Below are 1096689 nucleotides of genomic sequence, written 5' to 3' on the forward strand. Positions count from 1 at the left end.
ACCAAGAGGTGCTGCCTAATGATCTGAGGTTTGCTGTAGACAAGAGGAGTGATAAAATATTTTTTCTCCAATTTGTCCAAAATAGTCCTATCCTGGAAGTATGGGACCAGAATGTGCTATGGCAACAGCTGTAAGATGAAGGCCATGGGAGTTCCTTTGATTGTCTGTCATAAGGATTTTCTTTCCAAAGATCTTTTATCTGTTACTGACTCTCAAGTTATCTAGGCAGTGGCCAGCTTTTTAAATCGTTGTTTCACCATGTTATTTTCAGAGTTTGTTTGTCTGCTGGTTAACTGTAAAAAATTTTATGCTTCTTAATATCCTGAAAATAACAATTGAGTTTGGTCACTACCAGGCAAGTCATATCTGCTGGTAAGGAGCTGTGGTTTCTCAGCAGCTCTTTTTTATCAAGCCATTTGTCAAGAAACCCAGCACTGTGACCCTGGAGAAACCTAAATATTTAACACACGCCAATTAACAGATGTCATCTTTCCAGATACAAAGGTACACTGGTGACAGGAAGAGACTTTAGAGAAGAGGGCAGCTAAGATGTACACCACGCTGCAAAAAAAATCAGATGGAATGTTAAACTTGAAACATAACAAAAATGATTTTGTTTCAGTGGACTCCAACCTGCGTGCACGGTGTGCTGAACCAATCCAACCAACCCCCAGCCCCTCTTTTTCTCAGGGGACAATGAACAACCAACTCGTACCGTCTACTTCACACTTAGCAAGGAGGTTGTAGCACGTAAGCTACAATGATGGCATAAAGTCTGTTTCCCTTTTAGGTCATGCAAATATCTCAGCACCGAAGTAGAGTAACAGTATGACAAAATTAATTACAATGAACAGCTACAGAAGCGCCAGCCTTCAACTCCTAATGCAGAAAGCTGTTCTGGTTATATGGATGTGTGTATATATACCTACATATATAAACATACGTGTATCAACAATATGCACACTGCAGTTCACAGCAGAAAATGCAACCTACAACAGATGATTTCTGAGTTTCCTTCTGTTTAGTAAAATATTTATTCAAATAAGTAGTAAGGGCTTTTTTTTTTCGTGATTTATTCAAATTAAAAGCAAGTTACAGACAGGATAATCTCAATTAATAGAAATATTCATAAAATAATGCAGCAACTTAATAACCTGGAAAAGAATTGTGACTAATAATTAATTGTCTTTAAGTGGCAGACTACATTAGGAGATTTTGCATTGGACTTTTACAAAGAAAACAAGAAGAATAAGCAAAGAAATTACAGGAAAGGTAAATGGAATACAGCTCACAAATCAAGAATATTTTCTGCAGTAATCAGTGATAAATGTTTCTTCAGAAATATCTGTCTCTGAAGGATGGAAAAACATCTAATGAAATATATGCTGCTGTGCTAGTGAAAATTAACCAGTGAAATAATTCATCCAGAAGAGAATATGCTGTATACAAAGACAAATCAGCATACAGATACATCAACACTACAATACTGGAATTAATATGAATATACAAGGAAAGAAAGAGAAATTCTCAGTGACATCCAAGCTGAAAAAAAAGTGTCAGGAATATCAGGAATTTCTAGAGAGTCCTGCTTGTCATCTTTTTGTCTCAATTTGCCCTGATTTTGACTGTTTGGTTTTTTTGTTTTGTTTTGTTTTGTTTTGTTTTGTTTTGGAAAGATCATAGAATCCTGGCATCATGGAAGAGAGCCCCAGCCAGCTGTAAGAAACCTCAAGAAGTCAACTGACGTAAAACATTCATTCTCAAATATCAGCTAAATCAACCATTACTTCAGCACTTCTGTGACATGAAGACTGAAGGACATCTGATAAATCTTGCTAAAACACTGTTTTAAGCATATCACCTCATCTGTACTAAAGATTTTCCATTAACAGAGGCTCACAAAGTAATTTGACAACATGTTTAGCAGCTAGAAACTTTTTATTTGCAAGCGGTCAGGAACTTTCAGGCTACTAGTCTCCTGATTAACTATTTTCTGCTGTAATGGAAGTAGAAGTTTACACTCAAAAATGACTGTTTACCATTAAATTACATGTAGGGACTCCACTTTACAGATCATTTATTCTACGTTCTGAGTTTTTATAGAAATACCATGTGGCAAATGCAGTTGAGGAGATGAAAAACTCTTGTTAAATCATGCTATATTTCTATCCCATAATATTTCCTAGGACATAGTTATACTTACTTTTTAACGTCTTATGAGGAGAGGGGAAAAAAAGAGAACAAGTGATATATTCTTACACGTCTCTCCACTTAATTACTTTCACTGACATTTACATGGCAACACTTTTCACATATTTCAATTTCCTAAATAGAGGACCGTTTGATAAAATTGCTTAAATAATCATTAGATCATTATTACCATTCAAAGAAAAAGCAGTTAAAATGTCACTGCACTGCATCTCCCATAAATAAAGCACTCAGAAATGGAGAACAGTTTTATGAGGGCCAGGCGGCATTTTGCGTTAGTCTGCTTTTCTTACAAAGACGTAGAAAAGGTCTGCAGCCCTGATGCAGCCCGAGAGCCTCATCTTTTATAGCAATATGTTCTGTTTCACTGCCATAGCTTGACTACTCCCTAACCTAAACTAAACTAGTGTCAGTGCCTTTTAATGACTCTTCTCTATTTGATATACTTTATGGTTTGCTCTTGGAGGTAGCAAACATAGCATATATCTCCCAGAGCAGTTGAAGTAATGCAACACTTCCCAGACTGCCTTCCAGAGCACGTGATGAAGAGAATACAGCTCTGTAGCCATAATCTAGGAAATGCTTTGTCTTTTTCTTGCTTTTCTGAGTTTTGAGGATTTCCATTCAGAGTCAGAGCTCACCAACTCACCCAGCATGATCTTCTCTTCACCAAAAATGCTCCATGTGTTTGCTCTCTGTCTTTATGTAAAAGTTACATTTACATCTCACGTCGATTACCAAGTTAGTAGATTGAAAAGTTACACCTCTAGCTAACATCTACCATCATTTCAAGTAATGTCAAACTCTAATTTCTGTATTGTGCTCTTTGTCTATTTGTCTGCCATGTACTTATTTACAAAGATGGTACAGGAAATAATACTCATTTGAGGAGAAGATTGCTTCCAATATTCTGCATGGTTGGTGGTAGAAAGCAAAGGGAAAATCATGTTTTTGCATTTTGCACATCAGAGAGCACAAAGACACTTGTACATTACCAATGAGGGCAGAGGGAATTTCCATGCTCTTGTCTGCAGTCACTCCAGCCATGTTGCCAGCTGCTCCTTGACACAAGGTCTGTGCTGGGGTTACTTTTCTTCTGGGTCAAATTTGCTCTCAGTAGCTGTGTCAAATTCAGCTGTGAGCTTTTCCTTGCACCCCTCAGTGCAAAAGCCCCAGCCCAGTCTGATAGGCAGCCCACTCAAAAGCGTCCTTCAGAGTGCCCTAAGTCTCAGGGCATTGGGTCTGAGCCTGAATGCATTTTTGCATGGTATTAGTGAGAATCATACATGAAGCTGGAATTTAAACGAGCTTTTAAACCTTACTTAGAATCAATGGTGTAAATATACAGGAGGAAGAGAAGCACAGAGTGAGTAAATCTGAACACAATGTCAAAAAGATTCATTCTGTTTGGAACGAAACAGCGGTAAAGAAATCTTTTCCAGAGGTGGACTTATCTTCATTTCCCTGAAAATACTTGCTTTTTTCTTTTTGCCCTTCATCTACTGGGGTGATAATTACTTGGGATGGGCTTTCAGTAATTGAGAACTGTTTTTTTTTGGATAGTGCTCCCTCCCCTTGAATGTCACCACATCGATCCTAACAGCACACTCCGATGTCACTCAGGACAACTGGCTCAGTGAGAGATGGCGGTTCTGCTTAGCAGCAAATCTTCCATTTCCTTTGTTATCCAGACAGTTTCTTTCCACTGTGGCCAAGGACTGTGTGTTCAGTCATGAACACACAGTGCAGGCCTGCAGGAAGGGGAAGATGCATAATTTATGCTGCAGGCCAGCACAGTGTCTCACACACTTTAAAACAAGCACTTCCTATTTCATAACTGCAGCCAATTCTACAGCTGGAGAATTCTTCTGTCCCACTGCACATAAACCTCCTTTGCATATTTCAAAGTCTCAGTTTTACAACAGAATCTCTTTACATGAAGGGAAATGAAAATTTCCTTCTTGCTATCAATAACCTCAAGCTAAATGTCCTTCTTGGCAGGCAGAATAAGTGTTAGCCTAGAAAAGGAAGGACGTATCTCTTGCTCCAGATACATATTCTAATAATCAGAGAGAATCTGCCCTCATCTTGAACAGCAATTATTGTTTGGGAGGACACTGTTTAATTTTCCTTGCTGCTTTGCTCTACCAGTGCCATGTCAGCCCCAGCTGCCCAGAGATGTGAACCTGATCCCCCAGCAGACTATTGGAAAACAGTCAGATATTAAATGGAGAGATGTTGCATTTCTGTCTGTCTTTGCAAAACTGCAGTACCTGAAAGATACTTAGGGCAGAAAATAAATCAGGATTAAAGAGTCGCCAATGAGGCTGGTCCTTTTTCCTCAGCAGGAGCCAAATAACAGTGCTGATCCAAACTGATGCCATGGAAGGTTCATCCAGACTGGAACAGTAAGAAGACAAAGAAAAAACAGGATAACTATTTTATTAATCATTTCTGATAGAAATATATTAAGCAGTACTGGCAGTGGATCCATTTGTGAAAGATTTCCCTTCTCCTTGTGAGAATTGTGATAGCAATAAATAACGGCATTTTGAAATAATTTCATTTTCAATGCAAGTCATTCTGCTTTTCATTCCCTGTATACACTTTAATTTATGTAATGGATTTGTTGCTGTAGCACGGATATTTTGTTTTGGGCATTTCACTTAATGCTCTAAACAAATGAGAAACAGTTTAGAGGAGAAAAATAAAATAACAATATTCTTAAAATTCCTCAAAGCCTTAGAAAGAATTGGAAAAATTATCTCTACGTATAGATATACGTATAAATACGTACATACGTATATATACGTATAAATTATCTATACGTATATGTGGAACAGAGCAGTGTCACAGAAACGTGATGATAGTCTTCATATATAAGCAAGGATTGTTGCAGAGCAAAATAATTCACGGTTTTCTATTTCCACCAGTGTAAAACCAGATGGAATCAACTTCATCTGTAGGCAGAGGAGATTGGGTTAGGAAGGCATATGTGCTGTAGGAACTGTTAAATCCTGGAATAGATCACCAAGGGAGATGAAAGAATTCCCAACAAGTGTACATACATTCAGATACATGCTTTGGATTATGCATTACGTGTGCATGTTTTGGATACACATCTGCTAAAGATATGCTGATCTCAGAGAAGCAGAATGGGGTAATGGAATATCTCGCCATTCCCGTTGCTTCTTTCCATGATTTATTTGAATTTGTAGCAGGGAATCTCAGAACAGTATCCTCAGCATGAAACATCCTACACAAATCATAAGAAAACCTCCAGGGAAGATCACTGATTTTCACACTCTACCAGTATCAATATCTAAATAGATGTTGAAAAATCAGCTTGCTGTTCTTTCAAGTAAGTTTACATAAAGGCATGATAAGTTTGCCTATTCTGCACCTCCCTGTAAAAAATATTTAACATTAATATTTAATAATATTTAACCAAAACTCATCCGCTGGGCTCCTGTGAATTTAGTGCCAATGGAAGAATTGAGAAGGACAGCTTGCTTTTCCTAAGCTGATGAAACTCACTTGACTCACCTCTTGGTTTCCCAGCTGAAGATGACAGTTTGGACAGCAGGAGTAGAAATGCACACTCTGGGTGATGCTTTCCCTCTAAATTTTCCAAAGTCATCTCAGAATGTTCAAATTCATCAAAATGTATGCAAATTTTTCCACTGGTTTCAGCAGAACCATGGTTTCCCTCACCTGTTGTGTTGGTTCCCTTTCAGAACGGAGGAGGTTTAGCTATGAACTGTCTTTTCCTGCAATTTCAGCTGTGGAACACAACCTTGCTTTAAACTAATCAGGTCACCTGAAACTCCAGAGTCTGCAAAGTCTTATCTGACCAGACATGGCAGTTGATAAATACTTTCATTGCTTCAGAAAAAGAATACTGGGCTTTTATGCCATACCATCACACTGTTCTGAACATAGACAAGCTGCCAAGGCAGTGGCAGTACTTGAGAAGATTAACCCTTTTTCTGAGACTCCCTATGATGCCATGAGGTGCTAAGAAGGCAGATTTACACTTCCAGAATTCTCAGGAGTGTTTTACCAACTCATTTTCACGTTTCAGTTTTCCACGATCTGTACCCGTCCTAGCCATAACTTCTTCTACACTGTTTGAGCTCTTGACTTCTGCCTTAACAGGCATGCCTACATACAGTGATAAAAAGCTTAATCACTCTAACTTTCCTTTCCCGTTACTTACCATCATGTGTTAAGATCTTCACCGCAGTTAGGCCATAAAGAGACATGTTCAAGAGTCTGGCATGGGGTGAATCTCAGCTTCAGTTGCTACAGACAATTTAACAAGAGTTATATAGATGGTTCTCCATGTGCTATTTGTGAATTACTGTTTTAACAATCAGAGGTACGGACATTGTTTATGAGGTGTGAGGTGCTATTTTTACAATACAATAAATCTTAAAAGGTCAGCTTGGTAAAAGGGTGCCTGGATGATGGAAATCATAAAAACTAATATATGAAATGAAGTAGAGCAAATCTAGGTGAAAGTGTAAACAGCACTTTGACAGATCAAAACAACTATCTAGGACTGTAGCAGATATTCCAATGGTAGAACAAAGCAGCAGGAACAGAGCCAAGTTGATGGGAATACATTGCTGCTGCTGCTGGTTAGAGCAACAAATTTAAGAAACGGTAACGAAAGTGTTGAAAATAGCCATATTTTGAAAAGAGCCAGATACAGTGGAATACTCCAGAAACTATTTTTAATTTAAAAAAACGATTCCTGCACTTTTGAATTGTAATTAACAACAACAACAACAAAAATTCTAAACAATTATCTTAGTATCCTACAGGACATATTTGAAGCATGAGGTCACCTGGTTCTTAATCAAAAGCTGAGATGACCTGAAAAAATACAAACCCACACAACAAAGTGTAAGCTGGCTTTTCCATCCCTTGGCTGTAACAAGAAAAAAATATAATCAGAAAGAGCAAAAAATACTGAAATTGAATACCTCAGGGTTTCACATATCTCTACTTGACCTTGCTGCATTTTCCTCCGGGATGTCCTGTCACCAGAAACTGGGCTTGGTGCTGCTCCATCTCTAAGGAGCTGCTGAGCAGGCACTTGCTGTTTGCTTACCTTACTGCAGAATGAAGCTAGTTTGCTTCAGCTACCTGACTTGTCTCAGCACATTTGGGACAGTCCACAAGTATGTGAACAATCACTTAAAGAAGCTGGAACTTTACTGCTTGCAGCTGAGGATGTAATTTGAACAGTTTCTCTGATGCAAGGAGGCCTACAGGCTCAGTATTTGTGACTACTCACGCTTGTTTAAAAAGGCAAATGCTTTGCTTATTTTCATCTGTGAGCTGCTTTGTTTTCCAATGGTATTTCTATTCCATGAGTACTGCCCATACCCCCCCATATTCAGGCACAGAATGAAGCACAGGCCAGGCTGCTGTGGGAACACAGCTTGGGACTGGAGGTACTTGGGAATGGAGGTTTCAGCAATGCCTCCTCAGCATGCTGGATGGATACAACCAGTGACCAACGTACAAAAGCTTCACAAAAGTGGAGAGAAGGACTAAGGTCACTTGGAGAGCAGTTCTGGAACAGTGGAGAAAAAGCAATGATTCAGCCATGCCTTCCAGCACAAACTTGTTTTCAACACTAAGCTCACATCCACCCTCATCCCACAAGGTTTAATAGACGACTGTGGAACCTTAACATGGATTAATGCCAAAGAGAGACAGCTTGTCTCTGAGGGCTCAGGAGGAGTTGGAAAAAATTGTGTTCTGCCTTCTTTCTACCTAATCTGACTTCTGTGCAGTTTGGTGATGCACTGTACTCCTCTGAAGTGATTGATGTACTGCACAGTGCAATCCTAGCCTGGTGCTAATTGTGACAGCTTAGTACTAATGTGCAGACGCTCAGGTAACGATGATCAAACACACGCACACAAAAACAAAACAAAAGAACACTGAAATTGTATTTATGTGAAATGGCATTTATTTCCAAGTTGGCATTTTCAGAGTAGACATCTTTTTGTATATATATGTGTGTGTTCATGTATGCATGTATCGTGTGCAAACCATGCACAGAACTGATAGCCAAAACAAATGGGGTTTAATTTTATTCTCTTGACTGTGCAGTGATTTCATCCTCAACAGCCTGTGTTGAGCCCATGCAGGCTTTTTCTCTTCTAATACCAGCAGTCTACAAATGCAGCTGACAGGACGATGAGCTTTTCTTGTGTATTGTAGTTAGTTCTGTCGTACTACAGGAGGAACTAGCATCCTGTGCCTTTTATCTGGTCCCTAAAAGTCTGAAGGCTGGAGGAAGAAAATGGGCAGATAGCCATGAGAAGCAGGAGCACCAAACTGTTCTTGTAATAATAAGTGTTGAAAGACATTTAAAAGATGCTTCATTCTGGGTTGTACTGCATGGTGGTGAGGATTGAGCTGAAAAGGTGTAGGCAGGTCTGTGCTTTATTTTGTGCAGAGGGCAGAATTTCAGCTCTCAGCAGTGCATCATGCATCAGCTCAGTGAGATAAGTAGGTGCAGCACAGCTGTGGCTGGGAGGGATGGTGATGACATGAGCAAAATAATTTCATTTACGATTTCAGGTTGTCAGGAAGCACTGTCCCAAGAGAGATGAGCAAATGGCACTTTCGCTGGCAGTGAATCATAAACATGCCAGCAGAAGTTACAAAGCACTCTCTCCATTTAACCCCACTTTCCAAAAGGTAAAAAGCATTTCTGAGTTTTAATGGATCTGAATTCAGAGCCACACTCAAGTACTCCAAATAACTGGGACTTAGATGTGAGAAGTGAGGCAGCTGAGGTTAGCAACCACTCTCTAAAAGTGGCTTCATTTCCCTCGCTCGGCTTCAGAAACGTTCCCCCATCAGCAGCCCTGGGCGCAGGCCCTGCTGTGGGACACCATCCTCTGTCCCTCAGGCAGAAGTTTTAGAGAAATAAATCACAATCTCGTTGATGCTGATGGAGATCTTTGGGATTGACATCATGTTTTGCCTTTGGCTTTCAGAAGCTTTACCAGGATAACTTATGCCATCGCCCTGTTTGTTGTATTTGCAGTAAAGCAGAAAAGTACCTCCCTTTCCTCCATGTCTCAGAAATCCTGTGCACAAACTGGTCTGAATTTGGGGTTACACATATTAGCTAGGAGATTTGTGGAATAGAGTATACATTAGTCTCTGTGCAGCAACTATACATTAGTCACAACCTTTGGTTTCTCTTCATGTTGAAGCTCACTAAGGTAATTATTTTCTTCATTTAGCAATCTGCCCATGTCTGTTAAGCAGCATTGTGGCGATTTAAGGCCACATCTTGAATATTCTTTGTGTTATCTTGTCCTTTGATTTCCTGAAGACACTGAAAAATGTGATAATTGTAATTTGCTATTCAAGTATTTATACTTATTAGAGTTTCATTTTCATAGTGAATAGAGCTTCACAAATGCAACCTGGCCTCTGTACTGAGGACTCCGACTTTACCCAGCTGAAGGTGTGTGAGCTTTCCATAGTCGGCAGGGAGGGATGAGGGAAGAGTTCATCCTGTCTTAGAAGAGGCACTAAAGATTTCTCCTCACTTATTCACTCCATTTAGTAGGGTTTGTCTGCTCTAAGATCGTTTTTGCAGTGTTTTGTTCCACCTGGGAGAGCAGCTGCTCCAAGTGGCGTGGTTCCACCCATTAGTGAGAGAGACAAAGGAAATTGTGATATGTGACTCTAATATTACAGAAAAAATAGGCTGCTTGCTGACAAATGAAGTTAGAAGCCAGCTGTCCAGTCCTGTGTGTCTTTCCTATAGCTGTGTTTTTAAAAAGGAGAGATTTATAGAACTGATAAGCAAGGCTTTAAAGCAAGGCTTTAAATTTTATTGTGTTGTTATGAATTTACTTCAATCTTCTGCAAAAAAAAAAAAAAGAAAAAGAAAAAAAAGAAAAAAGAAAAAAGAAAAGAAAAAGCTGTGAGCTGATTTTAGCTTTGCTGAAAAAGAGAGAAAGAATCTTTTTCCTGTGTGCACAGAGATGGGCTGCAGCCTCAGCACACTGCTAACCCTCAGGGCTAGGGGCCTTGGACTGCTGTCCCCAAATGAGCCCCTTTCTGCCAAATCCAACAGCCATCAAGCACTTTGAGAGGATCATAAGCTAAGAAGGGCTATTTCAGTCAATGCAAGTGTAACTGCTACTGCTTTTCCCCCTCCAGACCCATCTGGAAATCTGCACGTAGCTGTAAATAATGTCATTGTTGCTGGAAAGAGCCAGTGCTGGAGGCAGCCACCAGCACTCAGTTTGCAGTAGCCTGGCAGCAGCCCAGCAGCCTCAGCTGGGACTCACACCTCGCACGGACTGGGAGCCAGGCAGCCTTCCAGCTCGCACCCTGTTTGCCTGAACACATTTATTTTTAGAAAGAAAAAAAGCCATAAAGAAGCTGGCTCATTATTTAAAGATTAGGATAAAAATAAAAAATAGAATAGCTGGAGCATTTCAACCATTTTCCAAACAGCTAAAATTCTCCTCTCAAGTCCTGACCCTTTCCTATCCTATCCTGGATGGCAGGCAAATGTTAGTTCTATTTAGTTTGCTAGAGGAGCAGTGCATTATAAAGTGAGTTTGAGTGGGGGCCCAAGGTCAGGTCCTGTGACACCCCAGGCAAAGCAGACATGTCCTGAGGCCTAAGAGGTCAGCAGAGATGACGTGATATCATACCTGAGATGGGAGGCAGGTGAGACTCAGACCCCAAATCTTTTGTCTCTTGGTATTTAATAGGACTGGCTCTGCCTCTGGATCCTAATTTGTGGTTGAGTTTATCACAATTACAGCTAAAACACAGGGGCATGAAACAGCTCATGCTCTAGACAGCGAGAAAGCTCTCAATTTCCATCCCAGCCTGCTTGCCTTCTCCACCAGTTCATTACATGAGAGTTGTGCCCCGTCTCTGGCCCTTTTCTTGTCACCACTTATTCCTTGCAAACGTCACTTTGATGAACAGCACAATTCTTACTGTCGTTACTTTTCTAACTGCTGCCAACAATCTACTGAATGCAGCAGTCAGGCTGTTACAGCACTCTCATTCATGGTACTGTTGCCCTTCTCTGTAGATTGTTGCAGCACCCTCAGCATAAATCTCTATAGTGAACACTTTTGGACTGAGTGCTAATAATAAAATGCTGGATACCTCAAGCTTTTGCAAACGCTGTCTTTGCCAGGGACTTTTTTTATTGGTTTATTTTGAAATGGCTCTCTTTAGAAAACAACTGTGTTTTACAGCCTAATTTCCGGCAGATGTGACAATCTACACCCCTCTCCTTCCTAGAATAAAGCTGTGGTAGTATGCTGTGTCTTGCTGCAATGCTAACGTCTCCACGGCTGACACGTACTACATGTTAGCAGTGCAAAGAAGACTGCGTGGGACTGTGTTTGGGGATGGGAAAGTGGCAGAAAACTGCAGATGTAAAAAAATGTATGTATTTTGCATCAGCACTCTAATATTTAGAACATTCTGGATATGCCAGTGATTCATGGTGAGACATGCATCTGGTATCTGTGCCACTGTGTATTGAAAAATACTGATTGCTCTGTGAATTTGGCAGCAAGATAAAAAAACGAGGTTTTGATCTTGGTGCAAAAATAACAAAGCTGTACACGTGTCTCTGGCATGTCAGAAAACAGCTCAGAGTGGGATTGCTCTCCTTACCCCCTTCTATTTTCATGAAGGTGAATAGCCAGCCAGCCAGCCTGCCTGCCTGCCTGCCTGCCTGCAGAGAGGGCAGACGAGGTTGGTGTGATGGGGTAAAGGAGCTGTTAAATGCCCACAACATGTTGCTGATTCCCTCAAGCCCTGCACGCTGCCTATTGAGCTGAATCCTGCCCAGAGCTCAGCCCCTTTCTGAGCTCCTGTCTTTACCCAATCTGTCAGTGCCTCACTGCTTTGTCTCTTCTTGAGCATTCATGAAGAACTACAAGAGGCGAGACTGGTAGAATTTGATATTTGATTTCCACTTATTTGTGAGCATTTCGTATTTGTTTTCCACAGGTGTGCCAGTAATTACACCACTGGTGTACATCACTGCAGCAGCATAGCAGTGTTGCTCTGACACCTGCAGTTCATTATTTTCACAGGCTCACAACTGGGTGGTCATCATGGAAAATTGGATTCCATCAGCAGGGATGGCTGTACTGTTCCTTATGAAGTGTTTCTAAGGCAGCTGTTTCTGTGCTATTTGAGCATTAAATACAGTATGTGAGATTCCAGTAGCTCCTTGCAGGGCTGCTGGGCAGTCACCAGAGTTAAGGGTTGTAAACACGTAAGGTCTTTAATTCAAATGATGCTGAAAAGCTTATAATGCAAATGGAAAACAAATGCTAGTAAATCCATGATGGTTTTTTTTTCACGATTCCACTCTGCAGCCTGTTCAGTCTCCCTGCTTTTGATCCATAAGTCAAAACATATTTCAGTACATTCCGAAATTCTGTGTGAGCAGCTCCCTGCATTTGGATATATCTGCCTATTCTTTATGCAACCAGTATAAAATGGATCCCCTTTCTTGCCTTCTCTCTTTTCTGTTGATGATTTTATTCTACATTAGAAACATTATTTTAAACAGTATGTTATGTGTTGTTATTGCTACTATTGCAAGTATGTGCTATAGTGAAAATAGCCTGAGTGACAATCACAGCAAGTTAAAATGTATTATAAAGGCATTAAAGTGGTTGTTAACTGAGCCACTATGAATGTTTGAGTTTTAAGAATTTATTGATTTAAATTATGTATGTTAATGTACCCATCAAACTTAGAAATGTGGATTGTAGCAAACTACTCATAATATATGAATGATAAGCATAAATAATAACTATGTCTGTAAATTACATTACTTAATTATGCTGCAAAGATGCACTTTAATTTGGAAAATTACTTGAAATTGATTTCAGCAGTTAATAATTATTTTAGGATAGCAGAGCTTTATGAGCCATAGTCTCAAGTCAAGCATCAAACTTTCTGACAGGTTTTTCCCACTAACCTGGTTCACTGGGTATTGCTGTGACCTGAATACAGTGGATGTGACAGACAAAATAATGAGTGGAAATATTTGTAAACCAAAATACAGAAGTGCTTTAAATCAAAGACGTGACTGTTTTGATGGTGGAAACAACCGTGAGTATGGGTGAGAGCTGAGTTAACGAAGGGGCCCTTCTTGGTCCCAAGGACTCCTGAACGCTTGCTGTGGTTTGTAGATCCTTTGGGGATTGTGGTTTTGCTCCAGCTTACCTGTCTGGTGCAGTGATGTTCACTGCATTTGTGAGCTTCTCCTTCAGAAGGAGTAAAGCATCAGTGGCTCATAGAAGGAGCTTCTCCTTCACTGTGAACACATGCTAAGAAAAGGCAAAACATTGCAATGATTCAGTTCAGCTGGGTGAGTATATAGAAAGGTGTTATATAGGTAGAGTGTGGGTATAGGGATTTTAGATCTCTAAATCACCTAAATTAAGATATCAGATATCTAAGTTGTGAATATGGGAAAGTATGTGTGTGTGTGTACAGAAAATATATATGATTTGATTCCATTTATATTTAAAACTTCCACTGGTTCGTATTTTCCATATTCCCTTCTCACTTCAAATTTTCAGCAGTATATTGCAAAGTGAGTCTTGGAAACAAGAAAACTACATCTTGCCTTTGGTTCTTAGGAACTTGATGATGTCACTGTTCTGCGTGACCTTCAACTTCGAAGATCAATGACAATCACTACAATAAATTCTGTGTTATCCCAAAATTTCTTACAAACTTGTAACTGTCAGTTTAATCCAATAGATGTTAATGTGTTACCTTGACTCATTCTGATTTTCTAGTTTCCATCTGAAAAGTTTCACAAGTAATAATATTTTGGAACAAGTAAATATAATTTAAAAATCTTTATAAAAAGATGCTTACTGACTGAGCCAGGATTAAGAAAAACTGTATTGCTGTCTTCTGTAAACTCGAGGATAATATGTTCTCTTCCAAAGAATCACAGCTTTTCCACTGCATTCTGCAGAGGATTCATTCCCATCACGTACTCTACCACATCTCTTGTAACTCAGGCTTGGATAGCCATTTGTTTGGGGTTTTTTTCACTCTGAAATGGAACATCTCTCCAGAGACATTCACAAGCGAAACATTAAAAAGCCATACACTTATTGTTGTCGAAATGACAAATCTGTATATTGGTCAGCTGAGCAGCCAGCAGCAAGGACAGAGGCAGTCCATCCTCTGGTAGATGAGGCTTGCTGGGTACAGCTGTGCCAAAGGAGTGGTGGAAGTCACAGGAACCTGGAGTTTGTTTCTGCCTGGGGTTTGTGGAGATTTGTGTCCTGTAACTTTGAGTTGACAAGCCCAAAGATTCCACTGGATTGCAGGGCGTTTGTTCTTTTCCAGATTCTCCGTGTACGGATGGTAACATCTTCACTTTCCCCAGTGATGCTCAGCCCAGCTGTAGTGCTCCCTTATTTCTGCTCTGCTTTGGAAATCTTCGTCTCTAAATGAAGGCCAGCTTGCTCATTTATCTGGGAAAATTAAACATAGATTTCTACTGTCACATCAGCTGGACTTAGTTGACCTTCTACATCACTGATCTTATGCTATGCCAAAATAGGTATTCTGTATTTAAAAAATTGACACATTCCATTGGTAACCTCTGCTGGAGTCAAATAGACTACAACACTGTGCCAGTGCCTGAGCTCCCAGGCTCTGTGTGAGTCTAATTTCAACACATATCTACCTTTCTTATCTAAAGCAAGTGTCCTTGAAGCAGGGGCTGATGCAATTTATTGGTATTCCCAGGTGTAACTATAACAGAAAAGCTCATTGTACTGCTGTGCAAGTTGAAAGTGAGTTAACATTTGAGCCTAAATCCTTCTCTAAATACAACTCACCTCAAAGGGGAGATGGATGACGAGGATTTGGAAGAATTTCTTTATGAAGAGTCATTAATATACAGGGACAGCATGGGAAAAAATCATTTCCCTATTTATCTGTTAGCTAAACTCTCCCATTTCAAATCACACGTGATCTAGGAAACAGTGAATGAAATGAATAGCCAGTAGACTTAAAACAGTGGTATTCATTTATACAATATTTATACAAATATAGTTGGTGGAATATACTGCCACAAAACTTTTGGAGGCCAAAATAAAAATAGATTTTAAAAAGCTGTGGGATGAATTAATGGAAAAAAGTGTCTTCCTTTCTCTTAAACTGTGTGATCTGTTACCATCAATGAGTCAGAAAATTCCTATGCCACAGATTGCTAGAAGCTTGGAAGACATGCCATACTTGGAAGAAAAGTATCATAACATGCTTCCTGTGTTATTCCCTATTTCTTCAACATTTGCAGTTGGCCAGTGTAGATGGGATGAAGCTGACCTGTGTCTGAATACGACTGTTTTCATGTAAACAGATTTCCAAAAAGACCAATGGAGACATATAACAGCTGGAGGGCTTTTTTTTTTTTAAGTCAGGATGTGGTACATTGTGCATTCCTTATCTTTTAAAATACAAAAAGAATACAAATTAGAGCTCAAGCAAGCATAAATGTCTGGCCTCTTAAGTCTTTGAAATCGTGGCTAGGTAGTTTTCAGTGGTGTTGTACAGCATGCATTCCTCATGTAGGTAACAATGTATTTGCTTAGTGAAGTTTCCTTGCTGAACAGCTGGAAATATTGAGCCGGTAAACTGAATGCCTAAGGAAACTCAAAATACACATCAATGTGGAGTCTTTCTGTAATGCAGATTCCAAACTCAAACCCCAGCAACTTTAGTGAGAGAATTTCATTATACTTGGTGCAAATGTTATTACATAGGATGAATTTATCTTTAAATGAAGCCCTTTAACACTGCCCTCTAATGTGAAAAATAGTTGGATGTCTAAGGCAACCTTAGTAATCTTTAATTTTCTGTAACTGAAGTTACAATGGTGGTTTCACAGTCATTTTTTTGCCTGTATTCTGCTTCTCTGGAATTAATCAGTCTGCCCTTTGGCTCAACTGTGTGAGTATCATGTTACCATTACAAATAAATGCAGCAATCAACAAAAATCTTTTCCACCCAAATCATGTAAGCTCTGTGGGACAAAGAGTGTTTTCTTGGCCACTTCTTTTGTCAGTACAACAGAAATTGACTCCTGACTCCTTGTCGAATATGATTTTAATTGAGGAAAGTTCATTGATTTTTTCTCTTAAGTCTTAAGGAACAGCATAAAAATTTTGCTCTACTGAGTGTAATCATTATAATTTCAGTCTATATGTAGCTCAGTGCAAGGGTTCATTATTTGAGTCTGCTCTTAAAGGTGATACAAATACCTGATTATGGACTGTGCTTTCTGCATGATTCTTGAAGAACATCCCTGTGTCTGTAGACAGCACACATTCTTCTGTCTCCAAGAAGACCCACATGGATTAAAATGTGTCCTGTGAAGTCAAACCAGCTGCTGTCTTATTTCTTTTTTTCTCTAACAGAAAAAACACTGCAGTTTTGAGTTGGAGGCAGGTTATGAAACCCCCAGTGTGCAACAGCAGCTGTGGCTTAGGGTAGTTGAATGCTTTTGCCTGGTCACACGACGGGCACCATAAAAAAGAAATAGCAGTGAAACTATCAGCTGGTGGAGCAGAACTGCTGGCTAGGAGAAAAGGCCTCTTAAAAAAACCCTGTGGCTATCTTCTGTTAGAAAGCCAATAATGTATCCAAACTGCTCTTTATTTGTTGTATTAAACTTATTCAGCAGCAGCAGGTTTTCTGACCAGTGTAAGGGACTAATTTCCAAGGAGGCTGTTATATTTCAAAATCCAAGAGCAAAAACTATTTGACGTCTAGGGGAAAAGGCAACAAATATATTACAAAATGTAATGAATCCAATAGAAGTAAGGGTTCAACTAAAGGTGAAAAATAATCAAAATAATCATGCTATAAATATCAATGGGTACTATGGGCTATTACAAGATTATTTCTGCTTTTACTAGGATAGTAGTGCCGTTTTCGATTGGGTTGCACCAGCATAAATTGAAAGCAGAGCACTTAGGCCTCTTTAGCTTATAATAGGTCATAAATTATTTGGAGCTGAAATTCAGTTTAAAGGTACAGTGTTAAAAAGTTTAAAGTATATCTGTGCAAAAAAATGCAGATTTTTCTGTGTACAAGTATCTGTAATTTACTGGTCTGTGTGTAACACTGTCAGTAACCTGTATGAAGACAAAAATCCAGATTTCTTCACAATCAGAATGAAGCCCACCAATATCACTAAAGAATCACCCCAGAATACCTCTCTACGGCTGGTGTGGTGCCCTCATGTCTGCCTACAGCCAGTTTAACTCAGGACCCATTACACTCAGCTGCTGAGATTGGTAAACTGCATTTTGAGAAGAAAATGTTTCTATTACAACTGGAAAATGTGTATACAACACAACTCCTGGAGCGCCTGAATTAGCACCACCACAGAGGACAAGACACTATTAAATCTGCATTCTGCATGTTCCCTTGTCATCCCAAAGTGGATCTGATGGAAAGCAGGATGCTCCAAGCTGTCCTTATCTTGCTGTGAGTGCTCAGGCGTGCCAAGGTCCTGCTGAAGGGCAGCCAGGCGGGAGCAGCTGTGGGTAACATCCTCCTCCCTGTGCTCCCAGTGCTCCTTGTAACATGGAAAATGCTTGGAGGATGGGAATTCAGATGGTTTAGAGCAGCAGGCCTCCTGGTGCTTCCTCAGTAACATGGGTATGTGATTGTTGGCAGTGTTTGGCATAACCCATCCTTGCAGACAGAGCAAAGAAGGGGCATATTAGTAATTTATTGATCTGTATGTGGCACTGTCAATAACCCATTGAAGACAAAATCCAGCTTCCCTGCACTCAAATTGAAGGCCATCACTGTTGCTGAAGAACCATACCCCACGATTCCTGCAGGGTACAGAAGTGGCACCTCAGGAGTGAGGCAGGGTGCCCAGGTCTGGACACTGTGAGCAGGTAGAGACAGACCACACACAGTAATTTTCAATTTGTGCAGCTCGATTCACCCAGAGCATTTCACTGGATTTACAAACTATTTTCTTCAACACTTGTTCAGAGAAACTTTTCTGCCTTAAACTACTGAACAGAGATTGAACGCTTTGACCTCTCCCATTAGCTGTGTTCCATTAGCTGATATCAAACTGTAGTAATGTTGACTATACAGGAGAAAACAATATAGATTCTGAAAGCAAACAGAGAGAAGAGTGTGTGTCTGGAGGCAAGGGGTGATCAATGCCTATAAACACAAGTATATGAAAACAGGAAAAAATAAAGACCTGCTGGGAGAAATTTACTTTCCAAACCTTCTCACAGTTTTTAGAGGACAAAACAAATTTTGCACAGAAACATTTCCATTGGCTTTAATTCAGTCTATGGAGTATATAAAAGTTTTTCAATGTGGACTGCTTCATTACTGGACATAGTCAGACACAGATACTGCTTTACTACTGCCAATGCAGTGTCTGCTGTAGTAAAACCCCCAGCTCCCACTGCCACTGATAGATTAAAACACTTGAAACAGCCCAAACTGATCCCATTAGTCAATATAATTGCATCACCTGTATAGTGAGATTGTTACCAGTGGCTGCAGAACACAAAAAGGAAAACCTTGGTAAATCACAGCATTTGTAGGGAAAAGGCTGTGGAAAGCATGCAAGGAAGGAGTCAGCATTTGCTGGTCATGGCTGATCTAAAGAAGTAAAAAAGAAAAAAAGAGGGTTTTTAAAAAATATATGTAATCATTTGCCACTTCGTGGTAAGCTTTTGCAAACTGCAAATGAGGGTGTGATTTCTGTGTTTGATATCATTGCCTTTGTCATGCTTTGGCGTGTTGATGCCTGATTTCCACCTGTGAAATCCCCTGGGATGTAACCATTGTTTTAAGTGAGCTTTGCTTCAATTTTAACATTGGAGGCACAGCAAATGCTGCAAAGCACACTGCAATTTATGAAGCTCAGACAGTGACAGACTCAGACAGTGACAACATACTTTAATTTCCCTTTGTAAAGAGGACTTTCCCCAGATAGCTGACCAACAAGGAGCTCCTATCTGTGTTACACCTGGAATCAGCTCAAACACTTGCATGATAAGACCATCACCTTAACAAACAACTGACCTGACTGCAGGACAGCCTTGCTCAGGCCCAGACTCCCAAACTCCCCTTTTCCAGGAGGACAAATTGACCAATGGATAATGCAGGTGTGTCTGTCCAGCAGGGGAAAAAAGCCTGTTCACAAGGTCATTTATGACTTAGCACAGACCATCCAAGTAAAGTGCCTCTCCTGCATATTTAGGATAAAGAAATATTGTGGCACTCCTGGCAGATGAATTATATCAGTCCATTTAAACCATCGGGTGGGAAATTACAACTTCACTCCCACCACAACATGTATCTGGTCTCACCGTGGCCACTGACTTTACAGCAGCCACTGGGGAAAACACAGTAAGAGGTCTCAAGATGGTTCCGCACACTTTGCCTTCGAGAAGAAATTTAAAGCATCAGTGGCTGACAGCTTACAGCTACAAGGGGCTTCCTCTTGAGCCAAGGAGGAAGGGATTCAGTGGGTATTCCACACTCTGCATTATCCTCAAGCTAACAGCATCACTGAATGCACTGATGGATCAGTTAAGCGTTCTGCAAAAAACTCATGACTCTGGGTTATTTACAGTTGTATAGCAACATCTGGGGTTTTTGTTTCTAATGGCAAGCCTTGCAATCATTAAATTTATGATGTCTTGTGTCCTCTCTTCCTTTTCTCCCAGTAGTCACAATATGCAAATCATCCTTACTGAAGACCTCAGAGTGTTTGAGTCACAGGGTGTAAGGGATGACCCCCAGGTGACTGTGAGCCCAGACAACACCCGAGGGACAATTAAGCACTGCGCTTGATTTAAGTGATGTCTCGGCCACTCCTGGAAGAGTCCAGAACAACGCATAATCAAGTCATGCAGAGGGACTTGGTGCCAAGGTGGATGGGGCTGTGAGCAAGCTGACCTAGTGGGAGGTGTCCCTGCATATAACAGGGGGTTGAACTGGATGATCTTAAAGGCCCCTTCCAATCCAAACCATCTAACCAAACCCACCATTGTAACATCAAGAAGTAAGCCCTGCTCAACTGGTTTCAATAAGGCACAGAGAGGCCTTCCTCAGGAATTAAAGATTTTATATCAATATGGTTTCTAAAAAGTTTAGGAATCGCTAAAGAGAAGTTAGCTGACTTTTATTTTCATGACTTTTCATGGGCAGCTGTAAATGGAAATACTTTCTTCCTCACAATGACCTCACAGGCTCAGAAATGCATGGACAAGCACTTGTGTATCAATAGAGTCCTGATAAACCTGATAGGAAATTAAGCCAGCAATGAAAATAAGCTCATTAGCTGTCTTCCTGTTCCAGCATCTTCATAACTCTTCCTGGTTTGTGTGCCAGTGATGGCCAAGTTCTGCTCACTTGCTGACCACGTGAATTCTACAGATAGGCCGATTCTAACAGTAATTCAATGAAACCTTAGTATTTGCCTGCTTTATTCCAGCAAATTTCAACATGTAGAATAAATGTAGATATACTTTCCAGCTCCTTCAGGAAAAAAAAACCAAAAACTCATCTGCCCATAAAAAGAATAATTTTATGATTTAGCTATGTTCTGCTATACATACTCTAGCTGTTTCAGCATCCCCCCTTTGCTGTGGAAGCTATGGTGCTCCTGTGCCTTTCACATCCTAGCTAAATGACAGCTATGATTAATTAAAGCAAAATTGTATTTGGTAGGATGGTCACATTCAGTGCAATTAGAAATAAATATTCTGGTACAAAAGCAGAGTCATGCTATTCCTGTTCTCCCAATCTTGACAGCAAATATAGGCTGACAGATTAATAATAGCATTTTAAAACAGTTGTAAGAAATGAGCCATCTGATTCAAGAATTCTGTTCCTGTTAACTTATTTAGCTACTGAAAATTTAATTTTCCCATCTGTGAGATGACAAAATCCAATAAAAACACTATTAATATTTATGTTCTAAATAGAAAAAGCTTTCAAAGCATGTTCATAAAGTGGAAAATAAAAGCAGAACTTTGTCCAAAACTTTCTGGCATTTTGCATATTTAAAATATTTCAGCTTTGCTGTCAGGACTGCTGGCTTATGATCTAGAGGTGATACTTTATAATAGTTACTAATATGAGCGGATAGTGATTTGGCTTTTATGGCACTTGAGCGTTAAGTTTCGATTATATGAGTCAGTGCATTTTAACCACAGTTGATTCTGTGAAAAATATGTATTCCAAAATTGCCCAAAGGTGAAACACACATATTTATTATTGAGAGCATTTTAAATGTTTCACAACAGCAGTATTTACCTCCTAAATAAAAATTGTTCAGTAGAATGTGTTTGCATATGTACATACACCAAAACTGCCAAGAAAAATGCTATGGATATGAACACACTTAGGAATTAACAGTGGGCTTCTTTCAGCTAAGCTTTTCATTTCTAATCACTTGCAATTTTGCTTGCTTCTGAGACTTAAGAAAAATCCAATAAGTTATGGTAGCAGTATTAACTTCACAATCATTAGAAGCGGTGGATGGAAAATTAAGTACTGTTTTGCTTGAAACAATTTTACAAGCCCTTATGCATAGAATACTTTTCTTGCATTGCAGCATACCAATACTTGCTACTTTTCTGATTCATGGTCAAAAATGCTTACATGAAAGTACATTTGAAAGGAAGAAAAGCAAAGCAACTACTGCTGAGATGCTCCTGCATGACAAATGGGTTACTGTAGAAACCCCACAATGAAGATGAGAAGTCGCTCTTTTTCGTGCCCGTTAGAAAATCTATGGCTGACCACAGATCTCTGAACTATATTATACTTCACACCTGTAGTTCACCAGGCTCTGCCCTGCAGCTCTTCCCTGAGTGGTCAGGCACCGGAATGGGCTGCACAGGGAGGTGGTGGGGTCACCAACCCTGGAGGTGACCCAGAAACATTTAGATGTTGTAGTGAGGAGCACAGTTTAGTGGGAAATACTGGTGATAGGTGAACAGTTGGACTGGATGATCTCAAAGGTCTTCTCCAACCTTGGTGATCATATGATTCCATCTTGTTTTTGAGGAGAAGGGAATGTGTAAAAGAATAGAAGTTCAGTCTTAGAGTGGTATATTGTTGATTATCTAAGGCACTCACCTCTTACTGCAGTGGCTTGGCACCACCATGTGGCCACTGTGAGTTTGCTCAATTTAAGGAACAATTTATACAGAAAAAAAAAAGTTTGAAATGAATTAACTAGAATTTACAAATTATTTCAGACTATTTTAGAAGACAAAGTACATTGCAGAAATGTACATCCACTAAGTTCAGAAAACATTATCTTTCAATTGTCATTTTCTTCCCCAAATCTCTGGGGATTTAAAACTTTTTTAAAAATTTAAAAATTTTTTAAAATAAAACCACATTTTATTTTATAATCTTTAAATGACAAGTTGAAAAGGTTACAAAAATTAAGGACATTTGCCTGTGGGTGATTTTGTTCCAAACTTTACCAACAGTATATAAGAAGTAGAATGTTACAGAAAAGTCTTCTCTTTCTAAGAGCCTTCAAAATGATTTACAGATTAAACAGGTTAGTTTACATTAGAAATCCCAAAAGGATTTAGAATTTAGAAGTGTCCCAAGCACATCACCTCCAGTGTCTGATTCAGTGTATCTATCAGGACAACTTGAGCTTCCAGGCATTCATTCTGCAAAGGTTGTGTGATGAAATCAGCAGTAATGCATTGTGGAGTGTGAATTTGTTTGCACAGTGGTTTCAGGCAGACAAAAAAAGCTTTACCAAGCATTAGTGTGTAAAAGACCAGAGATAAAGCTGCAACGTATTCAGGTTGCTCACACAGAGGCAAAATTTTATGTTTGCTAGACAAAGGATTGCAATCATTTCCTTCTGAATGGAATAATGAAAAACAGTAGTGGAATAGGAATAGGAATATATTTGAAGAATTTTTGGAAAATATACAAATCTAAAATTCTTTCAACACAAAAATACAGATCATCTTTTTTTAGTACAATAAGCAAAATTTGATTCTGTCACTTTTAGGATAAAATACATATTTTCAACTGAAGTAATACACAGATTTTATTTAAAATATATGCAAGTAATATACAAAATTATGCTACAAATCTTTTAAATCAAAAATGAGAAATATTTTGCACCAAACTGTGTTCTGCTTCTAACAAGAGCGCAACAGAATCAAATTGAGTTTTTCAGATTCCTCTGGCTGAGGTAATGCCCACTTCTTCTTTATATAGTGAATGTCTATCTCTCCAGAGTTGTTGGCCAGCACAATTCCTAACAATCCATTTGTTTTTTCTGGTTCTCCAAGTAGAGCCATAGTTATAACACTGAAATCAAAAGGAGGAAGAAGAGGGTGCTGTGATTAATCGAGACAAAGTGTTTTCGCAAGTTACTTATCTTTAAATGATTCCTGGTATATTCTCATTATCATGATATGATAAAATTAATGATACTATACTATGATAATATTAATATTACTTACAGAGTAGAACTAGTTAAAAAAAAATACATTTACTTCCCAAATTAGCAGCACTTTGCTATCTATAGCTGGAAAACCAATAAGGAATACTTTTAGTTAGAAAGATATTCACCAAAATAACTTAAGTCTAAGGAAGAGAGATTCTCCCAGGAGTGTTCCCAGCAGGGAAGAAAGAGAATCCTCAAGACTGTAATTCAGGAAGGCTAAATTGAACTGATTATGGATCAATCTATAGAATACCTACGTATGCTGTGAGTGTAACTCACTACAGGAACAGCACTGTGAGACTGCCCTGGTTTTAGTCTTGGTGAATGTACGCTAGCCAAAAATAATATTGTTTGTGTCAATGAGCTCAATATCTATCTTTATGTTGAATAACTTTATGTATACAGGAATCTAAAATATCCTCCAATAAATCTAGTGCATTTTTGGGGCTGATCCTGATTCAGAAAGTTATCTTTGTTACCTCCACTGAAATCAGTGGACTGCTTGAGGACACTTTCCTCCACATGTAAACAGCAACTTTTCCACATACAGAAAAACATCTGTGCCAGTGATAACATTATTTCTGATTTTGATTTATACTAACACTACTTCTTTGTCAGACTGTATAAAATAATATGTACATAAGTACAGACTAAAATTACACTAGATGCAGTTTCTCTTTCTAAATTTCACAAGTTTAAAAATACAATTAGAAAAGCACAGTGTAATGAATATTTAATGTTAAGAAATCTCCACCCAAACTCTAAACAAAATGTAGATCATAAGAATATGAGTATTTTGATAAAAGTATAGTACTGTAACGTACTTACTTCTCTGATGGAATAGTTTGCTTTGCCACAGGAAACAAATCATTTTCCAGAAGATCCCAGATGTAAATATTAGACGATGCATCGAGGACAAAAAACACAGCAGGTCTTGTTAAAGCCCACTGCAGGGCAATAACTGGCTGCCCATTTGTGCTGTCATTCCACTGCATGAGGGGATACTCTGATGTCATTTGGTGTAATCTAATGCTTCCATCTGAACAGCCAACCTATACCATTGTCAAAAAGAAGGAAACAAGCAGGTTAAAAATCACTTCAATTCCAGGCATATAAATAAAATTAGCTATCTGAATTGGGTGGCACACACCTATTCATATTTCACTGTATAGACTATCCAGATTTTAACTTTTAATGCGACCTTGAGTTCAAAAGCAGCAAGTCTGCACTGAGTATACTAGAGTAATCAAATCCACTGATCTTGGGATGAAGCTCCAATTTCCCATTTAAAAGTTCTCAAACTATCAATTTCACTGCTATGATCACAACGTGACAGCAGTCTGACCCAGGTTGAGGCCTGAGCCTTGAGATCAATTCAGAAGGCTACTTAGTGACACAGGTAAACTGTAAAACCAGGAACAGTTTTCAGGAAAACAGACTGTTTCTCACTGGTTCCAGACATTTTGTTATCCTGTGGCCTTCATCTTCACTTTAGGAAGACTTAGGATTTTCAAATGACAATTACTTTTAAAGATGACTCCACAAATTGTACTCGCAGTCATAAGGATTCTTCAAATACAAACTCTAGATCAGTATCACTTCAAATACATACACTTGTGAAAAAGGAAAAAACTTCCACACAGGTACACAAAAGCTCTGAGAACTGCACACAGTGACACAAGATACACTGGTACACTGTGGCCAAATACATTTTATACCTCAAGCAATCCCAAGGAAGTCATGTAAATCATAGCATATTTAGCAATATGCATTATTTAAGAGAGGATCAAGTACAAGTATATGCAGGGATGAGTAGATAGAAAGTAGATATGGAACTAGAGTCAATTTACACTGAATAAACTATCACAAGGGAGATGAGTAAAATACTGTGTGTCAATAGGAACTGCAGAGCCAGGTTTGAAGACACCTGATTACATGCAGGATGCTACTGCTGCCAGGCATACCCCAAGAGAAAGGGGTTGTCAGCAGGCCAGCTGCAAGACCATGAAGTGGAAAATATGGCAAGGAATGCCCACAGACATTTCTTTCACAGGTATCTTATTTCCAAAATGATTACCTTACTGAAATACACACAAATAAGAGTGAAAAACAGCTTAAGCACCATCACTGCAAAAGTCCTGCTTAGTAACGCTGAATTTCAGTAACATCAGAACAAGGTACAAAGCCAAAGGTATCCATGAGATTGACACTTGTTTTTGTGAGCCTCACATCCTCCACCCTATACATGAGCAAAGTTAGGACATCAGGACAATATTTGTTTGCCACCCTTCTTTGCAGCTGGAATTAGCTAAATAAATCAATTAACACATCTAGATTTGTCACACTGGAAGATTTCCCTTGATATGTAATTAAAAATAAACTTGCATTAAGTAAAAATGTTTTCATACCAAGAAGAATGACTTTCCAAAAGGGAAGAAATCAATTGAATTGATGCTTATTGATCTTATCCCACTCTCCTGAGGTCTGAATAGCTTTGGAAGAACTTTTACATCATGTCTTGTACCACGGCCTACCAGGCCCTACAGAAACAAAACAAAGCAAAAATTATTTGCATTATCAGTATTACAAGATAATGTTAGTAATTCAAAAGTTGACATTTATGTATTCACTTCACAAAACAGCTACCTTTAAAGGTTATTAATAGTTGGCAAAAGTAACCATATTTTGATAGTATTCTCAAATTACAAATTTTATCCACAGTCTCGTGATAAAAATCCAATTAAATGGGTTCACACCCAAAACCAAAAATGACAGCGAAGTGAATGTCAGCATTATTACTCACAATGTTTGTTCCAACAATGAAATGATTTGGATCAGATGGCAGAAATTTAACTGTCAGTGTTTGAGGCATTCTCAGGCACACATCCTTTGGGAAAAGACTAGGAAAAACAGACAAGGAAAAGATGAGAAGAATACAGTAAAAGTTCTCCCCTAAAGCTATGCGTGTGTACTACAGAAACTCTTAATCCAAACGTGCATGGATAGCTCTAGGAAATCTAGGCATCAAAAAAAAAACGTAAAAAATAATGTAAATATGGTGAAATACCCCTTATGTAACAGTAAATCAATGAAGTGTAGGGAAAATTAGCTTTATGAGATGCATATGTAAAATCCAAATGCCCCCATTTTCTTACCTCTTATTCAATTCCATGGCAGAGCTATGTACTAACTTCACTTTCCCTCCAGGAATTAAGCCTAAAATTATAGAAATGAATTATTCAAACCGATTCACGAACTCAAAGTAAAACCAAAGCTATCAAATAAATGCTTTCATAATAAAACTGTTTATTGTAGATGTAGTTTCTAATATGTTAATATGCAAGAACTTTACGTCACTTACAACAATTTGTTTCCGAATTAAAATCTAAAGAGTTCTAACCTTTGCCTTGATCCCTCACAACTAATTACAGTAATGAGACAGTAAGAATGGTTACAAGAAGTTATCCTATGTTACTTGTTACTGCTGACCAAAATTCTTGAAACTCCCAAGTTCTTGCAAATGAAAAGAAAATGAATGGCAGCAGAATTAAAGTTGTGTTCAGCCCACCACCATAGCTTTAAAATGCACTCTTCTTCAGACAGAAATACCCAGCGTTACCAGTTAACACAGCCAGGTAAGGCACAGGAAATTATAAAACACAACTGATCAACAATTCTAGTTAGCAATGCTTACCTGCTTACGTGTGCTCAAAACCAGACCAGAATTTTAATCACAGCCATTTTCAGACAGGTAAATATGCAAGTCCACATTTTTTCCAAGAACAAAATATTTTTCTTTGTTTGGTAACTCAGTGAGGACTTTCCCTTTTCCTTTCACAGAATCTCCTTTCTCACACTGAATCAAATACCTCACCGAGAACTTTCACCATCATTTTTGAAATGGAGATACAGGTAACAACAATAGCAATATACAAATTGGGTTGACACTGAAGACAGATGAAGAATAGCAAAAATCTCATATTTCTTCAAGACAAGTTGATGAAGACACACAAATACTCTGTCGTTACAAGAAATGTGCTTGTCTGTGGTGGTGATCAGCAGCACAGAATTAGCAGAAGAGATTCAGACAGTAGTGAAGCTGAAGCTCCTGATGCCTACCATTCATCCCAAAATAGCAAAGGTATGCCCTATTCAGAATCCATCTTTTTGTCAACAACGTTGCTTTCTCCTACATTATTTGCTGTCACCACAGACCACTCTTCCTCCTCAGTAACTTCACATTCTCAAAAGCTTTATATAGTACTTACCTAAGTCAGTTTGTGAACCAGCTAAATCCACTTTCTGTAATTCTACAACTACCTGTAAAGTCAATATTCAGCATTAAAAAATAAATACTTAACAGACCTTAAAGTTCTTTAATGATTGTAATAATGTATGACATACCTATCTAAACATTCCTTTGAAGTCTAACCTTACAATGACTACAGGTAGACTCTCTACTCCCTGTCAATGTTTGCAATGCTTAAAATAGTTTCACATGCCCACCAGGAACTCCCTAGAGGAAGGCAGAAAATGGGAAATCTTTTCCTATACTTACCTAGGATGGTAGCTGGCACCACGGTGGTTTAACGGGAAATAAAAAAAAAACAGCAGGATAATCTTATCCAGAGATTTCTACATTTTGCCTCTTCAACATTTATTTCATATAAATTACAAACATGACTTCTCCCATACATTCAGCACACTCCCTAAACCACTGTGATTCAAACAAAATAAAGTGCACGAATAACAGCCAAGGTCCATTGTTCAGCTGTTAGAAATAACTGAACGTGCTCCAATGAAGCAGAACTACTGACTGCATGTTTAGTGATGTTCCTGTTAATAGCTTTGCCGAGCATTAGGGAGTCAGGTCAAACATTTTGAGGAGAACTCCAACAGAAAGGCCAGCAATGCTGTATTTTGCAGAGATGAAATTCTCATCAGAAATACAAAATTTGCATTGCTTTTTTTTATTATTATTCTGATGCTATATTCTACCTTTTCAATATACATATTACTCACCCACGTGTTAAGGATTCCATTTTCATCCATTGAAGCTATCTGAAACGGAGGGCCTGACATTTCTACGGAAGAACAATAACAATTCATACCCATACAATCACCTTCATCCTAAATGACATCAAAGGATTTTAAACATTTCCTGGATTAATGCATTCTCTGAAACTTTTGTATTCTTGCAATGGAATTAACAATGTCTCCTTTATCACACTGCCTTAGAATTTGGGAACATAAGGATAAAAGCCCCTTTATGAAGGCTGGTCCTTTAGGCAAAAGGTGCAGGAAGAAGCACCCATTAGTGTCACACATTTTAAGAGCTGTCAGATAAGAAAATGTTGCTTTAATGATACGGACTGGAATTTCTGGACATTACAGAAGGATTAAAACTTCCATAAGGCAGTTTTTGAGTGATAACATTTGTTGTGGAAGAACAAGATATTGTCTTGAAAATGGACATTATTACAAGCAAGCACTCTCATCTGATGTGAAACTGCGCTGAATGAACACAAGTCAGAACAGAAAATAAATGAGAATGTTTTATGTAACTGATACTAAAAAGAACTTAGAAGGCAGAAGGCAATTTAAAAAACCCTAGAATGTGGCTAGGACATATTTATTTTACTAGACACCTAAAGACTCAGAAATACTGATTCTTTGCAGAGTACTTTACCTACCCTCCTGATGAAAGAAGCTTGTGAGACCATAATTCTGTTCAGCATACAGAGTTGAGACAGGTTCCACTGCTAGTATAGGAGAGGTGTGGTTGACTGAATTTAGAATACCATCTGTAAATAAGAATAATTCAAAGTAAACATTACACTACTTTCAACAAAAACAACAAAACTAACCACTTTTTAGCTTATAGTAGAAAATGATGACAAAGATATGCCCAAATAATGAACTCTGTACAGAGTTGCTTTTAAAAAGTCTTTACAAGTTACTTTTAGAAAGTAAAAATACAATACTGCAAACGGATTTCTAAATTAGCAAAACACTGTTAGATAAACCAGTGTTTCATCATTAGTTTTCACTGCTAATTTTCCAAATTACTGTTGCAGCATTTATGTTGCTTTATCACATATTTAATTAAAATCTTCCATTTCAGAGCCACCACAAAGAGAACTATATTCATTTCAATCTTTATAAGCAACAGAGGAAAACATAAATCACTGCTTACAGAATAGGAAAGACAAAATTGAAAGTTGAAAGAAAATGACTTTTCCAAAGTATTATTTAATTGACAGTAGCTATCCCTACATAAACAGTTCACCATGTGTTTGACTACCAGCCCACTGTGCAACACAAGTCCAAATGTCTTCATTCTACTAAGAGAAATCAAAAGTCTATCAACAACCAATTCACGTGTACTTCAACACGGTGCTGCAATTTGATATGCTTGTGAACAAATTAGGTTTGGTCATTTGCAGTATTTATTTGTAGTGGAATTGTTTCACTGTCCACAAAATGACTAATGAGAGTACATTTATACCAACCAGTGGAGAATGTTGGAACCCTAAACGTCCAATCAGTTTCACTGAATGTGATGTGAGGATGCATTCTTGTGTCTTCTCGAAGATCCCACACCAACAATGAACCATCCACTGTTCCAGCAAAAACTAACGTTGTTTTACTGGGACTAAAGCAGCAACATAAGACCTGTTAAGTAGGAAAAATATACATCATTGATACAACGGAAAAGATCAGTGATTTGTAAGTCTGAAATACGTTCCTCTAGGGCATCCAGAAAAGACAGATTACAGGTGTGTGCTGCAGGAGGACAATTTAGTTAAAAGTAGGACACAAAACTTCTAGTAGGCCTTCACTTGTCAAGACAGTTGTGTAATCTGCAGGCCCTGCCACAAAGCCAAAGGAAGTAATTCAACTGTATCATAGAGAGGAGTAACAAGATGTCCTGACAACATCTGATCCCCCTGTTTTACTTCTGTTCACATTTAAACCATTAAATGCAGCCAACATTACAAAAGCAACAGCAAAACAAAGATCACCACTAAATTCTAGTATTAAGTAGAATACTGTTTGCTCACTAGGCTCAAAAGTGTTGTTTTTTTTGTTGTTGTTTTTTTTTTTTTAAGACGCTGCTGTACCTTGCAGCCAGACAAAAAACGCCCAAAAACCAACAACACAGAATATATATAATGGTGTTATCTATTCAACTATAAAACATTATTAAAACATACCTCAGAGTCACATATTAAAACTTTCTGAGGACTGGAGGGCTGCCAAATGTTCCAAACACATATGATGCTCTTTCTGTTCAGTAAAGCAACACCTGCTTTTTCAGGTAATCCGTGAACAGAAAGCAGTGCCTGCCTCTGAAATTGAGAGACATACAGGCAGGATATCTTCCGGTCTAAAACATTGGGGGGAAAAAAAAAAAAAAAAAAAAAAAAAAAAACCAAGAAAGAAAAGAAAGAAAAAAAAAAAAAAATCACTGGAGATGCAAAATCATACTTAGCTGCCATAACAGCAGCTAAATAAGCTAACACAATTATGAAGAATATTAAGAGTGGATTGCTTTTAACGCTATTCAAGAATAAAGGAGGGGTCAGAGAAGGAATCCAAGAAAAAGGAATAGAAAACAAAAAAGGAATAGATTTAGGAAATTAATAGTATGATTATTCTGGGTGTAAGTAAGCAAGTGAAAGAGTCTGATCTGATGTCAGTATGTACACTGAAAATTAAGCTGAGTCTCAAATAGGAAACAGCACAGAATTCTTGTTCATCTCACATGCTCATATTAGGATACCTACATTTTGGGGTTATAATAGGTCTTCTTCACAATTCTGGATTTTTATTTTTCTTTTCTCTTTTCATTTGAACTTTTACAGTTCATGTGAGGAAGACACAGCGCACTTCAAATATATCAGGCTATATTTTTCCCCGTTCAGTGACTTTGCTTTATTACTTTGACCCTACTTTCAGTCTAAAGAGCCTACATGAAATGACACCCTGTGAGATGGCCTTTCACCAACAGTGCAGGAAGATGCAACAGGACATCATGCTGATCAGTGGCTGTACTTCTGGTTCGGCAGCAGCTAGGATGTAACCTGTGTGAAACCACTCTGTACCGAGTTACAGCAAGATTAGAACAATTAAAGTTAGCATTACATCATCTATATCCTGATATGTGCTGTTTGTACCTCAGTTATGATAAAAAGCATGATATTTTGCAAAAAGAAGAGTTCAAACTGTATACTAAGAAGTGTAGAATAAAGTTCCCTTACCATGGAGGAATGGTTGGTTAGTATTTAACTGGAAACAGCTATCACTAATAGACAGACTGGTTTGTTGAGATCTTTGTTTCCATCTGGGTTGTGCTGCAGCTTGATCTTCCTCTAGCAAAACAGCAATCACCTTCCAAACATAATTACATTTATAGAAGTAAAAGGGTCATCTTTCAGTTTTCCTACTGTAGCTTCAAAAAGCAGATTAATTTAATAAATCTTTACCAACTCTCATGTTTACTTTATACTTTTGCAAATACATCTTAGCACAGATCTGGTTCCATGCCTTTACAGAGAGATTAGCCTCACTGATAGGAAGTACTATTTAGGTAAATTATTTAGATTAGACAGAAGAAGTACTGTGAGTGACCTGCCACACTGTATCTTTGTGCACACGACTCATAACGGATATTAAGTATGTAAGTATACCTGGCCTGCTGATCGAAGGAAATTTGCTAATCTTAGTGAATCAATTTTGGGCGATTGAGCTCCATTTGCTGACATCTCCTGGCCATTTATGGGACCTAGGAAAATAAAAACAACCCAACAGAAAGAAACGTGAAGCTTGACTTAAAAGGAAATCAATTAAAACAATAACAACAGTGTTTTAAACACAAGGAGAAAGGCAGGAATCTACTTCTTTTCAGAAGCAACTATAGTACTGAACAACATGCTCTACTGGGGAGTCATACCCACTACGAACAATCCAGGAGGAAGAAACTATTTCTGCCACATATTCTCCACTCTCTCCGTCAAGGAACTCAGTGCCTACAGCAGGTTTCTGTCAGCGCATTACAAGTTCTGACATTAGGAAGATTCAGTACAGTAAGATTACGTGCAGATACCTATAATTGACTAACATTAAACATTATTCACCTCCAGATACAAGGGCACTTTCTCCTGGATGCTGTGTCCATTTCTCCAATGTCTCAACCTCCTCAGTCTGAATGTCTCTGTCAAGATTGTCCTCGTTACACTGAACATAGGCCTAAAGTATAAAGACAAAGTGAGATGAGTAACACAGCTAAGAAGGACAACACAGTACATAGAAATATTCATGTTTAAGTTGAAGTGCTCTCTCTTCAGTTCCTGAATTCAGATCTAAGCACATCAACACCAACAGTACAGCCATACACATTTAAACACATTTTGCCCAAGACCATTTGACCTACTGAAAAAATACAAAACGCTTCATATTATGCGTATAGACTAAAGCCAGAACACATGGGACAGGGAGCCAAAAACATACAGAAAGTCCTTTATAAAACAGGGAAGGAAGATCCCTTCTAGCACAGAAAGGAAATGGCCTATTTGGCCCAAAAGCTTTAATATTATTGCTTTATGCTAATAAAAGACTAGACATGAAAAGTAACAATTTATTAATGACCTATCTCATTAGCTTTAATATCTTCATTTTGCAAGGGGAACTACCCTCCAAAACAAGAAAAGACATTCTCAGGATGGAAATATTACATTTGTTACTTACCTGCTTAGTGTTCATTTTACCATAGTTCCTGATATACATGTCATACTCATTTACAGGAGGCAAATCCAATAAAGAAAAACTAACTGAGAAGTCCAGATCAATTAGTGGGAGAAGCTCTGCACTCCGTTTTCTGTAGAATACATTTCAAAAGAGAAACACAAAATTAGCTAAGACCAAGTACACTGCATTCCACAAGAAAAGTAACTTGATTTACTGTGTTAGCGCTATTTAAAAATCCATTTCTCTGTCTGAAACCCTACGGCTTCACTCGTGTGGCTACGTGGATCTATCCATTCTGATGTCATAAAATTATTAAGACATTTACATTCCAAAAGTTTACTGCTTTAAGTACACATTCATGCTACAGTACAGGTTGCTTGGTAATAGGAACATTTTTGTTGTCTTTTCCCTTTTCCGCAATCAGATTTCTTTAATTTACTTAGTATAAATTCAACTCATGCTGTTATGGGCCAATTCCACACTTCAGCAGTGTTCCAGATATATATTTTAGTTGTTATTTCTTCTCAGTAAGATAGTCTTTAAAAAAGAAAAAGACTAGAGTAACATAAGATGGAATTGCTCTTCCAGTGTTTTCTGTTGGATTTTTTTTTTTATGTATATGGGGAATTTCCACATTTCCCTTTTGCTGCTAAATTATATTTATTGCATTTTCTTATCCACATTATTTTTAATTCTGCTTCCTAAAACATCACCTCTTCAGAACCACTGCAGGAACAGATTGCTGAGATATAATTCAAGCTCATGCAAATAGCTTCCTCATTAGAAATCTTAAATGCCACATTCAGAACATTCTTACATTAAATGAACTAGCCTCACTGTTACATACACAAGTCCAAAGCTCTGCAGCTTGTATATGGGATGCTGTCAGTCTACTTATTGGTAGTAACTTATTATCACAGTATTAAAATTTAGAAACCTTTTCTGCTTCCAAGAAAATGCTAGTTATCTTCAGAGGCTATATACACGTTAAGCATGTAAAGAAAGTTACAGGCATAGCTATTCATGTAGGTTCTACAAAGCGGTGCTCCATACACTCACATGAAAGGCATGTGAATCAGACAATGATGGGCGGATTCACTTCACTGGACTTCAGCTGTCTGAAGTTATTTATCTGAACTGCTTGCTCACATTCCCGCCATAGCCAGGAGAGAGTGACAAATAATTCAGGCGATTCCTCAGACAGAGCCTACCTGAATTTCCTAATCTCTCTCCACTGTACATTGAGAATGCCGAGCCAATGAACTCACATGAAATTTGGACATATAAATTTAAGCAGCTTGAGTTAGCCTAGACAATTACATTTTTCTTCTGTGAACACTAGCCACTGATGAGCAGCTACAAAGCAACAGAATCCAGTACTAACAATAAAACTGATTCTTAGATTTATGTACTACTATTGCAGTTTATTTAATAGCAAATAAGAGACATACACAGTGCTTCAGGTAAATCTGGAACTACTGGCAAGTTCCACAAGATATAACCATTGCTATGGTTTCTTTAGCATAGAGTAGTCCAGAAGTCTCAGATCTAGACCATTTTAAAATCAGTAATAACATGTTTTTACACCAATTTGTGTTATTCTGAAAATGGAATATACTGTATTGGAAACAGTATGTACCTTACAGCACCTTGAACACGGCAAGAATTACAGTCCAGCAGAGCCCCGAGGCTTGCTCTTTTGCACTGTAAGTCAGTATCTAATTAAGTGACTGAAGAATTACACAGAGAAATGACAACGCTGGCAACTCATCACATAATAAAATGACACAAACTGATACAAAGGTAAACTTCCACTGTCAAATGACATATAACAAAGCCTGCTTAAGAACTAATTACTTTTAGGTTACAAAACAGTATTTGACTCTAAACCTCACAGGCTTCTAAACTTCAGATATTTCAAATATAATGAAAAAAAGACACCTTGCATGTTGACAGCTGACGTGGATTCTTTAAAACACACTTACTTCTGCTTACTAGCCATACTCTGGCTACTTTGTCTTTGATGTGCTGTTTCAAAATCCACGAATATTCCACGAAAAGAGTTTCTGGCAGGAGGGTATTGTGTTTCTGTAATATTAAAAAACGCTGTAAGTCTTATAATTCACAATTCATACAGCACTAAAACATAAAGAAAAAAGTTGTATAATCAATAAATATAAAGATGTTACAATTATGAAATAAACAAAAGAGTTTGGCTAAGCAGGTTATAATGACAAAAAGAGAACAGATAGAAAGCTAACCAGCATCCTGGTCTCGCTGCAAAACTCCAGAGGAGGGATCTCCAGAAGGGATCCTTTCCCACTGGCAGTCAGCCCTTAAATGGCCCTAGGAGAGGTGCAGCCAGGCTCCAGCCCTTCCTGCAGCACAGCTGAATTGCCCTCACCTGTGCTCCCATGGCTGACTCAGTGCTCACCTCAGGTGATCAATCAGAGGTTCAGGCTGTGACTCAGCAGTTCCCATACAAAAGTATAAAAAATGACAGATTTATTACCACAAAGCTACTAAAAAGTTACTAGATGGCATATTACATAACCTCTAGCACGCTGTTGGTATAATAAGCCTTTTAACTTCGGTAATTGGCCAGCCTTTTCCCCTTATTATGGCCCATTACCACTCAATCAATACAAGTGAACACTGTTATTTTCACTTTAGAAGACTGATGCAGAAAGTGCCTCTTCCTTTCTTCTCTCATTAGCTGGTTCACTTTTACTCTGTATACACCTAAAACAACCTACAACCAATTTTAAGTAATACACCATTTATTTTAATAAATGCACCAGGTGCATGGTACATCTCTGAAGAAGAATTCACCTCTACAGCTACCAGAAGACTCATTAACAGAAGCATAATTGATACCATTGAATGAATAATGTAAACACTGAATACTGTTTCGTTTTGTTTTTTTTTTTAAGCAACAATTAAATTCTGTATTAAGTTCAGTATTTGATATCATCTCAACTTTTACTTTCTTCCCTGGTTAGGTGAAAGCCAGATGAGCTTAATATTTAAGTTCCAGACAGGACTCACAATGCTTCACTTCCTCAGAGGAAGAGTGCACTTACTACGAGGCAGTGTGAAAGGGGTTTGAAACTTCTAAATTTTTTACTAGAATGATTAATAACATTTTAACCAAAACAAAACTTTGGAACTTTATAATAAAAAAAAAAAAGTGTAATTTACAAGGATGCAGTAAGTACTGTGATTCAGAATTTGTAATCTCTCTATAAACATTACATATAAGAATTCCATACCCTTCATTAGATCTGGAGCTTCAATAGATTTCTGTTATCAGCTCCATATTAATAGTAAAATAATAAGAATTGTGTTAATCTACTACAAGAAGAAATCCATCCTGCAAGGCAGTGTTTCTGATTTGTGACGAAAACCTGACTGAGAATCCATCGGTACCCTAAAGGCTCAAAGAAACACACTGCTCTTCTTCTTTGACCATCTTAGTTTTGCCATACTCTGTAATAACTACAGTAAAAACTTGTCCAAGATTCTTTTTCACAATGCTATTCTGCCTTTCACAGAAGTCGAGAGTGTAAAGGGGAAGCACAGGTGTAGCTTGCTAAATAACAAGATCTGGGACTCAGAGATATCAGATCAACTAAATGTAAGACTGCACCTTAAAAGTGATACAAAACTACACATGTAAGCAGTAAATGCTTTTTTCACTCCTTCCCTATCAGAGCAGTGACTGCAATCTTGATAAAAGAAGGCCAATGAATGTCACCTGAAGACTCAAACTGTTCTAACACATTTCAAAATCCAGACCTCCTCATCCTTCCCTTTCCCAAAATAAGACATATTAAATGTTAATCTGTACATTTTTATACTTCACATTTTCAATGATTAGTAATGCCTCAGAATCATTCTTTAGCAATATGAGAAGTTTCAGCACTTACCACAAGTGACTCATCTAAAAGACCAGATTTCTGCCTCTTGGCAGACTTCAGGAAGAAATGGCCTGTTTACTCAGAAGCTGCATGGGTTACTCACGCACTTAATATAAAAAGACTGGTCCCTACTCACATACCCATGACTGGTTCCTGTTTTTCATTTCTGATTTTCAGTGGCAGTGAAGTACAGATTCTATCATTTTCTGCATTAATTGCTCTTTGAATTTCTTCAATTTCTGATGGCTTGGAAAAATGAATCTCTCTTAGTTTGTCTTCTGTATCTCCTTCTTCGCTTTTGTCTTCATCATAATCATCAAAATCATCTTCATAATCCTTTAGAAGTAACAGTGCTTTCAATAGCTAATAAGCATGGATTACAGATGTATTCTTCAAGATCATCTTAACAAATTAGGAAATGCATTTCTAATAAAAACAAAATTCTCATCCATATGGCTACAAATCCTCTGACTGAATGGAACTTAAACATAGCTACTACTTCATATAAAAACTACCTCATATAAAAATGCTGATATTGTTGGTATTTCAACCAAGGGAAGAAAGTTCCCTAGTGTCATTCTTCAGTGCCTCACATAAGATTCTTTTTCCTTTCATTTTTTTTTAATATCCTAAAGTAGGGGCTATTTGTTTAGGCAAATTATGTATTCCTTAAAGAACATGGTGGTGTTCAGTACTGTAAATGCTTCATACCCATACAAAGTTGTTTATTTGCTAGTTAGATTCACTGCCTTCAATGGCACCCTCAAATTTTCCTAAGGTCCATATAATCTGTTTTCAAGTCCACCCTTAAGCACATAATAACAATTCTTTTAAACACAGCTAAGATAATTCATCTCATGCTCACAAAATCACTTAACAAAAGATAGGAAGAAGCTTGAGAAGTGCTTGCTTATCTCCACTGAATGCAAAGGGCTACTACAGTGGATACCTCAATGAGCATCAGACCTAGCCTCAGTGGAGATGAATTCTACTTTAGCTGAACAAAGATGACAATGCTGTTGGTTCAGCTAGCAACAAAAGCTCATTTAGTATAGTATTTTATCTTTAAACTAAATAAAGGGAACTAAAAATAAGAGAGTCCAGTCAAACAAATAAGTGAAAGGACTGCTATATGTCAATACTTTTTCCAATGTATTTTTGCATTAAAAAATAATGAGGGTGTTTTTTCCTCATTAAATTGGTAATATGCTGCCATTATTTAAGAAGTACAGCATTCTTCACAGAATCCTATTTAAATAATTGAAAGCCACCCAGACAGAACAGGCATCTTATGAAGACTTCAGCAAAAGAGAAAGCTGGTTCCCAATCACCAACGGCATCTAAGTAAATACAAAGTAGAGAGTTTCAACATAACATTCTAGTTCCATATTTAGATAGCCATGTTAAGGTCACCAAAATATAAAAGTAAAGCTCATTTCTGTAAATAAAGTTAACCAATATTTTGACACTTCAGAATTATTTCAAAATAAGGGACAATTTTATGTTTTTACTTACTTCAAAATCATCTTCATAATCTGCTGAAAAGTTACCCAGCTCTGGGTCTGAATTACAGACGTGTGTACCTTTGACTTCCTAAACAAAAGCAGTAATTGATACTGTTACACAGAATCACCAAAATCATATTTTGTAACAACAAAATAAAACTGTTCTATTTTTAGGGGATTACATAAAGGTATCTCTATACCTAAATCATACTGCAGGACTCTATTTGTTGATGAAATAAAGCAGATGTTGGAACCAGAAGAGATACATGCATGCAATGAGAAAATAAGTCGTACATACACAAAACCTTGTTAACATTCAATTCTCTACTATACTTACACACAGTAAGATTTATGGTATCCCTGAAAAAACTTCAGAGAAGCTGCCTTTAATTTACTGAACTTGTTTAAAATAACTGACATGATAATAACCCCAGCGTAATAAAAAAACAAACCAAAAGCTTAACCAACACACATCAATCCATTCAATCTTCACTCAGTCACACACTCGATCCTTTCAGGACTGTTCAAGAGCTTCCTGACTGCAATAGGACCAAGGATTGCAAACTCACCAAATTCAGGTCAGCAGTTTGTCTAACTCAATGCTACAATCCCATTTCTATCAGCTGCAACTACAGCATGGATTGGTAACTACCTGTTTTTCAAAGAGGTATCTCCAAAGTATTACAGCTCATATGGACACCTTGTTTTTCAGTCATCAAACTGGCAGAACTAGAACTTAAGCACTTGTATTTCTGGCTGCCACTTTCAGTCATTTCCCAGGCCAATCTTGGGATCAATAATAGATTATATTAGTTAGGCTGTCCATTTGGAACAACTTGGACAAAACTGGGCAAAATTTCCCTGTGGAATTTGGCTTGACTGCCTCCTCCTAGTTTGCCTTCTATTGCCAATGAAGACAGAGAAATTAATGCAGAAGACCAAACCTAGAATAATTAAACTACTTATTTTTCCCCACAAATTACAGAGGTAATTCAGGGAATTTTATATCCTCACCACGAACAACTCATATCTAAAGGTGAGCTAAATCCGGGCCTTAATGATCAGTGCAATGCCAGCTACAACCTGCAACCTCAGCTGTTGGAAACAATGGAGGAAAAGAATAGTTTGAATGAATCAGTTGATCCAGCATGACACTCCACCACAGTGAAAAGAACTGTGCATATTAAAAAAATGTTGGAAAGCTTCTTTCAGGAACACCTCAGTATTTATGTCCCAGACAGTACTACGCTGGGCGCTGAGGACAATTTGCATTCTGTACTGAGTTCAGCTCTGGCCACCCATATTCAAGACAAATGAATGCAAACTGAAACAGAGAGACAGATGCTCAGATGATGGGAGGAATAAGAGTTTGCATTGTAAGGATCATCAAAGGAAGGTCAGAGAACGAAGAGAGATGCCTCCTATAAACTCATTAGGAGAAGAAAACCTAAAAAAGTATTTAAGCTAAACTTTAGTCCTAAAGCAAGAATAACAGGAATGTATAGGAAACTAGAACACAAGAATAACAGGTAACATAGGTCTTAGAACTGTCTTGAAACAGATGTATTCACAGCATGAAAACAGATTGTAATCGAAGTTAAAACATCTGAGTTTGTATGAAAGATAAATGGCTGCCCACAACACGAGAACACAAAAAAGCATGTCTTCAATCAGTGCTACCACATTTTCTCTCATCAGCACTCTAACCATAAAAAAAACCCAAACCAAAAACGAACACCAAATAAGAATGTGGGCTTTGGAGGATGGTTACAAACAGTTCAAAAGATCATAAAATATTTTAAAGCTTTTTATGATAAAATTATGCTGTATCTGCACAGATGGTTCCAAATAAACCCAAGATTATGGAGCCTGCATACTACAGGTGCACCTGTCCATTACAAAACAAATAAATGAATGAATGAACACCCTGCCTGTTTATAAAAATACTTCTTTCTTGTGGCAACTGTTATAAGTAACGTTACACTGCTGGCTGCATTTTGTTTGGCTTACACTACTTTCTATTCGCCCGTGTCAGCTGTTTAGAGAAACTATAGGTAACTGTAGTTTACCTTACATATGCCTGAAGTCCTCCCACCTACTGAGATTTACTTCTTCATGTGTAGTAGATACTGATAAAAGATTAATATATGGCTACCTTTAATGCTTGGCAAATTTATACAGCATAAATCCACTTTCTAATACTACATCCGAAAAGAGAGTTTAATAGGTATCTGAAGATAAATGAATATACATAAATATTACCTCAGAATGGTAAAATGGCACTGTATTGAAAAACATACTGTAATTGTTATGAATCCAAAGAAAAACACAACATTTTAAGATCTAAAATCAAGTATTTTTACCTCTTGACTTGCGTCTCTTTTCTCTTTTTCACTGATTTTTCCTTTATCTTTTCCAGTCCCACTGAAAAACAAAATGTCAGTTTTAACAGTTAACTCAGAAGAAAGCACGGTTGGTTTTTCTTGGTTGTAAGAAAAAATTCAGTTTTTTCCTGCAAATGAAAAAAATCCCTGAAACTTTCCAATACAAACAGGAATATTTCTATAAACAGTTTTATAGATCTCTTTTTGATCAAAAAGTAAGAATGAAACCATGAAGAGATCAGACAGCCAAGAACTGCAAAATAAACTCATCCACATGTAATGTCAGTAATTCCAACAATGCAAAAGAATAATTGAAGAGAAAAAATTTGAAGCCCATACATATTCATTTTATTAACACCTGCAGACAACTGGACATCAAGACAGTACTGGTGTAACATGTGCTAATCTATGTAAATCATGGTCTGATATTCAAAGCTGGTGTTTCATTCTGAGGGTTTCTTTATGAGGACAATAAAATATAAAATCAGGGAGAAAATGGAGAACCACATCTGCTCCTTAACAATTTCTTTGATTATTTCAGAAACTGAGTATCAGACTTCGAGATTGTTCTGAGTTCTTCTTAATATGGAAGAAAGTGCTCATATATACTGGCGGCCGGACTAACAAAGATGAAAAAGCAACAATAAAAACAGGGTTTGTCATAAGCCTTACCTTTGTCCACACGAGTACATAGTGAATTTAAGGTGGTAAAACAACAGCATTTTTGTCTGCTGAGCTAAGTGCCTAGATTAATATATCTGTAGTCTGCAAGGACAGCAAAATTCCTCCCACTACCGTGGTGCAGAAAAAAGAACAAACAGAATATAAATATGCACATTTTTAAATAAATCATACTGGAGACAAAACACTTGATACTATGAGATCAAGATTTCATGCTTAATGTTTTAGTGGTGACTGCATCTGAGTAGATGCCATATAGTACACATTCATTTTAAATCTCTGAATTTACCTTACATGCTCATGGCTCATTTCTTCTCCTTGATTCTCCTCCTCTGTTTTGTGTTCACTCTTCTGTAAAAGACATCACAATATTCAAGTGTCAGAAATGCTAGAAGGAAATATGTGTATATGCCTATTTTAGTAGTAGTAGTGATATTTAACAGTAAAACAGGTTTATAATAAATTAATTGCAACAACACATTGGACATTGGTCACTGCTTGTAAGAAGTTCCGTGTATTAACTATTTTCAGAATACTCTCCTCTTTACAGCTATGTTAAAGGAAGAAACCAAAATATATTTTATGCACATGACATGAGTTTCTCCTGAACATATTAAATACTTGGGAGAGTAAAGGAAAAGGGACCTTGAGCCTTCTCCTTTATTTAGCACAACCTCTAAGTATTAACTTATTTAAAGAATACTTTAAAGTTACTGCACTAGTTACCAATGGTTTCCCAGTATTTGACTTGACTCTTCTAGTCTATATTATGAAGGTATGCCAAAGTCTGGAAATGTACTCAATAGGTCATTCAAGACAAATTTCCTTTTTATCCACAAACATCAGAAAAAAGAATGTGACTCTGAAACAGAATCATCAGCATAGCTGAGCATATTCAGCAACAGCTATTTGAATAAGTCCCTACATCTTAATGCATCTCCAGCCTGCTCTTGACTTTTGAATGTCACAGTAATCAAGAATTTTATTTTAAAAAAATAATCTGACATATACATAAGTTCCCTGCTTGAATTTCATGGGTAGAATCAGCTCTGGGTTCAAACACTTCAATGCAGATGCAGTATTTTAATCTACCATCTTAGCCTCAAATTTCACAAAATGCTGACATACAATCCTGCTATTTTGATTGTTCACCTTATCAGTAATTATACATGAACAACAAGAGCAAGTGATAAGGTAATGCTTTTAAGTGTAAAAACAAAAACACTAACCCTAAGATCAAGCTTCTTTCTTTCATTTTCCCCACTTTTTACTCTCTTCCTATCTTCTGCTGGTCGTCCTCTGTGTCCATGGGGATATTCCTCCACAGATCTCTTTGACTTATGTCGTTCTTCCTCTTCTTTTTTGTAAGATTTATGACTTCTCTCTTTTGAAAGTCTGTCTTTTCCTGGCCTGATGGAATGTTCTATTTTTTCCCTGTATCTCCTCTTTTCTTCTTTATTCAATTCTTCACCTTTCTGTAACTTGTGTCCATGTTCACCTCCTCCAAATCTGTCTGCTAAAAATGCGTCAATGCTGGTTTTCATATTATTATCCTGCAAAATAAGAAAAAGAACACTGAAGAGCTAGAAAGCTCTACAAGATTGTTTTATCTTACAAATACATTGTTTAAATGGATAAAAACAGACAGATTTGCCAATTACCTATCTCCATACTGCCATTATGGATCTCCTGGCCAATTTTTTTCAAAAGCAATGATGTAGAAGCAAGTTTTGAATGATCACAACACTGCAGATTGCTGTATTTCTTCAGGGGCACCGCATAGTTTACGCTATAGTCTCTTCTGATTACACATTCACATACAAATTTAATTATTTAATTACTAGGTTATCTATCATAAAATAAGGTGTATACCTACCAATATCCTTGCAACAAAGCATAAATAGCAGATGAGAAAATCTAACGAAGCTGTACAAAAATAATGCTATACTTACAACCCCAAAATTCCTTTTTTTAAAGGAATGAAGTATCTCCTTAAAATAGAATGGCTCAGTCATGTTTCTTTGTATATTTTGTACACTTGTGAGAACCTTGCTTTGCATGCAGCTCTTGAATTTCTTGGGGAGCGTGGTCTGGTCCAGTTTCTTTCTTATTTTACAATCTTATCTCACTCCATCACAAAACACTGCATTCCTTTCCCTTACCTTCTTCCCTGTATGTCTCCTTTCTCGCTCTTCACCTCTTGTTTTTTCCTCTTCTAAAAAATATGTAAAAAAAAAAAATGCACATTTTATACTCACACTTTGTACATAATTAACTGTAGAAAACTGCATGGAGAAAACACGATTTCACTGACAGTGACTTTCTAAAACACACTAACTTTCTCAAATAAAACTCAGTTGAAATTCTCTGTACAAAGCTTTCTACTTTCCTGATGAACCCTTCTGTTTTTTTCATAATGGTAAGAGTAACTACACATGCTACTAATTACTATTTGGGATTTAAATGCATCAAGCAGCAGAGAATGTATGGGCAGGAAGGTGCTTACCATTCTAGTCCACTAACTAACAAAAACAGTGAAATTAATTATCTTTTCAAAGAAAGGGAAAACAGCATCAAAATTAAAAAATAAAAATAAAATATATGCCACAGGATTCTTCAAAGATACGTATCTCATAAGGTACTCAAATCTGCTTGTCTTCATGCTCTCTACCTAGAAAACAAATATTTCAAAGTAAAAGAGCAACACAAAGCAACTCACCCAAACGATGCCTGCTTTTTTCTCTTCTTCTGTGATGTCCTTTATCTCTTCCTTCAAATGATTTCAGATCATTATGCATATCTGGTTGCTTTATCTCATGTCTTTTATGCATTTTATCACGTTCTCTATTGCTCTCCCTGTCTTTATCTTTCAGTACACTGTATCTTTCCTTCTCTAAACTTGACTCTTTAAGCTTATCTTGATGTCTCTCTCTGTCTTGATCTCTGCGGTGTTCTTTTCCCCTTTCTCTCATTTTATCCCTGTCTCTTTCAACAGATCTCAGTCTCTCTCTTGTTCTTTCCTTGCTCTTCCCTCTGTCTTTGCGTTCATCTTTATGAGTGCCTACATCATGACCAACCTTCTCTTTCTGCAGTTTCTTTTCTCTGTGCTTTTTGTCTTCATTTTGACTCTCTAACTGTGATGCCTGATGTACCGAAAAAAAAGACAAAAAAAAAGTCTGTTAGAAAGAACATGTGAGATTTATAAGATGCACTTCCAACGTATGGGAAAATATTTTGGTAAAAAAAAATACAGTAGAACCGTGCATTATTCTGTTTACAGTCAGACAAAAAAATTATCCGAGTGTCTTACATCGTTTTGCTCATGTAGAGAAACTGTGGCACCTTGTAAAATATATAACAGAAACAAAGAGCAACGATGGATGACTTGACATCCTGCAACTGCCATTAGAACAGAAGACTAGGTTTTATTTGAACAGAAAGCAGAACACAACATAAAAAGTTGTAAAAGAGAATTTTTGGCATAGATTCTATGAGGATGCTACTATCCCTGTATCTTTTCAACGTCATAAGAGGTTATATTTGAACATTTCTGAAGCATGTTCCAAAACTCCCACTGGTTTAGCTACATCCAAGATTTTGGCTATTTATCTAATGCAAAAGAAATAGAACTTTATTTGATTACAGTCAGTGAGAAAAGTGAATTGAACTTTATCCATCTGTTTCACAGTAATGAGAGCCCAATCACTCTATTTCTGGTGGGACCAAAACATTTCAAGCCAAATTTGTTAGCTTTACCTTACGTGGAAGTAGAGGAAATATTACCGAGTATCTAGAAAGCACAAAGTACTTACTGCAGCACTGGCACTGAACTAATGGGAAGCTTTGAAATGCAATTGGCAGAAATTTAGGTAACAACAAGTAGAGTATCTACTGATTATCAATGAAGTAATGAGTATCTGCACAAGACAGAAAGAAAGAGGAGCACTGGAAAACAGCTTTTAACAAAATAGTGATGAAAGTGAATAGTGTTACTGATCACAGCATGAATGTGTACTTGGCCAATGGATAAAGTAATTAACCAGCTTAAAAACACATGACTAATGTAACAGATAACAGCAGCAACTACAATACAAAATGTAGATGTAGGAAACTGAGTATGTATGTATTAAGCAGAGCTGTAGCTTGGATTTGGGTGGTTCGCAAATCAGACCCCATTGTATAATGTGATTCCCATACCAGTGGTATCATTTCCATTTACTTAATTATGAAATCTGAGCAGTAATATTATATGACTTGCATAGGTAGAAATGGTTGAATGTGCCAGACACTGGACATAGCTGGACTAGACAGGTTCCAGAATAGCCCATTGTGGAAAGAAAGATAATAGCTATGCATTAACAATCTGTACAGTTCGTATTCACCAGTGCAGTTTTAAAGCACAGCAGAAAAACCTTGTGAAGGTAAAGATCCCAGAACAGAGTTCCAAGTAGAACAAGCAGTCATACCTCTCTGTTTAGACTGTCAGTAGATGCCACCTCTACAAGGTAAGCTAATAAAAAACTAATAGAAATGAAATTACCCAAAGATGTTTCCTAAGTTCTTCTGATTTCCAAGTATCTTCTTTGGTTCTTCTCTAGAACAGAAAAGATAGCAAGACAGTAATCAATTTCAGTGAGAAGTAAATCACTTAAAAATAAATAGCTTTTCAAAAGATACTTTCAAAAAGTAATGCCAAATTTTGTTACATAAACATTAATTTGATTTAGACAATGTATATGTGTTAAGGTACTTTCTTATCAGGTTCTTGCAATGTATCTGATTTGACTAGACTTGGAAGTGGCTTGAAGCTCGGACTTCTACTGGATTAACCAGCTGTTTCCATAAAACCTCATGGCCAATGCCTATGATGACAGACAGAACCCTTTCAGGAAGCTCAAAATTCTTTGTTTTTTCAATGACGGCCATTCAATAGTATTACAGACCAAGTGGGTAAACACAGCTGGGCCACATGCCTTTGGGAAGTAATCAGTGTGTCAATGTTATTGGGTTCAACCCCCAGCTTCTACCTTCAAAGTCCGGGTCAGAGAGGTTGGAGAAAGTATGGGGAACCAAGTTCCAGGGTTTGAGCATGAAAAATGTGAAAATGTTTGCCTTATCCCATGTCATAATTTCCCCCACTGGTATTTAGGGCTGTTGTGTTCTCTCACTGATCATTTCAGTAAAGACTTTGGCTCCATCCTTTTCCACATAACCTCTTTAGATACTGGAGGGCAGATCTCTTTTTTCCCTCTGGCTCCAGTGGCTCCCCAGCTGCTTTCCCACTCACATGACGTGCTCCAGACCGCAGCCACCTCACTGCCATCCTCTCATTTCCAACACGATTTGCCCACTTGAGAGCTCTCGAAGAGCTAAAGAACGAGGGCCATTCCTCCAGCGGATAACACGGAATGAGGTTTATTCCATTACAAGAATAAGGGCTTTCTCATACCACCATTTGACTGACATCGCTGCGCCAACAGAACCGGGAGCCGAAGGAGCGGCGCACGGAGCCCCAGGGCGAGCAGATACAAGGAACGCGGCCGGCAGCAGCGAGACCCGGCCGGGCGAGGGGACCTCGGCGAGCGGCGCGGCGCGGCGCGGCACCTCCGGCACGCGGAGCTGGGGCGGCCGGGGCAGAACCGGGCGGAGGAACCGCGCCGCGATCCCGCGGGGCCCTGATGAGGGCTCTCCCAACTCCCGCAGCTCGATCCCTCACCTTATCGCCCTCCATGGCGGGGCGGCACGTCCCACCCTACGCCACCGGCCGCCTCCGGGAGAGCACGAAGGCGCGGTGACCGCGTCCGGGCCTGCTTAGCAACGAGTAGCGGGCGAGGGCCCGGCCGGGCAGCGCCGCGCGGGGTTGTGGGAACGGGGATGGCGGTGCTCGGAGGGGCGGGAGCGCCGTGTGGGCGCCAGAGCTGCGGCGGCGGGCGGTGTTCGTCCCCGCGCTGGGTTTCCTCGGGTCCGGGGGAGGCTCGGCCCTGAGCTGCTCCGCGTTGTTGTGCCCTCCGTTGGCCTTCTATAGGCTGAGAACCGTGAGACCGTTCCTAAGCACAGATAATTCTATTTCAGTGAAATTACTGTACGAAGAAAAGCGCTGAGGGCGGTACGCTGCGTCACGCATAAGATATACGTATAAAAGAGCTGCTAACGTTCCCCAAGCAGCACGGCAGCTCTGCACCGCGCGGCCGGTGGCTGGCTGCCCGGCACACGTGAGGCGAGGCAGGCGCTGGTGGCCCGAGGGCAGGGAGCGGGCTGTTCTCACAGCGCATGTTATAACGTAGAAACGTGCTCTGGTGGAAGCTCCTGCGGCTGCTTGCGGGGTACTTTTTCTTTCTAGCAATTAAAAAACAGCAACAGCAATGAAAAATCCCCACGGTCCTGTTTTAGTTGTAGAGGAATTGCTGCGCTGACTCCAGTGATGAAATGCAACCCTTGGCCTTAAATAGTCTCTTGACAAGCGTGTACACATCATTGATGCAGGTTTCTCCTTTTTTCCTTTGCACGTTTCCTTGTGTTGCAATGTAAATTAATAATATAAAGTTTGCCTTGCTGTCTGGAATATGAAGTCTTTCATCATGTAGCAGAAAAGCAAATCAAGGAAGCAATTCAGAGAAGAAAATCTTGATATTTTATTTTTAAAAAATTAAGTATGACATAGGATCATAGAAAGGCTTGGGCTAGAAGGGACCGCAAAGATCATCCTGCTCCAACCCCTGCCGTGGGCAGGGTTGCCATCCACTACATCAGGCACCAGCTCAGGCTGCACAGGGCCCCGTCCAGCCTGGCCTCGAACACCTCCAGCGATGGGGCATCCACAGCTCCTCTGGGCAGCTGTGCCAGCGTCTCACCGCCCTCACAGTGAACAAATTCCCTCACATCTTATCTACATCTCCCCTCTTAAAACTTAAGACCTACATTACATCCACTAAATATGAGTATCTATGGATACTAAACTATTTATAAATATCCATGTGAATAATTTAGCAGTCTTTGGCCAAGCAATGATGATCCATAAACATTTTGTTATCTTCCTTCCTGAACAAATAGAGATGTACTTGCAAGCCAACTTGAATTAACTCAAAAAGCTTTTTTAGCCAAGGTGGTGATGGTGTTATAAATGCACGGAAATAGGCATTTGCTTAGTAAAGGATACTCTACAGAGGTGACGTCTTCCATACAGAGCCTCAAGGACAAAAACTACCTTCGTGTAGTCAATTTGAACTTCTATTTTTAATAACAATATAGCAATTACATATAACTAAAACCATCAAACATGACAGCAATAATACCAAACATTAGACAGAACAAAGTATCTTTTATTTCAACTTTTGGATGTACCATCTATTTCTTTGGAATGCACATATGTATTGGTTACTAAAATAAAATCCAGCAGTTTTGGCTACTAATAGCTTTTTATTCTCCCTAGCAAAGTATACCAGTCATGCAGCTTTATGACAGGAGAAAAATCACAGATGTGGGAAGGCACCACTAGAGGGTCTGCAGACCTTTTCAAAACTCAAAGCCAGTGGTCAAACTGAATCTTAACTGCTGCACAAGAGCACAGATTGGAGTAACAGCTGCAGAATAACAGAACTAAAATTTGTGCATGTTTTTGTGTTTCTGTTCTTTATCAAAATAAACTGCAGTTTCTTATTAATCTAGTGGGAAAAATGTTAGTAGTTCTGTTTTTATAAAGACAGATGTTGGTCATGTGAATAAAGGCAAAAAAATTTACATGTCTGTTGTATTACTAGATAGCATATAAAGATGTCCAAGCTTCTTCTGGAAAGAAAAATGTGCTGTAAACAAGGCTTTTGGTAACCCTGGGTATTTTAATAAGTCTTTAGCTTCTACATGTTCCTCTAATCCTATGAGGTAGTATTGCTTCTGATGTGTTCGGGATGACATACTACAGAATTACATCAAAAGAATTACTGGAAATATGTACCCTCATAGGGACAACATGGCACCCTTACACCATGATTTAAAATATTATAAAAGCAAAAAAACCAAAATCATAGGTTTTGTATTAAGGAAGAGCCTTCTAGAATCCAGGACATAGCTGGATTTGTTTCGTTTTTTTTAAACCAATCTCTGCTGAAGATGAGAAGAAAACTCAAATGCTAATAATAGCAACATAGGTGCATAAGTGACATCTTACAAAGTGTTCGACATTCTTATGGTAGTCACACCTCCAGGGTTTTGAACAGAAAGAGAAAAAATGTGGACCTCTGAAGTGACCTGCATCTTTAGTTTTGAACTATAACTTGTAAGAGTCCTGATGGGGGAGATAAGGTAGTGATCAAGGTAAAAGCTTAAGAATTACATTATAGTAGAAAGTACATATAAATATCATGCAATAGTATCAGCAACAATAAATAATAATTTATACTAGATGATCTGAAGCAGCTTGAGATAGCTGAACAAAATTGAAAACAGAAGCACACATCAGTAAAAATGTATTTTCTGTACTAACTCCAAATCTAACTCCTATCTGAGTAAACGTTCTCAGATTTCCATTCAGTATACATAAACTAAATTTTACCATTTTTTTCACCCTCAAAAAAAAATTGAGATTTATAATTATGATCAGTTACACTGAAGAACAGCATTGCTACTTACTGGGAGAAAAAAGCATCATGGCTAACTACTGTTATCCCACATTTGACTCTGAGGAAAGCTGTTTTGAGAAACAAAAAAAAGGAATCATATGAAAAGAGAGAACATAGACAAATGACTAAGAATGTGTATAAAGAAATACTGCAATCAAAAGGCATTCATTAAAATTCCAAGGAAGCAACAGGCCTACAAAGGTGGTGGTGAGAAGAAAAAAATACTATCTGAGATAAATATAATCAGTTCTCTAGCTGATATAATTCACCATAGGATACTTAAGGCAAAGTCAGAGTGGTCTCTGTGCTGTGTCTATCTTCAGGAGTTCTTGATGCATTCAAGAAGACTGCTATTATAAGTATTAAAAATAAGATCAGGAAGCAGATGAGTTAGCTTAACAAAACAAGATGCTGGAGCAAATCATTAAATAATTTGAAGCACCAAAAAGATAAGAGCAAACAAACAACTTGTGTTTGTCAGGAACATTGTATCAAATGCCCTAATAAAATAAGTGACTTGAACTTAGCCTCCAGCAGCAGAGTTTGTATCTTAATAAGATTCTATTGTTCCTATTATAATAATAGCATACTAATTTCATACCACCCATTTTCTTCATCCAAATGCTGTGTGGAGCCAGATCAGTTATCTACAGAAGCTTTAAGAAGTCAGTAGTAACCTCTTTATCATCAGAACTTTCTGTTGATGCTACAGATAAATGTAGCATCAACTACAGCTACAGCTACAGATAAATGTAGCATCAACAGAATCAAATTAAATTTAGAAGATCCTGCTTTCATTTGCCTACTTGATTGGCACCGTACCACCTTTACTTCTGAATAACCAGAGTTCTGTACTGACTAATTCATTAGTCTGCCCAAGATCAATGCTCAGCTGTCATGCCTACAATTGTATTTGTCATACCAAATGCTACTACAGGATTCAGATTTTTCTTGTGTATTGCTGAGTGCACAGGGTGCTCCTCGGTGAGCTCTCTATCCAGCTCATTCGCAAAATTCGCACTGAGACATAAAGGATAGGAGAACAAGATGCAGCATATGGTAAAGTGTTAGTTGGCAAAATGTCATTCTAATTCAATCACTTTTTTTTTAATGTTTTGAAATTTCATTTTGGTTTATGGAACAGGTATATTCTGTTTCCTGTGAAACTAGATAGAGAAGTCAAATGGAGCACTTAAGTCCAAGATGTATAACCAAGGGCTTGAAAAAAAGGAGAAAATAATGACCGTATTTGCAGTAATTGAAGGAGCCAAAGAACGTGTGTCTTTGGACTAAACCTCAGCACTGGAGAATTCACAAGAAAGCCTATATATAAACAAAACGATACTTAGGAATATAGTAAATGGGGGAAAAAAGGCCAAAACAAACAAACAAACCCAACCCACACTTATTAGTTAGATGTGATTGGTGTCCAAATGGGTCACAGCCATATTCAGTACACCCAGCTTAAGGTAACAAGCTTTCATAGGGTATTAGGCTGTCCTTCTGTCTCCCAAGTGTTGCAGCAGCAAAGTTTTTTATTCTCTGAGAATAAGAAAACTCTCATTTTCCAAGTTCATTGTAAATGTTAATTTTGTTCCTTTTTGTGGCATTTGGTCTTTCTGAATCGTTATCCTGACCGTAACTTAATTATACAAGTGAAGAACATGTACCATCGATGGAAAAGAATAAGTTAAGAAAGAGCGGTGTGAGCTTATGGCTTGAAGGAGTTTTTCTTCATGTCATCCATTGAGCCCAAGTGTAGGCATGGAGGGAGTTTGAGAAGATGATACAAGAATACAACATATTCAATCATAGAGATCTGGATTCTTTGCAATTCTGTGCAGCACCGGTTAAACACCTTTTACTTTTGTGCCATTTCCTTTCTGACTCTCTATTTCCCTGGATAACTGACATGAAGTTGTCTTCATCTCTTAAGGAAATGAAGCCAATAATAAAGCTTCCCTATTTGTCCATTTGTGTTGTGTTTTCATAACTTTTCAGCCTATTGGTCTGATTTGCTCTCCCCTCTACTAACCTGTGAATGTTGGTCTTAAAACCTACAGCTTCCATGAATATTATTAGCTAAAGAGCAGAAAACAACCCCTGATTTGGTGCTGCTGCTGAGGCAGAGGTTGGCTATTTGTAGCCAAAAGGGAAAAAAAAAACAAGTGAGGTTAATCAGCAGCTGCACAGCAGGAACCTGATAAGCAACACTGGTGAGTATATTGAAATTATTGAAGAGATAAAGAAATGGGAGGAGGAGGATGAGAGAAGTGAATGTTACTGTCACAAAGAGATATGAGATGCAAACCTGTAGCAAATCAGGATTTCTTAGTTCCACAGATCAGGGTTTGTGTAATCCCCTGGAAATGCTGTACCTTAACGAGATGACAGAGGAGCCAGCTCTGTGTGGGGATGTGAGCAGGGCTCCAGGAAACACCTCCTGCACCTCGGGTGGGGAGTGACCAGCCTTTGGTTCCTCGTTTATTACTCCGTCTCTTAATAACCTCCCCAACGAAGTAAACCAAGAAGCTCTCTACAGAACGCTATGACTGATGGAACCTTCCCAAACCGTGTGCGTGACTGCACGCGCTATCACCGAGGCGAGCCCTCGAGCAGGAGCTCCGTCACACAGACCCGGCCGGGCACCGAACCAGGCGGCGGGGAGGGGACGGCCGCGTCGCTCCGGGCGCCAATGGCGGCGGCTGAGGGCGAGGCTCCCTCTGGCGGCGGCGCAGCCCGCGGCGGCGGTCGGCGTCTGGGGCCGGGCCGCCCCGAACCCGGAAGCGGGCGGCGGTTGGTGTCGGTGCGCGGCGAGCGGGGCCGGGCGCAGGATGCGAGGCGCCGCCGCCGCCCTGCCCCCTGCTCGCTCGCAGCCAGCGCCCGAGGAGGAGGAGCGGCAGCGGGAGGAGCGGCCGCATTCGTAGGAGCCGCCGCCGCGGTAGAGCATGAGCGGGGCCGCGGAGAAGCAGTGCTCCGGTGCGGGGACTCCCGCCGCGGCGGAGAAAGCGGCGGCCGGGGGGGACGCGGGGCCGGAGCCGCCGCCGCCGCCTTCGATGCTGAGCGTGGACGTGACCGGCTTGGTGTCGCAGTTCGCCAGGAGCTTCGTGCTGATCTTCCCCGTGTACGTGCTGGGCTACCTGGGGCTGAGCTTCAGCTGGGTGCTCATCGCCCTGTGTGGGCTCTTCTGGATCCGGCGGCACCGCGGCGGCAAGACCTCCCGCCTGGGCCGGGCGCTCGCCTTCCTGGAGGACGAGGAGGAGGCGGTGCGGCTCAGCGTCTCCTCCGCCGATCTGCCTGCGTGGGTGAGTGAGCGAGGGAGGGAGCGCGCGGCCGACACCCTTCGGCTCTTCCGAGGCGGCTCCGAGCCCGGCGGGCATCGCGGCTGCGGGGCGGCCCGGGGCCTCGGCCCCTTCTGCGGGCAGCGGCTGGCTGCGGGGATGCCGTACCCGGGGGGCACGTCCTGCGCTGTGCGATGTTGGGCGAGCCCGGGAGCGTCCCTCCGCCCGGCGTCCCGGCCCCGCCGCCGTCAGCCCGAGCCCCTGGCGCTGCCCCCCGGCCCGATAGCAGGCAGGGCTTCCCCCGCCCAGTGAACTTCACCGCGGGGATCCGCGTTACCCCGCAGATGTTGTGAGCTCCCCGTGATGCGCACTGGGGAAGGAGTGTTTTCTGAGAAAGTTGAGATCGGAGGTGACAAAATCAGTGTCCGAGCTGTTCCGCATCTTTAAATGACGCGTCCCTTAACGGTAACGGAAAGACGAGGTGGTGGTTCGAGTGGTTTCAGGGCTTTGCTGTGAGGGGCGCGGTGGCCTCGTTTGTGCTGCGCTGTGGTTGGTTGTGAAGGGCTTCCTTGGAAAGTGAAACCCTCCTTTGAGGTTTGGAGCTTTCTAATAAGTCTTTGGAGCTCCCATTTTTTTTAAATTTAGTTTTTAGCTGAAACGGCTCCAAAGCTGAGTACCCCTTCTTTGTAATTTTTACTTTGGTGCGTTAACGCTTCTTTAGACACAGCATACGGCCAGCTACCTGGCAGCGTTCATCCCGGCCTGTTCTGCCATAGTAACCTGCTGTGCAGGGCTTGCAGCTCTCGCCAGCAGCAGCCTCGAGGGTTCCTGCTAACTCTTCCCATGCGGTGTTGCTGCTGGCTGCTCCCTGTTCCTCTCTGGCGGCCGTCTCTGCTGGGTGCAGTGACCCCGCACGAGGCAGGGCTGCAGTAACTGTCCCAGCTGCTGTTTTCACATGGTCACACTTACACCTGATGTGGCCCATCCCAGGTCCAGTAAGGAAGTTATGCAAGTTTGGGGCATCCAGAGCAAATACAGCATATAGGTGTGAAATGGGAGGCTTTTTGCTTCTGTTTTCTTGTGTCTTTTACCTGAGTTCTGGGGAGATATTGTTGTAAAGTGGGGGGCTGTCTTTAAAAGAAATGAGGTGGGTTTACTGCCTGGAGCTAAAATGCAAGTCTTAAATTAGAAATCATAGAGCTAATGTAAGAGCTGTTGGCTTTTTTTTTTTTTTTCCTTTTCATAATTTGTTACTTTTGATAAAACTGCAATTAATTCTTCTGTGGAGTTGTCTGCATAACTGAATTTAGAAAGGGGCTTCTTGACTTTGGATTTCTGCCCACAGCATATTTTAGAGAGAAGGGTGAGTGCTGGCTGCAAACAGCTGTGTATCATCATATAGTGAGAGAGCAGCTGATTGATAGGCAGGGCTTCCCCTGAGTGTGGCTTTCTGATATGTCAGTTGGCAGATGTAAATCACCTTTTCTTTTTTCACTTCTTTAATCTTATTCTCAGATTTTAAAGACCTCGTTTGTGGGGTGTTTGTGTGTGTTTTTTTTTTTTTTTTTTTTTTTTTTTTTTTTTTTTTTTTTGGTTATGCTAACTCTGTGCTGTATTCTAGAAGTATCTTGCATCCAAATAAATGTAGGTTCCAGATTATATACAGTCTGGAAGACAGAGCAGTTTTGAGGACTGAGGGATGACCCAAATCAAAAGTGACCCTTGATGTCTGCTGTCATAGTCACTAAGCTCTGTGTGAGTCTTTTTGCTGTCTGTGTGATCTGTCTTGGACAACGTTTGTTCTTTTTCCTTTTATTTTAAAGTTATCCTGGAGACTCATTAATTTCAGTCGTATTTCGAGGAAGAGATGCTAGGTATATATAAAGTCTGACATCTCTTTACTGTTGATAGGTTGCTGTTATCCAGTTTATCTGTCTATTTCAATGCAAGCTCCAAATTGAAGTATGCTCTCTTGCTTTCTAATCATGGAAATAAGCATATGATTCTGTGGCTTCCACCAGGACCACAAGAGTGAGCAGGAGCTCCAGCTACCTTGTCAATAATACGGTGATTTTCTCTAGTAGGCATACTGAGAGGAAGATGTGTACCTTCCATCCTACCTGAGCCATGGTGTGCCTGCACTTGGTCAAGCCTGTGTATGCACAGGAAGCATGTGATGGTGCTCTGTCCTGCTAGAACTTCCCATCATTTGTTATGGAGACCATTTCCAGCTCCTGCAGCCACTGGAACAGGGGTTTGAGGTCACCTGGGTGCTCCCAGAAAAGTGCTGCCAAGACCTCAGGTGGGAAGCTCAGCTGAGCACTTTCTCTGCAGCCCCTTTCTCATCCTGCAGGCTGTCATCTGAGTGTTATGCAGGCTCTAGGACAAAGCATTCCAAGTAATTGTTGTCTGATCTCACCAAATACCCGATGGTCTTTATCTAATCCTTGCATAGGGAACCACTCGGTTTGTTCTACACCCACCATGCCACATAGTAATAGTAAAGCTGGTGGAGATAAGGATCAGGTAGTTGACATCATCCTGACTGTGCCCGCAGCCTGGTAGATCCAGCGTGATGCCACCTCCATCACCCTGGGCTAGGGAAGTGCAAGCAGTGCTGCAGAGATGGACACTGGAAACTGATGCCAGCAGCCCCACACCATTCAAGCAAGATGAGGTGATCTAGGTCTTGAGCTAGCAGCTGGCTGTGGCAGAGGAGTTGGAACTTGATGATCCCTGAGCTCCCTTCCAACCCAAGCCATTCAGTGATTCGAAGCCTGGCTCAACATTCCGGATCATTCCAGACACGCTCAGCTGGAGTCCAGGCACGAGACCAGGCTGACTAGACCGATGACGTGTCTAGTCATCTCACTGATGTCACAGCCCCTTGGTCGGGGACCTCACGGTCAGTCACTGCTCCTGTCGCCTTCCATCACTTGGTCATTTTCCTTTGAAATGGTGATAGATTTGGGAAAATAAAAATTTACCTTTCCACAATAATCCTGGGGACTATTTACACTTCCTGAAAGTCACAGTGACATTTTTTTGCACGTTCTGATTTGGACGCAGTATGAATTGGTGGCAATCAATATGTCAGGGTTGCTTTTTCTACCAAGTGCTGATATCACAGCGGTTGTTTGCTCCTTTTTTGGGGAAGAAAGAAAATAATAGCTCAAAGTTTAGTTACTTCTGTATGTGCATGTGCCAGGTATGCTAGGAACATGCCCAGAAAACTATGAAGTTATTTATAATTAGTCTCGTGTTAGAATAATATATATGTATATACTTTTTTCCTAAAACCCTTCCATGAACTTGTCAAATACTCCAGTAATGTGGTCAGAGCAATGAAGATTTCAGTAATAACTGCTTTATACTGATAACTCAGTATGTTTGTGAAAGAAGAAACATTAGAGCTGTAACTGCAGAGTCATATCCTGTACTGAGTTGCATCTGCAGAGTACAGAGGGTAGAGGTGGTGATGCTCTTACATGTGTTTGGCATAAAGAGTTCTGAATGTTGTAGAATCGAATTTGTGAACTGGATCTTAGGTTGATAGTTTGGGACAGGAATCTCCACAAAGACTCCCTGCTGATGTAAGTATGTACTCAGTACGCCTGGTAAATAAATGGATTTCTGCAATGCCATGTTGTTTATTAATTCCCATTGAACAAAAAGATCTTTCTCTCAACTTCTAATTATACTGTCAGTTAATGCTGTTATTGCTGTAGCTGCAGGAATTATAAGTGAGCTTTTATGAGACATCCCAAAATAGAGAGGCTGTGAGACATTGCTATACATCCTTCTCATCCTCTCTCCAAATGTTAGTTTGGTATGTTAGATTGCATTTCCTGAGCAGTGCTTTGTAAGAAAAATTACTTCCATGTATGGCTACTTAATGCTAAGCTGGATCTCATCAGTTTAGTTGGTGAGTACCACAGATGGCCATATACTCTAGGCTGCCAGCCTGCATCTGGAAAGTATGGAAGGGTGTGAGTAAGAATTGAATAATAGCTGGAGAGCACTTAACAAATGAAGTTCACGTCCTTCTGCCTGATGCTTTATTTTTCTTCAAAACTGCTTTCTGTTCTAAGTGCCTTGTAGTGTACACATCACATAATCACATCATCACATGTGATTTGTGTGTTTCTGTGTTTGTTTGTTTTTGGAAGAAGTTTTAATTTGGTTCAGTATTGCTTCTTGTACTTCAGAAGGTAACCTGGGTGACTTTCTGGGAGTACCGGCTGGTTAAGAGATGTGAATGATGATATTAGGAATGGAGACCATTCCTCTTTCTCAAATAACACAGTACATTTGAAAACTTTAAAATAATGTACTGAGCTGATTTCTGTCACGTGCTTCAATCTCTCGTGCAGTAATGTGGTGATAAGCACCACTGTGTGATTCATACAGAAAGATCCTTTTCTGGAGTACTTACGATAGAAAACCATGTGATGAACTGATGTTAATCAATATGATGTCAAATACTGTAGAAAAATATTAACCTGAAAGTAATAGTTTGATTTTCTGAACTGTTTTTAGGTACATCAGGCCTTCTAAATGTGTGTTTATATTGTTGGTTTTTTTCACTATAGCAAGTTGATATTATCTGAGTTACTAGCGACTTTTGGAACTACTTCAAATGTATTCTTCAAATGTGCTGTTTGTCTGAATAACTGAGGAAGGTGTATCTTTATTTTATCTTCATTCAAGTCTGCCAGTGCTGTTTTTGTGCCTGAATAGTTTTTGAATATAGGGGTGGGGCTGACTTTAGCTGTATTTGAGTAGGCAGAAGTCTTAAAGATCTTGGCAGTGAAGACTGAAGTTTTACAGAAGGGAGCAGAGGAACCAAGAGCATCCGTCAACATTTCTGCCTCTTCTGCAAGTTTCCTCTGGCTTTAGGTTACTGCTGTTTGAGATTGTTGACACATCACAGAATGTAGTTGGATAGGCATTCCATTCTTTTACTTTGCATGAGGGCCTGTTGGTAAATAGAAAGGCTATTATACAAATGTTTACATATGAGCTTATAATAATGAAAGCCTGCCATAGAAATTTTGAGTATTCAAAGCAATTCTTTAGTGTCCTGTTCCTGTATTTTAAAATGAAAGAACAGGTAGTGTTTTGTTTCTAGTAAAATAAACATCTTTGAATTAAGCTGCAATATAAATCAAATTAATTTTCTCCCATTTTCCCAGCCATTGCTAATAATTGCACAGAAGTTTTCTAATTGCTCAAATGACCTTTGGCAAAACTTGTTTTGAACTTTGCAGCAATTTCTTGCTGATTGTATGTCTGTGCTGAGATGTGGGTTTCTGGAAGCTGCTTTTGAAACCTATTTTGAAATGAAGTTTTAAAAGAATGCAGTTGTTAAATATCCTCTGTATTATCTGAAAGCTTTATATTGTATGTCGGGTTCCGAAAGCAGCAGTAAATGATTATAAACTAACATAGATCATTAGATTGGTGAGGTTCAACATATAGATACATAAATCACTGTTGCTGTTCCAGAATTGCCTTTTATAGATTCCGTTGTATTTGATGCTGGTAATATGGATAGTTGTTCTGAACATTTTTAGCCTGCTACTGCTCTTTCCTAAGGAAGGTGGGAATGAAAACCCCACCAGGAGCTCAGGAGCTAGCAGGGGACAGCTTATGAGTTTGATGTAAGCTTGGCAAGCAGAACTTGAAATATAAGTAGAGCTGCATTTCCGTGTTCAGGGAGAATACTGCACTTCTTTAAAGAAAAATTAAATCCTTATCTTTGTATGGTGTTTGTGAACTCTTAATGAAAATAAAGGATATAGAGAGGCGGATTATTGAACTGTTAGCAGTGGTTGATTCTTTCCCCATTTGGACTGGAATGAGTCCAAATTCAGCTTTGTTATGTTCCATTACAGAGGTGAATTTCAATGATCAGGATTGTATGATCATAACATACTTTGGGTGGAAAGGGACCTTAAAATCACCTAGTTCCAACCCCCCACCACAAACAGGACTCTCTGCAACAGATCAGCTTGCCCTAAAGCCTTCACTGACTTTGGATGTGTTCAGTAAGTCCCTGGTCTGGCTATATCCATCCCATTTGCTTCAGCTTCTTAAGGTATTTTCTCCTGATCTGTCTCTCCTTAGCATATTCAGTGCAGGTGAGCTGTGTCCAATCTGCTCTTGAATTTCATTGATAAGGTGTTTCAGGGGTGAAGGAAAGGTGCTCTTCGGCCTCTTTGCAGAGTTACTTCATCCTCATCCTCAATTCTAATTGTTATTCCTATGTAGTTCCTGCCAACCTTCATGTACCAGTCTTTGTTGGACTTGTGAAGTCTTATTTTCTTTGCAGCTTAGATGCTGCAGCCTTTTTTCAGTTTTTTGCTCTGTTCCATCTATGCACTTCCTGTGATACTGTTAAAAGAAGAGCAGTGGGAGTTCTCAAGCTTCTTCCCATTAACAATTCCTTATTCATGAGAATGTATATAAACAGCATCCCTAGGTTTTATATGTAAGCCAAGTCCTGCTTTTCTCTGTGCTCAAATAAGCTTATTCCAGAGAGAGTCAGGGAGTCCAGCAGTTAAATCAAAGCAAATGATTCTGCAGTTTCAAAATGAAGTAAAAGTGCACTCCTGACAAAAAGCATGTCCTGCACACAGTTGCATTTTCCCACTGCTTTCTTGTGCCAGCATTAGAATTTACTTGGCCAACTAAGCACAGCTTTTTGCCAGGTTGAGCATTCAGCTGGATTGTTTCCTGGAGTTAGCTTACTGTGCTGCCACATGAGTGCTGCTGCCTACAAAAAGGAGGATGTGGAAGTCTACGGTCAGGTTGGAAGTGAAATGGAGCAATAGCATGCATGAAGGCGATTTTCAGAAACAAGTGGCAAATTACACTGCTGAGATGTTTTTGTGGGAAGGCAAAATATGCACTTGGAAAATTCATAATGTCAAGTTGCACGTCCAGGTTCTTTGATAACACTTAAACATACTTAATTATCAAATATACTAACTATGGATACTTCGAGCCAACTTCAGAGTCAGCCCTGTTTTTAGTGGGTGGTTGGATCAGATGAGCTCCAGAGGTTCCTTCCAGCATAAATTATTCTATGGTTGGTTTTGTTTTAAGTTACCATTTAATTAGCTTTAGTCTGCAACTGCAGCTTGCAAATGATAAGAAACCTTTTCTGCATAAAATAACAGCATTTGTATTGTGGTTTAACCCAGCAGGTAGCTCACCATCACAGTCATTTATTTGCTCACTTCCCAGTGGGATGGAAGGGAGAACTGATAAGAAACACCAAAGAACTCTTGGGTCGAGATAAAACTATTACTAAGAGAAAAGAAAAAGAATAATAGTCATGATTTTTTTTTTATATATATATATATATATATATATATATATATATATATATATATATATATATATATAAATATATACATATGTAGATGAATGCATATCACAAGCGATGCACAGGCAATTGCTCGCCACCTACTGACTGATGTCCAGTGAGTGAAAGAGAGTGGGATGAACTCCCATCCCCCTTCAAAACTCTTATAGTATGGAATGTCCCTTTCACCAGTTAAAGTCAGCTCTCCCAGTTCTCCTTCCTCCCAGCTCCTTCTCTGAGAAACTGGAATGTACAGCCCTGCTTAGCAGCAGCTATAAGCATCAATATTAGTTTTCACCTGGAACCAAAGCATACCACAAACTGAAGAAAACAATCCATCCCAGCTGAAACTAAGGCAGTTTGGCTATGTGTTAAGTGTACTATCAGAAAGGAGTAGATGGAGGCTATCTTTAAAGAAGTGTTTTGTTTGGGAGGTAGTACAACAGTAGAATGTTGAGATGGCTGTCAGCTAAATAGCTAGTATTAAAATTCTGTGCAGCAAATTGCTAAAACACACAATTTTCAACAGTACTCCAGTTATATAAATAACCTTCCAAAGCAGAGCGTTGTTGGATAATGAGTCATTGCACTGAGTTTTGTCTGCTACACCCTGATGTGACTGCAGAACTCTCAGTAGCAGTTGAACACTGGAGATGGGGCTAACAGTGTTCAGCTGGAGCAGTCTGGAATGATGCCTCAGGAAGTCATTACTGGAAATATGGAGCTGGTTTTGCTTGGCTGAAAATAACTGTCATGTGACAAACAAGCATTACATTGTCATTTCGCTGTCCTTATCGTATAGCAGCAGGGTCAGATTTACATTGCAGTTCAAAAGCAAGCACTTTCACTGAAGAGATTTGTACTTAGTGTAGATGGAATAAAGGTGTGCAATTTGTTTGCTTGAATTGAGTTTTGTTTTTTGTTTTTTTTTTTTTGCATTTCTCTGGGTAGATACTGGCTCATGTGATTTACCCAAACTGAAATAGTTTCTTTGGGGAAAGTTTGGAAGATGAACACCAAGTAAGAAATTAAATGTATTTGCAATCCGTTGTCTATTGTATTCCCTCACTTTCTGCCTTAATGGGAAGGTGGGAAGGAAACAGGTACACTGGTATAAAATAAATTAAAAATAATTTTTAAAAAGTAGTGTTTCCCTATTTAATTTTTAAAAGAACCCGTAAGGCATGCTGAAGGTAAGTCCCCAGGTTTTGATTTGAATTAGTCCTGCAGTCCTGCAGTATTGCAGTCCACACCTCTGAAGCTGAAAAGAAAACAGTGTGGGAAGGATAAAACCTCAAGTAGAATTTGTCAGCTGAGGCAGCTCTTAGTTTGCTTCGTATTTAAGCACTGTTGTTGCTTCTTTGTAATGCGTGGTCTGAAAAGAGCTTTCTATGCTGTCTCAGATGCCCTTCCTCACAGGTACATTCTGCAGGCGCTAACTTGGTTAGCTTCAAAATACAGCAGTGGATCTGCTTGTAATTCTGTATGCAAAATCTTGACGAGAACCCTTGTGGCATTCTGCTGCTGGGAAGAGAATTACGAGCTGTGCCCTGAGCTGCTTTCTGCAGCCTCATAGAACAAACTCTCCAGATTTGTTGGTAGTGAGCAAGTTTGATCTGTCTGCATGTTTCCAAGCAGGCTGTCGTTACTGCAGTGAATGTGTGACACTTCAAATGAAGAAATGTCTGTTCTTATTTTGTTTCCTTTCCTTTCCCTCCTCCTCCAGTCTGTTGATTCATCTTGTTAATTAGAATGCTGAATTATCTTGGATATGTGCTAGGAAGTTGTCTCAGTCTAGTAGTGAGTTTTATGATGCTGACTAAATACATATTTTAAACCACCTTGTTCCTCAACCGATTACTGCTCCTAAAATACTTGAAGCAGAAAGGAAACACCTTTCCCCCTGCCTGCTCTCTGCCAGTTACATGTCAAGAAGCAGCCAGGAAGTGGTAAGGTGGGGAAAGGGGAAATCGGCATTTTTGTCATTTGAATTGTATGTAGTCCAAGAAGATTTAGTAGTGATTAATTAGATGATTAATACAGCGATTGCCAGGTTAAACTGTAGTCTCATGATCGCTTGTCTTTTAAGGAAGGTATTTGGACTTCAGAATGCTTTTTTTCTCTCTTCAGGGTGTGGTAGGCGTGAGCTCTGTGTTGATGTGAATGTGCTCCAGTTATCCATCTTTTTTCAGTAACCTCAATTGTCTCATTCCTGTTTTGTTCACATAAGTCTTTTATTGTGGCAATCGGTTATTTACCAGATTTGCCTACATATAAAACTTTTGTAAAAGTTGCACATACTAACATCTTGTGTCTTACCTGTGTAACATAAATCTTTTGCCAGCAGTTGTTTCTTCAGTTCCTTTGTGTTTTCATAGTGTTGCAGTTGTAGTCTGTGAAGTTTCTGTCCCGTGTGTTCTGTCTGAGCACTCTAGAGTATGGTTGTGAATGACAAGAACGTTACCAATCTGTTCATTCTGGTACTCTGATGTGCTAAAAAGCTCCCCAGTAATTTTTTTTTTTCCTTTCTAGTTCATTAGACCCACTCAGAATCACAGACTTGATTTGGTTCTCATATAAGAATAAAAACCTTAATTTTACTGTAGGAGAGATGAGGAACTACAAAAAGGTTATTTTAAAACAGTAGACTGGGACTCGTGTGTTGTTTTCCAGAACTCACAGGTGGTTTTTAGTGTACCTGCTTCCTGTATCCTGAATGTTGTGTTTTTCTGGCACTGCTGGGAGGGACGTCTGTGATACTGGTACACTGTAACAGCCCTGCTGGCAGAGCTGTCACTGGAAATACAAGTTTATACAGCTGAAATTGGGTGTTCTGGTGTTTGTCTTCACCTTCTTCCTAGGTCGTAAGCCTCTCTATGTTAAGTCTGCAGAGAGAATCTGCACAGTGTTGCTCTGGATGTTTGAGCGGAACTGGGAAGGAATTGTGGGCAATTCTTTTGGAGCTGGTGGACGTGGGACCTGTTGGGCAATTTTTAAAGATGTTCAAACATTAACTCAGGAGATGGGTGATAAGAAGCCAGAGGACAGTGTTTGTTAGTGCTGGTGGAGGCATCCAGTCTTTCATCTTCACATTTAAGTGAATCTGGTATTTGACATGAATATTGACATGACGTGAATTGAATATTTAGCAGGTATTTTCTTCAGGTGAAGAAGAAGTGGAGATGTTCCTGCTTTACATGAAACTCTTGAAGGAATGGAAGTGATCACAGCTTTTTCTTACAGTTGCTTTAAAGCATTTATCCTAGACTGTAATGACATCAATTCACTTGTGTGTTCTCACAGTGCCAGCTGAAAAACTGCTGGATATTTTCACTTCAACTTTTGACAAGATAATAGAAACAGTTCCACTTGTCAGAGCAAAGTTTTTAATTATTCCTAAAAGTAATGGATTTAAGCTCTGACAGGTCACTTTGGAATTTCCTCCACTGTAAAGGTCTGATTTGTGCTTCCCATGTAACACAGGAGCCTCAAGATTAGATGTAACCTGTGAGAGATGCTAAGGTCATTTGTTTTCTTGCCTTAGGCTTGCAGTGCTTAGGGAAATGGCTTTTCTTTTTGTCAGTCATCTTGTGGGTTTTGCATGTTCTTGTTTCTTCTTCCAGCAGTCAAAGCGATGAAATCCAGCTCTGCTTGTTATCGCTGTGATTGATTGCATTGCATAGCACATGGAAATAACATTCCTAGCTGTGGTAGTGTGGTGCATGCAGTGTATAAGTAAAGCTGTTACGCCGTGATCTCCCACTGAGTAAGAGAAATGGAAAAAAATAAAACCAAACAGATTTGGGACGGCTCAGATTAGTCAATGACAAAGGATTTGAGATGTCACTGTTTAAACAGAAAGTAACTCTATTGAGCCCCCAGGGACAGAAGTGGACATGGATAATGAAACACTGCAATACCTATCTCAAAGGCGGTGTCAATTTTTTCCAGTATCGCTTACAAGTCACTTGATGGAAGACTTCTCCATAAGCAAACTGACTGTGTTGTGAAGACAGAAAATTCTAAACGTAGTTGAAACAAAAATCATTTGCAGATAAATGTGAAGTTTATTGACTATTTGATGTCCTGAGTATTTTTCAGATGCGTTGACCAGAATTGTACTGGGCAATTAGAATGATGCATTTTGATTTGTGTTACTGTATGCCTTTTATAATGGAAATAAATGTATTTATTTTTTTTTTTTTTGCCAGAGGCTGATTGTGTTTGGAAAAGCCTTCCATTTAATTCCTTGGAGTACTTTTTTCAGCTGGAAGGATACAACTACAAATTAATTACTATTTATGCAGATCTCTGAAAAGAACTGTGGCATTTTACTCAGGAGATCTGATTCCACTTGAACTGTCGTCACTGCATTCTTCTAAATTCAAGTAATGTTTTGCAAGAAAGCTATTACATGTGATTAAGATCTGCATGCAGACCAAAGTTAGAAAGTATCTATTAATCATAATAGGCTGGGATTCAGGTCTAAACCAACACAATCAACAGTAAAAGCTGTTGCCAATTAGCACAAATAATGACATTTGCTATAGCAAACGGAAATATGAATTCATGCTGCTGAGCTTGGGCACCTCATTCTAGGGATATAAGCCTCTCTGCCATCTGTCTTTTAGTCAGTGTGAAGGAGTGAGGTGCATTTTTTGCAGGAGGTCCCTTTTCCTCTTTGCAATAAGAACCTGCAGTAATGAGGTCACAGCTTCACTGCTACTTTTATACGCTTAAATTAGCAATCTGGGCACAGCTGTTGGATTTTAATTAATTAATGTAGTAAATATTCTCTTGTAGAACTCATTAAAGAAAAAAAAAAAAAGAGCACTGTAGCACTGTCACAGTACCTGTTGTAAAATCTGTTGAGAGTTGAGGGGGTAACAGTGACTTTGAATGCATATAGAAGTTTCCTTATGCACAGATGTATCCCCTGTCAAGAAAACTACAGATAAAGGATGATTCTGCTTTGGAGCAGTTCAAGTAAGTGCCGTAGTTATTCTGTTGTTGGCATGTGCAGGATTTCCTGATGGTAGATTCTAGGGAATGAGGGGTTGATTTCTGGCAGTTCAGGCTGTTGTCTTCAGTTGGTAGAAATTTCTAGCACTGGTACTTAGATTGTTTTAAGGCATAAGATATTTGGTTTCTGTTTGAAACTACAGTTTACTGTACTTAACCTAAGTTTGGACACAAGTCTGCATTCGTTTGAGACTTCTTTGTGATTAGTAAAAGTGTCTTCAGAGAGTTCTTCGTAGAGTTTTATCTATGTTTCAAGATGTGTATCTCCTCTGAGGTCCTTTTTTCTCTCTATTAGTGACAAAGCAGGTGCAGGTTGCCTTGGTTATTGTTGAATGTGTAAAAAATACAAATTTAATATTAGAGCAGAGTAATCCAGCTTATGATCACGAATATTTGAATCTTTAAACTGGAAATCTTTGCAACTGCTGTGAAGCTGTATAAAGGACAAATGAATTTAGACTGTAGTGATAGACAGGGGTAAAGAATATTCAAGAGGTTCGTGAATGTTTGGGTCTTCAGCAGTGACTTCAGTGCAGGTGATAACCAGTAATATGAGGTCACAGCTCTGTGCTGCGTTACGTAAGGACAAATGTGTCCAACTTCTTTTTTCCCTCCATCCTTTCCATTGCTGCCTCTCCCTCCTGTCTACCAGGTGCACAGCTATTCCAACTGATGTTGGAACACTCCCCCTCTGCGTTCAAGAAGCACACACAGTTTGTCACCTCCTTGTGTCCTAACCATCATGTGTTTGAAGGGCTGTGGCTGCCTTTATATGAGGGCTAGTTTTGGTTCTGGGCAAAGATGTTCATGTAAGCACCAGCTGGGCAGAAGCGGTGGCTGTGTATACAGGGATGTCTTGGTGGTTCATGTTTCCAGGTGGTTTATGCTTGCTACCTAAAAGTAATTCATTGTTGCTCTTGATAATCCTTGCAACATACTCAAGATGTTTCTGTAACTTGGGATCCCACTGAAGGACTGGTTTTCTAACTGCTTATGTAAGAAGTCCAGGATATTCTCACAAAAATGTTGGTCTTCCTCTCTAAGTATCTGCAAATAAAATAAGCGAAGTGAGCTTATATTAAAGCTAGAGGAATTAAAATGAAGCATCCTTCAAGAAATATATTGCTCATGTTAAACAACCCAAACAATAGCTGGAGGCTATGTTTCCACGATTGTTTTAAAAATAGCTGAGCTTAGAAAGAATAGTTGTATCTGTAGTGTTTTGTGATCAGTTTCTTTCATGGTTCTTTTTATGATGTAAGAACTCATAACGGACACTGAAGAACGTTTTGATGCAGACTGAAATGATACAGCTGTAGTTAGATGTTGATTTCTGAACTCCAAATTTACTACTCATAGCAGTATTTTTTTTCCACCTTGGTTTTGTTGGTTTACAAAGACTTGAAAGGAGAGTCAAGTGACCGAAGTGTGCTGTTGCTGTGTGCACAAGTCAAAGGGTCAACAGAGCAGTAAGTATCTAGGAATGTTTCAACTGTACTATTGCAACATGTGGTAATGCCTTGGAGAAAAAGTTCACTTGTCTTCTTCAGTCCTGCGTGGGGAGCCCTGTCTTTGTTTTTGCTGAGTGTGGAGTAAATGATATTGCAGACTCAGGAGCGCCTGCCCAGCACTGTTCATCTGGTTTTGGAGGATCGTAGACCCTGTAGTGCTTTGGAGGGTGTTTTGCTGTTCGATTCATTTTGTGAATAAAATTATTGAAGATTTCAAGAAGCGTTACTCACAGTTTCTCACATAAAACTTTTTTGTCCTACTTACTCATTATGCAGTGTATAACTGCAGTTCTTGTAAGTATTAAATTCTGTTCATTTCAGATTTTATCTCATGAATATCAGTGTCAAAGCTAAGTGTTGGTGCAGGGCTGTCAGGCTGTTTTAGTTGTATACGTACAAGTGCTATACTGCACTCTGTGGCCACTTTGCCCATGCTGAAGGGTTTTTCCTAACATAGTTTTTGTGGTATTTTCATGTTATTATCAGTGTAGCATTATAAGTGTGCTGGAATATAAAGTTGCCACAAGTCCTGAGCCTGTTGAATTCATAGTTCAGCAGCTACTTTACTGGAACCAGGATTTTACCTGTTTTTCTAATGCCAGAGTAATGAAATGCTGCATTTACATGTGAAAACCCTACTGCTTCCGAACTTTGTACAGTGTTTTTCTGATGGTATCTGAGGCTGACAGAAAGCATGGATCTTGTGGCAGATCTGCAGCTTGCTGGATGTTACTGTGCAGTTCAGTGGCTTAAGCATGCGTGTTTTCAGCAGTGGATGTTGGTTTGTTTTTTTTTTTAAGTGGTTTCCCTTCAGGTCTAATTTAAGCACACTTGCTGTACTTATTATAAAATGGGTAAGAGGTGTTAAGCTCAGTCACGGGGCAGTTATTCGAGTTGAAAGGTAGGCTATTGAAACAGATCTGCAATTTGGATGAATAGAGGAATGACGAGCTGTAGGCAGGACTGGAAACATACTTTTAAGATCTCCTCAATATATAACGAAAACACTTTTTTATTTCAAAGCCAATGGATATGCCTGCAGTAAATAAAGATACATAAGAATGAAGCTAACAGTTAATTAAGTTGGGTGGCAGGGTGAGTATTGGTTCCACTTTGTAGTTCAAACACATGATGTAGCATACCTAAGTATAGAAACTTGGTCTAGCAGAGTGCTTCAGTCTTTCCTTAGCAACCCACGCTACCAAAAACACACCAGAGCTGTCCTTCCTGCTCTGTTTTGAGTAATGGCAGCAAACTCCATGGTTTAAAGGTGGAGTTTATAAACAGAAATAGCATAATGATGCCTGCAGCGGGTTAGAATTCAATGGTCAGTGTCTCCCAGTTCTGCATTTCTTTGGTTTCCTGTTCTCAGCATGATCCTGCTTGAGGGTTACAGTCAGTTTTTGGAGAAACTGCAAGTTTGTTCAGGGAAGGATAACTTCATGGTACTGCTTGCTTTCTTTCCTTAAGCCTCAGATGTAGTTGCAGATGTTGATTTCTGAACTCCAAAGGCAGGGCCTTTGATCTCACCTAGTGCAAGACTTGGTAAGTGGTGCCAAAGAAGTGTGTTTTGTATTCTGAGTATCTTTGGTAAACAACTAACAGCAAGTATTTAGTGTACAATGCTGAGATGTGGACCCTTCGTGGGGGGACAGGGCAGGCAAAATCCTTTCAGAGGAAGCAAATGTTAGAAATCTTGCTGCAGACCTGATCATTAAAAACACTGAGCTTTATGTAAGAACCAGCCCAGAAATGTACGAGTGGCACTTGGTTTGTGTGTGTCTGTGTTTTTTCATAAACAGGTCTGCTTGGACTTCCCAGTACTCAGTATCTGTTCAGGCAAGCTTCTTGTACTTCTGGATGAAGTGCTGGTGTTGCGGGTGAACATGTTGTAACTGATCTGTAGATGGGTGGTGTCCTTACGAAGACAAGAAACAAACATGGACAGTTTCAGAGAACTCTTGTGCATGTCGAATGAAGTGCTTGAATGGGAAAACAAGAAAGAGATGCTTTGTGCCACACAGTATTTTATGCTGTTGGTTAACCAGAGCTTTTCTCCTCACCATTTGTCATCACAGTTTGAACTGAGACCCAAATAAAACATTGTGGTTGTGGGGTGTTGGTTTTTTGTTTTTGTTTTTCATTTATTTTCTTGTTAGTCTGTTTTGCCTTCTGTCAGTCTTTCAGTATGGTTTTAGAGTTTATCACTGAATATTTACAGGTTCAACAAAACTGCCACGCATTGCATGTGTCCTGTATATTTCCGGGATTTTACATAGTAAGCTGCTGGTTTTTCAGCTAGAAATAACGCAGGCAGATTTTAAGATGTCAAACCTTCTAAGATTTTTGATTGTTTTAAAAAAATCATTTAATATGAAGAATAAAATCTGGTAGCTAGTACTGTGTGCAATACAGTATGTACAGATTTTGCTGCACTTAGAAGTTAATCAGGCGAAAGAGTGTAAGAACTATATAATGACTGTGTTCTGTATTCATGTCTGGCTTCTAAGGATGCTGTTCACCCAGCTTGAATTTGCACGTAATGTTACTGGTTTTGGGGTGAGCAAACTGCAGACTTGTGTTTGAGAACATGAAAACAGCAACAGGGAGAACTTCTATTTTTATGACAAAATCTTTAACTTTTTAGTACGGATAGAAGCAGTATGAATTGTGGGCAATTTGACACAAAAGCCAGCACTTGTTTTCATAGCTGCAGACAACTCATGGAATCAGAATGGTTTGGGTTGTAGGTGATATTGAAGAGCATAGAGTCACAGAACATCCTGAGTTGGAAGAGACCCACTAAGTTAATAGAGTCATAGAATGGCTTGAGTTGGAAGGGAGCTTTACAGATCATCCAGTTTCAACCCCCCACCATGGTCATGATTGCCACCGACCAGATCAGGCTACCCAAGCCCCATCCAGCCTTGCATTCAGCAACTCTAGGAGTGGGTCATCAGGCCATGAAAAAGTCAATTTCCATCTTGTTTATAAGCTCCTTTTAAATATTGAAGGGCCTCAATGGGGCGTCTCTGGAGCCTTCTGTTCTCTCTGGGCTGACCAAGCCCAGCTTCTTCAACCTTTCTTCATGGGAAGGGTGTTCCAGCCCTGGATACGGTTGGCCTTCTGGGCTGCATGGGCACACATCTGGCTCATGTTCTCATCAACCAGTACTCTCAAGTCTTTCTCCTCTGAGCTTATCTCAATCCATTCTCTGTCCAGATGATGTTTGTGTTTAGGATTGCTCCAGACAAAGTGCAGAACCTTGGCCTTGCTGCTCATGGCCCCATCTCTCAAACCTGTCCAGGTCCCTTGGGATGTCATCCCTTCCTTCCCCTGTGTCGACTGTCACAAACAGCTTTGTGTCTTCAGCAGGCTTTCTGAGAGTGCTGTCAATCCTGATGTCCTTGTCACCAGCAAAGATACTGAACAATACTGGTCCAGTACAGACCCCTGAGGAACAGCACTTGTCAGCAGTCACTACCTGAACATTGCTGTGGATCACAACACTTAGAGTGTGGCCATCTGGGCCGTTCCTTATCCACTGAGCGCTACATCTGTCACGTCCATATCTCTCAGGTTTAGGGACAAGGATGTGGTGTAGGACAGTGAGAGATGCTTTGCACAAGTCTGTTCAAAGGATAGTAAGTTGTGCTGCCTCACTGGTTGTATAAGCTAGTTTGAAAGTTTGTATTTAGCAATCCAGAGAGGAAATTTTTCTTCTGTTGATCATGAAGACAGCAAAACACTCTGGCATGCAGTACGATCCTTGGGAACATGCCTGGATTCTCAAGAGAATTGGAAAGGAATTTGTCATCTATGCTTAAAAATACAAATATAAAATATGGTATCTTTTAAAATGTGACATTTAAAAATAAGGTGTCAATGCCCTATAAAACTTAGATAACCCGAAAGCTAAAATTTCAAGGTAATTAAGACTGCTAGGGTAAAGAGGAAAATGACTGAAATGACTTTTGAGAATAACAAGAGATTAAGTGAGCAGCATGTCAAAAAGTAGCATTTTTCAAGTAGCAAAATTCAATGAGAGTCCTGATAAGTTTGGTTCATGCTGTACCTTTCAGCAGTCCGACCATTTAAAATCTGAGTCTGCTTTCAGTGGCAATTGTGGGAACCTGGAGACATGGTAGCATGGGCTATGACGAGATGTCTGACTTCGTGAATTCTGGTTAAGTTAGATGTCTGGCACCTGCTGTGACAACAAGTCTTTGAGCGTAAATCCACTTCTTGATCGTTTTCAGATGTCATGTTGATCAGTCCTTCATTTATCTATTGTCTTAACTCTACTTGTCCTGCCTTTCCTTGGACATGGCGATTAAATACAATTGCTGTTGCTGTGAGCGCTCACTGAAGGTGAGACAGAGGGCACTGTGCTGTCTTAACAGTTAGCAGGTAGCAAGTTCACAGCTATTTTGGGTAATAAGTGGTAAACCTGAAACTAATCACCTCTCTTTAAGAAGCGCTCAACTTCACTTCTGTTCCAACTGGCAATTTAGAAGAAAGGTAAATCTTTTGTTTCAGTTGAAGAAGGCCTTGAAATGTTTTTGTTGGGAATCTTTCACTTCACATGAACTTGGGGGTTGCTTTCAGTGAGTCCTTATCCTTGGTGATTTCTGAATAAAGGATATGAAATCAACCAGTATAATCAAAGGGCTGCCAGCCGGATGCCTTGTTAGATCTGTGAACATTGGGGTTGTTTTCATCCGTGCATTTCTACTTTATCTAGTGATTTCATTAGTCCTTTTAAATTTAAACCCTCCTATATGAAGTGTGAAAGAATTTTTATTCTCGAAGAGATATTTACAATACAAAATCTGGCCATCAAGCTGGGAAGCGTAACTTAATTTCCTCAGTCTGTTTCTGTTGTGATAATTTTTTTTTTCTTTTAGGGAAAGACAAAAGCAAAATAAATCTTTTTACTTGGTGAAGTTAGTTTCTAATTTTGTATTTCCTGTTCTTGGTAACTTATTTTGAGATCAGAAACCTGCATTAAACTCTGGGAAAAAAACAGAGGAGCAAAAAATGTTATGGCAAGGGGTATATATTTGTGTTGTTCTTCATGGGGTTAAGGTCCGATGTTTCTGGAAGCGAGTGGTGCTCAGTGAACTTCTGGTCTGACCAGCATTCCTCGAGATGGGATTGCAAAGGCTGAGTGTCAGGCTAGAAGAAGGGTTTCCCTGCTCCACTGCTTGCAGACTACTGTTCTGTCCTTCTTCCAGAGCAGCTGCTTATAATGCTTATCCCAGAGGATTTTATGGCAAGCTGCTGCTAAAATAGGTTTCTGGATAACTTCATTCTGCAGTGTACTTGCACTGTCTCTCTTTGCACTCACATGCAAAAATAGCAGCACTTAAGCAAATTTTATGTAGGTTTTGTACTGATGAGTCAAATTGCTGAAAAGTACTGCAGTTCTCAACAAGCCTCACTGCCTGTGTGAGTGAAGCATATTTAGTAGGTACTGAAGTGAAAGGCATGCATGGAGAAAACTGAACTTGTGCTTTGCTGCCTCAGCATCCTTCAGCTGAGTGGTCCTGGGTTGCTCTGTCAGTCACATCAGAGCAGTATTTCAGGGAGGATTTTCCTTTGCAAATACGCTGTCGTTTTGTGTTGCCAAAGGCAGTGTTTCCTGTAGCAGCCAGGTGGAATGTCCAAATGAGAGCACACTGGTGGTGCTGCAGTGTTGCAGTGGGGATGGAGTGAGTGAGCGATCCACAGCTGCCACGACTTGAAGGCCCTTCTGGGTTACTTTCCCAATTACAGTCTGATATGCAGTCTGATATGCAGTCTGATATGGCCTCTTCTCCCAGGCAACAAAAAGAAACCTGAGGAAGTGGCCGTAAGTTGTACCAGAGGAGGTTTAGATTGGACATAAGGAAGAACTATTTCTCTCAGAGTGGTCAGACACTGGAATGGCTGCCCAGGGAGGTGGTGGAGTCGCCGTCCCTGGCAGTGTTCAAGAGGCGTCTGGATGAGGAGCTACGAGGTCTGGCTTAGTGGCTTGTGGTAGCAGTGGTGATGGGAGGACGGTTGGACTAGATGATCTTGCAGGTTGTTTCCAACCTTGTGATTCTGTGCACATTTTGTGTAACTTCTTAAAAAAAAAACTGATTAAAATGGCATTCTTATATTACTTAAAAGAGAAATGTAGATGCTTCTATGATCATTGGTAAGAGATGCTTGCAGCATTTAGAAAAGCATTAAATATTTTCAACTCAATTTCATGTTTTAATGCTAGCATGGCAGAAAGTTTGAGTGCGTGATCTGCCTCTGTACTTTGGCTTAGATTAAATTCAGCAGTGTGTGTAGGTGGGTTGACTGTCACAACAGTGCTGCAACCGTTTGCAGCATTTTGTGAAGACCTGCACTGTGCTACCTTTGCCTGGTTTTACGGAAGAATACCCTGTGCACTGCTGCTATTATTTTCCTTGTCTTCCAGGTATAATGCTATAATGTGTTAGGAAGTTCCCATTATGAAATACCAGGATATTTATCTCACGTGTAAGCTGTTTTGAACTGCTTGGTATGGCATGAGGAAGAAGAGAATAACAGAAGTAACAGAGGGCTACAACAAAATACAACTTTCTCAACTATTCAGAGTATCTACTTTTCAATACTTGAGGTATATTCCTTTTGTATAGAAGCTTTCATGTGTTAGTATTTAGACATGGATGTGCTGAAAAGCTGCTTGTTTCAGTCTTCCTACAAGCGCAAATCTGCTCTGTGTTTAGTTGTAGTGTTGCTGACGGAATTCCTTCTTTCACCTCAATTCCTGCCCTGGCTCTGAGCTTGTGGGACAGTGAGGAATACGGCAGACATCCCTCTGGGAAACGTGTGCTGAGCAGACGTCTGCTGTGCCTCGTGGCAGCTTGTGGGGCTGATAGCGGAGCTCACGTGGGGCAGCCTGTGCTGTGCTGCAGGAACATTTGGTGTGACACCAACTATGTGTGTCTAATGCTGCTCTGTCTCATAGGTGCAGATCTGACTCAAAGGGCATGGAATTCTTTTTTTTTTAAATGGTTTATTTTGTTTTCCGATGTGTTTTCCAAGCATTCAAATGCTTCACATTCCAGTTTATAAATAAATGCAGTCCTTAACCTTGCATGCCATTACAACTGCTTCTTCCATTAAGATAGGTTTCCATTTTTTCTGCTACTTCTACTTTAGTTTTTACAGTGATCAGAGAGCCATAGCAGTTGCTTCGAAGGCACTTCCCCACCTGTATCTCTCTGATTTATATTGGGGTGGTTTCTTCTCCCTTTGATTTTAGATGTTTGACTTTATTTATTTATTTATTTATTTACTTATTAATCTACTTTTGTTTACAGCCAATTACCGTCAAACCCTGTGCTGCTTATCCTATGTAGCTTTTAGTTTCAGGACATGGTTAGTCTCACTGATTTACATAGGTCTTTCCAGTTGCAGTTCTGTGGAGTACCCTGTGGGCTGTAATAGTATGTATGACAAAGCTGATTTTCCATACTTGGCCTCTTTCTGGATCTCACAGATGTTTTTGGATTTGAAGACATTCCCTGTGCAATGCATGCACAGTGATGCTCAGTAGAATTGTGTCAGGGTCCTTGTCTAGTTCTCATACTCACAGCAAACTGTATTTATAACACTGAATACGGATTTTGCTTTGCACAGGCTAATGATTTTACTATGTTTAAGACTGCAAGCATAGAATCCGTGCCAAAATATGCTGAATGGAAGCAAATCAGATTGCTGGAAAATAATGGAAACAGCAGTTGTTTGTTAATTTAGGCAACAAATGGCTGAAGTTAATTGCAGTGTTTTTGAGGAACCCTAATTATTAACTGTTTCAGCTTCTGTTTCAGGAATACTGAATCCCACAGTTCTGCTACAGTAGTTGCAGTTGTTTCTATGTTGTGATTCAGAAGATACAGGAGCTAGGATATTTCTGTCATTGACAGAGTTAAGAAATTGCCAGAATAGCACCAGAGCTGAATTATTGGAAGGGAAGGTGGAGACAGGCAGTGGAAGGGGGGGGGAAGCAGTGCCTGCTTCCAGCTCACTCTTGTTTTCATTTAGTATAAATTTACTTACAATTACTTTTCATTAGAAAAGAGTGGCTTGTGTTTGAGCAGCAGCCTTTTCACATTGGGTGGAGCAGAAGAAAACTGGGGCTGACTCCTCTGTGTGAATGAGGGAGTCATCCACCTGCTTCTGGAGAGAGAAGGAAATTGCTGCCTGAAATACACAGCATCAAACCATCAGCCATCTTCAGCTCTCTCACCGAAAATGCCTGCCTTGCTGACTGGACACACAAAAGTGTCCTGCTAGACAGAGCTTCAATCCTACCGTATTAACTCTTAATACTGGGATTCCTTTTCTTCATTTTTTTAATGATTTTTTTTCTAGTCATTTTGACTTAAAATGGCAACAAATTTAAGCAAATTAATCTGACAGTTATAATTCAAGGGATCACTTAATTTTAGTGTTTCATTTTTCCCCCCACCATCTAAGGTTTCAGGCTAAGTTTAAATCGTTTTTTATGCTGTACTTCTGGTTGTGCTTCTGCTCATCCCTACTCAGGATGCTCTCCTTCCACTGGTCATGCATGGAGAGGTTGTAGACTGATTGCAGTACCCTTTCAGGTTTTGATGTTAGCTGGACACACGTGCTTTTATTAATACACAGGGATTTTTGTTTGTAGTTTTAACTTTCCAAACCAAGCAGAAGGGATGGGTGTCTAATCAGGGAGACCTTTGGGGAATAACTGGAAAGCAATTCAGTTATAGTTATTTATATTGAAATTATATTGAGAATGTGGGTTATATTGTGACTGTATAGCAAAGTTTGCAGGGACTAGTCAAGTTTCTTGAAGATTTTCATCTGGAGCAACAAATAATTAAGCAGTCAGTAGAGATGGAAGGAACCAGCCGTACATTAAATAATATGGCCTCAGGCAGGTGTCTTTTAAACATATGACAAATTATTTTTACTGTAGTCTAAAATGGAATTCTTACCTGTAATCCTTAAGGGAAAATAGAAGGGAGAAAAAAGAACAGCATGGTGGGTTATTTTGGTTAATTTCATCTATGTATTTATTTAGAAAAACAGTTCTGTTAGTAAAAAAAATGCTTTTCTTACAGTCAGAAGCAGATGCTCCTGATCATCCTGATCAACCATTTGTAGTGGTTTTGCTGGATCTGTGAGACAGTTGTAAAAAATTGTATGGAAAAATAACTGACTACATTGATTGCACTTCAGGGATCAACCCTGAGAAATTTAGTGCTGCTCAGGAGATAACTTGAGTATACTTGAGAATATGGTTATGCTGATTGTTAGTGCAAAAATATAATAACAATTAAACTTAAAAAGGGCCAATAAGGGGCTTTGAAATTCAAATTGTTGAAAATGCAGTTTAAAAAGTGTGCCTCTCACTGTTTATGTATATAATGGGTTATTAGAGAAAATAACTAGTCACATTGCTGTGTAAAGCCTGTTACACTATGTGACAGTCTGTTCTGCTCTGAGGAGATTAAGACTTTGCAATTCATTTGAGACATTGCTTTACAAAAGCCAGCAGATGCAGGTCACGGATTTTTAGTGTGTTCAGAGGCTCTTTGTGTTTCAGTGGTGTGACCTGCATCCTGTCATTGAAGTTGGTCACAACATTAGAAAAACAAACTTTGTTTCTGCTGAACTGCACTTTTTTACCTGTCTTGTTTGTGTGGAAGAGACAAGGTTACTAACCAGGCTTTACTTCTGGAAAGCTGCTTCAATTTGTTGTTTTCCTGTTGTGATGAGCACTTTCCATCCAGCTATATACCATCACTCCTTTGTCTCTCACCAAATTCTGCAGCTGCCTAAGAATGGGAATTATTAAAAATAGCTTCTGAAGAGCTGTTGGGAGAACTGAAATCCATGTATTTGAGATTCAGCTGAACGCAGTAGATATTTCTAATCGTAATTTATTGATATTGCAAAAGACCTGGCACGAATGAAAGGAACAGTTGGAGTCGGAATTCTGGCAGTCGTGTTAAAAGCCTTTGAAACATGAGAGGCAAAGTTAGCTGACATCTTGCACTAGCTGTCAGCTATGCTTATTATTTCTTTTTAGCTTGTTTGTGGTTTTAAAGCAACAGTAAATTCCAGATGTCACTATAAGGTATATGCCTGGGCTTGTATTTGTGTAGTTTGGAAATGAGTTCATATTTATTTCCTTGAATTCTGATAATCTTATCAAGAACACCAGGTATTTAATGTGTTGTTCACTTGTATATAGTGTTTGTATGGAGACCACTAAGTTTCCTGTTTTATTAATAACTGGATATAATCAATTAATACATATTTTATATTTTTTATTTGTTTTTCTTTTTAGGTCCATTTTCCAGATACAGAAAGAGCAGAATGGCTCAACAAGGTGAGGGCAGCAATTAGCACTGCTTCCCAAAAAATCCAAGGAGGAAGGGAATTCAAGATCTAAAAGACAGCAGGGAAGAATCTGGGAATAGGATGGTTTTGGCTTTCTGTGCTCTTTTTACAAGTTCCAGTTGCTGAACCAGTCAGAGCTGTGATAGATGACATCTGTTTTCACAAGGTTGAGATTGTGTGTGATTTTTGGAGAGTGACTTTAGGTGGCATTAGAATAATGACAGCTATAATTGTGTGGAAGTCATCACAGCTGTAAACACAGTTTTTTATGTTCTACTTTTCTGGGATGCTTTCCAGTTGCTGTAAGTTCCTGACCTACAATCTAAAAATAAATCAATTTTGCAGTTTTGATTTGTGTTTGTAATAATAATGTGCGATACTGATCTGTGTAGCTTGGATTTATTTAAGTGTGTTTCATTCAAAGATCAAAGAAGAACGTGAGTTCATTAGAAAATAGTAAATAAAGTGCATGTGCTTAACATTGAGCATGTGCAGGCTGCGTGTGAGTACGTGTGATAAAAGAAGAAATTGCTTAATATCATTTTTTTTCCTTCTTATGTCTGTAATGAACTGTCTACAAAATGGACATGTTCAAAACATTGTACAGTATTTCTTAATATCTGCCTTCAAAAATACTTTTAGTTACTTCTGAAGCTGTTTCATAAGTAAGTTTCTTTTTATTTTTCTCTTAGACTGTAAAACAAATGTGGCCTTTTATTTGCCAATTTATTGAGAAACTCTTTCGGGAGACCATAGAACCAGCAGTAAGAGGAGCAAACAACCACCTCAGTACCTTCAGTTTCACGAAGATCGATATTGGTCATCAGGTCAGTTTCTGGTCAAATCTTTTTAAGAGGCTCTGCCTTAAGTACTGTTTTCATGTATCCTGTTTAAATCTGAATAGTTTTTGGTGCTTGATGAGCCTGATTCTGATTTCTGGTGTAACGTTAAAATAAAAATGTAGCTTTTTTTAATCAGAGTTCAGATTTCATGGTGTTTTTTTTTTTTGTTTAATTATTATTTTCCTGCTATCTCTACTGCAGAAGTCTGACTGAGAGCAGGGTGAAGTCTCAAAGTATAGCAGCATCTAGTTATGTGAAGAGCACATAGCAACATGATCTTAATACTGTTCATGTAATGCTTTAGATTAAATGAGCAGGGAACATTATCCTTTTCTTATCAGATGTTCCAAGTGCAATTATCTTGTTTTGTAACAGATGTACTTGACAGTATGTAATGTATGGAGTCCAGTGACAAGGCTTCTGGCTCAGCTTTTCACACTACTGTGTGTTACAGTTTCAGGGAACAGATAGACGTTCACCTGCTGTTCAATCCCATGAAGAAGGGATCATAGTATATAACTCATGTGCCTGCAGGAGAGCCTGTTTGACCAGTCCAAGCTAAGAATAAGTTAGCACTAATTGCAATAAGTTGGGCACTACTTATTCTTACCTGCTTCAACCAATATTTTTATTTTTTGAGAAGATGAAAAGCACGCAAAGGGCTGTACCTGTTGTGTTCTCTGTGTGTGTGTGTGTAGGGAGTTAGTGAATTATTGTTTTTTCTGACTAAATTATTCTAAGGAAAAGTAATTTTAATTGTAGTTCTGCCTGGACAAGAAAGTGGCACAATACTGTGACAGCGTAAGATGTGTCTAGTACAAAGAAATCAGATGTTTACTAGAGAAGTTGAGGTAGAGGTTTGGTATAAAGCCTCTAGTAAACATTGAACTAGTAAACATTGAAATCTAGTGGTCTAAAGCAAGAGTAATTGCCTGAAGGGTTGTGATTGAGTGGATCCTTCTGATTGTCTTCAGCTAAACTGATAGAATTACTTCACACCTTTGATAGTGCTTATAGTAAATGTCTAACTTGGTATCTTCACACATAATTAGGTGTATATGCACCTTTATTTCTAACTTCAGAGTTTAATATTGCATATATCAGTAAGAAGATTCAGCTTCAGTTTTCTTCTTTTTTTCAGCCTCTGAGGATAAATGGTGTAAAAGTGTACACTGAAAATGTGGACAAAAGGCAGATCATTTTGGATCTTCAGATCAGGTGATCTTTATTCTCATATTGCGACAGTGCCTATGCTTTAGAATATGTCTTGTTTATTTAAGTGGGCAGTTATGTTGGGGTGGAATGAGAAGAATTGCTTTGGTACACAAATGTTGTTACTTGTGATTGCAAGTGAACGGAGGAAGGAACTGCATGCTGTAAATGGCATTTAATTGAGGCAAATAGTATATCAACTATCTGTATGACTGCATCATTAAATTAACATTGGTTAACTAAAAAAAAAAATTTCCAAATCTAAAGCGTGATCTGTGAGTTACTGCCTTTTTTTCTAATTCATTACAACTTTGCCAAAGGATTTGGTCTGTATGACTTGTCTTTTCTCAATTTCTTAGATTCTTTATAAACACAATATTAGATAATAATTGCTGCTTTAGTACCTTGTGGTCATGCCTCCAACTGTAGTAAATCTATGTATTATATAATGGCAATTGCTTCAGGTTTCTTTGCCCTTTCATATAGTTTATAAATAGACCTACCCTGTGCTTGCCAAAGACTTTCCTCAACAGTGTCTGCAGTTACAGGGTTTTTTGAAAGCATGCTCAGTGAACAAAGCAACGTTTCTGTAGTTAACAGTCATAGATAAGTATTACGGTGACTGTTTTGCCTGTTTGTACCTTGTGGAAAGGCTGATTTGTCAGTCTGTTGTAATCCTGCAGAAAGCAGCCCTCTGCATTTCTTGCTGCTTCCTCAGTAGTAACTGAAAAGATAATTAGGCATCTCAGCCTCTGTTTTTCAAAGTCAGCTCCAAACATTAAACTTGATTATTTTTAATTTTGAAATATTTTCTAAATTTCAGCTGTGTTTAAGGCTACAGGCTCCTTTGTCTAAGGTGGGCTCCAGAGGGTTAAGATCTAAATCGGTTACTGCATCCTGAGCTTCAGTTCTGGGAGGTTGATTACCTCTGTGAGCAAGGGCCAAAAAAATTCCAGGAATGTCTTATTTCCTAGACTTCAGTGAAATCTCCAGCCATATGTTACATGGCATGACGTTGGAACCTAGTTAGAAAAGTGATAACAGCTGGAGAAGAATTCAGTCTAACAGGCTGAAATAAATTCCTTGGAGTTGTTTAAATAACAAGCCTAACAGCCTGACATTGCTACCAACAGCACTGTCTTTCAGGCAGAAAACAGAAATTGAACTATGGGGTAACTATCATAGCTTCTAGCAATTGAGGCTAGAATGGAGAATTTTGCTACTGCTACTGGCAGTAGACAAAAATAAAAATTGGTTTAGTAGACCTTTTAAAATAATGAGAGTAGTTCAGAATACAGAATTACAGATCACTGTAATCTGGGAAATGTGTTTATGCTATTCTTAAGGCTTTTTCCTCTGGCTATTTCCTACTGGCTACAGTGATCACATAAAGTGTACTGGGCTTCTGATCTGATTCCGTACAGCTATTCTTGTATTCACACAAGTCTGTCCTCATTAAACTGTAATCTATCCCTGTGGTCTGTACATTATGGGAGCCATAATCTTACTGGGGTACTATGATCTGAATGTGTAGAACTTGCTGAGTAAATGAGTCTTCAAGTTGTATGTTAATGTTGCTGTGGAGTTCTATGCTGCTTTGACTGTTGACAGACCCAGATAAATATCTTAATGGATACAGCCGTGTTTAACTTTATTGTAAGGTTGAAAGTTTTTGACATTGCATCCTTAAAGGCAGTTCATTTCTTACTCCGATTACTAATCATTTTATTGTGGACTGTCAAATGAATATATTGTTTCCCAGTCATCATTACACAAATAACTCTGTTACACAGTGCCAAGACTGAAGTTTCAATTGCAGGTTTGAGTTGGCCTTTCTGTAATACTGTTACATGAATTTATAACATATACTTATAGAGTTGGCTGTGTGTGTGTGTGTGTGTATATAAATAGCTGGCTAGTTAGATACAGATATAAAAAGAAATTACATCGTTTAAAATTGTGTATTAAAAATTATATACCTATTTTTAAACTGCATTCTTTCCAGACAAAGCAATGGTCATCTTCCTAAACCCATTGTGTTGTTTTCTTCCAGTACCCCAAACTTGTCATTTTGAGTAGTCTGAAATAAATTCCAACGTTGGGCATTACAAGAATGTTTTGCTGCTCTTGTGCTTTTCTTTTTTACTGTATTTGTTTGAAATCAGATAGCATCATCACACACACAGCACAGTAAACTGCAGGTGATCTGAATAACAGATACGAATGCAGACACTCTCACCTTCATTCTCTTGATTCTGCCTTGTGAGTGGTTCCATTTTCTTCATAATTTCCCAGAAATAATTTCTCTGTAATAAGATCAAACTTTTAAAAATGGCTGAACAGTTTTTCGCTATACAGCTTAGGTCTCTTGGAAGTTAATACAGTTCTGCACCTAGAATACCTTAAGTGACAATCTTGTATTGGTAGCTCCATCTTACTGCCATTAATGTTTGCCAGAAAGGAAATGATTTCAAACTTGGAGCTTTATTTCAGCAAAGCTATTTGACATATGAAGAGCCACCAACATCCAAGCCAGTTTATAACCTCTGCTTACATTATCTAAAAAGACCCCAGATGTTTCTGCTGTTAGGTTATAAGATGAAAGTATCTGTTAACCAATTCACATTTCAGGATTGAAGTGCATCAGTTCTAGGATTTCTCGAACAAGTGATATTGACTTTGTTTTTAGTATTACGAAACTGTTCGGGCTCCTAAGGATAAGCTTGGAAGAACAGAAAATACCTTTCTATTTTATCAACAGATATCTGATGTAAAAATAAAAATTCATCTGTCCTTACTGCTTGAATGACTTGAGGAACTAATGGTAGTGCCAGATCATCGTTCTGTGTTTGAATTGAAACTCAAAGGGAACAGAAAGTCTTGCAGTAACTCCAAAAGCAGCAGGAAGAAATTAAACATGCAGAAGCTTTGGTTTTACTGGCCAGCACATGCAAAATTTTAAGCATTTGGGGTGCTCCCAAAATGAGGTTCAAGAACTCCTCAGGGAAAAACTTAAATTGTTTTTAATGTTATTTTCTAATTTGCTTCTATCCTTCCTTCCCCATCAGCAAAGTCTTGTCTCTTTTGGCTTAAGCCTTGCTCAGTGGATCATCCTACTAAGCATGCTCAGTTTATTGAATTTCTAAATATTGTCTGTTTTCACAAGTCTCTGGATAACTCAAAACAGCTTCCATTTGTAGCAAAATAACAACCTCAGCATAGTGCTGCTTTTATTACATTAGATAAAAGTGCACCTAGCTCCACATAATGTCATTGAGACTTGTATAACAGCTTTTGTAGAATTCCCAAAATTAATCATGTGTGTTTTCTCTTACGTATGTTTCTGGGGATGATGGCATACATCTTTGTATTAATTTCTCGGTGTTTTGATAATAGTGTTGATGTTATGAGGTGGATAGAATGGCTTGGGCTGCAAGGGACCCCAGGGATCATATAGTTTTGTTGGGTTGTGCAGGACAGAACTAACTCTACTGCAGTTCAATTTACAAAAGTGAAATGTATTCCTTTATTGTTTTTCTTTCTTAGTTTTGTTGGAAATTGTGAAATTGATTTGGAAATCAAGAGATACTTCTGTAGAGCTGGTGTAAAAAGTATACAGGTGAAGTACAATTCTTCTTTATTTTGATATCCAGTTGTCACTGCACTGCAGTTTGTGGATGAAATAGTTTACAAGTTGCCAGAGAGAGACATTAATTTTGTGATTTTGTTACTTACCTTTTTTTGTTTGTTTTTTTTTCAGAATTGAGTAATATTGATATTATGTAAAACTTCAGTACCATGACTGAGCTGAAAAGGGTACTTTGAGATACAGAATTGTTTTAAATCAGTACCATATTCTACGGGAAAAGAGAGAATGAAGCTAGTTCAAATGTACATTTGGTGTGTGGGTTCATAAGAGGAATCATTTATCTTAGCTTTAGGTATTACCTAATAATGTAGATCACAGAATAACTAAATTGCAAGGGCTGAAAGGGATCTCAAGCTCGTTGAGTCCAACTCCCCTGCTAAAGCAGGTTCCCTACAGTAGGTTGCACAGGTGGGCATCCAGATGGGTCTTGAGTATCTCCATAGAAGGAGACTCCACAGCCTCTCTGGACAGCCTGTACCTCTGCTCCATCATCTTTGTTGTAAAGAAGTTCTTTCACATGTTTGTATGGAACTTCCTGCGTTCAAGCTTTTGGCCATTGCTCCTTATCCTGGCCTCATCTATCTGCCTCCCATCTCCTTTTAGATTGATGAAGTGAATTTGTAAGTCCAAGCATTTAATGTGTATGTACAACTTTATGGATTTGGATGAAGTTTTATACGTAAATATAAATATATATATATAAAAGATGTAATTCTTCCAAAATTGCGAACTTTATGAATTAGAACTGTGAGCATTGCCAGTGAATAGATTATATTTAAACTTAAGCTGAATTCAATTCCGTTGTCTTTTTCTGTTTCTCTCTCCCAGATCCATGGTACTATGAGGGTTATCCTGGAACCACTAATTGGAGACATGCCCCTAATTGGAGCACTATCACTTTTTTTCCTTAGGAAACCTGTAAGTAGTATCTTCATTTCTAGTCTCTTCAGGTGATAAACAACTTTAGTCAGTAGATAATGGAACAAGAAATAAGCAGCAAAAGGAACAGATTTGGGAAATCACTTGGGAAATCACTTTAATTGAAATTAGTTTCCCGTGGAAATGGTGGAACAAATTTTACTATTAGTAGAAGAAAACAAGATGAATAATAATTACCTTGGAATTATGAAATGTATATGTCAAAGCTGTCCACTTTCCTTACAAGCTTATAGTTAAAAGAAGAGCAATAGGTACCTTCTAGATGGTTTGTAAGAAAACATTGCTGCTGTTTCTCATGACAGTCTGCTAGGGAGTATGGTCTGTGTTAAAATTCCACTGCATATGTGCAGAATTGTAAAAACTATGAGGATGCTATTAACCACAGGTTAAAGTCAGAGTATGGAGATGATCTACTCTGATGATTGAAGTTTTTAACTTCGATTGTAGGTAGGCAATTTTCATTACATTTACCAGTGACCCAAGTGTGAGAACAGGTATAGTACAGATTGAGATGGAATTGGCATTTAAATTGGTCGTGACAGTAGCAGAGTGGGAGAAGATGTCACGTAATTCAGTTGGAAGAAGTGCTGAGCTGAAGTTCCTGTCTGGGCAGGAAGAATAGCCAGAGCCTGAGCTGCCAGTGTCTTGCTGGTATGAAAATTGCATAGAAAGACTGGAATGTATAAACAAGAGGAGAGCTTGCAAGAAACTTTCAGTTTCAGGGATAGAACTTCAGCAGAGATACTGACCAGTTGGAGGGTACCCAAAGTAGGGAGAAGAGAGTTCGCTATAAAGGACAGGCCAAAAGAATAGGAATTGTTTAGTTTAGAGAAAATCAAGAACGTTCTTGAAAAATGTCAAGAGCTGTTAAAGAAAGCATGTATGTAATGTGTTCTAGTTATATAGGGTAGACAGGATAACAAATTTCAGCAAGGAAGATTCAGGCTGAATAAGGAGAATGAAGGAAAGCATGATTGGTAGCGCTTGGGAGTGACTTCAATAGGCTGCTTAAAAATAATCTGAATTTCTGATGTCTTTTAAGAACATATTGGACATACATCCATTAGGACTGACATAGGTATAGCTCTTCTAATTGAAACAGTTCTGACCTCCCTCAGCCTTCTGGCAGTGCTTTGCCCAGCACAGCCCAGGATGCCATTGTGACAGGGGCACATTGCTGGTTCATGTTCAACTTTGTGTCTGGGCAGCACAGGTCCTTTTCTGCCAGGCTGCTTTCTACCTGAGTGATCCCCAGTGGTGAGCACGGTGCTGTTCCTCCCCAGGCTCAGGATTTTGTACTGCTACTACCGTGTTGAACTTCATGAGATTCCTGTTAGTTTATTTCTCCAGCCTTTTGAGGTCCCTCTGGGAAGCAGCAAAACCGTCTGGTGTGTCAGCCACTCTCAGTTTTTTGTCATCAGCAAACTTGATGAGGGTATGCTCTGCCCTATCATCCAGATGTTAATGAAGATGTTACACAGGCTTGGACACAGTATTGATATCTCAGGTACACTACTAGCTAATTACCAGCTTCTAAATAGACTGTGTCACTGATCACCACCCTCCGGGCTGTCTGTTCAGCCAGTTTTTATCCTCCCACACTGTCTGCCCTTATGTCAACAGCTTGAGTGTGAGGATCTTATGGAAGACAGTGTCAAAGGCCCTGCTGAACTCCAGGAGGACAACGTTCAATGCTTTCCCCTCATCCATCAGGCTGCTCAGTTTGTTGTAGCTTGTCACGTTGGTCAAGCATAACTTTTCCCTGGTGAATCCGTGCTGATTTCTCATGGTCATTTTTTTCTTCAAGTGCTTGGAAATGGATTCCAGGACTAACTGCTCCATCCGTACGACAATCTTGTTTTAGAAAAATAGAAAGGAGTATGTAATACATGTTATATGCTTGCTGGCTCAAAGTTCCTTTGATGTTTTGTGTGTGAGGCAGTTTCAGTAATTTGAGCTTCAATATTGTTTTTAATAAGCATAGTAAGAGAGCAAGTGGGGGGCATCATGGAAATTCTTATAACATACAGGCTTTTTTAAAGAAATTAGTTGTTCCTATTTGTTACTCAGAAGTATATTTTGCATTGGAACGTTTTATGTCTTGGATATTTTCTAATTACAATATAAAAAGAGTGATGTCAACTCGAGCAGATTCAGATTATGCCTGAATTTATATTACAGATATATGGGTTTAGGAACTTTGAAACAGTCTCAAATAGATTATCCTAGTTTCCTCATCACCATGACTCTGAAAAGTTGATCTTATTTTCATGGTGTGGAGGCATGGAAACATACTTGAATGAAGTCAGAAGATAGGCAGTTATATTCTTTAGTGACATCCCATTATTTTAATAGTTATTTTGCTCTGTCTTATGATATTGGTTTTATTGACTTGGTGAAAAGGTAGGTTTGTGTGAGTGTTTATATATGGCGTAATAAAAAAAATCTAGTGTTGGTTGCTTCTTTCTTGTGGCTCATGTCATTATTCTAGCCCTTTGGTAAAAGGGAGGCACTTCATGCAGCACCGTTAAAAACATCGTTTCTCTTATTTGGAAAGGATCGGAGGAATAAGTTGAGATGAACCAAATTTGGATATCTGCACATTTCTATGAGTCTAAACATTAGAGAGATGTCTGCTTAGTTTTATCTCCTTTTTATCCTCTGGCACAAGAAGTAAGGGTTTAGGGCATCCGTTAACGTTCATGTTTAGACTAGCAAATTAAACAGGGCCATGAGAAGGATTGAATGTGAGAGCAGTCTGCACCGTGTCGCCGTTAGCGTACTCACTGTTTTTATTTCTGGTTAGTGCTCTCCCAGTCCATTTCCTGACTCAGTACTGAATGCTTAACTCGTACTACACCTAAGCTAGTAAACTGAAAATTTATCAAATGAAACAATAACATTTCTTATCAGGACCTCATGAGTCCCAGCTTGGGAAAGAGTTCCAGAGAGCTTCCGTCTTTAGTCCTAACCCTCCGCCAACTGATTAAGGCTCTGGTTCAGTTAGTATGAGGAGAAAGGATGGGGAGTAGACTAAACTAGGCAAATCCAAGAAGTCAATGCTCACACCCTAAACTGTTAATAAAATTATTTTTCACCCTGTTTTCATTTAATTTTCATTTAGTGGTCAAGGTCCCAGCAAACTAAAGTGTGGATTGTCCCGTTCCCCTCCCCCCCCCCCCCCCCCCAAAAAAAAAAATCTGTGAATCAAGTTATTCTGTAGTTTTATGTTATACACAGATCTCGAGGTTTTTTCCAAGCAGACTTATAGCAGTAAGCAAATTCTGTCACCCTACTAGAAAGCAAGAAAGCTGCAGCCAATAAAGGCTTGACTTGACTTTTAGTTTTTTGTTAGGAGAGAAGAGGAATTAGTTGGCAATAGCAGTAGATTTTGTTCTCATATTTTCCAGTCTAAAGTAACGGGCAACAATTCCACTTGCTCTGTATCGTCTGCTTGCTGGCCTTAATGACTATATAAGGCAGTGCTGCCCAAATTAATAGTTCTGAACATAGTTGTTTAATGAGTTTGCCAGTCTCATATTTCTGAGTAATGCATGGAGTATAAAATGCTCCACGAGTTGCTACTTTGCACAGAGTATTCAAAATACTGCATTTTCCTAGTGCGAAGAAGTAGAAGTTTCAACAGCTTATAAAGTATGTCAGAATTTTAAGAAATCTCAAGAGAGAGAAATGCATGCATTCTAATGTTTTGAAGTTGTCTTTTAAGTCAGAGCTTCAGTGCTGGATGGGTCAGCACTGCACAGGAAATGGCCAAGAGTTTAAGGTCTTTTACACAGCTTTTCATTATGTTAACACAGCATACACTGACCATTCATTCTGCTTCTCAAATGTAGTTATCTTCCAGTTTCATAACAAAATATATCACATAGTTAATGATTTTGGTTTTTGGCTCATTTGCAGAAATGGCTTACAGTGTTTTACTGTGATTGGTAATATTCAAAAGCTTATTTAGTGGCATGTTTATTATTGAAAACCTGTTCTAAGCCAGCCTCCTTCACTTAAAAAAAGGTAAACCAAAACCTGCCCACCTTCAAAAAGCAAAACTGACAACATTATTGTTCTGAATAAACAAGGGCTGGAATGTAGAATGGAATTCCTCTATAGCTCTTACTTCTGTATTCTCTCTGTGCTTGCCACTTGCTGTCTTAGGCTCTGCTCACTGAGTCGGTGTGTCAGGACTAGTGTGAGAGCATGAAACAGAGAGCTGATAGAAGGATGGAAAAAAATAGAAATCAGGGGGAATTGGCTTGAATTTTAACTTTGAGTAGTTGACTCTGAGAAGATTTTTACAGGATCAGTCATGAAACTTCTTTTGGTCACTTTCACTCAAATTTGCCTGCTCTCCTCCCTGCTGAACTACACCTCTTATTCGTGTAATTATTGTCTTGCTTTAATCTTTAGACAGATAAAACTGAAAAACCTACTACTGACAAACAGATCCTGTGCAAAGAAACCCTTCTGTTTCCTGTAACAATGATGAAAAATGACATTATTTCCACTTTCTATGACACTGTATGGTCTAGCCTTGCTCGAGATTTATTATGCCTAAGTAAGTTTGCTGCGGAAACGCTCTGGAGAATGTTATTTATGAAATTATTAAAACAAACTTATTCCTGGACGACCATTCATAAATAACAGAAGAGGGCACATTAGTCCCCATCTCATAGTAGATTTCTTAGAAGCAGCACAGCTTACCACTGGAGTTGCAGTCTTAGGCTCAACAGTGGAGCTCAAATTTGTCCTGCGGAAATCTTACACTTCTTAACTTGATTAGCAGGAAGTTGTTCATCAGCATTTGGAAACTTACTTTGTGGTTTTTCTTCCGAGCTTACTTACAGCCAAATAAAGCCCCAGCATTGGCAATGTTTAGAGGTTGCCTTTTGTGCAGCTATGGACTTCTGTAATGGCACTGTATATTCTGCAATACCAGTACATTTGTTTCACTTTATAAAGCATCTACAGTTTTGAAAACACTGAATACACATAAGTACACTCAGCAGTTTTTGGCCTGTATTTTCTTATGGGCTGCAGGTGTGTGTATTGATTCTTTTAACTCTTCAACTGTAACACAAAGGAAATGAAGGAATGGATTAAGAATATCACAAAGGAAATGGATTTTGGAGCAGAATTCAAAGCAACAGTCAGTCTCTCTTGCATGTCATGCAGTCGCTATAAGTCCATGGTTGAACCAAACAGAAAAAATAAACTAAGCTGTGCTTATCTGTGTACAGAAGAAAAAAGCTAAGTTAAAATTAAAAAGTTAACTTGTTAAAATGTTTTATATTTCTGTTTTTTCAGTGGTGTGTTCTAAAGGATCTCTACTTTACAGATGTAGGGTTTTTTTCCTATTGCACATAATAATTCGAAGTATAAGTCACATATTTACAACACTGTTTCTTGCATTTTAACAAAAGCTGCATAAATCAGTCATGTCATATCTGCCTGGTTCACACGTATGCCTCAATTTTTTATCTTTGTTAAAATCTAATCTTACCAGACTATTGATCTTCACTTGATTTTAGGGAGTGTTCTATTATGGTTTTAAAAACCTATGAACCTCAGAACTGTTCTTCTGTACTATTTAACCATCCTGGGATTTGTCCTGTGTTGCATGTAACTAATATAGGGATTTATGGAACTTGTTAGTGCAGTTGCAGGTTGATGTCGAGCTTTATGTGATTGCTGTAACATCTGCATGGCTATTTTTGTGCCTGTGAGTTTCAATAATACCTGTTTATTTATTTGCATTGTTTTGCTTTGTCAGCACTAAGAATTGCACCTTGCACATCAGGCACTCTTGAACTCCTTCACTGTCCATTGAAATAGGAAAGGTAGCTTTTTTTTTCCCCCCGGTTCCTTTTACTGTTGCTTTTCCAGATGATCAATAAGCATTACATGTAACCACTCCTTCTCTTAAATGTAGAAAATATCTGAAAGCTCTTCATTTTTGTTCTGAAAGCTTGCTGAAATGGGTTTTGGAAGCTTTCCACTTCTCACGGTGCTTCTGCTACTGTGCTAGTAGATGAATTCCAAAGCTTGTGGTTCTGAGGAGTTCCCTGCCTTGCCTCAAGTCTCAAATACTGTAAATAGAGGATGTAGGGAAGGAGAATAAAGGAAATTACAATTGATATTTGGAAGTTGGAGCTTACGATAGGGTTTCTCCCGGATAACATGATTATTTGTGATGTCTAATCTCGGTTGAATGTTTGATTAATAAATTCCAAAATTATATGATCCTTTGAAGTCAGCCAGGGTTAACCCAAAAACACTTCTGATCACTGGGGCTTCTTAAAACACAAAATATGCAGGGTACTTTTAAAACAGCTCCCAGCTCTGAAGCAGAGTTGATTGAGTAGTGAAGTGTTTGGGGTCCATGCTCCCTTGCAGGTAGGGAGAGGAGAAGCTGTGAGATCACTGCCCTGGCTGTGCAGCTGCTGGCTCTTTCCCTCTTGGTGCTGCCCCAATGAGCAGATTCAGCTGCCCCTGGGAGAGGTAGCTTTGGAGTGGATGGTGCCCTGGGGCCCAGCATGGAGAACCTGGCTGCCTTCGTTTCCTTCATTTTCCCTGCCTGCTGTGGGCAGCTGCACTGCGAGCTCATCGCATAAGAAGTCCTTGGTGTGTGTTAGTAGTTGCAAGCTTTTAACTGCAAGTTCAACCTCCTATATGTGCCTCCTTGGAGCACATCTCCCTGTCTGCTGTTACTGCTGGCTCAGGGTGTGACCCAGTAGGCCTGGAAAAGCAGCCCACTAGCACAAGCCTTGAGCCAAGTCAGTATTTAAATGTAGACATGTTCTGTTATTGGAATACGAGTTGCAATAACAGAGTCATTGAACACTGTGAGCACATGTACACCAAATCAATTGGACAGATTTTGGACAGTCACTGGTTCTCACATAAAGATTTTATATTCCTTTACCTTTCCTTTAATTAGTATAATAAAACATGTACAGGAATAAGGATTTGTGTGTGGGTATGAGCGCCTTTCAGTACAGAGTGTAGATAAGACAAATTTCTTTGCTCTTCAGGAAGAAACAAATTTTTTTCCCACTGCTGTCAGCTGAGAAGGAATTGAAAGAACTTTGAGTATATGGCACTTTCTCATTAACTGGAAACTATAAATGAGTGTGTGAAGTCCTGCCCTGGGGCGGTTTGCTGGCTGCTAACAGCCTCTGTTCGCAAGGCATCTCACCTGGAGGCTACCATGAGCTATGGAAGGACTGCGCTGTTTCTGGCCACAGGCAGAGTTTCACTGGATGACAAACTGAACACAGCCTTCACAGTGCTGCTGCCTTCATGGTTCTGCTGCAAGGAACCAGCTGGCACTCCTTGAAGTTAGCTAAACCAAGATAATTATGCATTGCTTGAGGTGGTGGCAGAGAAGGCAATGGTATTGCTCAGCTATTTTGGACACTCAACAGGCTGAAAGTTTTTTTGTTCAGTATTCTGTTTTTGTTTTAGCGTGGTGTTTTCTGTATTCAGAATTTCAAAAAGTGATTTGTTAAGTGGCAGTCATTTTCTTGCTCCCTTTTCTCCATAGGGTATTTTAGGCTGGTGACGATGCTTTAGGTTACTATCAGAGCCATAAGTTTTAAGAATTATTTTTCTTCCCCTGCAAGTTATGGTATTCAAATGCAGTTGCAGTGCATTTTACTGCAGTAAGCTTGATGGCTTTCTTCTCTCTCTGATGAATGTTTTTGTTGTCAGTGCTGATTTCTGTAGTACTGCAGATATTGCCTGAATTTGGTGTTACCTTTTGGAAAACTCATCTTTTCCTACATGAGTGAATTTGTGTATTATGTTGGAGTGTGATTTTGTATGGAAGCCAGAAGTTCAACTTAAAACAACCATTTTGAGAGGAAATAATATGAAGGGGAAAAAAAACCCAAAAAAGCATCTGTACCTAATAGCTGCAGATTACGATCAGAAAGTTTTTCTTTCTATAGTGATGTTAGGTATGTTTCCAATTAGTGCTGGTCTCTTCAGGTAGAATTGGAAGGAAGGCACAGCATTGGGCAAATTTAGCAAGCCTTGTCCACAAAGGCCATTTATCTTCAAAGCTCAAACAGTTGAAGCTTGATTTCTGCCAGGAGTTTGAAAGCTTATATCCCTTCCAAAACATTTCATGGCTTAAGATTTATTTGCAAAGCTCTTCTAGTAATCCTGTAAAGTGCTTAACCTCAGTAATGTTTTTGACTTTCTTAGTTCCAACTTTGAATGGAAAAGGATTTATCTTTAACATTTTGAAAGTTAACCTTTTTCATACTTATTCCTGTACAGTAAGAGGATGAATAGGTATTTCTTATTGACACTAACTGCATTTCTTCTCTGAATGACCACCATTATTAGCAATATATTTGTTAAGTTTCTTTCCATGCTTAGTTTTTACATGCTTTATGGTTTGATGGGGTTTTCAGACTAATGACAATTAATTGGTAGCATTGTTTTTGAGAACTGTGTAAAAATCAACATATTGATAGTGAGATTGTTCCACAGGACAATATGTGTTTCGTATATTGCATTTAGTTATATTAAATGAAGGTCATTCCACTCTCAGTCTCTCTCCTGAATACACAGAGATGCAGGAGTGTAGTAAGTGTAAAAGGAAGCAAGGAAGCTAAGATGATCTTGCAGCAGTTTTCTAAAGGGCTACCAATAGGCAGGTACTAAACATTAAGCATCTGTTGAAGTCTGTTTATTGATCCTGCTCATTAACATTGCCTGGACGCTAATATTATTGCCTGCATGGTACCCAGTTTATTTTCTCTCATAGTAGGTTTACAGAATAGTTGCAGCTGGCAGGCACATTTTCTTCCTAATTATCGGTTGCAGATAGTGGTTCATAGCTAAGTGGTTTGTAGGTAACATTGTTGACATAGTTGGCCACCATTAAAAAACTACATTAAGTAACTACTTAAGTATTGCTACTTATGTATGTAAATTTATTATATGTTATCTTTAGTCTAAGTATTCACAAAGGAAATTACTAATTAAACTATAAACAGACCCTTTATAGAGAACAGTATGTACTAGTTCTTGAATAGAAAATAAGTGTAGGTGATTCTTTTTGTTGGTTTGTGGAAAGATGCAGCACAGTTCTTGAAGAAGTTCTGTCTTCTTCCACACTCACCGTTATTAGTTTCTTAACTGAGGAATCTCTGAATCCTTCTAACATTTTTTCATGCAATCACAGAACAATTTGGGTTGGAAGGGACATCTCCCACTAGATCCAACTGTCTAGGGCCTCATCCAGTCTGATCACGAACACCTCCAGGGATGGGGCATCCACAGTTTCTCTGGGCAGCCTGTTCCAGTGCCTCACCACCGTCATAGCAAATAATTTTTTCTTTATATCTAATCTAAATCTACAGTTTTTTAGTTTAAAACCATTGCCCCCTGTCCAGTCATGATACTCCCTGGTGAAGAGTCCTTCCCCATTGTTTGTGGAGGCCTTGTTTTGGTACTGGAGGGCCACTATAATTTGGTCTCTCTGGAGCCTTCTCTTCTCCAGGCAGTATTGAGCTTATGTGGCAAATAAGCTTTTTTGGTAGTTTTGGTAATTTTTGGTAGCAGGAGGCCTATGTGAGCAGAGCCCAGCACAGCTCCATGTCATATCAGAGCCAGCTCCAGCTCCCTTAAAGGGACCCACTGCTGGCAGAGCTGAGCCATGAGCAACGTGTGCATTGTGTATTTGTGCGTGGGGAAGGATGGATTATAGGATGATGCGTTGTTTTGCTCATACTGTTTTAAAAGCCATCGCTAAAATTATTTTGAATGGAATAGATTTTGGTTTTGTGTTTAAAAAAAAGCACCTCCTGGAATGTTATGATTAATACTAAACTTCTCAGAAGTTGTTACCATCACATTAATTTCCTCAGTACTATTAATTCTAAGTTGCTTTTCTTGTTTCTCTTTTTTTGTTTGTTTTCTCTTTCTCTGTAATTCACAGCTTTTAGAAATAAACTGGACTGGACTGACCAATCTTCTCGATGTTCCAGGGCTGAAGTGAGTATATGTAAAGCAGTATTTGATAGTCAATCTCTTCCCCAACAACAGCCCCCATAAAACCCAGAATAAGACCCACCTAATCACTTGAGGTTAAATGACTCTGAGCATTTGTCTCTTTATTTTGAATTAAGTGAAATTGCTCAACATGGAGAAGGTAGTGATTATATGTGTACATCAAAAGTGTAACTAATTACATCTTGCTAAAATAATATTTAGAAAATACAATTTGTAATCTACTTTTTTTTGGTGTTCTCAGCCTTTCCAGATTTTCAAAATCTCTTGAATTTCCTATCTGCCATCTCCTATGACAGCAAAAAGAGCCTTATTTTATTTTTCAGGCCAGAGTGTTCACAGCATCTTAGCTTTTGGCTATGTATGCTGATAAACCTGTAGTAGCTTGTGTAAAGATATTAAGAAACACCTTTAAGACTGTAATCAAGTTAAATAAACTTTCTAATCTTTTTGAGTGCTTCCTTTTAGAGCTTTCAGTTTATAATGTGAAGATTGGATGGAGTAGCAAAAACATTAACCATGTGTTGGAGAAAACACGTGGCTTATTTAGAGCTCTTAGGAATAGTAAATGATAAAAACACAAAGGAAAAAGCAGAAGTATGGAAGGAAAATAAATTGTTTTGTATCACTGCTGTTCTGAAAAGATTAAATCCATGAAGACATTAGTACTTATCAAAATTATAATAGTTACCCAGGGGCTTTTTAGTATTGAGACAGTGGCTAAGAGGATAATAAGTGGATCTGATACACAGGTTTTGTGACTAGCTCTTTTATTTGAACCCCCACACTCAAGGCTGAGCTGATTCCAGATTTATTTTTCTTATCTAAAACCAAGAGTTTAAATTTAGATATTAAATTAATCCCTCAGTGCTCAGTTGCACGCCTGAAACGATTTCTGCTTTGCTTAGACATGAAGCCATTGCATGGAATCCCAGTTAAACATCTTGAAATTAGAAGTTGCATTAATTAGGCTAATGGTTGTAGGAATTGCTCATGTTTTAAGCCTGTTTAAGACAGCCTCCAAGGAAAAAGGTTCTCTTGATGAGTGAGAAAATATCTTCCAAAATACAGGTCCTGAGTAATGATTTGCTCTTCTGAGATAAGACTAATCTACATTTAGTACTTCAACTTATGAGTCTCCTGAGGTACATATCATGCTACTTATTTGCCTGACAGGAAATGTGAAAACCTGAAATGTAAATGAAGTCTCATTAACTATCTCAAGTTTATGGTCTCCAGAGCAACGAGGCTTGGTGTATAATGGTGCTGGCTAGATGTGGTATGGTTTCTATAGTAACTGTATCTGAGATGACTCATGCTCTGCCTCTCCTGTAGATTTCTTCAGTGCTGTATTTGCTTTTCTTATCTGTATAGATGGATTGTATATTTTGGTTTGACAGCCTGGCATATTGCTATTGTTACAAACAGCAATGAACAAGAGATTGCTGCTGCCACAGGTACATTTTTCATCCCATGGCTGTTGGGTGCACGTTACTTATTTGTATTCTGCAGATGTCTTAGTACTACTGAGTGAATTTCTGCATTTGCTACTGGAAGTTGGTGTCAGCTGTTAACAACTTCCATTATTCTTTCTATGTGACTCCACAAGGGAAAGGACACACAAGTAATTCATATTCTATCATTTAATATTGCTCACAGAAGAGTGGAATTAAAATCTCAGTATGAGGGAGGTAGCGTGACTGCTCAAGTGCTGTCAGAAGGGGATGTGGGTCACAGGAAAATGAAGTCTGTTGTGGTTGGTTGAGATGCAGTAAAAATACTTAGTGCAATCAGAGAGGTGTTATATCTACAGTATGATAGAAGATGATTGAGGAAAAAAATTCACAGCTGCTTGTTAATAAAAATTAGGGAAAGCTAAATAGAGTGCAGTTATGTTTTGTTAACTGCTAGTTATTTTTCTGCAATGAAACTGAGCTTTTGAAGACATTTTTTGTAATAAACTGTGCAAAGCACTTCCCATTTCTCTCATTTTCATGAGCTAAAAAAATAATTGTACCAAGGGTCAGTGACCAAAACACTTTAAGACTGCATTATCAACAGTTTTCTCATTGCTGTAAGGATTTAAATGTGTACTATTGTGGCTATAGCTTGATCAATGATTTGCCTCTGTTCTCCATAGGTTAAACTTTCAAGTAATGAAATTTTTTAAATAAGAAAAAAGAAGTTATATTTACTTTGTATTCATATCGAATAGTTTTCATCTGGGAGCATCCATGCTGGAAGGTGCCACATTGTTTAAGCTTACGGGATCTCCATGCTTTTAAAGACTGAGTATCTACTACCTGATATGAATCCAGTTTCTCTTTCTAAAATTCAATGAAATTCCATGAATGCCAGTTCATTTTTCACGTTCATTTCTGTGATATTTTAGCAAAATGCAAGTGGTGGCATTCGTAAGTTGAAAACTTGATATTTAGCAAAACAGAGCTGAGAAAGTTTGAAAAGCACCCATGTGTTACTGTGATAACTGAAGAGAGCTACCTAATTGAAAAATGTGATTATCTTGTGGTAGTGGTTATTTTAAGAATTACTGAAACTATAAATATGTATGGTTTAACATTCCTGTAGATGGAAGATCTTCATAAATGTGACTGTTTTCCCTCATTAAAAGGTTAGCCAAACGAGATAATACCTCTTCCAAAAGACCTTGGTACTGGCAGTTGTATCAGTAGCATAGGTTTGCTGTATTTTTTTTTTGTCCAAAGTCAGCAGTAATATCACATTTAGAGGGCAGTAGCATGCTTTCTTCCAGACTGGAAGTAATAAACATAGCAAATGTACTACAGTTTAGCACATAGAGCTCAGCTGGTAAGTATTTGAGGTTAACTGGTAATACTCCACCCATTACAGTTCAGTTTGTAATCACAGGTTCCTCTTGTTGTCTCACCATTTTACATTTATTTTATTGGAACCTAGGAACCTCTCCTTACTGGTTAAAATTAGGATGTTGGGGGAAGTGCTTTACAGAGAGTGGTGAGGTGCTGGCACAGCTGCCCAGAGAGGTTGTGGATGCTCCATCCCTGGAATGAGCAAGACCAGGTTGGATGGGGCCCTGGGCAGCCTGGTCTAGTGCCAGGTCTGGAGGTTGGTGGCCCTGCCTGTGGCAGAGGATTGGGACTTGATCATCCTTGGGGTCCCTTCCATGCAGCTCCATGATTCCATGAAAATTGCTCCAAATGTACATTTCATCTTTACATAGAAATTTCACCTAGCACATCTCAACTCCTTTTTTTAGCTGGCAGCCGATCACTGGCTGAGATAAATTCTCACTTAGGAGTTTGAAGAGTTGCATTCATATCTAAGTCTCTGTAAAGTATTTCAGTGAAAGAGATTCATGCAGGTGGGTCCTTTGCTTGTTCACCCTTCTGAACTAGAGACCAGGTTGCTGTGTACAAGTGCAACTTGGCAGGTTTATAATCCTTACTTGTCCCAACACCTCCTAGTGGGTGCATTTGTGGTGAAAGAGGGCAGCCAAAGGATGCAAGCTGTTCAGGTTGTTAATCTCTATCATGGAAGATCACTATGGATTTGAAATGGGCAGACTGTATTTAATGTGTTAATTCTGTTACATATCTCTACCATAATATGTTTATTGCTCATGAGTAAATTTTCTTCCCAAATGGAAAATGTAATATATATTACATTTATAACATTAATTTATAATACATGTTGTATAAATATGCTAGCTGCTGAGTCAGCACCACTCCCAACTGCAGATTCAGCATTAGAAAAAAAAGATTACATGTAAGTATTTAATGTGAAGAATGCATGTGATAATCAAACACATTAACTGCATCATAATTTCATTAAGATTGTAAAAGGAGAATCTTACAGATTAAGTGTGTGTAGCTGCAGAAATCATTCGTCCCCAGATCAGCTCTCCCAGCTTCAGTGTGTCTGCAGATCACAATACCTCCTCAATACCTTTTTTTATTGTTTTGTCTGGGCATCCCTCTAAAGCTGCTGGCCCTCCCCAAGTTCCTGGTATGCAGTGCCGATCCCATTCTGCCTCCTGCAGTTTTGGCAGTACAGTGAGCCACTGGTGTTTGCTGTGTAGTTCAGTTTGTGTAGTTCAGACCCAAACTGGGTGAACTCTTAGCTTAGGAAGCCTTTTCTAACTGGGGATCTGAGTTTTTAAATGATTCATTACCGCTGTGTTTGTGCTGCCACTCCCTTTTTTACCAGCACAAAACCTGTTCTGCCTCCCTAGGCTATGTTTTATTTGTCCACAAAGCATGCTTTCTTTGTGTTGCTGTTCAAATGACAGCCCTAGCTCCAGAGGACAACTTGTTTTGTAACAATACAACAGCGGGTAGCCAAACTTTCAGGAACAGTTATTACCAAAATGTGAAAGTAGATTAACAGTTAACATCTGCTTGGTTCTGTGCAACCCTGACAAGAAGACTTATGCAATAGCCTCATTCACTCTGGGTTCTTTGGAAGGTCTGGGTTCTTTGGAATTCACTCTGGGTGCTTTGGAAGGGGGATGGGAACTTCGGAGAACTGTATGTTCGTGTCTTCGGTTTCTGCTATTCCGTATCGGCTGCCTCCACCTGGTGGCTGTTTTGGGAGGAATCCTTCAGTTAAAAAAATAAAAATGTTTAAAGGTCAGATTTGACTTCTACCCCCCAAAAGGACAAATATTTGTCCATGTAGGTAATTGCTAATCAGCAAAAGAGATAAAAGGTAGCTGATAAAAGTTGCTGTACTATGAGGACATAGGAATTTGTTTTCTATTCTGCCCTGATTTCCTTCAAGTGCTGGTTATCTGTTCTAAAAGTGACAAAACCCACTCTTAGCTTCTAGATGTGACTGAAAAAAAATACATTAGTACTTAGGCTTTTTTCAGTATGTTTTTGAAGTTTATAAAAAAAGAAAAGGGTTTTGGATGTTGATGTGATTGTCTGCTAAGTTTCATGCTTGAGCTGCATTAGTGTGACATGTTTAATTCTCATGAAGTAACTGAGGATTATTTTCTCTAACAGTGGCTTATCAGACACGATAATATTGGATATAATATCCAACTACCTGGTCCTTCCAAACAGAATTACAGTCCCCCTTGTCAGCGAAGTGCAGATTGCTCAGCTGCGGTTTCCTATACCAAAGGTAAACATGTTTCTGTTAGTAGTAATAATTAAGCATTTATTTTCTTCTGCAGTAGTAATTGCTGAGCTATTTGCATCTGTAGGAATTTCAAAATATAGCTATTGTGATTATACAAGTTACCTCAACTCTCATTATTTAAATGACACCATTTATGAACTTTTTAGGGAGTTTGATAATAAAAACCAGAAAGGATTTTTTTGTTTTGCTCTATCTTTTACATATTACCTGCAAAGCATAGTTCTAGTTCAACTGTATAGACTAAAAATGAAGTAGTGTATGTTTTTTATTATCACTGCATAGCGAAGTGCTTTTAACTTGGAAGCTTTTCCTACTTATTGCACTGCTACCCAATGGCAGTTTTTGATACAGCAGACACATTTCTGATTGATAATGACAGTTTTTCTTTTCAGGAATTTGCATCCTAGGTCTGCTGTGGTATTTCCCTGTCCACAAAATGTCTGAACTATGTTTTATTTTAAGGAAACTGCTATGGAAATTATAAAAATTTACACTGCTTAAATTGTAATCGTACAGAGTTTCTGATTATCATGTAAACTGAGCTTTTCGTTTTTTCAGGGTGTTGTAAGGATACATTTTATTGAAGCTCAGGACTTGGAGGGTAAAGATACCTACCTAAAAGGGATTGTCAAAGGCAAGTCAGATCCTTATGGAATAATTCGTGTGGGCAACCAGATTTTCCAAAGCAAGGTCATCAAAGAAAATCTCAATCCAAAATGGAATGAAGTTTATGAGGTATAACAATAAAAATGTCTTGTTGTGCATTCTGTAAAGTTGTCTTCTGTAATTTCTAAAGAAAATACTTTGTATATTTCCTTGAGGAACTTCTAAAAGCCCATTTTACAACAAAACAGAAATTCTCAACTGTTATATATACTTTTTATCCAGACTTAACATCCGTAACTTTGAAAAAGCATTTTGTCTTTTAATGCCATCATTAACAGATTACTTCTGAAAAGCCCTTATGCTTGCTCACCTCATAGAATTGTGTTTTAAAGCATACTACATCAGAGGTTTTATTGTTGATGTGCTATTTGAAAAAAACAGTCAGTTTTGCCATTAACAGTGCTGTCTTAATGTACTTCCAGGCCTTAGTATATGAACATCCAGGACAGGAGCTAGAGATTGAGCTCTTTGATGAAGATCCAGACAAAGATGACTTCCTTGGAAGGTAAATGCTGTGGAGAATACGTATGTAGGTGTTGGAGAAAAATTAAATGTTTTGATGTAACTTTAGTTTTCCTCTTTTTGTGTTTTATTGCACTTGAATTTCTGTTACATTATTGCATTTATAAATTACTTACCTTTTTCAAATTTTGGTATTAAGTAGTTTGCTAATTATTTGGACTCTCCGTATATATTAAAACCGGAATATTTTGAGACATGCATATTAAAATACTGTGCTTGTGTGTACAGATACACAGATGTGTGTTTATATATTTATTGAAAAAAAAAATAAGGTAAGTTTATCAATACTAAAAAAAAAAAAAGTGTGTTTTTTTTTTTTTTTTTTTTTTTTTGAGGAGTTGTACCCTACCTGTTTTAATGTTCTTAAGCTAGCATTAAGTACTAATTATTTCTTCAGGAAAAGTTAGAGTATCTTTATGCATCTTTCTCATCTGCATGGTTTTTAAATGGCTAGCTCAGAGTTTATTTTCCCTCTAAGAACTGATTTTAGCAGGTTGGATAAAGAAAAAATATTGCTCTGGTGCTTTTGCAAACATTACGCACTCTTAGATTCCATAGGCGTACCTTTAGTGTTTACCCATAAACATTTCAGGGTTTTAGTCTGCTTCTTTCTCCAGTAATTTGTCACCTTTATTTCTTACAGAGTTTTGGAGCTTCCAATTGTTGCTTTCCATACAGAGTAGAACTCCCTTATCTTTCCAGCTCCTTCTCTCTTAACAGGAGCAACAGTACCTACTTCTCTTCTCATTTAAATAAAGAAGTAGGTAGTACAAAGGCTTCTTTTCTTTGCACTTCCCTAATCTTACACTGAAGTGGTGGGGGGTTGAAAGTGGCAACTCGGTCATGATGTCTGTATCGGTATGAGTAAAATAAATGGCAGATTCCCTGGTACACTCTCAGCTTGTGCAAACTAGTATTCTTCCAAACAGTACTAAAGCATGAATTTGGTCATGTGTCCAGGGGGTATTTCCAGTTGGTAGGTTGGTTGTGGTCACTGTTTGGAGAGTTTTGTCATATGTATGTGAGCCATACTTTGCTAGTTTCTCCCTTAGCTACAGAATGGGCTCTAGTATAGACATATTTTCTATCATTCTGCATTCCTTCTGGCTCAGCCATTTTATTCCCTACTTCTTTTTCTTTCTTTCTTTCTTAGGGGCTAAAAGAATAATATTGTTCTGCTCTCTTGCTCTCTCTGGAAGCCTGGATTTCCAACAAGAACAGGGTGGGGTTTGAGCTCTGTATTTTCTTGGTGCTTGTCTAATACACCATATTTGTGTTTTTTTTTTTTTCCTAGTTTGATGATAGATTTAATTGAGGTTGAAAAGGAGCGACTTTTAGATGAGGTAAGTGTTGGTTAAGTTCTTTTTTTTTTAAACAATAGAAAAAAAGGAAAAACAAAAAACCAAAGCCAAAACAGAACATATGTTGTATATTTAGTTCTTGTATTTTTTTTTTTCTGTAGTTGTGTGCTTGAATAACCTTAATGCTAGAGAAATGGATTCCATGACAAGCAGTGCAGTAGTTTAAAGATAGCTGATAGCTGAGAATGATGGCATTCTTCTTACTATTCTTCTGTCTTTGGAGTTTAAGATTACCAATATATGAATGCAGGAAACAGTGACGTAAGTGTTTAGTGAGGACACTTTCTTGGAATAACCACTGGATTAACTACTTTTAGACTTAAACTAATTAAACTAATTTAGAAGAAGATGGAATTTTTATCCTACATGCAAGAGCAGTTTTACAGTAATGTTACTCAGGGTTTGTGTTTGCAGACCAGATTTAAGGAAGAATTCTTTTGATATTTTAATAAATGGTTTAACAAATTAGGTCTTTTGAGGTATTTTTGGGTTTTGCAGATTTCAGCTCTAGTGATTTTTCCAGTGTGCCTTAGCATTTCCTAAATTTCCTGCAGAGCCAGCTACAGTTATGTATTTGTTTGTCTGGTTATTTCATGTTACTTTGCTTAACTTTTAGTGGTTTACTTTGGATGAGGTGTCCAAAGGAAAACTGCATTTAAAACTGGAATGGCTCACATTGATGCCAACAGCAGAAAACCTAGACAAGGTATTTAAGGAACACATTACTTTTCTTCTAGATTTTTTTCCTTTTCTTTTTTTTTTTTGGTTTGTGTTTGTTTTAAATATGTAAGTAATTTATTCTCTAGTTGTAGTAAATGTGGATAAATCTCTAACTTTATTTCAAGCTGTCTTTCTTTAGAAATCTCAAATGAGTCCTACCTGTCTGTACTTTTGTGGCATGGGATTTTAAAATGCATTTTCACTTTTTTTTCTTTTTTCTTAATCTTATGATTTCAAAAAACCATCAGCTAACATTTCATTGAGATAACATTTCATTGGAGATAAAGCTGACAATGACATATAATTTTTCCAATGTGAAAAAAGATACTTAAGAAGTGAGGTGGAGTTGATGGAAATACCTGTATCTGTATGAAGTCTTAAAAAGGTGTTGTGTATTTTATAGAGTGCATTTGTGAATGTTTGGGTTTGGGGAGTTGTTTTTTGGGGAGTTGGACAGAAATAATATTGTTATTATTTGATTTACAGGAAAGCTCACAGTATGTTTTTGATTTAGGTCTTAACAAGCATTAGAGCTGATAAAGACCAAGCCAATGATGGGCTGTCTTCTGCATTGCTTATTCTCTACCTGGACTCAGCAAGAAACCTGCCCGTAAGTTCTGTTCTTGTGGATACCTTCCATCATAGGTATCTCTTGCTTATTTTCCAGCATGTCTTGCTTGGTAGTATGGCACACTGCTTCACTAACACACATTAAGCCATGTGTTCTACACTTCCTCTCTTCTCAAAACGTGTAATGTAAGGTCCATATTTCTAGTCGTATGGTCATGTATACGTGTATTTAAAAGACATGACTCTTCAATAGGCGTGATTTTTTCTTTTAAGAATGCTCCTTTCCTGGACTTGAAAGGCTGCATGTTTTTATTATGCAGTGTTGTCCATAAATAGTATGGGATCAGCATGGGGAATTTTAAGAACTAACTGGGAAAAGGCCTACTCCCTTGAATTCAGGTAAACTTGCTTCCTTTGGTTTAGGCAATTTGTGGTAGATTTGAAGGAAATAAAGTCCTTCAGCATAAAATATCAGCTGTGTTGTTGATATTGCAGTGGCAGGATGTTTGTATGAGATGTCTGTCAGGTTGCCATTTGAAATGATGTCTGTTTGCTTCTGTTAATAGCTTTTCCAGCAAATACTTACAAGTTTTGTCATAAATTTTAGGTTTTTTTCCTTCTTATTTTAAATATTCTGCAACATTGTCTCCCTTCATCAGAATGGTTTGATTGCAAGCCTTAAGTTAGCCTACTGTGTGAGACAGTATTTTCATGTCAGTGTCTTAATCAGTACTTTTGATTAGTAGATCTCTGAGCTGTAGAGCACAGAAAGAGGAAGTTCCTCACACACAGCTGACTAGTGAGGTAATTTGGGAACACGATCTCAAATTTCTTACTGCTGTCTGATGTTCTGCTTATAGTATAGGACTGCCTGGGTGGGGCTGGGAACAAGGATGGTCATAATGTGAGGCCTTTTTATCCCTTTCATTTTCTTGCTCTGCCAGGCCATAGAAGTAGTTGTTATGGAAAACTCAGTATTTAATTGCAAGTTATTCTCTGTCCAGTTATGTGTTATGAAGAATACAAAGGAAAGTAGCAACAAAAGTTAAAAATTACATTTACAGCAGTAATAAATACAACATTGTGTTAAATTCACATTGTACAAGAAACAGATACAAAGGCTTTTTGATTAAGGAGTTGGGGATAAAAATACCATGGGATGACTTCATCATGTGACAGAACTGGAATGTTTTCCATAGATTCTTTAACAGCAATAATACTGCCAGAGAGTTCCATAATAAAATGCAGCAAATAGTAGTGAAGACAGCCTTCTAATGTCCATTAGTTTGTGATATGGAGCAACAGTTATGAGACTAAACATGGAAGTCTGCTAGTTTCTCATGTTGTATTTGTTGATTGAGTTAATGTAGTAAATTTTTAATATATACTTTTATATATTTATGTACTATTATATAATATATATACTATATAATAGTAAAACTAATTGCTCGTCAGTATTGCGTATATTTATGAGGAACAAAAGTTAAAAGACAGTGAGTTCTCGCTTAAAATTATGCTCTTTATTAATAGCTTTGAGGACTTTTGTCCATGAGTTCTTTGCTAAAATTGAAATATTTTTTGAATGAATAAGAACTTTTTATTATCTTCAATATTGTTAAGTTATTGCTGATCACAGGTACATTTTAGATTTGGCATTGGCCTTATTTTCTTTGACTTACAGTGGATCATTATTGTAAGTTTCTCTTTTGCATCTTCATTTTCATCATCACAAGTTGTGAACTTGTGAGCTCTAGGATGATTTATCAGAAATATGTTTTATGTGAAAGAGAAATGCCTTAGAAGTGTGGTTTCTAAATTGTCTTAGTTGGGTCTGCCACGTAAATCTGAGCTACCAAGAGTAAATCAATAAAGTGCTATTAAGTAATAAAAACTTTTCACCTTAGTGTGCTTCAGAAAGTTGTTTAACAGATGAGACTATTTGTAATGACAAATATTTTTGTATCTGCTGTTTTCTCTGGAATCCTTTGACTGTTTTCTTTAACTTTCTTGTGTAGTAAAGCTGCTTAAGCATTCATTCTGCCACAATCCCATCACTCTGCTTTCTCCTTCCATTTCCATCTTCCTAAGAGTATCTACGAGGGAAACTTTGGGTGTGGATACTTAAAAGAGAGGAGAGCATCGGGACTAGTCTTTTGTGAAAACACTACCTCACTCTATAGAGCACTATTTGTGAGTTCTCTGGTATTATTTGTATTGTACCTTTTATCTGCCAGAGTGTGGATTAGTGCTACTAAAGCCACTCACTCTAGTGGAATGAGAGCATGCAATTTGTTTTGCTGCATGGTTTCAACAAGTGTGCATTGTTTTTTGTGCTATTTTTCTTGCATTTTAAAGGCTATTTAAATTTCATTGGTCAGCATACCATTGGGTAAGTAACTAACTTTTTTTCTGATAAAAACCCAATATAAGTTTTGCTACAAAAGCTCTTCCATTTAACTGAAATCTGTGATTCAATTTGAGAAATAAAATGCATACTATCCTAGCACACTGGGTGCTGGTCACATGTTGGTTTTTACTGCAGAAAAACAAAACAGTACTAAATACTACAACCAACATCCCTACCATTTTTTTAAATTGTGATGCACTCAATGTTTGCAAGAACTTGTAACCTCTCCACACAGGTTCGACTGTTCCTTAAAAACTTTAAAATGGCTGTGACTCTTTGTGCATCACCAGACTCTGAAATTCCCTTGTAAATTCTGTTTCACTCCATATTGCTCCTTGTTTTGCAAATTCCCAAGCTCCTTTTTATTTCATTTTTTTCCCCCCCAAGTTAGTCTGTAGTTGGTTAAATCCAAGCTAAGGAGAACAAGTTAGTATTTTTTCCTTGAATTCAGCATTAAAAGATGATTGCAAATCAATGAGCCTGTGAACGCTTAGATCTGTAAACACAACCATTGCGTCCCCTGGAGGAATGAGTGTTTGTTGAGAATAAGAACTCTTTTGCCAGAAAGTTGTAGGTAGTGCAGATTTACTTTGTAGCCTGCTACTTTTGTTTCATATCAGTGATTTAAATGCACTCTTCTTTCTTCAAAAAAACCAACAAAACAAAATCCTTTTTTCGGTCCTTTCAATTAGTTTCTTTATAGAAGTCCATCTGAAAGTATCAAAACCTTTGCATCCATTACCAAAGTGTGTTAAAATTTAACATATAAGATTTATTTATTACCAATTTATTACCATATATGTTTATATTTGTGGGGAAATACACATCGCATATAGGTGTTGTAAGGCTTCAAACAATGTACTGCATGCTTCAGTTGACAGCCGATAAGTGGTTGCTGCTGTAATTATAGAAAGTACAGATAGATCATAAGAAAATAATGATCAAAATTTCTGATAAAAGCGAAGTCCTGGTGTTTGTGTCAATCCGAGGGTCACTGTATTACAGCCTGTCAGGTGGACAGAATGGCACCTGTTCACATGCAAGACAAAGCTTTCCAAATCCCCGAAGCTCTCTTGGAGTCAGCATAGAAGTGTTTTAAGATAGCCAGGTCTGTTTCCCCCAGCAGCGCTGTTACGGTGCTTCTTCTGCAGTGCATGGCTGCCAGATTGGCAGCAAGCAGGGGACTGGATTATTGACTGCAGGGCAGGAGGGAGGAGAGGACAGTCTAGGCTGGAGATAACAGCTTCAGCACAGTCTTAGAACCACACCTTGTTTTCAAGGGCTTCTTCAAGTGTGAGGTCTTACACAAACATTCGCACCTCTAAGTCCAGGTATAAAATTGACATGTCTGAGTTATTTTTTGTGGGTGTGTATGTTCTTAGTGGCCACTAAAAAGGTTTGCTTTATATGGAGGAGAGGAAAATCCAAAGTCCTGAGTGCTCTAATTCTTTCTAGATGCTTTTATTGATTGCTGGGAGCCTAGATTGAAAACTCCTAATTCAGATATTTACACATCTAAACCTGAGTTATCTGAAGATAAGGAATTTGAGTAATGTTCTTACTATAATTTCTGAAAATGCATAATGCTATTGTTATGATATCATTAGTTCATGATTACATTTGTTGTATGTGTAACATAAATTATCCATATTTTAAATCAGCTCTTACAGATCAGTGATTGTCTTCTGGTCATCAGCTGAGATTTAGAAACTTCTAAAACACCATTTGAACCCCAGGCGAGAATTAGTGAGTTAACAGAAGTAAGAAGTTGTACTCCAAAGCATATCAAATTAGCATCTGGCTTAGTAATAAAACAGCTTGTTAGTTGCCGCGTAGTGTGTGGGTTTGTTAGGATCTACTGCAAATGTCATTGGCCATTACAGAATGCCAGCCTAATGATTTATTCCATCGTTGCAGTTATTGGTGTAGTTTTTGGATTACCATCCCCTTTCCATGTAATTGTAGAGACAGAACCACAGCAAAACAATTTTGTCACCCAAGACAAGTCCTTTATTGGCTTTCTTTACTGAATGCTCCCATTTCTTCTCATAGTCTCCTCCCTCCAAGCCTTTCAGCCCTCTTCCTCGTGGACCTGTAGCTTGTTCCCTTTTCAGCTGAAGTCTGGCTTAAACATATTTGCCCCAGCTAATATCCCTCTTGGCCTGTCCTTGCTGTGATTCCAGAGGAACTGAGACATGCTCAACAGCCACAAATCATTGGCTGCCTACCTTTATAATTGTTCGGGGCTTTTAAACTCCTTTGAAACAATAATATAATATATACTAAAAAAAAAAAAAAAAAAAAAAAAAACCACCAAACCACTATTTCATGAACTTTCTTTATTATTTTTAGAAGACTTGGTAAGGGAAATAGAAGTGGAAAGTGTCTATCTTAGTTTTAAAGCACAGTGCAAACATCCAGAGAGGACAGAAAGCAAAAGTTTTGCCAGATTTTATTTATTTATTTACTTGGGTGATTCCTTCAGTGTTTTATTAGAAATATTGTTGTGGTCTTTTTTTGGAGTTTTTTTTCTTTTCTTTTCTTTTCTTTTTTTTTAATTTTTTTTTTTTTTTTTTTGCTTTGTCCTGTGTTGTCATGTAATAATTAACCTAATGAAATTGCTTCTTTGCATGACTTTATTAACCCTTCCTGTGTTCATTCTCTCTTGACTTAAAAGCATAATCCATTAGAATTTAATCCTGATGGCTTGAAGAAGTCTGCTGTTCAGAAAGCCCTAAAGGTAAAATTAACATAGTTGTCCATTTAAGGTCGCAGTAGTAATTGGAAATGCACAAACACTGCAACGTTTCTCTTCCAAGGGTGGATGGAATTTCTTTAGAACAATTCAGTTTTATTTTCAGTTTCAAGAAGTGGCTAAGAGTCTGGTGAAGTGGTCTGGGGGAATTTGAATTTTGCATCAGTGAGTATAGGCTGCTTTTGGAGATCGATATAAAGTATTCCTGAGAACTGGTATGAATTAATATTTAAAGATCCAAGCTGACATGAAAGCTAAGACATCTTTTATATACTGAACAGTGCTTCACTGATCAATTTTGAGTGACTAACCAGTATCTTAATGTGGTTTTGAAATTCTTCTGTTAGATGTTTTCAGAAGGTTTTACATCATTTATATGAATGCTGAATATATTCAACCCAGCCATGTGATATGGAAGACATGGTGTTGAGAAGCAGAGTTGGAAGGCGTAAGCCAAGTTCTTAGCTGAAGAACTTGGACAATAGGCAAGCTCAGATAGTCTGAATACCCTGTCAACAGCAAATCTGTCAGTGGCAGATGTTAGTGGTACATCGTGTGTGTGTGTATGTATATATTACTACCTATTTAGCATGAATTTAAAATGTTGCTTATTCTGATGCATAAATAGAAATGGTCTTTTTGCAAACTTGGGTAGTTTCTTGATTTTATGAAGAAAGGAAACTTTAGGCACCTTTTTATGGAACAAATTTCGCTTACTATTTTTAACAGCACCAGTGAGAGTGTAATCCAGCTTTCTCTGTATTCTATAAACCTTTGTGTTCCATTGCCTCTGCTTAGAGCCACACTGTTTTGATTAGAAATCACAAAAAGAGATGCAGCATTCATCCAAGAAAGGAGTAATTTCCTACCAGCTTTTTTTTCTAAAGGGAAGTATTGTTATAACCAGTGTGTAACGTTAAAATCAAGTAGTACTAGTGAAAGTATGATGATGTCAAAGATGTAAATTCAGATCCAAAAATATCTCAAATACTCTCATTCTTAAATTTTAAATTATTTGAATTGGTTGTGACCTTACATGCATTAAGCAGATCTTAACTAACTTGCTGTTTACAGTGCCTATGAACAATTTCCTACAGAGTAGAGCTCAAAGTATATCATTAACCATGCATACTATATTTTCTAGGCTTTTAAAACTTCATTAACACCTATTTGAGATGGTTAACTTTCATGTCTAACTTTCTTTGTCATGTAAATTGTTGTTTTTTTTTTTAATAAATATGTAGTTCAGAATGTATCTTTGTGTATATGATCTGATTCTAAACCCGTGTTTATTTTCACAGTTTGATGTAATGCTATACAGCTGGTGAGCAAGGCTCAGATATGGCAGATGATTGATTCTCTGATAAAGAGAATTGGGTAAACTGTAGAAATATACATTAGGTACATTATAGTGCATCTTCTTTCCCCCCAAACTGAAAAGGGGAGAAAATCAATGTTCTGATATTACATCCATTTTAATTATTCTACTGCAGTATAACATAAAGTGATTTCCCAAGTTTATGTTTTCTCCATATCTCCCATCTGCATGAAATTCTCATTTTGCAATGTTAACTATGCTCCATGGATTCTGGGAGTTGTTTTAATGCTCATTAAAAGATAGCAGTTTGCATTTTATCAGTTTCATCCAAAGAAAACAGAAAGGAGTTTAAAACTCCTGTTTAATTCTAGTGGTATATTTTAGCTTACTTGGAATAGTTTGACACCTTTGTGTTAATGTGTTTTCAACTTACTAACAAGACTGCTATTCCAGCCTGTTGAATAAAATTGTGCAATGTTGAGAATAGTAGATACACATACAATAGAATGCAAATGATTTGTACTTCTGAGATGAAAACATGTAAGTTTCAGAGGAGGCAATTAGGAGGGGAGTTCATTCTGAGGACAAAGTTTTTGCTTTTTCTTTACCAGTCAGGAAAGAAACTAAACAGCAATCCCAACCCGCTTGTTTTGCTGTCAGTTGGACATAAGGCACAGGAAAGTAAGGTAAGTTGTTGCTCTCAATGTCTGGTTCTGTCTGTAGGCATTTGGTGGCTGTGTTCACTTGGTGTTGGCTGTGAAGTGGATGAGTGCATTCACTGCATTAAAATGTGTCATCAGAACTGAAACTGCCACCAGGAAGCCAAGAATTGGATAGGTACTTAATTCAAGCTGTCCTTGAGGAGAGACCAGATTTGTAACTATTTTAGTAGTATTAATTACTGTTTAGTAGTAGTAACTACTGTCCATTTGCAGTAGGTTGTGATCTGCAACTGGGATTTCTACCATAGTGGTTGTGTAAGTAACACTGTACACAAAGAGCAGGCTTCAAAAACACTGATCAAGATAAAATGTGTAGAATCACAGTTACAGAAATATCCAGTTTGGAAGGAATTTCTGAAGATCATCTGGTTCAATTTTATGAAATCGGTGGTTCTGTGTGGATGAGAAGCCAGCAATGAGCACTTACAGCCTGGAAGGCCAACTGTATCTGGGGCTGCATCAAAAGAGGGGTGGCCAGCAGGGAAATGGAGGGAATTGTTCCTCTTTGCTGTGCCCTCATGAAGCCCCATCAGGAGTACTGTGTCTACTGTGTCCAGCCTGGGGACCCCAGCACACAAAAGATGTTGGAGCAGGTCCAGAGGAGGGCCACAAAGATGATCAGAGGGCTGGAGCACCTCTCCTAGGAGGAAAGATTGAGGGAGTTGCACTTGTTCTGTTTGGCGAAGACAATGGAGGCCTCATTGCAGCTTTCCAGTACTGGAGGGAAGCTTATAATCAGGAGGAAGACTGACTTTTTACACAGTCTTGACAATGATAAGACAAGGGGAATGGCTTTAAAGGAGGGGAGATTAAGATAAGATATTAGGAGGAAAAATTTGTACTCAGATCCAGTGGTAAGGCACTGGAACAGACATCCAAGAAATGCTGTGGTTGCCCAGTCGCTGGAGTTGGACCAGGTTGGATGGGGCCCTGGACAGCCTGGTCTGGTGGCTGGCAACTCTGTGCAAGAGAGTTGAAATTGAACTGGCTTTAAGGTACTTTCCAACACAAGGCATTCTGTGATACAACTTAAGAAGGACCTTAGATGAGCCTAAGTATTATGTAGCTGTCTTGAATATTTCCAGAAAATGACGTTCCACTTCTATGAGCAGCCTATTCCAGTGTTTAGTTGTTCTCATGGTAAATAATTTTTTAATATATGTAGACAAAAATTCACCTTAAGAACTTGGTGGTTGTTGTCTCCTCTGCTGTCACTTTGTACCCTTGTGAAAGAGTATCCCCAACTGGTCAATAGCTGTCTTTCACATAATGGAATATTGCGATCCCATCGCCCTTGCACATCTTTGTCTCTAAAAGAAACCCAATTCCTTCAAACCTCTTTCATGTTTCAAGCTCTCCAACTCACTGATCATCTTCATGGTCTTCCAGTAGACCCTCAACAGCTGCTTTAATGGCTCTTAAATGGAGAATGGGACCAAAACTGGTCACAGATTTAGACTGGATATAAGAAAAAAGTTATTCACAATAAGGGTGGTGAAGCACTGGTACAGATTGCCCAGAGGGGTGGTGGATGACCCATCCCTGGAGACACTCAAGGTCAGGCTGGGCAGGACTCCTGATGGAGCTGTAGGTGTCCCTGTTCCTTGGAGGGAAGTTGGACAGGATGACCTTTGAAGGTCCCTTTGTGTATTTTGCAAAGATAAATTAAAAAAAAAGGTACTCTTGACACTAGCTTAATTAGACTTTTTTTTTAATAATTTGTCTGCTTCCTATTATTTTTTTCTCTAATTTTAGATTCGATACAAGACCAATGAACCAGTATGGGAGGAAAACTTCACTTTCTTTGTACACAATCCCAAAAGACAGGATCTTGAAGTTGAGGTACGCTTTAGATATCTTTCTTTTCTAAGGCATTTCAGTAGCAATATTCAGGTGTTACAACTGTTATGACATGAATGTCATATTGTGAACACCATTAATTTTATACTTGAAGAATAGGCAATGAAACGTTTCTTTGCATTTACTGCTAAAAGTAAAAAAGATTTTAACCAGTTTCTCAGAAGAACATAACAGTTGATAGTTGTCATATTTTGAAAGTACAAACAGAAGTAAGTTTTGCTGTCTGTTTTGAATCTTAACAGTCTTCTCAATTACAAGCACAAATGCTGTTACGTATGGTTGATTTATTTCTTTTCTTATACTGAGGAAGTCTTCGCTTTATCCAAATGTCCCTTTTGCTGTCAACGTGCCATTTGCATCCTTCCTCTAACAATTCTGGGAATTCATTTTGCACAGATCATTTGGAAACCACAGATCAGGGATCAATTAGATGTAGATCTGATGGTTAATCTTCTGTCTTGCTTTTGCTGTGGAAGATGGAAGTGTAATAGGTGTGGAGCATATTTGCTATTGTCTTCTTCAGTGTAAATTTATGATCAGGAAAACTTGGCTGAAGAACTGTGTTCTGCATGCATTACTGCTTTTGTTTTTAAATAAAACTATTGTTTCCTTTCTCTGAATATTTCCAATTACATGGTGCCATGGTACTGAGCTTCTGTATTCCTTCAGGTGAGGGATGAACAGCACCAGTGTTCTCTAGGGAACTTCAAACTGCCTCTAAGCCAGTTGCTGGAGAGTGAAGATTTGACGATGCATCAGCGGTTCCAGTTGAGCAACTCCGGTCCAAACAGCACTATAAACATGAAGATTGCACTCAGGGTACTCTTAAATTTTTTCAAACGTGTTTGAAAGCGTGTTTAAGCGTGTTTACAACTAATATGACTTCTGGTATTTTAGCCTTATGAGGTAGATAGTAGATAGATTGTGTCACAGTGTCTATTGTAGAGTTAGTGGTAGCATTTTTTGTCCTGGTTTACTATCTTAAGTGAACACCTTGTCAGTAGTACTCTTGAAGAAACAAACATGTTCCTCTTTTTTGTAGTATTTTAACATTGTACATCTTTTTACTCTATCTAGGTCCTTTCTCTTGAAAAGCAAGCAAGATCTCCAGATCATCAACACTCAGCACAAGTAAAAAGGCCGTCTGTTTCCAAAGATGCAAGAAAATCATCTTTTAAGCCTCAGGTTCCTGTCTCACCACCGCTCGACTCAAGCAAACATGCTCCAGCTTCCCCAGCGACAGACGGTGATAAAAAGGCTGATGTGGCTGAAAAGAGCCATCCTCCTAATGCGAGCCCACAATGGCCAACAGATCTCAGCCGCAGTTCTTCCAGTCTGCATGCCTCTAACTTCAATTATTCTCCCAGCCATCTCTCAGTCAAAGAACCAACTCCTAGCATAGCCTCAGACATATCTCTGCCCATTGCCACACAGGAGCTCCGGCAAAGACTACGGCAACTTGAGAAGTATGATATTAATTAGTTGTTTTTGCATCTAAGTTGCTTTTTCTCTTTTCCTGTAGTTAACAGGAATTCAAGCTCGTTCTTTTGATGAATGGAGCTGTTGGACAAAGACCTAAACTACAAGCATAATGATACACTCACATGCTAACTTTTGTGCGCTCTCTTCTTTCACATTGATAAAGCAGAAATTGAAATGGATAAATATTCCTCATTATGTACTTCAGTTGGATCTTACTGTAAGCGTGCTTTTTCAGAACTGAGCTTTTGTTCTGCTTTTTCCCCCACAGTGGAACAACTCTGGGGCAGTCTCCGTTAGGACAGGTACAGCTAACAATTCGTCATAGTTCACAAAGAAACAAATTGATCGTGGTGGTGCATTCCTGCAGGTGAGCATCAGAGACCAAACTTCATTTCTGTGCATGTTTCTTTGTAAACATTAGCACAGCTTGACTAACTCTCTGAAGTTGATTGTGTGGACTGTCTTTGTTGCTTTCAAAATTACATGCTGGCTGTAATTGTGAATATACTAAGTCATACAGAGAGCAGTAAGAACTTTGTTGAAGACTTTACTGTGATTTTTTTATTTGCCTGCATCTGATTGTAGTTTCAGATGGTGTGTAAATTTCTATTGGTAGTATCTAGAAGCTGTATGAAGAGCCTCGAGTTTTTCATAGAATAACAAAAATGACGTGACTTTTGGAAAGCCATCCCTACACACTGAATTGTAATTTAAGAAACACTGTATTCTCAGCTCTGCTCTCTGCCTGCAGTTTTTCTGATTTTGTACAAGTTACTGCTTGGTATTTTTCAGGTGTTTTTTTTTTTCACTGTTCTACATATCAGGTTGTAACCATCCTGCCCATACTACGTGCAGGATGTTCCACAACTGATTTTTGTGCTTATTTCTAGAGATTTTTTTTTTCAGCAAATTTGGACTTGATGTATGAGAAACACCAAAAATATGTATGTGGTGATGAAAAGAAGGTTAAGTAAAAAGTGCCAAATGAAGAGACAGTGATGTAGATATATTTACCGGTGTTTTCCGCTTTATTTTCTAAAGCATTTTTCCTTGTTTTTCACTTGTCACAGAAATCTAATTGCATTTTCAGAAGAAGGATCTGATCCATATGTTCGAATGTATTTACTGCCTGATAAGAGAAGATCGGGAAGAAGAAAAACACATGTATCAAAGAAGACATTAAACCCAGTGTTTGATCAAATGTATGTTCTAAACTGTGTGTGGTAGTTTCAGATCATCTAATCATAAAGCTCACAAACCAAGACTTCTCTACTTACCTAAATGTGTGCTGTTGGAACTCCCAGTTGTCACCAGCAGATTTGGTCATACCTCGTTCTTCAGTTGTAACAGCTCTTCCCATCCTCCCATTCCCTGTTCTGCCTGTAGCCCTGCTCACTCTGTTACCAGCCCTTTCTCTCTTCTGCCTTATCCCATGTCTGTTACACGCTGTTTGTGCTGGTAGCTAAGAAGCAGTGTGCTCTAGTTGGGCAGGTGGTCAGCTGGAGGCTCTGGCAGGTGTAGCTGGTAGTGCAATTCACTCCTATTTATTCCAGGTTGCTTTTACTGTGCCCTTTGAGGTAAAGGATATTGGAAAACCATAAAGCTGTTTAAGAGCTGTAGTGACAAACAGATGTTGATTGTGGTACAGTCAAGTACTAATTCTTCAAAAGTTTCATTGTCTCTTAAAAGTTAGTAGGTTTCTTTAGTGTGAAAACAAGCTCTAGAGGAATGAGAATCAAGACCAATTAGTTTTTGTTCTCTTTTCCGGTGCTGAGCTGTCAAGATATCACGATGCCTTTGCTTTCTTTACTTGATTTTACTGCTGGACAGAAGTCTCCAACATCTGATGTTGATGCTGAGTATTGATAATGATCATAGTATAGAGGAAAGTATTTTGGCAGAACTTTGGGATTTTTAAAATCTTGTTTATCTCCAAGCTTTTTTCCTTTTTCTGTAGTTTGCCAAAGGAGATGATTTGATTTTCATCTGAATTGTTGTTTAGCTTTAGGATCTGAATTCGCACTTAAGCTATGAAATTCTCTCTAAAACATCACTTGCCTGTCAGATTTGATTTCAGTGTCTCCCTGCCTGAAGTACAGAGAAGAACACTAGATGTAGCAGTGAAGAACAGCGGTGGTTTCTTGTCCAAAGACAAAGGGCTTCTTGGCAAAGTAAGTTAAAAATAAATTCCTTTCATACAGTATGTTGTTATATAGAGACTAAAATCCTCTTGTGATATGAGTTTGTTAGTGTTGACTGACTGACTCGATTCAGGTAGTAAGCTTTTAAAAATGGCTTAGATGTCAGACTTCAAGAAGGGAAGGAATAAATTGCAGAGGATGAGAGGACAGGTATCAGACAGTGGGGTGGTCATCTTTTAAAGAATGGTGAGTTTTGAGGCTGGCAGTAACAAAAAAAAAACCCTGCATGTCTGATGTAGTAATTACAGAACCAGAGAAAGGAAATAACCAGTAGAAAACTAGGGATATCTCAGAAAATGGTCTGACAAAATTGGTAGTCTTGAATAGGTGGCTCTGACATGTTATTTGCAGTAGCAGTGAGAGGATAGCTTTTGCTTTATATCAAACAAGAAAGACAAGCAAGATTACATGTTGTCTAGAAGCACACAACACATTTAGCTTTAGTAATTAATACTCTAGATTGTGAAATCCATGAAAAAGAACTGCTACTGGAGACTTTCCCAATACCAAAACCAGCTGTTGTGTTTTTGCCTTGCATTCTGTAGGCTCTCATTAAATCACTCTCTTTCCTACACATTTGATTTGGGCATCCAAAAAGAAATAGGAAGTTCTTACAGCCATGCAGATTGCTGTAATCAAGTTTTGTGAAGAGGATAAGATAGATCAGAATTGTGGTCAGTTTGTGGTGAGTGGTATCCTTAAATTTTTCATTGTACAAGGAAGACTGTTGGCATAAATACATCATCTGATTGCTGTATGCCTGGTTCAGAAGTTTTTACTTAAGGGTGCAGATTTTTAGGTCAAAGCCAGCAATTTCAGACCTCGCTACAAGGCTACACAGAATCACAGAATCACAGAACTGTAGGGGTTGGAAGGGACCTCCTGAGATCATCGAGTCCAACCCCCCTGCCAAAGCAGGTTCCCTACACCAGGTCGCACAGGTAGGCATCCAGGCAGGTCTTGAACATCTCCAGAGAAGGAGACTCCACCACCTCCCTGGGCAGCCTGTTCCAGTGCTCCGTCACCTCACTGTAAAGAAGTTCTTGCGCGTGTTTGTGCGGAACTTCCTATGCTCCAGTTTCTGTCCATTTCCCCTTGTCCTGTCTCCACTCACCACTGAAAAGAGTCCGGCCTCGCCATTCTGCCCCCCACACCTTAGATATTTATAGACCTGGATCAGGTCCCCTCTCAGTCTCCTTTTCTCAAGGCTGAACAGACCTAGTTCACTCAGCCTTTCCTCATAGGGGAGATGCTCCAGGCCCTTCACCATCTTCGTGGCCCTCCGCTGGACTCTTTCCAAGAGATCCTTGTCTTTTTTGTACTGGGGAGCCCAGAACTGGACGCAGTACTCCAGATGAGGCCTCACCAGGGCAGAGTAGAGGGGGAGGATCACCTCCCTCGACCTGCTGGCCACGCTCTTTTTAATGCACCCCAGTAAGCCATTGGCCTTTTTGGCCACAAGGGCACACTGCTGGCTCATGGCCAACCTGTCGTCCACCAGGACACCCAGGTCCCTTCCCGCAGAGCTCCCCTCCAGCAGCTCATCCCCCAACCTGTACTGGTGCATGGAATTATTCCTCCCCAGATGCAAGACTCTACACTTGCTTTTGTTAAACCTCATCCGGTTTTTTTCTGCCCAGCTCTCCAGCCTATCCAGGTCTTGCTGAATGGCAACACAGCCTTCAGGCGTGTCAGCCAATCCTCCCAACTTCGTATCATCGGCAAACTTGCTGAGGGTGGCCATTATCCCCTCATCAAGGTCATTGATGAAGATGTTGAACAAGACCGGACACAGCACAGACCCCTGAGGAACACCGCTAGTTACAGGCCTCCAACCGGACTCTGCACCACCAACAACGACCCTCTGTGCTCTGCCAGTCAGCCAGTTCTCAACCCACCTCACTGTCCACTCATCTATCCCACACTTCCTCAGCTTTGTTATAAGGACGTCATGTGGGACAGTATCAAATGCCTTGCTGAAATCAAGGTAGACTACATCCACTGCTCTCCCCCCATCCACCCAGCCAGAGACAACATCATAGAAGGCTACCAGGTTGGTCAAGCACGACCTCCCCCTTGTGAACCCGTGCTGACTACTCCTGATAACCTCCTCTTCTTCCAGTTGTCTGGAGATGACATCCAGTACAAGCTGTTCCATCACCTTTCCAGGGACAGAGGTGAGGCTGACTGGCCTATAATTGCCTGGGTCTTCCTTCTTGCCTTTTTTGAAGACTGGGGTGACGTTGGCTATCTTCCAGTCTTCAGGCACCTCCCCCGTCCTCCAAGACTTCTCAAAGATGACCGAAAGCGGTTCAGCAATCACCTCTGCCAGCTCCTTCAGCACCCGTGGATGAATCCCATCGGGTCCCATGGATTTCTGAACATTGATGTTGCCTAGGCGCTCCCGGACCACCTCTTCCCTGACAGAAGGGGGGTCTTCCATTCCCCAGATCCTCTCACTAATCTCCAGGGTCTCAGATTCCCGAGGGGGAGCTTTTTCACTGAAGACAGAAGCAAAGAAGGCATTCAGTATCTCCGCCTTCTCAGCATCCCCCGTTACCAGAACACCCCTGTCACTTAGCAGGGGAGCCACATTCTCCCTAGTCTTCCTTTTACTGTTAATGTACTTGAAAAAACTTTTTTTATTATCCTTTATCCCCTTTGCCAGATTTAATTCCAGGCGGGCTTTAGCCTTCCTTGTCGCATCCCTGCAGACCCTGACAACATTCCTGTATTCTTCCCAAGTAGTCAGACCCTTTTTCCACATTTCATGGGCCTTCTTCTTTCCTTTGAGTTTGTGCACGAGCTCCTTGCTCATCCACACAGGTCTCCTGCCACCCTTTCCCGATTTCTTCCTCACAGGGACGCACTGATCCTGAGCTTGGAAGAAGAGCTGCTTAAATGCTGACCAGCTCTCACAGGCCCCCTTGCCTTCCAACACCCTAGCCCATGAGACAGCTCCAAGTAGGCCCCGAAAGAGATCGAAGTTGGCTCTCCTAAAGTCCAGGATAGCAATCCTACTTTTTGCTTTACTTCTTCCACTCAGGATCTTGAACTCCACCATCTCGTGGTCACTACAACCCAAGCTGCCCCTGACCTTTACTTCCCTGACAAGCCCTTCTCTATTAGTGAGAATAAGGTCCAGCAGTACCCCTCTCCTCGTCGATTCCTCAACCACCTGCATCAGAAAGTTGTCTTCAACACATTGCAGGAACCGTCTGGACCGCGCATGCCTGGCCACATTGCTTTTCCAGCAAATATCTGGATGATTGAAGTCCCCCATAAGCACCAGCGCCTGGGATCGTGACGCTGCTTCCAACTGTTTGTGGAAGGCCTCATCAACCTCCTCCTCCTGATCAGGGGGCCTGTAGCACACACCCACAACGGTGTCAGCCATACCAGCCCGCCCCTTGATTCTTACCCACAAGCTCTCCGCTGCTACACCACTCTCCCCCAGGTGGAGTTCAATACATTCAAGCTGCTCTCTTACATAAAGAGCAACTCCACCACCCCGCCTTGCTGGCCGGTCTTTCCTAAAAAGCACATAGCCCTCCATGACAACATTCCAGTCATGCGAGCTGTCCCACCACGTCTCCGTGATCGCAATGAGATCATAGCCATGTGACCGCACGCAGATCTCTAACTCTTCCTGTTTATTTCCCATACTGCGCGCATTAGTGTATAGACACTTCAGGGAGGCAGCATTCCCCTGCCACACTCCATCCCTTCGAACTCCACCCTCATCACCCATCAAATTAACTTTTGAGCCTTGTACTACCTGAACCTCAGCAGTGCTCATTTTGTCTCCTTCCCCCTTCTTACCTAGTTTAAAGATCTTTCAATGAGGCCTGCCAGCTCCTGGGCTAGGATCCTTTTACCCCTTGTAGACAGTTGAGCTCCATCTGCAGCCGTCATGCCAGGAGCCGAGTAAATTGCCCCATGATCAAAAAAACCAAAGTTCTTCTGCCTGCACCATCCTCTAAGCCAAATAATCTTTATTGATGAGGAGGGCCTTTTTGATCCTCTCAGAATCCTTCCCCGCCACTGAAGGGATAGAAGAGAAGATCACTTGCATTCCCGCACCATCCAGTACCCTCCCCAGACCCTTGAAGTCATTTTTGATTGCCCTTAGGCTTCTCTTGGCAGTATCATCACTGCCAACCTGAACTACCAATAAGGGGTAGTAGTCAGACGGGCGAATAAGCCCAGGCAGCTTTCTAGAGATGTCCCTGACCCGTGCCCCAGGAAGGCAGCACACTTCCCTCCGGGTGGGCTCAGGACGACAAAGCTACAGTTGATAGGTAGATCTATGATGGAAGGTATGTAAGTAGTAAAATATGTTGTTTGTTAATGGCATTACTTGTACTGCAGTATTGAGGATTTTCAAATTTAGTCTTTAAAAAACTAAACAGAATGAAAGACAGAATGATTAAGCATGAATTTAACTTTCCATAGGTACTGATACCTCTGGCATCTGAAGAACTTGCTAAAGGCTGGACCCAGTGGTAAGTGTAGCATTTCCTTTATTAATAATATTACCTACCAATAACTGGTGTGTTAACAATAGTGTTAATAACATACTTTTTTTTTTAAAGTTTGCCTTTTTTTTAATTTAAGGTATGATTTAACGGAAGATGGTACAAGACCACATGGCGCGAGCTAGGCCCATGGATGCTGGCAATTCCCCACACCTCCTTTTGCCAACCTTTATATATTTTTAAAGCATTGTTCTCACAGATGTACCAATATTATTTTTATAGCTTTACCAATTTAGTTGTTAGACACATCCCCAGTAATTTTATAACGCTCGGCCATTTTATGTAGACATATCCTTTCTCACTGTTAAACTTTGTATTTTAATTTGCTCCACAATTTTACGTGTTACTGTCATGTGCAATAATACAGTAATGTAACCTTTTGTGTTTAAATTGGTCTTTATAGCAGTTATACCAATTAGAAAGTGAAAAGATGTTCTGCTGTTTTCCTGCCTTGTTTTATATCTCACCAAGATATACTGTACTATGTAAATATATACTATTTTTTTATAATTCTTTCATGCTGGTTTGAATTGAGAAGAAAATCGGATAAAGGATATAGATATTTTCTTGTAAATGCATGTTAATTTCTTCAAATGAATCTCTTTTGTCTTTGCAGCACAATGGTCTTAATGTTTATCATTTTGTGATAGTCTTCAAAAACAAAGTGCAGAAAAATGTTTTTACTTTATCATGCTTCTGGCCCGGAGTGGCAAACTTAAAATGTACAAAACATTAACATTTTAATATTTATATATAAATGTATTATTCAAAAATCATGCTATAGAATATTATAAACAAAAAGGAAAATTCTATAAATATTGTATAAAAAGAGGTCCATGAATCAGTTTATAAATTTGAGCTTTCATGTAATGCAGTAAACATTACAAACTGTGGAGTTTTATTATACAGGTTCATTGGGTTTTGTTATTTATTCCTGCACTCTACAGTACTAGACACTCTGCAGACATGAGAACAGGGCTTTGTCTGTATTTCAAACAGAATCTCTAGCTGTTCAGAACTGTCCTTGCTGCCTTGTTTCTCTGATAAGGTATACAAATCAGCTTGCATTGTAAGTTCATATAGTGGGCATATGTACAAAACATGTTATTTTTATTATACAGTGCTGTGCTAAATAGTTATTATGCTGTACCTTCTCTAATACTACAGTGGAACACCAGTATGTAAGGAAGTGTGAAACTGAATTGAAACTGTCTTTACAGTTGCCTCACTGCTACTTACTGTGCTTGGTGCATGGAGTGGTCCACACAGCTTTCTTGAGAAATCATGGCATGGTGCTGAAGCATTGCCACAGTCTGTGCAAGAGCAGCAGTGACACGGTTAGCACAACCTGATGAAAGTAGACACTGGGAGTTGAAGGAAGAGCATCAGCCTCAAGAGCTGAGCTCACTGCTCTAGTTTTATGAATTAAGGGGAACTTTTTTGTAACCAGAACTAGTTTTCTTGACTGTTATATTAAAAAAAATAAGTGCATTATGAATCCAAGAGAACAGTTTGGCTCTTTCAGAGCCAGCAGCCTCCTTCTTGGATGAGTATGCAAGTAGACAGACAAAGTATGTTGTTTAGTTTAAGATTCTAGAATGATCTCTCAGCCAAGAAAGAATTTTAAAGCAGAATAATAAACTCCTGAAATTAGCTTTATTGTAAAAGTACTGACAGAACCTTAATTCTAGACGTAGAATATGCCTACATGACTAGATGTACCAAAGTGCCTACCATAGATGTAGCTTTGTGTCATTTTCCAGTTTAAGAATTTGACTCATTTCAGTTTGTCTGAATTTGGTTTGGTAGAACATTTGTCAGATGACATACATACATCTCTATACAGTGATGGCCTTTGTATTGTCACAGTTCGAATAAGACAATTTTAGTAAATAAGCCTGATTGTAAGAAAACATTTCTTTTTGAAGGCTTCACTCTATATCACAATGTATGAGTGTCTCTATATGTGTATACACTCATCTGTTCAATTAGATTCTCTTTGCTAGTTCTCCATTAAAATGTTGGGAATGGAAAGACAGAGAATGATTGTTAATGCAGTTGAAATGCAGAGAAGTGAAAGCTGCTGTAAATAAGAGATGCACGTGCAGTCTTTCAGCACAGCTGTCTTTGCCTTGGTTCAGCCAGAGGTGGACGGACTTTGGTTCTGCATCTTGGCCAACGACTCACCAGTTTCATCCCTAGCCTACAAATAAGTCATTAGACTGATTTGGTGTTTCAAGGTATAAGTGAGCTGTGAGGACAGATGTTAGATGTTTCTGCACTTAAACAAAAAAGAGTGTGTATTTTGTCTTCTGAAGTCTCCAGAGGAAAAGATGCAGTGTTTGGGTAAATGCAAGGTGATATCACAGAGTGAAGACGTGGATAAATTATGTAGAATAGGTTTTCAAAATAGCTCGGGACCCCACGTTAGGAATAGGATCTCAAGAGAAGTGCAGTTCCTAATTAAGAATCTTAAATGGATAGATTTTATTTTTTTTTTTGTAATTCAACAACAGTCTTTTCAGTTGACAGTAATCATGTGTGGATGATCTTTATTTAGAAGAGTTCTCCCCTGTGAATTTGGATCAGAACATAACTGGCTGTTCTAGATAATGGAATCAAACCTCTGTATCATAGTTACAAAGTTCTAAGTGTTCTGTCTGTGTGGAAGAAGAAAGGACAAGCACTTTTCCTCTGGACGGATATTGCACCTCATTATCAAGTTGATGTGTTTAGTATCAACTGATCTCTGTTCACGTAGTTCTTGTTTATTCTGTGCCTTAAAATATGAACGTATGAAGAAGTTTAAGAAGTGGCTAAAACTGAGCTTTGTTACCTGTATGTACCAACATGTTCTCTACTGCTGAAACTGTTTTTAGAATAACTGCTTCACTGATGAGAAAACCAGCTCTCTTTTACCATGGTGGCATAACCCAAACTCAAATCAGCATGCATATCACATGAGTTTGGAATAAAAGAATTTTAATTTTGTCTTGAATCCTTTATCAGAGCTGCAGCTAATCGTGAGAGTTGAATGAGAACAAAGGGTAATCGATTTTGTACGGATTGCCTTTTTTGCTCATGTAATTCTACATTATGATGCATGTATTTATTCAATAAATGGTTCATATGGAAGTCAGTGTGTTGCTTCCCTCTACACACATGCGCACTCATTTATTTTCATATTCCTGTCCTATTTGCAATATTACAAGAGCTTCTTATGCTCTTAAATATAGTTATATATACCAACCACTCTAATCTAGGTAGCCTTGCTATGGGGGCAGATTGTTGAATTCTACATTAGAGAAAATGAACTGAGAAGTGCAGAATCATAGAACCATAAAATGGTTTGGGTTGGAATGGACCAGCCCAGTGCGGTGGACAGGGTTGCTGCTCCCCCAGTCTGCCTGCCCAGAGCCTTGAACATGGCCAGGGATGGGGCATCCACAGCTTGTCTGGGCAGTCTGTTCCAGTGCCTCACAGCACGCTGAGGAAAGAATTTTAACTGGTAACACCTATGCTAAATCTCCACTCTTTTAGCTTAAAGCTAGCACCCGCCTCCATCCTACCACTGTCGAATGTGTAAAAAGCCTTTCTTCCTCCTTTTCTTAAGCTCCCCTCAAGTACTGGAAGGTCTCCCCGGAGCCTTCTCCAAGTTAAACAAGCCCGGCTCCCTCAATCTCTCCTCGTATGAGAGGGGTTCCAGCCCTCTTACGTCTTTGTAGCCCTATCCAACAGCTACACATTTTTCTTGTGCTGGAGACCCCAGGCCTGGAAACAGTACTGGGACCTCATAAGGGCAGAGCAGAGGGGAACAGTCCCCTTCCTCTCCCTGCTGCCACCCCTCTGGTAATGCAGCCCAGGATACTGTTCGTCTTCAGGGCTGCAAGCACACACTGCTGACTCACATCCAGCCTTTCATCCATCAGGACCTCGCAGTTCCTTCTCAGAGCCACTCTCAATGAGTTCTCCCATTCTGTACACATATCTGGGATTGCTCTGGTCCAAGAGCAGCAGTTCACACATAAGAATTAGGCTCAGTTTAAGTGCTGCTTTTTTTTTCCTCATAAAATGATCAATTAATCAAATTCTCAGAATTTTACTACTTCCTAATGAATGTCATGAAATATGCTTTCAAAAGGACCTGGAATTGCATGTAATTGCCTTGGATTTGGAACCATCAAATTTCTACACGGCATTCTTTCATTCCACCTGCTTGGAAATGCACATATTAGAAGAAAATACAGCTGTGTACTTGATAAAGTAGAGAAGTGCCATCGGCTCATCTATCTGTTGCAGAAAAATGTTTGTATTAAGTAGTTGTAATAAAAGCCTTTTTCCTTAAACAGCTGAAAAGTGTCTGAATTCTTAGTATTAAGTTGTCATCATCTGTAGAGAAAAGCTGCAGAAGTTCATTACCTGGTTGGTGTTGTATTTTGAAAGGACACCTCATTGATACTAACTATAAAATTACAGGATCTTGTTTTGTTTGGTTTTCTTTTACAGAAGATATCTTCCTTTTTAGCAGAATAAATGGCTTCTGCTTATTACTGGAAAGACAGCAAATGCTGAGTAAAACCATGCTCATGTTCATAACTCCATAACAGGAAGGTGTGCCTGGCTGGCAAACCTCCAGTCAGTCCCAGTGCTGTTCAGGTATCTCCATGTTCCAGATTGGGATCCAAAACAAACCTTCCCTTCAGGTGGCCAGTGGGTCTGCACTTGGAGAGAATGCATTCACAAGATTTATCAGAGAGCAGAAATGATTACATATGACATTCCAGATGGATTTAGTTGTTAATTTGACAGGCACAGCCAAGACTAGACTTCTGAGAATTTCCTGCTGTGTTTACTCTGCTTTGGACCATACCAGTTTGTATCTTAGAGCAGTTTTGCCTATATGGTTACCAATAGAGTTGTTTGAGGTGTTTTCACAGCTAAGAGCTGAATCCAAAATTAGTTTCCTGTGCTTTAATTATTTTAGTTACCTATATTCTGCTCTAGACAAACTCTGATCGTGATTTCGATATTTGGTAGAAAGAACCAAAACTTAAGGTGGTTCCCGGATCCATTTGTGGCTGTAGCTGACCTCTGAAAGATTTGAGTTAATAACATGCTTTTTTAATGCTTTTATACAGGTTAATGAAGTGTCTAATCATTGTATGCTCTTCTGCTAATTTCTAAGGGTTACAGTTGGGCTGTCACTATTCTCTGCCAACTTCTGAAATACATTATTTGAAAACTGCAAAGCAACTACAGTAAGAAATTCACTTTTATTTCTTTCAGTGTTAGGCAGTGAGTTTAGCTGCCAGATTAGACAGCAGCTCTGGGAGTAAAGTTCTCTAATCTGTATTCATGTGATAGAGGCGATGCTCTCTGTTCTCACCATCTGCAGGGAAAACTGCTTGCCAGTCACCTACGGTGGATCCAATTTGAGCAGAACGCTGCAGATCTGTTTCTTCAGTTGCAACTGAAGTGAAGCCAGCATGTCTTTCCCCGTGTTCCTCTGTGTCCTCACTAGCCATAAACTTCACTGTGAGGCCTACCTGCCACCCTTTTAATTCCATATGGAAGTAGACACAAGGACACACAACACTAGTTGAAATCTTTTCACAATGGGGCTGCATGTGCCCACGTCCAGGGGTGGCTCCTGCCTGGGGACAATGGGATGCACTCCTGATCATCCAACAGCCCCCAGAGATGGTATGCAAGCAGTGACCATCAGAAGAAAGCTGTGACATCCCGGTAACCTGACTGTCCCAATTTCATTCATCAGGTATGTGCTGAGAATCTGCTGAGTAACTGGGACAACTTGTGTTGTTGTGTTGTGTTTAAGCAGACGTCACAGCTAGATAACCTGCAGAGGTCCCTTCCAACCTGAATTATTCTGTGACTCTTCAATACACTTTTAATGTAAAGATCAGTAAATGCATTCCTGGGCCTCTGCAGCAGGTCTTCATGGGTATTTTGCTGCCTGCCCCCAGGTTTTTGCAGCTGAGCATGTAGCAACTCTGAGTACAAAAAAAAAAAAAAAAAAAGAAGAAGAAAAAAAAAAAGGGAAAGGTTGCAAGCTTTGATAAGTGAGTGTCAAAAAAATCAGTAATTACAAATATTATGCACAGAATTTCAGCTGTAACACAGATAATGCTGGCAAAGCAACAGCTTTGCCACCGGTACTGAATGAAGGTCATTAATCCCACTGGATGGCTGAGGCAGGATCCCTAGAACAAAAACAGGTGCTCAGATTTAATAGTCGTCATTTTCAGCACTGAATTTCAAATGAGAATTTTTTATTCTTCAAGTGGATTTGCAAACTAATGTGTTATTCTATCGATCCTCACAAATTGACAAAGGAAGCTAACCAAGCACTTCACACAGTTTAATAATTAAATACTCTTCAAGACAGTTCTTTGCATCCCTCAACATAGGAGAAATACTTCTGCCAATATTCAAAGTATTTTGCATGATCCCCATTTGTTCTTCGGAAGTTTAGTTCATGTCAGCACCTCGCTGTGTTTTCGAACTGGAACTGCTGAGGCGCTTGCTGAATTTTGTGCAACTTTGTTCTGGGTCATAGCTTTCACTGTATTTAACATGCTTTCTAGTGTGTGTTTTTTATTGGAAATACAAGAAATGCTTATTTTTTTAACATGCAATTTTCTTACAAAGGATTTTAGCTTTGCTTTTTTGATCTTTCACAACAAGACTAAAGTTTTGGATTTATGGACATGGTGCATGTTTTTTTTCTCCTGAAAACACTGTTATATTCCTCTAGATGGCATTGCAGACCCTATTTTGAAAAGTCTTTGCTGCCTGTTCATTTCTTGCACAGTAGTCAAGGGGCCTGGATCCTGGGCATCCTTGGGAGTGGAGCCTGAAGTCATCGTAGTTTAAAAGCAGTAAACAAAGGGCATATTTGCCATGTGCTCTGCTCTCCCTCTTAGCTCTGGATCACAGATGATACTTAAAGAATTGAATTCCATCATGGGATTTGAGTGCAAAAACTTGAAACCAGTCAGAGGAGACAGAAGTCAAATTACAGTTTAAAACATGGGAAAAGTCCCTGACCATCACAATTGAAACATTATCAAGCTTTAGCCATTTCTTTCTAATGGTTGAAGAATGAGGCTAGAAACTCCATCATGCAGCAGTACAATAAACATGGGAAAAGTTGGCAAAGACAAAATTCTAATAGAAAAATGTATCTTACAAAACAACTTCTGTTTAAGGACACGATCATAAAATACGCCCAATGACATTGGCAGGAGGTCTTGTGATACTAAATCTGTTTGATGCACAGAACAGGAATAACAGACAGGTGCGTCCAAACAAGTGACCTCGTGAGCACTTCTGAGTGCTCCAGCCATATCCCCACGGACTGGGAGAGCCCTGAGCAAGCAGTACAGACCCCTCCATCTCCTACTTGTTTCCCTGTGAAGGAAACTGGACAGACAGCCTGTAAGAACAGTGCAATGGGCTTTGGTTAGGCTCCTGATCCAGATCAGGAACACGGGGAACACTCTTGTCACAGCCTTAACAAAGCCAACAGTGATGTGAGAGGCAAATAAACGCTGCTATGTTCTGCAACCAATTAGTATGCTGTGTAGATAGATAAATAGATATCCATACACATATAAAAACAAATATGAACAAGTAAATCATGCTTGGCCCAATATTTACACAATGTATTCAAGTTTTCTAGTGGACAGATGTTCCACCTGATAATCTCACATCAAATTAATCGCATATCTTGATGATGCCTCTCTGTCACACTGAAACCTAAAAAAACTTTAACAAAATCAACAATAACAGTATTGTTGTACGACAGAAACAGTTATCCATATCTTTATCCATATAGACTAAAGCATCTGAAGGGAGAGGAGCGATACCAGAGCTGCTGGTCTCTAACAACTCAGGATGTTCCATTTAGGAGGGTGAAAGTAATCTAGGCAACGGCAGATGGAAATGGAATGTTTTACATCTGAAATAAATGACAGATAAATGTAAATGTACTCATCGATATATAATAATCTGAAAGATGTTTGTGAATTTGTGCCATAAAATGGTGTAGTTACCATGAAACGTAATACTTCTTACATTTACAGTGGAATGAATTTAGCCATGCAAATATTGTCAAAAATAGTTTCTTTTTGAGGACATTCTATAGCATTTCAGAAACTGCAGCTCTCTCCCGTGCTGTTCTGATTATTCATCAAAGTATGGACGACAAAAAGATAAGGGCAACGAAGGCACGTAAATGATTAACAGCGCACCTCATGGATGAGCAGATTCACAGATTCTGTATTATCTGTATTGTATTACATGTTCAATGAAAAATAGTAACAATTCTAATAGGTGAGCAGATAATTTGTACAATAATATCATCGGAAGTTATTATCTAGAAAATAACACTGTAAATTAAAAAAAGAATAATCTGAATGTCAAGAAAGCATCTGACACTCAGGGAATTACTCGCTTGCTTCTTCACAAGCATTTATAATGTTGTCACATACAGGTTAAAACAGAATATTTGTGAAGTCCAAACGGTGATATTCTCCTGAGAGGCATCTGTAATTGAGATCTCTTACACAGGTTACCAACAAGAATAAAGACCAGTTTATGAAGCGATAGCACAAAAGCAAATCTTTATTTGCTGTTGCTCAGCAACCATGTGTGGAAGGCCTATTTTTCATTTTTGCCTTAACTTGACTTGACAGGAAAATGATAATAAATATAAGATTATTATCAAAGGGTATAGATTATTTTGAGCAGATGAACAGACATGTCAAAAAAAGGCATGTAATTTGGTACTCATGAAAGGGAGAACATTAGAGAAACTGAAAATGGGGCTGTAGCTTCATTACCAGCTCACAGCTCGAGCACAATCCTTGAAAAATCCAACACAACCCTATTCTGCATCTGTGCTTTTAGATGTGGCTCTTTAAAATGAATCATTGTTACCCAGCCTGTTGTTACCTGTATCAACTTTTAGTTTCAAGACCAAGAAAAAATCATTCTGTGGTTGCTATGCAACACAAATTGTTTGCTAGAATATGTTGTCATTCATATGCTAAATGGATAGGTGCCCGACTAAATAAACTGTAACCAGGTGACTAATGCAGCACCTAATTAAAGCCTAATCAAGGTATTAATGAAATATTCAGTCCACACAAGAGATGTGATAAACAAATCCATCAGTTTGTATCTAAAATGTCAAAGATTCTTAATATATGCAAAAAATTCGACATTAGCACAATGCGTAAATGTCAGTTTTCATACTTTTTAATTTACTTTTGCTCCTCAACAAGTATGATAATTGCTCATACAACTTACTTCAAGCAAATTGCTTCACAGGCCTGTTACACTTAGCTGAATAAGTGCAAGAAGAACCTTAAAAAACAGTCAGGACCATAGGACCTGCAGCAAGCCTAATGCCTGATCCTTTTCTGCAGAGCAGGAAAATTTCCCTTCTTCTGCTATTTTTACTCTGGAAGCCAACAGCTGCTGTCCCCTGCTGCTGGGGATTAGGCCTGGTCAGAGATCTGCCTCTCCTGGGACCCTTCCTCTGGATGCAGGGTGGTTGATGTTGGCATTTGCTGGGTGGACTTTTACACACTTCAAAGATGAGGAGACTTTGCCTTCGTGCAAAATGCTTTGAGGAGGTATGTGCTTCTTTGGGTTCAGGCAGAGCTGAAGAGTGGCACTGAACAGTCTGTGCGCGGATAACTCATTATTTTTGTTGGTCAAGAAGATGAATTTTTTGGCTGCTAACACCTTGTGGCATACTGTCCCTTCCTAGGGTAAATCTGATTCCATGATCATATCCATACTGTAATTAATGTCACCTATTCCCCAAAGGGTGTTTAATCTCCATCTGGCAAATACTTGTTTTAAATCCAAGTTACTCCAAAAGTTGTACATGCACTTGGCTGTTGATTCAGGAAATAAAACCATATTTTATCTTTGCTTTCAGTAATGTTAGTCATCTGTTACATCTTAAACCTATACGAAATAGCATTAATTATATGGGACAAGCATATAATAAACTACTACTTTATTTTTTAGTCTTAAAACTATATAAAGACACATAGTTTGCTCAAAAGCTTAAAGATGTAATAGGATAAGTCAGTAAATTGACTGTATGACATGAAATGTTACAGCCTGTAAGCATGAACAAAAGCTGTGTGAGGCAGGGATGTTTGCAAATGTAAATACAACTTTTTAAAAGTGATTTTTTGCACATAACATTGAATGGAATCTGGATCAGATCACGTTTTTAAAAAATCACAATCCAGAAAAGTCCTGCCAGATGTCAGCATTTACGTGGAAACTGTCCGTTTTTTGCTTATTTGCACACTGAAACAGTGTCTTCTCTCGGCTTAACAGTGACAGGGTGAGAGGTAACGGCCTTCAGTTGTGCAACGAGAAGCTCAGGCTGGATGTTCGGCAAAACTTCTCTACAAGAGCAGTCGGGCAGCCGCGCGGGCTGCAAGGAGGCGGTGCGTTCACCAGCCCTGCAGCTGTTCCACAACGGCGGAGATGTGACACTGAGAGACGTGGTCAGTGGCCTCGTGGCCACAGCTCCATGTAGACACACGCAAAAAGGTGAAAACGCCTTTTATTTACCTATCTAACTTTTTAGTACTTATCTACGGCACCTACGCTGCGTGGCAGCGCGCTCCCGCCCGCACGGCCCCCTCAACCCACAGCTCCGTTAGCCGCAGCGCGCCAGCGCCCTCCGCCCGCCCCGCGACGGGGTAGGCTCTAAGATCTCGCGAGACGAGAGCTCGGCGCCGCTCGCGCCCAACGGCCGCCGCGGGACGATTCGAACTCGGTGGCGGAGCGCACGGCGCGGGGCTCAGCGAGAGGGAGGGAGGGCTCTTGTGCGGGTAGGCGGGCGTGTTTGGGAACGCGACCCCTGGGTCTATGAAGATTTCTTCCTGTGGAAGCGTTAGGTAAGTGGCCTGTTGCCTCCCCGCGTCGGGCACGGCCAGGAGCTGCGGCTCCTGTGGAGCGGAGGCTGAGGGACGCGGAGTCCCGCCCAGAGGAACTGGGAATGGCAGATGGGTGACGTGCAGTGATGAAGCACTTAGCGCCAAAAAGTGGCTTGATTGCCCCTCGTCCTCGCTTGACAGGAGGAAAAGGGACCAGTGTTTTGTTTTTTGTGGGAGGAAATGCTTCTGTCTGGAATGGTGGCTGGATCAATAGGGTGCTTGTGCTGGTAATGCTATCCTTGTTTAAGGTGAAATTGTCAGCTGCAATGCTCTTCTAAGCTTTCAGGCCTTGTTTAATTAAAAAAAAAAAAAAAAAAAAAAAAAAAAGCACATTTGAGCAGTGTGGCCCAGTGCAGCTGTGAGTCTGTATGTTGAGTTGGGTAACTAATGCACTGGGGAGGGCATCTTTTATATGGAGGAGGCTGAGGGGAACCTTATCGCCCTCAGCAACTGCCTGAAAGGAGGTTGTGCTGAGCTGGAGACAGCATCTGCTCCCAGGTAACAGTAATAGGTCAACAGGTAATGGCCATAAGTTGTGCCAGAAGTGGGTCAGGTTGGGTGTTTGGAAAAAACTTCTCTAAAAGAGCACTTGGGCAGTGGCACAGGCTGCCCAGGTGCAATCACCATGCCTGCAGGTTTTTACAGAACCGTGGAGATGTGGCATTGAGGGATGTGGTCAGTGATATGGTGGGGGTGGATTGATGGTTGGACTGGATGATCTTAGTGGTATTTCCAACCTTAATGATTTTGTGATTCCATATAACTGTGTGCATAAAGAATGTATCACTGCAAGCATGAAATGGTAATGCTTTGAGATATGGTGCTTTTCTCTAACATTCCAATCTCTAGCATGCTCCATCCCTCGCGGTGTTCAACACCAGGTTGGATGGGGCCCTGGGCAGCCTGGTCTAGTATTAGATATGAAGGTTGGTGGCCCTGCCTGCATCAGGGGTTTGGAGCTTGATGATCCTTGGGGTCCTTTCCAACCCAAGCCATTCTATAATTTATATGCATGTAAAATATACTTTTATTGTTTATTTTTTGTTTATGTAGCAAGGAGAAACAAGACCACAATGAAACGTGAAGCATTTTTACAAGCTGTGTCTAAAAAGTCAATTGAGGACTTCTTGCGTTTTACTCAAATTTCTGTAAGTAAGCCATGATACGTGTGTGTATGAATAATAAAGTCTAAAGCCCATTGGTACATGGGATACATGGCATAGAAGTTGCTTCTCTGGCACCTGCAAGTGAATCGTAGCTGATAAAGGTGAGAGATCTGAAATGACTCGATGCTGTGGACAGGCTGATTTTCTAACATTTGGTTGTTGCATACACGTTTTTCCTTTTTAAAATAATGATCAAATACTGTAGTATTGCTACAAAGAAAAGACTCATTTGGTGCTAATGTTGATTATTTTATTTTATTTTTAAACTGTGTTAGCACATTGCTGGGTGGTGAACATGAGCAGAAGTACACTTCAGCAGCATTTGTTCATTTGATAGATTTGGTTGCCCACTTCTTCTTTTGTCCTTGAGTAATTGTACTTGGTAATTCTGTCACTGAGTGTTATGGAGATGTGATAGAGTGCAGTCTGTACATACAGTGTGGTAAAGAGCAGGAGGAAAAAAAGATCCAGTGAAATCTCACTCTTATATATGATACTGCATAATTATTTACAATGTGGTCTTTGCCACTAAACTTCAATCACAATGTACTGTTCCTCCTATCCTTCTCCTTCTCCTGCTTTAATTTTCTTTTTCCATTCTCTCCTTGCTTTGTTTCATTCAGTTCTAAAACTCTGGGGTTTTGCTGCTGTCTCTGTGATTTGCCTTGGGCTTTTCACTTTTCTTTGTTTTCAAAAGATTACATTTCTATATTATTGTGTTATTTATCATTGTCTTTATCAGGCACTGTTAAATTTTTCCACTAAATCCTGTTCTAATTCAAGAAAACACTTCTTAGAGAGGAGAATATGAATTACAGATACGACTATCATTCAGTGGCATCCTTCTCCTCATAGGTTTTGGAATAATTCTATCATATCATCCCAGAGAAAGATCAGAAAGCTCTAGTCTTATTACGAGCTCATTCTTTTGTTCAAAACACTACAATCTTAATATCCTGTCTTCTGGGTTTGTTTGAAGTAGAGAGCTGCAGAACTCCCTGTGCAGCCTTTGCTTTATTGTATTTGTTTCCAGCTGTAGAATAGAATAGAAATACTGCCATAAATATGTAACAGGATCTTTCTTCTCCTAGCCTTAGGGAACCTCCTAATCCTTACTGCATCTTCTTTCAGTATTTTACCCTTCAACTTTTTTTTCCCAAGTCTTTTTTAACGCATTCTCAAACTAAAAATATTTTTATTTCAAGATCGTGGAAATTTTCCCTTTTCCTACCTGAGGTAATTCTTCTGATCAAATGGTTCAGATCAGTCTCCTAGTACAATGGATACTCCTTATTAATCAAAGCAGATTCTTTAAGCATTTAAATGATTCAACTATCACAACACCAGTAGATTGCACCACCTTTCCTCTCAGAACTGTAGTTTCAGTTATACGTGACAACTTAGGAATGATTCTTTATACACAAGATTACAACTGAAAATGCATTTGAAGATGTTGCTAGAAGTTATAGGTATGATAGAGGAGGCTCTGTCTGAAGAGTCCAGTAGCTCAGCAGAAATGCCTCCTCTTCCCAGACTGGGTACATAAGGCTAAAGAAGAGTGATGAGGTGACCAATGCCATCATCTGCCATCATCAGTTTGTGTTTAACACAGTAAAGCTACGATCAGGGAATTTAATTCCATGCTTCTTAGATGAGGATGTGGAATTGTTTCCATTAGGAAAGTAGCATCCGGAACACAAGAAAAAATTTGATGTTGTAGGGACATCACTAGCAATGTTGTCACTGAGGTCTAAAGTCTTTTAAAAACCACCCTTGTTTAACAATAAAAGGTGTCAGGAATTTCTCATGCTATATTTAAAGAAATAAAACTTGTCGAAGGTGTTTTATCTATGCCTGTAAAGGCATGGAAAGTAATCCTTTATGTCAAGAAAAGTGTTAGTTTTGGGGGGGAAAAAAAAAAAAGAAAAACACGTCTTAACTCTGATGTGGAGTGGTGTGTTATCTTCTGACTGCAGAAAGATACATTTGATCCTTTCAATCTGAATGAATTACTTCAAGAATTGTCAAGAAAACAAAAAGAAGTACTATGGGAGAGACTGAGACACCTGTTGAAAGAGACCTTGATGGAGAAGCCTGTAGAAACGTGGCAAAGGGTAGAAGATGCTGAAAGTAATGATGGCATGGAAGTCGACAGTGCTCCAGAAATGGTAAAAAATCATGTAAAATAAATAATAGTTAATATTCACCTGGAAATAAAATGGAGTATTTTCATGGCAACTCTAAGCATGCAAGGCTTATCAAACAAGGTCAGGTCCAAACATCTCCTTACCATAATTATAACTGACCTCTTAACTATTATACTTAGGTTAAACAGGAGTTATGATTTCAGTATAGTATAACAGATTACTACAAAAGATTAGATCCACTGATAACTTAATTCTGAAAGATGGGACAGTTTAAAACTGTTCCCCCTTGTCCATCACTATTTGCCCATGTAAAAAGTCAGTCTCCTCAATATAAGCTTGCTTAAAGTACTGGAAGGGTGCAATGAAGTGTTCTTGGAGCCTTCTCCCTGGGCTAAATAACCTTGGCATGACTGTCTTCTGAGAATAAAATAAATTGCAGAATTATTTCCTTAACATCGCTCTCTTTCAGAAACAAACTGTAGCTGTGATCCATGGAGTGACAGCTGTAGTTATCGCTTCCATACCCGTAGTGGATGAAACTGTGAACTACAAAGCTCTTCTAGAATGTGCCTTTATATTAAATGGTGCGTACTTGTCTGTTTTAACTTACATCACAGAATGGCCAGGGTTGCAAGGGACCTCGAGGATCATGAATCTCCAACCCCCTGCCACATGCAGGGCCACCAACCTCCACATTTAATACTAGACCGGACTGCCCAGGGCCCCATCCAACTTGGCCTTGAACACCTCCAAGGACGGGGCATCCACAACCTCTCTGGGCAGCTGTTCCAGCACCTCACCACTCTCTTGGTAAAGAATTTCCCCCTGACATCCAACCTAAATCTTCCCTCCTTCAACTTCAAACCATTTCCCCTTGTGCTGCTGTTATCAACCCTTTCAAAGAGTTGAAACACATTCCACTGGTTTTTAGCAGATAGCAGTACTAAGTTTAATGTTTGACCTGAGAGATCTATGGAGAAAAAAAGACCACAGGGACAAAAGTTGGTACTGATGCAAGTTCTTTTAGAGAGAGAGTTGAGGGAGTACTCACTTGGACATGAGTTACACAGTCTGAAGTATGGAACTTCAAAAATTTTCGTTCCCCACACATGTTCATCCAAGGAGAGATGACTTGCCATAAAAAATACTATTAGTCACAGAAGAATAAAAACTGGAGATTCCATTGCTACTGATAGAAAAACTTGGCCAAAACAGTAGAATTAGCAAAGCTGCCTAAACATCCACAGTGAAAGTAAGTTTTTAAGACATATAAATATGGCAAGAGCTGACAGATATTGTGAGATACCTTTAGTGTAGTAACTGAGCGGTGTTTTACGTGAATAAAAACGTTGCAATACATACTTACTTTATTCCTGTTGTAGGTATTGTTCCTGCATTACCTGAATCTGAAAATGTCCTACAGAGTGCCATCCAGCGTGTGTGTGAAATGTGGTGGGAGAAAGGACTGGAAGGAAAGGAGCAGCTAGGGAAAACAGTATTTATTTTACTGTTAAGAAAAAGTCTGAGTAAAGCTGCAACGGTATGCTGAAGCTATATTGAGTTTTAAATTATTAGTGAATACTGCAAGAAGGAAACTCTCTCCCAAGTATACTTTCTTGTGTTAATTTTTTTCCTCTGTCCTAATGCTTCTCCATTAATGAACCCTGCTATATATGTTGGTTACAAATTGTGTTTTTGGTGTTGCTGCTATAAGGAGTGTATCAAAATGCTGCCTTCTCTGGAATTAACTTTAAAGACTTTTGGCAGTAGTTTCAGCAGAGAACAGTTTGCTTTACATACTTTGTTTTCTCCTCTGCTCGTTTGTAAAGCCCAGTGGCAAAGGTTTAAGTTGCTGTTAGCTCTATTAGTTAATTCAGGCTTTAAGGGCTACTCTCAGCAACTCATAGAGGATTCTTAAGTGGGAAATTTCATTTTCTGTTACTCTGTATCTAGAAATAATTTATTTTGCTTAATTATCTATTGTGAACTGAATGTTTTTTTTGTTTTCCAATGAAAGCTACTTAGAGCAGTGTGACAATCCTTTCATTAGCCCTATAAGTATTTCCCTCGTGTTCTATCCTTCTATTTTTCCCTGTTAACTGCTTTCATTGTTCAAATTCTGAGAAGTGGAGAAGTGGAATTATGCCATTTTAGTGTGTCTTGTGTAAAATGCAAACTTTCTGTACAGAAAGCATTTCTTCAGTTGTTGGAAGTCTGTATTTCCACTGTTAAAAATATTTTTGTAGTCTTTTCCCAATGAGAGGAGTGAAAATTGATTAATGTTCACAATTTTGCAATCTGGAAACCTTCCAATTGTAACAAAGTGCTTCAGTTTCATTGTCTACAATCCATTAAATGATTCTTCACATTAAAAGTATGCCTAGATCAATGTAATGTGGGCTTTTTTTCTGTCAGGGTGTAGACATCGTTAGTCTGTGGAAACTACATCAGACCTTACTTTGTTTTGATTATGATTCAGAGGACAGTAATGAAATCAAAGACCTGTTACTTCAGTGTTTCATGAGTGTAAAGCACATCAAAAAAGAAGAGGTAAGCGAGCTTTTGTCCTGCCCTGCTTTTCTGTGAGTGAGCTATGGTTATTTTTAATGGTGACGCATTAAACCTTTTGACTGATAGGTTCTAACAGATTGTCAGGGATGCTGGAGCTGTTCACAGGCTTTCCTTTCATTTTTTTCCTCTCCTCAGCATGAGTGCTCATACAGCAGTGCTGTGGGTTCATTCTAGGAGGTAGCTGATCTGTTTCCTAGTAAGATCGTGAGGCTGCTTTGAGTGGTTCATCGTATACAAGGATGAAGAGAATGGAAGGGTCAGAAACTGTGTTAACTTGATTTTAGATCAAACTAGACTGATACAGAATTGCACATTTATGCTGCAATACAAGATCCCTGTGGTTCAGTTTTTCTGCTTTCCCAGATTGTGCTATTCAACACAGCAATATTTCGCACAGGTTTATTTTAAGATTGTTACTGGAGTGTTCCTCTGAATTTATCTCTGTGTGATTTATGAAAATGTTCCAGTGGGGTTTCCAGTCACCTGGAGAGCCCTTAGAAGGTCTACTTGCTCATCTTTCCTTACTAACTCTATGTGTGTATATACATCTGGCAAATCACAATGTATTCATTATGTCTGCACCAATATGGTGGAGAGCAAGTTCACTTGTTACCAGGTTGCTGAGGATATTGACAGTGAGAATTGTTTTAGTGAGATTCATTGGCAGGAGATTAAATTCAAGGGATTTGCTATGTTCTCGTGATCAAGGTCGAGCAATTGAAACTGAAGGAAAAAGGAATTGTTGAACCAAACTGAATACAGATTTCTGTTGGGTGCCTTCCTCACTTCACAGGATAGAAAGCCACATTGTGCCTTCATCTGTCTTTTCTGCTAAGTGCAGTCTCACCTTTGCCTTGTTGAGGTAGGAGCTGTAGGTTGTGATTCCCTTGACCTTTAAGTTTTCAAGGATCTTGATGGGTGAGTGCATTGCTGGTATCAGACTACCAAAGGTGAAGATAAGTTACTCTTTTTACAATTTGATTTTATTATCCAGTGTTTTTCTTTTTTGGTAGTAGCATCTGTCATTGACAACTGGGTCTTTACTTATTTACTGCATCTCCTTATGAGTTTTTCTAATTTGTTATTGCTAGAAAAGTACAAAGGAACTTTGCAACAGGCTGTCTCACCACTATGCATCATCAGACTCTTCAGAGTCTCAAGAAGCTGGATACAGTCACTGTATGATGACACAGACCTAGGCTACTTGTGCAGTTACTGTACGAGATTCTAATTCCAAGGGCAGATCTTTTCAGTCCAAAAGAGTTTATTTTCTCTCTCCATAGCCTTTCAGTCTTTTCTCTTGCAAAAGTTTGGTTGCTCATTAGACTTTCCATCACCACTTCTAACTTGCTAAAGGAAAAAAAGTTTTCTTCTGCTTTCATGAATTAAAATAGCTCCAGGGTTCTTGCACTATTACCTACCATGAGACAGTATGAAGGGAATTGTCTGTGCTAATCAGATCATTTATCTTCCTCAGCATCCCAGCTGTTTTCTGTGGCTTTGTTCAAAAACGTAACTAAAGCTGGAGAACTGTCGTGCCATTTTATCTGCACCTTCACCATCTTCACAGCATCATTCCAGAATGAAAGTACCTTAGGCAGAACTCTGATAACCCTTGGTGTGAAAGCCTGGATTTGTACAGTCCCATATCTTTATAGAGTATTACCTAAAGTCATTTTAGAACAGATTGGACATTGGAAAAATAGGCAAATATGTAAATCACATGGCATTTGTTTCATGTTTTCTCTTTGATGTAGCAACTGTAACGCTTGAATTATGTTTAAAAATTAGGAATCTGTATTTACTGTTGAAGTAGCTCTTAAGCTGGGTGTTCTTCTGGGTTCTGTCTTCCCTTTTGTATTGTTTTGTTTACTTTTTTGTCTTTCCTCCTGTGGAGCAATGGAAGGCGATAACAGTGTCTCCTAGTAGGATAGGAGCGTGCTTATAAAGGTATTTGTTAATATTTAGTTTAGAAAGCAATACATAAGAAGATGGCTTGCCCTTTCCAAAGTCTGGTGACATCTTGAGCAGAGCACCATCTCTGAATAGCACTGCTGCTCCTTGGCTGCTTTAACAGAGGGTGAGGAAGGGTGGATCTAGGGTCACTCAGATGCATTGCTTGTGCCTCGGCTCTCTGCCTTAGCTGCCCCTTCTTACCTGGTGCTCAGTCACTGGTTCAGGCCATGACCTTGCAGTTTCCATACACCTCCCTTTTTCTTCTGCCAACAGGGAAGGAGGATTTTGAGCTTTTTCTTCAGCTGGAATGTCAACTTCATTAAAATGATACACGGAACTGTTAAGAACCAATTACAGTTTTTTCCAAGGTAAGCATAACAGTTACACTTCTTACTGATCATTTGAGGCCTGACTAAGGCTTTGTTTGTCTCAAGCTTAAATATCTATTATGTTGATAAAATATCTCAGCATCCAGAGAACATCAAATCTGTTGAGTCTAAGTACAATATTGTTTCAACAACTTTATTTAATTGTATAGATAGTTATGTATAAAGCATCAATTAGAGAAGTGCTTTTTTAGATCTATGTAAGGCAAATGATTTTCACTTAAACCATGGTGTGTTACTTGCGGTGTTCGTGTTGGAGAATTGCAAGTCTTTTTCTGCTTCTGTGAAGTATTATTTTTCTTGTGGACAACCTCTGATTTAATGTGGTAAGATTCTGCATAGACATTTTAATAACAAATAACTTGTTATTTATAAATACAAGTAACTTGTAGGGTCATAGCTTGAGAGCTTGATTGATGGATGAAGAATGTAGATTTATGTTTTTCCTTTGACTATTCAGGGAAGTGTTATATAGATTATTCTTCATATTAAAATCAGAGGCTTTCCAGTGCTTCCAGTTACAAGAGTATATGTATTTGTAAACTATTTAAGGCATTTGTTAGAGAGAAATTATAAAATAACTGTTATTCTTTTGAATTTCCAACTGGCAAGAGAGATTTTCTGTGTTAAGGTATTTGCTTCCTCTAAAAACAGCAGTGGTACACAGAATTATGACTAATCACTGTACTTAACAAAACTTTCATGTGATTATTCTTATGAGTTGTCATAGGATGCTTGATTGATAGTGTTTCCCGTGTGTTAATCCAGATCCTTGATGGAATACATTTCAGAAATTTACTTCAGAGCATGGAAGAAGGTGTCAGGAGAAGCTTTAGAGGTATTACTATGCTTGAAATTTTATTTGGATAGCTCTGAATCTTAAGATGGGGGGAGATTATATGAATATCCATCCTAGGAAGGATTCCTAAGCAATCCTTAAGGAATCCTTTCCCTAAGGAAAGGGCCTCTCCAACAGTGCCAAGGAGCAATTGCAAGCTAAGCTACTAACGTTTAGCTACTTTGATCAGCATGGTTGCTATTAAGCACTTTCAATTCTGCTGCTGAAATGTTTCTTTCCACAACTATATACGTACACGATGTTTTTTGTAAATACAGTAATTCCCTAAATTACTGAAGCATTTACTCAGTATTTGCAGGTCTGTATATTTGATAGCTTATTTATCAAGGTTTTGTGGATTTCTATGGAGGATGGTCAGAAGCATAATTACAGCATCACAGCAAAGTCCCCGCCAAATTTCAGATGCAGGCTCAGAATATTATAGTGAATAGGGTTCCCCAGTTCTCTGTGTTTTCATTTTAGAGCCTGAAACAGCCTCCCCAGGGCACTGGTCCAAGGTGCTGAAGAAGTGCTTGGACAACACTTAGATGTGGTTTAATTTGTAGGTAATCCTGTGTGTATTTAGGAGTTGAACTTGAGAGCTTTCTCTAAGCTATGTAACTCTAGCTCCTTCAGCCTGTCTTCGTAGCAGAGGTGCTCCAGCCCTCCTCTAGACCAGCTAAGCTCCACATCTTTCTTACACTCGTAGCCCCACAGCTGAACACAGTGCTGTATGTGGAGTCTTGCAAGGGCTGAGCAGAGTGAGGAATTGCCTCCCTCAGCCTGCTGGCCACGCTTCTTTTCGTGCAGCCCAGGATATGATTTGTTTTCTGAGCTGCAAGCTTGTGCTGCTGACTGATGCTTGATTTTTCATCAGTCGACACCCCCAAGTCCATCTCTGCTCTGCAGCTCTCACTCCACTCATCCCCTCAGCCTGTACTGTCATTTAGGATTGCCCCAACCCGGTTGCATAGCCTTGCACTTTGCCTTCTTGAACTTCATGAGATTTGCGTGGCACACCTCTGAAGCTCTGAGTTCCTCTGGATGCCATCTGTTCCTTTTATTGTATCATCTGCACCACACACCTTGGTGTCATCTGCAAGCTTGCTGAGGGTGGAGTCAGTTCCACCACCTGTAGATTCATGTGGAGATACTTTGGAATTCAAAACTTGACTCTCAGAAGTCAAGTTCTCATATCAATATGCTGATATCTTGAAAATCAGTTTATGCTGATAGAAGCATAGCATGGAAAACATTTAGCTAAGCAGAAGCTGAGTAATAAATAATATTTATTATTTCAGTTTTTGTTTTAGATAAAAATATTGCTGGATGGCCGTCTGTACTTATTTTTTTCTTGTGTGTTAACAGTAGCATGAATGTGTGCTTTTACTGTAGATACTTGAACACAATTGTATTCAGGATTTCATGCACCATGGAATTCATCTTCCCAGAAGTTCTTCTGTTTATTCTAAAGTTAGAGAGGTAAGTTTGTGTCATGACGTGAACCGGTGATATCAAACTGAACTGGTTTAGTATAAAGGGGGAATTTTCATTTCCTGCCAAAATACTGTGCTGAGTCTGGCTGGGATAGAACTAGTTTTGTTCATAGCAGCCCATATTGTGTTGGGTTTTGGTTTTGTAAACTAAAAAGTAAATGCAGACCCGTGTTTTAGATTTTGCTGAGCAGTACTTGCACGATGTTAAGGCTATCTTTGCCCCTACTCTGCCTTAATAGCAAGTAGGATGGGATGAGCAACAACTTGGGAATGGACACAGCTGACCCAAATTGATCAGAGGGATACTGCTTCCACTATAATGCCACCCTCAGTAATAAAAACTGTGGGAAGTGGGGTTTTGAGGAGGCTGGCTGAGCATTGGTCTGCTTGTGGAAAGTAGTGGGTGATTGCCTCTGAATAATTGCTTTTTTTATTCCTCTTTTCTTCAGTTATAAAACTGTTCTTATCTAGACCCACAAGTTTTCTTGCTTTTGCTCTCCCAGATTTTTCTGTCGTTCTACCAAAGAGGAGTGGGTGAGCAGCTGTGTGGTGCTTTGCTTGTGACTGAGTTCACTTTGTTATACATTTACTTTATATATTATTATTTATTATACCTATACATATTTATTATACATATAGATATATTTATTATACATATACTTTATATACATTTAAAAAATAAAATACACTCTGATATTCTGAAAGGCAAATTATTAGAATGAATGTTATAAGGAATTTTCATATAGTTTGGCATCACATTTCTCTTGTCTGTAAAAATCCCCTTATTTTCCTGCTCTTGAAAAGAGTGCCAGAAATAGCCTTTGCTGTCTGTTATCTATTCTTTTCTTTACTTAGGAATTTGACCTTTTCATAGTTGATCACAGTAAAAAAAGTCATAAGCTCCTTAAAGCAAATTTATGGTGGGTCTGAAATGAGGTTTGTCTGTCTTTGCTGTATATAAAACTTACATTGATATATATCTTTTTTTATACAGAGAGATGCTGTGTGTTGATTTTGTGTATGTATGTAGGGACAGTCCTTGATTTGGGTACAGATTCTAGTGGCCTATCTATGGCTTTTATTCCTGAGCAGAACATTCGAAGTTGAACAAGAAGCTTTTTAAGAGAAGACACTCATATCTGATGTAGCCTTTTTACTTCTTGTGCTTTCTCTCAAATTATGTAGAAGCCAGAGGGTATCCAGTGTACAATACACAGCTCAATGTACCAGTATGTTGTTCCCATCCATCAGATTTGGTTATCTCCTGGATCCACATATTTCAGCTAAATGGTCATTTTAAGGCAGAATCGCTTGTCTGAACATTCATGTACTGAAAATAGTTTTTCATTTTTTAACATACTTTTCATATTTTTCCATGAACATAAGTACAAATTTATACCAAAGCCTGTTTTAAGAATCTATGCTATCAGATACAAAGGTTTTACAAGGTTCAAGCTTAGAATTTTGATGGAGTAGGGTTTTGACAGATCTTCATGCATTTCATTTCATTAAGAAACAGAGAAGCTTATGATCTCAAAGAGGACCGTAATGTAAATAAATCCCTTTTGAATTGAGAAGGTGTGGAAGGATCTTAGAAGAAATTTGCTAACGATGGCTGGTTCTTCTTCAATATACAAGAATTTAACTAAAAATGATATGGATTGCAGGAGTTCCTGTGTCAAATAGAAGAGTAACTAAACAACAGTTACTCAGTTGAGCAGTGTTCGGGCTACTTTACTGAAAGAACAGTAGAGTTAAAAACAAAAAAAAACAACCAAAAAACAACAAGTACAACCTGCCTTATGAATGCTTCTGACATCCCCAACACCCCATCTTTCTTGAACGTGCACAGATGTGTACAAAACATGTTTTTTGTTGTTTGATTTGCCAGATGCTGAGTTATTTTCATAAACAAAGTAAAGTTCGTCAAGGAGTTGAAGAAATGCTCTGTCGGTTGTATAAACCCATCCTTTGGAGAGCACTAAAGGTAATTTTCCTTTTCAGAATGTAGCACTGTTTTTTTCCAGCTGATGAGTTTTGGGTCCCTCCCACATATTCCATTTATAATCATATACTTATAAGCATGAAATTTTATTTAACTATATTCATAATTTTCACATCACTTATGGTTCCATCACTAGAACAATGCTTTTTTTGTTGCTTCTGTTTATTTGGTTTAATTCTTGTTCTTTTTTTTTTTTTTTTTTTTTTTTTTTTTTTTTTTTTTACTTTTATAACTTCACCATGTGGAGTTAAACACTTTGAGCTGAGAAATGAGCACATGAGCACATATATCAAGTAGGTCATGGAGAACTTGCTTTAATTCAGCAACATAATCCAACTGTTGTGAACATATACTTTAGAAAAGTACAGGATTGTAAAAAGCTGAATGCAGCAATTATATGAATCATGTAATGATTCAATACAAGGAAAGGTAAAGGTACTCCATTCCAGATGATTCAGTAGCATATTTGTGATAGGTGAAAGGAAATATCTGACTGAAAATCAAAATTGGGCAGTTTATTTTTGGTTAGGCTGCTATCTTAATTTCATTAGTTCATTTTTCTTTTTTATATGGTACTGCTGAAGTATTTGCCATTTTTGAGAGGACTATTGCTGTGACTTGGGATCATCAATACTTTAAGATACAGAACATAAAAGGGAAGCTTACCATCACTTCTACTGATTTGGATTCCTCTCCCAAGCTTGAAATCTCAGTTTCATTTTAGATAACCAGTTTGCTATTTCAACCACTGTATGAAAGCCTAATTTAATATAGTGAGGAACAAATCTTGTTCTTGTTTGTATAAAAGAAGGGCAACCCATAAAAAGGCCCTTTTATCCCTCCTCCATGCAAAAAGGAAAACTACTTCAGCTGTAAGAATACAAGGTATTCTAGAACTGGTCATGTTGAAACTACTTGATTTTCTCTCTAAAATGGTTGTTTAGAATACATGGCTCTTTTGCTCTTTTTCTTCTTAAATTGATACTTGTGCAGATGTTAGATAGCACAAGTTCCTTTGTGGCTTTTACTTACATGTGTTTTATAAACCTTTGTGCTACATTTAGTTTTTATAATGTTATGCAATTTCATATCTTTATTATGAAAAAGTGTTGTGTGCAAGTGAGCAGAACAGTTGTGCCGTGATTGTATAACCAAAAAGTGGATCTATATATCTCAAGGTCTATCAGTCTGTCTTAGAACAGTTTTAACAGTTCCTCAAATTATTACAGGCATGAAGGTAAAGAAACATGAACTTCTTTTTTTGAATCAAATAACTGAAGGCTCCTCTTGGTGCCTGTGGGGTAAAATAAGGTAGTCCTAAGCTCTAAAGAATGTGTAGATGGGCTTTACTTACTCTCATGGTATCAAAAGGTAGAATTTTTCTTAATTTTGCTGGCTTGAAGAACGTGGTGGTGGTGGTGTTTTGTTTTTTTCTACCTGGAGATGAAATGCCCGTCCCTCGTCTCCCATGAGGATCAAGTCAGAAGGGAAATACAAAATAAATTACACATTAAGTAATTGTAGTTCATTTGTTTTGTGATTTTCTATTTTTATTTACCCTTAGTTTCTTTCATTCTAAATGTTACATGATTATACAGTTTCTTTTCCCTGCCTTTGATCTGAGCATCTCATGGCAAAAGAAGAAAATTGCATGAATGTAGTCAGAAGGTCCCCTGCACTGTCTCTTAATCTTGCTCTTAACTAAGCCTACATTGTTTGTTTCACATTAGACTCTTTATATATGTTTTTTATACATTTTCTTAATTGGAACCAAAATCTGAACAAAATTATCCTTCTCCCTCAAAGAGAAGTGAGCACAAATATCAAGGACTGATATCTTTAACAAATAAAATATTTCCAGCTGGTTGTATTTCAGGTTATTTCAGGTTTCTTCTGACGAACCTTGAATCTCATCTTTTCTTCATTTCATTGACTGCTCTGTATTTTCTATCCTTTATGAGCCTACAGGGGCCAATCATTTCTCATTGATTGCCTAAATATATACTTTATTCATTTTTCCTTACGTTTAGAGCTCTACAGCCAGCAAAATATATTGAGTAGCACCTGAAAATGGTTACAAATGATAAAATGTCAGAGTTAGAAGGTTTATCTTAGGCTTCTGATTAGCTGGTAGAAGCTCAGAACATGATCCTATTACATGCATAGATGTAGAATTGAATATGTTCACGTTGGATGTTATGCTCTAGGCTTGATGGTACTTAGTTTCTAAAAACTGTTTTCTTGAGGAAATAAGCTTCAGCTTTTCCATTGAATTGCCTGTCTGTATAAACTTAACGATAAAAGCTTTGCTTGAGTTCGAGGTTCTTGTATTCTGTAGAGGAGATTTAAGGATTCATGCCCAAGTTTACGTGTCAGGTGGCCAAGAGAAATCCCAACTGTTTTTAACTTATTTAGCATTGCAGAAAGAATGGCTCAGACTATGACTCTTTAGGATCATTAATATTTTGAGAGCTTATTGTTCTGATAGCTCAGGTGTTACAGAGGGGCAGAAATGTAAGGTGAAAAAAATCACGTTACTATAACTTCTTCCATATATTTAAGAACTTCTCTCCCATTTACCTAATTACAAATAACAGAAGTCTTTGGAGACTTTTTGTTTTGTTTTGTAGGATATGCCTTTAAGTCTATACTTACTGAAATAACAATTTTTCCTTCGTTGTAACAGGCAAGAAACTCAGAAGTTCGATCGAATGCAGCATTTTTGTTTATTGATGCTTTTCCTATTCGTGATCCTAGTTTTAACACAGAAGAAATGGATGCTGAAATTCAGAAACAGTTTGAAGAACTTTTTGTAAGTTTTGATGTAATTAGTATGTTGAATGCTAACTAAAAATAAGCTGTTGGTATAGTTAAAGTGAATGGAATTTCAGGATAGTATGTATGACTGAGATGCAGAAAATGCAAAAATAGACTAATATTTTAATTTTCTGTGCCACATTGGCAACAGACAATGCTACATCGTTTGTTTTTTTAATCTGAAAAGGAAAAAATTGGTTATCTATTTTACTGAGCTGTGAGTGAAAGATGCTTTTGAAAGCTCTATCGGGTGTTTCCAGCACATGGGCTGCATGTGGCCCAGCACAGCTCACAGTGCAGCCTGCTTCCTGGCTGCAGTCCTTCCCCACTAAGTGGCCAGGTGTGCACTCACCACTCACAACAACCGCACATCGTGTGTGACCGGAACTGTCTGGCTGAATGCAGGGTATGGGGAGGGCACAGTGCTTATCAATTTATGGCAAGTAATTGTATGCTTTTTGAGCTGCTGATTGAACAGAGTCCTGTGAACAGCAAAAAAAATGCAGCTGTGTCTTCTGTTTTGATACAGGAATTTGAGAACAGTTTCAAGATTGCCAAAAAAGAAAAAAATCAATTTATGTTTGCTAATCCATCTGCAGTTGACATATGTTATCTGCAGATTTTCAAATGGAACAAATAGTGTTGCAATCAGATATTCAACTCAAATGTTTGATCATGTCCTTTTGCTAGACTTCTGTAAGACCTCTCTTAACAGAGAAACATATCCCTCGTTTCACAGTCACTCCTTATTAATGTCATTGCTTTTGGCAGTGGTTTGTGAGCAGCTTTGGACAAAGAAGAGGTACAGGAAGGGCAACAATTCGTAAAAGAGCTCTGAGCACCTTGAAAGCTTACTAAGAATCGCAACCTCTGCTGTTGATCCAGACTGATGCATTAGTTTCACAAAAACAATGTCACATGTCCCACTTGTTCTGTATTGTTGTTGCTCAATAGTATATATTTTACAAGGACAGCTCTGAAAGTAATGCCTCTTACTTTTTTATGCTGGCCCACGACATCAGAGGTAGATGTTGGTGGTATGGCAGTATAAGTAGAAACTTCTCATCAATATTACATTACATTTTGTTGCTGTGTGACAGATGGGCAATCTGACAAAATGGTGTCTGACATGGAAGTGTGTATGAAACAAAGAGGTGGAACTGAATTCCTGCATGCAAAAGAAAAAAAAATTGTGCCCATCGACATTCATTGATGTTTCCTGAACATTTATGGAGCCAAACAGTAGATGTGAGCACAGTGGTGTATTTCAGCAGTGGTGACAGCACCAGTGGGTCTCTCTTCTACTGGTGTGGGTATTGACAAAACATGGCATGCAGCCTCCTGTTCATCACTGGCAAAAATGCACAGCTAATGGTGGCTGCTATACTAAAAGTATTGTTTTGTTGCTGAGAATTAGCTCTATCAAGCAGAGTTACTGTGTTCATTGTATCTGTTGTAGTTTCCGTGGAAATAAATAAGAGGCATTACTTTTGGAGAGCCCTATGTATCTGCAGCCCAAATCAATATCCTGTTCACTCAGTGCAGCCCAGCCCAGGCAAGCCAGAAGGTTGGACGCCCATGGGCTGCATGGATGGGTAATGATCTTATCACAGAATCACAGAATGGCCAGGGTTGGAAGGGACCTCAAGGATCATGCATCTCCAATCCCCTGCCACATGCAGGGCCACCAACTTCCACATTTAATACTAGACCAGGCCGCCCAGGGCCCCATCCAACCTGGCCTTGAACACCTCCAGGGACGGGGCATCCACAGCTCTCTGGGCAGCTGTTCCAGCACCTCACCACTCTCTCTGTAAAGAGTTTACCCCTGACATTCAACCTAAATCTCCCCTCCCTCAACTTCAAACCATTTCCCCTTGTCCTGCAGTTATCAACCCTTTCAAAGAGTTGATTCCCCTCCTCTTTGTAAGCTCCCTTTAGGTACTGAAAGGCTGCAATGAGGTCACCCTGCAGCCTTCTTTTCTCCAGGCTGAACAAGCCCAGCTCCCTCAGCCTGTCTTCGTAGGGGAGCTGCTCCAGCCCCCTGATCATCTTTGTGGCCCTCTTCTGGACCCTCTCCAACAGCTCCCTGTCTTTTTTTGTACTGCGGGCTCCACACTTGGATACAGTACTCCAGATGGGGCCTCACAAGAGCAGAGTAGAGGGGGACAATCACCTCCCTGTCCCTGCTGGCCACCCCTCTTATCTTATCCTTATTTGGGACTGGTGAAGAGAGCTTTACATTTAATTAGTAAGCATTCGCCTCAAGCTTAGTACTGTATTCCTAAATAGTTCTAAAGTGAAGTACAATTGTAAGAATCTGGAAAAAAAATTTAATTAGTCTAGATAGATGAGATTGGATGTATATTCTTTACTAAAATTTTTTTTTTTTTGGATATCATCAGTGTCGTCTTTATGAACATAAACATCAGGTAACTGAATGTCAAGTTTTTATATTAACATATATGAGCAGTATCCAATGCTAACTCATGTACATAGAAGTCTGAATATTAATTGAGTCACAGGTGCAAAACTTAATGTAAGTTATCTTAAAAACAATTCAAAACTATTTCAAAGGTCATATTAAAAAAAGTAATCGGACAATATTGTCTTAACTTTGTTCCTGATTTAAATTTTCTTGTTTACTTCATAATAAAATGCCTTGAGAGAACATCAGTACTGTTGTTCTCTCATAGCATAACAATTTGCATTATGATTATGGAATTCTATTTGTGGACTGCAAGTTATTGTCAAACAGCAGTGGATCAGCAATAATGCTTCTGTTCACATTGTTCTTCTGTTCTAGAGCCTCTTGGAAGATCCTCATCCAGTTGTCCGCTCTACAGGGATACTTGGAGTTAGTCAGATAACATCCAAATACTGGGAGATGATTCCTCCAACAGTTATTACTGACCTTTTAAAAAAGCTGATTGAAGAGCTGGCGTGTGATGTAACATCTGCTGACGTTCGATGCTCGGTTTTTAAAGTAAGTCTTTCCTCTGAATGTAAAATTGTGATTGTCATTTCTACATTTTTACACGAAGCTTTGGTTTCCAGGCCACTTAAAGTCAAGGACAGTAATTGTTCTGCAGAATGACTTACTCAGTGAGTTCCTGGTACATGCAAATTCTGCACACCTTTTAGAAAATTCATACAGCTGGAAAGAAAAAACGTCTTCCAAAGTAGTGACTGTTTGGCTTTGTTGAATCTCATTCACTTTGCATTTCTAGTCTGATAGACTTTCTGCATTGTTTGGACCTGATAATTCAGCAATTTTAGCTAATAGAAGTTATGCTCAGTATGCAGGCGAGTTCTGGTATATTTCCATATCACTGGTTTTAATCCATCCCTAGAGAATCTCCTTATGCTGTGTTTCCACTTAAAATGTATTGATTCACTTTTAATTTGAAGTTATCTTTATGTTAATTCTCCCTTGCTCCACTATAGCAGTATGGAAATCTATACTGAATAAGCAGGAAGAGCTGAGTTAAATGTATCTTGGCAAAAAAAAAAAGGAGACTAGTTTTTAATCCAAAATTAGTAGAGTTTGGGGAGCTGGTATCGCTACCACAAAAGGTACTTTATACTGTGCCCTCAGATAGAAGGCAGAACTGTGACCTCAGCATATATCTGAATCTTATTCATCTGAAATGAGTCTGCTGAATGCAGGGCACTAGAAATTTGAAGCAACTTTTAGTAAAGAATGTTAAAGGAAAAGCATGCAGACTTAGTGTCAGCCCCTACTGAAGTTCACCTTAGAAGTGTCATAGTCCAGTTCAACAGTTTTTAGCTACGTCTTTTTTGCAAATCACCTCTAAATATTTTTAATTACTCTACTTGTTTTTTTCTCGCAGTGTCTACCGATAACTTTGGACAACAAATTAAGTCATCCATTGCTGGAGCAGCTCCTGCCAACAGTTAAACACAGCCTTCATGACAATTCAGAGAAAGTGCGAGTGGCTTTTGTAGATATGCTGCTGAAAATAAAGGCTACGAAGGCAGCAAAGGTAGGTTAAGTGGCGCTTAGAGTAGATAGATAGCAGGCAGGAGATAAAAATTAAGGCATTGTTTTCAAAAACAAATGTACCTTTGAGACTACTGCAGTCAGACTTAAAGGAAAAAAAACAACACATGTTTAATGTTTTACTTGTGACTGGTTTTGAACCTGTGGTCTTTCCATAGCTGTTCAGCACAGCTGAGGTAACCGTAGGGAATAATACTTTGTATGGAAGTTGCTGTGGCAGAGATTTTATAGGCATGGTGGATACGATGGAAAGCTTGTTTTTAATTAAGCCAACTACACTCTTGTTCTGCTCTAGCTCACTTTTTTTTTTTTAATTTTCAACTGCTTTGGGATTATTACTGCATGCAGGAGGTCCAGCAGTTTCTCTGTACATACTGCTTTGGGGTATTTTTGCTCACTGGTTGTTGGGATCACCAAGTACTCAACACATCTTTTTCTCAGCATGTTTCTGTCTTCCTTGCCCTCTGGTGGCCATGCCAGTGCAGAACTGTCAGACAAACAGCTCCTCAGGACTGTCACCTTCAGAAAAGCTTAACATCTTTATTGAACTGCTTTTTTACTCTTGTTTACCTATTTTTATAATTTTTTACTTGCTTTCTGTGGGCACGTGCTTCAGCATTTTATTTCTTTTCATAGTGATTTTAAACAAACTTTATTTTCTGCTGTGGATTCTTACTTAGAGTGATACTGGCCAGCCTTAGGCGTTATGACTCCTTTAACTTCTTTCTCCACTCTCTGCTCTTAACGGTTTACTAATTTAAATTTTATATTTTATTTCAATGATGGTTTTGTCTTTTGCTGAGCCTACTTACCATGACATGCTTATCTTGTGACTTTGCATAGTGAATTTGCATAGAACATGCACAGTTCTCTGTTGTTTATGAGAGAATTAAACTTGGAATAAATAATTTGTTGGTCAGATTTTAAGGCTTCAGTGCTGAAGGATCTCATCCATCCCTAATGAGAGAATTAGCTACTTGCCAAATGCCTTCCACCTTTGATCACAGCAACTCAAGGATGTTATATTGAGACATGATTAGCCCTAGCACTTTCCAACTTCATATACACTCAGAATGCAAGATAAATAGGAAGCCACTTCAGAATTGAGGGCTTCCAACTGTTTGTATACAATTTCAGGTTTAGGATAAGAATTTTAATTGTCATAGAATCACAGAATCATAGAATGGCCATAATGATCATCTAGTTACATTTAGCACTGCAGATATGTTGAGCTGGAGTTCTCCTAACCAGAATGTTAGTGGTCTCTCATAGATACCAGGTGAGTTAGAAGCACATCAGGACAGTAAAGTAGCATTGTGACAGGAATATGGGACTTCAAGTGCACGCTGGTATTTCTGGAAAATGTAAAACGCACCTGCTTTTCTGTAAATGCTCTTGGTATTTATTGAGGCTTGATGTGTGGAGAACTGCAAACGTGCTCCATTTATTTATTTTAATTCCATTGATATCTTTACTCACTTTTTCAAGTTCTGGAAGATCTGTCCCATGGAGCACCTCCTGGCTCGCCTCGAGGTTGATTCGCGGCCCGTGTCGCGGCGCATTGTCAATCTCTTATTCAACTCCTTCCTGCCTGTGAACCAGCCTGAGGATGTGTGGTGTGAGCGCTGTGTTACTTTGATCCAGATGAATTCAGCAGCAGCTAGAAAGTTCTATCAATATGCTTATGAGTATACTGCTCCCACCAATATAGGTAAAGCACAAAACATTTTGAGTCTTCTATAGAAAATGGAACTAAGCAAGATGAGCTCCGCATTAGGGAACGCAACGGTTAGATTGCTGCCTGTTACAAATAGTTGGAATGCACATTAGAGGAGATGTGTTACTGGGTATAGTTCATGAAAGTAATAGCTATGCCAGACAGATGTAGGAACTGTAGAAGCTTCCTCTGATTCTGCTTTGATTTTTTTTTTCTTTGAATAGACGTTTTTAACAATGAAGTTACAGAATCTGATGATAATGTTGGCTGTTTCTTCTTCATTTTTGAGTATATAAAACATTTGTCCATTTTTCCACTTTTGTTTACCAGGAAATTTGGTATGTTTTTTTCTAGCTATTTCTGCTTCTGTTGCCTGCTCTTCAGAATGGCTATCTAACATTATACTAAGAAGCATTTACTAATGACGTTCTTAAGAAATAGTACACGTCTGATTTATTCTTATCATATTTAAATGTAGCTAAATTGATGCTAACTATTCGACGCTGCTTGAATGCCTGCATCCAGAAAGCAGTGAAAGAGAGTTTTGATGATGATGATGGTGAAGATGAAGGTGAAAAGGAGAACCTAAGTGTAAGATATACCATTTTATGATAAGTTCTGGTAATGTTTGTCTGTGGTGCTGGATTTCAGATATAGGCAGTTAATGGTGTGAGAGAAATCTGAAGGAAGGCGTTCAGACATCTGTGGAGTTGGAAGGCGAAAACCACTACTGTGGTATTTTCATGGCCTGAAATACTAGAAATTTTATGCAGTACACAGAATAAGCTAGAAGGCATGTGGAGCATACTTAGAATGAATATTTCTCTCATTTCACTCTTTATTACGTTTGTTTGATTTTGTTTGAAATGTTTAAAAAACGTAATGTAGCGGGATGACTCAAGTTATGTGTAGCTTCATGTGAATGAATCGTGGAGCTGATGCTTTACAATAAGCACAACACCTCTGAGACACGAATGTAAGAATTTTCAGTGTTTTGAAACTTTATTTGAACGTAAATTCGTTTATTAGAACATAGCAGGTAATATCATCTGTGTTTGTATTTCAGGTGTTGAATGATGTGCTGTCAATAAACGACATGGCCAGCATGGCGAGTTTATTGGAGATTACAGTGATTCTCTGGAGAAGTATTCACAAAGCGTTGGATCACAATGAAGATGCCAAAGATTACACCATCAGAAAATTTGCTTCTGTACTTCCTGAGTATTTAAAAGTATTTAAGGTAAATAAAGCCTGGATTTAAACTTAGATTTTCCTGTCACTGCTCTAGTGTTTCCCTCTGATGTTGTTGTCTGTTGTGTGTCATCTATTTTCATGGTATTAAGTATGTTTTGTTGCTGTAAACAATAGCAAGTTCCTAGAAATTGCATCAGTGAGAAAAGCCATCCTCTAGTTCCAGATCTGATGAATTAATTGTTAACACAGATACTTATGCACTAAGTTGTTCTGCTTGTACTGCTTTTTGTAGGACTATTCTGTTCTTGAAGTTTTTTAATCTTCTGGAAATCAATCACTGCAAAATACTCTTTTTGTAGATGAGAGTCCACATGTTTTTGTACTTCCTTCCTCCAGACCCTTTCACCACCATCACTTATTATTATGATCCAGTTTCTCTTCAGCTGCTGGAACAGCTGAAACAGCTGAGGCTCATTTGTTGCTTTCTTGTGATTGTCTTCTGATAATTGGATTCTACTCTCTAACAGTCTTTTGATTCTGGCTATTTAACAACATTCAAACCAGCTTAGATAATCAGAGAGTGAAAAACTGTTCATTTCTACATAATATTCTGCAGTACGGATCTACCAAATATTCTTTCTACCCTGAAAACATTTGGATTTGTCAACGACGTTCCAAACCTTTTTTTTGGTAGAGGGTGTAATGTCCCTCCTCTGAAGTTCTGGTCACCAGGCAAGACATCCAGCCTTAGCTAGCCTAGCTCTTGAGTGATATTCTTACAGTGAGTGAGCAGCTTGCATCTAAAACAATCTGTCATCAGGAGCTAATTTTCTAGGAGACTACAGGTTAAGGCAAGGTATCTCTTTCCTGAAAATCAGCATGCTTTTTTTTTTGTAAATGTTATTTTAAAAATCATCTTTAAAAGATTTCAGCTCTTCAGATGTCTAAATGAATAATCATTTTGTTTGATAGTACTCACAAAGCAGGGACAACAGATACATTATTTCTAAGCAGTTTGTCACACGGGTCAGTTTCTGTGCCTCATATTTTGATGTTGTAACAACTTCTGGTGCATTTCTGTTACATTTCTTAGTTGCGGATTGTAAGCCATGTGATTTTTTTCTACTTCCATTTCTAGTGAAAAGAAAGAAATGCTTAAATTGCTATAATTTAATCATACTTTAAGTTATCTCTTAAATTTTGCATGGTGTCTGTATGTGTACATCATTGCAGTGTACTTTTTTTTTATAGGATGACCGTTGCACAACTCCATTGGTTATTCTGGCATCCTTTATGCCCCCTGCTGCTATTCCTACTTTCAGGTACTATTTTTAGATCCAAAAATGTGAGTGACACTCATTGGCTGTTAATTTTTTCCCAAGCTGACATTTTAAGTGCCCATTTTGATAAATTGGATAATTTGGGTAAACTTGGATAAAATAATCTGCTAAATAAATGTACTGAGTTAATAGAATCTGTGTGGTGTAAACATATCTTTGAGCCACCTGTGTGTCTCTCTTGGTTGATTTTCTTTGAGTAATTTCTACAGTAATGAATGTGAAGTTAACACATCTTTTTCCTTCATTTTTTTCTTTTTAATCTAAGCTGTGGTGTGATCTCCAAACTCAGAAACATTGACAGTGGAGCTGACCAAAGCAAATACTCTACCCTGATAGACTGTATGTGTCGCTGGGGTCAAGTGGGTCATGTGTTGGAACTGGCCTGTGACTGGCTGTCAGACATGCTAACCCCAAGAAAGGTATGCAGACGTCAAGGAATTTATGCACTGTTCCTTTGTTGTTGGTTGGTTTGTTTGTTTTTTCTTTAATGAGCAGCTTCTTTCATGCTGTATTTTCCTTCTTTGGAACTAATTGTAAAAATGGTAAAATACTACCTGTACCTTTCTAATGTTGTGCTTCTTTCTCCTTTAGAATGTTAAAACATCGGAACGGCGCGTACGTATCCATGTGACACATGAATCGAAGCCAGAATTAGCACTTGATTACATTGAATATTTATTGACTCATCCTGTCAATCGTGGTTGCCTGCTCTCTGTTCCTAAAAAGAAACTGAACCATCTTCTGAAAGTTCTCAGCACTGCTAAGGTAGTGTTGTCCTTACCACAAGCCATGCTTATAAAAGAGTGCATCATGTGACAGATCGCCTTACATTAAACTCTGCGAATACATAAGTAGATTTTGTTACAGCTTTTTCCCCTTCTACTTTAGACAAATATTGTAAACTAGAAGTACATTAGTTCAGAATTGTTTATTGGTAGAAAATTTTAATTGCTTTTTCACTTGTAGGTGCCTCTAATTTGTGTGATCCAGTGTTGAGCATTTTTAAGGAACCTGACTTTCAGAATGTACGTGTAAGGAATAGTTTGAAAATGGGTTCCAGCATTCCAAAATGAAAATACTGGAAATGATGCTCCTTGGTTTTGTCTTTTTTTTTTTTTTTTTTTTTCCTCCTTATTTTAAAATCTTCTGTTTAAAAGTGTTGAGGAAAAGACTACACAACTTTTTTTGAAAGGTTTTTCTGGCAAATATAAATGTCAGCTTTGGTATTTCAGGAGATTCTTGGCTCAGTTCTGAAAACAGCTGATACAAATCGTGGTAGCTGCAATCAAAGAACTGGCTTAAGAGCCTTCAGCCTATGTTGCAGGTTGAGTATTCATCTTCAAAACAAGGTACGTTTATACTTTTTTAGTATAAGCAGGACTTCAAGCTGACAGTATAAGGAAATTCCAGAAGAATTAGAAAACGTTTATAAACTTCTGTTTCTGTTTTCCAGTTTTCTGAAGAAGGAAAAGATTATCTGTCACATCTGCAGGAGACAGGGGCTTGGATAGAAAGTCACGTTTTACCTTTTATACTAGCAACTGAACAAGAGGATGGAATTGCAAAACAGAGTAATGTTCCTGAATTAATTATCCAGGTTAGAGCTCTCTTCTCACATAAATCAAACTGCTTGCAGCCAAATAAGTGGTATATGTAAATTTCAGGTTTACAAACATTGTTATCCAAAATGCCCAGTGCACTATGCAGGATGATTTGGAAGCCAAGGAAGGTCATGTTACTGTGAAAGAGAGGATTTAAATCTAATCATATTGGCTTGCTTTGTTTCCCTCTTTCCTTCCCGCTTTCCCAAAAGAAAAGGTAGAATTATACCCTGAGGAATTCAGCATACTTCATTCTGGTGCTGAGTACCAGAAAACATCTGTGAAAGTCAGCAGAGTGAGAAGTGGGAGTTGCCTGGGAATTTAATAGTAAGGAAGTGAGTCTTTTACTGACTTGGAGTCGCACTGCTGCAGCCAAATGACTTTTTGAAGGCTGTAAAGAGGCGTTAAGTAAGTGCTGTAGTCGTTCTTGGGACAGGTTAATTGTGTGTTTAATAAGCTATTGCCCCTTTTCAAAATGAAATAATTGGCATGCATACTGCTACTCTGGCTATTTGTCAGAAGTTGGCAGTCATAGGATTCAGTCTGATGAAAAGACAAGACACAAAGTAAAGAATATGTACCAGCAGTTCTAGAGTGTGTTTGATCAATTTCCCAGGTCTGAATGGAAATTGAAAATGAAAGTATTGATAAATAATAAAATAGGAAGTTATCAACTACAGAACTATCTGACATGCTGCTTGGTGAGTCTGTAATAATGCTCCTTGTTAGTAGATGCGTAGAAAGCATGTGATTAGGTAATGTTTAAGCAATTTTTTACTTGTCTGCTGTTGTATTTCCCTTGTGTGTCGCTTAACCAAGTGTAATTTTACCACTGAGCTGTGGGTCTTTTCAAATTGTAGTCAAGGGAGATAATATTGGGACAAACTTCAATCACAATCTGTGTCTCTGAATGGCCCAGCTCATGTAAATGCAGGCTGGTTAAAAAAAAGATAATTAAATGGTTCCTTTGATTTCATATTTTTATTACTTCTCGCTACTACTGAACTGTTGCTTTATGTAATAATGTTTTTGTTTTTTTTTTTAATTTATTTTTGTATCTCTTTTCTAGGCCTATCTGTCAGTCTGCAAAGATGTCATAATGGTTGGTCTCGGAAACGTCAAGTTTCAACTGTACTTTTTAGATGTGGCACTTTCAGTTATACAAACAGGTACAAAGTGTAGAGCTAACATCAACACCCCCATACACAATTAGGTGGCATGTTTTTATATTAACAGAGCTGTTATTCTTTTGCATTGTGGAATCTCTTTCTCAAAAAAACTGTTTTTAGTTGATGCAAATGTCATTAATACAGTGAGAAGTAACAACAGCTTTTCAGCAAATTGAAAACAAGCAGAGAAGCTGTCCAGCATCTTACCATTGTTGGTAACTAATTCTTTTTCCTTGCTGTTAAATTCCTGTTATATAATCGGGATATCACACAGTAGTATATGTACATAAATATTTGTGCACACTGATTTCATGTGTACATATATATATATCTCCCTATCTTAACAGACAAAATTGTAGTGCAGTTTAAATTTGGCTGACATTTGGAAAGTTAAGTTGACAGCAGAGACAGAATTAAAGCTCAGTTCTCACAAAATATACAATTTTATTCCATATACTTCAAGAATTTTTTGAAGGAACACTGGATTTATACTCAACTAAATACTAATTGAAATACATGAAAAATTCAGCTGAAGGTGCTCAGAAACTAAATGCATCATCTAGGAAACTATAGCTGTTTGTGGTATGTGAGTTATTTTTAAATTTGTATCTAAAGAATATCTCATTTCAGTGTTTATATTGTGGTATTTATCTCTTTAGCCAGGGGTGGCTTTTGTGCACCAGTGCTGCTGTGTGCACTAAAAGAAATTACTGAAGCTTCTGTGACTCAGAGCACTGAGGTGGATGAAGTAGCCCAGGTCCTCCATGCTGTACAGAGCATCTTCCAGAAGGTTTTAGAATGTGTTGCAAGCAGAGTCAAGGAACAGAATGGAGAAGGGATTCAGGTATTACTCTTAACATCACTACCTGTGTGCAAATGAATCCATACTTTTACTCAAATGCAACGTGATGTTACATTTTGAAGTTGTTACTCCATTCAACATCTGATTTATATTTTTCAGTAAGTTTTTCTAATATTGTTTCCCCATCTCCATTAGTTTGGTTTTTTTTTTTTTTAACCACTCTTGGTCTTGTGACAGAATTGCTAGTAATCCAGAGAAAAATGTGTTATGTTGCCTATGATCTACACTACAAATGATCTACCATACCAGTGACCTACCCTGTGACACTGTTAGGTCATAGGTTAGATACACTATTAACCTTGTCAGTGAAAATGGACTCAATCCTGAGCAAAGGTTTTGGTCATATATATTCTGATCTTGGGAGAGATGAGAAATTATGGCTATTTTATGATTGTTTCAGCTTGAACTACAAAAGCTTCGGGAAAATGTCCCGAAGTTCTTCAGACCATCCTATCTTCACAGAAAATTCAGCTTCTTGAGTTTTATAGCAGAGAAGATAATAGTAAGATAGACAGATCACAGTGGAAAATATGATCTGCTTATTAGAGCTTTTGAAGTGTGGGTGGTTTTTGTTGTTGTTGTTCAATCATTGTTTTGTTTGCTTTTTTTCTGAAACCTGTGAGTAGACTTCTGATCTTTGTTACTGCTTTCCCTCCTGATCCCAAGTGAGCAGAATACCACAGTGACTTTCAGGGTATCACCTGCACTTCTCTGCAGACAGCAGTTTGCTGAAATATTTTAATCATTTTCATGCAATCTCAAGCAGCTGATCTGTTTGTCTTTGCTTTCAGTTGATTCAGTCTGTTCAAACACCTCTTGGAGATTTCTTACACGCAGTCCAATGCTGGCATTCACTTTGCCCGGCAGTTCACCAGAGTGTGTTCTCCACTCTCCTAGCTGCAATACTGGCAGAGATAAAGTATGCGCTACAGGAGGTAAAGTTAATGCTGATTGCTTTTTAAAGGTTATACTGGAAGTAGAAAGCTGCATTCAGAAAATGTGTTTTTCCTACTGCAGATGAAGATTTTGTGTGTTATGGCATGGAACAAATAGGATGTTTTATTTGCCATAATTTGATCTTAAAATGCATCTCTCGGGTTTACAAACACACGTATGATGCCTGTCCTGAAACTTGGTTCAGTATCTGATTCTTGCAGAAAATTTTAGAAGTCAGACAGTGTTGTGGGTAAACAACAAGGTCTATTTTGAGAAGTTCTTTGTCTGTGTATTTGTACTGAGTCTGGCTCTGGAGGAGTTAACTTCGTTCATAGCAGCCTGTACGCTGCTGTGGTTTGCACTTGAGTTTAAAACAGTATTGGTGGTACACCAGCAAGTTTTGGCTGTTGGTAAGCAGTGTTTGCACAGTGTCAGGACTCCCTCAGCCAAGATACTGACACTGACTGACTACAGGCAGGCACGCTTCAGACCGATTATGTGCTCAGCAAAGTTCATGGGAAGCAGGAAGAAGAAGGGTCATTTGTGGTTATGGCACTTGTCTTTCTAAGCAACCATTATGGTCTCTGTCAGAAAAAGCCTCTTTTCAGCCTTGCTTTCCAGGAGGTGGCTTGATGTGTGCCTTCCAATTGAAAAAAGGGAACGAATTCTGTATTTTGCTGTACAGATATGTGCAGCTTTTGTTCCAGTAAATCAGAACTTGTGTTCTAACTAAATACTTGCCATACTATTCAGAACTTGATTCAAAAAGACTCGGCCTAAGGAATCACTGGCATCTAAGTTTAAGAAATTGTGGCATATACTTAAACATGAAGACACAAAGGATATTTATTTCTGTTCAGTATGCTGTGTTTATAGTGACCAGTCATAAGCTTGTATTCAGGCAAACTGTGGAGACTGTTTCCCACAATGCTGTTTACGTCGTTCAGTTTTAGCCTTTCAAATTTCATTTTTTGTTATTTAGGGCACTGCACAATTGATTTAAGGTGTTCAAACAATGCATGGGAATGTTGTCTTTAGTTATTTAAGAATAAATTGCTTAATGTAATTACTGCAGTATAGGTTTGCCTGGATGTTTTCTGCATGTGTGTGAAGTTATTGACTGTTTCTTCTCTAGGCTTCCGGTGAAAAAGCTTTCACGATACCAAGGACAGTTTCAGACCTTCCACCTCTTTCAAGCAGCTTAATGGCAATAATTATGAAGTCTGTTAATGTGGTCAGGTAAACGTTTCTTCATTAAGTTGTCCAAGGTTGTTAATAACATAGAACAGCTTATGCATATTCAATAATATTTTAATTTCTGAATTCAAATACATTATGAGAAACTGAAATTCCTTATTAAATTCACCTGCATGATTGTAATCTGAGAGATGCTAACTGGTGGGTTTTTTCTTTCTTTTTTTTTTTTTCAAATGTCCAACAGTGCTTGTTTACAAGGCTGTTCATCTAACTGAGGTCTTTGACCAGACTTCTTTCCTCTTTTCATTCATAAGAAAGAACGGCTATATAAAATTCAAAACCTTTTTCAAGTCCTATATTTTGAGAGAAGAGTTCTTCACTCTTCTCTCTTTTTTTTTTTTAATTTTTTTTTAATTGGAAACACTTCCAATTTAATTTTTATGACATACACATTTTAGAATAAAATGTTAATTAAACTCTAGGTTCTAATTGAGCTACAAGCAGTGTTAGATTTAAGGACCTGAGTTGTTACTGGCAATCCACTGGAGTCATATAATGTATTTTAAACTTCACTATAAATTGATTTTAGAAAGTTCACCATAAATCGTACTAATTACATTCCACTGGTTACAGTATTTTTTTCAGACTGTTCTTCCCAAAATACTCCACAAGCTCTAATTTCTCAGAAAAGCTACTTATTCTATGGGAAAACCTTTTACTTTCTTCCCCAGCAATATATGAACTCAAACACGCTCACAGTCCCATAAGAAGCCTGCTGTTCTCCATCACCCCATAAGCACACCTTTGCCCTACATGGTATCTTCTAAGCTGTGTTGGCAACATAGTATAATCACAAGCTTGTTCTGTTCTATTTTGAAATAAACATGATTTAGAAAGTATATCTATGTTATTTTTTCCTTAGGTCATTTTTAAATGAATTACTGGAATGCATTCTATCTGAAGAAATTGAAGGGATTTTTAGTCTTACATCTGTGGTCTGCACTGTGATTGTAATTAAAGGTCAGTCAAACCAATTTGGTACTACATATGTGTGTGTGTGTGTGTATTAAAAAAATATAGTACTATATACTTTTTAATTTATTTATTGTTTGTATAATTTAATAAGCCAATTCAGCAGGTACGAAGGCATATCACTTGTACATGATGGTGTTAAGCTTTGGACTTAACAAGTTCTATAGTGAGTCAGAAAATATGACTGCTAACTCATGGGGTCCATCTCTATATTTGCTTGGCTGAAACACACAGTCATTAATCTAGGGCAGTGAAAATCTAGTCATATCTAATCTTTTTAAGTAGTCTTGTGGAGTGTTTTTTGTCTTTTTAAAAGACACTCTGAAAATGTGCGAAAGGTTTTTGGGTTTGCTTTCTTTTATTTTGGTTAAGCAGTATTTTAGTCCAACATTTTAACATAATCCTATTTCAAATAGGTAAGCACAAAACATCACTTCTAAAAGATGTTGCACCTGTCATTCAGAGAAAGCTTATGACCTACAAGGAAGCTGCCACAGAAGAATTTAGCAGTACTGAAAGGTAAATTTGCTAAGGGGGGAATGACACTAACCTCTCCTATACCCTTTCTGTTGTGCTCTGTAATACAGCTGAAGTATTCTGAATGATCACACGTTTTAAAATAGGGGGTAAAAACCTTGTGAGACACTGACTTCAGCACAGTATCAAATTTCCTATCCATGCATTTTGCTGTGATTGCAATCTTCATATATTTTAGTTTTAGTTTGGTTTTTTTTTGGTGGGGGGGAGCATTTAATTTAAATGTGTTATGACTTAATCCCATATATTGCAGTATTCACAAGACTTCACAGTAGTGACTGCTGCTTGGGATCTTGTTTTAGCTAGTTGTTGAAATGAGAACAAAGTTCTTTTGGTATCTTACAAACCTTACAAACAAAATCAAGCAAAACTTAACAATTGTTTTTCTGTTAAGTTATATAATGCTGGGTTACCAAGTGTTACACCAAAATGTTTTTTAAAATGATGATTATATACTGGAAAGGAAAGGCTAGAAGCAAAGTATTGTGATTCACTTTGCAATTCTTTTAATCAAGAAAAGGGTGAGAATTTAAAGCATATCTTACCATGATTAAATAAATAGGCACATGAGAATGAATAATTGCTGCCACTTGAGTGCACTACCGACTATAAATTTCAGTAAGAACAGATAATTGCTTTATGAATGTATGTGAACCTCTCTGCCCCAGCCTGGAAGTTGGGGCAGGCAGAGAGCATAAGATACTACACAGTGCTTAGTTTTGTGATGTATGAATGGCTGCCTTACCATAAAAAGCCAGTTGCAGATAAAATCGTGAGCTTATGAATACAAACATGATGATGGTAAGGGTTCATAACAAGAATGTGAATTACACTATGATATCAAAAAATTGTGCAAAGCTCTGATCCAGCTTTTGAATTTGAGATAATTAGAACTGTACAGTAAGAACACCCACAAATACGTTGGGTTGGTGGTTCTTTCTTTTTTTTTTTTTTTACCCCTATCTGCAGAAAGTAAACAAATTCATGTTGGTAAAAGGTCAGGAGAAAGTTCTTCAATGATAAGGTTTTCTAGGATTAATTTATAGTGTTTGTGCTTTCTTAGATAGGCTTTATAGCTGAACAGGCTGGGCCTGTAGTGTTGCCTACATGCCATTTTTAGTGCTCTATCACACTGTGCTCATGTATAATTACAGTGGGGTTATGCAGTCTGAAACGTGCACTGTTCTTTGTAAACTTGTTAGGATTGTGTTTTCCCACTTTGCTTACCAAACCCAAAAATATGAATTATGGAATGCTGCAAATTAGATGTTTGATGGTTACTTTGTGCCCGATGCTACAAACACATGGTGTTGCACTGATGCTAAAACTTGTTGCTGTGTTTTAACTAACAGTTCATATTATTCATAATATTACCACTTTCTTTGTCGTAGTAACTTTGGTGGATTGCTTTATTTAATGCCCAGGTATAGTAGGAAATGGTGAGATGCTTTAATTTCCCAAGAGACCTGACATTCTCCACCAACATCTTAAACTTAGAAGCAATCTATTACATATTAATGAAAAAAGAAATAGGTGAAAACCTGTCTGGTGGAGTACTTAAAGTGCTGTCGTTAAGCAAGGAATTGTTACACTAATTTAGAAGCAAAACTTTTCATTATAAATTAGTCTTCCCTCCTCAGCTGAGCTAGCAGTTTAAGAAGGCCCTGTGGGTCCAAAATTGCTGTTCAGTGCACTTTAAAATTCTGGACAGCATATTGTATATTGAGAGAATTTCCTCAAGAGTAATAGCACACACATTAATTTAGTTTATAAAATGCACGTATTTATTTCAAGCAAAAAAAAAAAAAGCTAATAAAGCTGCCAATGCAGTGATTTGGAGACTAGAGAAAAGTGTTCCATGCTCTTTGAAACAAATGTACTTTGAAATAATACCTTTTTTCTTCGTATTCTGTAATTACTTTAATTAGCATCTCAGTATCTGGGTGCTAGGATTTAAACTGAGCAAACGAAGAATGAAATTTTTCTTCAGTATAATCACTTAGCTAACTTCCCAGTCTCCTTTTTGCGCTCTCACTGCACCTATGAATAATGATTCTTGCATTGTTTTGTAATATAAATTTTTTGTAAGAGTTGTCTGCTACGTATCAGAAAAGCAGCATTTCCTAACATCAAAGGCTATTAGCATTTTAAAGGAGAAATATGTGACACCACCAGGGCCGGAGGAATTTGGGATGATCTGACAAGCAATATGCTGCTTTGTCTGTGGTATGTCTGGTCTTGGTGTTGCTTAATGAGTGCCCTCCTAAATATCTGACTAAATCTTGCTTCTCGAGTGTAAGTCTGTAACAACAATAATAATAAAGTAGCGTGAAGGATAAAGTTTATAGTGGTTAACACTGAGACCATGAAATAATGTTTTGGTAGAAGAGCAAAGTCCTTCTGTCTTTGTAGGGTATCGTGAAGCATTACTAGCAGTTATGTCAGAATGCAGCTACAAAGGCACCCCTGTGAGTGACAACTTCAGGGAATGTAAGAAAATAAAGAGGGCCTTCCAAATGGAAGTTCCATAGCTGACTTTTGAGGCTGTTTAGGAGTAATGTGAAACAAGAGAATGAAAGTGACTAACATGGGTGCATATAAGGAAAAGACAGACTGCTCAGGCTGGAGGAAAAAAATGAGGAGAAAAATTACAAAGAGAGAAGAATGAGGGAGAACAGAAAAATGAAAAGTGGTTTTAGAGTGAAGTAGCAGTTGAGTTGAAATTTGACTATTTCTGTTTAAAAAAGAGTAAAAATGCTGTGAGAGTTGATGCTTCTCAATCTGTATAAATATTGAGATAATTGAAATGCTTGAATTGGCTTTGTAAATTAAACCAATTAGTTGTAAATTATAGCTAGAGATGGTCAGCAGGAAAATGGACGAGTTGAAGAAAAGCAGCTGTTTCAAAAGTGATTTTGTAAAGGGATATTTAATTTTTTTAATGGAGTAAGTTGTCAAAGAAATAGGGTAAAAAGATCTAGCTGTACTCTTGCAATCAAGTAACTGAGGACTGATTTCAGCTGTCTAACTGTGTTATACTTTGTTTTATGCTGTTTCAGAATAATGTATGAATCATCTCAGAAAATTTTGGATGAACTCCTGAATCCTTGACCATGTGGAAGCTTTTGTCATAAAATCTGAAAGGAGATATATTGTTTAAAGGAAAATATCATATTGTAAATTTATTAATAGCTAAGATTTATTTTCTGCTATTCTGTACAGTTAAAGCAGGCAAAAAGTATTTAAGTGTATATAGAAAACATGTAGTATTAAAGATTGCCAAAGACCTTTAAGAAGGTGGTTTTGTATAAAATTATGGGGAGGGGGAGGGTAAAAATCACAATTATCATTTGTCTGATAAAAACAAGATAGTATCTCATACTTTGGGACGGAGACAGCACGCAACCTCAGACCCTGGGAAATTCTCAGAGAATATTCATGTCACAGCACATGAAGTACAACAAGGTGTTTGGATATTGCCAGCATGAATGCACAAAAAGCAAATTCTTCTTGGCCAATCACGTTTCCTTCCTTTTTGTGGATGAAATAAGAGCAGAAGATGTCAACTTTCCTGTCCTTAGAAAGATTGTTAACAGAGACTTACAGTATATATTTGTGGCCAAGTTGGAGAGAGATGGACTGTGCTGGATGAGCTACATGTAGAGTGGAGGACTGTCTGGCCACTCAGGGTTTAACAACAATGGTGCTGTGAAGTCCTACTGATGGCATTCCTCAAGGCACACGCCGTTGTTCCCAATGCTGTTCAATGTTTTCATTAAAAGTCTTTAGCAGGGAATAAATGCAAATTGCCAGGTGCCAGCACCTTGGGAGCAGTGGTTGAAACAGTTGAGGGGTAATGTTGTCCAGCTCAGTAGCGGCCTGACCTAATCTAATGGATCTGATCTAATCTGATCTAATGGACATAGAAAACAGCAAATCTTGTAGAGTTCAGCCCTGGCACACGCGAAGACCTCTACCTGCAATGGACAAATCCCATACCACAGCAGAAGAGCAATTTCATTGCTGTCTTCACTTACGTGATGAGGATTATGAAAAGACTTTTCTCAAAAGTACAAATCAAGAAGACACAAGGCAGCGGACAGAAGCTGCAGCAAGAGAAACTGGACACATGAAAGTATTTTCCTGATCAAAGTGAAACAAAATGGAACAGGGGCACCAGAAAGACAGTGCAAGATCCGTCCTTAGAGATGACAAGAACTCGATTGGCCAATGTGATGTAATTTTGAAGTTACTCCTGCCTGAGCTGGGGATTGGACTGAATTATCTCATGAGCTTCCTCTCAAGTTAAATAAGCTTAATTGCTTTGTATTTGGCTCTTTTTACAAATTAATGCCACAGGCGATGCAGACATGTAAGCCACTTGCTTAGCTTTTCAATGTGAACAGATGCTCTCTCGAAACTAGTAATACAGTGTTGATTGCAGAATGTTATTTTGCCTTAACTGAGGCATATATAAATCAGATGTCTAAGTTCACAATGCAATGTTTTTGCCTGTTTTAGAAGTAAGTAAGAGTACAGAAGTAAGCCTACTAGGCAGCCCTGGAAACTGATTCAAGCAGGGACTGAAAAGATGGCAGTGACTGTCTTAGACTTGGATATCTAATCGTTGTCTACAAAGGGGGACAGGATGCTTCCCATTTAGTGCCTGTACAAATGGCTCATTGACATCCCTGGTGCTACTGAGTGGCACTGACACTGAAATTAGCAAATTTATCTAAATGCAGTCAGACTTAATTCTTTATTAGGACCTGAGCACAGTGCTCTTCCCCCATCTCTCTAACCAGACATCTTTGTAGCGCATCAATCTTCTGTGTAGAAGCTGATTTAACTGGAATGTTGATACTTAAAAATAATCACATCCTTAATAAACTGTCAGACTTTGCAATAGGAAAGTCAGCTTATGGAGAGGTGAATTCCAGATTTACTTTCTCCACAACAGTAGCCTGAGCCAGAAAGACATGCTGCCACAGCAGGTAGCTGTAGGTCTGCCAAGTGTTTATCTATCAACATCTTTATAAAAACTGGGTGTCCTTTGGCCTTCGTTCTTCTACATCTGCTAACATGCAGGTGTTCCTGTAATGACCTTTTAAATCTTCTCAGTATACAAATTAGTTAATGAATATGTAAATCACCATGGATTTTTCTTTTGCTTTTCAGTCTTTCACTATTTACTCATATTAGAAGAGTTACTGCCTTTTTATTCTCCTCAGTCTGTAACGCTGCTTTTTGAGTTGTATCTTTTTCTTCTTGATGGACTACCTGTTACAGACTCAGTAATAGATCCTGAAACACAGATAACTGCCAACAGCAGAAATTATTCTAAAGAACTTGGAGATGATATTGCCAGGAAGGGTAAGAAAGCTTAAAGATAAACCTTTGTCTTCTTGGTGGCTGATGCTCCAAGGGGATGAAATAGTTCTGTGGTAGCAGTGCTGCTGGTCTATAGATCTCGGGATCCAATCCAGCTCTGTTATAGCTCCTCTCGTAGGTGAAAAACCATTGGCTTTCTGCAACACAAGCACTGATCTCTGAATTCCTTGTGACAAAATCTGTCATGTGCTTTCTCCTTGAGTCTTCATAAATATTCCAACAGTTTAGTCAGATTTAATTTGCAATGAGAGCACTGAATAAAGTTTTGTCAAGTTGTTACATCCTTACACTTTTCTTGTTTTCAAGATATAAATAAAGTGTATATTTCATAAGCTTCATTAATTTTTTGAAACCTGTAAATCAGATGTTTTACCTTACTGATTGAAAGTGCCTTTGCAGTACTGCTGGGGCAGAGGGACTGATCTTTGCTTATTGCTGTGGGGTGACTGATATTGAGAAGAGTTTATTTGGCTGTCTATACTATCAAAACTGGATGTCATAAAACTTCCCATAGTTCTCAGACCCACTGAGATTGGTTCAGTTTTCCAAGAGGATGACTTTAATTAGTAAAATTGTTTGAAATACAACCAAGATAGCACCATTCTAAGATATTCTTCAAGCAATTTGCCTTGGAAGTCACTGTTAATGTACAACTACCTGAAAAATAAGTTTTCTAGTCAAAAGTTGTACCTGTAAATAGCATGCTTATAACTCTCTCCTTCATACGTATATACCAGTTTAAATATTTAGTGAAGAAGTGCTCCTTTAGATGATTTCATTAATCTTAACTATATTAGTCTGCTGTATTTGTTAGGGGTTTGGTCTCATTTTTGACAACAAAGTTTGTTTGCTCTGTTTTCTGGCTGGGAAACAAGGCCCAGCAGTCTTCCTGCTATCACAGCTTCAAATTATGAGCTGAAGAAAACACAGGAGCAGATCTCAAGCTTACTCCTTAGCAAAATTTAAAAAAAAAAAAAAAAAAATGTCTTCAAGTATGGATCCAACTGCACAACCTTTGAAGCTTGCCAAGGAAAAGGAAAATAAATCTGTTTTGCACCTGATGTTTAATCTAATGATAGCTACAATTCACTTTGCATTCATATCTGTATGTGCTGCTATTAAGTGCTTTGAGGTCTTCTGGCTTAGAAAAGAAAACCGGAGACTAATTTTGAAGATATTTTGAATAAGCACTTAGCAAAAAAACATCATAAGGACTGTGATGCAAAATGACAAGCTGCATGAGTTAACTTCTATTATTCCCTGATTTGCTTCTATTGTGAACAGAGACCACTTACAGTTTCCTACCATGGCTGTACTGAGAGCAGCAATAGCTACAGCTGACCATTCCAGCTAGAACAGCATGTCTTGGTACTTTTATCTCAACAATTAGCTGCCCAAGGACAGCTGTCAGGAGTAGCCTTTCCTTTTTCCCCAGCAGTTCCCTTAAGCCACAGTAACTAGATGTGTTTTTCCTAATCTACTTCCAATAACAAGAGCTCTTAGTCCTGGGCTCTGTGCAGCCACCTGGCTGAGCATAACCTTGCTCACAGCCCTAGGCTTCAAGCAGCTATGTAATTGTAGCTTTAATTTAGCCAGCAATCATTGGAATTTTCTTCACAAGGTTACATTGTTCAGCATAGACATGTCCTTACATCTTCCAACCATGGGTCAATACATCATAGTCCTAGGGAAGCTGCAGAAATTGCGTGCATTAGTACTGATAAAACTTCAACAGTGTAATTTCCAATTTAACCTTGTGCTCTGTTAGTCAGCAGTTTTTCAAGGCAGTACCAGTGGCAGTTCTATTGATGTTGCTTTATTACTCACAACTGGGAAGTAGAAGCTGTTACCAGCTTTTATCTTGTTTGATTTGGCAGAGGACCACATTGCTTTCTTGAAAGTAAGACTTCTCCAAGGTATGACTTCACACTTCTTTTCATTTCCGTTATTCCAGATTTAATGTTACTAAATTCTTCCTATGTAGCATTCTAGTCCTATTTTTCATACTGCTGCAAACTTTGTACCAGTTACAAATACTTTTAGTGTGTGTGTGGTACATTAATGACAATATTAAATAAGGTGTCTTTCCAAAACATCATTAGTGATTCTTTTTCAACCAAATCTATTTCTCTTTTCCGTTCAATTAGTTCCTCACCCTCCTGTAATGATTCCTGTAATAATCCTTGTTCTGGTTTTAATATTGTTTTAATATTGTTTTTACATGCTACAGTAAGAGCTGCTTTGCTGTAAAGCCTTCCATTTAAGTCTTTACATTTTAGTCCTTGCTGGACAGACACAGTAATCCTGTGGAGCCATGTGCCTACCTCAAGGAACAGGTAGGACAGAGCCAGCCCAGCCTCCTTCTGGGTTCTTCACCTGTGTGACACCACATGCTTTTCTGCCTTGTGGGGGCAATTATTAACTGTACTGGTCATATGAATGAATATTGATTTGGCTTTTTTTTTGTTCTTTATATAACAATTCCTACTTATTAATTGCCTAAAAATGGCACCTGAATGCCAGCTTAATATCAAGAAATGTCAGTTTCATATACTGACCTTTCTGAAATCTTGCCATGCTTATTAAAAGAGGCGTGCATTAGCAACTTCATTTTCTTAAAATAGCATCTAAAGGAAAAATGCAGCATCTGTAAGAGGTTACAAACCCAATTACACCAATAGGATACTTAAAAAAGTGATTCTAGTTACGGCTCAAAGCTATTTAAGGGCAGCATGACCTGAGTTATCCCACTGCTCCGATGAGGGAAAAGATTCTTTGGATGAGTGTGCCCTTTTTTAGTCATCATAATGACAAAAGCAGTGTCCTTTATTTCTGAATGACCATCCTTAGTGACAAAATGAAGAGTTCCTCTCAGCTTCTGTCCCCACATTTCCTTTGATGGACCACTGCTCTTGACCAGCAGGATGGCTATTCCCATGTGGCCATTTGTCAATTACACGTGAAATTTCTCCACAGCTCAAGCTGTTTCTATCAAAGGCCTTTGGCCCACCACCAGGAAAAGCAGATTTGCCCACATACAGGAGCTGCTGGGGGAACACCCAGTGTGCAGACTGCAACAGCCTACCTTCAGACATTTCAGTTCACACTAGATCTTTGCAATAACATTTAAACTTAAGAACAGTAGCAAGAGGCTTAAACTGCATGGCCTAATATAAGTGCATTACCCAAGAATCTGATTTTTAAGTGAAAAGAGGTGAAGTTGCACTGACTTTCTTTAATGGGTTATTTTTTTAAATTATTTTTTCATGCCTGCTCTTGTTAGAATTTTAGGTTATAGAAATACTGGAAAAGAAGAAAAATAAGACCAGTCAATCTGGTTCAATCAAAGTTCATTGGAAAGGCTCATTCATCTAAGAGGAAGATTCTCTTAAGAAGTCAAATAACTGTTTTTGTTTGGTCTTTGGTGCTCCATCAGAACGCTCTGAACTATAAAAGAGAGTGAAGGGGAGGCTTTTCAAAGTAGTGATTCAGAACAGGAAAAAGCATCCTTTTTCTTCTACATTTCAACTTCAAGTAGTCGGTCCACAACCTGTGAATATTCTTACCATAGTCGTGTACTTCCAAAGATACATCATGTAATTTCATTGCAGTCAAAACAATGTTCCTTTACCCAGCTGCCATTACCATGAACTTTCTCTACTTTTTTTTTTTCCCTGGTCACAGCACATCATTAATAATCTTTCTTTACAAGAAACACATCACAGGAGTAGTGCTGTGCTCTGTACCACAATCCCCTCACCAAGATTTTCTAAGTTTTTAAACTAGAAACTACACACTTAAACTTTTTTTTCTATTAAAAATAAGAATAACCCTGCCAATAGGCATTAAACTATAAAACTGAAGCTAGCTCACTTCTTGCTCAGTTCTGAACTGCTCTCAAACATATTGTTCTACTATAGATTCTTTCCCAGACTTTTTCTCAATGATACTCCAAGTTTATAGCCATACAACAATACAGCAAATTGTCTCTAGGTCACCACCAGGCTTTCCTTTGTGTCTATTACAATAAGCAGAGGAACAATCATTTCCAGGTAGAACACACAGAAGATGGGCTTAGTCCAAAAACGTACATCTTCAGTAATAAGCAGCCAAAGAAAGAGCTGAAACAAAAATTAGAGAGGAGGACACTTACAGGCATTCTTTGTCATCCTCTCATCATCAAACAATAGGCTGGAAAATACAAGCATCCACACTGTGTGCCTTGTGAAACCAGAGCCTCCCTCATGCGTAACATGAAAGCACAGTGTAGAAACCTACTAGAATGGAAAGGTCAGGCACTCAAAAGTCAGGAAATGCCACAGTGAAGATGTCCACAGCTTTAGGCTCACCTTTGAGTATACATGGAACACCACAGTATTTTTACTTTCAGACAAGCTTCTTATTCCACACAAACTGCTCTATCTGCTCTGTTTTGATTCAAAACCTTCGCTGTTGAAAGTGCAGCAAGCACACAGTGCTTCTTCTCCCATCACTGTTCAACACATAGCTCTGTTCCCTTCACATGCTGCATGTTGTTCATACCCAGCTCTGAGAACAAAACTGTTAACTCCCACAATGACGTGACACCAGTACTTTCTACTGCAGTCACAGTTTCACAATGACTCACACACCTTTCCAACTCCCTGTAGCTTTCCTTACTGCCATTTTACAAATATACAGTGAGCCTAAGTTAAATGTTTTCTTTGAAATTTGGAAACTCTGAGATGTCACATTGTATAGCACTGGTTACCTTGAAGTACAGCTTTTACTTGTCTTCAGAAGTAGTTACGAATGCTTAGCACTATCCAACTCACACCCCAAGTTTCTACAAAGTGAGGTATGTGCAACTCGAGTTTCCCAGCAGGAGCACAGCAAAAGCAGATGACTCTTTGGGGTATCAGATCCCATGATAATGGTTCAGCTGTGTGTTTCTCCACATGCACTTGTCCCCAGTTTTATGCCTGAATTTTAACTAATGCTGCAAAGACAAGCTATCTTGTTTAGGGAAACACCCAAATTCACCAAAATAGGTTTGTCTTCTCTCTGCAACGAGACTAAGCTCTACAGAGAAGATGGATAATCACCTTTTGTGGACAACACAAGATGAAGAAAGGGAAGAAAAGCCACACTGCCAATGGACTTTGTAACAGCAAAGAACAGTGACATTCAGGCACCTGGGGCTCTGCTCCACTTGTCAAACTCCGTATCTGAAATCTGCCTTCTTATCACCTCCTCCTAGGAGTTCAGGGTCTCCTTTTCTATCTGTGAATCCTTCACTCAGAGCTCAGGCTCCAGACAAGACTGTGACTCCAAGGGGAGGGAACGTCCTGGTTAAAGAGATGCCAACTGCTACTCCAAGTGGAAGCTGGAGGATTACCATGATGGAAAAATATAAGTAAATAGCAAAGAACTTCTTAGTACTGTGGTTCTCCAAGAAGTACTGTTCTGTACACCACCAGCCTTCCTCCTGCTAAAGACCCTGTACTGCTCATTAATTGAGAGAGGGAGGCACTCAAAGGGGCACAGATACAGATGCTAGAGGGGTCATTGGGTGACCCATTGCTGTAGGCTTCTTTCAACCAAGTGAGATGCTTGTCTAAACAGGGCAGTAACCAAAGGCCAAGCAACTTTCATCTTGAAATGATCTGACGTTTCATTAGATTTCACCACTTAAAACTAGTTACTGAGTAGGACAGGTTCAAACTATGTAATCCAAAATAGTCTCCAAATTTAAGAGAACTGCCCTTCATTTTCAAGTAGCATCAAGATTTTGCTAAGGATTTTTTATGTTATGAATGAATATGCATGCATGTGTAATGCTGATAGCAATAGGCAGCATTAATTCAAAAATATGCGAGTTTTCCTGAGACACATTCTATTTCTAAAGGCAAAAACAAGTTTTTAGTTGCTGAAAAGTCAGTTGAGTAGCAAAAATTGGTATTTTAGCTGAGGGAAAATAGCAACCTATTGTAAGATGTCAAAATCTGCAAGAAAAATAAAAATCACTTGGAAATTAACCAGAGGGTTCTGACAGCTGGAGACGGAAAAATTGTTTAATGTTGTTTTGTTCAGTATCCGTGCTGTAATATATTGAACAGTATTTTTGTTTTCAGGGCTATTAATTCCTGTGTTGGAAGACAAGGTGATTTAATCAACTACATATCTTTTTTTTTTTTTTCCCAGAATGACAAAGTTCATTAATCTCATTCATCCTTTAACTTAGCACAGGAGGAATGGATTTTCTCAGGGGATTAGGTATGAACCGTAATAACTATTCACTGAGTGTCAGATCTCACAGATCGCAGAGAAGATGGGTAAAGCCAGATTTTTTTTTTTTCCAAACTATTTCTCACCTCCCTCCCATCAAGAATCTCAAAGCTCTAATTAATTTAAGCATGTGGTTCCCTACTGATATTTGAAATCAGTTTGAAACAGTAGCAATCAAATCTAACTACTGATCACACACTTATTGGTTTCAAGTTTTCAGTCCAAAAAGAAAGAATCCATTCACAATAACAACAAAAAGCCAACAACATTTACTAAGGTCTAATTTAATCTGGATATAACAACTTGAGTTTGGATTCCTTAGCCTCCCACCTTGAGACACCAGAGGGCTGCTCTTCATGCATTCTGAATACCCACACACTGCTACTTGCAGGTTGCTTCATTCCACCTTTTCCACCAGACTTACACCAAACACAGCTCAGCACCCCATTTAATGTAGGTACCACCACAAGTAATATTTAAAAACTCAGCTAGAATTTCAAACAAACTTGAACAAAATAAAATACATTTGGGTTCACTCCCAACTTACATTTACAAAAACTTCTGTAATTCCTAGCCAAAGCAGCAGAAAAAGCAATGGCTTCCCTCCCCCCCCCCCCCCCCCCCCCAAGTACCACACATACTGCAGTGGCTGATCTCATACCAAAAGTTCCTACAGCTTTAGCAATCAGCTCAAAACACACTGATCACACTCATAAACACAGATGCTTAGGTCATCAAGTTAATGTAAGTCACATTTACAATTGTCAGTTAATGTAAGTCACATCTCCTGCCATTCTCACAGGTAATTTTCTCTGACTGCATTCCCTCTCTTGGGTCCTGAACACTCCATTTTAGGCTCTTTTCTGGCTGCTCTTTCCAGCAGCATGTAGAAAAAATTATCACTCTGTTACAGCACAGGGAATAAAAGACCAGCTCAGAGCCTAGCAGCCACAACTAAAAGTCAACCATTTTTTTTCTTTTCCTTTAAAACACTGTCAGTCACACAGTTGTTGATCACTTTTTTTCCCCCCCTTCTGGCTTTGTATTGAACTCCTGTTTCTCACTGATGCTGAAAGGTCTTCAGAAAAACTTTTACTATTCTCCAAAGACACTTTCAAGTACTGTTTTAGAAACAAGGAGAGCTTTAAAACAGTTGAAATCAGCAGTACGTTAAAACATCATTCCTAAATAAACTGAATTGCTATGATGTTCACAAAACAAATCCTACTCTTCTGTCAAACAGCTGTCACTTTATCTAACTACAAAACACTGAAAGAACATTGATTTACTTTTTATCATTGGGGGATACTAAACAATTTTTCATTACTCTCTGGAAAAGTTAAGATGCCCTTAAGTCACAAAAAAGACTCAGGAGGGCTACTGTGGCCCAGCCAGCAATCTGTGCCATCAAAACATCAGAATCACAAAATCATAAGTCTTTGAGAAGTCCACTAAGTCATCTACTCCACCCATCAGCCCACTCCCGCCATGCCCACACCCCTAGGATCAGTGACTCCACACCCCAGGGCAGCCTGTTCCAATACCTCACCACTCTTTCAGAAAATAAATGTTTCCTAATATCCAACCTGAACCTCCCCTGGTGCTACTTGAGACCATTACCTCCTATCTTTTGTGGCAGAGAACACCAGTGCAGTGCCAAGCCTCCAATGACTCCATTTATGTCCATCTACAAATCTGTAAGGAATAAAATCCGTACACAGATGATGGGAAGACAGTTGGATGACAAAGGGTAAAACATCTATCTGTTGTATAATCAGCAAGTATACAGATGTGTAATTGACAGATACAGAGAGAAGTGAGGCTGGTCTTTAGAGAACGCATAACTAGAAAGATTATCACATTAGAAAAGGATAACCAGAAATGAATAGAAAAGCTTACCTGTATCTCAGGCTCACAAGGAAAAACTCCAAGGGGAACAATCTCTAGAGACAGATCCTTCCTCAGTGGCAGTCAGCCCTTAAATGGGATCTAGGAGAGGTGCAGCCAGGCTCCACCCCTGCTGGTCACACAGCTGAATTGCCTTCACCTGTGCTTCCACAGCTGACTCAGTGCTTGCTTCAGGTGATCAATCAGAGGTTCAGGCCCTGATTCAATAGTTCCCATACATCTATCATTATTTAAAATGCTATTCAATTAAATAATCTTACTGCTCTTACTTTTGATATTAATATCAATTAACATTTTTTCACATAAAGTTTGTGAATAATGGTTCTGTGTCAAGGTGGAGGCTGGTTACAAGTGTTCCTCAGGAGCTGGTCTTGGGACCAGAGCTCTTCAACATCTTCATCAGTGACAGAGATGATGGCATCGAGTGCATCCTCAGCAAGTCTGCAGATGACACCAAGCTGAGCGGTGCAGTCAATACATTGGAAGGAAGGAAAGCCACCCAGAGGGATCTGGATGGATGCCCCATCCCTAGAGAGCTTCAAGGCCAGGCTGGATGTGGCTCTAGGCAGCCTGGTCTGGTGCTTGGTGACCCTGCACAGAGCAGGGGAGTTGAAACTAGGTGATCACTGTGGTCCTTTTCAACCCAGGCCATTCCATGATTCTATGATTCTTTGATTCTATGATTTACTTACGTCCTCAAGAGGCAGAAAATAAATAATAAAATAATCTAAATTCCATCTTGTCTGGGCAGGGATATAGCACAAACCTCTCCACCTCTTTCCTTCCTCATTCTCCCCCAGCCCCATCAATACATCTTAGCATTGTGTCAAGACATCCAGGTTACTGAATCTTAAATAAACTGCCTGACAGATATTGTTCCCAGTGGATTTGGGGCCCATTAATAGGACAAATGATCTGCAATTGACCTGCTCAAAAGTCTTGATTGGAGATGGTGAAGGGGCAGTGAGGGGAAGAAAGAAAATATTTAAGGTAATTCTGAAGTGGTTTTTTTTTTTTTTTTTTTTTTTTTTGTAAAAAGGGTATATTTTTCTATGCAGGTAGAATGTCTTTAGCATAGCTGGTACTGACCTTTTGTCCATGCTCTGAACTCTTGGATAAAGTGACAAATAGTTTCGTGAGCCTGAAATGAAACAGGTCTACCATGCACAAATGCACATACACAACTTCTGTGATCCTGCAGGTGTACCTATGCTTATGTGCACATCATTGACGTTTCTAAACAAAAGAAACCAAACCTGTGTGATGCCAGTACCTGAATACATTGTGAAACTCAGATGTTACCTCTGTGTTTTATCTTCTCTATAGTTAATCTTTTACTCTCATGCATTATTTTAATCCTGTTACAACTTTTTACTCACATCACTTAATTGCTCATAAGCATGTAACTATTATGAGTATTTTCTCTTTGTGTGTTTTTTTTTTTTTTTTTAAATGCCTCAATTATTCTCTGGCAATGTTCTACTTTAATGGATTAATGTATTTACCTACCATTTTATCACTACCCTCTTTTTCAGTTCATGTAATTTGGCAACTTTTCTCCTCACATCTGTAAAAATTCTATCATTAAGTCATTTTTCAGCTTTTTAATTTGTTCCTGCTACTATTTCATTCTAAACAGTATTAAATTAACAAAATAAATCCTATACTCATCCTCTTGTCTCTTCCATGCCAAAATGTTCCTGCTTACCAGTGTCTTTTGTAGCAGAGCTGTTTGCTTTCAACTAAAATATTGAATGGCCCAGTGAAAGAGAGGCAGAGCAAGAGAGAGAATGACCTTATTGTCCAGTGGTTGGATCATGTCTTTGAATCAACCAGAGCAAAATGGGAGCCTTTAAAATCTCCTGCCAGGCAGGTGTCCTGGCTACCAGGCAGTCAGCCATACTGGGATCATCCTCAGAAAAAGGCACTTCTCAGTGGAAGTTGGGTTTAAGGCACATATGTTTCTCATGAAAAGCCTTAGTCAGACAGCACAGCAAAAGTGTTTCCTTGAAAACCTCCTGTTCAGCTGCGGTTACCATGGATAAGGAAGTAAATCTTTCATATGTATAAAATCATACAGATTGTCCAGCTCTCCTTTCACTTTGCATAGCACATTTTTAACACCTGTGCTGCTATCATAAAGACTCAGCTCCAGCTATTAAAGACATGCTAAACTTTAATGTTATTCACTATGCTGAAATTTTCTGATCTCTAATTGCTAATGTCATTCTTCCACAGTCTCACATTCACCTCCAGACACATCAGCAAGGGATAGCTGATTCTCTAACCCCTCAGCAACCATTCAGTACCTTTACTAGTTTAGAATTCCTTACCAAAAAGATTTGGAAATGTCCTTACAAAAATAGCTTACTGGTGCCTTCTTCTACGTCGGGTCCTGAAGTTTTTTTAGAGCTCCACAATATCCCTTGCTTCAAGAATGGAGCTGCATTTTTTCCAGCCTTTCTAGCAATTTTCTCAAGTGAAGCACACCCTTCAGGATTTCTTTTTCCACAGTTCAGAAAGCATGAAAACAGCAGAATAAAACCCACTTCATATGGCTGCCAGACCAAAGCATGGATGCTTATTTTATGACACAGACTGTTAAAAACTTTGGCACTAAGAAATGTCTTGAGAAAAAGATTGTGAACCAGCAAGTAACCTGCATGTGTCATAACACGTTACTTCCACTGTAGTTCTGTTATTCATCTGACTTACATGCAGACTCAAGTCTTACCGTTTTTACTCATGTCAGTTACTAAACTCATTCTGCCTAATCCTGCTGACTTCAATCTCTGCTCCTGAAACCTTAAGGAAGGTCTGTATAATCAGCAAGTATACAGATGTGTAATTGACAGATACAGAGAGAAGTGAGGCTGGTCTTTAGAGAACGTATAACTAGAAAGATAGAAAGGGTATTTGCATCCTGCCCCATAAAGCCATAAAACACAACCAGGCTGGGAGCTCTTCAGGCTCGTTGCTCCTGAGAACTGCTACCTGAGTTATTTCCAAATGCCCCATTCACCCACCAATTGACTGTTCACTCTTTCCTTGAAGCATTACTCTTCTCTTTTCCAACCTTGTTTACTCAAGGATTTCTTTCTGGCTTTGATGAGTGTCCTTTCTCTCTTGATTCTTCACACTGTTTCACATGGATTTGAACAAATGTTATCTTTTTGCTAATCCCCTGCTCAAAGCGATGATGAGAATTTTGATTTCCTTTTAAAATCCTCAAAGTATCTGATCATAAATTTACAGGAGCTATGCAAATCGCTTGTTGCAGAGCTGCAGCGTCTTCCAATAACACCACTGCTGTTTTGTGTTTTGAGGAACAACTTGTTCTCTCAGCGTGTCTGCCATTTGCTCCTTTCTTACCTTCAGTTGTTTTGCAGTTCTCTGCTAATTCAGATGACCTTTCTCCTTGTTTCTACTACTAGCTTTTAAAGCCAGATGGTTTGCAAGACCCATGAGAATATACTAATTTATGTTTCTGCATTTCCATGTCTCATCTTGCTCCCCACCTCCACTCCTCCCCTTTTCCTTTTTTTTTCCCCTCTTTCTATACTTTCAGTGCTCAGATTTCTTTCAGAATTGTTGGAATTGATTTTCTGAGTTAATGAACACTTGGCTGAAAAGGACCTGCTGTGTTCAAGAAACCACTCCTCTCCAAGATGAAAGCAACCATCTAAAAGACCTCCATCACAGAAATGCTTTGAAATCCTTTTGCAAATCTTGTGCCAGCAAACAGCAACCAGTGACCATATATTTCTTTGACATTTTTGTTTCTGAATCAAATGTTGTTTACATACATGTAAACTGCCGTTTACAGCCGGTTTGCCAGCCTTAACCACCCAGGAAGAGAGGCAACTTTGCACTAGGCTTAGAAACCAGGACTCTTCTCCATCTCATGCTCATGAGTGAGTTTTTCCCAGGGCAAAACTGAGAATTACAGAAGTCTGCAACTGTCCATCAGAGCACCAGGGGACATAAGCATCCTGTACGGCCCCCGCAGACCTCCCCACAGCCCCCTGCCTGAAGCCAAGGGCAAAGCTCCCACTTGGCCACCAGACCTGGCCTGACCACCTCACAGCATGTCCCAGAGGTCCCAGTGCAGTGATTGGATGCCTGAGCCAAGCCCAGAAGCCACTTTCGTTGCTTTTGTGGCTGCAGGAAGCCCTCCAGCCATCCTGTAGTGTTTCAGGGTTACTTTGTTTTGTGGGGTTTCATTATTTAATTTTCTGACCTATGGCAAAGTCACTTCATGTATTACAAATTTAACTCTTCAAATATTTTGAATGTGAGTCTGCCATGACTATGACTGAAGTCAAGGAGGAGGAAGTTTTTCAGGGAGTATAATTAGAGCCACTTACCTCAAAGATGAACATCAGGAGAATCTGAATTCCAGCTGCAATAGAAGAATTTGAATCGGAGTTATGCAGCCTGGAGAAGAGAAGGCTCTGGAGAGACCTGAAAGCAGCCTTCCAGTATCTAAAGAAGGGCTATTAGAAATAAGGGGACAGACTTTTTAACAGTCTGTTGTGATAGGACAAGGAGAAATGTTTTCAAACTAAAAGAGGGGAGATTCAGTTTGGATATAAGGAAGAAGTTATTTACTAATAAGGGCAGTGAAACACTGGCACAGGTTGCCAAGAGAGATGGTGGATGCTCCATCCCTGGAGACCTTCAAGGTCAGGGTGGACAGGGCTCTGAGCACCTGATGGAACTGTAGATGTCCCTAAGACAGGGAAATTGGCTAGCTGACCTGTAAGGGTCCCTTCTAACTCAAACAATTCTATGACTCTATGAATTAAGTATATAGAGAGGGTGACTGAAAGGCCTGGGACCTTGCCATCATTCACAGCATCATGAAGATGGTTGTCCTGGTCAGACATACAGCTTCTCCTCCCAGATGGCACAACCCCTGTGCTATTTCAGCTTGGTGACTGCAACTGCTACATTAAAGCCTTGATATATGAGAATCCACAAGAGAAGAGGCAGCCAGTGGGTTTGTGTTGAGCCTTATTTACCAGGTGTATAATCAAGATGTTATAATCACAATATAATTGTATAATCAATAGATATCAAGATGTTATAATCACAATACAATCAAGAGAATTAGGCAAAGTAAACAACGATCACAAAAGAGAATAAGTGGAAGAGCTTACCCTTCGGCTGAGCTCACCAGAAGACACCAAGAGAGGTGATCTCCAGAAGAGATCCTTCCCCTCTGGTAGCCAGCTCTTAAATAGGTCCAAGAACCAGGCTCCACCCCTTCCGGCAGCACAGGTGAATTGCCTTCACCTGTGCTCCTCTGGCTGACTCATGGCTCGCCTCAGGTGATCAATCAGAGGTTCAGTGACTCAGCAGTTCCCATACACCTGGCCTTCAGGCTGCTGGGTCCCGCTCCTGCAGAGTGAGGTGGGAACAGGAGGTAGAGGATGCGCAGGTCTCTCAGGTGGCCATGGGTGTGACCAGCTGAAGGTTAATAAAATGCTTCATCACAATGATTATTTTTCCATGGAAAAAAATGAAGCTAAATAAATGACTACCTGAAGGAACGGTATGGAGCTGTCAGGGGAGGGGTAGCTGGGGGTGAGGGAAAGGCTGTGCCCCAGAGCAGTGGGCATGGAATGGGCTGCCCAAGGCAGCGGGCACAGCCCCAAAGCTGGAGCTCACAGAGCATTGGGGCACCGCTCTGACACAGGGACACAGGACTGGGTTTGGGTGCTGCTGTGTGGAGCCGGGGTTGGACTTGATGATCCCTGTGGGTCCCTTCCGATTCGGGCTATTCCCTGATTCAGTTTCACTACAGAGGAGGCCGCAGGGAGAATCCACCCCTCCAACGCATTTATAAGGACAAAACTTTGACACGGGCTACACTGTCTTCCCTGAAGGTGTTTGAAGCAAACGCATTTAATAACTCCCTCCCCGTTCTCAGCCATCTTAAGAGGCTCCGAGCGGGCAAAACCTCCCGCCGCCCCGTTCCCCTTCAGGACAGCCCCCGAGCCCGGCCCGCACCGCGGCGCCCCCGGGTGGGGAGCGCAGAGGCGGGAGTCGAGCGGGAAGCGCTGCCTCCGCCGGGCGGAGCGGGTCGGGCCGGGGCGGGGCCGGCTCGGGGGCGGGCGGGCGGCGCCGGTCGCTGTCCTGGGTGTTGAATCCTCTGCGGCTGCCGCTCACCGGAGCCGGGGAGGCAAAGGGAGAGCGGGAGGCATGGAGTGAGGGCCGGCGGCGGCGGGCGGGGAGCGGAACGTCCGCCTGCGATGGGCCAGGCATGATGGGGGCGCTCAGCTCCGTCCTCGCGCTGCTGCTGCTGCCGCCGCTGCTGCAGGTCCTCGCCGCCGCCCCGCGCGGACAGCCGCTCTCGTCCGACGGAGCCGCCTCCGAGGCGCGGATCGGTGAGTGGGGCGTGGGGCGGGCGGGGAGCGGGGCCGCGCCGTCCCCTGGTTTCCCGCGCCGCTGCCCGGCGGTATCATCCCGCCCTGGAGGCGGCCCGGCAGGCCCCCGGCGGCCGCGCCCGCACGGTGCTCCGCCGCTCGCTGGGGTGCCGCGTCCTGCCTGCCGCCCCTCCCGCCCGGCCCCGGCCCCGGCCCTCGCGCCGCTCCCGCCAGAGCCGCCCCGCAGCCGGCCCCGAGCCGCAACGCGGTGGGAGCTGCACCGAGGCGCTGCGAGGAGCCGGGCTGACCGAGGTATCTCGCCCCGACAACTCGCCCTGAGGCTTCTGAAGTCGAGGAGCCGCAGTGGGCGCAGGGTCACCGCGAAACGCTTCCACTCTCGTCCCAGATTAGTGGTTTCAGCCCTCGTATTTGGAAACCACAGGAGATTCCCTAGGCCACAGCCCACAGGTGCAGCCCAGCACCTGCAGCTCGTTCCCCGGAGATGGGGACCACCTGGCTGAGGCTGGGGGAGGTGCCCGAAAATCCCCATCAGCAGCTTTCTCTTGTGGAGACCATCACAGTTTGAGCCCTTCCTCTTTTAGAGGATACCTTCTGGGATAAACACCCCGTGAGAACCTCCCCACGGACGCACGGGGGCCCTAAAACAAGCTCAGTGCCATTAGGGTCAGCGTTGTTCTCCTGTGCAGCCCTCTCAGTGCACAGAGCTACCCCAGCTGCACTCCAGAGCTGTCTCCAATGGCACGCAGGCAGCTCTCACTTCACTTTGCAGTATCTTTCAGAAACTCACCTTACACCAAGAAGGTTGTAACTTGTTTTTGTCCCAGTTAAACAGCTACCTAGAGCCGTTGTGAAGATCATAGAGTGAAAGCTATGCTGTCTCTAAGAAATCCTTTTTTTTTTTTTTTCTTTAAGACAAAAAATAAAATGACTTTCAGTAACAATGGAAGCCACTTAAAAAGTGTCCTTGCATATGCTCTGCTTATTAGGGAGAAATTAAAATCGGTTGACCTTTTTTATTTTAATGAGTCTTTGGTCAAGTGGCAGTGATAATGTGCAGTTGCTGGATCTCATGAGGTAGTGATGCAAGATTTAGAGGAGACACATTTTGGGACGGATCTATCCCTCCCTTCTCTCTCCTGGTTGCTATAGATATAGACTATTTCTCCCAATCTTCCAGGGTAAAAGCTTGCATAGATACTGAAAGTAAAAGCTGCAATTTGTGTGTTTGCTAAGAATGCCATGGGTTATGCACTATGCTTTCAGACAAGCTAGAGTTTGATTCTCTCTCCTTAAACATAAACTGCAAATCGATCTGGGTCATGAAATATTTTTCAATGTGTTGTAGCTACAAAACAATGTTTGTGTGTTTGTCACTTCCCTGAGCTTCTGCCTCAGGGCTGTCCTTATGTGGCAGGGAATGGGGCAGAGCAGGCTTCATGTGTATGGGGAGCTGGTGGTCCAGGAGGTTCTGAGACACTGCAGTAACACTGAAACAAATGGAATCATTCTGCTTCTGCTGTCAGAGAAATAACTGACACCCCAGAGATCTGTTTTGAAAGAAGGAGAGGGGTTTATTGTGCTTGACAAGATGCAGAAGAACATCTGTGTTGTTGAAACTGAAACTGGTTTAGCTGCTCCTTCTTTCGTAATTCCTTGATTTTTTAAATATTTTTTTTTACTGACAAGTATGACAAACCTTGAGATCGAAATATCTATTACAATAGATTTCATGCAGTTTTAGACTACGATTTGTTAGGCAGAAATAGAAGATGGAAATGCAAAACTACAAGGTGTCTGAGTCTGAGGATTATTTGTGCTTATAGGTGGAAGATACCCATTTGGCTTCTTCTTGTGCACAGCCCCATTTTCTTTAACTGAAGATTAAACACAGATGCATTATACTGCCTCTATAATACGTGCTGGGAAATGCCTTAAAAGCCATGCAATTATATAAATGGTTTTTTATTAATTTGTTTCTATTAAGTGTTTCAGAAGGTTATTCTAAAAGCTGTTTCAGAGGTAGAACATTATGATGTTTTTAGGATGTTTTCATCCAATTTCATTCTTTTTGCCTTTTTTCTCCTCAACTTTTGTCTCTGCTTCCCATGCCATTAGGCATCCTGAAATGGTGACCTGTTTTGTCATATACTTAACAAACTTCTTTAAGAAATTGGAAATTTTAAAGTTACAGTTCAATAAAATAATGGATCTTTGGATTTGTTCTTCTGTCTGTGTAGTTTATGGGGCTTTGTAGGATATTTCTGTGGGAAGGTGTTTTTATAAGATGGCATTATCAATGAGCACATACTGTCTTCTGCTTCTAAGAAAAAAGCAGTCTGAGTACATTAGTGTTCATAGAATCACCAAGGTTGGAAAAGACCTCCAAGATCATCCAATTCATTGATCTTTGATGAAATAGTGGGGCTGGGCATTTAATGTTGTCAATCAATCTTGATTTATTTATAGGACACAGTCTACTTGAGAATATGGAATTTTTAAAAGTGTTTTACAAAGTAATCACCAGTAAACAATACATCCTGATATACAGGATAGAGGAGTTGGACTCAATGATCCTTGTGGGTCCTTTCCAGCTCAGGGTATCCTGTGATTCTGTGTTTGCTGAATTCAACAAATTTTGGTTATTCTGCTCTTGTAATGGTGGTGGTTCAGATTTTTTTTCCAATAAGTAATTTTCTTATTAGCAAACAATCATGCCGAGGAAGCAGTTAAACTTGAAATGTCTTCCGAAAGACATTAAGCACTTACTTCAGTAAAAATCCTGTCTCCACCAATTAAAAAATTTCCTGCAGATGTTCAGCCTTCTAAATAGATGCTTCCATTTTATTTCAGTATTTGGTTTTCTTATTAGATATGTTGTGTGAGATAGAGAACAAAATTGAGCATTGCTTATCACGTTATTTTATTAGTCCTAAAATAACAATATTTTAGAGCAGAAGTTGTTCTGATATGGCATTGGTGAAGAGAATCAGAGTGAGCATGCTGCACTGCCTTCACATTGACCTCTAATGTGTAAAACGATGCTTATCACCTTCAGTGTCTACAGTAGAACTTGGCAGTTTAAATTGATGCTTTGTGCTGCTCATAATCTTGTGGGTTTTTTTTTCCTTTTAGTCTGCATTTTCTTCTTATAACATGCAGTGGAAATTTCTGGAAGCAGTTCCATGCGCTAAGAAGTTCCTTCAGAGTTGTACTATAATCATCAAATGCAAAATTTCTGCAAGTTGAAATTTTATAATAACCCACAACCTGCTTGTGGGTTTAATTTTTAATTGACTAAAAGTTGGCCAAATATCAGCTTATAAACATGCGAATTCTTCTGAACACATAGCTGTGTGTGTTTTACATTTCATTGGTGTTTAAATGGGACTGACTGCACTCGAGGACTTTTAAGTAGCATTGCATGTACACTGCAGGACTTTCACAAAGTATAGTGCATGTGTTTGACAGCTGAAAAAAACTAATTTTGGCATGGGTTAAGGATTTCATGGGATTAAAGCGGAACAGAAGCGCGAGATTAGAGGAGCACGGATTTCATTTACCGTAGGAGGAAACAATTTCTTCAGTGTGAATTCTTAAATTAGAAGAGAATGAAATGAGTAGCAGGGCAGATGAAAAGAATACAAAACCTTTGGCTTTTCAGCCAGTGCTTCAAATACAATGCAAAGGATGTTATGAAAGAGACCTTTAGGAACAGCACAAAAGTGCATTTCAGTTTTGTTCCTGTAGGGTGGATGTTACCATAACAAAATTTATGTGGCTACTGCTCTCAGCCATTGCTATCAGCTGCCTTGGAGAGCCATGACTGAGCCTGGGCTGAAATGCTGCTTCCTGCAGTAACTCTGAGCTGAGCTGAAGCTCGCTGAAGTCAATGTCAACCTTCCCATTGACTTCAGCAGCATTCAGATCAGAATTCTGGTTGATGCTTGCAGCAGACTGGCTGAGAAAGCAGAGGAATTGCAGTGTTGCCATCTGTTCAGTAGATAACAGTTGTCTGACTTTCCAGTTACGTTCATTTGGAACTCCTCTTAGGCACTGAGATATTTTGATATCACATTGATTTAATATAATTATTAGAGATTCTCTGTGATTTATGATATAATGGTAGCAAACTCATCAACACAATCATGCAAATAAGACAGTGCTGTGTACTCGTAATGGGAAGAATGCAATGTAGGAAGACATATGCTTCCTTTTGTCAAAGGTATTAGCTTGTTTTCTAGAACATCATTCTTGAAATGTTTCTAAGTAAGCAGTTATGTCAGAAAGCAATAATTATGTATCACTTGATATCAAGGCATGTGTGTCTGTTAGTTCCATGGAAGTAAATGTCACAACATGCACTCATGGTTTTGGCATCCTGTCATGGCTGTTCTACACAATCCTCCTCAATTTGAAATAGATTATCTATATCTTCTTTTATTATCTCCTAACTTGGCTTTGTTGACAGATTCAAATGCACGAGAAGTGAATTATTTTTTTGTTGGTACGAGGAAATCGTTGTGGGGTATTCTGAAGATTGTTCATAGAGTGGGATTCTCAGGGAGAACCTTTATTAAGTTAACTGACTGAGAGAAAACCAAAATCAAAAAACCTTTGGACAAGGGTTTTTGTTTTACACCTGAGCATACCCCAACATTTTCTGTATTGTATGGTGAAATAAAAGAGAATATTTCTGTTTATTTATTTTTGTATGAAGAAATTGAGGCTAGTCCCAAAGACTTCATCATATTCCACCAACATCATCATGTCATCAGCCAGATGGAAGGGAAGCAGAGGTCCCGTCACTGGTCAGAATTACATTGGCTAGAAAGAGAGCTTAGGAATAGAAGATCACATTTAGGTGATTACCATTGGATGTATATATCCACATCCATATGAATTCCTTCCTGTAGAAGCCCAGAAGCAGGAAATATTCCAGCTTTCTCAAAGCAATAGGTATTTTGGGCTCATTCCACTTATAGTATAGCCTAAAATTTAGATAAATCTCTGAAGTTATTCTTACAAGATCAGTATATATATAAGTAATGTAAAATGATTGCAAGAGGAGGTCATGAGTGGATGTTAGTCTGTTGTGTATAATCTATAAATATCTGATGATTGGGTGAGGTTACTCATTCTCGTAGAAGACAGTCAAATGCAGCAGCAAAACAGAGTTGCTCAATGGACATGATGGGGGCGTGAGAAAATGAGGCAAGGTGACAGGAAGAAAAAAGTAGAAATATCAATTCATTCATTTAGTTCAATGAATAGCCACAGAGCAGTCAGGGAATGTGTGCAGACTATGAGAAAGTGATTTGGGGATAGAACAAAAGGACATATGTCTCCAAATTTGAAGGCTGGGATTCATCTAAGTAAGTGTAATTATTTGAGCTAATCACTCTGGGCACCTTTTAACCTAGTTTTAAATTTCAATTCGTCCTACCCGAATGTACAGACCTATCATAGATTGGGTAAAGATCTCCCAGAATGCAGCTATTTCCTGCCACGTAGTATTCTGCTGTGTAAATTTGCCAGGCTAGGGTGACCACCTGGCTGTAAACATCTGTATGGTCACCATTGTGTCGTAGCAATTCAAATATCAGATGCTCAGGTTAAACCTGAGGAAACGTAAGTGCATTTGGAGGATGATTTACCTGTTTGTCTTGCTACATGAAGGAGAAATAATGAAGTAGGTTGAGCTAAAGGTGGTCTGGTGTTCACCTACTATCTTACTTCAGAATCACAGGCATGGCTTTGAAACATCTTCCCAGCCTGCTGCTTAGGAAGGTCCTGTGATAGGCAGGCAGGTTAGGGGCTGAAACAATTGACGTAGCTGAAGGATATCAATAGTCCTAGAAAATAAATTTACTCGAAGCAGTCACCTTTGGTAACTGCAGAAAGACAGGGGCAGACTGGGGTGAGCAAGTGAAGGGAAAAAAAGCAGGTAAATAAGCAGGTAAGGTGCTGGATAAATGGTAGGGGGAGTCTGGTGTTGGGATTGCTGAAGGAAGGGACCCTGAGAGAGTTCCTTGCTTTGGACAGCCAGGAGAAAGTATGCAGGGCATGGAGGTTAATGTGTCTGTGGGATTAGTGTTTTCTTGTGCGAGTTTCAGGGGTTTTACTTTGAGGGAGGTGAGATGGCTCTATTTTTATCTCAATTTCATGGTGTCAATACACCACAGCCTCCCCAGTGACCCATTCAGAACAGCTGTGCTCATCAAAAACTTTGGGAACTTTTCTCTAAAAAGATTAGTGAGGCTTAGCGTTACAGAGTATTTCTTTTGACAAGGAATTTTTAAGTAAAGTAGCTTAGGAAAGAACTACATCCTCGTGTTTATTCTGTAGTTTCTTTCAGTGAAACATACTTGACAAATGCTACACAGCTTGCTGATGTACAGTCTCTCTTATTGCATGCGTATTATACTTCAAACTAATAGCTTGATAAGAAAAGCTATCTTAATGTGTAAAAATCAGTAACTAGAAGTTATATGGAAATATATATGGAAGTACAGCTGGTTGTAGTGGGTGTAAGGTCTTTTCTTTCAAACCTGTCTTAACAGCATGCAATGATGGTTACATAAGCTTGAAATCATAGCCAACGAGCACAAGGTAAAACAAAAAGATGTAAGGCCTCCTAAAATGTGATGTACTTCTAGATGCCCTCATAGAAAACAGTGCAAGTGAGGCTGAAAACACATTACATAATGAACATGCAAACTTCAACAAAATGCAGAAACATTCAGATTCATGCAAAAAAGCATTTTAACCCTCCTCCCCATTCATCTTTGATCTCTCATGCTTTAACCCCAATAAAATCTAAAAATTAACTTCCAAAAATCAATCTTGGATGCTGAAAAACTGATAGATGCTTTGGATTTTTGGCACACAAAAGTATTCGGCTCTCACTATTCTGTAGCAGATAATTATCTGTCTGTCTCTTGCTGTCCTACAAGGACTAAAGTTGTTCCTCCTTATTAATATTCTGCTCTGCAGCAGAAGGGCTATATTTTCCATAAAACTTTCTTAGCTGCTTAATGCAATTCAGTTAAACTCCGTGCAGTTGGTTCTGCCAATTTGTTACTTTACTTGGAAGGTAAAGGTCTCATCCTTAGGGCCAGTGAAGAATTCTGTTTTAAGAAGCCGTGTTTTTTCAGCTATTTTTCATCTATTTTCCAGCTGCAGCTTTGCAGAACAGAATATTTGGCAGTAAATCAGTTTATGGTATTCCTGTCAGGAATTGCTTGATCTTGCTTTTGTACAGGGCTTTGCTTCTGCTGGAACAGAAAAGGATACAGATCCCAGTCTTGCTCACAAGTGGTATCAGTGCTGATACTAGAACTGGTATCCCTGAAACAACCACAGGGAGTTGGCCTGGAGGTTGAATCACTTTATGCTGATACTGCCACTGACTTCTCCACAGCATGACATTTGGACTTGTATCCTCACAAAAGACAGTCTCTTATTAACCTCTGACAGCAAGTATTTCTAAGTTAGACTTAAGGTTCTATTTACTCTACAGATCTGAATTAAAGATGTGGCATCAAATATTATAAACATTAATCAAAGGAGATAAAACAGAGATAAAACACCATCAAAGAATGTGGATGTTAATTCTATTTTTAAAGAATATATGCCTTATGGTGTATTTCTCTTCCAGAATGATTTGTTATAATTTTAATTTAGATTTTGGAATATTTTATATACTTCCAGCTTTATTTGATATCTGGTATGAGAGATGTTAGGCTACCAAACTTCAAATATCTATTACTCCTTTTCTAGATTTTAGCACAGCTCCCAATCTGGAGTTATGTGATACCTTCCTTACACTGGGAAATTATCATACCCGGCTTTGTTACTTGTCCTCATGTCCTCTTAGCTAAGGAATGTTTCTTATTTCTGTGATATCTCTGTATGGAATGCAGCATCTCCTTCTCCATCTTGTTGGAGAAGACTGCAGTCACCAGTGAGTATCCTGCTTCTTACTGTGTCCTGAAAAAGGACATAAAGGAGGAAAGAGGGGAAGATGGGAATTATGGATCTCACACATTTATGGAAATAGCCAAATATTAATAACGACAAGATACCAAAGCAAACATCAAGCATTTATGTATTTGAACACATCTTGGAATTAGTGACACAGCTGACAGAGATAAATCCCCAAAATTCTTTAGTACAAAACTGTCCTTTTAGGTTTTTGATTTGGTGTGATGTATTTAAAGGAAATGCCTGGTTTGATTTCTTTTTTTTACCATGAATATGTTGGGTCAGATTCTGAAATTTTGTCTTTCTGTATCGACTGAAATTGCAAAGATTTTAACATTCTCTTGCTAGCACTACCTATCTGGAGGTTTATTTTGGTTAACTAGGTCAGCCCATAGTTACCATTTACCAACATGCTTATATGCAGGGAACGATTTCCAAGGAAAAATTACAGCAGTGAAGGTTGTTTCTTCAAAATAAATGCAACAATAATAAGAACAAGTTTTGAAGAGAAAACAGAGATAAGTGATCTGTGCTACCTGCTATTTTCCATCTTCAGAGCGATGGAAAAATAAACAAAAAAGGTCTTCTTAGGAAGCACTCACACTCATAGGCAGGATAAAATGTTTAATGCTGTAATCATTTCAAAAGCAGAATTGGAAGGCTGTTTTAGTACTGAGCATGTTTGGTTTTATGCTACCCAGCAAGACAAAGATCGGCACTCGAGGACTTTTTTTTTTTTCCCTGTCCATTTGCTTTTGTTTCTCTGAGTAACACCTGCTTTAAAGGGTTGATAATCTGAAAGTAAATAACTGAGAAGGGAGGAGGAAATGGGCACAGCACACGGGCTTGAGAATAAACAGCTGTTGAATGGCTGACATTTTAGAAAGCAAAGCGCACAGCTTTAACAAAGGATATGATCCCGCTTGAATGAAAGATCTGATCACACTTGGTTGTTAATTTTTCCTAATTAAATAATTACTTAAGACAAATTTAGAACAGCGTTATCTTCTGGTTGTGGGACTACTTTTGTAGTGCAGCAGAGATGGAGAAGCCCTGAAATGGCTGGCTGTCCAGAGGCAGGCTGGCTGTGCAGGTTGTTTCAGGAGCACAGTTGTGCTGCCTTCTCTGAACTTGCAGTTTAGGGAAGTTTATGTCGCGCAGTCCTAGTTGTAAATACAGGCAGAGAAACTAAATTACTGTTAATGTAATCATACGTGTAAACAGGGAGTAGACCTCACCTAAGCCTCTTAGGTGTGGAGCTGCCAGAATCTGAATCTGGTGTATGTATGTTTGGCTACCTGATACTCCTTTAACAGGGTGGCCTTCTTTTCATTATCTTTCTTTTTAGCTATCCTATATTAGAGCCATACCAGCTTGCCTTCAGATGAAAGTTCATCACTACACAAGAGGATTCTGCTTCCAACAGAGTATAACCTTCACCCCTCCACAAAGAGCTTCACCTGCTCCTCTGAAGCTGTTTTGTGTCTGGTATAAAAGAGGACAGAGGTCAGTTTTAGCTTCAGTGCCTTCTGATCTTGCTGGTTTTAGTCCAGAGTTCCTGGATTTAAGGTCATTTAATGTATAGGATGTTTGAATAGAGCTTGCCTACAGCTGATCTTATAGAACATGATTAGCTGTATTTAAGACAGAAGATTAGCAAACACATTTTTGAACTTTTTCTTTCTGATCAATTTTCCATTGTCTCTTTAACAGTTTGGATTTACTTAGGAGCTCCCATGTTTTCTTGTGACTTGACAAAGATACTCCACTTAACTCTGATCAATTGAGAGATTTCTTCTTGCCAAAGGATGGGGTGTTGGTGGTGTGTTGGTGGTGTATCATCTGGCCTCTCTGAGCCTGCAGAATGGGGATTGTGGGTTATTTTATTAAGGATTGTCACCCTCTGGAAAACACAAAGTCTGTAGTTTGCCAGTCACGCCTAAGTCACTCCTTAACATTAAACAGTGTTTGTGTGTAAATTGATACAAAGCACGTTCTGCCTGATGCAGAGCTTGGGAAAAGAACTATTACAGAAAGAGGTGCAGAAAAATGCCATGTAACATTTCTATACCTGTAATTCTACTTTAACTTCAGTCAGATCAACATAATTATCAAATGCTTCATGCAGTCTTTTTTTTTTTTTTCGGTCACCTTCCATCCTGCAAAACCAGCCCTGACTTGAGGTGAAGAATCTCCCTATTGTGGTTTTTGTGGAGTGAAGGCTCATTCAAAACTGGGATTTTTCCACCTTCCAGTCCCTCCAGCTCCTAGCAGCTGTGCTAACAGAGCTCTGTTTGACCAGCTTCACCATTGCCACATAACCTTTGGAAAGTCCTTCCTAGTTTGTAAAAATAAACCATGTACATATTTAGCAAATAGGAATCTTCCTGAGTACACATTAAATACGTAACTTTCTTTTAATATTCAGAAATTAATTATGCAAATGTGTATCAGTGAAAACAATGAACATTCACAGGGACCAGTAATAAAGAGCAAGAGAGTGTTAGGAATGAACAGCCTTTAAATGTGGCAAGCTATAAGTTAGCATAGAGTAATAATCTCTGTCCTGCTGGAGTCTGCACACATCTTTTTCCCACTCCTCAAAAATAAACAATCACTAAACTGGCAGCTGTATTGCAAAGAGGTTAATTTCATTATGTACTTTCCAACACTTGTTCATTCCACCATATTTTACGTGATATTTATTCATAACCTATTTTTAGTCCCATTTCATTTGTGAATAATGCATCAGGTGTTATGATGATAGTTTTTTTTTCACATCATAAGTCACTAGAGAACTCTTTCTGAAATAGTTTGTTACCTAAAAACTGTGATTAAGTCTCTCTGATTGCCTGTGCAAATTCCTAAGCATATGCTTAACTATAGGTAAGTGCTGCTGTCACTTAGGAAATGGGACTGCTCACCCCTCTTGCTTTCACCATAGATCAGAGCAGTTTCCACTGTACCTTGAATTATTACAGAATTATGTCTTTTTTTCCTTTGGTAATTGAGAACTTTAATAACATCAACGTTTAACACACTAGTAGAATTTGCCATAAAAAACTTCATAATTCTGCCACCTGTGTACCTTTTTTTAGGGTTACTTAAAGAATTGGTGGTATTTTCAAATGAGGTAATTAGAGCAGGGTTTTAAAACTGAAGATAAGAATTCTTCAGATTACTTTGAATCTGCTATTTGGAATGCCTTCCACAGTAACAATACTTCTTAAATTGACATAGCACACCACTTCACCATGAGTTAGAAGCTTTGATTTTCATTCTCCTCTGATGAGTAGGTACCTGGTGACATCTGGGGAGGGCTGTAAAAACCTTCATTTGAGAAGATGCAAATGAACTGAGCATTTCTCTGAAAGAGGATTGCTGCCAAAAGCTTACTGACTGATGCTTTACCACTGCATGAAAAATGGAATGGGTCGTTTCTCCTTTTCCAAAGGTGATCCCCAGAATGCACACTGCCAGCTCTGCTTCCAAATAATGACTTTGACTGTGGACCTTAAAGATTAGTGAGAGGACACCAGGTGTCATGTAGTTACAGAGCAAATAAATATAAAATCCTATGATAATCTCCAGATGAATGAATTTTGTATTCGCTCTGCAGTTTCTCAGTTCATATATTATCTATGTGTAGTTATTCTCCATATGCGAGAAGTTGGAAATAGCTTTTTGTTCTGCACCTCTTCTCAGGAGGTGCAAAGTTAAATCTGCAAGTATATCTTTGCAAATGTAAGCATTTTTTTATGAAGATGATGTGCTGCTATACAATTAAAAATTATTAGGAGTTTTACTTTTGAGGCAGTTGACAATTCTATCCACTGAAGAGAGATCACTTTGTGGATATGGGGAAGAAAAGTAGGACAGACCACAGCAAGTGAGAATTCATTATGGAAATAGCTAAAAACTTCAGTCACCTTTTCCACTGCATTCTTACCTGTGCTGAATATAAACTTGATTGAGGAGTTTCCCTGTGCTTATTAGCTGGCGATTGGATGTAAAGTGTTTGTTAGGAGGATGATCCTCTAACAACAGCAAAGTGATACTGTTTAGATCGGATAAAAAGCGCCAGTGTCCTTATCGACTGAATCTTTTCCAGATTTCACAGTAAGAATTTTGTCAATGTTGAATATGGTATTTGTGGAATGAATTATCAAAAAATAGTGAAGTGGTGCAAAGAGTATAAGGACCATTTCAGATAACTCGTTTTTAAAAATCACATCTACAATAAAATTTCAACATTCAATTATCTGAGGCTTCAGGATGCTCTTAGAGTAAACGTTTCTGTGCCTGCACTGAAGGACACATCTCTGTTGGTGGATCAGCTCTGCAGGCTGGATGAGGCCTGGTGGCTCTGAGACTGTCGGACAGTGGTGGCTGCAGGGGGGCATACTGGTGTAAGCATCAGGGTGTATTGCCCCATTCTTACCTCTCTCCTTTTGTGATCTCCTAATGATCATTATCAGAGACCAGTCTGGCTTTCATCTGACATGCACTTTGTACAATTTGCTCCTGAGAAACTTCAGACTGCACTGAACTCAGTAAGCATGAGTATCGCCCTGCATCATGCCTGTGTTCCCATATGGACCGATGGGCTTGAGGGACTCAGTCCTGGGGATATTTTAACTTGGGTCATAACAGTCCTGAAGCAGACAAACATTCTAGATGCAGGTATACACAGACTCTTGTCAAAGCAAAAGCATTTGGTCACGGAAACTACGAATCAAAAATGATGTTGATATTTGCTCATTTGATCTTGAAACTCTGATGATGTTTTATAAGAAATAGAAGCAAATTGATTTTTTATTAGGAACTTTTAATACAGTGCTAAGTATTTCTTGTCAGTGTGGGCAGAAAATGCACTGCATTAAAGTGTTCCTGCTGCTTTCCCACAGCTGTGGAAAGTATATTCATTGGCAGGGGAAAAATCCCACAGCCTTGTATTATGCTTTGGATTCCAGTACATGTGAGGAAGAGTGAATGGAAAGGTACAGCATTAAGACAGAAGACACATCTCACATATTGAGCTGGAGCTTCTTACTCACCTGAGCAATGCCACCACTCCAGCTTCTTAAGTGATGCTGAAGGCAGAAGTTTAAGACTTGCAGTTCTGTATGTTGACGTGTAAAAGCATTGAAATGACTTTATGGAGGCTTTTGAATGTAAGTAGATGTAAGTAGAATTTGTGTACACACTTCAGCTGGTTTATTTGCTCTTAGCATTAGAAAGGAATAGGACAAGGATTGGTGTTATTTCTTCTTTTAAAGACTGTTTTTTTTCAATATTCAGTTACCCTTCTGTCTCATTTTGGAGCAATATTCCACTTCTTTTCTATAAAAATGTCTGCGATTGGTAGAATTGTGGTTTCTGCTTCCTGCAGAGAGGTTTTTTAAAAACTTTCAATTAGCTTAGCTTTTTTCTTAAATGAGGGTGAAAAATGAACCGTAGTGCATGTCATCTGCGTATGAGGAAAGAGGAAATCAAGGTGCATTTAAAAAGCAAACAGCACTACAGCGCCCTCAGGAAATAGGTTATTGAATAAAGTGGAACCAGAGCGCAGCACGTGTTTGTTTTACTGATTTGTCACGGTCTTCCACTAGATGGGTGGATGAAGCATCCTTGACCAAACCCATCTTTTCATTACTTTGGATTATCTTCACAAATGAATAAAGTCTAAAAAAAAAAAAAAGGAAGGTAGCAAACAAAAGATGATAATGTTAACAAGAAAGGCAACGCAGCTTCTGGATGAGCCATTAGTGCTTAGTAACCTGAAAAGCACTCAGTAGGTGTAACTTCTGAAGTCTTCTTTAAAGGATGAAAGTGGGAGATTTTTGACTAAAATACAGCATCTTGGTTCTTTGCTTTTAGAGCAAAGAGCATACAATTTAAAACTGAATGGTTCCTTGAATTTTCTAGCTGCCAGAACCAGATTGTTTTGCTAAAAATACCCTTCTAAATATATATATTTATTGCTTTCTTTGAAATGAAGATAACACAAGGGAATAGATGCATTTAACTCTTCTCCAGAAATTACGACAGTGACAGAAAGTGGCTGTTTTTCTCATTGTTGGCTGTTGTATATGGATTATTTGAGCAATGACTCTGAGATTTTTCATGAAGAGCAAGAGATTTCCAATTGCCCCAGCAGCATAGCTGTTACATAATGTACAGCTGCTATTTTTGAGCCTTTAGATGTGTGATCATTGGATTACAACTCTAAGTGCAGTGCAGATACTGAAGCTATGTTTCATAGGAACCAGCAGAATGAGGGCAAGATGCTGGCACAGCTGCCCAGAGAGGTTGTGGGTGTTCCATCCCTGGAGGTGTTCAAGGCCAGGTTGGATGGGGCTCAGGGCAGGCTGGTTTAATGCCAGATCTGGAGGTTGGTGGCCCTGCCTGTGGCAAGGGGGTTGGAACTTGGTGATCCTTGGGGTCCCTTCCAACTCAGGCAGTTCTTTGATTCTGTGAAGGGAGTAAATGATGTTTTGGGATGGTTTTGCCTCTCTCTTTTTGCTTTCATTCCTTAATTGCAAATGGGAGTGTTGCTTGGAGAGCTTTATATTTTATCTGTTCAACATTTGCAGTTTTTTTTTTCTTATGGGAGTTTCTGCTATGTCAACACATGAGTTTGCTTGATATCAGGACAAAAATGTAAAACAAAGATATTTTAATAGAATAAGGCATTAAAATATTTCTCTTGGAGAAGGCAAGGTTTCATTTTAAAAGTACATTTTAAAAGTACATTTTCTAGGGTACCACGGAACCCTGAGTCAGATTGAACTGCCAAGTTTGTCAGCCTGAGGGCAGAGAGAGAAAGTTTTGCTGCTCCTGATGCTAGAAGCTGTATCTTCAAATCCTTGTGTGGCTGTGATGGGCAGGATGGCAATGTCAGAGCTCATGCTGTGTGTCTGCGTGACCCAGGCTTGTCATAGGGCTGGGCATCCATCCTCAGCTCATCCATGCTGCTCTGTCACATCTTGGGAGGAGATGTGAAATACTTGGAATGCAAGTCTCATCACTCATATTTGCCTGTATATAAGTGTGTAGATATCTGTCTTCTAAGGGGAATCTCAGCAAAAAGGGGCTCTGCTCTCCTTTTTTAATTTCTTTACTGGACTGGAAATCACACTTACTGGCAAACACAGAGAAATAACAACATATAACAAGATGTTTTTCAGCTTTTTAGTGCTGTCTCAGACGTTAGATTATATTAGATTAAATATTTAAGCTTTTGCATATTCGTTGTAGGCATCCTTTTGGAAAGAAATATTCCAGTCTCGTTTTATGCAGAAAACTCCTGCAGGGTAGTTAGTTATGGGATGTGGAATTCATCTTACCTATCTTCAGATGTCTGCAATTCAGGCAGTCACTCTGTGGCCCATTTTAATGATTGAAGAGAATGAGGCACGTAAAGGACATAATTGATCTGACTTATTTTACGTGTCTGTTTGGGGACGAGGTGAATGGCACTCCAGGAACGTTTGGATAAAACCTCACTAGCATTCCATCAACTGCAAAAGAGGCATGGTGTAGCAGAGGCTGTGTTAAAGGTGAAGAATTATAAATGCCCATCCAAACTTTCTCATATATCTCCATGATGCTTTTTAACTTTTTTTTTTTTTTTTTTTTTTTTTTTTTTTTACCTTTTTAAACATTTTATCTTCCAAAATGATATGGTTTGCATATCCCCTCTATGAGTATTTTCAAATGCTGAAATCTATCACTCTTAGCAGTTGCACCTAAAAGCCATGCCATGTGCCTTGGGAGGATCTTTTTACACGGGCACGTAGCGACAGGATGAGGGGAAATGGGTTTAAACTGGAAGAGGGAAGATTTAAGAGTAGATGTTAGGAAGAAATTCTTTCCTGTGAGGCTGGTGAGACACTGGAACAGGTTGCCCAGAGAGGTTGTGGATGTCCCTTCCCTGGAAGCATTCAAAACCAGGCTGGATGGGGCTGTGAGCAGCCTGGTTTAGAGGGAGCGTTGCTGCCTACAGCAGGGGGTCGGAACTAGATGATCTTAAAGGTACATTCCAATCCAAACCATTGTGTGATTCTATGATAATAAGAGGTGAATATATTCTCTTGCACACTTCTAACAATGTACAGAACCACGGTAACAGGAACTCTGTAGATTGTGGCATGCTCTTCCCTCTCGTGAAGTACGATCTGGCTTTACAGTAGTGGAGTTCATTTTAGTCTGGGGTTTAATGATATTTTTGAAAAATCAATTCTGTGAGGGGTCTGTTTGTTTTGTTTATATAGATATTTTTTGAAATAAGCAATTAAGATATTGGAGCTTCCAAGGTAAATCTTAAGTATTTATTATTTCTAAATTGAAAAAAATGCCACTAAATTCCAGTTTGTTTCCAATCAAAAAAAAAATGTGTTGGCTGTGAAAAATAGTCGTGAAAATATGTGAGCACAGACACGCTTCACTGGAAACACATTCCTTCCTTGTTCTACTTTGCAACATACTTCATGATTTTGATTGTGTTTGCTTTATAATGCTTTGCTCGCATTCAGTATATTCTTGTTTTTTTCAGGCTTTTAACTTGTCTTGGTGCTCTGAAATTTGCAAAGAAACATGTAAGGGATTTTTCTTTTAATGATATTCATTAGGAAACAAACCTCGTCTTTCCTTCTGATGTGGACTTTATGTAGGGAAATACTGCTTTTTTTTCCCCCGAAGATTTCTATAATGAACGACATAGTGTTTATTTATGTAATGTTGCCATTGATTGTGTTGGGAATTTTAAAGGCCTTTGAAAAGATGCACTTCCAGCCTGAAGGGGTTGAGAAATTATGTAGAAAATGTAATAAATGCAGAGATTTAGAGTTTTCGTAAATGAATAGTAATATAAAGATGGTTAACAATATGCTGCTTACATTGATTCATTTTAAAGTCACGACAGTGAGTGCTCTTCTGTAGTAAGAGAAGATGTTTTTAGCTTATTGTGAGGAGGATGACATGTTAATAAATTGTGTGCTGTTAACCCAACTGATGGGCTGAATAACTCCTGCGGATTGTCGGTTATACCTGGACATCTCCTACAGTGGTCCGTGACGATCACGAAGGAGCGAATTTTAACTTGAGCATTAAAAAATGAAGAAGAAGCTGTGTCTTGGCTGAAAGAAGGAGCTCCAGACATATCAGCTGCATGAAGTCAGAGTAATAAGAGCGAGAATACAAGAAGTTGGAGGACTCAAGTTGTTTGGGTGTTGAAATAGAAGAGGGTGAAAGGACAAGAGAGGAATATTAGGAAGCAGATAATGAAGAGGTTTGAATGTCAAGTAGTCATAGAACAGGATTTGATTTCTGCCTCCTGCTATGTGACATTAGGCAAATCATGACATTGCTCTGTTGTGGGTTTTTTTATGAGCAGAAAATGTGGATGATGCTTGCATACTGAGCAGAGGAGCTGTGATGCCAGCTCTGGTCATGGTGCAATGTAAAGGAAATAGACTTATTTTAAAATTCTTGAATGATATAAATGCATTAGATTTAGAATTTCCTTGACTTCACACTGTATTTTAAGTAGCACCCTCTTAGCATATTTTACTGCAGTCAGGATTTCTGGAGGGCTTGATTTCTGTGTGGAAAGCTTTTTGTTTATGGCAAGCAAGTTTCTGCAAGATGGGTCTCTGTAATCTGTAGCCACATTGAATAGTTCATGAGGGAGATGGCTTCTTTTTGGGCTTCATGATATTAAGCTTTTTCTCGAGTTACATTATGCTGTGTTATGCACTGTTAAATTCTATGTTCCTATTCATTACATAAGAGAAACATGCAAAACAGCATTGTTGGCTGATAGGAACAATCCTTACATCAACTGATGCACTAATGTTTTTTTCCAAATAAAATCCAAACCTCAGTATCTTGCCAGTAATGTGTGCTTGTGGTGATACATTTTGTAAAAGCAGAATACAGAATGGCAGAAACTGTCACCCTGTTGAAAATAGCTGGATTTTCACAGATGGATTTACACTGACATTGTTTTTTATGACAAATGAGGAAGTTGTAATTATTCATTTGCCAAAGGCAAAAAGGACCCCAGAACACTGCTTTAAAAATAGAAAATTTTCAATCAGTTCAACGGATTCTACCAATCTTAGTATCTGTATCCCATGTGCCATTTTGCAGTGCTATTTGGTACCCTTTCTCAATTTATATGGAAGAGATTCTTGAACAGTTGCATGAAATTCCAATTTTCACCATAGGCAGAGGCCATAAATTGAAGGTGCATGGGGAGCTTCAGCAAGAGGCTGCTGTTCTTTTTGTTGAAGGTGGAAAATAGCAAAGAATTATATCTGGTTGTGAGGTCCCTGACGTTTTCATGCAGCAGTATTTTCAAGCATTGCTGTTTACCATTTCCAGCTAGCAAAAGTACAGTGTCTTGTGTTGGTAGGTTATGATCAGACCTGGATTTTATGCACTGTTGTTGCCTCTCATCTGTACTACTGCGCAGTAATACTCTTTGGCTTAAAGTTATTGTTTCCTACACAGAGCAGTAACACAGAACATGGCACTGTGTGTATTCAGCAACACAGTCAGAGGGATGTACGTGCAGGTTGTTTCTGCTCTGAACACATCTACAGATCAAGCTGAAAGCCTGTACCCTTGTTTACCAGCCATTCAAGCAGACAGGTTCCTGATCCTCTAATAACCCAAGATGTGTTCCACCACAGACGTGGGATGAGCACAGCTGATAAAAACTCTGCATCTCCTAGACAAGTCTGGTCTGTACAACTGAATGTATGTATAGTTTGAGACTTAGGTAAGAAACGTGAAGGAAGCCTGACAACCATCTGGGATCTGGACAAATATACTGATGTAGGATGAGCTCTTTATATTCTATCAGTTAACAGAGATACACAGCACAGTGTGCTTGTCATTTGTAAAAGACAAATAAGCAAAAGTTTACCAAAACAAATACTGCAGGGAATGAATGAGCAAGAGTGAGAGACAGGCAGTTGGACATGACAGCAATCCAGAAACAGATAATGAAATAGAGTTTTTCATAAATCATAGAATCATGGAATCAAGGTGGAAGAACGTTTAAAGGCCCAGCTCCACTGCAGTGAACAGGGACACCTTCAGCTGCATCAGGTCAGAGCCCCATCCAGCCTGACCTTGGGTGTCTCCAGGGATGGGCCACCCACCACAGCTCTGGGCAGTCTGTGCCAATGCCACTTATTGTAAAAAGCTTTTTCCTTATATCCAGTCTGAATCTCCCCTCTTTTAGTTTGAATAAAGGACGTTTCCCCTTGTCCTATCACGATAGACCCTCCTATCTGTCGCCTTCTTTCTTACAGCCCTCACTTTGGTGCTGAAAGATCACTTTCTGGTCTCCCTGGAGCCTCCCTTCTCCCACCTGAACAGCCCCAGCTCTCAGCCTGTCCTCGTAGGGGAGGTGTTCCATCCCTTGGATCATTTCCGTGGCCCTAGAGATTTAGGGAAAACCTGATATTTTTAAGAGGCAGTGCAATACAAATCCTCTCTATCCTTGTGCAAAAAGACGATTTTGAAACCTAGAGGTTTCAACTCAGTTGAAATGAATTTGGAAAGTTCCCTTGACAGCAATTATGGAGACCTGGTAAAAGGAGGAAGTTTTTTAATTTGTCAGAAACAAAATTTGTAAAGATTTGTGGAAACTGCAATCTGAAGCTAGATAGATTAATGCTAAAAGATGAGTATTTTTTCTCACTGGGATGATAAACCATTGAACTGGTGTGAACAGGGACATATGATGCAATAGTTCTACGGGAACAGAAATTGTGGGCTGACTGCAGAGCCCACTTGATGAAACTTGATGACATTCTCCGGTGTTGTTAATGTAGAATGTGCTCACCATGAAATGTGCTGACCTTCAAATCTGTAAATCACGCTTCTGTTTATCTCATGCATTAGAGAGCATTACATGCCACGTATCCCTGTGAAATGCATTCTGTATAGATTTTCCCCTCATCACCGTTTCTGCAGTTTTCATTCAATGTGAACGGTGACAAATAATATTTTTTCCACATCAAAGGGATTTTATGGTGGTTTTATGATTAAAATAAAGCAATTTTTACTTGTTCTAAACAGCAGGTTCCAAAAAACTTTGGCCAGTCTTACCAACAGTACAAGGACAAAATGGCTGATCAGATTAAGTCAAACTGTTACTTGATTATGAAGTGTTGTGATGTATTTTTAGTGGGAAGACCCGTAGGAAATTGAACTATTTTGTGTTCATAAATTTTGCATTGTCTGCTTGCAGTCTTTTGCTTAAATGTTACTTTCTTTTAAATTGATGTTTGAGGACTTGATCCTAAAACACTCAAATCAGCAGGAATAAGATAAATTCTGAAGTAGTAGAACAGCAAAATATTTCCTTAAGTGAACATTCATCAGACTTCATCCTAGTTCTTGTTTTTCATCTGCACAAGTCTTGGAGAAGAGTGGATTCTTCTAAGTACAGCTCTTGTCCTGAGGACAGCAAGTTTCATCTCTGTGAGAACTAAATGCACTTTACTACAATCTTTCTTTGGTGTTCTATCTCATGTAACATGGAACAGCAGCACAGTGCGTTGGAATTTCAAGTAAGCAGTATGTCATACCAACTCAAACTGGGTTGGGTTTTGTGTTGTCAAGATGGGAGCATTGGTTGTTTCACATCAAAAAGCTTAGAATCAGAGAATTATTTGAGTTGGAAAGGACCTTTAAAGACCATCTGGTCTCCCTGCAGTGAACAGGGGCACCTACAGCTCCATCAGGTGCTCAGAGCCCCATGCAGCCTGACCTCGAGTGTCTGTAGGAATGGGGCATCCACCACCTCTCTGGGCAACCTGTGCCAGAGCTTCCCTTATAGTTTTCTGCCTAGGTTGCTGCATTTTGGGATAAACAGTGAAATCCTCAGTGTGTAACAGTGTTCCGTGTGTATATGTGCATGTTACTTGTACTGAAATGCACTGCAGCGATCTGCTGTGTTGAGGCACTTAGCAGCACTCATGGCTGCTTGCTGTTCTTTCAAGCACTTGCTGTGCCATGCACTTGGACACGCTTTGGTCTTGTTCAGAATTTCCTATGGATGTTTACAGCCACTGTCAGAAAGCATCAGAGCCACCACTGGGTTCTGCTTGTTGAGTTCCATCTGCAGAGCTTGTGGGCATGTAATCCAAACAGGGCTGGCTTATGGTAACTGGGACCAAATTTACACAGAACAAAATCTGACTTAGCTGAACTGAAATCATAGCAATAACGTCTTTTGACCCCAAAGAATTGAATAGATTTCTTAAATTTTTGATGAAAGTTGGATCATTATTCTCTCTGACCTGCTATTGTGCTTCAGTGCAGCGTTCTCTGATGCATTGCTCACTGTGGAAATGGACTATGTCCTGTGTCACCAGATCAGTAGTGGTTCAGGCCCCTCATCTTTCTTATTTTTAGAAATGTCTCTGATGCCTCAACTTGCTGTTGTCTTTAAAACTTACAAGTGAAAAGGAAAATAACTGGTAGACAATGCAGTTGTAATTACAAATATAGCCCTGACCATGGAGACATGACGGGATATCCCCCACTATTAGCCTTTTTACATTAGAATGTTACAAAACTATATATATATATATACACAAAAGTATACATACACATATATTTAGTATTCCTTTTAAGACATCTTCCTTGAAAATATCTGTGCTAACGAGACTAATGGGATACAAATCGTGCTTGTTGACAGCAAGAGCAATTGTGATTTGTATAATAAAACTGCTGATATAAAATAATTCAACTGTATTTTCCTTCTGTTTTGTATCATGAGAATTTGTAAGACTGAAAATGCCAATAAGGAGATAAACTAGTGGCTTTTACAGTGAAAAAAAAAAACAACATAGAAAACATAGTATAATTCTTTCACAACAAAAGATGGAACAACTATCTGAAAAAGTGAGATGAGAACAGCGATTTTTGAAGGAGTAGTTTCTTTTATTCTGTATTCTTTCATTTCCCCCAAGCATTGTATCTTACTTTATTTTTTTGTAGCTATTGAAATAATGAATCTCCTGATGTATTTTTATCTTTTCAAACTTATTAAAAGATGTTTGTGATAGTGAGGAGGAGCTTGAATGAGGTGTGCTATTCTTGCACTTCATCCTTAAGAAAAGAATCATCGGTTTTTATAGACAGCCTTCATCTGGTCATCTTCAGCTTCTTTGAGATAATGGTGCAGAGTGGCACAGCTGTTTTGCTAAATGACAAGAAATCCTGAGAGCGAGGTGATAGAAAATGTTGAGGCAGTGGAAACAGCAAAGAAAGAAGGCTGCTAGCTGCTATCTAGAAGCCATGGAGAATTCAAACACACGGGGAAGTTTTGATGGAGAGAAGGCTTTTGTTTTTTATGTCTTCAGTCTGTAGGTACTGGGGACATCTGGGGTAAGAAGTGCCCCAAATAGTAGTGAAAGTTTTGGAATAGTAAAATACTTTATATGAAGATGTTTTAACAAAAATTTAAGATACGGTTTCTAAAATGCTTTGATTGAACCATAATAATTCATTTCATTTTCAAAGATGCCTTTTTAGGTTCAGTTTTAAGGGAAAATACAAACGTTTTGTAAGTAAAAATAGAGAAGGATGGAAATGAAGAGTTGGTGGTTTGGGTTGTTTGGGGAGGCTGGATTACAGGTCTTTTCAAGGACTTTTAAGGGCATTTTTTCCACAAATGGCTCACATTGTCTTAGATAGACCTAATTGCTAAGAGGAGTGTTGCAGAAAGCACCAACCACACTGTGCTTTCTCCATCAGGACTTCTATCAAAATTTGGGTTTGTTAAATTGAGATTGCCTTGCAGTTATACCTTGGTGAATTAATGCTTCAGTGAAATAATTCACAAGATTTAGTGATCTAGTGAGAACAAGCTTGTTTTGTTTTGTTGTCTTTTGTTTTTAATTTAAATTGTGTAAGAAATCCATGTTTGCTATGTAGACAACATTTGTGCCAAGCAGCACTAGAATGAGATTGCAGGAGTACTGCCTGGGAGTTCTATCCAGATAGGAGAACAACAGTTCATTTTGTCCAGAGGAAGAATTACAAGCAGATGCCATTTCTGGAGGAAGATATTTCCATTTGCTATAGCTATATAACTGTTTTTAATTGCTGACAGGTAGCAATTCCCTGGAAAGTTAAACACGTATAGCCAGTAATTGCAGCCTCTTCTCACCCTTCAGCCCTGAAGGATTGAGGCTTCTGCCAACAATTACGAAATTGGAAGCTGGACCATGCTGCACATTAGGTTAAATCTAAGTAGCTGTCAGGAAGGGAAGAGACTGTGCCCAAGACAGACAACCAAAGTAGGGTTACTTTTCCAAAATGTTTGAGAATTGCTGCCTTATGGAATCCTGGAGGCATAGATTGGAGTAGGCTGTCAAATGTAATTTTTCACAGACTATTGTTGAGCTTATAATAATGAGGTGAACTTACCTGCAAAATGGGATGAGGAAGAGATTAAAAGAGGCATTGAGCTCCATGGACTGAACTCAAGGGCAGCGAGAGAAAAGGTGGATGAGGATTTTTATACACTTAGCTAAAAACTCTGCCTGGCTCTTACATAGGATCTGATAGCAAGTGTTTGAGGTTCTTTTTTTTTTCTCTTTTCCCCCAAAGTCTTATTTAATAAAGGCAGAAACCCAATAATGGATTATTTGAGATGGCCCTTACAGAAGAAATTTCATCTTCCGTAGGTACACATAGTTCATTGATGAGCGTGTAGTATGGACACATCAAATTAAGTTTAATGTCCAAGCTTGATATTAAAGCGGGCTTGCTTCATAGTAAAGAGCAGGAAATTAATTGCACAAAAGTAGCATCTGCATTTTTCTTCCAGTAAGCGTGGCTGTTTCAGCTTGAGAGCAAATTATGTTGCCGCTGTCACAGATCTACACTCATGCTCAGTTGCAATGCAAATAGTAGTTTATCATGCCTGGAAAACAGATGTCAGTTTTCCAAGTGTAAACTATGCAGAAAGAGATACAAATGAAGGAAGCAAATGGAAGCACAGTGGCTGGCTGGAGGAGTTATATCAGGTTGGCTGGTTCGCAAACACATACTGTAAGAATTTAATATGTGGCAGTCTGAATCAGTGATTTGGAAGAGAGGGCAGATGTAGCCAGAGACACCTTGGTAGCTGAAGGACTGAATGTGATGTTTCTGAGCATCTGAAAGTGTGATTAGGAATGTTAACTACAGGCTTTTTTTCCCCCCCTTCTGCTGCAGACAGTGTGCACTTGCCTGTTGTTCCGATTTGGATGAAATTGCAAGTATCTTTCTGCATTAGTTTCCTCCGCTTTCTCTTCCTACAGAACACATACTCTTCACTCAGATATTTTTCTGCTTGCAGTAAGGGACCATGATGAGGCAGAAATGCCAATTTGTACTATCAGCTCTCTTTGTTTTGCTCAAGAAAGAAATTTGTCAGATGGCTTTTGATACAGATTTAGGTGGTTTCTCTAATTTAATGAAATAATTTATTAATTTTGAAAGAAAAAAAATGCAAAATACAGTCTGTTGAGGTGTGAGACCTAATACAAAAGCAAAGTGAGACAGACGGTTTTGCACAGATTTTAGATTTTTACTTGACTGGCAAAAATCCCCTGAAAGTCTCCTGTGGTTTAGTTCTAACTCGTTGACAGATGCTGAATGATCTCAGCAAGTGTCTTTGTTGCTGCTCCATAGAAAATATGTAGCAGACTGACTGTTTATAATCTCCATAATAAGGGATTTGTCAGTCTTTCTTTATTACCTCTAAAATGGATTAGGAGAATGGTTACGATTGCACTGGTTCCTTTGGAAACCTAAAAGAGTAAGATACCCATCCTTATGGGGGATTTGATGATTATGTTGAAAATATGAAGACTGCTGGCTTGCCTTCAGCCTGCTCTCTTTCTCCTCACTCACCCATTTAGCACTCTCTGTTTCTGCTTTCCAGCATTACTAGGAAATTACATTCATCCTTGGACAGAAAGTGCCAAGCATCTTGCTAGAGCCAGTGTATGATTTGAAGTCTGTTCTCAGTGATGCAGTAGTAATGAACACACAGATCTAGCTGGGCAGATAGAAGAGATCTGTTTTTCTCCAGATGTGTGTTTTCTTTTTATCTTTTTTCTTTCTCCTTCCCCCCCCCCGTGCTTTATTAAAGATGTGTTGAAAAGATCAACATTGACACATAATGCAATAAGTACGTGATTCCAAACTGGAAACCATTTCTAGATTTGTTGCTGTATAAACACTGGATTGTTCAGTTGAAAAACCTTCCCGTAAGTCCAGCCAAATATAAAGCAGTTGCATGAGCAAAATGTACATTTTAATGAATTAATTTTAAAACATTACATAGGAAGTGGGGAAAAAAATGCCCCAGAAACTAAACCACAAAGAGCCATTAGGCATATCTGATCTGTTAGTGCATGCGTGCTGTGTCTGACCTAAATTATTATACGAATATAGTGAAAAACAACCAACCTGATAGCCCAGAAAAATCACAGTGAACTGTACAACAGCACTTAAGATTCAGGTGTTCATTTCAATGTGATTTAATCAGCACATGGTTCTCATATGGAATCCAAACCAGTTGCCCTTCTTAACACTGCTACTCTACTAATGGGGAAGAGTTGTGTGAGTTTGTTTTTTGGGGTAGTAAGAGAACAGAATGCAGTCCAGGTGATTTATTAAACTGAGAATAATTTTGCTCAGGAGACAAATACAGGAGTGAAAACAGTGCTAAGACCATCACAGGAGTCAGGAGCCCTGATGAACTGTTTGTCTGAACAGATATTCAGTTTCAGCTCTTCCAAAGTGACAGCTAAAATTATTGCTGATACGTTGGTTCAGTGTTGTTTGGGAACATAGAAGATGGCTGACAGCCAATATGGTGCAGAAAGAAAAAACGTTTTGTTTACTGAGGTATTATGCGAACTTCAGCAACTGTTGTTAAACGTTTGGATGATATCCAAGGCAGAAGACAGCAGTGCTGTTGGCTCAGGAGTTTAAGGAAGCTTACTGGAAAATAGGAAGGTTAATGAAAAGACTAGTTATCTTACAGAACAGAGCTTGAGCAGGAGACTAGAGAATCAGATAGAAGTGCAACAGTTTTATTGTTGTTGTTGTTTGTTTTTCTGAGAAGTTCATTTACTGACTTTGTTTGGAACAAGACAGCATGAGATCAGGCCTGCAGCCACTTTCATGCAAGTAAATTGTACTTATGTTAGTATTTGTACTTGCACATTTAAATATTTAAATACAAAGGTGAGAACCTTTCAGTTTGCTTTCATAGCTGTGTGAAAAAAAAACAATTTGAATGACAACTAAAAGACAAATATATTCCGGACACGTATCCAGCTTGGTCAATACCTTTCTTCTAGCTCAATTAAATAGGAGCAGAGGTGGGCTGAGGTTCTGTTTCTAAGTAAATCCCAATGGCCGGATGGTTGTCTCAGTATATTTTCATTTAAAGAATTCCAACTACAAAAATAGTGAAGTTAGGGACCAAAACTCTTGTGAAAATCTTGGGAATCTCTGATCTTCTCCAGCAGGATGGAATGCTGAGAGACTTTGGGGTGGGTGAGAAGCAGCTCATGAATACAGTTTTGTTGCTAGGTTTAAATGCATCTCTGGTTGCCTCTGAAGTGCTTCTGTACCATGGGTAGATCATATAACACTAATGTAACTTACAGATGGTTCGAGGTGTGTGAGATGAACCCCACCCCTCCAGTTAAAACTGGATTAGTTTAAAGTTTCATTTGGTTTCACCAGCTGCTACAGAAAAACCTGAAACACATTCTAAATTCTGTTTAAATTAGTTGTCATCCACAACTTTATTTAGTAAATAGACCTCTATTAAATTCCCTATGTAACAGAGAAACAAAACCAGCAAATGCTACATGCTGAATTCAAAGATTGTAACCAAGTAGATGACAGGGAGGATTGTGCTGTTAAGGACACTATAATGCCTAGATTACAAATTCCCAGTGTCACTTTCATAATACTCCTTTATTGTTTTTTAGAATATTTTTGCTTTTGTTTTTGGATGTCGTCAATATTACACTTGTTTTTCAGTTCTGGATTTCCATAGAGTGATAGAATCATAGAATGGCATGGGTTGGAAGGGACCTTGAAGCCTGTCGAGTTCTAAATCTCCTGCTATGAGCAAGGTTACCACTCACCAGCTCAGGCTGCCCAGGGCCCCATCCAACCTGGCCTTGAGCACCTCCAGGGATGGGGCATCTTCCATAGCTTCTCTGGGCAGCTGTGCCAGGGCCTCACCACTCTCTGAGTAAAGAATTTCCTCTGAACATCTGGCCTGAATCTCCACTCTTCGATAGTTATATACTAGTATCAACAGTTGAATTACTATTTCCAGATTGCTCTAATCAACTTTAAGCAATGCAACTTTTTGGAAGGATTGTTCAGAAAATAAGAGAGAGGGCAAGCTCAGAACAGCAAGAGTACAGTGAGTATCGTAAGGGTAGAGCTGCAAGTCTGAAAATAATGCAGCAAAAGAAACCAACCCAACAAAAAAGTGCTACACTACTGGAAAAGAAACAGAAAAATCTATGAGCATTTAAGAAGTTAAGAGAAATGTTGATGTATACTACCACACCAAATGAAAATTGATACAGAATATTTTGCCTATGTGTTACTTTCTGGAAAATTTTTCTTTTTTAACTGCAATAGTATTACTAGCATGTTTCCTCCAGCTGCATGGCATACCATTTATTCTTAGCTGGAGGGCATAGTCATTTACTTTTCATTGATTATACTGCTCCATACGCAAAGTATCTCCTGAGCAAAATGGAAAATTGCCTATCCACTTAAAATTAGCACAGTATTTAATATTGAAATAATTGTGGAAGTGAAGTATGTGTCAAAAGAAATGTGATTTTTTTTTTTGTTTAATATTTATAACTGCAATAAGATCAGCGGAGCAATGTGGCAGAAAGGAAGGGTTAGCAGTAATTATCTGCTAACGATGAAATCTGTGCAAGACCTGCACCTGAATGGAGTCACAGAATCATCAATATAGATGAAAGGTCTTCTGTAGCTCATTAGATAAAAAATAAAAATGAAATGAGAAACTGGTTCTCAAATATGCAGCAGAACAGTGGTTACAATCTACACTAATAAACCCAAGTGTCAGACCCAGTATCTGACCCACAGTGACAGACTACAGACAATTAAACCAGAGATTGTTAATATCTGTAATTGACACAGACTGCCATTCTCATTTTTGAAAGTAGTACATATTGATCTCTGTGTTTTGGAAAAAATCCAATATTGGATCAAACTCTGAATGACTTATGACAGTGCTTGTAAGTCTATATTAAAAAAACTCAAGTATTTGAGTCCTCTAAGTGCCAGAGAAAAACAATGAATTTATATTTGTCTTTTTCCTGCAGCTTAGTTGAGGTCTTCAGTGTATTCAGTGTATCACAACCAGCACATTCAGTTTATCACCTTCAAAATTTTGCAGTTGCTAACATGTTGTAGTCCATCAAAATTTCTTCCAGTTCCTTTTCTGCATATTGCATTGGGGCAAAATAATATTACTTCTCTTTGGAGATGATGAAAAGGGAGAAACCATTTGGGTGAGGATGTTAACACATCCCTATTTAATATGTAGAACCTGGTAGAATACTGAAATATTAGGGGAAGAAGGAGGAAGAAGGGTAGAAGATGGAGATACTGTATTCTCTGTTACTTTTCAAGAAAACCTCTCATTTGTCACTAGGCTTATTCATTACTTTGAAAAATAGATGAAGGCTTTCAGATGGCATCCTTGAAGAATGTAATGATAATTCTGGTGTTAAAGATTAGATGTCTGTTATATTAAGTTTTTCTAAACTGTATCTCAACTTATTTTAGAAAACTCAAGAAAACCTTAAATTTTTTGTGTCCTGTGTCACCCTGTTGTTGAGTTCTGGAATTCTGCTGTACTGCACGCATATATTAAATAACTATTTTATGGTAGTACTTTTTATGAGCACAAAAGTAATATATTCTTCTTAAAACCATTATTCAAAACTTACAATTTTGTTACTGCAGTAGGTTTGTGATGAGTAATTCCAACATTCTGGAAAGTAGCCATCAGCCAGATGACTCACAGCAAAGTATTTTACACAGATGTAGATCATAACAGCATAAATTCTTTCATAGAGAGGTTGAATCATTGACAGTAAATGTTCTCAATAAAGACATACTCCAAGGGCACAATTAACAAAGCTTTTTTTTTTTTTTTTTTTACTTTTTCCTTTCTTTCACAGCACAGGAGCTGCAAGAAACTTACATATACTTTCTAGTTTCATCTCAGTCTCGCATAAGTATTCTGCTTTCTCCATATTGGGCTTAGATGTGAAGAGTTACTTAGTGTTACTACATGAAAGGATAGGATGTGTTTTTGAGAATCCGTGGAGTTTCAGATGAAAAAAACAATTAGATACTTGGCTAATACTGCTTGGAATTCCATTTTATTTGTAGTGTCTTTAATGAAGAGAAGGATAAGAAGAACAGAAGGGCATGGCAGTGAAATAGCTTTTGAAACAAAACAAACAGGTGACTGTTCAGTCATTTGAAGGGGTGTTCAAAGGGAATAGGAGATGTTGAACTAAACTTGAAACTGTGAAAACATGAAAAAAAATATAGAAAGAAAGAGTCAAAACAATATATCTAGAAGTATTTAAAGACAAACAGTAGGTAAAAAGTTCATGCAGTCTAGACCTCATTGCACAACTTCATGTTTGAACTACAAGGGGAGTGCAGGTGGGTAGAAAGTGGCTTGTAAGAAGTAGAAAAGAAAGGCGACAACTGGGAAGTCCAGGATTTTCCAAGTTTATTTTTATGTTCTATTATTTGTCTCTGTGGAGTCAATAGAACAAAACTGAAAGAAGTAGTGAAGATAATGGAGATAAACTGGATAAGCATGTCTTCAATTTAAGATTAGAGACTGCAGTGTTGAATAAGAAAGCCTTTTAAGAAAAGGAATGTGAAAGAAAGCAAACACTAGAAAGAGGTAAGAAGGAAATTGGTAGACTTTTGGGAGATGTATATTAACAAAGGGAAAAAATTGTAATGCCCCAGTTTCCCAAGAGGTTTCTAAGATAGAAAAGAGAAAAAAAAATGTTTGCATGACTGCAAAACTGAGCACAGTGACATGGCTGGTGGAAGCAGCAGCCTCACCACAATGGCCTGCTCCCATTGCACTTGGATGAGGCAGGTCTGGTGACCTTGACCAGGCATGGCTAAGAGACCAGGTCCCTGAGCATGGCCTGAGGTTACACTGGGACATGAAGGCTGAAGATCTGTGTAAGGGTCTGGATCAATAGAGTGCCTGTCTAGATGCTGATACTGTGTCAAGGCCTTGGGATTCAAGTCTCAGCTGAATAGAAAGATACGTGATGTTTAAGGAACAGTTGATGTTTCCAAAACAAGAGAACCAGTACTAGAGAAATACAAACTCTTAGAGAATGAGAATAGCACAGGAGACGTGGAAATGTCTGAATTAGTCAAGGAAAAATTAGCAAAAAGCATTGAAGACCAGTACCAGAGAGGTACGTGGTTGCAAACTGTTCCAGCAATGTATATAAATTAAGTATCTGGCTAAGCAATTTTCATTTTGGTAATGGATGTTCTCAACAAGGAAGAGGAGGAATGCAGAACCTGACAGAAATGGGATTCTAAAGAATATGTAAATCACCAAGACTAAATGTGTGGCACCAACTGCCACAGTAACAGTCTGAACTTCACTCTTATCTTGACTAGGGCAGGTGTCTCAAAGGGATTTTGTTAGGGTTATCTTCTGAAATGTACACCACCTGTCCTCTGCAGAGAGCTCACCATATTGAAGAGAAAAATAGGTGATTTTGGGGTGATTTCTCCATTTTCAGAGAATGTCAGTATGTCTCAGGTTAAGAAAGAATAGAGAAAGCTACGTCTCAGAAAAAAAAAAAAAAATCTATAGAATTGCTTTGTGAAAAGAAATCTTCAGTGAAATGTATTCATCAACAGGTCTACCTCTGCTTATAGTCCAGACCAAAAAAATCCAGCAGTCACACAACTGCACCATACTCTGGAAGCATGATGTCCTTATTAATGAACTACACATGGACACATTTTTTGCCTGTGCACAGAAAGATGATCGTCTCTACTGTTGGATTACTCACATGGTGCATGATGGAATTTGGAGTTCCAAATAAGTGCTTTTCCTGTCTGTACCAGTGCAAAGATTTGGACCAGAAACCCCTCTACAGAGGCAGGTAGGATGCAGATGGTCTGTTTTGGAGGGCAAGGAGATAGGAGTACAGTGAGAGAAGTCAGCCAAATGGATGTGAGCCATGCTGTGCTCATCGTTATCAGGGTCAGAGAGCTGTTGCTGGTCCATTTCATTTATTTTTAGAAGCAGCCTGGAAGAACAAGTACCAACATCCCAAAGTTAGGGGACTTTTGAAGTGCTGTGTTGAGAAATCATAAGACTGGCTGGCTAACTTGTAATATACAGGTATAAGCTTTGGTTGTGGTCAGGTAAGCAGTTCTCAATTTAAAGAGTCCTTCAGGCCATGCATTGTTTCAGTGATCTCACTGTCTGTAATGAGTCAGAGATATAGAATGTGAAGCTTATAGGAGTAAGATAAGGAGTCTCAAAAGAGTTAAAAACCCACTTTCCAGTGACTGCTAATGAGAGCTGAGAAGTCTAATCCATTAGGTCTCTGAAAATCCTATTAAAAAAATTGGGTAAAGTGTGCAACTTACTGGTTCTGCCTTAAAAAAAAAAGAAAAAAGAATAGTAGCAGCAAGTTTTCAGAGAAGCTGAAAACTGGAAGAAAAGTGATACGAATTTTATAACAAGACTTGTCAGTTTTCCTGTCCTTATTAAAGAGAACAGAACATCTGCAAATTGGGCAGACATGATCTTGAAAATAAGTCCTGAATCAATCATGTCAGCAAAGAACAACCTGTACGCGTGATGTTGGTTTTGGCAAATCATCAAACAGCTATTAACTGGAATGCTAAATGGGGTCAGCAACCAAAGCCTGACTGGAAGATAATAAAATCATAAAAGTATTATAATATTCATTACTTAAATATGAATATCAAGCCATATTTGAATTATGCGTGGCAGGATTCAACTCCAGATTAAGACACGTTTAGATGTCTGCATGTAGGTGTCTGTACGTGAATTAGTTATCTAAGCTCCTGCTATAATCAATGTAATCTCCATGAGCATGGAGAGCTTTTCAGTCATTCAGATGTGGGTAATTATGTTAAAGGGAGCTGAATAGTTGTGGGCTAGTTGCCTACTACAGATACTTCATTCTTTAGAAATAATGTGCCTTTAGTCATATTCATCACAAACTTCTGCAATGTTTGCATTTTAAATGAAGAATTTCCTGTTATTTCCAAAATGCCTTTGTCACCCTGTTAAATTACATGTCCCTTCCCTGCAATATCTGTATCTAACTGAACCCCCATAAGCAGATGTTACAGAGAAATAATACTTGCAATTGAGAATCACCTGTGACTTATGCATCCTTAGTCTATTTTCGGCTTCTGTTTACTTCTGTGTAACCTTGGTCCTATTTTTAACTGTGGAACATTGCTGCCTGCCATTGAACGTGATAAGAGCTCTTGGTCACACACGGGACCCATACAGCCGTCACCCCTCTATTTGTGTGTTCTCAGTAGTGTTTACCTAAAAGAGTACAAAAGAAGAGGGCAAGCATGTAGTCACATTTTTCTGATGAAAACCTTCAGAAGTTGTGAGCACGGGGACACCTACATCAAAGGTTCCGTCAGCACATCTAGTTGCTTTGGACTTCTGTTTCATGAGTTCCTCTCAGTGGTTTTTGGTCTCTCCTAAACCTGTGTCTGTCATAACACCCTTGAGAACTAAAGTCTTGAGATTTAAAAGAAAATTACTTTTGAAAATTGGGCTGTTACTTTATTTGATGTCCTGTAATTATTGTGTTAGAAGGGGCCATGAAATTAATACTTGCTATTCACGTTTTCCATTCTGCTTATGAATTTTGAAGCCTTCTTTCATTCCCTGTCTCTCAGTTGGGAATTAGTAGAGCTCTTTTAATGATTTTTCTGAATTTATTTATTCAACACAATTGAGGACTGAGGTGATGTTCTCATGGAACCCTGTAATGTAAGTCTAAGATCTTGTTCCTCAGTCATAATTGAAGGAGAAATGAGTTCCTGATCATTTAACCTCTGTGTTAGCAGGCACTGTTTACATTGTAAATGTTGTTAGTGTAGTTTTAGTTTGCACTAATGTAAAATACACTTCACAGGGAGCAGGCAAATAAATAAAAGCAGGCATTCACTGTATCTGCATTTTCATCTTCTGGGGTTTTCACTAAAATTGAGAAATATTTTATAATCATACTCTTTCAAGGGGAAGAAAATGAAGGTTAGTCAAAGATTTCTCAATCTGTAAGAAACTGATTGGTGCCCTAGAAAACTATTGCATTCAAGATATTTACTTTTGCATTCATAAAGGAAATCAGGTCCAAAATAAATAGTAGTGTGGCAAAGGATATTGATGAACTTGAATTTGGAAAGGTTGGTTGGAGGATAAAAAATTGAAATCATATAGTTTGGGTAATCTTTGTGTCTTCACTACTTGAGAAATTCCCCTTTCTAACTAACTCCAGTTTTGTAGATATCAAGAGGAATAGAAAATCAATTAAAGGAAGCTAATTTAGAATTTACTAAAACATACTTTCTAAGTGTAAAAGATCTGGTATTTCCCACACAGGCTGAAATCTAAATTTCAACTTGTTTTGACAGCAGCAAGAAACTTGCAGCCTATTTGTCCATAGCACTATATATTACAATATGCATTTCCCTTTTTAAGATAATTTGTAGAAATTGAGAATATTTTTGCTTATTTTCTATCTTAGAGCTCAACAAGAGAGCATTTTTTCATGACATTACATATAGATATGTATTCTAGCTAGAAAGCCATAAATTACAGAATCACCAAAGGTTGGAGAAGACCTCCAAGATCATCCAGTCCAACTCTTCACCTACCACCAGTATTTCCCACTAAACCTCGTCCCTCAGTACAACATCTAAACATCTAGATCTATAAATTGGATGTACTTTGAGAAATTAAATCAGTAATTAATAAATTGCAAAGATGCTCCTGCCTGAACTGTTTAATTCTTGGTTCTAATTCTCCAATTCCAATTACGAAACAGTAGGAGTGCTCTATTTGAGTAGAATTATATTAGATGTAATAGCTTAGAAACATCTAACACAAAACGATTGAGATACAAAGGATCCTGTAATTTTCAGGTGGAAATGACTGGCGATAAATGCTTTATTTTGCTCCAAAGATAGGAATTCTTATTATGCTTGTGATTAAAATTATTAGCAATAATATCTGGCTAATAATAGTTAAAATTATATTGCTTTCTTTTTTCTTCTCTGGTAAAATTTAGAACAATCTAGAAAAAGTTTCCTGTTTTGATGGAGTTGTCAGAGTTTGCACCATCTCGTTGAACTGTATGTTACACTTAATTCCTCTTTTTTCTTTTTGTCTGAGTCACTAATTTTGCTCATAGCCAGAGGCAGAGCTGGCAGCTTTGAAAATGGAGGTTTCCCTGTGATGATGTACTAGTTGTTTTTGAAGTGAGGTCGTCTGGGATTTTCTGCCTCTCATTTTGAGCCCTGGAATGAAGTTGGATGGCTCCAGAGGGCATTGCTGGGGAAGGATGCCTGCTGCTCTCTGTCCTCCCTACCTGTCCTGTCCTTAAAACTTCAGCTTGCTGCCACTGCACCATTCATCATTATAGGAACTGAGCGACTGCTTTGGTCATCGCTCTGCATAAAGAATATTGTGATCAAATTTGGTCAACAGTATTTTTTTCCACTGAGCCACAGTGAATTGATTGAACACTATTCAACACAATTGAACACTAATTCTGCATGATAGCTTAAGGAAAAAAATGCATTAAATATAAAGTAGCGTGAATGTTATATTTAGAGACTTGTTTTCAAAGCAGAGATACATTGCAGTGACAAGTAGGACCAGCTAAGATGTAGTAGTGTGGAATAATGGGTTATTTATTGGCAGGCAGAGCAGTGATTTACTTGAGAGAAAAATTCTCCTCTGTTTCTCTGACTATCACCAATAAAATACCGCATCTGTCCCCTAACTTTAAATATTTACAGACTACCCAGGATTAAAATCTACATTCCCTGCACATATTTTCTGTATCTTGTATTATCACTCACTAAAGGTACAACAGCATGGTGTTATTTACATCTCTTGGAATCCACAGCTTCAAGACCTCCCTGTCTTCTGTTTAGATACGTAATAAATAAGGTGCCATGTTTCTGTCTCCTTTTAAATATGTCCTGTGGACGTGTTAAATTTAGTTGTTGAATTTAATGGAGACCCTGAGATGAGTTAAAGCACAAGCAGTTATCATTCATCTGCAGGTTTGTGAATGTCGCATTCACTTACTGAACTCCTTATCAAGCAAACTTGTAACTGCTCCAGACTCTGCATAGATAGATGTAATCAGAGTGGATGAAAGATTCTTATTTTCATCTAGCCCCTGGATTTGTGGAGATTCTTAGATATGCTAATAGTACTACTCTAACTTGATTATTCAGGTTTCGAGATTCGGAATAATGTTTAGTTTTGCAAAAATTATGTACATTTTAAAATTTACTTTTTAAATCAAATTTTAGATCTTGACTATAATTCATGCCATCAATCCTTTTCACACAATGCTTGTTCCTCTAATGTTGAGTTCTTTTTATGTTGCTGTAAATTTTCCACATCCAGTTGCTTGTGTTGTTGTTAATACATCTTGTAGCATTTTTATTTAAAAATTCCATTCAAATACGTTTTTTCAGGTATTGCATACTTTTCTGTGAAATCATTTGGATGCTCCATCCTTGGAGGCATTCAAGGCCAGGCTGGATGTGGCTCTGGGCAGCCTGGTCTGGTGGTTGGGGACCCTGCACGTAGCAGGGGGTTGAAACTAGATGATCATTGTGGTCCTTTGCAACCCAGGCCATTCCATGATTCTGTGGTTTCAGTAATATTTTTCCAAATAACAATTAGGTTATAATAGGAATTCGGAAGTTTCATTTGAAATACAGAAGTAGCAATGAAGTAACACATTACAAGATTGGAAAAACAACGCAGTATTGCAGAAATTGGAAAAGTTATGAGATGCTTCCTGAAATTGAGATCTAGATTTTATGTGTCCTATATGATTTTTCTCCCATAATCCTGAGGGTTGGAAGTTTAATTTCAAAACTAAAAAAATCCCAAAACTTTTACATTTCATTGCTGGCAAGAGAATCTGACAGGCTAGCTGCACAACTAATCGTTTGTCCCAGTTAGGGTAACTACCTCTTCACTTTTGGGCCTTTTGATACAACAAAGACACTGAGGCTCTGGAGTTGTCAAAAGAAGGGCAGTGAAGCTGTGAAGGGTCTGGAGAACGAGTCCTATGGGGAGCAGCTGAGGGAACTGGGAGAGATCAATCTGGAGGAACCTCAGGGGAGACCTGATCACTCTCTGCAACTCCCTGAAAGGATGTCCTCGCAAAGGAGAGCTCAGCCTCTTCTCCTGTGTAACAGTGATACAGTAAGAGGTAAAGGCTTTAAGTTGAGCCAGGGGAGGTTCGATTTGGATGTGAGAAGTTTCTTTTTTCTCAGGGGGAGTGGTGATGCAGTGGCACAGGCTGCCCAGGGAGGTGGTGCAGTCACTGTCCCTGGAGGTGTTCCAGAACTGTGGAGATGAGGCACTGAGGTCTGTGGGTGTGTGGGGGGTGGGCTGCGGTTGGACTGGATGATCTTAGTGGTCTTTTCCAGTCTTAATGATTGTGCGTCCCAGTGAGAAGCAGGAATCGATAATCAGGGCTGTGATCCTGCCGCCTTACACACGTATCAAGTGCCTGTGGAATTTTTATTTTCCAGATTTTCTTTCCCTCCATCTCTCTCGGCAGATAATTACTGTCCTCTCCTGTCTGGGACAGAGCCAGAGTAAACTCCTTCCTCATCATCAGCCAGCCGCTATATTTTAGTGTCATGCAAAGATGTGCTTCGGGACAGCGCATCTTTTTTCTTAGCAAATGAAAGTAGCTGGAGCTGGCAATGGGTTGTGAATGACTCAATTACCTTGTCAAGTGTCTGCAGCAGTTTGAGATTGTTGTCAGGTAAAATTTCTACCAGCTCCAAGGATTTTCTGCCAAGTGTTTTAAAATTCCTTAATGACAACTCCTGATTGTCCAAACCTATAAGAATTATTTTAATTTCGCCCTCTGTTTTTTTAATCTCTTTTTACTGCTTTATCCCAGTCAGGTTGCTGCAGTCAACTCACATCAGCAGGGCTGTTTTCAGGTACTTGCCAGGTCAATAAATTGTCAGAATTTGTTAAAATTAAATCGTAAAATTCATAACACTAATTCATATACTCTTTTTGTGTATAGAAAGGCAAAATGAAGGGAATGACCTGGCAAGCAGTGCTAGTATTTTAGCAGAGGTTTATTTTACTTTAGCCTGGTGTCTGCACCTGAGGGACCTTAGCAATATACTTGACTTCAGAGGCAGGATGCAGGATCAGCAGCACTGATCTGGCATGAGAAAACTAAGAAAACCAATGTTAAAACAGTCTCCTGATGAGAAACAGGGACTCAATGAACTTGGATACCTTCTAAAAGCATTTTTGTGTTGAAAGGGGGGCCATATACTCCTGATGAATCATGCTGCATCTGTACTATATCCACGTCCCAGTGTGTCACATCAATAAGGAATTCAAAGAGAATGACAAGTAAAAGCAAGGAGTAACAGTGTGATGGAATGTAAGTAACATTAGAGCATCTATTTTTTTTTTTTCAACATGCTATTTAGGAGATCTGTGCTTTGATGTATAATACAAAAGGGCACTGGTGGAGTGAAATGTGAAAGATGGGTAGGCGTTGGTGATGTGCAAAATAGCAAGCTTGCTTTTAAATGATTTGGCGGAGGCCTAGCTGTGAAAAATAAGGCATTGTTGACAATGTGGAATCTCCCTAAGTGTGATGTCCCTTCTTAAGTGATCTTAAAGTTAAAATACTAATATGCTCTTATGTAAGATAATTTTTATTAACTTGTTTAAGGAAAAGCTTGAAGGAATGCTTTCGACGTGAAAATTATGTTTCCGTTCTTAAATAATGAAGGTATTTTATGAACTCTACTCACTCTAAATAAAAGAGGATAGCAAGCATGGAGTATTTTCTGCTGTTTGCCAGGATTTTTTTATTCTTACTGCAACATTTTGTGACATACCAGGTTAATATCTTTGCAGATGATCTTCACTTCCCATTATGTGCCTTTCATGCTGCTTTGGCTTAAATTCTCACATTAACTTTGTGTAGAAAATATTTTAAAGAAATAAGTAGAATTATATTCTATATTTTAAAAATGAAAATACTGCATAAATTACATGAATACTTTTATGTAGTTGAAAATATGATTACAATTCTGAAACTAGTTATTTTAACTCTTTGATTTGAAAGTTTTCTTTGCACTTCTGTCTCTAGAAGAGGATAAACAATGAACCGCCCTAGTGTATCAGCACACCACATTTGCAGAAATAAGAGTCCTTGCAAAAGGAAAGCCTGAAGTCTGCTAAAGAAATATGAGAGGAAAGAGTGGACTTCTGGAAATTAATTCCCAGCTCGAAGTTGGTTTGATGCAGTGCCAGTCTCTCAATCTTCTGCTTTTAGCAAAAGGTGCAGACCTATAGGTTGAAATCAGAGCTGCTGATACAGAGTTTTCTAAAGCAGCATGTAATTAGAATATATCTTTTTTTTCCCCATTAAAACAAAAAAGGAAGGAAAGCATATCCCCAAAATATGAAAAATTGCTAGCGTTCTGCATGTACACATATAAACAAGATAACTTGAAGCTATTAAAAGTGTGAATTGCAAGGGGGTTTGTTGTATACCTCATTTATCATACACTCACTGTTTGTGGGCACTCAGAAGTAAAGTGCTTTTATTTGAATTCAGCTGAACTGGTGTGAAAACTCTTTCCACAGTATCACAAAGTGACTGAGATAGGAAGGGAGCTCTGGGACCATTTGGCCCAACCTCTGCCTGAGCAGGGGCACCCAGAGCAGGATGCCCAGCACCACGTCCAGGTGCCTTTTGGAGATCTCCAAGGAGACCCCACAGCCTGTGTACAGTTTGTGCCCATTGCCTCGTGTCCTGGCGCTGGCTGCCAACAAGAAGAACCTGGATCCATTTTATTTGTACTCTCTTCAGGTATTTCTGGATATTGATAAGATGTCCCTGTTCCTCCCCCAGGCTAAGCAGTCCCAGCTCTTTCATCCTCTCCTTGTAGCAGAGATGAACATTTTTGTGACCCTTCTTTGGACTCTCTCCACTATGTGCAGGTCTCTCATAGTGCAAGCCCAGAGCTGGACTCATTGTTCCAGGTGGAGCTCCAACACTGCAGAGCAGAAGAGTGGGATCACCTCATTTGACTGCTGGCATTGCTCCTCACTCAGCTCAGGATACCATCAGCCTTCTTTTTACCATTTCTGTTTTTGATATGTGGCTGACCCCGGCTGCAGCATTTGGCACTTTAAGCTGGAAAACACTTGTTTTAAGTTGCTTCCTTTGCACAAATACACTGTGGGAATTTTTTTATGATGGACTCAGCAGCCATTTACCCACAGATCTCTCTCTCAACCTCTTTTCAGCGAATAAATTTTGGTTTAAGTTTACATGGCCCCATCCACCGCTCCTTAGCTTTCAGAAGTCTGATCTAATTAATTCATAGAGTTTAAGTGGACAGAAATGCAAACATATAATTAAAGTATTTATTCTCTGAGGCATACCTGGAAGGGGTTCACTGTTATTGGGAGTTCCTAAATGTTGTTTTAGTGGATATAATACTACATTCTTTAAAAGGCATTCTTTGCTCAAGTTCCACACTTCGTTCTGTTCTGGCTTTGGGATTAGCCATCTGGTGTTCAGGCAAGTGCTGACTTCAGCCAGACTGTCAGAACAGTAGGAGAATATGCCATTCATGTCTGCATTGAGACAATGGCAGTAATAGGCATTGCTGATAATTCAGTGCAGTTTACCCTGCTGGCACCTGGACTGGTGTTCAGTAATATAACGCAGAGGGCTGAGACTTGTGGGCTCTGTAGGGCCTATCACGATCCTTTAGGTTCATTCTGAGAGGAAGCCCTGTTTCTGGTAGTTCTGTTTATTCCTGTAACCACCAGCATCTGAGGACTCTGCGCTTTCCTGTAGTGCAGAGCAGCCCGTGAGATGTGCTGGGAAGGAGCTTATTTGGCAGAGCAGCAGGCACTGTCTCAAAACTATGCTGGCCTAGAGCCTGGTGATTACAGGATTGCAGTAGCTGACTAACAAAAAAGCTACCTTCTAGTCTCTTAATTACCCTTCTCTTGCAAAAGAGATTTTGTTCATGAGTATTATAATCAGAAAATTGCACTTACTGCTGTCTGACCTGCATTTGTTCAATGAAATGCTGAGGTTTTCTCTCCTAAATGAGGGAGTGGATAGTGCTTGTGTGCAGAAGACCTTGGTATTATTCTGCTGCCTTGTCTATTTTCCATGACATAAAGTGTAGGTGTTGCAGGTGATGACGCCTGTAATTTTGAATGATACCTTGAAAAATTTGCGGCTTGGTGGTTGACCAAATTTCCTGCCTAATCTAAACAGGCTGTCTATAATGAATTTGGTTCATACCTACTCAATTTCCTCTTTGCTCCATCTTTTGGGAGTTAGCCTTCTCTGGTAATTTAAATTGAATATTTTTCTGTCTGAGTGAAGTAGGAACAGACAGTTCTGTTAAGGGTCTCAGAAGGCCTCTCAAATTCTCAGAAGGCCAACTGGCTCTTTAAGTTCACATCTTAACTCTTGTTGCTTATGGATAAATGCTGCTACACTCAAAGGGAACTCTTAAGGACCTCCTAGGTTTTCTGAGCAGTATACCTGCATGCCAGCACGGCGCTCTGGCTGGGGTAATTTATCAGGGTTTTCATACACAGTCTGGCACCAAAGAAACATTAAAATAATTCCAAGAAACATTAAAATAATAGCCAAGTAAGATGCTGTTTTAAATGACATATGGCAAACATGCTCTTTTCATCCTTCTTCCTAGTAGAAAGGATATATAAAGCCAGATATGCTGTCCCCTATCACAGACAGTCTCTTACACACTAGAAAACTATATAGATCAATTAAACCAGGATGAACTTTAAGCATTTTATTTATAAATAAGTCAACAGTAGGAACTTTTTTCTTTCAAAATGGTTTCATTTCATGCTAAAATTACTGGAAAATGTGCAGTGCAAATTCAGTTTAAACATAGAAACAGTTTAAACATGCATTTTGGCTAGATATTTTTAAAGAAAAGAACTATTAGAAATATGAGTTTGGGTAAAATGTTCCATTTTTCTATTGTTTATGTACCTCATTTTGTGCTAATGTTTTGTGGCCATGAAATGCAACCACTGAGCCATAGAGTCTGAAGTCAGTGTATCTGTAGGGTGGAGATTAGAACTTTGCTGTAGGCTTTTAACTGATAATAAGTTGAATTTTTGTAAAAGCACATCCATTTTGTAAGCATTTCTTAAAATTCATGTAATAAACTGCTGTAGCATTTAGGCTTCTTGAACAATGACAGTTTGATTCTTGAGTTCCAATTTCTAAGGGCTCACATTTTCTTCCAAAGCAGTGAATAATATGCTTGCTTTAATTTAGCACTCCATTTTTTTAGGCTCCATTTTTTTTATTCACTAATTCTGACTTTGGTACAATCTTTTCTACTTTGGCTTCTGGACACCTGGACACGACTATTACAGAGACGTTCAACATCAAAAAGTTTGTGTTCTGCTCTACTTGCAAAACCAGGTTCTCTCCCTACTTTGTTTCCTGCACTGCAGCAGCCACCTCTGCTTTGCTCACAGGGTTCCTTCTATTCCATTTCTTGTTTGTCAGATGTCAGGAACTTGCTCTTGCTATTGTAGTGCAGATCTCTGCTGCCAATTAAAAGCACGAGGGGCTAAAAACAGTTGTAATAGATCACATTTGCTTGTAGCAAAGTGTTCTGCCTTTTATCCAGTGTACTCAAACATGAGTCAGGTGACAAAATGACCACTAATAATCACACGATGAATGATCCTTTATATCTTTTTCTTAGAGTCATCCTCTGCACCATGGGTATTTCTTATATATGTAATGGGGTCATATTAAACAGCTTAAATATTTCCCACTGTTTCTTTTCTGCTGTTGGTGAGAGGCTTCTGCAAAGGAGACTGTTGTGAATGTTGACAGGAGCTCCAGTTGCAAACATTTTCAGTTCTTTTTGAAAGTAGGAGGAGACTTGTTTTTTTTTTTTGCCTGATAAAATATAATGATTTTCTGTTTCCTTTGCTATCCTGATTTCTTTTGAGCAAATGTACATGTAGGGCAGACACCAGCAATTTTGTTACCCAGCTGGAGGTATACATTCTGATAATGATGTTTTTCTCTAAATCTGTATGTGAAGTACAGTTATTCTTGTGATTCACTGTTACAGTTATCAGTCAGTGTCACGTGGAAAGCTGAATACAAGCAACTGCAGGAAATGATCATACCCTGTGGCGTTCTTTTTAGTACTACTACACAGTTAGGTGCACTGTGCTCTTTTGTAGAACAGATTGCCTTTCCAAAAAGTGACATACCTGTACTGCACAATTATAGGAGTTACGTGTTATGCTTTAGACCTAGACTTATGTTATCAGTTAATACTCAGATATAATGAAAAAGTTCTACTCACAGAAAGCTTGAAGAGCAATTCAGAACACTTTTATAGGAGAGCAGGTGGCACAGGTTGCACAGAGTATATAAACTTTCTGTTCCTGCCCCTTTTTTATCACATGGAAATATGTTTCCAAAAGTTTAATCTCTAGATCTTAAACTTTCCAAGTTTTGTTCTTCCCAAGAGATTTATGTGCTTGTGAAAACAGTAGCAACTCTCAAATATCTTAATTAGATGCATTTGCCCAGTGGAAAGAAAAAGTCAGGCATTTTACAGTTGCTCAAAGAACAGTAAAACTTGAATATGTGAATGTTAGCATTTGTGTTTTCCTTTGGATACACACTACTGCTTACATAAATGAAATAAAATTCTTTTCTTAAAATACTCAAGTTGATAATATTGCTTGGTGTGTAAAGGAAGTAATTTCATTAGCATGAAAAGCTCTGCTAGTTATATACAATCTATGCATGTTTGCAGAATTCTCCTTAGATAAACACAAAATACTCCACCATACCTAAATCTCCTTGGCTTTCAGATCCCAGCAGTCTATGCCTGACTTTATGTAAAGCATAAATTGCTGCTTAAAGGCAGAGTAATGAAATATATTAAAACTGGTTTCAAGTCTAGCCTGAATTCTAGTATTTGAGTCTTTTACATCTTACAACTTATTTTAAGACCGAAGAACAGAAAAATACTATAAACTTCACTTTGGTGATGGTCCAGTTGGACTGTAATGAACATGGTGACACTTTCTGCTCTGTAAAGTAATTTGTCTTCCACTGATGGCTTAAAAAGTGTTTAAATTTGTTATGTAGGAAAGTGAGGTACTGAGAAGGCAAGAGAAAATCAGGGAAGCTTTTTGGTCTAACAATGTTGTGTCAGATATGAGGAACCAGAAGACCTAATGCACTAATACAGAAGAATGCACTGGTATAGAAGAGGAAAAAAACAGTCATTCCCTCCTATATTTAAAATAATAATAACTTTACAAGGAATCAGGCTAGAAACTTGATTATCTTTCCACTGGGCTATTTTATGCCATCTGTCAAGGTGTAAGATCTTTAAGGCAAAAAGAAATGCACAAGTGGCACATAGACCACTGCTAGGACTGTTAATTGCTTACTTTTCAGAACTTGTTTTTCACAACATCTGGCACACATGATGTAGCACATTTTTTTTCACAAGCTAAAAGTAGATAATATTTGTTTACCTGTCACGAGGGCTTTGAAGAAACCCAAAGAATAAATGAGATGTGAGGTAGAATTGGTGCTTCTCAAGCTGCATGGTCCAGGCATCGCTGCTAACTCTCTCTACGTTTTTAAACTGAATAGTATTTTTGAAGCACTCTTTCTGAACATCTGCCACTTCCCATTTTCAGAGCCAGAGTCCAGGTCTGGACACAGCTCCCCTGATGCAAATCTTAAAATTTGCACTCTGCTGTGGGAAGCATTAAGTTGCACACTGGTGATTTTATTGGGCTATCAGTGCCACCTCAATCCACTGAACGGCTGCTGTTGTAAAAGGGGAGGAAAACATTGCTTCTTCTGTCACGTGGGTTTCCTTCTGCTGAACTAAGGAGATATAAAAGAGCCCTAGGAGTACACAAAATGATTGGCAGTGCTACCTTACACCAGGAACAGAAACAAAACACGAGCAGAAAGTTCACAGTGAAGAAATACATACATTAGATAAGCTCAAACTGGGTCTCATAGCAGGAATTTATTTTTTTCCTTTCTCATTATTTCTCCTGACTTAGAATCATTTCCATTAAAAATGAAACTTCTCCAGTCAGTCACCATAAATTAGTCGTAAGCAGTGTTAGAGGTATTGCCCCAAGTGAGCCAGCCCACTGCAGTGATAATACAACTAAGATCCTGTGCAACCTTTCTTTGTGAACTGGGCAAATGAGCTTGGATGCTTTTGCTGTGACCCTGTGCTTAGATTCTAGCTGCCGTGGCTGGTTATGGAGAGCTCATTCACTGCTGTTCTCCATTAAGACTGATGCCTTCCTGCAGAAAGTAACCTGTCAGTACTGTTCCTTTCATCTTTTTCACTGCATGAGACATCCAGATCCTTTCTAGCCTTTTTTGTCTGCATGAAGCTGTACAATCCATAAAGTTATCTTGCTGTATTTTCTCACATGTTGAAAAATGCACTGCTCTCAAACTCCTACAGTACTTGAAATAGACTTGAGATGGCCTTACATTTTTTGCTCCCTCACACTTGTTCTGTAGGAATCATTCAAGGATTCAGATGCAGTGGCATTCTGAAATAGAGAATGAACCTCTCACTTGTCAGCTAAAAATTAACCTCTGAACTAAGACAGTTTTGGATAAGTAGAATCTCTATTCATGCCTACTTCCAGTGTTTCACAGTATTAGAGCTTCTTGTTCTGAGCTGAATGTATAATGCAGTGATAACTAAATTTGTGTGAATGAAATGTAGCTTGATTTCTACCAACATAGATGATTGTTTAAAAATATGCTCTATGTTATTATATCATATCTATTCACTATGTCCAGAGACAAAATTTTAGGCTTCCATCAGTAATATAAATCTGGAGAGTTTGTCCTTAATTTTAAGGTGAAAGATGTCACTGTCTATGTACCATTTTAGCAAGTTTAGAAATGTAGAGAAATACTGAATATCAGTGCCTTATCATAAATATCTATGAAGGCTTGAAGAAGGTTGGTGCTGACCTGCTTATTTTATCTTTTTTTTTTTCTGTACACATATTTATGTATATATATGCCTGCATGATGGCAGACTTCCCTGCAGACTAATTTATAACCCCACAGTTTTGCACTGATTAGGTGGTGATGCAAGGAAGATCGAAGTGTTCATTTCCTTTACACTACTGTTCTTTAAATAAGCAGCCACCATAAGGTAGGAAGGACCCCCTTAATCAGTTTCAGCTTCAATACTAATTGCAGAAGCGTGGGATGGGTTTCTATCTTCCCATATAGTTGAAAGGAGAAAAAGCTAAGCTTTTAAGTCGTTGTCTTACATCCATGGTCAAACATTTTTAAGTTCCCAGATGAACACTTCTAGAATGAAAAATGTTTGTGCTTACAGAGGCACTGCTTTGTTAGCTTTCTGAGCCTTCTAAGTGGTGTTTAGGTATACAGAACATGTACACAGACCGAATAAATTAAAAAAATCCCCAGTGCGTGGGCTGGAGACAGACCTGTGAGGAATATTCTGGATTTTTACATTTATTCAAAGATTATTTGTGAAAACATTCCAGGCTTATGTTCAGTGGATGATTTTGGGCTGCAGCTGTCTTGCTGAATATTCATTATGAAATGCCTGTATTTAAAAATAAACCCATTAGGTTCGTTTGAGTCACACAAACTTGTCTTTCAGTTTGTGCCAGTGACCTGGCATGGGGACTGCAGCTCCTTATGTCTCCAAGGAAAATCTTCATGTTTTAGTCTTTCTGTTCTAAGACTGTTCAACAGTTTCAGGTATTTTAGGGGCTGGATATATATACCGAAAATACAATAACACAAAATTATTTAGCTACTTCCTACCTTCTGCTTTAAAAGCCAAAGTAGGCCTATTTTCTCTTGTGTTAGTCCTTAGCTCTACATCTTAACCATAATAGCAACAGGCAAAAGTGTTCTTTTCAATTCACAGATTTACTTATAAACAGCAGAAGGCCTTCTGTGGGACTGAAGCAAAATGTAGGAAATTTTTCTGTTCTGTTTTTTGGTTGAAGATTCTCCTGTGTAATGCAGAAAGAGCACTTCTCTGGAAGCCTCATGAATAAGGGAAATACATTGAGCAGTGCCTCCTTTAAGGAATTTCTACATATAATATATATATATATATAGGTTAATATAATATGCATGTTTGTATATCTGTAGTACAGATGCATTCTGGTAGTCTTCAAAGACAGTCATTAACTTTGTTTTGTCAAACTGGATGGAACTAGCTGAAAATGGGAAACTAACACTAGCAATTATGGAGATTAGCAGTCATCTTTGATACGTAATTGCAACTATGTGGTTAGTGCTTTTTATCTGCCTGCCTCCTGCTGATACAGGTGGCACTCAGTCAGGAGCTTCTCAAGAGAAGCATAATGTACATGATTATTCTTACAAAAAGGAAGGTAGAAATGAGGCAGAAAATAACAAGAAACACAAGCAGAGTAGTCTTAGTCTCCCTTCATCATAAAAGAAAAAACACACAGGCTGAAAATAACTTCCATATTTTTAGACATTTGTGAGTCACCTTAAATCTCCAATGGTATTTTAGTAAAAATTACATAAAAATGTTTTATGAAGTAATGAATTAGTAAGTTGTTCTTTCTTGTATATTTCACTTTTTTTGTTTTAACGTCTTCAGTGTATAGAGTCAGTTTGTCACCTGGGAGTGTGAATGTTGTGAAGTAAGCTATTTGGAAGGGAAGAAGCCTGGGTAATGCTTCCTGTGAGCTTTCTGCAGGTTCCTACATCTGGATAGAAAAGTAGCTGAAGGGCTAATCTGTGGCCTAAATGTACTGCCCTGTCCATGTTGGTGAACTCTTTTGGCAGTCATGTTGGGCTGCCTTTGGAGGAGAGAAGGTAAAGATTGATTAGAAAGCAGTAACAAAGGAATTATGCCCCTAGAAAGGTTGCATCCACAGTGCAAAAAACCTTGAGAGCTCTGCAGTGACAAAAGGATCCAGGACCCTGTAGTTACCTTTTTTAATTTCCCCTCAAACTCATGATGTGCAAACACTTTCATCTCTCTTTGTAAACAGAAGACTGCAACTGAAAGCAAGGGTAAATGTGTAGTGATTATATGTGTGCTCTACCTTTAACCCAGAAATATGGATAGTGCATGTCATTAAATCATCATCTGTCAATGAACAGAGCTGTGAGAATGTAAAGATTTTTTGGGAGTGAGGAAGGATGTGGGTCTGTTCACAAACACCAGGAGCTGCCCTCCTCCATCCTCATGCTGTGTTAACCTGTGGCAAAGAAGAGCTGGGTTACCCTGATGGAAGATCCCAGCGGATTTGGCCATATTTTGCCACTTTTTAGAGACGTAGTTTAGTGGTATGTTGGTGGTGGGTTGATGACTGGACTAGGTGATCTTGGTGGTCTTTCCCAACCTTATTAATTCTATGATTTTATGGTTCTCTGAGGAATGCTTTCTCCTTTATCCTGTGCTCCCAAATTTCACATTTTTAGCTGTGTAAAGTTGTTAAAAATGTTTGTGGTGATAACAAAAAAAGTGATGCAAAATATGTTTTAGATGCTTTGATATTTAATTAATAGCTAAAGGGATGTTGAATTAATAGACAAAACCTTTCAGTTGTAAAAATCCTGATGTTATCCTGAACCAAACTTTTAAGCCTGCCAGGGCATGTTTTTCCACAGCAGAATAACAACACAGCTCATATTCCGTGAAATCTTTTTTTTTCTTTTTTTCCGGTGTACTCCTCAGTGAAACCATTCCAGGAAATTGCAAGAGGAGTGTAGCTACACTGCCTGTTGTTCTGGTCCTTGACCGGATACTCGGCTGCTATGCGAAGGAAAGTGAAGGCAGCTCCTTGAAAATGCAAGAGCTTGATGTGAATTTGATAGTTAAGTACTGTTCTCAGCAAAGCTAAATGAAGAGAAGCAGCAGTGTATTTTGTCCTTGTACATACACGTGTATGATAACAGACTGCTCTGCTATGTTTTGGCATAACTTCTGTGAAGCAGCCTCAGAGCTGGCAGCGTTCAGACATTCTCATTGCAATCTCATGTTTGTTGAAAGAACACCCCAAATGAAGTGGCACTAAAATCTATTATTTATACATTTGGGATATTATTTTTTTTTTTAAACATTGTGCCTGTACTTCTGCTGCACGATTTATGCTTTGCAGAGCAGGGATAAAGTCACAGATTTCCTTCTTCCTTTCTCTTTTTTCCCCCTTCTCTCTCTTTCTTTCTTTTTCCCTTTCATTTCCTCTTCCTTTCCTCTTCTAATTAGGATTTTTTGTCACCATTACATTGATGCGCAGAACACTGTACACACTGATATTTGCTGTCTGCAAAGTATTAAATTCAGAAACATCACAAGACCATATTTTTAAGGTATTCATCAAATAAAGGTCTCCAAGCATACACTTAGAGACTGTGGCTTAGTGTTTTGGCTAAAGTTCAAATCCTGAAAGAAAAAAAAATGTTTTGAATAATACTGCTTCATTAAAATAATTTAAGAATTCTTAAGAAGGCTCACATATGAGGTGCCAGACTGATTCTAAACCTCACTGAATAACATGTCTCACAAAATTATGCAAATGCCAGTCAACTTACATTCAGTTATAGACTGAAGACTCATGACTAGAACTTTGTGAAGTATTATCACAATATATAAAGAAATATGTATTTTTAAAAGTCCAATCTTGAATATATGAATCTTTGGAATGGGCTTGTGAACTATCAGTGGAATTACTGGAAAACAATTTCTGCTGTCAGAATGTCTGCAAGAAATGAGTTCCCTTCCACCACACTGAAATCTGAAGGCGGCACTACTACAGACTCAGTGCAACATGCTGGCAGGAAAGCTCAGGGCTGTTCTTATCTCTACTGCTGGCTAATCTCTGGACTTTGACTTTTTATTGTTTTTGACTCATTATGCTTTATACACATATATGTGAAGGCCGTGTTCCTTCACTTTCTCAGGCCCTTTTCTCCTGGTTCTTCTTTTCCTCTACATTCCTCCTATGGCGTAGTGAAATGCGTGTCATCCCCACTGTTAAAACATGGTCTCTCTCCAGTGTTTCCTCCGTGAAGTTAATCTGCCACACTGGCTTCTATTGTGCAGAATTTGGGCTGTCATTACTAGTGAGAGCAAGCAAGCAGAGACAGCTCTTCAAGGTTGGTGGAGCAGCAGAGGAAGCTTTTCATTGGTAAATGCCCTATCTTTTTCACTATTTGCTTCTGCCTCCTAACTCCCAAAAGTAAAAGGAATATCCATGATGGCATGGGGAATAGTCATGGAGGAAGCTGTAACGATTTCAAGCTGTTACACTGAGATGTATAGAAATTCAATGAAGTAAGAATTCTAGTGGGATGTACTTCTTCCTATATGGAATCTGTCTTTGGCACATTTGCTTTGGAGACTTTGAGAGATGCTAATGTACTCAGCTTCAGTCTTCAGCTTAAGTCTAGATGGGAAAATGAAAACCCTGTGAGACTGACAGTAACCTGTTCTCCAAAGTGAATTTTGATCTGTTGGACCACGGCACCAGAACTTCAGTGTGCTGTACATAGCATGCACTGTACAGGCCTGTAAATAGCAAATGCATGTAATCATGCTGACTGCCGATCATTCAGAAGGAACATGATGGTGGATGGATACAGAATGCAAATCTATTTTATTTCTTTCTGTATCTATTTATTTGTCTTATTTTCCCTTCCATTAAAATCAGACTTTTTCATAACTCAAAATTAAAGTAGAAAGAATCAACACAAGCTGAGACTCGAGGAATAATCTATTCCTTTCTAAGTAGTGTGTATATATCAAGCCAAGACAGAATGACAGCTAATTCTCCCAAAGCCGTATGGAGATATGTACAGCTTGCACCTGGAATTTGGAGGTCTGCTTGGCTGTCTGCTGCCCTGCCCCTTCAGGGTAAGAATGAGAATTCTTGTCCTAGAGATACTTTTCCTCCTACCTTCAATGCTCCTCATGGAGAAAGAATCAAAAGCTTGTGTACTACTGAGTTCAGTGGCTGTCAAGGATATATTTTGCAATTTCTGTGGAAATCCCTGCATTTTTGAGAAGAGGAAGGCATTGGCTTTTCTTAAATTACTGCTAAAAATATACTCTTCAGCAATGGTTGTTTACAAATACTTCCTGGAAACTTTATGCAGCTGCTTTCTTTCTAAAGTTTAAAACAATTTTGCAGTGTGTAGATAAATAAAGTTATAAAAAGTTTAATATTTGTATTAAGATGATCAATAGCATCCCAACCTTCAGCAGGTCTCCATTCTACAAACCACTTGCAACCATATGATAAATTTAACAAGATCAGAATGGATAAACTACAGGAGGAAAGTTGTGGTAAAATGATTTGTTCAGACTAGCAGCAAAAATTAAGACCAAGACTTGGATTCCAGTCTGCTGGATCCTAGCTTTCCAGTACTGCTAGTTGCCCTGGCTTAAAAGTTCATGTTAAGGTACGTGCAACATCAACTGTTTGTTAACATCCTTTCCTCATTTGTTATATAAAAACTCTGTGTTTCACACAGACACTTCAGAGATTACTATTTGCAGAGGGAAAAATAACAAAATAAATATATGAAAGAAAATTTTAAAAGTAGGCATTTGCTCCCTGATTATCAAACCTGCTCTGACACATCAGTTCTATCAGAATCAATAGGCATTAGATGTTAAGTCAATAAGAGTTGGGAACTTTATGGTTATGATGAAGTAATGACCTTTGGCTACTCTTGAAGTTTAAGACACCTACAGAAACTCCTGGATACAAACTTCAGAGTTTTTCTTCCTGGGGTTTTTCAATGAGTTTTCTCGTTGTTAAAAGGAGTTCAGTAGCTAGACAAACTTGAAAAATTTGGAAGGTTTAGTCTTCTAATTTTTTTTCTTTTTTCTGAAGAGAGAAAAACTGTCTTCTGTGTACTTTTTAGGAAGGAATCAGAATTATGAATTCTCGTGCTGCTCAACATGCATCAGATTATTTGTTTTTCAGAATTGTCTCTAATTTTTTTGGCTTCCTCTCCAAATTGCTTCATTCTAATTGCTATAAGTCTTTTTCTTTACTAGCTCTCTGACATATGTTATTAAAATGCCTGCCTCTCAGTAGTTATCCTGGGGAAATAAACATCTTCCTGGTATCTCAGGGTGGGCAGAGCTACTTCACAGAGACAAGAGCAGAATGTATTCTGGGACAGCTGGCACTAATGTCAGCCACAGATACATCAGGGTGATTCAGAAGTAATTAGAGCACAATCACCAGTCAAAATCAGGACCATTCACTCTCGGCCAGAATTTTTTTGAAGTCAGTGCAATTTCACAAAAATAAGTCGAAATGATCAATTTTACCATGTAATGAATTTCAACTACTGCCTGGAATGAGTTTTGAGTCAATATGGGATAGATTTTATTCTTTGTCAGCATAATAAAAGACTGTTTCTTAATGTCAATCTCTGACAAGAATGCAGTGATGCCCAGATGTGCAGTTCCACTTAAGTCCAACATGATGCTGCACATTGATTGTGTGTCAAAAGACAATTTGTATTGATAGGAACATCAGAGTTCTTGGAAAAGTTACACACATTCCAGTACAGAAATATTTATGAGATTCTTGCATTTTTCTGTGGAAAGGGAAAAGTTTTAGGCTTCTTTACTAAGTACTTTCAAATTTGGTGTGCTACCAGTATCCTTGTGACTTATTTCTTATAACTGTCCATTAATACAGAATGCTTCAGCTTCATTTGCAATTCTGAGTCCCAGGATAAACTATATAGATAAATCTCGGTGCCGCAGTCCATTGAATTTTACCTAATATCATTCTTTTTTCCTTTGAGAGCTTTAAGAGACTATGAGTTTCTTCATTGACTTTCATTATTCTTCTCCAACACATGAATATTTAATGGAGATTACTCAGGGCTGTTTAAACTCTTTATTAAAGAAATTACTAAACATATACAGTGGTGTCTCTTTCGTGAGATGAACATAGGTGTTTTCATCACTCCAGATAAACAGTACATAATGACTCAAAAAATGCATGATAAAGTTATGAAGCTGTTTTTCCAAACAGTTGAAAATGTTTTCAGTATCTACCAGTCTTCAATATGGATATGCAGAAATAAACAGATTTAGAGTACTGTCATTCCTGTGTCCCTGTTTGAAGGCTCATCTGTAAAGTGTAGCTCCCAAACCCACGCATGCTGTTTTGTCTATGAGAATTACTTTCCAATAACAAATGACTGTGGACTGTCCCCTTGCTGGTCAGGCTCTGCTGATTTATGACATTCATTTTTCATTCTTCTCAAGCTGTTTTTACCACATCCACGCGATAATTTACCCTGGTATTTAATTAGCTGTGCAATAGAGATGGAACAGAAAGAAGAGTGACTTTGTAAGTAAGAAGGGATAGGAGAATGAAAAAATTGTATGCAATAGGTATTGATCACATCATCAATTAAAAGATGCTGTACTATTTGCTAAGTAGAACAAAATGTTAAAGGTGATAATTCCAGGAGACCTCTGGAACCGTCCTTAAATAGCAGCCTCGAGAACTGTGAATTCTGCTTATCTTTTTTTCAAATGCCAAGCATTAAGATGTTCTGACACATAATGAAAACAAAAATTTGGTGCCTATTAGAGGAAAATGATAAACATACCTCTTTTCCCTCATTGGTTTTGTGAATATTGAAAGATTTCTCAAAACATGAGGAAGAACTGTGAAGAACTATTTTTAAGAAACCTGTCACAGACCACGAAGACTAATTAACTATGGATGATAGAACATGAAGCTCTTCCCCATGTAACTATAATGGAAAATGTTATAAAAAGAACTATCTTCCATAGCATATAACCTACAGATTATTCAGTTTCCTCTACCTAATGGTTCACTTCTTCTTTGACCCAGCTTGTCTTAACCAAAGAGTGGAAGAAGGCTCGAACTGAATTATAATTAGGACTTAGAATTCACTCTGTTCTGCAGTTTTATAAAACAAGTATGCAGGATAAGGTTGACAGTTATTGATGTGTAAAACTGGATAAACAGATGTAATGATGGCAATAGCTCTTCCATAGAATAAATATGGCAGAGGCCACTGAACTGCCGTATTTGCTGGTCTACATGCAGTCATAGTGAGAAAGGCTTTGCTGGAACCATCATACTCTGCTTTACCTAAGCCTCAGTTTTAACTTTTTGGTAACCTGTGGTTATGATAAATCCCGGAAGACCTTGCTTCCTATAGATTTTGGAGGAAAGGGTATCGTGCAGACAATAGCAGCAAAAGATTTCGGACTGCTTATTGATGCATTTAAACACTGATGCAGAAATTGTTTAGGTTCAATGAGTGTTCAGCCCTGAAATTCTTTGCTAAGTACAAAAAGGTTTGGCTTTAGGTTGGAGCTGTGATTTCAGTGTGTGTTGGATGATGGTTGTTCAGTGCTCAGTGAGGAAATTCCTTTCAGCAACTGGTAACAAACAGGAGGAACTGAATCACAGTTATTAAAGGACTGGTCTTGATTTTTTTATGAAATTTTACAGCTTGTGAGCACTTCAATTAACATTTTCTAATTTTGAAAGAACATTTTGTAGACTTTATATTGTAGAGCTGTTTATTTCTTTCCAATATGGACTACCAGCATGGCAAATATATTTTGTTTGAGGCCAATCTACTGAAAAAATCACAAAATCACATCTAATCCCCCTTGTCACAGTTAATGGATATGAATGAAAGTTTTTGGTCTTGATCAAAGACCAAGTCATCATTTTAATCTTAGTTTTTAAGTGATCTATTTTTCCTCCAAGAATGGATGTATCTGCTTTTTTAAAACTGTCATTTAAATGGAGAACATTCGATATAACTAAGTATCATGTTTGTCTGGAGTGTTATATCTTTGCTTCCTACTTGCCAAATTATCTGCAGAACCAGAGGTGGGACATGTAGCACCGAGGAATTGATTTTTCATGAGGGAGACAGAGTTCTTTTAATATTTACTGTGCAAAAAAAAAGACAAAAAAAAGCATAGCAAAACATTCATTTCTTGTATCAGCCCATGACACGCTGTGTTCTTTTGAGCCCTGGGCAAAAATGCGAATGCTGTTCTGGAGCTTGTCTGATATGGACTTTCTCTGTCTCATAATTATTATTATTATTGTTGTTATTAATATTATTGCTGATTACATCTTCAGTTATTCTTATTAGTGACCTTTCCTCAGTGCTTTCCAACAGAAAAGCCCTACATCATTGCAATCACGGCGTTAGTAATCAGATAAGTTAACAGAATTTTCACAGCAAAGCAATTCCTTTCTTTAGTAGTGGACATGCAGAAGTAAAGATCATAGAATCATAGAATCACAAGGTTGGAAAGGACCTACAAGATCATCTAGTCCAACCATCCTCCCATTACCATTGCTAGCACAAGCTACTAAACCAGATCTCGTAGCTTCTCATCCAGATGCATATACTGTTTTTTCCCCCACCTAAATGCAGAAAGAACATGGCAGCCCCATTGCACTCACCTGCTTACATAGTGTGTCAGTCCATGCATCTTGAAGAACAAGTGATAGAAAGGGGGTAATTGAAGCACTAATATGAACTGTGATTGAGGCTTTAGGAGCAAGTCTTGGCTGTGAGCTTAGTACTGACATTTTCCTGTTTTGAATGAGAACTCCTTATTCCACAGAGAATTATTCTGGCTAGGATCATATTTTAATATACAGTGTGTATAATGAATGATTGAAAGAAGCAGTAATTCAGAGTTAGGGAAGTGTTGACACCATATGCTAACACTTACGGGAAATCTGTCTGTACTTTGGAAACTTTTTGAATAAAAGACTCTCTTCCACTTAACCACTGCTGGGATTTCTTGTGTCATCTTTCTGATTGTTAGTTTTGATTACAGTAAGGCCTGGATTCTTTGCCACAGATCAGTGCTTTGTTGCGCTAAGCTTGGTGCACATGCACTCAATTAAAAGAAAACCATAAGAACCTCTGCTCTAGAGAGTTACTGTGTTACAAAAAATATTGGGCACCTGTTACTTTCAAAAACATATGAGATGGAATAAACGCAGAAGGTCAAAACTCAGTACTTGTTATGAGAAAAATTCATTTAGTATTTTATGCTCTTTAAATTTTGGAGCAAATTTGCTTTAATCCGTAATTAAACTACTGTTTAAAGCAGTTGTTGATAAAGAGTCAGAGGTTCCAATGTCTTTGTGAAGTTGATTTTCACATACAATTGACAGGCTTTGGGTAACGAACACTACTTTACACCTGTAGCACTTACGTAACCTCAGAGTAGGAAGAACAAGAGGATCCCTCCATAAGCTAAAAGTATATTTTCCCCAGCTTTGTTTGTAGTTTTGTGTAATCCTAGACTTGTTAGACATACACGTAGAGCAGACAGATGAGGATGTGTTGGATGGGTTACAGCTTCAGCAGACTGACATTTTCTCTCGCATACGCCAGCAAGAAGAGCATTTCACTTTCACTTTTCTGTATGAAAATCATGCTTCTTTCTTCCCATCAGTTTATATCATCATCATTGTTATACACTATCTGAATTTCTCCAGTTCAAAATATCCATGCTATGTGATTTCAGGATTTTAAAAAACATAACTCTTAAAAAACATTTCTTAAAACAACTATGTGGGGAAGAAAAAAAAACAACAAAGAAAACCCTACACACAACCAAGAGCCACCATAAACCATCTATTTAAAATGTACACAGGTGGCTTTAAGGACTCAGGGAGGCCCATCAGGCATGCCCAGTGTTGGTACAGCCAGGTGTTTCATTTTTTTTTAATTGGAAGGTTTTAGCAGAATTTACTCTTCAAGGTCTCCTTACCAGGGAGCAAAAAACATCTGAAAGAAGGAAGTGGATGTGGAATAAACTTTGATTCTGGTTTACTGAATGTGCTAACGACTATTAGCATATTTTTATTAAAGGAGTCTACATTGTGTAATATTTTACACAGTGGGAAGGTAACTGTGCAGTGCAACAAAGAGCTGTTGGATGGTTATGTGGCTGTTGAGTGAAGACTGTAAAAGAGTGAAAAGTCCTAACGGCAGTAAGGATTTACAAGGTTTGTGTTTTCCTAGTTCTTAATTGATTAGTATGGGAGAAGTTTAGCTGTTATTGTTACTTGTTTGTTTTCTTATTTTGATGTCCTAAGACCATTTTTGATATCAGAAGCCTAAGGAATATGTTTATGTATATATATTGCAGCTTGTAAAGCTGCTTAGACTATTCAAGTTCTATTGATGAGACACGTGTGTAGTATAATTGTAAAGGCTGGTAAAGTGGGAGAAACACAATGAAATGAGAGAGTAGTCTTGTATCTTATGAGAAGAGTATTTTGATAAAGGGAGAGTTAGACTTCTAGGTCATATACTATAAGGTGTTGCTCTTGCAGCAACGTTTTTTTTACAATTATGTTGTGCTGGTCATCTGAAAGTAGCACTGGGGGTGTTAAGGCAGAGGGAGAAAAAAAGGAGATAGATCTTGGGAAGCCCTATGAAATCAACTTTCCTACCTAATCAACAAAAGGTATTCCATGTAAGTGTACTGTAATATGTAGTTCAGCTGCCTACCCTGATTTTAGGCAGTCATGAAGCTTTAAAAAATATAACTTTTAACAAAGGTGTATGTGTGAGTAGGTTCAACACAAATGCTCTTGTTACATAAAATCATCTAGAATCGCAGACTACTGGGTTATATCACTAGGAATTAAACCTTTATGCATAATAACGTGGAAAGCATGTATTTATCTTTATAAATAAGATAATCCTTACTGTCAAGCTGCCTGGAATTTAAACAGCTAATTTCTTATGTGTCAGGGAGAGCTCTCCCTTTGTTACAAGACATACAGTATAGACCTGTGAGCCTTGGTTATGTGAGAAGTTGATGATGAAGCTTACAGTTCCACTTGTTCTTGTGGGTGCTAGTGCACCCTGATGACTATGTTATTGTTCCAGACTTTTGTGTTACACTGAGACTTAGGTTTTGTAAATAGGGCCATATAACTGCTAGTGGAAAGGCCAATTTTTAATGCAGGGTAAGTTTATTAGGTGGTGAAGTCTTGACTGTTCCTAGGTTTTGATGTTGGTTAATTCTAGAACTGCTTTTTTGAGAAGGCATATAGGGCTAGCTGAATGTAGTTTTGATACTGCAACGCAAGTGCTTTTATTTCCATTTTATTGCATAAATGAGGCGTTTGAACTGAGTCAGTCTAGAGTAGAAGAACTTGGATAACTTAATTTGGCATATTTACAGGCCAAATCAAAGAAGTGAATTTGGGTACCTGTGCAGTCTAGTTGTCTTCAGCTGGTTGAAGTTATATGAAGAATTTATTTTAGGGGAGCTGCAATTTGGATCCCATAAGGCATGAACTGAATTAAATGCCTGCTGGAGACAATGCCTCTTCACTCTTCAGCAGTGACTTATTGCTGTCATTACTATTAGTTGGTAAATGATATTTAAAAAGAAATATGATGTGTTTTAATGTCTCAGCAGTTACAAAAGATAAATTAGCAGTTAAACTAGTACATTGACTGGTTGGGTGAATTATACATAACAATCAACATTAGCAATAACTTGAGATGTTGGTGTTTTTCAAGGAGCTTTCAAGGTCATTTTAGCTATTTTGGGGATATTCATCAGTTGGTGTAGTTTTCCATACATTAATTTGAATAATTTGCTCTCCAAGGCTAATGACGTCAACTAGAAACAGTCAGCATCTAATAATCAGCTACTATTAAAGGAAAAATTCAAATGTGATGAAATTGCTTTTCTGTTTTCTTTTCATGGAAAGCATATTAGGGGTAGCAGAAAGCGTATCAAGCAAATCAGAGTGAATTTGAATTTAACTTCTGTACTGATGTGGTCTGGCTTATTATTTCTTTGTATCTGAATAAACACATCTAGTTCATTTTAAATCTGAGGTTTTCTCCTTCTGAGGTGAGGTATATTATGGGATGGCTGATGTCTAACAGGTGACTTTGGGAACTGTTAACAAAGGCTTACAGCCACCTGTCTTTCCAGGTGTTTCAATAGCAGAAGAGTCTGCATGAACTTTCACCTGGTGACTCGTCTGGAAACATACCTGGTTGAAACTTCAACGTTTGTAGGGTCTACAGCATGGCCACCACAGAGTGTGAAAGGAGGGTCGGACCTTGATGACCTTGAAGGCCCCTTCCACCCTAAGCTTTAATTCTGTAATTAAGTCAGCTGCATGGCTTATTTTCTCCCCGGACATGTGACAACTCCCTGCAAGGAAATGTCCATCCATCTCAGGCTTCTAGTTCAACCCCTTCTGTCAGAAAAACAAGGCAGACAAATTTTACCAGGGATTTATTCCTAACCATAAAGACTTCTTATAGAAGAAATAGCCATTTCAAATCTCTGGAAACAGGAATAGTGAAGCACACCTGTCATTTGTCTAGTCTGCATTAGTACTTGAAGTCTTCTGCTTTATTCCCCCTCCAGGCTTTCAAATTTTAAGTGGCCATTTCTAGAGTTTTAATTAGAGCTCCAACTGTGCTGTGTCGCCTGTGCTGATGTGTTTTGGCTGTTGCATGTCATCGTTCTCCGCTTAGGTTCTTTATGAGTCAATACATAGTTAAGGCATCCTTCTGCTTTGCTGGGTTGGCACTGAAGCTGCAATCAGCTTTCTTCAGGCAGTTTTCAGACACTAATTCAGGTCAAACAGCTGCTACAGTAGACTTGTCTGGAACAAAATTACAGATGTCTCAAAAATGTCACAAACTGGAGTTTGTTGGCTGTTCAGACACGAGTTGTCCTGCATGCTCTGTAGAATCTTTCTGAGTGTGAAACTTTCTCTACCTTTCGAAAGCTACCAAAGGTGTACCCACAGTTTATTGGTGCATAGGTAAAAGGATGAAAGAACACTTCTATCAGCATGTGTGTTGTAGACTGTTCCCTTCATAAGGTTGTTTCTGTGGTCTTTGTAGGCAGGAGTGGAGATGAACATAAGGGGTTGTGCAAGTGTACCGGTGCCACTTGACATCATGTAGTAGATGTGCTTGCTTAGCTCAAACCTGGCACTGTGCTAATAAATCCTGCTGAGAGATGTAGTGTATTAGTTCGGGCTTAATGATGTGCTGATACAGATACCTGCTGAAAGGCTATGTGATGAGCATGCGTAAGTCATTCTCTCCCCCCTGAAATTTTCTTTTAGCAGAGTTAGGATGTGATTAATAGGAAAACTCTTGAGCCTTTTATTTTCTTTTTGGTCAGACCGTCCTGCTTAATACATTTATGCTTCTGGAAAAAGAGGATGTATCCTGGTGTTAGATATGGTGAAATTCTTGGCTGGTTTCTGACGTGTAGTGGGAATCTAGTCAAGACCACTTGATATCTGTAATTCTGTGTTCACTTATAAAGTTAAGGTATTTCCTGGAGTCGTTTAAAGGCTTAACTGTAGGAATACTTTCTCTTGGGTAGCTTCTGTGTCCAAAATACAGCCTCGTTCTTCGTAGTTCAGAGAATCATAAAATCACTTGAGTTGGAAGGGACCTGTAAATGTTGTCTAGTCCAACTCATCTGCAGTGAGCAGGGACACCTACAACTAGATCAAGATGATCAGAGCCCCATTCACTCTGACCTTGAATGCCTCTCCAAGGATGAGACATCCACCACAGTTTTATCAGATCCTAGTTGTTTGTGAGAACACAAAATAACCTGGTTGGATTAACGGAGCACATAGTCCTGACAGTAGATGATACTTCCAATTGCTCCAGTGCTTGATTTGTGTCCCTGTCTCCCAGTGTGGAGTGACCAAAGCAGGGAGCATCATGCCCGTTTCTCTTCTGCTCTCAGGAATATGAGCTAATTTTGCCCGGAGACAGGAGGTAATAATGAGTGTCTCATACCTGATTTGGTGGTATCAGCAATGGGTTGATTGCCATGGTAAAGATGCATCCAAGTAGATAAGCTGAGCTTGCTAAGCTGGATGCAGTTTCTAGGGCAAGGTGCAGGCAGACATAGCAGGGAGCTGCAAAGGAACCAGTTCTGGTACACATTTCCTGCTTCGCATGGGAGGGAAAGCCAACCCTAGAAGCTCTGCTGGTTTTTCAGCTGAGGGTATTGTAGTGTTGGTGTAGATGGCTTCGTTTTTAAGCTATTCTGCAGACTAAGTGCTCCTGAGGACCTAAGCTCAGTCTAGGGTTGTAGTTACTAAATCGAAGCCTGGAGGTTTTTTACCTGTTTCAAGCAATTTATACCTATCTCATAGATTTGTCTCACTGCAGTGTAAGTTGCTTGAGGAAACTCCTGATTTCTGGTAGTATGTTACAACATTACTATGCTGTCAAATAATACTGTGTTCAAAATTAGAGAGTGTAAGGTTTCTTGAATTATTAAATGAGAAAACCACTGAGAAAACTGAACCCTCAGCAAAGGAATAAGGAGAAGAGAACCATCAAAGGTTATTCTGACTGTAACTAATTAGAAATAGGTGCTGTCTAACCAGTTTGTTTTCCCCTTCTTACCTTTCTGTACTTCCTAATTTAGACTCTTAAAGGCAACCAAATGTCTGACTCCTGCTGAGAATTTAATAACCTAAGGGGACTTCAGTCTGTGCTAATTATCCACAGTTTGAAGCCTGCATTAATTTTTACCTCTCTATTATGTTTTTAGGCTGCCTGGTTGAAGACGATCTTTGCAAATCTTTTGAAATCTGTGTAAATGGTAAGTCTGGAATGTTTTGTTTGCTGACTACTCTGTCCTCTGCTGTGTAACTTATATGTGGCTGATGTAATAAGCTGAATCTATGTATGAATAAGGGTAGGGGGAGGGGAAACTCCACCAAGTAGCTATGACTATTCTGGTCAACGGTAAACGGTAATTTAATAGACTTTCTTTAAAGAAAATTATCTCTCAACCTTGAGCAAGATCCACTTCTTTAGTGGGAATTGGTTTGTAATCAAATTAAACACACTGAAATATGCTAGAATATAATTTGTTTTAGTACAGAATAAAAATAACTTCAGGTTGTTCATCTTCTTAGAGGATGATGTTGAGTAATTATCAGTCTCCTTTTGTTACAAAGTTATCTTATTATAAGAAGGAAGGTCTCAGTGAAAGACTACCATTGTTCTTATTTATACTGCTTCCTTTTTCTGTGATGTCACTTGAGCTAACTGCAGAAGCAGCTTACTGCTCCTTTTTTCAGTTTTCTTCATTAAATTTTAGTTTTTTTTTTTAAAGAAAAAAGCTAACGCACTTGTATGAATCAGTGTAATGGAACAATAGGAATGGCTCTTTTGACAATATAAGATTATTTCACTGTACTACATGAAATGATTTACATCTTGATGAATGAACTGTGTTTAGAAGAGATGTTCTGAAGCAATTTCTATCATTAAGTATGTAGATCTGTAACTGATTTTCTTCTGAGGTATTATACTATTAATAATAGTAGTATAATAATATTATACTATTAAATTTCTCTTGATGAATGCCTGACAAAGCAGAGGTCAGGTCAAACACAGGAGCCAGTAATATTTACTTGTAAATGGACTTTGTTAAAATCCTAATGGAATGAACATCTAAGGTGAATTTGTTTTCTGATGTTTTTTACCATCAGTCAGATATACACAGGGGAGAGAATGACAGAGAGAAATATGGCTGAGGAGTCTGGAGGAGTTGAAGTCTGTATTAAGTCAGAAACAAAGTTGATATTTCCAACAATGGTGTAAAATCATAACTTGAGTTGTTTCTATAATATGCTGAAATTCTGTGTGGAGGTTTTGTGCTTGACACAAAATGGGAAGTAGCAATTTTCTGCAGTGGTGCATTCTGCTGGTCACAGTCATCTCGAGTTCCTAGCTGTGGTCTTCCCAATGTAAGTATGATTAATAGATTTTTTTATGGTTGGCCATGGCTATATGTGCCTAACTGAATGTAATGAAGGAATTATGCAGCACATGACTGAAAAAAGTATTTAAAAGGTGTTGCTCTAAAGGTTACTTGATAGCTTCTTTCTCAAAACCTGTTTTCTTAATTAAAAATATGGCTGCTTAAAAGTTGAATTTCATGGAGTGCAAAATTAAAATGGATACTGCATCGTTGAGTTCTGAATGGACGTCTGTTATCGACTTCTTTTATTTTGCTGCAGCTGTAACTTTTAGAATGGTCTGGTTTGGAAGGGACCTGTAAGATCATTCCTCCTACAGGCAGGGACACCTCCCTCCAGACCAGGTTGCAAAAAGCCCCACCCAGTCTGGCCTTCAATGTTTCCAGGGAGGGGGCATCCACAACATAATGGTCAGGAATGAATAAGCCAGTTTACCTGTGATACTTTGTAATAGCTGGCCTTCTTTAGAAAAGAAATATACATATATGTGCAGACATTCTGTCAATGTATGTAATATTACTGTGAAGTGTTGGATGTCTTTCCCTTCACCCACCCAAATGAGTGAATGTTGTCTGCAGTAAAACATATACTGTTATTGAGATAATTAACAGGATATTTGGAAAAACATAGTTTGAAGTATCCAAATACTTTCAGAACCTAATTTTTAGAAGGAAGAGAATCGAGGAGAGCTGTTTGCTTCTGCGCGTACCTTCTTGCTTTTCTCATCCAAATTCCCTTGGTACATCCTTGTAGTTCTGCAGAAATCCTGATGTGTTGAAATGTGAGTCCTTTTCTGTCTTGAAATCTCAGGAGCCAGTCTGTGGGGGCCTCTATGCTCAGGAGCAGAGCTTACTTGACGTACTGCAAGTATACTGAAAGGTTCATCTCCTTTGTGATTTTACAAGTGCATTTTTCTGAAGTATGGTATAAAAGTGGCAAGAAACAGCAGCCAGTTTTATGCAGCGTGTGTAAAGGCTCCGAGACCTGCAGGTGCGTCTGACTCCTGGAGGAAGAATGGAAGTGCTCATCTTCCTCTTGGCCTCAAGCAAAGGTAGCTGAACTAACCCTGCTTTCAGAAATGAAGCTGGGCTTCTTAGTGAAAGCATCAGTCATGATCTCTGATGTCGTCTTACATAACGTCATCAGCTGGAGATGTCATGTGTCAGGCCTGTAAAAGGATAGCCGTGATGTCAGTAATTGAGATGTTTGTTATGCAATTTCTGAAGAAATGTGAAGGAAAATACTCTTCTTAGTCATATCAATGACCACTTTATTTTAAGTTCTGAAAGCTTCTAAATATCTTTAATTTAAAAAATTAAAGGGATTTATTTATTGCTACAAGCAATGATTCCAATTGTAAGATTTGTTATAAACAACAAAACCTTATCACTTGGATCATTTACATCTGTTTAGGTCATGTGCCATTTTGTAGGGCAAAGAATTTGCAGTAATAACAATCACTGACTTTTCTGCAATTTTCCCTTATCATATATAGGTCTCTTGGCTTCAGTGATGGGTTCTCACTTGTTTAATACCTGCAGCAACATTCATGCAATATTAATTTATTTCCATAAACCTTTTATCAGTTTCCTGAGCTGCACTGACTCACCAAGTGGTTTAAAAAGGAACGTAGTGTTTCATGTTTATTTTAATGGCATGAGGATAAGCCAAGCAGAAAGACTGAGTTTTTTCATAGTTTTTTTTTTTTCCTTTGCAAATATAAAACTTCTGCGGATAACATGGCTTAGGTGTCATCTATTTCACTTCTAGTAAATTGTTACTTCTAATTGGCAGTTGGAGAAACTGATATTTTCAGCTGTCCAAAATGCTTCAAAATTGAGAAGTTGCAGCTAAAAAACTTCATGTGAAAGGTGGATATGCTTATGAGCTGCAGACGTGAAAAGACACTAAACTGTAACCTTGGAAATGCTTTATCCTCGGTATGTGCTTATAAGCTGCAAATGCCAGAGATGGCAAATAACAAGATGTCTTAACTAAGCAAGATACATAGCTGGATAAAAAAAATAAGCTGAAGAGATGAAGTGAGGGCAGGTGTGTTACAGCACTCATGCATCCACATACATCTCAACATACAGAGGCAGATCTTGGTGCAATGGCAGTAGAAGTTGAACCTTCCCACCAATATTCCATTACACTTCGTTGTGGTGTAACAGATGGCAGCTGAGGGGCAGACTGATAGAATGGCATCTGAGGTGGAAGTACATATGAAGCAAAGGTGTGGAACTGAACTCCTCCATGTGAGGAGAAAAATAGCACCCATTAACGTTCATTGATGCTTGCCAAATGTTTATGATGACCAAAGAGTGGGTTTGAGCACCACAGTGGGTGGTGCATTTCAGCAGTGGTGACGGAGGGTCACTTCTACTGGTGCAGATTTTTACAAGCACAGTATTTGTTCATTGCTGGTGAATGTGCTCTGCTCATGGTGGCATCTGCGATGAAAACTAATGTTCAGTAGGTGAGAATTTTCTCTCTCAAATAGCATTATTGTGTTCTTTGTATCTGCTGTAGTTCCTGTGTAAAGAAATAGAAAACGTGACTTTAGGAGCAACCTGTGTATGCACTAAACCTAGTGCAGTTGTATAAGTGGGAATATGTCATGTTATGTTTTGCATTTCAAGTGATAAGCAAAGCAGTTCATGCAAAGTGTCAACTCATGTATCTTCCTAGTTGGAAGCTTTAAGCTGCTGGAAGCAGCTCAGTACAGATGCATGCTTATCCTTTCTTGTGAAAGCACACTATTGAGTTCTGGTAGTGCTGCTGGGAGAGGTGCCAAGTGGTGTAGATAAAGGCATCCTTTTCAAAACAACCAATACTTATTGTCTTGGTTTCTCCCTTTACTTAACTGCTCGAACCCCTCATTTAGAGGGGTGGAATTCTATCCTTCAGCTTCAATCTCTAGATATTTGTCCCAGAAGAAAGCTTTGTACTGTTTTATCTGTGCATAGATACCATGATATCTTTACTCCTTATCAGCATAACCTTTGTAAATCTGAACAACTTCATTCATGGCAGATGAATGTCATGGCAGCATGCAGCCATAACAGGGCTCATACTGATGAGATCAGATTGCAGAAAACAGTTCTGTGAAGCCAACCAAATAAGTTAGTTAAATATAGTGCTTGATGCAGTGTGCATCAAGAAGGCAAACCTCACTGACAGCTGCTAAACCTCTGCTGGTAAAACATGCTCTAATGTCTGCAGCAGTGTTTGAAGCTGCTGTGCATCTGAAAGGCTTTGTAACCAGTTATGCACAGCTGAGTCAGTGTTGCTTGATGTATGCAAGTTGCAGTTGTTAGGAGGGACTTAGGTTAGTGCAGTGTGTCAAAGGCTTCTGAGCATGCAGTACAAAGCTGTGAGCCTTTCCAAGTCTGGATGTCTCCAAACAACTCAGAATACTAATGCCCTTTTTTTCCCTAAGCTACAGAGCTTCTTAAAGACTTTTCATATGAGTGATTGCATGTGCTGGTGATGAGCCATTAATGGTAAATGTGTGCTACAGATGATAAGGGAGACGAATCAGGATACCTGAAATAGTTTCTTGAACTTAATGTGATATGCTTTGATGCTTTCCAGATCATAGCCTATTGGGAAGGAATTATAGAAGATGTAACTCAGTGTTGTTTAGCTAACAGATGTCTCCAGCTACACCTATGTTTGCAAGGCTCTGCTCTTACAAAAGCTGTTGGAATTTTGTCAAACGACTCTCAGATCTGTGCCTAAGCTTTCCAAAGTTCTTTAGTAAGCGTCAATACTTGTTATAACCAAGTGTAGACTTCTGAGGAGTGACGCCAAGTGTTAGCTCTGTGTACTGCTTTATGATGCACAGTCTGTGAGCTTTCCAAGGATATGGGAGTCTTTCACAAATAACTGAAGTCATAAAATGAGTTTTACCACAGAAGGTGGTGTTACCATGTTGAGCTTGAATTCTGAGATAAATAGAAATGTGGATGCTTGGAGCAAAAAATTGACCAATAATTTAAATGTGAGGATTTGCTTTCAATGACTCTTGGGTTCTTCCACACCATTTAAAGGACAAAATAGGATTGGTTTTTGTCAATTGAAAAATAAATAAATAAATAAAGTACTTTGAATAAGTATATCAGAAGAATGCCACAATCTGGTACGGTACTCAAGGATAGAACTTAAAAATCTACTATTGTAGAGTGGCTTCTAAAACCTGAAAAATCTTGATGCATTTACAAAATTTATTTAAGTGTGAGTTCACACCTCTGAATCAACTGATTCCAGAGAGTGAGTGGTAGTGGGGATGATGAGAATTTGCTTAATCAAATACTGTTGTGCTCATTGTATCTGTTGTAGTCTCCAGAGAAATAAAAAGGAGCCATTACTTTTCATGGCAATAGGTGCGACCTACGTGTATGTGCTCTGCATCATTAATATATATTTATACACACACACACATATATAATGAAGTAAATTCAGGGACACCTCTATTAATGATGGTGTCAGAGCTTCTCTGTGTTAATGAGCAGAAGTTTACAATGCCTAATGAGGAGTATGAGGGGTGATTGCTAACTGCAGTTTAGGCTGGAGGAGCTCAATGCTCTCTCAGCTCTGCACCATGCTAAGGTGCTGATTTGCAAATAAATGATTATCCCGCTTCCTGGGTCTGGAATACGTGTGGGCTAGTTTTTACAAACAGCTACATTTTTAACTTTGCTGAATGTTTCTGAACTATTTGAGTGAGAGCACTGGAGAGTGAGCGGCCAAAATAAAGTTTCAGTTTCACTGTGAGGTTAGAAACACCACCTCGGTGATGACTTCTGCTTTACCTTGTAATAGAACGCCTTTTTTCTTTTCTTTGAAGAAAACACTGCACAAAAGGCACGTTTATCTTCTAATGAACCTGTTTGTCTCAGTGTGATGCTGAAACGGCTACCTTTGAGCTAGTGGAGTAGGAGTATCTAGCACAACAGAGTTAGTAGTGTTTGAAGGGGAAGTCATGACCTTTTCTTTAGGAGAAGGTGCTTAGCATGATAATACAGCCATGGCAGTCCACCATCCCAGCTGTCGCTCTGTGGGTTTTTGAAGAACCTCCAGTTGTAGCTCTTCCGGGCATAAACCCATTGCTCCAACTTGCCTGATGGATGGCCAGCTGTCTGGCAGCTAGCACAAGATAAGCATATGCACCCTAAATCTGCCTCCAGCCTTCGGAAGTCCTTTATATTTATATGTCCTGTGTTAGTAATTAAGGCTGGGTGTTGCTCAATGTTATTTCAAGAGACTGATGAGTTTTTTTTCTTTCAGCTCAGGTAAGAACATTAGTGTGTTGTCATATGGAAACTTGTGTTTCTTTCTCAGCATTGTGACTTGTGGTAGTGTATTTTCTCTTTAAAAGCATTAGCACTGGGCTTCACAGGATGAGAGCAAGCAGTGAAATTAAAATTGCCGAATTGATTAATGTGACTTTGGGGATGTGGGGTGGAGTCCAGTGTTTGATTCAAAGTGTTTTGGTGAAAGACTCCACCTCCACACATAGGATTTTTTTTTTTTTTGAAAGGGTGAGGGACAGATCAATGGATTAACCTCATACATTTCTCTTTTATCTGAACATGTATTTGGTGTGATAATGCGTGTGCGTGCATAAACTTCTGTAATTTTTGGGTTTGCTATTCTTTAAAAATACTTAATACCAACTTGATTATTCTATTAATAAATACTAAGTCTTTGCTCTTACAAAATCTTTGTCACCAGAAAGCAATAGTGTTTATTTGCTGCTTTTTGCAACTTGTACCAAGATGCATATTATCTAGAGTAACTTAATGTATATTCCACTAGCATATTATGTTTTTAAATTAGAACGTGTTTGACATGCTGTTTGCTGTGTGCCTTCAATTAGTATGTAGTGGATCCTTTTCGATAAGCTGCATTGCAGCTGGTGGCCCATTTTCTGGAGACATTCTCTATTTCATTACTTTTTTGTATAATCAAATAATTGTAAATTGACATCTAGGAGACCATAGAAAAATACAGTCAGCTTTATAAAGGCATTAGGGAGTCTCAATAAAATTTGTGCCTGATGAATCATGAAACATGAGAGCCTCAAAAGGACAGTGTGATCTGCAGGTAAGAAGAGAACACCAGGGGATAATGCGCTTGCAGTGAGGTGGAAAGAAAATGAATTCTGCCTTGGAGTGATGCTGCAGCAGTGTGGCTCTGCTGAAAATCCATCATGCTTTCTCTCGTCTTGTGTGAGGGAACATCTGGAAGTTTACTTCTTGATGAAATTGTTCGAATTATGGATCTTAGACAAAATAGAACAAAAGGCGGGCTTTGACATGAACTATTCACCCTTCATTAGAAACAAAAGATAACCCGTCCCCTGCATGAATATATTTATGAACAAAGAGTGGTACTAAAGATCTTCAAAGCTAAGTAGAGGTGGATTTGGTGAGTTGGCAGTAATAGCTATACTACAGTTATTAGGCAACCTCACATTTGAATGAGATGGATTTTTTTTTTTCTGTGAAATTAGCATGTTGACTACATAGAAATGTTTAATTTCCAAAATGAAGTACCTAAATCCAAATCTCTTCCTTATTTTGGATTTATCTGCTTACTCTGTTAGATGTGGAACTACAGTTTTTGACTTTGTCCCTCTGAATCTCGATAAGTGAATGCTGTCTCAGCGCGGCAGTGGTTGACTGGATGAGTCAGATTAATTGTCACTGATCTTGAAGGTACTTGGGTAATTAACAGTGCCATTGACAAGTGTCAAATAGGATAGACTAGAAAACTTTGAACAAATTTCCTTCTTGATAAAATTGTTTTTAATCATCACGCTGCTTATATATTGTTTGAAATCTTCAGTAATCTTGTCTAATAGTACATATGTTTAAAACACGGGGTAGTGAATCAGACTACTTTCAAAATGTACAATCTTTACAAGGCCCTTAATGATTGTTGACGGTTCTCTCACTGCATTTCATTGGATGTGTGGGAGGCAAAGCTGTAGACTACTTAAATGTCTCTAAAATGTGATTCTTTGGGATGTCTTTAACAGTTAAAACTTTGTCCTACTGAAGATGGCTTTTCCTTCTCTTTTCTTTTTTCTTAGAAGAATAAATGTTTTCTTCAAAAGTTCTGTCAATCTTCCCAGCTCCCTTGCCAAGCTGCAACCATAGGCAAACAATGCATATTGATAATAGTTCTTGTTTGTAGGCTTCATGGCATTTGAAAACCGCTAATGGATTTTTGACTTCCAACCTCCCCTTAGTCATTAAATATGATACAACAAATATTATTTATAGTTTGTGGAGGGATGGGAGGGATACTGTGGTCCCGACCAAGTAACCTCAAAGAAAATCAGAGAAATGAGTAACCAAACTTTATGACTTGAATCCCCTGAAAACACTTTTGCCTCTGTAGAATGGATGACTATAGCTTCTGTAAGGCACATGGACTCTTTGTTCTGAAGACAGAAATATGGGGAAATACTTCTGGTAAGTAAAACCTATGACATGTTGCTTAACAAGATAAGAAGCAGGGTATTAGCTGTAGTCTGCAGTTGTCTGTGTATAAGGTGCAAGTTGCTACGAATACGAAAACATAAATATTTAATACATATAAAAATAACTTCCATAAATGTGCTTGATCTCAGCAGATCAGCTAAACAGATGCAAGATTAATCTATATTCTTTATTTAAAAGATTTAGAAGGCTTGATACGTGGACCTATCACTGGAAGTCCCTATTTTGAGTACAAAGTAGATTATTCTTCCAAAAAGAGCTAAAAAAATAAATACCTGTTCTTTGTTCTAATGCTTAAAACTCTATAATAAAGTGACAAGCTTTTTTTTTTTTTTTTTTTTTTTTTTTTTTTTTTGTTATATGTCCTTGTTTAATTATTAGGAACATTCTGAAAGTGAACTAATCAGAGTGCTGCTGATTAACAGGTAAAGACCTGGTAATGAAAAGTCGTTTCCCAATGTAAGCCTTTCAAAGCCTTCAATTTAAACAGATTTTTTCTTTCATGCCCTACAGACTCCATGGCAACAGGGAGAGAAGTTGCTCTAGAGGTACAAAGAACAATAAGTATATTTTATGGTCTAAAAATATTTGTTATATTTTAGTCCTTCACTTACATAGCTTTGGCTGATACTGTGCACATGTTGAGAAATACTTGGTTCCTTTAGCTGCTGTGTCAGCATTCTTACATTGGCCCTCAGGTGGGATCAGCATGACTTAAGGCTGGTAACAGCAGTGGGTGTTAAGGGAGAGTTACTGGTGAATACAACACTTAGCTCCAAAGAATTGCAGGTCACTACTTATGTTTTGGATTGCAAGCATGGCACAAGAGAAGGTCATTCTTAAAAGGGTTTTTTAGTATGTAATTATCATAGAATCATTCTTCATACATCTGTTTAAATACTGAACTTGAAATATTTTTGTGGTGAAATTGAAATGCTGTACCAAATTATTCTCTGTAAGTGTAGCAATTTGAACACTTCCATTTAGTCTTCAAATACAGTATTTGGTTGTTCAGCAATCAGACTGCACCACCAGAGTTGTTTTCTAGAAGCAGGCTAAGTTTGCTCATGAGCAATTGCACACACACAGCTGCTTCAATGGTAGTTTTTTTTTTTTCTGCTAGTGTTCTCTGTCTCTTACCTAGTTGTAATAAACTATAGAGTAGATAAGAAAGAGGTGGTCTATTATCCAAACAGAAGCTTCATTTTCTGATGTAGAAGGGGGGCCATGGAAATACAGGGGCGGAGTTGAAAACTCAGGACTAACTTCATTCAGATTTTCTTTCTTCTGTAGTCCTCTTTGTGGACTGTCATGATGCTGTCTGTATTCCTGGAAAATATGGATAACAAAGATATTGGGAGTGGGGTAGAGGGATTGGACATTTGGTCGGCCTGATTGCCAACAGTTCCACATATCATTTCTAAGCATATGATGATAAACTGCAATACAGAATCACAGTGGAAGTAGTTAAAATGGCTTGTGGATTTGCAAAGTTAACTTTTTTTGGAGGTACTTTTACTATTTTTATGAATTTACTTTCCTTTTAATAGAATATTGCTGAAGGCTCATAGGTATTTTTAGCAAACTAGCCTTTCATTGACATTAGCTGTTAAGAATAGTTCCTCTCGATTTCTGGCTGTTTAAATGTGTTTGAAGGGTTGTGTTCTTCACTGTTCTAAATGGTTGAATCTTAAATGAAGTAATTTTTTTTTTAAGCCCTCGTAATTGTTATTTTTCAACATTTTCTTTGATTTATTTTTGGGGAGATAGAACTGGGCCAGTATGTTCAGTTAATCTAACTTTTGCTCCTTTGTAGCATTCGATGTTGGCTAGCCAGCAATTGCGATGTTTTACCTGTTACTATGTTGAAGACAAGATCTTAGGTCCTCCTGGACTCCCACTGCTCAGGGGAGATGGGGATTTGTTTATTTAAGATAAGTTAATCAATACTGAGACAAGATTTTTACTTATTACAGTATTTTATTGCAGACAAAATGACAGCTCAGATTTTGAGGGCAATGCGTTTTTCATCATACGCTTCATCTGCGTGCAACAGTATATGAGTAAATATTTCCCTTTTTTCATTTGAAAGTCTCTACATGAGAAATAAATGGGGAAATGGGCATTTGTTAATTAAGCTTCAGTAAGTGCAAATTTCAGTGCAATAACAAGCTGCTGTTTTAGAAACCATGACAATGACATTAGGCATTTGCTAAACAAAATCTGCTCCTGTATGTCATGCAGCTTACATCCTATTTACTATTAAGAAATAGCTGGCACAGGCAAAAGACATTGTGTTAAAAACAGAATAAATAAACAGTTTTCTTGGTCTGAAATCAGCTGCTTTCAGTGTAGATTTAGATGAGAAATGGAGTTATAAATTCTTTTCATGCCCATCTTTAGCAGACTGGAGCTTGTACATCAGGTGTTGCAGTTTTATGGAGCGGCAGTTCTTATGTCAACCTGCATCTTCAAGTAGTGAATCGTTTCCTAACCTTGTGAAAATAGATCTGTTCAGCAAGAAACTCTTACAAGGATCCATCTATAAAAGGTCTCCTGTAAGAAATGGAGGATCTTAGTTTCAGGTCTCTTGCTGCCCTGTAGAAATGGCAGTTTTAGTTCTTGCTCCCCAGAGGGGTGTCCTAGAGTAATCTCTGCCCTTGCTGTAGCATCTGGTCATCATGCAGTAGCATGGTGAGAAAGCATGCTGCCAGAAGAGCAGGCGGTGTTTTGATCCCATTGCGTGGAGTTTGGAACACTCACTTGGATGTCAGTATGTACCCTACAGAAAAGCTGTTTGGATTTAAAATAAATTAATTAAAATGCAGAGACAATAACAAATCCCCTGAGGCTGAAAATTGTACGTTAGTAATCAGCTATGAACTGCTGCATTTTGTTTTCAAGGCGATGCAGAACTTCCCATACTTAGTCCATATCCCCTAGGCTGTTTTATGTTGTTTCTGCTTTGCTTTAGTTTCATACTGGGTATTGCTCTGCAGTCTGTCAACTCTGAGATAACTCTCTTTGCTGGAAAAATGCACATTACAGCTATCTCATCAATGACATCATCTAAAACCACTCCATTAAGGGAAGAAAAATGCAAACAACTTGAGAACATTAATCTATCTCTTGTATAAAAAAGATGATTACGATGATCCATGAGGTTTTCTTGGTGGAAAATAGAAATTAATACAGGTCATTGAATTTTAAAAAGCATTATCCTCTGCTAGACAAGGAGATTTTTGTAGGCAGCCTAACATACTTGTGGAAGAGCAGAGCAATATGTCATTGCAGCAGGGTTGTCCTTTGGCTTGAGTAAAATGATAACATGAAAGATTTTATTGCTGGTCATAATCAAGATGAAACCAAATCATCCACAATATCAGTGAGGGAGGTGCTGCAGATCAAGTGGCAATGGTTTTTATGGAGAAAGAGATTGATTTCTGCTTGTTTACCAGCTGTGCCCCTGCTTGGTGGAGCTGTCAGTTGTTGGGCAGTGAGAGGCTGATTAAACTGTGTCTCAGAAAAGTCTTGCACGATTGAAGAAGTGGTGAATATTAGCAATTAATGCCTGGGAAGTGGAAGAGAACCTGCGTGGGGCTTTAACAATGCACCATTTCATGTTTTGCTGTTAATATCTGCACCAACTTGAGAAATGGTCAAAGAATGCAACTGATTCTAAAAACAAACAAACAAAAAACAAAAACAAAACTAATAAGATGGTGATGGGATATTCTGTCCTGAAGTGCTCCTTGCAGCAGTAAGGGGATAGGCTCACTAAAAGCAGCAGCATGCCCTTCTTCAGCTGGGCCAGGGGAAGCTGTTCTCCAGGTCTCTCTGGCTCTGTGTTCCTCCATGCCTTGCCCCGTTGTCCTTGTGGTATCAGAGCAACCTGTCTGTGACATGACACCTTTTTTCCTTGCTGTGACCTGAGATACTCTGGAACGTAAAAGGGAATACAGCTCTTCTTATTTTCTTCAAATTGAGGGTGGAAATACTGAAAGGATACTGCATGGAGGGGGTTACCTTGGAACTGAAGATGGGAGGGAGCCGAAATTAGTGTAAGATAAAGTGGAAGAAGTGGGGGAATCCTGAAAATGATAGCAGGCTTGGGAAGGTGGATGTTCACCTGATGAGAGTAAAGAAGCCATTTTGGTTGGCGAGGCTCTTGGATTGGGTTGTACATCATCTCTTGCAGTAAGCAGTTGTTTCAGAAGTACAGGAATAGATGTGCCTGCCAGGTACCTGCAGAGAAACATAGTACGTTGCTTCTGTTGACAACTCCCCTTAAGCAAGGTCTGCTCCATAAGTAATGCCTCTTTTATTGTATTGATCCACAACATTGGAGGCAAATGTTGATTGTATGGCAATAGAGCTAGAGCTTTCTTGCCAATATTCTGTTACATGTTGTTGCTATGTGACTGATGGTGGCAGGGGGGCAGTCTGACACAGTGATGTCTGACATGGAAGTGTGCATGAAACAAAGGTAGGGAACCAAATTCCTCTATGCAGGAACAAATAGCACCCAGTGACATTCATCAATGCTTACCAAACATTTATGGAAACCAAAGAGTGGATGTGAGCACAGTGAGGAGGTGGGTTGTGCGCTTCTCTAGTGGTGACAGTACATGACCTTGAATGGCATGGATTTTTAAAACACTGCATGCAGTCTCCTGTTGATTGTTGTGAAAATGCACAGCTAACGATGGTGACTATGTTGAAAACAAGCGTTCTGCAGATGAGAATTTTCTCTCCCAAATAATGTTATTATGCTCTATCTGTCGTAATTTCCATGGAAATACATAAAAGGCATTACTTTTGGTGCAACCTATATACCTCAACTTCCATCCTCAAAGCTCTAGCTAACATTAACATTCAAATCAAATAATTGCTTTTTAGATTCATGGGAACTTTCCACACATCCTATTGTGCTAGGACTTCTGGCTGTGAAAGCTATACTTGCTATAGGCATGATTTGACTTCTATGTTATTTTATGTTTAAGTCAAATTTAGTACAGTTTAACAGATACAAAATGACTATTTTTAACTTTGTAAGATAATACATGTTCTTAAATTGGGAAATTTGCATTATTTAATGGGAGGGAAAGTGCAGTGCCATTGGGGAGGAATAAAATCAGGGACCCTTCCTGTAATTTATTCCATGAGTCACTGCCTGCCTTTTTGCATTAAGAATGCTTTTGTAAGGAAGAGGCTAGAAGTCCGATTAATGTGAGAGAGTGCTGAACTGTGGAACATATCTGGGAAGGAGACACAAGAGGAAGAAATGGGAAAAATAGTAAACCAAATTTTTTTTGCCTAAAGTGAGTTCAGAACATTCCAAAGTGGGCCATGAAAGACAACCTTTAATGACATCCTCAGATGTCCTGTGAAGGGCTGAACTGCTTGGTTGTTTTTAATATCCTGATGTTTCTGAGCATTGTGGGCTTGTCACCAGTGTTCGAATAAAGCTGGTGAGTTGGCATCATGGGTTAAAAAGTCTATCTCTAATCACGATGTGACTAAACAGGTTTAGTCTGCTACCACCTTGCCCTAACCAGCAGTGGTTCAGCAGTAACTGGATGAATTAGCTAATCTCTAAATCCTATTACTGCTTGTTTTGTTGGATGCTGTTGCTAGGATGCTAAGGTGGGATAAAAAGCATTAGTGCCATGGAGCTGTTAGCTGGACAGGTTCACTTCCAGCCTTATGATGTCAGGGCTGTGACTAAAGCCACTGCAGAGAGATGCAATGTAATGGGGATGATACTGCAGAAAATGTCATTACTTAAGTAGCAGCCTGATCTGCTGGGTTTTGATGCCAATATAGTGTGGGAAGTTGTGGATGGGTGCCACAGTGGCAGCTCCATCAATATTATGGGGAATTCTAAATGAATAGATAAAGCCAGATACTAAGTTCTACTCCCAAATTACCTTAATAGCCTTTCTAGTATTTCCATCATGACTTGGGTGGCAGACAATATGAAGTTGGTAAGCAGGAACATTGAAGAGGTGAATTCACTGCTCTAAGTTTTAGTCTCTTGAGGGCAGGAAGTAGCTTTAAGTAGTGGATTACGAATACTTGATTTATATTCTTTTTTTTTTCTTTTTTTTTTCATTCCAATAAAGTAATTGAATTAGCAGATGTAGCGGCATTATATATGACACAAAGGAAATCCAAGCAAATTGTCTTGCCTGAGATCAGCCTGAGGGAGCTAGAAATATTAGTTAATTTGTGTTATGTTCATCCGTGTACCTTTTCATTGTAAAATTAGTTGCCAGGAAATGAAAGAATCACTGAAATAGATGTGCAGTAAAGGTGTGTGGTAATCTGAGGGGTTTGGGCTGCTTTTGGACATGGACAATAGAGGTGGCAAAAAAACAACTTGTAGCTGAAGAGAACTAGGGAAATTTGATAGAGCTGGCAGATACCAAAAAGAAGGAACAGGCATATTAGTTTTCATAGAAGTAATTCAGATACTGTTTTGTGGTACTTACGGGAGCACGCGTAACTTTGCCAATCTTTGTTTAGAATGATTCATTATCAGCTGCAAGTGGCAGCGGTGACTGATTTAAAGAAATTATTGTTTATAACATCTGTGTTCTCTTAGGAAGACCACTGTTCTGTCAGGAAAATACCTATTCATTTTCTCATGTCTTAGCAATGCAGCGTGCTTTTCTTACTTGGTGACATGTCTCTAGTCTTGCAGAAGAGCTCACACGTACCTGTAAGCAACACAGACGTGGTCAAATGTAATTAGTAGAGTCTTAAAGAAAATTGCTGTATATTTCTCTTGCTATATGAAAGCAATGTTAAAACTGTTTGTTTTTCATACCTCTGATATAATTTCTGTGGGTTTTGAAAACCCATGTGTTGTTACCTGAATAATAATAAGGTACTGTGGTCTAGGGCATGATCTCATCAGATGCAGCTCTTGCAAGTCAGCCTTGTTTGTGCTGGTGTGGCCCGTATGTCCTTCCTCACCCCTAAACCTCATTTAAGAGTCTTGGCCGCTCTCTACAGCCTCCAGACACTCCCTTCTCACTCTCCTTGGTGTTTTCATGAGCAAAAGGAGGCAGCCTAATTGTTTTGATGATTCTCTGCTTTCTCCTTTATTTAGTCACAGATGTTCATCATGTGGAAATAGCGCTAGCTAATTCCTGTTCTCTGAGCAGTGGTTGGATTGTCTGGTCATAGCATGTCAGGGGTTGATGCTGGGAAGGATGACGTAGGTACTCCTTTCTGTCTTTTCCAATGCAGGCTGTGTCCGTAAAGGTTTTCTCTAAGTGGATGGAGAGTACCTCTGCTTTCATGTGAGGAGTAGCCTGGGTCCAGACACAGTAATCTTGGTGGTTCTCCAAGATTACTACAAGGAGACCCGGTAGAGACATCCTAGTACCTAAAGAGGGGCCTAAAGGAAAGCTGGGCAGGAACTCTTTATCAAGGAGTGAAGTGATAAAGCAAGGGGTGATGGCTTTAAACTGTCAGAGGGTAGATTTAACTCAGACATTAGGAGGAAATTTTTCCCAGTGAGAGTGGTGAGACACTGGAACAGACTGACCAGAGATGCTACTGATGCCCCATGTTCTAGATGTTCAAGGCCAAGCTGGATGAGGCTTTGAGCAGCCTGATCTAGTACAGTAGATGTCCCTGCCCATGGCAGGAGGTTGGAACTTGGTTTAGTGGGACTCAGTTTCCCTTCCAACCCAAAATGAAGCAATGTCCATAGTGTGAAGCTGATGTAGCCATATGGGTATTTCCCCAGATCCTTTCAATTAAGAAAGGTGCAGAAGTGGCATTTCTCACACACCTCAAAGCTAAAATCCCTGTCAACTTCTGCTGAATGTGATTTGGATTTGAATCACTAAGAATATCAATCTCTGTGTCCCTTTGGCCACTTCTGGTTGCTCTTTCCTTCTCCGATTCATACGCAGTTTATTTTGCTGTAATAATCACAGATGCAGAAATGAAGAAGATTCCACTTTTAGACAGCCCAGGGGTGTGCAGTATTCACATTTGACAGTATAGCTTTAACAAATAGATTTACTGTTAAAGGAAAAACTGCAGCAGTACTCAATATCTGGAAAATTCACAATTAAAAGGACTTATGCTATGTGTGTTTATTATAGAATAACAGTTATCTTGCATGTGATGAGAGTATTGTCTGGGGAGTACTTGTAGCAGTGGAGCTACCCTGCTTGCTTTGCAGTTCTTTGCTAACCTATCTATTAGACGATGTTCTTCTTAAACAAGATGAATTTATATGCAATGTGTTCAGGGGAAATATTGTTGCTGAGAGTTTGTCATCACTTTTGTTTTGAATGTTTTATGAATGTACGCAAACTGTATTTTTGCAAGCTGTTCATCCTTTGACAGTAATAGGCAGAATACAGCTTTGTGCAATCAAAATGATGTTTTATTTGAATTTCAACATGAGAAATAGTTAATACAAGCAGGAAATATCCTGAAAGTGCTAGAATACATTAATTTTATCTATAATTAAAATATTTAACTTTTTAATTATGCATTACTTCCGTTTATAATTTTCAATGTAGTAATAGAGAGAAAATTAAATGCTTCAGCACAATGCCATGTTTTGCATTATAATATAATGACTTAATGTGTTTTAATTTCTATTTTTATAAGGCTGTTTCTGTTGAAAGGGAATCATCTCAGCAGTACTGTTGTATTGGAAAAAATGTGGAGAGGAAATTCTTATCTTACATGAAATTTAAAACAGCTAATGATCCGTTCTCCCTAAGAATGAATTGCTCTCTCTTCCTGTTATCTCTTTTTGTTCCTCCTTGAGCTCTTACCTTTTATTTTCCTATGTGAATGCAGCTCCGTCTCTTGACTCCTCATCAGCCTCCTTCTCTTGTACCCTGCTGAGGCAGGCAACCTTCAGAATAAATGCAAGAGTAGATCATGTAGTCTGGGTTATTCTGGTAAACCTTGCAATTTCACAAAGAAAGGGGTATTTAAAACTTAAGTTTCGTTAAACCAACCAACCCCCTTTCGACTCAGTCGTTTGAGAGAAGACTGAGAAGCTTCTCCATTTTCTTTTTTTAATAGAATACCAACCTGTTAGAAGGCTGTGCAACTAAGATCTTTTAACTAAGATTGCTGTAGAATAACTATATTGCAGCTAGCTTTGTGTCATTCTGTGGTGGTTGGAGCAATGGTAAACTCATGTATTATACAGTGTTGCTGGCAAGTATGCATATGGTATGACTAGGGAGGGCTGTCAGTAATGCTTACACAACTTAGGAAGTCTGTAGGTCTTCGTAGTAGTAAGTCAGCATGAAAAGGTGCAAATTACTTTGATGTAACGTTGTGCTGACCCTGCTTATATCATAGATGAGCAGATGGCATGGAAAACATTCTGTACATATGCCAGAGAAGGGCTGTGAGACTGAAAAGTAAAACCTGGGGCTGAAGGTCCTGGGTGTGAAGAGCTCACTGTTCCTATCTTTGGGTGGGCATGCTGGAGAACAGCCTGGTTGTTATGCTGTGCCTTTGCTCAGGCCTGGGGCAGGTGTTGGAAGTCCTGGAGAAGATATAGGCTTACAGTTGGCTTAAATGAGCTTGCCAAAACAGCTGAGCTTCAAAGCTGATTCATAGAATGGTTCAGGTTGGAAGAGACCTTAAAGATCAGAGAGCTTCCATGGGCAGGGACATCTCCCATGAGGCCAGGCTATGTAGGGTACCACCTACCTCAAGTGCTTTCAGGGATCGAGCATCCACAGCTTCTCTGTTTCAACATCTCACCACCCTCATTGGAAAAAATAAAATAAAATAAAATTGAAAAATTATTTCTTATATTCAACTTTACCCTCTTTCAGTTTAAGATGAAAGTGGAGAGCCAATGATGAGCTTTGACTGGTATGTAACAGGGAGAAGAGGGTGTTCATTACCTGTCCATCAATGGGTTGCAGGTGCAACAGGAGGCTGGATTCCAGAGCTTATTTTGGCATTGCTCTCTTTTACTTCTGTTTTCCCTTCTGTCTGCATCCATTTGGATTTGGGTGAGCCAGGGAATGTGTTACTGTTTTGGGAAGGCTTTATCTTGCTGCCCTCATGCAATAATTAGGTTTTCAGATTTTTGGGTGAGGATTCAAGTTGGTCCTTTTTCTTAGCAGTGTGCAGTACAAGAAGTCAAAACGTAGTTCTCTGACAGTCAGTTGCTACCAGAGCGCAAACATAATAGAGAAATAAGTAATTCAATTGTACTTGCATAGTTGTGAAGCAGAACAGGTTTCTGGAGTGTTTCTATATGTTTAACAATAATATATAAATATATAGTTCAGGTGTATGTGAACATGAAGTTATACCAGTTATATGTCATATAGTGTATGTCGTGCTCGTTAGGGGACCAGCTCCATCACGTACAGGAGAGCAGGAGAATATTTACTGTTAATCTGGCATTACAGTTCCCATAGCCTTATACATGGCACCTTGTGGCTGCATCTAACTCTGTATCCTTGCTACTAGAGTGAAAACCTACAAGGAAATAATTTTGTATTTACAGAAGTGTTGAGCAAGAAATTGGTTTGCATTCTCTACAGCCACAGACTACATTGTCTGAAGGGGATGCTTCAACTGCAGTCTGAATGCAAGAGACTTTTATACAGTTAAGGCGCTTTGTGTCGTAATGTAAAGGAACAAAGGACAGGTTTAAGGAGGTAACACTTATAATTTTTATTCTTTTAGCACTTGACCTTGAATGTAAAATTCTTACAGAGTAGTGCTGCATTTCTGATATGCTCTGAAAATGCTCCACTCTCATACGTTCCATCCTATGAAAAGCAATGGCAATCAAATTACTGTCTGTATAGTAAATGCCTTAATTTTCAGTTCTTGCTCTTTTTGCAAACTAACACTTCTGAACTAAATGTAAATGCCCCAAAGGTGGTGTTTCTGTCTTAGTTGCCTAGTTGCTGAATAAATGTCTGTGCCTCTAAGGACTATAGCTCAATTAATCACCTACACATGTGGTTTCTGTTTGCTGGGGAGGGTGAGAAGAGGCATATTAATGTATCAAACTGGGGATGTTCAGTTCTTAAAATGCCTTTGGCTACAGCTAAGAGACCTATTGGAACTGCAGTGCTTTCCATGCCCTGATCCTCACATTGAATGTAGATTTTTAACACTGTACTTTGTGTTTTTCTTTGTTTTCTTGCCTAGTGTGTTAATACATTCATTAAAATAGATATGCTTTAACATGGAATAATGGCTGAGCATGTTTTTCTTTGTGCCACTGAAAAGAGCCTGGCTCTGTTCTTTCTACTCTCTCCTTTCATGTATTTGTGGACATCAGTGAGATTTCCTTGAGCCTCCTCCAAGTCTAACAGTCCCAGCTCTCTTTTCTACTAGCAGAGATGCTCCAGTCCTTCATTTTTGGCCCTTAGTGGGACTCTCTCTGCTGTGACCATGTGTCTCTCTCACTCTGAGGGGCCCAGAACTGGACACAGTACTCTAGCTGTAGCCTCACTAGGAAATCATTAAATTATTTTTCTTACCTTTCTGTTCTTCTCAGTATTCAGCTCATGCTGCATGATTTCCTTTATAAAATTTGAATATCCTTTATGCCTTTATAGTTGTTCTGATTTGGCCCACGTCTGGAAAAAACAAAAACAAACTACAACAACAAAGCCAAAAACCAAACAAATCCTCTTCTGTGTTGGAGAGTGTTAACATTTTTCTTCTCATTTTACTCCTATCATTTAGACCTTACTGACAGGTGCAGTACTAATGACTGTTGAATGCTTCTCCTAATGTTCAGATGCTTGTAGTTTGGAGCAAAACTATCTTCTAAAAGCAGGTGCAGGTTTTTTTTTGTACAGGGTTTAAAAAAAAAAAAAGTAGCTGTGGCATGAGATTATTGTTATGTATGAAGAGAACTACATAGCAGAAACGAGTTGCATTTTCACTGGGTAATAGTTGTATAAAATAAGTCGGGCAAATACCTTAACTGAAAAAAGCGTGTTGTAATAATGGAGTTCCATGTACTTACCTGTCATCTGCATTGTGCTCCTGGTGCTGCCAGGGATAGGTGATTTCTTGAAGTGGTCTGCTTTCTCCATTAAGAAATGAACTGGTGTAAATGAGAAGAGAATAAAAACCAAATTAACTCCATTTTATTCAGAGGGTGTAATTAAGAGAGACTCAAGCAATAAACTCTTTAACCACCTTCTATGAAGTATGTCTGAGTTGGTAATCTGAAGCACAGTTTTTGAAGGGAATGTGTTGAAAAGCCCATTTTTATCTGTGGTAATGACATGTTCTAACTGGACTGCAGAACTTAACCTTGTAATGGTAACTTAAAGGAATAAATAGCTGTACTATTTAAAAAAATGCAGCTATTTCTTATAGCTGAAGATATATTTTTCTAAATGTAAGATCAATTTTATGAACACAACAAGAGAACACATAATAATAGACTCTATTATGCAAAAGCTTTTTCTTGTTTGTTTACAAGTAAGGTATCAGTTTAACATCCCTGTTTTGGGAGCATGTGGTAATTACTAGGAAAAGTTTTATCTAAGATTTGTGGCTACGCACCCAAAAAGGAGGATAAGTGGAATTTGTTGGAATTCTTTACCTCATAAGTCTTCCAGTACTAGAAGACAACTGTGCAACCTCTGCTAGCAGTGTAATGTGGGCTGGACTTGTGGCACTGTTTTGAAGGTTTCATAGGGGCTCCTAGTTTCTAATGGCAAATCCTGTGTTTCTTTTTTTTTTTTTTAAAGGTTTTACACAAAGGTCTATTAAATTACATAACCATTTTGGTGTGGTCGACTCTCAGTCAGGAGTGCTGTGCAGCAGGAGATATGCAGCTACTTATCCAAAAAACTAACAATAAAAAAATCCTATAGAGATATAAAGTGAATGCACATATAAAACAAAAAATTCTTGTAATTTGAGCGCTTATATTTTAATATAATCCTTCTTAATTTCTTGATTTGCCCTGCCTTTTTCATTAGTCTCTCATATTATGGCCTTTTTCTTACAAAACATAAAGCAAGAAGCTCAGGTTCATGCATCAGTCAAGAAGGTAGAAACGATGTTGAGCCAGAGCTTAGTTCTGCTTTACTGGTAATAGAACAGATTTAAGAAGAAATTTACAAAATATAATTGCAGACTGTCTATCTGAGCAGTATGCAGAACATCTGCAATGGACTTGGCACCTAAAGTGAAGCTATAGTTGAAACTCTCAGAGAGCAAATTAGGAAGCTAACTAGTTTGGTAATTTCAAGAGAGATCGTAGTAAGTGGAAGACTAAATGAGAATTTCCTCTTTTTTCTTGTTTTTTATTTTTTTTTCCTCCTTCTTCCTGTTTTAATCAGTAGTAAGCAACTGTAAATATCTTAACGTTCAAGTACCAGTATGTGTTTATGTAAGTGAAGTTTGCACACTTGTGTGTTGATTTCACTGCTCATGCTGTAGCAAGGAGCTTCATTTGTGTAGCAGGGGCAGTACAAGCAGAAGAGCACTGGGCTTTTTTGCTTCCTTCCAGTGCGCATAGAAATCAAAAGGAGAAAGGAGCTGTAGTGATGTGAAAATTATAATTAAAATGAAATAGTAATGACTTGATATCAGAAATACTAAATACATTGATGTGAATATACAGCTATTAAAATCAAAATGTGGTTCTATACAGCTTTGGCTGATTAGTTTAATTTTTCTTTAATATATCTGGATTTGGTGTTAATTAGATTAGCTTAAGTTAAAATACTAATTACATTATTTAAATATATTAATAAAGTTTAAGTATATTTTTCAGCTGTGCAGAATTTAATTATCCTCTCTTACTCTACTCTTCTAAGATCTCCTCTGAAAGGCAAAAAAAAATCCTTAATATTACTTCTGTTATTAAGGGACTAATAATTAATAATTCCTCATGAGATTTAAGGGGATGAGTATACTAAAACTACTGGAAAAAATTCAAGCCATGGTGTAAATGCATTAACAGATGAATATGCATATCTTTGTAACGATATAAATAATGGCGGACACCTATAAGATTTTTGAAGAATTAGCAAAGAAAGCAGGAATGTGACTTGGTTTACTTAGCCTTGATCTCAGTCAAAGTGATTGCAAAGATCAAATAGGACACCATTACAATTTTTTTTAAAGATACTATGCTAAATGCTAATTAATATAGCTATATGTGAAAGCAGTAGCTTTTTGCTGATAAAGTTGCATGTGGGTGGCACTGAGTTTTTCAAATACTTTGAGCTGAAAACTGTATAGCACCTTGATGTAAAAGGAAAAAAAAAAAAGCAGTAAAAGTGGTCATTGCACATTAATGAAATAAAGACTGGTTGGTTGACCCGTGTCAAAATAACCCTCAACTGGGCTTTAAAGTAGGGTTCGGCTCTATTCAGTTTTACAAATGATCAGAAAGAAAATACATAATTGCTTTCCTAAAAGAAAAAAATAATTATGAATCCCACAAGGAGTGAGAGGAAATGGTTTGTCACAGGGACACGGCTGCTTTTGTGCTTCCTATGTCTGAGTGTCTGTGTGGGGGGCAGAATGGCGAGGCCAGACTGTTTTCAGTGGTGAGTGGAGACAGGACAAGGGGAAACGGCTGGAAACTGCAGCATAGGAAGTTCCGCACAAACATGCACAAGAACTTCTTTACAGTGAGGTGAGGAGCACTGGAACAGGCTGCCCAGGGAGGTGGTGGAGTCTCCTTCTCTGGAGATGTTCAAGACCTGCCTGGATGCCGACCTGTGCGACCTGGTGTAGGGAACCTGCTTTGGCAGGGGGGTTGGACTCGATGATCTCTGGAGGTCCCTTCCAACCCCTACAATTCTGTGATTCTGTAAACATACACTTCTAGAATGGAAGAACATAGGGCGTGCAACATGGGGAGCAAGTGTCTCCTGAGCAGTAACTCAGTAATGACTGTGATTGAAAAGCATCTAGACGTGAGTTTTCACCCTGACCTAAGGCCAAAAAAAAAAAAAAAAAAAAAAAAAAAAAAAAAAAAAAAAAAAAAGGAAGTTAGTATAATTCTTGTCCTGAAAACAAAAAGTAGCTAGTAGAGTGGTTTTTCATTTCTTTTTTCTTTGATTTAACTATGATTAAGTCAGCATGAGAACACTACATAAAACTGTCAAGCTTAAGTTAATGTTGCCAAAAATTCAAATAGAGGCTGAAAATCATAGGATCATAGAATGATCTGGGTTGGCTCTTTTCTTAACAGTTAGTTGTACATGTGCTTCATTTCCATTGTAAAACTAATGATTGACTTTTTCATTACATTTAATGGATAAATTGTACTTCTATTTTTCCTGTGAGTACTGTACATAGATTTAAGTCTAAGATTGCAAATTTGCAGTTCTGATGATAAGAATTATGGCAATTTATTATTTAAGTTAGTGAGAGTTGAGGAGAACGTGAGATACAGGAAAAAAGCCCTCGAAGTTGACAAAATTACTTCAGTACTCACTGAGTCTGAAACCTATCCAAAGCACTATGAAAAGTCTCCCTATATCTTTGGGACTGGTTTGAGTTTTCTTTTTGTCCGAAGCAAGATTGTAGTTGATATCTTCATGTCAGCATGTGGGAATTTGAAAGATGAATTTGGAAAAACCTCAGCTTTGGAGAATTGTGAGGAGAAAAACATCAGGCTCAACCACAGATATGTACAATTTTTATGTCAGCGTCTGAGCTGATAGTCCATAGTTCCCCTTTCTCTCTAAAGTAAGAGACGTTTTCAGGTGGCAACTGATTGGAAATGTTTTAGATCCTTTGCTGAAGAAGGTGAATCTCTCACTTGACTACATCTCTACCAAAGGTGAGCACGGGATGACTAGGTCTGCTCTATGAGATCTACTGTTTACCACACCGATTCCATCCATTCTGTCTCAGACAGTAGCCTTTACTGGTACTGGCACTGAAAACAAAAGAACTGCCAGGGTGCAAAGTAAGTAATGCAATCGGCACCACCCAGGGTAACAGTTATTCCCTTCCTTTGTTAGTCTGAAAACAGAACAGGAAACTTATCCCTTATGAAGGAAACTTCCTCTAATTAGGTGGAAGTGAGTACCAGTTGTGATGGGCATACCAACAACAGAAACTGGTGTAGCCTCAGCCAAAGAATTGATTACTCCACCAAACCTGTGTTGATGGACCTTTGTTGCACTGGTGGCTGTTGCTTTGCATCCTTCCCTTCTTCTCAACCTACTCATCCAAAAGTATCCCTTGCTAACTCTCTGGGGCAATTAATAAGCTACAGACTTCAACTGTATGTAGTACAGACTGACACTGTATGAAGACACCTTCACTTTTTCAAAAGATATTTTATAGAAGAGATAAGATTTGAGGAGCTGGAAAATAAGGACACGAAGGAACAGAACTGTACCTAGATAGTAGATAAACTGCATTGAGTCCTGTTCCCAAGATTATGTCCAATTTTCACTGAGCAGCTACTTAATGTACAATGCATTAACTGTCTTGGGAGCAGAAGCTGGAATTGATAATTGTACTCTAACCAGTCGAAGGTCCAATTAGGTTGCAGAGTTGTGCTTTTCCTTTTATTCTCTGTCTGCTTCCGTGGAGCTTTTCTATTCATGGTATGGCTTCAACAAAAAAGAGACTTGTCTCAGTGCCTAATAGGTAGGGTTTCTCCTATGATAGTGAGTGAACCCTTTTCAGACTGAAGAACTTCTCATTTCCCCAGCAGAAATGCTTGTCAGTAGGTTGTACATCTGTGAGCTTATACATATCCACACAAATGTAGTGTATGTACATACACGTGTGTATGTGTCCACATATATGTTGATTTGGAAGTTGGTATGTGTACATAGCTGATTCAGAATCTTCCTCTTACATTTAGTTTAAGAGCAGCGTTTTAAGAAACCTAGAAGCACATTTACTTTGTAAATCACAGGGCTTTGCCATCATTGAACATACTGAGATCAGAATTATGGGTATTGCAGCTACTCCTAAGTGAGTTTATTGCAAAACTGTTGTGCAGATGCTGCATTTTTTTTTTTTTTTTTGAAGTCTATTTAATATTTCCAGTTACTCTAAATCCTTTTGTATTTTAAGTGGCTGGGTTTAACCTTAGGTACTGCTACAGCTTATAACAGCAAGTTCTACAGATGACTCCTTATAGTTAGCTGTTCACCAAATATTCTGTTTGGTTTTGATGCTTTTCTTCCCTCTACTACAACCTCTTGCCTCTTTCAAAGGCTATAACACAGCATTTCTAGTACTGTTGCTGAGGTTTACAAAACTCTACCTTTGCTTTAGCAGCAGTAATTGATAGATTGTCAGATTCAGTGATGTTTTGAGTTTGTTTTCGATGAATAAGGTCTGCTCTGTATTTTTAGGTGTGACTTCAGCTTACTTTTCCGCAACACCTTGTGTATGAGTGGTGTTCTTGATTTGTTGTCCGACAACCCCTTAGAACTGTGTTATGTGAAAGAATCACTGCTGGCCACTCCAGTAGCAGTCCAACAAGCATTCTGGCCTAACTCACAGCGGGAGAAAACTGAGCTCTGCCTCTTGTTGCCTTCTTCCAAGAATCTGCTTCTCTCCTGTACAAATACAAGGATTTTCTTTCCTGTGAAATGGAGAAGAAAAGCAAAAATAATTCACAGTCAGAAGAAAACCAAGCTCTTGTATTAGAATTTTTTTCATTAATCAAAGCTTTGTGAGTGCTGCCCTTGGATCTGTTCAGAAACCTATGCACATTTCTGCTTAAAAATATAAAATATTATCTTTTTTGTTTCCGTTGCATTTCCTGTTTTGTTTACTGCTGATGATTTGGCTTTGGAGCAGCCACATCCTCAGATGGTTTACATGTTAAAGTCTTGAATTTGGATCTTCGACGTAAGGTCAGGTGAGGCCATGAGGGCTGTAATTGCACCAAGCTGAGATGCAAACAGCTCCTGTAACCTGTGGGTTATAGGGGATTATCTCCCACATATGAAAGCGAGGGGGAATATTTGCAGGTTACATTAATCCCTTTGTTGTCTGTTTCTTTTTTCCACCAGCAGTTTGGTGATGGAGAGTGGGAGCTGGTTGTGTCTGGTGAGCCCATGTGTATGGCTGGCTGCAATAGATTTGCATCCAAGATGATTTACACAAGTAATGAAGGATGTCCCTGTTTAATTTACTAGACTGCAAAAAGGTATTGAAGTGCGTGCTCAGTAGCAGGTAATGAGTAGGCTTCTGTTTCTACATACCAGGGGAATGCCTCTCAGATCTAGAGCTATATTACTATAGTAATTCAATTTGCACTCTTTAAATTTTACATGAGCTTAATGTACTTGCAAGTACAAAATCAAATGTATTGCGAAGTTCTTTTAAATGACACTGGAGGTGGTTAAATTACAGGTGGAATTCCTTTTGTAAAAGGTGACTACAATATCTTTTCTGACAAAAAAAAAAAAAAAAAAAAAAAAAAGGGGAAAAAAGTCATTTTCAAGAAAAACATGAAGCTCTCCGAACGAGTCTAGAGGAGGGCCACTTAGGTGATCAGAGGGCTGGAGCCTCTCTCCTATGAAGAAAGGTTGAAAGAACTGGGCTTGTTAAGCTTGGGGAAGAAAAGGCTCCAGGGGGACCTCATTGAAGGCCACAATGAGGTCCTTCCAGTACTTGAATGAGCATATAAACAGGAGGGGGAACGGCTGTTTATGAGGGTGGACAGTGATAGGAAAAGGGGGAATGGTTTTAAATTGAGACAGGGAGGTTTAGGTTAGATATTAGGAGGAAGATTTTAACGCAGAGGGTGGTGAGGCACTGGAACAGGTTGCCCAAGGAGGCTGTGGATGCCCCATCCCTGGAGGCATTCAAGGCCAGGCTGGATGTGGCTCTGGGCAGCCTGGTCTGCTGGTTGGTGACCCTGCACATAGCAGGGGGTTGAAAATGGATGAGCATTATGGTCCTTTTCAATCCAGGCCATTCTGTGATTTACACTGCAAAATGACCATTTTCTACAGAAATGTGTTCCATTTAGAAACAACTGAATTTTTTTTTTTTTTTTTTGAAGCCATGAATGGAATTTCAATATATGATCCTGTTGTTGATTGCTGTGCTTGTGGCTGAAGTATGCACTAAGAGAAAAACAGAGTGGTTCACTATGGCCTGTTCACATGTGTGGGCATTTTCATCTAGCTAGCTGGGAAAATGAAGATCTGGAAGAAAGTTATAAAAACAAACCAGCTTTTACGCCAACTGATAAAATTAGTAAGGGGGCATTTCTAGCAAAATTTTAATTTAGCTTCATTTGAGGTCTTACTTGGCTCAATTGGGTTGTCATCATAATTGTTATGGGCCACTGCAATCTGGAGCTTCTAGCAATGCCAGGAGGAGCTTTTTTCTATTCAGATACTGTCTCGTGCTTTCAAGTAAGGGAGTATTTTTCCTTAGGAATGGGCATAGTGGGTATTATTACCTGCGTACAACCGTATGCATGTCAGATACCTTGAAAATTCTGTTGGCAAAGAGTACATGTATATACTGAAGAACCTAACACATTTTTTATTTCTTAATCAGTGGCTTTGATTATATTTAAGTTATTTTTTGAGGAAAGGGCTGTTTGCACATTTGAGTATGTGAAGTACATTAAACTCAAGTAACTCGTATAAACTCTGTGTGCTTATTTTTGATTAGCTAAATGATGTAATACTAGCCAGCAACTAACTTCTAAATTCAATTGAAAGACATAAACCATAAAACTAAGTTATTTCAGCTACTGAATTTTTACACAAGGATTTTTATTACTGCTGTTCTGTGATAGGTGTTGCTTTGTGTATGTAAACATTTCATTTTATATGCCTTAATGCTTGTTGACTCTTTGATTTTTATTTTTTTCTGCTTTTAAGTTTTATGTATTTATTAATATTACAGCGATGGCAAAAAAGTGATTTATTAATTGGCATTGAACTTAATATCCTGGAAAGCATGCATATATATTTCATGATATTATCAACTTGTCAAATATAGAGACTGCATTATATGATTATTTTTATTAATAAAGATGATTACATGAAATTGCATGGACAAAGAGAATTTTCAAAGGAAAGCCATTTAAATTGACATTCAACAACCAGTATTTCAGTTACATGATGTATTTGCTGATAGCTGATTTTTACATATTGACATACATTTTTATTTCATTTTACCTGGGTACATCAGATGGAGAGAGTTCAGGGAAAACAGAACAGTTTAATTAAAATTGCTTGCGGCAGGATGCAAGCATTGTTTCAGTTTGAAATTAGAGCAGTGTTCATTCAGGCATGTACTGCTAATAAGTTATAATTAAGGACTCACAGAGAAAGGAAAATTTAACGTACAGAATCTTTGATAATCTTTGATAATGATGCTGTACTTCACTTCTGAGTTGCCTTACAGCAAAGGGAATCAATATGGCCTCATGGTTCAGCTGTCATTTCTTTCTTCTAAAGACGTGTTCAGAGAGGTTTATCTTCTGTGGGTTGCTTAAAAGTCAAAGGCCAGAAACTAGAAAAGGTATAAAGATTTACTGTATATTCATGATCATTAAATAATCAAAAGCTGCTTTTGAAACTAAATATATTCTGATATTTTGCAGTATTAAGAAATTTAGAATGTTTGTAAAGCTTTTGTTACCTTGTATTTTCAGGTTTAATGGTAGACTAAGAGATTCACCCACAAAAGCCTTACATAAAGCATCCTTTGCATTAAAATTTTGCTGGTGGATAACAGGAAGGCTCTAATATGAGAAGGTCTAGGTTTATCACTTGTACCTTCTGCTTGGTTTTATCAAACTGTTGCTTCACCGTTGTATAAAGAAAACTGAAGCCATCAGCTAATTTACAAAGTAATAAAAATTCACAGTACAGAGAATAATGCAGGGTACATTTTATGGAAATAATAGCAATGTATTTATAAGCAAGACAATTGAAATATGAGGGGCCCACTTTGACTTTCTCATGGTGATGAAGGTTATTTCTATTTTCAGTCTTATTTCTCTTGTTTATTTTTCTTCAGAATTTTAGATATAGTAGCTAATGAGTTAATACCATTTTTTCTCATCAAGAAAGTTCCCTGCTAGATCTGTGATCCTGTTCTGTTGTTACGGATCTGAGGATGACATTGCTACTATGAAGGTTGGAAACTAAGCTTTATATTTTGTTTGAACTATCAACTGAGTATGTGAAATTACAGCTTCCAGATGGCTAGTGGCTCTTCTTCCATCTACATGTGAAAAGAGATCATCAGAACTCGTCTTGGTGATGATTCATTTCTGACTGATAGTTTTACATAATTTACGTATGATTCTCGACCCAATTTGAAACTTGTATTTTGAGTAGTGGAAGAAATACATATTTCATTAATAATATTTTAATGTGAATGTGCAGTTTAATTTCTATCCAAGGATTTCTAAGCACTTCACAAATTTAATATGTAAGGACTTATAACAATGTCTCTTTTGGGGGAGGGGAGAGGAAGCAGATGTTGGATAAAACATGTAAGGATGGAAATCACGCAGACTGAATTTTGGAAACTTATTGCTTTGTGGTTTGTGCTTGTAGAGAACTTCCCAGAAAGCTTCACTGTTACAAAAATAGCAGAAAACTATGGAGCAAAATAAACTTGTAGTGAAGTGTATGTATAGTACTTCTAGTGATCACATAATGGATATACAACAAGAGGGTTACACTGTTTGTCTGGTGCTAAGAGAAGAAATAGACTTAGGTAAACAGGCAATAAGAAGTAATAGATTCCTTCTTACAGCAATACAAAATCTTAATCCTGAAAGCAGGCCCATCTAAGCACCAACGACTGGACTCAAATAGCGAGTCAGGCCTAAAAAGTGTCATTTATAGCTCTGAAGTAACAAAGACTCGCCAGTTTAAGTGATGCAAAAGCTGAGAGATTCTCACTGTTTTATATAGTAGGGACGTGAAATAAAATGTGACTTTGGGGGAACTTTTCTTTGAGTAGTGAACGTGCAGAAAGCTCTTTCATTGTAAGATACCAAGTTCAAAGTTGGTCTGAAAGATTTGTCGTAACTGAAACAATCACAGCTTATACTAAATATTGTACAAGTCACACGGCTGATGTAGGAACTCAATAGTCTCCTGCACTTTGAGGCTTCACTTTGGCTGTTCAGTCCTTGTAACTGGGACAAATTTTTATCCTCCTAACTCTGACCATCTGACTATTTTTTACCTTATTTGTTTCTTTATTGCTTACATAAATTGCCTACATAAACATGGCGCTAACAGGAGACTTTTCTCAGAGTCTTGAGACAATGTAGTGCACCAGTGTTCTTCCCATTTGCAACATGTTTTTGCACAATCATTTTAAATGACCATTTCTCAGGAAAAGTCAAAGCTGAGCAACTATAGTGTTATGTATATCTTTTTCACTGAAGAAAATCGAGATTTTTTTTTAATGCACAATTTATTAAAATCGCCCAAATCTGGGGACAACTTTGTGTTCCAAAGCCTACTGAATTATTTAAATTCCTTTCAACCTGTCTCTCTATGACACAATGCCAGATGAAGTTTAAGCCTCTGTTTTTTCTTATTTGACCTGTTCCAGTGGTCAGCTGGAACAAGCTGAAAGTAAGCCAGATGAAAAGAGTTCAGTTGTTCCCTCTGCTGGGAGGGATTCCCAGGGAGAACTGATTCTAATCTCAGTCCTACATCATTCCCTGAGAGAGCATGTCTGATGTGCCATAAATCTTCTAATAACATGACTGAGATGCTTCAGGAATTTGATGCTAATATCAATGGAGCAGAAAGTTCAGACAGACTTCTACTCTGTCTGCTGTCTGCTCTTGAACTGGACTGTGAGCTTGTATTTGAACTTAATGGAGCCTTACAATGTATTATTTCACTAAAACTCATGCTGTGTAATGTTATGTCAGTGCTGAATCATGTAGGTAACCCATTATTGTCCCCGAGTTTTTCATCAGGAAGTGTCCTTCAAGCCAACTAGTCTGTAACTTTCACTGTACGGCTGATTATGTCTACCTAGGTGTAGGTGTCGTATCTCACATTTTTCCCTACTGAGTCGTATCTTTTTTTTTTTTTTTTTATGCCACTTTTCCAATTTGTCAAGATCATTTTGATTCCAATCTTGTTCTCTGGGGGCTTCAGAGGAGCTGCAGGCCTTGTGTTGTGTGCAGAAAAATGTCACATTTAATAAGCATTCTCTCTGTTCTGTCATCTGAATGATTAATGAAATTGCTGAATGGTATTAGACTCAGGACAGGCCCTTTGCTGAATCTTTGATGCATCCTTTTCTGACATCGTGTTTTGACAGCTATCCATTGATAGCTCTAAATATGGCTTTAAAAACAGTTTTACCAATTGTAAAGAGGTTTCATCTAGACTTGCTAATGAAAATGCTGTGTAGGAAAGTACCAGAAGCCCTGCTGAGGTTAATATAAGATTTCTACTGATGTTTTTTCCTTTTGTACGAGTGGTTTTTACATCATGGGTAAAATCAGCTTGGTTTGGCAATTCTGTTTAATCCATGTGGATTGGCAAGGCTTGTGTGATCTGCCCTGTCTTCTAGTTGCTTCATATTGGCTTTTCTGGAATTTTAGTTTAAACTGAAGAGCACTCATTTTCCAAAAGTTTATTTTCTCTCAGTATGGAGATAAGTATTTCAGTTTATTTTTTCCAGCCTTCTTGAACCACACGTTTCCCATGAGTCATCTTAACGGTACCAAGTGCTCTACGTCTTCTTTAGTTTGTGTTCTGAGAATGAGTTTCATCAAGCCCATGATTTGAAAATGTAGGATTTGGTTAAATGCTCACTCACCTCATTCCAGCTTTCATCTTCTTTTTTCTAATGTGCAGTTAATTGTCTGAATGCAGTTCTCTTTCCAATGCAAAATGATGCTGAAGTAATTTGAATATTTTCTCCTGGTCACCTATTCTGTTGCATAACATACAGTTGTTATTTTCAGCGTATTTATTTTTGCAGTGAAACAAACCATACAGATCCACGCATTGACTAATGATTTTAAAACAATTTATGTGTTTCTCTTCATGTAGTGAAGCTATGAGGGCTTTTATTCATGAACCATTTGCTGGGTTTTATTGCTTTTTCTTTTCTCCCTATTTTTTTTTTCCCTGCTAAATCCTGCAGAAAATAGTACAAACATATCTACAGTGTATGTACCTTATTTCTCTGCTAATATATGAACCGTTGTGTGATGAATCTCAGATAGCCTATCAATCACAAACAAGAGAAACTGTGAAGTATTTTTTGTATTGAATGTATTGAATGAAGTATTGAACAATCTATTTACTGACTGTTATATATTAACAGTTTCACTATTCATTCTAGAATGCAATCTTTTTACCTTCTTTTATGCTTACTTTGATCTTTCCAACTTTTGTCCCACTCTGCTCCTGGTGTTTTTTCTGTTTTAAGTTTACTGATTTGAATTCCAAAGTTATTTCTTTTGAAGAGTAATTTCTAGAGCTTGCCGTTTATCTGCCCATCAGTTCTCTGTGAGCAATGAATTTGCTCTTTCTAGAATCCAGTTGCCATTTCGTTATTTTTTTTCTTGAGAAGACTTAATGACCTTTGCCATTTCACCATATTGTTGCAAATCAAAATGCACGTGTGGAGATGCGTACCAGTGAATTGTTAAAGGATTTGTACTAATACAGCTGTGGAGGAGAGTAAAATCCTACTTTAGACAATTTCAGAATATCACCAGTATTAGGACTTTCATTATACCCTACTTTACTTTTTTTATTTTAAGACATTTTTTTGTGGAAAAAGTGCACGTCATTTTGCCTTGCTGTGTTTGAGTCTTTCAGTTTGAAAATGTCAGTATGGTTTCTCTACAGCTAATAGAACTATAAACTCATTTTTACAATAAAAACAGATACTTATCCTGAAATGCTACTGAACTTGGGCTTTTTGAAAACATCAAAATATGTTGACACCTAAAGTAAAAGTTGTAGATTGCAAACCATTTTAAAACCAGTAAAATTAGATAACAAATCATGACTGATTTTTCTTAACTAAAAGCAGTAACTTGTCCAGGACATATTAGGCAAACAAACTTTAGTGATCTCATATTGTCTTAAGGCCTGTATTGTAGCAGACTGGGGAGAAGCTCCTTCCAGTATTGAAGACAGCTAATGTGCTAATAAGAGGTTCTGCATGGTATCTGTGGGTTTCTCCAAGGCCTTCTGCAAATGTTGCTGAGGATGCTAAAGCCACTTAGTGTCGATGCATTTCTTGTTTTCCTTCTCTAAGTAAAGGGCCTTAAATATTCCATTTTCTTCTTACTCTTCTAGTGAGATACAAACAAAAAGATGTCAAGGACGGGCTTTATTTAACTTACATTGATACTGCTTAACTTTGTTCATTCTATTTATTTAATAGCTGCATATTAGCGTTTGGATTTATGCATATATCCTCTGCCATCAGCTGCCAGTTGCTCTACTTATATGGCACAAATGTGTTTTTGCTGCAGCAAAGTCTGTTTTCATGGAATCATAGAATTGTTTGAGTTGGAAGGGACCCTTAAAGGTCACATAGTCTAACTCCCTGCAATGAACAGGAACACCTACAGCTCCATCAGGTGCTCAGAGTCCTGTCCAGCCTGACCTTGAGTGTCTCCAAGGATGGGGCATCCACCACCTCTCTGGGCAAACTGTGCCAGTGCCTCACCACCCTTATTGTAAAAATCTTTTCCATTATATCCAATCTATATCTCTCCTCTTTAATTTGAAACCATTTCCCTTTGTCCTATCACAACAGTCCCTGTTAAAGAGTCTGTCTCCTTTCTTGTAGTCCTCTTCAGATATTGAAAGGCTGCTATCAGGTTTCCCCTGGAACTTTTCTAGGCTGATCAGCCCCAGCTCTCTCAGCCCTTCCTTATACAGAACATTTTCCATTTATTTCTATGGCCATGCTCCTTCATTTTATTTTCTCAATGTTTTGAAGTTGAACACGTTTCTGAGGTACCAGATGGCCAGGTATTAAATGCATAAAGTGCATTATTTCCTCTTTCCCTCCCCTGCAGCAGTCTGTTTCTGTTTAACTATGCTAATAGGAGTGGTTGAGATGACCAAAAAAAAAAAGCTGCAGCTGATAGAAACCTCAATAAAATTGAGGGGAATTGAGTATGTATGAAAGGTGACTTTTTTTTTTTTTTTTTAAGCTTTCTTAAACTGCTTTGGATGGTGTTAAATAAACTTACTGAGTGAAGAGACTTCATTCACCTTGTTTCATACTGACTGCAGTGAGGAATTTGAAGGAAGAGCTCTTCCTCAGATATTGGTAACACCTGCTGCAGACTCTGGGGCTCTTCAGTGCTCTGGTGGGTTGACTGCATAGCAGAAATTACTCAGCTGCTAATGAGTTGAGGTAGTTCTTAGCACAAAAATGAAGAAATACGTAGCAAGTTCAAATCGATGTTATTTTGGTCTTGAGATGTAAAGATGCTGTTATTCTCCTACCTTGCTTTTAAAATGTTGTGAAATACAGGTAAAGCCAGTAACTCTTAAGTGCACAACTTGTCTAATATCCAGAATTAAGCCTTGTGAAAGTTGAACTTCTGAATGTGTACATATAGGTAACACAGATTTCTTGTGCTTCGTAACAGTTCTCAGGTAAGTAGCTTTTTTGCAGACACTTTAATAAAGCCTGTTCTAGGAGGCAAAGGAGGATGATATTCCAGCCTTGCCGGTCAGTCCAGTATTCAGACCCATATGCTTCACTGGGTTAAACTTTTAGATTATCTTTCAGATCTTAAGATTTTGCAATTTAGACCATGTTCTAATGGTTTCTAGGGAGAAAAGTTGTAATATTTTTTAAGGTATCTTTTATGAGAAAATATGGTGGTTTTTTTTAGTTTTTGTTTTTTTTTTTTTTAGTGCTTCATAGATTTGCATATAGTTGTATGTCTCAGCTTTATGTATGTTACTACAATTTCTAAAGCATTTTATTTCATCTCATGGAAGTATTGCTGTAAGATCTGGAGTTTTCTTTCTGTGGCTGTAGACACTGCAGTATAGAGGACTACTGAAATTACTGGTGACCTTGCCTGTCGTTCATTACTGAATGCAGCAGCAGCATTAATCAGAACGTACTCATTGGGGAATTTTCATCTATAGCATACTGCTCCCGTAACTCTTCTGTGTTTTTCCTTGTGTCAGCAAGATCTGACATTTTTAGAGCAGATGTGTAATTTCTGCAATGTGTAATTCATTTTACCAGGCATATATATCATATAAGAAATGCTGTGATGCTCAGGCTTTAACAGGTATAACACATTATGGCTTTTGTGGGCTTGACCTCAGTTGCTTTGCATAATTTTCAAATACTAGTGCAGAAGCTTCATATAGTACAAAATATTCACGTTTCCCATACGAAGTTTGGTTGGTTATCTGTCATAATACAGCAAGCAATACATCTGAATCCATGAGAATTGTGAAATGCTGTGGCACAGCACCTTGAATTAAAACAATTCATAAATTCTATTTTTCAGCAAAGTCAAGATTTTGCCTGCTGACTTCTTAGCTTAAAACCCATCATATTTGGCTGTGAGATGTCAAATGTCAGTGTCCTCCTTACTTGTGGCACTGATGATGATGAGACCAAGCTTGTAGGTTAGTGCTTCCCATCCTGTGTGTTTGTTCCAGCACCTTTTCTCTGAAGTAAACTGAAGTATTGGACAGAATTTTGTTTTTCTGACAAAAGTAGGTTAGGGGGATGTAAATTTGCATAGTCAAACGGAGTTCGTACTGGTGGAAGGAGATATGTTAACATCTTACTGTTGTTCTCACTTTTACCTGTTGTATGCCATTTCTCTGACTCTGTTCTTTCCAAAACAACAAAGATTTAGCAGGTATGTTAACGTTCATTTCTTTAGGAATTTATTCAAGAAAATACGTGCATTTATTACTCTACAAGAAATTCTCATGAGAGTAGCAAGGAATGTGACTGGAAGACCATCTGGGCCACGCTGCTGCCCCTGAGGGTGTCTGTGCAGATGGAGCTGACTGCTGTGGAAGCAGTGTATTGATAGCAGTTGTGCTGGGTTTTTCTCCTTGTAATTTACTGATTCCTTGACTGTAAGCCTGGGGCACTTTCATGCCCGTTGTATTTAGCAATGATGCTGCTGTTTCAGTTCCTTTGAAACGTGAACGAACAAAACAAGAATAGTATGAAGCTGAGTTTCCTGTTTTCAGTTGTGTATCTATGTATTGTATATGCCTCAAATCACACTTTCAACATAAGTGTTAGATTCAATTATCTTGCTCACTTCTGTAACCTCGGCCCATTTTCTCCCACAGGGGGAGACATAAAATATTAGATAAGTGAGGAAGGAAAGCATCTGGTATGAGAAGACCCTAATTAGCAAGGAACTTTATCTTTCCAGAGGGAAAGAAACTCGCAGAAAAAATATCAATAATGTGGGAACATTTGGTATGACAGAATGTTTTCTTGTAAAAGAGAGAGAAAGAGACTGTGTACATGTGATTATAGATTTTGAAGGATGGCAAAATGTTTCTCAACTAGACCGTGGCTGTGTTGATGTTAGCACATAATGTGGTGCAATTGAAGTAGACCCACCAAGCAAAACACTTTATTTGCAAACCTGAAATCAAAGCTTGCATGAATTGCAGGCGGTGTTTTCCGTTGGAAGGTCCTGGTACTGGACACACTTATTTCCATCAAAAGGATGAGCATGTGTGCTCTGTTATGGAAACCAGTGTATTTTCAGTGAGGAGGATGCAGAGACTCGCTGTGAAAACATAAGACTGCTATGAAGTGAAATGGTGCTGTGAATAATTCCTCCTCATCCCATTTTTTGTAAGTCTTCATGCCAAAGGTTGCGTTTGACATGTGAAGTTTAGTATGGAAACCTTACCTAAACTCAAGTTTTGTCTGTTGCTTTGGATGCCACAGTAACAAAGTCATCATATTTTTCTAGAGAGAAGAGCAACATAACTGATGTTATATCAACAGTGTGTCTTCCATTACCAAAACGCTTACCAGTCTGTGAAATATAGGGCTTAATATAACACCATTATGTAGGAAAAGAGGGCAGAAAAGATGAGTTCTAGTGTGTGTATATATGTATTTCATAGGGACCAATGCTAATAATCTTGCCTAAAACACTCCATCCATTAATTTGCAGAGGTGCTCTCAAGACCAGGCTCATGGTTTATGTTTTATAGTTGTTGATGTGCTTTTCAGCAGCTGTTGTGCTTCTCAGGAGTATTGACTGGCTCTTGGTATCAAAGCTGCAGCACTTTCTTCAAGGTTCTTCTTCTGTCTCCTATATTTTTACTGGATTTATACATGAACAGCCTCATTTAACAATAGCCCATGTTAACCTTTATTTTCTTCTGTGAATGGTGTGTATGCAGGCACTACTATAAATTCTTATGGATCATCCAGAGCCTTTTTTTTTTGTTGATATTTTCTATTATTTTTAGTATTTCTTGAACTTACAAGCATTCTATCATTAAGAATAAACCCAGAATTATAAAAACAAACAAACAAACCCATACTGCAATAAAATGGTTAAATATATGAGAAGAATGATGAGGATGTTTATTTGCTCTTTATACTCGATCCTTCTTTGCTCTAGGGACTTCATTGCTGTGCTGACAGTCAGTGACAAAGATGTTTCATAATCATTTGGAGGGATAACAACCAAGGATTAGAGGAGAGAGGCGAGTTTTTTGTCCTCCATCCCTCAATGTTAAGCTTGCAGAAAAGGTTAGCTCTGCATACATAAGCAGCATGGTAGTAACATCTCTGCTGGAGCAGAGAGGAAGCACGAGACAGAGACCATTTAAATGAGATAGTTTGAGTTTGCCTCATCTTTTTTCCAAGAGGTTTGCAGTAAAATTTGTTCAGTCCAATCTGACAATAGAACTTCTAGAGCGGTCACAGAGAGGGCCTGGTGTACCAGGAGAAATAAAGTGTAGCAGAGAGCTAACTTGATAAATGGGGATGCAAGATGGGAAAGGTACATTCTCAGCTTAGCTTGAATTTCTGGGAAGATACTTGAGAAACAGACTTGAAATTAATATTGGTCTAGGAGGAAAAAAATAGTGGAGAAATGAGCTGAAATAAATGTAATCATAGAATCACAAGGTTGGAAATGACCTGCAAGATCATCTAAGCCAACTGACCTCCCACTACCACTGCTACCACAAGCCACTAAACCATATCTTGTAGCTCCTCATCCAGATGCCTTTTGAAACACTGCCAGGGACAGCGACTCCGCCACCTCCCTGGGCAGCCATTCCAGTGCCTGACCACTCTCTGAGAGAAAAAGTTCTTCCTTATGTCCAACCTAAACCTCCTCTGGTGCAACTTGTGGCCATTTCGTCAGATCCTGTTTGTGGAGAAGAGGCCAAACCCCTCCTCATCACAACCTCCCTTCAGGAAGTTGTACAGTGCAATGAGGTCTCCCCTGAGCCTCCTCTTCTCCAGACTGAACAATCCCAGCTCCCTCAGCCGCTCCTCGTAAGACTTGTGCTCCAGACCCCTCACCAGTTTTGTTGCCCCTCTCTGGATGTGTTCCAGGCCTCAATGTCTTTTTTTTTTTTTTTTTTTTTTTTTTGGTGAGGGGCCCAAGACTGAACAGAGTACTTGAGGTGACCTAATGCAATCCTGTAAAGCAAGAAGTGCTACTCTTACCATGTGGGATGTGCTACGCAGTAGGAGAGATAATCCTTCCACTCCAGGCTGCTCTAGTGAAGCTTCTACTTGGAGAAAGGATTCTCATGGATACTGGAAGGCATCAGTTTGGTGTAATGTAGGGATGATGTGAAGGAAGAGTGCTGAAGGGACTGGAGTTCTTAGTCTGGAGAGGAAAAAAAAAAAAAAAAAAGCCTGGGAGATGAGAGGAAGAGGTCTCCTTGTACAAAAAATGAAACCTTGCAGCTAAACTATAGAGTGGAATATTGAGAGAAAACACGAGGTAGAGAGTCAAATACCTACAGGGAGTGGGTCTTGAAACATTCCAAACCAGTTGTAGCCTGTAGGAAAGCCTGTGGGATTTTTGCTCCTGCTCGGAGGTGGGTGGTGGGCTGTCTGATCTCTCACGGTTGGAATATGCATTCTGTTTTTCCTGTGATGTTAGCTTGCCTAGGTGGAGACCTCAGAGTTGAGAGCCGGAAGGACTGCGTGGTAGAGACAGAAAGTGGAAGCAAAATATGTTCAGCTTCCCGGGACTTTAATCTTTGAGTAGAGAGACACAGGTGCAACCAAATGATAGGCAGTAACTGCAGTGTGCCAGAATACAAGGGTGTGCTGCGCTCCGCCATCTGTTATATTAGTTACGATTCTCATCGCAGCATCCTTCAGGCCTTGCTCTTGTAAAGGATTTTGCCTGCCTACACACTCGTCTTGCATGCCAGCCTCCAGCTTTAAATTGCCTTTAAACTTTGTGAGACATCAAAGTTTTTTGTCACTTTCGTTTTGTATCTTACAAAGCGTTTGAGGTGTCATATGGCTTGTGGAGAAGTATTTGGGTGGTGCAGAAGCCTTCCAGGTAAAATGGTTAGCACATGACACTGGCTATTGTTGGAAGTGTCTTTGTTGTCCGTTCTGATCCTAAGTCCTTAATAAATACTGTAAATGTAATTTTCTACTCACAGGCATTTTTATTTGCTGTTGCCACAGCAGGTGCTATTCAGCTGGATGCACCAGCTTTGAATATGGGATTTGATGTGCCTAATTTTAGCAACTTAGAGAGTTAGATGTTTAGCCCAAACCGGCCTAGGCTTCCTCTCTTGGCAGTGGATGGCAATAGGGACTTTCTAATGAGAATTTTATTGGTTAATAGAACTTTGCATCTGGAAAGAAAGGGATATAAAAGCTTTAATCACAAAGGGAGCGGAAAGCACGATTCATCTTTGATGTGGAAAGTCTATTTTTTGTTAACTAGCTATTTGCAGTACACAGATTCATTAGCATTAGAATATGTTTAGCTTAAAATGATGAAAAACAACCAAGACATTATTTTTATTTTGAGTTAGTCATACATATAATTTAAAATTGTGACTTAAGACATAACAGGGTCATTGTTACTACTGTGATATGAATGTCAATGGAACAGTGTTAAACAAGTACTTTTTTTTCTTTTGTTGTGGGCTCTCATATGCAACCCATGATAGAGTCATAATAATGCTGAAAAAATATCCTTTCAGTTTCAGTTTTCCCAGAATTTTCTTGCGATATCCATAGCTTATTTTTTTCTCTGCTTTCTGAGAATCAGAAGGAGTTTTTCTGGCTTTTGTAGGTAAAAGTTGCAGAAGGTGAATCCCATCCGGGAATTTACGTTTCTATTTGCATGCAAACCATGTGCATACATTGTTTAAGAAGGAAAGTAAATCATGCTAAATCTCTGCTTAGTACAGTTTCAGGTAACCTGCAATGTCAGGGAAGCTTACTGAGGATTAGTATGGTCTGGTGTTTGTGACTGAAATCTGTCTTTTGGCTGCTCGTCTGTAAATCACGATTCAGTCATGTGCACATTCCGTTATGGGAAGAAGCTTTCACTTCATTTATTTTTGTATAGTAAAGGAAGACTAGTCCTTGGATGACCTTTTGTATTATGTATTATGGAGTTTTGCTTATAAATTCTAGTTGTGGAATAGCAGTCTGCATTTTGTTCTGGAAGCATGGTCTTCTGAGAAGTCATATATAAAAAAATAAATATTTCCCATAACCTACTTTTAATGTGCTTTTTTTTTTTTTTTTCTTAATGAAATAGATCTTATGTTTGTCGATTTTTTTTTTTTTTTTTTTTTTTTTTTTTTTTTTTTTTTTTTGCTTTTATTCATGATTTCAGTGATTAATCCTTGAGAAAAAATATGATCAGGTTTTTTAAACAGTTGCAGTTCAAGACACAGGGTCTTTATTAAAAGTCTGTGGGTACCATTTGAAGGTGTTCCAGGAAGTGATTTGGGACAAAGTCCTATTCCCTTTTGGAGGCTGCCATCTTGTGTTCTGAAGTCAGAATCACTGACCACTGTAATTATTAGAATGGCTTTTACATTGTGAATGTAGTCCAGTATTTACTTGAATGTAGAGACAGATATAGTTCTTCTCTTGTATTCAAATACTACGACACTAATAACCTTTCAAGAATGCTTCCCCTGAAACCCGCTGCTAATCATTGAGAAGCCAATTGTGATGTGAAGTTTTGCAACAGACTGATAGTGCAAGATTATTTTCTTGCAGGTTTCATATGTAACTATTAGCAATATTTTTCTTGTCAAGTTATTTGAAGATAATTTCAGTGTGAGGTATGCAGGATTTGATATGAATGCTTTTATGAGATACCTCTCCCAAACTTTCTCCTGCATTTTATGCCAATTACATCTTTTGCAGCGTGTCCAAAAATGAACAGACAGAGTTTATATCTCATGTTGATGAGTTAATTAAAAACGAATGGTCTTTCAGAGCGATGAGGGTTGGGGGAGACCCATGACAAGCCATGTAGTAGTGGGGGAATGCAGCAGGCCCCTACCTTCTGTCTTGTGGGTGACAACCAATCTTTTCTACTTTATAGCAAGAGGTGAGGTACGTGCAGAACAAATCTAATATGGAGAAAACAATTAGGGGAGTTTTTTGTGTTTCTCACACAGAAAAATGAAAGCTGGAACAGGACTGATGGGCGTTGAGCTGCTTTATCACACTATAAAGCAGTATATTTTCCCCAATCTCATAATGGTGTAGAACTTTACTGACATATTTACTCTTTGTGAAATGAAATGCCCTGATGTTTGGAGATTCACTTCAAAGTGATTGTTTGCTCACCCGTGAAGACAGAAGGACTCTGAATTATTTTTGATTCGCGTATTAGGAAAAAAAGAATGTGTATGTGATAACTCGGAAAAGAGATGCTGCAATTGCTCTTGCTTCATCCATGCTCATGATACAGTTATTTCAATATAGCTGCTCTGGACTGTGATGTACTCTTCTGATGCTTTGCTTATTATGTTAAGCCTTTCATGTTTATTTTTAGCATGAATTTACACCAGACTGAACATGAAAACATATTTAATATTATGATCTGCATTCTCAATCATAAAATAAATTAAACGCTTGAAAGCAATCAATGGCAGGTAACAGAAAAGCAAGGCATTTCAATTGTGCAACCATTAGGAAGCATGTGAGACTGCTCAAATGCAAATGTAAAGTGATCGCTTAATTATGAATAAAACATGACTAAGAAGCAGTTTGAAGAGGTTCTGTTTCTAAAGCTAGTATGTAGGCTCTGACTTGCTTTTAGGGTAATTGTGCAGTTGCTAAGGTTCACGGACTGAAAGAAGGGGAAAAAGTTCACAGTGCCAGTCTGCGTACGTCCATAATCCATTGAAGCAAAACATACATTTCTGAGAAAGCCAAGTAAAATGTGCTATCGTTTATTAACAAAACACTGAACAGTGATGGTGTGTCTCGGATGCATTTGCTTATCTGAAAGCAACAACTTTCAAGCCCAGTTAAGGAAGAAAGCTGGGGCTCACCCTGCTGAAAAATCAATAGGTTCTCAGCGGTGCATTGGGCTGTGCAAAATAAATACGTGGCTGTAGACACAAATGCAGAGCAGGTCAAAATCTGGTACTTCCCTGACGCACTGTCAAATTGTGCTGTATGTGTTAAAGGTGTAAAGATGCTACCATCAAAAGTATCGTCAACAACAGCAAGTCCCCTGGCTCCTGCTGCTACGCTGGCAGTCTTAGCAGATGGAAGAAAATTGCAGCCATGTATCATTCCTAAAGGTGCTGCTAAAGGTGGAGCTGCCATGAGATGTCAGTGGAAGGGATGGATGACACCATAATGAATTTAAGGCTGCTTCAACTCTGTTAAGCTGTGCCTTATTAAAGCAGAGAGCAGCGCGTGGTGTTTTCCAAGATAGAAACGAAAGGAAATGTGTAGTAGTCATGAAAGGTAAAAGCTGCTCCAGAGGCTATTGGCTTCCATTAATTCCAGGTGGATAGACTCAGAAATCAGCAGCTCTGCTAGGAGAAAAGGTTCCTACTACCAGCTGCAAATATCTAGTGAGCCTTGTGAAGGGGCAGGGAAGGTGCTGCATTACAAATACTGAGCAGAAGATAGGACCAGGGGCATGCTTAATGTTTTCCTCCAGTTTAGTAGTAAAGCATTTCTGTCTCTTTGGATTACCTAAAATATACAGTTGTTTTATTTATTTATTTATTTATTTTGCAAGAGGCCAGTGTCAGTTACTTTTTTTGTTTTGTTTTGGCTTTTTTTTTTTCCCAGTAGGAAAGACAGTAATTTTAATTTGGAAAGTCTTCATTTTTTTTATAGGAAGGGAACAAAGAAGAAAGGTAATTATCAAACCCACTATTGTAAGAAAGAGAGGTGCATCTCAATGGTTGTTTCAGAAAACATACTAAAACTACCTGGCTTCATAAAAAGAGGTTTTGTGTTTTCAGTGAGGATCAAAAGCGCTGAGATTAAATCTTGTAATATTCCTGTCCTGGGACTCAAATCTTTAGTAGAATCTGTGTTTAAAACCTACTCTCATCAGCTTGATTGCAACCCACAAATGATATAAATCCAATAGAGTACTCCTTGGTTAAAGAAACAAAGTTATGATTATTTTCTGAGCTTCTACAGTTGAGAAACTTTCCACACGTTCCCCTCCCAAACTTCCTATCATGTTGATCTCACAGGAAAAGAGAGAAATGGAGGCAGTGTCTGCAGTCTTGCAAATCCCATTGCTGAGGGAAAGCACAAATCACTTCTTGTCCAAAAAGCTGAATGAACAAACCCCCAAATTCAGCTGATTCTTTTTTTCTTCTTTCTATTTTTTTTTTTTTCCAGCAAGACATAAACTGTTGTTGCTGTTAGGAAACTGTCACGTGGAAATGAGCACTACAACTACACCCTTTTTTTTTTTTTTTTTTTTTTTTTTTTGCGTTTAAGGCTTTGCACTGCTGTGTTCATTCCTGCATGTCCTCGGCATTCGCTCTGCAAATGCAGCAGAGCAGCAGGAGATGCACCTGGCATTGCCTTTCTGCAGCATCTTGGGAGTTTGCAAAGCCACCGAAATAATCGGGTGTTGTTTCTGCCATCCGGTGGCAGTACGGATGCAGTGCAAGGGGCTGATCGCCTGCAGCGTGGTGCTGGGCTCAGCCTTGTTCTGCCTGCAGCATACCAACTTAGTTCGTTGGTATTTCAGTAGGAGTAATTAATCTTCACTTCTGCTTTAAAAACAGCGTTTTTAATAGGATTTCTGGAGGGAAAATCCCCTGTGTTTTTGTATTTCCAGAGAAGACGGCATTGTCTTTTCTGTTTTCATTCCTTTTCCTCTGAATAGCCAACTTCTGTGTATGGTCTTCCTGACATCTGGATAAAACTTCAATTTTTACTCGTCTAGTGTGTAATGATGCTAAATCTTAAATCAAACCTAAGGACTTAAATTTATTAACATCTCCAAACATATGTAGCATATACATAGCATATGTATTAGCAGAGGGTTGTTAGTTAAGGTAGTATAGTTAGATTGTGGTTGGGCTCGATGATCTTTAAGATCTTTTCCAACCTGAGCAATTCTATGATACATATATCTCCCTATCCCCAAATAATGAGAATGTCAGATGCATATGATTTTATTTCTCAATTACTGCTTTCTTGAACAAATTTCTGTGAGATTGGGGAGCTAAGTACCAAAATAACCTCCACACTTCATAAAAGATTATTTTCATTAAAAAAATTAAGCCTCTGTTTATGGGTAGTAGCGTTCAATTTTGTCTTGTTACATCCTTTGGTGCTCTGCCTACATGTGTTCACCTTTCCAGGCAAGAGGGGAGGCTGTGTGCACTGGATATTAAAATAGATTTGTGATGTAAACTTGGGAGACTGTTCCCTATTTGTTGGTGCAGAGATTCTGAACTCCACTCCAGGAGTTCACATACTACAGATCAATCTGGTTCTACATTGGGTACTTTATTCTGTTGTATTCTACCCAACTGCTGTGGCTTCTTCCAGACCCGGTCTTTTGAATGCATTTGGTTTTCTGAGGCTTCTTATGCAGCTGGGATTACATCATTTGTAGATGCAAAGCTTCAGTTGAAATGCTTCCCCTTGCAGTATGACAAGGGGAAATGGTTTCAAACTAAAAGAAGGAGATTTAGACTAAATATAAGGGAAACGTTTTTTATGATAAGTGTGGTGAGGAACTGGCACAAACTGTATGGAGAAGATGGTGGATGCCCGTCCCAGGAGGCACTCATGGTCAGGCTGAACAGGGCTCTGAGCACCTGATGGAGCTGTACGTGTCCCCTGTTCACTGCAGGGGAGTTGGATGAGGTGACCTTTACAGTTGCTTTCTAACTTGCATGATTCTATGATTTTTTTCTAGCTCATCAGAAATTTTAGTCCTTTTGGCCTTGTTACACATCTTAACTGTTTCCCACATAAGCATGGTGAAGCTATAGAGGCACAGAGCAGTTCAGAGTAAAAGCATATGCTGACTATGTGATGGTACCAGAAAAACACAATCAAAACTATGGCTGAATAGTTTTGTAATTTTGGTTCTGTATTCCTCATATTAAGAATCGTGTCTGAACAAGGAATGTGAACCTTTATTTTCTAATATTTGCTGCAAATTGAACTAAATCATTTTAAAATGTTATAGTCTTCAAGTTCAGGTACCTGCTATATATTTATACTTCCACACTGTCATGCTCTTCATTTGAGTTAACTCACAAATAACTTTATATTTGGTGGATGCAAATGATACTTGATTTTCAGCGAAGCCATTCGGAACAAATCTGGAAGAGAGAATTGCTTGTCTGTTTATATAAAGCTGTCCGTATGTGTGACCTCTTTGTAGCTGAAATATGCATATATGTGCATTGAGCTTTATGTAACGGTGTGCATTGTACAGCAGAGGGAGTATTTTGTCAGGAATCGAGAAGGCTATTTGTCACTGCGTCACCGAGCATTTGGCACATCACCAGCTTTAGTGAGATATACTATATCTTTTTATCAGAAACAATCAGGCACGAGCACATTAAGCAGCATACGAGTGCAGAGGTTGGATGGGATAAGCTTTGAGTTACTAAAACCTTTCATTTTGTCAGCTTGTACAGAATAGATAACGATATTTCTGAAAATGGAGTGGAAAATGGATATGCAAGTTAAAGATGAAATGTTCAGTTGCTATCAGCATTTTTTTCTACAGACTGTTTTTGTGTGTGTGTGTGTGTGTGTGCCCTTTATGATTTATTTAGTTTTGAGCAAGATTCCCTTTCCCCCTCTTCCCTAAATCACTATTTCCTCTTGCCTAAAATTTCACGCTTTTTAAGGCTGTTAGAGCCAAGTAGGTGAATTTTCAGTAGTCCAACACCTGCTGGAATTCATGGCTTTTCCCTCTTGTGTTGGAATTAAAATGTGGTGTGTTGGGTATTGGTATAGGATCTGAACTGTGTGATGAGAAAAGATGTGGGTTATGATATGAATGTTCTTCCATGCTTAGTAATACACATATACATATATACCTGCAATTTCCTGAGAGAATGTGCAGCGGCAAGGAATGGGAGCAAATTAATCCAAATATTCTAGTCACTTGTTTTATTACCATTCTGCTCAGTATGTGAATTTTGGACCAGTAGATGTTGTACGAGGCAGGTGTTAAACAAAACCCCCAAAGAACTCTCCATTCATGTTCTTTCAGAATAGGTGCTCATTTACAGCCTGGTAACCACAAATGTAGATTGACTTTTAAATGAATGATGTCTTTCTGTCTTGTTCCTCTGCTCCCCTCAACAAAATCAATTGTTAATTCTATTGGAATTTTATGGAATAAGCTGTTGTTGCATTTCTCTTTCCTTTTTTTTTTTCTTTTTTTTTTTTTTTTCCATTTTCATTAAGAGCCATTATTTGTGCTTTCTACATCTTTCCATCTTTCTACTAGCATTTGTTTATAGCAGTTAAGGAAAAGTGGTTACGATATACTGATGGCTTAAAATGTTAGCATATATTTCTGTTATTTCACGTTTCCTGTTAGAGTTTGTATTGAAAATAGATTTGGTATTAAATGGCCTTGTAAGATCTGGAAGCAAACATCATTTTTAATGGAAGGCTCTTGGTCATTCAGTCTCGTGGTGGAAGTGTGGCAGCAATGCAAGGCTCACATCCCAGTATGGTTTGTCATACCTTCATTCTTGCAGCTAGGCTGCTTGTTAGAGTGGTGTAAAAACAAAGCCACACTCAGTTCTGCTATAATGCTAAAGACCTCATCACAGGAACTCTGATTTACACTTAAAAGTATTTGAGACCTACTTCACCAACAGAATATGAAACCTTTTGCTTTTGTCTAGCTATAACTCAAAGCTGGTCTTTAAGTAGAAGTCTTGAACCTCCCTGTAGCATTTTCCCACATTTTCTTTCTTTTTTTTCTTTTGGATCTACCAGTCCTCAGCAATTTGTTCCCTTCCTCCCAACTTTTCTATGCAGCACAACTGTTGGGCTAGTGGTGGAATTTCCCATTTAAAGACAATTTCTGTGTATAGAATGTTAATCTTTCATCTTGATGTCCCTGGTAGATATAGTGAGATGGTGCAGTGCATCTTGCTGCTGTCTTCAAATAACGCTTCAATTTTTTAACCATTTGGTTTACAATTTTGAGTACAGTGTTGGGTTGAGTTACTGCTGAATTAACCTGGCTCCGGAACCAGCAGAGCATTATCAGTGTGGTGCTGTACTGGGAATAATTAGCCTTGCTTGAGAGGCAGGTCTAATTAACCCATGCACAATGCTTCTCTAACGAGGTTATATTCTCTTTGAGACCTCAGCTAATATCTCTGCATGGTGCTGTATAAATGCGCTAGTTTGGTTATCTCTGACCTCGTCTTCATTGCATGTGGGTAAATATGCACTCAAAAGTGTGAACAGATATCCAGACAGAACTTCTTGTTTGTTTGTGATTTGCAAGGGTGTGCTGTGTATGTCTGTAGGGTACTGTTTTGTCATCCTTGCTCATTTGGACCATCCTGTCGCAATCAGTGGAGATACTGGTATAAATCAGATCATAAGCTTATAATGCAGTCAGAAAAGAGCTATGTCTTTCAAAAGCTTAGAGTTTTAGTCTTATGAACATGCTATTTCTCATTAAATATTTATAAAAATGACTGGCTTATAATCATGCAAATAACCAGATTCGTATCAACATGCCTCTGTGGCAGCAACAGACCTTACTTTTCATTGTTAATTCTGTCAAAGTGCTGGACAGATGTGGTTTATCCAAATAAGAAATTTCCATTACTTTTTCTTGTGCCAGGTTGAAGAGTGCTGCTCATGACCCAGTCTTGGCGCAGTCTGTCTTTCATCGTTGTTTTCAGTTTTCAGTCCCATGGAATCTCCTCCATAACAGGACTGGCACAGGCTTGTATAAAATTTGACTGCTTACACCTGTTGACTGTGGGATTTAACTATTCCTTTTTGGCATTGTCCAAGTGGATTCAGTTACAGCTTTGGGTTTGTAAATTTTTCCTAATTTTACTAATATATTTGTCCAAAATATTTTAAACTAGTCCATAAACATTTAAATTAAGTGTCCTGAAAGGTGTATCGACCCAAGTAATCCCCAGATAATTACTTTGTGAATGTTTGTCTTCAGTTGGGCAAAATAAGACATTTGATACTAGAATGCTGTTAGATCCTGAGGCTGAAAGTTCCATGCAGCAAACAGCATGGGCATGGCACCAGCTAATGCTGGGCACCTTACACGTGGTGGGTGCTCAGCTCTATACCCAGCAATCTCATGAGTGCCATTCAGATATCTGACTATGAAATGATTTCAGCAATGCTTGTTACTTTCAGCTGGTCTCCTCCTTCTTCCAGTGTGAAACCGCTGTTGCCCAGGGGCTTGGAGAACTAGGCTCTGATTTTAAGGTCATCCAGGAAGAGTTTTTTAAACCGAAGCTTTAGACGAAACAATGGAAACTTGCTGTGGCTGTACATTACATGATTGTGATACAGTGTGATCTCATTGGTGACTTGTGTATATAAAGATTTCAGAGAATCATAGAATGGCTTGGGTAACCTTAAAGGTCATCCACTTCCAACCCCCTGCCATGGGCTGGTTGACACCCACCAGCTCAGGCTGCCCAGAGCCCCATCCAACCTGGCTTTGAGCACCTGGGATGGGGCATCAGCAGCTTCTCTGGGCAGCAGTGCAAGGGTCTCACTGCCCTCTGAATAAAGAACTTCCCTCAAACATCTAGTCTAAATATCCTCTATTTTGTTTACTATTAAGCTACTACTAAATTTTTTTTTTTCATGTTATAATTCTTGCTTTAGCAATGAAGTTTTTGTAAAACACCTATGTAAAATATTAAAATTCCTTGTGTATCGTTGTAATAGAAAAGTATGAAATACATGAGATACATCATCACACAGTGAGTTTGGCTGCAATCTTCAGCTTTCTCCTATCACATTTATTGCATATTTCAGTATTGCTTTTCTAGTACACATTTTTTTAAGTTCTTTCTGGTTTTACTGGGGATCAGAGTAAGGAAAAAGCATGGACTCTTGAGCACGAAAATATTACTCTGCTTCAGTATCTCTCTCTATTCTTATTGAAGTGTATTTCTTTCAGTATCCTAAGTTGTTTTATAGGTCTTTTATCTCAATACTTAAACCCTTCTGAGATTTTCCTTTATTCGTTCCTTGGTCCGTTTGATTATGTTTTATGTCTGTTTTCAAGGATAATTTTCATCTGAAAAAAGCCATGATGTCTTAGTATGAAACATGATTTATTTTACTGTTGATGATATCGCTTGTGATTTCAGTCACATGCAAACTGCACCTTGTCAGAATATTAATTTTCTACAAAAACAAGAGCAAATACTGTCCTGCATTGTGCGTTTTGATGATGAGGTTAAGTGAACTCAGCTTAACACAGAACAGAGTATTGCTCCACAATTGTAATTTTGTTGATTTAGATCTAGGATGCTTTTTACAGGAAAGAAAGCAGGAGTAACCATCAAAGAGAGTTTTCAGGGTTGGGGGAAAGAGGGAAATTGCACAATAATTTTCTTACGTGGGAGCAAAGTATGTTAAATATTTCAATACTGGCTTTTAAAGCAAATTAGATCAAATAAGTCACTGTACTTTTGATCTGTTTCAAAGTTTTCATGCATTTTTTTTGTCATAGTGTTTTGGTTGTTTCTAGAGATGTTGTCTTTTTAAATAGGAAAAAAAAAAAACTTCAAACCCAAACATTTCTATTTCTAAGCAGAATACATAGCTGAAGACCGTAACTAAGGGATGGGGATCCTATGAAACAAATTCACATTCTGAAGAAGAGCACGCTGATGCACAGCATCACTGCAATTTTGCTGTAACGTTAAGGTGTACTCTTACTTGGTGTATGCTCCAATATCTTCACTGTCCACGTTCTCTAAATGGGGTTTGAAGGCTTTCAGAACTCAGTGCTTAGCCTTATTTCCACATGTTAGGTATATGATTTAGGCTACGGTATACAGTGTGTACTGAGTCTGTATATTAATGCATTCTCATTGCCTGAAAAAAAAAACCAAAACATTTAACACATCCTTTTGGCATCCATCTGGGATTTCAGTCTTCTACAGTTACACACTGTCAAGTCACCATAGGATATAGTCTCTCTGTGACCCCTTCACAGAGAGAGCTGTGCTACTGCCTCCTTGTGTCTCAAGCCCTACACCAGCATCCTCTTGAAGGGATAGTTGTGTTAACATCATCTTAGGGAAAATATTGTAACTGTTGTGGCAAGCTAAAATTCAGCCCACGGAAAATATGGTCCACTACGTTTCTAGAGACTATTTTTAGGCCATTTTAAGATGGAAGTTGTTAACTGAATTGGTACAAAACATTTCCGAACGTAGCCTAGAAAATTAAACAAGATTTTTAGCAATACGCAGTGGTTGACAGTTAAGTAGTTGGTACCAGCAGCCTCAGGATAATTCTGGGAAGCCTTTGCACTATTTGATGTGTTTCTGGAGTAGTGTATATGAGATGACTGCAGATGTGCATTGTGGGTGCTTCACCTACAATGCCCTACTTGGAAAATCACCTATGAGTCTAGTAGTTGGAAGAAAAAAGAGACACTAGAATGTGTGTATTGTGGAACTAGAATAGGAAGCAAAATAATCAACTCTGAAACTCAAGTAATTGTTTGATTTCCTGTTGAATTCATGGCAGCAGTGCTGTAGAGCATCTCAACTAGCGGAAGAGAAGCAGTTTCCCAAAACTAAATATTTTAAATGTCTTTTGTCTTGGACACAGTAACAAGAGTTCAGAAAACTGTATAAAACAAATACACCAAAAATGTCTTTTTAGTTTTGCCCTGTGGTTATCTGATGATTTCGCAACTAAGTTAATTTCTCCAATGTATATCATCCTTCTTTTTACACACGAAAGTTTTATAAGTAAGTACTAAGAAGAGTAATCATTTGGAGAATGTCTGTTCTTCATGATGCTGTAAGTTACAATTTCATTTAATGGAAATCCTACTTCAGTCTTTCCGATGTTCAGTGGTTTTGGCATATAGCCTTAAATCTCAGCTAAAGAAATTGAAGAAAATTGACATAGATTCTGTTCATAACACTTCAGTGTTTTATGTTGTTATTTGGAACTACAGGTTTACTTTTAAAAATGATACATGTGCAAAGATATAGAAATAATTTTATGAAGCAGATAGCCTGAAGGGTGGTCTCATAGTGGGATGAGAGAATGTCTCATAATTCAGATCAAATTTGTGATCTGTTGCATTACTTAATACTTTAAAAAATTAAAGAGTTCTATGGTCTGGTGTTCTCAATTTTTCAAACAGAATTAATTGAACTGACAAGGTATGAAGAAAGTACTATAAATCTTTTTTTCTAATGAACCTACATGTCTGAAGCTTAAACCAAAAGCTATAGACAGTTTTTGTACATGTGAGGTTTAACTTCATCTTGACAGTGAAGTCACTAAGCATTCTTCTATTGCTGCTTTTTCAAGTTGGTATATGTTGAAAGTAGTACATTATGTGTGCATAGGCCACTATACAGTGCCAATTGTTGCACTCTGTAGAGGGAATACATATACTTACAAAATGGTAGAATAAATCTTTGGCAGAGTGGTTGGCTAGTGGAGTTCCTACTAGAATGAATTTGCTTTCTTTAGCTAATTGTTTTATGTACGCTTAACACCTGCTATTTTTCTCTCTGAAAATAAGTCTGAGCATTTTTGCTGATAAAGTTTAAACGTCTTGAAATAAAGCATCCTCAGCTGACATGATTAGTGCTTTGTTCTTCTTTTCTGTGAATAGCAGATGTCATAAATTAATGGCTGTACCAGAGTCGGTGATTGTCAGTTTGATTAACAGTATGTAGTTATCTGAAAATGTTTGTGGCTACTGAAGGAAACCAGCTTGTATTTTCATCATATGCATTTTGAGGAAAGTAGAGAAAGATAAGTGTATTGCTAGTGAGCTCTTGGCCTTGTATTGAATTAATAACAGCTTTTAAAATGTAAAATATTGCGCTTTTATGCCAAAGTCTTCATAATGCCAACAGACAAAAATTCCTTTTATAATTGAAGAATTATATTGTTTCACTACTGATGCCTTCAAATCTACTGGAAGCTCCATCTCTACCTGAATCCTAGTACTGAAATGGGAGATTTTTCAAAAAAGACAGTAGATGTATTAAATTGTCCACCTGTGTCCTCAAAGTTTGTTGTTATGTGAAACGAATAAAATTATGCTGCATGTAATATCTTATTTGGGATAGTGGAAAATGAAAGAAAAGTGATGGAAACCTGTTAAAATGTTATGTAGCACTATTTAGTAGTACACTAAATTTTTAGCAAATTCTTTACAGCAGTATTCTGGAGCTTCTAAGCTGTATTTTGTTTCAAACAGTCATTATTTTTCCTTAACGTCATATTAAGTGCATGTAGAGGAATATGCAGTGGTGTTGTGATTTCATCCCAAATTTCAAGAGAGATGCACAGAGTTTAGGGAGCTTATCTTGCTCCGTCCTGCCCGCTGTCCCTCCATCTTCCCTCTGTGGAAATGTTCCTGCAAGTAAAAAAACTGCATAGCTGAGGAAATGCAGATACATTTCCCATATGCTTAGTGAAAACATTAACAGCAAAAATCGTCCAACCTTCATATGCTTTACAAATAGCAATTTGAAGAATAATCAGAGGAGAAAGGAGGATTAATTCAAGTGAGCATTAATAACTGGGTTTGCAGAAAATACAGGCGAGGGAAAAGAAACTTGATAATATCACGCTAGTTTGCTATCAGTACAGAAAAGGCAAAGGCAAGATGTAACTTAATGGGCCGGAGAAGTCAAGGGCAGAAAAGTCAAGGGCAAAATAGAAAACTTATTTTCAGATCTTTTCCAGTTTTCTCTCTTGCTTATCTTATAAGAGTTTTCAGATCATTTAAGATATTTCTTCTATCTTGTTTTATGGTTTCGGAGCTGACTTTTCTCAAAACGTTGGGCAAATCTTGTGAGAGTTGGTGCTTCTACTTGGAGATGCCCTTTGTATTCTGCAGATTAAGCTTGCAGTGTCTGTGATGTTGTTCTGTACTCTGTTATTTCTCATTCCATTTGTCTTCCTTATTCTCACTCTCACTGCTCGCTGGGGGGGGGGAGGAGGGGGGAACACAATAAGAAAACCCTTGAGTGCTTGTTTGTTTTCTAGTTTATGAAATTACTTAATCATTGGAAGTGAACAGTTGCCCAGAATTGCCTATTGGAAAGTGAAGAGATTCGTTCACTGACAATGAATCAAGTGAAGAATATACAGGCAGTAAAGAGTCTTGGGAGCATTTGCTCTCATTTTCATTGGGTTACAATACTGACACTTTTCTCCTAGCTTCTAAGCTGTTCATTAAGAGTGGTTGAAATTTAGGGGAATTGTTTTGATTGTCAGAGAGCTTTTATAATTCATAGAGCTTAATCTGGTAATTAAGGTCAATCTCAGTTAAAAACAACAACTACAACAAGCCACCAGCAATAACAAAAAAAAAACAAACACCCAACAAACTAAAACAGTAACCAAGAAACCCAGCACAACCAAATATACTGCTGCTCAAACTCAGAATTTTGACAGTCTTCAATAGTATTATGTAACTCAGTCATGGTTGTTGGTACATTCACCCTACTAACATAAAATGATCTAAACAGAACAATTTTCTTACCAAACTATCTCAAAAGCCAGTCTCTATCAGAGGAATGTTTGTGTGCTGAGCTACTAGTAATGGCTCAGCATCAAGACCAGAACTTGGAAGCATTTCATTCAATAGTTAGCATTGCTTGGATTTTAACTTGGATTCCTCATTCATGTTGGATGTGAACACCACTCTTCTGAGAATTTGGTTGGAGGTCAGGTTCTGTAACTTCTGGTTGTCAAGGTTTAAAATTCTTAGAAGTAGAAATTGAAATAAACAATGTAAAGTGAAATAGATGCCCTGGGTGATGAGTACAGAGAAGAAACACAGTTAAACAGTTCCCAAATCCACTTTGTTCACTAGTGACGTGCTTTCTTCCTAAGAGATGTTTACTTATTGGGTGTACACCATGGTCTAAATCCACTTGTCTGCCAATGTAAATAAATCTGCAAAGCCCACTTAAATTAAAAAGCTAGCGATAGTGATATTTCTTTGTTTCAAAACCACAGAGAGTATTAGGAATCAATTTCTTATATTCCTGGCTTTCAAGGCAGTTCAGTAGATTTATAATCTTGTACTTTAAAAAACTTTTTCCTTTTTTTTTTTTTTTTTTTTTTTTTTTTGTTTTTTGTTTTTTTCTTTGAGGTATGTTTGTATTTTTGATGAAATCAAGGCATTTGCCCTTTTGAAAGATGATCAGGTATGCAAATGTAGTTACCTAACACAAATGTTAGCAGATGTGTATGTTGATACCAGTTGGGCTTCAAGAAAATATCTTTCAGAGAGACAAGTTTTCTGTAAATATTAGAGTCCTGGTTTTCACATGAAGACATTTAGCATATTCCCATAGGTCATATTTGTCCTCTATGTCTAGTCATATAAATATAAATCGCTTCTTACCCTTTAGGATGATGTCACAAGTGATATTTATTATCTACCATTCAGAAGTTGCTTATTTTGGGCCTTAGTGGGAGCAGGAACTGCCATTTGGTTTCATCACCTGGGAGAGGTTGTGAGTCAGTGGACGAGGTTCCCTAGCATACTGTGACAAGACCTGGACCTAGGCAAGTCCACGTTTAAATAGCTGTTTGAATGTAAGCATCCAAGAGTGTCTCTTTGTGCTCAATGAATAGTACCTGTTGCATATTTATCTTAATTTTCATCAGTGTGTGTGTGTATACTGTGTGCTCTATTCACACTGTATGCTGAACAGGTAATTATTAATTTATTCTTAAGCATTTCAGTGTCAATCACTACTGTAATATATAAATGTTTCAGAAAGACTAATGAGTTTGCTCAATGAGGAAAAGTGATATTTTGCCAATTGGGAAGTGGGAGATTAGGGAGAACAAGGCTGAAACTGCCAACGCTGAGTGTGTACAATTTTTTTTCTCTCCCTGAGGCTTATAGGTACACTGTGTGTGAGTGGATTTACACAGGTACAGATAATGATATCTCTGGGAGTCAAGAATGATCATCTATTATATTCTAATTTCACTATGAAATGTAGATATTTTTTTGGAGAGGTGTGATGGTGTTGAAGGTGCCAAGTTATTTAACTATGAAGATGCTCAGGGAACTGAACTGTTAAATCAGCTGCTTACATGTCAGTCCCCCAGGTAAGGGACTGCCAGTGGACCTAGTAGTATTCTTAAAGATGATACAAGACCACATGGTGCTGATAGTGTTGAGTCCCAGAGCACATTCCCTAAACCAAGCAACCAAATGGAAAATGTGACAATCCAGGTCCCAGGTCATGAGGAGTGCCTGGTGCTGTGCTAGAGCTGAGGGTGATATTGGCCATCCTGGTAGGAGGTGTGCCCTGGTCAGGACACTGAGTCACCACACAAGGGACCCCAAATCCCACATGGCAGGAAGGAGGATTGGCTAGAGGCTGTACCTTAATGATTGGAGGCTGCATACTCTTAAGATGAGAGTGGATGGTAAATTGTGATTTTCAGAACAAGGGAGTTCTGTATCTATTTGCAGTGGTGGTCTTTCCGAATAGATATAGGACAGTAGTAATAGGTGAGGGGGGACCAGGTGTCTCCAGTGAGACATCAGTAGAGCCTGAACCACTTAACAGCGCAGTCAGAAATGAACCCTGTCTTGTAATCTCCAGGATCCTCAAAATTGGTTGGATGCTCAGATTCCCACACAGGTTATGCAGTGCACAGGGAAGGTGGTGTTTCTTCAGTTGGTTTTGAAACCTCATGTTGCTTACTCCTGCCTGCGAAACCTATGGAGGAGTAACACTGCTTTAAGAGCTGTGGCTTCTGAAAGTGGACTTCTACGTTTCTTTCTCATTTGAAACTTTTCATCTTAAACTATGCACACTTAGGACACAAAATACATGAAAATATTTTAAATGCATGTAACTAACCTAATGACTGACCTTTGTAATTATCTTCAGGTCCTTCCTTTGCCCTGTTGATTGTGTTTTGAGCTACCATTTGCACTGAGGTGGTTGGCATCATTGTTCTCATCTTTCTGGTCTTATTACTGATGCTTGTTTGAGGAGTTTTCAGGCAAAATAGCAAATTCAATGCCCTTTATTTTGAAGAATAAGCAATATTTTCTGCAAAGGCTGCAAGTATTCATTGGGGCATGTTAACAGTGCAGGACCAAAGGGCATCCAGTTTGAAAGTCATCTGTGGCAAATGAAAGTTTTCTTTTCATTGCATGGCCACACTGTGTCAATTCTGTGAAGCTCTGATAACTCCCAAATCCAGAAAACATGTTTCTTCTGTATTGTCTTTTATACCTGTGTTTTGACAATTCTTCTGATATGAGTTTTTAAAATAAAATATCCTATGAGTCCGTGTTAATTCATGTTGTGAAATGCCCAACTTTAAAGCTTTATCACTGTGATATTTGTTCTTACTAACTTACTCTTGATACCTAATGGTTATGTTCTTGATTATAACTATTGCTGCAGTGTGGATGAACTCAACCTTTTAACTTCAGTTCATTTATCACATCTCCTGCCCCAGTGTAAATAGATATAGTACATGTAGCTTGTAGGAAGTCAGCATGAGCCCCTCATAGCAACATGGCCTGGGTAGCAGCAGAGAGGAACATGAGACCCACCTCGAGGACTTGTACCTGGTTGTGAGGGCTTGTTTGCTCCTGTAAGTTACTGGAAAGTAGGAGAGGTGGAGCTGGAGGCCCTACATCTGCCAAAGAGGGTGCATGTGCCTGTATGAGAGTTGTGATTGTGAACGCAAGTATGAGCGTGGTCATGAAGATTAGAGATTTTGGAGTTAACAATAAAGGGTGATTAGAAAATTGGTAAGCATTTCCTGTCATTTTGTAAGTGCCTAGTATTGTGGTTTATCTGTTTTGCTGTTGTTGATCCCGAATGTAAAGCTCACTGATTGCCAGTTAATTACATACCATTAATAAATCAATAAACCACTTTAATCCTGATTTCATTGAAATCATGTGACTTGACCTTTTTTCTGTCACAACACTATGTAAAATTGATGTAAAGGAAGATAAAATATCCAGAAAACACATAATGCATGCCTTACTTACTTAGCATCTCAATTTATGTTATGGGCTGCAGGCGTGATGGTTCAGAAGATCCTGTTGTTCTGGTCTGTATAGCTGGCTCTGATAGCTCTTTTATTAAAACCAGTTTGAAACAGCCATATTCTTTATTCTATTGAGTTCTATCTTTAAAGAAAAGCATGATCTTTGGTAGCATCTTAGCACTTGCTGTCTTGTGCTTCAACCAAATTTCCATTAAAATTCCAAGCACCTTTTGAATTGAAACGCACTCTTTGGAACATGCTATTCTGATCCCTCTGCATTGATGCAAACACTTTCTGCAAAATCTCAGCCCAAGCCATAGCTCTTGTCATCACTATGTTTTGTTTGAAAGAGGCTGATTTAAAAAAAAAAAAAAAAAAAAAATCAGATTGGTATTTATAGTACCTGATGCAGACATTGCACTTCAGTTGGGTGAGTTAGAGTGCTCCACAGGCATTGTCTGTCCCTGTGTCTAGTTTGCATATTGTATGTTAATGAGAAGTGTGTTGTCAGTCAAGGTTATATATAAAGGCCAATGAAGTAGGAAGGCATTGAAGATTTATTTATTCTATGAATGTTGCTTTCAAATGGCCAAGGCCTGGAAGTTGAGAATTAATGGCTGCTTTGAACTTTTAGTGCTGTTAATGGCATTGTGTTTGGTGCTTCTGCTATGATACTTTCACTTGTACTGTGAACTCTTCCTCCAGTGCTGTGCAGAGATCTGCTTCGTTAAATTTATCAGTTTGGGCTCAGAATGAGTGCTTAGACATGATTTCTGTTGTAGAAGTAAATGCTTTTAGATGTGTAGCTCGTAAGGGCTTTTTTTGCAGGTGAGCAAAGCAAAAGGCATTGACATGATCTGCTGTTTCTACCTAATGGCTTATAAATGGTGCAAAGAATTTGGAGTTCTACCATTCATTTCTAATGGTGAAGTATGAAGTTATATGAAATTATGCTCATTAAATAATTTCAACTTCTGGTAAAACCTCTCAAAAGAATATCAGCATAAATTTCAGTTGATAAAAGGCTCACGTTACTGGTCTGTGGAGTGTGGCTTCCAACTAAATTAATGAATTAATTAAAGAGACAAGATCTAGAAGGTTAGGCAGGTTCTATACTTGGAAGAAGTATCTATGCAAACCGAAAAATGACCTGCAATCATTGGAATGGTTGCTGACACAATTTTATAGAGCCCAGTGTTTAGAGTTAAAATGTTATTTAGAGGTTAGCTGAATTGTGGCCATATAGGTGCTGTCACTTTGCTTAATGTTTGCATCTTAGCTATCTTCAAAAAAAACCAAAAAAACCAAAAAACCTACCACAAATGAAAAAAAAAAAATAAACAAAAAGAAGCTGGCAGCTTATTTTGAGAACTGAGAACAATGCCTGCAATTGAAATTTATTGTCTGCAGAGTGCTTTTGCTGCTGCAAACCTTCAGTCCTGATTTAATAACCGTCTGCCCAGAAAATCAGCCTCACTGTGGGTGTTGGCATGCACTGAGGAAGATTTTTCCTCGTTTAATTTTTGACCATCAGCAGACTATTGCTTATACATTAAGCTATAATCAGGAGCACTTAGAAGTGCTTTCTATTATTGGGTGTTTAGTGACCGCTGCAGTGACTGCTGCATTCTCACACCCCACATTACAAATTCACCACCTTTTACGCTAATTGGCAGAAAGCTTCAGAGCTTCGCAGGTTATGGAAGCAGAACTGCCCTTCTGTGACACTGGGAATGAATTCCGGCTTGGGGATCGGCTGGCTGGATAGATGTACAAAGAGGGCTTTCTTTGGCTGTGTACAAAGCTGGAAGTCCGTAGGCAGGTCTGCCCTGCGATTTCTGTAACACTTCACAAAGCCATAGCTTGTGTGCACCCTACCATGCAGATGTGGAAGATGGTTCCTGGGGAATGTGTATGGAAGTGTGTGTGTGTTCATAGGTGAGGTATTCATCTTGGCAGGAGCTATTCAAACTCAGCTGTTTGCATAAACAATGGGCTCTTCCTATAAAGCTAATAAGTGGCTCCCATGGCTCCGTATAGATGGCAGCAGCACCTGGTTTTGGACTTATGAAATGCATATATGTATTTCAATAGATAACATTTCTCAGAGTTTAACAAACTATTAGAAAGCACTAGGGAGATTTGTATGCCGCGTACATATTTCTGAGAGTTGAATTTCTGCCCCTGGGGAATTGACACTGCCACAGCTCAAAGGAGAAGCTATCAAGGGAAAAAATATTGAAAATCCAAACATGAGCAAATAAGAGATGTTTTATTTCCTCTTCCCCCTTTTCCATGTGCAAAAGATTGGGAAATAACTGATATTGCAACCGTAGAGGCAGAAGCCACTAAGAAAAAAAAAGGATCTGAGGGAAAGCAAATAATATTAGCGCTTTGCTTTATACTATAACTTCATCATAACCTGCTGGAAGTACAGTTTTATCTTGGATCTGACAATGATAGGGTTTTTTTTTTTTTTTTTTTTTTTTTTTTTTTACTAGATTAATGTTGTTTTTCTTCCAGTTGTTGTTACAACCTAGAAATTGCATATGTTTGTAAGTTTTCTCTAAGATGCTGTCAGAGCAACTGGAAGGAAATCTTTATATTGCATGTAATTGCTGTTATTTTGAATTTTTCAACCTGTAGCCTGAGTACATTCTAGATCCCACATACGAATATTTCTGATACTTAAAGATTCATTCTCACTGTGTCCCAGGTAAGTAGGTGAAGACAATGCAAGGGAAGAGTCATTTACTGCATATCTAATTGGATGAGAATGTAAAATTTTCAGAGAACAGTTCTCCCTGTTTCAGATAATATATCAAAATATCTCAGTCTTGTGTATTTGCTGTTTGGCCAGTACAGATTATTTCCCATTCTGAATCTTTGTGCTGAGAACTCGTATGTTTGCCTCATAAAATCCCCAGGTTTTGGTCATAGTTTACTGGTGGTTTGCAGTATTAGTATGTGGTCAATGTATGTACTTCCCTGTGGTATAGATGTTCCCACAGGAATGTGCAATAAATGGATTTTATGGCATTTCTTGTAGGGAACAATATTCCTTACTGTCTGCCATAGTCACAGTTTGCTGCTTGCCACCGTGGAATTGGTCAGAATCCCATGGAAGCCTTGATTCAGCAATCACCAGTGAGAGTCTGTGTGGTGCTTTGTTGGTTTTAAAGGGCAGACCTTTGCATGGATTCATGGCTACCAGCACAAACTGGTTAGGAGATTTAGGATTTAAGAAGAAAAGTCTGATATAGGAAGAAAATACCCAAGGAAAGAAACTGTGATTGGGGTAATTTTAAGCATGTCTAATTAGTTCTGTTACAGAAAACTCCTTGCTGGGAGCGCTGGCTCTCTTCCTCACCCTGTAGATTAAAACCCAGTGTGAATAAATCTGTGGAAAGTCGAGTGGTATCTGGGTTTAATCCAGGGTGCTAGGAATATAGACATGACTTTTAATGCAGGGGCAGGCACAGCCCCTGACCACGAAGCCTCTATCAACTTCCTTTCTCCCCTCCCTCTTTCCTGTGCCACAATTGCATCCTCCCTTGTGTGACTGGTTCTCTTCTGGCTGATGCTGAATAATGCTGAGATGCAGAAGGAAAGCTCATCCCAAACGGATGCTGCTGCAGTTGCGTATTGTGATATACTCAGAAAATGAGCGTTGCAAAAAGTTACTAGAGAATTATTGTGGACCTTAAAGTTATTGGAAGTCTCTGATACTGGTTTGGTATTTCAAGAGCTGTTATCTTTTCAGTGTTAGATTTGTGTTATGGTAAAGGCACATGGTATTTTTAACTGTGATATGTATATATGCAATGCATAATGTAAGTCTGTATAGGCAATATCATATCTCCTTAATATATATGTATTTCTACTTGAACATTACTGCAGCAGATGGATTGAGAAAGCTAAGCCTGCTTATGAGGCTTACATGTATACATTTTGATTCTGAATATGCACAGGAAGAGCACACAGGTGTGTACAGAGCACGGCAGTGTCCTTGGCAAAGAACAAAACTGATTTCGAGATTTCTGGATCTGAACTGGCCAGCCTATATTTCTATGTGCCATACAACTACACAGGAAATACCCAGACATTAGAAAATCCCTTTTATCTGAGAAAGTAATCTTCACTTCTTGTAAGTCCTGGCTCCAAAATGTTAGTGCGAGCAGAAGTGGAGATGGGGCTGAACCGCTGATGAAAAGCAGATTGAAGGGACTCTAACAGGAAGCAAACAAAACCCTTATCTTCCAGGGGGCTGATGGATTTTTTTTTTCTGCCATTCCTTTCCTTTTTGTTTGTAGATATGGGAGTTATTCAGGAAGAAGTGGTAGCTGAGGCATGTTTATGTACAAGATGCCCTGTCCTTCCCTGTGCTCTGCCTCAGCACTGCTGCTTTCCCAGTCCTTTCAGGTGTCCTTTCTGGGGACAGTGGAGCCTGGAGACTCTGCAGCTCTGCCTGTCAGCTTCCTTGGCAGTGCTGTTCATACAGAATGATAGAATCATTAAGATTGGAAAAGACTGCTAGTTCAACCATCAACCCATCACCACAATGCCCACTAAACCACATCACTCAGTGTGACATCTTCCCTTTCCTCAAAAGCCTCAAGGGACAGTGACTCCACCACTTCCCTGGGAAACATCTTCAGGGTCATCAGGAGTCCTTTTTAAAACCAGACCAAGCTGACTGCATTGCTTTGGCTAGTTAGCTGAAGGAAAAAGTTTCTTTGAGCTTTAATATTTTCATCTCTCTGTATGAGGCCCCAGTCCTCCCTATAACTGTAGCCATGTTTTCAGTCCCAGACTTTTTCCCTCATTTTAGTCCTTAAAGTTGAGGAACACACAGAGAAGCACACCCTGTATATTCACATCTGTGATGAAAATACATTTTTAAGAGAATTAGCAGGTAGCTCTTCAATTCCTCTTGTATACTTGATTTAGCAACTTTGTGTTTGTGTGAGCAATCCCACTGACTGCAGTGAAAGGCTATGTGAAATGCCACAGCTCTTGGCCAGCATCTTGCAGGACTAAGAAGGGTATGTATTTCCTCCAGTCCCTTCTGTGGATGAGAGAATAAAAAGGTGCATGTATCCGAGTGACAAGGCGCTAGAAATCTGTACAGCTTCCTAAGCTTGGTGTCTCTGGCAGCCTATTATCTCCTGTTAAGAATGAGATTGCTGGCATTAGAGAAGGACAGAAAAGCAGCAGAATGCTTGTGGGCTCTACCAGTGGCAGTCTAGTGAATTAGGGCAGGATGTTGACCCTGGTATCTTTTTCCTCTTTACAAGCCTTAGGTCCCTTTTGGGAGTCTATATGCTATTAAACACTAAAAGCGTATGTTAATAGCATCTTACATTTTGAACCTCAGATCGACAAATTCCATCTGGCATCTCTGGAAGTGCTAATAGTGTAGGAGGAAATGGAAGGGCAAGTGAAAAGGAGAAGGGGACGGCTCCTTTGGACTCCTTGCATCTCAATATCTGCTGAAGTGGCCCTCATGTCCTTCATGAGCTCCGGCATCTGCACAAGCTCACAGAATCTCTCCTCGCTTTCAACATCACAGACACAATGCTGCCTGTGTCAGAGCCGCAGGCGAACTGAAATAACTGTAGATACAGAAAGGAACAAAGTGAAGGAGTCTTTTGAAGCCCAGAAACCACTTTGAATAATTTAGGGATCTTCCTTATCATCCTACTGTTTTTGCTGGCAGTTGAGATGTACGGATTCAGTGGCTTAGATTGTAAGAAAAAAAGCAGAGGTTGGGGAATGAAACAGCTCAAGTTGGGTTTTCTCTGGACTTCGCTGTACACAGACTTCTCTCTCTTCCTATTGGAAATAATCAGCTTTCTTTTTCCTAAAGATTTCAAATACTTTTAATTATGAAGAGCACTTGAGAAAAAAGCACTTGCTTTTTCCCCCCGAATGTGTTTATTATTAAAAAAGTACTGAGCCCTCAGCAAGTAATTTTATGACTAGAGATTTGCATTTTGCAATCTCACCTCTTGCAAAAATTCCTCTATTTAAAATTAATAATCTGTCCTTTACCTAACAAAGTGAGAATGATTTGGAAAAATGTATGCAGGTTTGAAATATTCATGGAGGTCTAAAATGGAGTACTGGCTTTTGTTTACTATAGATTGCATTGGCTTTCATGAAAAGGAGAATTGGCTTTTAAAAGAGAAACCCAAATCCCTTCAAATGCTTGGTTTTGGGAAGGAGGGGGAGAACTGATGCAGCTTGATGATTTGTTTTCATGAGATGTCTGCATTAGCTCTCAAATTACAGAGCTGATTCGATGGAAAATTGCAAGAGGCTGCTCATTTGTGACTGACCCTGCCATCTAACAAGAAGATAGACCTTAGGCATAATTGGGTTGATGCTGATTTGATCACACACACACACACACACACACACACACTTAAAATAAGTCTTACATCTGCAGAAGCAAGGCAATGCTTTGTCCTTAAATTGCCTCTTTTGTTGGTTTTCACAAAATGCTGCTACACTGGACAACTGCCTTTTAGAATTCATGTGCCTAGTTCAGTGGATTGGGGATAAAGTTAGTTTTATTGCTGCTTTATGCAAGTACGTTCTGTCTGTGTGTTTGGAGAACAAAGTATTTGCCCAACATCCTACCCCAAGAAAAGCAGTGCACTCAATAGTATATCATTTGAGTGGCCAAAAGAAATCTAGTGAGATTGTACTCCTTAACAACTGGTCATTGGCACATGTTTTAAGTCGGCTAGCATTGAGAATGATTAGAATAGCAGATTTAGCTAGGGAGGGTGACATGAGTCTTGACTAGTTTGTGGAGAATTTTTTTCATCTTCGTAAAAAATAATACAATCATGGATTTGTTTCCATTTTCTCTGGAAATCCAAGAATGCACTGCTGCTTTCACTGAGAGCCTGCACGCCTCTTGGAAGATAGATCTGTATGCTCTATGCCACCACACATGCACGAAGCCAGCCAGCACAACCTCAGACATCTGGGAGATGCAGGGGCAGGGCTGCTTTTGTAGAGCAGGGAATGAACGAGGGCTGGAAATCCGTGAGATGCGTTAATTCGGCACCTCGCCAAGCTGCCCCCGCTGGTATGGCTTGGCAGTTACCCTGCCCTGCTCAGCCACTGTCTCATGCTCGACCGCCTGTGCAGATGCAGAGGACTGCAATTTGCAGCTGCCTGTACAGGTGAAAATTTTATCCAACCACCCTGCTGCTTAAGGACCCCGATTTCGTGCTTCTTAATTGTTTGGGAGGCTCAACACTTGTGCTAATAAAGGGCTTGCTGAAAGACAGTTTGCAGGGAGACTGAGTATTTTGTTCAGAGATCTGATTAGAGATGTATACAAACAAAACATGCCCATAAACATAAACTGGTATTTTCAAGAGCTGTTGTTCTGAGATCTTATACTGCAATGGAAAAAGAGTTTTTAGGCTCATTCTTAAAACATTCACAACAATGCTGAGAAGTTTCAAATATTCTTTAGCGTGCTTGCAGCAAACAGTGCTGTGTTTGTGACAGTCCTCCCTTTGACAAGTAAATCTGTGTGGCTGAGTTCAGCCCTCTGAAAATAAGGGCTTACAATGAATAAAACGCCAATGTACTGTACCCCTTTAATTACCAGAGTTCTAAGATGGCATAGTTATAACATGTAATTAAATTTCATTGTATAAAGGGAACACAGGCTGTGGTAGGCACATCTTTCATCTTTTGATGTATAATGACATTCAAAATATTCTCTAGTACTCAGTTGATAAACAACTTGAAGAGTCAGGGTCTACGGAGTAGCTTGTTTGATTTTAAATTTGTAAGATTGGCACGTGGTCTCTTTTGACGCTGCTGCATTCTGATGTGATCCATTTATCTAATGTCATTAACAGTACATGCTGAATGTACAATTAAGCTTGAAACTGTCAATGTCAGTGGCTGTTAAAAAAGGGGTTGATAAAAATGAGAAGAACCGCTGTTTTGTAATAAGCATCTGTGTTGCTTTTAAGTCAAGAAAAAAAAATCAATGAATTTAAATATATTGCTGTCTTCATTGCCAATGTAATTCAATAAATATGTTAATTCAGTGTTCAGAGCACTGGAGTTGAGAGCTTTTTGTGTCATTTGTTTTTGTCAGTGTTCGTGGTTTTTTGTTTGTTTGTTTGTTTTTAGTTAGACTTCCAGCTTAAGTCCAGTAATAACAATAGTATTAAATTACAGTAGAGAGGAAATATTCTACATCTCAGATTTTTAACAATGATGTTTTTGTCTGTTTTATTTTGTTATCTTTGAAATAGCAAACCAGCAATAATGAACATGAACTTTTATCATTAAAAATTCTCTTGATACAAGAGCAAAAGAACAATTTAATTTTAACAGAAGAAAATCATTTTCAAACCCCATATAAATTTCAGAACAGAAATGTCTTCCAGGCCGGATTGTTTGTCTTTGCTGTGAAGTGTGATAGATAGACTTCATATATTTTAATCCTATTTTGGAATATGCGTGTTCTGTACTTGCATGAATTGCATATGAAACATTTCTTTAAAGTCTCTTTAACATAATACCATTATTCAGTACTAAATTATATAAACTGATAAGAGAAACACCCGTTTCTGTATATTATATTATATTCTGTATATTTCTGTACAAGTGTTCAACTATTTTGCACAACTACAGCTGTTTTCTAAGGAAGGTGTTAAGATATTTCGAAGTGCAGATATACAGGAAAGTCATACTAACAACTGGAATAAGATTTGCTTTTGTGGTTTCCAGAAGAACCAACAGATGTGAGAGTACTAGAAAGGAAATGCTGACCTGGGAGTGTGCGGAACTACAAGCTCCCATGTGCCTTGGTATGGCTTCATGTGCTGTGTGAAAAGAGTGTGAATGTGAAAAGACTAAGTTGTGATTGCGGAGTGAGTAGAAATGAGTGCCTGTGTCAGAAGCACTGAGTGCTCTTAGGGGCATCTACAAAACAGACCTTTCTTTTAGAGTGTGAGATCTGTTGAGAGACACCGCTGTTACTGTGTGAGGCCTCTTCTGATGCTTCTTCCTTAGTGCTCTCCTGGTTGTCTAGCTAAGAACCAAGAAAATTTAATTATCAGAATATGTATTTTTATCTTATTTATTTTTGTCTAATTAATGGCTGGCTGCTTGGATCATATTGCTAAAATATAAGCCTGGATTTAGGAATACAGGATGTGGCCTCGTAAACAGACAGCATATAGAAACAAAGCTCCAGTCCATAAAGTTACTCCTTACCAGTTAATATTCCAGATAATAAAGGAGCAACTTTGAGAGCAACCTATATAATGATATGAGGAATATTAAACTCAAAGGAGCATGCAGTTGTGAAAGTAGAATTTCCTATGTGCAGTAGGATGTGAGAGGCCACGCAGCTGAGGACCAAAATCTGAAAAGTTAGAAAATTCTCATTTGGGAATAGCAGAAGAGAAGAGCCTGAACATATTAATCAACTGCACGGTAAGCACACATCCTTGCTTTGATGTTAACCTGAAAAAAAATGGGTGGCTTTAGTATGCATCTATCTAGGACATGGAGACAGAGATAAACGAGTAGCAGGGTGCAAGCCTCAACAAGTCATCCCATGGGATACTCTCATGGACATTCCCTTTCAGCCAGATTGAAGAAAGTCCATTTGAAATTAGAGTGTGTGCAGAGGAAAGGCTGGAGACAAGATTAGCGAATGAAGCCCCTTCTCAGTGAAGACGCTGGAGGGGCACATTTATTTAGCCTTGCAGATTAAGCCTGAGAGATGAAACCTGATACAAAGATGATAATACAGCTGATATCTCTGTTATTGATTAAATACCAGGGAGAGAAAAATACTATATAAGCTAAAGGCCAGAATTAGCATGAGAACAAATAGGTGCTAATGACTCACGGCTAAATTTAGACTCAGAGGATATTTCCAAGTCTGGTCTCTTGTGTAGCTTTAGGGATAGAAACTTTGTAGGAAAAAGTGAGAAATGTCTTTAAGGTGAAGTGTGAGGCATTTTTATGGGAGCTATTTTGATGTGCAGCGCAGATTAGAGGAATTTTGTTCTCATTGTATAGCTGGCTTTAAACTTATTTCCTATGCTGTCCATTACACAAAATTGTATTTCTGTTGATAGTCTCAGATGCCTGTGAGATGCATGAGTGTTTCACAAGAAACAAACACCTCTAAAGAATCATTGTGCTGTTTATGCTGTGTGCTTAACACTATGTGTATATGTGGGCTACAAACAGAACCAGGGCTCTTTGTCCTTCTGCATCTGAGCAGCCAGGAGTGGGCCACCTCCAGCCATCAGCCCTCCAGCTGTGCACTGCGTTCAGTGCTCCTCGAAAGCTGTAGCTCATGAACCACACAGATGGTTAGAGTAAAAGGGTTGGATAAAACCATGCCAAAGACTGCTCTGACATTTTATCAGTACAGACCGATTTCCTGTGCCCAGGAGCACGCTGTAGCTTGGCTTAATATACCCGTGCATATGCTGTCGTTGTGCTTTCTCTTGGACTTTGGCTTGACGTATATATATGAAATATAACTGCTGTCTCTGATGTAAAGCAATAAATCGCGTATCAATCTGTCTTAGAATGAAACAAGAACAATACATACATTTTAAAGTTTATTAAAGTTCATTTTTGTAAGTTTATTATTTTTTCTCTGCTTCACTAGTTATCTCAATATCTATCTTCTTTGTATTCATTTCCAAATAAGCTCCTTTGCCCTTCTCCCTTATATGCCCCATGTTCCATAAGCACCGTAACCACTTCTGAACCAGCTTAATGCTGTCCTTTGTATTCGTTCTTGAAATTCTCCTCTCAAGAACACAAAATATGTTCAAGGACCTGAACTGTTTTTAGCATCGGTTGTCCTTCTGCCTGATATTGCTAAGCTCTTACCTCTGTATTTCTGTTGTACATTTTGTAGATACATATCTAAACAACAGAAATACTCAGTTATGAATGGGATCTCTTTGGAGAGAGTTGCTGTGTTTGTTTTTCTTCTCATTATTATTTTATTTATGTAGATATATTTACTTAAGTATATATAAATATATATAATTTTTTATGTTGCTGTTGTGGTAAGTATGTGTTTCAATCGCATTCCCTGAACAATTATTGAGGATGCTAGGTACTTTCATGTTACCAATAATTAAAATTCCTGAAAAAAAAAACCAAAAAAAAAAACAACCATGCTGGAAAACTTGTGGACTTTACAGCCCATGTTCTTCTCCTTTGGCTCTCGGTGCCATCTAATATATGCTTGCTACCTTCAAGGACAGTACTGTATGCAAATTTTTTACTTTGCATACAGTGTGATCCATCTGTTCCTTCTGCTTTCTTTTGATTTATTTCAATTCTGACTTTAACCACCAAGTTATGACATTTGCCCATTCGCTGAAATGGAGGCACCAATGGCCATTATTGAATGGGATTCTTAAGTTAAACAAAACTATCAAGCTCATACTTTCAGCTCTTATTTTTTCTTCTGGAAGAGATTATAATTTTTTAGTGTTATTTGAAGGTGATATGATTATTTGAAAGAATATTTTCGTGTTCACGTTCACTGTTAGTTTTGAATGCTCAGATCATTGCATCCTGTTAAATCATGAATAAACACTTGATGGGTAAGTACAGAGCGTCCAACTGATTCAGCTGTAGCAGGTACTTCTCTCTGAAGTGATTTAAAAATTAACTCTTGGAAATTGGCTGTGATAAAAATTGTAGACAACCAGTTCTCTTTCTCCAGGAGTCAAAACAGGACCTGAAAAACGTATTTGAATACACTTAAAAAAACCCCTGTATTTAAGAACATCTAGCTTAATGCTAGGAAATTAACAGTTGTTTTATTCGTTTGGAGTAGAAATGTCTTCAACCTTTTAGGGAAAGCAAGAACAAATTACAGCCAAATTTTCATTTCACAAGTCATCTTCATCCTGGATAAGCCAGGGCCCCAAGGTCAATTCTTCAATTTGGTATCCTATTTCCATAATGTTATTCTGCAGTGTACTTTCATTATTACTGGAGCAGTGCTCGCTTTCCTATTAGTTTTATAAATGGCTATGTTAATGCCTTTTTGCAGACAAAACCACCTTTTGTTAATATCCCAGTGGATTTCTCAAGGATTAAAATATATTTTTAAGCAACCATTGGTCTTATTTATATTTTTTTTTCATTGATGATTAGTCCTTGCCATCTACCCAAGAGTGGCATCATTCAGATGGAGGTCAAAGCAGTTTTTAAGATCTGTAGAGTGATTGGTTTGACTGACAGAAAAGAAGAAATCAGAAGCTGAAAATTTTAAAAATCTTTGTAGAACTGAATAAGATCCAAAACAGTGCAGTACTAGGGGAAAAAAAAAAAAAAAAAAAAGGAAGAAGGTGGGGGAGGGAGGGAAGTAGCTTTTTTTTTTAAAGGCAAATAAAGTTGTTTTCTTTGTCTTTACTGTGTTGGTAATGATGGAAATTCAGCTCAGCTGGGATACAGTTGTTACCTCTAAAATCTTGTCAGTTATGTGCTGGAGAACTAGATATTTACTTCCACAGTTGTAATGTATGGATGCAATAGATAATTACCCAGTACAAAAATGGATGGAAGATGTCTGCAGTGTTCCACAGTGCATATCCTCACTAAGCTGATAAAATTACGTCTTCAGTGATGGCATTATTATGCTGAGTTTGGAAGGGTTATATGCTCTTTAGCAATTCTTTTCCAGGATAAGCTAGAATGTACTGCTTCGTTGTGTTAGGTATGACTCATAGCAAGTAGATGTGCTTCCCTGTACAGAAGAAAGACACAAAAGCTCTTGAATTGCAGAGGGTTCAGATATGAAGAAGATGCTGGGTGGATTTGTGTTTGATTCACAGGCAAGCATTGAGTAAGATCTAAGGCTGTAGAGTTAGTGGGAAATACCGGGTCTGTAAGTCATATTGATTACATTTGTTTTTCTGATTTGTCTTTTGATGGAATGATAAATGATTTATTTACTATATGCTTATATATATGCGTAGGATCTGAACCGGTTCTGTGTACTTATTAAAGTACATGTGAAGAGGCCCTACTTTTTTTTTATTCTGCTTCGAGATGTCTTCTGTGAGCTTAGCTAACTCCAGTGCACCTGCTTTTTTGGCTTTCTGAATGCTCCGTTCCTAATTATGGTACTGGCACAAACATCTGATGTTGGAGATATGCCCTGGGTTCTCCTGACCTGAATTTTGGCACTCTGCCTTGTATAAGTTAAGAATGGATAGTCTCTCCAGAGAGGTGCTTTTGGAGAGTGTAGATCATCCTACCTAAATTTTGGAATATCTTCTAAATGTCCTCCCCTTCTCTCTCAGAGAATCTCTTCTTGGAGACTTTGTACTTTAGTACCTCTAGCAATCTTCATAGGACCTATGACTTCCAGTGTATACATGCTGTCCATTAGTTACGTTACTTTATATTAAAAGCAGTTAAAGAAAGGAAAGCAATTTCATACAGTTCCCAAATTAATGACAGTCTGCTTGCACACTGGTTGCTTTCTGTTGGCATCTGGGTCCTAGTACAAACTGCCATTCTTAATCATATTTTAATTTTCAAATAAATTGCTTTCATTATCCTTTCATTTACAATACCATGTGTGCATTACTGCTCATTAATGTTTGTCATCTACTTTGCTGAGGCTGGATTTTTAAATAGCCGTGGTAGCAATGCAGTAATTAAAGATGATCCATGTTGGTTTTGTAGAAATTATTCTGAAGCCTTCTTACATACACAAAAAAAGGAACCCAAACTTGGAGTGCTGCTGAAATCAATTCCTTAAATGTATGGAAGCAGCTTAGTTTAAGTGCTTTGCCTGTAGGTATAAAGCAAGCATTTGTAATGGTTCAACTAGAATACCTAAGCCTAATGATAGATCTATATTTCTCTAATTACTAACAGGCCAGTTGGTTTTGGATATAAAATCTTATTTCGTACATAAAAGTAAAGTAAGATTTGTTCATATTTCTTCACAAAACTTTTCTTCCAACGTCTGTTCAGTATTGTTGACTGAACTGTGCCTTCTATTTAGTCACTCTCCTCTCTCCTTCCACCAGAAATGTGAAAGAACAGAAGCAACATGACAGAGATTTTAAAATTACAGTTTTGGAACAGTGTTCCCATGGGACAGAAGTCAAAACAGTAACAATAGACTTTGCCCTCACTTTCGCCTAGCAGTCTTTCCCACATTGTACATCATAATATGGAAATTCTTCCCATTGCAGGTAGTATTTGCTCCTCTATGACAGTCTGTATGATAGTTTTATTCCTTTGCTTCTCATGTATACGTGCTCAGCTTAGAAAATCTGGCCCTTAGGGATCCTGATGTGGATGTTCAAAAGTAATGTCACTACTGATATGGCACAGGAGCAAAAGAAGAATTCAGTATCGAAAGAGAAATTTAAATGGATTTTTAAAGATGTGATACTCTTTATGAACTGCCGAAGAATTAGTTGTTTTCTTGAAGTAATATTTCAAGAAGTGATTTCAGGTGATGAACGTATCCTGACATCACAGGGGTTGGCTCCAAAAGCTGGTGCAGTCACACTGCCGAGACTGAAAACTTCAGTTCTACGATTACCTGCGGTGCTTCTGCATCGTGGTATGTGGTCATGGCTGAATAGGCCTCTCATTTATATCAGACTGAATTTGCTTCTGAAATGAAAAGATGAAATACATTTTGCCTCTTTCAGTCTATGCTGTCATTTTCTTTTAATGAACCTTGTCATCTCTCCATGACTAAGATCTTAACGTTCTCTCCCTGGCTCAGAACAAAAACCAAAAGTCTTAAGAACCCAAATTGCTTATGTTCCCAGTTTTTGTCTACGATTTATATGTCTTCATATATAAAAATATATTTGAAAACTTTTTTTGTCTTGTCATGCTCCAGTTAAAATAATTCTCCATATTTTTAAACCATTTTAATAAATTGTTGGTAATTATTTATTATAATATTTGACTTAAAAACTTGACATCCAGATGTGAGAACTTACAATGGACGTGTCCAGTCTCTAAACACTTCAGCATTAATGTTGGTCCTGCTTTTAGTTGTTTTATTTGGATTGTTCTGTTAGATTCAAATTAGTCATAAATTCATAAATTTACGTATTTGAGCAATGTAGAAAACACAACAGCTCTCTTTTGATCTGTCTCTTACTTTAGCTTATTATTGTACTCAAGCTGAAATAGGCAGACTTCCTCTTAGTGTTCACTTGGCAAAAAGCAAAGCTGTCTGAAAAGTGATTAAAAAAAAACTGAAAAACTCAGCTAAAGTTGTACTCACATTTTTTTTAGAGTTTATTCTTTAGTTATGGCTGTTTCTTTTATCTTGGTATGGATAAAGCCTTGTGACCAATGCATATATCTGTTCAATTTAAATATTTTGAGTTAGCTGAACCACCTTCTGCATGTGCTGCTCTCTCATAGGTTCTGGAGAAAGTTTGTAGCCATTACGCTCCTAAATTAACTGACTGTGCAGGATTTGATGTGGTGAATCAAATTTATGAACACTTTTCCCTAAAATTCAGATGATTAAATATGAGAGGAATCATTGCCTTTATTTATTCATTGTTAAAAATGGTATTTTCTCTTATTCAAAATTTCTCAATTCTAATTAACAGTGAAAAATGGAAAGAGATAAGTAGGTGGAGTAAGAGATAAGTAGGTTATCAAGATAACATGTAGCTTATCTAGATAAAACTGCAGGTTTGCTAGTGAGAGCACCGTGAGTCTCCATGGCTGCCATCTCCTCCAGGCCACATCCACTGCTGCACTGTTGGCTTCTCCATGGCTGCACATGGAGATCTGCTCCATGCAGTGCCTATGAGCTGCAGGAGGGCAGCCTGTTCCTCCATGGGCCTCTCCTAAGCTGCAGAACACTGTGGCTGCATTAGAGACAATTGCTTAAGTGGGTAGTCATCTTAGAGCATGGAAATATTCCACTGCATATGCCTAACAGTTGCTGAACGCATTGAAGTTCGTGGGCGGGAGAACTGATAAGGTGACACTGTTTGGAAGTAGTTTCAAACTTATGTGCTTACATTTGCCTGAAACCCAAACCCTAACTCTGTCAATGTAAAATTCATTTTAGGATATTCCTTCCAATTTCTGGGCATATGTTAATATTCCAAAGACAGAACATTGAGAGGTCATAGTAGTCTGCATGTGATGACTTTAGAATTGAAAAATGGTAAACAAATATAGTGTCTGATTTCTAATTTTCATATTTAATTTCTAGTATCATTCAGTTTTCTTATGCAGCAAATGTATCTTTGTATAATCTCTTTGTTGTTTACAGCCATCATTTTGCGAGGCTCCATTATCCAAAGCTAATGTCTTGGATATGTTGATTATACCATGCAAATACAATGACAGTTGTAATTCATGCTGATTCTAGATGGGCCGGATTTAAGTTTGGTAAGCAGATACTAAAAATTGGAATCACTAGAGATGCAGTAAGGTTTTACTACTCTTGTGGCAGTAGGTGAAAAAGATCAATACTGGAGTGGAAAATCAGAACGTGTGAGGAGATGAAGATAGGAAAGAGCAGAAGTAATAATGTTAAAGAAATGTAATGTTGTCAGTTTTGCATAGATTGTCTTACTCTGGTCATCGTTATCATGGTTTGAGGAAGATCCCACCTGCTGTGAGAAGACATCCCTCAACACAGGGAAACCGCTTGCAATAGCTTTAGAATAAACAGTGATCACTTGCTTTTCAGTAATGTAATAGGGATCCGTACAACCCTTGTCTCTCTGTGTAAGAGGTATCAGTAATGTCAGCGAATTGCTGAGGACCTGCCAACAACATTTAAAAAGAAAATCTTGTTTATGTAGTTATATTTTTGGTTTGTTTTGCGAAATTAAAATAAGCAGAGAAGAAAATGATAGATGATTTTTTTTGGAGTAACAGTCACTGTCCAGATAAGGTGAGGGCTAAAAGATTTCTCTTCTTCATACCACATAATATGCCATTTTCATTTTGTGCTGCTCATAACCCTGAGTGTCACAGCTTTCTATTCTAGTCTGAATAGTCAATGAAACATTATGAAGCCGATAAGAAAAGCTGCTCCCCGTTACTTGGCAACGGCTGTTAAGCAGAGCTGAGTGCTGTTGATTGAGGAGATTAGCTGCCAGAGATAAACCTCCTCTTTCTGCTGCCCTGCTGCTTATCTTTCCACCCATAACAAGTTGCACCAAATATGACAGCAGTCAGTGTTGAGGCGGAATATGAACTTTGCAGCAAATGAAGTTTGCACAAAAGACTTAGGGTGCTGCTGTAAAAATGTGGAATTTATTAAAATTTGCAGGCTGTCTGCTGGACTGCCCTTCCTTGACTTTGGGGTGAACGTTTTTATTTGAAAGGGTGATGTCCCAGATGTGACAGAAATGGGATGCTCCGTTCCTACGTTGTTCATTCATAAACACTGAAAATAGGAGCATTTTAAATGCCTTTCTATGGCTCCAGTTCTCAGTGACATTAAGGAAAGAAATTAAACATGCCATAATATTGCTGCAGTTGCTGAATATGCAGAAGTTGGATTAGAGGATTTTGGCTGATGCCTTTGGGAGAAAATGCTATTGTAGATTAAACAAAAATGTCTGGGTCCATTGGAAACAGTTATACCCATGCATGAAATGGAAAACTTTGTTTTTGGTATACCCAAATTGCATTTCATCAGAGAAGCATACTGTTGGCTTTAAAAACAATGCTAAAAAGGTGAGGGATAGAAGCTGGTAGGCTTTTTGTGTTCTCAAGTATCTCATTTTTCCTCTTATATTTTTAAAATGCTGTTTTGTCTCTGTGCTCTCATTACTGAGTGCACACTTGTGTTTACACATTTGTCTGTGGAGAGCTTGCCCAAATCATCACCCTCCGTCCAGCCAACCTTCCTGCTGGCCAGAATGGCAGGCAAGGCTTGGCTGGTGGAAGATTGGGGAATGGCAAAGCGCTGGCAGAAAAGTGAAACTCCGAGGCTGCCTTTGTGCAGAGACCTGGACAAATAGTTACCTATCTAATAGGCATCATAAGTGCAGCAATATTATTGAAACATGTATCACTAGTTTCTAGAATTCAGCAGAAATTTCAGACTAAAAGTTTTTATGCAGAGACATTTTCCTCCATTTATGATTGCAGTCTTTTTGGTTAGCACTGTGTAAGTGGGATGAAAAAAGCGGTACTTTCTGCCTGGAAGAGCATGCAGGTGAAGTATATGATGAGACAACATGCAGATCTACTATATTCTGTGCAGTTTTGTCCAAAGGAGCCATCAGCTACTTTGTAAGCCATACAGGCTGAAGGAGAAATTTAGATGCATGGCATTCATTAGTGAGATCCTGTTTCAGTGGGTTTCTTGCTGATCCTGGCTTCCAAGTTCTTTATTTTGCAACTTTGATGAACTTCTTCCTTTTGTAGCATAAATTCTTTGTTCGAGATTATTCATGTATGTTCTATCTTCTTTTAAGAATTTCTTATGCTAAGTATACAACTTCTATACTCAACCACTGAAATTGTAGGAAAATCTAAAGCTTAAATTGCAGCTTAAATTCTACCCCAAAGCTCCCATTTAATAACGGCTTGTAGTTTTATACAGTATTTTAAAAAGTAGATTACTGTTTATATGTGTGCTCAAATGTTGGGTGCTTCCTGAAAGTTGTGTGTATCCTGTGAATTAAATAGGAAGCTGTTTGGGCTTGCACATTTCACATTGAGAAGCCTTGGAATCCACCGCAGAAGCAAAAAAATCTGACTTTATTTGAATTTATCTGAATTTATTCTTACTGTAATTTCAGACATTGCAAATCTTAAACTATGTTTTGAACAGCAATGAAGCTGAGGAGAATTAAATAGTTCTGCGGCTGTTCCCAGTCCTATTGCACATCTCCATTCTCATATCATTTCATCCGTCTGTAGGCTTACTTATAGAGACAAAAGATCATCCTCTGTGCTGAAGGCAGAATTCTGTTCTGGAAAAGGCTTTTCACCATAAGGCTTTTTCTATCCTGTAGATAATCTCTTTTGTTCCTCAGTGCCCTTTCCAAAAATTATCATTCATTTTAAAACTTGGACACCAGAACACTGTATTCCTGTACTGACCTCATCAGTGGTGCATAGCGAATGACATCACCTCCTTATTCCAACTTATTGCTGTCATGTTCATATATCCACAAACCTTATTAGTGCTCCTGCTACTGTCTCAGACTGAATGCTGAGGTCTGAAGCAAGCAAGGAAGGACTGTAATGTCTCATTCCATCTCTTGCCACTAGCAAAGCTGCAGGTGGTGCTCTGGCTCTGTCATGGGAGGGGGGGCTACTATGTCCAGATCTCTAATTGCGATAGGAATAACTTCTGGATGCAGCTTCCAATAAGTGGTCTTAGTTATATAATATAACATTTGTCTGTTTTAAGTCAGAGTTTGGTTGAAAACTGTCAGATTTTACATTCAGCCCAGCTACGTCAGCAGAAGCAGTTAGCAGCCCCTTATCCACCTTTGAGGTAAGGCTTGTGGTTATCCTGGTGTCTGCACGCTGCCAGAGGCAGCTTGGTGTGTCAGGGCTTCTGTGGGCTGCGTGCTCATCTTTCATACTTCAGCATGTGTAGACATTTCTGAGATAGCTCCAGTCAGTTTTAAGCAGTTCACTGGGTGCACTCTGTGCAGGTACCCTAGTTTGTAAGTGTTTTGCCTACCCTTTGTAAATGTGTGCATTTAGAATTTCTGCTGATGTGTTCTGGTTGGCATAACATAATTTCCCATAATTTTCATAGTACTTTGCAGCTAGGAAACAAGGACATCTTTATTACTATAATTTCATGCATGTCTGAAGTCAGTTTCATTAGGAATAAATACAGTATCTCAGATTATAGAAGTAATCTGCTGTCTCGATAAATGTTGTTTTGCAAAGATCTAGGAAGCATCAAGTTTGGCAGAGGTCAGAGATAAACCAAGTTTGCCCTAACTAGTAGATGTTGCCTGTAGTGAATATGAATGGAATGGTTAGTAATCCTGTTTTCCTGAAAACACCATCTCCCGTGAAGCCATAGAACTAACTCTTCAAATACATCTCTTGGCATTTAGCTTCGGTTAAAACTCGCGCTACTTTGTTTTCAATATCAAATGAAAATTAATGCAGAAATTCATTTTGCTGAACATGTTTCCTTGCGGACTTATTTTAGCCTTGGGAATACAGATGCAAGAGCAGCTCTAGTCTGATCACACAGTGAAGACATTGCCAGCACCAAAGTGGTTCTTGGCACCAACCAAAAATGTAATGGGGATCCTTGAAGTGACTGAAGTACATCTCAGTGATACTTGGAAAATTAGTGCGCATAAATAAGCATTAGTATATTTGCATCTCATTGCTTCCGTAAATAAATTCTTAGTCCCTCCAGTAACCTCTGTTCGTAATTGCATATTCAGGAAAAAAAGATTTGTTCCTGTTTCATCATTCCCTGTTGCTTTGCCTCAGTGGTAAAGGGAGGTGCATTGCTCTTCTAGAGGTTGTTGAACAGCTTCAGAATATTTTGTCCCTGCTTGAAACTTGTTCCGATTCAGAACAATAATGTCATAAATAATTAATCAACCAGGTTGCACAAACTTTTAGTCTTTTCTCAGACAGAACCATAGGTCAGTGTTTAAAAACCTGTATGGGTATCTTTTGTTTCTTTTCATTTCATTGTCCTTTAGCACAGTATTCTGACTGTATGCTCGAAAAGGCTTTTTCTAGGTGGGAGGTGTGGCATGGTACATGCCTGGGATGTCACTAATAAGACACATAACAATAATAAGATGTAATGATAACAAGAAGATGTAATGTAGAAAGTTTCATGTTAATCTTGCATTCCAGTAACTAAATATGCTAAAGGTGCTTTACAATACTAATACTTGAATTTAAAGTACCTTTCCCATTGGAGGAAGAATTATCTGTCTGAATCTTTCCTCCTTTTTAGTACTGTTATTGTTCTGATCATTTTGACTGCAAACTTTTTTTCTTAAAGATAACCAAATACTGAATGTAATTTAACTTAGGAATTCCTCTTAGTGAATTACGGCTAGAGATTTATTTTCTCAAAGGGTGCATCATGTCTGGTCTGGTCTCTGTGACTGAAAGTGAAGGCAAATGAATTCTGTGGTTTACAAGCTACACCACCTGGATGTGGAAGGGCTCTGTCATCCTCCCCTGTCCTATTTGTTGAGAAAAAGCCACAGAATTATTCCACAGTTGCCTAGACTGTGGAAGATTCAAGTTTGGTTCTCTAACAAGTGCTAAGTTATTCAAGTATTATTCCACTGAAATGCTGGATCTAGCAGTAAAAATTTAAGATTTGCTTTCTTTTCGCCTCTTTTTTCCTTTCCTTGTACCCCCTGCTGCCCTTTCCTCCCAAAGAATGGCCATTATTGCTGTGGTTGGGAGGCCAGTGGAGGACCCATTAAGGTGGAGGTTCACTTCTGCACTGTGAATCACAGACAGCAGGCATTGGAACCCGGGCCTTTCCCTCTCTTAGGTGAATAATTTAGGGGCTTTTCAGGAGTAGGCACGTTTTCTTTCATGGTTAGCCTGCTGTCTTGTTGCTTTGTAAAACTATAGGTAGCTTTGTTGCCATTCTTGCCTTCCCTCTTGCTGTATTCCGGTGAGTGAAACATTTTTTTTTTAGTTACTTTCTCTACTATTTACATATTTTTGTTGTATCATAAAACCTCTCAAGGTAAAGTGCGCATTACACCTTGCAGCCATATAGTCCAACACTTAAATAAGCAGATTGGCACAGAATTCCTAGAATGATATCTGCCCTCTCTTGAAGGTTATATCTCTTTTTGATGAAGGAAGAACAGATTCCTCCAGAACTAGCTCTCAGAATTACTTGTCAAAAAAAGGAGACTGCAAACCTCAGAGGAGCTACTGACTTTCAGATGTGCCCCAGGAGTATTTGGAGCATTGCAGATCCCCACCGTATCATAGTGTTTGCACAACAGCTAGCTAATACTGCTGTTAATGGGAAATTTTATCATTTAATCTGAGCACTTTCATAATCACTAGCATGCCATCCAATTGTTTCTATAATCAGAAATATTCTGGGTTCTCAGGTTTGAGATTTCTTGGTTGAAAACTGACCAGGCATGTGATTTTAAACCTTAAATGTCTGTATCCAAAGAGGTGAAGAAAGGCATTAAATCTCGTTAGAGCCCTTTCACGCAACTGTTAAGCTATCCGGCTTTCAGCAGAATTTATGAGTTACCTTTGGCTTTCATGCAGCAGGTTATGAAATTGTTGAGTAGGAATTCACTGGACTAACATACACTGGAAAAAAATTTTCTTAGGTTTAGAACTTCTTATTTTGTTACTTCCTGTTTCATGCAATGTTTCTATTAAATCTAAAACATGGATTTACAAAGATACACTTTTTTAAAATTTTAAAATAAAAGTTGAGGATATGCTTTCATCATATTAATGCCTTACACGCCAGAAAAAGGAGATTACCACCCCATACTCTTTTGAAAAACAATCTGTGTGCATTTAGTTTGTCGTCTTATTAACGTATCAATTCTAGCAACATATATCTTAATCAGAAGTATAAATGTTGGCATTATTCCTTAATTTTAACCGTCTGCCTTAAAAACCTCCACGTGCTCACTGGTCATTAAGATAGGGAAGGCCCAGGGTGGCTGTCACTGTGTATCTGTGTGTTCCTGATGAAGTCAAATGCATCTGAAAGCAATAAATTCAGCAGGTGAATAATGAGTGCTGCAGATCTGATCCCTGAGCACTGAACTGTCCGCTAGATGCCGCTCTTACTGCTCTGAAACAGAAATAATCAAGAAGTACTGAGACTGCGCACAGGTAAGCAAAATAAAATGGTATAAAGGTTTTAAAGATTTGATAGGGGAAGATTGCCTTCTAGAAAAGCAGCATACTCCATGGAGCAGTGCAAGTTTGCAGTGCAGCTCACTGTGCTTGCAGGCAGCAGCTTTGCTGGGTTGCTGCAGTGAGACTTGGAAGCATTTGCTGATGGATAGCATTGAAATAATATTTTCAATACATTGCATGAGAAATGACACAGTTGTTCTGTGTCACCTCTAAATTGTTTGTAAAGAAAATCTAAAAGTAGAGATATAAATTATGAACACATCATTTGGTGATAGGACTCGGGAACAACCTCAAGTTGCACCAGGAGAGGGTTCAGGTTGAACGTTAGGGAAAAAATTCTACTCTGAAAGAGAGGTCAGGCCCTGGAATGGGCTGCCGAGGGAGCTGATGGAGTCACTGTCCCTGGAGGTGTTAAAGAAATGTGTAGATATTGTACTGAGGGGACATGATTTAGTGGGGAAATATTGGTGGCAGATGGATGGTTGGGTTAGACGATCTTGGAGATCTTTTCCAGCTTTGGTGATTCTATGATTGTTTTTAAATAAATGGAATATTAGAAGTATGTTGTTTGCTGAAGAGCTTACTTGTAAATGTTGAGTGTAGATTTGTGGACTATGTCTTCTGAAAAAAGCTTCCTGAAATGTAACAGACTTCTTAGATAAAAACTTCTTGGACAAAGGTCCACTTTATAGTTTTTCAGCAACTGTCGGGTAATTAGGATGAGGTAGCTGAAGCATAGTGGCCTCTAAATGTGAATACTGTTGCTGTCTGGATTGTTCCTTCCTTTCTGGTGACTGGGTGAAGCTTGAACAGCAGTAGCATTGGGTGCTTCAAAGCAGCTGCTTGGAGGCTCGTCTGCAAAGGTCACTTGTCAGCACTATGCGAAAACTTCACTGCATGTACATCTAAATATTTAATTACTGCAGAACACAATCTTTTAATTTCCTTCTATCAAGCTTTCCTCCTCCTGTACACAAACTCCAGTTTCTCTACTAGTCCTTATAGCTCAGCTCAACAGAGAAATACATTCAGCAAGAACTCCATCTTTTCTTCTGGTATCTAAAACTGGGCCAATACTTGTATACATCTTTGGATTCTCAGGTTAGCCATACACTGAGTATAGCTTTAGGATGGGATATGTTTCTCTACCCAAATATAGCTTTTATATGTGTATATATAAGATATATATATTGATTTAAAATTACTTGAATGAATCAGCTACCCAGAATCAGGCTTGCCACTGTGAAGGTGGTCACTCTGGTAGTTTCTAAGGATTTTTTAGTACGTTCTCAGCATATGAAGCTGCCTACTTTTCCAACTCAGCATGTTGACAAAATAACTTTTAAAAACTGTTTCAAACTATAGTTATTTATGGTCTTCTTTTCCATAATTCAGTGCCTCAGTGTTGGTCATGAATACAGTGCAGTGTTTCCTTTCTCAGCAGGTAGCAAATGGCACAAGTATCCAACAATTCATCGCAAAAGAATAATAATGAATGAAGATGGAAGTTTTTCATTTGCTAACAATCTTCCTTCAAAAGTTATCTTTCTAGAACTTGTGTTTTGACTTGTTCACTGTTTATCAGCTGATTTTTTTTTTCTTCTTTTTTTTCTTCAGTAGGACAGTGTACGATGACCTGTGATATTGTCTTTAATAAAAGAGGTTTATCTGCAAGTATTTTAGATCTTATAGGGGTACCTGGCTTGGGTTAAATTTGTGTCTTTCCATTTTAACATCTAATTCTGCAGTATGTCTTTGTCAAAATGCAAGGTTTTAATTAGGAGCTCTTAAATTATGTTTGGATTCTTTCGTAAATAGTAAAAATAGTAGCAAAATAGCTAAATACTTAGGAGGTATCTCACTGTTTCCTTGGGTATCTTATTCCTATGTTTTTATCTCTTTTTTGGAAACAAATGTAGTAGCTGTCTCAAAGACAACATTACCATACTGCCAGCACAGATGTTCCCAGGTCTAAGTATAACTTACACAGCATTACTATGGAAATTTCAGAGACTACTCTTTGCTAATGGTTAGCAAATGATAGCACTTTAATAGCAACCATATGTGTATATTGATTGGTCCTCCCAACCTCTCCTCATTCTGTGCATGTGTAAAGAGCAGATGTCTCGCACGTATTACCTTTTTTCTCAGAGTAGTTTTAATCTAAGCTCATTACAAACACATCCTTTGTGGCTGTAGACCTTCGGTGCTTTTCTTTGGGTAACAGTTATTAAAGCATCACTCGTGCCTTGAACTTCCTCCAGCATATGACAGCTATAAAACCCGGATGCTTTTCCACTTTCCATTTTTGATGGGCTGTTTGCTGCTCTTTGGTCTGGAGGTCAAGATGCATATGAGGAGCACTGAGGTGCTTTGGTTTGTTGGGCACAGAGCAGAGCAGGCTTAGGGGAGGCGTCATGGTGGCTGCAGCTCCTCACAGGTTAGCGAAGGGGCAGCGACAGGGCCTGAGGGAATATCATGGAGTTGGCAGGGGAGGGGCAGTGGGGGGTGAGGGAAAGGCTGTGCCACACAGAGGTGGAATGGGCTGCCCAGGGCAGAGGGCACAGCCCCAAGTGCTGGAGCTCAGGGAGCGTTGGGACATCACTCTCAGACATGGGGTTGGGTTTGGGTGCTGCTGTGTGGAGCGGTGGGTTGGACTCACCGCTCCTTCTCTTTTTTCCCTTGTAAAATACACAACTTCAAGGTTTATTGAAGAAGTAACCTTAAAACTGTGAGCTCAATGTGAAATTAAATATTTTTGTTTCATATCTTGCCATAGAAACCATGCTATCATATACAAAGTCATAGAGAAATGTGTATGTATATTTTTTACTGCACCAAACTATGAAATCCACTGTTTGCACAACTCCAGTCCGACTGTAATCCCCACTGTGTAGATTCTCCTGCTTTAGCAGTGGTATTTGCTACTGCTGTGTGGGGCATTCATCTCCTTCTCAGCTGTCCCAGTGCTGCGTTTTGCAGAGCATAGCACCGTTTGTGACTGCAGCCTCTTTAAACCTTATTGTGTCCATATTTCAGGCACAAAAGCCAAAAGAATTTGCAGTTTCTCCCTAAGCAATCCCAGTGTGTTTGGATAGGCTGACTGAACGCTAATTGAAAATTTTAGGATGCAGATAGTTTTTGTTGTATTCGGAGGCAGTGATCTGAAGGTTTTGCAAAACTGTTTTTAGGAAAAAGAAGGTAGGCCTCTTTTAGAGCTTGTGGATGAATGAGCTCTTATAGCCATTGAGATATCTTTAAACAATACTTTATATGAAAATGTCTAGTTTGTGGTGAAGTATAAATGCTTTCCAGACTGCAAGACAAGTTTTATAATTATGCTTAAGGTATATTATCTTTTAATCATGGAATATTAATTGTTTATTTAAACAGAGATTTTGTCCTAATTTTAGTAGCCAGTCATGGTGGTATTTCAAAACAGAGCTCATTATTTCCAATCGTTCATTTAGAACAGTCCTATTCTTAAACACTGAAATTTCCTCCGTTTCAGAATCAGGACCTTATTTGTTCCCATTACCACCCACTTACAAGGGACTGATATTTAAATACTTCTCATTTCCAACTGCAACAGGTTTTGATGGAGACGTGAATATTCCACCCAGATTAGTTTAATTTGCTGTTATGCTGCTTTATGCCTCTTACAGCAGAAAAACAAACCAGGTCTGTAGATTAAAGTAGGAGTGAAAAGTAAATTTTTAATTTGGATTTTTAGTAGTTGAAAGTTGCAGGAGGATCAGAAAGGCAAAGAAAGCCTAAGTTGGGTATTTCTATTTAACAGTGAAGGCTAAAATGCCTATTTTTTTCTGCATCCTAGATTGGTTTATTTTCTTCTATACCATTATTTGTGTTTAGTGAACAGCTGTGCTGTGCCAGTGGTTTCCATTTGGAGTCTTTTAGCTCTGTGAAGTAGCAGAGAAAGTAATGGACATTTGCAAATTAATACTTACTGTTATTTTCTGCTAATCTGATGTAGCTCTTCTCTTTTAGCATAGATATAATATCAGAGCAAAAGTAATTATGGTGTTAAAACTAGTACTGCTGCAGAATATTTTGCTAATTAAACTTGTTGCATTTAAATTGCTTCTTTTGGATCACTGTATGGAACCAAACTGTTTAGAACAATAAATGAACCCACTTTCTTAGAGGCCTAGGATTGCAGATGGTCAGATTGCATGTGAAGCACCTAGGCTCTGAATTAGTCTTTTGTGTGAAAGAGAGAAAGGTAATTTGAATGTTTGAACTCCCTATTCCTCCCACACATACACAGGAAGCTTGTCTCAAAATGAACAATTCTCTAAATAAAGACTAATAAGAAGCTAAATTAATTAGAAGGTGTGATTTGAAAAGACATTGATGAGAAGAGTCTGTCATTTTAGACAAATGGAATGGAGCTAAATAAATTAGGCCACATTAATATCTCATTGTTCTGTGAGCAGCTTTCTTTTATTGCATTCATTAGAGAGTACTTCTTGAAATGAGCCTTTGCTAGCCATTATGGATTCAGTTCTCATTTACCAATGCCTAACACACAGCTCCTGCATTAAAAATGTTTCAGTAACTCCTCGTAGTTTCTGCAAATTAATATTTATACTTCTGGTTGCTGTGCTTTTCATCTGCAACATAGTAGGCTCTGAACATTATTTTTTTTCCCACTGAACTGGCAGTAAAGAACTTTTACATCAAAAGATTTGGGAGGCAGAAGTCTGAAATAACTTTATAAAATAAACTGCACTCATAACTTATACAGTAGACTCTTCTTCCAAATAATACTCTTTCCAGCAGTTATTTATTTTGATAGAAAATACCCTGCCTCATGACTTCAGTAGTCCTTTGATAACTTTTTAGTGTCTTTTAAAAGGTTCCTTCAGTATATAATTAGGATACATTGGAAATGCGCATCTCATGAAGTATTTCTTACTTTCAGAAAGTGAAATGCATGTTTTTCCTCTTTCTCTCTGCTGCAGACGGAATATTTGGGAGATGTCAGCGAGTGCCAGTGAGAGACATATACAAATATGACATTTCACCTCCTGCTCTTCAGCGCCTGAGGATCATCCTGGAGAAGCTTTCACACAGAGGTATCGTAAAAACCCAGGACTGAGAGTTAGTTGCACTGAGGATTATAATTACTTTGTGCTTCTTCTATCGTGACATCTTCAGAAGCTGTTGAGCACAATATGTTCCAGGCCCAGTGGTGCTGACTTTATAAAAGTAAAAAAGCCTTCTGACTCACTGAATCTGTAATGAACGTTTGATGAAGCCGTTCAGGAGAGGTGCTTCCTCCTTATAGAGTGCGTATTTGTGATTGATGCTATACATAATAAAATCTTGGCATCCGTGAATGCTGGTGTCATATAAATAAATCATCAAGAAAGAAAAATAATCTGCTGTATATGCTTTTGCACCACAGTGTATTTCAAGGTGCACGTGTACAAAACACACAAGATCTAGTTATCTAGAAAGGATTCTTTCCAATGGATTTAGTTAAGTCCATTTTCTCTGATTTCATTATAAGCAGCACCTACTGTGTTCCTTTTAATTTCTGTTCATCCTTCTGAAGCTTATCTCTTTGCTGTTTTCAAAGCTGAAAAAGGATATTCTAACCTCTGAATGACATAACTTGAGCTAATAAATAAAAAACTGGATAAAGTAAGAGATAATGTAATATACCTCTGTTGGAAACAGCTGCAGAACCACGAAATCTTTATAAACCTGTTCCTAAAGGATTCTTAAAATGGTTAATTTTGCACTTGCATCTGCTCTGTGGGTATTTGTTCCTAAGCAGATTCCAGTTCCAAACTGCTTTACAAATGAGTCATGATGTATTAGCATCCTCCAAGTGTGATTATAAGAAAAAAACTGATCTCTTGGAAGTTCATGATCATACTGGGGATTGGATTTCTAGTTTGGAAACCACTGATTTAGGTGATTCAAAGAATGTTCTCTCTAGTAGCCCATGCAAAGGAGGCAAGCTCTGAATTAAACTTAGTAACTCTTGTTAGCTTGACATGTGTAAGTGAGTAGTACTTGAGACATTTCACTTGTCATTGTCTAACAGCTGAATTAAGCAAGCAAGTTTTTGAAAATACTGTTTTGTCAGGGCGATATGATACGAGTGGAAAACCTGTGTGTTTGAATATAGTGAAGAAGGGGGGGCAAATTCATCTCAGATGCATAAATGGTGTTACCACTCTGCCATGGGGTTGTAAGACAAGGCAGAAAATCTGCAAGTAAATCTCACCCTTCTGGAGAGGCATACAGAGAGGCTGATGAACCCCAGGCTATCTCACATAATGTTGAAGTCAATACCTGCCCCCATCAGTCTGTCTGCCATAAGATTTTGGTCGGTGCAACTGATTTGAGGAGGGCCTTCCTACTTTGTGCTTCTCTGATATAAACCACTTGAAGGAAACTTGGGCATTGAAATTTGGACTTGTCTCATGTTTTATTCATAGAAAGAGAGTGACAACGAACACACAGATTGAAACCATGATGAAGAATGAAAGTACTTTCATCTTTCCTCACTCATGACATTTAGAGGTGCATACACAAACGTGTTCATACTTTGAACTGATCTAAAACTTTTGCAGACTATTCTTGTGGCCTGTAGACATCCCAGTGATGAGAATCTTAAATACATCCATAAGAGATAATATAATTCCCTTGTTCAAAGTGATTGATGTAATAAAATCATTTTTTTTTTTTTTTTTTAATTCTCAATATCCTTGGCAAATTCTGAAGCGAGGACAGAAAAACAGAAGGAGTAAAATCAATATAGGCTATCAGATTAATGGGTTGCTCATATCAGATTGCTCAGGGAAGACTGCTGTTTGCTGGTCTTATCAGATGCCAGCCCTTAGGACATATACCCTGACTGCGATGGTCACTCGCACAGTTAATGTTGTTCTCCTGGAAATTATGTGCAAAACATCATGACCATTTCTGCAGTTTAGATAAGCAAGGTATCAAATTCACTCAAATATTTCAGCCAACTTCTCCAGAAAAGGCATGTTATTCAAGTCTCATTTCCTTTATCATTATATTACCAAGTTCTTGTCCTTTCCAAAGGAGTTTTGGCAAGCTCCACATAGTGATGCCCAACTGGCCCAGAAGGGACAGGGAGAGCATCTGTTTTCTCCTTTTTGTAAAGAGCAGGACAAGTTCTTTTTGGAAGGCCATATTCTAGATTCCAAGATAAGTAAAACTTTCAACAATATCTAAATAAAACATTTTCTAATTTTATTAGATGTATATACAGTGAAGTACCAGATACATTAGAGAGAAATTTCTGGTTTATGGAATTTATTTATTTTTAATGTGCCTCATTTTTTCTTTTTTTTTTCTGTCTTGATACCTTCAAGCAACATTACAAATGTCCAAATGTCTTTTTTCTTTCTTTTTTTTTTCAGTAATAGTCTGTTTGCATCTATTCCCATAGAGTTTAAAAAAAAAAAAAAAAAAAAGAAAAAGAAAATCTCATAGAAAATACATCATTTTCTTTTTGCTCATCGTTTCTGAGTGATGCCTATTCTTGAATCATGGTCCAAATTGCAAGATTGTGTGGTCAGGTGCTGTAAAACAAAAGACAACATGATATGAATGATATGAATAGCAAATCTCATTTGTGATTCTGCCATCTCAGAATATTTACTCGATATGGAAGCATGCGACAAGTTTAGGTGACTGACACCTAATCTCTTTAACAAAAGACTTTGACTAAAATTGAATTCAGGTTTCATAATGATATAGTTCTTTGTCTTCTTTACACATTAAGTGTATGTATCTTTACGCTATCTAGTAAATTGATGATAGAATTAAATTACTTGGAATTTTGGATAGTTTCCTAAAGAAATGATCTGCTGGCACTCAAATATCCTTCTTGATGTTTTTACTCCGACTGTCCTTGATTCTGTCAAATCTTTCAAAATACCTTCATGAATAAGATTTTCTGAAGATACCACTTTCATAAATGTGAGATTCTGTGTGGGAAAAGCCCTTCTCACAGTTGCTGAAAAATCACGATGAACTGCCTTGTGCAACTGGTGGTGCTATAGCTGATGATTTATCAGGAGCTAAAACATTTCTCACTGTCTGATAGACAGACCAATCTAAAGAATGCTGTTCGGATAGGACAAAAACACTGGGAAAGGCAATTGAAAGATTACCAGGAGTAAGCACTACCAGAGGAGTGAATGAGTAATGCTAAAGGATCTGGAAATACTTATCCTTATGGGTGTGCAGATCTTTGTCTTCCTTGTCCAGTCCAGGAAGTGATGCTGCTTGGAATATGCCAGAAATGACAAATCAACCATACGCTCCTATATTCCCCTACTTGAGTTTAAATGTGCAATTTTTGTTTTCTTACTGAAATGGATTATAAATTTTTTTTGTGTTCCTTTTGTCCCAGCAATGCTACCATGAAGGCAAAACTTTCACATCACTTGCTAAGATTCTTAGTAAGATTGTGGAAACATTTACGTTCGTACTGATCTCTTAGACTAGAAGCATGGAAAGTGAGATAAGTGGTGCATAATAACTCAAGTGTAGTACATAAATAGCACTTGAAGTCTGAGCAAATGCAATAATAGAAGTAGACATTTGTATTTCTGAACTTGCTTATTCCAAGAGGGGATTGCATACAAAATCCTAGGGGTTAGAAGGAATCTCTGGATGTCATCTAGTTCAATCCCCTGCAAAAGCAGTTCCCTACAGTAGGTTGCACAGGTAGGTGTCCAGGTGGGTTTTGAATATCTCCAGAGGAGAGTCTACAACCTCTCCAGGCAGCCTGTTCTAATGCTCTGTCACTCTCATGTTCATCTGGAACTTCCTGTGTTCCAGTTTGTGCAGTTGCCCATTGTCCTATTGTAGGGCACCAGTGAACAGAGCCTGGCCCCATCCATCTGCTTCCTGCCCTTTAGTTACTGATAAGCTTTGATAAGCTTCTTCTCTCCATATTCTGCAGGCTAAAAAGTCTCAGGTCTCCAAGTCTTTCATGGAATGGTTTCTGTATCACAGAATAGCAGATAATGTGGTGCTATACGTATCTGGTACAACTAACCATGTAAAGTGCAGTGCCATAGCAAATAAGCATTGCTAGAAGAAGGAGTTCAGAGATGGAGCCTGGAGCACTGGAGCACAGGATCATGACATATGTCCATCTTAGGATTCTGCTTCTAGAAGAATCACTTTGCCTGTCTGGGGGATTATGAGGAAAGTTCAAGCAAACAGAAGCGTTTCACATGCTAAATCCTCTCAGTTTTATATGCTTGGCTGGGAATGGTTCCCCTGAGCCTGAAGTCCTGTTTTTGTATTTATATGCCCCATGGAGACAGTTTCTAGCATTGTTCTACAGGAGACTGTCTATTAGAAACAAGGCGTTTTGCACTAAAACTCAGTAGTTCAGTGTTTGTCTTCTGTTTTTAGAACCTCTGATTCTAAATTGCCAAGGAACCATGAAGCACATCTGTTTGAACAAAACAATCACACGCGTATTTCTTATTTTGCTTACCTAAGCTGCAGCCATTTCTAATGCTCTGGACTATGCTTGTTGCTACTTTTTGCTGTAATACCTTGTTCTAAACCTTACTTTCAAGGGAAGCAATTTCTTTTATACTGTTTGGAAACCTGTACTTCTAAAGGTATTTGACTATCAACAGTGTTGTTAGGATAACTAAAAAAAGTGGAATGCACTTTTTAATTCATTCTCAGCAAGATATGGATATCATGGGTTGTGAAGATAGACAGCAGATTCAAAATATATTTGGAAAAAATAGCACTTTTCCCACTTCTTTGTCTTCTTTGTAACCCAGGAAGATCTTGACAGTGAGGAAGAAGTATTTGAACTAAATTCCTTCTTAGCCTGTTAAATGTAAGGTAATTAATATATAACTTTGCTAGAAATAATTTTATACTCCTATAGCAAATTCATTTTAAAAACTAAAATAATATGCAGTCAGTTAACTTGAAAATCAAAATGAATGTGACTTGTCACATTGCTTGTGAATTACAGAACAGTTGCTAAATATTTCAGTTGGGACTATTTTTCAGGGAAAATTAGAAAAAAATATAATTTGTTATTGCAACAGTAACAAATAGATTTGAAAGTGAGCTTTCATAAGTTTAGTTTAGAAGTAAACTTTAAAAGAATTATGTAGATTTTGCACGTTTGTAAGGTGAGCACCACATCATTATGGAGGTATATAGAAAGCTGAACCCAAGTGACGTGGGAGAAGGCGGGTTTTTCTTAAGATATGTATACTGATGTAAAGGAATAAAAACTCTTGTATTGGTTTTTGGGGGAAAGAGTGTTTTACTTGAATAGAGGAGTGCATTTACAATTAATTTCCTGGGCATCAGCTTGCTCCAGACAGGAGTGTATGTGGCAAATTCTTCTATATGGTTGCTGAAGCCAGGAATTGAAGCATAAACTCCATGACATGCTACACTGGAGGAACACTAGTGGGACTGGATGTATTTACCTTCTCCTGGTATCACTGTCACACTGCCTTAATTCTTTGGCTCAATGGGCAATAAAACTGAAAAAGTTGCAAATAATTCCTGTCTTTGTTAAATGCTAGAACACTTCTGATATTTTAGATCTTCACAAACCTTGGTCTTTATGAATAATGTGTTGGCATTACAAAAATTGTTTATATGAGCAAAATAGATCCTATTTATTGTGGGAAAGATTTTGCAAGTACAAAAGAAAACTTGAAATATTTAGTTTTATTTCTGTGTGTGACAGTTGTACAACTTTTTTTTTAAATTTTGCTTCATTTGCATGTTGTTTCAATATATATGTCAACCCTATAGCATTCTATTTCTTTTGTTTAAAATGATGATTGATTGAAGCTTTGACTTGTGTTTTTGATAAAATAACCCATTATCTAATATGTTTGATAGAAAGGAGAAAAGGTCTGCTTGTCTCCTTTGTGTCATGTTTCTGTCAACCAGCAGTGACAATTGCTGACTGGGATCAGAACGTATCCAATATTTTATGGCCTAGATAACTTTATAGCTCTTCTTCTGAAACGAAACAGAAATTAGAGATAATACAATGCAAATATCAAAAGCTGACGATCAATTCCTGTCGTGCCTCCTTTGTTTCAAAGATCTCTTTTTTATTATGCTTGCCGTGTTGCCTCTTCCACAGTTCTCTTTGTGATCTTTGAAATATGGAGTCTGTCTGTGTTTCTTCTTTCCATGGAAGAAACTGAAGTCATCTCTTATTTCTGCCGAACTTAACTGAGCAAGCTCCACAGGCTTCCTTTGGATGGCCTTGTTCTCAGTGTTGGACTAACAGCCCAACAGCAGCAAGTCTTTGTATTTGGGTTATTCATTAACATGCTGTCCTGTTAATGATGTCACATGCAGCTCTGAACTTTATTCTTATTCTCTTAGATCAGTTTTTAAAAAACGTTAATACCTCCCACAAGACCATTGGATTGTGCCCACGTTGGGCTTAAAGTGATATGGGCACACAGTATTCTAAAAACACTCTTTAAAAAAACAGTAATCAAACTGCAGTTCATATCCATTGTTCTCATGCTTGGAATGTCAGAAAATACCAACTGAAGCATGAGATAATTTCTTTAGTTACTCTGTTCTTTAATAATGCAACTTTTGAAAGCTGTCCATAAAAAGCTAGCAGATACAAATTTATTATGCCATTCTGGACTATTAATCCATATTTCTAAATAGCCTATTTACCATTCAACATAAGGCTGGTTTTTATCATTGCACTGATGGTACTTTCTTCTTTACCTTCAATTGTTTAATACTAGGAAGTTTATTTTATTTTTCTCTTATATTTCTAAATTCACTACATTTCTTTTTATCTACAGCTTTTATCTCAATCTACTTGGCTTCATATTCTTTCATGATATCACCTCTTTCCTTCCAACACTTGTACACTGCTCTCTTCTGCAGTCTAACACAGTCTTACAATTGTATGACAGACCTTCCTCCCATTTTGTGTTTTCCATTCCTTTTGCTATTTGTTTTCCAATTAAGCATTGTACAGACCTCCCTTGAATGCTTAATGAAAATGTCTCCAGTCTTTAGGAATTCTATGAGTATTCTTCCTTTGTTGACTTGCCATTTGTCAAACATATAGCTATTACATTTTCACCTTCCCTCTGTTTTATTATTATTATTGAATGTAGTAATTTCCACATTTCTTTAGCATAGTTAGATAATTTCCTTTCCTTATTTTACCTGCAGGCTGCCAACAATGCAGAAATTCTGACTGGAAGAAAATTTGGGGTTGCTGGTTCTGCAATATTTTAAAAACTTACCTTTTTGCTCTTTCTAGTTTTTTTATTTTATTTTATTTTATTTATTTTTATTTTTATTTTATTTTATTACTGCTTGCTTTTGTGAAGAAGCAAAAATTCCTGCCTGAGCAGCCACTAGTTCTTTGATGCATTCTGAGAGAGCCATGTTAAGAGTCTCTAGATACTCCTCCATATTCACTACTCTTATTTTGACAGAGCTGCACTACCAAAGACAGAAGAACTCTGTCCATTTATCACCTTCTCTTCTAGCAGTTTTTGTTCGTTCCCAGTTTCTACACTATTGTACCAATCTTGAAGTTCTTATGTGCAATAAATATCATGAGATGCTCTTCTTGCAAGTTTCTAGCTAAGTGGAGGAGCAAAAAGCATGACTGGGAAGAAGTCTGCTGTTACCCTGTTTGTTTAGAAGCATCTGGCTGTCAAATACAAGTGCTACAGCCAGTACATTTTTTTTTGTACTTTATTTTGGAGTTGATCATACCCAGCCTGTTTTACCTAGCTGACACACCAAAAATGTTATTTGGGACACGTGGAGAGGAACCACAAATAGTGCAGGAAATGCAGGGCGATTATGTGGTCAGGGGACAGCAAGTGAGATGCTGGAATAACATAGAGCTGAGCTGAGAGGATCGAATTAGATGTGTGGCTGGGAGCTCACACACTGACAATGCTCCTCTCCTCCCATCCTCCTCAACCCCCTCCCCCAACACACACTTTGTTTTTTTTTATTAAATGTCAACGGCAATTGACTAAAAAGGCTCCTGGGTTGAGGGAGAGGGGGAGAGGCCAGATGACAAGCAGCAACTGATTTGGAGTGAGTTGGGTTTGGTCCCAGTAAGGGTCACTTACCCTTCTAGGTAGGGTAACACTTCTCGACTTTGCACAACTAAAATGTTAAAAATATAAAAGATCTAACAGTGACAAAGATATGTTAGTCTTTGCCAACAATTCAATTCTCAATCCAATTCAATAATCTTTCAATTCTGCTTAATAACGTTCTTCTGTTATTTTTTTCCCTCAGTGTTGTAAGTGCCTAATCAGTAACCCATTGGAATATCCTTACTGCACTTGAATAAGAAATGACCACAACGTGATAAAAAGTCTGTTGAGGAGTAAATTAATAGGATGAAGGTCACCCACTGTGACAGATGGCACTTGTGCTTGTTACTTTACAAACCCGCTTGTACAACTTGAAACTGATTCCAGTTTGTTATGTCTTGACTAAACAACAGTCTGAGTTTCCAGGTGATTTGCTATTCCTTAGCTGAGACTATTATACATTTTGCAAAAGATTTTTTCCTGTTTTCGAGTAGCTGTTATGTTGCCATTTATTGCTGTATTTGCGAAGTGAGATCTTTTGACAGGGTGTTTTTTGCAAACTTTAAATTCCATGTCCATCTTCACTGAGAGCTGTCAGCTTGTGTCCTTCATGGTAAATGACCAATATGCACTGTTGCTTATCTGTGCATAGTGAAAAAGACTGTGAGAAATTACTAGTGTGGTTACGATATAATTAATTCTTGTGTTGTCCTTATGTGAAATGTTTAACATGTAATTCAAAGAATTAACATTGAATGAAGTGCTGAAAGGCCAGCCTCTGAGATTTTATTTTCTATAAAAGACAGAATTTTAAAGCTTTGGATTTTTTGCCTTCAAAAACAGCACTTAGACTCTTTAAACAAAACTTGATGTTCATCTTTCATTGATTTCTAACCTCACATATTTTTCTTCCTACCAGAAAAAGCTTTACATATACTAACTCAAATGAAGTATAAGTGCGTGCTTGAAATGTTTGCTAGGGTTGATTCTCTGTGATTTGAGCCACTGACTCTCAGGTGGAAAAGAAACAGAAAAAATTCATTAAGTTTAAAATTGTTCACCTAAACACTTCATAAAATACATATGAATAATGAATATGTTTACAGAAGTCAGAAATGAGTTGGAAACCATTTAGAAATAGAAGAAGGTTTAACTGACCACCTAATGAAATCCTAATGACTAAGTCAATCAGCCCTAAATAGGAAGGGAAATGCATTATCTTATGTTTTGAGTTTTATCTCTGTCATTACCCTCAATGTCTATTGGAAAATCTCTGCAAGATTAGGCATTAATATGTGTTTGCATCTATGTGGGAGAACTGGTGATACTGTGTTCTTTCCTTTCCATCCACCAAAATGAACTTTGTACATTGTTTGCAATCTTGATTGGGGTGCAGAGAATACTCATGGAGTATTACAATGATTTCAAATTCAGGGCAGTATTAATCAGAACTGAAAATTACTTAGTACGTTCTTATTGACCCATGAGGTAATTCCACCAGTCAATAAATACAAATGGAGTGTGGCCCTCCGTGTAAGTTGCACAAAATGGGAGAATTTAGACAGAATAACGTTAGAAAGACAGAATACCAAATTCAGTTCCTAAATGAGAAAAGTATGTCTGAACTCATCTTGCTGGATCACAGCTTTTTCTCCCTTGTGGGCACTGCAAAACCTGTCTGCTTTTAAATTTTAATTAAAACTTAGATTAGTTATGATCATCTAATCTTTCCTTTGCACTGCAGTGTCTGATCACTCTGTATAAGTATCCAAAGTTTAATCTGCTTCTGGTCCTCCTAGATTTGACAGTCTAATTAAGTGCTCAACTTTAGCACTTGGTATATAAGAAATCCCACTTCATGTTTTAGTAAGTTTTTAGATAAAATTGGTCACTTACCTATTCTGATGAAATCTTTCAGAATAATTGGATTGTTTTATCTTCACTACTGCATTTGTATGTTTTAGAAACCAGTAGATTTCCTTCCTGTATTATGCCACAAAACTTGAAGGCTTAGCCAAATATTGATAGTGAAGCATTGCATGGTACTGAATAGGTTTAAATATGTACCTTCAGCATATGACTTAACACATAAAATATAGATACAAACATGGATTCTAAAACTAGTATCTTATTGTTTATAAAATCAATTCTTGTTCTCTCTTGGCAGTGGTGACCTAGCAACGTGTGCAAGTCTTTCTCCATTGTTTCTTGCACACGACCTCGCACTTCAGCTTTCTACTGTTTGCCCTTTGCTACATTGCATGTTCTCGTGACTGATTTTTCTCCTTTGAACTTGGGGAAGAAATGGCATTTGTCTCCTTTTGCTGGGCTAGCATCTTAGCATTGCAGAAAGATGCAGCTCAAGTCTGCTGTCTCCTTTTACACAAGTTGATCTTCTTCCTTATGCCAGTTGGCTCAGTGCATACTCAGACAGGTGATCCAAGTTGTGGTAATGCCAGCATATGCTGTATGGATGGAGATGTTCAATCAGTTGCTCTTAGCAGCTCTGTTGATAGCAGGCTTAAGTTTGCTCTATGGAGGGGTCCTTCTTGGCACTAAAATTTTATAAAATTCGCACAGCCATTCATCCTTCCCTCCCTTTCTTTCCTCCTTGCTGCATCCCTTCCCAAGGACAGCCAGTCCCCAGGCAGCACTTTGGGCTCTTTTCCCCCCTGGGATGATTCTGCTGTCGATGCACTGAAGGTGGTTGGCAGGGACAGCGCTCATCACACACAGCCATCATCTGCGGTCTGTATCTGCTGGTGCTCTCTGTAAACAGCAGAAAAGCAGGCACTTTCAGGGTGTGATTCATCTGTGTAATTTTAGACAACTGTAGGATGAAGTGAATCATATCCTAGATTTCACTGACCATATTGTTTAGCTCTCCATTCGCTAGGGAGTCCTCGGCTGATTACCTCTGGTGTTTCATTTAGTCACATGAAATTTTGTTTCTTGTGCCTCGCTGAATGTGTTGAAGTTTAGCCATGTTTTGGGCCCTGCGGAGAAGTGTTTAGAGGAATTAAGTTGTACTTTAAGGATAAGGAGCTTCTGGTACAGCTGTAATAGTCTCACACAGACAGAAGAGAACGTGAGAAACAATTTAAAATTCCCAGTGCTGGGGTCAGTAAAAAAATCAGCTTTGCTGCAGTTTGCCCTGGCCCATGCTCTTGCAATATTTTAATTACCTTACCGAAATCCTCCGGGTGCTCATCAGTTATCTGTGTAGCAGCATAAACTAATCAGTGCTTGAATTCTGACCTTTGTTGAATAGCAGGTGTGCAGGCAGTTTCTAATCCTGCTGTGTTATTTTGGCATCAACTTTTTTTGTGCAACTCATGCTAGAGTAGATCCTGGATTTATCTTGAACTTTAGTTTGACAGGTTGTGCTGCAGGTCTGTTCCTGACAACTATTGGTATGAACTTTTCTTCGCTGGAAGTAGGTTCACTTCTTATCTTTGAGAATATTTCCTTTATACTTCACCAATTTTCTTTAAACTGAGTGCAAGATAAGCCTGCTTACGTGTCTTTTATTTTCCAGCAACTCCCTGTCACACAGTATTATTTTCCTTCATTTTCCTTAAAACAACATTATAAATTATACAGTAGATTGAGCAGATGGGTGGATTGACTTGGATCTTTCAGAACAATCAAGGTTTCTCTTGATAAATAATTAAAAAAAAAAAAAAGCTAGAATAACTTTACAATTTTCTAAAACGCTGTAGTGACATTTGCTGGAAAAATCAAACTGCAATATGTAGGTTTTCCCTCTAACAAATAAAGTAGGTCTAAAACTTCCTTCTTTTATGCTGTTTCCTTAATTTCAAAATACAGCACTGGTGTCTGTTTTTATGTTAGTCACTCTCACTCAGGGCTACGGAAAGCATCAATTCTTATAATGAAACCTCCCATTTTGGAAGCTTTCACTTCCCTGCTGTTTGACTGAGCAAGTTGCCGCTGAGGGTGGGTGATGCTGAGAAGGAAATGGCATTGATTTTAAACATTCTGCAGTACAGGAATATTTCAGGATGCTTCCCTTTATTTATTTATTTTTTTCCAGAAAATGAGAACAAAAGTGCTCAGAAGTACAAGTTGAGGGCTGTGAAATCAAAACATGCCTAAAAACCCCAAATATACTTATTTTCTGGAGGATTTATGCTTTTGCCTTCGAAGGATTTGACAGTTCAAAGCCAAGAGTTAAGACTTTTGGTTTCTAATGCTGATGACTGATGAATTGGCCAACAAACTTTTCCCTTAAAGTGAAACTTCTTGCAGAAATATAACGATGTTCTGGGAAGCAGGGTACTATTAGATCAACATGAATTTTTTTACTGTTACCAATGACTAAGGCAGTACCTTTTCATGATTTATTTGCACTGACATTTATCTATTTCTCCTAATCAAATACCTCTTTTAAGTTTTCCACAAATACTTTCATAAATATGGCTGAATAAATGTTTGGTTATTTGACTGTATGTCCTCTGTTAATGCATTCAGGAGAGTTAGTGAGTTACTTGGAGGAGTAACTCTTCCAAGTAACTCAAGGTATGATGTCAGAAACAAGCTGAAACTTTGTCTGACAGACAGCACATTTATAACCTTCTATAAGAGTTTACAAAACCTGATGTAACTTCAGGATAGAAGTGTAATAAAGAGCAAGCAGCAGGGGGAGGATGCATATTGGTTTAAAAGTCTGTTTCACTGCAGGACGCTGAATTTCAGAAAGCTGGATTTAGACAGAATACCAGAACACTGAAAGTGGTGTCACTGATCCTGAGATAGAAGAAAGTATCCTGAAGAATTCATACGTCTTATAAATGGTAGTGCAGAGTTAGAATTTTGTTTGTAATGATGCTTGCTGTATTGCTCAGTACTCTGTACTGGGAATTTTAAATATTCCATGGGCTCGCTTCAATTTTGGAGGTTCATCAGGTGTCTGTGTATACTTGCAAAAGAAAAATGTTCTATCTGCTGTTTGAATCACAAATACCTGGAAAATAATCAATGATAAGTCTCCTTATCTGCTTTGCTTTGGTGCTTATAAATGGACTTAAGTTATGGGTTTAACTCTCATAATTAAGTGGTATCCATGGTTGCACAAGTGATGCTTACTTTCTTTAGCATTTTTTAAATGCTTACTACAATTCCTATTACTAAGAGATTTAAGGAATTTCAGATGATGTTCAAATGGATCTTTCATCTCCAGGCTAGACAATTCCTCAACTTTCTCTCCCTGAGTTGGTTAGCAATAAAACATGTCAGTTATTGCAGAGTGTATGTCTGTTTATAGGATGTAGCATTAGAAGGAAGCACTTTTATCAACATACTTGTTGTATTGTGACCAAGTGCAGTGAGAGTGAGTTTTACATATTCATTTCATCTGAACTGGTGTTATCCAATATTGGTTAAGGTTACATGGCTTTCTGTGCAAGTAATTATTTTATAACTCATAGTTTTCAAATTGTGAAAATGACATTATCAACCCCAGTAATCATTTTCATTAACCTCTGTATTTATTTGCTTTGTTTACAAGTTAAAGATTAAGAGCCATTGAGACTTGGGCTATTTGCTTCCGCTGTCCATCATTGCATCCAGTGTTGCTAATGCTGAGCACTGTGAACTTGACCTGTAAAGGGACTACTCAAAGAAAGTCTCTGAGCTGCACAAATGACTAATTTCTGTTTTGCCTCCTTATTTAACACAGTAGGGCACAGAACAGAATCCAACACATTTTTGCATTTTGGCAAAACAGAGTGGAAACTTTGTCGTAAGATACCTGGAAGAGAAAAAAGTATTTAACTGCTGGAAAACAGAGTCTGATTAAATAGCTGGCTTTTTTGGTTATAGCCAAGCTTTGTCCAAAATAAACTTTATTGTGGCAGCAAAATACTGTTTTGATTTTTTTCTATTTTCTCGCTATCTTTTAAGTTGTTAAGTCTACTGACAAATTTCTGCAGATTGAAAGAAAAAAAAATCCAGGAGTGATCATTTGTTTTAACCCCTTAGCAAGTCTGGATAGGCATAAAAACCAATTGCTCTGGGCTGGAAAATGATAAAGAAGTGCAGTATTAGTTCACTCCAATGATTCATCCAGCTGAACATCCTCCTGTGTTAGTGATCAGTGCAGATATTTAGGGAAGGGAAGAAAGAGACTATGGAATAAGCTTTTCTCTTGTAAGACTGCTGATAGATAGTGGTTTAGAGACTTGGAAATTCTTGTATATTACTAAGGAAAAACTATTTATGATATATAGACATAGCTACTATTGCTAAAGGAAAGAGTCATGATCTGTGATGAACTAGGGGGAAAAGTAAGCAATAATTGCAGTTAAGAAGCACACAGAGTGCTTGTTTGGAGATCTGTGAGATTCCGTCTCTCTCAAATTCAGTCTGAAACAACTAGGAACATTTTTTTGGAATACTGCATTTTCCCGTATTTTGAGTTCTCTCAAGAACAAGGCAGAGCACTGGGATAGATGCCTTGTTTTTCGTTAAAATAACTCTTCCAATAGTTAATAGTTTCCTCTTTCATCCTTTTCTTTCAGAGCTTTTTGTGAATTATCCCTTGGTCAATCTGATGTATTCTAAAGTAGAGCCACAGTCAGAAAACATTCTGCATTTCCAAGGGCACTTGTGCCAAAGCCCAGGAAGAGCACGCTGCTCCCTGCCTGCTCCACCAGAGGACACTTTCTCCTTCCTTCTAATTACTGCAGTACAGTATAAATGAAGTCTGAATGTGGTATTTTTATCCCAATTCTGTTTAGCCTATTGACTGAAAAGGCTGAGTTTCTTTCTAAAGGAAACTTAAGCCTTATTTGTAAGTGAATTTCTATACTAGTGATGCATTTCATAGGACGTTTGCTTTTGGTTTTCACCGTAACAGGCCCCCTGTCACTTCCTCACTTTACAGTATGTAACGAGACTTCCATGTTATCTTCTGTTTTTTTACTTTGGCTGTCTCACCACTGATTCTCATTATGAATTTTTCATACGTCATATGTTTGTGCTTTTAATGAAAAGGGAAAATATCAGCACCTTCTGGTCTGGGTTGTGAAACAGATGGACAGATTATGCTGAAAATGATGATGTTGCTGAAAAGTACACCAAAGTTTAAATGCAACAAAGAATCTTCCATGAATCTTTTTCAAAACATACTTTGGCTTAACCGTGATCCAGCTCTGGAAAAGGAACCAATTATTTGCCCTGTAGTCTTCTGGAAACTGCGTTTCTGGAAGCTGAATTCCATCTGCCTGAAAATCTGTGTGTTGGCTGGTTTTTTACTAAGGAATGTTACAGCCTCTAAAGATGGACAGCTTTGGGATTCAGAGTGACTGTGCCGTATGATACATCATTTGACTGTCGGACGTACTGTTTCTTTATGGGCCATATACTTAGTAGATAATATAATAGGTTCATTTACACTGTAATTTCTTAATTGCTGCTAATTAATATAAAATTCTGGCCCCGTTGAAACAAACTTTTTTTTTTTTTTTTTTTTTTTTTTTTTTTTTTTTTTTTTTTTGGTCACATCTCCCCTTGCTGACTTTGGGATCAAGATTCATTTTTGAAGTTCTGTAGTGAATTTTTGTTACTTAAAAATAAATAAATAATTTTTATCTAATTTTTCTCTAAAAGAAAGAGCTTTTTATTTTTTTCTTTATGGGATCAATGTCAAGCATGATACTTAGGGAGAAATGTGTTGGAACTTTAATATTAGCAGAAAGGCAATGTTAGGATCCTGCCAGAAAACGTACTAGTGCAATTTAGAAGCTGGATCAGGGCTTGCTGCATCTTTCTTTTATCCTCATGCAGTCGCTGCTATGGTTTGGTATTTGGGACAAGATACGACTGTTGGGTTACCCACTAACTCTGTAGAAAGCTGGTTGCCTGTAGAGGTATGTAAGCATAAATTTTGATGGATGCTCTTTGAGAATTACGTTCATCAGATTTTTGCCCTGTGAGGTTTTGAGGATACTGAGCTCACTGAAGAACAGGACTCACTGATGGCAAAACCGGCCTCAGCAATTCTAGGAGAAAGGTTAAAGGAAGTGACCTTAATTCACTTCGTGCAGAGTATACAAATCTGGATGGAAGATGCCTGGGTATCTCTTTGGGCTCAGGAGGAGTATTGAAACCATTCCCTTGTTGTGATGGGCCTCAGAAAATGTTCCAATACCTCTAAAAACATGATGCCAGCATGCTGGACAAAGAATGGGAAACTAGCTTGATTATTTTGTTTCTGTGCTCTTATTGAAGAAGCATGTCGATCTAAATGAGGCATAAACATGAAACAGTGTAGTTGGCCTTATGTTAAAATTTATGTAAAAATCCTAACTGTCAAAGACTTAAAATGTTCAGCATCTGCTGTATCATATATTGCCTGCCTCTGTGGCAGCATATTCCAGAAAATCCACCAATAAGATGAAGGCAGTACTGAAATTAGAATCTTTCTTGTCTTAGAAGGTTTACACTTCACTCTAATATAACATTGAGTCCGTTTATGATTCCCTAAAGTTTTAAGGCTTTCTTCCATTGATCATAATTTCCCTGTTTGCTGGTTTGTTTTCTATGACAGTGAAATCTGAACACCTTTCAATTTTCAGTATTTTTGATAACACTCTTTCTATGGCTGATTAAGTATGAACATTATCCTCATTTTACAGGTAGGACATGAGAGCACTGAGGAGTCAGGTTCATGGTGATATGTGAATGTTTATATTTCCACTGATTTCAGTGGCAAGTTTCATACCTATATAAGCTGCTTAAAATGGATTTGGACATGGACTGTAATGATTATCTGAGATTTTACAGGGAATCAGTAGTGGCATGTGGCTCTGAATGCTTTAGTGTTGAGTTCACCTTTTTGTTTTATGCTTGCTGAGATTATTTGAATTCTGTGCCTTCCATTTGCACCATGCTAGTTTTAGCATACTGGGACAGAGATGAGGAAAGCTGCCTTCATAGCTATTGGCCTTGAGCATTGTAAAGCAGAAATGACTTTAAAAAGGCATTTAGAAAAGGCCTGGTACTTGCTGGGAGATGGCCAGTGGTTGGATCGGAAGCTAGAGGAGAGACAGGAGTGAAATCTCTTTGTATTGTATTGTTCAAAGAGTCAATATGAAAAGGAAGGGGGAGGTGGGGGGGGGAAGTGTGTTGGAATGGAGGCACCAAGTAGGTAAATGTAATAGCTTCTGAATATTTATAAAGCCTCTTTTGTAATATGACACATTCGAAAACAGGGAAGGTGGAGCCTGTGTTCAGAACTAAACTCCAGTTTTCCATGTCAGAGAGTGAAGTCTTGTTTGCACTGTATGCTTTTCAGGACAATATGTGTGCTTGATACCCGCTCTAAAGAGCAGTGCTCATACAGCAGTACTGATGAGTATGTGAATATGATATCAGTTCTCTAGGGAAAGCTATACATTCCACTCTGGGGGATAAAATGAATGCAGTACCAATAAAAAGATATTGCTGTTATTTTTGCTGACACTCATAGTATTGGCAATAACACGCAGGTCAAAATATCTTCCAAAATGTGATGAAGAACAGTTACTCTGTTCTTCACTTTCACCAGCTGGGAACAGAGGTCTGATTTTAAAATGAATAAATAAGGTCTCTTGCTCTGACTTTGATGTAAGAGCTGTTGATACAGTAGCAAAGGTTACTGGAATTAATTCTGGAGAGGAATGCAAATATCAAAATGTAGGATAACAGGGTAATTATATTGATTGTTATAGTAAGGGTATTTTCTTCCTCTGCCTGAAACAAAGCAGTGTTTTTCAGTGTTACACATAAAAAGAAAGACTTTTTAAAAAGTGTAGAAAAAATGTAGTGGAAAAAATGCATAAAAAGATGCCTTCCATCAAATATATGGTCTCTGAGTTCAAGAAGGTAATACACAATGCAGTCTTAGTGAATTAAACTGAGATTGGGTTGCTCCTAAGAGGAGCAATTTTAGTCCTTTTTGGTCTTGAAGTATAAAACTAAGGATAATTACTTATTCAGCATCAGTATTTTTACAGCAATTCCCTTTCTGTGATAGATGCAGTTGTGAAAAGTGAAGTACTTTTCCTTATTTATTTACAAATTAAGATGATTCTTCCTTATAAAACAAACAAACCCCAAACTTATGAGCCCTAAATTAAATAAATTCTGATATATAGAATTGTGATTATTAATTTGTTCACATGCTACAGGATTATCATAGTGTTTAGAAGCTCTGCTTATGGACTTTATTTTGTTAACACAGTATGGAATCAGTGCAGAGGGCTTCTTGAGAACCTACAAGAGACAACGTGCATCCATGAAGATGACCAGCACAGAATAAAGAAGCTCTGAAATAATATTGGTCTGTACACAGGCAATACAAGTACAAGCCGGCTCAAGTACTGTGTAGTTAAGGAAAGGGTGATATGTCTTTGCACAAACAATTCACTCTATCGAGACAGCTTTAGGAATATTAGATATCTCAAGTGATAGATACAAAGGCATTTTTTTTTTTTCTTCCAATTCAGTTGTTTCCATACCTTCAAAATAATGTGTGAAATGAAATTGGAGGTGATTCCTGTTTTATGGCTGATTTTGTCCTTCCATTTAAAGTCCAGAAGAAAACTGAAAACTTCTGCGGGTATTTTAATAGTGAAAATCTGACTGCAGCCCCATTACCATTCCATTAACAGATTCTGTTCATCCAATATCTTGGTATTAGCATTTACAGCACTAAAATTGTTTCATTTCATTAAGGTATGTGTTTAATAATGTTTAGTTGAAGAAAATCAAAAGTGCATCCTAATATCACTGTATTGACAACCCTTCATCCCTGCAGCTGAACTGCCTGTATTTGTTAGTGTTCACTGGAAGGTTTCCTAAATGTTCGAGGCTGAAGCAGCAGTGAAGACATTTCTGTCAGGTCACTGCTGCTTAATTAGACAGTGTTGCTTTCAACAATTCTACCATATTGAATTTTTAAAATAGCAGGCTTTACCAGTGCCTTGTATATGTGTATATATGACTTAAAGAACGAGGTCTCCAGTCTGAGGATTTCTAAAAGTACATTATGTAGTTACTCCCAACAATCTTGAAAGCACTATAAAGAACAGCTTTAGTTTTCCAAATTTTGTAATGTGCTTGTACATATTTTCTGAAAATGAAACTTGCATGTTGCTAATTGGCTGAGTTTTGACTGACATACCACAATATTTTAACTACAAATCCTGGATCTAATCTGAATTAAATTTCATCTAAAGAAGCTTGTCTGATTAAAGACTTCATTTAGTTGCTGTGCAGTAGATGTGATCCTTGCGCTGCCTTTTTTTATAGCTGGCTTTTCAAGGCCAGAAGTAGAAGCCTGTAGTCAGAAAGGGAGATGTCGTCTTCTGAGGAAAAACCTTCCGTGTCTAACTCACAAATTGCAATGACAATATATGAAGAATAAGACAGCTTAGTGCCTGGTCTCCTTTAAAATATACTTTTAAGCTAACTAAATAAAAGTCATCATCATAAGTGTGTGTCAAGATAACATCTGTCAAAAGAACAAATGTTTGAGAGTGATAAAGATAATAATGCAAGTCTTTCTTCTTTCAACTAACCAGCTGAGCTTTACTGCACTTATTGTCATATGATTTGGGCAAAGTGAAAGAAGTTAAAGTTAAGTTAATATCAGTTTGAGTGATGTATGCTTTGGTGGAAGAGGTAGTATGATTTCTGTAATGGCAGATATACTTGGAAAAAAAAATGTACAAGTTTCTGACATGTCAGCCTTTTTCTGAAGTATAAAGGGCAGGCACTGAGCAGCTGAACTGATGAGCTCCTGGATAGGGGCATGTTGTTAAGGCATTTAAGGAATTATGCTTTGCCATTTCCTATGCACTACTTGTTCTGTAGGTGAGAGAATTTAGCTTCTAATATTGACAGTCTTCTAGAAGTCATTTAAGTCTTTCTGAAGGAGAAAGGAAAACAAAAGCGTACATGGAATAATAATGAAAATTGGAACTGGATCAGAGAAATGTATCGATCCACTTTAGTCTGTGTACTTTGGTTGTCCGGGAAGGGGGGAAAACTCCTATTCATTTAAGTTAGCATCATATCATTTGGACCAGATGATCTCCAGAGGTCCCTTCCAAACCCCTACAATTCTGTGATTCTGTGATACTGCTGGTACTGCCAGAAGAAGATATGTTCTGAGTTCCATAATTTGGACATGTTTACCTCTGCTGTTAACTGCAAGTGGATCTGCACTGCAGGGTATCTCTACTCTAAATTACAAAGGAAATCTGTTTCTCCTGTCTTACAGGAGACCTCACCTATAATGGAGGTCTCTCACAATTACTTGATGTCCTTCTGCTTTTTCAACAAAATTCTAAGGATGGTCACTGTCCACCTACTGCATGAGTTCTGCTCAGTCCTGCAGTTCTGAACTTAGCCCATTTGTAAGAAGGGCAGAGTCTCAAATATGTTCAGTGCATATGAGTTTGGTGGATACTGGTGGCTGGATCAAGGAGAAATTCCTAATTGAATACTACTTACGAGGGAGAGGCTCATAGCATGGGAGCAGACCATGCTTTGGATGGTGTGTATGGTAGATGTTTTGAAATCAGCCACAAGAACCAGAATCCTTGGAAGAGAATAAATGTTTTAAAGCAGTAAGAGAATTAGTTAAAGGTGAAAAAGAGAGATGCTAGGGTGGGAGCTCTGTGATGTAAGGTTGGATGGGGCCCTGGGCAGGCTGGTCTAGTGTTAAATGTGGAGGTTGGTGGCCCTGCATGCAGCAGAGGGTTGGATCTTCATGATCCTTGAGGTCCCTTCCAACCCAAGCCATTCTCAGATTCTCAGAATTGTAAGAAGGCAGCAAAAATACTGAAATATATTGATATTCCTGTGGAGGTTGAGATGTGTATATGAAGGAATAAAAACCTCATTAGCCTTTATTCTTACTTGAATAATAACTTACTAAATATGGTGTCAAATGTATGATCATATTCTTATATTCTGAGACAGTTTGCTTCTCCTTTGTAATTGGTACCCCTTTATATCATTCCCTCTTCCCTCTACCGAACTATGAGCCATTCCAATCTTTTTCCATTAACATGGCTTCTGTTTTTTAAAATTATTCTCACTGTCGAATTTGAACCTCTTCTTTTATTTTAAGATGAGCAGTGCAAAATCATTCAGAGTATTTTAGTGACGACTTGCAGCTATTTTAATGTCTTAGTAATAGTAATAGCCTTCCTGTGCTTCTCAGCATTTTTCACTGTCCATAGTTACACATGGAGAAGCTTTCCATTTATTTTTCTGCCCTTAAAAAAAAAATAAAAAATTAAGTTGCTTCTCAGCAGCATATAAACAAATTATTCTGTCCAAAATACCAAATTTGCATTTTTCTGCAGTTAACTTTGTTTTCTCACATTCCCACACATTGTCAAGAACTTAATTCTTTAGAGTGTTGTCTGATTTTACTTAATCTGGGGGTATTTATTAGGCTGTGAATATGATGGTACCACCTGTCACACCTTGTTAATATACTGCTATTAAATAATCTGAAGATCCCAGGGGACTTTATATGTAAGCAAGAGCACAGAAACACAATTGTCATTTGTATAATTATAATTGCAGAGGGAAAAGAGATTTCTCCTTACTATGTTTTTAAGATAAGTCTCAAGGTTTTGTATAACACAGACATTTATTGGTAGCAATTATAAAATGTATTGATGTAAATGTTTAAGATAAACAGGAGGGAGGAAACACGTGACTGAATGTAATTACATAAGGTTTTGGTTGATTCTCTTTCTAATTTATTCTCTGAAAATCAAAATCATGACTACATGCAAGGAAATGGCTATGTAGTTGGCATGTGGCAGTAACTGAGCACTGTCAAGTGGTGGAGGAGTGTATCCCTCTCCCCAAGCTGCCCAGCAAGCCTTGTAGTGCCTCTGCTATGATTGTATAACTACCAATGCACTTGAACCCTGTTGGAAATGGATATTGGTAGGAGTTTCCCAACCAGTAGAGATCCACTGTGCCAGCAGGAAGGGAGAATTGAACCCCTCTTAATGTAGCTCCTTTCTTACTAAATGAAGATGTGCTTTGGGAAACAGAATACATTTGACACTGTATTTACCTTTCATGTCTACTATGAATGGAATTATTTTATAGACAGACACATTGTTCTCTCCCGTATTAATTTTTTTAAATGCATTTCACTTCTGCTGACAAGTCATTAAAATTCAGCATTTAAATGTCACACTTTGGCATGTAATTTGCTGTCATGAAAACAACTATGGATTTATTTTCTGGTGAGATTCTCGTTAACTATTGAGCAATATGTCAAAACCAGAAAGTGTCATAATTTCTTAAAGAGGGGAAAAGGAGAAATCTCCAAATGGTGTGGAATATTAAAAATTACCTGCACTGATAAGAAGATATTCAACAGCATCGGTTGTATTTTTCACTATGGAAAAGACTATATAACTGTTCTGCTGGATTGGAGTTTTGATATAATTCTGATTAGCAGACCAGTAAAAAATCAGAAACTGATTTAAATCAGTTCTTGAATAGGAAACCATCAGTGCTCAACTGAAGGCACTGTACAAAAAAGTTGTGGTGCTGTTCTTTTGAATCTTCTCTCTTCTTTTTGCATTCTCTTTAAATATTAAGTCAATAATGCAGCACGGTTCTAAAGAGAAGTGTGCTGCTTTAGGCACAGATGCCACTGTGGAGTATAATGCCTTGATCCTCTTTGGATTTTAAAGAAGATAGACACTTTTTACAAGAAGAATATAACTTTCAGTGACTGACTCAAACTTAATTTGGACAATTTTCTTTCCTAAATTAGTCCCACACCCATAAAAAATCCATTATACATATTTAATCATTGTCCTTATCAGCTGTTCAGTTCTGCTTTATGCTATCAGACATTGTATTCCAGCTCACATGGGGCAACATAGTAATAGCAGTTGAAAAAAAAAACAAAAAAAACCAACACTATAATTTTCCAGTGCTTTCATGCCAGAAGTTGTTGGTAACAGTAATATATATATATTTTTTTAATGTTTAATACTTTTTGATCTGGTCATATTTTGAAAGTTTTGTTAGCAGTTTATTTTTCATTCCCACATTATCATATAAAACTTGCTTTTTTTTTCCTTTCACTTTCTTAACACTAAAATATATGTGAAATGAAACCAAGTACCAGATTTTTTTTATTTCAAAATATTTTCACTGCAAACTATTTCCCACTATGTGCAATAACACATTCAATAGCAGAGAATGTGATTAGTTTATTAGATAAATGTTACATTATCTTCTGGACTTCTGTATACTTTTCTCCCTAAACTATTTCTCACTTTTTCTCTTTTTCTGCCTTTTGTTTTTCCTGGAGCTATAACAGTACATGTAGGTTTGGTGTGGCTGCAGATTCTCGCAGGGAAAGTACTATGTAAGATTTTTAGTACCATTTTCTTCCTGTCAGGTACCCTTTCCTTCAAAGAGCCCTTTTAGAAATTCTCTTAAAATGTATTTCTCATGTGAAGAGCATCAGATTCAGGCAGGGATGGGCAAGCGTTCAAAATGACCTGTCATTGTGAGAGCAGAATGGCAAAGAACATTATGCTGCTTTGGAAAAAAAAATACCTATTTTTGCTGAGGACTGAAACAGCTCCTGAAGTGCCTGGATAATATTTGTACTTCCATAAAATTTTTCAGTATGATAATGAACTTTATTTTTGGTACAGAATTATTGTTTAGGATTAGAATACGTACTGTGACAATGGTTGATAGGAAAAATTCCCAACATGGATTTTGCTTTTAAAAGTTCTTCCGCACTCTGTTACAGAAATCAAATATTAAACAGAGAACAAAAACCTTCTTGTGTAAGGAAAGATGCCTGCATTATCCAGGCACGTCAGCTGTCGGTTGAGATGGGGCCCAGGGATTCAGCACCAAGGGCACTAACCTCGTTACTGCAGGCAAAGAGGTAATCACATAGCTGTGCAAAGTAGTTATAATTGCTATAGCAGTTAATGAACTAAGCCTCTTCCCAGGGCCTCCCTGGCATCCTGGATGCTTTTACAACAAAACTGAGTTGCAACTTTAGCAAAGCATATTTCTTCCATAGCCAAGACTAATGCTGGCTTCTTGGAGCCAGAGATGAGCAAAGAGGAGAAAGTGTCATGCTGTGTTTCTAACTAAGGAAGGGAAAGGTGATTAACTGACATGGAGAGACGGGAGGCTCTTGGCCCCTTCTATCGAAGCTCAGTTTGAGGCAGGCTGAGCTGGAGCAGTGACTGGGAAGGGCCTGGAGAGAAGTGGACTCTCACCATGGCAGCAAGGAGCAATTGGGCTGTGAGGTTTACAGGATGAGTTCTGCTGTTACACTTACTCCTGGTTGTCCTGCTTAGAGTAGCTTAGATGCTGGTTTACACTCGGGGGTCTTGATGGAAAACTGTCCTGAAAGATGGTCTCTATCAGAGCTGGTCAGAGATCATACTGCTTTGGCAAGTAGAAACAGGAAAGAAAGAATGTAATACAATAAACAGGAAATAAAGCAGCACAATAAAGTAAATAGCTGTCATTAAGAGTATTCTGATTATTATCTTTACTGCTACTGAAAAAAGACCGAATTCAGATTTTTGCCTGGTTTTGTTCCCTTCTGCTGGTTATCCTGGTTTGGTGAGGGTGTGAGCTCAATGTAGCAAGGAGAAAATCCAGCGCCCTCTGATGATTCTTCCTGTGAACTGCAAGTATTGTGTAAGCATAAACAGTGCTCAGAGCATTCTGTCTGAATCAAGTCTCTTTTCTCCTCCTTCATCTGGTTCCTACTTTTCCTTTTCCATACTGCCAAAGAGATGAATGCATAAAAATTTTTATTTATAGGTCCATAGATTCATCTTTCAGGATGCTGAGACACTTTCAGTGAGAAAATCCATGCAGAATTTGTAATGTTAAAATAATTATTTAAAATTTCAAGATGTTTTTGTCTTTGTTAGAGATATAGTTGATGCTTGTCTGTCTTTGCAACCTGGTTGGCACTGAATGAGATTAAATAAGATTCAATTTAATACTGTCAGCATAGTGGTATTCCTGGAGAATTAGCCCCACTAAGCTTTACAGTACTTTGTTTTGTACACATAGCTTTGTCAGTGCCAGTTTATTATCTCTTCATGTTCGTTCATTTACTGTGTAGATTTACTCTTTATGTCAGCTTTAGAATCTTACTCTTTTGGCATTAAAAATACCTGACCTTTATACTAAGGTAGCATTTAAGATTTTTCAGATGTTAGCTTTGTGCTTATCCTTTTCATTATACTGAAGTATGTTTTCATTGATTCCATGATTGTCATCATGAGTCAGTTGTGTATGAGTGCTTTTGTAGATTTTTAGACAAGTCTTGTTTGGATCAAATTCCTGCATTAAACTAGCATACGAAGTGAAAGACTTACGAAGTTTACCATTTTTCTTCCATTTTCACAGAGGAAAGATTTTGAATGTATAGATAACATAGGAATCTTTACCATTAATGTTAAAATTTAGCCTGCATACATGGAACCCTTACAAGGACAGCACTGTCATATATTCAGTAAAGCATCAGTTGTCTGGTCCTTTGCGCCAGGGACTTGTTCTTTTTGATCTGATAGTGAGCTTACATGTAAGAGCTTTCCCTGCCTTTTATTTGCTACAAGTTTTGTAGGCTTTAAGATCTGTGATCAGATCCTATGTGGGCTATCCAATTTACAAAAAATGTGCCTACCAAAACCTCTGCCTTTCAATCTGGTCTCAGTAGAGAAGCCAGTGCATGGAACAGGCTAAGAGATTAACAGTTGAACTGAATGTTCTACAGATTAATGAATCAGTTCTTTTTTATTTTGATTGAAGTACATAATCCTCCTCTGACATCTCTGGTGAGTAGGTAATTCAGTGGTCCCCTATTTTTCCACCACGTGTATAACTAAATATATTGGTGTACTGGCAGAGTGGGTACTTCCCCATGAACGCCTTTAAGTGGGTATTGGGTGGTAGTATCATGGAATCATTAGGGTTGGAAAAGACACCTAAGATCATCTAGTCCAACCGTCAACGAATTGCCACTTTGCCCACAAAACCATGTCCCTCTGAGCCACATTTTCTTTTTCTTGAACGCCTTCAGAGTCAGTGACTCCCTCACTTCCCTGGACAGCCTATTTCAATGCATTACCACTCTTTATGATTTTTTTTCCTAATATTCAGCCTGGTAAATTAGCTTAAATTAACCTGCACAAGGAGGAATTTTGCCTAGTATATTTGGGAGGAATTAAACTGGGAGAAAACAGAAAGTTTTTCTTTTTTAAAAAGGAGTGATGAAAAAGAAGTTTTGCTACTGCTCTGTTATTCTGCCCAGACCTCCAAGGAGTATAATGTTATTATTAGATAATTGATCTAAGCCTTTGCACTGCCCATAGTGGATCTGAAGTGCTCACCAGGGACAGGATGTGATTAAAGGCATAGCCTTTTTACTTTTCATAGAATATTCTGCATCCCAAAACACAACCTATTTCTTCCCATTTACATGGCATAGACTGATAGTTAGTGCTGTCTAAATGATGCAAATGAGCATCTTGCTACACTAACAGTTTCTAGGAGTCATAGATTATATTCCCAGGCCTAAAGCTGTTTACTACATCCATCATCAATACCATTAAATTGTAGTTCATCTCATCTGCCTTAAGGGAAACAAGTGAATTTTGTCAAGGTATTCTTGGAAAAATGATTATACAATATGCATTATTTCTCCACAGCTATTTATAAATACATTAAAAAAAAAAAGTACTGAGTAGAAAACAGTTTGCTTCACGTGAAATAACAAATGCACACTGTGTTAGAGGCAAAACATTGTGTTCATTCAACAACTATCAGGCAGTGTCAATATTAATGTCAGTATCAAATTTTACTTTTATACCCATGTGCATCTAAATGCATGCATCATAGCAATTCTAACTTCATGAAACGTGGAAAATTTTACTGTTTTGCAGTCTTTATTTAAAAATGGACATGTGTACTTGTCTGTTTCCTCAGCTGAGGTTGTGGCCAATTCAGAATACTGGGAATTGAGTAAGACCCTGGGTAACTCCAGCCAGAACAAAAAGTGCCATTTTCCCTTCAGAAAGCAGCATGTCGTTTTGCAGGAGGGAGCCTCAGTGCCTTGAACTGAATGATAGAAATCTGTGTCAGGAAAAAAAGGCTTTCCCATGGGCATGGCAATAAATTAAGTGTACCTAAACAAGTTGTTTGAGGGATTCTATAGACTTTTATGCAAGATCATACATTGTTAGATGAAAGAACTGCTCAATGCCAGTTTTTTCAAAGATTTGCTAGTAAGATCTAGATCCAAATCCAAATTGCTTTCAGTAGAAGATAATGTGATGGACTATTTTCTAGCTTACTTTCTATTTTCAGGCCTCATTTTTTCAGCGTTAGTACTGTTCCGTAGAGTGAAGCATGCATATAAAAGAAAGGTGGAATTTTGACTTTCACTTGAAACGCCAATTAGGGTGCTGAAATTCTCTCTACAAAAGAAGAAGAAAACAATCTTAGATCTCAAAACCGAGAAAATGTTATTCCAAAAGGAACTGAAATCCTGTGAAATGTGATAGGGGAAAGGCCCAGAATAGAAATTATTGTATAACAGAAATGAGAGTGTGTGCTTCTGTTTCCTGCTCATTTTTTTTTAAAGGCAGACTTTTGAGTGTTAGTCTCATAGGAAAGAAGGGAAGAAAGCCAGAGAAGGGCTGTAAGAGTGATGTAAGCTTCACTTTGGTCTTCTTTTTTATTTTAAATCCTGCGTACACTGAAAGTATTTTCCCTGCAGTGGGTTGTGCCACTGTCACACTGGAGTACTGTGTGCATTTGCATTCACTGGAAAGGCTGTTACAATTCCATTAGTATGTTTAGCTGCTTTCTTATGTTTTGAGTAATGTGACAAAATGCACTAGTTCTTTATTATAACTCAGAATAATTAGTACAGGATTGTTGTAATAGCTGTACTGAGACAGAACAAATTGCAGGACAACAGGCATACAGAAGAAATGAAAAAAGGCACCAGAATTTCTCATCTGTAAGAAATTCTAACTTTTGAGAAACATGTTGTCGGGGGGAAATGGATTGATATAGGGAGGTAAATTATATAATCTCTAAAGAAATTGCATTATAACTCACTGTTTTAGAATGCCCAGAAACTTGAGAAGCACTGTCCTCTCAGAATTTCAACTCCTGTGGATTGAAGATTTGTCTGGATTGCTTGGCTCTCTGCTGATATGAAGGAGCTCCCAGGGCTCTGTGTACAGCTTTTCTTTATAGATTTCTGCAAAATGTTTTCCAGAATATATTCTAAAAAGGGGCAATTTTTTTTTTTCCTGAAAATTTCCAAGATAAGATTCAAGTTTTGCCTCCTTTGGAGTAGTCACTTCTGTCTGTTCAAAGCTAGCACTGTACCAAAAAGCCATGGGCTTTGCTTTGGTAAAGATTTTTTTTCTTTTTCTCAGTACCTGGAATTGTCTCATTAGGCATCTATAAGCCTAATGCTGAAATATCCCCCAGTAGTGCTGAAGAGGTATAACCTCAGGTGTGTTATACCTCCTTGATAGACAATTACTGCTTCAAATGAGATGGAAAGAAGAGATTGTTGATTGTTGGAGTGGAAAAAGAAAGCATTTGTATGAGGGAGCATTGAACTCTAAATTGCATTAATATTGGTTAAACCATTTTGTCTGGAAATTGAGCAAAACCAATAATGTCCTCTATGGCTTCGCGATGCTGTTAGAAAGAATACCGTACTCCAGTATGGCCAGTGATCACCTGGTGATTGTCCTTGTCATTTTCTGGTAGATTTGATGCAGTTCAATTAGATATCCAGTGACCTGAGTGCGGGTCACGTCTCCACCATTATTTGCATAGTGAGTTACTCTTATGTGGTGGTTAAACTAGTACTGTGAACCACTGTGATTGCTCTCTGCCTTTAATGAGCAGGAGGAAAGTCATCTTGTGGCAGTATTCAGTTATCTACTTGAAATTCAGCACCTTACAGTATTTTTCACCGGTAAAAAGATGCCATAATCCCCACTGAAATAATGCTAATTCCGAAGGCTTCCCCTCCACCTCCTTTCCCCCACCCCCCAGAATTTATGACACTTAAAATGAGAAAATGAAAAATCAGCTATCATTTTTCAGTCTGTGAAGTTTTCATGCAGCTATGTTTGTGATTGTGATTGTATTTTTTTGTGAATGATTGTGAATGTTTTTTTTTTTTTTAAGTCAAGTGAACAACAAGACTAAGATAAAAACTGTACATTAATTTAGAATCTTTTTTACCAATCTTGTATTTTTCCCTTTTGACATGCTTAGGATAATGTTTATAACCTTGGAAAGACTAACAGAAGCCCCCAGATGCTGAAAGAATTGGTAACTTCTGTCAGTGGTTTATCTTCTACTGTAAACTATTAATTTTTACATGAAGATAGCTCCTCTACGTCCTGTATTAAGCTTTGTGTGAATACATCTTGAGAGACTGTTTCTCTATCATTAATGGAATCTAAGAAAACAATATATCAAATAATTCCAGAAGCTGTAGTAGTGATGTTCCCAAAGCCTCCACATACACTGAGTGGTGCTCTTAGACACCCTGCCCAGGTCACTAATACCTGCTCAGTGCTCAGCAACATCCCTCCTGTTAATACCTGTCAGAGACCTCAATCACCTGTGCCAGAAAAAAAAAAAAAAAGCACCTAATGACAATCCATACTTTCTGTGAGGAGATGTTGCTAGCAAATAATAGGATGTTCCTTTGATTCCCCGAAGGATAATTGGCATGGAGTTCAAGTTGTCAAAACAAATTATTAGGGTTATTAGAGGAAGAATGTAAAGCTTTGAATAATCATTAGGTGAAGCTGGCAAAGATATCTATGCTGCTTTTGAATTGTTCAGTGGAAGGAATTAGAATTACGAGGGTCTGAATCTCTGTGAGTTTACCAGTTATGTGGCTAAGGTGGATTGCTTTGTGCTGTCAGCATGGAGAGGATGCTGCTAAACCTGAGGCTGGATAGGTAGCTTGCCTTTTTGCAATTACTCTGAAATCAATGGCCTTCTGCAGGTAGCACTACACCTTTCACTCAAACATCAGTAATTATTACAGCTCTTCTGATTATCAGTAGTTTTCTTTTGCTGTTTCCTTTTTGAATGAATTTCTTTGTTGCCATTGTACCAATCAATACTGCAGAGGCTTAAAAAAAAAAAAAAAAGGGAAGAGGAACTGAACATAATGCGAGTAATCAGAAGGGTTGTATACAAAGGGGATGAAAAATAGATCTTACTCCATGATCCACATGATAGAATCCTCCTCTTGTTTTGATCTTAGTTTAAACTGGAGAGCTGCAGGTGAGAAGTTGGTGACAATCATGCTGAGCCACCACACACTGTCCATTACCTTGGTGAAGGAAAACAAAGCCAAAAAGGCCTTGACCTCAGACTGTAAGATACATTTTCAGACCCACTAAGCTTCTCTGATATGTATTGTTGGGATCGTTTCCTACTGAGGCTGATACAGCTGAAGAAAAGAAGTAGTGTTTTCAAATATGTTACATGGACTTTATTACTCCTTCTGTGCTTTGAGGTGACTGGAGGAAATAGTTGAGAAAGTTTTACACATCTCTTGCTGGCATATGTTCAGTTCCCCTGGTCTCTCTGGTTCAAGGCAGTCCAGAAAATAATGCAAAAAATATAGGATTATTCAAAGACACAGAGGGTTGACAACTTCAGAAAAGCAATTGAAGTGAACAAGACTACAGTCAGGATTTCATAGTGATATGTGCCTCTAGTACATAGACTTTAGTACGTGACACTAGACAGTGGCGTAAAGGTCATTAAGATGGACTCTGCAGGACAAGCACTGTTTCATAGGAGAAAGTCTGAGCTGCTAAGCGCAGGAAAGTCATTGACAGTAAGGGAAATGGAGAAACAAAACTGGATCTAAGAATTGTAACACTGCAGGTTGGAGTAGGACGGACTTCTTTGTGCAAAGTGATTCTATGTGTGGACAAGAAAGCAATGTCTGCGGAAAGAACCTGTAGGATGGGCTGAGGAGAAATCGATAACATTTCCTGTGACATGGGAACAATGACAGACATTTTGGGCCTGAGTTGATGGGGAAAGGAGGGAAGGTTATTTCTTATGAAATGCCTATTCAGCTGAAACTTGAGTAAACTGTCAGACTCATGGTCACTCTCAAACCAATTCGTACTGGAGAGGCAGCCTTAGGCAGAGCCGACATTCAGCCAGCCAAATTAAAAGCAATTTGTGCAGTAAAGAAGAATATAAATATGGGGGAGGGAGAGAGAAGATATTTCACTTCAACAATTACCCTGAAAGTAGATTAGAATAGAATCCAAAGAGAGATCTTTTATCCCCTGTGAAATATTATGAGTAATTCTTGTTTTCTTTAGAAGTTATCATTTCTTTAAATGATGTTACATTTGCATTTCTTTCCTCTAAAAGATAAGAGTTGATTAATAGAGCAGTGAGTTGTACTTCTGTCTTACGAAAGTTTGTTTTGGAAGTTTTGAGAAATTGCCTCTTCTGTGACGTTTGACTGGCGCAGTGGCTAGGTTGAACTATAGAGGGAAAGGTAACGCACTGAAGGTAATTTCCTCCCTTATGTTTGTACCAACTGAGGATTTACATATTCCTTTGCCCGTGGTATAGCTTAGAGTAACGGCAGAGCTGCCGCTAATTGTGTTCGGGAGATGACATTTCCAGAACTACCAGGTGTCAGCTGAGCATTGTCAGGGCACTTCCTACACTGGTTTTGCATCTTTTTTCCCTTATCATGTGCTGCCTGGGACCTTTCTGCCAATTGGAAGGAGTCAGAACTCAGAACAGGATTTGTCAGAGAATCATCAGTAGTTTTGCAGCACACTGGACGAACAGTCCGGTCTGTGCTTCCATCATCTTGTAAACACACCACTGATTCACTCCCTAGAATACAAAAGCAGGAAAATAAGAAAGAACCAGGCAGTTTTGATCTCCACCTTGCTTCCTTTCAGCCTTTTTGTCCCAATAGGAGCCATTTGGAGTTGGAGAACAGACTGGACAACCTTGCTTGCAGCATTAGCAAATATATCAGCAAGCTGTTGTGACATTATGTACTTTACTGTCCCTTCAGAAAATAAGTTCAAGTGAAACAAATGTTAGAAAAAGACATATGGCTTATGGGGACAGGTTTACTCTCTAGCGAAAAGTAAAGTTATTAAATGAGCAGTGCCTGCCAATAGCAGAGAAGTTGGCAGGGATGTGTTGGCACACTGTTTTTTAATTTATTATTTACAAGGCCTCATGCAGGACTTCTGAATACTGCCTGGAAAATGGCAGGCAGTGTATGAATATGCAGGGTCAGTGCCTGAATTATGTGCTGTGTTACACAGGAAGAATATGACACTACAAAAAAAGTCAGTAATCATTAGATACAGGAAGGAAGAGATCTCACTGTAAAAGATGAGAAAACTCTTTTTTTAATGATTAAAACTGCGTACAACGGGATAACTAATTGTCAAGCCTATTTTGGAAGTCAAAGCAGACAGCTTTTGTTATTTTTCACTACTGGATTGTTGTGTAAAATTGGCTGATCAGCAGAGAAAAAAACTAGACCAGTTGAGAATTATTATTTTCATATGAACAATTGTCCTAACAATCTTAGAACAGTAAAGAAATGCATTGTATTTTCAAAATTAGGGAAAGGAATCCCAACATCCATGGCTGCAGGTAGTTCAATGAAGAATCCTGGCTTTTTGTTAATAAGAGTGGGATGTATATATTGATCTACAGTGAGCTTCTACTTTCTGAGATCCAGAAGGCATCCAGGCTGATACACCTGAAGTAATACCTAATCTAATCTGAATCTCAGGGTAAACCAGCAAAACAAAACCAAGCGTTCTTTCCAAGAACTAAATGATTCTGTAGAAATATGCTCTCAAATTTATTGATGGTATAGTATATTTAGTTGTCTTTTTTAATCTTAATAGTTCACTGAAGCTACCTGGTCTCCTTGGGAAACAGTTTTCAAGCAGGCAACGGCCACGAGTACAAGCACGTGGAGGCAGCTTTGCATAAGTACAACTGCAGTCAGATTTGGAAACTGCCATGGGTCTGGCTGTGAGGTTGCAGGGCATGTTTGGTGCCACTGAACAAGCAAAAGCCCAGGCTGTGGGGACGGACAGAGCTGCTCTGTGGCATCGGGCCTGTGTGGCTTAGGAGGTGATGACTGTTCTGTGTCAGACCTTCACACTCTTTTTTTTTTTTTTTTTTTTTTTTTTCCCAATCATTTGCAAATACCATCATCTGGAATTTTTTTCTTCGTATACATTTAACTTTATTTTATTATATTTATTTATTTTTATTATATTTATTATATTTACTTTATTTTATTATATTTTATTTATTATTCTGAGGAATGGTTCGCATACTTTTATGTTTCGTGAAATACTTTATTTTTGATGTTTTTATTCTAAAAGTTTTGTTTTTTTTTGTTTTTTTTTGTTTTTTTTTAAGAGTGCTAGTGCTGAGCTGTGTAAAAATAACATGATCATACGGTTTTTAGTTTACTTTAAAAAGACTGCCTTTGTACAAGGGAAGCTTCAGCTCCTTTGCAAAGCCTGAGCCTTCACTTTCAGTGGAACGAAATGTATCAACATTGGAAGAAACCGAGTCCTATTTAAAGCTGAAAGCCTACTAGATGGGACAAAAACCCTGCATTTTTAAGGGGGAAGGAGGGGGGAGAAAGCCATTCATGAGAAGTATAAAATGTAATTTTGTTTTAAAGCTCACTAAAAGCTATATAGGTCATGAAGACAATCAGTCTTTTATTCTTTGAAATAATTCACATTACAGCCCTATGTATTACCACCCTTATCACAGAAAAGCCTTTAGATTTGTGTTGGCAGATAATTACAAATTGATTTCTGGACCCTCATTTTGACAATGGTTTTGAAAACCTTTTCTTTTTTTTCCCCTTTTTAAAAGCCTCTTGTGATTTCTCCTGCATCATACTGAAGGAGTACTGTCATGATGAGCTGGCCAGGTGTACTAAACCATTTATACAGAAGAGCCATAGAGTACAAGACCCAAAATATTCTGGAAGTGAATTGTGAAATGCTGCAGGTAACTGCAGTATACTTAATTTATGTCTATCTTCATCTTTTGTATCATTCAAACTTGAAATAATTTTACAAATTGTTGGTAATTTAACAAATGGGTAGCCTAAAATTTTATAACCTACAGCTTGCTCTTTTCCCTACCACACAAAATCCTGGTTTCCTTTATTTTTTTCATCATTTTTCAGCACTGAAAAATTGAATAACCTGGGTACGTTCAGTCTGGGAAAAAAAGAAGACTAGGAGGGGGGATCTAATTAATGTTTATAAGTACCTAACGGGAGATGGGAGGCAAATGGATGTGGCCAGGCTCTTCTTGATGACATGTAGCAAAAGAACAAGGAGTAATGGCCTAGAACTTGAACAGAGAAAGTTCTGTAATAATGTGCAGAAGAAGTGCTTTACAGTAAGTTTGGTGGAGCACAGGAACCGGCTGCCCATAGGGGCTGTGGAGTCTCCTTCTGTGGAAACATTCAAGATCAGTCTGGATGCCTACCTGTAAGATCTATTGTAGGGAACTTGCTTTGGCAGGAGGGTTGGACTCAATGATCTCTTGAGGTCCCTTCTAACCCCTGCAATTCTGTGATTCTATGATTTAGGACTGTCAAAAAAATCTTCAGGAGTCTGAAGGCTTAATCCATTATTGTTGGTGTTCACCCATATGGGTTCAAGTCTATTTCTGAAGATGCTGCTGACTCATTGTCAAAGACTTGGGCTGAAAATCCTGTTTGCAGTCTGAGACCTTTCCTACAGGTAGTAGCCAAATTTATAGAGATAATTCATGCATTCAGGAGTTTACAGTTTAAAACACAGCATGTTATAGTTGAAAAACACATTTAGGTAAAGTTGATGAGTAGGAAGGGAGAAGATGAGTAACAAAAAATAACTGGATATCTTGGCATAGATTTGCTCTGTGCAAATCAGTCCACAGTTGATTGGTGACAGCAATGAGAGTAATCGCTGCTCACCACCTGCTCAGCCATGCTACTTTTAAAGGATAACTGAATGACAGGTGTAGTGGTTTTCTTTAGTTGTTTATTATTTCAGAGAATTAAGTAACTTTACCTTAGCATTTGGGATACATTTAAAGGATTCTCAACGCTAAGAATATCCTAGACATGAAGGTATGTAGCCTGTACAACATGCAGTGACAGTAACAGAGTAACTGGAGGCTAAATTGAAATTTTTGAGTATTACAGACTTTACTGATTTGTTTTTAGTTGTTTTCCTTTATAACTCAGACTTTATGTGTTATTAAAATGCTTGCAGAACATCAAGTACGATATCATTTTTCTTAGATTTAGGGGAAAAAATAATCTTTTATGAGGGGGTGGTGGCCATTAGCTTTAGCTAGTAATCCATATATATGCCTTTAAAGGACAAGATTTTTTCTACAGCTTCCAGATGTAACTTGTAAACAGTATTAAGAAAAGCATATGAATGCCACTGTATTCAGTAATCTGTAACTCTCATGTGAGGATGCATTTTGATCATGCTTCTTTTTGAACTTGGAGCTGAGTCTGAATGGTACAAAATCACAAAATTTACTTTTCTTTATCTTGTTTTTTTTTTTAAATGTTTGTATGTTTTGTTTTCCTTGTATTTATAAATCATTATTTCCATTAAGTATTTCACCTTCCTTTTAGTTTTCAACATTCTTTTCCTCTAGTCATATTTGGATTAAGATGCTCCATTATAAAACAGAAAAAAAATAAATCTGTGAAATAGCTAACGAATTACATAGAATCATATGAAATAATAACTAAAAGGACTAACTTTTTGTGTAATTAAAATTGTCCTGGAAAATAGGATGTGAACAGGTTGAGACTCTTTTCTCAGGGGCAAATCCTTAGCTGAAATTAATTATTGGAGTTCTAATTATTTCAGTGGACATATAACATTTCTTATATGTTGGAGTCTGCTTCCTCGTTTCTTCCCCCTTTTTTTTTTTTTTTTAAGTGTATCTGTCATTTTTTGTCTGTTCTTCATTCTTTCCTATGCCAAAATGTGTGTGTTTATATGCACGCTAATATATGTATGCATTATAATTGCTACAGGTACTTTGTTTTTTCTCTACGAGGCAGTTGAGGATTCTCCCTGTGAATCCTTCCTTATTTGTCCATAGGAGGGTGTTGTCCTATCGCTGACATGAATTGCTGCTATTGACATGTCTGCATTTAAAGTATTTAGAGTGAGGGGAAGAAGTATGAGTGAAAGATTGAGAATTGGAGAGAAGGCAGGAAGGAATGTGTTCTTCCCCTGAGCTCCAAATTAGATTGGAGAAGAGATGTCACAAGTGACATGGCTTTTTTAATTTAAAGAATATCACCTGAAATGAATAGGATTCCCTTTTTATGAATGCAGTTTTCTACTGTGAAGGCGTATCAGTAGTGGAGCAATTGCATGAACTGCCTAATCCTGCTCAAGTCTCCCTGTCTCAGTCAGAAGGAAGTGAGCAGCATATCTCGACTGTGCACAGCAATATTCTTTTGGACCAGTTTCTACACTCTGGTGATGCAAATGCAAAGATTCATTTCTTCCCTGTAAAGCCAACGCTCAGACAGTATTGCAGAACAAACCTTTCCTTACACAAAGGTTATTTTCTCTCTGGAGCATTCCCTTTTTTACTGAAAGGCATTGTAGACTAGAAATTCTCTGAGAGTTCATGACATCCTGAGAGCCTTCCTTTCAGAGACAAGCTGTATAATAATACTGCAGTGACAGAAAAATCGAGGAGAGGTGGCTTTCTCTGATAGAGAATTTGCCTTTAATTCTACCCTGAAGAGATTGCAATGGAGCACCAACCTTTGTTCTGAATGTAGTGCTTCACTGCTATACCAACCATTTGTTAAATGGGAAGTAATTGGGGTTGAAAAAGAATTGAATGAATAAAGCTTTTGGCAGGGAAGGGGAGGAGGCAAAGTATGGGTTAAAGGTTATTCCTTGCAGAAATTTCATAAAATGAGAGGTAATGCAGCTTTTGAGCTGGAGTTGTTGGTGCTGCTGGAGGGGGCTTGCAGAAAAGAGGGAGGAGGCTGCAGGGGGAGACTGAACCTGCAGAAACGCAATGAGAATAACAAACTAGTATCAAATATTCAGCTTTGTGGCATCTTATTATATTAGAAATTTCACTGAGTTTTGCAGCTTGGGTCATCTAACTCAGAGAGCAGAGTGCAAAGGAGAAGGAAGTGAGGAGTCAGGCAGAAATAACACTGTATGTATATGTATATTCTTATATACATATGCTATGTGTATGGGCAGCTATAGAAGGTTTCCTGTTCGTGAAATATTTTAGCATTACTTCAAACTGCATTTGCTGCTTCCAGAGAAATGGATTTCCCATGCATTTCAGTGCTTTTCTGATTTTTGGGGTTCAGAAAGTTTGAAAAATAATGAAGATTTTTATATTCTATTTTGAACTTGTATCTGCTTTCAGACCCTTCTTTCACACTGCTACATTTTTCCTTCTGCCTCCACACAGTTCCCCCAAAGAAACAAAAAATCTGTCATTAAAGTTCATCTGGTCTTCTTTGGGCCTGGGGACTAGTAAAAAGGTTTTATATACTTGACAAAACCTATGTTGACTAAAATATTACTATTAAGGAAGCATGAATATACTTCCATCTTGTATACTTTTGTACTGCTTTGCAGTTATGTTATTCTTGTCTATGTGGTCCAAATATACATGGAATAGAAATGATTCATCTATGTATATATTGCAGTATTCAGGCAATACTGGAATAGCATCTTCAGTTTTGTATCTGCATTTATTGAAATTGTGCTGGCAAATTGGAGAAGGTATGGGAATGGGCCAGAAAAATAGTTTAGAGAGAACAACTTACATTGAGAAGCTTACAGCTCCATCTGTTCTGCTTTTCTCAAAGAAAGAGAGATGATTTGTTTATAGTGCACAAGTGCCTTTATGTGTCGAAAATATTGGTTACCAAAAACCTCTATAATAGATCAGAGAAAGACAAGAATTGGCTGAAGTAGACTGAAAGCCAAATCCACATGAATTAAAATCGGAAATTAGAAACAAACAAACAACAGCAGAAACACCCTTAATTATGGCATGATACTTTCTGAAAAATGAAAGTCAAGACACTAATTTCTTCCAACTTGAATAAGGCAGCCCTCAGCGCAGTGTCACTGTTGCCAGACTTGTTAAATAAATGGAGAAGAAAATTTCAAAGGATTATTCTTTGTTGATATAAACACTAGGAAAGGGTCTGGATTCAGATATTGAATTTTGCAGTAATCAGTCATGATGCCAGATTAGTGGCCACTGGCACTGGTAAATATGATACCTTATTGTTTTGTGCAAGCAATATTATAGCAGCTGGAGCAAACAGCTTACTCAATACTATGAAAGCTTTGCTGTTGTCTTCAGCAGGAGATGGCCTTTTTATTTAACCATGTGGAACTGCTTAGGGAAATTTACATTGCCTGAGAAACATACTGTCCAGGAATGGTGACTGTGTTCTTGCAACAGGAGTAGTGCTGCAGGTTACATCCAGCACTGTAGTTGAATTGAGGTAACTGGGAAAATAATGGTTACTGTAATATCTGCAACATACTGAGTGAAAAGATAACTTGATTTTTTAACTTGTAAAATTCTATGGTTTTACACCTGAGTCCATGCAATTTGTTATGTGCCTGCTTAAAGGTGTCATAATTGCCTGTAATTGCTTCCTGCTACCTCCAGGAAAGCTGAACTTGGGGGAATTATTCATAAAATTCAATAATCATTTACAGTTGAAACAGCTCTCAACTTTGGTATTATTCAGTGTAAAACATGTTAGTTTTGTAGGTAATGTACTACAATTAGAAATCACCATTAAGTAAACAAATTTCAAGAATGGGGTATTTCCTCTGTGGCACATCTGTGTATTCTCTTTACTTGTACTTTTATTACTTGCAATTGCAATTCATTACTGTCCATAAAAATGGATTGTTTTCAGGTACCTTAAGTTAAACGAATGATTCAATAATTTAAAACTAGTGAGTATTTGTTCTCTTTGAGGGCAGTGAAAATGAATTGCACGCTGTTGAATTTGAAATGCCATTCGTGTGGAGAAATCAGTCCCTGGAGAGCCTGTGAGTGGCACTGACACAGAGGGAATGGGGGGGGTTGCAGGGAGCAGATTTTTACTCATACTTATGGCCTGGTAGGCAGAGAAGCTGAGCTTTTTGAAGATTCAGCTGAAGTGAATTGAGTTGAAGGTATTTCCCCAAAATCAAATCTTCATATATGTTTGCAGTTGACTAGAGGGAAAGAAAAGTCAAAGCAGAGAAATATTGGCAGGGAAGAGACTCAGGCATGAGAGAGATCCGAGTCGTGTGAAGTGAAATGTGAGCTGCTCTTTCATACCTAGAGAGATCAGAGATTCCCTTTTTTACAGAGTAGAAAACTTCATGTTGTTTTGGACTGAAATAATCTGCTCTCCTGATCCACAGAGAGCCAGGACCATTTTACCTGGATGGCTTCTCTCCATGCCTGGATGACTTCTCCTCATGCAGGAGGTCTGGGTGTGTTAGCATCTGTGGGCTGTTTGGTACCGTATAAATGTAGGCTACTGCATTAATGTCTGCTTCAGCTACTGATTGCAAGAATTGCCCTGCCATTCTTGGCCATCTTGTTCGTAATTTCAACAGCTGGGTTAAACCCAGTGCATGGTAGCACATGGGGCAGTTTCACCAAATTCAGTGGAAGCAGAATCACTGCCAGTGTAATTTCTGCAACTTCTTTTTGCTGCTGTTTCGTCTCAAACCCTTGTAATGACCAAAAACAATACAAATTGGATTCTTTATCATTATGTTTCATGTAAAAATCAACATTCATTTATCACGTATTGCAGTTGTGAGGATGTTTTAGCATGATGATATGATGATACCTGAGCTATTAATTTTTGGTGATTTAAACACATGTAGACGCATGTATTCAATTTCTGCCTTGTTTCTCATTTTAGCATCACATACTCAGAGTTTTTACTTTTATCTTTAAGAAAAGTGGACAGCTGAGGCTTTTGGTAAAGGCTGAGGAGGTAGTAAAGCTAATAATTGAATATGGAAACTAGCCTTGTGTCTCCACCTTTGTCTAGAAGAGGAAGTAAGAAGATATTTATCATACATAGATACTGTCATCTGCTTTGTTGAAAAGAGAATAAATATCCTGCCTTAATTCTTTTTTTTTTTTTTAAAGATACCTACCAAGCCCACAAATTACTTCAGCTTTATCTGAAGAATAGACTTTATTCCCTTTTCAAATTAGTCATTTCTTTTATGCATGGCATCTCCTGCCTTTCAGTACCTTAATTGAAACTGTAATAATTGATGCCGCCTTTACATATTTATTTCCTGTAGAAATAGTTTACACTGAATCACAGATTCAGGAGATAAAAATAGCATTCTGCTCATGGGCTTTGCTCCTCGACTGGCTGCAATGATAAAAGCCATTTCCTCTGCAGCAGGCAGCCTGGGACTGCAGCCCATGTGCATGAAGCTGCTGATTTACGGGGGTAGTTAGCACCCTGAACTCCAGTTTAATTCAGTGGGAGCTTTAGCACCAATAAATTGAAGTCAAGTATATGTTTGAATGTATTTTATATACTGTGTAACGGGTTCTGATTACTTTCCTCGTTGGAGGAACTGAAGCCTGTTTTTTTTTTTTCCTCTTAACTAAGTACTTGGTGATGGTTTTTATGCTTATATAAGCTATTAGGAAAAAAAAAGTACCTCAAGTTCTGTTCCCCCGAAGCTCCCACCCTTATTCTAGGCTTTGTTTTACTGCTTCAGCCTTTGTTCTAATGCAAAGAGTAGCACAAGATACAGAAAAATTGTTGAAACTGGTGCAGCAGTGTTTGTGTTTATCAGTGATGCATCAGACTTAGTAAATTGGCTCAGGTTTACTGTACTGTGACCATCCAGGCTCAGAGGTTGCTCAGAGAGCTCTGCCTGTTTCCAGTACCACAGGTCTTCGAGTCATAGAAAATTCTTGAGACATCAATGTTTATGATAATTAGATTTAACAGTGTATGTGAGGCAATCAAGTGGTCATATGCTTGAGTGAACTCATATACGGAAGATATGATATCGTTAACCAGTGAAATCCTCATGTTCAAGTAAAGAAAATACCAGGACAATTAATGAGCAGGAGCAGCACACAAGAGCACTCATTTTAACCCAGTACTCTATCATATTCCATCTGCTGTACAAAATAGTTAAGATTGATTTAAAAAAAAAAAAAAAAAAAAGAAAAATCATCTGAAGTCTGCAAATCAAACATTCAGAAGATGGACAAAGGTAATTCTGGCACTGTTTGATTAAGCATCTTTGTGCTTACAGTGCAGTTACGGTACAGTGTCTGATGATATGTCTGATGACATATTGCATACTATATTTTTCTATATAATCTCTGCATCATTCAGTGCAGGAAGAGAACCTCTTGTTTGGATCACCTGGGATCTGAAATAGCTGTATTTGCAAACTGGTAGTTTAAACTCCTAGCAACCCAGACATACTTACATAACAACTGAGCTTATCCAAGGTCCTCTGTTTCAGGAAGTAAACTAACCCAGTCAATCCCAAAAGCTACCATGGAAAGAAGAGAAATCAAGCCATGCTTGATTTTTATTTAAAATCTTTGCACTTATTTACTGTTTTCTGCTATTTGAAGTCCCGTTAATTTTTTAAATATTTATTAGCAGTGTGGTATGAACATGAGTGAGTAGGATATTATCATAAATGCAATGCTGCTATTTTGTTTCTTCTGAAAACTGTGGTTTTTACTTGTTATTATGAAGAAGAAACAATTTCACATCCAACTTGGATGGATAAATGGAATACAAGAGAATAACTGCCTTGCTGGGAATGTGTTAAATTCAGTGTTTCTGAGTCAAAATTTCTAAGAGAGATTTAAATTGTTTTGAAATCTTAGTTACTGAGGATGCTGGAGGGAAGGAATGTTTTACTGTATCTACTTCTGAGCTGTATTTTGAGAGAGAATCTGTATGAGTCGTCAAAGGTGCCTGTGTGAGATGTGACCTTTTCAGTTCCTATTTATTATGTCTTCCCAAATACACACAGTAGCTGCACGGTGCCTGTCAACATTACATTTAGTGAAACTGGTTCTCTGAAGAGTTCTCTTTCAGTCCTTAAATATTCCCCTTCCAAAGCTGGTTCTGAAAAGGAGAAGAAAAAAAAAAACAAAAACAAAAACGTGAAGAAAATTTTAAGATGGTGAAGAAATATATTTAAACTTTCTTTCCAGGTTTCTTTTCTAAAACTCTATCGTCCCTTGCACCTCCTTGTGATCTATTCTTTGTTACTGCACTTCATTCTGATGGCTTTTGCTATAAATGAATTGTGTGACAATGAATTGTCCCAATTTCAAAATAACACAGTGCACAGTAGAAGCATTGTGCGCTTCTGAGAAGTGACTCAGCATCAGCACCTGATTGTTGCAGCCTGTGGAAGAAGGAATCAAAACACTTTCAGCCTTTCCAGTGCTTTTTCTTCTTCCCTCTGACTTTTAGAAGGGGTTTCTAATAAATCCCCTCAACCTCTTACGGGGACAGGGTGTCTGCATCAGGGTGAACATGGAGGAGAGGGATTGAAGGTGTGAGCTAGAAACAATAAAATGTATGGTGAACCCATTGAAAATGTGGAAAAACTTGTGAAGAATAACCCTGTTACTGGACTCAGGAGGTCCTCTAGCTGCCTGGTCACTACTGCACTGGATTTCACTGTTACCAAAATCCTTGTAGCATACATAAGTTGGGTGAAATCTTGTCTCTAAGCTGAATTCAGTGCTTTTCACCCTTTTAAATTAAGTGAGGCATTTCCGTAAATCTCTATGAGCAATTAAAAGTGTAATCATTAAATGATTATTTGGGATAGGTGTGGTGAGGAGTTAGAAATGGCTTAGTTTGATTCCAGACAGGAACCTGTTGGAAACAAACGCTGATCTGCAGTATGAAAGCTTACTGCACTTACTTGAATGCCTGAAAGAGAGTCCCATTGGGCTAGGTATGAGCTGGGTGATTGAAGCTTCTCAAATCTTTCAGTTACATCAGGCTGTCAAAATCTGTGCAGCTGGTCTTCATAATCGTGTATCCTTCCTAAGTTCCTACTGAAAACACGGTTGTACTCACTTAGGCTGGATTTTGTCTCATCAAGAGCAATCTCATCCATTTTAGTGCTTTGCAATGCTGCAAACGGGGAGCAGCTCTGAACTGGACTGATCAAAGTCTTTGGACAATCCTGTAATATTTCTAATAAATCAAAATAAATTGGCCAGCTGTTACCTGGCCAATTACCCCATTGCCCTGTATGTCTTGTTTGAAATGAGGAAGAGTCTGCTATGCTTTGAGTCTTTTGGTGGGGAGACTAGAATGGGCCAGGCCATCAGGATAGGAAGTCTGGGTGATGGGAAAGCAGCAGGCTGTGGCCTGTGGGAGGCTGGAGTAGCTATGCAAGTGCTGGGGAAAGGAGGGGATTTAGAGAAACAGAAATAATTGATAATCGAATTTGTGATTGGAGAGTGCATCATGTATGGTGTAATGCCAATGGGAGGGCAGACCTTCCTTTTCTTTTAGAGTGATCCTTCCTGCTCTCCATAGACAACATCACAGGAAAATGAGACTAACATACTGGCTGAGACAGAGAACTTTTAATTGATGGTTTTATTTATCAATAAAAGAGTGACGATTGACCATCTGGGACATCCTTAGTAGTCTTCATGAGTATTCTTCACATGGGATGTTGGTGCAGATAAGTAAGCATTGCCATCCGACCACTGAATGTTCTGTGGGCTTCACTGTTCTTCATGTTGCAGAGGCTTCACGACGTTGTGTCTGTATGGGGTGGAAAAATTAGATTTATTTTCTCATTTATGAATCAGCAGATATTCCCACTTTTTCTCTCTTACTGAGCAACTGGAAAAAATAAATAAGGTTGAAAGTAAACATTCCTGAATTTCTCTTTGTGTTCTGACTTTTTGCAGAAATTTCTGCAGGTGTAACAGCTGTATAATGTATAAATCATCATAAACAAGGCTTGAAAGGAACTTCACTGTTTATACTATAGCTTCCCTGCCCTTTAGCAGTGATGAAAACTGAAAATACCAGTGCATCTTGAATTCAAACGAGAAAAAAAAAAAAAGATGAGAGATCATAAAGGGGTAACGTGGTTCAGCTAGACTCAGCGTTTGGAATATTAAGCAGATTTGACCCATGCTGAGCAGAGTCTGAAGAGCAAATTCTTCTCAGCACCATCTCTTATGTCAGGACCCTGATTAACAAAGACATTTAAATAATGTCACTGCACTTCATACAATTTGAGCCTATTTTCTCTATTGTATAGCTTGTGAATGTAATTTTTTTTTTTACTTGCCATATTTGACCTCTGTCTCCTAATAGTGACAGGCAATGATACTTTGAATTATTATGCTGCATATAAATGTAAGCTTCAAAAATAAAGCTTTTGTTCCTTTCCTGATGAAAGCACAATTTTGCAGTTACTTTAAATATTACAGCTCTAAGTCTGCTGTTGTTACTTCTACTATGGATTTCTCAGTGAATTCATTAAAAGTGTCTGTTTTCATAGTGTGGCTTGTTCAAATAAGAAGCAGGGATTTGAAAGTTCAGGGTGTATCTTGCTGTGCTTAAGCTGCAGCAGTGTTACATATGCTGAACCTGTTTTTATGTTATTGGTAGGTAATAATGCAAGCTGAACTCTAAATTCCCTCATTAGATGTTTAAGTCTCTAAGGCTAAAAGGAAGGCTAAGTTTTGATATTTGTTAACAGAATGCTGGGTGAATTAATATTTTCCAGGGGGCACACAGAATTTTGAAAAAAACAATTCTAGAAAGATAAAGGTAAGCAGAAACCACATGTGTTTTCCAGGCATGTGAAAATAATTTCAGGGGTCAGTGATTTTGCAGCTGGAATTAACAACAGGGTAACAGAAAGAGGAAGAAGAGGAGATGCCTTTGCTTCCATTTTCTTGTTTGATGCAGTGAACAATGATGGTGTGAGAATGCCCCTAATGCGGAGGCATTTTTGGAAATGCTGGCTTTTCTCTTCGTCTTGTTTTGATATTTTCTTTTCCTTGATTTTTTTTTTTAAACCATCTTTATTAGATCTGTTTCTAGATGGAAAAGTTGAAGAGGAGAAATGGATGGGCTAAACCCGTCTGGTCATCACTCTAAATCTAGAGATTTAGGGCACAATAACCTTACCATGATTACAATTTCAGCTTTCAAGTGTTTTTTTTCCTTTCTGTTTTTGGAAAAATGGAAATGAATTTACTTCTCATTTGATTGGTATATATGTGAATAGAAGTAATTTTAGTGAGAACCTGCTCTTCCCTTACTGAATTTCTGAGTCAGAGTTCACCAAACCTCTGTGCTACATTTTGAGGTGGCCTGAGCTGTTGTTTGGCTGCCAACAGTCCAGACGGAAAGTATAAATCAGGCAGCAGATGAATGTGATTGCTTCTGAAAAAAAAAAAAACAAAAACATTTTTTCACTTGTTTTGCAGTTTAGTTGCCTGTCATACTTCATCTCCATCATACATTAGTAAACATTTTGTAGGGAGATGCCTTGAGGAGAAAGAAGATAGGAGATGACTAAACATGTTCTCATGGAGAGGAAATTCTCTATTACGTAGATTTCGGTGCAATCTGTACCACAAACAATTTGTGTTTGTTTCCTCAAGACTCTAACCATATTCCTTTATTGCACTTAGAGAACATTAAGAAAGCGCCCAAATTATTCCAAATCATAGCTGTCAGTTACAGCTTTATGGGATCAGAGCCACAAAGACTGAGAATGTGCTTACAGAGAATCATTTGATGCTTCCGACAGTATCTCAGTTCACTGTCACATAGCCAAAAAAGTTGGTAAAAGAGCAGCTCTCCAGCGCCTTGACAGCCATCTTCCAGCAATTTTTAAACAAAAGGGATGGACTTTTTCCTGTTATTAATTGAGATGGATTCAGAGTTAGTGATTGAACTGGAAGACTTTGCATTACCAGTGTGAGAATTTAGTACAGTATATGACGCTGCTATTTAGTGGCTTCGGTGTAATCTGTCTCTTGCAAAGATCCAAAATATTTTGCTACTGTTGCATTAGAGTAACTGTTTAACAAAGCATATGGGAATTAGACAAAAAGTGGAGGTGCATGCATTTTTACAAGCTATATCAATACATGTCGACATCAAACCCAAATCTAAATGATAAGAAAAGTGGATTTTTAATTTCGAATTCAGAAGTGTGGTAATGAGTGATCCAATTTTCTAAATTCTCATGGAGTACAATAAACCTCATCATACCAACTACAACACAGTGTCCCCAGGGATTTTACCAAACAGATTAAAACTGCTGACTTAGGTTATTCAGCTGACCTGTCTGTTTCTCAAATATAAACATAAAGACAGGCAAGGATTAGATGTTTCTTATTATTTTATTTATTGATTTGTTGAGAATGTGCTTTTGGGGAATAGAAAGTAACAAAGCATCACATAATCCTTTTGTCTTCTCTCTTCCTTATTGTGTGCTTGGGAAGTTGTTTTGTGCCCACTGTCACCATCTAGGCAGTGTTTTGTTGTTTGCTTCTTTTAACTATTTCCATTTCAAAGCATGTTTTCTATTCTGGGGCAATTAGTAGCCTGGCAGCTGTCAATAGCCAGAGACTAATTTATTTATTTGTTTTGACTGTGATGACTTTTTCTACCAACAAGCACGTGATCTTAATATGAATCAATGTTTGTTGGTTTGTTTGTTTTGTGTTTCACTTTTGTGTCTTATCAGTGAACATCATCCTAAGATTTAATCTGCCATTAAAGTGTCGTTCCTGTGAAAAACTGCTAAAATTTGTGTTTAACTAACATACTGAGCACTGTTAGTGGGTGAAACAAGTATGGATTTCCCTAGAAAGGGAAGAAATGCTGGTTGTGGTTAGTGCAGGAAATTCATTGAGTATATGCATGGGGCAGTTCAGGAGAACCACTCAGTTTGTGCCCTGAAGAGCAGTAAACTGTAGAAGGACCAAGTGAGGCTGTGGCACCTCCAGTTCTGTGTACTGTGCCGTGGGTATTACAGCTCTGAAGGAGAGAGACTTCTAGAGTTTATCCAATCTCTTGCACTGTGTTGGCAGTGTTTCTGCATTGGGAAATTCCCCACCACCCTGAGAAATGCACCAAGGGAAAGATGATTTCTGTAGTGGCTCTGCTATAGACGCGTCTTTGTGCTAAAATGGTTGATGTGCTACTGAAGAATGCTTGTTGTAAAATTCAGAGGGTGCTGAATAGTCTGCCCTTTTAAACTAAGGCTGTTACAAAATCAGCTGGAAAATGAGGAAGCTGCATTGCCTGCTTTGGAAAAGCATTCCTTTGGATTGCAACAAATCTGGGCTGTGCTGCTAAGAGCAGCTCTGCTCTTTGGGGGTGGGCATCCCACTGACATCAAGCAGACTGTGCCATGGTGTAGAGTTCACTGGTGCCATTCGAGAAGTTGAAGGAGATATAGAATGTGAGTGCTGCTCAGTTTTTGTATGTCATATCTCCTTCAACTTGATGGTAAATGATAATTATCATTCAAAAAAGGTAGAAAAAATAAATATGCAGCACATTGTGTTCCCTAATGGTTCCAAATTGTATTGTTAAATATAATTAAGTATTGTATAGGTATATTTTTAGGTTTTTTTTAATTTTATTTTATATTGATACGTATTTCAAGAGATCCCAGTGTGATTGTGATCACAAAAACATGTCTTGTTTATGGGTAATACGTAGAAGACCACTGCAAAATGTCCCAGTGCAGAAATAGAGTAAACTAATGGTCCTTGTAGGCTATTTGCCACAGATTACAGTGGAAATCAGTTTAGATTTAGCTTTTGCATTTAGAGTAACTTTTCCTTTCTTTTTCAGTATTGTGGTACGTTGCACATGTATTTACTCTGTATGTTACTGAACGAGGTTCTTAGAATTTGGACTCAGATCCAAACATGAATTCTTCAAGGGCAAAAGCAGCATCACTTGTCATTGATTCTGCTGAGCATTTCAGAAGAAGTGACATTTACTAGGGCTTGTTTTGAAGATTTATAAATGCAATATAGATTTGGCAAGAATAGATGCTTCAATAAATGTTGTGCTGTAGCATGTAAGCATGGGCTTTAACACAAGCAGATTCACTAGCAGTTTGTCACCCAAGTAAAAATAAATATTCAATAAACAATTTATTAGGGAGGTGGATTTGCTTCTGCTTGATTCCACTTGGAAGGACTTGACATCTGCTGCCTACATAGTGTTATTAAGGACACAATGAAATGAAGACAAATTAATTGTGGAATTGTCAAAACTATAGCAGGGAAGCTTCTCCTGGCTAACAAAACTAATGCAAAGAATAACAGGAGAAGCGAAAGACCTATGGTGTATGCTTGAAAGGGCTTGGCGTAATAGCTAGGGACAAGTGAATTATAATACTTCAGTAGAAGTTATTCTTCCATGGGTCTAACTTCTGTTTTACCAAAAGCACTTTGCAACACTCCACTGGCATTTGAAGAACTTACACTGGAGGTAAAAATTGTTTACAGCCATTAGGATTCTCATTTGGACGGCCAGATTTGTGTGGCATGACTTTAATGCAAATGATAATGGAATAATAAAAGCATTGAATACGGCTTCCCGTTTCTGTTAGTAACACAAAAGCCAGTTAGCATGGGGAGAGCCAGAAAGGTCAGATTTGCCCCTGTCAGAATGCAATTACACAAGTTGCCCCACTCATCCCCACCCTGCAAAGCCCCATGCCATCAAGGCTGTGCAGTGGTTGGGTGGTGCCCATGGTGGGTCACACTCCCCATGTCCATCCAGAGGTGCTTCAACATGGTGACATCTGCCATGATGACACTGCTGTGGGACTGCAGGAATGTCTGAGACTTTGTCCTGCCAAGACAACCCTACATGGTCTTGTCTGCAAGGCAGAACCACAATAAATACAGAACACCACACATGCAAAATATGTCACCATTGCAGTCAGCATGGCAGGTGTTTTTAAATACAAAATAAGGAAAGAGAGCTTTAATTGTTTTTGACACCATATCAATTTTTCACATTAGTGTCCTTGCTGTAGTTTTTGACCGATTTTAATGGACTTTCAAGAAAATAAGATAATCAAAAATTATCTGTCTGAGAATCCCTGAATACATTTGGATTTCATAAATGTAAAAGATTCAAGGACAGACCCTGATACTGTAGATAGCAAAATGAATCAAACCTGACAAACTGCTAAATATAATGTAATGTGCAAAAGATACGCTGCCAGGACAGAATTATACAGATTTTAGGTTTGAACCTTTGGCATTTAGTTAAAAGTAATTGCAGATGGAATTTTCTTTCATATGTCATATACTGTTAGTAAAGTAAAATCAATGCCTATAAAAACAGTTTACTTTATATACAGACATAGAAATTAATGCTGAGTAGGAATAGCAAACTAACAGCAACTTCAATTTGTGCTGCCCTGTGTTTATATTTCATTGACTGTTGTAAACAGAACAAATCAGTCTTAGGTTATGGTTGACTCTATGCAACAAACAGCCCTAAAGTGTAGGATAAAATGATTATTTCCCTAAAACAAACAAACAAACAAAAAAATGTTTTCTGTTTTCCTGCTATTAGGTATTAGTGTGGTGTGAGGTGGTGTGAATAGGGAACACCAGCTGAAGGCCAGGTTTGTTAGAAGTAAATGGGTCAAGCAGGACATTTTCAGGAGTTTGTTCACTTATTGCTCTTTTCCAAGATTTGTGCCTTTGATAAGGTAGTAAAAGGCATTTCCTAAGCAGATTGCCTTGTTGGGCTTTAAACCTGAGCTGAACCGTAAGCATTTTGGTATGAGAGATGGGCAATTCTCTGTGTTTCTGTTCTTGTACTGGGAACTGCATGGAGCTCTTGGACACCATTTCTCTCGAATATATTTACAGGAATGTTTGTTCAGGATTTCATTATTGTGGAGCAGTGATCTGGTCAATGAAACACAGATCTCACAATGAATAACAGTATGCTTTTAAAAGATACGTGATAGCCTGACTTGTATTTTGCATCTTCTGCTATGAATTAGCTCAAATTGCCATCACAGCAATCAGATTGATTGCTGCTTGTTTCATCTATCATGACTGTTATAAACTGCTGATAAGAAGGCTGCGTTACATTTTTCAGTATTATTTGTATGTGCCTATTAAGAAGTTTATAGACAAAGAGAATAATCAATATTACCTTCTGATTACATATACACCTCGCTTAAAAATAATTAATGTGCAGGGTTTTTTTCCTTAACATATGGGAAAAATGCATGTGACATTTTTAAGCAGGATACCCTGAGGAAGTAGAAAATAAGATACATGAACGTTCCACCATTCAAAAGTATGGCAGTGGGTAGTGCTTGATTATCTAGAAATATATCACTGTTTCTTAATGCTAGCAGCCACTGATCAGAAGACTTATCTTCTGTAACAATACTAAGTGAGAGCAATAAATATGAGCTACACCACCAATGTTTTTGAAATGCTTTAACATTATTGCTGTCTCACTTGGTTGTTTGATCTAAAGGAGATGTGCTGCTCTGTATGCCATTCAGAACTGCTGATGGACACATTTTTGGAGTGAATGGTATTTTTGAAAATGCGTTCACTTTCTTGATATTAGTTGCTAATCCTTAAATAGCAGAAACACACCAAAGACAAGGAAAAAAGTGACTACCTGCTGTTTAGTTAATGACACCTCACTGTCTCTCCTGGTGGACTCCATTTTTTCTCACTGCTTCTTGTTTACGCTGGTGCAGCTCTGTGATACAGGAATGAATCGCAAAACACAACACATCTTTAACCCCTGACACTGTTTTTAAAATATTCATTTTGCAGATAGAGAAAAGAGTCATTGAGTTTGTGTTGTGTCACAAGCTGAGATGAAGGTGGAGGAGGCAGAGGCCATCAGTTCCATGATGTACGTGCAGTTTGTCCCTGTTGCTGGTGTGGTCTCTGTTGCTGCGGTTAGCTCTTGTGTTAGCACTGCGGTTAGCTCAGATCCAGGCTGCATCTCTGATCTTTGCTCAGAGGAAGTTCTCTATTTCTTTTGGAGCACAATGGGTTATTGTACGTCTGTGCTGTCAAGGGAGGACTTTAGTGATGTTAAGGAATTGGAACTATCTCAGGATGTTCAGGTTTAATTGACCTTTTAGACCCTTAAAATGGGATACAATGGCTTCCTGGAAAGCTAGAGTTACCATATTTCCTCTTTGTGTTTTATGTAAGTGTTATTACATCATGGCATGCTTTGAGGCATTTTGTTAATGTAGAGTTCCCAGTAAATGCCGTTTAGATCTTGCAACTCTTGATGGTTATGAGCAACAAATGATGAAACTTTTTGAAGTGATCTATTATGAATGGACATTAGCTAGAACTGTCCTTACCAAGATTGAAATTGTAGGGGCTGTTACTTCATGTCTGATTGTTTTAGCTCTTCCAGTGTAAATATTTCAGTTCGTTGACAAACTTACTCAAAAAACTCCTCAGGTTGAATAAAATTCTTCTTGCTAGTGGCATTGTGATAAAACCAAATAACAGCTCATATGCACAACACTTTTTAAGTATTCAGAGACTAGCATTGAATGGCAGTAAAGGAGCTAGAAAAGCTAGAAAATAGAGCATGCAGAGCTGATAAAGAGTCGGTGCAAATCCATGAATCAGCATTCCATGAGTTGTCCAAAAATTTTATTGTCTCGCCAAGCTAGGAAGTATGAAACAAGGGAGGGAAAGTGTATATCAGGTAGTAAGCCATGTCAGTCAGAACTTCTCTCCCCAAACTTGTTTCTTTGTCCGCTAAAATAAGTTAAATAACCTCATTTTTACCCACAAGCATCAGCTGGATGTGCCTAGAAATACTGCATCTTCATAATTTGTTAATCTTAACTGAGTTATAGGTCAGAGCCCTGAGATGCACAGGTCAAAAATACCTAAATGAAGAAATATTTGATGTGCCATGTAAAGTGTATTGCATCCTCTGCTGCAGTTGTTGGAAGGTCTAAACCCAAAAAGTTTGTGTCTGTAAGAGAATAGGAAGAAGATAATTGAAATATTCCTTGGGTTGAAAGTGCTGTGCTGCTGTTCTGGATTACACAAACCCCCATAGGATGCATTTTTGGTACTTGAAGTGAGTTCAGAATGGAACCTGGGGAGCGTTAATCAGCTGTTTAGGGGAGCAGTGTGCCATACAAGTTGCTCATCTTTGCTTTAGGCAAGCCAGCTTGACTGTCCTGGACAGCACCCAGTTTTTGGCCACCACTGTCTTTGCAAGGTTCCTACAGGAACCCTAACTTCTGCAACTGCTGTGTTTTTATTAAGAAGAATAGCAACAGTAACAATTATTGTTGTTGTTTCTGCTGAGAAAAAGTCCTCCTCGAGGAATTTAGAGTCTGAGAGAAATGACTTAAAAGTGAAAAATGGAAGACAGTTTCACACAAACTATGTAGATATAGTTATGGATGTTTCTGAAATTTAAAGCTATCAAAGATTTAGCGTTTTCTGCTACAATTTGCATTGGCCTTGATATAAGAAGTGAATGGTCAGTAGTAAACTGGAGGTTCTTGCCAGAGAAAATATTTCAAATATGTCACACTTCCCTGTTTCATGCTGTGAATATACTGCAGAAGGCTTTGCTTGGCTCGTGCTGATGTTCCTCCCATAGTGTTGTATGATAGTCTGTACACTGATCATAAAGACATATATTCAGAAGTAAATGCCAAGATGCATTTGCAACGGCAAACATTGCTATACTGCCCAGTATTGCACTCCTGCGTATTGCCTTTGCATCAGCAATTGAAAGCCCTCATCTGACAGCCAAAATTTGATTTTTCACAAACGACAGTGAGAGATCAGCAGTTACAAGAAGTGGTGGTAGGAACCACTGCATGGATCTGAAAGAACAGTTCTGCTCTGAGGCATTTAAAAATACATGAAGAACCGTAGAAGTGAGATGAATTTGCTCGCATATGTATAACCTGCATATCCACATAATTTTCTATGCTAATTTAAGTGCCAGGACATTTCTGACCAATTCTGCCTTGTTACAGGTGATGTTTTAATTCCCAGATTGAAGGCACTTCAAAAGTGCTTTCCAAGGAACAGCATTTTTCAGACAATAAGGCTGTCATCCTACTGTTAGCATGAAATGAAATGGATAAAATAAAATGAGAAGGAAGACCTGCTGATTTTATACGCATTGTTAACTTGTATTTGGACAATATCTCCATTCTTAGCACTGTATAGTCTAGCATTATAACTGAGTTACAATATGAAAAATATCCCTTATTATGAAATGGGTGAATGGAAGTTTAGAATGGTGCAAAACATCATGGAAAAGAATAATAAAAAAGAAAAGGAATGAGAAAGAAATTAAAGAAAAAAAGAATGATATTTTAAGGAAAGATTACCACTGTAGTGTAATAAGAGATCGCAGAGGATGTGGTAATGATGGCTGTTTCACAGTGTAGAATGACAGTCAGGCTTTTTAGGTTAAATCACCTACACTTGGATGTGCTTGTCAGCTAACACAAGTGAATTCACAGCTCTGTGAAACAAGCAAAGCCACTTCTTCTTTTAGTGTTATTTTGGGTGTATGTGAATGTTTCCTTGTGTTCCTGGAAACTCCTTGGACTGACAGCTTTGAGGACGTGTCTGTGCATGGTGCAGGGTCAGGAGGAAATGGAGGAACAGAAGATACACCTTTGCTCACCAAATGTTAGTTTGATTGGTTTTTTGATGAGTATGTCACAGCTAAGATGTTCCAGAGAGCTGTTCAAGTTAAAGATGTAACTGACCGTGAATTAAATTTAGGTTGAACATTCATATAACGCTGTAAACATGAAATAAGCTCCATTTTGCATACCTTACTTCCTAAAATTATTTTCTGTATACAGAACCATCTGCTTTCAAGGTTGAGGGTCATTGGTTTATGAGAAGGTTTTAAGACATAGTGGATAGCATGGGATTTATGTCAAGGATCTGCAGTCTTTTTCATGTCTGTTCTATTCTAATCTATGGAAAATAATGTCTTGTAGCTGGAAGTTACATTATATATTTTACATTATCCCATTATTCTTTTCTTACTATCACCTCTAGTGGCAGAAAAATCTTATATAACACTTAGAAACTTCAGCTTGTACAAACCAATTATTTGTATCTGTCTACATGAACTGAAATAAAGGTAAGGTAACATTGCATACTAGGTCCTGTGAGAGTATTTTATAATCTTCCTGGCAAATGAAACACTCATTTGGCTTTTTCAAATGACAGAAATTCCAAAAAAACAGAAGAGAAAAGCCTTCCCTCTACCTTCTGGGATAGTTACTTAGAGTAAATTAAAATCCAAGCTGTAAAAAGATCATGCTAGTAATTTAATTCTGTGGAGATTATCGCTTTTATGTATAATAAAACAATACATGAAAATTTGAAAGTGTGATCCTTAGGCAGCCCTTTCATCTGTTCTTTCAAGTGCAGAAGCTTTTGCCTTCTGAGTGTGAGTGAATTGCTGCTGAATGCAGAGACTGAACCTCTTGCATATTGCAGAGAAGTTCCTCCTCGAATTTCCAAAAGAGGACAAAAACCTTACCAGTGTAAAACTTGGTACTCAGTACAACTGCCTGGAGATGTTCAGGAGAACCGTGACCACAGAGCAGGAGTGGTGATGGCTGCTTGTAGCTCCAAGTTGTTTCTTCAAATACAGGCTGTGCTGGGGTTTCTTTTGACCCAGAAAACAAAAAATGTTGGACCACAGCAAGAAAAAATAGAACAAGTTCTCATGGAAATGTAACACAAAACTGTGCTGCCAGGTTTTCTTCTGCTTTCACAGAAACCATCTTCAGTCACAATTTTCAGAATAAATAAATATGCCAAATACAGGGGAGTTAGATGCTGTGGCACACCAGTTTATAGTGAAAGCTAACTGTGACACTTACTGTGGAGAGGTGGATTTAACTTCTCCATTATTATTTTTGCCGTTAACCTGCTGTTGTCAGTTGTTCTACAAAATTGCTCTTGGAGGGAAGTTCTAGTTTTCTTTTCTGTAACTGGAAGCATCAAGATTTTATCTTTTGGCTACATTCTTAGGTAGAAAAAATGCCACTTGAGAAAATGGGTTTTGATATACACTCGGCATTAAAACCATAATTTTATCTTAGTATTGAGAAGTGGACATTACTGGGCCTGTTCTTGAGATCTGGAAAGGGAGATGTGGGCTGCAAAGAAGTGCAGCTCTTCTGGAGGATGTGAAAGGGCAACCTGCAGAAAGCCATGTCTATATGTTGAGCTGTCTGTTGTGAAAGTTAGGGAAGAAAGCCAATCATTCCAAGCTCTGCAGGTATTCTGACAGCTCAGGTAGGCTATAATGGTTTGCAACACATGGCATGGGGGATGAAACTCTCTGAGCTCCACAACTGAGAATTTCCTCTCTGAAATGAAGAAGCAGTTTAAGGTAGCTCAGAGAAAAACCTATTTTATTGTAGACTGTACAGGGACAAAATGAATAATAAAACCAAAAAGTGGAAAAAAAATAATGTCACAACTGAAAAATAGTAATACGTTATGGCTTCAAGTGTGAATACTTCTGAGTTTTTTTGGCATTTTTATACGAGGATTTTCCTGACAAAGAAGGATCAGGCTTGAGTATATAGGTTTCTGCCAATATATAATAATCTCCTGTCACTTTGAATGGACTTGATATGTAAAAATCATTTTGTTGCCAAAATATTGATGCAGAACTAATCATTTTGGATTTCAAGTGGCACAAGAGCAGGAAGGGCCCTGCATTAGGCTGTCACACACAGGTCTCAGTGAAAGTGCCCACAGATCCCTGTGAAGCCTGAGCATCCTTCCCAGCCTGCTGGGGAAGGTTTGCACAAATCCTCAGGCACTGAGAACTGTTCGTGTTGCAAAGGACTTAATTTGGGCTCTGCTGATGTACACCACACTGCCTTTGAAAAGTTAAAAGCTGTAGTTTTCCTGCTTGGGCATTCAGATGAATAAAAATTGTTTGTGCCAATGATTCTAAGAGCAAATTAAGAGAGAGAAGTTGCAGAAGATTTCAACAGTTGCTAATTAATTTGCATGCATTATAGATGTGGTCAGACATATCTGCAAAGGCATCAAATTTCTGTAAGATGAAAAACAGAGTCCAAGCCAAAGTAAAGGGTGCCAATACATAGAAACATTGAACAGCCAAGAAAAGAAAATATATATTTGGATGCTGATTACTTTAAAATAATGTGGTGTGGCAAAACCAATGAAGCAAGTTAAAAATGAAATTGTTGTGAAATCATCTTTGATTCCACTTTTGGAGAACCTAATATTTTCTTTGCCAATGTGCATTTGTGAAAGCAGTAGTAGTAGTGGTGGGCAACCCTGTCCATGGCAGGGTGTTGGAATTTGATGCTCTTTAAGGTCTCTTTCAACCCCTGTTCTATGATTCTGTGACTCTTTGATTTTTAATTTAAAACCCAAAGCAATAATTAAAATTTTGACTGTCACTAAGATGAAGCATTACTTCTTGTGGGGAAGGTTTGTATTTCTAGGTTTGTTTTTTTCGTTTTTTTGTTTGTTTGTTTTCCATGAGGACTCACAACCCAGTGCTTTTCAGTGCAATTCTTTTGTCTGTATCACTTTGGGTTTCATCAGCCTCCTTCTGTTTGTGCATTGGCTTTGCTTGTTGGTGGGAACCCAGGGCTGGGAAGTGAAGTGCAAGCTCTGGGCAGGCCTGCAGCAGCACAGGGCTCACGAGGCTGGGTGTCCCTGTGCCACTCCCTGCTACTGACATGGAAGTAATGTGTGTACAAGAGCACCCTGTGATCCTGCTCAGCCAGCGGAGACAAATCGCTGTAATTGGGTGCAGAGTGGGACGCTGGCGCTAGGTGTGACATGGCAGACAAAGGGAACAGGAAATCACCATCCGGCGTCATATGCTCCTTCTCAACTTTAATTCTGCTTGCAGCTGTCAGTGTGGTGTTAGAGTTCTTGAATGTGCTATTCTGTTGAGCTCAGTGTGTGGGAGAGATGCTTTTTTGAAACTGAAACAATGGTGGGAAATGATTGGTGTAAGGTTGGCTTTGAACACATTGCAGTTCTGGAGGCAGTTACATAAGCAATAGCAATGCTAACTAATTGCAGAGGGGAGATTTCCTGGAACTAGATAAAATATGCATTTTCATCCATGCATTCTATCTCTTATCTGAGTTAGAAATGCTGGGAGAATACATCTGAGAAAGCGTATTCCCTTAATTCTAATTTCTTAAGCTGTAATAAATGTTCTGTTTTCTTTCATTTATTGGTACTCCTTTAACATCACAGCTGTGTGTTTTTTTGTCCATATTAAGTACTGCATCTTAAAATTGTGCAGCAGGAGAAAAAAAATTCATCCAGTGAAATAAAATACACATGGCCATAGAGTCCTGGGATCGCAATGATTTGCTTTGCTTTTTTTTCAGAACGATTTTCTGCAGGCATAAAGACATACCTAACTAATGACACCTCTGTCTGCTCCCAAATACATTGCTCGGGACTGAGAGAGATTAATTTCCTGTCTTTATGCAGATGCTGCAGAGATGAGCTCTTTCATGCTTTAATTTGAACAAAACTCTTGAGAGAGATTCTGTGTGTTTTTCTTCAAAGTTTACAGTAATTACTGAATAATTGTTAGCATTTAATAGGGCCAGTGTTGGAGTGGAGTTGGAAAGGGAAATTGCAGTGATTTTGGAAACACGGTTCATAAATTAGAAGTTTGATAGATATGCTAATTATTCATATAAATGTGTATTTCACCCAAACTTCTTTGTTGCACTTCTAAACTTGAATGTTGTCGCAGTTCTTTCTTCCACATGAATTTATAGCACCACTAAAAACGTGTAATGCTAGACAATAGAGATGTAAACTCGAACAAACACACATATATAAACCTCCCTGCAAAAATAATTTCAGTACCACTACACTAAAATAATTGTATGTGCTACATGACCCATTTTTGTGTATTCACATAAAAACTTGTTCTGAGCGGCCTTAGACTGATTTGAGTCCATCTACTTCTATGGCACATCTAAAAAGTGAGATTTGCATTTGAAAAGGATGAATCAGATCTAAAAATATCTCGGAGATTCTTCCTTCTCCCAGTGGTCTAGAATCATCTACTGTACCCATTAACATCTACCGTGATTTCAGGTGAAGTTTTTTCTCAATAAACTTGGGTAACGTTTTTATTTAAGAAGAGGGATCAAAGAGGATTTTTTGTTCGTGGAAGCCCAAGCATATTTACAGGGTTCCACATTGTTTATTATTATTTTCATTAGTGGAAAAAAAAAAAAAAAGAAAAAAGAAAAAAAAGAAGTTAATGCTGCAGTACACCTATATTTTTTCCAAAACTAGGAGTTTTCGCCACTAAAATTTGCCTAAATCCCAGACAGCAGCACAGTCTGAATACTCCTTAGGCCTGTCTTACACCCAGCTTCTTTATCTAGCTCCTACTGAAGCTGAATATTTGATAAATGTTACAGTTATTTATACTTCCGCATGCTCAGAACCATCTGCTTTGGCAGAGTGAATGAACCCCCTATTTAAACTTCTTTGTAAAATCCAGGCCTATGTAAACAGACAATGAACTCAATCTTCATGCCCTGTAAGAATGTAAAGAATTCAACTCTTTTTGAAGAGCTTGCTGGATAAAGCACTCATCCAAGAAGTGAGATGGCCGAGTTCTGGGTTCTGCTGAGGCTGATGGTCCTGAGTGTGCCTATACCAACACATCTGTTGTTGACTGCGAATGGAGCAGAAATTTAGAGTGTATGCCTGAAGTAGAACCGAACCAGAGATGCCTCTTCAGAGGCTGGTTCTAACAGGCAGATGTGTCTCTTCCCATCTGCACCGAGGGCGGATTTTTGCTTAGGTGGTTTCTTTTAGGAACGTATTAGCAAGATCACCATATCTGGAGCTCTGATCGATATTCGTTTGGGGGTTTTGTGGTGGTTTATAGTGGGTGGTGTAAAAGAAATTCACTGCAATTATGCGATTTTAGTTATTAGATAATTGCAGATAATTACACAGGCAAGTTCTGTGAACTAAAGTCCTACTGTAACATCTAAAATCTACAAATTGGATAACAATTATGTTTATAATCATATCATTATTCTAAGTATAATTGCCATGAGATTGGCAGTGCATGTAATTAATGAGTAATTACTGGAATTTGCCTTTGCAGTTCTACTTCCCTCTTGTTGTAAAGTTCTTTGTCACAACATTTAATATAAAGATAAAATAAATTGACCTCCACATGTTTTATGTTAAAACTCAAAACATTTTTTTCCACTGCAGTACGAGCTCTTTAGTAGTCTAAAAGTGTAGTTTAATGGAGAGAGCTGAGAAGGGTCAGTGTGGTGAGAATGGGGGAGAAGTGAACAAATCACCTCTAGGAAACAACTATTTGATGGATACTAGTGTTCAGAATTAAGGTGCTTTGTCTATTAATGGCCAGCTACTAAATATCTCTTTTCAATAGCTATCCCCAAAGAACTCTTTTTTTATATATATAAAAATTGTAAGAAGTTAGAGTTGTGTAAAAATAAAGTCTTTCAAATCTCATTGTGTTGTCTTCTGTCTTTCTGTCATGCTAGGAAAAGCTTGATTAACAAAATTTCTTACAGGAGAAAGGAGTCTCTAGTTTACTCTTGGATTCATGTTCAACAAAGCTGTTGTTTTGTTTTTTTTTCTTATATAGGACATACTCTTGACAAACTTTCAAGTTCCTAAACAGTGACTTCCTTTTTTTTGTTTCTTTGTCTGTGTTTTTTCAGGTTTTACCTGGCAAGATGACTATACGCAGCATGTCATTGGTCAGGAGCTCTCAAACATCCACAAAATCCACAACAGACACCCTGACATCTTTGCATCTGAAGCATCTGATACAGGAAGGTAAGTCTTCTGTGGTATTTTTGCATAGTAGGCTTTGAGGAGTCTTGGCAAATGGTGGGAATTTGAAGCTGAGTTAAATGCATTGCTAAAACTGCTCTGTGTGTGACAAATAGAAAACGACTGTACAACAGCACTTGGAACTGGTAGGAATAGTGAATAGAATGGATTAAAACTCTCAGCCATTTTCTTCTTATTATCATCAGGTTAAGAAAATATTAAGTTGTTAGTTTAGGTGTCCAAAATCCAAAGATCAGGTCTGTTAGACGTTCATGCACTGTCTAGTCTCAGTTCAGCCAGCTGCACTTAAGGCTGGCTTTCAAAAGCAGATTTGTCCAGCAGTTCTTTCACAGGAAGCATTTCAGTTTTGTTTTGTCTCTGTTTGTTTTGATTTAATTCAAATTTGCACATATTCCACTGTATTCAATATAAAAGAAACAGAAACATGTCTTATAATCACAGTATGATACACTTCAGGAGTGCAGTAAGATAGAAGCTTAACTTGTAAAAACAGACAGCAATCTATCATTTGTCGTAAAGCTGATAACTTCACATGGTAGTATCCAAAATCTGTTCTCATTGCTCAGGTGCTCTAAATGCATTTACTGTGTGTGTTACTCTGGGTGCTATCAGAAATGATTTTGAAGATCTTGTAGAGTATTTTTTTAATATATAATCATAGAATCATAGAATCACAAGGTTGGAAACGACCTATAAGATCATCTAGTCCAACCATCTCCTCATCACCATTGCCACCACTAGCACTAAACCATATCATGCAGCATGTCATCCAGACGCCTCTTGAACACTGCCAGGGAATAATGAGTATATCTAGAACTTTTATTCATGCAATTAAGATAAAATAGGCCAGATTTCTGCAAAATCAAAACAGCATTCTGCAGTGTTCCCAATTCATACTTGCACAAAAAATAAATATATAAGAAGATACGTGAGAAACAGTGTAGGTTTAGATTAGGAACAGATGATCACTTTTAGGAGTTCCTGTTGGAATCGGATTAGAGCCATTTTGTATTTTTAACTAGAGATATACACGAAAAAAAAAATTGCGTACTGACATTTTAGGCACTTCAGGTACATCAGACTTTCAAACGTGTTCCACTTAGAGCAGTTCCCGTTGTGGATAGATTTTCTGAAGTTACCAAGCTGTGCCTCTGAGAGCATTATCTTATGTGCCAGCAGTTTAAAACGTTAATTGATTTTTCTGATTGTCCATTTGCAATGTTTTCTGTAGGTCAGAGAACAGTAGGAACTTTTTCCCTGTCTTCTTGTAGTTTCTGATAAAATCTTTTAAGCCCATTGAGCACATATACTTGCTAAAGGATTATCAGATAATAATTAAATAATTTAAAAAGCAACTTAGTGTAGGTATCTGATTATCAAAGAAACATTATGACACGAAGACCTTTTATTAAGAGTAAAGTGTGTAATAAGACAATATGAAGTCATATTAATGAGTCATTAATCCTCACAGTGTTAGTGAGAGCAAGAAGATAGACCCAGACACTTGAAAGGTAAATTGACTTAGGCTAACTTACTGCATATGAAATCTAATAGAAGACATGGATTTCATCTTAAAAAATCCCTGAAATGGGGAGCTTGATTTCAAGATGAAAGTTTGTTCTTTGGTGGCTAACTGGAGTGTACATGGCATTTCCTGGGTCCTTATTAAATTTCAAAAACAAAAAAAAAAAGTTCTTAAAAGAGGATCCAAGATAAAGGGAAAGAAATCCATTCTGCACACTGGGAATAAATGTCAGTTGTGTTCATCGGTGCAATTAGGCAAAACCAGAAACGTTTCCAACAAGCTTCAAAACTATAAAGTGGGGTATAGCATTATTTCTATAATAAAACCATCAAGTCAGTAATAAGATTCTCACAGCATTTTAAAAGGTGAATCTCTTTATTCTAAATTGTGGTATCTATTAATAGCGAACATTCTAGAAAAACTTAATACCAAGGTGCAGAGATTCATATATTTCTATGAATAAGCTCCCAAAGTGCTGTTTCTTGTAGGAATTGTGTAATTATTTCTGTGGATAAATGTATTTAGGTTATTGTCTTTATACATTATGGTTCTTTAAATGCAGTCTTTTTTCAGAACAAGTTAAAACTGCAAATACTCCCAAATCAGTGCACAAGAACTCAACTGGCAGTCATTCCTCTTACTCATTAGGTGCTTTCAGATGTTGCGCTTTCATCCATTTTCCAAAATCATTTTGTTGAATTTAAAGGAAATATTTTAATTCGGTTTCAATAGTAGCTTATTTAATGTGTTTGACTTTCTGTGTTAACAAGATGAACAACAGTGACATACTGCTGAACTACAAAGATTTTAACAAATCTTTCAGATGTACTTGGAGGGTTTTATTAAAGTTGTCTTCAACTGAAATGTAATCCTTTGTTAGCCTTTTATATTTTGTTATTTTTCAGTTTGTAATATAAAATATTACGTCTAATACGGAATTTAAACATAATTTGAGATCAATTACTATCTCCATAAGAAATATTAGGAAAAGTACATCTCAGATTTTGCATTTAGCACTGGTGAGAGCAATTACATAGTGTAAATAATAGTTTGAAAAGCTAACCTAAAAATTGTCTTTTATCTGAGCATTCAGTACCCATTAGCTCTGGTGGAAATCCTCAGGGCAGAATTTGGTCTGGTATTACCATTTTCCCTTCCTTTTCAAAGCTAACGAAGAAAGGAGATGTTGGAATTAAATGATGAATGAAAGATGAGTGCTTTAAACTGGGATACCTTCTCTGATGAGAACCTGTTTGGATTAGTTCATCTCTATTGAAGCAGAAAGCATACTGCCCAACTCTTTCTAAAAGTGTAGAACAGTTTTAGCCTGGCTTAAAGTTTAAAAGTAGTTGGATAATTTTACCTGTTCATCCACCCTCTGCCATACTGCAGAATTTAGAAGTCTGGAATACAAGAAAAATACAAACAGAATGAGCAGAAAGCAAAACTTTCAAGTTCTCTATAATGTTCCAGGCAGCCTACCTTTGTTTTCTTAGCAACGGGGGTAGCTGGTGGAATCGGAGTTGCACAGTCTTGAAGGTACACGAAATGACTTTGGAGGCCCTCAGCATGGGAACACAGGAAGGGAAATACAGGCTGTCTTTTCTTGTAGTGAATTTAGGTATATTCTGGGGAGAGGAGAGGATAGTGACAGTATAATTGAGCATGGGGGTTCACAGGCATTGGGTAAGTCTCAGAGTTGTGTAAATTGTCCTAGGTGTGAGGAGACCTCTAGGCTGAGAAAATAGAAAGATGTAGGAAGGCTTCCACAGCCCTGGTCCCGTTGCTGAGGACTTGCTGTGCAAGTCATACCCGCCAGGGGGCGAGTCAGACCCAGGCCTCCAGCTCCATGATGCAACTCTGAAGCACACAGATTCCTTGTTGAAGCAGAAAAATGAAATTTTCCTCACTTAGGATCTGCCTCTTGGTGGATGGAAGTGGAGGCTTTTTTTCTGCTTCTTCAAAGTGAGCAACCCTGTGAGAACTATTGGTTGCAGTGCTACCGGAGCAAATTAGGTCATTAATTTATTTATCGGTATGAAATTAGTCAAGACATGCGTTAGATACAGCTACGGGCATTGAAGGAAATGTTGCTTCTACTGTGCATAAAGTAATATAATTATACCCAAGATTTGGAAAATGAGATAACGGTAGTCTTTCAAGCTGTGTCCCTAAATATGCCCCGTGACGTGAGCTTACAGTGGCCTGGAAGTGTTGAGAGCGAAATAATGCCTTGTCTTCCTGAGCTGGAAAGCTGCTCCACCTGGAATTGTTCTTCACTGAAGATGTGTGTGAACACATAGGTAGGAAATGCTGACACTTCCCTCAAAACAAACATTGGCACAGGCTGCCCAGAGAGGTGGTGGATGCCCCGTCCCTGGAGACATTCAACATCAGGCTCTACAGGGCTCTGAGCACATGATGGAGCCGTAGATGTCCTGGTTCATCACAGAGGAGTTGGACCAGATAACTTTTGAAGATCCCTTCCAATTCAAAATATTCTGTGAACAGTATGCCACTCACAGGCAAGGAAGCAGGCTGAGAATCCTCCCTCTGCTGTTTTGCACATGGAGGGAAATAGTTGCTGGTGTTGACATTTAAATTATCATAATCATTGATGTGTTGTTGAGATAGATGAGGAGAGGTGGTAATAATTCAGATTCACTGCACACAGCACTCTACACACAGGCCTGCGTAAGAGCTTCTACGCTGCTGTTGTTTAATCACCTTTTTAGCTTTTCTTCACAAACATCAGTGAGTTCTGTCTAAAAGAATCACGAAAAAGCTATTCTGTGATTCCCAAGTGCATGAGAAGATCACGAGAGATGCTATTTTCCATCTCAGTATTTCCTTGTTAAACTTTTTGCTAAAGCTGACTCGCTTAGTCCAGGAGGAGTAGATGTATTCTATAAATTACATGTGGATGAAACTGTGCTGTTTCTTGTTATCATGTAGCAAATTTTTGGAATCTCAGAACCATTCCATGTCTTTTTTGGGATGCATTTTAGTCATGCATAGTTTCCTTTCTTTTTTTTTTTTTTTTTTACAAATTTCTTCTGAATGTGACTGCCTCCATGTCGGCATTTATTTGATTTACTCTTGGATCATTAACTTTGATTCATGCAATAAATTGTTAGTAGTAGTGTCTGTTTTTTGAGCTTTTTTTTTTTTTTTTTAAGCATTGAATTTTCTGTATATTTGTGGTTTAAAGGCACTTTTAAAGTGTCTTTTGTTCTTGTTGTTAAGAACCCCTGAATAGAACTAATTTCAGGGTTTTGTTGTATAAACAGTGACTTTTTTGTCAGGCATGCTGTATGTTATGCAGGCTGATGATATTTTATTTGCTTTTGCTGTGCAGGATTTTGGAACAGAATGAAGATCATGAAAGAAAATCTCATCTGGAAAATGATGTGAATTTGGCTGAGTCTCTTCAGCAATATCTTAAATATCTAGGTCTTCTCTCTCGATCAGCAGCTACAAATTTCTATCCAAGGAAGAGGAACGACAAAGCTTCTGTCAAGGTTGAATTTTAATGTAGTTCCTACATTCTGTGATTTCTTCTCCTGTGGATATTCTTTATTTTTCTGTTTTCTTTTCCTGACACCAAACATTTTTTCTTAGTGTCTCTTCCAATTGATGATCATAACTGCAAGACTTCCTCAGATGAACAGTCAGCTTCGTTATATAAAACATAGAGCTCTTCTAATGTGGAACATTTTAACTTATGTAGTGTCTGACTGAATATTAGAAAGAGAGGAAAATGGGGTGAAGTTTGTAACATCTTCACTGGCTGATCTGAAGCCTTCGTTAAAGCACCTGAAACCTTCCTCTAAAAAGAGCTGGCCAAACTGCCCTGTTAATTCTTTGTGGTTTTTATGGTGCTTAGAGTATAATTAATAACAATAGTTAGTAGGTTTTGACAATAAATCTGATCAGTTGTGCATCAAAAATCCCTACCTCTTATTGATCATAAAGGAAGCCTATCACGATTAATTCAGATGCAGATGTCTGCATAATAAATACAACTAGGAAGAGAAATCACACCTGTTAAATCTTGGGTATCGTCTATGTTAAAAAACCAAAACAGAACAGGAATGCTTATTTGAGAACTGAAACAGTGTTTTTGTTTCCTAGAAAAAAATCTATTGGGTTCTAAGGCTGAGCTTGATAAAATCCTAAAAATAATTGGATGAAGTGGATGCATGTGACAGGCCCTCATAGCCCTTGATGCTTTGCTCAAAAAATGCACATGTACAAACAATGTTGTTTTAAAGAAATAGGCTGCTGTTCTAGGGACCCTTTCAGAAAAAAAAGTTATGGGTTATTTGCATGAATACGGTCTAAATGCAACAGCTTTAGCAAAAAAAATTACCTAGTACATAGAAAAAATCAGATGATGAAAATATGTCTAAGCCAAACTGCTAGTTTTTTCCAAGGATTAACTCAGAAATATAAATCTACTGCAGTGTATCTGCATCAGCAACACTCAACAGCAGTATAAGTCATATCAGCTATTTACTTGTGGGATATCTGAGACCGTAGTCTGTTCAGAAGCTGCAGATTTTCAATTTCACTGCTTGGCATGTACAACCAGGTTACAGTCTGTGGCAGATGCCAGTGGGTGCTCGCATGGAGTAACAGAAACTTGCAGGCAGTGCTAAGGTAGCTTTTGGGGATGGGTGAGTGACCACCTTTGGGATGCTTTGCCCCAGCTTATTACTCGTGAGTGCTGACTGCAGTGAGGATGCCCTGCTTTGAATCACTGGCTTGAGAGTAGAAAAACCTTGTCCAAGAAGTATTTCAGTGGGTCTGGTGCTGTCATGCAAGTTCATAAATAATCCATATGGCTGAGACCTTCTGTGTGGAAGCCTGCTGTGATAACACCACCCACCAACCTTATCAAGTGTTGCCATGGAGATGGGTACTCTGAAGCCTGGGGGAGTGGGACAAAGATGAGAAAATCTGAAAATGAGACATGTATAGAAGGAAACTGTATGCTTTATTTACTAAGAAGAATCTTAAAACGCAGACACAGAGCCAGACACGTTAGCTATAATTTTAAATTAAAAAAAAAAAAAGAGAGAAGAAAAATATCTTAAAAAATAGTAATAAATCATGAATTTTACATTCTCTTGGATAAGCTGCCCTTTGCTCTGCAAATCAGATGTGACTGTTATTCTTTATAAAGAAACAAGAGGGATGCAGTGTTTGTACCTTGATTCATTGGGTCATTATTGGAATAACTTTAAACAAAATAAAAGACACAATGTTTGGTCCTCCATGAAGCAGAAAAAAATGTAAAAATCAATGACTAGAGATGAGTAGGAAGGAAAGTAACTGCAGAAGCTGCATGTCATATGGCCATACCACCTATAGTTGTAAGTAACTACATTAACCACTTCTGTTGCATGTTCAACAAAATGTCGATGCTTTATTTTGTAATTCATATATCAACCTGCGCTATATAATTGTAGCAAGCTCTTATCTTTTTAGCATTCTTGCATTATTTCGATTAAAATTAAGGTTTAATACAGAGGCACTTTATCTTGCTTAGAATTACAGCTTTAGGGCCCTCGCCTTTCTTACAAAGTCATTTTCTTTCAAGTATATATTTATCTCCCTTACTTCATCCTTGCTGTCAGAGAGCAGGAAATGTAATGCCACTCTTGTTGCTTTGATACTCCACCTTCTATGAAGTACAGCTGAATCCTGCAGAAATGCAGTGCTTCTAGGCAGAGTCCCAGAGTGGGTTCTGATTTGTTCCAAAAATGTCATCAGAGAACTCTAACCAAAAATAAAAGAGAGGAAGAAAAAGGGAGATGGTTTAAAATAGTTGTTATAATCAAAAAGTTTTACTTAGTGTCTTAACTTAGATATGTTTAATAAGTCTGCTTTATAAACTTTTGGTCTTTATTTTTTTCTACCATCTTCCATACGTGTGTTGTCAGAATAAAGCTATAGGGCTTTACAATTACCAGTCAGAGAGCATCCATACAGTTATGCACAAAGCTGTAAGATGAGGTACAGTAAAACTTAAAACAAAAGGTGGCTTCATATTTCTCATGTTCAGAATACTTGATATGACAGTGACAGAAATAATATCAAGCTTAAATCATGCAACTTTACCTTTTATAACAAGAGCTTCTCTGAGTGGATTTTGAAGCACGGAGATAATTTTTCTCAGTATTGGGACATTATCTTCTGCAGGCTGTAATCTAGCCAGCTGATAATTACTCTGCATGTGGATAAGTAAACGTAAATGAGAAGGTTTTGTGAGTTTGTTTCCTGAGGATTATGGTTGTAAAGAGGGTTTCTCTTTAGTTCAGCTGGATAGAGTTGTTCAGAAAATGAGCACTTGGTGGCATTTGTTACTTAAGCATTAGCTAGTTGTTGGGGTTTTTTTCTTTTTTCTTTTTTTTTCCCCCACTCAGGGTTAATGGAGATTTTACCATTCACAAAATCTGCATTATCAGTCTCTGTGATTCTTTTCTATTAAACCTGCACTCGGTATGAAAAACAACATACAGCCAAGCACACAAACAGTATGAGAGATCTTGATTTATCTCATCTACTGAAGCAAGAAATGCAATGGCTTCAAATGACGTGAATTCTTCTGTGCATCTCCCCTCTGGTTAATTAAAACAAACCCAGACCTGAAGAAAAACACTTTCTGCTCACAATGAGAAGCATAGTTTTGCCAGGTTATAAGGGACAGCACACAGCTGGCATCACTAAAGCCATCCAGCTGTAGAAGGAGCTCTCACTCGCACTGATGCTGCCGGTAGCCCTGCTGCTGGGCTCTGTGACCACTAAAGCAAAGCAAAAAGAGAGGCAGCAAAATTGATAAGGATGGAAACAAGCACTACTTTTCAGCAGCCAAGGCTGTAGGTTGTGGTTGGTCTTATATGTTTTTAAAAACTTAAATGCATGCAGTTAAGTAATTACATGTGATTTCAATTATACTGCTTTCATCTGACTGAGATTAAGTTTTTAGTCATTGCAGAAAGAGAAAAGATTTGAAATGTGATCCAAGCATACTTAAAAGTCTCAAATCCAGAAAAATAATGAAAATAACTCAGTTGGGTTAGCTTATTTTTTCTTCCAACTACTATTTTAACATATTCTCATGCTTTGTGATAACTTGACTTCTGAATTTTTAAAGCCTCAGGCTGGCAAAAGTGCTCTGCTCTGGTACTGTACGACTGCAGTAGGTTTGTAGATGCAAGACTGTGCACCTTGTTTCTTGCTCTTTTTCCTCTGGGCTCCAGAAAACCTTCTGAACAGCTATAGGACTAAGAAAGTTGTCTGCTGTACTTGTATTAAAGTTGAATTTCTTGTTGTAGGGGTCTCTGTTTTATGGGTTAGTGTTTGAGGGATAGAAGAAGAAATTTATTGCTCTTATTCCTTCATTTTGACTTGACTTTTAAAATCCTTAGAGGTGGGGACTTTGTGCAACTAAGCTCTTCCTTAGGATGCTGTTCTTCTTAGGCCCTAGTACGTCGTGTAGAGAGAAAATTGATTAACTCAGAGTCTTCAGAGAATTTCACTTTGAAAAGAAAAGAAAAAAAATCTTTCTTTACATTAAAGAAGTAACTAATAAAGGTCTCTAAAGAATCACAAAGAGCAAAAGAAATAGAGTGTGGTTAGTGGCAGCAAGCAATGGCTGGTTGTGGACCTGCAGTACAGCAGTGCTGGAAAGAGAAAAGATGCAAATAAATACCCAAGGCAGAGTCAGTTTGCTGCAATTTCAAAGCTTGCAAAGGTTAGGCAGGACATTGGGTAAAGCTTGTATTTCAACCCATGGTACAAGGAGTATTCCACTTTCCCCTTTCAGGGGATTGTTGAGTTGAAAATCAGTTATTTGACACTTTGTAATTGATCTCCTGAAAGAACTAAGATGTGTGATAATTATTAAAGGGATTATTATTTGTTTTAGAAAATCAGATCACACAAATGCTGAAATATATACTCTGAATTTATCTACAAACAGTGATTATGCTGATTAACTAGTAAGAAATTATGCAGTCATTGCTCATTTTAATCTGGAGCTGTAATTCAAAAAGCAAGGCCCTTATTTATCTAACATTGATTAAAATATAGTACTGAGTGAAGACTGTAAAAAATTGATTCGATGGCTAACTGCTGAAAAGCAAAAGGCCTTTCTGCAGTGCATACATTTAAATTCTGCTTGTATAAATGTTAAAGTTAATATTTCCTATATGTGGGATTCTGTACAAGGAAGAAAAATGTAATATACCCTGTGCATAAACAATTCAGTAAAAATATCAGGAATAATTGATAGAGGTGTACCACCCTGAAGCTACAGAATTTCCTGCCTACTGGCATATCTGTGCAACAGCCATTAGAGTTAACATCTGAATGTCACAAAACATTGATGTACTTATTTACTTAATGCACTTAGAAAGTGGGGTAGAACAAATATCCCTATTTCACAGAATGATTAGATGGCTTTTCTAAGGTCATGGAGGAATTTTTTTTGGTAGAATGCAGACTTAAAGTTAAACCTCAAGTGAGTACTTCATCCGTTTGATCATTTTCCCCCTCATGGATCTTTTCAGTTAAATAGAAACATTAAAGTCCTCTTATAACAAAGTAAATCAACAAACAAAAGCTCACAATAATTGAGAAGCCATTTAGCAAAATACCAATGTTTGTGTTAGTTCAAGTCAGCCTAAGCTCCTTTTACAAACAATGGAGAGAAAAGGGAATTTCCAAGTTATATGTAACTTGAAATACATAAATAAATACATAAATATATATACACACATTATGAATGTGTTATGCATAGGCAAATATGTGAATTTACAGCTATCTAAATATATAAAATTAGACACTAAATTCAACGTCTGAGTGTGTCTGGCGTGTATTTCAGATTTTTGTGGGGAAGTTTGGTATCTATGCCTTTGAGGGAATCATGGCTAGAAAGCATAGCAAAATTACACGCATGCTCTTTACACCATAAATACAGACTTCAGAAATGACCTGCAACTTAATCTTTTAGCTTAATAATTTAGCAAGTAAAGATTCTAGTGCTAGTACCATGCTTTTCAAGTCTTAGAGCTAACACCTGGCTATACCTACCGTTTCTGGATTTGCATATAAAGGCATAGCAATTCTATGACTAACATAGAAATCCTAATCCCTTATCACACGTTTGTCTTGTATAGATTAATTGTTTGTACAATAATTGGAAGGTGCAAGAGCTATCGAAATGGTATTAATAAATGATGTGTGTCAGTCTGGGACTTTTTGTAAGGCTGATTCGTTAATTTGTTGTAATTATCTAGAAATTCCTAAAGCATTGGTTGATAGTTTTAAAATCTCAAAAGCTGAATGACTTCCTTCTTTTTCAGATTCACCACCTTTTCAAAATTAATTCTTTATTTTGCTGAATACTGTGTGTTTGAGGCTCTTGTTTCTGTAATTAAGAAAGTAGTGGAGGTCATACAAATTTAAAAGTATCCCATATTTAATCTTAGATCACAGTAATTAAATAAGAAGATAGAGTTCACAAAACTTTAAATCTTGTTTTATTTAACATCTGTGAGTGTGTTTGTATATCAGTACCAGGACAGTGCTTTTTTTTTTTTTTTTTTGTAAATTGGATGATAAATACAGCAGTCATGCAGCAAGTGGTCAGTTGCTTTTGGAAGGATTGTTACAGACATGAATCCTGCAGATCTCTGTTCATTTATATTTCTTTGGATAAAGGTAGTCTCTAGGCTCATATGTTGAAGTTATAAATACGTTGGATTGGTGTTAATGTGCTCAACTTTTGGCAGATGAAGATTTTCATGTTTCTTTGTAAATCATTTTTAGATAATGAGTTAGCTCAATACACCAGCATATGCCTAGAGAAAATGTGTTTAAACATCTTTCACTGAAACCTTAAGTAACAGGCTTATTGACATATGAGCAAACTGTTCTCAGACGAGGGAGGCTGACAAACACAAGTATATCTATCAGCACTCATCACCATTCTGTAAAATTTCTATCATCCACTGGGGGCTGATTGTCACTTCATTGGTTCCTGTTATTAACGTGAGGGAGTAGACTAATCTGATAGCCTGACAGTGGTGAAGCTGCCTCTGCTTTCTGTCCCCACATCAAGTCAGAGGCCGGGGAGAGCATATGCCACATGCATCACAGGACTCATGGTCCAAGTCTGGCTTTTGGCTTTCAGATCACTGTAGGTACACATGGACACACAACAGGCATCTTCTCACCTAGGAGAACAGTTAGAAGTGGAGTTTACTGGGGAGGCAGGACAGACTGCAGTGGAATGGACATATGGAGCATGGTCAAACAAGTGTACTGAACAGCGTGCTTACACACACTCTTTCTACACCAAAGGTTTTGTTTCAGAAATGTTATTCTATCCAGTGGAATCCCAGAATCCTAGAATCATGCAATGTCTTGGGTTGGAAGGACCTTTAAAGATGATCTACTTACCGCTCCCTGCTGTGAGCAAGGTTGCCACCTGTCAGGCTGCCCAGTGCCCCATCCAACCTGGCCTTGAACACCTCCAGGGATGGGGACATCCACAGCTTCTCTGGGAAGCCTGTACCACCAACTTACCACCCTGAGTAAAAAAAAAAAATCCTCCAAAACTCTAACCTGAATCTTCCATGTTTAAAGTTAAAGCCATTCCCTACTGTCCTATCACTATCAGACCATTTGAAATTCAGACCCTCTTCTGCTTATAAGCTTCCCTCAAACACTGAAAGGCTGCAGTGATGTTTCCCAGAGCCTCCTCTTCTCCAGGCTAAACAAGCCCATCTCCCTGAATCTTTCTTCACATGGGAGGTGCTCCAGCTCTGTCATCATCTTTGTGGCCCTCCTCTGAACCTGCTCTGTAAGTTCCATGTCTTTCTTGTGCTGAGAGCTCCAGACCTGGACACAGTACTTCAGGTGGGGCTTCATGATGGCAAAACAGAGGGGAACAGTCACCTACCACCCTTGCCCTGCTAGCTCCTCTCTTTTGATGCTGTCCAGGATGCAGTTGGCCTTTCGGTCTCCAAGAGCATTCTGCTGGCTCATGTCTAGCTTTTCATCCACCAGGACCCCGAAAGTCCTTCTCCATAGGGCTGCTCTGGATGAGTTCTCCCAGTCAGTATGTATATCTGGGATCATCTCTACCCAAGGGCAACACCTTGCACTTGGCCTTGTTGAATCTTATTCAATGGATGGAGATCTGTCAGAAACAGAGAGAACAAACAGCTAGCACGTTCCTCAGCAGAAAAGGGAATGGCTACTAACGATAAGAATTATTTATGCAGGAAAGTCTGTGTAGCTAAGAACATCTCAAAGGAGACCGAGAATGTCTGGGAACATTTGAGACTTAAAAGTGAATTTTTTAAATAGTTACTTATACATGAAAGAAACCAACACAGTTATCCTCTCTTTCTTCTTTATTTTAGAGGTGATTTTGTTTAAAAATGGTAGAATATGCTGCTCACAATCAAATCTCTGCCACCAGAAATTACAGCAATGTAGATTGGTGAATGTTATATAGGCAGACCTCCAGCCAATCCTGTTATGCAGTTCCACAACCAGAATTAGGAAGCAAAGTCATCACTAGTTTTGATCAAAGGAAGCTCTGAGGAGCCCTTTTGCTTGATCAAGCTTTTGACACTGCAAACTACAGGATGTTAATTAACAATCTTTGCCATCTTTACTTCTCTGATGTAGTTCTTAAATGGTTTCAAAGCTGTTGTAATTCTCCAGAAGAAAATATGAGATAGTTACAGAAAATTATTAGTGAAATAATAGGCTTTATGAGATGACTAACCATTTCTGTTGCCTTAGGCCTGTGGATCTGTCAAAAGACCACAGGCCTGCGAGCATCCCATTGCTGCAGAAGCACTGGTTTGGCCTCTTTATTGCTTTCTGGGTTACAAATTAATCTTCCAAGTTGTTGGGGTTTTTTTTTTATGCAGTGGTTTCTTGGATGATATAATATTACTGTCTACTGTAAGTGAAAAGGCTATTATAAGTTGGTGGAAAATACTTTTACTCCACTACTGCTTGGAAGATTGAATTTTTTTTCTTTGGCTTTATTTATTATTGTCAGACAAGCATAAGAATGAATTTATATATGTAACTTCATGTCTACAGCATGCAGAGACTTGTAGAACACAGATATTCCCTTCAGCTAGCTTGAAGCCTGCTAAGATATCCTCCTCACAGTGCAGCTCTATTCAGATACACCGGCTCACAGACTGGAAGAATTAAAGCTTTGCTAGCATAGGAGTGTACAGAACAGTCTGTGAGGACACAGCTGTATTGCTTACACTGCTTACCGAGCTCCAACCCAGGAACTTTTGCGCTGTAATCCACTCCACATGAGTGGTACAGCCCTCAAGTTTCATTGTCAGATGGATTTTTCTCAAGGCAAAGGTAAATGGAGGTGTACAGACCCACAGCCCATGGTGTCCCTGTGCTCTTTGTGAGATGGGTGCTCACATGAATGTGTGCAGTTTCCCAAGTAGCAGGTTGATACAAGGCAAGTGCATGCTAATAGGAAAAGCTAAACTTCTTTCCCTTCACACAGTAAGTTAAAGTATGAAATCATTTTATCTTTGGTAGCCCTAGGACACTGTGGATGAGGGACAGCCTGGCTTGTTGTTTTTGTTTTGTGTTTGTTGTTTTTTTCTTTTTTTTTTTTTAATTTTGGAGAAAGTATTGCCACTATCTCATATAGCCACAGTAAATAATGTAGGTGGAATCATGGTCCACCAAATTTGGGTGGTAGCAAACATGAATTAATACCTGAAAAAAAAATTCAAAAGAAAAAGGCAAAATGAAACTGAGGGAGGAAGATATTTTTTCCTTTTTGTATTCCTAAAGAATTTCTTCCAGCATATTTCCCTTTAAGATTAAGAAAATGTATTCTCAAGAAATGAAGTATTTTGTCATAAATTTAATTCTATTACTTCTGCCCTTTGGCCAGACATTCAAATCAATCTGCCCCTTGGTGGATAAGTTGCACAGTATTTATCTGTGCCTTATGATGTATGTATCTCATCCTGTCCCTTTTTTAAATTACTTTTTTGTTAAACAAAACATATAGTTCATAGACTTAGCATTTGCAGGGTGTCATTTAATGTGCCCTTCTGTGAACTTTCATATAGAAAATGTCAGTTACTTACATTGCTAAACCATACAAGACATCACCCTAACAATTCCATCTTCAGAAAGGTTAGTGTATATAAGGCGGTTGATAATGTGTGAATTATTGAGATAACTTATTTGAAAGGTGGTGAATGGGAGGAAAATCTTGTGAGGCGGAGAAATAAGATCATTTTTAATTGAGAGTTTTTGCAATTCAGAGTATTTTTTAAAAATGTTGTATTACTAACATGAGATTATTGAGTACTATTTTATCTGATGAAAAAATTGTTCATGATAATAAATAAAAGAAGGTAGATTTAGGCTAGATGAAAAGAAAATGTCTTTTACAGTGGAGATGGTGAGGCACTGGCACAGGTTCTCCATAGAGGTGGTGGATGCCCTGTTCCTGGAGATGCTCTAGGTCAGGCTGGAGGGGGCTCTGAGCACCTGACGAAGATGCAGGTGTCCCTGTTCATTGCAGGGGGTTGGAGCAGACAACCTTTAAAAGTCCCTTCCAACTCCAAGGATTCTGTGATTGTGTAATAGGGAAGTGCCTGCTAACAATTACGTATGTACTGCAGTATTATTTCCTAGTTCTGCACATCTTATTTAATGTCTTTTTATTTGCTAAGTTGATTGGTTGTGGGTGTTCTTTTTTTTTTAATTACTGTCAGTTTAATCAATGTAGAAATGAATTTTCTTTTTTACACTTTTCCTGCTCCCCATTTTTCTGTTCTTCATGATGTTAGCAGGGTCTCCGAAGGCACCAACTAGGGAATTGTACATGTTCTTTTCATTGGCCATGGGTTGTCCCATCTAACTTTGAAATAAGTCAGACTAGCAATATCCATGTTCAGAAGGCTAGAATGTAGAAAACCTTCCTTATTAATAATGTAAGATGTAAATTGTCACTGAACCACATGTAACAGATGTTTTCCTCCTGTCTCTTCCTGTAAAAAATAGATATTTTTTCCCCCATGCCACTTAGCAGTCTCAGAGTCTAGCATAATTATCCATTGCTGCATTTTTATTTGTATTTTATCTTGTGTATTTCTGTTTGCAGATACATTTTTGGTGCTGTGTTTTATCTGAGATGGCAAACAGCAAGGAACAGTTGTTTTTTTTTCTTTGTTACCCACGTTGAGGATTGCCATACAGCTGTGAGAGCCCTTTAATTAAGTCAGACTGAGCTACATCAGATGGGCTGGTAACTGAGTGCCCTGTGAAGACAGCTGAGCTGTCGATGCTGAGCTTTAATTAGAACTTTTAATATTTCATCCCTGCTGCCCGAAGTGTGACCTGTCAAGCTGCTGAGCAGCTGCCCCTTCTTGACAGAGGTGCAGCTCTGAGCCCAGGGCCAATTCTCACATATAATGCAATTTGTGTACAATCACTTGGTGTTTCTCTTGCATTTTCTTTCAAGACGATCTTACCTGAAAAAGCATAGGAAATCATAGATTTGTTAACATTAAAGACTATTTGGACTTGTTAAATAGCCCATGAAAAGCCACCCCACATCACCCGACCCTGATCTTTCACAAGTAGTTCGAGAGAGTCTAGCAGCTATGCTTTCCCTAAGATTTGGTTTATTAGTAAATCTTTAGAAGCAAAACAGGCAACTGGATGCAGGAAAAAGATCTCAATTAAAACATAGTTACTTTAGATGAATTTAGCTGATTCCATGTTCTTCACTGTCTGAATGGGGAATTTTCTCCTTTTCCTTTCATGTTTCCCTGCCTTTATCCCCAGACAGTCCTCCGAACATCGAAGAAAGGAGCATGAAGTGGTAGGGAATGGAGATGAGGTGTGTGTGAGTCATCTGCTTTGTGTTATCCTCTTCAGTTCCTTCTGGGCAGTATCATTAGAATTAATTACACAATGCAAAGACCTGTTGGCACTAGGAAGTAAATACATATGACTAGTAGATTTTCACATCCAGACCTTGCCATCAAGTATGTAGATAGTATTCATTAAAAACAGCAATTTTTTTTTCAGGCTAAATTCTACTTGTTGCTCTCCTCTGGTGTGTACAGTTTCTGCATGTCTCTGAATTTATGCTTCAGCTCTGTCTCAGTCCCCAGTTGGTCTACTGTCAATGCAGAGACACCAGGGATCTGTTATGATTCACAGCAGTGAGAGCTGGAATGATGGCTGACCCTTTAACCAAAAATCCACACCAGAGATCCAGGACATATTCTTCAACATGTTGCAGTACATGGTCATGGAATCATCTGTTTGAGATGGAAGGGACTCTTAAAGGTCACCTGGTCCAATCCAAACTTTATTCATATATCCAATCTGAATCTTCCATCTTTTAGTTTGAAACCATTTCCCCTTGTCCTTTCACAACAGACCCTGCTAAGGACTGAAGGAAAAATGAAGAATAGTTGGAATAACTGTGAGCGTATACAAACACCATACATGTATTTGAACATATACAACAGAGAGAATCTCTTTGTTCAAATTGGCATGTGGTAGGGAGTGAAATAACTTAGGATAGTAGAACTGCTTTGTCAAAAAGACAAAATCCTGCCTTCAGGTTGTGATCATAACAAAATGTTTTGTTTAGGATTAGATTACAGTCTATGTAATAGTAAATAATGTTTTTTCTTTTTTTTTTTAAAGTACCAAATAAAGACAGTGCTTAAGGGGCACTTAGAATTTGTCCTCAAAACTAAATTTCTTCATCTACAAAAAATTGGTCAACAAGAACAGCACAGTTCTTGTGATTTTGAATTTCCCTTTGTGACCTTTGAAATTCTGAAACTGAGAACAGAAAACTTTCATGAATGCTCACTCTGACCAGTTTTTTCAGCATTTTTTTCTAATTACAATGTGGCATTACAATAATTGAACCATCTTGTATATTTTTTGTTTAATTTACTGAGTTATTTTATTTAAAAGTAATCAAGAAGTTAAAAGCTTTCACATTTTTTTATATCCTTTATATCTTCTTCATATTCTTTATATCCTTTATAACGGATGCTCTGATTACAAATTTAATTTAGTCAAAAATTCAAAGATTGAATTTTAAACAGAACAAAGTATCTTTTATATACAAAATATTTTTTATATTTTCTCAGTGTTATTTAAGAGATGACATTTCTGTTTTTTGCTTGAAGGTTTGCCTAAGTAACAAAAAATAAGAGTTATTCTCAGAAGTCTATTAAAACACAAAAAGGGAAATTGATTTCACTAATTTTCTTTATCCAACTGAATGCAAACAGTGCATACATCATTAACATCAAGTTTGAATTTTATCACTCTCTCTCTCTAATCTCTTTCTCTTGCTTTAATAATCTAATGAATTGTTTTGCAAAATTTTTGCCTCTTTGAGAAAAACTTAACAATGTGAGATTTGCAACCCCCTACACCTTACAGGTTCTGTTTCTTTCTTGTTTTCGTGATGGTTTATACCTGGGATAACAAAAATTATTACGATGAAATACTGACCCAATCATTTTTTTCTACCTTCTGTTCTCTCTAGAGCTACATCTATAATGATCCCGTAAGGTACTACTTGATGCAAAAACCCAAAGAAAGAGCAACTCCATTGGCCCACACATCAACATCTCATCAACAGTATGCTGAAAATCTCCATGGGATGAACTTCAACCAGCCTCAGCCAGACAAGTTCTCAACGGAGTCAGAAGCAGGGCTTGACCAGAAAGCTCTGATGGCTGCATTGCATACGTACATCACTCAGAACTTGTCAGCACAAAGCAATGATAAAAGCTCTCACAGTAGGACTAAAGGGTCACACGTTTATGCTGATAGATTCTACGCTTCTCAAGTTGGTCCTTTTGATGGAAGTTTTTCCAGAGGAAAAGCAGAAGATTTCAAAATGAATAAACTGTTCCAGCCACAGCCTGCCTCTGAAGTGCTGGGGCCAGCCCCCGAGATGCTGAATCATAAGTCTGCTTCCCAGAATGATCCAAAGGACCTGTTGAGGGTAGTGGATGGTAAAGTTGGTACTTATTTATTTTATCTTTTCTGAAGTTTCCTTCATGATCACTGAGCTTTTTTTTTTCTTCCTTTTTTTTAAAATATAAATAGACATTGACATATATCTCCTACTATTGACATATTTCTATCTTTTTACCATAATACTCAGGGTAATAATGTTCACCATTCTAACGACTCTTTTCCTTCAAACATCTACCCACATTCTTCAGCCCACCTTCCATATGCGTGCAGATATACATGGCACTCAATAAACCATAGCATTTACGTAACTTGTTATATTTTCAAAGCACTTTTCAAACAATAAGTAATTATGTGTGTATCTTTGCTGTTGCAACTGTTTTTATGTGCCACACTATATATAGATACTATAGACATGCCTAGCTTTGTTTAATTTTTATTTACTTATCTAGAAATTCAAGGACAATGGGTAAAATTCAAAGTTAGACCCAGAAATTAACAGTGACATAAATTTTGGCACAGTACATGTGGAGGGGAGAAGTCTCTCAATTATGCAGGCACACAGTAATACAAGAGTTAGACTTGATGATCCATATGGTCCTTTCCAATTCAGAATATCCTATGATTTTATATTCTATAGGATGGAATTAGAGCTCCATTTGGCTAGGCCATTTATTACAACTTGTTTGCTGTACTTTCTTTCTTCTTTTGCTAATGCAACTTATCTGTGACTGGATCCTGATTTCTTTTGTATGTGATAGTTTGACAGATACTTAAAAGAACATTGAGTGCAACATCTCATAGGACACCATGATGCATTTTAAGTGCTGCTTTGTACTGCAAGGCGGATTGTCATCTTGTGGCAGGTAGAGTTTAGAAAATAATTTTCAGTCATTCAGTGTTTCTCCAAGCTAACTAATAATTGGTGTTATTCCAGTGGTTCACAGTGTCTGAAAAATGAAATAATTGATCCTTGACTATTGCCAAGCAGTTACATCTCTTACACTGCATTTACCACTATCCCAATAGATTTTCATTGTATACAAGTAGGTTTCTTTGAATCCCTTTTGTAGTTATTATCATCTATAAAGTTTAATGTTCTTAGATTTCTGATGTTTTTGGTTTTTTTTTTCCCTTTTTCTTATTTTTATTTTTATTTTGTAAAACAAAAACAGAAGCAACAACAACAAAAAAAAGCCAGAACACATGAAAACATCAAAGATGCGGCAGGGAAAGATAATGCTTGCAATCTAAAGGATGCTCAGAAGTGAAAGCATTCTTGGTATGGTGCCCAGAGATAATAGGTTTCAAAGAACGAACTATAATGTAAAATCAAATCCAGGTGGCACTGTAAGTCTCTTGCACAGGTTAGACAATTTTGTTGCTAGACTCAAAACAAACTAGGCACATGCTGGTTTCATTATCCTCCAGCTGTTCCACTTCACCTTTCCTAGTAGGTGCCAAGTGGGAAAAAAATGCTTAACACTTAGAGGGAATAACACGTTTCACAATTCATTGGGTTGTGCTACTCTGACTTCGCATACATAACGTGCCTTGTAGGAGCTTCTCCCATTGCATTAGCTTTTAAATGTTTCTTAGACATAAAATTATGATCATTTGAGTAGGAAGTAATATGTATTCCTTTGTATTTTTGAGCCACTTAACAGTATTATAAGGAAGAGGTGAGGAGAGATACGAGTATATTCATAGCCTAAAGTGCTATCTATTAGAATGATGATGGTTTGGATTCAGATTTGTCCAGATAATATCTTTTTCTGCTTTTAACCTATCTCCAGGCTCTCTGGTGCTTCAGGATTTCTGTATGGAGGTTTCACACTTTCTTGCATTTTCTAAACCATGCAACTGTTCAAAAACTGAGCAGGACAGTTGCATGGGCTCAGTTCAGTGCTGCATCTTGTGCAGAATTAGACACAGCAATCTGTCTGGCAGAACAATCCAGAAGGTACTGAGCAGATTAGCACTGAGAATTGTGGTGAAACAGTGGTAGGTGAATTAGCTAACAAGGCACCCTGAGGGAGAAACAGAAGAGAAGGAAATGTGGAATTATTTTTTATCAGATTTGAAAACAGTTACCTTTAGTAGAAGTATAATGTGTGTGGGTGCTGCTTTTGTAGTCACTGTGCAACCTGGGAATCATTAATCTGCATTCTGCACTGGCACTATTTAGAATTCTTCTGCTTAAAATTATTGGTTCTAGTATACCCATTTTTTTTCTATGTTAAGTATTGCAGAAGGTATCTCTCCACTGCTCTGCTCAAGTCACAAAATTAGTAATACGTATGTTTTTGTTTTTCCAAAAATAGCACATTTCCATATTTATAGAGCACAGCTATTTGTGCATGTTCTCTGTCGTGCAAGGCTGTGGCTGCCAAGCTGGGTGACGCTCAGCTGCTGAGGACAGCTGATGTGTGTTGAACAGGATGGTGGGTTACAAAAGAACAGTCTGCCCTGTCAGACTGCTGATGGCAAGGAGGAAGTGGCGTGCTATGATTTCAACGCAGTTACTGCTCCTGCACCACTTGTTGAGCAAACTGACTGTAGCATTTGCCCCAGTGATGTATGGAGCATGGTTTATGTGGTGTGCAATAAAAGCCATTTTTCCCTTGTTAAGTTGTTATTGTTACTGAGTAAGGAGAGTTCAAACGGTGAAGCTGATATTAAAAATTATATCATCTGTGATATATGTGCTTTTAAGGTCATCACAGTTCTATAGTTAATATGAAAGGCATCTTGCCTTCTTCATTTCAGAAGATGAAGCTGAGGCAGAAGTCTGGTTTGCAGTACAGGCAATCTGAAGCATGGCTGAGCATTGCTGACTTCATTCCAAAAAGGCTGGTGGAAGAATATAAAGGCTGTACAGAGACATGTGCATGCTCAAGCTGGTGCTCCTGAACTGCTGTGCCATTGCAGTAGCCCACTGCTTTTTGATTTTCTACAACAATATTTTCTGATTTTGGAAAATTCATAGTAATTCCTTTCAGTTGTCTGAAGATGCTTTTTAAGTAGATGCATTTATATTTGTGTGTATCAGCCATATCAAATTGCTTGCAAATGATTTACAGAAATGAACCAGTGCCATAATATGAAGTGGACATGGCACTTTAACAACATTTCAGTAAACTGGGAAGACTTTGTGCAGACCTCAGTTTCACCAGGCTGTTATAGACCTTTTGGTGACTCTTCCTCTTGATGTACTGTAAGCACGATACTCCTCACACTTATTACCTTTGTTTGCTGCCTTCTGTCCTCAGCATTTTAATTCACACTTCCTCTTTAAAAGCAGCCTAAGTTTTCACTCACACTAGCACAAGTGTGAGTGTGGTTGACCAGAGTAGGAATAGCACCGACAGAGGAATGGGAGGGTTCTCTGTAACGTTTTTTTAGTGAAACAGGACAGAAGGACTTGCAGTGAGCTCGTTAGTAGTAACTGGAGTACAGCCACTGGCTATTCATCTTTCTTTTTTTTTTTTTTTTTTTTTTTTTTTTTGAGGTTATTGACGATTATCCTTTGGAATTGGACTGCAGAGATAATGCTTGGGTAAAGTAATAAATATGAAGAACAGTAGGATTGGAAAAATGGAATGGAAATGACAAAGCTGTATTGACTACGTGTTGCTGACTAGCTCAGTGTTTGGTTCTAACAGCTGGCTGCAAAAGAACTGAAACAAGTAAACCAAAATTCAGTAGGGCTACATTAACAGAGCTCTTTTAATTATACATTACCTAAAATGTAATTCTGCTTTAAGATTTCTTTTCTGATATTGATGTAATGGCCAGCAACTAGCTCGCATAAACTTAACAGGCAAAAATGCAGAAATAAGTTATTTTTCTGAGGTTTAAAACTTACTTTCATCTTGGAAACCCAGGGTTGCTGATTTTTCAAATTAGAATTCTAGCAACTTTAGACTTGATTCTGCTACTGAATTCCTGTATTTTGAACTAACTTATCTTAAATGAAAGAATATTTTATGCAACTTTTACTCAGTTGTTTTTATCCCTCTTCTATTTGTTAAAATTTATTTGAAGTGTCTCCTCATGTAAAACTTTGTAGCATGTTAAACACTGAACTACTTCAAAAGTCTTATTCCTGTATTTGGAAAATAGATAATTGTTCAGAATTCTAAGCAATATTAGCATTTATTGGGCTTGAAACCCAAAAGAATCTAAATTTTTAAAAAATAGACCTGAGCAGGTAGGCATGTTTTCGAAACTTCTACATAAACCTAATTTCTGGGTAAGATGTTTCCTAGCAGCTTGAAAATCACAGTAGCAGAATAGCATTTTTTTCAGTGTTATGACTAGAATCAGGCATCCTAAGCCTAGGGAAAATAAATGTAGGTTCTGTTCTGAAGATGAAGAAATTGAAAATGCTTCAAAACTATTGATGGGAGGTATGCAAGTGACCCTAAATCACTGAATACTGTTCACTATCACTGAATAGTAAGGAAATTCATCTGGATTGTGGGAAACTCATGTACAGTTCTACAATCTGCTATTCATCTTTTTGCCTAGAAGGGAATGACATTGATCAATGATGTGTTCTTAGAAAAAGTTCTTAGTTTGCTTTTGTTCTTAAAAATGATTTGCTCTTCTCATAGACAATTTCCATGACCATCCCACCTTTACAGAGGGGCTCAGAAATACAGAGGTGGATCCCACATCTGCAGTAAAAATGATTCTAAATATTATTCTAGAGGCATTCAAAAAACTTCAAAATTTCATAGATTATTAACTGCTCTATTTCATGGGTTATTCATACCAATGGAGAAATGGATAAAAGCTCTTGAAAAAAATACTCACTGAAATCATTGTAGTTTTCATTCTGTTGTAGATGCACAGATGTCAGGTAGCCAGTCTGTTCCAAGAATAATTTTTCCTACTGCAGTGTACTTGCAGTGTGTTTTTATGCTATTACTTGAAAAGTTTTAGTTTTGATTTTGAACTGACATATATTCTGTCTCTTCTTGGCTGACTTTATTACTTTTGCTTCAATAATTCAGGTTTTTCTGTCATGTTATGTTATTGGTCGATCGTTCTATAAAACATAAGAACAGAAGTGATACCTAAGCAGCAACAACACTTGTGTAGTAACCTGGCAGCGCTGGTATTTCTTATAGCTTAATTTCCTGCTTTGTGTAACACCCTCTTCTATCGGCTGTCTTCTAAATAGCTGTTGTGATTCCCAGGAAAGTTTCTTGAATTCAATTTGATCATGGACTGGAGAACTTGGCATAGAGTGTGGGATTTTGTTTTCAACTCTCTCACTTAACATTTTTCCTGTTCCTGTTTTAACATTGTGGGATCAAAAAGAAAATGACAGAAATGTCCAATGTCTTGGTCTCTTTTCCCAATGACAAACAATCCTTGGTTCGTGTCCCGCAAAATCACAGGTGTTCTGCCTTTTCCCTAGAGCAGAAAAATATCTTGCTACTACTTCTTACCTAATGCTGTGAGAAACAAAACCTTTTATTTTGACTTTCTTCTTTGAGTGTTTTAATCTTTGTCAGAGTGGGCATTAGGAAAAATATCTTTACTGTGAAGGTGCTCAAAAACTGGTACAGATTTCCTAGGTCTGATGCCCCAGACCCATTAGTGTGGAAGAGACATTTGGATAATACTCTCAGTAACATGCTTTATCTTTTGATTAGCCTTGAGGTGGTAAGGTATTTGGTAATGTTGCTAGAAAATGTTGGATGTTGCCTTTAGACTGCTTATGTAGAAATTTACATATTCAGCAGTCTACAACTTGATGTTCTTACACTAGTGAAAGGTGTCTTGCATACATATATGTGTTAAATTTCTGAAGAACATGACTAAGCAGAACAGAGGCATGATTAGAAATGGTTTTGGGGATGCCAGAGGAAGCCCTTACTTTAGTGTTTCTTTCTCCAATAGAGATTAGGCTGAATTTTGCAGTTATATGGAATGGAACTAAATGATATATGCAATCAGAAACCTTTCCTGAATAGCTGCTACACTACATCTTCCAGTTAATCTCTAATATCCACTGTCCTTGAATCTTCTCATCTTCAAAACCTTTTTCACATTAATGTTGGCTTTGGTCTTGGGTTGTTTTTTTTTGTCCTTGTTGTTGTTAGTTTTCGTTTGTTTGTTTGCTTCCTAATTATATGTTCATTTTATTTTCTTGGTCTGGACTGTCAGCTTAACATTTATTTCCTTAATATGATTTTTAAGACATTTTCCCCGTGCTGTTCATAGCTGACGAACCAAAACAGTGTTTGGTGAAGTTCGTTTTTGTCAAAACATATACCTTCCAAGATAAACTATTATGATTTAGAAGATTTGTTCATTACATATGCATGTATGAAGTATTTCTAGTTGGAGTGGAGCTTTTTGATTGAATGACAAAATATCTGACTGCTGCTTTTCCAAGATTGTATACAGTTGCAGAAACCAAATTGACAAAGAAACGTGACATCTAATAAATACTATTGTATTTGCTGTATTTAGGTACTGCTTTTTGGTGCAGCTTAAAAAAAATTGAGCTGCATTAATACTTCAGTTTTTGAGTACTTTTGGACTAGGAAATGGTGTTGAGTTTGTAAAGAAATGAAAAGTTTATATTCATCTCTGTAGGACAACTTGTTAGGTTGTACTGGCATAGATTCACCTTGTCATAAACTTTAACATCCATTTTTAATACCACATTTTTTCTGAGGGCATCAGCTAACTTCAGTTTATGTATTGGCTTCCTGAATTTGTATACACTTCTGTAAAACAAGACGGTCTTCAAAAAGGATAAGATATCTTTCAGGAAATACTAAAGATATTTCTGATACAAGCACATATACTTACTGAAAACAGCTTATGCTTATGTTGTTTTGTGATCCAGAAACACTTATTAAAGGTGTACTGAAGGACCTAGAGAAACACCAGGTGAATGTGGAGAATCTCAGCTCAACTGAACTGGATGAGATCGCTGATACTATTGCTAATGCAATTCAGACTGCTGGCATTCAGGAAAAAACAGAAAATGGTGCTGGAAAAACTCGAGAAGAAAAAGTGGAAGCAAAAATTAAGAAAGGAGATGCTCAAGGAAAGGCAGAAATTCATACTGGATTAATGGAAAACCATGTTAACATACCAGGTATTGATTGTAAGAATTAAGTACAGTGAAGGACAGCGAGCCTCATTTGCCTTTGTTTTACATTACTGCCAGCCTTTTTTTTTAAATTGGTTTTAAGGAAGACAAAGGGGGAAAGTTTTTGTATTTTTTTCCTCACAGGCTGCAAAGCATTAGCTTTGTTGTTTTCTTTTTGTGATAGATACTTTATTTACCTAAACTACATTTGTTTGTGAACACTTGATCTTCAAGCTTCACAAACAATATAAACCTACACACTTGGTTATATTGAAAAACAAATTGCTTAATGCTGCGTGGTCTAATTTCCCATTCTTTAAGATGAGGTGTTTAAGCAAAAGGATAATGAAACATGATTGTATTCCAAGAACGTGTTTCAAAATATGTGTAGTAAATAATTGAATTTTACAGGTAATCATTCCGTAATGTACCACAATTGCTTGGCAAAAGAAAGTCTTAGGTACATGTAGAAAACAACTTGTACCTTTACATGCTCAAGGAACATAAAGAGTTATTGTGATTATTTGCTTCATTCTGGACATTTATTTCCATGGTGATGCAGATTTAGGAGCTACAGTATATAGCATTAATGAGCTGATATCACAGCAGAACTTAAACTTCCATTTACACATTCTTTACCTTAAGAGTGTTATGACATCTAGTTCATGAAAATAAAAATGACATCAGTGATTTTAAATTATTGTCTTCTTTTCCTCCCCAAAGTACGAAAATGATTACAGTGATGCTATACTGAAAGCCTCACTAGTGAGAGATGTTCTGGTTATTTTAATTGCCACTTCTACAAAAGATGAAAATGAGCAGTTTTGAGGATTTGTGCTGGGAGAAATGAATAAGTCTTAGTTCATAAACCAAACACCCAACATTGATTGAGGTTAATGAAGTGACTGCATATCATCATTGTAGTTAAACTGTAACATGATTTTGGTAGACAATATAAAAAAAAACTTTTTTTCTTTTTTTTTTTTCTTTTCCACTAAAATGTGTGAAGGGCTTCTTTTTTCTTTAATGTAAATGCCCATTCAGCCAGTTAGAATAATTTTTGATTTTTTCTTAGATATCAATAAACTGATATGAAGATCAGACACTTAATTAGCAAAATAACACTATTAGATTGGCTCTTGAAGTACTCTGTCTATTGATCTTGCATTAATTTGCTGTCAAACTGGGGTTAGAATAACAATACTGAATTATACAGTGCTCTTTAGTCTGCCCTTTCAGCTTTGATGTCTTAATGTTTAAATTGCATGAAAAGGCCACCAGTACAAACAAAGAAGCCTTAAAGCAGTGTTTGTTTCATGTGTGATGTTATCCCTTCATAACTGTGTATTTATGCTTTTCACATCCCACAGACAATGGAATGCATGAAGCCAGTGACAGAACTGACCAAGAGGTACAGTACCAGTATTTTAACAAAACATTCCATCCCAGAATATCAGGTTTTTATACAGTGAAGGTCAGAACCACATTTTTGAATCATAAAAATTGTTTTGTGTCTTGTGCAGGTATAGTTCATAATCACAGCATAAGAAATTTTCTGTTGATGCGTTGGAATTTTAAATGGACATTTATCTAAACCTTATCTAAGATGGGTTCCAAAATAGAAGGTCGAGTCCTTTTTTTTTTTGGCCTTTCTTTCAGCTGTAAACAGTCAGAATTCATAACAGATTCCAAAGCCCAGATAAATTCAGGCTCTTTCCCTGGTATGTGAATTTGGAGCACTGAGGTGTTCTACTGAAAATACTTTGCTTTCCTCTGCCTTATGGCTTCTGGTTCTGGGGAAAGTAAGCATCATTGCTGAGATACCTGGTTTTGAGAAGCAGTTGAGTAAAACATGCTCTCTCTGAGGATAATATATGTGGGAGGATTCAGAATTGTTTCTCCTTGCATGGGATCTGCTGTTCCTCAGTTTTTCACTTTACAATTAGCTGTTCCAAATTGTTTAATATCAGAGACGATTCAAAAGTTTTAGGCATTAAAACTCTTCCCAAGGTGGTAACATCAGATTTTGGAGTCTAATCCAAATAACTTTACTAATATTCCTCATGAACTTTGAATCATACCCTGTAGAATTGTCCTATATTCATCCACTTATTAGGACTATTCAACATTCTTTTTATGGGTTTCATAGAGCAAAATGTACTCAAGGAAATATTTTTTGAAAACTGCAGTGAAACTTTTCCTGCTATATGCTCTGTCAAAAAGCTGCAACAGCTGGAGTAAAAAATGAGTAAATCCTTTTCTGTTTGCTGTAAAATCTCTTCAATAGCTGTCTATCTACCAAGCAAGGCAAACACACAGGTACAATTTGTCAGGAGTTCTAACCACCCACATGAAATTCTTCAGGGGGATAAAGCGGTGCATTCATGATTGATTTATAGAAGATCCCATGAATGAATTTATTGGTGACAGTTTGAATAGAGGAGGTGAAAAAAATGTATTTGACACAGAGCACGAAGTGCCCATAAGCCATCATCTCCTTCCAAGTCCTTGGCTGCAATAAATTTGTATATAATGAATCCAACTAATGAGTTATTCCAGGGAATTGTTTTGACGTTTGCTCATTTGCTTTTGTTTCAGTTTATTAGACAGATTTTCTCTGAGTAAAGATACTGTGGTATTTGGATAAGAATATAACTTTAAAATATAAAAATCTTTCACCCATGTTAAATCTATTGAAAGGTGCAGTGGCATAATTTAATGTTCATTTATTATTAATGAATAAATATTTTATTCCTGCATAGTCTTGAAGCATGCAGAAATAAATAAAATGACCGTAGTCTATGAATACTCTAACATATCAATGTAAACTTGAAGGAAAATATCCAGGTTTTTCCATTGTAACACATTTAGTTTTACAAATAATAATATTCTTTTAATACAGGAGAACACTGCAAAATTAATTAACTTCTTGAAAAATAATGCATTACCTGGAAATATGCCTGAAGACCTAATACATGAAGAATCTACTAAGTCAGAAACCAAGAAATCTGAGGACACTGACTCTTCTTCCTCAGAAGAAATAAATGCTGGTGTAGAAAATGTAAAAAGTGAGACTTTCTCCAGGGAGCTGACAGCTGCAAAGAGCACTGAATCTGACTCCAAAGACCCAAGTGAGACCCGCTACTGGATGAAGAATGCTTTAATGAAGGATGGAAACTCCTACGAACAGCCTGAGAAAAATGCAGGACAAGGTATAGAGCTTGAAGTGAAGTCTGCAGAGGAGAAAGAATATGGCTACATTGTGACAGTGAAAGAGTAAGTATAGCAGCCAATTTGAATGACTTTTTAAATGTATAAAAGATGAAGTCATTGCACCTAATGAAATATGAATGCACAAGAGGAAAATGCCACAGGCTTGATTTTTAATACATCTGAAACTGTTTGCTGCTGGTTCAGTACTTTGATGAAAATATAAGAAAACAGTTCCTTTTTTTTTTTTTTTTTTTTTTTTTTTTTACAGTTGCCTTTTTTCCAATGTGGAGATACTTAGTTTTGTAGGTCTTTTGCTTAGACTTTATCTTCTCATGTTCAAGTGACCTTCCAATATGTCAGTAAGTGTGCTTATACTTAGGATGTGCTCTTTAAATATTTGACTTGAAAGTGGCCTAAATATCAGTGCCTGAGTCATTCTTTGAAAAAATGGCACACAATAATAAAGCACAATGTTTTCTCTGTGGTTTCATTTTTGATCGGAGAAAAAAAAAAAAAGGAATCTAAACCTCCCATACGCAGCTGGTTTAGAAAGAAAGACCTAATTATTTCAGGTCATGTCACTAATGAATTTGACATTTCATGCTATATTTTCAAAAGGCAACTTTTTCCACTAGTGATAGACAGTTTAACATAGGAACATTTGGGAGCTTAGAACATTAAGAGTGCTTTTACATCCTTATCCTCCTGTAAGAGCAGTGTTATATTTGATTAGCCATCCTAACTCAATTTGTCTGAAAAGTTAGGAATTTCTAGGATGACCTTAGAATTCTCTGCTTTTTTTTTTTTGAGAAACAGAGACAGAAACTTCTGTAGCACAGGTAGACTCTTTTGTCTTATTATTCGAACTGGAGGCAGCAGGACTGATAAGAGTTCTTGTTTTGACCATACTCTGTTGTTTCTAAACACTTGTGGCTGGGTACCAGAAAGAACAGCTTTCTCCCAGGGGCTGCACTTGAGAAAGATGGGATCACAAAGAAAAGATGATATTTTGGGGGAAGAGATTTTATGCAGCACGTGGAAGGAGCAGGCTGTAGAGAGTGAAAGCTGTGGCTTGGCAGTGTGCAAACATCAAAGAGACAGAGAAAGACAGAGATTTCTCAAAAAGTAGGAAACAAACACCTGCTCTCAGAGATAATGTAAAGAATATATTCATAAGGACTCAGAGGTTACCCTGCAGGAAATAAAAGTTAGTTATCGGAATCAGAAATCCTGAAGGAGGGTGCTCACTCCTTGGGAGTTTTGGAGTATCTGCTTTAAGGAGGGTCCCAAATGATTCTGGCATCCTCTTACACTGTTAACTTGCTTGTGTGTCAGTTGTTCATCACTTAATCATCAAGTGCTTTGGATTTAATTAACCAGATCAAACATTTTGCAACTATGAGTTGTTTTCCTATAACATGTTCAGTCTGGATGACTGGTTACTACTGGAAACTGGAGCCTGGCTAACTATTATAAACAAGCTCTTCTTATAGAAAACTAGTTATTAGCAGATTATTCTTCCCCTCTTTTGTTTAGGTCACACCTTTGTCCTTCAAGTAGTTTGCCAACAGAGCACTCAGGAGACTCCTAAGTTATTGAAACCAGTTTACCAAAAATTGATGGGAGACTATTTTAAGCACACCTCTGTATCCTGCATACGAATGCTATGTGAAACAGTAGAAACTACTTTTTATTACAGCTCAGTGCTATTTCTCATAGCTCCAATCAGTCTGGAAGGCACCTTTATGTCCCATTGCCACTGTCCTGACTTTACTCATGAATTCTATAAAATCTTTTATAACTATGCTCTGAATTCCAGCATGTAGATTGTCCACTCATCTTACCAGGTTTCCTCCTAGTTAGCCCAGCTAATGTCTATTGTTATTCAGTGGAACTTGCTGGAGAGCTTTGTTTGTCTAAATGCTTCTGGAGGATTCCACATACACAAATACAATTTATTGTAGTTTCGTTCAGTCTTCACAAATTTTAATAAAAGAAAGACAAAATGTGTATTTCTTACATATTAGGTTATTGCATTTTTAGTCATTTTCAGGCGAGACGCTTTTAGATAAACATGGGCATGTAGATAAAAATGCCCATATATTTTTTTTAATAAATGAGATTAAACTTGTTCAAGTGTTCCAAATAGACAAGTTTAATTAAAAAAAAAAAAAAAAAAGCGTACATATATATATATATATTTATATGAGTATTTCTAATGGTAACCAGCTTGTTTCACAAAGCATATAGTATCTGCATCCAGTTAAATTAACTGATAACTCCTCACTGCATTCTTAGCACAATAGGAACTACTGGATCTCATTTTTCCAAAGTCACTGTAGAGAAAATGAGAATAATGGTTTTTTTTAGTTCCTAATCTAGAATGAGTTAGTAATAGAATTAACTGATTAGATTGAGCTAAAGTAAAAAACATATATTTTTAACCAGGGTGAAATAGCATTTGAACTACAGCAATATGATTTCATTGCAGTGGCAGATGACTTCTCTCAGAACTTCAACTTCAAAATGCATTCTATTTTGTTTGTTTTGGGGGAGTCATTCATCTTCTTTGTCTTAAATAAGTTTGATTGTAATGCTAAAGTAAAATGGAAACCTTTTGTCTTTTAAAAGCGATTTTTTAATATATTCTGAAATTTTGCAAGAGTAATAAAAGCTAGAAAATTACACGTGCGAAAAAATGAACTTGCACACTCTGCAGGAACAATGAAATATGTTCTATAATGGCTAAGGTATCTATTGCTTACTAATATTTCTCATAAACATTTCTTTAGTTCATAAAGTGGCCTTAGAGAGCAATTGGATTAGTGTAGCTGAGAGTTTTAATAAAGACTTGTTTTCATGAATGTTGCTGTAATTGCAACCTTTCTAGGGAGAGAGAGGATAGAGAAAGAGATAATGTTCGTTAACTATTACTGCACAGAAGGGAAATGTTAATGTTCCCTGCATTGGTTTGTTTTTATACTGCAAATCAGTACAAAATCAGTCACTGTCTGCATTAAATAAATAATGGTAACAAATGGCTTTGCAATAAGTGTATGCTGCACATCTCTGTGCATCTGTGCTTGTACATGATACTCACCAGTGAAAAAAAGGGACTGGAACTATTCCCAGTAAATTGTTTAATCTATGTGAATCTAAAATCACTCCTACTTGAGAGGCAGTTGTAGTCCGGTACTCGGGAAATCAGTTTGACAACTGATCTTACAAGCTTTGTGTTTACATCTTTAAGCTTTTTTAAAGTCCTCTATTTAAAATATGAGGGAGCTAAGTATGTGCTTGAATTATGTTTTTCTAAGCCTGGGTTTTAGGCAAATATGAAGTATGTTTCTAACAGCAATAAGCACAGTCAAGATTATAGAATTACAATTATGTGGGGTTTATCTTTGAAATCCAACCTTAACTTGTGCACACGAAACAAAATGCTGAAATGTGATGTGAGAAGTACTTTTTTATTTTCTGATAATACTGTCTTTGTATGTTTTTCTCTTTTCTCCACAAACCAATATGTCATAGTTCCAACCCATCAATTTTTATAGGCCACGATTTTTGGTGCAGTGAAGCTTTATTTTTAAGGCCGAAACTGTGGTCTTTCGGTAAGAAAGGGAAATAGTCCAGCATATTTGTACACTAGGGATAATAGCTTGAGTTCTTTTCACCTTGTGATCTGAAAATGGAACTGAAAAGATTATACTCAGTGGTATAGTTGACAGATGTCAAAGGTGATCCATTCACTATTAGATTCTCAGGCTTCCATGGCTTTGCAAGCATGACCCAAGGAGATATTACGACTGCTTCAGTGAACTCCTAAGACGCCAGCTTTTAATTGTGCCACAAAGAAAAGATAAACATTTTCATGTAATGCTTAAATAAAAGATTTGCGATAGTTTAAAGATTTGTCAAAATGGCAGTGTGATTGTCAATGGCAAGAACAATAGGTCACTCCTGCTGTGTTTGTCTAGTGACCTTTCAGATGGCTGGAGCAGTGCAATCCATACCAATCCATAATATCCATCAGCACTAAGCTTCAGAATGAATTGACAGCTTCAGTGGAGAAAATTGTCCAGCAAATCCTCCACTGTGCTGCTTCAGCACTTTATTATGCTGAGAAACCAATCAAATTGGGTGATTTACTTTGTTTACTCTTTTCTCCTTCAAAAAATTGATATTCAGCCACTGTAGGATTTGTGTGAGAGAGGTTTGTTTCTTTCTCAGAATTACTGCTATGAACTGTTTCTACTAATCTCTGAAATAATCCTATAAAATGAAATTATCTGAAGGAAGTTATTTTCACTTGCATGCTGCTTCAGCCATAGCTATAAAATACCTCCCTGTTATAGTGGGAATATATCAGTGGGAACTCTCCAATCAGAGAAGTCTCAGACTAAAGAACTCCGCCTCTTTTTTGAACTTCAAGGATGGAAAATTTTTGTTTAACACAAAAAGATGCCAATACTCTCATTTGTCTGGCAGGATGTGCTCTGAGATGTGGACCAAAATCCCACAGTCAAAATATTTAAACACCATTTAGACTTCTGAATCCCCTGTGAGGCAATGCAAAGCCTGACTATCCAGAACATGTAGTTCTTACCATTTAGAACAAAACGAAATGCAAGCTGCTGCTTGCTCAGCAGTATAAACAGTGAAGCTGGTGTGCAGTTTCAAAACTAGTGGCTAGACTTCAACGCACTAAGGGAAGTTCTAGTTACAGAGAGAAAGTTCATTTCTTTTCACTGCTTAATCATAGTATTTTGGTCTTCAAATGCACAGGAACCTGTCTTATTTTGTGATTTATTTGTAATGTGTCTGCTGTAAGGCATGGGTTGAATGGCATCTCCTATGAGAAGAGAATGAGGGCGCTTTCTAGTTTAGAGAAAAGAGGGTTTAGAGATAACCTAGTTGATTTATGCTTTTGCATGAGGAGGGAAAGCAGAGGGCTCTTCTGGTAACCAGTGACAGGACTTGTGGGAACAGCAAAAGCTGCACCAGTAGAGGCTCAGACTGGACATCACAAAAATGTCTTTAATGTGAGGATGATCAAACAATGGAACAAGAAAGGTGGTTGATGCCCCATGCCTGGCAAGTGATCAGGAGGAATTTGTACAATGCCCTTTAAATTTGTTTAGCACTGAGATCATCAGGCAGTTGGACTTGATGATCTTTTTAGGTCATTTTCAAATGAACTACTCTAAATTTTAAGGTTTTTCACATACATTGAAGCTCACAGACTGTTCGTGGAGGTTCTATTTGGCTTGTGAGCCTACTTCTGGCACTGTTACATTAGTCAGTGCCTAGATAGTTTCTGTTTTGTCACATGCTAGCTCAATTCCAGACTGTCTATGTAAAATTAGGTTGTAAATCTGTTCACAACATGTTAACTTAATTGGATCATACAATCAGTCCTGTGCTTTTAATTTGAGATTGTGGATATTCTGCTCAGTTACTTTTGAAAAAGCTGAAAATTTATCTACTGTTCATAGTATAAGACTGCTATGAAAGGTGATTAGTCTGACCCATTTATTATGCTAAGGGTTAGGTTGATTCTAACAGCTTGAAACTATTTCTGTACCTTCATAAAGGTGATAAAGGATATTGCTCTGCATACAATGATTACTTCCTACAGGATGTTGCTCAGGTTAGGACCCTGAAGCTGAGTTGTACAGAATTCTCAATTTATTCTGCAGATTTTTTGTTTTCCTAGGCAAGTTGTTAAAGAATTTCATTTTCGTGATCTTCATCATTTGTTATTTCCACCAGTGATATGCAGGCCATTTTAATTGCTTTGAAAAATGAAATATAAAATAAAAATGAATCACAACGTATACAACAAAACAGGAATAATAGGTTTTATTGTTCCTTGTTGCTGGAAAGTCTTGATGTTTCTTAAAAGCTGAGCTTTTGTATTTCATGAGGCTTTTCAGCTCTCCTTAGAAAATAATAACAGAATGTTCTTGTCCTTTAGTACACACATGTACAAACAGAAACACTGATTTGACCTTCCCTACATATCTCAGTGTCCTCTTTGAAATTGTTATTCTGTATGCAAGTATATCTTATCAAGAGGAAAAAATTGTGCATATTCTTCACTTAACGTCTACAACTAGCTTTAAAAAGTAAAAGAGAAAACAGAAATGCTCTTGGTACAAAAGTTTGTTAAAATCAGTTCCTGACAGCACTGCTCACAGGCCAAAAAATAAGAGGGAAAACTGTAAAGTTCTTATTGCTCAATTTATCACTTTCACTAGAAGACTCTGCCCATGTATAAATAAATGACTGTCCAACATTGAACTTAAAGCCAAAAGTTTTGCTTCTTATAATGTAGCTTGATCTGCTACATAAACAAATGAATTTATTGGTGAGAGACAATTCTGCCATTGTCTGCACCACAACCACTATACAAAAGTACATCTAGAATATTCCTTGGTTAGCTGTTCACATGCAGTTATTCACACTCCCTAGTGTTTTTTAGACACAAAATCATTTTTTCCTCTTTCATCCTTCAATATCATTGTGATTCTCAGCGGCAGAAATCGCATCCTTCGCATCACTGCTTTAGTGCAGTGTTTCACCTTAATTCTGATGTTATACATTCTCACAGGAAAATTATACTTCATGCATCTTTTTAATGCACAAGAAAATAGCAGAAAAACAGTGGTGGTGCATAGCTTTTTCTGTATGAGAATTCAGCTTTGAATATTTTTAATTTCTTCTTTGTTTTATGTGCAGAGATGGTATGACAGCCTGTTCTACTTCCGTTGCCCTTCGCTTTTGTGATCCCAAAATATGTTAAATTATCTTACCCCAGAACCTGCTGATGTAGATAAATTTACAAGAGTCCATCCAAGCTCCCATTTATTCCTCTTTTCACTTCCCCAATGTTTTGCTTTGTTTGCTAGTGGGTCAAGCTTTGTGATTCACCTCTAGAGGAACATCCAAAGCCAGATTTTGCCTTGATTTAACTGGTGACCAACTGATCCACGACACAGAGTAATGACAAATACGTCTGGTCCCTTGAACAGTTGAAATGCACTGCGTAATTTTAGCAGTGCACCTGGAGTCCCAGGAGTGCCACAGTGACTAGCTCAAATTTGTATCTCTCTGCTCAGCTGAACACATAAATATTGCTGGTGTTAAAATGTTCCTAGATCCACCATTTTCTCTTTCTGTATCTTCTCTTCTGCATTATCATCTCTTCTTTGGGTCTCATGGACCTGCAGCCAGTGCAGAGGCACCGCAGCCTCTCTTTGAGTCGGTTCATGCTGCTCTGTTGTCTCCATGCTACAGATCTTTACTCATTGGGTTACATGTCTCTTATCATAGGGACGGGGTGCTAAGCTGTGTTTTGCTTCTGTAACAGTAGTAGACATAAAACACCCGAGATGATGCAGTATCTCACAATTGCATATGGTCACTCCTTCCAGTCCATTACGGTGTTTTTCTGGTAATTGCCATGTAAATCATTTTAAAGGAGTGACAAATATTAACCTTTTGGAATGTGTGAAAAGGAGAAAAACAAAGGTTGGAATTCTGGTGAATTCATCAACATGAATTATAATGCAGTCCATTCTCTACTAGCACTTTTTCATCAGTGTTTTGCTCAGTTCTGGCAGGTTCAGCTATAAACATACAATAATTTGATTTTCATGCCCGATAAATTTTTGAAATTTCTGGACTCAGATAACATGTATACAATGTAAACATCTGACCACTAAAAATTAGAATGAAGTCATTTTTATCTCACTCTAAATTGTTTATATGACATGCAAGAAAATGCTTCACAAGGAGATCAGTGAGGACTAATTCAGAACACTAAGAATAAATCAGAACAGAGAAAATAATTTAATTTTACTATTGAGTAGATATTTCCACTCACTGTTTTAGAAGAAAGGTATACTGCAATCTTCAGATTATGGTGTGTCTGATGGAGAGATAAATTCAGACTTAATTTATTGATAGATTGGAGATTGAGTTTTAGAAAAAGTCAATTTTTAAAATGTTAAACATTTTGGTATCTTACAGAAATGTTTGTGTTTCTTTATTTTCCTTCTTTGAGCACTAGGCTGATGGACATACTTTATCTTTTGTAATTTAAACCATCTGCATTGTAATTTGGTCTGGGCTTTAAGTTACCTTGAAAAAAAAAACATTTTTGGTGATATTAAGGTAGGGAATATACGAAAAGTTAAAGTCCGTTAAAATGTATATCACCAGCTGACCTCGATCTCATTTATTACTTACTCATAAATAATCTGATTTTAAAAAACAATCTTGCTATGTCAGGGCTTTTTTTCTATCAGGGAGTTAGGGTTTATGACAAGTAAACTCCATCACTGCTTCAAACATTCAGCTTAAAAATGCATTAAGGAGTGCTTGGATAGAATCCAGTCTTGGAAAGGAGGATATCATCGTTATGGCACAGATTATTGCCGTTATTTCCATGTTTTTGCCATTAACAACATGTCTGTATGAATTTGTCACTATTAACATAGCTGGAGGTACTGCTTATTTGGGACAATACAAGCACAGGCTGGAACAGGGTCACACTTCAATTATAACTCCAGAGAGGTGATCCTTCTTGACTTCTCAATCACTCTTGTGTTTCCACAATGCCGTTATCACTCTGACCTTCATAGCCTTACCACTGCTATTGATTTTTACCAGGTGTCATCTGTGTTACAAATTGGTCTGGACTTGAATCTGTCCGTATTAAGGGGTTTAAATTCACACTCATTTGTGGTGGAAAAAGATGGAAAAAATATGGAAAGTGGGAATTTGCTGAGCTGTCAAAAAAAAAAAAAAGTAAGTTTAAAAAGGTTTAAAGGCCAATAAAGCCAATGAAAAAAACAGCATATTAAAACAAACTGCATCTAAAGATATAAAATTGCAGTGTCCTTAACATGTTTACAGTTACAGTCTCGTGACATCAGGCTGCTCTCCAACAACCCAGTGAGTAGCTCTGTGCTCTGATGTTACTTGGTTGCTTTCATCAGTCCTGAATAAATGCGAATTATTTACAAAATTCATTACGATATAACTGAATTTGAGGCACAGGATGAGTTCAAACCAGATAAAATATATTTAGTGCTGAAATTCATTTCTTCTCTCAGTATGTACTGGAGATGAGAACTTCAAGATACATGAAGCTACACTGGAACATAGACAAGAGACTCAGACAGACAAGGCAAGTGTTGCAACACCATGGGCTTGATGAAACATCAGTGCCCAGGACTTTCATTATAGCACGTCACGTGGGTTACTCGCAAGGGCACTTCCAGAAAAGAAAAGTAAATACAATTTTGGTGTTTAAAGATCCTTCAGGTTTGGTGGGCTCAGACAGAATATAATGGTAACACTGTGAATTGCTTTGATGTTAAAATGTTCCGCTGTAGTCCTCACTGTACTTCTTCTGCATCCTGAAAAGATGCCCTTTAATGTCTCAGTTTATGGTCTATTGTATGGGAACTTTCTTGTTGTGAGATTCCCTTTGTGTCTAGGAAATGAAAAGTAAGATTTGTAGAAAACAGAATTCAATGGTTTATATTGTTTTTCTCAAACTTAATGAGGATGGGATAGTCCCACTGCCATGCAGCCATGCAGGAGCATTCACTTCTTCCATGGGATATATGTAGCTGACATCATTTATTCCCTCTTTGGCAAATACAGTGACTTTTGTCTAGAATGTAAACCCTCTTGTGAGTAGATCAGCTGGTTTGGTAAGCGACCTCTGGAGTCAGACAGAAGTTGCAGCTTGAGGAAGAGCATCATGAAGCCTGATTCTTGAACACAGGAATGAATGGGAGGATGGAACTTAGATTTTCTTGAGGACCCTTATCAAAGCTATGTTGCTTTTCTGTGATGTAGCTCTTCCATTCTTCCGTTACTATTGAACTTTGCATACAAAGAGAGGCTCATATCCTTTTATTTCATACTTCTGTAACGGAAGTTCCCATTATTTTGCATATTACAATATTTACCAATCTTATGGAAAAAAAAAAAAAAAAAAAAGAGAGATGGAAAAAAAAGCTGTTTCCTTAAAATGAAAGTTTCCTAGTATCATTTTCAGCTTCTCTGTGTTGTGATGTCAGACTCTGAAACCACATCAGTGATAAACCACTTCCATATCTTATGTCTTAGCTATTTCTATCGAAAGACTTCTGTGGTTCCACCTCCAGAGGACCGTGCCAGATTTCTCTCTTCACTTCTGTGACAGCATTTGTCCCAGAGCCCCGAGGGAGCAAATTGCCTTCTGAGGAGATGCATCAGCCTCTCCTGAGAGAAAAGCTGCTGTTGCAGCAAAACCACAAGTTGTACCTGCCCTCCAAATCAACAGGAGATAAATGGGATGCTCTTCATACCGACTTTAAGGAGTGTGACTCACAGAGCAAGGGCCACGGCGTCTCTGTGGATTAAGAACCGGTTATGAGATAGGAGGGAAAGATTCGTCATGAACTGCTGCTTCTCAGCGTGTAGAGGGATTAGTGGTACCCCATGGGCAAATTGTCTCTGTTAGGAAGAACTATGGAGGATTTAGAAAAATTCCAGATGGATTTAAATACATTGAGGGATTAAGGAGCACAATGGTAGATGAAATTCAGCTCGAATAAGTGTGACAGAATAATAGACATTAACAAAAATAGTCCTTCTGGGAGAAAAAAAATAGAAAAAAAAAAAGATATTCTTAAAACTCCTCATACTCTGAGCTCTGAGGCAATGGAAAATTAACAAAAAAAAAATGCTGTTTAGATGCATAGGTCCTGCCATTGGTATGGTGGCCCATGTTTTCAGACATGGAAATTTAAAAGAAGGCACTCAAATCCTGAAGTAGGTTGTCCATTTCTAAAATACAAACCTGTCCAATATATCTTTGAGGTCAACAATTTAGCAGGATGATTTTTTAAAAAGATAGGGATTTTAGTAAGTGATAAGTACATGGATAATCAATTACTGGTAGAAGAAAGCGATAATCCTACTTGTTTATTTTCAGAAGAAATGTTCTTGGTTCAGAAGGGCAAGAAGTGCTGATTCCTAATCTCTCTCTTTGTCCAGGCTGCAATGCCATGAGCATGGAGACAGAGTGCGCAGCTGAGAGTAGCATCCTAATCTTGAAACACATGGTACATGCATTACACAAGGTGCATGTAAGGAAAAAATGTCACCGTTATAGTGCCTCTAGAGTCAGATCAGCGATCAAATAGAATCTGTTTTTTCTTGTGTAATGTTATGATTTATTAGGTCAGGGTCCCTAGCTATTCTAGAGTAGATAGTTTTGCACCTTTTTGAGAGGGCTTTGGGCAGCTGCCAGAACACCAGCAATTTCGTAGCAAGTCTCACACCTCTAACTTTTTCCTCAGAGAATTGAGACCAGTGTTGAAAACTGACACTGGATGATTTCCTTAACATCTTGCTTTCTTTACTTTTAGCTGTGTGAATGAAGCAGTGCTCAAGAGAAAAAAAAAAAAAAAAAACTAAACTAAAGAACAAAAGGTTTCTGTTTATCACAGCATTGTCACTCCCAGGATAGGCTGTTCTGTAGTTAGTCCTTACAGAGCTGAATTTCAAAAATCACATCTCCTACCTTCCTTCATAAGAACTTTTCCAACATTATCTTGGATTTCATTTTCTTTTTTTTTTTTTTTTAGCTTTATTTTCAGACTCTCATGATTTAACAGCTGGCTTGCTAAAATCAGGCAGTAGCATGTACAAGGTTGTGTAACACAGGTTCCTATCTTGTGCTCACATCTGTTGCTGAGAACTGATTAAAAGACTGGAGTTAGCATGGAATCACAGAATCATAGAATGGTTTGGTTTGGAAGGGACCTTTAAGATCATATAGTTCCAACCCCTTGCTATAGGCAGGGTCACCTCCCTCTAAACCAGGTTGCTCACATTCCCTTCCATCCTGTCCTTGCATATTTCCAAGGGCAACCCGTGCCAGTGCCTCATCACCCTCACAGTAATGAGGGGTTTTTTTGATATCTAGTCTAAATCTACCCTCTTCTAGTTTAAAACCATTTCCCCTCCTACTGTTGCTACACGTCTTTATAAAAGCCATGTACTGCTGGAGATCTGCTGCCTGCAGCAATTGCTTATTCTCGATCTCAGTAGCAGAAAGAGGAAATTGTTCTCCCTCTCCTTTTTTCTTGACTACTTATAGTAGGCAGAGCAGTTATAGTTGGTGTGCACAGCTCCTCACAAAAAGGTAGAGCTCAATTCTGGTGTTCTGGCTCCACTACAGTTTGTGCTGGAGCTGGCCAGGTTGCTTTTGCCAGTTGCCCATCAGCAAGATGTTTGCTTGCAGCCTAATCAATGTTCTTGCTGCTGCCTAATAGCTTTACCAGCCTAAGCAATCTAGTCCTCAGCTTCATTCATCCTAAATGTGGCTTCTTGCACATTGGACTCTAAAGCATTCTGTATGGTATTCCAGACCAGTATTTCTGAACTTTGTTTATAGTTGTTGGTATCTTTATTTATTTATTTTGGGGGGGATTTGCCTTTCTATCTGTGGCATTAAGGAAACTGTGCTGCATATTAAGAAATTGATACTGTTAATAGACCATTGCACTGTTAATTAAGGGAAGTCAGTTTGATGTCAATACCCAGACAACACTGAAGATTGGCCAGGTGGAACTTTGTTAAGTAATTATTAAACCAAAGTAATTATTATTAAATTAAAGAATGTATCTATCTTGAAATTCAGTTTTTAGAAAAATAAAAGCCTCATAAATAAAAAAGTATCTAAGATCAGTACTAAAAAGAAGAGCTGCATGAAAGATGCTGCAGTGTTAACAATTTCTTAAAAATCTTAGATGTAAGCGCTCAAATACAAGGGAAGCAAGACCGACAAAATTATGTTTTGCAGCTCAAGTCTCAGTTAACTTCTAGGGAAAAGAGCCAACACATTGCATAGTCTACACTTACCTCTCAATTAAAGTTTATTAAAGTTGATTACTCGAAGTAAATTAATCAACAGATTTGGTCCTTATGACTTGGGCTTTCAAAGAACGTTGTTCTTGTTATCTCTGTGGTTAGTGCTTTTTCCTTTTAAGAAATATTTCTAGGTTTTAAGCTTAAATGGCAGTTATTTAAGTATTTAGGGTGAAGGCCAGACTGTCTTATTTATGCGCTGAACTACATGTCTTCCCCAGGAATGAGGACATTCTACTTTTCCCATGACATCACTGAGTTCCTTGAGGGACAAATGAGTACATATCCACACAAGGAGATTCTGGCACCTCTTCTCCTCTTCTATTTAGAAGGGACTTTGTGAGACTCCAGAAGATAGCCCAGACTTCTAAGTGTCTCCCTGCCTCACGGAAGCATACCAAGCCAGTAGGTTATTCTGAGCTCCACCATATCTAACATGCCTGTACTGAAAAGCACCTTGTGGAGTGTCCCTGCCTGTCTTTCCCTTACTACTGCAGGGCTTAGAAAGTGAAGCAGGAAGTGGAGGAAAGCTTACAGAACTTATTCCAAGCAGTTTTAACTTCTACATTATAGGAGTGTCCTGTGGGTACTAGCCCTAAGGGATAAGTCTGTCTGTCATCCTCTTGATGGCTCAGTGTTTCATCTTCAGGCACATAAATGACGGCGGAAGATGGATGACATGCAAGAGGAAACGTGACCATGAGTCACATCACTCAGCAGAAGGGAATGCTGCTGTCCCAAATAGTTTTCAAGTATGTGCATGTTCTACATAAGTAAACAGACTAAATAAAAAATCTCTCTCCACAAAAGCCTTGGTTGCTATGCTCAGGTACTTCCCACCTTCACTTGAACTGTGGATTCAACTCAAGGTGAGCACAAGTGTAACCAATTTTTGAACCTTCTCGATGAGAAATAGGTGGAGCAAAGATGCCATTGTACTTGAATGTGGACAGCAAAAGAGAGGCTGGTTTTAAGAGTGGCACCTACCACTGCAGAGCATGAGCTTTCTGATGCTGCTGACAGGGCTGTATTTAAGCACTCAGGCAACTTTCTGGCTGTAGATAAATGCCTTGTAATTTTGGCAAAGTGCTCAGCACTCTCAAAAATGGGTGAATTGGACTTCTTTGCCTATGTCCTGATGTAAAAAAAACCAGGTGGATTGAATCCTACCTTTCTTAAGATCTCACTGGGGATTGGACTGACATTTAAGTTTAAGGAGTGCTATTCCCAATGTCAAGCCTATTTCTGTACTGTAGATTATTCGTCATTTTTGCAGAAAATGATTCAATTGAACTAATATGACAAGGCTGACTGGATGTCCGTTATATTGCTGCATTACAATTGCTAAACAGAATATTGGAAGGGCACTAGGTACAGTCTGGTAAAGACAATACATAATTTGAATGATGGCACTGAGGGAGAATTTCAGAGTTCAGTGAAGCCACTTGGCAGTTGGGAGAAGGAAAAGCGAATGAGAGCAACTGCTTGTGAGACTGACATAACCTCAGTGTAACTTTGAGCTACATGTTGCTCTCCTTTCTGGGAGCAGGCTTGGCAAATGTGAGCAGTCAAGCCATCTGTATAACTGGATCAGATTTTTGCGACCTAAATGGATCAATTTATGGGATTGTTTTGACAGGCATGTTGGGAAATACAGAACATATAGTTTTCATCATTGTTTACTGCTGTTCCTTCTCTTGTTCCCTTTGACACTGCCCACTGGCTTTTATTAGAATCTGAGCTCCATTTAACTCAGCATGCAAAGCTGGCCGTGCTGCCAGTGTCCCTCCCTGCAGAACTCCTCCTGTTCCTTCATTTACATGTTTCTTTCTTGTTCTTGAACTAGAAGAGGAAGCTTTGAGACATGAATGAATAAACCATTAGGTCCAGGTCAAAAATATGCCATTCATTATTCAAACTGGTTGTACTCACTTTTCTGACTTATAGGTTATCTTGGCAATTTCTTGGGAATGTGATATCCATCTGCAGCACTGTTTGGATAACTGTGGTGTGTATCAAGTTCAGCATACAATATTCAGCACTACATTTTTGGGGGAGTGGTTTAATTGGCCATGTGTGAGGCATGTCTGGTCCACAAAGTTCTTGACACCTACTCCATTTTCCCACAGCAGGTGTTTTGCAAGGCAGTTCAGCAGTGAGGAACAAGTTATGTTCACCTGGATCCAGGTGCTTTAAACATGATGTGAAATCAGTCAGCTGGGTTCTTCAGACAGCCAGTACCCCATGTTGAAATAATTTAGAACAATATTTTTGATAGGGAAATTTTTCTTGTAACTAAAAACTAATTTTCGTGTTACTTGGTCTTTGCTACCACAATATCTTCTCCATGTTTGATAGGGAGGAGATACGTTTGTCTTTTAGGGACTGCTAATAGCGCTACTCTTTTTATTCTTAGATCCAGAAGGCATGCAAGTGTTTTAAGAAGCAATACTAGTCATCTGGCAAAAAAGCTGGTATCATTCCCTTCGTTTTACAGATGTTGAAATTGAGGAAGGCGTCTTGACCATGGTCACCTGATTAAGGCCTCTTCTTTTCTTCATTCATCTTTTATTTATCAGCAGATATTCTCTTTTATATATAAAACCACTGAAGATAATGAGATAGTTTTACATGTACAAAAATAGGGTAACAAACTATATGAAGCAGTGATTGAGAAGGAAATCATTTAATGTGATTGCTCTAGGTATTGCCAACTTTGTGGAACCGAATTTTTAGAAAAAACTCCTCAACCCAATGTTTTTCTTACAAATTGAGCAAATGAAGAGTGAAATCTTTAATAGACAGTAGCAGAGGAAGATTATAATCCAATGTTCTATTATTTGAATTACCTCTGTAAGTTAAGACTGTTGCTTAAATTATTTCTGTTTTCAACTCCCTCACTAGGATGGATTTAGATATTGGAAGATATGGATTATTATTTTCACCAGGCAATCTAATTTTCCTGTATCCAATGTCCAGTACAATTCTGGAAACGTTTTAGCAATTACATAAAGTTGGTCTCCCAAATCTGCTCTTGAGAATTTAAATGGATTACTTAATTTTCAGAAGTGCTCAGCAGCTCGCATTAAGGTAAAGGGATATTTATTCCTGCACTTTAATTTAAAATCCATCCCTAAATAAAAGAGCTTTATAGCCTGGATCTTCTTTTCTTGTTAGATAAAATTCCGGATGAAATTAAAAAGAGCTGTCTTTATTGTGAATTTTAGTACAGACAAGTAGCTATGTATTGGGCTATTCAGTTTTCTCATAGTTTAAATGGTTTTGTCATGATTTAACATCATGACATCAAAATCTTTCAGTCAGCTGGGGTGTCATTACATCTGAAGGAATGATGTAGTACTACCATACGATATTGTCTGCGGTTAGCAGAGATATAAGCCATATGCTCTAGTAGATATAAGCAGTTCAGTGCAAGTGCTGTTTGCTGCAATATGAGATTAAACAAAAACAGCATTTTTCAGATGATTCTGTGCAAGACTTGAAAATATGTATCTACATAAACCCCAAAGGAAATATTTATATTTTATTCCCCTTTTATTTCTTTATTGTCATTAAAATTTATCAAAAAAAGTATATTCTGCAAATAATATGACATAGCAGTTGGAATCTGGGTAAAACAAACTTTGGCTACTGATTCTGTAGGGTTTGAATTTGTCATTTGAAAATAATATTTAGGCTAGAACTTACGGAAAGAGATGACTAAGGAGGCAAAGCAAGAGAAGAAAGTTATTTATAAATGAATTCTACATGCTTTCTGACCCTCCCTTTGTCTTTCTAGCTGTAGAGAACTGGAGCCGGAAACCTGAAAAAGACCTGCTCTAGGGGGCCCTGCTGGGGCAGGAGTTGGGCCACATGGACCCAGAAGTGTCTTCCAATCTCAGCTGCTCTATGATCTTAACACAGTTAACTTAAAAATGCAAAAGAGAAATCTACTGCAAGTAAAATTATAGAAAAGATAGGAAACATATATAGTATCAGAAATGGTGTTGCCAGCAGAACTAGGGAAGTGACCTTCCCTCTGCATCTCAAGTACTGAGTTCTGTTTTGGGCCTCTCACTACAAGAGAGACACTGAGGTCCTACACTAGAAGATCTTGTCTAAAGTAGGCAACGAAGCTATGAAGCGTCTGGAACACAAGACTTAGAAGGAGTGGCTGCGGGAACTGGGACTGTTCAGTCTGGAGAGGACAAGGCTCAGGGGAGATGTTATTGCTCTCCATAACTACTGCAAAGAAGGTTGTGGTGAGGTGGGGGTAGGCCTCTTTTCCCAGGTAACAGTGATAGGACAAGAGGGAATGGCTCTAAGTTGAGCCAGGAGAGATTCAGGTTGGATAATAGAAAGAATTTCTTCTCTGAAAAAGTGGTAATGCATTGGATCAGACTGCTCAATGAAGTGATGGAGTCGTCGTCCCTGGAGGTGTACAAGAAATGTTTAGATGTGGCACTTAGGGACATGGTTTAGCAGGAATTCTAGTGATGAGTTGATGGTTGGAGTAGATGATCTTAAAGGTCTTTTCCAACATTTGAGATTCTATGATTCTAAGTCTGAAGTAAATTCTATCTCAAGATCTTGGCCATCAGAAGCTATATGATCTTCAAAAAGGTGCTATGCCACACAGAGGCTTTTTGTTCCTAATGCTCAAACCTTTCCTGGAAGTGTTAAGAAACTCTCAAGGCAATTAAAAAAAAAATTAAAAAATCAAGGACTGTTAAGGATATAGCAGAACCCATTAATTTTCTTAAACAAAATGAGGCTTACACATCCTCAAGTGAACTTCCAAGGCATAAAGAGCATCCATGGATAGGTCGTGTTGCTTTTCTTTTTGCCAGTATGTGCTTTTTATCTCTGAGTCCTTTGCAAGTTGTGATTTCTCTTTAAGAGTTTACCATTGCTGGTGTAGTGAAATATATTATCACAGACTCAAAAGAAAACTTACATGGACAGAATCTGTATTGTGCTGTGTCTGGACATGAAGTGGCCATGGCCCAGACCCACTGCACCATACTGCTCTGAGTGAGCAGAGCCAGGCAGGACTGTTAGTAACAACACGGCTCTCTGTCCTCTCCTGCTTTAGGAAACTAAAATCTAAATCTCTTCAAAGCCAGGATGGATGGTGCTGTGAGCAACCTGGTCTAGAGGGAGGTGTCCCTGCTGGTAGCAAGGGAGTTGGAGCTAGGTGATCTATAAGGTCCCTTCGAATTCAAATGATTCTACCATTCTAAAACTTAACAGTTCAACTAAAGTTGTAGGAACCCTGATCCACTCTTATCTTTCCTGCAAGACTTGGGCCTTGTCATCATGATTGCATCCAGAGAAACTTTGTTCTATTAAAATATCTTCTTGTACTGTCTTCTATTTGTTCCTTATCTGAATTGTTGTGTTCTGTTTTTACTTCTTGCTTTATGTAACACTTTTAGTTAATTCTGTTGTAGATGAATCCTCACAGTCAGTAGAGATATCACATTTTTGAACTGTGTTAGCCAGTTCCTTCAGAACCCTGGAATTCATGTTATCTGACCCCATAGACCTGTACGTGTTCCGCATCATGAGGTAGTCTGGACTTGCTCCTCTCTTACACTAGGAGGGATTTTGCTCCCTCCACCTCAGCTTTGAAGTTCAGGGACATGAGAAGTGTGAGAAGCCTGACTGGCCACGAAGATGGAAGCAAAGAATTCATTCACTGCCTCAGCCTTCTCCATATCTGAGGAGGCCAGCTCTTCCTTTTCATTTATCAGAGGTGGGACACTCTCCTTAGGCTTGGGGTAGTTTGCTTAACGCCGTACTGCTGGGAACAGTGTGCTCACTCAGCATAAATAAAGCTAGAGTCAGTCACTATGTAAGCACACACTGTGCAACACTGAGCAAAATGCAGTATGAATTAAAGTAGTAGGGAAATAGAGTGTGGATAATGATTAGACATTTTCAACTCTCCTACCATACAGCTGTTACAGAACTGTAATCAGCAGTACTAGTATGTAGCAACGTTTAGAAACTGTAAAAGTGATACTAGAAGGTACTAGAAATTAATCAGTTCTTAATGTGAGTCCTCAAATGTGAGAATGTGATCAATAATAATACTGATACCAAAGAAGAATTGTAGAATCCTAGAATCATAAAATGCCTTGTATTGGAAGAGACCTGGAAGCCCAACCAGTTCCAACCCCATGCCGTGGGCAGGTTTGCCACCCATTAGATCAGGCAGCCTGGCGCCCCATCCAGCCTGGCCTTGAACACGTCCAGATAGCACCATGCCTTTGAAAAGCACCAGTATACTTTTCAAATGACAATTTCTTAGCCTAACTCCAGATGTGAGCTTGTGAACCTTTGTTCTTTAGTTTGTTATTGGATGAGAGTTAACAAGACTGCTACTAGATTCTCAGACCTGCAGAAGAATGAATTTCTAGCGCCTTTTTCTTTCTCATTTTCTCTCCAGCATTCTTGCTGGACTGTACCATTCAAATGCTCTGATTACATATTACTGTTACTACATTGACTCATAGCAGCATACATCAGTTTGGAGGTTGGGAAATGCTTTTGCAAGGAAGGGGAGGTAAGCAGGAATGGAAGGTTGAGCTTTTAGAAATGTGACTCTTGGTTAAAAAAAAATGACATCAATGTATGCAGTAGACTTTTCCTGCACCTCTGTGTATACTTGCTGTTACAGTGAAAGCCCGCTTGCTGACACCAATCATTTCCATAAAATTTAAGCCAGTGTCTTTGGGAGGAAAGATTTAATTAACACATAAGCCCCTGAGTCACTATGACAATCTGCTTTCATAGTGATGAGAATAATCACATTTCTGCCTACTGTCAGTCCTTGAAATATAGGATTTTTATGAATAATCTATAGTACATTTTTTTCCTTACAGAAACGATCAGATTCTTTTGTTACTTTCAGACCAGAACATTTCTGTCTCATATATCTAGAAAAACTCTAAATTTATCTGGTGCCTTGAGGGGCTTCCTCTGCCTGTGTGACAGGAGGTCTCTTGAGCATTTTGGGTTAGTAGCATGAAGGGAGGCTGAACAATTCCAGCCTAACCAAGATCCATGAGACATCCCATTATTTAAATAGAGGTGCCCTTAGGGCACTGCATGCGGAACCCGGCAGGGTAAATAAATAAATAAATAAGCAGCACTCGTTGCAGCCAATAAATAAATCCATGGCCGTAATTACAGTGCAATAAAATTAGATTCAAAAAACTTTCACTGTGAAGCAAAGATAATAACCTAGGTACAGAGCTGTGAGGGGTGTTTTTTTCCCCTTAGTCCAGTTGAAAAGATCATGTCTAACAGTACGTACTTTTTTGACACCTCCTTCTCTTTACTTGTTATAAACCCTTGAAGGAAAAGATACAGAAGTTTTTTTTTTTTTTTTCCCCCTGGGTTAGTTTCATCAAAGTTGTTTCTGATTTAAAGTGGCATAAGTCAGATAAGTATCAGGCTTGCAAGGTTTAATGCTATGAGTGTTGGGGCTTTGACAGTGTTGAGAATAATTCTATAATCACAATTTAGAGAATGCTGCATTTGTTGTTCTCAGTAGAGCTTGTTATATAATTTTCAAATCTTTTTACTTTCTAAATACATTTTTATTTGGTTTCAGAGCACTGAACAACAGCTAAACAAAGTACAGTCTGTCTATTAGAATGTTCTTAATACACCTTTACAGCTTTAACAACTTTAATACCTAAAAGTTTTTAAAATATATATTTTGCATCTAAATAAATGCTTTTTTTTTTAAATGCTAGCAGTCCTCTTGTGTTATGCTTGATTGCAACCTGTTTTCTAAATTAAAAAATGTAAATGTGGCATCAACAAAGGTGAAAAAGATTTAAAGTGGGCTCTGGCAGCAATGCATACGCTCACCAAACTAAATCCTATGTATCTAATCAGTGTCCTCTGGACTGTGTGCCTTGCTCCATTGTTTACTCTCAGATCCATAATAATTTTGTATCCTTTCACTGGGTGAAGATTCATTTTAAGAACTAATGAATTTAAAAATTTGCTTTTCCCTTGTCCATTTGCTACTGAGCCTGCAATTTGACTTTCATTGTTTGTTTCCCTCCTTGTCTCGTCAATCCTTTTCTCTCTTTCTGTCCTTTTACTTTATTACATTTTTTATTGAGGATCGAGATGAACTGGTTGCTGCATCATGGGCCCATTACACTTCCTAACAATTCCATTTACACCTTATTGTTTGTCTTATTGCTGGAAAATTCAGGTGATTCATCATGCCTGAAGAAGCACCTGATCCCAATTCCCTTGATATCACGATCACTATGTGACAGGAATACAGTTACTGGTGGCTTTCAGACTCTAAGAGGCCAAGGTGATAACTCTTTTGGGACTTTTAGCCTCTCAAGTATTGATGAGTTCCATTTTCGTAACGCTGTGTTTTCTTGCTCCCTTTCAACAGCCCCCTGAGTGTGGAAAAGGGCCTGGAGTTAATAAAGGATGTGGCAGATCTCCTGAAGCTGCAGATGAGTGCCTTCGATGATGTCAAGTACGTATATGGAATTTGCCTCTTTTTATTTTATTGGATTTATTGTTTTTCAGTAGTTCATATTACAGTGGAACGACTTCTCTTTAATGCCAAAATTAATGAGAGTATATGCAGAAACAAAAGAACATTTTGGTGATCTTTATAACATCCCCTACACAAATTTAAGAAGCAATTATTTAATACAAACTATAAAGACTGAAATAACCCCATGCTCCCACAGGGAAAAATCTCTTAAAGTACTGTAAATCTATAACCGTCGTATTTAACAGAGTATGGGTTAAGCAAGTACAGTAAAGAGTCATCATACTCAGCATAGCTGAGGGTGAAACAAAATCACAGCGGGAGAAAAACTTGCTTCCTGGCTTTCAGTATGGCACATGGCACAGGTCATGTTGCTTGGACAGCTACTCATTTAACAAGTCACAGGGAGTTCAGCTGTGTTGAAATGCTGCTTTTCTTATGATTTATGCTGATAAATGTGCTGTATGGTAATCACCTAAGTTAGGAGGTTACGATTTTCCATGTTTGGTTAAAAAAAAATAAATTATGATGGCGATTTTCTGAAACCACTTTGATAGGGACATTTACTTTATAAAACTTTAGTTTTGGTTCCTTAAATAGAATAGTTTAATAGAGAAGTAATGGAAAAAAAGAATGGGCTGTGGTTGGTTTGTTACAGCGTGCTGGAAAGAACTCACATCCCAGTGCACGGAAAATAACTGTTATCTCAGTAGCATCCAGGCTCTGCCTATGTTTCAGTGTTTGGGGCTGCTTATTTTTCCCCGTGAGTACTATTGCTGAAGGGCAGTGCCTTCTCAGCCTTTCTTGTGTTTAGCCTTTGGATCCAGTGAATGCAATTCGTATTTTTTAACTCTGTGTTTTTAGCCTTGGTCTGAAGATGTTGCATTTTTGGTGGAAGTGTTGTATTTTATGAGATATACTGTTAATGAAAACTGAATTTTGTAATGACAAAAAAATGATGTTTATGGCCTTCCTTATAAAAGAATTTTCAACCTTGAATTTGAATACTACCAGATAAATCAAAGCTACGCATTCAAAGGGATAATTCCACAGAACAAGTTCTCTGCTGGAATCAATGGGTTCTACTTCATTAACTTCATTCATTTACATTAAAAGAACACTTTCACCTCCCTCTACCTTTCTAATTGTTAGCATAAAACCTTTTTTTTTTTTTTTTTTTTTTTTAATCATTTGATAAATTGCAACAACATTGCAGTTGTCAAGCTGTAGATTTATTCTTTAATGGAAAACATCCCTCCAGTGAAATAGCAAGCTATGAACAACTTCTTTTCTTTTCCTTAATATGCAACTTTAGGAAAGCTGAATATTTTGCATCCATTAATATGCAGTCATATGACAGTACCAAAAGTACTTGTATGATATGGTCTGTATTTTAAAGGTGCATTATAAATTATGATAATTACAAGCAGGACAGACTATCAGTCTGGACTGTCTATCAGCACATCATAGATCTTTGCCTTTTTAACACACCTGTAAATCTGTAAAAGGTTATCCCAAATCCCAAGTTAGGGAATAATCACAGAATCACAGGGTTGGAAGGGACCTTAAGGATCATGAATCTCCAACCCCCTGCCACAGGCAGGGCCACCAACCTCCACATTTAATACTGGACCAGGCTGCCCAGGTCTATCCATAATAAACCTTTAGTCCAGAAAATGAGCTGGTTAAGCTCAGGTTAAACCCATGAAGTGCTATGGAAATACAAAGATGGTCATCAGACAGCAGAAGTAGAAGCTTTAAAAAAAAGCATTAATGTTTTTTGGATTTGTTCTTTTGTTGTCATTACATAGCCATCATTGGAAAACTGTATGGACGTGAAAGCTCTGTCTGAATGACCGCCTGTAGAAGGGTTTCGAGAAAGATCTAATGATATGGGTGTTCCTAATTCACCATTGACATACTGAAATGTGAGGATGAGACCTCTAAGGAACTATTTTATTTTATTAGTATTTTGGTGGGTTTTTTTCCCCCTCAGGGGATTTAGCTTTTAAAAATATCAGTAATCCTAAGATCAAGAATTTATGAGGGGTTGGAATATGGAAAACTAAATTAGATTGAACTCTGACCTGAATGTGAGCTTGGATTAAAATTCTCAGTTTTCTCTTTCCCTTCCAAGAATTCTGAAAAGGAAAATAGTGTACATCTGAATTTTTTAGACTACTGCACAGATTTCAGATTAAAGTCATTTTAATGAGAGCCACAAATTTCAGAATTCAGACAAGGCCATCGCATTCGAGAGGAATAATACAAAAACTGAGGACAGAGTGTGAATTTTTAACATTCTTTAAATTCTCAGATAAGGTTTTTTGTCCTATTCTATGCAAAAACTGATTTCAAGGGTACTGATTCACAAATATATTACTACATTTAGTTAGTTTTGTTTGCAGATATCCTTCAGTCTTCCATGTATTTTTATTTTTTTCCTCTGCCTTGGTGTTTGGTGAAGTGAACGGTGGCTTTTTTCTATGGGTTCCTACTGATTACCATGTTTGTTCTTGATTTTATTTGATGCATGGTAGTAATCAGCTTATCTTCTCTTTCACAATCCTGCCAACTTTAACCGATGGCCTGCATTTCACAACGTAGCCTCAGGCTTGGCTCCCAGAGCGTTCAGTCCACTTCTACAGTTGGTTTGTTGTCAAGTTTGCATTGACATAAACTTTGCTCACCCTGTGAAGCAGATGATTGGGAATAGATTTGGGGAATACATAATTAGAAATACTTCCGTACTGAAGAAAAGATCCAACATGTTAGCTGTCACTTCTGGATACAGCCTGAATCTTTATGGAAGTAATAGTTATGCTTAATATGTTTTGTTAATGGTTATGTAGCTGTCAAATAAATTCCATTATTTCTTATTACATCATTAGAGACCATTAAAAGGATATTAGCATGCTGATGTAATTATGCAAGCAGACGTAAAATGACTATAGTTATGATTTTATAATCTAATTATGGGTGTCCAATGCCTCTGGTGATTGATTGTTGGACTGGTATCATGGATTGAAGTCAGATGGGTAATAGTGCTTGGAGGGCTTGTATTTATTTTAAAATTAATACTACCTCTGCAATCTGCAATATTGACCCTCTTCTTGTAATTAAAGCTCTTTTTACATTATAGAATAAACTTAGAAGCGCAACAGGTTATCAAGAAACATCCAAATATAATAAAAGCTACTAAAATTTGTTAGCTCGGCTGTGAAAGTAGTGGAAAGAACACTCAAAATGTATAGTAAAAGTGACATGCATGACTTTTTCACATTCTTATAAGAATACAAATTATTTCTGTGCTCTTATTTTCTTATACTTGGGATATTTAGTGAGAACAGTGCTAATGGGAGGTTTTTAGCTCTAAATTTAGCTAAACACCTTTACATGGAAGGAAAACAAATTATTCTGATGTCATAGTATTTCAGACTGCATATCATTTTCAGCCTCCAGTCAAGTGTGATATTTTCTGCTGAATATTACATCCTTTGATGTAAACTGCAGTAACAGTGATTTTTTTTTCTTCTTGTTCTTATTTCTCTCTTTAGCCTTTTATGATTTTCCCTATTGCTGTTGAAGATCGCTTGCTCTATGTATCTTTTTTCCCAATTTTATTCTATCACTTTTGCTTCCTCCTATGCATTTCAATGAGCATCTTTGTCATTTTTGCCTTTTAATATACTTAAGCTTACGTACTCAATGAACTGTCCTTCCAGGACATGTGGTAACTTGAGAAAAAGCATTTCCATAATTTTTCAATGGAAAACCTGTAATAGGGCACCCTGTATTCATCCCATAAAAAACATCAATGTTTATCTGTTATTTTTATTTTGGAGCATAGCAGTTGTTGTCTATATTGGCCTTCAAACTATTTATGTAATGTTTGGGATACACAGGATACTCACTGAAATTCAAGTGCTAATGTGAACAGATTTTCTAAGCTGATTCTGATTATCTAATGTGAATTCCTGGATTGCAAAAGCATAAAATTTAATCTATTCCCTATCAGTACAGTTGGTTGCACATGTATCATACATCCAATGCTAAGATAAAAACCTCTATCAGTGGGCTTTTAGACTCTAACGCTCAAACTAAGAGGTCACAGTTTGACTGTTCAGCTTTCACCTGAATGTTCTCACTTTCCATACTGAGATTAGAGATGAACTCAATATTTTAGTTGAATTGTGTTTTACATGAAAAATGAAAATTCGCATTAAATGAAGCTATGTATGGAAACTATATGGAAGCTTCAGATGGCAAATCCATTTAAAAAATTCTAGCAGTCCCAGCAGTGTTGTCTGACATTTTGAAAATAAAATGCTATAATTTTTCAATTGAAAGAAATGACTCATTTCAAAATTTAATTATGTTTAGCTTGTAAGGCAAATGCTTCAATTTTAGTGATAAAAAATAAACTAACAATTGATTTTGGTGAAAACTAAACTTATTGTTTGGTGGTTGCTTTCTTTCTTTTTTTTTTTTTTTTTTTTTTTAATTTTTTGTTCAGATGACCAAAAATATCAGCCTTTCAATAATGACTAATCATGATACAGTCTTTTATAATATATTTTTATATATTTTTACAGAATTCTGTCTGATTCCATATGCAGGAAATAAAATGCTCAGCTAATGAGCAGCTCTTCAATGTTCCATTTTATCTTCATTGTTCAATGTGTGGCTTCAGGCTTTCTTTATTCCACATTATTCAAATCCTGCTCTGAGGTCAGAAAATCCATTTCTTCTCAGTTTTGCTGTTGTTTTTTTTGTTTTCCTGTGGTGCTCTTGTGCTCCTGTGGGTCTCTCAAAGCATTTGACAAACTTAAATTGATAGTCATTATAAGAACAATACAGTGCTAGAGTTTATTCATGAAAGTATTAATGGCAAAGCATCTACTAATTTGAAATGTCCAGTCTGATATCTAAGAGTATGTCTTAGACTGTTGTCTTCTGTGAAGAACTCCAAGTATTGAGTTCTTGCTGGCTTCAATTATCATTCTGAGTATTCAGCAGTCCCAGAAGTCAGCTGTCAGTTTAAACAGTGCTTCTGTTAAAAAAAAAAATAAAAATAAAAATAAAAAAATAAAAAGCATGGCATGACTTGGCTTCAAATGAACTAAGTCTGAATCTCTGAGGTGGAACTAGATGGTACCAGCAGAATTCAAGGTCATGAAATGTCCTTAAGGTCGTTATAGTTTCATATCAGTTTTTTAAAATACTATCCAAGGTCTGCCAAAAATGAAGTTAAAGATCCTAAAAATAGTTATCTGCTCTGGTATCTGACCACTATTCATTCCTGGACATCAGGGATCCTATTGAATAAATATTTTGAAAAGATGAGGGGCATCTGTCAATAAAAAGTAAGTCAAGACTGATTTTTCCTGTTGTACTTTCCTATTGTCCTATTGTACTGTGTCATGTCCTTAGCATCAACTCTGTTTTTAAGTAATTACATGAAAACAGCAGTAATCTAACAAAAGCCTGAATTTGGAAGGCTAATCACCAGAAATGCTGTGGACACACTCTCACCATACTTTCAATTTCTGTTTTTTTTAGCAGTGAGGGTACTGACACTTTCTGGCTCCTTTTAAAAAAAAAAGTCTCACATGAGCAGTGAGTAGTTATGAGTAGTTATCATTATCCTTGCTCTTAGGAAGGACTGAAACGGTTGGGTTGGAATAATACAATCTGAAAAGCCAGCCAACCATCCCAGTGAAAAGAATGTGGACTGAGGAAGATATTTGAAAATCAAACCAAGTGGTGAAAGTTCAGGAAAGCTTTAAACTTGTTCAAATTAAAAGCGTAGGGCAGGCACATTGACGAGTGGAGCTCTCAGTCTCACCTATTATGGATGTGCATTGGCTGTAGTGTCCTAATCATGCTATATAGGTTTTGTTCATTGTTTGTCATGTTATTTTTCTAACACCTGGAAAACTCAATCAGCCAGTTAATCATATTCAGTCATCCAGAACCTAAACGCTGGAACAGTACTTGGTATTTTCACTTCATCATGCTGATGGATTATGACATTTGGTATATGTACGCTCTAAATGTGAACATCTCAGTAAATTGTCGGTAGCTTGAAAGGCAGGATAGTGTGAGGGAGGCTTATTTAACCCAGTGAACTGTAGTGGGACAGGTAGCACAGTGTCTGGTTAGGTTTTGTACTGGCCAGTAACATGAAACTTGCCACTGCTGTAGAAGCTCTCCATGATTCCTTTCTCCTTGATTCAGTGTGAAGCATCTTTTCTTCATTCTCTGCACCTGTGAGTGAATCTTGTGAAGTTTTTTGTTTCTAGATTGGCAGATTATGCCATCTGTGCCATTTAGAGAGGACTTCTCAAGTACTGTGCTTATAAAAAACCATTCAGTCCATCTTCTTCTCCTTATTGTGCTGTAGTATAAGCTATTAGTAGGTTGAGTTTTTACTTCCACTACATTTATTGTCCAGAAATTAAGCAACATTTTTATTTATAACTGTACTTTTCCTTGGTGTCAATAAAAGCATATACATTTCAAAAAAGTTGAAAAGCATTTGTGATGTATTTTTTTGAATTTAAATAACAAACTAACAGGCTGAGGTTATTTGGCATAATCTTGTTTAAAATGATATAAAAGCATAACTCAGAAATAATGGCACCACTTTTATTCAAACCTGACTTCTACAGATTTAATGAGTCTGGAAAACAAATTGTCTGAAAAATGTACTGCTGTAACTCATTGCATGCAGGCTTTTATAAGAAATTACATTGTGTTTTCTGGTACATATTGTCTTATTTGACAACTAATTTTTAATATAAAGATGCATCAATTTTATAGAAATGAGGATAAGGAAACAAAAATAAGGAGGAAGTTTCAACTATGCATTCCTTTACTTAAAAATGAGAGATTTCTCAGCCTTGGCATTACATTAGTCTTGTGGCTTTTTTCCCCTGAGGTACAATATATTTTGTGTGCTTTTCTTTAATAAATGTGCATATAACCAAGATCATTTTGCCTTCTCCACTGTAACTTTCCTGCTAGAAAAATATAAAAATATATTAAAAATAACAAGAAGGATTTTGGCCTGCAGCATTTTATGAATTGTAGGTGACAAAATAGAGAGACCATAAAAATCTAGGAAGACTCTTATAAATAAAAATGTACTAACTTCAGCTTTCCATTACAACATTTCATCTCATTAAATCAGAGGATTTGCACCTTTGTAATCAAACATAGAATGAAATCCCATGTTACAAACATATATCCATGCACTCAGGAGAAGTTTTTTTATAGACAAGTGAGCTTCTAAAGTTTATCTATTTTAAACTTCATACTTCTTCCTGTACTTTCTATATTACTTTCTCTATATTATATTCATTTTTAATAAAATTAAAGTCCATCATATTATAAGGTGAGAAAATATACTCCTTTGTCTCAAGCAAGGCAGTGAATATGTGCCACTGCATTGAATTTGTATAGCTTTATTAACAGGTAATTATTTCCGTTATACAGATGGGCAGACTAAAACTCAAGATAGCTTTCTTGATTTTTCCCTGAAATGGTCCAGAATTTGATGACAGATAGATATGGGATTAGAAACATAGAAGTAGAACCGTGATTCTCACTCCTGAACTAAAACTTGGTCTACAAATAATACAATTAATATTAGAATTGGAAAATACTATAGTGGAGGGCAACTGGTTAAATAAATTTAGAAGAGAAAATTCTTTTAAAGATTTATTTGAAAGAATAATTATGAGAAATATGCAAAATTAATCTCTTTGTCTTTCTTTATCCTTTGTTCCTTGGCTACCTGATCTCCTTCAAACACACAAACACACTTTTATATATTTCTGTTACCTTATGTATGCATGAAATCAGTATTACAGACTTGCTGGCCAAACAGAACAAGTAAATTATTCTTCTTCACTTTTTTTTAACATCTATCCAGAAAATATTGTACAAATATACAGGTCCACGAGCTTCCTGGGAACAGTTTGTATTCCCAGGGAATGAAATTCAGTGGGAGCAAATGTGACTGAAAGATTGTATAAATTCCCCCTGCAATGCTTCCTCTGCAAAGGAAGTAGGCTGGCACCACGTCTCTCCCTAAGAGCTGCTGGTGTTACGTCCCAGGACTGAGTCTTCCAGTTGGTCTTCTCAGAGCTAAAGGATCTTGAAATGGCAAGCAGTAGGGCTCTGGTTGTAGCCATCTAGCTCAGAGTTTCAAAGCATTTTGAATGGAGGCTGTAGCAGTTTGTTTTCGTTGGTTCTCAGTTGTGCTGTATAATCCACATTAAAAAAAAATGTGTCCTATCTGGATCCTGTCAAATCTATGAGCATGCTGAACCTTTACTTCTGCAGAAGTCCTAGCATGAGTCATGCTCTTCATTAGCTATTAAAAGTCAGTTGTGCAAACTGAGGATAAGGTGGCTATCAGCACAGGAGACAGATTTTACATGCAAGTTCAACAGAACTGTTACTAATACAGGTGTGCCAATGTAGGCCTCATATCAGCAAAATACATTGAATGTTTATTGTCTAAAATCTTAAGGCTTCTGTTTGTGTGCTAGCCAGACTACCAAGAGAAAAAAGAAAAAATATACATAGAATCCTGTTATCTTTTCTTTTTGTTTCATTTTAAAGACATAACTTTGTTATTGTTTAGCTTAATCATTAGAGACTAAAAAAATGCACTGAGTATTTTAAGCAGTATTTTGAGACCATTGTCCCAATCTGAAAGTCTTTTGTTGCAAAAAAAAAATTATAGCACTTGCATGTTTTGTTCTTTAGATGCTGCAATTAAGAACCATATTAGCATAGCAGGCAAAGCTGGCAACTTTCAAGTACTCACCATGGTGAAAATATCAAGTTTTGTGGCTTGTGACAGATTAATAGAAAAATTATTTTAAAACTTCACATTATTCATAGATCTTGAGTAATCATTGGAGGTTGCATTTTGTAAAGAATAAAATAAGAACAAATGAATATGGTATCGATCTCCAAATTGAGCGTTGCCCATTTTTAAAATATTTCAAATTATAAGCTTAGCAAAAAATCTTCACCTAAGATGAATTGAATTGTAACATCTTTAAAGTACTATTTTATCATGTCTTGCTTTGTAAATGAGCATCAGTGTATTTAGAAAAAATGAAAGAAAAAGCTTATATAATAGACAATTAATATGAAAATATGTAAAAGTCAATCATTTTAGTATTTATTGGTATCAGAGACTCTCCAAACGTGGTGTTTTTGGAAAATATCCCTTTATGGATGAATGATATGTTTTCTGTGACTTCATTCTTGAAATTATTCTAATGACAGTAGAATCAGTGAGAAAAGTGCAGCAGAATTACTTCATTGGAGCATATGAAGAAGGACTAGAAAGGACAGTGCAAGGTGTCCAAATAATTATCTGATTTATGATGGCTATATATGTGGATTACAGAGGTAAATTTGAACTGTTACCATCAAATTTGGCCCAAAGCTTTGTTTCCATGTAACTCCATTTGCAGGATTTGGTTGCTCTGAAACTGGCTGTCTAGCTAATCTTTCTAATCTATCTGCTGAATACATCATACCCTGCTGCATGGTGTAAACTGTTCTAATCAAATGTAAATGATAATAGAAAATTCTTCACTAGCTGGTGAGTTTGTAAGCATTGCCATTAGTGTCTTTCCCATGGCAAGGATTTTGGTTTTCCATAGAATTCATGAATGGCTTGGTTTGGAAGGAACCTTAAAGATGATATAGTTCCAGCTCCTTTCTGTATTCACTAGATGTGCCCCTCCAACATGGCCTGGAGCACTTTCAGGGATGTGGCATCCATCACTTCTCTGAACAACCTGTTCCAGCACTTTAAGTAAAAAATTTCCCCAAACAATGAATCTAATTCTCTCCCCCTTGTCCTATCACAGTCCTATCGAAATGTGTAAAAAGTCAGTTCCCTCCTGCTTATAAGCTCCTTTCAAGTACTGGAAGGCCACAGTGAGGTCCCCTGAGCCTTCTCCGCACTAAACAAGCTCAACTCCCTCAATCTTGAAGGAGAGGTGCTCTAGCCTTCTGACAATCTTCATGGCCCTCCTCTGAATCTGCTTCAACATCTTTCTTTTACTGAGGGCCCCAGGCCTGGATACAGTACTACAGATGGAGCCTTGCAAGGCAAAGTAAAAGGGAACAATCCCCTCCCTCTCCCTGCTGGCCACCCATCTGTTGTTTCAGCCCAACATGCTGTTGGCTGCAAGCACACACTGCTGGCTTGTGTGCAGCTTTTCATCCATCAGAAACCCCAAGTCCTTCTTCATGGAGCACCTCTGAGTGAGTGCTTCTCCCAGTCTGTACTCATATCTGGGATTGCTCCAACACAAGTGCAGCTCCTTGCACTTGGCCTTGTTCACATGGGCCCACTTTTCAAGCATGTCCAGGTCCCTCTAGATGGTGTCCTTTCCTTTTGTTGTGTCAGCTGCACCATTCAGCTTGGCATCATCCACAAATTTGCTGAGGATACACTCAATCCCACTGTCTGTGTCACTAGTAAAATGTTAAACAGTGTCAGTTCCAAAACCGGCTTGTGGGACAACCCTTCTCTCTGGCCTCCACCTGGACTGAGAGCCAGTGACCGCAACCATCTGGCTGCAACTGTCTGTTGAATCATCCAGCCTACAAATCCATATCTCTCCATTTTAGAGATAAGGATGCGGTTCAGGATGATGTCAAAGGCATTGCATGTGTCCAGGCAGACAACATCTGTTGCCCTCCCTTTGTTCATCCATGCTGTCACTCGAAGAAGTGCCCCGGATTGGTCAGGCATGATCTGCCCTTCATGAAGCCATGCCGGCTGTCTCACACCACCTCGTCCATCTCATGTGTGCCCTAACATAGCTTCCAAGAGGATCTTTCCATTTTCTTCACAGACACAGAGGTGAGACTCAATGGACTGTAGTTCTCTGGATCTTCCTCTCTTTCTTAAAAAATGGAGTGATGTTTCCTTCTTTCCAATCACCAGGGACTTGGCCTGACAGCCCTGCCTTTTGCAATTTGATGAATACCTTAGCAACCTCATCAGCTAGTTCCTTCAAGACCCTGGGATGCATGTTATCTGCCCCCAGACAGTGTTCATTCTCAGGAGGCAGTCTCAAATCAGATACTCATCTTTAGTATTTTGCCATTGTCACCTATTGATGGTGTTGATGTTTGTACAACGTATCTTCTTTAACTTTCCCTCTGCAATTTAGTTGCAAGTTGAATATAGAAATATGTCTGCAGACCGTGTTGCAAACAAATGCATACAAATTTAGTTTTTGTATAGGATATAAATATTAATGGCTAAGATAATGTATTTTGGGCAGTAATGCAGCTCATTGTGGAACGCCCTTTGTTGTTCTGCAGTTTGAGAAGCATGTTAAGAGTTTCCAGAGAAGGGTTTCAAGAACTGGAAAGATTGAAATAGAAGACTGAAATAGGAAAAAAAAAAAATCAAATTCATCATTGGATGTAAGAAATGGGAGAGTAGATACAGCTGTACATGAAGTTCTGATCACTTCAGATACAAAATTAAGCACTTTTATAAACAATAAGTATATTAAAGGTGGCCATTTTTAGCACTAAGTCTAGGTGATGATCAAAATATTCTACCCGGCAGTTCAGGGAAGTTATTTTGTAGAAGCTGATACCAGAGCACAATAAACTCTTCACAGATTTCCAGAATATTTGAGGTTTAATCAGTACCTGCTTATGTATAGATAATATAAATAGAATTGAAGCAATTATCCACAAAGTAACTTTTGATCAGAGGTTCTGGTCAAAAATATTGGTGAAGCCTGTATCAAGTTATTGGTGGATTTATAGCTAATTTGAATAATAGAAGGAGCCCAAATAGCAACTATATGCTTTTAATCCATCTCTGTAATATATAAGGATGACCAGGTGCATTACTGTGCTTTTGCTATGCTCTGTAAATCATGTTATCCAAACATAATGAATTACAAAAACACCTCTGTGAATCACATGCTTTTTTCAATTCAATTCAATTTGATATAAGTATGTTTATAGCTAATACATATAATATATAACACATTTACACAAGTGTGAGCATTTTACATTTCCAAATTGGAGGGGGTGTAGAGGAGGCTGAAGTGCAATATAAACAATGGACATAAACTTCACATTCCTAAACACAGTAAGCGCAGAAATATGTACACATTGCAAGTCATTAGTTCAAGCCCACCAAACATTTCCTGAAACAATTACCTTCACTGCTATAAAATTCACTTTGCACAATCCTCTGGAGCGTTACTAATTGCTTTTCTTAACCCCCAGAGATTAAAGGATTTTGAAATGAACATATAGACAAGTGGCAACTCTAATTTCAAATTTAAGCTTTATAAAGGCAAACTCTGTTATATGAAACAGTGTAATTAAGAGACTATTTAATGACAGCAATATCCAGTCCTGATCCCCTCATCTTCCTCCTATCTTGAGAAATCACAATCTGCTTTTATTTTTTTAAAGTATGATGCAAGCTCAATTCATTTTCATCTGGCATCAGCTCTGTGTCTCATCTTCAAGAGTGCATATAACCATGTTGGCACATGTTTCTCAAATCCTTTTCCACTAGAGGGTATGATAGACTGTGACTGTATTTCACAGTAAACCTTCTGTATGATATTGTAGTACTAAAGTACACACACATGAGGGAGAAGAACGGGCACACAAAGCTTGGTACCTAATTTATGGAGATTTAAATCCTGTCATTCATAAATATAACTAAAGGCTTGAAAGTGATATGGACTTTGCCATGGTCCAGCTCTGTTTATTCATCCATTAATCATCCATTTGTTGACAGACAAAATAAAAATGTTGTTAATCTGTAAAACTGTTAATGAAAAGAAATACTACTTCAATACTTCAAATACTTCAAGAATATTTATTTGTTTGCGTGTTCTGCGCTCCCCCACCTTCAGATAGGAAATAAAAACCCAAGGGGAGGGGATGTTATTAAATCAGCAATCAACCTTCAAGTCGTTTTGGTATAAACACTGTAATTATTTCATCTCTAGTAAACAGAATATAAGACAACAGCACTTAAGTGTTACTATTTCCAATATTTGAATGTCTGTTAAAAAAAAAACTGATGTGGCTGAAGGCAACATTATTGAAATATATTTTAAAAAGCACTAGTTGTGACAACCAACAGTAATTAGTCAGTAAATTCCTAGTAATAAATTTAGCAGGTCATTGCAGCAGACCTTATGTTTTGCATGGACAGAAGACACCAGAGTTGCTTACCTTTATTCAAAAATACATCGGAATATACTATTCTGAAAAAAAAGAAAAAAATAGTATATGTGATTATGGTATAGTTCAGATACCTTCCAAAACTCACAAGGTGGATTTCAGTTCAGTTATGTTAGAATAGTCAACTGCACATTTACATGGGTATAACCATAGCAGCATAGCATGCACCTTGTTGGGAAAAAACATTATTAAACAAAAATCTTATCTAAAACATTGCTTTCATAGATGAAAGATGCTACCATCTACCACTTCTAATCTCTTGGTTAAGGAAAAAGGAACACTGCGTGTGTGTGTTAGACTTTGTTTATATTTCTGGTGTCTCTTTCTCTGGTATCTTTCTTGTGCATGGCTGGCTGGGCTCTGGCATGACGTTGCCTGCTGCCGAGCAGGGTTGTGTTGGCCTTGATTTGTGGCAGTGTTATGTTTGCAATTCGTCCGGTCGTAAACATTAGTGTGCACTTCAGCAAGCCCTGGTATTTCAATAATTGCCATTAATATTAGGTAGATTGCAGAGGCTTTGACAGCTGCATGAGAAAGCGGCCTTGCTTATCTAAAGAAAAGTTTCTGGCTAGGAAGCACCATGGATGTATTTTATGCATCTTTGTACCCTATCTCAAGATAGTCACCGTCTTGTCAAAAGAGTCTTTTTGAAAATATTTTGCAGTCAAATAATTACTGGCTTTGTTTAAATGGTCTCGTCCAACATATAAATGAACAATGAGGAATTCCCCAAAGGGAATCTATTGTTATTGAAATGTTTATTTATTGAGTGCATTTACCAGAAGCCCCCCCATGAGAAAAATCTCATTTTATGAGCTTCTTGAGCAGTCAGTTCCCAAATATCTAGCAGAAAAGCAATTTTGGCCAAACAATCTCAGGGTCTTTTGTTTGCTTTTAAATAATTGACAGAATATCAATGTGCAAAAAGTTGTGACAGGAGCTGCTTTATTTTCTTTATTTTGCAAATGTTCCTAATGAAATTGGGCTTATGTTGTGCTCGACTATTTCCTTATATTCAATCAGTTGATTATTACAGTGGAGAAAAAATAGTATCCCATCTAACAGTGCAAGAACAGACATTTGAAATGATTCTTAGATTTCTTCTTTCTTGCAGAAAGTATGGGTATTAATATAATCCCTGCCCCATATGGAATTTTTATCCCACCCTATATCTCATCCTATCCTTCCCTCTATTTCTCTACATCCTCTTAGCTATGAAGAGCACATACACTGTGGCACACACACACACACACATACATGTGGCAGCACATACATTGGCACAACTCATTTGCTCTGAGTCCTGAGTACACTGGGCTCATTCAGGTGGGGTCAACTTCTTTGTCTTTGCTGATAAAGCCAAAGTGTATCTACACCATGTTTGAAAGTTGACATGAATTCCATGTTCTTCACAATAATGGAATATGTAGATTTGGGAGAAATACCTGAAGTTCTTTGTTTACATGGTCCTTGGTGTGGGACAGATGTGTACTAGGTTGTTTTTATTTGCTTTTGTTTGAAGCAGACCACTAATTATACTGTGTCTGAGCAGCCAGAGAGGAATCGTCATTTCTCTTAGGTTGGGAATGCAGGAAGAACAGTGCAAGATTGGTTATATTCAGTGCATGATAATATCCAACTTCCAGGTGGCTGTTATGGTTGATTATGTTAGTGACAGAACTGGGGAATGGCCTGAATTTCTGTAACACATTTTATGTATCTTAAGTAATGCAATTGTAGAGTATTATAGCCAAACATACTACTTAAATGATGTTCATAAATGCTTTATAATTGCCTAACATTATTAAAATGCATTTCTTGAACATTAATGACTTGACATCTGGAGTATCCTTTAGCAATAAAATCTGTATTTTAGTTTTCTCCAACACAGAAGAGTATTTAAAGAAAAATGGTTGATTAATGGCAGTTCCTAATAACTACAGAATAAAATACACACAGTGCATGCTTTACGAGTAAAAGATTGAAAGGAGGCTCCTTAATCTTACTCTGATTCCCTTTGTGACCTCAAAACAAAGTCTTAATGTCAACAGTAGTTTACTTCTACTTAAAATGGAAAAAGTTTAAAGGTATTTCTGTCTAGGATACATGTGATGCAATTAAGTGCTCGCACTTCATTAACTGCTCTTCATTGTATGAATGGAAAATACAAATGCGAAGTGTTAGTAAAAGAATAATTTAATACTTCATTTCAAGCCCTGCAGCAAAATTATTTTTCAACTTCTTTTATGTAGCAATTTTTCAGATTTCATTCTCTCATGAGTCATGGCTATATTAGGTCAAAGCACGTTACCTGTATGGTTCTTATCAGTTTACCACAGCTGAAGCAGGTGTTATCCATAATATAATTCTAATGCTTCTCGCTGTTTGTGTGAATAATAAAAAATTAGGCACTCACATAACACATATGTGAGAAAACTGTTATCACTTGCCAGTTTTCATGTTTGTTCAGCCCTTGCACTCTCTGCTCTTATATAAATGTATATTACAGTTACTACTGTAGCTTGCAATCTGAAAAAAATTCCTTAAAAATACTTTTACCATGGTCGGGTGTGTTTTCTTATTTTTTTTGTTTTTGTTTTTGTTTTTTTTTGTATATTTATGCATTTTAGAATAATATTAGAATGGAAATATCTTTATTCCTTCATAAGATGTGCATGTAAGTTGGATATTATTGAGATAAAAGGAGAATGAATGCAGTATTACACCTATAGATTTGTTTTCCTTGAAAAATACAAAATAATTTTTTATTTGAAATCTTGAATACCTTTCTCTTCATTTAGCTAACTAGTACCTTGCTCTGCAAATGCGCAATAGATTCAAAAACCATAAAGATCCATCAGGATACACCCAAAATGGTCACCACAGTTTCATCATTTCATAAGTTATTCAGATAGATGGTAACCTCTGTTGTTAAAAGATAGTAATTAGTGCCATCTTTCTTGTCAAAGTCAGCCACTGGATCAGCTGACTTTGTCCAAAATCTTTTCCCCACGTATGTTCTTACAGAACATGTTTAACGTATGTATTCTGAGTTTTTTTAATCATTCCTCTGATTTAGAGTCATGACAAGAGGGCTAAACTTGTGTTAATTTGGAACTTTATGTAATCTTTTTAGATGCTGAATTCCAGCGGAGTTCTGTGTTGTTTTTGGGTGAATAATAATTTCATTGCCTTCATTTTTCCATTTTTGTAATAAAAATAGTTGTTTACAGGACTATTTGAAGTTTAGTTAATATCTCTGAAATTCTTTCAGACAGACATAAGACCCATGCATAAAAAAAGAAAAACCACAAGAGGTATAAGAATGTATGCAAATGTAGCTAATGAAGCAAAAGGAACAGGGCTAAATGGCGTCTTAATGGTTTCTCCTTAAAAACCTATTTTGAAAAAGAATATTATGCCGTGTATCTTGATTATGAGTCTTACATTTTTTAATAATCTTTTCTAGCATGCTGGGACCAGCTGTGACCTTCAGAGTGCACTCAAACCTCCAAAACATTTCAACTGCGGATGTTGCCAAAGCAGCAGGTAAGAATCCTTACCCTCCATTGCAAAACTGTGGCCTCACAGTTTAGAGGGCTGTAGGCAGAAAGACACATGGAGACTACACTTCTCCCTGGAAGGCTGGCATTAAGAAGGGAAACAATTGAGGGGTGAGGGGCTCCTATGGGAAGTGTAACAACTCTGAATTAATTAAAAATGCCCCAAAACTGAATGTTTATAGGGAAAAGGGATTAAACAGAGACAAATAAGCATGGCTTAGCATGGTGAAAAACTATCAGTGTTGTCTTGATCTCAGAAAAAATGTTGTTGTTTTTTTTTTTTTTGAATGAGAATTTATTACCGTTGTGTTTCTGATACCTTCAGAAGAAGAAAAAAAAGGTATTGTGTCTTAGCCTTAACTGACAGATCAAAAGAAGATATAAATATATATATCTTTGTTGATGCAGTGTTTATGCAATTTTCCTGACCCATTAATCCTGAGAGTAAATACTGAATATCTGGAACTAAACTGCATCTGAATAAATACCACTGTTCTAAGGACTGCTCTTGGCTTCTAATCAACTTGGCTGTCAACTATATTATGGAGGAGTTGTTGACTGAAAGAAATCATTTATGTAAAATAACTCAATTGATAACTGATTTGTTTCCAAATTACCTAATTGATAGCTTTTAAAAATGATAAACAAACAAGTTGCAATATTGCTTACAAATAGAAACAAAAAGAAGTTCATTTAGAAAACCACTGGGAGCCCAAAACTGTCCTTTAACAACCTCTACTTCCCTATGGATGAATTCAGCCAGGACTCTGTAGGATCAAGAATCTATTTTCAAAGTGTCTGTAAGAGAATAACACAAGCATCAGTACAAATTAGGGGATCATCTGCTGGAGAGGAGCTCTGCAGAGAAGGACCTGGGTGTTCTGGTGGACAAGCAGTGTGCTCTTGTGGTCAAGAAAGCCAATGGTATCCTGGGGTGCATTAAAAAGAGCATGGCCAGCTGGTAGAGGAAGGTGATCCACCCTCTATAGTACGCCCTGGTGAGCTCACATTTAGACTACTGTGTCAAGTTCTGGGCTCTCCAGATCAAAAAGGCCAGAGATCTCCTAGAAGCCCACCAAAGGGCAACAAAGATGATAAACGGTCTGGAGGAACTTCCGTATGAGTAACCTGGATCCGTTCAGCCTGGGGAGAAGAAGACTGAAAGGGGATCAGATAAATTTTTATAAACATCTAAAGGGAGATGGGAGGCAAATGGATTAGGCCAGGCTCTTCTTCATGGTGCATAGTAATAGGGAGAAATGGCCTAAAACTTGAACACAGGAGTTTCCATACAAACATGCGGAAGAACTTTTCAGTAAGAATGATGGAGCACTGGAGCAGGTGAACCCAGAGAAGTTGTGGAGTCTCCTTCCTTGGAGATATTCAAGATATATTAGAATACATTAAAATGCAGTTATAAATGTTATAAATAGTTTATTTCAGCAAAACCGAGGAAGTATCAGTTTTTTCTTCCCACTGGGATCAAAGTAATTTTTTTCACTTTCTTTACCTTAAAGATTTCTGACAAGTTAGGGGGTCATGGAGGCAAGAGGCAGTACTACAGACTCACCAGCTCATTGTAATCATTTAAATTGTATTTTACCTACTATAATATTCATATTCCATGCGTTTCCTAACTTCAGTTTGTTTAGTGCATTAAAATTTTCAGGTTTTGATTGCTGCAGAAGAACATTCATAGGAGTCTTACATCAACTCCTGTCAGTATGTCACCAAGTATAACCGTATTTTTTATAACTAAACCCTGTATTTGCCTTTTAGCAAAATAATAATAATAAAAATGATAACAAAAATAAATTATATATATGTCCAGGAGTCAAACATTCTAAATTAAAAAGTATCTCCTCCTTTTCTAACTAATAAATAAAGATGCAGTAGTCTGACAGTGTGCTTGTAAATCAGATCACTTATTTTAAGCAAACTTTTTTTCACTTGCAAATCTTTAAAGCCAAAGTCAAATTTAGTCAAATCAAAGTTAGAGCAGCAGCAGTATATACTTACATAAGATTTTTTTCAGGCTTTGGCTGTAATTAGAAATTTTAGAAGTCGACAATTTAATGAATAAAGTGATTCAAAAATAGAATTTAACAAAGGAAAGTAATGTGGAGTAAATCAGTGAATATTGCCAGGGGAGGCCCAGGTAAATATGTTACTCCATCTTGTTTACAGAAAATGAGTAGACGTAACTGACAGAAGAATTTCACTGTCCATCCTTAGATTGAAACTAAACAAATTTAGAAATTGAGGTACTCAGATGCCACAGTAATTATGGGAATGTAAATTATCCAGTTTTGCAGAAAGGAATCTATTTCTGCAGCTTTTGTAGTAACTTCTTATTTCATTACTATCCATAGCAACATGCTCTGTGCAGCACTTAGCTCTTACTATTTGTGTAGAATATATTTTTGTAATCAAAATGGATAAATTACATCCTTTATTTTCATTGTTTAAACACAGAGAACTATGTTAAAGTTTTCCATTCTCCCCTCTGGAGTTTCACAAATATACAGGTTAGGGAAGGCGTGGGACTCACAGAAACTTTGAAAACAAATGGATGATGTAGAATATCTACTGAAATTCAAAGATAGGAAGTTATAGTGATAAAAGTGGTTTACTGTATTTTCCTGGTCTTTGAGATCCATTCTTCTTCGTATGCAGAAGACCCACACTTAGGAGAGAAAAGCTTTCCAAAGTCCATGTTCTTGCTGGTTAGATATTTTATCTGGAATCTCACAGTCCCTATTCTTTGTAAATGTTTTTACTATTTTGCACTTTTTAGAGCTACACAATTCTATGGGAAATCTAAAAGGAGAATAATTTGAACTTCTGTATATCTTACTCTCGCAGGCTATGCAAAATACAATTAACAATACCTTTGTTTTTTCACTACAGAGCTGAACTGCCAATGTGCTACCAGTTTTGCACAGTTTGATGCTCATAATATAGAACAAATCTTGCATAGTGTAACTGTCCTATGGCCTCTTTCTGGTTAATAAGCCAGACTCAATGGTGCATCGCAACATTTTGATGAAATAAACTTTCTCTAGACATAGAAGACCTGTTCTAGGAGTAATTGCATTTGGCACATGACATCATTTAGACAAATGAGTATGGATTTCATTGCTCTTCAGTTTAAAGGTTAGAAGAAATCTCGTAAAGAATAACTAGCAGGAAGATAATTCTATTTATGTAAAATTGCCATATAGTCACTACAATAATGAGCAGTGAATTCAAATGTGTACAGTTTAATAGGTAACCCGAATAGCAGAGATAAATGCAAAGACGTTTAAAGTAACAGTGATAATTAGAAAAGAGGAAACTTCTGAAGTTTCCAAATACAGAACTTTAGCATAGGATGACTATGAAAAAGTGAAAAAGGGATGGAGGACAGAAAAACCCTGCACACAGTCATTTTCTTATGTGTGACTGTAGCCTTTGTCAAGTAAGAATCATGCTTCTGCTTTGTTTGGTGTTGCATGAAGAGGCAACATCTGAGATGTTAAAAAAATTGTTGAAGAGCAAAGTGATGTATGCATAGCATTGGCGTATTTGGGAGGGGGAACTGTAAGTACAGTGAAAGGCAATGTATAAGCAGATATTGAGGAATTAGCAGGTCTGGTGTACAGATTTTTGGATCTAAGATACTTTGTGATATGCACTGTTAAAACAAGTCACAAATTTTCACTTTTTTATAAAAAAGAGGGATTATGAAAATAGAATATCTAGAATTCATTTATAGGGCTGTTGATTTATGTTTCTTTAGATTGCTGTTGTCTTAAAGGTAAAACCAGGATTTTCAAAAATTGCATGATTTGAGAGCAATCATTAATCTTGACTTAAGGAGTGAGTTGCTGAATGATACAACCTTCTTGTCCAAAAAGTATTTGTCTGCCACCTTTCTAATTCTGCAAAAAATTGGAGCATTAATACCCAGGGATGGTGAGAGCAAAAACACTGTATCATTTTTACTATATAACAAGTCAATTTGAATAAAGATCCTGTCTGCAAAGTATCAGAATGAATAATTGCATGTAGATAGAAGTCCTTAACATTTTAAACGCCTGTAGACGACTGCATTTATAAAAAACTATGGATTTTGAGATTCAGCATCTACAAATTTTGGTCATTGTCCAAACTGTTGAGAAACATCCCTGGCAACAAATATTGTAAAGAATTTTTGATATTGAAGATCATTATTTTTGCTAATATTATCGGCTCTAAACAACCAAAATAGGATCATTAGCTTTTAGCATTAAACAATACTTTTGATATGAAAACAGTATTTCAAAGCTCTTAGAGTTAACTTACCTTGTCTAGTGATTTAAGCTAATGCCGTCTCATTGATTTAGCGTGATCCAAAATGTCATAGTTTTAATCTTAATCAGGATGACTAAATGACCTGTCATGTTAGTGACCCTGGACTCGATTGTTGAAGGTACTTACGCCTCATTCTACTCCAATTTGTATCAATTTGTATAATTTCCTTATAAATTCAGTCATACAAAGATTTATTACAAATATATTTTTAAAGAATTAACTGTGGAAGTACAAATGATTGGTTTGTACCGAAGATGCACTCATTTTTAGCTGTTTGCAGCAGTTGGTAGTTTTAGCCTTTACCGTAATTGAAACATACATTTCAACTTTCTAGCAAATTTGATGTAAGTCTAAAATATTACAAATTATTTTATATTAATATTCTCTTGTTTTCATTCTAGTCATGAAATATAGTTCTCTTTGTATTGGCTGGGGGAAGTGGTATTTTACAGCATAATATAATAAATTTTACAGTCTGAAATTTAGCAAAGTAGAGAAGATAATTTACCTAACATCACAGAATCAATTGATGAGGTTCTGGTATGCTACTTAAATTGATTGTCTTTTAATCCCAGAAATGCTCCTGGGAGTCAGTTTTTTCTCTAGCCAATAAGTACTGACCATACCAGCATTGCTGATAAAAACACGATAGCTTTATATTACTGTGCATCATTAGAAAAAAATGTTTTCTATGAGGCATTCAGAGAGAACTATATTTTCATATAATATAACTTTGTATCTTCACGTAATAAATCTATGTATAAAGACATACATAAAGAATGCATAAATGTAGAGAAAGGAGATAGAAATAGGAACAGCAGGACAATGAGGAGTAAATCTTCAACAATAAGATTCATAATTCAGCTGTAATAAAATGAGTGGAGGAAGATGAAAGCCTGTGGTTGAATTTTTCCCTCTCTCTGGATTTTTGTAGATCATGTAATTAGATATCTTTCTGTCTGAGATGATAAGAGAGAGTGTGTCTATGAATAATTTGAAGTTCATCTTTGAAGTGAACTGACAGTTTCAGTGTCAGAAACTTTGGACTACGTAGCCAGGAGGCTGTGAGGTCCAGCTGATTTCATTTGCTGCTGCCCTGGTTTAAGGTGAATTGCAATTCTTTGGTCTTTAATGCGAAAAGTAAAGTTTTGACAGCTCTTTTTTATTGCTAGCTCTCTTAAGTCTGTTGAATCAAAACCTGATTTCTTCTGCTCAAACCTCCTTAGTTCACATTGTCTTTTTTCACCTCTTAACCTCTCTGTAGTGGCTCAATTCCCGTTTACCTACTGTATCATCAAATCTATCTGAAGTATTTTCCTTAAATTCTTCCAGTGTTGAATATAGAATGTCATTATATTTTTGAAGTATATTCAGAATCTCCTCTGTTATCAAATATCTGATATGGTGATAATTTCCTTGCCACCTTGTTCTTCTAATGAAAAATGTTACAACTATGACAGCCAATATCCTCTTTATCCTGGAATGAGTTTTAGCAGTTTTAACAGGTAGTATGATTTGGTAAATGTGCCTCAGTCCTAAACAAGAGAAAACATCTTCAATTATCACAGAATTGTAAAATCACAGAATCATAAAATGGCTTACATTGGAAGAGACCTTAAAATCATCTAGTTCCAACCCCCAGCCATGGATAGAGTTGCCCAGTGGCTTCCTTCTAACAGTGATGGTCGTTACTGTAATTAGAGTAGGTGGTTTTTTTCTTTTGAAATACCCTTCTCATCTAAGAATAGTTGAGAAGTATCTTAATTCAAAAAGAAATCTTTTTAATTTGAAACTAGATTCTTTAAGTCCACTTTCCGTTATAACAGAGACCTTCATTATGTTCACTGTGCAAAGTGCAATCATTCCAGCATGACACTTCACAAAGCTTCTTAGCTGCTGGGAACTCTAGAGCTAGATAAGTGTCTTACAGACTGGGGAGAAAAAACCAAGAGCCAAGTAGTGTTATGTAGCCTTTGTCCTTCAGTTATAGTAGTGGTAATTCCTCTCATCGTATTCTGTTCCCTCTTACTAAAGACTCTCTCATAAAAGATTATCAAGTTAGTAATGAACGAAGATGAAAACAAGCATGCTGTTGATGTAGTGCATATATTGATACTCAGAATCTGATTGTTGATGCCTGAACTAAACAGGTCTATCAAAGGTACAAAGGTAAGCAGAACTGATGCTTAGAAGAACATGTAGCTGCAAAGACTGATTTACAGCTACTCATGTTTCCACTGGTTGCTTTATCTACAACCTGTAGTCAGGCCTATGAAGGTAGGTAAAAAATTAGTTCTCTGTAGATCTAATTTATATCAGTTTAAAGGTTAATAATGATTGTAAGCTGACTTTTTTAAACAGCCCTCTTTAAATAATGTATAATATAAGTTAATGCATTGTGGAATAGAATTCATCTAGCTCAGTTACAGTTGCATAGAAGGTGGGCATTTACTTAAACCATTTTTATAGGATGTCTCTACGTTTAAGGAAAAAAATGGATTGATGTATAGATGTTGATGATAGTCATATCAGCAGATAATAAAAAAATCCAGGGATATTTCTTGTAGAATTTAGTGCAGGAAACTTTCAGGATCTTCCTGCAGTCCCTTCTTGGTAACATACTCAAAAATATTTTTCTGTTTCTAGATCTCATAATCTTCCAGTGCAAACCATCTTTTCACCAGCCTAACTTTCCTTCATTCTCAGTGTCCAAGGGTAGCCTTCTGAAAGCTCTTTAAGAATTCAAAATTAATTTATTATTAAGCAAATTTACAAAGGTTTTGAGTTTGGTAAATATTGCTTTGTGTAATATTTTTAAATAATCAAATTCCTGCAGTCAGCTTGTAACAGAGGATGAATCAGTCACAATATATTTATTTTCACAGATATTGTAAACAGACATGTAATTTTTAAAAGGACTGTTCTCAGCTGGTATAAATCAAGAAACAAATACTGTGGAGACCCTAGTACTGAGAATGGGTCATTGGAATAATATGGTTGAGTTTTGCCCTTTTATTTTTTTCTGTATAGCAGCAATACTATCGGGTCAAAGTGTGAACATGGTAGCAAAATGTCTTGACCCGAGAACATTTGAGAGTTACATTATGATTCATAGAATAGCAAGCAAAATTCTCCAAGCCCAAACCAACCAGTTTAATGTCATATTTCATCATATTATTTGGCAAAATTGCTGCTATTTTATTTAACACTTCTATGACAAGCTACACACTCCCCAGGAAAATAGAAATATATATGTAGTATAGCATAGTCAATAATAATGCTTGCAATTCCAGACATCTTTTAACATTATAGTACTTCAATAAAGTGTTACATATTCGTGTGCAGTACACTTAAGAAACTATATTTGTTACCAGCAGATCATAAGTATATTTAAAGACATTATTTAGAAATGATACGCTAAGAAGAAATCTGGTAAGGAAAGCTATGTAGCTAGCTAATCTAAAGCTAGCTAGCTTTTATATAAAGAATAGGTAGGCAGATATAATATCTTTTTCATAAATAAGTACCTTTTTAGGTAATTATAAATAGGGGAGTTAAATTCAGGTCAGGTAGTATTTTAGCCTAACCTTAACCTGAAAAAAAAAGAGCAGTCAGAAGATTTTGCAGCCATTAGACAGGTTGATTATAACTTTTCAAAATGCAGAACAAGATAAACTTAATCATTTTAAATTGTACATGCATATAAACAGAGGACAGTCATACCAGATACTTTAGTGGGAAAATTTTCTTTATCTGATGTAACTAAATATCCTATTTTTAGTTGGTGAAATTGGATGATTAGCAATCTTGTGATTGTAAGTGATGGCTTTCCTATCAGCCAAATGTTAAAAAAAAAAAAAAAAAAAAAGGTAGAGCAGTACTACAGGGTTCTTTGAAAAATAACTGTTATTTAAAGCACAAGAAAAGAACACAATACGTGCAGAATCATCTAAAAATCAGGCACTCGTCCCTTTTTGTTGGAGAAAGGTAATAATGTGGAAAAGCACTTCTCCAGAAGCACTGCGCTTTGGTAGCAAAGGGCAGGGTTGGCTGACCCAAAGCTGGTAGCAATATGTTCTCATGGTAGAGCACAATTTATTTTGGGATAACATCTTGGGAAGGAGGCACAAACATGACCTGGGATGAAAGGGCAGGTGCAGGATTTTTGCCTGACTGCTTAGTTTGGAGGCCCAGCAGAGTCTCGCGTTATCTGCCTTGAAAACAGCCCCTTGCATGATCTTCTGCTACTGATAACTTGTATGGGAAGTACCTGAGAGAGGAAATAATGAGCTCTTGACAGTGGGACAAAAATTATTTGAGAGCTTTTGGAGAGTTTGTGAAGAGAAGTTTGCTGCATTTGTACTCACAAGGGCACAGTGATCAGCAGATTTCAGTCCTGTGCTTCAATTCTGCCTTCTTTTGGAGCAGTCTTTCTCCTGTGGATTGAAGTGTACTTCAGCAGCTGCTGCTGCCACCTGATATGCATGGCCCACGGAGTTGTTAGTCAGTACTGTGACTTCAAGGCAGCTGATTGCATGTCCATGAGGTGTGTGTTTTCTGGCATGTAAGATAAGAGAGAATCACATTTATATTTTCAATCTCGTTTTTTATTTGAAGGAAATGTTTTTTTTTGTTTTTTTGTTTTTTTGTTTTTTTCATTTGTTATTTATTATGGTGAAAATTATGTGCAGGGATAATGACCATTTTAATAATTTGAAAATAATTAAATCTTTCTAGTATTGTCCAGTTTTCAGGAAAACTATTTTTCATAAATAAGTACCTTTTTAGGTAATTATAAATAGGGGAGTTAAATTCAGGTCAGGTAGTATTTTAGCCTAACCTTAACCTGAAAAAAAAAGAGCAGTCAGAAGATCAGGAAAACTTATTTATGAAAAATAATTCTCTTTGTTCTTTCAAAAATATATTCTCTAAATTTAAATGTTCCAGATTACGAGAGGTTGTATGGCTTTTTGGTGGCTAAAGTCAAAAGACATGCTAGATTTAATCTAGCTACAATTTCTCATTAAGTGCATGTAAATTCTCTTTGCCTCTGTTTTCTTGTTTATAAGTCTATAATATGGGGAAAAAAAAAAAAAAGCTGTAACATAATGATTTTCTAAAACATAGTTCAGAGGATAAATAGTATGGTCTTCTATTACTGAATAATTTTAATTTATTCCCATGCTGCTGCTTTTCTGCCTTTTTGTTGTTTTTTTTTTTTCCTGGTTGCATCACTCTAACAAAATCGGGGTGACAGCAATCATAAAATCATTTTGGTAGAATGATCTATCGAGTGGCTTATTTAGTTCATTCTCCAGAATGGTGATGGGGTTGGTTGGCCGGAGATCATATAGATGATATTTGATAAGCTATTAAAAATAAGAAAGAAAGGAAGGAATTGAAAAGGAGAGAGAAAAAGGAAAAAGGAAGGAAGATGAGAAACAAATGTGCAAGCCAAAATCCAGAAGATGCTTCTTGGCAAAGTTTTATAGACATCTTAGATCAGTAACAGGAAAAGGTAGGTAGCTACACCCCATTACTCCTTCCTAAACAGCCAGGTAATTACTTTTGGCATTTTGACAAGTGTTTGCTGGAGTGAAGGTCAAAGCTGTCAGCAGAGAAGATCTATGCTAATCTGCTCAGCTGGGGAAGACTCAGGTAGATAATGTTTTGTAATTAGAAGTTGTGGAAACCAGTTTTCACTGTATTTTGGTTCTGAGTAGAAGTGAACTAATAATACAAAGTAATTTCATTTATCATAGTTTACCAAATTGGCTAAAAGTGCACCTAGGCGTAAGCATACCATGTGAAATTGGAGAAAAAGGAAAAAACTGGTATTGTGGTATAAATGTAACATATTTTTATATGCATATATACATATGTCTGGCACTGTATGGATGCATAAGAAGGTGTGTGTACATTATATGTGTGTCTTTGTAATTAGGCATACAAACAGAGATGTATAATGCTAATATTTTTAGTCTGAATTTAAAAAATATTGTTCATGTAAGGAAAATCAAAGAAAACCAAAAGAAAAAATGTGTTTGTTGAACTAGACTGGGCTGTAGAATTTTGCAGTAAATTTCACATGGAAAAATTCAGTGTATGTAAAAAAACCTCCTATTTTTTCTTACCAGATGTATCAATTTCACTTAATTGAGCAATACTTTATGAATGAATTCCCGTATTGTATTTTAAACTAAGAAAGTACTTTGGTGTCTAAACTACACTTAAAGAAAGTGTTCATATTAAAATAATTATGAAAATAATTACTCTCTTTAAAAAGTACGTAGGCTGCTCTGAAAGTAATGCCTCGTATTTATTACCATGGAGACTGCAATGGATACAGAGAGTGCAACAACACTGTTTCATAGAGCAAATTCTCAGCAACAAAAAACTACTTTTCAACACAGTCATCACCTTTAGCTGTCCATTTTCACCAGCGATGAACAAGAGCCTGCATACTGCACCTCTAAAAATCTGCACCATTGGAGTCATCCACTGTTTCACTGTGGTGAACCATGCTGGTGGTGTCAATGCTGGGAAAGGGTTGCCTATACGGTCCGTATTTCATCAGCATGAGCAGATGGAAGTCAAAAGGCATCAGGGCTCTAAGGTGAATTTAGCATTTGACATTATGGGCCAGCAACTCTCATATATTTTTTGTCAAGTGCTGACTACTTTTTCATGTCTTCATGACTCCTATTGTGATCAGGCTAAGGTAATATTGACTCTTCTCTTCTTACTGTGCTATTTGTGCAGCGGTGTCTGTGTATACATGGCAGAAAGAGATAAACAGGGAGCTTTTCATGGAGGTACGAAGTGTTCAACAATCCTCCCAAGCCCCAGCTATGACCCTAAGCCTTCATTGATTATACATATACTTAACTGTTCATCTCCTCTAAGTTTGCTTCTTAATGTGAAGTAGTTTATATATGAGAGCCTTTCATGAAATTTTTGCCAAATGTAAAGCAAAAAAATGCAAAACTTCAAAAAGTAATGACTTTCAGCAGACTAATATGTATCATTGGAATGCAGGCCAGAATTTGATGACTTAATCCTCAGTCTAAACCTAGGAAGATAAAGGCACAGTATTTCAGTGGTTGCAGTTGGAGCTGGGCAGGAACCTCACAGTAGTAGCTGTTAATAGGGGCCATTTTTTTGCTGTTGTTTTCAGCCTTAATCAGCTCTGCCAGACAAACTGTTGAACTGTCAGCAGCAAAGATGAGTCACAGGGGTGCAATGCTGTAATACTTTTTCACTTTATATGCAATTCAGAGCATACAGCTAAACAGCAAAAAAAAAAAAAGTTAAAGATTTAGATCTAGGTCTAAAGAAACAATGGATCCATCTGGAACATAGACATTAACTGAGAAAATAGGGGGTGCTAATTTCTTCTGGATTTTATGGTAAACTTTGTAAAGGAGGCAAATCTTTGCAGGACCTCCCAAAAGTAACCGACTAGAAAGACCAGAAAATGCTCTTTTCTTTCTTTCTTTTTTTTTTTTTTCCCCCCTCTATTCCCTCTATCCTTCATTCTCTGAGCCGATTTTGCGTATTTTATGACTCTTTATGATGTTTCAATCTCTGGCATTTTTCCTCTTCAGGGGAATCATCATGTATTCATTCTGTTCTTTCACTGCCATTTAATAACTTGAGGGTATATTCTCTACCCATGTGCAGCCATATAGTTGTGAAACTCACATTAACATTAATGGGGAATGTGCAGCTAAAATCAGCCACACTGAGTGTAGTTACTACTCTTGGCTGCAAAACAGATTGACATGTTCAAACGAGTTATTTCCACTTAACAACTGAGAATTCAACCAAGTTATAGCATTATTTTCTGTTAAATTAAAAGTATTTTAATATTATTTTTAATGCATTTCAAATTAAGAAATCTTCTTACTGTGAAACCACTTATGTTAGCGCATAATGCTTACAAAGTTAGATGACATTTTAAGCTAGTAAACTTTTATTGTCATCATAGCTCCCAGTACTCTGCTTTTTATACACATTAAGAAAATGCAGTAAGAATTATTATTTGGTTGCAAGTTAATGCCTTGTTAAGGTACCTGGTAAAGGATCAGTTGACCCTCTTGATTTATGTGATTTAAACATGGATGAATTCTAATGATTTAGTGGTATTCTATGTCCCCTGTGATTCTGCTTTTCCTTTTTGGTCCCTTTTCTCATATTCTTTCCGTCATTCATTTTCCCTGGCAACAGAGCTCTCACAGTATAACTAAAAATCTGAAATCAGCAGAGTGGATGAAAAAAGAACTGAAAGCTGAGTGATGTGAGAAGCTTCGAATATCAGAGGTACAGATAACTGTTTCCAGAAGTGACAGTATGGATGAGGAAGCTGATCCTTTTTTCTTTTTATTGAACTAGTGATGAAGCATTTAGCATATTTATATATATATTTTTTAACATACTGCTCTAGTTTCTCTGGTACTATGCCAGAGTGAATAAATGCATCCATCTTTCATGTTATATTGTTTTCTTGGTGCATTGCTTGTAGGTAAAGACTCTCAGAGAACTTAAGAACTCCAATTTTGTCTTTTAGATATGTCACACTTCAAACAATCATATTTATGTGTAGGGACTTATGTATCAAAATGAATTATAAATTACCCTTAAGAGTTTTAAACAAAGTTAGTGGAGTACTGCCATACAGTTAAATAAATCTTTACTTTAGACAGAAGGCAGTAGGAATCTGAGGCTCCTCATACGAAAAGATGCTTAAATCTCGGATTTCTTCATGAAGAAAGAAACGTAAATGAAAGGTATGAAGACAGAATGGTTAGTAACACAGCACACAGCCCATGGCTTGCTTTCACTTTCATTTCCAAATTTTGGTGCTCTTAGGAATAGCTTCTGTTTGGCTCTTAGTGCATACCTGGTAATGGCTATAATTATCATTACCAGTTTTTCACAGAATGTATTGCTATGGTTGCTGAATATCCTGAACCTCCCTAGTTCCTCTTCTGTATAAACGTAAGAAATTCACACATGTTCATCAAATGTTTTTTAGTCATTAGTGTCACAAGATGAAAAATTGAGTTTGTGGTAGATGCTTATGGAGATGTGCAAACTTCTGTTGTTGGCCAAGCCTTACCCATAGGCAGGCAATTATGTGGGAGAGGTTGTCTGTGTTGATACTCAGACATATTAAAATTAGATAATGCAGTCTTTCAACATCTCATTTAAAAGGTAATACTTGTAAAGGAAAATAACAGTGAAACAACTTGGGTCTGAATTTCCCTAGTGTTTTTCTTAATAACACTGCTGGAGATAAAACATGGCTACAGCAACCAGTATAGTAATTGATATAGAAATCAAAGCTAACAAAACATCACTGTCTGCATTTTTAAATGCAGTATGTCCTTTTCTGTATGATTCTCAACTTTTTTTTTATGCCTGAACATCAATGAGAAAACAATACAAGGAATTTTGTGAGATTTCTATTCTCCACTTCTGTAAAAATATTAAATGAAAAAAAAAAAACCCACCAATCCACAACAAAACACGGGTATTGTATCTGGTACAAATGCAAAAAAAGTTTCCTTTAACTCTAGAAGAACATGGAGTTGTTGGAGTGGGTCGAGAAAAGAACTACAAGGATGACCAGAGGGCTCAAACACCTCTGGTATGGGGACAGGCTGAGAGAGATATTCAGCCTGGAGAATCGAAGGCTCTGGTGTTGCCTTACAGTTGCCTTCAAGGACTTGAAGGAGGTCTACAGAAAAGCTGAGGAGTAAATGTGTTAAACACAGAGGTAGAACATGCCTGCTTAAAATACCTGACACTTCATATGAATAAATGTTTAAATTTCCAAGATTCTATATACTTATGGAGCTGACAGTTATCTTTTATTTAGGAAGATTTCTTGGATGATTACATGGATAAAAATTCACATTAGTAATTTAGATTTCTCATAATTTTGAAAGGAGTATTCCAAGATTTAGATATGACATTTATTGTCACTGTTAATTAAATTCCTGTATCAGCATTTTAGTGTATAGGAATGAAACAGTTTCTCTGCAATTGACATGTCATAAACTAATCAAAGTTTTCATAGTTAATCTTTTACTTAATCCTGAAATATTTCTTTTAAAAACATTGCAAGTAAAAACATGACATTCTAATTTCCTTTTTTATTAATGTTATTATTTTAGTTTATGAACATTTTTTCTGATTTCCATTTTTATTTTTTAGGGCATAACTTCCCACATTTTTAATACAAGACATTTCTTTTTATCTGTAATTAAATCCATAACTTGTTATTCTCAGAAGGTTATTATGGATTGTGACTTGACTGTTAAAAAAAACTAATGACTTAAAGAGGCTCCTAATATCAATTTGGTGTGAGGATTTAATTTATTATTCATTAATTTTGTATTCATTGTAATAGCAGTAATCATTATGAACTCATTGGATAGGTATGAAAATGTCATGCACATTATATTTCCATAGGAATTCAGGTTGTTAGTCATCTCCAGGAAAACATAAAATGCCATTCATGCATTAATGCTGTCACTTGTTTCTTTATAATTCCATGCCTGTATTTTACATAAAACTCTTAATATGTATAAGCTGTACTGGAGTTTTGAAATTTCAATATATGTATAAACTCTCTTGTCTTTCCTTAAAATAACGAAAACTGTGTTGTTTAAAATCAAGATACATTGTATGGTGTCATAAGAGGCATGAAGCTAATTTCACATTTTATTTTAAAGAAAAGCTTTCAAATATTGTGGGTTTACAGTGATAAAACGTGTCAGTTTTTGCATTCACACAGTTCTGCTTTGATGGAAGTGTTCAGTTTAGCAATTCTAAATTTATTTCAACACTAATTCATGTCTTCATCAGAAGATAAGTAATTTCCCATTTAAAATGCTTTTTAATGAAACGGTTTTTTGCTTGTCTATAACGATGTTTGCATTTTGTATTTAAAAGTTTCCATTATGGAATTGCAATTGCAATTTTTTTTTTCCCCATAAAACTCAGATTCTCAATTGCCCTATATTTCTGAGACTAACATCTTTTGGCTGGTAAACAATTCGGCTCATGTTAGAAATGAGTTAACTGTATGCTTTAGAAAAACAAGTATTTAGCGCCATGTCAATTAATTACAGTAGCTGCCTTGCAGTTCTGTGTTGAATTGGAGTTGTCCTTCTATGCACAGACCCAATCAGTCATGGTCAGTATTTTGTTAGCTAACTCAATTCTTTGTAATCAAATTTAAGCTTAAGAGTGGATTTCATCTTCTCTAACTCACATGTCTGTGTTTTAGATACTTTCAGTGTAAGCTAGTCAACCTCAGCTCCTTTCACAATCAGTTGAATGTAGTAAGTGCTTCCAGAGGGTAATTCATTTCATCCCATGAGAGCTGTCTGTTTCATCCATATCTTTTATAACTCATGTATCTCACACATGTCTATCACGCTTATGATTGGTGTCTAAGATAGGTCGAGTGTATCATTCCCTCGAGGATCCTGTTATTCCTCACTAACTACAACAGGTGTCTTGCTTAAATTTAAGGCCAAGCAAGATGTCATAGTGAAAGCAAATCCCTTGGATCTTCCTCAACCACCTTTAGAGCGCATTTTGGAATTAATGTGGACTGAGAAAGCTTTTGTCGAGGCATAGACAGCATTTTTTGGAGAAAGACATTTCAGCCTTCTCTTATAAAGAGAAGATGGGATGCAGTTTATTAAAGAGTACAATCTGGTAGCATTTTGGGCACTGAATAAAAATCCCATGTGGATGGCAAATGCTGCTTTAGAAAAATGCTCATTTCTTGTGGCTTTGTCACCTCTGCCAGTTTGATGCTTGATATCTGAGCTTCTTAGTCCATCCCAAAGAGACTGTGCTGCTGCACCTAGTCAACAGAAAAGTGAAGGAGAGGGGGAAAGGCTAACAATTTGTTGATTATGACTTTTTTAAGTTATGCCTCCTTCACTTGTTCTTCTGTCTGATGCATGAGATAAGGCTGAGGATGACTGTGAGGCACTGAAACTGTTCTTGAATGTCTACATAGTCATGCTTGTGATGTCAAATTTCTTAATGTATAAAAGGTCTTGTTCTAAGCCTGCTTGAATCTTAAGACATTTCTAGCCCTTTGCAATTGAGCTTTGACTCTTTCCTTTCAGCTAGGATGTTAGTGAATTGGTAATGAAGTTTATAATTGCAAATTCTCTAGAAGACATTGACCTTCTAAGCCACTTCCACTGGGACATGTTTGGTATTTTATTTATTTATTTATTTATGGCAGTATATACTTTTAATTAAGGAAATGTGGTATTCTTCCAATCTTTTACAAATTAAAGAAAGTAGTCCGAGGGTAGAAATAACTAAAATAAGTATGTAACAGAAGATGAAGGTTGTTAGGTGGGTCATAGTGTTCACATGAATATACCTGCTTTTGTTACATTAGTACAGATTGCTTAGTTAGGATGGCTTTTTAATTCTGAGAATCCTGGATGTTCAAAAGGAGATCATGACAAAAGAGTCATTTTGTAATGGTTTATTCTACTTCAGTGCACATCTAGCTTCTTCTCCATCCACTTAAAAATAATTAAGTAATACACGTTCTTCCTTTCAATTTCTAAGGAAAAACATAAAAACAAAGAAACAAACAAAAACCAAACAAACAACAGAAGTAAAAAGTAAAACATCTTTGCAGAAATGCCTGTTAGAGTTCCAGTGCTTCTGTAGCAGACATTGGCTCTGACCACTCAAAGAGGGCTATTGTTTTTGGCAAGAATTGGTGGTATGTGATGAAAGTTGTCACTGAATTGCACATGAGTGCATAAGAACAACAGACTTTATTGAAATATGTTTTCTGGTAAGTTGCAATTGATATTGAAATTATTCTTTTTTAAGACTAGCTTGTTTCTAATACAAACACTCAGTTCTTTTTACTTTCCCCACACTTATTCATGTCTACAGCGGCATTGTTGTGGCCTGGAGAATGTCTGAGTGTTCTTTCAGAGTCCATTGATTTTATAAAGTCTTATAATATAGATAACTTTGCACATGTATAACTAAATGTCTGTATCACTTGCTGAAAAAAAGAGCAAAACATCCTTATTCCCTTGAAAATAATTAATTAATGTCTTCCTTATGAAGACACCTCCCTAATGGTGTTCACCTGCTAGAGGATTACCAAAATGTTTTACCCTTGCATTGTTTTTTTTGCTGAAACCATTACCTCACTGCAGTTTGAACAAAAAAAATATTGCAGGAGGGATGAAAATGATGTTCTACTTCAGGAAGAATGTTTCAGCATACGGTGATTCTATTAGCCATTAAACTAACACTGTTATTCTTCCCAAGTATGTAGCGTCTTCTCCCTCTTATTTGTGCCACTTTCTAATCAAATAAGCTACTGTGTTGTTAAACAACCTTTTTATTATTCTAAGAGTAATTCCAAGTTTTGTTGGGTTATGAATAAATATGTCAAGAAATTCATTTTGAGCATATTATCTTAGCAGCTTTAAATGTCATTGCTCTTAAAAACTAAGAAAAAAAAAGCCATAGCTCCTAAAACACAGATGTGGTTTTTTTGTCACTTCTACTCACTGTGAGTTTTGATATTTCAGTATTTTCTTATGATTTCTCTTAGCTTTAATCAGGAGAATATTGCATTCACTGTTGGTTGAATTTTGATTGTATTGTTTCTGGAAGTCACCATCTGAAAAATTTATGCATTGTCTGAGAACTTTGTGATACAAATCATGTCTGAGAACTTTGTGATACAAATCATGTCAGTGATTGTTCAGTTAAAAAAATACAGCGTTATTAACACATTGAAGATGTATTTCTCTAATGAGGCTTTTCTTGAGGACTTTCTTTTACTTACATTAAGCTATGTCTTCATTGAAGGTAAAGCAGAAATAATGTATTTTTAAGCCACAAGCTATGTAATTTCACTCTGCTTTGAAGACAAATCCCCTGTAGAAAGTCATACATATATGTGTCTTTTCACGTGGCATACATACATACTGTTTTAGTCAGTATAATAGCAGCTTTTTCTCTTAAAATAAAGAAAATAAAGAAAAATCTCTTTTTATCGTGAAGTAATATATAGATTCATAGAATCCCTAGAGTTGGAAGAGACCGTTAAAGATCTTCTAGTCTGGCTCCCCTGCAATGAACAGGGACATCCACAGCAAGATTAGGCTGCCCAGGGCCTAAGCCACCCTTGCCTTGAAAGTCTTCAGGGATGGGGCATCCATATATGCGATAACTGATGGCACAGTTTAAGGAGAAGATCAAATACCATCTTTCTTTGAAACAACTTGTGTGGGATAAATTATTTTCTTAGTTTTCCATGTGGGTGATTACATTTTCTCTGGTTTATAATGTGTGTGAATGGTCTTTGAAGCACAGTTTGGCTTATCAGTAGATGAAGGAAATGTTTAGGTGTAGCATTTCTTGTTTGCTTGATATAAACTGAAGAACTAGTAGTAATCAAAGTAACTGCCTACTAAAATGGTAATATTTTCCTGTCTTTAAATTTCTCTCCTCTTTCCATGGGTTTGATCCTGAAGTACCATTTGGGAGTAAGGACGGGGAAAGGACTGTTTTGAATAATATTTGGCTTCCACAGATACCCACTTAGATGTGGATATTTATTTATATATAGGTGCCCATAAGTGACCTATATGTGTAAGCGTTCAGGATTGTGATAGTGTGATTCATTTCCAACATGGAAATGTCTATAGCTATCCAGGATACCTTCCTGGTACTTCACTTGTAGGAGATCTACATCTTTCTGGAGGTCAGGTGCATTAACCAACAGCACTTGAAAGGAGACTAGACATTTAAATAACAAAGTTTTACTCCAGTTTTCTCTTCAATTTGCAGTCCGTAAAGCAGAGAGCTATTAAGATGGATGAGAATTTGTGCCTGATTCAGAGGGATCTGAATAGCCCTCCTAACTGTGTTAGCTTTGGTCTTTACGTTAGGAGCTTAGGCAACCAACTGGTATGTAGGCATCGCTATTTTGACACTTAGGTTTAGATGTCTTTAATTTGAGAGCCAAGTTCCATTCATAGCTTCCACTGAATTTAGTGCACTAGAGGTTTTAGTGCTTCTCCGTATTAAGTACCAAAGAATTGGCAGTGTTTTTTAAGTGTTTGGGATTTGCTTAAATTTTCTGCAGAAGCTATGCGAGGCACTCTTCAGATTGAAAGTTAGTCTGAAGCAAAAGTTGGAAAAAAGTAATCTTTTTTTATGAAAATAATAATTTTTCTGATGCTTTCTATGAATAATTATAACATTGGTGGTTGCTTTGTGTTACTAGAGGTAGGTGTTCATGAAGGGATACACAGCCTTTGCAGGATGTAAGAGAGTTAAAAATTTTCGTAAACATGATTCCTTTTCTCTTTTTTCCAATCATAATTCATGGTCCTTTTATCAAGAGAGTTTTACATCAGTATTATAACATCATCATCCCTTTTATTTATAGCAATTAGACGATAAATTTCTGTTTTCATTTACTTTTAGAACATTCACAACTCCTATTTATATAGACTGAAAGCTGTGATTTAGATTTGAAGTTTTTAAAAATATTTTCTTCACATTTGAGAGAAAAGTTAATCTACGTTTAATTCTGCCAATAGTAAATCTGGCAAAGAAACATTTTGCTGATTTTAGATACTGGACACCGCAGGAATCTGTTCTAATTTTTTGATGTATTAAATGAAGTAATGGAACCTGTATAGAGAATTAAAAACAATCACTGATACATATCAATTATTTTAGATGAAATGAAACCATGGCTTTTCATAGTGCCGATAACAAGACATCATTTCATCATCCCGATATTTCTATTATTTCAGTATTTCAATATACTTTGTTTTGTTTTTTTTTTTTAAATGTCCCTCAGTCAAATCTCCTAATTCATTCCTTTCTATGTAGTACATCTTTCTATTCTAGCATTACAGAAAATTGAGGCATCGAAATGATAATAAGGATATAGTATTAGATTTTCTCACCCTTAGGACACAAAACATTGCTTTGCAGAAAATAAGAGGGCTGCTCTTAAACACATGCCTCCTATTTTATTATGGCCCATGACATCAGAGGCAGATGGTGATGCTATGGCTGTAGAATGTTCCCTCCAGTATTCTGCTACATTTTGTTGCCGACATTTTGCTGCAACAGATGGCAGCAGAGGGGCAGTCTGGCAAAATGACATCTGACATGGAAGTGCATGTGAAACAAAGATCTGGAATCAAATTCCAGCATGCAGAAAAAGTTTCACTCAGTAACTTTCATCAATGCTTGCTGAATGATTATTGAAGCCAAGCAGTGAGCGTGAGCACAGTGAGGCTGTGGGCGGTGTGTTTCAGCGGTGGTTACAGCAACATGAAAGACAACTCACATTCTGGAAGGCCATGCACAGCTGTCACACCTCAAAATGAAAAGCATTTCAGTCTGCTCATCCATGCAAATTGGCAGATTATAACAAGGGAACTATGTATAGAACTGAATATTGACTTCAGCGTGTTGGAAATTATGGTAGCCACGTTGGAATATTGTTCAAGGTGGTCCCAAAAATGTTTGCAGAAGAACAGAAGGAACAAGGTATGCAAGTTTATCAGGATTTATTAAACAAATATGAAGCTGAAGGTGACAATTTCTGATGATATCAGGCAACTCAAAATAGTAGTCCATGGATTGGTGACATGTGAATTCCCCATCGAAGAAAAGTTCAAGGAACAGCTCTCAGCAAGTAATGTGTACTGTATTTTGGGACAGGAAAGGGGTAAACCTTCTGCATTTTCTGGAACCTGGTCAAACCTTCAACTCTGACCATTACATTGCGATGCTAAGCTGAAAGCTTAAGCTTTCAGAGTCAGGCCAGAGAAGAAGACAGTGTCTCTTACAACAGGAAAACACCAGGCCCCATTACAAGTTAGGAGACCATGAAGCACACTGCCAATCTTGACTGGACTGTCCTACCATAGCTACTGTATAGTCTGGATTTGGTGACTTCTGACTTCTATCTATTCACGGCTGATGAAAAACTGCTTGTATGGGCAACGTTTTCCTAGCAATGACACCATCACAGCAGCTGTAAAACAGTAGGTTACCTCTGCTGATGCAAATTTTTGTGAGCATGGTATGCAGGCTGTTATTCATCGATACCAAAAACACGTCATTAATGGCGGTGACTGTTGAAAAAGAGTGTTTTGTAGCTGAGGATTTGCTCTATCAAATAGTGTTATTGTGGTGTTGTGCTCTTTGTACTAGTTATAGTTTCCAAATAAATAAGAGGCATTACTTTCAGAGCAACCTCCATATATCCATTCATATAACACATTATCCATCTGTTTTTTTCCTTCCTATTCCTCTTGTGGTTCATGTGATATCAGAAGATGACAGGTCAAATAATTCCATGTTCATTTACAAATGTGATGTTATTAAAGTCAAGGATATGAGGTGATCTTTTGTCTTCCTGATGTGCCCATTGATAGCTCAGCCAGTTTTCAGCTGAAATCATTAAAAAGACTTATTACTTCACATGGAATGGCATGCAGCTCTTGAATGTATCTAGTCATATACAGGGATTTTTGTCTTGTGAGCTACAGTCCCTTGCTGTTTTCCTTATACATACATTCCTTCTTGTCTGTACTAAAAAAAAATAATGTAAATATGTATAATTGGTCTTCCTTCTGTACACGAAAGCTCAGTCTCATCTCAGAAGTACACTTGTTCAGGCTGTAGGTACAGATTCACTGTATTCCTCAACCTCAGAGACTTTGAATCCATATCCTTGATCATTGTGCTAGGATGTATTGGGAGGAGATTCTCAGCTTTTCCTCTCAAAGCTGTCACAACTAGCAGAGAATAATGGAATGTTCACTGGCCTGGGGTACATGAGAGCAAAAAGAAACATTGTACTGTAGCCTAATATGTGACTACTCCCCAGGAGTTTCATTACTTCTTTCCATGTCCTTTCTTCAGTGCATGTTTAGCATAAAGTAGTGAACTATTTATTGCAGAAAGGACTGAAAGTAAGTTCTTCCTTTTGCTGCTTAAGAACTGTAGCTATAACATCCATTTTGTGAATACAGTGGGGTTTTTTTAACTGGCCCAATAGTTTTTTCCAGTTTAGGGAGGATTAGTTTGTTCTGTCTGACAACAGTGTATTTTCTTCTACTGTTCCTTAATGTGTGCTAGCATGACTGTGTATTCAGCAGTTTTGGTGTGAACCACATCATCCATGCTTCATAGGAGGTGCACTTTGCTTGTTTGTTTTTCAGTTGCCAAGAAGGTCAAAAAGTAATGAATAAATGTCAAAAAATATCACTTATGAGAAGTGGATGCTATGCATAATAAACATTAGCACATGTTTAACAAAAAATTTCCTCCAGTAGAAGTCATTCCCATATTAATTTAATCCTGCTGTCTAAGATAATACAATCTCTTTGAAACAGTCTCGAATCTTAGTGCATAGGGACCTTTTCTGGATCAGAGGCCAAATTTCCATTACCTGATGAGCTAATCTGACGTGACAGCCTCATATGCAGATGGGGAATCTCTTGTCAATACTTTTCTTTAGAGACAAAGAGAGACAAATGTCTATATTCATTCTCTCACTTCATGCATGAGTAACATTACCTTTCTGTCTCCCTTTCACTCTATCTTTATTCAGGTAGTCATTGAGAATTTAAATTTAAGCTTTTGTGCTTTTGAGTTAGCTTATGCATGCAAAGCTGTTTACAGAAGGCTGGCATCCTTGTCTGTTTGTTTAAGTACAGTATGTATTTTGACATGTAAATTTACGTGAGGCATATTTAATCAGTCACAATGATATGCTAATTGGATTCCTGTATGAACTGCATAAAAACAGCAGTTGAAAAAAATGCAAAGGGAACTTATTACCAGCTGAGACACTTTCTAATCAGTATTATGCATCATGAAAATGCACAAAGATAAAAGTGATGGATTTTCAAGACTTTTGTAACCAATAAAGAAATAGAAATGGAAGAAAGAAAAACAAGTCTTTCTACAAAGGAAAAGCCTGAAAGTTATAAAACAGCAAATGAAATCCATTGCCAAAAATCTCTGAAATGCTTCTTCAGATCTTGGATGTTGTGCACTGCCATCATTTGTGTTATGATAAGGTTATAGGTTGATTTTGTCTCCAAAAGAGCAATGACATTTAGACTTCAGTCCCTCTGCCCTGGGGATTTTCTTAAGAATTTTAAATATATTTTTTAAAATATATAGATTTTATAGGGGAAGCTCAAACTTACTCAGCAGCAACTGATGCACTCTAAAGTGAAAGCAAACGTGCCAACTGAAGGTCCCTACTGTATACATGTAAATATAAACTTACAACATGCTCCCCTTCCTTTTCTGATAATTTACCACTGATACCTGAATTTCCCTGCTAAAGGTAATTTTGAAGTTGATACATTTTGTCCATTTTTAAAATATACCATGGATTCTGTTGTTTGGTGAGCACTTCTGACTTCTCACTCTAATTTCTGCTCTATGGTTGGCTATACTTAGAATTTTCTAGCATACTGCAATGTGTAAATATTTTTAGCACACTAACACTCCTTGTCAGGTTTACTGCTCATTTCAGGATTCTACTTAAAATAATCTTCCTTTCTAATATTTGGCTTAGATTTCAGCCATGTAAGAAAAAAATTACAAGCGCAGGAAAGACACATGAAATCATTTGAGGTGGAAGAGACCTTTAAAGGTCATCTAGTCCAGCTCCCCTCCTGTGAACAGAGACACCTACAGATCCATCAGGTTCTCATAGCCCTGTCCAGCCTGACTTAGACGGCATATCCACCACCTCTCTGGGCAACCTGTGCCAGTGCTTTACTGCCCTTATTGTAAAAAAAAAATAAATATATTTCTATGCAATCTGAATCTCTCCTCTTTTAGTTTGAAACCATTTCCCCTTGTCCTGTCACCACAGACCCTAAAGAGTCTGTCCCCTTCTTTCTTACAGTCCCTTTAGATACTGAAAGTCTGCTCTCAGGTCTCCCTGGAGCCTTCTCCAGGCTGAACAGCCCCAACTCTCTCAGACAGACAATGGGTTGTCCATGTTATGGGTTTGCCATTGAAGGGAGAGCGGAAACCAGTGAAAACTTGTGCTTATGCAAGAGTAGATATATTCATGTGTATGTTGTAATTGTTCATCGTGAAATTATAGCTTTCCTGTTGTTGTCTGAATACATTCTTTATCCATGAAAAAAAAAAAAAGCTAGATTTGAAATATAAATGGGGAAGAAACCAGTTTAAGTAGTTTAGATGAAATATTTTAAAAGGTGTCTCATTAAGGTGACATGTATTTCTCTGTAAAGGTCATTGTTTCACATACAGTAGCTCAGTTCAGTATTTTGTTTCTGGTGGAGGCCAGGTGATGTGAAGGGACAATAAGTGTGTGATAGTCTCCTCACAATCTTCCACATATTAAACTCAGTCATTTTGAAACACACCTTTAATTTAGCCAGTGTTATTTTTTGACCTTAGTAAAGTTCCTTTGATTATTCTTTAAATGGGAGAGGTAGCAGAAGGCCTAAGGCAAAGTTTTCTGAGCTTTGATAAAATTTACAAAAAGTTGTGTAAGTGTACCATGTGAGATGCTGAAAAACACATCTTTTGTTGCACAGCTTCTGTTTATCCAGCAATAATTGATTTTTATTTCATATTTCTCAATGTCCGTGAACAGCAATAGTAAACAGTTAAATTTCTTTGCTTAAAGTAGGATGTATTCTGTTTCTGTGTGTCAGCCTTCTTAAAAGGCAGGAAATTACAGACTTCTGCATGCCACAGGGTGGGGCAAGACTTATAATTTAATCATAGATGATGAGGATTCTGGATCTTGAATATAGACACATACAAAAATGCGTGTGCAGTTTTTCCCTTAAAAGGAGAGGATGCTTGTAGCAGAAATGCTAAGTCATGGCTTGAACCATGTGAGCTCAAATCACCAGAGATTGAGCACCTAGTGGAAGGGCAGGGCCATCCCAGGGGAGCTCAGGTGCAAACAGCAGTACACCTGAGTGACTGGAAGGAGTAAATCCTGGCTCCACCCCTCCCCAGACCTCATTCAAGGGTTGGCAGTGGAGGCAAAGGTATTTCATTAGGAATCCCTGTATACCTGGGGCTTTCTAAAGGTAAGCAGCATCTTTTCTTTATTGTGGTGTTTATGGCTGTTGTGTTTCAGCAAGTCATTAGTTACTGTAGTTTAGGACCTTGCTGTTCTGCTATCATTGCTGTGCTTTCCATTGCATTACAATGCTTAAGGGATGGAAAACTGCAAGTTGTGTGTGCAGGTATTGAAGTTGTATTTTACACTTTGGATCTTACTGAGGTTTTTACAGAGCAGTAGTAGCAAAATAATTACTCTGGCTGCTGTGAGGGTTACTCTGAAATCTGTGCCTCCTACTTTATTATGTTGGCCCATGATGTCAGAGGTGAATGTTGGTGGTATGGCAGTAGATGTTGAACCTTCCCACCAATATTCCATTGCAATTGTTGTTGTCTGACAGATGATAGTAGAGGGGCAAAATGATATCGCAGAACTATAGCGGCTGGAGGGAACCTCTAGAGATCATTGAATCCAGCACCCTTGCAAAGCAGGCTCCCTGCATCAGGCTGCATAGGTAGGCATCCAGACATGTCTTGAATATCTTCAGAAAAGGAGGCTCCACAACCTCCCTGGGCAGCCTGTTCTGATGCTCCATATCTGACATGAAAGTACGTATGAAGCAAAGATGTGTCATTAAATTCCTCCACATGAAAAAAATTGCACCCATGGGCATTCATCTGCTTGATGAATGCTTATGGAGATCAAACAGTGGATGTGAATACAGTAAGGTGTTAGGTGGTGCATTTTAGCAGAGGCAGCATCAACGATGGATCTCCTCCACTGGTGCAGGTTTCTGTGAGCGTAGCATGCAGGCTCTTGTTCATCTGTGACAGAAACAGAGCTATGACTGTTGAAAAACAGTATTTTACAGCTTAGAATTTGCTCTATCAAATAGTGTTATTGTGCCTTGTTGTAGTTTCCATGGAAATAAATAGGATGCATTACTTCTGGAGTGACCTGCATGTATATTATATTCCACACCAGTACTTCAGCTTCTGCATATTTGTTGCCTACCTGCAGTGTTATTAAGATCTGTGCATGTGCCATATTTTTCTGAACTGTAAATAATATTTCATGGTGATTTTGTGGTGGATTGCATCTAGCTAAGTGGCATTGATATGTAACTTAACCTTTTAATCATATTTTACTGTTCTTGGGTTAATCAGTTATTATTTTACCCATGAATGTTTCTCTGTTTTGTTGTTTTGTTGTTTTTTTTTTTTAATAAGAAAAACAGAAGTTCTGCAGTGCCCTTTCACCAAAGGTAGTGATTCCCAATAGTGACCTTTCTGTGGTAGGGGATAAAGTACACAAGGTACTTTGAATTACAGGATAATCCAAAAGTGCATCTTCAGCTCTGTTTTCTGTGCCAAACTGAGGTCTAGAATTGGCTTGTATTTAGACTCCATTCTCATTTGGGCTATTTGCATGGAGTCTTTGGGTCAACTGGTCTTAGCTCTCTGCAAGGCTAGTTGGGTTAGAAAGAGTCCCAAGACTCAGCCACAGTTTAAGTATAAACCAGAATATCTTACTGTAGACATAAGAAACATATGTCCCGTCCCTGGAAGTGCTCAAGGACAAGTTGGATGTGTTGGAAGTTACTAGGAGATGTGTCAAGAAACCATGATTCAGTTATTTTGTAATGTTTCTATGAAAGAATCTTTCTTTTTGGAGATGATGTCTGAAATTGAATCTATGGAGCAAATTAGTCAAATTAAGAAGGTCAGATAATGCTTGCATGAAAGGATTTGAACAAATCATCAGAAGGAAATAGCTAGTGCACTAGGTGTGATGAGAAAGCCTCATCCTAACAGACAACAGTATGGCAAATATGACGCCAGTTAGTAGAAGAAGATAAAGAGAAATTCACAGGAAGTAAAAATCAGTAAATCCAACATCTGTATTCAGTAAACCTGTGCACAGTATTTCCAAGTACGTGGTCAGCAGAAGCATGCGTGTGTATGGCATACCAGAGGAAGACTCTCCTTTTGAGATGTCATGCTCCCAGCTTTGAGTTGTTGAATTCAATAACGAGGGTGCAGAGCAGAGAGAAACCATTGATGTAGACTTTATGGAATTCCAAAAGGCTTTTGACAGTATCTCTCACCAAAGAAACAAAATTGCTCTGGGATAAGAGAGAGGTCTTCACACTTACGAACAGGAAATGAAAAGAGAGGAAGCAGAGAATAGGAATAAATGCTCCATTTTCACAATACATGGATGTCATCAGCTGAATTCCACAGAGGTTTATGCTCTTCAGAAAACTTGCAAGTGGTCTGTAAAAGGGACAGAGTAACTTTTTGAGGTGGTTGAGATAGTAGAAGTATTCAAAACTGAGTGTGTCATACTGAAGAAGGACGTATCAGTGACTGGGCAATACATTAGCAGATGGAACTAATTTTTACAAATGTTATGTGATGCTTAGGGGTGAAAAAGAGACTCAATCCTGGTGTTCTGTATACAGTGTTGGACACTAAGCTCACTGTAAGTACTCAAGAGTGACGTTTGAAGATACACTATATAGTTCTATGAAAATGCCAGTTCAGTGCTCAATATCAACAGTGAAAGCAAATTAGATGTTAGGAAAATGAAGGGGTGGGAGGGGAGGCGGAAGAGAAAATCATAATGTATTTTTATAATTCTTGTTGTGTTCATGTAACTGTGTGAAGTTCTGCTCCCCTCCTCAGAAAGGTGTATTATTGTCGGTAAAGATATAGAGAGGTGTGACTAGGAAGATCAGAGGTATGGAGCATCTGGTGTACAGGGAAATTGGAGTTTGTTTAAAGTGGCATGACTGATAGAAAGATATGATACAGGCCTGTCAAATTGTAACTGGAGTGGAGAAGTTGCGTAGGATTCACTGTAGTATTGCATTTGGGGCTTTGTGTTTAAAGAATTTTTGCATTTGCAGCTGGGTATCATAATAATGATTTACACTAATTAGAAGTCTTTAAGTGCTCCTAAAAGTATAATGTTATCTAGAATCCTGTTGGCTCAGATTTATTTCCACTTGAATTTATCTGAAATCAATGAAGTAACAATGGCAAAGAAGTCTGCTTTTAGATAACTTCTGTTCCTCCATTCAGAGATCAAGATGTTACGTAAATGTGACTAGCAAAGCTGCATCAAATATAACAGCCTTGTGGCTTCTCCATACTTCCAAATCATCTGACAAGCACATGCAGCAGAAAAAGGATACATGCCAAGAACATATTCAAGAATAAACACCAAGGAAAATAGGGAATGAAATAATTTGGGGTCCTCTTAGTTTGTGCTGACAGACAGGTAGAACATCTGCCTTAGGAGGCAATACGAAAACAGACATTAAAGTTATGCTACTTTTCCTACATGAGACAAATAAATGTATCTATTTTTTCAGCAAGAGTATCGTATATTGAAGATAAGAAAGTAGAAAAAAAGTCAGTATCTGTATATGCTTTCTTAGTTTGTGTTTCTTGAGTGTGGATATGTCATTTGCCTTTCTTTAAAAGGACGATATGGCTTCCTGGGTGTGAAAATTTCATTTGCTCTTCTTTAAAAGGATAGGATTTCCTGAGTGCACTAGCCCACATCTCCTTAAATCTAAACTTTTTTTTTTTTTTTTTCCTCTCCACATGAACAAAGTGCTTGGCTCATCAAATAAGTATCAGTAAAGAAGTGAGATGAGAACTGAAAGCAATTGAGTAATTGGATGCAAATCAGAAGGGGTGATAGAAAGCTGTAGTATGTAGCAATGGCTCTGTGACCACAAAATTGTGAGGAGTAATTGCTACTATTTCCATTTCAAAACAATATTTGTATTTATAAAAGATTTTTTTCTTTTTTCTCTTTCTTTTTTCTTTATAGGTTTGTTAAGGATAACACCACTTGGTCTGGACTGTTGTCTAAGAGTCTAAATTGTTGTTTGGTCCATGTGGCACCCCTAAATGAGATAAAATTAGAGAAAGATCACAATTTTTCACTTTTTAAAAACAAAATATAGAAATCACCCCTGAAATGACCACTGAAAACCCGTTTGTACTGGAAACTAATGGTTTATCCTGAGATCATTGGAGGAGTTGTCACTCCTGGGCTAATCTTCTGCTGCCTCAGCAGTGGACAAAGAGATCACATCTCTCTTTGACACTAAAATTACAGCTAACAAAAAGATTCTCTTTTTTTGACACTGACATGAAGGTGCAGAACATGAGTACCATAGATGGTGAAAAGGTTACCCTTAAGCTGCTGAAAAAATCCATAAGGGGCTTCAAAGTAATGTGAAGTTACATGCTATTTTAACTTATTGAATGAAGGCATACACACACTGAAAATCTTCCATAAAATCAGGAGTGCGAGAGCTCATGTCTTGGGACTTCCTGTAATGAAGACTGACTACCTCTTAGGACTCTAGAGATATGTGGTCTGTGTTTGCATGAATCAGTGTATTACCCATAATTATTAATAACATTTAGTATTCAGGCTTGAAGTAGAATATACATGGATGTGAGAGAGAGTTTAATTAAGTATGATAAATATTAATTTTGGGGAGAGAAGATAACAGTGAGCATTCTTGTGTAGTAAATACTTTAAATTTGAGTTCAGATTCTGTGTTTTTGATGTAGAACATTTCGGTTTTATTAACTCTCAGGTAACTGATTTTATTTTTGCTTATGTCAGATGAATTACAAACAAAATACTAATTTCAGATGCTTGAGGCAGGAGAGACACCAGAAACAAGTCATTGTCCCATCACAGCCACATTGTACAGGCAGCTAACAACTGCAGAGAGCTATGTCCAGGCTCCCTTATTTTGAGAAGGTTCTCCAGGTTTCATTTTGGGACTTAGCATAACCCGAGCTGTCCTGTATAACCTGACCTTTATGTTTAATTGCACTGTTGGTTTGTTCTATGTGTTCCTATCCTGACATGGAGTAGTGAGCTCTTGAAATCCATTCCATGCTTCAGACTTCAAACCGCCTGATTTACATAACTAAGTCTGGAAGCATCCCCAGAGGATAATGTGGAGTGTCTAAGTTGAGCTGTGACACAGCTGCCTTGTGTAGGAGTTTCTTTTCCTTGGCTTATAGAGGTCTTCAGAAAATCAGCCTCTTCATGTAGACACAAGATAGAAGTCTAACATTGTTGAGTTGCCCAGTGATGAAATGCAGGTTACTGAAACATAAGAGAGTAGTTATTTTCTTTTTCTGGATCTACTTTATGCTAGAGGATATTCAAAATAGCTGCTATCTGCTGGCTAATATTATGCAAGAAAATTTGAGGTCTTCTTGTTCTTTCCAAGAGATGTGTCCACATCCATTCAATCATTAATCCAGCGCTGGCACTGCCAGGAAAGCTGGAGCAGTCACCTGGCTGTGCTGCTCTAGCCCATTCCCACTGATTACAGGAAGTTCAAGCCAAGGCAGCACAGGCTTCCATGCTGCTCCTGCTTGCACTTCATTTCTGTAGTATTTTTTTCTTAATTTTATGTGAAAGCAATCAATGAATGGACTTAATGTAAAGCTACTCTGACTGCATTAATGCACTGTTTCCTTGAGTGTTAGAACTGGAAGGCTGAACATTCCCAATAGTATTGTGTTATAGCTGGGAACCTGACATTCCTTCCTTTAATTAAGGTTTAAATTAGAGGCAATGCTAGTATATGTAAAAATGTTTTAATTAACAGAACCCAAATACAGTAAGAGAAGTTCTAGTGGAAGTTAATATAAATATATATATATATATATATATATATATATATATAATTAATATATATAATATATATATATTTATATATATATATATACACACACACACACACACACACACACACACACACACACCTGGGATTTAGGTCTCTACAAAATAGATCTGCCTAAATTCCCCTAGTGTGATGCACGCTAGTTCCCTAGTAGCTTAATTTCTGCATTCTTTTTATTTTTTTTATTTTTTTGAAATAAGTTATTCTGGGCCATTATAGAAGGATGCAAGAGTTTCAATTTGAAACCATGGCAACTGGAAGTGGTGATTTGCATGTTTGCATAACAATGCGATGGCTTTATCTCTGGAGATAATGCACATAGTGGGACTGATCTATGTAAAGCTACAGAGTAGGATGGAGGATGAGAAGGAGAAATTACCTTTCTGCAGGAATCATATGTAAGAAGTGAAGGTTGTTTCTTTTTCCCCCATTGGGTCAGGACAAGAAATATGTGAGTGTATGGGAGTTCACCTTTTGATTCAATATATTCAAATATTAAACTCAACTGCTGCTAAGAATATCATCTAGAAATAAAAATTCTCCTCAAACTTTTTTTTGCAGTTCCCAGTATTTTCTGTTCCTAACATGTGAGGAAGGTATTGCTAGACAATATTGCCTGCTTTTGATATAATTTTCTGATAAACCAAAGAAGAAAAAAATCAAGTAGCTGTATGTGAAGCTGAGATTTTTACTTTCAGTTTTAAGAGCTTGTTTGAAACAAGCCATGTTTGCCTCCTTCGTTTAACTGAAATTGTATTAGGTGTCTAATTTCTGCAAGAATCTGGCATGCATTTGGCACAACTGACTCTGGAGTAACCTTCAGTAGATGAAATAGCCTCCCCGAAAAAGAATCAGAAACTCTCACAGCAGCCGTGAATCTCTCTGCCATGAATTCTAAAGACGAATAGCAAGAGCAGGGTATGATTTTTTTTTTTTTTTTTCTCATTAATGGTGGAACAAACAGAAAAAGGTCCCTTGAAAGTTAAAGCTTAGCTACTGCAGAGTGTCCTCATGTATTATGAGTGAGAAACAAAGGAAACTGAGAAACTTCAAAGCTTCCTGTGGCATTCAGAGCTTTCCATCTTCAAAGCACCTCTCTCTTTTGTAGTTCTGCTCTGGGTTTAATTAATACATTTTAAATATTGTTACTGTAAACAGCGTCATCTTTGTTTTCTACCCCGCTCCTTTTCAGAGTAATTTAAATTATTTTATGAAGCTATCTGTCATCTTTATTTAGTGCCTCTTAACCTCTTTTCTTTTACAAATGAGTAGTCACCTCCAGTTGAGATTAAAACAACACTGGAAAGGGGTGTATGTGCTTGTGAAGCAGTACAGAAAGAAAAATGCTGTGCCTTTTATCTACATTCTCTAAAGTAAAAATAGACATAACCCTCTCAGTTCATGTATTAGCAATATTTTAATATTTTAAGATGGAAAAGAGATTTAGAAATTGTAATGTATCCTATTTCCTTTAGGAAGCTAATTCTAGAAAACTACATGAGAAAAAAACATGGGAATCATACTTGGACTCACTATTTTATTCATGCTGTCATTAAACTTTTTTCATATGTGTTTTGGGGATTTAGGGTGGAGGGAAGAAGAAAAGAGTAGGCTCGAGGAAAACATAGCATTTTGCATCTTATTAAGATGAGCCTTATTAAGACTTGGCATATTATTAAGTGGAGACTTAAGAACTATTACCCAGTGAACTCATATTTTATCTTTTACAAAACGTTTTCAGTTCTCCCCCTAAAATGTTCATTGAGGGAAGGGGAGCTTGCTTTTGAGGGATGTCATTTCAGCAATTAGTCAAAATACTGCCTTATAATCAAATTCTTCAGTTATAAGAGTCCAAAGGTCCTGATCACTTTATAGAAATACTGCAGTACTATATAAGTACTAGAATATATTTTTTTCCTGTGCTATGTTCATTAACAAAAGAAAGGAGTAGGGAAAACAGTGATCTAGCTTGAAAACCACAGTAGGTTGTATGCATACAGCTGTGCTCTCTTAGCTTGGTCTTGGCAGTCTGGCTGGAAACTCCACAGCTGCAACTGGGCTGCCACACTGGAGGTAGAGAAAAGAGTTTTAATGCCCGTGTAGCAAGATTTCAATCTCTCAGCTTCCCAAACCATAATCCTTCCTGACCTCCTGGATGTGAAAGAACTCGAGTCAGAGGTCGCAGTTGCTAAGGAAAGCTTTCTGTCTGACATCCATAGCCCTCAGCTCAGGCTTAATGCGCGCAATGATTGCTGCTACCTTTAAATCCTTTTTAACTCCTCTTTTCAAATCCTGACTCATCTCTTCCCTCTCCTATCTGTATACTCACGGTTGTGGCTGCCTCTTGTCCCAGCACAGGAGATGCCTCAGCGCTCAGAAAGCAGCAGGGTCAAACCTTAACTGCAGCTTCAGTGACAGCAGCAGTCCCCTCGCTGTACGGGCTCACTGTTGTCTTCCCATTCAGTCATTTATATAGTATTAACATTCACAAAGTTATGGCTTGGGCATGATGCAAAGAAAAGCAAGCGCATCTTGGCTTTGCTTTTGTATGTGTCTGTAGACTTTGTGTTTGTACATGTGCATTTGAGCTTTATGTCAGCATCACTACAAAGAATAAAAGAAATACATACTGAAAAAGTGAAATATATCAGTATACAAGAATCAATCGTTGCTTGTCAGGCAAGTTCAACCTTCTCTTACAATATTTTAGGGGAGATATAAGTGGATACTATGAACTCAATGCATGTTTCTATTACTAATGGAAAATAAAATTATACATGTGTTCTTAGCTTTGTGAATGTCATTTATTCTTCACCATTTGATTATTCTGTCTTTCTGGCTAGGTGGCATTTGATTTGTATTCATCTCTTGCATTTTATTGCAAGTTTCACATCGGCCTCACTCAGTCCTTCCATTGTAACTCTTCTTATATTTAAGCCTTTTTAAATTTGAATGAATTCTGCATTATGTCGTCTGTTTTTCTTTTTTCTCATCTAAAAAAAAATCTTTCCTCTAAATTTCTTCACCTCATTTTCTACTTCTGCAACGTATTTTTGCTGATCTTCTCTGATCCCTCCTGTTTTTGTAATCCATTTTTCTTTATCTTTCTTTCTACTTCCCTGTCTTTTTATGTCCCCTATCCCCACACTTTCCTCTCTTTGGATCTTGTTCTTGTTTTTGCTGGCTGACTGTCATTCAGTATACTGCAGTAACATAACAGGAAGATCCCCTGAGACTTCATGAAAAATCCTATGAAAGCAGCTGTTCTTGTGATGTTTTCAGCAGGAAAAGTGCACAGAAAAGACTGGCTGGACCCAGGCCCCTAATAATGATGCTGGGCAACTGTCCGTTCTCATTGTTTCTATAAGGTCTAAGGCTGGGAAGGGATGATCCGCCAGTCCTCACTTGCCTGTCTCCCTAAGTGTTATTTTCAGTGTAAGGTTCATGGCTTTGGCTTGCTATCACAAATATTCTGCCAGTAATTTGGAAAAGATCTGATGTCTATGTGTGCTGTTGGGGGGGAGTGGGATTTAATTATTATTGTTTTAGATAAAATGTGATTTAAATGTGACTTAAATTTTGAGAGAAGCAATATTTTATTATATAAATAGAATTTAAATGTCATTTTGAAGTTTTGCTGGATATTAAGTCATTAATTTAGCTAAGGCCTTCAAGGGATTTCTAAATTAGAAAATGGTTAATAGAAAAGAAGCCAGTAGAGCAATGTTTTTCACATGCAATTCCATGTCAGAATGTATGCTTTCTGTTTATTTGTGCACTTCTGTGTTAGGTTATAAATAACATCCATAATAAAGGCAGAATTCTAATTTAAAAGATAAAGATTTAAATCTGCCCAGAAGAATAACATGCTGATAAGGTATCATCTGTGTTTTAAAATGCAATGGCTGGCATTAATGGCATGTGGAAAATTTGTTTTTTTGAATAAATTATGTTTCTCCTTACGCCATGCAAAATTGGAGGATTGTATCCACTCCTGTTCTTATGATGCTTACGGGTAATTGTCAGTGTAAAAATTGTTTGCCTTTATAATTTGTAGTTTTGAACTTATTCATTTGGGCTTTTTTAATGTTCTACTAAATGTGTTCAGTCTTTACATTATGATATGAATGTATATAATCCAGGTAACGATGATACCTGTGACAGATGTAGTTGGCTTATTGTTCCTTGAAAAGAGAGAACTTATGTGTGAGGTGAACCATAATCTAAATTTTAAAATCTACTGAATACTCTGGTAGAAAGATATAATAGGAAGCATTTCATGTTCTTTAAAGGCTACTCAACGTTATTAGAGATTTTTCAAATCCCATTGGCTAATGTGTAAGAATCATCTGCTTGTGTGTTTTCAGAAGTCAATATTTCTGCACTACTAACCCAAATAAATGTTTCCGTGTGAATACATTTATTTGCCAGCTTGTTATCTGATGCTGTGCAGTGTTTCAGTATGGTCTGCAATTCACAAAACAATTCTTTAGATGTTGTGTTAATTTAGACTATCTCCTACAAATGCCTAGTAGCTGAGATCGCACATGAATAAAAGGATAAGGGCCGCATTCTGAAATTCTAACGTTGGTCAATCATTCCCTCATTGTCTTATGCTACAAGTGTGGTAAGACTTGCAAAATACGGTGCTCTAAATACATACCTTTCTGTGGCCTCTGAAGGTCTCAGCTTTTGCTCCTGTTCATTCCTGCACTTATAAAATAGTGAAAATACTGTGATTGCTTGGGCCAGATCTTGCACCAAAGAATGGAAGAGTTATATGTGTGATTTTTATGGTAGTTTTCTAAGGGAAAAAGGGCTGTACAGAGCAAGTTTGCTCACTTTGACTTTTCAGTTTTGAGCCTAGGATGTACTTTTTATCTATTTCTGTAAAATACATTACATGAAAACTTGGAAATAACAGTTTTAAAAAAAAAAAAAAAAAGGAATGTGGATTAAAGTAACAAAAGCAAATGTTATGATTTCTTGTGACCTTCCAATTCTTCACTTTTCTTGTTGAATACATTTTCCTTGTGTTCTTTTTTTTTCCCTTTGCTTTCAATTTTTGGTGTATCTTAGTAATTTCAATATTCAGAAATTCTCAATTAGTTATTTCAAATCAGTCGTTTGAGGTTTCTTGGTATTAGCATCAATGGAATTTACGTGGTAGAATTCCCCATTGTACATGTTTGCGAACCAAGCAGATAAGACTAATATTCTTTGTGTCTCGCAATATGGTGAAATACTTTCTCCAGGTATATTGTTCGAATAGAAACAAAAATAGATCATCATTAAAAGCCATTTTCTTGAGAGCTGTAAGAGCAAATAAGTTGTATCATCTGTATCTCTTTAGTTCTGAAGTAATTTGATGTACCTGTATTGACTGCAGTGATACCGATTCTATAATTTTATCTAAATAGACACTAACTTCAGATGAAACTATGAAAGCTAAATAATGCATACACATCAAAAAGCACACTGTGCCCTTTCTATCTTCCCCAGCCCTCTGGTTTCTATCTAAATCAATATCTGTGTACTGCTGTGATGGCTCACAGCACGACGTACATTTGGCATACTGAAACTGCTACATGCTTTAAAGCAACACATGATCTTTTGGAAAGGCACTTTTTCTCTCAAAATGCAACTGCCAACGAGCCCCTATATAAATGGTCAATAACGACCAATTGCCTCCATTACCAAAGTCAGTGAAATGGAAAAGTAACCAATACAAGAGAAAATAAACTGAAGGGAAATTTTTGTTCTGGATTCATAGGAGGTTTTCTCATAGAATAAAATATCCTGTGTTGGAAGGGACCCAGAAAGCTTTACTTTGGTCATATATACTTGGAAAAAAATAGTTTATTTACATTTCTCTCTGATCTTTATCTCTTTTATATGATTTTTTCTTACAGCTTACTGCATCTCTTCTAGACATAAATGGATTTGGCCTGCTGAATGATTTTTGTCCTCTGGTTTTCTTTCTTTTGCTGTTATTGTTTTTTTCGGGTGTTTTTTTTTTTTTTGGCTTTTTTTTTTTTTTTTTTTTGGTTGGAGAAATATTTGTAGCTGTAGCAGGAATTTAACTGAGTCTTCATTAAAGCACTATAGGTCCATTCCTTTCTCCATAGCGCTGCTGAAAATGAGTATGTTTGAATTATTGTATTCAGTACTACAAATGAAAACAGTGAAGTGAAATGAATGCTGGTGTGTCTTACAAGATGCCGGATATATCAGTCAGTTCAGTTTCTGAAATTCGGGGATTGACGAGGACTTCTTAACTTATATGTGGTTGTGTTTATTTCAGCCAGGGCAGAAAACATATGGGGGACATATGAGCCTCTGGCAAAATATGATTGTTTTATCATATCACCAGTAGAGGAAAGGTTTATTGGGCAGAAACTTTATAAAAAGTTAAGTAGATTTGTTTGCACCTTAGGTCCTCCTGAGGTGGATTAACATGGGGCTATTAAATCTCACAGTATTTCTCAAATAATGATTCAACAAGTATGGTATCTCATAACTGTTACAAATATATATATATATATATATATATATATATATATATATATATATATATATATATATATTTAAATAACTTCAGGTTACAGGAGCAAGTGCAAATCTTGTGAATCATAACAACTTGTCTTCTGTGATGCTGACTTTGAATAACCTGTCCTTGCTATTCAAAAGTAGGCTGTCCTAATGGTATCTCAAACAGGACAGTTTCATCTTTCAAACATGGCTACAACTGATGTGAAGCCCCAGTGATCTGGGAGCATCACATTTTCTTTTCCTCACGTTACCCCAGGGGATTGGGGCTTTAGAACAGTTCATTTGTAAGGGACCAATGAAGAAGGTCATGCCCCCCACCTCTGCCTGGGCTGAGACACAGGGAAACATGAGGGAAGCATTTATCAGTAAGGGTTTCTTCCCAAGTTTTGGAGATTTCCAAGAAACATAATTTGTGTTTACAGTGGGACGATGGAATGTCATGGTTACTTGTTTCAGAATCTCAGGACCGTTGTTAGAAAATACATTTGCAGCTGTTGAGCAGCCACTCTAGCAGTCATTACTGTGCAGTTATTGGAGAAGACATTTTGAGAAGAATGAGAAAGGTGGAAGAAAATGAAGAAAGAAAATCTGTTGATTTTTCTTTTTAGTTTACACATCTGTTTTCAGTCCGCTATTTAAACATACATTTCCATTCTTTCATTTCAGTGATGTTACTTATCTTTGACTGATAGCTTTGAGGAGAATGGAATAAAAAATATTGTTTGTATAATTAACATTACAGATTTCTAACTATGGTTATTCCAAACATACACCAAAAATTCCCAGTGCTTACATCATGCATCTTCCTCTTCTAAGGCCAGAAGATGTTCAGTGATGTTATACAGAAGATGTGCAAAGTCAGTAGCTACACTTCTCCTTAAGCACTGTATTTTTACTGAGCTTATTATAAATTTGATTAAAATATTTAAAGACACCTTCTAAAAACAGACCAAAGCCTTTCTATAAACTATCAATACTAACAATTGAATACGAACACAGATTATCTGAGGTCCTTTTAGCAAGGTCCAGGTATTTTTTTGCCTTTTATCTTCTGTGATTGTTTCAGACTAGTGAATACATACGATTATAGTGAATCCACACAACCAAATTGCTTGTCACATGTGCTGGCAGAGCCTCTCAGTGAGACTCTAGTTGGACTCGGAGCATCCTTTCCTGCTCAAAGATAGGTCACTGCTAGATCCCAGTGTTCACAGTGGTATCTGAGCTGTCTGCACCTTTTCCCTCAATCATTTCATATCTGCAGGCTAACCCTGCACTTTTCTATACAACTTTAGATGTCTAGGGAAATTAATGTTGCACTCTCCAAAATGTTTATGCCTTTCAGTTTTTTGAAAATTGACACAGTCTTCATGTATCTTGTACATGAGAGTTTACTTTTGACTTGATAACCATACCATTACGGGTAGTGAATGGCATAACAATACTAGAAGTCTAGGAATATAGATTAAAGGATGTTCTTGCATCATCTCTTTTCATTTACTTCCAATCGACAAGTGAAAATGTTCTTTTCATTCTTACTTCTCAGAGAACTGAAGCTTTTCTATTTAATGAGTGAATTTTGCAAGCTCCGCTTGTGAAAGTCTTACAGGAATAAACCAGAACTTTATTTTTTTTTGTAGCACCTCAAATCTGTATAGCAGATTATTTTGAAATCTAATGAACACTTTACTGCTTTGTGTTGTAAATTGTACGCTATTCAGTCTCATCCTGTACTTTGATTGCTCTTCTCTGTGGAGATTTCGATGACCTGTACTGAAGGAACAGTTCCTTTTAAATCTAGGCTTATAGTAACTTTTCACAAATAGCAATAGTACACACATACACACAATAACACAGGTCAGATTAAAAATGCTAATAGTCAGTGGTTCAGAAATTATCTAGTCTTAGGCTTCTTTTCAATTTTATAGCCTAGAGGTTGTTTATTCTTTGGTGTTTGTTTGTTTGTTTTGTGTGTGGGCTTTTGTTTTGTTTTTGCAGGAGCTGTAATGAGTTGCTCTGGTGCATATCAACCATAATATTGTAATTCAGAAAATAAAAATTTAATTCAGTGGGAATGAGAATTTGGGAGAAGCAGAAGTAGCATGGAAATTTTAGACAAGAGAAGAGTGTCTAGGTATTGTAATTACAAGGTTTATCACTGATATAGGAAGGTTAAGAAACTACAACCCCTAGAGACTGGATTGTAGTAAAAGGAGAGTATCTGGACTTTGAGTCAACTATAGAAGTTTATTGAAACTGTGTCAGTTTCTGGAAGGACAGGTATGATATTACTGACTCATGCTGATGTAGCTTAATCTCTGTGGTAGTTGCATTTCAAATGCTTGCTGGACAAATGACAGCGAGTTTTCTTTACATATGATTTCAATCCAAATTTCAGTGATTTTCCTGGCTGTGGCTTGCAGAATGCCACATTCGTATCTTCATTTATCTCTCTGTAGACAGTATTTATTTTTAATGCTGCAGTCACCACAGTGCTGGAATGGAGAAAACATCTTGATATGATAACGACTTGGAGAAGTTCCTTGTTTAACATAGAAGCAATAACTCAATTTCCAGTATACTTAGAATGCATTTCCACTTCTGGTTATGTATAGACCTGCTTTATTATTCTGGGATTTCAAACTCTGAAGCTGGATGGAGAAAATAATGGTAGTATTTCTCGTAATCACTATTATAGTTCCATTTTTCTCAGACTTCTTTAAAAAGATTGGGTACCTCTTCCTGTTGAGTCACTTAAGATGAATTATTTTCTGGTTTTAAATGCTTTCTATGACACCTGTAAGAGTTCAGCTAACTGACATCAAGAACAAGGAGTAGTGTATCCTCAGAAGGCAGAAAAAGCCAAGTGTTTGACCAGATATCATTTTAATGTTTATTATATTCCTTCTTATCCTCTCCTTCTTATCTTTTTAGTACCAGGCAATCTTCTAAGAAGGCATCACTTGTACACCTGTTGACCACAGGTATATTCTGAATACGGTGAAATGTCTATTTCTGCAGTATGATTTTAAATGATTGGATTTGTGTGGTTCTTGGGCAATGTGCAAAACCATGTTTTCATATTTGGAAAAAAAACAAAAACACCACAGAATTGAAAAGCGAATGAATCCATACGAGGGGGGAAAAAAAAAAAAAAAAAAAAGATAATTTTGAAAGATTTAATCTTAATCTTGGTGATCTTCTGGCCTAAATTGCTTCCTTGGCTTTATTACCTGAGCCTATGAATTATTCTTAGATAATCGTTCAAGTATTGGGAAATGTCCTGCATCTTACTTCCTGCAACTGTAAAATGATAATTTGTAATACTTGCTTTATGTTCTAACTTTCCTGGTTGTTTCCTGCTGCCAAGTAGCCTTATTCAAAAGTGTAAGTTTTCTTATACTCTGATACTGGACTGGTGTTCAAGAAATAATTTAAAAGTGAGATTTCCTTCTTAAAAATCAGATGATTTGTTGTTCATCTCTCTACAACTTCAGTGACAAAAGACAGATCAAAATTTTGTCATTCATTGCAAAGTTATCTTTTCCCAATAGCATCCAACAATTTCCAGCAATCTGATAGCTTGTTTGCAGAGATAATCAGTCAGATTTTTCAGTGCTTTATAACCCTCCATAACAATTGTGTTTTGTTATCCATTGATTATTATCTCGATTACTTTAATTTTTCCTCTTTCTTTTTTTGCCCATGATCCAAGGTCTTCAAATTTATGCACTGCAACAATAGAAATCAAAATAATTTCTGGCCACGTTTGAATAGCTGCTAAGTTCTTGAAAAATAAGTTTTACAAATCTGTGCCTTTGAACATTAGGGACAATAGGAGCGAACAGACATGCACTAAATTCCTGATTAGAAGAAAACTCCAAACGGAATTCAAACCTTTAGCTCAGAGTTTTATGTGCCAGTGGTGCTGGATGTTTTTAGTGTCCTGTTAATCAACCCAAGAATATGAAAATCTCAAGTAAATAAGTACACAAGAGAGGCAAGAGAAGTGTGTCATTCAGAAGCAGCTTATTTCTGACATGACCCATCTGTGTCCCGAAGCACACAAAAACTAGTTCTTCCTAATAACCGTTTTATCGGGTCTGACAGTTTCTCTTGCTGTCTTAATGCCGGACCGATCTGAGCTAAGCACACTCTGGGAGCAGTCGCGATTCAAATGTGTATTTTGTCTTTTGCTGGAAAATAGATGATTGATTGCTAGCACAGTTCAAAAACACATGGGCCATTCATTCCTCGCTAGTTTTCTTCATGCACTTTCTACAATTGTCACTGTTTCCCTCAGTTCTTATTATAGAGCAAATCATTCCCTTGCCCCTCATCCTGCTGTGCATTCAAGGTTCCCAGCTGTCCTCATTTTCTCTATTCTTTTAGGAAAATCTCTTCAAGAATCTCCCCTTCAATGCCTTTTCCTAATTTTCTGTGGTTTCAGGATCTCTTGTAGCGCAAACCCACATGGGATATGGTCATTTGCATTATTCAACCCTATTATCTTGTTACTTTAAGCCATGCCACTTTCAATTGAAGTTGTCTAGTGTTTTACTCTAGTTGTGGTTATTCTTTGCAGCATTTACTTTGATCCTCTTCTCTAAATGCACTATTTGAAACCCCTCTCTGCCTGATGCTTTTCTTCTTTTCCAAGTGTCATGTACATGTGCTGGTGACTACAAAATACATTAGTTTAACAAATATTTGTGCTCTCCAAATGTTTGTCTTCACACATTGTTTTCTAGAAGACAGGTGTAGGCACAGGGGCAATTTTATCACTAACTAGTTGATGACGGGAGATTTTTGGTCTGTTTCTAATTCTGTGTGACTGATGTAGTTAGGGAAAGCATGGTATGAAAATCGCCTCCAAAATGGGAAATATCTTTTTTAAAAAATAAAAATAATAATAATAATAATTTAAGCAAAGAAGAACTGATTTAAGTTTCTGAAAGAGCACTTTGGGACTCGAGTCCCAAAATTACTGTGGTCTTTATCAAATCTGAAAACAATTAACCTGACTTATTCAAATGTTCTGAGACTCTGGATTTATTTGTCATCACTGTTTTAACATAATTTGTCACAGAAAACAACAAAAAAGCTGTAATTAATAATAATTTTAATACCTTCCTTTTAACCATAAATTAGTTAAGCATTTGTAGTTTACTGCATACTTGCAAATGGATGAGACATTGGTGGTGTTGGTGGCAATATCTGTGGTTTATTGGTAGAAGAAAGCAGTTCAAGGTGCTTTTTTTCTCTAAATATTCGAGAGATGCAGCATAAGGTATTTTTATCTACTGAATAAATTTCACTACAGGAGAAAAAAAGTGGAAAACTAATCTGCTTGGATGTTTTCCTTACTGAGAAGTTTATGAGGAGAACATAATTCAAACAAAATTTCTATGTGTTTCTGAATAGTGCTACACTGTGAGAAGTTTTATTGAAGGACATAATTTGTGTCTTTTTCTAGATATTTCTCATTGATTGCTTAACTAAGGTGAGTTTTACACTTGGAGATATCAGGTTTAAATTATTTCCCTTTCTCTGCTGTTTCTACACTGATTTATAATGCTAAAAAATAAGTAGTATTACACTCCTTTCAAAAATATCTTCAGGTTAAAGTATGCCCAAATCCTGTGAGCAGCCTGGGGCATTGTATATTGGACTTTCCTGCTGTTTGTAAAGTATCTAGTAAACTTCTCTATACTCTGTCTTATTTCCTTGAGGAATTTTGATCTGAGCAATTTTCCATTCCCCTGTCTTCATTTGTACTTATTCATCAGAGAGACTTCTTACTCATTGAATCTTTACCAGATGCTTTTACTGGGAGTATTTCCATGTATTTTGAACAGATTATAATTTTCTCTGTCGTGTAGAAAAAATGTGTATTTTGTTTAAAAAAAAAAAAAAAAAAAAAAAAAAAAAGTCACAGTTTATTAGTAATAATTTGATTACCTTCCTTTAAACCATATCTAATTTCTATCGTTCTGATGTGCCCCAAAATTCTTAAGGGTGTACTAAAGTCTGCATTCTCTGTTGCTGTAAAGATTTATGGGCTATTTTAATAGAGATTAGTGAAAGTGCAATACCAAAGCACCGTAGGTGGTAAAACCCAGTTATCATTTGTATGATTAGTTTCACCTTGTAGCTGTGTCTCTGAAAAATGCAATTAACAGTTTCATATTCAGCATAGCTGGCTTTTATTCCTGATGCATGGTGTGCAACATTTGCATCATAAAAAAAACCCTAATTGGTAAACACAGCCTTGCCAGATTCTCTGCAATTTACCCAATTCTCGTAACGTTAATTGGCTCAGCTTCAACACACATTGGATGGGTTTTCAAAGGCAGCCGCAGATTAGAGAGCTTGCAAGCACTTGTGTTCCACAGTACTGACTCCAAGGAGACTGAGGGAGGAAAAAAAAATATTTTAAATTAATGCTGAATTCAGGCGAGCTCTCTTGTCCAATGGTTGCCATGGAAACTGTTTTGTCTGCTAATCTGATAGCAGAGTGCATGTTTATTGGTACACATCTCTAATGACCTTCAGAGACTAAACTCAGCTGGAAAGTAGTATTCTACCACTGTGGTCAGAGACAGCAGCTAAGTGATTACATCCTAAACTCTATTATTGTAGCTTACACTGTTGTAGTGGCTTTTTTTTTTTCCTACTTTATTGTTGTTCCCTGCTATGCATTACTCTCAAAATGACAATTTGTGCTGAGATGCATATCTTTGGCAACAGACACAGTGTCACGTACAGTATACAAAGTTCTTGTAGAGTGGTCCTTAAACTACAAATTCTTACATTGTTGAACTCAGGAATGTATCATATTTTGTCTGTAATAGCGGGTTAATTGAGTACAGCTGTGCTTCTAAAAACCATGAAGAAAGAAACTGAATATTATCTATTATCCCTGAGAAACAGGGAGAAAGCTGGTTTTCCTCTTCCTAAACAAGCCTGTTTAGATTCACTGTTTTAAATGTGAATGATGTTGTTTCTGATTCCATTAAAACGATCATTCTCAAAGTCCAGGTGTTATCCTTTTATGTCAGAAACTTTAGGTATATTAGGTATAGATGCTTTGACAATTTTTAATTCTTTAACAATAATAGTACACAAACATTACTTGAACAATTTCTAGAAGCATATAAAACCAAATTGTAGCCTAATTAACCATGCGATCTTACTTTAAACCTGGAGGTGTCAAACTGTTGACTCTGCCTTAATTGCCAGCACTGCATGCATGATGCTATACGATAGCCAATTAATATTAGAACTGTCAGACTCATACAGAGAAGGATTATGGGTTTGTTTTCAAGTCCTGCAGACCAAATGGCACCTCAGCATTCCATGGAGTGCTCGTATTGACTTCTGCAAGGTCTAATTCTAGCCTTTATGAATTAAATGTTAGCTAGGACAAATCCACGGCTTTGCAGCATTGTAAATGGGAAAATGCTGCATAGGCATCACCAAAGGGATGCATTTCCTGCCTGCAGGGTGTGAGGGCTTCGTAGCGTGCAGTGGAAAGGAGAGGGACTGCTTTATACCATTGCCAATTCCTGTGCTTTACTACTTCTGGCCTGCAGAAGTAGGAAGGCTGTCGCCATGCTTCTTGTCTGTACATTATCGTGAAGATAACCAAAAGTGTAAAGACGGAATAAAGAGTTGGAGTGAAGGGGCAGAAGATGAAAACACACGCCAGTGTTCTGGAGAAAAGGGACAAAACCTCTTTCTGTACCAAGATATCAGGTGTTTCCTTAGCCAAGCTGAAGAAAAGTTCACATTACATCTTCGAACTGAGTTAGTGCAGAGAATTTATTTTTAAACCTTTACAGGAATGAGCTTTCAACCTCCCCAGTCATTGCTTTCCAAGCTTCCCTTGCCAAAATTATCATTTGGTATCAAATGATATCAAATCACCTGATATTCAGAATAGATCATTGCTTAGATTGACTCCCCGCGTTCCAAGCTTCATTCTTCAAAATGAAAACTCGAAATAAACTCGAGATAAATGCAAAATCTTTTTTATTTACATTTCTTTTGAAAATACCAATCCCTGCATTTTGTAAATTTGACTTTAATTGCTGCTTGCAGCTTGCTCCAGCCTAGCAGAGTGGTGTGCTAACTTTGCAGTGGATGCAGTGCAAAATTATTGTGGAAAGGCTTTGGGAAGAGACCTTGCTTTGTGTTATTGGGACAAAACAGGCCTTTTCATGTGGGACTTCCATTCTTCTCCCAGTAGGATAAAAATCTAGCCTTTAATTTATGGGTTCTTTTCTATTTTTTGTCCTCTTTAAGTTCTGCTAACCTTCTTTCAAGAACTGACTTATGTTCACAGAGATGAAAATCTCCTTCAAATCTGTCAGGTGCTTCTAATTTACCAATTAAAGTATTTAACTTCATACGTGTTTCAAAAAAGAAAAGACAGTACTTCCTGTTCTTCTGTGTGAAGAGTACCTGAGACTCCATTTTGCTGGAAATGAATTTTCTTTTTTTTTTTTAATAGTAAGAAAGAGAGTTGCAATTTTATTCTTTCCTTGCTGTCATTATTCCTTGAATGCAGTCCTCCTGTCTGATTTTAAAAAGTGCTTGAGAGTCCTGATGTTTCTCCCCTAGATTACCAGTTTATTAATAATCAGTATTGTATCTGGGTAAGGAGTGCAGATAGGGCTGCTTACTCAGTATGAAGTTCAAACCTAATTTCAACAATCTCTTAGCCTCAATGCTAGTAAAGTCAATTGGTCTTCAATGAGGAAGGACAAAGTTCCCAGTTTTGGGTTTCTTTTAGTTATGATATTCTCTGAAAAGACTCAAAAAAAAAAAAAAAAAAAAAAAAAAAAAAAAAAAAATCCATTGGCTGTTATTTTATTTACACCTTAAAAGACTTAAGGGAATAAAAATGCAAAGTTTAACCTTTTCCCCCAAACGAGCAAAGAATTCATGTAAACATGAGTGCTATTTACTGTTTTCTGGTTCTGTCTCAATATATTTACTTCCTATCTCACTCTAAAATGTGTGAATGTGCCATGTGTATACTGCTGTACATACTTAGGCTTACGTTAACCAAACAGAACACAGTTGAATCACTTTCAAATATAAAGATGCTGGCATCGAAATGTATTCAAAACAGATTGAAATGCATAGAATCATAGAATTGCCTGGGTTGAATAAAGCCTCAAAGATCATCTAGTTTCAACCCCTAAATTCCAGACTTAGGTTTTTATAGAAGATAAAGAAATCAGAATTTTGTCTGTTTAAAATATTTTATAAAAATTACTTTTACCAAGTATTTCAACCTTTTTAAGTTTCCAGTCTAATTAGAAAAGAAGTAATGCTATATTTTAAATCTCAGAATTCTTTTTTTTTTCCTTTCTCCTTGTTCATGTTTCATATACACTCATAAAGAAGCATTTCTGTGGAAGAATTTGTTAAATGTATTAGTTATTCTTATACATGTATATGCTGACACAACTAATTTCACTCTTCAAGCAATTCAGTTTTTTTGTTAAAACATATCTTGCTGAAAAACATTTTTCTGGCCTGCTTGAATAACTTGATATTGTCCTAATGATATATAATGAAATTAGTGAAGAAATTGATATATTTTTTGTTAATGCTTATTAGATGGATATCATCATTGAAATCAAGTCATTTCATTTATTATTCACTTTGGTTAGTGATAGTAATTATTTTTAGAAATATAGTTAGTGCAACTTTTCTACACCTAACATTTATCCAGGCCTATTTGCAGAGATAAGCAATGAGTAAAAGGGGATTTACTCATTTTTCTTATATTCTATACTTTTTCCTCTGAAAATATTTTTTTTAATTTGATTTTACCCGTAGGGAGGGAAAAGTCATTGACTGCTTTCTTACAGGAGTACTCAAGTAGTTTTTCATCCCTTGATAACTTGTGGTTGTGAATCTCTGTTGAGTCATTACCATCATCAGTTATAGACTGCTTTACTGGTTTTTGTCCAGCTAACGCGTGGGTTTTCTGGTTCCTGGACCAAATTATTATTATTTTAACTTTCCTTTTACTGCATACTGCTGTACTCGGCACCTGCTCTGTTGCTATATAATAGTTCATGGCAGACTGGATCATATTCTCCATTTTTGCCTTATTCTGTTTTGTAGACAGAGTAGTTAAAGCTCTATCAATGGAGGATATATGTTTCAACATTTAAACAGTATTTTCAGGAATTAAATGAACCACTGTAGAGTTTTGAAAGAAACTAATTTCTAAATCATTCTACCTATGTTTTCTCAGCTTTACAAAAACTCTTAAGATAAAAAGAAAATCCATGCTTTCTTGACCTTTATCTAAACCAAGCAAAGCATTTGACATATATATGGAAATGAAAATGCAGATGAAAGCTGAAATGCATTTCTTCTCACTACACTTCATCTGTATGTTACATCATATGTGGTATCAATATAAATTCTGCTTGAGAAGCAAATTCAGTCTCAGATCTTTGCATATACAGACATACACACAAAAGAGGAAGTTCAACTTAAAATAAAATGATCCTATCATTAAAAAAAATCTGTTTAAATTTCCTTTTCTTAAACATAACATTCTATATAATAGGAAGTGTATAAATTAGTGGTGCTTATTTCCAGTGCAACTTGGGTAGTTACTTTCCTTAATTCTGTAATCTCTATTTTTCAACATCCTATGTAAAAATGATCATATAAATCCAGCAGCATCGGTCTTTACATAAAAATGTTAGAATGCTTTATGAGTTTCAAAATTTTTAAAATAGATTAACCCATCCTCAAACAGTCAGAGGTCTGCTTCTTGAAAAGAACTTGTGTTCACCATCATTCAAAACTTATTCTACCAAATGGCTCATTGAACGATTTCACTCTTTGCACAGTTATCTTCAAAGCTGATTCTCTACTCAAACAAGAGGCCTATTTTGAGTTTGAAGTATAAAGTATTCTCATTAAAATTCATGGAATTTGGCTTATCTGTGTTGTCTGAACTTTTGGCATTTTAAATAATATAGCCACAAAAGACGAGATAAATGAAGAGTAATGCCAAAATGTCAAAATGATGATGCTTCTTCCACTCTGTCATCAACTACACAAATACCATAGACAATTTACTGTGGAGCTAAAGGATAGCATGGTGTGGCAATATCACAGACATATAAATATACACAATAGCTCAGAATCCATGCTGTGCATATTCTGTTGATGTATATATCTGGATGGAAATATCCATTTAGAAGGACAGTTAGTTTCTTACTAATTTCACTGAGGAAAAAAATGTACCGTTTGTTCACAGTATTTCAAATAGCTCCTAAAGTTCATCTCTGTGCATCTCTGGTTCTCTATCCCTGGCTCTGTGATTTGAGTCAGAAGTAAAAGTTTCTCCTAAATTTCTCCTTTGGTTTGTCTGCCCACCCTACATCTCCTAGTTATCACCTGGGACTTCTACTGTTGATCTGACTTATTTGCAGATTTTGATGTGTTCATTTTGAGATGCTGACAGAAGCCAAATAATGGCTTGAAATGAATTCATCATTTGCTTAGGACAAAACTGTATCAGAAAAGAGAGATGTGTTGTTTTTTTTAACGTAGTCTGCATGTAAGTTTTCCCCAAAAACAAGCAGTATATTTGTATGTGCTTCTGTTCTTTTGCCATCTTGCCAATTTGGACTGACATCAATGGGCTTCTATTTATTTCAGAGTTCCTCTAATTCAAAACTGTTGCTCTCCAAGCTTGATAGTGCTGGCAGAATGCAAGATTTCTCAGATGGTAATTTAGTACATTGTGCTAAATGCTAATCTCTTCTTGTTGTATTATCACCTTCCAGTCACTTCTTTCCTGTATAGACTTGGTCTATAAAACTCAAAATACAGTAACGTCTTCCACTGATCTGGACAAGTACTGTTTTCATAAAAATGTTACATCTGGTATTCATTACAGTATTAGATGTCAGTTCCACTGTCACAGATATGTTCCTCAGTGACGTGTTATGGTGCTCCAGGCTCATATTAAAAAGCTTTATTCAGTTTGTAAATATTTGTTTAGTGATCAAAGTCTGAAACTACCTTTTCTTTCTGATTATGGGGTTATTTTTTCTCTGTCTAAAGAAGGTTTCACAGTGAAATGCCACCTCTAATCTGATTTTCTATGTCTACAGTATATTTTATTAACCCTTTTTTATTTTCTTCAGTGATAGATTAGTAAATTCCAAGGTAGCTTAGCAATATTGCTTAGTGACCTTTTTGTTCTTTGCATTTTTTGAGGCGAAATCAACAAAAGACAACAATAGTAACCTTTCCTATTCATTACCATAAGCTGCATTGACCTTAAGAAACAGTCTCATGATTCCACACTTGTAAATCGGGCAGGGCTGCTGTGCTGATTCCATGAACAGTTTTTCTGTTTGTAGAGCTGTGCCATGCAAAGAAATTAGAAGTTATATTATGGTGTCTGCATGTTCACATGGGATGGACTGACAGATAAATCTCTCAAAACTTGCGTTGTAGAAGCAACTTTTTAAAAAATATATGCTCAAAGTAAACTTTGGAGTGATATTAAGTATAAAAGTTTGAAGATGTCTTAGAAATCTGGTAAAAACAGGATCATTTTCATTATTCTTTTGATTTTATTTGAAAATAGGCTTATTTGTAAAGTAATAGAGAATGAGAATGAAAAAATAATTTTAAATAATTGTTTTCAGGAGGTGAGGATAGGCCAGATGAGAAGTTTTAGGGGTTAAAGGGCAATCAAAAACGTGAAAGTGTGGATGAGCTCACACTGATGAATCTGCACTGTTAGACTAAGCTTGGTGTCTGGAACTTCATGACATTTGATCTTGATATCTTACTGTTGCTGTTTAAGTCTACATTATTTTCTGGTGAATTTCCTAGAAGAAAAAAATGCAGAGCTGAAAAAAATGCAGTCAACAACTTGTAGGCTTACCTGGTAAAATTAAAATATTTCCAAATTTGTAAAGAATTAAGGATTGATTAAAAAATATTGCATTTTATATCAAGCAGTCCAATGGCCTTTAGAATATAGTATCTACTCAAATCTAAATACAAACTTTTTAAAAATAGTTAAATCTCTATTACAGCAATACTCTGAACTCACTGTCCTCTGTGTTCTGTATAACTTGAAAATTTACTGTATATGTCTCTTTCCACCTACGCTTCTTAAAAAGTAACCGCAAGCTGCCCTGACATTAACATTTTATCATGATAAAAATGTGCCATTTAATCTCACGCTTTGTTGCTCTTTTTCTCTTCTGGATGTTTTGTTGTTTTTGTTTTTTTTTAACTGTGGCAATGTTTTCTTCTATTATTAATTCTTCACTTCTAAGGGATCTTGATCTGCTTTTTGGCAATCTGAATGAAGTATGTCAGAAGGTTCTTTACTTCATTGACATATTGTGAGGGTTTTAAGTGTGTAGCATTTTCTTCATCACCTAACCAAATTTAAAAAAAAAAAAAATAATAATAATAATAACAAACATCTTTCCCAGTTTCCAGTTATGCCACCATCACTGCCTCCTCTGTAGTGAACACCACAGTTTCTGGAGCAGGGTTATTTATCTAATTTTAAAATATTAATACAGTATAACTTTCAAGACATTTTATTTCTAATCTAAATTACCCACTAATTCTCAAACAATTGTTTTGTTGTGATTGTTGTAAAGGCATACAAAGTATTTGCTAGGAAGTAGAAATCATGGGGGAACAACTAGTGAGGGTGGCTTCCCTGTGAAATAGGACACACAGCTATAGTCCAAGAGGCAAGGCATGGTCTTTCTTTACAGAAACAGTTGTGATTAGCTTAATTATCATCATCTTTCAAGTGTTTTGTTTTTTTTTGTTTGATATGTCCAGTGGTCAGTAATTCCCTGGAGCGATTCTATAGCTCTGGATTAATTTGAAATATTAGCTGTAGTGTGCTATGTGCATCAGAAGCAGCAGAATGTGTATTGTATATATTTCAGGTACCTTGTAGATGAGGTTTGTCAGAAGCTTTGGATGCTTGCTATTTGTTGCAGAATGCCTGGCACCTCTGTTTTGACAATATTTCATCTTCCTTACTGGAAAGGAGCCAAAGGATAGTTTGCCTTAGGTGTAGCTTTCTCTTCCTTGAGCAATTTTTTTTTTATCATTCTGCTCATTCTCATGTTCTACAAATATCATTTATTTGGCTTTCAATGGAAAATCATTTTAGAGTCTCAGATTTCCCTCTTTTAGGAGTTGGCTGTAACCTGTGGCTCCATTGTGGCTCTACCAAACACTTAACTTCCAAATTTTAAATAATGTGCATCTAACTTAACTGGCCTATTGGATTTTGACATTAAGAATTTCTCATCTTCCTGCCTGTCTGCCACAACTACAGAGAGAGTATAAATATTAAACATGTAGATGGCAAATTTGAATGTAATCAGTCCTGCTATTATCAGCATCTGGGAATTCAATAAAAACTGCAGATCTTGGTACCAGCATCAGCCCCTTGAGCAGCTTCTCTCTGTCCCTGGATTCTCTGGCAGAATGGACAAGGGGTACGATTTCCCCCATAGATGTTTTATGCTATGTATCTAAAAAGGTCATGATGTTATATCTGCTTCTTAAATGTTTTTTGCTAGATATCTATAAAGGTCGTGTTTCACCACAGCCTGAGGTGTCTGTCCTAAGCGGGCAACTGTGTTAGCATGTTTCTACTCCCCGTCTGTCATAAATACATGTTAAAGCATGATTTGTGTACTTAGTAATGTAAACGTACAGTCTACCTTCCTGAAACTTAGACATTCATAGTCTGCACTGATCAAGTGCTGCTTGTGGCTTTCACTGTTTAGGTTTCTTCTCTTTCGAAGTCTTGTGATTGAGATGATTTCCTCCTTCCTCCTTCCTCCATCCTCCTTCCTCCTTCCTCTTTTTTCTTTTTAAGGACAAAAGTCTTCATAAACCCAGTGTTTTTCATTTCGTAGATGTTGAGCCATTTGCTATGCCAGTATTTTTTCAAAATTCTGGGTCCAGAAAGGGTTGTGTTTTCTATCTTTTTGTGGAAATAGTTGATGAACCTGAGCTAATTACACTGTTGGAAAGGTGTAAGTGAGGTTCATGCTCTAAATCTTTAGAGGTTGCCCCTTGAGAAATCTACAGGAGTTGTGCGGAAAACACATGCTGTTTTGTTATCATTGACATCGTGGAGGACGTTAGATTTTGGAACTCTGCATTTATGACTTTATTATTTGTTTGGGTTTGCACACATAGTGGGATTGAGGATGGAACTTTAAATTCTCAGTTGTGCAACTGAGAAGTTGTGCAACTAGCTTCAACAGGAGAGGAAAAAAAACATCATAATTATCCCCTCTTGATATTTCTATCATATTTTGTGGCATTGAGAATAAACTTTTAAAACCAGATGAAATCTTATTGCAAACAGCCAGTTCTGTAGTTCACTAGTTGAATTTTATCACATGCAAGGAGGAGCAGCAGCAAGCTCTGAGAAAGTAATTGCAAACAGTAGATCTTTCCCTTGATTTGATAGTATGGATTGGATAATTTTCCAAATCACTAATTCCTCAGTACAGCTACGGCACAGGTGGCTGCTGATAACTCAAGCCTGCAAGTAGTCACAAAGCTGCCTTGTTCACAACACTGCTGCCCCTGCATATGTTGGTATAAAATACACAGTGGTGCTCCTAAGGAGGAAAAAGAATGAGAAATGATAACACTAAATCAATAATTTTGATTTGACTCCTTTTATCTTTGTTCAGCTCAGTAGCGCAAGAAAATGAAAGCAATGGTTTTTGTGAGAAATTTGGATAGCACAGAGCACTCAGCCACCATGAAAGTAATTTCGTATCTGGAGATGAGCTGTGAAAGCAGCTTTTCTGTTTATTTGAAGGATGGAGCAGAGAGGCCCAATGTGACCAGGAACGGCTTGGAAACAGCAGAAGGGAGTAGCTGCACGTTTCTCTCTGACTGTCTTAAATCTCTTTCAGATTAGGAAACTGATCTCATGAGAAGGCATTAAATATGGCACACATCTTCAACCTGCTAAACGGTGGTAGCGCTACCATCATTAGCTATGAGTTTATTTTGGTACCACACAGAGATCAGATTGCATAATTACTGCACTGGCTCTTGCAATATGTTACTGGCTCAAACCTTGGCAGACACTTCGTAACTGAGCAGACTGATGAGGTTTGGCCCCAGATAGTCTGATTTTTTTTCATTTTTTTTTTTAGGATATGCAAGCCGTATGACACATGCACTCAAAAATGTTCTTAAAACTTTTTACAAATGCTGGATACAATATATATATATAAATCTTTTTTTTTTTTTTTTTTTTTACCTCTCCGCCCTGACATAGCTCCCTTCTGTGCATGTTCTGTGCATACTCAAATACCTGAGTATTACTGACCCAGAACAAAACATATTTTAAAACAGAATTTGGGCCTAACAGCCCAGGCACGTTATTAGCATTATCTCCATGGTCATCATTAAATGGATGGCAACAGTTTGTAGGCTGGATAGGGAAATATTTGCATGCAGATAAGGAGTGTCTGTTGTATCTTTTGACTACTACTTAAAATCTTCCCACCACAATATGAAAGGGAAGTGGAAAAGGCCAAAGCAAAAACTCCTACCAGCTGAGATTGCTTAACCTACCATCTGTTTCTGAGCTGCTGATGAGCCTCTGGTTACAGAGAAAACTGCCACCCAGATATCATTCCTGCACAGCATATTTATGGCCTTCAGCTATTGGAGGCAGAATATGAAGAAATGCATAGATTTCAACTTCCATGCTTCTTTTCATTGAGATCTTTTAATCCTGCGTGTCCTTATGAAAGTAAAATCACAGTAGCAGTATTTCTGAGGTTTTCTTCTGGTGCTGTCTTGCAGATTTTCTGAGTATTCAATGAGTTGTATTACTGTGTCAGGCATATATGAAGACTATGCATCCAAAACAGGTTAGTTCTGAGCTAGTAAGATTATTTCTTATAGTATTAGCAAATTTTTCAAACATCTCTTTTGTTTGACTGCTTTTTTTTTTTTTTTTTTTTCTGTTGTTGCTTCACTTTTCAGTTAATTTATTGTTTCTGAAAGCAGTGCATCTTGGATTTAGTCTCACAGATGGTACTAACTAAACATCATTGTAGATGGTCTGCAAATGGAAAGGTGTTGAATGTGTTGAAGTAAGTGTTGCCAGGAATTCTATAGGTGGCACTCTCTGCTCTGCATCAGTCTCCTCTGCATCAGTCTTCAATCGCCCTTTATGCAGTGCTTGTTTTTTGTTCAAGATAGCAGGACCAGCATCTTTGTTTACATCCAATCTCAGTAGGCAGGGTTTATGCAAGTGGTATTCGTAGGGTCAACTATTTGTCCATACTCATATTGCTGTGTTCTCCTAAACTTTTAATGGCTGATGTTTGTGGTACTTATATTCACTGCTGCTTTATTTCTGTTTGATAGGAAGCACATGCACGTGGAAACTGCTGGGTTAATTAACACTGTTGTTATGATTAATAACAGAACTCTGCGAGTTCTGCTATTTTTGCTCCTAGTGAGTTGTATCTGCAGCTGAAATAATCCCATTGATGTCAGTGGGGCAATGCATGAGGCAAGGCTCAGTGTGGTTGGGAGCGAGGCTGACTCTACTTCAGTGTTGGGAGGCTGCCAGCTCTGAGAAGTTAAACCTTGGATGGTTTTCACAAAGTGTAGTGTTTTCCTGGAGTGGACATGGAGTGGGGCATCTTTCCACTCAACTAAGCGCTGCCAGATCATACGTAACCAAATAACATCATGCTTGATGTTTCCAAGAAAGAATAAGCTTTAAAAGAAGTCTCATCCTTTCGTCAACACCTTGCTTAGATTATATGTGTAAGAAGGCTGGAGATGGTATTTGCTTTAAAATAAATGATGAAATAGGTGAGTTAGAAATGAGACAATCTTCCCTACTACTAACAGCTCAGTCCTTCTTGCAACACAAAACTGCCTCGTTTATGAAGTTCCCAGGGAGTGAATTCTGACATTTCAGCCCACTTACTGCATCTGAAATACAAGATCTTAACCATGTAGCCTTAGTTGAAGGGAATGCCTGAAAGGAGAAACCGTGGATGCCTGCCTTCTTGAACTAGTAACAATTTTATCAACTCACTGACATCAAGAGATGTGAGACACTGATGCCACCTCAAAGGGTTCTACCTTGTTAGCCTTTCACACTCCTATTAGGATGTTCCTACTCTGGCTCATTGGGTAAATTCAGTAATTGTCTTTAAGAGATTTCCAGAAATCTAAAATGTGGCTGTCAGCACAGTGTTAGAAGCTGCACATTGGTTAGTGAAAGGAGCAGAGGGAAGCTGAGCCAAGTGAAACCTGCAGGCAGAAGATTTTTAAAAGCACTGCCCTACTTCGGGCAGCATTTATTACAGTGCTTATATTGCACTTATTGTAATAATTATGCATGTATACTAATGTAAAAGAACTATTAGAAAATCTACATTGGCCATAGATGCAAGTAGTTGTTTAGATAAATATACATTGAGTTAGATTATTTGTTCCTAAAGAGAGAGATGGAAAAACATGGTACTCTGGTCTGAACTATAACATCATGGAGTTACATTGTGGTTTCTGTATAGTGGACTGAAATAAATAGCCTGTCGTTCATGAGGAATCAAATTAATAAGAAAGTAGAGAAAAAAATCCTTTTCTTTTTTTCTTTTTATTTTAATTAAGGGTCCAAATGATTACATAAATTCATAGTGGAGATGTAGAGGATACTTGTACTGATCTAATTGGGAAAAATCTGCCTTTTGGAAGATTTTGGAAGGTATAAATTTCCTCTGTCTCAACTGAGTAGTTTTCCTTCTTGTGTTTTCTGCAAAGAGAAAAATTAATGAAGAGTCTTATTTATGTTACATCTTCTAGTCTGCTGGTTTAAAACTCTTCTGTAATTTGTACAGGCTTTTATTATGCAAAAAATAAAAGCAGAAATCTCAGATGAAACTTAAATTTGCTGTTCTTTTTCTTAAATAAAGATATTAACAGTACATAGGAAAGCTGTAAAGTAAGACACCTGCCATTTAGTATTCGGCAATACCAACAATCTGTTGTCCTGATTCAGCTGATTCCTTACACTCTTGTCTATACTGAAAAAGCTTCTACTTCTGGAACTGTTCCTGGAGAGAAGGATTTTGGCCCCCCGTATCAACTTACATCTTCTGATGGCCACAGGCATGAAATATTGGCTGTATAAGATCATTTATTTGACTGTTTATCATGAATCCACCTCTATCAGACAAATTCAGTTTCTTAAATGAGCTTTAATAAGAGCTACAGAACACGGGCTCCTGAATATATTTATATCATTGATTCTCCTCTCAAATATATGTCCACTTCTGCACGGCATGGTCTTGCTTTTAATGTAACAGAAGGGAGCTGATTGTATTCATGGTGCTGAGAAAGTAATAAGCAAGTATAGTGCTCACTGCCCTCATGAACTTTAGAAATTCCTTTTAAGGGCTTAGAATGCCTAGCCTGTCTTCTAATCAAAGGATTAAAGAACAACAAGATTGCGGTTAGACCAAGTAAGAACTAATGCAAAAAGTTTGGCTTGATATTGCTTGGGAATGGGCTCCTGCAGGAAGATTTTTTTGTGTGGAATGTGGGTCAACTTGTTCTCATCCATCCCCAACATCCTCCATTCCAGACTTTGGAGGGAACGTGGTCAGGATGCTTTTCTTCCAAATGATGCCTGCATATAGGCAAGTTATTTTCAGCCTGCATAGCCACATGATCCATGGGCAACTTTTTTTCTAAAGTTTATCGGTTCTTCTCTGCCAACCCACGCAAAGAGGAGTCCAGATGTGTGCCGTCCGAGGGCCCCCAGTGGCATTCTGGCTACTCTGTTTGCATCTGAGCTCAGCTGGTTAAAGGTAAAAATCATGGCAAAACTTCCTGGTCATCTTCATGGCCAGGAAGAAAAACTGTTCCCCTGAGTATGCAAGCAGGTACTGGATGTTACGTCACCGTCAGTATTCCCTCAGTAAATCATGATATAATTACTAGAAATATTTGGAGAAGAGTAGAGGCAGAAGTTTACTGAACTGCTTTAACCTGTCCGAACAAAGAAAGGCTGCAACATATGCAGTTTGTTTTCAGGAGTTTAAGAAGCAGCTTGGAACCAAAAGAAAGATCTATTAAATCTTGGCTGACAATGCTTGTATCTATACTGCATTCCAATCAGTTTGCTCATCTGGAGAAAGACATCTGTTAGTACTTGTGCGCTTGTGACAAACTGAGTCTATCAGACACCAAAAAGAACATACAATTGGAAGGAAAACCAGATATATGAAGTTGATAGGATTTTTTTACCAAAATACCTTGGTATATACATAGATAATTTTTTAACTTGGTTTCGTGTGCTGTGTAATATAACGTGACATTTCTGTATATGACAGCAGAAGGTTCAGCACTCGAACTTCTCACAGCATGACTCAACACCTCCTGACAACTCAGCAAATAACAACAGCAAAAAAAATCTTTAATCAATTCCTCTACCCAGTAATCTCAATTGCAATCATCTAGAATTATCCATTAGTCTCAATTGGTATCAGAACCCATCCAAGTCTTTCATGACTTCATATTCAACTTCTTTCCCTAGAAAAAAAAATAAAAAAAAGTGTGCAGCTAATGAAAAGGTAAACTCCCTGTGTACACATTGACATAAATGTCAAATTTTAATGATTGCCCTCTTTGAACTTTGGACCAGTGGTATATAGTGTGGAATCCTGCATAGGAAACAGTAAATGTCATCAAGATGGTGCATAGGATGTAATATATTATAACAAAAGGCCAAATGACTTGAAAGTCATGTTTTCTTGCATTTTTTATGAAAGAAAAATTGACCTATTTTTGTGAAAGATGTCACTAAGTTGTAGTATAATTTTTGTTGCAAAATAGAAGTCAGTGACTAAGATTTGTGTTCCTAGAGACAGCCAGACACTTTTGGAAATGCTTCTCCTAATTAAAAGGTACTAGCTGATTCAACCAAAAGTGCTTTCATCTTTCATCCTGTAGAAATTGGTACATGGCCATGAAAACTGATTTTTTTTTTTTTTTTTTTTTTTTTTTTTTTTCCCCTTCCTTTTTCTCTCTGAGCTTTTGCAGACTTCCGCTGCAGTATGGAAACAGGCTATTTTTGTCTGAGCAGCGGCCCTTCTGTTGAAAATAGCTTTGATGTCTAGGAAAGGATAGTGGATGTGTCTTTGCATTTGACATATATCTTGAAATTAAATCAAAGAAAATCTTTGTTTTGCTGCCTCCAATTTATTACATATATATGCATATAGATACACACAAACATATGTACATTCAGCAATAAGAAACTAAAAGACAAAGAGATTCCTATGAATTTCAACTTTACCTGTCTATCATCACTGCTCTCTTGCAGAGCATCATGCTGTATAAAAATGCACTGTACTTTGTAGTATAAGGCAACTAGTAAATATAATACGCTGTTTATTTTGCATTGCTAAAAGGAATCACAATTTTAAGGTGGAAATTAAATAAGTGAAAATTTTTCAATCAGTCACCCCTCTGGATGTGACGAAATACATTCATTGGTGTTTCTACTGTAGTAATTGTTTTTTCTTAAAGTCAGCTGATCGCTATATATAAAAATGCTTAAACACCAAGAGTTTGGAATTTGAGGATCCCCCCCTCCTGCCTTTTGTTTCATGTACTGTGAGTACGCAAGCACTGATGGGTACAAGAGAGAAAGGGGGAGGGATCAAATGCCACAGTAATACTTTCTGAATTCATTGTCATGGAATTCTTAGCAGAATACAGCAAATTGGCTATGAACGTTGGAAAACTGTGTGCAGGATGCTCATTTTTGGAGTTTTCCCTTTGTTTTAGATTGTAATATATATGAAATTGCTGTGGAAAGTGAAGAAGAAAGAATCTGACATGGAGCAGCAGGGAGCCTGTTTAAAAGCATGGTTCAGGCCTCCCACGGTGGTAGGGTTTAGTTGTGCAGGGAAAGGAAGCAGTCCAAATGCCTTTCTTCATGAATCCAAGCAACAGAAAGGGCATGACAGAACTGCAGGCTTGATTTCAGTGCCAAGGGCTCGGCAGAAGCAGATCCTTGGCTTGGCACCCATCTCTTTGACAGGAGTAAATCGAGTTATCCTGCCTTCCCCGCAGGGCAGACAAGCTCCAGCACTGCAGAGGCTGGTTTGTGCAGCAGCAGCTGAGCATTCGGAGCAGATCAGGAGGTTGAGGCCCACCAGCAGCATCCCATCATGCCACCAGCCCTCCTGGGGTATGCAGCACCCATAGTCCAGGAGCTGGCGGAGGGAGTGGGAGATGGAGCTGTTGAAGAACAAGTGGGTGTGAAGCCACACAAGCCAAGACCTCCTCAAGGATGTTTGGATATGAGATAGGCTTTTTCAGTCTCTTGCCCTATCCCTTAAGCTTAGTTATTCTTCATCTGCCTCTCTTTGATTGTTATTTGCTGCTATTGGTAGCGTATGGGGAACCAGCAGCGTTTGTGGGAATGGACACACTGACACGCTGGAGATGGCTGTGGATGTGGAGATGGATGTGCAGCCTGTGCAATTCTCGTGGGCATTTACTGATACTCTGTATCATAAGCTCTGCTAATGGGCGAGCCAAACCTCACACTGAACGAGGGTAAGCGATTTTGACAGGAGTGGGAAAACAGATGCTGGTTTCAGAACCAACCTCTATGACTCGTTTCTTTATCATTTTGTTTTGCTGAACACTGCTTTGGACTGAGTTCCTGCAAAAAGGGACGCTTGCAGAAGTAACAGAATTCTTCTCAATTTTTATTCATTGAAGTTTTTGGAAATAATTGCCTGTCCATATAATCTGGAAGTAAATTAGCTACCATCAGGCTTGACAAAGTGCTGTGGATTATCTGTAGGTTCATTCTGTTCATGTTTCTGTTCAGGGTCAGTTCAGTTCAGATGGTCTACACAGATGGTACCATTTACTTTTTTTAAGAAACAACCAACGCAAAAGGAGAATTTTAAATAAATTCCAGAAACAAAAATCCCTGTATGCTAAGACTATTCTGTCCATATTTAGTTTTAGTCTCAAGAGGTTTTTTTTAACCAAAATTAAAAGCTTATATTTGGAATAGCTTTTGTTCATCCCCAAGATATAGGAAATATGCTTAATGAAACATAAATACAGGGAGAAAATGGTGGTGTAACAGATGTTTAGAAAGATACACATAGCACTCCAGGAGTTTGGGAGAGGAATTAGGTGTACAGAACGTGATTAAACCGGACTGGTCCTGCAAAAAAAGCAGGGCCAAAATATCCAGTATTAGCAAAAAATCCCTGGTGTCACTCAACCAGGCAACAGTGAGGAACTCTCATTACCTTGTGTGAAGGGTGGCAGTTCCGTTCATATACTCTTCATTAGTACCTTCCTGTAGCATTTGCATCTGGGACAATTATCTGTTTGCTGTTTTTTTGTTTGTTTGTTTGTTTGGAGGTTCTTATGTTTTTCTTTAGGAAAACTTGAGTTACTCTAAAACTCCATAAATATCTGAAGAAATCTATTTTTGGTCTCTTTGACAGGGGGATTAAAATGTTTACCTTGGTATTGTTTTCATTGTTCTAAAAGTTGTTGCACATTTTGTGTTGTCTGTCACCCATGGGAAGTGGTGGAGTCACTGTCTCTGGAGGTTTTTAAGGAAAAGGAGAACGTAGTACTTAAGGACGTGATATAGTGGCAGGTGGATAATTGGACAAGATGATCTGCGAGATCTCTTCCAACCTTAACGGTTCTATGATTTAAGATAAATAGCAAATTAAATAAGTGCTGATAAAGTGCTGGAGTAGTGATTGCTATTCTTTCTTGATATTTTACCTTTTTATTAGCAGGTAAATGTTTTGGACATGCATCTCAGTAAAGAATAACCCTAGATTTGAATGGTTTGGTTAAATATTAATTATGATAGGTAAACAAAATCTATTACAAAACAGTGAATGAAAAATTCTTCTTTCAACTTTGCTTGGTAAAAACCAGCTTTAAAGCTTTAAAGTGTATTTCAATACATCCTCCATATTAAGAATTGTTGCTTAATGTTCCTGTGTAAACTTCACACAAAAGGGAAATCTTTCATTTTGCATTGAATATCAACTTTAGTATTAAAAGATGTGAAGAGCTGAATTTTCTGATTATCATGCAAGCTTAATTCATGCATGAAATGACTGTGCTTGCTTATATTGTAGGACTGTGTGCACAGTGAGATCAATCCAATGCTGACTCGATTCTTGCCATGACACACAGCCCTGATGTATCATGCCAATGGCCCCTCGGGTCTGCCGCCCTGAAGGAACCGAGTAGTGCTGCCACATGGGATAATGGTGATCCTTCAATTCAAGGGCTTTAATGTCCAACAAGAAAACAGAAACCAGAAGTGGGCAGATGCAAAAAAAACCTACTGTACAGCTGGGAAGCAGAAGTATGTAGAGGCTGTTTCTAGGCTTCAGAGTTGTGCAAGCTGCTTCTCTTGTCCATATTTTTCATATTTGAGTCACTGACTGAATACATGACAGCTCTTCTCTGTGCCAGTTTTGTGGGATTCTTTCCCTTGGAATGAATTGTTTTGGACTGATGAACACCATGGCTCTGATGTTGTAAAATCTCACTGGTGCAGTGTTTTCTCTTCATAGGTGTCTGAAAACTATGTGGCAATTTGTGTTGAGCTTCAGTATTAGCACATCAGGACTTTCTGCATGTCACTCTAGACATCTGTCAGATTGTACCACTATTCTAGGAAGCATCTCTTAAGAAATTGCTATAGCACAAGCAGACATTAATTGCTTTACTGAGATAAGTTGATGATTTGCTATGTCTGTGAGTACCTCTGGCTGATTCCATAAGCCAAGAAGTTGCCTAAAGGAATGCTTTGTAATATATCCTTTTTCAAAGGTGATGTTTACATGCTAGAATTGTATGTGTTTTATATTTGCTCATTGCAAATACTACCTTATTCCTTGCTGACTAGAATGAACATTTCCTATACTCTCTTTGCACTGTTTTTCTGAGACTGAAGTTACAGGTAGATGTGAGGGCTACCTCACTACAGACGAGCCAGCCTCACTTGGAATAGATGAGTGGATGTTGAGATGGATTGAGAACTGGCTAACTGGCATTGCTCAGGCTGTTGTCAATAAGTGCCATTGTCTGGTTGGAAGCCTGTAATTAGTGGTGTTCCTACCACTAGTGCTGGATCCAATCTTGTTCAACATCTTCATCAGCAACCTGGATTAAGGGATGGAGTCCACCCTCAGCAAGTTTGCTGAGGATAAAGCTGGGAGGAGTGGCTGGCACACCAAAGAACTGTGCTACAATTCAACAAGACCTGGACAGACTGGAGAGTTGGGCAGAGAGGAACCTGGTGAGATTTAATGAGAGCAAGTATAGAGTCTTGCACCTGGAGAGGAATAACCACATGCATCAGTGCATATTGGGGGATGATATGCTGGAGAAGAGATCTGTGGAGAAGGAACTGAGTGATTTGGTATACAACCGGTTGGCCATGAGCCATTAGTGTGCCCTTGTGTCCAAGAAAACCAGGCCAGCAGGTCAAGGGGGATGCTCCTCCCTCTCTGCTCTGCCCTGGTGAGGCTACATTTAGTCTACTGTGTCTAGTTCTGGGCTCCCCAGATCAAAAAGGACAGAGATCTCCTAGAAGGAGTCCAGTGGAGGTCTTGGTCCCTAAACCGTTCAGTGGTAGAAGGCTTTTTTTTTTTTCCATGCTATTTTATCCATTATACCCCTGGTCAACCAATACAAAACTAATTAGCTGCATTAAAGCTGTTGTTACTGCACATTTACTCTCACAACTAATTAGACAATTTTCTAAAGTTACCCTTGGATTTCCTCTTTCACATTTTCTTAAAATCTTATGTCATGAGTTTTGTAAGGTATTTGTCTTGCCATCATAATCATAATTCACCTTCTACTCTTGTCAAATACATAAGGAAGTATCGGGACTTTATTGTGCAAATAGATCTTATTTATTTATTTAAATATTCCTACAGCAATTGCAAAAATGTAATCATAAATAGCTTGGGCACTCCAGTCATTAAGATGATACAAAAAGGTAACAGAAAATAACAAAGGAAATGAGTATTTTTTTGTCTCATGGGAGCAGAAGCATAGGTGTTAGAATATTACATGTAAATATAGCTATATATATATATAGTCCATAAGTGTAAAACTGTTTTGTTCTATTACCAGACAGAATTTATTGGATGAAAAAATCAAAGAAAGCTGTTTACCTGGATCTAACTGTCAGCAAAATGAATAGCTAGTTTGAATCCTGGAAAGATCATTCTTTGCTTGCAAGATGATGAGCCAAATACAGCCCATTTACTTCTCATTTCCTGATAATCAAACAGAAAAGAATGAAGAGGCTATGTCTTTTTATAATCAGAATATTATTGAATACATATTTGCTTTTAGTTATTAACCTGTTTTGTTTGATGACGACTGCTTCCAGCTTGCTGGAGCTCTAAGGTAGGAAGAGCTTAGTTGTTTAGTTCCACTGTCATTCTTTCCTGTGGTTAAAATAGTGCATATATGTGCGTATACATGAGAAGGAAGAGAAAGGTCATCTACTTTTAAATCTGATATTGCATTTTCTTCATAATATGAATAAGATGCCATGTGAGATACATTTGTGTTGCAGTATGGTGAGATACATACTTGGTTGAAGGATTTCAATTGAGCGCTACACTATTGACCCTAGTTTAATGTCACAATAGTTTGTTGTATAACTTCAGTATTGAAATGCTCTTTTAACTTAGATATGAACATCAGAGTGCTTCATTGGCTTGAATAATGGTGGCAGAATACAGACCTATTAAAGTGTTTTATTTTCCTAAATATTGAATTGCATTTTATACTCTATGTACTGTATGCTTCTTGTACCATTTTCCTAATAATCTAATTGAACTTGTGCAAAGTGTTTGTCAGTGTTCCTCTGAATTGGAAGCATGGATTTGATGGATTGATCATTCAGTGGATAAGAAATTGACTGAATGGACTCAAAGTGTAGTAGTCAGTGGCTTATTGTCCAACTGGAGACCAGTTAAATGTGGTGTTTCTCAGAAGTTGATATTAGGACCAGCGTTATTTAACATCTTTGTTAGTGACATGGACAGTGGGATTGAGTGCACCTTCAGCAAGTTTGCTGCCAACAAGAAGTTATGTTTTGTTGTTAGATGGAAGGGTTACCATACAGAGGGACCTAGACAAGCTTGAAAGGTGGGCCCATGCAAATATCGTGAAGTTTGACAAGACCAAGTGTAAGGTGCTGCACTTGGATTGGAGAAATCCCAAAAATCAGTATGGATTTGGGAATGAATTGAATAACAGCAGCCAAGAATGACTTGGAAGTGTTTGTTAATGAAAAACTCAGTGTGAGCTGGGACCGTGCACCTGCAGCTCCGAAAATCAATCACATCCTCGGCTGCATAAAAAGATCCATGGTCAGTGGATCCAGGGAAGTGATTCACCCCCTCTACTCCACTTCTGTGGGACATCAGCTGCGTTCAACTTTGAGACCCCCAACGTGAGGGCATGGACCTGTTGCAGCAGGTTCAAACATGGTCATGAGGATGCTCAGAGGGATGGAGCACCTCTCCTATGGAGATAGGCTGAGGATTTTCAGTCTAGAGAAGAGAAGGCTCCAGAAGGCCTTACATTGGTCTTCCACTACCTAAAAGTACCTACAGGAATGATAAGGAGGACTCTGCAGGGAAATTAGGGAATGTTGTGATAGCATAAGTGGTAAGAGCTTTTAACTGAGAGTAGATTTAGATTGAATTAGGAATAAATTTTTCACTTGATGCCAATTGTCCAGAGAAGCTGTGAATGGAAATATTCAAGGTGAGGTTGGATGATGCTTGGGACAACCTGATATGGTAGAAAATGTCCCTTTCCTTGGTAGAGGCATTGGAACTAGAGGATCTTGGTCCCTTACTACCCAAATGATTACGTGATTCTAAGATTCTCAATCTGTGAATATCAAGTAAAATTAACTAATTGGTTATTTAAAATGCAGTCTTCACTTAGGACTTATGTGTGATTATGATCACACATAAAATAACAGAGAGATAGAAGTAATGTGTTTGATTCTCTACATAATGTGAAATATCAAAACTCAAAGAACTTCAGTGAGTCTGTGACAACTTCTACTGGCTGGAGTTCAGAAGCCAAAACTTGCACCAGTTGGTCCAAAGATCGAAGTTACAATTTTTATTTTGCTCTTAGCAGTAAAGCTTAGAAAGAAGATGTGAAAGATTAGGAATGTTTAATTTATTCAGAACATAGATTTAGGGTTGGTAATTTTTATGAACACATTTTTAAATATTTTTTCCTCTTTTCACTAATCTTCTCTAGGCCAAACTTTGGAATTCATCAAGAGAGGATAGTTTAATCTCTTGTTTGCTTTTTCTTTCTTTTCATGCTCTAATTAAAAGTTTCTTTTATTTCCCTTAGTGATTGAAATCATTTTCTTTGCTATTTTAAATTGGTTTTATATTTCATAATTTGCATGCAAATCTAGTAAAATACTTTAAGAAAATATAAAACTCATGAATGAAAGTGCTTGTTGCTTTGGAAATAAGACATACTGTTCTGAAATTTCGAATTACGCATCTGAGTTCTCATAGGCAATGAAATTTAAAACATACCTTAAAGCCAATCTTCTCTCCCAGTACAACACCTGAACTTAATGCTGAAATTAGAAGATCAGTTCATTATAGAAAACTTACCTTTGAACTTAATTCCATTATTTGCTGATATATGATCTTCTGCATGGCCTCTAATATATTGTAGCAAAACAAAAAATCAACAGTAGTTGGTATCATAAAATAAAAGGCTTCAAAGAAAATAAGAAAAGTAGAAACTAGATCAAGATGTTCTGTAGTAATCTTTCTCGCAACTTAGTATGTAGGTTTTATAAGCAAAGTCAACACCCTATCACAATATTCATTTCTTTCATGGCTTTTGTGTAATAGGAAAGTTAGTAGCAAGACAGGATTTCTCTGGATTGTGATTTTCGTATGACAACTCCAAGCTCTAGTGAATTGCCATTAGTTGGATGTGTGCATATCGATATGGAAAAGCAGCTCTCCCTCTGTTTTTTCAGTCTGCACAAGTAAAGGTGGGGTGTCCTCGGTGCAGGTACATTAGTCATACAGAAAACACTGCAGGTTTACCCTGTCCTGGATTTGGCAGACATCATGGTGGAGTTTCCCAGCTTCAGTATGAGATACAAGCCAAGCTCTTTTGTAGACCTCTGCCTGCCTCACCCACCTCTTGTGCTCAGATTTAACATCTGTTCATAAGCTAATGAGTGTATGTTTGCTGATGATCTAGGGTGTTTGGGTGCTCAGACTTGATTTCCTGAGTGTATGAGTGATTGAATGGGGTCCTGTCCTGTTACAAAGTGGATATCTTCTCCCCATAGGAGCATTTAGATTTGTAAGCAAGACAAGGAAGGCTGTTTTTGGCTCTGATCTTGGATGCAGCCTTTTCAGATGGTAGAGCCACATCCATCCAAGAGGGTCTTTGTTCATTCCCATGGTCAAGAGCCTTCATTAGGTTCTGCTTGCACACCTGTCTGAAACTGGTTTAGATTTGAACTGCTGATCCTATTTGGCCCAGGTCAGAAAGTGGAGAGGTGGTGGGTACCTGAATTCTTCTCCACCAAAAACCTACAGTATAAATCTGAGTGCTTCTTAGAAACAGACAACACCACTTCCCATCTCTGTGAATTGAACAAAATCAAGTCCACGCAGAAACCATGTAATGCCAGAACCAAGGTTGCTTCTGCAAAAATTAACTTGGCCCCTTTGAGTGTAGACAGGGTGACAGTCTTTTAAAAATGGATACTGTTTCTTCCACGTGACCCCGCTTTATGGGCAGATTGTGTTTTTTTTCCATCCTCTTCATGTAGTTTGTTGCCCCAGGGCTTTTCTTACCACACTTCATTCAAAACATGTACTGAATACAAAATTATTTGCTGCTTTGTTGTTCTCATAGCTATTGTACCTGAATCCTTCACAGAGTAGTGCTGTTACCTGCTTAACACCCAGGTTATTCATAGTTTTGTTATGCCTATTTTGCAGGTGAAAGACAGAGACATAGAGAGATGAATCACAAAATAGTTGTTACCGCACCAGCTAATTTCTAGATAATATTTTTTTCATATATTCTGGTTTTTTTTAATCAATCTTTATTTGAATATAATTGCTGTTTTAATCTACACTGTTAGGAGCAGTAAGTATTCAATAGCTCAGTTCAACTAGCTAGTAGAGAGGCCAGTCAACGAGGAGCATCAAACTAATGGTCATCTATAAGAAACATGTTGTGATTTGTGCATCGTCACATAGGAACTATGTGGCAGATCTAGAAATGGAATTTAGGCCTTCAACAGCAGCTGCCTTAACCATTAAATCTTATTTTCTTGTTCTGTAGTCCCTTGCTGGTTCATTATATGTCTTCTAGTTCCTAAAACAAATGAGGCAGAGAGAAATGAAAGCCTCATTCACTACATAAACCTGATTAATTCCCAGAATACCATTTCTCAGAATACTGTCCACAGTACACACAAAAAGAGCTGAAGCTATGCCATGGAAAAGTAGTCTGTGATCACATAATTGAAGTTGGTTTCATAGCGAATATGTTCAAGGGGTACAAATTGAGTTGCATAAGTAATTTTAATCTGAAATTTCCTACCTTTTAAATGCTTGAGTTTGAATGGGATCCTTAGTAATTATTTCTGATACTCTGAAAAATAGTAGTAAAACAGAATTTCCATTCTGCTGAACAGTACTTTCCTTGCACTTAGTTGATCAGAACTTATATCTTCATCTTTACAGCAAAGACAACTTGTACCTGAGCTCTTAAAGTAAATGCTATTTGTCGATGGCTACTTAACTTTTATGAGAATCAATCACTAGAGTGAAAGCAAAGCGCACATTTTTTTTTGCAAAATAAAATACAAAATGTCAATTTTGTGCCTTTCCATAGAAATGTAGAGGGAACTTCAGTGTAGGTAGGGAAGACCTATCAACTCCATAGGCTTTCTTCCCTGTGAACTTTTCATCCCTTCGCTCTGTACAAGTTCTAACCCTTCTCCGCTAATTTTTTTGCCGTCACACACTTCAGAACACAGTATTTCTTAGAGGATAGGTGCATTTGCTGATTAGCAGGTTGCAGAAATTGATAAAAGGAAAAAAGTTGAAGGAATGCCTTATCTGAATTCTACAGTGATAATGTTTGGAGAAAAGGAAGAGCACAGAACTGAGCTGAAATGCTTGTATGTTGAGGGTCTTCAAATAGCTGGAATACAGAGTAGAGAGGCTGGAACTGGCTTTCGGGATCAGACATGTTGATAAATTTTTACTTATGGGGCAGAGTACTCTCAGTGGTCAAACCTCTGTAAATTTCATGTTCTTAAGCATCTCCCAGCTGAGTGATGGAGCATAACATTTTAGATACAGATATTTCTACCATTTTCCGCAGTGCTCTATGAATAGTATTAATGCTGCAGTGCAGAGGCTAAAAGTCAATGAGTCAGGCTTGGCCACAGCTACATCTGTTGCTTTCCTAAAGAATTTTGGCTTAGATTTCTTACTTTGCTTGTTAGTACATTTTTTCTGTTTCTGATTTCTTGATCAGGAGCCAAAATTTCCTCTCCTGTTACATGTTGCCTTAGGGAAGGTGTAATCCCTATGACTTTGGCAGATGCCGATAACTTCTGAAGGAAAGTAGCTTTTGCAAAGAAAAATTGTGGCAGGGAATGTGATGCTCTATAATTTATTCCTATTCCATTTTCCTATCATAATTCAGCTGCACAGGATCAGTTCATTCAAAATAGCCTTTCATTTGTTAGCTATTAGTGCTTGTCAGATTGCAAAAGAAGCTATGGCTTTTTTCCATATTGTATATCTTTCCGGATTTCTCAGTTTGCCTGCTGTAGCTCACATGGAAATAGGATTTCCTTTATGTTTTTTGGTAAATCTTAAGAACCTTATTGTTTTTTGTTTGTTTTTTTTTTTTTTTTTTATTCAGAACTTCTCCTGGTTTATGCCCAAGAATTAAGACCATGTTGGTCTTGATTTTTGCTATGGTTTTGGCATCTGTTTTGCTTAAAAACATGAAGTTACTTTCAGCCTTGATTCTAGTCTAATCCAACTTTTAAAAATTTCATTTTAGGATATATATCATAAATTGTTTAGAAATAATGAGGAAAAGAAATAATATGCATAGGAATCAGTTCTGTCCACAGCAAAGAGATAAAACAGATGTGAGAATAGGGCCCTTCCATAGTTCCCAACATTTGTGTCCACTAAAATCCTATCTCAAAGATAGCATGAAAGTAGTAGATGGTCTGGCTGACTGTCTGGGAATAAAATTAATCTTATCTAGCAGTAGAGTTTATCAATCTTAGGTCCACAGATCGGTAGAGATTTACAAATTGCAAAAAGGAAAAGAAAGCATAAGTTTTTTCTCATATACAAGCAAATAGTAAGGATAACTACAGATTCAAAGTGCAGCCTAATTTTTTTTTCTGTATGAAAATGAAAACCATTGTGATGATTCTATATAGAGTGAAACAAGATTTTTTTTCTTTAGAAATTGTTTGAATCATTTCTAAGGATTTTTATTTGCATTTTAATTTCGAAGATTATGAACTATGAGCCCAGATATAGCAGCTGGTCATACTGGTCACACGGGCATGTTATCATCAGATCTGCGTGAGCCCCCGCAGCTGGGAACAGGAGCGGTGCAGTCAGCCTATTCCCTCGAGATCAGAATCTGGCCCCAAAAGGTCAACAGCAGAAATTGCATTTCAGCTCCAAAATAATGAGTCTTCCCATTTTTTATTGTTCTACGTTTGTGTGGTTGGCATCCATGTGAAACCTTTCCTCTTTTACGGTAATGGTCTCTGCATATACTGGTCCAGCCACAGACTGTGCTGGTTTGCCATGCTGTTATTTAGAAAGCCTGCAATCCTTCCTGTTGTATTATTGCAGGTTTTAGTCATTGGTTTTCTGGAGGTTTGATTAGTTTAGTCTGTCAGTGTTCAAAACTGTGGGGAGCTCACTGTCGTGCAGAAGGTATATTGCTCAAGGCCAAATGCAAATGTTCTGGTTTGCATACACTCCCAAAGGTTTTAATTGCTGGAGCAAGGCCTCACATTTAATAAACAAGTATTGGCGAAGCTCGCATCTGGAATAGTTAGTTGTTTTGCTTTATTTTCTGGGGGGAAAAAAGTGCTTTTCATTTTCAAACTGTAGAAGAATTTTTCTGGTTCTTTGGAGCAAGATTTCAGTTTATCTGGTCTCCAAAGAAATAATGACTGCTCTCAGTCATATGCTGCATATCTTAAAGATTTCATCAGATGTTTTATATGCCATTAAAAAAGCGTGGGAAATATTTGTCGTGGACTGCTTTTGAACTAATTCAATATTTATAACGAAGGTGAGAGTAAGAAAAGGTGTTGTGAAAGTAGTAATATGCTGAGCTGCCCAAGGCTCTGTGCAAATCTGGACTTGATGCCACCTCTACTTTTCTTGAGCTTGTGATCTCAAGAAACTAAGGCTGAGAAGGATTATTATTCAGTGTTGCAGGGAGAAAGTGAGCTGTTTGAGCAAGGTCATGTGGCCGAATCAGAGGCAGAGCATGTTATGAGACTCCTGAAACTTCCTGAATCCAGGTCCACATTTTAACCACAACTCCTTAATGTGAAACCTTGATTATCTGATGCATTTTATCTTCCAATCAAAACAAAGGAATAATTAATTCTTTAGAGACCACAACAATGAAACAAATGAAATCAAAGAGGAGACAGATGTAAAAATCCATAATCCAAGTCTTGGATTTGAGGAACTCTTTATTCAAGTCATGATGAGCTATGAAATTAATTGGAAAGCTAATGATAATTATTATTTTTCTTTGACGTGAAAAGCCAGGATTAAATGTATGTTGCTTAGATGTGGTCTTCTGTTTATAGCCCTGGAAATTTCTTACCAATTAAAGACAAGCCCAGAAGTGCACAGGGAAGCAAGACCTTCATTCTCAGTGTTCCATTAGGTTGTTAATTAGCCATAATGTTTATTACTTTCTAAAGCAAGTTGCTGAAACAGGTTTGAGTAACATTCACATTCTTTTGTATTCTAGCGGTGTTTAAATTGGTGCTTACTGTAATGTATGTCATAGTGTAAGACTTCACAGAAAAATGAAATGGATATATTGTTTTGTAAAGGAAAGAAATAAGGTTATAACATATATATTTGTTCTGATAAATATGCATGTGCCAAATGAATTTTTTCTGCTTATGCTTGAGTGGGAAACGACAGATTTCAGGTTAAATCCATGCAGAAACAGCTTCAGCTTATTGCTGGTATTTATGAAATGGCTATATTTTTTGTTTCAGAGATTGAGATACATTTTTTTCATCTCTCTTCTGACCTCTCTCTATTTATTAAATTATTCCTTTTTATACTGAATGAAATGTATGTAGGAGGAGGAGGAGCGTGTGATATTTCTCATGAAGAGCAATGCCATTCTTAGTCCTGATGGGTTATATTTTAAATTTTAGAAAATACATTTATTTTTAAGAAAATTGACATGGAATAGATATTTATCTGCGCAAGATTTTTCACAAGTTCTAACTCTTAAGCACTGTTAAAAATAACCCTTGTAGTTGTTTTTTTCAGTGTAAGACCTGGGAAAATTCTTATCGCACAAGTTTTATTTAATAAATGAAGCAAAATCTCCTAGAACAGCTATGTAGCTATTTTTGGTGATGTTTAGTGAAAATGTGACAGCACTGACCTTTAGAGTGTTTGTCAAGTACGAGCAAAGTACTTGAACCATTCACTCTAGTGATGTAAAACTGTCAAGAATCTAACCTATGAGAGAAGGTGCAAGTGCAGTAATAATTCTTTATATACCTAAGGTTTTGTTCTAGCATTTTTAATATTTGTGTTTTTGTCCTTTCTTTTCCTATCATGTGATAGTAGAGTTCATGTATGAGGAGAATGGTAGTATGCCAAAATAAAAACCAGATTGAATGGCAGCACACTAATCTGCATCATAAAGTTAGGCTCATGTAATTTAAATTATGACCAGAGTTAATAAAAATTCCTATTTCTGTTATAAGAGAACAATATGAACCCTAACAGCTGCAGGACAGTTCACAAGAGACAGTTTTACCCACAGTTTTACTGAGGCTCGTTTGCAATGTATGATAAGCTGTCTCAGAGTGGACTTCTCATTTTTAGATTGCCCTAAATTTTTTGTTAGTAAGTTTAATAGCAGGGCTGCAGCTGATTTCAGATAGGACTAACAAATGTAGGAGGTACCAGTCTAAAAATATACTGATAAAATATACACCTTGAGAAAAAGATAGCCTATCACTATTACAATTTTATATGTATTTTCACATTCTGCAGTACACTTTCCTTTGGAAAGAAAGATTCTAAAATAAAATAAATAAAATAAAAGAAACTTAAGAAAGGTTGTATTTAGATTTCACTGAAAATCAAATAGTGGCTTTCTGAAGGCAGCGATCAAAAATGTTGCCTTAGACTTCAGAGATATGAGGTTAGCCATAAATATGTTTGATTCAAGAAAACATGCAACTAGAACAGATGTCTGAATGCAAAGAGAAGAACTAAAATACCTTTGAGAGATGATGAGGAAGCCAAGTAAAAGTATTTCAAGGCACAGAAAATGAAACTTTTTAGAGGGTCTTTATGTTTGAGTCATTAAGATGAACATTAGTTTTTTGGTTTCTGATTGATATGATTGAATTTAACATTTCAGAAAATTCTTCTAAGTTCCCCTCTACCCTGTACCAAATTGAGGTCAATTTAAAAACTAATTATTTTCTACAACTAACTGCCAATTTCTGTAAAGGAAAAATGAACAATAAATTCCTGCTTTCATGTAGCATCTTTCATTGTGTAGATTCTCCAGATCTTTTCATGGTAATATTTCCATTGACTGATCAGCTCTCAGGAGGAAAAATACAATGTTAAAGTGCACATTAACAATTGTCCGTAAGTCCAAGCCAGAAAGGGAAAACAAATCCCCTTCCTTTTGCTTAGCAGTGAGAATTTGAGTAAGCAGAATGTAATTAGTGAAACTGGAATTTGGCCATAACATTTGGGACGATATCCAATTCTTTTGCTCTTACTCTGGACACTGTTGCAAAAAGCATCTTTTAATCTTTGATAGTGATAAATGATGAGCACCTGGCATTAAGGACTTTTTTGAAGTCAAGGTAAATCAGCTAAGCTTTAGCATCTGGCACTAAACCTAATTCAGATTATTGTGCGTCAGGTAGTCTGCCCCATGTGAGGGACTTTGACTGTGTGGAGATGCAAAGCAGAATAACATCAGGAATGTAAGTGGGGGAAAAGGTCCAGATGCTGTGTTGACCCATTCTTTGGTTATCAAGGTGGGAAAAGCTGGAAAGAGAAACTGACTGCTGGCATCCCAGTTTAATTCTTCATGCTGAGGTCTTTCCCAACCATGTTTTGCTAGCAAGGTACCAGCTTCTGAATGGCTGGTATCATTCCTTGCAGCTTATGGACCTTAACAAAGATCAGGCCAACTTTTGGCCTAATTTAACCATAGCTTACAATTCTGAGGAATGTCTGAAGTGTGGCAGTGACAAGAAACACAACAAAGCAATTGCCTGAGTTGGTCTACTCAGTAACTGCAGTCATTTACACAACACAAAATCTTCACCACCAAAAATTCTGCAGTATTTTATGCAAAGTAGTTGGCCAGCAAACATCTGCCTCTGAAATTCAAGAAAAGATGTTGTCCCTTGTGAAGGAGAATTAACAAGTAGAAAAAGAATAGAGCCATAAAGGTAGCAGTGACAGATCAGGGGGTGACTGGATCTTAAATGCTGTACATATTTCTTCTCCAAGGGATTCTTATGGTGTAACAGTATTTTTCATCTCTAATCACTGGTGCTACGTGTCTGTATCTCTTATTCCTTTCCCGATTTGAATGACACAGCGTGATATGTCTAATGACAACTAGAACAAATTTCAGTAATGAGGTCACCTTGGGCCTATATTACTGTCTGACTGCTGTTTTCCATAGAAATTATTTGTGAAAGCAGACCACATGCTCTGCATAACTTCCACTGCTTTACTGAGAGTGACGAAAGGGAGATATGTTAAAACTTGCAAGGTGCAGATGGTTTGCATTGATCTATTCCTGATTTTGAGCTGTAAATTGATATGTAATGAGAAAACTGCCACTTTGGTCCCCTGAAAAAAGTTTATGGTTTTGGTTGAATTGCTTAACTTTCTTTTATAAATGTAAAATCATGCAGATTTTTACTGACTGTGGGCAAACATATATGCCAGCAAGAAAAATAATAAGTGTTTGAAAGATGAGCCCAAATGAAAATCTGAAGTAAAAAACCTAACTTTGCCTCTAACTTAAGTTGAACTGAGTTTTTGGGGAATAGTATAGGGAAGTAATGATCCTGAGAGACTAGGAAATAATAAGAGTCAAGTTAGACCTTCTGTAATTCTAGTAAAATTCTACTGCTTGCTACAGTACAATATGACGTGTTTATTAAAATATATATGTATGTTTCTACTATGTCATAGAAAAATGATTGATTGGATATTTTGCTCAGTGTTCCCGACAGAAATAGAAGAAAAATCCCCTGAGACTGTGGTGGTCTCTATTCTCTATTGTGCAGAAGGAAATTGGGAACACTTGGGCAAGAATAGTGTCTAATTTAGACTGGATTCATTCGAAAGACCACAAGGGATTTGAATTACAGTGATGTGAGATCAGAATATGTCTGCTGGTTACGCACTAATTTTCACCCTGTAAGCATCAGCTGAGTAACATTGTTCACCTTAAAAACAGGATTTCTATAGGAGTCCTCATGAAGATAATTTTCTGTGCTCAAGGTCAGGCTTTAATTGAGTTTGTAAAGAAGATTCACACAAATTTAGGAAATAGGTAGCGGATAGAGAAACAGATTCAGCATGAAAGATCAATTTCAACTCTACTGTGACTTTAGTAAGGATCTCCTGTTGAAGAAAATATGTAATCATATTTTCTTGTAGAGTTAATGATGAATAATAGTAGGCTCCTGTGCTTTACAATACCACTCTTCTCTCACTTTAACACCATCATTAAATAAGATGGTGTTAAAGCAGCAGACTACGTAATGTTTGTGCAAGAATCCTGACCAGAAGACCAGTAGAAATTTATCCACAAAATTTGCACTGTTGCTCACGAATTGATTGACCATTGGTTTGTTAGTTAATGGGTTTCATTACGTATTTGTGTGCATTTCAAATGCACAGTACACTTACAGAGCTATATAAAGATGATCACCAGGCCAGGAATCAAATTATGACTAAATCAATACATTGATTGGAAGGAACATTTCTAAATAAGCGCAATTAAGATGTTTTGTTGTTTTTTTTTTTTTTTTTCTAGTAAATGGGCTTATGAAAACTCATGCAAAATTAACACTGACTGCTTAATGCCTTCCACACGGAGCTAAAAAATATTCCTGAGATCGAAAGCTTTTTCATGACAGTTCCGTGAGAGTTTAGTTGGCTACTTGCAATGCTCATGCTTATTGTAACTAATTGGTACTGATTCTGTTCACTGACTTATAGTTAGTCAGAAAGTTAAATTAATTGAAATCAATGGAGCTGTACAAGTATGAGATGTGCTGATCTCCTATTTGGTGCTATGAAGGTAAAATCAAGAGCACTTTTTTTCTCATCTGCAATTCCATTAATTCGAAATATCATCATTCTTCAAAATTCATTGCTGTTTTTACTAATAATAAGATATTAAAAGGAAAAACAGTGGAATTTGTTGTAGCTGTTGGGTTTGGTTGTGTGTTTTTCTTTGTTGTTGTTCTGGTTGTGGGTTTCATTCATTATCTGCTTATTATTCTTCTGCTTTAATAGTCAATCTTTGCCTTGGTTTAGAGAGATCTATCACATCTATTAATTCAGTGACTTGCTTTCAGTAAACAGACAGTGCTGCTAACATCTGGTATGGGCTTATACATATTGAACTGTTAAATACATTTTTTTTTTTTCCCAGGGGATATTCCCTTAATATTGGCTGTAATGTATGTGAATGAATTGCAATATTTAGCAATGGTGATCTACATCCCAGAGCTGAGTTAAAACTTTAACAGCTAAACTAAATACACTGAACTTCTTCTCTTCAGTTTTGTCATGTTACTTCTAGAGAGCAGACATGTAGCTAAGGCTTGCTGCTGGTAACGTCTTTCCCCACCACCTTGGCAGTTGTCTTCAGTTATGTGCTGTTTTGTGTTTGTGTGTGTATGTCTTCAGGCTGTGCAAAGCTTTTGTTGACTGTCCAATATTTTTCCTTTGCGTCAGCTCTGAGTCCTGGCCAACTCAAACTTAAATGATACATGCAAAGCATATCTGTTAACTTCATTATTGTAGCTTGTGACTTGATAACTTTAGTCCCCACTTCAAGTATCTTTATAGCCTTCCTTTGTTCCATTGCATATTTGTAGTTTGTGATCATGTCCCTTTTATCTGATTATATTTTTATCTGTTTGTTTCTTTGTTTTTATCTAAGGTAGTTAAGATATATTGTATCCTTACAACCTTCCTTATCTAGTTCTCTCTGAAGAATCATTGGAAGAATCATTATGGTTGGAAAAGTTCACTGAGATCATCTAACTTGAGCACCAACCCATCAATCCACATGCAATGGTTGTTCCTCAGTCATATGGACTTCTTGGTTCTTTAGAGATTTTCCAAGTAAAATTTCTGTTTTTCTTACTGTAAAGCCCACATTAAGGTCCATAACTAAAAAAATTTTTTTTTTTTTCCTCGAGAGCTCTGCGCTCTCAGTACCCAGTGAAATCAAGACTCGATTTCCTGCAATTTCTTGATTGTTAGAATTAAAATATTTTATTTTGGTAAAAATTTATTTTCTGGAGACAGTGTTTTGCAGCATAATGTTAGATTAAGCAGTATTGGCAATATTATTTGAAAATGATTTGACTGCAGTGTTCTCAGAATCCCAAACTTTTATGCTGCATAATCTACATTATGAAAATCAGAGAATCTGAGAATCGTAGAATGGTTTGGTTTGGAAGGGACCTTTAAGATCATCTCATTCTGACCCCCCTGCTATAGGCATGGACACCTCCTACTAGACCAGGTTGCTCACAGCCCTGTCCAACCTGGTCTTTAATGCCTCCAGGAAGGGGGCATCTGCAACTTCTTTGGGCAATGTATAATTGCTCTTTCCAGAGCCTGGTTTCTGTGAGAGATCATTGGTTCCAGTTTCAGATAAAGTTCTGGCACTATCAAAATCATCATCAGAGTATCTCTAACTTCAGGAGCATTAGACTGTCCCTCAGTCTAAGGTTAAGTAAGACCATTTCAGTTCTATAATGATAAATTCAGTTTATCTTCCATCCCTTACAGAAATGTATGTGGAAAGAGGTAACAGAAGCAGTATATGTAAAAGTCCCCATAATAATACAGATAGCTTGCTCTTTCTGTTGGCATTCATGCCGAATTCTTGTCATCTTACTCATGACTATCAAATATTAAACATCTGAATTAAATGCTCAGCATGTTTCCAATACTTCAGAAGGGACTGAATTTCCCTCTGATGGTGTCAGTCTCTCATTGACAAAGTGCATACAGCTCAGAATCACTTCATCTGCTCTCCCATGGGTATCTGATTTGAAATGGAGTTCAGAACATGCAAACAAACTGTCAGATATGACACAGGACATACAGAAGACCTGTGGCTTTCTGCAGAGGCTACCGGAGGCCAGACAAATTATCAACGGGCGTCAAATTTGCTGTAAATCACAACGAGTGAGCAGACAAATTATAGTTTAGACTGGGATAAGGTTTACCCTCCATGTAGTTTCATGTGAGATTTTTACTTGTGTTCCTGCTTCAGTCAAGGGTGCTTATATTAGCAGAGCATAGCATAGGTGTTTATCTTAATGTAAATGGGCTTTCTCTTTAGAGCATGAATCAGTTTAGACACATAGGTCACTGACAGACACTTATTTTCATTATCTGAACCTTACAGCTGACTCCCATTCTGGAAGTCAACTTTCAGATTCCATCTTTGGTATTTAATTACCTGAAGAATGATTTATTTTTTTTTATGACTTAATTTTCCATATAGATTATCTAATTTTTTTTAACTCCCTATGCCAGACAGGAAACAAATATGCTTTTCTGTACTGGGACGCACACATGGTTTTATACTACTAAATTACACATGAATCAAGAGCAGTTTTGATCAGTTGATCACTGTTGAGAGTTCTGCATTGCTTATTTGCTATCGTGATCCAGAGCACAGTTTTAACTCGCCACATGTAGGACTTTTTTCCCCAATTTCTCAAAATGTTTCAAGGAATGGCACACTCCGGGGGCCATTATCTGTAGGTAACAAGAATGCCCTAGATTTTGCTTTCTTTATAGTCTTCCAGCTCTTACCATCAAGGCTTTATGTCATCAAACACCCCATATTCCCTCATAGCAGTTCCAGGGAAATCAGCTTACAGAGTTTTCACTTGATGGAAATATTACACTGGTGAGCTATAACAGCCTTTATTTGGGATGTCTTGAATCCCTCCCTCTAAACATTATTCTTTGACCAAAGGTATAAATAGTAATGTGAGGACCTAGAAGGAGGCTCATGGCCAAGCCTGTGCTAGAGTAGAAGGGGCCTCAAGACCAGAACTCAGTTTTATTTAGCACCAAAGGAATTGCCGTATCTATAAGAATTGAAGGATTAGGATTCTTAAGGTTTGTAATAACTTTATTGTTTGAAAAGAGATTTGATGGACAATAGATGGTAGATAGTAAGTTTAAGTGATGTACAAGTGTTATTCATTACGATGCTGGGTTGGGAGTCAATAAAGCCACAATATGAAAATTGGATGAAAACATATGTTGCAGGACAAAATAAATCAGTCAAGGGAGATTTTGTTGATTTTGGTTAGAAAGCCTTACTTGTGAAGAAAAACTTGGTAAGTTATCAATGGTGGAACAGTGACAAATGCCAACTGTTTTTTACTACTGTAGTGAAAGTGGAATAGCTGGGATTTTTTTAGGTCTGTGTTACTGTTGAATATTCCTGAAAAGAACCAGAAGGTTGCCAAGTCATTTAATCCCTATGGTTGACTTCTGTTAGTAATGTTATAGGCATGAAACTGAAGTACTGAATGATTGTTATATTTTTGCCTGATCAGTGAATACAAAAAGAACACCTCTGGGGCAAATATTAATGATTTTTGTTCTAAGACATAAAAAAGTGATGTTTTTGTCCTGTGTGTTAAGAAAGAGAGCTGATAAGCATAGATGCCTCTATGAAATACAGTTCTTATTTTGAAATAATCAGGAAAATTAAGTATTGTTAGATTGTTTCTAGATTATCAAAGAAAATTATATGACAAATTTGTTGAGAAGTCATGAATGAGTAAAACCAAATCTGAGATAGGAGGAATGAACAAAAAAATTTCACTTTATCCCTCAGTAACAGATCATGTTATGGACAGTTTGAGTGGCCACAGATGTTAGTAATGATATAAATATCAATGGGAATTACAAACACTGACATATAGTACTGCAGCGTATTCAAAATGATCTCGAAACATACTTAGTGCTATCAGGCTCAACAGAAACTGTTCTGCTTTCTGTTGTGTTCACAAGGGCCTATGTTACAGTTAAACGATTCAGTAATCTTTGCTTGAAATATATGGTTGAACATCTTTTTTTCAGTGCTCTTCAAAATATTTCTTGAGTTTCTGACTGTTCCTTCATGCAGGGAATAACTGAGACTGCAATATCTGAACCAGCAGCACCGATGGTGTATTTTGTCGGTTGTTTTACAATTCACTAATCAACAGTGAAAGTCTAAGCTCCTTAGCACGCTGATCAGGAGCAGGGACTGCATGACGTGTCTACATCTCATATCCTTCAAACCTAGAAAGGAATGGTCAGAGAGATCTAATTATGAATGTGTCATTCTGTATTTACTTTAAAAGAAAAGCTCATTGAAGGACTCTTAATGTAGATGACAAGTGAACAAACCGAAATGTACCCCAAGCTGATTGCTACCAGAGAGATTACAGGATTAAAGGAGCTGTGTTGCTTTTTTCATTGTCTCTGAAGAAAAAAAAAAAAAAAATCTTGAAAAAAATCCCCACATAAAGTATTTCTTTAGCCTTTCACATTGTATTTCTAATGATAGAAAGGTATTTAATATTTCAGGCAAGCATTATAGTTCAGGTTAATGAACACAGATAACGCAAATCTTCCTCTTTTCCTTCATTATCTTGCTATTGTGATATTGTTAGCATTATTCATTTTGAGGGAAGCATAACTAGGCCCTAGCTGCAGGATACTTGTTCCATACGTAATGCACCTCTTCTGAACAGTTCAGTCTGATGTGAGGAAGTCATTTTCATACAGTTATTCAGCAATGCAGCTCTCTCTTTATTTTCTTTACAGAGGTCCTGGCTTTTTCCCAGAACTTGTTAGAGTTCTAAAAAATTACTCCTCATTTTTCCCCGTGATTTAACCCTTGCACAAAAATCAGTAAGGCTTAATCAAATACACCATCTTCTTTTTAGCTACAGACACTGGCTTGGATTCTCTGTGGAGCCAGTACCACGCTATTTCTCAACTGCCTGGAAGAATTGCTGCTGAGGGGCATGTGCCACTTGCCCCCTGCTCCAGGGCTTGGCTGCTGTTTCAGCACTGCACCTTTCCCAGAGGCTTAAACACCCTTGAGGGCTGGAGTTCCTCTGCCATGGTCTCCCTCTGTCTCTGTTGCCTATCAGCTGCAAGCCTTCCCTGTGGGAACCCCGTAGCCCTGTTTATTTGCATTTTCATGTCCTTGAATGCTGGTCAGCAATGCTGTGCATCGCTCACTGATTCCAGCTTTCATCTTTTCGAGAGTGGATATTATTTGTTATATTTCAGGTGCCAGCATGAGTGATTGCCATCCACAGACAGATGTGCTTTTGAAGTAGCAGGAAAAAAAAAGATTGACATGACTTTTGACATGATTTTTGTCAAGACTTTAGCATGCCATTTGCTAGAATACCTATTCTAATGAATACCTTTTACTCCTCGGAGATGTGCAATCTAATGTTATGCTATCTTTTCCCCTCTTTGATATCTAAATGTCAATCATCAGTGGGGAAATTATGTTAGTGAATAGGTAGCATGCAATTTATCCCATAGAAATTAAATATCTATCTGGGTTAGAGGAAAGAGTATTTTCCATACCCAAATGTAATTTCTGCATACAATTTTGCACTTGCCAAAATCTAATTTGCACATATGGAACATTGTTTTTATAAGTCATCGTGGAGAGAGTGTTTAATACATGTGATGTTATTTTAAAAATAATTTGGTACATGTACTGCTAACAAAGGGAAATTATCGTAGCAGTAGTATTAAGGCTTGCTTCCCCAGGGATTGCTCTGACCATTGAGTTAAACTAGTAGCATTGAAGCCACAGGCCCGAAAAGCCTTGCTGTTTCACAACAGAGTTCCTTATGGATAAGTAGCAATTTTTTTCCTCAATTCACTTGGATTTGTGTCTTAATGCACATGTGAAATGCATCACCCTTCAGCTGATGGCAAAACTTCTGTGATAGTTTGCATTTACTAAATGCTGAGGTATGGTAGAAATACTGCAGAGGTAGGTACTCAAGCAGTCCTAATTTACCAGGAATGATTTCATCATGACTAATGCTATCATAAGAAATTCCAGAGAAATTATAATGATTTTCATAACTTCAAAGCATGATAACAATTCAAATACATGTATATGTATATCTTTGTGCATGTGCTTAAAAATATCAAGAAACATACTCTATTTTGTCTTTTATGCAGAGGAAATGATGAGACTTTTCAGAATAATTTTGCGCTTGTTTGGATAGCTCTCACGCTGACCAAATTTATTTTCAAAGTGAGAAGATAAAGCTTTTAAATTCATAGCTAGACATATTATGGGGCTCACTGATCCTTGCTTCATCTCTTTTTTTTAGTTATTTTTATTTTAATTCCTAGGGATAAATGATATGATTTTTAGCTGAATAAAAAATGAAAGGAATATTGACCAACTGAAGAAGGAGAGAGTTTGTCTCTATCTATGTGGAGTTTTGTGCTTCAAAGACAAAGAATTGGAGGTGGCAGAGCTGTTTAGGTTGTACAAACTTTGCCAACAGATCCAGTCCCAACATAGTCACTGGCTGTTTTACAACTGTTTACAAGGGTAGATAGAGATAGGAAAAGGGGGAATGGTTTTAAACTAAGACGGGAGATGTTAAGTTAGATATTAGGAGGAAGTTTTTCACACAGAGGTGGTGACACAGGAACAGGTTGCCCAAGGAGGTTGTAGATGCCCCATCCCTGGAGGCATTCAGGGCCAGGCTGGATGTGGCTCTGGGCAGCCTGGTCTGGCAACCCTGCACGTAGCAGCAGGTTGAAACTAGATGATCATTGTGGTTCCTTTCAACCCAGGCCACTCTATGATTTTATGATTTTATCTGCACCTTTGCAAAAGCACACATGAAGTATGTTTCCTCCAAACAGTATCAGTGTTTTCTACCTAAAATAAAACAGTAGTCTGCTGAGAGATTTAGTACATTCAGGCAAATGGTTAGCTTTCATCCATACATCATCTTGTGTGCTTGACAACTTTTCACCTTGTTTGACCAGGAGATCAATCATGTTATAATTGGACTATTTTACACTGCTATTGCAATATAAGCAGTGCCTAAGACTAAAGTTCTATATTAGTTCAAAAATTACAAGGCATGCTACCTTTGAGATTCAGAAAATGCAGCTACTCTGGTTAAAGGTCAGTAATACTAGAAGAAATTTGGCTATAGCTTCTAAAATTTTACTTAAAGAGTCAAAATGGGGAGCTTCCCACAGGGTTTGACCAAAAGAATTTTTGTATTGTCATCATCACAGGTGACAGTGATGGGAGAGAGGGAAAGGTTTGCATAAGGATGTAAATCTGTAGACAAAAACCTTTGTGAACATACTGAACTACCTATTCTAAGAAGGAGACCGAATGAAAAGCACACTATGTATAAAAATATCTACATGTGTTTGCCTACTTACACAATTATTAGAATGTTTACCTACTTAAACAGTTATTAGAATTTCAGGGAAGTGCCAGTGTTTTAACTTCTTTCTACTCTGTGCTGAAACAAGAAGTTGCAACTTAAAAAAGAAATTCCAAAGAGAAATTTTAAAATAGATATCCTTAAATATGAAGGCTACTGTTGCTCAAGATTTCATTTCAGCAATGTCAAAACAGTTCAGCCTGATGCTGTCAGCACATTAGAATGGGATATTGAATTATAGGAAATAGTATTGCATTATTTGGAAATTAAGTTTTATAGCAAGTGCAAATAGAAATGGAACAATATTGTATCGTCATGACAAAATCTGGTAAGATAGCTCAATGTTCCATTTTTATTTGAAGCATTTGAATTTTTCTGTCAAATACTATAAAAATAAACATGTTCACTTAAAGCTTTCAATTACAATGAGCAGCATCTTCTGATGGGGGTGGTTCTTTGGAAAAATGGTACCAGCTCTATCAGATAAATACTTTGAGATAGGCAGTCTTCTCTGAAAAGGACCATTAATTTTGAAGATGACAATTTCTGCAGTAAGGAAATAAGGTTTATAGGCACTGGTGTCACTTCATCAAGAGGAAATCCAGATACCTTTCTCCTTTTAAAAGAGAGAGTGTCTGTTTGCTTCAATATATTAGGTTTTTGGTTTTGTTTTTTTGGTTCAGTTTGGTTTGGTTATTTTTGTTTGGTTTCTCTGCCAGCTGCAGCTTCATCCTGGACTGAGAAGAGAAAATTGTCTTGAGTGAATGCATGGGAGAGATCAAATGTGTGTCTGTGTGTCTCAGTGGCCATGACATTGTTTCTGAGAGACTGTGTGTTTTTCCCCTATCATGCTATTGTGTAAGTATTGTATGAGTGCTGGGGAGAATGCTTTGCATGACCGGTGATCACAGACAGAGCTGCCTGGCAAACCTGAGAAGCTAGTTCCTTTGTCCCTCTGTCGATAAAACTAATCTCTCACATAAAGATATTCTCTTTCATACTGCATTCTGATGATGTAATTTCTGTAACTTTCTATTGTATCTATAAAATGCTCAACATGTTTCTCATTCACCTCAGTTACAATCCTCCTCCCTCCCCAGCTCCTCCATTCATAAAAATATGTACCCTTGTAGATGGACAGATCTTTTCATTCATGCACATGTAGAAGAAGGAAATTATTTTGAAAAAAAGAAGCTAATATGCATAAAAGTGGTCTACAGAGTATATTTTTGAAGAAGTGCTCAAATTCACACACAACTTGGTTAATGGAATTTCTGTACCCATCTCCCCTGGAGGGCTTTCGAAATGTACTCTGTTTGTGAGCAGCTAATTAAATGTGCTTTCTGAAATGCAAGTAATTAGTTGTTTTTAACAATTATTCAGGTGCTGTAAGTAAAAGGTAATGATGAATTTTAATTTTAAATGTTGATCCTTTTCCCACACTGAAATACATATGCTAAAAGGCAGCTGACACCATCTTTCCAATTTGGTAATCAAATAATCCGAAAATGAAAATGAATTTATATCTTTTGGACGTGTCAGCCCTAAGGATCTGTTCCGTAATCCTGTGGATTTTGTACGCCAGAGTTTTTGATCAGAACTTTTACTGGCATTATTGAATACACTCATTAAAAAAACCCCAAACATTTGCATGTAGGCATGTGCGCACACACACACATACCATAAGCTTGAATTTAATCAAGAAAAATGTTTTTTGCTTTATGAGGTTGGATTAGATGTTCATAGTGGTCCCATCTGGCTCTGCAATCCATGAGGTTAATTTATTGATACAACTGAAAAATAACATCTAACTGTGCAAAATTAAATTTGATGTATGAAGACTGATAGCTGCTAAATAGAAAAAGTAAATGAAATTTCATTAATAGTGACAGGAAGTCAGAGTTATTTGTTCTTGTAAATTTTATTTTCCTTATCACTAGAAAAAGTGTATTCACTTGGAGATGCTTCAGTGCTTCAGTTTTTCCCTTATAAAACGTTTTTCCTTATATTTACTTCAGTTTTTTAGCTTTTTCATTTTTTGTTAAAGAAACTCATCTTTTTTTTGTCCTTATAAGGACAACATGTGGCCCAAGGATTGTTAAGAATTTTGACCAAGATAAAATTTATTTTGCCTAGTTTATGTTGTCATCTTTTGTATGTCTAAAAAATGATGAATACCATCTCTGCTGTGTAAATTAACACTTTTGCAAACCAAACATTTGTGTTTCTGTAGGGGTTGCTGCACCATATTATTCTGGTCATGGAAGGCAAAGGTGAACTCAGCTACCTTCTAGCATAAATGGCTTGTTTTGCTTCACCTTCTCAGTGCAAACTGTGTTTTTTGACGATTCCACCCCATTACTCTAATTAGTGCTTTCTGACTCATAACTGCTCTCTATTTAAAATAATGTTATTTATGCTGATAGGTGATTGAATGTCTTTATTTCTGAAAGAGCAGTATAGTGTTTTCGCATTCAGTTTCAGATACAGCATATCAAAGTAGTCTAGTCTGGAGGAGGCGACACAAATTGTTTTTGTATATGGCTAATACCTTCTCTAGCAGGAAGTAGCAGTCCTCATAAGTAGCAGTCCTCATAAATTGCAAATAATTAAAAAATATATGCTTGATGCAATCTAAAATTGCATCTTGGAAAGTGATAACAACCAAAATTTGCACAGCCTTGGGAAATGGAAGGTCTGCCTTCAGTAGAGCAGTCGCCTTACCAGCTCTTCATAGCTGTTCTTCATCCACATTTGCTGACTTTTGATGTTGATTCTTGTTGCCATTCTAGTGTTACGTAGTGGTGAAGGTCAGTGAGGAACAAAATTTGCAGTTCAGTATTATCAGCACCTTCTGCTAGTTCACTGTGTGTCTTTCCAAGTGTAAGAAAGCAGACAAAAGTATGGCCATTTAGAGATGACAATTTTTGGTGAAGTAAGAGCAATCCTGGAGAGCTCTTTCAGCCCTAGTGAAAGGGAACAATTGGAGCCACTGCAGTTTTTGGCCATTAACTGCTATGTAGTGTAGCATTTTGGATCTCAGCTCATCAAAGGATTGTAAGGAGTCCTAGACTCAGACTTGGCTTCTACCTGTCTCTGAGAAATTAAAGATGCGGCTTACCCTTTCGTAACATCAAAGTTCCTGAGCAAAGTGCTCATTCAAGGAAAGATAGAGATAGGATTTTGCTTTTCAGAATGAAATGTAGTTTTCTACAATAACAGCATACTATTGAATTGATATCCAAGTTTTTAATGTTTTCTGATATGAAATAAGGCTTCTTGACGGTGTTTAAATTTGAACTTATGTCTTGACCTATAGTTGAAAGACACTTATTATTTCTAATTGTTTTCTTCTTACTGTTGATAGTGCACTTAAAAGAGGGAAATGGTTTTTTGAGTGCACAAATCCATTTATTTTATCGGAGAAGGCAGTGACGTTGATCAGGCATGTTTTACCTTTAATGAATTCATCCTGACTTTTTTGACTGATTTCTGTTCTAAAAATGTTTTCTAAAAGGGCTGTTAACATTACTGTGTCATACTTGTTAAACTGGGAAACTAATTTCTGTTTAGTTAATAATGATAGTTAATAATAGACATATTTGGAGTATTTATAACTTCAAGAGATAGCATAAACATTTTAATATAGAACTTGCGTGTCAGAAATAATGTCATAAGCTGTACCACATCTCACCGCCACACTACTGAGTCTGTATTTCTCTCCATCTGTACTAATCTCATTGTAATAGATCATTAAGGTATTTTTAATTAATCTGACTGCTTACAATTAGAAAAAAAAGAAACAGCACATCTCCAGCTTTTATTTCCAGATTTGATTTTCTTTTTTCTTCTTTTGCATTGATGGATGACACTATAACATTGGTTACTTCTGTTTCTCTGACATCATTTTCACAGTGTTATTGAGTCCTCCAATGGTCAAGTACTTTATAGAGCCAGTTGCAAACAGGCACAGGCTCCTGTTGATTGTTTGGTTAACTAAAGCCAAGATCTATGATGAAAAAAGCAGCACTGGGAAGGTTTCCTAAGTTGCTGCAGACAAGACATCATGTTTAATCTGTGAGGTCAGCTAAGCCTTGATGCTTCACACATTTTCAAATTGATCCTAAGCACCTGTAAGTAGATCTGTAAACCTATTCCTTTGAAGTATATTGCCATGAGAAAGAGCTATATTACTGTGACTTTGGGAGCGCCTTTCCTCCCACTGCAGTGCAAAGGATATCCACATGAATACTTAAGTGGGAGGTTGAAATTGGAATTGTATGGTTCACAGCATTTCACGTTAGAGGGACTAAAAGTGTCCTTCTCTCTATACAGTTTTTTTAATTTTCTTCTGCTGAGCATCACTTGGCCTTTAGTTAACAGAAAGCTTTTTAGGCTGCTGAAAATAAAATATCAAATTAGGTTCAAATAGCTGCCTTTTTATCCTGGCAGAGGCAGCTGGCTTCCTCTCACCTGGAACCTCTTTTAACTTGACACCAAGGGAAAAAAGCCCTTCCCCCCAAAGCTCATATTATAACTTTTTTCACATCTATCTGCTTTTGTCTTCTGTGAGGGATGTCATCCCTAGGATGTGAGGTTGGAGGTTAAAGTATGAAAATGTACAAAATTTGAGTACAGAAATTGCTGCTCCTCAGCACTCTTGATGCAAGCCACTAAAAAGGGGGTAGATGGCAGCCAGATGTTGGTGATGGGAGCGTTGTTGGTTACCACATACCACCAAGGCAAAGACAGCACTGCTACCTGTGGTCCCGGGGAGCAATGACAGCATGTCTAGGCTGCTGACTTTGTTCCCTGTGCAGGAAATACCAAAGAAGCTTTCTGATGTCCTCTCCATTTTCCACAAACATCTTTGTGTTCTCAAAGTGAATTTAATCTCTCTGTTTCCTCTAAGGGAGCCAAAAAAAGCCTACGACCCAGTATCTTTCATTTAAGGCAACTTCAGAGAATTTGTTCTGAATTTTTCAAACTATTTTTGTTTCAGTGCTCCTGTTTTTGTTACATATTAGATTTCTCACTGAAGTCCCAGATGTTTTCTCTTGTCCTCTCTCTATGGTTTTGCAATAAAGAAGTTGATGATGAAGTACGATCCTATCAGACACGTAGCAATCAGCACACAAGCATGGAAGTGCTGGTTTTCCAGTGTACTTTACTGGCAAAGCCATTTCTTTCTCTTTAATCAGTATTTTTATTGGCTTTTTCTGCACTGAAGCTTATTGGACTCCACAGTTCTAACAAATGCAGGTTGTTACAAGGGCACACAGAAATGCATTGTTTTATGTGTCCCATAGGAAGAGAGACAGAAGGGATTGCTCAGTTGATTGCAGAGATAGGGAAGTGGTGCATGACTATTCAGAGTGGATGTTATGATTTGTCTGGTTAACTCTGATGCTAGCTGAGCCACTAGAGCTGTTCCTGTAATGGACTTACAATATATTTTTGTCTTAAGCTTGGCTCGGTTTGAACTCTGTGCTGATTGAATTACTTGATGAGGACCAGCAAATACAATGATTCCTCTCAGGAATTTGTGGTTGATGGCAGCCCAATCTCTACTGTGTGTGTGTTCTAGAATGCAAATCATTCTCACAGGGTTACATAGTCAGTGTTTCCCCTGACATGTTATTTGAATAAGCACATTATAGAGTCATACAGTCTTTTTAGTTGGAGGGAACCTTTAAAGGTCATCTGGTCCAGCTCCCCTTCCATGAACAGGGACACCTACAGCTCCATCAGGTGCTCAGAGCCCCTTCCATTCTGATCCTAAATGTCTCTAGGGATGGGGCATCCACCACCTCTCTAGGCAACCTATTCAAGTGCCTTATCACCCTTACTGCATAAAACTTCTTCCTTATGTCCAATCTAAATCCAAATCCCCCTTTTAGTTTGAAACCATTTCCCCTTGTCCAATTACAACAGACCCTCCTAAAGAGTCTGTCTGCTCCCTTCACACAGCTCCCATTTATATACTGAAAGGCCACTCTCAGATCTCCCTGGAGACTTCTCCAGGCTGAACAAGCCCCAGTTCTCATAGCCTGTTCTTCTAGGAGAGGTGTTCCATGCCTTGAATAATTTTTGTGACCCTCCTGTAGATATACTTCAACAGGTCCGTGTCTCTCTTGTACTGATGATTTCTGTACTGCAGAAGAAATCAAATGCTAAACCATAGAATCTAGAACAGTTTGGCTTGGAAGGGACCTTTAAGGTCACCTGGTTCCAACCCCGCTGCTATAGGCAGGAACTCCTCCCTCTAGACCAGGTTACTCATAGTCCTGTCCAACCTGGATGTGAATGCCTCCAGGGAGGGGACATCCACAGCCTCTATGGGCATCCTGTTCCAGTGTTTCACCTCCTCTCCACCTGCTGTTCATGCTTCCTTTGACACAGCATAGGAAAGGATACGGTTGGCTTTCTGTGCTACAAGGACACATTGCTGGCTTACGTTCTCATTACCATCCATCAGTACACCCCAAGTCCTGTTGGGCATCCCCCAGTTTGTACAGATAGTGACCCTATCTCGCAAGTGGGGAGGAATAATCTGCCCTCCCTGCTCACCCTGCCTGGATGGACTTCTGCAAATTATGTAATGACTCTGGTTTTCCTTGGCCATCACTCATTTTCTCTATATTATAAATTCTTACAGTTCTGTTCTTTAAAAATGTGAGCGGAGAAAGGACTTCTATCATGAAAATACTTTGGTCCTACTATTATAACAGGAAAAAATCAAGCAAACTGCATAATCTTTTGAATAAAAGATGTAGACTTTTTTTTACAAATCTTGATTCATAGTATGAGTCAACATAAATCACTTAGCAGTGGGCATGTTTGAGACAGATGAAAATGGATGGTGTTTGCAATTCCTCTTTTAAAATAATAAAAAATAGTGATGCGTACATTTGGTTGTACTCTGCACTATCCTTCTACGTCATTTTTTGTTTCACAGTGTGGAGTCTATATGTCTGCTGTAATCTAAACATTGAAAGTTAGACCTGTAAATCTTAGTTAGTGACTTTATATTCTCCTGTAGTTAATACAGAGAGGTAGGTACCTCTACCTTATTTCAAGATACTTATCCAGGACATGACAGAGCTTTTCCTTCTGTTTTTTTAAATGTAGATTATAAAGTGTGCACTTGAACATCTCACCCTTGAACAGTGAGCTATCAGGACTCCGTGATACAGATTTTCTAGTTAAAGATCTTACATTTGTCTTTGTATGACACAGCATGATAGGGAGTTGGATCTGCATACACTGTGTGTAAAGGATGGTGGCAGCAGTATCTTGCCTTTAAGAATGGAAAAGTCAGTAGATAAACTGAAGTTTAAAATGTGAACCAGTTAAGTACTAGTGGGGGCCAGTCTTTAAATGTGGTCTCTTTAGCTTAATGTCTTGCACCTTCACATGACAGTTACATTCTGCACATCAGTGTCCCTAACTTGCTCACTCCAGACTTTCTCCTTCTGTATCTCCACAGTTTGTTCAGTGGTAGCATAGTGCCGACACACTCATAACTCACGCAAAGCCTTGAATCAAAGGTAATCCAGGGAAAGCAGAGACAGAGGCTCTGATGTTTCAGTTTTGTTTGCATTTTGTTTTGAACTTGAAAAGCACAAGATTTTGTTACTAATAAGAGCATATGCATAGAAATATTAAAAAGTAAAAGCATACAACCTTCACTTGAGATGTACAGCTTGATCTTTGGGGCAGCATTGAGAAATACGTAAGATTTATATTATGATGCTAAAATATTCTGTGTAGCAACTAATTAATTCCTACAAGAAGTACATATTAAATACTCTTCCAAGCAGCATTGCAGTTTGAGTTGAAGCAATAGCAGTACAATTACAAAAGCATTCAAGAGGCATTAGATGGCCTGTGTTAAGCAGGTGTCATCCATATAATTGAAAAAAAATTGAAAAATAATTGAAAAAAATAGAGTAAGTAAGCAGACTATGGGGATTTCTAAAATAATGAATGAATACCAAAATAATCAATATGAAATAAGGTCAAATCATGTGATGAGTCACTTCATTCTGACAAAGATCTCAGCAACCATTGTGGCTATGAAAGTAGTTAATGACAATTTAAATCATAGAATCTTACAAACTCTAATTCTCATTAAAGGAGAAAATGTTGATTTTGGGAAATGCAAAAGGAAGCAAAGAATACTGGGGTAGTTAAACATAACATCACGACAGGACAACTTGTCATTCAAGTCCATTTCAAATGGTTGATATTTCTGCCCCAACAGCATTAAACAGGATGCTTATATTTTAGATGGCTGAGGTTATGTCCTAGAAACCCACTTTCAGTGCCTCTTCCACTCTTCTGTCTTTTTAGGCTACATAAAGTAATTGTAATTTAACTATTATTTTATAATTCGTGTTTTTATTTATAATTATACACAACTACTGATATGTCGTCTGTATGCTCCTTACCTCACTGTAACTTCAAAAATATTTACTGCTCGTTCTCCTATAATACAAATAAATCACATTGCTAGAGGATGAACAGACATTATTCTTATTTTTATTCAATTTCTACAATAATTTTCTCCATTTGTTGGACAGTTTTCTTGGTAAATTTGAAAAATGCATTATTGAAAGCCACGAAAAATTGGCAATAGTGCTGAAACCAGAGTCATGTTCTAGAAAATATTTGACCTACGGCTATTTTAAAAACAGCTCTACTGATTTTTCTGGGATAAATAATTTACATGCCCATGAAATTTATTCATAAAGCTTGTTGCACTGCTTTGTCTTCACATAAAACCAAGATTTGAAAACATGTTTTTCTTATCAAGAACTTTGTCCCAGTTATCTACTTCAAAGATCATTGTATTTTGAGGGGACTAAAGAAGATATAATATGGGATTTTGACTTCTTTCTCCAAATTTTGGTTAGCTTCTTTTTGTTCCTGGTCTGTGTGTTGATTTCCTGGGATACATCACGAAGTAATAGCCCACAATTGCAAATCGCTGAACAGATACTTTGCACAGCATTCAGTGAGCCAGCTCATGTACAAAAAGGAGGTCAGTTATGTTACAGTGTTTTGAACTGATTTGTCTTCTCTGCAGGGCTAATTAACCCAGGCAAAGTGTCAGGTTAAATGGTTCTGCTTTCCAGTGTAGCTTGTGAAAAGATAACCTCATATCTCTGCTTGGTGCCAAATTTGCAATGAGAAGTGATCTGGGTACCTGCTACCAGCAAAGTCCTGCTGAGGACTTGCAGCAGCCCAGAGTGTCCAGCTTGCAGAACTGTGCTAAGACACTGGGCTACAGCACAATTACGTCTGACCAAAAGCCTAGCATCTATGTGCTGGATAATGTTACGTATATAGATAGATGCTTTAAAACATCTAATGATTTTCATCCCAGTTTTATATGAAGTATTCTGTGAAGTATTCATATGTGTATACAGATGTTTTTTTGTTCTGTAGAAATTAGGCTTCTGAAGGCATTAGAATGCAATAATGATGAGTCTTCATGTTTCTGTATATGAACGCTTTTGCTGATTAAAAATTGTACAAATGTGACATCCTTGTGGTTAGCAAAGGATATGAAGTGTTTGAAGTACTGATGTAACCAAATGTCTATGTAAGGGCAAGACACAACAGTTTGCTATTGCAGATGTGCAGATTTCTGTTGTTACTGGCAGTTACATGGCCGCCTTAAGAAGGGAATAGTTCTTTGGAAATATATTTCCTGCAATGTAGTATTGCATATTTTGCAACAAATTATACTTCTGCACTTCAGATGTTCTTTCACTCAGGAAAAACAATGACAGCAACAACAACAAACAAACAAACAAAGCATTCAAATTGAAGAAGACAATTTAATTCTGATCCTTACTCTCTGAAAGAAGGAAGAACTCAAACCCTCTATAATATTATATACAGCATTCATTTTCCAGTTCTTCTCTTTGGCATCTCTAGGAAAGAAAGCAATAAAATGGTTCCCAGAGGTAAGCAAAATCATAAGAAACACATAATGGATGATAAAGAGAATATTATCTTTTGTGTCTCTAAACACAGATTGCTTGATATACATGTATAGAAACATCTTTTAAAAAAGAGAATGCTTGCTGTTGATGGCATAAATGTACTTCCATGTGTAACAGCCCCTTTACCTATCCTTCAAAGTTTCAGCCATTTCAATTTTAAATGACCGAAACCATTCTGCTGTCACCACTTCCAGCAGGAGGCTGTTTCACAATTTCATAGCCCTCACCTTTAGAAATTATTTTTTCCTGAACTTATGTCTTATCTGAATTCTACTCCAGCAGTGTGCAGAAATCTCTGTGGTCTTTCTGCGAGAATTCCTCTTCTTAGTTATTCATATCCTTGAAACTAATAGCAAGGATTCTCCTTTCCCAAACCTACTTCGTTACCTTTATTTCCTACTTGAGATAGGGCCTTTTGCTTCATCCCCCTGTGGCTCATTCATTCATGCAGAGATTCAGCAGCAAGGAAGACTATAGGGTAGAGGCAAGGTCTGAAGGGAACGAGTGTTAACTAAGCAAAGAAGACCATCATGGAAAAATTCCCATTTGGTTTACAGGAAGAGCTCCATATAGTTTCCTGTAATTTGCATCCTAGAGCTATAAAGATTTCCCAACTGTTTATTTTATAGAGTTCTTTTTTTTTTTCCTTTGGGAAAAAAATGGTTTTTCTTGTCTCAAGTTTTTTGGCTGTCTTTTGGCTGTGATCAGCTCCTTTTGCATCAGTTCTTGAAGTGCTTAAACCTGACTGCCAATAAAACATACTATGGGATGCACAAGAATATCAGGAGTCGCTTATTAGTAACTTTAATGATGCATTCATTCCTTAGTAATGCTTTAATGACATCTTGGTAAACTTCAATTAAAAAAGACCAAAGGAGTAATAATTTTCCAGTTAGTTGATGTCCTTTGAAGAAGAAGTTGGTAGCTGTAATAAATAAATAAGCAGATAGAAAAAGTTTTTTGAAATGAGAATCAGCCATCTGATACTGACCCTGCATGTGCTAGTAACAAGGTCTGTCTGCAAAAAAAGGAGTTACCAAATCTAAAGCCTTTCAGATTAAGGAAAGACTTAAAGACTTGAGATCAAAAACCCCGAAGCTTTGGTTCCTGAAGGCCTAAAGTTTTTTAGATGTGTTGAATACTTGTTTGAAGACTTTGAAATGCTGTGAGATGAGATAATGTTGTAAGACCACAAAGCTCTGAGGCCTCAGAAGTCGTTGCGTTTGCATTTGGGGGTCACTTGCCTGAATTTAAATTCACTGTATGCTACACTTAAAAATTGGTAAGATCCTCCCAAGAAATATCTTCAAATTTGGACTGATAAAACCTATGATGCCTAAATGCTCTGGGATATAAATTCGTTAAAGCTCTTCAAAAGGGCACATGAGAAACATCCTGTGAAGTTGTGAAGCTTAGGGTGTGATTCTGGGTTCACCCAGCCTCACCAGGACAGTACAGATTTTCCAAAATGTAGACAACATCAGTCATGACAGCTTTGCTTTTCACTGATTTGGTTCTGTCCTGCCTCAAATCTAATTTAGAGCTGTGAGGCTGTTCTGATTTAGAATCAAATACCTTGCAGAAAATATGAATGACAGCACTTGGTGCCAAGGTATGGACTATTGCAATTTATGAGCAAGAACACTGAACTAAAGAAGGATTGCAGTCAGTTTAGAGATACGGTCACAAGAAGGACATTAAGGCACAAGAAGGCTATCTTGGGCCAATAATCTTCTGCAAAGTAGGTGAATTGTACAGCAAACCTGCTGCTACATATGGTTCTTCCTAGGCACAGGATTCATGGAACAAAATACAAACACATTCACCTTGAAAGTAGAAGTCAAAATCCTGATAGAATGAGTTAAATCAGTTTTCAGTCCTTTTATCAAGGTGTATGATTATAATAAATACATGCTAACTATTGACCATGAAATCAGGTCTCCCAGAATTTTGCATGCAGACAGTTTTTAAGTATGAATTTCCACAACAGTAGGATTGACTGAACCAAGGATCTCAAAGGAATTTTAACACAGAAATGTCCCTGGGACAAGATGGGATGCACATGAGAGTGCTGAGAAAGATAGTTGAAGTCACAGAAAGGCCACTCTATCATCTTCAAAAGTAGGGAAGATCAGGAAGCGAGGCTGGAAAAAAGCAAATGTTGCACTCATCTTTAAAAAGGACAAGAATTATTGAGGCAGCAATGGTCTGTTCATCCTCATTTTGACCCAAAGAATATTACCATCTGTGTTCTCTTTGTACATGAAGGACAACATGATTACTCGGACTAGCTAGCATGGATTAATCATGGACTAATCATGGCAGACCAACTCATTGCCTTCTACAATGAAATGACAATCTCTGTGATGTATAACAGTGGTTTTACCTACTTTGACCTAAACAAGGCTTCAAAATGATGATGATTCAAAAATGACCACCACTTAAGGAAATATGTTTCTGAGTCCAGTGTTGCTATCCAAGGAGCCATGGATATAAGTCACATTCTCTGTCCTTATCATGTCTTCCACTAATGTCAAAAAATAAAATACAGTTAAGTTTTGATCGTAGTGAAGTCCACTGCAATATTTCTACTCTACATATTTTTACATCAGAGGGTTCAAGGGATTTAAGCTACCAGGAAGGCTGCGAGCAGTTTTGAGATGACACCTTGGACCAGTGCCTCACCTTGGCATTTGTTCACACTGCTGTGGTGACATGGCAGAGCTGCCAGACCCCCAGGATAAACCTAGCTTGGCTGTGTTTGCATTACACTCCAGTTTTCTCACTGCTTCTGAAAGGAATATAAATATTGAGTATGTAATAGAGCGTTGCTTTAGCAAAAGAATATTAGTAGCCATCTGTAAAGATAAATAGAATTAAGAAAATGGGCATAAAGAAAAGAATGAATAGGAAGCTCTTTCCCTTGCTACAGGAGACTTACTTCTGTCTTGTGCTTAGGCAGGGGAACACATAATTGTGCTTGCTGACAGCCTGTCACAAGAAAAAAAGCATTTGATTGTGATCATCCTTGACAAAGATATAGGGCACAAGTACACATGGATGCCTAATTTATGGATTTTATCTTGTTTTATAAACTGTCTGTTGGGTTAAATTGCTAAATAGGAAATGCAAAGCGAGCAGGAAAGAAGGTATTTGAAAACCAGAACTCAGGGAAGGCTAGTAATGATGATAGACTGGGGAGATCAGAGAGCTGAAAGACTACTTCAGATAAACAAACAAGTAAGCTCCTGACCTCTCTGAAATTCAGTGTGCTGGTTGTCAATCTAAGAAATAATGTTGCTGTATCAGTTCATTTTTAAATGGACCTGAAGTACCAAGTACAACGAATTGTTAGATGTGTTCATAATAAAGAACCTTTCAGTTGATCTATGATTTTATTATTTGCATTGATTGCTGCTTTTTACTTCAAAGGTACCTTCTCCTTTTCCCAGAAGAATTTTATTTACCTTTCATCAGAAAAAATCAGTTAGCTAAGAGTAAATATGAGGTATTTAGTCCAGATGATTTATTTAGCTCTAAAATTTTTCTTTTTCATATATTTCTTTCATATTAAGCCTCCTCCCAACGGTAATATTTAGTTACAAACTGTGTTGAATACGTTAAACAATCAGTATTTAGATATTTTTCTGTGCTGAACCATGGGGTGTAATGTAGTATCACTAAGTCTGGCTTCAGGACAGTGTTGAATTTCCAGTGCTGGTGATAGGCTACTGCATGATTTGGGCAAATCGCTTCTGTCTTCCTTCTTTAACATCCATAGTGTAGAAGCCCACTGTGCCATGTATCTTGTACAGAAGACAAAGACTTTTACGAACATGGGTAATATAAAGGGTATGTGTTTATGTTATGTGATTCGCAAGACAGAAGCAGCTCTGTTTACTTTTATGTCCAACTATAATTGATGCACAGCAGTTAAATTTCAAATGTATGGAACTGAACTCCTATGAAAAAGCGACCCTGTGAAATCGAAAGGGTAAGTTCCTCATTTGACAGTACCCTATGGAGCATGGCAGTGAATTCAGTGGGGAGCAAAACAACCATTATGGTCTCACACGAAGATTTGTTCCTGAATCAAATTCTGAGTTAGGACAAAAAAAAAAAAAAAAAAAAAAAAAAAAGGAAAGAAAGAAAACGTTAGTCCAATTAGATCTAAAAAGGCAAATCTGTTTGGAGAGAATTTACCAACATGTAAAATAATCTGGTGTAATTAAATGGTACTATTATAACCACAAATTATTCAGTTGCCTTTGCTCTCGTCAGGCAGGTATCCAACACTGAGATTAATTGGGTTGTACAGATAGGCACATGGGATGGAGTCAGTTGCAGGACTCAGGTAGATATGCTCAAATAGCTTTAGCTGCAAGACATAACGTGTTGTGTATGGCTGCTACTCATTTATTCTACCAAGAGCTATCATTTCCGTGGAGGATCAACAGGCTGGGACATATGTCCCACTGTTCCCTGTCACTGCCAGGCCCAGGGAGGGCAGAGCATGCCAAGATGTGGAAGTTCACCTTGGCAGCTTGGGCACTAATGCATATTCTTCTCTACAGTAGTAATTTCCATGAAAAGTATACTAGATGCAACTATTGCTAGTAACTCCTTGGGTTTCCCCAGGTATACGCTTCAGACTTCGCCATGGAGCTTACCTATGTATGTATCAGATGCAAATTATATGAACAGTGGCAAGAATTATGTTCATAAGAAAAGGGTATTTTAAAATACGTTTGAAGCAAAGATAGCAACTGAAGCAAAAAATAGTTTTCTACCTGTGTTATTCTCATTTCTCATAAAACCGCTTTCTCTCATTCTCCAAAATACCTGTTGAATGTATGTGCAATGTTCCCTCTTGTACTAATGCATTTTCAGTTGGTGCAAAGAGAATTGTTATTTTGATATCATGGAAAAAGTAATTTGTGGTAAATAAATTATTAATTTGGAAAACTTATTCCAGATCTACTCTGGATTAAGAAGGTTTAGGAATATAACAAACATCAGCTTCTGTCAGCAGATCAGCAGTCCTCATTTAGATCTGTTATGGAGGGTGTTTATGGCTAAAAATGAGGAAGGTGTTCATGGAGGATGTTTTGAAACTGTTGCCAGATGTATCTAACCAGCTTCATTTCCCCAGGCTTCGTGGTTTCTATGTTTTGGGTTTGTTGGCTCTTGGTTTTGTTTTAATGAGATGTAACGTTTGGAGAAAGAAATCCAAATACCACATACCTCATAGAAAATAGAATTGTAGAATCGAAAAGGTTGGAAAAGACCACAAAGGTCATCTAATTCAGCCATCATCCCATCCCCACCATGCCCACTAAGCCATGTCCCTCACTGCCGCATCTACATGGCTTTTGAACTACTCCATGGACTTATTCATGGTTATCGTTTTCACTATCTTATCAAATGCTATTATCTAGCACCTAGATTTAAAATGGGATCAGTATCTTGGATATGACAAGGAAGTCTTGATTTTATTACAAATGAAACAATGAACATGATTCTTTTGAAAGTAAATATTAATTACTAATTAAAATAAATGGAATGAAATGAAAAACTACAAGAAATGTGAAAAAAGACCCAATTAAAGTGAAACTTAAATCCAATAATCAATTTAATTGCTTTGTAGCCTTTCTAATGCTGAAAATGTAGCATGGAATATTACCAGTAGCAAAGAAATAGATTAAATATTCTAATTGTAACGATGCTAAAAAATATCACTAGCCTACTATACAGAAGATGTTTCAAAGTCATTTCTTTCGCATAGTCTATTGAGGATCATAAATGCATGTGACATTTGTATTTTTTTAATGTCCACAGTGCAGAAGCCCACTGTGCCATGTATCTGTCTCTGAATTACTATCTTGTTTGCTGATAACAAGCATAATGATATGTATATCTTGTGTCCCTCTCGGAGATTACATTTTAGTTACAGCAGGATTTAAACTCATACGGGTCAGTTCAAACTTTCATTGAATCTGCTAAATATTCAAGGTAAAGGGTGCTTTCAAAATCTGTAATCAGTACATGCATTTGGTGGCATCAGATGGTTGGTCCTCCTTTGATGCTGCTCTGCTCTTCTATCCCAAGTACTTCATGTTCCACACCAAAGGCAGCACTTCACTTTGAACAGCTGGAGTTCAAACTGTGTATAAAAAACATATTTAGATACTCTGAATGCTTTTCCCTTCAGATGTATCAGGCTGTATAAAAACGCTACTTTCCTTTAACTCTACAGGTGTTGAAATAATAATTTTAAAATGTGATCCAGTCAGTAATAAAATTGCACAGGTGATAATACAGTAGTTTTGAAGAATGATGCAGATGTAGTATTATCATTGATATGATAAAGGAATTTCAATTCCTTCTAATGAATTTTCAACAGTGCTTGCAGTTTGATTTAGAAAAGTTTATGTTATTAAAGTATTATAACTATAACTTACTAATACAATTTCCATGACAGTCCTATATTTAAAGCTTAATTTTCTATTATTATTGTCTAAGTATTAATATCTTAGGATTTAATTTAAAGATTGTAATCGAATGCAAACTTATAATGCACTATTAATGTCCATTATTTAATATTATTTATAATATCAAATGTCTTGTTGATATGTTTAAAAAAGAAAATAGATGGGTTGATCATTATACAGTGTGAAATTAGGAAAATGAGAGATGCATCTTGTTGTTATCTCTGTTTCTGTTCCTTCCTTTGTTGCATTTTGTTTCACAAGATATTGAAGATCTAATGAATATTCAAATATATGCAAATCCCACTCCAGCACCATACATAGTTCACACAGAACACATACACTTTACGTATAATTACGTCCTACATATATCTCCATTTTACAAGAAATCGGTGCTCTTATCCATTATAGATGAGGTCTTGTGGGAACTAACTTCCCAACTTGACCTAAGGAATTGTCCAGATACAAAATTACAGAAGACCAAATTAAGCTGACTATCAAAAACCAGAGATGAAGCAACCTGTTAATTATCTTGCATTCATATTCTTGCCCATGCTAAAAGTGAAAAACAACCTTCCTCTCTCTTTCATAGCTTCATTTGCAAGACAGCAGAAAGTTCAAATTTTCACTCAACCTCTGGTGAAACTAATTGCTCAAAATTGCTTTTTTTTTATATATATGGCACAGTGTTACCTGAAGGATCATCAACTCTTCCTTCTGTGTGACAATATAATACAGAGATCTGTTCTCTTCTCTTGGTGCCTCCATTTGTATAAATTCTCAGAGCACACAAATCCTTGCGGGACAACCCTGTCGGCACTTGTTCCTTCTCGTCATGTGTCAGCTTTGTTTGTTTGGGAAATTTTTTGAGGGGGAGGAAGCTTTTTGTGGGCATTATCAGAAATTAATGAAAATTGATCCCTATGATACACATAATGCTGCTTTTTCCAAATTGAAATATAATAACTGTAGCATTCCATTATTTTGAAAACAGACTGCTGTGTGCTGAATGTAACAATTCATAAAAGTATTTAATGCAACATAATTACAGCACACAAAAAAGGGCAATTTAATGGTTTAGAACAAAAAATAAGATGCTGTAATCTGCTCCTCATAAAAGCTATCCTCAGTGTTTTAAAATTAATGAAATATTTCACAATTATCATTTAACTCTCGTATTTGTTTGCTAGGTTAAGTCAGTCATCGTTGTCTGTCACTTTACTTTGGGAGATCACCTTACTTCTGTGTCTCAAATCATTTCCTCAAATCTTTGGCTGTTACTTTGCTTCTAGCCCTGAGCTTTTGGCAAATCGTGGCTGCATGTGGAATGGTAGTGAAACTTTATCTACTTATGAACATATATCTGAGTGCAGATGAAGTGTGTCTGGAAGTGCCTCTTTCTCTCTACCAGCCATAGAGAAAGTAGACAAGAATTGTTAGCTAAATGCCTAATTTCTAGATATTTAATAGTGCATTAAGAATCCGTCTTTGGAATTCAGAGTGCAAAATATAGCCAAGCCTAATTGAAAGTCCGGGGAAATTTTTCCACAACCTTCAGCTGTCTTTATTTCCATGGGTCTGTCTCTGCTCCCCTTCTACCTTTGTGTCTATCTGCCTTGTGCTTTTGCAACAGTAAAACTTAGTGGTTTCCTTTAATCATATGTCATTTATGCAGTTTCATGAAGAAAATATGCTGTTTCTTCATTCCTGAGCAACACTGTATATTCTTTTTTTTTCCCTCTTTATTCTTTGCTGTTCTTTGCCTGTTTCTAATATTGTTTTTTTCTGAAAAACTTGGCTAGAGACTTTGCTTCCAGTTTTCCATCTTTCACATAATGTTCCATTTTCTTATCTTCCCCATCTCTCTGGTTTTGCTCTGCACTCTGTGAGGACTGTGCAGCTTTGTGTGCCACAAAAACTAAGTGGTAAACTCCAAGCATTAGTTTGAATTTCCTCAAATTTCTGTGTGTTTCTTCTTCACTCCAGTGTTCTTGGGCTGTGATTCATCAGCTGAAAATGTCTGTAGTGCTTTGCTGTGTAAGAACAGACTAAACCAGAAATAAAATTGAGTTGTTGAATCGGGGAGTGAGTGATGATGACACTCTTGAGAATCACAACCTTTCCTCATAAAAACATGCAGAGCCCATTTGCAGTAAGGGTTTATCAGCATTAAGAAAAAACAAAACAAAACAAACAAAAAAGAAAAACAATAGAATTATACATTCTCATGTGAAGAACCACTGCTTTAAAAGATAGCAGGTTTATATTTGTCTTCATTGGCAAATTTAAATTGGAAGGGAGCCTATGGAGACCATTAGCCCAATGTCTGTTGGAAAGCAATACTGAATCTGAGGTCCTTGCTCCACCTGAATTTTGGAAATCTCATAAAATAAAGATTTAACAGTCTCTCAGAACAGCCTGTTCCCATGTTAACCATCTCTGCATCTCTGCTTCAGTGAGTAGTTCCTTCCTTCTGTCCAACTAGAATTTCCTATATCCAACTTGTGATGTGCCCTTTACCTCCTGTTTTCTTGGTATTAATCTCTGCATAAGTCTGGTTCCATCTTTTTTACAGTTGTGCCTGGGTATCAGATGGCAGTAGTTAATTTATCCTCCTCTTCTCCAAACCCAGCAGAATAAACTACAGCTTAAACTCAGCCTCTTCTCTCTCCAATTTCCCGATGCCTTTATTGTACTGAGGGCACAGAACTGGACACAGAGCACCCAAAATTGTTACAGGTTGGTCACAGAGAGAAAAAAAAAAAACACAAAAAAAATGCAGTAGGTGCAAAACAATGCATTTGGCTAAATAAAGGTAGAATGTGGAAAAGTTCTGCAAAGATGAAGAGGAAGAAAGTAGAGCTGCCCTCCATCCCCACAGTGCACAGCAAAGCAACAGAAGGGCATCAGGGAAATTCAAATTATGAAATGTTCTTGATGAAATATTAATAAAACCATACTATGGTCTTAATTGCTATAATTTAACACCCTGTATGGTATAAATATTTTAGAAACATGGTAAAATGGAACATTAAGAAAGGGTCAAGGGATAATAATATACATTCATCTCGAATGGGGGAGATGTATACCTCATACTTAATTTATGTTTATACTGCTGTTCCATATTCATTTTTGAAGAGTAGTAGGTGGAATAAGCTATATGTATATGTCTTATGTTGAGACATGCATGTTAGCTGTATAAGTTTAGATTACTGTAGGACCCTGGTGTATGATATAAATATATATAAAAGGAATTTTAAATTGCTTTCTCAAGAGCATCCTTTCCTTTAGAAATCAGTCACGGATTCGGCAGTCTACAAAAGAGAGGTCAGGAAATATGCAAAGCATTTTCTCACAGAATTATTTCCTGAGGAAGTCATTATCTGCACTGCCCTTGTGATATCTGCTTCTCTTCTCCAGGAGCAAATTCTACTTTCATGGATGGTTTCCAGCAGGGGTGCATTCAGGGGAACTTTTGGGAACCTGGTTGCAATCCCAGATGTGCCAACACCCTATCCTGATGGGAGGAAGTCTGTCTGCCTAAATGGGGCAAGCATCTCACCTAGCTTTCAGCTCTCCTATATGTTTTCACCCCATAAAGAACCTATCATGCTAATTTTCGCAGAAAACAGCTTGCAGAAATTGCTAGAAATTGCTGACACTCTAATAGTGACCTATGCCTGGGTATGCATAAAGCAGATAGGCATTTCATTTACATTTATAGTAAATTGTATCCAGTAATGATTTCTATGCGTTAAATTGCATAATCCATACAAGTCTGACAGTCTCATAAAGGCTGTGGGCCAATGTCCTTGTTTGAATGCATCAGTGCCAATGAAAGTGGTTATCGTACCCTTGACAGAGGTTATCGCTGCTTTGGATCTGGTGTCTGTAAACCACGTCAGTCAGTGTTTGCCAGGGAAGCTCAGGTGGTATGAATGGAAGACTTACTGCCAGTGGTGCACATTTTGCCAAAAGGATGAGGGGTTACACACAGGAGTGTATCGCTGGCATTTTAAGGGCACCAGCAGGGCTAACTCTTGAGAAAGAACCCACAACCTTCCGGTTAATATGCTTCAGTTCCAATATTTCAGCAGTTTCTCAATGATTTATTTTCAGAAAGCAACATGGCAGAAATGCTTTTCTTTCCGAATGTAGGATTCCCCCACAAAGTGAACAGAGCTCAGAAATACAGAACATCTTTTGCCCAGTGAGAGGCCTCCAGTCTGATCTATAACTTCCTAGGATTGAACTGGAACCACAGAGAGCAGGGCAGACCAGGTATTCCTTTTTACACTTTGGAAAGAAGTCTGTAAAAATGTTTTCACAGCATTGTTAAAGGAGAGATGATGCCAGCAGAAACTCATGCAATAAGCACTGGGTTATGCCTACCGCAAAATAGAGACCTCTCCATCACTCTAATTACAGAAAAGAAAAGCTTTGCCTTTGCTTCCAGTAGTTCTGGGAAAGCTGATCAGAATGCCCTTTCCTGTCATTTCTCCTTATTTTAACCCCTGCCAATAAATCTCTTCTGCTCCTCTAAACAGCAAAGCGGGAAAAGTGCTGCAGCTTTTAAAGGATTTATAAGGCTTAGCTAATCACATCATTTCCCATGCCAGAAAATAAGAGGAAAAGCACTGTGTGAATGGATGTTGCTTTGGTGTTCTGCTGTCAGTTGGCTAACATTAATTCTGTGCTATCTTTACTCCTATCTGTAGCTATTCACTGTCACCATTTGTTTGGTAGATATGAGGTCCTTTGCACAGGAACCACCTGCTTGCTCTGTGCTTGCACAGTACCATATACTCAAGGGTGCTGGCAATGAGAAGAATTTGTATATGATAGAAGAATTTGCAATAATAAATACTTTGTGTATGGCTTCAGCAATCCTTTCTGTCTTTCCAGTGGGAGAAATAAAGTATTTAGAAGGACTCGTTCAGGTTTCAGGTGTTGAGTTTGTACTTTAGATAGCTACTGAACAAGTGCCAAAGTCTTCTGAGACTGGCAATAGTAACTGTAACCTTTCCCTTACAGCTGTCCCCACAGACTGCAAGGTAACCATTCTTCATGCATGTAGGTCTTCTCTGTTAAATCCTTTTTCTCATCATTCTCATCAAATATGCACACCTGTCCTCACACATGCGTATGGAAATTCTATAAATGCACTTGGAACTCAGTCATTCCTGTAAAAGAACATCTTTAAAGAACATCTTTAAAAGAACATCCTTATTTTCCATTTCCTCATTCTTGGCAAAACATGATTTTATCATTTTTTAATGATGTGGTCCACGTTGGTACTCTTAAATACACTGAGCTTGTGTTGTGCAGGTTTCACTGAATCTGCTTTATTTTGCTGAATTTTTTTTTCAAATAAATTCTTTTAAGGATACTGAGGTAGCTTTCTAAATTTTCATTGTGAAAAATCATTATGAGAAACAATTGGCAAGTTGACATCATCCCTGTCCACTTCCACCTGAAAGCTTTATAGTAGCTCCTGTTACCAGTGGCTTCCGTGGTAATAAATATTTTCATTTTATTCCGAGGGCATGGCAAATAGATTTTGTTAGTGAATGACCTTGTGCATTAGCTGTGTTATTCATGATTTAGTGAACCAGTCAGTTGAAATATTGCTAATGTTTTCCCAACTCAGTCTTGTTACATTTGTGCCATGAGGATGACATTAAGTGTAGTTGCAGATGAATAACAAATAGCATGGCTTGTAGTTGTGTTTTGGATCATTAAAGAAATGAACCTAAAGGGTACTGTTTTATTAACTGTGGAAGTTGAGGAAATGACTGGAAAAAAAATGACAGTTACTGAATGTGTATTTATTAAAAATAGTGACAGTTAGGCATGCTGTGAATTAGTGGTAATGCCTCTTAAATTTTTCATATACCAGTGCAAACATGCTACAACATCTGTCTAAAAATTTCAACAGATTTTAAGTAAGAGTAAGATAAATCATGCATTTCAGGCTGTTTCCATGAGAAGTCTCTAAGTGATGTAAATAGGAGAAAGCTAAAAAAGTACAACTTAACAATGATGAGACTTAATAGTTAGCAGCCAACCTGCGTAGCTCTAAGTATTACGTGTTGTAATATCAAAAAAGCTCAGTATACTTTCCAGGGGACCCTTCAGACAGAGTGGATCCCTGCTCTAAGGGAGGAATGACTGTTCTCCATTTTCTTTTCCTGAATCCTTTCAGTTGTTTCCTATTGAAGCATAATAGAAATGTTAAAAATGTAGTTGGTCAGCTGCTGGAAGGGCGGTGTAGTCCTTTCCCTCCTCTTAGTAACACATCATCCATTTCAGTGAAAACACACATACATAGAATCAGAACGATAGAATGGCCTGGGTTGAAAAGGATCACAATGCTCATCCATTTTCAACCTCCTGCTACGTGCAGGGTCACCAACCAGCAGACCAGGCTGCCCAGAGCCACATCCAGCCTGGCCTTGAATGCCTCCAGGGATGGGGCATCTACAACCTCCTTGGGCAACCTGTTCCTGTGTCACCATCCTCTGTGTGAAAAACTTCCTCCTAATATCTAACTTAACATCTCCCGTCTTAGTTTAAAACCATTCCCCCTTTTCCTATCTCTATCTACCCTTGTAAACAGTTGTAAAAACAGCCAGTGACTATGTTGGGACTGGATCTGTTGACAAAGTTTGTACAACCTAAACAGCTCTGCCACCTCCAATTCTTTGTCTTTGAAGCACAAAACTCCACATAGATAGAGACAAACTCTCTCCTTCTTCAGTTGGTCAATATTCCTTTCATTTTTTATTCAGCTAAAAATCATATCATTTATCCCTAGGAATTAAAATAAAATAAAAAAAAAAATCCTCCTTGTGCAACCTGTTCCAGTGCGTCACCACCCTCTGTGTGAAAAACTTCCTCCTAATATCTAACCTCAACACTTTCTGTCTTAGTTTAAAACCATTCCCTTTTCCTATCTCTATCCACCCTCGTAAACGGTTGTTTTTCCTCATTTAAAGTCTAGATAACTATTGCCTTATTTTCTGTGAAACTATAAACATCACCTATACCAGCTTCTGAAACACTTCGGTTTTTTCTCCTAACCCCAATTAGTATTTTTAGAAAAGAGAGAACATGAGAGAGAATTATTTTAGATATTACTCTTCCTGGGCTGGAAGTAAGTAAATATATTTGTTTTGATTACATAGAGTTGACCATAGAGGCTCCTAATTTTTTCCACTTCTTCTAAAATGCTAAAAGGACAAGGGACTGATCTTACATAGCTGTTTGTATTTGTAAAGAGGACAGAGAACTCTTATATGAAAACAGTAAAACAGAGAAGGGAGATGCAGTGGATATCCTGAGAGACTAAAATGAGGAATATGGAAAGAGAGAACATACAAACAGAAGAAAAAGCGGATATGGAACTCCAGAATATTTAGCTAACCTTGAAAAGCTGACTGCAATTATCTATTTTCATATTTCAGTAGTATTTTATCAAAAGAAAATGAAACCAATCTGTTAAAATCTTAAGTATAAATAAAATAGAAAAACTGTTCTACAATTCTATTCCATGATCCTGTTTGTTTAAAAGCAAAGAGAAGAAACTGTGGTTTTAAGCTCATGTGAAGCTCCTTCAGTGTTGTGAAGGTGAGGAGGCAAAGCCTTCCCCGCACTGAGAATGGCTGAGAGAAATCCAGATGGTCCTTCTTACCCTCCATCCCATGGGACCACGAATCTTGCCTTCTAATTTGTAAAAATTAAGACTGAACATATGATGGTGAAGTTCAATGTTAAGCTGACTGGGACTGACAAAAAATACAATTAAAAAGTTAGTCTAGACATTAGCAATCAGCCCAGAAAGGAGTTTGCTGAGAGAAATTGTCTGCTCATGCTACAGTTGTCTACTTGAGTGTATTCTACTTGGGCTTCTGCTCAGCTTGCTGCAGGTTGTTCTACCTCAATTACTTTTATGGGGCTGAAATGTGTCAAGGAATTTTTATCTGAAGAAAAGTTGATATGAAGAGTGGAGTAACACTTCTTTTCATCCATTTCTGCTAGCATTGGCTGAATAGGTACATCTTTAGCTATAAATATTAGACAAGTGTTTTAAGTATGCAAGCAAATTGTTACACATACATGTGCCATACAGAGCATAAAGAAATGTGCAGGATTGAATTATTACAATTGCAGTGGTTAGCAGTATTAAAAAGTTAATAAGTCAGTGAGGTATATTCTCAATTGTAAAACATACACAACTAAAGCATGGCTATTTTTCATTATCAGTACTCAGTTCTCTGCAGTTGATGGACATGGACTTCCTTAAATGATTTAGGAAAATAGTTTTGAAAATGGGTTTCTGAAGCTCTGCAAGAAAGTATTAAGAACTAATAAATGGTTTTCATTCCTACAGTTCTAATTTATATAAAGTAGTGTTGTTCATATTTCCAGGATTGAACCATCACATTGACACTGCACATAAAAAATTCCTCTCCGTAACTGTGATGTTGTTTTTAGGAATGTTTTACCGCTGAAGTATTTTGGAGCTTATATATATATTTCTTTGCCTGTGGAAAAATATCTCATATGACCATATATATTCATCGTATGTGTTTATATATGATGAGGAAATGATGCCTATCTCAAGATGGGATAATTCGATCTCTGACAATACGTTTGCTCTTGTCTAACAAGTGAGCCTCAACTGACGTTTTAATTGAGACAAGCAATGTTCATAGGGAGGGATCCTACTATTAACATAAATCCTCCAGAGAAATGCAAAAATGTTATCTAATATATTCCACACTCCTTTGCTACAATTTAAATATCATATTTTAAAATAGCATTGTGCTGATTTTAAAGGACAGTTAGGAGAAAACATACAATTGAGCAGCTATTTATTAAGTCAGTAAAAATAAATCAATACAAGCAGTCAGGCAGAAAGAATATGCTTAAAATATGTGTGTCTAATCTATGCAAACAGAGAGCCGTGAGAGGTCTTGATGTATCAGATGCTTGCAGCCCTATCCTTCAACATTTTCTGACGGTGGGATCTCGGGGGCATGAGAGGTAAATGTTTTAGAGAAGGGAAAGAGATTTCACTTTAGTGAATGAGTTTTTAAAAATATACAACTTTTAGATTCTCTGGTATGGGCCAGTTTTTCTCTTATGCAGTGCTGCTATTTGCCTGACAAATTGCTTATTTCTTGTGCATTTTTAACAGAATTGAAGAGAATCAGAGATGGAAAGTCCTTGATTGTGTACATGTGAATTTGGCTGTCTTGTACCAAAACCTGTGAAAATCCAAAGGGGCACAGGGAGTATGGCCTGAATTTCCATCTGCTAGTCTTATTAGCTAGAGAGGGTTGTAAATGATGTGTGCCCTGAAAATCGCTAGAGATGCAAACGATATTTTAAATTATTCCAGACAGCAAGGTACTGTATCTGAGCAGATTGAAAGCTGAAATGTTGATACCAGAAATTAAATTAACGCACGTGAGATTGAAACAATATCTAATTAAAATCATTTGAAAAATGACTTGAAAATTGAATATGACATAATATTTAGCAAGCTGTCACTAGTACAGATATGTCGCTTTGACTTCTCTGCAACCATTTTCAATCCAGGCTTGGCTGCCAGTTAACTAGAAATTACGCATGAAGCTACAATCTCTCTTCATCACCCACTGCCGAATGGAAGACAAAATGCCTTTCACCCTGCAGTCTGTATACTTTCCCTTCACTAAATTGTAAAATTGAGTGGAGGGAACTTTACTCTCCTTGCACGTGGCTTCTGGAGTTAGTAATTTTTGTTTCAAGCTGGAGCACTTTGGATGCTTGTGTTGTGTTTTGTGACTTATTTACCTGCCGCCCAGTACGACTCCTGCTTGGGGAGAGGAGTTACAGATTCACAGGCTGCATTCCCTGGAAGGAGTGCCGAGAGGAATTCAGAGATGTGTACTGAAGAGAAAGAGGTTTTATCTTGTATTCCAGAAAGTCTGCTCTTCTGAACATGGCTATACTTAAGTATCTAATTCCAAGTTCATTAAAATGTGTTTTGATTATTTCTAGCAAAGCCAAGTGCATAAGGTTGGAAAGCCTCTATTACATATCCACATACTCCAATATTCTGAAAGACCTAGACAGTGCTGAGCTGTCTCTCTGAGATGTTTTTTCTCTGCTCTGTGACTACCTCAGCAGTTTCAGGATGTGCAAGAACAGGTTTACTCTAAAAATTCTGAGCAGAGAGAGGGCCCAAACATTATGGGAATCCATTTTCATTGAATTACAAGAGACAAAGATTTTTGTATGTGCTGTGTATGTATGCCACCCATGTGCAACCATAAAGGCAGTCTTTCTGGTTCATCCTATAAAGAAACTTTCCATACAATCCAAAGCACTTGATAGAAATAAATGCCATGTTTGCTTGTGTTAGATTTGTGAAATCTGTTTAAAAATTAAAAGCATAATAAATACCATTTCTCTGGATCTCCCTTCCTCCGTTTCCCTTTCCTTTCCCCAAAGACGGGAAAATAGATGAAATTCTTCTGAATTTATCTTTGTGAAAGGGGCTTTGCAAGAAACAATTGTGAAGAGAATCATTGGTGTAGAATTCATTGGACGGTAAATCTGAATTAATTGCCTTCCATCGTTTTATTGACTGGAGGTTCAGTCAATATCGTTAGTGAGTCCAGGGCATGAATTGACTCATTCTGAAATGGGCATGTAATAGAGGTCAGGGGAATCATATGGCTGTAAATACTGTTGTCTTCTGTGTTTAATTAGATAAAACACACCCTCAAAGTCAGATACATAGCAGAAAAATAAGATTTCCTTGTGAGTGATACCATCTTCTGACAAATACTTTCCATATTTAGGGTGATTTCTTCCATGGAGGGGGTAAATCCTGCAGCACTTGTACCAGTGTACATGTGCTCCCATGAGTATTTTGGAGGGCATGGTTATGCTTGGCAACCTCCTTTACATCAAACCTTTGTGAACCACTTGTTTCTCAGGGCTTCCTTCTTCAAGACGGTTACAATGAGACTGAAGTTCTACCTGTAACTTGTTTCTCCTAATAACCAGTGAGCTGAGGTCAAACCTGCCGACTACAAAACTAAGCAGTCAAATTCCTGACTATGCCACTGGCAGATAACTTTGCTGAAGGAAATAAATGTTAGCCCTTGGGAAACACGTCAGACTTCCCTCTGGTTGGTGAAGACTAAGAATAGTGACAGTCGCTACCCTGACACACTCAGTAACACCCTCATCGTGCTCCCTAATAGAGCAAAGCCATTAAGTTGTCCCCATTGTAATTTAGATCACAGAAGAGACTTCCACAGATTCTTTCAGGTTAAAATAACTGGTATACAGAGAGAAGGCAAAATTATTCCACTGTAGCTACGTGCTTAATTATATGGGATACTGCATAAATTGTCAAGTGCAAAGAATTATTCTGATAAATTAAAATACTAATTAAATAGGCTATTGCAGAATTTTGAGAACATTATAGGGCTCTGCTTCTCCAGGTAATTTGCATATCCTTCATCTAGTGAATTTAATTTAAAAGCTTCCTTTTTGTGTGTTTGGAGGCTCTTTTTGTTTCAGTGGGAGATTAAAAAATGGGATTTGTACATTGCAAATGGAATTGGTTTTATTTGTTTATTTATTTGAGAGGTTTTGGGTTTTTTTTTTCTTTTTTTTTCTTTTTTTTGAGTAGCTGTTTTTTCTATCATAGAATGGCTTGGATTCAAGGGACCTTAAAGATCATCTACTTCTAATGTCTCTACCATTGGCAGAGTTGCCACCTATTACATGAGGTTGCCCAGACTCCATCCAACCTTGCATTGGGCCCCTCCAGGGATGGGGCATCCACAGCTTCTCTGGGCAAACTATGCCACTGCCTCACTGCCTTGTACTTAAAAACTTTTTCTAACCTAAATCTATGATCTTTAAGTTTAAAAGGTCCTACCACTATCTTCCTGTTTAAATATTCTCTCTCCAGCTTTTCTTTAGGTACTGGAAGGCTACTATAAGGTGTCCCCAAAGCCTTATCTTCTCCAGACCTATGACCATCTTCATGGCCCTCCTCTGGACCCTCTCCAACAGCTCTAGGTCTTTCTTGTGCTGTGGCTTCTGATTAAGATGCAGTATTCCATACGGGGCCTTACAAGGGCAGAGTAGAGGAAAACAATCACCTACTTCACCCTGCTGGCCACCTCTTCTGATGCAGTCCAGGATACAATTGGCCTTCCAGGACACACTGTTGTCCTGCATCAAGCTTTTCATGCACTAGAATTCCTGACTCCTTTTCCTCAGGGCTGCTCTCAGTGAGTTCTCCCAGTCTGTTCCTTATTCACCATACAGTCCATCCTTCAAATCTATACCTCCCCAGTATAGAAATAACAGTATGGTGTGGGACCATGAGCCTTCCAGGACTCCAGGTAGATTATATCTGTTGGCCTTCCCTTTTTGGCTATTGTAATCAATCCATCATAGAAGGACACTAGATTGGATTATGGCTTTTTGCTGATAAGTTTGTGAGTCCTCCATTAGTATTTCAGGACATTAAGCCAAGGCTGAAAACAAATCAACTTTGTGCAACTTACCGCGTTACACAAAATTATTATTTCTAGTCCATAAATTCTGCATCAGAAATATTATCTGCTGAATATTTCTACTGTGGTGAAAACTAGTAGGTAGCACAGTAAAATACCCTTTAAAATGTTGGCCAGTTTTCAAGGAACTGAATTTATTTTCCCACCACTTTTTCCTCATGTAACTATAGCATTTTGACATTCTTAACTACAATTATAGATAGAAAGAGTTAAGAAGTTATATCATGTTCAGTAACTTCAAGCAGTTTCTTGATATGTGGTTGATGCTATAAGCTTGGCACCATTGTTTTTGACTGAATTTTTGACTTTCCTAAACTGTTTGTGGAGTTCAAGAGTAGTTAAAATACGCTCCTGCTACACACTGGGAGTGAAGATGCTGGGGATGTTTGGCTGTGTCTCTCTCTGTGGTCTGACAGTTCCCGAGCTTCAGCCTTTTTAGGTTTTGATTTGATCAGTAACACAGCATGCCTTCATGCCTCTCTATTTTGGCAAGGTTTGGGTTAGAACAGCTGTCAGAGCTGTCCTTTTTCTTTTAGCCAATATCAAGAGGGAAGGGTGTGTTAAATATGCCTTATGTATATATATCTCAAAGCTTCAAAAACTAAAGTTTGCAGGAAGCCTATAAAGAAGAGATTGGTCAAATATGTAGCAGTGAATACAAAATTCAGTTATTCAGCAGACCACATATTTCCTGTTAACTATTCTTGCAATATAAAAGTACGTAGTAGGATTTAGCCTTTTGTTTACTTGTACCTCATTTATTTTACAGCCACTCTGCTGCACAGCTGTATTTGCCCCAAGTTACCAAAGAATCATTTGGTGCAGTTTTTCTGAAGGAGGCCATAGGGTTTCCAGTTCTTTTTAATCTTTTAAATTTTTGCATTTGATAGAAATGTCTTCAATGTATGTGCTGAGCTTGATTCTATCAATGTGCTCGCAGGGCACAATCCAAAAGGGAAAACATCAGTGTGGCAAATTATCTGCCATCCATAAAGCAACACAATCCAGAGTCCATCTCAAGGCTGAAAATCAAGCTTGTTTGCAAAGGTTTACTTTTTGGAAATTCATATTGTACAACTTATATAATGTAGTCTCAAATCATGTGATCCAGCCAAACCATCCTTGTGCAGTTGCAATGACTGAGTGTAATAAAAACATACATTGTTAGTGTGTGAAGCATGGTCTAAGTAGTATGTATGTGAGTATTGTGTGTGTTTTTTTTAGGCTGTGATCCAGCAAACCACATGTTTGTGCTAGGGATTCTGTGTTCTCATCAGCAAAACAGCTGGATCTAAAAGATGGACTGAGCTTTCCTCTCTATTTGCATCATGCACAATATTAATATCTTGCTGGAGGTAGAAAAATTTCTCTGTATCAGATTTGCTTACATTTTTACTTTTTGAGTTTTTGCACATACAAATACTTAGAAAAATAATTCCGCGTTTTGGATATAGAGGTGAAAATGAGCCCTAATGATACAACTCACCTCTGAAATAAACGTGAGTCGTTTATGTTCTACTTTGGACAAACTAAAGAAAGCATCATCTCACAATAATATTGCTCCTAAGAAATGTCTGCTATGATGTGAATTGTTCTGAATGTTTCAAACAGCTGCAATTAAATTGTATTTTTCCAAAAAGTAGGAAAAATATATGAATTCTTTTCAGTATTTTTATGTAAATTTACTGTTTATAATATGTTCTGGCACACTTCTTGTGCTTTCTGGTAGCAATATTTCCTTCAGCTTTCTTAAATTGAGACGCTGAGTCTATCCCAATAGTCCTTGTAATCAGAGGCAAGAGAGAGGTGCCTCCTGATCTGTGTAAGCTGTGTGGGATGACTCAGTGTTAAATGTTCATATCTTCCCATTGACTGCAGAGAGAACCTAGATGACTCACTTGGATTAGATAGTCAAAGACTAGACAACCAAGTGAGAAGAGTTTAATAAGGCTGTAAGGTTTCATTTCTATTAATAAATAAAACAGGATGGGTGTGTTTTTTGGCCATGAATCCAACTGATACTGTATGCATCTGAATGGTTAACACCTTCCTGCCCAAAACAAGGTGACCTTACCCTATACCCTCAGCTCTCATGATCTCATCCTTGATTAGTTTGGGCAATGCTAGTGCTCAAGTCCATGCAAAGGACATTTCTAGGTTATAAGTATAACCTAGTCTCAGTTATTACTACTCATATTTTGTTGGGGTTTTTTTACTGTTTTATTTCTGATTATTTTTGAGTGCTTTTAATGATCCAGAACCTGATAAATAGGAAAAAATCTCAATTTTAGAAAGGAAAATATTGTGCACTGCATCCTGATGTTTTGACATAAACTATTTATCTTCCCTGCTAGGTAAAACTGTAATTTATTCTGAAATATCATACATGGTGACAGTGCTGCCGCAGTGGCAAGATGCCACACTGCTCCTTGCTTCAAGAACGACAGTGGGAAGATTCTACCAAAGAGAACTTCCTAGACACACTGTGGATGTATTAAATGTGTCATGTTCTGTATACATGAGAGCAAGAATTAGTTTGATTTTCTTTTTCACAGAAAAGTGAACAATTAATGGTGCATTTATGCATTCAAAACACTGAACAGCAGAGTGACTGGCAGGGAAAAATATTCCATAGATGGCAAAAGTCATGAATTTATTGATGGAGGATAGGAAGGGAGGCTGGTTACACTACATGTGCTGCAAAATTATGCACATTTCAGCTTTCCCATAACTCTTTCAATCTTGATTTTCCTTATAGCCATGAACAAAGAGAAGCTTGAAAAAACAACTGGGCTGAGAATTCTGCAGACTGGTGTGGGGGAGGTAAGTGGTTTGGAGGCATTTTACACTCTCAAAAACATTTTAATTGTTATTTTTTTGTTAGTTTGTTTTGGGAGGGGAGTTCTTTTGTTGTTGTTGTTGTTCGGTTTTAATGAAATCCTGGAGCTCATGAGCGTTCGTGAGCTACCAGTCTGGTAGTGCTAAGGGCCTTTTTATGATACAGTTACATCTGTCAAAATACAATCTGCTGCACAAATAGCACTGTATCCCACAGAGAAAAAATACCATCCTTACGAATAAAGTGCAGCTGGCTTTAAGAAATGCAGTTTTTTGCTTTGTTGTATCACAGAAAGAAAATCCCCAAAGATGAGTGCAGCAACTGAAGTCATCATGCGCAGCGACTGAAGTCGTTGCATTATTCCCCTTAGTTTTGATGGAGTACTATCTTATCTAGATCAATGAAAGTTTAAATCTGGGGTAAAGAGTCTTTAGATGTTAGAGAGAATCTGTCAGTGAATGGCTTGCATATTTTGGATGTAACTCGAAGTATAAATAAAACATGTGTTTGTTATTATGGTGATATCACTAAGCAAAAGCTCCACTAAGCAGTTCATCATTTATTAATAAAGAGGATGGTATCTGCTAAGGACAGTGTATGAACTACAGTTGATTGCTAATTCTCGTGCTAATTTTGTGTACACAGCTATCTTTTTTTCCCTTTTCATTTAAGCAATTTTGCTAGTGGTGAATACTTGCACAGCTAGACAAATAACTTTTTCTAGTGATTACATTATTCTTAGTATTAAGGACAGTAAATAACTTGTAATACACTGAAGAAATTTTAATTTTTTTTTTTTTTAAATACTGATTTTCGTTTTTATAACATTTCTGGGTTTTATCAGCTCATGCCTAAAAACTTACCTTGCCATGATTTTTGATGTTCTTTGCATAACTTTATTCACATTATTACAAGTCCTGGTCCTGAAGAGGTATCAGCAGTGGTGCTCGGTGAGATTCTCGGGGTCAAAGCTGCAGGAATTTGATATTTGATAAAAACATAGGTAACAACATCAGAAAATGAAAGCCAGCATCTCTCCTTCACTGACTCGGATTTAATTAGTTGAGATTTTCAGGGATGTGTAAACTCAAAAGCTGCGAGGGGTACCCTGCAGGAGGAATGTGCACCTCAGGCTGCGTCCTGACTTCAGGCCAGAGGAAGGCTTGTGTTTGTGCTATCCCCAGGACTTCTTTTCTTGAAAATAACAGGAGAAGCAGGACTGGCATACGCTGTGGCAGCCACATGCAGTACAAGTTTTTACTCAGAATTCAACAGTAATCTGCATGCCGATGGAATATCTCCATGTATTTTACCCAGTTGCAATAAGTGAATGAATTCCAGCTGGCTTCAAGGTCAGCTGGAAAAGCAAAATCACCAGTTTCCATTCAGCCTACTTCTCTTCAAGCGCTTACTGTTAAATAAATTGTTATCTTACATGTGGACAAAGAAAGTACTTCTGGATGTTTGAAATACAAGACATTGTCCCCTGCCAAATACACCCTTGGTCCATGTTGTAATAATAAGGTTGCTGTAACTACAGTAGTCTAAGTATGTAGTGGAGCCATAGCCTCAAGGAGTTCCTATATGTTTTTAAGGCCAGCTAATAGAACTAGGACAAATGGACAAATTCTTCTGCTTGAGATCTCATCTGATTCTTGAGCATGGGTTAATAAAAGTCATCACTCTTGACTGTAGACCTCATCTCTTGTATATTTGGGCTATCATAATGAAAAATGAATGGTGATACTATGTGGCTTAACAAAGACTTTCACAGAAGCTTGTGTTGTACACTCTGCCAAATACGTATTTTGATAGGGCCAAAAAAGTGAAAATGAATTAACCAAAGGGAAGAAGATATTTGAGGCCTAATATATTCCAGGTTACATTTGAGATATGGTGATAAGCAGTGAAAGATCCCAGTGGATTGGAACATTCAGGTGCTGGATGAACATTTATTTAGCTGCTTACTTATTTCTTTTGTTATGAATTCTCCCAGCTCTGTATATTCCTGTTTGTTAGACTTTTCAGCCATGATTGTGTACATAATTAGTACAATTCTGCAGTCTCACCTACATGAAAAATAATGGGATGCAATAACCAAGTTGTTTCCTTGTTGACAGAGTATGAAATTTAGCTTGTTTTCGGTTAAACCTAACTTTGTTAATCTGCTTCTGCTGTTCGTTCTTGATTCACCCTATTATTTAACAGCACCAAAATAACAAAATAATATTTTAACATAATGGAAGAATCTTCTGTTGAGTAAGAAGTTCTTTAGCTTCACACTGTAGGAATTGTTTATATGTAGCATTGTTTATATGCAATGCTAACTGTTAATCAAAATCATGATGCTCAAAAGTACTTAGAATAAACTTTGGTTTCAGAATGAGAAATGGCCTTTTTGTATGCACAGTAGATCAGATTCATGACAAAATTAATGGATATAAAATCTTCACTTGCGGGACTGTAAAATAAAAGGAATTGATTTTGTATAGCGTTTCATATCTGAAGTAACTCAAGAGAAAAATAGTTGTGATCCTGGTGGCAAATGGAACAGCTGTGTAAACAAATGCAGGAACAGTTCTAAAGCTCGGCTAAAGTTCATGTGTTCCTCTGGATTCCTCTAAGTGGAGTCTGTTTTAGGCCTTGGTCTATGATTAACAGGATTTGTGCCACAGTGAGAAATGTGCAGACACTGGGCATTGGGTTTGGTGGAAGGAAACTTCACTTCTGTGCAGAAATGCCTCTCAGAGCTCCTCCATCTCTCCCCCCTCCTCCCCTCTCTTTAAAGAAAAGCGTTTCATAAGCAACAACACTACAGTCACAGTCCCTGGAGGTGTTCAAGAACTGTGCAGATGTGGCACCGAGGGACATGGTTAGTGGGCATGGTGGGGATGGGCTGATGGCTGGACTAGATGATCTTAGTGGTCTTTTCCGGCCTTAAATATTCTGTGATTCTGTGATCGTCATACACAAGATTTACATAGCTTCAGTGAGTCTTTTTAATGCAGCTGAAGTTAGCTGCATCGTGTCAATTTAGAGTAGGTTCTGGCTCTTCTTCAGCAGAATTAAAAATGAATCCCTTATCTGTAGGAAAAGCTGTTCACATGTCAAAATGTTGGCTTAAAAACTCTGTGCATTCTATTATAAGGTTTGAGTGATATATATATTTCTATATATTTCTTCCTCCTTGGAGATCTTCAAAAGCCATCTGGATGTGGTCCTGGGCAACCTGTTCTACATCGCCTTGCTTGAGCAGAGAATAAACCCAGAGGTCCCTTTCAACCTCATCTACTGTGTGATTCTATGATATAGAGCAGAGCATTGGTTGGAAATTAGTGTAGGTAAGCAGAGCTTTTAGGTCATTGTGGAACAACAGACCCTTACTGCTGTTTGTGCAGTAAGTCTGCTTCAGCATCTGACACTGGCTGGTAGAATATTTAGTGTTCTAGGGAACCGAAGAGTTAGACTGAAATTCGATATACTGTGTATCACTCTTAAAGAGCTAATTATTTTGTCACCCAACTCATTTGTATGATGGCTGTTACACCAGAAAATCAGGAATAACTGCTGTAGAGAAAAACAGCCCTGATGAAGAAGTACTGCAGAAGTATGCATGTTAGCTAGTACTAACTCTGACATTGTATTTGCTGAGACATTTATTGTCTATTTGGAGTTTACCAACACCTGTAGCAACTCTGAAACTTCTACATGGTAGCCTTGCAACATTTGAGTCATTGTCATGTGTGATGTCTATGCTTCATGAATTCATTATGAGCTTCTCACGCTTTCCTGCTTATTCAGGTAAGATGAAGCTGATTTTAAAGTATTTTCTTTAGATCTTTCCCACACAGAGTAAATCTCTGCAACCCTAAGTTCACCTTCAGGTGTTCAAGAACCTCCTATAGTTAGTGCATGTAAGACTGTGAATATAAATGTAGAATGCATGTGTATGCAGCACCATAAGAGGCATGGTACTGGTAAAAAGAAATTAACCACAGCACCTGTAACGCCATTCTCCTATCTCCCAAATTAGAATCATTGAATCATAGAATCATTTAAGTTGAAAATGGTTGAAAATACCCACAAGATCTCAGGGAGATCATTCGGTCCTTGGTCACGTGGTTGAAGAACTTCTTTACCAGAGCACAGCTCTGCTCGATTCCTACTGAGCTCAGGATTCATCAAGGTTGGGATTCCCAGTCCTTTGCTGATGTCACTTCAGTGGGTAAGCTGGAATTACTTCTAAATCCTTCAGGAACTTAATTACTTCACTTTCTTTAGGCACTTTAATTATCACAAAAGATAAGTATTTTTCAGTTTGATGCCACTCTGAGTTTGACTGTGACCAAACTTTCTGTTCAAGGCCAGTTCCAGTTCAAGAAAATTTCAAGTAATGGTTCAAGTACATGGGCTAATAACTACTTACGACCTCTTTTGGCTTTTTCAAGACAATTTCAAAATAACAAGTCAGGGTTTCCATGGCTCAAGAAAGTGTAATAATTGAAATCAGTTTACTGGGCTAGGAGTCTGTCATTTGAATAATGAATTATTTGCATTAAGGCCTAAAATAAACTAAGGAGATGGCACTGTCTCTGTCTTGAACCAGTAGAACAGGACCCATGATGTAATGCATTATTTTAAATGAACACAAAATACACTCATCATTGGAAATAAAAATGTCTTTGTAGAATACAAGTCATATTTCTCGTATTATGACTGACGTAGGAATTAGAATATTTTTCTAAACCAAGTGGAAGTAGCCCAAAATATATGTAGAAATGAACACTATCTCTATAGATGTTCTAAAATAGAGATGTTTTGATGTTTCAGGACATTTTCACTTATAGATATTTTGATAGATCTAAAATTACGTTGATCTTACATAAGATTCGTCTTACACTGAATAAAAGCACTCTGCACATGAAAACTTTGCTTTATGGAATGTAACCTTAAGGCTATATAGACAAAAGGAAAAAATTATAATTAAATGAAAAACTGTAAGTCGTACTATCTTAGAAATATTCTTGGTGAATACACAGGAAGAGTTATTTTATTCTTCACCCCTCCCCAATTATAGATTCTCTGTCACCCTTAAAAAGTCATAGATTATGTATTGAATAGAATGTTAATAATATGCAGCTTTTATGGAGTGTTACTGACAGTGAATAATATTACTATTGTAGTTTAGTGAATATACATGTATAGTAAAGTGATACTAATCAGAAGTTCTATATAGTTCTATAAAGCAGCATTTAAAAATAATGCTTCAGGGGCTTTAAGGAATAAAGCTAAACAGAACATTGAATTTCTCCAAAGAGAATGATGGAGATCTATGATTCATTTATATAAGATCTTGTATGTTTTTGCAAAATGCATTTTAACTAATATTTAGAGATAATGTTAATGCTATTTATTAACTATTCATTATGGTACATAGCCCACTAGAGGGCTGCTTTTCAAACAAATTGCATTCAGAGTATTAATAAGCAGCAAAATAAAAACAAAACAAAACAAAAAAAGCATCACATATAAATATGCATCAGATGTATACATATATAGTCATTATTTTGTTATATACCTTCTGTTACTTCATAATGTATGCAGAACACTCACAAACAGTATAAATCATGGCTCTAACTCTCCAAACATTTATCATGTGCTTAGCTTTACGTATATAGTCAGACTTCCCTTCTAATCTACTAGTAAGTTGAAATGCCTGTATGCCACTGAGGCTGTCTGCTGTCATGTATCGCACCGACTCTGGCTGTGGAGGGGCAAAATTCCAATGTTTATCCCTTGTATTTGGTTTGAATATTGCATAGCAAAGGTATTTTGACATGTGAGTGACAGGTCACAGCGTCAGTTTGGAAATCAGGTGTCAGTAGTAATTTCTTTCCTTGTGCTCTGATTGTGACAACGCCCTCCACCTTCTTTGCAAATTTGCAAAGAACACGACAAGAAAATGAGGAGATTATAATGTTAAGAAAAATATAACAAACCCGATTTTCAGAGACAACTCTCAGTGCATATTGATTTATGTTTTCCTCCTGAAGTACTGTAAAAAGCACAAGTATTCAAGTGTCATGTTGGTTCATGAATTCCTTTACAGTAGCACTATGTGATTTAAAGGAGCAGGAGTGCCAAGTGATGTGACAGTTGCTATGGCAACTGCAGCAATTCAGTTTTTATTCAGTATCATGTAAAATGAAACAAGATCCTGTTTGCCTTGTGGCTTCAGGAACTTATGCATCCTACCAATGTCATTTCTTTTTGTTTCTTTTAACAGTTTCCTTTTAAAAATAGGTGTTTGTTTTAAGGGTTTGTCTAGTTTTTAGGCCGTCACACCACTGTTTTTAAAGGAGAGTGTTCCTTAAAAACCATTACAGAAAAGAGATTTAGATGCTAGCACTGAATACATGAGCAAACTGCAGAGTAACTCTGTTTAAAAATCAATGTTAGTATCTAACCTATGATTTGATGTCCTGCATTTGATGATTTGCATTCATAAAGAATAGATGTAAGATCTTTACATAGAAAGCCGTGCTTGTTTGTAGTAGATATCTTACCAATTCATGAAATCCAGCATCCTCCCCCTACCAGCAGCTGGTTCTTTGTGACTCAAAGGGAAAAAAAAAAATCAGTGTTGTGATGGGATGGCTGGCAGAGCTGCACGTGAAGGTGAAATTCTGCTTGGCTGTCTGAGGTTTGGGTGATAGAGCTGATCAGGTATTTTGGGAAGAGAGATTCTGCCACCTCTCGAGCCTGGCGCTAGATCAGGACAGGAACATGTGGACTTTGAGCAATCTCAAACAGAGATTTTGTAATTGGTAAATGGAAGAGGTGGTGGATCCCATTCCCTAACCATCTCTCCAGCAGTTCTAGAGAGTGGGCAGTCCTAGAGGGCAGGCAGTCCTAGAAGGCAGCAAAAGTCCCCCTCCAAGTCCAAAGTCTAAGCAAGCTTCAAGGATTAAATCATGTTTTCATCAGAATTAAAGTTCAAATTGCAGTTATTGGCACAGAGTTTTTTTCTAGACTCTAGAATCACGGTGCCATTTATGGTGTTTTCTCTTAGTATCAGGCTGTAAAACTTAAGAAGCAATATCCTTTCTATGAAGACTGAAGCTCGGTAGCACCTTCCCATTCATTCTTCTCATTCCTCTTTCACCTTGAGTCTGTCACTACGTTTCTGCCCTTAGAGGCAGTGTTGCTGTAGTGTTGCTGTGCACGCATCACTTCAGCATCCTTCAAAATGCAAAGGTTTACGTAATGCACATATGATATAAACTGTAATCAGAATATTTTTTAAGAGGTGTAAGTATGAATGTAAGTATAAGGCATACTATTATATTACTTCTGTAAAAACGAGATTCTGTTTCTGTTTTTCATTGTAATACCAAGGTGTTGTTTGTTTGGTTTTTTTTCAGATAAAATATCTTAAAGATTTAGTTAGGCAGATGTTTGTATTGCTTTGAACAAGCGTAAGTTTTGGCTTTTTTGCATTTTGGCAGATATCATTGGCAGATAGAATTGTTGTGGTTTTTTTTCTTAGTGTTGCAAATTCACTGAATTTGTAACCCAGAGCTTCTGTAGAAACATTAAGCAATGTAATGGCTCATGAGCTGCAGAACATCACAGGTCTTTTCGTTTTCTCTGTGTCACAATCTTTTCTTGGCGTTGCTAGATGTTAGGCACAGGCATTGAGGAGATAACTGACCCTTTATTGCTCTCTACTGCATTTGCAGCAAAATGCCCACATCAGTGAGAAATTGTGTGTGCCTATGTACTGCACACCAAGACCCGGACTGATAGGGTGTGAGCACGGCATTTTGGCATAGAAGAAAACAACTTCTGGGTCAGCATGACTGCTTTTAGCACGATGAATAGATCTGTGATAGAACCATTTTTTCAATGTGAGCTGCAGATATCAAGTGCTTGAGAATCAGAACTTGTGACAAGGAAAAGGGACGTGATTCTGTGCTGTGGAAAAATGACCTGGTCCATTAATGCCTGAGGGTCACTGCGGCTGGCAACAGAGTGAACTTCGCTCAGCAAAAGGATGTCATTCTGTGAACCATTTCTCCCTCCAGCTCTTTACCTTTTTGCAGGTAGAGCAATGGCTTCATTTTACGAACATCAGTGCTGTTTTTATGATCCTAATTTCACTTCATTGTTTATCTGTTAATTTACAGATCTTTACTCAGTGAATGCAAACAAATCCTGGTCCTCAAAGCTCCACTAATGCACAATGTTCAAATTTTAATTTGCAGTCTATTTTAGATTATGGTGATGAAAAACAATATTTAATCCCTTGTTAACACATGAATAAGCGGAAACTGTCATTTCCCACCAAACAATAACGGGATTATCTCAAGAACTGTCAGTTTATGTGAAAACATTATGTTGCCCAAATTTTCATAAAAATTAGCAATGGGTAATATTCAAGATCAGAGCAATGGAAAGAGGGAAATCTGCATTCATGGTAATAAATATTCATATTTGTCTGCTCAGGAGATGAAAATCTAATCAAGGGGCTATTGATGCGCTGGCTTTTTTTTTTCTTTTTTTTTTTTTAAACCAAGATGTTTCATCTAAATTGGGTTTGATATGGAAATTAGTCTCACTCCAAGTCCTCCAGGCCATGAGCATGCTGGGATAATACTGGAGGTGTCCGGCACGTCAGATGTTGCTGCTGGCGTCTGCTTTTACAGACAACAAACACAATAAAATAAAATAAAAAATTGACAACATCTCAAGGGTCAACCTCCCAGCGGCTTAGGGTGTTGGATTGGTTTTTCCCCCTAAAACATTTTAATTTTATCCCAGTTAAATCCCCACTACTGCAGGGTTAAAACTGTGGGCATTTTTTTGCTTTTGTTGACAATTACCATAAATCAGAAGATGCTCTGCATGGAGCTTAATGAAATATGTATGATCTAAAAATGGGAAGAAGATAAGTGTGGTGTGTTGCTGTAGGGTTTTGTGTGCATATCTATGTATCTGTGCGTTCATATGCACCACCTGAAGAGCTCACCCTTCTGTCTATTTTGAGTGTTCTGTGCTGAATGGGAGAGTCCAGCAATTAACAGCTGGAGAACAAAATAGGCTCCTTACAGTAAAAAAGGTTTCACATGAATAAGATGTTTTACAGTTTACCCCAAAAGTCGAAAGACAAAGTCAAGTGCTCTCTATGTCAGCTAATATATTCATTTAAAATACTTGTCGTTAAAATGTTCATTAAAACATATTTCTTGATACTATAGTTTTTGTCTACACTAGTACTAAAACATTCTCCTCCAGCATTGCCTTCAAACAGCAGTGTTTTTCTTGACATACTTCTTTCTGTTTTTACTATTATTCTACAAGTACAGATGGTGTTTTCCAGCGGTCTGAACAAGGAAACTCAGTAGTTGTACATAGTCTGTTGTCCTTCCTTGAATTTTCAGGGATTTTTATGACCTAGCTTTTAAAGGAAATATATCATTAAGGTCCCAATCTTCCAAATAACTACACCTATGTGAGCACATCCTTTAGTAGGAGGGTGTTTTATCTTCTTAGGTCTACTGAGCAGAGTTGTGGGTGCTGCTGGACACTGGCAGTATCTTCTAGCTAATGATCACTCACTGTGTACACACAGGTAAGGGATGACGCTGTCCTTTTAAAACTCCAAATGCTGTCAGTAAGTTTATTTAACTCCTGGAGACTTTGTGCTACATAAGATATGGGGTTTTTTTTAGATTTCGACCTGGACAGCAGTCATATCAATGGCATTCAGTTGTATTGCCTGAAGCAGGAGAAAGCAGAAAGGAAAGATAAGCAGGGACTGCTCTGAAAGAAAGGATATGCTTGCTGACCAGGGAAGGAGAACAGAAAATATAGATATTACCTGTTGGGGATGTTGCATCCTTTTATCTACACCAAATAGAAATAAGAAGATGTACTATTTTGGTATTCCAGTAATTGTGCAATAAATCATTGATAGGTAAGTATAAACAGCCTGTAGAGATTGGTTTGCATGTATTGGCAGACCTGATATCTTTTACTGTACAATCTGTGCTGGCATCTTTGTCCAAGATGTTTTTCAGAGACTTTATCTTCCTACTCAATTCCTTTGCCAAGCTTAAAGAAAAGAAAAAAAAAGAAATACATGTGGCATATATAGCTGATAGTTTTTTGGCAGCAAACAGGTATCTTGCACACAGGAGCTGGATACTATAAGGTAGTTCAGTATTTCATGAGAAATCCTGAAAGAAAGACACCCTGATTATTTCTTGCTACATGCATTAGCAAGACATGGGTTTGAGAGTATTTAAATTCCCTTCTGTAGCCCATTTGACTAGAGTGGTGCTCAAACCAGAGCTATCTTTTCTTCTCTTTGCCTTCTCTTTGCCTTCCCCAAGACATTAAATTGGCTCTGTTAAGCTACTGTTGTCTTCTAGTGCAGACAGTCTGCATTACTATGGGGCAGTACTACTTGATTCAAGTTCTTTATTTGCTTCACTTTCTTACAGGCATTGCTACTAATGTTAATGCAAAAAAATATATGCTTAATTATTGAGAGAACTGGGAATGCTTCATATGCAACAAGTAACTTTGGGTACAATAGATGAATATTCAGGGTAAAAGATCTAATCCATTATAGTGGCTTCTATTGCAGTTTGTCTCCAGTAGAGACGATGATTGTGTTGTATTGGTTAGAAAAATACTAAGCAACAATACATCTCAATGTAGCATCTGGAGAAAAGCAATGCAGTACTACTTGTGAGCAACATATACAGCACTGAGTATCACACCAGTAACCTCTACAACCTGTTGTAGCTACCTAAGGTACTTAGTAGTGAATACAGACCTCCACAATCAAAGGAGAGACATCAGGTGCTCCACAGCCCTCAGCTTGGGATACAGATCCCTTTTCTATGCTGCTTCATACTGACTGTTGAAGTAGCACAGATAGTTTAAAGATGGATGCTCTGATTTTCCCCACAAAAATACCATGCATACAAATTTCATTCTGTACCAAACTGATATTTCTCTGCACAATTCATTTAATTGAAGAAAAAAAAAATCTGAGTTGCTTTGGTTTAGAGGGCCATTATGGTAATGCTTTCTAGGCAGAATTAGGAACATACTGGGTGTGTTCTCACACACAGACTGACAGGAAAGCCCTGCCTTTGAGTGACCACACGTAATCGCTCAAAAAGTCTAGAAAAGAAAGGGAATAAACATTGTCACTTTTCTTGTTTTAGAAATAATTATCTGAGTTATAAAGATATGAAGTGAAAATTGCCCAAACTTAAAAACAAGTCTGTGAGAAATACCAAAGCCCAAACCAGTGCCTGAACCAGACTCTTACCTTCCCTGGCCATTAGTATGCAATTCCAGGAGCATTAGGAAGAAAGCTTATCTTCATACTTGACTTAACAAAATGTTTTAATAATCCTAGCTGTGAAATGCTAGGAGCTGATCTTTGATTTTACAATAAGAGACAAAGTGGCTGCAGTGCAGTATGGTATGTAAATTATATGCAAAGTGTATTGGTATGCAAATTTGAATGCTAAAAGGAAAATCATTCTTCTTTAAACCGGAGGGTTCTTTGACTATGGAAGCCAAAATCTTTGTTAAAAAACAAATTGGCAGGATTTCATTACATTTTTAAACATATTTGTCTCTTATTGCAAAATAATTTCAAATCTTTTCTAAACATTCTCAGTTTCTTTGCTGATATCAAGTGTCCCAGCTTGAGCAGTGCGGTTGGGCCAGATGACCTCCAGAGGTCTCTTCCAACATTAACCATGCTGTTATTCTGTGATTCTGAGAAGAAAACAAAAAATGACAGAAGTCTGTTGGATAACTGGATAACATCTAAAGAGGATACCAAACAACACAAAAAAAAAAAGAAAGAAAGAAAAAAAGAAAAAAAAAGGAAAAAAGAAATGTATTAATGTGTAAAGTTTTGAACTGTTAATGTATGTCTTTAATATATATTGGTATTTCTTTTCAGTAGTCAGGGGATATTCGAGTGTAGTTCATGAACTCATTGGTCAGTAACATCCACATTGATTAATGCCATATTGTACTTGCTGCTTAGAATCCAGTAGACAGCAAAATGTTCATTGGTATATTGCCATAGTGACCTTTGGAAACATCAGTGGGCTGATATAGAATATTTCAGGAACAGGTAATATTCTTAGAGCATGACAAGATACAACTAAATGTTTCTCTGGCTGTCCAATTACAGAATGGGGCTATTAAGCATATTTTGTTAGCTGAGACAAGAGAAAATAGAAGAGTAGTAGCTGTGGCTGCTGTCTTTTCTCTGTGTCTTTGGTTGTTTTTTTCGTTTTGTTTTGATTTTTTTTGTTTTGTTTTTTTTGAGCTTTGTTTTCTGCCAGACCAATAGCCTATGGCAATGGGCTGGGGAAGTGAAACTTTTGCTAAGATTAGGGAATGTGTGGAAAACAATGTGTGAAATTCTGATTTGACAAGGATGAACAGACTGGTGAGGGCATGGAGACATTTTGTGAAGTGAAGCTATTTGTGCCCAGTGTGTCTGGAAAAAACCCTATAACAATGGAAGTGGAAAAAGATCCCAGTCAGGAGACAATACACTGCTGTTCTCGTCAGTGAATGAAGGAGGTGTGGAGTCTATTCTGCCTTTTTCAATTACTGGCAGATTATATTAATTTATGGGAGTGGAGTGGTGTGTGTGTTGTGCTCTGGGGTGATTATCCTTGCGAGACTGTAAGTTCAACAGTTGTCATGCAATTTGGAGCTGCAGACTGGCAATTTTCGTAATTGAATCTCAGGAAATAAACAAAATATGGCAACTTGATACATTTCAAGCAATTAAATTTCTGCTTTATCCTGGGGTCTCCCAGATTTGCTCAGACAAATTTTCTCACTGATTGGTAATGTGAATAACCTCCAGAAAATGGGGGAAGGCAGCCACTTTTATGTATACAGTAGCACAGTGCTGTATTGTATTGGCACCTAGCCTTGAATTAAAATAAAACATAGTCTTAGGAATATGCCATCAGACCACACATCAGGAGAGCAGACTTAGAAAAAAATTGTATCAGCTACGGTTTTCTTGGCTCAGGGGATGTGATACATCAGTCATTTGCAATGTAGTAGTTTTGCTCTCCTGCTCAATTCATTCAGGCTGTAAGGTTTTCTGAGTAAGGTCTCTTCCATGTTGCTTGCCCAATGTCCATATCTTTATTATTAATTACTATTAATTACTACTATGTGTAGCTCCAGGGAACTGCCAAACTGGCTCCCCTCATGCTAAAGACTTGATGGATAAGTAATAAATACATAGAGTTTTGCTGGGTTGTTTTCCTGAGAAGGTGAATGATAAATTCAAGTTATTTCTTCAGTACAATTCTGTTCATTTGCAGAAACTGTTCTCCATATCTGCTTCACAGGGCATTGGAGGACATGCAGTCACAGGTACCCAGTTTCCAGTCTCTCAAGTTCACAAGAATAGCTCTGATTTTTTCCAGAGCATTGAAAACAGCATAAATATGAGCCAAGAGAGGCTCGCAGATTCCAACACTTCCCTTTTCCAGTAAGATGTGAGCCCATTGATTAGAAAAGTCTATTAGTGGCTACCCTTATCTCTCCAGCTTAGTTGTACAGACATTTAACTGAATCATCTATGATTGGAGTGTAGTCAACCTAGCTTTGTAATCAGCAAAGTCCAGCTATGATTGGAATTGCCTTCTGTTTCCCACTACTGATTACAGGAAAAGCCAAAGGCTTGAATTGCATACTTAAGTGGGATTTAGTTTAAAAGCTAAGATTTAGTAGGTTGAATCTCCAGTAGATCTGAGGTGTCAGAATGATTCTGTCATACAAATAACAAGTTGAAGTTGGGATATCAGAATTTGCCTGTGATGTGTAGTGTTGGTTGAAGATTTGAATTGTACAAATCGTGTTCATCTTTCTCCACATTGGTTTGATGAGTCCCGAGTATTTCCAAGTGTGATCATCAGCCATTTGAGGCTATCCTTGACAATGTAAGCATGGACACTGTTTTTGCAATGCAGTATGTGAGCACTCTGAGCTGGAGCAGTCAGATAATCAAAGCCCAGCAGATCTCCTAGTCTTTCTACATTTCTGAAAGGCCATAAGAGGCCATTACTACTCTGTTCCCAAGACTTGGTTGAGGTGATTCCTTCAAATGGTTGAAAGGGCCTCACTGTGGAATGTATTTCCCTGGGAAACAGAGGTAAGACTTTGAATGTGAGGGAAGATGAACACTGACTTAAGGCTGCACCATGTTATTCTGGACCAGGTTGGATCTTGATGCTCCAGGATCCTGTTACCCTTAACCTACCTTGAAGGGCAACCCTGTGAGACTCTCTGGCTCATGTAGTGAATATAGAATCATAGAATTCCATGTGGTGAATATTCATATAATCATAGAATCTTTAGGGTTGGAAAAGACCCTTAAGGACATCTAGTCCAACCGTCCACCTACCACCAACACTGCCCGCTAAACCACATCACTAAGTGCTACATCTACACGTTTCTGAACCTCCAGGGGTGATGACTCAACTACCTCCCTGGGCAGCCTGTTTCAGTGCTCAACCACTCTTTTAGAGAAGTTTTTCCTAACATCCAGCTTGAACCTTCCTGGCACAACTTGATAGTCTACATCAGATTCATAGCTGATTCCACTTCTAGTAACCTGAAGCCCTCTCTTTACAGGCAACAAATTGCCAAATAATAACTTACGAAACACAAAGACAATAAGGATATCTTTCTTTTTTAGCTGGTATTGAAGAATGGCTCGAGGGTAGCCATGCTGTGACAGGGCACTTTGCAAAAAAAGCAGAAGGCGTCTGGCTGTAACTAGAGGATGCTTCCTTCTTTTCTTTTCCTTTTTACTTTTTGTTAAAGATGTATGACATCCCAGTCAGCACAGCTTGCAGTATGCCTTTGTTTTACAAATTGGAAAAACAAAACAAGCTGTTTCTCAATATAGTTGTTGGACAGTTTGTTGCATCAAGCTGAGAGCAATGTATGGCATGGGAAGAGCCCTGGCTGATAGCAGCAAAGGAAATGTGTGACTAGGTTACAAGAAGAGTTGTGTCACTTGTAGTGTATGAGAACAACTATGTTTCTATTCAGGTAGTGTAGAAACCCCTGGTGTGTCCCCTAACCTCAAAGCTAACTCACAAGAAAAATATGATAATGTTGTCATCTCTTGTTTTGTTCTTTCTTTCATACATACAGTCGTCAGTCTGTGTCCGTTGGTAGATACTGCTGTCTCTATATAAACTCGCAGACATAGAGAAGCCCAGGACTGGGTTCTGCTCACACCAAACCCATAACCTCAAACGTTTGAATGGGAAGTTGTAGATCCTGTAGGCTGTCTGGATCGGCCAGAAGAGGGAGACAACTTACACACATTGTAAAAATCATAACTTTAGAGCAGAGAAATAGGTTTGAATATCTCTGAATTCGTTTTAGAGTTTTCTGGAGACAGCCTCATTTTCCAGGGCAAGGAATAACATTAGAATTCATTACAGGAGACCAAGCAAGTCTATTTGGTGAAATAGTTTGTGGAGACACTGGGGTAAAAAAAAAATCAAATATCATTTTCTGTGAGTTGTTTCCATGTAATTCTTCATAATGGAGTCATTTTTTCTTCCCTTTTGTCTTGGTTTGGTTTTCTATTGTTAAATTTATTCATTTATTTTATTTCAGAACAGGTGAGGCTATATTTCCTCAAAAACTGTTAACTGATTTGGCTTTTTATTTCACATTAACCTAGTAAAGCAAAATCAGGGAAAATGTTGCTCAAATAGAATTGAATACGAGTTTTTTTCAAACTCGTAACTGCAGTAGTGTGAAAGAGGGTAAAAAAAAAATATTAAAAATTGTGAAAAAACAATTCTACTCATTTATGCCAGTATATATCTATTCCTTATTAATTTTCAAACTATGTTCCAGTCCTTCCTGATGCTTCACATCTTAGGAAGTATATAAAAATAAATCAGCCAGAGATCTCACGATTCCAGTGTGCAGCATTATGACATATGGAGTAAGTGAATCCATTGAAAAAGCAACAAATGTACTTCAGTGACTGCATTTGTTTGGGTTTTATCAACAAGTGTGTAGATTTTGTCTATCTAAACATAATATAGTCGGCATTTTTCTCCTATAAAATCAAAACGGAGTCAAAACAGAGACTTCTGTGTGATCACTTTGACTGAGGGCTGGTTTTGTGCTGGCAGTGGAAAAGGGAATCACTTCTCTGTTGTAATTTCCAGGCCAGTGCATACATCTTGTTGGAAGTCACCTAGCAACTGTTTGCTGCCATTAGCTGAAGTATAGTGATTAGTTACTAGCCCATGACTTCCCAGGTTACAGTTTGTATAATTATATCCAAGCATCTCCCCGATGAGGACAGGCTGAGAGCTGGGGCTCCTCAGCCTGAAGAAGAGAAGGCTCTGAGGAAACCTTTTAGCAGCTTTCCAGTACCTGAAGGGGTCTTACAGGGAAGCTGGGGAGGGACTTTTCATAAGAGAATGTAGTGACAGGATGAGGGCAAAAGGTTTTCAACTGGAAGAGATTAGATTTAGACTAGATTTTAGGAAGAAATTTTTTTACTGTGAGGGTTGTGAGATACTGAACAGGTTGCCCACAGAGGTTGTGAATGCCCCCTCCCTGGAAGCATTCATGGCCAGGCTGGATGGGGCTGTGAGCAACCTGGGTGACAGGGAGGTGTCCCTGCCTATAGCAGGGGGCTTGGAACTAGATGATCATAAAGATACCTTCCAACCCAAACCATTCTATGATTCTGATATAGCATTTGATTTCTTCTGCAAACCCCTTCTCATGCAGAAGTGAATATCAAGTCAGATCATGACTATTGCTTATCTCTCCAGCAAGCAGGTAGCATTATTTCCTTTCCCCCACTCCCCTTTCCTGTCATATTTTATGTCTTCCAGGTGATTGCTATAAGTTAAATGCATTACCAGGAGAAAATAATGAAGTCTCACAAAGATATCAGTATAATTTTCTGCAGCTTTGTTAATATTTTAAATTTTAACTGGGAATTGCATAAATGACTGTCCATATCTCCCATGTCTTATGAGGTCCAGGTGAGAAGAGAGACCTCTCAGATTTAGCAGTGTCGAGACTCACCATTCTGTTTGCAAAGATCCTTTAGCTCTGACTACAATGTTTTTACCTACAACGTTTTTACCTAATACCTGACAAATACTCTCTCTTCTGCATGAAGGCTTTCTGAAATTTGGAGGAGTTCATTCCCTAGCCTGGCAGGAAAAGCAGACATTTGTACTGCCCGATGAACCAGATATCCATCAGATGTGCAGCACTTGGCACACCTGTGGGCCTCCCATCACTCACCAGAGGGTCCAGAGCATCTCTGGAAGCTCCCAATAAGCTCTGCTTCAGTTTTCCTGCATATCAAAAAAACCATGACTATAATGCCCTTCCTTGGCTGCGTGCAAGGATGTTCCTGAGAAGTATGGTCAAATCTTCTCACAGTGCTGTTGTGTTTCACAGCTTTTTGGCTCTCCAGAAAGAATCTAGAGAATCAACCACAGAATCATGCAAATGTTGGCTGAAGGGAGCTGGAGTCTCATCCCATCTCCTGCTCAAAGAGGGCAGCTGCCAACACCGTGTCAAGCAATTTTATTTTCTGAGTAGGCAACTCGAGGTTCAGTGTTAGGAAAAAAGTACTAATCTCTGAAGGTAGAAGAAATAGAGCGATCTTAACCTGTAAGAAAACATCATCTATCTTCACATGCTCCTAATCCTAACTTACTTGTGCATATTGGCCTTATGCCTTTTCTGAGGACTGATTTTCTATGCTCTTAATTTTTTGCTGACTGCTTCTGATCTTTAAGTGTTCCCAGGACAGCAATCCTGACCTTGGCATTGCTGTCATCTGGCACATGATAAATAATATTGAGTTCTCTTTCCTTTCTTCGCCTGCTCAAAGACTGTACTCAAAGCTATACATCAAAGGCCCTGCAATAAAAATATCTGCCACAGGTGTCTTTGGGGTGATGATCAACAATGATCACATAAAGCATCCTTTCCATCCCTAACTGGCTGAGGTGGTGGTGGTCCTGTATTCACACACAGGTGAGTAATACCCATCATTTTTATGATTCTCCTCCTACTTTGTGGACTGGCTGGTGAAAGACAGCTTTGACAAACAAACTCAAAGCTCCCTTCAGCTATTTTCCCTCTAACAATTGCCAGGGGCTTCAGATGAGTTGCAGTTGTATTTGGCCCCAGTGAAACTTTCAGAATTGACTGGAATCATTCTGGACACTGTTGCTACCAAAGCTCATTCCCCAGTGCCCACCAGCAGCTCTGGAAGAGCACAGCACTGTGTGCCTACAATAGATGTGATTTGAAATACAATTAAATCAGCAGAAGAATTGTTTTGAATTGGGTGCCACACAAATTCAATAGGATTATTAGTATCTGAGATAAAGCACAGATAGTAGGAAGTCTACTATATCTGTCTGTGTCTGTGTACAAGGAAAAGGTGAGGGAAATGAGAAGCTTTCTCTCATCACCTAGTCCCTTGGGTTCACTTTTCTGGCATAACTCCAAGACAAGAATACCGCTGGGCAAGTCTGCCAAAAGAAAAAGCAGTCTTGCTCACCACTATAGCACTCAGCAGAGCTGGCCCCATTGGAAGGCAGCAATGGCATTGAGGATGATGTAAATTGATAAAGTGATAAGTGTACAAAATAATTGTTTTTCCACAGTGAACTTAAAGATATATTAGAAGTTGATACACATTTTATGCTCCTACTGTAATTCGTAGACCATGCCCTACATCTGCCTCAGCATCACATAGGACCTGCTTCTGTTGGCACTTATACATTAGTTAACGAAGAATACATTTTTAGTTTAGTAAAATGTGAAGTTCTTTATGGGTGCCAGGGTTCAATTTTGGTAATTAGAACAGTAATTGTCACTGACTGCTATCTAGTCATTTTAAGATTTGTTCTCATTAGTAGGGTCAAATTTTGTTACTGTTGGGAAGACACTTTAAAAGACAGCTGCTGTGGTTTCTAAATAGAGATCACAGAGGATGGAGTAGATTGTTGTAGTGATTTGTGTGACTTCTGAGATATTTTACCATATAATATTAAATATAAACTGCAGGTACAGAACAGGTGGATATTGCCATGTAATCCATTTATGCTTCATTCTGTAAAATGTGGCTATCAGTGCACAGGTACAGGATGTTTTCTCTCACAGTTTTTCTATCGGATTGCAGCAGAATTTCTTCTGTCATTATTAAACAACCCCAGACCACAAAATGGTGCTACACCATGACAGGGGCTGACTTTGCTGCATGGCAACTCTAAATCATTCATTTCTTTCTTTGTGTTTTGAGGAGGAATGTAGCCAGAAATTGACTTAAGTACTATTTTAGCATGCTTAGGTCTCTTTTAGGAAACAGCCATGTTCATTTGTAAAGGGGTTGATCGGCCCAGTGAAAGGCACTGTTTCTACAGCCCTGCCTCATTAGCTTTCTAACTGACTGTATTGGATGTGAGCTCTGCCTGAAAGTACAGGGAAGTGCTTTGCTTTCTTGTTGGTCTCACCAACAGCAGTTTTCAAGCAGTGTGAATTCATGGGAAGTTATTTGCTAAATTAAGCCTATAAAAATGAGATCAAAATTGGAAAATTGGGACCAAAGACTCCTGTCCCTCATTCCTATGTTCAAATATCATTTTTTATTCCTTCATAATAAATGATTTTCAGATCCTAACAGGCAGATTTGGAGTTACTAATGACATTTTGAATGGAGCTTTCCTGACATTCTCAGGGGAGTGCACACAACCCTGGCTTATACACTGGAGAAGCACTGCCTTGTTATTCCAGTGACAACTTCGTATGTATGGCTCTTTTGGCACTGGTCATATTATTTTTCAAATTGATATGAGCATATTATTGCAATATATATTATACAATGACTTTATTAAGTGTTTTTAGCTCCCAGAACAGTATTTTGCTGCATGTTTGCTTCTTGTTTTATTGCCATATTTCAGAGTCAACAAAAACTTTGAACTGGGAGCCTCCACATCTACTGGCTTTGGGTAACAGTTTTCATTTCATAGACTCATAGAATGGCTTGGGTTGGAAGGGACCTCAAAGATCATCAAGTTCCAACATCTGCTGTGGGCAGTGCTGCTGCCCACCAGCTCAGGCTGCCCAGGGCCCCATCCAGCCTCCAGGGATGGAGCACCAAAGCCCTCTGGGCAGCCTGTGCCAGGGCCTTACTATCCTCTCAGTGAAAAATTTCCCATTATCTAATCTGAATCTCTCCTCTTTTAGTTTAAAACTGTTCTTCTTTGTCCTATTCCCTCTTTCAGTCACCTGTTTTACCAGCCTGAGTGGTTAATTTTGATAGCAGAGCCTTCATATCAGAATTCCTCCAAAAAACAAGCCATCCTAGATAAATTTACAGGTAAATAATGAGTGATTTATCTGAAGTCTGTATTATGAACTCTAACACAGTGCTAGTGTGGCAGGTGTGAACAGCATCTGCCTCCAATGTCTACCTCTCATTCAATGGCAAGCATGTGAAAAAAAAAATCGTGTTCTTTGTGAAAGGATTCATCTCAAGTTGAATTATCTGTGACATCACTAAATCTGTCTCAATCCTAGTGTTAAATTCCTAACAATTTCTGTCAGCATGTTTAATGAAAATCTTACACAAGTGAAGCAGTACAGCCCTGGCATGGGTGACAATGATTCTGAAGACAGCCCTAGAACATGCCATTAACTTACCAAGTGAAAAATTCCTACAGGAGATATCTATTATTGTAGAGCTGTATTTGTTTTGTTTTGTCTTTCCTTATTTCTCTTTAACCCAAAGGAGTAAACTTTGGGCTTGATCTGAAATTATATTCCACTTGACATGAAAATAAGGGATTTTGCATCCAAGTTGGAAGTTCATTTCTCATGGGCTTATGGATCTTATGATAAGGCATTTCATACTAGCCTTAAGTCAATACATAACTATTTTGCACTTCACAGTACATTTTTCATCATGTGGCATTTCTTCTTAATGACAATTTCATTCCTTTGTGTTACTGAATACAGCCTACACATATGTCCAATGTGGAAAAGAGTATGTAAAAATCTATCCATACTTTAACAATGGTTTTATTTCACTAAAGGAAAAGTGAATCAATACCTGAAGTCTTAAAACATACACCAGGAAATCAGAAAACTTCTATCAGTAAATGGTTGTTGTGATAAATTTGCATTCATAATTTATGAAGACATGACAGTGGATCCTATATACCAGCTTTTAGGCATCTGTTTTCATCTTTGCTTTACAGTATGTATTTAAATACTACATTTTCACCATCAAAGTGCAAGAAAACAGTGCAAAACTGACAAACCGCCCAGCCAAAGACAAGATCTCTCTATTCTCAGTTACATGAATTTAACACAGTGTAAGTTATTGGCTTACAACAAAGCTACGCAGTGTAAGCTAAGATTGAATTTTGGTCTACAGAGCAAGCAGGAGACAAACTTCTCATTGCCTCGAAGGTGTGCCAGGCAGCTCCAGGTTGTGCAGAGGAGCTTCAAGACATGGTCTGTGAACAAAGATCAAAATGAAAACTTTAAATGATAATTGAGAAAAAGTGAAATGAAGCTTTCTGCAGTCTCACCAGTGAGACTTCCTGACCACTTAATGATGGGGCACCTCAGTGTACACCGCATCCAGCACAGCTTCTGTTTCCACTCACCCTGCTAATGGGAAGAGCAGGGTTTGATTACTGACTCAGGCAGTGGTATTTGCCCTGCTTCCTGCAGTTAGGTAGATAATGTTTAAAAATACACTATTTCAATAATAGCAAAAATAAATAAATAAATAAATAAATAGATCCACCGAGAATAAACATTATCCCTCAATTTCTAAAAATAATTATAATATGCATCTTAAAATTCATAAGAGTGTGGCTCATGAATAGGAATGTAATTTCATGATTTAAATGCTGATAGTTCAGCTAGAAAGCAACTGAAGTACATTATACACTAACCTAAGATTCTCATACTTTTCTGTAATATCAATTCAGCATTAGCTATGCTAAGCCACTGCTCTTTCCCTAATAAAGCCTAAGTTATTAAGACCAATGTTTTAAATTATGCTCATGCTCTAATAGAAAGGATCTGGTTTCTTAATTTAAAAGGTGATTTTGTTTACCTCCTTTACTTGGCATATTAATTATTAAGGCAGTCTCTGTGTGTCATTTAAGATTAAATCTTACTGAATTGCTTTGAAAAATACAATCAATTGAGAAGGATAGGTCTAAGCAACAACCAACAACAGAAGACATTAGCATATACTAAAGTAGATCATGACTTAGAGGTAGTAAGAGTAGTCTTGGGGCCATGGCTGAACTAGAAGTCTCAAAAATTCCTTTACTCTGCTGAAAACTTTATTTTAATTTTTTATCAAGGCTCTTAAAAATGGATTTTCAAAAATACATTTCAGTTTTGAACCTTTTAGATTTGAGGCTCAGAATTAAGTGTATGCAACTGTGATTTGTTTTTTAAAAACTAATGAGCACTCAAAGTAATTTGTAATCTGTAATTTGAATCAGGTGAGACCTGGAGTGTTCAGTGTTTTTGAAAATGAAGCTTTGTTTTCAGAACTTTACTGGCTCTTATTTTTAGAATTTCCTTATACTGTAAACGTGGTGTTAGAGTAGAAATTTCTCTTGTCTATCCTTCTGTCTCATGCATTACCAAGTCCTAACAATTTGAACATTTATTTCCGTGTTTAGATTTAAGAATGAATTCATTTAAATTAATTTGGATTTTGATTAAAATGTTACATCAAGCTGAAATGGCTACTTTTCAGATTATATGACATAAATTCATATACTTTGAGAACTTTAATTTTTTTCTGAAGAGAAAAATAAACCAATGTAGCTAATTCTGAGTGAACATGCTGCCAACAACTCTGGTGCCTAGGAAAATTAGAAGGGAAATTTCCTGTTGGCTCCAGAAATAGAATTTTCTTGGTGTTGCACGTTTGGCAAGGCAAATTCTTCAAGTGAGGGAGTTATTTTTGTTGTATTTGTGGATAGTCAAAGCAGAGCATAATTGTCAGATTTCTTGGATACCATCGCATCGTACTGCAGGATACGGTTAAGGAAACAACCACAGCACCAGTGTAGAGCTGCTTTGTTGCTTCAGCCTTTTCTCATCTCAAGGAAATGCATAGCTGTTATACTTGGGAATTAAATATTGAATTCAAGCTCCCCTTGATAAAGCATAGCAATCAAATCTGAAGCTATACCTTCATTAAAAAGTTCTCATCTTCCTGGCAAAATAAAGGGCAATGCATTATAACTTCATCTTTAGCTTATAAAAGGTAGATTTTTCTGATGAGGTAAGAAATGCCCAAGCTTCAGTATACAAAGACAGCTTAAATTGAGTGCCTCTACATATGAGATGCAGTAAAACACATCGCTCATCTGCTTAGAGGCATGAATAGATGCAGCACACCATGAGACCCCATCAAGTCATCACTTGATGTCCCCAGAAGAGCTCAAGATCCTTCAGCTTCCAATCTAAATCTCCCAGAATGGAGACTGGGAGAGATCTTCACATGGACACTGTGAGAAAGCGTTGTGACTTGCCTCTCTGGCCGTTCTTAAACTTTTCTCCTGTACCCATTAAGTGCAGGCAGTGTTAAAATATGTACATTTTTGGTCTAACTTAATGTGGTCACTCCTGCAATTTTAAATACTGAGAAATCCATATCTCGAGTTTTATTTAGTAATTAAGAAAATATCAGATTCTGTTATTACTGAGAGATCCGTATAAGTGTAGGAGAGGACAACCCTTTCCCTGTAGAATGAAAAACAGCAGATGAAGAGGGAGAGGTAGAAACTGATGTAGTGGTATCCCCACTATAACAGAACTTCATTGGCAGGGCATCTTTGCATAAATCCCAGTAGTAGGATTCCAGGAGATCTGTCCTTGAACACCAGCTTACACACGATCCTTACCAAGCTGTCTATCATAGCCAGTGACAGGGATAATACAGTAGGAATAACTGTGGTCTTAATAATCCTGATGCATTACCCTATTGGAACAGGCTGCCCAGGGTAGCAGTGGAGTCCTAATCCCTGGAGTATTTGAGACTTATGGACGTGGCACAGAGGGGCACTGTTCGTTGATGGCACTTTTTAGGTCAGTTTGATGCAGTTGATGATCTTAAGGGTCATTTCAAACCTAAGTGATTCTATGATTCTAATCATAAATCTTATTTATGTGACCTAAAACGTGATTGCAAAGGATTGCAAAAGCCCAACACTGTGCATCAAGTAAGATAAGTTTCTTTCAGCAGTGAAGCTTTACTGAAGTCATTACTATGCCAAATCAAAATATTACCCTGTCTAGAGCTCCCAGCAGTCTTGTGCCACTGACTTCAGAGGGATGACAAGGCAGTCACTGTCACACGATGGGTCACAGATGCCCTGACAATGGCAAAATAGAAAAGAAGTAATTTAGAAATATCCAAAAAAGAACAGTCCCATATTCACTGCAAAAAATCACAGTTCTTCTTGGATTCTCACAGAGTCAAATGGACTTTGAGACCTTGACACCTAGAAATTATGGTCTCATTCATTCTGGTTCTGCCCTGCTGAACACGGGAAGCAACGAGGCTGCAGCAGCCAGTGGTTGAATCAAGCTTGATTAAGAGACTCGAGAACCTAAGACTTACCAGATATATATATATGGTTATTTCATATGAAGTAGCTATTGTTATCCAGCCTCGCATCAGCTCTTGGCATACAGATAACTGCAAACACCATTTTCACATGTCGTACTAATTCTGCCTGTCTTATATCCCCCATTACTGCCACGGTGTGAGTGCTCCCAGCCATTAATGAAGGAATGCTGGGAACCCCTCTGAGGCACAGCCAAGTATTATAATCACTCTTGCAGCTGGGAGCTGGAGCGTGGAGATGCACTGTGGAGTGTCTAAGCCCACACAGAACATCAGCACCGGACTTGAGAATTAGTTTCATTTCTTCACAGTCTCATTTCTGTACTTTTCTTTTTCTTTGTTCTTTTTCCATACTGTATGAGAACTAATAGGTCACTGCCTCAGCCAGTGATGGAGCAGCTGGTGAAGGGGCACGGCTGACCCTGGGAGCACAGGTGCGAGCAATTCACCTGTGTGGCCACAAATTATTTAAGGGCTGGCAATGAAAGGGGAGGGATCTCTTCTTGGTGATGCCTCCTTTGGGATTTTTCAGCAAGCCCTGGTCCTTAGAAAGTGGTGAGTGGTTCCTTCTTTATCACTGGACTGTAGCTACTATCTTTCTTGTGTGATCCAAAACTGGCTGAAGGCAACTATGTCTGTGACTGCCTATCCTTACGCATACTGTGCTCTGCCCACTAACAGAGAGCATTACCCAAGGACTGGGGAAGGGGTTGCTGAGAGTGCACCACTCACAAGCAGCTCAACACTGAGAACACCTTGGTTTGCAGGTTTTTTGGGGGAGTCATCTTCTATATAAATTTTTGTGGAAAGGTTTCCCGTTTCTAGCAGTAGCACATCTCACAAAGTCTTATTTTTATTTTCTTTTTAACTCTAAAAATGTCTAATTTCCTAGCAGAGATATTTTACAGGTTCTACTTATTCTTCTCACCTGTCTGTTGCTACTATAGCCTCCAGCTACCTAGCATGCTTGGAGGCATCTGCTTTTCAGACAGTCCATCAAATTAGGGATGTATTGTGTATAGTTGGGCTAGGTGATCTTGGATGTCATTTCCACCCTTAATTATTCTATGATTATAGGATACTTTGGTAACACAGGTCTCCCTGGTCCTGGGGCATCCTCTTTGCCTTTTCTTGAATGCTGTTGAATTACAGGAATCTACTGCCATAGAAGAATTTTTTCATCCACTTGTCCATCAATCATGCATTGCTGTTGCATCTAGTGGCAGATGTACACGTTTGAACCACGTGGGGGGGGGAAAAAAAAAAAAAAAAAAAAAAAAAAAAAAAAAAAAACAGTATTTGCCATAGGATGGTTTTAAGTCTTTGTAGTTGGCAACTAAATCAAAGGGATGCTTATGTTTTGATGTACAGCATTCTTAAGTCATTTGTAATTTTCTATCTCCTTTTATCAACAAATTAACATCTTGATATATAAGATCATCAGCAAATTAGCAATCACCAGAACACACATTCATTTTTAACGTGTGTACAAAACAAAGGACAATTGTTAATTTGTGGTGTAGCACTTTACATTTTATAGGGAAAATAAAAATATTTGTGTATGTTAATATGTTTGCTAACTTATTCCAGCACCTGCAACTGGTGAATTTCTCTGGTCTTTGTGTCTTTTTTGCTGTGTGTGCTGTCCAAACTCTTGACCTTGCGAAGTGTCTTCCATTTTCATGAACAAGAGGGGAAGATGGGGAGCTATATGTAGAAGGAAACACATCTGCATCTCTCTCAACACAAATTTTTAAATATAATACTTTTAAAAAACTAATTTAAAAGATAAATTCTATGTGCATGGTGAGGGCTTTTCCTGTGTACAAAGGAAAGTCATACTTCAGTGTGGATTTAAGGCTAACATAAAAAATTGCAGATCAAATCCTCCTCCCCCAACAACCATTAATTCATTAATCCTTGAAACCATCACTGCATTGTTTTCTGGTAATTATACACACCTCATATGCTGGCTTTTTAAGACATTAATTGCATGATTAGTTTTATGATTTCTTCTGATTACCAATTAAGTTACCTTTTCCTCTCTTTTTTTGTATTTCATACATACCATTAGACTTTATAGTGCTTCTTCTTTAATTTCTCACCTAGCAGGGGTTCTCACACATTCAAAGACTGCATTATCCACTCAATAAACAGAGAGAGAGTTTAATTTTCTGTGTAAAGTATTGGTGTGGACTTGGAAGGATGATGTTTCAGATATTATGCTATCAAGAGTGACATTTAATTTTACAGGGGGGAAAAAAAATCTTGTTTTTCCTTGTCATAACAATGTTCACAGAGCATGATTTCAAAGATGTGCAGAGACCAAATCAAGTGATTCTGTCTGTTGGCTGAACTGAAGTTGTCACATCTTCCTTCTTTGTTGAACGTGCGTTGCCAGCTGCTCTTCAATTCTATTAGTGTAACTTCTTTTATAGAGTTCTCAGGGTCTGTGCATGTATATAAAAGTAGTGTCCCATACATCATACATCTCCTGCACAATACTCGGAAAGACTCAGGGGAAAAAAAAAAAAAGGATCACTGGACTGGGACTACAAGTTTGAATAGAGCTGGGTTCCCCAATACCTGCTTTAACTGTTTCCTAATTATCTTCCAGCCCGAGTCCTTCATAAGTGGAGAAATCCCAACTTTTCTCAAGCTCATCTGACTCCTGGCAAATGAGACCCCTGTTAACCACATTAGGAACATGCTAATGCTTGTAAACGTTAACTGAGCACATAGGTGTGGTTTTAGAAACTTATAGATGAAAATATTGCATAGAACACTGAAATATGAAACTGGATGTGAAAAAATATATTTCCTTCTCTGTACTCAGGCAAAGGCTCTATATCCCAGTATTTCTTTTTGTGATAGAAAACATTTCATATTCCAAATCATCTCTGTATTTTGAAAGCAGTAACATTTAACAACACACAAGATAACTAAATGGAAATTACTTGAAAAAAGCCCTTCTGTAAAGGGAACGTGGAAATAGCTTATAGACCTTCTCTTAGTGACTCATAAAGAATAACACTTTATACAGTATTCTCTGTGTTTGTGTTTTTAAGACAATGTGGAATTGATTTAATTGAGTATAGCCAATGTCACTCCAGTCTTCAAAAAGGGCAAGAAGGAAGACCCGGGTAATTATAGGCCTGTCAGTCTCAGTTTTGTCCCTGGAAAGGTGATGGAACAGCTTGTGCTGGATGCTATCTCCAGACAACTGGGAGAAAAGGAGGTTATCAGGCGTAGTCAGCATCGGTTCACCAAGGGGAGGTCGTGCTTGACCAACCTGGTGGCCTTCTATGATGTTGTCACATGCTGGGTGGATGGGAGGAGAGCGGTAGATGTAGTCTACCTTGATTTTAGAAAGGCATTTGATACTGTCTTCCACGACATCCTTATAACAAAGCTGAGGAAGTGTGGGATAGACGAGTGGACAGTGAGGTGAGTTGAGAACTGGCTGACTGGCAGAGTCAGAACTGGCTGACTGGCAGAGGGTTGTCGTTGGTGGTGCAGAGTCTGGCTGGAGACCTGTAACCAGTGGTGTCCCCCAGGGACAAGTCAAGTTTGCTGATGATACAAAGTTGGGAGGATTGGCTGACACGCCTGAAGGCTGTGCTGCCATTCAGCAAGACCTGGACAGGCTGGAGAGCTGGGCAGAAAAAACCGGATGAGGTTCAACAAAAGCAAGTGTAGAGTCTTACACCTAGAGAGGAATAATTGTGTGTGCCAATAGGAAGTTCCACACAAATGTGCACAAGAACTTCTTTAGGTGAGGGTGATGGAGCACTGGAACAGGCTGCCCAGGGAGGTGGTGGAGTCTCCTTCTCTGGAGATGTTCAAGACCTGCCTGGATGCCTACCTGTGTGACCTGCTGTAGGGAACCTGCTTTGGCAGGGGGGTTGGACTCGATGATCTCTGGAGGTCCCTTCCAACCCCTACAATTCTGTGATTCTGTGAAGAAAAAGAAAAAAAAAATACCAGATTCTCTGATTAACCTTTATTTTTCTGTCACAGTTTTCTTTTTAGGTCTCTTAAGTCTGTTTTATTCGTTGTTCTGCTTTGTATTGAGTAATACATGAGACAGCAGCAAAGTCAGTCCAGAAAATACAAATGGGATGCTGCTAGTTGCTGCTGTCCTGACAAGGTCAGAGACAAATGTGGGGCACCATCACATTTAGTTAAAACTAAGAGTAGCATAAAAATTTAACTGTGGTCAGTATGGAAGTATTTTTTTTATGCACACTCTGCACGTTTGGCAGACATGTATGTGGGCATCTTTGGTTTTATACTGAAAAAGCAGTATGACTTTTTTGAAACATTGGAGCCTTCCAAAAGGTTAGTGCATATTTGTGACACTTCTGTCTGCTGTTTTATGGTATGTGGCAATGAATCCTCTGATCAAAGCAGAAATATTTCCTCTTAATAGCTGCATTTTTTTAAATTTTCTTATGTTTGTAATTGCAGTCGTCTGCTTTCAGCCATTCGTAACAACTTTTACTTACAGGATGTAATGAGGTAAAACCAAAGTTTGTAACTTACTTGAAAAGGAAAGAAGAAGAAAAGAAGTAGCATAGGTTTTCCCATTTTTTTCTCTGTGACAAAAATTACTTGGATGCTGCTTTTGAAGGAAGATTTGTGAAAGATTTGGAGGAAAGACAAGGGAAAAAGCCATAACTATGGCTTGGTTTTGTGTAAGGCATTGTTTGGCAAGAGGACAAGCAGGATTCTCTTGAAGAGAGTGTCAATGTTATTTCCAAAAGGTGGTTTTGGTATAATTTTTTTAAAGTCTATTTCTTCTTTCCAGAAGTGTCCAAACTCTTTGTCTTTCAGAAGGCTGAGGCCATGACGAATGCATGATTCTGCACTTGTCTTTGGGCACTCGGGTTAAAATTTATGCCATAACTTTTAAGATTTGAAACTTAGAGATGTTTAGAACTCAGTCACCTACTCTTATAGCAATTCATGATATTAATCAAATAATACTGTAGGATCAAACTGTGATTCCTCTTCCACCTTCGTAGCATAGTGGGCAAATGTGTTCCTAGGCATCTAAGATCACATCTTAGAATAGAATATATATCTGTAAAGAAATCCATAAAAGTTATAGTCTAGAACAATAGCCAGTTTGGATAATGTAGAAAGAAAGATATAAATCCTTTATTATGACAGTTATTAGCCCAAATGATTTATAAACCAACTGTCTATTTCAGATAGATGTACAAGGAAATGATTCCGCAATCTTCCTGTTGCCAGCTTGACAGGCATCAAGGAGTGCTTGAAAACCTGAAATCTGCAGAGCTTCTCTATGTCCACATTCTTCCTATTCTGATCATGACTGAAACAAAGTTGTCTGCAGCTCGAGTTTGACGTGGAAGTGCTGCACTATGGCAAGGCTGGGATGGGTGTTGATCCGGGGGAGCATGTTGTGTGTATTGATGAGTGCCCTTGGTCAGATTGCATAATGCCTCTTCTTCAGTAAACCAACTGTATATATGGACAGTATAAGCAGGATATAGTTAAAGCAGAAAGAACATCACTGTACTAAGTGTAGTGTTCTAAGATATGAGTTATGCCTCTCAGAAAATGCGAGGGGTTCTTGATGTTTCATGGGTGTGTCAGAGAAGGTGCTTCCAGAGTAATATAACACATCCTAGACCTAGAAACAAACAGCATGGAAATGCTGCCAACACATTTTCTGATACCCTCTGGACTTACTTCAATAGACATATGAGTAAATGAAGCAGCAACTCCAGGCATTTCTTCATCTTCCAGACTGATTTAACTTTTAACAAAAGCTAAGTAATATTCAAACAGTTATTTGAACAGCACATTTTTATTGCACATCCTGTACCAGTGGGTTTAATTTACAATGGATATATGAAATAATGAGTGTCATGAGAGGCTTTTCCAAAGATCTTTTGCAGTTGCGCTTCTGTAAGTCCAGGAGGTTTGCATAATAAATGTTTGGGCCCTTTTCAAACTAAATTGCACCTCAGAATTTCAGTTTGCCCATTACTAACATTCATCCAAGTTCATGTTTGAATTGGGGAAAAAAACTATCTTCACTTTACAGAAATGTAGCCATCTATAGCAACCCAAATGGATTAGAGCTGCTGCATTAGAGAAGTCCGTTAGAGTACTGTAAAGCACTGCTACATTTTGAAAACTACATTTTGCCTCCAATCAACCCCAAAAATCCTCTTATTTCTGAAAACACAACTTAAAAATGCACACCAGCCTGCAGGCCTTTTTTTTTTTTTTTTTTTTAAAAAAAAAAAAGTAGGTTTAAACTGTACATGCTATCATTCCCTATTTATCTTTTGTCATTCTGCTATTCTTGATACCAGCCCAATCTAAATGAGTGCTGATATCCATTATGAACCTCTCATCCACTTCTCTACCTTGAAGCACCATGATACATTTCTTCTGGCCTCGGGTACAACTTGCTGTGCTCCCATCAATGAACTGCTAACATGCAGCAGGCCGTATCTAGGTGACAAATGACAAGGACCAACAACATGAAGATCCTGCATCATAACATTGTGACAATGGGGGATGTCAGAATTAGAATGCCAGCATAAATTTCCTGATTTTTTTTCCAGGTAATTCACTGTGTCCTCCATGACAACTGTGAACCTCAGCAGTACAGTTTCCACCATATAAACTTGAAAACAAAATTGTTGAGTTCTGGAGAATATGGTGGCAACCTTCAAAGTGGCAGGACTGAAATGCTACACTTAACTACTCTAGTTGGGCTTCTCATTTGAGATCCTTTGTCTCCTGCTTCCCTTTTCAGTAATCTTGAAAACTTGTTTCTGAAGACAGTTTCCCTATTTATAAGGAAAGTTGTTGCATTTTTATATTTTGCAGGAGCAGTCTTTCATATCAAAATTTGTTTGATATGGAAATATTGTATTCTTGCCACTTTTAAAACCACCTACATACACACCGAGTTTCTGAATTACCAGAAAAATCTATAGGCTTTTGTGCACAAACAAACCCAGCTTTTTAGTATGCACCTGCTTAAGCAGTTCCTTTGAAAACAGCATCCTTGGATTTTTGTTTCTCCCTATAAATAGCCTTGCTTTGCAGAATGCCATTTATGACAGGCTCTTTTAAATACATCGCTAAGGAAAAATATGTAGTCCTAATTAAAAATGAATTATATACATCAAAATTAAAGTTGTTTGCAATAACACAACATTCTTCTGCATCTTCTGCTAGCATCAGCACAATCAGTGGAAAACATAAAAGGAGGTATCTTCCACGCCTTTGAAAGTACAGTTGTAATGGTGGAGGGTAGGTGGGAGGATATGGATCTTTTTGGATCATCTTTGCAGTAGGTGGCTGCAGGAGGAGGAAGCCCTGCATTACACTCTGGGAGACAGCATGAAGCCGCTTGAAATTACAAGCTATGCTACAGGTTGTTAAATACATATGATCAATATCTCCTTATTACTTTGAGACACAAAATGCCTGTTCCTATCGACATTAGCTTTTGTAAAAGCTTTTGGAAAAAGCTGACTCTTGGAACTATTAAAATGACTTCTTGCGAATATGTTTTGCTGCAGTCAATCAGGAGTGTCCATGCTGTTACGTGGAATTTCTCACAAAATTTATTTTAAGTTATGGATTTGTGCTTGGATAAGATCTGAAAAAGTTAAAAGATTTTCCTAATCTAGTAATTTTTGCATAATGGTACAGAATTTTGGGCTGTCATTCAATTTACATGATATTCATGGTACAAACAGTAGTCAATAGCTGACAGACTACATAGCAACACTTGTGTCTAAGGTTCATTTCTGTATTTGAATGGATGTTGAGGTGTGCATGAGCATCTTAGAAGAAGGCTTTTATGTAATGTACTCTCAGTATTTTTATTCCTTTAATGTTTTTCTCATTTTCAGACCATCATTAAAATATTTCAGCTTCCAAGCAGTACTGGATAAGTAAGCCTATGATCTAGTGGTGATAGACACATCAAAGTTAATCATGGCCTTAATTTAAAAAAGATAACCCAGAAAGCATAACCAATAAATACAAAGGAAGGTTTGCGCTCATTTTGAGTGCATCCATTATGGTGTGTGTGCTATAGACTAAGCTGCTACCAAGGCCCTTCAGGATTCTTGAATGTTCTCTCTTTGTTTTGGGACTGTCAGAAACACAGGCTGATGGTTATTCTAATCTCTCTCTAAACCAGCTGTGTCTGCCAGCTTAAGAAATAATTATGATGAATGCAGTTTCTCAATGAATTCACTTGAATGTGGAAAAAATACAGCACAATAGCTGAACAGTGTAGTTTATGCACTTATATTGAGTATTTGCTCATTTTTGAAGTTGGTTTTGGTATTGTTTTGTGGGATTGTTGTTGTTGTTGTTGCTTTGTTGGTTGTTTGTTTTGTTTTGTTTTATTTTTTTGCTTTTGGTAGCAGTACTGCACTTCTGTATACTGTATTTCTTTTTCTTTGAAAAGTAAAAGGCACTTTTGATAATGGGAGTAGAGACTGTTTTCATTCATGGTAATGTTCATGGTATGGTGAAAAATGGTCCCATCCAGGAAAAAAAAAAAATCCTATGTATTTTGTTTATACCTTCCATGTGTCCAACCTTTTGGTTTTGCTTGGGCTGCACTGAGTGAAGAGGAACTGCCTTGGACTGCATATACGTGATCCAAGACAATAAATAAATATATATGTAAATAAATAAGATATAGTTAATATATATAAGTGAAAAAAAAAAATCCTTTTTATATTTTTTATTAAAATGTTAAAAAAAAAGAATGCAACAAAAACCATAAAACTAGTAGGTTGTATGTGCATGCCTTGTAGCTGTGGGCAGGTTAGTTAGTATTACCAATCATTAAAGTTTCTTGGTGCTTCTGTTAGAAATTTAAGCTGCAAACTTCCATCATTTGGAAATTTGTAGCATCTGCCCCAGTATTTTATTATCTGAATTCACCAGGGAACTTTTCCCCCTAAATAGACAGATGAGAATGGAGAAGAAGCTGGTTGTGAATCATGATGTAGAAAGTTTGTTACAGACCACAGAATCAAGATGAGAAGTGGATGAGGTCTCTTCTAAATAATTTGAGGAAGTGTTTGTATCACAGGTCTGGCTCATATAAGACACCTCTAAGCTCCTTGACATTTGCTGCATCATCAATGTGGTAGTGCATAAGAAGTCAGGAGGATTTGAGGAGGCTGTCAGGGATGCCTTCTTGGTAGAGATGCCAACCAAGAGCGATGAATAGTTGAGTGTGTGGAAATGCTGTGCAGAGGATCTACAATCAAAGCAAAACCAGAAATGGATGTTGGTGGTATGGCAGTAGAGGCTGAATCTTTTCACCAGTATCCCATTACATTTTGTTGGTGTGCAACAGATAGTAGCAGAGGGGCAGCCTGACAAAATGACATGGAAGTGCATAAGAAGCAGAAGTGTGGAGCTGGATTCCTCCATCTGGAAAAAAAAATGGCTCCCATTGACTTTATTGACATTTGCTAAATATTTATGGAGAACAAACAGTAGATGTGCACACAGTGAGGTGTTAGGAGGTGCATTTCAGCAGTTGTGACAGCAACATAAAAGGCGAGCTGTGTTTCAGACAGCCATGCACAGCTGTCACACCATGAAATGAGGAGAGACTGCATGAACCAGTGAATTATGACCACGAAACTATGTGTGGGGCTGTTATCAGCTTCAGTGTGTTGGAAATGATAGTGGCAATGTTAGAATATCGCAGAGTTTGCACCAGATGTTTCCCACAAATGTTCACACAGAAACAGAAAGAACACGGATATGCAGGTTTGTCAGGACCTATTGAACCAATATGAGGTTGACAGTTTCCTGGATTGCATCATTACCAGTAGCAAGATGTGATGTCACCACTGTGAGAAATCCATGAAGTGGTGATATGTGAATTCCCCATCAAAGAAGAAGTTTGAGATGAAGCCTCTAGTGGGTAAAGTGACGTGTGCTGTCATCTGGGATGAGAAAGGAGTGATCCTTATGGATTTCCTGGAACCTGAACAAACCTTCAACTCTGATCACATCAGAACACTGACTAAGCTGAAATCTCAAACTTCCAGAGTCAGGCAGCACTGCCATCACAGCAGCACTGATGGATCACATCTTCTGGTGCAGATTTTTATGAGCACAGCATGCAGGCTCATAAAAATTGCTGGCACAGATGCATAGCTAATAGTAGTGACTATGTTTTAAAGTAGTGTTTTGTAGCTGAGACCTTGCTCTATCAAATAGTGTTTTTGTGCTCTATCTGTTGTAGTTTCCATGAAAATAAATAGGAGGCATTACTTTTAAAGCAACCTATGTATATCCGTAGACTCACAGGATGGCTTGAGTTGGAAGTGACCTTAATGATCATTCAGTTCCTGGTTTCCATCCACCAATTCAGGCTGCCCAGGGCTCCATTTAACCTGGCCTTCAGCATCTCCAGGGATGGGGCACCTACAGTTTCTCTGTGCAGTCTGTTCTACTGCCTCACCACCCTCATAGTGAAGAGTGTCTTCCATATATCTAAACTAAGTCTCCCCTTCTTCAGTTTAAAGCCATTACCCCTATCTGATCACCACACTTCTTGTTGGAGTCCCGCCCCAGCTTTTCTGTGCACCTCCTTTTAAATACTGAAATGTTGCTATAAAGTCTACCTGGAGCCTTCTCTTCACTAGTCTGAACAAACTTAGCTCTCTCAGCCTGTTTTTATACGAGAGTTTTCAGATGTACTTAGGTAATCTTAGTGCAGCTTTGTTCATTGTTTATTTCTCCTATTCTAGATGTAGAGTTCCCTCTGCATAGGGCCTGATCCGTGGGTTTGGTGAGCACTTATGCAAAATATATATGAACTGCATGTGAATGTATGAAGTATTATGGAACACAGAGCGATTTCAAACTGGATACCCAGAACCAATAAGTGCGTTTTGATATAAATATCCCTGTGCCTTAAATCACCTTTTTACAAGAGAGAACAATGTCTACTCGTATCATAGGCAGGATATGAAATTCATTAAAATTTTGGAGTGGTTGTATACTGGAATGATACTGAAGAAGGAAATGAAAATACTGAAAATTATTAGTCTGTCCTCGTGCTGATTTCTGTCACCAGAAAGGCTTTGCGTAATGTGAGGGAAATGAGGCCAATGGCCTCATAGACAGCAAGAGCACTGTGCAGCTCTTCAGGAGTGGTGAACTGCTGAGTACCCTGAGTGGAGTCTCTTAGAAAAATACAAATTCAACATATATGCACAAGACTGAGTTGAATAGTCAACCTTAGCCCTGTCTTTTCCTGCCCATCTTAATGCTCCATTTTCCAACAGCAGTCCAGTAATTACAAGGTTCCTCAAGAACAGTTTGTGCCAGCAAAGAGAAGCAGGTAAGTCCCACAGGATGCTTACAAAACTTCCCTTGGGAAGTACCAGCTGACTTTTCCTTCACCCCAGATGTAGGATGGGAAGTCAAATCCCTCCTACCTGTTGCAGCATTTCACCTATGTGCTTTCTCCTTCTGGGCTTTCTCCTTTTGGGCTGTGCACTGTGAATGCTGTCATGTCTCTATTCCAGTAAATACTTCATAGGAAATAATTCATCATTCAGCATTCATCAGAGCTGAGATAGGAATCCCTCCCTTGGGAAAGCAACAGCTGCTAAGATGCTGTGTGATGCTCAGTCAATGGCCCAATGAATATTTAACTGGGCCATATGAAGAGGAAGAGTTTCATCAGAATGGACTGAGAGGCCTCAGCTCTGGTGGCTTCAGCTACTGGGCAGGAAGGATTATTCTGGTCCCATAGGTGGAGGAGCTCTTTGGTCCCATGCCATGCAGGCAACTGCTCCAAGTACTGAGCTGCTAGATGGAAAGGGGCACAAGCATCTTGTCCTTTGAAAAAAAACAGACTTCCTTTGCTTCCCTAAACAAAAGGTGTAACTATCTCATTTGAGAATAATATTTATCTGTGAACCCTACATGCAAATAAATTCCCCTGTGCTAATGACTCTCTGAATGAGGCAAGCACAAAGCCATACCCATAGCTGACATCTAGTACTCAGTAAGCTGAGCAGATCCAGTGGCATATTAGCTGTGAACCTTTCAGTCTGGCTGTTTTTGTATCCCAAAACGCTTAATCCAAAGTTGGGAAACACCCTCAGCAGCAGGACATCTGAGAAGTAATTTTTGCAGTGACATTGCCTAACTCCCTTCGGTTACTCTAGCCCAAGGATTACAAAAAGTGGATATTTAGGGATAGGCAAGATTTAGTCCACAGGTTATCAGGCAGCATTTGCAGGGATATCTGCATGAAAGTAAGATACTTTCTTAGGTTAATGTAAGATACAAGGTTGCTCATGAGAAACCTTTTCTGAAGTGTATTTAAACGATGCACTTCAAAGCATGCTGGTTCTTCTGAGAGGAAGAGAAAGAGGAGGAGAAAAAGGAGGAGAAAATCTCCAAAGCGATATATGGAAATAAGAGGAAAGGCTCTTTGCTCCTCTTGCATAAATGCACCTGACTGACACAAGAAAGAAACAGCAGACAACAGAAGCAGCTCAGAGCTCTCAGCCGAAGCTTTCTGTGGAAGTAATAACACATTGGGTTTAACCTGAACTCAAATTTTCCTATCAATCCAGTGTTTTTTTCTCATGACCTTTCCAGCTTGTATCATACATATTATACGTATCAGTACTTCAAGATGCTGCAGATATACCCTTCTTAAGATAACTGAGTACTAACAGTAGGTGGGGATACAATGCAGTTATTCTGTAGCATTTGCAAACAATCCGAAGCCAGTCTGACTTGCTATTAATTTTAATTAAGGCTTGCAATGAAAACAAACAGAACAGTGAAAAGCAGGGGCAAAAATGAATGCATAGGTCATGCTTTTAGTTCGCTTTAGGCAGTAATCTGAAAGCTTGTTTTGGCATTGCAGGTGGAACACACAGACCAAAGTTTAATCTCTACTGCTTGTTTTTCTCTGAAAAATTATGTCTTCTGTTTTTCATTAGCCTCAGTGAAAGAAAATTCTAACTGTTTTTGTAACCATTTCAAGCATTAGTCTACAAATCAATTTTAAATATATATCCATTCATTCAAGATTTCTAATTCGTGCATCTTATTTTTAAAGGAAAGGCAATAGTGGATGCTGATATTCCTTTAATTAAACTTTCACCATAGGTGTAAAAGAATGTCTCTGATGTGCTCTTCCTGGAAGCTAAATTGTGACCATCTTTCTCTGTGGAACCAAACTTGAGAGAAAGGATACAAGCAGTTTCTTGCTCTTGCAGCTACACATACTTTGCTCCATAAACAGGAGACAGTGAGTTTCTGTCTGTCCATTGCCCAAGGTTGCAGATTTTAGCATTTTAAAATGTACCAATAGCTTACATCTTTTTCACTCCAGCTGTGTAGAAGGGAACAATAGTTTTCTTCTATAATAAGAATGATATCCTCTTTGTTCCATGGCACTGCCCCTCCTGTACAAAAGCCTCCAGAATACATAAATGCAGGACCAGGAAATGCGACTAGCACTGACTGAGGGACGGTAGAAAGATTCATGTGGATAAAGGTGCAGAGAAGCACTGTGCTAGAAACAGTTCTATTTTCTGAAGGTAGATGCTGTTTTGCTTTGTGCCTTAATGCAGATTGTTGTATGCAGCATTTCTCCTGTCTGCTTATTCATGCTTGTCAGATATCTGATGATAAATACAACGTGGTTTATCCCTAGATCTCCAGCAGTGTTAAACCTCTAACTAGAGGCAAAGCTGCAAGGGGGAGAAAAAAAAAGAAGAGAGGAAGTTACTGGATGCACAGTAGACTCAGTAGCCTCTCCCAGTTCACAATTCTTTATTCCCTTATGTCATATATGTCACAGAAGACTATATTAAATGACAAAAGTGATAATAAATAGAAAGCTATTTCTAAAATACTTTTTCTTTCATATTGTTACTTTGAATACAATTTTCAGAGACCACCAGAAAACCAGAAATTGACGTGAAAACTTAGGGAATATGAACAGTAAGTCACAAGATAATTGCAGCCTCTGGAAAATAGCAGTCTTTCAGTGCTGCATATTGTGTTCTTCTTACCAATAAGAATTTTTTGTTAACAATTGCATTAAAATATCACCCCACTCATGTTCTGAAGCAGCACTCAAGGCTTAGCAATTGCTGAATTTTTAATTACATGATTTTATTATTTCTTCACTATCTTTAATTTTTTTGCTTATGTGTAGGAAAGTAAGAGATAAATATATTAATTGAATGAAAGAGCATTAAATGAATGAAGGAGCAGTTTAAACTTGTTTGCAGGTATTTGCATGTGTCTGTCTTTCATCTAACAAATTGAATACTTCATGAAGAAAGAAAATGTGAAGAGACAGCCACATGTTACTTCCCACAACTGTGCGCTGTATGATTTGGTAGCACATTCTGGCAGTAGAACCCCTCACTTATGCAAACTGCCCCCCACAAAGCTAAAAGGAACCAACTTCTGAATTAAATTGCTCTTTGCTGTCTCTTTTGCAATTTTTCATTTTTCAGCAGTGTTCCTGGTGAGGTATTGGCACAGGCTGACCAGGGAGGTGGAGAAGTCACCATCCTTGGAAGTGTTCAATAAACGTGGAGATGTGACACTGAGGAACTTGGTTAATGGGCATTGTGAGATTGGGTTTATGGTTGGATTTGTTTATCTTAATGGTCTTTTCCAACCTTAATGATTCTATGAATATATATGTATTGCCGTGATACATCAAATAATGATAATTCATAATACTTACATCAATACAAACTCAGCTTACCTTATGCTTTGTCTCCATAGTAAAGTAGTTTTATAATCACATCAATACTTTATTTAAAATAGAATGAACCATTTCAGGATCCTGTAGATCAGTTCTGTAGGGTCTCATGTTTGTTTTAACTTGCATGCAGGCAAATTCAGCTGAATCAAGAAATGTGTAAAACACAGTAAGGGGTCTCAACCCACAGATTTCATTAGCTTAATTTCCTCCACCTAGGCCTGTGCAGTAGGCCACACATACTCAAGTTTGCTTTTCAGACCATGTCTTGTAAGGCAGGGACTGAAACTTCTAAGCACTGGTCCCACAGTCCCCAAAAATCTGGTGCAGAGAGCATTGAGCACCAGACCAGTGTCTCCCACCTTGGTGAGTCATTTCCTTCATTTATGATGGTGATAGTAATCTATAGCTATTTTGGCGTATGCTGTCTGTGTATCTACTTGATGAGGATATGTTTACAAATCACAAGGTTTCTAACATGATACCAAATATTTTAACAGTAATTAGAGCATATGCTGACATCGAATTTTAACTGAAACAACTCTGTTGTAAAGACTTCAGTCTGACAGCAGTGGAAATCTGACATTTATCCAGGCTCTGTGCTGTTTGAAGCTACTGGCCATTAGAGCTGAATGGTCGTGCTGCCTCGCTCAGCCTGTCCACTTCCCAGAGGTGTTTCAAGAGCATGAAGGCATTTCTTTTCCTCTTTTTGTTTGTTTGTTTGTACAGAGCCCAGTAAGCTATATGGCTTTCCTTGGGAAATAAAAAGACTTGCAAGCATAACATTTATTCATCCCTGACATTTCAAATCTATGTGTTGGTGGTTAAACATTTAGTTACATGGCTATTTTTCTAATGAACTGCCTTACTTAAAAATGAACAATAAAATGCCAGCCTGCCTTAACTGCTGTATTATGGTTAAATTCCCAGGTGAAATATGTGTAACTCTTGCTGACTTCAGTTGGAGCAGCGTACATCTGAGGGCAAAATTTGCCTCTTACGGATTGATTGTCAGATGTTTGCTGCTGTGTGCCAGATATTCAAAGGCACTCAGCTCCCAGCTACTCTTGTAATGAAGCCTCTGGCTGAATTTTCACTGTCTTTTTGTGAATCTCTCACACATTGTGTAAATAAAAGTGGGCCTGAGTCCTTATGTTTACTGGGAAGTAATTTATTCTCAGGAGCAGTCCCAATGTGTATCTTGATCCTATTGAGATGATTAAGTACTTATTAACATGAGTAAGAGTTACAGATTAGAGCATTCTGTTGACAGTTTAGAAAATCATAAGTCACAATTTATATTAAAGTCAACGGGAAGAGATAGGAGCAGGAAGCATTCATTAGAGATGCAGACTGTACTGGGGTCACCTGTAGCCTGTGTTGGCCGAAGCCAAGGTGTGATTTTTAAATTGCATCTTTGTTTTTGAGGGTATCGCTTCACACTTGCAATGAATTGTGCCCGCAGTTTTGAACTAACAAGGTATTTCTCTGTCTCTCAGCTTTTTATCATGGGCAGTAAATCTCACTTGCCAAATTAGAAAGCAATTTAAGAATGAATTTAAAAGAGAATATTGGCAGAGTGCTTTATTTTATTGCTAAAATTGAACTTCTCTTCGGGCTACACCACTCTCAGCCAGCTATCTGCATTTTCTTTCCCCATATTTACTGTTGTGGGAGTGATGGTCTTGATGCTCGGCGCTAGTTTCCAGCTGCTTTTTGGTTGCATAGTAGTGGTTTCAAGGAGTGAGAAAGCTTATGGCTGGGAAAGAATAGCATGGCAGCACAGCATAGCATAGCATAACACAGTGTAGCACAGAATAGAGTAGAGTAGAAAAGAATACTTGATCTAGCAGCTGGCAACCCTTCCTGTGTCGGGGGGGTTAGAACTTGATGATCCTTGAGGTCCCTTCCAACCCAAGCCATTCTATGATTTCTATGATAAGTAGAGTAAAATAATTTACCTGGAAGGGATCTACAAAGATCATCAAGTCCAACTGCCCAACTATTTTCGAGCCAACCAAAAGGTAAAACATGTTATTAAGGGCATTATCCAAATGCCTCTTAAACACAGACAGGCATGGGGCATCATCTGTCTCTCTAGGAAGAATGTTTCAGTGTATGACCACCCCCATGGTAAAGAAATTTTTCCTAATAGGAGAATGGGATTGTGATTCCTGCACCAATGCTGGTTATGTTTTTGGAGATCTGGACTCTGAGTGGTCTGCTTCAGATTTAGCCTAACAGCAGTATTCAGGCTCTACGGTTGAGCTGCAGTTTGAAAAAGTTTCCATGTGTATTGCATGAATTTAGCAGTTTTATAAAATAGACTTTTAAAATGGTAGGCATCCATCTGTCAGACTCACCACCCATATTGAGTAGCAAGGTCTTTTTGACATTGTTGCAGTGTAAATTAATTTGTCTGGAAAATTGTTTTAAATTATAAAAAGGGAGATTTAGATTAGAGATTAGGAGTAATTTTTTTAGTCAGAGGCACAGGATCAGTTTACTCACAGAATCTGTGAATACCCCATTCCTGGATGTGTTCAGTGCCAGGTTGGGTGGAGCCCTGGGCAGCCTGATCTGATGAGTGGCAACCTTGCCCACAGCAGGGGGTTGGAACTGGATGATGATTAAGGTTCCTTCCTACCAAAGACATTCTGTGATTCTATGACAAATGTTTATTGTATTTCTTATTGATAGGAAACCAGCAAACATGGAATGTTAATTTCTTTTTGGGTCTAGTCATCATCTACTTATCAAGTGAGGTGCCACTCAAACATCAGTTGATGGAGCCAGGCAGATCTGTGAACCAGACAGACTTATGCTGGATGCACTTACAGAAGAGAAGGTTGTTTCCACACTTAGTCATTCATACATTTTCACGAAAGTCTCCCTGAAAAGCTAAGAAATGCCATATGGTTGCTTATCTTGAACTAGAAATAATGTAATCAAAGCTTGTTGAACATGAGATCTCAGACCTCAAAAGGTTTGAATTTATCCAAAGAATGTGTATGTTTATGCACACATACTTATAAAAGGCTGCATTATATCCCATGACTCAAAGCTGAATACCTTGAATTGAGGGGGTAAATACCTTGAACTGAATATTACATTTGTGTATCTTTTTGTCACGTCATGTATATACATGTTGTAAAGAAATACACAGACATACAAATCCCGTGTCACACAGTCATAGATAGTGTTATATTAGTCCCATGTGAGTGTAGTTCAATTTATACTATACATGAAGGCAAAAATCAAAAGCATATCATGTGATTGTTAGAAGACTTAGATTAGCCCATTCTAGACATATGGTCAGGGAGAAAGATGTACGGATCTGGGCAGCAGCTGAGGATATTATTTCAGAGTTTAAGCGTAACAAAAGAGGCCACAGTGAAACCTTAGAGACCTAACTTCAAAACAAAATTATTAATAGCCAAGAGGGTAAAAGCTTTAGTGAAATTCAGAATCTAGTTCTAAATAGGATCTCCACTTCAAGAATGAATAATAGATGGAGTCCAACTGTTCTGTGGTTGGGACCAAATTAGTGATTCATTGATTGTAATCAAATGCAGCTGCTTGTAATCAAAGCATAGGTTTTGATAGGTCATTATCAAATTATATGCTAATTTTCTGTGTATATAAAGAGCAGAGATGGAGCTTGTCAAAAAAAGTCTTGATGATGCAAAACACAGTTTTGTGAGAAGTTTACCTTTGTACTTCCTTTCTTATCTCTCCTTTTTTTTTTTACCAGTCAGTATTTTCTGGTCCAATAATTAGTCTGAGTTTTGTGGGAGCTAATTGGAAATTTCACCAGCATTTGGGTTTGTGCAGCATGGTACATTAATGCAGTTGAAAGAAGAGGAGATCTTAGCCCTTCTTCTTCCTGTTAGCATTATTAGCTCAGAATGAATGCTGTTATAGTTGAACATAAATTTGTGAGTCTGAATATTGTGGAGTGCTTATGCAAGTTTTTTCAGATTCACCTGTTTGAAGTTTAAATGCTGAAGTGAAATGGCAGTAGTTAGTCTGTAATAGTTGATGAATGAGAACTACAGCTATTCAGAAACTAAAAATGAGATGACTTTCTAAGTGGTTAAATTTACATACACATGTGGCAGTACCTTGTCAGTAGGTCTTGAAATTACCGGAGCCAAAGCTCTATACAAAAATTATTCCTCTGCTGGTATCAAAGATCTCATATATAATCATAGTAACATATTTAAAGTTCAAAACTTTCCTGATACATCTTTTCCTCTGGGAAAAAGAGAGATCATTTTGCCCATTAATTGCTAGGAAGCAATTGTTAGTGTCATCCCTTGATAGGATGTATTTGATTATCTCCTCACTTATTCTGAACCAGCTCTGTGAACCAGAAGGTCACTCTCAAGTTTGAACTTCGGCTGTGCTACTTAAACAGAGATGTTGAAAAAGACAACTGGATGTTTGTGATCTCTTAGTCTGACTTCATGACAGATAAACCAGTTCAGTGGAAATTAGGTTAAGTTCAATGGATTTTAAGGGCATATATCTATCTCTTTTTACCATACTTTTCATTCGGTGTTGATCCTGAGTTTGCAATCTGTAGTTCCTCTTCATTCCCTACTTGCATTTAGGTGATCAAGAGAACTTTTTCCATATCAGTATAGCCAGGAGGCTTACTTTTCCTAGCCTCCAGCCTTGTGTGTTATTTGTAGAAACACTGATGTGTTGACACATTAAGTTGGTCTTCTACTTTTGTGATTTTTTTGTAACTGGTGTAATTCTTACTCTGGGGATGCTCTTGTAGAAGTGTTTCTGATATCAAAGGATGTCTGCAACGTGATGGGCACTGCAGAGAAGAAATCAGAGCACTCTTGCTCTGACATGTAGCTCCAATATGGGCATGTCTGAACTCTGAGAATAAGCTTGCAGAATAAATGATTGAAAGGCTTTAGAGGGAAGTTCTGTTTTTCCACTTGTAGGGTTTTGCATCCAGGCTGTTGAAAGACCTGTTTTGGGTTGGAGATTCATGATCCTTGAGGTCCCTTCCAACCCAAGCCATTCTATGATTTCTATGATAAGTAGAGTAAAATAATTTACCTGGAAGGGATCTACAAAGATCATCAAGTCCAACTGCCCAACTATTTTCGAGCCAACCAAAAGATAAAACACGTTATTAAGGGCATTATCCAAATGCCTCTTAAACACAGACAGGCATGGGGCATCATCTGTCTCTCTAGGAAGAATGTTTCAGTGTATGACCACCCCCATGGTAAAGAAATTTTTCCTAATAGGAGAATGGGATTGTGATTCCTGCACCAATGCTGGTTATGTTTTTGGAGATCTGGACTCTGAGTGGTCTGCTTCAGATTTAGCCTAACAGCAGTCCCTTCCAACCCTTGCCATTCTGTGATTCTGTGATTCTGTCCCAGAGTCCCAAAGGAAATCAGCTGTTCAGGCATTGGTACTGGTATGTGATGTTACAAGCATCCCCCATGACTTAGAATAATCCGTTCCTGCCCCTCCATGGCAGAGTATGATCTGAACTCATATTCAGCATCTTCCTACCACATAAACATTTCTCTATCTCTAGAAATAATCCTAGTACTGTAACACGTATTTCTAGTTCGTCTTTTCCTCTGAAAATGTCCCAGGTCTTGCAACCATTATCACCTATCAGTATTCATCTGTAATGCAAACACATTTCAGATTATGCCATGGTTTCTGAATGGAAAACCAGGAAGAGAAGAGAGGATTCTATTCTCACTAATCATGAATATTGGAATTAGGGTAGAAAATGTAGACAAAAGTACCAAAAGCTGTTGCGCTGGTTTGGTTGTTTTTGCAGTTGTGTGGGGTTTTTTTTCCCTTGTAAGGAATTTAAGATAGTTTTCTTCAATGAGGCAATTTAAGATTACTATCTTACCATATTGAAGATAATTAATATATTATTTCATCAGTTTAATTAAAGTAATCTCCATATGGCTCAGAGTATTTATAAATGTAGACGGACAGACGATAGCAATGCAGAAAAATAAGTGCAATCTCAAAGAGCTAATTGTCTTTGCTGCTTGTAGACCATGCTCATTAGAAATGTGGCATACCCTGTAAGCCTGTTAATTGTTTCCATTGTTTGTTTCTAAAATATTTTTAGCCCAGCTGTTGTGTGACTTTTTGATTTTTGGCCAGTATGACAGGGAACAGTCTTAGATTATATTACAGTATTTTATTTCCAAAGTGAACCAGGAAGTACACTAAACTATTTTTTTTTCATGAAAACTTTCTAAAGTAAAATAAAGTTTAATGTATTTATGCTGTTTTCTTGCTCAGTTCCACACCAAATATTCCTCAGTTTTGGCTATCTTATGGTAAGGAATGCATCTGATCGTCTAGCTCTGTGAAAACTGATGGTCTAGTTACTTCCATCATGTGCATGAAAAGTTAATGTGGAGAAAACAGAACCATAACTCAGTGAAAACTTGAAGTGGTTCAATCAGAACTGAAATTTTGTGATTCCAGTGGACAGGCAAGGCATAGCTGAGGGATGGACAAAGTAGACAAAGAAACCAAAGGACTTTTATTTCCTCTAGCAGTGGCTCCACCTATGTATGAGATAAAGATACGAACTCCAGTAAAGAATAAGAAACACAAACTCAGCTTAACATATTTCTTTACTACAAAGGTTTTCTTTGAGGGGGGGAAAAAAAAAAAAGAGGGAGTGAGAGAGAAAGAGAAATGATACCATCTCTCATCTTTTTCTAGTCTCAGCATTAAGCCATTATAATTGCTTAAGTGAAGGTGAACAGCACACCAGGCCAAGCCATACGTTTTGGCTTCCTGTTCTGCTGACTGATGCGTTGTTATTTGAAGTGCTGCGTACCTCATTATGTGCAGTTAATAAAGTAGCATTGTGGGCAGAGCTGCACTGCCCCCAAATCTGTGGAGCAGGTTAAAAAGTGGACCAGCACTGAAAAGTTGTGAAGCAGAGAAAACAATCTGTAAAAATTGACAGTGAATAACAATGCTAGCCTTGGATGCTCTGTGTTGCCCCATTTTCTGCTCCAAACCACAGCCGAAACAGCCTATTCTTATTTTTTATTTCTTTATATAGTCACGCTGGCATGTTGGCACATTTCTTCACTTATTTGTGAAATCATTCAAATATTCATGCTGGGACTGCAAGAATAAAATGTCATTTTCATTTTCTAGGTGAAAATGTCTTTGTAATAAACAGATAAAGTTGAAATTTATACCTAGCTTCACAGAAGAAGTAAAATATTTCCTATCAGATTGGAGTTTGATAAAACCTTTACAGAAATGCTGTGTTCCAGAAATGCACTAATTGTTGGAGAGGCTGTGGTGGGACACAGAAATAAGGAGAAACTTTAACAATTTTCACACAAAACAAAGAGATTTCACATAATGGCTGTAGCAGAATATTCAGAGCTTTCTACATCTTCACAAAGAAATAACTAAAAAGTAGAAGTTCACAGGACTCATGTCCCCTGCGGCGGCGGCCATGCCAGTCTCAAGATTAGCAGCACATTCTGGTGGGCTGCTGGAAGAGCTTAGTTTTCTTTCCTTGGCCACTTCAGTTGGCTTTCCTATTTGTATGCAATATGCTTTGACTTCTGCATGCACTAAGATGCAGAAGGGCTTGGGGTTGCCCTGCAGCAGATCTCAGAAGTACCCGAGCCCTAATGCTCTCAGCCTCGTGTTGTGACGTCCCCACACACTACATTGGCCCTTGCTGTGGGGTCTGACATCCTCTGCCAGTGGAAAGCAGGATGCTGATGAGTATGGCAGATGAGCTGGAGCTTTGCCTCTGACTCTATGCAGTCCTTTTTCCCTGCTACCCATACTGGCACAGACACTGAGCAGTAAGTTCCAGGTAGTCCAGATGTTTCCTGATTAAAAAACTACCAAAATGTGCCTAGAAACACAGCCATCCTATGAAAAATCCAAGTCTTTGAAACTTCAGTGGGCTTGCAGATCTCATTTTAAGGATCCAGGTTGACAATTTTGAAGACAGCTGGATCCAGAAGTGTGAGCAAAAGGGTTACTGGAAGAAAAGAGGAGCATTTGTGGAAGTACTTATGGTAAAAAGCTCTTGTCCATGATTTTATTTACAGATGAGTCTGATCTGTTGTCTTTACTTCTTATTTGTCCTACAGGCCTCCTTTATACAGCAAAAAATGGTTAAGGCATAAGCAATCAGTTAAACAGAACTAAATTAAAGTTGTTTACAAAAAAAGTCGTAATACGCATTTGATTATTCAGCTTCGGTTGAACAAATATTTAGGGCAGCATTCAAGCTTTCATTGTTTTTATGACCAGTGTGTTTGCTGCCATGAACTCAATCACAGCACAATAGGAGGTGAGACTAAATGTTTTGACACATAACAAGTAATAATGATAAAAGAATTGACACTCTACACAGCGCAGAGGCTGTTACATTTTTAAATGCAAAATTAATTTAAAGATTGATTGAAACTTTCTCCCTTTCTTCTAGTAATGGAATTAGCGTATTATTGTGGACCTTCTGCCTCTGTTTGTCTTGCGTGTGGCATCTGCAGTGAGTTCAGCAGTGCTTAAAAGCACATTTAGATTTGAGCTTCACAATAACCTTTGTGAATACTTTTTTCCCTTGAAACTTCACAATGAATTTGATAGTGGAGATGGAGGAGGAGAGGGAGGAGGGGTTGCATTAGAGCTTCAGAGGATTCTGAAGGGCTCTGTTTATCCAGAGCCCAGGTAAATTGCTAGAGATTTAGCACACAGCTCATGCCATTTGGCTGAACGTGACCTTGAGAGGACACCCAACTCTGGTGTGAGAGGGGTAATTTTGTTTCATGCACTAGTCAATCTTGTGGCTGTTTCTCCAAAAGCAAGCAAATGTGCTGACGGAAATGTGTGACAGTGCTGTGAGACAGCCCACAAAATTGTAAGGGTTGATTATTAATTAAAGCTGTAGTACTACAGTGCAAAATTATTTCTGCTTGTTTTTAGGGGGGCTATGTTTGCTGGGATAGCACAGTTCAGATCTTGCACAAATGGCTATTCACCTGCAGAAGCAATCATCCTTACATGGCAGCTCATGCTTTTTTGCACATCTTCTTACGAGAGGCGCTGATGAAATATCCACGTGCTGGAGGGCTGTTAGAAAAGATCTGTGTTTGACAAGGCGAGTTTTTTAGCTCTTGGGTATTCCTGCAGTTTTAACTAAATCAGACTTGTAGGGCCCTCCTAATTGCTTCGCCAGCTTCAATCCGCAGCCACAAATGGAAGCGCTCTGCTCTAATTCCTACTCTGAATATCAACAAGTTGTGAAAGGTTTGTATGGGAGAAGGCTGGCAGTGTCAGGATTAGGCAGCTCTCAGGAGAGCAGCCTGAGGCTGCGGGTCACAGCTACAAGGGATATTCCCCCATCATCAGTTTTGACGTGTTAATGCTCTTGTTCATTTCTTGCATTGCAATTAAAAATAATAACAAGAGAAAGAACAGCAGTAAATAATGCAGTGCTTAAAGTAATGAAATCAAATGCATCTGAATCTGCTACCCTTGTCAGGGAAAACTCAGATTAGCCAAAATCTGCTAATGTTTACTCATATTAGAGTAATCTCAAAATTTCAGTATTTTTTCTTAACTGAATAAATTTATTTGTACTTCAGTTGGACTATAACAGGTCTACATGGAAAATGAAGATCTTATCGTCTCAATGACTTTTAAATGTCACTTCCAACCTAAATTATCCTATACTTCTATGAATGACACAATGAAGGAGTTCTTAGCATTCTTAGCATCAGATGAAAATAGATCCATTCATTACTATTTTTTCATTTAATTCCATTTGAGTGCCTCTGTGTAAGGCTTGGCGAGTATTACACCATTTTGACTTAATTGTATGAAATAAATTAGAACAAGATTCAATGCATAGGAATGTTTAATGCATAGGAAGAACTAATGGCACCATCTACCACTGTAGATGGTAAAGCTCCCCAGAACTGCATCATCTTTGCATTTTTCTATATATGAAGCAATCTTTAATTTGTCCAATCCAAATTTTTCAATAGAAATTATTTTACAGGCTGGATTTCATCAATAATGGTATCCTGGGCTCCATCCAAAGAGGGTTGGCCAGCAGGGATAGGAAGGTAATTGTCCCTCTCTACTCTTCCCAGGCCTCATCTGGAATACTGTGTCCAGGTCTGGAGCCCCCAGTATAAGAAGGACAGAGAATCACTGTGATTGTAGTTCCCTACGTTACCACAATGGAGCAAACCAGAAGCATGCTCAGCTCTGCTATGGCAGTCGCTCTTGTGAATTCTCTGACTTCACAGACGATGCAAGTTCCCTTCCCACACTTCCTCCCTGAGGATCTGGGCAAAATGTAAATAGTGAAAATACAATGTTCAGTAACTGCTTATCCAGGGAGCACCAGCTGAGGACTTGGTGAAAAAGTGGTTTGTGATCATGTAACTAATGACAGCAAATTTCAAACTGAAAGAGGGGAGATTTTGATTGGGTATAAGGAAAAAGTTTTTTACAATAAAGGGAAGTGAAGCATTGGCACAGGCTGTCCAGAGAGGTTGTGGATGCCCTGTCCCTGGAGACATTCAAGGTCAGACTGAATGGGGCTCTGAGAACCTAATTGGAACTGTATGTGTCCCTGCTCATTGCAGGGGGGTTCGACCAGATGGCCTTTAAGGATCCCTTCAAAATCAAACAATTCCATGATTCTAGGAAAGCAGAGGGAATTGAAAAACAGTAGCATTTCAAAAAAGAACTAGCACTTCAAAAATAAAAGAGGGATGGCTGTTTTAAGTAGCAAACTGTGTGGTTTTAAATAGCCAATAAACCTCTTCTCAGGCAGAACCCCTTTACCCAGGCTTGTGCGTTCTCTCCACAGCGTGTAGCTCAGCTGGGGTAAAGGCAGAGATGAAGTATGAGGAATGGAAAACATGCAAATAAAATTCCTGCATGTCCTTCAGACACTGCCTATGCAGCCTGTAATTTTTAGGGCAAAGGTTTGATTTCTGATACTTCCAGTGAAGTTTGAAACTGAAACAAACCCCGGCTCCTGTGGAGAAGAAAATGTGTCTGAGGAAGTTTATCCTTTTTAATCAATGCACCTAAGAAAAAGTGTTAGATCTAAAATGTATAGGTTTTGTCAGAACAGGCTTCTATAAAAATTCAATCCAGAGAATGCTTCTTTGTCTTTTTAATAAGATTTACTTTGGAAAATAAGTTTTTATAGGACTTTATCTCAGTCCTTGGAAACTAGACAGAACAGAAACGGCACTTGATAACCAAGATTTAGAATTGATTAAGTAGAAAAATATGATAGATTAGCTTTTCAGCTGAAGATAAATGAAATACAGAAGCTTAATATAGACCAGAATAATTATTTAAGAAGTATTATTTTAAAATATTTCATTGTTAAGTAGTTTAATTACATTTTACTTGGGAACAATTTCTACCCTCGTTCCTATGATAGTTTATTAACATATCATAGTGTATAAAAAAGAAAAAACAACCAGTAATTCCAACCAGAGCACCTGCCATCGAGTTATTTTTCTATTATTGATTTGTTTTATTGAAATAAACATCACAAAGGCTTTTTTTTATTTCAGTTGATGACATGTTCTGAAGAAGGGACTATTTCAAGGTAGTCTGCTGTAATATGTACTGGAAGTATTCCAACCAGACACACACACGTTTGTTTGTAAGTGTATGTACACACACATATAAATAGTGTTCTGAGAAGAGAGCATTCATTAATGCTCTGAAACCCAAGAGAGATGAGCATTTCTGTACTACACATTTATCTGTAAGGAAGTGACAATACAGCACCAACCTCTGCAAAGAGCATGATGCAGATCAGTGGCCATGGAAAGAAAGGCAAACTTTTCCATCAGATTCACTACATGTCCACTACGGCTTTCTCTCTCTGGAAAAAGAGTGACATCACAGAGGAACATACAAGATAATCTGGTCTGTGGTTGAATATTTGGTCTCTGAGTTTCCACGGGATCATGGGTGGTAAGATTTGAAATTTTGTCAGTAGTTTCATTGCTTGATGCCTAAAGGTGATTAGAATTTGGATTTGAGTCTCAAATATCCTCTGAAAATCAAGTGACCTGCTAAGTGCTTAGCTGTGAACTAAGCCCAATTTCTGTTACTCATGCTTGATGCCTACTGGCTACCAAACTTTAAAAGATTGTCTCAACATTAATAGACGTATGCAAACACAAATCTTGGTCTGCTGAGATTTTGTGTTCTTTCTCCTTTTAATGGGTGTTCAAACATCACATATAACCTTTTGTCCATCTCTTTCTTCACAGGGCTATATTTATAAATGGTTTCACCTTTAATATGGCCCTGCTTCCCTATTTTAGAGAACAGAAATGACTTATCAGCTTGGTAGCAGATCCTTATTTTTCTGCCTCCCACAATCCATCAGGAGAGGGTTAAGAAAAGGCCCAGTTATCTCATAGCAGTCAAATTCTTTGTACATCGTTGAGTTTTACATTGAACATCTCTGTGTGCTGTCAGCTGCAGAGAAAGAAGATTACACTGTCTGTCTGCTACATGAATGCCCTGTAAATGCTGCTTCAGTGCAAAAAGCCAGATTTCTAATCAGCGATGAAATAAACAGAAACTGCTAGTTATTTTAGCATTTGAATAGTCAAATTTGGTTGCTTTAATGTACAACAGCAATTTACTTAATGTATTAACAGACATCTAATAGGGGCAACAGCCAAAATGATAATATATTACCACCAAATGGTAATACAAACCCCACAGATGAGACAGGTTATGACAGTGTTAGCAAGAGCTGTTCTACGCAGTGGTTGCTCACCAGCATTTGCAGAGCAAACAGCGCCTCCAGAATCTATACTGATTGGGAACAACTCATCCCCTAGTTGGCAAGGAGTAAGGTTAGCAGGAATGGAGATACGCAAAATTCTTTATGGCTTTTAATGTTATTTTTTTCCAAGACAGCTGTAAACACCATCTTTCTGGGCACCACTAAATACAGATAGCAGAAAAGCTTTTGCCTGATTTGATAAAATACAACTGCATAAGGGGAAAAGTGAAGACATAATTTGGATTTGAGCTTTTAATCCATCAAGCTGCATCACAGTAAATGTGCACATGGTGCAGGTCAGCTGTGTATGGAAATGGCAATGCGGGGTGCAATCAGTAACTGGTCTTGAGTGTATCTGGTCTCCTAAACAATATGTATACAGGACAACATAAGGTTCTAATTAATTCTAAAGAAGAAAAGATCTGAATTAGGGCAGTGTCAATTTTGTATAGGAAACCCTTGTATCTTTCAAGAAGTGACAGGGATCTTTATGAAGTGATGCAACACTTTGAAAATCAGAATGAATATGCAGATTGCTTATTCTTCTGCTAGTGGGAATCATGATAGTATAGCCTGCATGGGGCTTTGTTTTCATAGTTGTGTACTGAAACAACCAAACTTCATAATTAGAGTAGAACCCACGGTCCCAGGCTTTTAAGAACCTGTCCTTAACTCTGTTGTTCATCGTATTTCCCCACAGACTCAATACTCACCAGCAACAGAAACTGTAATGCTGGCCATGGGGGCTTTTACAAATAATGGCACTTGTAATGTTCACAGCACAACAGCCTACTGCTAGAGATTTACTGCTGCAGAGATTCCCACCTCTACAAGCCCCTTTCCTATGGCATTTGTAAATATTACTGTTTAAAAATTAGTGTAGATGTTTAATAAAGTGCTACGAAGAGACTGTTTTAAACTTTGCAGAGAAAAATACCAGTTGCTTTGTAAAACATTTTTTACATAGAATACATACATTTTTACCTAACATATGCAGCTGTGACCACAGTTTCATGTCTCAGTTTAATACAAAGAAAATTCTGTGTGTCAGCAGCCATCCTTTGATGCTGTTTTGTTATTCCCACATCTTCCTTCAAAGCTTCCTTTTTCCTTTCAATGTGGGGAGTCTTCAAGCTTTTGGATATCTTGGTTTACTCCATTTCCCATGCAACACTGGAAACATTAAAAGAGGCTTACAAATAGGAGTGCCAAAATGCTTAATGACCAGGCATGTCTTGGCCACGGCCTGCGGGCCGCATGTGGCCCAGCACAGCTCACACTGCGGCCACTCTTTGACCCATGCCATCTTGGCAGAATCGTCTCTGCACAGCATGGCATGCACCCATCGCTCAGCACCAACCCACTGCTGCACTATTAACCTTATCTGGGCTAAACCCAGGCACGGGGAGAGCACAGTGCAGTGCCATCACAAGTCACGGCAAATGAGTTTATGGATTTTGATACACTGGCTAAACACAGTCTTGTGAACATCAAAAAAATATGCAGCTGTGCTTTCTGTTTTCGTAAAGGAGTTTGAGACCAGGATTCAAGGTTGCCAAAAAACCATCCATTTTTTGGTTCATTTGTGACACTGCGTGGTGGTTATGTCCTTGGTACAAGCAATTGTACTGTCTGTTCTCCCAGGTAGCTAGCAATAGGACAGGACATAATGGCTCTCAGTTGTGCCAGAGGAAGTTCAGGTTGGTTATTAGGAAAAATTTCTCCTCAGAAAGTGTGCTGGGGCTTTGGCACAGGCTGTCCAGGGAGGTGGTGGAGTTACTGGAGATGTTAAAGAAATGTGGAGATGTGGTGCTGAGGGATGTGGTTTGTGGGCATGGTGGGATGGGTTGATGGTTGGACTTCATGATCTTATAGGTCTTTTCACTAATGACTCCAAGGTTCTGTGATTGTGTTTTTAGATCAAATGACTGGGAAATGCAACTTAGTTATTGTGGTTTACTCTCTGAATATCCAGTCATAGAGTCGCATAATTGCTAGGAATGCTGAAGAAACTCATATTTTTCTTATGTATCAAATTTCTCCTGTTGTCAATTTTAATTCCACATGTAGTTTAAGAATTGTGCTTCTTCACATCTTGAGCATGGTATTTTTTCCAGACTAGCTTGTAAGGGAAAAATGTGAAGGGCTTTGAACTCTTAACCAGGACATTTTGAGAAAGAAAATAGGAAAAAAAATCTTTCATTCTTGAATTCTGGCATCCTTTTTCTTTCTGAGCTTTGAATTACTGTTTGTTTCCTTTTTTATTTCTTATTTTTCTTTTAATGAAAGTGTTGTGGGGGAAAAAAAAAGAATCCTTTCTTGTATGTGACATAAAAGAAATAATAAGTAAAACTGAAAATAGCTGGAAGAAATAACAACTCTTTTGGTCCTGGCTTTCTCTTGCTTTAGCTTTACAGTAATGTGACTTTCTAGCTGGGCATGGACAATTGCAGTCACATCAATATCAACTTCCCTTAAATGTGTTACAGAAAATACTCACTGCTACAACTAGTATAGAATTAAACTATTCATTTGTTTTTGTCTAGACCTAATTACGAGAGGTTGAGATCAGGCATAGACATACGTTGACTGGATCCAATAATGGTCAGAGTTTTTGTGTGAAAATAATTAATAATTTAGAGTAATTTACAATTACCCTCTATTTTCAGGGTAATAAAAATCATATATTTTAACCAACATGGAAGCTTTGATCATGCATTCAACTTTGCAGTGAATACATGCTGCAGACAGGGAGTCATCTGCAGATCTGGAGCTTAGTTCTCTGTTTACAAAGCAGTAAGCATCCCATCTCCCATGGCAGCAAATAGGAACACTGCTTCCTCTGCTTTGGTGTGTTCAATGACAGATAAGGAAGTCATTCCAATTTTAAACGAATAAAAACTTGAATTGTTGCCAAAAGATCTGTTAAAAGTACAATAGCAAGTCTAAAAATCAAAATACATCATTCATTCCCTCTGGAATGGCTTCAGGATGCTCAAAGGCTTCATTTCAATCCCAAGGTAAATGTGAGCAACTTTGAATAGCTGTGAAGCACCTTTTGAAGTTATTAAAAAAAAAAAAAAAAGTCTCGCTATGCTGTATCCTCAAATCTTATTAATCAATAAAGCCATAAAGTGGCAACTCAGTCATATCCTCCCGCTAGGGTAAATGATGGTTTAGACTCTTTCTAAAAATTGCTTCCTTTTTTCCTCTCTTCTCAATCATAACATTTGTTTTGTTATGGGCTGCAAATGTGCTTTTCTGCCTGCACTTTTTCACCCACAGATTCCACTGCACAGTGGGTGGAGAGCTGGGGATATGTGTTGTGTTTTCATGCAGAGCTGTGCATTAAAACTGTGCTGCTGCTGTTGTACTGTGAGTGGAACATCTTACCAAACCAGATTAGAAAGACAGTCACTAATCTAAATAAAACTAAGTAAAGCAATATGATTACTTTTTATTCAGAAAGGAAGAAGGCAGTGAAAGGAAAAATAATGCTAATTTTTAAATAAGAGCAAAAAGCTAAAATCTATGATGGTCCACATATGTATATTTGGTTGCAGTTCCATTTACAATAACCTGAAGTCCTTTAATGAGGACCTAGTCCTTTAATGAGGAGACAAGAGGCATCAATGGTGCCCCTTGTTATTAGTTCAACTTTTCATTATGAGGAATTCTGACCTGTATAATGAAATCAGATTATGTGTGAAAGATGAAGCAGTGCTATACTGAAATACTATGTGAAGGTCAGCTGTGGATTTTGGAACTGTGGGAGAGAAATAGACAACTCATTTTTTAATAGATCAAGCAAAATCTTCCTCATGCTGAAATGCAATTCAGGAGGAGTATAAAAGGAATAGGGAAAAGAGAGTTGTGTGGCACAAACACCCAAAGAGAGCAAAAGGAACTAGAAAATAATGTACAGCCTCTGACACAGAGCTTAGTTCCAGACACTAAATCTCTTTTTTTGTTGTTTGGGTTTTTTCGCTTACACGTGGAATATTCATTAGGGCCCTGGGTCGTGCTCCCAGTGTTAGAGTTGGAAACATTTCCATTCTGTAGCAGTAGTTCACCTTTTAGTGCTTCCAGCGATTTACACTTATTTATTGGTAGATTGCTCTTCAATTGATTTTTATTACTCAGAGATTAAAAAAAAAATCACGCTGATGCTCAAGGAGTGAAATTATAAAACAATATTGGCTCTGCATTTCAGTGTTTAAATAATGGATGGCGAATGCTTGGTGAAAAGTAGATATTCTGAAAACACGGCATTTAATCAAATGCCATCAGAGTGATTGGTATGGATTTTATACATTTGAAACACAGTTTTTTGTAACTTTCTTCCTGCTTTCTTTTCCAAAATTTAATTTTCACAGAAGGGAAATAAAACATCAGATTTTACTGTTATTGAACGTAGCTGAAATGCTAAAGCTGATAAAGAATGAACATGTGCATTTCTAAATAACTATTTCAGCACAGAAATGGTTCAAATTTAAGCATTATTACTAATTACCTAGCTCTCCGTAGCAAACACTCACCCTCTGTGAAACTGATGTTTCAACTCAACAAAATAACAGTCAGGACCCACTCATAATAAAGACTGCAGGTCTGTTTAAATGTAAAGTACGTCATTTATAAATAATTCCAAAAGAACAGCATAACCAAATCCAGGGTTGAAACACTGAGCCTGGGCACCTGCAGGGTGTGAGGAGCAAGTCCTCAGAACCATACATACATCTGGGTCTTTGGGAAAAATCAATCCTTATTTTGCTCTTTAAGAAGAAAAAAACCAAACCATAATCCTTGTTGCTCCCCAGGCTTGGGAGGGCTTTGCTTCCTCTCACCTTTTGCTCACAGCTGTTCCACTTTGACAAGGCCCATAGGGTCACTACTCTGCTCCCTGGTGCTGCTGCTCACAGGTAAGTGTCAGTGTCTGCAAACTCAGTGGGGACCTCCATGCACTCGCCACAAAACTGGGAAGTTTCTTCTGTTTTCCATGTGATTCTTACAAGGGGCATAAATTCTTTGATATCTGAAGTGATAAAACATTGATGCTTGTTTTTGTTTGGTTGTTTGGTTTGTTTTTTTTTTGCTTGTATTAATGCCTCAATTTATGAGATATTTCTTCAGCAGACTTTCATAAATCCTTGCCTTGTGCTTTAACATACTTATTTTTTTCTATGCATTAATACTTTATTACCTCTTGTAGAACTTGGTAAGACTGAACAAGATGAATTTATATTTGGTGTTGTTAAACAGACGCTGACTTTCTGCGAGGAGCTGGTGTTTTTCTGCCTGATTTGGATGTTAGTTTGTGGAAGTTTGTGAAGGATTTTGAGATCTTTTAGGTGACAGGAAGTATGTGGAAGTAAGTTTTATCATGCGTATGAGCAACATAGATCCTAAAAGTGCTTTCACACAGTCCTACACAGTTTCATGTGTTAATATGAGGAACTTGTAAATTGTCAGCTCTAATTTGCTGAGCTGCCTCTTCAGGAGAGCTAAGTATCACTGAGATGCTTGCTTTAGCTCTATAAATACACGACTGTGTAAAGAAACATGTGTCACTAAATATCACTGCAAAAGCAACATTTCTCTATTGAAATTCACAGTTTAAAAGGTGTTCCAGGTTTTAATCTTAAGATCAAAATAGAGAACTCGATAGAAAAATGACTACTACTGTTGATCGTGTTATGGTACCCAAAATGAATTAAGATGCAGTTTACTATGGAAAGATGAATAGTGTGGATTTGATGATTGGGAGATTTGCCAATTTTTTTAATTAAAGTATGTGAAATCAAAGGTAGGGCTTCTGGAAACAGTGTGAGAAGGTGAACACAGACCAGTCCATTTCAAGAAACTAATGTTCCTCCAAGGGAGGGTGGAATGCTAGTTTCCAGTGTTCATCTTTGCAGAAACTTGCCTTTCCTTGTCAGCTCAGTATGAAATGGAAGACTGTCATAATATCTGATGAGTTGCATGTCATTATTTCTGATTTATAAGCTGACTTTAGCTGTTACTTATGCAAGTTCAACCAAAACTGAACAGCAAATTTTCAGGTAACCAATCTTTTATTATATTAGCTCAAGATGAAATGCTGTGCTAAAGGAAGAATCTGAAATTTGCCTTGTTTTTGTAAAGGTGTAATTAGCAGGTTTGCAGGCTGTACATGCTGTATGCTTTACTAACTCTAAAAGGGGGTAGCTTAATTGCAAGCCAGAGGACTTCCTTTTGGCTCTGATTTCTTCTTCAGAAGACTTCTCTCTCCCTTGGGAAGCATGAGCACATAGAGCTTCAAAACACCTTTAGGGCTGTGGGGTGATGCCTGCAGGGATCAGGGACTGCAAATAGGTACCTACACTGCAAGGTAGAGAAGGAATGCTTGGGAAAAGCAGGAGGCCTGTCTGCCTCAGGGGCATTCAGCATAAAGAGTCTTTCCCGTGAGTCCAGAGGAGTCTGAGGGTTGGTTTGACCCAAAAAGGCAGAGAAGGGTGCAAATTCCAAAATCTAATTTTCTTCATTGCTGTTTTTTTTTACTACATGTTGGGTAGTTACTGCATTCAGGTTTAGTATTTCGTGCCATAGAAATTAGTCTTGAAAGATGAGGACATTTTGATATCTGTTCTCATCTCAGAGAAAAGATGGTCCTTTTCCTCACCACGATCAGCTGCTTGGGGGTACCAATGCTTTCATCTTCAGCGTGAAATTGTAAGCTCCAAACTTAGTTCAGGTGCAAAAGTCTTTCTCAGCAGCAAAAGGGGACAAGATATCTTGGGTACACTCGACATAATGTGCCGTTGTCTTGTAGTTTTAGGCTGCAGTTAGATTGTGTGAGTGGTTACATGGGGAAGGTTCCAAGACTAGAAAGGCATAGGGATTTCTCAGTGCTCAGAAGTCCTGGACTCTTGCTTAGAAACAGCAGACACATCAAGTTAGAAGTTGATGCCTTGCCTTGGAGATCCAGTAGTCCATAGCAGAGCTTACTAGGCTTTCTAAAGCATGATTAAGTGGTTATATACTTACTGCTGCCATTCTTTCACAGTGCCGTGAATGGTCCAGTTTGCCATGGAAGTAGCTCTGACATGTCCATTTTACTAATTCATGCTCAATAATGCAAGGCCCGTATTTATGGAGCCTTGGCAGCTATTAGAAAGGCTGGCCCTTATTTCTGTTTCTATAACATGAGCTATCCTAATCAGCAAGGTTTATATGGAACACCTAATCCTGTGTTTTTGAGATTATTTAACGTCAACACCACTCCATGAAAGCTTCAGAGACTCAAAACTGTTCATCTTTCATGACATGCTAGAATATCATAGTTTTCTGTGAAGTCCTAATCCAGTGATTCTTGGATGGTGGATCATAATTGACCAGCAGTGGAAGGGGAAGAGGGCTCCAGAGTGAAGGCTCTGTTTTACTGAATCAGTCTTTTCTCAGAATTCATCTACTTTCCAAAGCTAGAATTGTGGAAATGTTCTTTGGAGCGTGTTTGGTTTCTTTTTTTATATTAAGTATTAGTTGGTGTTTAAATGATTACAAGCATGTTATGAAAATTGATCTGTGCATGACTTGCTTTATAGTTGGAACTAAATCATTATTGATTCTGTATTTTTGTATTAAATTATATATCATGACTTTAAAGTGCCAAAAGCATGAGCAAAAAGGACCTGGTTCTAAAGCAATTTGTTGCATGTATTTTCCCGGAAGGTGGTATCTGGGGAGCCATGTTATTTACTACATAACTTCATAAAGCCACTTTCTGATTATTTACAGGAAGAATTTATACATTTGCTAGTTACAAAAATAAATAAGCCAATGCCAAAGAGGGTGAAAATAGAATTTCATTTATTTATATATATGGTTTTATCATACCTGTTTGTGTGTTTGCATATATATGTATGTGCATAGGAAAGAAGCAAAAGGTCTCTGCAGAGGAAGAGATGGGAGCCAAGGTAAAACAGTGTGGAGTTGATCCAGATAGCAGAACAAGGAGGATCCAAATATGGCTATTTGGCCTGGGCCAGCAGATTATAGCGTAAGGTCCTAAGATACTGTGTCAGATGCTGGTCATCCACAGTGGTCAGAACAAACAGGGAAACATGGGATGGTAGTAGAGACAAATTCCTGCAACCAAGCGACTAAAGGAATAACAAAATCTTAAAGATTGGAAGAGAGCTTTGGAAATCCTGGAGTCCAGGAAACTGGTTGAAGTGTTGACCTACGTGTGATAACATGGATGGCAGTTGCCAAAATCTGAACAGCCAGAACTTGCACTGGTCAGAAGAATTTTGCAGTGGTTGAGAGTGCAAGCAGTTGGTGATGAAATAACAAGGGCACCCCACCTTGTCCTCCTTGCGTGCATTTTTTGAGTTGGCAGTGAACCAGCTGCAACTTTTGAGGGGTGGATGTGCGAAATGTCCTTTGTCAGAATGGCACCTGATCACATTTTCTTGAGTAAATAAAAAAAAAGCCTTTTGAAAAATATGAAAGTGCAAGCGTAAGGTTGGATATCAGGAAAAACTTTTTACAGAAAGGGCTGTTAAGCCCTGAGAAGTCCAGCAGAATGGTCTTTGCTCTGTATCACAATGAGAAAAATACCTTTCAACAACCATTTCCAAACCCTTAAGCTGCAGGTATGAAACAAAAAGTTTTGACATAAATGCTTAATTAATTAATGTTTTAAGTTAATTAAAAAATTGATGCATTTTTATGGACTGAAAATCCAAAAAATAACCCTGTTTGTGGTGAACAGTTTTGGTCATACTGGAATAGCTGAATGAGTTTTGAGAACAGTTTTCCTATATGAAGTTTTAATAAAAGATCAGTTGCAATAGTTTCAAATTCTGGCTTTGTTTATGGCTCCTCTTTATTAAGAACAATTATAACTAACAGATTCTGCTGGAGACACTCAATTTTAGCTTTAAGCCTTCACAGGAATCTCCAGAAGATCAAAACTGTTTTTTGTTCTGTGAAATTTAATTGGCTTTAACACAGCTCCTGCTAATAACATAGAAAAGTAATAAATCAGTAGGTGTCCTCCCTTGTTGCTTCTCCTGTTACAGTAATCCCACACTGGACTGTGAGCACCATTTGATTCTCAAGTAAATCAGGAATGGTTTCTTAAAGGGCAATTTGTGAGGCACACCGCTGCTGCAGAAAGGAGCTCTGATTAGCGAGCGGTTGACATCTTTTTGTGGAAAACCTTGTGTTACGGGGAGCATTTTGCAGCACTTCAGGTGGAGAAATTAAAAGGCTATTGATCTCTTTTTCATTAGCAATCTTATTGCGCTTTTGCCAGACTGGCTGCCTAGCGCCCTGTCAGAATTTGCTCGTGGCTGCCAGTCATGCATCTGCATGTTTTCCAGCGTTGGATCATATGACACATTTTACTTTCTGCCTCAGACTGCTCTGCAGCCTTGTTCTGTGCTATTTACACTGATCTGGGAGCAGTTGCATATCAGCATTTAGTGGGAGAATCCCCAGGCACACTTGAGTTGTACAAATGTTAAGGCCCCACACTTACAATAAATATTCTAACACTCATACACTATTAATAATACAAATTCATAATATTTAGAATACATCCCAGGAGAGAGAAAGGGAGGTTCACTTGAGTGTATTACACATCATTTTTAAAAGATTTGGAAACAGCTGCTTTCTTTCCTGTCTCGTGGCAGCTGATGGATGCTGCTGCCATTGGAGACAGTGCTGTCTGCTATCTGTGTGTGTGTGTGTATGCTGTCGAGGAGCCAGAGCATCCCTTGGGATACAGAGAGCCTCGTGGTACAAACATTCAGTGTGATCCAGCACAAGTGGAAGTCATTAGTGCTGCAATAATAGCAGTTGTAAGAAAGCCAGTGCACCCATCGCTGAATCTGAGGATAATTTTGCTTCTAAAAGTATGTTGGAGGAAAATGGCTGGCCGCACCTGTTGAAAAATACTGTCATCTTACTTCCCTTGGGAAGATAAATTGGACTTCTATCAGTGACAATTCTGTCACATTTAAGAGCAAAATCTTTGTGGCCAGATGCTGTATTTTTATTTTCAGCTCTTGTAGATAGACCAAAACCTCAGCTGTTCAGCGTTTATGTTTCTAAAATGGTAAAGATAAAGCAATCAGTGAAATATCCCATTGAGCAACTAGGATTAGGGTTTATGGAAAAGGTGCTGAATGGAGTTGGGTGTTCAGTGCTTTGAAAATCATCTACATCCACATAAGGTGTCAACCTCTAAAGGATGAAATGACCATAAACACTCAGTGCATCTGCTCAGTGGTCTGGGTGAGTTCATTGTTCTGTGTAAGCACCAGTACAGAACAACTTCATGTGCTTTACTGGCACTACTACTACTACTACTACTACTGGCATTCTCTAACCCTTGACTGAGGACGCCCAGCAAAAGTAGTTGTAGCTCCTGGGATACCAATGAAATTATAGTGCAGTTAATATATGTTTGCATACACATATTGCAGGTAAAAATTAAAGCAAAGACGGAAAAATACCATACTGAAAAATGTTCCTCACATGAATTGAATCTTAGAGTTGTGATGGAGTAGTCTTTTCTATTAAAATTGTAATGGCATTTTGATAAGGATTTAACAGGTATAAAATATATTTCTGTATACCTTGATTATGTGTAAATATTTATCAGCAACAAGCAGAGGCAACCAACTCTAAAAGGATGTAGATCAGTTCTGCAGAGAGCTGGGTTTCTGTGGGAGCCAAAAAAAATGCATCTTCCCAAAATATCAACAAATTTGCAACCTACTGAGTTGGTTAAACTCAAGCAGAGGGGTTAAGTTGGTTCGAGTGTGTGGCAAAGGTTCTGCCAGGTAATTTGACTCAAAAAGACTTTGGGCAGAGGGAAAGGAAGAGTGACAAGTCTCTTCTGGTACAGAGGAGGGTTCTAGTTTTCTTTTAACTATCTTTACTGATGTGCAGGGTGGGAGATCCTTACTCAACTGGAAAGAACCAAGACAACAAGTTGATATTCCTCCCTATTGGTAGGAATTACCATGTGTGTGTATATACGTGCTACCCACAGTTGCCAAAAAGATGGAACAGTTGAAAAGGGAACGCATGGTACTTGACTTCCATCATAGTTGTGGTTCTGGAAATGCCTTTTTATCTCCTCAGATTTACAGCTGGGGAAAGTCCTCCTGTGCTCATTTTGTGCTAGTCTCAGGGCTCAGGTCTTAATGCTGTCCTATAAAAACACAAACCTGTAATCCATGCCTGATTTCAGCTGTAAAAGTCTTTTGTTCCTGCAGTGGCCTTCCTTTGCTAGAAATCTGCTCTGCATGAGCTTTCTCAGCATGTAATTACTTGAGGATCTATAGGTAAGACTTTCCAGTACTTAAATAACTAGTGTATGAAAACTCTGTGGTGAGGCCTTTCATAAGTCAGAGGAGACTTTGGTGTAATTGATTTGATGGTGCAGTTCACTCTGGGGGCTGTAGCTGGTGGAGTCTAATGAGGAATATTGAAAAGGTTACTTTCTCATGCTGTATGTGCTTTTTGTCTTCAGTGGTATTAAACCCCATGTGTTTTGCTTTTTAAAACACAAGTCTCTTTGTATTCAAAATACAAATCTCTGGATTTCTTGTTTGTTTCAAAACACGTGCTTGTTCACGTTTTGTTGGTTATCTTTTTTTCCTTTTCTAAGTGCAAAAATGATTATTACTTCTTAACCATTACTGGTTTCTATTTCCTAATCTAAATAATGCTTTTTCTCAAGCCCTTCCTGCAAACATACGCAAAAAATGCAATTTAGAAAGGTGTTGCACTAAAGCAAGCATTCTGAATGCATTGCTTGCATTCAGTAAGAAAGCATTCTCCTTAGAAAGACTTTGGCTGCTGTTTCTTATTTCTAATGTCTTCCTTCTATCTCCCTCCCTTGCACAGAGCTATCACAGTGCTGCATTGCGCTGTAAGGGCAATCCACGTCCTGTCAGGGAAGCAGCACAGAACAATGCCAGAAAGCAAACAACAGTTTTCTCTATGGCATTATAGCATAAAATTCGCTGAAGGCAGCTGTTCTCTGTGGAGAGAGCAAATCCAGCATTATTCCATACCAGTTCCCAACAGATGTCAGCGAGGCCTTTTCTGTGGAAGACCATGTAAATTGGCAAGCAAGTATATTAGTCTATTTGGAATTATATATTTGTGACTAAGGCAAATATACAGCAATTAAGTAAAACATGGAGTAACACTATCTTGGATTGCTTAACGTCGTCAAGAAGAGTCGTGTTTCCTCCAGTACCCATCTTCTTCATTTTTTTAATTTTTTTTTTTAATAGCAGAAAAGGTTATTCTGTTTTATCCTGATTTGCTTAAAGAAATCTTTTGATAGCAGTCATAAGCTTATGGCACAAAGGCAAATGCCATTGTGCTCAGACTGCTTTTATATTAGCAATCACTTCGTAGCAGAAATAATAATCTCTTGGTAAGTTAATTTCAAAATGATGATAATGACATTGATCTCCTTTCTGCAGTGCTTTGAGATTTACTGATGAATGGCTCAATGCAAGGAATAGATGTAAATTATCATCAAAAGTATTCACATACAGAAATTCCAAAGAAAATTACCAGAAAATTTAGATCCCAAAGTTTAGTACTGCTATGGAACGTCTCTCTTCTGCCGTTACCAGCAGCAGAGAGCAAAAATAAACATGAAAATGTGCAAGGGCAAAGCAGCCCTGTGTGTGAGCCCCCCCTGCCGCCTGTGACTGCCATCACCAACAACAGCTCAGAGCTGTGCGTGAGGGTCAAGGAGAAGCAAAGAGCTGTGAGTGGTTGCAATGAGGATTAGATTTACCTGAGATGCCAAACTGGAAAGAGATCTTTTTTTTTTTTTTTCCAAAAAAAGATCTAAAATATGATTTTTAAACAACTTAAATATTTGACAAATTTTATTAAAGATAATACTTTTTTTTTTTTTTAGCTTTCCAAATTGTAACTATTATTTTCAAATTTTCAGCACAGGTAAAACATATAACACCCTTTGCATTTATGCAACTTGAACAGAAAAAATAAATTTGTTTCTGTAAAAATATTCTCTTTTCTCCTAGGTTTCCAGTGCTTTGATTCCAACAGCAAAGATTTAGTAATGGAGGTGCAGGTGTAAGGGGCCTTGCAGCTTGTGTGCTCATTTTCACCTGCTCAGTGGGAGAGGAAGGTGGGAGTGAGTGCGACCACAGGAACTGCAGCATGTAATGGCTTTTGTGCAGAAGTGTAGATACGTAGGCAGGGCAGCGAAGGATCAGGTCCCTTGGGAGGTATACAGGAAAGCAGACATACACCAAAAGTGATGTTCCTTCAGTTGAAGTCAATATTGGTGGCAGGAGGCTGGTTGCTCGTGAAAATTATCTTTTAGACTATTATAAAATCTAGCCTCTGTAGCTAGAAATGAGACTTTGACACATTTCACAGTGCTTGGATATGCTTTTCTGTGTCTGATGCCACAGTATGCATGTAAATTCTGTTTTGGTAATTCCTCAGAATTGATGTGCGTTTTTATTACTGCTTTCCTGATTTAATTCCCAGCATATATGGAAAATAATTTCTCATTTTACCAAGATGTGAAGGAAATGGGAAGAAATCCCACATATGAGTACATCTGTTTGTCTGTACATTTGCCCACACATCTAGCATCTCTGATTTGACATGATTGAATTGCTGTAGGGTTGCAAAGGTATAGATGTAGCTCAAAAGGGGGAAAAAAAAAAAGAAAAAAAAAATTATATTTATTTGAGCAATGGAAAATTGGTGGAAGGAGGAAAATGCAGAACTAGGTTGCCCACTGCTGCAAGGAATCAGCTGCAATATTAACAGTGTAGGAATATAGATGGCAAACCAGGATTCATAGAATCATAAAATCTTTTGACTTGGAAGGGACCTTTAAAGTTCAATTCCCTGCAGTGAACAGAGACACCTACAGCTCAATCAGGTTGCTCAGAACCCTGTCCAGCCTGACCTTGAGTGTCTCCAAGGGCAGGGCTTCCACTACCTTGTGGGCAGCTTGTTCCACTATTATTGGGAAAAAGAAAAAAAAAAAAAAAACACCTTCTTCCTTGTGCCTAATCTAAATCTCCCCCCTTTAAATTTGAAACCATTTCTCCTTGTTTATCACAACAGACCTTTCTCAAGAGTCTTCCTTACAGCCCCCCTGGCAGGCTTAGGTACTGTCAGGCTGCTCTCAGGTCTCCCCACTGTCTTCTCTTCTCCAGCTCTCTCAACCCCAGCTCTCTCAGCCTGCCTTCATAGGAGAGATGTTCCATTCCCGGGATCATTTTTGTTGCCCTGCTCTGCATATGCTCCAACAGGTCCATATCTCTCCTCTACTGAGGACTCCACATCTGAGCACAGTACTCCAGATGAGGCCTCAGCAGTGCTGAGCAGAGGGGCAGGATCACCTCCCTCTTCCTGCTGACCATGTTTCTTTTGATGCTGTCCAGGATATGTCTGGCTTTCTGCACTGCAAGGGAACACTGCTTGCTCATCCAGCTTGCCATCCACCAGTAACTTCAGGTTCTTTTCAGCAGGGCTGTGTTCTTTCCTTGCATTGCCCAGCATGTACTGACAGCAGGGTTTGCCACAATCTAGGTGCAAGACCTTTTGTTGAATCTCACGGGGTTCTCCTGGGCTCACTGCTCAAGCCTGCCCAAGTCCCTCTGAATGACATCCTAACCCTCAGGTGTGTCAACTGGACCACACAGCTTGGTGTCATCTGCAGACTTGCTGAGAGTACACTCAATCCCATCATCGATGTCACTGATGAAAATGTTAAGGGTCACTGGTTCCAGTACTGACCTCTAAGGGACACCACTCATCACTGATCTCCATCCAGACATTAAGCCGTTGATCACCACTCTCTGGGTACAATCTTGCAACCAGTTCCTCATCCATTGAACAGCCCACACACCAGATCTGTATCTTGCCAATTTGGAGAAAAGGGTGTTATGAGGAATCATAGAATCATAGAATCATAGAATCATAGAATCACTAAGGTTGGAAAAGACCTAAAAGATCACCCAGTCCAACCGTTCACCTATTCCCAATAGCTCCTACTAAACCATGTCCCTCAACACAACATCCAGTCTTTCCTTGAACACCCCCAGGGTCGGTGATTCCACCACCTCCCTGGGCAGTCCATTCCAGTGCCTGACCACCCTTTCTGAAAAGTAATACTTCCTCATGTCCAGCCTGAATTTCCCCTGGCGTAGCTTGAAACCATTCCCCCTGGTCCTATCACTAATGACACGAGAGAAGAGGCCGACCCCCAGCTCACTACAACCTCCCTTCAGGAAGTTATAGAGAGCAATAAGGTCTCCCCTGAGCCTCCTCTTCTCCAGGCTGAACATTCCCAGCTCCTTCAGCCTCTCCTCATATGGCCTGTGTTCCAGACCCCTCACCAGCTTCGTTGCCCTTCTTTGAACACGTTCCAGGGCCTCAATATCTTTCTTGCAGTGAGGGGCCCAAAACTGGACACAGTACTCGAGGTGCGGCCTGACGAGTGCTGAATATAGGGGAACAATCACCTCTCTGCTCCTGCTTGCAACACTGTTTTTGATGCAAGCCAGGATGCCATTGGCCTTCTTGGCCACCTGGGCACACTGTCGGCTCATGTTCAGCCGAGCATCAATCAATACCCCCAGGTCCATTTCCTCTACGCAGTCCTCCAGCCACACCGCCCCAAGCCTGTAGCGTCGCCTGGGGTTGTTGTGGCCGAAGTGCAGGACCCGGCATTTGGCCTTGTTGAAACTCATCCCATTGGCTCCAGCCCAGCTCTCCAGCCTGTCCAGATCCCTCTGTAGGGCGTCGCTACCCCCAGGCAGATCCACGCTTCCAGCCAATTTGGTGTCATCTGCGAATTTACTGAGGGTGCACTCGATGCCCTCATCGAGGTCATCTATAAAGATATTGAAGAGGACAGGCCCCAGCACCGACCCCTGCGGAACACCACTCACGACCGGTCGCCAGCTGGATTTGACTCCATTCACCACCACTCTCTGCGCCCGGCCCTCCAGCCAGCTCCTTACCCAGCCAAGAGTGTACCCATCCAAGCCTCTGACTGCCAGCTTCTGCAGGAGAATGCTGTGGGAGACAGTGTCAAAGGCTTTGCTGAAGTCTAGGTAGACCACATCAACAGCCTTTCCTTCATCCACCAGATGGGTCACTAGATCATAGAAGGAGATCAGGTTGGTCAAACAGGACCTGCCCTTCATGAACCCATGCTGGCTAGGCCTGATCCCCCGGTCACCCTGCACATGCCGCATGATCTCCCTCAAGACGATCTGCTCCATAACCTTCCCTGGCACCGAGGTCAGGCTGACAGGCCTGTAGTTCCCCGGATCCTCCTTACGACCTTTCTTATAAATGGGAGTCACATTGGCAAGCCTCCAGTCATCTGGGACCTCACCAGTCAACAAGGAGCGCTGACAGATGATGGAAAGCGGCTCGGCTATCACCTCCGCCAGTTCCCTCAGCACTCTTGGGTGGATCTCATCTGGCCCCATCGACTTGTGACAGTCCAGCTGGAGCAGTAGGTCTCTGACTGTTTCTTTCAGAATCGCAGGGGGGTTAGTGTGCTCCCCGGCCGAGATTACCAGGTCAGAGAGAGGGGTATCCTGAGGATAACTGGTCTGACTTTTAAAGACAGACGTAAAGAAGGCATTCAGAACCTCCGCCTTTTCCTTATCCTCAGTGGTCACATTCCCAGCCTCATCCAGCAAAGAGTGGATATTCTCCTTTGTCCTCCTCTTACTGTTAATGTATTTATAAAAGAGTTTCTTATTCCTTTTCACACCAGCAGCTAGGTTAAATTCAAGCTGGGCTTTTGCCTTTCTGATTTCACCTCTACACATCCTAACAACTTCCCTGTATTCATTTTGAGTGGCCTGTCCCTCTTTCCACAGGCGGTAGATTCTCTTTTTCTCCCGGAGCCTCAGGAATAGCTCCCTATTCATCCACGCCGGTCTTCTTCCCCGCCGGCTCATTTTGCAGCTCAGGGGGACTGCCTGCTCCTGCGCCCTTAAGACTTCCTTTTTGAAGAGCAACCAGCTCTCTTGGACCCCTTTGCTTGCTAGGACTGAATGCCAGGGGACTCCCCCTATTAGTCCCCTGAACAATTCAAAGTCCGCCCTCCTGAAGTCCAAGGTAGCAGTATTACTATTCCCCCTCCAGGCTCCACCGTGAATCACGAAGTCTATCATTTCATGATCACTCTGTCCAAGACAGCCTCCAACCTCCACATCTCCCACCAAACCTTCCCTGTTTGTGAACAGCAGGTCTAGTGGGGCAGTTCCTCTCGTGGGCTCTCCGACCAGCTGTATCAGGAAGTTGTCCTCTACGCATTCCAGAAACCTCCTAGACTGCTTCCTCTGTGCTGTGCTGTACTCCCAGCATACGTCAGGGAAGTTAAAGTCCCCCATGAGGACAAGGGCAGGCGACTGTGCAGCTTGTGCCAGCTGCTTATAGAATACCTCGTCTGTTTCTTCATCTTGATTTGGGGGTCTATAACAGACGCCCACCAGGGTGCCTGTCTTGTCAGCCCTTCCTCTGATCTTTACCCATAGGGATTCAACGTTATCGTCCCCAGTCATAATCTCAGTAGCGTAAAAGCATTCCCTAACATAGAGAGCTACACCTCCACCCCGCCTTCCTTGCCTATCTTTCCTGAAGAGTTTATAGCCATCCATTGCAGCACTCCAATCGTGGGAGCAATCCCACCACGTTTCCGTTATGGCTACTAGGTCATAGTTTGCCTGCTGCACAATGGCTTCCAACTCTTCTTGTTTGTTGCCCATGCTGCGTGCATTAGTGTAGACGCACCTCAGCTGAGCCCCTCGCCTCTCACCTAATCCCACTACCACTTCCCCAGGCTGCTCTCTAGCAGGCCTGGCTTTATCCCCCTCCCCCTTCCTATCTAGTTTAAAGCCCTCTCTACAAGTCCCGCCAGCTCCTGGGCAAGTATCCGTCTCCCTTTTGGAGACAAGCAATTCCCATCAGTAGACCTCAGGCCAGATGCCGAGTAGACCACCCCATGATCAAAGAATCCAAAATTTTTACGCTTGCACCAGCCTCTCAGCCATGCATTTATAAGATGGCTTTATCTGGTCATCTCAGCGTTCATCCCTGTCACCAAGGGAATGCTGGCAAACACTGCTTGTATGCCCGCTCCATCAACTAACTTCCCCAGTCTCCTAAAATCATTTTTTATAATCCTCAGGCTTCTAACAGGGATCTCATCACTGCCGGCCTGAACTATCAATAGAGGATAATAATCAGAGGGGCGGATAAGGCTGGGGAGTTTTCTAGAAATATCCCTGACCCGGGCTGCAGGAAGGCAGCACATCTCCCTACGGGTAGGGTCAGGACGACATATTGGACCCTCTGTTCCTCTCAGAAGAGAGTCACCTACAACTACCACTCTCCTTTCTTTCTTGGAGGAGGCAGTCTTTAAACGCGGAGCTGACCGCCTCACCTTAGGCAAGCTTGGCGGCAGTGCTCCCACGTTATCATCAGTCACCTCTCCCTCTGGCTTCAGGGTTTCATACCTATTACAGAGAGGGATCAGGGGAACCGAGGTAGGTCGAGAACTTGGGGGTTGCCTGCGACGCCGGGATGAGACCAGCTGCCATTCCTCATCTTCTCTCAAGCTGTCTCTCCCTGTTTGACTACAATGAGAGAGAGGGTCCATTGTTCTCTCCGTCTGGGTAGTGCAATCTCTGCGCCTTTCTCGCAGAGAGTCACTCCACCAGTCAATCTCTCGCTCGCACTCTCTGATGGTCCGCAGTCTACCTACCTCCTCCCTAAGCTCCACCACCAGGTTGAGCAGCTCATCCAGCTGCTCACACCGCACACAAGTGGCATCCTTCCCATCCTCCCCCGGCAGCAGCAGGCTGAGGCACTCCCGGCAGCCAGAGACCTGAACCGCCACATTATTAAGCAGACCCTCTGTCTGGGTTGCCACAGTCTTCGCATGGGAAGCACGTTTCCTGGTGAGGACCATGACTGAAGGGGGGGTGTCAGTGTAAACAGGAGAGCCAGTCACCTGAGAAAAAGACAAGAGCACCCACCCTTGCTGACACAAGACACAGCCTCTGCTCCTCACTGCTGCCTTAATGAATGGGCAATGAAGTGCTAGTGGCCCTCACACACTGACTACCTCCACCCTAGGTGGCCAGAGCACCTTTCCACACCTTCTGGCTTGTGTTATGTGGGCGGGAACATAACCGGAATCGCATCAAAGGTCATACTAAGTCCAGATAGATGACATGATTCTATGATTCTGTGACATCAGTGGCACAGTGACTACTGATACAGTTGCACCATCATAAAAAGTGACAAGGTTGGTCAAGCAGGACCTGCCTTTGGTGAAGCTGTACTGGTTTTCCCATATCACCTCCTTCTCATCCATGTGGCTTACCATAGATTCCAGGAGAATCTGCTCCGTGATCATCCCCAGCACTGCAATGAAGATGAAAGGCCAGTAGTTCCTGTGGTCATCCTTTCTACCCTTCTGAAAAATGGGTGCTATATTGCTTTTTTTTCCAGTCATCAGAAGCTTCACTTGATCACCACAACTTTTTATATATAAGAGTGGCTTGGCAACTGCATCAGCCAATTCCCTCAGGACTCTGGGATATGTTTCATCAGAAGAACAGATAAAGCTGTGGGGATCAACTTTAAAATATTAACAAAAAATTAGGTCACATGAGGTTATGTTCTCAGAGGAACTATCTAGAAGTTCAAGGCAAGACATACACTGCTATGCTGTGGTAATGGCTATGTTGTACTTCCCTAAGATAACACTGTTTAGATTTCACATGTTATTCCACCTTCTACTTTGCTCTATATTGATACTATCTGTATCAACTTGAAGTCTGCTGAACTTAGGCAGTGAATGAATGTGTAGAATGTGTACATATCCTTCAAGATGGAAAGGACACTGTGGGTTTTATCTGAGAGTCAATGGTAATGTTTGTTAAGAATTCTGTGGGCTTTGGTTTCAACTAAGCTGGTTTTTAGATGTAGACAAAGCAAGGAAATGAGTGCCATTTCTTGGCAAAATTTAGCATTCCTCTTTAGCATTTGGGAACTCCTTCATGGACTAACTAATCTGAGGTTGAGGGACTGTAATCTTCTTCAGATGGATCTGCTGTTAGTTGAAAGCTTTGAAATTTTTATGCCATGAAAGTTATGGCAATAAAGTGTCAAGCTGTCTTACATAAAACTTTCAGCAAATTGTGAATCCATCAAAACTGCTTAAGAAAACTCTTTCAAAGCAACTGTTGACCTTGGATTTAAAACTGTCACGGTTTTGACATTCTCTTTCTTATTTAAGGTGTATATTCACTTTGCACTGTCTTCATCACCAATACAAGCTGAGATTGATGAGACTCATCCTTTAATTCCAGCTTTTTTTCATGACATTTGTCTTACCCATCTCCTGTCCCATCTCCAGCCTGTGCTTTTCATATTGAGTGGTAGGCTGAACTTTTGTAAAAGCAAGAGCAGAGATGCAAGGAGAATTAGGTCTTTCTAGACAATATAGCTTAATTGCTTGATTATTTTTTGTAATTTTTTTTAGTGTGATTCTTTTCAGGAATGCAAAATGATAATGTTTCTAGTTTACTTAGTAAAAGTTATAGGAACTTGTGCTAAATTTAAAGCAGTGCCTAAATCCTTTGAAGATGTGGGCTCGGAGTCTTTGTTGCCTTGCCAAGGTCTCCAGTAATTAGTTCCCTTTGGTTTTGTACCTAGACAAAAGTAGTGAATTCATCACTGCTGTTCTGAATTTGTCTCAAACATCTGTCCTGAAATCTCAGTGATTCAATAAGATCATTGAGCTGAAGCAAGGGTCCCTCTTCTGTTTTATCTCCTGCAGGACACACCATAATATATGCCTATCTGGTTATTCCTGAATCTAGAAACAATATAAAGAAGCAATGCAATACAAAGACCTTAAAACAGTACAACAGTTGAAAAGGCAAGGTATCTTCCTTATTTTAACCAAATCCCAATTCTTTAAAAAATAAAGAAAAAAATGAAAAAGAGAAGGTGTTTACTGACACCCTCATTTTAACCACACTTTAGAATCTGAAGGCCACTTCTGGGATACGTTTAGTGAAGGATTACAGTTACAGTTGCTCTCGGTACACTGAATCTGCCATTTTTACTCTCTGACCTGCCAATAAGTTTTCTTTTGCAAAAGCTGATGGGCAGCAACCACTGAACTGTTATTGAGCCAAATGCACTGATAGTGACGCTGCCTGTTAGAGCGCTGGGCAAACAAAATATTGGAAATATTAGAAATACATCCTTCTCCTTTCTCTTCTGTGAAATAAAAAAAATCCAGAGCACAAAGAAGATGAGTATAGGGAACTTGCTTTTATGTCACCTTGACTGACCTGTTTGTTATTTTTCTGCAAAGAGTTAAATGAGGATTTTAGAGGAGAGAAAGGGGAAACAGAACAAGAAGAATGGAAGGAATGGAGCACAGCCTGGGAAGGGTCAATGGAGACAGCACTGGGGTTGTTATTAATTGGGGAAGCCCTCTAGCCTAGCTCCTGCTAGCCTGGCAAATTGTAATCTTTCCAGGCCAAACAGGTAATCGCATGAAATACTGACCCATGTAATTGTCTGGTAATGGCAGGAGGCTGGGGGCTTATGGAGGTGCAGGCATGGCCAGTCCTTAGTGAAAGGGAGCCTGGGAGTGCATTGCAGCATTGTCTCTTGGATATTAGAAGACTGTTGAGGGGGCTGGGTAATGAGGAAGATGCATATATGCCTTTGTGTTTTTACTTCCTTTACATGCTGTGCACCTTTAGTCACAATGTGGAGATCTGGTGGCAGCTGCTCTAACATCCAGACAAGCCTCTAGCTGATGGCAAATGGGGACAACTAACAGGCTAATGTGGCCTCGCTATGATATTAGGACATTGCAGGGGTCTTTTTCCCCAAGATAGGTTCCTAAGGACACCTGAGGTAAATTTCATTTAGGCAACATGTGGGATTTTTGTATCTTTTTTTTTTTTTTTAGCTCAGTAATGAAATGACCTTCTAGATACAGTCAATTCTATTTCTTAAATTAGATTTTTGGGAGGTTTTTGACATCCTTAGGTATTATAAAAGGAGAGAAAATAGGTGGGTGGCAGCAAAGGGAGAATTAAGAGGAAAGTGTCTATCCATTAAGCACATAATACCATAGCACTAATCCTGCCACTGGATATTTGTGCAGGACTTGGGGGCTGCGGTGGATCAGAACCATAGGATAAGAGTAAAAAAGTGTTGTGTTTGCAGGCTGAACCTGACAGATTATATTTTATTTATTTTCTTCACCCTAATTTGGACTTCTTATCTTGGGGCTGTTGGCTTTGGTGAGGCAGCAAAGAGCTGAATGCTGGGTGTTGCATGTGTGCATAAGCACGCGGCGAAAGCTTAGTTATTGTCTATATTATCTCTGTGCACTGGGCTGTGATTTTTCATTTCATAGCTCTGTCACAAATTGGTGTGCTTGAACCAATGACACAAAGAAAAGGATTTGGACACATATTGGCATGGTTTTCATTAGCCACTGTACTGCCCTGGTCTGAGCTGCTTTTGTAGATAAATCCTGCACACTTACCCCAGAAGTAACCGACAGAATAATTCTTTAGGGGTATAGTTTGTGTAATCTCCATATGGGAACAGACACATCTTATTCTGTTTTACAGCAAGCACTTTGTTGTGCTAAATACTTCCCTTTCCAGGGAGGTGGAAGGGAGAAAGTAGTTTTCTTCTAGTTTTTAACCTCTGCTACGCGTCTATGTCACAAAATAGATTTGCAACCTGTGAGGATTAAATCCTGCTTTGGTTCAGCTGCAGTTTCACTGGCTATCATTTTGATGCCCTTCAGCTTCCATAATTTCAGTGAACCAGAAAGGCTCTTGATGCCCTGCAGGATTTTGGCAGATAGGCCAAGTGTCATGAACGGAGGCTTTCCATAGTGGGACAGGTTTTGGAAGCTGCGCATCCTGATAGAGGAATGTAGAAAGGTGTCATTACATTATTGACATGCCTGCCCAGAATCTGAAGTGCTTTGGATGTCCATCACATTTAATATCTCAGCTATTTTTATCCTCTCTGGTCATCATTACTTTTTTTTATTATTATTATTTGCAGAGAAACCCTATTTGCTGTATTTTCAGAGATATTAATATTAACACCTTGGGAGCAGCCCACCCTGGGAGCTCTGAGGCGGCATTTCTGCTGACACTGCTTGTAGTACCAAAGGCAGTGTGAGCCATTCCTTCTCCTCCCCTTTCCATCCCTATCTCTTTATTCCATTCATCCCCAGCTGTTCCCTCCAGAGGTGGCTCCACTGTTGTGCCACCGCCACTTTCTGCAGGACCACAGCTCAACTGGGTGACCTCAGCTGAATTAAAAACGCACTCAGTCCTTTCTTAATTCTTTAACAGGATTAGCAGTGAGATGAGTTTCTGATCCAGTTCACCATGAGGCCCTGCAGACAAATGGATCAGCGGGGCTGAAGGAGGCAGGTAGGGACCCAGAAAAAGGTCCCTGAGATTGTCACCTGAAAAACAGCCCCAGGTTGGAACCTGAGTGGTCGCTGTGATCCCGGTGTCCCTCTGCTTCCTGTACAGAAGGATGAGTGAGAAACATGGGAATGATCTGTGCTTTCTTACGCATTCATAGTGCACAAGGTGAATGGGAATTTAAGGATGGAGCTTGGCGAATTGTTAGGTTCAGCTTTCAAACTGCCTTCCAACCTTCTGTGCAACATATTCTAATGCCTCTTCAATTCTGTCCAGTACTCTGTGAGGTTGCCTTTATCATCCAATTGTTATCCCTCTCCCAGTCATGCAGGACAAATTTTGTGTCCCTGTGCTGGCTCACCTTTTAACTTCTCTTGTTCCTATGCTGTTTGTCTTTTTCACCCTGAGTGCTGATGAGATGCTGTTGGGTCTATCTTTGGCAGTCATTTTCTGGGTAATTTCTTTAAGCAGCAAACACTAATTCCTCCCACTCTTTAAAGTGCCATATGGGATCAGATTACCAGATTAAACATGAATCCATTTTTGGATGGTATTTCTGTCCCATGCTAATTCTATTAAAATTATTGGCTATCTGGCCAAAAATACTGCCTTCTAAAGACAGACATGTAGCTATTTTCAAGGCAGAACAAGGGCAAAGGGCCATTTTCAAATATTGTTTTTAACATTTATTGCAGAGTTAGCACTTATGTGAACATAATGTCAACTGGATTGAATTTCTTCATGTTAATGGGCACTGAGACAAATGCAAAAATATGCCTTTAGCAGTTATCCTGTAAAGAAGTATTTCTAATCCCAGCTGACACATGCAGTAATTTTGGAAGATCTTGTGGGGGCCTAAGTAAGAAAATATGGCCCTTTATTTTCATTATTTTTATTATTTTCATATTTCGGACAGTAAAGTTGCATATATTTTAGCAACAGATGATAGTTCACAGGCTGATATTCAATAGCCTTAATGGAGCTGGGTGTTTATTTGTTAAGGGAACTGGTATAAGGAATGTGTTTAATGGAGTAATGCTGTTCTGGCTGAGTATTTCTGATTCATTTTTACACAGTGAATGGACAGGGGATGGTGGTCAGAGAAAACCTAGGAGGAGCTGGATGTGTTGTATTATACTCTCTTGCCAGTTTTATCTCTGATTGGTGAGGGGTGAATAATGCATGGCCTCAGTGGTATGGCTCCTGCTCTGGAAAGAAAGAAAAAAGAAAAATGTTGTATTTTCAGTCTATGGCTGAGAAGTGGCTGCATGGTTTCCATACCCAACGTGTTGGCTCCCCTCTCCCCATCCCAGTGGGTGTTATGGTGAAGCATGTGGGAATTCCTTCACACCAGAGTCTTCTGGAGGATGAGAGACCACTCCATCAGCCCAAAGTGGTATAAACAAGATTTAAAATCATTACCATGGTTTCCGCCATTACTTTCTCAGCAGATATTGTAAACTTGCAGGATTTGATTCATCATTTCTATTGGTGCAAAATTAGCCGTGACTGCCAAAAAACAATTGGCTGTTCCTTCACAGCTGTTTTCTAATTACATTAGAATACTGTGGCATCTAATGCAGCCACTCAGCCGTGGTGCAACCCGCCTTCTCCCAGAGGGACTTTCCAGAACAGCAACACTCGCTTTCAGATGAAATCAATAGCAGGGATGGCTTGAGTGCCAGTACCAGTGACTGTTCCATCATGGCCGATTCGTTTCTTTCCCAGAAAGCCATCCCACAGGACAGCTAATTGGAGAGAGGAGAGGGCTTGGAAAAACAACACCGAAAAAATGTTGTCATCTCACATCATGCTGGCACACAGCCCAGAAGTGTGTAAAAACGCAGCTTCATCAAGCAAAAAAGGAATTACCAGGGAAGGAATAGTGCAGGAAAGTAAATTCCTTCATGGCTCTAACATGTGACGTGTGTGTTTTGTTCAGCTCTTATCAGCCTGTCTCCAGTAGGGTGTGATAGAACTGAAAGATGGAAGCCTGAGCAGAGGCATCAAGTTTCTCTATCCGGAAAAGCTGCACAAAATCTTTTCATTCTGGGAAAGAGGTCTACTCATAAAGTGTGTGATACAGCAGACAACAAAGATGTGTAAGTGTGTAAAAGTTGTCAGTGATCCAGAGGATGTGGAAAGATGCTCATCCCTCATCACCAGAGAGCAAGAATTACCAAGCAGCTGAAAAGCACTTTTTCTTCATAATGCAAAATAAATTGAAGATTTCACTACAACAAGATGTTTTGGACACTGCATGTTTAAAGGAGGTTAAGAAATGATAAGGGAAATACAGAAAAATACATCAAAGGTTATTTAATGCAGTGATCTGGATACAATTTTCAGTTCAGGAAGAACTCAGTCTTTGACTGACCAGAGGTAGAAGATTACATTAGGGAAATACCATTTTACAGCTTTCAGCTAAGTGAGGATGCTTTCGTAAGCATGAATTTTCAGCTTTTCTTGGTTCTTCTGTATATATGACACATCTGAGAATGGACCAATGAGACCCAAGCTTGGAAAACTCCAACTGTACACATTTTTAAGTTTTCTGAAGGGAAAAGATTCTCTCCTGGGGAGTCTTCCCTACACTCACACCTGCTCCTGTGTGTGCTGCTGATTAATCTCAGGAAACACAAACTCCACCTCATCCTCCTGGCTTCTCCCTTTGGGTTTTCTTTCTATCATGGTCCCTTTGAGTCTTTCTTTTAGACTTTCTGGAAGACGTCTTGAGGCTGGGGTACATATCTTTATATATCTTTATATAGGAATATCTTTATTCCTAACTAAAGAGGAGTTAAATTGGCTCAAGTAGTGAATAGCAAGGGTGCCAATTCTAAAGCTGATTTTCTTTGAGGGAAGACTTGCTTAATGTGATAACCCAGGTGCCTTTGCCATTGAGAAATGTCCACATGCTGTGGTCTGGCTGACTTGACAGTCAGAGAGGCTTTTTTTTTTTTTTAAAGCAGAGGAAATAATAAACTCATCTTAAACCGCAGAGCTTTGTATCTGCAGGGGGATGTTAGGTTATCTCCTTAGTTTTTATTTAAGTAGAAAAAAAAAAAAATCATCTTTTATGGTTGAAAAGATAATGGGGAAGCAAATTAAGTGTAAACTGACAAGATTGAGTCAGAAGATGGTCTAAAATGAGAGAAGCAGGCTGTTTTCATCACAGTCATGAGTCACTCGTTGTCCAGTTTGGATGATATTATCTCTTTCACTGCTAAGGAGGACCCCAAAGGAGGGAGACATATGTAAAAATGCTATATATTAGCATAACACAATGTTGTTTAGTGCAAATGCTCACTACTATCCAATGTGTTGCCGTTTCAGCACAGCTGGGAAAGAGCAGAGCACAAAGATCCACATTCTCCAAGGCTTTTAAGCATTGAAGTCCCCTTGGGATTATGAGCTGCATATCCCCAAAACAGCTACGTGTATGAATCCCTTTGTGGCTCTGACCAAGAGCTCAGCAGGCTGTCTGAGCTTCTAGTAGGACTAAATGTCGGGATAAATGCTTTTTCTTTCTTTTTTCTCCCTACCCCTTCCCCCAGTCTCTTTGCAGTTCAGGCTTTTAAAATAATGGCTGACTAATATGTTCATTTTGGTTCTTCACAACAATCTTTCTCCAGAATCACTAAAGCTGCTTTAAATGTGTATATCTGTTGCATCTCTGGTTCTTTACTGAATTATGTGAAGTTATCAAATTGGGAGCCTGAAGATTGCTTGTGTCTATTTTTTCTTCCCCTGTCTATAAATAATGTATTGCAGAAAAATCATACGTGTTCTTATTTGAAGAACATGCTTAAGAAGCTTAATAACATTTTATCCAAAAATATTTGACAGAGCATGATTTAAAGAATTGTGGACATGCTTAATGATGTGATGAAAAGAGTAACCTGTGCTACCTTTTCCAATGGCTTTCAATATCCTTTGGGTTATGTTGACAAAGATGATTCAGATGTGCTACTAAAAATAATTTGAAATGGAAGGTGGGTGTTTGTTTTCCTTCCTGTCCTACAGAGATTATTGTAAAGAATGGTGCAGCACCTGTAATACCGGAGAGTTAAATAAATACTAGGTGCAGTTAAAATGGTTTGAAGTGCATTTCTTCCACTGAAGTGATTAGGCCGCGTAGAATTAAGGAAATCTGAATTTTTTCACAACTTTGCTTTGTTTATATCCATATTATATCAATATGTAATACATGTTACAATATATAGAAATGTAATATTTATATAATCCTTTGGGAAGGATTTATTTGTAACTTTTTAGAGCCTTATGTCTAACAGTGCACTGCTTCTGTGCTGTGTGTGTTTCCTTAATGGTTTCGGGACAGACCATTCCTGGTTTTTGTCACTTCTGCAGCTTGCTGCCTACAGTGGCAGTCTGCTGAGCTTGGGGCTGCAGGCTTAAAAGGAGTGGAAATCTCACACCAACCTCAGTTGTGGACTGTGTAGAAGTGGACACCTGCAGCTAGTGACACCCTGAAAGTCTCTCAGTGAGAACACTGAATATTGCTGCAGGGATGGGATGAAGACTGCAGACACCATTTCTCTAGAGCATTGCTACTGTTTGGTACGGAAATGTTTTAAAAGAGAGAAGTGCAATGCAGAATGACCATGAATAACCCAAAACAATTAACGTCTGGGCTTGTCAGTGTTCCATTTTCAACTCTGCAGAGGTTCTGTACAGCCATCTTGAGTTGTTATCACCTTTAATGGTGATGACCCCATTTCTATCCAGCAAAAAAGCCCTTGGACGTTTTAACCTCTCAGTGACAAAAAAAACAGAGTGAAGTTGTGACTCTGGGACTTTACCTGATGAGGTAGAACAGGGTAACAGACATTTAATTTGCACTGTGACAAGGTTCCCATGAGAACATAGGATGCAGTGCAGTATAAATATTGACACTGATAGCTAGACACAGTGACTGTTAGGCATATGAGCTAGTTAGATGAACTGAGCCCTTCGAAGAAATAAAATGATAATTTCTACACACAAGAGAAGGGACAGATCAGCAAGGTCTGCCATATTTCAGTCACTTCTGAATTTTTATTTTCCAAGCCAACGTTTGTTTTTTTTTCCTGCTGTACATTTGAATTACTTTTCCAGCCCAGACATTTTGCTTATTTGAAATTAGACTTGAACCCGACTGGTGAATTCCTACTACAGTTTCAGTTTATTCTTCTGCGTAAGAGAACTGCAAATAGGAATCGGGTTTTCCTACCTTCTGGAGGAATTACTTGGTGAAAACAGCAGGTGTACACCTAACACTTTTCTGAAATTATTTCAACTACCAAACAAGAGAAAAGCATAATTCAGATACATTGTTGTTAAGTTTAGAGATAAATGATAGGTTTGTTCCACTAGGATTTTCATCAGGCTAAGGGAAAAACTGCAAACATTCTTTGTTCTTTAATTATTGTTGTTATGTATTCTCATTTTTAGGGTGCCAGAGAAATAGGTTTCTTATAAGGTAGGAGAAAAGCTTGTCCAGGTTAACTGCATTTAAACAACAGAGAAGGCGGGACTCGCAGGAAGACACTGAGGGGGAGATGCATAAAAAAAAAATCCATACTTCCATGATATTTTAAGCATTTTTTACTTTCTTTTGCCTTTTGCAAATGAGATGACATCTTTTGGATAAAATTGCTGCTAAAGTTCAGGAAATTATCTGAGAGCAGAAGTAGGAGGTTGCACAGATACTATGGAAGGAAACTGAGGAAATGCAGTGAGGACAAAGCGGCTGCTTTCAGCAGGATGGCATTGGTTGCAGGTTAAGACAGGAGCAAACACTGATGAAACTCACTGTTCTGCTGTATCATAATGAGAAGGGAGCTCAAATGGAGCTCCTCCATTCCTTGGGAGGAATGTAGAAATGTTATGTGGGCATGCAGGGATGCCACAAAGAAGACTTGATCTCCAGTGGGCTCTTCCAACCCTTATGATTCGGTGATTTGGAATCATCTTTTCTGGTGGTAAAAATCTGGGAGGTAGGAGTAGGGAGGTGGTTCTCTGAATCTGAGATTATTCACTGAAAATCTCCTGTGTTTTTGAATTCTCCCCATTATCCTGTGCACACATTAAAGTTTTACAGACCAGATAAGCCATAGGAGCAGCATGACCCCTGTAGGGCATACTGAATAGCAAGAAAGAAAAGTTGAGACATTAAATTTCATACAGTGCTGTCAGAGAATCAGAGTAGAAGATTAAAAATTGGTGATTTTTGTGTAGCATTGGTGATACTCTAGAAATGAAAATGCATTACAAAAAATATGAGGATCTTTGTCCTCCCGGTTTCAAAATGCTGATGTTGAATCTGAGAAGCAGTTATTTACAGAATTTGTTCAGTTTTAAAGGAACAGTGTTTTGTCCCAGTACACATTCTTGTGCATTACAATAAGTCTAGAATTCTCACTGGCTCCCGTAACTCCTTTAGAGATACTTTCCAGACCTCTATGTTATGTTCAGCTGGTATTACCCATTATTTTTTAACAGCATTGAACAAGCACATCTTCCAGAGCTATTTCAATAGATATCTTAATTTCTTTCACTACTAGGGATTGTCAAATGTACAAATTAACAGACAGCATAACCTAAAGAGGCCTCTGGTTTTGGGATACGTCTGACTTTCCGTCAAGGGCACTTACTTTTAGAACATACATAGCTCTAATATATGAAAATCTATCCCTTTTATAGCATCTTTTTTTTCTTTTTTCTTCTCTTTTTTTTCTCTGAGCTCACAGGGATAATTATTCTTTAGAATAATTTTGAAGACTATCCTGAAAGACTGTACTTTCAATATTTTACCAATTAATAGCCAGGAATATGCGAGGGTTTGGGGTTTTTTTTTTGTGGGTTTTTTTTTTTTTTTTTTTTGTGCTGTAGCAAGTATTCAACTAACCAGTGAAAGTGTATGAATACTGAGAGCTTCCATTTATGCTCATGACTGCTAAAAGTATATATGGCTCTACAGAACAATGTTTGGTATCAATATTGTATGCCTTTTCACTTTCTGTTAGAGAGAGGATAATTTAGGTCTAACTTGAAAGAGCACTTGGCTCCAATGATTCTAATAATTGAAATGTATGAGAACTCTGTTTAAATACAAATCTAATCAGGATATCGCTGGTTGCCCAAGTGGAATTCAGAGCACTGTAATACTTTGATCTATGAAGGTCTTTTCTAACAGGAAGGAGAATTAGTCTTGGTTGCTAAACAAACCAAGTTTCCTTTTTTTATTATTTTCCTTTGCTTCTGACATTTCTTTCTTTTTGAAGGTCTATTCAATTTTATTCATTTTGTTTTTCTCTCTTTGTATTTGCTTCAAACGCAATCTTTTCTGTTTCTGCCACATGATTCCTCAGATTCCTTCATTCCACAGTGGTGACCTGCCAGTGCTCTCTGCTGCTGTTCTGCAAAAAAACAAAAACAAACAAACAAACAAAATCCCTCAGCAGCGACATTGTTTTAGAGTAATAGGAGGCAATTGCTTTTGTGTAGCTTAAAAATCAGGACAGTTCAAACTATGCAGGAAGCATGTTCTCAATAGCATTGAGTCTAGCCACTTGAAGCTTGAAGATCATCTGAGATTCCTCTTTGAGGGAGAGTAGCAGGATGCCAGATCCACAGCTAGTCAAGAAAGACTTTGCTGGTAGAAAGATCACTCAGAAGGAAATCAGCTCGGTTTTCTTACTATTCTGTTCTTTCTTTGTATTGCTTCTGTGCAGCTACTATGTCCCTGCCCTGTGTTTTAGATGTCTTTGCTCGTTATTGTGTTTCCTTTGTCGTGGAATCCATCACACCACATTTCTCTATAATACCCTACATTTGTTAATGACATCTCTTACTTGATGACTGTAGCACTTGAGTGACAAAAAACCTTTACACTTGTGCTGTCAGTTCCCATTTGCAGGAAGAGAGAGGGATTATGCAATGCCTGTGCTACTTTCCATTATTCAGGAAAACATGAAGTTAGTTCCTTGAGCTACTACAGCTTTTCAGTGTAACTCACTCTCTTTGACACAAATTTATAAGGCCTCAATTTTGCCAAAATCCCTGTGTCTGCTACTTGCTCTTGAATGATAACATCTTATCAACCTGGACCTCCTGATGGATATTTAATAAAAGGGGAAAAACTGTGAGAGTAGATATTTCAATTCGCATACTATAACTGAGAGAGGATATTTCTTTGCCTTCCATGTCGGAATGCCTCTACATGTACAGCCCACTCAAAAAGAGCTAATGCAGCAGCTTAAGTGGGATTCAAGATATTCAGTTCCATTTTATAGTTGCATGTTGTTGTTGTTGTTTTCTTTTTTTTTAATTTTTTTTTTTTACAATTTTAATCCAAATTTTTCCTAATTCTTTTCCTTATTACCATTTATGCCTCTTAGTTATGCCACCTTACTGTCTTACCAGCAGACTTCTTTCTCAAGTTCCTGGCGCTATTGTGGGCAGGGATTTTTTGTGTGTGGTTTATGGCATAGTTCGACTAGCAGCGTTTTAATGTCTTTGTCAACAAGGCCTTAATCACACTGAAATCTCTGAATCTCTTAGATTTACCATGAGTTCTCCAAGGAAATCAGAATTGCAAAGGCTGGGGAAAGCCCCAGAGGCTTTCCAACTTAATTAGGAGTGAACTCCTTCCCTGTAAATGAAGTGGTTCTTTAAAATGACTTAGAGTCTCCATTGGCATCTCCTGACAGTGCTATGATGAAGTACAAAATATTATTAGAAAGATGTTCACCTCTTGTGACACACTCTCATATATCTTATGGAAATATGCCATAAGTACCCATAGCATTGTTTTTCATGTACAGATACTGAGAAAAGAAAACAGGTAAGACAAGTTTGCAAACACTGCAAAATAGCATCATAACTATAGTATTGCATCCTGGTCTTTTCTATTTTTAATACAATATTGTGAATGTAAAAATGATCAATGAAAAAACAGGTCTCAAAGGAATGGATGAGGTGAAATGATTTAGTGATATTGCCTTGCTGTATAGCACATTTAAATGACACTGCTGTAAAAAGCAAATGATACGTTCTAATATTTATTTTTTTATTAAACACCTTTTATCTGCAAAGACGGCAAGTTATTTCCACTCTGGTCAGATATTCCTGGATGTCCACAAAGTTCTTAAGATCTGTTTTTCCTCAGGTTGACTGAACACCCCCAAATGTGGCTTAATGACAGATAAACCTGAGATACGCATCAGACAAGTAGTTCACATTCTTCAGAATTTGCTCAAAAGGCTTTTATTTAAGGCTGATTTCTCTATCATTCTTTCCCTTGTGTCATTTAACAAGCAAAATATTGCCTAACCTCCTATTTATATATCATAAATTACCCATAGTGGCACTAAAGCACAGCTTTTCTGCTTAATTCAAAATGGGCCAGAGTCTGCTTATGGCTCACCAGAGTAAATATGAAACAGCTCTATAAGGGTTGCCCAAAATAGCTAGGATTTACAAGGATTTTGGGGTCTTTGTTTGTAATGTGTGACTTTCTTTTTGTTTAAACAGTAACTGGTAAAAGGTTTTATACATTGATCGAGTCATCGCAGGGAATTTTGGTAAATATTTAAAGCAGACCCTCAGCTTGCTGAAGAAAAAGGCAAATGAAACTTTATCTGAAGGAAGTGGTAGCTGGGGGATGTGTATAGAAATGGACGTGCAGCCTGGATCTTGTCATTTTCCTGTTGAATGATATTTGTGCTGATGCAAATGACAGGAATCGGTCCTAATCATTATTTTTTCAGGCTTTCCTTCATCTATTTCAACAGTGGGAGAAAAGCTCAGGAAAGTGCAGGTCACCACTTCCAGATGATGATGGCTGAGGGCGCTACTTGGGTAGGTTCTTACCCAGTTCTATAACTGGCTCCTTTTGCAGTAAAGCCCCTTCTGGGCCTTTACTCTAGATTCTGTTCAGCATGGCTGTCATATATATGTATTTTCATTTGCTGCATGATTCAGTGATGACCAGCTGCAAAAATCCATCCCAAGGATCCCAATCCATCTGGATACTCTGTGGTCAAGTGGTCAAGATAGTAGTGATCTGCTAATGAGTCCTAGTGATTCTTACAGCTATTGATTCTTTTATTGAATCAAAGCTGCTTAGAAACTAACATTAAACAGGGTTTTAAGTGCAAAATATAAAGGAATCTTACAGTCTCCTTTTGGAATAACACCAAACTGTACATCAGACTTGTCTGTTCTCTCAGTGCAGTTGTGTGGAGAGGGAGAAATTATTTGCTTATTTCAGGGCAGGGGTAGTTTAATAAAAAGAGAAGAATGAAACAGGGTGAGTTTAGCCATTATTGCTTTGATTGCTGCTGGCTCATTAGCATTGGCCACGCTCCTTCAGATTAGCAGTAATTAAACTGTGAAATCAGACCGATTGCCTTAAGCTGAGACACCATACCAGGCTGTCAAGAGAAATCACAGGGGATAAATCAAGGGCCCTGTGCATCTTGGATCACCCTTGGCATGGGTGAGAGTGTGAGAAGCGGAATAATGAGGACATTCAGGTTTTTTGTATCTGGTGGACTCTAGGCAGACAAGCTTTGGAAGCGTTGTCATGACAATGACAACAGCAAGGATAAACTCTTACTCCCACTAGCTGCGGTTAATGAAGATGATAATGAAAAATTATGCCAACATTACTGCGATTTTTTTATTCCGACTGGCACTTGTAACCTTATGCCTAATGACACAACTCAATAGTGACAGTAATTGTGCGTTGATAAATGGGGTAAAGATGCTGAAAAAATGTCTGACTCAGATACACAAGTTTAGTTAGCTGAGTAATTTCTTCCAATAAGCATTTGCTTTGTTCTTTGAACTCTCACTAGGTGGTTTTGGACTGTGCATGCCAAAAAACATCTCTAATCACTTTTCTTTGTTTACTAAAGAATAGGCCCAGCAATTAAAGGAAAGAGCGCCTGTGTTTTACTTCTTCTAAGCAGAACAAACGCAATCAAGATAAATAACAGTAATAAAACAACAATACTTTTTACAAATTCTGAATAGGTTTTACACATTTGGAGTTTGTTTAACTGCTAGTTTCTGAGACATCCAGTTTGTCCTGCTCGAGATGTAAATCTGTGGTGGATTATGTTATGTAATGGCTGTCTCACCTCCCACCCCCACTGCCCCTGCCTAAATGCCAACGTTTATTCCAAGTGCATTAGCACTTACGTAAGTGTCTTTTACAACCACAGCTCCTAAAGCATTGTGTGTGGGGAAGGACCTTTACTCCTATTTATTGATGGATAAACTGAGAGTGTGGTTTAACAATACAGTTAAACAGTTGTCAAAAACTCTTTTTTGTCCTACCCCAGTGGTAGCCATGTGTTAGCACTCTTTTCCTTGCATTAAACCAGTATTCACCCATGGTGGGCCACTTTGGAGCATGAAATGGTGAAAATCAGATCTTTCTTATTTTTATAGCCTTTTACCAGTAATCTGGATGAGGACCAGTGCAAGGGCAAAAGAAGCAGCAAAGGGACATAGGCAGAAGTGGCCATGAAAGCAACCTAACAAAAAACTCAAGCCCCGCGCTGAAACGTGAAGGGCATGTTGACTTTGGGGAGGGGTCCACTCTTGAAGCTCAAACTGCCTTCCAGCTAAGCATTATAGGACCATAATCCCAAAGAGGCTTATGGAAGCAGTTCAAGAAGTACTCACAGCAAGAACAGCACAGCCACCAGTGCTTTTGCAAACACATCCCTTAGTGATTCCTGAGGGGCCACGTGGCATGTCAGGAATCCCTCCTGCTCCCCGGGGCCACCCATTTCCCACTGCTGAAAGATCGGTGTTGTTTAAACAAGCAAACATGATAGGGACAATACAGAATAGCAAACTAATTTATGTAGTGGATTCCAACTCTGCTGAAATCCAGCATCCACGCTTCCACTTTAGAAGCCACAGCACTTGGCTTTAAAGAATGGTCTGATTGAATGTGTGAGTATGCTGCAGCACAATAACCTCCCTGGGATTAGACAACTAAATGCAAATGAATCATTTAATGCAATCAAATCACTTAAAGGAGTAAGTGTTGTTTTATTTACTCCAAAACTAACTAAAAGAATAGCTCTTTTGATAGCCTTGGTAAAGTGTTTGGGTTTTTTTCTATTTAAACTTGTACTGTTGCTTACCAATGGCCTCGTTCCATCAGAGTTTTAGAAGCCTACATTGTTGGATGTGGGATTTTTTGTTCAAGCGCTGTTTGTTGTTTTTTTTTTTTCTTTTTAAGAAGAATTAATCGCAGAGCATTTGGAGGTGTATCAGATATATATGGGTTTCTCCTTGTCTAAATGGTATTTGTCACTTCAGTTGTTGAAAGGCAGTATTAAGACAGCATGGTAGTGTTAGTGATTCATAGTTGCAATTCTCTTTTTATTGCTGAACACCAGCAGTGAATAGGAGCTGCAGAAAGACATATTTCCAATTACTCTTTCTCAGAGTTCTCCATTGCTTCTTAAGAGAGAGTTCTCTATCTCCGCAAGTGAGTGTGATGCAAAAGTTTATTTAAAGTGTATTTTATTATATATATAAGAGAAGTTTTTATATATAGATGCATGGAAGTTATAATTCAGCCAAAGATTTCTTTACTGTTTGGCTCTTTACGTTTGCATCTTAGAACTGGCTCAGTATATCCAAGCTCGTTGTCTCTCTTCTAACTAGATGAAAAAAGACAATTTAACCATTAGAGAAAGGTATTACATGAAATGATGTCCAAATAGTATTGAATGCTGTTTGGAAACAGCTGATATGACTCCTAAATCCTGAATGGTGGTCACTCTGCAGAATGAACATGACAGAAATGCCTTATGACAGCAAGACTGTAATTCCCTTGGCTTGTAACATGAGGTACAGAGGATTTCCAAGTGGGAAATGAAGAGAAAGATCTCTGCTTACAGAAGGGGAACTTGATCCTTATTCCTTAAGTTATTCCTTGACCTTGATGAGTTTGGGTTGTATTTTGTAGTAGGATGGACCACAGCTTGGTACCTGTGTGGATGCAGAGGTTGATAAAACCTAAATGAGGTTTCTGGTCCATCTGCAGTACCACAGTATGTTCAAGTAACAGTGGGCAGTGGGTAAGGCAAACAGAAACCTCAATTACGTTATCCTTGAGCTTCATTAACCTTTATCAGCACCAATATTGAAAGAGATATTTTTAAAGAACACTAAAGGAAAACCATCAAAATATGCCATCTAAATATTAGCACAAGGCACAGCTTCCAAATTGACAGGAAAAAATCAGTGCTGGGAAGAAGTCAGGAATAAAGGATCAAAAGCAGACACGCTCTCTGAAGAAAGGAGGATAACAGTACAGAGCACCATGCACTGAGTGATTTTGATTTAAAGGAAGCCTTTTAAAAGAAAACTCCATTTACTTTGGAGACTGACAAAAGTTTATACATTCATGAATGAGTTCTTTATGTATTTAAGAGGGATGACAACAGACAAAGAGAATATTTGATGAATGTTCAGGCGAGATTCTGAAAGTCAGAGATCATTGAAAGAGGACAGAAGGTTTTGGCTTATTCTTACAAATAGCTGAATCTGTTTGGCACTTGTATTCTATGTGCTGGAATCGTGATAGAACCAGAAAAGATATTTAGGAGCTGGCTGGAGACTTACAAAATATATAAAAGGTTTAGGAAAGTCATGGATACCATACTTTCACAGCTTCCTTTTAATTGTGCTTTGTCATGGAGGACCCTGGCTAAAATTAGCAGACAGCACAGCTGTAAAGAATTGGATTCATTGGGAAAGTGGGAAAGAAAACAGAGATAGTTTTGAGACATTTCTGTTTTACTAGCTTTTGTTCTTAAGACTTTTGCTGAAGATATTTTGTTTAACTCTGCACATTCACAGGGTGAACAAAAAAGACTGGGCATCTTTTTGAGCACCATCTCAGCAGTTTGAAGGCACAGTGCAATACATATTTTAGTTCGTCCTTCTGTCCAGGGACAGTAGCTTTGGCAAAAGTATGGGAAAAACAACAGAGCAGTAACATCTAAAGCACCTTAGCAAAATTTGCTGGAGTTATCTGTTACAGCCCATCTCTTCTGATAAATCATTATACCTTAAGGTTGTGATGGAATTTAGCTTGCAGAAGAATGCAAGATCATGCATTCAAATACCGCAGATAGTTTTTTAATAAGACCAATATTATAAAGTGGTCAGATGCTCTCTTGGTAGCCAAAGTGATTATTTCTCATTTTAAAACTTTCCTTTTGACTTCCATACATAGAAGGCAGAGCTGCTGGTGAATAAATTATGCCACTAATGGAAGCAAGTTACCAGACTTTAGCTGAAGTCATCCAAGGTCTGTACAGGAGCTTGAGAACAGAAGGCTGTAGCTTGAGAGCATGCAAAAGGGCACTTGTTGTTTTCTTGGAGGAAAACAAACAGACAAGCAAAAAACAAAACAAACAAACACAAGTGACACAAGTCAGTAATCGCTCCAAACCAGAGTGCAGTGGTTCAGATTTGCTAATATGGAGACCGTATTACTGGCTGAGCTGATGCCAGCAGACCTTATGCTGAATTAAATGACATTTGCCCACATACGAGTTTTACTGCATCTCCTGCAGTTTCTGTATGGACCTTTTTTTTTTGTCCTGCTTTACACTCTTAAAATCACCCAAGTCCCACAAAGATTTCCTTTACCCTTCTTCAATGAAAGTTCCATGTCTGTCAATCCTAGTAGAGCTGTAGCATCCAGGGAATGCTTTTTCGCTAGTCAAAGTAGGAGTTTTTCTACATAGCCCAGCAAAGTACCTGTCTTCTTTTCACTTTTTCTGTCTTGGGCTGGCAAGAGTAGTTACACATCAGTGCATGGGATACCTCTGAAATAAGAAAGGTGTGATTGTCATGGTCTTCTTGTGCTTCTACTTCCTGTGGGGTGGACTCGCATCTGATAACAGGGTAGACTGTCCTTGCAACCTGTTGTGAGCAGGGACAGTGGAGGGAGATGTCCCAGAGCAGGATTTGCACTGAGGTTGTAAAAGACTCCACGTAAGCTACATGAGGAAGAAGAGCCACATCAATAGCCCAACCGGAAATCTGGAGTACACAGAATTCTGTACCATAGTCCTCAGATATCAGCACTATATAATCCTAAACACTTCAGTGCATGTCCGTGGTATGTCAAGGTGAGAGATGGCAGCAGAGGAGGCTGTGTGTCCTGTGCACACTTGGAAAACCAATCTGAGCTTTATTATCGGCCAGAGCTGGCAGGAGTGAGGAGCCTCCTGCACAGCCACTGTCACCACTCTGGTCACGTAGAGTGATTGCTGCTTTGGCAGATGAAGGCCTGTGCTCCCGCTGTTGCAAATGAGACAGTTCAGGGCTGCCTGCACAGTGCTGAGATGCTGAGATGCTGTTGCCAATGTGGCAGCACCTCATTTCAGACACAGCAGGCAGAAACTGATGGGATCCACTCAACACTGCTTGTGGCTGGCACCTGATAATCCGCAGGGAAGGTGAGCAGGGGCCAAGCTGGCTAAGTGGTCTGAGATGTCAGCACCATGCCCAAGGCTCTGCCACTGCCTGAAGCTCTCACGCAGATCTGCATGTTTGGCATTGCCATTCAGAGAGTGATTGCGTTGCCAGGGCCAAGAGCTGTCTCTGGCCTCATCCTGTATCAGGCTGCTTGCCTGCTCCCAGCATTTTGGATTTAGGAGTCCAAGCAAAACTGTAGCTTTCAATGAGACTTAATCCTTGCTTACGTTTCCAAGTTCTTCATCTTAACTTGATAAGGCAGCTCCTTAGGCTTTGGATACATCTATTTTATTAGAAATTCCTATCTAAATAGGAATTGCTTACTCTTCCTTCATGATTCCATGCTGTTTACCCTTCCTTTCTTTCATTCATACTACTCACTCTGCTCTAAACCTAGAATTTGAGAAATGGTTTTTGAGAATATAACATTTCTTGATTAATCTTATTTTTACTTTTGGGGTGATCTTTCCAGAAGTCATGGTCTTTCCATCATGTGCTTTACATGACCCATATGGACTTTCATATCAAAACTTCTGTATTGGTGGATATGCTCAAACAGACCCGGCATGTTCTTGTCACCACATAGAAACGGGTCAGATGTGTTACACATTTGAAAAATATCCTTAAATACCTGCAAGAAATCAAATTAAAACTATAAGCTATCATTTTTATATTCATTGACGTAAATGATGTCTTGATAAAACTGCTTTCTCTTTTCCTCTTGTCTCAAATCTTGTCTTCATTCTTCTAGCAGAAACAATTGGCTTAGAGCTGATATGACATGCTGTTATTTCATATTCTGGAAACCACCTTAAATTTTTAGTTGTTATGAATGCTGAAGAATTGAAATTGTGAATCAATTTAAGTCAGTGATAGCTTGGCCATTAACATATCCGAATTTTGTCTAGCAATTCCAATTCATTTGGGTGTGGATATTCTGTATTATTTATGCTGTTATATATTTACGAATATTAATTTAAAAAAAAACATAAAGCAAGCAATAGCTGGTCCTTATGTCATCAGAACATATATCACACATTACTTTCAAGTTTGCCTTGAATATCTTAAATCTCAATGGAATAAAGGGGAACCTTTAAAGGTTCCTCTAAAGAGGATACTGATATCAGCAGCTCACCTACTGTAGTGCACTAAAATTATATAGATAGCAGTACAAAATGTATGTGGTGCCTGCTCTATTTTCTTTTCCTCTAGTAAAATTGCCCCTTCCTTCTGGTAAAACTGAGCTGGCTGAGTTCTTCAGCTGCTCAAATCAGTGGAGGGAGCAGGTCTACCGCATTGGGCAGAACTCTACAGAGCACAGAGCTTTGCCCACTGATAGCCAACAACTTGCTTAAAAGGTGTCTAGATCTGCCCTATGGGACAGTTTTATGCTACAATTAAGTGGGAGAATAAATGCACGTAAGCTTATATCCTTTGGGACATTTTTTTTCTCAGTTTTAGCTGTTCTGATTGCTGTAATGCCTTCCAAAAGATGCTGGAGTTTCATTTGGCAAGGATTTCATTGACTTCTAATGTGGGCAGCATCTTGCATACAGGAGTTACTTTCTAGTTCTAATAATAGTTGCCTATCTGGTATTAGTGGGAGAAAAAGAAAAAATAAAACATAGCATTGCTCCGTTGAAACTATTGGCAGAAAAATATTAAAATTACACATTGCACTGTAACTTTCTGCCTCTGAATTAATCACTTCTGACTTCCTTAACAGTCAGCAGGGAGAAATAAGCATTTTTCAGATGTGATTCTTCTGGTCTATTTTAGATATCTAGTTTAAGACAAGATGAACTGCAGCCTAGAAGTGTCTATTTCTCATTGCTGATTACCAAAGGAGTCTATACATCTCCCAGAGAAGTAGGCAGCCAGATTGCAGATGTTTTTATTTGCCATTGTGTATCTTCATGTGGCATGGGTAGCTATAAAGACTTCTGAGCTCTATTTTGTTAGAATTATTCCAGCTCAGTAAATTTAAGCCTCACTACTGAAAATGAGAGATCTTTTTATAGGTTATTATTTTGTAGATAGCAATTAACCACTCAGAAGAGCTGCTAGTTTTGCCACGCACACACTCAGCCACTTCATGCTTTAATGTTAAATTATATTTGACATTTAATTTAAGCTCATATTGCCTTCATTCAAAAATAAACCCTACTGCATTAGTAGTGAGAAGGTGGAGGCATAATTTTTCTCCCCAAATTCACACTCAGTGAAATTTAAACTGATTCTTCATGCTTAGTTTTTCAAGTATATTATGTGCATTCTTCTGAATATAAGTCTATGCAATTACTTCTCAGACACGAGGGGAAAAAAAAATCAATGCATCTATCTTAGTAAGCAATTACAACATAAAAATGTGTTTTTAATAGGTGCTTTGAAGGCTGCACATACTGTGAGGTTTGTTGCCTCCTTGAACCGACTGTAATCAGAAGCGACATACATCATTATTTGCTGGGTGAAACAGCACTGATTTTGCAGTTGCACCGGTGTGTGATGCGATCCCTTTAGCTCTTACAAACTAAGCAGGATGAAGACTTAGCTTATGGACATGTGTTATAGTGAGGTAAAGAAGGAGGTTCTGCCTGGCATTCTGTGCGTGATGCTTATCCTACCTGAGAGGGAACAGAGATCTACCCCACCATGTCCCTGCTGCAAAGCTGGACCTGGAAGGAGGCTGATGGGGAGATTGTTCCTCCTTGGTACAATCCTGAAGTCATAACTTGGTCATGCCACAGGCAGGGCCTCCAACCTCCCCATTTAATACTAGACCAGGTTGCCCAGGCCTCATTCAACCTGCCTTGAACACCTCTAGGGACAGGGCATCCACAACCTCTCTGGGCAGCCTGTTCCAGCACCTTACCAGTCTTATAGTAAAGAACTCAGTCCTTGGGTTTATGCCTCTTGATCTTTAAATGAGCCAGGCCATTCTTTGCATCAACCTTTCTCTTTGTAGCTATGTGCATCCCAAGAAAAATAACTGCATTTCTCTCTCCTCCCTCTGGAGCTCTGTGGTAGAACTGAATGAAGCTTGAAATTGCATGCTGTGAAAGACTGGTTCCAGTGAAAGAACAGGACATCTAAAAGCAGCTTATTCAGACAGATTAGGAGGCTGTCTATGTTCTCTTCATCATCTTAGCCCTTCGGTCCACCTTGGCTGCTTCTGGCTTTCCATGCACGTCATGACCAAAACCTGCTGGGAAACAGAAGGATTTGGCAATAAACAGTTTACAAGATCTGCAGTCATGGGAAGTAGGTGGTGAATTTCTAGAGAGCTTGTCATCCCTAGGTATGGCTTTCTTTTCAATGAGCAAGAGACTCAGGGCCTTCTGGATAAAATGACCACTCCCACCCTCCAGCCTCCCCCAGAAAACCAAATAATAGCCTTCCAATATCAGATAAGCCAGTGGAACTACAGCTTGTCTGTACATTCATCTTTGCTGTTAAATTGAGCGATTTATCCACCTTGCAAGAGACATTAGCATTAAGGGACGTAGTCTTTCTCAGATGTAATTCATTATTAATCTTAATGGGATTATGCTTCAAAGACCACTAAATGCACATCTTCAAAGTACTTAAATTACTACCTATTATTACTTCTGACAATAAAATAAATAAAGCTTAGTTAAATTCTACATGCTAAACCCAAATTAGATGGTTTTTTTTTTTTTCTTTTTCACCATGCCAACTAAACCAAAAGAGACCATTGAAAACAATCATTTTTTATAAATCAAAAACCACCACTCAAACCCTTAAGGTTCCTAATGAATTGTGATTAACAAATAATCGCAAAACCAGCTTGCAGACATTTAAAAATGCATTTTTTTATATTTATTGTAAATATATGCAGTATCAAAAGCAGGACTGCAGTGAGAGAAGAATAAATATTTAACATCAAACAAATTTCTTCATTAATATAATTACATAGTGCAAAAATGCATTTCCCACTATTGCTTAAAAATAAACTTTAAAAATTCATATTGCATAGCTAGCATCATCAACGACAGAAACAGAAAATAGGTAAATAGCTCTTTGGGTGGCATTTGCTTTAAAAACAGCAGCAAAAGCCAACATTTCCATTTGTCTATGATTTCTAATGCAAATTCTTCATAAGCTTTGCACAGAATAAATATGTCCCTGGCTATATGATGTTGTGTGACAGAGAGACATTTGCCATTCTTTGTTCTGACTGCACTGGATCTGGGGTCTTCCTAGCAGTCCACTGGCACAGTCATGAGAAGGGAATGCCATCCTCTTATTTCTGGCTATGAGGTATGGGCCATTTGGAAAGGCACTGCCTTAACTTCGAGATGTTAATGCAGGAATATTGTTGTTCTGGAAGATGTTCATTGGTACCATCAGTCATTTCACTGGCATTCAGGCAATTGCAGGGGTACCTGAAGCAGTGACAGTATTAAGCATATGGTACAGCCCCACATTGAGTTTCCTGGGTTCTGCCTGGTAAATACAGTTGATTATAAAATTGTAAAATTTGGTGATGATTTTCCCCTGGTTACCTGAGAACATAAGAACATGTTGGTCTGTGTAAGTCTGTGTCCAACTGTGGGCAACAGCAGGACGGAGCAGAGTCAGCATGCAGTGAGACATTGCTAGTGTACTGCCCCAGTTTTAGCTGATTTGCAATCAGTAGAATTCCTGAACCAGAGATGGTATCTTTGTGTTTAATGGCCATTGTTACATTTTTTCTTCCTTCAACCTGCCTCTAACTTTCCCCTGAAACTGTGGAGGAGAGCAGATGTGCCATTCTCAAAATTTATTGTGTTATGTTCAATAGAAAAAATTCCACTGAGCAGAGTGTAGAGACTCCCAGCCTCCACAAGCTCTCAAACTTGATAGAAGCAGGTGCAGCAGGTGTGACTTAATTTGTCACAACTGGGATGTAGGTGTTCCTGCCTGTTGTTTAAACTCAGCTGAGTCAGGAGGAAAGCCTGGACAAATTTTGACCAGCAAGACGACGAATTGAAGAGGTTATGAGGGAATCAAAATAAGGGACAAGAACAAGAGCCTTCTGTGAGCTGAGGATTTCAGATACCAGTAAGATATGATGAAGCCTGAAAGCAAATGTAGGGAAGCCAGGAACAAACACGAAGCACAGAAGACAGGATAGGATGTAAAAACCAGGGATGAGTGATCAGGGCTGCCTGCAAGAGGAAATATCAGGGGCTGAATCTAAATATAGATATATGTAGTCCACTGCTATAATGGGGAAGCATGAAGCATCTAATTCAGCAAGGCACTGAACATCATCTTTATTTTCTGACACAGGTCTCATCTAGAGTAAATACTGCTGAGCAAACCGTGCAAAAAATTTTATGTAGCTTAGTTAGGATCATACCACTTTTTGGACTGTGCCATAGATTCGCTAGTATGAGGAACAGGGCAATTAAGATTGCTCACCTAATTGTCTAAAGACTACTTCTCTCCATTGTTAAAGGCAGTGTACTCCAGTTAACTCTGAGGTTTTTCTCCACTGATTCTTTCTACATTAATATTTTCAGTGTGCACTTGAACATTTCTGATGAGACAGTGAACATCTATTTCTTAAGTGCTTCAAGACCTGAGGTTCCAGTATTGCTGTTAGTATTTTAGCACTGCATAGCTTCTTTGATTTGTTCCATTTGTGATCTTCCACTGCATAATGCCAGGAAGTTTTACCTGCTGAAGCTTGCAGCCTTTTCTTAGAAGCATTTTAAGAAGCACAGGCTCTTTCTGTATCATAGTGTTTCCTGCTTTTGGGGTATAGAAGCTGAATACTTCCATTTTAAAAATGCCTTGGCCAACATGAGCAAGCTTTCAAATCAAATCAGTGTGGAAACCTATATGACCAAAAACACAGTTTCCACAGTACATAGTGAGGGGAAGGAAATTCCACAGGTGCATAGAAAGAAAAGGGCTTCCGGTGGGTAATTTCATGAGAGGCTGATGTAGCCTTCATGCTTAGCATTTAATACCAGAGATCATGAATGAAGAAACACTGGGAGAAAAGAATAGAGGATATGACAGGAGGAGAATTCCTCCATTTCTGTTTGTGTTGGTATCTGAATGATATGAATTGAGGTTAGATCTGGCAGACCCAGTTGATGAATGATTGCACCTGAAAGAATTTGAGAAGCAAACCATTTTATTACAGTGAAATACCTTTTCTTTGGATTTAAACTGCACTCAATTCAACTGTCTGCCTTGGGGAAAATTTTCAACTCCTGGTTGAGAGCAACCTAGACTTCTCATTTCTAATTATATATGTTCTGAGTATGCTGTATCTATACAGTTTAAAATTAAGATATATTTTAAATCTAAAAATAAAGATGAGGTTTTGAATGGTCTCAGAAAAGAACAAGTTATTTCCAGGGCTCATTCAACTTTTATGATCACTTCCATGTTATAAATGAAAGTTCTCCTAAAAATACTGATGTACCATTACCTAATTAAACTATTCCATGCAGTACAACCTCAGAAGCCTGGATGCTTCCAGATTCAATCTCTAGCAAGTGTCATTCCTGCAGATAAGGTTCAAAGTTAGAAAACACTTGATTTTAATAAGAACTGCAACAGAAATGATGCTGTTTCTCATACCAAAGCATATCAGTCAGTATGGAGGAAAATAGAAAAAGTCAACCCCCTCCACACCCAAAAAAATGGGAATTCATCATGCCAAAGGCCTTCATTTGCATCCCATTAAAACTATTTTGAAGATTTTGTTGGTGTGATGAACTCTTGTATGGACCTAAGCTGAAGTCTGAATTTCAGAAATGTATCCAGAGGGGTCAGGAGGAGAACTGTGAGACAATGAGAACATCTTTCCTAGAGATAGGATTCAATCACTCCGAAGGACGAGATAGAGGAGACTTGGTGGATAGCTGTGTAACACAAACCCTCATGCTTCATTTGCATTTCTGAGTCATGTTCCTTCAGTGACCCTTTGGGGTGTTTGCAGAAAGGCCAGGAATGGTCAAAATTCTGCCAGGACAGAAAGTGAGCCACACCTTGGTGTAAGGGTTACCTGGCTGGTTTCTCCTAAACTGTACCCTCATAATTGCAATGTGCAAGAATACTACTACATTATTTTTATTTTAATTTATATTGTGTTTAGAAGTTGTCAATGGAAGGCAAGGATTAACGCTCAAAACACCATATGCTGGTTGACTGTAAGGAGTAATAGTATTAAAAAGTGATAGTACTCAAGCTATAAATGGATGCAATTTAATGGATGGCATTAGCAGAGCTGTTCAGTTGAAGCCATGGCTAAAGGGAATTGGGTTTAATAACTTTCTAATTACATCTGTATAAGCTGGGCCACTTAGCAATAAACTGACAGGTTTACATTTCCTTATGTACTAGGTATTGCTCTGTGTATTAGCCCTACTGAAAAATTGTAAATAGAAAACAATTGGGTTCCTTTTTTGTCTCCCAAATGGTTTAAATTAATGGCAGTGCAGATCAACACAATGCCTTCATGTATGTGCTTTTAACCTTCATTGATTTTCTCAGTTCCAGGGCAGCATGACACTGGCTACAAACCCATGCTGATGTGATGGCTATAAGGCCAAGCAGTGAAGAGGTTTACCCAATATTAGATTAGTTCCTGGTATCCAAGAGCACACATTCTAGAAAACTAGAGGCTCCATTCTCCAACTTATAAGTGTTTAGTGTTATTCCTTAGGGTTTATGAAACCTGGCATCGGGTTTGAGCAAAACTTTGTCTTAAGAACGTCCGATGGTCAGTCGAAACGCATCAGGTGAGTTTCCAGGCAGGGAAAGGTGTTAGTATCTGTTGACAAACATATTGTGGGATATTTCTACCTAACCCCTTCCAGATTTCCAAAGATAACTCACATTAGGTTGTATTTATTGAAGCACTGCCTGTTACCATGACACCTCGGTGCTGCAGTTACCTCACACCTCAGGGAATTTTATGCTTAGCGCAGCATTTGAAGTCTCCTTCTTTACATTTTGTTTTTAGTTTGCTACTTTTTGTACTTCAGGGAAGTATTGGGTGAAGCACAGATATGCCATGAATGAGAAGTATCTTTATATTCCTTAAACACCACAAATTGTATTTAACCCTGACCTAAGGAAAAAGTAAAATCTTTTGTACACACAGGGCTGATCAAATATAGGGGCAGTGGGTTTTTTTCCTTCACAACTGTCCAGGATGGCCAGGACACATTGACAAGAGCTCCTAGGTAAGATAAACTTGCTACATTACCAAATGACTGGGATAGCAAGCCTCACTGAGTGAAAGCCATAGCAGCCTCATCCAGAGGGATTGGCCTGAGGTGTCCCTACGAGCTGCTGTGTGATCCAGGCATTCCAACTCTGGGGAAAAGCCACAGCAAGTTCTACATACAGGAAGGATGTCCTTTTCCATTGCAGTGCCTGGTTGCTGTTAGCAGGTGTTCCAGGTTATCAGAGCAGGGCAGGGCCCTGTTTCCAATCCTGAGACAGAGGTGGAAGAGAAGGAAAGAGGCTCACACAATGTGCTTGAGAAAATACATCTGCTAATCCCTTCTTTAGGGTGTTAAGCAGACTCAGCTGTCATGCAAGCCTTTGCTGGTGATCCATTGCAGCATACTTTTTCTAGAAGTAGTGGATTTGAGGCTCACCTAAGGTACAATATTACTTTTGAAGAGTATTGTAAGTAAAGAAGCGTAGGCTAGGCAATCAATATCCATTGGGCAAACTTGAACCCTCTGGACTGAAACTGGATAGTTATTTAGATGTTTACACTCAATCACGAATAGTTCGTGGATCAAGTTTCCCACCTGATGTAGCAGCAGTGCCATTTTCATCAAGTCTGTCAGCATTTTCACATCACAAACCTCAGTGCTGCAGTACTTCCCAGCTGTTTCTAATCCCTGAAAGCTGAGACTTGGCATATAAATTGCTAACCCATGTTTTAATTTGAACAGTAGATAATCAAGCTATGTCTCAGTTATGCAACAAATTATATTGAATTTTATTTCAGCTCCAGATGCACTCTCTGCCAAAGTCCTGTAAAATATGGTTTTCCTACAAGGAATTGCAAGTTCATTATGCTTTACATGAACTTATATCTCTTATATTTTTAAAATGTTTTTTAAATAGCAATCATGCTTACTCCTAATTAACTTTAGTTAACATTCTTGTTTGCACATCATCATTTGCTTGTATTAGAATGACATCTGTGACCCAAGTATAGGTCCTTTGGCTTTGGTCTTGTTCTGAATTTATGTAAAGGTATGATACAACTTTGCTTCTTTTTAAATCATGAAGTAATGTATTACAGTATTTGCTAACAAAAATGCACGTCTCAGTGAGAGGCAGAAAGATCATTATTGTTCAAATGTCACAGCATTCAAATGCCGGATAGATTTCTAACAGTGTTAATAGAAATATGTTTATTTTAATCTTGGGTATTTATAGGAGAATATTGGTTATGTTTTTGACCTTAATCCTGTTGCTGGTACAAACGTGTTTACCTGTGTGCAATCTCTGACAGCCAGAGAATAGCCTCCAGCAAACAGAAATGATGTACCTAGGATATGCAAAACATAAGTGCACTCCATTCTCTGTGTAATACTGCACTCACATGATAGGTTGACAAAATCAAATTTACTTCAGCTGCCTTCTAATGAATTTTGAACGTTCTTAAGAGATAGTGCTATTGTAGCTGAAGTGAATAACGTTTGGCATATTAGTATAAACCAGTCTAGAAGTCAAGGAGTTTTCTCTTGACTAGGGAATTTTTACTGAGGTATTAATTCAAACTTAAAAACTATGAGAGAAAATCAGATTCTCTGCTAATGTAAATCAAGTTGGTGCTTTCTTCATCCCCTTAACCCCTACTGCCCAAACAGGCTATCAGGAAATAGTAATGTTCAGCCAATAAAACACAAGTCAGAGTCTTTGGAGATGAGCTGTTGAGTAATTAGTGATCCTGAGTGATACTGTTACTTAGCAACTTCTGAGAATGGATTAACCTTCTGTGGGCATCCTTTGCACTGCGTATATGAGGCTGTTTCTTATGCTTATTCAAACAGTCAGGTATGTCTCCTACAGATCTATCAGAGATTTCCCAGAAAGAAATATGTGTTGCATTGCATGTGCTGTGAGCTGAGTGCATTTGGGATAAACCAAGCAGCAGTACCAGCACTGCGTGGTCAAGCTGCCCTCGTGCAATAACGCAGAGGGCATCAAGCACCTGTTTCATGGATAAGTCAATTCTACTGTGCATAATCCAGGGCCTCACTATTGTGAAAATAACTCAATGTATTTTAATATATGTGATAACATAGCTGTTACAGCACGAAAAAGAAAATAGCTGGGATACGCACAGTGATGTTTTCTTTGAGATTTCTAGGCAGTGCTTTGGTCAATAATGCAGCTGTTTAGAAGTTGTCAACATTAAGCCAAATTCCCATTTCTTCTCCTGCATGAAAGATAGAGACTTACAAGTCTAAATACTTGGGAAACTGTATTAAAACAGCAGAGTGCAGTGTGGAGGCTGCTTTTGAAATGAGACTCACCTGTAGGTGAGCATTGTCTATTATTTTGTCATCTGTACTTCTGATGTAAATATAAAATCCACATGAATATTAATAATAGATTCCTTTGAATTGTCTGAAGAATAGGCATTATAAAAACCAGTTCATTTGACATGATTGGTAAAAAATCTTGTACCATAGTAAATTGTCAGAACCATTCTTTTTACCTCTGAACTAAATCACTGCTTTCACAATTGCTATATTTTTTATTATTATTTGTGTAAACAGTTGCATTCAACATGTTAACTTTTCTACTTAACATTATATAGAGTCATAGAAATGCTCATTGAATTGGATGTGAGCAGGTCTAGACCAGCTTCCATCTCAAACTGCAGCTATCACCAACATGCTCTTGGGCCAGACATAGTATGGTCCTCCTGAGTCTCAAAAATCACTGTTCTCTCTGGTCTGCCTTCATCTGGTGACCATCTTCATCACCACAACTGGTGAGTGTTGTCTTTGGTATGTCATCCACCACTGCCACGGGGGTTGGCTCCTCCACCTTTGTGACTAACCCTTAGGCAGCAGTAGGCTGCTATAGATTACCCTTTCTATTCCCCTTCTCCACCAACTAAACTAACTTAAGAGTATGTGTATCTATTTCCTATGTTTTTTGTTCATGTGTTATTTCTAGCCTGTCCTGTTGCTATGTATGCTCCACTCAAAATGCCAAGGGCGAATTTTCTTTTAGTGCAACCTGTTTCCACAATATTCCATACTGCAGTTTTTCTAGTTCTTTGGGGGAGGAGAAGTTTAAAAGCATTTTTACTATGAAAAGGTTTCTCCATCTTCTGATGACTGATTTCAGTAGGTGGAGATAAAGATTTCAGTGACAGCAAAGGACAAGACTAGGCCCAAGTTAGGTGTGATCTGCAAGTTAAGAAGATAAACACAGTACTGGTTTGTTCATCTGTGTTGGCACAGAAACAGTAAAGAAAAATGAAGCTCAAAGGCTTTATGTGTGTTTTTTGTGTTTTTTTCCCCCTACTTTCATTAACCTGGAATGGCCAGCAGGTGATAGGAATTTATGCAAATCCTTTTCTCTATAAGACGTTTTACCTTTTGACAATAGGCAACCAAGCAGATGACACAGCTACAGACAAGAGGGTTTTGAAGACCCAATTTAAAATCTGAACTACTGTATTTTTTTCAAAAGCTTTTCTAAGGATACGGTAAGAGTATAATCCCTTAGTTTGTGCAAGTGTTTTAAGACTGTGTTTCTAAAATCCAATTTGAATTAGCCTTGAACTTTAAAGCTGTTTATGTCTACTGAACCAGAAGATACCATGTGAGACATATAACAGAAAGTATTGTACAGGCTCTCTTTTTCTCCTCCCCTCCTGACATTGGTCTATTGTTCTTCCCAAGAAAATCATCCGAAGGCAAAATGTCATAACTTTAGAAAAAGAAAATGCCATTCCCTTTACAGCGAATGACTTGCTAAGCTTCCTTTCCCTTCGACTTCTATAGCCTTATAATTTCTAAGGAACTCTTGCCACCAAATATGCTTAGAATGAACTTGTGCGCGAAATTATTTCCAATAACGTTGTGTAAAAGTTCTTGTCACTCATGAAGTCTCAGATAAGTCTGCTGCATCTTTGTGAATTGCTATTTTGGGAATCTGCATGCTGGTGTAACTTGTGAGCGGAAGGTACATCAGGTGGTGAGATGTTGACTTCTTCTCATTTCTAATCGTTTTTTTTTCTGAAATTAGAGGAAGAGTTTGGTCAAACTGTGATGAATTCATTTGCTTCTGACACCAGCTTGCCTAGGTCTGATCTATGTCATTTTGCCTGAAATAGGCATCTTTATCGGTGTTTGCATTTTTTTTTTTAGAATTTATGAATTCTTTTCAAATGTGAAGCCATCGTACTTTCATCCTTGGAGAAGATCACCTGTTGTGACTTAGATTTCTCCATTAGATTCAACATGCATTTAATGAGACTTATCCTGTCTTAGCCTTACCTCACCAGTGTGGATACAGTAATACAGACATGATTCATAAAGGCTATTTCTGATAATAACCTCCTTCTACTTACTGTTTGTTAAAAACTGTTATACAAAACAATTTATTAAACAAACCTGTAGCTGTTAACAGGGAGTTTCCGAAAGAAATGGAAGAACAGTCGTTCGCTCACAGCAGTAGCACAGTACTCACGTAGCTGATTCGTGGTGTTTCTCTGACACAGAGAAGCCAGTTAAGGCTAATCCTATAGAAAGGCATAAGCCTCCCATCCCAACACTTTCAGCTTCTGGGTTTCCACTGTTTTGGAAGAATTCAGTGTACAACTTACCCATTCAGTGAATAGCAGGGCTTATACGTACAATTCCCCATTAAATTGGCATGATGAGTAGTGAGCTGCTGAAGGGGTACAAAAAACATAAAATCACATGTCTCTCAGAAAATTGGGAATTAAAAACCCAAGCTTTCTTCTACTAGTATTAGTAGAAGACAGTTTTGAAGAAAGAAAACAGCACTTAGAGACGATGATGCCCAGTGTTTTTTCTCCTACAAGTCGCCAACTTTCATTCATTCTTTCTTTCCTTGCTTAGGGAATTATATGACATGCACCATCTCCTGGAGATTTTTTTTTACTTATCAGAGCATTCTCGGGCATATTCTTTCAAGCTGTCCTATTCAGGTTGCATTGCACACGGAGGAATTAAATATTTGTCAGGCTACAAAGGCATCATCATAGTTAGGATTCTGTCCTCAGTGAAGCATGGAGACTTTCTGCCTATGAAACCCCATTTCATTTTAAGTGTTTTTGAGAGCAGGAATCTACAAAACAGGCAGAGGCATTGCTGATTTGTGGATTCCATCATCCGCCTTCCCAGCACTGCTAGGATTGGGCCAAATCCAACAGCAACTCTTTACAAGGCTATGAAAAGAGTGGTTATCTTTTCTGATAACCTGACGGCTTATGGTTTTTTGAGACGTCTAGAGTTAGACAGGAGATGAAAAGAAATTTTTCAAAGCCTTATGTGTATTCTAAATGAGTACAAAATAAGTTATACAGAACTTAGATGTGTAGTGCTTTCCTTCTTCTTTCAACCTCTTCTCAGGTTGAGGGGGGAATCAAACCTGCACGTGTCAATTGCCAGACAAGTATACAAATGAGTAGACCAGTACAAATTAGCAGGCAGTGGTGTCTTTAGCAGCCTCAATACTGGGATTGCCCTGACCATTTAGTCTGTTCCAAAGTCAATTTAATTTATTATATCATTAATAATGGTGAAGGCCCTATCCTAGGCTGCACCAAATCCCTTTCAAAAGGTGTAAAGACTCTCACAGCAGAGTACAAAGAACACACCTGCCATCTGCTTTTTGCATCTGTAGGTGATGCTTATATTCAAGGACTTGTACCTGTTACAGCTATTTTGATTTAAACTGCAGAGATGACCTAAAAATGGTGTTTTAACAAAGGACACTTTTAAAGCAAATGGATAATCGACAAAGCTTTATTTACAGTGTGTCAGGCCATTATATTAATGTTTTAAATATCTGGCTTTTTGTCTCATTCATCTGTGCCTAAGAGGAAGAAAATCCATAACAAGTGTAGCCTCCTAATGAAAGTAATATGAACAAGAAAAATCTCCTTAGCTTTAAAAGTAAATGTCACATTCTATGTAAAAGTTAGTCTTTTGATGCTGTTTGTGAGACCAACATCTTATTGAATTACCTTTGTGCTACTTTTCCACTCTCTAAACCCCACTCTTTAAAGCTTTATGGCTGCACATTGCTATGTGAATAGGCTTATGGATGCTATGAACTCTTAACAAAAAATCCATTATAATGATACTTTGCTGTTTCAGGGATATTCACTGTATAACAATCCTAATGGTTCTGGTGAAGTAATAGGAATGGAAATGCTGGGTAGGAGAGAGCCTCTCCCCACTCGAGTTGCTATATGAAAGGTTCTGGCTCTAGTTATCAATGTCTAACCACCTGCAGCACTTAAACTTGCATTTTATTTTTGTCCCCAGCAGTAGTCCCATTGCATTGAGGGGACTGCGTGCATGATTAATGTGAACAAGGTCTAATTAGCACAAGAAATACAGCCATCAGTGCTGCAGACAGAAGGCTATGCCATGAGTCTCTCTTCCATTCCCATGTTTAACCCCTGTATCGTCAGTCACGCAACCTGCACAAGCAGGAGTTTGCACGCATCTTCACTCAGGATGTTCTGAAATATTTCAATCCAGATGTAAATTAGTTCCATGTTTTGAGTCCTCTGGAGAATCTGCATTTTTATTCTGGACTATTTCAGAGGCACACCAAGAGCACTTGGTGAATACAGAGATCTCTTTTAAGTAGAAAAGTGGCAAGTGAGTATTTAGCTGTCCTGGTTTGGAAACAACAGGAATATCTTCAATTAAGGGCTCGTGATGAAAGTGATGAAAGAACAGAGCTTCTCTGGCCCTGTGTGCAGTCAGTGGAGGAAGAGTAAGGTGCATCTCCACAAAGCATTTCTTCCCGCAGCCAGAACTGCCTTCTAGAGCAGACTCCCTTCATTCTGTAGTGCCAGTAGCCTACAGAAACATGAAGAATAGTGAATCCTCCAAGCACTGTAACTTTTCTTGGGCAAGAAAATTCATACACAGTGAATGTTCATTATTCATTGTTAACGGTGATTTTTTTTTTCCCAAACATCTGAGAAATTTCATTCATTCACAATAAAGGAAATAATACTGTGTTAATTAGATGACAAACTGAATGACATAAATAGTGAATATATAATAATTAAAAGAAGTAGTTCACATAATAGTTCTGATAAAAAAAAATCAGATTCTGAGTATTTGGCAAATATTTATGAATTATAAATGAACAGCTAGAAAATTAATTATTGACTTGTGAATTATTTACTAACCAGAACAGATGTTAAACTTGTGCATAATTTATTATGATGCATTTATTTCAGTGCTGAATATAATCTATGAAGATAATAGTGATATTATAATGGTATTATTTAAACAGGTTGATCAGTTGTAATTATTATCCCTACTTAACAAGGGAGTTAACTTAAAAAACACAGGAAGGGAGATTTTTGAAGGACCCAAGGGGTGGAGTTGCACAAATCTAATGAAAATTAATGAGACTTACATTTATGAATCCCTCTGGTGTTAATGGAAAATCTTCCACAGGGAAGTTAAACTGCATGCCCAGGAGAAGTCAAAAGCTAGAAATAGAGCCTGGGAATTCTGGCTTCCATATAAATTTGCTACTGATTGTACGCAGCATTTCTTCCATTTGGAGGTGCTATTTTTGTGTTGCTAGAATGTCAGAATCCTATTACATACCAAGTCTTCCCAGGCATGACAAGCAGTCCACTCCTCTGGCCAGCCTGTTGTAACAAGTTTATTTTTCAGATATTCACACTTTTTTTTCCCTTATTTTTTCCTCTTTCTCTCCAAGTCTGCATTGAAACAAGAGGCTGTTGGTGTTGTTGAATTAAGCTCTCTCTCTCTTATTGGACACCTCATTAAAGTGCAGACATTTTGTGTCTAATGTTTTATGGGTGGAGCTGAGCTAGGTTGTCTGGCTTCCCTATCCATAGCGTGCTATATCAGGAAGATCATGAAATTGCAGGGTTGCACTACAGTGATATGAGTGAAGTCATTCTGAAGTCAAGTTAGATTTAATTAAAAAAAAAAAAATCCTCTTTGTCCATTATCATTCTGTTCTTGGCACTGGCATTTCTCACAAAGCCACCTTTATTTATTCCTACTTTATGGCACTTGCTATGGGAATCTGTCTGAACATCTGTCTATCAGCTGTAATATTTACATTAACTGCAGTGTGCCTGTTTTCCTAATTTTTAAGCCAAGTAAAAATCCTTGCATGTCTTGTTTAACTTAATTGTGTTTTTCAATACACAGTCCAGTTCTCAACTTCTTGTTAGAGGCATTGTGGCAGAGTCTTGCAGCGAGCTCAGAAAGCTGACCCCACAGACAGTGAGTTCATGGTATTGTTTTTAGACACCAACGCAATCTAGAGGTGCGTCCCTTTGGTGGTCGTAAAGGGGAGTTGCATCTTATTAAGAAACACTTGTGAATATCTCTAATTTTTCAGCTTGGACAATAGAGAAAAAGGTAGAAGATGGTTATGGTAGTACAAGAAAACCTGTATGTACAAGATGTTGTTGTTTTTTTTTAATCCTGGTTTGTATTCAGCTGTGTAGGGAAACAGATGTTACAAGATTTGATGGAGAAGCTTTGCAATTTATACAGCAACTTTTGGCTAAAAACTTCAATGCATCTTATAAATTTTAATGAATTGAATGAACTCAACAACAGCCTTGTGAAGGAAAGAAATTCTGCTCTGTCCATTTTACAAATAAGAGAGTCAGGAGCTGAGAATTGTTATAATTTGCAGAGGATTACACTACATTATCATGGGGAGAAAACCATGAACTCTATGAGCACTTACCACTTTCCCTTCCCAAGATCTAAAAATGTGTGGAAGTAGAGCAAAATGCTTTTCTAGCATCAGTCTGAAGACAGAGACCACCATGTATGCCCCATTTTACACCCTCCCCCCCCCCAAAAAAAATGCTTAAATGCGAACAGGAGAATATTGTTTCCAGAAACTGCATTGTTCAGTTTGGGGATGGGAGCTTTGGCTGATAAGCTGGCACTGGGAATTTGCTGTTAAAACAAATTTCAGTTGTGCTCCTCAACTGGAGTAGGTGCACTGACACCAACCCACACTGAGGATGTATTGGTCCAGCTTGTGAGATGCAGCTTCCAGATCTGTGCAAACCCTCTCAGCTAGCAGCAGTTCTAGCCTACAACTTCCATTAAACACCTACTATACAAAACATGTTTAAAAAAAAAAATCCTCCAGGCTTTAAAATAAAGCTCTCGTGCTGACAATCTTATTGGGCAAATGTAAGGAAATAAATGTAAGAAATTTGCATCTTTTATTTTTCCAGAGGTCTCTGTAATCCTCTTTTACTTCAGCTGTTTAAAGAAACAAACAAACCAAAAAATCCCTATATTTCCCTTAAAATCAAATTGAGTCCTATTCTTATTGAAATGAGATGCATAAATCATTCTGACAGGATACGTTGTTCAGATCTGATCATTACAAAAGTAGCAATAATAATAGTCTGATATATAGAAATTAGCAAGAGCTAATTTTCTACTGCAAAGGGTAAAAACTCCTCTGTAACAAGAAAAATTACTCTACTAGGATTCTTTTTAATAAAGAAAAGCAGCAAGCTGATGGAGAGGTGTTACTTATCACATCTTAGTCATGGAGTTCATAGCTGAATTTCAACAATAGAAATGTTAAGGTATACTTTGGTTCTCCTGTAAGTAACATTTTCAGCACCATGCATACTTTATAACCATTTAGAGTTTTGCTGACAAATAGATTCATATTAATATTTTAAATTAATGTATCAGTAAGAGTGCTTGATTTGCTTCAATGATAAATAATCCAGCAGTTCTGTAAATGACGAATGTGTTCTCCCTGCTCTTGGGAACTTGAGAGCTGATAATCTAAGGAAAGATATGTAATGCCAGCAGCAGCCGCCTCTAGAATTGGGGCTAAATTCAGGATTTAGGAGCCTGAAAAGTGTCTGTAGCCAATTAGCAATCCAGCTACCTCCACACTGCTTTTATAGAATCATAGTATCATTAAGACTAGAAAGACCTCCAAAGTCATGAAGTCCACCTACCACCAGTATTGCCCACTAAACCATGTCTGCATGTTTCTTGACACTTCCCTGAGTGCCATGTCTGCATGTTTCTTGAGCACCTCCAGGGGCAGTGACACACAGCATATGCTCTGAATCCCTGCATTTGTAAGAGAACAGGAACTTTTGTTAACTTGGCTGGCTGAAATGTCTGTGCTGGCTTCTGTTATCCCATAAGGTCGCTCTGTGAGCATGTCCAACTGGCCCACTTGCCCCAGTGCTGTGCAGTGCTCCTGTAGTGATGCGGAGAAGGTTTCTGCTGCTCAGGCATGGCCACTTCTGTGTGTTAGACCTCAGAGATATGCTGAGGTCCATGCTTGCTACCAACATGTCCAAGCTCCCTCACTCCACCCCTACACAGTTTTTCAATGCATAAGCCTTTACATGCAACAAAAAGTCTGTGTCTTTAGTAAGTCTTTAGTGAGAACTACTGGTGATAGGTGGATGGTTGGACTGTGTATGAAATGACCTGGCAGGTCTTTTCTAACCTTGATGCTTCTGTAATTCTGTGATTCTGTGAAGTCAATTCTAGATCTTAGCACAGGTCAAGAGCTTCCTTCAGAGACATAGAGGACAGTGTGGAGCTTCTCTGCTCCAAGTGCCATGGGGTGTGCAGAAACAGAGAGGCAGGCCCTGTGCTGTGGGCCTACTTTTTGACTTGCTGTCTCCTGTGTTCAGTGCCACCTTAAAATCTAATGGGTGAGCTCCTGCAAGTTGGGACTTCAGCCTGATACTGCATGGGAGAGGGGAAAGGAATGGGGCCAACACCACATGGCATTACACCCTTGCAATTAGCAGTGACTGCTGGAGTAGGAGAGCTAGGCTGCTGCTGTGTTGGCGCTGTCATTGAGGGACATGATCACTCATCCTGTTGTCTCCATTGAGGGAGTTCACCCTTGAAAATGATTATTTGTAATTGCTGCCCTATACCATACACTGTAACTGTGAAATGGTGCAGTTATCTGATTTCTTCTGCTCTATAAAAGGACTTTGGGTTTATTTCCTTTCTCAGTGACTTGAAAGCAATTTACAGCATGTTTGTTCTCTAGCTCTTGATTGCAGTGAGGGCCACCTTTCTGGTAGAGGTTGTTTTGTTGGTGGTTCGTTTTTTTTTGTTTTTTTTTTCAGATTTTTTTTTTTTTTAATATGTTAGTGAAATTGCAGTCAGAACTGTACTTTGTTAATACTTACATTCTTCAGAATTCGTCTTCCCCTCCTTATATAACCATCACCAACAGTTACACAACCAGGACGAAAGCCAAACTTTAGGTTCTATTCATGCAGAGTTGTAATGGGGCGTAAAACAATGGAACCTTTAGTTTCAAATCCTTGATCTTACCTTTAAAATCTGTTCTTTGTAGAAACAGGTCAGAATTCAGTGGGAAACCCACAGAAGAAACACAGGTTAAGAGTAAATAATGATCTTCATGGCTTGCTTGTTTGTTTGTTTGTTTTTCTTCTCATTAGCCTTCAGGCAAGTGAATTGCCTTTTAAAATCCAAAGTGGTATGTGGAGATTTTTTCAAAAGTGATATTAATGGTGAGACAGAATGGGCACTGCAAAGGGAAATTAGAAGCTGGTCTGATATTAGTGCAGTGAGGTCTGGCTTGTTCCTAAGCATGTACCCTCTATTACTCCATCAACATAAGAAAACTGGGATGCAGATCTATCGAGGCTACTGGATAACCTGCTGCATTGCAGCCCCACCATGCATTTACTGCAGGCAGCGTAGTGCAACATGGAGCTTTCCTATAAAATAGACCCATTTCAGCCAAGAGTCCATTGACAAAAGTGCCAGCTGCAGTGGATGGGATGAGAAGTAATTTGGGGCCTTATCCCATTGCTCATTTCTATGAAGATGAATGCTTGTCAAGAGCATGCAGGATTCATAGATCATCCAACATGAATAAGACAGAAAGCGAGTTTGGTCCTCTTTCTGAAACACATCCTCTTTCAAGGGACCACTCATCCAGCATCAGCCTAATCACAAGTGAAAAGGGGCTCTTCAAAAAAGAAGCATGGAGTTCTTCATGAGTGTTAATTGTGCCCATGTCGTGCTCCCACCCAGAAGGAGTGGCCTCTGTAGAAAGGCCAGAAGGAATCAATACGCAGCTGCTTTTCTGCTTCCTTCATGCAGGAAGGTGCTCAGCCAGCCCTGAGCCAGCCCTGCAGTTGTTTTAACACTACAGAGTATCACAACATGATTGGGGTGGGCCAAGATCCAGCCATCATCCACATACAAGAAAAGCTGTTGTAGATATATCATTTTTCCTCATCATACATATGATAGTCATGTTTCCAAACCCTGCAATTTCAAAATTGTTTAATTTTCATATAATGTTAATCATAGTTATTACACTAGTCTATGTTATGTCGAGGCAGAAAAATGAGTGAGAAATTTGTTCTGCATGAAAATACCAGATTGAGGTATACAGCAGATACATGAGCTTGTGTCTACAGTGATTTACCCACTGACTGCATCTTGCATTTCGAATCTGTTCTATCATACTCTTAATTAAGCCTTAAATAATTCTAAGCTTTGAGGTGGACTACAGTTTTATTTCTAGCTGTGGTGTATGAAGTGTGATTCATACACATGAATAAAAATAGATGAGGACGGATCTTCCCCAGTGTAAACTGTCAGAGCTCCGATGACTTGTGTTTTAGAGAGAAGACCAGAGAAGTGGCACAGAGATTTTGGTCAGGTTGTGTTACTCCTACGTGACAAAGCAATGGGAAAAGAACTCAAATTTTCAGGGCTGAGCCTTGGGCCTTTGTGTTGGTCTCTATTTACATCTTTTTCTTTTTTTTTTTTTTCCTTTTTTTGCACATTTGACAGCAGAGAGCTGAAGAGGTGAACATGGAGAAATTCTCCCAAAAAAGGAGAGAGTAAATACCTCCTGCTGAAGAAACTAAGTGAGGAGGTGTGCTGAAGAAACAAGCACCTCCCTTTACCAAATCTTGCATTTCACCCTTAATTAACCTGTGCTCATCTATACAGTCAGCAGAGAGCTCGCCATTAGGTGATTTCAGCCTGTTAATCAACTAACCTTGATTTCCAGGCACAAAGTCTTGTTCTCATTGGGACCCCATGTTTTTATGGCACTGAGTCCATAAACCAGTGACTATATTTTGCTGATTCAAAGTTTAACAGTTCTATTTTAAACAAAGTGATCTAATTATATGGGAAAATTCTTGTTTGGCACCAAATATAAACATAAATATCAAGCATTTTAAATTGACTTCCAGTTGAAATCTTGCCATGATATGGCTGTTTCATACCTCCAGCTTTCCTTCCAGGCAGTTCCCTGTAGTCTTTGCTGGGAACTGGACCTTTCTGCCTCTTGCTAGTTGCCTGTTGAGCAAAGCCTACTATTGGTGTGGCTGGGGCACAGTCTGGGCCCAGCATGGGCATGTGACTCTTCACGGAACAAGTCATGTATTGTGCTGGTGAAAAATAATACCTAAATATTTCCAAAATGTGTTCTTTATTTATAGAAATTAAATCAGAAGCACGATAGCAAAGATTCCTTGGTTACAACTATACCATGCACAGCCCTTTTTGGTTTGAGAGGAAAGATGTTACAAATGCTTATACAAATGCTGACAAGAAATATATAAATCTAAAAAAATCTAAAACAGTCTAAAAGGTGTTGCCACTTCTAAAGCATATTTTTCTGTTGGTGTCTTTAGCCCTACGTATGTCTGTCCTGATTCCACATCTCTCCTTATCTTCACTCAATCTCAGTTTCAATCATAGAATCTTACAATGGCTTAGGTTGGAAGGGGTCTTAAAGGTCATCCAGTTCCAACACCCTGCTGTGGGCTGCTTGTCCCCCACCAGGTTTGGCTGCCCAGGGCTCCATCCAACTTGGCCTTGAGCACCTCCAGGGACGAGGCATCCACAGCTTCTCTGGGCAGCAGTGCCAGTGCCTCACCACCCTCTGAATAAAGGGTTTCCTTCTGACTTCTAACCTGAATCTCCCCCTTTTAGTTTAATGCCATTCCCCCTTATCGTATCAGTACTGGAGTCTTGATTTTATTCTTCTTTTTCCGTGTCCTTAAGTTGAAGAAGGAACGAAAAAGACAATTCTGACAACCAAGTACCAAAGGCATATTGTGACTATAAAGGTATGATGATTATATAAGTTAGTAAGTGGCAAAACATTCTAATAGAACATTTTGAGATTTCTCTCCAATATGGGAAAAATTTGCAACACCTTGAGAAATTCAAATGCTATTGGAAAGAGAAAATGTAATTTTTTTTGGCATTTATTAAACTGTGAGGAAAATGAGGGAAGTGGGGAAAAAAAAAGAAAAAAAAAAAGAAAAAAGCAGGAATGGGAAGACAACTGCTGCTAGAAATTCAGAATTGAATTTCAAAGACTCCTTGCAGCAAGAAAGTGAAAGAAATAAAACATTTCTCTAAGACCCCTCAGAACAAAAATTAGTTCAATTTTGTTGTTTTTCCTTACTTTCATGTTTGCTCTACTACAAAGAAAATGGGAAAACTGTCTTTATTATCATTAATCTGGTTCCATTCAGCCATGCTATTTATCTACAGCAGAGCCAGTAATGCAAAGGAAAGGCACAATGCCTTTGTATTATTATCTTCTCTACATATGCAAGAGTTTGTGAATAAACTATCAGCTTTCTTTGTGACCAATTCTGAATTTTCTCCAAATTTGCATTGTTATTGCTTGGAGCACCTTCCACTCTGACTGGCATATTTTCTTCTGCTTCCATATGATCAAATTGTCTTATGCAGATGGACCTTCTACTCCACCAAAATTTGTGAGGTTTTGCCAGTGAAGCAAAGGACAGATGGGGCAGCCAAAGGATGGAGTAGGAAAATACGTGAGATTGATGTTATGCTACAGATTGGCACAAAGAAATGGAAATGAACCGATACAGAAATTGAATTACCATAGCCTCAATCACTTTACATAAGGAAATTTCTCAATTTGAAAATTCCTTATTTTAAGATACAGCATTAAAATCCTCCCTATGTGTGGGTTATGTCTGCAGTGTCTCATTTCAGAAATTCTTCTTTCCATTCATCTTGTCAACTCTGGTGTATATATGTATTCAAAATTATTCGTCCTCTCTGAGCAGCTTTTGCTGGTGCTTCTCGTGTTCTGTGTGTTTTGTCACTCTTGATTTTTGTCCTTCCCTTCCTCAAACAGGTGTTTGAATGAGAGATGACAGCGTTCAGCTTTTCTCTAGGGACGTACAATGGAATGAGATAAAATCAAAAGTTAGGTCATGTTATAATACGTATTTGTTGAGACAAAAAAAACCTTCCATCTATGAAAGAGTGTGTATTTATGTGTTTATTTTTAAAGTAATGACTCACTGCAGTTTTTAATGGTGCGTGAGTAATTCCTGAGAACCCATATTTAAATGTGAGGAAAATCTTGACATTTTTAAAGGGAATTCTCTTGTGTTGTTTCTATGGTAACTTTTCTAAAGAGATTTTATTTGTATCTGTTGTTTTTTAATTGTGATCAACAGTAGAGTAATTACTATATTGAATTTACATGAGAAGAAATTGTATATTTGCTGTGTGCTCTTTTGAACCAGCAGGATGCCAAGAGACTGGTTGCTCCTCACTTCAGCCCTCGAATGGGGATCTAAAGGGCTTTCTGTGTTTCTTGAACTTGATTTGGGTGTTGGGAAGCAAGAAAATTGGGTGGGAGGCACAAGCATACAACAGGGAGCATGGTTAGTGGGGTTACAACAAGGACATGGGCACACAAAGCAGTTCCCAGCAATGCAGGGTCAAGTATTTATAGAACGCAGAATAATCAGTCTCAAGACTTATCTTAGTTAGAGGAAAAAGGTGATTAAACATAGTGAACTAAAGAGATTACCTTAGGAAAATGAAGACTTTAAACAACGCCTTTGAATGTGCCTTTCTCTGCTGCATCTTCTCCATTTACTCAAATGGCTGAACTGCAGAATGTCTCTATTAATTATATTAATCATGTGGTTTTAATAAAAAAAAAAAATTCAACATTTTAAAGACAGTGGAATACTCTAAGATATAATCTCTCTCTTTTTTTTTTCTCTCACTGTGATCACTGAGGTATTTAAGACCAGATTGGATGAGGCCCTGGGCAGTCTGATCTAGTACTTGATCTATCAGTCTGCAAACCTGCCTTTGGCAGGGGAGCTGACCCTTGAGGTCCCTTCCAACCCTAGCTATTCTGTGATCCCATGATATGATTCTAGGATTTAGTGTGCTTTTGTCCCCTAAGCAATGCAAGGTAGTATGAGAAGGTCTGAGCTTCAGCTGGGGCCTGCAACCTGGCTTTGAGATGTTTGACTGAGAGTTATATTTTCATGCATGAAATGACTGATCCAAGCACCAAACTCGCAGCTTTTTCTTAGGTGTGCTTGAAGTCTATCCTGAGACCACCACAGTGCTTTCAGGAGCACAGAGATGGGATCAAGGAGGCTGGAAGGACTGCCAGCGCAAGATTTTCCTTAAGTGCTCTTTCTCATGAATTTCTTTGAATTGATACAGAAATACAACACATAAAAATCAGGAGTTTGAGAATGTGTAATTCATTATGGAAAACTAAATTCCATATGTAGCTTTTGCAAGAACTCTTAAATTTTCCTAAGCTGTGCATTTGAAAGGCTTGTATCATTAGTATTATTGGCAATTGAGAGTTCGATATTGATTCAAGAGGAATCTTTGAGATTTGTTGGAAAGCTTTTTGAACAAAGATACCATGTATAGAATGGGTAGCTAGGAAGAGGCAAGATCTTTTCTTTTCAAAAGCCTGAGAAATCCATCACCCCGTGCATGGAGTTCCCACTGAAGTCAGCTGGAGTTCCATCAACCACCCAGCTACAAGCAGACAGCAAGTGCATAAATGAGAACATTTATTATATTCCTGTCATACAGCCTTCTAGTAGTAAATAGGAGGACTACAGCTGATCCAATTTTTAAATATTAAGCTTAAAAAGTAAGTTCATGTTCAGCCTTTAATTCCCACAATTATTGTTGTATACATATGCCTTATCTATTAGGGCAGATATTGTACAGGAAAGTGATAAACAGAAGATCTTTTTTAGTATCTTTAATGTTCCCACTGCAATTAGCTTTGCATTGTCAGTGTCTGTCTCACCAAGCTCTTACTTTGTTCTTTGCCCTTCTGAAAATTCTGATGAAGTTATGGGAATCCAGTGGTGAGTGTGTGGATATAACCCTCAGTTCTCCTTTTAAAACCAGTGCTTAAGGGTGAAAGCTCCTGTTTGTGTAAATCAGCACTGTTGCTCTTCTTCCATCTGGGTTGGATGGGGCCCTGGGCAGCTGTGATCTAGTGGATGGCAGTGTGGATGGCAGCCCTGTCTACAGCAGGAGGGTTGGAAATGAATGATCTTAACGGTCTCTTCCAACCCAAGCCATTCTTTGGTTGTACAAGTCTTCCATTTAAAACAGTGAGTCTTCAGTGATGATCACTTCAAACACTAAGTGATCAAGTGCAGATGAAAGCCTGGTGAGCACACCTGTGTTTAGGGTGATGGACGCACACCTGTTAGTAAAGCTGCAACTCTGCTCTTTATTACTACTCTTTGTAGAATTTTACATCTGTAGAGCTTTGTTTTGAAATTAATTGAAAAAATCTAATGAATGTCTACGTGCATGCCTCATTACATGCAAAATGCAAACCGTAGGATAAGTACTTTGTTAACCATCTTTATGACTCCCTGCGTAATCTGAAGGCAAACATTTAATGTGCATATTTTAAAAATGATTTTGTGATTTACTTATTTTAGCATGCTGCAACACGTGATTAATAATCTAGGTTTTATAGCTTGTTACATTAACTGATGTAGTCATTTTTCCATTTCTATAGCCAGAAAAGGCAAAAATTTGTCAATGCTCTTCAATGCTTGTATGAGTCAGAGAGGAAAAGGGTTTTTCTGAAAGTTATCCAGGCTTTCTCTTCCTACATGGTTCAGGATCTTTCTCTTTTTGTCAGGTTTTTGAACTTTTAGGAACCTGGTTACGTTAAAAACAGCGTGTAGCACACACCTGTGTATTGTACTGACCAAGGGCCTGCCTACACACCAATTGAAATCAGAAAGCATTTTCTCATTTACTTCACTAAGAGGAGAAAAGAGAAAAAAATACTAGAAAAATTGCCTTCTAAAATATGGAACTGGAGAGAGGGGATCATTGTTAGATGTAGTGAAATTATTAATAGATTTTATCAGGTTTCTGGCAGCTTTGACAAATCACCATTTAAACACAGCTCCAGGACCAGTGTGACTTCCACCATTTCTATCTGTGTCACATCTGAAAGCAGAAGACCCTGATCAGGGACCCCAAAGAAACACCAGCCAGAAATCTTAAATAGAGTGGATACCTAGTGGAGCATTGATTTGGTCTAATGGTACTCTGACAGTTGTTAAAATAACATCCTGTACCAACTAAAAAGCCACCTGAATATGTTTTCTAGGAGGCATTGCTGTGTTTTCCACAAAGACAGCTTTTTTCTGTAGTCAGAATGTCCATGGAAGAAGAAACTCAACAGAAGTGTACGAAGCATGTAAGAATTTTGAAACCCGTCTACTTTAGGACTTCATTTAGAAATTGTAGTTATTTACAATTTATAATTCAAACAGTTTAAAACTAAAATACGTTCTAAAGTCAGGTTCATGTAGGTTGGAGGTGATATACCATCAGTATAATGAACAACAGATTTCTAATGTAATCTGTGCTTGTCCTGAGGCTTAGAAGATAAGATAGAGCAATACTTGTGTCAAATACAGAAAAAAAGCATCTTGATTTCAGATCTCATATGGATTTGCAACACTGGCTACTGTTCCAAAAATTCTTTTTCACATGTAAACAGCACTAGTTTGTTTTCCTCTCAGGAAAGAGGGAATAAATAACCTTTTCACTACAGTATTAAAATAACACTCTAACAAAACTAATCTGCTTATGTTACAGTAGAGAAAACTGATACCTAACAGCTCTCTGAATTCTTGGCGTGCACTGTGCTGATGCGTAAAACAAGTTCAGCTTTGCAGTGACTGCCACATTTGGTTACAACAAGATCCTGGTAGAGAATCCCACATTTCTCATCGTGTTTTACCACTAAACAGGTTTTGAGTTGGCACTTTTATAGGGGCTTCTTAATCAGGCTTTCATAATAACAGCGCTTGATGCTAAAACTTAAATTAATATTTTTATATTCTCTGGATGTAAACCTAATCTCAACTCAATTAAGGTTTCAGTATTGCATGCATTTTTATGAAATATTGATTTATGCAAAGCCTGACCCTGAAAACATTTACTGTTGTGTTCCAGTTGTTATTCCCATTAGTTCTGTTGATTTATAAAGAATTTCTCAGGTTGGGGTTGACAGGATCAGGCCCTGAGTGGCAAAGGGGCTCAGAGTGCTCTGCAACAGATAAGGGACATGTTCCCAAACACCTGCTGCCGCTTCCTGGGTATTCTGAAACTTTTTCTCCAATATTTAATTTTCCTTCAGCTGCCACTCAAGTATTTGAAGGGTAGAATTATTACTGAATCAGGGAGAACGACACTATTTTTTTTACATAGCTCCTAACAAGACTGCCTCCATCTCGTCCTATCATTTATCTCTAGCAAGAGGTTCACCTGCACGTCTAATCCACGCCTGCTGTAATTAGATTGAATACTAAACTCAGCTCATCTACCCATTTGGTGACACTTTGTGCATAGCTAAGCATCTCAGACAAGAGTACGATGGGATCTAATTTATTTGTTTTCATTTATTTGGAAAAGTGTAATAAAAGGAAACCTTAGCTTGTTTACAAATGCCCATATATGTATCCGTTTTTTAAATCCCTGGTCATCCTTACAAATGATGGACCTTTACAAATGCTTTGGACAGATCGCATCAACCTCCTGGAGGGCTGATCTCATCTTCCTGGAGAGCTGTACCTCATTTCACTGCTGGGAACCTCCAAACCTCCTGCATCTCTTTCCCATTTCAAAATAGACAGTCATAGGGACCAATGAGAGCAGAGAAACAATCAATAGGAAAATCTGCATTCAAGTTTGTTTGATTTGATGAAGCATAAAGCTATTTTATTTATTGAAATGGTATTAATGTAATTAAATGGAAAATGCGCTCTTTACTTAATTAATATTTTAAGCTGTCTCTGAAGAATAGTATGCAGCTCAAATTTAGTTGATCGGTTTAAAAATGCAAGGTGTTAATTAGACTCAAATCTTAGCCAGAATGAAATCATTTTCTTAATAAAGTTGAGAGCTCTAGAATTTGCTTGGAAGTGGGAAGTGGCTGGTGATGATCTTCAGAGATGAACACAAAGATATAAGACAGACAATTTAGTGAAGCTCAGAAGTTAACATTCTTCCATGTTCGTGTTCCATGTTCAGAAAGTGAGTATTTGGAAAGGAGTTCTTCTTTTTCAGAGGTCTGAAGGAAATTTAACTCTGATGTTAAGACACACGTGCAGCAAATCTATGGGAAATTCTGTGCAGCATTCTTGGGTTGGTATAATTAGCCAGGCTCCAGAGTAGATTATTTTTTTTGACATTTTAAATTTTTTGACAAGGTGGCAACAAAGCAATAGATGAGATTAAATGGCTTTTATCTTAATTATACACCCTTTAAAAGACTGAAAATCTTACGTTGTGTAGGCATTTGTAGGAGTCACTGAACTTAAAACACTGCAGGCAGATTTCCAGCATGGCACCAGTCAGAAACCAAGGGCAGAAGGTCAGAGCATTTCTTGGTATCTGGGCAAGAAGAGATTTTTAGGGGGAATCCAGGCAAACATGAAGCATTGCTGCCTGTCAGGCTGTGCAAATTGGAATTACGTTCCCGAATCACTTTCATTTCACGTGTAAGATCCACAGTAGGATCTTTCTGCATAGGCGTAGTTCAAACACAGCTCTTTATTTTGAGTGAATGTTCCCATGAACCTTCCAAATCCCAGTATTTTACATGTGCTGAAAATAGAGGAAATGCTTCAAAGTCATTTTTACATACAATTATTTTCCAGGAAAAAGGCACGAAACTTTCTAGAAATCCTCCATTGAAATGCCACTGATTGGTTTTGTGTTGTTTTCTTATTTATGAATGTATTAAATCATATGGGGAAAAAAAAAAGTGTTTAGGTGGCCTAAATGTAAGTTATTCAAGTGAAAATGAGTTTTACCAAGCACTGGTTTGGTGACTCTCAAATGAGGGCTGTGAGCAGCAGTACCATGAGGGCTTCAAAAACGTTCTACAAGTTTTAAACCAGTAAACTATTTAACATCATTTATTTCAGCTGGCAGCACATCTTGCATTTAGTGAACAGAACATTAACTAATCTGTTAAAATAATGCCTCCTCTGCGGTTTGACGCTGAAGTCTTTTCAAGTGTTGTATTTAGCAAGTGTTAACAGTCATGAAAATGATGTAAGAAATGAAAAGTATTTCAAATTTCACTCTAAATTCCTCAAAATGTCACTGTTGTGTAACAAAAAAAAGAAAGTGTATTTGAAGTAGTATGATGCTGTCTCTTGGCCCTTTTGGTCAATGACCCTGCTCCACCAATTTGCCTCCCAGCAGCCCTAGGAAGATGTAACATTTGCCCAGCAAATGATAATTACAATATTTGTAAATGAGAAATATAAACACCAAAGGGAATGGAAGTAGGTATCCGTTTGAGACGCTTCATTGGGAGGATCAATATGCAAACACACGTGTCCTAATGAGATCTCCTGGCGGGTTCATTTATCTTCCAACCTGAGTAATACATGTTAGTGAGCAAACTGTGTGTGCTGCAGGGGTGGGAGGCTGGTGGAAGGAGTGCCAGCAATAGAGCAATCGCTGAGGCCATGCACCAAAAATGGAGCTGGTTGAATATTGGTGGATGCTGAAGGGGTTTCTGTGGGTAGGAGCCGGGGAGGAACGTGAGGAGCACCTGTTCTCCCCCAGAAATGTTATGGTCAGAACTTGTGTTCTGTCAACGTCAGCAACATCCTCCTAAACCTGAGATGGGAATGGCAATTGGGTGGGGGTGTGATGTGACAGCTCTCTTCTTTCTAGAAGTAGTAGAACAACGCTGTTGGCACTTCACTGTAGGCTTCACTGGGGTCATGCTGGGGCAGGAGCAATGCTTTGGGGTCATGGGCTGCCCTGGCCCTTCCTTGGGTCCCTGGGCAGGCCCTGCAGAGGGCAGCTCAGGGATAAGGAGCCTTGTGAAAAATGATTGTTAAAAAAAAAAAAAAAAAAAAAAAAAAAAAAAAAAAAAAAAAAAGAATAAAGAAATAGAAAGGGAAAAAGGAAAACGGGGAATGAAGGAAAGGGAAGAGGAAAGGGAGAGCCGCCCCCAGGGTTGCTGCAGTGTCACGGGGAAAGCTGTGAAGAGCCCAAGCCCTGCCGGGAAGGCACAGCCCGCAGGGGCCACAGCGGGTCGGGCCCCCGACGGCTCCCGGGGCTGCGAGACGGCAGCCTCCTTGAGCCCGGGGATTTGGGGCTCTCCTGACTCAGGCGGGTTTTGCCCCGGGGAGGCGGTCAGGGAAAGGGAAGAGGAGCCCTCCCCAGTCCCTGCCTGCCAACTCCAGCTGTCGTGGCAAGTGGAAACAATGGGGAAGCGGGAGGGGGGCTTCGTGGGACCTGTCACCTGCAGGGGCCGCTTCGTTCTGTGGGTTCGGGCCGAGATGCGCTGGAGAGGCCCCGCAGCGCCCCGCGCCCTTCCCGCTTCGTGCGGTGTTGGGAACGGGGGCGGGTGGGGAAAAGTTTGGACCTTCTGTGCTCAGCCTTAGGCTGTTTTTATTTTTTATTTTTTAACGTAGGAAAGTCCGTTGAGGAAGAGACGTTGCGGGGTTCTTTGCGGTATTGTCATGCAAATGCTCTCCTGTTCTTTAGGTTTACTGTGATGTCCTGATTTGATGATTTATTTTTATTTTTTTATTTTCTGGCTCCTCCGTCATTGTTCTGCCCCCACCGCTTCCATCTTGCGAGAGTGGCACCAAAAAATGACGGGAGGGGGGGACACGTTAAAAAAAAAAAAAAAGAAAAAGAAAAAAAAAAAAAAGAAAAAAATCCCACATCCACAACAGAAACCCCGAACAGCTTTTCCAAATGAGTGACACAGGCGGTGTCCATTCATCGCCTCACACCGGCGAAGGGTTTCTGAACAGCCCAGACCTCCTTAGCCAATTGCTGCCAGCAACATGTGGAGGGGAGGCATCGCTATAGCAACCGGTGGATGGGCCATGTGCGGCAGCCGGCAGGGGCTGCGAGCGGCCCGATATAAGGAGGGCAGCGTCGGGGCGCGCCGGCATCCTCCGCCCGCGCCCGCGCCCCGCGGGGCCGCCCCGGGCCGCCCGCTGCCCCCGGAGCGCTCGGAGCTGCGCGGGGCGCTCGCGGCCGCCTCCGCCGCCTTTGTCTGCGCGGAGGAGGAGGGGAGGAGAGGGGGAAGTCGGGGCAGCGGAGGAGGACGGCCGGAGCCCGCCGAGGTGCGCCGAGCCCTCCGAGGGAGGAGCCGGTGGCGGCCCGCCGGCGGCAGCGCCATGGCAGCAGGTAAAGGCGGAGCGGGGGGAGCGCGGCGCGGGGTCCGCGGGCGGTGGGAGCCGCGCCGGGAGAGGGGATGGCGGCGGGGGGCGAGCGGGGCCGCTGCGTGCCCGCCCCGTCGGAGCACGGGAGGAGCGCGGGGGGAGCGGGGGCGGCCGGCGGGGCCCGGCGTTGGGACGGGGCGGCCGCTCCGCTGCAGGGCTCCGGCTGCGCTCCGAGAGCCGCTCGGAGGGCGCTTTTAGCTCGTGTCTGTGCGATGTGCCTTCGGCATCGGCGTTAAGTCGGCGCTGGCGGAGCGGTTCGCGTTGCTCCTTGCCGGAGATATTTGACCGAGCTCAGCTGTCGCTAGCCGACTTCTTGGCTAGGTTTCGTGGCTTGGACCTGCTCTGTCCCTCTGCTTATCCGTTTCGCTCTGGCTGACAAAGCCCAAGCTAAGGAGGAAATGGGCGTCCCGGTGCTCGCGTTCTGCTGCTTTCTCCCGCGTCGCTCCTCCGAGCTGGGAATGGAAGTTTCTTCACCCCGGCGTCTCTTCTCCGCACCTCCGGCTTTGCCTTCCTCCTTTTTAGGCGTGGATGTGGCTGTCCCGTTTCCTGTCCGTGTGTCCGTCAGCACAGCTCAGCTGATGCTGTAGGCTTTCATGCCGTGCTTTAACTAATACTAAGAGCCTCGAGAAAATCTTGAAGTTTACAATACGTTTCCTCTTTTGCAACCTTACACCACAAACTTCTTCGGGGTTCTCAGACTTCTGGGCATCTCAACATCACGTCGTAGTGGGACTCAGGACAATGCCTATCATCGTTTCTCGTAACTCTAACCAGAAACTTCACTTCTGTTTGCCTTTAGGAGGAAAATATCTACCATTGATCAAGGGATCTTTGAACTCACTGAATTCTTGATTGTATTCAGTCATTGTTGGCGGCATTAATCCTACTAAAAGGTATAGAGACGCTGGAGAGTGCTTTGTGGTGTTGAAGGTTGCGGAAAGATCATTGTGCCCCCACCGATGAATAGATCTGTGGCTCTCGCAGTGACCTTTCTCAGTGATTTGAATAAGCTGCAGTTCCCAGAAATCCATCTGCCCATTGTGCCCGTCGATTTATCTAATCTTCCCGACCCCTACAAGAAGCCAAAAGCACCTTCCCCTCCGATTTCACCCTCTCGAGTGAAAGCATTACGTTGACCTCATTTCAGGTGATGAACTGACATCTGCTGAAAGCACCAGGCGAGCTGGGCAGGAGGGTGCAAGGAGGGAGGCTGAGAGCAGCCCCAGACACCTCTTCCTCACTCTCCAAATATCCCCTTAAAGCACCAACAAGTAGCCCGGGCCGTGCAGCCTGGCAGCGTGGCACTGAACCGAAACTCATGCTGTGAGCATCCCGAGGCCCTATGGCCCATGGACCTGCCTGGGTGAGGAGGGGGCAGGCACTAAACCGAGGGAGCTTCTGCTTTCCCTTTGTTTTGCTTTCTTATTTCACAAAGGAAAACCTTTTGTGTCTGTGGGTTTCCTAGGGACAGAGTGAGGTAGCCAGGTTTGTCCTGATGCCGAGTGCGCCTCTGGGTTTCTGGTGACCTATCAAACTTAAAGAGCATAGAGCATCTCACCCTCTATCCCCAATCACCCTGCAGCAAGAATTTGTTAGAAGTGGATTTAAGTTTAGATTTATTTAAACAAGCAAATACATATATATCTATGTAGAAGAGTACATATTGTAGATGCACCCACACAGACCCCTACCCGTCCCTTTCTTCATGCTTCCTCTATCAAGGAAATAACACACGTTCCCTTCTAGCACCGAGCCTATTAGCAAAGGGTCCTTTTAGAAAAACAAGAGAAGCTGGTGAGCTAGAACTTATTTTCCTGAAGTTCATTTCTAAGAGGAACGATTTTGTTGTAGAATTCTTTTCTTCTGTCCAGGCACTCTTTTCGCTCCTTGAATGGCAGATTTGCAAGTACAATTTCATCTGCACAGAGGAACAATAGCTTTCAGTTGCACAAAGGATTTCTCCCACCCTGAATCCAAACCACAATGCCTCTTGCTCTGATAATAGCTTCTGAAAAGATTTTGTAATGCACAGAATTAATACATGATTATTTCCGCCTCACTTCTCTCATTTATTAGATTCTATAGTGAATTCCAAATTAAAAATAGCACCTCTCGAGTTTTTTAGCATTCTGATATTTTGAAACAAATCATATTCTCAAGTAGCTCCTTTTGCCCATGTTTATGAAGAAATCTGCTTTCTAAATTATTATTATTGCTTAGAAACCAATCTGCCTGATAGCAATGTAATAATCAAGACATTCACAAGCTGCAAAAAAAATGCAGTGTGAGGTTATTCCTAAATGAATCACAGTGGTTTTGCCTTTACATCGTGGAGGGAAGGCTGGGTGCAGCAGCTGAGCGTTGTCAGGGATCTCCTTACACTGATAAAGTGGAATCAAACCTCAACTTCTGTGAAAGTTCTGCTTCAACCAGGAGCAGAATCAGGTCCTGTGTCCTAGGAGGAATAATGGAGTTAATTCTGCTGGGGCATCTGGAAGGTGAGCACTCACAGCCCTGCATAGAGCCCTCTCCGCTGTCACAAAGGCTTTCCTCTACCCTTCTTCCAACGTAGGTGTGAGAACTTATTTACATGAAATCCTCCATTAAATATTTACTGCCACTTGCCTGGGATTTGTTTGTGCTGAATCATGGGATGACACCATGGAACAGGACGCGGCGCTTTGATTCGAGCGGTGATTTGTGACTCCGGCGTTACGCTGCACTATTGACTGCTTCACTTTGGGCTGAGTGTAGATGTGCTCTGCCAAGGGACTGGGAAAGCCAATGTGAGATCAGATCCCATGCATTTTTTTCCCTCTTAAAATAATCGTGACAACAACAGCACAACCCTTATGGAAGCGGTGTAGCTCCAGCGAGTGCTAGTGAGTGTAGAGTCATAGAATGGAAGAGTGGAAGTGGTTGGTAGGTGTGATTCTCTGGGATGGGGCGAAGCTTTGTCATCTAGCATTTAGCATGGATTGGGCCATTGCAAAGCAAGCAAAGGCCATAGCCTGAGTGTTTTGAGTTATTTTCTAAACTGTCTGTTTAGGATCAGTGGTTTTGCCTTCATTGGGACTCGCAGTACACGTGTTTCCGAAAAGGAAATCATTCAGGGGGATGTCAATATATTCAGCTCTACAAAGTTTAAAAAATGCATAGTTACATGTAGCTGAGTTTAATATTTAATTATGTGTAATTTATGTGGTCTATTTATTTGTTGAGCCTTAGGGGAAAGAAAGGTGATTTGTTTTTCGTGTTATGCAACAGCTATTGTTCCCCTTCCACCCCGGGCGAGCACCGTGGCAGCCTGAGCGAGCACAGGGAGAGGTGTTCTGCCTTAAAAGACATCCGACTGTAAATGTCAAATTCATAAATATTTAAACATTTTTCTTTCAATTTCGAGTCAAGTCTGACAGGACGCCTCTAATTAACCCTGGGCTCCGTTTCAGGCTGGGGCCTTATTGCGGGGAAAGAAGAATGAGAGGTTTGGGCGAGGGGAAATCTCAGCTCCTGGCTGGGAGGGAGAGGGAGGGTCGGAAGGAGGGAGCTTGGAACGACCTCGCTGGATTCATTTTTACCCGTTTCATCGTTTGACGGTTGATGCGCTGGAAGGGCTGCGGGGCTGCGGTGCTTCTCTGGAAGCACCGGGAAGCTGAGGTTCTCCTGTCGGGACGCATCCCGGGGCCGGGCCTCACTGCTGCCCCAGCCCTGCGCTCCCCGACTGCGGAGGTGTACGCGGGGCCGCCCAGCCGGAGGCGGCTCCCGACCCCCGGGCTGCTCCTCCTCACCGACTCTGGTGGCAGAGAGGGGAGACGGGGAAGCTCCGCGCCCCGACGGCGGCAGGGAGAGGGGCTGACTGCCCCCGATGTGATTGATGGGGCGGAGGTGCGGCTGCCGCTTCCCCAGCTCCTCTTCTCTGGTCATTCCTGGCGCCTTCCCTTGGAAGGTTGTGTGTTTTATTTTGCTTTGGATTTTTTTTGCAAGCTCTTGGCCGTCTGATGCCCTGCACCAGGGACGGCGGCTCCGTGGGCTCCCTATGAAAAATGTTTCCCGACGTGGTGCCAACAAGGCACCCTAACCCTCAACCCCCACCCCACAGCCCAAAACCCGACAGTTTCCTCGCGTTTTCCGTTACGAGAAGCGGATCTCGGCCCACGCCGCTTTGTTCCGGGCACGGCCGCCCCTCGATCCCGGCGCTGCGAGAAGTTGGAAGCGGCACTCCCGTCACTATAACTACGGCAGTCGAGGGGAAAGCACGCTCCTTCTCTCCCCCGTGTTTACTCAGGGCGCTTGACAGCACTTTGCTCCCGTCATTTTCATTGTTTCCCTCGCACAGCCCTTTCCCCCTGGCGTTTGCGCGGCTCTTTCACACGGCGAAAGACGAAGGGAAAAGCGTTTTAAAACCGCGGTGCTAAAAGCGGAGAAAGGGGAGATCCGTGAGCAGTGCGGTGGGGGAGCCGGGGCTGCGCGGCGGGGACGCGCCCTCAGGGCTTGGGGGAGGCTTGGGGGGGCGGGGTGGCCTCGGGCACCGCGGGGGGCCCGAACCGGGTCGGAGGAGCTCCTCTGTGCCTTGCTATCGGGGGGTCGAGCGGAGCGGAGAGGCGGATTAACGTCCCGGGGCGCAGCCGTCGGGGAGGGGGCGGCGGCCCTTTAGCGGGGGCCGCCTATTGAGATGCAGATCGCGACCCTTGGCCCCGAGGGGACGGCGTCCCTTTCACTGAAATGCTAATGGCAGAGCGCGGCAGCCCCGCGCATCCCCGGGCCCCCGGGTGATGCCGTCGGGTTTGCCCCTCCCGGCTCGGTTTGCAAGCCCACGGCGGCCGGGGCAGGTGGCCCGGGGTGGGGGGCGAGGGGAGGCGCCCCTGGAGACCCCTGTGGAGGGGGGGGAGCGGCCCCGTCCCCCTGGTGGCTGGTGGGATTGGGAGGAGGGGCCGGGGGGCGGTGCGAGCCGAGCCGGGCTGAACCGGGCCGGGCCGAGTGGGGTCCGCGCCCGCCCCCGGGGCTTCCCAGAGCCGGCCGAGCATCCTTCGCTCCCAGCATCCAGGCGAGAAAATCCGGGAGGCTCCTTGAAGCCGCATTTCCATTAACTCAGCCTCAGCCCCGGCTAATCCGCAGTACTGAAGGCAAGGAGGCTAATTAATGACAAGCTTTTACAGTCAAGACCAGCGATAATTGCTTTGGTGGCCTTTATGATTACAAGATAAAAATGGACCGGGCCTGACATAAGAGCCACTGTGTACACTGCAAGACAGGAGGAAATTAAGAGCTGGCTAGCTGAATACGGAGCAGAAAATTACTAATAGAGGAGAGATAATGAATAGGCCGGCTAGGCATTCATGGGGAAAAATCCATTTTGTTACCACGCGAAATTAGGTGGTGGAAAGGAGTTTGCTAATTGTTCTCATCTTGTAGCAACCAGGGCTGAGGCAGGGGCGTGCTTTTCAATTCATTTCCCTGGTAATTGTGAAAGGGGGAACGCGGGCCAAATGAGTCCTGCTGCAATTTGCGCGCCTGGTCTTTTCATTTTCATGTTGCGTTTTTAATTGTTGCTAATATAGCTTATAATGAAGTTAATGAGGGGAAATTATTGTACAACTTTTTAGCACATGGAGACAAGTGAAATGCACGAGAAGGATTCTCTCCTATTGCTGCAAAAATAATAGTCATCTGGAGGAGTTTGGACCTATCCGGCTCTTTTTATATTTATATATGATCCTTTTTCTTCTGTAACAGACAAAAGGAAGAACTGCCACCTACTTCTTTTTTTTTTTTTTTTTTTTTTTTTCCCTGTTGTTTCGTGTTTTATTTTTCACTCTAAGGAGAAAAAAAAACAAAAACCAACAAACGGATTTTCCCTCGTTGTTCTGTATGGTTGAGGAAGGAGGGGGGACCCGGCGGTGCGCGCACCCAGCGCCCGCCTCCGCCTTTCGGGAGCGGAAAGCCGGGAGGGGAGGGCACGGCCGGGGAAGGGACGGGAGGGGAGGGGACGGGACGGGACGGGACGGAGCGGGGGGGTCGCGGCGCTGTCCCTGCCCGCCGTTGAGCTCCGGCCCCGCTGCGAGTCGTTTCTGCCGGGGGCTTCCCCCGACGGGGCCCCCGCACCGCTCCGCTCCGCGCACTCAGGCGCTGCCTCTCTCTCCTCCCCTGCAGAAAAGCCACGTCCCGCCGCTCCCGCAGCGCGGGGAAGAGGCAGAGTCGGCCAAATTTCTCCTCCTCACCCTCCTCTCCCTTGCTTGCATCGCCGGGGTCCTGGCAGCATCGGGGGTCGTCTACTGCCTACGGCACCGCGCCCACCACCGGCTCAAGGAGAAGCTCTCGGCCCTGGGGGCTGACGCCGGATCCGATGCTACCGCTGCTTATCAGGTAAGTGCCGGCCTTCCTCTTCCTCCTCCTCCTCCTCCTCCTCCTTCTTCTCCTCCCCAGCCCCGTTCAGCCAGGAGACATTCGTTGGGCTCGTTTGTTTTCAGCGCTTCCCCCCCTCCCATCTCCTGTGAATATTCCCGGGAGCAGCTCCTTACTGCCGGGCAGTCCTCGTGGCTGTAAATTTGTGTCCAATTAGAAACATTCAAAGAAGGAAAAGAAAGCCCCTCGCTGTTGAAATTCTCTGAAAAATAACATTAATATCCATAATCTGTCACCCCTGCCGCTATTAATAACGAAAAATCTTTAGCGTTTCTGAGGGATGGTTCGCACGGTTATCTGAAGATGTCTCTCATTTTGAGTAATCGACTTCTTCAGAGTCTGATATGAAAAGAGCCTTTGACCCGATCTGTTGCCACCTTCTGCCATTATTCAGATAAAATGAAATGTAATGCTGATAGATGGGGAGGCGAATGGGGGCTGTTTGGAGGAGAACAATGGTGGCAGATGTGTGGCCAGGAAGGCGGGAGTGCCGCTCTGAGGTTTGCTGGAACACATCACAAAACATTGGAGTTTCTCTTTCAGTTTCAAGAGCTGGGTGGAGAGAGGCTGCATCTTGCTGGAGTTTGTTTTAGCTCATGGGGCTGATTTCTTGGGGGTGTTCTTGGTGATGGCAGTGCACGTGTTTTGGTCGCACACCACGCAGCTGTTGTTTTCTAGCCCAAAATATTTGGAGTGTGGCTGGGAGAGAGAAGTCGAGAATGTGTAAATATTGTTGTTGTAGTACCCGTGTGTGCTGCGCATCGATAGGATCCTCCTTGTGGCACTTCTCTGTCAAGTTCTGTTTTACCTTCTTGCTCTGCTCAGCATCAGGCGTGATGGCCTTTCTGTATTCTGAGGCTTCAGACTGGTAGCTGGGAGTTGTGCAGGAGTAAACTCGGGAAGTTTGGGTCTGTCTGTACCGCTTCTGTGTTGGAAAGGAGATTGTGCAGCGCCTCTCCCCAGGCTGGGCGCAGAGAGATGGTAGTAATGAGTGATAAATGCAGATGTTTCTGTTGTGACTGGTATCTTCAGGAACGGTTTTGCTTTTCAGTTTAAATAGAGTGCTTTCTGTAAAGAGAAAATCCTCAGATCTCCTTTAGGTCTTTAAATGTAATGAATTCTAAAGCAAGAGAAAGCGAGAGCAAAAGCATTTCCAGTGCTTTATTGTTTTGCCTGTGGAAGAATGGGGTGTCCTCCAGGACAACGTGTGGCCCAACCAGCAAATTGTCCTCTAAGTTTAGTTGGCCAAAGAGATCTTGGTTGTAAACATTTTTGTTGGTTATCAATGGGGAACTTACTGTTGTTTTATTCAAACCACAATCACAGAAGGGATAGGTAGTCTCTTTTTTCCTTTTTTTTTCATTAAACATGAATACACAAATCCTTTATTTTATTTTATTTTTTTTAAGAAAGCCCTCCAGGTTCCAAAATCACACTTGAAACTGAATTTGTGATAATTAACAGGACAATCTTCTTAGTGACAGCTCTAATTAATAGTATCTGTAATTAAAATCGTGCCCTTCCAGCAGGAAAATTGTTTGAATTTCTTGGAGTGACCTTTTTTGCCATTTCTCTTGGGAACAGAGTGGTTAAGTTGATATTGATTTTATAATGAGCTCTGGTTTGTTTAATAAGAAGCTATAATCCAGACACTAAATGAAATGTGCGCTTCATTTCTTCTTCCAGGATTTATATATGTTTTAAAATCTCCCTAGTCAGATCTAGAAGTGTCATTTTCTGTTCAAAATAATAACAGTAAACAAACAAACAAGCAGGCGAAGAAGCCAGGCAGTGCTTTGAGGATGCTGCTCAGTTTTTCAATAGCAGAACTGCCTTCATATTCTTTGTTCTTGACCTTTGGGCCCAATTCGAACCACCTGACTTCTTCAGCATTTCCATTGGTTTTTCAGGAGAACTGTAGTCGTGAGTGGGAGGAAAACTGCTTTTCCTTAAATACAAAGGTTTCTAAGGGCTTGGCTCCCCTCCCATGGAAGGAGATGGGAATTTTGCCATTGGTCTCAGTGGCAGCCGTAGGAGGCCCAAGTATAGGCAGGCAAAATACTTGAGCAGTTTCGCTGCTGCTAAGTAGCATTTTAGCAACATGAATCACTGGGCCTCATCTTGTGTATAATAAACCATTCACGTGGATTTGAGGAGAAATAGGACCGAGCCCTGTTTGCATTGTCAGAATCGCCATATGTTGAGCTGTGTTAAAGGGAACGGGTATCTGGTGTGATGCGTGTTTCGGATAACATCAATTAGGTCTCAGAAAAGCAGCAATTATCCTTTTCCTCATCTTCTCTGGTATTCATAGGGCTATAATGCGACCCGTATTCACACAGGGATGAAAAAAAAGCAGATAGCTTTGGAAATTGTACCTACTTTGTTCTCTTCTACATCAGTTAAATGCTTCCCGAGTATCTACTTGGTTAACTCAGTCTGTTTTAAAAATACAAAATATTTCAGCAGCTGCGGCCACTAGACTTTAAAACACGATGCTTCAGTGTGTTGCTGGTTGCAGCCAAAGTGACAATTCAGATTTATTTTTTTTAATTTGAAGGAGGGGAAATTGGTCGGTATGAAAGGGCCTCGTGGCCCACTGATTCAGAGGGAACGCTGAAATACTGCGTTAGTTCACATGCTTCTCCAAATGTCAGTGCTTTATATCTTCACATAAACAAGGCTGACCTAAATTTTCAAGATTTAGCAGCAGCATTTTTCATCCTAACCCAGTTCAGCCAGGAGAGTTCACTTGGGGTTTTACTCATTCCTTCCTCACCCTGTGAACTTAGCAGAGTTTTTTCCCACAGCTGTTTTCTTTTCCATGATTTTTATTTATTTATTTTCGGTTCCAGTTTACGCAGCGGAATAGCAGATTGGGAGGGAGAAAACACAAACTGTATTGTCAGGGAAACAGCAGGTTGGCTGCTGGGGCTCCTCAGTGCTGAGTGCCAGAGTTGGGAGCCAACCTCAGTGCTGCTGGGACCTCACATCAGCATTGCTGTGCAAGTGCAGCTCACACGGGGGGCTCTGGAGGAGAAGCAGGCATAGGGGGCACGGGCAGGTTAAAGCAGGCAAATAAAATATCTGCTGGAAGTGGCTGAGCTGTGAATCTGTTCTGGGGGGGATTTCCTAAGCAAGCATCTGGCTGCCAAAGTGTTAAATACGCTCTGTGAGACTAACCCCGACTGCAGGGTGACACCGGGAAGGGGAGATACACAGCCGCAACTTCATTTATCTTTGAATCGCTAAACAAATACGAAATTATAGGCTGCTTTAATTAGACTGTGGCTAAGGAGCTTTTCAGAATTAATGGCAGCAGTGTATCTCGTAAAACGCTGCGTGTGCATGAAACACAGCCCGTCCAAAGGCGGAGCGTTTGTGTGTACCTTTTAAACACGTCTCCTGTCCTTTCAAACCACATGTGTAACGGGTAGATAAGTCAGCGGGAGCCTTCGTGGGCGGCTGAAGAGAGGCTCTCTGCCTTCCCCGTGCCCATGCGCACACCTCCGTTCATGTTTGCAGTTGTTGCTCGTGTTGCTTTGATCTCCTTTGAAAAGCAAGTTTAGTATTCTGCGAGCCCCTTCTCTGCTCCAGAAGATTAGGGCAGAAGCGTTTTAGGAATTTTCAGCAGAGCCTCTTTGATTCCTTTCACCACACCGAGCAGATTTTCCTCGTGCCCTTTGAAGGCTTTGGAGCATCACCCGGAGAGAATCGGGTGCAGGGACACGGGGATGGGCTGCGAGGGGGGCTGCCGAGCGCATAGCTCCGTCAGCGCACCCATTAGTGAGCAATCTATTAGTGTAATGAGTGCCTATTAGCGACTACCGCTATTTAGGAATGCTCTGCTGGATTCAGGGTGATGTATTGGTGAGGCTGGCCGAACCCTGCCTTCTGACCCCTGTGTGCAGAACGCTGGGTTGGGCAAGATGGTAAATCAGCGATTTTCTGTTTCCAGTTGCAGAACTTTACTGTGAGCATCATCTTCTGCATCGCTGGTGATGCTCTGTAAAACATTGGCCATAATGGAACTTAAAGGCAGAAGTTAAAATGTGCTGAAGCTGGCTTCGGAGAGCTGTCTTTTAATATTTTATGTCAATAATGTGCTTTTTAATTTTCCTTGGCCTCAGCCAAAATAACTTCCTTTAGAAAGCGAGGGGGCAAAGACCAGGCAGTTTACAGTGAGGTCCTTCTGCAGCTGCCTGAGATATTCAAGGTTACGCGAGCTGTGCAGCGTCAGTGCAGCTGGGTTACATCATCCCCTGGTCTAAAGCTTGTTCCAATAACGTGACTTGGCAGGCTTATAATTGTGAATTATATGTTAAGTTCTGTATTGTTACTTGTGTTACACTACATATAAATTATATATTCCTTTGTCAATTTCAGTCTTATTAGTTACATGATCCTTCTGGATTCAGAGCCACTAAAAACTTCTCAGTGCTTTGAAAGATTTGATCCTGCTGGTAGTTTTGTGGAGAGATTTTAAGAAAACAGCATTTACAACAGGGATTTTGCTGCTACAAATATTTTTAAAGGCTTCCACACTGAAAGAATCCACTCTGTGTAGCCATCATGCCCACTTTGTGTATTTAAATACAGATAATTCATTGCATCTAATATGATTTTGTCTTTTAAACTCTAGATTGATTTCATAAGCAACATGCTTTTGTAGTATTAGAGGTTAACACAATAGTAATACTATGTATCAACTCCTTAGAAAATAGAGTTTTGTGAATTAAATGAAATTTTAAAAAGATAAGTTTGCTGACCTTCCTTGTCAAGTTTTTTATTGAAGTTAACATCAGGTCCAAGAGCAAAGTAAGGTGGGCTGGTCAGTGCCCTGCAGTAGTGCTCACATCTATGTAAATTGCCTCTAAGAACTCTCACTAAACCTCAGCTATCACTGAGGACGATGAATATTCGATACATGAGCATTCAGTAAACTTGTCAGTAAGGAATACATTTAGTAAGGATTTTGGATAGATGCAAGTTTTGCAGTAAGGCTCAATGTGTTTTCTTTTGGGAAAACAAAGGACAGAACTTCTAATCTTTTCCTTTCTGGTGTCCTTATTAAAAGAAAAAAAAATGTTGTCTTGTGTGACTGTGAAGCAACAGGACTATAAAATATACACTGGGAGTTGTATGTATTGGAAGAGCAGTTCTTGCCCTTTCAGGCCTCTTTGCTGTGTGTTACATGAGCAATTCTCTTTAATCAGTGTTTTATCTTAAGGTAGACCTACAGTAACCTACAAATATTTTGTATGTAATGTTGTTACCTAAGCTAAAAGAGGAAAGATCTAAGTTAGACGTTAGGAAGAAATTTTTTGCTCATGGGGTGTTGAGGCCCTGGCATAGCTGCCCAGAGAAGCTGTGGGTGCCCCATCCCTGGGAGTGCTCAAGTCTAGGTTGGATGGGGCCCTGGGCAGCCTGAGCTGGTGGGTGCTAACCCTGTCCATGGCAGAGGGTTGAGACTGGATTATCTTTAAGGTTCCCTCCAACCCACGCCATTCTATGATTCTATGATTATATAGCAATGTAACAGTTTTTTCAGTCTTCTAAATGCTCATTCCATACAGCAGTGCATAGTAATAAAGGGGGAGAAGAAAGAGTTGAGAAATGTGTAAGGGTGGCTAGCAGAGAACTTGCCTTATGCTTAGATATTTTGTTGATGTCGGCTGGTGGATGGCCAAAGCAGAATGAGGCAGAACAAGAGGTGTGTAGATGCGGATCTGACTTAGGAACTTATAAAATGGATCTTAAGCTCCTGGAAGTGAGGAGCTCCAGGGAAGCCCTTCCTCTGCATGAAAGGAAAACAGGTGCCATGTGGAGTCAGATTTGAAGGGGATAACCCTTCGCTAGGCTGCAGGATAGGGCCAAGAGGAGGTGGTATCACAGAATCATAGAATAATCGAATGGCTTGAGTTGGAAGGGACCGCAAGGATCAAGTTCATTTTCCCCTGCCACCGGCAGAGTTGCCAATCATTACATCAAGTAGTTGATCAGATTGCCCAGGGCCCCATCCAACCTGGCCTTTAACACCTCCAGGAATGGGACATCCAGAGCTTTTCTGGGCAGCTGTGCCAGCGCCCTGCTGCTCTCTCAATAAAAAACTTTGCCCTGAAATCTAATCTAAATCTCCCTTCCTTTAGATTAAAACTATTTCCCTTTATCCTGTCGCTGTCTATCTGTGCAAAAAGTTTATTTCCCTCATGTTTATGAACTCCATTTAAATATTGGAAGGCCACAGTAGTGTCTCCCTGCAGTCTTCTCTTTTCCAGGCTGAACAGCTCAGTTCCTTCAGCCTGTCTTCATAAGAGATGTTGTCCAGCCCTCTGGTCATCTTCATGGCCCTCCTCTGGACCCTGTCTAAAAATTCTACATCTTTCCTGTGTTGAGGGCCCCAGACTTGGACTGCAGATGAGGCCTCACAGGGGCAGAGTAGAGAGGGACAATTGCCCCCCTCACCCTCCTAGCCACCCCTCTTCTGATGGAACGCAGGGTACCATTGGCCTTCTGGGCTGCAAATATACACTGCTGGATTGTGTTACGTTTTTCAGCAACTAGGATCCCTAAGTCCTTCTTAGTAGGGCTACTCTCAGGGCGTTCTCCCAGTTTGTATACGTATCTGGGATTACCTCAACCTTGCACTTTGCTTTGTTGAACCTCATTAAATTCACCGGGGCCCACCTTTAGAGTTTATCAGGGTCCTTCTGGGTGGTGTCCCTTCCATCTACTGTACCAACCATACCTCTCAGTTTGGTGTCATCAGCAAACTTGTTGAGGGCACACTCAATCCCTTCATCTGTGTCATTGATAAAGATGTTAAAGAGTGCCGGACCCAAGACAGACCCCTGAAGGACACCACTCATCACCAGCCTCCACCTGGACACAGAGCCATTGACCACAACCCTCTGCCTGTGACCTTCCAACCAATTCCTCATCCTCCAATCAGTGCATCCTTCTAATCCATATCTCTCCATTTTCGAGATGAGAATGTGTTGGATCAAAGGCTTTGCAAAAGTCCAGGTAGATGACATCTGTTGCCTTCCCTTTGTCCAAATGCTGTCACTCCACTCCATCATAGAAGGCCACTGGATTAGTCACACCTTCCCTTGGTGAAGCCAGGTCAGGCTCTCCCCTTCCTGTACTTGCTTCTTTTTCCCTATCCAAGGGGACAGAATGGACTTGGTGTGTTATGGAGCAAGGACAAAAGTGCTGCAAGCAAGAACGTAAGAAAGCGCTAAGAAGAAAAATAGAGGGGAGATGAAGATGGTGACTCATTTTTAATAACTGGGAAAACTGGAGTCGCCACCCCAGGGGCCTTTCTTACGAGAAAGCCTGGAGGCAGCCTGGACTTATGGGCCCTATCTCACCTAGAAAATGGACATGATTGGCAGGGCCCTGTCACCACATCAGGCTGGGTCGCCCAGCCTTCTCCCAAATGATTCTCTGTGCACAGTTAGCAAAGGCCAAAGAAAATAACTGTATTCTCTCACTGGACACCTTTGTGAGTCTGTGGGCAGCCTGTTCAGAGGGCAGATGCCGTTACTGCTGCTCTTGTGGTCAGCTTGGTGCCAGTGGAGCTGAGGATGGACTCATGTGCAATGGGTCTTCTGCCTCTGGTGAGTCCATCCCATGCTGTGCCTGGGCATGAGAGGAGGCAGTGGTAAGCACAGCCCTGCTTAATGGGCTGGAGAGCATTTAATCTGCAGTTCCAAGCCATACATCATCTCAAGTGTCCTGACTTCTTTCTGGAATAACTGCAGTGTCTTCAGTGGTGTTTCTTCAGATGTAATATAGAAGATATTCAGGCCCGTATTTCCTACATCCTTCTGCCCTTTTTTCTGTTTTCAGATTTTTTTCTTTTTTTCTTTTTTCTTTTTTTTGGATAACTCTGCTATCGTGTTTCAGATTTGACACATTTCTCTATTGTACATTTTCTGAAAACTCCTCAGTTAACACTGAGATCTGGCTTCCTGAGCCTTTCCTATTATTCCTTCCATGTACTGTGCTAGAGGGGAAAAAATATGTGTATTTTTGAAAGTTTTTAGCTGGGAAGGTTTTTATTTTGCAGAATAAACCTTGTATCAGGGTCATGTTCCCAGTAAGAGAGTAAAGATTCATTCCATGTACATAAGCAATTGCTGTAGGTGTTTGTTGGTTCTTGTAGGACATGTTGCCTGGGAGCAGAAACAGGTTGCAGTGTGTGGTTTGAAGTCTGAAAGGTGCAAAACAGGTGTTCTTCCTACTGCCTGTGTTCATCGTGCGCATCAGTCTCACTCAAGGAAGTGGGAATCTTTTTGTCCTTTCTGGACTGTGTGCCTGTACTCAGCCTTCAGGAAGGATTTGAAGCCGGCCATTGCCACCTGAGGCTTTTCCCTGATAAAGCCCAGAGAGGCTGTGGATGCTCCATCCATGGAAGTGTTCAAGACCAGGTTGGATGGGGCCCTGGGCACTTGGTCTAGTATTAGATATGATGGTTGGTGGCCCTGCCTGCAGCAGCGAGGTTGGAGCTTGATGACCCTTGAGGTCCTTTCCAACCCAAGCCATTCTATGATTCTGTGATTCTATGAAACCTGTTTGGACTTGGCTGTTTCATGGGACAGAGAAACAAAAGCAGGTGTTACTTCCTCAGCTTCCCCTCTGCCTGCAGCCTGGTTGTGAAGCTCTTGGAGGGAATTGGGTGTTGCAAAGGCTTTGCTGGTTTTGCTGTGGTATAAACTGTGAGAGAAGTTTGACCAGAGCAGAGCCTTCCTGGAATCTTGCTACACATCTGCTGCCATCTTCCCAGGGCTCCAGGTGTGAGACCTATATGCTTCTCAGTTCAAGGGACAGAGATGATTCATCTGACTTCTTTGTGCTGTGATTGTTGCTATCACAGTTTCTAAACCCTCATAGCAGCAGTGGATGACACTGCAGTGTGGATCACCTTGCAGTGCTGCATATTCCAGCTTGGGTTCCCTTCTTTCAGCCACTTGCGTTCTATTAAAATAACCGAGCGGAGACTAAAAGAGAGAGGCTGTAAAACAGCACTCCTAGAAGTGAGATCTTTCAAAAAAATAAAATTAGTCTTGGAGGGATGGGAGACAACAGCTTTTGAATTGGAGAAAATCAAATTCAGCGTAGGCGGCTTGGCCAAAAGAGAAAATGCATTAGGTTTTCTCTAAGCTTTCCCAAGCAATTTCTAGATTTTTTTTGCAAAAGGCACATCAGTGATGTTTTACTGATGTTTGCTTGGGATGCTGCATTTTGAACAAGCAGATATTTTGATCAGGGAATTTTTTTTCTTTTTTTATTTAATTGTAATATTTCAGATGGATAAAATGCTCTTCATGTTCCACACAGTTTTTGTTTTTCTGTTTTTCCTTTCTAGCTAACATAGTGCAGGCTTCCCGATGATTCCTGTTTTTTCCTTCTAGTCAGGACTTCTGCTTTGCAGAGCTGTGTTCAGAAGTGGTTGCTCTTGTCCTCCGGTATGTAGATAGCACAGCATTACCATGATAAAACTCACTTCAGGTTTGAGTTTGTGTGTTTACCATAGCAGATTAGAATCACTCCCCTTGCCCACGTTGAATATCATCTAGCTTGGAGATTCATTCTTTCATTTCATGCAGGTGGGAATGCTATTCCTGGCTTAGTCTGGCAACAGCAGAAATGAGAGAGCAGCAGTTTTTAAGAGAGCAGAGGTTTTAAGAGAGCAGCAGTAGGGTCATAACTACCAACCCTTCCTAATTTCTAGTACTGCTGGTGTGGACATCCCACTAATCTTCAAAAATGTATAGAGGGGAATATATGCAGATGTCAGAGAACTACTCGTCTTTCTCATTATGAGTAAAAGAGCAAGAGAAAGATGGGAAGGAAAAATTCAGTACACTGTTCCTCTTCTGACAGTGTGAACCATCAAAATCTGGGTTTTGCCTTTTTTCATCTTCTTGGTTAGACTTAATTCTGTGGAGGACCAATGCTTGGTATGGGTTGAAGCAGGGTGATTTACTGGGAGAGGTTTCATTGCAGTCAGTCGTAGCAGGAGAAGCAATGCCATGGAGCTGAACGTAGATTTAGGGGAAAGAATGATCTACATATGTAAATTCATACTGTATACTGAAATTATGTCATACAGCATCTCTCCTGTGCTCTGGGGAAATGCTATACATAACAAAATGTGAATGGGAATGTGTAAAGTCCCCATGGTGTCACTCCCCATAGTGAAATAAAGAGCTGCAATTCCTATTTAACCTCACTGGAAAGCTCTTGAATGTGAGGTAAAGCATGCAGGAGGCTTGCTGACCAATCTGATCCCAATTTGAACTTGGTTTTGAAGGTCTGGTTCAATGCACTGGCTCTCCAGGCAATGTTAACTAATAATTTTGTTTGCTTGTTTGAGGATCTTAGAAGTTAATTAAGAAAAAATCAATGAGTGAGGCTTGAGCAGATGCTGGTCACTGCATCTCAGAAGGAATGCTGCAGAAATAGAGGGAGTGGGGAGAAGGTGACAAGAATGATTAATAGCAGGGAAAATGGGTACGAAGAGAGATGGAAAATACAAGTTATTTCTTCTGAAGCAGTAACAAGTGGCAGCATAGAAAAGTAGGAAGCATGTAAGATGAGAAGCTGAAGAAAAAGTGAAACTGTTATTCTCACTTCTGGGTAGCACCGAGCAAAGACACCCAGTGATGTTAAATACAGGCTAAAATCTTTCGCTGCTGTGCTTGTTTACTCTAGATGTGAGGTCCCCCTGTACCTCTGCACATCAGTACTGAGCTTGGAGTACGAAATCCCTCTCACTTTTTCCGGTATCTCCTGTAATGGTAATGAAGTGGATATGTAGAAATACTGACCAACATTTTTAATCTTTGTAGGCTTTTGCAGTGTGTGATAGAATATCTGTGCTCGGAGATACAACAGAAGTCATACATAATATTTTTTTCAGAGTTTAGGAGGATTTCACTGTACTACCACATATTGAGCTCCTAATAACCTGCCCTGACTTACTTAAGACCGCCATGCTTTATAAATTCCTTATTTTCACCATGTTTCCTTGTTGGCAACATTTGCATTTGCTATTCCAAGCAGAGCTGAACAGTGAATTCATTTTTATTTTCAGTGGAGGAGGAGTAGAAAGAAATGACTTTAGTTTTAAGGCAGGGAAGTGTAATGACTGGCACGTTCATCTGTCATGACAGATGATGTTATGGAAAAAAATATTGCTGATGGCCATTCTTGATAAATACTTCCTTCTCCCAGCATCACGTTTGATATGTGTCACCACCCTTCCACAAAGAAAGGATTTGAGAGTTGTACAAGTTTGTAGGACTTCTTTTTGTATTTCTCTGCTTGGTTTTAGTGACGGTGTTACCATGAATGCAGTTATGCAGACTTTAGGAGAAGCAATAATAATCTCCAGAATGGGATAAAGCTGTGTTTTTGGACATAAGGTTGTAACTGTTTGTTTCTTTCTGAGCTAGAAGAGGATGCTGAGTTCTGCTTACAAGCTGGAGAGTCTCATTTCTACCAGAAATGATCTCCCATTTTCAGTCCTGCAGAGCAATAAAATAGTGGACTTCACAAATTTAATGTGTATTTTTCCTGAGAAGCTACAGCTGGCTTGGGACTGCAGTTTTGCCTGCTTTGGGCCCCAGGCAGCTATAAATGCTGGGAGTGGAAGAGGAAACATTTGTGGCAGTTTTCTTCAGAGCTTTGGTGTCTGCTGGAAGCCGGTCCAGCTTGGGGTGTGTGAGACAAAATCAAAGCATGAGAGATTTGTACATGGTTCTGCATGGCCTTGCAGGTTAATTCAGTCATTACTACCATTCATTTGTAAAGCATGCTGTGTGGCTGTCCCTGTGCTAGTGATGTGTTTACTCTGCAGATTCATAGTAAGCTGCAGCTGTGCCCGCATCAGCCTGTATCGAAGTTGGTTAAAATGGGCAAATTATTGAAGTTTGATTTACACATAAAGGATATGGCTGTAGGGCCAGTTGTGCAGATTGCTGTGGATACAGGACTACATGTTTGTAGCTGGGTGCTATATCTCAGTTTCTTAGTAGGGTTGAGGGCTGAACTCGGATTCTGTAACATCCTTATTAGCCCTTAACGTGTCTTCCCCTCCAAGTCTTCCATTTACTTATCATGTACTGCATGCAATTACACCTGTAATGTGGGAAATGCAATTCAGACAACCAGATTTGGTTGTAAACACAAGAAAATACATTACTCAGATGACGTGCAGGTTTTATTTGTGGCACATAGGTGAATTGCCACCTCCAGAATTGGCACTGTCTGGATTTGCTCAGACACTGTCAGGAGCACTGAGAAAAACGTGGCAGCTTTTAGACCAGTAGAACTTGAGTGAGTACAGGTCCTTCCTAGTAGCCCTAGTAGGCCCTTAGTTGCATCCCTGCAGTTTCTTTGAGGCTTGGAAGAACACACTACCATGTTGTCATTATTTGAGGAAAATACTTGAATCATTTTAAAGAAACATAAAAATTTTTCATTACGTCTTCTGGTCTGTGTAGTCCTTCTCACTTCCCTCATGTTAAGTCAGGTATCTGTTTCCTGAGACTCTTCCCTTTCACAAATGAGATCTAAGCCGTCTTACTTGCACAGAGTGGTCTCTTGTGTTTTTGTGTGGGACAAAAATCCCCAGCAGTATAAACTAAGCATGGTCTTCAAATTGCCCTGACCCCTGGGAAACAGCATGATCTGCAAAGAAGCCTGTGCTTTCCTGCTGTGGGTAGCAGAGGAAACGGTCCCTTTATTTTGGGCAGTATTACCCAACCTATACTGCCATCTCCTTCTTGGTGAGCAAAAGGCCCATCCCTTTTTAAGCTCCTGAGCTGTCTAGATGTCCACTATGTTGGTGGGAGTCACTAGAGGAGTTAAAATAACGATATTTCCTTGAACAGTGTTGGGTAGTTGGTGTGTTTGGTTGGGTGCATGTTCACTCCTGCTAGATTTCTAGAGCTGAGTGGTGGATCATGATGGAATATGGCTTTCAGTTTGTTTGATTTTAGGATAAGACAGTGCAAATGCTTGAATTTAAAGAGTGGTTATGAAACAAATAAATGCAAGTGAAGAAAAAGTCATTCTCCATCTGAGGATTACCATGCTTTCTTTGCTTTGCCTTGCTGTCTGATTTCTTCTTTCTTTGTGAATGCGAAGAAAGGGGAGTCATAATTATGTGAATCCCCGCCAGGGAATGCTTGGAATGCTAAAAAAAAAAAAGTTGAAATTTTTAATGTTGAAACTCTAATTAAAATTGGAGTCTTATTAGGAAAATGGGTGTTTGACTAAGAAGCAGCAGCCCTGCCTTTTAGGTCATTTAAAACAAATTAAAACCCCTACACTGGGCTGCAAATATACAGATGGTGGTGTGGTGTGAGTGTGCAGGTAGTCACAACAACTGTCACTCCCAGCTGAATGTTGCAGAGCACATTTATGCTAACAGTCAAATATATGCATGTTCTGTTCTAATTGTCCCCACACACAGCTCCCCAGCAAGGTCTAGAGAAATACAAAGCAAACGGTGTGGCTATGTAATGATGCATTTGATGCCATGTCAGAAATGGGATCTCTCTAAATATTACTTACAGACATTTTTCCAGTGTTCTCTCTGTTCCTTTCTGGAAGGCAGGTTGATCTCAGTAGTTGCCTTTTCTGGCAGTGGTAGAAAACGTGTGTGTAAATACTCCCCATGTATAAACAGCTCCTTTACTCCTGGACAAAAAGGATGTTAAAATGAAACTAAAGCTTGAAAGTATGTTTCAGTTACTCAAAAAATAAATGGTAATAAAGCTGTAATTATCCCCAAAGCTACAAACACAGTAAATAAGTTAAAGTTGAATTTATAACACCTGCAAGCGTATTGAGTATGCAAAAGCAAAACAAAGGCAGCCAAATGACTTTAGCTTCACCCTATAGTAACACTAAGCAAATTTAGTTAGAGAGTAATGATGTTTGTAGTCCTGGATCCATTTGTTTTAAAAAAAAATGAGCTTAATTTATTTTTTTCGTCCTTTAAATCTCACTGCATTATGACTGCAACCATTGCAAAATGGTTAAATCCATGCTGTAAGCATGCAGCTGGCTGCAGCTCATCCTGTAAATAATGCCTCTGTAATTTAAAGACTAATATTCACATGTATTAAAACTAAGAAAAGCATTCTTATTTCTCACTCAACTTATAAAAGTTAATGTTGGAACTAGATGGTCTTTAAGGTCCCTTCCAAACCAAGCCATTCTATGATTCTATCTATATTCTTAGTTTTCATTATGTATTTTGTTACAAAGTAGAGCCTAGGGTATTTTAATTTACCCTAGGCTCTACTTTGTAAAAAATTTTTACAATTTAGATAGTGTATTTAATTTGAAATTTCTATGAAACAGTTTTGTTTTGCATATAAAATGAATTCTGTATGTTTTCTGCATTTTTGTTGATTTTTGCATATAAAATGATTTCTGTATGTTTGTTGCTTGTTTCTGCTGGAATATTTGGCAAGTCAGGTTGAAAGGGCTTTGTGTGTGCTTATCTATCAGTTATTGTTAATAAACAGTTACTTCTTTGTTTAATATCTCTGCATTTTCTTAGTAATTGTGCTGTGGAAGTTGTTTATTCTTTCTTACGTTGCTTTTAATTCTGAACATAATTGTGTTGCACTTCTTTCTGGACTGGGTCAGGTGATTTCCACGTGGATTTGCCAAGCAGATTTTGAAAAGAGTGGAAATATCAGGCCTGTTTCCTTGACTTCCTTTTTGGGATTATTCAAGTCTGAGGCACAGTTAAAAATATATATATAAATAAATATTATTTTTGTTGATATATTGGAAAGAAAATTTATAATGTGTGGGTGATGTTAGAGAAGTGAATATAACACTGAGGTGCATGTTGGCTGTACCTTACTGGGATGGTGTTGGCAGGACCTAAAGCTCTGAATACGAGGGGAAAAACTTAATACTGACCATTACTCAGACATGTTTTAGTATCAAGCCCTTCTGTCACCTTACCCCCACCTCAAAGTGTATACATCAGTTTCTCTCTGAAACAAATATTTCAATAAAACACATGAGAGATATCTGTGGGGTTTGTTTCCAAAGAGGCGCAGTGCCTCCTTGGTTAAGAGGACCTCATAGTAAACCCTGCAGGTTCAGAGACCCTTTCTAGCAAAGCAGTGTGGTACGACTGGCTTTCTATCTAGTTGTTGTCCATTAGTCACAAGTCTACTGATGCCCTTTCTTTCAATTTGGATAAATTCCATTTGTGCTGTGATGTGGTTCATTCACAAGTGGGGATTTGAAAATCCACTTGTTGTACCTTAGGAAATAATTGTTGTGCTTTTCTGTATCTCTGTGAGGACAACCAAGTGTTAGACTTCAGAACCTCATTGGAAGAGAGCCTTCTTTTTTCTGAGAGTAGTGTTTATGGTTTGTTTAATGTTATCAATTATGTCTCAAATAAAAAGCTCTCTACAGATGATCATCGTGCTGTACTTTGAACTCATTTAACTGGACATTATTTACAGAATATTTATCTTGGTTATGGCAGTTTTTGTCACGCAGCGATATTACTTTTCCATTATATATTGCATGTGACCGCCACATAAGTTTGATAATAAATGTTGGGAAATAAAAAACAGAGTAAGTGCCTCAGTATGATAGCAATTCCCATGTGATGGGAAATAATGTCATAAACTTCAAATTACCTTTTAAATAAATGTTTATGTCCAACCCATCCATTAGATCATAGCCCAGAGGGTCAGGAGGATCATTTCTTCATATTTCACTGTATGCATTATGATTGCTTCTTGAGGTGTAAATGATGTTTTTAAATGAAGAATGGCACCCAAACTATACCCAAACAAAGGCTAGACGTTACAAAGTCGCAGTATGGCAGAAATAGCCCGAGCCACTCTGCTAAATATAGAAGTGCAGCAGTAAACTGAATTCATTCTTAGCAAATATTTTTAATAGCGCATCTGCTGAGACGATACAGAAATACAGCTGTTTGTTTCATTCATGCTGTTCGAGGCTTTGACGTTTTAGCCAAGTTCTAACTCTAATTATGGTTTGGTGGATGGTAGTTTGCTAAATGCTTAGGAGAGTAAAGATTTTGGAGAACTGAGAAGAGAATACCTGAGTGTGCAGTGAGGTGCACAGATGGCAGGTATCCTATAAATGAGGATTTTAACCTCCCAGGGCTTTGTGTGCTTGCGACGTGATGACAGCTCCCTCAGTGCCCAGGGGTGGGATTTCCCTTCAGGCACCAGGTGTGGAACAGCCCATATTCCCCACGCTTTTCACAGGGCCAGAGCAGCCCACCTTGAGTGTGATGCAAGCCTGAATCCCACATTTAGATATGTACATACTTTGAGCTGCACCTCCCTAATCCCAGTGTCCTGAAGGAATCCATTTGCATCCTCCAAATGCACTCTGTGTTGAAGTTTTTGTAGATGGTGAAGCCTGAAGGCTGAAGAGGATCACTTTTTCATGTTTCACTTTATGCTTTATGATTGCTTTTTTTAAGTGTAGCTGATGTTTCTCAATGAAGAATGACACCTGAATTATATGCAGAGAAAGGCTAGGCTGTAGATGGAGCTATGCTAGAAAGTCAAGAATGGTCAGGTTTAACAGAGGGTGTCTTGGAAGAAGCTGCAGATGTCCGAGGCGTGTGGGGAATGGCAGGTTGCTCAGCCTGGGCTACTAGGAGTGGGGAAGGAAGGGCTGTCCAGGGCCATTGGACCAATCTGGGGATACGTTAAAACAAAAACAGAATCCGTTTGCAGGCAGGGAAAAGCCATTGTCTTGAAGATTTAAAACACCAATCAAGAACCTCAGTGGTGATTTTGTGTGACTCTGATTTGACCTTCCTGTTTACATTAAGCATGTTTTCTGGCTGTGTACAGTGACATGCTCGCTTTGTTTAACGTATTTGACAGTTACAGCAGTTCTGGGAATAATTGTTCTGGTTGTATATACGTCACGAAAGAAACATGTTGATATTTGGGATAAAGTTACTCTTTAAAAAAAACCTTATTTGTATTTGTTGTGTTTCTCAACCTTTCCTTCCTTTGTGAGGACCATTAACATGTTAAAATCTGGCTGGAAAACAAAGATTCTCAGTAGCATATTAAATTATTTGTCCAAGATGTTATTTTTACTTGGAAGTTAATCTAATCTCGCACCAGTTGGCTGTAATATTATTTCTTTTATCATTAGCATTTGCATAAAAATGTTACATTAATTTCGTAGAGTTCACTTTTTCTTGATTCTTTTTTGTTAGCAGAGATCTATAATCCTTTCCACAGCAACCACTTGTAAAAGCGGAGGATTATGACTTGGGGCAGGACATGAGCAGCAGGAACAGATCAACTTAAAAACAAAGATCCTGTTTGAGTACAAATGCTATTGTTAGTAGAGAGTTGAAGTGAATCAAGTGTCAGGATGTCTAGCTGAATAAAACAAATTCATATCTATGCCACGTGGCATGCAAGCCAGAAGACACATCTTAGCAGTTCTGTGATATACTACGTATTTTTATACCTTTACTTATTATAGTTTTGCTTAGTTCAGTCAGCCACTCCCTCTGAGAGTGGCTGGTATCTATTCAGAGAGCTTTCTGGTTTTCTGCAGATGTATTTTTCTGTCTAAAAAGTTTCTGCGCTTTTTTCACTTTTCCCAAAATCTGCTAAAAGCTGGGATTTGAAATTGCACTGCTATAAGGTCATTTGGAGGTTAACAAAAGCCATTTTGGACTGTTGTTGTCCTTTCTTGATTATGTGTGATCCTTCAGAAAAAGAGATACCTTTTCTTTGTCCCTATATTTAAAAAAATGTATAATGAAGTCTGGTTTTTTATATATTGGTAGTTTAACTGACTTAATTAACATTAATAAATGTGACTCAATTTCAAATTAGTTTTGAGATTTTTTTACTAATATTTGGTCTATTAAAATTGGTAAGAAGTCAGTAGAAGTAACAAGTGACAGAAGATGTTCTAGTGGAAGCAAGGGGAAAAAAAAACATAAATACTGAATTTTGTAATATTTTGTAAGTACTGCAGAATTCTGCATAAGCACCTCTAATGACAAGGCAGGTGGAAGCTTTGGTAGAAGTCAGGCAAATGGAAGATGTATGGAGGGGTCTTTAATCATTGCCACATTGAGACAAGAGGAGCCTCCATGCAATGGTTTCAGTGGTTTTGTCTGTTTGCATGCTTGCTACTGCATGGATTAGGGTCTGTCTTCAATACCCTGAAGTTTGCAAGGTCAAATAAAAACCGTTCTCCTATAACTCTTGTATGAAAAAGATTTTATTGTGCTTGATATATGGAGTTCTTCACATCATTCTACTGATGGCACTTGGGCTGTAACTATATTATCAGTGAATAAGAAAACAGAGGCCCCAGCATTTCAACAGTATGAATTCTTCAGACTGTATTATTTCGTTAGCTCGAGGCAAAAAACTGTGCTCTTAGGGCTCATCTGTGCAGAATGAGTAATCCACGACAAATGTGCAGCCACACTGCGCCTGCAATATGCCCACATCCCGTGGACTAGCCAGTCTTGCTGTGCAACACAGGCAGCCAAGTGTCTCTCATGGACAATAGGCATATGCTAAAAAATGATAATTTTATTATGCTGTCTGAGATTTTACTATAGATAAGTGATTCTAAGAATATTAATACAATCACAGAAGAAGTGTGGGTCTGTTTATCCCATTTAAGTCAGACTTTTATGCTGAAAAGAGTTGCTTTTACCAACAGAATTTTCTGTTACCTAACCACCATTCTGTGAATTCTTTTATGTGAATTCTATGCACAGTGAAAGTGAAATGTGAGTGAAAATACTTATTTGTAGTGCAATCTATGTTGGTGTTTTTACATGGCTTGCATTAGGCTGTGTGATAGCTCAAATTTTCTTTCTTTGCCAAAGCTGCCTAAACAATACAGTGACAGATTTCTGTTTTTATTCTTCATTACTGTCAGTCTTCATCCTCTCTGCCCCACATCAGGGAGGAAGCATTGTGAGTTTGCTGTTTTAATGAAGAGAAATGATGCATCTATCAACTAGAATTTATGGTGGAAGGCACATCAATTCAGTTGCCTTGAGCTTGCTGAGTTTGCATATTCAGGGCCAAGTAGTGCTCTCGATTACTCCTGTGCAACCCCATTAACTTCAGTAGGTTACGCAGTTCAGAAGTGGCTGTGCTGAAGGCAAGGCAGTGTTAGGGAAAAAGGGAGATCTGTTGGCAAAGTCAAGCTCCAGAGTATTATTCTCAAGGCGATGAGTACGCAGTCATAATTCAACTTTTGAAAGGTTCGGATAGCCACCATATAGTCATTTCACAGAGTATTTAAATTTTGTAGATGCAGAGAGCCTCCCCCCCAGAAATAAAAAACCAAAGCCAACAGTTCTAGCCTGGAAACAACTTGTAAATTGTATGTCTGCAGTTGAGTGTATGCTGTAATTATTCCATAACTGTAGGTTGCTTCTTCCTTCTCTCTCCACAGGAGCTGTGCCGTCAGCGCATGGCCGTGAAGACATCTGATCGCCCAGAGCCCCTGCGTGCCTCTCGAATCAATAGTGTTTCCTCCCAGTTCAGTGATGGGCCCATTCCCAGCCCTTCGGCTCGCAGCAGCACGTCGTCCTGGTGTGAGGAGCCAGTGCAGTCCAACATGGACATCTCCACCGGCCACATGATCTTGGTAAGGCAGTTTTTCTTCAAGGCATGTGAAATGCCATCAGAATGTGAGGTGCCCGCTCAGCTTTTGGTAGGAGTTAACTTACACACAAATGACAACTACCTTTTCACGTGTAAAAATATTCTTGAACCTCCTTGGTAATCCTAGCTTTGTATAATTAAAATAAAGGGATTTTTATTTCTTTCTCATTATATTGTTTATATTTCTCTCTGGGGGATATTTTTTTATCTTGGACGTACAAATTGTTTGTGTGCTTGCTTCAAAAAAGATAAGTCGTGCTTTGTCCCTTTGTGCTGGTAATTTGTGTTTAGTTCCGTTTGGACAGCTGAAGAAAATGCTAAATTTCTGATCAGGTTGCTTTTTGTGTGTTTTTACTGTGCAGAGGTATCTGAGCTGAGAATGCAACAGAATATTACGTAGTAATATGGAACAATTTCATTTTCGTTACCCCTGGAAAGAGACCTTCATTTTGTTATTTTTATCAGGTTTTCTTCCTTCTAAGCTGGATCTCTTTTATGTTTGAAAGTATACAAATATATTGTCTTAATGGAGATTGATTTGGAAAACTTGGGTTACTTCCAAACTTAGTTTGAGATTAGTGTCAGTGTAGGAAATGGACACATGAAAATCTGCCTGTATGCATGGAACAGCTCTAGCAGTCCAGAACAGAGGCCAGTGGTCAGGACTTGCTGCTTGGTTCTGTCTTTCCCTGCTAAGTGTCTACTGGTAGAGCTGTGGAGTAATCCCTGGGTTTTGTGCTTCATTTTACTTCTTTAAGTATTTGCTGTCTTTGTAGAGTGCATTGAAATTGAGAAGTTATTAAGTAATGGCAAAGATCATGTTACTTTGTGTTACTTCACTTTCTGTGTTTGATTTGTGCTATTTTTTAGTAGTATTCAGTATTTTTTAATAGGACTGATTTCAAGTAAGGACCCTTTCCATTTGGTACCATTGCCATGCTTTTGGACACTTCCCTGTTGACTTATGCACATCTGTGCAGCTCTGAAGGCTGACCCGTGGGTTTTTTGAAGAGGAAGTTTGTCTCCATTATGTGATATTTTGGGGCCATACTTTTTCCATTTCTTTCTCTTTTAAAGGATTTACATTTGAAAGTACTCTTTGTAGAACTTCTCTGAGTTCTTTAAGCCATCTTATCTAACGGAGAATGGAATGAGGGCAAGCAAAACCCAGAGAGCTAGTTTGACCCCAGCGATGTTACTGACCTTCTTCAGCCTTGGTCAGGTCAGCTATAAAACTGAGCAAAAGCAGGGCAAGTTTGAAAAACAGACTCTTTATCCCAGAATGTCATCCTGAGTAAACACTTATTCCCTGTCCCTGCAAATATTAAGTTTAACACTGATGTACAACTGCAGTTTAGATAGGGTTTTCTGCCATGGCAGAAAATCATATGTCACACTTCCTATTGTCCCACTTTTGCCTGACTGGAGTGAAATTCACTTGATTTTTCTTTCACAGTTATATAAAATGCTTGAGAAAAAAGTATTCCAGTTGTCCAACTCAAAATAAATCCAAATCCCTGTGGTAGTGTTCCATATTTGTATGGAAGTAAAAGCAAAATTTCCTTATATATATATATGGTCAAATGCACTTGATATTTCCAAACCATTCCAATTACTTGATCACATTCTTTTCTTATTCTGGATATGGGAATTTCTGCAAAATTGTAGGAAAGCTATATGAAAAAAAAGTCTTTGAATAAACTTAAATAGAATCAGATTGCACAAGATCACTGTTATGGTGTTCAGTGTCCATAATACAGTCAATGCTGTTTAACCCTGAATGAACTCATACATATGTTAGCTATCTAAGAGCATATGTTGTATCTTAGGTGGTGAGGGTTCAAGGAAGGGTAAAAGAAATGCTGTAATGTCTTGAGAGTACGAACCACACAGAGAGAATAAAAATAGTTAATTTGTGTAGTCTAAACTGGACAAATAAAAGTCAGTGAGTCGGGGAAGTCTGTGTATTGTGCTTTGAAATATGGGATGGGGAAAAATTGTTCTTAATGGACACAGATGATACAAATAGGAGAAAAATGTGAGTTAGAGTCAAAAGGATGCATTTAGCTTGGATATCAGGGCAAGCCTAATAGGAGGGTCAGGCGGGCACTGGGTTGTTTACTTAAGGGAAGTAGTTAAACCATCAATTCATGATTTGATGAAGGCAAAGCCAGTTTAGGTTTACATGGGAAGATCAGCGTCATGCAGTTGCAGCACTGGGCAGATGATTGGACTTGATCAGAATTACTCCTGTTTTGTGTCACTGTGGGTCACGCTGAAACCAGAGAGCTGGCCCAATGTGTGTTTTGCTCAAAAATAAATGCACGTATCCTTAATACCTTATTTGCCTGAATCTCTCTGCCTCTGGAGAGGCTGTGACTTGATGAACTTCAGCAATAGGAAGACTCGCCAGACAGAGCTCTTCCTGCCTCTGCCCTGCAGCTACACGTTGAGGGGAGTGAAAGACCCCACTTCACATCTTACAGATCATTCAGTGCAAGAATTTTCCCAGTTCTTCCTATTTCCTGCTGCTAGATTCCTCTCATCTTCTGAATTTTTAAAGATATTTTTTATGAAAGATATCTCAATGCTTGAAAAAGCAACAAGAAATATTAGCAAGGGGCCCAGCAAGGATAGCAAATGTTATCTGCTTTGCAGGGTAAATGCACTTATAGCTCTATAAATGTGTTTTTCAGCTCCACAGTGTGTGCCGATGTAGCAGTTAGCTGAGTTAGGGCTCCTCAGCCTTTATTGTTCATGGGTGCCAAAGCCTCCCAAGAGAAAATGAAACGATAGATTACTGTGTAAAGTGGCAGCAGGAAATATTTTATTTTGATTTATAAACAGAATAAATCTTGAATGGAAATAACTTAGAATAAATAAACCTGCAGCTGCTAAGTGACTCCGCATAGTCCCTTTCTTGCTCACAGGTACCGTTGGTCAGAAATGCTACCACAAAGGTCATTTAATTTGCTGGAAAAGTCTGGCTGTACCTGAAATGTTGTCCAAACCACCCAAACCTTGAGCATGTTGGAGTCTCTGGCCGGCCACAGGTACTCTTTTCTTAGAGGACTAGCTGCTTGTGATTAGCTGATCACTTGTAGCACTTGAGGTCTGGAGAAACCAGGAATCTGCCAAACCCATGTGGCTGTGGGGCAGTCTCCTTACGTAGGCTTAAATCTTTGAGAGTAAAATCTTGCATTTCTGTCACTTTCCTGTACAAGGACAATGTCTGTGCACTGTTGACAGTAGCATGAGTCAGTTTGTACTACTGGCAGTAGGAAGTAGGGAGGACTCAGGAGACCCATACCAAATGTTCCATGCCTTTTTCCTTTTTCACATTCTCTTTCCTCACATTTGCAGCAGGAGGATGGCCCATATGGCACTTTTTTGATTCTATCATCTTTCTGAAAAATACAAGCACTTTGGAAAATGTAATTAGAGGAGAATGTTTTATGCAGTCGTGTTTGTCGCACTGACTGGCTGGTTTCAGCACAAGCAACAACAAAGAGGTGCTCTCGATTCAGTCACTGTTGTTCTGCAAGAAAATTATTGTTTTCTAGAAGGTCAAAGCAAAGGAAAGAGCAGAAACTAGGAATCAGATTTCCATCCACTTTATTCATATGTGTACATCCATATTTTATGTTCCATGAGAAGTCCTAATAAAGTATCAAACTTCCACCTGTAGTCCAAGAGAAGAAGCATAAGGTTTTGAAGGTGTCCAGGAGATATATAGTATAATTTACTGGGACTCCTAATTTTACCTACATTTTAGATACTTGATGAAGTGGTGTTGCTGATTTGAGTTCATGAATTCCCTTTGTCGTTGATGAGGAGAGTGGGTACCTATGAAGGTCTCCAGAGAATTAAGCAGAGAGGTTTTTACTTGGGACTTCTGCTGTGCTGCCTGCATCATCCCACTGACATCTCCAACCTCACAAAATCATAGGATGGTTGAGGTCAGAAGGGATTTCTCCATCCTGTCCAACCCCCTTTTCAAGCTGGATGTCTGGAGCATGACCAGATGTCTTCTCAGTGGCTCGAAGAAGGAGTATCTCCAACTTAGATGAAGGATTCTCTATTTTTCATACTCAAGAACAAGTTCAGCATGTAAGTTAGGTAGATTGGATCCCGCTCTTGCTTCATACATTTCCATGCTTGCTTGATTAAAATAAATATAACCTTATGAATTTTTATGTAAAGAACTGTGGTGCAAGAAGGGACTTTACGCTTTTGACAACATTTTGATGTAATTTTCTGAATACTGTATATGAGAGAGAATTTGCAGAAGCAGAAGTGATTTTCTGTGTTTGAGTTGTTGGGTTTTTTTCCTTCAGAAGATACACGTGCAAAATCTGAAACATTATACATAAATTAGAGTATCAGAAAATGTGAATTTCCAAGATCAATTTTGGTAGTTGTTTAAGCTGGTAGTCTGAGGAGTATTCTCCCTGAAGATATGAAACTGCTGTATGTATTGGAAAAAATAATGGTTTGTGATAGTTCATACGTACTCTGGTATTCAGTAGGAGAAGAAAGTTATTGCTATGGGTTTGAACAAGGCAGTGGGAACAAATGAGCAAGAGACTGAAATTGAGAGCTTTGCATGGAGGAGGTGTAAGTCCACTTGATCCCTTTGCCCTTGCATTATACTTGCTAAACCAAAAGGACCTTCCCCATAGAGAAGCAAGGGATGGCCTGATATGAGAACTCCTTGTCATAAGGAAGTTCTCATGGTCTTTGAGCACTATTTGGGGTACAAAGGTGTCTAGGGGACAAAGACCTGCTACTGGGAAACCAGTCAAACCCAATAACTTGAATGTTGCCTGCAGTTTCATTCTGATGCTGAATCAATGTAAGGTTTCTTCACAGAATCATAGAATCATAGAATGGCCTGGGTTGCAAAGGACCACAATGCTCATCCAGTTTCAAGCCCCTGCTATGTGCAGGGTCCCCAACCACCAGAACAGGCTGCCCAGAGCCACATCCAGCCTGGCCTTGAATGCCTCCAGGGATGGGGCATCCACAGCCTCCTTGGGCAGCCTGTTCCAGTGCCTCACCACCCTCTCTGTGAGTTTCTTGTGAGACATAGAAAGGTGACAAGGAGAGAATAGTTTCCAAGGTTGCAGCTGGGGCTTTTTGATAACATTGGTATCTTATAGTTTCTGCATGGTAATTTTTAGATGACTTCAGTATGCCTGGTTTGAAAATGAACTCCTTGAGGTAGCTGCTATAGATTTTCTTTGAATTGAATGTGGAGTGTGGAGTTGTATGATAGAAGACACACACCAAGGAAAAAAAAAAAAAAAGTGAATGTTAAATAAATCCTCAACCAAATTTTGTTGAAATTCTGGGGATTTTATTCTTAAAGCTGCAATGAAAGCATGAGCAGAAGGCATCTAAACCCACTTTCCTAAACAGAGAACTTGCAGCACTAAGGACTGATAGCACTGTGCCAGATGCAGGCGTACTTTCCACCTTGAGCTTAATCCCAGCGCACACAAAACATCTCCTGAGCAAAGGAGCTAAGGAGCAGTGTGTGAGCATACTGAGCATACTGCACTGCCTGGAGACACATTCCGCGGGGTGATTAATGCCAGCAGAGACAAAGGTGAGGAGCGCAGGAAGTGAGAACAGGGTCTTTGTCACAGTTGCGGTGTTTGATTAGTTAGCGGTTTTGTTGTTTGTTTTATTTTTCCATGTTGTTTCCTCCTACGGCCGTTAATTTTTCCGTAGCTCTTCATGAATTCAGAGACTGTAGATACTCTGTTTATAAAAGCTTCCGACTGAGAAAACAAACAAAAAATCCTCCCTCGCATGGCAAGGAAGACAAGTCAGTGGCAAAGTTCAGCTAAAAGCGCGAGCTCCTTACACGTATGTTAAGTGGATCTAAATCCCAATTTATCTTTCAGTTCCACCAGTATAAATAGATGTAGGAGTCTCTTGAAATGCAAGTCCCAAGAAAGCTTTGGCCCTAAAGGCCATTTTATCACAGGCAGTCAGATTAGAGGAGCCACATGAGAAAAGGCTGTTGTGCGTATGGCATCACTCAGTGACAAGATAGCCAATAGCCCCTAAAGGACATAAATACTGTGGATGAGAAAATCTTTACCCTTCTCCCTGAGTTGTCACATTTTCAGGGACAGGCAGAGTTGTAAGATTTTCTGTTGATGAAATGACATTTATCCTTTCATTTTAGGATGCTTTTTTTCTCTCTCTCTCTGAGTGTTTAAATCGTTTGGAAACATTTGCCTCTGTTTATTTAAAGTCAGGACTTGAGATACAGTAACAAAGAGAAGCTTCCAAAAAAGTACAAGAAGTCTTGTTGCTTACAAAAATGGCTCTGCAAATAGAGCCAGAAATGCTATCAACGGATGTACTACATAGATTTCTTAAATAAAACTGAGAAAATGTGTTCATGAACCAGTTACTTTTTTGCATTTTAATTTCTGTTTCATGTTCAGTTGCCTCCCTCTTGCTATATTAATCTTGTTGAATACTCCTTAGGAAATAACAACAATTACAATCAACGTTAAATTAGGAAAAACATTCCTCTTGAATACAGATTGATATTAATTTCAAAATCTTTTTTTTTCCCCCCTGAATTTCCCCCTGTTGGTTGTTTTTCCCAAATGTATTCACCATTAGAGTTAACTTGCCAAGTTTCTGTAATATATCTTGATCTGTTGCTTGACAGGGAGGTGTTCAATTCGGCTCCCTGCAAGCTGCTTTGGTTGAACACTTTTAGCTACTTTGTACCTTTCCAAGAAAGGCTTTTAGTAGAAAAAAATGAAGAAAACATCTTTGCCAATGTTGTAGAGTGGCGATCTTTAAAGTGTTGTATGGGGTGAAATACTTGATGCTTGACTAGCTTGTGTGGCTGGATGCACCCAGTAAAAAGGAAGCATCATTGCCATGGCTGGAACAAAAGCTGGTGGCTGTCTGCATTTCTTCCTGTATCTCTCAGCTTTTCTCCATTTCTAGCGATGGTCCAAGTACTGTCAAGGCAAGATTATTACCCCTTGTAGCACATACCATAGGAAGAGGTAGGAGGTTGTTTGATGAAGAGGTCTGTTTTTTGTTCCTCTGTATTGAAAACAAGCCATGTCATTGGGTCCTCAGCTGCTTTTGAAAGTTGCACTAGAGATAGAAACCAGAGATGGAGACTCATCAAGGAGGCTGATAGTCTTTTGGTTCTGCTTCTCTTTGTATTTGTGTTTGTAGCAGATTCAGCAATTCATGGTATTTTGGATCTAACAAGTGGAAATGCCTATTTGTAAGGAGAAGGGCACTTAAAGTTACTCAGAAGGACTTCTCAGTCAGGATAATCACAAAATCACAGAATCACAGGGTTGGAAGAGACCTCAAGGATCATGAATCTCCAACCCCCTGCCACAGGCAGGGCCACCAACCTCCCCATTTAATACCAGACCAGGCTGCCCAGGGCCCCATCCAACCTGGCCTTGAATACCTCCAAGGACGGGGCATCCACAACCTCTCTGGGCAGCTGTTCCAGCACCTCACCACTCTCAGGGTAAAGAATTTCACCCTGATATCCAACCTAAATCTCCCCTCCCTCAACTTCACATCATTTCCCCTTGTCCTGCAGTTATCAACCCTTTCAAAGAGTTGATTCCCCTCCTGTTTGTAGGCTCCCTTTAGGTACTGAAAGGCTGCCATGAGGTCACCCCGCAGCCTTCTTTTCTCCAGGCTGAACAAGCCCAGCTCCCTCAGCCTGTCCTCATAGGGGAGGTGCTCCAGTCCCCTGATGATCTTTGTGTCTTTCCTCTGGACCCTCTCCAACAGCTCCCTGTCTTTTTTGTACTGGGGGCTCCACACTTGGACTCAGTACAGTGAGATGATATTACCTGTTGTCGCATATTTCTGAACTGGTAGCAAAGTTCAGATATGGGAGGGAGGTTCAGGATGCAACTGCAACTATGTGGTGCTTATAGAGAGAGGACATAATATTAGCACTATGTTTTTGTGCTAACGTACTGACTGCAGTTTAAAATACCCAGGAAATGTCCAGTGATATTTTGGAGGGATCCTTCTCCTCATGTGTGCTGTACAGTGATGGTTAAGACCCTGCTGGCCATGAAGGCACCTTAAACCCTCCACTGATTCAACTAAATCAGTTTATGCTCATCTTCAGGGCAAAATTTAAACAAACAAACAAAAACAAACAAAAAACAAACAAACAAAAATGCTTGCTGAAACTTTTCCTGTCATGAGATCTTAATTTGGCACTGTTTTGTGAGTAAGGTATCTGAGTTTGGGTGTTATTTTTAAAATATAATGTGTAGGACACTGGAAAAACACTCCTGTGATGATCAGATTTTGCATATGCACCCACGAAACAGCTGTGGAAAAATTTTTAAATAAATAATCTGTGAAGTATGTTTGTGGATGACATAGTATTTACTGCTTCATAAAGGAGGAGTGTGTTATTTTTTGGTCAAAACCAGATAAAATGGAAGGCTACTACCCTCAAATATTCCATCACCCCTAGCATGTCCTTGCAAAGCATGCACTTAGGCAGTGATTTTCTCTCTTTGTATAACTTTTGTTTGTTTGTTTTTTGTTTTGGGCTGGATTTGTGTTTTCCCATTTTTTTTTCTGGTTGACAGCTTTCTCATGTCTTCCTCATCCTCTTGTCCTAAAGCTGTGTGCTGGTGCACCATGAGCTTTTCCAGCTGGCCAAAAGAAAACAAATAAAAGCTGGGGAATCGTAGAACCATAGAATGATAGAATGGCCTGGATTATAAAGGACCACAATGATCATCTCGTTTCAACCCCCTGCTATATGCAGGGTTGCCAACCACCAGACCAGGCTGCCCAGAGCCACATCCAGCCTGGCCTTGAATGCCTCCAGGGATAGGGAATCCACAACAGCTAAGAGATAGGAGAATTAAGAGTTATTCCTTGCTTCTGTCCACTTGCTGTACCACTTCACTGAACTAAGAATAGGAGGGAGAGGTGGCAAGTACTCACAAGAATTACCTTCTTCAAGCATGACTTGTTACTGCTGTGAGAATTAGCCTGTGCCCTTTTTGTGTTAAATTGCTACAAGAAACGGTACCCAGGTTCCAAGCTGTTTTTCTTCTCGGTGTGGTTAGTAGTAAATACATTAATGTCTGTCGAAGATGGTTGGATTCTGGATTTGGCATGTCTTAAGAACAGGTTTCACTGAGCATGTGTCACAGATGTGTTATTTAAAAGATGAATTATGTGGAGGTTTTCCTCTTTTTGACCTGGCTGTTTGTACACCCTAAAATATTCCCATGAGCATCCATTAGCCCTAACATACAGAGCAACTGAGCTCCAGTGGCTGTCACAGCACAGTGAATTGACGTATGTGTATTTGTACTTGTTCGATTAAATATGTGCATATACAACACATTCCTTTAATGAAAACAAATAAAAAATGACTGTGTCTCCTTACTGAATCCTTTATAGTTATACTCTGAGCATTGGAGAGAATCTGATCATTACAAATGTATTTAAGCATTTTTACTTTAACATCAAAAAGGTACTGAGTGTGAGAAAACAAATAACAGTCAGTTATTTAGTACTGGTTACATTATTTTCTTATTTAAGTAGATCTTAGATTCTTGCAAAAAAAAAACAACTGAAGGATTAGTAAAGCGTACTCTGAGTTGTGTTCTTGCTGTCATCCAAATTCACAGAAAGAAGAAAACGTATTAAAGAAATTCGGTAAGACCAGGTGGTCTGAGTGAATAATTTCCCTTTCATTAACATATTCCCCTTATTAACTTTGTAATTAATTGTACATAGCTAAGGAAAGCTATGGAAATTGCATTTTGAGATGTATCAAAGCTGACTCTGTGCTGCAGACTTCCATGCAATTTACTATTAATGAAGCACGAGATGGAGGCCCCAAATCTATAATTATTACTTACTATTTGAATGACAAGCAAAGAATTTTATCAGCACAGTTTCAAATGAAAGGGGATTAGCAGCTAATGTTGAAATTGTTAATCTTTCTTATTAAAATAATTTTGACGAGAGTGTTTAGCCTGAAAGAGGTTTCTGGAATATCATTTACCATTAAAACAGCTATTTTCTGAGACTCAGTATGAATTTGTCTAAGTTTGACAGCGGGGTGCAAATATTTTTTTAAATGAATGAATATTTTATGGGAGTGAGGGCTGTTCATGTGTGAGCTGATGCCGAGCTGCTTGCTGTGTTCGTATTCCTGGAATGCGTAGCAGGGCGGTGGTACAATATCCATCTGACAAAAGTAAAGATGTCGGCTGAGATAACAATGGAAAAAAGCTGCAGCACAGCATCTGAGAGGTGAAACTGTGCCCGAGGCTGCATCTGCACGCTGCTGATTAGCAGGTGGGAGCTGCATCAGAATTGGGCCCCAGATCTCCCTGATATTTCTATGTGGCAAAAAAAAAAAAAGAAAGGCTGTAATTATGTCTGGTAACAAAGTTTGCTCGTATTTAGAGAGGCTTTCTTACTCCTGCAGATGATGGTGTGTTTCCAGGTTTTATTTTTACCAGTGTCACATCATACCTTAAGATGAAGCTTCAGTAGTGGGCCCTTCAACACCTCCCTGTGTGCTTATATACAAATACCATGCACAGCAGCAGTGTCCTTGTAGAAGCGTAGATAATTGTTGGTGGGCAGAGGTATAATACGCACATCTTTCAGATGTTAATGAAAACTAGTTGACATTTTAAAATTTAAACTTTTCAGTGAAATCTTTGCAGTTGCCATTTCTTATGGGAGCATACAATTGAAGTTGGGGAGGTTGTTGTCATTGCTCAGGATGAGGAGACGGCAAATTTACAGTGACACAAATGGTGAAGAGCAAAGGAGTGATAATTTATGAAATTTAATTTGCAGTGGTCTCTGCCACATAAATACTGGAGGAGATGTAAGTTAAACAACGCTATTAATTTGCTTGCATCCCGTTATAGACAGAAGCTAACTTAAGAGATGTCACGTGCCTTTGCCAGTGACAAATCTAAACAGCAGAATAAATAGGGATCATTTAAATGCTTTGATTAAGACATGATACGTGTGAGTTAGGCGGACATTGTATAAAGATACCATCAAAACAACAAACACAAAGTAAACAGCCCCATGTTCCTGCACTGCCAGGGCACTGCTCCGAGCCGTACCTATGTGCAGAATGTGGGAATTTCTGCGAGTTCACTCCTAAATACAAAGGTTACAGAGCAAATTTAATATCTGTAGTCCTACAAATGTTCCTCTTCTGCCTGAGAAATGGCCTGTTGTTTTATGTCCCCTTCACCTCCTTTTATCTCTTGGTAAATCTGCTTTTGACCAGTTTGACTGAAAGCATTACACATTTTATTGCTTAATATTGCCTAGTTGCTGCCAGCATACATGGAATATGCAAACAGTGCCTAATGCATTATTTCTTAAGGTAATAATTATTTCCTTATTTCTTTTTTCTTATTCATTATTTATTTCTTAAAGTCTACTTTAAATTCTGCCAGAGTCTAGAAAACTCTGCAGTCTCAGAGGATATATACCAACCATTGACTTAGCATATGTGTGTGCTAACAGCTGAATTTTGGGATACTATGCCCTTCAGATGGTGCTTGGGAGCCTGTAGGAGAAATTTTGATCAGAGTCACTGGGAGTTTTTCAACTAACTTCAGTAACCAAATTAATAATAATAAAAATCTGATTCTTATACTCTTAGGCACTTTTGAGCATGTAGGTTCAAAGTTCTTTTTAAAGGTCAGTGTCATTATCCTGTCTCTTCACTCCAGGAAGCTCAGGCCCTGATAAGGAACTGTCATGGCTAAGACTAACCTTAAGGTCAGAGGTAGAGCCAGGAGTAGAGCCCCATTCTCTGGTGTTCCAGTGCTCTGCCCTCACAGCTAATCCTACTGGCTCTAATAAACAAGGAATCATGTTAAAGGGTAATATTTTTGCCTTTTTTTGTCCCTTGTTGGCCTATTTTAAAGACATGAAATCGTGACGTGAAAGAATTTGAGAGTGCTGCCCTTGTGTTTGTCATATTGTATTCTGTGAGTTTAGTTTTGGCCTCATTATATAATAGCGAACTATTCCATATTTGGAGAGATGATAGATACTAAATATGCCTTGAAAAGCTTATGAGAAGCAAACTGATGATGTGCAATGTATGGTTATAGTTATCCCTGTGATGTAAAAGATGCCATCTACTCATTTTTGGGTCTCTTCTGAATTGAGAAGAAATACACTTCAGGAGTATATTTCAAGACTGCTAGATCCTTAGCCGTTGCACACACGCACACATGCATCAATTGTTAGGTTCTTTATTTTGCTTTCTTCTTCTGGTTAGCAGTAAGCACAACTTGTGCTGTCAACACAAAACTGCTACTCTCACTTTTTCAGCGCTTTCTTGTTGCTTCAGTACTCAAAGAGAAGAGTTCCCAGGAAAAGGCAAAGTGCGCAGTTACTGGATATGCCTTCTTCTGTAGCATTTTCTTCATTTACTTTGGTTGTTGGTTTTGTTTTGTGTATGGGAACTGTTGAGTCACGGCCTAAAGCACTGATTGATCACCTGAGGAAAGGACTGAGTCAGCCGTGGGAGCACAGGTGAAGGCAGTTCATCTGTTTGTCCAAGCTCCACCTCTCCTTGACCCCACTGAAGAGCTGACTGTTACTAGTGAAGGTCTCTTTCTGGAGATTCCTCCTTTGTGGAGCCTTTCCTGCAAACCTAGATCTTTGGATACAGGTGAGTATTCTTTCCCTGTTTGTTTCTTTTCCTGTTTTCACCACAGTAATCTTTCCAGCTGTAACAACAACTGTAACATTTTGTTTTCTGCTTTTCTTTTTTTAGTAATGTAGTGTCTTTCATCTTTTTACTTTGCTGTTTGCCTCTACTTGGCTTCTTTTTCTGTCCTCTTTCACACTGCATTTCCTTTCTTATTATCACAGTCTGTCACTTAAAGTATTCTCATCTGTGGCTTAGATCGATGTTCCTCAAGCTTCTTTGCAGTGTGATCCCTTACCAACTCATATGCTTTCATGCAAGACCAGGAGTCCAAAGAGTAGGCTGTATTTCTGCAGTTTACATCTCAAGCTTTTCAATCTCCACTTCACAACCCCTTTTAAATGCTTTTGTGAGAAAAATATTTGAGAGTCATTGAGTTGAGCCAGCCTCAACTAAAGTTCTCAAGGGATGCGGCTTAAAGGCAGCCTTAACATTTGATGTTTTCTGTCTGTTTGGGAGCTGAGCAGATACCAGGCACATCTTTGTCATGGTCAGCATTGTTCCATCTGTCTCCTAGTACAGTTTCAAAATCATCTTGAGTGCTGAGATCTGACCATTTGTGCGGTTTGAAGTTTCCTGGTTCTGGCTGACGTGAGTTCTCCAAGGAAAATGCTGATTACTCAGTCTGTTCTCCCCCTGCTTTTTCTCACAGGTGACCATATGCTCATTTGTGCTTACACATAGTCTGCAGGTTGTGGGTGTAGTGTGGAAGACTTCTTAGATCTCATGCTGAAGATTCTCAGTTTTCAAAAGAGTACAGATACAGATATCTGTGCGTGTCTGTATATAGGATTTTTTTTCCAAAAAAGTCTTTGAAAAGTAGAAGGGTTTTCTTTTGTGAGTCGTGATTTGAACCTGGAGAAAAACAGTGTGAGTTTTAATCATGCCTTTCAGAAGAGCAGTAAGAGTATTGCTGTTTACCTCCTTGCTCTAACACAGATGTTTAGAAATAATATTCTCCTTTCTACCCTTAAAAATGGCCACTGTCTGGCCAAGGCATGCTTTGTCCAACTGTCCAAACATATTGTGTGTTGGATCACTTCGATGTGCTTGGTCATGGTTACCTGGGTTTTCCTCGTCTCATTATCTCTGAAGAATTTGTCCACGCTTGAAGAGGAGATTATTCTTAAACATGACATTTTCAGAATTCTCTATTTACCTCTTGGTGATTTTTATATATAGTAAATGAAGGTGACTGTACTAGTGCTCTAAAAAGAGAGACAGATTTTAATTCACTAAAATCTAAAATTGCAAATACAGTATCCAACTGAGAACCCAAATTTAGATGCTTAATTGAGTTAGCAGAGCTTGGCAAGGAAGAAGGGAGGGAATTGAGTTTGTGTTTTCAGGTAATTAGTATATAGTGATCTATTTTTAAAATATTCGTTTTAAGTGTACAGTGTCATTAGCAGGAATAAATAAATCACAGCTATGTCTTGGATTGGGGTATGATGTTCAAACCGTTAGTATAAATATATAGCGAGAAGAAGAGGTTGTGAAAAATAGGTTTTAAGAGTAAGAAGAAAATGAGAATTTCCTGTGAGAATGGAATTGGACGTCCAGCGTTTATCAGAAAGTATTCAAGGACTTGGATTCTTTTGGAAGTTTTTCTTCTACTTCTTGTTCAGCTGTATAATATGTGAAAGACAGAAGGGAAGTAAAGAGCCCTTCCCAAGGAGCTTCCCTTGGGCAATTCTGGTAACACTGCCCTCTTTGTAGTTGCTACAGTGAGAAGTTGCCTTTAGCAGAGAGGTTTTGGTGTTTTGAATTCACTTTTGTTTTTAAGAAATGTCACAACTCATCACATGCTGTATAAGAGCAGTATTTGGCCTGGTCCCCTGAATTTTTTTTGATATAACTTTTATTTAAATGCTATTAACTATTGAACAATTTTATTGTGAGATCTACTGTGAGATGTACTGAAGGACTGGAAATGAATTTTGTTTAATTCATCTTTTACATTTTTATTATTTAATTTGGCATGTCTTGCACAAACAGAAGCTAATGTGCATAAATTAAATACCTGTTTATCAACTACTCAAACCCTGTTCTTCTAAATGAAACATCCAAACCAAAACCAGTTGCAATTCCATTGAAATGAGAGTGTTTGGTATATTCTAGTTACCAAAATGTTACCAGGTATTCATGAAGTCTACACTTCAAGTCTTTCTATGGGCACAGTCATGGGAAAAGGAAAAAACAGTGGTTGAAAAGCCTGAATTCTGAATTTCCCTGCATAGTGGCTGTGTTAGGAGCATATTCTGTGACCCTGATTTCAGATGACAACCCCAGGAAATTCAGTGTTTCTGCCCTTTCTTTTTCCTATCCAAGAAATGGCAGTGATACTTGCCTCTCCTGCAGAAGTAATGTGAGCTCTTTCATACAGCTGGACAGACGGAGCTATAGAAATACAGAGATTGTAAGGGAACAGATTCTATTCCTTTTACGGTAATCATCTTCTTTTTGTTGAGCTTTATTTAAAGCAAAATAATTGCAGCAGTGAAACTTCATAGGCATAATTTAGATTTCAAGGAAGAGGGTAAGGAGGAAGAGACGGAGGTGGTTGTATTTTAAGACCTAGAAAGCACCATTAAGTAGCTGATAATCCTTGACAAGGGTTTCTTTGTAAATTTCCACCTTCTGCTGTATTTAGTGAGAGCTTAGTAGAGTAAATATAAACATTCTATTTTTTAATGTTTAATTTCCTAGTTGTGTTTCCTTTCAAAAGCACATCTGCCTCCACGATTCCCAATTTGGGTAGTATTTAGTGTCATGTATATTTTTTAAGATTCTTTCTAGAGCTGAAAACTTGCATCAATCTACACCGTGTTGTATCCAGACACTTCTTTGGGATTTCTTTGAGCACCTTTGGCAGCTGGGAGCTATAAGAAAAGGGATTAGCAAGTGTTTGTGTGACACACACTGATCCCAGCACCTGCTGATTGGATTGAAGTAATCCTTTTACAAGTTACAAAATTCTATTATCAGACCATTAAGAAAAGGGGAGACAGTAATATAAGCTACATCAAGGGTGTATTAATTTAGGTAAGCAGAACATAAGTTGCCATCTAATGTACTTGTGAATTACAGTCATTCTGACAAAAGTCGCTCAGTAGTCATTAGGTAGATAATGTCATACACTGATCATGCAAGGATGGTGTTCCTCTTCAAACTCAAGGGTAAATGTTTTGAAATGCTTTAGGTGGCATACCTGAAGCATGGTTGTGCTCTGTGTATATGCTTAGTAGTTTACAATAGTCTTTACATCTAAAAATGTAACTGAAACTAGGGAATGTCATCTTTTATTGTTAGCTGGCATCACCGTTGGAGGTTATTAATTTCCTGGTAATACGTCTCTGATTTGAATCAACCTAGCAAAATTATTCTCAACCAGACTGAGTAGTTGCTTTGTCAGAGAATTACCTTCCTTTTTTTTATTTTTCCTTCATTATCTACAGTATTATGTATATACTAGTAGTGTTTTGTGCCAAAATACTAGGAAAACTTCAGAGTGGCTTTTTCAACATTTAATTTTAAAGGCTTCAATACTATTCTTTTCACTGTTGTATTTAGATACTGAGAAATATAAGAAAAAATTAATCAAAACACATTACTGTAATAATGTGACTGCAACACCAAGGAGATAAAGTAATTTCTCAGTGCTTTTTATAAAGACTAAATACACACTCTCAGCCTTTTGTGTCTTGATATTTTTTTTCCATTTGTGGTTACTATAGACCATTCCCAGTGATAACACTGGGAGATCCAGGGTAGTATGGGACAAACAAGAAGAGACTAAGGACCTCAATAATGAAAAGACTGACAAAACAGCTGATAAAATCCTGGCTCCCATGACATCAGAGTGTTTCCATTGGCATAAGTAGATGCAGAATGTTCCTCGGGTTTGAAAGTATGTGAGAATTTATAGCCTGTTGTTAATTTATTGAGATTTATGTCAGATGCATGTTCTGTGAGGTAACAAAAATTAGTTGCCACAACATAAATTTGATTTTATTTCATTCATACATATATTGTGACTTAAGTAGCCCAATAATATCACAGTTTTCTACAAGTAACATTGGAAATTGGATTTGCCATGGATTTGGTCTTGAGAACATGAATAGGCTCTACATTTTTGCTGGTTGGTTGGATCATAACATCTGTGTTGTTTCAATGGAAGTGTAGCCAATGGAGAAAACTGGGATTTTCACAGTGCATTGGTTCATTTAAAGAACTAAGTTGGTTGAGATAGTGCATCCTGTCTTTAAGGTCTGCTTTGCTGAAGAGGAAAGGTAGGAAAGATATGGATGTGGTTTGGCTCTACTTCCATGCTTTCTTCTACATGGGTCACCACCAAGAGCATTCTCTATGGAAGCGCATGTGCTAGGCTTGCAGCCTCCAGGTTCTGTAAGAGCATTGCAGAAGCTCAGGAAAAAAAGGTAGCTGTGTTCAAGGGAGATCCCAAAGTAACTTCAGTACTAGTATGAAACTCTTAAGAGATATAAGAGATGCTTATAAAATGTGAAGAAATACTCGTGTGGTCTGAATATGGTTCTTTCAAGATTCTAACAGTGATGTGTCTGGGGCTTTTGTTTGAGCTGTACGAGACAAGTGTGGGTGCCAGAGAGGGAAGAATAATGCAATCATAATTTTAAGAAGGAGGAATGGGGAGAAGAGGAGAAGAGAAATGCTTGTTTTCTTCGCTATTATGTGAGTCTAGACTCCAGTTCTTGAAAATAATTGAACACATATTAAAAAAAGAAATTGCTGATTATCTAGGGAGAGATTTTTTTCACGGGCACAATAGGGAGATAAGTGTGAGGGTCTATTTCAGCTGATGGGGAAGACTGGAGTCTTTCCTTTGTTTGCTAATCTCCTCCATCCTTTCCATTGAATAAGAGCACAATGAGTAAGAAAGTGCATAATTTTATACAGAGTAAATCTTGCCTGGACAAACTTGATTGCTTTTTATTTAACTAAAATTACAAAACCAAGTGAAATGAAGTGAAAACAACAGATGTAATATATCTACATTTTAATAAAGCCTTGAAACTGTCTCATGAATAGTTAATTGAAAAATTAATGTCAGTTTTTTTAAGAAGACAATCATGTGGACTGAAATGTGGCTAAAGGATGATGCAGAAAGAGTAATGATTAAATGCTGTATGGTAGTGTCTGGCAGTGTACAGGAGTTGGTGGTGCTTACAGTTACATTTATCTTTTTAGACAGTAATCTGGAAGTGGACGGCAGTGACTTAATGACTTTCACAAGTGGTATCACACTGCAAGGAGCTGCACAGAAGTGACGACAGAGCAGTGATCCAGAAGCTTGGAAAGCTTAGACCTGAAAACACATAAAACATATAAGGAAAGCCATGAGAGGAGAGGTGTATATTTTACATAGATATGTTAGTTCATGGACCAGCACAGTAAGGACACCGATATACACACAAGAGGAAGTTTTATAGAAGAATAATATTTTTCATGAGTAGAATAGAGCTGAAATACATGGGTTGGTGACAATGAGTAGTAAATTAAGTCTGTAATAGGAAAGCCGTAGTATTGGAATCCCTGTGACAAAACCATCTCAGATGAGGAGCTCTCTTCCTTGTTGGAAATACTTGAGTATTTCCACAAGAAGAGTGTATAGTCCAGAAATATTTGTGTTTTAAGGAATAGTAATGAACTGCGGCTTGGACTTCCCCTTTAGATACAGACATCTATATGCAGCTTGCAACATTTCATTGTGAAGTAGGGAGAACAAGGCATTATTTGTAAGCCTGGAGGTGGATAATCAGAGCTCTCAAACTTTTGTAGCACGGTGAGTGGTATGAGTGGAAAGGAGAAAGTTACTCTGAACCCACTAGTGATAAAATATTGAGCCAGAAAAAGGAAGGAGAGAAACGTGTGCTATGTTGAAAGTAAATTGAATTTAAACAGAAAAGTATAATACACTTTTTTTTATACTGAATACATGCAGTGACTGAAATATGCACTGAGGAAGGCAGAGGGTCTGAGTAGAATGACAAAAATGCTGGGAATGCCTACAGGAAAGAATTGAAGCTAAAAAGAAAAAAAAAAAAAAAATCCTTTGCATATGCCAATCAGTGAGAATAATAAAATGAATGGTTTCTAGTATATGGGTTTTTTCTTTTTTAGTGGTTAGTACACACTTGCAGTTACTCTGTAATAGCTGAGTCTGATTCACTCTTATCCAAAACCCTCCTGAGGAGCCAGAGAAGCTCTATGACACTGCCTGGCCCCTGTCACCTTCCCTACCTCACCAGCTCCATGCAGTGATGCAGGACGAGCCAGGACTGTGGAAGGGTTTGAGGGTTTGATTCATCCAGAGGCTGTAGTGTGTGCAGTGCCATTCTAGGGCACTGAGGGGAGGAAGGATGGAGAGGTTGGCAGTTTGGTGAGAATGTCTGTGGTGGAGGAACTGATTCCCTTTGGGAGTTATGTGCCCCAAGAGCATACTCTTGCTCTTATCTGATTTGGGCTGCTCACTTTTTGATAGTGTCCAGAGTATGCAGAAGAGGGACCAGCGGCTGAATATGAGACTTATCCCAGAGCAACTGGAGTTGATGATGTAGAAATGTTTCTCTTTGGAGAAATGGTGCATTATGAACCTGGCAGCAGTGCTGTGCTCACCCATGTTCCTCTTCCCTGAAGTAGCCAGGCACAGAGCAACAGCAGCTGAGGTGCTGTTATATCTGGTTCTTACTTTGATTTCCTCTCTGTGCATTTGGAAGCAGCAGCTGCAGTCTGAGAGCAGTGGTTCTCATGCTGTTAGGTGAAGGGTGTGGGTTGCAGTGGTCACCGTTCACAAGGATTGAGATAATGTCCTATCCACTTCTTCAGCTGACATCTGAGATTGAATTAGAGCTGTCAAGTCTGTCAATTTCAGAGTTGCCTGTCTTTTCATTAAAGGAGACATCCTTAGCCAGGAGAAGAGTGCCTAATCAAGTACCATTTTGGAGTATGTTGTCAAAAATAATTGCTTTTTGTAATAGCTGAACGTCAGCTAATAAAATAGGTGTTTTTAAAATGAATAGCTTGTCAGATGCAAGCCACAGTATCTGTAAAGAAGGTATTTGGAGATTGACCAATAAAAAAAATTAAGTACGATGTTGGTTAACCTTAATTTAGCAGCAGCGAATGTATTGGATGCTACTTCCAGAGTAAAGAGAAAAGTGAAGGAAAAGAAAGTGCTTTAACGCCATCACATAGCATCAACCAAGCACTCAGGAAATGTTACCAAATCCAAGCCAGGCTGTTGGACTCTTTGTGCCTGTGTTCAGGCATGTGAGTCTGTCTTGGCATTTGCCCCTGGCATAGGATCTCCTGGCCGGAGATTCACTGTCCCTGAGATGTTTTTTTTTTTCATCCTCTGGCTGAAAGCCAATCTTTTCCCTTATGACTGGTACATATCACACAATAGTGATAGCTGTTTCTGCACATCCCCCTTTCTGTGTACATTGATGACAGAGGGGTGATGTTCCATCCTTGTTATCCTCAGGTTTGGTGGCAAGAGTATCTAATCTGTGCACAGAAGAGAGTGCAGACTGGGCTTCCACTTGCTGTTGAGGCCTTGTGGAAGGAGAATTAAGACAATGTAAACTAAGGTATGTCAGATGAGGTGGCTGAGAAGACTACTTAATTAAAAAAGTAGCATGTACTTAGGGCTGCAGGACATGTTTTGATGTGGGCATCTTAGTGAGACCAGAGCTTTGCCTTTTGTAGAAGGCTCTGGAGAAGCAGTGCAGTAGCAGTGGTGACAACCTCTATTTATTTTGTCTGCTGCCGTGGACAGGGAAAATTATGTGTGTGTTTGACGTGTTGGTAATGAATTTCTTTTGTACCAGGCAAACGCTGTAGAACATCTCATGAAAACATCCTAATTAAGGAGTGGATCTGAGTAGACATACAATCTCTAAAATATCAGAAGTTCCACTCAATTTAATGTACATCAGCAGCTCCCATGAGAACATTTCAAAATCACTAAGCTTCTGTTTAGCAAAATGGGGATGAGAGTAGGGGCTCTGAAGGACTGTAAATGAAAGATTGCCTAACTCTGAGGGAATTGTCTGACTTCTGAATGTTTTAAAGCAGGCTTGTTTTTCAGCCACTGTTTAAACGTGTGCATAAAGCAGATGTTCCTACTGAGCAGAGCCTTCCACAGGTCTGCTCATGTAGTCCCAATGCCTTTTCAAGATCTGGCAGAAGTGCCCTGTGAATCTCATCTGCGTGATGCAGGTACTGAGATTACGTGGAAAATGATTGTGGTGTAAGTGAAAGTTTCAGTGTTTTCACTTGTGCATTCATTTTTTTTACGCTCAGAATTCCTTGAGAAAGGAAGTTAAATGTAGAAAATATTCCTTTTAGAGGAGAGATAAGTTGTTTAAAAATTCATATCCACTGAAAGCAATCAAAATATCTTAGCTATGTCATGTTCAACAATTTAAAGCTTATTTTTAGCTTTCTTCATGAAACTTAATCTTTGAGGTCATCAAATAGACGAGTCGGAGCCAGCAGGAACCTGCATGCTCTGTGCAGCCCCCCAAGGGAATTGGGCATTCATCAACCCTTTCCTTCATGGATCCCATGATATTTTGGAAAAGTTCATTGTTGACAGACCCGTGTATCTGCACAAAGTGTTCCTGAAGTTTGAGTTGATGGACATGTCAAAGTGAAACTGTTTACAGAACTGGAGCTCAGAATGGGGAGGATCTGGCAGTTGCCCCATGTCTGCCTGAGCTCTGCCTGCTGTGTTCAGAACTGCTCTCCTCAAGCAGGAGCCCTGCCTCAATGATGCTGTCAGATGTCACTGTTTTTTTTCCCCCCTTTGCCTCACTACAATTCTTATGCACCAACTGTTCTCTGCACGGGAAAGACTATTTTTTTCTGGTGTGTGCAGTGTCCAGGCCAGGATTTACTGGACAAAAAGAGTAGGACCTCCCCCTTTCCTCACCAGCAGCAGCCATTTGGCAAGGACAATTAGCCATAATTAACAGTGATAACTAGTGTCAGGACAAATGGAAACGGCTTTAAGTTGCTCTGGGGGAGTTTCAGTTTGGGTATCAGGAAAAATTTCTTTTCAGAAAGAGTGATGAGGTATTGCAGCAGGCTGTCCAGGGAGGCTGTGAGGTCACCATCCCTGGAGGTGTTCAGGAGCCATGGAAATGTGACAGTGGGGGATGTGGTCAGTGGGCATGGTGAGGATGGCTTGGTGTTTGAACTAGCTGATTTTAGAGGTCTTTTCTAACCTTCATGATTCTATGATGAATTCAAGCAAAGTGCCGGGGGATGAGTGATTCCCTCCCAGCAGCCTGGGTTGTGCCTGTTCTCATTGACCTACTCCCCTCATGGAGCTGCTCATTGCCCCCAGCCCCTCATCCTGCAGCCAAAGGCCCCATCCCCTGCCATTTTTTCCCCGCTATTTTTACAAGGAAGCAATCACACAGTGGGTGTTTTGATTTGTATCTAGGCCACCACTGTTTTCTGCCTCCTTTAGAAGCCTTTCTTCTAGCACAGTATGCTTCCTTACAGGAACATTTAGCCAGTCTTTCTGGAAACATCACTTCTTGAATTGCTTTTTGGTAACAAGCATGATTTATAAATCTCATGGAAAGACGGACACATGCAACAAACCTTGCACGGAGACATAGCTGCGTGTCAGAAGCAGTTTTGTAGGTGAAATTGTTCCCATGTCCAATTCAGTGAGGAGTGCGGTGAGCGACAGCTTTAGCAGTGCTCAGTTTGTCAGAAGATGAACTTGGAGCTTTTTGCACCTTCTGCTGAAGCTGCTGAGAGGACGGGACTGCCCTTCATTAAAGCATGTCTGAAGACTCCTTGGTACAGCAGAGGTGCCACGTGGTGGGGAAATTAAGCAATTAATTTTTTTATATATATATTTCCGGGGGGATTTTTTTTATAAGAATGTTTCCTAAACAAGTGTAGATGGGACTGCAGCAGGGCATGGTCCAGCAGGAGCCCCTTGGGTTATACCAACCAACCTTTTAAGGGTATTGAGGAGTTTAATTTACAGATATGAGCTGGGTGTACTGTGTGGTTATTCTGTTGCTCTGGAAAGTAATTTGGAAGGGTAAGTAGACCTGCAGTACCAGATTCTTTATTTCATTGCTGCAGAGAGGGGAAGAGATTCTTCCTAAACATTCCTGCGGTCTCCCCCTCATCTATTCGGAACAAGTTTTAGGACCCTGGGGTGAAGGAGCAGGTTCTTATTTAAATTTCGGAAAACCTCTGGATGCGAATTCCCAACCCAGTGCTGTACAGAACGTCTTGTCTTGTGAGAGCTTCAAAGACTTAAGATCTGCCCTAATATACTCTGGTGGGCTGTCATTCCTGGGATACCAATTAAATTTTCTTTGAAGGTGATTCCCCTAAACACAGTTGCTTTTACTGAAGAGCAGGTACAAGGCATAGTACAGTACATAAAACAGTATATATTAACACCATCTTCTCAGTGCAAGGCTCACTCTGCACCTGGACTGGCACAGTATGAACTCCTTGTCTTTGCACTTAAGTCTGGCAATTTTTAAATTCTCAGGAACTGTATTGATGATTTGAGTTTGCCTGTGTGCTTGAACATTAGTTTTAAAAGCCGTCTGTTTGACTACAGATGTTGTTGTAGCAACTTGTTTTTATTGATGGGTACTCATTACTCTTCTGTTGTCCAGTGAAGTAGACAGTTGTGCTTACATTTTCTAGGCACTGAAGAAGTTTCTTGCTCACTAAGTTCCACATCTGGAGATTTCAGGCCTTTCTTCTCAGTTAGTGCTGGTACATATTAATGATCTGATTTTTATATAGCACAAATGAGGTTGAAGTAAAGTCACATCAATAAATGAGTTAGCAGTCAGACTGAGTGTGTTGTGTCCCAGAGCTCAGGATTTCTACTCTTTTCTATTTCTTTCTACTTCTACTTTTCACTCCTGACCATTCTCCCCTTGCTTTAGGATAAAGGCAGTTTCTGAGCTCTCAATGGAAACAAGTTCTGAGCAAGTACTTATTTGGAGAAGCTCTGTCTTTCTGTTCTGCTTTCCATCCCGAGATGCATCCTTTTAGCTTTGAGACCAGATAAGCCAATGCTTAATACAGTATTCTTTTAATTCCAGTCCTACATGGAAGATCACCTGAAAAACAAGAATCGTCTGGAGAAAGAGTGGGAAGCTCTTTGTGCTTATCAGGCTGAACCCAATGCCACCACTGTTGCACAGAAAGAGGAAAACACCCAGAAGAATCGCTCCCGGGCTGTAGTACCATGTATGTATACTTTAATTTCCATGGCTACTTCTTAAATTCTTGATACTTTTCTCAGTATCCTTTGCACAGTGCTTGGAGAGTTTACAGATGCCAGGCAAACAAAATGCAGAGTAGTGTATGTGTACACTAGAGAAGTGTAGCTATGAATATGGCTGGATCCATGTCCTGTTGTCATTTCAGAATGTGTTTGTCTTCTCGTAAGTTGCATATATGTTACAAAAATGCACAGTTATGTCACCGATTGCTGCTGCTGCAGCTGTGCTGTCTCATGAAATTCAATAGCCAGAGTGCTTTTCAATGTTGGAGTATACTTTCTGTGCAAGACTGGCATCTGTAGCCATTCAGCAGAAAAGTTTGGCTTGTTTGGACAAGTTGGTATCGTGTCCATCCAACAGTAATACCAGCAGTCTATAATCAGAGCTGGATGATCTGTTTATCAGATACTCAGCTGTACTGAATGAGCCCCTCTAGGCTTCAGTGGATAAGCTTGCAAACTGGCTTCTTTCTCTGCTAGGATTAGGATGAAAAGAAGGAAAATAAAAAGGGAGCCAGTTTATATTCCTAGAATGTACTTTTTCTGTAAGCAGCCATTTTTTTTGAGTTTGAAATAAAAAGAAAACATTTTTCTTATGTAAATGTATTTCTCATAGTTTACATCGGTAATCTGCAGCCACGTGTTTTTTTAAGCAACCAATGAAACAAAACTGAAGCTGAGAATATATGCAGAGTCCACAGCAACAAAAATGCTCTCAGTCAGTGTGCCCACAATCCAGCTGGGTAGCTTGGCAAACATATACAGCTACTTTAATTTTTAAAGTGCTCTGAAAATATTAATTTTCCCTATGAGAGCCTTAAGTACTATTTTTCCTTTAGAAGTGGGAAAATGACAGGTAAGACATTAAGTAAATGTCAGAGCCAGATTTGGAGTGAAGATTTTTTGGAGCTACTTGGTAATTTCCCTGAGCCCATCAGTGCCCACGTGCTTGTTTCAGTGGGATTTGGCTCTCCTCTTAATTTAGAGATTCTTTCTGCATTACTGTGCTGCTTAGGAGAGGAGCACTGTAATTCTGCAATACACATTCTTACGAATAAATACCATGCTGGTCAAAAGTCTGCTAGGACAGTAGCAATACTTGATTGACTTCATGTGTTTGGGGATCATGTCTGTAGAAAAATACTTTTTTTAAAAAAAAAAAAAAAAGTAAGGATGGAAGTTAAAGGAGTGTAATACCTCTGTGCTCTTTTCCATCCCCCTGCCCCAAAATAGCATTTATAGACATAATCTGAAGTGAAAACTGCTCCATAATATGTATTGGTCAGTGTTGAACTTTATGCTTAAAGCATTCTTGTTAATGTGGACTTCCAGTTGGGCTGTGTTAAGCTGCTCTGAGCCTCCGTTCATGAATGAAACCAGATTGTTCCTCAGTCCTGCCTTGGAGGCAGCATGGAAGCTGTAGGTGTTGCCAGAAATTGATGCTGGTTGTTGAGCTGATGCAGTGAGTGTGTCTGCATAATACAGCAAGCAATGAAATAGGAACCTTCAGGCCATTCTGGCAGTGAGTCCAGAAGCAATATAGCTGTAGCAGCACTAAAGAGCAGGGAGTTTTAGCTTAGGTGTCATGCCACACTAGACAGCTGAGCTATTTTCAGAGGTGAGTTGGCAGTCTTTCTCTTTTCATCATATCCTACTGCTTGGATGAATCAGCCTGTAGTGATCAGCCAGGGGTGTACAACTTCCTGCCTCTTGCTTCTTGCATAGTGTGTTCTGTGCCTGTGCTATCCATGTACACCAGCACAGTGGTTACAGTTCATCTGATGCTTTAATTAGAAGCATTTTGGCACACTTAAAACTCTTTTGACTTTAGCAAGAGTAAATAGCAATCTATTGCCTTTGTTACAATATGGAAACTTCTGTTCTGGCTAGGGGTGTGCTTGGAACTTTCCTCTTTGAGTTGTACTAAACTTCCTGCTCTCCCTTCCCAAAGCTGTGTGTGCTGGTAAACAGCTGTTATGTTGGGTCCTTAGAACTACTTCAGTGGATGAAAAGTGTGGCATTTTGATAAGGTATTGGTTACTGTAAACTCTAAAATTAGGGGTGAGGAAAAAAAGGTCTCTTTTTTATGTTGTTTTTTTATGTTAAGTTTTTTGCATAGGTTTCTTTTTTTATGTTGTTGATAGGCTTTTGATATGCTACTACGTTGTTATGCTGCATTCAGTGTATTCTCAACCCTGCCCTTTTCATATTTATAATCACCTTGACAAGATAAAACAGGATTGCCAATTCATATAAAAGATTTCATCTTAAGAAGGATTCAAAGAAGCTTTCATACTGTATTGTATTTGCTTCCAGTTTTCCTTTCTTAACCAGTCTTAAAATATGAGGATACTATTTTTTTTACTGGTTACACACTGGTGCCATTTTATAGATGCCACAGTTATATCATAACTTACTCTTTTACCTATCTTCTCTATACACAAGATAGTGTCAGAATCACCTTGACACTGCATTTAGTTAATTAACTACTTGTTCAAAAAATTCTGATAAGTGAAGTAATTTAGACCTAGGTTAGTAAATAACATCCTTTTATCCAACCAAGAAGCACTGCAGTAGCTTTGAGTGATGGAATACATAGATAAGTTTATCTTTTAAAAAAAAAAAAAAAAAACATATATATATATATATATATTTGGCAAATGCTCTGGGATAAATGAACTTGATTTCATTTCAGATCTCAGAAGTGTTCCACGTTGTATAGATAACCTATGGACAAAAGAACTGATCGGTAGATTCAGGTTCTTCACAGTCTTCAGACTGCTTTGCTTTTGCTTCTCAGTACTTCATGTTCTTACCCCAGTGCAGTTCTGCACAGTGTTTTTATACATTCATGTGTGGGCAGGGAAATAACAGTCTAAATCTATAAGAAAGAAAATGACATTCTGGGCAGAATGTGCCATCTTGATTGCTGGGAGATGCGCCCTACTGTGCAAAGCCTGAATTCATACAGCCCAAAGCTTCCCATATTCATTGTTTCCAGCATTTCTTGTTGGTTCTATTCCTTCAAAAGTGTCTGACTAAAAGGACACAGAAGACAAAAAGCATTAGGTAAGTTATAAGTTTTACAGCCAGGCTTTCAATCCTCATCTGGAAAGTAACAGAGGTAACAGATCTTCATTAAGTCACAGGGCCACTGTGAGACATGCGGAAGATTGTGAGATGGTGTAGTACTGCAGTATTGGTGATTGTTGAAATAATTCGGGGTTTTTGGGGCCCAGTTCGACTGCTTAAATATAGGAATTCAGTGCCATTTGAGATACCTAAATTATTCGAGGCCACCACGTATTGCTCGAAGGAATAACACAGGCTCTGTGGGAGACAGGTGCACTGCTAATGGCCTGAGTCTCCATATAGTACAAACTCATATCTGCTGTATATTTTATCCTTTGTCCTCCATCCTCTGCACTTATACTTTGTATGTATGTAAAACACAACTTGTATTGTATTTCTCCTCAGCTGTATGTTGGTAGTAGCCTTCTTGTTTAGGAATCCTCTCTGCTATACACTTCCATCTATGCGTTTTGTTTTTCTTTCAGCTGTGGTTTGGCTGGAGTGATAACAAATGCAAAACAGTGCAGCATTTGTCTGCAGCTATTGTAGACATCTGAAATGATGGCTAGTTGTAGCTTGCCCAGATTGCAATAGCAAGTAGCAGTATTTCTTTCTCATTCTTTCTTCTCTCCTATTTTTTCATTCATCTTTCCTGCTTGCTTCTTAGATTGAGCTAATATTTCTTACGTTCCTCTCCTCCTTCTTTCTGTTGTGCATTTCTTTTCTTTTTGCATTTCCTGCTTCTCTTGCTCCTCCTTTGCCTCTAACATAGCAAATGTTTAGTTTACAAAAAAAAAAAGTGCTTGTACATTCAGCATTTTCCCTGTTGCTTATTGTTGCTTGTTGATCATGTTGACATTGCTCATTTTAAAGTGTGTCCGTTGCATTTTTTCCTTTTCTGCTCGTTTCGGAGGCACTATTATGCTAGTTCCTAGAAGCTTTGAAGTGATAACAGGCAGAGGCAAGCACAATCTGTTCATTGTCAGTATGAATGCTTGATGCTGCAACTGAAGCACACGTGGGTGAAAACTCTTGATATATACAAAAGAGATGTGTCCAACTCTTTTGCACCCTTTTTTCTGGCAGCAAGTATGGAGTCTCACCACTACGTAAGTATTATCTTGTCTCACCTTCCAGGGCAGCAGGATAGTGATAAGGTACACTAAAGCAGAGAGTAGAGATGAAATACTGTGTTTAAAATAAAAAATTCTAAAAGTACAGATCTGAATCTCAACTTTTTATTGGAGAGCCATGCTGACATCTATTTGCTAACTACTGATGAATCAGTCTTCACTGTCTCCCACATTCATTACTTGAAAAATCCTTACATATTTTCTTTGGTGATTAGTTTAAATGGTTTTGCTGTCCAAGGCATGTGCTTTCTTTTCAGTGCTTACTTGGCCTAAGATATGTGAGGGATCACATTCAGTGCACTTAACCTGTGCAAGTCCTATAGTTTCCGAGCTGTCCTCAGGCACTCTGTGGCAATGCTCACTGTAAAGCTTCCTGTAAAAAAAAAAAAAAAAAAAAAAAAAAAAAAAAAAAAAAATCTTGGCTAGTCCCAAGATCTCAGGTGTAACAAGATCATTTTTGTTTCATATTTTTGATATAGCGGTGCTAAAGTAAGTGTGGAAGCAAACAATATACGTGAGCGAGCTCTCTTTCTCGTCTTCCTGATCCTCGTGCTATGTTGAAGGCTCATTTTGTGTGAATAGTCAAGAATGGATCTTCATTTGTCTGACATGCCTTGCACGTATCTAATCTTATTCCAGGAGAAGATCTGTGTGTTAAACTTTGGTGACAATCTAGTGACTGTAAGCAAGTCTTCATTAAAGTCATACAAAGCAGAGGCTTCCTGGGAGGGCAGCTCCACAACTTCTCTCTGCAATGCACTATGCAGGGTAGCTTTGCTGAGGAGTGTGAACTATAAAGGTTATGTATCAGATGAAAGTTGTTTGAGATTCATATGTAAAGATTTAGACATCTTTGCCGTAAGTTATCTGCATGTGGTCTAGTCTTCCTTCTCTGGCTGATGGAAAGAAACGGGTGCTTTTTGAGTGTAACTTGTCTTGCCTCTTTGAGACAGCTGATTCAGGATGAGATGATTCATGACCCAGAAACATTTTTTTCTTAAAAAGTCTAGATGACTGGAACAGTTGCAGACATCTGTGTTGTCACTTTCTAAATACAGACAAATAAACGCCATCCATTATGTAAATTCTGAAATTCTAAATGAAGAGATCGAGTGTTTTGGATGTACCTGCTGTAAACATAATTGAGCTACAGCCATTAAAAATACAAATTAAAAATGGTGAAAGAATTGTGACAATAGACAACCCCATGAATCGGTCTCCTGTGTCCAGAGCTGCTGTTTTCTCTACCAGTGATGCCTGAGCTGGCTCCGTGGCCAACAGTGCAGGAACATCTGTGTGTGCTCCACTCATACATTCAGTTGTAGATGTGCTGTGTTTTGTCTCTCCTAGGAGCATCGCCAAGTCATATTGTCTCCTCACATCTCTGGCATAGCACCACGCAGCAGTGATGTTTGATCAGGACAGATTAACTTTCTGTCCAGCTCCAAATTGTGCTTTGGTGTTCCTGCTGTTCATTTTAAAGAGAAGCCAGATGGACCAAGTCCATCAGCTTGCTTCTCCCATGACCCTGCAAAAACACAGGAGTGTTTTCTGTAGTACTGTCTTTTTTCCTAGTGACTTTCCTAGTTTAAATCTTAAACTGCCTGAGCAGCACCATATTGTGGTGCTCACATATTGATACTCAGCCCCTGAGATATCTCAGCTTCGTTCCTGAGCCAAGCTGTGACTGTGTGGTTGTATCAAACTTACGCTGCATTAGGAGTCAGAAGAAAGTATCCTGTCTGCTGCTTACCCTGTTGAAGTGCCTGTCTTGAAGTGCATGTTAATCTGACTTTGAATTTCAGTTTACTTCTCTATACAAGTATCCTATCCATTGTAACTTTCATCTCTTTGTTTGCCTTTGCAGATGATCACTCCAGGATATGTCTGAAAGCTGAAAATAGCCACGACAATTCAGACTACATCAATGCTAGCCCAATTGTAAGTACAACAGTTTATGAGAAATAATCCAAGTAATCTTTCCTTGTATTTCCGTGCTGTTAAAATACGCTAACTTGGAGTATCTCACTGCCTCACAATGCTGATGTCTCAGCGTCCTTTGAAACTGAAGACAAAGAAATCTCCTGCAAGTGCATTCAATTCTCTTGTGGATTTCGTTTCAGAACAACAGAGACACTAGGTAGTTGTTCTTCTGTCTCACAACAATGTCAGTTTTCTTTACTTGGTATTTGCAGTGATGATAAATATCAGTGATATGCCTTTTGCTTAGCTGTCCTTCTGTGAGGATACTGAGGTTAGTTGACAGACTATAAGAAAGAAGGAGATAGACTCTTGAGCACGGTCTGCTCTGGTAGGAAAAGGGGAAATGGTTTCAAACTAAAGGTGGGGTAGTGGATATAATAAAAAGGTTTTTTACAATAGGGTTGCGAAGCATGGGCACAGGTTGTTCTGAGATGTGGATGCTCCCCCCATCTCTGGAGACATTCCAGGTCAGGCTGGACAGGACTCTGAGTGCCTGATGGAGCAGTAGTGTCCCTGCTCATTGCAGGGAGGTTGAACTTGATGATCTTTAAAGGTCACTTCTAACTCATACAATTCTGTGAACTATGATTCATTCACTTTAAGCTTGTCTTACTGGCTAATGTCATAAGAGGAATGGTTTATGCAGGTGTGGACCACCAACCTTTCCAAGCTTATGAATTTCTGGAGCAAGAAGTGACATTTCCTTTTCTCTTACTTCATCTGTTGCATTCCTAGTAGTGCATAGCTGTGTTTCTTTAGCCCTCCTGGTTCTTTGGAGAGCTTGCTGTTTTGAAAGGAGTAACAAGTTCCCTTACCTCTTTATGTTCATTCAAACTGCAAATTAGGTCTGCCCAGCTGTTGCCTCTGGATACCTCAGCATGGCCCAGCTGCCTTTTCTTGTCCTACTTATGCTGAGTATGGATCCTTGCTTGTCTGTGAAAGGTGATAGGGAGAAAAGCTCTCTATTTTTAGACACAAAGCAGGTTTGATGGAGCCAATAGTGTTGCCCTATCCTAGCTTCTCAGTGAAAGCATCAGGATGCCTTTTGAAGGGGAAGAAAGGAGCTGTGTCTTTGACCTCTATGGAAACTACTGTGATGCATGTCACTTTGCATGTGGTTTTTATGCACATTACTGGAGAAAATTATTAGAGTGAAACTCTATGATAAAGAATTTAGGATGGAGTGGGCTGCGTGTGCATTTACTGTCTCATTTTCCTGGGGAGTATCACTCCCCCAGTTAAATCAATTCATGTGGGCAAAGCAACTGACAGTTTGCTACAGCATGAGATTAGAGGCTGCTTTCTTCCAAGATTGTTGACAATACTTTCTCCTCCCTTCCTTCCTCCCCTCCCCCCCCCCCCCCCAAGAAAGAAAAAAAAAAAAAAAATAAATCAAAACTTTTTTCTGAGCTTCATACTCTTTACTTGGATTGGAGTTCAAAAGCCTCATTTCATTGCATATATACAAATGTTTTATTCAAAGAGTTAAAATACAAAGAATGCAGCAGACATTTTCAGGAAACTTTTGTCTTTGACTGAAGATAGAGAAGAGCACATGCAGTCTTCAGGGATTTCCAGCTGCCATTTCAGAGGACAAGGGTAAGATGTGCATGGATTGAAGCTGTTTTGAGGCATCTTTAAACATTTCTAGACCAAGCTTTAACTGGCCTCGGGATCAGATCATCTGAGTAACTTTGAGCTCCAGGAAATTTGTATCCCACTTACAAAATCATACACAGAGGCTCAACTCCAGGACTTCAGTGCTCTTTTTCTCTGTTTTTAGAGCACATTGGGTGAATTCTGTTTGCTCAGGCTTTTATGTCATAGCGGGATCTGAGAGATTTAGAAGCAAGTGTTAACGGGGACTGAGATACTGTTTTCCTTTAAGGGCTTGGTGTTAATTTCTACTGTTTCAAGAAATGGAACTACAACATTGTTAGATATGGTTCTAAGCCAGGTTCAGAGCTGCCAGTAGCACAGATGCTGTATTTTTACTGAACAAGTGAGTATGGACTTATGCAAGTTGCCCAGAAGTCTATGTGGGCACAGTCTAACTGGTTTTGGCACACAGATTTGCTTGGTTGATGGGTAAAATCTGGAATGCATTTATATGACTGTTTCAATTTTATTTCTGGATTATAGAATAGATATTCCCTTAATTACACTGATGAGACAAGTGTTAGATCAAGTACTGTTGGGAATGGAGAAGCTAAGATATTCCACTGACATAAATAGCAAGATATTTATGTTGACTGGATGCACCATGTTACTGCAGGGAGAGGGTCTCCACTGGCACAGCATTTAAGTCTTCTGGTTTTACAGGGGGTTCTAGTCTGGTCTCTCCAGCATTCAAGGATATTTTCTACTGTAAGATTAGGAGATGTTTTATGAAGCTTTCCCAGACTCAAGAGTTTGGGTCTAGTAAGAAAAGTCACACAAACTGAATTTCTTCAGGTTGTCTCCCTGTCTCTTTGTGTGCTCAGATGTATGTAAGTACATGACTGTTTGGGTTTGGACAAGCACCTGTGGTCTTTCATAGCCGTAGAAAACTCCCAACAGAAACTATTAAGCTCCACTTCTTTGTGGTAGGGATCCTACAGTGTGAGAAGGAGTGCCACAGCCTACATTCACGTAGACAACCTGTTAAACCAAGGAAAGAGATGCTCCAAATAGTTTTGCGAGTTTGTTTAGCTAACTCAGTAGTTGTGCTGTTTTGAAAGCAGTAGTTCAGATGTGTTTCCTGAAGGTCGGTGGGAGGAAGACACTAGTTTGCAAGCCCGTATTTTAGAAAGATTCCCTGCAAACTGCCTCATTTCCAGAGAATGAGATATCTTCAGGTTAGAGTAAATTTTTTGTTAATCTGGAATTGTTTTTGTACGGAGAGGTAGAATTTAGGAGTAATGGAGACTTTCAGTGCTGTTCACCACCTTGGAAGCCTGCCAAAATATTCTGTCAGCCCCTTGGTTCTGCAGTATTTTCTGCACTGTTCACACTGCACAGGTCACACACACTACTACTGTTTGTTGGAGATGTTTTCTGTTTGTGGATTTGGAGTAAAAACGATTGTACCTTTATTCACTCTCCAAAAGTTCTGCTGTTTCTTTCTTCCAGAACGTTGTCTTTCTACTTATTAACATCAGTAATTACCATGTCAGTACTGTGATGTTTGTTGGTGCACTTGTGCACTGGTGCAACCAGTGCTTGGGTTGGGAGCGCTTTGTGAACTGGAAGATGAACACTAATAGCAGAGGCTCTAAACTGGAAGAGGACTTCTCCTCCCTGCATGTGAGCTGTCTGCCAGGGGAAGAGTGCAGAAGAAAGTAATTATATTTGTGCTTTGGATAGGGAGGCTTCCAGTCATGTATGTGTTGCTGGGTATCCAGCTTCTAGGTCAGTGGTCCGGCCTCCAGCTGGGCATCACTCAGCATTGCCTTAAGTCTAAATGAGTGCAGCAGAACACAGCTAAAAAAAAAAATAAATAAATAAAAATCCCATTGCTAGACAATGAGCTGGCCACCTGCCCACATCTTCTTTCCTTTAAAAAAAAAAAATGCTGCTCCCTCAAGAGCAGCTTTCCCTCTAGCATGTTGTGAAAACTGGGGTTAGATTGGTGGCCTCAGTATGCCTGGAAGAAGGTGAAGAGAACCAGCAGAGATTTAGTCCAAGTTTTTTTCTGTAGCCATTTAATTTTCATGTAGCTTCAGGCCAGGCAAAATGAGTCCTTGGGAGAATTTGCAGGGTAAAAGTGGGGTAGAAATCTGTTTCCCTCCTCTCCGGAATAAAATAAAGTAATATGATAATAGCTCTGCTATTGGCTGCTGAATGAAAGGCTTGCAATTACAGCACAAGGAGACCCTGACTGTGCAGAATAAAACTGTGATAATTACATCTGTCATATTTGTACTTAGTCCTCATTAAATTTCGGGAAAATCATCCAGTGGTAAATAATGTGCAATCTTTGCTTTTAAATCAGAGGTCATGAAAGTAAATGGGAATTCTGTTTTTCCTCATAGGGTGTCTGGGAGAGGAAAAAAAATCCCATCAACTACATTTAAAAACTCAGTTTGCTTATTGTTGAAGACACCAGACTGAGGAATGTCATTAACGTGACAGTTTGTTCAAACACAGCATACAAATTTCATCACCAGGAATGGGCTCTGAAATTCATAACAGCATTCACAGCCAGATTTACTTCTTTCATTCCATTAGGGGTTTTAAAAGAAGGATGGGAAATTTGTTTTAAATTTTAAACCAAACGTGAAGGTGAGGTCTGGTCTGCCTTCTTTTGTTTTAATGCTGAAATTTAAGTGATTACAGAGTTCAGAAGCATTTAGTGGACACACTTTTTTTACTTTCATAGATTTATGCCTTATGGTGTACAGTAAATAGATGTAGAGACATAGACTATATGGACAGTATATGCTCATTGAATCTGGAAACCACCTAGTACCTTGAATTCATACAAATTTAAGGCATTAATCAAAGTTCAACTTGATTTCCATCATATTTAGTCTCCACTGTATCTCATTCTGATCTTATAGGAATATTTCAGCTCAGATTTAGGTCAAGGTGAATACAGTGTGGCTGAGAGCACATCTTGCCCAATGTTGTAGTGTGCAGAAAGTAAGGATCTGAGAATCTGAGGCAGAAGGTAAAGGGCAGGAATGAATCAGTGTATAATGTACGTGAGAGTTTAAAATGTTCATCGATGCCTCTGGACATCTTTGCTTTTACTTCAGTTTCCAGTTTCATGAAGACTGCTTCACAAGGATCTGTATGTACTGCTATGTCAAATACAACAGGTTTGAGGATTTTTCTCCCAGAATGTATTGATATTGCTGTACTTCATCAGCATGATCAGTGAGATCCTGCAGCAATGGGATTTCTAACTCACAAAAATACTGAATTCTTCAGAGAAACAGTTGGATAGCGGAGCTCTTGTATGAACAACGAGAGGAGTTTTTTACTAAATTTAAATATTTTAAATAAATAAATAAATAAATAAAAATAATAAATAATAATATAATAATAATAAATAAATAAATTAAATAAATAAATATTTTATTACTTTAAAATAAGTTTTTTACTTTAACTAAAGTAAATTTATATTTTCTGCTCTGAAACAGAGTACGTTGACTTTAATTAGAAATTACTATAGAAAAGCACAAATATGCCACTAATATATCTAATAGTTAGGGATTGTTTTCTGTGGCACTTGTTTTCTAGCAATAAACATGAATGATGATCCTGTTTGTTCCCATTTGCTTTTGGTAATGACCAAAAGACCAGTTAATATGGCCCGTTCTAGTATTTGATCCTTGATTCCTTTCTTCCTTAATACAATAACATGGAATCCTATTCTGAAACATCACCAGGCTTGCCTCTGTCAAATTACATCAGAAAATAAGATATCTGCCACAGCATTACTGCTGCAATAATTGCACCTTTCTTCTTTTGAGAAAAGGCTGTTCCACCAATTCTGATGCAAGTCATGTGAACGTTGTGCTTGAATGGGAACATGAAGCGAAAAATCATGCACTTTTTTTTTTTTTTTGAACAGTTACAGTTAGGATGATTTCTGAAGGATTTTCCTTAGTAAAATATTAGCAAGCAGTTGATTTTTCACTTTAATAATACTCAATAGTATGAAACCTGCTGTTCAGTATTCTTGAAGAATTTTCTGCTTTATCTTGTGATGTGAGAAATCTGAGGGATCCTTGCCTGGAAAAAAAAAAAAAAGCCTTTTATTTGATCCTTGATTAGTTACTTTAAAGCCTGTTACTGACTATTATTTTTCTATTTGAACTTCTGTTAACTTTGATAGATGGCCTTGGTGACCTTGAGAGAACAAAAAATACCATAACAAAAATACTGAAAAACTGTCCTTTATTGTCACGTTAAAACTGAATGACCAGAATAGTGATTGGTTGCACTTGGCCCAAAATACATGGCCTTAAAACAGTCCATAAAATAGAAAATTGATGAAACCGGGAATTTAATTTAATTAGTTTAATCTTTGCTGTCATTTTTATTCAGTTAAAGATCATTTAATAGTGTGCTGAGGCTTTCTGCTCTCTTCTGCTTGCTCCAAGCAAGAAGAGTTTCTGCTCATAATTGTTCTCTGCACAACACAGTGTGCTTGGAATGCAATAATTGTAATTGTCTTTTGAATTATTGCTAAACTGCTGATATACTTCACTACTCTGTGCTTATTGTAATGTTTGCCGTGTTCTAACAGCACCTTTGTGACAGAGGTTGATTAATGCTGAAATGCCAAGATTGGCCTATTCCTGAGTCAACCAGCTGAATGGTGACAAGTATTTCCTCCACACAGCACTATTTGCATCATCCTTGATTTCTTCTGCCTTTGTTTTCTGGCATAACGAATTTGCTTTAAGGATAAATTAAGCTCTTATTTTTATAAAGTTTTGTGTGTTCACTGTTGGTTATGTTTCCAAGTCAGACTCTTGAACTCTTGACAGGTGGCATCATTTTCAAGTAAGCTGCATGCATGCACACTAGTTTCCATGGGGAGCAGTACATTCTTGTTGGTGCAGGTTACTTTTTGTAAGCCAAGATTTTTAGTTACGGTGTAGGAAAGCATTTCAGTACATGACTAAATCACAGGATTCAAAACAAAGTATTTAGCCATAGAGTCGTCGTATCATAGAATGGCTTGGGTTGGAAGGGACCTCGAGGATCATCAAGCTCCAAAGCCCCTGCCACAGGCAGGGCCACCAACCTACATATCTAATGCTAGACCAGGCTGCCCACAAGGAGAAATAACCTTTAGGCCTGCCTTTGCTTAATCACATCCGTTGTTGTTTTCAGTGTCCAATTCAGTGCCTCAAATGTAACAGAAAGCAAAACTCACAAAAAGGTGCCCAGTTTGAAATGGTTTGTAAGTTTCTTCTACTAATACTGCTTTCTGAAGAAAGTTATTTACTACTGGGTATTTTGAGATTGGGGGAAAATGTCCTGCTATCAAAATTGCTTTTGTCAAGAGGCAAGGCTGAAATTTGTTCTGAGCGATTGCTTGTTGTGAAGAGTTGTTTGCTGATCAGAGAAGCATCTCAATGAAGCTCAGAATAAAATGAAGGTATTACAGACATTCTGGTCAAGGTTTCTGATAACTGTGGGTGGTGAATTAGAAGTAAGCTTTTATTCAGTGGCTTCGTTTTACCTGTGTTGTGTTGTCATGGAGAATTTTAATATCAAGTCCAGTTTAATTATACATCAGAAAATTAGAAGCATTAAAGGATTCTCTTCTTTTTTGCAACATTCATCACATTGTTGTTCTGTTAGAATAACTTACATCTGTTCTTTTATGGTTCTTCCCGCTTTTATGTGCATATAATTATGAGGTGCCTTCTTTTATGCTGACATGTACCATCACTGAACATTTTGATAGACTATGAATAAATTCAGGAGATGCCTGTTAATGCAAATGTGACTCACATTCATTCTTATTCAGATCTTTACTTATAGAGCAGAATCATGCATTGAGACAAATTTTGCCTTCAGCTACATGGGTGTAAGTTAACTCTTGCTGTTTTCAGTGTCTTTCTTCTTTATGTTTGAAGTTTTGTCTTGCCTAGTTCAGGGTCGGAATGAGTTTGTTTGTTTTTTAATCCCATCAGCAGATCTTCTTTTTCAGCAGAATGGTTCCTGTGATTTAGAACCAAGAAAACCACCCATCGGTTAGAAAATGTTCATTGTAACACACTAATCCTATTTACTCTTCACGGCTTTGTTTCTCAGATTCTTTATTTTTTCTGCTCAGTGAATTTTCTGCTCCTTGAATTAAATGTTATAATTAAGGTCTTTAGGCAGAACTTATTCTGTTGTGGGCAAATCCATGCATTTAGGCAACTCAGCTAACCAGAAAAAGACAGAAACTGAATTTGTTCCCCATTTTTGCTTTTTTTTTTCTTGAGTTACATGAGCCCTTGACTGGCATAGTGGAAATGAAGAACATTTTTAATTGTTTGGAGTATTCTTAACACTCAGTGTAAAACAAAACAAAAAAAAAAGTTTCAGATGGCTCCTAGGTTGCTATGAAACCACAGCGCTGACCTCAAACGCCTTTGTCAGCTACGGTAAATGATCTTACACTACATATTGAAGACACAGGACATTGCTCATCACACGTGCTGATATTCATGTGGTAGCATCAGTCTTTTGTGGAAAATGGTCTCCTCTGGGCATATAAATAGAAATAAAGTTCTTGCTTGCCAGTGAAGAATGGAGGGATGTAACAGGCCTTTAGGAAGTCCTTTGTTAGTGCCCCAGTGTACTCTCTGTTTGTAACACAGCAAAGGATTTTCCTTCAACTAAATCCAGTCTGTGTTCTCCTTCCTGATTTCAGATGGACCACGACCCCCGAAACCCAGCCTTTATTGCCACCCAGGGCCCTCTCCCTGCTACTGTTGCTGACTTCTGGCAGGTAAGTTAAACATCTATTTGAAAACTGATTTTATATTGCAAGTCAAATGTTTTGTTGCATTCTTGAAACACAGAGAATGTAAAATCTGTTGTATTTGAATTACGATAGTAACTCAATACCATAGCTGAAATATCTTCTTAAAATCTAGTTGGATATTAAAAACATTTATGAATGTGAGAAGCCCTTTGAAGGGAAGAGTTGATCTAGAAATTATATGGAAAAACCTGTGGTCAAATTCTTCATATTTTAATGTCAAATTTAAGACCAGATCTCCATAACTAAACTCCTGTCACATACTGAGTGATTTTCAGAGGTCTTGACCCCGTTAAGAGCATAGTCACAAGTCAGTTCAACCTCCAGATCAAAGAAGACCCAGCACAGTGTGTTGTGAATTTTTGCACCAAAACCTGTTTTTCACATGCCCCAGTCTTCCACAATGCTTTAGTGCTTGTGCATTTTCCCTACCACAGGTAGTTGAGTTAAATGCTGAGTTAATATCCTTCTACATGAAGTAAAGTAGGTCCATACCTTTTTTGCTGGGGTATAGGCAATAGTTACCAATGCACAAAGAGGAGTGTTAGCATGCAGCCTTTTCAACTGCTTATGCAGCTCTCCGATGCAAACACACACACATGGCCAGGCTGAGTGCCAACATTACATGCTGTATGTATTCCTTTGAAAGTGTAAAAGTTTGTCTGAAAGCTTATGGAAGCCGATTGAGTAGAAAATGTTACAGCTGACTTGAGCTTATCATCAACATGAGCATATGTTTTTACCTTATTTTGTTTTGAAGAGAGAGACTATTTAAGTACGTATTTCAGAAAAGCTATTGTGATTTAGGAACTTCCACTGAGTTGAAATCACCTTCATTCTTCATCTGCACCAGTAGGTCTGTGAGTATAAGTATCAATTGGACCCTACTAAAGATAATCTTTATGCTTTTCGTAGCATAATTCCCTACTGCTTCTCTGGTAGAAGAGCAATCAGGAGATTTTCAGAATGTTTGTTTGACTTTGAGTGTCTGGGTATTTAAATACTCAACCTGAGGTATTTTGGGCCTTGTTTTTAGAAGTGCGGAACAAATGCATTCTGCTTGAAGTGAGTTGAGCTGCTCTTCTGGATTACATTTTCAAGTAAATTGTGATTTTTGCCATCTATGTTTGGTAATTAGACACAGTTGAGGAGACTGATTTTTTTTATTTTTTTTTTTCCTTGATGAGAGCGTTCCTGTATCAGACATGCTACCTGATAATGTGTCCTTAAGTAAACAAGCAAAATCAAATACCATGTTAGCGCATGCAGTGCTATTTTAAGATCCCTTTTAATTGTATTTTTCTTTCACATTTATATGCTTATATGTTGTATATTTTTACCTGTAGCTTTGTCTTTACTTTCGAGAAACTGTTCTCATTTTTAAAGGAGACTGAAAGAACAAATTGTATGAAAGCATTGCAGCTGACACAGAAATCAGAATTAATCATACCAACATTGTGTAAAGGAGATATTTTGTTCTCCTATTCTGATTTGAACAGTTAGACAACCTGCTTGCACAGACATGGTGACCAAAGCTGGAACTTTATTTCTTTGTTCTGTAATCCAAGCCACTTCCATCCAATTCTGTTCTTAAAGATCTCTTTCGACCTTTTTTCCTCATGCTGCTTATGACTTTATTTTCCTTCACTTTCCTTTTGCTCTTTTTAGTTGTATCTTCTCCCTGCAATCCATTGGTGACAGATCACCCCCTCTTCCCCACCAGATTAGTTGTACCGAGCTCCAAGGAAATCATCTGGCTGCCCTGATTCACTCCTCCTCAGGTGTGGCTGTGTCCATTCTTGATGTGATGTACTTCTGTTGGTTTTTCTGATGATTCCGTTGAAAAGCGTTTCTTCATTTTGATTATATCTGTCACTTCAACATAGCTGTGTCTGTTGGTTGTTCCATTACCTGCTTTTTTTGGTCCCATCAGCATTGGGTAAATCACATTCCATGCTGCTTCATGTCCCAAGCTTTGTTACCTGACCCAGGCTATTAACTAGGTGTGATAAATGCACTGAGACTAACTCCTTGCATAGCATTGTTTCAATAACCACTAAAATGCAGCAAGTCTATTGCAAAAGTAAAAAGCCGTGGCCTGAAGTTACTGCCCTTCATGTCCAGAAGCAGGAGCTGAGATTGCATCCATTTTTCACCTAGCAGTAGCTGTATAAAGTAAAGTAAGGGGAACTTGCCATGGAGAGCAGTGTTAACTCCTTTTAGAGCAGAATCCTTTGATGTTTACTTGAATATGATTTTCTGTAGTTTATTCAGATTGTGGTGCTGCCGCTAGGGATTATTTAAAGGCTCAATTATTCATTTCTGTTACGTTGTCTTAGTGGTTCTCCTCCCCTTCCCTCCACTCAAATCAGCTGGTGTTGAGCTGGGCTGCTTGTTCCCCTTCTGCATGGTCAGTGGAGCAGTTTTCCAACTGACAGTAACAACAGTGACCAACTCCTCAGTAGAGAGACCTGGGATCATCCGGCTGCTCATTGTCTAAATGCACAATGCTATGCTTTAGCAATTCCAACAGAGACTCTTGGAGCTTGGCATTGCTTTCATTGCCAATATTTACTAGATCTATTGCTTCCTCTTTTTGCAGACAGAGACTTAAATCCTATTTGCACGGTGAGCACCAGCCACTCTGCTTTTCCTTGGCTGTCAGACTACCCCAGCAAGAAGCTAGTGTAATTGCTTCCACTCCTTTAAGCAGTTCAAGTTGTTTTCAGGAAAACACTTGTCTACAAATATTTGTTTAACTTGAAAGTGTAAAACTACTTCTTGGCATTTGCAGCACAACTAATATCCATCATAAAATCCAGACTGTTCCTGACCCATCTTAATTAGGTTCAATGCTTACTTCCAGACACTCCATTTCTAAACTTAGTTTCTCTTAAACCTGGATTGAACTCTTCTAACAGTCAGGCATTGTACTTACTTTGTGGATTTAACGTTAGACCAACATTTTGGTGGTCTGATGGACCCAATGCATGTTAGCAGAGGGGTAAAGCTGTAGGTACTGCTGATTCTCTTTTTCCAACATAGATGTGTGAAAAAGGAACCAAATTCCTTAACTCAAACACTGATCTGCAGTGCTTGCTCTTGTGCATCTCTACGTTTTCTGTATTACAGTGTTGTTACTCGCATTCATTATCTCTGTTTAAGACCAAACTGATTAGTTTTGGATAATCTTTTTTTCCTAGTTCTGTTGTCAGGCCTCTCTAAAACCAGGTATGTTGATCCAGTGCCCAGTATTTTTGTGCAAGTGCTCTTAGACACTCAGCAGTCAAATTCGTATTTACTGCTTTCACATTGCCCAGACCTGAACAGGGATCATGGTCAGCTCAGTGTCTTCTCTTTCGCAGTGTGTGCAAAGCTTTTAAATCAATCATTGATGATGCTTTATCCAAGCTTATCTTGTTTACCATTGATAAGCAGATCCAGGCCTAGTACCCTATGAGGCTGGAAGAGGACAAGTTTCAATCTTCTCACGATTTTTTTTTTTTCAAATATTATTTGTGGTAAGATACGGAAGAAGAGCAAGTATTGTTCCTTAGTACCATCTCACTTCAGCCACTAGAGCTGCTGATCAGATGTAGTGTTTTCTGAGCGTGTTTCTGTTCTGTAAAATTTGGATTTTAATGTTAGCTGGAGAGAGATTTGCTTAATGGAAGTTATTATTTCAAAGAAGCAGTCTTTGAGCTGGAGATACCCCCACACGACTGTATGTGGATTATTTTCAAATGTTTTTCAAATCAACTTGAGGTCATAAGAAGAATAATGCTAAAAAAAAAAAAAAAAAAAAAAGTCTTACTGTGGCTTTTCTGATGATGCAAAGCCACTTCCAGGTATCAGAGTTCCCTCCAGTCTACTGCAGCTCCTTACATCGTTACCACAGCTCCTGTCAGCCAGCAAGCCCCAAGTTAGTTCCAACTTCCCTGATTTACCTTTTTCTTTGAAAACTTTCTAGCCTGCAGCAGATGTGTTGTCAGTCACCTCATTGATCTGTTTTGCCACAGGGCTTCCTAATCTGTCTGGATTCCCTGTGTTTGTAGCTCAAGCAGAGATTTCATCTCTGCCTGCATGTCATCTCTTAGACTGTTCTGGAAATTTTCCAGCCACTACTTAATTAATTTTGAAAAGCCTCCAGCTGATTTAGGCCTTCTTTTAATTTCATCTGGTCTTGATTTCATCTCTCTTTACCAATTACTATTTCTGAGATATACCTCATTCATTGATTCTATTTTGGTTCAGTGGGAATTCCACCTGACAGTTCCATTTCTTGAAGACAGGATGACTCTTCTCACACGGTTTTAATCCATTTTTACCTGAATGGTTAAACAATTTGCCGGGTCTGTGTGTTGTTTTCTTCTCAGCTGGAAAGAGAATTCATCATCAGGACAGGTTTTTGCTTTGATACAGTTCCATTTTATTTACAAAAGAAGTACAGAGTTTTATTTCTTTGAACAGAAATAGAGGCAGAATCAAATGAATTCTTTATTTCCAAACCTCAGTCACCCAGTGTTTGGCCCCAACCTTTCTTTTGGCTTTTCTTATACCAGGTCCACAATACTAGTTTGTCAGCTGTGCTGTGGTTTCTTTATTCCTTTTACATGTTCTTGCATCTTATCTTGATTAATCTTGCCTTTATTAATGCCTCTCTCTGCATTAAGCATATCAGTTTCTGGAAAAACTCACAGGTCCATATGCTTCCTATTTCATTTGTTTTTGATGATGACTTCTGTAATTTCAGTTATCAAGCTTCTTAAAAGAGTTTGCTTGTTTCTTGCATTTATCTTGAATGAAAGGTGATGATTTTGTCCAGCAGCTTCAGTGAGACTTCACTCAGCTCTTTCACATAGCACTATGAAAATTCAACATCTCTTTGAACATAATTCAAAAGAAAGAGGATGTAGAACATTTCTGATCTATAACAAGTTTTCGCAGCAGGAGTTCCATGTTGTGAATAATTCTGGAGGCATAAAATTTTATTATTTTCCGTATGTGCTGGGTTATAATTCCATGAAGTATTTGACATGAAGTACATGCCTTAAATTTTGAAGTATTCTGAACCAGGGATAATATGCAAGAAACAGTCCTAGGAGTTTGGGTATTTAGAGCTGACTGAAAAAAAAAAATTGTTCTTAATTACACCAGTTCTATAAACTGCATGTCTGCTAAAGTTCATGGCCTCCAAATGGAGATTTCTGTAGGAGGCCTTTTCTGTCTTTTCTGTTCTGGGTAATACAGTCTTATTCTCCTTTTGGAATTGCTAGTGTCCCACGTTGTGCCTTGCTTTCATAAATCTGCCAACATCTGCCCTTCCCCTTTCTGGGGAGAAGCGCACTTTCACTTCTTTTTGATTTTATTTCACCACAGTAGGGGAAACAGTGAGAGGGATGAGGCAGTCCCTGCCAAGCAGCCTACTGTATGCCTCTTTATTTCCTTGGAACATCAAATCAGATATGATGCTTATTTACATAAGTATTTGTTGCCTTTTTGTGATTTCCTGTATTCATGACCAACGTAATCAGCAGAGTATATGAACACCATAAACCTCTGTGAAAGGAATAGAGAAATACGACTTTCCTGATTTTGCAGAGAAGCAATAAGGTTAAAAGCACCTACAACAATAAGCTGTAAAATTAAATAAACACTTGTTTGGACCAGAAAATTCCCAATCTTTTACCTGAAAAGGTGTGTAGCTCAGGATAGATCATTCTCCCAGAGTCTTACCTCTGGAGATCTGGCAGTGATGGAATCACGTGTGAACAGCTCTGAGTTCATCATAGAACCAGGACGGAATGCAGGTGTTGACCGTTTCAGTTTAGGATGTACTTCCAGGAAGAAAAAAGAACGTTCACCTACATGTTCTGAATCAAACCCATGCTTTTCATTACATTCATTACATATTTCCTCTACTGTTGGCTAATACATGAAATATTACTGAAATTGAGACTATGCTTCACTCTTCTTTTTAAAGACAAGCAGCTACTACTAGCTGAAACAGAGGTTTATGCTGCTGTGGTTGGGACATTCAGCTGCTCTTTTGGTTATTTTCTATTTTTATTGCATGACTATTAAATGTAAAGTGCAGAAAGAGTCCCAAGACCAAAGCCCTGATTTGAGCCCATGGAGTTCAGGTGTCATTTGCTTTTCATTGCCCCAGTCTGCATTTCTTAGTCTAAAATTATTTTTATAGTATTTTCATATTCAAGAGAATATTGTCAGAGTTCAAAATTTGATTGTCATTTTCCTCCCAGATCATACCAGCATGTTAAGAACACAGTCCTTGAATTGCAGTCTTGAAGATACGATAAATCTGTGTGTCTTTTTTGCCAATACTAGCTTTTCCCTTCCAGTTTTGAAGTTCAGAAAAACAAAAAGAAAGTAGTGTCTGGTGATTGTTTCCCGTGCAAAAAGGATTACTCATCAGGATCTCCAAGGGAAAATCCCCATGGCCAGAAGTCCCTGTGGTTGTAGCTTAATGTTTCTCCTTGCAAAATCCGTGTTCCGGGCCTGTGGGTTAAGTAAGCACAACTGTAGCAGACCCTCTCCTGCTCTCACTGCTGGTTTAGGTGCTCCCAGTTCAGCATGTATTTGGAGTGCTGAAATTAATTTAGAGACTAAATTATTTTTTGGTATTTTGTTCTTCTGTGCAGAACATTCTGCTTTCAAGCAGTTTTGGCTCCAAAGTTTTATTTTCCTTGCCTGGGAAGGGACTTTCTGCATGTCTACTCAGTTTTCACCTTCAGAAAGAAGAGCGCATGAAAAGACACAGAGTAATTCAATGTGTAAAATATGCATATTTTAATTTAATAAGAGAAAAACAGTAAGGGAGAGAGAGGCACAGAACAGTAGCCCCTAGAGCTCTAGTAACTTATCAAGCTACGTGAAATAAAATACAGCATTAGGAATTCCATAAGCGTTCAGTACAGCTGTGTGAGCTTACCATGCTCACTTCTAATTACGGCTGAGGTCAGAGGAGGTACTTAGAAGTGGTCCTTTCAAAAATTCTGTCCCTTTCATTTTTATGTTCCATCTCTCAGATGCTGAAGTGAAAAGTTAATTCCTGGCAGTTCTGTGAGACTGTCCCTCTTTAGGGTGGTTTTGTCAGCACTGCAATAATAAAGGAAGTATTTAAATACTTAAATCGTTTACTCATAAAGCTTGAGTTATCAATCTCCTGTGAAGAAGAAGAAGAGTAGTTCATGTTTCTTGGGCACAGCAGGAGTTACTGCAACACATGCAGCCAGCTTGAGTTTGCCCTTCTCAATGGTTTCCGAAGAAGTGTTGCTGCAACAGCAGAAATGTAGCACAGGTGGTATATGGAGCAATTTGCATTCACTTCATGTTTTAAAATGCCTTTCAAACTGCAATTTTTAATTAAACATAGGTTATTGACAGCTAATTGTTAAAACTGCAGATCTACTGAGCTGTTTGGCACACCTATGGATTCGTAAATGGACAGCAGGTCTTGGTTTTAAAATATTCAATAAATAACATTTTCCACAACACATTTCCTATTTTTAGTGGAGAACCTGAAAGAAATCACAGCGGAGATGCGTAGAGGATGTATGTAATCCATTCATGTAAGGTTTAATACATTACTTTGTTGTTGTTTTAGGAATTGTTTTTATCCATGTTAATTTTTTATCATCATTAGAAATTATTTGGTTTTTGTTTGCTTGTTTATCCAAACAGCTGCAGTTATCAACTATTTGGGGAGTTAAAAGACTGATTCTGGAGATCTATTTCAAAATGCAACTGGTGTGCTTAAAATGTTATTTTTAATTAACAGACTCGATTTAGTTGATTATCCCAGTTATTTTCTACTTTAAATCATTGCACTGTAGAGGCCTTTTCCACTAGTCCTGGCCAAGAGAACAGTGTCTGAATGGAACACATATCTGGTCATTTCCCCATCACTAAAATAAGGAAGAAAATGGCTAAAAAAAGAGGATTTGGGTTGGATCTGTCATTATAAATTGAAGCTTCAAAGTGATCAAGTTTCTGAATTAAAAAAAGAGTTCATATTAGCCATCTAATTTACAAACGAACACAATTTTAAAACATACTAACTTTCAAAAGCTGGTGTTTTATTGAATTTGTGGTGGTTGTACCAGTGATTCTCCTGACATTTGGAAAAGCTATTTGGTGCTCCTTTGCAGTTTATACTAAATTCCTCCCAATGCAGAAGTCCTTTGTGTGGGACTGGCACACTGCATAGCCGCAGCGTGGGGTCTCTACACGTGGTAGGTTTCGTCAACAGGGGATCCTGCAGATGTCAAATGCGCTTACTGCTCGTCTTTGGGCTGCAGGATTCAGCCTTTAATTTGCAATAAATGGGAAGGGATGGCAGTTTTCTTGTCTGAGAAATGTTTTGAGAATGATGTGTACAGCAGAACCTCATTAGGGATACTTAACATAGCACATAGGCTGAAGGTAGGCAAGTCACACAAAATTACTCCGTTTTTTCAGCAAAGTGTTTGTATTAAAACTCTGAGAAGTCTCTATTCAACATTTCTTCTCCTCTCAAGTCTTACTGTAAATTACAAACTTAAAACTAACTGTGCTAAGCAATCTAACGTTTGATTATTTTTTATTTTTTTTTTTTAAATATGGTTCTTTACCTAGCAGTAATTAACACTTAGAGTCTAAGACTTAATTTTGCAAGGCTCCACACAGATAGCTAAAAAGAAAAGCCTCGGCTCTGGCTGTGAGAACCTTACATTCTCTGTATTCTTATATTGCATGAAGTGGCTTCCTGTAAATTATGCAATCATACAAATTTCAGAACTACATAAATTACTGTGAATTTGCAATGGACCATCCTTCCTTGTTTGGATCCAGTTGAAATTTCCCTTTGGTAACCAGAGGCACTACCTAGAGCTCGTGGAACGTTATATGGCCTGAGGCTATGCTACCTGCCCGTGGTACCAGTCACTAGGGCCACTTTCTAGCACGTGGCCATATCCACACCATCTAAAGCACAGCTGGGTGGTGGGAGCTGTTCCTGAGTCCATCACTGAGCTACAAATGGAGCAACAGACTGTGTGAAACTCTGTGAGCTGCCTTTTGCTCATCCCTCATCTGCTTCATCTGGAAAGCAATCCGGGTAACCACCTACTGGTTGAATATCTAAGTTATTGAGGAGAAAAAAAGAGTAGTAGTGCTCAAGTCATAGCCTGTGAGTCTTGCTGAATATCCCATCTGAATGATAAGCACAGGATGCACTGACAATTGCTTGAAACAGGCATGTTGCTTCTAGATTGTGTTACCTCCTTGATTTAGTAGATTTGACTTTGACGTTTTCACTCTATGACTGAAAAAAAATATTATACTCCAGAGTAACTTTCAAATTGTTTGTTTAAATTAACTTTCATTTGGATTTATGCTTAATGAAATCTTCAGAGATGCAGACAGCCCCTGTCTAATGAAATGCTGTGTCTTTGAACCAATGAGCGGGGCTGCCAAACTGTAAGGATTCCTCTCTAAGCAAGTGGGCTTCTATAATGTTACACTTGGGTGGCACAAGCAGAGTGCTCGATGATTAGTTTATGGTCTAGATCATTGTATTTTTATTACACTCATAAAAACTGTGTTTCTCCTCATTTTCGTAATGGCTTCAGTGAGCTTCTATACCTTCTAGAGGCACATTAAATTGTTATGTGATGAAAGCACTGATTTAGTGGGGCTAGTTTTAAAGTAAGATACATGTTTTGAATTCTGATCGTAGTCTGATTGCTGACTCAAAAAAGGTGAAACTACAACAGAATGAATGAAATCTGTATCGTTTTCCTTACATACAGTGAAGGTTGCCAGCTGTGACCCAAAAGGAACACAGTGACAAAAGAAAATACAACTGATGAATCCACGTCAGTCTATAAAATAAGTTATCCGTCAGTTTGAAGTATTTTGCAGTTCTTGCAGTGCTGTCAGTTTTTAACAGGAGGGTGGGAGGATGGATTATATGGATATTTTGCGTTTTAAAATCTTTTCAAGGGGAAGAAAAAGAGAATTAAGATTACTTTTATTCCTTGTATTCAACTGCATTTTTTTTTTTCATGTGGTTCTCTCCAAAATCATAAATAGGCCTATTCTGTACAAACCCTACATCAATTTCTTCCTAGTGATTCTAAGCTGTTTTTAAAAGTTGTTTCAATTATGTTACAAAATGGGGAAAAAATAAGCAAGAAAAAATGTTATTTGTTTCTATATATTCAAGCTATTCTTAAAAGAAAAGGACAACATCATTATCCATGAATAGGAAACCTTTTTATTTGATATGTAATTAAAAAAAATAATCCTTGAATTGAATGTATCATCTCATCTTTACACAGTTTAGACAAAGGCCTTTTTTGTTTACAAAATTTACATGTCAATACAGTCGCTTATAAATATTTCTGTGAAATAAACATAACCCTTCACAAAAAGAGCCGTTTACTCTTCATTCAGTAATTTCATATGCGAGCAAAAAGACAATGAAAGTTGTATGCAAATATAACATCAATGTACAGCATAATAATAACAGTTTTTAGTGATTATGCTGCTTGGTATTAATTCCTAGGAGCCTTTTTGTTCAGCCATGGGCTGTGTTTGGAACAGAGATGCGCCAGACCAGAGCATCTTGTTCTGCTGTTGTTGTGAGGCAGCCACAACTCCTTCCACTGAGATTCCTGTGCTCTGCTCTGTGGCTAGTCTGAGTTATTGAGATCATGCTGATGGTGAAGATGCAGCTCCCCTTCATTTGTGCTGTACCTGTGTCTGAGAGGGCACTGTCTGCAGCATGGCTTGGGCTTCCCTCATATTGCTGGGAGAGAGGGGAAAAAAAAAAAAAAAAAGAAATGTAAGAAGGGAAGGAAAGGGTTAGGAAAAAGGGGAGAGGTTGAAAGAAAAAGATAGGAAAAAAAAAAAAAGTAGGAAGGAGGGAACAGCAAGAAACAAAAGGATGAATGAAGAAGAAAGTATTTCCACATTTGCAATAATTCTTTTCCAATTGTGTGAAAGGATGATTTCTCCATTTGAAATGTTTTTGGAAGAAGATATTTGGTCAGTTTATTTTTTTCCCTTGCCCTGTACTTATTTCCTTAATATTGCTGAGATGCAACTTTTGTGCCTCTTATGCCTCTTTCAGCTATGCAGCAGTTCTGTAGCTTTGGCTGTGTGGGAAACTGAGAAAAATCAGGGATGACGACACACAGGTTTCAGCAAGTGGGACTTGAGCAGGTCAACACAATGCTAATGGCATATCTGTGCTCCTTAGGTATTCAGCATCAAACACCAAGGAGCTGCATGTTTTGCAAGCATTGTTCAGTGCTTCCTTTGTGGATCTAAAAGTTTGGTAGAAAAGCATTTGAACGCAATACCAGGAACAAGGAGAGAATTTATAGAAGACGTGAATTGAAATCATTGGAAATTCTTTAATATTTCATGGATGCCTGCAAAATATGGTGCCAGTTTATTCAGGGATTTGAAAGCAGCTGCAGAGTAAAAGTGTCTAATGAAAATGAAATAAATTTCCTGTGAATGGAATAAATTTTGATTGTGTGTCTGAGTGCAGTAATTATACATGTCACGCAGTAATTAGGCAGTCACAGTGTGGCTATGGTGTCTTTCTTTGTCTGCAGATGGTCTGGGAGAACGGCTGTGTCGTTATTGTCATGCTGACACCCCTCACGGAAAGCGGAGTCAAGCAGTGCTACCACTACTGGCCCGACGAAGGGTCAAACCTCTACCACATCTACGAGGTACTGAAACAAAGCACTGGGTGTAAGCGGGACAGGAAGAGCATGGCTTCATTTCATATGGGGCAAAATGCCGTTTCATCTGGTCTAACCTGTACATCTTAAGTAGCCTCGGTTTGTCTTCGAGTAGTCGTAGGTTTGCCAGAAATTTGGGTGGTTTTAATTGCCTGGTGGCTAGCACCTACTAACATCGTGAACTGAGTTACAGGGAAGTAAGGACAATGATTTTTTTGTCTTTAAAACAGTCTTGCAAGTGGTTGATATACAGAAATGTATATTTATTTTTTATAGGACTAATAGTATTTTTAGAACTAGTGAATTATGCCTTAGGAAAGCCATATGTGTATGTTTGTAGAAAAGCATCCATATAGCTTTCGTAATTAATGCTATCTATCTTTACCATTTGCCTCAGTCACAACAATGAATATACATTTTTATTTTCTGCTATACATTGCTAGCCCAAAATACTGTGTCATCAGTTTCGTTGAAATGTAGCCTTGACAATGGCTGTCATGTTTTTCCAGCTGTCTGGCTGAGCAGAGGAAGAAAATAACACCATAGTGCCAAATAGGAAAATATCAAGGACTATTGCTATTTAAACTAACAAGTGAAAAAGCTTCCTTTCTGAGAAGACCCAACTCTGAAAATAAGTTCTGTTTTTATGCTTATTTTTCTACATAGGTGAAAACTTGACTTTTAACTTCTCATGTGAATTCCACTGTGAGATTTCTAAGACTGCTTTGGTGGGCTGAGCAATGCATGGTGGGCATTTCTGTGTGCACAGCATCTGGCAGGCTGGTGTATTTTTAGGCAGTGCCTTTTGCATTCATACAGTGTCAGGTTTCAATTTCGTGTTTTTTCCTTTCACATTAAAACTATCAGCATATTTTTTCAGTGTTTCCAATGAGATAGCAGAGGCAGCTAACCCCTTCCTGACACAGCGGATTGCTAGAGAAAGTTATTTTCACAGCGATGATCAATGTGATATTAAAATTTCCCGCAGTTCCTTCATCCAGGGCATCTTACACCTGCAATTCTGAAGTTGTGGCTTGCAACTGCAATTCTTGATCTCCATTTGTTTTCCGGGGTGCAGGTAAACCTTGTCTCTGAGCACATCTGGTGCGAGGATTTCCTGGTGAGGAGCTTCTACCTGAAGAACCTGCAGACAAATGAGACCCGCACGGTGACACAGTTCCATTTCCTCAGCTGGAATGATCAGAGAGTTCCTGCTTCCACAAGATCGCTGCTGGATTTCCGCAGGTAAAGCACAAAGTATGGAAATTTATTTAAGACAATTCAAATCTGAGAAACTAAACTTAAACTAGCTGTAATTCTGATAATTCTCTTCTGGGAGGGCGCCCTTGTGATGCTGCAATGATAAACTAACATAAAAATCTGCAATGGATTGATTTTTGCTATTGCCTCACGAATAGATACGCTCAGTTCCCATTTAGAGATTGCTACCTTCTTCTCTTTGTACAGCTCTTCAGTGCTTCCGTACTTCTTTGTTTTCCAAGTATTTAGCTGTCTGGAACTTCCAGGCCTTCCGTGTGGCTCTCCTATGATCCTTATTGCAGGCATCTCACAAACAGAGTGCATTGTATGAGCACGCTTAAGGAGAAAATCACGCTGGAGTCACATGGCAGTAATGGCATTACCATGGTAGTGTTTGCTTGTGAGGCCTCTGGACTTTCTTTGGTTGAAGAAAAGGGGAAATTGGAGAAAGCAGATGAAAATGTTGTCAAAGCATGCCCTCTAGGATTTTAAAGAAAGTCAGTATGGCTTTAAAATACAGACGAAGGCAAAACTGTGAAAACTTGTCACCTTCCCTCATGTCTGCTGTGTCTAAGTTTTAATTTGAAAATTAAAGCCGTGCATGATAAATATTGGAGAGAAGTAATCTTCACTTGATTGCAAACCATGCCCAGCACACCATGTGTAGGCGTTAGCATGTACCCGCTAATCCACTGCAGTGTGCTCATGACTAATGAAAAGAATCTCTGTGAGGTTTCAAGAGTTGGTTGTCAATCCATGAGCAGCCTCTGGGATCTCCCATTTTCTTTTCTGTGCTACAATGTTATCCACAACCCCCCAAAGTGATTATACAGGGCTCAGGGCCCAGAAGGTCCAATCTTACTTCTTTCAGTCAGTGCTTGGAGCTTTGATGCAGAGATATGCATCTGAGGTGATAAGCTGGTTTATGTCCAAGCAGGACCTGGTTGCACAACTGTCTGCTGGCGCAATTTTGCCCTTAAAAATTTAGGGCCAAATGCCACCATTTATCCACCAGTAGTCTTTTTTTTTTTTTTTTTTTTTTAATGTATTGCAAGCATTCTCAAGGCAGAGCCACCTCAACCATTGCAAGTCAAGTGACGGAGTACAGCAGTCACTGAGAGCTGGGGCTAGGTAAGATCATAAGGATGTGCTCCAGTCACACCGCAAGAACCATAGTGGAAGAAGGAAGGAAGCATAGTCATAGGTTGGAGTTGAAACTGTAACAGAATTTTTTCTGAAGTTCTCTTTTCTGGGTTCAAATACAGATTTTAATGTGATTTTTATAAATTGGTTTTCCTTTGCTTGTGGTATTGAAGAAGTTGCCTGTAGTGAATTTTTGCTAAATGGCTGTCTGATTCTGCTTTTTGAAGGTAGTGGGAAATTTGGTGTCACTTGACTATAAGTCAGCCTATACAACCAGAACATCTGAAGCTTGGAGCACCTCAACTCCTGTTTGAGTCATTAAGACTTAAGATCTATCTGTGAACTGCAGGGTTAGGTGTCTCAGTTTGCATCACCAAGGAAGTGCTGGTTGGAGATACCGCGTAAGGGTTAAAGAGCCATGCTGAGGATGTGTTGAGCAATACCTTAAAAAAGCAAAACTATAACTAGATGAGAGAAGTAGCTGAGCTGCTATTCTTACCATTTAAAGCAAATATGGGAATGAACCTGTTAAGATTTAATTGAATTCTGAGTGTTCATTTAATATGTATTTGCAGTCCAGCATAGGGTACTGTAATCATTTGCTACGTGCAGATTTTGTATAATGAACTCATAATACAGAATGCATAGTAAAATTCCTTCTGAAAAGGAATTTTGGCATGCACAATGACTGGTCAAAGAATCTCAGTTTTCTTGGTCATCTGATGTTGCTGGTTTTTAAGGACAAAAAAGGGAATGTATTTGGCATTCATTTATACAATACATGTTTGCACCTGAAGCTTCCTATTTAAAGTACAAGCTCTGCTGGATTACAACAGCTGAGTCATAAAGCCCACAGAATAAATGTCCGGCAGCGCTGCCATACTCGCAGTAAGGTGGTGCTCGGAAGGGGCTGCTCTCATTTCCTTTAACCTATGTTTCTATGTGCATTCAGTGTGTTTGTATATATATATGGATATGTGTGTATATTTATATATTCACATACATATATGAAATTAAGCATATACATAACCAACCCTCTATTTTTTATAATTCATCACCAAGAAAAATTGGATTCCCAAAATTACCTTGCCCAGAGTCTGTGGAAATATGGACCTTACAATCTTTATTCATGTAAATTTTGCAAGTCTCTTTGACGGAAAGCTTACCTTTCTCTTGCTATGTATCAGTGTTTTAGAATCTAGAAGACACATTAAACCTTGGGAAATAATCTATCATACTTTCATAATGCAGGTATAAATTGCCAAAAAGAGATTATTTTACATATCTCAAAAATCTGTACAAAAGACAGTCCCTGAGAGGTGAGGCTAGTGCAGAAACCACTGGTCAGTTTTAAATGCTTCTGGAGTCCTAATTTCATTTTGAACAATAGACCAATCATTATTGCTCTGGACTAGCTTGTTAGTCATGCACTGATATGTGTAATTAAATATTTCTTGGGCCCAGAGGGAGCACATTTACACTATAAAGAGGGACTGCTAAGCTAAAAAATAATTAGCATCACATGTGAGGGCTTTGCTTAAACTATATATCTATTATGCTATCACTTCTTGCTGTGTGCAATGGCATTTACTAACACTGCTCACTTTAAAAATGGACAAATTCTTATTTTGCCAGCTAATTAGCGGTTGCCAGTGTCATTTTTGTGATGTTGCAGCTAGTAATATGAGCCCAGTTGCATAGTCACAAAAGTGATCATTGGAAACTGTGACTCTGCTGCAGGGACAATGTGGGAAACCCCTTTTCTGAGCCTCTAACGACCTCTGACCTTTGCTTGCTGATGGTTTGCATGATGATTTCTTTTTCACTCAATGAGCCAAGGGTTGGTTTGTATTACTAATCATTCTTTCTAAGTTGATTCTTCCTGTATATGTATATATATATATATATATATAAAATATATATTTTCTTCAACATTCAAGAACTTTGCTTATTGATGAATTTTCAGCTCACACTCACTAGCCAGAACTAAGAATGAAGTGAGATGTTGTTGCAGTTCTACATATTTTCTTACACTATATACAGAGAAAGCTATGAACCAGCTGGATTGAAACCCTTTGTTTTAATGTGTTTTCTGAAATGTGTGATAATGAAAATGTTTGAAACCCTTCAATAAAACTGATAAACATAAGGTGTCTTTCCCTAATGTGCGTCTCTGATTGTCTGATTTTCTGATAGGTTTAGTTCAATTTGTCACTGAAAGTATATTAGGACTGTGGTAGGTGGCTAGTCACAACATGCAACTATCATATTAGCGGTGCCAAGGAACAAAGGAGCCACACAAGCAGAAAAAGAAATGGTAAATACCCCTCTAGTTCTTAGCCTTTATGTAATCTACTAAATGCAGAAACTACTCTTCGCTAGTGCACGTGATGGGGGGAGGATAGCCAGCTGCTGCGGGGAATGCAGACTCGTTTTATCAGCTGATGTTAGAGACATTTTAAAAATAGTTTACTGTACAATGTGAAAAATGAAAGTGAGACTTTTGTATTGTACGTAGGTTGCTCCAAAATTAATGTCTCCTAATGATTCCCATGCGAACTGCAGCAGATACGGACAGCACAATAACACTACTCGATCGAGCCAATTCTCAGCTGCAACACTCTATTTTTCAACATAGTCACTACCATTGCACCAGTGACAAACGAGCACCGGCGCGCCATGCTTGTAAAAATCTGCATGGCGTCTGGAACGTGGTTTGTCTTTCATGTTGCTGTCACCACTGCTGAAGCGCACCACCTACTGCCTCAGTGTGCTGACACCCACTGTTTGATCTCCATAAACGCAAGCATCGATGAATGTCAATGGGTACATTATTTTCTGCATGGAGGAATTGACTTCCACACCTTTGCTTTATATGTACTTCCATATCAGACAACGTTTTGTCAGGCTGCCCCTCTGCTGCCATCTGTCACACACACCAACAAAATGGAATGGAATATTGGTGGGAAGGGTCAACTCCTACCACCACACCACCAACATTCACCTATGATGCTGAAGGCCAACAATTTTATTAAAAATAGGTGGCATTACTTTTGGAGTAGCCCTCATACATAAGGAGCTGATCCTCAGATACGAACATGAACAGTCAAGTGACTCATTCATGCTAAAACTCTACTGCAGTTTAAGTCATTGAAACTATAGAAGCGTTTTGCTTGACAGTGCCTGTGTATGTCTGTCTTCATGGGCATATACATGTCCTATATAATTTCCAAGTTCAGGTGCTTCTTGCTTGTCACTTAACTCACTGAAAGTTTTTTTATGGCATTAATTGCTTGCATACAAGGGATATAAAAACACACAGAATATAAGTATGAATTTACATAAAAGAACAGAAGAGAAAGGATTGTGAAAAAAATCATGAATTCTAATGTTTAAACAGAATTATTACAAGAACTTAATATTATTATCACATTTGGTTAGAATCTTAGGTAGTAAAAAGCAGAATGTGAAATTCCAGCTTCTTGCACCGTCATCAGCATCTCTGTAGCCTGCTTGGATTTCGTTCCGGGTATCCAGACTCCTTGTCAGATTTAGAAGCTTAGGCATCTTCAGGCTATACTGTAAGCAATGTTATATGCATGCTTTCACAGCACAGATGATAGCGAATAGATGAAAAGCCAAGAAAGAACTGAATGATTCAGGAGGTTAGTTGTGCTTTAAAATTCATAACAACATTGTAGCAGTCGCCAGATTCCAGCAGCTCACTTCTTCAGTTCAGCAGTTAGGATCTGTTGCAGCACTTGCACTAAGCTGGGCACCATCAGGGTGACTGGGCATCCCTCAAAAGCTGCCTTGTGATGTGATTTTAGAGGAGACCTTCTAGATCTAGTAAGCTCAAGCATCTCAACAAGGAAAATGAAAGGTTTTGATTTCCTGAGGAAGCGTTTCACTGTTTGATCCTTTATTCAGCTTGCCTTGTTAGCATATGTGTACATATTTGATGGGCTTTGGATGTGTAACATACTTTATATGCAAAATATATTCTGGAGCAGAAGAGAAGATTTGGGATTTTGGTTTTTGTAAGACAATATAAATAGATTTAAGCCAATGTTGCAAGCTCTATTCTTAGACTTTTAGCCTTTGTTCAACTTTCATATCTGTACGTTTACTGTTTCGCTTCAGATATAGTCTCACCATTGAGAATCTTCAGCTAGAATGCTGGAGGAGGCAATCGTATAAATATTAAGTGTTTAAGACCTTTGCATTAGACCCGAAGCAGTGCATCTTACAGATTGCTTGACTTACTTTTACAATAAATGGAATACGTTTTACATTTTTGTCAGAAGCTTTTCAGAACGTTTACTATTTGCTCTTATGGAAAGAATTGGTTTTACCAAACAGCTCGCATTATGTAAAGTATACCAGAATCACCATTTTTAATTTTGGATTCAGCTTGATGCCCCTCAGTCTTTCTTTGAGTAAGCTCGTAATCTCAAAGTTGGCTTTAAAATTAAAACATCTCATGGTAATCTTTTTGGAGCTAACGTCTGAGACATTGGAGAAAGGAGATCATTTCCTTTGCCTAGCCAGGAGGGGATGTTATCTGGGACCTCTGCAACAGCCAAGCAGAAGCAAACTTTAAACAAGATTACGTATGTAACAACTGCTTGTTTTATCAGGAGATAATGAATTAGTTTATTTCAGGACTGTAATATTAGCTTTTTCATATTGCTTATTTTTGATACATGTCTGAAGAAGCAATATGTAATATGCTTAATTAATTTTTTGTGTCTGCTTTTTTTCAGGAAAGTAAACAAGTGCTACAGGGGTCGCTCTTGTCCAGTAGTTGTTCACTGCAGGCAAGTACGATTTCTAAAATAGCCTCACAGAGATTTCTATGAGCAAGAAGTTAATATAGATGTAAGCAAAGCAAGCAAATGAAAGCTTTAGATGAACCACTATACAGATATTAGGGCAGGATGAAGATATTAAATATAAATCGTCTGGTTCTTAATGCTAAATAATGCTTAGGGTTTTTTTTCGATAAAATTATTTTTTCCTGTGATTTTATGGATGTTATGACTTGAAGTAGCGCTGTATAGCCACCTTTACATATGCATATAATACTTCAGTTTCTTCAGTCGTCTCCTTCTAAAGAAGTGTTTTTCCATGCGTTCCCTCCTTTATTTTATTCACACTCAGTAAAGTTTTTTTCTTCTTCTCTTGCTTTTAGTGATCATGGTAAGGAGAGGGCAGTGTTAGGGAGTGGAAGCCAATCCACAGATTGAGTAAACTTCTGGCCTGACACTCCTAGATGCAAACCAAACCTATTGGGCAGGTCAATGGAAAACTTTGCTCTAGGAATGTTAATGTTTGGTTTCAGGGATTCTAAATTAGAAGAAGAATGTTGTACTTCTTTATTCAAGATACTCTTGTGGACAGGAAAGGCAGAAAAAAACAGCCCCACTGAGAGGCAGGTTGTTTGACATGTGGCATTCCGCTGTTTGTGGGAGGGAAGAGGAGGAGCATGTGGTGTAAATATGCCGAGGTGGTGACTCGGCAGTTGCCTTCACCAGATGCCAGGAGGACTTCTGCAGATGAGAGCAGCCTGGAGCAAGTTCCTTTGCATTGCCTTTAGGAAGCCTGAGAAAAGAAATACACCAAATGAAGAGCCATTTAAGTTTCCTACACCTTCCTTCTTATAATGGATGAAAATGTCTACTGTTCGTTCAATAGTTTTTTCTTATTGGGCTCGATCACCATTTTGTCTCTTGCTGTTCAGCTTAACTAATGAGATTGTGTCTTTGTTCCCTTTACAGCCATAGGAAAGAAATATATTACCATTACGTCTTTCTAAGCAGTGATCTAGGAACTGAAAGAGGGAAAAAAAAACCTGTCTACACAGACTTAACAAAAATTAAGTTTCACAGCCTGTCTATAAACAGAACACAATAACATGCTTCACACTGTTCTATTATTTTTCCTTTCATTTATACTTGTACACAAATTGAGCTATCAATAAAAATAATGGCTTAATTAATAAACCTACATACAGTCTAATTGGTCACACATGCACCTTTGAAAAAATTTTGGAGGAGGAAGGAAAAAAAGCTTTTACTTAAAGTCTTAATTATGTTTGCTAACAACAGCTCTAACAGAGCATCATGCTGGCAATTATACATTGCTGTCTGAAAGGGACTCAAGCTGCATTCACATTAGGGAGCATTTCCCATCCGAAGGCTTGGTCTCACATCTCTGAGGAATGACTTAAGGTACAAAAAGTTAAAGCTGTTTCTCAGCAATTACTTGATAATTTTTCTTCTGGTCATTGCACCTAAACAACAGTTAAAGCGAAAAATAAAAAGAAAAATCACTTGTGACCTACACTGAAGAAAGACTGCAGTCCATCGTTAATCAAATATTTCAGCTCTCAGACAGGTCTCTGCATGCATCCCACTGACCACACTGTTCAAGTATAATCCACAACATTTGGGGACAGTTCTAGATGACACTTAGCTTAGGCTTATTCTGTGGTTCTTGAACTCGTATGCAGGTGACTGTAAGCACATTATTTCTACACTTTATAGCAGAAATGACGTCTTGTTTTAAGGTTACTGACTTTTCCACTTTTGTTTAAAATGTTTTTATTGCATAAACACAACTTGATTTAAAAAAAAAATAAAACCAGGCCCTGTTATCGATGCAGGCTAAGCTTCCCCAAACAGCTAGTGTTAATTCAGGGCAAGCTTTCTCTCTCCTTCTCAGTACCCTACATTTACCCTCATTCAGTCCTCTGCCTTCTGTGTGGGAGTATAACATAATGGCAGGTACCTTTATGTTGAGTTGAGATGCACATTGATAGGCTTATTTTTTCTTTTTCCCTTTCTGTTGGCAGTGATGGTGCAGGAAGAAGTGGAACCTACATTCTAATTGACATGGTTCTCAATAAAATGGCTAAAGGTGAGAATCAAAAGGCTTGTTACTTCCTCTGTACTGAAAGATGTGCTTGTGTTGCCATGGCAACGTGGGGAGCAATATTCACAGAAAACCTGAGAAAAAATTAGAGGCAAATTGTACATTTTCCTGAATGTTCTTAAGTTTTTATTTTCATAATGATTTCAAACAGCAAACCCAAATGCAAATGCTTTTTGAATGAACAGATGTTCTTGAGCTGTTGAGAACTATTTGAATTTTTTAACTTTTCATCATTGAGCATAGTTATCATAGTTTTTAGAAGAAGGTACTTTGAGGCTAAAGAATTCTTGCTTAATGATTATGTGGGCTAGGTCCTGAGATGCCTCATGACCTTTGCCCAGTTCGCTGTCACCTATCCAGACATGATGGTCAAGCACAATTCCTTTTCTTTGTGCAGCTCCCTGTTATCACTGTATTTCACTGAAGAGCTGGTACCAGACAAGTTCCCTTGTGTGCAGATTTGTCTTTTAGGAGGAAAAACGCTGCAGTGACCTTTGCATGAGACTGAAAATAAGTTATCTAGTTCACAATTCTGCCACTGTCTGTTCAATGTTGGAAAACTTAGTTAACTTATGAAGTAGGAAATCATCTGTCCTGTGGTAAACATATACTATTCTTTGTTAAAAGCAGTGCCTGTAGATTCTCTAGAGATTTGGATCATTATCTTATTGATCACTAAATGGTTTGCAGTGGGAAGTGCTTGAGATGTCCTAAAATAATCTCTGTATGGCAGAACTAAACCACATTTTTAATACTGATGTGGTCTTTAAAAGGAGGGAGGATAAAAGTGGGCAAGTAAACCTGGCATACTAATCAGCTTGATTTATCATGCCCCTTTCCCATGCCTTTGACCATGTTTGTATCATGCTGTGACAGAACAGCATTTTAGAAGGAAGAATAACCTGTGAGGAAGAAAATAAATAAAAAATTGTCGTTTGCCTTTCTTAATTTCTGTGCTGAGTTCGTAAGCTGCCTTGATCTGTTATTAACCACAGTGTGTTTGTATTTGTAGTAAAAGGATTGCTGCAATAATGTAAATTAATTTATTTGGAGAAGTAGTATTTAGTCCTTTGACTTCTAATCATTTTACAGTTGTTGCTGAAAACCTTCTAACATAATCTTATTTTTAGATGTGGTTTGAAAATATGCTACTTGCTTTGCAGTCATCTATTGCATCCACATATCACAGTCCTGTGGGGCATACTGATGTGATGCCCCTTTTTCCTCTCTGTGTTCTGACTGTTAACGTGGCTGGTCACACATGGACATAAAGGGACATGTTTTGTGCCTGTGAGCATAACGTGGAACTTGGTCCTGATGTTAAAAGAAGTTGTGTGCCTGTTTTCTTCTTAGCCGTACCCTGAAGATTTTCCAGTGGGATGAGATCAGTTTTTCATGCTCACTGGAAAATAGGCTTTCTCTCTGTGCGGAAATATGGAGATATTCGCAGCACTTGTTCCATTCCTTGTGACAGCCGAGTCTTTGAAAGCAGGAGCAATGGTACGAAATAAAATTAATACACACCTTGTTAGATATTTGTTCAGCTCACTTCAGTCATCAGAAACATGAAGCTGTGATGAAAACTAGATTTAAAACATATGCGATTTACTTGCATAAAAAAAGTAAATGAGAAGTATTTTCTAGCTCCAGGCTTTCAGCCACTTAAGGGAAGGTTGACTTTGTTGTAAAAGCACTGAAGAATGCCATTTATTGACTCCATTGTACCATGTAATGTCAAATTCCATTTTAAGTGCAGGCTTAGTGTTTCACAATACGAGACAAGTCATGTGAAACTGGCCAGAGAAAGGCGTCATAGGGCTTTTTGGAGATCGGTCACCCCCATTTTGTTCTTGACCTGCTCCCCTCTGCCGATGGGGGTGTGCAGCACGAAATCCCCTGACCTGGAGCTTTGGCTGGGGTTTAAATGAAAGATCAAAGGGCAGAGCGAGCATCTCAGCCCTGCTGAGGTGGGCCTTTCCCAGGCTGTCACACTGTGCGGCCACCAAAGGTTTTGTTCGGGAGGGAACCGCAGCCCAGCCTGTGCGGCCGGGGCCCTCTTTGTCTGGCCTGAGAAGCTGGAGGCCCAGGTTGAGGATCCAATGTTCATCAAATGATCAAAGGCCTGAAGCCCTGGACATGAAATCTTTCTTTCCATTTCCTTTTCTTAGAGAATGAATTGCACGAGTGGCAAAGAATGCCGTTTCCAAAGCTTTTATGTGGAGTGCGAGGGCTAACTTCAGAGTCCTTCAGTGCTAAACATAAAAATGTAAGTGCACTTTCAATCTGGGCCCAGCTGCAGGGCCAGCATCTAGTAACATTTCTTTCAAAAAGGCTTTTAAGGATTAAGGCCTTCAGTCTTTCAAAAAAAAAAAAAAAAAAAGACTTTTAAGAATAAACTTAGAATAATTTGAGTTTCTTGTTCCACTGTCTGGTTTATTAGAAAGTAGACAATAATGCATTTTTAAATCAAAGTAAATAGAGGAGTACTTAGTTTCGGCAGTGGGAAAGTAGAAAGCAATCAATAAATGCCTTGGCTCTTTAGTGGGGTTTTTAATGGGGTAGATGGAGAAAAGGAGCTCCTTTTTCATGTAATGATTTACTTCCCCACATTCTCTTAGACAGTTAACTGTAAATGCCTTTGTCATTAACAATTTTTTCCCCTACTGCTCATTGAATTAGTGCTAATACTTAGTCTATTAAGCGTGTTATAAATTGGTATCTCCTCCTATCTCGCCTGTTGCTGTGCCTCATGTTATTTTACATGCTGAAAACCACCAGCAAGCGACCTGCTCCTTAAGCAGGGAGAAAGAAACTGAGGATTTGGTGCTCAACATCTGCTGCACCAGGCTGACGGCTGCAGCTCCACTGAGAAAGGAAGAGTGAAATTAAACATGAAAATTTAAAAAGGCACCTGATTTTCATGCACAGGAGAAGTGGAGGGGGTGGCAACGTCCCCTTAGAGGCCTTGCACCCCCAGGCCGGGGCTGGGTCTCAGCTGCCTGCCAGCCCGCAGGCCTCCCATAGCAGCACGGCAGCATGGAGGATTTCCTGTTGGGTCAAGGTTTTAATGAATTTCACTATTCTCTATACAATAAATATAATGGCCGCATCTGTGCATTCACTCCAAATAGCCACATTAAATAATCTTATTAGGAACTGGAACAGCGAGAGAACAACGATGTCTATTCAGTGCTATCATTGCTGTGTCGTGTCAGTGGAAAGTTTTAAATGCAAGGATGTACTTCTGCTTAGTTGTTCCAGCAACCCAGTGCTTCTGTATATCATATACATTATTACCATAAGTATTTTTATTGCAATATTCATGAGCAGAGCAGTTACGAGGCCTTAGTGCTGTCCCCATCAAAGTGATAACAAAAACTATGTGATGTGGAGCCTGGCCTTACAGTAGCATGTGATTCTTACATTAATATGAAAATTGTTAGAAGGGTTACCAAAGTCACTTCTGATTTCCCTGACAGACAGGTTAGGGCAAATTTTAGTTTTGAGGAAGAAGTTTGTAAGTGATGTATTTGTGCTCCTTGGGTGCTTTCATGATTCAAATAAGCACTGAAAATGATAATCGGTTGTTTTTGTAGATAACAGTACTCCCTGGGTTTTTGACAGACTGTTTTTCTGAGCATGATTTCTGCTAAGAATTTTAATGTTCTTCATGTATTTACAGGTTTTATCTTTTGTTACTAAAGAGGATGAACTGTTTTAGATGAATTTACTTGATATTCCTTCCTCACCCTAAACTCACAGTAACTCTGAGCTGATGAGTATGGGGTTTTCTTTGATCTGCAGCAAATTTGGGAAGTTTCTGATTTCTTGTCCTTTCTGCAGTCGTATTCTAGTAGCTAAAAGTCTAATATATTTCAAAACATTTTTACTAAGTGTTTCTGGCATGTAAAAGAAAAGAATAAGATTATGGATCTTCCTCCTTTCATTTTTCTGAACTGGGAGGCTTGGACAGTGTTGATAAAAGTTTGATTTTTAGATATTAATCCAGCTGGCAGCTATGTGGGTTTTGCTGACCATCCATTTTCTTGTGTTTGAACTAGCTGGAACGAGATGAGTCAAAGGGAAAGTGAATATGAATTTTCAACTCCTTTTAAAGTATTGATTTCAGAATTCTAAAACCCAGCAAAAAGATTTGATGTAATGAAGGCCAGCGTTTCTTCTCTCCCATTGAAAAGCTTGGGTTATAATTGATGAGCGCATGCACTCTGGCCTGAGCTGACTGCAGAGGTTATCTCCTGAAGTCCTTTCCTTGCCCCCATCACACTATTGTCTGAGGGTCTTGTGAGTCCTGAGCAGGTGCAGTTTTTACTATAACATTTAAAGACAAAACAAAAGATTCGTAGAGTCGCCTTCTGACTCATCATGATCAAATGATTTTGGCTAATCTGAATGCTTGATGAGGTTTTGCTTATCTAATGTGTGGATTTAGTGATCATAATGAAGTCATGGAGTTGATTCCTCTCTGAAGGGACTTTATGAAAGAAAATTACTGCCCTTATTCATGTTGAAATGGATTCAGTCTGCTTATTTTTCAATCCTTATGCAAAATTTGAGAACACTCCAGTGTTCAGTTGTACAGATTCAAGTCCCAAGCAGTTGATTTCTGACATGTTCTTGGTGAATGAGGGAGTATTTCTTCAGCCCAGAATCTACTTTCGCATGTGAAAATTAAGCTTCAGATACCACAAGTGTAACACTGATTGAGGGAACATGTAGTATAAATGCTTTTTAAAGGAATGTATGTAAGGTTAAGAGGGAAAGGAGTGTAATTGGAAATAATTGTAATTCTTGAGGAAAAGAAAAAATCAGAGCAGGAAAAAAAATCAGAACTTTAGAATGCAATTATTTTCATGTCGTAAATCTGAATCTATTGCCTCACTGTTTTTTGACGTTTGTCTGAGGTAGATGATTCTCCTAGCAAAAAATGCAGGCTGGCAAAGCCAAAAAATTAGCTTTTATTTTGTGTGATATTGAGCTATCCACAAGACTGCTTCAGTTCTTCGCGGTAGTGCTAACCATGGAAATCTGAGATGTGGCTATTTCAATTTCTGAAGGAAGTTCTTAGTGTCCTTGTAAACATATCATATGTTATAAGGTCCGTTTTTCAAATGAGCTGCATTTATGTATTGTAACTTTTATGTAATGAGTTACCCTGGAAACACAATTAGGCAAATAGTGCTCATTCTTGCAGCCTTTCCCAGCAGATAATTAATCACAATGAGAGCTGGGCCCCAAGCTACATGCAGAAGTGTATAGGGAATGTATAGGGCATTTTTTTATGGTCAAGCCTGTGATGCTCAGGAAACTTTCTCTATTTTGGGGAAAAAAAAAAAAACAACTGTTTAGAACAGCTTTTTTTTTTTTTTCTTTTGCAAAATATATTTTAATGCATAAAGTTGTGAAATTTTGACATATTCTGGATACTGTACTCATCAGTTAGTAAAAAAAAATAATATGAGGATACATTAAAAAACGGGCTACAGATTTTTACTGAGATGAATGAGTGACCACGGGGAAGGTGTAGTTGGTTGTTTCTCTGCGTGTGCTGTGGGGACAGTGTTTTTAAATGATTTCCTGTATGAATATAGAGATTTGAAAGGAAAAAAAAAAGAATTATTGATTACTTTGTTTTGGATTTCTTTGTTTTGTATTCTTTTCAGTAGTTTAGTGCTCAGGGATTACTTTGAAAGGTATGTATTTTGTACTTATTTTTTGTTCTTGGGATTTTGTTGGAAAAGAATTGGGACTAGGAAATGGTGGTAGAAAGCAAACCTAATTATTCAGGGTTTGGGGAAAAGGAATTGTGAAGAAAGACTGATCAGACATGGGCTATTCCTTGGGAAAGGGAGCACGAAGGGGGGTCCCCATAGAGCTTCAGAAGACCCTGAAAGGAATGTATTGATGTCAGTAAGCAGCTTGAGATAGTGACTAATTTGAAAACAAGAGGTCATTGACTGAAACTAAGGAGGAGACAAGCAGATAAGGAATTTAGGCAGCATTTTTTTTGCACAATGGGTAGGTTAGAGTTTGGAAAAGTGGAAAAGCTGGTCATAGAAGTACAGTGCTGTTGGTTCAAGAAGCAGCTGGGCAAATGTTTGGAAAAGTACGCTTACATACAAAGTGAATAACTGGTTTTTTGTAGTTAATCTCATGCAGAAGTCCATGGAAGATTTGAAGAGAAGTATTTAATTGACCAAATGGTGGTCTTCTGGCTTTAAAGGGTACATATATATTACTGAACTTCTACAGCCGCACCAGTTCAGTCACTTTTAAGGATAAACTCGTAAAAGAATTAACCCATAATGGTTGAGTCTTTGATTCAACTCAGTGTACTCCAATTTTATTCAACTCCATGTGCTGTCTTGTGAAAGCATTACCACCTACGTGCAACATAAAATCGAAGTAAAATGTAATGTAAAATGTAGTTCTTCCAATGTAATAGATTCAAGTGGGCGAGCTGCTTCTGAGTCCTGGGTAAAGTAAATTCACATTTTCCAAAGGGGACTCTGAGACTTCTTAGGGCAAACTGGGGGACATCTTCAGAAATAAGATCTTCTCGGTAAGCATCTTGATTTCCACGTTTCTTTCAGCACGTGGAGATGAACTGCTTTTTGGGTCGTTAGCTGGCATTTTGTAGAAGAGGTGTAGAAAGAAAGAAGCAGATTGTGTAAAACTCCATAGGAGCTGACACTATAAGCAGGCAGTAGCAGCACATCCACAATCCTTGTTGAGTCATCATTACCCTTTGGGTGAGCACGCCTGTATAAGTTAAATTTAAGTGCATACCCTCGTATTTTCTGGAGTCATCATGGGTGACATAGGGATATATTACCACATATGGAATATAGATTTTGAAATTCAGTTCCTCACATATAGTAATTTAGACATATTTCTTTTACTTTTAACTCCTGGGGGAAATTATGCATAACAAAGAAGCTATGCATGTTGAGAAGGATGCTATAATACAGTCTTATGTATGCGGAAAGGGGGAAAAGGCTGGGTCTCACATTAGCACCCATTTGCTCCTGGACTGCATGTTTTTTCTTCATTGATATAGGATATTACCTTAAAAACCAGTGTGTCAATAGTGAGTTTCTATTGCTGAAAATCAGCGAAAGCTCAGCAGAATTGTTTTCCTGTAGCAGTTTTTAAAATATCTGTCAGTTCCTAGCAGTTCCTTCTTTAGTTTCACCTTCCTTTGAACTGCACTGTGCTGAAGCCACATCAGTTACGTTTATAGGTGTAGAGGTATAGATGTATGTAGATTGTGTGTGCATATGTGTGTATAAGACTGTCACAATATTTTTCATCGCTTTACTTTCATTAAAGTCATCCCTCTCTATTTATATGTCTTCTTTGCCTGGTATGTGTTTTGTTGTTGGGGGTTTTTTGGTGATGGTGATAGTTTTGGTTTTTGCTTTTTTAATGCTTTCTGTTGTTGCTTTTTTTGTAAAGTAGTGAAATTGTCATTTGGATCTGATTTTTAGATGTATAGAATCACTTATGTGTTCTGACCAAGAATATGGATTGTTCATAAATTCAGATATAGGTTGAATCCATCCCTAACTGCATATACACATGCACACAGAATCAGTGTTAAATGAAAATGCCAGCCTGGATACATTTATTTTCTGTTATCTTTAAATCATTGGGTTTTGCTGATGCTTTTCTCCTCCCATGAAAAGCATTAAAAGTTCCTCCTGGCTGTAGCACAACTCCAGCAGCTCCAGCAGTAGACATTTGGGCTAGTAAAAATTGCTTTTATTTTTGTAGTTTCTACCTGTTGTTCAGCTCTCTCTTTTGACTCTAGTATTTACAGGTGTTTTTAGTTAATGGGCACACAGACAATGTAAGTTGAAGCAAGAAAATATTCTTGTTTGGATTTTGTAGCAGTTACAAATCAGCTGTCACAAGCAGCAGTTCCTCCTACAAAGTGTTTTTCAGTGCTGTGGTGTTCCCACAATGTATGGCAGCTGGTCTGTCGTTTGGTTATGGTTCCATGGTGCTTTTTCCTTTGCTATTTCCATTAATGTTTCAAAAGCAGGGGGTGAGGGAAGGGGAAAGCAGCAGCCACAAAACACGCATGTCAAACACCATTAGATTTAACAGATTTCAGCGTTTGTGAGCCTGAAACCACAGTGCAAAAACTCATCTCTTTTCGACTCTGGATTGTTTCATATAACTGTAGAAGAATAAAGCATCTAGCATTAAGCATCTCACCTAACCTAGTTGTTTAGGTCTCTTTAGTTGCCATCAGAGAGTGATTAAAACCTCTGGAGAGTAATTCTCAGGCGAATGAATTGCCCACCAGGGTCTTCCCACCTCTCCCGGCTGTTGGGAGAGGAGATGACTAACTCCAGCTCGAACTTCAAGCATGGCTGGAGTAGATAAGATGAGGCTGAGCCTTTGAGACTCAGCTAGTTAGTAAAGACTACCGGCGTGCTATAAAAACTAATGGTCAGTGAAGAAGTGGTGTTACACTCCCCCTAGTTATGACCCTCTCTTCTTTAATCAGATTGAATTTGCCCCTCATATGGTGTGATTAAATGTTTCACAGCAACATTAAGCACTCAATGGTGCAGACCCTGGCTGGAGCAGCTATGCAGGCCATCCTTTAGTGGCTGTCAGTGGGAAGTTGGAGGCATCTAGGGCTTTGGGGGCAGTGCAGATCTGTGGCATATCCGTGCTATGTCCAGCTGGCATGGGTGCGAGAAACAGCATAGCTGTGAGAGTGTCTGTGAGTGCTGATTTATACTGCAGACTCACCAGAGTGCCCACTCTGTTTCTGTACCCCTGTACCCTGTGCCACGCAGGCATTAGGTTCCTGGCAGACCTGGTTTTAGGCACTGTCTGCCCTTTTTCAGGGGATGCCTCTCCTTGGGGCTCCACAGCTCCCTGTCTGTCTCCTTGCCGAGACAAAGCTGAGCTTGGAAAATGTTGTGCTCAACCCAAGAGAGCCCGTTTGTGAGAATACTCACGTGGAGTGAGAGGAAAGGCAGCATGAAGCTGCTGTGCACGGCGTTGGTCTGGCCGTGAGGCGTCTCATGTAGGTGTGAGTCACACAGTCATCACCCAAACGTGAAAAATGTTTGTATTCTTCCTAAATGCAGACCTGCTGTGATGAGACAGCTGATTGTCCGTGCCGACACTATATTTTTGCCCTTATTTTTTTTTCTCACTTGTATTCTTACTAGTTCACAATGTTAGGCTTGAGTCTTCCAACTGAGTGACTCTGAGGCTAAGAGCTGCCAATCAGCAGCCTCTTGCAATTATTAATTGGGTGTTTTTCCCAATTAATTGATGAGCTTCTAGCAACATCAGTGGAAAGAATGGCATCTTCCTTCAAAATTTCAACAAGCCCGTTTTTAATCTGACCTAACAAGTCTCTTTGCCCTTTAAGGTCTAATTCAAAATCTAAGGAACATAATACATATAAAAAGATGCATTCAGAAGGTAATATCTGACTATTGAATATTTACTGCTGCAAAAATAAAGGTGTTTGACAACTCATTTCAGTGTTCCCCTTAGTGCTCTGTTATTTTTCTGTGGGATAGATTCTTACTCCCACACAGATCATCATCGTCTCCTTAAGGAGAAATGGTAGCAGTGCTAATAATCCCATATTTACAACTCTCACCGTGACTCCTGCATCATATACTCAGTTTTGGGATCATTTTGTGATCAGGAAGAACAGAAGCAGGGCCGAGGGAGGTGTAAAGGGTGTTGAATTAAAAGAAGAAAACAGAGTATTTATCTAAGTCCTCACCTCCTTACTATCCAAACAGATTTGCCTTCATAATAACTTACAAGGTAGGAAGAAAAATGGTTTCCTTTATAAATGTTGGTGTGAAACGTAGGGTGAATTTAATGATTTAACTGAAGCGGTGCAGGAAGGTGGAATCTCAGGCTGGAAAAGAAGTCAAATGAGCCTAAACATAGCACCCTAATGACCAGGCTGTCCTTTAGGACTAGCAGTAACGAATTTATAGCTGTTCTGCAGAGTTATAATCCTATCTGTTGGAGGATGTATGCCTGTAGATCTGAAAGTTTTTCCCAGCTAGAAAAATCCTTTTTAATGTAATATTCATGAGTGATATGTATTTGTGAAACATGCACAAAGAAAACTCTTCAGCTTTGGTAATTTAAAAAGAAACCCCCCGCAAATAATTACTTTGATGAAGTATTTAAGGATCATTTTATTTATATAAATATACAGAAGATTCAGAGAATCTAGATTCTAAAAAATTCCTTTTAATACTGTGCTTTAATATAAAATTCTTTCAGTCTCACAGAATGTGTGCTGCACTTTTCATTAGTAATGAATAAAATAATAGGACTTTTGCCTTTGCTTTCAGTGCAAGTATGTTCAAGCTTATTACACAAAAATGAAATCTAGAAACTTGCTTTAATTAAGGCAGAATTTTGAACTAATGTAACAAATGCTGATTGTTATTATAACTGAAAAAATGCCAGTATGTTTTCAGGTGCACAATCTCTGTGCTTTGTTGAGCCTGAAAACCACTTTTTCATTATAGGCATCATCATTTCTTCCCAGCTAATGTATAAAAACACATTTGTCCTCTTTGCAAACTTCGTCCCATTCCCATACCGTCGCAGTGATTGCAATGCTGCAGCAGTGGAAGGGAGCATCCTTCATCAAGTGTTTCTCTTGTGTCTTGTGCCCTTCAGGATGGGTCCTCTGTCAGGATAGAGGGAGGAGACAAGGAGGGGAAGATTTCATTTTTGCAATAATGAAATTAACCTTAGGAAATTAGTAATAATTTTAAGTATTTTGAGCTGCTGCTGGTCGTGTCGTGAAGCCTACTGCAGCAGTAATGGCTAGCTCATTAGTTGTTGCACGAGGAACTGGGGATTCCACTTTTACCCATGCTCTCCTGACACGCTGGATCCTCCATTTATATGACTGTTTGAGGGCAAACACTTTAACCCCTTGAGGGCTGCTAATCAGGAGCACCAGCTGTTAAGTGCCAGCATGCTTCCTGCTCTGCTGCCTGCGGGTAGAGAAAGGGCTGGAAAGGATATGACCCTAAACTTCAGCAACTGCTTTTCTCCTTGGGGGCAAAGTATAATTCAGCTTGCATCTTCTCTTGTGTTCTCTCAGTGTACGCAGTTGTTTCTGATGCGGACTGTTGTGCACTTACTGTGCATACTTAAAGTCTTCAGAAGGATGATGGTTCATTGCTGAAGTTTAAAATCTGCGTTGTGTTGGTGTGGAAATGCTTTAGGAGGTATTTGCTCAGCTAGCTCACTGAGCTGCAGAGGGATTGCGTGGTTGTTTTTTTGCATCACTGCTGGTACAGCATTAGTTCTCACTCTGAGTTACATTCTCCCATTCATTAAAAACACGTGATGAAACCCTGTGTGAAAAAGGAACCTATCTCAAACAGAACCCAAATGTATTCCCTACAGGATGAAATACAGCCAGAAGTGAAAAGGCAGTTCTTCATTCTTTAAATGCTCCCTCTTTTATCTCCCCTTTTATTTTCGGAAGCCAGTAGTATTGTTAAACAAATAAATATTGGCGGGGAGAAAAGATGGAAAATCTTCCCTTTTTGGCACATTTCTCTGTCTAGCAATTTATATTCAAACTCTGTTGATTTAGGCATAATAAGGCAATAGATGGAGAACATGTACTGGTGGATGTGGGAGAGGTCTGTTCATGTGGAGAGAAAAAAAAGTCATGCTGGCTTTATTCAGTGCCATTAATTTCATCCTTTTTCTCATGAATTTTCTGTTCCAGGATATTTTTCTTTCAAAACAGGTGCCCGTCTTTGTAGCATGAAGTTTTGCCTCTCCAGGCACTTAGGTAGTTCCTTTCACCATTGTATCAGAGGCATTCAGAAGTGTGAGAAAGGGGTAGAAATGGATCTGTGCCTGTTCTTTGCCTTTGCCTGTCCACCCTTGGTCTGTAAGATAGACACGTGCCTTGGACAAAATCGTGCTTTCCTCACTTTACTTTTCTGTTACTTTTGACTGAGGCCATCAGAAGTGCTTGTGGGTGCTGTGCTGATCCCAACCCGTGGGCTCAGGGGTACTGATGAGTGAAAAATGTTGATGCGGGGACTTTTGTTGGCAAAACCCTCCAAAGCTAGCCTCCCATTGAGCATCCTGGCTCACCAGGACTATTCTTATGTTCCAGTGCAAGCATATGCTTTAGTGTTTTGCTAAATCAGGGTTTTATTGTCAGGCATTGTTCATACTATTAGGCATGTCATTCTGTTAATGATGATAAAAAAGCAAGCATCAGTTCACCAGTAAAATGCCTGCAATCTGCATCACAGCGATGGAGGAATTAACCCTTTCAAAGGTAGGCTCAGAAGCCCATCTGGCCATTAAGGAGTGTTATTAGGTCTTGTCAGAAACCTTTTCCCATCACCTAATATGTTACTGTGTTGTCCTGAGGCTAGAGTAGCTTCAGATGAAGAGCATCTCTCTCTCTGGGGAGGGTGCACACGCATCTGCAGCCACAAGGAAGCCCGTAGGACACATGGGCTCACCAGCTCAGTGGGGTTCATCCTTGCAGGGATGCTAACTAGGACCATGGTTAACCTCATCTGTGCATGTCAGCATGTTAAATTTTCCTCATATCTTAATTTCTGAGAAAGAGAATTCCTCTAATGTCAAGCCAAGGTGCTAGTAGGATATTTTAATCCTGGGAATGTAATGAGGCCACAAGTAAGGCTGTAAAGCAAGTGAGATACTTACATAACCCTGCTCCCATGGAAGGCAGTGGGGGAACAGGAAATTCCCACTAATTTGTGCTTGCATGGGACCAGACACCGAAATGAGCTCCTGTGCTGTGCCTTCACAAAGATTGTACCTTTTCTGATGGTTTCCAGATAAGATGCAGCTGTAAGACCTACAGCAGATCGAAGACATTATCACTGCTACTGTCACTGTTACCAGACCTAAAAGCATGTGTTAATATGTATTGTTCTGTTCCTTTTAAGCACGTGTGTTGTTTTTTCTTTTTTACTTTTTAATAAAACTTACTATTTTGTCTAATGCTGTTCCCTGAAAATTCCCATACAGTATGGAGGGGAGTGATAGGAGAAACGTACAATGCCCCAACTCATAGCAGTAAACAAAAATACCTGAGTTGGCAATGTTACATGTACTGAATGAACTCATTCCAGTTCTGATGCAGCTGATATTTTCAAGGAGGCACTTTCAAACTGATCATCCTCTTAGGAAGTGACAAATGTATGGGGCAGTGGGGGATGTGGAGTGGGAGTGGGACAGTCCCGCTGTGCTCATGGTGCCCGTCTGCCCAGTGCTTTGGTGCTGTGTGTTGTTCTGGCAAGATGCAGACGGGACAGATGTGAGACCAAATTCCATCGCTGAACTCAGCAGGAAGGGTTTCCAGCCCTACTTCTTCTCTTGGAGTTCATGCAGGGACTAACGGGAGGAACCAAGGTTTTGATTTTTTCTCCAATAACACATATCTGCTTAGGCACTGAAGGAAAATGACACCATCAAGAAGAATCTCAAACTGAATACGAAATTGAGGAGGAAAACAGCAGGATCTCAGTGGCAGCTGGCAGAAGTTCAGCTGAACCTTGTTTTAACAACATCAATATTTGTGTGGGTTGGGCCCTTCGTTCCATGCATAATCCTAGAAGTGACAAAGGGCACTCAATGGCACGGCCACAGTGGACCCTTAGGTTCTGCTAAATAAATTCTGCTCTAGGTACAAAGGCATTTTTAAGAATTTGTTTTTCTCTAGCTTTTCTTGAATTAATGTTAATAAAAGCTGCCCCAACCTCTTCTTTTTCTATATGAACACAAAAATTGCAGCTGCCTGCCAAGTCTGCTGAGAGATGGATGTAATAATTTTCAATTGTACTGTTAGCCCAAAGGGAGCCTGATAGCAAGAGATTGACAGATGCAGCATGGATTATCTTGTGCTCTGAACTCAGCCCAATTTGTGGTTTGTTGCAGGTGCTAAAGAGATTGATATTGCTGCTACCCTGGAGCACTTGAGGGACCAGAGACCAGGCATGGTCCAGACAAAGGTACTGTCAATAAATCCACTGGGGTTTTAAATACATTAAAGGTCTTTCACAGTAGTTGTTTTCATGACAGAAGAGAGAGGGTATGACCTAATTTAATGCACATCGCTTGCTGATTACTGTTTGGCTCCCTACCAACTGAGGTTTATTTATGCTGAAGATTTATCTAGGCTACTTTCTTTGGTGTTTACTTCTCTCTCTTGCAACGTCTCCAACATCTATCTTGATTGCCATATATGAACGGCAATCAAGATAGTCTACAGTTTACTAAAGAAAATGTGCATGTGGAAAAATGTCATTGTTTTCATTCTAAAATATGGATTATTTTTTTAGAGTAAGTGTGCTTAACTGTGCATCTAATATTTTCTAAAAGCCTTCAACTCATTAAAGGGAACGTGACTATTGGATTTGATTATTTTTTTTTCTGAAAGTAAAGCTTTGAATTAAAGGGAATATAGTTTTGAAGGAAGTCAAGTCATTTTTAGCATCTTTGAGGGGAAGAGCTTACAGTATGCCCATGTCCTTTATGGATGAAGCATTGTGACTGCATTTGTACCCCATGGTGTGGTGAATATCTTACTTTTTAATTACCATCAGTTGTAACAGCCTCAAAGTTCTCTGTAATATGTAACTTTTAAGGATAGCTGGCAGTGTGACTGCTGTTCCTTCCATTAGGAATGAAGCTTTTTTATTGTTACAATTTATATGGAATGATATTAGGGGGTATTTGCTGCAAGTTAAAGATGCACACATGACCATAAAGAAAACTGTTCATTACATGGAGACCAAACAAATCTGAATGTGACATTGTAAAACCTTGAATGAGAGTTATAACCCCAAACTGAATAACTGGAGCAAAGTGGTCTGGGGGAACCTATAGGAACGTTGTAACATTTAGGGAGTTGAAGCTGCTAAGGGACAAAGGTGAAATAAATCTGTTTTTCAGGAATTGGTTCATAACTTTTCCTGAATCTGTTTTTAATCATGCTATATCTTCTCAATATTAGAAGTGATACTGGAGAACAGGGAGCGGGGGTGACTGGGTGCAGATTAAGTATTATTTACCCAGTAAGTAAGTAGATGAAAAATTAAGACGAGCCAGCCAAGGCTAACTAACCCATATCAGCAAGTAAGACATAAAATTGTACACATCTTTCTTCTGCTCCGATTAATCTGACTGGAGGAAAAAAGGCCTATAGCACACAGCATCCAGTGTCTCACATGTGTATTCTAAGGGAAGATGCAAGTCCTGAGCAAACTCTGTAAACGCACCCAATGTATGGCAGCTTATGGCAGTTCTGTAGAAATATGGAGCTCTGATTCTGGTTTGTCTCTCTTTTCTGAGAAATTACAGCTTATTGCCTTTAACAAAAGAAAAAACAAAAACAGCTCCAGAAGCAAAGAATGAGATGATGTGGATAATTTCTCTTAGTTAGCTCAAAAATAGTCACCTGAGTCCCCTGAGAAGCTCACTGGAGATATTTCTCCCCTCCAAACATCCCTCTGGAAGAGCTGCAGAAAAGCAAATGTATCCAGTGTTTTCAGGATGAGAAATTTTCCCAGGATGTGGCTTATCTCACCTCTTGCTCCTTCTTCCATCATTCTTATGTTCTCAAAACCACCCAAATCACTTATTCAAGCTAATGTCTTGCAAATTATAAATATCTGGTTGCATGCTAGCAGTGCACTGTCCCCAGAGAATTTTTCTGAGGGATTTAAACAAACCCCTGTGCTTTCCCAACTGAATACAAATGAGGAATATTAGACTCCTGGAGTAATTTAAAACAATGGATTAAAAGTCGGGTTAGAAATGCCAGTTAGAGAATATCCTTGGGCAAAATAAACACCGACTTACTTTAGCAGTGTGATTGTGTTTCCAGCAGGCAGCGCTCCACATTTTTAATAAGCATGCGAAAGATTTGTTTGCAACATTTTGTCTTCTGGAAAGGATCTTTAATTCAAAAGCACTGTATATAATAAACGGTAATGAAATTATCATAACGACATTCTGCATTTCTGAGAAGCATAATAGTGGGTTTGTGGTTTTGTTACTTATTTTGCAGGGGAATCATAAAGTAGAATTGATATGCCACAAGTGAGAGGAAAAAGTAATGTGTGAAAAGCGTGTTTTCTGTCATGAGAAAAATATTTGTCCTTTTTCCTGTGTCTTTCCACTAGCAGTCTCTACTGTGATGCATATTATACATATATGCTACATACTGCATGCACCTACTTTGTTTTCCAGAGAATTTTTATTTGAGGTTTTAAAGAAATTTGGCATATTGTTATATATTTCTATACTTACTATTTCTAAATATGTTCACATCAGTTCTGCATTATAAGTGGGCTGACAACACAACATGCCTGCCCAGCTTGATTTTCTAGGCAAAGCCTAGGTGTCTAAGTCAGTCCTGTCCACGTGAGTAGCACATGTGAATGAGCTCTAGAGAATGTCAGACTGAGCTCCATTAAAATTGTTGCAGTTGCTTTTATCTTTGGTTGTCCTTGTGTGTAGGTATGGAAGGGATGTGAAGGCTTTCCTTTGGAGAGTGGTAGTACACCTCAATTGGAGCTGCACTGCATGTGTTTTGCAGAAAGAAGGAGGGAGAAGAGCTCAGATGCAGCATCCCCAGAAGACCCAGTTCTCAAACATCTCATGATCAAACATTTATTTTCTGTCTCCTTTATGGCAACATTTCACAGTCAGTTTGGAGCTCTGGTGTAAAGATGCTTTATGAGTTGTTTTGCCTCGCTAATTTAGGGTCACACCTGATGGAAGCTGGCAATCTCCACTGAAGTTCTCTCCAAAATGCATATCTAAGCGTGGAAGTTGGTGTTGCTCAATTCAGGGTCCTTAGGTGAGAGCTGCCTTCTCCATGGCCAGTGCAGCGATGCCCCGTGCTCTTGTGTGAGCCACCCCTCTGTGAGAGGCAAAGGCACTTCAGGGCTGATTTGCTGAGTGAATTCAGTTATTTTCAGCAATGGGACTAATATTAATATTGTAATCCCTGATCTTACAAGTTTTTCTTTATGGTAAAATGAAGGGTACATGAGGTACCTCATTACACGGGTGATAGCAGCTTCCCTCCTTCTGGACAGTCACCAGCCTCTCAGAAGAGGCATTTGACCATGTGGACACTTGGCTGCATCACCCTGCAGCCTGGCAGTGCTTGGATCAGCTCCCCTACTACTGCCGTGCTCCCCATCTTGGTTCTGAAGTGGTGCGGCTGGGTGAACGCCTTCTCTGTCCTCCAGCTATGCTCACACGTTCATTGTGCTATGCTCAAAAAATAGCGGCTGCTCTTGGGTGGCCACCAGCGTTTCCTCATCTGCTTTAATTGCAGAGACCTCGAGGCAGGCACAGGCAGACCCACAGACTGTTTTCTATGCCTAATGAGGGTGAGTTCTAATCTTCAGGGTGAATTGATGTGTGATTAAAAAACAATGGATGCAGTCCAGCAAATGTGCAAGAATGCCATTTTGACAGCACCAAACAGAGGGCAGAATTCTTGAACATTGATTTCTCTGAGAAATTATTCTGAGTTTTAGTCTTCTTTTTCTGCTTGGTAGCTGTGCCCACTATGGCTGCCCTCTGAGGCATCTGCACTCAGGAGCTGGATGCAGAGGGTTGAGACAAGGTGGACGAGACTGACACTGAAGTGCAGGAGCTAAAAGTCAGTTGTCTTCCTGGATTACGAATCGCTCACCGATAGTTTGTCCTTCCATCCTTCCTGCAGACTTCCAGTGTTGAAAGTGAGTGCTGTCGGGCCAGTAACCGCCTTCAGGGCTGGCTGTGTTCAGCAGCCATTTGCCTCTGCTGCACCTATCCCACACAGCCCTGGGCAGCTCCTGCTGCACACCCCTGTTCTGACTGGAGGCACAGATGGCATCCTGGCAGGGTTCATCTCAGACTTCTGTTCTTAAAGTCACTTCCTCCAAAGCTCTTAACCCCACTTGGTGTAAACCACTGGAATACTTCTAGAAAATCCAAACGCTTCTGCACAGTCCTTGACTGCTGTCCTTGGTTTGCTTCTTCTCTAAGTAAAACACACACATTTCTTTTTCCATCTGAAAAGAAGCAGACAGAAAATCATCCTGCCAGATATTTCATTAAGCTAAATTTCTGAGAAAGATTACTCACTCTAGAAAGTACAACACCTGCTAACCTTGAGGAAGCAAAGCTCCTTTGTCCTTCTTTAGAACCAGACAGTTTAGGAGCACGTTAGGGTTGCAGATAGGTGTAGTGGCTATTCTTGCCTGTGTCCTTCACACCTCCCCTACCTCAGCACAGAAATCTGTTACTGATTTTCATTTCATGCTTATGGTAAATTAGTAGCATAAACCTTCCTGAGTATTTCCTAAATGTGAATAAAGTGGACCAAATACTGCTAGGTAATTTGTGGGTACCGAAGAGCAGTTGAAAAAGGAAGCTGGAAAAGACTAATAAGAGGTAAAGCAAAAAGCAGGCACTTCTCTGCTTAGTAGGCATAATGTGAAGAAGTATATATTTAGCTAATTTCAACTAGAAACACCTGAGAGGAGCCAAAGTTTCTCTTTTGCAGTGTATCGCCTACTTCGTATCTCAGTGTTGTTAATGAGTTTCTATCTTCGTGTCAGAAAGAAATGGCTGATGATCAACTACTCCCAAATGTTTCTGGCCAAGCAATTGCAATGCATCATTATGTCCCACTTGCTTAGTTTCTGCTACCAACATTTTTCTCCATTAAAATGACTCTAGTTTCAGGATGCTGTCAAACATGTTATATGGCATCAATAATCCCCAAGCATTTTGTTCCTTGCTGTTGCAACATGCAGTTCATCCTGCATATTCCTGTTTTCAACAATGTCTTGAGGATGCTCAGCTGCAGAGCAGTGCTCCAGGGCATCTGAAAGTTTTTTGGTTGTTTATCCAGGGTCAGAAAGGCTTTGCAGACTGCTCTTAACTAATTGGAGAGCTGGGCAATCACCAGCCACATGAATTTTTAAAAGAGCAATTTTTAAAAGAGTTGGAGCAACCCTGGCTCTGTGTACAGACTGGGGGATGAGAGAGCAGCCCTGGAGAAGGGATCAGGGGGTTGTGGCTGTGGGCAGGTTGGGTCTGAGCCAGCAGTGTGCCCTGCAGCCAAAGGGCCAACCGTACCCTGGGGGCAGCTGGGGAGGGAATTCCTGCTCTGCTCTGTGCTGTGCAGCCTCACCTCCAGCGCTGGGTGGGCACCACGTTATAAGAAACTAATCAAACTATTACAGTGCCCAAAGGAGGGTCACAGAGATGGTGAAGGGTCTGGAGGCCAAGGGTGTGAGGAGCACTGAGGCTCCTGGGTTTGCTGGGCACAGAGCAGAGCAGGCTGAGGGGAGGCATCGTGGCGACTGCAGCTCCTCACAGGGGCAACGACAGGGCCTGAGGGAATATCATGGAGCTGTCAGGGGAAGGGCAGCTGGGGGTGAGGGAAAGGCTGTGCCGCAGAGGGCGGTGGGCATGGAACGGGCTGCCCAGGGCAGCGGGCACAGCCCCAAAGCTGGAGCTCATGGAGCACTGGGACACTGCTCTGAGAACAGGGCTGGGTTTGGGTGCTGCTGTGTGCAGCCGGGGTTGGACTCAAGGATCCTTGTGGTCCCTTCCAACTCGGGATATTCTGTGATTCTATGATATGCCTTTGCTCTCTCCGCAGGAGCAGTTCGAATTTGCTTTGACAGCAGTTGCAGAGGAAGTGAATGCAATACTCAAGGCACTTCCTCAGTGAGCAGCTCGGTGTCCCGGAGGTTCCCGCAGGATCCAGCCCTCGTTTCCTCATCCTCAGTCCCTGTGAATGTTCTTGGAAACCGTGACCTGACCTTAACTATGTATTTTCTGTTGTAACCACATAGTGATAGGGTCCTTAGAAACTCCTAAGCTGATAAAATTCAACAGTTAAAATGTGTCTTCTGTTTTTGGGTTTTAAAACAAATTTTAAGAAAGTACATCAAAGCCTCGGATTAAGTGACAGAACAGTCCACCTAATCCCTCTCTCATCCTCGAAGACCTGAATGTCAAACTTGGAAAGCACACATTCCTGTTCTTAATAGCAAATATTCAGTATTGTGGGTAACTAGTGCAGTTAATATAGTCTCAGAAAACAGTGTTCTGTTGTATTTCGTAACTCCTTAAAAACCAAATGAGAGTGAGGGGCCTGAAAGGGATGGCAATTGTCCCTCTACAATGCCGAGCGAAGGCATGGAACTGTGCAGAGGGTGTGAGTAAACACAGGTCTAGGCTCTGGCAAAGGGAGCTTGCACCTTCTCATGCTGAGCTTTAGCAAGCAAACATTTTCTTAACTGTTGTTTACTTTTCAGCTTTGTGCTGTGAATGGAAGAAAATCTGAGCTATAAGTAAATAGGCCAGCACGGTTGTTGCAACTGGGGAGAACAAGTTGGTCACATTAATGGGAACCTGGGGACCAGTGAGCACCACAGCTCTGGCCAAGTGCCTACAGTGTGGAGTAGGCAAGCATAGATGCACCTCCAACCATGAGCAAGGCACCTGGCCCACCAGGTGCATGTCCAGAGCTGGCATGGACACGGGTTGCTGACATTTTGGGATTACTGAGGAAGAAAACGGGACTCTTCTCTTTATATTTTTGCATTTTGCTCTTTCAAGCTCTGCTGTGCGATCCTTTCGAGCCGGGGAAATATATTTCTGTAAAAGCCTGGCTGAAGGAAGAATTGCCAATCTGCATTTTATGATCCTCATCAAGTTTGTCTGAGCCAGACATTTGTTGCACCTTTCTGCTCTTTTCCTTTTTCTGAATGACGCCTATTTTAACTATTAATGGATAAAGAAGCACATAAGTTTCAGAGATTTTTCAGTTCTCAAATCCTAATACCTGCTGTTGCAAAGTAATGCTAAAATATGTCTGTAAATGGCTTGGTTATGCAATTTTGCTTATGTGAAACCACAGTTTTAGTTGTGGCACTCTACTAAAGGGATTGAAGCTACTGATGGAAAGTACTCTGATTTGTTAGAATGAAGGGCCTGAAAGTGACATTTTCAAATGTGACTCTGAATTTCATTTTCAAAACTGAATACTTGGACACTTTCATCTGTTATCCTACATCTCTGTGATTTAAACATTTTAGTGTTGGTTGTTGTTTTTTTTCCCCAAAATCTTAACGGCATTGTATACCTGGAAAATACATAATTAAATCTTATTTGGGAGGCTGAAAGTTTTATAAACTTCTAATCAGTGAAATGTTAAAAACACAATATTGGAGAGTTTTGCTGGAACAGAGGTAACGGGCATCTATTGAAATCAACCAGGTTGCAGTTTTGTGTTGTAGGCATGAATATTGGTGATCTATTCTTTTTAGCAATTAAAGCAGAAGACTTGTTACTTTTCGCCATACATTTTTGCATGCTTTTCTTGGTATGTGCTGCTGCTTAATTTGTGCATCCCATTACTATGGCAGTACACAGCGTTTACTGCAGATGCCATCATCCTCTTAAGTACATATGCTGTACATTAAGCCACATGTTTATTTTATGGCCTAAGCATTTTAGAGCTTTCCTAGCAATAACTAAAAAAACTAATGGAGTATGAATGAGAAAATTGCCTTTTTCATTTGATAATTTAGGCTTAACAGGTTTCTTTTATTACTTCAGCTAACACACAATTGCAGATCGGGGCAGATGAGATCAGTTTGAGCAGTATCAGCAACTGTTTGAGGTAGATTTACTGTGAGCCATGTACTGCAGCTTTCTGCAAATACGGGTAGTTATATCCATACAAACAGTCCAAGGAAGCAAAATAAGGGCATCCTAAGTCTACCCCTCAGATTCTTGGGTAAAAAGATTTCTCAGGGCAAGATGCTGTACCATTGCCTACTGCCAAAAAGATAATGGGTTTTCAGCACAGATTTCAGCCCTGAGATTTATTAGTGTTCACCTCCTGACCATCCCTGTGCACACCACAAACATGGCTGACGAGCTGTTCATTTGCACTTTAGGAATATTTTTTAATTGTTCTTCTGCAAATATTTGCATTTCATAATAGTAATTTCAGGGTGATCTCTATTATTTCACAAGCGGCTGAGTATGAGACTAAAATATTGGTCTTCATGCTTTGGAGTTTATTTAGTGTAAATTAGAGGGCATTAATCTTCCCCAGTGCTAATGGGGCAGGGATGTGTTGTTTTATTCATACTTGTGGGCTGATTTACACAGCAGAAGGATGCAATCTTACTCAGAGGGTTGGGATATCTCCCACCGAATGTCATGGACAATCCTGTTTATTCAGCCGTTTTGCACAGTTCTTCCACAAAGAGATGCCAGGCTTATTCTGCTGATTGTAAGCTACCACACAGATTATTTCATCTGTGCAGGTAAGGCATTGTTCACACCTCTCCATAAATGCCCTCTATAAACGTGGGCAGTCATTTGTTGCAGGGCCTGTGAGTGAAATGCAGTTCATTTGCACCAGGGTGATCCAGAAGGGTCTGACAGTCCATTTCCCAGGGAGATGCCAAAACCATGGAAATACAAACCTGGTGAAACCACAGAGATAGATTTCTCATGCAGGACAGGTATTTATTTATCCTTTTGACTGCGGTTTGTGATCCTTACAGCTGGATAAAGGATGTGACTCAGGCTGCCCCAGGCCACTTGCACTGGATTTGAAACCTGCCCCGTGTTCCCTGCTAAGTGGGGTAAGTGTCAGATGGGACCCACCATCCTTCCCTGGTCAGTGTTCTGCTTGATCTTTAGTAGATGGACAGTCATTGAGGCAGGGTTGACACCCAATGCATCCCAAAACAGCACACGTTTAATTGACCATCCTAGTGTTCTTGATGAAGACAAATCAAATATACAGGTGGTTGAATTTTAAAATGATACTGAAGGGGGAAGCTGCCAGAGGGCAGTTTAACCCCAGTGCTTGCAGTATCCTTCCTCAGTGTTCAAAGCATAGGGAGATAAGCCTCATTTCCCACCAGCGTGGCAGTGAAGGTGGCCAGATGCCAGCAGCCCCGTGCTTACGTTGTCCCATGGGTGCAGACATGAGGGACAGGGAAGTGTTTGCCACCAATGCAGTTTGTAGGTGTAGCAGCACAGTCCCATGCCTACTTTCACCCTTCCCACAAGAAGCACTGGATTTGGAGGGACAGAAGAACAGGACAGCCTAGTTCCCAAAGCCTGGATCCTTGAGTTTCAGTACTTGCCATGGGGAAAGCAGTGTGGGTTTTGCTGTCACCATCACCTACGTCAGGTGCAGCTCTAACCATTGCCTTTGACCATCATTCGTGGGAGCTGGAGCAGCCTGGATAACAGCCAGTGGAAGTCTTCGGCAGTTGTAAGGGTCAAGAATGAGTTGTAGCAGAAAATCCCCAATCCAAATCTTAATTCAGTAGCAAAGCAAGCAAGATTATTTTTATAGATGCTACAGGAGGTTTAAAACATTTAAGAATATTTTTTAAATCTATGCCAATGACTAAACCTTGTTTCTGTCTCTAGCATGCATGCAGAACCAATCTCCATCCGTCCCCACGGGAATGACAGCTATAGAACCTGTAAGGAGTTCATGCATTATTTGTCAAGTGAAACATTAATAAGATCCAGCCCACGTCATAATTTCCAGACTAGTCATTAATTAAAATAAATAAATAAATGTTTATTGGAATAGAAAACAAGTGTTTGATTAGCTTTGTTACAGAACAATAGCTCTCCTAATTTTTATTCTGCATATTTTATTCTTTGTTTAGAAGATTCTCTTAAGAAGCAGTTGAAATAATCCGCTTTTTAAAACTGTACAGTTTCTATGGTTTTGCTTTTTAAATGAGAGTACACTTTGTAGATTTGATTATTATATTTTTCTGTTAAGATTACACTGGACATTACAGAGGCATCCCCCACCACAGTGAGAAGAAAGCTGTCCTGTTGGTTTATTGTAAAAGAAAAAACAATCAGAACAAAATTGCAGAGCTGTGGCATACTCAATCCAGTTAGAGCATGACTCTTTACTACTCTTCATTTACCACATTAGAAATAAAATAAAGTTACACCAGCAAGATTTCATTTGAAGCTGTTCTTGCATGCTGTTTGTACTGTATTTGATGGCATAATATTGTTTCATTTACAACCTTTTCTTTCTCGCCACTCTATTATATTCTTTCTCTGTATATAGTCAAAAAGAAGTTAAAAAATTATACAAAGTATTTTGTTCTACCTCTGTAAAAATCATACTTGTGAATAAAGTCACGTTGTCTGTGGAGCACGGTATTGTGGATCAGCATTAGCAGCTGGTGTTTGCTTTTATTTGGGGGTAGGAGGGCTCCTCCTGTCGCTGGATCCTTATCCCTGCGCTGACGGGCAGAGTCCTGCTGAGCCTTAGAGGTGCTCGCTTCTCTCCTCCTCTGCCTTTGGGGTGCGGGCTGCTACCTCTGCAGCTGCCAGCTGAGGGAGGGCTGGGGGCCACGCTGCTCCAGGCAGACCCTGCGTTCAGGTCAAACGGGAGAACGAATACGTGCTGGAAATTCTCCTTGTGCAACAGGGAGGTGAAAAAAATGCGGGCTGTGAACAGGGGTTGGTGGGTCAGAGCCTCGCCTAATGGGGGCATGGGCTGCATGAGTCGCAGCATTGACAGAAGGATTCAAACGGGTAATGGGAAAATATTCGCTGTTACATTAAGGAAGGTTAAGAGGAGTGAAGACTAAGGTTCCCACGTAAGCACAGAATAAAATAACCAGTCTTTTCCCTGGAGATAGAAAGTAATTTTCCCATAAACACTGTCCATTGTATGAACGTCTGTATCTTCGCGTGAGGCATCCATTGTTAGCTGTTATCAGAGGCAGGCTTTGTGATTAGACAGCCCTACTGTGGCAATTTGCATGGCTCTGTATTGTGTGCTGAAACTTGAGTTGTGTTTTAAAGCTCACTGCTTACCTGAAAATAACGAGAAAAATGTAAATAAACAGGAAGGCAGAAACCACTCTCATCCAGCTCACTCCTTTCCCATCTGAAGAATCATATTTTACATTATTTAACCTTGTTTATGTAGTTGCCTATTTTAGTATCTGTGGCTTTCTCAGTGTAAGAAGGTGACTTTCATCTTGGAAGCACAATATATGCACCATTACAGCTATTTTCCTGTTGCTGTAATTTAGGAGGTCTTTCATCTGCAAGATAGCTTTCGAAAGCCTCTGGTAACATCAGATGGAGGACAAAAAGAGGAAAACATTTAACTGTGTAACTACTGGAGTATTATGTATCTTCTAGGACAGTTGTGCATACATCAGTTCATACAGCCAATGCTTGCTTTTGCTTCGTGCTACTCGGATACAGGTATTCTTGCTCTCCACTGTGCTCTCGGACTGTGGGCTGGTGTCTCAGCTGCATTCAGAGGGCATTGCTTTGTTGCTTATGTTCTTGTTCACGCATTTCTAGCTCTAACTCAGACTGGGTATTATGTCTGGTGGGCTCAGGAAAGAACTGGGTTTGAGTTTGAGCTAGCACTAGTAAGTGGGAATCCCAGCAACAAGACAGAAGCCATGGCATGCCCTTGCTCCTGATGCCAGCCCATCGTCCCACCAGCTGCCTCAGCAGCCTTTGTGAGGAGGAAAGAACTGCCCTCTCTGCTGTCCTGATACGGCAAAAGGGAGAGACTTGCTTCTGCAATAGCAGGATGAAAAACAAAGTCTTCTCGGTTTGCCTGAAAAGCCTTGGGGGTTTCATTTTTAGAACTAGCTGTAAAATTTCAGGGCTGATGGGACTGGTATTTCCAGTTTGCATGCTGAACAAATATAAAGAGCTACCATCCATAGGGAGGGGTAAACAGTAGAATGTGTTTATTCTTGGTTTAGTGATAGGACGAGTACATTGTGTGCTTCAGACAACTGAATCCCTAGGGAAATTCTTGTTGCAGTGCAGTTAAACCAAAAATTAACTTCTGCCTTGAGAATGCTCCAGCTACACCCACATGTGTAAATCAGCAATACAGAAAAGAGGTTCTACATGGAACTCCATCCTGGGAGATAAAGATTTAAGCTAAATTTTAGGGTATATGACAGATGTCTTTCCCCTTCAGCAGTTTTGGCCACAGTACTCAAAGATACAGGAATGTGGCACTCCATCATTTACAGCAGAAGTTAGAAGTCAGTTTCAACTCACCTTTGTGTAGTTTTTGCGTAGAGTCATCATAACAATCCGTTGTTGTCACTGGACAAAAATAAACATTTTTCCATTTCTATACCAAAGACCCATTTCTCCTCTGACAGAGCTTGCCCCATGCCCAATCTACTTGGCTACCCATCACCTTGTCTTTCCCATTCACAACATATGAAAGACATAAAACTATTAGAGCCCAAGGGAGGGCTGCAGAGGTGGTGAAAATTTTAGAGGGCAAGACGTATGAGGAGCAGCACCTCAGCTCAGACACAGGGTATGAAAGTTGGGTGGCGCTGCACGGAGCCAAGGCTTGGACTCGATGATCCTTCTAACTCAAGACATTCTATGACTCAATGATTCTATGATTTGTATTTCTTCTACAATTGCATTGAGTGGGAACAAGGCCCAGATTGTAGTGCTCCATCATGTGGTAATGTTTTTATCTTTTTTCTTTTCTTCAGAATTTCATTCATAGCAATACCATGCTTCCTCGTCTCCCTGGAAATAATTCACCCTGCGGTCATTATTGTCTCTGTTGTTAGGGATGTCTTTTGTGATGCACACTGCTTTATGTTTTATCAACAGCAATTGCATCTGCCATCTTCACACAGACTCACATTATCACAAGATCTCTCCGTGACACTTGGCACTTGCTTTTGTTTTTAGGACTGGAGATAATATGTGTCATCCACACACTCTCACCTCACTACCACCTCCTCCCTTTTCACATCTTTTCTACTGGGGAATCACCAGCACTGCAAAAACTGCCTGTTTCTTCCCAACCTGTTTCTTGTCTTTTAGCCACACATTAATCAACAGGAGATTCTCCTTAGACCCACGGCAGCTCAGTTTTCTAGAAAAACCTTTCTTGAGACAGCCTTTCCCAAGCACTTTTAGGAAAGCCAAATAGACAAAATCAACTATAAAAAAAAAATCACAAAATCTGTATCAACTTTCTCATTGGCTCCTTCAAAGCTTTCTAGCACACTTTTGAGACACAACTTTGCTCTGCAAAAGCTGTGTTGCTTCTCCATCCTCCTTATTCCATCAATTTTGTATGATCTAAACATGAGGGGTAGGATGCAGATTATTGAGTAAGACACTGAAATTTAAATGGCTTTTATATCCTGTCAGAGTTAATGGAGAGTTGCTGAATGGACCTCAAAAGCCTCAGAGTAATGTGGGTTGGGTGGAGCTTGGCAGCTCACCCAACCTCCCATCCAAAGTAGGAGTGGAAGCACTGAGAGCAGGCTTCTCTGTGTTACTCCCCATTGAATGTTGAATATCTCCAGATATGCAGATTCCCCTGGGTCCTCTTTGTGAAAAATGTATTTTGATGATCTACACAAAATTTCCCCTGATGCAAATTGATAGCAGCTCCCCCAAAGTAGAAACGTGCATTGGGCCATCCAAATCCCTCTCAGCTTCACCAGTAAGGTTGTCATTTGCTTTAGTGGACACTCAGATGTAGCATACATGAAAGCATTTATATGTAAGAGTCTTAATCAATGAGCTGGATTCCACCCTGTGGGCAAGATTCAGTTCTTCTCTGTTAGTGTTTGATGGCACTGGGGTTGGTGTGGTGTCCTGCTTGGCTTCCAGTACTCATGCCAAATGATTGAGGGCCTGAATTGTTGGCCAGTTCTGTGCTGGTGCCTTAATTTTCCTGAGGAGCTTCAGATGGCATTGGGTACCTGAATTTGTGGAACTGAATCCCATATCATCATGTTTCTGTCTGTTGTACCCTGTAGCTTCTACTGAAATTCAAGCTGTGGGAGGGAATTTCACAGGACAGCACCCACTGCCCCCCAAATAGCAGCACCTTTCAAAATCATCATTATGCTTGTTTGAATGCCCATTAGCACTGGATTTGAGAGACAGCCATGATTCTGCAGCAGACAACATTTCTTGAGTATACATACCAAGGCTGGGTACGAGGTGCTGTGGTGACAGCAGCAGGGCACAAGTGGAGAGCAGCCGTTTGGTGGGGAACACTGAATGGCTTTGTGCACCTCACTGCCGTGACAGCCCTGTGTGGGAGCACCAGCAAAACTGCTTTCCAGCACAAGAGGGGAAATAAAAGAGAGAAGTGGCCAAAAACCTGGTATTTAGAATTTTGAGTTAATGTAAAAAAAAATAATAAAAAATAAAAAAGGAAAGTAGCAAACAGCCGTGTTCTAGTAGCACTTGTTTCTAAATGTGGTCGCTATTTCCTTTACGCAGGAAATCTGCTCCATTTTCCAGCAGATTTCATTTGTGCTGTCCAAGTTAGAATGTTTGTTCCTGCTACGGATATTACGATAGAGCATGAGCATGAGCAAGACTGGTTCCGTGGTGTTACTGACCCTACACCTAATCTGTTAGGCAGAAGTCAGATCAGATCCACAGCTTTCAACCCTGATAAAAGCATTGCCAAGGCTGAAAGGAAACCAGCGCTCTCATGTGTGCTGAAGGGGGAAAGCAAATCAGCACTTTTTCCAGAATTGCTTTTTCATTATTTATAGGTTAGTTTCCATGAATGGAAATACACATCTTTCTTTTTCTTTTCTTTTTTTCTTTTCTTTTTTTCTTTTTTTTTTTAAGCTAATAATATCTGGTGTGTTTAGCCATGAAGGAGACAGATAAATGACCTGACTCAGCAAGATGTTCCCAGCAGAACAGGTGGTGGGTTTCGGTATTGACTCCCTGCTTTATCTGCCCTACTGTTCGTTCTCAGCAAGGCCTACGATCTATCTTTTTATACTTTTTTACTTTAATTTTTAATGCAGTATTATAGAAGCTCAAATAACTTGTTGAGAGTTGCTAGGATTCCTCTGAAATGAACGACAGTTCTGCTCAACCCAAGGGGGCTTGGAACCAGATGATCTTTGCGGTCCTTTCCAACCCAAGCTATTCTGTTTCTACTATATAGCTCCATTGCAAAGACCAACAAGAAAGGTGACAAAGTTATACTGCTCCCAAGCAGTTGATGAGCCTTCATTACAGTTTTCACACTAACCAGTGAACCTCTTGGAGTAACTCTTAGGTTATGTCTCTTTTGTTAAATCACCCTCTTAATAAAAATAAAGAAGTTCTAAGGTTGAAGGAGGCAAGGCCTGATAATACAACATGATAAGATAATGAGAATGCTCTGGAAAGAAAACATTTTCAATATACTACTGACAAGTATTTCGTTCTGAAAGATTTCATTACAGTTGTGTTTTCTGTCCCAGCCTCTACAGCATGTCTTACTGCACTTCCTTACCTTTCCCACCTCCCCACTGTTCCTCCAGCATGTTTCCTCTCTTCCAGTTTCATGAAAACTTGTGGGGAAATACTGGTGGGAGGTGGATGGTTGGACTAGATGATCTTGGAGGTTGTTTCCAACCTTGGTGATCTATGACTCTATAATTCTAAGAGCCCTGCACTCCAAATCCTAGTTACCTTCAGAGGGTAGGTTTCTTTCTTCCACTTATCTTTCACCTCTGGGGAGTGTAACTCTTCCAGCATGAAAAGCCAGACTGGAAGCTTCTCACCTTACAGAAAAATACAGAAACTCCCTAATTTTTTCTTGGAAAGCTGTTCAGCAAGTAAAACACTTGGACGTTCAGTCATGCCATGTTCCTGCCCTGCTTCCTCTCCTCAGCTTCCACCTGCTTCCTCCCCTGTGGCTGAGGTACCAAATGGAGGTGCACGTGCCTTGCAGGTGAGGGTTCCCCTGCCAAGAGGGCTTAAGGCAGATGAGGAGAAATCTTGAAGATAAGATTGCTGTTAACATGTCCTCTGCAGGAAAATTGTGGGTCCTTGTAATAAGAGAGGTTACAGCAGTAGCCCCATAATGGTGCCATACACCAATTTATGGGATGGAAGTCTCTGTTGTGATCTGCCAGCACTGTCGTCTCACCACCCTAGAGCAGCCTCCTGCAGATATCTATCCAACACAGGTTGGGCCTGACTGGCGTGAGACACTAAGACCACCACATTTTAGAGGTTTGTTCTGAATAGACAGCTGATGCCATGTATGTTACACTATTTCTAATATATGCCAATTAACTGACAATTTAAAGGTGGCTGAAAATGTTACTACAGCTTTTACTTTTGGCATCTGTGAAAGTTCGTTCAGAATCATAGAATCACCGAGGTTGGAAAAGACCTCCAAAATTATCCAGTCCAACCCTTCACCCACCACCAATATTTCCCCACTAAACCATGTCCCTCAGTACAATATCTCATGTTTCTTGAACACCTCCAGGTACAGTAAAGTATGTTATTAACTTTTTTTTATTTTAGGGAAAATTAACTTAATCATTTGCCTGAGTTCCTTTTTAATGTACAGTGAGATGTGGAGTGAAAAAAAATTATCAGGATCTTGATATCTTCTCCTGCCCGTAGCAATGAGCAATGCCTGGTGCCTCAATGCAGATTAGACCTTCCAGCAGATGACAGAAAACAGCAGTGCACCACTAACAGCTATCTTTATAAACCCTCCAGTAAGTATTCTCTCAATGTGACTCCTGGGTTGTGATTCCGTGAATCGCTGTACCAAGGCTCCACAGCCATCATCCAAGCCAAGATCCCCAGCACTTCAGTCTGCAACATAGGAATAATGGGTGGCACTTGCTTCCCCTAATTCAGCCAGATGAAAATTAAGTGGTAGTCTCAACTAGTCCTACCAACTTCTACCTACCCAGATCAGCAGTGACAGGTAAGCGCTCACATTTAGCCCAGAATTGCTGGGGTCTGAAGGTAGGAAAAGACTGTGGAAAGTACAGGCTGGGCATCAGGTAGGCAGGACACTATTGAAAAAGGCTCTGTCACAGAATCATAGCAAGATCATAGGATCATACACAAGGTTGAAAACGACCAACATCATCTGGTCTAACAATAAGAAGTAGGAAGCCTTGTCACTGAAAGCTGTATCTTTACACCTCCCCTGAAAGCTGCTGATCTGCAGCGTTCCTGGGGCTTTGGTCAGGGAAATGGCATCTCTTTTGGGAACGTGATGATGCCAATGGGCAGCTGCTGGGCCCTGCTCCCACAGACCCTCCTGATGTGCTGGGAGAGCTGCAGCACACAGCTGGTGAGCGCGTAGCAGGAATTGCCTGTGTAGAGGCTAAATGCATGTAGGCACTGTGAATAAGGATATCATAAAGTTGCAGAGGAAAAAAGCCATGAATTTTGTTGATTGGTTGTCAGGTTTTTTTAGCCAGAGGCATTAACAGCCATACCTGTATCATGATCCAGTTCTTAGATTTGTCCTTTGTGCCTTGATACAAGTTTGTTTTTCTGCCATCTTCAGATTTAAGTTTGACAGGTGAGTCCAGATGTTGGGCAGTACCTTTGGGTGGTGAACCCAAGTTGAGAAGCTGCCCTGGTATGGTGTGAAATGGCTTGATGCTGTTGAGAACAGAAGACAACCTGTCTTCAATGAAGTTAGGCACTAGATAAAGCCATCTGAATGGCACTGTGGCCATATGGGTTAGGACCTTATCCACACCAGAGTCACAGGGTCACCTTCTGGCCCAACTGAGATCGAAGTCCAGCCTTCTTTTGACCACACTGCAGCCAAGATGTCACCCTTGGTTTAACATTATGTATATGATGGGCTGTGTTAGGCTATGGCATTGCCTATTCCACTTGGTTTGCACCCAAGCAGGATCTATGAAGCCTTTTGCACCACATCAAGCTAAGCAGCTCCCCATCTCAAAAAGCACAAGATGGCTTTTCTTTATAGTTCACCATTGTCTTTCCTGAGCTCACATGCTCTGAGATGGAACAGCAGCCTTAGAGCAGAGCAGAGTCAGAACCAAGTGAGCACCTGCTCCTTACAGCAGCAAGCACAAATGGAGATGCACAGGGCTTGCTTTCCCTGCCTCGCTGTGAGATACGCTGATAATGGCATCGTTATGTGACTGACAAGATGTTCTGCCCCTGGAGAGAGGAGCATAAATTCATTAGCCAAATGAAGGGCTCGGAGGTGAGTCATGAGAGGCCTGGTAATCTGATAAAAAGGAATGTTTCCTTATTAAAATACAAATGGAAAGCTTTATTATTGTTATTTTTTAAAATCTACCTTCCCCACTGAAAGGCCAGCAGGCTACTATAATCTGGTCTCCTTTCCTTCCGTATTTGACTTAGCATAAATGGCTCTTTTGTCTCTGAACAACTCCTAGCACTTGTAAGTGCAACAAAATTAGTTTGTATTTCCTTGCTCGCTTTTTTCCCTGATGCTTCCCATTTTTCTCTACCTTGATTATGTTTGAAAATGCATTTTGTACAATTTCCACTAACGGGGCTGCAAATTTTCTTAACTCCTCTTCTACCACAGTTTTTTTCCCATTGTGGCCCATGCCTTGCGCACAGTTTATCCACACAAAGAGCTCCGGAGCGGTGCTTTATATATCACAGACCTATATATACATAAACAACAACAGCAGAAAAATTACTATGAATATGAATAGCCAACAGATGGATCAGTGTACCTCCAGACGTTGGTGCTGGATAAAATAGCGTCACAGCACTCCTACCAAGCACATGTTCACTTATGATTGGGCGTCTGTAGCTTTTTGGTGTAGGTGACGCCCACCCCTTCGCTACCATCTTGGCTCTGCTGGGAGCTGGGAGTCATTCTGACTGTATTAGAGTTCCTGGCTGGCAGCAGTCCCTCTCCACCCTGTTCCCTGTGCTGACTGCACCTACACAAGAGGTTCTAGCTGGAAGGAATCTGCAAATCCAATAGCCTTCCAACAGCCACTCATTGTAGCTGTGGTTTTGGAAGTGTTTAAAGTAATAAAAGGGAGGCAGCTGGTTCTAACGTGGAAGTCAGCACATTTGGTTTCCTAATGGAACTTCAGGGATGAATAAATGCTCAGATTCCTCCATGTATAAAACAGGGGTTGTGACACTCATTTTGGTAAATACCAGGAAGGGTGTACAGACAGTAGCACATTCTGCAGTTGATTCTTCTCGCTCCCTTGTGTGTCTGTACACAGTGGGTCAGGATGCAAAAATACAAGGTCAAGTTATCTGCATTGCTGCAAGGATTTCTAGAGCTAATTTTAATAGCAATTGACCGATTTTAAATCAGAATATATATATAGATAGATATAAATGATTCCCAGTTTCCAAGTAGCTTGAGAATTTGCTGTAAAACTCACAGACTTCTTCTGAACAATACAATGTTTGGTGATAAATCAATGGGAAAAAAATATGGAAATTTACTCTTCAGGATGCTCTCATTCAAAGGACCCTTCCCTGAGAACTGGTTGTCTCGTAGTGAGACTTACACTCTAACCACACAGCTGCTGGTCTGCATAAGAAATTCTCCATTTCTGTTTCCATTTCTCAGGCCAGATTCTGTGCAGTTGCCATACAGATGGAAGACTGTAGTATAACGCCATAAAGGTCTGGGTGAAGAAAAATTACAACTTACCGTGTCCCAAAATGTTTTATTACAAAACCATTTCAAACATGAGGAGCTGCTCTATTTATGGCTGTATGAATAGTCACAATACTTTGCTCACCATTAGCCTTAAAGACAAAAACTAGAAGGTAATTCAGGACCCAGATGAATGTTTAAAACTGTGGTAGATGTAATTTAAGGATTCTTATCCCTGGAGATATCCCTTCAGTCCTAATTGTTCCATGCCTGGGACTGGTGTTTGTCCCTTGGTTTCCTGTCTCGCCATCTGAGAAGCTTGTGTCATCTGACACATCCCAAAAGAATGTGCCAGCAGTGAGTATTAAATGCACCACTGATCTACTCACATTCGTAGCTAGCTGATGGGAGGACCATGGACCAAACAGGCCTTGAACACATGCAAAACCAAGGCTTTTTATCACTGCATCTTCCCCGGGAATATGCTGAGGACTCTGGACCTGCCATGAGTGCAGTGAGGACAGAGCTGTGCCTGCCCGTCCTGGCATCCCTCTCCAAAGGTCATTAGAGGGGGAGAACGGATCATTTTCATAGATCCCATTAGGAGATGAATAGCTAAGACACATCAAACACGCGTACTGGAAAACTTAAAGGCGAAGCTCTGACAACACTAAATTATTCTTGCTCTTAGTTCCCCTGAGACTTATCCAGCAAATGCTTGACTTGACTTTTCCATATATTGCTATTGGTTTCAAGAAGAATGTTCACAGCATGTTGTATAGAACTGTGTCCTTATTTTATCCATCTGCATTTCTGCTCTAATTTATTGACTCCTCCAGCTCTGATGATTAGGTCAGGCAGTGTCACATGCTTCAAGTACCGAGGCCAATTAACAGCCTTTCTGGGTGACCAGGATTGCCGATCGAATAAGCTGCTCCGTCCCACTGAGATTCTTTGCAGACGCATGGTCATATAAAACACTCTGAAATAGAATTAATGAAAAGCCAGGACTGAATGACAGTTGAAATGCTTTTTTATTTCTGGAAGCAGACCAAGAAGGCGTTTATTGGACTCCTCTCCTCAACACTTGGAAAGAAATAACAGCTGTTATTAAAAAGAAAATATTTTAGGGTTGGGGATAAGGAATTCAGTTCAGCAAACTAAATAGAACCTACTAAAACTTCTGAACAAAACATCCTCCTCCCATCCAGAAGAGACTGAAAATGGGAAAACGAAGTAATAATAAAACAGAGACTTCTAAAAGATGTCCACATTTTGCATATTTCGTTTTGCCCTGGACAGAGGTATTTTTAAACAATATTCCTAAGCCATTTGGCTCACTCCCCTCGGTTTTTCAACACCCAAATTCAAATGGAATTAATTCAATAGAAGTGCCTACACAGCCGTGAGGAGCTGTGTTGAAGTATTTCTTCCAGGAAACCCAACCCACATTCCAGCTCACATCGTGGTGCGAGGACAAGAGTCTGCTGTGCTGGATTCCTTCGTCATGGGTAATGCGGACAGTGGAGAGATGGAGACAGGGTTTTGCTTGCTGGAGAAAGTGACTTTAAGCACCGTGCAGTGCTCTCCCTTTCCAAGAGGGGATCGGACTTGTATGACCTTACACTAGAGCCATCCCTTGAGCACCAATTTTCTCACTCCTAGTAAAAATAGCTGAAAAGCAATCTACAATATAAATATATTGTAGATTTTATATCAATATACATATATTGATATAAAGATTCTTTGTTGTTTTTTCTTCTGAAACTTCAGTACTTTGTGCCTTCTCCTGTGATGCTATTTCCTACGTTCCTACAAAAATTGAGGTCATCTCTTGACTATGTCTTAACAGGGAGTCCCACATGGTCTGCCTCGCAGGACTGCACTGCCACTGGGGGGAATTAAAAAATAGCTGAAGAGCAATCTACAGGAAAACCTGAACCTTCGGATTTTGTTGTTATTTTGGAATATATATTTTCAAGGGAACACCAGTCAGTTGAAAAGCCAGCAAACTCTTTCATACAAGATAAACTAGGGCTAACAGCCCAGTAGCTCCTGGTCTGCATCAAAACCAGAGTTAATGAGAGCTGTGAGACACCCACGCAGAGCAGGGCCAAAGCCATGGCAGGGGCAGCTGAATCACCGGATGACGGAAGCTTTCACCAGCTTCTTCAGGTAGCTGCAGCCTCAGGCCTCACTAAGAAGCTCAGCGTAGGCTCTCTACCACATTTCACATGAAATAATTCTCATCTTTCCAATTTCTCTTCTGTAAACAGCCAAGAGATACTTCTCTGACACTAATGCGAGCTGAGCTGGAACTGAGGTTTACAGCCTCTGAAAAAAATAATCAGTGAGAGTGCAGTCAGCAGCAGGGCTTGGGGAAGGCAAGGAAAATCAGAGCAAAAGGAGGCACAAGGGAAAGGTCCTGTCCCCAGAGCAGGGGTCTGAGAGCACAAGGGCAGCAGAACAAGACACGAAGGCATGTGCTATTTCCTTTCTGAAGAAAATTATGATCAGCGTGACAGCAGCCATCATGTCCCAGCTCAGGGGAGCACGCTCTGTACCACGCACAAACCCACCATCAGTCTAAAGAGAACAAAGTCTAACTGGGAAAGACAGAGGAAAAATAATGATGGAAGCCACTGAATGATTGATTGAGCTGAATATAATGTAGAAAACAGAAACAGGCTCTCGATTTGACACCCTGGGCTTGCCTGATGGAAAAGCTTTCTGTGGGACAAGGTCCTGTTCCTCCTCTTGAATCCACATCCCAGGACTTGCACTTGTGGCAAATTCAGCCTCAGCCTGACTGAAGAGCTGGCAGGGCTCTGCCTGTGTAAGCACAGTGGCACTGAGGATTTGGACATCACATCTCCATGGACGTTGTGAAAATGGGATTTCATTGTTTCAAAGCCTTCTCTGGGTTATGCAGCCAATTTCCCTCATGGTGCTTTCCATCTGACTCCTTGCTTTGGACAGTCTCTGATGCCAGTCAACTCATCAGCTTTCTGCAGAAAGAGAGTAATTTTGGAAAGCTGAAACATGGTCTTAATTAACATGCTATTGTGGTTAATCTGTTTTACCAATCCCTTAATAAAGAGAATCAATAGTTACAGACATCAAAGTTGATGAGATCCCTCATAGGAAAAGAAAAATCTATAAAACATAGATGGCTACACTTCTCAAAGCTGCAAATTAAAACCAATGAGTTCCACTAAGTCTTACCCCAAGGTGAACATTACTGGTGTTGTGACACAGTGCACAGCTGGGTCCTGGGTCAGAACTGTTCCACAGCCTTTTGAGGAGCAGCGGTCTTGTGCCTACTGCCTTCATAACCATGCCAGCTTGAATCACACCCCAGTGCACAACAGGGTGGGTATGCAAGATTAATATGATTTTTCTTCGTATAGACCATCCCATCGTAGGTGGCCATGGCAGTCATGTAGATACAGTGGTAGAAACAGTTAGCCTTATAACCTTGTGGAAAAAATTTAGCAGGCATGGCATTAACTTGACTTACCTGACTTTTACTGTGATTGATGAAAGCAAAATGTGAATCATGAAATACTTAGCTGTCAAAAAAATCTTTGCCATGAAGTGCAATATTTTTCAGTTTCAAAGTATGTGAGGAAGATTTATCCCTGCAATAATTTGATGACTTCATTAAAACTCTACAGACTGAAAAAAAAAAAAGAAAGCCTGAGACCTGCCCAACATTTATTGCTTTTACCAAGGGGAAACACAGCCATTGTGGGTAAGAGCTTCACCCCTTTTTGTGGCTGATTGTTAAGGTCTAAACAAAGTTAAGTAGCTCTTGAGTTGGCCATCAGCACAGGAGGCTTGCGTTCGCACGATCCCTTTGGGCATGAAATGACTGGATCAGAGCGCAATTTACCACAAAGTTCTAGGCTGTAGCAAGCACACATTCTTCCTTATGCTTGATGGGGATATTGTGATTTTCTAATCTTTAATTTTCTTAATTTTTCTTGGAGAATAAATGTTGCAGAGGTACCCCAAAGCCAACCAAGAATAGATGAAGGAATACTGGGTCAGTGTAGCAGACAAATACAATTGTTCAAGCCTTTATCTACAGCAGGGGCTACAGAACAACTTTCAGTCGGGAAGCTGAAGGTACCCTGTCTGTAAAGGAAAAGCAGCCTTTGGGGTCTCAGGGCCTCTGAGCAAACAGCTGACTGAATTCTCATTGCTGCACACTGGCTGTTCAAGTAACACAGATTTTCTGCGCATCGCCTGCCTGCCTCAGGGGGACGTGTGGGGTGGGTAAGGTGCACCACAGTGAATCCAGTTATCAAAGCAGACCCTTCTCTGTACATTTCCTGTTATCTCAACTTCTGTGTCAGAAATGTTCTCTTCCAATTTTCTGATAAATCCTGACTGCTGCTGGCCTGAAGTACTGATGTGACTTTTTACTCTTTGAGTAGACCCTTCCCAGACTGGTGAGGGCTTTTTTTTTTTTTTTTACTGGATTGATATAAAGATTCTGTGCTGTTTTTTCTTCTGAAACTTCAGTACTTTGTGCCTTCTCCTGTGATGCTATTTCCTATGTTCCTACAAAGACTGATGTCATCTCTTGACTGTGTCTTAGAGGGAGTCCCACGTGGTCTGCCTCGCAGGACTGCATTGTCACTGGGGGAATTAAAAATGTCCAAAGTGAAAAAAGAAACAAAAAGTGTTAGATACTATTCCTCCTGGAACTAGGCAACCAAGCTCCCAACAGATTTTTGTAAAGCATCCCCCATAATATCTGTTTCTCCATCTGATTAAAAGCTCTTCTTTGTTTAAAAATAAACCTCCCATTCTTTCCATTTTTCTAAAAATATTCACACTTCTAGCTGAGATGCTGCTAATTGGTGACATCTTTGTATTCTGAGTCTTACTCATTCCTGATCAAACAGAAGAGTCAGGCTTCAGTGATTCTTTGTGTTGGTGTTAAAAGCTTCACGCATTGGACATGCATTCCCCATCTTGCAACAAACAAGTATTTTTGTCCTTATGGTGTAGGACATTTTGACAGTCATTTTCTTGCTAGAACTGTTGACTTGCCTTATTACTGTTGTCATATATTCCTATGCTCTTCTTATATTAGGAATATTAGGAAAATATTAGGATATTAGGAAAAAAATTTCTTCTCAGAAGGAAGTGGTGATGCAGTGGCACAGGCTGCCGGGGGAGGTGGTGCAGTCACCATCCCTGGAGGTGTTCCAGAACTGTGGAGATGTGGCACTGAGGGACGTGGTCTGTGGGTGTGGTGGCAGCAGGCTGATGGTTCGATCTTGGTGGCCTTTTCCAGCCTTAATTCTGATTTTACACATTTTACAAGAGAAGAAATGGCATATTTTAAAGGCCTGCCGGTGAAAGGAAGTCACACCTGTAAAGGATAGGCCCCAATCCAATGCTTTAATCTATGTGGGCCAGATGCAGATACGCTAATTCTATTAGGAGTCCATGTGTAGCACATTCCTGTCAATAAACCCAGAGAAATAGTTAACATCATTGACAAGAACAGGATGCTCGTGGGGTGGGAGTGACAGCACAATGCAGGATGAAATCCTGTCTATATCCATGTCAGGGATGGGAGTTGGGAGTTGGTAGTTTAGATTCCGTTCATGGTCCATTGTTTTCCTCCCTGGAAGTTTTAAAGACATGTAATTATTTGCACAAGCTGAACAAGGCTGGCAAATTCAATAAGGCAAGTTTTTGATAAAGGTCTTTTGTTAATTTAGTGCCAGACCTGGAAAAAAATACATATAGCCTTAGGTTGTTGAGATTAATGAAGCACACTGTGGAGGTGTCCTGAACTGGATGCATTAGCAAATGTATCTAAGCCAACAGTGCACCAGCAAAGAGCAGAGTGAGGTGCCTTACTTAGGCACTCCCCAGCAATTTACAAGGACACAGAGGAGCCAGAAATAAATAAAGCCACAGTGCAATAGGGATGCAGTGTGCTGCTCACTGCTGTGGGTTGAGCAGATACAGATCAGACTACATGGAAGGAAAAAGAAGGTGGTATATTTCTCCCTAGAAGTCGCCTGGCTGACATAGCCCCTGTACAGTAGAGCATGGATAAGCAAGCCACCTCACATTATCACTTCCATCTCTCATGCTGGGTTTTGTAGAGTGATAAAGAATTAGGTTTAGCAAATTAGGTAGGGGAAAGGGAATTTGGAAATGACACTCACGATGATTGATGATACTAATAAGTATTGTGCCAAGGAGATCCCCTTCCCCCATCAAATAGGGCACATGCACACACAGCCTTGCACACCAAACATAAACATTACCGTGTGCAGTATATACTGAGGCATTTATAGAGGGGAAAATAAAAAAAAAAAAGGTGCACAGAAACCTTCATTCATACAAAATCTGTACAATGCTGCGAAATAGACATACACTATCCATATGTAGGAACGTGCAGAGAAGTACACAATTTATATGCACAGAAATCTGTTTAATTTTAAAATTCCCCTGCACACATATCTCCTTTTGCAAGATAGATAACAGGACAAAACCATGGCAGATGATTGTTAATCTTGTGCTGCAGGAAGCCCTTGTTCAGATCCCTGGTTTTGCTTCATCTGAGGCAAGATTTGAACCTTTCCCCTGGGGGAAAGGTGCTCTGCAGAGCAAATATTTTTGCTTCAGCCTGTTCATTCAAAGAGGGAGAAGTGGAAGTAGACTTACGGTAAGATGTGGGAGGAGGAGGTGTACTTTTTTCTTCAGATGAATCAGAGTAAGTTTTGAACTTGTCATGCACAGGTGCTGTAACGACCAAGACATACTGGGCTAGGATGGACAGACTGGTACATGGACAAGATTATCTTAGTGGTCTTTTCCAAGCTAACGATTCCATGATTCTATGAAATACATGGACGTACTTGTCCTTAGCTTGTCTACTTCTTTTCCCTGGAGAAAAGAAGGCTGCGGGGTGACCTCATGGCAGCCTTTCAGTACCTAAAGGGAGCCTACAGAGGGGAGGGGAATCAACTCTTTGAAAGGGTTGATATGTGTAGGACGAGGGGAAATGGTTTTAAGTTGAGGGAGAGGAGATTTAGGTCGGACATCAGGGGGAAATTCTTTACCCAGAGAGTGGTGAGGTACTGGAACAGGCTGCCCAGAGAGGTTGTGGATGCTCCGTCCTTGGAGGTGCTCAAGGCCAGGTTGGATGGGGCCCTGAGCAGCCTGGTTTAGCATTAAACGTGGAGGTTGGTGGTCCTGCATGTGGCAAGGGGGCTGGAGATTCATGATCCTTGAGGTCCCTTCCAACCCTGGCCATTCTGTGATTCTGTGATACTGGGTGAGCCATATCCCATTTAACCATCTTCCTACAATATTTTCAAGGCACTGGATATTCAAGTGGGGAAATTCTCACTTCAATAACCTGTCTTCAGGCCCTGTTTCAATTGAGCTGGAGCTCTTAGCAGCTTCTCAGCTACAGGCAGCACAATTACTCAGTCATGTTGGACACACATCGGAGTGTGTGGCAGCTTAATAAGATTTTAATGATGACAATAGCATCTCTCTGGTAGATTTGGGTGCTGAAGGATACCTAAATACCCTTTGAAGAACTGGACCTCTGTTGCTATGGTGATAAAAACTGTATAAAAAGCTGCATGGAATGGAATAAAATATTGTATTTAAATAGATCCATGGAGATCCACAAGTTTATTTCTCTTTTAGGTTTCATATCCATGCATGTTGATGTGTGCCTACCATAGCTTCCATCTGCTGTTTGGTTTGACACATGAGATTAGGTGACATGGCAGTGCACTCCTTGCTCTCACTGCAGCAGCCAGCCCATACAGTCAGAGATTTGTTGTACAGTGAAAACTGGAAATGCTACTTTTGCCCACTCTTGAGGAATGTGTTAATCATACAGGAAGCAACTGGTGAGCTGTGCTAGCAGGTATCTGGAAGGTGGTGTATATGTGTGTGTGTGCTGACAGCAGACTTCTTTGCAGCAGACTAAACTGGGGGCTATTGGATGACTACAAGACTGAGACTTCAGCACTACTCACTCCCAAATCGAGCAGCAGTAAAATTAATATAGAGTCTTTTCCTCAAGGTATTTTCTTCTGTCTTGTTAGAATTTTAATCCAGAGCACCACCACTGTCTAGAGTTGAATGGGGCTCCCCATACAGAGCAGCTTCCTGATCTCTGCAAGAATCGTTTCAGAGCACAAGAAGGCTTTGTTCTGCTGTCAGCTGAGATGCAGCTTTTTACCACTGCAGCATGTAGTGTCTCCTTCCAGCAGATTCCTTCTGAAATTATCCCTAGCTCTTTGTAACAAGACAAGAGATGCACAGTTGGTCCATTTGTATGTACTGGTTACCACACAGCACTTTGCTTTAAACCAGCTTATGGATAAAGTTAATCCATTCTTCTGGAATGCTGGCTTTTAGAGTAAAACTTTTGCTCTCCAATTTTTTATTTTGTTTTACTTTTTTTCCGTTCTAGTTTCCTGGTCTGACTCATCATCATTTCAGAAGCCTGGAACTGCTTTTGTGCTACAGATAACAGCTACAGAAATGCCCAGAATTGTCCAAATCACAGAATCAAAGAGCTGTTGATTGGATGGGACTTCTGGGTGTCTTTTGCCTCCATCTTCCTACTCACCATCCAACCAGGTTCGGGGCTCTGTGTAGCTCAAACTTGCAAATCTTGAATCATGGACGTTGCACAGCCTTACTGCTGAGTTCTTCCACTGCTCTCTTAACGTACCCCAGGACACTACAATAACACTCTGTCAGAGCTCAACACTGGCACATATTCAGTCAACATCATCTTCCTCCAGGGCATCTCCAGAAACGCTGCAGCTTAGGCAGTCTTTTCCCATGCCAGGGACGATTCTGTCCAATGTGTAGGACTTTCTGTTTCTAACTGATGCCCCTGAGGTTTCTATTGGTTTCTGAGAGCTGCAGCAGCCTGAATGCTGCAAAGCTGTAGCCCATTGCCTCCAGCAAGGAGCCAGCAAAACTGTGGAGCTGGCAAGGCAGAGATGATCCCATATTTGCTAGTCAGAAACACCAAGTGCTCAGACTTACAAGCCCATACCACCACTAAATCATTTTGAATCTTATCAAAATGATAATTTTTGTTCATCAAAAGTAGCACCTTTAAACTACTGCTTTCATGAAACCTGGTAGGACATCAGCATCTGTGGCCATCACAGCCTCAAGCGTCAGTGTTCCTGCAGCAATTAATGTATTTTTGGATGAACCCAGAAGTTTCTCAGCTTTAACAGGTCTGAACAGATCAGCATCTATTCTGGATATCACTCCTGTTGTTATCCACAAATAGGCATCTGCCTTGCATGGAGAGGAGCCTAAGCTAGTAACTCAGGAGCAAAACATCAGACAACACATAGGGAGAAAGACAGCAAATAGCCAGAGAAGACAACTCTCTGCCAGTCCCTTGTCAGCATCCCTGCAAATTTTCTCTTTCAGGATATTGGCTGCCTGTGACATTATTTCTTCATCCAGAATTCAAATTAGAGTGATCAGAGGCTGACCCGCAGAGTTTAGTTCATCATGTTGTTTCTTTTCTTACTGATTACATAAATAATCAAAGGAAAGTGCCTTTTACATTAATACACAATTTCACAAGCTTCTGTGAGAACATGGGGAGGAGTACATGGAGTGGCAAAGCCAAGTTTGAATTGTCTTATCTTGTGAGTCTAAAAGCATGTCATCTTCAAAGGGACAAAGCAGTTTGACCTAAACCCATCTTCATTCATAACCTATCAGTGCATTTGGAGTGCATGGGCAAACATCAGTATTTAGCACTGAAGTTCCTCGTGGTTCTCATTTCTCTAGGTAGAAAATGGAAGTGGAAATCCAGAGGAACAAGATGAACAGAGAACCAGATCTGTGGAAATGGGGCAAGAGTTATATTCTCATCCTCCTGCATTCAAGAGAATATGGAGGCTGCAGTGTAAGATTATAATGAGTTAAGGCTAAAATATCTGCCTTTTGGGTTGTCTGCTTCATGTTTGATGCTCAAGGATAGATGGGAAAATGCGGATCAGAAGTTTCTCCACCCCAGCTAGTGAATTTTCTAAAATATACTCTCTCAATTTCATCCAAATGAAGCGACTTTCCATCAGATGACTGAAGACTGGAGCCTCTGTACGGTCGTGAAGTGAAGGCTGCAAACAGACGTAACGGGTCATAAGCTCTAATATTCAGCATAGATGTCTTTCTGTTCGCCAGAAATTAGTCTCTATTGCTTGGCTCTGCCACCACTCAGCCAGCTGGCACGAGAGCCCGAGACACCTTTGGAGTGCCGTTTCATGTCACCGTGGCAGAATTTTCCTCTATTCCCTTCTGGCACAGTCTTGCAACCTGTTTGTGGCTGCCCAGCGCCTCTTCAAGCTTCAGATCTGTGTTCAGAATCACAGCTGGGTCCTGCTGCTACCAGAGCTAATTAGTTGTGCGGGTCACTGCCTTCATGAAGATGTTTTTGTTGTCCTGGTGCTGCATATCCTGTTGCTTTGCTACTGGCACTTACCCTGCTTTCAGCACAGAGCCTTAAGGCTCCACAACTCCACTGGAGATAGACTCTTAGTACAGTAATTAGGCTCAAACACAGAGGGAAAGCAGCCCAGTGCTGTGTGGCAGTTCTGCCACAGCCCATACCACTTCTTAGGTGTCCTCTCTCCCCTTTGCTTTGTGATCTATTTAGTGGCAGCATGCTCTAATTAAAGCATTTGGGTCTAGCCAGGCTGGACAGGAGCTCTGATGGAAGTGAGTCACATAGAAGAGTGACATCTTTTCACCCCTAAGGTGAAGGGCCACAGGCAGATGGGTAAGCTCCCAGACCTCTGCCATAGCCTCATCTCTGTTGTGTTCCTCGCATCGGCTCAAATGGGATCACAGTGAGCCAAGGTGTCACAAGAGCCTGGGGAATGCAAGGGGACCAGGGAAAGCACAGCATCTGCAGTGAGAATACACTTGAGCAGGCTGAGAGCCACAAGGCTGAGCTGCCTTGTGAAGCCTAATCTGAGAAAGCACCTGGGTTGTCATGCACCCAACATCGAAAACCTGCAAAGATTCAACCCCAACAAATAAATGTTGTACTCTCCCATGAATAAGTTGAGACATTCTGTTAAGGATATTGCACTTACCTGCTGTATTTTACACCCCCAAAATGAGAACTGACTCATGCATCCTGAACACAGGTGGAATCAGCCAAAGAAGGAAGGAGAAGCTCTCTGTTTTCTTCAGATATGCAGCAAACGTCCAAAGAGGAAATGCTACAGCAACTGCAAAACAGGAGACGTTCTTCTGGGGGCGTTCGGATTAGTCTGATGACAACACTGCTATCTGGTAGGCAAGGAACAAATCCTTTTCTCAGAAAGGCAGCTGTGAAGTGCTGTGTTGCTGATCAACTTCAGTGATACTTCTCAAGAGAGGTATCACAGCAGAATGTAGAAGTAGGCCCTTTGTGCTTAATTTTCTGAGGAGCTCAGAATCTTTCTGAATAATAGAAATATGCAGATATGGATTGAATATTGTGCCAGAATCCCTGGTACTAGATTCACCAGGGTGCTGGGGTGCCTAACTGCTGTTTTGTGCATTAACTTGCAGACCAGCTCTCCTCCAAGCCTCTTTGCTACCTAAATTACGGAGATGTCCAGGTCTCCCCTCCCTTCTGCAAGTCCCCACGGCACCTGAATTTCAGCTGCTGCAGTTCCCTATCTCGGGCTCACAAATCAAACATTCCCCCTTCTTGCTGTGCTCTTGGGACCTGAGCTATTCCACGCTGCAATAAAGACATAAATATTCATTAAGTCACAGGGAGCAAGAAAATGTAAGGAATTGATTCTACGGCCGTGGGGGCTGGATCCTGACATGCACCCGGGGGAGAAAGAGGGCTGGAACCCTAATTTTCTGAATGCAAAATTACAGGTGTACAGGTAGGATCTCCTATGAAATGGGAAATAACAATTGTGAAATACACTGGGACTGCCTCATCCTGCCAAACTCAGTACTGCATTGAGTAGAAAGCGTCCGGAAAGAGGGGAGATTTGGCTGTGAGATCCTGACCCGGAACAGCAGAGCAGGAGTTTGCCTCATGTTGTTCCCTGCCCACTGGGAGAGGAGCTAGTGGAAGGGAGGAGTGTTTGTTGTGAGAAGGTGCAGGGAGGTGAGGGATAGCAGCTCCAGCTATGGCTGCAGGATTCCTTCATCTAGGCAAGCGAAAATGCATCGGTGGAACAGATGTCAGGCATCTCAGTCAGCACATTGCAGGAGAGGATCTATACAAGCTCAATACCACAGTCCCTGGCAAACTTTACCAGTGGAAACTTTGGCTTTTAGGGAATTGAGTGCTACCTCGGAGGACATAGGAGGAAAGAAGAGATTCACATTTGGGTTTACAAAATAAAGCTGTCCCTGTTAACCCAGCCCCAGGCCTGTTGCTTCCTGCTGGCTTCAAGTTCATGTTCTTAACCATTTGTTCCTTCACTCCAGGACTTTATTATTAATAACAACAAAAATAAGAGGGGGGGAAGTGCAATATCCAAATGCTCTATGGGCAATCAGCAGCACACAGACAGCCACTCCCTACTGTACTGCAGTGTCAGAATTCCTCAGCTCTGCCATTGCGATAGCAGCTAAACAAAAGGGACCAAGCAGATCCTGGTGCTGCCCAAAGCAGGTTGCTGAGCAAACACAAGCTTGAGCTCACATCGTGCATTTACCAGTGCAGTAAGTGCTGGTGTGCCCTGATCTCCCTGCAGCCACTCCGCAGTGTGCACCAACTACCCTTCTGCTACTGCATTTCTCTAATTCTCTTTCGGATTCATATGGAATATATTCTCGCCTCTTTTGTCTAACCTTTGTCTTTCAGCTTTTTGTCTGCCTTGTGAATTCTGCCTAATTAGGAACCTTTCAAATTCCCTTGTGACCCCAAGTTTTCTCATGCAGAATTCAGAATTAGAGCATTTTTGTGGCTGGTTTTTAGGGCTGGGTCTTTTTAGCGCTTTAGAAGTGCTAAAATAACTACTGACAATACTTTGCACTTGCCTACAGTTGTGCTTTTTGTTTGGTGGGGTGTTTTCATTTGTTTGTTTGTTTGTTTCCTCCAGGGACCACAAAGCACTTTATAAGTGGTAATTAGCTAAGATTCAACATTGTGAGGGAGGAATCATAGAATGATAGAATGGCCTGGGTTGAAAAGGACCACAATGATCATCAGTTTCAACCCCCTACTATGTGCGGGTCGCCAACCAGCAGACCAGGCTGCCCAGAGCCACATCCAGCCTGGCCTTGAATGCCTCCAGGAATGGGGCATCCACAGCCTCCTTAGGCAACCTGTTCCAGTGCATCCCTATCTCTGTGTGAAAAACTTCTTCCTAATATCTAACCTCAACCTCCCCTGTCTCAGCTTAAAACCATTCCCCCTTGTCCTATCACTATCCACCCTCATAAACAGCCATTCCCCCTCCTGTTTATAAGCTCCCATCAAGTACTGCAAGGATGAATATGTAGGGACACATCTCGTTTCCGCCACAGGAATTCATCCATCTCTGGGGTAGGCAGCAATAACTAGTTAATGCAATATATTGAGTGGCAGGCAGCAGCATCCAGGCTAGAAAGTAAAAGCGATACAACACACTGTTGTATCCTTGTACAAAAGGAATTTACACAGACTGAGCTGACGGAGTGAATTTTAAGCACAATGCCAAGGTTAGCCCTCCTCCCAGCCAGGGCCAGTTCGCAGAGCAACCCCCCGCCCGCCGACCTGGAGCAGGGCAATCCCGGCTGCCCGCCGCCCTCAGCCCCGCTGGGACTCAAGGCTGCTCCGGAACGCAGAGCGAACAGCGCCACCTACCGAACCCTGCGCTCGTAGGGGCGGCTGCCCGGCACATGCAGCACCCACACCTGTGAAACCCGGAGTGTGCTGTCAACAGCGTACACACAGTGTGCGTACAGAGAGACAGACAGCAGAAAAGTCGCTATGCCAAAAGAGGAGCAAACTTCGGCTTGTTTACTGATAGCACTTTTTCATTATGGTGACGAGAAAAGGCACAAACGGAGCGAAGCTCCAGCTGCAAGCTGTGTTGAGGCCCCATGATAGCTGGCGGTCCTGTCTTGCCTCTGCTGCCTCAGTCTTCAGAATATTAATGAACTGTGTTTATTATTTTCAACACTCCTTCCCCTTACAAGGGTAGTATTAATGATATGAGGAAGTAAACAATTCACTGAGCCACAGAGCCCTAACAGTTATTAATTTCCGAGGAGCTATCCTCACACCAATCTAGGAACTGGGATGTTGGAGAATGATGTGAATAAACATAACACATACAAACACTGGCTTACAAATATCAGATGTTGGTCCAGCTGCACAGAGCTCTTCCTTTACAACAATCACATGTTGGACATTTGGTATCTACAACCGTGCAGCTTTAGCTTGGATGTTTTTCAGGCCTTTTCCTGCAATCCCTACCACTGAAGTCCAGCTGGGTCAGCTTTTCCCAGAGCAACCCCAGTGGAGGCATACAGGCTCCTACACTCTGCCTCAGTGTCCTGGAGATGAGTTGGAATTTCTCCCGGTATCACCAGGGTGAATTCCCCGTTGCTGGTACAGCTGCATCACTTTGGAGTGTCTCTGCTGTTGAAGGCGAGCATTGGTGGATAAAGACACAATGGGAAGCCATGGCAAAATGCAACATTGCTCTTGCATGCCTGACGAATGCCTCACCTGGCCGCTGCTTGGTTCTCCTTTGCTTTCATGGCTTGGCTTGAAAAGAAGAGCTGGGTGCTCTCATCCAGGATACAGTGTTCTCTGCTGGTCTTGGAAATGGAGAACATTTCCACCTTGGGCTGAAGAAAGTTGAGTTAGATATTCTCAATCCTAGACTCTACTGCTGCGTAGTTTAAAACATAGGAAATGGCACCACTAGTACTACACTCCCACTTCTTAGGAAAGCGGATTTAGCAGATTTCAAAGGCATGAAAACAACTAACATTTACAGTGGCTCCTTTTCCTTACACTGCACCCCATCCTCCCCCAAGCAAGGCAAATAGAAGCAACCTCTGCACTGCAAGTCCTTATAACTTCCTATGCCACTGCCTGACAAGAGGTTTAAGTGGATGTCTCCCTCTCTTTTTTCTTCATCCCGGGTTCCTAAATTTCAGCTGCGTATGCTAACTAGACCAGTTGGGCTCAGGCTGCTGGCAGTAGTCCCCATTACCCTTTTGAGATTATCCCAACAGCCCATGGGGACCAGATGTTAGAGAACTCAGCAAAATCCAGCAGAAAAGGTGCACTTTAAGATCAGCTCCCAGCAGAGCTGAGGAGTGCAGAGCAAGCTCGAGGCTGGTAAAACTCAGTTCTGCAAAGGCAGGGGAAAAAAAAAAGGAATATTTAGGAGGAGGACGTAGGAGAGAAAAGCTGGGAGACACCAGTTAGGGGAAAAGTTGCTTTTTCTAAGTTCTCTCTGGGCTGCTGGACCATCTGCCCAAATGTTATGAGTGCTGGACCACGTGAGAAGGGAGATAGCCTGGGAAGGAGAGCAGGACCAGCTGCTTCGGTTGTTGCTCAGGAGAAGGGAAGCAGGAGGCTGACCCCAGAACCAGGAATGGTTGATTCCTAGAGTCTCTGCCAGTAGCTGCCCAGACTGGGCACTGGGGCAGTGCTGTGCCACGGAGCTTGCACAAGCAGCCCCTCAGCAGAGCAATGCAGTTGGGCCAGCCCCAGCTACTGTAGGGAACCAACTGTGCCAGTCTGTAAGGGCAGCCCTGGAAGAATGAAGACAGAGGGATAAGATTCTTTTTTGGAGCACTGTTTTTCCCAAAGCTCTGTGCAGGTGCCAAGACTCATCTTGCTGGAGCCTTGTAGAGATGTGGGACCTTCCCAAGCAAGCTCCCTCATGTGCTGTGGCAGCTACCTTTTTCAACCCCCATTGTCTGAGCTTGCATTATTGACCTATGGGGAAGGGAATTCAATTTTTCTGAAAGGCAATGGCTGGTTTCATTTTCTTATATATGAATCCACATTCGATTGCAAGATTTGTACATGGTACTGAGCACTGAGCCCCTAATCCTCACCAAAGCCCCTGGGTGTGCCTTCACTACAGGAACAAATAAAAATAGTGATTGCATTAGGTATCCATTCATCAAAGCAGGGTGCCATCTAAGGATGCTGCCTCTTATAGTCTCAGTATAGTGCATTAACTTCCAAAACAAAAATAATTCAAATAATAATTTCTGTTTCAGGCTGCTCTAAGCCAGATACTCATAAGGGCAGGCTGTCAAGTTTCTAGCACCAATTAATGTATTGATAAAGCTTCTGGAGTAGTGATATTAACAGCATCTTCTAACAAAGATACCTGCAGGTAATATCAACCCAATTACTATTGAATCTGAGATGGGGGAGCTGGTGAGCCTGCCTTAACAAAATTACCAAGATACATTGAATTATTTCTACCAATATGGAAACTAATACAAGAGCGAAGCACTGAGTGAGACATATTTGTCTTTGTTGAGCAAAGCTGAAGTGCATATGTTCCCCAGGCCATTCTGGCCCATGTTGGTGATATATTCAGAGCTCTGGACGTTTCAAGTAAATACGTCGTTAGCCACACTCCCTCTGCTGTCCCTACTGATTTTCATTGAAGAAATAGATCCTTAAAGCAAAAAGAGACCCATCAACAGAAGGACGCTTTTTACAACATATATTACAGTCAGGAGGAAACTTAGCATCAAGGTGGGACACCAGAAGTAGATGGTTTTACTGAGCTACGGATGGTCACAAACTATTAATGCACTTCCACTCTTGTAGTAAAATCTATGTGGCCAAACCTGCATTTAACATCCTTTGGATCCACCCTGGTCAATTCAGAGATGTTAGCTTCAGGAGAATGGGGAATGTGATCAGACACGAACAATCACAAAGGCTTTATTGTAAGCAAAAGGAAAGAACATTGGATGAGAGAAATTTGGAATGTGTCCATCTTAGCTCTGTGGCAAATGTTTCTGCAGTCTCAAAATTTTAGTGTCCCCTCTAAACAGAGTAGTTAAAATCCTAATGTGCCCCAATCATGCTCTGTCACTTTTTCACTTAATCCATATATATATGTGTGTGTGTGAATATACATGTGTGTGTGTATATATATATATGTGTGTATATATATAATATACATACTATTAAGTGATCCATCAAGGAAACTAAGGAGCAGACTACACACAGAGTAACAGTTCTATTCAGAGACATTGCTTTCACTGTTTCTCTTCCTTTGGTTATATTTTGCATTGATGTCTCCTCTCTGTTTTCTCTTAATTATCCGTAATTCTATTAAACAGACAAACATCAACTGCAAATAATGCACGCTTAATTATGCAGTGTTGCTGGTTGATACAGTATTAGCATCAGCTTTTCTTTTAATATTTTGGCAGCACACAAATGAAACCTTTACAATATATTTCAATAGCTTCTCTCACAGTAATGGTCATGAATCTATCGCATGCACAGCCTCATGGAAGGCCAGCAGGGATGGTGAAAGGGAGCAGCTCCCACCCAAATGAGCTTCCGGACGCTCTCACTTGATATGGGTCTGATGGAGGGAGGTTAGCAAATGGTTGCCAGGTGCCCCTAGATATATGCAGGAGGTTCCATCATGCAACACAAAACAATCATTTTCAAAATAAAGCAAAAAAATTCTGTGGGTTTTGTCATCATTATTATTTGTAATCGCTTCTGAGGATGGAGAAGCCTTGTCAGACCAGATGGGGCCAGCATATAGAATGAATGACACAGTACATTGCACAGGAACCAGAAGCAGCTGAGAGCAATAGGGTCCCTGGACTGTCGCTATTGCATTATAGACAAACAGATCCAAATGGAACTTGGTAAAAGATGTAGCCATGAACACAAAGGGCCATCTTTGCAATGAAGATATTGTAAAGATGCTATTCAGCAGGCAGCATTTTTCACCTGTGAACACAAAAAAATCTGACAGAATCTGGTGCAGCAACCACTTTGCTGTGCTATGGGAGACTTGATCTGGTCCTCCAGGAGCCTAGGATCTTCTCAAATCTGGCTTCGTGTGGCATATTTGCCACAGAGTCTGTGATTAAAACCAGAACGATTTCTTATAGACTGTCCAGGTGTAAAAAACCTTGTGAGATGAGATTTATTTTATAAGGTGCTTTGCTACTTTTTAACATCTTTTCCATCTGTATGCTGCCTGTGCAGAAGCAGTACATTTTCCTGCCCTGCTATACAGCAACTAAAGCAGATCCATGAGCTACGTCCTTGTTTCAGAGGCTAACCTACACCTCGGTTGGCCCCAGGCCTCACTCTTTCCCTTGGCAGCCTCCATCACCAGCATCCTGAGGCAGTGAACCTTCCTAGGCGGGATGGCAGTGGGCCCAAAGGATGGTTCAGAAGTAACGGGACAGGATATATGACCTTTTTCAGGGAGCTGGTCATACTGTTCCAAGCAGACTCACACTTGCATTAATTTCCAGGAGTAAATACCGCTTGGAGACAGAATGTTTGCTTCGAATAAGGCTGTGAAGAGAGTTTGGTACTGGAAATGGGAGGGGCAAAATAAGTCTGACAGGAGTGCTGGCCCTGCTTGGAGATAAGGGCTGGGCCAGAGGGCCTGCATGGCCTACATCAGAGTGATGTAGGGTCAGAGCAGTGCAGGGACAGATCCCAGGCCCTCAGGGGCCTGCCCTGAGGTCTTGAGGCAGCATCCTAAAGCTCGTACAGCCAGCACTGCCGTGAGCAGTGGGACCTTCCTGTGCTGGCTTCGTACAGCGGCCGGCCACTGAATGAGTGAAGAGCTTAAAACAGTGCAGATGCAGCTCCTGAACTAACACAGCTGAGTCATGAGGGCCAGAGGCAGCCTTCTGCTACTGCGGGGCGGCACAAAGGCTGAATAATGAAGGGAAGCTTACACTGCTGCTGCTGCCTGTACCCCAGGACTCGTTTTGTTCTTGCTAGCTCTCAGCCAGTCACCATTCATGCACAGGTGCAACTATAAAGGGCCAAATGTGGAAGGCAGGGTGTGACTAAGCCCAAAAATGAGCGACACAAATGCATTATTCATGCAGAAATCTTACAATGCTCTGCAATTCCTTTCTTTGGAGCAGATCACTCTGCTATCAACATCAGCTACAAGACTCTTTGTTTCTGACACCTGCCTTTGTGTCTTTTTTTACCTCAGAAGTGAGGTAACTGTGTATTTGCTTGAAATAGCTGGTTGGGTCAAATTCTGTGAGGGCGTAGTGCTGGCACGAGGAGCGATGGGGTCCAGATTTCATGTGCCACGTCAGCCCCTCTGAGGAGTCAGTGTGCTGTCGTGAACTTCACTGGAGATCTGTATTAGAGGTACCTGTAAGAAGGGTAGAAATGTATTGGAAGGGCAGAGCAAGGAGAAGGGAAGAGGGGACCAGAGAAAGAGAAAAGGGTAGGTGAGGAAGGAAGAAAAAAGGAACTTCCAACCAACACAAAAAAGCTCGAAGCTTGACTTTGTGTTTGAAAATAATAGTGTTTTTAACAGTTAAAAGGTTTTAAAAGGTCATTATGCATTTAGCAGCAAAAGAGCAATATGAATTTCTAAGCAGCAACATCTGGAAGATCAAAAGAAATCATACTTCAATCAACATGAAAATCTCTGCTCATTACACGCAATCATATTTAGTTATTAATAGACATCGGCTAGACACTGACATTTTACACATTTCATCCTATGATGCGCCAGGGACACTTCTGGCATTTAGTTTATCATTTTCATCAGTGTCATGGAAAGAGTGACCGATATGACCCCAAAAAATCTCACACTGTCAGTCATCGTAAGTGAATTTATCAACACATACGAAATCGGAATCCACATGAGAGTTTTAACTGTTTGCATACTAAATTACTTCATTCTTCACGCTTCAAAAAAAAGCTCAGTTTTGCATAATAAATAATGATAAGGGCCAGCGGACAATTACATAAGTGGAAACAGTATGCAAAACACTTAGAATTCAAATTTGTTGTGTGAATATATCCAGAAGTTGCTTAAGTAATCAGCTCAGCGGCTGTATTACCCATTGTTAGAGGTTAATGCAAAAGCTCTTCAGCTTATATTAAAGGCAGCCCAACTTAAACTGCAATGGGCACATGTCCTGGTAGTATTTTCCTTTTGTTATCTAGCTTCCAACTGACTCAAATATGCAGATTATGTGAATATTGAAATTAACTGCTCTGTTGTTTTGATTCAGAAAACGAAGAAGTCTTTGGGAGGAAGGAGTCGGTCCTAAAATAGCACTGACTCCAACATGAGCACAAAAGGAGAGCACTGCAAGCCAGCAGCTCTCCCCTAACCCCCTGCCTTGTGGTGTGAGAGGGAGGGCTTGTAACTGGGAATGGTTTGCTAAACTGGCATATTCGATTTCATGACTGATTTTTGTGTGTAATAATTGCATTAAAAAAATAATGAGAGTGGGTTTCTTTCTAGTTTTACCAATCACTATGGCAAACATGCTGAGACGCTTCAGACAGAAATGTGATTTTACTTCTAATGACAATTATTTTTGGACTGAATTGTAATTTAGTTCGTTAATTAGATCTGTCACTGCATTTTCTAACTCAGTTATTGCATCCTTTGATGATTTTACCAGAATTATACTTCTATTTCTGCCAATTTGCATTCTATGCTTTAATAATTCTTCAGACAAATATGCTAGGCAGTTGATTACATTTTGTGGCAGCAGTAATGTAAACCCTCTCCTGTGTTACATTGATTCTAAAGTCATGCTGATCACTGAACCAACAAGCCAGGCCAATAGCGCTCTGAACGAGAGAACTATTCAGAGGAATTCAGCCAGGAACAGAATGCAGACATGCTTTTTTAGTTATTAAATTGAAATAAACACATACAAGCAATCGTAAATGAAAACAAGACTGTAAAAAAAAACACACACTTTGCATATTCTAAAATTCATTTCATTGTCAGCTGAATCAGATCTCATCTAGTAAGTGATTTTAAAGCAAGTTGACTTGGGATTGCAATTTATTAATGATCTGTCAGATGTTTAAAGATCTTGCCATTTTTATATCATTAAAAATTAGATTGTTTTTATGCAAATAATGGCTTATCGCTGGCCCAGAACTGTGGGTGTAGTTAGATGTTTACTTTTGGAATACAGGCAATGTGATCAAAACAGACACTTAAAAAATCTTCAGCGCTTCCAAGCTACCAATTCCTCAAAGCCTCACTGTGTACTCAGACATCTGCCAGTCAGGTGCTGTGTGACATGGATTACAACACAAAGTCCTGATTCTGAAAATACCCACAAGTAAACATAGCTGATAGGGCAACGAGCAGCCCCATAAGGCTGTGCTGGGTTGTGGTTGCACTGCCTGCCCTGAACAGGGGACAGCTCGTAGCTGCCCTGGGGCAGGGATAGAATGGGGAATGGGCACTGTTTCCCTCTTCTCTTTGCTTGCTCAAAACCAAAATAACTGCTGTGCTTCTCTTAATGGAATTCAAGAGCTCTCTTATAAAAGAGAGAGATCTCCAAGCCAAAACACCACCACTTGCCTAATTTTCCAGCCATTTTCCTATGCAGTTAAGCCTCATGCCTAAGAAAGTGTTTATTCTTTATGCCACTATAATTTTCAAGTTTAGTGAAGTATTGAAGTATTTATTTTTTTCCAGAATAACTCTGCAGTGTCCTAGGAAAACAACCTGTAATACAGCATGCAGCCATCGGCTCTAGGGATGCACTTCCTTACAGCGCACTGCAGGTCTTCCAGGACACAGGGACCAGCTAATCACTTCCCAATAGTCTTCGTCCTACACTTCATTTAATTTGTCCAAGTGTGCCCAATTTTCAAACCACTAACCACCAGCACAGGGTGATTTGTGCACAGAGTATATTTGTAATTATAATAGTTAAGCACAGATTTGTAATTATTTCTTAACCTTTATAGATTTCCTTTATGTAAGTGGATGTTTTCTTGAAATGTTGGGCTGCAAAACAGAAACGGCTATAGCTTAAAAAGGCTTTAAAAGGGCTGGAAAATGGAGCAATGCTTGTGTATCAGACCAGTGCTCAGAAAGACCTTGTTGGAGTAGGAAGGAAAAACTGAATGAGCACAGCCCTGCAAAGATGCTGTGCGTTGTTCCATTATCCAGGCACGGCCACTGAGCATCAGTTTCCTTTCCATCCTCTTCCATATGTTTCTCAATCATGGAAGCTCATTTCAAAATTACTAGACATTATAATAATATGTTCAAATGTGAATTGTTAAAATTCCAAGGATTTGATTAGAAATAACCAAGAATTTCTTACAATAGTTCTTTCCCAGACTGATGCATGCACACCAAGCAGGAAATGGTGGTGGGGATGAGCTCATGATCTTGGAAGTGGAATTGCAAGAGAGGATGTCTGGGAATTTCTATCTTATCGTCTCTGGATTTTTGTAATGCCTTCATGGATTAATCTTGGCAAGTTACTTCCTCTGCTATAAATGTAGTTAAGAAATTAAGACAGTGTTGTCTCATGTTTTTGTTGACCATGCCATGAAAAATATTGATATTTAATGCCTATTCTGTTTTGTGGAGAGGGGAAGAAGAGCCTGATGGAGCTGTATGTGTCTCTGTTCATTGCAGGGAGTTGGACCAGATGAGCCTTGAAGATCCCTTCCAACTCAAACAACACTATGCTTCTATGATTCTGTAACAGTTGTTAAGCAGTCACAACAGACAATGTGTCATTAAAGAACATGGACGCGTAGAAAAGGTGTGCCATTTGACCACTTGTTCCAGAATTAAACTCTTTGAAGCAAATTAAGCTGTAAAAAGTATGAAACTGTAGAAGCACTGTATGAACAGGGCAGGATGGGGGCGGATTTGAAAGGAAACTGCAAAAAAAAAAAAAAAAAAAAATCACTTATAACTACTGCTATTTATACCTACCTATAATTAAAAATAAATTAATTAATTAAAAAAATTAAAAACGGGTGCAGAACTTTAGGTGTGGAGAGGTAAGAGATTGCTCTTGTATTATAGTGATGCCTGGATGTTCCTGGGATGCAGTGGGGTCCTGGCCCTTTTTCCCATAGCTTATCTCCTCCTAATGGAGGCCAGAAGCAAGACAAGGTGGGCTAGCTATGGGAAGAAGGTCAGAATGGATGTAGTCACTTAAACAGAGATGCCTCCACGCAAAATTTGTACCAGCACAACTCATTCCAAAACAGAGTCATGCTGTTTTTCAAAGTGGTTTAAATTAAAGCAGAATAAAAATGAAACGGAAAAGGAAAAGAAGAAAGGGGGAGGAGTGAGGGAAAAAGAGAAGGGAGAGGAGAGGAGAGGAGAGGAGAGGAGAGGAGAGGAGAGGAGAGGAGAGGAGAGGAGAGGAGAGGAGAGGAGAGGAGAGGAGAGGAGAGGAGAGGAGAGGAGAGGAGAGGAGAGGAGAGGAGAGGAGAGGAGAGGAGAGGAGAGGAGAGGAGAGGAGAGGAGAGGAGAGGAGAGGAGAGGAGAGGAGAGGAGAGGAGAGGAGAGGAGAGGAGAGGAGAGGAGAGGAGAGGAGAGGAGAGGAGAGGAGAGGAGAGGAGAGGAGAGGAGAGGAGAGGAGAGGAGAGGACAAGGGGAAGGGCTGAAGGGCTGAAGGGCTGAAGGGCTGAAGGGCTGAAGGGCTGAAGGGCTTTTGTATGAGAATGCAAGGCATCTTCTATACAAAAAAAAAAAAAAAAAAAAAGTTACAGGGAAGGGAAAAAAAAAACACTTGTATGTTGCCAAAGCTCTTTCTGACTGGAGGGAATCTCAGCCGAATGGCCACCACTGCCTGCAACTGGAGTTGCAGCCTGCACAGGGGAGCAGCAGGATTCTCATTCTCTCGCCTTGCTGACTGAGAGCTGGGACAATCCAGCTCATTATTTTCAAAGGCACAACTCAAAGCAGTAGGTCCAGTGCTTGCTGGGCCCACATTAGTCCATTTACAGCATTTGTCCTAGCCTGTTATCAGGCTTCTGGCAGGGCTGGAGGTAAAAACAGTCTCTGAATGAAGGCTGGGCAAATGGCAGTGCAAAAAAAGCACTTCTGTTTTTGCTGTTTGGAGGGGAATTTGCTAAGAAATCCAGCACAAAGCAGCACACAGCTGCAGTGAGTAGGGAGCAGCTCCTTGCTGTGTCCCTCACCAGGCAGTTGCACAAGGAGCTGAGGTGCTCTTCTTCCATTGTATTCACCTGCACTTCTGAAGTCAGGGTGGGAATGGAGAAACTGCACTTACGACTGCTGCTTTCACCCCACGCTTGCTCAATGGCTCCACAGGGAGCCATTCCCTAGCTGTGAAGCAGCATCAGACTTTCCTCCATGCACACCGCAGAGTCTTGGTAGCAGCTAAGGAGCTGGCTTTGGAAATTGCATCTCAATGATAGACTGGGCCCAGTCAGTCTTCAGGCAAGAAGAAACTCAGAAAACCTGCAATAAATTTGGTTACTTTTGTTAGCCATTGGTACAGAATTCCTAACTCTACAAACAGCAAATAAAATCTAGGAAAAAATTTCTCTGAGAAATTTCACTGTGGAGCAAATCTTCATGATCGAGTTAGAAACCCAATGAATTCACAGTGCTGCAATGGAAATCATAATAACAGATATAATAAGGCTACTGGAAATGTCTAACTCTTGTAGGTGTTCATCCCTTCATCATCTTATGGTTCCTTTCTTCCCAAACTAGAAATAAATATATAAGTTAAATGGAATATAAATGCCCACCTAATTGTGCAGATGCATAGTTAATTAATCACTTAATTTAACCCACTTAGCTTCAGTAGGAAAGAAATGTAATCCGGCAGTCAAAGCAGCAATATTTTTTCTATTCACTCTGGTGTTTGAAAACATCTACATTTTTAAAACAATGCTTATTCTCAAAGGATTGATGCTAATCTTTTCACTTAATTTGATTTCAAAAAGATTTTATAACATTTAATAGGTAAACCATGCACTCTGGGTAAAAATAACTGTCCCATTATGCGTCTGGTAAATATTAACAAATTTTATTAAAAACAAATACGTGTATCTGTGAATAGATAGATTGGAGAGCTACTTAGCTGTGGAAATTTGCTTTGGGCTGAAACTTGATAAAAAAATTGTGCACTTATGACTCCAGAGTACACACTGCTACAAAACATCGAACAGTGCTTCATTATACTCTAAATCTAAGATTCCCATGTTAATGGCTTGCTGGTATGCATTACCATAATGCAGCATTAAAGAAGCTATGCTACACTGCCTCCACACCACGCTTCTGTCCGTCAGCGGGAGCTGATCCGCAGCTCTCTGCTGCCTGAGCTAAGGCTGCTTGCTTCCACTTGCCTTCATGTCATCTACAGTGTGTTGGTATGGCTGCGTCTCTTGCCCAGTGTGGGCTTTGTCCATATTGAAGCAAAGGCTGTTCAGTCTGGCTCAGAGGGCTTGGCAAAACTGAGATTTTTGCCTTGAGGATGAAGGATCGATGGGGACGGATCCATGCACACCTGGGGAGGCTTGAGGCTGAGATTACTGATCCTAGTATTGCCACGGATGGGAGCGAGCGTGTGGCCCAGCATGAGGGAACTGCAGGGAAAGGCTGGGATGCAAACACTTAGCACATACAGCACAGAGCTCTAAACTGACACACGTAGCATTGGCAAGGTTGGGATGGTTTCCAACAGAAGGAAACAAGGGATATTGAGGACTATTAAGAGGGTTTGTAACAAAATCCCATTTTCTGTATTCATGGAAAACTTTGAGGAAGGACTTAAGGAAAACTTCCAAGCAAAGCTCAATGAGATTACTGATACACTCAGACATAAATACAGGCTTAAAACTTGGACTGATTCCAAAGCTGTAGAGAAATAATATCCTTAACAATGTACACTACATGCCCTTCCACTAGCTATACTGAGCTACGATATTTGTGGACAAAACTGCTGTGGCATAATCTATTTTTTGTATAAGATGTACACTCACACATACATATATAACTGCACACATATGTACATACATATTATATTTATATAACCAGCATCTACCAGCTAAAAACATTTTTCGACATATTTTCAACATAACATTCTTGGCCAAAAAGTCCTTGCATATTTTCTCCATCCAGCTTTGCCTTTGCCCTGAAGACTACTAAACAATTTCAGCAGGTTCTGCTGCTTGTGCATTGCCCTGGCAAGAGGCTGGCAAATGTGCTCCACTTAGTGAGGAACACCAAGACATGGCCCAGCTCTCCCTACCACATCTACCACTTTTCCTCCCACCTTTACTGAGCAGACCCATGACACCAGCTGGGTTCCACGGTTAGTCCTGGCACTGCTGGGGTCTGGCTGCCTGCAGTTGATGGAGCCTGGCAGTCCCACATCCTGAGCTGAGCGCAAAACCAGCCTGAACCTGGAGACAGGTGGAGGAAATCAAAGAAAACCTAAACATTTCTATTGCTTAAACAAATAGCAGGACTTTAATGAATACCCAGCAAAAAGACAAGCATGCCAAAGAAACCCCGAGCAATGAGGTGCAAGAACAGAAAGGCCAGGCTACACTATGATTTGTTTAATCAGAAATATAATGGGTGGCAGTGGAGGAAGTCTTGCCAGTAACACAGTACGGCTGGGTCCTTAGCGAGGCATGAACTTTACACTCAGGAAGTCTTTCCTGAGGAATAAATTCATATTGGCTTGAATATGGGCTTTGTCACAAAGAGTGACAAGTGGCTGAGTGGCTGTAAACAAAAGGTAATGATAAATGACACTGCATCAGGTCGGTGTGTCTGCGTGAAAGTGACGGCCAATGAGATACCATCACAAAGAGGCTGGAACTGTCAGCACGACAGCCCGTTTTTATTTAACATCTTTGCTAATGATCTGGAATAGGCAGGAGAGATGCAGGGTATTTACTTCATTTGATTTTCAAGAAAAGACGCAAGACTCTCACCTGCTCCTGGGAGACCCCTAATATCAAAGCACCCGTTCTCCCACTGTCTGCAGGGAGATGGTATGTGCAGGCTGTGCAGGCGATGGTATGAGAATGAGTCCGATGGCGGAGGTGGTGGCAGCAACACGAAAGAATATGTAGCAATTATCTGCCTGGTGAGGGGGCTGCACAGGAGCAAGCCAGCTCTTGACGTAAGAAAAATGCAGTAAAGCAGATAAATAAATCTGTGTGTAGTGGGGAAAGGGGGTGCTTTCAATAAACCCGCTGAGATTTTTGCTCCAAATTATATTAAGTGTTTCTTTGGGGGGATTTCTTATCTCCTCCTTTCTGGTGTCACTGCGCTCATTCACATCATAGTGAAGTGAATAGAGAGAAAGAGGTGAGATGACATTCATTACCTGAACATCATGAAGGTTTTAAATGACAAGGGGGGAACAGCAGCAGCAGGAAGGTTTGAATGGGCAGAGCAAAGGAGGAGCAGAGGCGGAGAAATCACTGGTGCATCTCAGGCAGAGATCCTACCAAATATGCTGAAGTCAATGGGAAATTGAATGTTTCTTTTTTTGCCACCTAGATGGAGGCAGGCATGGCTCTGCTATGTCCTGTGCATCTTGCTGCCAACAGAGGAGCAATACAGTTTGAATGCGAGAGGGAAATCCTCAAAACAAGGAAAATAGAATAAATGGCAAACAAAAGAAGTCACAAATAAGCATTCATCCTGGAGGAAGAGATAATCCCTCCACACCACAACCAGCCCAGGGGGATTGGGATTGTTTTGGTCCGCTTCTGTGGCTAATGCAAAGGGGGGAAAAAAGCAAGCGAGCCCTGCTAGGTTTCTCTTATGCCATTTTTGACTCCTCTTATTCATACCAAAGATGGTTCTTAGCAGGCTGCTCAGGAAGCAGATCCCTGCTTCCCTTTACTTTAACCACTCCCCTTACTTCTTGATCCTTGCTGCTGTATCGTGTAGGCAGTGCTAGTGTCAGATGCTGAAAGTCATCAGGATTTGAGGAAGAAAGAGAGAGCGTGGCAAGGAGAATGAAAACAACTTATTAGTACTTTCTTCAGGAATTCAGAGGGCAGCTTTAGAAAATAGTGCAGGTCTGCACTTCTGCCCAGGTTTTGGCAAGGTGAGCATAATATTGCCCTTTCTCAATTTTGTCTCATTTTCTTAAAGATATTTTGGAAAGTGGTTTTTCCTTTGTGTGCAATAAGTCAAAGAACAATATCCCCAGTCACAGGGGAGCCCTGCCATTTCATTGCCACATGCACAAGGAGATGCCATTGCTGAACATCAGCATGCTGGCACTATGCTGAACTGTGAAGCTGAGAGGTACAGCGATGTTCCCATGAGCGTGAGCCACATCCTCAGCTGAGCACGCGGAGAGGTGAACTGGCACTGCTTAATGACACTCAGTCTAGTTATTCTCACAACTGCCCCAAACTCCAGAAGTAGTGGACTTCCAAGTAATGTCACTTCATATGTTTGGACAAGATTCCTAAATTCATGGGTTCTGCTGCAGTACAAATAATTAATGTAGATGACCAAGAGCACATCTAGTAATGGTTTCGCCAAGGAATGACAAACATTAGCATGCAAAGGACTTTCAAAGAAATCATTTCACATTGCCTTCATAAAATAAAATAAAGAGTGACTCTTTAAAAAGTTATTTCCCTCAGCTCTGAGTGGTATAAATACAACATGATTTCATGACTTTAGGCATGTGCTGTCCAGATCAGGCCGTATCACCGAGATGCCAAAATTTGGTAGCAGAAGTGGAAACACGGCATGAAAGAACCCAGTAGAGGCAAGCTGATGAAACTGCTTTGTTCTATTTTGCATTATGACCCATGTTAGAGCAGAAAAATATATCAGATTGTTGTTCTCTTCCTGTGAGCCAAAAAGGAAGGTTGTCATACCTCCCTGAGACACAGTCATGACCCCAGGTCAAGAATTACTTACATGATGGTCTAATAAAACTCTTGTTGTTGACTATGGCAATCAGATCACGCTGGGAAACTTCCACCTCTTGTGTCATAAGAGATTCAACAGTCAGAATTCAATCCTGTTCCTATTCAAGGACAAAGATGCCACTGCCATCAATAGGAGCAGCACTGGTATGAAAGAGTTCAGATGTCAAGTGTGTATTTGCAGAAACTGATTTCGCTGAAGACTATGCAGATATTATTATGCTGCTCTCTTCCTCATTGCTGTCCTTTTATATTATCTGAGGCAGAGTGCCCGCAGAGGACACAGATGCACTCTATTAGATGTAGAGTGAGTATTGTTAAAAATATCCTCTCTAATACCAACTACATATTTACTCCTTTGTAACCTCATCAACTGTGACACTCTGTAATTACAGATTGTTCAAGAGTCTTGTCTGCCCACTCAGTGCCAAAATGAAAAACAACTAAAGAAAACATAAAAAGCAAAACAGATAACTGAGAACGAGCCCTCTGCCATGATCTCAAGAGTATTAGAATAAGCTTGCTATAGCTCTGGGGAGATAATGCCACCCTACAGCATTCTCTTCGTCAGTGACTCCTTACTACACTAAAGTTGCTAACAGAATCAAACAGTAGTATGTGAGAAAGTGAAGGTTTGAAAGAGGAAGCACAGATCAGTTACTTCTAATGGCAATTCTTATTTCCATTGCACGAGTTTTCCAAAAAGTCTGATGGTTTGCATGTTTTGATTCATTGTTGTTGCTGTTGTTATGTGTGATGATCTCTTGTGCTGAGTTGGTGCAAACCGTTATGTCAGCATCATGCTTAAATATACAGCGAAGTGCTGTCCCCATTACTCACACCTCAGCTCTCATCGTGTTTTCAGACCTACCTGGGCAGAGCAGTGATACAAGCAGAGCTCTGCAAGTTTTGGGAGCATGGATGAGGCAATCTTCCTACGCCAAGTGGAGCTTAAGAGAGAAAATAAACAAAAACATAAAATGCACCATGAAATACAGGGTAATTTTTAAAAATGTAATTTAGCAGGTGTTTAGTTATTACCCTGAAAATAAGGCACAAATGTTTTTGTGACTCATATTTCTGCTTTAGTTAAATTCTCTCTCCGTAGCTGTAATTTAAAACACTTGCTTCGTACTGGAAGAAAAAAAAAAGGAAGAAGCTTGAAATAAATCACTGCTGCAGAACTTACCCTGTAGGGCACATGCAGAAACTACAACAATGGCAAAAGTTGAATTCTGATCATGGCTCCTCCTTGGGGAAGAGTCATACTCACCTTCTTATTTTGGCTCCCTCATTCATTCTACACTAAATGCTTTGGTCCAGTCAGCTATAAATAGTTTATATTACAGTCTTGTAAGCTTGCTGGAATAGAGATGGCAGTACAGTTTTATCTTAGCTCTATTTTGATATTTTCATGATGAAAAAGTTAAGTGCTAACAAAATATATGAATAAATGGAGTGGTGGGGTGAGAAACAACTTATGAATAGAAGACTGACAGTGAAACGGTTATTATTCCTTTATGTTTAATATGGACTTACTAAGTTAAGTGGTTGGAGTTTTCTGTGATTTTGCTGTGAATGCATTCATGATCATTGGGGACCCTTCATTTTTTCTGAAGGTAGGAGAATTAAGGATGCATAACGTCATAGAGGATGCTGCAGGTTATCACTGCTTCAGCCAGTGCTCATGACCAGCCACAAGCCTCTTTATAAAGCACCTTCTACATCTACAAATGACAAAAAGTGTGAGAGCTCCACTGGCAGGAAACAACTTCATTGGAGTTTGGCTGATTTATGTCAGGTATGGTCTAGGAGGGGGCACTGCTTTGCAAACACTACCTATCAGTAATGCAGGCTGCTTGGAGGTGGGGAGGTGCATCTAGCAGAGATTTGCTTTTCAAGAGAAAATGCCTCTTCCAAATACTTGAGTAGTGATCAATCATTTGATCATTCCTTTTGAACCTCTCCTCTTTCTTTCCTAGATAACTTCTTTCTTTTTCCTCATCATTTGCAACAAGACAGTGTTGGTTTCCAACTATGCAGCATATAGAATAAAGGAAGCTCTGTCAGGGGGTGAGCAAGGGGTTTGGAAGTGGTTTTCTAGAAGCAAAACCTCGGTTAAGTTACAGAATGACTCTATCAATTTATATAGGTGTTTACTTGTGGAAAGATACCTAATAATGGGCTTTCAATCTTGTTGACAAAAACTTGAACAAGATTGAATGGCTGGAAGTTGTTAGACAAATTCAACCTTGAAACAAGATGTAATTTTCTGGCAGGCAGGGTAATTAAACACTAAAAGATTATCAGCAAAAGTGGGGGTCTCACTATTGGCTGGAGGTTTTGAGGTGATACTGAACACCTTCCTAAAAGAAGTGGTTTCATTCAGCCTCAGCAAGGAGGGGTACAAAGGATATCCTCTCCCTCATGCACAGGTGGCCAGCTGTATATGATTAGGGATTTAGAGATTTATTTTTATTATTTTGGGTTTTTTGTTGTTGTTGTACTGCTTTTTTTTTTTTTTTTTTTTTTTTTTTTTGCTTTTGTGTGTGTGTGTGCACCCTTTTTGTGTTGTTTTTTTGTTTGTTTGTTTTTCAAAATTACAAACTGGTTATCACTGACAAGAAGGCACTAAACAAACCAAATCTGCTGTCTGAACAGAGACAAATGTTCCTAGATACTTGATAAATATTTCTGTCTTACATGCAGAGAATCATATTGATTGGCAGATATAAGAATGGAAAGAATTTCTCTGGTGAAATTGGAAAGAAAATAGTTGAAGGATGGAAGAAGGTATTACTTTCATTAATTGTGATCAATTAGGCATGTTACATTTAACAAACACTCCATCATTGCTGTAGCCTCACATATACTTGGTACTATAGTACTATAGTGTAGTACTTGGTACTTGTTCTTTCTGTCCTATGCCTGTAGCATGCAACTGTTATCCCTGAAGATGTTAGTGCTTGAATCTAACTAAAACTGAAATGAATAGACTTGTTATGCAGGAGATCAAATTAGACAATCTTTGGTTCCTTATTAACCTAGAGGAAATTACTTCAAGAAATCAATGTTCAATGTTTCCATTGATCACAATATGAGTTTTGGTACCAATGTCAACAAAATTCAAAGCTAGCATAGGCATGATTCAAACATACCAACTTACTTTGCTAATAGCTATGAGTTCAAGACCTTCTCGACAAGCTCAAACAATACAGAATCAAGCAGTCCACTGTGTCACACAGGATATGCCAAAGGGGAACTGGAGCTCTTGCTTGTAAATAAGCTATGTAACATTAACAAATACACACGAATGATCTGTGCCACTTCTGTTCGTACAACCACCCAACCATATCAATGTTTCTGCAACATGAGCACTTGCTCCTTATGAAGCATCCAGAATTCAGGTATGGTGTTCCTGTCTAGAGAAGAATCCTACCCATCATGGAACTTTTTTTCCCCAGGCCGTTGTGAGATACATACTAGCAGGTATTTGAAATCCAGTGAAATTATGGGATATGAAGACCATATTCAAAGTTCCATTATCCTTCTCATGTCATTGTTTTATCTCAGCTTTGGATAAATGGCAACATTTTGACCTATTCTATTTGACCATAGAACACAGACAAAGCACTGTGATGTGTCACTATGGTAATTGCTGCAAATATGCAGTGGTTTCTGCAGATCATTTCACTACTGTCTGACTTCATCTTTCCAAGTCACCTACCAGCCTACCAAGCTGCCTTGAAAGCATTTTCTGTGGCTACATTTGCATTGATCCTACCAACAATTGCTGCAGCAACTATATCCTTTGGAGTAACTGTTTCTGGCTCTTTCCAGTCTCAGAAACAAGCAGCATGCAGAAGAAGACTGTGCAGCAAACAACAAAAACCAGCATGACTAGTGAGCTTTATGATACAGAGCTCTTTTGAAGAAGACAAAGTGAGTCTCCTGAAAAGCTTTAAAGACTGCAACCCATCATGGCAGCACCTTGTTTTGGGTCTAGTGATCCCAACACACAGACTTCCAAAAGGCTCATCTCCACCTGAGGCAGATAGAACTAAACATACCAAGCAAAAAGAGCCTTTTTATCTCCATTGCCTGAGCTCACTATACCTACGGTAGATATCTCTTCTGTAAATATCTAACATGATATGTTAGATCTATTTCATCTATATGTTAGATGAATTTCATCTATTTCATCTATTAGATCTATTTCATCATATGTTAGATTTATTTCATCATCTAACGTGATGAAATAAATCCCAACACTGTGAAAGAGAAGGTTTGGTCCCTATTAGACCGCATCGCATTGGCTGCACTTTCTTCATTCTGTTGCCAACACGCAGAAGGATTAGACTACAGACAAAACCGAATCTGAAACATTGTCTTGCCCTAAGAAGCAAAAACCTCTGCAGCACCAGCTGGGGCTGAACCATTCAGCTCTTTCTTCCCAGTCTGTAAGTCCCAATATCCTCGATCCAAACTACAAAACTGTTACAACAGATTAGTATGTTATGACAACAAGTCATACAAGGGTATTTTTTGGAAAACTCCCAGCAGTCTCAAAGAGGTGAGCCCAAATGGGTCAGGTTTGTGTCTGTGAAGCTAGACAGAGGCCCAGGGACAGATTAAAAAGGGCTCACCATATCCTTGTTCATACTAATAACGAGAACTGCCTGTCTTAGGGTTTGCTAACAGTGTGCTCCCAGTGCCCTTGACCTGAAACTCACTTTGCTTTTGACATTTCCTGAGCAGCTGGCATTAAACAGTGGGTTTCTTTATCTGGGCTGCTGTACTCTACTTTATCCTTTGTTGATTCTCATCAGCTTCATCACACCATACAATGTTTGTGGATTAACGTAAACTCTATGAAGATTATTGACGGTATAAACCAGTTGAAGTTACTTCAAGAGAAAATGTTTTAAATGATAGAAGCATATTTGTGAAGACTATGTTTGTGTCACAGCACTATTTTAGAGCTGTTATAGTTAAAAATGCAAAGCTTTTTTATTTTGTTTACAGAGTCCTTAATAGAAAGAAAGCCTTATAAAGTTTTAATTCTTCTTAAGTAAATTGAAAAAAATGCCCTCTGTCTTTAAAAGTAAGAAACTTCTACTGAAATAAAGAACAAAAATTTGGAAAAAGAAAAATACAACTTTGATGTTTTCAGTGGAAACAGATTTGTTTTTTTTTTTTTTCAATCAGATGCTACAGATATAGAGAAAAAAATATATATAATTTACTTCCTTGCCTTCCTTTGTCATAACCACTCTGAAGATTGCCTCATGGGTCTGAGCATAGACAAGCCTTCCACTCATCAAGCACCAGAAAGTGCCTTTTCCTCATTCAGCTCCTTCCTTAAGAACTGCTGCTTTTGTGAAAGCTTCCCGCATCACTTTTCTCCCTGTTGATGACTCCAAATCTTTCTCGCACTTGAACTATTGTCACTATTGTCCAATATGTACTGTATCCATGTGAGTCAAGTTGCTAGGTCCACGCTGCAAAGGCCTTCAAACCCTCCTGCGTCCCTCAGCACACAAACACAGCCAGGTAGTTATAAAATCTTAATCAGGAAAACTCAGCAAGTTTCCTCTTTGAGAAGCTTTCAGAATGTCCTGTGGGAGTCACGGGGCTTGGGGCTCTGCAGGTTAGCTGCTCCGTTAGTGATATTAGGACCAATGCACGGAAGCAATATCTATGCTGCAGGTATCATTACAGTGCCTAGCTTTACTAAGACTTCGCCACAACCTGTAGCTATCACAAGGTCTCATTGTTCAAATTTCTTGAATGGCAACAACCACCACGAGCCAGCAGGGTGCATTCGCAGCCCAGAAAGCCAACCATATCCTGGGCTGCATCCAAAGCAGAGTGGTCAGCAGGGAGGTGGTGGTCCTGTCCCTCTGCTCCATGCTGGTGAGACCTCACCTGGAGCACTGCCTCCAGATGTCTATCAATGGAGATATTCAAGGTCAACCTGACCTAGTTGTAACTGTTTCTCTTCACTGCAGGGGAGCCGGATCAGATGGCCTTTAAAGGTCCCCTGCAACTCAAACAATTCTATGATTCTATCATTCTACTTCCTCAGTAGAAGTAAAGGAGGACGCTAAGCTCATCTATAGCACTGGAAACATGTATGTGCTTAAACTGCATCTTGTCCAAAACATTTGCAGACTTTTTAAGTTATTCCAAATCTCATGGTGCATGCTCCATTTATAAAGATGTAGGAATAATAATCTTCTAGTGGCTTAGGCATAGAATATGATATGAGAAATAAAGAATGAAGTCTTTAAACACAATTATTTTGTTAATAAAATCATGGCCTACATTTTCTGTACTTAGAAACTAGAAATGTGGTCTTTATTCTACTTCATGTTGCACAGAACTAGTGCCCTACTGCCACACACACACAAAATATCAAATTTAATACATCCACGTACACAAATGTTAATACCGTGTTTTCAGAAAACTGCATCTGTCAGACATTTCTGAGGTTTAAGCACCACTGTGTCTCTAATGACACATCTATAGCCTGGGCTTTTTTTTAATGGAATTTGATTAATGCTGTGTCAGGAATGAGTGGGATAGGCAATACAGCTTTGCTCCATTTTCTTCAATATAAAACATCTTACTAATAGAAAATAATAAAATGTAAGAGCCATCACAGCTGAAGCTCTTAGGCCAAGTGATGGCCAGACTTGAGCATGTTTTCTATATCTGTACGTGATGTTTCGCGGACCTTCTTGTTATTTTTTCAGTACTCAACAAAACATTTTGTTTAATAATCCCAGAGATAAGGTATCATTCCACTAGGAATCACAGGAGGATCAGATATGTTTCATCTTCATCACAGAGATCTCACATAAATCATTTACTTCTCCCTGAGGAAGAACCATGAGCCAGTCTGAGATGCAAAGAGCATGAATTCCAAAATACAAATCTCTAGAAATTCATTTAATTGCTCCGTGATTTCCTTGGTGAGTAAGTTGCTTAGTGTGTAGTCACCTTAAAAGCAGGGTTTTGAGGAGGAGTGGGCCCAACATACTGCTCACATCGGTCATGAACCCCCTGATGTGGTCAATATATGGAAAGCTGTGGATACCCACACCTGGCTGAGCGTGGCTTTTGTGCTAATGAATGCCAAAATTACGCGTGCTTAAATCTAACACAAAATAAGGATCAGACTCATTATTTTTGCTAAAGCAGACACATTGTTCAATTCATATTTGTCCACAGAAGCTTAACACAGAGAGGACAGAAGTAATTTGTCACCAGGAAGAAAAAAAATAATAAAGTTTGCATAGGCACAAGAGAGATGTCTGCTTTGACATCAGCGTTCACTGAGTATAGTAAAATATGAACACTTCAGCAGTATAAAGTGCCTCGTAATTCCTAATAGATGAAGAGTCAACTTCAGGCAGGAGCACTGGGTTTTGCAGCAGTGTTCCGGGTTTTGCAGCAGGCATGGCAGAAACCGGGCATCTGCAGGGAACTCCTCTCACACAGGCTGGAGCCATTGGTGGTGCCCCAAACTACGATCTAAGCTGGAGGAAAGTCTTAAGTCGTATTTGGGCAAAGGTAGCGTTCCTCAAGCAGGAAAGCCCAGAGCTGGCCTGGCTGCTCGACTCCACTGCACTGCAAGGGGACAATTTCCTCTCCAGCTGCTGGAAAATACCACTTCTACTGTTTGTGTCCTATTTGGTCTCTGAACCAAAGAAGGGGGGAATCTAATACCCCAGCGGGTCACAGAGTTCAGTGAAAATCCTACAAGCTTTTCCTGAACAAATAACAGTCAGTGACCTCTGGCCCCATCTTTGCATAAGAATTAACATCAGCGCTCAGGAGTCACTGCTGTGACTGGTGACTACGCAAACGCCAGATTCTTACTTAAAACTGATATTATTTTTTCTTATTATTTTTAAAAAATATATATATTTTTAAGAACCCGGTAGAAAAAGAGGGCCTTGCAGCTCATCTGCATTACAGATGAGGCCTCTTGGAGAAAATCAAGCATCCATAATTCATTACATGTTTCCTGCAGGGCCTGGAGACGGCCGAGGCCCTAGCAACAGAGTCATAGCAACAGCGGTCGGCCCCAGCCAATCAGCGGGCAGCTTTCTGATGCTGCTCAGCCAATCCGAGGGGGCGGCAGAGACGGAGACGCCGTCGCCCATCGGGCAGCGCCGCCCAGACGCGTGGCGGTGCGGTTAGTGGTTCGCCCAGCTGGGAGGGGTGGGCTGGTTTGTTGTGTGGAATTGAGGTGCTTTTGGGAAGTCTGTCCGACCAATCCTTAACAGTACGGTGGGAATGAGTGTGAAGGAAAAGGTGGGGTGAGTTTTGATCCGTGGGAGGTGGAATAGTGATTTTTTTTTTTTTTAATTGTAGGCAAGAATGCATATTCTGAAGCATTCCTACCTTGAGGATGAGTTCTGTGAAGGAAAAGGCTGTGTGTGTGCCCAGCACAACACCTGTGCAAATCTCTTAATAAAGATTTCTAACTGCAGGTGCCTAACTCAAAAAAAAAAAAAAAAAAAAAAAAAAACAAACACGTTTTGTGTTCCACTGCTCACTTCAAAGCAGAAATAACCTGCTCTAATTCGCGCTCCACCCCTGCAAGATCTGCTTCTGAAAGGATCGCCTTGAAAAACTGGTATTTTTTCCCTAAGCTGCACCTTACAACAATAATCACCACTCAGCGGAGTTGCCCTTCCACGCTAATAGCTCGTCGTGCCTCCTGTGACACTGCCGTTGTTCTGCAGTGACACAGAACAAAGAGAAAAGCAAAGAGAAAATGAAGGAAGTGGGGACGAGGAGTTGGAGGAAACAGAAAGGCGGTGTGGTGTAAGTTGCAATGGAAGTGCAGAAAGCATCGAGCTTTCCCACACATGGCTCGTTTGTGGAGTTGTGTTAAGTGCTGGGAAGTCATAGTGCTGTTACCTGCACACAAATGTGTAATTTCCTTTAGTGAGGAGGAGGAAAGGTGCTGGGTTTTGTTTGGATTAAATAAGTGTACTGTAAATAGGAAAGCTGCTTGATCCCCGAAGGCAAGAATTGCGGCTTATTGCAGCCATCGTGTTCTCTAAAATAATTTATTTTCTCTCTGAATGGCATAAGGAAATACTTCTCTTGAAATATTCGTATTTAACTGAAATTTTAAAATACTCTGTGTCCATTTATATGCAGCTACAGAGGTTTATAAATCCTGGTATAAAACTGTATCTGTTTTCGTTTATCTTTTGGGAAAATGAAAAGCAATCATTTATCCAAACCTGAACACTGCACTTGAAGCCACGATACTGCAGGTTATCTAAGCAAGCGTTTCACCCTCAACCCAAAAGCCAATCCCAAATTCCACTCTAATGCGTATGTTGCTCAGATAGTGAAAGCTGAGATTAGAAGATTTGCTATTGATGCTTCAAAGTACATTTTGGGACCCAGTGCCCCATATTGAACTTTAACAGATGATGCATAAATTGACTAAAGCCATGAAGGCTCCCAGAGGAAGATTGAAAAATACATTCCAATCTATCCTCTTATATTTTATAAAATGTTGGAAACAACCTGCTTTGTCAAAGCCTGCTGAGATGCTACGGATGAAAAAAATATCATATCCCCAACTTTTTGCATCTGTCAGATGGCTGGAAAGACTTCTTTAGGATTCATTTCTTTCAGTGAATTAGTAGGACTAAGTGCTATGTTTTCTGTTTAAAAGTGGCTGGTTTTCCCTTGTTTGAAGAGAAGCCACGTAAAATTTTTCGTAGCAGTATTTTGCAGCATTTAAACCTGAAATAAAAATGTTTGTTTTACCTTAAGGAAACAACAACAATTAGTCGCAATGAGTCTGAAAACATAATTACTGGTTGTAAATTAAAATTCTTTTTTTTTTTTCCCTTGGCGAGTAGGATCAATTTAGCGATTTCATATTTTACTTGCAATTAGACACAAATGGAAATTTGAACATCAGGCCTGTGACTGTTCATTAAAATCATTTAATGAACCCTGTGGTCTGCATAGTTAAAAATAAGAAATTGCCTTCCAGGATGGTTGAGTTGTCCCATACCTTTTTCCTTAACTTTGACAGATTCAGTGTAAGGCTGGAGGCGCACTCTGAAAGGCACAGTGTTCTCTAATGAGCTGTTACAATCACACAACTTAAGCTAATGAATTTCTTATTCTCTTATGTGGATAAAAGTTTCTGGTAGAAGTCAAAAGATCTCAGCTTTTTAAGTGGATTTGTGCTTTGCATTTGGGGAGGGAGGGAAGGAAAGGGTACTACAAAGACCGAAATTCATTGTGATTCTTAACAAGAAGCACCATGTGGCAATAACTTCCTCAATGAAACCATTACCATTAAAGAATCCTTGTGTGCTCAGTTTGAAGTGTGCAACACTACAAAGCAGAGCAGCGGATCCATGGGCACGCGTGGGAAAAGGAGTCGTGGTCAGACGAGTCCATCGGGGCTATTCAGGAGAGAGGATACCCTTCCCACTGACATCTGTGAATGACTCCATGTGTGGACAGGGAAGCTCACTGCTGTGCAGAGGACCCATACCCCACAACAAAGTAAGTAGCATAATATATCACTTCTACTTACAAAGGCAAAATCCTCATCTAATGCAGTGATGAATGGCATCTCTCCTCAACTCCACAGTGCTGAGGTGCTGTAGAAATAATGCTGCACATTTTTCAGAGATTCCAAAGCGTTTTGCAGCCATTCACTGACCAAGCTTCAGGTCGTCAGAGAGATACGTTTCACCTGAGGGATGAAAACTGTTTTGTTTCACACTTCAGTGCTACTGCCTCTGTGGAGATGATGCATTATCTCAGGGGCTGGATGGGAAAGCCCTGAATGATTTCAGTACACTGACTTGGGCAAAGTGTAATCACAGTACCAGGGGTCAACAAGCCTTAAAAGAAGTCACTCTGACTCTGCAGAAATAGGAAGGAGGAGAAAAGAAGTCTTGACTACAATCTGTTCTCCCATAAATGGTCTTGGACTTCATCAAGGGGAACTTCGAGTCTTGCTAAGCAATTTTTTGCAGGCTCTGGGTACAAATTAATTTACACTGACAAATTAGTTTCTCAACTCAACCACTCTTGTGAGCACATAGAAAGTCCATGCATATTTTTGTGAGCAGCTTGCCATTCCTGTCAGTTAAAACAGTGAAGGCTGAATGCCTTTATAGTGTGAAAGTGAATTTTCTGCTGTGTTTTTAGGGCTAGACTCTTGTTCCAATGTAAGCAGAGATACATTGCTTATTTCCCATGGCTTTGCTTTAAAGGTGGCAAAGCCAAGATTCTGGACTTCAGTGCAAACTGCAGGGCTAGTCTCTAAAGTAATTTGGCCCTAGGATGTGAAAGAATCAGATCATCTGTAAAAACAAATCCCTTGACAAGAGATCTCAATTCTGTATTAGCTTCTTAAAGACCTTCCCAGAGACTGATGTAAAGACGGAAGCCTGGCCATGGCAAGAGCCAAAGCACAAGAAATTCACTCCTGACACTTGCACTGATTTCAGGATATTTGGATCAGACTGTTATGGGCTATCTTGCAGTAATTCAAACTGCAAACAACACAGAACTTGAATTTTCTGGTGTATTTCATTGTTCCTTGCTTTCTCACAGCAATTCACAGGAGTTGATCCCCAGACTTAGGGCTGCTGTGTACATGGAGGTCAGCAGGAATCTCGCTATGAATTTGCAACACTGCCACCACAGCCTCCAAGTGGTTCCAAACCTACACTGCAACATTTCCCTTTTATTTGGACTTTAAAGCTTTGCTTGACCAATGCCTCAGCAGCCTCCCTGAAAATTCTTCAGAAAAGAAAACTAGGAACGGCCCTTTTGTTATTGTCCTTTTCCAAAAGGGGCCAAGGTAGTGACTTGTGAGCTCCCTCATACAAAGAGAAGAGAGGGAAAAAAGAAATAATCTCCCTACCCCCCATGTGCCAGAGAAAGCAGGCGCGCCGGAGAGGCTGTGCGTACGCTGCGAGAGCAAGGCTAGGGCAGGGGCTGACCTCCGGCTGCCTATCCACCACAAAAGAGACCGTGGCATTGACACAGCCTGACTGTTCTCCTTCGAAGGGGATGGATTGAGAGGAAGTGACCCTTACTGCCCTGCTTCTGTGGGGGACCTTGTGAATAACTGTTGCTGTTCTCTTCCTTCCTTCCTCAGGCAGGTCAGAGAAATTAACGCTGAGAACACTCTCTCTTAGTTGGTTGTTGGAGCAAGAAAAAACACTTTTTCCTTGAAATGGATGAGCAAGGACTGTAGAGGTGCAAACTTTTTGCTGTTTCTGTCTTGGGAAACACGGAATGATTCCCAAACTGATCCACAGTGTTCACAGATGACAGGTTAGCGGGCAGTGGCACTGGCTCTGAGTGTTTGTCTGGCTTTGTTTTCCAAGGAGACCCATAGAACAATCCATGCAGCTCAGTTCCTAAGAATTAGGAGCAGGCTTTATTCATTAAGATTCAGAGCTCTCAGAGCTCACCATCTAATGGCATCTGAAAAGTTTCTACTGAAACCCAGGCCTCAGAGGAGATTAAAGAGGATCCTGGGGGCTGTAGGATGGAGAAAGCCAATCTGGGAATTGAAAGGAAGCAGAAGCTGCTAGGCCCACTTCTCAGCAGTGCCAGCATCTTTGCCCATCCCTTCTCAAGTTCACGGGGTGCCAAACCTTGCACCCGAGGACAGCCCTAAATAGGTTGGCACTTGCAGGTGCCCAAACTACTTCATATCTCTTTGCTGTTGAGGGGCCATAGGTAAAGCACATGGACTCAGTTGCTCCCCTTTCTCTTCAAAGGACTTTTAAATGTCTCTCAGCTGCACTTGGGGGTGAGTCAGGGAGGGAGGGAATGACCTTTGGATTCTCCCTCTAGAGGGAACCTGAGAAAATGACCTTTTGGCCCTTAGCTCCGCAGGGGCTCAAGAGAAGTCGGAGGGAATGACTCTTGGTCCAATCTCACTCTCCACAGGGGCTAAGGAAAAAAGAGAGAGAGTGAATGAACTCCAGGAATATGCGATCGCAGGAATTTTTGTCTTCTTCTGAAAAGGGGGCATGTTTATTTTGTAGCCCCGGTAAGAAAAATAACCTGCCACTGAGAAAAAAGCACATCCATTTAAGGCAAGAATGAGCTTCAACTCGGTGACCTAGAAATCAAGGCAGAAAGCAAAAGCTAATAAATAAATAAATAAGTAAATAAAATAATCAGGGATGTTGCACAAAATCAAGGGGTGCCCTCTGAAGAGGTGTAATCAAGGCTCTGAGCCATCAGTTATAATGGTTTTGATTAAAGAAAGCTGTGCAGAAGTAATCTACTTTATTTTTAAATGGCCTGATTTTCCCTCACTACTCTCTTGGAGACGGAACCTAGAACAACTTGAAGGAGGACATAAAATGTTCATTGAAAATAGGCAGGTGATAAGGTATGCATTTAATAAAAAAACTCACATCTTTTAAAGTTACTTTTGGGTTTCGATGGCATGCATTAAAATTGGCTGAAAAAAGCAATGCCTTAGTAAATAAAAACATGAAAGACTTCCAAATCCTGGCTGATCAAGCCACGCGGTTCCTTTCTGCAAACTTGATGCCCGTTCACAATGTTGAGCTTCATCACTTATTTCCAGTGTAGCGGAAATCCTAAAGTCTGAAATTCTTTGGTTCCTGTATAGGGTCAGACTTGTTGTCTTTGCTTGATAAATATCGACAAATAGTAGAAAAGAACCTCAGAAGAATCACAGCTAGGGTGGGAGGGGAGGGAGGTTTACATTTTCTTCCTCAAGAAGGTCAGATGTTTATTCAAGCCTATCCAAGCCTTCTGAGCAGATTTTTGTGCTGGAAATCTCATGAGAGCAGCATTTCCTGGAGAGTGGAAGGAATATCTGTCTTCGGAACAGCCATCTGCAAAGTGTCATGCTGGTTTTGAGTCTGACAGTGCAAAAGGCTTACTGAAATACCAGGTGCAGAAATGTAGCCTATTTTTTAAAAGGTTGTTGGAGTAAAGTGAGCTGAGTTCTTGTGGCAGCAGAAATAAAGCATGCGGTATTTACTGCCCATTATTGCTCTGCGCAGCGCTGAATTCCTCCCACATGGCTTACATGTTGGAAAAGGGATGTCCTTGTACCTTTATCTGGGTGAGTCAACGTGCATTTTTATACTCACGGTATTTTTTAGAAGAACTTCAAAACGTTATTATCAGTGCTTGGCTCGTTCTCGCTTTATTTTTCAAGTTAGTTAAAATAGCCTATGTAAAATAGTATACTGAGTATGGAAAAACATGGGGAGGCCAAAATGTCTACCAAGTGAGCAACTTTGATTCAGTAAGTTGCATGTTTCAGATCACTACTCAAAACAGGTTGCCTATCTTCACATGGGAACGGCCTCATGTTTTAGTCAGAGATGCTTGTGTGCTTTTGGTTTCATTTTGATGCCTCTTTGTGCTTCAGGCTCGTGGCCGCATCATTTCCACATGCCAAGCTTGGCATAAAGATTACCAGTCACAGAAAGAAGCATGTTTTCATGAGAAACTCATTGTGTAATGTAGCCTTGTAAAAAGTGTCAATAGCACATTTACAGCGCAGCAGAGCCGCTTAAAGCTGAGTGTCTTAACACTCATTTATGGAAGATGGCTGTAAAGATGAGCACAGGCAAGATTTAGATGTCTTCTTTGCAAAGGTAAGCAATAGCATTAGGCAGTGTCTGCAGACGCAGCTCCCTGTGCAAGGACTAGGAGCTGGAAATACTGCTCTCTCTATAAAATACAGGAATCCAGACAAACCTGCAAATTAAGAATTTTGTAGAGGCTTGGGAATTATCTTTGTCCACAACGAATGGGCAAAAGCTTACTGCATCCTCTAATCCCAATTTATAATTAGCATTTGATTTCCAAAAGCGTGGCAATCTTGTGTTCTTTTCAGTAACAGCATGTGTTCTATATTCATAGGAAATCAAAGTTGTACGCTGTTTACATTTCAGCAGCATGCTTCAGAAAATGAATTTAGCCATTCAAGGCTGAGGTACTTTTAAATAATATTAATAAAATGAGAAAGTCGTGGGATGGAGGACCAAATGGAGATACATTGTCACCTGCTGTAATTACTTTCTTAATATGCCATCTGTTGCCTCAGGTTCTAGGGTCAGGAAGTGAAATAAGCAATGGTCTAAAATAATGCTGATTAAGCTGTTTGTGAGTAATAATATGATGGCACTCTTGGCCCTCGCCTGTACCTGCGTCATTCATTTCCCAAAGTGAGACTTGCTTTCCCCAGCTACCTGAGAGCATCCTAGCCAGCAGCCCTGCAGGACTTTTCCTGCTGGGAGGAATAAGGGCAGGGTCAGTGGTTGTAAGTTCTGACAGCTCCATGCAGCCTTTCAGGCTGACACCAAGAACATTTTCCCCTTTAAATAATCAGCTGTTGGAGAATTATCATGGAATTGTTCTTTGTTTACTCCACCCTGGTTGTTGGGTAGCTTGTGTGACTCCATGCACCAAAGCAAATGACTGAAAAATCCAGAACAGGAAACTTTTGATATGTGAGCAGGAAACGCTTGTGTTCATGTAGGCCTTCCTTTGCTTGACCATGCATGTGTATTTTCTTAGGGGGAAAAGTACCCTGCTTTCCCACTAAAGCCTGTTGTATATGAATGTATGCAAGTAAGAAGCAGAGCAGAGCAAAGTACATTTGAATCTAAAAATGTATGTGAAAATACACATGCATGCATTGCATATCAAGACTATATCCCACTGGCTCCCTTTGGCATAAACAGTGTGTGCCTGAATTGTCCTTTAGAAGAAAAGCTACTCCTTTAACCATGTAGAGAATGCTAGACAAAATTGGATTTATGCAGAGGAAGGACAACTTTTTTGTCATTTCCAGATAGGAGTTGTTTACCTAGCAGTTGCAAGATGTGCAAAGCAGAAAAAAAAAGTCATCCCTGAAGATGCAGAGTCGCGTAAAGCAAACAAATTCCTCACATAAATTATGACACTGATGCAATATAAATGTACAGAACAAATGCTCACACTCATTACAGATGGAGAGGGAGCCTGGTGTGTCACCTGCAGAGCTAGGAGTTGGGTTCTCCTCTTGGGTGGTGAGCTAGTCTGGTCAGTTCATGTGAACTCTTCACAAGCTGCATGGATTTCCCTGGATCTCACAATACACATAGGTGAAATGCTGTGAATCCACTGAAGTTTTGCCACTGAGGAATGAAAAACACATTTAGTTTGTTATTGTTAAGTGAAAGAAGGCAATATATGACTGAAATCCGTATCTTTGAAATCAGCGAACTTCTTTCTCTTAATTGTGGTGAGTCATGATTATAAGTGTATGTGCACGTGTGTAAATGTTATGGGAAAAAAACCCAGAAAGATGGCTGGAATCAGACTTGTGGTTGTATGTTAACGCTATTCTATGTATGCTGTGATACAGCTACAACCATTAGATTCGATTGTACTTTTATCCCCACAGTTGGCTGCCATGCCTTTGGGGAGTGTTTTTGTGTCAAAATACCACCAAGCAAAGCGTGTTTGCTGAAACTGCAACACCTTTTGTATGTATTATGGCACATACTAAAACAAGGGGAGGGGTATTCAGTGACACATACTGATTAATTGGTTAACAGGAGCTTCCTCATACTCATTACAGCTATTCAGCCCTATCACTTTCTAAATCTGAAGACACAATTTTATCTGAAAGCCCATATGGCTTATCAGGAAACTGTGCGTATAGAAAATTACCACAATCCTGAACCAAGATAATATTTATCTAATAGACCATAACAGCTTGGAAAGAGTCAATATGGTCTCTCATTTGAGCATGCATTTTGCTATGCATTCTACCTATACAAACACAAGTCATTTACATTGCAAGCTATTTGCCTGGTAAATCCATTTTTAGGTAATTCTTGTAACAGTAGATATTTTTTTATGAGAGATTATAAAGATCGCTTGAATGTATTGTAGCTCATGTAATAATTTGGAGATGACTGAGTATTTGCCTGATAGATTGTAATGGACTCTGATGGAGCTGTTGGCTTTTATCAGCTAAACCCATATTTTGGTATGTAAGCAAATTTGAAAGAGCAAAATATTTGCCGAACAATCAGCCAGACTGCTGTGTCTGACTTGCAGCACCCTGCCTGCTCTGAGTCACCGGGTTGACAGAGGTGCAGCCTGTCTGCTGCCAGGGCCCAGGTCTGGCACAAATGAGCCATTACTGTAAATTCTGTCTCATCCCTTCCGCTCAGAGAAATCAAGAAGTATGCTGGCAGTTAATGGCTGAGTTGGAAGAGGTAACCCTTTCACCTAATCCCACAGAGAACGTCCTCTAGTGAAGTCATGCTTATTCTGAAAGTCCTGGGTGGGTCCTGGCTTTGTGTTTGGAGGTCCTTTGACATTGGAGTTAAATAGGTTCTTCCCCTCTCTCCATGTTTTGTATTCTGTTTTCCCTCTACTGGAAAATGAAGGAGAATAAAGAGACGAATGGCAAGAAAAGAGTCAGCATTTGAATGGATAAGGAAAATTAGCAAGAAGATATTGTCTAGGATTTATTTCAGTATTTTCATATTGTTCAAAGTGAAAGACTGGAGTGTTATCGAAGAACATAGAGGTTTTTGTGATCCCTCCTGAGGAAAGACTGCTCAGAATCACAGAGTGGCCCCTTGGCATAATCTCTGAGAGCCTACACTAACAGGGATGAAAGTGTCTGTCCTTTTCACTGAATGCAGAGGGACCCCACGTGGCTGGTGAATACTATGTGCCTGACTCCTACACCATTCAAGTCACAGGAGTTGAAAACTGCTTTTTCACCAAATCCTCTCACTGAAGAAAAATGGAAAAACAGCCAGGCAACAGCAGCCTTTCCATCAGTTTTCCATAGGTTATAGAAGCAAGTTTCACCACGCATCAAGGTTCAGCCCTTTTAAGAAAAATGATTGTGTTTATGCCATCTCCCAAGTCTTTCAGTGGCATTTCCAGAAGAGGCAGGTGGTGTGGATGCTGAGTGCAATAGGGAGAGACTTACTGTCTTGGAATCACACAGAAAGTGTGGAACTTGTGTACCAGAGTTTTGGTAGGTCCTAATGTAACAGTTCATAAACAGATTTGTAATGATTACAATCGTGAGACATTTATGCAGTCAGCCACAGAATGCTAAAATAAAATTTCTGTTAAATCATGTTTGCTAAAACGCGGTTTTCCATCAGATCTCTTTTCTCGAGGAGTATCACTAAAATGGCAGCTGTCACAGTGCCAATGAGATGGTATAATGGAAGATAGATAGAACTTAATATCCTTAAAGATGCATTTAGATTTGATGGTTGAGGACTTGTCATCAGCAGAACAGGCATCGAGATCCCAAATCCTTCCTACTAGCTAAATAAACCAACACAGTCTGTGTTCCATTAAAACTATGGAAGGAGCACTCTAGATATGAAGATGTCAGATTCCCTCCACAGAGGCTGCACTAATCACTGCAGCTTTGCTTAATTTTTTTTAAGAAAAGGACTGGGGAGGAGCCTACAGAAAATAAATGGAATATTTCTGCCCTTGCATGTCTTGCAGAGTGAATGAAGAGTGAAAGTGAGATTTCCCCCACTGTCCCCTGCTTGTGTGATGTACTGTGAAGGTATGTAGGAAGCCTCAAACCTGTTAATATGTATTCTGCATAGTGGGTAAGTGCTGTATTTAATTTCCATTGAAACAGTGCTTCTCTCTGAGGCTTCCTACATACCTTCATATCTCATCCATCCCCTATCAACCTTGCTTCTTCCTCACTTCCTGCTGCATCACGTCAGTTACAGCTGTGTCCCAGCAGTACTTCTGACCCAATCCCATATCCCACTGCTTCCTGTTGCAGTCTTTGTGTCTTCTTGAGATTTCGTCTTAGGAAAATATTTAAGAATATACACATTTAATTATAAAATAAATCTAGAGTCCCAGTCTCCCGGTTGGTTATGTGCCTCAGTTTCCCCATTACTGCTGGGGGAGATGCCATTAACTCACATCACAGTTGCACGATGAGCTCCCACACATGCACATAACGTCCTTGGGAAAATGCCATTGACTTCTCCAAAGGATTGAATTGCCTGGCTTTAATTTTAAATGGTTTCGTTCATAACCTCCAACATTCTTTCCTTACAGAGCGTGTCCATGTGTGATTTTATTATGGGTAAAGTCAGAACGCACCAGGAAAGTTCCTGAATGACAAAATGTAGCACTCCAGCCTCCTGGAGTTTAATTATATTTGTATGCCCACTCCTGCTTCAGTGACTCCTTCAGAGGTTGCCACTCGCAGCTGCAGCTAAGGGGGCATGTCTTAAGGTGACAGATTGAAAATACATATTGAAGAAGTAGAAGTACATCTACTTTTCCACTTCTCCTTTGTTTCTGCCACTCGCTCACCAATGTCAAAATCACACACTTGCAATTTAAACCCCAATATGCATCGTTACGGCAATTCAAAACTGAAAAGTATTGCTCACATTCCTCCCTCACCTTTCACAGAATTTCACACTTCTTCTCCCTTCTTGCCCACCTTCATTCCTCCCATACCGTCCCCTAGTGATGCTCTTCCTTGGCTATGTCTGTGCCACCCCAGCAGCATTGCTTTCACCACAGCGTTGTGACCTAGGTCTAAGCTGGCAGCTATAAAAGCTTTCAATCCAAATCCAAATTTGTGATAAAAATCAATACTTTCCTCAAAAGATTCTGTTGAGTCTTACGATTTGTATCACTTGTGTATTCACCTGCAGAATTTGGAGTTCCCTCAATACTGTAAATCTCTCAGAGTTTAAGGCACTCACCCTAGCAGGGCCAATGTTTCTTGGCTTACATTTTAAAATCTGTTTGCTTCAGCCACACTTGTGCTTCTTTTGTGTTCACTTTCTTTGAATATTCATGTAATTGAATTCTGTTTCCATTAACATTCACAGAAAGTGAACCTCAGAGCTGCACATATATTTGCAGAAGCAGCGTTTTACATTTGCACACTTAGATATTCAGAGCTAAAAGCACTCACTCAAAGAACAAAATCACTACCTTTTCACCAGCCAGTCCCATGTAAAACTGTTTATTACCCACAAAGAACTGATTTTTGATCCAGCTATAGAGACTTCTCACTTGCTCACAAAAAAGCCTCAAACCCATGTATTTCAGTAATACAGGGAAATCACTACTTTTTGTAGATTTGTTCAAGCAGAAGAAAAGTTTAGCCAGATTATGTGTTATCAAGCATTTGTTCAGAATTTGGGTCCTCTTGCCACAGAAGTGTGACCTCTTGTAGGCATTTGCAGTACAGAAACTGTGACACACAGCTGAGCAGATACAGGCTTTTCAGCAGAGATGTTGCACATCCACCTGACACAGTTAATTAAAATGTCAGTTCTATAGGAGTAAAGGGAGATGAATGTGAGCCAAACAGCTGAGCAGAGAATTTTGTTTTGCCTTTGAGCAATTCACTGTAATTTTGTTTAAACACAGGCTTCTTTTTTCCCATTGTATTGATCAATACAAAGCTACAAAAATTACCCTAAAAAAACACTGGCATATTCAAACCTGTTTCTTAACAACTCGCCCCTTACTGTTCTTAAACTTTTCAGTCTCTTTGGTGCTGTGGCCTGATAGACTATCATCAGTGGATTTCAGTGGGAGTTGCAGCAGTTTTGCTAGGAGGGTGTTCAGCATCAAGTGCTGCAATGAGTGACAACATGGGGTTAAGTCATCTTCCACTGGGGTGTATGAAATAGCATGTGGTTTGTTGGAAATATAGCCTAAACGCAAGTGCTAAAATGGCACAAATGTCAGGAGTGTGTTGATGATGTGTGTTGATGGCACAGAGCTGGGAGGTGTTGCCAAAAACAGAGGCAAACTGGTGTGTTGTACAGAAGGGACTGCATGACGCTTTGGACTGGAAATAATAACAGAAATAAGATGAAATTCATTCAAAATACAAAATAAAAACCAGTATGTCCAGATCACCTGCTGTAAGGTAGGAGCTCATCACAGGGAAATGACTCAGAGGTCAGAAGCTGACCTCAGGGCAGCTGTATGCCTCCAGACTGGGGCAGCTGTGAGAAGGCTGTCTTCAGCTATTCCAGGAGTCATATCTCTAGGAGACCTATGGATGTATATATTAAGAATCATGATCCAATGGCTCAGTGCTGTTTTCAAAGAGAGACATTTGGACTTCAGTCTTTGAGTAAGGCTTTGTTTGTGTATCAGCCCATCTGAAATATTGCATGGACTCTGACGATCCTGTAGGAATGATGTAGTTTGGTGATATCTTTGCAGAGCACCCGAAGAAAGGACTTCAGCATGTTCAGACCTCCTCACTGCCCTCCAGAGATACTCTCAGAGAAGTCAGAGATTTGGACCTGCTCGACAGTTGAAGAATGTATATGCTTCTATGTGACAGCCTTTGGGAGAGCCTGATTCCTAGAAAGCATAAATTAGGCCTCTAGTCAGCAGTAGTGACTCATCAACAAGAGGCTCTGCCTTCAAGGATGTCTCAGACTCCCTGGTGTCTGGCAGGCCAGCACACAAATGCTGCAAACACCTTTATTTGAACGTTTTTGTAAACCTTATAGGTGGATTTACTCCCTTCTACTGAAAAACTGGACCAGAACCCAATCCCTCCACTGATTAAAAATCTTCCAATTTACAGCTAAATGTGTTTAAGATCAGTGTGCACAGGGAATCAAGTAAAACCAGTAGAGGCACTTTGCAAGGTGTATGGCTAGGCTCTTAGTTACAATGTTGAAAGCAAATGCTCACAAAGAAGAAAATGCAAATAGCAGGTCTGCTCAGGGGTCACTACCAACCTCCAGCACCTAGACACCCAACAGCCTTTCCAGCTGCCAGGTCTGGGAATCTAGAGCTCTCAGCCTCACTTGGCCTTCCAAACAACTCCCCAGTTTCCATTTCTACTCCTGTGCCAGGTGTGGTACCAGCCTCAGGAGCTGATGACCTGATTTTCATCCCATCGCTCCTCCCTGGACATCCCTTGAGCATCAGCATCTTTTAAGTGATACCTAAGATGATACGCATGAAGGTGAGGAGCACCAGATCCAAGAAGTTCAGCATGCAGGCGGGAAGGAGCAGGGCAGAATGTGAAGGATAGGCTGTTTTCTGTCCTGAGAGAGAAGGAGGAAATAAGGAAAGAACTGGAGAGGGAACAGGAGGGGTGTGAGAACTGAATGATTTATGTGCATATACACGTGAGAGAATGAGAGGCAAAGTTTCAAACTGGTAATTGGTTTGGGATTTTTATTGATTATAAATTGAAATTCCAAGCTGTAGTTAATAACCTGAGCCTGAACCATAGCTCCTATACAGATTTGCTAGCACATCTCTATAAAATGTTGTGCAAGACAGCAGCTAGGCAAAAATTCTGCAATGCTTATGATTTCCAGCATGTTACTTTCTATAAAGACCCTGCATTGGTATTAATTATGGTAGCAGACATAGATGTGAAATGCTGTTTGGAAGCATCTTTTCCAGCACTTTGTTTCCTGTGACCCATTTCCCACACCTTCTTTTTGGTTCTCAAATAAAATAAGTGGAAGAGTCACATGTGAAAGTGGGTTCAAAGACCTTTGATGCTACTTTAATTTCAGTGCTTATTTCACTCTTTTTGCTTTGGAGATCATGATTTATACCCACATCAGAAAGTTTAGGTTTAGGTTTGGGTCTGTGTGATTTGGGCTGAGTTGGCAATGCAGCATTTTGAGTTTATGGATATGTTCTTTTTATATAAAACGCTTTTGACTTGACAGGGCAGAAAAAGGGGGCAAAAGCACCGAAATGCTTTTATCTTCTCTTACACACAACTTCAAAAATAATATAATAATTTTCATTTTTAAGTGCACTAATGCCATTTTAATCATTTATTGAGCAACTAACATAATACAAAGGAAAGGATGAAATGGAATATTTGTGGCTGCGGAGACAGATATCATTATTCAAGAGTGGAAGCATGTGAAAGGGTAAAGGGGGTTTAAAGAGATACTCTTTTGTTGTACTTAACACTGATAAATGACATACAAGTCAGGATAACAGGGCAGAGCTCCTGTCAGGGAGACAATGATAAATGTGGAGCCTGGGACAGAAAGGTCCACTAAACAGAAATCTGTATATGACACGTTGTACATTTGATAGACTCATCTGCATCGTCTGACTAATCCACAAAGCATTTCTCTTTGCTCGAATTATGGCCCTCAAGCACATCTTGTACGATCACCAAGTTCATGTTTGTTCTCCCCTTTTCCTATGGCAGCAAAGATCAATTCCCCTTAATCAGTGCAACATGCGGGGCTAAAAACAGTGGGGGAAAATGTCCTCATACAAATATAATTGATACTTATTTCAGGCTAATCATCGTACAATATGAAATAAAAAGCAGTCGGACCTTATTTATAATTGCTGCTGTCTCAGAAAAGAAATCTTCCTTTTAAAAAGATGCCCAGCATGTCTGTTCACAGAAAGGTCCGTTTAAGAGAAAACAAAATCCCCAACTACTTCTTCTGTGTGAATGAGACAGAATGTCTGTGATTCATGTGTTAAGCTTCATACATCCCATGCCCCAAGCACCGTGACCCACTCTTCTCAAAGGTCCTCACATCAAAAAGGAAGACAGAGGAGAGGAGGCAGCCATAAAAGGCATTCACATCCACGAGAAGCAATTTTAACAGTTCACAAAGGAAAAATTCCAAGAATATGCTCGTGTAACATTCACTGAACCCTCTTAGCAGATGACTAAGCCTCACGCTTTCAATAGGAGGAACGTGCATGAAGGGATAAGTGTGATATCAGGAGGTAAGAACACAAAGGAAGATTGAGTGAAAGTAATTCAGCAAGATTGGCGGAAGATTGGACGCTGATGGTCAGTCCCCTCCGGATTCCTTTAAGCACACAGACATTTCTACAGCATGTGCTGTGGGCCCGACAGGCGTGTGGGGCTGCCAGGATCCAGGTGGGACCACTTTCTCCATTACAGCAGGTTAGGAATGCATTCATCTCATAGCATACCTGCCAGACTCACTATGTGCTGACAGCAAAAGGTGAGTCACAGGTGTAACACTGAAACCCACATTTCCAAACTATCCTGCTTTAAATCTACAAGAGACAAAGAAAGGCAACACATCAAGCCCTCCCTGTCTGCTGTCAGCACAGCAAGCCTACAATCTGCAGAGTGAACTCTGGCTCTGCTGTGTGCTGTGTCCTTTGCCTGTGGACCTCCTGTGTCCCACATAAACCAGAAGCAATGAGAGTAAGGAGGGCACTTGTTCTTAGTACCGTTTTTCTCCTTGTTGCAGTTCTTGCAGGGGGAAGGGCTGTTTACTCACCTGTGTTTGCACATGTATTCTGGCTGCTCTTCATCCTGTCAGCAAGCAGCAAGGGCCCATATATTCACAAAAAGGTCAGCAAAATACCCCAGCAGATGGATGGGGCCCCCTTCAAACCATCCATTGCCATAACGTGGTGCCTTGATGCCGTAGCTAAAAGTGATTCGGTCGAAACAAACTGATTTGGGGAGGAAAGAGGGAGAAGGGAGGAGGACAGCATGCTGTTCCCCACATGCTGCTTTCTGTCTTGTTACCTTTTGTAATGCAAGTAACTGCATCTTCATGTGGAATTCTTCTGCCAGGCCCTGAAATCAGTGTATTAAGATAGCCGCCCTCACCATCAGGGCTTGGAAAGTATGTTTATTACACATTTCTTCCATTAAAATCCATTTCTACAACTGAATTTGAATATTGATTTCAGGGTACAAGTTCCATTAGAATGCATAAAAAATGCTCTGCCTTTTCCTTTCTTTCACTATTGCAATTACCTTTCTTGATATGAACATAGGAAAGCTTTACTAAAATGTGAGCTGTTTGTTATGTATACCTGTTTTTTTTTCCTTTACTCCTGTAGTTTTTCAACAAAGAAAGGAAGAACTGATATAAACTCCGGGGGGATTTTTTGAAGTCTATTCAATAGTAATGTAAAATGCAAATTAAATATTTGTTCAATGTTTAGTCGTTCCTCAGAGACTAAATGAAAATCTTCATCATGACCTCTATGCCGACCTTCGCATCAAATTAGGAAGTTTTGGTGTTTAGGTAGAACCATGCACGTTGTCCCTGGAAGCAACTGGAAAGAAGAAATGAATATTTCACGGCAACTGCAATTTATTCCAGGGATCTGTATTCATTTTGTGCCATATCTGCTCACCGAAGACTACAATTTACCTTTTTAGAATTTCATTTAATGATCTGACATTTGCGACACTTCATAATTAATCCTGTCTCTGCCTAAGCCAGCTGTGATAAATATAACCTGTGCATACAGGATTACATTGTTGCATTTAGAAAATACATCAGAGAAGGAAGGTGAATCCTCCGTGATAGGAAGTTCACATCAGCTGTACCATAAACTATGCAGCTCTTGCTGTTAACCTGAAATAGCCACCATGCTAAATAGTGTGAAGCGCTGTGCCACATGGGTCGGTATAAAGCCTGTTTACTTCTTCAGGGAACAATTTTAATGGCAAAAACTGTTTTTCAGCACGTGCAAGCAGTTATTTCTGAGCTTGGACTTGTAGGATGCTTGCTTACGAGGAGCTCAGTGCCCAGAGTAGTTCTCAGACACATTCACACAGAAGCGGTCAGCGTGAGGAGATTCAGCAGGCAGGCAGCATGTGCAATGCCCTCGTAACACAGGGGGAACCTCAGGCTGTGTCTCATTGCTGGGCTAACTGGGGGACAGTGGTTCTAAATGTCATGGTGTGAAAACAGTCTGCAGCAGTTCAGTTTCATGTGCCACAAGATGTGCTTTTCCATCAAGGAGCAAAAATCTATAGAATAAGGCTGACAGATCTTGAGCTGCTCATTGTTTTCTGTGTAACAGATCAAGCTGTAGAGCAAATAGTAATTGTAAAAAAGCTGGAATAAGTATAAGAGTTCTAAATTATTGTTTCTATGGTAACTTTAATAAATATTCTTTGGAAGATAAATTTAGATACCGAGGAACATAAATGCTTCCTGCCTTCTGTTCCAGACAAAAATAGAATCCTCTCTGCACCGCGATATGTTTCAGACACATTTGGCATCTCTTCCCCAGATTGACACTTTTTCTGGGTGATTTATCTTTTCACAGGAAGTAGAGGATGGGCTGTAAATATTAGTTGATGTAGTCTGGAAGAAATTGTGATTTGGCAAGAGGTGGCTTGTAATAACAGAAGTAGTCCTGATACAGAAAAGGAAAATACTGCAGCTGCAAATTGGACTTTGTAGGAACATTGTGAAATCCCCTCAATGGAGTTGTGAGCTGTAATGCCGGGCCGAAGTAATACAAAAAACATTTTTCCTTTCTTTCTTTTCCTCCTGTGTCTGCAGAATTAATGACTCGAGGTAAAGTTAGAGCTTTCATTTTTAACCAGAAATAATTGTTAACCAGAAAAATAACCGCCTCCGGCTGGAGTCTTCCATTTGAGAGGCAGCAGGAGCGAGCGGGGCTGGGAGCTCTCCTGCAGGTCGCGCTGGGTTTGGTTTCGTAGCGGAGGTGTCCCTCCAGTGGCTTGTCAAAAAAATGCAGCGTTAGAGAAGAAGTATTTTATATCACAACATGAAATGAGGTGTTCTCACGTCTCCCAGTGCTAACGACCCCTTATTACCTTAGAAACAACGTCAATATCGGGTGGGAGAATTAGGCTGAGATGAGTTCAGTTCATCCGATCAACAAGAAGCATGGACGTGTTCTCTTTAATGGAAAAGAAGAATGAAAGCGGAGATCCACCTTTATTTATCCTGTCATGTATTTACATCATCTCAATTGTCAGTAACAAACCCATGAGAATACGTTTCTTATCCCAAAGTTTATAATCAAAGGAAAAAAAAAATAGGAAATATGGTAAATAATGGAAAAAAAGTATATTATTCAGCATAATATACTTTTGTAGTCTGCGTAATATCAAAGCTGGCTTCTTCTTAAGTCTTACTGCAAAAGAGAATTGAAAAAAGAGCTTGGAAGGCTGGTAACGATGGAGCTTGGCAGCTGTTTGCAGGATGGCTCTCCCAAGCCTGAGGGCCCGATGGAAGAATGTATTATGGGCGTTTGTTGAAAAAATGAACAGGTGGGTGATGGCACTCTGGCACAGAGTAACCACCTCGAGAGACAGCCAAAGCTGGTGTGAAAGGTAGGGAACCAGCCAAGGTGGGCCCTGAGAGGCTGTGTTCAGTGTAATTGAGAAGTGGTCAGTGGTGGCCTTGCAAAAAGAAAGGTGAGTGGTGATCCAGGCTTCAGAATGAGCCGTGGTGTCCTTGGCTAGTAGCAGCATGAAAGAAAAGGACCTGCAGTGATCCAGGAATGAAACATGGATATCTGGAGGAGAGCTGTGTGTGTTGATGGAACGTGTTGGCTGTTAGAGAAGTCAGCAGTCAAGAACTGCTGACTACTGGCTACATCTCAGTCAGGTTGAGAGCCTGGATGACCCAGAATTGGTCATGAGTCCTTGATTAGGGAAGGATGCAGAAAGACAAGAGTCACTGGGAGGAAGGATGAAAAATTCCACCCAAAGTGATGGCTGCGTACCTACAAAGATATGTCAGGGTTTTAGTCCGAATGGGAAAGGTAGGATTCAGCTCATGCTTAGTATAGCTTTCTGCCAGGGTAACAGGAATCAGAGCATAAGTCTCTTCCCCGTTCTCACTGATTTTTACAGCACTTGATTTTTTTTTTCCCATTAAATGTGAAAATAAAAGTTTTATAATCTTTATTTTATGGATGTGATTTATTTTGCTGTAGAGCTGCTTAATTCTCTGCCATATCGGGAATGACATTTGCCGTGGATGCCAGCCAATAAGTTTGTGAAAGTTTTCTGGTTCCCTGGAAACCCTCCCTAACATCCCACCCTGCCTGAAGTTTAGACAATGACACATCTCAGCATTACATACTTCCCATGCTTCAGTTCTGAAAGGATTTTTCCTTTTTGCATATGAAGATGATGTGACATAGCCTAGATTGGCTTTTGAGACATTCTTGACATGCTCGAGATGCTCCGTGTTTAAGAGAAATGTTTATTTTACAGTTCACAGCCAAGGGCAGCTGGCCTGGCTCAGAATCCATTGACTGCATTGGGAATTGGCTCTGGCTGATATTAGCTGCCCTGAGCCCGCCAACACATACATGACTGACCAAAAGCATAAACCTGAGAACTGGGGGAATTGTGCTGCCAGCTAATAAAAAAATAAAAATAAATTAAAGAGAAAAAAAAAAAAAGAGCTTATTAGATAAAACAAAAAGAATGATGTTTGGCGTTCAATTCTAAGAGGATTTACCTTCACCCAGGCCTTAACTGGTTTAGAGCACTGCTGAAATGTGGATCTGGGCCCCAGTCCAGTATTGCCTGGGAAGAGGAGGCACAAATCAGTATCGCTGGAGACCAGGCTCCAGCCTAAGAGACCCAAGCAAAGGATCAGCAAGCCCCTGTGGCTGCACTTCCACAGTCCAGCAGTTGAAATTGGAATGCAAGTTGCTCTACTGAAGTTAAAAAAAAAAAAAAGTTTAATAACTAATAATAACATAATAACGTTCTAAAGGCTCTCTCTACATGTAGACAAGTCTTGCAGTGTTTCCTGAGGCTATCAGGGAGACTTCCAGCAGATTTCCAGATTTTTTTGCACTGTCTCCTATTTGCAGAGCAGCTGTTTCCTCCAAAATAAGTGGGATTTGCTCCTGCTGGCTTTATCCCTTTTACACATAAAATAACATGGGTAGAACAATAACAAACAGATGTGATGTATGATATATCATAAAATCTAACAGCGACATCTCTCTCCAGCCCAGGAGGGTTATTTAATTTATCAGGTTTAACGAGTGTTCAAGCAGTTTATGACACATACTGATTCATGCAATCTAAATGCAGCTATGTCATTAATATCATATAAATCTTTTTAAGCAAGAATCTATTCTTTCATGCCAAAAAGAATGGTATCTGTGCTACACCAAGGCCGTGTGCTTCATCAAATAAATTCAATTGGGATTAGGCTAGTGATTTCAAATAAAATTATTCTGTACTAAAAGCAAGTTTATTATTTTCTAGTATTAGTTCTGTTCCTGTGCTCTGTTAGTAGGAGGGTGCTGAAACTGTGCAAAGAGTAAGAAACCCAGCAAACAGATTGGGCTTTGGGGGTGCTGTAATTTTATTCTCCATTTGTGAAATCTGTGTGCAGTTGTTAGCAATAAAGGCCATACATAACACCTATTACAGGAGACAACACAGGACTTAAATTAATAATATAGTGCGGGGTCAAGGTCAAAGAGCATTTTGATAGCTAAATCATCAGCGTTGTTTTCATGTACATATATGTCTCGTCCCCAGCCATACGTTATTTTGAAATAGCCATCTATACATCACTAATGGACTGATGAGAGCTTCTGGCAATGCTCCAAAAGATGTAAAGTGCAAATCACATTTGGGAACTGGCAAATTTCTAGTTTTATTTTTAGTTTTTAAAATACGAATGGAATTTCTGGGGGTGAGAAGGATACCAGTAAAATATTTCCCAGGCTTCAGAATTATTGTCCTGAAACAATTCAAGTAATGCTTTACAGATCTGCAAAATCCCAGTCAAGAAATTTTAAAACAGGAAAACTAGGCAAGGTAGGGATGATGGTCACTTTCCTTACAATATAAATTGATACTCACGTGTTTATTTTGAAAGCTTATCTTAATCGTAATAAAATGTTTGCAGCTAAGTGTATAAAGTCATAAAGATATGGAACCCACTTTAAATGATATTGAGCAGTGAATGGTTTACTACAGCTAGCCTTGATACAGCCACATGTACATCAGCAGCATCCTTGAGTACAATTTGATAATATAGTAGTCCTCTACTGAGGCAATTTTATTTAGAAGTTGTGATGCAAATTTAAACTATATTGAAATCTTAACTTCAGAATAAATTACCCATTTTAATTTGGGCAAGTCACTTAGGATTAGATTTTCAAGCAGAACATGGTCACTCGAGTGCTGAAGAAGAGCACTGTCACCTGTCAGCCACCTCAAGGCTTGGTGTCAAGAGAAGGTAAGCTGGCCTCACGAAGTGTTGTAGGGGAGGGGGTTGAGAAAGCCTAGCTCTATAGGAAGCTGTCCTATGGGGAGAACTCCTTATTAAAGGTAGGCATGGAGATCATCTACCATTTTTTTACAACATGTGACACCTAGAAGGCAAAGGTACTGCTGTAGGCAGATAGAGCCCATCGCACAGTGCTCACAGCTCCCAAGGGCTGGAGGAGCCTTGCTCAGCATGTGTGGTGTTGGCTATATTGTAGAGCTGAAGCTTTTCCACACTGCGTGAAATCCTTAAATTGTTCTTTTAAAGATGACTGGTTATTATCCTGAGCTGCTGCCCATGGAGCAATTCCTAAAGGGTGTTACAGAGCCATGCTGGAGCAACTCCTGAAGGATGGGCCCCACAGAGTGGACCCATCTTGGAGCAGTGCTTAAAGAATTGGAGCCTGTGGGAAGCCCACCTAGGATCAGTTGGGGAAGGACAGCATCCTGTGGGAGGGACAGGGGAAGAGAGGCGATCGTGGAAGAACGGCAGTGATGAAGTGTTTGAGACTGACTGCAGTCCCATTTCCCTGCACCACCTGGGAAGAGGAGGTAGAAGAGGGTGGATGAAGGGATGGTGTTTGTAGACTGGGCAGGAAGGCTTTCAGCTTTGGCGTCAGAATTGCTATTTTATCTCTTCGTTTTGTGCCCACAGAAAGGAGATTACACTTTTTCCCCAGCTGTTGATAGAGTGGCAAGGAAAAAAATTCTAGAAGTGGCAAGGGCATTATAACTAAAAGCTGGATAAATAGAGACAATTTACCTCAATGGTTCTGAATCTGAGGCTGAAACAGAGCAGGAAAATTTTGTCTGTCTAGAATGAATGACTTTGAGAAGAGTGAAAAGCCTAGAAGCAGACTCCAAATTAAAACTATATTTTTCTCTCTTCGGAGGAAAACTGGTTAAAACACAAAGCAGAGGGTAGGAGTGGGGCTGAATCGCGGTGTGACAAGGAAGGACCAGGCACTGAACACACCCCGCACCAGCAAGTCTGAAGACACACGTACCCAGTTATACTGCCCTAACATGCTTTACTACAAATCAATCACCAGAGCCTCATAATAGAATCATAGAATCACTGAGATTGGAAAGACCTCTGAGATCATCAAGTCCAACCGTCCACCTACCACCAATATTGCCCACTAAGCCCCTCAGTACCAATTTTACAGGCATTTCTTGGACACCTCCAGGGACAGTGATTCTATTACCTCCCTGGGCAGCCTGTTCCAGTGCTTGACCACTGGAGAAGTTGCTGTTCTCTCTCGGAGAATTTTTTCCTGATATCCAACTTGAAACTCCATGGCAGGAAATATTATAAAGAAAGGGATGCACCAAATGGAGGTGAGCCTCTGAAAGCTGTCATCATCCCAATCTGTAAAGCTGTAGGAATGAAGAAGAGAGCTGGAGCCGAGAGGAGATGGGGAGTGAAAAGACCTTACAGAAGGAGAGGCTGAGAGCAATGAGGTCCCTTATAACAGTGCTGGGAATCATACAGAAGTGATTAATTAAGCCACTCCTCATGATGCTTTGAGCCAACCATACACTTCAGGAGAGATGCAGTTTGAAAAGATGAAGGTGTGAGGAATGAGGAAAAAGAAAGAAAAAGGATTTTTAATAAAGAATCATCCATTTGTAGTCCATTCACAATTTGCCAAATCTCTGCTGCTCATACCCAGAGCAGTGCTGTCCTACAGCAGTGGGCAGGCGGCTTGGTAGGCACGTGTGGCACTCTTAGCATGGAGCTGCTCTGCTAGCAGGCTTATGCCACACTGTCACGGCACAGCTTGTGCTAATGTGAGTGTGCTCAGAGCACGCCTGGTATTTTTGGAAGCCTGAGGCAGACTCAAAATAGCTGAGCGCTGATGTGTCTGGGATGGGGATTAGGAGGCTGGACTCATGGTAGCAGGCCATGCAGCCCCAAGGAGCTGCTGTCAGTGTTCTACCCATGCCCCACTGTCAGTACAATCTGCTTGGTAGTCTCATAAACTAAGCCAGAGGCAAAATACACGCTCTGTGGAGTCAAACAACCAGCCTTGAGTATCTGTGGGAGGCCTGGCCATTCCAGCTCCTCATTTTGCTATGAGTGGTCCTCCAGACATCCTTCACAGCAGCCATTTTGTCACCACCCACATCCTTCCCTTTCTCCAGCCAGGCCAGCTCACCTCCAAATCCAGCAGTGTGCTGCATTGGTCTTTACAGATTTAAATCCTTCACACTGCCTTGGGGCCAGTTTTATAATTGTGAAAGCTGACAGACCTAGAAGGAGGACATAGGCGTTGGTCCCATTGCAAAGACATTACCCTTAAGGCCTGTATTCAATTTTTTTTTTGCTTCCAATCTTTTCCACAATTGGAAATGAGAAGAAAAAAAAAAAAAAATAACCCTCTTTCTGTTGAAGTTGCTGGAAAAATCCAGTCCATGCATGCTTTGATAGGAGACAGTCTAATCCTCTTCTTGCTTGAGTGGTCTCTCCAATTTCTGCCGTGGAGCTGACAAGTCCCCTTGGGTTTATGGTGAGGGATTTTTTTAGACGATGACTCTTTTTTTTTTTTTTTTTTTGCTCTGTTGATTTTACCTCAGGGGAAATCACTGAGAATTTTTTTCCACAAGAAATAGCTTCTCCTTATTTATTTAGATAAGCTTTCTAATTCCATTAAAGGTAGCTGTTTTGGGGGCCTTTTTAAATGTTCCTTCGTTTGCTCTGAATTCTTGAGATCTTGCAGCATCTCCTTACACTAGTTGGTTGGGCCAGTGAGGGTTACATTAGGCCTGTCTAGTAAGTGGGGTGATATATTTAAGGCCCTTGCAGAGGACAGTTACAGGTCTGTTCTGGTTCAGCAGAGCTGAAGGGAAGCCAGAAGAGAATGGGTGACATTGCTTCTGCATTAAACCATGCCCCAGAAATGTGAGTACCTGCAATTGGCCGGTTACAAATGCAGAAGATAAATAATTGAAGGAGTTGAATAACATTCCTGTGATGGATGTGCAATTTTTTTTCTCTAAAACAGGAATATTTATTCCTATAGCCCTGCTCTATGTCACATTCAGGAGTCACAGACACAGCACAGGAACAGCTGGATAAAGATTTAGAAGATGAATAATGCCAAAGGCAGAAGTGTGTTGCCATAGCAGTTCCTCCAAACACCATTTAAACCGTTTGGTTTTGTTTTCTCTTGACAAATATGGGATAAACTAATTACATTGCTTTTTCAGATAGGAAGTGAAATAAAACCCCTTATCTCTGGGAAAGCCCTCAGATATGACTGTAATTGTACAAATACTTGCACTGCAAATACCATTAGGGCAAGCAATGAGAGCAGAAGGGTGGAGCGCAGCACTCGGCAGATCTCCCCATCTCCACTTCTGGTGCCTCTAGATTTCAGGGAGAAGCAGAAGTGTGTTATCTCAGTACTGGGAGGAAGGGAGAGTGCACTGTGGGGCTGAATTCAATTTTTATAAGCTACGAGATTGTTTAATCTTGCTCTATGTTATTTCTCTGTGTGCTCTCTTTATGAAATGGCACAATTGAGGTGCTGCTCTGAAGAATTAATGAGCTAAATGGACTGAATGAAGTGCAAAAGAAAGGGATTAAATTGCCTTATTTTATACACAGGGACCCAAATGAACAGCTGGTTGGTAACCATTTTAGGACTGACTAAAGAATACAAGAACAGATTCAAGAACTACGTGCAGATCCCCCAAGTCCCAGGCTGCTCATTTAACCATGAAAGCCTTCTTCTGAAGAACAGTTAGGCTTGCAGTGTGGCCATGAATCACACATCAAACTGCCCCGAGTAATATAATATGCAATGCCCAAAGCTAGGAATTGGAGAAAACCAAATGGGCTCTCAAGAAGAAATTGTAACAGACTTTTACAAAGTAGATAAATATCAGGCTAATGAGATGGGAAATTCAGCTGTATCAAAAATGAGGAAACTTACAATACATAAAGATCTTGGCTGATGCCTAATAAAGTTTAAAAGGCTATTTAAGAACAGCCTCAACCTGACCTATACAGTAAGGAACATGCCACCCTCTTCCTAAGGGAAAGCAGAGTGTTGCTTTACTTATGAAGTCAGAAACCTGACAGGAGTACATTAAGTACAGTGGAGCAAGGCTCTTTCTAGAAACAGAAATGATAGTAGGATTTGGGCGTTTACTGTGTGAGCATCTGAGCTAATCAGTAAAGTGCTCCATGTTTGGAGCAGTACAAATTAGCTGGCAAGGACTGCTTAAAGGTATTGTGAGTAGATGGGATTTTTTAACCATTGCACTGGGAAGGATACATCATGATGTAATTCACTGAATATCAACATCTACTAGGGCAAATAACACAGCAAAAGCTAGGGCTAGATTAATGTTTGGTTAGTTGCATTCAGAAAGGCATTGTGCACTCCAAGAGGAATAGGAAAGCCATTTCAGGATCTTTCATATAAGGTACATCCTAGTAATTTCATCATTATGGTAATTTCATCAAATTACGGCCCAGTTCTGTGGGAGCAACGTATTATTTCTAGTATTTGGAAATTCTGTTCCTAGGCAAAATAAAATATCCTTTAAGAGTGAGATTCAGTGATATACATGGTACTAACTTATTTATGATAAATATATGAAGCAATAAATGAGTCCAGAGTTTTACCTCAGTCTGCGTTCACAGAACTGCAGGGGTTGGAAAGGGCAATCATTGAGAGATCATTGATTGAGCCCAACCCCATTGCTGCAGGGGCTTCCTTACAGTAGGTCACACAGGCTGGTGTCCAGATGGATCTTCTCCAAAGAGACTCCAAAACCTCTTTGGGCAGCCTGTTCCCGTGCTCTGTCACCCTCACTGTAAAGAAGCTCTTCCACATGTTTGTGTGGAACTTCCTACGGCCCGATTTTTGGCCATTACTCCTTTGCCATATCACTGTGCTCCACGGAAGAGTTCAGCCTCATCCTGCGCTTCAGATACTTATAAACACTGATCAGATTCCCTCTCAGTTTTCTCTTCTCTAGACTGAACAGCCCCAGGTCTCTCAGTCTTTCCTCATAGGGGAGATGCTCCAGGCCCTTTATCATCCTTGTTGCCATCTGCTGGACTCTTTCTAGGAGATCTCTGCCTTTTTTGAACTGAGGACTCCAGAACTGGATGCAGTGTTCCAGATGTGGCTTCACCAGGCAGCGCAGAGATCAGGGCAGGATCACCTCCCTCAGCCTGCTGACCACTTTTCTTCTATGCAGCCCAGGATATGGCTGGCTTTCTGCACTGTGAAGGCACACTGCTGGCTCATGTCCAGCTGCCATCCACCAGTATCCCCAGATCCTTTTCAGCAGGGCTGTGCTCTATCCTTACACTTACCAGCTGGTACTTTTAGCAGGGCTTGCCAACCCAGGTGCAAGACTTGGCATCTGGATTTGTTGAACTTCATGAAGTTCACCTGGGCTCACTGCTCAGCCTGTCCAGGCCTCTCTGGATGGCATCCCATCCCTCGGTGTGTTGACTGCACCACACATCAGGGCCTCCTTAATCCCTTTGCCTATGAGAGGCACAAAAAGAGGACTCAGCCTGCAGTTAAGCTGCTTATTTACTACAGAAAGAAAAGTAGGAACAGCTTCACAGAAAGACAGCTCTAGGTAATGTCTTGCACAGCTATTGGGCAAAGCAGCTCTGCTTCCCTGCAGTTAAATTGGTCTGTGTTTTTTCTTTCTGTCAGTATTGTGGAAATTAACAATAAGTCCTCAGCGCTGGCCATCATCTCCCAGTGAGAGCAGGGAGGTGAGAGCAGGTGCTCAACGGTGTTCCCCCTTCCTCTTCCTCCTTCCTCCAGCTCCTCTATTCCCCATGCTGCATCCTTCCCTGCCAGCACAGCTTCACACCTGCTCGACCATGTTCCAAACAGGCCATGAACTTTAAAAACAGATGTTTTCTTGATCATCACCTTCAGAAAAAATTCTTAATAAAAGTGGATATTAATACATATACATTTAAATAACTCAGCAGCACTGAATAAACAGCCTTCACACTCCAAAGGTAAAGGCATTATTTCATGAAAGCAAGCACTCTGACTGCAAGACACAGACCGCTATCGATTGCCAGTCTCATAAATCACATTTATTTTCCAAATAATAGGAAGATTCATTGTTTTCTGCCAAGCAGTGTCACCTGGTAATAGGAGCCAGTCAAAGCAACAGTAATTTTCACACCATAAAAACAGTATCAAGTCGTAGTATCATCGAGTAGGATGAATGCTATTGATCAGGGGGGAAATAAATAAATAAAACGGGAGACAAAAGTAAAGAAATTAAGTGGTGATGTATAGATGTGCAATGAAAAGTCTGTTAACATTTCCATTATTCAGCTTCCCTCCACAAGACCAACTGTAACATAAGAAGCAGCGGAAAGGTCCCACCCTGGCTGCAGCTTATCAACATGAAAACAGCTCCAGAGCATTCAACTGAATTGGCTTTCTCTGCCGCACAGAGACACGGGGCTGAGGGAGTGGGGCTGCAGAGGAGTCACCACCAGGGGAAAGCACAGAGCGATGGGGCCACAGCCACTGCTGGGGTTCACTCACATGCACAATAAATGGTGCTGTGAGAGAAGTTGAACGTACAAATTCCTATGGTCAGAATTCACCCAAACACATACTAAAAACAAGCAAACAAACAAAAATCCTGAAGGACCCTGTTTGCTGCTTTTTTATGACTGCAGTGTTTTAATCCAGTGCTAGTAGTGCAGCCAGCAGTAATGGGAAAGAAAGGCCAATTCAGGAAGCCCTATGAGCTCATCTGCCTGTCTCTGGGCACCTTTGGATTAAATTGAAAAGCATGAAACCAGTCTCTCAATTCTTGAATGTCATAGAATAGAATCTTAGAATGATTATAGTTGGAAAAGACCTCTAAGATCATCTACTCCAACCATGCACCTACCACCAATATTGCCCGCTAAACCATGTTCCTAAGTACCACATCTATACACTTCCACATTATTCCTTCATACTGTTAGCTCTTTGACAGCAACAGGTGATGGTGTCACTGTTGTATCTAGTTGAAGTCAGCAGAAAGTAGCCCTAAAATAAAAGCATGTCTCCTCGGCTTGGAGAACCACTCTTTACCTGACGACTCCAGTTTTAAACTGACCCGTGGCAACAACAGGCTGATGACTGCTCTGGGTGCAAAATAGGTTCTGAAGCAACTCATTATTAGCAACTTTAACAAAACATTGCTACACCGCAGACCTAAACCTAACAGCTAACCAGCCTAGGAAAAACTTAGTAATCTCTGCATGAACCAGTGTCGTTTCATAATTGTTCTGGTAGAAACATCTTTAGCTCTTCAGCTTTCTCAGCTGACACATCACAATAAAACATGATATGAGGTGACTCACTGGCATCGTGTTCTATCACATCCCATCACCTAATGCAACCTGAGACTTGCATTACACACTAGCTGAATAATATTTTCCTAAGCATTCATGATAGAAAAATGTGTGTTTCCAAGGGAAGTCATTGCGTTGATTAAAAAATCGCCACCAGTGCACCTGAATTCTGCTGAGAAAGAAGAGATGTTGGGCTCAGGTACACACAAAAATGCTCCTGCTGACCACAGCAGGGCCGTTACAGGAGCAGAGGCACTGCAAGCAGAAATCCTGTTGCTCAGCTTGTGTCTTGCCTGGTTGGGCAAACATGATGGCTGAATGTGATGTTCTTATGGCTCTTTTCCAACCTTCGTCATTCTATGATAATCATAAAGTGGAGAGGGATCTAAAGCAGAGTTGCAGAGCTCTAAAAGCATGAGAGATTCTGATACAAGCTTTTGGGGGTTGGATCCAGTTAGGCAATGGGCCAGCACTGACTTTGCACTTAAACAATCATTTGATCTCCTGCACCCTCCCATCTCTGCAAATCCTCCCCTACCATCAATGATATTTCCTCATGACTAACTGCCCAGCTGATTAAGATTTCCCAGATGAAACTGGTGACCCTAAAACCCAGTGAGTGAATGCTTGAATGCAGCCTTCCCTGAACAAAATGTGCTGAGAATAGGGATGATCTCAGCCCTGATTTCCACATCTGGGAAATACCATCTGGATAGGGGACAAAATGAGTTTGAAAGGGGAAAAGCTGTGCGACATGCAGTGCTGCAGAAATCAGGGATATGCACACCATCAGCCACTAGGGACTGCTAGATGACGTGGGTGGGAAGGAAGGGGAAGGAAGGGGAAGGTGTGAGAAAGAGGAACTCTTTACCCAGAGAGCGGTGAGGCCCTGGCACAGCTGCCCAAAGAGCTGTGGGTGCCCCATCCCTGGAGGTGCTCAAGGCCGGTTGGATGGGGCCCTGGGCAGCCTGAGCTGGTGGGTGGCAACCAGCCTATGGCAGGGGGTTAGAACAATATGATCTTTAAGGTCCCTTCCAACCCAAGCCATTCTATAGTTCTATGACCAAGCACTGGGGATACCAGCATGGCAATGAGCTCACATTGAGCTTAATGGGAAAATCAGGCGTAGTGTGGAAAAGGTGAATGAGAATGTGGTGTTCCAGTTCTCTTCTAAGGAAAGGATGGAGGAAGGGAGAAAGCCAAAGGGAGAGGTTTAAAACAAATGCAATCTCCCTTCTCCCAGCAGATTCCTTGCCGTAGGACATTGTGTCCATTATGCAATTTCCTAGGAAAATGGAAATCAATGCAAACAAAAATTAAGCAACCAAAAAACAACATTTCTCTGACATTGAGTGCCACAGCTGGGAAAATATTGCAGTGAAGTGTTATTAGGTGCTCAGCCTGTTCTCGTGCTCTCCTCTAGGCATCCACCATTACTCACTAACAAAGGAAGGCCAGTGGGCCAGGGAGGGAACAAGTCATTTTTGTGGGTGTAAAACATGACTCACAGTGCTGGGCAGGACCTGGTGCTGGTTACCCACTGACTTGGATCCAAAAGCAGCGTAGCCCAGGTTGTCACAACACTACTGGTACAGCAGGTTGTGGCTTGTATCTGCTGCAGGATCGAGTCATGCACCTTTGGTGCATGTCCGCTCCGGGTGCTGTGGAAAGTGTCTACTTAGTGCTCCTCCTTGGCTGCTTGAAGCTCATTAATGCTCTGAGTGCTCAGTTAATTACAGGAGCTTCAACCTTCTCTCAGTCTCACGTAGCAGTATACAACCAGCATTGCTCTCTTAGCATATTAAAGCATCCAAGGCTGTCCAACATCCAGGCAGAAATATGTATTTCTTAAATTTTATCTTTATACATTACTGAGATAGGAGACAGAAGTTGGGCCTGGTGATCCCTATGGGTCACTTCCAATACAGGCTATTCTGTGGTTCTATGAGATGTGTTCTCCTACCAGGTGATCAACCACTCTGTGCTGTAAGCTTTCATCTTAAACTCTTGAAAGCAAATTCTGTTATTCAAATTAAGGAAATTCTCCCAAGCCTAACTCTTTAATATTGGGATGATGTAAAAACACTTTCCATATCACAACACATTGCAAGCACTGGCAGCCTACAGGAGAAGCGAGCCACTCTGCATTGACCAAAGGATGAGCACTTCCCAAACAAGGGATGGAAAAAATGATCTGAGCTCTGTAAGTAGAAAGGTGCATGTGCATGCCAATGGAAACAGCTCTGAGGAGATGCAATCAAGTAGTGCAGTGAGGTATTGTTCCCTCTTTGGGGATGTTTTAGGAAATCTGTGATCACTTCCAGACAGACACAGAGGTGTTTTCCTGAAATCAAAGTATTCAGACTCACTATGAGAACGTGCCTTTATTTTCCCACGACACTCACTTTTTGGACTGGCTTTGCAGTGACAACATGAGGCATCCTGGAAGAAGGAAGTTCTGACCTGCTACAGTTCAGGATATGCAAAATATGTGAGTGAGTAGTCTATTGCTTGTGACAAGAGCAATGAGGTAACCTAACCCTGCACATGGAAGCATCCCCTCAGAGCAGCTCAGCACTTTGGCAATGCTTCTCCTGCTGTCAGTAGCTAACAGCTGCTGTCAGAGGGCACCAGCAAGGTACTTAGCAAATCTGACACTTCCCAATAACCCACCCAAGCCTTTTCTGCTGCAAAATCTTGTGGGAAGCCAAAGCACATGGACACAAGGCAGCTGAATCTGTTACTGTTTCAAATATAAGCATTTTTTTTAAACCTGAGCATCTGTAGACCACTCGAAGCTCCCCAATTTCAATCAGCAGAGAGGAAATTTGCTTTGCCTTGCTTAGAGCTCTCAGTGCTACAGGTAGAAATGGGCAGAGTTCTGCAAATAGTGATAAAAAGCCTCTGAAGATCTGATTCCAACCCACACATTGGGAAGATAAGAATTAAATATATTTAATCACACGTGGTGCTACCACTCCCCCTGTCAACATAAGAATTACGGCGAAGGGAGAAAGATGCTTGACAGGAAAGATGGAGTGAGAAGGAGAACATTGAAATACGAGCTAAGTTTGAACATACAAAGATGGTGAAGGGTCGGAGGACAAGGTGGACGAGGAGCACTGAGGCCTCTGGGTTTGCTGGGCACAGAGCAGTGGAGCTGAGGGGAGGGCTCATGGCCATACAGCTCCTCACAGGGAGCAGAGGGCAGCACTGAGCTGTGCTCTCTGCAGCAACAACAGGGCCTGAGGGAATGCATTTTTTCAGGGTACCTGATTTCTTTCCTAAAGGAGCATCTTTGAGGTGTGTTATATCAGTGACCACATACATGAACCATGAGATGGCTCTGAAATGTAGGGAAGAAGCAGCCAAGCCAACATAGAAAGCTGGGGTTGTCTTACCTTTAGGAGTGGTGCTTCCAGGTCTGAAGGCTGCCCCGGTACGATCGTGGTCTGGGCAAACAACTTGAAAGCACATTTTTATCAGTTTGACACCTATTCTCCCCAAGATCATTAAAGATCAAAGTCTTGCCAAACCACAGTTCAAAGAGCAGGCTGTGCACATCTCTAAAAGGTGTGGAAAAAAAACCCTGAATTTAAATCATTTTCATAGCGGCAGGAGCAAGAACTTTTATCTCTCGCTGCTTTGCTTGTTTGTGATTGTGTCCTCCACCTGAAGGAAGATAAGACTGTTTTGTTTTCAGTGTATCATCTTAATTATGCTGTTTCTCAGCTCACTGTGTATTCTTCACCCGTATCATTTAACTTTCTCATGGGATACTAAAAGGGATTGAAAACACCCTGTGTCTCTGAGCCCCAGCGTCTGCTCTGTAGCAAATCCTTTTGCAACACATTTTATACATTGCACCAGGTCTGTTTCTATCCTCAGCTCTTCCATGCGAGTGTTGTTGGATGGTCAGGAAATCTTTGCCTACCTTTCATAATCCATTTATTCACACATCACTCGTGGGCCAATGCTATCAGTGGTGTCATCTCACAGCCACCTGCATTTTCTAGCCCAGACAATACTTAAAGTAACTGTACCACCATGCGGCCTTCAGCTTTGGCAGAGGGATGCAAAGCCCTCATATATGTGCCTGCTCAGACCCAGACCTGTGTCCGAGTTGCCCTACAACCCAGCACGTCGGAAAACCCAAGCTGGTAACGTTGCTCTATGGCACTCTGTTGCCTTTCAGTTAATATCCAGAAATAACCAGGCTGAAGGAATCATGGCCCTGGGCCCACGTTTCTTAATTTCTGGGCAAGCTTGGGCAGATATTAGGTAGTTATAAGGACGATGGTGCCCATAATTCCCTCCTCTGGGGATACTGTGTTTCCCAGGAGTTTCTCTCTACACCTTCTGTGATAAGGATGCTCTCAAAGCAACGGCATCCCAAGGTTGGACAGCCATTAATGGGGAGACCTACACTTCACTAAGGACTCAGGCTTCCTAACCAACTTCCTACCAACAACCTGTAGGTCTCATAGCTAAGTAAAGCTCAGTCCTCGTTCAAACCTAATGCAGTCATAGGAGTCAGGCATATATTTACGTACCTAAATCCCAGTCTGCTCCAACTCTTCCAGACACATTCTTGATCCAAAGCCATGCTGTTCTGTGATACAAGGCTGCTCAGAGCATGGGGACAACGTGGGGAGACAGCCCTAGGCTGGTGTCACTCTCTCATCTCTCCTGCTTTTCCACAACATGCACCATTTTCCTCAGAAAAAAAGCACTCTGACAGCTTAAAGTTGACGTACCTGTTGGTGGGGACTCCTCCCAAAATGCAGAATGAGATTTAAATGGGATGCAATTCAGAGTGCTGTGTACTATTCAGTATGACCCTCATACAGCTAACATGCAAGCTCCATTTGATGCATATGGTACTATGGCAATGTATCAAGGATAAACCCTAGCTCTCCAGTATCAGCCATTTGACATGGGGTCTGTATCAAACCGCTCATGGATTCAACAAGAGCCATCATGGGGGTGAGGCTGTGGGTATTTTATTCAGGTGGGCTTTCTCTTTTGTGCCTACAGCTTAAACCATAACTGAAATTAAACGTGAACGTCTGGTGTCAGCTCTAGTCTACATTACAGTGCAAGAGGACAAAGTATAAAGGAGAATTTTCTTTATTTTTAAATATTAGTAACACTGCACAAAATGAAAAAGTGATACTTAAGTGACAGAAAACTGGTACTCAGGCTTATTTCATATTGAGCTTAATTTAAACCCTAACAGTTCATTTATGGTTATATGTTTGCGTAAGGTTACATTATGTCATGTATTTGAAGCTAAACTGCTCAGTACCAGGCACAGAATTTGTTATATCAAACCATGCTAAAATGCAGACTTGATTTTTCTGTTTAGCTCCTTCCTTACACCATTATATGCATTGCTCTATTAGGATGAGTGAGTTTCTCCAAGAACTGCAGACTTTCAATATTGCCAGGTGTAAGTCTGTTACATCAACAGCGCATTGGCGAGAGGAGACACAAGGAACAACACAAAACCATGGGCTGCTAACTCCCGCCTGGAGGTTAAGAGAGGCAACATATTGACAAGAAACATGCAGGTAAATGCTTAAGGCAACAGAAGGGCTTTGTACAAACTAGAAGGTTAAGGGAAGCAATATATCATGCACATGAGAGAATTATGGGAAGCAAGGAAGTAACCTAGCCAGAAAATGCAGATTTCCTTTAAACTGAAGACACGTTTTCAAATTAAAAAAAAAAAAAAGTCCTGCAATAAAAGTGACACAGAATGCTTTCATACATAAAGATGCGAGTTCTTTGCAGAAACAACCTGATAAAATCTTACACGGATTCTGAAATATGTTCATTATCTAAAATCTACTCAGCAGGAAGAGCAGTTGTAAAGTGGCACTTAGGTCATTTGTCTCTAGTTTCTGAAAGCAAAATTTTAAAATAAGGAATGATTTCACTAAATGATTCATTGGGAGTCAACCACAGTTGCAGAAATCAGTAGGAGTGCTTACAGACCATAATTACGCCAAGTTTGTTAAAACCAAAGGATGCAACTTCATCATACACTTTAAAATGAAGGATCATTCCGATAGCAGGGACAAACCTTTGCTGCCCTGCCTGGGTGATAAAAAGAAAAAAACATTGAAGTCATTTATTAAGTTTGCATAAATTACCATAGGAGAGAGCTCACGTCTCAGTCCTACCCCCAGTGATGGAGGGAACAGGATTGGTGCTTTACTCTTCTTCCAGCAAGCCTGCTGGTGATGCTGGGGGTGACTGAACAAACAGGTGTTTGCACAACCCTCTGTATCCCACAAAACAAATTAATTCTAGGCAAGGGGAACTTCAGTCCCAGGAAAGGAAGAGGTACAAGATTCTGTAATACCCTCCAATCTTCAAACATAACACACTTCTAACCACGATCAGCCCCGTCCAAACTCCTTAACCTGACTGGCAAGAAAGCCACTCCGTGAAAACTGAAAAGAATAATATAGTGCAATTTTAGTACAGTCTTAAACATGAGTCACTTCCTTACTAGCAGTGTGAACAATTGAAAAATATACACAGAAGAGGTGTGCTCAAATGTAATGTAAGTTGCCGTTTTAATAAAGGGATTGGCATAGCAGAGATGTCCATTTTAGTAACTCCCTTTGGTTGACTTCTTCTTCTTCTGTTCCTCTCTCTGCTTCTGCTTCCTCCTCTTGCTGCCTTCTTTGTATCCTAAGGAAACAGGGCTTGTGAAACACCATGCACAGTATCCATGGCCTTTTCTATCTATCAAAAGCACACAATCTCTGAATGGTTTAAGGAGTCTTAAAGAAAAGATCTGGCTTTCCCATTTTCGTTGGTTTGTTTTTAAATCATCTGTTCTACTAGGATAGAAAGAAAACCGCATCTATCTTTGAAGTCTGAAAATACCTGAGAACTTTCAAAAGACTTCAAAGCCATTCAGGAAAAGCTTCAAAATCAGAACACATGCAAACCCAGAATGATTTTCCGAACGGAAGCAATAAGTAAGACTTACACAACAGGAGCCATTTCAGTACTGGTGTTTCCTGCCCACAGGAGTTAAAGAGTTACCACAATATTTGCATTTCCATTTAAAGAATAGGGAATGCTGAGAACTCTGAGCAAATAAGGTGCTCTGTGTTTACCAATATGCATTTTACATGCAGGTCATCATCCTGCTCATGCTTAACAATGCACCATAGGCTATACTCTACTGCAGCTCATGGAAGCATTATGTTCAAGCAACACTTGCTACTGGTTCAATAGGCACAAGCTTCCAGCCACGTGATCATCATCCCAACAATGGTTTTCAACCTAGACAAATGCATGGAGAACAGTTCCTGCTCTGCATCATGTCCTCTCCTCCAAGTTTGCAGCAAAGCGCAGCCTTGCCAGTACTGTGCTGGACCAGCACCGTATCTACCAAGTGCACTTTGAAATCTCAACCTAGAGGTAGCACGCATTTCCCTCAAATAACCAAAAGCAAATCATGCCATGAGGTGTCAAGAGGGATCTTCCAGCTCAGCAGTATTCTGCCCCTGGGAATCTGTGTGCTCCGCACAGGGAATGGGGTCCTTACAAGACACATGGGATCCAGGCTGCGAGTTGGAGAATGGCCAGCAAGGGCACAGCTCTGCCTGTCTGGAATTCTGCTTCTGCTCTCCAGTTGGTCTGCAAGCAGTTAGATGGGACCCTGAGAATACCACCTCATCACAGCTGATCCTTCCAGTTAGCACCGACAGCAAAATGAAGGTGGAAATAGGAAATGGCGTGAGGTCAGAGAGCCATGATCACCAGGATGCTTTGAGGTCACGCTAGAGGAGCCCTTCCCAAGCACAATTACTTTTGTTGAGCTGTAGTTCCTCAGTTTAAGGCTTCAGCAGAACCACACAATAGTGTTTGGGCTAAAGCCACTTCAGATGCTAGCAAATGTTCGAGAATGAGAGGAAATACACTCCCTTGCAGCAAAGAGAAACTGCTCCAAGGTTATCACTCTAGCTCCTACGCTGTGTCAACAGTATTACTTCACCTTTTGCAATCATTTGAGTCAAGAACCAGGATGTTTATTTAGAAATTCTGCCATGAGTGATTAGCCTGTGCAAAGTTAGAGTGGAAAACATTGCTATTGTTTAAGAAATGGAAAAAGTGCCAGCGCTTTGTGGAACTGCAGATGATGATCTGTTTGCCTGGTGCCCACTCATCCTCCTGACAGAGCCCCATTCCAGGCAACACTGCCTCAATATCTCCTCAGTAGCTCCATCCACAAAGTTTACTTCCATGCCAGCCCCTCAGTCTGCCATACGTTGTCAAAACTGGGATCCCTTGGTGTTAAAAGATGCTGTAAGGGACACAGCCCAGAAAGGCTTGCTTATCTCTTGGCTTTCCCACAGAGGCCAATGGAGGCAGAGGAGACATGCCGGCTCCTGAGGGTTGGTCATCCAAAGAGTGTTATTCAAAGGATTCTCCTCTTCACCAGAGGGAAAAACAGCATCATATCAACTGATCAGAACTACTTCACGTAATAACGATGAAACATTAACACGTGTTTGGAAAAGCATCATTAAACCCTAGCAGGTTATTTGCGTCATAATTTTGTCATTTTTCATTTTCACAACACTGTCGGCATTTCCAAAAGGCTTACACACAGGGCATGATTGCTTTTGATACGGCTATTTTATATCAATTTCTTTTTTTGTGCATTCATCTACTTTCTTCAAACGCGTGAGGTTGTGAAAGCAATCCCAGCAACTTTTCCTTAAGAACATTGTGAGTCAAATGTAAATGATGGCTCAAAGTGAATACCACATAATTCATTGTCTTACAAATGAAACAATTCAAATGTTAAAGTAACGCAGTATGAAGATATCTAGGTATTTGACAATGCGGTCTCCTACCAGCTCAGGAATGATAAGGGGAAAAAGTGGAAATCTTTCAAGTGTTATCGCTGACACACAGAAGCAGACTGGCCAAAGTAAGAGATAACACACAAATACAGAGTATTCCTCAGGAGAAAACTGCCAGGTCCTTTCTGCTTCGAGCCTGCTGTGATAAATAATTTCACTCCCAACTCTTTCCCTTTCTACCCTCACCAAAGAAGAAAGGATAGGTCGAACTTTGTCTGTCCGTTAGCTCCAGCGATGCTATGCTGGGTGATAACAGCCAGAAAACTGATCCAAACAAGTGGAGCAGCTCCTAACAAAAATAAGAATTGCACACAAAAGATGTAACCTTTCACTGGACTGCTTCAACCAGCACTAATTACAAGCATATTTAGCTGCCTGGCTTTAGAAGCCTAGCCCCAAAGTCGTGAGAGAACAAAATCTGAATCAGAAAGCAGCAGCCCCATTACTGTTTGATTAATCTGTAGTAAACGTGTCCTGGTGGGTCGCCAGCATCACAGAGTGCTCATGGAAACTTGCCATAGTTGCTGCCCAGCTGAGTGGGCTTTAACCAAGCAGTCCTGGTCCTGGAGAGTGGCTTGGCAAGTTTCCCCCTTGGAAGTAATAGTTATCCATCTAAACTCTAGAATTGCATTCTATTGAGATAACGAGCCTTAGGAGAGGGTGGAGGAAAAATAGTTTCTGAGAGCTTCCCAAAGCTTTGATACTTGGAATCAGACTCATTCAAATGAAGGTAGATAACAGAATAACATGGTACTTTCTTGCTGCTGTCAGCTGCCAGGAATGGATAAAGCAAGAATCCACCATTTGGAATTACACCTGCTTTACAACCTGGATCATTCTTGTCTACAATGAACAGCATCTGCTGAACCACTCTCCATTTCATCTCCCTCTTTTCTACTTCCAGAAGAACCATAAAGAGCACAGAAATTATTCTGGTCTTCAGAAAGCTGACGAAAGCTGAAGCCAACATCCAACACTTTGTAGCAAAACCTTCAACCACTCAACAAGGACCAAAACAAACTGGGCAGCCTCTCTGCTGAGTCCCAGGTTGGCTTTTCTCCTGGTTTGTCACCACCCAGCCATCTGTACCTTGCAGAGGCACAATTATTTTCAGACTGAATTCATTACATTCTTGGGAGGTAATGGCAAGTGAGGTACATCACTTTCAGCGACGGATCCAAAGGGACAAGCCAGGAGGCCCCAATGTGCATGCAGACCTTTACTGGGCCAAAAGATCATTGTGCAAGTTGGATTTTGAAGACCACGCTGCTTAATTTTCTGCTCTTAGAGGTATTTCTCTAATCCAAACAATAAATGTCAAGGTAATTTCAAAGTTTGCTAGCTTATCTGAGCTGGAGCCACCAGCTGTTACTGCAGCCTGGCCATTTTCAGAAACGCCATTACAAAAATTTACCACCAGTCACATCTTCAGTATAATTTCATGCATGTGACTCAGTTTACAATTAGAGCTCTACTTTCACATTCCCTGCTTTCAGCTCAAGCCATGGCCCAACAGAGATCACAATTTGACCTACTAATCCTCTCACCACAACCACGTGGTGCTGCTGCCCATGCCGTAGAGCGTTGTGGAAAAAGAGCCTGCCTTAATGTAAAGGGCTGCAGTGACAAAACATCCCACCCTGTCTAGGTATGCCACGCCACTGTTTAATTACCTTGGCTGTTAAATCCAAGGGATGAGTTCTCCAGTTTCACTGTCCAACCCTGTGATGTAATTCACACTTTGATCTTTTAGGGGACTGAAAAAACTGTAGCAACTTAGTGGGGCCTTCCTTCATGCTTGCTCACCATACTATTTTCATTACCAATTCTGCGAAGAATTGTTAGAAGAACATACCAAGCCAGATACAACCTGCTTACCTGCTCTTAATTAAGGTAACACATTGTTGAATGGAGTCCAAGGTTTTACTCCCACATGGCAAGCAAAAGCTTGCAAGGCTTGGAAGCCCTTCCACGTGCAATCCAGCCACTTTCTATGGGAAGCAAAAGGGTAATGGGATGCTCTACTACCAGCAGCCAAAAAAAACCGTGCACAATGGCAGCTCCAATAGAGCCAGGGAGGCAACGAGCCCAGGCATTCTTCCCACCCTCTGCCCACAAAGGAGTGGGGCAGGGAGCCACACTGCGGGACACAGAGCAACGGGAGAGTTCATTCCCATCACACCCGCACATCCAGCATTCCTCATGTATTAGGCTTCTACAGAAAACAAAGCGGCTTTACTTTCCATTACATATCCAAATAGAAGTATGTGGGGGAATTACAAGGCAATTAGTCTGGACAACCAGCACTTCAAATTTACTAGTTAGTAATGCGTAATTCAGGAAATCATACGTCGGTAAGAAGAACGGACACTGTGTTAAAGACGTAATGAAGCTTGAATAGCTCAACTTTCCAGCAGAGGAACCCAGGCCAGTAAGGGTCAGGATTAGTTAAGCTCATTCTTTTGAAGAGGTTCCTTTGGTGATGCCAGCAGATGAAAATGAACCAGAAATGAAATATTAATGCTGTAAGCTTTAGGTTATCGCAAGCTATTTCCTTCAAAAGGAAGAGCAAACCTTGCAATATCATCTTGCAAACAACGATCTTTTGTATCAAGTATTTTCCACTATTTTTACAGGTTAAGTATTTAAATCATTCCTGCTAGACGTGGATCAAAACTCCCAAGTCACAGTCCCATTAGCAGCTGTAACCTCCAGGTCTGTGCTGTACCAATACGGTACAACTTAGATACCCTACTCAGATGAATACCAGAGTCTGGGAGTGCACTACTAGCAGTACCTGAGTTCTTGCCATAAAAGTTATCTGTTTGGAACTAGAGAACTGTTCTCAGCAACCTCAGAACACAAGGTGAAGTTTTATTCTAAAAGACCATTATGAAACCAGTAACAACATGAAACCTGGAGCAATTCCTACTAAAACGCAAAGCATTCAACTAAGGTGGAGGATCAGATCCAAATGAATTAGTTTTGTATTACAACCTCACTGCAATGACTGGAAGCTCTCGCTGCGGAGAGGATTCACTGCACATCTGGTCTGAAAGTCAGCACTGGAGAGACATGGGCTTCACCACACAGCCAAGATGAAACCTACCCCCCGCCCTTCCAATTCAATTTGCTAAGGACTTACAAATTAAAACTCAAGCATTCCCACTCCTTAAGCTGGGTAAAGAGGACCATTTCACTGCAGGTGACTCATTAACCACTGAGAACTTGCTTTGGGTGCTACAGCAGGGACAACATCTAAAACTGCCGTGCAGCAATCGCTGCCAAAGGCCGCGTGCCAGCAGTGGCAAAAACGATCCCATCCGAGTGGAGCCGTGCCAGGCCGAGCCCATGGAGCTCTGCTATTTTCCACCACAGCTTTGCATCAAGGCAGAGAACGATGCGGCTCTTTCCCCCGCGCACGGCAGCTGTCGTGGTGATAAATGAGAAGCCAAGTGGGAGCAAGCAAGTGGTCTGTGCAGCAAGAGAGCTGTGGAGCCTGCTGAGCTGACAGCGGTGAGCACCCACGGAAGAGAACAGCATTGCTGGCCAGGGCTCACGCATGAACTTCCCAGGCAGAGATTAAGACACTCACGTAGGTTTTTATGACTAACTCGACCAGTCCTTCAGCAGCCACTGTCTGTCTATCAGAGGAACAGCAGGCAAAACATTTAAAGCAACAGTAAAATCATAGTCTTGACTGCAATCCTATTTTCAACCCTGAATCTTTGTATCTGTTTTATGGCAATCTACCGGTAGGACGGAGGATTTGGGGATTGTGCAAATAATTCAGGAAATTCATTTTAATTGCAAACTTGTGCACCTTGGAACATAAATAGACTCACAGCTAGAAGCCCCGAGCAACGTTATAAACAGCTTCAAAAATTGTTCTTTGGGAACTAGTACAAAACATTGTTAGGATCACAGGGAACCTGAAGTCCCCCAAATAGTGAGCCAAGTTATTGGGTATTTTTGCCAGCTACAAACACAGAAATCTGACCCTGGCCTTCAGTACATCAGCTCAGGGATTAGGTGGAGGATTCTGGAGTTTTGTGGTTTTTTCTTAAAGATCAAATCAAATTAGCTATCCCTCATGAAACTAAACTTCTAGCAACTGACCAGGAAAACATTTATTTGAATATTTTTGCAAGCTGGCATTGTGTATGGCATTTGTAGGTTGTTTGTACAGTATAGGGTGCTAAATTTAAAGGCTCAAACACAATAGAATTCGGTATAGCATTGGGAACGTGTGTGCATGTGCGTGTGTTTTGGGGAACAGGATATTTTTCCTTCATTTTTTTGCAGCACACCTTTCCCATGCACTGTGTGTGCCCTGAGGAGCCCAGGCACTCGTAGTTCCCAGCAGTTCACCCAACCCAGCTCTGCTGAGAAGGGCCCCGAGCGTGGGCTTCCACGAACCAAGGCATCTTCATGTTGCAGAGGCACAGAATGGCTGAGGTTGAAAGGAGCTCTGGGTCCATCTGGCCCAACCCCTGCCCACCAGGTGCCCAGCACCACATCCAGGCGGCTTCTGGAGATCTCCATGAACACCTCACAGCCTCTTTGGTCAGCTCATGCCAGTGCTAAGTCACTAACACAGTAACCTGTCCTGGCAGTCCTGAGCGAGCTTTGACCACATGTTCTGATTAAATCAAGTGGCTCTGAGGGTTCTGTTGCCCGAGATAGCCTCTGGATTATATTGCCAAAACATTACAGACGGGAAGTACATCAAAGGACTAAGCACTTCCAAAAATAACCAGGCCAATTGCTACACTTCCTTGTTTGCCTGAACAGTCTTGGCCCCCTTAATTAGGATTTAGATGCCCAAAATTGCAGCTTCCAGAATTAATATGAAGCTGCTGAACTTTTCCTTCAGCAAGTAAACCAAGCACTATTTAAATAAATGAATGTGCAAAGTACTGCGATTAGTTATTCCCTAACAGGCCTTCACTTTTAAGAACAAAGAGCACGGGCACTTCAGCAGCATAACAAAACAAAGTTTATCCTGGATCCTTGGGTCAGGCCCTGGGGATCCCAGAGCATTTGTGAATCTAGGCTACGTGGATGAGCATAGCTAATGCAGACGAAGGCACTCAAGTGGCCGTTTATTATCCACTGGGTGCCAGCATTAAGTCACACAGCAACACCCCCTGGCCTGGCTTTTGTTTTTCCCCTTTGGGCTAACTGATGAATCCTTTTTTGCGCATTTCTCATCAACATGATTTTGCACACCTGATAAATAAAAGGGGTTCTCCAAGCTGCTTGCAACCCGGCTTTTTTCTTGCTCTTCCACCTCATCGCTATTGTAATGATAGGCATATCTGGGGGAACTGGCAGGCTTGTGTGGCTTCAGCAGGCGAGTGTTGGTGGGCTGGAAGGGCAGGGCGTGCTGTCCTCTCCGTCGGCACTCCTCAGCAAAGGCTTCTTCATTTGCCTCACCTGGAAAAGCAAAGAGAGCGAGAAAAGTGAGCTGCATCCGGAATGCTGAAGGCTCACGTGAAACGATGGAAATTTGGGCTGAAAAAAGGGCCTCACTGAATTCCTGCCTGGGCCGTCTGCCCACTCATGCAGAGGGCTTCAGAGCTGTCTCCAGGTCTGCCTGTAGCCAGGGGAGTGCCAGGAGCTGAAGGCTCCGTCAGCTGCTTCTCACCATACTGGGGCCACCCTGACATAGGAAGGGCGAGCAATCTGAGCACCTTGTCCTGGGCAATACTGCAATGGTACACAGCACAGCTTGTCGCCCCTTGTCTTGACAATCTGCATAGGAAGTGTTAGCCCTGTTTGAGGGCGAGGGATAGAGAGAAATACTCATGCTAGGCTAGCTATGGGGACCATGTGGGAAAAATAAAACAAACGTGGGCTCACAGGGGATGGATGCTGGATATTTATAGCTGGAAAGGTGGTGGAGAAGCACTGGAGATCAAATGAGGGTGGGAAACCAGGCTGAAGATGCCAAAGATAAGCACATTTCAAGGACTAAAATGGATGCACTCTCCAAAGAATGGACGCAAAGTAAACTGAAACCCAATGTCTGGAAAAAGTACTATGAAAGATGAGGCACCCCAGTCATTCTCATGGTATTTTGCAAATGAAGACACTCTTGCTGCAGAATATACAACAGTACCAATGCTGTGAAGTACGGAAATCAGCTACTTAACACAAAACCCACACATCAAAAAGCAAATGGTACGATCACAAATGAAAGCATTGCATGGGGGAAACAAGAAAACAATAAGAAAACAGAAAGAAAAACTGAAAAGAAGGGCGTGTATCAGATTTATCTCCTAAAGGCTATTGGAAGTGTCATTAATTCAATTACTTAAATAGTTTTAATGGCGCTGATGAAATACGGCGTCATTTTGTTTGCATCAAAAGCGATGTGTCACGCTGGGGAGGTTTCTCCTGGGCATCAGCTGCTTCGGGAGGGGTGTGTGCTCTCAGCAAGCGCGTGTGCTCTTAGTTCACAGCTGGAAAATGCTTTGAAGATGGGAGAAGGACCACGTTTGCAGAAAGAGCCACGGTGTGCACCAAACAACCGACGCTCCCAAACCAAGCAGGCGGAATCGTCTTTACCTTGTAAGCGTACCCTGGGAGATGCTTCTGAGGGCATGAGGAAGAGGAGGCAAGGTATTTTTTAAGAAGTCATTTCACAGCACAACATAAGGCCTCGGGGAGAGGAGGGATCCGGCATGTGGCTCACGTCCCCATGTCCAAACAGCACACCAGCATGAGGCTGCGGGCACGCTGGTCACTGCAGCAGGGGACGGCTGGCTGCCATCACATGGGGACAGCAAGGCAGCGGGCAAGGAAAAGCTCAGGGGATAGAATCATAGAATCATAAAGGCTGGAAAAGACCACCAAGATCATCTAGTCCAACCCACCCCACCATGCCCACTGGGCCACATCGCCACATTTCTTGAACACCTCCATGGACGGTGACTCAACCATCTCCCTGTGCAGCCTGTGCCACTGCCCAACACTCGTTCTGAGAGGATTTTTTTCTTAATATCCAACCAGAACCTCCCCCAGCAATTCCCAATTTCCCATAAGATCCTACAGGGTTTCACACTCGCACGTTATACAAACAGCACTGAAGCACGTGTCCGTCTGGTGATGCTGGCTCTATCAAGGTGAAGCCAGTGAGACACCAGGAATGAGAAGGAATAGGAAAGCCACATAACAGCAATCGTACATGCAAAAACCAGTCAAGATTGTTCACGTCCTAACAGTGCACCAGAACTGAGACATTCCTCCCACGGAAACACAAACCACGTTGCTTTCCTCCCAATATATAAGTCTTGTGTGATGAATGTGCAGCATTTGTACTGACAAGCAAGTGCAGGAAGGAGAACTGCACTGCATTGCAGGCCCTAAAGCCCTCTGTGCATCACACCCCAATTAAACTCACAAATACCTAACGCAATTGGCTATGAGACCAGGTGCTCTGCACACACCCCAGCTGTGTAAGAGATCAATCCCAATAGCTCTCCTCTAATCCAGACAGCATGAAAGCAACAGTCTGAAGAATTCAAAATAACCTTATCCCTCCCGGTGCTATGCTCTCAGCACTGCTGCTCTCTTGCCCCCCTCCATCAGGTGCTCCCAGGGCACATTTAAGGTATAAAGAACTCAGGGCAGACCAGGAATAAAACCAGCTGTACCACCTGCAATGATGAGATTTAGCTGAGAAGCTTTTATCATGAGAAAGTGCAGCAACCAAGAAGTGCTGCAGCACTGCCAGAGCTTTGCCTGCACTGACATTTGCACTGCAAAAGGCATTGAGGAACAAATTTTGGGGACAGCACTGCTCCAAAGCACCCTTGGGTCACCGTCCTTCAGCCGCCCAGAGCACCCACGTGTGCAGTCCCATAGTGGGGACCGACCTGGATTAAAAATAATACTCTTTCCATCAGCTTATTTTTAACTCAGCCCAGCCCCTACGTGCCACAAAACCAGGGGATGGGGCAGCTCCTGGGGTCCAGCTTACATCTGCCATATGCAGAAGATCTCATTAACCAATGCAAATATTAATTAAAAGCCTCACAGCTATTTCACTTGCAAAACTAGCTCAGAGAAGTTATGCTTCTAAGGGGTTAGTTCTGAAAATGAGGGTTCAGGAATGACGGCTCTAACCTTTAAAAACAGTCGTCAGAGTTTGATTTTCAGGTGCTCCCAATAGAAAGCTGCTTCTGCTGATAACGAAACCAAAGGGTGCGATGTCTCATGGCACCAAATAAGACCCCGGGACTGAAAACCAGCTTGTGGTCGCAGAGTTGCAGTGGTCGCAGGTCGCAGCGTGGGGGGAAGGAGCAGAGCCTTTAAGCTGTCATTAACCAGCAGAGGGCAATATTGCCCATCACGTGGGGGAATGTTATCAGAAAACTCACTGCCAACTCTGACTTACTGGGCAACGAATGGATTTCTTGGGTTGAATGCAGTGTGAGCACGATGCTTAGCTGGGGTGGGTGCTCCAGGGAGCCAAAGAGCCAAGGGGCCCATATCCACTCCTGGGAAATGGAAATCAGGGAATCACAGAATGGCCTGGGCTGAAAAGGACCACAATGATCATCCAGTTCCAACCCCCTGATACATGCAGGGTTGCCAACCAGCAGACCAGGCTGCCCAGAGCCACATCCAGCCTGGCCTTGAATGCCTCCAGGGATGGGGCATCCACAGCCTCCTTGGGCAACCTGTGCCAGTGTGTCACCACCTCTGTGTGAAAAACTTCCTCCTAATATTTAACCTAAACCTCCCCTGTCTCCGTTTAAGACCATTCCCCCTTGTCCTATCACCATCTACCCTTGTAAACAGCCATTCCCCCTCCCTTTTATACGCGCCCTTCAAATTTTGGAAGGCCACAATGAGGTCTCTGTGAAGCCTTCTCTTCTCTAAGCTAAACAAGCCCAGTTTCCTCAGCCTTTCTTCACAGGAGAAATGACACCTAGTGGGAATGACATGGCAACGAGAATGAGGACAATGAGGTGGGACAGGTAGATCCTGCTGCACACCATGGCGAGGGCTGATTTCTGACTGTTTAGAATATGGTTTAACTAACGCTGTTTGGGATTTTTTGGGGCTCAACCCCAGCATTTGTGTCTCCTTCAAGGCACATGAAGCGCCTCACATTCGCATCCATGAAGTGGAAGGCAGCAATGCTGGAGTGGCTGATGCCTCAGCAGTCAGGAGCTGTGGGAAGAAACAGCTCTTTACCGATGGCTGCATCACCTGTCCAACGTGGCTAATGAATGAGCACTCCTGCACCACAAGTCTGGTGATGCCATCACCTGTGTACAAGGTTCTCATTTTGAAATGGAGCAGCCCTGCCCACCAAATATGTACGTGTTCGTACTAAAAACACTTTTTATAACGATAGCATCATTATTTTCTGTTAATTAGTATATATCCTGGCTTTCTGGAATTGAACCGAATTCCTACTAGGAATCAGTAGTAATTAATGGCAAGATAGTAATTAAAAGAAGGAGAGCAAACAGAGGTAAACATCCTGAGGATACTGAACCCCATATTTCAGCTTACCACCACTTCCCGTGCAAAAGGAAGCTGAGACTTGGTGGCTCCCGCACTGCAGCCTTACTGTTCGCATGGCATTTCTCTGCGTGCTTAATGAAAAAGAAAACCAACACAGGATTATCTCCTGCACTAAGAAAGACAGCACAGAAACCGGATGACACATTAAGGCTCCCACGTGCCAGTTTGTGACCCATGAGAACTTTGTCCTGCTCCTATCTTTCTCAGTTATGGCCTTGAGCGTGCCCAAATGCCTTTCTAACACTTTCAGATTCGAGGCGATTCACAAGCACTGAACCCTCTGGGGCCACTGCAGTGAGGCTGTGTGCTCACTGACTGCTCCCGGTGCTATGGGGAGATCTGGGCCATGCTGAGAACAAAATCCCCACTGGAGGATGTTTATCTGTCACAAGTATCACCACCTGCTGATAAGACTGCCATAGCGATACAGCTTTCTGCTGTGACAACAGTTCTGTGTTCATATTTACCTCGGTGGATGAGAGAGCAGGGTTCTTCTGTGACTCAGATCAGACACTGCTGGGAAATGCGGTGCTTTAGAGGAACCTGAGCAACACCCAGAGATCAACAGCTTCTGTCGCTCCTTCTCTTAGAGCTCTGTGCCCGATGCCATGCAGCACGGACAGAACCCCAGGGCAACAAGCAGCTACAGCAGAACCCAGAGCAAGGCTGAGCTGTTTTCTCTGCCAGGAGCTCAACACAAGGAAGCAGGGATTTCCCACGATGCTTAGAGGAAAAGCAGCCATTTTGAAATCTACTGATAATAATAATTAAAAAAAAAAAAAAAAAAAACCCACAATTGGCCTCTGAAGCCCAAAGGGCCTGAAATCATTCTGAAACTATCCGGGGAATGCCAGAGCAGCTGCAGGATCTGCACCATCACTGTTGGGCAGAGCTTTTGTAAACCGTAAGGGACTAACAGTGAAGCACCAGACATTTTGAGTTGTCTTTCCCCGGTTGCCAACGATCGCTTTTCCTCCGGAGCAACTGCCCAGCCTCAGTGCCACTGTTGTATTCAAACAGAGAAGGAAATGAAGGGCTTTGCTGCGGTGGCCGATGTCCTCCATGCAACACTGACTTGGAAAAGTGCCTGAGTGCTGAGCTGCTTAACAACTGCATGTGCTGTGGGCTCTCCATCAATCAATGCCCTCTCCAGGCAGTGGTGGGGACGTCCCACCTCATCCCTCCCTCATCTCACAGCTGTGCAGCATCAGACACGCGTTACCCACCTGCTGCTACAGCCTCCCCTGCTAAGTCTGTAACTTCAGGGGTTTTGTGCAAGGTTTCCCAGGCTGCTGCTGTTCCCTCTGCTGTGGGAGCCGGGCTCAGACCCATTTCCTGAGTAAGGAAAACAAACCCACAGTGGCTGGAGAAAGCATGGGAGGTGGTGGTGAAGTCACCGAGAAGTGATGGAAAGAACAGGGACAGGGAAAAAGGACAGAGTGTTGAAGTCAACACCGCACTTCTATTTCTGTCAGGGCAGAGCTGCGGCTGCAGCATGCCTTGTATTTGGGGAAGGGCAAGGCTCCCTCCGTGCTTTCTGCTTAATGCGCACAGCAATCCTCTGCCCTTCTGGCTTTTAAAGCTGGCAACACATTTGTTCCTTTTATTCCTGCTCCACCCGTGTTCAGCCTGTTCCTGCACCACCCACGCTCCCACTATAGGGGAAGGCAGGGGAATCCCGCTGCCCCTTTTCCTTCTGCTGACACCACTAACCTGGGATACGTGCATCAGGAAGGGCTCTTTGTAGCCCCACGCCTTCCAACAAGGAGTGGTGTTCTGCACCCCCTTGGTCCAATCCTTCAGCCCTGCCTGAGCCAACATGAATCCTGTGTGAATCCAACCTGCGCCACCAATGCCCACAGCCACTCCTGTTTGAGTGCACTGAGCGCTGCAGCCCGGTGTACTGACAGGGAAGAACATGGATTCATCTCACTGCCAGAACATACTCACCAGATGATCCTGCAAAGCCCAGTATAACCAGCAGGTAACACGAACCTCACGCTCCCATCAGGCAGAGACGTCTCCATTTGCATGCTGCTGCTCAATGTGAATTTCATTACACGCAAAAGGCTCCATCACACAGAGGTCTTGCTCATAGAGACTATTTAAAAGCTAATGCTTTCTATATTTCTCATGCCAAATAAGACCTGAGATGAAGTAGGTGACTCTGAGGACTCTCAGTGTATTTCCACCTGCTGCCAGGTCACGCCAGATCCTTGCCATACTTTCCTTTCAGTCGCTTCACACTGCACTAAGGTACAGAACCACAGTACTGACAGGGTGCAGATCTATTAGAGATTTCCATCTCAGCCATAGCCAAACGTGCCAGCAGGTCTCCTTTCTACCACAAGGGACTCAGAACTCACATTTCACTTTGAAATTGGATTTTGAAGCACAAACCAAAAGCCTTCTGAAAGAAAAACCAACCGGCCCTTATGATACAACTTAAAGCTCATTGGTTTCCAGCTCTTTTGTTCTCACAACAAACCTATCTCTAACCCATTTAACTAAAATAAATTCTCAAGGCATTGCGTCCTGTATCCTCTTAGTGGCCTTCACCCCAAGGAGCATCCCCAGAACAGTTCAGGGCAAGGCACAGATTGCAAATCAGACTGCTTTGTTATGCTACTTTTTCTTCCTGCTGATTATTTAAATCAGTTTTCAAAGGCTTAACGTACAGCAAATCCAGTCTGCTGTGAAATGATACAAAAAGCAAAGCCACGCAGTTAAAAGAAAAAAGAATCTTATGAGCGACTTCACAAAAATGTGATGAATGACTTCCACAGCTGTTTTGTCAACGCTTCCATAGTAATTTGGCAAAAGCACAAGACTGCCAAGTTTGTGTGCTGATCCAATGGCTATTAGTGCTGCTGAAGTCTTACAGACACAAGGCAGGCTCCCTGTTTGATGGTGCATTGCCCTTGCTCTGTGTATAAGCTCTCATCTTTTCAGGTTAATCATTTGAAAAATATTCTCTTACACCTGAGCCTTAAATATGACGCCAAGGGTTTCACATACGATTATAAAAAAGAAGAGCTATGCACCCTCTTTGGTTATACCCCACAAGATGTAAGCCCTTTCTCATCCATTGTACACACAGGACATCCAGCTCCCAGTGCAGTGTCCCAATGTCTGCACAGCTGCCTGATTTACAGAGCACACAAAGAATACCAGGACCTTTCAAATGACCCTGAAAACACCACGTGCTCCCTGAGACAGAGATCTGCCAGTATATTACGAACCTTCACAGCAAAACCCAATGCCATTTTTTGACACCTTCCTGACAACAAAGAACACTTTGCTATTAGCAGGCATTCTTCTTCAATATTGACAAATAAAGATTCAATTTACAGGAAAAAATATCCTGGAAGTTGACTTTCAAAGCTAATTTTGATTAAATGTTTACCTACAAGTCAGCATCCAGGCCCCACAGGAGCCACCACTCCCAAGCTATACCACTTCTTGCTGTTCAGCATCTCCAGTTCTAAACAAACTAAATTGAGCTCTTCAGCCTACGCCTTCAAACCCACCCTAGCTCAGGAATACTACAAGGTATTTTCCAAACCTAAGGCCTATCCACAATTTATACTGATACAACTTGTACACACTTATATATAAACACATATATACAAAGTTAGAGAAGCTTGCGTACTGCTTGAACTGAAGTCCTGACCAAACTAACCCATCAGTAGAAAGCAGAGAAATTAACATTTTCTCAGCTTAACAAACGCCAAACCAGAAACACTACTGTGATGCAGCAACAGCAGTACTTACAATTATGCTTTGTGTCTAGAAACAGTACCATCAGTCACTGCATATGTTGCTTCTGAAGAGATCAGCTGGAAGAGAAGGCGTCCTACCAAGAGGACTTTGTGAAGCAGGAGGAGCTCACTGATGTCAGCATCTGCTTGGTACGCTCAGCGCAGACACTGGGAAGGCCACCTGAGATGCAACAGGCACTGGAGCAACCCTGGCACAAAGCTGTCCACAGTCTGACACCATCCCAAATGCCGTATCTCTGCCTTCTGTTTTTATTACACCTTTGGGATGCAGGGGGTGAAGCACAAAGCACAGCAGTAACACCTTCGGAGCACAATCTCTGGGACCAAGTGGCAAAAAGGGCAGAGCAGAACTGAAGAGCTGCCATAAAAGCTGAGCAACTGGAGAAGGCCAAGTTCCAGAGGGGAGCACGGGGTGTCCTAACGCCCACAAGCACGTAGTGCAGAGGCAGATGCACCCATGGAAGAGATGTACCCACAGTGGAGCTGCATGCCAGAAGAACAACTCACCACCTTCGGCTGATGGAACTAGCTCTGCTCAGCATCAACTGGCTCACCCCGCACCTCCCATGGTTCTGCAAAGGCAACGAAAAGCCTTTCCAAATACTTAAGTGACTTCGTCAGCAGACCCACTCTACCAGTGGAATAAATATTTGAGAGAAAAAAATTGCTTCATCAGGATTGTTCCACTACAGGCATTTCTGTACAGTGAGCAGACCAAAGTGCAGGATCCAGCTAACCTAATTCCTTTCCCTCTTCAACACCACTGAACTCAAAACCTTCCCAGAAACACTTGCCAAGTTTCGCTAAGCTTTAAGAAGCCAAACCTCATTTACACTACAGCATTTCTCCCCAACTCTGAAAAATCATTACCGTTCACTTTGCAGAGTTCAAAGCGTACTGCAGTGACCCTGTGGTACCAAAAGAAAACCTGAAACAGATGCACAACAAATGAAACAGATTTCCACACAATTTCATGCATGCAAATCAGCAACTGACACAAAAAGTCTCAGCACCTGTTGAGAAACAGCCTTATGAAGGGAAGCCTTCAAACACTGAATCTCCAGTGAGAAGTGATCAATAAACCCATGGTCATAACATAGAGACACTGGGACAGGTCTGATTACAGAGAAAATCCTGCAAAGACCTTAGTGTCCATCTACATTGCCATCTCCATTGAAATGTTTCTGTTTTAAGGGAATGTGTCTCAAATCTCATAAAACTGGAGAGGCTTTAACCTCTGTTAGTAATATACTGTCTTACTGACATTAAAGCTGCACTCTAAGTTGCTGACTTGGCTACATGCTACTTACAGGTCCATACTCAACACCTGAGACACCAATAATTTGGAGGATTTTAGCACCACACCCAGAAAACACAAGAGTTAGCTGTATCTGGGCCAGCCAGATATGAATGAAAGGCAACTTTTTGTTAGAGAAGAGGCTGGGAGGTGAAACGCACGCCCACCCCTACCTCTGCTTAAACAAAAAAAAAAAGGCTTTTGCTATTGGAAACTATTCTGCCCAGGGCAACAAGCACCTCCCCTGCACTCAGCCCTGTGACTATTCTACAAAAACAGTTACCAGGGATCTAGTCATCTTACATAAACATTGCAAGGAGCAAAGCACACACGTGATCTCAGAGTAGAGGAGAGGGAAGAGTGGAAACTACGGCAGAGCGCTCAAAGAATCTTTCGTTCTTGAGTTCCTTCACCCGGAATAGGACGGCTCAAACACCCAGGTTCTCTCTGAGAAATGGTTTATTTCTGTATTTAAGGAATGATTGTAAGAATTATCTGCTAGCTTCACTGCACGAGGAAGAATTTAAAATCATCTCCATCTCCTGTTGTACGGCACGTAACTCTGTACTGCAACCATTAATTGTGTGGTTAAAATTACTAAAGGCAAACACTGCTTGGGGTAGGATATGGGAGAATTACTCAACTTTTAATCTTTAAAACAAGATTCTCTTCCAGTTCTCCTGGGCTAATACTCTCAAAATGGATCAAAAAATAAATCCACACCAATGCTTTGGAACTATTTTGGAAAGTCATCTAGTGGTTGGCAACCCTGCCCATGGCAGGGGGTTGGAGCTCAATGTTCGTTAAGGTCCTTTCCAATCCAAGCTGATTTAAGATTAGATGTCCCTCCTTACAAAAGATAATGGAAGTGATATACCCTCCACTATTAGCTGGCATTGACATAACATCACACAAATCTAAGAATAGGTATCATGAAGTATATTTCTTTCCTTTCTATCAAGCAGAGGAAAAGACAATAACCTAGTTTGTTGTTTTCAACGCCATTCCCTAGCTAGCTAAATTGTTCTGTTTTGTCTAAGAATACCTGAACACAACTGGAGGGAACTTGTGTCATACAAAAGGTTGCATTTCCTAACTTCAGAACAGGCTCTCCATGGAACGTAACTCAAAAACGTTGAAGTTCCTTGGAAAATATGGGTAAGTTGGATGCAACCATTTCGCTTTAACAAATTACAGCCTGACACTTTCAAAAATAATAGTCTTGAAGTGGTTTTTCTGCTGACAAAGAGTCTGCAAATACAAGGTGTACACTGGCTACATAATTCAAGTGTAAAATGATTTCCGTGCAGCACTTCTCCTAAGCCAGGAAAGGGCTGAGCAGCATGGCACGTACACTTATTTACTTTTCCATTAATGAATTTCCATGTTACCACAGCTATGGCTATATTGGTGAAGCTGCCCTGCGTTGGAGTCTGCTATTTAATCAGGAGGGAGGAAACAGAGTTTTTGTAATTTGTATAGAAAGAAAACTTCACAAAAGCTATTTTAAGTGCTGAGTATTGAGATCTCAAAAACATGGTTAATTTGTCCTTAGAAGAACTATGATTTAGTTCTGGTAGTTCCACAGCTCTCCACGCAGGGCACCTTCCCAAGAAAGTTAGGAAGGACCTTGAAATAACAGAACTGTGCCATTAAGTTACACGATAAAACAGTAAGTCTTATGATTTTGTTCCAAGATGTGTTTTATGGTTTTATGACCCAAATGCTGCTGAGTTAGAATTCCAGGAACTTGCCTATCCACAAGCTTCTCTTAGAAATAAATTTGAGTAAGGATGAATATTAACAAATGCAGCTTTGGGTATATTCAAAACCCAAATAATCATCTACAGACAAGATTTTTCATGCACAGAAGCCCTGTAGGAGATGCTCCTCTGGCAGTTCCCCGTAGAAATATTTTTTTCTGACATAATGTACGTTGAAGCATTCAGCACACTACCAAAATGGCTCCAATTAACAAAAAGCCACCCCTTTTCACTGCAGTAACTCCATATTCAGAACACGTGTGTTGCTGTCCACTAAAGATTTAACACACACACAGAATAAAAACTTGAAATCATTAAAGCTTTGACTACATATTTTGAATGAACAGTCTGTTCTGACAAATTAATCTTTGTCATAACCTTACGTTAACAAGAAACCTCTTAGTCTTTACCTCAGGACCTGAAATGAGGATCTCTCAAGGTTTTGTTGGAAAGAAACAGGAGGCATACAATGGCTCACTGTAATTACAAATCAAGTTCTCTGGGACAGTCACTGAGATCCTTGGCCAGGTTTCCCGTTTGTCACTAAACGCCCAATCTGTCCACTACAACAAAGCAACAACTTACCTTAACACTTCAGAACATCTTTCTCACATAAATTCCGCTCATGGCATGTACACATCCCTAACTGGATGCTCTAGAGCAACATTCATCACGCAGCATCGGTGTCCTAGATGCACGTGTTGCCTCCTGTCTTCCCAAGCACACTGCTTCCTCCAGCCCTCCCAACAGCCCCAACCATCCCTTCAACTCCTTCATCACTAAGGCACCCCCTGTCTCAAATGAGAAAAAATGTTATATGCGTGAATGTTAACCCAACAGGGAGGGAGGGAAAGAGACGATCTTAATTAGACTCCACGAAGAAAGGTCTGAAGGACCTCTGTATCTTGCATCTTGAGCTGCACCTCAGGCTCCTGAATTTTTGGTACTATATAGAAGCTGAACACTTGCTTCCCGCTAAAACATAATTTAAAGATGAACTTCAAGACAACATCAGCTAGAGAAACCACTTCTCATAGAACTTTCTTCAACATTTCATCATTCATGTGTTTAAAAAATGCATGTTCTTATTTGAATTTGCCTAGCCTCAAACAAACATTTATGTTCTTCCAAACAAGGCACAATTTAATATGCACTTCTACCTTACCTGTATACATATTATTTTTAACTTCTTTTTTAAGAATCAAATTGGATTTGGCACATCATCCTCAGGCTGCAGAAGTACCTTCTGTTTCTGCCCTGGCAGGAGAAGCAGCCTCTGCATTAACACACAGCATCTGCCAGCACAGAGGTGTGAACACATGTGGGAAATGCCCACTTCTCGATCCACTGTGACAGCTTGTGATCAGGTTTTCCTGACAGGATAAGGCAAAGGCCAAGTAAAGGAGAAAGTCTTTGGAATTTATGTCTATGGCCATAACAGGCTGAGCTGGTTTCTTACTTCTCCCTTACTGTTTTTTTGCCCTGCAAGTTACACTGCGAAGCAGCATCATGAATATCAAGGATGTTTCTTTTTGTACAGCTGAACTATACAAGCCAGAAAAATGGAAGTTCAACTGGATGTATGCTGTGAAAGGAAGCCTTTGATGACTGTTCTGTTTTCTCTTAGACCTTCCTGAGAGAAAAAACCTACCTCTTAGGCCTTGATCAGTAGCTAAGTTAAAGACTCAAGCCAAGAAGTGCATGAACATTACCCATGCTTGCCAGCAATATCCAAATGAGTCCAAAACAAACTGAATTTATAGCTCTCTACTGCTTCCCTAAACGTTCACTCACCTCCTGTTTGTACAGAAGAGTTTAAGAATCTCCTTTCTGTAGCAGGGGGGTTGGAACCTGATGATCTTTAGGGTCCCTTCCAACTCAAGCCATTCTATGATTCTACTGAAACTAAGCATACATGATGATAAGGATCTGATCATATTTCCCATAAGCAGTCACAAGAAATGTGTGTGCAGAGATTAACAGAATAATTCTGGGACGTGCCTGAGCAACTACCTGACAGAGCACTTCCAAAGAAATCAAAATACCAAAATGTAATCTGATGAGAGCTAGTATCATTAGAAGAAAAAATACTTAGTCCTATGAACAGCTAAGACAGTCTGGAGGAAAGGCTGAGCTTTCAAACAGAAGTCCAAAACAACTTCAAAATATTCCCAGCTTTGATCCCTGTGGAAGAAAAATGACAGAAGCCAAACGTGAAAGTATTATGGAATAGGTACTTTCACATAAATAAGAAGCAATATCCTGTTGCTGAGCAAGACAAATATCACAACAGCAGGACAAATTCTGATTAAGTTTATGGTTTCATTTTTGTTCAGTTCCGAGTAAAGGGCAGCTTCCAACCACAGGCCCATGGAAACCACCAGAGGTGGCTACAGTGACAGTTACATAAACCTGTGATAAATACGCAAGTTAATCTTATCCCATGTATCAGTTACAATGATTAACACACTGCATGTATTTCTGGGGAGAAACTGAGAGGCCACTGAACTGCTCAGCTCCTCTACAGATGCGTTAAGGATTCTGCAGGCTTCGAATTTTTTTCTCCAGCTAACCTCCCCTCTGGGAGCAAATTTCAGTCAAGCTTGTGACTACAGCTAAGATAGAAGAATCCTATCCCAGAGCTGCTGCTTTGCATCTTTAGCTGCTTTGCTAACAGCTTCAGGCAACTAGGTTACAGACAGAACCAAAATAACTCTCTTCTGGCCAGCAGGAATGTGCGCTCCAAAACCTGAACTCTGCGCAGACACTCAGGCTCTACACTCCTTAACCCACACCATTAATCTGTTCAAATTGACCTACAGATAAGACATAACGCAGGTTTCATATTTCATGTTGAACAGTAAATAAGAAGAGGAGCTGAAGCCTTCTGAACACAACGTGCCATTTGTTATACCATGTAGAAGACCAGCATCCTTACTGCAGTCTGGTCTCTCTCAGAATTAACATGCAGTTGTGTTAAACAGTTCGGCTTTATTTCAAGTACTGGTAAGTCAGCAACTACAGGCTTTTTCCTTTTTCTATGAAGTTGCATTTGAAGTTGGCTGCATTGAAAAGAACAGCTGACAGCACTCTGACCTGTGATTTGATATGAAGGATAAGCCATAGAGAAAACTGAAGTACTAGGAGCTGTTACCACCAGCCTCTAAAAATGTATTTCCCCAATTGTTAATTTAAGTAAAGCTCAAAGTTATGTATTTCTACTGATTTTAAATTGAATCCACAGTGCAACTTTTTATTTTTTTGCCTGACAGTAACATCAGTAACAGTTTGTGTCACTAACAAAGTAACTCTGCTTGGTTCCAACTCTAATGCAGCATAAGGGCCATTTAGGTATTTTGAATGGGAGATGAAAAAGTTTTTTGCTTTAAACAATCACCTGAAGACAAGCAATAACTACAGGGAAACCCAAACTACATTTAGTACTATGTAAAGCAAATTTGAAGGCACAAGTCAGTCCCTAAGTAAACAAGACCAGAGGGAGCAAACAGTACTCTCAAAGTCTGGGTAGCGCTGACTATCCAGTTACTGATGTCTGCATCGCAACTACCCCTAAAGAACACAATGACTTACAGTAAGTCTAAGACATTCACAACACCAGGACCAAAGAAAGGTTTTCCAAAATCACCTCTGAAACACTTCCCAAGGAAGGCTAACAAGAATTCTAACACGAAGTTAAAGATCTATATTAATACAGCATTCTTTAGAGAAGCTCTCTGGCCGTAAGCATTCACACAGCTCTAATGCACTCGTTGTAAAACGCAACACTGACAGCTAGGCACCATCTTCTTACACTCACAAATTAAGGCAAAATGGGAAACAAGCTCATGTTTCAGACAGAACAGAAACAGATCCAGGAAGTTCAGATTTCAAAAAACAATTCCCTTGTCATGGTCTAGAATACAAAAGCACACTGAAATGCAACACAGACACACTTCTGCTCACACCTAGAGCTACCGCACTGAGGGAGGCAAGCACACGGGACCAGTCAGACACAAATACTGACAGAGAAGCACATAATATACTTGGGCTTATTCAGAGTTTTTAAGGTCTTTCACAAGTCCTGCCCTCAGCATTCTGAGACACAAGCCCTCCGTCGCGAGCTGATACAGTCTGACCTGCAAACGCCACACGTGCTCACACTGCAGAGCAGAGCTCTCCCACTAAGACCACAAAAATGCCTGTGATTCCCAAAGGATGAGGTCTTCTGAGAACTGAGAACTACAACAGCTGCAACAATTTTAAAACGTGAAGCATTCTAAGGCAAAAATCACAGCTTTTTCAACAAAGCAAAGTGAAAGGGCAGATGCCATGCAATCGGAAAAGCTAAGCACATTGCACTGAAGTTACCACCATGCACAACAGACCAAAAGGAGGCCGCACCAAGAAAAAGCATTACAAAGTTATTGCGTTCTACCAATGAACTTTGAAGCAGGGCATGAAAGAGTAAGTGACAAAGATTCCAAAGATTCAAGAACTCCATCTTAGCTTTTCCAAACCGCCAGAAGAGGTTTGATTTAAACTGGGTGGTGCCCCAAGGCATTCAAATTAATCCCTCCTGTATGAAGAAATGATACTTTTAATCATACAACACACATTTTTGTCAGCTCTCATCCCACTGCATATGTGATGTGTAGCATATGCTAAAATTAGGAACTTCTGCTGTTATTTTTTGTGCTACCTGGGCCAAAATATATGTGTAAGGAGATCTGCTGCCCTGGATGAGCCATAGTGTCAGCTTTGAACATGCATGCTAAGTACACGTTAGTAAGAACTGATACAAAAGTTTTCAGAGCAATCTAATACATGTATTTTTCCAGAGAAAAGAAACTCATTTCAGCAGCAAAATGACAAAGTCTGAATATCTGATATGTAATAGGAAGGAAGAATGTAAGTTGGATCCACAGTAAGCATACGATGAGGATTCATTTTCGTATTAAAAATGAAGCTGAACGCAGTGGAGCTGTACTGTTTCAATTAATTCTACATACTGAAACAGGTGCAGACCACTGCATTTTAGTCACACGTACAGCGTCAGTTTTTCAATCTGCCATTTACCCTTGAGTGAACGTTTTAAATCTCTCTAAGAACAAATGCAAGCATGTGGGTACAGAACTGCCACTAGCAGCCATGCTACCAGAATTGCCTCATTAACTTGAGCTACTCTAAGTGTTAGCCTAAAAAAAACTGAGAGTAAAACACAAGGTAAAGTTTGGCTGCTCAACATAAAAACTAATGGGCATCGACAGGAAGGAATTCAAACTCAACTCCAGAATGTCCTAATTTTATTTGAGTTGGTTAATCAATTTTGAAGCTTTTTTTTTTTTTTAAACAGTTTACATAACTTAATGGAACATGTCCTATAAATGTAAATTAACATTTTTCAGAACTCAAGACAGCACAACAAAGTAAGATTTTGAAATAAATTACTTGTTTAGTAATCATGTGGATCAAGGGAAAACATACAAGAGGAAGGAAAAACAGCATCAATAAAACACTGTTTGTTAAGTTCCAGACTGAATTTGTGCTTCTACACACACAAAAAAACCCCCACAACACTGAAGTAACAAGAATTCTGCAAAGAACTTGAAAAAGGACGTAACATCTCTAGTCCCAAAATCAAAGTACACATTAATGCCCACTATCAGTTTGGTTCTCTGAACTTAACATGAGAAAGAGAAATTTAAAAGAGGCTCTGTTCTAAACGTGCATTACATTACAGCAGTTTTTTAGATAGGTGGTATTAGGTGGAAGTTGAACCAGCTGTTTTGCAGGACAAATATGAACAAATCTTTGTTGTATTTAATAATTGATGCATTTGTTAGTACAAAGTAGATGATGTTCAGTAAGAAGGCATTAAATGATCAGCTGAAAACACCATGCTATTTTCCTAAACATGAAGCCAGACTACAGAACTTGGTGAAGGCCAGATGTTCAAAGCTTGTGCAAAGACAGAAGCTGCACACCCACGATTTAAGCATGCTGTTACCCAGAGCCTGGCAGGTGTTAACATATGCCAATATTTATTTGCATTCTTCCTTCACGTTATCAAGTCATCTTCCACTGAACTTTGAAAATCTGGTCTTAGCTACAAACTGACATTTTACCTTACTCGATTAGTTAAAAAGAAAAAAAACATACATATACATATAGAGAGAGAAGGGCACTCAACCATCACTTGTTTGGTTGATGATAAAATGTCAAAACTAAAGTGAGTTCTTCAATCTAGACATTTTCCTTTCGTTTGTCCCTGACAGGTTTGCATAAATCTTCTCCAAATCAACTGTTTGTTCTCAAAATGTGCAAAACATTTTAGCATTCAGAAACCTCTTGTTTTTGTTTTTGTTTTCTTTTAAAAAAAAAGACTGATATTTTTGGACACTATACATTATTTTTGAATTTGCCTCAGAACCTGAAGCCTTAGCAAACTTAGTTTTTAAATGGAGGGACACGCTTTTGGCCTAGAGGAGGGGAAAAAAAAAAGCATTACAGCAAAAGATGGAGTTAAGAGAGTCGGCCTACGAATGCTTCTTAAAAACAAGTGCTTCAAATGCAGGTTTAGATAAGAAATTAAATATGTTTGCAGTCACAGTGAAGCAAACATCTGGGAAGAAAAAAAGGCCCTCATCCTTAAGATGGAAGAAAAAGGTGGTGGGGAAAAAAAAAGCACTGTTTTCCCAAGTTGCCCAAATCACACACAGACACAAGAAGGTTACAAATGCCATTCATGAAAGAATGCACCACAAACATCAGCATTTATTCACTTTGAATTTTTTTTTTTTAGCAAATGACAAAAGACCCAGCTTACTGGCTTCACTTTTGTTAACCTTTTGCTTACATTACACATTTAAACATTTGTCAAAACTTACTAAGTTGTCTGCATTCATGCACAACTAGAAAACATCCTTAATTTATTTAAACCAGAAATGCATTACCAGAAATGTATTAACAGCGTTTGCTAGTAAACGTTAAAAAAAAAAAGTTGAAATTATTAAAAACCTTATCTGGAAATGTTAACTTCACAGCAGACTTAAACTACTATTGGCTCACATTTCAAACAAATTGGAAAAAGCAAGATTCATGCTAGTGTTAGTATACATCTTGCCCTAGCACTACTGAAGGATCATGGTTCACCTTGGATCATATATGTTAAAAAGAAAAGTGCATACAGAAATTTACAACAATTTTAAGGACAAAAAATGGTCCTATTGATGTGGTCCCAACAATTAACTCAAAAGTCTATGACAAATACGAGCTCCGGTGAGCTATTTATACTACTTAAGATTAAGTACGGATATACAGAAAGTTGAGTTCATTTGAAATCTTCAAAAATTGTTCCTGTCAATCCTCAAATGGTGGCTGTTATAGCTTAAAATTTCTGTTAAATGCGTGCGTTGAATTACTTGTTATCCAAGCGCAGCAGCTGCTCCTTACCATTTATTGTTAGCGACCTTAACTGGCCATCTTCTTCAACTTCTACTCTCTCTTGTCCATTCTCAACAATTCTGTAGGACAGAACACACAGTTACCAATTTTAAAGCACTATCAGCAGTTTGAAAGCCTGCACCAGACCAAGGCTTCTAGATAATGAAGTGTAACGGAGCACTGCCCGCTTAACACAACAGCAGTTGGCAAGGTTTCACAATTAACAGTGCAGAAGATGTAACCAGCAACCATGTGCATTCCATCAGTGATATTGCTTATTTCCAGAAAGCAATTTTCCTGCTATAAGTTTGAATCCTACAGTTAATTCACACCTAGATTTTAACTAGCATGGCATTCTGCCCTCGTGACTAAAATGAAGAAACCACACAGATGAATATAAACTCTGAAAATTGAACTCGGTGAGGAAAACACATCCATATTAAAAATGGAGGAATGGCTTCCCATTCAAAACAAAACGTCATGCAAAATGATTTTCATTGGGTATTTCTTTTCCTTAAATATTTAAGTCCAGTAATCATATTCAATTACTTGATCAATAAGTTGAAAGAGTACTGAACATAACGCAGGGTACTCTACATTTTCCCAAACGCAGTTTCTCCATCACCCATGGGTGTGCTATGTGCAATACCTGAAAACACCTTCATTTTCAGGCCTTACAAGGCTGAACAATTCTTGGCTGTTAGAAGCTTAGACAAAAACACTACCTTCTCCATTTTCACACGCTATAACTATAAGCAACTCAGCAAAGCCAAGAGTCACAGAACCCAACACTACTTTTTTGCCTTTATTTTTTCAGGAAAATCCAAATTTTCTCATGACCATCAAGAGTAACAATACAAACCAATGCTGTTGATACGTAAATAGTTATATGCATGTATGCAGAATATACCTGTAGGTAGTTCATGGAAGTCTCTTACCTCTTTGTAGTAATTTTTCTGCCGTTAACTATTTTAGTTGAGGTTGATACTGATTTGAAGTTTCCCATCCCACTACCACCAAATGACGTAGAGGAGAACGAAGTAAGGCCTCCATGTCCCAGAGAACCAAATGAAGTAAAACCTATTGGGGAAAAAGTTAATATGAAAATTATTTGACTAAAGCCATAATTTTGCATGACTGTGGTCTTCAAATTTATCAGCTACTCAAACTACCTCCTAGCTTTAGGACGCCCTTTGATGGCTCCATCAACACAGCATCAGTGACTCATGGCATTAAACAGCAGCGTGAACGTTATATCTCCAGCCCCACTGACTTCTTCCACATGGACACAGTTCCAAATGCAGAGCATTGTCCTCTTGTAAAGAAAAGGCCTGTCAGCTGAATCCAACCATTGTAACTTTATATCCCCTCAGGGTAAAACTAACAGCTATAACAAGTCTGATTTTTCATTTTAACAGAGACAGTGGGTTGCCCTATGTTAGCAGACAACACAAGTTTTGTATTGCTAACATCTCAACTAATACTCAGAATCTTTACACTTGAAACAATGCTGACTACCATAAACTCTCCACAAGCTCTGAGACACAGACCTCACCATTTGAGTTAACTATTCCAGAACTCATACTAGAACTCACTGTGTTTCAAAACAAGGTCTTTCCAGGGTGTTTTCCAAAACTTAACTAAACACAGTCACACCAGTGCTCAAGGACAAATAGAACTAAAACAATTCTCAAGCCATAAAGATACTGCAATGTGGTCTTGAAGGTTTGTTCACTTTTTATCTACTTTCAAGTAGACAAAATATTGTAATGAAGGTTTTATTTATATTCAGACATTTCAGAGAGCAGACTACATTCCCAAAACATCAGTCTCACAATTTCCTGAATCAAGAAGACAACTTTTATGAAGTATTTATCTGCTTACTACACCGAGATCCTTTGTGAACCAAAACCACATCCTTTGTTAAATGGTACCTTATTTACCTGTGTCAAATGAAGGAAAAGGACTTCCAAAAGCAGGGAATCCACCAAAGGTAGAGAAAAATGATCCGCCAGCTCTGCTTCTGTTTCCCCTTGGACCTCGTCTGCCCCCGAAGAAGTCTTCAAAAGGATCTTCTACAAAACAAAAGATATTTAAAGAGGTTAATCTCACTGCATTTCATCATTAAGGCTTCTTTGAATTAAGGAAAACAAAGTTCTAGTTGTAAGATTCTTCCTTTGAAATGCTTGATTCTATTGAGATAAAACATCCACTAAAAAGGCAACTCCCACTGTCCTTTTGGACTAAATTCTGTCTCACATTTAGAATTGCAATCATAAGTAGTTCATTTCCTTATCATTTTAGCCATTTAGTATTAAAACAACCATAAACTTACTGTAAATGCTCTTTCATTTCTCAGCACAGTAAGCAGTAAAAGTTATAACATTAGTATCCTTATTTCAGATGCTCACACAGCATAATTGACTGGGGAGCACGATAAAAGAACTGCAAATAAATATCAATTTAACTGTGCCCACTCAGCATTTGTCAGATTTAGAACGCTTCAGATGCATTATCATGATCTTTACATGGCAATAAGGAGTAACACTATGGAAAAACTAAAATCTCAGAATTTAATAATATTGGATATATATACTGCTCACAGCTTACTGCTGTTCCACATACTGCAGTTCACCACTATGAACTCTCTGAAAAGTAACTTCCAGAACATCTGTGTCAATAACTGAAATATAAAAAGCCCAATCAAGGGATGACTCAAATTTCAACTGCTCTATGTGTTTATTTTGGCCCTTGCCACACAAGGTACTTTAAACATTTATTCTGGTGCAGATTTAAGTAGCAAATTATGGGACACCATGCATTCAGACATTATCAAGCAGGAGGAAAAGGTGAAAAAAAGAGTACCATGGAAAAAATTATGTCAAGTGCACACACCACAGTTACATCAGCAGCAGTTATCAATCCCACTCCCATTAGGAGAGCAATAGATTCTTTCTAAAGATAGCTACTACATACATACATAAAATACCATTTTTGTTTATGTATAATTTTATACATGTAAATAGACACCTCTGTAGTAATATCCCTATTTACTCAGAAGCAATCAAGCTTTCCTAACATACAGATATTACGAGGCTATGTAAAAAAGGATTTTTACTCACACTCTTCAAACAAAGAACTTTGGATTTCAGTCATGTAACACATACTCAATATACACATTTCTCATTTTGAACTCCAAAGTTCAAGACCTTCAACTCACCAAAAAGAACTCTATGAGGATGAGTGCTGTACAGTACCAACAATTTTACCACATTGTACAAGTGGAGATTCAGTACTGAAAGCTAAGTCAGCTTAAGCTCTTCCTGAGCAATGGAGAAACTGGTGACAGCATCAGCAGGGTCACGAAAGCAAGGTAAACTGATGTAACTGTACTACTGTTCTGATGTACTAATTGGCAACCAACAGGTCGGAGATGAGCCCACTTCTGGTACCACCACAAAAATCCAAGCTCATGTATGCAACATCACCAAGTTCACTCACTAGTGACATTTCTAATCTGGTAATAAAAATTACTACTTACCATCTGGTGCATGCGTGATTCGTTTACAGAAGTGTCACAATGTATTTAAGGCTGAACAAATAAAGCCTTATAGCTAAGGTCCAGGAACATGTTCCCACCAGGGAAGGTAGAAAATGCCAGGAACGACAAAAATAATCCTACTTTACACAGTTATTGAATAAAAAGGCAGGACCAAACTTTTATCTTACATACACCACCAAGCAATGATAAAGTTTCCTTGTTTCCAGGCTTTTTGGCTGTTGTGTTCCTGTGCTATTTTTACTTCAAGATAATCTGTTATTATCTTTTAAACACTAGAAGTAAAACCAGTTCTTGGGCACAGCAATATGGGAACCTACAACTACAGTTTGCACGTCCCAAACAAGCACTGAAACCATTCTTTTTAAAACTGCTTTTTTTTAAACCACTGCAGTTAATTGTTTTGAAGCCTAATATATTCTTGCTAGGGTGACTCAGAAGTTAGTTATGAAGGTCATTCACTCACGTGTACAAATGATCTATATTATATTACTCTCACTGTTAAGCTTTCTATTTATAGCCCAATTTTTCCTGTTACCTGGGGTTTGAATAGAAACAAAACAACCTGCCATGTAAGCTCCGAGTATAAGATCCCCCCCTGCTATCAGCCTGTTCCACAAGTGGCTCTCCCACAAAGCAGCAGCCAGAATGAAGGTTTTATGGGAGATACCCACTGTCAACACAGCTGTACATGGATTACTGCCTGCTCCTCTCCTTACCTACACTTGGGTATGCTCCATATCAGCCTTTGGCAACCCTACACGCCAAAAAAAAAAAAAAAACCAAAACCTGTACTCTACTTCCAGCCTCAGGTGATTCCAGTTCGCAGTTCTGCTAATAATCCTCCAATGTTCTGCCAGTAATTCATGCCAATAAATGAGATGCTCAAACCAGATTGCAACTGACTGCTGAATACTCAGCAAGACAACTCAGAGACAGGGAGATGGGGAGCTTTTCCAAGGCAATATTCTCTTTTCATGACTGTGCTGACAGCCATTCAAGTACAGTACGCAGAAAAAAATGCCAGAAACACTGAGAAGTGAAAGCAGCAGGAGGCTTCTGCACGATCATTTGTTGTATCCTCCACCACATACACATTCATACAGCAACCTCGCAACTGCTCAGGCACTGTTTATGCTTTTAGACCATAAATCAGGATGATGAATAGTCCCACTCAGCAAAATAATAACATTTCAGCCTGGTAGGTCTATTTTTATGATTTAGCAGAACTTTTCAATGAATGATATGACCTTTCCACAGAGACAGCTTTTCCAGAATGTCCCCAAAAAACAACCACAAGTAAAGACCCTCCTAAAAATGGAAAACAACATACTGTGCAATTGACAAACATCCTAAAACCAAAATGCTGGACCTTAAGGTACTACTGAATATTGTTCATTTTAATGAGGCTCATACCAGAAGCTTATGAGATGACAAACTATCATGTGCAGCTCCAAAAGAAATGGTCAGCACACTTCTGACATTAAACTTGTGGAACCATGAGAACAGGAAGAACCAAAAGGTGAGAGGTTCAGGAAGACTGGGAGAGCTTTCTACTGGATCAGTGGCATGGGATGACACAGAGACACTGGGAAGAAAAGTAAATGCTTAAGCAAAGAATTCATGGTAAACTGTTAGGAAAAAGTGAAACAACAAAGGGCTCTGGGACTCATCTGCTGTTAGGTGGAAAGACTGCAGTTACATAAAGCCAAGTTAACATATAGGTAGGAAGGGACACACAACCTCCAGCAACAGAAGACCACACGTTAACAAACTCATCTGAAAATTCTGACGTTAGAAGTAATGTGTTCCTAAAAGAATTTACTTCTTTCAGAAAAGATCTGTCAATTCAAAAGCGACTGTCCTGTTCATCTGGGCAAATCATTACAGCAGTCACTGGTGCACAGCAGAACCCCACTTTATCATGTGGAAAATAATTTCGCCTCAAAACAAACCAAACCACCACCACCACTGAAAATCTCCCTGCAGCTCAAAATGAAGTAGGTCATGATCCCCTCCTCACCCTCAGTTCTCAGCTGTAACACAAACACACAGGACTTTCTCACTGTCAGCAGCATGATCCACTTGCAGAATACTAGAAAAGATGAGTTCCTTTTTTCTCTCCTGTCCTGTCCCATGATCACAGAACTGTATGACAAGTGGCATTAACTCACTGATCCAAAAGAAAACAATATTTGTATTGTTAACTTTCTCCTGCATCCATGAGCTAACCTGACTCAGCACTGGCAAGACTGGAGTATCTGAAAGCAAGCAGGCAGGAAAGCACAATACAGTGGAGGAAGGGAATAAGGGAGTGCAGCTGAGTACCTGCACTCGTCCACAATCCAGCTTTACTTCATGACTTTCAATAAAGTCAACTTACGACATCAGCTCAAACCTTCATCAAAAGTAAAACTAAAAGCATCACATTTCCTACTGCAGTCACTTCTACCATGACATTATCATAGCTGGGGCAATCAGATCACTCACTGGTCAGCCTGATGGAAGTTCCACCACATCTGTTTTCTGTGGTGGCTCCCAATGCAGCTGTAAAAGCAACTACACTGCTACAAGGAGGGGAGCTGGAATGAGCACCCAAAGGTCCAAAGGAGCACAGGAGCATGCTGCCAGCAGTACTGCCACGTTAACCTTCATCACACAGTAAAGCTTATCCCAGTGCAGTGCCATTGCTCACCTCCAAAGAATTTTATAGTCACAGTGCTAGCAAGTGTTCTCACATGCACGAACTGTTTCAGCCAGAGGCTTTGACAGTGTTACAGGTAAGTATGTAAAGGGTCACTGTGAAAACAGGATCACTGCTCAGTCACCACCCCTTGGACTACCTGCCCAACCAGTAAACCTTCTTTCCTTTTGTTCACTGCAAGGGAAGCCGCACTGCTGCCTCTGCCAAAATATGATAGTGAGGAAAAGCTTAACACCTGTACTGCAGAAACAGAAGGATAACACCATAACTGCAAGGCACTGAGCACAGTGATGTCAAAAAGCTGCTTGGCCCTTACAGAAGGAAGCAGTCTAACTGAACTGTATTCAGTATCACAGTCTGCATTGTTTCAGCAAGCAAAGACAGAGCCTGCCTTGAACTCTTTGTATCAAAGCACACTGTGACTGAACGGACCATATCAGAATCATCAGTGTAATAAATGCAGGTCAGAACAGCACGCAAAGGGATATAGGTTTATATAGGGTTGTAACACGTACAATAAAATGAAATTACTGGAGTAGATGTTTCTATCTTGTCTCCTATTCGAAAAAGGTCTCAAAGATGCAGATTCACAGAAAATACACACAGAGCTTACACTATAGTTTTGGAGAGAACCCAAGACACAATAAAGTATACCATCAGAACTTCACAAGCTGCAGAACCTATAGGCATTTCTCAAGGAAATGATTTCATCCTTAATTATAACGTATACTGCAGTTGATCTCTTGATGAAGAGATCAGAAGAGCCACGAAGATGCTGTTGCAAACAGTGCTGATTCACCTGTCTAGTATATTTCACCACAGTCTTATAATTGCATATTCCATAAATGAAATGTCAAACAGATGCTTGCCCCACTTACTTATGAAAGCTTACCAGCAGAACTGTCATAGCATTTGAAAAGTCTTTCTAAAGATACATAGCAGTGATTCTGGATTAGCAATTTCCTACATAAAAGAGACTGAGAACATTACCTTTTAATTTCATCTAAACCATAATTATATAGACGTAGATTACTGTGCAAATCATAGAATCATAAAGTCACTCAGGTTGGAAATGACCTTAAAGATTATCACGTCCAAGGTATGCTCAGGCATACCTTAAAAATGAAGGATTCTTCTACTACCACTGTACGACCTGCTTGCCTTGTGCCATGCCCAGCACTTGTCCTCTTAAAGACAAATTTAACCTGCTAGACATCCAAGGAAAAAAAACAATTTTGGAGACCAGTAAGCTGAACCAGCTCAGAGATGCACACAATTAATACAATTAACTAAAGGTAGGGGAAAGATGGCGTGCCTGCGACCTCCTCTTAGGCCAGTGTGCCATCAAACAGCCCCTCAATGCATCTAGGGGGACATCAATCAAAGATTCCAGTCGTAAGAGACAGAGAAGAGTTTGGAGCGTGGCCTCTTCAACAGCACAGTCTGTATGGAGCCACTGCCATTACTTCCAACTGTGTGATAATGCTGGTGGGGTGAGATGATTCCTGCAATGGAAATGCTGCCTTTAAATCTATAAGGATATTTCTGAAACATCACTGATAGTAAGACCCAGACCATCCCATGAATACTTGTTGCACGCTTCCATACCAAAGCAATGAACACACAAAGCTCTGAACTTCACATACACCGAAAATTGCAAATCTGTGTCAACAAAAAGTTTAATTACGAAGAGGACAACATTACACAAGACAGCTTTAATTGAAAGCCTCCTCCATTTGCAGCTTTAGTAATTTGACTAACAAATTTACTTTGCCTTAGACTATCTAATCATCATAAAATTATCACAAGATGGGATTACATGTGGATTAAAACCATGATCTTACTCTCATGCCCTGGCAAGACTGCACCTAAATGTAATAAAAAAAAAAAAAAAAAAAGCTTTTGAATTTGAACTTGCCATTTCTGGATAACTTATCCAGAAATTTCTATCTCATCTTCCCTTGGCTCCAACCACTCAACAGTCACTTACCACTATGCTTTTGATAAAAAGCTTCATGAAGCTATGCCATTTTTGAAACAACATCCCAAAATACATTTCATATAAAATACATTTTGCAAGGATTACTGCACAGTCTTCCACATGATGACTCTTTAGACTTAAGAGTAATTCACCACACTTCTCCAGAACATTCACCTACTGTTTATGTACCCAGCACTGCACAAGTCAACTTGCAGTAATTCTCTATTGCATAACAGACAGCTATCCAGTTGAGTTTCTCCTTGACAAAAATGTCTGCCTAGTTAGCCACGTAATAAAGTGAGATTTTCACTGTTGGAAATCAAAGGTACAATTAGAGTTTTGAATCTCAGAAGGCACACTGATAAAACAAGCTAACACACATGAGAGCTGCCAAGTTCATTACCTATGTAGAATGAGACAGATTTCTCTCAGCCAAAGTGCAGAGAGGACACCCATCTGGAGCAGCTTAACACATCTGACCACACAGAAAAGCACTACTCCTTGCAGGATTTATTTGCTAGACACACAGGTATCTAATGCTGTTTGACATGCTCTGAAGCATCCTGCCTAGCTCCTAATAACTGAAGGGTAGTGATCTGCTCTAGTGCCTGGGTTTTATTTTCTAGCCCATACAGAATAGAGTCTATACTGAGCATAGGATCTGATCTCCTTTATAGCTCACAACTCACGTAGCAGAACACACAGAGATGCTGAATTAGAATTCTGCCACTTCTGAGAAGATCCTCATGCACTTGAGCAAGTAAAACCACAATGACAAACGAGCACCAGCACACGGTAAGATCAGTTTAACAATTCTGTCACACATTGCTTCCTATACCTAAGCTAAGCAGAGACTTCAGGAGATACCTAAGTTATCTAGATACCTGTAGATATCTGCACCTACAGAGGCTCCATCCCCCAAGCAAACAAGTGACGTAAACCTGGAAGATTCTCTAGCTGATGTATGCAGCTGTTTTTATCTTGTCACCAGAAAATCATTTGTGGTATACCAGTTCATGCTGGGAGACATGCTGTAACAGTTTAAAGTAACCTAGTCAGTTTAGAAGCTCTCCATATTACATTAAATATTTACAGATCACCAAGAGGTCAAATTCAGCAGACAAAGTCCACAGAGAATTCCAGTGTATACTTCTTCTGTCCAATGTTATTTCCTTCCAACCTACAGAGACAGAGCTGCCAGAAATTTTTTTTTTAAGCCATGCCTTCTGACAAACATGAGCAGGTAATCTAAACTTACCCTCTACTATCACATCAACTGAGAAAAAAGACTGTTACAGACATTTTAATACAGAATTGCTTACCACCCATTTTCAGAGCTACTTCTCATAGAGCTGTTTTAGCTAAGCACGTTCTATAGGACTGAAATGAATCACAGCAGAGATGGACGTAACTAAAACAAGTAGATTACTTACCGAAGAAGTCAAATGAAAAAGGGTCCCTTCCACCAAAAAACTCCCTAAAGACATCATTTGGGTTACGGAATGTAAATCCAAACTCAAATGGATTATCAAGGTGACTGCCACCTGCAAAAAACAAGTTGAATTTCAGTCACCCTCACACACTTGCACTACCAGTAAAGTTCAAGCCACTGCAGCCTTTCAGGCATTTTAAAAAAAAACATATACTACAATTCCTATTATTTCTATCACCCTCCCAGGTATCCCACAAAGTAAATACACTTAATGCTTAATTCCTAATTGATACTAATTCAATTAATTCTATTTTCTTTTTCCAGATACCAGCAGACAAATCATAAAACATAATAACCATTACATACTTTAGGCCCTAGTACAGGCAATCCTGGACTCTCCTTTACAAAAGCAGCAGAAAATGGCTTTTCAGCAGAACAAAGAAAGAACTGCCAATTGACAACATACCTCCACCTCCATTTATTAAGCCTTCTTTTCCAAATCTGTCATAGATGTCACGTTTTTTAGCTACAAGAAAAAGTTGTACGCTGTATCAGTAATTAAACACAATAAATTGTTAAAAAAAAATAATAACAATTAAAAAACACTTCACTGGTCTTTTCAGCTAAACTTCTACTCAAAGCTAGTTTATTTAAGAAAGTTCTGACAAGAAACCAGTAAAAATTTTTCTTGAGGGCTACCAAAGCAGTTTAGGTTCAGAAAGAGCAGACAAGTCATTTCACACTTACTACCATGTAGATATAAAAACCTTAGGGCCCCCTGTACTAGAAAAAAAAATACTATGATATATAAATAAATCTCAAAAGAATACCATCTTCCATAGCTACCACGGAAAGCTTTTGGCTGAAAAGCCCTGGGATTCAACCCTCTAAGTTGGTTGAAACTTAGGATAAAGCCCAGGTCACCTCTCTGCAAGAAAGAAGATTCCACAAGCTCTCTTGACAAACTGTCCCTTATGCTGAAGGATTTTCATTGTAAATATTTTATTCCCTTTGTTCAACTGGAACACCCCTTGTTGCCTTTTATTGTGCAAGGCCAAGTTCACTGTGAGAAAGTGGTAAGAAAGGAAGAACAGGATTTTGTGTGACTATAAACTCAATTATAGCCACTTTATTTTAAGAAGGAGACCAAAAAGTTGTATAAAAAAAAAAAAACAGAAAAAATTCTAAGAAAGGATTTGACTCAAAATGCTTGCTCTCTGTTGTTTAAGACGACATGGAATGCTCTTCATTTCACTGCAGACCAGCACCCCAGTATCCACAAGAACTGGAGAGAAAGCAAGTTAATTCCACATTACTACATAAGATACACTGCTGGCAGTGGAGGAAAATCTGAGAGTATTTTGCTGATACTGCTTGAAGTATCAGTCAGGACATCTGATTTCAGACTCTTCATGTTAATGTGTTATTCCCACTGTAATATTTTCAGTGGAAGATGCTTTTGAAATTCAAATAGCATAACTGAAAGAAAACGCTGATACCTCAACCAGCTACTGAGGAGCAAAATACTTCCTCCTGGCTACAGAAATCCAGTTTTACATAGTGGCTATCATTTAGAAATGATGCAACCTTGCAATAGGTACACATATATATACGCACACAGAACAAAGCCTAGTTCAATAGGCTTTGCCTTTTTAGAACACAAATAAAGGAAGTTAATCTACTTCCATCAATTAAAAATGGACACAGAACAGACTGTCAGAAGCAGCAGAAAAGTTAAGACCCGAGAGCTGAAGAAGCCTGAAGTTCACCTTCCAAAAAAATTTCATGTTCTTGAAACCTGAAGACAGGAGTGCCCTATGAACACACCACTTCAACATCCTTTGCACATGTAATCCCTTACACAGCTACCCTCCTTGCAAAAACCTGTCTTCACTCAAGCCTGTAATGGTGTGAGAAACTTTATTAAGTTGGCAGGACAGTTGACTGCCCTCAACCAGTGGGCTCAGGATTTAGTTACCCTTATGCACAAGTGACTGTTAAGATCCCAGTAACTTTGGTTTGGTATACATCCAAGAACAGGAAATATTTTCAGAAAGTGTTCTAGAATTCCAGGAATGTATTGTTTCCAAAGAATCTAAAGACCTACATGCCACCCAGACCAGTATCCTATTTTCATCTTACTCAAAGAATTTACTTAAGAAGGTGAAGCTACTCTAGAAGACGAAAGTTCATAAATTCAGTTTTATTTCCATCATGGCAATTAAGAATCAAAATCAAATCGAAGACACAGGGTGTACAAGACAGCTAAACCAGGCCAAACTCTGAAAGGTAATCTAGATCCTGCTGCTACTTTAAATAGAGCTTTCCCACTCACTCACTGGTTCCAGGTGAAATCAAGGACACTCCAGAAATAGAATACAGACAGATGCAGTCAATTACAGAGGAAAATAATCAGAGTTGCTTAAATCACTTCATTATGATTCAGACTGCTTCTGCCAAGACATTTGCACAAGTTAATGCTGCTTTTCAAGCAAAAAAGACACAGATAAACTAGAAAGTGAATTCCTCCACCACACAGGTCAGGCTAAGCAACTGATTTCAATTAACACTTCCCCTGTATTTATGGTAATATTGGTTTGACCTCCTTAGACAAAAGTGGATCTTAGCTTCCAAAAGGGAAATTGTCTGTATTACTCATCAAGAAAGATACTGAATTTTTGGTTCCAAAATTTCTGCTCATTCTCTCTTATCTGCAAGCTTCTCCCCCCCCCCTCTTCCTTTCCTCAGGAAGTAGTCTAAGTGCACGGCCAGACAGAGATGGATACGGGATCCCTTTTAAAGCATCATGAATTTTCTCCTCAGCATTTTTGGTCTTAAACTGACTATCCAGAGAGCTGCAGTGCAAAAGCCCATTTAAAATACCTACCATCTGACAGAACTTCGTAGGCCTCAGCTACTTGTTTGAATTGCTGCTCTGCTTCTTCTTTATTTTCTGGATTCTTATCAGGGTGCCATTTTAATGCCAATTTACGGTACCTAATTGGAAGGAAACAAAAGGATATTTTATATTGAAATGAAGAAATATGCTCTAAGCACAGACTGGGTATCAGGAATTCTACACTGTGAGGATGGTGAGACACTGGAATAGGTTGCCCTGCGAAGCTGTGGATGCCCCCTCCCTGGAGGCATTCAAGGCCAGGCTGGATGGGGCTGTGAGCAACCTGGTTGAGAGGGAGGTGTCCCTGCCTATAGCAGGGGGTTGGAACCAAGTGATTTTAAGAGCCCCTTCCAAACCAAACCGTTCTATCATTCTAAACACAAAATGTGTCAAACAAGTTTTCAGGGACTACATACTTATAGATTTCCCAGTGCCTTCTATCTTGCCTCTAGAATAGCACCAACAGATCTTGCAGGTATACAGAGAACTGTCTACCCAGATTTGCTAAAAAATAAACAACTTGTTTTTAAACTGGAGTTCTTCAGATATTTTTACTTTAAATACTCCTGAATTTCTGAACAAAAGGTAGGTGTGAAAAAACATTCCCTAACATTTCTGCTATGGCCTTCTTAAATGCTCCATACTCCAACTACACTACACCACAACCAACTACCATAAACACCAAGAGTACTCTTCTGATCCAGACATGAATGATAAAGCTTTAGGAGCACCTTAGTAACTAACTGTGGTAGTATCTCACATCAGAGGCACGTTTGATGGCTATCTCGTATATAATGCCTATGCTCAAAAGGGATGTTTAAGGCTAAGTGTTCAAAACTACTTAGAGGAACAAAGCTAAACTTGTGCAAATGTTGACTGGCAACATTTCACACAGTCATGCAGCATTACAGTTCACATTCTGAGTTGACACAGATTTTCTTGTGCAAATCCCTGCACATACAAGGGACAAAAAAAGTAAAGTACCACACACTTTAGCAATTTGATTAATTGTAAAGCAGAGCACTCAGGAGAAGGCAAGATAAACACAGCATTTCTACGTCACCCAAAACTGTGTCTTAATGCCAAATATTTTTGGTATACTAGGAACATGTACTATGGGAACGTCTCCTCCCAATAGTTTGCTGTAAAGTAAACAGTAACTTTTAGGGAAAAACAAAAGGCAGAATGCCAAATACTTGTTAATAACTTAGAAATCTAAGCATCTCTGCAAATGGAGAAGATGGTTTGCAGTTCAGCCACGGAACATTACCTCAGATGACAACTATTCACCCATGCATTGAAAACAAAGAGGATGTATTTGCTCCTTAAAACATCCCATATATACCAGTGATACTTACGCTTTTTTAATGTCTTCTGCTGAGGCATGCTTCTGCACTCCCAGAACTTCATAGTAATCCACCATGGTTCAGCAGTTGTCTTGTTTACAACAGGTGGGGCTTTCAAATCCTGCAACAACAAGAGCTTGTAAATGAAGTCTGTATGGTAATGCTGCATCATTTTTAAAAAGATCAAGGCAGATCTTAGGAAGAGCTACTACCAAAACAGACCTAGTAGGTGACTGCTTTTACACAGTCAGATGTTCCAAGCATACACACACAGACACACACACTAAAGATTCACTTATTTTAGGTTGACACATGAGCCAATTACTTTGATTCTCATTTGGATTCATATCCTTTAATTTCATTGAAACACAGTGAAAAGAGATTAAGGAAAACAGCAGGTTCCTGAAATAAATTAGACAGAAAAGCTGGTTTTAATCACTACAGTGAGAAGGAATTGTACTGCACGCCATCATTTTTATATACACATAAATAACTTCTGAATGGAAAAGCAGCCACACATCATATTACTGTATGGCACCTATGTGGTATCTTAAGCACACGAGTGTAAGCAGACAGCAATGTTCTTTCATGGTAGTTTTTAGTTGCCTTTCTTGACAGACAAATCACACGTTGCTAAAGCTGCTGAATGCTATTTACTGATTACCAACAGCAAGTACATAGCCAGAAAAGACCACTGAACTGAAGGCTAGCCAACCGACTCAAGTAAGGAAGCTGTTTGTACTCCTTAGAATGAGAGAACAGAGTTTTTACAGGAACAAAAATAAACTGAAACTACTTTTTTTCCCCCTTCAAGTCACTCAGTGCGTCCTCTTACAGTCCAGGTAGTTTCATTTTTACATTTACAAAAGTACTGTAAGAATCAAACACAACACTCTGAAATAAAGTTACCCTATTGATACTACATGCATCCTTCAATAAAGATACAAACAAGACTAAGATACAAACACTGAAGTGAGACCTCCTTTTACAATAATTAGATACTTCTTCAAAATAACATTGCTGTTGCAGGTTAAAGCCAAATGAACTTAGAAAGGTGGGGATGTAGTTTCATCCACTTCTCCTCCAATGGCAAGTTCTTGCTTAAACTGGCATTGCCATGCACTTCCCACCCCACTACCAACAGAAACAAACATACAAGAAAAGCTACGTGCTTTTTGCAATCTAGTTAACCAGAGTTCCACAGACACTGAAAACATTAAAATGCAGCAGGTAAGGAGACCTCTAATTGACTCTGCCCTTTGATGAAACCTCCGCACTGAAAAAAACAGTATGGGTGTAGTTAATAATGCAACCATCACTAAGAAGGGATGCTGGAAGACACAGTAAAATGAACATCAAGAATGCCAAAACACATGTGATAGGAACAAGCTTCAGTATGTAAATAGGTTACGAAAAATAACCCAGAATACTCAACTAACAACCAGCCTAGCAAGATCTGCTGTTTCCCAAACAAATGGGAAAGATGCAAAACTCTTGGAATGAGTCCAGAGGACGGCCACTAAGGTGATCAGAGAGCTGGAGCACCTCTCCCATGAGGAAAGGTTGAGGGAAGTGGGCTTGTTTAGCTTGGAGAAGAGAAGGCTGCACAGAGACCTCATTGTGGCCTTCCAAAATTTGAAGGGAGTGCATAAACAGGAAGGGGAATGGCTGTTTACAAGGGTGGACAGTGATAGGACAAGGGGGAATGGTTTTAAACTGAGACAGGGGAGGTTTAGGTTAGGTATTAGGAGGAAGTTTTTCACACAGAGGGTGGTGACACACTGGCACAGGTTGCCCAAGGAGGCTGTGGATGCCCCATCCCTGGAGGCATTCAAGGCCAGGCTGGATGTGGCTCTGGGCAGCCTGGTCTGGTGGCTGGTGACCCTGCACATAGCAGGGGGTTGAAAATGGATGAGCATTGTGGTCCTTCTCAACCCAGGCCATTCTATCATTCTATGAAATGATCAGAACAGCCCTACTATCACACAGCTGAGGAGCACAGTCAGCAGGAGTTAAGTACATTATCAAATCTTGGAGCCAATCATCGTGAGCAACAGTGTATGTAGAACATGCACCTTATAGAAAGAATCCAAAGGAAAAAAAGATCCTGTGTGTTTGCACGCTGCACCTCCTGTGGAAGTGGCATTGCTCAGTTTCCACTTGCCACCAATGCGATACACGCAGTTCAGACACGCAAGCAGCTCTCTGAAAAAAACAAACTGCTCGCATTCTCTCACTCAACCATTCAGGCAACAGAAAGAGTTCATCTACAATTAATCAACATTTCTATCTGCTAGTCACCATAAACCATAAACTGCACTGCTACAATTTCAGGCATCAACGGAATGTTTTCTTGTGTCTGAGAAAGTTTTAACAATATTTACGTAAGGAAAACTCATCTGAAGCTTTTTCCACCATCCAGCTTAGGCAAAATACACTAACCCACAAAACAGACAGCATCAGCTAATGTTCTGACTCTTAAAATACAGATTTCTGTGCAACGCTCAGTAAGCAGGGGGAAAAAACCTCACAAACCAGAAAAGAAACTTGCCTACGATACAGGAAAATAAAAGATTTAAAATATTTACTCAGGAAAACAACCATCATCAACTTACAATAGAAGAGAAAATAGTTATGACTGATAGTTTAAAGACTGTAGTAACATGCCTGATTACAAAGTCCCAACAATTCCACGAAGCAAAGCAGCTACCCCCCTGCAAAGCAAAACCCAGAACGACTCAGCTGTCCTAATCAAAATGACAAAGATCTTTTCCCAATCTCAAATGCGTCAAAGATTTGTCCTCAAATGCACAAGCAACTCTTATTCATTAGGCACTCCTGAGTGTTTTCCTTCCACGAGGATTCCAGCCCACATTCATTAACTGCCCGCTTCCAACCACAGCAAACCTTCAAAGCCTCAAAATAAAAATCAAGCAAAGATATACCACATAGAAACTTTTCATACCCTTTGTTTTTTACTTGCATAAATCTACAGCTGCTTGTATGCGTCACTGCACTGTGTTTACAGGATTCTATCAGCTATTCCAACTCCTCATGAGCATGAACAAACCCAACTGCCAAACATTCCCGCGAAACAAAAGTTTTCATAGATCTCTCAGATCTCACAGGAGCAGTTCTGGCTTACCAAGAAGCGCAGCACTCACACTGATACAAAGCAACCAACATGCTGAGGCTTGAGACCTTCCTCTCACAGTGAAGCCCGAAGCTGTATCAGCTCAGAATGATCTTGAAACGCGTCTCGTAGTCTCTCTACGCAGTGAAGTCCTCAGCTACAGAAAAGGCATGAGTACGTTTACAAAAGATACGTAGAGATCTAGAGATCTTATGGAAGATCAGATGACAGGGAAGAGGTAATTTATCAGACGCACAGCCTTCCAGAATGACAAAGCAGCAGCCCAAACTAAATACAGAGTAGAGGAAGGCACCTAAATGAGAAGTTACTAAATTGTCCAGGAGTTAATTTAGACAACAAGAGCCATGTGACCTTCGCAGTCAGAAAGTTATCTATTTCTGGCCATGAAGCAATGGTACAGCAAGAACAGCCCTGAAAGATTCCAGAACAGCTCGAGCTCAGTGACTCGTTCAGTCACCTGGGTAGAGGTTCCAAATTCCCTGATTCACACAATTTACCCAAGAAGCTGATATCGACACTCTATGAGCTGCCCAGCCAACCAAGCCCTCCTACCTGTCTGCTTTCCACATCTGAATCATTACATCCAGACAGTAACACAGGAGAACATCCTCTTTCAAACCCCAGCTCAGCTTCAGCTTGGGTCTGACCTACCAGCAGCAACTGAGCAACTCACAGATGTCTCTGGTATGTCAGCAGATGATGCACGTGCAGTAGATGACACACGTGCTCTAGGATCTTTGAGAATTACAACCTGTGATTAAGAAAATAAGATTTCTCACATTCCAAGAGTTTTTATTAGAAAGCAGTGTGTCAGACCTGACGAGTTTTTATACTCCTTCAAAGAACCACAAACACTCCAAGCAGCATCAGTGCTGTTGGATCCAGGGCCACGGATAGGATGGCATGCAACACACACCCAAGTCTTCTAGTATCTTTTAACTGATTTTTATACAGCTAGAATACCTTTGTTAAGACTTATTATTTACAGTCCAGTAAACTTAGAGGCATACCCTAATATCTCCATGCTGAACATAACAACCTTAGGATGACATTCAGTCACATCAATTGCTCATCGCTTACAGATCTCAAATATAATCCCTGAATTGTAATGACTTGCCTATTCTGTCTTTCCAAGCAAATCTTCTAGAAGGGTAAAAAAAAAAGTCAATCACAAAGCACTAACTGCCATAGAAAACAGCAAGAAACCCCACTCGTACAACAACCAAGGAGATTTCACCCAGCACAACACACTAAGCTGTACGCAAAACCTCTGCACTGTTAACTTCCACTGATCCCAACTCAGAAAAGCTACCTTAGAGTTTCATCTCACAGGCTCCACAAACTGGTTTCTGTCCTGAAACACATAAATACACAGCATAATCAAAGTTAGCAAAATGGACTTAAATGACAACGTTTATCCTCATCATGTTACACTGCCAAGCATCCCCGAGAGATGAATCTAACCAAATCAACATTCCAAAATGCTTACTTTAATCCTATGCTTACAACAAACATCCTGTCTGCATGTTAGAAAACAGTTGTCCTGAAGTTGTTTTCTGAGTCCAGTTTTACTTACGACAGACTTCCACAGATTCACACTACCTTTTAAGACAAAACAATTTCTCCTAGTCAAACAAAATTTTTGGCGCACAGGTTTTAATGAAGGCTCTTCTATAAAGTAGCTACAAATGGCCTCAGCCTTATTATTTGAGCCACAAACTCCTTCAGTACAGGATAACCCACAACAGAAGTGAGAAGGGCAGGCAGGGCATACAGGTCAGGACAAAACAAACTGGATATACAGAAAAAAGACATTCATACACATGAATGTAGTCAAATAAACAAACAGTCCAAACTTAAGAGAAATCCAACATCTATTCAAATGTACCATTTCATTCAAAGGCACGTAAGTTCAACCTACTAACATCACCAACTAGAAACACAGAACTGAGTTGGAAGGGACCCTTAAAAGCCATTTGGACCAACTCCCCCGCAGTGAACAGCTGCACCGACAGACACCTACAGCTCCATCAGGTGCTCAGAGCCCCATCCAGCCTGACCTTGAGCATCTCCAGGGATGGGACATCCACCACCTCTCTGGGCAACACGGCCCGAGGCCCCTCCCTTCTCACTGTAGAAGTTTTTCTTTATATCCAATCTAAACCTACCGTCTTTTAATTGGAAGCCGTTTCCTCTTGTCCTGTCACCACAGACCCTGCTAAAGAGTCTGCCTCCTTTCTTACAGCCCCTTTAGATACCAACAGGCCGTTCTCAGGTCTCCCCATGGCTTTCTCTCCTCCAGGCTGCACAGCCCCAGCTCTCTCAGCCTGTCCTTGCAGGAGAGGTGTTCCATCCATTGGGTCTTCCCCTGGATACGCTCCAGCAGGTCTATGTCTTTCCTGCACTGAGGACTCCACAGTAGTTTCAATTAAAATCTATGCTGAACAAAACAATCATCCTAAGAACCAACAAGTTCTGACACAGTTAAATAGCTTCTCACTGATTTTTCCATTCCATTAAGAAATTAACATTATGGCCAAAGGAAAAGCTGCCAATAGAAACCGTTCTGCTCAAAGCACCACAATTTCTAAGGCACAGACCAGAAGGTTTACTCCACACTGACAGCCCTGTGTATTGACAAGGGTGAGATGTGCCAGCAGCACAAGAACAGAATGCCAGCACGCATGGCTGCATCACTGCCCAACCTCGTGGGACATTTCAGTCAATGCCAGACCAAATGTAGTGCCTGCGGCCTCATATGGACACACAAACATCACTCTGATCTGGCACGACCTCACCTCAAATGTGTCAAACAGATGTTGGAGTTCCGAAAAATTTTACAGTTAAAAATATATATCTCCATAGCTACGTATAAATCCTACTAGGAACTGATAGGCCCTTCATATTGAAATGAACGTTTAACATTAAGTTACTCCTCAATACCCCCACCAAAAAGACAACTTGTTTATTTTCCAGAAGATAAACCTCACGTGGTTTCTCCTAAAATCCAGCCGAATTGTGTTAGCAAACCTCCTCAATCCAGGAAAGTAAGAAGAAAATAGCAGAGAAAAAGCCATTTGGGTAAGAATGCAGCACAGACGGAAAGCACAAGTACTGAAAGAGACAAATCTGACAGAGCAGCTTCTAGGTAGAAAAATTATTACTATCAGCACAATTTAAATCCCATTACTAGTCAAAGTAGCAATACACGTTTCTCCTCCAGTGTTTGGGTTATTAAAGAAAATTTGATCTGAATTTGACTTGCATTGCCAAGAGACTCCTGCCCTCCACTGAACAGCAGCATGAGAGACAAGAATAGGAAGCACAGTTGCACAGACACTGTGCACTATTTCAGCATTTACTTCTAGCTTTAAACAACTGAAAAGAAACACGCAAGAAAAGCAGAGACAAGACTGGTAAATACATTTACTCGCTCAGCCAAACAAATCTTCTCTGACAATATAATCCAGCAAACTAAATGGTACTTTAACAACCAAGCTCTCGATCATCAGCTGAGCATAACTCCTAACGAAAGTACAGCCATCTCCAAAGGGTAAACAAAAATCAAGGTCAGCATGCAGTGGGAAGAGCAGCTTTGGAGGACCAAGGGACAGGGCCTGCTGCAAGCAGCTGGGCTGACGCCATGCCAACACCTTGTTCCTCACATGCTGACACTTCACCTCATAAAAACATTAAGACCAGATCACTGGCTATGCAACATCAAAAGCGCTCCTGTCATTTTAAATCTAACTTCAGTGATATTACCTTGGCCGGATTGGAACCAGCCAATCAATTTACTGCTATCAGAATTTCAAAAGGAATCTGCCCCAACCTTTTGATGAACCTTTTCCACTATCTTCTGTGAAGTACGTTGCACTGGTTTTCAGTAGCCACCCAGAGTGCTCACAAACTGCAATACAGCATAAACTCTTACAATAAACAGAAATACTGACCACAAATAACTTCACTTCCCAACCCAGCAGTCATACAGAAAGGCAGCAGACGCTGACCATGACAACAACAACCAGCCTTACACTGACCTTTCAGCTCAGCTCAGAACCTGGCAGCACCAGGCTTCAAACGCAACAACGAGTTCTGACCCTACTCTGAGTTACTAAATGGAAAATGGACCTCAATTCCCCTCAGAAAGAAATATTTAGGAAAAAAAAAAATAGAAAACGGCACATTTAGTTTACAAGCACGCCAAAATAACTCGGTGAACAAAGGAAGCCGAAGCAAAGGGCCTATTCACTGGGCTGCAGAGCCCCGTCCGAACACACGCTCCTCGCTTTCTCCAGACGAAACCAGCCTAACAGAAATGGAAGCGCGGATTTTCCCCACCTCAGCCTTCTCCGCTCTCGGTAAGCGCGAGGCACGGCTGATGTGGGACAGCCCGGCCCAATAATCCCACAGCTCACCGCCTCCCCGCGCGCGGCGGGCTGAGCCTCACGCACACTCCCTCCCTCCCTCCTTCCCGCCCGCCCGCCCGCCCCCAGCTCCCCGCCGCCCACTCTGACCCAGCGGAGCCGCTGCCACGCAGCTCCCGGAGGCTCGGCAGAGCTCTCAGCGCAGCGCCCAGCATGGCGGCACGGCGCCTCCGACAGCCGCGCTCGGGGCCCGGGCCCGGCAGCGCTGCTGCTAAAGCCGTGGACAGGCCCAGATATCGGCTCCTCCTCCCGCTCCCTGTCTCTCCCCTTCCCCCGGTGAGACCAAGCGACGCCCGCCCGCGGCCCGACCCTGCGCTCACCCGCTGCGGTGCCTGCGCAGCGCGGCCGCGACCTCCCCGCCAGCAGCCCAGGACAACGGCAACAGGAACAGCGGCGGCTTCCTCAGCCGCAAACAGGAAATGGCGTCACGAGCGCCGTCACTTCCGCCAGGCTGTTTCCGGAAGTTTCTCGAACGACGCACGGGCCGTCTGCTCCCTGACCGCCGCGCGCCCGCGAGGATGGGGCGCCCCCTGCTGCCCGTGGGCGGCGCTGCGCGCTCCGTGGGGAGGGGTGGCCGCTTCCACCCGTCGCAACCGCGCGAGGTAGAATGAGCCTTGCTCACGGCTAAGGGCTGCCTGCATGCGAGTCGCTTTGACATTTTTGCTGCAAAACACAGAGAACGCAGATATTTCCTAATGAGGAGGAAGAAACAAGAGGTTTAATCTTTAGAAAAATCACATAATTGTGTCTTAATTGGCTAATGCTTATCTTTGACTTAGAAGTGGGATATGAACACATTTCCCAAGACTTTGCAGAAAGGATGGTTGGTACAGCACCAATTAAAAATATCGTTCACTGGAGTACCTTTTTTAACTTAATATCATTATCCGTGGTAGTTCAAAGGAAAGATATTAGGAACTCATTATATATATATTTGTTTTCTTGATATAATGTTTTTTTGTTGTTTAATTTCCATTCTCTGGGTTACAGGGAAAGGCAGAGGATTGCCATAAACACAGCAGATGACAAAACCAGCTGGAAGTGGTGCTGCGGGACGTACAGCAGAGCACGCTGCAGGGATCTAGAGAGAGCACTGTCGGTACCCCCCAAAACACAGCGTTGCACGGGGTTGTTATGGCCCAAGTACAGCTCCCAGCATTTACAATCACAGGTCCTATGAGCAGGGAGAAATACGTGTACAGGCTTCATGCTGATGTCACCCCTAACACAGCAGCCGCAGCACCGCTCAGCTTCAAGCCGTCTCTCCTACTCACCTGTGGTGTCAAGCTCCCCCTGTTGGTTCCTGCTGCAGTCACCTTTCCAAGATGTCAGCTCAGCCTTCAGGATTTTCCAGGTCAATGCGATCCGTTATGCATCCACCCGCAGCTCAAAAGAAATATTGTGGCAGTGGTTGCTTTACTTTTAAGAGGAGCACTCTGATAAAATATTCATATTGACAGTTAACTACTGCTGAGCCACCTTCTCACCCAAACTTTCTCTCATTCAAGCTGCGTAGTTCAGGTACCACAGAGCAGGGCTAATTCCAGAAGACCTCATTAAAATTCTCACCATGGTTTGATTTGCTCTCTATACTCAGTCCCACTCAATTCAGTTAAGATTTCTCAGAACTATTACTTAAGCTTTAGCATTAGTCTTACAGTAGGACAAAACTCCTCAAAAAAGAACTGGCTGCCGAGTGTTTTCCATACAGTAGGATCTTACAGTCTCTGTATTAAAAAGTTAACAGATAAAAGGAGGAGGAATAACTTTAGGTAAAGAGCCTATCCACCTTCTCACCTGAAGTAATATCCTGAGAAAGACTTTAGTTATGGGAAATGTTTAATTAGGTCTGATGATGAGATTAATAAAACAGAAAACCTGATTCAGAAAACTTCTGCACCGCCACAGAGGTATTTACAAAGCATGAAGTGAAAGTGATTTGTATTTGTATGGCTGGCTGCTTGCAGAAGAAGCCTGGAATATTGTTAATTGTATTAAGGAGCAACAAACCTGATGCTCCTGAAAGACAGAGGGGCTGGGATCAGTGTTCCAATAGCAGCAGCTGATAAGGCATGGTGGCTCTATGGGCACTGCTATGGAAGATTTGGGCAGCCGTGGGCTGGCATCTAAATGTTGAGTCATAAGAATAAATCCTGTTATTAGAGGATCTTCATTGCTCAGGAATTTTCAGCTCTCACCTTGGAACATGAAGCAAAGATCATTCTTCACTTTCACAGAACTTCACAGAAGTTAAGTATTGTAGTTCAAACCCTCTGACTACGAAGAACAAGAGAAGGAGGGGCGTCTCCAGGACATGATTTGTTCTACCCACTTTGGCAATGCATATCAGTAAAGAAAGAACCGACCACTGGATCTCTGAGTTTCCTCTGCCATTGGTAGTGCCCAGACAGCCACCTCCCAAGTGCCAGAAGTTAAGTGAGGGCTGAACTGGTAACTATAACCTAACGATAGAATCATGTGGCATGAGCCCAGGAGATATCAGCAATTCACACTGTTCCCAGATTCGTTTGTTGGGGTTTTTTTTATCAATCATTTTTTATTACTTACGGAGGTCAACTATGAAAAGGCCATCAGAACATAAGAAACGCTTGAAAATGCTGCATTAGAGAGAGATTAATATTAGTTTCTTAGATGTGGTAATGGCTGTGGCCTTTTTGGCCCGCTGCTCTGGTCTGCTGCTTAATGAATCCAGTTTTTCTATTTACAGATTCTATTTTTGGTGTTAGCAAAGAACTTATGTATCAAAGACTGTTCTCACATCATTTGATTATAGTAATACTGGCAAAGCAATTCTGGAAAGTGCCACTTAATTAAATATAAGCACTAACTTTTTTTTTGCTGATAGCTTATCAGAAACAATTAGACTTGAAATACGGGCAATACACCTAACATTTAAAACTAAGTAGAAGCTTTAAAAGCACAAAATCATCAATTATCATTAGAATTCTCCTGAGTTTTTCTGCTGAGCACAACCTCAGTTTTCATTTGTATGGAGCTTCTCAGGTAATCAATAGGATCCAAGTTTATCTGGATGCCTCTTCGTAACCAAAAGCTTGAGCAGAAAGGATGTTTTTGAGGAATGGCTGAAACATTTCAAGATAGCTGGTGCTTTCCCCAACTCCTCATAAAGCACCAGATAATTCTGCTGATTACTTGGGGTGTGCAGAAAACAGTCTAAGAACAGCTGCTGGCAGACACAAGATCTGTCTGTGACAAGTGTTTATTCCTTGCAAGGACAACTTGATCAGCATTTCTATTAATTAATTTGATCTGAGATAGACTTCCTTATCTGTACGCCAATGGCAAATACAAGTTAATTCTATGTCACTTTTCATCCATAGCCAGATAGGTCTAACAAGTAAGTACATCTCAAATAACTGCACAGAACTCAGAGCTCTGCCACTGTTTGAAAGACAGAGGTGAAAAATACTATGCGGAGCAGTAATAGAAATAAATCAATTAAAGATATGAAGGATAGATGGTTGTCATTTCTTCAGACGGTACGTTTGACAGCACAGAGCAAAACTGTACAGCAACTGATGAGAAATGCTTTTCCTGGATCCAACATTTGGATAAGCAGAATTAGCAAGACGATTCGCAATAACACCATCTGGTGAATGAACGTTTCCTTCTTCGGCAACCAAGAACTACGTGCAACTATTAACACAGAACAAAAGAGAATTAAAGCAAAACTATCTTTTGTAACGTCCAAATGTTACACAGAATGAACTAACGGCAGTTCTGGGAATGCAGAAAAGAATAATCGTGAATATATGGGACATTTGAGCAGACTGTTCCTATGAATTAAATGCTGCAAACAGAACACACGCTTGTACAGTGCAGCAGATAGTTTTTCAAAGAGTGTCAGTGCTCTCTGTTGGAAGGATGCACTGAGTCAAAGCTAAGGCTTATGGTTGAGGCTGGGCTCACCATGGGAACTCCAGAGCCTGACAAGTGTATCCTCACGATGAGGATACAGACCAACTAAGAGTCTGTATCAGCATCCCTGCTATCAAACTTTAGTCACAGAACTCCACGAGCATTGCACAATGAAAGAAAAGAGTGTTTCTGCAAAGTTTCAAGAAAACTCAAATTATTTTATTCACAAAAGCAGAAGTCAATAAAAATATAGATATCCTGATCAGTTTTACAGACCATGTTTGTTTCTCCTTTACTGACAGGCAAAGCAACATGGGAAAAAAAATAGTAACAAGCATTTACATCACAAACCATTATGAACACAGACTCATGTATTTGAGCAAATAGGTTTTAAAGTTTTTGCATATAAATACAAAAAAAAAAAAAAAAAAATTACAGTTCCAACAAAACACTCCAAGAAAAACAGCTCATTTTTTCTTGTTTTTGTGCTGCATTCTTTTTTCAGTGGCAGAAAGAGCATGTGCTGCATTATTGGCATTTAACAAATTGCTTCTGGCTTAAACCACAATTTAGCATGATCTCACTGCACGGCTTGAAATCTTTCTTTGATTTCCAAGCCCCTTTGCAGATCAAGTTAGGATGTTCCTATTAGAGTCAAGCGATGCCCAAAACCCCTGTCCACACTGTTACTGACAGCATCAAGCAGCTCATTTTACTTCCAATATGGAGCACCCACAGAAAACTAACCGAAGACACCCTTGTTCAAACTTCTATCAGCTCAGTGTTCGCTTGTGAAGCCGGACACAAATCTCTCTTTGTAGATGGAAGTTTTCCCCAGAAATAAAAAATGTGACATCTGCAAAGTGTACGTAAGCATGGCTTCTTGGGATGATGGAAAATAACTGTGATAACTAACAAGGCATCCCATTTCTGTGGGGCTTTAATATCCAGCAAGCAGGACAGGATGTAAGTTTTTACATCCAGAAGAATTCTCACCAAGAGACAAAGACCACGTGCTACATTTATTCTTTCATTTCTCTTTTATTCCTTTCAACTGCAGAGAGACCAACAATTTGTACTCTTCCCATCATAAAGATGGATTTTTTTTTTTAAGCTTGCTTGTAAAGTTTATTTGAAAAAGGCAAAAAGAAAATGTTGCTATATTCCAAAAAGCAAGAACTGAACCAGGAAGAAAAAACACAGAACTACTGAAACTGTATGGAAGGGCTGTAGACAGTATCTCCAAAACTGCAATTAGGACAGCTGAGCTGATGATTAGAAACTACAGTAATGTTTTAAGTTAGCTGCAGGCAAAGTGCTTTCTGCCTCTGCCTACCTAAACTCCGTGAGCATCACAACTGGGAAAGAACCTTGCACTTGTTTTAAAAAACAGAAAATCTATTTTCATATATATCAACCATTCTTGCCATGTGAGAGCTACAAGAGATCATTGAAACCACTGAGCTCATCAGGACATGACTAACTACACTCACATTATTTCTCATCCTTTCCTCTCCTATCCCTTAAAATACTCAGCAATAAAGCATCGAAAAACAGGATTTCACACTTCATCTTGTCTATATCGTAAACAGTTGACAGTCAGAACTGAAAAACTTGTTGCCAACAGAAAGCCCTACCCTCTTATTGCAGTCTGAATACTTCTTCATCCAGCCTACGCCACGTGTTGAACTCGCAGTGACAGAACAGCACACACTGCCTCCTCTCACAGAAGCTGAGAGCACACAATACCAGTCATGATTACACGGCGTGACTCCATCACAGCATTTGAATAGGACTACCTTTTATTATTATTTTTTTACAAAATACACATACAACACTACCGAAAGAATGAATTTGAAAAATAATTTCAAAATATGTAAAGCATCAGGTTATAAAATAAATAATGCTTTCAAGAAGCGTTCATGTTTTGCAGTTAAGAGGAGGCAGTTTCACTATTACCGACTTCTTATTCAACTTCTTTACAAGTTTCATAATTTACGTAGAAAAAATATACATGAAAAGAATTCTGGGATAATGTATAGGTTGGTTATGTATTATTTAATATAAATAAAAAGCCTAAAGCAAAACCAAAAAGAAAAACAATTACTTTATTTCTGTACATCGAGACTACAAACAGCATTTTAACACTCCATTTTTTACCCAACTTAAGAAATTATACATTTTTATATGGTTACCAGTAAACATCTTAAAACCACTCCATTTCCCCACATTTAAAAGGATATTGCTGGTTACTGCTTTTTAAATATGAAATTCAACTGTTTTCAGTAACCAGCAATTTTTTTTTTTTTTTTTTTTTTGCATAAGAGATGAATATAAAACTGATTGTAAATTTTGATGATTTAAAATATAAAACTAAAGTTCAGATGGATGCACTTATTAATCTTACAGTTTCAGCTATAATTCCTTTTTCAAACTGACTGCAGTTCCCATACAAACACCCAGTGCCTACTACCAGAATCACAGAACCATAGGGATGGAAGGGACCTCTGCAGATCACCCAGTCCAACCCCACCACTAAAGCAGGTTCCCTACAGTAGGTTACAAGTAGGTCAGAGGATCACTTCCTTCCATGTGAAACCAAGTTACTCCCAGAAATCAAGTTACACAAAGCAGCATATTCCACCTACTTCTCTTAGCAGAAATACTGCAGGCAAATGGATGTGAAAGCTCTCTAATCACAAAAAATAATGAATTTGACTAGCAACCAGAGCACAGATAGGGTATTTAGGATGGAAAAAAATGACAGGCGAAAGGAATGTGAACACCACAGGCTTCAAATATAAAAGAAAGCCTGATAACTTTGGTTTAAATAATTTTAATAGTTGTTACATGTGTACTTTTCTGAAGTGATTACTTTTCATGTACTGTGTGTGCAACAGGAGGCTGATACATTAAAAAAATCTGTACAGGCACAAAAGACAGAAACAGAACAGAGGAAACGTGGATAGTCATTTCAGTTTATGACAGTGTTCAAGTGATAATGACACAGCCAAAAGTTGAACCCAAAATAAGCATGCGAATCTGACTTCAAGGTATTTCAGAAAGCACAAATAAAATATTATAAACATTTTATCTCAGTGCCTACCATCTTAAGGGAAGGTAGTATCAAACAAAATCAGTTATGTCTTACTTGCAACAGCTATGGTTTGTAAACAATTCTACAGCGTAAGTGAAGTCGTTAGGATATCAGTAATGAACATTTTCATCCTCTCAGTTGTGGGATATCTGCAAACATCTGCTTCACTTTCATCTAAAAGACTACTCACAGGATGTTGGCCTCATCTCATCCCGATGTGCTGCATGGTACACAACTTCAATGCCGGTTTGTGACTCTTATGTTTGAACAGCACAAAGCCAAAGCTTCATCTTTGGTTAATTTCACTGAGATGTCACTTTTTTTTTTTTTTTTTTTAAACATGTGCTCTTTCTTCCCATGAACACAGAGAACAACCCACTGCAAACAGCATTCAGTATTTTGAATCACCAAGCAGTGTCAATTTAATATTAATTAAATGAAAGCTAACTAACAGATTGTGTTTAAAAATGAAACCTATTTGAGGGCATCTGATAAGACATAAGAGCTGCAGAAATTTACACAGAATTCCTTCAAAACTGTGTGGATACAGGTGCTGCTTATAGAGTAGGCACTGGTTCATTCCTCTGCAGATCATCCAAACAAGCATCAGCTCGACTCAGCTTAGTTCAAATCCAGCAGCACATTCAATGGCATACAGAAGCTTGCTCCGCATAAGATTTTCATCATAAAACTCAGGAAGCTTCAGCAAGTTCATGCAGGTACTTGCAGTAGGTAGCCTGTCTAAATCAGATCCTCCATTGTGAATGCAAAAGGCAGGATATAACTCCTGGAAAATGCAAGAATAAAAAAAAAAAAAAAAACAAGAAATAAATACATAACAGCGTAACAGCTGCCATAGTTTTCTAGGAAATAAATCATTAGATTAAAGACTGTCACAACGACATATTCAAATGGCATTTTCTTTCATTCCCAATGACCCCAAAAGCTCTATTGAGAATTGGGTAGTGCCTCTCCCTACTGAATTTTGATGGGGCTGAGATAACTAGCAGAACACAAAGCCATTTATCTAGTTCTAAGGAAAAACGGTAATTTGTTATTGTCCACATGCAAATGTGTGACACTACAAAACAGTGAAATGAAATGGAAATCACAAAACAGCATGCAGAAAATCCTAGTTGTATGTGAGAGAAACAAAGGATCAAGAACTTCAGACTCTTCTTGCAAAGCCAAATGCATATGGATCCTATTCTTCTGTAGGAACAAGAAAACGATGTGTTCCCATCACACTGAAGTTTTCTGAAATGCCTGCTGGGTTTAGGGAACTAGTGGCCACTCACAGGAATGGAGCTAAGTGGAAAAGGATGTTCTGCCCATGACAGGGCCCCTCTCTCTCTCCAGAATAGTATTACATAGGGCACGGTAAGCACAAGCCCCAAATAAGCTCCACCTCCTTAGATCTATGTAAGCTGCACCGCCCCTGACTCAAATACTGTCTTAGTTTCTCAGGATCCCACAGGTGTTCAAGAATGAAATCCCGTGACACTGCGGGTCCCCATGCTCCTAAGATCTTTCCTAAACTCTCCATGTTCCCTGTCAGTCAGCATTCTCTGGTTCTGGAGGAGACTCCTTCCCCTTATCATGAATGCACTGGAATACACTCAGGGAGACTGAAAACACACACACCAAAATGAGCATTAACTAAAAATTTGAAAAATTTGTGTGACAAACAGAGAAGAAAGCCTGTGGACTGGTCTGAACATAGTGTTGTTTGTAGAATTAGCCATTCCATCTGGGATGTAAATGTCAAAATTCAAATCATACCACACTGCATGTAAGTACCACGCAGGTGTCTCCATCAGTGCCTTTATTTGGTTATATATCAACACAATTCCACAACAAGTAATCATGACATTGATAATTGGCCAATAAGTCACGAGGAACATGATAGCTTTTAATTCCTTACACAGCACCCCCATGATAAAGGGTGAGTTCATCGCTAGTAGCTGCTAAAAGGGGTTAATGAATGGAAGCTGACGAGAGGAGAATAAAAAAAAAAAAGGAAAAAGCACTGCCCAGACTAAGCAGTGCTCAAAGTTTACAAATATCCCAGAATACTGGCACTACGCCTGGGCTTTCAAGGTCAAGTTTTCCAGCAAAGAAACCTGAACTAGTGATAATGTTCCCTAACGAAGCTCTCCAAGAGCAGAGAGAAAGATTAGTTCTAAAAGCTAAAAAGCAGCTAATGCCCACATTCCCCACCAAAAACTGCCACGGAGTTAACTAGATCAATCTATGCCCACAACAGGGGGGGCAGTAGGACCACGGCCCCCCCCGGCCCCACAAAATGGGAAGGGAAAGGGAAAAGGGACAGGGAGATGGGAGCTGGGCTCAAGGAAGGAAGAAAAAAACAGCGGCAACAATCTATGGAGGAAAACTTATTTTACTATGATATCAGAATGCAAGATAACACAATATAATACAATCTAATTGAAATTGAGACTAATAAAGAAGATAAAAGACAGAGAGAGTTCCTGAGACTGAGTCAAACCTGAAAAGCCTGGAATGGCTAGGAAAGCACCCTCAGCACTCACTGCAAGGCAGTAAGAGAGCGCCCCACCCGGAAGGGCCAGATCCCATGGCTTCCACAATGTATAGGGATAGGTACTGGAATTGGAGCATTAACACTTCAACTCCCAGTGCACTACATGATGTTATGATGTGGAATACTGAAACCAAAAAACATAAAACCTTGACAGAATTACACTTTTTTTCTTCCCAGGCAGTGAAGACATGTTCCAGGACACACCAAAATCCCGACAAATGAGATTTTGCTCTAGCTAATGAAGTGATGTGCTATGCCAGTTACAACACTCTTGTGGTTGAGTTTAAAAGTATTCCAATTTTATCAACAACTATTACATGAGCATTCACTTATCATTTCAGAGTGATGCTCTGAGGAGAAGAAGGATGAATGAGTGACCAGACTACATAGAAAGTATTACCACACTAGTTCCTTTCTCTGACATCCAAACAAAAGCCAAACTCCTAAACAAATAAACAACCCATGATCAAACATCCCCCGTCTATGTTCCAGAACATTAGTCTGTTGGCATACTCCAGCTACATCAAAAAAAATTCAAGCAGATAAAGCCTTTGTTTTACTTATTCCCACCAAAATATGTGACTATTTTCTTTGTTAAATTCAACTGTCTGATACTACACGACTCAGGCCTTTCTTGAAATCCCAGACAGGGATTTCTGTCTGAACTAATCTCTCACTAAGCCTAAAATTTATTAATTTCAAGGCGAGCAGAACTAATCACTTGAGTAGACCTGTTCACGTGTAAGATTACACAAGTGTTTACACTAGTGTAGTCTACAATTCTAGATCAAGCAGTAATATATATTCTTCAAATGAAGAACTTTATTTACAGAAATTATACTGTTTATTCATAGTGATTACAAAATCATCCAGCTGTTAATGGGGTGTGCAATCACAGAAAACTGTAATGATACAAATTTGTCAAATCCTGATAATTGTGATATGATTAACCATGGCTCTGAAGAACAGACTTCTGCCCTTGTATATAATTCTGTATGTAACATTTTGTTTCAATAAATAGGATTCCCTTCTTCTCAGAAAGACCTTAGTGAAAAAGACATTTGTTACCCAAAGCACTGCTTCTTCTGGCAATAAAGTATTCATTTGATCAAATGCTTGCCTAAGAAGTGTAGAACGTCTGATTATTAGAAACTGAAAAAACCAGCCCAGCTCCAAAGGCAGAAGGTCAATGAGATTCTAAGCTAAATTATTGTTCAAATGGAGGCCTTAAAAAAAAAAAAAAAGTATTTCATGGTATAATGCTGCATTTTTACTGTTCCTTTCAAAATGCTAATTGAATTCCTCTATTTTAGCTTTAAGAATGGAAAAATGGAGTTCTAAATTGAAATGTCACGCCAAGGGCGCCGTTTTTTGCATAATTAAATACTGCACAGCAGTAAACTGCAATAGTTTGGAACTGAGAAGTATCATCAATTTATTATGTGACCTGATTTGAACTTAGCAATTTTCAACCATGCTTTAATGATTTATTTTTTTTTTGTCTGTAACAATCACATTTATTAAACTTATTATACTTTAATTAGCCTTAGCAAATGTTATTCTGAGTCTGGCAGTGAGAGTTCCAAATTTTTCAATGATGCAAATCTAGGCTGTGATGTGTGTAAGCTATGAATGTCAAGACATTCCCTAGCCTAGTTTGTCTAGTCTGGAGGGAAGAAAGCTGAGAGGTGACCTCAATGCTCCCTACAGCTTCTGAGGGAGGGGAAGCTGTTGGACTCAATCACTCTTGAAGGTCCCTTCAAACTCAACTGTTCTATCTTAACATACATTAACTTTAAGAAAAGTGGAAGTTTATACACGTATGCGTGTAATATACAAATATATATATATACACACACACAAATATATATATATTTGTTGGTAAAGCCATGTTAACAAAAGACTTAGATAACCCATGTGAACAAATCATAGGATAACTCAAATGGCAAGCACCACACAAGTAATTGGCTTAACTCCTGCCCAGTGCTGCCCAGCACATCTACAGAAACACTTGTATTGAAAGTTCTAATGCTCAGAGAAACTGGCTAAGAAGTCAGGATGACGTATACCTTAAACCCCAGGAGAGGTGGCCGAGAGCAGCTTGTTACAAACTTGAGTAGTTTGCGTTTCTCCTCATCAGTGAACCTTTCTACAACTCTCCAGAATGTTTTTATTACAGGATGGTCTGCTGCATAGCCACCTATAAAGAGATTTAAATGATTTATAGATAAAACAGTTTTATGCAAGAAATAAACTCTTCAGAAAACCTACCAACAATTTTGAAAACATCGCAGAAAATCTTAACACCACAAGGTTTACAATGCTAACCCTGTCATTTAAAGATATCTTTGATCACTGCATTTCTGCTGTCTCATTCATTGAATATCCATGGCTACTCTCTCTTTCAGCTTCTTAACTACTAAGAAAACAAACAGTTTTAGTTATACTGATGGTAAATTCAGAGAAGAATGAAGACACCTTACATTTTTTTTCACAAGCAAAATTACGAATTCTCTCTTTGGGCTGAGAAATAAATGACCAAGTCATTTGCAGACTTATATTCCAGGCAACCGGACACAATCTCTGACTAACACTCATTTAGAAAAGGAATTACACATCATCTACTTCTTTATAATTACTCAAATGTAAGCATACAAAAAAATAAACTGAACACCTGTCTCACAGCATTGATTAAATCAGACCCTATGTCCTTATTTAAAAAAAAAATAGCATAAGAAGCAAATTGATGCCTTATCAGTCATAACAGAATTTAATTTTTTTTATTTTTATTACCTTAAGTAAAACATACACACCTGAATAATTTGTGAAAGATTTAAGGTCATCCAAACTAATAGGAACCTGGGCACCAGAGATCAAAACCTAACAATGAAGGAAACCAGACAATTGTATTAGATACAAAAAAAAATATATATATATATATAATATATATATATATATATATATATAGATATATATATATATATATCAACATTTACTGTTTCAAACACGTTTGCTGCAGTTTAAAGCAGGAGTACCTGTATTTCCTGTTGATCAAACATTCGTAGCCATTCCAGATTCACAACGTTGGCCAATCCCTGACGGAAAGCCAGGCAGTGCTGTCGGATCTGTTTGTTCAGCCTGTAGTCTGCCACCAGGTGGATGTACGCGATGCGGTTAGCGCTGGTCACAGGAATGTCTTTTCCACCCGGCTTCAGCTCAACCACCTGTAAACACATCATCTTGATGATGTGATGTAAACTTCACCATCTTGATAAACTTTAATTCCATGTAGCTGGAAAACTGAACAGCAAGGCATTCTGATACGTGATTTGTGTTTTGAAGATCTACTAGAATATATTCCAGAATATTCACCTCAAAAATCCAAGTTACAAAAGTTGTTTCTGCTTACTCATGAGAGCAATGTGTGTGGTTTTGAGCCTTCAGACCTAGGAATGAAGCAGCAAACGCAGCTTCATGCAACTGCCAACCATCAACTTCACTGAAGCTGGGTGCCCCAAATAAGCACCATGCTCATACAAGGCAGCTTCCTTCTGTCTGACTCAGGAAAGCTCTACTTGATGGGTTGTGCTTTTCTGTTTAACTGTTGGTGATAGTGAATGCTGCAGCATCACATTATGGCAAAAGCAGTGTATGCTAAGCCAAAATTAGGGTTCTAATTTACAGGATGGTAAGCATTTGCAATTCCTACTGTTGAAAAGACAAGTTATTTATGTTCAGTAATTTGCACAAAAACAAATCAACCCTAAAACTTCTGGTTCTGCTGAGAAACACAGCTTTTATCTTTCATGTACGCACAGACACCTTAGCATGGAAAAAAAGTAATGGAGAAAAACAAAGCAAAACAAACATACTGTATTTGCTTTTAGACATAAGCAGTAATTGTTATCAAAGTGCCAATGATTTTTACGTATTCTACTCCTCATTACATGAGGATAATTTTGCTAAATAGCAGCCCAATCTAAACAGACTGTTAGAGTACTAAAAGAATAACTGAAAAGCTGGAATACATTCACCTTTGAAACCCTTCACAAAAATGCTTGGTTTTCCATCCTTCAGAGACAGGGATTTATTTATTTTTTATGACAGTGCTTTTCAGTCTGGGATAATAATCCTTTCTTTAAAGTATAGAGAACATTAAGATCTGTGAATATGACCTCCTAGATAACACAGGCCACAGAATTCTATTCAGAGATTCCTGTCTTTTGCTTCAGAAATCCACTGATGAGTTTAAGCACATTTTTGAGAGAGAGGCAATCCTGGTGTAGAGACTTGATGTGATGGAGAATTCAGCACTTTCCTTACTAAGCCACAACAACCTGAATTGCAACAGGTGCTAAAACTATCTTCCTTTCCACCTTAATCCTTCAACTGTGATTTTGTTAAGCCTACAGTAAATCACCTCACCAGTATCCCACATCACCTCTGCGTGTGGGTAGTACCAACTGTGTTTAAGCCCTGTTCCCTACAGGATGGAGGAGCAATACAAAGGTGTGAGTTTCTCTCACAGTGTTATGTCCTGGCAATCAACACTTTGCTTTGCTCCCTTTTGAGTGAATTTCCTTCAACAAGACCCACTTGTATTTCAGAACTACAATGCCACCTGTTCTTTTATCATTATTTCATCAAGTACAATTCATCTCTCTGAAGTACACATTGAATTTGGCCACATAAAGCATACTTATATCTCCTAACTCATCAAACTTAAGGTTACATAAGCCAACAATAACAAACAGTCATCATTTCACTTCCATACAATCATTCACGTAAAAAGATTCCTGAATTGACTTTCTCTCTGAAGTAACAAAAGGGAACTATTGGCCGTTGTTTTCGGATTCATCCCAGCAGCTGGAGAACTAGAAGTTCCAACTTCCCTTGCAGGTAAACAGATAGAGGAGAACACAGACAAAGCCAAGCATATGCTTGTGTTCTAATAGCGCTATCCTGACAGTGCATTAAACGAAAAATGCATTCAGGTTTAATAAAAGCTATTTTCCTATTCAATTTTAAAGTCAAGAACGGCAGTTACAGATTTCCTATTCAGAAAGATCACAACACAAGCTAGTGTGTCTTAAAGTTTTATCAGCTTGCATTTCATTTTTATCCATCCAATTTCTGCCACTAGATGGTGCAAAGCATTAACACACAGGTACAGGATGCAAGAGAAGCTTCCCAAAATGCAAATCCTTGTGCCATCACCTTATTTTCTATTGTGTGGATCTACATTAAAAAGTATATATTACACTTTAATTTTGTTCATTATCAAAATAATGCATTTTAAAAAGTAATAGAATTATACACATTATTTAGGTAAGTGTTCGGATAATTCAGACATTACCATACAACACTGAATTTTATTCCAAACTCACAGAATATGTCTTCAAAACAAAGGAGATGTTAACATGGGATAGAAAAGTGTCATATTTTTAAAAATCTGCTAGAAAAGATGGTTTACTTCTAATTTTACTTTATCTTTTTAGAAATGTGAGTAGAAGTGCTGCATTTGGCCTCTGACTCAAAGTTACAGTCACCTTCAATTACTGTCACATTAGCACTTAAAACTGGTTTTAAAAAAAAAAAACCTTAAAAAAAGGTTATAAATCCAATTATATGTTACAGCAAATACATGCTCCTATAAACTGCTCCCAGCTTACATTTGTGTTCCTATTTAGAGAATGACCATTACAGTTTGTAAAAACAATGAATGCACACACACTTTTTGTACGGCTGCATTTCAAGTGAACAGTTCAGACAAGATTTTGACTTGCATCTTCTACTTTGAACACAGAATAAAACAGAAATACATACACACACACACAAAGAGAAACAGTAGAAAACACCATTCAGGCAGAATGAATTCAGGAGATTTATCTTCTGGCTCACTGATAATTACCTACCACACAAAGCTGCTTTGCAATGTCTTTAGGGGCAATCAGTGGCCACCCTAACAGCAAACAAAAGTAACTCTTGCACAGATGTGATGACTGGTTTCCCAGGCTCATGGTGAAGAAGGGAATATTCAGGGAGTGAAATACTTTATGAAAGAACAAGGGACATACCACCTAGGCATTCTGAAGTATGAAGAACCTTTCTTTGTATCTGAGTACTTAAGTCAAGTAACCTATGTAACTTCAAAAAGCATTCATTCTTTCAAATAAGGTCAAGAACTCTTACAAGCCTGCTTTCAGTACAGGTGAAAATATTCTTTTCTCTTGGCTTCCAATCACTTTTTTTTTTCTTTCACACCATCACTAAAGATTTTCCCCATTCTGAAAACATGTAGATAAAGGTCTTCTTTCTTCCCCTATCATCTGCCTTCCAGATGTTCAGGCAGTAGTCCCAGGTAGGAGACTGCATTTGAATGTCTAAGAATGAAACTGCTGTAAGGATTATAAATCTTCCTGATCAACCGCAATCTAAACATTCTGCTTCTCAAAAGACTTCCAGTATCATCTCTCCAACCGACTGTATCCTCGTAACGAAGCCACCACAGAAGAAAATTCCATGGTTATTTTTAAAACTTCAAAATCATCTCTCATGGAAATTTAAAGGCAAAGAACTCTACTTTCACTTGTCAAAATACTTCCAGTAACAAAAATAGCATTCACATCTGCTTTAAAAAGCCAACCGTGTCCTGACATCAATTTCTATACTCTGGACTTCACAGACACTGCTGTCCCATAGTTCTTTTGAGACTTTTTACTTGCTGCCATTTTATACAGCTGATCTAGCAGCTGAAAACTAGGCTGGTATCACTACGTTAGATGGTTCTTCATCAAAAATTAAAGCTAGCTAGTGTTGGAAGGTAAGGTTGATGGCAGAGCTCCCCTAATTAACAGGTCTAATGTGCAAATTATTAAGTACCTTTTTCAACTTCTGGTGAATGCACTTTGACAATAGTTTAATGGGATCTAAAAGCACATTACAGGATTGGAATCAATACTCTGATAATAGAATTTCTATCTTCTACCACTGACAGGCAATAGAGCCCCTTCTGAATGCATCTTTCATTGCAGATAATGTTTTTGTGCCACAATTGCTGGATGGACACTGTCACAAGGATGGCTATTTACAATGATAGATTTATGATGCATTTATTGAGCACTAATTCATTAGTCACTAAAGTGGTTGTTTAGATGAAAACTGGAGATAATGTACATTGAACATAAGGAGTGCAAATTAAGCTCTTTTCCCAAAGTGAATTAGCCTTACCTTGACACAATCAATTAGTATGCAACGGTTACAAGTCAAATACCAGACAGAGTATTTATCCACGAGGTTTATTATAATAATGAAATGAAATAGAAGAAGCAACTTGTTGCATTAAAACACAGTAGATATTGAAAAGAACCAATTAGTTGTATTGAACTACAGTAAAATACAGTCTCATTAAAAGACAGTTAATACTTCAAGAGTATAGTGTTCTCTCTCCAAGTATAAACAGCAATAAAGCACCAGAGTACTTCATTTAACCTATGTTTCATTTAGTTACTCAAAAGCTCACTATTACATTTAACCTTTCTTTTAAGGTTATGCCAAGTAATGAAGGCAAGTACACACTTATTACCAGTTTTGTAGCAGTAGGTGCTGCTGACATCACGTCTGTCCTAGATCTCCTTGTGTGTTATTTCTGAGCTACTTCACTTTTTGGTGTCCTCCTACCCTACTTGTTGAGGTTGGTTCTAACTTGCTGGTATGGCTGAGTTTTTGAGGATGTATGTAGTGGACATACACAGTACAGAAATTACCACCTTCACAAAAGGTACTAGCAACTTTTAAATTATAATTAGAGGCAAAATTGGATTGCATAAATGAAATCACACAGAATACACACAGTAACAGACCTCCCCTCCCAACAAGAAAGTCCTAGCTTACACTAGAAACTGTCATCTTGTATGCTTTGCAACCCAATAACCAGATGCACCTATAGCACAGAAATGAATTCAGTATAATCAGGCACTTACAATCACCCTCCGTTATGATCCAGGAACCCAAAATCTGAGGCTATTATTTTAAAACTGCAATACAATCCAGGGTTTAAGAGCTTCCTAAATGATGGGAAATTGGTAACAGGAAAGTAAAGACCAAGTCTAAGCCTGATGCTGTTAAGACAAGTCCTGGACAGCAATCTGGCTATGATTTAAACAGCAATAAAAGAACCTGACATCATAATTGCAAAGCTTTGGTACTGCATCTCAGCAGTACTACTGCTTTTGTGCAAGCACGCCCAGGCCAAGTCTTCCTCAGCCAGCAGGCAACCCAAAGAGAACTGGATCCTCACTTTGAGAGTTAGAGAGTTAATAAGGCCTGAATCAGGATACTGCTGCACATCATAATGATGTCAGGTCTGCTATTTGACCCAAATATTTATTAAAGAGCATTGAAAACAGGCCACAAGCACACAATTTTAAATTCTCAATAGTCAAAGAGGGAACGTGACAAAGGAGATTAACTGTATTACCACACGTCAGCATGCTTTTCAAGCACTGCTGACGTTTGCTTTCTACTGTGAGCACAAGTGATCATTAGCCTTCACAACAGAGTAAATAAGCCATAGTCAAGTTGCATAGTACAACTGCACTACAAACTCAAACTTATGGACCTAAATAATCACTTTCAGAAGCAGTGAATCCCACTCCTCTGACTCACTGGTGGCTCAGTCCCTCAGAAAAATGAAAATGTTTTTCTCTAAAACTTAAGGTTTCATCTCAGGCCCTCTCCTCATCAGCTGAAACAACCCTTATCTCACAAGAGCTCACTTATTTAAAAGCACCAGTTTCTAACTCCAATTCCAAAACCAAACAGTTCTTCTGTAGCCTACTTATCACCTAACTTCTGCAATCGTCTGAAGTGGAATCAAAGAAACACTATTTCATTCAAGAAGTTATGTCAGACAATAGAACTTTCCACGTCTGTTAGAAAATCATCACTATCATTTATTATTTAAACTCCCAGACCCTTCCAATCATCGTCAAAAGTACAGTTCCAAAGTACAAAGTTAGTTATTTACTACTTCAAACACTGAGGCAGAATCCTACAGATGCTTCACAACAGACAGCAACTGTAGCAGTTATTCCTTATCACTTTCAAAACAAAAATAAATTAGTAGAGATATTCATATTTCATCAGCCATACAGTAAAGAGAAAAATAAAAACCAACCAACCCAAAGCCACTCTTTACCTGTGCTTCCCCGAGGTCATTGTTTACTACAGTGAAGTTTAGTCCGAGTTCTTCTACATCTCCTTCATAGCTCTTGAGAAAAAGCAAGTTTTTGTACATTTCTGGATCCAATGAAGCTAAATGATGAATGTCAACATCGGCACTTGTCCCCAGTAATTTGGAGAGGAAAAAACTAGCAAAGGGCAGCTCCACCAGCATATTTTCATAAAGAGCCTGAAAAGCAAAGCAATTAAAAGCATTTTACATTTCACTGTGATACATGCAAGAATTACAAATGCTGTTGTCTATTTCTCAGCTCAGTAATTTGGTGCCTGAATAGGATCTTCTAACATGGCAATAGCACAGATATTGCATTAATTTAAAAATTTCACCTTTTTTTTGTTTTGAAATTTGAGCATCTTTGTGAAATAGAAAGCTCCAAAATTTTACAAACTAATGATGTGATGACTCAAAACGCAAGGTCACCACTTATTTACCACTGATCTTCGTGTCCAAAGTATTATAGCAAACAGGAAGAACATAAGTTGTACAGATTTTTTTGCAAGAAAAGCTATGCTTCTAAAAAAAAAAAAAAAAAAAAAAAAAAAAAAGCTTATACAGATTCATTGCTGCGTATCTGGATGAATGATGGAACTCCTGTTTACTGCTGCTTATGTTTAAGTGGAGAACTCAACACACCTGTACTGTATGTCCTATTCTTCCTACACCTGACGCTTCCTACACACTGCCAAATGACTACTGAATCAGAAATGAGTCTGAGCTGAACTTGCAGTATTTGTCAAAGAGAAAATGTCTATTTTTAATGTAAAGTTAAAACTTCCTCAAGGATTACTGAAAATGGACAAGACATTGAGAGAAACTTTTCAAAAGAAGAGAGATGGAAACTTTATAGCTAGGAAAAACAAGCACGACAACATGTAGAGAAAGCTCACACACATAAGACAAACATAGAAGACCTTCCCTTTCAAAAAAAAAACCCTGAAATACACTGCCTACTTATGGCTTTTCCTATTGTCCAACTTATTTGCCACACTACACCTCATATTTTTATACTATCATTACTATCACGGCCAGGCTGATCAGGAAAGGCATCATCAACACAGCACCACTGTTTGCTCTTTGCAAAAGCTATGTTTTGGCATTACTTAATTCCTCTGTAGCCTTCTGCAAGCTTAGTAAACACATAAATCAGGACAGCACAATGAACATAAAGGAAAAGAAAGAATAAGTGTAGCTGTGATCACTAAATGATATTCCAAAGACTTCAAAAAAAATGTACTCAATTCCTTAAACTTTTGAACGAACAATTCTATGAGGTGAGTTAGACCTTGCAGAAAGAATTGATAATAACGAGTTCAAAGCCAAAGGGTGCATTATATTTAGAGCTATATGATTTATTCAAGGTGTAAAGTCAAAATCCTCATTTGTATAGTTGACTTTAAAAGCAAACTAGAGGGATAAATCATTAATTTGCAATGTATAAGGTCAGTGTTTGCTGTTCCTGCATTAGTAACAATAAAGCTATTGTAATTCTTTAAATATATCAAAGCTACCCAGATTTAAAATGGGATTCCATCTATGACTCATAAAATGTAAATGCAGAGGTGCAATTTTTTACACAAGGCAGGTTTAAGCCTTCGGAGCATTTAATATACAAGGACTAATAAATGATAGCACTAAAAACTATGATCACATCAGCTAAATGGATTATAAATTAAATTTCCATAATGTATGCAACTGAAATACAAATGTAGACATAAATCAAGGTATTTTCTAAACACAGGTTAATTACACAAATTCAAAACCTGTCTATTTTTTATGCAAAATAATCCACTTAGCATTTTTCAAACTGGTCTGAAGTCTCAGCACTCGCCACACTTGGTCCTAGAAGCCTATCAATAATTCCGTGTCAGGAAAAAACCAGCAATAGGTATATTGAAGAAACTTGTATGTTATTTTTCAAGTGTCTGTCTTTTATGAGTGTTTATTGCTAGAAATTGTGCCAAAATGATTTGAAATAAAAAGGATTAATTATACTAGAAGCTTTTTAATATAAGTGAGTGCAGCTGCAATGCAATTAATGCAAATCGTGACGCTATCAGGAAAATAAATGTGAACAACATCACTGGCTATTTCTGTTTGCTGCCAAATAACTTCAGTAATTTACTACATTAAGAATCAATAAAAAAATAATGCTTTTGAAATGCATCGCTATTAATCTTCAGGTAATTCCAAAGTGAACATTTATAACTTCATCTAAAAACTATATAAAGCATTTTTAAATAAACCGAATTTTGCAACTTGAAAATAACTTTAATTACTACCACTCCTTTTAGCTAAGTAATTGCAGAGTTAGAAGCAAATTATTTTTGGAAACAAGACAAAGAGTAATGTTTTAATTAGTATAACAGTCAACCTGTCCTAATAAAGCTGAAGAAAAAAAGGTCACTAAAAAGCTGGTAAATACTGTCATGAACTCCATCCTTACATCAGCAGGACAGATGTAAGGGGAGAGATCCACTCCTACTTAATCTCTTAACAAACTGCCTTGGGAGCTGTTAACCAGTTTTCAGCTGTTTCCTGCCCATCCAGCTCTCTGAACTGGCTGTCTGCAACAGGAACATCTACAGGTGGGGAAGCACAGCCACCTCTTACAGAGGTAACCAGCTGAGGGTATGGACGAGCTTCAACATGAAGGCCCAGCCAACCCCGACCATCCTCAGATTCTATGTGTGCAGCTGCTCCTGATGCAAAAGCAATGCAGCACTCCTGCATTGACACATTCAAGGTCAGGGACGGGGCTCTGAGCACCTGATGGAGCTGTAGGCATTTCTGCTCACTGCAGGGAGTTGGACCAGACTGCCTTTTAAGGTCCCTTCCAGACCAAACAGTTCTAAGAGCCTCTTGGCTGACAGGGCCAACCTGGATTTCCCAGCACTATTTTAAACTTATCCAGGTTAGATTATAGAAGCAGCTTTCAGTTAAAGGAACTTCAGACATTTTCCTTCTCCTGCATGCATGAATGTCTGTAGAACACATCAGGTGATAAAAAAAAAACACAACAACAACAACAACAAAATAAAAAAGCCTGCTGTGGTCATTAAGTTGACTTCACACACAAAGCACGCAGTCTGAAGACTGAAGTTTCTCTTCTTAACACGATTAGCTGGTTACAGCTACAGTAAAGCATTTGTACACAGTCTGGTTCAATTAAAACTGACTGCAATATTGACTACTTATGAAACCCTTTACTTGTTTCAGCAACACAGATGACAATCTGGTAGTCTAAACTGAAAAAATATGAGGGTATTACATTGAGATACTTAAAAATACACTGAATGCAACTTTCAGAACACAGGCATGTCAGCAGCTCTAATGCATGTCAGCCACAGGCAGCATCTAGTAAGGCAGGTAGAAATATGCAGCATGCAGTTCTCAGGGTGAGGAGGGCTCTTCCTTGCTTTCAACATAACACGAAACATATCTGAGCAGGACTGTGGCATCTACCAGAACACTATCCAGGCACTACAGGTCCCACAAGGTACCTGTTCAGGCACACCTACCAGCTTGTTTTAAAACTGGACAAAGTTTGGAACAGTCAAGTCACCTCCTACAAACAAACAGACACATCAGCATCGCACAGGAGAGGGCACAGGACAGCACAACATGCTGAATGAAGCTCCAGTTGTGTAAACAACTTCATAAGTGAGCCAAGTAAACCTACCTGACTGGGAAGCAGCTTTACTGCTTTTACTTATAGTTTCAGGTCTACAATTAATTTTCTCTCTTATTATTTCGACTAAACTCTTTCTTGGTAAAACTAATTAATCACTCTTCCTACCCTACATTAATCTTTCACAGCCCAGAATTGCATACTAAAACCTAAACAATGCTACAGTCATACCCCTAGAAAGATGCAGGGCTTATGGGCCGAAACAGTAAATGATGGGGCTTCAATTCAGTTACTTCCCTAATCAGCCCTCGAGACCTCAACCTCTTGTATTTCAGTCATTTTAAACAGTTACTATTAAATAATACTTAGCACTTACAGAGTGCAATAGATCTTCAAAGCTGTACAGAACCATTAATTAAAATGGTAGAAGAATGGCAAAACCATTACAACTTCCTTCTACTGCATTATTTATATTCTATATATATTTCACCAGTCAAAAATACGTTGCGACCAGCAAATGCTTTTCTACCCCAACAATAAAGATAAAACTAAAAATATAAGATCTGTTAAAATTGACATATGCCCACGTTTTTGAAGCACTTTTAAGGTTACTGTTTAGTAATTTTAAGGTAAAATAATTTCTTCAAGATAGACTCATAATATCCTTTAATATTATTTTATTCAATTATATTGATTTATAAAATCAAACTGATATGGCAAAACAGGAAAATAAAATTACTTCTATTAAATGCATGCCACAGTACAGCATGTCTGCTGTTTGGTAGCTCCAAGTCACTTTCTTAGTTCTCTGAGCTCCACAACAGAATGATTTGTATCACATTAGTAATGGATAACGCAGTACAGTAACTTCTCTAGATGACTGCAAAAATACATAGCATGCTTATTATTCAAGTACTGTTTTCTAAAAAGGATTTCACATTCCTACAGCAAGATGCCTATGAGAGAGCTTTGTTCACACCTCCTGCAGCAGTGTCAGTATTCCCAGCTTCTAAAATATTACTTTCAGAAACAACTCAAGCCATGTGCAACTCATATTACTTTTGATTTCCCACTCACTGGGAATTGGAAAGTCAACAAGACACATCCACAGCAACTCGGAACATCTTGGGTAACAAGAGGGGCTTGCCTGCCAGCTTTGCTCTGCTCAGCGTACAGACCCAAAACTGATTACAGGAATTTGGTGCGCATAAAGTGAACTCACCACTGAGTCATGAACACATCACCATTTAAAAGCAAGGATGCATTTCCAGGCACTGCTGGAGCATAACAGTTTTAACAACCTTGAGTTCATTTTCAATTTAAGAGTGTCACGTCACTCAAGTAATTTTATTCTAAGAATTTAGAACGCAATTTTATTACATGAAGTTTTATTACCAAAATGGAGCGTTTCAGGAATTTTGGTAGTAGCAGAAAATCATCATTCAGCAACTAGGTACTTTCAGACTATTTTTTACAGGAACAGTTACCTCTGTAACATAGGCTGCATATGCAGCATAAACTGCAATCAATATCATTTGGGATAGAGAAGGGTTATAGGTAGCAGATAACTGAGAGTTAATCCCTCCCTAAGTTCCTGTAAATGCTTAATAGATTTTCTTGACTCAAATTTAAACATAATTTAATAAGAGCAGAAGATAAAAGGTAGACATCTCCTTATTTAAGTTTCAATCTTCAGAACAATTGGAACACTCACTGCTAACCTCTGGATGGGCTTCTAAGATAAATCTGTATTATAACAGCAGTGAAAACAGTCACTTTCAAAAAGAGTTCAAATCCAATAAAGAATTTCAGTAAATATTCCAAACTTAATTGATTTAAATGGATGTAGGTGTTTCCAACCATGAAAAAAGATCAGGATACCATTACCGCACACTCTAACTGTTTATTTATTCCCTGTCTAGGAACCTGATTTAGAGGCAATAAAATGCAATCAGTACACAAACCAGAAGCAGGAATCATCTGCTAATGGAACTTTTAATTGAGGAGTGACCAGTGACATGAGGTAATTCTTTCCATGCAGAACTCCTTGCAGAGGCCTCCATGCACTTTATCACGGTAAACAATCGCTAACATATGCATTAAAGAAAATTTAAATACATTATGACCCAATAAATATCACAATCAATCAATACACACTTTTCCTTCCTAAAGATTTAGAGTTAAAATACCACATTTCGGTAGTCTTTTAGCACTAGACATATATTTACAAGGTTAGTACTAACATAGCTATTTGTAATCAAAAGATAATTGGTTACGTTAAATGAACCAGTACACAAGGGGACTGCTGGGCTGAATAACCATGTCAGAAAACAGATTCAGAATAGCTTACATCTACCTTCATAAGGAAATAACTTCCACAAACAATCAATTTCACTCTCTTACAAATCAAAAAGAATCTTAATTAAAAGGACAACAAGGAAAAGGAAGGGTTGGCCTAAAAACAGAAAGAAAAAATAAAAAAAATAAAAAAAAAAACCCAAAAAAGAAAAAAATCTTCAGCCATGAGAAAAACAGAAGAAGAGTAGTAAGTACTGTGTTTGATGCACCATCCTACTAAATACTGCAATTACACCATGTCCAGTTCTTCTAATTGTTGAGTTTTCTTGCTTTTTTTGGCTCAAAAAAGGTATACAGAAACACTTGCTTTTAGTTTGCAACTCTTTACGTGCAGATTTAAGATCTTAGGATCTGATCCAGATACTGCTGTGAAAAGCTCCCATTGATTCAAACTATTTTAGACAAGGTCCCAGGATAATTAAGAACTGCTTTAGTATTTCTGCAAAATCAAGATGTTGGTAGTCTTCAAACTGCACCTTCTAGCCAGGAATTGTATTTTGCACAACAAATGAACTCACCTGCAACAGCACCATGCAAAGCTATAAATTCTAACTACATGGCATACTTTTTAAGATACAGAAACATAATCTGAGTGTGATTAACAATTCCACGTTTAAGTTCCACCATTAAAGCAATAACAATCTACTACTATACTTAGCTCTTTATACTGCCTTCCCAAACATCTAAGATGAAACTAAGTTCTGATACAACAAATCTGAACCTTTTCAGAAATCCAATGTCTTCCACAGACCGCAGACTGTTTTACTGCTTAGGATAAGAGATCTTATACTATATTACTGTATTATCCAGTTCTTATGTTCTTCAGCAAAATGAATGCACAAATTCCTTGTTCTCATCAATGTGCTAGAATAAGGAAAGAGAACTGGAGATGGTTGAATTCAGTTTAACTGAAGCTGTTGAGTGCATTAGACTAATATCTCCAGCTTCAGTGTCAGCCTCTTAGAGGTGCAAAGGCATCCATTGCAGAACCATGTATACAGAAACCAGCAAGTTTATGTCCAAAAGGAAGGAAACTATAAAAAAAGATAATTATTTCTGTGGGTTTCCTGCCATATAATTAAACTAATGCTAATGTATCATCAAACATAACTAAATTACCGTAAGAATTATCTATACTTGATGTAAACTAATTCTAAATGCCAAGAACGGGAGACAAGTGGATGGATCCAGGCCATCAGTGCTTTCTGGTGACAGGACAAGGGGCAGTGGGTACAAACTGGAAAACAGAAGATCTCAACATGAGAAAAATCTTCTCAGGGCATTGGCACAGGACTGGGTGATCCTGTGGGTCTTTTCCAACCTTGGTGATCCCATCAGTCTATGATTCTGTGAATGTCTTCTTCCTATCGCATTAATGACACCGAATAAATGCAAAATCTAAGCAGGAAATGGAAAAAGACAATATAGTTGGTATACAAGACTCAGCTTAGGCCTGAACATAATGAAGTTCAGATTTAAATTCTGCAACTGACACTGTTTTCCTGACCCTTGCTTCTGTTGAAGTGGTTCACAATGTTTCCGACATTCCGTGTTTGCAGCAGATATTCAAAAACCAGCCGAGAGAAAACCCTCACTTCAGATTCTCAGATGCTGTTCCCAAACTCTCCTTCTCCGGTTCTGTCGCTCCAAGATTTGGCTGCCTGCCAACACAACTTTTGTTGGTTCTAGAGAATCAAGTCTGCTACGCTGCCAAAGCTGCAACAGGAAAGTCCGCACGTGGAAAGATTTTCAGCACTGATGTAACATTACTGCTTGCGGAGAGCAAGCTAACCAAACTGGGTGCTTGCTTACTGTCCAATCGTATCTACTGTGAGAGCAAAAGGATTGCAGCATCCCATCCTCAACTGTGGAAGTGCACATGGGTCAGGTCTTTACTTTTCAGAAAGGACAAAGAAGGATTTGGGGACAGGACACCTTTGTCTGAATGTCCCTGACAGCACATGACACTATCAGCTCTCAGGGTTCAGGAAGCCAATACTGTTCTTCCAGTAGGGGAAATGAAAAGGTTCCAGCTGCAAAGCCCTCCGGTGGTACGATACCACTACACAACGTGCTTGTGGTAAGCTTAGCTTCTGCTTTCAGGAAAAGGAGATGAAACTGCTTAAAAAGCTCTGATGTTAAAATAATATTTACATTGCAGAGTAAAGTCATTGAAAGTTGAGAAACGTAAACTTTGGAAGTGTTTGAGTAGCTGTTGGTTAAGCAAACTCATTTCTATATTGGTTGGTTTTTTTTTTTTTTTTTTTTTTTTTTTAAGAATGGTTTCACACAACATAAGCAATTACGTGATCACATGGTCTTATTTTTTTTACAAGACCTTTTGCTCATTGAGCCATCAGTAAAAGCTGCTTGGACAGCCACACAGTTTGTGCAGGATGGATTTGAATTTCTTCCCTAACTACAAAAGTACAATCTAGACAATTACTAATTCATTCAAGGTTTACAATAATTTTTAAACACACAATTTTTATATGCACAATTTTTAAAGACAATTTCTAAGTCTTCTGATGTTTCTATTTCTTAACTGATCAAGTAACACAGAAGATGCCAAGCTGTTAAACAATTTCCTGATGAGAATAAAAACTGAATTAGGTGCAAGCCTACAGTACTGAAAGATGAGTGGTGGTTACCAAGAGACAGAGAATTTTGATAAATTATTATATTTTAATGCATTTGTTCTCTGGTAGTGTTGAAACTTGTTAAGTGAGAGTTTTCAGTGGCGGTGTTCTTTACATACCAGTTTCCACAAATAAGAAATTGCTGTGGATGCCTGATTGCTTCCTTTGCAATATGTCTGCTATGTTTGCAAAGAGGCTTTTAATAACCTACTATTGCTCTCAAACAACCCTGTGCAAAGCACAAAATGAGCACATTTCTGAAAACGGGTGAGTGGGTGTTCAATAACTTAACTGAGACCACAGGTTTTGAACTGCACGGCCGTGCCTTATCTTTCTGTTGAATTCATCGGGTCTCTCAATACATGACTAAAAAGGTGTCTGTGCAGCTGGGTATGGGTAATTATTAAATGATGCTGTCAGTTCATACCTTACGCAAACATTCTGCAAATACAAAAACAATTTATGCCTTCAAAAAGTTAAATAATAGACCTTCTGATTTTAAAACGACAAAAAACTGTACTTGCAGCAATTCTACAGGAGATAAAATACCCCCTACAACTTCTGTCTGCGCTAACATTTGAAATTCAATTATAGAAAACAATGTGTGCTTTTGTCAGACAAAATTAAAGACTGAAAGTTACAATCATTTTATTGAAAAGATTCCTCTTGCAACTACATGTACAAGTCTATAGGGCCAGACTACAATTTCTTCCAATCTAAGTCATTCCATGATTCTATGAACTACAAAGAACAGCAATCCATCTCAGCAACACATGTTTGTTGACATACTCTTAAGCTTACAGGTGGATTAAAATAAGGACGCCAACCATACGTGAAATCTCACTGCAGGACTTTAAGCCCCAAAATACTTCATGCATCTAAGTGAGACTTCATTTTTAATACATTCCATTTTAGATAGCAGAATAGCAATCAATACCTTTTTTTCTGAAATAGAACCTGTATTCTAAACTTTCTTTCACAATTATTAGCTTTAAAGAATAATTTCAAGGACTCATAAATATTCTCAGTGTGAAATATGATCACAGATGAAAAATGAATGTAATAACATAATGGTTTCCTTAAAAAAAATATTTAAAAATAATCTAGCCCAGCACATGTTTATCAGTCATTGAAGTTTACAACAGCAAAACAGCAAAAATAGCTTTCAAAAGATACAAAATACACATAGAAAAGAACCCAAGCAGAATTAGTGAAACTATTTTTAAATGCCTCATAAATATTGTAAATGCTCATAGCAAATTCTGAAAATTATTTCAGATCCCCAGGGATGAAAATCTGAACTGGAATCAAATTTCAGAATGTCCCATGCTAAAAATCATCATAAACATAGTAGTCCTATAGGCCTCAAGCAAATTAACATTAAAAAAAGAAGATAAACACAGAGATAAATGTGCACATTTTGTTCTGTTGCTAGTTAAGAGTATGTCAATTCCTCTGTACTTTTGATGTAACTTAGTGAAATGAATGAGAAAGTTCAGTAAGGTGTGGAAATAATGCTTGGATCCAACATTCGAGAGTTATGAGGATCTTTCTACACTTGAGGAAAATGTCTCCCATCTACCCCATCCAAAAACATTTACTGAATAATTTCAGTACTATGATAGCTTTAAATTATATAGCACTGTTTTTACCTTTCCAAGCATTCTTCCAAGAAAGTAGTAATGTCGGGCATAAGAGTCTCCAACAAGCATCTGTGCAGCAGGATTGGGATAAAGAAGTCCCTCATTGGTGGTCTTAAAAAATCCCTGGTTAGGGTTAAATCCTGATTTCAGTAGTTCATTCAAAAATTCTCTGAAAATTCCACCACCATCAATACCAGCTTCATCAAGACCATGTGCATTAAGCAAGTGAACACGAATGCGCTTTTTTAGGTCAGGTTCTGCAGAGAAAGGAGAAAGAGACTCAAATGTAACTATCTCCTTGAATTTTTGCTTGCAACTAACGTGTATGTTTCTATCTATGCTATTTGTATATTTAAAAAAAGATACTAGTAAGCAGTACTGTTGCAAAAATCTATTATTGGCTTGAATTTCAGGATATTCAATGTGTAGGACTCAATCTGCACAAGGCATCTTGCTGTAAGAAAACTCAAAAGATGAATGAGAAAGACACTGGTAGGGGAAGAAAAATTCTCCCAAATATTTTCATAAGCCCCAATAATTATTTGAAAATTCTATTTATATAAAGCATTGTGAATGGAAGGTTCTACTCTGTCTTGCCTGAAGGAAACGTCAGTAAGCACTGCATTCCCTTAGAGGGACCGACTGTTACACAACACCTTAATTAATATTCTTTGAAACCAAACTTAATGCTTCTGCTACTTTGGACTCCATGCTATGGCATGTAATTCCATTGAGTGGGACCACTGTGTGGTCAAATTTGATGTATTGTTTGTGATGTTGCCACATCCTAGAAATAACCTTACAAGAGAGCATTTTTAATTTACTTGTTGATGGACAAATACTGTACTGTACACATCTGCTTGCAACACAGAGAAACTCTACAAGGAGCAAGAGTGATACCCAACGTCCGCAGTCCTTCCCTGCCTTTTGCATACAAAAGGATGAAAGAACAAGAAATAACTAAAACTACTTCTCAGCCTGTTACCAAAGGAAGTGCTCCCACTCTCCTTTTATCCACCACCATTGTTCCTCCCTTCCATAGGTCCACTCTTCTCAACCCTGAAGTGATCCATTTCAGCTCATTGATTCAGCATTCATCACTTTCTTTGGATTACTTTCCTGCTTGCTCTGATAGATAACTGCTTACTCCTGGAAAAGAGCAAGGTCAGCACCACAGACAAGTCAGATACCCAAGCTGAGGAGCTGTTGCTCGCAAGGCACCATCAATATGTTAGCTCAACTCAGTTTTCTTGCAAAAATCTGACCTTCAACTTCAGCTGCCACCTGCCATTTCTCTGTTGGAAATGTGAACAGTTATTTGAGGTGGGGAGGTGGCAGTAAGACAGAAGTGGCTGGAATTTTTTCCTCCTACTTGACTGGAGATTCTCTCTGAATTTTTCTAATACGAGTCCCAGAGCAAGTAATATTTAGTCCTTGATCTGTGTGTGCGTACCTAAGAAGGTAAGCCCTTTTGCTCAACTCACTGAAGGCTTCCAGTGTATAAAAACAGCTTTTATAATAAACTTTGCATCGACTATACTTACCTCCCACCATCAAACCAGCCAATAATAAACGAGTAATAATAAATAATTCTACCTCTTCATTTCATGAGCTACAAATGCACACACTATGGATGGACAATTGATATCCATGAAAGAATGTTCAGCATCAGAATCTCTCCTGATTCACCAAGCATCAAGCTTAGTGAATACCTCCAGATCTACTAGGAACTGCCCAGTCTTTTCACAAACTGAACTGTTTTTAAAGATTACTTATTAGTTCTTCATTCAGATGAAATGCTCTCCTGCACAAAAATTCTGCTGGCTAGAAGAACAGGACAGCCATTTTTAGTCACAGCCACTCATGCAAAAAATCTAGTAGCTCATTACTATTTTAATAAGTAAGCAAATACATAAATACCTGATGAGATGGATTAAATGCGTTTGAATTTGATGATAACTTCATTGTAAACCTACCATTTTCAGGAGAAAGCTTATCATAAGCATCTTCATAAATATAATTTCTCCTAATGGTGACATTAATTCCATCCAAAAATGGCCCATCTCCTTGAACTTCTTGTTTATCAGCATAGATTAGTCTTTGAAAAATCTGTTAAAATGAAAAAAAAATCAAGTTACTGTACAGATCTAAACATCCAGTGAAAGATGGCTTTTCACCACTATTACTGCCCTTTAAGCTGCTTTGGGCACTCACTTTCAAGTGATTTGTCCTCTCTGTCATCGAGCTCCAGAAATACAGAGCCACATCCCAGGGGAGGGAAGAAGAGGGGACAGACATGCAAAAACTTTCTTGTGCTAAGATGTCATCCTCAATTCTTTCTACATAAAGAGGCACATCTACAGACTTTGTGTCAGTCATTCCAGCTTCCTCTCCCTAACTTTCAGAGTTCTGAAATGCAAAGTATTCAAAGACAAAGGGAAAAAATGATATTCTGAACACAGAGGCAATCCTCAGTACTAGTAAACAATTATTTTTGTTTTCATAATGCTTAGGAACATTTCCAGTATCAAGATATGAGCTGTCAGTACTCCTCTTGGAAGCAGTGAGCAAGTAATTCACACTGATACAGTGGACAGCATTGCCTGAATGTCATACCAACTAAAATAAAAAAACTAATGCAAGCTGAAGCATAGATTTAACTTCACATTGCCTCTGTGCAAGTCATCACAATAAGAACCCGTTAAGAATTCCTCTGAATAGTAATTGTAACTGTTTCCATACCAAGATGCAGCATGGCCGTTCTGCCTAACGCATGAATAATGTTCAAAATATCCCCAATACAGGGAGTATCTGCTTATTGATGTCCTCTCCTACATATTTCCCCATACTGAATGAATAATTCAGTATATTTTCTAAGAGATGTAATCTCCCAATAATATCAGATTGCTTTCGTAACTAAGAATTTTTGTTTTTCGCACAGGTGTTTACACACAATCACATACACACATCATGAAAGTGGAAAATCTGACAACAGCAGACAACTCCAGAGTAAAATCTAAAATCTACTATTATAGGGATGCTATAATTAGCAAAGACGACTCTGCTGGTAGAAGAATCACTGTAGACAAAGCCAGACTTCCCTGTAGTAGCAACAGCAAAAAGCCAAGAAAAAAAAGCCATAAGGTGAAGAAACACTGAACAGACAGAAAAAAGAAAAATCAGGAAGGGCACGGTTAAGCATCAGAAAAGATCATACAGACAGTCTGTGAAATCAGGACGATTGATTCTTAGTGTCATGATCTAACTTTGAATGTACTCCTAACTGAGGGGAGAAAGAACCTCAAAAAGTCCCCTATGATCTAAACTTTCCTATAGTTGAACGTCATCAAGATGCACAACGACGGGCACTTCCATTTTATGGACAGGGCGTAAGAATATGCTGAATACAATCTATTAACTATTACTACACAACACTAGGTGCAAAGAGTGATTTGATGGTGATTATTGCTGAAAAAAATTGTTTTGGTACAGTCTGGACTCCTAAATGATCCAATATTCATGCAAGTGCAATTCCTAAAATCCAGAATGCCAGTGCCTAACTGAAGTATTTGTAGTAACTTAATAATAACAGATGGAAAAGTGCCTGAAGCACACATTGTAACATCAGCACTGGCAAGCTGACAATAGCATGGGCTAAGGGAAATGGACAGTGCGGCAGACTGAAAGTTGTCTGAACAACTGTACCAAAGGGTTATGAGCAGCAAAAGTCTACTAGGGGAAATCTCAGTAAGTGGTGTAATACTCAATAAAATTCAAGTTATTGCTTCACATAAAGGATCAAGGTTCTTCATACAAATTTTATTTACTTGTAGTTAGTGATGAACATCTGACTGACAGCTGCATACTAGTGTGCTTTAAGGCCAAATGGGTAACAGATCCTGGGATCAGCAAGCTGAATAGCTCACCAAGAAACTGGACTGAGTAATTGCTTATAAGAGTATCTAATGTTTGGAAATTCGAAGAAGTTAGAAAATGAAAGGATACACAGAGCAAACATGACCTTAACACCAGGCCTGTTATTATGGATGACAGCTAAGAGGGGGGAAAAATAATAGCAATAATGCTATTTCCTACAAAACTACCTGCAGTAAAAGGAGTGGTAGGAGACTCCGCGAGCATGCTGTCTCCTACTGCTACACCAAAAGCACCATACTGGGTCTGAAAAGCAGTTTAAAAGGATCTTGTCTTTGAATAATGGAAGTGTGCACTCTGGAGCTTTATCCTTCTCACAAACTCCCAAACAATTTTTAATGATTGAAAAGATGCCATACTCCAAAACAAGAAGCTAAATTTCAGTTTTTGTGATAACAGAAAACAGGTTTTATGAATTCCAGAAACTTAAGATACGTAAAACTTAAAGCTTTATGAGCACAGAGGTTGTAGACAGCGACAGAATATTAACACAGATTCCTGCTTGACGTCACTTCCAATTGTTTCGCTGTAATCCCAGTTCAGTTCTGTCACATGGTATTAAGATTTTTTGTGGGAACAACTGTTTCACAGAAGCCTGAAAAAAACAAGTCCTCTTCCACTAAATCTGCCATTGCCTTTTTGACAAATACTGATTTACTTTCCCTATGGAACAGTTCTTCATTCCCTTGATGGTGTCTTGTAATTAAATGTTTCCAAGACAGTTCACTTTTTTTTTTTTTTTTTTTTTTAAAGTATTTGGTACTTTTGACAACAAAAGCAGTTCAAAAAGCCTTATAACTATTATAGCTTAAATATATATATATATATATATATACACACTGTAAACTGAAATAGCTGATAGAAGTAGCAATTATACATTCAAAATCTAGAAAGCACACAAAAATGAGTCAAAAGGTACAATAACCTTGCAGGTTTTAAACCACATCATTCTTCACATTCAGTTACTGAGACACTGAGTGGAAAAAAAAAAAAAAAAAAAAAAAAAAAAATCAATCTCTAGGCACTGTTTTGTTAAATGGACATCTATCAACTTGTTCTGAGTAAATTCACCCACTGCACCAGCCTCCAGTGTTGCGCCTGCAATCAGTTTGTAGTAGATACACAAGCTAGCACACTGCGTGCCACAAGAGGGTGCAATCACGTAGATCAACCAGGAATTAATGCATCATTGCTCTCATATCTTGGAATCTGTGTTCCTAATTTTAATACATATACTAGAAAAGACAACAGAATCATTGCCAAAAAAAAAAAAAAAAAAAGAAAGTAGTCTGACCTCATATATTCAGTTGCCACATGAACAAGTATGGCATGTCAGATACCTCTGCAGAGAAACAAGCCAGTGTCTAGGTTAGCCACATGCTCTTTTAAGCTTATTGAAAAACAAAAGCAAACAATCTCAAAAACCAAAACTAAACATTAATTTAGAAATTAGGTACCTTTACTCTTTCTTCAAAAGGAACGACAAAAGGTAGCTCTGTCAGAATTGCAAGCTGTCGTTCTTCAGATACAGAAAGAGGTGCTGGTTCCAAACCCACTTAAAATAGAAATAATACTTTTAATCATTTTGGAAACAATGTTAAACAATTCTGACTTTTTTTTAATATCAATTTACTTTGCATTAAAATACAAGTACTAAAATAGTTGGTTTATGAGCAGTAACACAAAGCCTTACCTTTCATTACATATTAGGCAACCAGAAATAAAAAGCAATCTGAGAACAAAATATATATAGACGTATTCATGTTTAAGTTTTCTTCTGAAGAAAAGTTGTTGTTGTATCACTGAATTTTTAACTTTTTAATTAAACATCACAGAAGACAAGTAGTACAAAATGTATAAAATTATGATTTTTATCACAGGAATACACAATATTCCCATCCCAGTAGCCAAAAAGTTTGAAGAGCTTTCAACTACAACATCCACTTTCAAACAAACTCTTTTACTCATTAAAAGATAAGAATTAAACCAAATCTAAAGACATCAACAGAAAAATAGCATTTGTTCCTCTAGGTTTTCTCTCCTAATAGCAAGGCTACAGTTATCACATGAAATCTTAGTTACTACAGAAATACTGCCCTTCTACAACAGAGCATCATGGCAATGTTCACCGATGAGACATTTTGTAGAGGAGTCTGGTTTTTGTTTTGTCAGGCTTTTTTGGTTGGGGGAGGTTTGTTTCTTTGATTCTGGTGCCATTTTTACTCCTCAAAGCACTTTAAGTAGGGATATTACAGCAACTAAGTTAACAGGATGCACTACAGGATGCACCCAGTGCACTACTATACCTGATGTATACTCATTTGGGGAAGGAAGACTGCAAGACTGTGGAATTTCTGAAAAAATACTTATCTGTGATTACTCTCAGTTTCTTAATTAAAAGTCAGTGTATGCTGTCTATTAAGCTAAGGGTTAAAAGCATTTTAAATAAAAAGTGCATGTACAGCAAAGGTAAACTACTACATGATTTCGATGGTTCAATTATTCCAGTCAATTAGTCAATTTTATCTGCATTTCTCCATCACAGCTTCTTTCTTTAAAGAGAAGTATGAGACAGAGTCATCAATACAGAGGGCATTTAGAACTCACGAGTCTGCCATTTAGGCAAATGAAAAAGTGCAAATAAACACGGCCATATGCGATGCAGCCGTACTTTCATGCTAATTGGCTTCATCCCGTATGGAGTCAAGAGGGCTTGCACAAGTCACACACACACTTAACACAAATGTGTGAAAACAAGCAGGTGACTGCACTGTTTTTCGTCTGCTTTCTTATCAAAACGATATTTACATCAACAGCGTAGTCTTGACCCGTTCCCTTCAATGCACCTTTGAACTGAATGGATGGATTTTAAATTTAACAGAGAAACAGGATTCAAAAATACTCTAGTTTTAAAAAAAAAAAATTGCAACTGGCTCGAGAACAGAAATTCCCTTGATGACCAGACTACAAAAAAGCAAGGAGATCTCAGTTCTTATCAGCCCCGTACATCAGCTTACGTGTTTGTCACCCAATTCAAGCTAACTCATGAAACAGAGGGCACTGATGCAGTTATGGGGAGGTAAAGAAAGGAACAAGCTCAAAGTGTTGCAAATCTGAGGGGAAGGAGACTAAGAGGAGGCTAGCAAGCTAGGAGGAGGATGAGAACCTGGGAGTAACAAACATGGAACAGCTCTAACAGGAGGAAGTTGCATTTGAAAGATGCTGAGACAATACAGCGTGGCAATACCTAAAAAGCATACAGATTTTCAGCAATTTTTGCTAAGCACTTGTTTTTAAAATCTACTATCCACAGCTGACAACTGATCATTTCCAAAAGCAGAAATTAAACTGAACAAAAATTTGATTCAGAATTCTCAACAATATTTACACTAGACCAATTAGTTGCTACCTAATAACTAGACTAATGTCGTTGTAACTATTCAAACAAAATTTGTCATCAAAAATAAGTCCTTAGGTCTCAAACTTGGACAAATCACTTAGTTCTGCAGAGCTCTATAGTAGCCTTAAAGGCTGCTATATTCTAAAATTCTAAATTTTAGATGAAATTCTAAAACAGTGAAGATACAAAGGTCTGAAAAGCAGAAACAGATTGTCAACATTTTAAAAGTGCACTAGTGCAATTAAACTTCAACTAGTGTAAGTTTTCCCTGATAGCTAAGTTAGCCCAATTCCCAAATGCTTCTTTAGAAGTTCCATAAAGTTTACTTATTTTGAGTGCTTCAAAGAAAAACGTCCAGAGACAATATTTACTAATCGCAATTAATACTTATCATGATACCAAAAATTTGTTATAATAACTATGTATATGGTAAAAATAAAACTTTATCATTTTGTATATTGCACAAATGTATGCATTTTCTGTCTTCTGCAACTACCTTTTATGCATATTCACACTTCTTAATACTTAGCACTTGTTACCATTACACCCCATCAATGCCAGCAAAACCAGCAGAATCTTGGGGAAGCTGTTATACAATGAATATTCCAAAGACACAGAAACCTACTCAAGATTTTAAGTGACTGCTTTGTCTTCTGTTATTATTAAAACTATACAAGATGTTCAGCTCAACTCTGCAAAAGGTAAGTTCTCTTCACATTAGGTAAGCTTATTTTGCCTTAGTAAAGCAACAGCTGCATAGATTGTATCTTACCATCCAAAGTCGACTGCAATGGTCCTATTCTTCCCATTCTTCTGACTCTCCATACATGCCTAGCAGATGGCACATAGAGCTGTGTAACCTAGTAAGATTAACATTTGATATTTAAGATCCTACAGAAGTAGAGTTTGAATTCTGAGATGTAAAATAAATTCTCTTACTTTGAATTGAGAATCAAGATAACACTACTGTTCAAGATTACTACTTTCTTTAAGGTGTGTGGGCATTATTTCCTACCAACTCTGAAGAACTGTCACACAGAGAAATGGAAATCTCAAACATAAGGTAAGCAAACAAGCAATAATCAAAAATAAATGGAAGAATTTATTGCTTTTCATTGCCATGCAACACCTCCAACTGTTAGAACATCTAGCACTGCACGGCAGTTTGCCTCAGACACAACTGGCTTAAGACCCAAGTTTTCAATGATTCAAAGGAGGTACATGCACATTCATAACAGCATTTTTGTTTGCATGCATACATACACAAGTTCAAGCAACTCCATTTTGTTCAAAGGCTTTTAGGAAAAAAGTAAGCTCCAGGTGAGACAAGCACAGAAAACACAACTGAGTTTTACTCTGTTTTGGAAGTAAATTTTGAAGTATGAATCCACTAGAGAACAACTACTCTATTTTTATTTTAAGAGCTTAAAATAATATGAAAATAAAATGAAAAAAAAAAAAAAAAAAAAAAAAAGCTACACAATTTCCAGCTCTCTGTTGTTGTAAATAGAGCTTAGTTACAATAATGCACTGTAGTGTAGGTCCTACTTTATGACCTGGTAAAGTGATATAACACAGAAGCTTCTTAACAGATGCAAGACTTCTATACTACAGAGATAAGCAGTGTTACTACACATTTTAAACAACATTAAAACTGCAATTATCAACATTGCTGATATTGTTAGGAATCAAAAATTAAACTTCATCACCAGTAATGCTCTATGAAAAAGAATATAATTACACTTACCTTATCTGCTTTAATGTTTTCTTGCTCTGAGAGCCAATGATTTGGTGGACAGAAATTTCTCCTTGTATCTCTTGCTTTCAGCATTTTCACCAAGTTTGTGATGACCTAGGTATTAGAAATACATATATTCAATATACACTTAGTGCTATGAGTGAAATTCTAGAAATTTCACGCTAAAATTTGAGAAAAAATTAGTAATGCATGAAATCAGAACTTACTCTAACTTACCAAAGCCTACTTTTATATTTAAATATCTCAGAACATGAGTAACTGTGGTTCACTAGTACGTAATCCAAAACAACCTACCTTATTAAAGTCTCATTTCAAATTTTAAGAGCTAGGACTTAGTAATCCCTAGGACTTCACACCTATAAAGTTAAATGCCAGTTCAGCAAAGCCTAATCAAATCATTACCAGCACTGAATTACTTCTTTACAGAAATAATACTTAACTGGGTCATTTAACTCTGCTTTATATAAGTACATTTTTTTTCCCCACTTACATATATAGGCTTTTAAAAACTTAAGCATATGAATAGATGAATGTTTGAGACAGATATATGCCTACTCTTTATTACATTACATTCCAAATCCAAGGTTCTGAACAATCTGGTAGATGGGTAGATTCTCTCTGTCCACAGGAAAGTCTCTCAAACTTCCATGCATCATTTTTCAGTGAAAATGATCCACAGAAGAATGGAACTCTTGCTTTCCATCTCAAGACTGCAAAGGTCACATACCACACCACACTAGAAAAATCTTAAGAGATCCATCAATTACAGTGGGTATGTCTTCCTACAGTTAATAAACTTAACTAACTAGCCAGCAGATCATGTGATGTGCACCTTAATGGTCAATCTCTACAGAAGTCAACATCAGTTTTGAAAATACAGAAGGGGAGGGCAAAAGCATTAAAGAGGCATTCAAAGTTACATTTCTGCAGCACATGAAAGATGTGACTAGTTCTACTTGCTGCACTAACTAAAGCCTAACTTCCTGAAGGGAGGTTGTGGTGCAAAAGGGTCTGGCCTCTTCTCCCAGGCAAATAGTAGGACCCGAGAAAACGGCCAGAAGTTCTACCAGTGGAGGTTTAGGTTGGATATTAGGAGAAACTTTTTCTCTCAAAGGGTAGTCAGGCACTGCAATGGCTGCCCAGGGAGGTGGTGGAGTCTCTGTCCCTGGCAGTGTTCAAGAGGCGCCTGGATGAGGAGCTACGAGATATGGGTTAGTGCTTGTGGTACTGATAGGAATGGGAGGGTGGTTGGACTAGATGATCTTGCAGGTTGTTTCCAACCTTGTGATTCTGTGATTCTGCAAAGCATTTTCAGCTAAAGGTGCCTCAGAGAAGTCATAAGCATCTGCCAATTATATCACCTCACTGAAGTGATCATCCATGTGGAAAAGCAAATGCTGGTATTTTTAAATGCTCTACATCTGAAAAAAAAGAGACTCTGGGCTCCTTTTATTGTGGACAGAGCTAGCTAGAAAAAAAAGTTACCTTAATGTATCTATCACTTATTGAATAAACTATACCCTCAAAGACCCTTCTCTATTAAAACAGCTCCTAGTGTGAACAGCTCAGATATTTCTATCTATTCTAAGCTAAACTCTAAGATTCTTAAGAGATCTGATTTAACAGATTCATAAAGTAAACATGCTCCTGAGAAGGAGCAGACTACAAATGGACAACTTGAAGCCTAAGAAGCACCTACAGTCTTGAAAACGTACAGGGTGGTGGGTTGCAATTTCCATTTCATATGTGCGTACGTATCATAACATTATTTACAAAACCAAAATGTGTTAAGTAAAAGCCCTTCAGCACGTTAAGTCAGTAAGCCCAGGAAAAAGTATAAGCATTCTCCTACAAGCCTGGAAGGTAAAGTAGTTTAACAGATTTTTGCTTATCAGCGTGAATCAGTGAGTGATGATGTTACACCCCTATGCCACTCAACCACAAGGCATGACACATTATTTTAAACCACTATGTTTAATTCACTTTTTAATTCACTAGGAGCTCAAATCATGAAAGGTAAATTTGTAAATGAGAAAACAACAGAAAATTAGTTTATGCACAGCTGCATAAAAAATTGTGGGGCTGGGAAAAATGTTTGTCATGGTCACTGGAGCATCTCTGCAATTGTACTATTTTTCTTGGCAGTTTTCTGCAATCCAGAACAGAAGGAAAAGTATCAAGGTAACATCTACTCCGTCACAAGCACTGGCATACTTGCTTGTATGCCTTCTCCCCAAAGTAGGTTCGGTACATCTGCAAGACAGAATCAACTTCAACCAACATTACATAAAATTAAGTGGAATCAATACAATTTACACTTAGTAGCCTCAAAGAAGTTACTGCTGCTGTGATAAACACGCACCTGTTCTGAAACTTAGAACTACAGCACTTGAGAAAGGAAGAAAAACACACAGCTTTTCTAAAGTAATCTTCCTAAAAGACAGCATTAAAAGGCAGGTGTCAAGGAGCAACACAGAGTTTAATGGGCCTTCTAAAGGAATCTGTGTCTAGATACTATACAAAAGACCTTTAAAGATCCAGCTCCTGTTGAATAAAAGAACAAAAGAATGCTATTAAGGGAACTGTCTGATTACACAGGAATTTTCATCACCTTGCCCTTATAAAATTCAGTGCAGGTGAGATAAGTCACTGAAGCACTGTGGTCCCATTACCACCATACTTAAGGGAAAAAAAAAAAAAAAAGCAGAAAATTTTCCACGTGAAGACCATGCTAATAAAGTGTTTTTACAAGCAGTTAAAGATGACCTAAAGGAAGCTGAATCAAATTAGCTGAGACTGGAATTCCTTCTACAGAATAAATGGTTACTGAGAATGCTAGCAGTCTATAATTGAGACTTGTTTGTAAAATTTAAATTGCATTTTAATGAAAGGACTCACTTCAATTAACAATAATTAAACTTTCTTTCCCATAAAGCCACAGGTGTGAGTAACCCCCAAAATTCTAATTCACAAGAAAGAGCAACTCAAGTTCTGAGTACATGAAAACAAATTTTATTAAGTCTATTAATAGACTGCTTTGAATTAATCCTGTGAAATTATGTTCTACAGAATTTGTAGCAGTTGCCTACAAGCCAAAAAAAGAGGGATACTGCTTAATAAAGACATTTTCACATGCGAAGCCTACCCTTTCAATAACTTCCAATTTGCAGCCAATAAGTCTGCTTTACTGTCAGCAGTCACTGTTTTCAGGTTTAACATTGCCTTCCTGTTGGAATGTATTTCGTATCAGACATCAGTGGCATGGAAAACTTGTAAAACCAGTGTGAGAAATTAAAAGGAATGTTAAGGAAGCAATGGATGATAGGGAAGCAATATGCCTCCGTAGGCAGCTTGAAAAGTTTCAGAAAGGACAAGTCCTCATATTTGACACAGTATAAATAAAAGAAAAATAATTTCTACTTCAACACCTTAAATTTATAACCTACTTCAGTTTTGTTTTAGGGTGGGTTTTTTTTGGAAGAAGATATTACTGCCTGCTCACTGTAAAGGAACCTACTTCAAAGTTGCCCTTAGTAAAGATTTCATGCCTCTTAATGGAGTGAATTTCAGTTGTATTGAGCTTTTATTTCTAATACATTTCTGAAGTAATACATTCTGAAGTAAGCAAGCAAAGCTCTGTTAATATCTGCATTTCTGGGTAAAACCAGTCTTCACTCAGGATTTACACAGGTACATCAATTAATGGCAGACAATTCTGGCTCCTGAAAATATAAACAGCACACCAAGTCGATACTCGCCTGCCAGCGAGACAGAGTAACTTGAAATTTTACAACTTGCTGCATGAAAGCACAATACGATCAAATTCACTGGAAATTTAAGAAGCTAACAAAAGAATAAATAAGACAAAGTAAGGAGAACAAACAGAAGATGGCATGTAATAAACTGCTAACAGAGAAATGCTCCTAATATGCTGTTCTCACTAGAGAAATAGACATACTGGGGTTTTCACTTGTGACCTTTAAATTGAAAGTTTATTTGGCAATTTAAAGACAAGTAATTAAATTAAATCGTGCAAACATATATTAGATCAATCAGTGCAAATTACAGATTCAGTGGTGCATTAGGACTGTATTCAATGCAATCAAAACATTATCAGTTACTCTCACTGCTATTAATGCTTATGCTCATAAGTGAAATGTGTTGTAAAATCAGACAGAATAGGCTGGATAGAGGCTATCTTAGACTTGTAGAATGAATAAGCATTCCTTAATTAGCCCATCAGGTTAAGTGCAAGCCTTAATGGGCCTTTCCTAAAGTCTAGCATGACATCTTTCTCCAAACATGGCCAAGAAGAAAGTTCCATTAGCAATATTAATACAAGCTTAGTTGATCATTTTCATTCAATTAACTTCTTTCAATTAAATAGATAGCTTGACAAAAGCAGTGATAAAAGACCTGAAGGGACAGCTGATGACTCGAACTGAACATTAGTGTGCGAGAGGTCACCAGTATTAAACGGACTGTAAATCTACCATTCAATTTGGAAAATGCATTTCTTCTGCTCCCACTTCTTTAATGAGCAATTTTAGCTGACTAGATATGTTTGCTGCAGAATTTTCGTGACAAGTCAAGCACTCCATTTTTTTCAGCAACGGTTATATTAGGTTTTTTCCCTGCCAACATTTTCAGCTTCTTTTAAGCCTTAGAATGACATGAATAAAACTAACAGAAATATACTGGTAGACAGCCAGAAATGATGTACATTTAGTTTAGATTTGCTAAGCCAAATTCACCATCTCGTTAGTATTCCAGCAAACCCAAAAGGAGTAACACCATCACATTGTGGTAAAACACCAACAAACCCAGCCTAGCACCTGGTGGTGAAGCCTAGCACCCATGTAGTGAAGCCTCCAATACTGAAGTACCCAAGACACCACACAGTCCCATTAGAACTGCACACCCATGTAATGCTGTAATCACATACTAAGGATCCTGCTGAACAGGATTTCAAGACAAAATGTCTATTCTATACAGAAGCTTTCTTTTTTGTTTTACAAACATGGTAAGGAAGAAAATTAAACTAAGACTTGTGAAAAATAGTGTATCTGAATTTAATTACTCAAAGTTCAGCATACAGCCCAAAAATCAATCTTCCTGACTCCACATTCCTGAAAACTGTATAAAAAAAAAATTAAAAATAGAACTAGCAAAAATGAAATGTACCCAGTCTCATTTACTCAGACAACTGACACAACTTACCTTGAATAACTGAATCCACCTTTTTTGTTCAGTCTGTATACACTGCTGCATCTCCGTATTTTTTGTTACTCCAACACTTCTAAATGCTGCAATATATTCCTCACGAACCTCTGGTTTTGTTTCTGGATAAGCCAACTTTATGATTCCTAAGCACGCATCTCGAAGGCAGCGTGATAATATTACAAGCTCTTCTAGTGTAAAAGGCATCATTGATGATTGTCTCTGACCTACAACTAAACAAACCACAAGTTTAAGTTTCTTTCAACATTTTCTTTTTTGCTATAAAAAAACACTGACTTCATTGGAACTCTAGTATTCACATCCAATCTGATATCAATCGAAAACATCACACAAAAAAGAGAATGAGAACATATTTAAAAACCATGACCTCATAACTGTTTACAGACACAATTACGATATTCTCTTATTTTCTTCAGCAACTACGTTAAAAGTTTGAATTAATCTACAGATTCAGTCCAGACTTTCATTCTCTTCACCAGTTCATTGCAAATTACCATGATTAAAAACTTGCATAATAGACCCTGTAAAGCTATGGTTCCCATGGTGCAGACTATCTTCCCCCCCCCTCAAATGCAATCATCATGAAAGAACCAGATGACAGCTGATTGCTCAGGGGACCATCAGCAAGTCAGCCCAAGCAAAACCTTCCCCACAGATGTTGGCAAATCATTGCCCAGGGAATCCTAAAGCTGTAAATTCCAGACGCTGAACAGTTCCCAACAAATTGATATGGCAGCAGACATTTGTTCTAGAACTGCCATATTAGAAGCACGTGGTGAATCTCCATTCTTTTATGAAAAGTAGAAGGCGGTTAATATTCCTGCTTCTTAACAAAGGATCACCCAGAAGCAACTGAATTGTATGGATTTAGTCCTCTAAGTCTGACAGCTCAACATTTTAAGCAGCCTTATACAAACCTACTTTATGAAGCTCTGTTATCAATTACCATTCAAACTCTCACCTTCAATAGGATCACCGAAGAATTCATTATCATGAATAGAAATAAGTGAATGACTAAACAAAGAACTAAATAGGTAGAAGAGAGGGATAATTCGACTAGAGTCTTCTAAAGACATTGGAGAACCTCTTGAAATCACCTGAAGAAGTGGTACCATAGACCTGCAAATAAAATATTCAAAATTAAGACAATGTTAATTAAATACTTGAAAAAAATATTAACTTTAGCATTCCAGTAAAAATATTAAATATCATTTCCTGTAACAAAATAGGGACTGCTGTCTCAGTTTAATAACTATGTACACCCTTGTCAAATAAAGTTGTTCTAAATTCTTGTCACTAAATTTTCTCAATGTCTCAAACACACCAAACTCCGGTGTCAGCACAGACTGCAGGTGCTTTCTAGTTTAGAACCAAAACAAAGCAAAAACAGGTTAAGTAATATGCATCTTTGCACACAGAAAATCTGCAGGTTCAATGCCTCAGTTCCTAGGGAATGCACTTCTGGCACCGTCAGTTTCTGAACTAGTCAGAGTTTATGAGATAAAACCAACATACCTGGGAGGAAGTACTGGAAACTTTAGTATTTATTACATTAGCGCTAGTAAGCACTAAAATCTACACAAGACACCTGTCTTATTTTAATAAATATTTACCATCTTTTTTCTTACAACTGTTGAATTCCCAAGTTTTATGAAATCATAGTACCACTAATGTCAGTGAAGTAGGAACAAAGCAAATCTTACAGTTTTGTTTTCAATCATTGTCCATAAGCACTGTCATGCCACAACCTGCCTTGTTCTCTTTTTAACTAGATACACTCTGCTCTAAAAGAAACTCAGCTTCCGAGATATTGGAAATACATACCCTGTAATCATTCGTGTAGTCATTGAAGATATCAAATACCAAAGATGCCTCAGGAATCTGGCATTAAAGGCTAAACTGTAAAGGAGCCTGAAAGAGGAAGTTTAAATAAATCGTCTGCCAATACAGCCTATTTACAAAACACAATGCTTCGTACAGAACTTTACTGCCAAGCATTCCTCCAACATAAACAGTTCAAGTATTCTTTTTCAAGATGGGGTTTTTACTCTAATCACCTCTGATGAGAGCTCCGAAGTTTTAAAACAAGCATATAAATCCTTGTATCTAATACAGTTCCCATTAACTCAGCAACAAACCACGTGATACGGACCCAAGTTTGGAGTATTCCACAAAATTAAACACACATTAAATACATACAACATGCTTGTTATTCTTCTGAAAATTTTTAAAATTTAATGTAATGAATCACATAAACACATAGAAAGGTCACTTCTGTGATTCATCTGACACTAATAAACAGAATTTTTTCTCTGCAAGTAGATTCTAATACCTTAAAATTGATACTAGTAGCAACAGTAGTTCTACCCATGTAAAATAATTATGTCCACAATTAGCTACACACAGGAGTGACCAATTCAGACATAATTTGGATTGATAAACTTTTTACAGAAGTGAAAAATAGAGAGCTTCTGATACAAATCAGAACTTGACTAAGTTATCATTTTACTGATATTGAAGAACTATATTCAATTAGCTATTCTCCAAAGTATCCCTATCACTATTAGTAAAGATGGTAAAACAGACACTCAGGTCCACATTGCCTCTTAGATGTCAACAGTCTCAGAGCACTGAAGTTTCTCATAACTGTACACACAGGAGGTAGGAAGCTGGGAAATGGAGCAGGGAGGACAGACAAGAAGGGCTGTCTGGGAAACCAATATTTATTACAGACCACATGGATAAATTAAAATTCGCCAGATGGCAAAACGAAAGGAGGCACACATTTAATTAAGGAAAAAAGTAAAATATTCAGTAAACACTTAAGAACATTTGAAAAGCTTCTAAGCAACAATTCATTTCAAGACAGGAAAACAAAATCCCTAGCACACCCCCACACAAATACTGCACAGTGTCACATGCCACTGGGTCCTAGCTTGCTGGCTGCTTAAGCCCCATGGGCTCTTTCATTGCTGCCTTCTCTAAAGCACAGCCTTCTCTCATGCACCCAGTCTCTTCTTCAGGCTCTCACTTGCCACGCACCCATCCAAGGTGGGTGTACCACAAAGGGATCGCGAGTCTGGCACAGAACAGGGACACAAAGAAGAAGAAATGAAAGACAAGGAAGAAAGTCTGCAATGCATTTTTGCTGCTGTATCATCCCCTTTGTTACAAGTGCAGATTCTAAATCCTTGTAATATATGCAATATTATAAAAGGAATTGGAAGCCTCACAACACAGAAGTTGTGTGATGATGAACACTACTGAACTTGAGTCAAATTTTAAACTACTGGAGCTGAAGTTAGTTAAACATATGCTTTAACTGTAAAACTAAACTATTGCAAGTATGCAGATTTTTTTATTTATTATTTTTAAATTAACCTGACTTTGATCTGTGGGAATTCTATTTTCTTCTAGATTCACATTATTTGGACAATTGGATAGAAAGTTACACATTATGTAAGGAAGGGTTTATTATATCAAGATAATTTAGGAAAATAAGGATATATATTTTAACATTTAAATAACTGAATGATAGCTCAGATGTCTTGGTTGCTTAGATGAGAAATCTCTCTACTGACCTTCAGTTTTCAGCCTCCTATGGAGAGAAAAAGTAATTTGGCAGAGTGCCATGAAGTCTCAGAGGGCTTCCAAGTAAAAACTTGTTAATTTGACAATCATCCCTGGAAATTATCTAATAGGTTTAGCAGAAATGAACAAACATTATGGATACTGAACCTGTAATAATGTAATTCATTTTTTCATTCTAGCAACATTCAGCAATAATTAAGGGAAAAAAGGACAAACCTTAAGAGCTTATTATAATAACCTTTGTCTGAGTTTTACCCATTTTTATTCCGTACTGGCAATCCAGGCAGCCAAGTGTAGCAGCTGCCACATTTTATGGCCCAATTCCAGAAACACTGCAAGTATTCAACTTTTGTGATTCCCTTTCCTGAAAATCAGGTTAAATACACCGTGTACAGCTGGTAGAAGATGCTATCATACAGCTTCTTTCGTCAATATAAAACTTATTAAATATGAAACTGAAGAATTCATCAATTCTAATGCTCTCCCAGTTACCAGAAAATAAATACGTAACTACAACCTAAACATATAAGACCGAATTCATCAGTCTGTTAAAAAGAAGTATTACTCATTGCTGAAGGTGCGTCACCAAGAACCACCCCCTACCTTCCTGCTCTAAGCACACCATTTTGCTTTCAAAGTCAAGGGAAATAATTTTAGGAAAACAAACAAAAATGCAAGGATGCCCCTGAGGAGTCATGTCTTTGCAAAGGCTGGAGAAATCAGCTGTGCTTAAAAAAATAAATAAAAAGTAATTTTTAAATAGCTTCAGTATTTTTTTTTTACTTCCGAAAGAGAAAACCTGGAAAAAAAAAGCTCAAATTTTACAATGTAAAGAGTACGAATACATAGAATTTAGATAGGTCAAAAATCTACTTACTCCACTGACTTTGGTCAGATAAGAAGTAAACGTGCATGTGCTACACATCAGCATTTCCAAATAAAACTGCATGGGATTGACACAACATAAAATAACAACGGAAGAGAAATTGCAGAAAATTAGAGATGGTTTAATGGGAAATATTGGTGATGGATGGATGGTTGGACTGGATGATCTTAGAGGCCTTTTCCAACCTTGGTGATCCCATGATTCTACAGTTTACAGAACCTGAAGATAAAGAATCTTTAGTCTGCAAAGTCTGTAGATGAGTTAAAGTTCATATAAAGCTTGACTGTCCACACAGCCTCAAAACCACACACGACCACTTGAGATGAAAAAGATCATAAAACATTTCTCTTCAACGCTCTCAGGAATTAATTTTCAATAATCTGTACCATTCAAAAAACAAATGAAACAGCTAAAACTTAAATTCTGATTTTTTATCCCCTCCCATCTCCTTGTACTGAATTTTCTTGAGAAATCTTACTATATATTACCAGTTCCCTATTATGAGATCATTGAATGTGGTTTTATATAATGGATTCACTAATAGATTTTTCTCATAAGCTTTAATACTCAGATTTATCACTATAGTTTGGAAGAATAACCATTTTTCAACTAACAGAAACGATGAGCTCCTCTCAAGCCGCAAAATGAAGACTGTCAGCTCAGGTTATGACAGAGTTAATTCACTCCACGACTTTCTGTGAAATATCTGTTTTACACGTGCTAAATTAAATTATCCGCTCGCCAAAGTACTAACATGATGGCCATTTACTTAGAACCTTGTTTCTCTCTGTAGGCATCTAATTGTTCACAAAGGCCACGTGATTTATGTCTACTTGCCAGAAAGGTATTTTTGGGCACCTCTGGTTTGAAAAAAAGCGTCAAATTCCTCCTGCGCAATGGGACAGATTAAATGACCCATTAAGCTTAATTTAGCTGAGGCACCACTACAAGTTAATTAGTTAAAGGCAAGATTTTCAGTCTAGGCCATAAATTGGGCCCAGTTTCCCACTGAGACCATTTAAGTTAATGAAGAGAATACAACAGGACGAGAGGAGCTCATGCATCTGATAAAGGTCACTGTAGCCAGGCAGGGGGCTGGCACTGCACAGCTGCAAGGTGGCACAGAGATTGGAAAGCAGCAAAGCAGTCTTGCCATGCACAACATCACTCTGCAAGCTGCTTGGTGCTTCTGTCTCTTTATGCTGGATTAAAAAAAAAAAACAAAAAAACAGCAGATGAAGCATCAAAATGTAAAAGCTTCACATACAGTGATTCTGGTTTCAGAAAAAACACAGGAATGTTCCCTCATGAAGCGCAGTAATAGCTTTACATACAGCCTGAGCATCTTCATTCAGCACATACATGGGTACAGACTGTTCCTATTACACCCCAAGTCAGTTTTCCAACTAATTCTCACCCACAGGGTAAGATGAGCAGCATTATGTAAATAAAACAGTGTCAACGTACAGAACAGTTCAGTCAAACCAGCAATTACCACCAACCAGACCGCTGATAACCACTGATGTACCAATGGCTGTTGGGTATCGAAGTGTACTGACAACCTTTGTGGTATTCTTTAAATTTATTAATAAAATTAATATATTATCTCCCTAAATATTTTACAGAATTGGAATTTGTCAGTGAAGTATAGCTTTAATGAACAAAAGTCTTCCAAATCTCTTCATGAGGGTAATGAAGGCTATACAGACTCGTTGGGTTTTTTGTGTTGTGGGTTCCTTTTTAATTGGATTTGCTCACATCTTTCCAGAATACAGTCAGAATTTAATGTACCTAATACAATCCTGGACCATTTCAGCAAAAAAAAAAAAAAAAAAACCACCATCACACAGTATCAATTTATCAGTTTATCACTCTGATAAACTTGAATGTGCAGAATATTAAAGATGGGGAGGAAAATAAAGTACTGACACTCCAACTCAAAATCCACCACTGTCTCAGAGTATCAGAATGGAACTTGAAAGGCTTGCTTCTTCCGGTCTGAAGTAGACTGCACTACGGGCTATTCTCATATCCAAATGCAAAGAAACTACAAAGCTCATGCAGTGACAGTAACGTTCCTAGCAGTGCAGATCACCACCACCAGTCACATCACCCAGCTGTACTGAGGGGCCACAAGCAGAAAAAGCAATCAGCTCTAATGGCAAAACTCTCAATTTCTCATCTTTTTTTTTTCCCCAAGAAGGAAAAGATCCTCAAAGCTATTTTAAACAACATTCGTTGTTTCTTCTTTTCCAAAGTCTGTGTCAATCTTAGCATAGTTTTTTTTCCAGTTCATAAACAATTATTTTCAGTTATCAAGCTTTTTATTTAGTATTTCACTTTACAAATTTGCAGAACTCACACGTGCTAATTATCATTATTCTACTACAACTGTAAACGCTGCTAAATAAGCAAGGTCCTTCTATCAGGCTATTCTATCTTTTAAAGCCTTTGATCCACTGTGTTTTTAAAAAGAAAATAAAAATTTAATGTATTCTAAGAACTTAAAAGTTTCCCAGTCATTGCAAATAAATTACTGTTGCTTAACTAAGCTATCTAAACTATTTCTACATGGCTTAATTAGCAGCATTTTATAGTAAATATTACTCATTTAATGTTTAACTTCAAAAGGGTTAAGCATCTTGCTAAATACTCATTGAATTTGATAAAATAATTTAGGCAATTAAAAAAAAATAATAATCAGGCAAAACGAATGTGGAAATTAATGAAGAAAAGACATTATTTTGAAACTGCAGAAGGTTTATTACCTTTAAAACAAGCATCAAATATTCTTTCAAAAATACTCTGAAAGAGGAACATTTAGAATACCTGCTTGAAAACTTAGGCCAGGTTTGAAAAGCACTGAACAGGACAAAAGATTGACAGCTACTGACGCAATTATGCCTGGTGAACCCAACGTGATGACTGACTCGGGAGTCACAATTAGTTAACATCAACTTCTGTTTATCAAATGCCTGTATGAATCAATTCTGATTGTGAAAATAATTCAACAAGTATTACCAATAAAAACACTGTTTTTTCTAAAATTGGTAAATTCAACTACTTTGGAGCTGTACAAAAGCTGTAATGGAAAGCAATTTCCATATTTCAAGATGTTGACTAGAGCCTTCACAGCTTCTGAGTTTATGTTAACTACCTTGTTATCACAAATAATTGCAAAGACCTAACATGGCTTCTCAGAGGAAATAGATGCCATGCTCACACAGTTAAATTTGTGCAGGATTTCTTTATTCATTAAGTGTCCTTTCCACAGTTCACCAGCAAACCTCAAGTCAAAGCAATGATGCATTTAACCTCAGTAATTACTATCCAAGGCAATGTGCTACTTTCAACAGTAAAGGGGGTACTAATTCATTCAACTGCTGCTATGATCTTCAGGTCTCACATCCTGCTCTAATGCAATTAGTCTACAAAGAACTAATTACCCTAATCGAGCAATCACAGTTTCACTGACATCTTACTTCCTCTAACAGCTATAAACACCACTGAGCTAAGATAGCACCAAATTAGTTTTCTGTATCACTGTTTACAATGTAGTTTGAATTCATTATGTTTACAACATTCCCTAAATACTTAGTTTATTGCTAGCAACTACATACTTATTCACAACTACTTGCACCATAATTACTTCAATACTTGCAGATTTTTGACTGATGATAAAATGGTAAAAAAAAAAAAAGTTGGCCACTGACACCTGTTCTACATTTTGTAGCAAAAGTTGTGAAAAAATACTGCACAACTGGATTAATATTTTACTTCCATTTCAGGTATCAAAGCCCTTCCCAACAACATTTTTTTTTTTTTCCCCAATAGATTGGAATTGTTTCAGTTTGTAGCAAGAGAGATAACTGGCTGCGTGTTAAAGGAGGCAGAGAATAAACCGAATTCTGCACTCAGCTGCTTAGCGAGACTGGAATCCAAATCACTGTAAGTTTTAAAAATAAGACAGTATTCCGCAAGCATGACATTAAATGCTGCCTCTCAGAAAGAGGACAAAAAATTACTTCCCCAGAATCTCTGCCAACCTATCTGTGGGTGATTTTCTGATCACAAACTCTACCCCACAGTCCCTCAACACAGTGATGCAACTCACTAAGAGCATGGGCTTACACTTCTGGATTCAGTGATTTGTCCATATTGTCCATGCAATAAACATTCTTCTTTATTTCAGCTGATCATAAAAGATCTCAAGAAAAATAATTAGAAACAGTATATTTAACCAAACACAGCCTATCTAGTTAAACAAATTTCAGATGTACTACAGTTCAATGTCACTATTATTTATACTTGCCTGACTTTTGGCACCATCATTCGGTGCTGCACCATTAGCGTGTGGCAGATTGATGCCATCAAGGTAAAGACCTCTTCACTAGCTGAATCTCTCCAAACCATATTCAACAGAGTGTTTGTCTGCTGCTTTGTATCCAGTTTCTTTAGACACTCCTCAGTAATGTACTGACCTGATATTCTCCCATCACCCTGTAAACATACCAAAGAAAAAATTCCTTTGAATTACTTTTGATGATCAAGTATTTCCTTTCTAAAAAAAACAAAAAAACAAAAAAACAAAACAAAAAAAAAACAAACCACACACACATCAGAATTTTACTGGAACAAATATTTCCAGTCTGATAATTACAACATGAGCACATCTGTATATACCAGGAGCATTCCTGAAAGCATCACACTTTAGAGTCAGTGTAAATCCCTAGGCAGGCAAGTGCTGGATCATGGTTATTGATTTTCTCACTTAAGTCAGCAGGAAAGATTCCCTTTAATGCTCTTCAACACTTGAATACAATAAGGTAAGATCATTTACAGGCATAAGATATGCAAATACCAATCTCTCCCCCAGCTAAATCAGCACTGGGCACGAAGTCCAGAAACGGATGCCTCCTGTGCAATCTTTTAGAAATGGCACTTTCACAATCATCACCCATGGACTAACCAACAAACTTCAGGGTGCCTAATACATGTACAGCTAGTGTAAGAAGTACACAATGAGGAATCCTTTTTATTAGCACAGAACAGAGCAGAGCTCAAAATTCTCTTTTATTTATTTCCTCTTTCTACCTGAAAAGAAAGCAGATAACACCCTGGCTCACAGGAGGATAAAAGTTCCAATTTATTCCCTTTGTTGTTTTTTTTTTTTCTTTTAAGCAAGATAGGTATGCTTGGAAATACAGAATACATTTAAAAAAAGCACAGAAGAAACACTAGAAAAACGTACTGCAACAAATCATATTATGTAATAAGGTTTCCTCAGAGAAGATCTTCTCTAATTAACAAGTTACTGTAAATTAACAGTGAAAAGAAATTTATGGGTTTTTTTTATAAATCTATTACCTCTTAAACATCACTACAGCACAAATAGGATCTCACAGTATATATTACAGTGCATGCATGGCCCACAAATTAAATATTTGATTCTAAATTTGTGGGGCTCAAAAACGGCCATTATTTTGTACTTTGGATAATATATTATTTACTGGGTAAAAAGGCACTTATTCACACTATACTGATAAAGATTTTTGAGTAACAGTAACACACTACATCTAATAATCCCAGCTCAGCGTGGGAGACAAAAATCACCCACACAGCTGTTTGGGTTCCCCCCGCTCCACTTTGTTTTGCTTTAATGAAGTTTGGTGTAATCTCACACATTGCACAAGAGAAGGCTGCACATTGCATTAGTCCTCTGAGTAGCAGTACATATTTTGAGAGATCATATAAAGGTCATTAAGAAACTACTGAATTTACATCTCTCCAGCTGCGGTTGTTCAAAACCTTGGTCTTGAGTGTTAGGAGGTTGAAGTTACCATGGGTTCAATTCATTAGTCAAAGTTTTACAACATGCTTAAACTCTAGTGAAAAGTCATTTTTACACTACTCTATATATTATTGCAGAAACTACGTGTTCTACCCTGAAGGCTTTGTAATGTATATTAACTACTGAGCTAATTCAACAGGGTAAAGATTGACATATTCTACATTCAAGTACAATGAGGAAAAAAAAATGCAATGTTGGAAGATCAGATTAGCATGTTTCAGTATATCCTAGCGTCACCATGACCTTAAGAAATGAGAATACTGATCTCTGTAAAATTAAAGCAGAGAAGTTCAATTTTGTTTTTGTTCAAAGAAGAAAGCTCTGTTATCCAGAAATCACACTACCTGAACTACGCTATTATACTAAGAGCTTTATTGGTGCTTTTTTCTTTTTTTAACAATCAGTTCTATTTGTTTGCAGTAAGCAGCCATCTACTCATAAAAAGTAAACATGGCTCCTGCTATGAGTATCTAGAAAAATACTGGACTTAGGATGATCACGGTTTTGCCTGTATTTGCCAATACTGTAAATCAAACTCATTTAAAGAAATTCTATAATGCTTACTGGTGTAGTTGTCATTTTACTGATCTCTTCATCCTCATCTTCAGAATCACTGTTTGCATCTTGACAATTTGTACCAGCACTAGATACAGGCAGCTGAGAGAGAAAAGCCTGGAGTACCCTCAAATATACAAGCAGTCCTTCTTCTGAAAGGGATCCTACACCAAATACATTGAAATAAAAGATCTTTAGCCAGGCAGTTCTTCACTATATTTTAGTGGAAATATCTAACAAAAAAAAAAAAAAAAACACATTATGCCAAACCCTCCCAATTAAGTGCATTTTCTTCCTAAAAGTGGAAAAATGGCTAAAAAACATCTTTAATACTTGTATCCACTAACTGCTAGGCAACAAACTAGGTTATGGAAACACATGAACTACTAACTCAAATATGAAAAAGCAATGAACAGGTCATATAGCTTTCTCACCCAAATACGTTTCTCCAACTGTTAGCACGAAGTAAAAAAGCCATGGAGCTTGATCACTTTTTCTTGAACATCCATTTTCTGCTAATAATAGTGCATTCAGAAAGAATTCATAAGGGAAAACGATCTGCACATCAGCCAGCGCTGGAATGATGAAATGGAGTATCTGATCTGTGAAAGGTGCTGCCACAAACTCCTCTGTGAAGGCTGCAAAAATCTGTTGTCTAAAATGAAGAAAAAATGTCTTGATGGAAAATACAGGTGATGCTTCTCACAAGTACATCCGAGGAATGACAGATCAAATTTTGCAAGTTTGAACACATTCACCAAGAAGACAGCAAAGTAAACTTCATTAATTCTGTGCCAGTACACTGCATTTCTCAGATTTTTTCAAAAATGTAATACTTACACAATGTCTTTTCCCTGATCATCTTAATCGTCACATTACCCTTTACATTTAAAGTAAACTCATGGAAAACTGTTCTGAAGTTACATTTAATCGTGAAATAAAAAAATGAACTAAAAAATTCTGATTTGTGCTTTTTTTTCTTTTTGCTGTAACACAAAACACTACCACATGCAGCAGAGCCTGTTTCATTTTTTTTTTTTTTCTGTCTTTCCACATACCTGACTCATTCTCCTTGCAAGCTATGACTTAGTTATTTCCCCTGTCATAAACCTGCCACAAAATTCTTAAATGCAGAGTTCTTTTCATCTGACTTTGGCTACATCTTTATGCTCAACTAAGTTTTTCCACACCGATGCTCCTTCATAAATCATTACTACTGCATATAAATTGAACTGCACTGAATAAACAGTTGGATGTTAAACAACAACAAACTGTGAAGCTCTGACAATAATAAGTACACAAGTATCTAATATTATTTTTATTTACCTTGCACCTTCTGGACAGGAGCTGTATGTAAAGTGCAATGGTTTCAGAACATTCTCCAGAAGTATTTTTGCAAGAGGGACTCGAGAAACATCAGAATACTCAATACTTGATGGAAGCTTACTATTAATTAACAAATAAAGCGACTTGTAGTAGCCTGCAAATAAGTAAAATCATTATTTAAATTCATTATTACTTTTTTGCTTTTCTTTATAAAACAACATGTACTTACTTAACAATTATAACTTCAACAAAACTGTAATTAACTGCAAGAAGCTTTATCTAGGAATCTATATTGCAATAGTACAAATTATATTCACATAACCAACAGCAGATATCAGCTTTATCTTCGGAAGCATCACTTTATAAATTCAGATAAATAACTGCATTCACAGTCAGTTTGACTTTCAAAGACCAACCAACCCTGCTGATAAAGTGAATAATTTGATATATTTTTTTGAAATAATGACCTATGAAATGCATTCTCTTCTCTTTGACAGCTTGTTTTCTGCTCATTCAGAAACTAATTTCTCCCTCTACACAGAAACATGACAGTATCTTACACGTTATGCTAGCAAGGCTATCCAGTCTCAAGTTTACAAACACCTTGCTTCAGCAGACTGAAGAATACAATTACTGTTCCAAAACAGGAACCTCTCAGACAGCAGTAAAATGTATTACCATTGGAGCCACAAAGATGTGTGTAGAGGGTAATGTGTCTCACTGTCAGAAATTTATTTTTGTCTCGCTGCAATACAAATGGAATCACATGATTTCATTCTTCCTAATCCAACCTCCTCTTACTCAATGAAATCCTAAATTAAGACAAGTTCCACTACTACAGGAACCACTGCAAATGCATAAATAGCATTTTCTCTCTCATTGCGAGACAACGTCTGGGACATTTTGTCACAGTAACTCTAACTGACAAACAAAAGCCACTATAAGGAATGGAGGTTGAAACTAGGTGATCACTATGGTCCTTTTCAACCCAGGCCATTCTATGATTGACAAAACTCATGTGGAGAATGAACTGTATTTCAAAATACGTAATAAAAGCTGAATACAGCTTCTTTACAACTTAACCATCATAAATAACAAGGAGACTGCACACTCTGTTGTGCATGCATGCTTCTTCTTCTTTCATCATGATCAGAAAGCTGAATTTTTTTTTTTCCTATAATTTATAATTTAACATCCTGGTAAACCTTTATATATCAGAATGAATATTACACTAAAAAAAAATACTAAAGCGACTTTGAAGACATTAATTATGAAGTAAACAGTGAGATGGACACAAGTACTTCCATAGTCTTAATTATGCTTAGTCAAGTAAATTAAATGTGCTACAGTAAAATTCACTTTTTTCCCTGCAGTAACTTCAAAATGTGTAATCTGCACACATCTTTATTAGCCTAAGATAGACTTGTTTTACAGAACGTACTCTAAAACTCACAAGTACAGAATTATTGCAAATTAACCAATTGGAAGGTGATAGTCCACATTTTACATCCATGAAGCTGGATCCAGGATGTGCTTTCATACCATTTCTGGCATTTTTCCCCAGCTACCGGTCATTGCAAACTCAAGTGGTATCACAAAAGCAAATTATTTTCTTCCCACATCCTCAGAGCAATAACGTTTCTTCAAGACAACACGAATTTTGGCGATAACTACACAACTCATTAACTTTCAGTATGTTTGCACAGGTGTAACTGATTGCAGCTCAGCAAACAGTTTTGTTGATGATGCCACGAAGCAAATAAAGGTTAGGTCACCATCTCTTTGCTAAGGTGTCTTTTTCCAGTGCTAGCAAGAAGAAAAATTAATACCAATTTACAACAATAACGATCACTAGCAGTTATAGAGAACTATATCCAGCTACTCTCAAACCCTGTGGTGAAAGTCTGTATATATAACTTGGGAGAATACTGAATTTATGAACAGAATATCTGAGGAATTTACATAGTAATTTCTCAAGCAGCAACCTCGTTGCAAGCAAAATATCTGTTTCATGTATGGGTTACGTATGTAGCACTTAATTTGTGTCTGCAGTAAAGGTAAAACGTGATGAAACAACACGGCCTTCAGGTATTATGCATTTTGTTCAGTTCTTGAGTACTGTTGAGAACTTCTAGTTCCTAGCTACTCACCTTTCTGAATCATGTAGTGCAAAATTTGTTCAATTAGTGATGTTACATAGCTGACATCTTGTAAAACAGGTAAATACGTATTCTCAGATGAAAATACCTCAAGCATTCTCATAGGAAGTGCAACATTCAGACTGTCGTCATTGCAGTTTTGCAATAGCCTACAAATGAAATGAAACAAAAATAATTTATTATTATAAATTATTATTAATTAAATTATTAATTTAATAATTTAATTAATAATAATTAATTAAATTATTAAATTATCAGAGATTTCTCTGATTTCATCACAAACACATGCACATCAATGTACAACCAAAACTACAACAACTCTCCTAATTAATTTTAAAATAACTTCTAAATGTATTCTTCCAAGCGTTCTCAGTAATTAACATCTTTTTGTTGGCACCATTATAATAATAACTCCTGGCTTTACAGAATGGGCTGGGAACAAATAATGTTTTAGTTAAACATATGACATTTCCCAGAACGTCTTTGATTACAGACTTAAGTATTAAAAAGACACCCATCCCCAACCTTTTAGCAAATTTCTCACGGAACAACTAGGAGCAATGACTGAAACTGTGACAATTCAGAGCCCATTCAAAATTAAACTATTTGTTACAATGAGACACAGGCAGGCAGAGCTGCCTCTACAGTGTCCTTTCTTTCAAAGCCATCCAGAAAGACAGGACATTAACAGCAAAAGTGACTCTGATAACACAGCTAAGGCATTTCACTAAACAGATTAAAGATACTTCGACAAGCACTTACTGGCAGACATAGCTGCCATCATGCTTTTTTTTTTTTTTTTTTTCTCTAAAGTTTTGTTTTGTTTAGTTTTTAAAATGTAATGTCAAAAGCTACAACTTTTCATGAAGCTGAGCTTACATAAGAGGAACTCTCCTTCTCACTACACGCCTCACCTCTTGCTTTCTGGGTTTCTGCACCAAATTGTAAGTAGCTCAGAAAACAACCCATACAGTATAGCAAGATTCAGTGATTTGAATGCAATCATTTACAACATTAAAAGGAAACAAGATTCCTCAAAACTCTAGAGAGTATTGTTAATAAAAGCAACCATTATAACGTTTCCAAAATTTGGTTTTAGATGACAGTTACTCCAGTAGTTTCATAGATTTACCTTCCACTGGTTCTCCAAAATGAACGTGAAAGGGTCAGTACTGATAATGAGTCTACTGTCGCAGACAGTAAAATAAATGCTCAACATGCCTTACGTCCAAAGCAAAGGAAGGGCGTTTTCAACATCAGTATTAAAATAGAGCATCCAAAGCATATCCTTGGAAAAATAGTCAAACTCACTGGATACTTTTTGATTGCTATTTGTTCAAGAAAACCTTCTAATTCCAGCAAATACTTGTAATGACCTTGCTACATGCAAATACACTTAAGTACATCCTTAGGGAGTACATTCCTTAAGCATGTATTGTGTATGAACTCAGAAGTCAACGGAATCGAGACCATTTCATTTTTCTTAAGCATGAAAAAAATGTCATTTATCATAGCCTATATTTATAGTGATCATAAACAGTTCTCTCCATTTGCTGCACAAAGAAACAAGCAAGTGCCCAATGCAATTTCTGAACGCATTTTAGCCAGTGGTGTACAGAAAAAAGAATTTACCTGCAACACAACCCCAACAGTCTTTTTATTTGGAATAAGCAAGTAAGTCGGTCTGGACCATCCAATTGCTTAACAAACTGAGAACTCTGTTTAATTAAATTCTGACACAGCCATATCTGGAAAACATACACACAAGTTTACTATTTATGACATCTCAGTTCTGTTGTCTCAAGCACGTGAAGAGCAGCTGTACGTAACATATGTCCATGTTTTTTTTATCAACACAGGTCTTGCATAAAATTGATCTTAAATGTATGCAACATCTCCTTTGGAAAAGTTAAAAAACATAAGACAGCCATATCAGCTAAGGAAAAAAATATTCACTGAACTATGTAGAACATGATTATTAACTTCCAAAATTAACAGAAATATATTTACAAATAACTTTTTCAACACATTTGTTAATAAAAGTACCTTCAGAATTACCAGAAAGCTAGTAGGACATTATTACTTAAAAACATTTTTTTTTTTTTTTTTTTTTTAATAAATTACTGTGAATCACAGACAAAGGATTTTTTATTTCATAGACTACACACACACACAAAATCCAATTTTAAGTTATTTCATCTAAACAGAGAACAAAAGAGCGCAGGTCAGCAAAATGAACTTTTGAAGTAATCAAATCCATTTCTGCATCCCTTCCTAAACCTTCCAAGCAAAAGAATATTTCAATGGAACAGATCAAAATATATACAATACTCACCAAACGCTTAGAATCCTCATTCTGTTTATAGAAAAAGAGTAGCTGACGAACTAGAAGAGTCAAATTAGCTCCATTAGCTGTAGAAAAGGTTCCTCCAGTTTGGGCCAAATTAGCACAGCGATCAAATTCACTTCTCTGGGTAGAGTACTTAAAATAAAGGAATATACAAATCAGTGTACTGATAATGGTTATGAATTTATACAGGGACGTGGCATTTTTAGAATCTCATTTGTTTCCCATCCCAACTGGTAGCAAAGTAATTAAATGCACCCATTCATTAAGAGAACACATACACAAAAATCTAAGGCCGTATCTGCTTCCTGTAACTCAAAAGGTACATACAGCAACACATTTGTTGCTTCTCAAGTCAAAATTATCACACCAAGCATTTTCAACTAGTTTACTCAATCAATGTTAGCAAAGATAAAAAGACAGAACTCTTTCCCAGAACAGTCAAGCCAAGAGCAGCTTAAAAAGAATATCCTTTTGACTCAGAAGACTACCTTAGTCACACACACCACAGAAGTTCTGCTGATATGTGAAAGCTGCAAGCATGTAAGTGTCAAGTCAAGAAAGTTACATCATCCCACTCAAGACAGCTGTCACAAAGGTGCTTTGCTGAATAAGCATTAATCTACTAAATAACTGAGGCTCAGCAGATGTCGAGGGACAAAGAACTTACACTTCATCAGCACACCAAATATCCAAATATGTCAAGATTTCTTAATTTTTTTTTTTAAAACAGCAAATTGATTTTCCACCAAGACTGCTTTACCTCTTTCCCAACAAACCAGTACTTACCTGATGATTTCTGTCTCTATAACCCCTTACAAATGATTGGATTATTATTGCATTTTTCAGCCTTCGCCTTTCTTCCTGTAAAATGAAGGAAAAATAAATTAATAGAAATAAACACTGTGGAACCAACGCTAATTTCTACAATTTTATCTGATAAATTTGTATTTGAAAGGAAGTTTCTTTAATTCAAATTAAGCACTATCGTTAAGAAAAAAGTATCTGATGTTCTGCATCCAATACACACAAAATCAGAAGAAAGCTTTTTATTGCTCTAAGAGTGCAATTATCACTAGGTTATAGCAAAAGAATTCTTAATACTCAGGAAGTACATAATGCCACAGAAATCAACATAAACACACTGACATTTTATTTGACAGCTCTAATGCTACAAAGCTGAAGAACTCGAACTCAGTGACAGTATTCCTCTTTCTGCACAGATCAGCTGACATTGAAGACCCACTTCCTTCTATACAAGTGGCAAATCTGTATTAAGAACCCAGCACAGTTTAGATTACAACAACAAGAGAATAAAAACAAAGCAAAACACACAATGTTTATTTGGACAAATCTGAAGAGAAATGAAGGCAATGCTTCAAGTCTAACAGCTCTACAGGGAAACTACAGAGAAAAAAATTCCTGCTCTACTTTAAACAAGACAAAGAAAGCAAGTCATTCTACGAAGCCTTCGTCACCAACCGGAATGAGCAGTTATAACCATGCCTATAAAACAGCTCACTTTCTGGGTAATTGAAAGCCAGTTTGCTTCAAGTACTATGGAGAAAGTACTCAGCACATTCCCTGACAGCACCCCAGCACATCCCATCACAGAAATATCCAAGGGAAGTGGCTACTGTAAATCACTAACAACGCCCATACAGTTTGTTAGGAGATGAAAGAAAGAAGAAAATACTTAAACAACTCCTCTGAATAAACCTGTCCTTGAAATCCTCTGATTAATCCCTGAGCCCGGGCCAAAATGAAAGCTTTCTATTCCAAAAGATACTGCAGAGAAAAAGATACTCAACAGCAAGAGTACAAAGTATGGGAACAAGCAGCAGAGTTCCAATTACAGACAGGAATTCTCTCTTCATAATCATAATATAATGCTTGATTGAAAAGTGGATATCTTCTCTTTCTAGATATTGTTTTTATCCCAGCACGCCTAAAGTCAATTAGTGACCCATAATTGCAAGGGTGTTAACCTAAGGTCACTGCTAAGGTTCAGCTACAGGCACTTTTCAAAGACATAACTGGTCTTAATCTCAGAGGAGTCATCCTTTTAAAAAAAATAATACCAATCACTCCTATACCAGAACAGTTCACTCATTTTGTAAAGAACCGAGACCTGTGATCTCCTGTGATGTGCATGTTTGTGTGTACACACAGAAATACGACTGCACCAACTAGGAACTACTTGATACTACTATTATATTCATAAATGTGTGTCTGAATGGGTTATTCTGATATTTGGCAAAATGTTTTTTAAGCACAAGCAAGTCTTTGCCTACGTTGTTAAGAACTCCAGTGATTGCAAACTTGATTGCTAACACAATATTAAGTAATCAGTGGAACGCTAGCAATCTCATAGCTAGTCTAGAGAGAAAAAAAGCAGTAACTATCCTCAGAAACGGATGAGCCACCAAAAAACTGCATTTAATCCAGCAAGACTCAAGCACATGCTCAAAGGGGCAAACAGCTCTGTTTTTCCTTGATTTGCATGGAAACTGGACAGTAGCATTTTTAAAACCATCTTCCAAGCCCACGTTTTTTTATCCTCCTCATATCAGACGACAAAAGAACGTCAAAATTGATACATTTACTCACACCATGCTACTAAATGGATCTCATTTTGCCACATACCACAGAACCACAAAACAGCTCAGGCTGGAAGAAACACATTCACCAAGACATTGTGCTTCAGAACTGAACTTTTTCCTTCCTACATGTATTCCCTCTTTTCCGCTTTGTTCCAGCTCAAATTCCCAAAAGGCAGTAACATACATCAACACGATTAATAAGATTTCCTCAAAACTCAGATATCAGTCTCACAACTGCTTCTCACTCTCTCAGTCATCAGCTGATTCCAAAGAGCTTTACAATGCATTCAAGTATCACTGTTTCGACTGCAACTTTCAGAACTGAGACTCAAACTGTGGAAGAGGTTTGCTGAAGGTCATTCTGGAAGCCACAGCAGAAAAAGGAGTAGAAAATGGCTTGCCAAGATCAGTCCACAGAGCAAAGAAATGGAAGAATTTACTAACCAAATGCTGGTATTTTCTCAACAAATGATCAAATGAGATCAAATGAGCAAAGTAAAAGAAAAAATTCCCTTTCCACCCAGTGCATACTTAATTATCTTCTTTTGAAATGAAAATCGCTTCTGGGAAGGACCAAAAAAGCAGCTGATTTTGTTGCTTCCAGTATACTGGAAGACTGCACAAGATTTGCCAACTGGAAGAAAGCATTCCTGAACTAAGCACCTCCACAACAGAATAAAGCACTGGACTGCAAAGGTTACTGTATCAAAGACAAATCCAGCATGCATATCAACACTTATAGTTACTTTACCTCTCGTTTTCGCCTTTCTTCTTGAGTGCGATGCAGGAGCGAAGCCTTTTCCTCCTAAATGGCACAAAGATACAAGGTCATTTCCATTCAAACACAAGACTTCGAATCCTTCACAGTATTTCGTAACTCTATTTTTTTGTGGGGTGGGATGGATTGTTCATAGTGTGTCATACACACAGCACTCGATAAAAATTAAGTACTAATTATTTCCTGCACTTAAAAGCACACCTAACACAGCCCTTCCCGAAGAACAGTGACAGTGGCTGTGTAAAAACCACAAGGACAGGCAAACATCAGCAAAACCAAGCGCTCCACATTCAGATTTGTGTTCTCAGCATCCCAGTAAGCAAAGCAAACAGAATTCATTAATAAATGAGGAAGTGGAAACATAACAGAGTCCCAAACCTACCAGGTACTTCAAATGTTTGCTGAGCATTTCCTGGCTGGACATGTGAGCTACTGGCCCAGGTGAGCACAGCAAGCCGTGGCAGCTCAAAGCAATAACCTACTGCACTGAAGCTCCATGCCTTGGCTAACTTGCAAAATGGACTGGACTCCTAAATTCATTTATTCATTCCTCAAAAATTGTCCAGAACGGACACCAAAGTAGGCTTCTGTAACACAAATGGAATCTTTTCTTTAAAAGCTCTGAACTCCAAATTAGGGCTACAGGCTGAAAGTTTCAGGAGAACACTGTCTTCAACAGTGAGAAAGAAGGGAATGCTGAGGGATGCACAAAGCATCTGGAGGGCAATAACAATGCAAGAGCAAACTTACCAGCTTTACCCTACAACCTTAAATGTGTGCACATTGGCTACAAAATATAAATAATGCTTTACTTGTGTGAATCTCTTAATGGATAGATCTCTGCTGTTTCCAATGAAATAAAATAATTCCCTTCTGATGCAGAATATTCATCTCCCACTAGAGACAATTAACAGTGAAGCTGCCTGAACCCTGGCACCTTCCTAAATCCACTCCAGAATAGGCAACATTTTAAAGATATTTAAGGAAACATTCCTTTTTCACTGCTCTTACACACATAACTTTTACTTTCTATGGCATTTCTAACCGGGGCAGTTAAGAAATAAAATACACTCAAGCTGAAAGTGTCCTGCATTTAAATACCTAAAAATAAGCCTGAAGTTGGCAAACAAATATTTTAATATTGAATCACTTCAAAAACAACTGTGCTGCAATATTTAAATGTCTACAGACAGAAATAAAAACTGATGGCAGAATTCTTCTTCTGTACCTTCCCCAAAGGTAGAGAGGAAGCACCCAGTTTCATTAAGACAGAAAATACCTGAGCACAGAGCACCAAGGACAATGAAAAGCAAAGCACTGATACAAAAAAAAAGGAACTTCAAACTGGATATGTATTTCAGATCATCCACTGGAGCAAGCCCAAAGGAAAAAAATCCCACAAGAAGGCTAACCATCTTCTCCTCTAAAGACAGCATTTTACAGCCAAAGACACCACTAAATACAGCTATTGCTCTCTAAATACAAGGGTTTCTTCCACTTGTTAAACACAGTAAAATGAATCACAACAAAGTCCATACCTAAAACAACAAATCTCAACTCAAGCAACAGGAAGGAGGTTTGTGTCTGCCTGGAAGTGTAAAGTGAAAAAACTGATAGCAAGTACATTGACAAAGTAATGTAATAAATTGAGAAATAACCAACAGATAACATAAAATTTCATTGTTTTTCTTTTTAAATATACATTAATTCTTTTCTAACTGCTGGTCAGGGGGAGAGCTGTAAGTGGGCAGCCTCTCCTCACTCACTGCATCTCCAGTTTTGTGTCGGGATCTCCCTGAAGGGAGTACTTCTCAAATCAATACGAACACAAATACTTGCTTTGACTATTTCTGAAGGCATACATCACCTTCTTAGTCAGAGGCACTGCCCCAAGCCAAAGGATTAAATATACAGGTAAGCACTGCCCAACTGAAGGAAAAAAAAAATCTCCTTCAGTTATTCAGCACAATTTGACTGTATCACCACTTCAGAAGTTAAGATATAACTCTATGAACGTGCAGAAGAAAAGAAACTTGCTGTGGGAAAGTGATGACCAAAAGCCTATGGCCTATGAAGGTCACTGTAAAACACTCACTTCTTACAGTCAGATAACCATACACACACCTCTCAAATCCCATCTCTTAACAGAGCGAAAAAGAGCTGAGCTCAGCAGCTGCTGTGCAACACAAGAGACGCCGTGCCCAGGACTGCCTGCAGCCCCACACACTACGGTATGGGGCGCACATTTGACAACTCCCATCTGCAGCAGAGACACAACTCCTGGCAGCTGGAGGACAGTACAACCAACAGAAGCCTGCAGAGATGACACCAGGCTCACTCCTACTTCCCACCTCTGTAACACCCACTTGCTCTCCACTTGCTCCTCTTGCTTTCCAAGTTGGCACCCTCCTTTTAGATACTGAAAAAGGCAAGTCAAATCTACTTACCAAGGCAGGCAGGCGACTAAGCATCAGCTTGTCTTATACTTCCAACCCTAACTCAAAAGGAGGGGAAAGCCATTCCCCCAAACTCCTGACACATCCCATGACTTAGCCTTCCCCCTTCAGAAGCTCAACCTGCCAAGCACAGAGCTGGGCAAAATAAAAAAGAAAGCAAAGAAACAGTGAGCAACAGCTGAACGCAGTGCGACCTTAGGGATGATGAGATAGAGTAAGAATGAAGAGTAAAGAGTTGAAAACAAAGTAGCAGATGGGGGACAGCAGTCGGAAAGGACAGCTTGCAACTGCCATCAAAGAGATGTTAAGTAATATTTAGCATGTTAATTTATACATCAGGGTAAAAATGGTGGGTAGCACATTAATCACTGCAACGTTGAAAGCTGCACTGCTGCTGCCCACGTAAGAAGAGCAGCATCCAACTGCGACCATGTAAATGGCTGAGCTTCAAAAACTCCAAGCAATCACTTAACAAAAAGGTAGAACAACTGTTTTCACACCTTCATTTTGCTGAAATGCATTCCTTTCCCAAAAAAGTATGCTCATGCAACTCCCAGCCTTTAAACACCCTAGAAGAAAATGGCCTGAAATCCGTTGAATTGTATTTTTTTCGTTCTGCATTTTAATACCTCATACTGCAAGTGTTTATAAACCTCCAGCTTTCATGGCTCAAAAATCAGGTTCAGAAAAGAAACAGGTATACTTTTTTTTTTTTTAACCAGTATTTGTCAAGTCCTCTGAAATCTGAGATTGAATATTGCTTGACACCTGTCTTACTAAAGGCATCTTAACTCCACACCAGACAACACAGAATCTAATTTGCGAGATGCAAAGGTGAAACAGAACACTTATTTTCAGGTACTGTTTCAACATTGAGTACATTGAGAAAAAAATAACAATGGTAACAACTGAAGTATCGATCACTGAGATTTCTTTGTAAAGGAGAATAAGCCCTGCATTTTAAGTTGAAAATGCTGTTCTATTTAGCACTGACATAGACTGTGCTAAATATGAGGCATGACTTCTGGGCAATTTTCATAGAAATAAGGACAAATAAGCACTTCATCTTTTAACTTCTAAGGACAATTACAAAATCCTTGTTTTCCACCTGCCAAACACAGGAACTTGAATCTTTTCTCTTTCCTTGAAATAATGACATTTCAGACAAATTTAGCTTGAGCTACATGAATATCAATACTCACAGGTAAAGCAAATGAGGTGACCTAAGGAATTTACAGAAGGGAATTCCTTTCAACATGGGTGGTGGATAAATTCTAAGTTGGCAAACAAAAAGAAGATCTCATATCATCCATCTGTAGATAATAAATGTAGACACTGTGCAGCTGCCCCTCCTCCAAAGTGCTTCTCAATTCCCAATATAATCACAGGCAAGACAAACTCCACACCCATTGGCTTTTTGAATGTTAAAAGAATTTTAAAAGATGCAGAGCATCTTGAAACATACTCAGGACAATTTAAATTTCATTTGGGCTTCAATTTTACTTTGGGACACAGCACCACCTTTACCATGGTAGCAGCAAGGCCACACACAGCAGAGTCACAGAGTAACTGGAGGCTCCAGAGTCCATGTGAGAAGGCTGCTTTCTAAATTTGTTCTGTTTGCCCACAGTACGTGTTGTTTTATAGGACACCAGCATTCTGAGTCACTTTGAATTTTCTCCAAAAAGAGCCAAAAAAAAATACACACCTGCAAGAGCAGAAATGTGTTTTGAGTGGGAGACAACAGCACGCAGCTGAAAGCAGCAGTGCCATCACTGCTCTCAGCTAACTGCCACCTGCAGCTTCCTTTCCAGGGAGGAGGATGTTAAATGTCACCCAGAGAAAAAAAATTCACGATGACATCATACGCACTAATTACCCAATTGCCCTATGCACACTTCACCTGGAAGTTGAAGGGGAATATACAGGAATGTGATGTCAGTAACAGAGAAAAACAGAACTTTGCAAACTACAGTTCTTTGCTTATTAAAAACAGGTGTATTAAAAGAAATAAAGGGGACTTTGTGAAGTTATTCATAAAGCTGCCTCATTTTGTATTGTAATTTAAAATTATTTTTAAAAGTCTTGGGATTTGTAAAAGCACTTGTGCATATGTTTTAGATTATACATTTGACTTCATAACATCTTAACCGTTTTTCCCTGTTAAAGGCTTACCAGAAGTCATTAACAGAGCTCATCATCTATATGATCTATGTAGAGCTATAGAGCCCCTAGTACACGTCAGTACAGGCACAGAGGATTCCCCTACATGCTATGTACTAAAGGACTGGTGCCTCGTATTTCTCTTATCGCTGGCAAAATGCATCAAGGAACAGCAGCTCTGACTTGACCAAACCAAGCTGAAAGGTTTCTTGGATTCCCACTATGCCACCAGGACACCAACTTCACAACAGAATAAGTGAAACCTGCATGCTGTCACCAGAAGGGATGCTGACACCACCAGGAGCATACAGTGCTCAGCCCTCCCCTGCCTCAGCCTAGTGACTGCTCAGCTGAAGGCTGGCTGAGATCAGCTCTGTGCTCCAACAGAACACTCACCCTGCAGCACCCCCAAAATAGGGGAGTTTTGCATTAGTTCAGTGAGCCCATTCACTGCTTGTAACACAGGCAGAGTTGGGAACCATTCGCTGCAGGGCCATCAGCTCCACTCCTCTGTACGCACCACGGAATTTCCCCATAGCAATCCCTAATAACAGCATGCACTTTGGGGCCTACAAAACTTACTAAGTACTAAAAAAAAAAAAAAAAAAAAAAAAAACCAAACAGTTGTACCAGTTACAATGAAAACTACATTCAAAAATAACTTCTGAAGAGCCTCATAAAGCAGGGAATTGTGTTTTAATGGTGACAATAAAGCCCCCCCTACAATCAGTAATAGTACAACAATTTATCACATTGTAAACAAAACATCACAACATTATCCATGCTCTCTACCAAAGACACAACCAATAACCCAGATGAATCAGCAGATTTGTGAAAGAAGGTGGACAGAACAGTCCGCACGCTGACAATGTCATCTATATTTTACACCTATTAGAAAATGTAGTATTAAAATGTTACGACATTCTGAAAGGAGCAGTCATTTTGATCTAATTAATTCTGCAATCCAAGACTTAGCAAACTTTTGGCAAAACATTAAGCTGGATTTCAGTGCTTTTCTACAGCATTCACAACCCAGACCATCCCAGTTAACACAGGATGCAGACCTGAAGCTGCTGCCTTTCATCATTCAAAAACATGGTAAAACTTAGTGGTGAGAAAGCACATTGGATTCAGTACCTTCTGTAAGAAAAGCTGCTAGTAATTAAAATAAACATTTCATACTACATCTCATCATCCTTCTTTTATACCCGTGTTCTTGTTTTTACACGTTACACATCATCAAGAAGGTACTGTGTAGGTCTCAGAATCTGACAATTCATCTCTTCAAACTAATAAATCTATTAGCTTTAGTCTGCCTTTAGTCTTCATTTATGATTATGTGATTATCATCACATTAGGACTGTAAATTTCCTAACTGCCATTAAAGTCCCATTTTAGACACAACAATGTTTGCATCATTGTGTACATGCTGGTAGAACTCAGGTGCCAGAAGGCCTGAGGAAGTCTTGGTACGTCTCCACTACAGAAGTAAATGGCAATGTCAAACTGGCTGCCAGCATACGTGACTCAAGACCAACAAGGTTACCAGTTGTGGCTGTAGTTATTATTAGCAAAACCTCTTTTTACCAGTCAGGTTTGCTGATGGTTTATGTTGGTGTAGTTATATCCACTCAGAACGACACTGCTGGCATCTGAAGTGCTGGCTGACCGACTCCGCACACTGCAGTGCCTGGCTTTGTATCTGTGTTTTGCTAAATACAGCTATACAGGTGCATCAAAATGTGGAAAAGTTCCCCAAACCAAACAGAAAACTATTCCTAGCATTAAGCAGCCAGCATACAAGCCTACAAGTAAAAGGACACATGATCACAAGCAGCCTAGGACATGAGACAAGAGTCGTGGACCACATATAAACATATAGCACACCACTCTCCACTTTAGTGAGTTTATATAGAAGTGGACATAAACTGCACTCCTAAGTGATTACTGTTGCACAGGAAAACCAGCTGCTGTTGGGGATGGCCAGAGCAACAACTGACTGTTTTGCCTTGATGCAGCACAAGAATTCCACGTAGCACAGTAATGCCCTGCAATCTGTGCACCACTCAGTATAAAGCTGATCGATTGTGAAATATTATCCTTTTATTGGACTCAGTGAAGTTTACACAACAGTTTCAGTTTCACTTCCTTTCTTGTATAATATTCACTCTGATAAATTCGTACCTGCAGAAAGTTAGTACATTTGTCCCATACAGCTAACATGTAAAATGACAGAAAATTCTGTTGAGTTTCCATGAAGAAATCAGTAGGTGTAACAAGAGATACATCAGTTGTTTATTTTCAGAGGAGGAAACACGCTCTATAAGTAATGCTATTAGCAAGCTGATGCCAAAAGCTGCCAAGCGCCTGAAGCTTGTTGTCAAGGGCCAGGGCATGTTCTGCCAATTCCTACTTCAACTGGGCAATATTTACGGTATTTTCAACTCATGTAATGCAACTGCATGTGGTCTAATGAACAGAACTGTCTTCAGATAAGACGATTCAGGTGAGAAGCTGCACAATTTATATGCCATTCTGTTAAACATTCTTGTTACTAAAAAATGTAGGACGCCAAAAGAAAACTTTGCTATGACTTTAATATCACACTGAAGGTGGTTGAGTCACCATCCCTGGATGTGTTTAAAAACTGTCTGGATGTGGTGTTCATGTGCTCAGATTTAGCAGAGGGTTGTTAGGGTAGTACAGTTAGGTCATGGTTGGACTTGATGGTCTTTCAGGTCTTTCCCAACCTGAGCAATTCTATGATTCTGTTACCTTCCAAACTTATTGCCAAACCTTATATATTGTAGAGAACTGAACCTGCTTACAGCGCACAATAACAAAAACCTTTTCTTGCTCCCATGAAGATTAAAATAATAATGAAAGCAGCAAACAGCTTCACGTGCAACCACGGTAACACAAGGAACCAATATTGTACCGGAGTGTCCCTGACACAGGCCTTCGTCTCGCTCAGTGCCAATTCAGCTCTTGCAATAGGACAGGGCAGCCAAACCGAAACAAACCACTCTGCTTCTTGCCCATCGATAAAGGCCAGCAGACTCTGAAGTGCTGCTCGCTCTGCACACGACAAGCTGAATGTAAACCAGGGAGAGCAAAGCTGTAGTTACAGCGCCTTGACAGCCCCCAGCCGTGCGGGCAAAGCCTTCCCCAGCAGCACGCGCTGACCGTGGCCGTGTAAGGCCGCTGCCCCGCTCCGAGGCGGTGCCCCCGTGCACAGCTCCGGGCCGGGAGCCTGGGAGCGTCGTGTGGCCTGGTGGGAAGCAAAATAAACAGCAGAACGGAGCCGGGGAGCATCGTCAGGAGGAGAGGATTTCGGCTCCGTGGTAGACCTTAGTCATAGCTGTTCCCATTTTTTTCTTTTTTAAAGGCCCAACGGTAAAAATAACGACGGAGAAAAAGCGAAGCGGACGTAAACACCGGAGACAGACAGGCGGCGTCTCTTACCTTCCTACTCGCTCCTCCAAGAGACACCTTGGGCCTTGTTTTGAAATCCCCTTCAAAGCTGAACATGTTTACCGCTTATCCCATCTAGAGCGGGACCCGGCCCGGAGCGGACACCGCCGCCAGCGCCGAGCGGAGGGACCGCCGCGGCCCCGGGGAGCCGCGAGCCCCCGGCTGGCACCCCGCGGCCGGCGAGCCCCGCGCCGCTCCCCCCCGTCCCTCCCCCGCCCCGCGGCCTTCGCTCCCCCGGTCGCCCCCCTTCTGACCGGCGGCCGCGGCTGCGCGTAGCGGGAAGGAGGAGAAGGAGGAGGAGGGAGGGAGAGGTAGGAGGGGGCTGGCGGGGCCGCTTCGCTTGCGTGGGGGGAGCGGCCGGCGGCGGAAAGAAAATGGCCGCCGCCCGCAGCTCGCCAGGCGCGCTCCCGAGGACGGGAGCGTACGCGCGCCGCCCCTCGGTGACCGCGCCTCCCCTCGGTGACCGCGCCTCCGTCTGACCCGCCGCCCGCCGCCTGCCCCGGCCGCGGGTGGCGTGTTGGCTGGGCTGGGCTGGGGAAGCTGGGAGTTGCTGAACCAAAAGGCCACGAGCTTGTCTGAAACACCAGTGCTTTTAAATTCGTCCGTCCGTCCTTTCTGTAGAATGAGCCTGTGGCGTTGCCGTTACCCCACTGCGAAGTCCAGTCTGAAAACTGGATGCGATGCTGCTCAGGGTCCCGTGCCTGCACAGGGTGTGAAAACTCACCAGAGAAACGGTTCTGAGCGAGTGGGGCTGGGGCCCCAGCAAGCCCGGGGAAGGGAAGGCAGCTGTCACCTCGCAGCAGCACACCTCGGGGTGAAACTGCACCCGAGGCTCTTTATGTCACATTCCTCAGCCCCACCGCCATTTCTCAGCGTCCTTTCAGACGCAGAGGTGATACGGATGAAAGCAATAACAAAAAGCATTTATTCACTCCGCAGCTATGAGGTGCTAAGTGAATCTATGTGCTACACTCCCGCTTTCATTTCCTTCAGTGGAAATGTGAGTTCTCACGTTGCTGTATCCCAAGAAATGGCAAGGAACCATGATGTGAGGCTGTGTGCTGTCAGGAGCTAGCTTGTACCCCGAACCACGTCACTCTCAAAGCTGAGAGACAATTTGTTGAGATTTCTTTGAATTTTGATGATTTCAAAGCATATAGATTTTAAAATTTCAGTCTTTTTAATGGCGCAAGTGCTTGGCAAGGCTGTATATGAGCTGTGCTTTTCCTGAGATAACATAGTTTTGGTATGAGCAAGCCTGGCCTATAAATACTGTTTACTGATGCAGCTGAGGTTTAGAGCATTGTGAAATACCGTGTCAAATGTTAATTCGCAGTTGAAACACGTTGTATTGCTGATGTAATGTCACACCACTGCTGTACAGTTTGGCATCAAGAGAATGGAGTACTCTACATAGGAAGTATAGCAAGCTTTCTTCCAAGTCTGGCAGCATTCTTTTCCAATGGAGTTATCACAGAATCATAGAATCGTTTCAGTTGGAAGGGACCCTTAAAGACCATCTTGTCCAACCCCCCTGCAATGGACAGGGAAACCTACAGCTCCATCAGGTGCTCAGAGCCCTTGTGCAGCCTGATCCTGGGTGTCTCCAGGGACGGGGCATCCACCATCTCTCTGAGCAACCTGTGCCAGTGCTTTACTACCCTTATTGTAAAAAACTTTCTCCTTATATCCAATCTAAATCTCCCCTCTTTTAGTTTGAAACCATTTTCCCTTGTCTCGTGACAACAGACCCTTCCTTTTTGTAGCCTCTCAAACAAGCCTGGTACGTCTCATGCAAAAAAATAATAATAAAATAAAGTAATAATCCAGATATCTGTATCAGTTAGTTCATTGATTTTCATAAGTGGAGAAATTAACTGTTCAGTCATAAGTTCATACCAAAATATTACCAGTAGCCAAATTATTATTGGTAGTAGAGACAACTTAGGGAAATGTAAGAAATCATAGAAATGTGAAACTGCACACACAGAGCAGGGTTTCTGTACAACAGATCTGGGACTAATGCACACTTCAGTGTCAGAAAGACACAAAATCCAGGATGTTCCCTGCTGAAGAAGTGCCTGGTAACTGTCCCAACTGATGATTTGTGCGTGCCCCTAGAGGCCATGATAGGTGTAATTTTGTTAAACAAAGATAACTCAGTATAAACTGAGGTTTTTTATTTTGAATTCAGTGAATTTAAGGAAGCATACAAGAAACTAAACAAATTCTCTCTTATTTTGTGGAGATATGAGTCAGAAAACACACTTTTTCAAGAAATCAGAGTAGGGGGCTTTAATATTCTCAGGGAGCATCAAAAGCAAAGTGTGAAGATGGAGTGGGCACAGGTTTGATCCAATGACAGGCAGTGCCCTCACCATACCAGGACATAATCTTACAGGATTCAATATAGTAGGCAGAAGCCAATAGTGGTTACAGAATTTGCCGACAGCCCCAGACATGGTGAGAGGGAGAGTCCAAAGTGCCAGCCACAAGTAGCAGGAAACAAGAGATAGGCCTAAGGTTCATCCAGGAAAACAGAGTTGGAGACAGCTCTCCTGGACTGTTCATCAGGCAAGAAGTGACTGGGACTCCCAGCTGAAGCTGATCAGGACAATTAAGTCCTCTTAGTGCATTCAGAGCCTTGACAAACAGATAGCTGCAGACTGAGGAAAACTGTTCTTCTATGGATGTCTGCGTTAGCACCCACCTGCCTCTCCTGCTGCAATGAAGTTAGCTCCATATGCAGTTTCCCATCTTTCCCATCTCCTTTCTTATTGCACATTCCATGAGGGTTTTTTTTTTTTTTTTTCTCCTTACAGTTTTATGTCCTTTGTTCCTTTTCCTCTTTGCACACATATGCACACATTGCTTCCAGGTTCAACTGGTCTGCAGAAGTCCAGTTGTTCACCAGACGTTAAAAAACTTCCATTATTCAAAATTGTCTTAATTCCTCTGAGCCATACTGATCTTTTCTACCTCTTATTTGAAAGCAGGTATTTTGGCTATTCAATCTGAATATGTGAGAATCACCAATGACAAGTATTCCATTTTCAAGAAAATTCCTTTTTTTTCTTCAGTGTTGTAAGACGTGTTTCCCTCACCATGCTCTATAAATCACTATCTCTAAGTACATACATACATACAAAATATCTCTAAATAATGTCTCTAACTATACGATGCTCTAAAGCACCTTTCGTGCATCTGTACTGAGTACAGTGTAGGTAAATCATTGCAACCGAGGAAGTTCAGTACCTGAAGTATATTTTGGTGTCTAAAATATCTTTCAGTATTGAAAGGGAGGCTAAAAGAAAGAAGGGGGACTGGCTCTTTAGCAGGGCTGTTGTGAATGGACAAGGGGAAATGGTTTCAAAGTAAAATAGAAGATATAGACTGGATACAGGGGAAAAGCTTTTTATAGTTAGGGCAGTGATGCACTGGAACATATTGCCCAGAGAGGTGGTGGATGTCCCATCCTTGAAGACATTAGTGGTCGGGCTGGATGAGGCGCTAAGCATCTGATCAAGCTGTAGGTGTCCCTGTTCATTGTAGGAGGGGTTGGAGCAGATGTCCTTTAATAATTCTATGGTTCTCTCATTCTATTTCCCCCTCTTTTTTTCAACCAGAGTTTTACCAAAACTATCAGTTTCAAAACTACGTAGTTTTGAAAGAAAAGCAAATGAATCTCACATCTAAGTATTGTTTTTTATCTTCTAGCTGTGTTGGAGCTAGAAAGCCAAAGGATCATACTAAAAGTGAAACATTTTTGTTTACTTTCACTGTCATCTTGAAGCAAAGAGTAAATTCATAATTGCATTACCTTTATTTCCACAGCAACATAGAGCATCACATATAGGACGTTGCTTATCACACACATTCCGACTGATGAAGCTTTCAGTTAAGGTTACCCAACATTCTTATGTGACAAAATCATTGTCACAGGGGAAGGGGAATTTATATTTGCATACAGAAATAAGTTTAACCATTTGGATTGAAAATTTTCATGTCAAGAATTTGCTTCAGTCTGACGTCTGGAAAGTATGGTTTAAAACATCTGAGTCATTTCTGAGAATACAAAAAAAGTGTTGTTTTGACTACAATTCAAATAAGTGGTATGTGCCTTTGAGTAAAGCAGGGTAGATTTTGGAGAAGCTACTCAGAGTTTGTCTGGGAGTGCAATCTTGAATGCTGTCTTGAACAGAAGAATGTGCTTTTCATGGTCATTGTTGTGTATATTATATCCACAGTCTTTAGGCTAATTAAAACAAGCAGTAGATTCCTAAAAAGCTCAGTTCCTAGAAGCTCTGTGTGTGAGAAACAGATGCCTTCTGTGAAGTTTTATCCTCTCTGACAGGGCAGCATGTGGGGTAGGAGCATGGCCATAGCTGCAGCAGGACAAGAAGTCCCACTCCACTTGCTTTGTTTCTCATTACACAATCCCATCCTCTGTCTCACCAACAAACACAAGATGAACTAAACAAACAGAAAAATACTCTTTCCTCCCTCTTATTCTTTTTAATAGTTTTGCTATTACAACCCTGAATTGGTCAACATGAGACCAGCTAAGGTCCAGTAGGAGATGGTGATGAATGAAGCACACTCAATTGCATGGCAGTTTGCTAAACTTGTGCCTCTGAGCTTACTGCACTGAAAAAATAGGATTTCACCATGTACTAGCATGCCTGCTGTGGCTGAAGCCACTGCTCTTTAAGAACTGAACAAAGGGGAGCATTTTCATAGCACCCATATGCCAAATGTCCCTGGAGTGTAGATGTACTCTGGTCAGAAATCTGTGTTTACATCATTAAAATCTGAATCATAGCATATATGTCCAGTGACCCAGTCTCAGCATGTTTTACATCTCCTGTGGTGTGTGTCATCAAGGTTTGACTGTCTATTGCTTTTTTGCTTGAAGGTGGGGGGCAGAGAATGAAACGCTGATAGACATTATGCCTGAGCTGAAGTCAGATTAAGTTCTGGCACTGGTACAGAGTAGGGGTAAGTTTTCAGAAGCTATGAAAATCATTTCTTTTTAATGGATGGCATAGAAATGAAAGCAGCGACACACACAAGACAGTCATATTTGTTGAAAATAAGGGCAAAGTGTAATTCAGTTCACATCAGAAAGGATTTTTGCTGAAGATTCTATCACAGGCTGAAGAGAATCATGGGCCCGAGAATAACAAGGTACAGAAAAAACTCTGTGGTTTATATCTGACTGTTGTATGATCATAGCCCCTTATACTCTCTTGTCTTCCTATTCTCTTTTTACTATGCATGACTTGGAGCAAAGACATCTTCTAAATGAAGTTTGTTGACTCCTTGGTACTGAGCAGCAGAAAACCAGGCATGTTGATTTAATAGTGAGCAGTAACGAAAAGAAAAAATAAATAATTTTCCAGTGATTACAAAGACCTTCAGTGTATGGTGTGCTGGGTGCTAAGGATAGAGTTACTGATGTGACTTATGAACTTCTAAAATTACATTGCTACTGGGAATTGCTGTGAATAAGGCACGTTCTGTCTTTATGAGGAAGACATCTCCTAGTTTTTATAAAGTTTTCATATATTAAAACAAAAGCATCAAAACCCAAATATTGTTCATGTGGTTCTTACCCTTTGAATGAGCACCGTTCTTCACCTGCAATGGTTTTTTACTGTCAAACTAATACCCAAACAACTTAACTTCCCATGCGCTGTCAGTCCGGCTCCATTCTGTGCGGTTATTCCTGTTGGTATAATCCTTATTTAAGGTAAGCAATCAAGAGCATGCTTGGCAATTGCTCAGTATCACAGGATATGATGGCCAAACTGTCACCATCTTACCATTACTTTCCATTTCCTCTGCAATTACAATAAAGTGTCCCAAACTTTTATGCTGACTTGCTGAACTCAGATGAAAATCTATGCGTCCTATATTTCTTTCCAAGATGCAGAAACATTTTTTACAAGAGTGCATAATAAATGAAGAGTAAATAAGTTAGAAATACTTTAATTTACAGGAGATGAGGTTTGAGAATACTCCAAATGCTATGATAGGCCAATATCTGATTTCTAGAAATACTTTAATAAGGTTTGCTACTTATGAGGATTGATAGTGGGGCGTAATTTTTTTTTTTTTTTTTTAATTTATTTACTCTGGGTAAAACACTGAAAATTAAATCTCTTCTATCAGAGAAGATACTGGCAAGAACGTAAGGTAAAAAGCACTTCACTTAAGCACTTCCTTTAGTTATACTGAGTGCCAACAGACACTGCCAAGGAATGAAGACATTTTATTTAAAATTACACTGGCAAGAGACCATCAAATTATCCTTAACATTTTCATTAAATTGAGATACAGATATAGTTAGGGTAGTAAATCTTTTCAATACAAGGAGTTTATTCCTGAGCCAAGGCCAGATTCAGCAGTAATTGCAGGAACTATTAAGACCTAAAGCCTCATCTACATTACCAAAACAACTGTTCAAGGCTTTAGCCCAGTTTTGAAAAATGGACCATATCCATCCTGTACTACAAAACTAATCAGATCAGTGAACTACGACGACGCATTTGGATTCCTGTCTGAGGCGATCGTTTCATGTTTCTTTGGCTTGACTTGAGCAGATTTGGGGGTTTCCATTAGAAATCTATGAATACCTCTAGGTTGCTTGCAGTTCATGCTCCCAAGGCTCTAAAACAATCAAACCATTGGTACCTTTCACAATACCAACACCTTATTCCTCTGCAGGAATGTCTAGCTAAAGATACTGAGGAACCTCATATCCATACTTTCCAATATATTGGGAAAATCAAAAAAAAAAAGCTGTTATTACCCTGTGGTTTCAGCTCTGTTACAAGACATACATAGCAAAATTTCCCCTCAGAGATTCCTACATTTGATTCACAGCCTTTGATTGAACAAGATCATTTATTTTAGGCATCCAGTTCTAAGTAGTGTGGGGATAAGGGCTTATTATACTTTTATAGCCGTAATTGAGAGCCGTTTTATGTTACTTGGCAAGTGTTAGTTATCCATAAATCCTAGTTTGTTTTCTGGATTTAAAAATTGTAAACACACTTAATTCCAATACTAGTGCTGCAAAGATATTCAGCTAAATAATAAAGTAAAGATTAAGATGCTCTCTCCCAAGTCTGCCTAAAAACTTGAGTATTTATTTATTTTAATAGGAATGGAGTGTCCATAATCCTTACATGTTTTGAAAGCCCACTTACAAAGAATAATTGCCAAAAAGTGCGTACAAATGTAACTTCATACTACCTTTGTTATCTTTGGCTCACCTTTAATACACCTAGAGGCTTTCCCTATGTATAAGCAATGTAAAAATTACCACTGTAAGCAAATTCCAACAGGCTGATTTTATGCTGACAGAAACATGTATGCGTATCTAACTGTTGTCAAAATACGTTCCACTTCATTTCCTACTGAAATTGTTTGGAGTACTTTCACTCTCCCTTGGTGCCCATGTAAGCAAGAGTCTTATCTAAGTGAAATCATTCATGTGAATAGAGGAAAACTAGACCAGTTTATTTCTTTAGTTTGAGTTATGTGAACTTCCTTGTGATCCAATGAAAAACACACACATACATGCAAATATGTATATAGATCTATATGGAAGCGTTTTCTAGCAAAGGCTCCCAGAAGAATTTAAAGATGTCCTTCACAAAAAAATTGCCCATAATTGAAAATTTTAAGAGATTTGAATGTCTGAAGAAGAAGATCCCAGTACATCCCAACCTATCATTAAGTGTTAACACTCAGATGCGTTGTTTGGTGTACTGGCTCTCATAACAGTGAAAATATGAAAATATAAGCCAATATCATACCCAGTCAGAATTATTATTAATTATGAGATGAAAGTGACCTTCAAAACCTACTAGAAGCATGGAAATTGGAGGTGATTGATAAGGTCATCTTCTGAAGACCAATTAAAAAACTACGTAAAGGGAATAAATTGTAATATTTTGGAAAATATTCAGGAGAAAACAAGGGAAAAAAAAAAAGAGACCAATTCATATAACTAAGAGGAAACAATAAACTTATGATATCTTAAATATTGTGAACAATTTACTGCAGCTGCACAATGGAATTCTAGAAGATTCTTCTGACTAACCTTTGAACATAATTCAAGGCATTTAGATTAATTTTCTTCTCTGATTGTATTTGCTCAGTGCTAAGTAATGTGCATATGTTCAGTTATAAACTTAGATTTTGTATAGCTGAGATCCATTGATTTAGCTCTGCAGTTGATAAAAATCAGCATGGTTACACAGAACTCAATACAGACAAAGAATTTATGCTTCCTAATAAGGTTTCTGGGTTTTATTCCTGCCTACACTAGTATTTCATTATGAGTGAGATCAGTGTCATGTAATTTTAGCTGTCTAAGTATTAGGCTTCTAGTCCAACCTCTTCGTGTAGACCTCATAACAGAGAGAGGCACTTCCTTCTTCTTCCCACTCCTTCCTTACACTAGTGTGATCACTGGCTGATCACTTGCTGATTATGAGTGTTTACTGACCACCAGTTTGTGAGAGAGTAGGTGCTGACCATTGTGCATGGTTGAAGTTAGCTGGCATGAGTTCACTCTGCTTAGTATTAAGGACAAGACACGCAGCACACCCATAAAGGAGCCACAATGCTTAGGTACTTCTAAACGGACTTTGAGACCTAGAAGGCAAATTGTTTAGAATTACTGTTAGCGTCACAGATGGATGCTGAGAAAAGAGCCAAAGGCTGTCGAGTGATTCCCATTTTATTTTGGATTCCTCAGTGTAAGAAAGGCATTGTAATACTGGAGCAAATGAGTCAGAGGACCAATACGATGATGAGATGTTTAAAGGAAAGCTTCATATTTTCTTCAACCCAGCCACCTGAAAATTCATATGTTAAGAAGCTCTTCACTCTCTAAACTCACTCTCTTCACTCAATAAGATGTATCATATGGTACAAAGTGAGGCTGCAAGAACTGGGTTTGGTTAGCTTTAAGAAGAGAAACTGAAGGAAAGACCTTATTGCTCCCTGTAACTAATAGCAGGGCATGGAGCCAGACCCCTCTTGGAGTATTGCATAGCAAGATGATAAGAGGCAATGAAGTGGCGAAGAGGGAAATTCTGACTAGCTATTAGGAAGGAAATTTTTGTGGTAGAGATGGTCAAACACTGCAACAGGACACAGATACTTTGTAAACCCTGCATTCTTGGTGATATCCAGGCCTTCCCTGCTCAAGGTGCTGAGCAGCCTCTTGCCCCTGCTTTGGGCAGAGTTGTTGGACTAAGTCCATGTGTCCCTTCTAATCTCCCAAGCTGTTTTCCAGTTCTTTGACTCAGTTCCTAGCTAAATAGCTACAGGTTGGCCATTTACATCTGAGCTGGTAGTCCTCGGTTCCCTTTGACATCCATGTTGAGACTCATTCAGCACTGACTTTAAGAGGAGATGTACCAGTCCACGCTCGCATTATTGCTCAATTGCTGACGTCTTTTTTATGACAAAAGGAGCCTCGTCTAAGCCATAGCAACTTAATCGGATCAGTCTTTTGCTCTTTACCTCTCTTTGCCATTTCTAAAGCAGGTTACTTCCACCTCAGTGTTTTTTTGGAGGAACTGATACATGAATATTTGAGTACCATGCAGAGACTGTGATGTTGGCTGCTATATATGGAAAGAGAAAAAAGAAATAAAGTTTCCAGATGATGACAGCACTGTGGCTGCCTCCTTGCTTAAGCAATGCCAACAGTATTTTTTTTTTAAAGCCTTTTATCTTCAAATATATTTCAGAGCCAGTTCAGAGAGTGAAGAGCTTCTTAACATATGAACTTTCAGGTGGCTGGGTTGAAGAAAATATGAAGCTTTCCTTTAAACAATTAGAGCCCATTTTACTAATCAATTTTTGTCAGGCTCCTAGAAACATTTTTCAGGATCAGATCCAAATTGTCTTGAACAGCATGAACTAGTGACCTTTTATCAGTCCGGTTTTGGGCACTCTGATACATCCCTGCTCAAATTAAATAAATCACAAACCTTAATTAACACAGGCTGGTATGACTGCAAAAGCAATGAATTAGTTTGTACGCTGTCTGAGAGATCACAAACTCACAGTAGTTACAATTAATGGATTTAATTTTAAATGCTGGGTCTCCTGCATGAAAGTGCCTGAGAAGTCCATCTTGGCATTCTTATTGCTCTTTAATTATAATTGATGTACCTGGAAAAGATGTCAGCAGTGTACATTTTAATACAGGTGATAGTCTCCCTTAAGAGCCCATAGTCCTTGCTTGAAACAGTCAATGATATGCAACAAGGTTTTGATGAAATCCAAATTTATTAGGGTTATTAAAAGTCATTAATTATTTGGCACTGTAAAGATGTAATCTGGTACTATTTTTTAACGGACAGCTTTATGTATTTAAGTTTGAGAAGTTAGGTTTATTTTTAGTTAAAATACTTCTATCACTTTTGCCCCTCTCCTGTCACTCCTATTTCTAACAGATTTATCTCATTTTTTTCCTCCTTAGGCTGAATTCTTATTTTTCAAGTAGAGATTCCTAGCTATTTTCCATGTTTCTTTCTTCCAGCATCAGGAGAGGTCTTTATTATTCCGCTATCACTGCTCATGTGTGAAGGAGCTCCCATGAGGTTCAACCAACAATGAACAATCAAGTCTGAAAAATAAATGTCAGATAAGCACACCTTCTGTTAAATGACACCAAGTCCTCTGGCATTGTTTGAGGTGTCAAACTTGATCTGGATATAAGTGACCTGAGAATTAAAGATTTTCCATGGATAGTCATTTGCTTCTCTCCATCCCAGTCACAGCCCAGTGCTGACACAAAAACAATGCCAGCAGCTCCTGCCTCTGCAGAAGGACACAGGGCATAAAAAGTGACAGCAATGGGGAAGGGGGTGGACAGTGACAAAAGTAGACAGTGTTGCTCCATGAGGAGCATGGCAAGGTCAGGTTTGCTGGGAGCTGAAACCTCTCACAGTCCCAGTGTGGTCTCCTGCACCTTCTCGGAGCTGGCTGGACCACACTCCCAGCCCTTCATTCCAAGGGCAGTCCTGCCCATCAAATCCCTCTGCCAGACACTGCACTCATTCTTTAGGGTGATTATAGAAGACATATTTGCACCCTAGCTGATTCTCATAATGACACCCAAACCTTGTGATAACTAATGCTTCTCTTAATGCCTCAACTTCTGAAGTTATTAGGCTGCAGGAAAATTCCAGCAGTCAGTTAAGGTGGAAAATTAATTTTCTAGTTACAGAAGCTGGAAGTGGGACATAGGCGAGTTCTGAAGGCTCATAAAAAACAAAAGGCAATTTAAAAGAATCCCATATGGATTTTGCCATTTACTTCATGAAAGGTTTGTCATTGACTTTAATGCAGTCAGAATTTTCTTGATTCCTTTTAAAAAAAGTGTATTTCTTAGGGATGCATCACAATCATTGAGGCTCGATTCATCATTCTTAAATATTTATGGGCTGGCAATGAAAAATTTTATGGAACTGTGTAGCTCACTGGTATGACTTTGGTAAATTTTATGTATTACACATCTCTGGAACAATAACCTACTATTTAGAAACTAAACAATGAAAAGTGAATAACACAAATAACATACAAAGTGTGTTCTGTATTAATTATATCCTAACTTTCATCAGTTCTGTTCTGTATGTTTATCAATTAGTCCCATCAGCTACTGAAGTCAATAACAATGATTAATGATGAAGAATCGACTACAAATACTTTTCACTGAGACGTGGAAACTTGTCTACAAGCTTTACTTGCTTTACATTATCTGATACAGTATCCTTAAACAAATAAATGTTTTGGCAGATAAGAAGACTGGTTTGGGCTCGTGTAATGCAGGACGTGGAATTTGATCCTTTTCCTCTGCAGTGATCCGTACGCTTTGGATGTAGGGCTTGAGAAGGCATTCTGCAACCAGCACGTTCCCTGCTACCACTGGCTCCATAGGCGTAATCCTTTGCACAAATTTATGGAACTCCAGCCTAACAAAACTTAGGCTATTTGAATTAAAAACTGATGGGTTTATCCTTCAGGAATTTAGCCAATCCATCTTTCAGTTCGTTCATCCCTTTGGCCTCTGAAACATTCTCCAAGAGCAGAATCCTGGTGCTGCATGCCTATAAAATTCTCCATGGGTGAAAAAAGTGCTGCCTTCTGTTTGCTTTACTTTTTTCACATGAGTCTATATTGGTTGTTCCACAATATTCAGGCCTTTCTCATTTTCCTGACTATTCTTATTAGAAGCTATTGCAGAATCTGGCTGATACAGAGACTTTTTCTAGTTTCCAGCCTAACTTCACTCATGACCAGTTTATATCCATTTGTTCTCACACCAGCACTGGCCTCTGTCTTATCTGGTGGACTGTTTAAACACAAACAAAATCTTCTTTCTGCCCAGTCCAGTTTCACTCGTCTGAGAAAGCCTTGCCCTGCTGAGTTAGGTGAGGTTTCCAGAACCCAGCTGTGTCAACTCAGCTGCCTGTGCCATTGAAAGGGATGAGCCCTGATTTTTCTCTCCTCCTCTTTCTCCTGGCTATGTGTTTGTTTTGTGCAACCAGTTCTGGCTCTTGTCTGACCTTTTGATTCAGCTTATTAAACTAGTAGAAAAATAACTCAGCATAAAACATTTTATGCCAATTTAGCTAGCTGCATCAGCTCTGTAGGCAGCGAGACAGAGCAAGGCTGGCTGTGGCCATCTCCAGGACCCTATCTCCTTGTACTTACTTATTTGAATACATAGTTTGCATTTACTTTTCTCGTATCTACCATGCTAACTGGGTGATGGAAGGGATCATCCTGCTCTGCTGTGTGCTGGGCACAACAGCATAATAAGTACGTATAATGATTACAGTGTCCAAAGGAGGGCTGCAAAGATGGTGAAGGGTCTGGAGGGCAAGGGGTGTGAGGAGCATCTGGGCTGCCTGGGTTTGTTGGGCACAGGGCAGAGCAGGCTGAGGGAAGGCTTCATGGCCCTGCAGCTCCTCAAGGGGAGCGGAGGGACATTGACAGGGCCTGAGGGAACGGCACAGAGCTGTTAGGGAGGGACAACTGGGGGTGAGGGAAAGGCTGTGCTCCAAAGGGTGGTGGACATGAAATGGGCTGCCCAGGGCAGTGGGTACGGCCCCAGACTGACAAAGTTCAAAGAGTGTTTTGGATCCCATAATTTCAGTTATTGGGTACCTTCTGAAGGATGCTCAGGTTTACTTCAGTATTGACAGTGCCTTTCAATTTATCACTATTGGCAAATTCTCACATATCTCAAAGTTATTAACAGAATTACGACAGATGTCATAAAAATAATAAAGCAAAAGTAATGCCTCCTTTTTTATGGTGTTGGCCCACAACACCAGAAGTGAACTTTGGTGGTACAGCAGTAGAGGCTGAACCTTCCCACCAGTATTGTTCCATTTTGTTGCGGTAAGACAGATGGCAGCAGAGGGGCAGCTTGACGCAATGGCATCTGACATGGAAGTGTGTATGAAACAGAGGGGTAGTACTGAATTCCTCCATGTGGAAAAGTGGCACCCATTGACATTCATCAACTCTTTCTGGATTTTTTTTGCTTTGTTTATGGAGACCAAACGGTGGATGTGAGCACAGTGAGGTGACGGGTGGTGTTTCAGCAGCGGTGACAGCAGCAATGGGTCACCTCCACTGGTGCAGATTTTTACGAGTGTGGCACGTGATGTTTATTGCTGATGAAAATGCAGAGCAAATAGTGGTGACTATGCTGAGAAAGTGTTTTGTAGCTGAGAATTTGCTCCATCACATGGTGATATTATGCTCTTTGTATCTGTTGTCCTTTCCATGAGAATAAATAGGAGGCATTACTTTTGGAGTGACCTAGATATTATACAGGATAGGTCCAAGGCTGGACAAGCTTTAGAGAACATCTCTGGTGACCCTACTGCTGTGACAGTTTCTGCTTGGTGGAAGTATCTCTTCATTAGCTAAACTGGGATTACAGTCATTTTAAGGAAAATGTGATGCAAAGCAGCCAGATTATGGCAGAAAACTTGACCTGAACTGTTTTCTTCATTGTCCACAGTAACCTAAATCGAAAAAGGAAAAAGTGATAAAGAGGACAGTGTAAAAGATATACAGGCTATATCACATTACCATGACCCTCTTTTTGTTTGCTCGTATTAAGCTTTGTAAATGGGACTTGTTTCTAATCTAGACTATCTTTGGAAGTCTTCCTAGAAACAGCATGCTTTAAAGCTAACTGTAAGTGAAGAGAAGATCATGACTTCCTTTCAGAGGCTGACTCATGCATCTGATCCTCTTAGCACTTACAGAATGGGATAACATTTTTCAGGTGACCGTAGCAGAGCATTTCAGGAAGTTTCTTATTATCCCCCTGTTTCCACTTCAGTTATTTTTAAATTACGATATTGTGGCATGTTTAGTATGGGTTTGAGGCACTAGATACCCTGCCACAAATTATCTCTAGATATTTGTTTTTGTGATTTTAGAGACAGAACAATGAGATCTTGAATATTTAATTTTAGTTGTGGTGCAGTTTGTCTTTAGAAACTATGGTGATAAAGTTCAGTTTTTCTTCCTGATTCTGCACCGAGCTGATATTTCTTAGATAAAGCTTCTGTCCCCAGGAGCCACAAAAGCAAACAAAGCACCACATGATGCAAGAAATATGTTTGTTGGCCCTGCCCGCTATCTAGTACACAAGTCTGAAAGGAGAACTGAATTTTACAGATATGTTTAACTTTTGAACTCAAGAAAAACTGTTTTCTTAGTTTCAGTCTGTTGTTGCTAGAATGACAGTTTTACAGAGCAGTTCCATATTATATTTGATATGGTTGCAGTATGTCACTGATGATCATTAATTCACTACATATAGTATCTCTGCTAAAAATTTCCCAAGATGTAAAATCTTTCATAGATTATAGGTTTTAAGAATCCTAACACTGAGAAGCCCAATAGCAAAGCCTAGTGGAAAGTAACATTTCCCATAACGTAACTACGGTATGCAGAAAAAATAGATAGAGCTGAGTGAATATGGTAAAAGTATGATTATATTCAAAGAGCATTTACCACTGTACTTGCATTAACCTTGCAAGTCTCAAGCCTAAAATGTCTCTATAATGTATTTAACCTTCTGCTTGATAATGAAATACAATGAGCAGATCACTGTAGCAAAGTGCAGAAGGCAGTCACAGAGCCCTCACTGTCCAGTCCTCCTAGAGCAGCCGTCACCAAATGCTGCAGTATGAAATGAGAAATATGGCTGCAAAAACATGCAGTGTAACAGGTAAAGAAAAACAAAACAAGAGAGACAGAGAAGTGTCAAGAAATCCAGTTTTCTGTCATGGTAGCTTATCCAGTGCCTTCCTGAAGTTGGAGCTACATTGTTTTTGAAAAAGTAGTAGAAAACAACCAACGCTTTTCCTATTTTCATAGAATCAAAGAATCATTAAGATTGGAAAAGACCTCTGAGGTCATCTTGTCCAGTCTTCACCTGCTGCCAATGTTGCTCACTAAACCATGTCTCTGAGTACCGCATCTCCACGCTTCTTGAACACCTCCAGGGAGGGTGACTCCATTATTTCTCTGAGCAGACTGTTCCAATGCCCAGCCACTCTTCTGGACAAGTTTATCCTAACATCTAACCTGGCTCTACTCTGGTGCAACTTGAGGCCATTCCCTCTCATCCTATCAAATTGTGGGACTAATAGACAAAAAAGATTTTGAAGAATGGAAGCATTTATAACCTTGGAGAAATGACATGAAGAGTCTTCATGGGTTGCCCAGGATCACGTAAAGACAGAAAGTACATTCCCATTCTATGAATCTGCTAATGATGCATTTCTTATTCCTTGGATTTGTTACTTTTAATTTATGTTTGTAGCAACTGCAATGCACTATTTTTAAAACTTGGCAGTTTAAAACTCTTTTAAATTTGGGGAAAAATTGGAAGTCGATTCGGTAATATCTTTTTTTGCCTTGCCTCTGCAATCTTCAAATCATCATGTGAATGTTATCACTTAATGTTCCAATGATTATTACCTTAAAAGAAATATAGTCTGATGTGACGAATGGATCCAATCACAAATGGACTTGAAATTCGGATGACTAATGGATCTGATGACAAATACTTAAAAGGCAGCCCGGTGCTGACATTTGCATCTAAAATAGGAATGAAATTATTTTATAATATATGAATTATAAGATGTCTCTGTCCCAAAATCTTAGTCATAGGAAACTGTACACATTAGCTGAAATTGTTAGATAAAGTCGTTACATTATGTTCAAACCATTTTTAAAGCAGTTCCTTTGGAAAATTTTATTGGCAAATAAAAATCGTCTTTGGATCTGTCTAACAATAGAGTATCTAAAGTCTGTAGGTTGAAAAATGACCCATTTGTAGATTATTCTGAAATTTAGAACACGGGCTATTTTAAGGTTTCGTAATGTGTAGATGTTGGCTTTAGTAGAGCCGCCACAATTTCATAATGCAGGTCTTGCTATGTATTATAGAACTCTTCCCAAAATGTATCTGATGTAAATTACTTTTCAAATTAGTTTGTCATAAAGTATTTTTCATGGCAAATATTGCATCACGTAATTGATTTTGTATTAATTCCTTCAGATGAAACGTAAGCGATGTGCTGTGCTTCCCCAGAACAAGTCACCCAGAGAACAGCAGAGATAACATATTTTATCTGTGGAGTAACTTCAGCTTTTCCAGTCAAGTGATGCAGCACTGCAGAGACTTAGTTATAAACTTATCTCCTGCTGGGTGAGAGCCTCTTGGCAGAAGCCTCTTGCTGAGGCCCTGTCGCCAAAATCTGAGCCCCATACTTGCCCTTTGTTCTCTCTCTTTGCCTTTCTGCCAGCTCGTAGAGCAAGTGGCTCTATGGGAAGCTCAGCTTTCGGTTACAGCTTCCACAACTCTGGGGAAAAGCTTGAAATGTAAATCAACGTAAGCTAGAAATCAAAAGCATTCAGTACTCATGGATTCTGTTACCATTTTTAAGGCCATACAAGGTCTTTCAAGAGATCTTACAGAGTCACCATTTTGATGTCTTCCTCCATTCCTGTGTGCAGGGTTTTCTTCCCTCAGAGCTAAAACTCCATTGTTTCTGCTTCAATGCAGCTCTGGGGCTGTGGTGAAGATGCTTGGCCACAGGACTGAAGGCCAGAGCAGCATGAGAAATGAATGTGACCCCACATAATGAAAGCCAAGAAAATCCATCAGCAATCCCACATCTTCCTGTGAAAAATCACATATTCCACAGTACTGGGGGATTTGTGCCAAAAGTTCACAAAGTCCACCCATGGCTGCTCCCAGTTAAGTCGTTTTAGAGGTATATAATCTCTACCTATTGTACAAATCTTCCTATGGATGCAAGCATTGTAATAAGATATATCAGCTTGGACACATATACATTAAAAATGAGAAAATGGTATGAGACGTCTGGATGTGTTCCAGGAATTACCCCTATACAGGACAAAGATTACTAGAATTTTCTTTTAAACTGAGCTCGTACCCTTTTTTTGTCTTTTTGACTTTCACAGAAGACCTAAAGTCTGTTGTAGTTGTGCATTTTGGGCTTCGTAAGACATTTTTTTAAAGTCTGCTTTTATTTATTTTGTTTAGATGCAGTCATTTCCTGCCTGTGCCAGAAATCCAGAGTGCCTTGAAGCTGATGAATCAAGACATCACAAGGGACAGGAGACTGACAGCTGTGAACTGGGGTTATTGGTTGGGTGGCTCCCACAGGACTCCAGGGTGGTGTTGGTTTTAATAGCCATATCATTTCAGGCACGGATATTTGGGCTGCTAGATACCAGCTCTCTCTTTTGGAGTCGGAGCACTCCCACTTGTACAGGTGCGCTCAGCATACACATGCCAAGGAATTCAGGTCCACCTAGAGAAAAAAAGAACAAGGTACAAGATTTCTGCTAATTTTTAGGTAGTAACAAGGTAGTGTAAGCTCTTTATTTAAGAAACAAGACAAATCCTTCTTGTGTTCTTTATAAAGGCCAGTAGCAAAAGACAGAAGAGTTGTTTTCAGGTTACTTTTAGAGCACAAGATGGAGCAATTGGGTGTTCTGAAAGCAGAGGAAACCCTAAAGAAATTATAGAGGTCAATTTAAAAGCCAGATCAATTATTATTAGTACTCTATACTGTTATACTTTCTAACCCTCATAGAGGAAACTTCAAGTGATGAACGTCTGATGAAAGATGGCCATCAGATGGAGTTTCCTCCTCCCCACCATAGGTTTTACATGGAGAAGATTAAATTGGCTGGCTTCACAGCCCTATTTCCTCTTCAGCTCATTGCTCTGTTCACTCAGTCACTGCCCACCACTTGCTAACATTATATCTTTGTCTTCAAGAGGCATTTCTGTCCCATCTCACACTGCTACTCTTGCTTCACAAGATGGCAACATATATTTGAAAACACGTATGGCTAAATCTCCACCCACAGGCATTTTGCTTTGTATTTGCTGAGAGAAGCCTGAGCTAAGGGCTGTGCCTTTCCACTCCTTCTTTTCTTCTGCCTTGCCAGTGCCTCCCTCCAAAATCCTGCAGCACTCAGAGTGCTGTCCATGGGGCCACAAGAACATGTAGGGAGGCAAAGGAATGATGTTGCTCATGTTGTTTTCGGATCCTTCTAATGGCTTTGTAGATGTGTTGAATACCTTCAGTCAATTTTCTGCTACAACACAAGTATTCAGCTTTGTAAACTCTTACTTTCAGGCATTAGAACCACTTAGAGCGTAATACTGTCAAATGCAATTTTGCTTGCAGGATAAAGTTTACGATATCTAAAATTGTGGTTTCAGTGACATGGTGGTCTGGATTTATTTTTTTCTCAGTTTCTTCCAGATCACATCTGGTACAGTTTCAACATTTTTTCATCTGCAAACTACATGTGGAATGAGAACGATAATAAAGTTGCAGCTACAAGACTTGGGTTGATAATGAAGAAAACAGAACAGAATCCAAGGATCTGGAATGGAAAGCATTGTGACTTTGTTAGTTGAGTTTTTATACTGACTTAGTTCCCAAAAGTTTAGAAGTTGGGCCTCAGCTTAATCCAGCAGGATTTAGGTCTTTTATTATTTTTACTTCATTTTTGTAGGTTTTTACAACATGAAGCTGCCACTCAAATCTCTCAGCAGTTGGGATAACTCACACAGGAAGGGTGAGCGGTGTTTTGTCTGCCAGAAAACATCCCCTATTCCCCTAACTTCAAAGAAAGCAGGGCTGGCTCCTGATGGTCTGCTTTGCTTCGCTGTCAGAAAACTGTTTTTCACAAGGTTAAAATACTACTCTACAAATTCTATTTGCACATGATGATAGTACAAGAGGGTTGGGTTTTCCAGTCAGGCTGAGCTATGTTAGGCCTAGAGAAGACATGAAAGGAAGTGTGGACACTGCCATCCTAATCCTGCGACCACTAGGCTGTTTCTCATTAGTCCCATCTGCCTGTGGCCCCCAGGATTTATGGTTCACCAGAAGAGTGGGATTTGTTTTGGTCTATAGCCCTTTTCTTATGAATAGATACAAGAGTCAGGGTAAAGCTGTCTTCCAAGGTACATGTGCTGCTGAATTGCTAGAAAATGTCATAATGTAAAAGATAATATTTAATGTTCCTCTCCTTAAAACACCCGTTTGTTTTGATGTCTGATGAAAACTTGACAATAGTTCAAGAAATTGATGTCATGGAACTGGTGTCTTGCATCGTTTGCTTTGGGGCATTTTTTCTTTCCTACCTATACTTATTCTTCACCTCTCAGCCTTAGAACTGTTTTATCTCGGGTTTGCATAACGCCTAGCACATTGGGACTCAACACAGGAAATAAAAAGTATTGCAACAATAACTAAAATTAGAGGCCAGTGTCCAGTACTGCCATGGAAAAACAGCAGGTTTTCCCATTCAAGGCATTCCTGAGAGAAAGCGAAAACAGGATCCCTTTGCTTTCTTGGCACTGAGTCACTGATGTGACTGTCATTTGGAGATTCTGGGAGCAACAAAAATGATGATATGAAAGCAGTTTAATTAGTCATTCTACAACAGCAACAGTGACAATTACAAGTGTTTTAGTACTTTTAGGTCAAGATTAAAAATGATAGAATATATTGCTCCTGATTTAGAGATTAACATTGTGCCAGTTAATCAACTGTTCAGTATGAAGAATTGACAATTCATTCACATTCTTCTTCCAGGTTGGCAAACTACTGTTTAATAGTTGTGGATTGAAATATATGCATCCGTATACACAGATGTATATATGTATGTATGTATGTATGTATGTATGAAGCTAGAGCAACAGTTCTACATAGGGAAAACAAAAGCAACATTGAGGATCGTGTCAGTTTTCATTGATCCCTATAGCTACAGGCTTATTGCAGAATGAGAGATCAGATACAGCATTTGTCTGCTACGTAAAAAGTACTCTGAAGCAAACATCCTGGCCTGCTGTATAAAAGCAGCCTAGAAACCACATCACCTCAGCCCTACTTCCACTACTGTATTTGTTAATGAGTTATCTGTAGATGTTTGGGGAGCACTGAATAAATGAATAACACAAAATTGACCTTTAGCTTTGCCTGTGGGCTTGGCCACACCTGTATTTCATATCTCAAAATAATCCAACTTGCAGGTTAAACCTAGGTTCCAAAAATAGCCATTCCTACCTGCTTTGAATGGTGCCTCCAGACCATTCATACACTTTCACAGAATCACAGAATCACAGAACTGTAGGGGTTGGAAGGGACCTCCAGAGATCATCGAGTCCAACCCCCCTGCCAAAGCAGGTTCCCTACACCAGGTCGCACAGGTAGGCATCCAGGCAGGTCTTGAACATCTCCAGAGAAGGAGACTCCACCACCTCCCTGGGCAGCCTGTTCCAGTGCTCCTCACCTCACTGTAAAGAAGTTCTTGCGCATGTTTGTGCGGAACTTCCTATGCTGCAGTTTCCAGCCGTTTCCCCTTGTCCTGTCTCCACTCACCACTGAAAACAGCCTGGCCTCGCCATTCTGCCCCCCACACCTTAGATACTTATAGACCTGGATCAGGTCCCCTCTCAGTCTTCTCTTCTCAAGGCTGAACAGACCCAGTTCACTCAGCCTTTCCTCATAGGAGAGATGCTCCAGGCCCTTCACCATCTTCGTGGCCCTCCGCTGGACTCTTTCCAAGAGATCCTTGTCTTTTTTGTACTGGGGAGCCCAGAACTGGACGCAGTACTCCAGATGAGGCCTCACCAGGGCAGAGTAGAGGGGGAGGATCACCTCCCTCGACCTGCTGGACACGCTCTTTTTAATGCACCCCAGTAAGCCATTGGCCTTTTTGGCCACAAGGGCACACTGCTGGCTCATGGCCAACCTGTCATCCACCAGGACACCCAGGTCCCTTTCCGCAGAGCTCCCCTCCAGCAGTTCATCCCCACTTTACTCATGTTACTCCTAGAGCCAGCACCAAAGGAGTAACTCAACCTTAAAACATTTGTGAGACAGGAATCTGCCCTGAACCTCCAATGCGATTCCCATCAAACCCAAAAGGGAGAGAGATTATTGCTTCCAAGGTGCTAAGAAGGCTTTGTGTCGTGGACTGGTGGACTCTGGTTTCTTTGCTCAGAAACCAGATATTGCTTCAGGTGATAAATAATCTAAATCAAAGTGATGTGGATAATATGGCTTCATAGTACTGTGCTACTCAACCAGAAGAGTATACAGCAGTATCCATAAGGTACACTTGAGTGTCTGCAGGAAGGAGAAAGAAAGAGAAGCCAAAGGTCCAAATGCCTGTTGTATTGGTATTCACACACACACTGAAGTTCTATAAGTGAAATGTATTTTTTTTTTTTTATTATTTGCATCAAATCTATCAGTAGGAAATTGAAGAGCAGAAGAGGACTTTTGCATTTAAATAGCTTGTTAATGTCTGGTAATCAAAACAGTCACAGAACAGCAATAAAGTACCTTTTCAAATGTTGCAGAAGGATGTCTATAAAGAGGATATAATGAAAAAGGACTGTCCAAATGTGCACAGATAATATAGTTAATGTATTACTTCTTTTATTATTTTATCATCTTTCATTAATTGCTGGCATCTTTCCTGCAGGAGCTGGTTTCATGAGAAGAGCTTTTAGTCAAATGTCCTAAATGAAACAATCACTTAGAACCCTAGAACAAGGTTGAAACAAGGTTCACCTGGCTTCTTTAAATCATCCTGGAAGAGGGAGGGCAAAATACTACATTGGTTTCATTTTGAGGCATCCTAATTCTAGGATTGGACCAGGCTCCACTGAACAATGCCCCTTGGAGTACTGCTGTGTCTGTGACCTGAAGTGAAGATTAAGCCTGAGATCATTTCTACTCAACTTGCTGACTTGTTTACCTGGACTTGGGATTTAACCATCTTTACTTAACTCAGAAAGAATGAACCAGGGATACACATTGGCCAAGAAATATTTTTTGCTCTTGCAAGCCAAATGGCCTGGCCAATGCTTCAGCGCTGAGCAAGTTTGGACGGACCTCCAGAGAGCTCTGGGCTCAGTTCTGAGCAAGCAAGAATGAGGCTTGGCCAGTGCAAGTATTTCCCCTCTGCATTGGCTACTAGAGGTCAAATGGCTTTTCCAGACAACTTATGATCCCTTTCCCAGGACTGGAGAAGCAGTACAGAGGTAATGTTTGAGTGCAGAGACTGCTGTAACCATGGGCCAGATGGATCCCCAGGTGCAGCAGTGGGCAGCAAAGACTGGGGGCTACAACAGGAGGTGTTCATCAGAGTCGCTTCTCATTCTCCACTCGCTTACCTAAACCTGCAGAAGTCTGCTGTGCAGGAATGCCCATAGTGAGCACATGAGATGGCTCCAAGGGGTGAGAGGGATGGATAACATTTGGAAAGTATGCTCTGTTGGGTGAAAACACTCAGTGGATAGCTGGGCCCAAAGAGTTGTGTTCAGTGGAGTTAAATCCAAGTGGGTGCCAGTCATAAGTGGTGCCCCCCAGAGCTCGGTACTGGGACGGTTTCTATTTAACATCTTTATTAATGATCTTGATGAGGGGATTGTGTGCACCCTCAGTAAGTTTGCAGACAACACCAAAGTGGGAGGGAGTGCTGATCTGCCTGAGAGGAGAAAGGCACTACAGAGGGACCTGGGCAGACTGGATCGATGGGCTAAGGCAAACTGTATGAGTTTCAATGGGGCCAAATGTAAGGTCCTGCATTTTGAACACAACAACCCCAGGCAACCCTACAGGCTTGGGGAGGAGTGGCTGGAAAGCTGCCTGATGGAAAGGGACCTTGGTGTACTGATGGACAGTTGGCTGCATGTGAGCCAGCAGTGTGCTCAGGTGGCCAAGAAGGCCAGTGGCATCCTGGCTTGGATCAGGAATGTTGTGGTGAACAGGACTAGGAAAGTAATCCCACCCCTTTGCTTGGCATTTGTGAGGCCTCATCTCGAGTACTGTTTTCAGTTTTGGGCACCTCAGTGCAGAAAGGACATGAGGTGCTGGAGCAGGTCCAAAGAAGGGCAACAAGGCTTGTGAAGGGCTTGGAGAATGTGCCCTATGAGGAGAGACTGAAGGAACTGGGGCTGTTTAGTCTGGGGAAAAGGAGGTTGAGGGGAGACCTTACTGCTCTCTTCCAATACCTGAAAGCAAGAGGGGAGTTGGTCTCATCTCACTGGTGACAGGTGACAGGATGAGGGGAAATGGCCTTAATTTGCACCAGGGTAAGTTTAGATTGGATATTAGGAAACACTTCTTTACAGAAAGGGTTGCTAGGCACTAGAATTTAGTCCCTGGATGTGTTTAAAAACCGTTTGGATGTGGCACTCAGGGACATGATTTAGCAGAGGTTGTTAGTTAGGGTAGTATGGTTAGGTAATGATTGGACTTGATGATCTTTCAGGTCTTTTCCAATCTGAGCAATTCTGTGATTCTATGATTTCAGTTGTGGGCTGCTAAGTTTCCTGTTTCATTTATGGCCACTTTGGAAATGTGGTCCAAAGAAGGCAACATATCCCTGCCCTGAGCTATGGCCTGAGTCCAGTGATGTCAACAGAAAAGTTCCTGCTCCACCTCACAGGGGTTTGAATCAGATCCTTCATGTAACAGGGTTTGGATGTCTGGCTGTGCTCTCCATACCAAACCTCCTAAATGCTTCCCAGCTGACCCAAAGATTCCCTAACTGCCCCATCAATTTATGTCACACTATCTGGAAGAGTAGGACAACCTACGCCTTTTCCTTCCAAAGCTGCAGTGACCACAGTTAAACACCATCCTACCCCCCACTTGAGAATATTTGTCTCCTCTCCTGTAACTTTTGGGACCCACAAATGTGCTCCTAACTCCAATAGCCCCCCTGTCCCTTTTATAAGAGAAACATAATGAACTTGACTGTATCATGGATGTGGAAGTCAGCAATCAGATGTAGATATCATCACTTCAGATTGGCTGATTTTTATTAAAACTCAGAATCAGATTTGATACTTCCCAGAATCCAATACAGCTACTTCCTTAATCATGAGGTATCAATTTTATGTTCCCATTGCAATAGTTTGCCATTCTTTTGGAACAAAGACTTGCACTTGTCTCTTTTCCAGGTACCAAACACCCAGATCACATAATAAATACGAAACAGAAAGAATATTCTGAACTTTATGGAGGAAATGTCTAGAGAGAAACCCGTTTGTGGATACTGGACTAGGCACCATAGAGACAAATCAATAACTGAGAAGAAGCCAGAAACGAAAGCAGATATTCTTGTGCAAAAGCAAATTTTCCAAAAATCTGGTACCTCTGACCTTCAGACCACTAAGACTGATTTTAATGAAATTGCTCCCAGGTTGCTTAACTGCAGTTGAGAGGAGAATGAATCCATATGTCTTCACTTTATATTAATTTCTAATACTGTATGTAAGCCTAAAGGGCTGCCTCACTCCAGGCAGCATGCACTGAATGAGAGTGCAATTCCTGTCCTGACACAGTGTATGTTGCCACTTCTGCTTAATCACTCTAATCAAACTATATTTAGTTAACAGAATTTAAGAATACCTAGTTTGAAGGATAAAAGATATAGAAAAAGCATATGGTAACTTGATTTTAGTGGCTGAGTCTTCACCAGTTTGAAACTTTCTGTTTTGGGTCTGTTTGCATCCCACTGTGCTTGGTCAGTTTGGTATCAGGATGCATTAAAGCTGACCATCAGATAATGACTCGAAACAGGAAGAGAAAACACCACAGACACAAACCATACACTGACCTGCCCATGAAATATAAATTAAAAGGGACAGAGACACATCTGAATCAAACAGATTCTGGGAATCCCCTTGATGGTTCCCGTATATTGGGGTATCCAAGCAGCATCAGGGCTTCTGCACTGCTTTTTTTGTTTTGTTTTGTTTCAGTTTTTAAGTGCTGTAGAAGCAGTCTCTATTTCACTTAAGACTCATAAATCTGTGTGAGCTCCTGCCCAGACTGAAGGGCTGGGTATTTCTACACTGCCCATTGAAGACTACCTAGAATACAATTCTGGCCAGATTCTCTCCACATGAAGAGAAGGTTTTCAAGCATGGGTTGTATTTGAGCGCATTCAGGGCATGAGAAATCCTTTGTACCCAAGGGATGCTTGGTCATTCATTCAGCATCTCACAGCAGGAATTCTCAGCCAGGCTCAGTCAAACTATGCATGGATGTCTTGCAGGCATTTTACATAGGAGCCATGTGGGGGGAAGATGCAAGGAAGTTGAATGGGAGATGATAAATGAACGTACAAGCCACAGTGTGTTGGGTTAGTCCACCTATAAGCTGAAAAAACATCCTAAAACCAAAAATGGTTAATCTGCGAGCAAATCAGGTGGTAGTGGCATTCAAACAGCATCCAGCAATGTTCAAGGACCCGAACTGTAAGACTTCAAATTCTGTCATCCCTTCCATCAGGTTCTTGAATTCTGGACTGTACATTGTTTCAGGTACTATCTTCTACTAGGTGCTCGTTGGGCACTTTATGATGTGTTACTTGTTTTATCCATAGCCTGGGACAGACTGAACACACCTAAGCAATCTGTCTGCTGTGTTTCTTAATTCTGACTGTTTTCTGACTTCCATAGCATTGGTTTTGCCTACTTCTATTCTCCAAAATCGCTTTCTTTTAATAAAAACAGAATGCATATATATATATATACATATATATATATATATATATATATATATATATATATATATTTTTTTTTTTACCTGTCATTTGTTTGTTGGGGATCAGTTAGGGAGGTAACTATGAAAAGGTCTGAATTCAGGAAGGATTTTCTAAATGCATCAACAATGAAATTTTTCCTAACAGGAAATAAGATTCCTTAGATTGATGAGGTCAGGGACAAGTTCCAGTTCCCCTTCCTCATCTGTAACAGCACCTTCCACTATTCAGACAGAACTGGAGATTTCCCACTTCATCTTTTCCTTTTGATGAGCAGAGGTGTGCAAACATCCTTCTCTGGGGATCTGATTTCAAAGCTCTTCCAAATTTTAATTTTGTGCATACTTTCACTCATTGCCAACTATTTTCTCCTTGTTATAGCTATTCCCAGTTCAAAGTTCCCACTGTCAGCTTCTGCCTTTTTACAGGGATGGCAATGACTCTGCGGTCCCAAAGTAAGTTCAGGATCCTCCTTCTACCTCCTTGTTAATGGAGGCTCCTTCCCACTGCAACTTTTTGCTGACTTTGTTGCTTTCTTTCTGAGCAGTTTAATAGTTTCAGGGTTTGATGGTTTTTTGCTCTTCTTGCCAAAATCAAAACCATTTAAATGCTGCCTTCCCTCTCTCAATGGAAAGAACCTAGCATGCTAAAAAGTGGGTTTGGGAGTTCAAAACCCAGGCAAGAGGAGATTGCCAATGCTTTAAAGTCATTCATTTCCAAAACAGAGGGAAAAGCAATTCTGTCATGGCCTGTATTTTATTATCCATCTTACATTTGCATGCCAGGAGGACAGAAGGGACATGTTCTCTCCCCTGGATTGGCCAGAATAACTCATAGTACTTTTTAAAATCAATTATATTACAGAGCAGGTTTTCAGCAGTTCAGCCTGGAGCTGCTGTCAGGTCTTAGAAATAGAGTTGTCACAGACCTTGAGAAGCCCTTGATCCAACCCCAAAAACACCTACGTAATCTCTGATTGATCTTTTGCTGCCTAATCTGCTAAAAATGATTTTGCTGTATTAGACCTCACGTCCCTCCTGCTTCTGTAGTTATCCCTTCGTGCTTTACCAGACCTCTATGGTGTAATCCTAACTGTGATCCTGTTTTGATTCTACCCACCACTTTCCTACATTTTGGTTTGATTGTAAAGCTGGAATAAGAGGTCCTTTTAAAAACTTTATTTTTAACTGGAGCAAACAGATATCTAGCCTCTGTAAGACTGCACTAGAAATGAATTGCAGAAGTTTGAAAGACAAGTTTGCTGTCTGTTAGATTATCTTCCACATTGCTGTGGATAAACATGGGCTTTGCTTTGCTCCTACACTACATGCCTGCAAGCAGATCCCCTTCATGGTGGGGCAACTGAAAAGCTGGTTGTGAGCTTAGGTCTTAGAAATAGAGTTGAAAAAAGGCTGATTGTAGTGATCCCTGCCTTTCCTAACCCGTTTTTTCTTACAGGTGTGTTGGAAGGAGATAGCTTATGCAGCGAAGACTGCAGGTGCCTTTCAGTGTCCAAAGGGGGACTATAAGATAAAAGGGGACAGATTATTTAGCAGAGTCTATTGTGATAGGGCAAGGGGAAATTATGTCAAACTAAAAGAGGGGAGATTTGGACTGGATATAAGGAAGAATTTTTTTACCTTAAAGGCAGTGAGAAACTGGCACAGGTTGCCTGGAGAGGTGGACGTGCCATCCCTGGAGACACTCAGGTCAGGCTGGTTGGGACTCCGAGCACTGATGGAGCTGTAGGTGTCCCTGTTCATTTGGATTAGGTGATCTTTAGATATCCCTTCCAACACAAATGATTCTATGAAAAAAAAAAAGTAAAAACATGTAGAAGGGCTATCAGTCTCAGCATGTGAGGAGCTGGCTCAGAGTGAACAAAGCAGCCCCACAAAATGAACCCTAAACTACGCATTTAGAAAGGAGGTGGCATTTCTGCTGGAGCAGCACTGGTGAACTGTGGTGGCCACTGGCAGCTCCCCTAAACAGAAATGCACCAGAGGTTTTGGGTGGCCATTCATTCCTTCTGCTCCTTATGCAAGGTTTCAAAGTCCCATGTTTAGTGAAGTAAGTTGATAAATGATAAATGGCAGCAAAGATGAGAATCCCAACTGTGCCTCTAAGGACAAGTGTTCGGCTCTAGCAAAGCTGTCCACCAGTGCAACCACATCTCTCCATGCTACAGAGGCTGCTGCTTCTGCAGTGATGGGACATTTAGCAGGAGGGCGCAGTTCACTTTATCCACTATGAGGTCTTGGGCAGCCTGATCTGATGCCTGACACAGTGGCTGGCAGCTCTGCCTATAGCAGGGGATTGGAACTAAGTGATATTTGAGGTCCCTTCCCATTTTAGCCAATTTATGATTCTGTGTTCCACTTGCAGAACAGAGAACTTGCTCAAGAGCTGACTTAGTTAGCAAGGCCAAAATGCCTCCAGATAGTCACCAGCACTTGTTTGTGTATGAAATCGTCATTGCATTACAGCAGTGGTTCTAAAAAAGGTTAATTACTTAGATGAATTGAAAAATCTATGTTCATTTACAAATGGACATAAAATGAAGACTCAATTATGATAATTTATTTACATTGTCAACTTAGATGAAAGTATATCCAAAAATATTGCTGGAAGTGGGGCCCTGGGGTCTGATCCTTCAAAGCCTCAGCTACACCGGTGGCTCTTGGCACCAAGACCAGTGTGTGAGGACAGGACAAGGCTTTTGTTTCACTGAGAAATAATATTGATCCTATTTAAGAATGAGATGAGCAGGTAATTCCTTCCTTGCCCCAAAGTCACGCATATTTGGTTGGGATAGTCAGGAGTGTTTTTGTTCTACAGTAAATTCATAGCAAATATAAATAGACACTTCCCTATATTTATTACTCCCAAGAGCCTTGTAGATGGATTTCACCTCACTTACCATACCACAAGCAAATTATGTTGAAATCCTTCCAAGATCTGAGATGATATGTTTATAAATTCTCCTTATTGAACTCTTGGCCTCAAGTAACTTTATTATAATAAAACATTTTGGTGTTTATTTTATTTTTTTAATGCATTCTGTTTACTGTGAGAGATGTGGCAGCAGTTTGTAATTTCCCATTCATCAGCTGGTTTTTATGCTGTGAAACAGGCGTAAAGCATAAATGCATCAAATAATAAAATAACACCCCAGTGTATCAGATATATAATGAATTTCTGCATTTTTTGTTGCTTTTGTTATGCTGATTTACAGCCCTTTTAATGTACACGGTCTTCTTAAACAACTTAGAGTAGATTGTTCTGGAACTAGGCTGTGATTCAAGACAACATACTGGGTGCTTGCCAGGTTTAGAGAAGTTATCGAAATCCCTCTGGGGGTAAACAATCATGGACTAAAGAGTTTAGGTTGTTCAACATCCCAAAGATGTTTTCTGTCCACTGAACCTGATTGCTCAGGTGCGGCGAAAGCAAAATCAACACCAATGGAGGTGGGGATGAGTGAGCACTGAGAAACCATGATGTACGTATGTACATCAGTGCTTTGCAGGTCACAAAGCAGCCCTGAAATGGTTTGGTGGTCAATGGCTCAATATGCAGATGGACACCAGTGACGAGTGGTATCCCTCAGCGCTCAGTACTGGGACCTGGCTCAGTACTGGTGCTGTTAAATATCTTCATCAGTGACATTGACAGTGGAATCGAATGTATCCTCAGCAGTTTGTGGATGACACTAAGCTGTGTGGTGCAATTGACACCCCTGAGGGAATTGGATGCCATCCAGAGAGATCTGGGCAGGCTGAGAGTGGGCCTAGGAGAACCTCACGGGGTTCAACAAAGCCAAGTGCAATGTTTTGCACCTGGGTCACAGCATCCTCTGCTATGAGTACAAGCTGGGGGATGTAAGGATGGAGCACAGCCCTACTGTGGTCTGCACCAGAAGGGAGCTCTGCCTTTCCTTCCCTGAACAGCCACCTGCACTGCCTGAAGCCAAGCAGCAGTACACTTGGTTGATGCCCACATCTGCCTGTTGCTCCTCAGCACCCTCAGATTCTCTGTACTGTGAGGTGCTCAGCGTCCCCTGCCCCCACTGGGGCTGCAGAATGGTGAATGCCTGTAGTCACACTACCAGTACTGCTGTGCCCAGGATTTGCTGCCAGCAATGTAGCTGGAATTACTATGGCTGTTATCTCCTTTAATCTTATCTCTTCTACAGGCTTCCCAGTGAGTGGTAAGGATCGCAGTAACATCAATTACACGTCCATTAGCATTACTGATATCACTTTTCTTGCAGCATTATCAAGATACAGATGTATAAAATGTCAATATTTCCTTCCCCTGCACTATGTTAATCGCACTGGACGTCGCCGCATGGCTGCTCATCACAGGGGCTGGGATATTTATGCTCATTTAACATTTACAAGCCGCCAGTCTGCCTGGGCACTGCTCTCCACACAAACACGTGTGAAAGGCTAATGGGCTGGGCTGAAAAATGGGTCTGACTCCAGTAATTTTCTAAACACTTGAAACACATTAGGACTCTTACGACACAAGGCCTGATTCTACTCATTTTCAACTGGTGGCAAAATTCCCACAGTGTTCACTGAAAACCAGGTCACATGCTGTGTCCAGTTCCTTTAGAACCCTGGGATGCATGCTATCTTGCCCCATAAAGTTGTATATAATCAGCATCATCAGGTGGTCCTGGACTTGCTCTGCTCTTACCCTTAGAGAGATTTTGCTCACCTGGCCCCCACGTAGAATTTCAGGGACACCACAGACATGAGAAGTCTGACTGCTCATGAAGACCAACGCAAAGAACTCGTGAAGTACTTCAGCCTTCCCTGTATCTGAGGAGGCCAGCTCTCCCTTTTCATTTATCAGAAGGGGTATGCTCTCCTTTGCCCATCTCTTTTGCCCAGTGTATCTAAAGAATCCCTTCCTGTTGTTCACATCCCTCACCAAGTTGAATTTCATGTGCACCATGCTTTTGTGACTTCATCCCTGCACATTTGGACAGCATTCTGATATTCTTGCTAGGCTACCCATTCCTTTATTTCCATTGCTTATAATTTACCTTTTTTTTTCCCCCCAGCCTGACCAGCAGCTCCTTGCTCAGTCATTCTGGTTTCTTGCCTCATTTATCCAATTTCTTATTCTGGTGGACAGAAACTTCTTGAGCTCTTGGAAAGACATCCCTAAAGTGCTGCCAGCTCTGGTCTGTTCCCTTGTCACTGAGGACAGTTTCCCAGGGGATCTCATGCAGCAATTCCTTAAACAGCTTGATGTTTGTTCTCTTGAAGTTCAGGGACCTGACTCCACTCTTTGCCAGGCTCACATTCCTTGAGATCGCAAGTTCAACCACAGCTGCAGCACAGGCTGCCTCCAATCTTAATTTCTTCTGCAATCTCTTCTGAGTTGGTGGCACCAAAGTGAGTTTCATGTTGGTGATGTCCTGGTTCATTGCAGAGGAGTTGGACTAGGTGACGTATGAAGGTCCCTTCCAACTCAAATTATTAAATGATTCTATGGTCTCTCTTTACATTATTGTCCCCTTTTCAGGCCTCTGTTGCAGCCCATGTCTGGCAGATTTGGGGCCGGGGACTGTGGCGTGGATGTGTTTGCCCACTACCAAACACACTATGGTGCTGAGCCATCACCCTGATCCATCAGTTATCCCAATAGCTGCTACTGCTGCTGTCAGAGCTTGTAACAGAGCTGGCCATTAGTCTGTTCTTTTCTCCTTATGGGAAAGTAATTTCAGTTGACATTGCCTAGTCTAAGTGTTGTTATCGTGGTATCATCCTCATTTTGCACTTATTTCACATAGTCCTGACATGATAACAATGTCCGCGTAATCTTGCATGGAAATTCCTTTTCAGTGTCCGTTGGTCTCTACTGATTTATGTGGACACTGCTTTCTTGTGTCACCATGAACTGCTCTCCATAGATTTTCCGTGTCATTGATTTGCCATCATCTCCACAATTCAATACAATTTTCCTCCGCTTGCATTTGATATTCTCGTGTTGACACCAAAGACCTACCTCACTAATATTGTATTAACATCGCTCTGACACAGGGACAAATCCTCACACTAATAACATTTACTGATAATAGCATCACTGTAATGCAGTTACCAGTAATTTGCTTCCATAGGATTCAGTCTCTGGACTTCACATCCAGACACCCTCTCAGAAGCAGTTGCATTGAGCACTGCCAGCAATGCAGTGCTCTGTCTAAATGAGGAGCAACACCTGCACACCGATAACTCAGCAGATTAGATCTTCAAAGACCTTTGAGAGAAAATGTTTAAATCTGAAAAAAAAAAATGGAAAAGAAATAAACTTCCCATTCCGTTGCAGAATAAGCCCAGGGAGTTTTCAAGTTTGCTTTATGAAAAACAAGCAGAGGATCCTTGGAGCAAGCAGCCACAGCCCGAGGGTTGTGTCAGTTATGGGAGATCTCCAAAGTCCATCCTATCCTCCACCTGACCCAGACGGAGCGCTGCCCTGACCTGCTGCCCGCTCCCCATGCAGGGACCTCACTCTGCTTACAGCCAGAAGTTCTGGCTCAGACCTCAGCAATCTCTCTCAGCAAAATTTAATCAGTACTGATACGTTCCCATGGAAAGTTTCAGTTTCAATAAATCAGCATTTTCCAAGAAAAAACAACAACAACTACCAAAAACCATCTAGTTGGAAAACTCCCAGCACGCTCAGATCTCTGCTATCAGCTACAGAAAGTCAATATTGTTCTCCATCACCAGAACTGCCTCTACACTCCAATTTTGAAAGAAAGAGAAGCTAAGATCCCAATAGAGGGTATGATTTCTTGTCAGTACTGCCTACGTGGATAAAGACCCGGGTTATCTCATAGGACATGTTCTCCAAAGTCACTTACAAGCTTTCAAAAGCTGTTTTTTCAACCCTGTGTCAGGGGGATTGGAACTGGATGATCTTTAAGGTTCCTTCCAAGCCAGGCCATTCCATGATTCTATTATTCTTTCTGCATCCACACAGGCCATTATGCTAACTGCAGCGAACCAGCTATTCACTGAAGAGCTTTAGGAAAGCTCAGTATTAAACTGCCATTTTGTCAATAAAACATCATTTCACCAATGGAACGTCCAGGTGTCCCAAATCTTTCTGCATAATTAATTCTCCTGATGCATTAAGGAATGTTATACACAATATTAATCAAAAAGTACTGTCAATATAAGGACCATATATAAACCCAGCATAGAAAACCGCAGAACAGTTTGAAAGCTAAGCTCTTTTTTTTCTTTCCATGATCCTTTCCATGATGATCCTTCAATCCAGGGAGATGTGCTATCAAAAATGCAATTAAGAAAATGGCACGGGGATCCATGAAACCAGCAGTGCAACTGGAAGGCTGTGAGTATTTTGTTTATTTCCCCAGAACCATTTTCTAATTGGCGGGGCTTTGCTGGAACCTGAATTTAAACTGCAGCTTCTGATACATCAGAATCACTCAGACCAGGGATTTGGAGGGAGCAGAATTTGTAGTTTGAGGGAAATTGTATGATTTTGGCATTTGGGTTTGTTCTGAATAAAAATAAATTGCCAAATGGTGTAAAACTTACTGAGAACACCTTGTCAAAGCAAATACAAGCATTTTCTCTCTGCTATAATTGAAACTCTTGGATTTTTCCAAAGTCACTTCTGCAATGAGAAGAGAGCACTGCAATCCCAAGCTCCTCTCCAAGCCCTGGAGAGCACAGCTGCAGCCTCTCCTGCAAGGCACTGCTGCTGCTTCTTCCCAGTATCATATCTGTCCCCCTACTGCCCTCTCCAGCCTTTTCCATCCCCATTCCTATCTTTATTCTTATTCCCATCCCCATCTCCATTCCTATCCCTATCCCTATCCCTACCCCTATCCCTATTCCCATCTCCATTCCTACCCTTATTCCTATTCTCATCCTCGTCCCATCCTCATCATATCCCATCTCTGTTCATATCCCATCCCCATCCCATCCCCATGCCATCTCCATGCCATTCTCATCCCATCCCCATCCCGTTCTCATCCAATCTCCATCCTGTCTTCATTCTATCCCCATCCCCAAGTCATCCCATCCCATCCACATCCCATCCCCATCCCTCCTCACCCACCCATCACTGTGCAATGTCTTGCTGCTCTCTGCAGACAGCAGCCGAAGGGAGAGAAGCATCCTCACATCCCAAGCAAAGATGAACCTTAGGATCTGGGCTATAGAGCTCACGAAGTTTCTGCTTTGGACAGTTTTATGACGTGGCCCAGGGCTGGGTTTGTGGGGTCAGTGACAGGAGGTGTGCCCCTGTGCCAGGGGAGCTGATCTGCTGTGTGCAGCCATAAATCATGGTTCAGCAGGCGTGCAGACACCACACCGATAGGGCAGGGACTGTGGTGCCATTGGTTCTTAACCTCATGCCTGGAAAGACCTGAGTCCTCCTTGCTGAATTTAAAAATGATAAAAAAGAATCAGGCAGACATTTCAGCTCAGGAACTTCAGCCCCTGCTGATCAAATCTGGTGGGCTCAGAAAGAGGGAGAAGCAGAAGGGGAGTTTGGGGGATATTTATTGACAGAGCATGTTGGCAGCTCTGCCCACAGGAGCAGTAACTCAGACAGGGGAGTGCTGCCTCTCTCACTCCTTACAGACACACACGACGCTCTGGGGAGTGCTGTGACGGGATCTACTGGAAATACTTTGAATTTAATCCAAATGTATCAGAATATTTTGAGAAAACCTCTCGTCATTGTATTTACTTGGATCCCTCTGGCTGTAGTCAAGAAATGCATAAGCAAAGCAAATCAGTTCTGCCCCTAAAATAAAGCAATTAGTTCCGAAATTAATAATATGAACTTCAAACGACTTTCTAGCCTGCTGTAAACAAGTTCATGTTCTACAGCATCTTCATCAGAGATGGTATTAAATTCCATTACCTCCTTGTAATTATTTCCCATCCTCAGCATAGGAAAATTGATGCTGTGGTGCTATCTGCCCCCAGGAGCTTGGAGGTGCCACAAGTTGCCATGCTCTGCACAAAGCAGCCAGCAAAGCAGGGACACCGCTCCGATTTATCTCTGTTATTTGTGCTGGATATTTTCATCATGTCTGCATTCTAAATGTATTTTAATGTAAAGGTTAATGGAGTTTTAATAAAGGGCAGATGGCCACTCTAATTGCAGAACACCCTGCGCACTCTTTTAAAAACCTCTTTAGCTGGCTAGACAGGTATTAATAAGTGTGAACGCCATTAGAAAATAGCAGAGGTTTGAATCAAATGCTTCTTCAAAGTTGAATTTATTATTAAACCAAAACTGCAATCATTGCATACATTTTGCAAAGAAAAATTGTATCGCCAATATATTTCCCATCAAGCGATCCTGTGGATTCTCTATTTTCTATTATCTGTACCCAAATTACATACAGTAAAGCAACAAATGTCGAATTCCCAATCATGTACCACTCCTTATCCAGATGTCACCTTTCAGCCTTTCTCCTCTTTATTTTTCCAGCCCTTGCAGCCCTGCACAGCCTCCTCCCCGCTTCCCCAGTTTGATCTTTTTTGCAAGAGCGCGATCCCGGCTCGCACAGCATTATGCATGCACATCACCATCCCTGGTATGCGGCTTAAAAAAGAAGAAAAAGGAAATAAAAGAGCACGAGCTATTTCGAAGCAGGCCTGGTGCCAAGCAGAGCCTTCAGCCTGCAGAAACCCAATGAGAGCAAAGTGTCTGGCCGAGTGCGCTCTGAGCAGCGAGCCAAAAGCAGAAGGGAATGGAGGAGCTACAGGTATCTATCCTGTAGGCTCCATCACCAAACCATTGGATTTTTCAAGTGCTAAGAGCCGAGGTCCTTGAGTCAGATCAAATCCCGTGTGTATGTGAGCGAATTGTGATGGGGATCATAGAATTATTAAGGATGCAGAGCCCCAAGAATTGCATCAGGCAGAAGCAGCACTTGGGGACTTGCTGCCTCCTGCCATAGGGGCAATTCTATCTCATATTATCGGGTTTCTGACCAGTGCAAATCTCTGCATCTCCCCTTGCCCATGTGGAATGGAAGGATGGAGGCTTTTTCTGACCCCACAGCACCTGGAATAATTTAGAGCAGGCAGCAATTTTCTGCTTTGGAAATAATTTCTCTAACCTCTTCCTGCCCCTGCTCCAACCCCTCTGCACAGCCCCATGCAGCCCCATCACCATCGCCCTCTGCAATGAGCAGTTACATTAACACGGGTGTGAAATATGGGCTGGGACGTGGTTTGGGGCCGCATGATAGAATAGAAGTAAGTTTTATATCATTTTATGAAAGGCATTAATCAATGCTACATCACAACGAGAGCCCCATGGAATCACATCCCACTGTCTCCTAAACTCACTGTGATTGATGCCACTCGGGTGACAGTGGGTACAATTGATGTTGGGAGCGGCCAGCACTGGGGATTTGCTGCATTCGGTGCTTTCTGAGCCTCCATGAATGGGAGGAACCCTCAGAACCCAGGCCAGGAGACAACAGCTTCTGTCACGATATCAATCTGCCCTTATGATTCACCTTTTATCCGGGGTGACATTTATGCTGCCCCTGTGACACGCACACGGGGGCCCAGCAATCCCAGGGCTGGACGATGTAGAGCCCCAAAAGTGACACTGGGGCAGAGCTCTGTGATGGGACGAGACAGCCCAGGCGGGGGAGGGGCTCAGTTGGGACATCCTCCATCTTTCAGAGCAGCCCTCAGATCATCTCTCTTCACAGTCCGATTTTCCCAAAATCGCGCAGTTTCTTCCCACCTTCAGCACCGCCCCCGCCGCGGTTGGTCGCAAAGAGCGGCGCAGAGCCATTTCCAGAACCCCCCACCGCTCCCTTAAGGCTCCGCTGAGCGCAGCGCCCGCGGGCGGGACTTGCGCGGGGCGCGCAAAATCCGCGCAGGGCGAAACATCCGCGCCGCGCTCAAAACCCGCGCAGTTTGCGACATCCGCGCGTTGTGCGACATCCGCACCGCGTTTTCCGACGCTGCGCTCGGGCAGATGTTGAAGACGTATGAGCGCGGAGTAGTTAAAAGCCGCATTATATAGTTCTGCCGAGTCTAAAATCGCATGTGCTGACCCATATATTTTAAACTGTAAACGGACTCCAGTCATTTAAAATATTGCAACGTCGATAGGACTAATTAATTGGAAATAAGAAACGAAAGAATACAATTAAACGAGGAGAGAATCATTTTCTAATTTAATAGCGGGACATTTATAAAGATCACGAGCTAAAAGGCGGCCGATGATCCCATCGACGCGGCGCTAAATCAGCGCAGCCCGGGGGGGGAGGGATTGAACGGAGGGAAGCGGCCCCGGCCCCTCCCGCGGGACCCCGCGCCCATTGCGCGCCCGCGGAGCAGGAGCGGCTCCCCGCGTCCACGCCGCCCTCCGATAAGGGGATATTTTATCGGTCCCCATTTCCTAACCGTTATTTATGGCGATAAAACAGACACCCGGGGTCCTCTGAAATTGTCTTTTCATAATGAATAAATTTAAGGCGGCTAATTAATATATAAACTAACCCAATTTGTCAGGTTGATTTGTATTTTAGTTAATTGTGAAAGTAATTACCACACGGGCAAATTAACAGCTTTCTGGAAATGACCAAGGCAGGGGTTTTATTTCCTTCCTGGGTGAAGAAAATTCATTTTTCCCAGCTCTTGATGTGATGAATAAAAGCCATAAATCTGCGTGATTGGTGCAGGCAGAGTCTAAATGGCTTCATATTTCATTTTAGGTTTAATAGAAATATTCATGCTCTGTTTTAATGAAATTAAATTGAAGGGGGGTGGACGGCGGGGCCGGCGCTGGGCGCTTAAAGGGGCCGCGCAGGGGCGGGGGCTGCGGGTGGAGCCGGGGGAGAGCAAGGGCCGTCGGGCTTCGGTTAGTCCGGGAAAATAAAATAATAATACAATAAAACAAGGAAATTAAGTAAAGGAATGGCATTCGGTGCGGAGATTGCGGCGGGAGTAGAAATAGAGGTGCGATTTTGGCAACGGGGACGCGATTTTGATAACAACGAAATGATTGGGTTTTTTTTGCCCGAGGTTGTGTGAACGGTGAGGAGCGAAACTGTGGAAGTTGGTTTGAAGGAAAAAGAAAAAAAAAAAAAGGACATGCAAATAGATAAATAAAATACTTTTTAAGGGAAATATGCCAATACCACGGCCTACCCGCGCAGGGGCCGCTTTTTCCCCCAGCGGACGGGTGCGGTGGGAAGAGGACGGGAGGCTTTCGAGCGGCCCATTCGCAAACCGGCTCCTCTTTGCAGGGCTGACACCTCCTACGTGTCGTTTTCCTCGGAGTGGACCCGGGAGGGAGACTCATAGAAGGGAGAGCTGAGGAGGAGGACTCAGAGATGGGACCTAATAGGACCTGGGGGGGGACACCGGGAGGGGCCACGATGCGAGGGGGACCCAGGGAGTGAACCCAGGAGAGAAACTTGAGGAGGGCACCGAAGGAAAGGACCCGTAGGGCTTAGGGTGGACCCAGGGAGAGCGCCCGAAGGGGGATATAAAGAGGGGACCAGGAGCTCACCCAGCCCTACCCCGCCTGTCCCACGCTTCCCAGTTCCAGGCAGACCCCGCCGGCCGTGCCGTGCCGGGGAGCTGAGCCCCGCACCCCCCGCAACTCCCCCGTAGAGACTTGTTGATTTCCCTTGAGCAAATCCGGCTTTGATGCAGTCGTAGCGAGGGCGGCGAGCTGATGAATTGACAAAAACCAATCAGCTTTATTGGGAAACAGGTTAAGGGCAGCGGAGTGTCAATAGCTCTCCGCCCGCCCCGTCCATTAGCCGAGCAGCCTGATTACACCGAGCAGACCCTGCGCTGCTCGCACCTAAATTGCTTTCATAAACGCGCCATTACCAGCAGTCGATGCGGGCGGCTCATTTAGAGCCATCCCGGGGCTGTCACATCTATCAGGGGGGAGTTATGCATCATTATCCCACGTACGGAACGTCGCGGTATTTAGGCACTGAAGGTGCGGAGCGGCTCGGGGATCCGCGGGGCTCCGCCAGTCCCAAGCGGGGCTGCGGCCGTTCCCACGGGGAGCCCTTCGAAGGGAACGGAGGGGTCGGTGTGCCCCGGGCACGGGGGGTCAAAGGGAGAACCGGGGCGGGCCGCTATCGCCGCTGAGATAACGGAGCATTGTTGGGCCCCGGGAGGGCGTTGGATCAACACAGGTGGGAGCCGCGGGAGTGCGGGGTGTCCAGAGAGGGGGGAGAGGTGGGGAATGTTAGAGAAGGAAAGGAAAAGGAACGAGAGGAAAGGGAAAAGGGGGAAAAGGAAAAAGAGGAAAAGGAGGATAAGAAAAAATAAAAGAGGAAAAAGAGAAAGGAAAAATTAGAGAAAAAGAGAGGGGAAGGGAAAGGGTAAAGGAAGGGAAGGGAAAGGGGAAAAAAAAGGGAAGGAAGAGAAAATAGAAAAATAAAAAGAAAAAAAAAAGAAGAAGAAATAGAAATGAAGTAGAAAAGAGGGAAAGAAAAAAAAGGAAAAGGGAAAAACAAGGAAAAGAACTGAGAAAAGAAAAAAAGAAGAAAAAAGGAGAAAAAGGAAAGGGGAGGAAAAAAGTAAAAGGGAAAAAAAAAGAAAAAGGAAAAATGTGAAAAGAGAAAAAAGGAAGATGAAAAAGAAAAAGGAAAAAAAATGGTGGGGAGGAAAAGTGAAGAGAAAGATAAGAAAATGGCAAAGCGGGAAAAGAAAAAGAAAAGAGACAAAAAGGAAAAGAGAAAAAGGGGGGGAGACGAAAAGGAAATAAAAGGAAGTGGAAGAGGAAAATGAAAAGGAAAAATAATGAAAGGAAGGAAATGGAAAGAAAGGGGAAAAATAAAGGAAATAAAAAGTGAAAATTGGGAAAAAATAAAATGGAGGGGAAAAGGGTGAAAAGGAAGGAAAGGGAAAAGAAGAAAAAAGGAAAAGAAAAAAAAAAAGGAAAAGACGGGGGAGAGGAAAAGGAAGAAAGGAAGGGAAAAAAAGGGGGGGGGGGGAAAGAGGCAGAAAGATGATATTGTTCGATTGGGAAAAAATATCTGAAGAATCGAACGCGCTCTCTGAACACGGGCTGCGCCCTCGGGTGGGGCTGCGGGATGACCCCGATGGGGCAGGAGAGGGGTGCGGGCCGGCGGCGGTGCGGGTGGGAAGAGCGGAGGCGCTGGTGCGCGTCCCGGCCGTCTGCAGCGGGGAGAGTGGGGGACGCGGAACGGAGGCGATGGAGGTGAAGGAGCGCAGCGGGCACCGCGCCGTGCGTGGCGCTGCCCGGCGCCGCCGTCCGCCTCCCGCCGCGGGGTCCCGCCGGGGCGCGCTCTCCCCGCGGGCGCGGGGCCGGGGCGGGGCGGTGCCGTCGGTGGGCGCGGCCCCCGCCCGTGACAGGTGCGCGGCGCGGCCAATGGCGGCCTCCGGCTCCCGCTGCCGCCAATGGAGGCGGCGGCGGCGGCGGCCCAATGGGAGCCGCCTGCGGGCCTTGAAGGGGCGCTCCGCGCCGCGCGGCCGCACTCCGCCCCCGCCGCCGGGAGACGCGGCCCGGGCCGCGGTGCTTCCCGCTGCCGCCTCCGCCGCTCCCATGGAAAAATCCAAAAATTTCCGCATCGACGCGCTGCTGGCTGTCGATCCTCCCAAGGCGGCGGCGCAGAGCGCTCCGCTGGCCCTGGTCACCGGCGGCTCCGGCGGCGGCAGCCCTCCGTCTTCGTCCTCCTCGTCGTCGTCGTCGTCCTCTTCTTCCGAGCTCCCCGCCGACTGCCCGCGCACCGACAGCCCGTCTCCGCCTCGCCTGCTGCCAGCGCACTGCGCGCTGCTGCCCAAAGCCGCCTTCCTGGGCGGGGGGGGGCCCGGGGGCGGCCATCCGCAGCACCACGCCCTGGGGCTGCACCCCGCGGGGCCGGGCGGGCCGGGCATCTACGGGCACCCGGTGTACGGCTACCCGGCTTTGGGCGGGCAGCACCCGGCGCTTTCCTATTCCTATTCGCAAGTGCAGGGTGCTCACCCCGCGCACCCTTCCGCCGACCCCATCAAGCTGAGCGCCGGCACCTTTCAGCTGGACCAGTGGCTGCGGGCGAGCACGGCCGGCATGATCCTGCCCAAAATGCCCGACTTCGGCTGTGAGTATGCGCCGCTCCCTCCCTGTCTCCCGAGGCTTCCTTTAAACGCTCCCTGTCGGGGCCGGCTGTATTGTTATTACTACTTTAAAACGATAATTATTATAACGAGGGGATATCCGTCCTCAATCCCGCGCTATTCTTTCCTATAGGATTCCCCCCCACTTTTTCCCATGCGCGGAAATGGCAGCGCGCCCCGACCGCTCCGCGCAGCCCCAGGGCGCTGCGGGGGCAGCTCCGGGCATCCCCCCCGTATCACCCTTGTGCTTATTGACTTTTTTTTTTTTTTCTCCTTTGACTGATGGGTTTAAAACCCCATCCTCTGAGCTCGGGGAATTGCGCGCAGAGCGGCACCCGCGGTGTCGTTTGACGAAAATCACGCCAGGAAAAACTAGCCGCGATTTTCAATATATATGAGGTGTTTTTTTTTTTTCTTTTTTTCTTCTTGCTCTACGCGCGTTCGTGGAGACAAAACCTCATTGTTTGCTCTCGGATTGGGGTTGTTTGGACTGCGGCGTTCAGGGACGGGGGGGGGGGGAACCCACAGAGGAGCGCTGTCCGAGCACTGCCCTCAAATAGGGGCGGGAGGGGGAACGGGGATGGTAAAATCGCACCGCGGTGCGAAAATAGCCCCGGGCCTCCGCTGCCCTCCCTGTTTTCTAAACCGAAGGAGCGAAAGTGCCAAACTGCGGTGAGAACCGCGCGGTAACCCGCCGCATTCTTTTCATTTATTTTTTGTTAATGAAATCCTCGATTTGAAGCGTTATTAAAAGGGGGGAATGGGCAAATATATGGAATATAGAGAGTATGTATATATATTTTTTTCTCGTTCCAAGGCCGTTTCCCGTCCCTTATCGGCCCTTATCGGTGCGCTCCCGAATGCGGTCGCTGCCGCATCCCGTAGCTCTGGGTTAGGGATTGGGGTTAACCAGCGTATCCCGTCCATTGGCGTTAGGATTAATTAACACATCCCTCTAATTGCCGCCGCCGGGATTTGTTAAAAGCAACAAATCGCCGCTCCCGGGAGATGCCGCTTCGCCGCGATCCCCGGCAGCGTTTCGTTGTGCGGCCGTCAGCAGAACGAAGAGATTTTTTTTCTTATTTTTTTTAATGTATTTAAACGACTTGTTTCAACCCCCCCAACACACGCATCTTTTCGGCCTTATAAGGGATCCCCATCACCACCGCTCTTCTGTTCCCCTCTCGCTTCTTTCTCTTCGCTGCTCCCTCCGTCCCACTCGGGGCCGCCGTCGGAGCCGCCCCGCGCTGATGGCCATGTTTCCCCCTTCTTTCCCCCCTCTCCCTCCCCCCCTCAGCTCAGGCGCAGTCCAACCTCCTGGGGAAGTGCCGGCGGCCGCGCACCGCCTTCACCAGCCAGCAGCTGCTGGAACTGGAGCACCAGTTCAAGCTCAACAAGTACCTCTCCCGGCCCAAGCGCTTCGAGGTGGCCACGTCGCTGATGCTCACCGAGACGCAGGTGCGGAGAGAAATAAGGGAAAGTAGTGATAATTAAAAAGGGGACGAAAATTAAAAAAAAAAAAAAAAAAAAAAAAAAAAAAAATGGGGAAGGCACGGAGGGTGACACACCGAGAGGCGGTGGATGAGGAGGTTGTCTCCCGTTTCTAGGTGAAGATTTGGTTCCAGAACCGCCGCATGAAATGGAAGCGCAGCAAAAAGGCGAAGGAGCAGGCGGCACAGGAGGCCGAGAAGCAGAAGGGAGGAGGAGGAGAGGACAAAGCGGCCGAGGAGCTGCTGCTGCCCGGCCCGGAGAAAGGCGGTGGGAGGCGGCTGCGGGATCTGCCCGACAGCGAGCCCGAGGACGAGGAGGAGGAAGAGGAGGAAGAAGAGGAGGCCGGGCGGTGCTGCCCCTATCACTCCTCCGACTGCTCCGATGCGGACGAGGAGGACTCGCAGCCCGGGGGACGGCCCGGAGCCCCCCCGCCACTCCCCGCACAGCCGCAGTGAGCCCAAGGCCGCTCCGTCGGGGCCGCCCCCGGCAACGGAGCCTCCTGGCCCCGCTCCCCATCTCGCTCTCCCATCCCTCCCTGCCCGGAGGGGGACGCGGAAGGCGATCTCCCGTCTGCAGAGCGGGAGGGAGGATTCACACAGTGTTATTATTGACTGAGAAGCGGCCACGACTTGAGCCCCCGTCCCCTCCATGCCCTATCGGAACAGTTTCCTTCTTACTATATATCGGGAGAAGTGTTTATGTCATGAACGTTAAAACTGCTGCAAATCTCAATACTGTCTTTATTTTTGTATATCGTATTTATAAAAAAAAAAAAATGAATTCCTCTACTTATGCATGCTAAATTATTACCCAGCCCCTCCCGCTGTGAGGTGGGGGGGAGGAATATAAATAAAGAGCGTTTTGTACTGTGGGGACGTGTGCGGCTCCTTGGGCCGGGAGGGCTGGGGCTGCCGGACGTGCGATTTCCACCCGCTTGTGGGGCTGCAAATCCAAAGCGGCGTTAATTCGCCTCCTGAGAGAGCGAGAGAGGTTGTACGAAGGGACGAGGGGTTCCCGGGGCCGAGGAGAGTCCCTCCGAGGGCCGAGCGAGGCCGTTCCGGGCTTTCTCTCTCCAATAAATCCGCGGATCAATCGGTTCTTGTCACAGCGGCGTTTTCCCGGCTCAATTAGAGAGCATTTAAATACAATCAACCGCCTCGGCCCCGCCTGCTCCCCGGAGCTCAACCTCGCTAACGAACGGGGGAACCGCGTCCGCGCAACGTGCGCGGGGAACCGCAGCCGCGCACCCGGGCGCAACTGCTTGTATGGGAGAAAAGGGGCTGAAGAACCTCCGAAACGCGTCCTGCTCCCCCTCCGACGTTTTCTACATAGATCTATGTCACGTTTTCATTTTTTTGCATTTAAAAATCATGTATACTTTTATTGTTTTTTTATTATTATTACTGTTGTTCTTTTCATTCTTATTTTATCATTGTCGTTATTTTTAAAGCATCTTTTCACAGTCCCTCCTTAACCTTCACTTCTCCCGTTCCGCGGAGCGCAGCCCCAGTTTTCCTCTGCACGCAGGAAACCCGTTCCCGATCCCGGATTGCTTCAAGCGCTGCTCCCCGGGATGGGATTTAGCGGCACCGCTGTTATTTATGACTTTACTGCCCGACACTCCTCGGGAATATGCTGTAATTCAAAGCCGCTCCTGGGGTAGAGCATAAATCTGGGTAGATCCCAGGTGTCAAAAACCTGATCGGGGGAAACTTGATTTAGGCTGATCGATGCCTGCTCCCCTTGCAGGGAAACAATCTAGTTACGGGCTCTGATTTAAATCGGTACAACGATTTCCTTTCGTTTGCAGGCCGCGGGGTTTGGGGAATGTAAAGCGTGAAAAAGGAAAGGAAAGGAGAGGAGAGATGGGTTTGCGATTTTCAATCTCAAATTTGCGATTTTCAATGCACAGCTTCGGCGCAGCACCGCGGCTTCTCTGCCTCCGAGCCCAAATGTGCCTCTCTGGCTGAGATCCATCTGCTCTTCCCCCGAGACACCCGAAATCGGGCAACCTGCCTCGTTATCCTGAATAATGGTAATAATAATCATAAGGAGAAAACAAGAGTAAGAAGTTAAATTTAAATATATATATATATATATATCAAGGGCGACCTGAGATCGCACCCTCAAAAAGAACTTCACTTCACTCATTAATTACCCAATTAGCCCCCCGCTAATGAAGCACACCGCGGAGCTGTGTGCCCGAGCCCATGGAAAAGCCGCGCAGGGTGCGGGCAGCCGCTGCCGGGCTCCGTATCAAAGCGCTGCCGGTGTATTGTGTCTGTCTCAATAAAATTAATCTCTTTAAAGCCCGGCCCCTACAAGAATACCTTCAGTGTTCCAGACTACAAGAGCAAATATGTTTTTCAGATTCTGTTTTTATGGACGGATTAAAGTTTATTTTCCATAATAGGGCACCTAATAAAACTCATAAAGCTCTGTCAGTCTTACAGCTGGTGGCCTCATTTAACACTTTCACTTCGTAAATCATTTTACAGCTTACCAGGTGTTTCCAAAACCGAGAGGAGAGGAAGGGGGGAAGAGAACGAGGAGGGGGCACGGAGGAATTAAACGCTCTGCAGTCACCCGGCGGCCCCCTCTCATGGTGGGATGCAAAGGTGGTGATCCCTTTAATTGGGATTTTCCATTTTGAAGGGATGAGGCTCATGAACAGAGGGATAAAAGGAACGTGGAGATGGATGGGGGGGGTTGTGGGACCCCATTATCTTACGCTTCCCAACTGAGCATCCCTACATACAGCCCAGCACGGCTCTAACCCAGTGCCCAATAGTGACCTCATCGCCCCAGTTGTGATTTAATGGCTCTATTTGTTCCCCCACCCATCCTCAGGAGGTAGCAGGGCTCTTAAAGCCTCTATGCCCTACTCGAGGAGTGGTGAGGTACGAACAAGGACCTGAAGAGAACGTTTTCCTTTAAAAAAAGCACCGTGCTTTAGGCATGGATGTCATTAACTGGCAATTTCATAAGCATTAAGTGCTAAAACAAAAGAACCCAAATAGGAGCCATATGGTCGAGGTAAACCTGCTAAAAGTCTTTCAAATGGGAAACCATAAATATATAATCCCCCATGAAACTTCTGGGGATGGAATTCCTCACTAGCAGAAGGACTATTGATTATTTCTGAAGCCCAAACTCCTCCATTCATCCAAAGCTAAATGGATTAAATAAAGTTTTCATGCAGTGCTCAGGAGGATCCCATCCCACACCACATCCTCCTGCAGTGCCTTTTCCCCTTTCCCCTGCTGCTGGCACCCGTGGCTCATAGAATCATAAAATGATTGGGGTTGGAAGGGACCTCAGAGCCCTGTTTGAATCCTGGGAATGGACATATAGAATGAACGATGGAATGAAAAGCTGTTGGGGAAACATGGTCTCTCTTTGGCATTGTGTGGGGTGACCAAATTCCATTCTGCTCATAGAATTCACGTCTGCCCATAACTCAATAGCAGCTGAGTGTGGTTCTGGGAGTTGGTGACCGTGGTACAGCAGGTTGGTGTTGTATTTTTCACTGGTGCTCACATGGTCAGCATTCCAGCTGAGGGTATTGGAGTAATCCTGGATGAGATAAGGCATTTTGGCCTTTTCTGGGGCTCTTTGATGTCACAGAATCACAGAATTGTAGGGGTTGGAGATCAAGAATTCCAACTTCTGAACTTACTTTTTTGCCGTGAAGAATATGCTCTGGGAACTGAACAGCTTCAGCTCACTGAGCCCTGGGGCTGTTGGTGAAGCAATGGAAGTACCTTCATGGATTGGAATCGCTCACAGCATTTAGGAGCTCAGAGAGATCCTTGTCTGATCACAAACTATTATCAAAATCTGGCTGCCAGCTTCCTTTTGGTAAAGACACAGGTTTCCCTGAGTCATCTCTAACTGCTAACTTACTGATGCTCTCCAACATCAGCAGATGAAGAGAACAACGAGCTCTTGCTTTTGTAAAGCCCCACAGAGCTCCTCAATGTATAGCTGAGCTCCATTTTACTGCCTGCAGGACATTTGCAAGCACATCACAGTTTCCTCTAATTAACCCATTATTTGAATTATTATTCGCAGGACCTCTGCTGATGTTCTTGGACAATTGCAACTGCTGGCAGCTGGTGCTCATGTGTGCAGCAGCACCCCTCGCTCTGCCTCCCCCTCCCCATGCCATAGGGATGGAGAATTCCCATCTCTGTAAGGGGCTGTGATTGCATCTTCCATAAGCACAAACCAGAGCAGGCAGCACAGACTGCAGCCTGGGGATGGGGCACAGGGCTGAGCCCAGCTGGGAACCCGAGTCCCCCGGTACCTTTTTGGGAAGGTGAGTGGAAGTCTCCCCTTGCTAATTTCTGCAGTGTAACAGCAGCTGGCAATGTGCAGCACCCTGCACACAGCTGATGGCTCATTCCGGGCTTCGACATGATGAATCTCCAGAGCATGTATTGCTGCAGCAAGTGGGTGCAATTTTAGAAATGTTAATGAGTAATTACATAAAGGTTGTCTGCAGTCAGTGATGTTAATCACTGTGCTTTTGCCAGGGGTAATTAAGCCAGCAATCCAGAAACACAAGACAGTAGCTCCCACTGTCTGTGCTGCCTTCCTCCCTCCCCAGCTCCCATCTCTTGCTCTTCTTCAGGGATTTTCCTGCTTCTTTCCACCTTTTGGTGCTCATCTTCCCTGAAGTGTCCAACTGAGGCCAGAGGATGTCCAAGCTCCCACTTTCACTTATTCTTGGGTATGAGGAGAAGCAGACTGGGGCAATGCCAGGCAGAGAGCTGCTGCCCCTGCAGTCCTGCCCAGAGCATCCCAGCACCAAACTCTGCTCTGCAGGCACTCTGCTGGGACAGCACGTGCCTGGAGCCTCACCTCTCCCTGCCCTCCACTTCATCACCCAGCTGCTATTTCCAGCTTTTTGTGCCTTTTCGTTAGCCTTGGTGACCTCTGCTGAAAGGATCACGGCCACTGTTAATCACTATCGAGGAGCTGGAGTAACAGCTATGGCAGTATAACGGCTGTTCTTACAAAACATAGATTTTGTCCACGTTTTAACCTTCAGCCCATACTCAGGTGCTGTTCGGTGGATCTGGCGTGGGTGTCCCAACCATCCAGGAGCTCTGACAGGTGCAGGTAGTTCTGTTTTTCCGCTGACCATCTGTCAGAGGGAATGCCTCAGTCATTGTACCGGCCCTCGTGGTGCTGGTTAATTTAGGGTGGTGTATGGGGACTGCTGAGTCACGGCCTGAACCTCTGATTGATCACCTGAGGCAAGCCATGAGTCAGCCAGAGGAGCACAGGTGAAGGCAATTCAGCTGTGTGCAGGAAGATTGGTGGAGCCTGGCTCCCCCCCTCCTAGACCTATTTAAGAGCTGGCTACCGGGAGGGGGGAAGAATGTCTTCTGGAGATCCACCCTGCTGGAGTTTTGTGAGTGAGCCCAGGATACAGGTAAGCTTTCTATCTATTCTTTTTTTGTTGTCGTAATCTGCTTTGCCTAAGTCTCTTGTTTATTTTGTAATTATAACATCTTAATATTCATTGATTATACAGAGTGGGAAGGTCTTTTATCAGCTGGGAAAAGGCAAAATGCCTGAAAGTGGAAGAGGCACTCTTTGGCTCTTCCAGAGGCTCTTCCAGAACTTCCTCTTTACTACGCCCAGAACTGATATTTGAGCATCCATTTTAGCAGTAGAGGAATAATGCTGGAAAAGCTGAACGTGCCTCTGATAGCTTTGCATCAACCCTGGGCAGCCCCAGCTCTTCCCTGCAGGAACCATTTTGGGGAAAGCATCACTCAGCATCCATGGAGGTGTCAAAACTTGGCCAAGAACAAAGGCCTACTTCTCCCTCAGCAGCCCAAAGGAGAGTTCTGAGAGCTCCCAGACCCAGAGAAGGGCAGTGCCATAAGCACTGGGTTGTGATGTTCCCATGTTGCCTTTAGACTACAGACAAAAAAGCCAAAGCCATTCACTGTTGCAGCAGCAGGCTGCTGCCTCCATCTGATCTAACCATTTAGGTGGGGAAATCTGGAAAGTAAGAATCATTTTGTTAATGCTTTTAGGGCAAGCTGAAATAAAGATTAAGGAAAAAAAAAAAAAAAATCCATCCAGAATGTAAGGCTTTGGCTGAGGAGGGGAGATGATTTTGTGTATAAGGTGGAAGCTTAGAACATGAAAGCAAAACGATTTTCTTTTCCCAAGGTGAAGCTGAGTACATCTGGATCTCTTGTCTTTGTAGCAGAGCCATGTGCTCCCCTCTTCCCAGCTGAAGCTGATTTTTAGTGAAAACTGTGCCATGCTCGGGAACCTTTCACATTTGGAAATGAAACATCCATTTCATTGCTATTGACAGCAGGCTTTAATAGAACCATTCATAAAGGGTCTCTATTTGCAGTGTTGCCGTGCACCTTTCCTTCCATTTACATCATGTTTTTTTCTTTGCCATTTCTGAATGTTTTCACTTTAAAGCCTTCCATCCATGCACTGGTTTTCATGAGTCAACCAAGCTTTTTGTCCTAGCCTATGAGTTTTAAGAAATTTTGGTAGCAGTAGGGATCCATGAGTGTCACCAGAGGGTGAAGGGAGCTCCTCCAGGGGGTGAAGTCGCTAGAAGTGGTGGATGGTGAATGTCACATCTCTACTTACGATTTCTTGAAATCCATCCCATCCAAATCGCCCATACCTCTTGGAAAAGTGACCTACAAATCTAATTGTCCTGCCGAACTTAATCAGAAAAAGCATCGGATTCTGGACCTGGGATGGGGCAATGAATGTATTGGATATTAGTATGGATATATGTACAGACTGGGGGATGAGAGAGCAGCCCTGGAGAAGGGATCAGGGGGTTGTGGCTGTGGGCAGGTTGGGTCTGAGCCAGCAGTGTGCCCTGCAGCCAAAGGGCCAACTGTACCCTGGGGGCAGCTGGGGAGGGAATTCCTGCTCTGCTCTGTGCTGTGCAGCCTCACCTCCAGCGCTGGGTGGGCACCACGTTATAAGAAACTAATCAAACTATTACAGTGCCCAAAGGAGGGTCACAGAGATGGTGAAGGGTCTGGAGGCCAAGGGTGTGAGGAGCACTGAGGCTCCTGGGTTTGCTGGGCACAGAGCAGAGCAGGCTGAGGGGAGGCATCGTGGTGACTGCAGCTCCTCACAGGGGCAACGACAGGGCCTGAGGGAATATCATGGAGCTGTCAGGGGAAGGGCAGCTGGGGGTGAGGGAAAGGCTGTGCCGCACTGGGACACTGCTCTGAGAACAGGGCTGGGTTTGGGTGCTGCTGTGGGGCCAGGGTTGGACTCAGTGATCCTTACGGGTCCCTTTCAATTGGCGCTAGTCTGTGATTCTGTGCTGACACTCATGGATTCATTGTGCCGAAAGCTCTGCCGTTTGCATTTGGCAGCTGCTCCTGGGCTGCAGCCCCCAGCACACAGAGTTCACAGTGCAAACCAAGCGATCCCAGATGTGCTGGGAGCACGGTGTTGAGTTGCACACCTTTGCTAACAGGGCAGACCTGCTTGCGTTTGCGCTTTCGGAGCACGGCTGCTATCAGCTCATCGTCCCCCCTGTGTGGGACAATGGAAAATGGGAAGTTCAGAAGCTTGAAGAACTTGGAGAGCTCAGGTGCAGAGCTAAAGCCCTGCCAGAAGGACTGGGGATGATTTATCAGCCTCACGCTCCGGCCAAAGCTGAAAACCAGACTTTACTGCCCTGTTAATATTGATACAAAAAACAGAGAAAGGGAAAAGCATCATTGGTCAGCTTAAAAGAAAACAAAAACTGAAGCAGTGATAATAGCTGTGAGGGGGTACTACTGCGCAGTTTTAAGTGGGAAACTTTCTGCTGTATACCTAAAAAAAAAAAAAAAAAAAAAAAAAAAAAAAAACACAACCCAAAAACAAAAAAACCCTAAGCATCCGGCTAGCAGCTAAAGGCACCTAATGCAAATCCCACTGTTTTCCACCAGCTTGTCACATGTAAGGATTGGTGCAGCTGCTCGCCTTTCCGGTATGGGATATTTATATCAATTCAAAGCCCTCTTCTGCTTCATTAAGAATTCTGCAGCATCTTTCTTAGTATGAAAAAGGGAACAGTTCTTACAGGAATTTGCCTACAGGAAAGCTTCTCTAAAAAAGTCTCTTTCTACAGTAAGGGTGGTAAAGCGCTGGCACAGGTTGCCCAGAGAGGTGTTGGATGCACCATCCCTGGAGACACTCAAGGTCAGACTGGATGGAGCTCTGAGCACCTGATAGAGCTGTAGGTGGAGCTCACTGCAGGGAGTTGGACCAGATGACCTCTAAGAGCTCTAAGTGTCCCTCCCAACTCATTCTATGATTGTCTGCAAGACGCATTTTGTACATGTGCTGCTGAGCATCTACCCTGTGGTAGACAAAGCAGGAAGTATCAAAGCTGTCATACTCTTCCTAGCAGCTTATGTTCATCCTGCAGTTCTGCAGGGAGCTGCCTGCCAGCTCAGGCTTGTTGCTGTTATAGGGGCTGAGCCCAGCCATAAGAGGAGGCACGCTGGCAGGGCTGCCTTTGCTGGGGATGTTTTTTTTTCCTCCAGGGTTTAAAAGAAATGTATTGTCATCTCAGCTTTCCTTTCCACATGTGCCTTACCGCCTCAGGATGCAGTGGATTTTGGCTGCTTTCCTTGGAAATTCAGTTTTTAGAAAAAATTTGTTTGTGCATAAATGTGATGCTGCAGGCAGGTAAAGTCTGCTTCCTTCAGAAAGAAAGCAATAGCTGTGAGTTAGAACAAAACACAATAGATGTTTGACATAAATAATAAGGCAAGTATGCTTTAAAAAAAAATAGCAATTGTAATTTTAGACTGTAAGGTTAAAGACATCTCCTCTAATTGCACAGCAACACCTGCACTGCACCGCCTCAGCCAGCTGCAGTGAGGGAATGGGCTCAGACCCATAAAACACCAGACAGTATTTCCACAGGCAGTGGTGCTCAGTTCTGATCACTGAGTGAGGCACACAAGCAGGACAGCCTGCTGCATTGAATTCCAGGGAGATGGATCGAGATCTGCCTTCAAGAGCAAAGCTGCCTCAACCACCTTCTCAGAGCACTGCACTGTATGCTATTAAACCACAAACAAGTTGAAATGCTGGATCCTCAATCCCTGCAAAAAGGTAATTAATTGGGTGGCTGCTGTGGCCCAGAGGGAGTGACTTTTTACCTGTGTCCCATGCATTCCACAGCAGACACAATTTCTAGAGGCTTGCACAGATTTTCTCCCATGCCCAGCCTCCAAAACTTGACCAAGTTTACCACAGTTGTTTGCAAAGGTGCTGTTTATGGGGACATCTCAGCATTCTGCCTTCTGCGTCACCCAGTCCACCAAAACACTTCTTCTAATTAGTATGGATTTTGGAAAGATTTCATACTTTTCCTTCTTTTGCATCTAAGACCCAATTGAGCAAAAATGTGCATTCTAAGTGGTTAAAGCTGCCAGCGGTCTGAATCGGGCTAAAAAAAGCATCTTACTTTGCTCATTTTTTTTTTTTAGTTATCTCTTATTTGCAAACTATGTGCAAGCATAATCTGTGATTTTGAAACTGAGTCTCTCCAATCCCAGAATAACCTTTAACCACTCTGCCCCCAGAAGAGGAAGGCCAGAAAAACACCTCCCTGCTGGGAGAAGCAGACCTCCTCCCAAAAGTGTGTCTCACACCAAGCAAGAAATTCCACATTCAGCTCCAATTAAAAAGAAAGAAGAAATGTTCTTGTAATGCTCATTTGCTGCAGAACTCAAGACTTCCTTGCAGATGCCTTCCGGTAGAAAAAATTTTCCCAATGGGAACAGATCCAAAGAAAGAGAACAAATCAGTGGTAACAAATGCAATTAGGAAGCACTGTAACTGATGGGTCTGCTGAGCAGCTCGGGGCAAGCCCACCATAGAAATTAAGCTGGCAGCCCTCATACAGGTAAACACAGTACTTACTACGAACTTAGGGAGTGCCTCCCACATTTCAGGTCACTCCCCTGCTGGCTATCCAGCTGGAATAAAGACAATATGAACAGCAGATCACTTCAGAAAATCAGTTTCATGTGTAGTTGTGGGGTGACAAAATAATCTGAGTGTTACACAAAGAAACATACACAAATTTGTAAGGCATTTGAATGGGAAGTGGAAACAAACCCTTAAAGAAGATACTCCCTTACTAAAAGACTACTGTTATTCACACCTAGAAAATCTGATCAGCACAAATAATAAGACTGGTAACTCCAATTTTAAAGCTGAGTAAAACAGGTTAAAGGAGCATAAAACTGTATAATCTGTACACCCAACATAACTGGGCAAAGTCAGATCCCCAAGTCTTTTTACTACAACAATTCACAGAATTATAGCTGATCAATTCAACACTTCAAGAAAAAAGTGTTCCCAAACTGACTCATCAGTACTTGTGCCATCTAGTGGCTCACTCCTTCACAAAAATGCACTAGCTGTGGTTAAGGCTGTTTAACATACAGTGGTCAGTCTCCTGAAAGCCTGAAATATGCACTGCTGAACACTACTGATGACCAGGAATACAACACAATAGAATCCAACCTCTTCTCCAGATACTTGTCTACACGAAGTACCCATACTTAAAGGGACATGGCAAAAAACCCACCACGTTTTCTCTCTCTTCAGAAACACCTTGTATCGCCTTCAGTTACTCCAGTAACTAGTGTGCTGAGCACAGTTTCCATCACAAAAACGGATACAAACCTCTCCTCATTCCCAACAATTAGGGTCTGAAAGACTAAAGCTTGGCAGCTACATGCAAACCTAGTTTTTCTGCACGTTTTACTTGATAAACAGAACTACAGTTTGAATTTGGATTCTTTCGCTTGCAAAGCTCTGCTTGCAAGTTCCGCTCTGTCTTTTAACAAGCCAGTTTCTTCATCACTGTTTTGGACTTGTGCATTTTTCAGTAAGAAGTGGGTAAGGAACAATTTCAAGCCTTCCCGTAGCATTCCCAGTTTGGGATTGTCAGATATCCTGTAAAGATACAGATGAAAACATAATATTAGACTTCTACATTGCAGATAAACAAACAAACAGACAGACAACACCTCAGAACCAAAGCAAACACTGAATTTGAAATTCCTCGTGTTGCACCATAATGGCTGAAACAACTTCCTCCTAACTTTATCTGACGTTGTGACTGCAATACAACTCACTTCCTGGAGTCAGTTGTAAATTATGGCTGTCTCCACTACAACCAAAATGTTGGAAGTCAATTTTAGATGGCTGTTTGCAGGTATGTTTAGAGTTTGTAGCGGATTAGGTGAAATGGAAGCATCGGGACAATATTTTAGTCCCTTCAAAATAACTGATGTCTTTTGAACACTGTGGAGAAGGACTATAAAGGGTTCCCTGTCCCGTGTATAAAAATAAGATCTTCTACACACCGTTCATTAAAAAATAATAATAAAAACAAAACCTTGAAGCTTTCCCTCATTAGTGTGAGAAGAAAGAAAATAATAAGGAAGAATTACTAAAGAAATCTACCAGCAAAGACTGAAACTCGGTGCACACAGATGGCAAAGCAATAAGGTATTCAGGGTTACAGAGCTCTGCTCATGAAAATCCTATGAAACATACATAATAAGGCTTTCAGATATTCGATGTAATACTTTTCACAGCTGCATGTATATCACAACCTGCACTAACAAACAAGTGATACCTGCTGCCCCCCACCTTCCAGCTTCCCCCAGGCAAGGTTGCTTTTCAAGAGTGGATGTCTGGCCTTTGAGAAAGGCACTGTATAACTCCAAACAAAATAGGCACAGCTCTTATCCTTTTATAAATTACTACCAATGATAGATTCTCTGATGACTTACCTCCCAAAAATATCATTAATGTCGTCATCATCAATTCTGACTAACAGCGTGCTCAGTACTTGTCGCAAGAAACGGACTTTGGGTTTATCTAGATCACCAAATTCAATTACCTGGTTTAGAACAGACAAAATTCATTCAGCTCAAGTATTTCAAACAACTGAATCTTCTTCACAGTGAGCAGAACTCTTAGCAAGCCTGCTGCTCCCATATACACCGAGTCTGAGGTTTGGCACAGAATTACCTGAGCACACTGCTTCCATAAAGCCCATCAAAAAGGAAGCAGTCAAGTTTCTAAGGAATAACTTGTCCAACAGTAATGGAGTACAAATAGATACATTTTCAATTAGATAAGTACTTCAGAAGTACCTAGAATAATCTAGAATATTGCCTGCTTACCACATTGCAATCACTCTTCTAAATAAATTCTACAGTCTTCTAATTCTGAAATCCAAGCACTCTGTATATTTCTTCCTGGTCTAATAAAAACCAACAGCAACTAAAATGCATGGCACAAAATCCAAAGCCTGCCAATGAAAGGGCCTCAGTTCCAAATGTTACAGATGTTCTACATATGGAATTCTGCAGGGATTGTAATGGTTTGTTTACCCTGTACATATAGTGGGGATCCAGTAACACTGCCTCTGGCAACAGTCGTGAGACTGAAATCACCTGTTCAAGGCAGCTTCTCAGTTTGGGAGAGCAGCAGCACTGGTTCCCTGGGTTACGTCAGTAAGACAGATGCATCCCCCATGAATTAGGGACTGAAGGGCAGCACAAAACATGAGAACTGTGAGTTGGTGCAGAAGCCATGCTGGCAAGGCAGTTACCCAAGCCTACTAGGCTCAATGGACTGAGTCCCAGATAGAAAGATGTTTCTACATTGTGTTCTTCAGGATTTTTGTCTGTCTTGGCCACCTCAGGCTCCTTTATCCCCAAAGGACAGCATTAGTGTAGGCAATGAAATTAATCTGCTGATTTTAGAACAACCTTTCATCTTTATGATAACAAACAGCTAGAGCACCATCTAGGTAACAGAGAATATACATTCTACACAGAACTTGTAAATGCAAGGAGAGCACACAATTATTTTGAAGTATTTTAAAGTAAAATACACCAACCTTGAGAACTGAAAGTGGCAATGACTTTGTCCTTAGTAAGTGAACCAACAGTGATACCAAGTTGGAGATGGCACTGGCTGACAGGTTTCCCAAATCTCTGATTTTGTCCCAAATACTAAACTGAAATGTCACCTAAGTATTAAAAAAAAAAAAAAAAAGAAAAAAAGAAACAAAACAACCAAATCAACCAAATGACTGTTTAAGTGAGAAACAGCAAAATCTTTGGATCTTCTATTTTTTATGAGTCCTCTGTTCACCAGGAAATGTTTGATCAGACTGTTCAATTCCTTTCTAAACGTGCAAATCAGAAGAATGCAAACCTTCTGCCGCAGAAATTTTGTTTTCTTTTCAGAGCTGATTCAGAGTATACCTTACTGAATGCATCCATATTGGATCCATATGCATCCAATGCATATCCATACAGTGAGAATTTTTCCTCAGGATAATGAGATCTCAACAGACATGCATCTACTATCAAATGCCTACTTCTGTCTCACTACAATAAAGCACTGAAAGTAGAAACTTCTTTACCTGAAATCGTCTTTCATATCCACAAAGTTTGCTAGCCAAAAATGCATAGAAGGGGTTATATGTCTTCTCCTGTAAGCAGCAATAAAGGACAACGTGAACAATTTCTCTCTCCTGCTGATCTTTCAACCCAAGCCTAAAATTTAGGCAAGAGAATGAAAATAATTTAGTAAGGGGAAAAAAAGACACAGCAGTCAACATTTCTAATACCTTCAAAACAAAACAGCACAAAAAACCCACAAATAAATCTAATTCAATTCTAGCTGTTGGGAAGTTCTTGAATAGAATCAAACCCTTTAAACTGTAAGCTAAATCAGTATTTTGGTATGACAACATGGAAGTTGCAGCATTAGTGGTGTTAAAGAAGTGGTTGCAAAAGCAACACCAAAGTGGACAGAGGTGGAGTGATCCAAGTATAATTCCTTCCTGGGAAGGGAAAAGTAGCCCATTCCCTGTTTGAAGCTTTCCACAAAGGAAAACAGAGATGACAGATCATCATGGAGTCTGTCATTGTTCGCACCTTTGAAAGCAGAAATACTGCAGTAAGCACTGCAACTCAACATACCACTACAGAGGATCACAGAATCACAGGGTTGGAAGGGACCTCAAGGATCATGAATCTCCAACCCCCTGCCACATGCAGGGCCACCAACCTCCACGTTTAATGCTAAACCAGGCTGCCCAGGGCCCCATCCAACCTGCCCATCCACAACCTCTCTGGGCAACCTGTTCCAGCACCTCACCACTCTCATGGTAAAGAATTTCACCCTGACGTCCAAAAGGGATAAAGTATTGGTACTGCAGTATCAATCTATCAAAACAAAAGCAAGAAAACAGTATCAGTAAGAAGTTACACTGTCTGTCTCTTAACATCAAGGCCAAGGACGAATAGCCTTCCCACTTGAACATTTGACCACTCTGAAAGAGGGCTGAGGCACTTTGGCAAGGAACAGCAACTAACTCACAATGCACCTGTTCTTGTGAATAATATGATTTAGCTTCCAGGCCTGTCAAACACTTGGCAGCATTAAAACCAATTAAAATGAAGAATGCTTAATATTATAATCTGAAAAAATGTCAAACAAAATTATTTTCATTGCTTCAAGCTCAAGTTTCTTATGGCATTAATATAACTCAAATGTATTTTCTAACTAAGTTCGACCTCACTGGAACTTGCTCTCCAGTCTGTAGAGTACAGGCTGTCACAGTTTGAGTCTAACAGCCATTGGCTGTATGCTGCTCCGGACACCTGCCATTACATTTGATCATAGATATGTACCAGAAAAAAATACTGTCATCAGCCAAAGAATAGAATTTAAGGTTTTACAACTGAAAAATTTAGCATGATTTCTAAGTTGATTTCTAATAAGCAGTGAAAACGTTAAGCCTGTTTTCCCAAAACAAAACAGCACTGTAACTGCTAGGTCTTGGATATCATTTATTTGCTCTCCTATCAGTCAAAGCGTGTCCCAGTTGGTTACAGAAGTCTTTTCAGATCAAAATATACAGGTTCTCAGCTACCTGGAACATATCTAAGGGATGAAGTTACACTGCAGTCACTCATTTGGTACAGTTTCCTTTTCCTTATTCGTTATCACTTCTAACATGACTTAGGTATTTTGGAAATACTCATGTTGCCAAACAGTTGTAACCAAGTAAAACAGTACTTTGAAATATGGTTTTGTTCTTATCTTCACTTGTTCAGAGACCCAGCAGTACTTCTTTTCAAACCTCGAACTCCTAAATAACTTCACTGCAAAGCTGTACAGATTCCAGAAGCCTGGTAATTTTCAATAAAGAAGCTGCAATCACCTCAACCATTAAATCACTCAAGAAGTACAACAACCTCATGGACTTGCAAGTCTTGATCACTTTAAAAATTTCCCTCTATATATGGAATAACTACCTCTAAAGTAGATATTTTATCACCAACATAAGCCTGCCTCCAAGTAGGTTAGGTATCATCAGCTGAAGCTCACAACTATCATAGGCTCCAGATCAAAAATAGCAACATGCAGTATCACCTTTTAGAAGTTGATACAGGTGGTTACAGTAGATACAATCACATACTCATTATTCTGAATTGCACAACACAGTACAACAGGATATCTAAGACTTCCACATCTCCTTCAATTATTTCGTGAAATGCAAAGCATTTTCAGTCTTCATGTGTATGAAATAGTTTAAGAAATAGCCTGTTCATCAGATTTAAGCAGCACTCATCACATGAGTATGTGATTTGGTAAGGATGTGCAGCCTTTCAGATAATGAAATGGATCAAGTCTCACTCTGGCTCCAGTCATGTTCCCAGCACTCACATGTTGAGCCACTTCAGGGAGCTGTTCTGGCTACAAGCTAATGGCTTGCTTTTGTTGAAAGGAGAAAGAGAAGCAAGTTACAGCAGCCTGGATTTAAAATGGCTTAAATCACCATTTCACCACACCTCAAGTCTGCCAGACACCTAGCAGCAGATGAATCAACAAGTGCAATTAAAATACACCTTTATGTATTTCTCATGCTCTTCTTCAAGAGACTGACATCAAATATATGAATGTACATTTCCAAACACTCTGGAAAGCATGCTCATGTTGAAGTTAATTCCTTCAGTGACAATTCTGTGTACTTTGCCTTATACTCCGCCAGATGTGGGCAGATTTTAGAGTCATCCTCTATCTGCATTTGCTGCATAAAAATCATTATTGATGCACATCAGGCAATCTGCAGACGTAGTTCTTCTGACAAGCCTGTGTGTATACAGATTTGTATACTAGTTTAAATAGCACAGATGAGAGGCAAGGATCAATTTGCAAATTGAACTACCAGGCCTTGGCAAGAACTGCAGCAGCAGCAGCTAATTTCTTTTAATTGAACAAGGCCATATTAAGATATTGGAATGATTCCACCGCAGTCTTAAATCCAAGCTGTGTTTTGCAGAAGTGGCATTTAATCAAATATTAGTTGACTTTATTACAGAGTCTGTTTTGGTTTGGTTAGCAAATTAAATAATTGCATGCCATCCTGGTAAAACAATTCCTTTGAATTACAAGGCTGCAACATGAAAGTTCAGACCTGATCTCCCCCTTACCAGTTACTAAAGACTTGCAATTAATACGCTGACAGACACAAAGAATAACTTAGTTTGAGCTTTTCTCTGATCAGTCTTCTAAAAAACTGTTTTCTAAGTGTTGTGGAAACTGGTCTTAACATGATAAGTGACCCTGGAGCAAATCCAAAGCTAATGAAGTCTCCAGGATGGAATATATTCTGCAGGAGGGGTCTCAGGTGCTAGAGCACTATTACAATTATGGACAGAGATGTACAAGGTGGCAAGAGTACGCCTGCAACAGACTGGGATCTGCTAGACTGGGATCCATATTTTTTCAATGGAAAAAACATAGAGTCTCTTTAAATCAAACGATGATATCTATCACAGTTCTGAACATGAATGCCAATAAGAGCAGCTTACTTCTCACTTACTTCTCCTGATTGCCAGTTAGTTCTGCCCAACCCCTAACAGTCCTTACAGAATTTTGATTCCCCTCTCAACCTTTTATCCATCCTCACGTGCATCCCTAGTTACACACTTCTGTGATCACATTATTGATTACATGTTGTTAAGCCCAGACCAGCAATGTTAGTTTTCCTACCCAGCTAAACGTCAGTTTAGTTTTAGTTCTGGGCTTTCCTCTGACTAAGTCAGTACTTACTTAAGTAACTTTTCAAAGGCATCCATGAAGTCTTCACTTGTCATCAGTACACAGAAAATACTTCTTCTGATATCAGTGTTCATCCTCTGCTTACGAGCAAGCTCCATTATCTTTGAACTCACCTGAAAGGGAAAAAAAAAAAAGAAAAAAAAAAAAAAAAAAAAGCTTTAAGAGAGTTATTTCTGTGCAGCCTCCAATAGGAGCATTAATGAAAATCTCCGGTAAACGGTAAAGCATGAATCCAAGGGTCCTGAACTTTTGTCCAATAGAGGTATAGGCGTCATCAGGAGCTTTTTCAACTATGGAAATCTACTTAATTGTGCCAATTACTTTTAAGAAGTGCTTCTCTAATGTATGGGACCATGCCATTACCATCTCAACAAATTACTTTTAGAACCAGCTTAGATATATGCCACCCATGGACAGACAACACTGCATAGAAGAATTCAAATAATCAAATTTACTTTAAGTGCCTTCTTCCATTTCACGTAACAAGTTACTTTTGCAATGCCACAGTTAAAATTGCACAGGATAAAAAGAGAACAAACTATAACAAAGTATGACAAGAATAATAGCTCTTACCAAGGTCGTGAGCCCAATACTTTGAAAATTTTAAGAGCAGAATTTACAATTCAGAAGTTTCACCTTACAGGACTCCACAAAGTGGTTTTTGTGGGCTCCAAAATGAATTATTCACCTATCTCAAGAACATTCAGAAGAACACAGACAACAATTAGATTTATAACCAGTCCTGCTTGAACTTACCTTTCCAATATGCAATTTTTGCTGAGTCTTGCTGTCTGTGTTATTGATCATTGGTGCTCCACTCCAGGATGAGCCTATGATCCACCAGCGACCAACTCGATCTGCATTGAGGAGGGACTCCAGGGAGACACGAAGCTGTGTTTCTTTTCCAGAACTACTGCTGTGAATCTTCAAGAACAAAAACAGTGTTTTTGAAGACATTTTTTAAGATACTTTATCTACTTAAAAATTATTTTTAAATAAATGTTATAAATAAACACAGAAAAGTTGATCTCCAAAGGATCTTTAATTTAATTCCACCATCTGTTCTTCCAAGCAGCAACCTGAAGAAAATTTAACAATTTTCCTTTAGCTCTAGTTTCTTAAAGATGAAGCTGATCAAATTTGAACTGAAATCAAAACCGAATTGTTTTAGACACTATCCACAAGGCTCCCAAATATGAAAATAAGGGGAAAAAAAAAGCAACGCATTCAAGTTTTCAGAGCTTCCAGAATTATGGTCAACTTAGGAGCAGCATCTGTATCTATGCATTAAAAAAATCTTCAGAAAAAAATAACTTGTTACGATGACTCATTCCTTCTACACAATCATTAAACGTTCAACAATCTCTTTCATGGACATACACGTGGACTTTGCCTCAATGCCTTTGATTAAGTATTATGTATTTTAGCAGATTCTTCTGCAGAAGGCTGATTGGCAGGAGACTGTTCAAGTACTAAAGCCATTTTTGACCACAAGAGTTGAAGATTGTTAAAAGGATTCCCAAATATTTACTTTTATATAAAGACACGCACACACACAATGTACATATATGTATTCTATAAACATAGCTATCTCCTATACTACACATCACAGTTTATTGCACATCATCAAGCTGACATGAGCCAGAAGTAATCATCTGTAGTGTAAGAGCAGCTGTGCTATATCTGTCAAGAAAGTTCTCACCAACGTCCTTTGCAATTTGCGGAGTTTTTCAACGGGTTGAGGATCATAACCAGGAATCTTACGCATGTCATTGTTCCTCAGTGCCAACATGGTCTCTAGCATAAAACGAACCTACAGGGAAAAGAAATAGTTGTATGAGTTACGTGCTGCAAGTTTGTTTCATAAAGAAGTAGAAAATGTGTTTTAAAAATACTATTTTGTGGGAATAAGGAACTGATCTGGCAACGTACTTTGAAATTCAGATGGCATAGATACAAATACAGAGAAGGACGTTTACTTTAACTCCTATTGTATTCATCTGGGTTCAAGCTTGAATTCAAAGTCTTAGCTGCTAAACACCAAACGTTTTGAAGTGTAAAAAGTAAGATGAAACAGAGGAATTATCCATTGCATAATACACACAACAGCTCTAGTTTCACCAGTTGCTAGACAGATAAGGAGAAAGTAAATAACTAAATGCAATGATTGAGCTCCAAATGAAAACCTGGAGTGTAGCAGAAAGCATTTTGGTAAATTAACACATGTACCCAAATACTTGGCAAGGCTGATTCAGAAAAGAAAATCCATAATATACACATACCCTAGTCTGATCCTTAAGTTTCTTCTCTGCTGCGTTTGCTTTGCCCTGGGCTTCACTGATCAAGTCCTTCAAAGCCAATGCATCATCTTTTCTCAAGGAAAAGCCCACGTTTTTCAGAAGAAACAAAATGAGTTCAATATCTTTTTCAGTGAAACTGCTAACAAGTTTCTTCAGAATATCAAAGATCAGCAGGCAATGAACTACATGAAAGTTATAAAGATGGGCGACCAAGGCAAGCAGATTTTCACATTCTTTCCCTTCAGCATCACTGCGACTGAGTTCATCAAATTTCTTCACCACAGCTTCCAAAAAGTGAGCGCCGACCTGGCAATAATCCCATGAAGGAAAACAATAGTCAGCATTTAAACACTGGTAGATTTCACAGACAAACACTCATTTCGGGGACACTGACGCTAATTTTAAAGAAATATTGTTGTTCCCGTCAACAAATATGGATGTACTATACAGATATCATTGTGTCACATTTTCTTAAAGCATATGTTACTTAACTCATACATGCCACAGAGATGCCTTTTAAAGTCTATGCAAAAAGAAGCAAGTTCTCTGATATTACAGTACACACACATCACAATTTGCTCACACAGTTTTCAAACACATCTTCTCTGCTGCCGGACTGGCATGTTGTTACTGCTAACCGTTCATCCAGTAAAAGCTGCACATTCAAAACCACATGCATCATAGTTTAGCATTCCAAGCCAAAGTATTTAATAGGTGGTGAAGTAAAACAAACCCAAACATATCAAGTTTTCACTTGCAGTGCATGAGCTTATGCTGATTTTAAAGTGAAAATAAGACTCAGCCAGCTGTCAGAGGTACAGCTGAAAAAAAAAACAACCCAGAATCTGTATTTAAGAGGAAAAAAAGAATGCTACGGATTGGAATTAAAAAGCATACCAAAGCATAGTTAGGTAATTGACAGTAATGTTAAGTAAATAACAGTAATGAACACATTACTGCTAGGGTTCAAACATGACTCCCCTCAGCCCACTCTCCTCACCATTACTATTGTGTTAATATTTGCTAGTTATTTGTTGTTTTTAACTTGTTTTATACGTAAGTCCTGGCAGTAGCACTGACTTGCATGCCAAACCTCCATTAACTAAAGATTAAACTATCCAGCAATCCCACTGCACAAATGTGTACACCCAGTCACTACAATCTTAACTTTTGCACTGACCAAGCTAATCCAAAATGCAGCTGTGTTATATTTGTGCATAATGCATACACTATTTTATGGTAAAAAACCAACCCTATGGCACTTCATAACATAGTTAAATGCTACAAATGTATTGAAGAGGAACTGTCAGGACACAGCTTGCAGTGGTGATTGAGCACCTGGTGAAGGGGTGCAGCTGGCTCAAGGAGCACAGGTAAATTGTTTGCACCTGCACTCCCCACTTGATCAGAAGGGCAGGACACAGGGCAGAGTTCCACTGGGCTCATATGAGGACCAGCCACTGAAAGGAGAGCATCTCTCAGACCTGGGCTGCCTCCTCAGGAGCGTTGCATAGCTAAAACGCCTCTTCACCAGCTGGGTGAGCTCTGTTCTTCTTTCTGTATATGGCTATTAGCCTACCTGCGAAAGCTTTGCCTAGTATTGCTGAGAACCTGTCAGAAACAATTTTGCTTCTTCACAAACAGAACACTTATCATCAAAGGTGCTGAGTAAGAGGGTCATTACTACAGAAGACAGTCTGAATATCAGCTGCCTATCACACAGTATTCTAGTAAGTTTCATCTTCTGAGTGGATTACATTTCTTCTCTTACAGTGGCATTGTAATAGTATCATGCATTACTTGTATTAACAACAGCCCTCCAGGAAGCAGAGAAACAAAAAGTTTAAAGCAAGGCTGTGTAGGGAAGTTGGTGTAACTGCATCCATCTGGTATTTAATATGGTTTCAGAGATCAGTTGTTATTTGGGTTAACATCAACACAGTTTGTGCACTGGATGTAGGATGAGAATGTAATTAGATGGGAATACTCTACTGAAACACCTCAATTCTCTAATGAAAACGTCACTGAAATTAGTTCAAATACTTCCTTTGTAATTTCAGCTTCCTGACACTAAGCAAGACATATTATGCCTCAATCATCCATTAACTTTAAAAATACAAAAAACCTGAACTTCTGAGAAAGCTGCCATAATTCCTTAAGTTTTTGACATTCTGGAGTCCTTACACCTAGTTGTGATTTGCACAACCGGGCTTTAAGAGAACCAAAGGGACTTTTTCCACTGATGCAGGACTCCTGTAACTGCAGTCATTCTTACCTGTATGCAGACAGTGCACAAATGTTCTCCTAAGCATGTGAGAATATCTGTTCAACTACAGATTCTATTTAGTGACACACAATCAGAAACTAAAAGGCACTCAAAGTGGAATATGAATACGTTCCCTAACTTGTATCATTGAACAGTATCAGTCCCTGCCACAAGAATTACCTCAGTTCCTACTGTATGGTGAAGAACGCTGACCAAAAGGACGTGTTCCATCATCAGTCTTGCAGGCATAGCAACTGCAGTAACACAAGCATTCATAAGGATACTTGTTAGAGTTTCATTCATGTCCTTTCTGCTGTTGGCCATGTAGAGCTCTTCCAGCTGTCCACTAATGGAGGACAAATTTGGCTCACTCAACCTGTTGAGAAACAAAATTCAGTGTTTGCTATTTTGTCTCTCTGCACGGTTCCACCATTCTCAAGGTATCTAACTTGCAACCTGTTTTATAAGCCCAGCTAGCTCCTCTAAAATGAGCAAGAAGATGAATGTAATGGACCTCTTCTATTTTGCTGTGTTCACTAAACTAAAACCCCCAAGTTTGTTTTATTCAATTTTAACATGGTATACTGGTGGGGGAATAGTAGGGATCTCCCATTGCAAGGTTGTTGTTTTTTTTTTTTTAAATAGATGTAATGAAATTGACACTTGGAGAATTATAGCACTTGTGGGCAGCAGCTGCGTGGAATTCAGCCCAATCTTAAATTTATTTTCCAGGTCTTTCAACTTCTATAACTACCAACTTTGAAAAATTTCTATCAACAAAGATAATTATTATTAAGGATAGCAGACACAGCTGCCAACTTAAAAACACTTTGCAAAGACAAAAGTTCACATCCATGTCACTTTTCTTTGAATGATGAGCACTGTCACATAGAATCAGAAAGATTAATGACTTGTCCTTATTCCATTACCTATTAATGAGACCATTCACCATTTTCTTTAGTCTTTCCAATTCTTCTTTCTTCTTGCCATCGAAAGCCTCCTGAGCTTTTCTCACTTGAGGGGGAATGTACTTTGTAGCACTGTGATTACGATCCTTATAAAGAAAACAATCAGCAGATGAAATTAGTATTTAGAACACTTGAACTTAAGTATACATTTCAATTTAATATTCATATATCAGACTTTCTGAGAAGCATACAGTAATGCCAAAGGAACAGCCTCATCAGGAAAAAAGCATGCAGCAAGTTATTGCTTATGATCAGCTTGAGAGAAGCAAAAGAACCTACCTCTCCCCTTCCCATGAAGTTTTAAGTAAATCACTTTTAATAAAACGGACATCTTAGGTTGCTAGTTTAACCAGACAGACAACAGAAACCCCCACATGTGAAAGCCTCAGCTGCACTGGTGTTCTCAGATTAATTCAGTGCTACGTGGCTAAATGATGTTTGGCTTCCTCTTCTCCACTTGCACTACAAAGCTAAAAACAAGCAGAATATCTGGGATGCACAGGAAGAAGGAAGTCCAATTTCCAATGCGTATTCATTGTTTTATGGGCTTTTTATGATCATAGGGAAGTGCTTAATCTGGCTCTGGTATGGTGACACTATTGTTCCTTTTATTTGTTGGTTGTGTGTACACAAACAAGGCTTTGTGTGTTAGGCTGCAATGTGCCAGCAAGTGCCTTTAGACTTGGTAGAAGCTCAGAAGTCAACGCTGCTGCTGCACCCAGCATGGTTTTCACCATCGCCTCTCCACACTGGTCAGACATCAAACACCAGCGCTTTGCAGAGGTGACGTCAGATCTGCTTTGTGCGTACTGTGAAAAGCAAGTCTGTGTAATTTCAAGCCAGCTCCCTACCTCCTGCTCTTCCTCCTCTGGGTCCGAGGCCTCGCTTCTGTCAGGCACCCCGCCGTCCTCGTGGGACGAGCTCTCACTGTCCCACCGCCCTTCCCCATCTGACCCCTCGAAGTCGTCAGAGGCCTCCACCAGCTCCTCGGGGTCCTCCTCAGTCTTCTCAGGGTCCTCACCGCGCCCCCCCGGCTCCGGGTCCTCGTCCTCGTCGCTGCTCTGGCAGAGCCCTGCGAGGCCGGCGCCGGAGCCCAGGGCGCCCAGCACGTAGCCCAGCCCGTCCCGCAGGAAGCTCTGCGGCAGCTCCTCGGACGCGGCCTCCCCCTTCTTCCTGCGGCGCTTGCCGAGCCTCAGCTGCCGCTCCAGGCGGCGGATCTCCCTGTCCTCCTCCTCGTTGGCCTCCAGCAGCGCCCGTTTCCTCGACGAAGCGGCTGCGGACGGCCGCGGGGCAGCCACCGATGGCCGCGACGCTTTCGGGGCCGGTTTCTTCTTCTGTCGCGGCGGTTCCGGCTGCTTTTTCTCGGTGGCGGCGGACGAGGCCGGAGCCGTGGGGCGGGCAGCGGGAGCCGGCCGGGCCGCAGAGGCGGGGACGTTCCCCGTGTCTCCGCGTCGGAGGAGGCGGCGGCGGCTCCGCTTCAGCCTGCGCTTCTCCTTCCTCGCGTCCCGCCGATTCTTTCCGCTCGGCCTCTCCGAACCTTTCAGCGGGTGCTGCGGCGGCGGCGGCGACGACGACGACGTCTGGTCCCCGGCCGCCTGCACGAATTCCCGCACCGCCAGCCGCAGCCTGTCCAGCTTCCCGTCGCCGCGGCGAGCGCGGCCGGCCGCCCGCTTCATCCTGGCCCCAGCCACGCCGCGCCTGGGCGCCGCCATCTTGGGTAACAGCGGTGCTTCGCTTCCGCCTCTCGGGCGCCGTTTGGGGCTGCAGCGCCCCCTGCTGGGCCGGCGCGGGGCGGGAGCGGCGTGTGCTGGGGCCCGGGGCGGCCCGTTGGCAGTGCGTTCCAAAGCTGTTCAATCCGTGACGGTCACAGAACCGAAATCACAACATCGAGGGGGTTGAAAGGGACTTCTGGAGCTCATCTAGTCCAGCCCCCTGCTGCGGGTCGGTTACACAAGTGTTTATCATAGAATCATTTTAGGATCGTTTGAATTGGAAGGGACCTTTAAAGGCTGTCCCTGCAATGAACAGGGACACCTGCAGCTCCATCAGGTGCTCAGAGCCCCGTCCAGCCTGACCTTGAGTGTCTCCAAGGATGGGGCATCCTCCATATCTCTGGGCAACCAGTGCCAGTGCTTCACTACCCTTATTGTTAAAAACTTCTTCCTTATATCCAGTCTATATCTCTCATTTTATTTTGAAACCGTTTCCCCCTTGTCCTGCCACCACAGACCTTGCCAAAGAGTTTGTCCCCTTGATTTTTACAGCCCCTTTAGATACTGACAGGCAGCTCTCAGGTCTCTCCTGAGCCTTGTCTCTTCCAGTCTGCACAGCCCCAGCTCTCTCCTTGTAGGAGAGGTGTTCCATCATTGGATCATTTTGTTGCCCTCCTCTGGACACACTCCAGCAGGTCCATTTCTCTCCTGTGCTGAGGACTCCTCATCTGGAGGCAGTGCTTCAGGTGAGGTCTCTCAGCTCAGAGCAGGAGGCAGGATCCCCTCCCTCTCCCTGCTGACCATGCTGCTTTGGATCAGCCCAGGATACAGTTGGCTTTCTAGGCTGCAAGCTCTGCTGGCCCATGTCCAGCTTGCCATCCACCACCTCCCCAGGTCCTTTTCAGCAGGGCTGTACTCTATCCTTTTGTCCCCCAGCTTGTATTTTTTCCTAGTATAAATATGTTTGGTCCTTTCACTACAAAAGGGAAGCAAACAATTCCTCCCTCATAACCGTAGTTCAAAGCCCTGCCACCAGCAAAGCAGGCAGGAGGTTCCTGTGGCCTCTCAACACATAGGAGCCCAGAGTTCAGCATCCCCAGGCTCATCACGACCTTCCCCATTCCTTATTTAAAACTTTTTACCACACTGCTCTTTCTGAGCATGCCAAAGGGCAACACTGACATCAGCAGCCAATGTCACTGGGGCACTTCCCTGATGGCAGTGGGATGTGATGATGCCACTCCTGGGGATTGGTGGCGCAAATCACAGGCAAAGTAGATGCAAACTTGTCTGTCATTTTTGTGATCAGAAGGAATTAGATGTCCTGTGTCACTTCGCTGCTGTCAGCAGGAAAACCAATTGGCAGCTTGATCTTATTTTTAGTCTCTTTTTTTCTTATGTAATCTGCTGGGTGTTTGCGTTTGACCCCATGACTGTGTCTTCTCCTCTAGCCAGCTTTGAAATCTAGTGCTGAGTTTCAGTCGTGTTTGACAGTTCCCAGTTCAGTTCTCCAAAACACAGACTTTCCCCAAATTTTATGATTTACCAGATTTTCCATTGTAGGGGAAAAAGTTTCTCAGCTAAACAAAACTTAGACAGTAATATACATCACAGAAAATCCAGGCAAAGAAAACCCTGCACACGTGACTGAGACTCAGAAGGAGGATCAGTCTTGAATCTCCTGTGAGTACCAAACCTATAAGTCAGGCTTCATTATTTTTCTCTCTCTTGTTGCATTCCTGAACTCTCTTGAGCAATGAAGTACTGGAGAGAACTTCAATTTTAGCTGAAAATTTAACATGGTATTACTATTCTGCAGATTATTTTTGCTTTTCTATGCATGTTTCCGTACTCTCTCAATGACATCATGTGTCCTAGATGACCCCGTGCTTCAGAAATCCAGCATTCTCAAGGCTGATGTGTAATGAATCTCTCCCTAGCAGTGACAAAATATGTTGCGTTGATTTGCCGAGGCACTCCTTTTGCTACATTTTAAACTATATATTATGCTCTAATTTATTGCTGCTCTGCTCTTTCTTCATCCACAGACAGCTCACATGCATTTTGCATCCTATTTATAGATTTATTGATAATACTATTCCATCAGCATGCCAGAATGGTAGATAGATACAGCTGAATATAATTTGAGCAAATATTAGATGCTTTTAAAATTAAGATTTGCATCCTTCTTCTGTCTCATTGTGTAATTTGTCATCCAGGGCAACAGAGCTTTCCAATAATGGGATATCTCATATTTCTTCAAAGAAAAAGAATGGCAATATTTGCCACCTACATGATCACCAACAGTTCATGCGCCAGAGGAAAACATTTATTTTGCTGAATACATAATCCAAAATTTGGATGAAATTGGACATGCTACTTCAGCAAAAAATACAGAAGTAACCATCACTTGCTACAAACACTTCCTAAGAATCAAGGTAAAGCAGAATTTTGAGAGAAAATCTAAAAGTAATCATCAAGAAAATGCTATACTGAAAGAAATAACAATCTGCGTAGATTTCACATTTAGATCTCTGCATCATATCAGCATCGCTTAGCAAATCTGAACTCAGAACTGGGTGAACATTTTATAATTCTTTGTTTTGACAGTGATCCCGCAGCAGAGAACAAGCAGTAAGGGCAGGTTTCCTATTCAGAATTAAATTGAACATAATGGCATAATTCATTGGAAATGAAACTTCGTATAGAATTGTTGCTTCTGGATGTTTTTGCTTTCTGCTGAGATAACCTTTGTTAGCAGATGTCTTTTGCTATTAAATTTTATCCATGCTTGCTTTCTTTTTTTTTTTTTTTTTTCCTTTGCAGAATGATTTGGACACCCATCCTTTAGCCACCTGCCTGCTATTTTTCCTGGTCACCTCCCACAAGTCATGAATATGTTATTTAGTGTCTATATTACAATGATAGGTAGATATTTGCTCTTTTGTAATTTGCCACTGTTGAGAACATATTGCTATTTATCAGCACAGGAAATATCTATGTTGTTCCAGGAAGACTTTTAGGTTGATTTCACAGGGTCATTCTTTGTTCTTGTCAATGGAGAAAGCTGCCTGATTCATGTAAAAATTTCTCTTTAAATCCAAAGCCTTTTTTGACTCTACAGTTAGTACCAGGATGAATTTATTCAGAGCAAGGAGAGCAGCAGAATAGTGGGAGCTTCCTTGAGACAGTTGTGACATCCTATGGCACCTGCTTACTTGATCTGCTGTTCACTCCCATGTCATATTGCCACCACTGTGGTCAGCAGAACTGACATTTGTTCTTGTGTGAAAAAGAAGGACTGGGAGAGATTTTCTGTGAGAGGATATTTATCCTTTGGAATATGTTTTCCAAAGTCTCAGATCAGTACAAAGTTGATGGCTCTTCGGTTCCATCTGTCTCAGAAGTTACTGGTGGGTGAGAGAAGTTATTTCCTTATTGCTTTAAAGACACATCTCCATTGCTGAGATTTGTATTTTTTTTCTTTTCAGAACAAAGTCTTACAACTTAAGTCAGGCGTAATGAAAGTTGAACTACACAAGTACGCTGTCCTGGTAGTTCCAGAATTTCCACAATCTTTGTATCTGGTCCTGGGCCAGTTATTATTATTATTTTTTTTAACTTATCTTCCATCATTCTGACACTGAGACCACTGAAATGCCTCCTCCTTTATCTCAAGTTTGCCAGCAGAAGCTACCACCTGCAGCACCTTCACATGCAAGTGTGAAGGTATAGTACTTCCTCTTTTTTAGGCTGCCCCTACAGATTTTTTGATTAAAAGCTGTTTGCTGAGTTTTCCATATCATTTCTGTCTTTTAGTCCCTGAAATCAATGCCCTCTCAGTCACTGTTGAGTGGTGATACTCATTAACAATCACCTACAGTTTATGTAAACTAATACAGGCTGTTTTAATTGAAATGAACTAGGAATTAATTATAGGAGCAGCTCTACAAGTCTGTAACTCCCCCCTCACCCTCCCTCCAAAAAGAAGTAGGAAAGTAGGAGCTGAAAGTGGTAATCTCAGCAAGCAAAATTAGATCAGGGAGAAGATGTTTTCACTGACTTTAATCATTAATGTGTTTTAGTTCATTGGAAGGAAGGAGTGGGTACTGAAGGTTATTATTTAGATAAATGATCTGAAAGGCAAGCATAAAAAGACAGGTATAATGTGTGAAAGCAAAATCCCATTTCCCCAATCCATTAGCATTTTTAGTTTTAAACTATAAGGGGATTATCTAATACGTGACATGGGGATAACTGAAAGAATGTGATCGGATGACTTTCTTGTTATTAAAAGGAAAAGGTAGGTTGCAACTAAAATGAGGTTTTAAATTAGTGCTTTGTGCACATCACAGTCCAAAAATACACAGTTATAAATCAGGATAACATCATTGATCAAACTCCTACATTATGGTACTTTGCATTTCCTATATGACATTTATATAATCAATGAAATGCCTTTATAGAAGACTTAAAGTCTGTGCTGCAAGTTGACCTTACTTAAAGAACACTTGTATTATGCTGTCATTGACAAGGCAATTTTCCTCAGAGATGAAGTAAATATTTAACAAGGAACATTTCTTTTTTCCTCTGTTCTTTCTTCTTTTTTTTTTTAATTACTTAGTTTCACTGTCTTGCTTGTAACTCTCTCCCCCGATCAATCTGTGCGCATTTTTGTTGTTTAATTCTGATGGGGCAACTTGAAAAAAAAAACACGCTTGAGAGTAGGAATGGTGCTCTGGAATAGATACGTATGACTGCATGAGTTCAACAAATCACTTTTTTCCTATTCATTTTACTGTAAAAAGTGAAAGTGCTGGCAATAATAAGTACCATGCCACTCACAGGAGCAATTCACCAATAGTGATGCTCAGCGTTACTGTTCATTCCACTGCTAGCACTGTCTTTTAACATGCAGGGTAAGTTAATTGTTTTCAGACAGTTTCCAGCAGCTTTTCTTTAGCTCAGAGGGTATTCTGAACTATTACCAAAAGTCTTACTCCATTCCTGCAGCTTTGTTAAACGTACAAAATATTATATGTATCTGAGTCAAGGTGCAGTCAGGTACTTGGAAGCCTTTCCACGATGACAGCAAACTTTGGATCCGGTGACATGTGCTGTAACAGTAAAACCAATTTATACTTGTTGGTTGCTATTCCACATCTTAATATCTGTTCCTATAGTATATTACGTTATTGTTCTTGACAAAGCAATTTATATACAGTTCTAATTCAGGAACTCTACTTGCCAACTGTAACTAGAACATGGCATTTCTAGCTAGAGACTTTCTTCTCTTTGCTTGCAAGTAAATTATGAGATTTATGTCTATTGCAGTTTAAATAGAAAGCAGAGAGCTCAGCAGAGCCTTAAGCAAATCAAAGTATCTGAACTTCTCAGGCTTTTCCCAAGATTGGATTCCTAGTCTCCACATGCCTTGAAGATGGAATCTTACCAGTTAGTTTTAGTTATCTGTGAATAGATGTTTACAGTTGAGCAAATTAACCTAGGGTCCCTCTTGACTCAAAGGAAAGGAAAAGTAGCTTCTGGAGGTAAGGAACTGTTTTAGAAAAAGATTAATCACTGTGTAATCTACAATGACTGTAAAGAGAGCCTGCAGAGATCAATCCAGCTGAAAAATCATTGTAGATATCTGCTGTTGAGTGAGATTAATCCAATCTTAGTTATGTTACATGTAAAATGACTTAGAAATATCTTCTTGTGCTTTGTGATGTTACACCCGCTAACTCAGGCCTCAGATCTCTGCCTGGGAGGGTTAAGTGAGATTCCTCTGGATACATCCAGGTCAATTCCATGCTTCAGTGTGCTCTGTGAAAGAGTTTTTTCATAGACTGTATGCACCTTGTTTCCTTCTCTCAGCAGCCACATCTTCATCCACCATGTGATGGCCGGTTTGTACCTCTGTCATTTTGGGATAACACCCTGTGATTTGCTGATGCAACTGTGACTGTGCTGAAAGCTGGATTGGTGAGTAGTTGTGCATTATAATAATACTACTCATAACGTACTCATGAATGACTTTGTAATCACCGCCAGTTTTAATCCATAAATGTATAATTTAGAAAGTCCTCACAAGACATTGATAATGTCCACCATCATCAGAACATTCCAGCCTGACAAAGCCTTTTCCTCCCTGACTGTTCCCACAAAGTGCTTTGAAACTGCAGCACCGATTTAGCTCTGCCAGACAAGATGGAGTCACTTCAAGGGGAAAACTCATCTAACTCATTTTAAACTTCAGTTTCAGAATGAGATGCACAGCACCCCAATCTCCATTAACCAGATGATGAGATCTCCACTGGTTCAAGAGGCAGCTTTGCATGACAGTTGCAGACAATTGTTTAAGGCAGCTGGATAGTATTTGGCATTTTGCTGCCCAAAGGATGGGGCAGTGAAACAAAACCATGCGTATACAAATTCTAACAACCTCATGTTTGAGTCTGGAACATACCTGACTCTGGAAGCCACTCTAATATACTCCTATACCTGGTAATGTCTCTTTCAGGCAATCTTTAACTTTACAGATCAACTTATCATTTTTTTTGCAGCTGCTATAGGATAACATCATTCTGCCTTACTTGTCCTGGCAATACATTTCCTTACCCTTCTTTATGCTAACACCAGGACTTATGGCATAATTCACCAGATCCAAGATTTGATCCAAATGTAATTAATAAGTTGTTATTTGTCCTCGATCAGGGGTTTTTTTGTTTGTTTGTTTGTTTGTTTTTTGGCTGCAGAAAGAGGTAGACAGCAATAGGAAAGGGAAGTGCCCTTTCCAATGGCAGTACAGGCTGCAACTAGGCTAAATGAGTTATGAAAAGGCACCATTAGCAGATTACAAAAATGTACTGTGTCAGGAAATCCTGCTGGTGGGACAGTTAGTTCCCGTGTTGATTTAAATGAGAATTCATTACTTTACAAGTACAGCTGGTCTTTCTGCTGTGCCCATCCGTATTAACACCTGTGCCACATATGAAATAGATTCTGAAACACAGGTGAAAATAAGAACAATTACAAAACCCCTTTTAATATAGTTGCAGTGTTTATCATGAGCTTTCTGTCTCTTGTTCTCCTGAATTATTTTGCAAAAATAGCATGCTGACAAGTAAACTAATATAAATAACAAGGCTCTATACAACTGTGTGTGTGTGTGCACATCTGTATAGTTGGAATTTCTTTTCTCAGTATGAATTTTCTCCTTCCTCACTGATGCGTAAGGTAAGATACTTCTTTTTAGGACAATGCATATCTGTTTGGATTCACTTACAGAGCCACACTGTTAAACTTACTGCACTCCTCTCCTGTATATAACCATGGGAAAAGATGGTATGTGTTAGTATCGTGTAGAATATTACAGTTACAGAAATAACTGGAAGGGTTTTATTCTTGATCTTACACTGGCAGTTATAAGTTCATAACTGTAGGTGCCATATTTTCATTAGGTATTTCTAAATTCTCACAATATGGAGACCTGATCTCTTATGGGAGGATTCTGCAGTCCCCTAATGAAAAAGAAACAACAGAGAGAACAGATAATTGTGCTTAAGATATGCCAAGATGTTTGCTTGCTTGAATTTACATTTCTTTAATCCCCAATCATGCATGCATATAGAGTATGCTGTAGAGGAAGGCGAGCATACTGACAATTTGACCTTTTGTTTCAGTACAGAGGGTAACTAAAGAGGGTAAACAAAACAGCCAATTATTGATGCTATTTGTCTACAGGCGAGCTACCTACATGCAGGAGATGTTTCCCTTCTTTGGCATTCACAGAAATAGAACAACACAGGTTATACGACTCTAATGCTGCTTGGTAAATTGATCATGGCTTTTTCTCCATTTCAATTTGAGTATTGCTAAAACTTGATCTAATGTATTTGAACACAGGATCAAAACAAAGGTCAAACTGAGTTCCAGTCTTGCCATATTAACTGCCTCTTTGTAGTCCTGAGCTTAATCCCTTAGTTTGAATTTAGGTTTTCAAAATACTTTTAAATATGCTATGCGTTAACATGCACTACAGTGATGTGAGAAAATTGTTTAGATGTTCTTTGTAAAGACTGGCAAATAGGAAGAGTGCTAGGCAAGAAGTGTTACGAGAAATAGATCTAAGCAGCAAAATTCAAGTTCTGAACCTAATTGGATTTCCCTAAAGATGAAGAAGCACTGGGATTTTTCACTGAGAGGGCATTTAGGTACTGGCATTGCTGCCCGGAGAAGCTCTCGATGCCCCATCCCTGGAGGTGCTCAAGCCTAGATTGGGATGGAGCCCTGAGCCTTAGCTGGTGGGTGGCAACCAGCCCATGGCAGGGGATTGGAGCTTGATGATCTTTGAAGTCCCTTCCAACCCAAGCCATCCTATGATTCTATGATTTAGGGTTCAATATGACCCTGATTGTTTTTGATTAAGAGAAGTAAGCATTTGATCTACTTAGATGGACATTTGGAATTCTGTATTTAACCAAAACTTTCACATGCTCAAGTTCAACAATTGCTGTTTCTGCTCAGTAGAAAAGGTCATTCTTATTAGGTGACAATGCAAATTGGATACATCACATCTGCATATTTAAATATGCATATGAGTGTTCTCATTTTTCTTTGGAAGTACAGACCTTTGAACCAAGTGGAATTTGTTCTACGCTAAGCTTGAAAGTGAACTTCTATGCAATAAAGATGATTGGGTGTCACAGGGCATCTGACATATTTTGTCTAATTGTGATTCCAGATATTTGATGGCAGACAGGAAGCTCGTGGCTGGATTTCACAAGAATGAAAAATTAGAAGTCAGCCTAGATTCCAGTTTTTGTGTTGGAACAGAGGTGATTAAGCAAAATTATTAGACCTATTCAAGGCCAACATCAAAAATTGTTTTAAAGACCGGTGTTAGAGATTGATGTTCGTACCAGCCTCTTGATGCAGACTGGGAATGCAGCCATGGAACAATCCCAGCCTCCAGCAATAAGGAAACAGATTCAAGGTCACTGCAAGCCTAGGTGCTTTATATAGCACATTTCAATGCCCACTTGGATTCTAGGCTGACCAAGGGATTTTGTAGTACCAAGCACTGACCTTTTAGCAGGTAATCATTGAAACTGATTATCAAATGAGAGAAATCTTGGCATCATTATTTGTGATGGACAACTCGGTATTATTCTGCAATAAAATTTCAAAATATTGTCACATTTTATTCTTTAGTAACTAGTTGGAATAAACACATGATCCAATATTACTCTTCAGTTCCTTCAAAAATAATTACATGCTAAAAATTGTAATATATCAAAAATTAATTACATTAAAAGTGCTTACTAATGTTTTGTTACTGCTCTGCTTCATCTTGGCATCTGCATGCCACCCATTAATTTATTTCAGTTAAAACTACAGGTCACATTGTGAAGTTCTTAATATATTTCTGTGTAGTTCAAGTTCCCCCTTTTTTTTCCATAGCGTGTCTTTGGTAAAGACAGAGATTTGGGGTGCAATGATTGTGTGAATGCACTCATGAAAGTAACAAGGGGAAATAGCTAAGGTAATACTTTACCTGTATTTCAGTAGAGTATTTTTTCAGTTTGTATTATTTAAACTTGCCAGTTTTTAAAATTAACTAAAACACGTTAAAGAGCTTAAACTGCATTTTTCTTTTTTCTTTTTTTTTAGCTATATACTCATGCAAACTCATTTAAAAGAACACTATAAGCTGCTGCTTCTTTACGAAGACAAAACCACCATCCGTAGTAAAGTCAGTAGATAGTGATTTTGTCAAAGAAACAAAAATAAATGCCTTAATTCAAATTAACTCAGTGTAGCTATCAGTGTATTTTGATGCTTGTAGAGAAATCCTGTGGAGGACACTGTGCAATGCTGTATTCCATGGCAGTTAATTACTGTTGCAGGATAACAATGTATTTCAGAGAACTTTAAATAAAAACAAGCACACACACACACAGATATATAAATATACACACATCATTTATAAGTATACATACGATGTAATATATAAACATTCATAAAATTTTTTAAATGTACACTTTATAACTTTTTGCAAGAGTGAACCTTTAAACAAATTCTTCCAAAAATGCCATCAGCTTGTCCTGCTGACGTTGTGTGTAACTATTTCTTATTCCAGGTGAGGACAGGAATTATTATTTGAAGTTTGTAGTTATTTCTTGACTCATGAATTCTCTGTGAGGACTAGATGTGTGTAAAGAAAATGGACAGTATAGTTTCTCACACTTTCTGTTACTCTCAGTACTTAAAATGGGATAGGCCAGACAGAAAAACAAGTTTGTGATTGCTTTCAGTGTAGGGTGTAGTTCACAAGCACTTTTCTCTGATAGCTGGAGTGGCTTAACAACTTTATTAATGATCTTGGTGAGGGGATTGAGTGCACCCTCAGTAAGTTTGCAGACAACACCAAGTTGGGAGGGAGTGTTGATCTGCCTGAGGGGAGAAAGGCACTACAGAGGGACCTGGGCAGACTGGATCGATGGGCCAAGGCAAACTGTATGAGTTTCAATGGGGCCAAATGTCAGGTCCTGCATTTTGAACACAACAACCCCAGGCAATCCTACAGGCTTGGGGAGGAGTGGCTGGAAAGCTGTCTGATGGAAAGGGACCTTGGTGTACTGATGGACAGTTGGCTGCATGTGAGCCAGCAGTGTGCTCAGGTGGCCAAGAAGGCCAATGGCATCCTGGCTTGGATCAGGAATGTTGTGGTGAGCAGGACTAGGAAAGTAATCCCACCCCTTTGCTTGGCATTGGTGAGGCCTCATCTGGAGTACTGTGTTCAGTTTTGGGCACCTCAGTGCAGAAAGGACATTGAGGTGCTGGAGCAGGTCCAAAGAAGGGCAACAAGGCTTGTGAAGGGCTTGGAGAATGTGCCCTATGAGGAGAGACTGAAGGATTGAAGCTTTGAATTGCACAGTATCTTTGGTGGGATTACTTTACAGGTGCCAAATTATGTGATACGTTTCATAACATGAGCAGAAGAATAGGCTTTGATTCATTTATAGTTCTTTAGACCACAGAGTAGAAATCTGAGGTTTCTGTCAGTTATTTGACTGAAAAATAAGAAGAATGGAAGTAGGTACCAGTGAAGGGTGCAACTGATAAAGGGTGAGGAGAGTCTGGAAAGGTTATGAAAAGGAAAAGTTATGGAAAGGTTTTGATAGCAGTGGTAATGGGTGGACGGTTGGACTAGATGATCTTGTAGGTCCTTTCCAGTCTTGTGATTCTATGATTCTATGATTATATGAGCATTCTAAGATTCTGCCTTCACCACTGCAAAGGAAAATACAAACAGTATAATTTGGGAAAACAGCCACATTCAATTATTATTTCCTTCACAGATTTCTGGAATGCATTCGAGATGAAATGTCACTTTGGTAATAGATTTGAAGAATGAAGAAGACTCATCTGAAAGAGGTTGTTTCCTTCTTTTGTTGATGAGAACCAGGTGTTAAATGCATAATGGGGCAGCACGTAGGTCTGAAATAATTTTCTATTTATGATAACTCTGGGATCATGGAACTCAATGTTTTACCAATGCCTACAAACTGCTGAATTATTTCCCATGGCTTTTACTATTCAGGATGAAATAACCCATTTCTACCAAAGTTTCCCAATGAAACCTCAATAACTTTGTACTATCCTTTGCATTTGTGATTAATAACAGAATAATATGATTTAGAAACAAAAGACCATCTGTCTCAAACATGACTTCTTTGTAACCTTAACAGCATTGAAAATAGTTAAAATAGATGCTGCAAGCTTATCAAGGTAACCGCTTTGAAGGGAAAAGGCTTCACAAAATAATGAATGAATGCTGTACCTGCTTTAAAATTGGAGAAACGTCTTGTCTGTGTGCCCCTTTAGATGCTCTGCAGACTTCTGTCCTCTCACAGATGATACAGAGTCAGCATGTTGTGGTGAGCTCACCAGAAGCTCTTGAACTTGTCACATGATGTGTAGAGCTTTATGTATTTTTTCTGGCTAAGGTGGGACCAGAATTTTGGAAAAATCTGACTGCAACAGCATGTCAATGTAGATTATGTAGAAAATGGGGAATTAGCTAGGAAGAGGAAAACCAAGGGACACTAATGCAAAGGTAAATGTATTATTACCTCCTTGGGCTGTTCGATGGATTAGGTTAGGAATTGGTTGGCTGGATGCAGCCAAAGGGTTGTGAGCAATGGTTCTGCGTCAGAGTGGAGGCCGGTCACAAGCAGTGTTCCTCAGGGGTCTGTCTTAGGACTGGTGCTCTTCAACATCTTCATCAACGAAGAAAACCACCAAAACAACCAAAGTGGGTACACTTTGAGTATAATGTATGGTTTACAGGAGCTAAAATTAGAAATGTGGAAATATCTTAAACTTGGATGAGTCACAACCTATTCCTTGTTCTATCCTCCCACTAGGAATCCCTCAGTCCTTCATCAACTACTTAGAGACACCCAAATGCTTTGGTTTCTATTCACCATAGATAGGTTTTGCCTTATATGAATGCCAGAAGACTGTGCCAGGTCTTGAAAATCCTGCCATATTTTCATCATTTGGAGGCTATTACTTTACATAAGAAAGGAAGCTAAGCTCTTAAAACTAAATGAGCTGATTTGATATTATCGGCATGATTTTTGGTAAAAGGTCTGCAATATCTGAGGCCTGTTACTGAAAATAAGTATTGGCATATGTTACATAATTATCTTTTCCTAGTTTCAGCATTTCCTGATAGACCACTGGTACAATGGATGAATGTTCTATGTTCTGTTATTAAATACTGATGATTGGAGCTCAGCTTGAAGTATAGGCTTTGATGGGATAACTGCACAAAGTTCTGCTGGTCAGGAGACCTTAATTGCAGTGGCCCTTTTGGGCCTTCCAGCCTCTGACACTAGCAATGACCTTACACATCGAATTAAAACTTCAGCATGGTGACTGGCAGATATTGTGGAAGTCCATTTCATACATGGGAAAGTCTACTCTATGTATGAGTAGTGCATGAAGAAATACCTGCTGAAATTTGTTTGGAATGTCCTTGAGCAACATTGAATTCTCCAAATTATATGGTGCCTGTGGAACAAACCTATTCATTTTGCTAATGAGACAGAGGAGAAAGATAAAGATTTAAAAAACGCCTGCATCATATTTTATTAGTCACCCAATATTGACAGGGATCGAGGCTGTTAAATTCCAGAAAAGGATTACTTATTATCTTAACACTCCTGAGATGCATTAAACACATTTGAATTTAATTAGAAATGAGTATCCATGATTTAAGAATAAATCTTGCCCCTATTAATTTTAGAAATTAAGATGATTTATTCCCTTTAAAATTCCTAGCATTTTGGATAAAAGTCCTTCATAAAAAGTGCAGGGCTTTCTGTCAAAGACAAAATTTATACATGTGATTTTGTGAACCTAACTGAAAAATGGTTGTGGTTTAATACTGAATAGATTTTTGAAATGCCTTCCATGCGGTATTAACAGTACAGTTATCTTAGTCATGATGAGTCAGATACTAAATTTAAGAGAAAAAAATAAAATGGTTTAACTAATAGAAAAGTGGCTTTTATGGTTTAAAGATTTGGCATTGCAATCCATTTCCTCAAAAAATTGTTGTAAAATTGAATGCCGAAAAAATATGGAGGTAATGAAAAATAATTTGAGAATAGTTCCAAATAAGCATGTAGTCCTGCCAATTATTTATCTATTTACTTATTTTTAAAGGACAATGAGTACAGCCATGTTAGGTAGTCAGGAGATGATGGCATGGGTGGACATTTGCATTATATTTATAATACAGCTAATGCATGGTCAAGTTTTACAATCAGTACTGAATTGTTGTAATAAGAAGTCCAGTGAAATGTGTTGAATGGCTCAAAAATCAAAGGAGAATATTAAAAAATGAGAGAAACAATGGAAGATAAGCAATCAGCAAAACTTGCAAAGAAAGCAGAAATCTAATGTGTGATCTAATGTGTGCAGAAATCTAATAGAGTGAAACTCTAAAGCCAGTGCAGAATGTTGTGTAGATGTAATGGTATAGTGCAGTGTGAGTAGAGCAGAGACTGTTTTCTTTTTAAATCATGCAGTGTAAGTGCTTTAAAGATGAGAACTAAACATTGAGTAGAAAGCATATGAGAATAGAAAGCATGTATTGGGTAAGAGCAGAAAAATTGTTTGAGATTGGTTGGACTGACATATGCTGCTGCTGTCATTCCACTAGTGGTAGAACAACACTAAAGCTTCTAATGATTATTTGCTAACACAAAAAATATTGGCTTCACTATTAAATGACTCTTTTGGATACTGTTGTAGTGTTGCCATGGAGCCAACACATGATATTGGCAAGATCATATCCCATATGAGCAAACAACATTTCCAACCAGTACAATAAGTATTATGCATACTTACTACTTAAGGAAGTTCACAAAGATGAGAAAAAGTATGAGCAAAACTGGATGAAAATGTAAAGAAGGAAACAAATTTTTTTTCGTGCAAGTATTTATTCCAGTTGATAAACTACTTACTGCTAACATCACTGGCAGATGATACATACAAGAAAAAAAAAGGTTGGCAAACACTGGAAAATAACAGAGAGGTGAGTTACAAAGATGATTATTATAATACAATTATTATTATTATTATTGTTATTGTTGCTGTTGCATTATAATAATTATTAATAATTTATTGTTATTATTATTATTATTATTATTATTATTATTCAAAGTAATTATACAGAGAAATCTGAAGTGTTTGGGAAACAAAAAATAGAGTGGGCTCAAATTCAATCAAATGTCAGTGGATGCACGAAGAACAAGGAATCAAGATCTTGTCTATTGAACCAGAGATATTCCAGGAAAACCATGATTCAGAGTAGAAATTATGGATTGCTGATGGTTGATACAAGATCTCAGTGAGGAAACACTATATTCCTAAAATGGATTTAGTGACTCCAACTAACCTGAAGGGACCACAAAACTTCCCTAGCTTCCAGGTCCAAATGCTCAACAAGATCTACCTGCAAACCACTCTTCTCCTCACAGATGGTAGGCATTCAGCCTATGTTTAAAGATTGCAAAGAATTCAAGGAAGAAAGAAAGAAAAAACAACACATGAGTTCATGGTTGAAAATAAGGAGTAAATTTTCCTAGAGCAAATCTTTTAGTTGACTGAAAAGGAGATTTTGAGGTGAACTGCTATGATTAACAGGAAATACCAAGTATTAAAGTTCTTCACTGTACTTGAGAAGGACAGAACAAGAATTGTAGTTAGAAGCTGAAAGCAGTAAAATTCAAATCAGAAGCAAAGTATGATTTTTAATGTAGACGGTAATTAAATATTGAACATACCATGAAGAGAAGTAGTGAGTTTTTATTATTTTGATCCATCCAATCTGGCTGAATACCTGTCAGAAACTAACTTCTGACTCAAAATAGACAGACTGATGAAAGCAAGGCTTGTCTAGAGACTTTGTTTTTCTTTTTTTGTTTGACGATTTATTGACCCTGGCAGACTACTGATAAATACAGAGTAGAGGGGGAGAAGCCAAGAGGGCCAACGGCATCCTGGCCTGCATTAGAAATAGTGTGGCCAGCAGGAGCAGGGAGGTAATCGTCCCCCTGTACTCAGCACTGGTGAGGCCTCACCTCGAGTATTGTGTTCAGTTTTGGGCCCCTCACTACAAGAAAGACATTGAGGCCCTGGAGCGTGTCCAGAGAAGGGCAACGAAACTGGTGAGGGGTCTGGAGCACAAGTCTTATGAGGAGCGGCTGAGGGAGCTGGGATTGTTCAGTCTGGAGAAGAGGAGGCTCAGGGGAGACCTCATTGCACTGTACAACTTCCTGAAGGGAGGTTGTGATGAAAAAGGGTCTGGCCTCTTCTCCCAGGCAAATAGTAGGACCCGAGGAAGTGGCCAGAAGTTATACCAGAGGAGGTTTAGGTTGAACATTAGGAGAAACTTTTTCTCTCAGAGGTGGTCAGGAACTGGAATGGCTGCCCAGGGAGGTGGTGGAGTCGCCGTCCCTGGCAGTGTTCAAGAGGCGCCTGGATGAGGAGCTACGAGAGATGGTTTAGTAGCTTGTGGTACTAATAGGAATGGGAGGGTGGTTGGACTAGATAATCTTGCAGGTCATTTCCACCTTGCGATTCTATGATTCTATCATTCTATAATCACCTCCCTCAACCTGCTGGCAGTGCTCTTTTTAATGTACCCCAGTACACCATTGCTCCTCTTGGATGTGAAGGAACATTGCTGGCTCATGACCAACTTGCTGTCTCCCTCAACACCCAGATCCTTCTCTGCAGAGCTCCTCTTCAGCATGTCAGTCCCTAACCTGTATCGATGCATATGGCTATTCCTCCCAGTTCCTATTTGTTGAACCTCATCAGGTTCCTCTCCACCCAGCTCTCTGGCCTCTCCAGGTCTTGCTGAATGGCAGCCTGCTGGTGTATCAGCTTTGCATCATCAAAGCTGACAATGGATGCTATGCCTTCATCCAGGTCATAAATGAAGATGTTGAACAAGACCAGATCCAGTGCTGATCTTGGGGAACACTGCTTGCTACAGGCCTCCAACTAGACACTGCACTGCTGATCACAACCCTCTGAGCTCTCCAAGCCAGTTGGTTCTCAATTCACCTCAGTGTTTGCTCATCTATCCCACACTTCCTAAGCTCACCTATGAGGATGTTATGGGATACAGTACCAAAAGTCTCACTGAAGTCAAGGTACACTGCATTCACTGCTCTCCCCTCGGGTACCCAGCCTGTCATGTACCCTTGTACCATGTACCCCGTCATGACATCCTAAAGGGCTACCAAATTGGTCAAGCATGATTTCCCTGTGGTGAATCCCTGCTGACCACTTCTGACAATCTTCTTGCTTGGAGATGACATCCAGAATAAGCTATTCTATCAGCTTTCCATGCATGGAGGTGAGGCTGACTGGCCTGCAGTTTTCCAGGTCCTCCTTCTTGTCCTTTTTGAAGACTGCAGTGACAGTGGTATTCTTCCAGTCCTTAGGCATCTCTCTGTTCTCCATGACCTTTCAAAGATGATAGAGAGCAGTTCTGTCAGCTCTCTCAGCACTCATGGCTGGATTCCATCAAAATACATGGATCTGTGTGTGTTGAATTTACCTAGTTGATCTCTGACCAGATCCTCTTGACAAAGGGAAACTGTTCCTTTCCCCAGCTTTTTACCTCTGGGGTCTGGGATTCCTGAGGGGCAATCTTAGCAATGAAGCAAAGAAAGCATTCAGTAACTCCATGTTATCAGTGTCCTTTGGTAACAATAGTGGAGATATTTTACTCTAATGTTCATTTTGAAAGCTTATGAAAAACCATATTACTTTGATGTTTTTTTTACATTTTACTTTTGGGGATAATATTGGGGATAACATATACAAAATCCAGCATGTACCTATGTGGATCTGTACTGAACTAGTTTATATCCAATTTTTGTGATAGCATTCTCATTTTTAATTTGAAGTTCTTTTTCTTGACTGTATCAATTTTACGGCATATATTAGATGGGGAGCTAATGCTACTGTGTTGACCAGTGAAAAGATACAGTCTGGGAATATTTGGAACAACAACAAAAATCACACTTGTTTCATAAAGAAAAAGAAAACAAATAGAAAATAGAGAGAAGGTATGAATAAAAATGAAACCAGTCAGCAGTATTTGAAGTTGAATCCAGATTCAAGACTGATTGATCTTGCTTTCTTAAGTTACAATGTAATGACTGCTGTGATTTAGCTTATAAAATACATACTTTGTAATGGCCAAGAAATATTCTTAGTGTGCACAATAATGATATACATATATATATTGTTTAATACCACTTTTTCTAACTTTTCAATCTTTTTTTCTCCTCCATAAATAGATCTTGAATATGTAAGGTCCTGGGTATCATCTGTGGCATGTGTCTGCCCCAAGTTCCATATAAAATCAGTGATCGTTCTCAACAACATAAGTTGGGCATTAGGCTTCAGTCTGGCCAATTCTTTGGTAGCATCTGGAATACAATAGTGTGAGTAGTCATATCAATTGACAGAATAATGCCCCATTTTCTGTTTATTCAAAACTGCATTTGGCTGAATGATGACGAAAAGAAGCATCACTTATTCCAATGTTGCTTGGTAAATGGTACCAATTCATATTTACAGTTAAAAAGGGTGATCTAAAATTCATTGACAAATTCTATGAGAATGTTCCCAGTGAAGCAGTTCCAGCTCTAGTGATTTCAATTTTAGCCAATTCAACTTATTAGCTTGAATACCCAGCATCTTTTCTTTAGTATCTCAGTTAACCCAGTGCACATAAAACCTTCATTTGAGATTAAGAATACCAGATACTGTATTATCTTGAGGTAGAAAAACTGTTCTGAAAAACAAGGTAGAAAACAAGGCTGAAAAAGAACAAAACAAACAGTCTAGTAAATCCTCTCAACTCTTACACACAGGGGTTAAGCACTACTACGAGTCAGTTTAATAGAAGTCTGCATTTCATTACTCTTTTTGGGTGTGCATGTACTTCTACATTGGCAACTTGAGAAAAATTTCTTGATTTTGCTTAGAACAAACTAAGTTTCACTGAGGAGGTCAAAAGAATCACTGAGGACAGTTCCAACACTGTCTTTTTTTCTCTGTGTCTGAGGTATGGATGAAAGCCTCCAGCAGTCTTTTACCTACTCATAAAGGTACCTCAGGCTTCATTTTGTATTTTATGTTTTTCTTTTGGTATGCTTCAAATATTACTTTCGTACTGATGAGCCTACATCAGTGTGTTTGTCGCTAAACATTCTCATCAGTTTGTTACAGTAGCCTATACAAGACTGCATGTCCTTTCATATAAATAGCTTTTGCAGTGGTGGCTACTGTGACCTTCCTTTGTGGAGCAGACACCTTGGAACTGAGCAGTAACTTCTGCCCAACAAAGGAATTAAGCTATTTTTTTTCTGCCTTTTCAGCAAATATAAATATGTTTCAAGTTTCTGATGATGCAGCTGCTAGAAATGGAAGAAAGAACTTTCCAGTCCGTGATATGAAACAAATTACGTCCTGTATCTACTTGTTGGGTGTATTTCAAATTGAATATACAGCTGGATCTTCAACCACGCTCCTTCTTCATCTTCATATCAGTATATGTATTTCTTACCTGCTTACTGCAGGCCTAATCTCTGATTGTTCTCTCTAGTCTGGAGCAAGCCCTTCTCTCTAGTCTGGAGCAAGCAAGCCTTCACTAGCCAAGGTCTCATGCAAAAGTCATCTTGGCAGCTACAGATGCTTTCAGCACACAGCATCCCTAGAAAAAGAGATGACTGAAGATAAGGGGGAATAGTTGAAAAAACACAGAAAAGTAATTACGTTATCTGTCAGATACAATCTATTGCTGTGGACTGAATAGTTTGAAGCAGGACAGCTTTTCCCAAGAACTGTGTCAAAAACGCTGCTCTCACTGCTCCTCCAGATCTGTATTTAGTGGTCCTTTTGCACTGCTAAGGTCTCAGTAAGTACTGAGACACTCTCCCTGCACAGGCAGTGGACTTCAGAAGGACAGGTGGGATTTTTCTCACCTCTTACACTCACTTTGCGATTCTGCCTGCAAAATTCGTGTGTCTTTGAAAGTGCGGAAATAACCAGGATGAAACTGCAGCTGTGCTGAAGAAAAGGCAGTTCTCTGTAAACTCAGAACTTCAAACAATGCATCAAATAGTCGAAGATGACTTTTCATAGAATCATAGACTGGCTTGAAAAGGCCCACAATGCTCATCCAGTTCCAACCCCCTGCTGCGTGCAGGTCGCCAACCAGCAGACCAGGCTGCCCAGAGCCACATCCAGCCTGGCCTTGAATGCCTGTAGGGATGGGGCATCCACAGCCTCCTTGGGCAACCTGTGCCAGTGTGTCACCACCCTCTAAGTGAAAAACTTCCTCCTAATATCTAACCTAACCCCCCCCATCTCAGTTTAAAACCATTCCCCCTTTTCTGACGATAAAATTTAATAAAACACTTTGATATGTGCTTTTAAGCAAGAAAACGGGCCAGAGGCTAGGAGAGAAGCGTACACAGAACGACAGTTTCCACAGATACCACGTACGAGAGCAAACAAGAGGTGAAGCCGCCCCGTCCCCGCCCAGCTCCCGCCTTCCTGCCAGGCAGACTCCCAGGCACAGCGCCCTCCTCCTGTCAATCAACGCGGAGCCCCGCCCCCCTTCCACCCACTGGCTCCTCCCCTCCCTCGGGCGGTTCGGAGGT

General features: G+C 39.3%; 8 protein-coding genes across 8 annotated transcripts; 4 read left to right on the top strand and 4 right to left on the bottom strand.

Annotated features, from left to right (window-relative positions):
* Positions 1–23471: 23471 nt before the first annotated feature.
* DYNC2I1 (dynein 2 intermediate chain 1) lies at positions 23472–47753 on the bottom strand (the record flags this gene model as incomplete). Its single annotated transcript, XM_079538093.1, has 24 exons — positions 23472–23643; positions 24611–24834; positions 26191–26322; positions 26586–26682; positions 26938–26998; positions 28051–28102; positions 28805–28866; positions 29476–29586; positions 30295–30457; positions 31000–31172; positions 32047–32176; positions 32476–32570; positions 32923–33034; positions 33533–33662; positions 35518–35620; positions 37593–37815; positions 38968–39045; positions 41321–41381; positions 42312–42373; positions 43252–43575; positions 44185–44237; positions 44742–45165; positions 46563–46616; positions 47739–47753. 24 exons carry the CDS (start codon positions 47751–47753, stop codon positions 23472–23474), a joined length of 3111 nt encoding a protein of 1036 aa, XP_079394219.1.
* Positions 47754–53585: 5832 nt separating this feature from the next.
* Positions 53586–121311, top strand: ESYT2 (extended synaptotagmin 2; the record flags this gene model as incomplete). Its single annotated transcript, XM_079538324.1, has 23 exons — positions 53586–53942; positions 78187–78228; positions 78932–79066; positions 80223–80299; positions 83840–83912; positions 84771–84860; positions 94849–94904; positions 99926–100046; positions 100623–100799; positions 101153–101235; positions 102547–102595; positions 103230–103319; positions 103848–103943; positions 108988–109050; positions 110995–111069; positions 112861–112947; positions 113635–113784; positions 114043–114431; positions 114716–114814; positions 115518–115649; positions 116513–116618; positions 121104–121153; positions 121266–121311. 23 exons carry the CDS (start codon positions 53586–53588, stop codon positions 121309–121311), a joined length of 2643 nt encoding a protein of 880 aa, XP_079394450.1.
* An 11942-nt stretch (positions 121312–133253) lies between these two features.
* Positions 133254–166282, top strand: NCAPG2 (non-SMC condensin II complex subunit G2; the record flags this gene model as incomplete). The annotated part of the gene is made up of 27 exons (XM_079538531.1): positions 133254–133328; positions 135323–135514; positions 135963–136077; positions 136876–137033; positions 137909–138043; positions 140294–140388; positions 141175–141244; positions 142640–142726; positions 144632–144727; positions 147432–147557; positions 150369–150548; positions 151417–151569; positions 153075–153297; positions 153782–153894; positions 154370–154543; positions 155749–155819; positions 156103–156256; positions 156429–156602; positions 157070–157186; positions 157291–157434; positions 158508–158607; positions 159267–159451; positions 160261–160404; positions 161541–161644; positions 162525–162622; positions 163051–163153; positions 166231–166282. 27 exons carry the CDS (start codon positions 133254–133256, stop codon positions 166280–166282), a joined length of 3438 nt encoding a protein of 1145 aa, XP_079394657.1.
* Positions 166283–183005: 16723 nt separating this feature from the next.
* Positions 183006–803211, top strand: PTPRN2 (protein tyrosine phosphatase receptor type N2; the record flags this gene model as incomplete). The annotated part of the gene is made up of 23 exons (XM_079538424.1): positions 183006–183129; positions 244276–244326; positions 330573–330686; positions 390767–390884; positions 395786–395948; positions 409049–409523; positions 416360–416614; positions 417979–418019; positions 419511–419884; positions 441201–441287; positions 458059–458138; positions 574020–574084; positions 703590–703802; positions 723345–723539; positions 747467–747614; positions 753721–753794; positions 762205–762282; positions 773946–774065; positions 775156–775322; positions 781247–781300; positions 783337–783401; positions 797400–797473; positions 803140–803211. 23 exons carry the CDS (start codon positions 183006–183008, stop codon positions 803209–803211), a joined length of 3207 nt encoding a protein of 1068 aa, XP_079394550.1.
* Positions 803212–916031: 112820 nt separating this feature from the next.
* DNAJB6 (DnaJ heat shock protein family (Hsp40) member B6) lies at positions 916032–930055 on the bottom strand (the record flags this gene model as incomplete). The annotated part of the gene is made up of 7 exons (XM_079538528.1): positions 916032–916137; positions 916996–917137; positions 918001–918132; positions 925735–925845; positions 926200–926259; positions 928621–928730; positions 929991–930055. 7 exons carry the CDS (start codon positions 930053–930055, stop codon positions 916032–916034), a joined length of 726 nt encoding a protein of 241 aa, XP_079394654.1.
* Positions 930056–945172: 15117 nt separating this feature from the next.
* Positions 945173–1009210, bottom strand: UBE3C (ubiquitin protein ligase E3C; the record flags this gene model as incomplete). Its single annotated transcript, XM_079538002.1, has 23 exons — positions 945173–945343; positions 949189–949319; positions 949933–949999; positions 950155–950343; positions 956319–956531; positions 966641–966888; positions 968608–968740; positions 972022–972119; positions 974737–974824; positions 975712–975816; positions 980944–981176; positions 981926–982083; positions 982789–982875; positions 989754–989941; positions 991857–992011; positions 992282–992502; positions 993174–993327; positions 995324–995481; positions 996965–997080; positions 997668–997814; positions 998469–998543; positions 1001034–1001087; positions 1009145–1009210. 23 exons carry the CDS (start codon positions 1009208–1009210, stop codon positions 945173–945175), a joined length of 3255 nt encoding a protein of 1084 aa, XP_079394128.1.
* Positions 1009211–1049929: 40719 nt separating this feature from the next.
* On the top strand, positions 1049930–1052426 carry MNX1 (motor neuron and pancreas homeobox 1; the record flags this gene model as incomplete). The annotated part of the gene is made up of 3 exons (XM_079538674.1): positions 1049930–1050464; positions 1051778–1051938; positions 1052088–1052426. The coding sequence occupies 3 exons, from the start codon at positions 1049930–1049932 to the stop codon at positions 1052424–1052426; spliced, it is 1035 nt and encodes a 344-aa protein (XP_079394800.1).
* A 10356-nt stretch (positions 1052427–1062782) lies between these two features.
* Positions 1062783–1076413, bottom strand: NOM1 (nucleolar protein with MIF4G domain 1; the record flags this gene model as incomplete). Its single annotated transcript, XM_079538010.1, has 11 exons — positions 1062783–1062960; positions 1063806–1063915; positions 1064924–1065055; positions 1065455–1065587; positions 1069159–1069280; positions 1069924–1070091; positions 1070870–1070980; positions 1071450–1071773; positions 1073914–1074109; positions 1074663–1074787; positions 1075553–1076413. The coding sequence occupies 11 exons, from the start codon at positions 1076411–1076413 to the stop codon at positions 1062783–1062785; spliced, it is 2460 nt and encodes an 819-aa protein (XP_079394136.1).
* Between the last annotated feature and the right edge of the window lie 20276 nt (positions 1076414–1096689).

The sequence above is a fragment of the Tetrao urogallus genome (genome assembly GCF_951394365.1).
Source record: "Tetrao urogallus genome assembly, chromosome: 7".
NCBI lineage: Eukaryota > Metazoa > Chordata > Aves > Galliformes > Phasianidae > Tetrao > Tetrao urogallus.